Consider the following 994,425-nt stretch of genomic DNA (forward strand, 5'->3'; position numbering starts at 1 on the left):
TCAAATTTTCGTAAGTGCAACTTTGAAAGAATATCAAAAATAAAATATCAAAAAAGATTTAAGTGTGTTATCTTTAATTTGAACCAAATCAATGAGAGAAATTCGAAAACTGGTAAGGAGGGTACTTTATTTTGCCTATCAGTGTATCACTTTTAGCTATCCATATTATAATTTGCTATTGCTAAGCTATTTTCGCCTGCTCGGGATGTTGTTCCGTACAAGAAAAGTGGATATTTCTTTGAAAGAATTGATTAAATAAATTTCTATAGCGAGCTACATTTGAAATGACATTTCTTCACAACTGAACAGTGCGATCTAAGAAAAATGATTTACTTGGCCATTTCTAATAAAAATCTCACGCGTCAAGATATTCGAACATTTTTCTATTCAGGCGCATAAGCCTCGGAACACTTCAAATGATTTTAATATATTCATACAGAGGACTATCTCTTTAATGCATAATAGGTTTATCAAAAATACAAATCAATAATATAATTAATTAATACAAATATAATTTATAAAATAAATGAATTTCAATTAAAGTTAATGAATCATTCGAATTGAAGTTTTGAATAAACTTATACTTATTTTGAAATTAGATTAAGGTGAGGATGCATCGAAGCCAAACCTCAAATTTTCAAGAATTTAAATCTAGAGAACTAATTATCCGTTCAAGCTGAAAACTTAATCGAATGGACACCACCAGCGTGTGACCAATCGATTAGAACCGCTGCACTGTCTGTTCTCTAGATTTGTGCTCTTGAAAGTTTGTGGTTTGGCTTCGATGCATATTCACCTTAATCATTTCAGACTGATTTCACTTTGTGTAAATAAACATTATTTTTGACCATCATTGACATAAATTTACTCACTGTGCGCTAAAAATAGCCAACTGAACTAAGCTTGGATCAGCACTAAACAGCAGCTTAATAATATGCTTGTTCAGTTGTCGATTAGCGTACCATGTGTTGATTAGACGATGTCGAATAGAAGCTCAAATATGATTAATATTCAGCTACGAGAGGTTTATATTTTGCACTGGACATTTTATTCATCAATTCTAGGATGACGCAGGTGGCAAGGCATACCGCTGACGATTGGAAAGCCTCGAGTTCGAATCCAGTATCTAGGCGATTTTTAAATATGGTTTTTATATCATGATAAATTGTGTACACTACATTTTAAGCGCCTAGAAAAATATTTTGTTGTTTTTCATTATTTTTGGACTAGTCGTATAAAAGCTGAATGCTTGTAAAACGTTTTAAAAGCTGAAAAAGAAAGTTGGTATTCAATGACATGCTTTAAAGTTTCTCCAAATTTGTGTGAACAACGCCTGGACAAAGGTTGGCCATGAAAATTATTAAAATGTCATTAAACATGATGCTGAATAAAACTGCCATAATGGTGTTTGATAAATGAGTTAATGTTAGTAGGGCAGTCCTTAGCAGTGGCGTAGCTAGGGTTTTTGGGGCCCGGTGCGGTGTTCCATTTAGGGGCCCTCAATAAAGTAGTGTGAACGCCGTTCAAATGTGAACGCAAATGTGAAATCAACTGTTGATAATGTTGCTGTAGTCGTTAAATGACACATATGTCAGTTAATAAGCCTACAGTTCTTCATTTTTAGTTCTTGTTCAAAAATACATTAGTTTACATAAAATTATCGAGAGGACTTCCAGTGAATTTCCATGTAAGTTGATATATTAGCTGGTGGAGTAGCACTGGAAATCAATGGTCCATATACAGCTTAAATTGGGAATTCCAGCGTAATGTTCACATTACCCGAATTTTGTGTTTTGTTCGATTTTGAAATTCTTGATGGCAGAAAAGCCTTAAATTATGCTTACTAATTACAAAATGAACACCAAAGATTTTCTCAAGAGTTCATTTTGTGATTTTTACGAACTTCCTAAAAATTAATAAACGCTAAAAAATCCAATGTAGAATTCTCCTTAGGAAAACCATAAAAGTTACCTTAGAGATTCCAGCATAAATTTCTTCAAAAAACCTTCCTGAAATTTGTTCAAGAAAATAAGTACTCCAGGAATGTTTACAATGCTCTTACGTTTTTTCATAACTTCCACCAAGATTCCCGTTTACAATATCATTATGATTTCAAATAGTATTTTCTGAAAGGATTTTCTAGATTTTTTTTTCAAATTATCGTTCTGATTTTAACCAGAGAATTCCTTCAGGAATTACTCCAGAGATTGTCTCTAAGATTACTTCGGGAATTGAAGAACATAGAGTTCTTAGAGATTTTTTTTAATTGCGACAGTGATTTTGTAGGAATTCCACTAGTTAATCCTCATGATATTCATGCATAAAAACTTCTGGGATATTCCTCAAAAACAATTCCAGGGATTCCACCATCCGCTTTTTTCAATGCGATTTCAGAGATTGCTCCAAGAGTTTGTAGAAACATTTGATCAGTATTGACTTAACGGATTCCCGTTCCAAGGATTTCTTGAGAAATTTCATAAGAAAATTGTAATTAAATTCCTTTAGGATTTTATCCAGAATATGTCCAAGAACTGTTTCCAAAGAATTCCGGATTCTATGGATTTTAAATTCAAGGATTTTGAATTTCTCCAATAGTTTCTTTTTCAAATATATCTATGAATTCTTCTATACCTTTGATCAAGAATTTTACCAAGTGATTTCTCCAGGATATAAAGAAGATTCAACTATAAATTCTTCAAACCATTCTGCCTACGATACTTTAATTTTTCCGGAGTATAGAAATTCATAAATTATTCTAGCAGTTTATCATGAATTCTTCCAGCGACTCTTTCGAAGAACTATCCAGTTATGATTCTTGAAATGCCCTAGCAATTATTCTAAAAACTCGTACAGGTATTCGTCCAAAAACCTTAAAAACAATCTTCTCGAAGTATCATCAGTAAATTAATTACGAAATCCTTCCATTTGATTCCATCAGGAATTTCTTAAGAAAGTTCTTTAGGATTTTTTTCAGTAGGTGCTCCAAGTAATCTTTAAAGTTTTCGCCTATAGAATATCCTACTGATATTTTGTTTTACAAAATATATTCGGGAATTCTTCCAAAAACTTTTCAAGATCTTCAGATCCCCCAGAGAATTCTCCTAGAATAATGCCGATGCTCTCACAACGTATTCGTTCTGAAACTTTTCCATGGAAAATCTCTCAACGTTAGTTCTTCTTTGAATGGAGTTTTCTAGTGATTCCTTCATCAATTTACTGATACGTTTTTCAAAGAGTTCTTGGGGAATTTATTCTAAAATTCTGTCAAGAAATAACAAAAAAAAATATTTCAAGAGTTTCTCATAACAAAATTCTTCAAGTCCCATGATTGCCTTGGGTCGGTGTTCTCTTAGTGGACAGTCCCCTATAGTCGCACTTGTGGCTTTTTACGGCCATTTTGATATAAATCTTTTCAAAACATTTTTTTACATGAAGGTCAGGAGCTATTTATCTAAGTACCATTGATACATAGATTGAATTTGTTAAAAAAATGATCGAAATAATTAGTTTTGCTTAAAATTTAAGCTCCCTTGCGCCTAAAGTAAACCTTTTGTTCCTAAAGTAGCACTACTGAGAGAAACTATTTTTTTTATTTTACGAAATAATTGATGAATTAACCTTTCGGTCGTCGCGCGAATTTTTGTAACGCGAGTAGTCGCGCGTTGTACTTTGTACAACACCCTTGGTTTTGCGAATATCTCAGGAGTCTGACCACTTAGAAAGATGACGTCTTCGGCAAAATTGTTCAGTAGCTCAAGGGCTATCATCATTTAAACAAAGAAATTCGGGACTTTGCCACTAGGCGGCGCTAGTGAGCATAAAACGAAGCAACGAACTTTGTTTCGCAGATCTCAGGATCCTGACCACTTAGAAAGATGGCGTCTTCGGCAAAGTTGTTCGGTAACTCAAGGACTATCATTGATGGAGCTAGTCAATTAAAAATTTTGACACCAGGTGGCGCTAGTGAGCATAAAAAAATTATTTTGCAAATATCTCAGGAGCCTGATCACTTGGAAAGATGGCGTCTTCAGCAGAGTTGTTCAGTAGCTCAAATGCTTTCTTTGTTTAATCCTTGAAGTTCGAGATTTTGTTAAATAATGATAGTCCCTGAGCTTCTGAACAACTTTGCCGAAGGTGCCTGTCTAAAAAGTCAAGATTCAGCAGCATCCGCAGAACAACAATTTCATGTTTACTAGCGCCGCCTGGTGGCAAAATATCCTATTTCTTGGCTCGAATAATGATAGCCCTAGAGATACTGAACTACTTTGCCGAAGACACTTCCTTTCTAAGTGATCAGGCTCCTGAGATATTGGCAAACAAAAGTTTCATGCTCACTAGCGCCGCCTAGTTGCCAAAATTTGAATCAACTAGCTCGAGTAATGATAGTCCTTAACTTACTAAACAACTTTCCTGAAGACTACATCCTTCTAAATGATCAGGATTCTGAGATATTTGCAAAACAAAAGTAAAACTTCCATGCCCACTAGTGCCACCTATCGGTCAAATTCCGAATTAAATGAGGTACCATCAGATAGCGCTTCACCTCCACAACAACTATACTATAGACCCCAAGTTTCTATATTATCTGGATTTTGAGATATACAGATTTCAAACTGTGGTTTGCTCGAACCGTATATAGTGCGTTCAATGTTATGCGACTTCCATGTACATTTGTTGATTTTACCGTATTATAAAGGGCTATACTGTAAATAAAAACTGTCGAGTATTGTTCTTAAAAAGATTCTTGAGGAATACATTTTGGTTTGGTGTCGATAAATATCTTTGTTGCAAACCGATTGCACATAAATCACAACTGTTGTACAAAGTACAACAGCGCGACAGCCCGAAGGTTAAGAACTTTTTTCCATCAAACGATAGCTTTTGATCCACACTTTGTAGGAAAAATATAGAAGTTTTGTAAAAATACCGTTTTGATAAGTATTTTGCCAACGACGTCATCCTAGTGCTACTATAGGAACAGAAATTAGAAATAGTGCTACTATAGGCACATGTATTCCTATAGTGGTACACGCGATAATAAATACAAACATTTGAGTTTTCGTAGTTTTCATATTTTTCCCATAAAACCAAGATAAAAAGCTTTCAGGTGATGTAAAAATAATAAAGCTAGCGTTGTTTTTCGATTTTATACGAATTTTTGTTCTTAGCTATGCGGTTATTGGTATATCGACCCTACTAGAACTGTTAATGGACAGCTCAACATTAACTTTTTAAGGGTTTCTGAAAAATCTCGTTTATGAATTTCTTTCCGATTTTTTCTGAGTGTTCAAGGATTCCTCCAAAGATATTTCTGGAATACATTTCTTCAAAGATTGCAGCAATAGAGACGTAACAATAAAAAAAATAAAAATAAAAAAATAAACACGCAAAAATATGTCAGAAAGACTGAAAATGCTTGCTAGGTCAATAACATCAATTCATGATCCATTTTAAAATAATAATATACATGTTGAACGAAATTTAGATACAAAAAAAATTGGCTTCGATATAACGTAACCTCGATGTAACGTAAATAATATAAAAATCGAGTTATGTTATATCGAAGTATTGCTGTAAAAAGTCCTGTATGGCAAACTGGAGAAACTGGCATAGGAATTCTTTGAAAAATCATCAAATGCAAATGAACAGTATAGTATTTTTTTAAAGAGCTCCTTTATGAAGCTAGGAAAGATCTTCTATACCGTTCTTATTCATATTACGGACACTTAAGGCCTCAGTGAAGTATAACTCATCAGAAAGCATATAAAATAAATCATTATGTATAATTCTTCTGCGTTATCGAACCTTCAAAACACTTAACTTTCGAATGTTGTGTGAAGATTTTGATTCCGCAACAGGAATAATTTTAAATAAATGGAAATGTGTGGCCTTTTCATGATTCTTATTCCGGACGCCTCTTCGCTTTTGCCTCGTATTCCGGACACTTTGATTCAAATCCGGACAACTCATGGAAATCGTAGTTAGAAAGGTCAAATCATCAATTTAAATCGACAAACCATTGAACAGATGTCTGAGGCAATTGGGCAAAAAAAAAATCACTATCAGAATTTATGAAGTTTTTTCTCGAGGAATCTGAAAAGAAATTCCTAAAGAACCAGTGAAATTAAAAAAAAAGTCTCTATTTTGAAGATCTCTTAAAAATAGAGCCTTTATAAATAAAGCCTTGCATTAAAATAGAGGCTAAGCCTCTAAAAAGAGATCTTCTACCAGCCTTGAATATGTACAAACCATGTCCCGAAGATGGTTACTGATTTCTATTTACTTTTTTATTGTATTAATTCAACGGACTTAATGTTGTCTAATTGAATATAAACTTATTACTAAAACACAACGATTCGATTACATATAACATTATAAATGAAAGTACAAAATCAACAAACAACATAGAATAAAAAGACAAAAACCCACAAGACTCATATACAGATGACAATAATTCACGATATCAAAATTACAGCGTATTAGGTTTCCATGTGCATTGTCTTCTCCTACACTCTCGGAATTTGATATTCCTTGGCTATGTAGACGATTCCATAGCAACAGACTTATATTTGCGGTTCAAAACAATTTTGAAAGATATGTAGTCCAAAGTACTGGTATCAGCCCACTGTGGAACGAGCTTTTTAACATGTTGACATTCAGCATCACAGGCGCCCAAACATCGAGAAACCATCGTTTGTACTTCATGCTCTGAAACGCTGCTGTCGATATTCGATAACAACAAAGCGAAGTTCTCATCCCCGTTGGTTGTATCAGAAAACAGTTCCGATCGTTCCGATGCACCGGCTACGTATGAGGTTCCACTGCGAGGATTTGCTTCCCGTCTCACGTCATCAAGTTGCCGTGAAGAACTTGGTGTTGAATGGTGTATTACGGTGTCCAAGGAGCAGCTGGAATTCGTAGTCAATAGAGTCAATATTGAATCAACTTTTGTCTTCAACTCATCGACATCACGTTGTAGTGTGGACTTCGGCTCAACGTCTTTTGGAGCGATCGATTCCTTTCCGTTTCGTTCTGTTCTCCAACGCACAAATTCAGTTAGGCAATCGTCACACAACCATAGGCTGTTTCTCTTAGGAGGTGAAACAGCAGCAAGGTCAGTTTTGTTCAATCCAACGCAATCAGCATGGAACAGTGCAGCACACAATCCGTTGCAGTAGATGAAAGGCTCCTCTTTTGTTACGACTCGTTCAAGGCACTTTCTGCACTCCATTGCGGTTTCGTTGATTCAAGAAATATAACTCTTTCGCGACAAAACTGCTATTCTTTCGAACGTTGGTGGCGCAAAAACTGTAGCTTAGTCGGAACGGTGGTAATACATTAATTACATGAATTTATAGAAACGATTTCAACGAAAAACTTAAACAATTCCGAAAGCGATACAGGAATCAACAATCAACCGATGGAACAACAACACACAACTGTTCTAAATTATAATTGAAATGAAATACGGTGAGGTCTGTAACATACCTCCAAATCAGTTTCAGATACGGTTATGGGCCCCGCACATTTAGGTAGATCCGTATGAATTTCAAAATTAAACCGAGTTATCGAGAATGAATTTTGAGGTATTTAAGCTTTTCTAATCACTAATTCCATTGATTATGGGGCCCTACCTATTGCCGATCAAGGTGACCGTCAAACTGAGTTTTCATCTGCTTGTAATCTGTTAGTTTTCTAGAAATCAAATTCTTTATAGTAAATGAAACACGATTTGGGGGCCCCTATGAACTCGGGGCCCAGTGCGGGCCGCACCCACCGCACCCCCCTAGCTACGCTACTGGTCCTTAGTCGGATGTACGAATCAACCATCGTCCCAAAGCTCCATGCTACAATATATCGCTTTCGTGCATAATCTACCATCTGCTGATCTTGATCGATTGTATCATAGGCCGATTTAAAATCGATGATATGTGGGTACATTGTATTCGCAGAATTTTCTACCTGGGAGGCGGAAGTCTTTATCCTCCGCGCGTGCTCCCAAAGTTATTTCCGTGTCACCTTCGCTACTGGCCACATCATCATTAAAATGCTCGTCATTAAAACAGTGCTACGGCCACCTTTCGACCACCTCACATTCGTTAGTGACAAGATTTCTGTCACAGTCAGCTTGTAGCACAAAGCCTTCGCGCGAACGGTTCAGCTTCTCGTAAAACTTCCGTGATTCCTTAGTGCGGAACAGCTCTTCCATCGCTTTGCGATCTCGTTCAACTTGCAAGCGCTTCTTCGTAAAATCGAGTTTGGTATGTTTCGGACCTCGCTCGTTCTCGTGCGGTGTTGCAGCATTCTTGCCCATGCTGCATTCTTTCTGCAGTCGTTTTTCGGATTCGATGCTACGGTAGCACTGCCATCTATGGCGGATCGTATGTGCCTTCAACCATCTTCAAGAGTGGCGGCGCCAAGCTGCTCTTCCATTGGTAGGGCAACTTCCAACTGCTGCGCGTATTCTTGGGCCACTTCTGTGCCCGTAGTCGTTCGATGTTGAGCCGCGGCGTTCGGCTTCAACGGGAGTTGGTCACAGTCGAAAGTTTTGAGCGCATACATACAGCACCTAAGTAGTGGTACGAATCTACATTCGCATTGAACTATGGGAAGGAGTCTGCTGAAAACCTCCATGAACTTGTGGATAGGTTTCAGCGACATTTGAAGGTCCCTAGCTAAGCTAAATGAGCCCGTCCAGCATTGGGACACGTCTCTAGTGAATCTTTTGTCCTACAGGCTCGATTTCTCAACCCTCCGTGCCTGAGAGGAAAAGACTTGATTGCTTGTCGTCTATGGGATGACGTCCAAGACAATGATTTCGTCGAGTTTCTCGCTGGTGTACGAGTCATCAAGTTCATAGCATCCGATATGTCGCAGCATTCCTAACCGGTTCAAGCAAAGGTGGCCGGCAGTAGTTCATCCCAGAAAAGCCCGTATTCCTCCAAGTTTGTCGCACATCGCGATCGGCTCCAAACGTTGCTCCACGATCCATTCCTGTATCAGCTGTAACATCGAAATCCCATGAAGCGATGTATGTTCCATCACAGGTCAGCACCGTTCTACTACAGACAGTCTTCAGGTCATCGATATTCATGGAAAGTCTTTCGAAGACAGAGCTCTACTAGATTCTGGGTCGATGTCGAACCTCATGTCGACGGAGTTGGCCAAGGATGGAAGAAAATCGTCTCTAGCGACAAATAACACAGTATTGGAATGATCAAGAGGGCCGTCGTTCTTGCAAGAGCATGAATGCGATACATAATTCCGCGCGTGTTGAACCGATATATGGAGCATCAGATGAACTGTTTGTCGTGGGACAAACCGTTTGTCGGATGTTGTAACATGTTGCGATTAACGCGAATCAGAACGCATTTACGATGTTAATTTTCGCTCAAACCATTTCCGATTGACTTAAGGATCAAAAATGGTAGCCTAGAAGTCATATCGCAGAGTGAAAGCGTGAAAATCCTTCAATATTTATGAATTCGGTTTGCGAACAATTGATCGTTAGCACACATGCCGAGCGATTCATTTTTCACCGAGCGGAGTTTGTTGTGAGGACTTGCCGACCAATGGTATATCGTTGTTGATATGATCGCATGATAAAGAACAACCACGATGCATCATGGATTTTGTCATGATCACTAGATTTCCATCCTTGGAGTTGGCTAATCTGCTTGCTATTCCCCAATTTGTATCCGATGGGTCCGTTGCAGGGACCAGCCAGTTCGGTCTCGAATCGGATTTCGGAATTTTTCAGCATAGATAGTAGCAACCACAGGATTTCCTATGTTCGTTACAATATTTTAACGCATCGGGATTTCCTCTATTTAACATCTCGTGCTGCACACCTTGTCTAATCAAAGTTTCTGGAGAGATCCTTTACGAATGTTTCAGAGAATCGTGTAGAAAAAACTGTCAGATTCCAAAGAAAATCTTTGTCGGATTTCTCCCAAAAACTTTAATTGTTTTTGTTGTAGGACCATTCTTAAGAGATCTTTATGTAAACTTAGCGGAAGCTTTTTTATGAAATTCTTCAAAAGAGTCTTACCATATTCTCTGTATTACCACGATTCGAGGAATGCTACCGTTATTTCATGGCATTATTATATTAATAGTTCTCCCAAACGGTTCTAAGTGGATTTCATTTAAGTTTTTATTAGACTGTATGAAATATACTAGGCTGTTTTCGACATTTTTAGTTATTACCTAGCAAAATCTCGATCTGACACATTTTTTTTTTTTTTTTTGAAAATAATCGTTGAACTGCTGCAATAATCTGCAGGATTTTTTGGGATGTTTTAAATAATATTCCAAGACCCTCGGAATCCTGAAGGATTCTACCTAGTTATATTTAAGAATTTGTACGTATACTCATACCTGTTAATCAGAAGGGTCTCGTGATTTTACATTACAAGTCCTCGACATTTAAAATTGAGAAAAAAAAAATCTTTGAAAATGCTATTGGGAATTGGGACTATGTGTCACATTTGGAATTTGAGCTAAAACAGAATTTGCGCAGTTGTGACAGGATCCTATTATTTGCACTTTTGATTCACTTTGGCAGTGCGGTTTTTTGAAAGCTGCTGACCACATATTTGGCCGCAACGTGCATCGAGTTAAAATTCTTCTTATTGCAAAGTTTCAGACAAAGGCCGAGAAAACCCCCAATTCCAAAGCACCCTAAGGTTTGAAAATTTTAAAATGTCCTGATTTTAAGTCTTCAGGAGATGGTCACCCTACTCCACCCTTCAGAGGTTTTGGAATATTGAGACTATTACCAAACAGTGCATTCCAGTGTTTGAATTTTTTTCAGAATAAGTCGAACGAACCATATTCGGAGAGTGTAACTGTTCGCGAACCATAACAGTTCGTGGCACATCGCAATCGGAGAGCCTTATGAATGTAAATATTCACTCTCTCGTTTGGTACGTGGCACGAGAGCGTAAAAGAGCAGCAACTCTCACAGACTGCAACAGTATCTGTTCATTCGGGTGACTTATGCTTTGCATAAAATTGATAATAACTTGCATATTTTCTGGTAGTGCAGCCTTTAACAACCTAATTATAATCTATTGAATCATTGAACACCCCTTCGATTGCAAACAAAGCACAAACAATAAAAAACATTCGCCTCTATTTCTTGATCAGAATGAGATTTGTTCAGCGAATGTTACAAATGTTGACACACAGTGATCGGCGCCAAACAGTGGGCGGTATGTGTCTGTCTTGTTTTCGTTATCTTTCACGAACCATAAGTGTCATGCGTGTTGTATGAATGCAGGCGGATAAATGGGATGAAATTATGGCTCGTGTGTCAATGATCGTTAAATTTTCCAAAGCCTGGTGCATTCCACTTCCGAAAGGGCTTGCGAAGTGTTCTACGCTGCAACCACGACCAGATATTAAGTAGGGCGATGTATTGTTTGCCTCCTCAAAACCGACAACCGGGGACACCATAGGAGTATCAGAGTCTATTGTCAAACGCCGACTCCTTCGCTTAGAACACCGCCTTGATCGAGATACCAACGTAAGATCCACCAACTACCAGTTCATGGAGGACTACTAGCGTCTCGGGCACATGAAACGGCTCGACGAACCGGTGTCGACAATACAATTCCTCAATGCTATCTGCCGCACCACCCGTCTTCAAACTGTCAAGCACCACCAAGAAAACAAGGTAAGTATTTGATGCCTAGTGTAAAACGACATCGGGTCATTCCCTCAATGACATCCTTGTTGGGCCGGTCGTGTAAGACGACCTGCTATCACTCGTCATTTGTTTCTACTTCCGATTTTTTATGTCGACGATTTCCTGTCTGGCACCGACGACGTCTACAATTGATTATTGGTCATCTGGATCCGGAGACATTCCAAAATTCCCTGGGGGACCGACGCGTTAACCATAACCATAACCCTATAACGTTAATTTCTCAGGCTACAGAAGTTTTATTGCATTCGGATATTAACTCCTCGGAATGACACATTAACCTTCCAGTCGTCGCGCGGTTTGCCACCCTCAGAACCACCGCGCTGTCGTTGTGAACGAAAAGCGAGGTTTTTTCAACGGTGTTGTACAAAATACAACAGCGCGACGACTGAAGTGTTAATGCAAGTATGTTGTGAAAAATGAATCAATTTGGAGCAGCCATCTTTGAGTATTGAGCAATTATGTTTCTGCTACCACGCTGGACAAATAAAGATCTTGAAAATTCTAAAAAAAAACCTCATATCGTAATTTTCAGTTTTCTCAAAGAATACTGAACCGATTTGTATATTTTTTTAAGAGTAGCTCCTTATTACCTGCCATACACATTTTATTTTTTTATTGGTAAAGTACACATTTTATTTTGTTGAAAAATTGACCAAAAACAAAAAGGCCGTCAAAGACTTTTGATATGGAGTATGTCGGTTCCCAAGGAACATCGAAATATCTTCAAAACTAGAACACCAATGATTAATATCGACATGGATTCCTAAACTAGTAAAGTTTTTTGACACCATGTGAAAAAATGGTGCAAAAATGTTGAGAAACAAAAACGTTATCGCGGTAAAAAATGAAGCTGCCAGTAGAGGGGTTAATGACGCTACCGAAAGCATTGTCGGATATGTGGAACGGAGCTTAAGAAACGATTGGTTCGACGAAGAGTGCCAGGAGCTTTTAGAGGAGAAGAATGCAGCGCGGGCTACAATGCTGCAGCATGATACGCGACAAAACGTGGAACGATACAGGCTGAAGCGGAAACAGCAAACCCGCCTATTCCGAGACAAAAAGCGCCGCCTGGAAAAGGTGGAATGCCTAGAGATGGAGTTGCTGTACCGTTCTCACGAAACGCGGAAGTTCAATCAGAAGCTCAACACATCCCGCAAAGGCTTCGTGCCGCGAGCTGAAATGTGCCGGCGAGGTGATCGAAAGGTGGAAGCAGTACTACGATGAACACCTGAGTGGCTCAGAGAACACAGGCACAGAAGGTCAGGACAGAGAAGGCGATGGCTACGTCAGCATAGCGGGCAGTGGAAACCAACCAGATCCTACTATGGGAAAATTAAGGATGCCATTCAACAGCTCAAGAACAACAAAGCCGCTGGCAAGGATGGTATCGGAGCCGAACTCATCAAGATGGACCCGGACAGGTTGGCCGCTTGTCTGCATCGGCTGGTAGTCAGAATCTGGGAAACAGAACAGCTACCGGAGGAGCGGAAGCAAGGCGTTATATGCCCTATCTACAAAAAGGGCGACAAACTGGAGTGTGAAAATTATCGTGCAATCCCTATCCTAAACGCCACCAACAAAGTGCTATCCCAGATTCTCTTCCGTTGTCTATCACCTATAGCAAACGAGTTCGTGGGAAGTTATCAAGCAGGTTTAATCGACGGCCGCTCGACAACGGAACAGATCTTTTCCGTGCGGCAAATCCTCCAGAAATGTCGTGAGTACCAGGTCCCTACGCACCATTTGTTCAACGATTACAAGGCGGCATACGACAGTATTGACCGTGTAGAGCTATGGAAGATCATGGACGAGAACAGCTTTCCCGGGAAGCTCACAAAATTGATCAGAGCAACGATGGACGGTGTGCAAAACTGCGTGAAGATCTCGGGCGAACACTCCAGTTCGTTCGAGTCTCGGCGGAATCTACGAAAAGCGACGGACTTTCGTGCCCGTTGTTCAATATTGCGCTTGAAGGTGTCATGTGGAGAGCCGGACTTAACAGTCGAGGCACGATTTCCACGAGATCCGGACAATTTGTTTGCTTCGCGGACGACATGGATATTATTGGGAGAAAATTTGAAACGGTGGCAGATTTGTTCACCCGACTGAAACGCGAAGCAACAAGAGTCGGACTAATGGTGAATGCGTCGAAAACAAAGTACATGCTGGTAGGCGGAACTGAGCGCGACAGGGCCCGCCTAGGAAGCAGTGTTACGATAGACGGGGATACCTTCGAGGTGGTGGACGAGTTCGTCTACCTCGGATCCTTGTTGACGGCTGACAACAATGTTAGTCGGGAAATACGGAGGCGCATCATCAGCGGAAGTCGTGCCTACTATGGGCTCCAGAAGAAACTGCGGTCAAGAAAGATTCACCCCCGCACCAAATGCACGATGTACAAAACGCTCATAAGACCGGTAGTCCTCTATGGGCATGAGGCGTGGACTATGCTCGAGGAGGACTTGCAAGCTCTTGGGGTTTTCGAACGTCGAGTGCTAAGGACGATCTTCGGCGGCGTGCAGGACAATGGCGTGTGGCGGCGAAGGATGAACCACGAGCTCGCTCAACTCTACGGCGAACCCAGTATCGTGAAGGTAGCTAAAGCTGGAAGGATACGCTGGGCAGGGCATGTTGCAAGAATGCCGGACAACAACCCTGTAAAGATGGTGTTCGCCACGAATCCGGTCGGAACAAGAAGGCGTGGGGCGCAGCGAGCTAGGTGGATTGACCAGGTACACCAGGACCTGGAGAGCGTGGGTCACAGTCGAGGATGGAGAGAAGCGGCCATGAACCGAGGGAATTGGCGAAATATTGTTGGCGAGGCTTTATCAAGATAATTGATGTAAAGCCAAATAAGTAAGTAAGTATGATGGTTGGTTATCGCAGCAGCTGGTACAATACATGCTTGACCCGCCTGTAGAGAATAAGATGAGTGTATTATCAGGATATTCAGAAAGTTTGATGTTTTGTTTTTGTTAGAAAGAATGTTTTGTTAGAAAGAATTAAAATTTGGCAAGTAAAAATGGATTCAATAGATCACCTCTGTGTTGATGTCACTTTTAAAATTCAAAAAACGGATTAATGATAAAACCTCTGAGTGGGTTGAATAATCGCGTTTTGGACTCAATATTGGACTCATCTTAGAATCAACCTCTTAGTGGGTTGATTGGACTCATCAAGAATTCAAAGAGACGATATGTCAAAAAGAAAAAGAAGAAATGTGAAGTAGAAGAGAGAAAAAAAGAGATAAGAAGAGGAAGTAGATGAAGAAGACTATTAGGATGAATCAGTTTTATCTGGCAAGTAGTTCAGAGTTCATCATAAATGTGCAACTTTATGGCTAGAATTACATGAGAATACAAACGAAGAAAAATAAATGAAATGAAAAAATAGAATATCAATGGAACTTAAAAAGTTTGGCAAGTAGAAAATAACGAAAACATACAAACGGTTTATTTGATGTATTATTTGTTCCTCGTTAAGTATTAAAATCGTATTTGGTATGGATAGTTTAATATTGTTTTCAAATACTTTTACATTTTAATAATCGACTTTTTCTTCACAGAAATAGAAAACTATAAAAATTTTAACCAATTAAAAATTCTTTGAAGTATAAATGGTTCTGCTGATGAAGATTTTTTAGTCGATCAGGGGATGCTGCAATAAAAACTTGGAGAACCAATTGCTTGATTTTTAAAATAAGAAGTAAACCTATGTATACTCTAGAGAGTAGGTGAGAGAGGCAAGGCAAACTCGAAACAATTTTGATGCAAAATGAAACCTACTCCAATAAAGCTTATTATTTCAAATGTATGATATTTTTTTGGAAAATAATGTTTTAAGGATTGTGTGATGTAGCCTGAAGCTTTGAAACATACAAAGGACGCTTTTTCGCAGAAGCCGAAGCGAGTGTAAATTAATCAAAAAGACCGATACAAGCTGGATGCTGCACAAGATAATGAATGAATATGAAGATCTGCCAAGTAACTGAAAAAAACAGGAAGCTCAAAATAGATTATGGCAACTGGAACGGAAAGTTCAAGTATTCATGAAATATTCAAAAATGCAATCTATGGAGACATTAATTTATTAACATTCAACATGGAAAATAATTTCAATTCGGTTCTGAATCCATGAACATAATAACATAAGATTTTTTTATTATAACAGGAAGACTCAAAAATATGAAAACTTTTTCGAAACAAAATACTATTGTAGTATTCTTCTCACTGAGGCAGAAACGGATTCTCAAGGTTACGGATGCGATTCGTTGTTATGAGAAGAGACATTGAGATGCGACTTGGAAAACTGTAAAAAAATAAGAAGCAATTCAAGACCATAACTAACCATATAAGACACGCCGTAAATATGCAATACTTTCGTCATTGTGTAAAATTTATAATACAATATTAGTGTAGACGAGGAAGGCAATGTAGAGAATAAGATGAGTGTATGATCAAGATATTCAGAAAATTTGATACTGTTACATAAAACCATGTTTTGTTAGATTTTGAGGTGAAAAAAAAATGTTGTTAGTTTTGTGACAGAGTTTGTAGGAGAAAGATGAATAGAAATACATTGGAGAACAAGAACGCGAAAATTGTTTAAATTGGTCCGATGGTCCGAGTGAGAAACGCTCCGAAGTATCCATCAGTGTTCTGGGTCACGACCACGCCTTCTCCAAGTTCCGTGTTCCATCGGCATTTCGCCGTAGATGGTCCGCAACACCACTCGAAACACGCGTTGATCCTCTGAATGTAGGGTTTCGTGCCGTTAGAGGAGTACTTGTATAATCAGCGTCTTATAGATGGTTTACTTCGTGCGATGGCGAGCTTTGCTCGATCGAAGAGTTCTGCGGAGTCCAAAGTAGGCACCTTAGTCGGATGTACGTATCCGCCATTGCCTCAAAGTTCCGTGCTACATTATCGATGTCGTCGGTGAATCCAAGTAGCTGGACGGACTTTCTGAAGATCGTGTGTTGAACAACACGAAAGGTGAGATCACCTGAGATATTCGGAGAGGCTTAAGAGTGTCCTTGATACTCGGAATACGCACATCCAGGGTTGTTATTAGTCGCCGGATTCGACAGACTATCAGTGACGGTGATGACAAATAAAAAGTTTTCGTCACTACCTCAGCTCAGCGCAACGAACGACGCCCAACTACTAGCTACCAAGCACCTCGTCGCGACGAAAAATCTTTGCCGTTTCTCTCTGTCTGTGTTTTCGTTGAACATGTTCAGCTTGAATAGAAAGGCAGACAAATAATCGGTGCCAAATAAAAAGACGACCAGAAAGGAATTCGCAAAAAGAATTAGCGCGCTTTCGGAGTTGAACAAAAAACCTTTAGATTATCTGCTATAGAATAAATGAAATAGAATAGCTGCTTGGAAATGTGTTTGCCCAATTGCTAACACAAGACATCTTGTTGACTAGTAGTTCGTAGCTCAGATTCTCTTTGTCTGCAATTATGTGCTCGGTGACGATTAGAAGCTTATGTTGGTTCAGTGCGGAGGGGTGACGAAAAATATTACTCGTGGGCTTTTTGCGGCTTTGTCGTGGTGGTCTCCTTGTCAGTCATTGAAGACAGAGAAAATGACGATCTTTTACGCACTGAATATTTTTTTCAATTTTTCGTCATCGGTCAGTGACAAAACGACCGTAACAAACAAAACAAAATGGCCGTCAAAGACTTTTTATATGGAGAATGTCGGTTCCCAAGGAACATCGAAATATCTTCAAAACTAGAACACACCAATGATTAATATCGACATGGATTCCTAAACTAGTAGAGTTTTTTTGACACCTTGTGAAAAAAATGGTGCAAAAATGTTGAGAAACAAAAACGTTATCGCGGTAAAAAATGAAGCTGCCGGTAGTGGGGTTAATGACGCTGCCGAAAGCATTGTCGGATATGTGGAACGGAGCTCAAGAAACGATTGGTTCGACGAAAAGTGCCAGAAGGTGTTAGAGGAGAAGAATGCAGCGCGAGCTGCAATGCTGCAGCATGGTACGCGACAAAACGTGGAACGATACAGGCTGAAGCGGAAACAGCAAACCCGCTTATTCCGGGACATAAAGCGCCGCCTGGAACAGGTGGAATGCTTAGAGATGGAGTTGCTGTACTGTTCTCAAGAAACGCGGAAGTTCTATCAGAAGCTTAACACATCCCGCAAAGGCTTCGTGCCGCGAGCTGAGATGTGCTGGGATAAGGATGGGAGCATCTTGACGGACGGACGCGAGGTGATCGAAAGGTGGAAGCAATACTACTATGAACACCTGAGTGGCTCAGAGAACACAGGCACAGTGGGCAGTGGAAACCAACCAGCTCCCACGATGGGAAAATTAAAGATGCCATTCAGAAGCTCAAGAACAACAAGGCCGCTGGCAAGGATGGTATCGGAGCCGAACTCATCAAGATGGACCCGGACAGGTTGGCCGCTTGTCTGCATCGGCTGGTAGTCAGAATCTGGGAAACAGAACAGCTACCGGAGGAGCGGAAGCAAGGCGTTATATGCCCTATCTACAAAAAGGGCGACAAACTGGAGTGTGAAAATTATCGTGCAATCCATATCCTAAACGCCGCCAACAAAGTGCTATCCCAGATTCTCTTCCGTTGTCTATCACCTATAGCAAACGAGTTCGTGGGAAGTTATCAAGCAGGATTAATAGACGGCCGCTCGACAACGGAACAGATATTTCCGTGCGGCAAATCCTCCAGAAATGCCGTGAGTACCAGGTCCCTACGCACCATTTGTTCATCGATTTCAAGGCGGCATACGACAGTATTGACCGTGTAGAGTTATGGAAGATCATGGACGAGAACAGCTTTCCCGGGAACTCTACGGCGCTCAACTCTACGGCGAACCCAGTATCGTGAAGGTAGCTAAAGCTGGAAGGATACGCTGGGCAGGGCATGTTGCAAGAATGTCGGGCAACAACCCTGTAAAGATGGTGTTCGCTACGAATCCGGTCGGAACAACAAGGCGTGGGGCGCAGCGAGCTAGGTGGATTGACCAGGCGCACCAGCACCTGGAGAGCATGGGTCGCAGTCGAGGATGGAAAGAAGCGGCCATGAACCGAGTGAATGGGCGAAATATTGTTGGCGAGGTTTTATCAAGATAAATGATGTAAAGCCAAATAAATAATAACAATTTACGAGGATTTACTGAAGAAACAAAAAGCCAATGGAAAATTGAAAAAGTGTTTTCTAATATCAATTTGGAATTTCCCAATACTTACTTCAAAATCTTTTATTCAAATCGTTTTTAAGATACTCTCAAAGACAATCAAAATGGTCGAGTGTGTAACAAACATTTTTGCCAGTCATATCAATGAGATGAATCTATGACCAGCAAAACAGCTTCTTCAGCAGTATTGCCACCAACATCCCCGACCAAGTATGGCAAGCAGTTACAGCTTAATCCATCATACACATTTTTATCAGCTCGTTTAAATCACACATGCAACTCTCGTAAAACTGCACCACCGCTTCGTGGTTGTTGGCGAAACTGCTTCTGCTTGATCTGCAGTCGATTATACGGTTGCTCGTTTTTTCCCTCTTAACAAAATAGTTGCATACCGCCTAGCTCCAGCTCCAAACAACATCTACCTACCATCATGATAATGATGATGGTTGGTTGATTTCTTTAAGAAGTGCAGCAACCAACTGCCAAGTGATCGCGAGCCCAGAGCCACTTGAATCAACCCCGAAAAAATCAGATCGTGGGAAATGACTCGTCAATGGAGCAGAGCAACCAACCCTAGCGGAGGAAAAGAGACACCACGTATAAACCACATTTGCTCAATTTTTGCATTGTTTCGAACTTCGACCCTCGCACAGTAAACGAACATGGTTACAAGCAAGCAATTGCAACTTCTGCTGCGGCTGGTTGCAGTCAACCGAACCTGCGCGACCACACTTCATTTTGCACTTGCCGGGGCGAGTAATGGCTTCGTCATCATCATCCAGGGGGGTGGCAGGAAAAGGAGAGGTAGAAATGGATTTCTTCGAAAAAAAAGTGAACTGAAATAAACAGATCTTATAAGTGGTCTTTTTTGCGCATACGAAATTGTTCCGCAATCGCATCAGAAGCATGGCCAGCGGCATTAACGAGAGCTGCACACTGCACTGATAGGCCCCGCTGTACAGTGGCGCTGCGTACAGGACAAAAATCGAAAAATGATTTATTCTGTTTTTCATTTACTTACCTTTTCATGGATTAATTATAATCTGAAGAAGCTAAAAATATACATTTTATAACACGAATCCGTCGGATACCAAGAGCAAATTCGTGAATAAAAGAGACGAATTTCATCCACAACGAGTCGTAATTTTCTGAAATACTTCCCGACAAACTTCGACACGGAAATTCTGGATGGAATTCGTCTTTACAATTCACGGATTTGTTCTTGATATTCGACAAACTCGTGTAATAAATGTATATTTCAACCGTCTTGAGATCATATTTCATCCATAAAGAGGTAAATTTGTGAAAAACAGGATATAGGTTTTTCACAGAAAGAAGAAGGTTGAAATATACATTTATTACACGAGTTTGTCGAATACCAAGAACAAATCCGTGAATTGTAAAGACAAATTCCATCCAGAATGAGCCAAAATTTTCAAAAATCGTTCCCAATAATGACTTTATGGCACTACTCCAAACGCATTCCCAGTGAACAACGTATCGCAGAAGAATGTGCGCCAAAAATCTCATATTAATACGTCAAAAATCAGAATTGCACAATATGTCAAATCAAAACGAATAAATGTTAACACAAATTGTATATAATTCTCCACTACGATTCATTGTCGACAAACTTTGTTGACAACAAACCATGCCGTAAATAGTATAATCTAGAATCGCATCAAGTTGGGACCCACGCTGATGTGATAACGTTAAATATAAGTGTCTGTTGTTTCTAGTAAATTTCTTGATGATTTTGCCTAGAAAAAATATTTCTTTATGTTCCTGCTCTAAGTAATCGAAGTTTTTTTTTTTCAAGTGTGAAAGTTTAAAGTGAAACTATGATAGATAATAGAAGAAATTGTGGATGGAAAATTGTAAAACAGTGACGAGAAATATGGCTACCGGATCGCCATAATCAAGGGAGCAGTGAATCAATTGTCACCCAACACGCAGAAACAAAGACATTGTCACCTCCTATTCTTGTTGCAACAATTTTATTCCGCAACATCACTTGTACAGAATATGACAAAGATCGATCACAAAGTGTGCAGCGATTTTCTGGGCTTCGCATTGTAACTTTCGAGAACTATCTCCGTGTTGGTAAACATCGACACATTATCGAATAGCATCCATAAACAAATTTGGTTTTGTGTGTAAAATAACTGATGAATCGCGAGTTGAAAAGGTTGCAACAATGTTGCGCTTTGTGATTGTCATGACATTTTTGCTTTTGATTGTGTCCTTATCCGCAACAGTTGTGACAAACGGTTGTGAGCGAGCTTGCTTTGTTGCTTGTTTTTCGTCTAATTCGATGATAATTTGATTCACTGCAAGGGAGTATCTTTTCATGTATTGTGTCTGTGTGCGTGAGCGTCTAAAAAGCAGTTATTGTGAGCATGTGAGAAAGCATGCTTTCTCATTGCAGTGAGTGACAATCTTCGTACTCCTACCCACCCAGAATAGGTTGATAAATGGTGCCTTTGCATTCCGATGACCTTTTGATTTGTTCCGGAATTATCTTTGTGAAGATTGCAGCGAAAATGGTCATTTTGTACTACACAATGAACACTTACAAATTGAGTGAAAGTTAGTTAGTTTTATTGAATCCTTGTGGCATGAAACGGATGGATGCTTCGAATGCATGTGAGAATGAATATTTTGTGTGATACGGCATGGTAGTGTATGTGATAGAGGTCGGGGAGAGTGTCACCTTGTGGTGTGACTAGGCTTAACCAGATGGTATCCTTTGGGAGGACATGTCCTCTTTTTTGTTCATATGTCCTCCCGTCCTCCTTTTGACAAAAAATGTCCTCCTTTTTCATATTAATCGAATATTCAATTTCTTATCCATTAGTTGGCCAGATTATTTATTCGTTAGAATCTCTAGCAACTTATTCGTCATTATAATGAAGATGATGGTTTTTTTCAATCCTATGGTAAGTTTGGCGAAATTTAAACTACTTTTTTGTGAATGCTTGTGATTTTTTTCAAATTGGAAATAATTTTAGATACTGATGTATATTTTCTACGAGTTTAAAATCAAATATGAAATAGTGTTTTTGGTTTATTTTCTATTTAATATTTGATTAGTCCTTCATGAACTCTTTTTCGTCCCCTCGCTGTGCATGTTCAAACAATAGCAACCTTTCCCATGCTGTCTTTTTAGAGGGTTGAAATACTTTGGGATTTTTCAATACACATATTTTGCACTTAAACTTACGAGTATATGTACTACGATTACATTATATTGGTATTACATATAAGAAAATATCTTTGCATTTCTAAGACCAGAACAAACTGTTTTTTTTTTCCAAAGTTGTCCTTACGTCTAGTTTTATATCAAAGAAAATATAAAACTTAATTTGGTTGGTGACATTGTTGTATTAATTAAAGTGGATTTTCGCCATACTGAGTCCGTCACCAAGATTTTTTCGATGCAGAAACACTTTTTTTGGTAAAGTTTGGTTAAATTATCTTTTTTCTTTCAAAAACATTTATCATTTCTTTTTAAATTCAGCTTGTTTTTATTTTAGGATGGCAAAGTTTTGAAATGTCCTCCTTTTTCAAAACCTGTAGAGCAAAATGTCCTCCTTTCTAAAATATTCTTCTGGTAAGCCTAGGTGTGACACATTCCTGAAGGCGACAATAATAGAGTGTTGCATGATGAGTTTTTAATGTATGTGTGTGTTCAAATTGACTTACCCACCGACCGGTGCGCTGGGTTCCTCGATTCAGGAGTTTCGACACTTGAGCGGAGCACGCTTCTGAATGCTCCCACGTGATCTGACCCGCACAGGTGTCAAAGGTATTGGACCGAGTGAGTCCGGTTCGCCGGTGGGTGAGTTCATTGGACACGGATTGACCTGATTGATGCTTATTGCTGGTAACACCGAGAAAAAATAATCGACAAAGAAAATAACAAGAAGTGATGGATCGAGTCTTTGTCTCAAAGCAACATGTGTATGATCGCTGTATAGGTTTTAGTACCGATATTGTGTGTGTGGTTTTGCCTGCTAAGAGTATAGGAGTATTCTATCATAAAATAAGCCATCAGCTTATCAAAAACGTCTCGTAAAATGGACTATGTAACATTCTCTATTGAGGGTAAAGTTGCCAGTAGTGGAACCATTTGTAGCTGAAACTAAATGTTTGTATTTTGTGTGTCGTTGAATTATTTGATAAATTATATTTCGTTGGTGTACGATTTCGTTTTGTACGGTTACGAAAATAGCGAAATAGAAACCCTACGGGAGCGAGAAACAATGGCCAACGCGTCGTTCGCAGCAGTTTTTTTGTTTTTGACTTGCTTGCTTAGTTTATGCGTTTTTTTTTTGTCCACTCAGTTATGATCAATTTGGTGTTCAATTTGGTGTCAATTTGTTTCATGCTCTTATTTTAAATGTACAATCTACTACCAAACGTATTTTTATCATGACAACGGTGTTACATAAATTAACTGACTTAACAAATTATGAACAGTTCGTCACTGCAAGTGTCGACATAGATGCTTGTACATTAACATTGAAAACCCCATACCTTTAATTTTACCTGATTTTTATCATTTTTAAAAATAACCTTTGAATGGTTCGACGCTAAAAGTATCGACTTAAAGTATGTTTACGTTGTCTTTAGAGCATCACTTACCAAGGTGAATCCTGATCATGCAGCTATGATCCCTCCCCACTAAAAACTCCTTCCCATGACAACCATGGAGATGCAGAGGTGATCTCGGTCTCTAGTAACAATGGATGTCACACTAACATTCCTTCCCTTCCCCGATGACCGTAAGGACGTGGCCGGCGCCGTTATTGACTTTTTGATGTTTGGAGTTCTCGAAAGTGTACATTGAAGATGGAAAGCTACTCCCAAGCTACATCTCTTGGTTCCTTGTGCAACTTTGATTATTCTGGTCAATCACGGAGTAGCAACTACGAATTGTACGGTCATCAATGCTTATGCTTATGCTTAATCTAGAATCGCACCAAGTTGTATAAACTGACAGATCATATATCAATGCAGACTAGCATCAAATGAAATCGGAATAACTTAGCAAAATTTGCCACCCGAGGCTGGTATCTTCTGGCGGTGGGCTTCAAAGAACAACAAAGCGTGTGTGCTGTATAGAAAGCTTCCATTCATGTTGGCAAATAATCACACCTTAATCACAAAGCGGTCTGTAGTGTAGTGGTATGGTACCGGGTTAGGGATCCAACGGTTCGGTGTTCGAGACCCAATGGAAACTTTTTTTTTTAATTTTTATCGGAATTTTGTGACATCGTATTGCTGACCACAGAAAGTCTGAAAAAGTCGTGGGAAGTGCGTATATGGCCTCCACTTTGGTGTGTATATAGCGTTTTCATGCATTTTATACGAGTAATTTGATTCATATATAATGATGTATAGCAAAAAATATACCAACCAAAATGTTGCCTGGGTTGACTGTTTAGTAGAATACCTATACGACACGACACTGAAGACGGCCTTACAGTTGAGGTCGAAGTACGCGTATCTGTCAAAGGATACAAACACTAGTGAAATTAAATGGTATAGTACTAAATTCGGTTTCTTCATCTACTTACACTTCGGTTTTTTTTATCTACTACACTTCATACTAAGTTTCATTCGGCTTTGTCTTTCAATTTCTGTGAGATTCACTAAGATGCAATGCAATGCTCTGAAGATCAGCCGATTTCTAAAAGAAGAGTAAATTGAATATGAAAGTATAGCTATAATATGCGCAAAATTACGATGGAGTAGAAAGTCTTCTTTTCGACCTTGCTACACAATTCTTTCACTCGCAATTTTCAGGTGTCGGTCTATCGGCATTAGGATCTTCCAAAAGCCATTGTTTTATTTTATACATAAATTCTAAGAACTTTGATATATACCAATATACTGATGCAAATTTTGAAGTTTTTGCTCTCCTATGCTTAAACGATGTCAATTATAATGAAAATCATTCTCCCAAAATTTGGAGGGATATGGAAGAAATTTGGTTGTGCATACGCCATTTGAAGTTTATATGGAAATTACTATCGAAAAGGCAAATCTTTTGTGTTCAGCCCTCTATCTCTTCGTCGTAATATTTTATGAAAAAGTGAACAAACTCTTCTCATGCGAAATCTTCCAAGCTACAACTTTGCCGAAGACCATATTTTGATAAGATATAAGGATAATTTGTTATTATTGATAACAAAGTTTAATCATGCTGAGATGATCATTCAATTACTTTCAGAGCAACACTGCTTTTTTGCTATAGAACATAGTAGCCTGGATTACTTTGATCTATTCTACCCGCCAGGGGCACCAATGTTGCCTGCCGAACAGTTGGTGAAGCATGTAAAATGCAAATCCACTTTATGATGAATAACAATTTTTACTGACGTCAAATCAAAATATGGTCTTCGGCAAAGTTGTAGCTGAAAGGATTTTGCATGAGAAGAGTTTGTTCACTTTTACATAAAATATAATGACGAAGAGATAGGGGGCTGAACACAGAAGGTTAGCGTTTTCCATGGTAATCTCCATATAAACTTCAAATGGCGTGTGCACAGTCAAATTTCTTCCGAATCACTTAAAACTTTGAGAGGATGCTAATTACCATTATTGAGATCGTTTAAGTATAGGGGAGCAAATATTTAAAAATTTTCATCATCGTAGTTAAAACTTCTACAATGTTTTATACATTTCATTTGGTATAAACTAAGGGTGGCGGTCTTACCCAATCAACAGCGGTCGGTTTTACCCCGCTTGTGCAGTTCTCACAATTAGAGCCTTATTTCAAAGTTAAACATTTACTTTTCATATTCTTTTTCACTGAAGTATATTTCATTATTCCTGTAAATGCATGGACGGGTAATTTGCAGTGTTTTTACAAAAATTTCCCTTTCGAAATCCTTAAATGAACATCTGTTAAATTTAGATCAAATTCAATATCAACGAGCAAAAACTTTGTTTTTGATATTCATTATGAAAAATTTGATGTAGGGGGAGATCCCCCAGTACCGGACACTTAAGCCACTAAATTCATAATTCGAAAACTATTGATTTTATTGGTTCGTGTTACCCATTTATGATGTATATTATCATTTTTATAGTGTACAAAAATAAATTTGAAAATATAAATATGAATTTTGACAATGCATTTTGATGATGTATTTTAGTACCGAATTGATCGATCTTGAAAGGTGGCACCCAATACCGGACACGATCTGGAAATGCCTCGAATTCTGCAAATTTGAACATCATTCAATGTGTACACTATAGGAATAGTTTATAATTACCAATTCAATGCATTTGCAACATTTACAAGAATAATTTGAGTTTTTTTAGTTTGCAAGATGCCTATCAAAAACCTCTTCCAAATATGATGATAAATAGCACATTTTACGATGTTGTTCTGAATGTTCTTTCTTCTTAATTTTATTGCATGTTTGATACTATGATCGACGGAACCCATGAAAAATGAAAGTATTTTTAAACATTGACGCAATAATTACAAAGATATCATATAACAAATCAAGCTGTCCGAAACTGAGGGACAGGAGGTGCTTAACGAAAATTGTAATTTGTTCATATTTAGTTCAATTATGGTACAAATACATTCATACTATCAAATTAGGATTATGTTCGATCATGCTTGCGTGATCCAAAGTATTTTTTTCATATTCAAAATAATTACTAAATAGGCTCAAAATTAAGAGAATACGTCAATTTTTTAAAGATTTTCAAACTTTTCTACTTTTTTAAAAAGGCATGCATATTTCAAGGATGTGTTATTCTACGCAAACATTAGTCTACATAATAGCTTTCTTTTCTGCTAATACACCATCTTGATTGGACCATGATTTCTCAATGTTTCGACTTTGTCCGGTATTGGGTGCTGTCCGGCACTGGGGGATCTCCCCCTAAATAAGACCCTAAACGCTTCGGAAAGACTAATATATTGGGTTAATGCCAAATTCTTGATAAATTTTCAAGAAAACCGCCGTTTTCATACCAAACTAAAGGTGCTCCGTCTTACCTTGGCGGGGGCTCTTGTCCCGTCTGCCCCTAGTAACCAAACAGGATATTTCGAATGAAAAGCTGACATGGAAGAAGGGAAAACATACGATGAAAACTTTACCGACGAATTTTATGCACCATTATTGACTAGTTTGCATTTGTACAGAATTCACAACATTTTTTAGTCACAAAACAAGATACTGCACTATATTTCATACTATTCGGAGTAATGGCTCATTCGGGGTAATGGCGGACGAGGTAGTGGCATTCGGGGTTATGGCGTTTGGGGTAATGGAGGGGATTTTGACTAAATGGCAGAAAATGGACTATGTGTTTCTGCATGCAAATTATTTAAAAAAAAAGTCTGGATCTTAAACTGGTGATTTTAAAGAAAGTTTTACTTAACCGTTTGGGCTATAAGATTTTTCCAGTTTTAATATTTAATTGTATTTTTACGCAATAATCTTGATAGCAAACAGATGTTTGGAACAAAGTTTCATGGTAAAAACTTATTTTAATAAGAAAGTTTTTCAGTTTTTTTTTTTGTTGGTCGATGTTTAAAAATTTATTTTATGGTAATGTATAAAATAAATACGTACTGAATATAAATTTTGGAATCATTTGAACCATAATATTCATCACGATCACTTCTCTAGAAGATGCCAATACATCATTTTCATTAGTTAATCGCAATTCTCAATCTAGTCAGTAGAGGTATATATGACCTACGCTCTTAAAAACCTATTGTTCTTAATGGAGAATCACGATTAATCAACAAAAATGGCCTATGTAATTTTCTGAATATCAAATTTTTGCATTGAACTTGATGACTACTTCTCATGAAGTGATCATAATGATACAGAATAATTTCAAGATTCTTATGCTATTAGGTTTATCATGGACGTGGCCAGGATTTCCACCAGGGAGGTGGGTTGTGCAGGTAAGCTTCTTTCTTAAATATAATGGCTAAGTAGCGAACGGGTTTATTTATGCTTTGTCAAACTCCGTATTGAAAAAGGTTTGAAGATTAGATTTGTAAAGGACCCATTGACCGCCAGCCTTGCTTGTTAGTTGAAAAAGACATAAGGATTTCAAACAATTTACAGAACTCTCTTAAATAATTTTAGTCGTACCTCCTGAATTTCTCCAGGCATCTCGCAAGTGTCCATCCGAGGAACCATGTAGAAATTGCCTCAGGAATTAGTCTATGGAATCCTGTAGAGAGTTTTACAGTAATTGTTTTTTTTTTCGCTCTGGATAATTTTTATTCTTCATGGATTTCTTCCAGAAATTTCTCATGATGTTCTATTGAATTTATTGCTTCTAGGACACAAAGCATAGCTTTATACTAACATTTATTGCAGAGATTTCTCTGTAAACATTCTCAAAATAATTCTTTGAACATTACTCTTGATAAATTTTCTCGGACTCAGCCATAAAATTTTCATTGACTTCATCGAGAATTATTCCATCCATTGCTCAAGAATTCTTTTAATCACTTCCTTGAGTAAATCGAAAATTTTTCCACAACCTAAGAATTCTCCAAAGATTTTTACAAGAATGCTTCGGGTTTCTTATATTACACAAGATGAGATATTCTGATAATTGAATTCTGCAAATGATTTTTTTAAGTTCTGAAAGTTATTCATAAAAAAATGATAGTAAAGCCTTAAAGGAACATAAGATGAAATCTTGATATAGTTTTTATGTGTCTGTGGAATGTTTTTAGGAATTGAGGAAAAAAAAACACCAAACTTCTTCCCAGGAAGCCATAGGAAATATCAGTGCGATTGAGATATTGATTTTTGTTTTTTGAGAGAGCACTTGATAGTTTCAGAAATCTCTGTAAGAATTGTCGGGGAAATTTTAAGAGAACTCCAAGGAGATTCACTAAAATATTCTTTGGAAAAAAAAATCTCTGTTGGAATTCAGAACAAATTCCTGAAGCAATATCTGCAGGAATCGTCATAGAATCATGTATGTAATACTTGGGATAATTCCTTGAATAGTTCGTGAAAGAAATCTAAAAAAATTCTAAAAAGTCCTGGAGGCATTCTGCAATTTCTTTGAAAAAACTCAAAAGTTTTTTATGCTGTGAAAAATCCTACAAAAGTTTTCAAAAAAAAAATGTTAAGGCAATGTACTTTTAATAATCTTCTAGGAAATTTTGTGGGAATCCTTGCTACAGCACAGCAATGCTTGAGATGTTTTAAGTGAAATTGCTGTGGGAATCGTTCGATAGTATTAGGGGATTTCTCAGAAAGATATTGAAAAATTGGGATTGGTGAAAATTACTGAGTTATTTATGGATATCAAGAGAGTTATTAGGAACAATTTCTGAAGATATATAAACCAAAACTTACTGGACAAATTTTACATGCAATAAGAAAAAAATTTGAATGATTCCTAAAAATAAAAATAAATCCTAGGCGTAACTCTGGATTTATCTCCTTTGAGTTTGAATTTGAGAGGAAATTCATGAAAATATTTCTTGATAATATGCTGAAGAATTCCCAAAAGTGTATTCGACGAATAATTGAAAGAATCCTATAAATTTCCCAGTAAATTGTTAGTTAATTCTCATGAAACAAATCATGAAGTAAAGCCTTATATCCTGAAGCAAGATCTGGTTACTAAGACGCATTCTCAAAAAAAAATTGCTGTATTGCTGACGACTCATTGAAGATATTCTTGGTACTACCAGGAACGATTTCTGGAATCATAGAAGAATCGAAAGCTAAACATCCAGAGAAATCCCAGGATGAATTCCTGGGGAATATGCGGAACTTTATCTAGTCTGACGTATTCTTCGAGGAATTCCTGTATGGATTCTTTTAAGATAACTTGGCAGATCATTCATAATAGATTTATGACGGATTACTCTCAGGATGTATGGACTGTTGATAAAATCTTCGAATGATTCCTGCTAAGATTATGCACAGTTGCTTTCTAAGTTCAAAATTTAATGAAGAAATGAACCAGAACGCATTTTTTTTTCTATCTTTATTAACGAGATTTTAAGCCCTGGGCTAGTTCATCTCGGGACCAACGGCTTTACTTCCCTTCCGAAGGAAGTCGTCACTGAAATTTTTAGTGACTATCTCGGGGATGGGATGCGATCCCAGGTCCTCGGCGTGAGAGGCGTGTGTTCTAACCACTACACCAGGTCCGTCCCCTACAATTATTTTATAAATATATATAAACGCTGATGTTATTTTATGATAAGTTTAATATCCGTGGCAATTTTTTTTTTGTCATTGGCTAGGGAGGAGCGAGACAACGCCAAATTCTTTGAATGATTTGTAGAAAGCTCATTGACAGAAGTCTGATTTTAAGTAGGACTCTGATAATTATGATAATTATCTAAGGAGTGACGCATTTTCTAAAACAAGAATACTGGAAACTATTTTTGGACAATTCGAACAAAATATTACCTTTCGTGACAAACGAGCTGGTTTTAATTCAACTCGGTCGATCAGATGGGGCACAGCCCTCCCCTGTCCCCCTCTGGCTACGCTCATGATGTTTATGATGAGGTCTTTTTCATTAAAAAAAAGTGTTCCTATGAACAACTTTTTCTTCATATGTTGTGTATTGTGATTTTTGACCACTTCGTAGAACAAATGAAACCACTGTTCGCCGTAGAGAGTTATAAAAATGAAGATAATGGTCGTTGATTTTGAACATGTTTGTGTCATTGCAGTCATTGGGTAGCCTAGGCAAAAAGTGGCATTCAAACCCCTTCGTCTTGATCGTCATCGTCATCATCGTCGTAATGCAAACATGTAATTACTCACCGGTTACAACGGTTTGAACAATGACAATACTTGACAATCTCGAATGCCCTTCCCCTTCTCCCTTAGATTGTTCGTCGGTCTCGGTTACCAGCAGTGGATTGTATAGAGATAGCAGCCCCAAGGAGGTGCTTCGGAGATATAAGACAACGATTTTCGCAACAGTTGAGTCGGTGGTGGCTCCGATTCGGATGACAATACGTTTAGAGTAAGGTGGGGCAAATGTTCGACCTTAGTGGAATAATCAATGGTTCCAGAAAACTATAACACTTGAGAAGAAAAAAAAAATACCGCGCCGTGAACAGTCAACAAATTGGTTACAGTTTTGCCGAACATACTGAATAAACCTCAAATAGGTAGATACTTTTACCCAACTCGAACTATTGTTCCACTCTACTCTATGTAAACCTTCGCTGCTGAGGGGCAGACGTAGGTAATTGAATCCTACAACGTACGACTTGGTTTCGCTGATGGCTGCTGCACCAACCGACCGAGTCGATGTTCGGTGGATGTGCGCGCTACTGCTTGACGGCTAATGACAAGCTTGGTCCTCGCAAATAACACACGGCGACGCACATGTGTCATTGTGCCTCTGATGACTAGTCAAGATGTGCCGTAGATAAAGATAGATTTCTCGTGCAACTGGGCGCGGTGATAAGACGCTCCCGTATGCGCTACCGGGTTAGAAAATACAGCTGACAAATTGAACAAATAATTTGCAATTGTCCACGAAGTGCAGATCCTATTTGTAGCTGATCGTAGGGGAAACCCTGGTTAAGCAGTTCAAACACAATGAAGATTCAGAATTCTTTTTCCCATTCGATATTGACTACTTGAAAAATATCCGTAATAACCATATCAAAATTGAGAAATTGTGCTGAAAAGCTATTCGTTTCCTTCAAAGCACAAATGTTAATAAGAACATATTGTAAATTTTACAAAAATGTTCCAATCGTTTAATCGTAGAAATTTCTCAAGCGGTTTTGACTAGAAAAACTTCTAAAAAAATCAAATCATGAAATTTCTGATGTATTTTCCGGACATTTTCGTATCGATTTATATCGGACTCAAACAGTTTGCTACAAAACTGATTCCCACGCTTAAATAACTTCTAAATGTTACCAAGAATAATTAGAAAACCTCTGAATGATCCCGGACGGAAGCTCAAACATCCACCGTAACGACGACGTGCATACTCAAAACACTCAACTGATTCTAAATTCAACCAGAAAACCATCATTCACGATCGCTTTGCTCAATTAACGACAGCGCCATATTTCACCTTAATCCTCCGGGAATATTGAAGATCAAACGGTGCGTCCAACCGTGCGCCTCGTTCTCGAGTTCGGTAAATAAGCGATTCGGCTAAATTGTCAATTCAGAAGCAATTCTGGCCCGTCGTCATCCACGCGGTAGTCTGCCTGTCTCTGCCATGATAAACATGTGTACCCGGTCATAAAAATCGGTCGTCGAAAATTGTTTGCATCGGTGTGGTGATCGGAATTTTAAGCAGTTTTTGGCAGTATGAAACAGTTTTCGGGTTTTGCTGACGTTTTTTTCGGGCATATGATGGGGTCATGAATGCACGAAACGAGGAAGAACTGGACTTTTACATGATCATTCTCAAGGAAACACTAAAATATCCATTTACATTACTTCCATTTTCTTGATTTATGTCAGTCCAACGTCATAAATTCACGATATTATCATTTTTTTATGAAAATACTCTAGATTTTTCTAGATTTTGTAAAAAAAACTATCAGTACCAGTTTTTTACCGGAACTATCGGTACTCGATGCAGCAGTACCGTAATACCGGTACACAGCAAAAGTAATCGGTACTAAAAACCCTACTGATAAGCTGTATTCCAAGTAGCACTTTTTTCTCATTTTTTATGGCGCTACCTCCTTGAAGGCATGACCTGCGCCACAATGTTACGCCAACTAACTTAATCTATGGCTGCTAACCTCCAGTTTCTCGATCGGCCCACACTTCCAAGGTTCTGCTCCACTTGGTCAAGCCACCAAGCTCATTGCGCTCCTCTTCGTTTTATACCGGTCAGATTCGAGGAGAACACCATTTTTGCGGGATTATTGTCCGGCATTCTCACAACGTGTCCAGCCCATCGTACCCTTCCAGCTTTGGCGACTTTCTGGATACTGGGTTCACCGTAGAGTTGAGCAAGCTCGTGAATATTTTTTCTCCTCCATACGCCGATCTCACATACTCCGCCAAAGTTCGTCGTAAGCACACGTCATTGTGAGTTCTCTTCAAGCATTGCCCACGTCTTATGCCTGTTTAGGATTATCGGTCTACCGCGTCTTGTACACGGTACACTTAATACCGAGTTGAAGTTTACCAGAACGCAAAGTCTTGTGGAGTCCGGAGTAAGCTCGACTTCCGGCAATGATACGTCTTCGAATTTCTCTGCTGCAGTTGATATCAGACGTTACCAATGATCCGAGGTAGACAAATTCGTCCTTCCACTCCGTCGATCATCACGCGTCTGCCAATTCGAGCTCTATCGTGCTCGGTTCCTCCATCTAGCAGATATTTCGATCTTGCTCCGCATGTTGAAGCCCGTCCGTTTCATACCTCCTTCTAGCGCAGTATTGCACAGGAGGCAGCCTTGTCGAAGTTCTTTGCGTGTTTCAAACGAGTCTGATTACACACCCGATATCTTCACACAGCACTGTACACTATCCATCATTGCCTTGATCAGTCTAGTCAGTTTCGCCGGAAAACCATTCTCGTCCATAATCTTCCATAGCTCTTCGCGGTCGATGGTATCATAAGCAGCTTTGAAATCGATGAATAGGTGGTGTGTAAGGACTTGATATTCGTGACACTTTTGGAGGGTCTGCCGCAACCTTAAGATTTGGTCTGTTGTCGATCACCCGTCAACAAAAACGGCTTGGAAATTTCCCACAAATCTGCTTGCTAGCGGCAATAGATGGCGGAAGATGATCTGGGAAAGCACTTCATAGGCTGCGTTAAAAATGGCGATCGCTCGATAGTTCTCACATTCTTACTTGTCACCCTTTTGGTTAAGGGTATGCGAAATACCGAATAATTCCGTCAAATACGCTTCGAAACGAAATTTCGCGGAATTCCACGGAACTCGCACAGGCGAAATTTGTATTTTGCTATTTCGTTTCGTTTCGCCAAATTGTTAAAATATTTCCACGGAAAATTGAAAACAAACGGAATAAAACGGAATTTCGCGAAATTCGAGTTTAATTTCGAACAAAACAAAAAGGCAAAGCGTTCCCTCTTACTCCTAGCTATAAGTCAACAATGGGTCGGTATTATGGATCAAATCGGCTCATATCATGGATCAAAACACTATAACAGCAAATTATCTGCGAGGCAAACGAATGGTGTGCTAGTGAAAGCATACGTTTTGGCGTTTCTTTAGGAATCGTCTTATCTTAGATTCATAACTGTGGTATGGGTTTCAATGCCCCACAGATATGAATCAACGCTTCTAGGCATATGTATGACATTTTATTTCCTACGAATGGAACAAATGTGTTTAAGCATGTTTTTGTTGATTACGATGCTGTATAGATTTATGGTACGCGTAGGTAAAATGGGTTCTGCGTAATTGCTACTCTATTTGATGAGATATTCTCCGTTTCCGTGTGCTATCCATAACTGTGGGATGACTGTAGTATTGACTTGTCCGCAGGATAATATGATAAACTGAACTATCGTTGTAAAGTTTCCAAAAACGCCCATTTGCCCTAAATTCCTCGCGGCGAATAGCCCAGGAAAGGAACAACTGCGTTTGATGAACTACCGCAATGTTATCTTCATTCTTCCATAAGAATGAAGAGAGAAAAACCATGGTTTCCTCCGAGGATCATCGCGTGTCCTTTTGAGCAAACCCGTTAATATATCGCAAAAATTGTTTTTACACAAGTGTCAAAAAAAGCTGCGAAGCGTGAGTCCCGGATGTTCTGGATTTGCTCAGGTGGTGCAGATTATTGATGCGCGCATTAGTTCTCTCTCTTGCTTCCCCGCTATGACGTCACTTTTAACTCTGCATAAGAACAGCGGGAGAATAGAAGAGAAGACTAATAGCACGCATCAAATCAACGCGATTTTTTTCCGCGATGGCGACGAAAAATCGCCGCGATTTCGTTGTTGTGCCATAAAACTCTACATGTAGCAGCGAAATCGCAGCGATTGTTTGTCGCTGTCGCCGTAAAAAATCGCGTTGATTTGGGTGATCCAAAGCCACACCTCAAATCTTCAAGAGCACAAATCTAAACAACCAGACGTCCATTCAAGCTGAAAACTCTATCGATTGGTTACTCGATGGCCAATCGATCAAGTGTTCAGCTTGAACCGCTGTCGGGTTCGTTAGATTTGTGCTCTTGAAATTCTGAGGTATGCCTTCGATTTATATTCACCTTAAACAAGGAAGATGCATACATTATTTTCTATCAAAAAATGAATCCAGGTTTATTCACGCTGTACCACACCACCAACTTTTCTCTCCTCTCCTCTCCTAAAGTGACATAATTTCCTCACGACCCCCAATCAAAAAAAAAAAAATGCGAATATTGATTATATATCATTACAAGTATTGGAAGCCAAATGCCACAAGGCAAAGGTCTTAACATTTTCAATACCGACATCAAAAAATAAGCCAAACATTAAATTTAACTCATTGAGAGACGCATTGTCTGAACGAACATGGGTGAACTTGTCAATCTTATTTGCGGTTCCTCTATGCTATGTAGTCCAGGTTCAAAACTTTTTTTATTCGAAATTTTCAAATATTTTTTAAAATACTCTCGGGGCTCAAAATTTAGTGAAAATGTGTTTTTGTAGTCAGTTTTAAACAAAGAATCTGAATATGAGATAATATCAACAATCCTTAATTCTTCCAGAAATCGTCCAGAAATTCCTTCAGAGATTTTGGAATAGGATGATTTCTCTAGTATTTGCGCTACAAAATAATAGAAAAATCTTCAGTATTTTCTACAAGGTTTACTCTAAAAGTTTGCATTCATCCAGATTTGATCCCTCCAAGAATTTTAATCACAGTTTATGCAAGGCTTTTCCAGAAAATTTATTTGGAATTTCTAAATTAACCCCAACAGGCAATCCTGGTTAAGTTGCTGCCGCAATATCTCTTGGAGTTTATTACTTTTGCAGTTCTTTTAAATTTATCTTGAATGATTTCTTAGGTATGTGTTGATGGATTCTTTTAAATTTAATTTAATTCAATACTCAAGCAAATACTAAAGCAAATATTCCAGTGATTCATCTGTTCTACTTATTTTTCTTACAACTGGGACAGAGTCTGCTTCTCAGTTTAGTATTTTCATGATCACTTATCGACTTGTGTCCCCAATCACATACATTCAAGCCACAAAGCATAAAGTACAGCGTAAAAAATGAATATCATTATTCCATGTTTTATGGTATATATTAGCATGACATCACATCCACATGATTGAAAAAATTGTAAGGTATTTCTAAAAATCAAATTAATTTTGGGCTCCTCTCAATATTTTTGAGATTGTTTTAAATGTTTGTAACTGCTTTTCGACCCAATTCTTAGTTGTAACATTTGAATTAACCCTCTAATACCCAACCCCGCCTTTAGACGGGGTACACTTTGGAATTTTGTGTATTTTTTCGTAGCTCGGAAATTAAAATGATTTTATTTTTGGCTTAAATCTTGACTCATAACATGCATATAAGAAAAGTTTTTTATGATTTTTGAAACTTTTTTGTATTATTGAAAATTGTTTGAAAAATTGTATTCTTATATAATCTTCAAATGCCTGGGATTCATTTAACGTGTATTATAAAAAATCGTAACTTTTATATTTTTCTACGACCAACCTATCACAGAAGAAGAGCCTGATGGTATTGAAATGATTTCAAATCTGTTTTTCCGTTAATTACACGGAAAATAAAAAATGTTCCAGAAAAAAATTGAAAAAATCATATTTTGAAAGTATAGTGAAAATTCTAATTTTTATTATTGTCAAAAATCAGTAACCAGAAGAGGCTTCAAGAATAAATTGAAAAGGATAGGGATGTTCAAAAATAAAAATAATAAAAATCAAAAACCAAAATCCATAAATTTGCGAAGAAAAATAAATCATTGCCCAAACCGTGTTTAGAATGACTTTAGATAACGAAAAATTATATTTAGATCGAAAACAAAAATTTGGGTATTAGAGGGTTAAGCCCACTCATTGCCTTGTGTGAATGTCAGATATGTTGAAATGAAACCTTATAAAATTATTAAGAAGATTTCAAACAAACAGAAAAGAGTCTTACCAACACAAGTAAGGATTCCGCTGAGCAACACTAAGGTTTCCATTTGGTAGAGGATTTAAAAAGACATTTTTTATGCCCATTGTCAAATTTGACAATAAAAAAAACTTAACAATAAAAAAAACTCAAACGTGTATTCCGCGAAACAAATTCAAAAATTTCGTTTCGTTTCGAAAAATTCCGTGAGATATTTGATTTCGTATCGAGTTACACGAAACATTTTTAAATTTCGTTTCGTTTCGTCATTATCAGCGCAAGATATTCCGCGTATCGTTTCGTTTCGTATCGACATGGAAAAAATCCATATCGCATACCCTTACTTTTGGTGTATTGGGTATATTAATAGCTGTTCAGTATCCCAGATCCTGGCTATCAATCGGTGCAGACAAGTAGCCAACACGTCCGGGCCCATTTTAATAAGTTCCACTCCATTACCATCCTTTCCAGCTGCACTGTTGTTCTTGAGCTGTTTGATAGCATCGCTAACTTCACCTATTGTGGGAGTTGGCATGTTGCCTTGGGCTTCCTCATCTGCACCATTCAGGTGTTCATCGTAGTACTGCTTCCACCTTTCAATCGCTTCACGTTCGTCAGTCAAGACACCTCCATTCTTATCCCGGCACATTGCATTGAGTTTCTTGTAGAATTTACGCGTTTCTTGAGAACGATACAGTTGCTCCATCTCTACGCACTCAAACTCTTCCAGGCAGCGAATTTTATCCCGGAATAGATGGGTTTGCTGTATTCGCTTCTGTTTGTATCGTTCTATGTTTGGACGGATGCCTTGCTGCAGCACGCGGGTAGAAATCAGAATCCAAAATCATGATTCTAGTGTGTTTTCATCTTATGAAAATACACCATGATTTGGACTCATATTATCACGAGTCAGATTGTCGTAACGCGACACAAGTTGCAGCTGAGTGCTCGAAATCATGAATCGAATGCTCGAAAATCATGATTCGCGCATCCATCTCGGATCTATTTATATTTCTGTCAGTCAACCCAATAAAAAAAAAAAAACAAAAAAAAAAACAAATTTGTTAGAGTAAGATTCCAACCAGAAACCTTCTGATTGAGTTATGAAGAATCATGATTATGGCTCCAGGAACCATGATTTGTCGTCTTGATATCATGGCCAAACCAATTTATGAATATCATGACTTGTAAATCATGGTGTGGGAATCAGATTTTTATCCGTGCATAATTTCCCGTCTGACACTCCTCGTCGAACCAACCGTTCAGTCGATTTCCTTCCACGAACCCAATGGCACCTTCCGCTGCGTTGGTAATGGCTGCTTTGAGACTATTCCAGCAGTCCTCAAGAGGTGCTTCGGTGAGCTCTCTCTCTTCCGGTCAGTTGCGACTTCGGGTAGCTTGAGCCGTTCCACATTATACCGAGGCGGGCGTCGTTACCAAATATTGTTGACAACGGAAAGTCTTTGGCGCATTTTAACCGTCACAAGATAGTGGTCCGAATAAATGTTTGCGCCGCGATTAGTTCTGTTGTCGATAATGTCCGAGAACTGTCTTCCACCAATCAAAACGTGGTCAATCTGCGATTCAGTCTGTTGGAGTGATCTCCAGGAGTACCGATACGGGAGAATTCCTCCTCATGGCCAACCTGTGCGTTGATCTTGGGCACTTCACGTTCCAGTGAAGCGTAGAAAACGTCCTTATCGTCATCGTCACTTGCTAGGTGAGGGCTGTGCACGTTGATTATGCTCCTATTGAAAAAACGGCCTTTGATCCTCAACTTGCACATTCTGTTGTCGATTGGCCACCACCTATTCACGCGCCTCTTCATTTCGCCCATCACGATAAAAACTGTGCCCAGCTCGTGTCTTTTGCTGCAGCTCTGGTAGATGATATAACGTCCCCTATACGTATACGTCGACCCTTTCCAGCAAGCCTCCTGCAGCGCTACGATGTCGAACTTGCGGACCTTCAATAAATTGAGAGACTAACAGTTCCATGATCCGAGTTTCGTTGTATATGCCTGGGTCTATGCCGATTGTACATTGTATGCTTCCTGTACCGATGATTTTCATGACTGGCTTGTAAGGCCTGCACCAACCCTGCCTCGCCAGATGACCATCGTGCACAGCAAATCTATGACATTTCGTCGAATGAATTTTGGTCGAATGGACGTTTCGTCGAATGGACATTTGGTGGAAAAGGATTTAATTGCTTCAAGAAGCATATGATATATGGTCCAGAGGACATTTAGTCGAAAATTGGGTCGAATTTTTCAGATTATTATACAGAGTGATATTTTGACATTAAAACACAGTGATTGAGATTGAAAGAGTGGAAAGCATGTATGGTTGGAGCTATTTCTGGAGGTGGCAGATGCAAGAACAACATGATATAGTTCAAGAAATCTGCATTGGTAAACTGGTATTTATTGAATAATCTTCAAGCTTTCAATAACCGACGAGCGATATTTTGGGATTCCAGTTGATCATCCAGACTCCCCTCAAAATCGACATTGTTGACGTTACTTTAAAGTACTTGCTTAGAAAATAGTCCGATACAATGAAATTAAGTCCGTTTGGTTTCAAGTCTCAAAACTGTCTAACTGTATTTATCATTTCTTCTCTCCAGGTAACCAACACGTATAAACGACATTGCCCGAAGGCTGACGAACTTTGACAACTGTTCACAGAACCGATTTCTAATGCGCAGGGTGCGCGAAGGTATAGCAGGCTTATTCTGCGAGTCGGATGAATCGCGACGAGCTGATCTCAAATAGGAGCAAGTGAACTTTCATCATCCAAGTCAACTCGTTCCACCTCAAGCGATGCATGGGATAAACACAATTATCTTGTTTGATATCTTTCGATTTAATTATTAATCAACTAAATATCGATAGAAGTCATCAACTCCACTATCGAACCCACAAATGCCCAAGGAATGTGATTTAGCTGAAAGTAACAATCAAAACGATAATTCACCATGAGTAGGAAACGTGTCCTACAGGCGGAATTTTCGATGGACTCCGTCTTAACCGTTTCCTGAAAGCCATGGCCATCAAAACTCTTCCTCTTGTTCTACGTATAAAAGTGCATTATAAGCCAGACAATTTAACGTGGCCATGCTCAACCGAGTCAGGTCTAGTCCCCGCATTCTAAATTCCTACCACGGTCGTACGCTGTAAAACTTGATACGTAATGAAGTTTCCAAGCACTTACTCTCGAAGTTGTCATAGAAAAAAGATCAACAAATATAAATAAAGAACGAAGACATTTTTTAAAGAATAATAAATTCAACAATGTTTAATATTACAAAAACGGAAGAATAATACATTCAACAATGTTTAATATTACAAAAACGGTCTATGGAGACCGAAAAACAAAAGGTCGAAAGACAAAAGGTCGAAAGACAAAAGGTCGAAAGGACAAAAGGCCGAATATAATTTGCTTGGTGGAAAATTGTTCCTCCTTTGAAAATAGATTTTCGACCTTTTGTCTCTTCTTTTTTGTTCTTCGACGTTTTGCCCTTTCGACCTTTTGTCATAGATTCAGGATTAATTATTCTTGTACATGTACTCATTTGTCATCCAATTTTAAAGGTAATTGGTACTCATTGTTCAACTTCATGAACATAATTCTTTATTCTTCCAAAATGTCATCACTATTTGCAAAAATTTCTCCCTTATAATTTCTCGTTGCACAGTAAGTGTAGAATCTATGACAAAAGGTCGAAAGACAAAAGGTCTAAAGGACAGAAGGTCGAAAGACAAAAGGTCGAAATACAAAAGGTCGAAAGACAAAAGGTCGAAAGGATTGGATGAAGAATGAGTACATGTACAAGAATAATTAATCCTATATATGTAGACACTAATACATGTATGCTAACCACGCTATAAAGCGTAGGTTAAAAATATATATAGATTCGTCATTGGGTTCTGATGAAAAATGTGTTTGCCCAAAATTGACTTGAGATCATTCATTGCGCAAAATATATATGTTGAACCAAACTATATTTCATACAAAATAATGTTTTAAGTTCATCTGACCAAACGTCCATTCGACCAAATGTCCCTTTGACCGAATGTATTTTTGACTAAATATCATTCAACCAAACGTCATTCGACCAATTGGTTTTCGACCAAATGTCTTAAAGCCGCACAGCACTGTTTTTAGAGTTCCACGCTGGCACTAGGACGATGATCAGCCGCTCCTAACATGGAGCGACCCCTAACAAGGAGAACAGACGCTCTGATAAGCTACACCCTCAGAAGAGAGGAGACCCCTTTCCCTGTTAACATACGACCAAGGTTCCATAGAGGTTGGTTACCCGATCTTCCCTACGGTTACTCTTATGAGTTACTGGACAAGAGGGTAAGGATAACAAATGGGGTCTATTTTATATCTGCAGGTACGCGGAGTATCACTGGTACGCATTGTCCAGTCATTTACCATCCAAGTAGCACTTAGATAACCTTAAAAGTCGCTGTGCTAAAATCTTGGTAGAATATAATTAAATGAGAGCGTTTGGCTATTAACCTTATTCACAGTCCTTAGAGAAATCTGTAAAATTAACTTACACAAAATGGGGCTCTTCTGGATTTAGCTTAATTTTTTTTAAACTACACGACCCAGGCTTGCGAAGCTTCTTCATATGTCTTATGGTTTGCCAAAAAAAAGAAGTCAGCCCAGTAGCAGTTTTTCGGAATATGATAAAATTACATACATGACATGTTGGTCCAGAAGAGCTTGATTTTGTGAGAATCGTACTCAGCAGTGTGCAACTTCGTTCAAGCGTGTAAATATGAAGGCCTGTATTTAGAGCATGTATGTCTTCAAATGGTCGTTAGACTCATAACATAACACAATATATTTTTTAAAAGCTCAAACAAAAATTCTGTCTATAGGCCTGCAAGAAATCGCTCGTTACGCTTGTAGATCCAGAGACATGTACTAAAAGAAGTTATTTGATAACCCGTGGAACTTAGAACTTGGTAAAACTCAGCTATATCCCATATAAGGTATATCCTATATAAGGCTGGGTATTATCCTTGTACGCAATGTTCGGAAAAGTCACTCGTGATGCTTGTTAACCTAATGACCTGTATTCCAAGTAGTACTGAAACAACCTTAAGCAGTCATTAGTATAATTTTTTGTAGAGTATAATTGAATGAATTCGCATGAGTTCTTATTCTAGGCATTAACGTCCTCAATAGGACAGGGCCTGCTTCTCAGCTTAGTGTTCTTATGACTTACTATTTTCGCATTCGTATATCGTGTGACAGGTACGATGATACTCTAACCACTCGGCTAAGGAAGGCCCCGAGAGTTCGCATGGGTATCAACCATATTTATGATCCTTCGAAAGATAACAAGTTACGCGTATACATCTGAATGCCTATTTCCCATGGAGTTTTGACAAACAAATTTCATTTAGAGTCCTTTAAATATCAATCTACTCAATTTAATACATTTACGTCAAACCCCCGAGCCAACATGTTAATATAGCTGTCCAGGTACAGCCAAAATTCCCCGAAACTATTTGGAATAATCGAGAATTGTCATCGGACATCGATTCAAACCCGTCGAGGCGATCATCACAATCGGTGATCGATCAGGAATCGCTGATGAGGCTGGTTTTATGTAGATTGGTCACCGTTGTCGTCGGATCAAAGTCGGCCACGATCAAAGAGCAGCCGGTGGACGTGATCGCCTGGAAAGCATGCAAAAATACATGGGCTAGTTGGCGGCGCAAGACACGATTCGATCAGCGCTTTTCGTCATAGACGAATCGGACTTCGGCTGTGTCCAATGTGGAGCGATTCGATTTGAACATAGAGGGCGAGATGCAACCCTGGATCGGAGCTATTAACCTATCTCCGTAGTCTATCATCGTCACAAGCAGTGTGTAATTGGTTTTCCTTTGCGGCGAGTACTTCGCTAGATGGACGTGAGGTGACTGAGCAAATTGGGGGCTTCGATCGCTGCCAGCCGGTTGTTTATTTATGAAATTCCCGACATCAACGGGTTTGGGTCACGTAATATTCTACACAAAGTTGTAATCGATTATCGAGCGATTAGACGACACGCTTTGCTTTACTGCGCTCGGGAGGCCAGCGACCCTTCGCGAAATCTCTCAGTATTGTGCCCGGTTTAAGAAGTTCCCACAGCGAGTGGCGCAATCATTATTGAGCAACCGCAATATGGGCAAAGCGAGAAAGCTCGTGTACGAACTGCTACCGATTGTCACATGCAGTAATAATAATGAAACCGTTGCACTAATGCCATCAAATGACACATGTACTGGCTGCAATTCGCATTCCTCGCTTTAATCTCCACTGCCATTGTTGCTCGCTAATTGATATTTACCAGCAAATAAACGATACGAAAATTTGCAATAAACGATTGAGACATATAATTTCAGCAGCCATATTTTCCCAGGCGGTCCGAGCTTCTGTTGGCAGCGGAGACGCATATATAACAAAATAAGAACAATAGGCCTTCGGTTCGGGAAATCATGTGAGAGGGAGAGCGAATGTGATCAAGTTCGGATAGCGGCTTTGCTGAGCAACAGATATTTATCTCGACATGATGCATTTATGGAAGTCATATGCATCTAATGATTTGCAAACTTTTAGACTTTAAATTGTTGGTTTGATGCTGCTTGTTCGTATGATATCATTTAAAAGCTTTGTATGGAGGTTTAGGTTCCATTTAAAATTTCGTAAGTAATTTTTCACAATATTTTGACCCCCGCTCTCCTCTTCATAATACATACAAAGTTTCACCAACATCCTAAGACTGTTCATTAATAAACTTTTTATTTATTTTTTTATTTATAATTACCTCTAACTCACTTTTCTCATAATAAAATAAAAAAAAACTTCAATATACCGGCAAACACAAATTAACTAAAACGAATAACAACTACAGTGTGAAAAACAAAAACTACTCAGTGCACACATGAAACAAATTCCTGCTTGGCTTGATTGGTGCGGAAATTACATTAAAAAATTGTGCTGTCCTGCAAGGACTGGAACGTTGGCACGTTTCCTCTAAATTGAATTGAACTGAACTTAATTAACCAATGCGAACAATATTGAAACTCAACCTAACCTAACAGTTGAAAAAATAATCGATTAATTTTCCTCCTTTTGAAAGACAGAGTAGGATATGGTAATACACACATAACCCTCTGAATTCTTACGTAATTTTTGAATGGCTCCTTATCGGTCACTAAACTATGGCCCGCGAAGGAATTTTGAATGTTTATCTCACGTTATAAATTCTTGATAACAGGGTTTAAAGTTCTTCAATTTTGAAAACGATTATTTAAATCTAGATATTTTTGTCTACGTTTCTTTATGTTGGCCTATCAATATCAGTATTTTCCACTGTCATTTATCATAAGCTCAGGAATTTCTGGAAGTCGGTTTGAGAGTCTTAGGGTCTGCAAACCTAGTAGTTATCTTGAATCCATAAAAAAAAGCTTAGGTTAGCTAAGGTATTCCAAAATTTCCTCAAATGTCAAAAAAAAACTCAAATGTCAGTTTTTATTGAAACAGCCTTGTAGCACCATTGTTCATGTTTGGTAGCCTGTAAACGTCTAGCAAAAAACCAGATCTTAGAATAAGGTGTGTCATTTTTATTTTTTGACTAGCTCTGTTATATCCAATTTCAAGGAATCTAAGAGTAATGAAAATTTCTATGTTTAATTTCACAAATCACTCATGGATGATTTTGAATTCAGAATCCTGGTGAAATCCTCTAAAAGCGCGGAAATCTGTTCTCCATGTTCAAAAAAAGTATATCTCTCGATTACTATTTCAAGTCGCGATAAAACTATATTGTTTCTATTGCTTCCCACAACGTACGGTACCGACGGCCGCCCCGGTATGAACTAGAACGGCTTAAGGAACCGGATGTCGCAACTGCATACGCGCAGCACCTCGAACCTGCATTACCGGAAGAGGGTGACCTAGATAAAGCCCCACTTGAGCAGTGCTGTTAAATGTCAAAATTTTGGAAAAAAAAATAGAATGCGCATAGCACCCTCCTATGCGAAATATCACATCAACATTTTATGCCAACAGATAGCAGTTTGGAAAAAATCACCGGTAAAATGCTTTTCCGATGACTTTTTTCACGGGTATCGATGATATTAGCAATATTTGTCAAAGTCACGTGAACTCCATGACATTTAACAGCTCTGCTCTTGAGGACTGCTGGAGAACAGTGAAAGCAACCATCAACAATGTAGCTGAGAGCAACTTTGGGTACGTGGGACGGAGTAAATGGTTTGACGAGAAATGTAGTCAGATTATGGAGGAATCCGCAGCCGCAGCAAGGGACTCGACAGAACGTGGAACGTTAAAGACGAAATCGGCAACAGCAGACCCACCTCTTTCGGGAGTAAAAACGCCGCCTGGAGGAGATGGAACAGCTGTGCTGGTCTCGAGACAAGTTCTATCAGAAACTCAACGCATTCCGCAACGGCTTCACCGAGATGTGCAGGGATAAGGATGGGAGCATCTGGACGGACGTGCGTGAGGTGATCTACATAAATGTGGAAGCAGCACTTCGATGAACACCTGAATGGTGCTGAGAGCACAGGCAGTAAAGGTCAGGACAATGGAGGAAATGCCTTCGTCAGTACTGTGGGCGATGTAAACCAACCAGACCCCACGTTGAGGAAGGTTAAGGATACCATTCACCAGCTCAAGCACAATAAAGCTGCTGGTAAGGTTAGAATCGGAGCTGAACTCATAAAGATGGGTCCAGTGAGCCTGGCCATTTGTCCGTACAGATTGGATGATAGGAAAAATCTGGGAAACAGAACAGCTACCGAAGGAGTGGACGGAAGTAATAGTATGCCCCATCTAAAAATAGGGCAACAAGTGAGACTACGTAGAACTATGGAAAATCATGGACGAGAACAGCTTTCCCGGGAAGCTAACGATAATGATAAGAGCAACGATGGAAGGTGTGCAAAATTGTGTGAACGTTTCAGCCGAACATTCCAGTTCTTTTGGACTACGACAAGGTGATTAATTTTCGTGCCTGTTTTTCAATATTGTGATAGAAGGTGTTATGCGAAGAGCCAGGCTTAACAATTATACGAGATTTGTTTGCTTCGCGAAAAATATTTTAAGTTATTTCAAAATTAAATACACCAAGAATTGTGAAATACGCCTAAATGTTGGCAATTTCCTAAGGAATTTCTGCATTGTTTATAGTAATTTGTGAATTATGCTTGACTGATCATTGTTGAAAATCATTGTTTCGAATAGTTGAAAAATTTACGCATGAAAACAACTCATTTTTAGCAAAACCTTAATGTGTATAATAGACTGGCCCTTAAACAAAAAAGTTGTAAAACTTAACGGGGCACCCCTTAAATATGAGTCTTAGGATAAGAAAAACGCTCTCTCAAAATTTCAACTCAATTGGTTGCTCCACTAGCTGGCACAATCGATATGAAGTTTGTATGGGATATTCGTCTCAAATATATTGAACATCGATCTTATGTCACTGTTTTGTTCCGTATACTAATTGTTCGCGTTCAAATAAGCCCAGAATGACAAATACACTAGTTGATTTCCTAATGAACATAATTGCAGAAGGTTGTATCTGGATTTAATCTCATTTTCATTACTTTTTAAGTTGTTGAAAGTTAGGCTTAGATCAGCACTCCCGCACAGTCACCTATATTAGACCTGTTCACTTTTTGAAAAAAGTTATCCGACTCTCTGTGCCTCATTTAATTCTGAACTTATTTATCAAAACAAGTTATCTGTCCAAAAATGAGCCAATTTGGTAAAGTTTTAGAGGTGTATCAAATCAATTTTGTAGTTTTTTGAAGTTTTTCCCAGAAATGCGTTCCTGAACCCAGAAATATCATTGAATATGATTCGAAAATACTTCCAGCCTTTTGCTAACGCAATAGTCTATCACTTTGTCGAAGACACTAGGGTGTTTTGACCGCTTCTTCATTATGCTTTTAACGAAATTAGTCAAAAAATCTCGAAAAAAGCAATATATTTTTCCAGTTTGCCTTATAAATTCCGATAAAAATCTTATTATATTTTGTATCCAATTCAACTATCTATTTGATCTCAGTGGTACGAACATATCTTTCATACATCATTTTCATGTGAGAATTGATTTTCACTGTGAAATAATTGAAAGTGTATCACTCTATACCCTAAAATCTCATAGGGTTGCCAACACAAATACACTCTATGAAAACCACAGTTACCCATTAGACTGGCCCAGCTCAGTATGGGAGAAAAATAAAGTTTAATGATTCCACGGGGCACCCCCCAGGATTATTTCTTGGGGTTAGACGAAGCCTTTCTGAAAAATTCAGCTCATTTGGTCGTTCCATGGGCTGGCGCATTTGAATTGAAGTTAATATGGGATTTTCAGCTCAAACATATGAGCAACAGCACATCATCTACTGTTTGGTTGAGGAAAATTGATGATCGCATTCAATTGGACCCAGAATGTTAAAAACACTACTTTATGCATTAGCAAAGAATATTGTAGAAGGTTGTACCATGATCAGAATTAATAAAGTTGGTGTTTTAACTATCTGAAGTATATCATGCAACTCTGCTTGTATTTCTTCAACATAGCTTGGAGGTAGCCACTAAGCGCATCCTAGCCACCTATGACGCTGGGCGAGCTGAGGCACATGTCGCATACATATAAGTGACTGTACGGGAGTGCTGATCTAAGCCTAACTATCAACAACTGAAAGAGTAATGAAAATGAGATTGAATCCAGATACAACCTTCTGCAATTATGTTCATTAGGGTATCAACTAGTGTATTTGTCATTCTGGGCTTATTTGAACGCGAACAATCAGTATACGGAACGAAACAGTGACATAGGATCAATTTTCAATATACACCCGATTCTGTTTTTGCACGGATCCGACGAATATCCCATACAAACTTCAAATCGAATGCGCCAGCTGGTGAAGCAACCAATTGAGTTGAAATTTTGAGAGAGCGTTTTTCTTACCCTAAGGCTCATATCTAGGGGGTGCCCCGTTGAGTTTTACAACTTTTTTGTTTAAGGGCCAGTCTATTACCCATGATTTAGATGTCATGTCTTTGGACCCTACAGTCCATCGCCATCGGCTCAAAATAGAGTTGATGGTAAGGTTTGGGCCTGAAGATCAGAAGATTCAAGGTTCAAGTACAAGAGATAATCTTTTTTTCTTTATTTTTACACCAAGCTAAGATTTGTAACTATTTGACCTGATTTGAAATATTTTCATGTTCAAATTTCACTCACACAGGATGAAATCTTTTGTTCCTTAATACAGCACCATTCTTAAAAAGCACGTTACAGGAAGATCTACCTTTTAATATATAAAGGCAACTACAAGTGATGACTCAAGTTAAATCAGCGTAGCAACAGCCATGAGAACTAGAGCTCTAATGAGTCTTCCAGTCTTTGAAGACTAAACCAACATCGTACTGAAAACCTATTAAAGCTACAGTGAAACCTCCATTAGTCGATATTGAAGGGACCATCGACTCATGGAAATATCGAGTCATGGAACAGCAATCCTTTGGAAAGCTGTTTGAAGGGACCATCATAGTAACCATGAAATTTTGTTTCCAGTATGGTTCCATGAGTCGATATCGAGTCATGGAACATCGACTCATGGAGGGATCACTGTAATAGTTATATTCTATCAAGCATCGCATCAATGATCGAATTGCACGGGCTTATTCACAAATTCCATGACGCTGAAAAGGGGTCGTGGGTGACTTCATGATATTACGGCTCATACAAAACTTTTAGAATATTCATACAAAAATTTTCACGATGGGGGGTGTTGTTAACCGAAAATTGTGATGATAAGCTACGATTACTGTTGATTATGGAAAAAAGATTATTCCTTGCACTTGAACCGTGGATCTTCTGATCCTTAGACCCAAACCTTACCATCAACTCTATTTTGAGCCGATGATGATGGACAGTAGGGTTCAAACTCATGACGTCTAAATCATGGGTAACTGTGGTTTTCATAGAGTGTATATGTGTTGGCAACCCTATGAGATTTTAGGGTATAAAGTGATACACTTTCAATTATTTCGAAGTGAAATTCAATTCTCACATGAAAATGATGCATGAACGATATGTTCATAACGCGCAAATCAAATAGATACTTGAATTGGATACAAAATATAATAAGATTTTTATCGGAATGTATATGGCAAACTGGAAAATATATTGCTTTTTTTCGAGATTTTTTGACTAATTAAGTTAAATGCATAATGAAGAAGCGGTCAAAACACCCTAGTGTCTTCGGAAAAGTGATAGACTATTGTGTTAGCAAAAGGCGAGTGGTATTTTCGAGCCATTTTCATTGATATTTCTGGGTTTCAGAAACGCATTTCGGAGAAAAAGTCCAAAAAACCACAAAATTGATTTGATACACCTCTAAAACTTTACCAAATTGGCTCATTTTTGGACAGATAACTTGTTTTGATAAATAAGTTCAGAATTCGATGTGGAAAGGGTACCTTAGAAAAAGTGAACAGGTCTAACCTATATGCATGCGACATGTGCCTCAGCTCGCCCAGCGTCATAGGTGGCTATGATGCGCTTAGTGGTTAACTCCAAGCTGTGTTGAAGAAATACAAGCAGTATTGCATGATATACTTCAGATCGTCCATATCGGCCAAAATACCAATAATCTTAAGTATTCAAAGATTTTTTTTTTCGAATCTTAGGAAACAAAACGGCATATCCCTGAGCGATTCAAGAATTTCGCTTCATTCAGATATATCATATGATATTCCGATATATCGATATTTTGATTCAATATATCGGTAATATCGATACTTTGATTCGATAATCGTATCGCCTCAAATATCGATACTGTGCAAAATCGGAACGTCCCTACTCTGGCTTACTGGAATACATTTTCAGCTCTTCTCGGACTTTCTCGTGTCTTGCTTTATTATATCGTTTCCTGGCTTTAAGACAAGCAGGACGAAGAGTGCTGAGTGCCTTATTCCACCAATATACGGGACGCCAGGTGTTTGGTGGCTTCCGTTTTCTCGGTATAGTTATGTCACACGCCCTGACCATCGTCCTTGTCAGCTCCACTGAATTAGGATCCGAGGTATCGCTGTCCACACGAAGTTCTTCTACGAAATGGCCCTTGTGAAAGTAGTGTTTCTCCGCGTTGCCGCGCAGTCCCGCCGATCAATGGTATAGCTGATTGCCTTGTGGTCGCTATGGGTATACTCCTCACTTACCTTCCAGTTCAGATTGCCCGTCTGCGATGGGCTACACAATGTAAGATCGATGATCGATTCTCGTCTGTTTTTCCTAAATGTGGTAACGGTACCTTCATTACAAAGTTGAAGATCTAGCTTTGCCAGGGCCTCCAGCAGATTGTAAGCTCTGGTATTGGTTACTCTGCTACCCCACTCCTTGGCCCATGCATTGAAGTCTCCTCGGATCAATAAGCGTTACCGACCGAAAAGCTCATCGGTCAATTCGCCTAACATCCTCCTGAAATCGTTGAGCGTCCACCTCAGAGTGTTGCTAGGTCATTGAAGTATATGTACTATAGAAATAGATTGTGGATATAATAGAAGGTGCAGACTGCACAAATTTAAATATTTTCCTGATTTATTCGAATGAAATTTTCCCGACACAAACTCCATTACATAGATGATTAAATAAAATACAAAAATCATTTTGTGAAGCAATTAACAATGCTTTACTTTGGTATATACAGGTCGGACTCGATTATCCGGAGTATCGATTTTTTTTCACTCCGGATAATCGAATCACTAAGAAACAAATTGAAATCTTTGATAAAAGAACTTAAATATTATCTTTTTTGGTTATTATTACTAAGATGATGCGGTGGCGTCGCCAGAATTTTTTTCTATGAACAGTAGGGGTATTTACAAGAAAAAAAATTCGACCAGCATACACAAAAAAAACACTTTTTCTTGAATACGTTTCAAACTGCAAAACCATTCATATTGTATATTGCAATACTAAATTATCTAAGGTTTATGCATAAAAATTTAAAAACGAGAATCCCGGATAATCGAGTCCCCGGATAATCGAGGCCAACCTGTATAACAATTTATTTCTGCTGAAAATCTGCTCGTAACTCCAACGATCATAAATAAACCTTCAGTAGAAACGCTCATTCGACCAAACTCGCCAAAGTCGGTCGATACCAACAAAAGCCACGAGCAGCTCAAACACATATGCTTCGAATTGCTTGCCGCCTCGCATTCTGAACAGGGTTGATGAGTCGAGAATCTGCTGCCATCGTTGACATCGTTTGCTCCCCGCGTTCATTCCTAGTTCGGGTCCCATTTCTCCAATTCCAGTCATCTCCGGTCTGTCAACGGAAGGTAAGGAGACTCAACACAGAACGAAAGAAGTGCGCCCACCAACCAACTACGATGGGGACGGTTCGCCATTTTTTTTTTCCTTTCACCCGAAATGCATCGCTAAAAAAAAGCTCGTCGGATCTCGGATGACAGCTTTCGTTCATTCGCGCGCAGTTTTAATTTGAAATTCTGTTAAATGTTTTTCTCCGACGTAGCGTAGATATCCACCTATACGTTCCGTATGTATGTACCAGTTTCTAGTTCGGTTCGCTTCCATCATCGGTTCTAGAGTTCTGGGTGTCCTTTCGACGCCGAGGCTTGGAATGGGTGGCACCGAATGAAGAAAAAGGGAATTTTGCATTTTTATTGCAGAAATAAAATTGATGGGAATATTCCTGCGATGATGGGTAAGGACGCAAACGGAGACGAGGACACGACGACGAATACGACGTTGATGAGAGTCAGATCCTGTCAGCGAAGAATTCGACTGGGTGTGTTACGGCAGCAGTTAGAGGACATATGGAGCTTGTGTTCTGAGGTAGCAAAAAATGGGATTCGTCGTCCTTTCCACATTCACAGAATGTTGTCGATGCAATGCAAGAAAGTGCTTTCGTTTGCGCGCATCAACAGTTATCATCAACCGATGTGTGTGGAGCTGCAGTTTGCATTGGGTTTTGTGCGGGTTTCCAAGGAGGTCAGTTCGGGGGGAAGGTGGTAAAAAATTCGCCATTTGAATTTAGTTTTGCTTGTGCATCGTTCGCGCATCCCGTTGTTGTTTGTCTAGATCAAAAGTATTTGCATTTTTAAATTTGCTGGTTGGTGATTTTTGTAGACTGAAGTATAAAGCTTACGGTGGCGTCGCAGGAAGTTCCTGCTTGAATACTACTATAAATTGTCCAACCCTTGCTACGCTTTTGATAGCGCTGATAGTACGAGACGTATGGTTTTCAGTTCATTGCTGAAAGATGAAAATCAAGCCAGAATGCATCGTTTGCTGGGTGGACGATCTCTTGGATGTTTCACAAACATTCATTAAAAAAGCGAAATTGAAGGCACATTCGGAACATCGTTGACTCAATTTCCGCAGACTCGGGCGGGAGCTTGAAAAATTCTGTCATTGATTGACATAAAGACATGGGATATTAAAACATGGTATTAGTATCTAAAACCACGAAATTCAAAAACTTCAAACCTAATATGAAGGTAACCAAATGAAGGGTAGGTACTTTCAGGCGTAATCATAGTTAAATTTTTGGTGAAGTTTCGATACTAACTTCACCTGAACAACCTCAGAATTTTTTAGATCTTATTTTGAGAGATATGCTAGAGCTTGATTCTCAAACTTCTCCAGAAGCTTGCTTACTCAGAAGTTTTTTTCTTCAAAGAATCTTCATCAAATTTATAAGGTTTTCCGGGAACTTTTCCAATTCGAACAACACAGTAACTGATGTATGACCAGATCTGGTCATAACTCAATTTCTGACAATTGTAACTACACTGATAGGCAAAATAAAGTGCCCACCTCACCAGTTTTCGAATTTTTCTCATTTATTTGGTTCAAATTAAAGTTAACACACTTAAATCTTTTTCGGTATTTTATTTTTGATATTCTTTTAAAGTTGCACTTACGAAATTTTGATATAAAAAGAATTTTACTCAAAGAAAAAGAAAATCAATTTGTATTGAAAAAAAATAGTGACAAAATAAAGTGCCCACTTCCTTCTTGGCCCCAGAAAAGATGATTTCACGCTTTTTCACGCTTTTTCGGAAGCTTTCTTAGGCTGCTCCAAAAGCTTTCCCAAGCTTCTCTGGAAACTATACCATGAGCTTTTCAATAAGCCTTTCAGGAAACTATTCCAGAAGCTTTACAAAAAGCTTCTCTGGAAGCTTTCCCAATCCTCTCTGGAAGCTTTCCCAATCTTCTCTGGAAGCTTTCCCAATCCTCTCTGGAAGCTTTCCCAATCTTCTCTGGAAGCTTTCCCAATCTTCTGTGGAAGCTTTCCCAAGCTTTTGTGGAAGTTTTCCCAAGCTTCTGTGGAAGCTTTCCCAAGCTTCTGTGGAAGCTTTCCCAAGCTTCTGTGGAAGCTTTCCCAAGCTTCTGTGGAAGCTAAGCTTTCCCAAGCTTCTGTGGAAGCTTTCCCAAGCTTCTGTGGAAGCTTTCCCAAGCTTCTGTGGAAGCTTTCCCAAGCTTCTGTGGAAGCTTTCCCAAGCTTCTGTGGAAGCTTTCCCAAGCTTCTGTGGAAGCTTTCCCAAGCTTCTGTGGAAGCTTTCCCAAGCTTCTGTGGAAGCTTTCCCAAGCTTCTGTGGAAGCTTTCCCAAGCTTCTGTGGAAGCTTTCCCAAGCTTCTGTGGAAGCTTTCCCAAGCTTCTGTGGAAGTTTTCCCAATCTTCTGTAGAAGTTTTCCCAAGCTTCTGTGGAAGCTTTCCCAAGCTTCTGTGGAAGCTTTCCCAAGCTTCTGTGGAAGCTTTCCCAAGCTTCTGTGGAAGCTTTCCCAAGCTTCTGTGGAAGCTTTCCCAAGCTTCTGTGGAAGCTTTCCCAAGCTTCTGTGGAAGCTTTCCCAAGCTTCTGTGGAAGCTTTCCCAAGCTTCTGTGGAAGCTTTCCCAAGCTTCTGTGGAAGCTTTCCCAAGCTTCTGTGGAAGCTTTCCCAAGCTTCTGTGGAAGCTTTCCCAAGCTTCTGTGGAAGCTTTCCCAAGCTTCTGTGGAAGCTTTCCCAAGCTTCTGTGGAAGCTTTCCCAAGCTTCTGTGGAAGCTTTCCCAAGCTTCTGTGGAAGCTTTCCCAAGCTTCTGTGGAAGCTTTCCCAAGCTTCTGTGGAAGCTTTCCCAAGCTTCTGTGGAAGCTTTCCCAAGCTTCTGTGGAAGCTTTCCCAAGCTTCTGTGGAAGCTTTCCCAAGCTTCTGTGGAAGCTTTCCCAAGCTTCTGTGGAAGCTTTCCCAAGCTTCTGTGGAAGCTTTCCCAAGCTTCTGGGGAAGCTTTCCCAAGCTTCTGGGGAAGCTTTCCCAAGCTTCTGGGGAAGCTTTCCCAAGCTTCTGGGGAAGCTTTCCCAAGCTTCTGGGGAAGCTTTCCCAAGCTTCTGGGGAAGCTTTCCCAAGCTTCTGGGGAAGCTTTCCCAAGCTTCTGGGGAAGCTTTCCCAAGCTTCTGGGGAAGCTTTCCCAAGCTTCTGTGGAAGCTTTCCCAAGCTTCTGTGGAAGCTTTCCCAAGCTTCTGTGGAAGCTTTCCCAAGCTTCTGTGGAAGCTTTCCCAAGCTTCTGTGGAAGCTTTCCCAAGCTTCTGTGGAAGCTTTCCCAAGCTTCTGTGGAAGCTTTCCCAAGCTTCTGTGGAAGCTTTCCCAAGCTTCTGTGGAAGCTTTCCCAAGCTTCTGTGGAAGCTTTCCCAAGCTTCTGTAGGAAGCTTTCCCAAGCTTCTGTGGAAGCTTTCCCAAGCTTCTGTGGAAGCTTTCCCAAGCTTCTGTGGAAGCTTTCCCAAGCTTCTGTGGAAGCTTTCCCAAGCTTCTGTGGAAGCTTTCCCAAGCTTCTGTGGAAGCTTTCCCAAGCTTCTGTGGAAGCTTTCCCAAGCTTCTGTGGAAGCTTTCCCAAGCTTCTGTGGAAGCTTTCCCAAGCTTCTGTGGAAGCTTTCCCAAGCTTCTGTGGAAGCTTTCCCAAGCTTCTGTGGAAGCTTTCCCAAGCTTCTGTGGAAGCTTTCCCAAGCTTCTGTGGAAGCTTTCCCAAGCTTCTGTGGAAGCTTTCCCAAGCTTCTGTGGAAGCTTTCCCAAGCTTCTGTGGAAGCTTTCCCAAGCTTCTGTGGAAGCTTTCCCAAGCTTCTGTGGAAGCTTTCCCAAGCTTCTGTGGAAGCTTTCCCAAGCTTCTGTGGAAGCTTTCCCAAGCTTCTGTGGAAGCTTTCCCAAGCTTCTGTGGAAGCTTTCCCAAGCTTCTGTGGAAGCTTTCCCAAGCTTCTGTGGAAGCTTTCCCAAGCTTCTGTGGAAGCTTTCCCAAGCTTCTGTGGAAGCTTTCCCAAGCTTCTGTGGAAGCTTTCCCAAGCTTCTGTGGAAGCTTTCCCAAGCTTCTGTGGAAGCTTTCCCAAGCTTCTGTGGAAGCTTTCCCAAGCTTCTGTGGAAGCTTTCCCAAGCTTCTGTGGAAGCTTTCCCAAGCTTCTGTGGAAGCTTTCCCAAGCTTCTGTGGAAGCTTTCCCAAGCTTCTGTGGAAGCTTTCCCAAGCTTCTGTGGAAGCTTTCCCAAGCTTCTGTGGAAGCTTTCCCAAGCTTCTGTGGAAGCTTTCCCAAGCTTCTGTGGAAGCTTTCCCAAGCTTCTGTGGAAGCTTTCCCAAGCTTCTGTGGAAGCTTTCCCAAGCTTCTGTGGAAGCTTTCCCAAGCTTCTGTGGAAGCTTTCCCAAGCTTCTGTGGAAGCTTTCCCAAGCTTCTGTGGAAGCTTTCCCAAGCTTCTGTGGAAGCTTTCCCAAGCTTCTGTGGAAGCTTTCCCAAGCTTCTGTGGAAGCTTTCCCAAGCTTCTGTGGAAGCTTTCCCAAGCTTCTGTGGAAGCTTTCCCAAGCTTCTGTGGAAGCTTTACCAAGCTTCTGTGGAAGCTTTCCCAAGCTTCTGTGGAAGCTTTCCCAAGCTTCTGTGGAAGCTTTCCCAAGCTTCTGTGGAAGCTTTCCCAAGCTTCTGTGGAAGCTTTCCCAAGCTTCTGTGGAAGCTTTCCCAAGCTTCTGTGGAAGCTTTCCCAAGCTTCTGTGGAAGCTTTCCCAAGCTTCTGTGGAAGCTTTCCCAGCTTCTGTGGAAGCTTTCCCAAGCTTTCTGTGGAAGCTTTCCCAAGCTTCTGTGGAAGCTTTCCCAAGCTTTCTGTGGAAGCTTTCCCAAGCTTCTGTGGAAGCTTTCCCCAAGCTTCTGTGGAAGCTTTCCCAAGCTTCTGTGGAAGCTTTCCCAAGCTTCTGTGGAAGCTTTCCAAGCTTCTGTGGAAGCTTTCCCAAGCTCTGTGGAAGCTTTCCCAAGCTTCTGTGGAAGCTTTCCCCAAGCTTCTGTGGAAGTTTCCCAAGCTTCTGTGGAAGCTTTCCCAAGCTTCTGTGGAAGCTTTCCCAAGCTTCTGTGGAAGCTTTACCAAGCTTCTGTGGAAGCTTTCCAAGCTTCTGTGGAAGCTTTCCCAAGCTTCTGTGGAAGCTTTCCCAAGCTTCTGTGGAAGCTTTCCCAAGCTTCTGTGGAAGCTTTCCCAAGCTTCTGTGGAAGCTTTCCCAAGCTTCTGTGGAAGCTTTCCCAAGCTTCTGTGGAAGCTTTCCCAAGCTTCTGTGGAAGCTTTCCCAAGCTTCTGTGGAAGTTTTCCCAAGCTTCTGTGGAAGCTTTCCCAAGCTTCTGTGGAAGCTTTCCCAAGCTTCTGTGGAAGCTTTCCCAAGCTTCTGTGGAAGCTTTCCCAAGCTTCTGTGGAAGCTTTCCCAAGCTTCTGTGGAAGCTTTCCCAAGCTTCTGTGGAAGCTTTCCCAAGCTTCTGTGGAAGCTTTCCCAAGCTTCTGTGGAAGCTTTCCCAAGCTTCTGTGGAAGCTTTCCCAAGCTTCTGTGGAAGCTTTCCCAAGCTTCTGTGGAAGCTTTCCCAAGCTTCTGTGGAAGCTTTCCCAAGCTTCTGTGGAAGCTTTCCCAAGCTTCTGTGGAAGCTTTCCCAAGCTTCTGTGGAAGCTTTCCCAAGCTTCTGTGGAAGCTTTACCAAGCTTCTGTGGAAGCTTTCCCAAGCTTCTGTGGAAGCTTTCCCAAGCTTCTGTGGAAGCTTTCCCAAGCTTCTGTGGAAGCTTTCCCAAGCTTCTGTGGAAGCTTTCCCAAGCTTCTGTGGAAGCTTTCCCAAGCTTCTGTGGAAGCTTTCCCAAGCTTCTGTGGAAGCTTTCCCAAGCTTCTGTTGGAAGCTTTCCCAAGCTTCTGTGGAAGCTTTCCCAAGCTTCTGTGGAAGCTTTCCCAAGCTTCTGTGGAAGCTTTCCAAGCTACTGTGGAAGCTTTTCCAAGCTACTGGTGGAAGCTTTTCCAAGCTACTCTTGGAAGCTTTCCCAAGCTTCTCCGGAAGCTTCCTCTAGCTTCTCTAGAAGCTTTCCAAGCTTCTCCGGAAGCTTTTTTCAAGCTTCTCTGGAAGCTTCCTCAAGCTTCTCCGGAAGCTTACTCAAGCTTCTCCGGAAGCTTTCTCAAGCTTCTCCGGAAGCTTCCTCAAGCTACCTCAAGCTTCTCCAGAAACTTCTCAAGCTGCTCCGGAAGCTTCCTCATGCTTCTCCGGAAGCTTCCTCAAGCTTCTCCGGAAGCTTCCTCAAGCTTCTCCGGAAGCTTCCTCAAGCATCTCCGGAAGCTTCCTCAAGCTTCTTCGGAAGCTTCCTCAAGCTTCTTCGGAAGCTTCCTCAAGCTTCTCCACAAGCTTGCTCAAGCTTCTTTGGAAACTTTCTCAAGCTTCTCTGAAAGCTTTTTCAAACTTTTTCAAGCTACTCCGGAACCTGCCTCAAGCTTCTCCGGAAGCTTCCTCAAGTTTCTCCGGAAGCTTCCTCAAGCTTCTCTGGAAGCTTCCTCAAGCTTTTTCAATTTACTCGGGAAGCTTTTTCAAGCTTTCTCAAGCTTCTCCGGAAGCTTCCTCAAGCTTCTCCGGAAGCTTCCTCAAGCTTCTCCGGAAGCTTCCTCATGCTTCTTCGGAAGCTTCCTCAAGCTTCTCCACAAGCTTGCTCAAGCTTCTTTGGAAACTTTCTCAAGCTTCTCTGAAAGCTTTTTCAAACTTTTTCAAGCTACTCCGGAACCTTCCTCAAGCTTCTCCGGAAGCTTCCTCAAGCTTCTCCGGAAGCTTCCTCAAGCTTCTCCGGAAGCTTCCTCAAGCTTCTCCGGAAGCTTCCTCAAGCTTCTCCGGAAGCTTCCTCAAGCTTCTCCGGAAGCTTTCTCATGCTTCTCCGGAAGCTTCCTCAAGCTTCTCCGGAAGCTTCCTCAAGCTTCTTCGGAAGCTTCCTCAAGCTTCTTCGGAAGCTTCCTCAAGCTTCTTCGGAAGCTTCCTCAAGCTTCTCCGGAAGCTTTCTCAAGCTTCTCAAGAAACTTTCTCAAGCTGCTCCGGAAGCTTTCTCGAGCTTCTCCGGAAGTTTCTTTGGAAGGTTTCACAAGCTTCTCTGGAAGCTTCCTTAAGCTTCTCCGGAAGCTTCCTCAAGCTTTTTCGGAAGCTACCTCAAGCTTCTCCACAAATTTGATCAAGCTTCTTTGGAAACTTTCTCAAGCTTCTCTGAAAGCTTTTTCAAACTTTTTCAAGCTACTCCGGAAGCTTTCTCATGCTTCTCCGGAAGCTTCCTCAAGCTTCTCCGGAAACTTCCTCAAACTTCTCCGGAAGCTTCCTCAAGCTTCTCCGGAAGCTTCCTCAACTTTCTCCTGGAGCTTCCTCAAACTTCTCCGGAAGCTTCCTCAAGCTTCTCCGGAAGCTTCCTCAAGCTTCTCCGGAAGCTTCCTCAAGCTTCTCCGGAAGCTTCCTCAAGCTTCTCCGGAAGCTTCCTCAAGCTTCTCCGGAAGCTTCCTCAAGCTTCTCCGGAAACTTCCTCAAGCTACTTCGGAAGCTTCCTCAAGCTTCTCCGTAAGCTTCCTCAAGCTTTTTCGGAAGCTTCCTCAAGCTTCTCCACAAATTTGATCAAGCTTCTTTGGAAACTTTCTCAAGCTTCTCTGAAAGCTTTTTCAAACTTTTTCAAGCTACTCCAGAGGCTTTCTCATGCTTCTCCGGAAGCTTCCTCAAGCTTCTCCGGAAACTTCCTCAAACTTCTCCGGAAGCTTCCTCAAGCTTCTCCGAAAGCTTCCTCAACTTTCTCCTGAAGCTTCCTCAAGCTTCTCCGGAAGCTTCCTCAAGCTTCTCCGGAAGCTTCCTCAAGCTTCTCCGGAAGCTTCCAAGCTTCTCCGAAAGCTTCCTCAAGCTTCTCCGGAAGCTTCCTCAAGCTTCTCCGGAAGCTTCCTCAAGCTTCTCCGGAAGCTTCCTCAAGCTTCTCCGGAAGCTTCCTCAAGCTTCTCCGGAAGCTTCCTCAAGCTTCTCCGGAAGCTTCCTCAAGCTTCTCCGGAAGCTTCCTCAAGCTTCTCCGGAAGCTTCCAAGCTTCTCCGAAAGCTTCCTCAAGCTTCTCCGGAAGCTTCCTCAAGCTTCTCCGGAAGCTTCCAAGCGTCTCCGAAAGCTTCCTCAAGCTTCTCCGGAAGCTTCCTCAAGCTTCTCCGGAAGCTTCCGGAGAAGCTTATGGAGAAGCTTGAGGAAGCAGCTCCGGAAACTTCCTCAAGCTTCTCCGGAAGCTTCCTCAAGCTTTTTCGGAAGCTTCCTCAAGCTTCTCCACAAATTTGATCAAGCTTCTTTGGAAACTTTCTCAAGCTTCTCTGAAAGCTTTTTCAAACTTTTTCAAGCTACTCCGGAAGCTTTCTCATGCTTCTCCGGAAGCTTCCTCAACTTTCTCCTGAAGCTTCCTCAAGCTTCTCCGGAAGCTTCCTCAAGCTTCTCCGGAAGCTTCCTCAAGCTTCTCCGGAAGCTTCCTCAAGCTTCTCCGGAAGCTTCCTCAAGCTTTTTCGGAAGCTTCCTCAAGCTTCTCCACAAATTTGATCAAGCTTCTTTGGAAACTTTCTCAAGCTTCTCTGAAAGCTTTTTCAATTTTTTTCAAGCTACTCCGGAAGCTTTCTCATGCTTCTCCGGAAGCTTCCTCAAACTTCTCCGGAAGCTTCCTCAAGCTTCTCCGGAAGCTTCCTCAAACTTCTCCGGAAGCTTCCTCAAGCTTCTTCGGAAGCTTCCTCAAGCTTTTTCGGAAGCTTCCTCAAGCTTCTCCACAAGTTTGCTGAAGCATTTTTGGAAACATTCTCAAGCTTCTCTGAAATCTTTTTAAAACTTTTTAAGCTACTCCAGAAGCTTTCTCATGCTTCTCCGGAAGCTTCCTCAAGCTTCTCCGGAAGCTTCCTCAAGCTTCTCCGGAAGCTTCCTCAAGCTTCTCCGGAAGCTGCCTCAAGCTTCTCCGGAAGCTTCCTCAAGCTGCTCCGGAAGCTTCCTCAACTTTTACGGAAGCTTTCTCGAGCTAGTCCAAAAGCTTCTCCTGAAGCTTTCTTGAGGTTGCCTGGAAGCTTGCTCAATTTCCCTCTGTAAGATTCCCCAAGCTTCTTCAAGAGTTTTTTAAGCTTTCCAGGAGCTCTTCTTTAAACTTTCAGAATATTTTGAAAGCTTCTCTGGAAACTTTTCTAGACTGTTTTTCGAGAACTTTTCCAGAAGCTTTAGCAGAAATTTTTACGGAAGCTTTTCCAAAAGCTTGTCTGAAAGCTTTCTTGGGCTTCTTCAGAGGTTTTTTCGAGCTTCTCCGTGAGCATTCCAAGGTTCTCAGCAAGCTATACCAACCCTCCTTGGAAGTTGGACAAAGCTTCTCCAGGAGCATTTTTGAGCTGCTCCAGGAGGCTTTTCAAGGAGATTTTCAGAGGATCTGCCAGAAGCTCTACTGGAAGTTCTAGAAAACTTTGAAACTTCTCATGAAGCTTTCCTTGAAGATTTTTAGGAGGTTCTCCAGGAGCAACCTCGTAAGCTTTACCAGAATCGTTTCAAGTAGTTACTCCAGAATTTTTACCATAAGCTTTTTAGAAAACTATTCGGGAAGCTTTTCCAGAAGATTATTCGGAAGGTTTCCCAAACTTTAAAATAAAACTTTTCAAAAAGCAACTCCGGTACATTCCCACAACCCCCATGACTGAACTTCTCCTTTTTTATACATTTTCAGAATCCTTCCTGAGCTGCTCCGGGAGCTTCCTTGAACTTCTCAGGAAGCTTCTCTAAAAACTTTTTCTGAAGATCTGCTTTGCTGCTCCGGAGCTTCTCCAGAAGCTTTTTATATGCTACTCTGGAATCTTTCCCGAAAGCTTCTAGGAAGCTTTTTCAAAAGTTGCTCTAGAAACTCTTCCAGTAGCTTCGCAGGAATATTTTCCAGAGATTCAAAAAAAGTTTCTCAGAAAGTTTTCCTAAGCTACTCTGGAAACTTTCTCAAGCTTCTCCAGAAGCTTTCCCAAGCTTCTCCGAAAGGTCTCTAAAGTTTCTGCGGAAGTTTTCCAAAGCTTCTCAGAAGCATGTACGGAAGCATTGCTAGAGGTTTATTCGAAATAATCTCTAAGAACATTGCAGGAAGCTCTCACAAAGCCTTTCTGGAGGCTCAGAGGCCTCTCTGGATGTTGCTCTGAAAGCTTCTCCGAAAGGTTTCCAGTGTTTCAAAAACTTCTCTAGCATCTTTCCCTGTAGCTTTTTTGAAGTTTTTTTGTTTGTAAATGTTTTTTTTTTACTGGGAGCTTTGCCGAAAAAAATACCTGGATGATGTTTCGAAAGGCTTTAAAAATATCTGGAAAAATTATACCACATTACATTGGACCTGAAAATTTGAATTTTCCAATCCAATTTAGAAAAGCTCTCAATTTGTCTGATTCTGATGCAATCTATATCCTACCAACTGTTCCCCCTAGAAAAAAAAACTCTGCAAATCATTTAAGCAATATTCTTCCATCACCACGAAGCTACCGAGTTCCGCAGTCCATCTGGTCCATCGCGTATACCAGTGTAGCACCACTTACCACTTGGTGCTAAGTATAACTCTCCAAAGCAATAGCACGAAAAAATTAGCACTCCCATTCTCTAGTCGAGCTTGCCGAGACGAAAAAAAAAAGCTACCGGCATCCACCAAAGCAACAACCGAAGCCCGGGCGTAAGTGAGTAAGATAGAGCAAGTTCGATGGCACCTTCAAAAAAAAAAAAAAGGAACAGTTCGCAGTTCGCAGATAAAAGAAATAGCGCAAAATGAACTATTCTCGTGACTGCAGCTTCGAACGATTTTTTTTTTCTCGCAGCTGCTGTGCTGCTATCATTTTTCTCACTTTTCGAGTGCATCTGGAGACTTCGAATGCTATTTATCCTCCCACCCACCATCCTTAAAAAGAAGAGAGACTCCGGGAAGTGTTGCTAGATTTCTAATGATTTTGGTTACTAGGCGACTGTATTGATGCTCGACTAATTCCACTCTAACGATTGACAATGTGATGCATGTTTGATTCTGCTAAGGGCCTCTAGCATAGACCCTTTGATTCAAGTGAAGAAATAAAGAGTGTCGCCAATCGGGTCAGTTGTTCCGAATTTGAGGGATTTAGGCAGGAGATGTTGAACTCCACTAGGGGAATCAAGGTTTCCTTCCAAATCGCAAAGAAAAGAGACTGTCGCGTTTTGCCGGAAACTTCGTCTTGAAAGGTCCCTCAAGTTACAGAATCAACTGAAAAGATCAAAACTGGAATGAATGATTTACTAAGATTTTCCCCAGTCCTAGTAATCTTTTTGAAAAAGAGAAACCGATCTGGAATTCGTCGGAAGAATATTATTTAGTTCACTTTACAAAAGTGATCTAAATAATATTAAAGCCTTAGAAAAAGAAAGACTTATGTTCGATGTCCATGTGACATGTGAACAATTCCAGACACCTAGAGGAAATGCCCTGAGCACTACTCAGGTCCGTCAGTGCCAAAAGTGAGGTTGTGGTACTAAAAATTACCGTACGGATGCTAAATGCATGATTTGCGGAGGTTCTTCTTGCGCTAAAGACGTCTGAAAGAAGATACCAAAAAGTTTGTATGCGCAAATTGCGGGAGCAACCATAAGTCTGCTTTTGGGATTTTCTCTCCGCGCAAACGAATTGTTTAGCCTCGTATCAGGTAGATGAACAGCAATGTTTTCCGTTACGAATTCCGCAATCAGAATCTTCAACCATTCTCATTTTTCAGTAGACGGTCGCATGCTCAATAATCGTACCCATCAGGTGAACTATAACCATGCTTATTTACAAGCCTTTTTCCGTCGGTCAATGTTGTCGCAGGTAATTTCAACTACTGCCCTTCAAATTTTCTTCTTACCGGTAACCAATCGAATTGTTTCTATTGAAAAGGGAATACCCATACTTATATCATCTCACGCAATGTCTTCTCCATCTCTGTATCAAAAAAAAAATGCCAACAAAAAAAGTGCTTATAGTAACATGTGTCCCTCAGATTTTGATTTTTTAACTGAGCAATGGAATCATATGGTTAATACAATGTGCAGAAATACCACTTTGACTGATGCATTCCAGGTTGGTGTGAAAATAACTAATAAATTTGTGATCGGATTACGTATCTCTAATGAATCCAAATTTATTTTAGAATCTTTTGAATTGGAATGTACGTTCTTTTAATTTTGACAAAATGCATCAAAAGTATGTAAATAGCACACGTTTTCCTACTTATGGTGAATCATTGTTGTCATTGTGCTGGAAGTCACAAACACTGTTGTAAGCAATCACGGTAGTCGACACGTTTTCGCTGATATTCGACAGCGCTTCCCTTAAACATTCACAACACGAGCGAATGTCGAAAAGAAAAATGTCAATCGAATGCCACTGACCACGATAGCTTCGCTTGGAAGCGTTATGGTTTTGTTTGTTTTTGTTCTGCTTTCACTGTATGTGAGTCACTTTCGACATAACAGACAAGATCAAACTATCCATGTTGTTTATGATCCGATGTCTGAATTCTTTGCAAAACTTATGATTTATACAAATTTCATCGTATCAGACGACATTCAATCGACACTTTTTTATGTTTGTCGACGTTCATTCTACCGCTCGTGCTGTTACTGCTGACCATGGCAACGAAACGAACGTCGTGCAAAGTGTCGAATGTTTACAGCACTGGTCACAAATTGCATTCCTGTGGTAAACATGTGGCTTTGATATCGGAGTCAATGATTTCGATAAGTTAGGTTAAAATTGATAATTTATTCAATCGAAAATAATCCAACAATAGTATTGTGTTTAACCTGTGTATCACGTGAGGTTAGCCTAGTCGACTCAGGTGACAAAAGTTGACTTGCTTCCATTTGCTATCAACTCGTCGTGTTTCATCTGACTCGCAGAATAGAAGCCTGAATGATAAAAATGACTTCGAAAAACGTTAAAAATGCAAGAGGTCAATCGGTTATGTGAGGGAACCTAGACGATCAATTACAATCCCAAAGAATCGGTCATCGCATATTACACGCTTGAAGATTTATCAAGAAATACTAGTACACCAACGCAGATTTCATACATCCTATCATATCGTCCTAGCAAATGTAACCTCCAGTAATAGCACCTACCATACATGCTTTCCCCTTTTTCAATAACTCAATCACTGGGTATTAACATCAAAATGAGAATCTATGAAATTTTGTAGAATGACATTTGATCAGATGACGTTTGGTCGAATGACGGTTCGTCGATTGGACATTTGGTCGAAAAATATTTAATTGATTTGAAAAGTGTACGACATTTGGTTAAAAGGAATCTATGAAATTTGGTCAAATGACGTTTGGTCGAAAGTACATTTGGTCAAACGGACATTTCGTCGAATGAACATTTAGTCGAAATGGTTTAATTGCAACAGAAAGCATATGACATTTCGTAGAACAAGGACAAGGACTTGTGGTTGAATCAAAATAGTACGGAAACAAAGTTTAGTTAGATTACCATTGAGAGTAACATTTTGTCGCTTATATACAGAGTAATTGAATAATTGGAAATAGTATCAGCCATTTCACCAACAATCTATATGCGGTAAGCAAAATTTTGTTATTCAATTTGATGGACCCTACTCTACTCAGGCTTGTTCTGCGAGTAAAGATAAGCTGATCTTAAATGGAAGTAAGCCGGCGTTTGCCACCCCAGTCATATCTTCTTCCCTTACCCTTACCCTAGCACAATTTTATTGTTTAATTATTTAAAACATCCACCGGTGAATAACAGAGCACCCGAGGTCATCAACACCATCAGCAATGCCATATATTTGCTTGAAGAATGTTATTAAACTGGAAGTCCTAATAAGCCAATTGACCATAAATAGAGTAACCGGCACTTAACATCCACTTCGCCTTAAGGTAAAAAGATTTTTTTCTGCTTTCAAAAATCTTACCCACGTCCGTAAGCTGCAAGACCCGAAATTCAAAGAAAGATCCCGGAATTCTTCTATCAAATGAAGTTCTACAGTTCATTACGAAGAACGATGACATTTCGAATGAATAATAAATTCGAAAAATCATCATGTTTACAAAGTTGAGTACTGAAAAATAACTTGTTGAGAAATTTTTCAAAGAATGATGATATTTTAAGAGAATAATAAATTCACTAGAGCTAGATATTTCAGTCAATGTACAAAAAATAAATTTCTTCTTAAAAGTTTTTTAGAACAATTATCAAAATCCTAGATATTGGCATAACTTCAAAACACAAACAACTAGCTGTATGAAATTTGAAAATATTACTATTAATAATGTCCCGTTTTTTATTCAACAACTTTTGATAATTCAGATTATTCAAAAGAATGCGTTATCTTGGCAATTTTGCAAAGCTTAGAAAACAAAATTAATTTCAATCAATAATATTTTAATAAACTCTTAAAAAATAAGCTTTCGACCAAATTTTCGTGCAACTAAACGTCATTCTACCAAATATCATTCGACGAAATGTTCTCAAGCCATTCGACCAAATGTCCCTTCGACCAAAGGACATTCGACTAAACGTCATTCGACCAAATGTCCCTTCGACCAAATGTACTTTCGACCAAAGGTCATTCGACTGAACGTCATTCGACCAAATGTCATTCGACGAAATGTCCTAAAGCCGGTTAAAAGAATATTTAGTGGAGAATTTAGTCGAATATGGATTTTTAGGATTATTGGATAGCTTCACATTTTGTCGTTACTACAGTGATTTAAAACGGAGATGGCACTGCTAGTACAACATGATAGAGCGCAAGAAGTCAGCTGTGTTGTACGTCTGAAACATCTTGTTTGAACTATAAGCCTTTGCGACGAGCAGATCTTATAAGGAAGAAGTCAACTTCTATCACCTCAATTGGCTCACCTCTTCTAACCCGGTACACAGAACAAACTTAAGATAGTCAAGTTCGATGATTTTGATTGAATTATTTATCTACTATTAACAATCAATGTCATCAACATCGTCATCCAAGCCTCAAGGAATGTAATATAACTGGAGGTTACAATAAACTGATTGATCATGAGTAAGACAAATACAATTCGAGGTGACCAAATACTGCTATGCCCAACCGTTTCATGTCTGATTCCCGCATTTAAGAATCTCTGGTGAAATAAAACGTTCCACTTTTAAATCCAAAAACGGCTGAAGACAGTTATTAACACGTTGTAAAGCGTATGTAATATTGTATAGCTAGAATCATTATTGACTTCTTAAGATCCAATTCCAATCCATTTTGAAAAAAAATCCAGGTTAGTTCTATATCAGTTGGTCAAAATGCTCCCCCAATAAACCATTCAAAATCATTTTTTCATCCAAATGTCCAATTGACAAAATTTCATTTGACTAGTCGTTTCAAAGGCATTCGACCAAATGTCCGATCAACCAAATGTACTGTCGACCAAATTCGACCAAACGTCATTCAACCAAATAGCATTCGACCAAATGTCCTAAAGCCTCAAAATGACACTCTGTAAAATAATCTTAAAAATCCTTCTTCGACTAAATTCTTCAATGAAACTCCTTTCAACTAAATATAATATGCTTCTTAAAGAATTTATTATTATTATTATTATTATTATTATCTTTATAAGGGAGATTTTCAGCCCAGGGCTGGTTCATCTCCATTAAAGAATTTAATTATTTTCGACCAAATGTACTTTCGACTAAATGTTATTCGACCAAATGTCATAGATTCGAAGCAAGGACTTTGCAATGCAAAAATGTGCAGTAAAATTCGAATCCGTGATTATAGACGATGATTTTAAACTCTTCAAACGTCTTTAAAAGGCGAGGAGGAGGCAATTTGTACATACTCGTGATCCAAATATGAAATTATAGGGTGTCCCAGAAAGTATGGGCACGACTTCACCATACTACCATTTTAAGACTAGTGAAGATAAAAATGTGATTTTTACACATGTGATTGCTATACCCAACAAGAGTAGATTGCGATTTTTTTAATTAATAATTTAATTTTAATGTGTTGATTACGTAGCATTTCTTTGAAGCATCTCTTATCAGTCTTGCACAAATCGTGTTATTTTTTAGCAACTTTGTTTTACCAAATTTGCTCTACGTCAGAAAATGCGTATAATAAAAATCTGAAAAAATATATTTATCAGCGACGACATGATAATTGACCGGAGTACAGTAATTTCTCGATTATATCAAAAAATTTTGGCGTGATATATCGAAACGTGATATAATAAAAATGTTTTTTTCTGCCTCATAATTTTCATCAAAATTTGAGCTTTATGTTGTAAAATGTAAAATATGTAAAAATAGAGCAAATATAATGAAAAGCACGTGAGAGAACGGTCAAATAGGTATATGTTGGTTGTTCAAGGTTAATTTTAAAATTGAAATGTATGAAATTCATACAATAATTGTGACGTGATAATATCAAACAGAAAATCGTGCTAAAATCGAGAGTGATATAATGAAGCGATATTGAAATGAGCAATGATAAAATCAAGAAACTACTGTATCACTTATTCAAATTTTAAACTTAAGCATGTAAAATTTGTATTAGAACTAAAAATCGGATTCCAGCCGTGGTCGATTTGAAAATGGTCAAAAAATTAATCCTTATATTAACGTAAAAACATGAATAAATCGAGAATAAAAGTTGCCTATCCTAGAGAATAGATCTGAAATGTATTATTTGTATTACTATTTAGAATACCTGAAGAGTTATAACTTCGTGATGTTGTCTTTTGTGGAGAGTAAAATACGAGATTTTTAGCATATTACCGTTTTCTCAAGTGTACACTTGCTAAATAAAATTTCAAACAAAAATGTATGTAAAACATTCTTCATACAATTTGCTTGATTTCACCACGGCGAAAGATTTTGAGAAAAACATATTTTACTAGTTATTTTTTAACAAAAACAAAATGTAGGGTATGTGCTGACCAAATAAGAATTGATTTTCTAAAATCCAAATTTTCAATGTAAACGATTATTAAACACAATAATGGAGACGAACCAGCCACAGGCTGAAAGTCTCGATAATAATGATAATAATAATAACTATTAAATCAAACAAATTTATCACAGATGCTGGTGGAAATAGCCTATTAAAAAAATACAAAAATATAAAAAATATATGATTGTTTGGAAAAGTATTACGATTTTCATTATCAAAGTCGTGCCCACACGTGCGTCTGGGACACCCTATATATGGCAAAACCTGCAAACAGACATTTAACAAATGTTTTTCTGAATTGAAAAACAAATATTGTGAAAAAAAGATCTCGACCCTGATGGTAACAAAATGTAGATTGTCGCTTAAGTTAGTTATACCTCATTAGGATGATAGTGTTATCTAACACTATCCTGTTCTTGGCACTTTTGATTCACTGCGGCAGTGAGGTTTTTTGAAAGCTACAGAACTCATATTTGGCCACAATGTGCATCGTACTGCAGTTCTCCTTGCTGCAAAGTTTCAGACAATTCGGCAGAGAAAACCCCCCATGCCAAAGTGAATCATGGAAGTGCCCAAGTGGTTTTGCACTCTATAAGAAATAAATGTAATATCTGAAATACTTTTTATAAAATTTATCAGAAAAACAGTTATGTTTTACTACACTTCTGTGAAAGGGATCGAACGCAGAAAGCTCCTAGAAGGTTGAGGAATAATAGAAGTATGGAAGGAAAATAGAGGAAATGCACTCCACGTCATACTTCTTCGCCACTCACTTCCACTTCCATCCACGAAAAAAAAAGTTTCGCCATCGAAGATGCGGAGGGAGAATAGAAGCGCAGAGGCAGGTCCCAGGATCCCATCTATAATTTATATCAAGGCTTCATTTTTCTCTCCGGGTGATCTTCATGGAGCATCCTCGTGCGCTTGGATAAGTTCCGATAGTTGCACCGTGTCTTTCACTCCCAGCTTCCGCACAGCATACAGGGAGCTTTCACTTCTCACACAGACACACTCCACACAGTGGTGGTACGTACATAGGTAACTAGATACACCCAAAACCGTGAAACGGAGAAGAACACGTGAAAAGGACACTGCATGGCCCATCATTCGCCCGGTGTTCGGAGAGGGTGGCAATGAGTTCTTGAAGAATGAGGAATTTAATACAAATTTAAATGATGTGAACAAAATACTAATGTAATACTTTGCTTCGTCTTTTTTCTTGAGTTTTGCTGCTGCTGGTGCTGCTGGTCCTAGGTGATTCAAACTTGAACCGTTTCATCCGCCATCCGTCGCACAGTGGACGAAAACGGAGCCAAAATCGCAACTTGTCGCACATTTTTCATGCATGCAATATACACACATTTTTACTTCTTCTTCTTCTTGGAGTTAACATCCTCACTGGGATAGAGCATGCTTCTCAGCTTAGTGTTCTTATGAGCACTTCCACAGTTATTAACTGAGAGCTTTCTTTGCCAAAGTTGCCATTTTCGCATTCGTATATCGTGTGGCAGGCACGATTATACTTTATGCCCAGGGAGGTCAAGGAAATTTGCATTATGAAAAGATCATGGACCGACCGGGAATCGAACCCAGACACCTTCAGCATGGCTTTGCTTTGTGGCCGCTGTGAATTTCGAGTTAGGAAACCATAGTGAAATTTGGTTTTCATGGTCACCTCGACCACTGTGCATCGCCGGTTGGCATGGGTGAAATTTTTCCTCATCGCGCGGCACTGGCCGTCATCGTCATTTGCGCTCTTCTGCACCATTTTCATTCGAAAGCTGTCGAGAGGAGGATATTGTTTTTCCCTGCACTACCGGGCGTCCTTCACTATGTATGTCTCCTGGTGACGGCGGCGGTGGCGGCGGAAATGAAGGAGCAGGCTGGGGGTTGAATGAATGGGATCCATTTCCCGATCTTGGAGGAAAAGGTGCTTATATGCACCTCGGAATGGACAGATAGGGCATATGGGTTTGAGTTCTTTGGAGAAGATGAACTGATGGAAGGATGGTTATTCGACAACGGAAGTCGGGGAGGGGACCGAAGGATGACACCGAGGAATAATAAATGATGGAAAAAGCTTCATTTCTATCTTTTTTTTTTCACTGGAGAGCAGATTTATAGACGATGCGAGCAAGGCGATGGGTACAATTTGAAGACATAATTTCAATACTGGTGTGGCAGAATCATAAATTTTAGGGCAACTACACCAGTGGTCCAAATCATGTGTTGGTTTTTAAATTTTAGGACCATGTTTAAAATTGGAGCTTGCACCGGTGTTGCAAATAATGTTACAATTTTATTTTATACCAGTTTCCTGTTTTTTTTGGAACAGGCGCTGCGTGGTCCATTTTTGGTTGGATTTGGACCAAGATTTGAGCTGTTCTAAAACATGTTTGTTTACCAGTTCGGATTTTTCTCGCTGAAACTGAAATTTTTCTCTGTGGTAATCGACAAGAAATTTATCCGGGTTTTTTTTTTCAGGAATTCTTTTAAGGATTTTCTACAGAAATTTCTCTGGGGAATTGCACCAGGACATTTTCCGGAAGTTTCGTCCAGGAATTCTTATGGGGATTTCGATAGGAAATTCATTAGAAAGTTCCTCCGAGGATTTTCGCCAGAAATTCCTTCGGAGACTTTTTCAGAGAATTTACCCGAAGATTTCTTCCAGGAATATCTCTGAAGATTTGCACCAGGAAATTCTCCGGAAATTTCGTCCAGGAATTCGGAAATATTCTTCAAAACTCAGGAATTTCTCCAGAAATTCTTTCGATGATTTTTTCAGAGAATCCATTTGAAGATTTCCTCCAGCAACTCCTCTTTGGATTTGAACCAGGATTTCTACGGGGATTTTGACCAGGATTTCTTTCAGCGATATCTCACTATGGGCGATGAGGTGGCCAATAATCGAAAAAATGACTTGTTCTGATAGGTTTTTCTTGTACATCATTCCACAGTAAACACTTCTATTAAGATATTCTTGGAATATAATGGCAAGATCTTTTATAGTTTCATTGATGCAGGATGTCAGAGTTGGAGTTTTAAAAAAAAATCAAAAATTCAGTTGAAAACAATATACTGCATAATCGTAATATTTTATGCAGATCTTTATATACTGTCCGAAAGCTTATTCAAAAAGCTATCTTAGAAAAATTAAATGAAATAAAAATTCGTACCTTAGGTCGGAAAAATGCAGGGAGTGCAGTGAAAAAAATATATTTGATTTTATATCGAATCTTTACACATCCCATACTTTTTTGTCCCAAGTTGTCCCAGGCTAAAATTTATTTTCAAGGGTACTTTGAGATGTAAACTAAAGGATCGTGTGGTATTTAGCTGCATGAATTTGCACTTTTTTGATTCAGGGCTTTTTGATTTTTTCCTATGTTTTAATCATTTTCTATTAAAAACAGCTAAAAAATAATTCAGAGGATGATTGAATATCGCTAAATCATTCATATCATCATTTCTTTGTAAGTTATAATACTTTTAATGGTTTGCACAACGATAATCGCATATATGGCTTATATATCACTAGTAACAAAACTTATTATTTCGCTATAGGCCCTATTCAAAAGATAGTCTTCAAAACTTGTTTTGAAAATAAAACATCAAATTTGTATCACAAAAGTCATGAATACGACAAGAACTCCTCCGAGATTTTCTCAAGGAATTTTTAAGGGGATTTCAAATTGCAATTCCTTCGGGGATTTAATATAGGAATCCCTCTGTAGATTTCATGCAGAAATTCTTCGGGGATTTACTCTAGGATCACCTCCAAAGATGTTTCTAGAAATTTCATTAAGAAATTTTTCCGGAAAATTGATCTGGAGATTTCCTCTAGGAATTTTTCTGGGGATTTGCACCAGGAATTTCTCGGGAGATTTTTCCCAGGAATTCCTCCGAGGATTTCGTTCAGAATTTTCACTGGGTATTTCGTCAAGAAATTCATTAAGAAATTCCTCCAGGGATTTTCTCCAGAAATCGTTTCGGGGATTTTTCCATAGATTTTTTTTCCGGAGATTTTCTCAAGCAGTTCTTTGGGGATTTGCACCAGGAGTTGCGGTGGAGATTTACTCCAGAAATCCCTCCAGGGATTTCAAGGATTTCTCCGGGAATATCCTCCAACATTTACTCCAAGGATCTTTTCCAGGAATTCCTCCGGGGATTTCGTTCAGGAATCGTCAAGTACAGTCACACCACCATGAATCGATTACTGAAGTTATTACCGACTCATGGAACAGAAATGCTTTAGAAAGTTGTTTGAGAAAACCATCATAGTAATCATGAAATGTTGGTTGTTGTTGGTCCATGTGTCGATATCGAATAATGGCACATCGACTCATGGAGGCTCTACTTACTGTCTTCGTCGGGAATGCTCCGTAGTTCCTCTAGAAATTCGTCTGAAGATGCTTTGAATAATTCACAACATTCCTTCCGGGAGTTTGTCCAGAGTTCTTCCCGGATTTTCCGGGTTGGAGGTTAAGTCCTTCAAAAAATTCTTCTGGATTTCCATCAGCAATTCTTCTGGATTTCATCCAGTGATTCCTCGGAACGGTCTCCGGATTTACACCGGCAATTCTTCTAGATTTCTTTTATAAACTCCTCCAGCGATTCGTCTGGATTTCATCCAGTAATTCCTAGAAAGTTCCTCCGTAATTTCTTTCCAACGGTGGGAATTAGAATTTCCTCCTTAGTTTCTCTAGGAATTTCTTCGGAGTTCGTCAAGCAACTACTTTGATGTTTCTCTAGAAACGCATCCGGAGTTCCTCCAGAAACGCATCCGCAGTATCTCCAGGAACGCCTCATAAGTTCCTCCAGGAATTGCTTTCGTAGTTACTCCAGGATTTCCTTTGGAGATTTTCTAGGATTTTGTCCAAAATTCTTACATGAATTCCTTCAGAGTTCCTTTGGAGTTTCACCGGTGATTCCTCCTGAGTTGCTCGGTTGCTCCAGAAATTCCTCTGGAGTTCTTTCAGCATTTTTTTTAGGAATTTACCCAGCATACACTTCGAAGTTCCGCCAAAGCTTCAGGAGAAATTCCGGAGAAATTGCTGGAGGACTTACAGAGGAATTCATGGGGAAACCCGGAAAATTCCTGGAGGAATTTCTGAAAGAACTACGCAACGATTCCGAAGGAGCTAAAAAGGAAATCCAAAGTACTCCCCGTTGGAACTTTGGAGGAGCTTCGGAGGATATGTTGGATTAAATCCAGAAGAATTGCTGAACTCCTAAAGAATTTCTGGCGCAACTCAGGAGAAATAACCGGAGAAGCACCGAAGGAATACCCAGAGAACTTTAAAGTAGTTCCTGTAGGAACTCTGGACAAATTCTTTAAAAGGAAATTTTATAAAAACTACGGAGTAATTCATGGAGGAACTCCAGATGTGTTTCTAGAGGAACTCCGGGGTAATTGCTTGACGAATTCTAGAGATATTCCTGGAGAAACTACACTATTGGAAATGTAGTTCTGTGTGGAATGTTTCAAATGGCATGAAATTTTGGTGGCGAAGTAAATGTAATGTGAATTTACTATTTTTGTTGGATTTTAGCTCTTGTATACACAAGTCTTAAAGTTTTAGACGGTTTTAAAATGCAAATAAAAAAGTAAACATCATCAATGTGAAATAACTAAAAACAGAAATACCTACATTACAAAATCATCTCATAGTTTTTAATGTAGGGACTGTGCCGGATTACAAATAAGTTCTTGAGAGAAATCCCCGGTGTCATTCCTGAAGGAAATCCCTTCCCCTGAAAATTTTCTTTGAAAAATCCCCGGAGGAGTTCTTGGGGGTAATCTCCGGAAAGAATACCTGGAGCATATCACCAGAGGAGTTTTTGGAGGAATTCATGGACGAAATCCCTGGTGGAATTTCTGGACAAAATTCCCAGAAGAATTCGTGGAGGATTTCCCAGGAGAAGTTTAGGGAGGAAAAAAATCACAGAAATAATTTATGAAGAAAATCCTTAGAGGAATTTCTTAATGAATTTCTGGACAAAATCTCCAAAGAAAATCCTAGACGAAATCTCCGGAGGAATTGTTATTAGAAATTCCCTGAGAAATTTCTATTGGAAACTCCCTGAGAAATTTCTGGAGCCTGGGGGTATCGTTGGAGTAAACCTTGAAATCCCCGGAGGAATTCCTGGAAAAAATCCTGGAGAAAATCCCCAGAGAAATTCCTGGTTCAAATCTCAAGAGAACTTCCTGGTTTAAATCCCTAGAGAAAAACCACGAAGAATTCCTGGTGGAAATTCCAGGAAATTCGGGAGGAATTTTGGAGGTGCTTCTTGATGAAAACCCGGAGCAATTCTTGGTGGAAATCGCCGAAAGAATTGTAGACAAAATTTCCCGAGGAATTCTGGCCGAAATCCACAGAGTAAACTCCCGAAAAAAAATCCTGGTGCATATCCCCAGAGAAATTTCTGGAGAAAACTTGCGGAATTTCTGGACAAATTCCACGAAGAAATTCCTGGACCGAATCCCCGGAGAAATTCCTGCAGCAAATCCCCGGATGAATGCCTGAAAGAAATCCCCTAAGGAATTCTTGGAGAAAGTCTCCTGAGTAAATGTTGCGGGATATCCCTGGATAATTCCTTGAAATCCCTTGAGGGATTCCTGCATGAAATTTCCGGAGAAATTCCTGCTGCAAATCCCCAAAGAGCTGGTTTCAATTCTCTGAAAAAAAAATCCCCGAAAGAATTCCTTGACAAAATCCTCATAAGAATTTCTTTTTGAATTTCTGGATAAAATCCTCCGAGAAAATTCTGGACAAAATCCTGGGAGGAATTGGAAATGGTATTGGAAATCCCATGAGATTTCTGAAGAAAATACCCGAGGAGTTCTTTGGGAAAATATTCGGTGAAGTTTCTCTTAGTTATGAAAATTATCAAAAGAGTCCTTAATTTTAATTCCAATTTATGGAATTTTACCCGTTTAACTTGCGCTTAAGGTTTTAAACCACCTTACATTTAAAATTACTTCATTCGTTTAAACCGAACAAACATCCCATTTTCACCAAAATAGTAGAGATTAGATATTTAATTTTGTATGAAAAGATATAGATTGTTTTACAAAAAAAATAACACATTTGGCAACAACGTGAATAACCATACATCTGCCACGTCATATAAAATTGAATTTTCAACCCATGTACTTGTGCGGAGTCACTTATCACATATTCATGCAGATGTTTGATTTCAGCGAACATGTTCGACCTGTCAAAAGCGTGTACCGAGTACCAGTCGCTCATCAGTCATTTCCGAAATTTATGAATAAACCACTCCACTTACACCCAAATCTTACTTATGGATCGCTCACAAAAACGAATTAATTCGGCTCCTTTTCTGGCTATTGCTCACAGGGAAACCCACTTAACCTCTTTATCGCAACGAGAAAAGAATTGACCCGCAACTTTTGCGGATGAGTACTGCTGCTGACTACTCCAACCCAGCTGGCAGGTAACCTTCTACCTACACATCGCCATTGCGGACTGACCACTCGGTGGAGGTATGTTGAGGGCCGCCGAGGAAAACCCAAATTTATTGCCAACCTGGGGAGACGCGAAGCGCGAAAAAGAGTTTACATAAATAAATAAAAGCCGCGCAGAAATTAATAGCATTGCAAATTAGGCTCCCTTCGGGGCCAACTGTTCGCCCCCGTGCGTTGCTGCTGCCAGAATTGCGCGGGTGGACGTTTGGTTTCGGTTTCAAAGTGCGATTCGAGTAACATTTTTCCGGTGGCCGGCAATAAATAGGGAAAAAATCAGATCATCTCCGCGACCGTTCGAGTAAAACGCCCGCTCCAGTCCCTGCCAGGTGGTGGTCGCTGGCTGTGGTTGACTTCCCGCGCGGCTCATAAACAATGTTGGATTATCATTTTTCGATCACAAATGGCGAAAATGGCGTTGGAATTGTAGTTTGGATGGATTCGGGTGGGAGGTTTGGAGAGGAAATATAAATATGTGATGAACTGAAAATGATGACGGCGAAGCTATTCAATGGGATTGGCGGACGGCAGTACCGAAGGTATTTGACGGCCGGACGCCAGCCGACAGTTTGTTTGTTAATTTCAATGGTGCAAATCAGTTCCCAGCAACGCGATTGAGACAAATGGCGTATTATTGCCGGTATTTACAGGCGCATAAAAAGGGACTAATTTTTCGGGGGAATGGCTCGGCACAATAATCAGTGGCGAATAGTGGCGAATGTTTGAACAGAGCCGTGGCGTTAATTTTGGTTTGCACTGAACTTTCTGAAAGTTGTACTAATTTATGCCTCGTTTTCGGCGTGGTACCAGGCTTGAAAATGTTCCACACTTTTTTGGTAATTAATAATTGTAACATAACATGGAAAATATTAACGAGTTTGACTTATATATACACTACCCGTCAAAAATACGGACTCACTAAAATAAGTATTGCAACGCTCAGCTGAATATTGAATCACTTCCAAAAAGTTTAGCATAACCCCAAAACAGGTAAATTCACATTACTATATCTCGAGATCCTTACGACTTGCAAAGAAGCGATCTTCAGCAAAGTTGTTCAGGGGATCAAGGACATTCGGAAAGCAAATAGTTTGGTTCGCGATTTTGCCGCTTGGTGGCGCTAGTGAGCATGTAAAATTGAGCATTTTAAACTAGTTCTTGCTTGTGATTCACAAGAGATAGAAAGTTCGGGTCTTCGGCAAAGTTGCTCAAGGGTTCAAGGAAATGCGGAAAACAAACAGTTTAGTTCGCGATTTTGCCGCTAGGTGCGCTAGTGACCATGTAAAATTGGGCATTTCCAACTAGTTCTAGCTTGTGATCCATAAGAGATAGAAAGTTTGGGTCTTCGGCAAAGTTGTTCAGAAGGTCAAGGACATCCGGAAGACAAACAGGTTGGTTCGAGATTTCGCTGCTAGGTGACGCTAGTGATCATAAAAAGCTGAGCATTTCAAACTAGTTTTAGCTTTTGATCCACAAGAGAGTCTTCGGCAAGTAGAGAACAAAAAAAAAGAAAGTAAAAAACATCCGAATAGCACTAGTACGCAAATTTAATTAAATATATGAAACAAATTCTATCTTTTGAGCCGGATGAGATAGAAAGTTTGAGTCTTCGGCAAAGTTGTTCGAAAAAGTCATGGGCATCCAGGAAACAGTTTACTCTGGGTCTGTACCTAAACAATATGAATTTGATCAGAAAGAATCTCCAGAATGATTTTCAGAAAGCCTTTGACATTTGGAAGTTGAAGTGATTAGGGACGGAATCATATTAAATTAAAGTGATTCAGATCTGATCAATTGTATATTCAATTGTATCATATCTGATTCATATTCTAGTGGTTCTGGTATGACTTACTCCATGTGCGAGTGACTCAGTCAGGACTCATATCCATTATATTCAAATTATTCAAGTCAGAATCTTTTCATATACAAGTGGTTCAAGTTTGATTGACTTCATATCCAAGTAATTGATTCTCTTTATATTCGTTCGGGTTTGATTCACTCTATATTAAAGTAATTCAGGTTTGACTTGAAAAAGGAGAAAAAAAAAATCATGTAAAATTCGTCCCATGTTCAAGTGACTCAGAATTGATTCATTTTATATTCAAAAGATTCAAGTTTTGTTCTCTCCATACCCGAAAGTGTTTCACGTCAGATTCACTTTATTATTAAGTGATTCAGAATTGATTCATTACATATTCAAGTGATTCAGTTCGCTCCATACCCTAGTGATTCTTATCTGATTCACTCATATTCGACTGTTTCAGGTTTGATTCACTTAATGTTCAAATGATTTCAAGTGATTCATGCTTGATTCACTTCATTTTCAAATGTTTCAAGTTCGATTCACTTTATGTACAAGTGATTCAGGTCTGATTGATTTCATATTCAAGATATTTAGGATTAAATTCCAGTGATTTATGTATTCTCGCTTCATATCCAAGTGATTCATGTCGGATTTGCTCCATATTCAAATGATTCAGGTTTGATTCGCTTTATATCCAAGTGCTGCAGGTCTGAAGTACTTCATATTCTATTTCAAGTACGAATTACTTAATATTCAAGTGGTTCAGGTTTGATTCATCCAGAATTTTCCACTTTTTCAGGTATGACTTCATGTTCAAGCAGGTTTGGCCTGATTCACTTCATTTTTAAGTGATTCATGCTTGAATCATTTTATGTACGTGGTTCAGGTTTGATTAGTTCAATATAAAAGTGATTGATGTTTGATTTTCGAAGTAAATTTAAGGCATTCAGGTCTCATTCACTTTTTATACAATATATTCAAGTGTTTCAGATTTGATTAGCTCCATATCCAAGAGACTCATGTCCAATTCAGTTCGTTTCGAAGTGTTTCAGGTGAGATTCACTTCATGTGTGTCATGTCTGATTCACTTCATAGTCAAGTGTTTAAGGTAATATTCACTTCATATACAAGTAATTCAGAACCGATTAACTTCTCGTTCAATTTATTCAGATATGATTCGCTTTATATCCAAATGATTCATTTAATGTGAGACTTCATTTTTGAAGGATGCAGTACTGATTCATTTTATATTCAAATGATTCAGGTCCGATTGACTTCGTTTTCAAATGTTTCAGTTTTGATAAGCTCATACTCAAGTGATTCACATCTATCAGTTCATTCATATCAAGGGTTTTAGATCTAGTTTACTTCATATTCAAATGTTTCAGAGATAATTAGTTCCATATCGATTCATCTGATATCAAAATTCATCTTCATATTCAAGTGAATCGTGTCTGAGTTACACCATATTCAATTGATTCAGGTGTCATACACACAGACTACAGTTATTCCGGTTTGTTTCGTCTCGTTTTTCAATTATAAAGATTTATTTTAATTCACGTCTCAGTACGTCAGAGCTTATTTACTCATATTAAAGTGGTTCATGTCTGATTCATTTCATATTTAAGTTTTTCAGGTTTGATTCACTTAATATTCAAGTGATTCAGGTCTGATTCACTTAATGTTGAACTAGTTTGAAATGATCAATTTTACATGCTCACTAATGCCACCTAGCGGTAAAATTGCGAACCAAACTGTTTGTCTTCCGGATGTCTTTCTGAACAACTTTGCCGAAGATCAGAACTGTCTATCTCTTGTGAATCACAAGCTAGTACTAGTTTAAAACGCTTAATTTACATGCTCACTAACGCCACCTAGCGGCAAAATCGCGAACTAAACTGTTTGCTAACCGGATGTCCTTGAACCCCTGAACAACTTTTCCGAAGGCCCGAACTTTCTATCTCTTGTGAATCACAAGTAAGAACTAGTTTAGGGGCCCAGATAGCCGTAGCGGTAAACGCGCAGCTATTCAGCATGACCATGCTGAGGGTCGTGGGTTCGAATCCCGCTGGTCGAGGATCTTTTCGTAAAGGAAATTTTCTCGATTCCCAGGGCATAGAGTATCTTCGTACCTGCCATACGATATACACATGCAAAAATGGTAATTCGGCAAAGAAAGCTCTTAGTTAATAACTGTGGAAGTTCTCATAAGAACACTAATCTGAGAAGCAGGCTTTGTCCCAGTTGGGACGTAACGCCAAAAAGAAGAAAAGAAGAATCGTTACACTGCTTCCTAGGCAAGCCCTGTAGCGCTCTGCCAACAATCCAAATCACCCGGGAAGCTCCAATGGGCTGATCACTTTATGCGAATGTCGGAAGAAAGTTTGTTAACAATGATGGTAGGAAGGAAGGATGGAAGATAAAAAATGGGATAGAGAATAATGATATTCGTTTTCCTATTGTTCTATCATTCCAAGGTTAAAGCTGACGAATTCTATGTCAAATCGGTCAGTCAGAGAACTCGACCATCTTTGATTTGCAGTAAATTTTTCACATGAGATATGATACAATAAGTGTTTTCCATAGAAAAATCAATCATTTTGACTCGAGAAAAGCTTATGAAAATGGCCTATACATTTTGGCATGCAACTTATTTGAAAAATTCTAACTCTGAAACTGTTAATTATAGAGAAAAATGTTCTATGAAGAAGTTGTAGTGAACCGTTTGGTCTACAAGAAAAAAATAAACACTGAAAAAATATTACATGTTTGTTCTTGAAAAAATTAAAAATAAAACTTATATATTAAATAACTCAAAAACCCCTTTTTAATATTTTTCAAATTTTTACCATAGAATCTTGATAGTATACAGATGTTTTAGACAAAGTTTCATGACGGAGAAATTATTAATAAAAAAGTTTTTCTAATAACAAATTTGTTCGATTTTCAAATTTTTTTTTTTTTTTTTTGTCAAAATAAATACGTTCTGATGATACAATAAGAATCTTGAAGTGATTCTGAACCATGATAATTATATAAATAATTTCTCTAGAAGTACCCGTTTTCAAATTATATCGAGTTAAATGCAAAAAATATCATTTAATTATTAAAATAGGTCCTTTTCATTAATCATTCGCGATTCTCCATCAATAATAATGCATTTTCCTAAGTAAAGACCTTATTTATTTCCGATTACTTATGTTCCTCGATGGAGAGTCGCGAATAACTAATAAAAATGGCCTATTTTAATATTTAAATAATATTTTTTGCATTTAACTCGATATAATTTTAAAATAGCTACTTCTAGAGAAATTATACACATAATCATTATGGTTCAGAATCATTTAAGGATTCTTATTGTATTATCAGAACGAATTTATTTTGACAAAAATAAAATTTTAAAAAATCGGTCAAAAGTTGTTATAAGAAAAAATTTTTATTAAAAATTTCTCCATCATGAAATGTTGTCCCAAACATCTGTATACTATCAAGATTCTATGTTAAAAATTTAAAAAATATTAAAAATGGGATTTTTGTGTAATTTAGGTTTTCTTTTTGAATTTTTCATGAAAACACATATAATAATTTTTCCGTCTGTATTTTTTTCTCATAGTCCAAACGATTCACTACAACATTTTTCTCTAAAATCAACAGTTTTGGAGTTTTCAAAAGTTATGCTTGAGTCAAAATGATAATTTTTTCTATGGAAAACACTTATTCTATCATACCAAAAACATGTGCAAAATTTAATCCAAATCGAAGACTATCGAGCACGATTTTTATTTTTTCGATACATTCTGGATGGAATTCGTCAGCTTCTAGTTTATAACTTTTAAAATCACTCAATTTCAACTTCAAACTTGCAATCATATATCTTCAAACTATGAGGTTTCTATTCCTAGTTTCTAGTTTGTAACCTGCAAAATCATTTTAAAAGCTTCTAACTTCTTTTAACCATCCAGTCGTCGCGCGGTTTGGCACCATCAGAACCACCACGCTGCTGTTGTGAACGGAAAGCGAGGTTTTTTCAACAGTGTTGTACAAAATACAACAGCGCGACGACTAAAGTGTTAATTTCTAGTTTAGCTTCCAGCTTGGAATTGTTAGATTTCTTCTATATTTTTGCATCGTAAAACTTATAGCTAAAACATAACTTTCAGACTCAATTTTTTATTACACATTGTTCGCGTTCGAAAATCCAACCTTCAATCAAAATAATGGAAAATCCCGACTGTCGGCACGTCCTTTGAGCCTATCAATTGCGGCCAAATATGCATCAAATTCCAATCCACCGCGCCCCATCAGAGGTGCTAATTGCCATTGATTTTGAATCACTTCTCTCACTCTCTAGAAAAGAAGCGGCATCTTTCTCATCTAGCTAGGCCCGGGACACGGGAACCACATGCCGCCAATAGCCCTCCAAAACGGGCCTCTTCGAAATGCAAACTTCCCATCGTTTGTTTATCTGCACCGCCGAAAATCCATTCAGAATCAATCGACTTCTTTCTTCCTCCGGCCATCGGATATTCCCGAGCAAAAAAGCATGGCAAATAAATATAATATCATGATACTAAAACTGAATACCAGCATACCATAGGATATTAACATTTCAAATGAATAATACCTGCACAATAACAAAATGAGTTATTTAATACTGAGTGCATAACAAAACGGTGTAATACTTTTTCAAAGGCTCAATAAGTTATTGAGTAGATATTTGATAACAAATCAATAGCAAACCCTGGTATTGAATAACAAACCAATTGCAGAAAATCTTCGCTCTTGACCAAATTGTATCGTACACAATAAGAAAGAATCACTTCCTGCGCAACCTGAGACTGTTATGATAGTACAAAGTAATCTTCATCAGTTCTCCATACTTTTTATTATAATAAAAATTAAAAATTAAGTCTAGGTATTGTAGCTTATTCTGGTATGCGATTGTTACTGGCTTACTATTTTCCTCTGGTCGGTTTTTGCTGCTGCCTCATTTGACTTGACGAGCTATCGGAATTTACAGCCCACCGAATGAGATTTGTCAACATCAGTGACGAAAGTTAAACAGACGAAAAAAATAAAAAAAAATATGGTAGCTAAACACAGCTTTCGAACTAGGAAATGAAATGACACACAACCGACCGAGTGAACCGTAAACTGTTTGTACGGAAACGCATGTATCGAGAACAAAAACAGGTTGTTTTCACCTCGATGGGTCTCAGAGCTCAGCTCGGTGGCCTTTCGGGGGGGCTGTGCGACGTAACGTCTTTTGCCACTTCGGCACCTTGGTGTGAAACGAATCCAATTAAAATTAGCATAAGCTTTGGGAAAAAAGGTGCCTACAAACCTAGTGCCGACTTGCAGGTGGATGTTTGTGTGCTTTTTCGCCTAGTGTTTGCGTTTTTTTACACGAACATGCACCGTTTGTGAATTCAACAGCATTGTAGTACATTGAGCGGGCAATCATGAAAGACTCTTTTATGGTCATGACGAATTTATACTTTCGAAATTGATTTTCAATTTGGGTAATATGGGAATATCATGAACTCCCTGGGTACTACAGTAGTTCAAAGGTTTTCCTTAGTCTTGTGGTTATATCAACGACTATGAAAAGAATTCATTTTTCCAAATAGTCACTAAGGAATTCCGATGCGACCTTAAGAGGTTTGCAGAGGTTCGGAAAAGTATTCACTAGGGTGATTCAAATTTTAAAAATGTTTGATCCAGTCTCCCATATGCTCCTTACCATCCTTGCCATAAAAATAGTGCTCTGTCAAATTTTCAGCTTCCTAGGTGGTGATTTAATGGTGGCCCAAAGACAATGTAGGTTTATATGAAAATTACCATAAAGAAATTTTGAGAAATGTTCCAAACACGATAGTACTGTAATGCAAGTAGGAACGTATCATCGCATATTGGAAACTAATTCTTCAAACCTTAATGAAGGATTTTGCTGAAGAAACAAATCCCTTTTGAGCTAATTTTGTTTGGAATATTTGTACATGTTTGCAGGGCTATAATCCCATACGAAGCTAAATAATAGCAAATAAACTCATGAATATCTCTTATGCTATCCGTTGGATTGAATTTCTCTCTTCAGCAAATTTCTTATGGTTTGAACAATTAGTTTTTACTATGGTATAATATGTTTTTACTTACATTACAGTACTAGCGTTTTTGGAACATACCTTTAAATTTCTCCATAGTAATTTCCATATAAAACTACATTGTTTTTGGGACACCATCAAATCACCACCTAGAAAGCTGAAAATTTCACAGAATACTATTTTTATGGTAAGTATTTCAACTCTCATGGCCTAATTGCATTCTGATCCATGGCAGCCAGTGTTGTGAACATTCGTCATTTCTCGTAACGTTCGTTTCGCATCCATGATCAGCATTAGTTGATCGTTCTACCCTCATTGGTTACCATTAGCTCTCACACACCAACGTATTTTGGCAGCTACTAAAGGTACGCTGCATTTTTGTCTATCTTACACGAAAACACTCACACAGATAAAATAGTTATGAAAATTGTACTGAAATCGGAATAGAAACTCAATTGTTTCAATTGGTTTGTTTAGAAGTATCCATTTTTTACATATCATGATTCTACGTCAAAAATTGAGCCAGAATCCAAAATTTCATAATTTTCCGTGCCCTGGAACTATTTTTAAAATAAATTTGAAGTTAGTATGGAAATCGCTTTTGAATCATTGCTCGGCAAATGTTACTACGGGACGAGCTGTTATTATGTAAATTGAAATCTCATTGATTCTACAGATTTAAATCTTCATTTATCATTTATAACGTCAAAAGCACTTCAGAGAATCAGATAGCAGAACTACAGCGGAAGAAAATAGAGAAAATCCTGATGTAAGTTTTGAACAAGTATCGAAAGTTAAATTATACTGAACAACAAACAACAAGCAAATGCACCTTGTGTTATTTATTTTATTATACCTATCTCAAATATCGAAAGGGTCTATCGAAAATCTTCCAAAAACACTGTTGTAAAGCTTGAAACTTTTCAGTATACTTAACTCAAAACCGACCTAAATGTCACTCTCACTCCTTTGTATTTGGGCCCCTCATGTGACCAAGACGTTCGGTCAAATTTTCACATATACAGGTCGGACTCGATTATCCGGAGACTAGATTATCCGGGGTCTCGATTATCCGGGATCCGATTATCTGGAATTTTAGACTCGATTATCCGGAATTTGTTTTTTGATGTTCTTGTTTTTCAATTTGTATGCATAAATCTGAGATAATTTGGTATTACAATATACAATATGAATGGTTTTGCAGTTTTGAACGCATTTAAGAAAATGAGGGTTTGAAAAAGTGCTTTTATGTGTATGCTGATAAAAATTTGTTTTTTCTTGTAAAGACTCCTACTGCTCCTAGAAATAATTTCTGGCTACGCCACGCATCATATAGATAAAACAATGAAAAAAGATAATATTTATGTTCTTTTATCAAAGATCTCAATTTTTTTCTTAGTGATTCGACTATCCGGAGTGAAAAAAAAAATCTATGCTCCGAATAATCGAGTCCGACCTGTAGTAAATATATTACTGTATATAAAATTTAAAAAAAAAAACAACTTGTACTGCTAGTTATTTCTGAGGGAGGTAATGGGTTGTGATGAGAAACATGAAAATACTCCTCATAAATAGAACAAATGCATTAAATGACCTCCCAATCGGATACGTTACAAATTATTCTGCTAAGTTATCGTTATTTTGTTATCCTAAATACCTAAATTTGCTTAAATTGCATTAAAAAATAACAAATGCCATACAAATCCGGAAAAAGTTCATAACTATCTACTAATACAAATGCACACTCGTGAATAGCATACCTTCTATAGCTGTCAATATACTTAGCTCACGAGCGGTAGAATTGACATCGAGAAGAACAAAAAACTGTGATATGAATGTCGTCATGTATTATAAACTTTGCACAGATTTCAGAGGCGTTCAAATAATTGTTGATTTTACCTGTAATGACACCCCCAACAGCAGCTTTCACTACGAAAAAAAATGGAAATAAACACATACGTACCGTTTTCTGACGACGCTTTCATGGTCAGCTGCATTCAACTGACATATTTCTTTTGTACGTTCGTTTGATCGTTTGTGTTGTGAATACTGAAGGCAATGTTTGTCAAATGTGATTGCTTACAGCACTGATGGCAGCAGGCTTCTCTTAGGTGAGAGACCATACTATAATTTAAAAACATTTTTGTCAAGATCACTTTCTTGCTACAGAAATTACTCCGTTAACTTTTTTCTAAAATATTTCCTCAAAGTTTTGCAGATATTTTCATAAATTTTCTCCAAAAAATCCAATAAATCCCCAATAAATCCCCTTCAGGAATTATTCCATGTATTTTGTCAGGGCTTCATATTAGAATCATTTCTGAGCTTCAGGAATGCCTCCAGATTTCCCGTTTGAACTTCTTCAGTTACCATCAAGATTTAGAGATTACTTTAGGTCTACCAGCCATACTTGACTTAACCAAAAATACTTTCAAAAGCTCGTTTACAGATTCTTCTTTTCTGGCGTTACGTCCCCACTGGGACAGGGCCTGCTTCTCAGCTTATGAGCACTTCCACAGTTATTAACTGAGAGCCTACTATGCCAATGACCATTTTTGCATGCGTATATCGTGTGGCAGGTACGAAGATACTCTATGCCCTGGGAAGTCGAGAAAATTTCCAACCCGAAAAGATCCTCGACCGGTGGGATTCGAACCCACGACCCTCAGCTTGGTCTCGCTGAATAGCTGCGCGTTTACCGCTATGGCTATTTGGGCCGTTTACAGATGCCTTCGTTAATCGATCACGAATTTCTGCAAAAGGTTCTATAAACATATCTTCAAATAGGGAGAACGAGTAAGGAAGGATTGGAGAAGGGCTAATAATTTTAAAAATTTCATCGGCAATTTAATCAAAGAAACTGATGAGATTACTTTCATGAATACCCACCAACTTGTAACATAGTCGGGGGTGGAGGGTGACAAGTTTCATAAGGGCGATTTTTCTTTAACAAATTGATTGGCTGAGTGAATGTTTTCGGATGGTATTTTTAATTCACACAAAAGTACTCATTGTCCTTTATCAGACTGCATCGTAAAATATTACGAAAACAGATTGAATTTCATATACTAATGCAAAAAAAATCGATTAAGAGGAAACGTTCACTGCAAATATTCAATGTTCTTCAGATTTGAAGAGCTTCGCCTGCCTCCAACTACTACAGACATTGGCAAACTCTGCCTGGTTCTAGCAAGGATTTCTCCTAGTTCATGAATGATGTTCTCATGGTTCTTGTTTCCTACATGTAATATTTGTATAAAAATCGACCCATGGATTTTTAAGGCTTTTTTTTTCTAAGATTACCCCATTATTACATGTAATAGGTTTTCCAATTCATCCGAGATTTTACTTACCGAGAGACGGGAAATGAAATAGTTTTTTTTTCCAAAGGTATTCTCAAAAAACGTAAAAATATACCAAACGTTATGTTTATTTTTTTTTAGAAATTCGTGGCATCTCATGTATATCCCATTTTATACCCGTAAAATTGCTATTTTATTTCTCTTTTTAAGTAGAGAAAGTGTACTAGTTATAGTCATAGTGGTTTCTTTTTTGGTCGTGGATAAAATTTCGTAAACTTAACCTCTTTGAATGTTGTATCATAAAGCCATGTTCCATATCTTATTGTATACACATTAAATCTTTCGATATGTGAAAACATTTAAATTATCAAGGTGAAATCAGAAACCACTATGGCCATTACTGATACACCTACACTAATTCATTTATGTTTCTTCAAAAACATTCTCTTGGATTCGTTTTGAACAAGAGGCTCCAAAACAGAAAAGTAAATTTTAAAATCTTAAAAACCCAATGCAATTCAAATAAAGTTCAAGTCATATTTGTAAAAAAACGTAAAAATAAAACAATCTTGTAATAAATCAAAAAATTTCATGTAGGGAAAGTGTATGTTATGGCCGTAGTGGTTGCAATATTTCGATACTTTCCACATTTTTAATATTTTTGAATGTTTCATCGTCAAGATATATCCTATATCTTTTTTCTAAAACAAACAAAACTTTCCAAATTGTAGAGCCATTCAAATTATAACGTATGGCAGAATCGGGAACTACTATAGCCACCGCCCTAATTTATTTATGTATCTTCGATAGAATTCCCTTGGATTCGTTTTGAACTAGAAGCATCAAAACAAGAAAGTTTATAAAATTATTCAAAAGCCAATGCAATAAAATCAAAAATGAAGCCATAGTTCATATAGAGGTAAAATCATATTTTCCAAAATTGAATCAATTTTATCAAGCACTAACCAGCTAGAGTCTTGCCTTGGAATTGTGATTGTTACATTGAACAGAATCCTTGAAGAACTTTATAAACCTATTAAATTTATGATAAAGATCTCTCAAAAAAATTGTGTTTAGGGTTACCATACGTACTCTTTTTAGAAGACATGTATTCTTTTTCACCTTAAAAATTTGTACTATTGTACTATTCTTTTCGCTAAAGTATTCAAGTGTACCCTTTTTCGGATATATATAACTAAAGAACGCCAAATCAAATAAAAAGAAATCAAATCAACTTCTTTCTGACCAAATACTGACAGAATCTAATGTGTACGATTAGTTCAATAATAAGTAGAAAAATAACATATCTCGCTCAATACGGAAATAAATTTCCCAATGATAAAACTATTGATAAACAATCAACTAACTTTTGTGTTTTCAGATGAAAATAGTTTCTGTTATTTTGAATAATTTAGTCTCATTTGGAATAACTACTATTCAAGCACTTTTTAGTCGTTTTTACAAAGCTCTAGAAATGGAAGGACTTAACTTTTAAGTATAGCATCTAAAACACAAAAGTGAACTATTTAAAAATAACTTCCCAAGTAGCACACGAAACATCTTCCAAAGAGATGCTTTTCAAAAATGGTTTCAATCGCGTATCAATAAAAGCATCTGTAACTTACATGGTTCTAGTTCGGTTGCATATCAACATCAAGGCTCATAAAGTTTCATTTCCGTTCCAATGAACATGCATTTCACTTCTTGTTTGACGTTCAACATTTTTGAAACGACGAGATTTGTGCAAATGTCCTTTGCAAATAGCAATGAAGTCAAGTTTGTCAAGATGTTTCCAGCAACTTTTCAAACAAACTCTTGAAACTTCTCCCAAAATGCCGGTTTTAATGTTATGTTTCAAATTACTTTCATTTAAAGCATCCGCAACATGCATTCAATTTTCGTTTCCATACCCACAACTCAAGAAGATTCATCCCAGTTGCGACCAAGTTGCACTAAACTACCTGTATGACAGCTAGAAGTTTGTTTGTTTGAATCGAGTTACAATATGGTTAAGTTGCACCTTACGTATCATCTAACAACGAAAATATGGTCTAGCAACAGTTTGTTTGTTTGAATGGTGTTTCTCATATGTTGCGTGGAAGTTTTTGCAGAAAGTTTAGATTGGTCTAATTTCGACAGTAATGAACTTGTATTCCGAAGGGTGCAGTAAAGTTATAAGCAACAAACTTTGATTAATGGGCCATGTGGTCGCTTTTATAGTGCATTGGCGAAGCAATTGTTCGAAGAGCTGGTGGAGTAGTGAGTAGAGGAGAAGTTTGGTGATCTTGAGGTCGAAAGTTTGGTTCTCGTTAATATTTTTGTTTTCATTTTTTTTCTCTCAAGTATTTTGCCACAAATAAGCAATTTCGATATAACTTAAATATGTTGCAAACAGACTCCACCTCTTGCGCTTTTTGCGTTGCTATTCAGTGCAATTGAAAGTCATATTTTCAACCATTGACAACTTGGAATAGTTTAAAGAGATTATTTTGTTCTTGAGTTGAAACAAACTATGCTGCTTGGGTTCTGTTTCCATAATGTTTAACATATTGTCTTTTATCAAAGCAACGCTAGAGAATGTTATCTATTTATTCCAAGGTGTCAAAATGCAATTTTCTCAATCCATCTGGTTTTAAATGTATTTTTCAAATGCTAAACGCTTCAAAATGTTTAAGAAACAAACCATATTTGAGGGACAATAAAAAAATACTGTTGTTTAAGAAACGCTAGACATTGATTTCTGATCCAAGGTCTCAGTTCATCCGGCTTGTTAAAAAATATCTTGCTAAATGCTAAAAAAAAAGTTTGTTTTAGTTTATTTGAAAGATAATATTTTTGTTTACGAGCTTTTTCGATCGAAAACTATATTGCATTCTCATTTACGCCAGCAAAATCAAATAGGCCATTGATTCGAACGAATAGTATGCGATTGAAAATTGGATCTACCGTTAACTATCCTGAAAAACTCAAAAACAAAACGCTAGAAAGTATTTTCAGATCGAAGGTGTCAAAATTCAATCTTCTGAGTTCATCAAAAACATTCTAGCTAAATGCTTAAAAAAGTTTGTTTTAGAAACGAACCCTATTTGAAAGATAATATATATAATCTAATCTAATCTAATCTAAGTGCTTGCGCAGCCAATATTGAAAAGCATTCTAGAAATTCCTAAATTTATTCAGGTATTTTCTTATCAGTATTGATATTTGCAGAATATCAGCGATATGATACAAATATCAAAATGGCCAGGTCCACTGTGCAGACTTTGGGGTTAAAGATAATTGAAAAAATAATGACGATTAAGTTATTCACGGATGAATGAACTAATAGCCAAAAAAACAATTTAAGTAAAGAAGAAACGGGGACAACCGTACCAATCGTTTAGATTCAGGGTTATAGTTAAAATCGTTGGGAATGGCGTTTCTAAGCAAGTTAATGCACATTCCATTGATGTTCTCCTGGGTTGAGACATAGACATTTCCTCCTTATGTCCTGGCTCAAGAGCCTTGGATTAAGCGCCTTTGCTATTTGAAAGACAATATATACAAAAAAGTAAACTACTTTTTATATTATGCATTATCATAAAAATATTGATTGAACAATCGATTCGCTCAGAGTTAATGTTCAATATAGTGTCTCCCTGCAAACATTGTGATTGAATTGTTGGAAAAGTGGCTGTCATTATCAATCTGGCAATTGTTTGCAATATTTAAGCGGAGCAAAAATCGTAATTAGTATATATTTCCGGTTAGAGCAAATATGCTAATCCCATTTGTATTACGAATTCTTCAAAAGGGTTGGAAACCCTAACCTGCAAAGATAACTTCTGAAATTTTCTTCAAATATTCTGCAGAATTTCTTTATAAATATCTAATTAATAAGTTATCCCGGTGGGTCATTGAGTCAAGTATTTATTTTTTTGTAAGATACGTACACCAAAAAGGCTTGACGATTTGTATTATCGTTCTTCTGTTTAATTTTCTACACGTCAATGTAGGCAGCCGATGCCAAAAATAATTAACGGCATGCCACTAACATCCCCTCCGTCAATTAAAAATATTCTCCAAAATAACATAAAACTTTCAACAATAATCTGAAAAAAAATTCAAAGATATTTTCGTGCAGCAAACTGTGACTGTGATTGAATTTTTTTGGAGAAATTGTTCTTCAATTGGTGTAAATTTAAAAGAAAATATATATATATGTATATATATATATATATATATATATATATATATATATATATATATATATATATATATATATATATATATATATATATATATATATATATATATATATATATATATATATATATATATATATATATATATATATATATATATATATATATATATATATATATATATATATATATATAATAAAATAAAATTGTACATGTATATATGGTAGAATTATGGACTGATTTGTAGCAATATTGTTTACAACAAAATGTACAAGATAAAATTTACATACAAATTCGAAGGAAAAATTTAAGCAATATTTGTTGCACCATACCAGGAAAGATATAAAGCATAAACATAAATATGCGAATTTCGTATCCACTACGAGTAACTGACACTGAAGATGTTACAAGCGGTAGTTGAAATACGCGTATGCGGCAAAAGATAATCAATTAGGGCGGAGTTCAAAAGTACAATACTTAAATCTATTATCTGATTTTATTTTAACGAACAAAACTGTTCTACAAATTTTGTATGTCTATGAATAATTTTCCATAAGGAAGTTGTAGAAATTTATCTCCCAATTTGGAAAATTGAGACAAATGCTGCACTCAAAGCTGTTTTACTTATTTACATTTTTTTTAAATCTTGCGTATTGGCCGTAATGCGATGTCCATTGATCGATCTTTCTGTTAAAGATAAACTCAAATAAGAGCAACCAGTTTCGTCTACCATGTATTACTACCTACTTCTTCCCCATCTGATTGCCACCCAGAAGTAACATATGTGCCACCGACGATGAAGCAAGGCGATATAAAAGAAACCAAACCTCCTCGCTCCATACCTCGGTTGCTCCACAGCAAAAGGACACTCGACGCTATCATCCACCTTATCCTTGCTGTTATCGCCCCAACATGTGCAAGTGCAACCGAACCTGGGCAAGCATCCACGCTCCTCGAAGAAGGAACCACGAGCCAAACTCGACGGGGTGGCCATCAACAGTTCAACATCTCGCTAGGCGCTGCACAGCAGCAGCGAACCAGGCAGCAAGCAGATGGTGTGAGGTGACAAAAGCGAGCGCACGGCAGCCAAAAGAAAGAAAGAAGTCTCGCTCCCAAACGACACAACAAGAAAATCGGTGGCAATCATCGGTGCACCAGCAGCATCAGCATGTGAGCGCGCCTTACCGAATGACACAGAACGGGACTGTGATGATATGCGACCTATGCGGCGCGAGGAGAATCATCAGCATCGGCGGCGTTCGGAGAGGAGAGTATCGAAAAAGGCGTGGCTAATCGACTCTATTAGTATAAGTGTCAATTTCGAACCAATACATGTGATGAGTTGCGGCTCAGTTTTCTTTTATCGATGATTCTTGCCTGAATGGCACCACCGTGTGTGGATTCAGATTCTCACTCGCTGCCTCTGCCGGCGGTGATTGAGTTCGATGAGCGAGGAAGAAAGCGGTCGGTGGTCGGTGTATCGATTCTCCTGATTTTTTCTTCGGTTCACAAAAACCGATCGGTGAGCGCTCGCGACACTCTTGGACATCGCATGTTCAAAGGTGCTCGTGAGAGGTGAGACCTGATTGAAATGGGCACCCATTGATTGTGAACACTTTTTTTTATCAATTGTTACTCAATGAAACTCGATATTGTAAAATTTCACTACAAACGAGTCTAATCAGAAAGAACTGAGAAAGAATCGATAGCCTTCCATAAGCCGATGAAACGTGAGCTGGAGAGAAACCCAGCTGGCTGAATAGTCGCTAGCAGTGTGATATCATAATAACACAACATCGATGAGGTGAGCTCCTTTGTTTATGATTTTTGTGCAGTGAGTGCCACCCACTGGCACTCACCAACACACAAGACATGCGATGGAAAAGAGAAAGAGAGCATTTTGCATCCAATCCAGAGAGCGAAATCGAAGATGCGACGAATGCAGCAGCACACAGAGAGCGAATCAATTGAGGTGTAGTAGTGTGCGCTCCGCTACAATTAAACGACGTGATCAATCAAACTTTGGAGACGAATTGGCGAACACATCAGTGGCCGTTCGGTCGGTCGGTGGCGGCGATGAGCGTGAGCGGGATGGCGCACGCTATAAAATGATGTGGGACCCCGTTCGACGCGCGGGGGGGACAGTGCGAGCAGGACTAAGTTCCATGACGGCGAGGGTCAATCGCGAGCGCTCGAGCCAAAGCGAGACAGGTGATGCCGCCGATGATGGGGAGCAAGTGATATCAATAATAAAAATCACTTCGCGTCGTATGTGTGCGCCGCGGCGATTCAATGGATGGGATGGGTGGAAATCGCGTGATGGAGTATGGAGAAACGGTGTCTCCAACACGGGGATGAGGAAGTTCAATCCGGAATGGATGTGTGTGTTCCGAAGAATAAGGAGAGCACGGCTCAGCTCCGTGGCTTGTTCTTTCTGCTCCGGAATTGAACGGAGCGCACTTTGCGAAGAATGATTACGAGAAGTACGATGAAAAAACTCCATCGGTGGGTAGAATAGAGCTAATGATTCGGGACGGAACATTCGTATAATTCTGTTTCACTAATTAGCATAACGAAAACTACATGTGTCGTGTTCTTCGCATGGAAAATTCTCGAAGAGTACAAACGCAATAACTATTTCTTCAATGCCCTTTAATCTTTTTCTTCGATAACAGTTTTATAATCTTCTTCACCTGCTTATTAGTCAACTGTAACCACTGATTATGTCCATGTGGTTTCTTCTTTTTCTTCTTCAGCTTCACCGGTTCGTGTACCACAACCTTCTTTTTCAACTTAAGTTTCTTCTTCTTCATATGATTCCATAACATCAGTCCCAAGGTGGCCGTATTTGTCACTAGAATAGCCTTCATCCCCAGAACGAGCTTCGCAATTACCATGAAGAAAAGCGTTCCAACGGCTTGGGCAATCAACGCCAACAATACCGCTCCTGACGTTGACATAGATGTGTAGCCTACGGCCGGAGGTTTCGCTACGAAAACTTTTTGAACTGCTTGCAACGGAGACGACTTCGAATGGGCCGTCTTCTTGACCAGCCTCAATCTGGGTGGGCGGGGTGGTGGATAGCTACAAGATAAAAGCCAATTCAAATATTACAATTCTTCACCAAAATTACATACTATACTCACAAATAGTGATTCAAACTCCCAGCTTCCGGTAGAATTTCATACACCTCTCCAGCCACTCCATCCGTACCAGCGTACTCCGGGTCAGCCAGCTGACCGGATCCTGTCCTCATAAGTAAACATACCACCAGAAATCCCACCGGTGCTATCGCACCCAACATCTCGAACTGTTCAAATCTAGGAAGCGACTAAATCGTAGAGATCACCACAACCGGTATGGGTCTATGGGATGCTACCGGGATAGCAGTGGTCCATGTTCCAGCCGGCCTACTTCGTTTGCCAAGTTTACGACTCCGAAGGTCATAGATCGCAACAGCTTACCTTTACACGGGAAACAGTAGCCGCGTCTAATGGCGATCGGAGTAATTCGGCTGCCAGAAACCGTTGTTGGCAATGAATTGGAGAACGATCATTACATGTACGCTTGGAAAGGGTAACGACTTAGTTTTATGACCAGACATTGCCCATGCGAAAATCTGAAAAGGGGAACACGAAAGCCAACATGCGCCTGAGTTGCATCATGAGAACTCGATGGTTACCATTAATGATCAAAGTGATGATGAGCATTAGATTGGAGGTTAGGCATACAAGATCTTGGGTAAAACATAAAACAAATGAAGTTCAATAGAAGATCAACAATTGCCCAATCAACTTAACAGACATTCGAAACACACACTAAGAGCACATAGAAGGTATTTTCGGAATCAAAATAGAACATTTCTGACGTCTCTAGAAAATTACTGCACCTTTATAACCGGTACACCGCGTGGCAGATGTAAAGTATCCAAGAACGAGAATTTGTCCAAGAAAGGAAACAACCGTGTTTGATGAAACATCGCAATATTATCTCCCATAAGAACGAGGTAAACAGATAGCAAAATCGCGGTTATTCCTTTTCTCCGGGGAACGCCACGTATCCTTTTGAGCAAACGGGCTAATATTAAGTTGAATAGGTTTTCATTTCAAGACTTCTGATGTTGAGAATAATGGTCATTCGATGGATGACGTTGAGAAGCTAAGTAATCCTGAGACTGAGCGTTTGTTGCATGAGTAGCAGTAGCGTTTATAGAAAGTTTCTCCGTTTTCGAAATCTTCACTTTTATCGCTGTTTAGGATAAATCAAAACACTGCTCGTATATTTTATCTGGTTCTCTGTACTATATCAATGAAATTAATGTTTTCTCAAAGGATCGTTCAATCGTTAATCGTAAAGAAAACTGCAAAAAAGTGTTTTAAATGTTCTAAAATGGAACGAACGAGCGTTTCTATTTAATACTATTAATTAAATATTAAATTGTATGACTGAAAATATTATCAGAAGAATTCCATGATGAAGATTATTTCCTGATGAAGCTGATGCAACAAATTTTGGAAAAAAAACTATTATATAATGTATAGAGGAATGTTTGACGAGGATCCAAATATTAGAAACCAAAACTTCTGAAAGAGTGCTTCAATTTTCCGCGAAAAATTCCTATAAATTTATTTAGAATTATTTATATAGATTTGGATTGCATTCCCTGGAAAAGTTAAACCCAACATTTTTTGCAAAAAATCAAGAATATTGTTCAGGAATCTCTTCTTGGATGGGTCTTGAGTGAAAATCCTAATCTAATTCTTGATGAATTCTTGAGAGAAATCCTTGGATAATCTTCGAAATAATTTCCGATGAATTTTTTTAAAATGAATTTTGGAATCTATTATATTATCGGCATGTAGAATACTTTAACGAACTCTAGAGCTGTTCTTGAGGGGTGCTGGTTGTTTTGACCTAGGTGTACTCTCAACTTAAGAACGTTCTCAATAGTTTCTTTAAGATCCGGAAAAAATATGCGATGAATTAAAGAAGAATTTTGCGATGATTTAAGAAAATAAGGAACAAAGGCTTTGCTTTTTTGTAAGTGGAATTTCCATTTTCTTCTTTCTAAAAAAAACTATCTCCGCTTGAGATACATGCCCGGACTTGGGGGTGCCAAAAGGGCAAACACCCCGGGCCTCCCAATCAAAGGAGCCCCGGAAAAGTGAAAAATAGTGAAACACAATTCAATGTTTTTTTTTTTGTAGTAATGGTTTAAATTTGAAATCCGATACGATTTCTAATAGAGATATTATGATATGGGTTTATGTTATTTTATAGTGAGCATAGGCGCCAACTTTTGACGTAGTTGGGGGTCCAGACCGTCCAAAAACGCACAATTCCAAACAAAATCGATGTAGCTCATCCAAATATGATATATGAATTTGGAAAAAAAAAACGCATTTGCATGGAACATTTTGCATTTTGTTCAGTTTTGGACAGCTTCACCATATGGTGCATATGATAAGGCTGATACAAATATTAATTTTCTTTTATGTCACCCCCCCCTCCAAAAATCCGAAAATTTTGAAGGGGAGAAAAACAAAGATTCATAATTTTTTTGACATCAGTTAGGTTTTTTTAATTTTTAAATTGAAAAAACAAGTGAAATAATGATCCATAGGACGTTTGAAAAAAGTTTAACAATTATCGTTAAAAATAAAAATTCAAAATATAACTTTTTTTTCATTTTTAATTTTTTGTTCCTTATTTATTTTTATCACCCCCCCCTCGTACCTTCCAAATGATCTCGGACATAAAAGAAATTTAATATTTGTATCAGCCTATTTAGTGATGCATTTCGTTCGATTTTGATCTCAATTTTTAGGTTTCAATCAAAATTCAACTTATAAAAACCATGAAGGTTTATATCAAAAACTTTAAAACTCTTCTCGGGTTAATATACAGCAAACTGTAACAGCTTTCTGAAAAGATACTGTATCAAAATTACAGAGCTGTATGTCGTGTAATGATCTTGAAAAGACAAAAACTCGCTAATTTTTTTTACTATCGGGGTACTAAAACTAATATTTTAAAAAAACACATCTGGAAATGTATCGGAAATTTGATAATGCCATATCCCACAAAATTTCTATGAATGTTGTAAATTTAACTAAGAGCTTAGAATTGGCCATAATTTTGACCCATATCCACATAATTTCAACAAAATTTTATTTTCTCCTGTTATTCAAATTGCTTTAATAACGACAAGTTCATTAAATGGAAATATTTAATATTGTCTGGAATATTTTTAATTTTGGACTTGACCGAAAACGATTCAGCCAAAATTCAATCTTATCGTCTACTTTGTATGACTTCCCAAGTATTTATGGGTATAGTCAAATTCGAGTAATATTGCAATTTTTAGCGTTTTCTGGACATTTTCTTTTTATAATAGAGATCGTCCAAAAAATCACGTGGTCATTTTTTCGGGATTACTCCCGTCTCTCCTAGTGGTCTTCTGTCTATACAAAATGATTAAAATTTGTATGGACCGTGATTATTGGCTATAACCCCCTCCTCATGAATGACCACGTGGTTTATGGACGACCCCATACTAAACTTCCCTACCTATGCTTAGCGTTCCCCGCTAATTTTGTACCAGGGGCCCCCGAAAAGAAATCTAACCTGGGCCCCCGAAGTCCAAATCCGACTCTGTTGAGACAACCGTTTGAAATACCTGCATGAAGACTTTTAAATGAACTCTTCGTGATCGATCAATATCTTTAACATTATAATTTATTGGAGACAATATTCGTGTATAAATTTGGTGGAACTTCTAGTAAATAGGCTTTTATGCGATGTGTGGACGATTCTTCTGAAAGAATCCATGATTCATTTCTATTGACAAAAACCTATTTTTTCCATCTTAAAGTGGCTTGTAAAATCATCGTTAGATTGTTAGATAGATCATTTGTCCAAATTTCTCTGCGATCTTTTTTAGATCCTCGAAAAAAAAATTAATCAAATTATGAAAGAATTCTCATTAGAGGATTCTTGATAAGAGGGTTTTCGTAGTCCTTGTTGAGTATTTAAGTCACTGCGACCAGTTTTAGGATCTAAAGTTTTCGTTATTTAGGTTGGAATCTAAGAGTGTTTTTGACAAGATTTTTGAAGAAGTCCAAATGAAATTTTGGTTATTTTGAAAATTATTGGCATACAGCGAGAGATTTACCAGGAATTCATCAAAGAGTTATGGTACTTGAAGGATTTTTTTACATCAGAAAATGCATTTGAAGAAATCAATCAAACATTATGCGAGAATTCTGCTGAATATCTTAAGGGTTATCTTAAAAATCTACAGAAACCTAGACCATAGTTTCCCAAACCGTGGATTGCGAAAAATCTATTTTATTTAATACGTTTTCCAGATTTTTTATTTCCTCCATGATTTTTTAAAGTCGATTAATTTGAATTGGCTCATTTTTTAAATTCAACAAATTGTGTTAATAGTCAATCAAACATTGAATTGGTTACCACTAACAGCGAACAGCCAAGACTCTTCTGTTTAACGGAATCTAAAAGTGAAACAGAGAAAAATACTATTTTCAGGAAATTTAAAAATAGTGGATTGTCGTCGTTTGAATCACTACATAATTTTGCGAAATTTTGTTCATATGACTATTTCAGAGCTTAATTCGATGAACTTCGCTTCCTTCCCAAAGCTCTTTAACATGTAGCAAATTATTCCTGGCAACTAGCAAAGAAGTCTTGAATCATTAAGATAGTTTTGATGTTACTTTTCATTAACACATTTGCTTATTTTTCAGGTAAAAAATGCTGAACATGTATTTTTTTTTTGTAATAAATTCAGTGGTACTAGTTGCAATGATTCTTCTCTAAGTTTATTTCTCATTAAAAACGATTAATCAACAGATGATTTAAATATGAAAACTTGACCCATTCTGCAATCTTAGAATATAAAAAAAACAACAAGTTTAATGAGAACATCCAGTATTTTTCAGATTAACTTTTACATTTGTTTGTTTGTTGTTGTTTTTTTTTTATTTACTTCTGTTAAACCGTTTGAGCCGTTCTGACATACCGTTTTGATTCATATTACGGACACTTAAGGCCTCAGCGAAGTATAACTCAGCATAGAGCATACAAAATAAATCATTCTGTATGATTCCTTAGCGTTATCGAGCGTCGGAAGCCCTTTACTTTCGGATGGTGGGTAAAGAATACGCGTCCGCAACTTGAATAATTTTAAATAAATCAAAACGTGTGGCCTTTTCATGATTCTTATTCCGGACGCTTCCTCACTTTTGCCTCATATTCCGGACACTTCGATTCGAATTCCGAACAGCTCATGATAATCATTAATGGAAAAGTCAAATCATCAATTGAAATCGTCAAACAATTAAAGAGACGTCTAAGGTAGTTGGGCATTATAAATTTGCAAAGATATTGATGGAAAAAGCTTAATGAAACGATACTCGAAAGTGAGAACTTTTAAACGGCGATAATTGAAACATTTCGTGTGAAATGTTCCCATACAAAGGAGAGTGTCTGGAATTTGAAGCTGTCCATAATATGAATCAAAACGCTACATTGCTTTTGCCTATTTTTTTCACATCCCTCTCGTGGTTTGCAAGTTGGCTTAGTGGTAACATGTCTTTTTATGATCTAAATGACGAGAATTAATTCCCTGGTCTGATCATTTTTTTATTTTGTGATTTCTTACCGAACGTTCAACTACTGAGATTTTGAAGTAATTGTGTCGGAAATCTGGCATGTAATCCATTTAAGTAACCACTAGCACGCTAATTCATCGTTTGACCATATTGAGCTTTTATATTTTTATAATATAGGGATTGTCAGCTCTATACTAGCACTATAGCTTAGTCCGCAGCTGAAAAGTACTGTGTAAAATGATAGGACAAAAAACTGCCAAGAAATCGAAATTTCTTGAGCAGTCTGCAGCTGATGAGTAGAGCCGATTTCGTAACGGCGGTAATACCTGCCGTGCAAATCAAATGCAGATGTCACTTTTCCGTACGGAAAAAAGTTCCGCTCTATTATTCCACAAGTAAAATTGTAATTGCGCTCCTTGGAAATCAGCTGTCCAAATTACTTTGGTAAAAAGCAGAATTTTTCCTTGAGCGCTGCGGATTACGCTTATATTAGCACGCAGAGTTGGGTAAGTGTTTGACTATGTAATCAATAACCTACAAAACTAATTCCACTTTGATTTTCCCTTAGTGGGTCGCGAGCAAGACACTTAAAGCCAACTCGAAACTCGAAAATTTTGGAAACCTTCGACCCAGACAGAGCTAAGCAATACGCTTGGTTCCGGATCATTTGGCCGAACGCCATTTGGCCGATTGCCGTTTGGCCGAACGCCATTTGGCTGAAAGGGTCATTTGGCCGAATGCCGTTTGGCCGAATGGTAAAACAATAGGGAACTGTAACAGTTAGCATGTAATTGAAATGAATTTCAAAGTTGAATTTCGACGAACCGTTTATTTTTGAAGAAGAATAAATCATCATAATGAGTCCAAGCAACAGTCAGAGCTGAAAGAAGAACATCCTTAATATAAGCAAAGCAACTATTCACTCATCTACTAACCGTAACAGCTGCCAGTTGAGATTTTTCTCATTGCGTCTGTAATCAACTTTTGAAAGTGACTAAAACGGTTTACGACTTACTCGTCCTTCTGCAGGATCGGTTTGCTTAGATTCCCTAAGAATCGTACTTAGGAAATTATTCCATAGTTCTAGCAATCAAATTAACATTCATTTTTTGCAAACACGAAATTTTGGCTTATTCTTTTGACAACGGAGAAACTGAGAAACGTGACTGTACGCTGAGTCATGTGAATTACGGCTTCACGCAAACAATGGTGCAGAGTTCAGTTCAAACGTTGCAATATTATTTTTGGAAGAGAATAACAACTCTAATAATCCTTGTGCTGTTTTGAATAAGTCTCTATGAACGTTTACGTTCTTAATGCCTTAATTCCAATAATTAAGAAAGAACAGCCTTTGGTAAAAAGAAGGAAAAATCTCATATGAAAATAAAAGCAAGGGTAATGCAAATAACCATTAGGGATGGTACACAAATTATGTCACGCTAAATTTCAACTTTTTTGACCCCTTCCCCCCCCCCCTTTTCACATTTTCTTTATGAGTTCTCCAATTTTTTTGTAAGGCTTGTCACGCTTGGCTTGACCCCCCTTGGAGCGTGACGTAATTTGTGCATGACCCCTTATATTAGCACAACTTCGAAGAACTGCCGATGATTTAAGGAAGGTAAAATCCCTATATTATTGCCAATAATTATGAGTAATACGTTGCTCTTGAAAAACAGCCTTTTGCCAAAAGAATAAAAACACTTGTATGAAAACATTAGCAAATGTAATGCAAATAATTGGTAGAACAGTATAACCACAAAGAACTGCCGATGATTTAAAGAAGGTATAATTCTCAATCAAAATGTCAGAGAAATTATTGTCAATAGTAATGAAACAAGTAGAACTAGAAAGAATAGCCTATGTTTAAAAGAAGGAAAAATTTTGGATGAAATAATTGAAAATCATCTTAAACTTCAGCACACCGTAACCCAGAAACGAACCTATCATCAGCTTAGAGTCTTGAAACGGTGTGAAGTTCACAACTCGACAAGTCCATTTTTTTTTTCATTCGACAAACTTGACGTCCCATCCTATCACAGTTATTGGGCCACTCTTCAGAATCATCTGTTTTGATGCAATTGGATTATTTTTTGTTCGTAATTCGGCCAAACGGCATTCGGGCAAATGACCCGTTCGGCCAGATGGCATTCGGCCAAATGGCGTTCGGCCAAACGACATTCGGCCAAACGGCGTTCGGCCAAATGGCCTTACACCTTTTTCATCAGTTTCTAACGATAACAAACGGTTTATAGCAGAGCGTTAATGATTAATCATAAATTTAATCATGATTAATGATTAATGGTTATGATTAATCAAAAATGTCAATCATTAATCACAAAAAATTAAGAGTTAATCATTAATCACTAATCATAATCATTGCAATATTAAATTTTAATCAATAATCATTACTCATAATCATAAAGATCGCTAATTTTATTCAGTAATCATAATCTTAATCATAAGTTAAACATTTAATCAATCATCAATCAATCATTGAACAAAATTCAACTAATTTAACAACATTGCTTTCTAATGTATACATAAATTTTGCATTTTTAATATCATGTGACAAACACAACGATAATTTAGAAAGTTTAAAATCCAATAAAGTACAGCATGGCTTTTCTTCATATCCGCGGACGCAACCATAATACTAAGAAAGACCCTTAAGTATTTCTTACATGTAGGACGGTGCCTTTTCTCAGTTGTTTTTGATGCGAATCCAAATACCAACTACTATTCTACATGAAGGATTGCTTTTTATATGTGCAGAACATCAAATTTTGACCTAGCACTAATGTATAAGCCATTCATAAGATTTTTGCATACTTTGTATGAAAATCTGAAAATTGACGCAACATTTTTGTAGATCCTCTTCCCCTATTAGGTTGTAATTATGCCAACTGCTCTCTCGCTGATTTTGTTCATGTTGGATGTTTGCAACTTCGTTTTAGCAAATTAATCACAATTTGTAATCACAACCCGTTTTGACTGAAATATAGATTCAATCAAGAAATGGCGGATTTTTTTCAATACATTGTTTGAAAAAATATTTGTTTCAATTTTTTCATGGAGATCCCATTAGGAAATTTCTACCAATGTTTGAACTGATTCCACCCAAATTTCTCCAATGTTTTGTTTTCCAAATTCTAATATCTAATACGTTAATAATTTCTCGAGAATGAATTCAATGACTTGGTTTGCAACATTCATGAAGTTTAATATGTCGAAAGCTAGGTTTCAGAACTACCAATAAAGTGCTTCACTTTCACTGGAATTGTTAAAGTATGAATAAACAACTTATTGAATTTTAACGCTTCACTTTACAAAAAAAAAAACTAAAATCACTTCACAAGATAAGCAACATATTAGAATTTACCGGGATTTGCTCGCCTTACTAATGTTTTTGACTATACTCTCTTTTCTTTTGAAAATCTTTTTTTTTTACTAATATATTGAACAACTCGGCATGTGTTAAAGTTGTTCAATATCACTTGTAACATCCGTTTATAACTTGATAATTCATTAAGTTTTATGTGTCGCTAGCTACGTTCCACAACGCTAATATATTGGCCAGTACGTTCAGGATACAAAACCTTGCATCAGAGCAATCCATCACGATTTGTGATTGAAAACTTGAATTAAATTACTAAAATAATAAATTTTAACGAAGGTCAAAAGATTATTATATACGATTGTTTGTTAATCATGAGTGATATTCATCATTATCTTGTCTTAGTGTATTGGTTGTATACTGCAAGTCATTTGGTGCATACATTCGGACATTTAATCATTAGTTATTGAATGATTAATCATTAATCAATGATAAATCATAAACACAATAATTAAATCACTTGAGACGCCCTAAACACCTTGAAGTATGAAAGGAATGCATAACACTCATAAACATTTATTGATTCACTCATGATTAAAAAAAATCTAAATCGATTAACTCTCAGCATGATATTTCATTTAATCATCATTGTTTTAATCACGATTATTATAATGCTCTGCTCTTGAACCATCATTATTTAGACTCAGTCTGCAAAACAATGCAGCTTGATAAATCTTTAATAAATTTTGGGACTCGATATGTAAGTGACTACTCAATCTTAGGGGAGCTACTGCAGCACTCTCCGTAATCAAATCCAGAACCATCGTAATTTTCGAATTAATAACCGCAGTTCTAAAAACAAACAGCAATCGAAATCATATTTGACATCAGGCAAGCAAGGGTTAATCATAATCATTAATCATAATCACTAATCATACTGAGTTTAATCATTAATCATAATCATTAATCATCTAAAATTAAATATTAATCATTAATCATAATCATTAATCATATCTTGACTTAATCATCAATCACAATCATAAATCATGACTTCAAAAGTTTTAATCATTAATCGTAACCATTAATCATGATAAAATTGAATTTAATCATTAATCACATAATTAATCATTGCGACCCGTTAATCATTAACGCTCTGGTTTATAGTATTCCGTTCAAGATTCAAATCATTTAGTTCAAGACTAAATCATTTATTTCAAATTCTAGTCAGTCGAGCCTGGCTGAATTCTTGAAAAAAAAGCATCAATGTTTCTGAAAACTTTTTCAGTTCAAATGCAAATTATTTTTGGTAACACTATTTAAGATTTCCCACAAAAAAAAATCTGCGCTGCCTAAATAATGCCCTCAATTCCATTATGTTGACGTAAATCGAATGTCAGTCTTATCTATATTTTTATCAAAAGTAGGCTTACATTAGTTTCTAGCAAATCTTTTAATGATCTTTTCACAGAGATCAACTATTCAGATTAACGAGACAACTTGATATCTTCGGTAAATTTGGGGATAAACACCAAGTCGAATATCTCCTTACAGAGAAGTAACCACGTATCAGTCTCACTACAAATTTCTGCCCCTTATAACACAAAATAGAACCTGTTTTGACGATTTTTACATTTTTCTCAGAAATATATACTGCCGTGAATCGCAAGTCAGTCCCATCTGCATTTTGGTCAAAATTGAATTGAGTTCAGTTTTCAACATATCTTCCAATGCTTTTTCAGCTGCCCTAATGAGTAAAGCAGATTTGATCGGAAAAAGTTGCAAAAACAGCAAGTCAAATTGTCCCATAATGAAAAGTAATCGCATATCAGACCCACTACAGATTTCCGCACCGTGTTACACAAAAATGAACTGTGTTTTGATCATCTTAATATTTTTCTCATATAGATATCGTAGTGAAAAGCAAATTGTGAAAGTTTCATTGAGATTTGAACATGTTTCAATCTTCACAGCCCATTTTCTCAATGCCTACTTTTTACAGATGGGACTGACTTGCTATTCACAGCAGTATAGGCGTCAGAAGTAAATTTTGTAAATTTCGGTCAGATTGAAAAATGTTCCAATCTATTGGAGTCTATCAAACATTCGTGTGGAAATACAATTTATAAACTTCTCAGTTCATTGTCTAAATTCCTACTATTGATACAAATGGGGCTGACTTAAGATTTACGGTAGAATAAAACCCAAGTAGTATAAGAAGCTGAAAACAGCAAGTTTATAATCGTATTGTCTGAAGTAAAATAAAAATTCACTAAGTTATATCTCGCTTAATAAATAAAGGGCTCTGTATTATTTGGAATTTGTATGAAACTGACTTGCAAGAGCTCTATGAGAACTTTTAAAGTACACACTTAAATTCGGAAATCGACTTTGGTAAACGAATTCGACGAGAACCCAACAACTTGGTAATTGAGTAGTAATTCTCAGATGTTAAGATGTTAAAATTAAGTGTGTAATTTTTGAAGCAATAGGGCCCTGCAGAAAAACCCTCCTCTTTCGTTTACTCCTGCGTGAAATATGTAAACAACAAGACCAGTAAACTCAAAAATTCATACAAAACAGTAATAGTGCCAATAAAAGTCGGTAAAGAATAATTGAAATGTGTGATACTGTGATAATAACTGCGAAAAAAATCTCTTACTTAGATCGATTTACAAATAACGAATTGTTGCCCAAAATAAATTTCTTGACCTATCGCGATGCGTGAAAAAATCAGGCAACAAATTCCTCAAAGAAATGTTTTTTTTTCTGATCACAGCACGTAATTTTACAAAAATAAATGCAAGAAATATGAAAAAACTTGAGCGTTTCCATTTGATCTGCACATTGGTCCACAAATGGACCACTCGGTTCAGTGATACTGGGTCATTGGGCCGAAGTTCGTTACTGCGAAACAAGTTAGGCCGAATGGATTATTAGACCGAAAGGGTCAATAGGCCAAACGAGCTCGAAAATGATGGTAGGTACATGCTTTTATAATTGGTCATATGCCACATTTTTTAAAATTACTTCGAGGTATAGGAAAGGTGTTAGATTAAGTTTCGCCGAATGGAGAAAGTAATTCCAATTTTATAATATGAAAAGTGTCAATAATCAATGGAGTTATATATTTAAAGAAAGCCCATATTTTGAAGAATACTGCTGATGAAATTACAGTAACTTTGATGCCAAACACTAATCATTGAAGCAACATTACTCGGAAGAACAGCCTGTTTTTATCAGAACATAAAATCTCTCATGAAATCATCAGTAGCCATAACTCCAACAATAACTATAAGTGTAGAGCTATAAAAAATAGCTAATTTACAAAATAAAAAAAAATATTTACTAATGAATGTAAAATTAACTTTTTAATAATAAAGCACTATGACAGCAAAGCTTTAGAGAACAGACTTACAGTGGCTCAATTTCATTTTCGTACGGGGCACTGTTTTCATATCAAGTTGGTATAAAACTATCAAATGGTGCATGGACTTCGATATACTTTATCAATAATGAAGGTTATAGGTGTCATCTATTGTTTGGCAATGACAAACTGTATTCATTTGCTTAAATCTTTGGAATAATGGAAAAGTATTGAGATTGTGTCTATAATTGACCCAATTCCATATTCGTACAGCTAACAAAAATGAAATATACAGCATTCAAAACTAATTTTTAATGGACTAGATGACTACTCAAGCTCTTCGTTGTGTTGTTCAGATGGAGTAGAATACATTTGGAAAATGTATAAACGGATATATTTGAAACTTAAGTAAATTTAAGAAAAATACCAGTTTTCCCATGTTTTTTGCTAAAATATTCGGTAAGTCGAACAATAAATTGCATTTTTTTTCATCATCACTTCCTTAAGAATGATAATTGCGAATATTGCACAAGTTTCAAAAAATTATAATCAGTTTTAGGGTAGCTAAGAGTGGATATCGACAACTTATACTTTTGAATCTTAGGTAATATAATATTTATAACAAATCCAAAACCAAAAATTTTAGTCAATTTCTTTATGTTTGGCTCCTAAATGTATATACATAATCCATTGTTAATGTTCCTATCAAAACATTGCGTAATTATCATTTTTAATTTACATTTTACTACCAAACATGATTATAGAGATTTATAGAAAAAATATTATTGCCATAACCGCAACACAAACGTGTTTTTAAAATGATGAAAATAACAGGATATATTCTATTAAATAGTGTATCAATGCTTTCTGCTCATTCAAGTTATTCTGTATTTTTCTTATAAAATCAATAAATTGCAAAATAGGGTGCTATTTTGAATATAATTTAAATATTATTTCAAAGATAATTGAATATTACGATGACATCAATTATGTGGAGGTATGTACAGCGTAGTTTAGGGTACTTTATTGTAAAACGAAGTTCGTAGTTCAAATTATTTTTACAGACAAATTCGAAATTAACATTTTCCTGTTGTTTAGAATGAAAATTTGGTTTACATTGATTAAAAATATCATTTTAGAAGAGTTTTGAACTTATGGCACAACAATTTTCTGAACTCAAAAGGGATAAAAACTGTCTATGATTTCTGTAAACTATATATATTTCAACCAAATTTCTATCAGAGCTTACGAGTATAATCTATAGATTGGATCCAATGACAAAAATAAACGTTATTGTTCGAAATATAGGATTTTATAGCAACAATCATTGGAAAACTGGCATTTCTCATAATTTTACCTAAATTTTATATATGTCCACTAATAAATTGTCCAAATGTATTTCACTACATCTGAACATCATAACAAAGCACTTCAGTAATCAAATAGAGCTTCTAAATTTAGTTTTGAACGTTGTGCGTTTGAATTTTGGTAGGTGTACGAATATGGAATTGGGTGAATTTTAGACATCAATTCAATACTTTTCTATTAATCCAAAGATGGATGTAAATGGAAACATTTTGTGATTGGCAAACAATAGATGACACCTATTACCTTCAATGTGGATAAAGTATTTGTAGCTCAATACTTCATTTAATAGTTTTTTACTAACTTGATGTGGAATCAGTATCCTGTACGAATATGAAATTGGGCCACTGTATCAACAAAAGAAAAATCACGGAGTCATCCGACTCAAGCAGGTATAAAAACAATAATTGTAACAATAGTGAAAACCTTAAACCCTTCATATTTCAACAGAAATGCGAAAACATCAATGCTGAGCTACCATGATGAGCAACAACAGGCTCACGCTTGCTTTTCTGTGATTCACTCTTTGCATTTAGCTTCATTGAAAATAATTACGCTGATGGAATAATTATTATTGAGGATCACCTGTATTCGTATAATACTTTTCGTAAAAAAAGAAAATATTCTAGAATGTTCTAAAATAATCAAGATATTGACAAAACATTACAATTCGTTCAAGCTTTCATACGTCACTAAAGAAAGGACATTTTCTTCCAATTTTCCCAATTCCCACCAACGACGCGAACCTATAGGTCGCACCTGCCCAACCGCATTTCCCTCGCTTTCCCGACACATAGCATTGAACGACACATCTTCATCCAGTGACTGCACCGGCCGAACTGTCCCCATCGACTAGTGGAACAAGAATGAAAAGCATCGCACGGAAAAGGTAAATAAACCGCCACTCAGCGGCCACCACTGCCTCACACCCGATCAGCCGGAGCGCTCACTTTCACTCACACCAAACCGGACCGCGCGCTCACCCATTATAGCGTTTTTCATGGATCCCGCGGGTGCATCCTGCCTGAAAGCAGGAGAACGAGTCCCGGGTCCCATTTCCCAACTGAGAGACTGGGTGGGTGCGCGAGTATCCCGTCACTCAACTCCCGAGTGGGTGCCCTCTAGCTGGGTGTGAGGAGTTTGAGACCCCACAAAAAGCGTATAGGAAAAACGCAGCATGCCGCGCGCGAGAAAAACATGGCAAAAAATCGGGCCTCTCACACACTAGTGAACCGCGAGGCGCGGAATTGGGTGGTAGTGGTGAGTTGTTTTGGTTCGTAGCAGCAGCAACAGCAGAATCAGCACAAGAAGGCGAGCAAAAACACACAACGGTTGCCGCCGCGCTCACTCGACACTCGCTCGTGCCAACTCGCTCGCTCTTTCGTCTCGTGCGCTTCGCTCCGCCAGCACAGTGTAATATGATTGAATTGGATTAGTCAACTGCTGGTATTATACCAGAAAACATCGTTTTTTGATAGGGGTTCGATAGGCGATTATTGTGCGGTTTTTTGCGGTTCTCGCGACCTCCCGAAAAAGAGCCCACGAAATATTGCTCCGCAAAACGAGCGCCCTGCCGACGAGATACAGATGATGAGATATGTGAGTAGTGGTCGGTCGCGCGATGAGTAGTAGCCTTGTTCTAGTAGCGCAGAGTACACTGCAAAAACGGTAGTAGTGTCGATCGACCTCGAAATCCGTAGACCCGACCTTACACACGACCATCGACGACGTGGTTGCGTTCCGGTGCACGGCAGATTCGCGCGAGTGTCGTCCCGAACCTGGTGACGAAACTACTCTGACGGAATGTTCTGATGAGTTTCAGTTGTTTTTTTGGTTTTTGAAAATTGTTTCCGACGAATTTGTGTGAATTGTTCGATTTCAAAATAAGGTGACAAATTTCTTGGATCGAAGTAGGCCGATGAAAAATTCGTCCGCGACCACTGACTGGTGTCTCGGTAACTAGATCGCGCTGTTCGCGTGATCGATGGCCAAAAGTTTCCCGAGTGACAGCTGCGAGTGACAACAAATGAAGCGAAGCGGTGCGTGTGATTTTAATGGCCAAAATAAAATCGTCAATCGGTTCGCATCGTCTCTATTCTGGGGTTTTCCTTACGGTCTTCGATAAAAATTAATTAAGACAGCCCCGCCACTATCCGGGTCAGTCGAACCCGTGGCCGAACGAAGAAAAATTATTGTGTGACAAAACTCAAAAATAGAATTTTCCGCGAGGGGACACTCATTTTTTGGTTAGAAGAATCGTTGTGTTTTCGTGGGAAGTTATGTGTTGTTTACATCCAAATGTGAAATTAATTTTTGACCTTCGAGACGCGAAAGTCGATACCCGATTGTTCGAATCGAGAAAAAAAAAATCTATATGAAAAAAGCATCATGCATGAGGCAAATGTGATTTAATGACCTCCGAGAGCCACCACAAAAGAAAAACAAAACCCACCACCCAAAAGTGCAATTTTATGACAGAGCCGTCAAAAGGCAGTAAAAAGCCAATTTATCGACCGCAGAAGAAGCGAAGAAGCAACAGCAAAACAAAACGCGTCAAATGAACGGTTCAGGAGTGCAGTTGTTCCGAAGGCGAAGAAAGAAGAGATGTTGTTCGGTGTGATCGATATCAGTGAATGACCAGTTCGAGTTTGACTTATAATAGTTGGAAAAGAAGAGCCAATTTTGAACCACTCCCAATTCTAAGGAGGCTGTGAAGATACGTATCCCGCAAACAAACTGTTGAACATCGCAGTAGGCCACCCTTTAAAGGTCCGTTGGTGCGTGTAAACTCCCCTTTAAAAACGGCGACGACCACGACGACGACTACAACGGCCTCGTCGTCCAGTGCTGCTGCTGCCTCTGCTGGTGGCCGGCTGCTGCTCGAAGGGGTTGGTGGTGGACGACCACCCCCACCTTCACCACCCTCACCGGAACCAGGTCTCGGCCAGAAGCAGCACCGAATGCAGCCAACCGTACCCCAAAGCACGGGAGGTGGTGATATGGACCTCCCCACCGTACAATCGATGGATTGGATGTTCCAGAACAAGCAGCTCTACTTCCTAGCGCAGTATCTAGCACAGGTAGGTTGAAGGGGTGGCGGGACGACGTGCGGGCGATGACCCTGACCCCCAAAAATTCTTGTCCTAACTGAGGAGACAAACCCGTTGACGACGCCCCAGCCGGAAGAGATTTAATAATTAAGAAGAAGTGTGCCCATCACGCAGCACAGCTTCCACTGGGAAGAGAGGTTGAAGGGGTTTTTCGTAAAGACGAAGGCGAAGAAGCGCAGATGAAGTGTTGTCGTTGATGATGATGATGATGATGATGGTTTGCCAAAGGCACAAGTTGAAGTTAGGTTGAAGTCGGGCCGAACCCCCATAACACGCACTTTCATAGTGGGACAGAGGGAAAAGCTATCGCCTCCTGCTGGGAATCACAGTTGGCCGAATGCGAACCGGCAAGGCCTACTACCATGTTGCAGCAAATTGGCTCTCACGACTGCGGTCGATCAAAGGTGTCATTGATTTAGAAGTTTAAACATTTTTTGGTGAAAAATTAGTGAATTCATAGTTGCAAGTGAAATTCCTGCACACAGTAGCCGTGGTAGCAGTCGCTTTTCTAGACGGGGTTCGCCGCTTCGAAGAGGACACGCGCCAAGCAGCAAAGTAGCGACGGCATTTCGCAAAACGGTTTCTCCCGTGTTCGCGTGCTGTGTCACTGCTTGCGATTACGGTTTAAGAAAAGTCAACGTAGATCGAAATATATTTTCTCAAAAACTGAACACAGCTTCGTAGTTTGAAATATTGAATTATCTGGTCAATTGATTAAAGTCAGTTTTTACAATTATGAGAAATTTGCTCTTCAACAGTAAAGTAAACGCCTATCTCGATGCGTAGAAAATTTCTTGCAAGAAATGGTCAAGATAAGCATTTTTCTTTGATCGTAGTACGCAGTTGAAAAGAAATGACATTTCAAATGGAGCTCCCTGTAGAAAATTTCTTGACCATTTCTTCAGCAGATATTTTTACTTTTCTTGAGCGTAACAGCATACTTAGCTTTAAGAAAAAAAATTTGCAGAAAAACACTTCAATGTTTTGTAAATAAAATAAAAGAAATTCTCAATTAAAGTTTTATTAGCAACAATACTGAAACATCAAATTAATAGTGAAATTCTGTACCATATACGAAATATGTCATGAAGTTATTCAAAATTACTCAAATATCTGCGTACTCGTGTGTAGTATCAATTGATCAGACATACAATTATAAATTTCCTCTCAAAAATATGATCGAATGTATCGAATTATTTCACGAAGTAACTATATCGCTCAAGTTTTTTGAAACATGAAATTATGCAAACATGACATCAATAACAAAAAGTAATCGATTTGTCTACTTGAAATTTGAAGATCTGAGCCCCTGACTTCCTCTGAGCTCCCAATGAGTATAATAATTATTTTCTATGTTATTTATCGCTTAAGGTTTTTCAAACAAAGAATTGGTCGGTGTTCAGACAGACCGGACTTGTTGATATTTTAGGCTTATATATATACAAGTTTCAATATTACACCAAATAATGCAAATATTTTGTTTTTTTTTAGGATGGTTTGAATGAACCACTTAATAAGCACCTGGTCCATTGTGACTAAATACTGAAATCGATAACTCAGTTCTGGTAGCAAGTAACTTTTTAGTGACTTGGTCACTTTTTTACTTTAAAATCTGGGAAAAGTTTAGAAGATTCTGGCAAAATTTAGGAGGCGACCTTGGGATGAACTTTCTGGCCGAAATATTCTAATAAATTTTGACGAAAACCAGGACCAATATCTGACACCAATAAATAACTTGTGAACTTTATGCAGCGATATGCGGCTATAGGAGGAAACTTAAAGCTGCCCTTTGAATGAACCTTATCAAAACTCCTCCGGAAGATAAGCCAAAGACAGTTATAAGCAACAACCAAAAAAATCAAAGAGTTAGTCAGAGACTTGTTTGGAATTTCAAAGCCAGAAAAATTTCCTAGAAAGAAATTAGAAATTACATCACAAATTCAACAAATAAGCTATAGTTTTTTTATTTATTAACTCTTGGTGCTGTTTTTTCACGATATTGGTCAACTATTTACAAAAAACACGTTTCTATAATGAATGCTTGAGCTTTGCTGGAATTCTCAATAGTTTTATCTGTGGCGATTCCCTAACGTCAAATGTATTTCAGCAACAAATAAGTATCTGATAAATTCTTGAAACACAAAAGGTTACGAGTCGTCACTGTAGGGATCATAAGAAGCTAGAAGCAGAGCAAGTTTTTGAAAGGACAAGACACATTCACATTCACAACATTGATGTATTTTGAAAGTGTGTAAAATCGGTGATTTTTTTTGAAATTCTCCACAATGCTGTCTACAACCACAAATTTTTCCTCGATTTATTCCACAAAATGCTTTAAGAAATGCGTTTTGTACATCTGCTTCAAATTTTTTAATGAATTTTAACAGGTGTGTTTCTAATAAACAGGAATCTAGCAAAAAATCTATTACAAGTTTGTTTTTCGAAGTTCATGTATTTGGTAAACTACGAGTATTCTTCCGACTAAAATCAGAAATTTCAAATAGAATTCTATTTTATTTTATTTTTTCTATTTTAAATTTATTTCTATTAAATTTCTACAAATCTTAACCAAGCTAAAATTCGTCTCATACCAACATGAGAAGTGAAATCTTAAATGTGCCAACTTTTTGACTATTTGTGGCAATCATGTTTTATCTCGGACATATGACTGTTAACAAATATTTCAAATTACTGCAATTCTCTACTTGAAATGTACTCCATATAACGTATTTTCAATTTCTAGTACATTTATGACTAATACTCGTTGGTTTTATGCCATTTTTTATCAATATTTAATCCCTATTTGGTCAGTATTTTGATCATTTTGGTCACTAAAGTTACTATTATTTTGCTGTCTGGCTGCTACCAGCCCTGATAACTGCAAACAATCCAACATGATACCAAAAGCGAAAACTTATATAAGTTTTGCTTGAAAGTTTCAAATCAGGGCTTAATTGTTATGTGATAATTGCCATCAACGAGATTCTTACTACTAAAGCTTCATGTGATCAGTTAAATTTTACTGTTTTTTGTGCTGCAGTTCTGCATTCTGAAATTATCCATTCATGTAAAAGACTTTCAGCTGTTGCACAGATGAAGTGCTGATAATATAATATTCTCGATGAAAAACTAAATATCAGTGAACATTGAAATAATAGTATCTGCTGTTCAGCAAGCTTTGCTTCTCCGAGAAAGTATCATTTAACTATTTTACTGGACAACGTCTCATACATACAAATGCACATTGGTCTTGAGCTCAGTCTATTAGTAGGTATAGTTAAATTTCAAAAAATCCAGTATTCCTCCATTGGTTCAGAAATGAAATCTTGATAAACATCTGACTTTTTTTTCAGATAAATTGCATCATGGTGTATTGAAGAGATTAGACATTGGGTCTAAAAGTATTTATCATTTTTACTGGAATACAAAAACTCTCAAATTAAAGCCTTTTTGCAAACTTTTTATGGATAAATAATTTTAAATAATGAAAACGCTTAGAGTTTTTAGAATGTGTGCAAAACGCTTCTTATCTACATCGGCATCCAAGGTTTCTAAATCGTATTGTACTTTATTTTTTTGGTCAAATAATCGTCTGGAATTCCTCCACTATTCCCATAGTTTTTCCAGGAATATTTTCTCTTACTAAAAATGCAAAATTTCAGTGCAAGTGCTACAAACATATAAGAATTGTAAGGTTTCCACGCATAATTGTATTAAAAACTTGTAGTTACTGGTTGGGTGTAAATTTTATATGATTTTCCTCTACAAATTCCGCAAATAAATGTTCAAAAATGATACTACTGTTCAATAGTACTCCCAGAATTGCACTATGAATTATTCTCGATATTCATCTATATATTCCAATAAATTAAAAAAAACTAATAGCACAAATACTCTCTCTCTACGAAACAAACTCAATTTTCATAAAAATCCAAGTCCAGCAATACCCCCTTCGCAACCATTTGGAAACATAAATTTCAAAAGGTACTCAATTGCTCAAAAATACATTAGTTTGTCATTCTCCTGTGAACCATTCGATATATTTTTTAGTTATTCTCCAGACAGTTTATATATCAATATTTTTTTTTACAAATTCTGCCGTTTTATTCCTCAAGCTGAATTAAAATTTAATATGATGTTATCAAAAAGTGTTAGGTTAGGTTATGTTGCAAACATCTCCGGAGTTCTAAACAGAGCGTTATTGCAAAAACTCTCGTGAGAGAACCCACGGAAAGCACTTTTGCTTGAAATGGATTCAGTGATTTAATAAACTTATTCGGTATGTAAAACATGGGGGACCGACATTCTCTATATAAAATGTCTTTCGTGGCAATTTTGTTTTAAGTCAATTTATTAAAAATAAAACAAAATGTGGGCTACACAAAGCTAGGTGATAAGGAGCTACACTGAAAATATCATACTAATCGGTTAATTATTCTTGGAGATATCTTTTAAAGTTTTTAAGATCTTTATTTGGCCAGCGTGGTACCAGATACGTGAATGCTCATTATTCAAAGACGGCTACACCTAATCTCCTCATTTTTTCACAACATACTCTCATCAATGTATTGTTCCAAAGAATGAATATCCGAATACTATAAAAAAAATTGTAGCCTGATATATTTACGTGGGTTATAGCTACGTGTCGGTCCCCCAAGGAATTTCGGAATATCCCAGGATTCAGTTGACCAACGAACAATATTTTACACAGATTCTAAAACTAGAAGAGTTTTTTGATAACTTGTAAAATAATGAGGCAAAAATATCGAGAAACAAAAAAAGTTTTCGTGGTTTAAATATTTTTATTGCAGTAAAAATGAAGCTGCTACTTAAGGACTGTTCATTTTATAAAGTGGACACTTTGTTTATGCTATATCTTTTTTATTTATTGATAAAATCGTAATCGGTTTTCTGTGTATCGTTGACCTATTATTCTAAAATGCTATAAAAATATAAAATCTTTGAAAATGCTTTTGGTTGAAGAGCTAAATAGTTTTTCCGAAAACTCTTAAAAAAAGCTGTCCGTCAAAGCTTAACATTATTTTTCGCAAAACAAAAATCCTTATTTTTATGAACAAATTGTATGTTTGTATCCTTTACTATTCTACTAAAGGTAAAGCTTTAAAAATATCAATTATATTCCACCATTTTATGACATTAGGTAACTTTAGTGATTTACCCATTTATGGCCAAATTTGCTGATACACCATCCTTTCGCTCCCAGCAAAAGAGAAAAGTAAAAAGCGTGTTCAAAACTAGTTTGGATTACTAAAGAAACTATATTAGTATAAACGAAAGCTAAATCGTGAGATTAAACTACAGTCTTAAGTATAAATTTTACTGTTTATGGTAATTTTACTAAAAAGTCTCATACTTTTGAAATCATGTACGCATATTTATCGATCTACAGCAAATTGTAAACAGTTTTCTCCGAATTTTTCAATTGGTAATCTCAGAATAACATATTAAGAAAAAAATATGTGGAAAATAAAATCGATTTTATTACAGCAGTGTTGCCAATTTTGATGATTGTCAATGTACTTTGATAGATCTTCTAAGAATAAAACAATTGTGTTTCTGTTGTGCTTTGAATGTGACGTGGGGACTTACTAAGTAACTCTATGAAGGCGTAAGTTATTTTTCATATTAATACTATATTAGGACTTCCGTCAGGACGTACTTTTACACAAAAAATTCTACTCATATCAATTCCCATCAAATTCAAAAAGAAATTCTTTAAAAATATACGGGAAAATTGATTTTATTATATCTGTAAAATTGTTGCTCCAAAAATAACTTGATTTTTTCCATCAGGCTTCTGATTGATGATGCTTTCGAAGAACAAGCCTATTTTGAAAATAGAAAATATAAATTATCGAATTTTCCAGCCAATTTCTTACAATCATTGATTGTGATAACCTCAAAAAATCGACCGATCTAATCGTTGTTCCATATTCGTGTGAAATTTAATAATTTTGGAGAATTTTTATTATGTTGTGCAAAAAACCGATTGAAATTTCATTGATTAATAAGAAAGATACAGCATGCACAAGGTGTCCACTTTATAAAATGAACAGCCCTTAATAGAAATAAAATGTGTGATGAAATGATCAACTTACGATTTTATGGTACCAAAATTAGCACATAGCCTTGTTATCTCGCGATTGCCCTAAAAAACTTCAATAAGAAATGAAATGGTTCAAAATTTTGTTTTGGAAAACCTAGCTATTAATTAGTTGTTTTGTTTTACAGAGATTTTCAGAAAATTTCTTTTTTTATTTGGGAATTACTGCTAACTGCTTGACCATTTTAATGACTTGGAAGTTTTGCCAAAATGTACAAAGCACAGAGTACTCAAATCCACTTTTGAATCTTTGTATTAAAGATTCTGCTTTGAGATTCAAAAAACTGACTTAGAGAGCTCAGGAACTTTTCCAGTGTTTTTTTTTTTTTGCAAATCTGTGAGCATATTGTACGGATATCTACGTGCTTGTTCAAGTGGCAGTCAGACAGCTCTTTCGCCGCAAGTTGTGGAAATGTTTATTAGGAAACTGCAATTGTTGGAACAAAAAATGATATTAACAATAGTTGGGCTTATAGTGGGTATCATTTCTAGTACTAAACTCAGTATTGTGGTAGCCTTGTTTACTAGACCACAGTACAATTTTCTAACTACGAATGTTTTGCTTTATTACTTCATCATTCATTACTTCTTTCTATTACCACCATTTTGCTTCATTACTTCATTTTCTACTAGCATTGCGGAAAACCACTTATTTTTACCTATAAGATTTCCGTGTTAATTGGCAGTTTCATTGATGGTTTAAAATTGATGCTCCTCCCAAGGTTTTATGCTACTTATTGCTGTTTATGCTACCGAGGTTGAGAGTGTGTCTGAAACTGGCTCTGGTAGCCTATATTGACCAACGCGCTTTTCAATGCGAAAATAAGGTACATGATTAGTTCCGATATTTTTCATACATAATATGGGTTGAAAGCTTTCATTTGGCGTATTAGCAGTGCATGTAGGGCTTTCCATATATTTTAAAAACATAAAACCGGTGCTTCTAATTTCAAATCATAGATCGTTTTGATTGAGTATCGTTCATTTTAGTTCACCATTCTGTCTACTGCTTCTTCTTCTTCTTATTTCTCGTGTTATAATGTGTCATAATTGACACAGAGCCTCTCTCAGCTAAGTGTTATTATGAACTCTTCCACAGTTAAAAATGGAATAAATCTGTCTTTGCCAATTGACCCTTTTTCGTGTGGCAAGCACAAAGATAAACTCTAACCTAGGAATTCGAAAAAGTAGGATTCAAACCCACGATCACTATTGATAGACTCACACTAAAATCTCAATCAATACGCTCTCCCGAGAGAGCAAACTCATTAGAGAGCTGCTTCGCAAATCTCACGCTTGATCTTTTGATGCAAAACCCCGCTCAATCACCTCAAACCGTAAAAGATGATTCAGTCACAAAACCCGTCAAAAACTCGTGAAACCCGAATGTTGTTGTTTACGTTAGAAAGGATTACTATAATTCTACCAGACTAACAAGAAATTAATGCTGTGTGCGAGTAAACTGTGGAAATACGAGACAATGAGTGAACAATGGTGAGCAAACTCATCCATGATTTTTTGACTGCTGAGTTACGTGATTGACAACTCACGCATGAAATATCTCAAGCGTGAGTTATGAGAAATTGAGTTTTTCTTGTAGGTAAAGCTTCATTGTCGCCTGTGCGGCACTGTGCATCTGTAGACTACTTTTGCTCCTTTGAACTGCACCTTTTTTCGGAGAAACGAGCCGTTCGGCGTTCAGGAAAATGACATTCGTGTAAAAGTAGCAAAAACCTTCCCCAGACTTGATTGCCAAGATAGAAAGTAATCGCAACGTCTTAATTTGTCTTTTCTAGTCTAGAAAAGCATTCTGATTTTTTTTTTTTCAACTATATCATTTATTGCAAGGCTCAAGTGCCTTCAAGCATGACGGAGCCGAAAACATTCTGACTTCTATGATATGATATTTAACAAGCTTTTTTCATTCCTCAATTGATTTTGTCCCCATCACCTGTCAAAGAGAATCATGGCAATGCGGAACTAGTGCATAACATCACTCAGTTCAACTACATAAAAGAGTGTTCTTCTGTTTCTGATCGCCACAATTATTTCTACCGAAATAATTACTTTCTCCCAGATGACCTTTCAAGAATCCCTTGAAGCGTAGATCTTCGTCCAAGATCGGTACGATCACAATGTGCACAATACGGCAGCAGCTGCAACAAACCCAGCCATCATCGGTCCGATCCCGCACATTGCAGCACAGATCTATTTTCACACCGCGTTGGGCAGGGGACCTACAATAAAATAGTTACACTTGAATAACAACCACTTTCACCCATTGGTTGCGAATCGAAACTATACAATCCGGGTTTTGCAAGAGATGCCGCGCGGCCCTCCTTAGCTTTTCGGGACTGTATATTTAGATTCCCGGGAATTTGGTCTACGGCCTACGACTCAAAGCCGCAACACTCTTCCAATCGGACCGATTAGCCGTGACGCGATTAGTGGTAAGGGTATGCGATATTTCGAATGATTCCTTCAAATGAAGTTCGTAACTCGCGGCTACAAAGCAAAGCGATGCTGAAGGTGTCTGGGTTCAATTCCCGTCGGTCCAGGATCTTTTCGTAATGGAAATTTCCTTCACTTCCCTGAACATAGAGTATAACCGTACCTGCCACACGAATTACGAATGCAAGAATGGCAACTTTGGCGAAGAAAGTTCTCAGTTAATAACTGCGGAAGTGCTCATAAGAACACTAAGCTGAGAAGCAGGCTCTGTTCCAGTGAGGACGTTAATACAAAAAAAGGAGAAGAAAAGACTAAACGTAAATAAATGATAGCTGAAGTAAGTACTATACCGTTTAATTCCACTAAATTTTGTTTCCTTTGAAAGATACGCGTATTTCGACCTCAACTGTAAGGCCGTCTTCAGTGCCGTGTAGTCTAAGATGCAAACTCTAGTGGAATTAAATGGTATACAGTCTCCCTTACTCGATATTTCGAATCCCGATATAGACTTAGAGAATCATAGTAAAAGTTGGTTTTCATGGCTACCTCGATGGTCACTTGGATCGCATTTCCACTGAATTCGAGTTTCATTACTCGATACCCCTTCAATATCGAGTCATGGAGAGTTGACTGTATATTGAAAAGCTCATAGCTGAATGGTTAAATCAGTAAAAGTTGTCCACTTTACTCTCACCAAGTAATCCATATCGCATGCCCTTAATCAGTAATAGTACGACCTGCCCCGCGACATGTATCACTTTGTGTCACAGACGATGAGTCGGCGTGAAAAAACAATTAAATCGGAATCGGGCGGCTTCGCTGCGCGCCATTGTCACACTCCATTAGAAGGAAATTCAATTAATGCAAAATAAATACACCACGAGAAAGTGCAACGAGGCGGCAGCAGACATCAGACTCTAGCGAGCGACGCTACTGCTTGGACTGACTTGGGGGCTCAACAAAACATAAATTGTCACACTCACATCTCCGCCGCGACGTCGTCCCCTTAGCTCGGCGAGAAAGTCTGGGGCCATCATCGTTTTGGCAGCGATGCGCATCATAATTATCGCAAGATTGCATCCGAAGAGCGTTGTTGTTTTTGTGAAATTTACAATAAATTAAAAGATCAAAAAGCGCACTCTCCCAGTGGCGTTCAGAAACGGATGGTGGCGGTGGAGACTCCCTCGCCCTATACGCACTCTTAATACTTACTTGCTGCAGCGGCGGCGGCCGGCGACGCGACAATAATATCCGATGCACCGCTGCTCACCGACGCACGGAGGAGTAACTAGAACCAAATGGTGGCCAAAATGTCAAGTTTGAATTTAGATGTTCAATTAGATATTAACAACATATGGCAATTCATTCGCCGCAGAAATTCAGTATTTTTTAAGGTGAAATAATCACATTTCAATAGACTTCATCTTCTTCTCCTTGGCCATACACCCTCCAGGAAATGTCAATTACTAAAAGATCTTGCACCAACCGGGAATCGAACCCAAAAACCACTAGACTACGGAAGGCATCCGCTTTTTTAACCTAGCTAATAATATATCACAAGTTGCAAATATATTATGAAGACGTCAAAAACATTGAAAAAATGTGATCAGATAGCAAAAATTTGTTTTATTTTTCCAATATATTCTCATCTCCTTCTATCTACTTAGATGATTTGTTCTTCTCCTTCCTTCTACCGTGTGGATTCGTATTGACCGGAGGCTTCGAATGCCGACCACCGACCTTTATTCATCCACAAATTATTATTTCGTCATTTATTTTTGAATGCAGCACGTTCTTTTTATTCGCTCTGGCTTAATGTTCCAACTGGTTCCGAGGCGACGGAAAGCTTCAGCTGAAGGTTCGATCCGGTGAGTTCGTTTCAATCAGGTTTCACATGGTTGACTATTGGTGATCGGATGAGTGTTTGTTTCGATCAATTAAGAAGCAGCAAGCTACACAATCAGTTGCCTATTGATTATTAGCGTTTCAAAAACTAAGCGGGAGCAAGTTTTATCACCATACAAACTGTTTACTGGAAAGGGGGATCTTGTTAGTCTAACGTGGTGATCTGGCAGTGCTGGTCTAAGGCAGCTTCAATTTATTACGTTACGTTGAAATGGTCGATTTTCAACCTCTCCTCTACCTCCGTCACGCTAGAGCCTACTCCCCCTCTTCCTAGAGCGGCATGTAATTTGCGGATGGCGCCTTAGCAGTTTTCACAATTTCAAACTTAAGATAAAGGTTTATGGTAAAAACTTCCCAATATCAGTATGTTTAAACATTTGAAAGGCAACGCCATTTAAAACTATTTTGCCTGCCTCCCTTTGTGGAACGGTTGGTAGGGTTGTCGCCGTTTCTTCCTATGCAAAAGTTCAATACTTTTCGTCTATAATGTTACTCATTCGTGAACAATCTGATCACCGTAAATTTTTGAATTGTCTTCAAACCCCAGTAGGCCTGGCCTTTCAAATCATTGATATGCTGCAAATAGTAATACTGACAAAAAATATTGGAAGCAATTTTTGCTTTTCAATATTGGCTGTGCAAGCACTTAGATACGATATGGATACTGAGTTGAAGTCCAATTTTAATCATGAAATTTTATGGTTAGACGATAGTTCAATGAATTATGATTATCAGTGCTTTACTTTTTGAACATTGAGCGGTTATAAAATACTGATTCTGCAGCATCATCATCATTATTGATTCACGCGCGGTGACGATATTGCAATGAAACTTTAAAAATGACATGTATTGATTGTCTATATTAGTGATTAGCTATGACCGCATTTTTCCGTTCGTTCAGATTTTATGGAAGGTCTGTTTTCATTGAAAATTGATTACAAAATTCATATTGTTTTGTATCTTAAGATATTTTTTTTATATAGGCACTCCTTGCTCGTGGCCACTACTGTGCCGGACTCAGTTGATCTGTAGCTTCTTTATCGATACAGATCTATTTTCAACTTATCTATATTAACGATATTTACATCTAGTTTCACTCTCTCCTACTCTTTTACTCTCACACCGAGCAGGTAGGAGAGAGCTCTGCTATTATTGAGGCTAGCTGCCTGCGAAGAGGGTCAGTTTGTCTCAGTCACCATCTGATACTGACGGAGGATGGATGTGCTCCCCAAAGCACGGTCCTCCGTGAGGCGTCTTCTGGTGGCTGGACGGATTTTTCGTGGAGGGGCTGGGAATCGAACCCATGACCTTCCGCTTATGAAGCGAAAGCGTAACCTCAAGGCTACAGACCCCCCTACATCATATTGTTTTATGTATAAAATGCCCATTGATAGTGCAAAACTGAATACTTAGAAGTTCAAGAAAATCAAACCAATAGATACTACTTTATGTGAAGCTCTTTCAAAATCTAAACACTTATAAGATTTCCGTAGCAGCAACACAGTTTATATTTTAGTTATTATTTAAATTTAAAAACCAGATTTTCACATGATTTTCATGATGATGGCTAATTGAAGTATCCTCCAAATGGTCCTAGGGTTATAGTGGTCGAAATCGATCAACAAATCATAGGTGGTCCATACTGCACCTACCCTGCCTACCCTATTGTTTTTCTGTGATGAATATTTCATCGCACAAAATTTTCTCGAAATACTATTGTATTCGTTTATTTTAAAGGCAATATAAAATTTAAAAAAAAAATGTTCTTTTTAAGCATCATCAATCGATAATGACATAAATTGACGCTTATATTGAGCTGTTCGGTAATCCAATCCGCATGGTTATAAAATTAGTTAACTCATTACGCGTGGTAAAGATGGACAAATTATGGGTGAAATTATGAAGAAAAAATCCACGTGCTCGGCTGGGATTTGAACCCAGGACTCTTGTATGCTAGACGAGGGTTTTACCAACTAAGCTACCGAGCCACTTGGTGACCCAATAACTGAGTTGGTTACAAGTTTAGAATTCAAATCCCTACAGACCATGCGGACCCCTTTCATGGATCATATTTATGACACATAAATAGATCCACTTTTACCACTTTTTTAATCAAAATTTGGATTTTATCGTAAACATCATCATGATTATTGCTTTCGTTGTTGAATAGCAGCTCAGATTCACGTCGACCCCATCTTCATCAATATTTTCTCAAATCCTTCGACATATTAGAGTTCCTAAACGCACTGGTCATGTGTTCGCATATGGATTTATACGAAATCAGCTATTTATGTAAGCATTTTCACTGGATTTCCGAAATATTGTCTCGAAAATACATCACACTGAGAGACCAGCACACTTAACTCTACTGAATAAGATAAGCTGAATTTCATATAGCTTATCTGCACAAGAACTTCTATCCAAAACATGTTAATGCTTTCCACTCAGGATAATCAGATATGAAATGCCCGAAAATTACTTCAACAGGATGTTCCTAGTTGTTATTAGTTTACCTGGTATCAATCTTCTTATTATCGAATCCCTTATTAAATTCCTTTTCGGTCGTTCAAAGAATTTCTTTTTGGAAAACTCTAGGATTTTTTCCTTTGATTGTACTGAGCATTTCTTCAAAAATATTCTAGAAATTCTACAACATTTATTATTTTTTTTTCATGGATTTTTCCATTTATTACAGATAAAAAGTTGCTCTGACATTCTGAGGTTTGGGGCTGCCTCCTCCTTGTCATTAACATTTCAAGGATTAAGGGATGGCTCTTCGAAGTTGTAAATACTTTCTGCAGGAAGGAGAGCTTTTTCCCTGTTGCGGATTTTTTTGTACAAATGTTTCTGCTTGCAGGCCTACTCATTTTATTGGCTCTTTATGCAGGAGATTGATTGTTCACAAACAATATTACAATCATGATCAAATAGTTATTATTCCAGTGCTTTAACCAGATTTTTCACTATATTAATTCAACTCCGGCAGGCATTTCTTCGTTCAACCATACCTCGATGGATAAACTGGTGAAGCTGCTCACTTCCGTGATTAAAAACTGCATTTTATTATTACAGTCGATGCTCTTTTCTTCAGCTCTCACTACACTGTACTGCTCTGTTCTGCCAGGTGCTGGCTACTAGCATACGCCTGCTGGCAAAATTCTTCCCGTATTTCATTCGCTGACACTCTTCAACGCTGAACAATCGTTTCGCCTTTGTCGTTTACGATCACATCCAGTTCCATGTTGGTCACAACTTCGACATCTCCAGAACTGCACGTCTAGCTGCTAGTGGTACCAGGGTGTCCACTACCTGGAAAACCTTGGAAAATCTGGAATTCTCAAAGAATTTCGGCCACAATCTGGAAAATTATTTTGGATAAGTAAATATGGTAGAATATGTTCTTTAGCGACTCAAAATCTTTTCTTAGTCATATATTTTTTGGCTTTACCGCTATCAAAACACAATCCTTGTGGTCCTTTAATTTGTTTAGTCATTTTTATCTATTCAGCTTAAAGCATGTTTGGACAATGCGAAAAACAACTGAGATAGCCATATTGATATAGGCAGTAGGGTAAACTACACATTAGCATATGAAACATGGTTGAGAACATTCCAATTGGTTTTTCGTCTATTCTACAAAAATAATACACTTTGTAGGGAAAGAGCAAAAAGTCTTAGCCACTATTTTAATGCAAGTCTTAAAAAGTATTTGAATCTTGTAAGGTCTTTACGTCAAAATGGTCTAAAATCACTTTTTTTTCCTTAATCTGGTTGCATTGAATCCTGGTGCAAAATTCTAGTTTAGAGGCTTCAGAGAAGCCTTCACAAACTATTGTGCGACTATTCCAAATGATTTTAATGATAGTTTTCTCAGATCCCGTGGAATGCTTCAGGAATTCAAATGATTTCTCTAGAAATTCCTTCTGGAATACTTTCAGGTATTCCTTCAGAGATTTCTCTATGGATGATTCGAGTAATTTCTTCAGAATTTGGCCCAGAAAATCCTAGAGCACTCCATTGATACTACCTCCAGTAATTTTCACAGAGATTATTCTGAAGTAATCCTAGCGATCATGTCAGGATGTCTCCCAGATGTTAGTTACATTGATTCTTTCAGCGAATTTTTCACTTGTTACTTAAACAAGATTTCCCGCAGATCCTATAGATCTACAAAGATTTTTCCAGACTTTATGAAAAGAAAGACATTTCGACATTTTCCAAGAATCCCTACAGTATGCCGTTTTTTTTTTCATTTATTCCAGGCATTTTATTAAGGACAATTCTAACAATAATTGGTCGATGTTCAGACCGACTGGATTAGATGAAAATTTGGTGTTATGAAGATACGTTAAGGACTCCATAAATTTTTATTTTTCCGATGCTGTTTTGAAACAGTTGCATCATCAAATAGATAAGTTGCATTATTACAGCAAATGATGCCAATAAACATTTTAAATGCCTGTGGTACGTTTTTCTGAAACCATTGAAAAGAACTTGGTTCAGTCTATCTGAACACCGATCAATTCATCTACGATTACTCTCAGGAATATCGTCAGGCATTTTTCGATGAAATCCATTATAAACTTTTTCCAAGTATCCCTAAATAAACTCAACCAGATATTCTTCATAAAGTTTGTCCACAAATTTCTCTCGATGTTTCTCCAGCATTTCATTATTGACCAATTATGCTTTTCGGCTTCGCAATTTTAATTTTTACAACCGCTTTTTTTATTTGCCCGACGTTTCGGCACGGGAATTGTGTCTTCCTCAAGGGGGAAATATTGTTGTCGTTTATTGATGCGGTTCAATCATTTATCGAAAAAAATAAATGAGATTTTCAAATCTCCATGGATTTTTTACAACTTCATTCAAAGTTTCAATTAATACTACAGTTATTAATTCAGGTATTGTTCCGATCATGCAAACATAAATTTCTTCAGGGATTCAATCTATATTTCTTCAAGGAATCTCCTCAGAAAGCCTTGTAGGATATTATTCAGAGATTCGAATGTTTTCATAGTTAACTCTGCAATAAACTAAGAAAATCCAAGCAAGAATTTCATCAAGAGTCCAGGAGTCCTTTCAGAAACCATCAAAGGAATTTGTAAAGGCACACTTAGAACTAACTGATTACTCCCCGCGGATTGTTTCAAAAATTTTCTTCAAAAATCCCTTGACTTTTCCCTAGAAGCAACCCTATATTAATGATAGAAAAAAAATCTATTAGGACTTCCTAGGGATTTTTTCAAATTAGTAGAATTCCTGAAGAAATTTTGAATTCTTGAAGATGTTCTAACCGGAAATGTTGCAGAAATTCATAGGGAAATGAATGGAAGAATCAATTAATAAATTACCTGAGAACTTGAAACTTCTTTGAGAAACGGAACAATCGTTGAAAGGATTCTTTACCCTTAGAAACATCCAGATTGAATTCTTGGAAGAATATCTTAGAAAGTCCTTGATAAATCACAAATAAAACTACTGCAGAGATCTTCGAGTCACCAGGTGTGTTTGCAAAGTAGATCCATCCCTCTAGCAACAGCAAAAGCTACAAGACGCAGGCCATTATCGTTGGTATGGATGCTTTCCGTTTCAATGAAACGTCAGCGATGATATCTTGTTTTGGGCACTCTTCGTAGACCTTATCTAGGCTCTCATAGAGCTAATCTTTTTTGTCATCGGCTAGAAGACAATTGAGGACAGGAAATAATTTTGACCATGATTTTCCTAAATTACCCCTGTGTGCGACGACCGGCTCGACGCTGCAGACTCCGCGAATATATCAGAAACTTTCTTGCCTTCTCCACCATCCAGCTGCGCGCATACAATTCCTTTAATATTTATTTCGACACTAACGAGGTGAAAATATACATTCTAATAATAAAAGACTTGAATAATTATAATTTCTCTCTTCGAGCAGCAGAAGAGAGAGACAGCGAGGTGGCGGCTAAGAATTTTGCACCGCGTCCATCGGCGGCTTGCTCGGTCGAGTCGACGTTCTTCTGCGTGACAGTTTGAGACGCGAAGCGCCACGCTCGATTTGCGTCCACCACCAGAAGCAGGGCCTACTATGACGAGAACCGAGTTCTAATGGGTCTTGGGATGGAGATCTGCGGCAAACCACCGAATTCGAAGCGAACCCCTTTTTCGACTCGTCCGTCACCGCCGCCGCCGCTTGATTCGGCGGCGAAGTGAGGCGCAGTGCGAAACATAGCCGCATTTTTGTACACGTGTTTGTAAACATTTTTTTCGCTTGTTGTTATCCGCTACTTCTATGCTTTTTTTTCCTCCCCGTTTGATTGCGAGTGCGAGAAAGGGAGAGTGTGAAGTGGAAGTGCAACGAAGAACGAACGAAACCGGCACTGGCAGCGCCTCTATGTGCAAATGGTGATTATTGTAATTATTTTCAAAGTATTTGCCTCGTTTTGCCTTCGACGCGATCGACCGCCACTCGCCGAACCGAACCGGGGTAAAAACTGACCCATTCCAAAACGGGGCCATTTGGTGAAGTGTTTAGTGTTTGCAGTTGAATGTTTGATATTTTGGTTTGTATTTTTGCTTCTCTTCGGTGGCGCTGGCTTTTCCTGTTCCGGTTTGGATGCGATCGGCGTGAGTCATCGTTAATCAATCACGGCGAAGCGGCGGCTGAGTTTGAGTCATCATTTGGTTTTTGAACTGGAGGACCGATTCGTCCGGGAGCGTCCTTGAACGCAATGTTGATGAACTATTGCGAAGATTACTCAAGTAATAGATATCCTGTCAATTCGCCTTTATGGATTTAACGCCCTATATTATTACGCAGAATAATTTCAAGTGCCATTTTGGGTGACTCGATCCTTAGACAGCTACATATTCGTAGAACTTGACCCTCGTTCAGCACAAGCAATAGAAATTGCAACCGTTTTCGGGCGAATTGGCCGAGGAATCAACGGAGGCGGCCGGCGGCGGCTCTCTTAGCGTCCACGCTTGGATGGCGTTTGATGATCGTGTGCACATACGCCCCAAGCGGCCGAGCTGGTAATTTATTACAAATTGAATCTCGTGTACTAGCCATTAGCAGCACTATTTATGATCAGTCTCGTGCGACTCGCCCAGCCGTCAGTGCCTTACCGGATCGGTGGATTGGGCGGCGGCAGAGTACATTACAGGGGTGGGCGGCTGACAAAGTGGCGTATCTGAGCTTGTTCGTTGCGATTTCTGCTCGGAGGATAGCAGAATGAGTTCTAATGGCTAATTAACTTGTCAATCGGGTTGGGATGTTACGGATTATTCAGAGTTATCTCAAATGTTTTCGAACTTGCTTATTGAATATCAATTGTTTTTACCGACAACCAATGCGAATCTATGACAAAAGGTCGAAAGGACAAAAGGTCGAAAGACAAAAGGTCGAAAGGACAAAAAGTCGAAGAACAAAAAAAAAGGGACAAAAGGTCGAAAATCTTTTTTCAAAGAAGGAAAAATTTCCCACCATGCAAATAGTTTTCGACCTTTTGTCCTTTCGACCTTTTGTCTTTCGACCTTTTGTCCTTTCGACCTTTTGTCTTTCGACCTTTTGTCCATAAACCAACCAATGCTATGTCAACTCTTTTTGGTTCTAGATAAAGATCTGCTTGTTATTATGGGCTTCTAGTGTTTGATTTCAGTTGCGTAATGATTTTTACGATACTGCATAATTCAGTGCAGGAAAGCAGGCAGTTTCACGACAGATTGGCGTGGTGAAAAACAGCCTATTACGATGAGAAATTGTAAAAAAAATTTACCGAACTGACGTCAAAACACTAGTGGATGCGGTAATCTGCATTAAGTGTGTACCTCTTTCCAACATGATCTTACTCTTTGGAGGAACGAAGATAAGAGTAGAATTACAATGGACTAAGAAGACGGTGTACTCTACGACTTTAAATTTCAATCAATCCCTTCAACGCTTTTTCATTTTTAATAATCTGAGCTCATTCCTCCAACGTAAACAAAGTCCGAGCTCCAACGGTTCTCCCAACTTTCTTCAAAGAACCTTGTCCATCGCAATTAACGGCAGCGGAAAAATTCCAGTTCCGATACCAATTTGTAGCTTGTTATCCCACGGTCATCAGCAACGCAGTTTTGTACAGTTCCTCGGAACCACCCGTCAAAAGGTCCACGAGAGGAGAAAAGAATTTACTAGACGTAGGTACTTTCGTAACGGAGAGTCGGCCATTGGCCCAAAGAAGGTGTGCGTTGCGGTGTGGAAACATTTCAGCGAGAGATCATAAAAGCAGCATTGTAACATTGCAAGCACTTTTCCACTCATTACGCACCTTCTTCCCGACACACCAACGGTTGGGGCGCACAGGCACATGGATGAAGGGCAACAAAGAAATATGCAAATGTCCTCTCCGTCCCCCTTTTGGGTAGTTGTCGGGCTGGCTGCATGGATTCTCATCTCACAGCGTAGACGACTACGGAGACGAACATCTCTATTTCCTTCCATGGCTTACTTAGTTGGTCTGGTCTGTCCACTGCACAACGTCGAGGTGAGGTGAGAAAAGTGACGGCGCCTCCTCCTTCTACAAGGCCTACTAGGGTCGGGCTGGACAAATGAGTATCGTGTATGTGTAAATTGGCGGACAAGTTCGGATCGGGATTAGGACTAGGGACTCTCATTAGGAAATTCTCGATCTTCGGCAAAGGAGAGGCAAAAAAATGCGGACCCGGTAACTATACATATTCTAGCGGCGAAGTTTGGGTGGGTGAACCGACCAGAAGAACTTTGCGTGTAGTTAATTTATTTCGAATTTCAAAGTTCCGGTTGGTTGTGGAGGGGCGAGGAGGGGAGGGGAGCAGGCGACAGACAGTGGGAAGCCGCCGAGACTTCGGAACAGTGTGAGTGACCAACATGTGTAAGCGATGGCAACGTCAAGTTGTTGCCGGGTTATGTCACGCTTCATCTCACATGTTTTTTCGACTCTTGATGATGATGATGATGATGGTGGTGATGCCGGGTCGGTGGCAGCATAGTAGTTTGGATCGGCGTGTTTTTAAAAGTCAAATTTTTCAGACCATAATGAGCGGTTGTTGAGGGCGGAACCGATGGGACGGGGCAGGGGAAACCCCAAAACAACAGCTCGAAACTACTAGTTTTGAATTTGTTTCTTGTGGTTCAATTGTTTTGTGAACTTTTTGCTCTTCCCCAGTTCCTTCTGTCTGCGTGCGGTTCGGAACGGACCATGGGTGTAGCCAGGATTGCCAGCAAGGAGGGCGGCGTGAGACATAAGAAATGTTGGTTAAAGAATTTGGGATATTCTCTTCTTCCAGTTTCATTCACATTGGTCAAAGTAAGACCTAAACGAGGCTTGGTTCAGTGTAACGTGTGATTAAGGATTCTACCCGACCAGTGGATTACAACAGAGTTGTAACAGATTTTGCTACTCAGTTAACGCGCTTTTTCTAACAAAATATGTTATAATTTTGGCTGGTTAGTAGTTAAAATAACAAAAATTATAACACAATTTCCTCTACCCTAACCAAAATTATAACAGAACATGTTGTAATTTAAACATAAATTAAACTCATTATATTTCAAATCAAACAAAAAGGTAACTCATTTTGTTATTTTGCATAACTGAATTATAACAAAATTTGTTATGAGCAATTACCCTTAAATTTCTATAACAAGTTTTATAATAGTTATGTTTTGAAATTAAACAAATTTGAAACAGCCTTTCTTATTATAATTGATTGTGATTAAATTATGTTATAATTTCCTCCATCAACTCAGAGTGCTTTTAACAAAAATGTAATCCACTGGTCGGGTAGTAAACAGCTTGGATCATTCCAGAAATCTGTAGATTCCTGTTCGCCGGTTAAAAAGAGTTTGTTATAGTACACAACTGTTGGGTAATATAAGAATTACACAAGGCATTCCATCAACGAACAAAAAATATCTTATAGGAATAGCTTCAAAACCCTAAAAAAATCTTACAGCATAGACAAACAGACGATACAGCTAGAACAATAATCAGTTCAAAACATGGTCATAGTCCACGCCCAATGCTTAAAATTCTGTGTTTGGCCAACCGGTAACTTGGTGGCGGTAGCGCGCAAACGTCAAACTCGAACAATGCGATACGCGCGCCACAGGTTAGCCGTCGGGCAACTATTGATTATTTGAAATCAACTCTATCTCTCTCTAACTGAAACGTACAGCTACGATAAAACATAATTCGAGTGTTCCGTCTGTTTTTCTATGCTCACAGGAATAACTCTTCGAAAACTCCGCAGGCATCCTTCAAAGAGCTTTTCTAAGTATTCTTCCTAGAAATATGAAAAGAGTTCTACCAAACACCTTTTAAATATTACTCAAAAGATACTGCTTTAAAAACTAAAGGAACTATTCATGATTATTACCACAAATATTCTCAGAGACTTCATCATCAACTTCTCAAAGGATTTCTAAACATATTTCGCAAACAAGTAATTGTTTTGGTTACAAATTTGTATATTAGGATCTAGTAGTTCCACAAAACTTCGTCTATCCATCAAGGTAGCTATTGAAAAAAAAACACCATGGAATGTCCCATACTAAATGGCAGTTCCGTCCAATTTTGCTTTTTCAACTATTCCACTATCTTGAGAGTTTTATACACATAAACATGTCGGAGTTCTTTAGGGACATAACTATTCCGCTGACCCGTTTTCGAGCCAACTGTGACACTATTCCATTTGTATTTGTACAGATAGACTTCTTGAAGAGTGTAAGTAGCACTGAGATCTATGAAAATTTATGATCAGTTTCTTTAAAAAAATATTTATAAGGAGTTCAAAATCCTTAAAGAAAAGCAGTTGGAATTCTTTGAATTTTGTGATAACATATTTTTTTTTCTCAGGTATCAATCCTAGATATTTTTCAAGAATTCCTTCCAAAACGCATATCATCAAGACCAATATCTATCTCTCGTAGATATCCTCAGAACATCTCTCGACATATTACTTCTGGTAATTCTTGTTGGATTCTGGAAAAATCCAACGAATTTGATGCATATTTTGTTTATGGATCCTGCCCAGAGAACTTTCTCAGTAGGTTCTCATTTAAAGGCAAACCCAAGAGGGTCATCCATTTCGCATGAGAATGTTTACCATAACGATGTTCGGTATAATGTAGTAAAGTAGTAGTTTCATACCAAAACAGGTAGCATTAAAAAAAGGACAATTCTCTTCATATTAGACGTTCATGACACTGAAGGTTTGCACTTGAAATTATGCGTAACGTTTTGCACCCATCCCAGAGTTTCTCGGCATCGGTATGTTTCTTAAATAATTTGTTTCAAACTCCTACATGAGCTCCTTCATGAGGATGTGCTACTTTTCATAGAATGTCGGTTTTCCGAAAGTCGTTTTGCTGAACGCCAGCGCTCTGAGTATCTTGTTTTTCCGGAAAGTTTTTGACACTCATAGGTAATCGGGTTTATGGACAAAAGGTCGAAAGGACAAAAGGTCGAAAGATAAAAGGTCGAAAGGACAAAAGGTTGAAAGATAAAAGGTCGAAAGGACAGAAGGTAGAAAATGATTTACTTGATGAGAAATTTTCCCTTCTTTGAAAAAAGATTTTCGACCTTTTGTCCCTTCTTTTTTGTTCTTCGACCATTTGTTCTTTCAACCTTTTGTCTTTCAACCTTTTGTCCTTTCGACCTTTTGTCTTTCGACCTTTTGTCATAGATTCATTAGTGATTCACCGTTCTCATCAATTTTGGCAAAACGTTTTTAGTCGAGAATGACCGAATAACTTTTTTTTTTATTACTTATCGTTCATCCTGGTTCACCGCACTGCCACTGAAGACTATTTTTTTTTTTTTTTTTCAATTCTATTTATTTGAAAGGCCCAAACGCCATAAAGCTTCACGGGGCCGAATAAACTATTTTTTCAAACTGAAAATAACAGGTGAATTGGGATCACAATCGCTTTGGGATCCCTGAGTGGCACACATTTTCTTTTTTTCTTTGCCGCGCTTAGCTGACAGCCGTCGCTTGTTGGTCCCATCGTAGGTTTCGCACGGAGAGGATGAGCTGTCGTCGTTCAAGTCGTCGTCGTCATCGTCATCGTCATCGGCGTTGTTGTTTGCGATTTGTTGTTTCGGTTGCTGTGTAGGTTTACTTTTCTGTTTGCCCTCGTCTTCTGCAAGTGAACGCTTGGCGCTAGCCAAAATTTCACTAAAAGTATCACGGGAAGAAGATGGTTGGCTAGCTTGCATCGATGGGAAATCTGTCTCGTTGAATGTAGATTTTGCAGTTGTGACTGTCGTTGTTTTTGCCGCGTTTTCGGATGCGGTTACATCCACACATTTTTGGTTGGGATGTACTGCTCTAGAGCAATATCTGCAGGTCTTGTTCTGGTTTGGGTGTAGAACCGTAGCGGTGTGGCTTTCAATTGAGATGAATGATGGAATCGATGTTTTGAGTCTCATTTGCAAAACTCGCACTCCGTTGTAGACTCCGCCAAAGTAATTTTTCCAGCGCTCGTTTTGTATGGAGAGAACATCTCCATACCTCATCATATGGTCTCCGACGGTTGCATGAGGCAAGGAAGGAGGAAGGTCGCAAACTCGGACAGTGACTGCCCCGCTATCCACATAAACGGGAATCTTGAACGGCTGGTCCTTATACACAAAAATGCGTTTGAGATTGTTAAGTTTCTCATACCGCAACGCTATGTCATTGTTCTTCATCTCAATGTACACACAGTTGCGGGTGTTGTGCAATTGAACACTAATGACATCTGCGAGGTTCAAACTAATCTCGTTCTCCATAAAGTTTTGCACTTTACCGACATCGGGTCGAACTGGAAGAACGTTAAAATCTACCACAAGAGTATTCTTCCTTACACTACTCATCACGGAATCAGTATGGAGTACGAAGCACGGGAGCAAAGTGAAAATACGTCCGAAGGCTTTGAGCAAAGGCTGTCAACCGGGAAGACTATTTTTGTCCCTCTTTACACTGCATGAGGAATTTTCTTGGGATTCCTTAGTCCAGTTCTTGAAGTATTGAAAAACTCCCAGTAATCACCCTTGATGGAATTGTCAATATTATCTGAAAGTAATACCACTTGTACCATCCTGAAAAAAATATTAGTATATTCCTCCTTTGAGCGAAATTTGTTATAATACTTACCAGAAATAAAAAAAAACAGTACTTGGATATGTAGAGAAACTGTTAAATCAATTAGAGGATCATTTTTCTCTTTTTTTTATTGAATTCTTCAAATCCCAGCAAGTGTTTCTGTAGCATGAAATTTCTTAGGTATATTTCATGGAAAATTCACTAGTGAAATTTCTGAGCCCCCTCAAGAAAAATTCTTTGAAGTAATGCCTGGAGTAGATCTGGATATATTGTAGAAGAGATGCTTGGAAAAATGTGCAGTATAAATTCCTGAAGAAATAGGAATATATGTAATCATCTACTGTACTACAAATTTCAATGAAATGACTCAGAATACTCTGAAAAAAATCAAGCTAGTTCCAGATAAACCCAAGAACAAAAGTCAGTCTTATTTCTGAAAATCCTCTATGATATATTTCTAAGAAGATCTCAGGATGACTTTCACAAAATGATTCAGATTTCGTTTCGTCAGTAATTTTAAAAGATTTTTTTTAAGAAAAGACAGGAAGAAAATCATGAGGATTGGAATAACATACAATCTTCCTTCAAGCGATTATTGAAAACATTCTAAAAAAAATACGTGGCAAAAATTTGTGTGTGATTTTTGGACGAGTTGGAATGGAATGTTTGAAGAAATAATACAGAATATGACGAATAATTGTCTCATGGCGCCTTTGGCAAATCTCTATTTGAGCACCCCACGAAGAAAATGAAAGACCCATATTTGAATATTTTCAAACTTACTTTTCATTTCATTCACTTCTTCAATTGTTGTCAGAGAGCGAAGAGCAAAACAAACCAAAAACCGAACCTTAATGCGTTTACTTACATTGGAGTTAGAGGCATAGTACTGAAATTTGAGTGAATTGATCTGCCGGTTGTGTAAAAAGAATTGAACCAGTAGGTATTTTTTCGCATAGCTTCAAATGAAAAGAGCTTCAACCTTATTAACTCAAAATTAGGATAACGCATTAAACCCCCCAATTTAGTGGATTGAAATCATTTCTGAGTAGTTTGGTTTTCTCCGTGCATTCAAAGTCAAAACTTTTCTTTGTATTTTTTGTTTTCATGAAACAAGTTTTCAAAAGTTTATATTTTTCTTCAAAAAAACTATCTAAGATTTCTGTTATTAAAAAAGCTGCATATACTACTGTATGCATTGCATTGCTAATGCATTGAGCAAGATGAAGTGTCCTTTGGAGGCTTAGAAAATGTAAGATAGATTCTTATAGATATTGTATTTGTTTTTCGAAGATTTCTTAGACTATAGGTACATTTTTCAGTAAAATTCAACAGTTAATCTCGTCAATGAAATTTTAAGCAAAACATGTAAGTTAATTGCAACAAATTTACCAATAATTTATCAATCATTGTTAAAATTTATAAATTGATTACTTTGATCGACAGTGACTACAGATGAATCACATGAAACTGCTTGGTTTTTTAAACAGGACCCTAAAGAAACCCCTTTCAAACATTTAGAAAATTCTCATAGAAATTTTTGGTGGGATTCATGAATGAAATTTTAGAAAATTCTAAAAGTGTTTCCTAAAAGAATACCAGGAAATATCTCTGAGAGCTCATTGAAGTAATCCACAGTATTTCTGAAATAATTTCTCTAAGAACCTCCGGAGCTATTCTCTGGTGAATTTCTCGAGAGAAATCCTTTGAAGAATTGAAGAGTTACTTGGGAAATTTGTAGAGGTATCTCCAAAACTATTCCAAGAGGAACCCTTCGCTTCAGTTCAGAATCCTTCGAGAACGTCCTCTTTAGTGGTAGAATTCTGAGAAAATTGAGAGTATTTATCACTTATCGCCCTATGTAATAATCATGATTCACTGCACACCATGAGAAACTGTTCATTATCTGCTGCTACACCTGTGATTATATCGATGGGATAACAGTGCATGATCAAACCCATCTGGACAAGCTCTAAAGCTGGGGTATACAATGTTTATCATGTCAGTAAAAAAAAATCACTTGTCTCCAATAGTAAATGAGCGAGAAAAATGGGGTTCACCGTCACTCTATCTCTGTTGATGAAACTTTTGAATGATTTCTGGTTAGATGTTTGGTAGTAACCTGATATATTGGTGGATCCTACACGGAAAAATCTGTATTTATTTAGTTTTTTTTTTCCCACGGTCGGGTTGTTTTGCCTCTCCCACAACAGCAATGTTGTCAAAAACAGAGAGAGACGCACCGACCCAACATCTAAGTTCAATGGAAGAAGCCAAATTTGGGTTCTTTCGAGTTTACCTAACTTCAACTTGTTTTAACCCACTACCCTAGTAGCACACATGTTATAATTGAAGCAGAATAACTCTTATATAACCAGATCATGTCATATAAGAGTTATTCTGCCTCAATTATAACATGTGTGCTACTCGGGTAGCGAGACTTCAAAAGCTAACGCTGGGAAGATTTGTTTTAACTGAGTTATTTTATCGCTGTTGTCAAACGAAAACTATCTAATAATAGCTATATGTCAGTTAACCCAAATTTGGATTCCCACGGAAGAGCCTAATTGAGTCAGAAGAAGTCAAAGTTGGGTTGATTTGTGGCTCCGTGTAAGGATTGTTCTAGATTTTGACCACGATGCAATTATTTTAAGAATATTAATTGCGTTGGCAATGTATGAAAAAAAAATCAAACAAATTATTATTTTCTGTAAGAATCGACCACCTTGCTACACCCATAGAACAGATCCGGGTTCGTGTTTGACATTGTTGTACGAATAAGCGAGGGGACCGGATATCGTAATTATAGATGATCGAAAAGTCATTCAAAAAAAGGTTCTGTCTCTGATGTCAGAACACGACGAAAATCGAAATTGAAGATGATGACACAGAATACGAACGAGAATTGATGGTATCAATTTTTGTATTGCCTGCTATGACAAATGACAATCCGCCGCGTGGTCACGCGGTGTTGGAAGCTGTACATCGACACCGAAATCGACGTAATCGAAGAGCGAGTCAGTCATTAATAACTAATCAAATTCTCGTTAGAGCGGGAAGGCGAGAGCGCGACCAGAGCGCGCGATCAATGATCGACAGCCGCCGAATCGTAGATGGCGATGTGATTTGCACGCCGATTATCGACCATTTTGAGTCGCCCGCTCAAGGCGAGCCGAAGTTGCCTTCGGTCGCATGGCGGCCGGAAAGGGGGGATAGGAATCTCGTTCTTTTTCCAGACTACACCCCATCCAAGCCAAGATTTATCTTAAATGATTTATAAATATGAACCTTGTGCGGTTGTTCACCATATTCTGGAAATATTTTCCTCCGAGGAAGAGGAAGTCTCGTAGCCGCCGTCGCCGCCCTTGTCCAAGTTCGGGAAAACTCCGCCGTCTCGAGACTGATTAAATGACTTTCTTCTCCCTGCGTTCGGATCTTCAACCCCGACGACTCGGCAGGAATCATCGACGGAAGGAAAAAAAAACAGCCATAAATTGATTAATCTATCGACATTTGTTTCAAAGATATGCTTTTGATTTCTTTCCTCGGTCTTAATGCGGTTCCCGGTGCCGCAAAAAGCGGCTCACTCGAAATTGCCCGCGCCTGACTGAGTCTTCGGTCGATAGCGAGAGAGCGACGTGCGGCGGCGGAGGCAAAAACTAATCATCATTATCTGCATCCTCCTGGAGAACGGCAGAGAGAGATGGAAGCAGATCGATGCGCTTCGGGGTATTCGTCGTCTTGGTCGTTGCTGATGTCGAGGAAGTTCGATGAATGATACCGAAACACACCGCAAATAGGGCGACTTCGACTGAGGGGTGGGTTGCTGCGTATTGGTAATCATCATTATTTATTATTGAAATTGATACGATTTTAATAACACGTTGCCAAGGGAGCGTTCCGGCCGAGCCGAGGTTCTTGAAGTGATTGAAGTGCGGCCTTCTTCGATCGAAGGCGCGTCAAAGAGCAGCGAGCAGCTTAAAATAAATAGTCGGTCATTTGTTCGACGAAGTTGCGAGTTGCTCGAAGGGAGTACTGGACCTAGGTGTACCCTACCTCGTATTCGAAAAGACGGAATCACCTGTTTGTGTTGGTGTTCGGTGTTCCTGTTTGGCGGATTTTGGCCAAGGGCGATCGGGTTGGTAGACGTGCCAACCGAAGGATCTTGAGCAACAAGTTCAACAGTACTTCTACTTGAGAAGAATCAGCGATGGAGGGTTCCCATAAAGATAAAGAAGGACATAGTAGTCAGGCTCAGAATGGGGTACCCAGCATTTTCTAGCATTACACTTTTCACGGCATTTTAGATTTTGCTCTATTACCTAATGTGCCATAAAATCTTGAGCAATTGCAAGGAGCATGGAGGTCTTTATTTCGTCTTAGGTTCTCATCTTGATGATAAACTCTAGTCTTTCTTTCCTCAAAATGTTTGTTAGTTTTACGATTGTAAATGAAATCTTCAGCTGAGCTTGCATACCTGATCAGTGTTATCAGATGATACTTTCAAATACTTTTGTAATCGACACATATCTATATTTCCTCCTGGGAAAACATTTATTAAGGCTTCTGATATCCAATAATATATGTGGAAGGCTGAAAGATCGTTCAGCGAACATGATTGAATGGTTTTCGTGATTTTACATATGAAATATAGCTACTGCTTCAGGCGTAAGCCCTGGAACGCCCTTGGGAATTTGGTAATGTAACTTTTGCCCAGCTGGCACAGTGCGCTACATCAAACAAGGTCTTTATCACACAAACAGGACATGTACTACGCACAACAACACCTGGGTAGGGCTGTCAGAGGATCGACCTACCCACGATTAAAAAAAAAGATCAGCAGAAATTTTGAAATATAAATTAAACTATTTATCATCTATTCAATATACATACAAGCTCGACAGGGTGTCTACTACCTGGAAAAACCTGGAAAACCTGGAATTATCAGGGAATTTTATTCAACCTGGAAAAAACCTGGAATTCTCAGGGAATTTCGGCTACACTCAGGGAAATTATTTTGAAACAGTAATAGATGGAAAATATGTCGTTTTTGTGACACAAATGATTTTTAATTAATTAGCAAAAAACATGTTTAGACAAGGAATCTTATGATTGCCAAATTGGCAAAGGCAAATACAGCTCCAATTGAGTGTCGTTCATGAGCAGTTGATAAGCTGAAAACATTTAAAAAGTTGAACGAAAATGTTTTTAGCCTATTATACAAAAATAATAAACTTTGGAGGAAATGAGCAAAAAATTTGCTTACTTGAGAAATGTATTATTTTTCGTGCCTGTTGTGAGGCACGAAAAATTGTGCATTTCTCGAGTAAGCAAAATTTCTTTTAGAGTCTTGATCACTATTTGATTGCATGTATCAATTTTCGGGTAAAATATCTATTTCAATAAAAATTACCTCTAAAATCACTTTTTCAATCTGCTTGTAGTGAAATCTGATGCAAAATTTTAGAGGCTCCAAAGAATCCTACAAAAACTATTAGGCGACTATTACGCAAGTTCTTTATGATATTTTTCTTCGAAGAAATTTCGCGAGCAATGCTTCAGTAATTCTCGTAATTTCTCCAGTGATTTCTTCTTGAACACTTTTTGCAATTGCTCCAGAGATGCTAAGTACTAGCGATTTTTCAATGGATGCTTAGAGGAATTCATTCAGAATTAGTTTCAAAAATCCTAGAGCACTCCAACGCTTCCACAAAAATTTATTTCAGAGTTTTTGGAAAAAATCGCACAGACATTTTTCCATAAAATCCTACAATAATTTCTAAGCCGATTTTTTCATTTATTCTAGACAATTTCATAAGGATTTTTTCAAATATTCATCCACTACTACTCTCAGGAATTGCTCCAAAAATCCTTCAGGCATTACTCGATGATATCTGTTATAAACTTTTTTAAGAATTCCACTAAAAAATTGCCATAGGATTCCTTATTAGATTCCTACAGAAACTTCTCTTGGAATGTCACCGGCATATCATCAAAATATAGCTGCTGCGGATCATACATTTCTCTAATAATTTTTCAAATCCCAATCTTCATGGATTCTTTAAAAATTTAGTCAAGGCTCAGGGATTCAAACTGAATTTCTCCAAAACGTCTTTTAAGCCATTATTTGCAGATTCTAATTTATTTTTTAAATATTTAAGGAAGAATTTTATCAAAAATTTAGGAAGTCTTTCAGAGATCCTTTTAGGAATTAATCCAGGCGTACTTAGAACTCACACAAGTTTCATCTGAGGTTACTCTAGGATTTTCTTTCGAAATTCAACGCAGATTTTTTTTAACTTTCTTCAAAAGAATCTAAAAAATTTCCTTGATATTTCACTGGATGAAAAATATTTTAAGACTTCATTGAGGAATTTTTCAAAAAAAAAAAAAAAAAAAATTGGAGGCATTTCTGAAGGAATTTTGAATTTTTGAAGATGCTCTAAACGGGAATGCCGGAGGAAGCCCTAGGGAAGTCAATGGAATAATTTTTAATAATTTAAATTTAATAATGATTTAATTATACTTAGCAAAAATCCAGATTGAATTATTGAAGGTAAAACGAAATTCATGGAAGAACTACTTAGAAAATGTTCGTGACAAATCTCAAAACAAACTCCTGAAGAGATCTGAGGAGTAATATGTGAAAGAAATCAACAGTAAATCGAGCTGTTATACTTGTAGTAATGTCATGATGAATTCCAAAAAGAGTACGACAATAAAACTTAGAAAAAATGTCTGTTCAACTTAGGAAACAAACTCTCATCTCGTGCTTTTTCCTCTTTTTTTCCAAGGAAGATGTCTATAAAGTTCTTTTTTTTATACGGTCATACTACCAGCCATGTTTTCCCCAAAGAAAAAAAAATACAAAACACTTTCCAGAAATCCTGAATCCTCAAAATGGGAAAGGATATTGTTTCTCAAGACCGAATAACTAACTTTTCATATCTGACTGATGATTTAAGGCACTTTCAGATCATTTGATAAAATCATTAATTAAATAAAAATCATCATTTTTGTTTCCTCTGTTTTAATGTAACAAAACAGGTAATTGTTTTCATTGAAGTGAAAAATACTTTGAAGTTTATTGTTAGATAAATTAAGTTTCATTATCAACCTTGCATTTGAAATGTTTGACTATTTGTCTATTTTGAGCGATTTCTTCAACCTGGAATTATTTTTTTTAAACCTGGAAATCCCAGGGAATTTCATTTCTGTAAATGAGTAGACACCGTACTCGATTAACGTCGTACTTATTGTTATGAAGGATGGAAGACACGATAAGGCTTTTTATGGGACTCTCATGCCTAGTTAAGCGTAACATGATTTGTGCACAACCCCCAACAGTTCTGGCGCGTAAAGAGTATGATTTTAAATATCTATAATGAAAATCCTGGGGAACTAACTGTAACAATTGCTACAATAAACTTCTTTAACCGTTAGAAAAACAATTGGAGCAATCCTCTATGGCATTTCTGAATGAATCTTTGGATGATTTCTTGAAATCATAAAAGCATACAGCATCAGTCGTAAAAATATTTATAGCAGATTATGATGATTTGTCTAAAGATTTTTTTTGTTTGCATCATTGTTGAAGAAATTTCAGTGAAATATTGAGTTTCTCCTTTGCGATTAGGATATAATTATAAAGGAAATTCATAATTGTTTCTTATTAATCATAACAAAAAAAAAACTAGTGAAAGGTAGGACTGGTAATGTTTTTAAAGGCTTTGTCTCTATTTCAATGCAAGACTTTAATAAGTCTCTTCTTTAATGGAAGGCTTGTAAAGTATCTATTTTATCCAAAATGGTCACTAAAGTCTCCTTTTCGCTTATTCTGCTTTCATTCAATTCTGATGCAAAACTGTGAAGGCTCCGAAGAAACCTTCACAGACTATACGGATGAACTTGTTCAATTAAAATTTTTTTCTCAAATTCCCTGCAGATAAGCTTCAGGAATTTTTCTAGAGATTTTTCTACCGATTCTCACAGAAATTCTTCCAGCAAATTTTTAAAGGATGTTGAATTTTAGATGTAAATTTTATCAAGGAAATCCTTGAGAACTACAAACCAACTACCAATAGTCCTCAGTATTACTTTGATTATTTTTTTCAAAACTATCCTGGAATTTCCTCCAGATATTTTCCACCTACCTTCCGCTTCCATTAACTTACCCAAGTTTTATCAGAGGTTACTCTAGGATTTTATTTAGAAAAACCTTATGGATTAATATCTCACGAAAATTTTCTTGGCATTTCCCTGAAGATATTCTTGTAAGAATTCCATAAAAGAAATTGCTGAAGCTATCTTTAGAGAAATTCCTAGTAGAAAACTTATATAAAACTTTAAAGACAATTTTAAAGGCAATTCTCAGAAATTTCTGAAGAAGTTATTGATTAAATTTTAGAAGACGTTTCGAACGGGAATCTTTGAGGATGTCCCAGTGAAATCTAATGATTAACACCTCGATAAAATCTTAGCAAATTTATAACATTTTTGAAAACAAAATCTCAATTAATTATTGGGGGAATTAAGGTAATTTCTGAATTATTTTCAGGAGAAATATCATTTCTATGGTTCTCCTTGGGAAATCTAAGATGAATTTTTGACGTATCCTAAACAAAATTTTTGGAGAAATTTCACTAGCAAAATTCTTGAAGGAATTCCTTGGGAAATAATCTTTAAATGAACTCCTTCAGAAGTTTCTGGAGTGAAATCTGAACATTTGAGCATTTCCTGAATATTTTTTGATAAAATTCCTAGAGAATTACGTGGAAAAAGTTTTAGATCTTATAGAAATGTCTGCTCTAATGCTAGGAAGAACCAAACTCTCAAGGCTCCTATTAGGTTTCGTTTTGTCTTCTTGGTCCCTGTTTGGTTTCTTTTCGGCCTCAATTTGGTGTCATTTAGGTTTATTTTTGGTCCCTTTTTTCTGGCAATGGGTCTTCAATTTCCTATTTAAAGGCACTCAGTCGCGACCATCCTTGTAAAGCCGAAAAGCTTCCTTAGTCTTGAGGCATGAAAATGAGGGGGTTAGACGCAGAAGGGTGTCAGTGACAAAAATTTAATTTTGATAAAATCCACTTTGAAGTTTTTTTTTTCATTTTATACCAATTGTATGGGAGTCAAGCCAGTCTGCTAAGAATTTTGTTATTTTTTTCTGTTAAGCGGAAACATCACTTTAAATATCGAAAGAATGCTTGGAAACAGTAGACTTTCCTCAGCTCAACTCACAACTGACCAAAATGTCACTTACAATCCTTTGCGCTTCAGCCCTTCAAATATGGTAACTTTTAGTACAGTCCAGGGTTAAAAATTTCCTTTGCTTCACTGTGCACAAAATCTTTGTCAACGTTTGTCCTACCCATGAGTTCGAACGTGGACGCGCCTCTGTGTGAATCGATATCTTTTTATTTTTTTTTTACGAATACTTTCTAAGATACAACCTATTGGGTTTTTGCAATCGAAATTCAGTAGTACTAGACCGATCCTCTACTATTTGATTACATCAAAAATTACTTAGTTGTTTGTACAATGATGGCGTTTGCATTGCGCGTGGAACTCTTATATTTGTACAGGGTTTAAAATCAGCTGGAAGCTGAATTTTTGATGATTATCAAACAAAATATGAGTCATACCACAATATTCCTTCATAATGAACGTACTGGTTAGATGTTATACAGACGAAGAAAAAGCTCTAAAACAGTTTAGATGAACTTGAATATCGAAAATTTTGCCATGTAATGTTCTAATGAACAATAGAATAGCTTAAGCACCACCATGACTCTTTTAATCAAATTGTCTGAAACTCGGCAGTAAGATGAACATAGCTAGAAAATGCAAGAATTTTTGGAAACTATGTCTAAAGTCAGTCGAATCTGATCCAAAATATCGGGAAGAGATTCAAGTAGAGTCTTAGTATGTACTAGACTAAGACTCTACTTAAATATCAAGTATATTTCAAAGGATACTTTATTTGGAGTCTAAAGTTGAAATACTAAAGCTACGACATCAGTGCAATTTTAATTGAAGGGAGCATTGATAAATTCAATATTACTAGGCTTCAGTATTTTTGTATCGAGATATGAAATATCAATTTTTTTCACGATATACGAATGCGAAAATGGCAACGTAGGCAAAGAATGCTCTCAGTTAATAACTGTGGAAGTGCTCATTGAACACTAAGCTGAGAAGCCGGCTCTGTCCCAGTGGGGACGTTAATGCCAAGAAAAAGAAGAATATCAATTCCCAGACTGTTGTTGTCATAGAAAGATCTGTAAGGAGATATTGATCGTGTTACTTACGACTTTATTCTAGCATGAATTGAAATTCGATTCTTCAAGCGATACTAACACATCTCTCAGCATAAAAAAAGGTAAAATCACTTAGATTGGATTAAAAAAAAACGATTACCAAACGTCAACTTTGTTAGTTTCAGACATTTAGTTGCATTTTCGCTCAAACAGCTTCTGGAGTTGCATTTTCGCATCACCATTTCCAAAGACCTCTTGCAAAACTTTTCAAACTTGCAACTTTGTGCAGTTCACGCGGTCCATCTTCTGCTGTCGAACTCCTTTTTTCACCCAACGACGCAACAATCCCCCGAAATAATTTCTTTAAATTGTGTCTGATTGTGCCGGGAAATTCAACTGTCATGAATATGCAAAAACATACGCTACTCAGCCACAGTCGCCGCACCAGAGTCCGTGTATCTCGTTACTATTTCTTGTGATTCCAACACTATCTCCTTCCGTTTTCTACTCCGCTCTTGGTCGTCGTCCCCGTCGTCTTTTCCGAGCAGACAACATTCAAAATCTGTCTCGCTGATGAAATCGTTTCTTTGTTTCGATCGATACAGATATACCGAGAGCGTTCCATCGGATTCGACGTAGCCCAGGTTCCCAGGATTTACGAAACGAGTCATTGTTCTGGGGCGGCGATGGTGGCGCGATTGCGTTCACTTCGCTAAGAAAATTTGTAAATCCAAGTTTGTCAGAAAACTACTAAAGCTACATAGCCAAAAAAAAACTAAAATGGATTTTTTTAGTTGCATTACAGTTTGATTGACGAGGTCTTGGCAGGCAGAATTTTCCCACAAACATTTACCATATATTGGTGGTTCTTATTCAATAGAATAATGGTCTGATAGGTCGTTTTGCTTGAGTTTTGAATTCCAAATGTAGATCTTAAAGTTTTTTTTAATCTGGATACCTTTTTTTAGAAATTTCATTTATATCATGACAGTGCAAATAATTTTCATATCATTTCTCTATCAGTTTCTCTATTCTTTTAGCTGTAAGTTTTTAGAGTGTACTTAGCTGTTAGTTTTTAGATTGAATTTCAAACAAAAAAAATCAAAAAAGTTTGTTTTAAGAAGTGTATATCTTAAATAAACTTTTTTTTTTTTGTTTGAAAAACATTGATTTACCAATTTCGTCACATTTGAAATAGTTGTGCAAAAAATGGTTGTAAAGAAATTTTCAGTGTAGTCTCTGAATTTAAACACAAACGATGAAAAGCATCGACGAAAATTGGAAAATTCAAAACCCCAAAGGTGACTCTACATCGACTTCAACGACATTCCATCGAAAAGTGCGCGCGACTGACTTTAATCAGGGTCATTGTTCCAGATATTAACCGCGTGTACACCCGACCGTTTTCAAAGGGGCGGTCAACCGGACTTTGCGCCCTAGCGGCAGAAGCGCCCATAATTTGCCAAAATTTATTTAAAACCACTTGAGTCGAGGTTTTTCTTTCTTTTCCGATTCGGACACGGATGGAACTTTGACCGATGGCGGCGGCGGCGTTGGCGTTGGCGCGCGCAGTCATTCAGAGTGTGATTACGCTGAATTTAGATTAGTTCATTATCTATTGTTTGTACGTGGCGCGGAGGGTGGCACCAGTAAGGTCGGGTGGTTCCGCGACTGCGCCTGGTCAAGTACGGAGCTTTAAGTCAGAGACGGGGTTTTTCGAAAGTTTTGGACGTAGCAATCAATGGTCAGCGGAGCGGAGGTGTTGGAGACGAAGGGAAGTTTTAACATAAATCAAGGGGCTTACCGGTACCTTTGTTGTGCGGGAGAGTTATTGGTGGACAGTTGAGTGGATTGTAATGGAAGCGCCTCTTTGGAATGTTTATAGGTTGAAACCATTATTGGTGTTTTTGTGAAGCATTTGTGGTAGTTCGTTATGCTAATTTCTGCTAACACTGCAACACTCATCATGGTACAAAACTTGTATAAGTTTGAATACAAAATGTCTAATAACTTTGACATGCTCTAGTTTAATTCTCTTATAAAAAGTAAGTAGAAAGCTTGTGCATGTATATTAGTGTTACCTGTATCCCATGTCGAAGGACAGAGAAAATCAGGGATGTTAATCGGTCAATGATAGTTCATTCCAATCAACCTACAAAAAACACTTTACATTGGATCTCAATATGACAGCAAAGGTATCATTTGAATAGCTGCATTTATTTCTGCATTCATTCGCTATCTCCATCTAGCTGAACTCGTCTATAGCCAAGCTTTTCATTCGTTCAATGAACACTCAGCAAACATCCTTCTTAGCTAGGTTTCGCCTCCATCGCCTTGGGTGTGTTGTTGTCACATACCCACAAACGTACACACACTCATCCACCGTCTAACCACTTCTGCCAACAGCTTCGAATTGAACGAGTAAATTGTAAAACATTATCATCGTTTTGGAGCCGTGGAGCAGATTGGCGAAGCAGCGAGAAAACTATCTCGCTGAAATATGCTTTCAAATAAATTGAAAATATTTAAATGCATTTCACGTTATTACATTCCGACTTTCGCTCTGGACCACTCCCGAGACGGCGAGACCCGACCGGAATCACATAACAAGATTGTTAACCATTTCTATTAACCGCAAGTAAAAATAACAGAATTTGATATAATTTTATTATCAAGATGGCTTTGTCCTAACTTGTTTTGTAACAGATTTATAACAACATTTATAAGATTGATGACAAGGCATTTGATCGCTTTGTTGTTAGCAACATCCGAAGTTAGGAACATTAATGTAATTTGCAATAATTTTGTTATTTTTTTTAAACCCATTCTGCAATAATTTTGTTATTGTTATAAAAGGATGTGTTATATTATTTTTATTGGTCGCAAATTTTATTAGAATTTTAGTTATTTTAGCTATTAATGGTACACGGTTTGTAACAATTGACGCTATAGAAAAAAATATTAGGGAAACACATTCCGTTATAATCTTATTCCTTCCATCTTGTCGGGTATGAAGGGGTCCGAGGTCTGATGGGACAAGATAATAACAGAGGAGAACAACTGCAGCTTCTCTTCGCCATCGCTGCTGGGCTAGCATCTCTAGCCCTCTATGTAGGCACCCAACAAGATTCCCCGCGAATCGAACTACAGTCCATGGACTGCGGCGATGGATTTTTCTGCAATGACGCGTGGGCGTGGTGACCGCCATGTTGCGCGCGCGATTGTTGACCCTTGCAAAGAGATATCCCTTCGCAATAAAAGATAGCGATCCCCTCGGGCAGTGATGCCAAATTGGTGGTTTTCAAACCAGCGAACAGTGACCTTGATCGCTCGCATCAACAAACTCTCGCATACTGAAAAGACACGCACTCGCAGTGTGGCATGTCACTCTCGTCACGTCATGTCGCGTTCGGTTCTTTATCTGCTTCGATTTCGACCTTCCGAGAAAAAGCGAAGTGCCCGTGCTGTAGTGTGTGTCGCACAAAGAAAGAAGAACCGGATTCGCTTCCTCACGCAACCAAGCGATTGTTCCTTATGCCCATTTGCATATCTCACATAATCATACACTGAGGAAACGGAACGTATGAGGTACATAAGAATTTCTTATGGAATAACGACATAAGAAGTATTTTGTTCTTCATTCGAGAATCTTATAACATTCCACAACAGACTTATGAAATAACACTCATTACATAGACAGATATAATTCCATAAGAAACTCTTTTTGGATATCAAACACATTGATCATTGGCATTCATAAGACAATCTAATGGAGTACGATTTTCTTAACAATTTTATACGAAAATCTTATGAATTACGTGGAGAGATGCTAATAACAAAATATTCACGATTGAGATTCATAAGCGCGCGTATGACAATGATTAGCAACACTTGTGAAAAAATGTCGACTTCCTATCAAAAACCACGTAAGAATTTCATACGAAATTCTTTTGGAATAAAGACATAAGAAGCATCTAATGAGACTTATGAGAAAAACTTGTGAACTTCCATCGATCATTGCGTTCATAATACAAATAGGTATAATATCATAAGATACTCTTATGAAGGATCATAGATATCAATTATGGAATTCTTTAGGACCATTATGTGTTTAGAGAATCGCTCTTTGAATTTAGGAAAATAAAGATATTCATAAGATCTCTAATGATAACGACAAGAATTTCTTGTGAATATCGGACGTTTTGTGTTTCATAAGAATCTTATGAAAGAGAGAAAATCAGTCAAGAAATCAATTCACAAGCGTTCTCTTATGAAATTCGTACGCAATTTCTGGCTCAGTGTAGCGTTGTTGTTGGCGTCGTCGTCATCGGCTTCGAATCAGAGGGTTCTCAACCGGTGATTCGTGGACCCCTAGGAGGGTGTGACGACTTTCTAGGAAGTTCGTGAAACCATTGAGATTGTGTGTCGTTTTCCTTGATTGGTAAGTAAATTAAAACCAATCGCGGAATCCTCTTGAAGATGATAATAAATCTTCGAGCTGTTTTGTGGAATACCTATAAGTAAATTAAAAATCTAATTTACTACTATACCATTTAATTCCACTAGAGTTTGTATCCTTTGACAGATACGCGTACTTCGACCTCAACTGTAAGGCCGTCTTCAGCGTCCTGTACTAGACTCGACTTCTCTAGTGGAATTAAATGGTATAGTACTAAATTCGATTTTTCATTTACAGTGGGATTCTGTTTTTGGCAACAAAATCGAAATTTTCAGTTGCCAAAAACGGAACCGTGCCAAAATCGGAACCTATTTTTTTCAATTTCAAGAATATTATTTGGACATTATAACATCATCATTATGGATCCAAATGATGGTCAAACTTCCAAATGGTCCATTTCGAAGCGGATTTTCCTGGGAGAGGGCTATGCTATAAATTTAAAGACCTATCATGTTAATTGTGACAGACGCTCCACACACTTTCGTTTGCTGAAGCATCTTCAATGATGTTTTATGAGCTTTATGGAAACTTTTTGCATACATAGGCCGTGTAAAAACAATAATCTCATAAGTGACCTTTATTCTTGAATTGGACAATTCCATAAAATAGTGGAAGAATACAGAAATACAATACTTTTCATTAGAAACATATTTACAAAAAAGTTCTAGGTATTACAAAACATAATGATTTTCTAATTCAATGAACACAACTTAACATAACAGTTTGTCTTTTAAGTTCAAGCGTCAAATTTTACAATGACGGGGTTGGTGGTCTAATGGCTATCGCTTCTGCTGCCAAATTTGACAATATTTGATCAATTGAAAATGGTTCTTCAAAATTATGTGTTTTTGCATAGTATGGTATCTCATATAAAATGATTTATTACATTCAAAAGGGCACACAGAAACAGCTGAACTCAATCGGAATATACAAACACTATAATGTTTGTCGAAACAGAATATTGACTAAGCATTCATTTGGATTTTCCGCTGCAATACGGATGAAAAAATCCCCTAGAAATAATTGAGCACCCCACGATCCTTAACTGTGGCCCACAATTTCGTAGAATACACAAATAAGCTTCTCATCAATTCAATTAGTTTTAGAAGTTGAGCTTGCATATTATAAATTAACCATATGAATCCAACAGATATTCGCAGGATCCCGCTATGAAACCCTTAAATCCCGATACGAATCATCAGGTGTTATCCACAGAAATCCGCTAACACTCTGAAGTAGCTCGCTAGAAATCGACAGGATCTTGCCTAGAAGTCATATAGGAATTAACGTCTATATAGGAATTAACGTCTATACCCAAGAGCTTGCAAGGGATTTTAAGTACATTGCTCAGATATTGCTGAAAATTCTCAAAAGTTTATAAGGACTTCTAAGACTACCAATAGCAATCTCCATAATCAGCGGGAAACCTATTCAGAATTCTCAAGATTTTGCTAGAAATGTTCAGCATACAACTAGAATTTCCCAGCATTTCGCTAGAAACTTACCGGACGTCTGAGACCTTAGGAATTTACAAGGAACCGACAGATTTTACACAGCGTCTCAAACAACTAATTATATCTCTTAAGGATCCCGCCAGAAACCTTCAATACCCGATAGGAATACCCAGATTTTGCTCAGTATTTTCAAAGTTCTGCTGAAGATTCCCAGAAGAACATATGATTTGTAAGGATTCTCCAGAATACAGTTAGAAAACTCCTAGACCTAGCAAAGGATCGCCAGGATAGCTTTAGGAATATTTTGATCCATGTGGCCCGCATGCTTAATTAAAATCTTGATATGGCAGTCATTATACTCCATACTGAGCAACATTGGATCGTTTCTTCAAATATCTAGCATTATACAGAGTCTCTTCTGTAATTATCTCACGCTTTTATTACTTTATTGAAATAAAGTGTAGTTTCGACTTTGTGTGCATGTGTCATGGTGGCGAAACAGCGTATAGAAGCAGTTGGTGGGTCATTTATTTATCCTGGTATTGTCAAAGAAATTCTAAGGGAACTAACTTTTTGCCTGAGCTGAAGAGGCGAGACAAAATTCATGATATAAACCCATAGACTTTTTGTTGCTCTTGTCATAGTGCTTGTGCTTTGTTCAAAAGAGTTTTTCCAAATTCGAAGAAGAATGTGTACCCCTCACGGCATACTCAAGTGGGCTGGTGATACAGCGTTAATGCATGAGATAAGACAATGGAACTCTAGTTGAGATACTCAAAGAGATTAATTACTTTTTGAAACGTTGCAAACACACGACCTTTTAGAAATAAATGGGCGCGTACGGTTATACTAGCAGGTGGTGCAATTTGGGGAAATATCAACGAAAATTGAGCTCTGAAATGCGATAAGCGTGAAGCTGATTTGCTTTTCAAAGGACTAACACAAAAGACACACAGATTTTTGCAAAACTTTACAAATTTTAATGGTTTTCAAAAATGTTGCCAAAAACGGATCCATTTTGTTGCCAAAATCGGGGGGTGCCAAAAATGGAGCATGCCAAAAACGGAATCCCACTGTACTTACCTCTTGAAGATCTTTACACACATACGACATACATCTTGATGATCTTTAACAGGTTTGGAAAAAAATTCCTGGCCAATTTTTAAACGAATTCTTCCCACGGCCTACAATTGGCTCCTTCGAATCCTATTAGCAAGTCTCTTAACCCGTAGGCTACAGTGCTGACATAAAAATTTCAAATTGCTTGTGTGGTGGATGCCGGCCCTGTGCGAGTTTGGATATTTATCCATGAGTATTTTGTAAACATTGAGGATCAGCATAAATGCAACCCCAGCATCTACTAAAAAACATGATCCACAGAACTTATTAGATTTGTGGTATGCATAAAAACCATTCAAACATATAGAACGTGCTTATTTAACCTTTGCGTGCCAGACCTATATCTACAACAAAATTTCCATAATTTTCAGCCGATTTCAATAAAATTTTGACACAACACCACATCACTATTCAAGTTTCCTGATGTACTGGAAACCTTAGTCGGACGGTCGTTTCTGGATTTTTACGGATGTTCCGTGGGGTCCGTCCAAACCTCATTTGACACATTTCCATAATTATTTTGCAAAGATCAAATAAAATTACAGTGTTTGTAGCTGAATCATAAACCATTAGTATATTCCAACTCCAGTTTTTCCCTGGGAGTATAATATGATGCAATTTGAGTAATTGCTTCTAACATAGTGTTTTTACAACTACTTCCAGGATGCTCTGGAGTCGATTCCGGGTCCTTGGAGAAGGACAAAGCCAAAAGATCATGAAAATGTTGTTTTTAAAATAGGTCAGGGACGCGAAGGTTAAATGTGAGCTTTTACTACATACGTGTAGCAAATAACTGTCTACAGATGTTTGTTTTACGTCTTTCTCAGCGCCTAAGTTAAATGAATTTCTGGGGTCTAGCTTGACACCTGTTTGTGGAGATTTTGAGATTATAGCAACCGACGTGGCAATCGCATAATTTCTAGCATAGGATTCATGAGATTCCAGTAGAACTACTAAGATTTTTGTGAAAACACAATAGAAGAATTGGGAATTGAAAAAATCCTTGTTTTTTGTGATTTAATGTAATTCATGGGATTTAATAATTCTGATATTCCAATAAAATTACAATAATGCCATCGGATGAAAGTAATCCTAAGAAAATCACAAAATTGTTATCTAAACTACGTTTATTTGGCTTTCTCAGTCTTGGGAAAAATCAAAACGGTGTGTTTAGCTTTGCCCGACGTCTCGGCTCTCTTATTGGGCTTATAACAAGTTATACAAAAAAAAGGCCCAATAAAAATGCCGAAACGTCGGGCAAAGCAAAACACACCGTTTCCATAAGCCAAATTAACGTAGTTTAAATCAGAAACATCCCAGTCGAATTCATCTAGGGGAAGGGGTGGTAAAATGAACACCGTGCCTTTTACTTATAAAATACAAATTTTGATGAATTTTTATCACGCTCAGACGATTTAGAGCATAAACTTTACTTAAAAATTTGCTACAGGGAATCTTTGAACACTCCGATGCTTCAGTATTTTCCACAAGGATTGTGGTGAAAGTAATACCTTCATATTTTTGTTGACTAACTCTTTCATGGATTGCCAGGATGGGAGAATTTCCAAAGATATTCATAAGATTTTTTCCAAGAAAATCCAAGAAGGTTCATTCCAGACTTTTTGCAGGATTTTGTTCAGGAATTTTTTTTCTGGTAGATCTACATGTATTCTTACGCCGGTTCCTCTAGTTACCCTTTCAGGAGTTTTCGTTTCAATTCCTACAATAACTCATCCACATTTACTCTGGAATTGCTGTAGTTCATTCAAGGTCAAATCCTGCAGTTCTTCCAAAACAATTTCTCGAGTAATTGTTCAAGTAAAATCTTACTAAATATTTCAAAAATTTATTTAAGACTAGTGGTCCCGGCAAACTTTGTCTTGCCATCAAGTAGGCTTTTGTAAAACGTCATGCAATTCTCCATACAAAATGACACATTAGTCTTCTCTTGATTTCCCGATTATTCCGGAGACATTTCTGAACTTTTTCCTCGCACGAACACGTCGCATCTCTTGTCGAGTGCAACAGTGAAAACCTTACGTCAATCCGCTGATCCGTTCTCAAGCCATTTCGTGACATACAACCACTACTCCATTTTTATTTATATAGATAGATAATTCATCCATTCTCTCCTACCCAAATTTCTTCGGGAAGCCATCCAAAAGATTTCAAGGAAGCAATTTCATTAGGAAATCCTCCAAGATTTCCTCGATAGCCTAAAAGTTTTTACACACAACCTTGTGGAATAAGGATTACTCTAGAACTCAAAAAGGCCTCATCAGATGTTTGTTAAGGATTCATTTGTTAAATTCATCCCACATTCTATAAAAATCTTTTAATTTCTGAAAAAATTTGTAATTTTCCTGGAACCGGAAAAATATTTTGAAGATTTGGGAAATTTTTCAAAAGTTTCCTGGAAGAATTCCTTAAGGAATCTTAAAGAATCTATGAACGACAATTTTGTGGAAATGCCTGGAGAAAATACTGGTTGAACTCTTGCAAATGTTCTAAACGAGATTCTTAGAGTAGTTCTAGAAAAAAAAAACCTTGGTAGTATCATTGGATAAATTCTTGGATGACTTGAGACTTTAAAAAAAAACTCTGAAAGAATCTTTGGAGGAAGTCCTGATTAAGTCTCTGAGGTAATTTCTGTAATTATAGTTAGTAGATTTCCTGATTTCCTAAAACGAAACTTGGAAATATTCCTTAGAAAGTCCGTAAAAATCACGAAATGAACTCTTGTAGGAATCCTTGGAGGAAACTCTTTGGGCTAATACTCGAATCAATTCCTAGAGGAAATAATGTAAAAACTCATACAGAAACACAATCGGTAATACTTGTCGTAATGTCATGAAAAATTCCCAAAAAATATCTTTCAAATATTCTCAGAGAAATGTCTGGTAAGACTAACAATCTCATCTCCTAATTCCGATTAGGGTTCTTTTTGGTATCTTCCTTTTGATTCTCGCCTGTTTTTTTTTCAGGCAAGAGGTCTGTAAAGCTCCAATTTTCAAGACACTTAGTTGCTACTAGCCCTGCTACTTGCGATTCACAGCAATGGTGCTACAATATAACCTAAAGTTTCTTGGGAGATCGTTCAACGTGCAGCAACTCCATTAAATATTTCGCTGGAATTCCTTCAACAATTCAATAACTCAATTCAACTTCACGAACTCTTTCAGAAATTCTCCAAATCAAACTCTATTGTTTTACAGGCCCAGATAGCCGTAGCGTTAAACACGCAGCTATTTAGCAAGATCAAGCTGTCGTGAATTTGAATCCCTCCGGTTGAGGATCTTCTCGCAAGAAAATTATCTCGACTTCCTTGGGCAAAGAGTATCTTTTTACCTGTCACACGATAGCCACATGCAAAAATGGTCGATTGGCGACATCAGCGTTCAGTTAATAATTGTGGAATTGCGCATAAAAACAGCTGAAAAGTAGGATTTGTCCCCGTTCTGACGTTACGCCAGAAAGAAGAAAAGAGGCAAAAAAAAAACTCTATTTTTATTGAATTATGGGAAATAAGATCTAATCATTTTCTAAGAACTCGTCAAGAAATATCTTGCAGATATGTGTACGTTCATTTAGCCAAGATCTTCTACAGAGTGTGCTTCGGGAGTTCTTTGGGAATTGCTCAATCGATCGTCTATAGCTTCTTCCAGGAAAATGCCTTGAGAAATCAAGAGCATCGTCAGCCATCGCCAGCAGCACTACGTTAGAAATTCTATAGGAATGATGTCACTTCGAGTTGAATCATGGGTAGGACAATCATTTGACTGTCCTGCACAGGTATTTTTGTGCGTACACTGAAATGCATTTTATTGTAGGAACAACTGAATCCATGGGAAAATTAAAACTGCACCAACGATTTTCAACCGACTACATTGATCTGTTATCAGGTATCAGAAGGCCGGCTCCAAAGGCACGTTCCCCACCAGTTGGGAGATTTGTGCCATCGCCATATTTGAGCCTATTTCATCATCTACCCGATGGGAGAGGAAAGGGAAGGGAAAGATGGGAGGAAATAGGAGTGGGTCCCTTGAAGAGGGAAGATCGCATAAGCGAAATGAGAGCATGTAGCTCCATACCACAATGGGTTCGAACAGCGCCCTAAAAAGGGCACTGCAAAACGCGTGAGCGTAAAGAGAGCCTATAGCTCATTACCACAGCGGGTTAAGAATAACAGAATGTCCTGAAGATTCAGGCTTCTGTATTCAGTTCCACATAATAAGTGTTTACCAAGTAATTGGAATCGCATTTGCGCAAAAACTGGACAGTTACATATCAGGTGATACGAAGTTCCATAATCGGAGTCACAACTATCACACACAAATGAGTCAGCACGCTGAATATTTGCCATGTGATAGTTGAGTCGGCAGTGGCCTGTCAACGCTCTGACCAAGAGACTGCAATTCTGCTTTGACAGATTTGTTAAATACTTCGCCACCCTTGGAGATGGCTCAGTAATGTACAATTTTGTTTGACGACATGACTCCAAACTATTCCAATATTGCTTGTGCTGAGTTGCCGCCCAAGAGTTTATCTGAAGCTTCACCCAGCACTTCGAAATTGGAATAGCCGGCTCAGGGCCAATGAAGTCATGCGATGCTCCATCGCGAGCTAGCTCATCAGCCAATTCATTTCCAGCGATGGAAGAATGGCCAGGTACCCATACAAGGTTTACAGAGTTGACTGAATTCAGTTCCTCAATTTGAGTTCGACATGCGATAACAAGCTTCGACCTTGAGTTGGCCGAAGCGAGAGCTTTTATAGCAGCCTGACTATCTGAACAGAAGTATATGACTTTACCCATTACGCGCTGTTGAAGTGCTGATTGCACTCCACACATAAGAGCAAATATTTCCGCCTGAAAAACGGTGCAGTTTCTACCAAGTGAGTAAAACTGATTCAGCCTTAGCTCACGAGAATATACTCCTGCACCAGCTCTACCTTCAAGAAGGGAGCCATCAGTGTAACATACTATATTGTTTGATATACTTCTTTCCAAATAGCCAGACGTCCACTCTTCCCGTGAAGGGAATTGTGTGGTAAATGTCCTGTAAGGAAAGTTACAAGCAATTGTGAGATCACTTGGAGCAAGGACAATTTTGTCCCAATTCACCAAAAGTGGAAACAACGAAGTGTGTGTAGATTTACGATTCACTGGATTTTTCTCCAGTAGATCCAGTACCCATAAACGGTAAGAGCAAGAAAGTGCTTCTTGTTTAAGATATATGTGTAGTGGCGCAACGTCGAAAAGGGCCTCGAGCGCTGCTGTGGGAGTTGTAGAGAACGCACCAGACATCGCCATCAAGCACATCCTTTGGAGATGGCCCAATTTTGATTGGATTGTTCTCACTTCGCCCTTTTGCCACCACACAAGACATCCATATGCCAATATTGGTCGAACAACTGTTGTGTAAATCCATTTGATATATTTGGGTTTGAGGCCCCAAGTTTTACCAAAGGTTCGCCGGCATTGACCGAAGGCCATGCAAGCTTTTTTGACTCTGAAATCAATGTGAGGTGTCCATGAAAGTTTGGAATCTAGAATGACTCCGACATACTTTACTTGATCAGTCACATTAATCTCAGTGCCAAAAAGACGTAAAGGTCGAATTCCATCGCGGTTTCGTCTTTCCGTAAAAAGAACAATAGATGTTTTATTCGGGTTAACCGAAAGGCCATATTGGCGACACCAACTCTCGACTACCTGAAGAGCACTTTGCATCAGGTCGAATAGGGTGCTTATGCATATACCAACTATCAGAGCTAGATAGTCGTCGGCAAATCCATAAGTTGGAAAACCGCAATTATTGAGTTGCCTCAATAGCGTATCTGCTACGAGATTCCACAAAAGTGGTGACAAGACTCCCCCTTGGGGGCATCCGCAAACACTCAATTTTCGAATCGCTGATTGACGCAATGTCGAGAAGAGATGTCGGTTTTTGAGCATTTGATGAATCCAATTGGTAATCATTGTAGGTAGCCCATGGTTTCGTGCGGCTTCCAATATGGCATCGAAAGACACGTTATCAAAGGCACCCTCAATATCCAAGAAAACACCCAAGCACGATTGCTTCTGAGCGAATGCTTTCTCGATATCGTATACAACTTTGTGTAAAAGAGTCACAGTGGACTTTCCAGATTGGTAAGCATGTTGATTCACATGAAGAGGCATGTTTGCCAAATAAACATCACGGATGTGATGATCGATAATCCGTTCCAGACATTTCAGAAGAAAAGAGGTCAGACTGATTGGTCTAAAACTCTTCGCTTCCTCATACGACGCACGTCCTCCTTTTGGGATAAACTTTACAGTAATATCACGCCAGGATTTGGGAATGTACCCGGTAGCAAAACTGCTTACAAGTAGCTTTTTCAAAACATGTTTGATAAACTCAAATCCCTTTTGGAGCAGAACAGGATAAATCCCATCCGCTCCTGGAGATTTGAAAGGAGCAAAACTATTAAGTGCCCATTGAATCGATTCAGTAGTTACGATACTGCGAGCCGAGGCCAGAGACTCGTAACTACATGAAAAGACATTTGATTCATCCGTAGATGCTATGTCCACACATCCGGGGAAGTGTGTATTGAATAAACATTCTAAAACTTCTTCATCGGAAGAAGTAAAGTCACCATTAGGTAAGCGAATTTCGTTCACTTGGAAATCCTTAGATTTTGCAAGAATTTTGTTCAACCGACTGACTTCACTCAAACTGGAAACATTTGTACAAAGGTTTTTCCAGCCGGATCGTTCAGCAGAACGAAGAGCCTTCTTGTAAGCCTTGCGAGCTGACTTGAACGACTCTGATCCAGCTGAACGGCGTCTGTTCCAACTCCTTCTACATTGTTTCCTGAGTCTAGTCAGATCGGAATTCCACCATGGGGTCCCTCTTGTAGTCTTTACAGACCGCAGAGGACATGCTTCTTCAAAAGCTTCCATAATGTAGGATGTTGTAGTATCAACGGCATCATCCAGATCACTTGGATTTTCAATGGACGGAGAATATCCATGAAATTTGGTCGCAACCAATTCAATGTAGAGTTCCCAGTTTGTTGACCGGGGATTCCTAAAACGCAAAGTCTGCGCAGTTACATTTGAATGTTCAAAGAAGATGTAGCGATGATCAGATAATGATTCCTCATCTGATACATGCCAATTCGTCAACTCGTGACTGATTCTATTCGAGCAGAGCGTTATGTCTAACACTTCTTCTCTATTAGAAACCATGAAGGTTGGGCGATTGCCTATGTTAAGTAATCCAAGGTCTGTACTACTTAAGTATTCCATCAGACTGGAGCCTCTCAAATTGATATCCGAGCTGCCCCAGATGATGTGATGAGCATTGGCATCACTGCCCACAATCAGCGGAAGGCCTTTTGTTACGCAGTGTACGACAACTCGTTTGAAGTCATCCGTTGGGGATGGTTCATCATGTGGTAAATATACCGAACAATAGACGTATTTCCTGTTGAGGTCACCAACAGAAACATCGATTGTGATAGCACATACATCTCTGGTAGTTAACTCAGAAATGAGTGTAGCAACGATTGCTTTATTAACGAGCACGCATGCGCGGGGCATGGAGCGCGAGTTTGCCATTTCAAGCTTGCTAAAAGTAGCAAAAACTGGGTCCACAAGGTTACCTAGATAGAAGTTCCCTCTACGAAAGTAGGGTTCTTGAACTAGCGCCACTTGGGCTGCACCATTTTGCATGAGTCTGCAAAGATTGATCGTTGCTGTTCTTTTATGCTGAAGATTGATCTGAGCTAACCTAACCGTAGCCACTACCCAAACTAGGCAGGATTAAGCTTTTTGCAATCTCAGCACGAAAAAGACCAGCAACGAAAAAACCAGATCGGTATCTATTTAAAGTCGCCAAAGGCGAAAGAGCACAGAATACACTGTGTAAAACGCATAATGCGAATCCATATAGGTGATAATTTAAATTAAATGTCAACATATTCATAATCCCACCCTTATTAAGCCTCAAGATAGAGACTGAAGAAGGGCAGCCGATTATCTCGGAGAAACACAAGGTCACCTGCACCATTGCTCCGGGTAGCACAGGAAGGACTCAATACTGTGGAGGGCGCCCTGGTACCCCACAGGCTCCGTTTGCGGTTAGGTTTTATTTAGACCCCCCTAACCATTCATTCTTAGGCACGGTACGCATCACACCATAAATTAGGGGTCACCTGTGAGGTGGACTTTTACCACCGGAACAGGCAATCCGTAGTGTTAATTCTTAGCCAGTTGAAACAACCGCTACCGACACTACGCGGCTATCTAGGCTGCTCGGGAAAAGGAGGTTAATATTGATGATTAACTCCTGACGTGCCCAAGCAGCCAACTGAATCCATGGGAAAATTAAAACTGAACCAACGATTTTCAACCGACTACATTGATCTGTTAACTCTACCGAAACATAGTCAACATCACTGCACAAGAAATCATATTCGGTATATAACCAGCATTGCAGTATTTATGACTAGAAACATTCTTGATTTGACAAGTTTGGCATTATACTTTTGACCATACTTTCTTGTTCGGTGGGTGTCACGGATTGAAATACAATGCTTTGTAGTTGATGCTACAATGGACATGGTCACATTTACTTCACTGCTCAGTGATTTTTACCAGATTATTGTAAACTGAACAGATTTTTGTAGTCGGTTGAAAATCGTCGATGCAGTTCTTAGTTCTACCAAAGACCATGGATTCGGTGCAATGTACAACAAAATTTGTTTGCGTGTAGGACATGGCATACCTGTTCTACCCACTTGGATATGGATTAGAAAGAAAGTGTATTTAATACTAGTGGTCCCGGCAAACTTCGTCTTGCCAACAAGTAGGCTGTTGAAAAACGCTATGGATCGTCCCATACCAAATGACAGTTCCGTTCACTCTCGTTTTTCCAACTTTCCCGGTAAAAAGCCTGAGAGTTTTATTCACACAAACACGTCGGAACCCTTGAAGAACAACATGGAGAAATAATCATTCAATTCCGTTGACTCGTTCGTAAGCCATTTCGTGACATACAATCACCATTCCATTTTTATTTATATAGATAGGGTGCCGGTACCAATGGTTGTAATGTACCAGTAGATTGGACTATGGAATAAAACGTACATTTTTCGATAAAAACGACATGTGCTATTTTTAATGGATAGATCGCCTCTAGTTTAGTCGATTTGCCAAATTTCAGCTTTTTATTTTATCAAAAAGTCATAGAAATAATTAAGTTAACGCAAACAATTTGCTCCCTTGCACCAGTAGTTGCCGTCGTGTTCCAGTAGTGGATCAACGGATGGAAGCAGTTTTTAAAATGGATGTATGAAAATGAAGGAAAGTCCTAGAGATGATCTTGATGCTTCATTCGAAAGATATTTGTTGCTGTTCCGAGGGAAAAATGTTAAATCTATGTAAAAATTTATCATTTTGTTTAAAATTCCTTGTATCATTCCCGAACGTCTACTATTGGAGCACTAGCGCAACTAACTAGAACACGTGTACCAATAGTGGCTCAAGCGATTTTATGTTAAAAAAATAGCTTTATCACTCTTTTTATATTTTTCCCATATAGTAGAGGTTGAAATCTTTCTGTAAACACTAAAAGATTTCAGTTAAGGCTTGTCGTTATTTTGTTATGATTTTTTATAGCTTAGGTAGTTCACTAATGGCACCGGCACCCTACTATAGAAGGGGCTCCTGGGGTAATATGCACTGCCGGGGCAAAACGCACCTTGTCAATTTCTCTGAAATAAATGAGTTTTGAGAGAAAAACCCTTTGCGGACTGATAAAACCAAGGTATTTATATGAAGGTACAACAATCTAAGCAGTCAGTGGATGCAAGGGGGAAGTGGAAGTGAGGGAAAAAAAATGAGAGCTGGCCAGTTAGCGAACTGGCGAGTTTGTTGATGCAATGTCCCACGGTTGCTATTGTTTCCTTAGTAAGGTACCGCGGGGCAAGTGGGAACGAAAAAAACGATAGTTCAAACAAATTGTTCAATAAAATTTTCAAATGTCAAAATTTTTCAAATCCAACAACATAATCACATTTTGGCAACATATTTGCTGGTGTGTGCATAAAACTGATCGAATAATTTCAAAATTGTGAAAACCTTGGAAAAAAGTTCTAGAATGAGCCATTGGACACAGTTACCTCGCTAAACGGGGTAAGTGGGACACATACAGTTTCATGCGTCAATCCACATCAGTAAGACAACTATTACAATACTAGGATTGATAAATCATAGATTTTTAATTTTAGGCACATATTTGATGTACATAAGGGATCAACCATAAAATACGTAACGTTTTAGGAAGAAAACCTTGATTTAATAGTATGTCACCTCACATTTAATATTGACTGAAAATTCCTCAATAAAAGCGTAAAGAGGAATTAAATATGTTCAAAATATATCATTTATAAGTTGTTAATTAAAATGGAGCACATAAACAATCAATAATTGACGAAATTATAAATATGTTTTGTTATTATTTATATGCATGGCAGAAAACCACTTAATGGAGTGGAATTGTTTTCCATCACTTCTTTATTTGGTAGAAATAACAAATAACGCTCAATTAAAATAGAAAAGTAATCCTTCTCATGATGCATTTCAAATTTCAGCTTTGTGTTTGTTCAATTTTGAAGTCGTGTTTTAAAAATAAAAAATAAATGTAAAAATAAAGAAGAATTACACTTTTCTACTCCCTCTTATTCAATTACGTAATTTGAGATTGATCTTCTTTGATAGAAATCATTTGTTTGAATGTTTTAGTGCTGCTCTCTAAGTAAATGTATGAAACGTATTCTAAAAGTTTGGATTATGGTTTTTGTTTTGATAGGTCCCACTTACCCCGGATACAAAGATATTTTGGGTATTTCACCATGGACCATCAAAAATTTCATATAAATTGAAAATAAAATACTGCAGTATACTGGTTTATCGTTAGCAGCTTGTAATAATACTTAAAATTATAGCTTATTGATGGAAATTCGATTTATAAAACATTCATTTTTTGCGACTCAATGCAAGACGTGAAACGTGTCACAATTTATTATGCAAGTTGAAAATGGCGCTGATCTGACAACTGTTACATGAACCACATCGTAATAAAAATAACAATATATTTAGTACTAAATACAATCCTTGCCATTGTTTCTTCAGCTTTCTAGAAGAATACCCCCATGAAAAACTTTTCCTAGTTGAACTATGACGAAACGCCCCACTTACCCCGGATTCTCACTTGCCCCGGGGTACCTTAACATGATTGTTTATTATTGCGATTTATTAAATTTCTTTTCTTCGAGTGATAGCTCAACTACAGGTACGAAACAGTTGCTTTCTTTGTATTAGATTCAAACATAATTTCAGTTGTTTCAATTCAGGATTACGTTGTATTCTCTGAAAATTATAAATGCATATTGGGAAACACACTCTTGGTTGAATTTTATTTTCGGTAGTGAAAACAGGAGATTGTGTGATGTGACCGACTACCATCGTGCTTTTTTCATCTCGAAAAAACATTTTCAGCTGAGGTCGACATAAAACTAGGAAGTTTAAATTGATGGTTTGCAATTAAGGAATGTTCTGCACTACGTGTAAAACCACATAGGAAAAGAAAAACGAACCACATGAAGCAACTTTTCAAATCATAATATAAGTTGCACCAGTGATATTTTCAAGAATAAATGCTAAAAGATTCGATTAGTTGTTTTACTTAACAATGGCATGTTTCTTGAGTGATACGAAGAGCGGCGTTGTACAGTGCCAATCCATAAATTTCGAAAGTTGATTTCGTAATCCCTGATCGGTCGTTTGGCCGAATACTGCTAGGGCGTACTTTTTAAATCAGAACTTTACAACTACCACTCACTACTAATTTCGTGGAATTGTACCCCTGGATTTGATCATCTTCGAAAATGAGATTCTAATGATGCTATATTATCACGTTATAGGTTCTAAGTAATTATTTTCAACTATCAAAACTATAAATTTTCACTCTCGTTAATTGAATGATATAAGCGTGCGTTTGCGAAACAAAAGAATGAGGGGAAACAGTTGCTAGGATCTCAAGGCTTGCTAACCTGTTGAAGCAACACAAACTTGCCAGCTGTCAAATCCTTTTCCAATATGGCGGATTGTACTAATTGACACATTGAGCTACCTCCCTTATAAATACCTTGGATAAAACTTTGCAAATTGTTGAAACCCTGGGAATTTGATACATTTTAAAAAACTTAACAGGGAGATAGAACAATAAAATCGAAAAGAACGATTCTGATGTAACTTTCCCGATCATTTCACTTGTTGGTTTCAAAGCGATGGGTTGAGATTTTTACAACCTTTAACCATAATAGAGATGATTAGAGACTGTGATAGTTGTTGATGAGATGATTTGGCGAAAAAACACAACGATTTCTATTATTCATAACATTTTCTGTTAAGCACCCGGTTGGGGAGCCAACATGCACTCTATTGGACGGGGCAGAACGATCCATTCCAAAATTAACTACAATCATTAAAATTATGTCATTTGAAGTCATTAGTATCGTATTTATGCACAATTATATCACCTTGTAGACGAAAATCATCCAAAACTCGTGTTTTTACGATAAATAATATTACGTTAAAAACACGATGGTGCATCTTACCTCATTGTTGTGGTGCATCATGCCCCTTTGTTTAGGTGCGTCTTGCCTCAATGTTGTAGTGCGTTCTGCCACAAAAAGTGGTGCATCGTGCCCCGCATCAATCTGAATTCACGCAAAAGTAGTGTTTGAGAAAAGTTAAATTTTCCAACAATCTAGTGTAATTATGATGAAAATTCGCTCAACATCATGTAGGGTAAACGCAAACCAACTAAATTTTTTTTTCACAATAATTTCTTAAAAAATCTACAAAACACACTCGTTAGTTGATTACCTTAATAGTTCTACAAGCTCATTTCTGAATCTTTTTGTGACTGGTGTAGTATACATGTAGTGTATGTAGTTGCTAAACACTAATACAATATATTCTCTCTCTGATCTACTAAATTCTGTTAATTCGGGAAACTGAAATCTATCAAATCTTTGGCTAGTGAATTTTATTGGGTTGATTTGTCTGAGATGTTCGAAGCATATTTCCCACAGCTGATTGTGCTACATTCTGAAAACACATTCTGAAACTGCGGCCATGTCTAAAATATGAATCCATGTTTGGAACTTTTTCATTTACAATCAAATAGTAAATCGACTTTTCTTCTGAGTTCATTACTTTTGACAAGCTGATGTTTCTCCAGATATGAGTCTACCTTTTATTAGGATACTTTATTGTTATTTCAGCATGCCCTTTCTTTGAAACATAATGTTCATATAATAATTTACACGAAAATCTTTCCATTATATGCTGAGGTATTGACGACAACTCCGAGCGAAGAAAACTTACAAAATCGAGACTGGTTGGAATTATGGAATTTTGTTGGTTCAAAAATTGATTCACGGTAAATGAATTGTCATAATTACATGTAACAAAGGTGTTTATGATCAATGACCAGCTTTTGCATTCTGGATCATGTAATGCCAAACCACCAGATTTTCGTGGCAATATTAATTGGTTAAAAGCAACTCTCATTCCATGATTTCGCCAAAGAAATATTCCAATCAAGTTCTTTAATTTGGCACAGTACTTATTGTTTAGCTTTATCACTGAAGCTACATACCACGCTCTAGATAGAGCAAATGTATTCACAAAGATTTGTTTTTGTATTAGATTAAGTTTCCTCGGTTGATTTACTTGAAGAACAAAAGATACGTTTTCAACAACAGATTTCCAATTTTCATCTGACATTTTTTTGATTGAGTTCGAATACTGTATTCCTAGGATTTTAACTCTATCAGTCATATTTAACCAAACAGGAATCGAAGAAATTTGTGGTCCATGTCCTATTTGTATAGCTTTTGTTTTATTAACATTGAGCTGTGCACCTGAAACTTTCCCGAAGTTCTCGAACAGTTGTTTAATTATTTCTAAATCATTCAAATTGTTGATCACCAATGACACGTCGTCAGCATAAGCGTTGACTAAATCCAGCACATTTGAACAACTAGCAATAATCTTTTGTAATAATGGCTCCATATACAGCACAAATAAATGCATAGATATAGGGTCACCTTGCCTTATTGATCTTTCAATTTTGATTTCTCTGGACAAACATCCATTTACGAGAATTTTTGAATAAGAAACATCTCTAATCATTTTCATAAAATCGACAAATTTTCTGTTAACGTTCATCGCATTCAAAGTATCAAATAAAAAACGTGGTTCCACTCTATCAAAAGCTTTCGATAGAGCTCTACTATGCGATCTCTTATAGAACAAGTTACTTCAAATATGTTTCTTTTGGTATTGGCGCATTTTTGATTTGAACAGATCAAATCAGGCATTAGCTTATTCAACCTTTCTTTCAATATCCTTGCGATTATCTTATAATCAAAATTCAAAAGAGTCAGTGGACGATACCCTTCTATCCTATTGTTAGAATTCTTTTTTCTAACCAAAACAATCATTCCATCACATATTTTTTTCTCCATGTTTCCGTCAATTGCACAATTTATAACAGCTGTTATTTCTGTTTTCACGGTATTCCAACTATCCATAAAAAACTCTTTCGGCAACCCGTCTAACCCTGGTGCTTTTTTTGAAGCACTGGTTTTAATTGCATGATAAACTTCATCTTCCGTTACGTCAGACATCAAATTTTCATTCTGCAAATTTCCAGCCGGTAATACATTTTCTGGTCTGAAATCTCTCCCATCTTCAATGGGATTCGATTTGAAAAACGATTCAAAATGATCAACGATATGCTCTTGAATAATATCTGAACTATGCTCTTGCCTTCCCTCGATATCTAGAATTTTAATTTGTGTTTTACTCTTTTTCTTTACCTTCTCATCCAACTGAAAAATTGACATCGGTTCTCCACTGAAATAAATTTCATTATTTCTGGACAGAAACGTACTGAATTCTCGTTGTAGTTTTAACATTTTCCCCTTGATCCCGTTTATTTCAGCGATCTTCTGACTATCGATCAGATAATCGTCATATGCTCTGCGCAGAGCAAAGTACCAGAACTCCATATTACTATGAAAGTCCTTATAAATTGCACCTGATTTCCGTTTGAGAAACGATATTACTTTTGCCTTTGTATATTCTGCCCACCAAACTAACCAATTTCTATAATAACGTCGTTGTGAAACCCAATACTGCCATTTTTGATTGAATTCGACACGATTTTGTTCATCTGCAAAAATCAGGGATTTGTAATTCCACACACCTTTCCTAAAAAGTTTTCGTAGAAACGGTAATTTAATTTTTATGATGTGAGCTTTATGATTCGTGAAAGACGAAACCTGGTATTTTGCGTTAACGATATGTTTTGAAAGTGATTTAGATACATATATGCGATCAATTCTTGAACCAAAACCTCCTCTTACAAAGGAAAATTCTTGTCTGTTACCAGATACGACTTTCCAAGCATCCTCCAAATGGAGTGCCTGCCTCAATCTCTTCAACATGGGACTGAAATTATTTGTATTTGCATTACTACTATCCTTACCTTTTTCAATGCAATTAAAATCGCCTCCAAGAATAATCAAATCAGAAGAACCTCTCAAATAATATGGTACGGTCTCGTTAAAAAATTGTTCTCTACTAGATCGGTTTGCAGAACCAGACGGAGCATAAACATTGCAAATAATGACGTCATTGTTTAGTTTCAGCTACTACTCAGCTTGATTACTCTGGAATCTACGCTTCGTTCAATCTCTCTACACTGTAAATGTGCCTTAACCGCTATTGCGGTTCCTCTTTTCTCATGATCAATGTTATACACTATATAAAACCCATACAGATCTAAATTCTCATTTTCTACGTCTTGGAACAGAATCACATCTACATCCATCAATTTAACAAATGTCTTCAAAGAGTTTATCTTGTTAGTATTGGAAATATTGTTTAAATTTATACTGGCGATATTATATGATGTTAGTCTGTTAGTATCGGTGTTAGTAGCCATTGTTCTAAGCTTATCGTACTTTCCTGCCTTTCTTCTTCGTTTCTCCTCTTCTCGAAGACGTAGACTTCATTGAACAATCGGTCTCGTAATCAGAGATATCATTCGGGTCCATCAATGCCTCAAACACATTAGACTTCTGCATACTTGTTTGGTTATCGTTAACACCTCCATTTGGCTTACCGAAACCATCACTACCACCGATGATGCTGGAAACACGAACTACTTTGTTGGGTGTAACGAAATCAGATGAATGCTGCTCGACGAGATCTGCTGCCGTTGTTGTCACTGATTCAGTGGTAGTAATGGTAGCCTTCAGGTTGTCCTTGTCTTGAGTTAACTTCCTATTCAGAGCGTTCAAGTTAACCATTTTAGGTTCAATCCTGTCCATTGTCGCTGGTTTTTTAGGTGGTTTCAATGTACTTGACGATCCTTGAAGTATGTCCGCGTAACCTGATGATGCCCTCTGCATTCTCGTGTTGACGCTTTTCTGTGTGCCGACGATTTGTATCGCCTCCGCGCGCATTTTGCACCGTAGTGAACTTGTCTGCCGCAATGCCTACACGTGATCTGTTGGTTTTTGTATGTAACCAGTGTTGAATGACCAGCCATGAAAATGTATGATGGAATGGTGGTCGCTAGTCGAATCCGCATTTTCCTAACACCGCTGGGTATTCCCCTCAACTGCTCCGGTGCTTCCCAAACCTCGCTCTTGATCAATAGTATTTCGCCGTCTATCTCCATTTCGCGCTTGATGAAATCATTATCCAATTGTGGTGGTAAATCGTGTACCCTTACAACCGTGGCACCATCGTCCATCAGTAATGGTACCGTGAACTTTACGTTGTCATACTCTACCTCATGTTTCCGGTCATGGTTCTCAACTACTTCCAAAGCATATTCCAGACTATCGCATTCTTACTTTTTGTACGAAAACATTTCGTTTCCAAATGATAAAACAGTATTTGAAACAGTGTATATGATATAAACAGTACTAAAGATGTTCAAAATCTAAGATCATCACTCATAAAACTTCAACAAACAGTGAAGCAAACTTCAAAATTTCATGGAAAAATATCGACGTATGCTCTATTATGATGAATTTGAAATTTTTATATCCGCCTACGCGTCTGGATGTCCATATCAGCCTCCAGAGGTAACGGTATTGAGTTAAAGAACATCCATTTTAGGGGTCCGCTGTATGTTTGTAAAACTTCCAAGTAGTCGCAACTTTATGAAGGGTTGGGAACCACTGCGAAAGGGAAAGAGGAAAAGAGTCAAACCGAAATGTAAAATAAAAAAAAAAGTATGTAATGCGGGTCAAAGGCAGTCACAGACTGGGGAATCGACGACAGATAAAAAAGAACAAGGCTTCGCAAGTACGAATGTTTGTTTTTAATGTCTTTATCGCTCAGAATGCCCTCCCTCGCAGCCAGCGGGTAGCGGGAGTGTCGATTCTGATTCCGATGCGTATGAATAATTAAGTATATGGCGTGCGGTTTTTTTTCTCTCCTCGGCTTACCACCATAAGGGGTTGATGGACGATCCAGGGTTTGTTCGGTTCGTAACGCAGAAATATCGAAATCGGGATCAAAGCAAGCTCGTAAACAATCATGCCCTGTCACTGTACGGGTTATTTTGATATCGAATTCATTAGAATATTGTTTCAGTCCTTTGACGTGCTCACCAGATTCAGTTCTTCGAATATCTCTGATGAAACCATTACTCCTAGCAGTTTCTTAAAAAAAAAAACTCCAAATACGTCACCAGACACTGTGAACTCGCGGCACGTCAATCAAGTCTTGTCAAACGAATGGGTTGAATCTGCTCTGCTCACGACCTCATACAGCAAACCGACAAGGGTTCAACCCGACGCGAACCCGAACGCGGAGAGATCGGTTTAATAATCCACCGGTCGCAATGATCGAGAAATTATTAGTGGCCCTGCTGGGAGCTAACCTTCTTTCACATCAATTCGGTCGGAGAGTTGCCCCTCGTTCGCTCACTCAATCAAAGACGGCTGACGCGGTGAGTTGATTAGCATTTTCGCCGCCGACTCCGACCGGGAAGATGTTCATCTCTGGCTCGAGGAGGGAACCCCTTTTTCTCTCGTTTCTGAAGACTCGTTTGATCAATTTCAAGTAGGTAACCAGTAATAACAACAACAACAACAATAACAGGGAGCAGCTGTCAAATCGATCCCCGAATTGTATCTATACGAGCGGAACCGGTATTGTTTCTCACGATGGTGCCATATTCCGCCGTATCGATTCTAGAACGGTTGAGTAACGGTAGTGCTCGTTCAGTAGTTTGTCGAAAATAGAACAGTCAGTTAATTTGGTTGGCAACAATGTTACACCCAGTTGACGATTGTTGACAGATGTGAAATTGGTTTCTAGGGCCACCGAAGTGGTGATGCCGTTCCTATTCGCAGCGCCTGCTTAGATCCCACCGAATGTCAATCCAAGTTCGGTGTGCCCTAGATTTGACTGAACTTGACAACATTGACAGACGGACTTAGCTCAGCGGAAAATTCACGCTGCAACCCGAAGCACAAGCCATGCCCCGATGCATGCAAAACTCCACTTCGCTAATTAAGCCCTCGCCACGGCAATTAATCAATAATTGCCCGTGATAATGTTTATTATTTTGTAATTTAACACCATCGCCATCGGTCGGTGTGTGGTGACCATCCGCCTCTCGATGTGTCAGCAGGCGAGAATCGCGTTTGGAAAAATAAACAAATATGATGCTGCTCTTTTTTCTCCTCTGAGGCAGCCCACAGTGGTCCAGTTATTTGAAAAGCTGACAAAATCCCAACTTTTAATAATGCCGCCGGCCACGTCCTTACGGTCCATAGTTACTGGAGACCATGTATACCTCTGCATCTTCACAGTTTTCATGGAAAGGATATTGGGTTAGTGGGATACGGATTTGAAAATCTCATGTTCCACAACACTTTTCATGAACAAAATAGTAAAATATTCAGAATACAGAATTTTCTTCGCGTATTTTTAAAACTGGACTACTGTGTGCCACCACCGCCGTTGTTGTTTCACGAAACTGATGCCTCTGCGCTTCCTCCGAGTTTCAATCGGTCGCTCGTGCTGCGGCCGGCACTTGTAACCGGTAATTGTCATAGTCTCGGTGCTATTGCCCCATATGCCTTCTGCAAAGTGTACTCAGCTTTAAATCAATATCACCTTGCAGCTGATTTCAGCACACCGACCACATCCGACGCTCGCCGAGTCGAGACTGCCCGGCTCCTTCCTAGAATCATAATTTATGATTCAATTGACAAATAATTAATCTATTAGGCGAATCGGTATCGAATGTCTCCTCGGTGAGCTGCAGGCTCTGGAATCTTGTTGAGATTATTTATCGAGTTGGACGACGTCTTCGTGTGAGGTGTGCGATAACCGATGCTGCTGCAATCGAAGATTTTGCACACCGGCAATCCGGAGGGAAGGAAGAGAGAAATCAGGTTTCCGAACCAACCACCGTCCTTGTAATTCGTAGGTTCTTCTTCTTCTTGGCATTACGTCCTCACTGAGACAGAGCCTGCTTCGCAGCGTAGTATTCTAAGAGCAATTCCATAGTAATTAAATGAGAGCTTTATAACCAGCGTAATCAAAGAAATTTCCATTACGAAAAGATTCTGGATCGACCGGGAACCGAACCTAGACATGGTTTCTGCTTTGGAGCCGGCGAAGTTACCACTCGGCTAAGGAAGGCCATCGTCTCCGTCGGTTGCAGATGACAAATCTCCGGTCAATTGGCGAGAGATAAAGACACGTTGCGTTTGTCTTCCTGGTAGCGGTCTTCGACGTCGTTGCACAAAATGCCTCGATCATTTGTCACTTGGGTCCCACTTTCGATGCGGCCCTCTCGATGATTACGATCAACTGTGTAAAAATGCGATCAAAATTTGTTTAAAACTGAGTTAAATTGAATTTTATTGTCTGCTGGTTGTGACGGAGTGCGGCCTTCCCTTTCGGATCTGGTTCTTTGCGCGATGCTGAATATAAATAACACAAGAACCGATGCCATGGGAGTCACCTCCGACGACGACAACGAACAGCTCCCAATGGTGCAATAAAAACCGAAATAAATAAATAGCGATTACACCTGTTCGGCGAGATCTTGGTCCCGCCGGCAGACGGAACAATAGCCGCAACCGAAATCTGTCACTAATAGAGTGAATTTTAGTTCGCGCTCGCGCGTCGTCCCTCGCATCGACAACAGAACGGAATGTATTTATAGCGGCCGATCTAGAGAGAATACTTACTTACGTGTCACCGATTGTCTCGATTCTTGTGGCCCAGAGCAGAATGGGATTATTATAGCGCAGACAACACTAAATACCTATTTGGTAGAGATGGTTTCTGTCGAGTTCGGATCAATGCCAGTCGATTGGATTTTAGGATTTCGAAATGCGCTCACTAGATTAGCAACCATGGGGCCCAGATAGCCGTAGCGGTAAACGCGCAGCTATTCAGCACGACCAAGCTGAGGGTCGTGGGTTCGAATCCCACCGGTCGAGGATCTTTTCGGGTTGGAAATTTTCTCGACTTCCCAGGGCATATAGTATCTTCGTACCTGCCACACGATATACGCATGCAAAAATGGTCATTGGCATAGTAAGCTCTCAGTTAATAACTGTGGAAGTGCTCATAAGAACACTAAGCTGAGAAGCAGGCTTTGTCCCAGTGGGGACGTAACGCCAGAAAGAAGAAGAAGATTAGCAACTAGCCACTCGGGAATACGCGATTGCTTTGTTTTGGTACCAAAAAATGAACAGTCAGATGGCTAAGTGCAGCGGCGACTTGTCAATCTAAACAGCCGCCATTATCGAACAAGGTTGCGAGTGTTGAGATAATGGACCATTAAAATAACCAAAACCGCCACTATGGAAAGCATAGATAGCGCCACCGTAGCCTTGTGTGTTTGACAGAACAGCAATTCTGTCACAATGTTAAATCCCATATACAGTGACGCTTTTGTTTTGATGCGTTGAGCACTGACAAAAACTACCTTCAATAATCCATTGCATGAAAATGAACGATACATAGTTAAATTTCGTTCATAAAACCATTTTCAGGTAGGCATCGTTTCGATTGCGTCTCATGTCAGAAAATGACTTTTGTCTTCGTTTTATAAGACAAGCCTACTTATTGGCTATTGACTGTTTAACGAGAAACTTGCGACGATCGACGCGCCACCATAATCCATGTAACGGAGGGTATTAGAACTAACTTGGAGGCGATGATTACGCAATTTAAAGGTTAAAATCACCTTAAAATACTAGCGACTTTGCGGTGGGATGTTGACGTTTGATCACGAATAGCCTATCAAAAAAAAAAAAAAAAAAAGAAATATAAGTAGTAGAACGCTAGTGGCGCCGTTATCACAAAATATAATTATTTTATTAATACTTACTATTGATGATTTTGATTGTTTGTTCAGTGTCATGTTGTAGAGAATGTTTTATTATGGTTGAAAAATTTGATTTGACATTTATTGAGAAATGCTTAATGGTCCAAATTAGAACAGGGTCCGAATTGGAGCAGGTTCCCCTACGTAAATTGAATTTACGTAAAAAAATGACTTCGTTAAATGAGACTTTACTGTATCTTCATCGATTTTCTCTTTCGTTGTTTTTCCAGCAAAAAATTTAACAGTTATCTTCATTTCAGTAGGAATAGTAAAATCTGACTGAACGCAAGAAGTGGGTAGGACATGTCCTAAGCACAAATATAACTGAGTAGGACAGACAAAGGAATGTCATACCCAGGGCTCCAGGGTCCGAGACCCTATGGTACAAGAAATTATTCAGTTTGCATTGTATTACACTCCCGGTGAAAAAATTTGAAGATTGTATCACATAATCTGAATTGAAATCATTGGATTGACGAACGGTTTTGGAATCAGTTCCAGGATATCCCAGATGTACTTGTAAATGACCCTATGTTGCATACAGTTTCTGAATATGCATTGTATTATTTTTCCGTTGAAAATCTTGTAGACTGATGTGTTGTATAATATGGTTTGTGGTGATCAATGGTGAGTTGAAGGAGTCGAAATATACTGAAGGTTAATGATTCAGTTACAAACCCTGTAGTTTTGTTTGATCCGTGCAAAATAATTATGGAAATGTCTCAAATGGCTTTCGTGTAAATCTGAAACCAACCGTCCGGCTTGGGTTCCCAGAATAGTATGGTTGTGTTGTATCCAAATTTCATTACAATCGGCAGAATATTGTGAAAATTAGGGCCTAAAGATCAAGAAAATTTGGTTGTGAACAATAGGTCAGGGACGCAAGTTTTAACATCACTGGTTGTCATGTCTCGCAATTTGTACTATTTTTTCCAACCCTGTTTAATTGGAAGGATATAAATTTTGATTAAACAATAATCACTAATGAAGTTGATCGGTTGAATTATCGTAAAGCTTTCCCAGACTTGTGGTAATGACCGGCATGGAAAACAGTCATTATCGTTTCGTAGCCAGGTTTGTACAATTTTCTTAACATCCCTCGGCATACAATTCTGACCAACCTTTGTCCTACTCATGGTCTCAAATGTTATGATACTCAACGCGGGAATTTTAAGACCCTAAAGTATTTCCCATATCAAAATGTCTGAGGTTCCTTGCAACAAGGAGTGTAACTTTCTGCAAGAAATCATTACTATCATTAGTTTCAGGTTACGAGCCTTAAATTTATTTGAGGGTTATATTCTCGATGATGTCTTTCGGTCTATATCAAAGATTTCATATGGTTAACGCAGCAAAAGTATGTTTTATTTGCATACAGGCATTTCACTAAACAGCTCGTTGAAGATTTATTATTATCATTCTATGTAAAATTTAGAGTGCTGAGTTCGTTTAAACAATCATGTTTATAACGATCGAAAATGTTTTCTGTCTAAGACATTTTTTTTGGCAGAAGCTTTTGTAGGTATTTGAATATGAAGATTTTTTACCTATCAATGGGTTTTCGCAAATCGCAAACAACCGTATTTGAAATGTTGTACAGCCAACTTTGGTGCGTTGCACTAAATCTGTAACCCACTTAGTGAAAAACTGAGTTTTGAGCAGTCAAATAAACTAGAACAAACGAAATTCAGAACTAACAACATTGATAAATTGCGTCTCATGTCATAAAATGACCTTTGCCTTCGTTTTAGATAGTAAAAGCATTAGCCGTAGAAGGCCAATGTTGCGACTGTTCGTGTGACCAACATCTAGTTTGCCACGCTTTGACAGTCTGAGTACCGGGTCTATAAGTGCTGTAAAGATCGTGTATACCGTATTTCTACTCACTATCTGACTTGGATATAACACAATAAGGGGTCTATTTTATAAGTCGAGTCGACCAAAGTGACTCGACTGGAGTCACTGTCGACCAAAAATTTCACTCGACACGGCCTTGTCACTCGAGTTTTTCGACAGTTGTCACTTTAAGTGACTGGATTACTATGGGAGTCGACGGGTGACATCTGAAACATGCATGCTTACTTTGATCGACAGTGACCACAGATGAGTCACTTGGATCTGCTCGATTTACAAAATAGACCCCTAAATTTGACATTTGCATTATTTCCAAGCTTCTGTAAGCGATAATAAATCTCCAATGTCTCTGTGTTATTTTATAATCGAATCCATCAAGCCTAAACTTCCATATGATCAAATGGTTTTCATATGTATATGCACTGTTATGCTCAACTAGTTTGAAAATCACAAAATGTGTGACGATTCAATCCGGACCTTTTGTTATGGTCCAATTTCAATGTGATTTTCAACGAGCAAAGGCTCGGTAGAAAATCACAGAAGTTGAAATGTTGACCGATGATTTCTTTGATTCTTTCTTCGAAAATATCTACGGAGACTCCAGAAAAATAAAGGAATCAAACTAAACCAGCTACTTGAAAAGCATCTCCAGCCTATTTTGGATATAGCTTCCCAATTTGACAATACGATATTCTATTCTGTTCTATTCTTTTCTATTCTAAGCGCTTGCACAACCAATATTTAAAAGCATCCTGGAAATACCGGAGTTCTTTCGGGTATTTTCTTGTCAGTGTTAATATATATAGCACAACAAACAGAAATGTGATACAAATATTAAAATGGCCAGACCCACTGTGCAGACTTCAGTAGGAAGACAACTCGAAAATTAACAGCTATTAAGAATTAATAGATAATAAAGTTGGGAGTGGCATTGCTAAAAATGTTAACGCTCACTCCATTATTGTTTCCTCCCCCTTTCCTGGGATGGGACACAGGTATTTCTTCCTCATTTCCTGGCTCTTGAGCCTAGGCTTATGCGCCCTTACTCGCTCTCTGAAACGATACCAAAGCATTTTTGGCCCTAACCCAACATGTAGTTCTCAGCAAAATAATGTAATTAAATAAATTCTGTACACGAAACATACTCAAACTAAATATAACATGGAACGAGCCTACCAAGTAACTTGAATGTGATCCTTTCCTCATCTCGAGCGTTTTCGAAATTCGATATAACCATTATTCTCATTATCCTTGATGCAGTATAAATCGCGGATTTGACGAAAATCTATCGTTTACTTGTAATATCTTAATGCTTTTCGAACTACTTAAATCACAACATTTCAGCGGTCACGCTTTATTTGTTTGTAAATCACACGTGAGAAACCCTTTTTCATGCACATAATCAGCGCAGTTTTTTGCCAATAGCTTATCACCCGATATACGGAAGGTCAAAAACTACGCAACAGAATTCCACATTCATAATTTCTCTGAACACTTTAAAAAAATAACAATTTGGCTTTTTATTTCTTCACATACATCTGGCGGTTAATTTTGACCCTATTGCTTTCACAACCAAGCGCAAACCCCAAATTGCAATGCAGAAACTCTTCAAACGAAAGCAGCACTAATGATTTCTCCTCTGGAAACGAACTGCACCAATCGTAACTGCAACATCAGTACAATCAATGTCAATTTTCACAAACAAAAATCTTCGAATATAGCTTTATTAAAAACCGTTTCTATGTTTTCCGGGTGGCATAGTTCCTAATTGTTGAGAACAATACAAGCAACTTTCCCTTACTTGATATAATGTGTTCTGAGCTTGCAAATGTGAAGTTTGACCCTAGAATGTAAGTCGGTACTTCTCCAAATTGATGTCCCGAGACTCGATGCTGTCTCATTCAGTTTTTTGTACAATTTCACCTATTTCACTCGGTATTTGTATGTAAAGCATTAATGTGTTGAAATTTTACAATATTCAAAGCAAAAATGGCATTTTTGAATGTATTTTGTTAAAACAACAAAAAGCTCCTGAATAAAAAAAAAGTATTCCTAATCTCGATATCTCCCATATACGAGGGTCTTAATCGGTAAACTGTACTCAATTTTAAACCAGTTTCGGATTTCAGCCTTGTTTTTTTAAGAAATTCGCTTTTTACTCGAATTAGTTCTTACTCGAATCAAATTGAAATTCACAAATTGAGTTTTTTTTTCTGCTTGAGCTTCCAGAAGAAGTTCAATAAGCTTTGATACCAAACAAATGAAAGTTGTAATTTATAACTACCATAGCAAAAATGATTAAATTTAGGGTGATCCTAGTTAGAACATGGGGGGTCCGAATTGGAACAGGGTTGGTCCAATTCGACCTTCTGGAGAATTTTGTTCAAACATGTCTAGTCATGTCCTGGTAGGAGATATCACAAAACTCTACGAGAGAAAAGTGTGCGCGCTGAATCAGGCTTCTACGCAATCATAAAACTTTTCATGTCGTTCATCATTCCCTGAACTTCAGAATATTCTGTTATATAGTCTCCAGATCTGCAACGTGATCTATGAACATTTGAATTTTTTAACAAATGCAAAAATGTTCAGAAAATTATGGTGCTTCGATTTTGTTGTTGTATCATTGTATTGCATTTAAGAGAAGTACTGAGGCGTCCAAGAACCTCTTTAGCTCTATGTACATAAGAAGTGGTATAGTGGACGATTATTGATGCAGTACGTGTTTTTACTAGTAAGTTAAATTAGGTGAACTTCATTATTTGAATGAAAATCGTTGAAAAATGTGTTCGTGAACAATCTGAGTCATCTAAGAACTTCCTAAAATATAGGTCATCAAATTTATTTAGTTATTGAAGAATTTTGAATTCGGTACGTACCCAGAAATGTTTGAAGAATATAATTAAGGTTCTTGTTGAATACCATATACTTTCTAAATAATTCAAGAACGTCCGGAAAAATAGCATAGTAATCGATTGTTTGATTAGCAGAACACAACCAGTAGACTAATTATGTTTAGCTCAATGATTAGTTGAGTTCAATGGATACTTTTCTTCATCCAATATCTCTCTGGAATATAGGTAATGAAATCTACGTGCGTAATAAGTGGTATATTGGTGAACTATTACAAATCCTAAAACAAATATTCCATGGAGTCTTAGGAGTGCCGAGACCATTGGTACAAATCAACTTCGTTCACTCAAATTAATGGTTGAAGGATAGTACCAAAACTATAAACCATCAATAGACCTAACCTCTGGTGACGCTTGTAGCTCCTAAGACAAAAAAAGTCTAAAAGGTCAAATCTAGTTTTACGCTGTGAATGGAGATCTCCACATGGTCCATATAAACTGAATTCAAGCCGTGGAAAGTTGTTTTCATAGTAGTAGGGACCCTTAAGTATTGATGATAGACCAAAACGTCAGTTGGCTAACTTTAAAAACCTAAAGTCGTCCATAAAAGCAAACTTAAAATTTTCAAGAGCACCAATCTGGAGAACCGGCTTCGATTTATCATCACCTTAATTTCTGCAAGTAATCGTCCAAATCGTTCAAAACAATAAGAACTATCGCATAAATATGAAACTAACATTTTATTTTTTCTTCTCATTTGCAGGTAATTTCCCAATCATGATGCAGTAAGGTAAAAATAAGGATCTGATAAGGTTTGACAAACATATTTGAATGCCTTTCTGAAATAATAACTGAAAAACTATTTCATGAAATAGTTCCAGAATTGCGGAAAGAATTTTCGTAAATGTGCTGGCCAAACCTGTAAAGTTATTACAGGAAGCACTCGTCAATCCCGGCGATTTGGAATATAAAAATCAAGTTGAATTTGAGAATTCCTAAGGAATCAATTCAAGCCTTTCTGGATTCAAATGTTGTAGCTTATTTGTTAAAAGATAATGACGTTGAAGACTTCTGTTAAGGGTTGGTAGATATATTCCTAAAAGGACACATTTTCGGTGCAGTCAATGATGAAGTTCTGATATAAATTTTAAGCATGATATCAAAAAAAACTTCCGACGATATTGCTGTTCAAAGTTTCCGATGGAAATCCAGTAATGAGTTTGGAACAAATATTAAAAGTATTTTACTTATGAACTATAGTGAAATGTAAGGTATTTTTTTACGAAAAGGAACAATTTTTAGGGTATATGTTAGTTAAATAAAAGTGAAAAAATCTTGAAGTTCTTGAAGGGACTTTAAGGGAACTCTTGCAGAAGTTTAAGGATTGTAAATTTTCGGTTAGGAACCGCGTTAATTTCGTTCAGAATTTATTTTCTATACTTTTGAATTATTGATATTTAATAAGGCTGTGATTCAGGATCTTGTTTATTGAACAAACTCCCAGCAAAAGTTATGTAAATTCTGTAAATGTGGCATTCCTGGCGGAGCTTTAACCAGCCCCGATGATTCACATATATTTTCAGCCTCTTCATTTTCGAAGTAACGGAAAGGATCACAGCAAAAACATTGAATTTCTCAAGTGCTCGCATTCCGAGCGATCTCTAACTCTCTCTCCATGTGCGGGTGCTGATCGTGACCATCGCAGTCTTAATTGATTCTTCCGGAACAGTTTGTACAGATATCCACTGTGTTTCAGAAAAAGTTCGGATCGGCTCAAAGAGAAGAAAAAATCAAATCACCATTTCCGATCTCCCAGTGTGTGTGTGTCAGTCAGTGCAGTCAGCAGCCCATCATCGTCACGATCGTCATTCTGGGAAGCACCCGGGGATGCAATCGGAAACGCTCCGAGCGATTAAGAATGTGTCAGAATGCGATCATTTAGAAATGATTGCTGCCGTTTGGATGGAAGAGTTGGAATTTGACGTTAATTGGTAAAAAATGATGGGATGGAATGAAGGTTTCGGTGCTTTTTTTTGCCGTTCATCTGCCCTGACACAGTCCAGACTTGGTAGCGCTCGATTCCGGCTTAAGCGGTTTTTTGGTTCTGGAAGAATTTTCTCCTTACGATACGAACATCCAACATCCACGAAGCTGGCAGCCAAGCATAAACCCATAATGCCCCACCCGTTGTGTCATTTTCTCCGATTCCGACAGAGGGTCCCCTCGCCAGTCACACACTGGATGCCTGGATTCACTTGTTTTCGGGTTTCACTTCCCACGTGTCCTTGGCCGGGCACGCACTTAAATTCGAACCCAGGGGCCTGTGATTGTGTAGCGATATGGCTTTCCGCAATCGTCTCCGCGGGAAAAAGTTGGCACGGTCATCTTCAGATTGGTATTATCACAAAAAAATCTTCATCATTCGGGGCTGTTCTTACATGAAACTTCTACGTGCAGCTTCTTCTTCTTCTTTCTGGCATGACGTCCGAACTGGGACAAAGCCCGCTTCTCAGCATAGTGTTGTTATAAGTACTTCGACACTTATAATCTGAGAACTTTCTTTCCTGATTGACCATTTTTGCATGTGTGTATCGTGTGGCAGGTAGGAAGACACTCTGCTCTGGTAAGTTGAGTAAAATTCCAACCCGAAAAGTGCCTCGACCTGTGGGATTCGAACCCACGACCAGTGTTGGGAAACTCGTGCTCGCGAGTATAAAAATACTCACTCTCTTACTCGTTTGCGAGTAATTCTCACACTGTGAGTTACTCATTCCAAACTCTTACTCACGCGAGAGTATGACGTCATAACTCACTGCGAGTATTACTCACGTAAAGAGTAATGCTCGCAGTGAGTATGACGTCATTACTCTCAGGTGAGTGAGTAAGTTACTCTTTGCGAGTATGGTGAGTAACTAACACAATCCTGGACGAAACATCAGGCAGTTAAGCGCTTCATGTCATGGAATGTTGGTTCGATCGTTACAATCATCGAAACTTTTCTTTAGGAAGGAAGCCTGTTCATTTCCTATAGTGTTAAATTTTATATAATTTGTGTAGCTTAATTGCTGAAGATGGTGTCCGTGTATTTAAAAAAGTTTTTTTCGTCTTACGACTATAATACGAATATAATCGATTTATAGTATTTCAGAAGGTTTCATATCTTGCTGTTATTCATTAAGAAGAGAGAATTAATAGTTTATGTCCCAGAAAGAATGTAGGGAAAGTTGAAAAGCACTCTGAATAGAGAGTCAAAAAGTACGTGAAACTGCCTAGGGCTCAAGCCCGTTGAACTCGATTATCCGATGCGAAGACAGATGTCCAATAAAGATTTCTGTCGAGAAACATATTTGGAATTTATTGTAGTTTCTATACTATCAACAAATAATGGAAGACCGTTGAGAAGACGTAGACATTTAGGAGAAACTATAAGATTTTTAATGAATAAATTTATCCTCACTAAAACATATCCACGGATTAGGAACAAACATTACAAAATTTACCATTTCTAAATATCTACCTGCAGTTCGTTATACAACTGCTAAATGCGTTCATTATTCTCATAATGGTCACAAGTAATTGGAAAAGTTTGAAAAATGAATTTTATGAAATAATGATCGTTTCTATATAAAGCAAGATGTGACACATGGCTTATTGTTAGATTTCTTCGCCTCTTATATGATCTATGTATTGCCATAAAACTAGTGTACATCAATGGAAATGCTTGGCACAATAAGCCAAATTATGTTAAATGCAACGTATGGAAAGAACTCAATTTTACGTGAAATTAACCCAAATTTGAGAATTTTCTTTTTAAAATGGAACTAAAGGTAAGTAGTGGGGAACCTGGAACTTAATCCAAATCACCGCATTTAGGTATGCATTTCAAATTGATAAAATTCTTCTAAGCACATATGTTTTCGGCTGTCATTTTTGTTTATTTGCACTGGCTGTTTCGTTTCCCCATCGGTGTAGCAAAACTTGCACTCAAACCGCTTTTGTTCGCTCAGAAGAGGGTCATTTATCAGTCCGCTTTCAGACGGCCATGGTGTTTGACGGGTGGAGCTCGTATAGTTTTCAAGCGGACTGACGAAGGGTTTTTTTTTGTTGGGGGGCTGGGAATCAAACCCATAACGATCCGCTTATGAAGCGAACGTGTAGCCAACTACGCCACTTTGCCCCCCTAACTCGATAACTATCGGTGCGAAAAAATCTCTACCCTAATCTTGCTGGGTATTGCAGGTAATGCGCTTTTTTATTAACCCTTTAATACCCAACCCCGCCTTTAGACGGGGTACACTTTGTCATTTTGTGTATTTTTTCGTAGCTCGGAAATCAAAACGATTTTATTTTTGGCTCATAACACGCATATAAGGAATGTTTTTTTATGACTTTTTAAACTTTTCTGTATTTCTGAAAAATGTTTGAAAAATTGTATTTTTCATAACCTACAAATGTCTGGGGTTCATTTAACGTGTAATGTAAAAAGTCGTACCTTTTGTATTTTTCTACAATCAACCTATCGCAGAAGAAGAGCCTGGTGATATTAAAATAATTTGAAACCTCTTTTTCCGTTAATTACAGGAAAAATAAAATCTGTTCCAGGAAAATATAAAAAAAATATTTCAAAAGTACTGTAAAATCTCAAGTTTTTATTGTTGCTAAAAATCAGTAACCAGAAGCGGCTTCAAGAAAAAAATAAATAGGATAGGGATGTTCAAAACTAAAAATTATAAAAATCAAAAACTAAAATCCATAAATTTGCGAATAAAAATAAATCATTGCCCAAGTGTTTTGAACGATTTTAGATAACAAAAAATGATATTTAGACCGAAAAGAAAAATTTGGATATTAGAGGGTTAATACACCTAACGGCCTTCTCATGTGACAGGTCCATCTTTGCATTTGGAGGACCGGTGCAAACACGAGGCTGTCATTTCCATAGGAGAACTGTCAAGGTGCTTCCCGATCAGCTGATTTGGAACGTTTTGTTTTGGTGGTTAGCTAACAGCGGTGACAGTGACTCTCTTGCTTTGGTCTTATTCGTACGTTTTGTTTTTTTTTCGGCATTTTTCAGCAAGATATTTCTAAGTTCTTGATAAATTTTGTTGTTGTTATATTGAGATTGTAAATTTTCTAACATTTTTTTTCCTTCAATGCTTGACGATGAAAGATATACTTTGAAGAAAGGTTTGAAAAAGTCAACCATGTTCTGAGATATACCGTTTTGAATGTTGGGTAAATTTTCAACACGCTCCTTACACTCGCAGTGCCGAGAATAATCAAATGCGACAAGTCTTTGCAAACAAGCTTTGTGACTTTGTGTTTTCATGACGAGCTGACAAAATCTGTCAAAATATGTACACAGAATCATAAATCAACCTAAATTTGGTCAGTTTTCACTTAAATCGGGTCCTAGGTAAAAGTAATAAGCGGGTTGTCTTAGCAGTTTGATGTAAGTAGTTTTTGTTTGATATCAGTAGAAAATACTTGTGAAACTCATTGTATGTTTTACATAGCAATAACTTTCGAAGTAAAAATAAAAGTAATGCATCCAAATTTTAATTTATTAAATCTTTATGAGCGGTTCCATTTGAATTCGAATGTCGGTTTACTTTTGTATTTTTTGATTTGGCTGAAATTTGGCATATGCTTTCTTTATACCCAAAAATGCCTATTTGCATCATCGGTTCGCCATTTTTACCCTAACGTTACTTTTGAGAAGGGCCTAAGAAAAAAAGCCTTTACAATTTTCAAAAAATTAAAACTCAGATACTATTTGTCTGATCGGTTTGATGTCTTCCGCAAAGTTTTAGGTTATTGTTGGAACTATCTGGAAAAAATATACACAGTAAATAAAAATTGTATTTTTTTTTAATTTGGAAAATAAAGCTTAAAAATCCATTTTCACAAAAATCGTTTTCTTGATTTTTTTTTATTTTTTTATATTTTAAAGTGGACAAAAAATGGAGTCTTGCACAGTGGGTCAAGATGGAGAAATCATGGACAAAAAAGTAATGATTTTTTGAAAAAAGGTGAATTTTTGAAAATGGTCATAATAAACTTTTTAAATATTTTTCAACTCGATTTTATGAAAGTACGTAAAATTTACAACAAAAAAGGTATACGGAAAAATCAGGCTAACTTTTACCGTTTTATAGATACAGCGATTTTAATACAAAATTATGATATAATTTTCAATTTTCGTTCATTATAATATAACTTAGAAACGGTTTGTCCGATCAGTTTGGTGTCTTCCGCAAAGTTTTAGGTTATTGTTGGGACTATCTGGAAAAACATATACACTGTAAAAAAAATGTTGTAATTTTTTATATATCGAAAATGAAGCTTAAAAATCAATTTTCTCAAAAATCGTATTTTCGATTTTTATTAATTTTTTTATATGTTGAAGTAGACAAAATATAAAGTCTTTTGCACAGTGGGTCAAAATGGAGAAATCATGGACAAAAAAGTTATGATTTAAAAAAAGGTGAATTTGTTGAAAATGGTTATAATAAACTTTTCAAATGTTTCGGTAGCAATTAGCAAAATTTTCTCATAGACCTTTTTTGTTGCGTACTTTCATAAAATCGGGTCAAAAAGCATTCAAAAAGTTTATTTAGACCATATTGAAAAATCAACCTTATTTTTATAAAATCATAACTTTTTTGTCCATGATTTCTCCATCTTGCAAAATACTTCATTTTTTGTCTGCTTTAACCTATAAAAAAATAAAAAAAAAATCAATAATACAATTTTTGAGAAAATTGATTTTTAAGCTTTATTCTCGATATATAAAAAATTACAACATTTTTTTTACAGTGTATATTTTTTTCCAGATAGTCCCAACAATAACCTAAAACTTTGCGGAAGACTCCAAACTGATCGGACAAACCGTTTCTAAGTTATATTATAATGACCGAAAATTGAAAATTATATCATAATTTTGTATTAAAATCGCTGTATCTTTCAAACGGTAAAAGTTAGTCTGATTTTTCTATATACCTTTTTTGTTGTAAATTTTGCGTACTTTCATAATATCGAGTTTAAAAACATTTAAAAAGTTTATTATGACCATTTTCAAAAACTCATCTTTTTTCAAAAAATCATAACTTTTTTGTCCATGATTTCTCCATCTTGACCCACTGTGCAAAAGACTTCATATTTTGTCTACTTTAACATATAAAAATATAAAAAAAAAAATCAATAATACGATTTTAAAGAAAATAGATTTTTAAGCTTTATTTTCGATATATAAAAAATTACAACATTTTTTTTTACAGTGTATATTTTTTTCCAGATAGTCCCAACAATAACCTAAAACTTTGCGGAAGGCACTAAACTGATCGGACAAACCGTTTCTAAGTTATAATTTTTTTGAAAATTATTAAGGATTTTTTTTCTTAGGCCCTTCTTAAAAGTAAGGCTAGAGTCAAAATGGCGAGCCGATGATGCAAAAAGGCATTTTTGGGCATAAAGAAAGCATGTGCAAAATTTCATCCAAATCAAAAAATATAAAAATGAAATTTGGGAAAAAAAAGTCGTCATTTTCTGTGGAACCGCTCATATGTTAATTATATTTTTGTATATAACATAATAATATTTATAACATTTTTATATATCCTAAAAATTGAATAATAAAATACAGCCGAGGCGATAAACAAAAATTTAACCAAGGATATTTATTCAAATAATTGTTACTATTACAAGAGAATCGTGATTCCTCCTTAAAACCCATTCACTGAAAGAAATGCAATCTCTATTAGGGAAAATGTGACAACAGTATATTACTTCGTGGTGCCGATGATTAAATTTTACTTACTTCGGTGATTATTTTACCATGAACGTAACTAAGAGATGCTCGGATAACTTTGCTTGGCATGTTATGAATTCTTGAGAACTGACATAAACTACGGTCACAGGTCAATGTACCATAGAGACGATCATCTTATTTTCACCAAATTGAAAGCCTTTAAATGCTAGACGTTGTGCAACGAAATCAACTACAAGCATAAACGAAGTTACACTACATTGAGTAAAATACGAGCATCACTAGCTCTTCTGAACCTACACATCATGTGGGTATGTTTAATACATTCTGATGTACTGCTCCTGGGATGATTTCATCTTCTTTTCTCAAAGTATATGACACACAAGGAACTTCTTACTCCTAAGCATCTGTATGTGTAGAGAAATGTTAGAAAATGGAGCAGAAATCAGAAAAAAATAAGGATGTGTTTAAATTACACATATAGTGTGGATCAATTAAAAGAAGTAAACTACTTCTTAGTAGTATGTCCTTTAGAACACCGAATTATGGATACAAACAGACAATGATATATATTCAATTCGAGCAGTGTGTAATAGTTTGACTATCCAAATGTTTCAACTTTTATGTTTGTTTGAAGTTCAAACTTTGGCACATGAAATTGACCAATTAAGAAATTTATTTTAACGCGAATAATTGTAAGTTGAATATTGTTCGAAAAATTATTTCAAACATCAACAACTGCATATTTTTGCTGACAGAAGTGAGATTAAGTGAAGGTTATCATACTGTGTCAGTTATCTATTTAGATGCTTATAATTTCGATTCGGACTTTTGTCTCCCCATTTAACATTGTGGGGCAAAATGTTGCATCTTTGGGGAGGATTTGTAAAAATACTTATCAAAATCATAAGTTTTTCAGAAACATAATCAAATTGTGAATTTTCTCTACTTCTCGGGTCATAAATTACTTTTGGTACTTTACCTTACGATATAGGAATGAAAAATAGTCAATTGGCAAAGATACATCATAGTTGATAAATGTGTAAATGAACATTAAGCTACAAAGCAGGATCTGACCAAATAAATTACAGCTTGTGTTAAGTATTCACATTAAAATTCAAATAGTTTTCAGAATAAAATTATCATCTTACCATTTAAATGAGATCGCCGCAAGAAAAGCCTTATTTATAATTTATTATTTATTTGAGCCATTTGTAATTTGTAATAATTTGTAGCTTTGTAGCTTCAAGTGAGTAAAATAACTCACGAGTGAGTTTGTGTTAGTCAAAAACTCACTCACGAGTATGAGTTGTACAGCTGAAACTCACGCCTGAGTATACTCACGCGAGAGTTCAAGCTGTACAGCTCATACTCGCGAGTGAGTTTCCAGTTTTCAGTGAGTACTCACGAGTTCCCAACACTGCCCACGACCCTCAGCTTGGTCTTGCTGAATAGCTGTGCGTTTACTGCTAAGGCTATCTGGGCCCTAACATGCTAACATTCCTTTACTTCGTATTTGGTTCAGCTATAGAAATCTAGTGGTGAGCACAGATTCTAAGAAGATTTTATTACCGATAATCACGGTCTTGGGAACACCGTGGTAGCTGTATTTGCCTAGCGACAAGGGTTCCGGAGGAAAGTTTTTGTCCGTCCACGACGTCTCGATTTCTTTCCCGGGGATGGATCGCATGTAAGCAGGCAGTATGGGCTGCTGCGAAGTAGGCAACGGTGGATTATCGATGTGTTTTGTCTCCTTGTCGTTGTTGTCCTCGTCGTCGTCGTCTTGATTGTGTTGTGTACCACAAGCTGCGAGCAGATTGGAAGGCCGACGACGAAAACTCCGAACGCGAGGAGGGGGAAAACAGCACTTGAAATCGAAGATCGAAGAAAACGACACCAACCGGCTGAATGAGCCAGACAACATGTGGCGTTCGTTATTATTCGGTTCTTCTGGTTCTTGGGACCGCATCTCAGCAAGCCATGGAGTGTTTGCGAATCCCACGCCAACTCGGATCAGCGAAGAGAAAGAGCCAACGACGACGACTACGCAATTGACGAGTCAACCAGATTCAATCAATCCTCAGGAAGCCGTTCCAAATCTCCTGAATTGACTCTAATGATATCGCTGCTGTTTGTCGTTGCCATTTGCGGCGGCTTGATGGCGGTCGGTCGGTGGGTTGATGCTTATCAGGGCCCCGTGTTTATTCACTTGATTGACTTGATTTAACACGCCACTGTTGTGCGAAAGCGCGCTCACTGTGCGACGTGTCGCTATATATTCAAACTCGAAACCATGCACGGATAAATCTATAAAATCTCTCTTTGATGAACGATTCAACAAAAAGCGAAGCGAGCAAAGTGATCATCATCATCATCATCCACGGCTGAAGGCGAACGACGACGATTCGACGATTCGACGCTCCGACTCCCGTCGACAAACAAGTTCGTTCAATGAGAAAATAACTGTTTGTCATTGATTGAAAGCGGATGTGGCGTCACTCATTCAATCTATACCCGTGACTCTGGACCGCAAGTTGTTCGAATTCGAGGATAGAGAAAGAGAGCGAATCAAGTGGCAATTTTCTAATCAGCTCGGCCCATACAAATTGGAACGGCTATTGAATGTCCCGCCCCGATCAAACCCGTAAAGGCGAATCTGTATCTGATGTAATGATAACTGCGGCAAACTACATCCGAGTGCTATATTTTTATTAATAATAAAAAGATTTATTGAAGCACATAAATAAATCGGGGCAGGATTTTCTGCGTGCGGGCGAAGGAACCTCATTAGGCGGTTGAGGGACCGTGCGTGGAAAACTTTTATCAAGGCGGGGAAACTGCTTCTTGACTGAGGGCAAGTACAACTTTTGCCCGGTAAATTGGACGAGTAATGATAGGTTTATTAGGGAGCGAGGGGAAGGAGCTGGACCGGATGAACGAACGTTATCGGCATCTAATGAGATAAATAAAGCGCACTGATAAATCATAGATTAAGCCGTCTTGGATGACTTTTTTCCTTACAGAGATGGGCAATTGGAGCTGGGGAGGGGGAAACTGAGCAGGAATGCTAGATGCAAGGACACCTATGCGTTTTGAAAATATTGAAGCTGAGAATTCATGAAGATTTAGGAAATACACATTTTCATTCATTTCAAAATTTTGATTTTATAATGATAAAGTCCAAAACTTAATTAATCCCGTTGAAACTACTCCCAAGAAATCCCTTTTTTCACTCGCATCTAGTCCCTACGACCTTTAACATTGTTGTTGTTCTAAAAGATTTTTCCACGAAGAATTGCTAGTCTCCTGGACATTTTTGCAATATGCTTTTGGATGGTTTTAGCGAAATCTTTGCAGTAATTGTTGTTGGAGTTCAATGAAGATTTTTTTGGAAGAATCACTGTGGGTATTTCAGGATTTAATGATACTGAACTTCTGCTCAAAGATATTGACAGATTTTTCAAACAAATTTGAATTGAAACACATAGAAAAAATGCTGACAGAGAACCTTAGTTGATTTCCGCAAAAAAATCTTGGTGAAATTGATTTCCATCTTTTGACAGAATTCAACAGCAAAACCCGATCATCAAAAAACGGCATCCGAAAACACAGCGTAACAAAAATGACATTTTTGCGTGTCTCAAGGATCAAATTATGTGTCTCTAGTAGATTTGGGGTTGCTGAATCTGATGTGATTCTCAGAAATGTTGCAGCATGTCACAATTTTTAGCTACAGGTCGCCAAAGTTGTATAAAACACTGGTTTTATTAATGTTTACATGAAATTTAAGGTACAATTTATCATACTTTTTTGTAATCTAATCCACCAAACATGCAAAATAGAACTTGAACTTTCATTTCAGACATAATTTGATTGAAATTGCGCGATTAAATTTCGATTAAACCGAATTTTAAAACATGCTTGCAGTCTCCATACAAAATTCTTCGTTTCTTCTATATGGCAAAATACAACAATTCTCTAAACCATCAAAAAATAACTTTTCCGTATCGAAAGTAATACAAACTTTGATGATAAGTATTGTTATACACATAAAGTTTGAATTCTGTGGCAAATTAAGCCAATATATTACCTTACAAGCTGGCAAACTTGCATGCAAGTTGGCTGAAATAGTCATTTTTTGCATTTTCAACAAAAAAATTAGACGTGCTATGATATTTCTGAAAACGGCAATGGATTCAGCAACCCTTAATTAAGCGAATAGCGGTATTTTCGTGCTGGAGACAAAAACGTGTTCCGCTGTGAAATCATATATGTATCCATCTCTATATGAATGAATGACACAACAAAATTTGTCGGGATGAAATGAAACATTTTAACACTAAATACATAGCGAAATTTAAAAAACGCTTGTAAAATATCAAGATAGTATTGATATTGATGTAATATTTACCTTTCTACTGGCATCACTATCTATTTTTTGAATCTGTGTCGGTTTCGATTATGTGTCACCTGGTTGAGGAGATATTACAATGTCCCTTAAGAGACTAACGTTACCCACGTAAATATATCAGGCTACAGAATTTGTCTCATGTGTGTTCATAAATATAAATTTCCATATTGTTTGATGCTTCTTTCGCGAGTATTGTGCCGTATAAGTCTTGGAACATTATTATCGGAGAAACTTTTTGATCGGGATCACCGGAGATATTCCTTGTCGAATACCAGGCACTCTTTCAATAATTCTACTGGAAATACATCCATGAATCCATGATTACACAAGACATTCCACCAAGAACTCCTTCCGAAATTCGTTGAAGATTGCCACACAGAGGTCCAGTTTTTCAAAAAGCTAGCAAAATCCCAATTTCCAAACCTACAGTGGCCCAATTTTATATTCGTACAGGATACTGTTTCCACATTAAGTTAGTAAAAAACTATTAAATGAGGTATTGAGCTACAAATACTTTATCCACATTGAAGGTAACAGGTGTCATCTATTGTTTGCCAATCAAAAAATGTTTCCATTTACATTCATCTTTGGATTATTAGAAAAGTATTGAATTGATGTCTAAAATTCACCCAATTCCATATTCGTACACCTACCAAAATCCATACGCACAACGTTCAAAACTGAATTTAGAAGCTCTATTTGATTACTGAAATGCTTTATTATGATGTTCAGATGTAGTGAAATACATTTGGACAATTTATGAAACAATATATGAAATTTAGGTAAAGTTATGAGAAATTCCAGTTTTCCAATGATTTTTGCTATTAAATCCTATAATTCGAACAATAACGTTTATTTTTGTCATTGGATCCAATCTATAGATTATACTCGTAAGCTCCGATAGAAATTTAGTTGAAATATATATAGTTTACAGAAATCATAAACAGTTTTTATCTTTTTTGAGTTCAGAAAATTGTTGTGCCATAAGTTCAAATGATATGTTTAATCAATGTAAACCAAATTTTCATTCTAAACAACAGGTAAATGTTAATTTTGAGTTTGTCTGTAAAAATAATTTGAAATACGAACTTTGTTTTACAATAAAGTACCCTAAACTACGCTGTACATACATCCACATAATTGATGTCATCGTAATATTCAATTATCTTTGAAATAATATTCAAATTATATTCAAAATAGCACCCTATCTTGTAAAGTGTCCATTTCCCGGCCATCTTGCTCGTCCCGGGATTCGGGACAAAAATCTATGCTTGTACCGGGAAATCCCGGGATCCCGGGATTTATCAATTTTATAATAAAACTAGCATTTCGGTTGAAATGGAAATTCAAATTTAACAATACAATACAATACAGATAAAGTAACTTTTCAAAATAATATGTTAATTATAGCAAATCACATTTCAGATATTCTGATGAATAAATCTAACAAACATCAAAACTTAGCTTGACTAATTACGGGTTTGCTATGGATTTTTTCAAATTCTCTATAACACTTATAAATGGAAGTATGATAAAAACTTAAGTCATAATATTAAAGCAATTTGCTACAAACATTTGAAAAGCCATAAACACTTTAGAGCAAAAGAAACGATCAAAGATCATTGAAGGTATGCTAAAAGTTAATTACTGAAAATTATTTACTGAAGTTCACTGCCGTGAATCGCAAGTCAGTGGTATCTGCATTTTGGTCAAAATTGGGTTGATATCAGATTTCATTATATCTTCTAATGATCTTTCAGCTGCACTAACAAGAAATCACTTTTTGTTCAGTAAAATTAGGAAAGAACACCAAGTCGAATTGTCCCATAATGAAAAGTAAACGCATGTCAGTCCCACTGCAGATTTTTGCATCGTGTTACACAAAAATGAATCGTTATATGGTCATCTTTATATTTTCGTTGGAAAGGTAACGGAGTGAAAAGCAAATTATGAAAGTTTCATTGGAATCGAAACATGTTCCAACCTCCTGGAATTTTTTGAAAATTTGTATGGAAAACGAGATTGAAAACTTCTCAGTTAGTTTTCTCAATGCCTACTTTTTTGCAGATGCTACCGACTTGCGATTTGCGGCAGTTTACTGCCCTTCTATGCCTACTTGTCCCATGTTCTATATAAACCTTATGACCGCGGGACAAATATGCGTAGAACGGCAGTTTAGGTGTACTTTCAAATTTGTTATCTCAGCATAGGCTTATAAAAATGGCTAGTATTGAAAAGAAAAGCATTACAATTTTGCAACTAGAGAAATAAAAATATGTGTTTCTTACTCAAGTAAGACCAAGGTAAATGGATCTTTTCATGAAAATAATTACTCGTGTATTTTGAAAAATGTCATTGTTTTTCATTGAAATTTAGTGGTTTTCGTCAAATTCTACGTACATTTCGGGAATCCCGGGATATCAGAAATAAAATACCGGGAAACGGGAAATCCCGAAATTTGACAAATCCCGGGATTTTTTGTCCCGGGATGTCCCGGGATGGACACTCTACTATCTTGCAATTTATTGTTTTTATAAGAAAAATACAAAATAACTTGAATGAGCAGAGGGCATTGATATACTATTTAATAGAATATATCCTGTTGTTTTCATCATTTTAAAAAACGTTTGTGTTGCGGATATGGCAATTATATTTATTTTTTAAATCTCTATAATCATGTTTGGTAGTAAAATGTAAATTAAAAATGATAATTACGCAAAGTTGTCGATATCCACTCCTAGCTACTCTAAAACTGATTATAATTTTTTGAAACTTGTGCAATATTCGCAGTTATCATTCTTTAGGAAGTGATGTTGAAAAAAATGCAATTTATTGTTCAACTTACCGAATATTTTAGCAAAAAACATGGGAACACTGGTATTTTTCTTAAATTTACTTATGTTTCAAATATGTCCGCTTTTAAATTTTCCAAATGTATTCTACTGCATCTGAACAACACAACGAAGAGCTTAAGTAATCATCTAGTCCATTAAAAATTAGTTTTGAATGCTGTATATTTTTTTTTGTTAGGTGTACGAATATAGAATTGGGTCAATTATAGACAGAAGCTCAATACTTTTCCATTATTCCAAAGATTTAAGCAAATGACTACAGTTTGTCGTTGCCAAATAATAGATGACACCTATAACCTTCATTATTGATAAAGTATATCGAAGTCCATGCACCATTTAATAGATTTATACCAACTTGATATGAAAACAGTGCCCCGTACGAAAATGAGATTGAGTCACTGTAGTTTGATGTTGGAAACTTAGTCTAACATTCATCTACAATGTCAGATAGCTAGGAAAACATACAAGAATTTAAAAATAAGAATATTGTTTAACATGTTTGGATGCTAAATAGCTGTAGAGTAAAGTGGGGCAAAAGTTCGAGTGGGGCAAGAGTTTCTTTTTAAGATTTCTAGCTCAAATAAAATCAAAACTTAGAAATGTCATGGTGGTTCGAATGCTATTCAAGTAAGAGACTTTCACACCAAATATCATAAAAATCGATTGAGATTTGGAAAAGTTATGGCTATTTGTTGTTTTTCGACGTAAATATTGTAATATTTGGTCAAACTTTCGATGCATGGAACCAAATGAAGATAAAATAGTTTTTCAATATTTTATGTAAGGGCGTTTCTAGGCCTATCTTAAGGATGCTTTGACGTGTATTAGTTTTTCCATAAATAGTTGGAATCAATTTTTGGCCCATAGCGAGGCAAAAGTTCGAATCTGCGGGGCAAAAGTTCGACCCATGTATAAACCCACGGAAAATTTTTCAAATTTCCTGAAATCTACATATTATCTTTAAATTTAGCGAAATTTGCCTGATCGAGCGAAAAATGTCACAAAAATTTTACATTTTCACTTAGTTTTGCGAAAAACTGCTATTTTTTGGGTGTATTACAATTAACCCTGTTTTGGGCATTTTTTGATGAAAATTTAGTGTGTATTTTTCGGCAAACATAAGTTTACGGCTGGCATAAAGTATGCCTTTCATAAAAGTATTGATATTTTGTGTTTTAGCCAACGAACTTTTGCCCCACACTAGATTCGAACTTTTGCCCCACCGGTGGGGCAAAAGTTCGAATAAGACAATAAATTTTAAAACTGATATAACTAAAAATGGGTAAATATTTTGACACAAGTTTGTTCAGCAAAGTTTTAGCCAATATGTTGAAGGTTCGCTGTATGGTATTTGTTTTGTTTCATCTGCTATTATTTTCATTGAAACTTTGATTATACCACTGAGGTCGAACTTTTGCCCCACCTTACTCTACATGTCCAAAAAACCAATTTTTTTGTTTCAAAACACGAATTATTCTTTTTCACAAACTAGGATTTCAGCTTGTTTGTTTTTCTGGTCGATGATAGTCACCTAGATTCAGCATCCCCGAATGCAAATTTGTTTTCAAGTGTCGTTAACCTAAATAATAAACACTCTATGGTGTATGTACGCAACAGTACCCTCTCAGATTTCAATGATATTTTGTGGAAGAATAGATCATGGCTAAGTAAGCCATTGCATACTTTGTTTTTCAAAAGTTAGCTTGACTATTATTTGAAAAAGACCAGACTTTTTTATCCGATTTTTTTTTTCAAGATAGACAATTATCTATATTTTTAAAGAAAAATAATAAAAAAAAATCTATTTTTTAGCCTGAAGCTTAATTTTAAGCAGGAAAAAATTTTAATTTTGATGAATTTTTTGTCTCAAGATAAGCAGTAATGCCAACTACCAACCGCCCATGCAAGGCGAGAGTGCCGCTTAAGGAAAAAATGTTTTTCTAACAAAAACTTTTCCAGGCCTTGACAAAAATATTGTAGCGTATCATTTTGAGCATGAGCATGAGCATGATTGAGCGCCCGCAGTTGCTACTCCGTTATTGCAAGAACAGCTGTACTTACACAGGGAATGAACAGACATTACGTAGCATCTTCAATGTGTAAGTACTGGTGCTCTCATTATTATAACAAACAATACCAGCGCCGGCTGCGTCCGAATGCAGGTCAATTTGAGGATGGAAGGGAAATGTTGACGTGTAACTTGCTTTATAGAAGCCGAGGAGTCCTCTGCACTTCCACAAGAAAACACTGGGATTTTGGATATGGGAAAGATTCATTTTGGTAAACGATAAAGATATAATTTGAAATGGATACGAAAGCATTTACACGGATGATCGATACCGATAGTGCGATTACTACGCAAACCAACCACAACTGGTCCGGATTCCGTCGCTCCCCCACAAAGGAGCAAGCAACAGATTCAATGGACCAAACACTACTGACGCGTTTCGTTTTTCACCCGCTCACTTCGTTTTTTCACTAGCGCAACGCGAACCGGACACAATTGATCCAGATTCCGTCGCTCGCCCACAAAGGAGTAAGTGACAGATTCAACGGACCAAACACTACTGACGCGTTTCGTTCTTCACCCGCTGAATTCGTTCTTTCACCAGCGCAACGCGAACCGGACACAATTGATCCGGATTCCGTCGCTCGCCCACAAAGGAGCAAGCAACAGATTCAACGGACCAAACACTACTCCAATATTGTAGCGTATTATTTTCAAACAAAACAAAACAAATGAAAGTTATAATTATTGCAGAATCAGAAAAAAATCTGTCAAAAAAACTTCGAAGTGCTCATTTTGCGATGTATGATAGGTACGTAGTAAACATCTTAAAAAAAAAAATTTCGACAAAAAAAATGTTATTTTTTTATATCAACTTTGAATTTTGATTTTTTTTTTCAGTGTAGGCCACAAATGGGACAATTTTTGAATGCAATTCTTGATAAATTAAAGAAAACTTATTAGACCAAAATTACTCGCTTAGTGAGCTTGAATGATTTTTGAGATAATTGTGACTTTCACTTGCTAAGTTTAGTTTGAAAATTCCATGATATTGTTTAATTTAAAACATGGAAAAGTTTTCGATAGAATTTTTTTTCCTCAAAAGTGCCCATCTTGCAATGTATGGACGTATGATATTGTCTGTTTCATTGACAACAAAACGCGTCGCCAACTTTCAAACAAACCGACAAAATCGTCGCCAGCAAACGAATCAAAGGAGGTGATTTGCCGTTATGTTGGTAAGGCTGATAAAACGTCAAATTCGCTGCTGCTGGTTGGCTGGCGACGATTTTGGCAACGGTTTCACCGGCGACGATTACAAATCGTCGCGTCCGATAAGGTGCAAAATTTACAATAGTAAACATAATTACCTATCTTGAGTCAAAGTTTCATTGACATAGTAAATTGCCATTTTTTAAACGAAATTTGAATTTTGATTTTTTTTTCCAGTGTAGGCCACAAATGAGATTTTGTGCAAAAGTTTTTATTCGATATTTTATCAAATTATCTACCAGTGATCGAAACAACATTTTTTTGTACGAGTTGCAGTTTTTTCGAAAACATAATTTTGAAAACAAAATCGGGTAAACAAGTTTGTCCCTTTCCAAAACCGATCCAGATATATTTTGGAGAAACTAAATATGCAAAGTGGCTTACTTACTCAGGGTCTTCACATCTCACATCTCACCGCAACTCCCAGCAGAGATATCTTGCTCAATCGTGCTTTCCATACTAAGGAACATATTGAAGAAAACTCTTCTTACCTAAGTTTGCCTAAGTTGAGAGCCTCCAAATGTATGAAAAACAACAAGTTTGTTAAAAAATTTGAAGCAAAATATCAAAATTGAATAGACTAAAAAGAGTAAAATATTCAGAATGCGGAGTTTATGCCATGATTTTTTAAATCAAGACCAATTTCGATGAATTTCCCAACAGCTGTAATCTGAATTGGCTTAGTTTTGTAAGATCATATAAATTTTATTGGAATCTGTAAAAATATATCATACACTCTTAATTTCGATTACCGAACAATTCAGTTATATATTCATTCATCGTCATCGGTAGAATGGGCTTCTCCTTTTTCTTCTTCATAACGTAGCGTCCCTACTGGAACAGAGCCTGCTTCTCAGTTCTTTTGAGCACTTCCACAGTTATTAACTGAGAGCTTTATTTGGCAATTGATCATATTTGTATGCAGCCATTCCATGAAAAACCGATCTAGTGGGTCTCCGAATTCCGTGAAAATTTGCTATTTTGTTCCTTATCTGAAATTAGGATACACGTATTTTTGGATTTTTTGATTAGGGTGACCATTTCCGAAATAGGGTGACCAGAAAAATCGCGATTTTGCAAAATTTTTATTTTTAAAAAAATTATAACTTTTGAACTGTTCGACTGATTTTCAATCTTTTTGGACGAAATGAAGGCTATTTTTCTGGTCACCCTATTTCGGAAATGGTCACCCTAATCAAAAAATCCAAAAATACGTGTATCCTTATTTCGGATAAGGAACAAAATAGCAAATTTGCACGGAATTCGGAGACCCACTAGATCGATTTTTCATGGAATGGCTGTATGTGTACAGTATTGGACAAAACATTTGCAACTTTTTCGATTTTCCATACAAAATGACCAACTTTGGTAAGCTATATCTCAACTACTTATGGACCGATTTGAATGAAATTTTGGCAGAACATCAGACATAACTTGAATTTTAACATATATTTTTGAGTGATTTTTCCAATCACAAGGTCAAAAGCAGTAACGGTTTGACTAAAGTGAATTTTTTGACGATTTTTTATAAATGACATAACTAAACATTTTGAAGGAATAGCTTCATGGTATCTTCAGCAAAGTTGTAGCTGTTAACAAGATGAACAAGTTTGCTGAAGACAATTTGTGTGTGGAGCTATTAGATTTTGAGATAAATTGTTTTGAATTTTTCGTCGAAAATTACACTTTAGTTAAACCGTTATAACTTATAAACTCGTGATTGGAAAAATTATACAAAAATATATGTTAAAATTCAAGTTATATCTGATGTTCTGTGAAAATTTCATTCAAATCGGTCCATAAACAACTGAGATCTAGCTTACCAAAGTTGGTCATTTTGTATGGAAAATCGAAAAAGTTGCAAATGTTTTGTCCAATACTGTATATCGTCTGGCAGGCACTAAAAAAAAGACAGAACGTCGAATAACAAAAGAAGGAACAAATGGTCGAAAATCTTTATTTAAAGAAGGAAACATTTCCCAGTAAGCAAACCATATTCGATCTTTTGTCCTTTGGAAGCTTTGCCTTTCGATCTTTTGTCCATCAACCGGTACAAAGATACTCTAAGCCTAGGGAAATCGAAAAAATTTCCTTTACAAAAAGATCCTCTTCAACATCACCAGAGTTCCAGAGCAGCGTACTGTTTTTGCCTCTTTGTGAGGGAGCGCAAAATAATAAGCAAAGAGGTAGCGAAAATGAGAAAGGAAGATCACACGGCACACATCACAACGGAAGAAAATTCCACTAATATAGAGTGCCATCACAACTCCGCGAGGCCTGTTTCGTTCGGACGGGTCACTCAAGAGTTCTTTTCAAATATGGGTCAGGGTGAGCATAGAAGCAAGAGAGAAAAAACCCTTGCATTTCGATGCACTCTCACTCGAATAGTTGTTCTCAGCAGAACTTCGAAATCGCTTCATTTTTGCATCGCCGGGAAATTTCTGTCAAGCCTGCCTACGATTCTCAGCTTGGTCTCGCTGAATAGCTGCGTTTAGTGTTGTTCATTAAATAAATTGGCCAAGTATTCCTCAAACAACTCTGTCTGAAATTCCTCGACAAAATTCAAGAAATCCTTAACAATTGCATTAGAGTTTCGTCAATGAATTTCTGAACACTGAGTTTGGGATAGAATTTTCGGAGGAATTTTGAACGCAGTTTCAGAAAATGTGTCAAACTCAAATTCTTGTGAATGTTTGCAAATTTCAAGAATATATGCTAGAACCTTTCCATACTAAAGCAGCTATCCCGTCATACATAAAAGACAATATAGAAGACACTGTAACTTTCAAATACTCTATCATAGAATTCAAGATCGTAAACATATTATTCCGTGCACAGGTTTTGTACAACAACCAGACGGAAATGAGTGATTGTGGATTCCTTAATGCTTATACTTAATTTGAAAGGAATTTAATAACAAATCTGGTGAAATTTGGCAAAATTATCGGAGATGTTTTGGACAAATATATAAATTTTGATTTTTTTTTTACAAATTTGGCGAATTAGCAGGAGTTTAGGAGGAATTTCTGGTTACATATTTAGTGCATTTTTAGATAAATTTGGTAGAGAATTTCTTATTGAATCAATGCGCAAACATTGATGGTTTTTAAGAAATATTCAAGACAGATTTCTGTAGCAATCATTCTTTCTTCTATATAATTAAAAATGGAATGGTGTTTGTATGTCATGAAATGGCTTCAAAACGGCCTATCGGATTCAGAAAATTCTGTCACAGTTGTATTCGTATAGTGATGCGACGTGTTCGTGAGTACCTTGTGTATACCTTGTAAGCCTCTGTATGCTCCGTAAAATAAATGTTGAGGAAAAATCACTTGGCACCCAGGCGACTGACCCAGTGCGAACACTACGCAATCAACAGAGTAAACAAAGTCAGCTGGCGAGCCAAACTGCCGCCTTTCAAGAGTTTCAATTTTCGCCCGAAAAAAGGGAGAAAACCGGTGCAAAAAACACAAGCCTGAAGAATCAAAACAAACTCCGAACGAAGGCGGATGATGCGATGCACAGCCCTCACAACACCACCCCCTCGAATGGTGCCAGTCAGTAGTAATCGGAACAACACGCACATGTTACGCACCCCTTACCCCACTTGCGGCGAAACGGATGGACGAAAGACGACGGCAAACCACAGCAGCTGAGAACAAGTGCCCATTTCTGGGTTTCTCGGTTTTTCGAAGGAATGCGATGAGGTGCGATGGTGGTGGTGGCGGTTGAGGCTAAGGACTACAGCACCACCGCAGCCAGCAACTTTCTAAATGGATATAATAGCCTTTGACACAGTTTTCACCCTCCTCTGCGCTGAGCGCAATGCTAGGTACTACGTAAATGGGGTAGGGCTGTTCGGCAAAACGGCCCACAGGACTCAGGAGTAGCAACGAAAGTGGAGCGCAGGAGAATGTAGGCCTGAAGGTTCGCTAGCCAGCCGCCCATCGCCATGTGTATTTATGAAAAGGAGCAGGGCAATGTGGAATTTTTCCAGTTTTTCAAGGGAGTGAGATTGAGTCAGCTGGTCCTGCACTGCCTTTCGCTCTCCGTACCTAATGTGTGTGTTGTACGAATCCATGTTTACACATTCATTGACGGAGTTCCGCAGTAGGCTGTGGCCGGTGCTGTGAGGTGACGAAACGCCATTATTGCGATGATTATTCAAATGCGTGAAAATGCACTCATTCGCTGGTCCACGCATCGCCGCAACCTGTGTCCGTGTGATACATGTGAACGAGAAAGCGATGACGACGACACTTGGGCGTAGCAGGGGGAGGGCAGGACGAGATCTCATAGGCAAACAATTCGAAATCATACAAATTCATCAACAATTTCCAAGATATCTTCCAAACATATTTTATGAGATTCAAAAGGTTTTTGTTGAGGACTAGCAAGATCTAGTTTGAAAAATACTAGAAATTCTTCGAAGGAGGATAGAGAATGTTTATCTGAAGACTTATTAACACTTCCACAGTTATTGACTGAGCGTTTTCTTTGCCAAAAGTTTCCATTTTTCGCATTTGTATATCGTGTGGCAGGTACGATGATACTCTACGCCCAGGGAAGTCAAGAAAATTTCTATAATGAAAAGATCCTGGACCGACCGGGAATCGGAAGAAACACCTAGAATATCAGCAAAGAGTTCTCAAGGGTATTTTCCTTAAATTTCATCTGGAAATTGATTCCGAAGTTGTACGTGGATTTTACCAAGAATTTATAAACTCGATATTATCGAGTTAGAGAACCATAGTAAAATTTTGTTTTCATGGCTAACTCGATGGTCCCTTGGATCGCAGTTGCACTGGTTTTGTGTTCTGTAACTCGATACCTCCTTAAGGCTAAGCCCGTCATTCGTTTTGGCAACAATGATGACTTTTCAACTTGCATTTCAAAGTGATAAAACTCAATCTTGATAGATTATATTGACTTGAAAAAGTATCACTGTACGCCCTAACGTGCATAAAGTATGCTGATACTTTTTCAGCTGCGTCAGTGCAAAACCAACTGATTTTCTTTGATTCGAAATCGTGAGATGAATTAGCAACTATCATCAACGACGCGTACAAATTTCAATGACGGCCTACTTCGCCTTAACTCGATGGTCCCTTCAATATCGAGTAAGGGAGAGTTCACTGTACCTACAACAACATTTAACAAAAACTCTATGAATTCCTTTGAAATCCAATCTTGGTAAAAGGTATTTAGGATATCAATTTTCTTTCTTGGTCCCGATGATCGTTCTAGGACTTAGCCTTGAATATATGAATACAATCAACTCTCCATAGCTCAATATTGAAGGGACCAAAGAATCAGGGAGATATTGAGAACACAACACCAGTCCAAATGCAATCTAAGGGGCCATCGAAGTAGTCATGAAAACCAACTTTCACTGAGGTTCTCTAACTCATCATCGCGGTACCGAATATTGAATAAGAGATGTTTGACTGTAATTTGCTCAAAGTTTCACAAAAAAAAATCATTAAAAAATCAGCCTGGAAGTCAACAATTAATTAATCGTTAGAAACCTCTGAGAACTCTTTAAAGAATTCTGATAGAGATTACTGAACAAACTTCTCTTATATGTTCCAGAAATTACACATGCTTTTAAATATTTCTTGTGGAATTAATACACCAAGAGTTTTTCAAAAATAACTGAAATGGAGGTGTCAGGAGTTTCAATTGGTGAATTCATCTATAATAATAATCCATCCATCGGATATTCTAAGGATAACTCTTGAATTTATCAAAACACTGGACAAGAGAGATTCAAGAAAATCATTTGATAAATCCACCAGCGCAAAAATTTGAATCTCATTGAAGAACTCCTTTCAAATCATTCAAAAAGTATTAGACCAAGCATTTCATATAGATCTCTGAGCAGGGATTCCCTTTGAAGAATTTCCCAAAAACTTTTTGAACTCTTCCGATAATTACTACTCAGGTTCTCTCAGTACCTTAAGTTGTTTTCAAGTATGACTCTGAATTTCGAACCAACAGAAATTCTGATTCATCATTTATAGAATGCTTCCAGTAATTACTCCAGTGATTTTATCAGACATTTGCTCAAGAATGTTGTTCAAGGTAAGGAGTCCTTACGGAAATTTCAGGGATTTTCCATAGTACCTCAGGTACATAATCCAGTATTTCAACGAAAAATTCTTCTTCAATCATTCCCTCAAGTATCATCTTGATTTTCGTCTGCATTGGTTTCACTAGGAATCAATCTAGTGATTCTGCCATGGATTTCTTCAATATTTCAAAGGTTTTCTCCAGAAATGTAAGTAGAATGTTCTCTGGAATGCATCCAGGAATTTCCGTCAGGAATCCTAACAAACTTATCAAACAATCATTTCTCAGAGTGTGCACATATTTACATCAGGATCTATTGCAAGAAATATTCTTAACAGAATTTTTTGGACAAATCCATAGAAAGTTCCTGAATGAATAAGAATGTTCGACATAATTTTCTTTTTATTAAATAACACAATAGAGCGTGTTCTTCTTGCTACATTGGAAAATTCTCTCGCTCAAATGACGGCTTTATCATTTTCAAACCTTAATTTTAAAAATGAGTCTTGTGATCACGTTCTTTCACTTTCACTAAACCCACGAAAACGTCACAGGAACACTGTTGTTGCTCTTATCTGACATTTCAGAAAGGACACAAAATTAGTGTTTGTCAAAATTTTAAAAACAGAAAAAAATGTTTTTTGGGGATAAACCAACGAAATGCATACAAAAATTGAGTAAGCATGTGCTCCTGGCCTAAACTTAAGCGTCTGGTACTAAAATTGGGATGGGGCTTTTGGACCCTATAGCTGAACGAATATTTAAAGAAAATAAATCCTGAAGCAACAGTTGGATCCTTAGTAATTCGTCGATGCGTTATATTAAAAATACGTGGAATAATTTACTGTGGAATCTAAGAAGAATTACCAGAACCAATATCCTCATATATAATCTAAGGGTGCCCTTAGAATTAAATGTATAGGGTGAGTTTTGGAAGAAAAAAAAATGTGTTCGGTTTCCTTCAGCAGTATCTCTGATACAATCCCTAGTGCAATGCCAACAATGAAAAACAAATTCAATTCTGAATGAAATTTTTGAAGGTGTCATGATTGAAAACGAGACGCAAAGTTTTATTGGATTTCTGACAAAGTTTTGTAAAGAATTTCGGAAGTATTTTATTGAGGAATCTTTGCGAACTATGTTGAATAAATTCATAAATTCGTAAGTATACACTGAAGCTAAGCGCTGCTTTGACAGAAATTACGGAGAGCTATTAAGCTTTTTCAAAACCGTTTAAATAAATTCAATACAAACAAAGGATTCCTCATATCATGGTGCTCCCCAGACCGTTATTATCAGAGAAAAAATCTCCATCAAATCTATTAATTTCAAATGGTTTCATGAGGTATTGTAGTACCGTTAAGCATATTCAAAGGTTTCAATAACAAACTGGAATAATATGCCACAAAAGTTTTTAACAATAAACTAATTTTTCATAAGCTCAAGCGCTATAAGGCATTACGGAGCCAACTGCATCATGTAACCAAAAATTGTTGTATCGTTATTTTGGATAGTTTTGTGAATCAATGTTCACACAATTCAATGGACGGATAGATATCCGTAACAACACATGCTATGTGTTGTAACTAATCGACAACGTGGAAAACACTTATACAACATGGAAGAACACAATGAAAAGTGTAGTACATCCGTTATTTTTTTGATCAATGGAATTCACAATTGAAGTTCATACGGAGGTCAATTTTAAATGTATGTTTACGTCAGCTTTACTGTTTAAAGCAGCTGGTGAGCCCTAATTCCGTAATTTTTAGCACTGGAAAGCATGGAAATCCTGGGTTTCGGCGTACATCTAGGTCTCCAATTAGACGATGCCATCCACTTTACGCCCACCGCAATTTCTCAGTAGTTTTTCATGGATTTAAGCTGATTTTTTGTTTGTATATTATGAACTTATTGCCTATAGAATTTCACCGCAATCGATTGGGCGACAGTTGAGCAATTGCGGTGGGCGTAAACTGGGTGACAGCGTCTTATCGGAGTTTTACTGTATTTTCGCTGAAACTAAATGTATGATAAAATTTCACCAATAGAACATGTTTTATAAATCTCTTTTAGGAAAAAAGCCCAAATATTGATCTGTGGTGAGAAAATACGGAATCCATTTTTTACAATCTGCGTTCCAAAGTACACAATGACTTACAGTATCAGAGTTTAACTAAGGATGCGTTACTCAGCAATGGACGTTGAACTTCTGAGGCAGTACAAAGTTTGCCGGAACACCCAAGGGTTGCTAGCCGGTCTATAACACTATTTTTTTAATACAAATGAACAAAAGTGATCAATGCCTCATTGATCTATTTAAAATAATGGTTTTGATGATTACACCCCAAAGAGGGCTGTTGAATTTTTAGCTCAGACAAGACGCAGTATTGTATAAAGTTGCTTGGAATAAGAATGTTTCGTTTTATCATCAAAGAAACGCTGAAGGAATTGGTAGAGGAACTGTATCCTAATCAGTAGTAGTGTACCATAAGGAGCACATATTGATCCCGTTTCCGTGGAAGGCCGTGTAGTTGAAATCTTCAGACTTTTCCAAATCAGAAAAGCCACTGTCTGGAACTCAGACCAGAAATACAACTGTATTGCTTTTCAGAGTCTACGAAAGTGTGCAGAGGACATCCACCGAGGCTTGCCGAGTTGGATAATTAGGACGAGTGCTGTAAAAATCGAGTTATGTTAGTGCGTACAACATGTTTTGCAATTTCGCCCGAGGAGGAACAAATAACTCCCCAATAACTTATGCATACCATTTTTTGGTATCATACCAAAATTAGGTATTGTTCAGTTGTCAATACCTCAATTTGGTATTATAATGGTATTGAAAAAAATCTTTAAAACAATTAAGAATACCTCATTGAGATATTAAACAGCTATTGAGGTCTGCTGGAGGTATTGAACTATAATTGAAAAATTTCATTTTTATATGAAAATCCATCAAGTATTATTGAGGTATTACAATACCTGATCTAGTTATCAGTTTGGTGTTCGTAGAATATGCTTGAGATATTATTTGAGGTATTTTACCTCTTATGCAGGGCTAATTCATACCTCATTCAGGTATGCAGTATTGAAAATTGTCTGGTATGGAATACCTCAATTTGGTATTCAGTAGTTATTTTCTTCTGCTCGGGCGGCGAAGACCACTTGAGGGAAACGGAAATAATATCGGGATGTATTCACCATTATTTCACAATTTCCGTAATAGGTTGTGTTATGATCTATTACCCAACTCAAAACAGTTGCGTAATGAGAAAGTGTTGCACATGCTTTCATTGTTTCACTGTTGTTCCAACCTATCATGAAACGGTCTACTTTCCTGCAATGAATTATGCAGTGTGGTAATATTCATTACACAACTGGTTTCAGTTGTGTAATGAATATTACCCAACGCTTTTTAATTGCGCAACTATTTTGAGTTACGTAATAAATCGTTACACTTTTTTTTTTTCAGAAATTCTAAAATAATAATAATCCTAATATGATTTGTGATACTCTCAAGTGGTCGTCTACGAAATTGAAAAAAATGTTTTTTGCAACTTCTCATCGTAATTACCCATTGCACGGTGACATCATCAGAAAATCGCTCTCTTTCACTCCTTCGAGAAATTCGAAAACAACGGTGTTAGTACCTGTCAAAATTGACCATTGTTTTCAAGTTTTGTTAAAGAGCGAAAGAGAGAGAATTTCGCCGTGAAATACCTAATAGGCTGTATTTCATCACGCCAATATGTCATGAAACGGCCTACTTTCCTGCACTGAAGTATGTAGTGCGGGAATAGTCATTACGCAACTGAAACCAGTGCTGTAATGATTCATTACGCAACGCTTTTTCATTACGAAACTGTTTTGAGTTGCGTAATGAATCATAACACAACAATTTTTCAGAAATTTTAAAATAATGGTGAATGCATTCCGATATAATTTCTGATACCCTCAAGTGGTTTTCTACGAAATTGCAAAAAATGTTGTAGGTAACTCGCTGCAGAACTCGATTTTTACAGCACTCGTCGTAATTATCCTACGAGGCTTGCCGACTCGTGCTGTAGAAATTATCATTCTGCAACATTTTCGTGAATCTCCCCTCTCTCTCTAACGGATATCCTGGCTACGCCCATGAGCTCGTCCTCTCTTGTTTGGCCGACCAGCGGATGAATGGCACACGATGCGGTGGCGATCCGAGCTCTGGCGATGATAGGAATCCGCTCGCTGGTGGCACACACTTGCACGCACGGTTGTTTCCTGAACCCGGTGGTCGTCATCAGCCAGCGTCGTCGTTTCGCGCCCGTCGTCACCGGGATGAAAAAATCACCATCCTTGTGGATTCCGACGTTTAACGCCCATAACCGGGATCAGGAGGAAATGCAGCGTGCAAAAATCCACAGCTTCCCTTCCCGTTGTGGTTTTTGCGGACCAGGCCACAGGACCAGGACCAGGCAAAACGGCGCTCTAGGGCACTTGTAATGAACCGTGCGTGTGTGATAATCCAATAAAGAAGCCTCTTGATGGACCTATTTTGCACTTTTGGTTTGCACGTACCCTTGACGGAGCGAAACAAAGTAGATTAACACGCCGAACAATGCAACCTGTAATGTGGGATTCAAGCCACAGGGCTGGTAGCTGGTTTGTTTTCGGAGACATGGTCACTGTTGTAATGCAAGTCTCAAAAAGTATCTTTTTTTAAAAGGAAGGTCTTCAAAGTCTTTTTTCTAATCAAAATGATCTCTAAGGTATTTTTTCTCTTTGCTGCCTGCTGTGAATCCTGGTACAAAATTCCAGAGGCTCCAGAGAAATCCTCAGAGATCTGTACGAGACTACTTCAAAGGTTTTCCGGAATTTGTTCTCAGAATCCTTGAGGTACACGCAGCGAACTGGACTATCGAAATTCATACATTTGCCTTATGAAAGGTGGAACGATTATTGCAATGCGAGCGCTTTATGTACCGCATCACTCCACATCAAGCCGTCGATAGGTGCGTGGTATACGCACGGGCCTATCGATCGCAAGGTTCTTGGTTCGGTTCCAGGTTGCAACATAAACATTTTTTGTTGTCAAATTTTAGTATCATAAGGCAAATTTATGAATTTCAACCCGATTTCTTGTGGTGAATTTTCACAAGGGATTCTTATGTATTTCGATAGTCCATTTGCCTGAGTGTAAACTTTCCGAAATCTGTGTGATTACTCCAGAGAATTCTTCTGGAATGCTTTTAAGAAATCCTCAGGAAATCACCAGAAATACCTCCAAAGGCTCCAAACTTACTCAGGAATTCGTCCAGAAATTCCTCAAGTGATGGAATTACAGGAATTTCTCCATAGAGTTTTTGAGCACTTCAACGCAACTAACTTCAATTATTTTCCCAAATACTATTCTATTTTTTATAGGGATCATCCTAAGATTACTTCCTGAATTTTTTCCACTAACTCTTCCATTGATTTCTCCAGTTGCTACTCTACAAGATCTTTCAAAGATGAATAATGAAGTTTTTTTTAAGGCATAAGGGCTCTTTTAATACACTTGTTCGCTACCAGCCCTAACAGCCATATCTGTCAACTGCACCGCGTCACGAGGGGTAGGAAATCGATGTTTGCTTTGTGATTCGCTCGGTACAACGATTTCACTTCCGATGGCTGTTTTTTTTTTTTCATTGCCCGCTGTCTTTGTCAAACAGCAGCGCGACAGACAGTGTGTGTTGTGTGCTGCTCGCTCATCATCAGTCGTCAGCGAGTCGATCATAATCCATCGGAAATCCACACGCAGCCCCATGTTTACAGATAATTATTTATAAATAACTCATTGAACATGTGCTCACGGTGGAGTGATGTTTTAAAGCCGCGCGCTCCACCGACCAAATATAGCGTGATATATCTCCATTTAGCCATCCGTCATACTTTCATACGGCTCTCCTCGGGGGACAGGCACATATGTTTTGCACTTTGTTACCTCTTCCCTCCGTCACTCTCCTCCCATTTCGTGTTTCAAGCGTAGAAAATAGAAAACTATTGATTAGAATCTGTCACGAGTGCGTGAACTCGTCCAATAATTAATTTGCGATACTCGTCGTCTTCCTATCCCTCGTCGTCGGTCCACCGACTTCGAACGCTAGTGCCGCCCGTAATGGGCTTGCAAATGCGTTTACGCACCTTCCTACCCCCACGAGCAAACAAACAATAGCGTACCCGAAGAACCCTCTGCATTTTTTTTCGCTCATGATCCATTACGGAACCGACGTCCTTGTTTCGACTTCGATCCGGAAAGTACGGTTGGATTGAAAATTGATGTAATTATTGTTTCAAAGTGTCTGTCTGTCGCCGTCATAGAGATCTGATAATCGCGATAGTGCACCGCCATGGCGTCGTAATTTGCGTTCCACAACTACCTATACCTACCCACCGAAGAATGGCGCGCGCGAAAATGACACAATCGCATGCTCGATACCATAGCACTAACACGGTTGAAACGTCAACACGCGTGCAATGATTGTGCTGATGCTCGATTGAGGGATAGGAAGGTGCGATGGAAGTGAGAGGAAGTGCAACACATCAAATCAATGGGTAAATAAATAATGATTAATTATAAATGGGCTTTTGGCGGGAGGGGGATTCTAGACGAGGCTGGGTAACCAGTGCCGGGTAACATTGAATGATAAGCGTAGCGATCGCAGTTTTATCGTCACGCTAGGTTATGGGGCGCCGTCTGGCGGATTCAATCAGATTGGCAAATCTGCGCTTCTCAGAAGGATCGATAGTGCATAACATGAAGCTGAATCGGATTATTCGTTTGAAATTCTCAATATTCCGACATTCACTGTATTAGAATATTTACATATATTAGACGGCCCTTATTATCATAGGAATTGCTACAGTAGTTTTAATTGTTAATAATCGATAAACTTGATCTATTTAACCTTATGAAGTCCTTACAGAATTATCATTATACTTTTTATAAAAAGATGTGCAATGAATTTCTACACCGGAAGTCCCACTTGAAAATTCATTCAAGTTTTCCATATATTTTTTGGGAATTCTTAGAGATATCTGCTAGCAATTCATCAAATGAATTTCTAATAAGTTGTTACAGTAAAACATTGCTCCATTTTTTATCATGCAATCAGATGCAATAATCAAAACCCCTTGAATACACGGAAAAAATATATCTAGGAATCATATTTTTATTATCATGATTTACAAGTAATGAAGTTCATAAATTGGTTAGGTTGTGATATCAGGGCGACAAATCATGGTTCCTGGAGTCAAAATCATGATTATTCATAAGCGTAATGCAGCCCACAGACGCTCAGACGGTTGGACCAACATTGACTCCGCCCCCCAGGTTGATGCTCATGTTGGTGCTATGTTTGACCGTGTGTGATGCTGCTTGACGAACCAATTTGACAGTTTGTGAAACCGATTTGACGGTTGACGAATCAAACGAGTTTGATTTTGCTCAAACCACCGGTGGGCGGAGCCAAATGTTTGACGAACCGATCGTACCGTCTGTAGGGATGTTGCACGAACATCGACGTCATCATGTCAAATTGCAGCTTCGATGCCATAGTGATCTATCAAATGCGCGCTCTTGAGTTGTTTCTATATAGATAGTAAAATATCGTTTCCAACTATCTCTAACCGTTTTCTTTAGCAAATTCATCAAGGATTCTTTAATTATTCCTGAACCAATTTCTCCAGAAATATCTTCAGAGAATCCATCAGCAGTTTTACCTGTGATTCAAAAAAATCCATCCATGGATTGTATTTGGATTTGTACTACAGGGATTCCATCAAGAATTTTACCAGGAATTTCTCCAGGTAATTCTCTTGTAATATCTTTAGGAATTCTTCCAAAACTCCTTCATAATTCCACCAGCTGTTCCTCCAGAAATCCAATCAAGATTTTGTCTAGTGATTTAACAAGAAATTTCTGTAAGTATTTCTTTTTAAATTCCTACCGAACGTTTAACTGAAATTCCTCATGGGATTCTATCAGGAGTTCCTACAAGATTCCATCAGTGATTCCTCTGAGAATGATGAGTTCTTCTTCTTCTTGGCGTTACGTCTTCAAAGTTGTCATGTGCGCATGCATATATCGTGTGGCAGGTACGATGATACTCTATGTCCAGGAAAGTCAAGGAAATTTCCATCACAAAAAGATTCTGGACCGACCGGAAATTTAACCCAGAAACCTTCAGCATGGTTTTGCTTTGTAGCCGCGGACTCTGACCACTCGGCTAAGGAAGGCCTCTAGAATCAGGAGCTATTCTAGGGAATTAAACACAATTTCATCCAGGCATTCCATCAAGAGAACTTCTATAGATTCAATCATAAATTTCACGAAGGTTTCATTTAGCAGTTCCTTCAGGGTTTTTATCAGGACTAGCTCTAGGGATTCTAGTTCCTCTAGGAATACCATCAAGAATTCTTCTGGGGGTATCATCAGATGTTCGGCTAGGGATTCCATCAGGAATTCTTTCAGCGATTACATCTGGAATTCCTCCAGAGATTCGATCAGGAATTCTTTTTAGGGATTGCACCTAGAACTCAACTAGGGAGTTCATCAGAAGTTTCTCCTGGGATTCTATCAGAAGACATTTCAGAGGTTCCACCTGGAATTCCTCCATGGACTCTGTCCGTCGTTGCTCTAGTTCTAGGAGTTCTTCTCGGGATTTCAACAGGAATTCCTTCAAGAATATCTTTACAAATTCTTCCAAGAATTCCTTCAGGAGTTCCCCCACGGATTTCATCAGGGGCTCCTGTATCTATATTATCTGTATTTATGTATCTGCATCTGGATTCTATCAGGAGTACATTTAGGGCTTTCATCAGAGTTCTTCTGGAGATTTCATCAGGAGTTCCTCCAGGGATTCCATCAAGAGTTCCTTCTGAGATTTCACCCGGAATTTTTCAAGAGATTAAATCAAATGTTCCTCGAGGAATTCCATCAATGTTTCTTCTAGAAATATTATGAGGAGTTCCTCTAGGGATTCTATCAGGAGTTCTATCTGGAAACTTATCAGGATTTCTACCAGGGATTTTATCAGGAGTTCCTAAAGGGATTCCATCAGAAGTCCCTCCAATGTTTAGGAGTTTTTTCAAGAATATTTATAGATAGGAGTTCTTCCAAGGATTCCATCAGGAGTTCCTCCAAGGATTCCATCAGGAGTTCCTATAGGGGTACTATCAGGAATACCTTAAGGGCTTCCATCAGAGTTCTTCTGGGGATTGCATCAGGAGTTCCTCCAGAGTTCTTTTAGAGATTCCACCTGAATTGCCTCCAAATATTCAATCAGGATTTCCTCCAGAGATTATATCAGGAATTCCTTGAGGAATTCCATCAGGACTCCTTCTAGGGATATCATAAAGAATTCTTCTAGATTCTTACAGGAGTTTCATCAGAAATTTTTTCAGAGATTCCATTAGGAGTTCCTTCAGCGATTGCAACTGGAACTTCTCCAGGGATTCCATCAGGAATATATCTAGCAATTCCATTAGAAGTTTCTCCAGCAATTCCATCAGCAGTTCCTTCAGAGATTCCACCTGAAATTCTTCCAGAGATTCCATCAGGGGTTCCTCTAGGGATTCCATCACTAGTTAATCTACGAATTTCATCAGAAATTCCTTTCATGTGGAGTTCATCTAGAGATTTCATCGAAACTCCTGATTCTATCAGGAGTTCCTCTTACAATATCATTATATTCCTCCCAGTAACGATTCCCTTACCTCAAATCTACCTGTCCCACGAATATAAATTCTAGAATTTCAGCAACAAATGTGCATGCAATGAGCATAGAGTTCTTGGAAAGGACGAATTCAATAATTTACTCTTTGATTACTTTTTGATTTATATACTAAATTTGTCGAAATAGTCATTTTTAGAATCGTAGAACAGGTAGAAAATGACGTTACGATTCGCCACTGATTCCTCCAAGGATTCCATCAAGAGTTCTTCTAGGGATTCTATCGGGAATTCCAATAGGGATTCTGTTAGGAGTACCTTTAGGGCTACAATTAGAGTTCTTCTGAGGACTTCATCACGAGTTCATCCAGGAATTCCATCAAGAGTTCCTTCAGATTCCAGCTAGCATTGCTTCCGAGATTCTATTAGGAGTTCCTCCAGAGTTTATATCAGGAGGTCACCTACGACTAACATCAGGATCAGGGATATCATAAGGAATTTCTCTAGGCATTCTATCAGGAGTTCCAGCAGGAATTATATCAGGAATTCTTCCAAGGATTTCATCAGGAGTTCCTAAAGTGATTCCATAGGGAATTCTACAAGGGATTTCATCAGGAGTTCCTCCTATGATTTCATCTGGAGTTCCTGCTAGAATTCTTCTTCTTCTTGCCATTAACGTCCCCACTGGGACATAGCCGGCTTCTTAGCTTAGTGTTCTTATGAGCACTTCCACAGTTATTAACTAAGAGCTTTCTTTGCCAAAGTTGCCATTTTCGCATTCGTATATCGTGTGGCAGGTTATACTCTATGCCCAGAGAAGTCAAGGAAATTTCCTTTATGAAAAGATCCTGGACCGATCGGGAATCAAACCCAGACACCTTCAGCATGGCGTTGCTTTGTAGCCGCGGACTCTAATCACTCGGATGGGATGCCTCCAAAAATTCTTTAAGGAATAAATATCTCCAAGAATACTCAAAGGTTATCAGGAATTCCTCCTAAGATTTTTCCGGAAATGTCTCAAGATTTTATCACCGGAATAACTCTACAGATTCCATCGGAAATTTCTCAAGGAATTTCTCACAAAATATCTTCAGAGATTCTTGGGGGTTTTCAGAAATTAATTCAGCAATTTTACCAAAAATTTCTAATAAAGATTTCACAAGTAATTAGGGAATCCATCAGTATATCCTCAAGTGACTCTGTGAGGAGTTCCTCTTAGGATTCAAAAAAGGAATTCCTTCAGCGATTCCTCTGAGAATTCGTTCAATGAATCCAACAGGAATTGCTTCGAAAATTTTGCTAGGATTTCCTCTAGGCATTCCAACTAAAAGCCCTCCAGGAATTTCTCTAAGGATTCCACCAGAGGTTCATCCATGGATTGGATCTGAAATTCGCCCAGATAATTCTCCATGATTTCCATCAGGAAAATCTTCAAGGAATGAGCTGAAATTCTCATAGGAGTTCCACTAACAATTCTTTTAGAAGCTTCACCAATATTTTTCCGTAGATTTCACCTGAAATTCAAGAAAATCTTCTAAAAGTTCTTCCAACACATTCTGGATAAAATCTTTCGGTTCCTTCAGAGATTTCACCAGTATTTTCTCTAACTATTTCTTCCGGAATGGTGTTTTTTTAAAGAAATTTCGCCATGAGTTCTTCCAGGGTTAAGAATATCAATAGAGTTTCGCTAGGAATTCTTTACCAGAAAAATCTAATACAGCTTCGCCAGAAGTTCTACCAGAAAATACTTCAATGATTTGACTAGGATTTTCCTTCTTCGAATTTTTCAGGATTATCAGAAATTCCTCCAGGGTATCAATAAAAAGTTCAAACGACTTTTTTTTTCTGGAAAACCGCGAGAGAATCGACCAGCAATTCCACGAAGGTTTGAACTTCAAGTTGAATTCGTTGAAGGATTTTTTGGAAAATTTCTGTAAAAAATCATAGAATAATTCATACTGAAATCATTGGAGGAATCACCAAAGAAAACACTGGAGAAATTCACTGGGGAAATTCCTTAATATATCTCCGTAAGAACTTTTAAAGCAAACCCTGAAGGAGTTTCTACAGGATTCTCTAAGGCAATTCCTGTTGGATTCCTTGGAAAAAATCCTCCAAGATATACTGGAAGGAATTGATGGATAAATTCCTTTAGGAATCCTCGGAGAAATATCTGGTAGATTCTTGAAGTAATTCCTTCAAAAATCCGAGGTCAAATGCCTCGTAGGTTCCCTTAAGGGATACAAAGAAAAATCTTTTAAGGAAACACTGGAAGAATTCATAAAATAATTTATTGAAGATTCCCTAGAAGAATCCCCTGAAAGTAACCTGGGGGAACCTATCGAAAAATTGCAAGCGGAATTCTCCTGGTGAAATCCCGTTTGTGAAATTTGTTTTGAATTCTTTTGCAGTATTTCTTGCTGAATTCCCAAAAGCTTTTTGGTGGAATCTCAAAATGAATTCCTTAATGAATCCTTGGAGAAATTTTTGGTGGAATCACTGTAAGAGTTCCTGAAGTGAATCTCTACATGTATTTCTGTAAGAGTTTTTGAAGAATTTCTAGCAAAAATCGCGTAGGAATCTCTGGAAGAATGTTTGGGTTAATCACTGAAGGATTTTTCGGAAGTATTCCTTGGGAAAGGTTTTTGATGCATAGTAGAAATTCCTGGTGGAATTATTGATGGAATTCCTGTTATAATTTCTTGAGCAATCTCTATAAAAATTTCTAGAGGAATTCCTAGTAAAAGCACAGGAAAAAAATCCTTATATAATCTGTATACAATTTCTTGAAGTTTCGATGGAGCAATTCCTAAATACATCTGTGGAGGATATTTTGGAAGAATTCTTGAAGGAAGCATTGAATGAATAAATCCCTTGGAAGTTTTTGTGTAAATCTCTGGAGGACTCTGTAGATCGAAATTACAAGAAAGAATCGCTGAAGAAATTCCTTTTGGTAAATTTTAAGGAGGAGTCCTAGGAGAAGCCCTGAAAAAAGTTCTGGTGAAATCCTTATGGGAATTTCTGGTGATAAATTTATTGAGAAGTATCTGAAATAATTCGTTATGTGATTCCTGAATAATGATATAACTTCAAGAGGAAATAAAGGAATATTTGAAACTTTGATTCGTGCTGTATTTTTTCCTAATTTTTACGAACAAGTCATATCATCTCATTAGTGCAGCTGAAAGACCATTAGAAGATATGTTGAAAACCGACCTTAACTTAATTTTGACGAAAATGCAGATGGGACTGACTTGCGATTCACGGCACTATAAATAGAGCAGAAATGAATGCGTGAGTCATAATTGTCAAGCTTTCGATGCATGGTTTCAAGCAATTAGCTACAAAAACATAACACTTGCTTTGCGTTCGATTTGATTCGGTAACTCACTTGATTTTTTTCCTAAAAATTCTTTAGAAAATTTTGAAGATGAGTTAAAGAATCCTCATAAAGTTTATTAAATGGAAAACCAAAATTGGTTCAAAAGTTTATTCTTTGAAAAAATGAGGGACCAGAAGTGTCTTCTAAGAATTCTTCTAGAACTTTCGAAGCTATTTCGGGAGTTCCTGTAAAAGAAATTTTTCAAGGTGGTCATAACAACCAACCGTCCAACCGTAACAAATGACATGGAAATTGGTTGATTAAATGAAAAGCCTGGTCTTGCCATAGTTCTTTCCGAACCTATTTTAAAGAACTTGTGCAATCTCAGTTTTTATCAAGTGGAACACGATTCCGGGAAGACATGCTAAATGTGATCAGAAATCGAATGAGTGGTGTGCAGCAAAACAACTAATTTAGAACCACCCCAATGAGTATAGGTTATGAGTGATGGTGTTGATGAGTCTCAAAGTAAATATAATATCGAATGAAAAATCTACATGCAGAGTTTAATAAGGTCATCGATTTGATCATCACGAGAACAGAATTTTGATCTACTGAGAAAATGATTCCCTGATTGGATATGCGAACTTTAAACTCTGTAAATTTCTGTTGAATCCAATTACGAGTGTCACTATGTAGCACATTATGTGTCGGAATTTAAATTATTTACGAGATTTTTCCAGGGATCCAATCGACACCAAATTGATCCAGCTGCGCTTGGTCCCAAAACGGCCATTTTTGAAACAGAACTCCAAAACACAAACTCTATGTATCGACATCGAATCGAAACGACCAGCCAGCGAGTGGAAAAAATGGTTCAACATACATCAAACAAATTACAGTTTATTGTTCGGGTCTGTCAGAATCCGGCTCCTCTCCCTTTTAGAAGCAATACGACTCGCGCGCGCGAATCCAGTTCAACCATATTGATTTAATTCGAGTAGCGAAGGCAAAGCCCTCTTCCTGTTTTTTGGCCTGCGGAACCGGTTTTACCCGTGATGATCTGCACAGGCAAAAGGAGGATGGCCTCTCTCTGCGGACTGAATCTGTTGTTGCTGCAATTGAAAGGAGGAAAATAATACGAATTGGATGAAAAAAAAACCAGAGCAAAGAATAACATCAAGTCAAAGAAGTGTGCGGAAAAAGATGAATAGCTAACTAGGAGCAAGGCTATTAATGCGCGAGAGAGCGACCGGGATAGAACACAGAATGTTTGCGAAACCCGTAATGGCACTGGGAAGGGGGAGCGGAAAAACTAGTTTTCTATAACATCGCACACATCTTCGATGGGTGATAAATAACCGAAGAATGAGGATCCCTCCCCGGGAGTGAATGTCCTGAACTGTATTACGACGTTGCACAGTACGGTACGGCTGGGCAAAGTCTTGAAAAATTGAAGTTAAAAAAATAACTTGTTTCCATTTTTTATAGAATTTCATACTTTTGAACGACATTTACTCAAAATTTCAGATTAGGGTTTTTTTTAGATTTTGGTGCTCAAAATCTTAACTGAGAATTTTCAATTCAGCACAATTTATGTCCATGAAGATTGCATTAACCATCCAGTAAAGTTGCTTAACTATCGTTTGCATTCGATTTGGACCACTTTTGATGTTTTGTCCAAACTTTGCATAAAAGTGCGCCACTGTGCACGATGCGATATAGCTTGGATTAATAAAACATCATCATCTGTCTCGCAGAGCACAGAGTATTCATACCGTCAGGGAGAGGACGAGACAATCTCGATGGCGATGGTGCGGATTATGATTCACACTGTGTGGACGACTTGTGACGCAGGCTTCAGAACGCGAATTGCCCCCAGGAAATTGTCGAGCAGAAAGCAGCAAAAAATAAAAGTTCGATAATTTATCATCTTTCATATTAGATTCCGCCTGATGGTTTTTATCCCCATCGCGCGATGGTAGTCGCCATCGTTTGTCGTCGGAGCAGATGCTCTGATGTCCCTTGGTAACCGCACTACTTCCCAGTGCCTAGCCTGCTTAAAAAACCAATAAATACACATAAAAGTTCTAGATCTGCTTCCCCTTCCCCCGAAACGTCAAACGTCGATTTCCGACGTATTATTTTCGAATAACCGTTTATTGGAAAAATATTGTCACCGAACCCTCCGGGGCCTTGACAAGCTGAAGCGCACACGGTCGGTCGTTGGGTCGTTAAGGATTTAGAACCATTCGGCAACCCTCTTACGGAAAAATACGGCACGCGGTCCAGAAATCGCAATCAATAAAGGCGCCGTAATATATTGACGATCATGTTTTCGTCATATAAATGTGACACGAATTAATTGATTTGTTTTGACGGTGCCTGCCAGACGGGGGTTTGCTTCTGTCTGGTGCCGAATGCAACCAGGGAGATAAGCTGCTTTCATTCGTCTACCGCGTGGTGCCTTGGACTTGTTCTTTGAAGTTTGATCCGATTCGATTGCTGGAGGGAATATGGCAGGTGGAGAAATTTGATTGATTTTTAAAGTATTCAATGATTGATTCTTATCAGTGTGGTTATGTTTGACAGTTGTCTCAGTAATATATACCTTGCTCACAAACAAGTGGTTATCTATTTAAAATCGAGAATATGCAGAAGACTTCGTGCTATTTAGTAGCAATGATTGTCTACCTAGCATTCATCTCCCATCTCGATGATCGTAGGATTGATTTAATCCATGTTTTGAGCTTTCGGACTGCACATATTGAGAAATAATTGATAAAAAATCTTCGAGCTGTTTAGTAGAATACATATAAGTAGATGAAAAAACCGAATTTAGTACTATACCATTTGATTCCACTAGAGTTTGTATCCTTTGACAGATACGCGTATTTCGACCTCATCTGTAAGGCCGTCTTTAGTGTTGTGTCGGAAGTCGAGCCTAGCACACGACACTGAAGACGGCCTTACAGTTGAGGTCGAAATACGCGTATCTTTCAAAGGATACAAACTCTAGAGAAATAATTGCTTGTCTCTTCGAATGTCCTTCCATGCGCTTGATGGAAAAAAACAAAGTTCTGTAAAGCGCCAGCCAGAATTTAGGACATTTTTGGATCAGGGCCGTCTGGTATGTTGTAACTTATAAAATATCCTAGTACGATGGATGCCGAAAACTGTATTTTGAAACCTTAAAACAAATCTTACTTACTTACTTATTTGGCTTTACATCAATTATCTTGATAAAGCCTCGCCAACAATATTTCGCCAATTCCCTCGGTTCATGGCCGCTTCTCTCCATCCTCGACTGTGACCCACGCTCTCCAGGTCCTGGTGCACCTGGTCAATCCACCTAGCTCGCTGCGCCCCACGCCTTCTTGTTCCGACCGGATTCGTGGCGAACACCATCTTTACAGGGTTGTTGTCCGGCATTCTTGCAACATGCCCTGCCCAGCGTATCCTTCCAGCTTTAGCTACCTTCACGATACTGGGTTCGCCGTAGAATTGAGCGAGCTCGTGGTTCATCCTTCGCCGCCACACGTCGTTCTCCTGCACGCCGCCGAAGATCGTCCTTAGCACTCGGCGTTCGAAAACCCCAAGAGCTTGCAAGTCCTCCTCGAGCATAGTCCACGCCTCATGCCCATAGAGGACTACCGGTATTATGAGCGTTTTGTACATCGTGCATTTGGTGCGGGGGTGAATCTTTCTTGACCGCAGTTTCTTCTGGAGCCCATAGTAGGCACGACTTCCGCTGATGATGCGCCTTCGTATTTCCCGACTAACATTGTTGTCAGCCGTCAACAAGGATCCGAGGTAGACGAACTCGTCCACCACCTCGAAGGTATCCCGTCTATCGTAACACTGCTTCCTAGGCGGGCCCTGTCGCGCTCAGTTCCGCCAAACAGCATGTACTTTGTTTTCAACGTTAAAACAAATTTACCATTTTTAAATATAGGGAGATACGATTCAGCTTCATATTATGTATTATTCAATTTGCTCTGAGAAGTTCTTGACATACTTTCCGGCAAACATAATCTAGTGCAGATTCTCCAATCTGATTGAATCCACCACGGAACTGGTAATCAGCCTCGTCTGGAATTATCCTCCCTCCAAATGTCTCAATTTGAAAATTTAACAATAGTTTTGAGAATGACTGCTTCCAAAACATCAAAACAAATTCCCTCAATTTCAAGAAAAATTTCATATGTAATTTCTAGATAAAAATGGAAGAGTTTTACTTCTGGTTGGATTTCATATCTCATTTCCAGTGTAAATTCAGGAAGCCTCTTAGGTCAAAATTGAAATGGTAATTTATTGAATGATGTTCCTAGCCATTTTGGCAAACCTCTTGAAGTCTGATACTTTTTGAATTATCCTTACTGTGAAAAAAGAAAATTAACAAGAAAAATCATTCAGATTTTTGCGGAATTTTAGATGAATTTCAACAATTCTCCTAAAATTTCCATCAAAAACTTTACCTTGTTTAGTCAAAAAAGCCAACATGAATTCAAAATTAATTGGTATAAGGTATAATTGGTATAAAACATTCTTAGCTTAATCTCGCAGAAAATAGCCTAAGATTTTGCCTGGAACTTTGCCAGGTACCTTTCTCACCAGGAGTGTATTTACAAATTTTGACAGAATTTCCTCTAAAAACTCTGCCATTAATCGCTCAATCTCAAACATAAATCAAAGTTTTTTTTTCATTTTGAACTTTTTGAAAAAGAAATTCCATTAACTTTTTTGTGATTTATTATTTTATTTACAAACAAAGTTGTTATTAGTCGCCGGATGTGACAGACTATCAGTGACGATGACGAACAATAAAAAGTTTTCATCACTGTTTCAGCTCAGTGCGACCAACGACGCTCAACTACCATCACACAAGCTTCTAGTCACGACAAAAATCTTTGTTGTTTCTCTTTACCGGCGTTTTCGTTGACCACGGTTAGCTTGATAATGAAGAGCAGGCACCTATTCGGTGTCAATAGAATGGTCGAACAAAAAATATCAGCGCCGTTCCGGAGTTAAACAAAAAGCTTCAGATTATTAGGTACATGCGCCTGCCAACAAGGCTAACACAACACCTAGAGAGTGTGGTTGCCTAAATGCCAAGATAGAACTTAGTCAACAGTTTATGCGTTAACATGGTGGTAGTTCATGGTGTATTTTTGACAGTTCACGTTTTCCAGAACTCTTTTTTGAGCGTGTATACATGGTTTTAAAGGCTAAACCATCAGGAAACAATCGCCATCTTTAATTTCAGGTCTTCATCTGGGTTTTCAAATTATCATTTTTGGTCTCAAGACTTCTTCCCCATACCAAAAATATTGATACAAAAGTGTTTTGGAGCACTGATATTTTCATATTGTATTCAAGAATTTTACGGAAACTCTGCTTAAAGCTTCTGTACCTCAAATTTTTAAGAATTTCAAGAAGAATTGTTATTCTTTTCAATTTATATTGTGTTAGAAATGTATGGACATGTCACAAATTTCTTCGAACATATTTGATTATGTATTTTGTTTTCTTGCAGAATGATTTACTAATCTTTAAAAAATTCTGGATTATTATTGAAATATAGTCATTTTTATTTTTGCTAAAATCACTTTCCGAGATCATGTCAGATGATTTACGGAGAACGAAATTCTCCATGGACCTATTCCTGGATTTAATTCACCTCTCATGATGTGCTGCGCATCATGATTGTTACAGAGAGCGATAAGTGAGAGATAATCTCAATTTTCTGAGAAATCAATCCAAGCCGTTGATAAAAATAATTTGTTTTGAATCTTTTGAAGTCCCGCTAGAAACCCCAGAGGTTCCACAAGGAATTCCCATATATCGACAAGTAATTCTTGAATTCCTAAGCTTTGAAAACCCTGCTTGGAAGTTGTAAATAATGTTTAAGATTCCACTGATAATACACAAAAATCTCATGATTTTATAAAAAAATCCTCAAATTTTGCTTAGATCTGGCTGGCAATCCAAAAAAATAATCTTTCATCGTACATGCTTTGAATCACTTTTCAAATTACTGGGCTATTCGTTTTACACTGGCCTTACATAAGTAGACCTTTTCCGATGCTTATACATGATCTTATCCCGAGAAATGATACTCAGGGCTTGGTTCAGTTTTCCAGTGTAACACTGTTACTCGTATCTTGTGGCCAATTCCACTCCAGATCGAGACGAACATGCATCCTGGACTCATCATTTGCTGACACCTTCGTTAGGAGTCTAAATGATAATCACCTTCATTCTTGTTTACGTATGAATGCCCCTTTGATCAGAAACAAAATCGTATTCCCGTTTCAGTTTTACTGATTTTGTCAAAGGAACAGACGATTTCAATTACGAATCTTCAGTACATCGATGAAAGCTGAATTTTAGGAAATACCTATCACATAGATTGTGGTACACCAGTTTTATCCTATGAATACCCAAAACAAGAATGTTACCCTTCGAACACCTTAAACAGGGGTAGGATTCTAAGAAAATTTAGATCGTTTCTCACTAGTCACTCTCTGTAGCAATCATGAACCGCAGAATATCATGAGAGTCTGTTTTTTGTCTACTGCTATAACACTGGTTATGTCGGAGAAATAACAGCGCATGATGAAACAAATCTAAACAAGCACCGAACCTCGGAAGCACTATTGCCATAGCATGTTCAGGGACTGTTTATCATGCCAGTAATGAATATAAAACACCCCTACTGGTAAATAAGCGAGAAGAACAGGATTTTATCATCGCTCTCTCTTTTGGGCTCTCCTTCGCTGCTACCGTTTGTCAAGCAACTAGCAAACATTTCCGATCATGAGCCGATACAGATGCAATATTTTACAGCGTTTGTTTTGATCGTGCTTCGAAATCAATTGAGAACGAATTGTGCATTGCCTAACCCTAAATGTAAGATTTTGAAGGTAGCTCCTTGACATGACAAGAGAAAAAACTGTATCTTGGACGAAACAGAATTTTGGGAAGGGATGTTTGACAGTCGCATAAGAATCTCATATTCCGGCAAGTTCTCGAAGATATCAATGGAATTTGATGATTTTGTTACAAATCACAACACACAGACAGAAATTAGCGAAATTCGCAATCATAAGTTGGAAACACGTTCAATAAATTAGACTAACGAATGAAGACGTCAGACGCAAATTCGTTATTTATTAGAATTTGAGGATGGCTTGTTGGCAGAATAGAATTTCAATTTGAGTCATCTCTTTAACATTCTACATTGAAAATTTCTACAACTATCCTCTGACTTGAAAAGGTGAGCTTCTGAAAAAAAATTCCTCAAAATTAAGGTACAAGATTTGAGCTTTTGAGAGTTTCTTAAGGTGAATATGCTTCAAAGCCAAACTTCAAATTTTCAAGAGGGCAAATCTCGTACTTAAATTATGTAGAAGTTTTTTTTTAAGAAATTCACCCTTTGAAGTAAGAGGACTGTTATAGAAATTGTCTGTGTAGAATGTTAAAGAGATGACTACACCATGATTTCCAACATGAAATCCATCTTGTCCATCCAGCTTCGATTTGGTGCAGGCCTTTGGACATTTGTGAACTCCTTCTCGCGATCATCTTCGATGCAACTCGCAAACCACGCGATTCTCAAAGTTTAATGATACATATTTTGAATTACTTTTCAAGTTACTGAGCTATTCGCTTACTCTAGTCTTACACAAGTGGACCATATTCGATGCTTGTGCATGATCTTATCCCGGGAACTGATACTCAGTGCTTGGTTCAGTGTTCCACGCCTTTTGTGGCCAATTCTACTCCAGAGCGAGACGTGAATGCATTCACTAGTGGTATCGATTCTGGACTCATCATTTGCTGACACCTTCGTTGCGATTCTAAATGACAATCACCTTCATTCTTGTTCACGTTCGAGTGCCCCTTTGATCAGAAACCGAATCTTATTCCCGTTTCAGTTATATTGATTTTGTCAAAGGAACAGACGATTTCAATTACGAATCTTCAATACATCAATAAAAGTTAAATTTAAGGAAACATCACATAGATTGTGACTACACCAATTTTATCCTATGAAAACCCAAAAAATGTTACCCTTTGAACACCTTAAGCAGGGGTTTGATTCTGAGAAAATTGAGAGTATCTGTCACTAGTCACTCTCTGTAGCAATCATGATCCACAGCACATCATGAGAGTCTGTTTTTTGTCTACTACTATAGCTCTAATTATGTTGGGAAAATAACAGCGCATGATAAAACATATCTCAACAAGCTCCGAACCTCGGGAGCACTATTGTTATAGCATATTCAGGGACTGTTTATCATACCATTAAAGAAAAAAAAAACCCACTCCTATTTGTAAAAATCATCGCTCTCTCTTCTGGGCTCTACTGTTTATCAAGCTTATCACAACTAGCAAAATATTTCCGATCATGAACCGATACAGATGCAATATTTTTCTTCGCTTGCTTTGATCATGCTTCTTTATCAATTGAAAACGAATTCTGCATTGCCTAACCCTAAATGTAAGATTTTGAGGGTAACTCCTAGAAATTATAAGAGAAAAAAAAACTAATCTTGGACCAAACAGTATTTTGAGAAGGGTTGTTCGACAGTCGCATAAGAATCCCATATTCCTGCAAGTGCTCGAAGATATCAGTGGAATTTTATGGTTTTGTTACAAATCAGAAGACACAGATAGAAGTTAGCGAATTTGATCAAAATTTGCAATCCTGAAATTTTGCTGTATTAGAGAGATTACCGATAGTTGGAAACACCTACATTAAATTAGACTAACGACTGAAGCCGTCAGACCCACACCCACAACACAATCCGAAATTATATCCAATCAAAACCTATATTTAATGAGAAATTCGTTATTTGTTAGAATTTGAGAATGGCTTGTTGGTAGAATAGAATTTCAACTTTAGTGACTCTTCAAAGCTCAAATCTCGTACTTGAATTCTGTAGAAGTTTTTTTAAGATGCTCACCCTTTGAAATAATAGAAATTTTCAATGCAGAATGTTGAACAGATGACTACACCAAGATTTCTAACATAGAATCCATGATAACTTCTTTTCGTTAGAAGTTGTCCATCCAGCTTCGATCCGGTGCAGGCCTTTGGACATTTGTGAACTCCTGCTCGCGATTATCTTCGATGCAACTCGCAAATCACGCGATTCTCAAAGTTCCTCATCACCGCCTCAATTTTCCTATAAACCGCCGCCACATGTGTGTGCGGTTATGTTAACAAGTGTCTACACTATCTCTCTCTCGACGACAGCCAAGAAACGATCGACGACAAAACCCCCGCCGGAAGCTCCTCTCCGACGCCACACGTTATCGGGTGCTAATGCTATTATTGCATATTAGAATATAATAATATTTGAAATTGTTTTCCCACCTCTCCTCCTCCCTTCTCTCGCCAACATCTTCCGGACCCAGTTGGACGCCTTTAAAGTAGCGCCACTGGCATCCGCTCATTTGACGATGACGACGACGACGACCGGAAAACTTTTGTCCAACTATAGCTACAGCACGGAGGAACGCACTTTCGGGCTTTTGCTCAAAATTAAAGCCAAAAGCAGAAGGAAAACTTTGTCTCCCGTCTATAGGGGAAGGTGGGGCAATGTCGTCGATATTGAAGCGAGTTATCGAGTTATAAAACTATAAATCGATGCAAATGCGATCAAAGGGATCATCGAGGTAGCCGTGAAGACCAACTTTTTCTATGGTTATGGTTAAACACTTTATCGATATACCGAATATCGAGTAATGGAGGGTTGACTGTATCTTTAAATAGGCATGATTGTGCGAAAAAAGTGTGCATTTTTCTGCATACTTCAGTTCATGGCTTTTACAAGTTATGCCTATCATATAAGTATCGATATTTTGTGTGTCCGTCAGTGAACCTTTGTCCTCCACTAGTTTGTTCAGCAAAGTTCTTGCCAATGTGTTGAAGGTTCACTCTGTGGTATTTTTGTCCCAACTGTTATAGTGATTCTGGAACTATTAATTATTCTACTAAGGTAGAACTTTTGCCCCACACTCCCCAATGTGAGTATGCGACTCAATGAGGCAGAATCGCCTGCTGGGACGACTGGGAGAGCTCCATGTGCAGGATAAATCTCACTTTCATTTTAATGAAATAATAGTTGGCGACGTAGTAGTTGTCGTCGTCGTCGCAGTCGGGAGTTGAATAGAAAGAGCCACCGCAGTGCATTAAGGCACTAGGAGAGCTGTTGTACTTCTTAGTTTTATGACTAGATGATGAAAATTCGCCGTCGTCGTCCCGGAAAATGACGAAAACGATGATGAGTTGAGGGTGGTTTGCCGTGGAATGACAATGACACAGAAAAATCTGCACGATAAGAGTGGGGAGGTGGATGAGGTGGGAGGGGATTCTACGGAATGACACCGAAACACGCATCTTGCCGCTTCCCGATGTATGGTATGGCCGACGTATCCATGTGTGGAGCAATAAGGTGTTCCATTTTTGTATAGAAAAAACATTTTGTGAAAATCTTATCAAAAACTTTGGTTTCAAATTCGATAAAAGTTGATGTTTTATACGCCCATGAATGATGATTGCAACTCCACTACATGCTCCATCCAGTCGATTATTACGATGAACAAAAAAGTTTGGATCTCTTTTGAGTTTCATTCATAACTGCTATATGTACCGAAGGAAAACCAAATTTCAGTTTCCTTAGGTATAACCTTTCGTCAAAATGAACAAATTTTGAGTTTGTAACTGAAGATTTTTCTGGTCTAGGCCACCCTAGCATGGAGCAAGCATCAACCGACGCGCCTTCGCAGGAAAAGTTCCCATTACGACTCCTTTAACGAGGCAAGCGTGCAAGCTATACATCCGAGAGATACACTTTAAGACCGAAAGCGGAGAGATGCTCTCTGAAACAGAACAGATACATATAATTAACATTAAATTTTATGACGAAAGTATTTCAGGGCTCCGCAATATATGTATACTGTTGGCGCGGGTGCACGACGTTAGGCATAAATACGTTAGGCATAAGGACGTTAGGCATAAGTACGATAGGCATAAATACGATAGGCATAATGGACGTTTGGCATAATGGATGTTTGGCATAATGGACATTAGGCATAATGGACGATAGGCATAATTCTCAAAATAAAAAAATGAGATTATTTGTGTGAAAAGTGAGCTGACTTTTTTGGTAATTGTGGAGGGCTTCAAAGATCAAAATTGTGTCCTTTGAAATACGATTGCAGTCGTTCCATAGTTGTGAATCCTTTGAGGTCAATTTCTAGGACAAAAGTTGATAAAATGATTGGCATGGAAATGCTGTTAATTGCCTTCATTAGCTTTGTAGTAACTTTCCATAGAGTAAAGCCATGCTGGAGGTTTTTTAGTTCGGTTTCAAGTCCATCGAGGATCCTTTGCCATGAAGTGCAAACGTGTTCATGTGTCGTGAACAAATAAGAATGTAAAATGGCTACCTTGGCAAAGCAAACATTTGGTTAATAACTGTGGAAGTGCTCCTAGAACACAAAGCTAAAAGCTTGAGTTGGGGAGTAATGCCAAGAATATGAATGATGCTGTAACTGCTGCTAATCTTTTGAGTTAGGTCGTACACATTTTATTGACAAATTTTTCATCAGAGATTATCTCTTCTTTAAATTGGAGGCTGTTCTTTATAGTTAAACTGTCGACAAAATTATTGTAGTTAGTGCTGCTAATGTTCAAATCAGAATTTTTTTCTTCTTTCATAATTAAACTGTTTTTTCGAGACGTACTTATTCAAAAATTAATATCACTATTGCTCTTAATACTTCCATCATACATTTTCCCTTCTTTGGATCATAGGCTGTTCTTTATACCTATACGGTCAATTTAATGACTGTAAGAAAGGGACCTTCTTCCAACAATATGCTGTTTTGTTGGTTCTTGCTGTTCTAATAGTTATTGGAATTGTTGGTGTAAATATTCCCATTAAAAAATGCACGCCATTCTTAATGCTAAATGCTATGTTATGTTAAATTTGAGATTGAATGTTAAATTGACTTGAAATCAAATTTTACTTTTCAAACGCGAAGAATTTCAAATGTTTTCAAGGTGCTTTTGGTAATACTTTCAAATGTGGCTGATCAAAATTGTTTGAAAACCATCGAAAATTGTTGGCAGAAGAGGCAAAAGAACTGTTTTCACCACATTAAATTGACGAGCAGACTCGGAGTGGGAATGTTACGCTCTTATTGGCGTCACACTACCAGAATATTATTGTTGAAGATTATATCGCCTATCGTAACATGAATTTTTTGCTTGACTCTAGATTGCTGTCAACAAGTTAATTATTTGCATTATAAGTATTAATAATTATATGGAAGATTTCCCTTCTTTAGAATTAACGCAATTATGTAAGAGAAATGTAAGAAATGGTATAAACTCACCAAACTAAACATCTCTAGAAATGAATAACACTTGCACATTGCAATTAAAAATAGATACTTACAAAAATGGATTGAACTGGACTTTAGAATTATAACAATGACCATGATAATAATCTTCTTCCATATCTTGCGATAATCGATTCATTGTTAAATTTCATAACACCGGAAATTGCATTTATAACCAACCAATTAACCCACCCCCTCGTAACGCTTTTTGTGTGAATTTTCCACACTTTTTAAAAGCTGTTACATTTTAAAGCACCCACCCACCCCCATCAACGTAATGGCATTTTTAAATGGACCCGAATAATTTTCGATATGAGAAGAGTTTTTGAATTACATACACGCAAGTTATTTTATGCCAAACGTCCATTATGCCTAACGTATTTTATGCCTAACGTCCATTATGCCTAATGTCTTTATGCCTATCGTCAATTATGCCTAACATACTTATGCCTAACGTCCTTATGCCTAACGTCTTTATGCCTAATGGGGTATACTCTGTTGGCGCGGCGGCGGCGGTTTGGTACGCGCAGAAAGAATTCTGATCCGAAGGGTGCTAATCGAGAGGGAGACGAAAGCGGAGAGAGGCATTCCATACACATGTTACGAGAAGTAACGTCATACATTGCATCGACATGGTGCAGCGCTACAAGAAACGTAATCGACAGGTGTAGTTTTCCCCTCCTGCTGCTACTGCTACTTACTTACCATATTTCCTTCGCACGAATCAATGAGCCGTTCTGTTAGGGAGCAAGAGGTTCATTAATTAATGGAAATATATTTTCACTCAAGGCTTTATCATCGGGACTCGATCGAGTGCTTGCAGGTGACCGCAGATAGCCATCGTTCTCGATTTGCGTGCTCCCAGTTGGAAGAAACCGATCGGATCGAAGAAAACCGCGCTTTTCGATCATCCAACAGCGATGCCATATCAGAGTATTGAAGTATAAAAGTATTGAATCCGTATATTTGACTTACATGACAAAGGAATTACAGGTATGGAAAATCAGGACTGTTTAACTTTAAAATGCAATTTTACGAGATTGGGAGTGGTGTGCAGTGATGGAAAGTGGCGAACGCTTCATCTGAACTGGAACAAAAACAAAACCAAACGCTCCCGAGCGTCAGAGCGCTGGCTTACTCGCATCTGTCGACTCCCGAGTAACTGAAGCAAAAAGTGATTCGCGAACGTGTTCGGAGCTGCTCAGAGGCATATTGTGCTTTTCGGAAAAAAAGCTGCTTACCCTCCGAGATTTATGGTTTTCAAGGGCTTTTGACTACAAACTAGTAGTTTACTATCGATATGATGGTTATACAATTAATTTGTCTGTCAAAACCATAATAAATCACACCTTGCTCGGTTACTCGCGAGTAAACGCTCGCGAGCTTGTTGCTACTTCTTTTGAAATGTTCTCCCGAGCAGACGGGTGCGGGCTTACTCACACCTAGCCAGATCCCGAGTCTGTGATGTTTGTTATGCGTTGGTATACACTCGTGAGCTGCTTCGTGATGCGAACTTTTCCAGCACTGGTGGTGTGTGGTCTTTCGATTCCGTTGCATGTTCCTGTAGAGCGAGTGACAGGATCAAGATCAATTGTGTCCAGTTATTCGAGTTAAGCCCAGGATGGATCACCAACTGGTGAGCTCGTTTCATGTTTATAATTATTACTATAAATTTGTTCAGCTGCCAATACTAAGGAACAAAAATGTGAATATAGTTTAAGTGAGACTCGTATTTTGCTTCTTATCCATGGATCGCATCACCGACCAAAGGTGGCTTCCAGATCTTTTTCCTCACTCACTAATAAACTTCCTGTGGTGATTGTGGAGATGCAGAGATATTCTCGGTCTCTAAAATTAACCATAACTACACTAACATTCCCTTCCTATCCCCACTGGCTGTGTGGACTTGGTCGACGCCGTTATTGATCAATAATATAAGAGCTGCTAAATGTCCACTGCAAGAGTAAGCATTGACATGTACTTTCAGTCTATGCTCTGCTATAAAAATGCAATTTCTTAAGATAGGCTTAAAACACCACTGGGAGTTAAATGTTTCCGCCTAGAAGATTTGTAAGTATATTTGGAAACATCCCAGTAAACACACGATCGTATATGGTGAGATATAAGAGTACGAAGGTGGAGGCAATATACGTACATTTTGTATGCAGCCCTATGGCGCATGTACGTATATCGCCTCCACTAATGTACTCTTATGCATTATCGTATACGAGTTTGTGTTTACTGGGATTGTACATATTTTTTTAGACTCGTTCAATAATTTTCTTCAAAAATGTCAATGGACATTTTAGGCTGAAGGGTGGTGCGAAAGGCAAATAAAATTTGCTTATTACACATATCAAGCGGGAGCAGGTCGTTAGACCGAATGCCGCTAGGCCGAAAGGGTTCTTAGGCCGATATACCATATATTTCAAACGACCAACACATTCATCAGTGTTTTTTCCTTCTTTAAATCAAAACATGTTCTTTCTAGTTATATTTCACAGCAGATATCGAAAACTTGAAGGTAATGCAAATTATCCTGATCTAACAATGAACAATCCATACGACCTAAAGATTCATTCGGTGGCTTCTAGATAATGCATATTATCTTGACCTACCCTTATTAGTAACCCATTCGACCTTAAGATTCATTAGAATTATCGACCATTTTCGGCCTAAGACCCTACCGGCCTAATGACCCTTTTGGCCTAACGGCATTGGGCCTAATGGCCTTCGGCTTAACTAAGTATGGCCTAACGGCATTCGGCCCAACGGAATAGAACCGTTTGCTTGATCTGACCAAAAATTGGGTGAAATTGGTGATGGTTGATTACACGTTTTTACTTTTTTTGTGGACTAATGGTCTAGAATGACCCATTAATATTGTAAAGGATAGTAGACGCCGATATTCAGCATCAACATGTTCATACTAGCTCCTATACAAATATTTTGGTCAACCCTTGAATCAAACAGCGGAATCCAGTTAATTACTAATCAAATCTTCAACTGGAGTTGGTTATAACTGATAGATGGAATTTCAATTTTTGGAATATCAAGAAATTGCTTATGTTTAAGGTTTTTAAGCAACTTGATCTTATCTCTTGGAATCATTTGGTGACTTTTATTTGGTGACTTTTGAAAGAAGTTGTTGATTTTGAAGAATATGGATTAGGAAGTCCAAAAATTGGCTGTAAATTAGTTTAGAAAATTGAAAAATTGAAAAGAATCATAGTGTTTTCTGAATTCTGTTTCAGCCTTCAGAAACTCTTAGATGAATCTAAAAATACATGAGATTTCTAAGAAGAAAATTTGAATTTCGGTAGTACATGAGCGATGTTCAGCAATAGCTGTTAATTTCAGAGAAAAATGAGAATTTTGGTTGATTGTAAGACATTTCAGGAACAATTCAGAGCTATTTGTAAGACAAGCTAGTAATTTCTGGAATAACAATGTTGTAGATAGGTTGTAGGTTTGAGCAGTTGCTGCGATGTTAAATTAACAATATCTTCTTCTTCTTTATGGCATCACGTCCCACTGGGACAGAGCCTGCTTCACAGCTTAGTGTTCTTTTGAGCACTTCCACAGTTATTAACTGAGAGCTTACTATGCCAATGACAATTTTTGCTTGCGTATATCGTGTGGCAGGTACGATGATACTCTATGCCCTGGGAAGTCGAGAAAATTTCCAAACCGAAAAAATCCTCGACCGGTGGGATTCCACGACCCTCAGCTTTGGTTTGCTGAATAGCTGCGCGTTTACCACTACGGCTATCTGGGCCCCTAAATAAACAACATCTACAGCTGAAGATCACAAGAAAAATAAAAAAAAAACTACGATTACCTTTTTATGAATCGCTCGAGAGATTATTTGACGAATTGTTCCGGGATTCATAAAAGAATAGTTTGTGATTTTTTCTTAAACTTCTCAACAAATTTCGTTAACAAACAATCAATAAATTATCAAAAAAAAAAAACTGAAATTGTTAGAAAAGGAAAGCGTAAGTGATTATCCAGTATCGGCGCTACCTTAAGCTACTTTTATACTAATTATTCTATTTGTCAGACTTCTGCATGTTCAGGATGTTCTAGGTTGCCAAGTAGGACATTAAGGCATACACCAAAAATTTTTCCCTGACAGGGAAGTATATTTGCAAGGACTTTTCCGAAGACAGTAAATTTTATTCATTGGTTCTTTTTATACAGCCATTTTCCGACTGCGGTCATAAATGACCGTGCCGGCCCCAAAGGGAAAACTTTGATCATTTTAGCGAGAAAAGTTACTGGAACAAGGGTAGACCTGAAGTTCTGAACTCCAGGGTAAATTGGAGGGCCTGGAATATCACCAACGTTCCTTGAAATAGCCAATTGGTCTGTGAGAAGGTTCAGTGAACATGGTAGATTATATAACTTCACTCAGTTTAGAAGGAAATATTACTGGAAAAGCAGTAGACCTGAAGTTCTGAAGTCCTGGGGAAATTTTGAAGGATCTGCAATACCTCAATCGTTCCTTGAAACAGCATATTGATCCATGAGAAGGTTCAGTCAACATAGTAGATTATATAACTTCACTCAGTTTAGAAAGAAAAATTACTGGAACAAGGGAAGACTCCCTGAACTCCAGGGTAATTTGGAGGGCCTGGAATACTCCAAACGTTCCTTGATATATCTTTTTGATTCGTGAGAAAGCTCAGTGAACATTAAATAACTTCATCGTTTAGTAAGAAAAATTACTAGAACAATTGTAGATCTGAATTTCTGAACTCCGGGGTAATCTGGGTGGCTCGGAATACCCCAAACGTTCCTTGAAACAGCTAATTGATCAGTGAGAAAATTCAGTGAACATGTTAGATTTTATAACTTCACTCAGTTTAGCGAGATAAATTACTTGAACAAGTGCAGACCTGAAGTTCTGAACTCCAGGGTAATTTGGAGGGCCCAAACGTTCCTTGAAAGAGCTTATTGATCCATGAGATGGTTTAGTGAGCATGTTAGATTATATAACTTCACTCAGTTTAGTGAGATAAATTACTGAAACAAATGTAAACCTGAAGTTACGAACACTAGGGTAATTTGGAGGGCCTAGAATACCCCAAACGTTCCTCGAATTAGCCTATTGATCCGTGACAAGGTTCAGTAAACTTGGTAAGTTATATATCTTTACTCAGTTTAACAAGAAAAAATACTGGAATAAGTGTAGACCTGAAGTTCTGAACTCCAGGGTAATTTGGAGCACCTATAATATCCCAAACGTTCCCTGAAACAGCCTATTGATGCATGAGAAGGTTTAGTGAACAGGAAAGATTTTATAAATTCACTCAGTTTAGCGAGATAAATTTCTGGAATAAGTGTAGCCCTGAAGTTCTGAACTCCAGGGTAATTTGGAGGGCCTGGAATATCCCAAACGTTCCTTGAAATAGCTCTTGAGATTCTCAGAGGTTGGTAGATTCTATTTGAATTTGTAATGATATTGTTCTTAGCCCAAACAATTACTGTACGGTTGTAGATTTCAAAGAGTGTGCTTCAGGACAGTTTGGACGTCCTAGAACATCCCAGGACATAGCAAAGCAAGTGAAATAGTGTTTTCGTTAAAAGAGTAATTCAGTATTATCTAGTCTGAACATCATTTATGTTCACGCTTCGTATGTACTTATAGTTCAATTTTCCAAACTTCAGGATGTTCAGGATGTTCTAGGTTGTCAATTAGGTCATAAAGGCATATACTTCATATTTTTCTCTTATAAAATAGTATATTTGGGACAACTTTGCTGAAGACAGTATAAACATTTGTTCATTGGTTCTTTTTTTACAGCCTTTTTTGTACTGCGGTCATATATGACCGCGCCGGCCCCAAAGGGAAATATTGAGATTGTTTTCCTTAGGTTCTTTGAGAAAAACCACAAAAAATTTTGTAACTGCCATCCTTGTTTATATGAATGTTAAGGTTAGTGATTATTTCAATTAATTATCTTAGGTTATAAAATTATTATCTAAAGTCCAAGAAATTCTCAAGCAATTTATCCTGAATCCTGCTTAAATTCATCTTTCCAGGATTCCTCCAGGAATTTCAATAGGAATTTCTTCAGGACTTCTTGCAAGAGTTCGTTAAGGAATTTCCCCTTTAATTCGTATTGGTAATCCTCCAGGGGTTTCTAAAGGGATTCTCTTAGAGATTTCTCTTAGAATTCCTTCCTGAATTCCTCTGAGCGTTTCTACAGAATTTTTCTCAAAAGTTTATTAAGCAATCTATCCTGAATCTTACCTGACATCATACTACCAGGATTCCTTCAGGAGTTTCTACAGAAATTAATTCAGGATTTCTTGCAGGAGTTCGATAAGGAATTCCCACTTTAAATTATATTTGTAATCCTCCAAGGGTTTCTCGAGGGATTCTCTCAGAAATATCTTTTTGGATTCCTCCTGAGGAATCATCTGAGCGTTTTTTTTTCTATCTTTATTAACGAGATTTTTAGCCCTGGGCTAGTTCATCTCGGGACCAACGGCTTTACTTCCCTTCCGAAGGAAGTCGTCCCTTTAACCTTTTTGTCATGAGTGACTATCTCGGGGATGGGATTCGATCCCAGGTCCTCGGCGTGAGAGGCGTGAGTTCTAACCACTACACCAGGCCCGTCCCCCCTCTGAGCGTTTCTACATAATTTTGCTTGAAAGTTTTCCTCCTTTTCTCCTAAATGAATTTCTCGAGGAATTTCTATATTGATACATCAAAAGATTGCTGAAATAATCTCTTAAGTGTTCTCTAAAGATTTTCTTTAGGAGTTCCATTAGAGTTTCTTTTAGAATTCTTTGTGGTTTTTTTGCCAAGGATTTGATAGTTCCTGCATTTTGTCAAGCATTTTTTCCATAAGTACCTAATGTAACATGAGATATTCGAGGATTGTTTTCAGCTACGAAATTTTTAGAGTAGGCATTGGATATATCAATGTCAGCGTAATACTAAAACTTTTTTTATTGTTCTTAAACTGTGTTTTCAACAAAAACTACTCAAAACACGATTTTTCTAAGAAAAAAAAAACAAATTTCTTTGGATTATTTGAATTTTTTCTGCGGAAAAAACATTTTCACTATGAAAATAATGATTATAAAGCATCTTGTGATAAATATGAGTTGAATTATGCATTTTTTTCAATACATGCAAGAATATTTTTATTACAAAATAATTTAAAAATTGTTAAAAAGACCTTTCCAAAGGTTTCACAAATTAAAAAAAAGAACAGTTTCAGCGTCGTTTAACTGACAAAATATCGAAAATTTTGGTGTTCTACGTTGAAACATTATGTTTTGTGCAGTTTTTGTTACATAACTGGATCAAAATCATTCTGTATTTCAATATATTTTAAACACAGATTGAACAACTAAATAGGCTTCCGAAGTCTTGATTAAAACGAGATGATTTTTTTTTGGGAAAATTACGAAAAAATTGGAGTAAATTACTTTTAAATAAAACTAGTTTTAATATTAGATAAATTTGGTGTTCTATAAGTTTTCGTTAATTTATATTTGAAGAGAATCATGAAAAAAGTTTCAAAATTGATTAAAAAATAACAAACAAATGTTTATTTTTTTAAATTTGAAAATTCACGCTACCTCTAAATGTTAACATTTTTGAGGGTTGTGCTACTTTTCCCCGAATGTCGGTTCCCCGAATGTCGTTTCCCCGAACGCCATTTACCCGAATGCCAGTTCCCCGAATATCCCGTTTCCCCGAATAGCCCACTTTCCCGAAAATTTTTTGGCACTCATATTTTTCATAACTTTATACGTTTCAGCGGGGTGAATGTACTGGTCATCTGATATGCACCCTTCTTTATTTGATTGGCGGTTCTTACGAGTTTTACCGTCCTCAGCATTTTTGGCAACATGTGTATAGTCGAGAATGACAAAATACCTCCTTCTTTTGGTACGTATCGTTCTTTCTAATCCTGCCACTGGAAACTATCATAGCACCTTTTTGAGCTGCTACACTTTTCGGGGAAACGGGTCATTCGGGGAACTGGCATTCGGGGAAACGGGTCATTCGGGGAACTGGCGTTCGGGGAACTGACATTCGGGGATCGACATTCGGGGAAAAGTAGCACAATCATTTTTGAGGTATCTCTTTTTATGTGATTTGAATTTAGAAGATGACTCGAATTTTTAGTTTTGAGAACTTTTGGAAAAATAAGCCGCACCCTACTTCCCAGAGCATAGAGTATCTGTTTGAGAGTATTTCACTTTCTTAAAAAGTATTCTTGGTCTTCTAGCAGAATCCGTATATAATGTATTGCAGGAGTTTCTGGAACCTTCTGCAATCTCATGTGATATTTGTAGTAAACTCCCTGGATAAATGCATTATGGGAGTCCTGGAAAAAATATCTTAGCAAATTCATAATGGTATTTCTAGAAGAATCCATGAAGAATTTCTTGAAAGAAGTCTTTGGAGAAATTCCCAGAAAAATACAAAATAATATTTGAAAGAATTTCTAAAAAAGCTTCTATATGCATCTTTTAGCCATTTCAAGGAGAATTTCACAGAAGTGATGTAGGAATCCTCTTGAGAATTGTTGACGAAATTTGCTAATGTCTTTGTAATCATGCTCAGAAAGTTATTCCCAACCTTTTTGAAGGAATTCCTAGAGAAATTCTTGAAGGCATGTCTGAAAGATTCTCTGAATTAACTCTCGTTAAATCCAAGTGTTAAATTACAAGTGGAATCACAGATAGATTTTTTTCAGGAGTAAATGGAGAAGTTATGGATGAAATTCCTGGAAGATTTTTAAATTAATTCTTGGAGAAAAATTGATTTTGGTAAACATTGTTTATGAATAATTAGAATTATGAATTATAAGAAAATTCTGAAGAAATATGCTTCCAAATTGGTTAATTGGAGTGAAAAAAAAATCGATGATCGAGTCCGACCTGTATGTGGTGAAAATATTTACAGGTGTCTGGAGAAGTTCGCGAAGGAATATGTGTATGATTTCTGGACACACTTAATGATAAAACTCTATTTTAGTGACGAGAAATTTTTTATGGAATCCAAGTGTCATTGTTTTTTCCAGGAATCTCAGAGAAAAATTCTTTAGATTTTCCTGCATTAGTTTTCGATATCCTGATGATTTCCTTAATTTATCTGTAAAGTTGTTCATCGAGAAATATCTGAAGGATCTGTTGGAGAAATTTCTGGTTTAATTAGATATTAGTTGTGGGAATCACTCATTTTTGATTTGATGAATCCTTAAATATTTGTTTGAAGGATTGGCTGAAGCAATCATTTGTTATGTTCTTCTTGAAGGAGTCTGTAGATAAATTCTTGAAAGAATTTCAAGAGCATTCCCTGAATTGATTCAAAAGTAGGATACCTGTATGATTTTTGGAAAAAATTGCTGGCGCAAACCTAAAAAAATTTGCTGCAACATTTTTGGAACATTTTTGATGGAAGAGCTGAAACATATTTTAATTGAGTTATGAGGTAATATTTTATGGAAACGGAAAGCTTAAATCACCGGTGGAAATGTAGGACAAGTCCTGAGGGAAACGCTAGAAGATGTTGCGAATTATTGCGAGTAATAACTTCAAAAGTGATTCCTGGACTAATCAGTGGATTAGTGGATTTGTAGCTCTACAACTATTTTTTTTAAATTAGGGGAACTTACGTATTCTCGGCAGTCTAAGCCGATGTCGTACTTCTTTTGTAATTTTCTCGGACATCAGCAGCCAAATTACGTGTTTGTTTGTTTACATTCATGCGCTGCTCAATCATCTATCGATTCACACCGACAGACTTGTTGAAATCTCTCTGGAAACGCTTTTACAACGCTGCGAACATCTCTGGTCAGTGTGACTATTGTCGGCAGCTTCATTCTCTTCGGCAACTTTCCCATAAGCGCTGCAGGCGCTACCATCATTATTGCAATATTTCGCAAGTTGTAACAGGCATTTTTGAGGTAAAACATCTCGGAAACCGATCATAAAGCCATCATTATTGCCAATTTGTTATCCCATATCGCGTTTTCAAAGGCACCAAACTGGATATCCAGGTAACATTGGCAGCTGAATAATAGCTTGTTCAGCAGAAAATAGGCTGTATAAACAGTATTTTAGCTAAGCTATTATTCAGCTACTAATGTTACTTGGGTAAATAGTAGGCAAACGATCATGATCTTCTTATTTTAAGCTTTCTGCTAGTGTACAAGGCTTAAATTAAAAGTGCATTCTTGATGGATGCTTTCTTCGCGAGAACAGTGCTTTTGAAGTTTTAGAGCAATCTTAGAAGTAGATTCCAAACTGTTTCACCTTAAGTATTTTTTTTTGCGTACAAATATTTGTAGAAAATTAAATCCGTTGATTACCATAGCAAAACAAATCGATTTCCGTTGATTTTATCCAAGGGATCCCTAAATCCGAAGAAATTCTTCAATTCCGTAGATATTTTCGCAGATCTGGCATCGCTGTTAACTACACAGTGTATCATAATGAGGAAAACTGTCAAATATCTCTGTAATCGTAACGTTATTGGCGACGGGGGTTAGGAAACGGCAATTCCACACTTTTGCTGCTCAACCAAAGACGAAATATTTCGTCTTTGGCTTGATAACACCTCGCTGGTTCAGTTCGTCTTTCACGAAAGTGACGCACCGGTTTTTCTATAGAAGGCCACCACGTGTTCGAGACGCTAATCCACTTGCGCCGATCGACGGACGGCGGCCTCTCCCCCTTGTCAATATCATCTGCTTTCAATTTGGAAATTTATTGCTCAATTTCGGGGCCCCCAGAAATAGGCCACTCGGGACGAATAACCCCCGGCTGGTGCTGCGCGGTTGGTGACAACATTTATAAATTAAGTTGAAGGCGACCGTTCAGAAGCGAGAAAAAAAATTGAAGAAAACTCATTAGAAGCGATCGCGTTCGGAAAGAACTTTGTGGTGAAACTCATTCAGAAACTCATAAAAACAAGAACAGCAGCAAAAGTCTCTGTGTCTCTCCCTTCAAAGGAACGATAGGACGAACCTGTACGGCTGTAGAAGAAGACGGTCGAACATCGCCGCACTAAAACATATCGTCGTCGATCGATTTATTGCTTATTCGGTTTGACAGCCAAACGGTGGAAAAGTAGGCGACCGACGGCTGCAAATGACGATGGCAATCGAGGGGGAGGTGAATTGTCATAAAACCCGAAAATATAGTTGTCGGTCGGTTGATGTGCTGCTAGTCCCGTCGCACAGTGGTTCGATCTAGGATGGATGTCGATCGAAACCTTAAAATTCTGTTAGGCAGCACTTTAATGCCTTCGAACCACTGTGCACCTCGCTGAGCTCACTTTGATATGTGCGTATCGCATCGCAGGGGTGGAACTCCTGCCTGCCCAGTAGCAGCCGAGCGATCATAAAATCTAGAAATTTATATTTATTTCCAATAAATATTAGAAGCAATATTTACGACGGCCGATTGCGGCTACCAGCCATGCTTTCCATACCACTTTCGCACCCTTGGAGATTCTTTGGGTTTTTTTGTGGCGGTGAGAGAACCTGTCCGGGCTCGAATGAAAATTTATTGGGAAACAATTGACAAACGCCCGAATTAGTGCGGAGGCGGTGTGGTCGTTCATCCGTCAAAAATATACCCGAATCACGCGATCCGACCGTACCAGACGTTGGTGGAAGTAGTTCTTCTCTGTTCAACCCGCACAGCTGAGTGAACGCGAGGTAGCAATCACACATTTTGCTGTGCGGGGGGTATTGAACAACAACTGGGACTTGAGCAGCGCCACCAACAATTACAAAAACAATACACTCTTCGAATCGATCTTTTATTGGTTTTTAATGGGCACTTTGGAGCTGACCGCTGCTTGGCCGTTGCATCTTAAAACGTTGTTGAGTCAAAGTAGGCAAAAGCACACTGGCTGTCGAACGCCAGTCATCGCCGGATCGCAGCGAGTGGCGTATCTAGGGATGAGTATTCAATAAATATGATCAGGCATTGCAGAATTCGTTCTCATTTGATTTCGAGGCACGTTCAAAGAAAGCGAAGAAAAACATCACATCTGTGTCGGTGCATGTTCGGCAATGTTTCGCAAGTTGTAACTAGCTTGACGAATAATAGAAGCGAAAAAGAGACCTAAAGAGAGAGCGTTGATGAATCTCATATCACTCGTTTATTTACCATTGGGACTGGATGTTGTAATTCATTCGCATGATGAACAATCACCGAACATCCTATAGCAATAGTGTCCCCCAGGATTGATACTTGTTTAGATGAATTGTTACTCCCCCGATCTAATCAGGGCTGCAGCAGCAGATGATAAACAGGTTTTCATGATGTGTTGCGAATCATGATTTTTACAGTGAGAGATACTCTCAATTTTCAGAGATTGAGAAAATAATCGTTATCGAATTACCGTTCTGTCTCCAATTCCAAATGTTGTGCTCTTGAATTGTTACGCTTGACAGTGGATATTAGATTGTGACAGCATTGCTGTTCTGTCGAACCCACAAGACTGCGATGGCGCTATCTATGCGTTTCAAAGAGGCCATTTTTGTTATTATATTGATCCATTGAGCCTCGTTCTTCTATTTCGACAGTTCTATAATTCTTAGATATCATTATAAGGAATACCATAAGGGCGGAAGTCGCATAATCGATTTTTATCCATCGATCCTCTCTTCTGCTAATAATGGTGACAAGACGCAAGGTTGTTTTTTCAACTCAGGACGCAGGACTGCATCGGTGTCAAACGGTCTGAAGTAAAAAAAATGCTAACAAACCCGCATGTTGTCACTTTTATTCACAGAAGAGAGGATCTATGAAGAGAAATCGATCATGCAACTTACGCCTTCATTCTAGCAGCCGAATGTTTGGCTACAGCAATCAGGCTCCCACATGACAAGCATATTGAGTCAGTCTGCAGTGCCTGCCAAGGGAAATTTTCTCTAATATTCTTAGAGCTCAAGGCTGTAACATATGTGTAACTTCAGTAAATTCGTTGATATTGTTTTGGTCTTTTATAACTTTTCTCTGGAATCATTTCAACAGTTCTTTGATGATTTGTTTTTCCTCAAATCATACTAAATTTGAATTAGAATATTTAAAACCAACGTTGTAGGCAATCACGGTAGTCGACATATTTTCGTTGCCTTCAGCATTCATAACACGAGTGGTTAAACGAACGTACGAAAGAAAAATGTCAAATGAATGTAGCTGATCATGAAGGCATCGTCATTCAATGTCTATTTCTATATTTTCCTTAGGAATAGCCGTTTTCACTGTATGTGTGCAATATTCAACATATCAAGCATAGTTAAACTATTCTTTTTGTTTATGATTTATGAAAATGTCATCATGTCATACGACATTCACTTCACAGTTATAGTATGTCTCGATTGTTCATTTCACACAGCACGGTGATAAGGGGCGGTAGCGGATGATTTTAGAAAAATCAACTGACTGTTGACCATGGAAGCGAGACGAACGTCGCGAGAAATTTCGACTGTTTACAACACTGTTTAGGACTATCGCAGATTTTTGATAAAGCTGTGCCTGGTAGGAGTTGTACCGTAGAGGCTACCAAAAATTCGTCTGCGGAACTTATTATTTTAGGTATCTTGTAAAATTTTTGTAAAAGCAGCGAGATATTCATTAGATATCTGCAAAATTTTGCTATGGGTCTGAAGTCTATCTAGTGGGTTCAATATTATCTTTATATCTTTTATCCCTTATGTCAATCCATTCAACACCACGTTTTGATGATTAGCACTTCGCTTCTGCTAGAACATAATAGATAGAATAGAATATAATAGATAGAAGCGATTCTTCTACACACTTTAAAAAAATTACGGATTGCGTTGAAATTTCAGCGTAATCTTAACAGCTCAAAATCACCGAACAATTTGTAAAATAATTGAACAAAATCATAAAGAAAAACTAGAAAGTGGTTCGACCGGGAAGCGAACTCCTGACCTACCGATCAGGAAGCAGGCTTGCTACCACTAAACCAGCTTTCACTGCTTGTTAGTGGTGTGCAAAAACTGAAACAAAAGGAAGCTCATGCCTGCCAGAGCGGATGTCCCACGATTTCACAAGAAGCTCGGTGAAAATAACCGAACTGTTCGTTAGTATTTCACAGGCTTACAGTAAAATGGATTGATTCACGGATTTTTTCCGGTAAAATAGTAGATTTCACCGATTTTCTCCGGTAAAATAGCTGATTTCACGGATTTTGTCGTTAAAATAGTAGATTTCACAGGAAAATTACTGCGATTTTTTTTAACTGTGTAGTAGATATTCCAAGAATTCGAGGAGGATTTCATGGGAAATGTTCAAAAATTCAAAGTCGATAGCGTTGTTGAAAGAACCTGTCTTTTTCAAAGTTTGAGTTCTTGTTCGAAGTAAAATTGGTGAAAACCGAGTCATATCATAGTTGAAATTTATCAGTTTTTCCTGTACAAAAAACGATTGTCATTTTGCGGTGGTAGGTCATTTGGCATAAAGCCGTTTGGCATAAAGTCGTTTGGCATGATGGTTGTTTGGCATAATGGTCGTTTGGCATAATAGTCGTTTGGTATAATGAGTCTGAAACCAAGAATTTATTAGAATTTGTTTACGTTTCTATTGAATCTTTCTGATGACATCAGGCTTGTTTTGAAGTCAATTGATACAAAAAGACACTTTATTCAACAATCATATGCTCTTGAGTAGACTAAAGCATGTAAGGATTATGATATACAGTGATCCCTCCATGAGTCGATGTTCCATGACTCGATATCGACTCATGGAACCATACTGGAAACAAAATTTCATGGTTACTATGATGGTCCCGTCAAACAGCTTTCCAAAGGATTGCTGTTCCATGATTCGATATTTCCATGAGTCGATGGTCCCATCAATATCGACTCAAGGAGGTTTCACTGTATTTAGCACAAATTAACCCTTCTTCCAAACATTCTATTTTTTCCAAATATGATATAGCCATAATTATAAGTAAAAGGACTGTTGTTTCAAAATTAAAATAAATTTCACCTTCTTTTGTATGTTGTTCTTTGGGGCTATATTTTTTTTAGACATTTTTTTGTTTCCATCTGACAAAGAGGTGGCAATCGGTAACATTGATCTACTTAAGTTACTGGCGAAAAGAGAAATCGATTACTGCAGTTACTTCGATGGATTGTGCTACTTTTCCCCGAATGTCGTTTCCCTGAACGCCAGTTCTCCGATTGCCAGTTCCCTGAATAACCCGTTTCCCCGATTAGCCAACTTCCCCGAAAAGTGTTTTGGAATCCATAATTGTCGTAACTTTATACATTTCAGGATGGTGAACGAACTGGCCATCTTGTACCCTTCTTTATTTAATTGGCGGTTCTTCGAGTTATTTGATGGTTCATTGATCGTAATTGTAATTTAATACACCGAGCATGCAAAATAGGACTTAAGTTTAATAAATTGCTCGAGTTTAATTTAATCGAATTTTTTAACATGCTCGCAGTTCCCTTACAATATTTGAGGTTTAGGTTTAGGTTTTTTTTATTTTATTTGTCCATTCTGATGTAGAGAATTGCTTCCTTTTTTAGGTGTTCTGCACGACATTCTTACAATATTCCCCAGATCTCTAAACACTCCCACAAAATAAATAACACTTCTAAGAATCTTGAGTAAATTTTCCAACGCGTCTGATTGTGTTCCTTCTGAAGTTTTTGATAATTATTACAATTTTTTTTTACTTATTTTCATTTACCATTTTCGGAACTCTCATTCCTTTTGTGATGATTTCATAATTTTTTTCCATGATTTTTCCCAAGAAATAACAATTTCAATGTCAAAAATATTACAGAGTGTCTACTACCTGGGAAAATCCAGAAAACATGGAATTATCAGGGAATTTTATTCAACCTGGAAAATACTGAAGTTCTGAGGGAATTTTGGCTACACTCAGGGAAATTCTAACATTCGTCCTTTTCGTAACACAAAATCTCTTCAATCAACAAAATTTACGGCTGCGCCGCTATTACAACGCTACTTGAGATATTAAGTCATTTAATTCTTAGTTATTTCTATTTATTCCGAATAAAACTTAAATAAATAAGGAAACGGGATAATGGATCGCCAAAATAATAAAGGTAAGTATGATTACCAGTTCTAGTTGGTTGTCTTTAATGAGCATATGATGTAATTAATTGTGTAGGAAAGAATTAAAGAGTACAACAGGAACGGGAAATAGTATATTTTCAGGTTAGCAGATCCCTTCTAGAAGGCTTCGTTACTATTTTAATGCATGCCTCTAAAAAGTGTCTATTTTTGGTTAAGGTCTCTAACGAAATTTGAATCATTATGGTCTATAAAGTCTCTTTTTTGCCTTATCCCTCTCATTCTCATGGTAGCTCCAGAGCTCCATTAATTTTCGACAAACTTGAGACAAGTCGAACCAAATGAATACTAGATTATGATTCTGTACTCATCAGATTAACCCAAAAGTCAGCTAACTGTTTGAATAGTAAAACTATTGATAAACAATCAATTTACTATTATAAAACAATCGAAAAAAAAATTAAACTGATTTTGTAAAAAGAACTTATTATAAACAGCTTTTTTATGAAGACATAGTCGATCAAAGTCATGGGAAAGAGAGGGTCAATCTGCTTGCAGTCAATTCTGGTGCAACACTCTAGTCAGAGACTAGTACGTAACTATTTCTCCAAAGATTCCTTCTGAAATACTTTTAAGAACTCCACCAGGGATGCCACCAGCAATTTTTCAATGGATGCGTGGACGAATTTCTTCAGATTTGCTCCAGAAAATTCTAGAGCACGCCTACGCTACTACCTCTAGTAATTTTCACAGAAATTACTCCAAAGAAATAATCTCAATATTTACTACAGATGTTTATCCACTGTTTTTTTCATTCACCGCTGTTTTCAAGTGTTGCTTCTAGTATTCTTCCCACAGGTCCTACAAAAGTTCTTACCCAAAGGTTTATTCTAGAGTTTTCGAAAAAGAAATCGAAATTTTCACAAGAAACATTACAATAGTTCCTACGCCTCTTTCCATTTGTTCCAGGCATTTTTATACGGATTTGCAACTGGGTTTCTCTAAAAATTTCTTCAGCATTTAATCAGAATATTATTGTTGCGGTTCAAACATTGCAATAATATGTTTTTCAAATACAATTTTCAAATCTTCATGGATTCAAGGTTACACCAGTTCACACCAGTTTATACTACAGCAATTTTTACAGTTTTTTCTCCGATCATTTATTGATAATTTTTTTCATCGATTCTGTCCGAAGTTCTTCAAAAGCCTTGTAGGTCATTATTCAGAGCTTCGTTTTATTATAATCTTAGTAATTTATCAAAAAAATCTTATGAAGAAATTCTTCAAGAATCCAGGAGTTCTTTCAGAGATCCTCATAGGAATTCATCATTATCACTTTTCCATTAACCCTTTGGGGCCTGATTTTTTCCAAGAACTATTATACAGTTTTTTGAACGCCTTTCAATAGTTTTGGTGCTCAAAATGCTAAACATAACAAGAAATGATGACAAATATTTTTTTGGGAGGTGCTAGGTCTTCCAAACTGCTCTTGAGTTCATAACTTGAAGTCTATGCTTGTAATAACAACCTTGTTCATCATACAAGGTGATGAACTGTAATCTACCGTATATTCTGAACCTTCTGAGTGTTCAGCAAATATTATCAGATCATTTCGAATGTTCTAGATTATCTAACTTGTCGGGATGTTCAGTACATAAGATCTACAACGCGATGAGAGTCAGGATTTAGTGGTAATAAATTAATAACCACGAAACGAAGCACTTCCGAAACATGGTGTATTCGACAAAGTTTCCAGTCATAATTAGCGACATCTATTGGGAAGCATCCATAAATTATTTCACGTAAAAATATACTATTTTCAACCCCCCTGCTTTTCACCTATTGTTTGAGAACAATTTGTGAAAACGTCAGTAGAGTCTAAATGCGTAAACGAGTAGAAACACGTATGTGTTTGTCGACGAATCTTCTTCTTTTTTCTTGGTATATCGTTCCCACTGGGAGGAAGCTGGCTTCTCAGCTATGTGTTAGTTTAGCACTTCCACATTTATTACCTGAGATCTTTCTCAGCTAATGACCTTTTTGCATGGATATATCGTGTGGCAGGCATGCGCCCATACTCTGTGCCCAAGGAAGTCAAGACTCTTTCCTTTATGAAAAGATCCAGTAATCGTCATATAAATCTCGAGCTCTACTTCTTTTTTGCAATCGTGCAACACGACTATCCAGACAAACAGACGTAACACTATTGAGAAGCTCATGGTACATGCGTTTAACGATGAATTTGAATTTCATTTGACCGACGCAATCGTTCCACCAGAGGCGCTAGTGTTCGACCGCTTTGACTTTTGATAGTGTACACGTTGCTGAATGATGCGAACAAAACTTACAGGCAATTCGTGTAGTAGTGTGCGTGTTAGACAAACGTCAACTAAAAATCCATCATGGCAGACAGTGCTTCGCGCGGTTCTTGCAACAGATGGCAGTGTGGACTATAAGACTATCCATGAGGACACTTCGCGATTGGGTTGACAGCTCAAAGTGCAAGCACAGTGAACACTAAACTTACCGAAATTTCGTTAAGCGTCATCAGTGCTTACCAATCTCCTTTGTTCCCCAAGCGATGATTGTCAAAAATTCATGGTAAACAAAAAACAATTTAGATGATCACAGTTGTCTCATGCAGTGGCGCAACCAAGGGGGGGTTTTGGGGGTCAAAACCCCCCCCAGAGCAGATTTTTTTTACAAGAACTATCAAATATTTTTTTGAAGTTCAACACTAAAATTCAAAAACACCGGAGCAGTAAGTTGTATTAGCAATTATGTTGTTCGATGTTATAGCTTTCTAATTTAAAGATCTTTGAGGATTTAAAAAAACTAGTTTTCTCGCTTTTTCTGATAAATAAGCTACAGGTTTTTGAAGAGAAGTGTGCCAAACAAACATGCAGCTATGAATGCATATCGATACCGTTTAAAAAGCTGTCCGATGAAAAATTCGATGTTTCGAAAAAAAATATATATATGAGAAAGTGGCTTAGCATTTAGCCAATTTTAAGACCTCCAAAGATCACGTGAATTGTCGGAGATGGAAATCCTTAGGTTTTTAATGATTACAAATAAAAATCCATTGCAAGATTTAGGAAGATGGTGATTCCGTTGCTAAGCACACATTTTCGACTACAATCAGAAAATGCTGCAATATCTACAATGCTGATTTGCATTTGATAAACTGCTAATGATAATCACAATGCTTCTTACTGTGATTTGCGCTGAAAGCTTGAAAAACTTGAAAACGTATGTATGGGACAGAAAAATCGAAGACTTATTCAACGCTATCACGCTAACGTAAGTACCTGGATCCAAAAGTAGCTTAGATAAACTTCCGAACAAGATATGAAATGTTTGAATGGAGATTCAAACGATCAGAATATTGTAATCCATTCCAATCATTCATATTTAAAACGTTCAATCTACAACAAAATTTGAACAGAATGAGATGTTCTAACGTATTTCGGAAAATTTCACCAGGTGTAACAGATTTCCTTCGAGTAGAATTATAAATTTTTATAAAAAATGTACCCAGAGTGAACGAAAAAAGCTTAAGTTTGCATATGGTGTTATGTTTTTCCTTTAATGTTAATCCAGCAACATTTTTGAATTTTTCTTCTCGAAAACTATTACATCTATCCAAGGTTCAAGTTCACAAAACCCCCCCTAGAGTCAAATCCTGGTTGCGCTACTGGTCTCATGGATTGCCTTATTGTCAGTTAAGCACTTGGTAAACTCTTTGCCATGACATGAAAAGGCATGTGAAGCAGCGTTTTTCTTGACATAATAGGTATGTATTACCAAGTACGAACATCAATTGTATTTACAAAAGGCATTTTAAGCTACTTTTATACTAATTATTCTATTTGTCAGACTTCTGCATGTTCAGGATGTTCTAGGTAGCCAAGTAGGACATTAAGGCATACACCTAAAATTTTTCCCTGACAGGGAAGTATATTTGCAAGGACTTTTCCGAAGACAGTAAATTTTATTTATTGGTTCTTTTTATACAGCCATTTTCCGACTGCGGTCATAAATGACCGTGCCGGCCCCAAAGGGAAAACTTTGATCATTTTAGCGAGAAAAGTTACTGGAACAAGGGTAGACCTGAAGTTCTGAACTCCAGGGTAAATTGGAGGGCCTGGAATATCACCAACGTTCCTTGAAATAGCCAATTGGTCTGTGAGAAGGTTCAGTGAACATGGTAGATTATATAACTTCACTCAGTTTAGAAGGAAATATTACTGGAAAAATAGTAGACCTGAAGTTCTGAAGTCCTTGGGAAATTTTGAAGGATCTGCAATACCTTAATCGTTCCTTGAAACAGCATATTGATCCATGAGAAGCTCAGTGAACATTAAATAACTTCATCGTTTAGTAAGAAAAATTACTAGAACATTTGTAGATCTGAATTTCTGAACTCCGGGGTAATCTGGGTGGCTCGGAATACCCCAAACGTTCCTTGAAAGAGCTTATTGATCCATGAGATGGATTAGTGAGCATGTTAGATTATATAACTTCTCTCAGTTTAGTGAGATAAATTACTGAAACAAATGTATACCTGAAGTTACGAACACTAGGGTAATTTGGAGGGCCTAGAATACCCCAAACGTTTCTTGAATTAGCCTATCGGTCCGTGACAAGGTTCAGTAAACTTGGTGAGTTATATAACTTTACTCAGTTTAGCAAGAAAAAATACTGGAATAAGTGTAGACCTGAAGTTCTGAACTCCAGGGTAATTTGGAGCACCTATAATATCCCAAACGTTCCTTGAAACAGCCTATTGATGCATGAGAAGGTTTAGTGAACAGGAAAGATTTTATAAATTCACTCAGTTTAGCGAGATAAATTTCTGGAATAAGTGTAGCCCTAAAGTTCTGAACTCCAGGGTAATTTGTACTGCGGCCATATATAACCGCGCCGGCCCCAAAGGGTTAAGGTGACACATCTCGGAGTCCAAAGATGGCAGGCACAATGGCCGGCTTGTGCCCCTACTCACGATTTCAAAGGCACTAATCTGAACTAATAATGAACGTACAAAGTCGATCTACTTATTTTAAGCTTTCTGCTAGTGCACAAAGCTAAAATAGAAATTGCATAGTAGTTTGATGCTTCTTTCGCGAGATTTGTGCCTTCAAAGTTTTGGTACATTATTGAATTTTGATTCCAAGCTGTTTCACCTTAAAAAACTGAAATTATTTTCTTGGCATTTCCCTGAAGGCAACCAAGGATAAATAACTGAAACAAAAAAATCTTTGAAGACTTCTTTGGGATTTTTGCAAAATGTCTGAAACGATCATTGGATCAATTCCTGGTGGGATCGTTGAAATAATGTCTTCGCCAGGACAAAGAACCAACCTGTAGAAAACTGTTGAAAACCATCCGTTGTAAATATAGGAGTGTGGTTTTAATGAAATAGCGTGGTTGAATTTTTGTAGGTATCTAAACAATTGTTCGAAGAATTACATAAAAAGTTCGTAAAAATCACAAAACAAACTCATGTAGAGATTTGCAGAGAACTATGTGAAAGAAATTCACAGTAAAATTAGCAATAATACTTTTCATAATTTCACGAGGAAGTCTTAGAAATATTCTTAATTTAATGTTTAAATGAAAAACAAATGTTTAACAAGTGAGCTTTCTAACTTGCATTCAGAGATATCCAAGATTCACTCGGATATATGTGCAAAACACTTATTAAATAGTTTTCAGCAGTTCTTTCATGAATCATACTAGAATTTCCGTCAGTAATTCTACTAATTTATAATTCCATTATTACTCATCATTACGTCCGTCGGAATAATGAAATTTCCAAAAAAGTTTCATCTGACCGAACCCTTTCCTTTGTACGCCACCGTATCTCCCTACGTCCTATTGCCATCCGTCAATGTGACACCTAGGTGTCAAAAACATCCAATCTCCGCGTTTCTCTTGGACGGTTCTCGAACAACGTGGGATGCATTTACGAAGCGAACAAGAACGACGACGATGAATCGATTGGACGGCACCGATAAAAAGCTATTAATTTAACATTCTTCGTCGAATTTGAGCGATCGAGGTGCACATTAGCAGGCTCGCGACCACTCAATCCCACATAGTAGCGCTACAAAGCATTGCCGGGAGTTGCCGTCATCGACACCAGGGACTCCGGGATTGCACATTTTCAATAAATATCAAAAAATCATTAAATCGTTTAATTGAATTACGAACATCGAAGGAGGTGGGTTCACTAGATTGTACAAGAAGGCAGTTTTACGAGCTGCCGCTCGTTGCCTGGGAAGCCATAGCCTGTGCTTTGTTTGCACGTTGAGTACGTGTACGCCACAGCAGCAGAAGTCATGCGGGTGCGATCAATGAACTTCCCTTGAATGCCCTCACTGACAAACAGCAGTATTGCGCTGGATTGTTAATTAAAATTCATTTACTGCGTGGATCGACGTGGATAGTGATGATGGGAACGGGAAAACTTCTTGCCGAACGTCGATCGATAAGTACTTAACCAGGAGAAGGGACCGCAGGAAGCTCCCGGAGTTAATTACCGATAATTTCGAAAACATTGACGAGGCGCTAATCAGCCGCTGGCCGACCGCCGTCGCCCTTTTCCGTGTACTTGAACTGGTGCTGCTCTATAGCCTGATGGACGTCCACATCAGGGACCCGGTACGGCACCAAGCAGTTCGCAGCTCATCCATCATCGAGTTTTCCTCCAGTTCTGCAGACTGCATGCGGAGCGTAGAGCAGTTAACCGGTGGAGTACCTAATACCTAGTGGTAGTACTTCAAAGAGATTCTTATCGGTTGGCATTTTCTCCTGTGTGATATGTTTATTCTGTGCGGAACGCTAGAGAACGAGGGGTTCCGACCTCGACGTCAAAAGGGGTTCTCTCGTTGTTGGCAATCATCGATTGATTAACCTTTTCAAACTGTCGTCATCGTTGTCGGGTTCGGGTGTAAGACAAAGAACCGGTGGGAGATTAAAAGCAAACAACGGAGGCATAAATCAGCGAGAGAGAGGAACACAGTCTGCAAATAGACGATTCAGTTCGGGAGGGTTTAAGGCAGGGATTACAGATTTTTAATTGATTCCTTCTAATCTCTTCGGCAATCTAAATTAGCTTCGAACTTTTGAGAGCGGGGAATGGGGGGATAACTCATACGCGTGGGTGACTCAACAATGACCGAGGAAAGGCACGTGTGAGTGTGAGTGTTCAAGTGCAAGTGCCTGCTTCGATTGAACTACAAGGGGTCGGTCAACGCAGTCGGACGCAAGGTATCTAGAAGGGAGGTTTCCCAATGTGTCAGATTTCCCATTCCGCCATTTTGAAATGCCAAGTGACAGCTGTCGAGTTTGTTTTGGTTGTGTGGATATCAGATGCATGGCGTGACAAAGTTGGTATAGAATGTTTCTTTTACACCCACATCTGTGTGGTATACGCGGCAAAGTATCTGAATTCACTTCACTATGTAATGCACTGATAGTAGAATGACTTAACTTACGAGATAAAGTTACAAGAATACAACCGTCATCGTCAGACGGCGACACCGTGGCGCATCCGCTCTTTCATCGGTAGACCATCGGTGGTGGGTGGCTTTCACCCGCTGCACTATTCGAAATTTCCACATTTACATGCATTACATGCAATTGTAAACCAATTTTTCAAATAATCTGCTTTTCTTCGACACAAAACACCGGAATACTACATTAAAGACAAAAATTTGATTCGCGACAATATGCTGGAGAAAATTTTCACTTCACTGTGTTTATGTTTGTTGGAATAAACATTCCCTAACAACCCCATAGAAACGGTTGAGTACACAAACCCGCCAGCTAGCCAACTCGCCAACTGTCACTTCCGCCTTCCCCGCAGCTAACCACACCGCGCACCCACTGACTGCTGAGATCGGTAAACCTGTCATTATAATAACCTTGGTCGGACGGATGCGGGCTTCCACCAGTAGACCAAGGGTCTTCCCACATTAGCAGACTGCAAAAACGCGGCGGCGCACAGTGGTTCCGGCTAGAGGCCAAAACCGAATAAATAAATAGCTTTCTTGTTCACTGTCATACGTTTCCGTTGATCAATTGTGATTTAAAAATTTAATTGATTTGGCAGTATATGATGATTTTGGTTTTTTTTTTCATCAACATTTGTATAAGATCACTTATGACCGCTTCGTAGAACAGATGGAATCACTCTGCGGCGGCGATGACGACTGGTACCACTGCAGCCGGGTAATATCGCCCTAGCACGAAGATCATTACATTTGATGCATATTCAATCAAAAATTATTTATTTTTCCCGCCTTCGGAAGAGCCGCACGGCGGAAGGCGCGGGCCGACTGGAGCAGCTGAATGAATTATAATGCACATATACATACTTTTAATATGGGAAAATTAGTTCCATTTTTCCTCGCTCGGGGCTCCCGGGCTCTGTGCCACTTAATGGGAAAAACAATAATAGATGAACGAAAAAAAAAACTGCCGTTTCGATCCGTCACATTGCACCGCCGCCGCGGCCGCCCTTACATTTTTATAACCACCCATCATGCATTGCATATGTCTTTATGTGTCGGTGTGAGTGATGAAAATAAACTCCATAAAAGCAGAGAAATGAAAGAGCGGCCGCTGCGGTCCTCTAGAATGCATTTTAAAGCCTCCCCACCGCCACAAACCGCGCGAGAAAAATCGAAATAATAAGCACACAATGGTAATACACATAAATTATTGAAACATTATTATGTTTTATCTGGTTCATTTTGAAATCGACCGCCTGCCCCCTCTTCAACGTGCACATTAGCCTGGGACACGGTTATATGAAAAATTTAGATTCTCGCTCCAGTCCACTTTTTGGATTGCATTTAGGTCCCATAACAACTGTGCAAAATTTCAGCTCGATCGGAGAAACTATATTTTAGCGCCAGCCATTCAAAGTTTGTATGGGATTTACTATGGGAAAACTTACTTTTACAAAGAAAAATCGCCAGAGGTCGCCCATTGTCCTCTATAAAAATTCTGAATTCAGATCTCGATAGGTATTTCTACGCTGAACAACATTGCCGAAGACCGCAAAGCAATCCGATGCTTATGAAAAAAGTTATTAAGCATAGACTATTCGGAAATTTTGCCCGATTTTGTTATTATTGTTATTCCTTTACGTGTTAATCAACGTCTCTTTGCCAATAGGTTTTCATTGAATAACTTTTTTCACAAGTGCCGGATTGTTTCGCGGTCTTCGGCAATATTCTTCATCGTAAAAATACCTATCGAGGTCTATGTTCACAATTTTTATAGAGGACAATGGGCGACTTCTGGCGATTTTTCTTTGTAAAAGTAAGTTTTCCCATAGTAAATCCCATACAAACTTTAAATGGCTGGCGCTAAAATATAGTTTCTCCGATCGAGCTGAAATTTTGCACAGTTTTTATGGGACCTAAATGCAATCCAAAAAGTGGACTGGAGCGAGAATCTAAATTTTGTCCCACACTAGTGCACATATGACAGTGCAGTCAGTCTAACGACCACGCTACCAGTTAGTATCAGTAGTAGGCGCTGACGGCAGGCGGCGGGCGGCTCGAAAAAATTCTTTGACTTGAGAAAATTCCGTCACGCGAAAGATTTTCCCATCGGCTACTGGGGACTTGACACACGACGGCGTTTGCTCCACATACATGTGATGGTGTAATGCACAATAATAATGGTGGTGAGCTAATCCGCAGTTCGCCGAAGAGAGGCAAAGCGTGTATTCGTTCGGTTCGTCGCCGCCGCCGATGCTGCCGGTGCTGTTGATCGATAAAAAATTACGTTCGACAGTTCGTGGGAATTCGGTCTTTTGTTCTGCTTCGGAGCGGCCGGGGGTTTCGAATGGTGATCGGTACAGGTCGGCGATGGGAATGGATTGAATCTACATGTGGTTCTTAGTGGTTGATGGGTTCCATTCAAAGGTTGGCGGGTTACTTGAAGATTTGTTTCTGAAATAGAAGTAGAGTAAATCAGTCTGTAAACCACAAGTCATGAGCTATTCTAGCCTAAGAAACATTTCTGGTTTTATGATGGTTTCAGGTTAGGGTGATTGCAATTCTTACAGCTTTCGCATCGTACAGTAAGATTTTGATAAATCTTGATCGTCTTTTCGGAAATAATGCAGTGAAATTACATCTTGCCGTATTCGTATCGTTTTAATTTTCGTCGCAATCAGTTTTCGTATTCGTCTCACAACTTACAGGTCACTGTGATATAGTGAGTGGTCAAAATACAACACATCAACGCTATTATTAAATGTTTACTAGAATATGTAGATCTACGGGTATCTCCCTCCATTCCTTCAGCATGATGAAGTATATTAATTTCCTTTAAAATTCATTGTTCACCATCAAAATAGAGCTCAAACATATAAATACAATTCCTTTTGACCGAACAATCATGACATTTGCTCATAGTGCACCGAACATAACGCTCACATTGATGCGCAAAAGCTTTTTTTTCACAGTACGACGGATTGAACTTTGTTTAAATTCTCAATCATACGCGGTCGTTGAGGAAATTTCATAAAATTTCGTGAATTATAGATGTTTTACGGCATGTGATTAAAATGAAATCCTTCAGTGAAGAAATACGAAGGCTTTGCATAGTGAAAATAAGTAACAGGCGAAGTAACACAGGGGGGTGGAAAGAAACTTGTATCATAAAGTGGTGTGACTGGTGTCGATCGCTACACTGAGGCAAAAATACTTAGGTTTTCCATTGATGTATCTTATGAACCAGCCAAATTATGGTTTCATTGCACGCTTAAACATTTCGAAAATGAGATCATAACTTTCATAAGTGAGAGCTTTGAATTCTTTAATAACAATTACTTGAAATAATTATCATAGCAATCGCTAGAAGAACAACTTCGCTTTCGATGTTGGCTACAAGTTAATCGTTAGCTGATCACATGTTATCAAAACATGTCGATTTTTGAGTATGCCTGAAGTAAAAGGAGAATAATATTATCGATTGATAATTCGAATTAAGTTATTATCATTGCGTTTATTACCGAATTTCATTGATTGACTAATGAAATTTATTACTGAAATTCTTCACCAAAATCATATGTAAAACTTAAAAATTTCAACAGTAATCGTTGTGGCGCCAAATCATAATTATTCTTTAGGAAATTATTAAGTTTTTTTGCTTCAGTGTACGATTTTTGAGCAATAATCGTAGTAAAGAAGAGCAGAACTTTCAACATTTTAGTATGGGAAGAAATGGATATTGATGAGGAATTCCACGAAGTGAATTATGAGGGGTCTCAGTCGAGGATTATTCTGAACAGTCATCGATAAAAGAATGGCTATGAGAAATTCTCCTAGCATTCTATCCAGAATCTTTTAGTGATTTCCTCTAGTTATTCTATTTTAGGTTTTTTTTTCAGGGATTACTAGGGACTCCACCTGAACATTCTACCAGGAATTTCATCGATAATTCCTCGAGAAATTTATCTACAGATTCAATCAAAAATTCATCCAGGTATTCTTCCTGAGATTTCTTAATATGTTCCTCTTCAAACTATTCAGAATTTTCGCCACTTATACCTTCAAAAATTAACCTAAACAGTCGTCAAGTGATTTCTTGAGTAATTCTTCAGGTCTCCAAGGCTGCCTCCAAGAATTCATCCAGAGATTTCCGTAACAAATTCAACCACGCACTACTTTAGGAGTCACATCACGAATTCTTCCAGAAATTTCTCCAGGAATTCCTCAAGAAATTCATAACCAGAAAGTTACCCAGGGATTTCAGCAAGACTTTTTTCCAGGTCTTTCTCCTAGGATCCCTCTTTCAAGTCCACCCGGTGTTCCATCAGAAATTCCACCAGGAATTTCTTCAACGATTCTTTTCAGTATTTTTTCTATAGAATCCTCCGGGGATTTATCCAAAAACTCCTCAAGGGATTTCTTTAGTAATACTTACTATGCTTCCTTCAAGAGTTCCACCGAAAAATTCTCTAGAGATTTATCTAAAAATTTCTCCAGCGAAGCTTCAGGACCTAAACAAATTCTTTTGGTATTCTTTTCTTGCGATTCCACCAGGAATTCGTTCAGAAATTCCTAGAGATTGCTCAAAGGAGCCCTACCAAGAAATTACTACAGTGATTCCATCAAAATTTCCACCAGGAGTCAAAAATCTTCCAGTGATTCTTCTTCAATTAACACTCCCCAACTCGATATTGAAGGGACTATCGAGTTAGAGAGTTATCGAGTTACTGAACACATTGCAACTGCGATCCAAAGGTCAATCGATGTTGATTTGTAGAATATCGAGTAAGAAAGAGTTGACTGTAGTAATTTATCTGGAAATTGATTCACAGATTACTCCAAAAAATCTTTCAGCGTTTGATCCAACCGTTTTTTCATGGTTTGCTTCAGGAAATTCAACACGACTTTCTCATGAAATTCTTTCAGACGTATCTACAGAAATACCTGCAGAGATTTACTCCAGGTATTCTTACAGTGATTCTACTCAAAATTTCTCCAAGTAAAAAACTAAAAACTAAAACGTAAATTTAAGGATTTATTAAAACATCAAACACACTAAATAGCTCAATTATAGCGGGCAAGCATGGTTAAGCGCTCTCCGTCACCAGACAACAATCTGTTTAGTGAGTTTTACTATATTGTGTTTTATGTTTTCATGTTGCATAATGTATGTTCATATATGTTTTAGCGCTTCTCGAAAAAAAACCGAAACCCATGGGCTGAAACGTCGGGAACGTAAAAAAACATCGTATTTCGACTACCAGACTGAGAAAGCCATCTGAAAGCAGCTTTCTCCAAAAATTCATCAAGGAATTCCTCCAGGGAATGCACCAGGATGGAATCCCTGGAGGAACTTCTGATGAAAGTCTTGGAGGAATTCCATAAGATATTCTTGAAGGAACTCTTAATGGAATCACTGGAAGAATTTCTTATGTAATCCCTTGAGGCACTCCTGGTGGAATAATAGAAGGAATCCCTTATTTAATCATTAGAACATCTCCTGACGAAATCCTTAAAGGAACTCCTGATAGAATCCTCCGAAGCAATTACTGGTGAAATCTCTGTAGGAACTTCTGATCGAATTACTAGAGGAACTCCTGTTGGAACCCCCAGAGAAGTTCCAGGTGGAATCCATGAAGGAACTTCTGACGAAATTCCTGGAGAAATTCTAAATGAAATCCCTGAAGGAACTCCTGATGGAATACCTAGCAGAACTTCTGATGAAATCCCCAGAGGAACTCTTGATGGAATCCCTAGAGAAACTTCCGATAGAATCCTGTTGGAAACCCTGAAGGAACTCCTGATGGAATCCTTCATGGAATTTGTTATAGAATCTTCAGAAGTGTTCCTTATGGAATCCCTGGACGTACTGGTACTGAAATCCCTAGAATAAGTCATGATCCCTAGAGGAACTTCAAAAGTAATTCATTTAGGAACTCTTGATGGAATCCCTGGATCAAATTTTGATGGAGTTGCTGGTGGAAGCCGTACAATAATTTCTGATGGAAGTTCTACTGAAGGAATCCCTGAAAGAACTTTTAAAGGAATCCCTTGAAAAACTCCTGATGAAATCCTTGGAGGAATTGCATAAGATATTCTTGAAGGAACTCTTCATGGAATCATTGTAAGAACTGCTTATGTAATTTCTAGAAGATCTTTCAGGGGAATCCGTAGAGGAACTCCTGATAGAAACCTCTGAAGGAATTCCAGATGGAATCTCTTCTTCTGATGGAAGTTCTGATGGAATCCCTGTTGGAATTTCTGGAGGAACTCCTGATAGAATCCTCTAAAGGAATTCCAGGTGGAATCACTGTAGGAAGTTCTGATGGAATTCATGAAGAAACTTCTGACGAAGTCGCGATACTCTTTCATCGTGCGCTTAAAGTTGTATTCGAACTTATTGAACACCCTGTATTTTAATACAACGGTCTTTTGGGTGACGTTTTACCTGTTGACTAATAAATAAAAAAAAAATATTCAAGAAGAGGAAGTTTCCGCCTTTGTTTTATTCGTAAATGATTTCCTTGGAGTTCGTATGTTACTATTGTTCCTAGATATAATCACAAGTTTGTTTACACCTCTAGACCACAAATTTCACTTGTCGACTATTTTTTTTTCTTCTCGTAGAACTTTCATGTGTTCTTAACACAGTTTAACTTCCACTTTTACTCAATAAATTAAAAATCCTTTCCTTCTTTTACTTAACCGTAAATGCTGCACATACTAATGTTTAACTGTGGAATTTACGGCTAAGCAGTCTTGGAATGATTAAAACGAGTTTTGTTTCAACCCAACGTTTCGACACGGGGATTGTGTCTTGCCAAACAAGAAATGCGCCATTTGCCAAACAAGAAATACGTAAATTGAAAGTGGTTCCGAATAGTCATGTACCAACGACGATTTAAACATAGGACAGTTAAAGTTAGACCAAACACTAGACAAAAAACGACAAATTAATCTCCCCTGAGGAAGACACAATCCCCGTGTCGAAACGTTGGGTTGAAACAAAACTCGTTTTAATCATTCCAAGACTGCTTAGCCGTAAATTCCACAATTAAAATATACAGTCGATTGCTCCACAAAAATTCTAATGTTTAACTAAACATCTGTTCAGCCGCCCAACTCTTGTCATAACCAGAGAGGGATAGGAATCTTATTAGCCGCCGCATTGTCACTCCCTCACATCAACGACACATACGACCGACAAAAAACTCCCAAATCAATACCTTCCGGTCACGTTCCCTCCCGACCACACAATTTTCACACCATTCAATTAGGATCGAACCCACAATATTGGCATGAGCGAACAAAAAAAAAACTTCTCCCCCTCAATTCTTCGAATCGTTTTTTTTTTTCTGTTCGATTCGCTTCACCGCCGCCAATGCGCTGGCGTCACCAAACAACCACGTGGTGACAATCGACAATCGGCGGCAATCACTGATTAATGATGATACATCGGCTCTGCCTGTTGCACATCGGCTCTTTTGTCATTGACGACTGCGCACCCTCTCTCTCTCTCTCTTGTTCATTGTGCAATTTCGCCACTTATCGGGTGTCAAACCGAATTAAAATACAAACAATCGGGAACCGGTCGCAGTAGGCGATCTTCGGCGGCGGCGGCGGCGAAGCGTGAACGCTTTGGCGGCCAGACAGAAGATCAATAAAAGTCGGGCGGCCTGACGGCCACAATTAGTTCGATTCATTCGGTTGTTATTGTCATTTGCGTGTTTTTTAAAAATAGCTACTGCTGCCATCAGGGCATATGGAAATGAATCATCCTCGTCGTGCTTGACCGATTCTTCGTTGGCGCTGGCGGGCGGAGGACGAGCGGATGGTTCTTAATTGGCATCAGTTCCGTTCATTAATAGGCCCTCGCTTTTATTAGCGACAGCTTTCTTCTCCGGGAGCGTGTGTTAATTGATAAATGATGTGTGTTTTTTATGCCTCCGTCGTCGTTTCCTATCCCTCAGAATCGACAGTGTTTTCCAATTAGGCCATGCTGTGCGACGGACGGATGGGCAGATGTCAGTTCAGGGCTTGTCCCTAATCAAATTCCTATGCAAATATCGGTCAACCACGATGGATTCCACCGGATCAAGCTCCTGTCCCACACAATTGACCATTCCCGGAGGACTTGCTGTTTATCTTTCCTATCCCCCTCATCACCGCAGAATAGGCGAGTGGGCGCTCTATTTACATTCATCGCATTCTTCGGACCGGCTTTCTTAAAGAAGCGCTCTCGAAATTGTTTCCTGAAAGAATGTTTGCTCCCTTTTCCGTTCGATTCCCTTTGAAGACTGACCTTTTGCTCGGCTTCAAGTAAAGTTCAGCAACTCACACACATTCTTCATTAATTTCCCATTTGGCTGCAGACCGACGGGGAACGGGAAGTTCTTGGCCTGATGTTCTTAAAGCGATACTTTCCGATACCGAAATCCACCCTCTGCTAGATTTTCGTGCCGCACCGGCGACCGAAGACAAGAAAAGTGAAAGTATGTGACCCTTCAGGCTGAGAAATAGTTTCATACCCCTCCCCATTCGGTTCGGTTGCTCAACTCAACGCCATGGCCTACTTTGTCATAAATTTCACTTCGAAAATTTTCGGATGGCCTGCAGAAAGAGCTGCTGCCAAATGGCCCCGGAGCCTTCCGAATCCGGAGGGCAGTTACACATGTATACAAACATTAAAACACTGTTTGGTCCGGAGTTCTTGGGAACAAAAGCAAAGGTCAGGGCTACTTAAAAGATCATCATCAGAGTTCGCTCTCACTTTTGTCCGGCTTGGCGTCCGACGTCGTCGTCCCGAATTGTGCAGCAGTACAAATAAATCCGGCCAAGTTGCTCCTCCGGTTATAGTTGTCTGCCGGGCAGGAAGAGGACTACGACGATGATGAGGACATTCACAGAGAGCGTCCAGAAAGGGGTGGTGGTTGGAAAACAAAAGAACATAAGACGACAAAGATGATGGAGGAATGGTGGAGAACATCAACCGACTACGGACGACGACGGCGGTTTGAGAGACTAGAGAGAGAGAGAGAGAGTGTCTGTACAGTATTCTAGAACAGGGCACACTAGTCACAAAAGAAAGTCCGGTCTGGCGGGGATGGGGCCTTTTGTTCGAGTCGGGTCTGGATGGAGAGCGACGGGGGGCTTAACTAGTGTTTATTTGGAAGGCCTTAGACAAAAACATGGTTTGCCGTCGTTCTTCAGAACGCCGCCGCCAGCGGCCTTCGTCTTCCTCTGGCAGCAACAGCCGCCCACTTTTGGAAGGGTTGATTATGATTTAATTCCAAGTGATTTTGTTTGCCGTGTTTCCTAGCCCTCGAATGCCGGAAAAACACTTCACTGCTCGTGGAGCGAGAGAAACAATGCGGAGCCGCAGTTCGTGGAGGATGAGCGTTTTCTTGGAAATTTGCGGGGGGTGGGACACTGACTGCGTCTTAGCTGTCACAACAAATTGCTCCTAATTGTTCTGACACGGATTTACGCATAAATCAATAAGAGTTTAATTTAATTTATAAGATCCACCCGGGTGAGTGGGTGTGATTTTTTCTTTGTTTTGTCGCCTGCGAAAGGGGTTAGGAACTGTCAGAGTGATGTTTGCTCATTTGATTCGGGAAACGGAGCGGCAAACGACGGGTTGAACGCCAGGATAATTAACAGGGAATTAATGAAATTAATAGGAAAAGTTTTCAAGGAGTTGAAGTTTTTTCCGGGTGCATCGCTTAGGAAGTATTATAATCGATGTACAGTCTCACACTCAAGTGTCCTACCCCTCGTGAATTGACAGGTCATTAACAAACCAAAAAGAAAACATTGCGGCTTTTACACCCATTTAGACTCACTCCAAATTTCTTATTATCTCAGTCGAATCTCGCATACGATTTCGCTGTGCAAATATATACAAGCAAGGTCTGTCCCAAGATAGCTTTAGCTTTTTGACAGTTGGCCTGCCAGCCTACCTAGTTATACAAACCTTGCTATGCGCAATTGTGTGATTTTTTCCGTAGTAAATCGGACTGTGATAATCGTTGAGTCTAATCGGTGTAAAATGTTGCAGTGAAATCATGCTCGAATGGATGTCAAAATTTTCACAGAAATTCAAACATTCGTAAGAGACCCAATACAAATAAACAATTGAATGATAATTTTCGTTATCGCGTTGAAAGAACAGAAAGCAGAGAAAAAACAGCCAGGTATCAGGAATCAAAAGGCCGACTCCTGAGGAACTTTTCCCGCCAATTGGAAGATTCGTGCCATTGCCAAATTTCATCATCTACAATAGGAATGGAAAGCAAATGGAAAGACACGGTGCCCCGATAGACCGTTATTATGCAAAAAAAAATGTCCATCTAATCTGAGCACAGGGCTCGACTTCTGAGGTCATTCTGCACCTCTGGGCCAATTTAAAAAAAAAACCCTAGGAGGAATCTCGAGAAATCTTGATTTGAAGTTTTTGACGTAAAAATTCAATATTATTTAATAAAATTTTGCATTAGCACTGAAAAAACCTACAAAAACGCTCAAAAAGTTGGCCAAACTGTTCTCAACTAGCATATAAATGTTACCATTGTTATAATTAGAAATATTTAAAACTGACTTAACATACCAGAAAGGCTTAAGTATGTTTTTACATGGCTGCTAAATATATAAGTACTTCACAGCTTATTTTTCGACTTTCACACAAAGTGACCAGCCCACCAAAGTCTGCCGTATTTATTTTGCTCAAAAAAAATTGTTTCTACTACTCACTACTTACTACTCTCGATGTTTACGTCTAGTTTTCCGCCGAGTTCGGCCCTCACCATTCTGTGTAAAAATATCCTTTTCAATACTCAAGCCACAACAGGATTATAACTACACGGGAAACATGATTGTCATATGTCACAAGTGTTCGAAAATTAACAAAGTTTTTAACAACTTCAAACAAATCCTCAATGAGTATTTAATACTTTAGATCAGCATCACCAGGAATTCCACTCTATATACCTGCAACAATCTTCGTTTCATTTTTTTCGGAATTCATCGTCAACCTGTATATTGATTTCTAGATCACGATCGACTCAGTAACGAAATTCTAGCTGCTGCAGGTAATATCAAAGGCTTAAAAATAAAACATAAAGCTGATAGGCTGGCAAATACAATGAAGTGTAAGAATTGTAGACGAGGAGCCTATTTTTTTTTTTTTTTTTTTTGAAAAATTACATGGAATGGAAGGAGATGAGTTTCAGAATATAGTGTTCAATATTGCGTTTTGTCGCAAATACCCCTTGATTTTGCAGACGATGACTTTAATGAAATCGTCCGCAATGCAGTAAAGCAGAGTTTCACTATTTTAAAGGTGGACAACTAGGATAAGCTTGTCATATCATGTACTCTACCCAAACGTATATGGTTGCATGTAGACAAAGAAGGAAGTTCAGATTTGTTGGTGCTGAAGCAGTGCTTGATGGAGATGTACAGTTGTGTTCAGAATAATAGTAGTGTAAGCCGATTTCCATACAAAATGCTCAAATTTGGCATTCTGTTACTTTCTTTCCATAGGAGCAATCGGCATGAAATGTTGGCAGTAAACTACAAATATAGTCAATTTCATTATCACATAATTTGTTAATTTTCACACTACCGGTTAAAAAGTTAAGCACCAGGCGAAATCGTTCAAAATAATAGTAGTTTTTTATTATTAATATATCTGCTGTATTTTGAGTTTTTGAATTTTTCTAAATTTAAAGCCGATTGCTCATAGGGCAACAAAGTAACAGCATGCCAAAGTTGGGTATTTTGTATGAAAATTGGCTTTCACTACTATTATTCTGAACACACTTTTGACGTATGATAATAATGATAACATACGTGTACTAGCTGTGAATATCTCCTTTTATGGATTATGTAACCAGCTTAGGGACCAACTTGCAAGGGGAAATAACATTTCTACACTGTTGCTTGATAAAGGCTTATCTGATTTCATAGATCAATTATTTCGTTAACAACTTCGGCAAAACACCTCGCGACCCTTTATCGCAGAGCACTGAAAAGTGTTTCGAAAACTAAATCAGTTTTCAATAAAAATGCAAACAGAACAACGATGACTGCATTGTCAATTTGTCCTGTATAAAACGCTTATTATTGGCTCTAAAAGCACATTTATTTGAGAACAGGAGCGAAAACTATTGTGTGAATAAAATAGGCAAACTTCAGTGAGCTGGTCATTTAGTGAGAATGCCGGAAGAAAAAGTTACATCATTCAGGTGGAGGTCAGCGGCCCCGTGAAAGACATTCGTGTATGTTCATGTGTATTGTACCAAATCATTCCAGATTTGAAACAAATGATTGATACTAGCTCTAAATCGACTATACAAGTATAAAAACTATAGAAATCTATGAAAAAAAAAATTCTTAAGCCACTCTGGTAAGTTTACAGGGTGTCTACTACCTGGAAAAACCTGGATAACCTGGAATTATCAGGGAATTTTATTCAACCTGGAAAAAACCTGGAATTCTCAGAGAATTTCGATCACAATCAGGGAAATTATGTTGAGGCAGTAATTCATGATAGAATATGTTCACGCCAAAGTATTTTTGCGTCATAACTCAGAGCTATCATTAATTGCCAGAAAACTCTCTTCATTCGAAAAAAATTTGGCTGCGCCGCTCTCCAAATACTATATCAGCTGTTTAGTGAGGATCCATTCGAGTATGAAATTTCATCAGCTTATCAAAACATGATCTAAATTTCTTCGGTGAAGAATTAACATGTCTAGGGCTGGTAGCAGGTTTCTTTTTAGATACCATTTCCTCTAAAAAGTGTCTATTTTTGATGAAGGTGTCTGAAGTCTCTATTTTGACCAAAATAGTCTCTAAAGTCTCTCTTTTTCTAATTTATTCGGCTATCTCAGTCTTAATGTTTTACAACGATTTTATTTAATTCTGCCCGACGTTTCGGCCACGGATTTTGGCCTTTTTCAAGGGTAAACTATTGTGTACGAAATACAGTTAATATATATAGCTTAGTTAATATAGTCTAGTTTGTCTTACATTGTCTATCGTTTTGTCCTGGTTGAAATCGTCTCTCTTTTTCCTTAACTTGCTTGCAGATAACTGATATGCAAAATTTCTTCTCGTATTTCTCGAGAACAGCTTCAGGAAATATCCTTATGGTTCCTCCAGAGATTTTACCAGGAATTCTTCAAGAAATTCCAGGGGGACGGACCTGGTGTAGTGGTTAGAACACACCATTCTCACGCCGAGGACCTGGGATCGAATCCCATCCCCGAGATAGTCACTAAAAATTTCAGTGACGACGGGAAGTCAGTGTTGACCAGACTCATTTCCCCGAAATTCGAATTGTGAAGCCATGAACTGTTATAACTGTGCGTTGTATTCCTGAGATGGAGGTGGAGGTGGTTGGGCTTGAGTGTTGCACATGGGATCCGACAGTTTCGATCTCGGTGGGCCGCAATTCAAGTTTCGGTGAAATGATTCGCACTCACTCACTCACTCATTTCATTTCACCGAAACTTGAATTGTGGCTCTCTGGGATCAAAATTGATCGATTTTGTGTGCAGTACTCAAGCTTAACCATCTGCTTTTCTATCTTAGGAGGATAGAGCATGGTTGTAGTAGTTCGTGGCTTCGTAGTTTGGAAAATGTTATTTTCGGGGAAATGAGTCTGAACAACACTGCGGGAAGTAAAGCCGTTGGTCCTGAGATGAACTAGCCTAGGGCTAAAAATCTCGTTAATAAAGATAGAAAAAAAAATCAAGAAATTCCTTTAGCATTTTTTTCATAGGATGCTTATAGAAGTTCCTCCACAATTTGCTTTAAGAAATCCTGGAACATTTCAACGTTACTACCTCAACTAATTTTCTCAGGGAGTACTTTGAACAAAGACTATCCTGGGACTTCCTCCAGATATTTTTCGCTAACTATTCAACGAGTTCTAACGACTGAATATCTAAGAGATATTCAAAGTTTCCGACAGAATTTCTCCCAAAAAAACCCGACAAGAATTTCAACGCCATTTCATCTACGGTTATTCCAAAGAATAGATCCAAAAACTTCTCCAGGATTTATTCGAGTGAATATATTAAGAAAATTTCAAATAATTCCCTCAATTAGACCTGTGTTTCATTATAAAGTTTCTTTACATTTTTTTCTAGGAATTTCTCCAGCATTTCATCCAAGGATTACTGGAGTTCATCCAAACATTTTTCAATGTTTTCCTCAAAAAATTCCCATGGAATATTGAAAAGCTCATTTAAGGTTTTACACAATTTAATACCACAGCATTTTTTCCAAATCCTTCGATTGTAGAAATGATAATTCCTAAACAATTTTCTAGTAATTTCATCCTGTGTTCCAGGAGATCCTTTGCAATATCCTGCGAGATATTATGATTTTTCTTTTTTTTTAATTATCTTAGTAATAATCTTGGAAATCTTCTAAAAGTTCTTCAAGAGTAAGTCTTCCTGAAAATCCTCTTTCATGTAGGGTGACCTAAGAAATTAAGAAACTGTAACAAAAGATACCCGTAAATTTGCTTTAGGAATGCGTCATGAATTTTCTCAACAATTTCTTAACTTTCTGAGAAATTTCATTCAAATTTCCTTGGATAAAACTCCTGGAACAATGCTTGAGAAATAAAAGTTTTGAAAACTTCCTTCATAAATCTCTAGAATTAATAGAGGAATTTCCGAATAAATTCTAGGAGTAATCTCTGAAGTAATTCATGAAGGTATCCTCAGAGAAATGTGTAGTCAAAATTTTATGAAAATTCTGAAGAACAATTTTGAAGAAAATCCTGAGAAATCCGTGGAGACATCTGGAGAAGTTTCTGGTTGAATATTACAACATGTTTTAAACGGGAGTCTTGGAGGATGTTCTAGAAAATCTGATTGAAGAATTACCGGATAAAATTCTCGAGGAAAATATCTGAAATGATATGTGAATGAATTTCTGATGAAAGCCTTGAGGTATTTTTTGAGATATTTTTTGGAGGAATTTCTTACGAAAATTTTTGGAGAGTGAAAATCTTAAGTACAGATATCAATCCATCTCTCTCGTAATGTCGTCGCAATACATCAATGAATGTTTGTCCTTTACTGGCATACACCAGATGTGCTTGTATGTCGTCGTAATGTCACAAAAAAATTGAAAAAAAAGTTTAAAAGATAGGGGAACTTACGTATTCTCGGCAGTCTTAATCGATACCGCGCTTCTTTTGTAATTTTCTCCGACATCAGTAGATAAATTCCGTGTTTGTCTGTTTACATTTATGCGTTGCTCATTCCTCTATCGATTCACACCGACAGACTTGTCAAAATGCTTTTGGAAACGTTTTAACAACGCTGCGATCATCTCTTGTCAGTGTGACTATTGTCGGCAACTTTCCCATAAGAACTGCTAGTGAATCTCTTCGGCAGCTCCAAATCAGTCGTATGCATTTGAGGCGTGTTCATTTGAATTGATGACATCTCTGGCGGTATTGTTTTTTCAGTCTCGGAAATCTCGTCAGTGGGAAGCGGACAGAACAAAGAATCATCTGAATGTCTTCATTGACGTGTTTTGATAGAATAATACTGTGAATTTGACGTTTGAAATTTGGTTGCCGATAATAGTCGAATGGTGCCGAAGCCGTAAGTCTCCCTATTTTCAGGGAAATGTCTGGTCTGATCAAACTATTTTGTCCTGGTTCCAATAGGTTTCGTTTTTTGATTACTGTTTTGTCTCTTTTCGGTCGCATTTTGGTTACTTTTTAATCTCTTTTTTCTGGAAAAAGGTTTCTAAATTTCATATTTTCAAGAAATTCATTTACCATGCATTTTACCATTATTGGAAAATATTTAATTTCAGAAAAAAACGATTTTCGAAAAGTAAACTGGAATTTAAACAACTTTAAATTCAAAATTTCGAACAATCATGATTAATTTAAAACTTTTTCGAATGAAATGCAAAAATTTATAATTTATTTATATTACCACAGTTTTCGAATGACTTATGATCTCGCCCTAAAAGCCATTGGTAACCATGTGTATAGCTCGTTGTTTCTAAGCATTTGAATGGAGTTTCACGTTATTTAACAACGATATGGTGAAATAAGGATCATTCCATACCTGCCAGTAGTGTTGGTTTGGATGCTTAAACATTGTTTTGCGCTAAAACAACGAGCTACACACGAGGTTACCAATGCGGCTTCTAGGGCGTTATCCCATGTTATGCGAGAGTTAAATGTTATACGGTCGAACGTGATTAGGGGCTGTCCATTTATTATGTAAGGGTTTATGGGGGGAGGGGGGGTTTGAGATTTCTTACGCGCCATACAATTTATTTTTAATTTTCATACAAAAAATCTTACCATGGGGGGAGGGGGGGTTGAAAAATCCCGAAAATTGTCTTACGTAATTAATGGATCGACCCTTACCCAGGGGCTTGATAATCCGTATTTCCGACATCCAAAAGCCTTACGAATTGTTTTGTGTTAATTTAGATGGGTATATGTCAACTTAAATATGTAGCAGATGATCATTAACACGATCGATTCAATTTGAGATATTTTAATGAATTTGGCATTTTTCCTGTATGATAACTTGCTAATACATCGGTAAACTTAGTATTTATTGTAAAATATTGCCACGTATGCAAATAAGGTTTAATTTTGCGAACATGAAGCTGTCTTAGTTATCCAAACGACCGATGGAAATGCATGGTACATAATTTGTACTAAAAACTCTTTCAAGAAGACACATACTGATGCACTTGAATGTTCCGTTCAGTTCACAGAGCTCTTACAAACGGAATAAAAGACATCATCCTTGGCAAATACGATTCATTTGAATAAAACTTAGCTTTTGTATTGTTATCGTCTTCAAATTGTAATATTGGATATTTTGGATAGTTTCAGCATGCTTTACATAATGTTTTGAAGTGTATAAAAAGCTATTAAATCGAAAAAACTTTAAAATTTGTCATTAATTTGTTTTAGACAAAATAAGAGTATTTCTTGAACCTGGAATTATTTTTATAAAACCTGGAAAAACCTGGAAATATCAGGGAATTTCATTTCGGTGAACGAGTAGACACCCTGGTTTAGTTAGTTGTTAATGTCTAATTATAACAACGGTAACAATTTTATACTAGTTGAGAACAGTTTGGCCAACTTTTTGAGCGTTTTTGTAGGTTTTTTCAGTGCTATTGTAAAATTTTAATGAAGATTATATTGAAATTTTAGATCTAAAACTTCAAATCAAGATTTCTCGAAATTCCTCCTAGGGATTTTTTAAAAATTAGTCCAGAGGTGCAAAATAACCTCAGAAATCGAGCCCCGTGAAAGATGGAAGAAAATAGGAAGAAGTGGGAAAATCACATAAGCGAAAAGAGAGAATGTACTTCCATTCCACAATAGATTTGGGCAAACACATCGGTATCTATTGAAAGACGCTAAAGACAAAAGAGCACCGAATACACTGTGTGAAATCAACGACATACCTTTAATCCCACTCTTGTTTACCCTCAGGCTTGAGATTGAAGAAGACCTATCTCTTGAAGAATTATCAATTATCTTGAAGAATTCGGGTGCATTTCTCAAGAAGTCTCGCAGCAATCGCTTTCGTCCCACGCCCAAGTATCCTATCCCTCGTCAATTGACAGGTCATCAATCATTCAATAAGCAAACACAAATAAACAATTAAATGACACTTTCTCGTTAACGTGTCCAATGTACGGAAAGCCGAGACAAAAAAAAACAACATTCAACAGGAAAGGGGGAAATCGTTCGTTCGAGCCGCCGATAAACGGTCAGTAAAACACACATTTTCACACCGTGACCCGTGCAGACAAGTATAGCCGAGTAGGCGAACGAGCGTAAAAACGATCCGTCAAACGCACGGAGAGAGGGATAGGAAAGCGAACGAACGCGCTCTGATGGTGTCGCCCGCGCTTGCTGTGACTTGCCCGTTAATTGGCTTTGATTGAATTTATTGAATTGATGATGCTCACTCGAATTGAATTGAACTTCCTTCCTGAGTCAGCACTTTCTTTGCGGGTGCTTCTTCCTGTTTCGGTAACAGATTGAATTAAGTCCAATTATCCGGAACACACACACACTGACTGCTGCGAGGAACGGCAGGCAAACACTTGATCCCGAAGGTTGCAACGTAAACAGAAACGCTCATCAAAAAGGAATGCGATGATCCTTTCAAGGATAAACAACGGGATCGCACCGAAAGTGAGTGAGCCACAAAATGCAACACGATTGACCTGGTTTTCAAGTCCTTCGACAAAACCGGCATATGGCGTTCCTGGAAACGCAACAGTTTGTGTACGCGCGCTGCCCGATCTTCTTCGCACTAGATTCCGTAAACGTCAGAACAAAGCCAAGCCATCGATTATCCCAATTATCCCTCAGCTTCGGCTACAGAAGAAGCACGGCGGCTAACGTGATTGACAGCCGCGGCACGGCGCGCAACACTTCTAGGCCAACCCGGATCCGCTGTCAATGTTGCGGTCGATTGGAGTCCTACCCCTTTCCAAGAATCGCCCGTTTCGCTTGAACCCGGAAAGAACCCCCAAAAACCGAGCCCCGCAATGTCAGGGAGGCGATAAAATTTAATGGCACTGCTCCACCGCCACCTCTCGCCCAAAAACCTGCCGTGGAACGATATCCAAATATGTTTAACACGCCCGCAAAATGCCAGCCAGCAGGTTATGCCGCATTGTTTTTCCACGCGCTTTTCTCGCTCCAGCAGCAGCCAACTACAGTTGCCGGTGGAAAGCAGCAGCAGCAGCCGGAAAATTATCGCCCTTTTTCCCACACTGGCTCGGCTTACTGACTGTGGTGACGATGACGACGCCGACGATAACGATATTAAAGTTTTTCATCTCTGCTGGCGATTGTGATGATGACGTAACGACGTGGCGGCACGAGATTCCTACCCCTTTCCCAAAACCGAAAAACAAACATGGAGGCGACAGATGCAAGCGTGGAAACGGGGAGTTACTCATTAGAGGACTCGCTTTCGCCGAAGGGCGTCTAGTCGGTTATGATTTTTGTGTACAAACTTTTCTACCGCCAGAAATCGGTTTCAAGGACCAACCATCCTGTTATTGATGCACTCAAAGCCCTCGGAGAAATTTATGAGCCTCGGCTGCGACTCTTTTGAGTGCATTGATGGTTTTTCCATTTCTCTTTCCCAGTTTTTCCCATTTAAAGTGGAAAGATTGATTCTCTGTTTGAATCCGAAGAGTTTCAGAAATGTAACACAGTAAGGCTCAAGTTCAGCTTTAATGAGAAGGGAAATTCTCCGGACCGGAGCCATTAAAACCCCTTATAGCAGTGGCTGATGGTGGTGGCTGTATACATAAAAGAGACCCATTGGTCGGTTCCCGACCTACAACCAAAAGATGAGCACATTTAGGATTCCACCACTGACTGCGGCGGAGAAGCGGCGCGGTGTCATCGTCCTTTCGTGGTCGCTTTCGTCATCGCCATCGCCATGCCTTAATAATTAAGGACTGAGGCTGGAGAGTCGCAAATGTGAAATTTTACGCCAAACGCCAAAGTTTGCGGTGCTTTCGGCGAGAGTGTTGCTTTCCGGGTTAAAGTCAAAGATTGAAGAACTTCGGTTCGGTGACTTTAAGGTTGGCTACGGTTGAAAATGTCGGATCCGTTGCTACGTTCCTTCAGAATATCGTATCCTATGGCGATTCATTGAATTTTTCAACGAAGTTTTACAGAATTTGAAAGAATCCTCACCTGAATAAAATAAAATGTGTTTTTTTTAGAAAGCAAACCTTCCGGATTCAAGATCAATTATTTTTACAGTTTCCGATGCAGAAATCTATCTACATTGCAATACAAGAATTCACTAATTCCGTTAAAAGAATTTCAAAACACAAACATCAATCATTCCAAATTCCGACTCAAGAATGTTCTTATTATTTGATACAGGAATCTTTCAATATCCGACAAAAGACTTTTTATTCAGTTTATGATACATGAAGCTCTTTAGACTTTGATTCAAGTTTAGCATATTTTACAAGAATCGTTCCGTAATCCGACATAGAAACCTCTCAAGAGTGGAACAAAGAAATCATCATTGAAGTCCGAGACGTGAATCTTCTCATATTCAGAAACAATAAATTATCCAGTTTCCATCACAGCTATCTTCCCAGATTTTGGCAAAGTAGTTTTGCGACAAGTCCGACAAGTAGTTCCAAAGTTTTAGGCACAGAGGTATCTTTCCAGAGTTTGATATGGATCTCTCTAGATTCCAAAACATGAATCTTTCCAAATTCTTAAAAAAATAATGTTTCTAAAATCAGAAGCGGGAATCAATTCATATTTCAACAAAGGAATCTTTCCAGACTTCCATACAGTAATCCCTCCGAATTCCTTCACAGGATTTTTTCCAGATACATGTATCTTTCCAGATTCTAACACTGTAATCTTGGTAGATTTAAAAACAGGAATCTTTCCCAATTCCAACTCAGGAATCTTTCTAGCGTTCCGACACAAGAATCCTTCCTGGTTCATACACATGAATCTTTCCAGAATCCAACACAGAAAATTGTACAGATTTTTACACAAGAATCTTTACCGATTCCGATGCACTTATCATTCCAAATGCTAACACATACCTCTGAACAGGGCTTTGCTGATTCAAAACCAGGGATCTTTCCAGATTCCGACCGTAGCCAGATTCCGACTCCATGATGTTTCAAAACTCCGACACAGGGATGTTTCCAGATGATGACTTCTCATATACCGACTGAGGAATCTTTCCAAAATCCAACAAAGGAATCCTTCCATACTCTGACATAGGAATTCCTCCAGATTCGAACACAGGAATCTTCACAGATTCCAACTCATGAATCTTTGAAAAAAAAAAACATTGAGGAATCCGTCCAGATTCCGAAACAGGAACCTTTCCGGATTCTTACATAACAATCTTTACCGATTCTGACGCAGTAATCTTTCCAAATGTTGACACATACGTCTTTACAGATCTTTGTTGTTTAAAAACCAGGGATCTTTCTAGATTGCAAAACAGGAGTTTTTCACGACGACGTATTTCCATATTCCAGAGGAATCTCCGAATTTCAGCACAGGAATCGTTCCGTTCTCTGACCCATGAATTCCTCCAGATTACAATACAGGAACCTCTCCAGAATCCAACACAAGAATCTTTCCAGATTCCAACACAGAAACCTTTCCAGATTCTTACACGAGAATCTTTACCGATTCTGAAGCAGTAATATTTCCAAATATTGGCACATAAGTCTATACAAATCTTTGTTGATTCAAAAGCAGAAATGTTCCAGAATGTATCAAGACTCCGACACAGAGATGTTTCCAGATGACGACTTTCCAGATACCGACTGAGGAATCTTTCCAGATTTCATCACAGGAATCGTTCCATACTCCTTCCCATGAATTCCTCTAGAATCGAACACAGGAACCTTTCCAGATTGCAACACCGCATTCTCTCTAGATTTTAAATCGTGAATCTTTCCAGAAAACAATGAAGAATCCGTCTAGATTCCAATACAGAATCCTTCACAGATTCTTACACAAGAATCTTTACCGATTACGACGCAGTAATCTTTCCAAATGTCGACACATTCGTATGTAAAGATCACTGCTGATACCAAAGCAGGAATCTTTCCAGATTCCAACACAGAAAAGTGTTATGATTCCGATGCATGTATCTTTATCTAGTTTCCAAAACAGTTATCTTTCCAGATTTTGACCAAATATAAAGACCAAATGAGGTACACAAAAAAGATCACAAGATATTCATTTTAAATCGGATACTTTTCAATTTTTTAGAGAATGAATAAATATATATGAACTATGTTTTGGCATAATATATTTATTGAATTTCCTCCCCCAACATGAATGCTCGTACATTTCTCTTAACACTGCTCATGGGATCTTGGGCGTGGCTTTGCTAATCTTCCTTACACAATTCCATCCAGTTTTCTTCAAAACTTCATCGGTTTTGAATGTATCTCTGCTTTTCTTCAACTTCTTCTTAACTTCGTACCAATCCGTCACAGATTTGGCGTAATGGCACGAATCGATATTCGGCCAGAACAGCATGGAACCACGGTGAGAGTGGAGGGAGGCTTTTGCAAGCATTTCTCTCAATAAATCTGCCCGTGTATGGTGCCGGTTGTAACGAACGGCTTGCCGTACCGTCCGCACTCGCAGATCGCCTGCAACAACAGGTTCTTCTTCGCTAATTTGTCCATCTTTCTCCTCCGGAACTTTTCCGGAACCTTAATGCGGGACATACCGACAAAAAACTCAAGCCCGGGAATTCGTTTGGTGTCCGACTTGATGTATGTCTCGCCGTCCATGACGAGACAGCCTGCCTTGACCAGCCACTCATAGTACAGCATCCGCGCACGCAATTTGGCCACCGTGTGTTGCTCGTCAGTCCGGTTTGGCGCCTTTCTGACCTTAAAAACACCCGCTTAATGGTCTGCTGGACCAACCACTTCGACGAACTAACCTTTTTGGCCACGTCTCGGGTGGAAATGTAAAATACTGCCTTACCTTCCGCGCCTTCTCTGGGTATTCCGTTTTCGATTTTCGGCCACTTCCAGCGCACCGCTCGATGGTCTTCGTCTTCTGGAACATCTTCAAAACGGTAGAATGGTGAATTCCAAGCCTTTTTGACGATTCGTCTGTGCGACTGACCAGGATTATCGATCACCGCCCACAAGATTTGCTAGCGTAGCTCTTCTTGTTTCGAATGCATCTTGAAAACTACTTAACAGATCGCGATTGGCACACATAACACTCTAAACTAGTATTACCCGAAAATTCATTTATTTTTACTCAGGTGATAAAAAGTTACACCCAAAATAATGGGTCGCATTTTTTTCCGAGTCCAAGCTTTATTTCCAATATTCGATACAGGAAACTAAATTTTCATTGCTATACCTCGAGATCCTTATGATTTGCAAAGATGCGATGTTCAGGAAATTTTTTTGAGCAAATCAGAAACAACCGGGAAGCAAGCAGGTGTTGTTTCGCACTTTTGCCGCTAGGTGACATTAGTGAGCATGTAAAATGTAGCATTTTGAGCTTGTTCTATCTTGCGATCCTAATGAGGTAGAAAGCTCGAGTCTTCGGCAAAGTTGTCCAAATAGTCAAGCGCATTCGAAAGGCAAACAATTTGGTTTGAAAAAACCTTTTTATTCAAAAACTGTTCGCTTGCTGCCGCTAGTAAGCTAATCCAGATAGGACTGAAAATTGGAGTCTTGAATATCCAATGAGTCAGACCTGAATCACTAGGAAATGGAGAGAATAAGGAATGGAAACGCTGTCATAGTGAATCAGACCTGAAACTTAATTATGAGGTGAATCAGATATGAGTTGCTGAAAATTAAGCCGATCAGATGTTGTTATGTTCAATAATGAAAAACTCTCTTTTTATTTAAGATTAAATAAGTTCACAACAACTTGATGGAGAAGTATTCAAAAGACCCGGCTTAGCAGTTTGAATTTCGCAAGACCAAGTATTACAAATTTGCGAAAAAAAAGATCAGACATATCCTCACTAAATCATGGGATGGAGCCTCACAGAATCATGTAACAAGTTTTGTCAGATTTATATCCTAGAATCCTAGAAGGAATTTACGCAGCATGTCGTCGGGCCGTAAATCTCACTAAGTTCAGGGTATGGTTTTCTCATATTTCTGGGTGGGATTAAGATAAAATCCTGAACAACATCCTTACAGATTCCAAGGCACGATTGTAGTTTGGAATTTTGGACGAGGTTCTGATGAAATTCTCAGCACGTTTATTACAGATTCCAGCACATGATTCTCACTTAATTTTAGGAAGAATTGTTATATAATTCTGAAGAAGGTTCTCGCAAAATACTTTAGAGTATTCGTACTATATTCGGAACTCTATTTTAAAAACTTATTTGGAGAGATTCTCATAATACCAGGAGAGATTCTCATGCAATGTTTCGTAGATTTCTAACAGAATTTTGACAATAAGTAGGATCTCTCAGATATCATGGCAAGAGCGAGAGTCTAGCGTAATATTGTGCACGATTTTAAATCTGGGTAAAATTATTACAAAATTCTGTGAGGTATTTTCACAAAGTCTTGTGCAAATTGCGCAGTAGCAAAGATCTCAATTTACAAATTCCATTCAATTTTCCAGACAACAATTCCTTAACTAATTTTCATACGACTTACGGAAGTGTTTAACCGTTGAAACAACGTTGTTTCAATGATTTACCCAGCAGCTCAAAAAGGTATTGCGGGCTTGAACTAAATGAAACCTAAAAAAAGAAAGGGAATGATCATGAGGCGATTAAACCATTATATATTCAAATCGGAGTTAGATTTTAGTTTGAGTTGTCACTCAGCAATGAAAATTATCATTATTACTGATGGGTTACTAAGGATTTATTTTCGAGTTTCAATTCAGATGTGGTAGTGGTAGTCTGCTTGTGTCAAATATTTTATAGCATGACGAGCGTAAAAAGCTGGATTGGTTTCGAATCACGATCAAAGCAAGCGAAAAAAAACATCGCATCTGTATTGGTCCATGATCGGCAAAGTTTCGCAAATTGCTGCAAGCTAGACAGCAGCGAACGAGAGCCCAAAAGAGAGAACGATGATCAAACCCATTCTCTCACTTATTTACCATAGGGGTAAGTCTTTTACTTCACTGTCGAGATGAACAATCCCCGAACATCCTGCAGCAATAGGAAGAGGTTTGGAGATTGTTTAGATGGGTTTTATCATGCACTGTTTTCTTCCCGATGTAATCAGAGCTGTAGCAGTGGACGATAAACATACTCTCATGATGTGTTGCGGATCTAATTCTTACATAGACCGATAAGGGAGAGATACTCTCAATTTTCTCAGAATTCCACCCCTGCTTGTATGATCCCGGCAGAGGAATTTTACCAGATTCTGACGAAGGAATCTCGCTAGATTCTGACTGAGAAATCTCACCAGATTCCAAATCATGAATCTCATCAGATTTCGACAGAGAAATTCCGCTAGATCGCAACAGAGAAATCTTGCCAGATATCATCAAAGAAATCTCGTCAATTTTTAACAGAGCAATATCACTAGATTCCGATGCTGGAATATCGCTAAAGTCCGACAGAAGAAGCACTTTAAATTCTGACAGACGAATCTTACCAGATTTGAACAGCGAAAACTGTTCGGCAGAGGCATCTCGTCAGATTCAGGCAGAGGAATTTCTCCAGATGGCAACAGAGGAATCTCAACAGACATCAACAAAGCAATTTCTTCAGATTTCGAGGTTTTGACAGAGGAATCTCTTCAGATTCCGACAGAGGACTCTCGCTAGACGACAAATTAGTCTTGCCCGGTCTTGGTAGAGGAACATCACTAGACTTTCGCCCGATTTCGACAGATGTATCGCCAAATTTAAACTGATAAACTTTGTCTTATTTCGATTGAGTAATCTTGTCAGATGTTAACGAAGGAATGTTACCAGATTACGCTTGAAGAATCTAATCGGATTATGACAGAGAAATCTTTTCACATTCTAACAAAAGAATCTCTGTAGATTCTGACATAGAAATCTCAGCAGGTTTGACAAAGTCATCACCAGATTCCAACAGTGAAATCTCACTTGATTCCTAAAGATAAATTGCACTGATTTCTACAGAAAAATCTCGCCAGATTCTAAAATGCAGGGTTCTGAATTTTCGTATCAATGATGCGAAATCTACGGTTTTTCGCACATAAGGAGAACGCTTTTTTTGATTCCTCGCGTGAACTTCCTTTATCGCTCACACTAATTTTCCCTGGACCTACGATGGAGGATAACCGAAAATCACTCTACTCTGTGGATAATTTGTTTTTCACTCCATCATATTTTCGCTCACCAACTGCTCCCGAGAATTATCACTATGTGGATAAACAAAAACTAGTGCCGGCGACGGGATTCGAACCAAGAACATTGCTAACAACAACCGCGATGCGTGCACGCTAGCCATGCTATCACACCAACTTGACGAAAGGAGTGGTTAATTTGGTGCATAAAAGCAACTGCTGCCCGTGGCGATGGATGCAGGAAAAGTTCTCCATGGATCGGAGAAAGAGAAAACAAACTTCTCACAGCTGCGGAAATGTGCAATTATCTATTTTCGCTTTGTTTTGTGGACGGATAAAATCGCAAGGCAGCTGATCGCTGAAAATTGCTGTGAGGGATAAATCCATTATCGTGAGAGTGAGTGAGAATTCGGAAGCCTGCTAAAATGAATCTTACCATACTTTTGTAGGAACTTTGTTGTTAGATTTACGATGAAATTTGAAGAGACTTCATATTGAATCGGAATTCTCCAGATTTCTGGTGAACTATTATTGAATTGCGAATGTCATTTCACCACATTCGTAGAGAGTTTCGCTATTTTCCAATTCCTAACTGCTTTCTTACTAGGTGCTGTCACACCTGTTGACAATGTTTTGAAATTGAAACATGCGCTTCTAACCGTTATAGAAGGGGAATGACACTGATAGAATTTCTCAAATAATGAAAAAAGAGTCATAACTGTAATCAACAGTTATTTTCTCCAGCTTCCATTAAAATTCCTGCCGAAGAACAATGCCCGAGGCCATAAATACCCTAGGATTACGCCCGGCAATAGTCACCCATCCCTCTCACTTATCCAGTCGCACTAGATTTTTCCCATCGTCGTCATCGGTAAATCATACAATAATTGAAAAACCGCGCAGCGCAGAGTCCTCCTGCTCGAAATTGGTTCCATATGGGTGCGGCCGCTCCCGACTGTGTGATTAAAGGAAAATTTTCGGTTTCATGTTCCCGTATTTTTCTCAAAAGAAATTGGAAGCAAAAAAACCTAAGTGAAGGGATTCCACCACGAGTGCAAGGCGCTAAGGTGACAGACTGCTCTCGGGCCGCGCTCCCGTAATTTATGACACCCATCTATCCTTTTGTGCCTTTTGCCTAAGCTGCGCGACGAAAAGGGGTGTAAATTGAGTGCTTCATTTTGGGCGTCGTGTTCTTTTTTTTCTTCCTTCTTCATTCTGGCGGTGCGATGAAGTTCTTTCAATTCACCTCTCAAAATCACCAGTCTTTTTATCAAACGGGTCCCAGGCTAGAGAAAAAAATGGCGGATTGTCGCTGCGGCAGCAGCGAGAGGGATAGGACATTTGCAATTTTTCACGACAATCAGATGAAAAATTGCTTTTCCTTCCAATTTATTTTCCTTCCTAGTCGTCGTCGTCGTCGCTTTAACGAAAGCCCCAGAGTTAGCTTTTGGTAAGCGAAAAAAAAATTATAAAATGGTTTCCTACCCCTCTCGGACCGCTCCTTGGATTTTCGAGCGTCATCTTGTGCGATTTCCTTTTTTTGCGTTGCTGCAAGAGCTCTCGAACTGTTGCCATTTTCTTGTCGATGATAAAAATCTCTCATTTTTCTATAATTTTCCCGGCTCTCGAAGCTTCCCGTTCCCCGCGCGGCACGATCTGCAATATATACTTTGTGGGGGGTAAGCCACCCCAAAGCGAAAGAAATAAAAAAGAAGAAAAAAAAAAAATTGCCCGATGGATGGATGGTTCTTCTCTTTTGGAGCTCTTTGTGCCCGTGTATGTGCCAAGCTGTGCACACGGAGAACACTTTCCATCACCCGAGAAGTATTGGAGAGTGTTATATAAGACGCTCTCCTATCCCTCGTCCTTCGACCTCAGCAGTTCTGATGGGGAGCCCACGAGCATTCCTATCCCCCCAGTTCAGCGTTTCCTTCTTTGACCTTCCCCCTCCTCTTCCGTTCGATCGACCGGCAGACTGGCAGATAGGATAGGACACACAGCACGGTACGGTCTCAAGCGCAGGCAATGGTGAACGATGGAAAAAAATATGTATAGGAAATATAGGAAAAAAGCGAAATGGAATAAAAAGAAATCAATGAGGGTGGAGCCTCTGTCGTCTTATCAGAACGACGTATCGTGAACGGAGAGACGTATAAATTTTATTTTCTATACACATTTACGATCCCTTCGGCCCCATCATCGGGCCCAGATGGCTGCCTTGCTTCGCTCTAGCTATGTGTGAGGGACAGGACACGACAAACGAAGGAAATCAAATTCGATCCATTCCCCCGCTTTCCTGCTCACCCCCCGTGCTCCTCATGTCAAACTCTCGGTCCTCTCCATCGCTGTCGTCAAATTCGATTCCCTTATCACATCGGTTTCCTATACCCCTGATACCACTCGCTCTCTCGTCCACATTCCGATACATATTTTTCTTTATTGCGATTTTTTTCGCACACTCTCACACCTCAGAATGCTTCGCGCCTTGGCACACACGAGGAACCGTCTCGCTCGCTCCCATGTGCAGATTTCCGATAGGATGACAAACGACAACGAGGAAAGCACCAGTGAGACACTTCGATGTGTGAGTGTATTGACAAAAAAATCCCTTCCGAAGTACATGGGAAAAAGTGCCTCCAAACGGCTAAATCAATACCAACCAAAGTGTGAGAACCGGTACCACCAAAGTTCGATATTCCTGGCAGCTTCCGCCCGTTCGCGCTGCTGTTCCTATCTCGCTCTGGCATGCTTTTCCCATCGGGGATCCCATGTATGCCACGTATATGTACGGCGGAAAACTGGATCCAGCCGGAAGCTGCGAACGCGTCGTCAACTACATATGCGCTTTTCCGAAATCTCCACCTTCTTCTTGAAAGGGCCGCCGATGGAGTTTTTCTTCGCTGTACTCTGGTCTATATCCTTGTGTGTTCGATCGATATAGCCTAAAGGAACTCCGTGGCGGAAGGTGCGATTCTTTCTGATCCAAAGGTACATCCATAAACTTTCGGGATACGAACGGAATCGGTACCCAATTGGATGTAGAATGACGCTCGTCATTTCGATATAAGTTCTAACGAGCAACAACTCGTCAAAATCTAGGGGGAGATCCCCCAGTGCCGGACAGCACCCAATACCGGACAAAGTTGAAACATTGAGAAATCATGGTCCAATTAAGATGGTGTATTAGTAGAAAAGAAAGCTATTATGTAGACTAATGTTTGCGTAGAATAACACATCCTTGAAATATGCATCCCTTTTTAATAAAGTAGAAAAGTTTGAAAATCTTTAAAAAATTGACGTATCTTCTTAATTTTGAGCCTATTTAGTAATTATTTTGAATATGAAAAAATACTTTGGATCCCGCAAGCATGATCGAACCTAATCCTAATTTGATAGTATGAATGTATTTTGTACCGTAATTGAAGTAAATATGGACAAATTACAATTTTGGTCAAGCACCTCCTGTCCCTCAGTTTCGGACAGCTTGATTTGTTATATGATATCTTTGTAATTATTGCATCAGTGTCTCATAATACTTTCATTTTTCATGGATTCCGTCGATCATGGTATCAAACATGCAATAAAATTAAGAAGAATGAACATTCATAACAACATCGTAAAATGTGCTATTTTTCATCATATATGAAAGAGGATTTTGATGGACATCTTGTAAACTAAGAAAAACTCAAATTGTTCTTGTAAATGTTGCAAATGCATTGAATTGGCAATTGTATACTATTCCTATAGTAAACACATTCAATGATGTTCAAATTTACAGAATTCGACGCATATTCAGATCGTGTCCGGTATTGGGTGCCACGTTTCAAGATCGATCAATTTGGTACTAAAATACATCATCAGAACACAATGTCAAAATTCATATTTATATTTTCAAATTTATTTTTGTACACTACAAAAATGATAATATTTATCATAAATGGGTAACACGAGCCCATAAAATCAATATTTTTCGAATTATGAATTTAGTGGCTTAAGTGTCCGGTACTGGGGGATCTCCCCCTACTTTGTATCATTACTTTGACAGAAATTGACAGATTGACAGAGTTGACTGAATGACAGAAACATAAAAATGTACTTACCGTGTATCAAAACGATATTCGCTGGACATTTTCACTTCACATTTGCACATAAACTTAGACCAAAGCTCCTGCAAACGATACGTTCCGCTTCTCACAAGCCACCCCGTCCCCCCCAAAAACTGCATCACCTAGCCAGCTTCTGCTTGTGCATCAAAGCGAAAACTTTTCCTCTGACTTTCTTCCTGCAGCAGAATCAGAGAAAAGTGTCGTCCGGAACGGTTCTGACGATGAAAACTTTGCCCGTGTTCGAGAGTGCTCCCATACAATCACAACACCAGGAACCGATGGATCTCGAGTTGTTCGCTAAAGATGGAGAGCCCCCACTGCACCCCCCATACAAATCAAGGAACAACAATAACACCCCCGGACCTGGAGGAGAGAAATCACTCAAAAACACACACGGACGGTCATGGCACACTGCGACTGCACCCGATGAGCGTCCGCACGTTTTTCGCATCCACCTTCTAGAAAGATATTTGCCCATTTTCCCATCTCATCGAACGGTGTTCGATCTCTCGCTTGTTCCGCTCGTTCGGTTTTACGGCTCTCGCTTTCTTTCTCTTGCTCGGCGCGCATCGACGAGAGGAGCAGTGTTCGACGGCTTCGGAGCCAGACCAGGCGCATCGGGTGGCTGCCGGAGAGAGATTTGTGTATTGGTATTTCTCGCGTTCGCGTTCGTCGCCTGCTATGATGCGGGGGGCGGGTTGCATATGTATTTTGGCGCAAGCAGTTAGTGGCGACGAGGGTGGTCAAACGACAGTCGTGTGCAGTTCACGGCGTGGCATATGCAAGCTCTATTTACACGCGACAACGACGGGCGAACGACTTTTGCACACGTACACAGTCAGGCGAAAAAGAAAACGGCAAAATCGAACCTGCAGCAGCGCAGCAATCACCATTGGCACACGTTGTCGGCAGTGGTGCCAGCTGTACGAACATTTTTGTAGATCTATGGACGTGATGAGACTTTATGGATCTACGAATTTTGTAGATAAAATCGTCCGAAATTGTTTTTAACAGCATAAATGAAAAGAAACAATTGTATATAAGAACTTCAATCTGGACTCTTATCATTTTTTTCCTATTTCACACTTTTTCATGAGGTTTTCGAAAATATTGTATGAATCGTCACGGTTCACTAAATTCCACTTCCCCCTCTCCCCTAAGAGCGTGTCACAATTTATGTATGACCCCCGAAATAAATATTTATCTGAGACGAAACTCGCGAAGACGGTCTTCTTTTTCTGTGATTGCTGAGTTTATTCTTATTCCACTTTGTGTTTATACCAATTATGCGCAAGCCGTTCAAACTCTCACATGAACCTCTCAGCAAAAAATGATTGAGTTTGCATCACATCGAATCATAAATAACCGTTTGAGTGAAATTTCATGCCAGCAAACGTAGCAGACATTAGCAATAATTAATCTTCTGCTTAGATTTATCAGCAACTTTGGAAAAAACTGCTCCGCTGACTGAGGTTTTTAATAACAATTTACTTTGAACACAATACTTTTCACTTTTTCAGTCATAAAAACGGTGGGCTGCATTTGACGTTTCGTGAGAGGGGAATCTGGGCTGCATATGACGTTGATATTTTTCCTCTTCGCGAGTCTCTCTCAGCTATTTATCTGAAGATTATGTGATGGTTGGGGGGGGAGGGTAATCCTCACGATATAAAGGGTGTACAGAATCAAATTACGACACACACAAATATTCTGAAAAATTCGCACGTTCAACCAATCATCTTAAAACTTTCAGGGAGTAAAATAAAGTATTCGGCTAAATTCGCACATTCAACCAATCATCTTCAAACTTTCATGGTTTCCACGTTTGTTTTATTCAGTTTCAATTCCATATCCAAATGTACGATCTTTTCTCTTCATACTACTCATAAGTTCCTGTACAATACTTGGATCAACTTTTTTTTGCGTGGTAGTCCATTTTTTCATACCGTTTTGTCTCAAATTCCGAACAGTCTCATATTCCGAACACTCGGTTTTTGTATGGCGATTTGGTTGAAATTTTTCACTGAAATATGTCACCAAATAACAAGGAAATGGCAGTCAATCGCAATTCAATTTTAACGTTTTCAATATAATTTTTACTGCCGGAGTAGTGATGACTCTCGAGTGTGAGACCAGTAGAACAAGCTCAGATAAATTTATTTACGAAATTATTCATTTGAATGATTTTTCGGTGCTGTTCGGAATTTGAATCAAGGTGTTCGGAATATGAGACAGAATAAACACAGTGTTCGGCATTTGAATCAAAATGTTGTTCCATACTTTTACGTAAAAACAATACTAAAACTAATTAAATCAACATTATTATTGGTACACTCAACAGCTAACAGTTAGACTTTGCGAAGAAATTAAAATTCACACAAATATCAGCCAATTTATACCACTCAGATGCATTTGAAGTCACTGTTGGCCTTAAGTGTTCGGAATATGAATCAAAACGGTATCTTCCTCCGATTTGACTTCCTTGGGATGCTTCCGAAGTGCCTGCTTCATGATGGCCCAGTACTTTTCAATTGATCGCAGTTTTGGTACGTTCAGGACTTGGGATGCTTCAGCACGAATTTGACCTCCTTAGCCTTGTATCACTCCAAAACCTGCTTTAAGTAATGGCACGAGGCTAAATCCGGCCAGAAAATCGTATGGCCATCAGAAGAGGAAGTAGACAGGTATTTTTCAGGAACACCTGCCCTTGACGTGTACAAAAGGTCGTTGCCAGCATCTCTCTTTCATTCAAATCGTAAAAGCACCGGTTTTGGCCAGCCTAAGAGGAAATGTCAATAAAAATTAAATGGGAAGCCCTATTTATATTACAAATATGTCAAATGCAAGCTTTCAATCCATATTATATGTGTAAAATATCAAAACTGAGCCAAAACCATTTTTTCGCTTTGAAAATCCCGTTGGTCAATATAGACCAACGGAACCAGTTTCGCCTATAGATTTAACTTCGGTTCCTAAATTGGCCAATTGCATTGATTTTTCATGAGAGTGGCCAAATTAGGAGTGCCCTGGCCAAATTAGTTGTATGGCAGTTTAAATTATAAGGAAAATGTATTATTTTTCTTATGTTTTGGATCAATTTGGACGAGTGAATGAATGTAGCTCTATCATATGAATGTGATCTACTGAAAAAAAAAGTTTCATGCACTATGGCTACAACTGGCGTGTGGCTAAAACCGGTGCTTTTACCCTATATATTAAATTCCATTCCTTTATCTCTATCGTACAATGTGTTTATCAGAAGACATCTTCACTTCACTGTGTGATGTACCTGATCTCCAACAAATTTGACTGTATTTCGTATTTTTAAGTGATTTTCTTGTATTATCATATTGACAACCATAGACATGTGCATTCAGTCTAAAAGAAGTCAAGCTTAGCTTATATACCCTGAACAAGTATCCTTTGGAGATTCAAGAAGTACCCTTTAAACCTACCTACCAACGTAATGTAAGACCATCAAAAATCAATTTTAAGCTAAAATTTCAGTTCCTTTATATTTTTTATTCTATATGATTTGACTTACATTCAATAATAATAAATTAATAATTATTAATTTAATTTCATAATCATCATTAATTTAATTTGATAAGCAGAACTTTCATCAAGTTTGAGCAAAACTGGTCAATCAGGCTCTTCCTGAATCAATGCAATGTAGCTAGGGTTTTCGGGACCCGGTGCGGAGTCATATTCGGGAGCTCTTTAAAATAGGGATGTGCACCGCGAAGCACCAATTAATATTGATATTAATGATTGAAAATAATGGAACGTTCGTTCATCTATTGTCAAAGTTGTTTTCAACTTTTTATTTAGGAATCAAAATGTCAGGGCTGGAAGTGGCTAAGTGTCTTAAAATATGAACTCAAGAGATTTCGTGCCTGAAAACTATAGCCAAAGGTACATTTTTGAAAACAATGACAAATTCATAACTTATGAGAATGTATTCGTGTCAGACGACATTAATTCCACAGTTTTTGTGTTTCTCGATGTTCTTTCTACCGCTCATGCTTTGTATGAGAGGTTATAGTAGCGGATGAACGTAGAACAATTATTTGACTGCTGACCATGAAAGCGAAACGAACTTCGCGAATAATATCGAATGTTTACAGCATTGGTTTCTCGTGACGTTACGCCAGGTTTTGTTATAGATATTAACCGAATGTTTGCTTAAACTTTCCTACAACTATTAGTTCAAAGATTTTTCTTTCAATGAATTGAGCAATTTATTCACAAGCTTCCCAAAGAATTCTTCCCAGATTTTCGTTTGGGATACTTTAAAGAATTCATCCGTTTTTTCCAAAGATACCCTTAGAAATTACTCTAGGGATTTCTTCAGAGATTCATTCAAGAATTTCTCAAGGAAACGACCTTTCTCGGAACTCATCCAGCGATTCTTTCATAGATTTCAGATATTGCTCCAAAGATGCCCTCGACAATACATCATTTTCTTTAATATTCACACTGGAAATTTATCTAAAGATAAAGATAAGATCTAGAAATTTTTCAACAGGTGCTTCCTAAAACTTATGAAAGAATTCATCCACCATCTTCCTCTTCTTCTTGGCATTGACGTCATCACTGGGACAGAGCCGGGTACTCAGCTTTTTTTGCCTTAGTTGTCATTTTCACAATCGTATATCGTGTGGCAGGTACGATGATACTCTATGCCCAGGGAAATCAAGGAAATTTTCATTACGAAAAGATCCTGGACCGACCGAACCCAGACACCTTCAGCATGGCTTTGCTTTGTAGCCGCGGACTTTAACCACTCGGCTAAGGAAGGCCCCTCATCCACCATATCTCCAGGAATTTCTCCATGGAGATTCTAAGGAACTGTTTTAGGAATAATTGTAGGGAAATCCTGAAAAAAATCGGAGAAAGTTCTAAACTAAACCCTTAAGATATTACTGGTACTGGAGAAATATTGAGCCAAAAAAAATCCTACAAGAGAGAAGTCTTTTGAACTTCTCTGGATTCCTTCTGGACTCTTGAGAAAGTTTTAAATTAGTATTCAAAAAAACTGATAAAATAAAATGTACCAGAAAAACCATGCGAGATTTCTTGCAGGATTTCCTAGAGATATTTTCTAAATGATCTTGTGGTCTTGAGCTCTTAATGAACTTTTTAATTGAGTGAAGCAATTAGAGGAATCAGCAATTAGAGGAAATAGCAATCTTATAGAATAAGCTCTCAGCATTTTGTGATCTTGAACCCTTAAAGAAATGGAGAGGTTACTTCGAAGATTATTCATGTTTGAAAGAACTCAACATTTATAAGGAACTCCTGGTTAAATTTATTGTTGAATTCCTGGAAGAGCTCTTATTAGATTTCGTGGAATAGTCACTGAAAGAGTTTATGAAGCAATTCCTAGGATTATCTTGGGAGGTAGTTCTTTTATAGGTGATTCTAAAACGACTATTAGTATTACATAAAAAATGGGACTTTCTAGGAATTTTATCAGAAGGCCGGCTCCAAGTTTCTCATATAATGCTGGAAAGAATTCTTATAGAATCTCTGATAGGATTCCATAGGTTAGCAAGGATTACCAAATCAAATTTGAAGCATAATTTAAACAATTCATAGGCAGGGTTTTGCATAATATTGGGTGAATTTCTGATAGAATTCTGAGCAAAACTCTAATAAAATTCTGGACATTATTCTCAAGAGTACAGCATTTTGAACGTTCCAAGCTTTGTTGTATGGTGTTGAAGCTTCGTTTGTTGTAAACAGCATTAACAAGGTGGTTAAAGAATACTAGACTACATTCTGATGTTATCCAGAGCAAAGCTTTCACAGTCTCTCGGTCAAGTTTATCACATAATCCATATAGAATTTCTTGTAGAACCCTAAGTAGGATGCTCAGTAGCAATCATCATAAATTCTGGCTGATATTTGTTCTATGTAGCCAAAACGTAGGAACTGTTTGCGTTATAAAAAAGTTTGGACCACCTCACACGCGGCTCAAAAAGGTTATGCAATCCTGGCTTAGACCTAATCGATCAACTTTCGATTTCATGGAACACCTTTCAAGTCTTGGGTGTGCTAATGGATTGAATGTGTTGTGCTTAAATGCAGTTTGGACCGCCCAGAATATCTCAAATACCTCCATGAAGTAGCATAGGTAACATTCTGAGTGTACTGTTATTACATGAAATTGTATTTGAACAAAAAAAAACCTTTCAAGTTTTGGTTGATGTATTAGATTGAACAATTCAAACTCCAAAACAAGTTGGAGCACCTACAATATCTTGATTAGTGTTTATGATCTTGAAATGCCATGCATGATGTTCTCATGATTGAATGGAGCTTTTTGGACATGCTCTTGTAGAAGGGAAATTGCGTATCCATTCTTCATTGAACTGGCCCAGCTCAGTATGGGGGAAAAATAAAGTTGTATGAATCCACGAAGCACCCTTTAGAATTATTCCTTAGGGTTAAAGGAAGACTGTTTGTAGTAAAATTCAGCTCGTTTGATCGTTTTGGTCGAGCTGGCGCATTTGAATTGAAGTTTACATGGGATTTACGGCTCATGAATATGGGAAACAGCATATCATCTACTGTTTGGTTCAGGAAAATTATTGATCGCGTTCAATTGAACCCAGAATGTCAAAAACACTACTTGATATTTTAGCAAACAATATTGTAGAAGGTTGTATCGTGATTAAAATTGATAAAGTTAGTGTTTTGACTATCTGAAATAGTAATGCGATACTGCTTTGTATTTTTTCAAAATAGCTTGGTGGTAGCCACTGAGCGCATCATAGCCACCTATGACGCTGGGCGAGATGGTGAGTAACGCGTACGGGACTGCTTATGTAAGTCTAAATTTCAACAACCGAAACGGTAATGAAAACGAGCTTAAATCCAGATGCAAAAAGGTATCAACTAGTGTATTTGTCATTCTGGGCTCAACTGAGCGTGATCAACTAGTATATGGAATGAAACAGTGGCATATGATTAATTTTCAACATATTTGAGAGGAATATCCCATACTAACTTCAATTTGATTGCGCCAGCTGGTGGAGCAACCAATTGAGTTGAAATTTTAAGAGAGCTTTTTACTTACTCAAAGGTTTATTTCTAGGGGGTGCCCCGTTGAGTTTTACAACTTTTTTTGTTTAAGGGCCAGTATTTATACATATTTATACATATTCTATCCCAACTTGAAAACTCAAATTCGTACGTAAATTCATGTACAAAAAAAAAACCTTTCTGAAAAGATTAATCCTGTTCACTAAATTTACGGAATCAATGCTCCGAAAATCTGGCACCGCTGAAAAGTTTTCTGTGATCGGCGGCGGCGCTGTATTGGTACCGGGAGAGCTATCGATGTGCGCTCCCGCCGTCTCTGATGGGGTCAGGCTGGGGGAAAGTTTGGGGGGCTGCTATTATTGTTTGTTCGTCTCTCGATTTGTGCGATTCTGAAGAAGAAATCCGAACACACCGATCGAGAGTTTGCCCCTGCCTGCCGTGCTAAAGAAGGAAGTCGTTGTAGTCGTCCTCCTAAATCGTAACGAGTACGGTATTGAGTGCTTGCTCCTCTGAACGATTGCTTGGATTCCGGGGAGGGGGTGGAAAATGGGGAGCCTCTTGGTATATAAATCGGCTATCGGGAAACTCGGAATGAAATATGTACGGCTGTGTGTCTGTCTGCCCGGAGTTTGGTTCTGATCCTTGTGCTTCCCGCTGCGAGGACCACGTGCCGTACGAACGACTGCGCTCGGGATGTGTTGGTATGCGAGCGTAGCGATTCCGAGTCGCCTTCTCTGTATGCGGCGGGTTGCTTTTTTCTTTTCATTTTCCCATTTCCTCTTTTCGCTGCTCGATTCCGATGCCTTGCGCTTCATCGTAGTTGGCATCGTCGCCGTCGTCGTTGCCGTTCGATAGCTCTCTTTGGTAGTTGTCGCTGCCTGCTGCGATACCTACTTTTGCGATGCAGTCAAAAAGAAAAGGTGTGATTTTTTATTACGTTCTTTTCCAACCTGTTTTTTACGATTATCACCGGCATCGTTCGGTCTCTGTCACTCCGGTCTCCTCGGGATCGATGCTCGTTCCGATCACACATATATCGGTTCGCTTTCGCTTTGCTCCGCTCGCAATCGTATTCTCTCGATTCCCAATTTTCTATACACAGATATGTGTGTGCACACAATAAATATCGATACGTTTTGGCTCGCTCGTCACATCGGCGTTCGGTTTTGGGGGGACCGATAGCGATGACACGGCCGGAAGGGAGACGGGGGTCATGTGATTGTATCGCGAGGTGTGAGGTGGACCCCCCGCGGTTTTCCCCCCGTCGCCAATGTCGTGACCCCCACAAGCACCGAGAGTAAGGCGGAGCAGTATCGTTTATTGGTAACGCCTCTCTAACATCGATATTGGACCGTTCGCTTTTCGTACTTTTTTTCTTTCTTGTTGTCATCGCCGTCGCCGTAGTCTTATTCTTCATCGTTCCGTCTCGTTCTCGCGCTCGCTCATCATTTTTATGTGCGCTGGCGATTACGTTTATTTTTTTCGCAACGAAGAAAACGTGATCGTATTTTAGAATCTTGCTAATGGCTCATTGTGCTTGAGTGCGGTGGTGGTTTGCGCTTCAATTATTTCCCAACTCGATAAATCAAGCCACACGTCGTCTTTTGTGCTCCGTCTCTCGTAGGGAACGATTCGGATAGATACTTCTACAAAAGCCCAATTTGTTCGTTGGTGATTGCTTCAGTCTCCTACTCCCCCTGACGGAAGAGGGGAGGTCTAACCCCGTTGGGGGTAGGTATGAATAATTCCGGAAAGAAAAAGCTCAACCGCACACAGAAGTACAGAAGTGTGGTCGCGGAAAATTGAGTCCAAGCGGAACACGAGCGAGACTAGCAGCCCAAGTCAGTGGAGTAGCTGTGGAAGAATGGCGAGGAACCAATTAAACGGTCTCGGGCGACGCGCGAAGGGGTCTCCACTAATTTTATGCGCCAGAAAGATGTTATCGCAGCAGCAGTAGTGGAGGCGGGAGTGTTGCGTTTAGCCGTCATTGCCTTCGTGGCAGAGAAAGGGAGAGAGGATCAAGGGTGACTGAGCGTTATCGTCGACCAAGTGTCGCAATTGTTCTACTATGGCTAAAAGCGGAACTGGACGGACGGGAGTAATTTACCTAGCCTACTTAGAACTATGCGTAGCAAGCATGGAGCCGTGACGAATGTCGATGTCTCAATTATAATGATAGCTGATCCGGATACGGCTTCTTGGACGGATTTTGTTTGGAGTATTTTTAAGGGATTCGTAAATTTTGTTACAATGATTCGCAGTCCGATAAAATCCTAGACCGTATCGGTAATCTAATCCAGACATGTCTTCTAAATGAGAGTTCCAAACGCAAAGTTATTTAAGTGACATTTTGATCGGTTCTAAGTTAAGTATATTCAAAAATTCTACTGTTTCCAATGGTATTTTTAATTTATTTTCCATCCTACTCAAAAAGTATCATAATTCGTAGGAAATTAGCTTGTTTTTGGCTTGAACAAAATCTGAAAAAAAGACTTCAAAGTTGATTTTCTCAAAACTAGGTTTTTGTTACTTACACCTCTTTGCTCATAACCTCCTCAAATGTGTCTACTTCCATGCTTTGCTTATTCATGTTTGAAAAAGTTATCAAAGTTTAACATGAGTCATGTCTGACAAAATATTTCTTAACATGAACATCGTTTAAACTTAGGTAGATATGGGCTAGATTTAAAAATGTTTGAAAACGAATTTTATAATCAACTTGCTCCTTGACAAAGACATTTGAGGGGTCCTGATGTAGAGGGATGAAAGCGACATTTTGGTCGGTTTTGAGTTAAGTATTCTAAAAACTACTGTGTTCAAGGATATTTCTACACGATTTATCCGACAAGTAGATGAAATATCATGATTCGTAGACGTTTGGCTTGTTATTTTGGCTACCATATAATTTATACGGCATGAATAGTTGCTGGAGAAACTTCAAAATCGCTTTTCTCCAAACTATGTTTTTGGCTCCGAACCACGTCAAAGCGCATGCTTATTTATTTTAAATATTTTTAATTTAATTTTTTTTTATTTGATAACTTTATGAGTGATAGAACTAGGCTCTACAGGCCTAATCGATAATCTATGCATTTCCTAAATATAATACAGACGAAGATACAGACCCAAAATACTTCAAACAATTTATTACGATTTGAGATTGTTCTTCGGTCACCATCGACACTACATAGATTTCAAGTCCTAGATTCTACAAGCGTAACGTAGGTGGCCATAATGATTAGTTTGTTTCATATTGGGTCCACACATCCTCCTTTACATCCATATAAATTATGCTAATGCCGACAGAAATCTATGAAGGTTTTAAATTGAAGTGTATAGATGAATTAAAAATAATTCGACGAAGGTCGGAAACAGGATACGGTTTCTTATCCGCCTATTGATAGGATGAAGATCCGATGTGACCGAGAAAAAGTGCAAAAGTGACTTTCGACCTCTGAACTCCACTTACTCTTTGAACATTGACGTCAATGACATTCAACTATTTTGAATGATATCGAGCTTGAAAACCAGACCACATAAATCGTTTTATTTTTTCTTTAAGTGTTGCCAAAAATGGAATTTTTTATTTCTGAAAACACTTGACATTCACTATCTTACACATAAAAAGTAGTAAAATTACATTGTCGGTAGTTAATGGCTCTTATGGAACGCGAATAGGACATATTTTTAGCACTGAACATATTTCTAGCATACTACAAACAGTATGTTGGTATAAACAAAGATAGCATTCACTTCAAGTAACGGTTTACAAGGGTTGCCACTCATGTTTAGGAATTTTAGAATAGGATGGAATAATTTATGTTTGAGTGAATGTTTCTGAAATCTGAGAGGTATTCTGAGATTTATTCAAAACATTTTTGATTCTTTTAATGGCTGGAGAAAACATAACACGCTTTATCTAAACCAGCAGATTATAAAAATCGAATGTAGATCGGACTTTTTCTCGCTAAAGATCAGTATTCGGTCCATATTTTCATAATTAGAAGGTTTTGAAATATTCTATCGATGATTTTTTTTCCATACATTTTGAATGGGCGGATTTGGGTTACAAAACGGGATTTATACAGATATTAGTATGGAAAGTAGCTTAACAGTGAAAATATATCAAAATTTCACCGATAGAATATTTCATAACCTTCTGATTATGAAAACGTAGACCAAATACTAATCTCTAGCGAGAAAAAAAAACGATGTACATTCGATTTTTATAATCTCCTGGTTAAGACATAGCGTGCATAAGGATAAAGATGAAGATTTTGATATTCTGATGATATTTTAAGGATTTCCTAGCAGAACGATGTTCATTTTGTGATTTCCGTTGTAATTCTGGGATTTTTCTGGAGTTCTGCAAAATTCTGATTGTAACATGGAAGTTCTGGCATCTCGAAGCAAATTCTAAGACTCCGACAGGTTTTTTGATTTTTTTGTATGAATTCTGGGTTTTCGTCAAGCATTCTGGGATTCAGGAATTTCAGAAAATAGTTCTGTGATTCCAGTGCGAATTATTGGAATCCAGGTAATGAAATTTGTCTAGATCTTGGTGGGATTGTGGTGCAAATTTTTCAGAATTTCGGAGGAAATCTTTGATATCCTTCGAGGCTACGGAGATCATTTTTGAGATTCTGGTAGGCATTTAAATATAAAAAATCGTACCGCATGATTCGTTGAATCGCAACAGCCAGGACGTTCCGGATGGTTGCTATTCTTGCTACGGGTGTGTAGATTTTACCATAATCCAGTCTGATTTTCTGTCGAAATCCTTTGGAAACAAGGCGAGTCTTATATCTGATAGAGCTTTCGTCTCCATCTTCAAGATTCTTCATTGATGTGGAACACCCATTCAATGTTGATAGGATTAATTCCCTCGGGGCAATCTTTTAGATGCCAAACCTCACAGTTTGAAGCCAAAATTTCTTCCTCAGGGGGGCCAAAGATCCCTTGATGTGTTTCAGGAACATCCATAGAACATTGTTGCGAAGGGAACGCTACCGGTACTGTTTCCGGATTCGTCATCAGTCAAGAACGTTGCATCAGATCTGACAACGTGTTGGACTTCATACTTCTAAATTGACGTCTTGAGCAGCACACAAGTTGGCCATCCTGCTATTGGGATAGAACACATCCAGCATGTAGAAATCGCCCCTCAGCAGACATATCGCAATCACCGAGTTGTTGAGCTTCATCTCTTCAACTTTTAGTCCAAAGTTAACTGTCACTCCAGCTCAGGTCATACGCTCTACCGATAGCAAGTTTGCTTGCAAGTCCGGGATAAACAGTACTTCATACGCCTTGATGTTGATGGTTCACTCCACATGCCATGGACTGGTTATCTTTTGCCACACCAATTATGACAGTTTGTTCGAGCTTGAATACCTTTTGAATCATGGATGTTTTTTTTTAAGAAAAAAAAATACAGTTTTTGCAATTTGCGTATTTTTTTGAAGGGTTTTTTTACTGGCGAAATTGGATTTGCTGCCTCCAAATGTCAGTTATTGGATGAGATTCAGTGTTGAAAAAGTAATTGAAAAGTTGTATGAGCGCTCTATCATATTTGTGCATGTATTGTCTAAATAAACATTCCCAAGTAACTGATTGGCACTTTAATTCGCCCTGCGTGCTAATATAGTGCCATCATACAGCTGACGGGCCCTATATTAGCCGTATAATAGCCCTATAAGGCCAAAAAGGCGAAGAAGCGGGCTAATGGTTACTGGGGTTCACACAAAGAAGAAATCAAAGATGATGGATCCTACAGAGGGTCGGCGATGTTGGCTGTATATTGAAATATGCAGACACTGATGGCAATCCTTTGCCTTATGGCCCTTCATTTGGCACCTGTTGCACTTCCTTGTGAACTTACGTTGCTTCTACTTGGCAAAGGTCGCAGGTTGTCTCCTCACCCGTATCTGCTATTCTGTCTGACTTCTAAAGCTCTTCTGGCAGCAATCGCTCACGTACAACATCCAGTGTTAGCTATGTCGCATCAAGGTTCTCCAACGGCGTAACGAGTGGGTCGTAGAATTCGATCAGCGTCACAAACAGTTGGGAAACCATATAGGCCTCTTCTTGCTTCGCGCCGGCTGATTTCAGTTGTCGAACACCTTCAAATGATCCATTACCGACGCCCCTTCTGTCATCTTGAGTCTTGGAGAAATGTTTGCGAAGACACCGACTTCTTCGCGTATACATTCTCCAAAGCGGTCCAGATTTCCCCTGCCGTAGTTATCTCGCCGCTCAGATCCAGAAGGTCATTATGGATGAAGGAAATAATTACGTTCGATGCCTTATTGTCTGTTTTCTGGAACTTTTTCAGGCCTTTCGAAGCAGCTGGAGGGTTTTTGGTAACCGCATCCAGAAGCTTAACGGACTTTTCAGTATTCAGGAATTCAGTATTTCAGGTCTTCAATGTTGAATATAGTAAAATGATTCATGTAGACCTGATGGCTTCAACGTTAATTAATCCTTAACCGTACAAAGAGTTCAGCTAAGATTAGTCTTCTATGAATCATTTTGGTTATGCACAGTGTTGACAATTTTCATAACAGGCACCGGTTACTTGAAAGAGTTGAGAGGTGACCTAATAACTTTTTACCATAGGTTGTAATTGTTGCTCTAAAAATTCATTTGGTCACCTCTCAACTCTTTCAACTCTGTGTATGGTTTGAGATATATACTTCGTTGTTTATCTGTTTAACAGAAATAACTGGATTACCTGAAGCTCCTTTCTTCCTTTTTCTGATCCAACGTTCCTCATGGCAATGTTCCTCCAATACACTCGATTCAGGGCTGTTTGTCTCAATTTTTTTTTTTTTTTCAAAAATCGTACGTTCCCTAGGCTTTCCTTCGCTTGATTGATCCACCTAGCTCGTGGTGCTCCTTCGCGTTTTATACCCGTCGGATTCGAGGCAACCACCAGTTTAGCGGAATTGCTGTCCGGCATTCTTACAACATGCCCCGCCCATTGTACTCTTCCTGCCTTTATGACTTCCTGGATACTTGGGTCGCAAAAGAGTTACGCCAGCTTGAAGATATTGGATGTTTTACACGTATAAAGCTCAACTGAATCTGCTAGTTTTAGTTCGTACATATTGTTAGAAATAAAACAGTACTTGCAGTTTCTATAATTCTCCACGGAAAGCTTTTTTCAACTTGCTCATCTATTTCAGAAACAATTGCATGGATTCTTTACGAAGTTGATCCAAGAAACTTTCGATGAACTTGACTTGCATCCATTTGAGACTCATTAAAATCCACAAATCATCATTAAGAAATCATTAAGAAACTTCCAGAGAGTAGGTTATCATTCTTGGTTGATATATTCAACAAATATTTCCAGTTGGAATATTTTCCTGACAAATGGAAAAAAGGACATTTTTGTACCAATTATAAAATCGTCCATTTAGCTTGTTTTCCTCCATTCGTTTTTGAAAAGATCATTTTGAACAGAATGATGGTCCACATCAACGACATGGACATTCGCCCGCTAATCAACTTTTAAGTGTAACAAATTTGATTCTTTCCTACAAAGCTGAAGGCTATTCTATTAGTCTTACTCTTCTAGATCTTTTTCTAGATTATCAGAACTCGAAGTCTGGAAGACTTCTCATAAGAGCTGGTGTTCCTCAAAGCAGCATTATGGGACCAATATTATTATAATATTTTCACATCTGACTTTCCTAAGGTACCCAAGGGATGTCAGGGGATCTTTGTTTCCGGATGACACAGGCCTCTCCACCAAAGGTCAAAGCCTTCGTGTCATCTGTAGTAGGTGGCAAAAAAGTTTGGGTATTTTTTTTTTTTTTCATACTTGCAGAAATTGAAAATTTCTTCCAAAACTTAACTTATTATATTTCAACCTAAACCAAAAGCTTTTTATTTGAAACCTTCAGCATGTCTATGTCACGATGAGAGGAATTCCAATAAATAGGTCAGATGGAATTAATGTTCTAGGGCTCATGTTAGATAAAAATTTTACTATCAAAACTTGCATTGAGGGCATTCAAGCCAAATGTAACAAATGTATAAGTTGTCTTTATTCACTTATTAACACAATATCGATACTTTGTCTTAAGAACTGCTTTGGATCATCAAACGAATTTTCAGGCCAGTCATGTTATATGTTGTACCAATATATACTAGATGTTATAATACCAGGAAGAAAGCTCTGCAGAGGATTCAAAATAAAATTTTGAAAATGGTTCTGAAGCTCCCTCCCTGGTATGTATATAACTAATGAGCTACATAGAATATCCAATGTTGAAAGATTGAAACAGATGTCGAATTAAATTATTAAAGAGTTCTATTGAGTACAAGTCGGACGCAATTATCCGGTAATTTCAAAAATTTTGGCGCAAGCTTGGAAATATGACTGAATGGGGATTATTATTAACCTACAATTAGATTGAAAACGAAGTGTGTAATTTCTACAATTTTTCTTGCAGGTTACGTACCCGCTAAGTCAGAACATTTACGTCAAATTTTCCAAACTCAGTTCATCTATAAAACCATATCCCTCCAAGAATCTTCAGCTCCGCTGAAGCTCCGGCAGAAGCTTTTTTCGGTCACAGTCACAGAGGGAGATTCGATTTTCCTAAAGCCAAATCGAATCAAAGCGCATTCGCGCGACCCGTATCCGGTTCCCGTAGTAGCGTAGCCGTAGTATGTGTGCACTGCTGCTTCTGATGTCTCGGTATGTGGTGTGCGATTCTGCAGCTAGCTAGCTAGCTAGCAAGGCATTCGATCCGAATTGGGAGTCCGTGACTTGGCGGGTGCAGCACAGCTTCCCAACAGTACACTAAAGCACCAAGCATAAGCGGAGAAGAGCGAGATGCCGATTCGTTTGTGTGTAAATAACACTATAGATCGAGGACCAATCGATGCACAGCGGAGGATGAGAGTTTTCCGTTCTTCTTTTTTCCCGAACTCGATTCCTTGTTGGTTCCCCCGTCGCCTTCCGGCGCCCAGCAGTGCTTAGTATATGCGCGCGAGAAGCGGAATGAAATTGCACTTCTTGTGTTCTCGCAAGCTCTATGTACTAGCACTCGTCTTCTTCAGTAGCTGTGGCAGAAGCAGCATCAGCTATCGGAATTGGATTTCGCACAGCGGACTTCGTCGTCCACCGCCACCAACTTGCCAGGGCTTTCCTTCGGAAAGGGAGACGGAACGAACTGCTATGCACAGTGTGTTTGAAGCCGTCTGAAAAAAGTCTACCAATATGCCCCCTACAAAATTAAAAAAAAAAACTTTGATTTCCCAACATACATTGCTAGAATAATCCAAGGTTATCTGTCAAATCGTACACTTCAGGATAATTATCAGAACTCCGAATCTGAAAGACTTCCTGTAAGAGCTAGTATTCCTCTGTATTCTGGGACCAATATTATATAATATTTTCACATCTGACTCATCTGAGTTACCTCAGGGATGTCAAAAATCCTTGTTTGCGGATGACACAGGCCTCTCCGTCAAAGAAAAAAGCCTGTGTGTCATCTGTAGTCGATTGCAAACAAGTTTGGATATTTCCTCTTCATACTTGCAAAAATGGACGATTTCTCCTAATGCTTCCAAAACTCAACTAATAATATTCCCACATAAACCAAAAGCTCTTTATTTGAAACCTTCAAGTAGACATTTTGTCACGATGAGAGGGGTTCCAATAAATTGGTCAGATGAAGTTTAGTATCTAGGGCTCATTCTAGATACAAATTTAACTTTCAAAATAGCCCAAAACCTTCAAATCACGATTACTTCCATTTCCCTCGTTAAAACATTTTCAAATTCACGGAGAAAATGCTAACATGCTATATCTTACAAATTGCTTGTCATTTTTTCCGTTAATAACGCCCTCAGACACACCGTGCCATAAGACGAGCGACAATTCCACCGGGAAGGATGATTCTGCCTTTGCTGACTGCTAATGGCGATCAGGAAATTGGATTAAAGTTGATGGCTCGCACCAAGAGGAGGACTAGTTGCTCGGCGAGTTGACGGCTTTAAATTGAGTTTGGGGCGGCGTGGATGAGGGGGTGCGCGCTCAGGACTTGTCGAGATTAGTTGGGTTGCTATAGTTTTTCGGTGGAGAGGGGGTGGGGATGGATTTGAAATTCTTTTTTCTCAACCTCATAGCGTGTGGGAGAGAAAAAAGAGCACGATTGCTTAGAGAAGTAGTTCCGGGTAAATGCGATTGTACAATATGTCCGATTGGGTTAGGTTTTACGTCGAGGATTTTGGCGTTTGGTTCTGGGTGGGAAACTAGATGGAAGTTGGCAAGTTTGAGACTGAAGAAAGATTTATTTTGAAAATTGGGTGATATCTACAGAATTGGTAAATAATAAGTAAAAACGCCAATTTTTTCGAACAATTTCAGTCAATTTTTAAGTTAAGCTTTGGAAGCATTATCAATAATCTTCAATCTTTGCAAGTACACCTCAACCTCTTTTTACGACCGTTATCGGGGGTCGTAAAAAAAATTGGTCGTAAAAAAAATCAGGGTTATAATTATGCTTTTGAAAAATGCAACGTCTAGATGCGGAAATACTGATTCGAGATGTTCGGCAATGTTGAAGCATGGGTTGAGAACTTTCTAAAATGGCCGTTCAAGTTTTTATATTTTGGTAATAGATGGCAACACTGCTCGATTGTTATCAAAAGAGCCAATTTTATGGGGGTGTGATATGCAAATACCAAAAAAAAATTAGAGATAACGATACAGAATGTTCACCAAAGTCAAAGGAAGTGTTGCGTGCCATACAGTCGGCCGAATCACAAATGTTCATGTGGCTGGCAACACTGTTTAAAAAGAATAGAGTAAAGATCAAAACCATCAAACTTGAGCGGAAAAGAAAAATATAATGCTTAGCAACATAGCAATACTCTTCAACTGTAATCCAGTTTTTCATGAAGGGTTCAAAATTTTTTTCGTAGCTGTACCAGGCAGTACAAGTGTGCATGCAACTATTGTTTTGCGGATCCTGACCACTAAGAAAGATGGCGTCTTCGGCAAAGTTGTTCAGTAGCTCAAGGACTATCATTATAAAAGCTATGAGATTCGAAATTTTGCCACCAGGCGGCGCTAGTGAGCATAGAGTTTTTGTTTTCCGGATAGCTCAGGATACTGGCCACTTAGAAAGATGGCGCCTTCGGCAAAGTTGTTCAGTAGCTCAAGGACTATCATTATAAAAGCTATGAGATTCGAAGATTTGCCACCAGGCGGCGCTAGTGAGCATAAAACTTTTGTTTTGCGGTTATCTTAGGATCCTGACCACTTAGAAAAATGGCGCCTTCGGCAAAGTTGTTCAGTAGCTCAAGCGCTATCATTATATAAGTTATGAGATTCGAAATTTTGCCACCAGGCGGTGCTAGTGAGCATAGAATTTTTTTTTGCGGATAGCTCAGGATCCTGGCCACTTAGAAAACTGGCGTCTTCGCCAAAGTTGTTCAGTAGCTCAAGGACTATCATTATAAAAGCCAAAAGATTCCAGATTTTGCCACCAGGCGGCGCTAGTGAGCATAGAATTTTTGTTTTGCGGATAGCTCAGGATCGTGACCAATTAGAAAGATGGCGTCTTCGGCAAAGTTGTTCAGTAGCTCAAGGAATATCATTATTCTAGCCAAGAGATTCGAGATTTTGCCACCAGGTGGCGCTAGTGAGCATGAAACTTTTGTTTTGCGGTTATCTTAGGATCCTGACCACCTAGAAAAATGGTGTCTTCGGCAAAGTTGTTCAGTAGCAGTGAGCATAGAATTTTTATTTTGCGGATAGCTCAGGATCGTGACCACTTAGAGAGATGGCGTCTTCGGCAAAATTGTTTAGTAACTCAAGAACTATCATTATAAAAGCCAAGAAATTCAAAATTTTGCCATCTATGCTCACTAGCACCGCCTGGTGGCAAAATTTCGAATCTCATAACTTTTATAATGATAGCGCTTGAGATACTGAACAACTTTGCCGAAGACGCCATCTTTCTAAGTGGCCAGGATCCTGAGATATCCGCAAAACAAAAGTTTTATGCTCACTAGCGCCACCTGGTGGCAAAATTTTGAACCTCATAGCGTTTATAATGATGGTCATTGAGCTACTGAACAACTTTGTCGAAGACGCCATCTTTCTAAGTGGTCAGGATCCTGATATATCCGCAAAACAAAATTTCTATGCTCACTAACGCCACCTAGTGGCAGAATTCCGCAATTCAATGACCACCATATGTTAGCCCTTGAACTACTGAACAATTTTGCTGAACATCATGATTTTCTATTTTGAATACTTTTGAAGATAATGATCATTTATAAAAACGGTCGTTAATCTGAATTTCGGTCGTAAAAAAGTGGTCGGAAAAAGAACCGTCGGTAAAAAAACGGTCGTAAAAAGAGGTTGGAGTGTATCAAGAAAAAATATCCAAACTGTTTTATAATCTACTACAGATGACACGCAGGCTTCGTCCTTTGGCTGCCTTGAAGAATACCAGCTCTAGCAGAAAGTCTGCCCGACTTGCAGTTCTGATCATTGATCTGAAGTGTACGATTTGACAGATAACGTTGGGTTATTCTAACAATGCATGTTGGAAGATTTTTTTTAAATTTTACAATCAAGCATTCATGCCAAACAATGATGATCATAATGATCAGTGATGAATGCTTTTCCTATGTCTAGAAGAGCAGGACCAGTAAAATAGCCTTCAGATTTATTGAAACGAATCAAATTTGTTACAAGTAAAAGTTGATGAGCGGTCGAATGTCCCTGTCGAAATCCGATCTGTTCATTGGCAAAAATTAAATTTTCGATGATATGGGCAATGGGCCATCATTCTGTTCAAGATGATCTTTTCAAAAAGTTTACTGATGGAGGAAAGCAAACTGATTGGACGATAGCTAGCAGCTTCTGCAGAATTTTTGTCTGGTTTTAGCATTGGTACAACCTTAGCATTTTTCGATTTGTCAGGAAAATATGCTATTTGAAAACATTTGTTAAATATATAAACTAAGAATGATAAGCTAATTTCTCTGGAAGTTTCTTGATGAGGATGTAGAAAATTCCATCATCGCCAGGAGCTTCCATATTATCGATTTTTTTTCAGTAATAGTCACTGCTTCCAAATCAGTCTCCCAGGAATTATCGAAAACGTTCTCTTGATTGAGAATATTTTCGAACTCCTGAGTAACTTAATTTTCAATTGGACTAGTAAGTTCTAAATTAAAATTGTGCGCGCTTTCAAACTGCATAGCAAGTTTTTGAACTTTTCCGCAATTAGTTAGTAATAATTTGCTTTCCTCTTTCAATGCCGGTATTGGCTTCTGAGGTTTTTTCAAGATTTTAGATAATTTCCAAAAGGGCTTAGAGCCAGGGTCCAATTGAGAAATTTTATTTTCAAAATTTTTGTTTCTTAATTGAGCAAAACGTTTCTTGATTTCTTTCTGCAAATCCTGCCATATAATTTTCATAGCAGGATCGCGAGTGCGTTGAAATTACCTTCTCCTCACGATTTTAAGAAGGATCAAGTGCTTAAGATCATCGTCTATAATCACGGAATTGCAATGCACCTGGCTTCAACAATGGAATTTGTTAAAGTTTCAAGAGCATTGTCAATGTCAAATTTTGTTTGCAAAGAAATGTTAATATCAAGATAACTATCAATTTATGTTTCATATGTATTCCAGTCGGCTCAAAAATAATTAAAAATTGAGCTGATTGGACTGATAATCGCTTCGTGGGATATTTGAGACGTAACAGGGACATGATCAGAATCAAAATCAGCATGAGTAACTAATTGGCTACAAAGATGACTAGAGTCGGTTAAGACCAAGTCAATCGTAGATGGATTTCTAGAAGAGGAAAAACATGTAGGGCTATCAGGGTATCAAATTGAGAAATATCCTGAAGAGCACTCATCAAATAAAGTTCTGCCGTTGGATTTGCTTTGAGAATTATTCCATGACCGATGTTTGGCATTAAAGTCACCAATGACAAAAAAAAATTGACTTATTGCGAGTCAATTTTCGCAAGTCAGTTTGGAGCAAACTAACTTGCTGTCCAGAGCATTGAAAAGGCAAATAGGCAGTTTTGAAAGTATATTTACCAAGCTGTGTTTCAACAGAAACACCTAAAGTTTCAAAAACTTTAATTTCAAATGACGAAAACAGTTGATGTTTTATACGCCTATGAATGATGATTGCAACTCCTCCACATGCCCCATCAAGTCGATCATTACGATAAACAAAAAAGTTAGGATTTATTTTTAGTTTGGATTCATGTTTTAAGTATGTTTCAGTAATAACTGCTATATGCACGTATGTAAGAAAATTAAACTCGTCCTCTTTACCATTCAAAGAACGAGCATTCCAATTCAAAATATTTAAATTATTTATTTATAATCACCGTCTTCGAATTAAAATCGTACAGACTGAACCACTTAGCACTAATTTACGCATACTTAACATCTAAACAATTCTACTTATTCGAGTTTTAAACACATTTTTGCACATATCGAAGTCAAATTGATCGGAAACAACATTGAAGGAACGAAGACAAGAGTCGAACGGATTATTGAAACCATAATTAGTGCGATGGTAAGGAATCGCAATCATGGGAGTGTTTCGCAGTCGTCGAGAAGGGATTTGCAGAGATATTTGCTCGAGAAGCGCAGGACAGTCTATAGCACCGTTAAGAATGTCAAATACAAATAGACGTTGCATTTTTACACGCCTGACAGTCAGCGGTTCTAAACTTATCAGTTGGCAGCGATCCGGATACGGAGGAAGATTGTCCGGATCATTCCAAGGAAGGGAGCGAAGTACGAAACGAACAAACTTCTTTTGAACGCGTTCAATGGAGAGTATCGGTGCAACATAATACGGTGACCAGACAGGGGCCGCGTATTCAAGAATGCTCCGCACTAAACTGCAGTAGAGTGTTTTCAAAGCATAGATATCAGTGAATTCTGAAGCGTGGCGCCGGATTAGTCCCAGGACTGAAAAAGCTTTAGCAGTCGTGATTCCAACGTGTTCATGAAATTGTAACTTAGCTTCGATGGTAACTCCCAGGTCGCAGATCGAAGCTACACGTTCTAGATGTGCAAATTCCATGTGGTACTGGTGGGTAACGGGGTTGTTCGAGCGAGTGAAAGTTATAACTTTGCATTTATCATTATTGACACGCATACCGTTGTCGTTGCACCAGATCAGCAAAGTGTTGATGTCCTCTTGCAGCGCAAAACAGTCAAGTGATGAACGTATGATACGGTAGAATTTGAGATCATCGGCGAACGAGAGTTTGAAAGATGAAAGGCACAAACACAAGTCGTTCACAAAGATATTGAATAACAGTGGACCCAATACGCTACCCTGGGGCACTCCAGACGTTACGTTGATTTGACGGGACCTTGATGAGTTGACCACTACTTGCGCAGTACGAGCGGATAGGTACGAAAAAATCCACTCCGTGAGCCAATCCGGGTAGCCAATTCGCTTGAGTTTATCGATGATTAAAATATGCGGAACCGTATCGAACGCTTTTGCGAAGTCAACATACACTGCGTCAACTTGATTTCCCGACTCTATCTCCCGTGACAGCGAGGTAACGTAGCACATCAGGTTTGTTGTTGTTGAGCGATGTCTCATGAATCCGTGTTGATACTCGGATATTATCGGTGCAGCTACGGTGTAGAGGGCATTGTGCATCAGTTTTTCGAAAATTTTGCTCAAGCAACACAGTATTGAAATACCACGGTAGTTTCTGACTCGGTTGATGTTCCCTGACTTGTGGATTGGAACGATGAAAGCTGTCTTCCACACGGAAGGAAATGTTCTTTCGCTCAGAGATCGATTAAATAAAAGCGTGACAGGAGTGACAAGTTCTGCAGCACATTTTCTCAGGAGCAGTGGTGGAATGCCGTCCGTCCCGGGTCCTTTCTTACAGTCCAGAGTGTAAATGACATTCAGCACCTCATCGGCGGTGAACTGCATGATGGGGAAGTTAATGTTGTGCGGAGGAACATGCGCAAAGCAGTCCTGACGGGGTACAGGAGACGACTTACTGAACACGCTTTCGAAAAATTCAGCAAAGAGATTAGCGGCTTCTTCGTTAGAACTGGCAAGAGTTTCGTCATAGCTTACATTGCAAGGGATGCGGGTGGATGACTTCAGTTTCTTTACAAAGCCCCAGAAGCGCGTTGGATCTTGCTTGACGCTGGCCTGCACTCCGGATATGTAGTCGTCGTAGGTAGTCTGCAAAACAGACTTGTATGTTGCCTCGGCTTCACGTAGGGCGATTTTGTCGCCTTCAGACTTCGAGAGGAAGAAGTGTTGTCGTGCTTTCCTCAGTAAATTACGGAGACGACGCAGCTCGGAAGTCCACCACGGTTTGCTGGAAGGTGAGTTAATCGTACGTCGTTTGCGCGGGACCAAAGCGTCACAAATTTCGAGAAGCTTGTTGTAAAACGCTGCAGACAATTCGTCGACCGTACCGGTTTGCTCGAGAATACTCCAGTCAACATTTCCTAAAGCTATAGCCAGCTGATCGAAATCACACACGTTGAAGTCATACTCCACTCTGTCAGCATCGTCATCGAGTGTGGCTGGAATACTAACACTCACGTCGAGAAGTAAAATGAATGGCGCATGGTGGTTGTCAATGGGTAATAGTGGGGCGGGAGGTTGAACTAGATCCAGTAGCTCTGGCAGACTTACGAAAACAAGATCAAGGAGTCGATTGTTGATGTTCTCGAAATTGTTCACTTGTCGCAGGCCTGTAGCGAAAAGGGTTTCGATGAGAGATTTCTCTTGTTCCGATGAAGCATTCGAGGGAATGTAGCCGTTCAGCTCGTCGTCCATCTGCCATCGCAAATTTGGGAGGTTGAAGTCCCCCACGGAGAGAACAATATCATCTGCTGAAACACTGTTTACGAGGCCCTGTACTGCATTTGCGTGGGCAGAATATCGGTCGGCGGACGAGTTAGGAGGAATATAGATAGTAATAATGTAGAGTGAGCGATTGTCCAACTTCATACGAACCGCAACCTGCTCTAATTGATCGCAATCCGACAGTGGGAACATTTCACAACGAAGATAATGCTTAACGGCAATCAGGACGCCACCACCACGTGCATGCTGACTGTTTACTCTACTGCGGTCGCAACGGAAGAACGTGTAGTCGGGAGAAATTTCTGTACTATCTATGTCATCACGGAGCCAGGTTTCAGTGAAAACAAGCACGTCATAATCACAACTAGACAGTATCAAACGGAGTCGAGAAATCTTGGTGCACATACCTCGTACGTTTTGGTAGTATACTGCTATGCTGGATCTCGGTGAAATGTCGCTCGATGGTGGTGTGCTTGGAGCGTGACGATCAATGCGTGGAGCTTGGCTGCTGGAATCAGTATAAATTACTGGGAGGTAGTTGTTCTCGATGCTAGAATACTTGCCTGCGAGGACGGGTTGGGAGACCCCCTCTTCGATTTCGTACGCAGGACCGGGATGGCTGCAGGACGCTGGCAGGAGTGGCTCGACTGCGACGAAGGAATTGGGGTCTCCCATAAGGCTTGCAGGCATGCATCCCGGGGACGACGATGGAAGCGTTGATTGAGATGAAAGTTGGGCTAATGATGGTTGGCTTGATGTCAGAGATCTGATGCTGTCGATTGTTGAGGTTACGATACACTTTGATGAGTTACTGCCATAACCAATGTGAGGTAGACTGCCAAAGGTGGTGCGAATTACTGACGGAGAAGTGTTTTTAACGTGATTGTACTTGCCTGCGAGAACGGGTTGGAAGACTCCCTCTCCACATTCGTACGCAGGACCGGGATGGCTGCTGGACGCTGGCAGGAGTGGCTCTACTGCGACGAAGGGATTGGGAGCTTACATGAGGCTTGCAGGCGCGCATCCCGGGGATTGAAGTTGTGCTGAAGAAAATTTGCTCAATGATGATGAAACGTTGCAACCTTTCGAAGAAGTTCTGAGTTCGTTCGTTGATGAAGAAATATTTCGCCAATTCGAGGAAAATTCGATCCATTCAGAAGACGGATTGGAGGCAGTGTGCGTAGGGCTGTCAAAAGTGGTGCAAATTACTGGACGAGAAGTGTTTTTAGGATGGGAGTACTTGCCTGCTGGAGCGAGTTGGGAGACCTCTTCTCCACACTCATACGCAGGGCAGAGATGACTGCTGGACGCTGGCAGGAGTGGCTCGACTGCGACGAGGGGATTGAGGGCTCCCATAAGGCTTGCAGGCGTGCATCCCGGAGCTGAAGATGACGAGTGTTGACTTGATGAATCTAGCTCAGATCCATTACGGGGGTGGCAGGTGATGAAGCAGCTTGAGGAGTTAACAGTGAAGGCGTTGTCGTCAGCGGGAACCGAAATTTTGGGGCTCCGTAGTCTTCAAATTCTCGAAACAGTAGTCCCTCTGGCCATGTCTCAGGATCAAGCGCAATTTGTTGTAAGGAAGGATCCAAACCATTTTAAACGAGACGAAGGAAAGAGATTCGATTGTTCTTCCCTTCGGTACAAGCTTGACGATGGGTGGATCTGCGTCAATATTGAGGTTTGCTTCAACCATGGCACTCACAGCTTCCACAGTGACGTCAGGGCGAATCTTTGAGAGGTACAACCAAAACCGTTGAGTATCTTCTTTCTTGCAGATAGGGATCGATGGGTCATTTTCTTGAGGTTTTTTACTGCCTACTTGACAGGTTTCAGATGCACGTGCCACAGGCTCGGCCATGCGTGGGCGCTTTGAACCTCTTCGTTGGTTAATAATAGGCCATTGTACACTTGAAGCTGGAGTCGAACCGGGGTGGGGCTTTGAATTCAGTTGTTTTATTTCCGTGCGAAGCTCAGTTATTGCAGACGTCAGAGATGCAAGAGGTGAAGTCTCATCGGCTTGGCACGAAATGGCACGGAAGTGGGAATTCTCAAACAGGTCGGCACATTTGTCGCACATCCAGAAAAGATTCTTCTTGTGCGTCGTGAAATACGATAACATCGCTCTTGTAGCACCCGAGCATTCGTTAATGTGGAACGTAGCTCCACAATAACCACGGCAAACTACAAATTCAATGCCATTTATGGCCTTCGCGCATTTTCCACAATTTTTAACCATCTTGACAACTCGTTGTTTTTAGATCGTCAATCGATTTAGATCGCCAATAAGCCGGTTTACTTTTTCCAGATGTAGATGGCGCGTATGTGTGGAAACGCTGCTCAAATGTACGGTTGTCACGAAAGTGGAATAAGAGTACAGCGGGTTGTAGCTATTGTTGAAATAATGAAACACTATACGGTAGATTTTTCGCAATATTCACGCTGACCACTCGAAAACCTCGATAACACAGCGGTACACAAAACGATAATCACAAGAGAAACACAAAAAGTGACTAAAAAAGATCGATTTTACCCGATTAAAAACGCAAGTAATTGCCGGTATGAAACGTAAACAGATCAGTGCGAATTAAGGGTATACGATGATGTTCAGAAAAACGTTAGAAAAACGTAATCCAATAACAATTTGATTAGAAAATTTTACACCAACTTGGATTGCTTCAGTCATAATGGTGGGTTTGAACATTGCATCAATCAATAGATTCATTTGTTCAGTTAGAAAATTAAAATCAGAGGCAGACATATCACATGAAGTAGGTACATTTGATTTTTTTCCATTAGAATTTTTGGTAGGCGAAGAAGCGGAGTAGGAGTCAACTGTGACGACAGGGATTTTTTTCATTTGATTTGAAACAAGTAGAATGGGTTCTCATAGTACGAATAGGGGAGGAGTTCAAATAACCTGCTACGATATCGGCAAAGTATTTTCCATGGGTATATACATTCGTACGGCTACCCGGCGGATTAAAATTGGTTTGTGAATGAGCATGATTATGATCTCCCTGATGGGTATGATTCCTAATCAAGCGATCGTTAACTAAAAAATGAGCATTGTTCGAAACTCTACCAGGAAAATTCCGGAAACGACCGTTATCGTGACGGATATTATCATTCATCTGCCGAGCCTCGACGACTCGCCAACGCGAAGGGCAAACCCAAAAACTTGACTTATGATTGCCCCCGCAATTCGAGCATATGAACTTGGTGGTATCATCCATCACTGGACAGACGTCCTTAGCGTGAGAAGAACCTACGCAAATCATGCATTTAGCATCCATGCAGTAATTTTTTGTTCCATGTCCCCACTTTTGGCACCGACGGCACTGAGTGCGGTTCTGGTAATTTCCTCCAGGTTTCTGGAAATGTTCCCATGTCACACGGACATCGAACATAAGTTTTGCTTTTTTAAAGCTTTAATATTATTTAGATCGTTTTTGTTAAAGTGAACTAAATAATATTCTTGAGAGAGCCCTTTCCGAACAATGTCAGATTGGATTCTATTTTGGACTTGGGAAAATCTAAGTAAATTTATTCAATTTTTGATCTCTTCAGGTGACTTATAGTCACTTGAGAGACCTTTCAAGACGATTTTGAACAAACGTTCAGTGCTTCTTCTCATCAAGATGTTTGAGAAGAAGTTCACGATCTTAAAGAGTTTCCGGCAAATCGCGACAGACTCCTTTATTTGCAATTTGGAAGGAGACCTTGATTCCCCTAATGGAGCTCAAGATCTCCTGCCTAAATCCCCCAAATTCGAAACAACTGATTACTATAGGCGGCACTATTTGCTTTCTCACTTGAATCGAAGAGCCTGGGCTAGAAACTGCTTCGATTTGGTGTTCGGAAAATTTGTCTAGAGCATCGAACTGATTGCTCATTTCGATGCAATTATCAACATGATCCATTTCATCCTTGAAAGAAAGCGCGCATTCCGGAGAAACATCCTACCTTCCATTCTTGCCACGTTAAGTGACAGTTTAAAACCCTACTTTTTTGAAAAGAAGTCGTGAATTTAGAGATTCACCCTTCAAATTCCAAGAGCAGAGAAAATTCGTGTACGCACAGCACGAAGGTACGATGCGCACTGAGTCTTCAAGTTTAAGAACAACTTGCTAAAGGCTCTAGTTTACTAACATAACTCAATCTCAAGATATATGGTTTTCAATTGAGTTATTGGAACATCGTTTCGTCCTTCTTCACCTCTCAGCACGCCCCTGAACCTTATCTCATATCAGTTCGATTTTTCCGGGCTCGTCGACTTGGTCCATTCTGCCCCGGTTCGACCTCCTTTCCGAAAGCCAAAGCCAACTCCGAGTCCTAGTATACAGCAGTTTTCCCACCCAGCCAAAGCGCCCCCACGAAAAAAGACACAGATCGAAGCGAAATCGGAGAAATACAATTCCGAATATCGCTTATCTATATGTTTGTGAAAGCGATTTTACGAGCTTCGAAATCCTCCGTATCGGAGAAGAGAAACTCCGTCCGTCACCGAGTGAGAGTGGCCTCTCACGCTGCTCTCCCTCATCCCGAGAAGTTTATAAACATTTCCTCCCCACAAAAGCTCCCCATTTCGACCTCCCCCCCCTCTCTCAGTGTGGATTCCAATCTCCATTCATTCTGGCTCAGGTCTGGTTCTTTTCGCTTCCTTCTTCGATTGAGTGAGTGCTTTTTTGCGATCCCACACTCCCCCCCCCCCCTTCGTGGATGGAAAACTTGGAGCTTTCTCACACAAGCACAAGCGCGCAAGCTTTGTGTGCAAGTGGAGAGGTAGGTATCCTTTTCTGCGATTTTCCTCCGTCGTTTCGTATTTTCTTCCGTTGCGCTTCTTTGCGGTTGTGTTGTACATGCACTCTGACGATTTCTACTACGAGGACGAGGATGAGAAGGACGACGACGACAAGGAGAGTAGTGTGTGGTGGCTGCGCTTCTTTTTATGTGCTGGAGAGCAGCGTGGCAATAAAAATTGATTTTCCATCACCAGTGGCAGGGAAAGCTCTGCTGAGGGGGGAGCGAAAGTGGAGCGGTCGCACACAGCGGGAAATTTCTCCGTGGCACGGAGGTCCGGTTTTTTGAACAAGTTGGCAAAAACTGAATTCTTCTACATTGTTCATAATTTCTTGTATATATTTAGGCAAAAAATCGTTGGTTTAGGGAAGAAATCTTTGGCAGTTTTTTCACAATTGTGAACGATTTTTTTTTTGTAAAATGCTATGTAAATTTCTGGCCGAAGATTTTTTTTATATAAATAGCACACGTTCTTAGTAACCATTTTTGAAAAGTTTTTAAGTACAAAAGGATTCAATGATCCTTTCAGAAATCCCAAGTGGCAAATGGAATGAAGGCAATAAATGATCATTTTGAAAACCTACTGAAAAGAATGCACTAATTGCGAATAAAATCTTTACTATATTCTTTAAATGAGTGTTGATGGTTTTTTTTTTAAATTTCTGGAAAATTCTTAGTGGTTAGTAAAACGCGGAGGTAAAAGGTTTTTGGAAGATCCCAACAAAATTCCGGATACATCACTAAACTTTTTATATTTTTTAACATTGATTAATTCAAGAACGGTCGCGCACTCAGCCTTTGCCAGCACCAGCTCGCTCGAGCTGTGTATGTAAAGCGAGCTTTTTTTTCGTGGTGCGTGTACTCAGTACCGATCTTGGGTTAAGAATTGTTTTTTGGCGGATTCCTGAAAAAGCTTTGTTTGGATACCTAAGTTCTTCATTCGTGCCCTTTGTATGTCACAGTAATTTTGAGGTCTCCAACACGACTTTGTAAGGATTTCTGCGTATTTTCAGATAATTGTTCCTGCAATTCTCAGTGTATTGCATGTGAGATCCTTAATGAATTCATGGAGTGCTTTTTGATGAATTAATAAATGGCAAAGTTATTTGGATCGAACAGATTTTTGTTCATTTCTAGAGGATTTTCTTGCAAAATCTAGATGGATTCTTGTAAAGATGCTTGTTTGGAGTTATGTCGTTTTTTTTTGCAAGAAAGTAATCAAATATTTTTTTAGCAAGATATCTTAGACCCAAAAAAAGTTGCACCAGATCAATAATTTCTCCAGGAATTAGCTATGGGCCATGTCTAACGCATAATTTTGACAGCATTCTCAGTAGAGAATGGGTTGGCTATTGAAAAACATTGTTGATTTGTGGAACAATCATACGAGTTTTGATCTGATACAAAAAGTAGTTTTTTATTTATTTCCAAAATTCCTTCAAGTTTCGTATGAATTCTAGTGGGTAGACGACATCGCAGTTTTTTGGCCCTATCCATTGGAAATAAATTCTTATTGCTACCATGCCAAATGTATTCTTCAAGAATTTTTTGACAACAAATTTGTATTCACATGGTTGGGTGACAAAACGTCGAGGAGACAAAAGGTCGAAACGTTAAATGGAAGGAATTGAGAAGGAACGAATTTTTTGAAAGAATGATTATCTTCTAAAAGAATAGGTAATCCAACGCTTTGTCCTTCCGACGTTTTGACATTATCTTTCGAAGTTTGGTCTTTCGACGTTTTGTCTTTCGAAATTTTGTCCCTTAACCGTATAGTTAAACCTCCATGACTGGATATCAGAAGGGACCATCGACTCATGGAACATACATGATTGGGAAAGCAGTTTGAAGGGACCATGATATTTTGTTTTTAGTTGAGTGGATATCGAATCATGGAACATCGATTCATGGAGGTTTCACTGTACCCAGAATAAGTCCTACAAATTTGACCATTTTGTTTGGCAAAACTAAAAAGCAACTTTTTTTATTATCTGTAATATTTAATATTCACACAGAATAGCAAGAAGCTTGAGAATTTACAACATCCTTCTAAGAGCTTGTGATTGGATTCAAATAATCCTCTGCTCTAAGTCATATTGTCAGTCGTTTCAAAACTTTTAGGCATCCGGGAAAAACCTGGGATTTGGAAAACTGTATTTGAATGGACATCCTGATTGTACCATCCTTTTTTGTTAACAAGTTTGTCGTAAACCAGAAGTATGTCGACTACCAGAAAAACCATGGAAAACCTCAGGGAATTTCGATAACAATCAGGGAAATTTCTTTGAGGCAGTAATTCATGTTCATGTTCAATATGTTCATGACAAAGGATTTAAGCGTTAAGGTCAAAAGCCCCCAAAAATTTTGGCTGCTACGCTCCTGTAGCTGTTCTGTGAGGAAGATATGAAATTTGATCGACTTCCCATCGTTGAATTATATGAATAATATTTGATGAGTAATGGATTCACAGAAAAAATAAAATTCGAAAATTAAAAACCTGGAAAATTGATTTCGGAAGGTGATCTGGGAATCATACAACTTACAATTTAAAATTTTCGAAATGATCATTTTTTCGATACAAGTGCTGGTAGCGGGTCTCTTTTAATAGTCTTGGTCTCTATTTTCATAGAAGTTTCTAAAAAGTCTCTATTTTGATGAAAGGATCAGAGATCTTCATTTGTAATCCGAAATGACCTCAAAAGTCTCTTTTATCCATTCTACTAGCTTGCAGTAAATTCCTATACAAAATTCTGCAGGCTACAGAAAAACTTTCAGAGACTGTTATTGGACATTTCAGATAACTCTTTAAAAATTTCATCTCAGAATTCTCGAGGAAAAAACGAGTGCTTCGGAAAACCCATGAAAGACGGTTTATTTTTGAGACGCTGAAAAGTTTCGCGGTTCGCGTTGTGCGAGTGCGAAAAGATATTCGTGTTCAGTCGAGGATTGATTACCAACTGGTGAGCTCGTTTTATGCTTATAATAACATATTTTTCATGACAGCGTTTCTTTTATGTAATTTTCAAACAAACTATGTATGGTTCGTCGCCACAAGTGTGGGCATTATTCATTTTTCATATAATTTCAATAAACATATATAATTCTCTTTTCGTCATTACTATGAACAACTTTTGATTTGTTCGGCATCATGGATTTTTCAAATCTTCTACCAAAAACATCACAAGACAAAAATGCAAAACTAGTTTTAAGTAAAAGTCGTATTTTTTTCCTTATCCATGGATCCCATAACCGACCAAAGGTGCCTCCCAAATCTTTTCCTCCCTTCAATAATAAACACCCTTTCCGTGATGATTGTGAAGAAGCAGTGCACAGCTAAAAATATGTTGTAAATTTAAGTTTATTTTCATGCACATATTTGGAGCATCAAAATAAACTTAAATTTCAACGACCAATCCATTATTTTTCAATCGAATTCACTTTAAATTCACACGATCATGTAATATTCAACGATTTTTAGTTGAAAATTGAATGTATATTCATTTAAATTTACATGATGCTGTAATAACACACGAATTTGATTTATTTTTACAATAGACTTCAGTTTACATCACATTGAAAATTATTTTTTTTTTCTGTGTGGTATTCTCCGATTGTGGAGATGCAGTGGTATTCTCGGTCGCCAGCTGACTGTAAGGACTTGGTCGGCGCCGTTATTGATCTATAATATGCGCTCTGCTGAAATTGCACTTCGAGAAAAAGCAGAAATCCTATACCTTATTCATTTGGATCGAAATGCAATTCTCAACATTTCTGATCAATTACGGAGTAGCAACCATTGACATGCACAGTCACTCTATGCTATGCTGTGATTTCTTTGCCCTGCTCAGATTTTTCGAGGAAAAGCTTCGGGAATTATCCTAGTGATTTCTCCAGAAATTCCATCTAGAATACCTTCAGGGACTCCTACAGAGTCTGTTCAGAAATTCTTCAAGAGATTCCTCTGCAAATTCTCCCAAATGTTTTTCTAGCTATTTTCCATAAAATATCTTGAGAAATTTCTCCACAATTTTCTCAATGAAATTTTCGAGCATTTCAACGTTACTATGTCCAGTAATTTTCTCAGTGATAACTTTGAACATTTTTACAAACACAGGAAATCCTAAGACACTTCCTCGAGATATTTTCAACTAATCCATCAACCGAATTTGCCAATTACTCTAGTTACTCTAGAAGGTTTTCCAAAGATTTCTACAGAATTGTTTCCAAGAAAATCTGCTTAGGTTAATTGCAGAGTATTTGAAAAAACATGATTTTTTTTTCAAGAAACCCGACAATAATATATGTCGTTTCATGTCATTTCGATTACATCAAAAAAATGTTGATGGGTTATTCGAGAAAATCTTTTAAAAACTTTCTGAAGAATTCTTCAAACTTGACCCCGTGTTTCATCATTAAGTTCCTCTAGATTTTCTTACGATTTTTTCCAGAATGTCATCGAAGAACAACTTCAGTTCGTGCACGCAACTATCCCTTAAATTCTACAAAATAGATTTAAGGTTCTATGCTAATTAACACTACAGCATTATTGAAAAAAATCCTCATACAAATTTCTCAAGGCATTCTGTACGATATTTTTCAAGGAGTTCCTTCAGAAAATACTGCAGGATATTATGCACTGTTTTGATGGATTTGTTTTTTTAAATAATCCTAACAATTTAACTCTCCTAAAATTTCCTCAAGGGTCTATGAGATTTTCTAGTAATTCCCAATCATCGAAGATGACTTAATAACTTACACAAGTTTTATCAGAGATAGGCTTCGTTCGGGACGCCGGGAGTTTGGTTTTCGGTTTGTGGGTTTTGCTGGGCAGTGTTTTGGAAAGCCCAAACAAGACGCTTCCTTTTTTTCGGGACGCCGGGAGTTTGGTTTTCGTTACGCGGGTTTTGCTGGGCAGTGTTTTGGAAAGCCCAAAACAAGACGCTTCGTTTTCGGGACGTCGGGAGTTCGGTTTCCGGTTCGCGGGTTTTGCTGGGCAGTGTTTTGGAAAGCCCAAACAAGACGTTTCCTTTTTTTCGGGACGCCGGGAGTTTGGTTTTCGTTACGCGGGTTTTGCTGGGCAGTGTTTTGGAAAGCCCAAAACAAGACGCTTCGTTTTCGGGACGCCGGGAGTTTGGTTTTCGGTTTGTGGGTTTTGTTGGGCAGTGTTTTGGAAAGCCCAAGCAAGACGTTTCGTTTTCGGGACGTCGGGAGTTCGGTTTCCGGTTCGCGGGTTTTGCTGGGCAGTGTTTTGGAAAGCCCAAACAAGACGCTTCCTTTTTTTCGGGACGCCGGGAGTTTGGTTTTCGTTACGTGGGTTTTGCTGGGCAGTGTTTTGGAAAGCCCAAAACAAGACGCTTCGTTTTCGGGACGCCGGGAGTTTGGTTTTCGGTTCGCGTGTGAGTGCGGCACGCTGTGTGAGTGCGAGTGTTCAGTCGAGGTTGGATTACCAACTGGTGAGCTCGTTTCATGCTTATGATAACACATTTTTTCCTGTAAACGTTATTTTTTTTGTAATATTCAATCAAACTTTGTATGGTTCGTCACTACAAGTGTCGGCATTGTGCCTGTTTTATACAATTCTAATAAACATAGAAACTTTTTGACATTATTTAAAATATTTTTTGAATTGTTCGGCATTATGAATGTCGACGTTTATTTTGAAACTTCTACCAAAAACTTTTCTTCTTGAGGCATAAATGTTCAGTAAAAGTTTTATGTAATTTTCGAACAAACTATGTATGGTTCTTCACTACAAGTGTCGGCATTATTCCTGTTTCATATAATTTAAAACATACGCATATATTTATTTTCGCCATTAATAAAAACTTCTTTTGAATGGTTCGACATTACAGATGTTGACGTTTATTTCAAATCTTCTACCAAAAACTTTTTGAGACAAAACTAAAAACTAGCTTTAAGTATAAACCGTATTTTTTCTCCTTATCCATGGATCGCATCACCGACCAAAGGTGACTCCCAGATCTTTTCCTTCTCCACTAATAAACACCCTTCCCGTGGTGATTGTGGAGATGCAGAGGTATTCTCGGTCTCTAGAAGCAACAATCATTACACCCTAACATTCCTTCCCCATCCCAACTGACTGTAAGGACTTGTCCGGCGCCGTTATTGATCAACAATATTAGAGCTGCTAAAATTGCACTCCGAGAGTAAGCGGAAACTCCCATCCCTTATTCATTTGGATCGTAGTGCAATTATTACCAGTTCCGATCAATCACGGAGTAGCAACCATTGACATGTACAGTCAGTCTATGCTATGCTATGCTATGCTATGCTACACAAGTTTTATCAGAGATAACTTTAAAATTTGCTTTAGAAATACTTCACAAATCACAATCGCACATTTCTACAAAATTTCTGACATTTTTTTTTACATTTCCATGGAGAATGCCTGGAAAAAATCCTGAAAGAATACTTGGACAAATCTTTAAAAATTTCCTTGAGAAATCCTAAAGATTTACTGTATGAACTCTTTAAGAAATCTCTGAGTTATTCTTAAATATATCCTTGGAGAAATTCCTAGTTTAAATCTTGAAAAAAATCTGAAGGACAATTTTTAAGAAATCACTGTAGGCCTTTTTGAAGAAATTTCTAATTGAAGCTTTGAATTCGTTTTAAACAGAAGTCTTGGAGATGTCCAAGGAAAATCGATGCAAGAATCATCAGATAAAATCCTGAAAGACTTGGGGCTTTCTTGAAAAATATATGAAAGAATCTTTGAGGAATTTGCTGATGATATGTGTGTTAATTTCTGTGGTTATATTTGCCAAAATTAAGGTTGTGCTCTTGAGATATCCAAAACCGCAATTCTTTGATGAATTCCTCATGAAAAATCTCGAAGGGATTCCATGGGAAATAATCATTGAACGAACTGCTGATGAAATTTAAGAGATGAGCTAGCATTGGGCTGCAAGCCTCTCAAACAAAGAACCCTCTTCATCTACCCTAATCTGAGCAAATCTCTTCGAAGTAATATCTGAATCTTTGGGCAAATGCCTGAAATGATTTCTCTGATGAAATTTTTTGAGAAAATCGTTGAAAATGCATACAGTGACACGAGTAGTATTGGTATCCTAAATGGCCGCCAATTATTTTTGAATATCATATCAAAGCTACATCCTTCCTCTATATACGATGTCACTAAGTTTGGTATGTGTTCCAAAGGAAATATGACACATATCACGTGATAGAATACCCATGATTTATGATAAAATCGGTTATTTCGCAAACCGTTAACATGGCTGAAACCTTGATAAACAGAGAAATCTGATAAAAATATGATATACTTCTTATTCAATCAATCGACAATAGATCTGCTCTCTGGCAATATTTTTCATTTTTTAATCCATTTTTTTCAAGTAAATGTTTTCATAAAAAGTACTATTGGATAGATTTTAAAGATTTAAAAAAGTATATTTATTAGTAAAACTAACTAAAACTAGACTTTAAAAAACTTTACGGACAGAAAAATTAAGAAAAAAATCAAAAACAAATACTACACAAATAACTTATAATATTCATAGAAAATTAAAAATATATGAGAAAAATAATATTACATGGCTTAAAATGGTTAAGTAATAGGAATTCGTATGTTTTTTTCTGCCATCATTTTCTAAAACCGGACCACTGTGCATGGTCCAGGACCATGATCTGAGCCGAATGTAGCAAAATTTTCAGGCAATGGCTGGCGCTGCTCCTCAACAGATGTTTCGGTCGGTTGGTTTGCTTTTTAAGCGTGAGTTTTGAATTTTGCGAGTCTGTTTTTTTTTTTGTGTGTGTGTCGCTGTTGATGTGGAGTAGAATTTTTCGGTTTTCTCGGTTAAAGAGTTGGGCCGGTGAACAAGTGGCTCAGTCCGGGGGGCTCGTTTCAAAGTTTTGCCGTTGTCTGCTGCGAGCTGGTGGTTGACATGATTTTTTTTGTTGTTCTGATCATTAAGGGGTTGGAATCTGTGTCGCAAAGTGGGGAAACAGTTTTAAAAGTAGATTGGTGGTCATTTTTTGCTCATTATTAGGAAGATAGTATGATTCTTTTGATGATTAAAGGAGCTTTAAAATTACGTCTTCAATTAGATGTTTGGTATAGCTGCAGAACAATTTATAGAAAAGTATATCACTAACGACAGTATTTTCTTTTCTATTTACAGGTATGCAAGCAGTCATATTATCAAAATCGCAATTAAAAGACAACAAAAGTAAGATATACAGATCTTCCGCACATAATTTCATATTTTAATCATTAACTTCTTCTTCATCCTCTTGGTATTACGTCCTAACTAGCACAGAGCCTGCTTCTCAGATTAGTGTTCAATGAGCTCTTCCACAGTTATTAACTGAGAGCTTTCTTTGCCAAAGTTGCCATTTTGCATTCGTATATCGTGAGGCAGGTACGATTATACTCTATTCCCAGGGAATGCAAGGAAATTTCCTTTACGAAAAGATCCTGGACCGACCGGGAATCGAACACAGACACCCTCAGCATGGCTTTGCTTTGTAGCCGCGGACTCTAACCACTCGGCTAAGGAAGGCCCCATTCTCTCCACTGACATATTCACATCTAATTGAATTTAAGTTCAAAAACCTTACCAAATCTTCATCCCACACGTTCCATTCATAAAACCAACAAAACCAAAGAGACAATTTATTCCCAATACCTCATCAATAATCCATTCCAGGCCGAAATCACTTTCTTCCTGCGTTTACCCCCGACATGATCACGATCACAATCGCTCATAAATCTTCACGCCATTCACACCGAACCCGTAACCTCACAACAAGATCCCCAAGAACTGAAATTCAAATCAGGCTCGCGATTGTTCGATTCACAGCCCGCGCGGATTCATATAAGACGACGAGCGTGCGACAAAAATTGATCGCAACACCCACGCAACGCAACCCCGCTGTCCCCGAATCTGCCTTGCGGAATTCCGCTATTTTCCCGCAGACAACAATATCCCCCCTGCGGGAGAGAGGATGCACCGGAGAGCATGTGGAAGCAACCACATTGACATAATTATAATTTATGTTGGCTTGACTTTGACCTGGCTTGGCTGCCTTTCCACGTCATCACTTTCATCGCTGAATGAGTTCTGTGTCGCGTTCTTGATCCGAGTTTCTCGTTTCCCTTCTCGCGCCGCTCGCAGAGCCAGTTTCTTCAAACAGAGTGTTCTTGGCTTTTCGGGAGTATGGTTTTGATTATGAATTTGCAACGCAACCATCATCGTGTGACTCCCGGTGGCGGTATGGAGAAGAAAGAGTTGAAATGACGCGTGTCTTTAATTTTCGTCGTCGGGAAAGTGGCGACGGATGATGGGGAGCCGATGTCTTATACCACCCGAGCCAGTCGTCATAAGCATCGTCGTCATCATCCTCGGTGTAGGGTAAGTTGGTTCAAAATGCTTACTTAAACTCGATCAAAGTTGTACAAGCAACTAGCAACACAACACAGAGAATTACAATATTTCCTATTTCCAAATCAAACAGTTTATTTAACTCTTTTGAAGTATTCGAAACCTCTGAGCAGAATTTCAATAAAGAGAATCTAAAAGTAGATTAAGTATTGTACCTACATTAAGCATTGTGATTTAGAAAAGTATTGTATTTTGCCATATGAGTGAAACGAGGAGTTTTGTATGGAGACTGCAAGCATGTTGAAAAAAAAATCGATTTATTCTAAATTTCATCGTTCAATTCCAACCAAATTAAATTTGAAATGAAAGTTGAAGTCCTATTTTGCATGCTTGCTGGATTATATCACATAAAAGTTTGATAAATCATACTGTAAATTTCATGTAAACAGCAATTTAACCAGTGTTTCATACATCTTTGGCGACCTGTTGCTAAAAATTGTGACGTGCAGGGACATCTCTGAGATATGATCCTTGAGACAAACAAAAATGTAATTTTTGTTACACTGTGTTATTAAAGATTTAATGAAATTTTGACAATTTATTTTTTATTTTCATATTGTACATTCCACAATGGTCCAAATCGACATTTTAGCAGGAAAAAAGTGTGTTTTCTGTTCTCCTTGATGTAGCACGTTCGATGTCTTCAAAGAAGTTATTCGTATTTGAGTTTTCCATCTCCTAAGAAAAAAGTTGAATAAGGTAGCCCTAATTGAACTTCGAATTTTGACTCATTTTTTTTGTTTGATGAAATTTGTGGCTGCACTCTTCTGCAAACTTTTAGAAAAATGTATTTTGAACAACTTTGTCGAAGTCACTTTTGATCTAACTCTTCATTTTAGCTAAGTAAATTGATTTTAAAAGTTTTAACTTAAGGTTGATCCGAAAAATCAGTTATTTTGGTCTAACTTTTTCACTTTCAGTTTTACGTGAATGTGGTCTTCAAAAGAGTTGCAGAGGAAGTAATGGTACACATATTTGCTTAACATTGCAAGTTTGTTATTCTCGTGATTTTGAAGTTATAAGAAAATTTATGTGAAAAACTATACATTTTTTCTTTAAGCTGCATTTAAAAGGCCATACTATAGGCAGCTCTTGCTGCTAAAACTGTGGGAACGTAATTTTTGTAAATTGAAAAAATTCACTTCAAAAATACGGTTAGTCAACGGCGTGATGCCTTCAGCAAAATTGTAGAATTTAACTAGATCTACAACTTTCCCATACATCACTTTTTGGAGAAATGGGAAACAAATATGTGGAAATGATGTTTTTGTAAACTTTGTGTGATATTAATTATTATTTTTTTATCAGTTCTCAGTGATATAATTCACATATAATTCAAAATGTAAAATGGTGCCAATGCAACTTAAGGAACTTCAAATATTTCGTCATTGTGACGGCTATCATTGTGATCGAATACATACAATAGTGTCCTGGGGTACAGAATTGTGGAAATGGTGGAATAATCTAACATCATTGAAGAAGCCAAGGTTATCAAAAAGTGTGCAGGTTTGCAAAATTAGTGATGGAATCCAATTATATTGCTACTTCTTGTATAATTTTGTATTGTCTAATAGTAAAATGCATTATATGTTCTACATTTGTTTTGTTTCACTTTTCTTCATAAAGTTTAAAGTTAACTTTTAAATTTTGTGAGAGACTGGCGAATTTCGAGTTTTTAATTGTATTTTTGAAGTGAATTTTCTCAATTTATAAAAACTACGTTCTCACAATTTTTGCAGCTAAAGTTTCCTATTGTATGGCCCTTCGAATGCCGCTGAAAAATTGAGTCCATGAGTTATGCACATCTAAACATTTCATAGTTTTTCTCTTAAATTTGCTGAAAACTTCAAAATTACGATTCTACCCCATTACCCCGAATGTCATTACCCCAAATCCCATTAACCCGAATGCCATTACCCCGAAATCCAAAACCCCGAACGACCCATAACCCCGAATGACATTACCCCGAATTCCAATATCATTGAGAAATGTCATCATTGTCATCATGTCAACATACTTGTAAATTCGGGGAAATAGCATTCGGGGTGATGGAATTCGGGGTAATGGTACATTCGGGGTAATGGAATTCTGGGAAATGGCATTCGGGGAAATGGGATTCGGGGTAATGGGGTAGAATCCGGTGGGATAACTGTTCATGATCAAACCCATCTATCCGAGTTCCAAAGCCAGGAAACACTTTTGCTATCAGATATTCGAGGATATTTTATCCTGCCAGTGAAGTAAAACACTTGTCCCAATGGTAAATAATCGAGAAAATAGGGATTTATCATCGCTCGCTCTGGGGAACTCGTTCGCTGCTGCTTTGTATCAAACTTATTACAACTTGCGAATCATTGCCGATCATGGACCGCTACATATTGGATTTTTTTTTGCTTGCTTCGAATTCAAATGAGAAGGAATTTTACAATACCTGATTTGAAGTACATGTTGCCGGAAGTACTAATATAGCCTTGATAATCATAACAATTTTGAAGTAAAAACTCACGATGCTGAGCTCAGTAAACCACAAAACTTTGGGTTATTTGTAGATCGTCATCTGAATTCCAGCCAATTCAGACTACCAGAAGCTGAGATGGAGATTTGGTTACTAACTTTTGTCATTGACTGTCAGTGATGGAAAGTGGCGAAGAAAACAAAACGCTCGCGAGCATCGAAATGCTGATTTACTCGCAACTGTCGTGCTCGCGAATAAATTATGCTAAAGTGATTCATTCACGTGTTTGGAGCTATTTAGAATCAATTGCATTATTGGAAAAATAGCTCCGAGATTTCAGGTTTCCCATGATATTTGAATTCAACTGGTGTCGATTTGATGGATATTTGTCTCTCAAAACCATAACAAATCAGACCTTGTTCAATTACTCGTGAGTAAATGTTCGCGATCTTTTTGCTATTACTTTTGGTATGTTCTCCCAAGCGAGCGGGTGCGAAGTTACTCACACCAAGCCTGCTCGCGAGTCTATCATATTTGTTTTGCGTTGGTTTACACTCGTGAGGTGCTTCGTGATGAAGACATTTCCACCACTGCTGACTGTAAATCACTTTTTTAGTATTCGAGCTAAATTTTAACATGCTGTTTACGTTACATTTTAGTTGTACGTAAAAGAATGGTATTTCTGCATTATTCCCATATATATATTCACATTCAAATCGCTCCTTGAAAAATTCTTCCAGTTGACTTAAACTTCTTTTCATGATTTAAAAAACACCTGGTCCTCATTATGGATTATAAGAGAGGGTCATAATTAGAGTGGGGATCATAATAGATTTTCAAAGAATTCTTATATATATGAGTATGAATTTAAAGCATTTGAGAGGATATTGATGTATTATTATTATTATTTATCTTTATTAGGGAGATATTGATGTATATTATCAGCTCACTTCCCTCATACACTCAATTTTGAAACTCCCTTATGTGCCTCTGGAAGTTGGCATATCCCTGACAACCTCTTCAAACAGCCTTCTAACACTCAAGCCCCAAAAACCTATTGGACACTTATATATTTCCAGTGAACCTCATATTGAAATGTAAGAAGAGGGTCGTAATGGAAGGGGAATTATAATAACTTTGAAATTGATTTCAAAAGATTTGAAATTAAATTTGAATTATTGAGAATGAGCAAAATTAAAAAGTATAACAAAAATGAAAGGGGGACGGACCTGGTGTAGGGGTTAGAACACACGCCTCTAACGCCGAGGACCTGGGATCGAATCCCATCCCCGAGATAGTCACTAAAAATTTCAGTAGTGACGACTTCCTTCGGAAGGGAAGTAAAGCCGTTGGTCCCGAGATGAACTAGCCCAGGGCTAAAAATCTCGTTAATAAAGATAGAAAAACAAACAAAAATGAAAGGTCCCCCCTTTACGCCTCTTCTGGAATTTGGTATGCTCCCTTCTCTATAAAACCCTTCGAACAACCCTTGAATACAATTTATCTTCCCCCAAAATCTTCTCGGATACTAATAAACATCCCTTGAACCTCACAAGGGAGAATTAAAAGGAGATCATTGTGGAAGGGGGGATCACAGTGAAAGGAGTTTTACATGAATTAACACAAATATTGTTCAAAACTTCGATACATTGCAATTGGAGATAGATTATAACAACTTTTAAATACACGAAACATGCTGTGCATTGGTTCGTGGAGGCTGTTATCGGTTCTCGCGTAAGGAATGTTTAGAAATTAATGAAACTGGAGATTTCGCCAATATGTTGATGTTCAGTAAACTGAGTAACAGAGATGAGGCACGTCATTGTCACATTGCGTCTCGATTCATGAGGGTTCTGGTCAATAAGTTTGCATCGACTTTCATAGCTTTGAAAGTTCAGTGGATCACTTCCAGAAGGGCGAAACGCATGATTTTTTGTAGAACGGTCTCGATTCGTTAAACTTCGTTCCTGTAGAGCACTGACCGTCGATGAGTATTCCAAGATAAAGCAAATGACAGGGTCCTTAAATAATGATAATGATAAAATCTTGTTTTTACTGAACAATTCGTTAGAACGTGGTCTTGGTACTTTGTCAATTTTTCCTTCTCAAGTAACGGCTATATCAGGGCTTTAGGACCATATTGAACAGGGATTTAGGACCATATTGATCTGTATAAAGCTTTCAGAAAATAAACATCTGTGTACTATTCGCAAAAGTAGACAAGAATAACAGTTGCTCTGAAGCTTTTGAGAACTGAGGAGCTTCAAAGAGATTTGAAATAGTATTTTAAGAAATCAAATACGAATTCAGCACCTTGAGAAACATTAATAGCAAATTGAAAAAAAAATAAAACTAAGCTAGTTCTCTCTTTATTTGCCTAATGGAATCTAGTATGTCCCCTGAAAAAACATTCTAACGATCCTGCACAATTTTTGTCCCTTAAAACCCTCTCGGACACTAATGAACTCCTCCTGAACCTCTTGAAGGGATGTATAGAAGGGGTCATAATGGAAGGAATAGGGTCATTATGAAAGGGGGAAGGGTTAATTATGAAAGCACGCCATTTGGCCGAATGTCGTTTGGCCGAATCATGAACAAAAAAATCAAATTGCAACACCGCTGATGTGTAGGATTCATAAGTGTGGCCCAATAACTGATAAGCTCATTAATTTGTCGGTTTTTATGATGTGACGGGACGTAATGCTTGTCACTCTATAAGAGCTTTAAGAGAATGATAAAATCAACCGGTTAATTGAGGACGAAGTTGTGAACACCTCACATCGCGTCAAGACTCGGTGATGGTTTATTCGCTTCTGGATTACCAACGGTGTAATAAGGTTTCAAGTGTTTTAATGATATCATCAGAATTTTTTCCTTCTTCTGCACATAGGATATTCTTTCGAGTTATACTGGTTTCATTACTATTGACAATAGTCCAGCTCATATTTTTATTTGGAATTTTACCTTCCTTAAATCATCGGCAGTTCTTTGTAGTTGTAATAAAAAAATAATTATTGCTTAAATTTCCATAAGAGATTTTTCCTTCTTTTGATCATAGGCTGTTCTTTCAAGAGTGAAGTATTTTTCAGAGTTATGGATATTAAAGCTTATAATAAGGGTATCAGGAGTAATATGCACCCCAGGAGCAAAACGACTTTCGAAGTTGGATTTGTAAAATCGCATGTTGTAAGTCACTCCTATCAGCCCTTGATGAATCTTTTCCAAATTCTTCACAAATACTCTTAAAAGGCACCGTGGGACCGTCTTGCTCAAGGGTTCATATTACCCCAGATTCTCTTACGTCTTATACAAAACATATTTTTTACCTCAAGGCTTAACTTGGGTAAGATGTCATTCTCCTCCAAGATTAAGATTGCAACATGTAAACTGAACTCTGCACCGTTGCTTGCGTATAGCAATAAACGACTCGGGGAACACTTAAGTCATATAAGCCAAGACTTGTGGTTGTTAGAGCTAGGACATATATTACATAGTACGATTCGAGGGATCAAAGCAACCCGATCCAGCAGAAGGACGAATAAGTGTTAAACCGTTTTAGTTACTACAAACGCGATGCGAAAACATCTGCAGGTGGCTATCACTGCTAGCAGAGAAGTGAATAACTGCTTACATTTAGGATGTTCTTCTTTCAGCACGAACTGTTTCTTGAACTACTACTTAAAATCTAATTATGTGTATATCAATGATGGTGAAACCTTCTTCATGAATAAGTTCTTTTAAATTCATTATAAATCCATGTTATAGTTAAAGTTAACTTTTGTTTTCAATATCGGCCAAACGACATTCGGCCAAATGGCGTTCGGCCAATGACCCTTTCGGCCATATGGCGTTCAGCCAAACGGCATACGGCCAAATGGCATTCAGCCAAATGACCCGAAACCGGGATGCTAAGACATATAATTTAAAGATAAACAATGTGCCAAATCATCATTTACGCTTATACTGGTTTCTGATAAGCAACCTATGAAAAGTCACTCGAATGGTGCTGGAACGCGATCATATCCACTTCAAATGACTTAAAAAATATCAAATATCTAATGAAGCGTATCGATGTACGATTTATTTCGTATATCGGAACATCCTTATCTTGTTTATCGTTATAGTAGTTGCAAAATAATGATTCAACAGCACGAGTCGTTCATTTATCCAACGAGACTTGGGTAAAAACGACGAGTGCTGTAAAAAATTCTACAACGAGTTTCGTACATCATTTTTTTTCTATTTCGTAGAAAACCATTTGATAGTATCAGAAATCATATCGGGATGCATACACCATTATTTTGCAAATTCTGAAAATTGTTGCATAATACTCAATACCAATACAATCAATTTCAGTTGCGTAATGACTATTACGACTCTTCATTATTCAGTGCAGGAAAGTAGACCGTTTCATAACAGATAGGTGTGATAAAAAACAGCCTATTACGATGAGAAATTGCAGAAATCATTTTTTTTGCAATTTCTCATCGTAATAGGCTGTTTTTCATCACGCCAATCTGTCATGAAACGGCCTACTTTCGTGCACTGAGGTATGCAGTGCGGGTATAGTAATTACCGAACTGAAACCAGTGCTGTAATGATTCATTACGTAACGCTTTCTCATTACGCAACTGTTTTGAGTTGCGTAATGAATCATAACATAATTTTTTTTCGGAAATTGTACAATAATGGTGAATGCATTCCGATGAAATTTCTGATACCCTTCTCCTGCGAAATTACAAAAAATGTTGTACTTAACTCGTTGCAGAACTCGATTTTTACAGCACTCGTCGTAATTATCCTACTCGGCAAGCCTCGTAGGATAAATTTACGACTCGTGCTGTAAAAATCATCATTCTGCAACTTGTTCCGTAAATTACTATTACCCCACGAGTGAATTATGAGCCATTTAGCCCTATCTATCCAACGGTGGTTGTGGTCGCCGCGGTGACGGACGCTAACTTGACTGCGGTTCTGTCAGTGACACTTCTTCTGCAAGAGCGCCGCGATTACTGCGTTGAACTCCTCCGCTGAAGATTCCAATTTGAGGAACCGAGTATCAATTCTAGTGAAATCTAACCAATGGCGGCTCCGAGTCCGGGTCCGGGGGTGTTCATTAGTGTGCTTTTAATATTATTGCCGCAAAATTGGTGTTTATTTAAATTTCATTCGAAAAATGCGCGTATGGTTCCCGAAACAAGGTCTGGCAGATTGGTTAATTGGCTTCAAAACGCCGCCGCCGTTCGTTCGGAATTAGGCTGTCGATGCTCTTTAATTGTGTGTATTTTTGGGGCCGTAAGCTATGGCAACCAGCTGGTTCTGGGGTGTCTCGGTTTTTTGACGGCGAGGATACAACTTACCTACTCCTTTTTCCGAGAATCCGCCGAAGCAAACAAAACCGCACACTTCTGAATGAAATGTCTTCTGATGGAAAGGATGATGCTCGCGTCGCGGCTGACTCAGAATGGGGCAACGGCAGCAATATGGCTTTTAGTTTTTGGAGGATTTCAGCATCTTCTTACCTGGAGAGGGGTGAGGTGGGAAGGGGAAGGGGTGAGGACTGAGAGAGCTTCAAAAGAGAATATCATTAGCAGCTTTGCGGGCCGGCGGGGATCTTTAAAAGTGGGGTAAACGCGATGAATAGAAACAGCTTTTTAAAGTGTTTTTGGAGCTTAATGTTTGTTTATATAGCCGGGTTGAATTTCGTTGGTTGTAGAGCTATTTTACACTGGGATTGCAGAGAGATGATGATAACGATCCTGGAATGCACTTTTGGGCTTAGCATTTGATTGCTAAATCGATATTTCTGGTTTGACAGACTCAAGTTAAAAATAAACTCAAGAGCATTACATGTTTGGTTTCTGTGGTTCTCCTTGATTACGTCGTTTTCATATAAACCACACACAATGGTCTCAAGCACACGATGTTGAATTGCTTCAAATAGTAGCGGGTCCTTTTCTTGAAATGTCTACATCTCGTGTTCATAGACGACTCTAGTCTGAGTAACGTTTTGTTTATGATGCACTTACAACAGCATTTGGGGTAGTAATCGCACAATAGATTCCATATTCCAGTTTGTCTTCCTTTTTCAATATAGGCAATAAAACCCCTTGCTTCCACTCTGTAGCTGTTCCTTCTCTCAGATTCTGTCTACAGGTCCATCTGTATCAGCTCGACTTTCATAGCCGCCTCCTGAAATTGTTTTCCTTGAGCTGATGGATGAAATATCATCCTTAACTCTTCTCAATGTAAAAGTAGGTTGGTTTTCATCATCCCTGGTGCTGACGTAGAACTTTCTTGCGTGGTCTTGATCATCTACTCCAGTGAGTTCCGTGTCATTCATGTGTTCATCGTAGTACTGCTTCCATCGTTCCATTACTTTAATTCAAATTCAAGTTATAATATCGATTGCATACTGTTTTTACTTCGTTTATTTTCACTTTCACTGGTTTGATTTCAAATTAGTTCATAATAAGTGCAAGTCCTTAGGTAGTATTAGATTAAATATTTTCATGACATTGAGCTTTGCCAAAGAGTTGTAAGTATGGTTGGTTTGAAAGCAACTATTTCGCTCAGATGCATAGAATTTAAACTGAATTTACCGCCATTTGCAATCGCAATTTCCATTCCCATAGGGAAAATAATTAAGAAAATCAATCACTTCCTCATCAACGAATACAAAAGCAATCATAACAGTGCCTCGGAAGTCGAACAAAGGGCAGATGTTGTTCTTCGGAAGCACCCACATCAAGGCTCAAATTTCACCGTCGTCGTCCAAAGTCGGCTCTCCGAGCGTCCGCTTGGCGGCGCTGTCATTTCGTCATCAACCACTTGACAGGGCCCATTGTTTCGACTTGATCGTAATTAAAACGAGAGACCCCTGGAATGCATGCAAATTTCCCGTTCTTTTCATTTCACGTTCCATACAATTCTACGATTTCAATCCGAGTTCATTTGGCTAGCGGGGCGAGCGCGACCAAACACTAATTTGAATTTAAATAATAAATCGCACACTCATTAATATAGTTTTCGCGAGCGGTCGGACGGCAATCGGCAGACTCACGTCTCACTCGCTGCTCACGTGCGCCACACACGGTCGTATTCGTGTGTCGTTCGTTCGGTCTCAGGTGAGAGCGAGGGTGTGCGATCGAAATGCAGCAGGCCTTGTGCCTCGAAGTCAGCGTGGGGCATCGGTTCTTGGGGTGTTATTTGATTTTCAAATTCATTTCATTATTATTGTTGTGATTATGATTAATCAGTTGGCACATGGGTCGACGTTTTGTTCCGTCGTCGTGTGGAATCGCGACCGCAGCAGGCGGCGAAAACTGACCCCGATCGATGCGAGGCGCTCGTGAGCGAAACAAAGAACCGTTCGTTCGGCTTGCTGCGATTTGATAAAGGGTCAGTCGGTTCGGTTGTCACAACGCGCGCATCGGAAGAAGGGGGTAGGAATTCAACGCGCTCATTGTAGTCTTTATCGCTTCCTCCGTGGGCGTGAAATTGTAGTTGCTTGTCCAATGGTTGGACACATTTGACGAAAAAATAAAACCGATATCAGCCCCAAAATATGGCCGACAGTAACGACGAACGCTGACGACGACGATAAAGGTTCTTTGTTGGTGGCGAACCAGAGGGCAATCTCGAACACGCAATATTTCGATACGTTATCAATCATTGTGGACGACGATTTCCTTCCTGAAAATAATACGTTTCTCGTTTCGTTCGACCAAATCGACTCGGCTGCAGCTGGACGGGAGGCACACACCATGATGGGCACTGTAAAATATAATGACCGGTCCTTCTCGTCTCGATATGGTGGTAGCGTTCGTTGGTATCACGAAATACTGTCGTTTGTCCGAGCGAGCAGCAGGGCAAGACACTCTCGTGCAGCACTCACACCGATCCACAGTGGTTGAGAGCGCCATTTTCACGCTTTCAATTATTAAATCCCTGGATTGAAGAGATAGAGTTACGACGTCTTCAGCGAAAATCTTCATCTGCATCAAAGCTTCGATATGCGCGTTAATTACACATTGGCCTATTGATCGCGATGTTCTTGGTTCGATTCCACGAAAACATTTTTGTTGCTTTTTTTTTTCAAATGGTGATAAACCACTGTGTGATCAACGGAACAAGCAGAAGCACAAGCAAGCAAAAATATGATTATGATTGCTGCTGGAACTGTTCGACTGATGCCTCCGCGCCCTTTCCCCTTCTCCTCAGCTCCCGCAACAAAGTTGGTCTTTGGCCATAATCAAATCCATTATTCCGGGGGTCCTTCTGTGCAGGGTTTGACAGCTAAACGACCAAGAGAGGCGAGAAGAATTCGCTTCATTGATTTGTTGTATGCTGCGTAGGTACTTGTACTCTCTGTTCAGCGCGGATCTTCCCCCGGTTCTTCCGTGGTTTGTACCATTCATGTTTCGCTTCATTCACATCAATTTTAGTTTTATTGTTATTTGTTTACTTAATTTACACACACTCACACTCTGAAGCGCCCAAACGAAGCAAAACCAACTCAGAACAACTCGCCTGGACAGAAGCAATCACCGCAGCAGAGAGGAAGAAAACAATCTTCTATTCATGACAGTATTCGAAATTGCGTAGGTTTTGAGTTCAATTTTCTTGCCGTTTGTTCGTTCGCGACTTCGGGAGATATTCTGGGGAAGTCTCGCCGGAGTCGTAATTTGCATTTACCTGTCACATTACGCGACACACTACACGTGTGCCGCCACCGCGTGCTTCTTCACGATTCGATGAACCGTTGCCGGTTGCGTACCTTCCCGGTTTTTTATTTATTTTTCGTTGGAACAGTGCGTGTCCTACCCCTCGCATCTCACGCGCTCACAAAATGTCACCAAATCCGAGTGGCGGCGGCGGAGGGTCGCAGTAAGCGGTTTTGAATAACAAATAAATGCTGTAGCTTCAGCTTCTTGGGCCGAACAAAGTTGCAGTAGGCCAGTAAGTGGGGTGGAAATGCGAGATGCGAAGGTTAATTTGATTTTGCGCGAGCCGGAATCCCCCGCGCTATGGTTAGCGCGAAATGGACTACGAATTCCGATGCCAACTGAAATTTGACAGCTATTGGTGGCTGTCATTACGGGTGCGAGGCAATTCAGGACCGAAACGAGATGTCAATTCATGGACTGTTGAAAGCATATTGAAAATTACGCTATTTTATTGGCTCTGAGTGGAGTGCAGTGGATCATATTTCGGGTGAAGTTAAATAACGTCTATTTCGGTGAAATCCAATTCAGTTCTATTTGAGATAAAATTTATTCATTTTGATGGAAATATTTAAAAATCAAGCTTATTTCACCACTATGAGTTTTGGTGTAAAATTGGGTTCGTGAGACGGTTGGAGTCTATTTTATTTTCAGATTATTCGTTGAAATTGAGCCCCAATCCAAATCTTCAACAAGGTTTGAGACCCGGAACTATTTTAAAACAAATATATTGACGAATGGAAACTGTCGTTCAGGCAACCTAGTGTTTATTCTCGCATCTTGGTCTCCTTTGCAATTAATAAACAAACTGTGCACGATAAATTGAAACTAATGACACAGACAAACAGACGTCACACTCTCATCGATGTCCATCGACCACATTTTTAACGGTCGATTCAAATATATGGTAGGTGGCCAATCCACCACCGGCAGCGCTCGCATCGTTTTTGTTCGTGTTTGACGTTTACACACTACTGCCACCTGTTGGCCCATCGGCCAAACACTGCGATTTTAGCATTGGGCGTACATGTTCTCGCGACTATGATTTTTATCGCGATTTGTTCTAAGTGTTACGTCTGTTTGTCTGTGCTAATGAGATACAGTTAACTCTCCCTTACTCAATATTCCGTATCTCGATATCGAGTTAGAGAAACATAGTAAAAGTAGGTTTTCATGGCTAACTCGATGGTCCCTTGGATCGCAGTTGCACTGGTTTTGTATTCTATACCAGTACCTCGATACTTCCCTAACTCGATGGTTCCCTTTGTTGTTCGTATGCAGAGGCACTTACCCAATGGGGTTTGTAATAATTGCTTTTGTATTCGTTGATGAGGAAGTGATTGATTTTCTTAATTATTTTTCTTTTGAATTGTGGTTGTAAAATGGCGGCAGGTTTGTTTCGGACTGCTTTTTTATTTTTGATTCTAGATGAGAAATCATAAATCGTGAGAGCCTGCTTGTGATAAAGTCATAAATCGCTTGGATTGGAAAGTGAGTTAATTTGCGGAAAATAGTGAGAACCCCTAGTCAAACTATCAATATTCCAACGGGATTGCTAGAGAAAACTGATTTTACCCCTAAATGTAAAATAAAGAGGAATCTGATACCCCTAAGGAATTCCCTTTCAAATGATTCCCTGATTTTGATTCAACTCAGTTTTAATGCATAGTCTCAAACCAGTTTAGAACGATGATCGTGTATTTACGTTTATTTTTCACTTCTGCAAATTAAATAACAGTTCTAAGCGCCAAGTCGCAATAGTACTAAGCGATTTACTTGCTAGCTTCTCGTTTACTTGGTGAAGCTAGAAACGAAATGCACTTGAATGCAAATCTTCAACGGAGCCGTTCCTAGGAAGGTCACTTTAAAGTGAAGATGTCAAAACTTGAATTTTCAGGAGAAAAAATCTAGAGAACCAGACAACCGTTTGTGCGAAAATTTCACTCACTGCTCACTCGCTGGTGGTGACCAATCGATCGAATTTCCGGCGCAAACGGTTGTCAGATTCTCTAAAGTTTGGCTTCGATGCATCTTCACCTTAAAATTTAGTCTAAATATTTCGAAGTTGTGAGCTGTGAACAGTATGAAGCAAATGTACCTATCTTGTACCTTGATGGCCATAACGTGGCATCACGCCATTGCCGGGCGTATTGTAGAGCTCTATCTTCGTCGGTGTTGGGAGATACTTCTCCAGTTACCACAAACCTTTAGGGTCGCCGGGTCCACTTCCATTGCGTACAGCCAACGTATTCATGGTCTTTCACTTTTTAGTCAAAATAGGAGGTGTGCCATATTAACAAACCTCTCAATAGACGTGATTTGATGAAACAGTATTCGGAAATCCTTCAGGGATTTCCCGGGATTTTGTCAAGGAATTTCTCGCGAATAATCTTCAGGGATTCTTGATTTTTTTCAGGATTTCCTTCAGCAATTTTACCAAAAATTTCTTTGAAGGATTTAACCAGAAATTTCTCATAAGGATTTTACCAGTAATTTGGGAATCCACCAATATATAATTCAGTGGCTCTATCAGGAGTTCCTCCAGGGATTCAAAACGGGAATTCTTTTAGGTATTCATCTGAGAATTCCACCAGAGATTCCTCCCTTGATTTAATCTGTAATCTGTAATAATCTGTAACCCAGGAGGAACTTTTTTTCATCTGGAGAACCTCCAAACATTTTTAGCTGAAATAATCATAGAGATTCCACTAAACATTTTTTTTTTGATACTGCACCAATATTTTTCCGATTATTTTACTGGAAATTAAACGAATCCTCTAGAGGTTCTTCCAAAATATATTGGAAAAAAAACCTCCAAGGATTTCACCCAGATGAACTTCAAGGATCCGATAACAAATTTCTATTGGATTTGGTCACAATTTCCACCAGTTATTTCTTCAGAGACTTCCCCAGTATTTTCTCTAACTATTTCACCAGTAATTTTTCGAGAAAAAAAGTTTTTTAAGGAATTTCACCCGGAGTTCTTCTAGAGTTAACACCACCAGACTAATCTACCAGAGTTTCGACAGAAGCTCTACCATAAAACCATACCTACTATACCATACCGAAGGTTTTACTAGGACTTCCTTTCAGGGTTATGAGAAATAACTCCAGGGAATTAACTAATATTCACTAAGAGGATTAAAGGCATTTCTCAAGAATCAGGATTCAACCTGATCCTTAAAGAAACACTTGGAAGATTTTTTTTGTAAAATTTATGTAAAAAATCATAGACCAATTTCTTAAGAAATTGTTGGAGGAATCGCCAATGAAATCAATGGAGAAATTCTCAGGGAATTTCCTGGAAAATTTATTTAATATATAATAAAATATAATCTCTGGAAGAACTTTTAAAGTAATCTTTCAAAGATAATTCTTGGAGGATTCTTTTGAGAAAATCCTTCAAGAAATACTGGGAGGAATTGATGGATGAATTCCTTCGGGATTCCTCAGAGAAATGTTTGGTAGATTCTTGAAGTAATTCCAGCATAAATACCAGGAATAATGCCTCGTAGGGTCCTTTCAGAGATACAAGGAAGAATCTTTGAAAGACACACTGGTGGATTTTATTAAAGATTCCCTAGAAGAACACCGGGCTTGGGCAACCTTTCAATAAATTGCAAGCGGAATCCCTGAAGGTATTCCCGTGTAGAAAATGTTGATGAATTTGTTGGAAGTATTTCTCGTGGAATCTCACGGAATCCCTGAAGGAAGAAGAAATTCTAGCTAGAATCATTGTTAGAGTTCCTGGAGTAATCTGTGGAGGATTTTTTTTTTGGGAAATCACAAGAAGGATCACTGGAGGATTTTAAATAGGAGCAATTCCTGGTAGAAATTCTTGGTGGAATTTTTGATGAGATTCCTGTATTGATTTCATGGAAGGTATTTCTTGAGCAATCTCCTAAACAATTTCTAGAGGAATTCTCGGGGAAATCACAGGAAAAAATCCTGATATAATCTGTTTATTAATTCCTGAAGTTTCACTGGAGGAATTTCTAAATAAATCTTTGGAGCATTTTTTGGTGGAATTCTTGAAGGAAGCATGGGATGAATCACTGAAGAAATCCCTCGGGAAGTTTTCGTATAAATCCCTGGAGGAATCTGGAGAAAAATTACTAGATTCCGGTGGATGTTCTGAAACACTTCGTTGTGGAATATATGGAGGAATCCTTGGAGAAAGCACTATCAAAAGTCCTGGTGAAAAGCTTGTGGGAATTTCCGGTGAAGAATATCTGGAGGAATCCCTTGAGCATCCATAATGTGATTCCCCGGTAGTGCGTGATGGTATCCTTGTAACTAACTTCAAGAGGAACTCCTGAAGGAATCTTTGAAGAAATTGCTATAGCAATCTCTGAAGAAATTCTTGGAGGCAGCCTGAAGTAAGCCCTGAAGAAATACTGAAAAAATTTCTTAAGGATTATTTTTGGATTAATCCTTGAAGAAATCAGTGGAGGAAATCCTGAATAATTTGTAGAAGAACCTTCGAAGGAATCTTTGGAAGAATGCTACCTGAAGGTATGCCTGAAGGATATCCCCCGGAGGAATTTCTGGTTGAATCTATGGATAAATTTCTAGAGGAATTATTGATAAAATTCCTGGTAGAATCCCAGGAAGAATTTTTGGTGGAATTCCTAGAGTAATCCATAGATTCCTGAAAAAAAAATCAGGAAGAAAAACTAGAGAAAACCTTTAAAGGATTCTGGTTCATCACAGGAGTCTTGGTCCCAAGACTCTTGGATGCTTGGGCCGTTGAGTGGGACAGCAGGCTGACCAACGCTAGAGGTTTAAGCTTGCTGGATGCTCTGGATAAGCTCGATGTAAGGCTGTGCAACGAAAACCTCGCTAGCACATTTTGCAAAGATGGCCTGGAATCAATCATTTACGAAACCTTCCACAGTACGTGCGTGATTACCAACATGAACTGGAAAATCAGTGTCAGTAAGTTCGCGAACTATCTGTCAAACATGCTTGAAATAGATTTTTTTTCGCCAAACACCAGCTTGATAGAAAAATCAATGTTCTTGGAGAGCAAAGTTCACAACGTATCATTCGGGATGATTCTGTGATTATCTCAAAACAATCCGCGAACAAATTTCGATTTCGATCCAACACCTACTTCCAACTCCCCTCGGCACCTGATCCCCCCTTCTCCATCCATCCAATCCGACAATGATTAAATTTTATTACTTTTATTATCATTACACCGGCGTGCAACGACCACCACCTCCTCAGAACTCCCCCCTCCAGAACGTCTCCAACTTCCTTGCAACGCCACAACGCAACCGATCCGTTTCCTTTTTATCTTTCCGGTGTGGTGCGAAGTCTTAGGCCTCGAAGACGACAACGCCTGCCTCGCGGGGGCAGACCGGGAAAAACACGGAAGATTTAATCAAAAAATTCCTCCCTCTCCGTCCCTCTGCTCTGTAGGCCGATCATCTTCCTGCACCCTAACCGCCCTTGCCGGGCGATATTGTTTTATGATCTCATATAATACCAGAAAATGATTTGGAATAAGGCGCGCGGTTTGAAATCGAGAAAATTGAAACATTTTTTTCCTCTCCTGTTCCTTGCCTGGCGAGAGATTATTACATTTTCTCGATATCATAATTTTCCGAATGGAAATTAGAATTCGTGTCGACGAGGGTGGTGTGCAGCGAGGAAAAAACAACCTAGTCATCAATTTTCAATGTCTTATCCCCCCCTCCGCCAGAGTTGACGGACGATGAGCGTGGGCATTGATGGATGGATGGGGGCAACGCCTCCTTTGGTGATTATTTCTTTTTTTTTTTCATCAAACAACTCCCAGTGCCACGAGTTTACAATTTCCCGGCGCGTGAAGTGAATTACTGGAAAATTTTAATTATTGTTGCATTTGGAGGGGGTTGGGCGTAAATTGCACAAACACTCGGAGAGCTTCCTCGAATGGCTCCCGAAGATGGTCCCAGTCACGTCGAAGCGATATTCCAAAGGAGCCATTAATTGATTATCTTTTTTTTCCTTGCGTTGAGGGGCAGAAATTTTCTAATCATTGAGGTAGAGCTGTGCGCCGAAGTGTTTCGAATCGGTGGCAACGCCAGCCATTTTTTCATGATGAATCCTATGAACAATCACAAATATTATCAAAACTCGAAATGATACGTTTAAAAAATTTAAATCGTCGCTCCAACTTCAAATCTGACGGCTTTTCTATGATATTCTATAATGGTCTTGCTCTTCTAGACGTAGAAAAAGCATTCGACAATGTTTGGCATGAAGACTTCATTGTAAAATCATAAAACTTTTATTTTTCTACATACATTGTTAGAATAATCAAAAGTTATCCGTCAAATCGTACACTTCAGGTTAATTATCAGAACTCCAGGACTGAAAGACTTCCTGTAAGAGCTGGTGTTCCTCAAGGCAGAATTTTCGAGCCAATATTATACAATATTTTCACATCTGACTTACCTGAGGGATGTCAAAAATCTTTGTTTGCGCTTGGCACAGGCCTCTCCGTCAAAGGACGAAGCCTGCGAGTCATCAGTAGAAGATTGCAAAAAAGTGTGGAAATTATTTCTTCATACTTGCAAAGATTTCTCCTAATGCTTCCAAAACTCAACTAATAATATTCCCCCATAAACCAAAAGCTTCTTCATTTGAAACCTTTCAAGTAGACATATTATAACGATTATAAATTAATCAGATGAAGTTAAGGATCTAGGGCTCATGCTAGATTAAAATCTATCTTTCAAGAGAAATATATGCAAAGAAACCTTAAAAAATCCTGGAGTAATCTGGAGTAATATCTGTATGAATTTTAAAGCAGTGTGCATACAAGAAGCACAGGGATTTAGTATCAAAATTCTAAATTCTCAGGGAAATTTCAAAGGCATCGCGGCAGGACTTGGGGCTGTTTGGGCACGTCAGGAGTTAATAATCAATGTTAACTTCCTTTTCCCGATCAGCCTAGATAGCCGCGTAGTGTCGGTAGCGGTTGTTTTAACTGGCTAAGAATTAACACTACGGACTGCCTGTTCCGGTGGTAAAAGTCCACCTCACAGGTAACCCCTAATTCATACGGCTTTAAGCTTACCGTGCCTAAGAATGAATGGTTAGGGGGGTCTAAATAAAACCTAGCCGCAAACGGAGCCTGTGGAGTTCCAGGGCGCCCTCTACAGTATTATGCCCTTCCTGTGCTACCCGGAGCAATGGTGTAGGTGACCTTGTGTTTCTCCGAGATAATCGGCTGCCCTTCTTCAGTCTCAAGGCTGAGACTAAATAAGGGAGGGATTATTAATACATTTAATGTAATTTAGTTTAAATTTTCTCCTCAATGGTTTCGCATTATGCGTTTTACACAGTGTATTCTGTGCTTTTCGCCGCCTTTGGCGACTTTTAAGAGATACCGATTTGGTTTTTGTTCGCTGCTGATCTTTTTCGTTCTGAGATTGCGAAAAGCTTAATCTTGCCTAGTTTGGGTAGTGGCTACGGCTAGGATAGCTTAGTTAGATCAATCTCCAGCATAAAATGTCAGCAATGATCAATCTTTGTAGACTCATGCAAATGGTACAGCTCAAGTGGCGCTAGTTCAAAAACCTTACTTTTGTAAACTTTTATCTAGGAAACCTAGTGGACCCAGTTTTTGCTTCTTTCAGAAACATGAAATGGCAAATTTGCGTGCCATGCCTCGTGCATGCGTGCTCGTAAATAGCGCTGACGTCGCCATACTCATTTCTGAGTTAACAACCAGAGATGTATATGCTGTCACAATTGATATTTCTGTATGTGACCTCAATAGGAAATACGTCTTTCGTTTTGTGGTGTATTTACCACATGATGAACCATCCCCAATGGATGATTTCAAACGAGTTTTCGTTCACTGCCTATGAAAAGGCCTTCTGCTGTTTGTGGGCAATGATACCAATTTGAGAAGCTCCAGTTCAAATGCTCCAGAGAATGCTTAAGTAGTTCAAATCTTGGATTACTTATTGTAGGAAATCCTCCTACCTTCATGGTATCTGCCAGAGAAGAAGTGTTAGACATAATGCTCTGCTCGAATAGAATCAGTCACGAGTTGACGAATTGGCATGTATCAGATGATGAATCATTATCTGATCATCGCTACATCTCTATATGACCATTAGAATGTAAATTCGCAGACTTTGCATTTGTTATACTCCACAAACTGGGAATTGGTTGTGACCAAATTCCATGGATTTTCTCCGTCCATTGGAAATTCTAGTGATTTGGATGTTTCCACTTCCGGTGAATTGGGACACAATTGCCCTTGCTTCGAGTGATCTCTCAATTGCTTGTTACTTTGCTTGTAGGAAATGTTCCTCACAACTCCCTTCGCGGGACGAGTGGACGTCTGTATATTACTAAGCCATCCAAAAGGGTGGCTAAGTATTAAACAAATCTGTCAAAGCAGAATTGCAGTCGCTTGGTTACAACCTTGACTGGCCACTGCTGACTTAACTACCACATGGCAAATATTCAGTGTGTTGATACATTTGTGTGTGGTAGTTGTGATTCCGATAATGGAACTTTTTATCACCTGATATGTAAATGTCAATTTTTCGCGTGATTGCGATTCCAATTACTTGGTAAACACTTATTAAGTGAAACTGATTTCAGAAAACTGAATCTTCAGGACCTTCTGGTATTCTTAACCCGCAGTGGTAATGAGCTATAGGCTCTCTTTACGCTCATGCGTTTTGCAGTGCCCTTTTTAGGGCGCTGTTCGAACCCATTGTGGTATGGAGCTACATGCTCTTAATTCGCTTATGCGATTTTCCCTCTTCAAGGGACCCCACTCCTTTTTCCTCCCATCTTTCCCTTCTTTTTCCTTTCCCATCGGGTAGATGATGAAATAGGCTCAAATATGGCGATGGCACAAATCTCCCAAATGGCGGGGAACGTGCCTCTGGAGCCGCCCTTCTGATACCTGATACCTGATAATATCTGTATGAATTTTAAAGCAGTGTGCATACAAGAAGCACAGGGATTTAGTATCAAAATTCTAAATTCTCAGGGAAATTTCAAAGGCATACCCTGGAGGAAAATCTGGCAAAATGTGTTTGGAGAATCGCGGCAGGAAACTTTGGAACAGTTAATGGAGAAATGCAATGATAAATGAATTACAGAATTGTTGAAAAAATTCTTTAATAACCTCAGTGTAAGTTTATTTGCAGGAATTTTCGCATAAATTTTCTATTGAATCAGGAATATATGCAGAAACCCGCTCTGGACTTCTGGAAAACTCCACAGAGGCATTCCTAAGAAAATACCAGAAAAAAACTGCTAGGTAAACTCTTTGTGTGCATGATGGTCAATATTACCGAAAAAATAGAAGATCCTTAAACCATAAGTTTTAGGAATCCCAGGGAAAGTTTTCAGAACAAAACCTCTGCAGGAATGAATAGAGTTACCGAGCTACCGAAACCGAATAAGAGTACAAAAGCGGTGGCGTGGGTATTCTGATAGATCCTCCAAAGATTCAAAGAGATCCTTTCGAAGATCCTCGAAGGAATTAATCAAGGATTACTTAAGAAGTTACATAAGTTTAAGTACTCTTGACATTTCTATGCAGTAATTCATCAAAATAAAATTTGGATGAATTCTTGAAGGAGGCTTTGTAGTAATTCCGAAGGATATCCTTAAAGAAATCCTGGTTGAAATCTTGAGTGACAATACTTAAAAAAAACTTATGAAAATCCTGGTGGAATCTGTGGAGAAATTATTGGTTGAGTTGTTTAAAATGTTTAAACGTGAATCTCAAAGGAAGTCCTGTGGAAGTTTTTGGAAGAATCACTGAATAAATTGCTGGAAGACATAGGACTTCAACGAAATAAATTTGAGAGAATCTGTGGAAACCTCATGGGATCGCTGAGGTAACTTCTGAGGCTATCTGTTGCGAAAATGCTAGGTTGAATTCTTCATGATGTTTGAAACGAAATTATTGGATGCAATCTTCAGAATAATATCTGAACGAAACATTGGATGAATATGTATCTTTATATGTTTCTGATGACACTGCTAGAGAAAATAAGTAATTTGAGTAGGTACACTTATCGTAATTTCACGAGAAATTCTTAAAAACACATTTTAAAAAAGCAACAAAAAATGTCTAGTCATATACGATAAATCAAACTTTTAGCTCCTGGTTTCCGTTAGGTTTTTTTTGGTTCCAAGTCTTGATAATAGAATTAAAAGAACTTCCTCAGTAACTATTGGAGGAGTTGTTAGAAGCATCTGTAAACTAATCCACGAAGAATTTATCAGAGAGACCCATTGAAAATTTCTGTGAGAGTGTTGTCTAAATAACTGATAAAAGTCGAAACAGAAAGTACCCGACCCGATTAGTGGATTAGAACAGAGTTGTAACAGATTTTGTTACTCAGCTAGCGCCGTTTTTTTTCAACAAAATATCCCGCCCAGTGGATTACAACTAAATTGTAGCACAATTATATCATGATTTGTTACAAATAACAAATTCTGTTTAATTTTTGTTCGATGCACTTTGAGTTGATGGAGGAAATTATAACATAATTAAAACAAAATCAATTATAATAACAAAGGCTGTTTCAAATTTGCTTCAGTTCAACACATATTTATAACACAATTTAGATCAATTGTTTATAACAACTTTGTTATAATTCTGTTATGAAAAATAACAAAATGAGTTATACTTTTGTTTGATTTGAAACATTATGAGTTACATTTTTGTTTAAATTACAACCTGTTTATTTACAATATTGTAGAGGAAATTGTGTTATATTTTTTTGTTATTTTATTTACTAATCAGTCAAAATTATAACATATTTTGTTAGAAAAATGGTCCTGAGTAACAAAATCTGTTACAACTCTGTTGTAATCCAACTGGTGGGGTTAGCTCCTGGTTCCTGATAGTTTTTTTGTTTTTTTTTGAGTTCTAAGTCTTGATAATAGGATTGAAATTATTTCTGAAGTAACTACCGGAGGAGTTATTAGAAGAAACCCATTGAAAATTGTGGAACAATTCTAGGGATTGTGTTTTATAAGTAACTGATAAAAGTCGAAGCAGAAATTACTTGACCTGTGGATTACAACAAAATTGTACCACATTCTTTGCCAAATTTATTACAATCGAGTCGAGGAAGTTATAAAACCGTTGAAGCAAAACCAGTTATAATAACAAAGGCTTCTTTATTTTTTTTAATTATAATCATACTTATAACATAATTTATTATAAAGAATCTGAGAATATCCACCACTGGAAAACAACAGCATTGTTGCACAGTTTGTTGCTCGGATAGCATATATTTGCTATCAAAATGTGTTATATGTCATATGGCTGAAATAACAAAAATTATAACACAATTTCTTCTATATTAAACAAAATTGAAAACAAAATAATTTAAACATGAAAATAACTCAATATGATTTAAATAACCCAAAAACTGCTACTCATTGCGTTATTTTTATTTGCTTTATTATAACAAAATTTATTGTTTTTAACAATTTTTGTTACAAAAAAAATGCTTGAGGTGGGGAGACAACTGGTTGAAATTGTAAGCTCCCAAAAGTCAAAGGAACCTGTCATCGACTGTCACTGGAAAACCGCATATTCGAAGGGCAGAGTGTGAAAAACCGTCAAAATTCAAGTAAACGTGATTCAAATTTCTTGGCGTTTTTGATGATTTCACATTTTAAAAAGTTAAATACCAAAGTAAAAAGTTGTGTGTTGGCAGTCTGCAATTGATTTTTTCAAATCCTTTTGCACAGTAAAAACAAGAAGTGGACATGATTTTGACCAAAATAAGTCCATCTGACCGTTGTGCACAACCCAAGAATTAAAGAAAGAAGACAAAAAGGCAAAAAAACATGCTAACTGTCAGTGAGTCTCCTCTCAGAGCAAAGCTTACTTACTGAGTAACAGAATCTGTTACAACTTTGTTGTAATCCACTGGTCGAGTGAGCAATTGCTTTCTGTTTGTTCATGCCAAATTGTATAATCATTACGTTATGTATGACATCTTCAAATTAAAGTTATAACAAAATTTGTTATATGTAACAAATTTCGATACAATTATGATACAATTTTGTAGTAATCCACTGGTCGGGGTTGCTTAAACATGGTCAGTTTGATTTCATGTTCAGAAAATAACTAATTTTGTTATGTGTCAGTTATGATTTGGCACAGATAGCCGTAGCGGTAAACGCGCAGCTATTCAGCAAGACCAAGCTGAGGGTCGTGGGTTCGAATCCCACCGGTCGAGGATCTTTTCGAGTTGGAAATTTTCTCGACTTCCCAGGGCATAGAGTATCTTCGTACCTGCCACACGATATACGCATGCAAAAATGGTCATTGGCACAGTAAGCTCTCAGTTGATAACTGTGGAAGTGCTCATAAGAACAGTAAACTGAGAAGCAGGCTCTGTCCAAGTGGGGACGTAATGCCAGAAAGAAGAAGATGTGTCGGTTATAGAAGATAACACAATGTTTGATTTTTAACATAAGACATTATATTTCTGATTGAATTATAACATATTTTGTTTAATGTAAGTAAATGTATTAATATTTTTTGATATTTTAACTACTAACCAACAAAAATTATAACATATTGTGTTTCAAAAAACGTTCTATCTAAATATTAAACTCTGTAATTATTCAGTAGTAATGCACTGGTCAGGTACGGTTCAATTCCTGGATAAATAAGATTACTAGAATATTTTTTGGAGGAATCTACGAAAAAAAAACTTGTTAAAATCTCTGAAAAATGTTTTGGAAAATTTATTGAAAACTTTCTTAACTTATCCTTAAAATAATCGCTGGAGAATTTCTTGGATGAATATCTTGACACATTCCAAATGAAACCCTTGAGAAACTCTGCAGAACGACTTGAGTGATTCCTGAAGAAATCCGATGAAATCTTTCCTAGAGTTATTTTTGGATGAGAGAGAGACAGAAAAATATATTGACCCCTGGAAAAAAAGTGGAAGAATGATGGATGATTGAAGAAAAAAATCTGAAGGAATCACACGAGGAATTCGTCGAAAAAATCAAAGCGGAATCATTTGATACTCCTGTCCACATGTTTTGTTGAAAAAAAAAAAAAGAAATATGAATAAATGACTGTAGTTATTAAAATAAAATCTGAGAAATGCTTGTACTAAATTCCTAGGAAAAAGTTCCTCAGCATAATTCGGTGTTATTTGTTTTGAAAAGTTCCTCCATGCAATCTCGGAGGATTCCCTGATGGCATTTTAATGATATTCCTGGAGGAATGCCTAGAATATTAGCTTAAGGAACTCTTACTCATGGAGGAATATTTGGAGAAATTCCTGGACATATCTTTTGGAATTTCTGGTGAAAAATTTTGAGAGTTTCTTAAAACAATACCCCGCCAAATAATCGAAAATATTTTTGTGGAAGGATCTCTGAGGCAACGCATGCAAGTATCCATTCTGGAAGTATGTCAGGATGAATCATTTAATACATATCTGCGGAAGCATATTTAAAAATAAATAAATGATGGAAATAAATGATTTTTTTTAGAAATCATTTCAAAAATAAAAGTGAGAATCTCAGTAGGAATTTACAAAGCAATTTTTTAAATTTTCATAGGGATCCACGTAGAATATCTTGTGAAAATCTATGAAAAAAAACAGGAAAAATCCATTAAAACGTTTCTGAAGAAAATCTCAGAGAAATCCCTGGAGAATTCTTTGGAGAAATCTCTTTATTGATTTCAAAATAAATCTCTGAGAACTGTGCAGAATCACTTGAGGGATTAATGAAGCAATTCCAAGATGAATACTTGAAAGATTTCTTAGAATGTTTGGGAAAAAAAAGTTCTATTCTCTGAAGGAATGTTTGAAGCGGTCCTGAGAAAAATGTTTGAAGAAATTCCCGCAAAGGAAATCACTAGGAAAAAAAAAACCTAAAAAGAAATTCACATTCAGGGTTGTTCCTTAAAGGGGCCTCTGGAAAATATATAGAAGAATTCCTGCAGCAATTCATGGAGAGATCTGTGGAAAAATTCCTGCAGAAATCACGGAATCAAATCTGAAGGAATCTCAGGAAGAATTCATCGAAGAATTTAAAGATGAATCATTTTATGCTCCTGAAGAAAATCCTTGATAGAATTCCTGAATAAAACCATGGAAAAATGACTAAGTAATCCCTTAGAATATCATAGAAATCCTTAAAGTGGCATACATTTAGTGTAACTTTTGAAGGATTTCTTGTCAAACATATGAATATAAATATTTTCTTTTTTTGAAGAAATTACTAATGGTTATCCATGGCAATCTTTGCGGAACTTCCAATGAAATTTTAGTGATATTCCTCGATTAATCTCTTGGGAGAATCTCTTGTAGATTGTAGAACTTCTGAAGAAATATCTTGTTTTGTTCTATGGCCAAATACTTGAAAAGGAGATATTCCATAGAAAAATTTCAAACTCTCGGAAGTATCTTGGAAATGATCCAAAATGGAACAATAGACGAATGCGAACGTAGGTGGACCGACTAGAACATCCAAATATCTTCAAAAAATGAGTGCTTCATGATCAATTTTGAAACTGATTCCAAAAATTGAAGGTTGTTTTGAGAGCTTGTGAAAAAAAATGCACAAAACTGTATAGGGAAACTGTACCAGTTATGGCCATAGTGGTTCCCTATTTGGCCATATGCAAAATTTAGATAACTTTTACACTTTTAATCTTTTTGTATGTTTTAACATCAAGATTTATCCTTTATTTTACTGCTAAAACACAAAAGATTTTTCAAAATGTGAAGGCATTCAAAATATCACGTATGGCGAAATAGGGAACCACTATGGCCATAACTGGTACACCTACCCTAGGTTTAATCCCGAACAAAAGATTGAAATTGGTATCGGAAGAATCCCAGAAGGCAAACCATGGAGTAATCCATCCATGGTAAGTCCCTGGAGGAACTTCAAGAGATATCCTCGAAAGCATCTTTGTAAGAATACTCGATGTAGCCGTAGAAGAATTCCTATAGAGTTCCCTGGAGAAATCGATGAAGTAGTCATTTGACAAATTTCTATAAGAATCGCTGTAAAAATTCACAAAACAGTTTCTAAATACAGACAATTCTCTTTAACTCCATATTGGAGGGGCCTTCGAGTTAGGCAGGTAAAGAACACAAAACTAGTGTAAATGCGATCCAAGGAATTGTCGAGGTAGCCATGAAAAACAACTTTTAATACGGTTCTTTTACTCGATATCGAGAAACAGAATATCGACTAAAGGAGAGTTAACTGTAGTTTTTTTTTGTAAAAAATTGTATTTATTTTTAATGATTTGTTTATTGGTGTAAAAACACAAAATCGGCGCCGCCGATTCCTCATCCGGCGGCGGCGTCTTATAAAATGAATTGGCGGCGGCGATCCTTCGGGAAAGTCGAGTGCTCGCAGGGGTGGGGGCACAAAATGGTAACAAATGCCTCGTCATCCTTGGGGAAGGAGGGTCACGGGAAAATAAGGTCAACGGGCGTGTGTCTATTAATAACTTGCCATCAGTCAGGCTAGACACAGAGTACGAGAGAGACACAGAGAGCGAGGGAGAGTTGGTAGATACACCCCTGTGCACTCTCTAGTGGCGGTCATAGGCATAGAGTAGCACTCTGCTCCGGTGGCAGTAGTCATTACGCGTCACACAGGGCTGTGGAAAAACTGTGATAGACAGGATAATTATTGCGGGGCTCGTACTCTTCAGTTCCTTTTTTTTCCTACTGGTTCGCTGTCCTATCCCCCTCCGCAGCAAGGACAACGACTATCGGTGATGGACGTGCGGCCGTTTCACGCTTTTGAATGTTTAATGGCGCTGAGTTGTTATCAACACCGGTAATTAATTTATGATCGCTCCCTTATTTCGAGAGCCGTTCGACCCGAGTGACATACGATCTCTTGGGTTGTCGATTGGGGGATAGGAAAGTGATAAAGGTTAAACGACCAGCCAAGAAGCGAACGCGCGCTTCGCTAATGATGGTCAACACGTGGCTACTTAGGTTGAGGGATAGGAATCTCTCGCTCTCACCGTGGATGGAGGCCCGTCTCGTAATTGCATTTTCAAGTTTTTCGGCATGAATCTGCGTGAAGTGACGCTGCGGCCACGCTTCCGCACACACATAACCAAACCAGACGGCGGCAGGTGATAAATTTCGAGTTAGAATTTTTGATAACGACGACGCGGAGCGAACCGTGAAAGCGCATAGAAATTTTTCGCTGACACCACCGGCACCGACTCCGGAAAGGCAAACAAAAAATATCCCATCCCTGCACTTCCGCGGTTCCGTGCCCTGGTTCGGAGCAGAAGCAGCGCCATCTATCGTTATTATTACTGTTATTATCATCAAACAAGGTACCGCTCGCGAAAGGACAGCCCTGGTTGTCGTTTGCGTGAAAATGTTTGCTCGGCGAATGGGGGGTAGGAAACTCACATACTCCGTTCACATATTCTTCCGCTGTTTTTTTTCGAGTTCAGCTGACTTTTGACCGCAACGTGGCGGTTGGCTTGGCTGTTCGCAAGGTAAACAATACATGGAACTCCTGTTTGACGATATGCCTACAACGTAAAAGGAGTGGATAAATACCGGACCGACCCAGCGAGTGGATTAGCGGGGTTGTCCCGGGAGTGATAATTTATTAGTTGGAGATCAGAAACATGACACAGCAAAAGGCAAACGATATACCACCGAGGGAGCTGACCACGGCCAGCAGTTTGAGGAAGCTGAAGACCACGGTGGCGGGGATTTTCGGTAGCTTGATAGAGGGGTTGGACTCGTCCGTGGACTGCTCCGCGAGCCACTCTTGGTAGTGGGAAACGTCCGTTAGATGGATACGGCAGGACGTGTTGTGGCACTCGGGCGGGATTGACGATACCAGTCCTATGAGGACACTTTCGGTTCCATTTTTCTGACCGAGTAATGGGCTACCAAGATATGTGTCACACTGAGATGCGATGAAAAGTTGGCTTTGGAAGGTTTTCTCGGATGTCTTCGTGCAAGGATCGTCTTCTACGATAGGAACTTCCTGCAAGCCAGACGCCGTATCCAAAGATGCTACATTCGGAGACTTTCTTCCCAAGTTCGGAAAGCTAATGGATGACTCATTGATCGGAAACGGATAATCTACAAAGAGCTGAAAGGTAACTTCAGTAATAACTTGTTCAGCGACTTCGATTAACTCACAATCGCTACATCCGCTGCTGGATGCATCGTTACATTGACTACCTTCCGATCTGGTTCCGTACAGGAACCTGCTACAATCAGTTCCGTCTCTGAACACCCGACACGGGCACAAGAACCAACTGTCAACACCCTGATGCTATCAATGACCACACCTCGGCACTGTTTCTCCGTCAGAATTTGGTCACTGCTGTTCCTTCGCTGCTGTAACGTTACGATCCATGGATCTTCCAAAGCGTAGGAAACTGCAACAACCAACAAAAGTAACGCAGTGCCCGAAGACACTATCGAAGGCATCGTTACCTCATTCAAAACTCATCGATTACTAGATTGTCAGCGTTTTTATGTCTCACATACTGCCCATAACTGCATATTTGTAACATTCGACAAAAGTAGGCATTGAGTAAATGGAATACCAAGTGTGCATTTTATGGCAGTATGGGAGGAGACTAAAGTTTGTAAAATTTACCAGGAACTCAAAAGTGCTTATTTGAGCCTGATATTTTGTACAACTCATATCGCATACTAGGTGAATTGTCAGAAAATAATTCTGATAGAAATTTCATTGCTATCATATTACTAGGCCCATTTATAATCTCAATGTGACTGTTATGCGGTTATAATTACCAATGTGACAAAACAACTTGGTATTTTTTTCGAATTTTCTAGAACAATCTCACAGATTTCAGTAAGTTGATCGAAAGTATTTATCATTTGATGACTCTCCATGGTATTAACTCCATTTTGTCAAAAATGTCGAATGTGACTGTTTTGCAATTATGGGCAGCATATTGGTTGATAAATTTTTGATTCCACTCGAAACCGCACTTTGGTTCACGAAATGGAAATGCGACTAGACGCAGAAGAGCCATCGACTGCACCAAACTACCGGTCCGGTGGCGATACAGATTTGATGGGTTTAGGGTTTTTTTTCCTGCTAGCTAGGTATCATTCAATCGTTCGAACCGTGAGTTCGAATCATGCAAGCGAACGGAAGGAAGGATGCATGTTTGTTTTTGCTGTTTGTTAGGTTAGGTTCACTTCTGTCACGTTTTTGCCATAGGGCAAGTAAGCATGCTGCTGTGCAGTAAAATACATTGTAGAACTTGGTGTTCGGTTTTTTTTTTCTGTTTGAATCCAATGGAGACACCAAAAGAAATTGTTTTAATGGTTTCAACAATTTCTTAAAACACATTTTTCTAGAAAAATCAATTTTGCTAAACTTTTACAAAGATTTTTTCAGATATCTTTTTTTTAACGATATAACGTTTTCCTCTCTTATCTTCTCTTTCCAGGTAAGACCTCCCATGAAAACCGCTACAGTTCAACATACGACCCTATTTCAAGTAAGACAGTTGGTCAGTTGAGAGATTTTCCAAGATGTACTGTTGCCAAATGGTAGAATCCATTAATTTTTTTTGCAAGATTCTTGGCGGACTGCTCCCGAGAACTATGGCGCTTCATCGCTTTTGAGATGAGCGAGTGCCTCACTTACATATTTCTCAAATCACCCTTGATTCACTCAGGTCTCTAAAGTCACTACAGTCATCCCTCCATGAGTCGATGTTCCATTACTCGATATCGACTCATGGAACCATACTAAATACATAAAATCATGGTTACTATGATGGTCCCCTCAAACAGCTTTCCAAAGAATAGTTGTTCCATGACTCGATATTTCCATGAGTCGATGGTCCATTCAATATCGACTCATGGAGGTTTGACTGTATTTTACTCTGTCCCTTAGTAGTGTATAATTCTAGAGGCTCCAGAGGAACGTTCCGAAACTCTTCGTGATCTTTCTCTCGGAATTCATTTTTAGATTCTTTCTGGAAGCTTCAGGAACTCTTCTAGTGTTTTCTCCAGAAATTTCTTCTGAATGCTTTTAGGAGCTTTTCCAGGCATCCCTCTTGAGATTTACCACAAACTCTTCTAGAGATTCGTCCAAAAGTTTTTCTGAAGAATTTTAAGGAAAAACTAAAGGAATTTATGTAGAATTTTTCCACGAAGTATAACGAATCTACCTCCGGTAATTTCCTCATGGATTACTTCAATAGTTTTAAATACTATTTGAAGGTTTTCTCCAGACATTTTTCCATTAGCTCTTCCACCGATTTCTCAAGTAGTCACTCTAAAAGATCCTACAAAGTTTCTTTACAGGAAAATTCTCAAAGATTGTTTCTATAAATTTTCAAGAAATTTTAACGTTGCTAGTTCTTCTTCCAATAATTTTCATTTGAAATCTTTCACGAATTTATCAATCGTTTGTCTCAGGAATTACTCAAAAAAATGTTTACTGGGATTATTTCAGAAAATCTATTCAAAGCTTCTCCCGGAACTTCTCCATTCCCCCAGAATTTCTCCAATATTTCGTACACGTACTGTTGCAGTTCTTTCAAACATTTTTCGAATAATTTATCAAACGAAATATATCTACATGGATTCTACCAAATTTTTATTTAAGGTTTCAGACCGGCAAATACTATTATTCCATTCATTCGTATACAACTTCTTGTGGAATTGCGTTCGATATTTTTCTAGATATTTCTAAGAAAATCTTACAGGGTATTATCTAGGGATTCGACTGATTATTATTTGAATAGATTTCTCAGCAAATTAAATGGAAAATCTACCGTGACTCCTCAGAAATTATGAAATTCTTCAGAGATTACTATAGAATTTGTTTCCGAAATATATCCCGGATATTTTAAGGGAGTCCTCAATTGAGAGATTCCTGAAGAAATTTTCTTTCTTCAGGATTTCTTAGAATATTTGAAGAATCCCAAGGGAAAAGAATGTTCTAATCTCTGAAGGAATGTTTGAAGCGGTATAAAGAAAATGCTTTAAGAAATTCCTGCATAAATTTCTGGGAATATTTCTGAAAAAAAAATCCAGTGAGGATTTTGAAACAATCACTAACGAAAAAAAGAAAGAACTTCATGGATAATACCTGGATTGTCCCCTGAAGAGACCACTGGAAAATAGATGGAAGATTCCCTGCAGTAATTCATGAGGAGATCTTTGGAAAAAATCCGTTCAGGAATCTCGGAAAAATCTGAAGGAATCCCAGGGAGAATTCCTCGGAAAATTGATAGATGAATCATTTTATAGAAAATCCTTGAAAGAATTCCTGAATTAATCCATGGAGAAATGACTGTAGTAATCACAAAAAAAATCATAAAAATCTCCAAAGTGGAATTGGTATAGTTTTTGAGGGATTCCCAGGAAAAGTTTATGAATATTTTTATGAAGGAACCCCACAATTCAATCTTGAAGGAACACCTAATGAAATTTGAATGATATTCCTCGATGAATCTCTTGGGGATGCATGTAAAGGATTTTAAAAGGATTTAAGGAACCTTTGTAAAAGACTATGATGGAATCTGAGAATATTCCTGGTGGAATTCCTGCAACAATATCAGACGAAACTTTAACTCATAAAGGAATTCCTGGAGGGATCCCCGGAAAAAAATCTGGACCGTTCTCTTGTGGAACTTCTGAAAAAGTGTTTGGAAAATACCTGGCCTAATCGTTGAATAGGAGGTATTCCGTAAACAAAGGAGGGAATCGTAGACAAATTCCTTTGGTATTATTTTCTGGACAAATCCATGGAGAAATTCTTGAAGAATTCATTTGATAAATTTCTGTGAGAATCCTTGTTGGAGTTCACAAAGCCAAAAAAAAAAAATGAAAAACCAGTACCTGATGAGAAAAATGAATTTCTCGATAAATTTCTTGAACATCTTTTTTGACAATTCCCGGGAAACACTCCTGAACAAATTCATTGAGTTGTTGAGAAGAGTCTCTGAAGCTATCCTGAGAGCAATTCCTGATTGAAGTCTAATGAAACGTCAACAAAAACGCGTTCGGAAAATATATTAGTTAAATAGTGGATGCATCGCTAGAGAAATTATTGGTTGAGCTCATGAAGCTGTTCTAATTCTTGTACAAAATCCTAGCGCAACCGACGGAAAAATTACTTCATGAACTCCTGGAAGACTCAGGGCTTTTGTAGAAGCAATCTATGGAAGAATTCCTGAAAAAGTTTGTGGAGAAATCCCTGAAATAATCTCTAGAGTTTATCATAATAAAGTCCCACGTTGAATACTGAACGAAATTCATAGAAGATTTCCATAAAAAGTGTTCATAAAACTATGAACAAATTTACTGAGTACGATTCGAGGGATCGTAGCAAACCGGTCCTGCAGATGGGCGATTAAGTCGTAATCCATGATATCTTGCAGGGAGCTAGTTCAATCTGTCAGATCTGTCATTCAGCCATTTTGGAATAAGAAGTGACAGTTGGCGAGTTTGTTTTGAAACAACGTTCCTAAAAATATTCTTTTCGACCAGGTTCGCTTGTCAGGCAAATAGGATCACTAATTTTTGTTTCAATTTCCCTATTTTCTTTATAGGGAAAGTGTACCAGTTATGGCCATAGTGGTTCCCTATTTGGCCATATGCAAAATATGGATAACTTTTACATTTTTAATCTTTCTGAATGTTTTAAAATCAAGATTTATCCTTTATCTTACTGCTAAAACACAAAAGATTTTTCAAAATGTGAAGGCATTCAAGATATCACGTATGGCGAAATAGGGAACCACTATGGCCATAACTGGTACACCTACCCTAATCAATATTTTTGAAGTGTAGGCGTTGAAAAGCATAGAAAACACACAATTTCGGCACTAATTTGCCAACTTTTTTAGCTTATGGTTGTGGGCTTCGTGGCCGTGCGGTTAGCGGCGTCAGTCGTTTAGGCGTATTGTGTCATGAGGCGTGGGTTCGATTCCCGCTCCAGTCGGTGGAAACTTTTCGTCAAACGAAAAATTCATCACTGGGCTACTGGGTGTTATGTGTTGTCCGTTGCCTAATGTTCGTGATTGTTCAGTCTGTGCAGCCTTTGGCTGAAGACGGTGTAAATTGTCTTCTTTTTGTCTTTTTACCAAGCACTGAGCAGCCTAGGTTTCATCTGCTTGTGTTCTCAATAAAAACATCTTTTACTTAAATGTTTCTACAACGGACTAAATGTTTTTTTATATGAAAGACGTATATGGACGTAGGAGAAAATTTTTCCTTCACCGTGTTTGTTGCAGTCAAACTCCTTAGAAACAGTAGACAAAAATCCAGAGTAAACAAACCCGCCAGCTAGCAAGATTGCCAGCTGTCACTTCCACCTTTCCCGCAGCTGATCTAACCTCGCATCTACTGTCTGCTTAGATTGATGAACCTCCCTTTAATGAACCTTGTCGTATTCCGCGAAAACCTGTGCTATGGCCGCTAGCAGAGAAGTGAATTATTGATTACATTTGGGATGTTCTAGCACCGACTGTTTCTTGTACTAACACAAAAGAGCGAAGAATAAGCTGAATAAGTTCTTTAAGGCCTTTAAGAATTAGCTGAACAAGTTTTTTGAAATTCAGCTAAAAAATTAATTACACATTCATACTAACTGTTGTTCACTATTGTAAGTAGTATCACTGAGTTCTATTTCGGCCAAATGACCCTTTCGGCCAAACGGCATTCGATCAAATAACTCGGAACCCTTCTACAGTTAATAACTGAGATCTTCCTTTGTCTATTGACCATTTTTTACATGTGTACCTGCATGCGGCAGGTACGATGATACTCTGTGCCCTGGGAAGTCGAGAAAATTTTCATTACGAGAAGAACCTTGTCCGGTGGGATTTTAACCCACGACTTTCAGCTTCTTCTTCTTCCCACTGAGACTGAGCCTGCTTCTCAGCTTAGTGTTCTTATGAGCACTTCCACAGTTATTAACTGAGAGCTTACTATGCCAATGACCATTTTTGCATGTGTATATCATGTGGCAGGTACGAAGATACTCTATGCCCTGGGAAGTCGAGAAAATTTCCAACCAGAAAAGATCCTCCACCGGTGGGATTCGAACCCACGACCCTCAGCTTGGTCATACTGAATAGCTGCGCGTTTACCGCTGCGGCTACCTGGGCTCGTAAAATTGGATGAATGATCCCCCCAAAAAAATTGCACGGATTCTTCAGATGTTTAGTTATGATTTTTTGGTGAATTTATAGGACAATTTTGGCATACAGTCCAGGGACGAAAAAAATCATGCTCACTATACTCAATTCACTGACATTTATGCACCATCGAAGTAACCGCACCACCACCAATATGATTGTTCGAATGAAGACGGCACAAAAGTAGATGAAGAAAACAAACAACGATGCCCGTATGTCGTTGGTGTTTTTGATTATCAGAAGCAGAAGATTGTCAGTTTTAGAAAATTGATTATCAATGAGGTTCAGGTGTAATTAAAAATATGCTGTTTTACGGGTAAAGAACGATCCTACGCACGGAATCGATAAAATTGACGCATCTTTAGTGTGCTTTGTGCAAAAATTCCAACTTTCCGAAGCGGAATGAAAAAAAGTCAAGCTGGTTAGAATGAATATCATTTTTTGTTTCCGATTATCACAAAGCGGTAGAGTATTGCAATTTCAGAGAAAACTTTCCATTCTACGGTCCAACGAAAAGCTACCGCAACTGTCACATTACTGATTTGTACTGGAAAATCATCAGTAGGCTTCAATGATACCTTGGATACCGTCTGGATGATTGTTGTTTGTTGCTATTTTCCATACCGTTTTCTCTTTCAAGCATACTATGATCGCTTCAATGAAAGAATGATTCAAAGCCTGCGGTAGAGCTTTGATAGCTGCGGTAGAACTCGGCGGCTACCGCAAGCCGGAAAATTTTCTTCATAACCGTAATATCAGCAGGTTAAAAGGAAACGGACAATCTTGCAGCAAGCGCTTTGCCAATCTTTGTTGTGTTGTCAAGGCTAGTATAAAAACAAATATAAATCAACGATGATACTACCCAGCAAGTATCAATGTAGGCGAGGGTAGATTGAGTATTTTGTTCATTCAAAAATTTTCTGGAATATATACTTGCAATGTACCAGCGTATTTAATGAACCTTCGATGTTTTTTGATATTACACAGACTCTTATCAATTCATAGTAATAAAATGAGTATTGTCATAATTTGTAGCGATGCCCAAGTTCCTCCAAGGACTCCATTGAATACAGGCCTTAGGATCTACAAGTGTAACTAGTGCTCTAGCAATTGTTTTTTTTTTTATAATGGCATATATTCTTAATACTTCATATGTATAAGTTAAAGTAGTATTGTACTGATTCATATGCTTCTTCTGCATGGGTTTCCAACGTTTTTACTCAACCGGAGGTCGCCATCTTGGATTCCAAAATGGCGCCGGACATCAATTCTCGTCATCACCTCGTCATGCCCGTTCGAAAATACCCATATTGCATGATTTATTCCAACTGCAGGTCACCATCTTGGATTTCCAAATTGCTTCGAACATCGTATTTCGTCATCACCTTGTCGTGCCAGTTCCAATGATTTGCTATCTTGGATTTCAAAATGGCGTCAGATATCGATCCCCTTGTCGTGTCCGTTCTGTAAATACCCATGTAGCATGGGTTTCCGACGATTTTCCCCAACCGGAGGACATTTTTCACACCATCTCCCACGTAATTGTCCAAACTCATTATACGCACTTCGTAAAAAAGTGACGTTAATTGAATTTGCTTAGCTTAGCTTAGCTTAGCTTAGACTGACTACACATATCAATGGTTGCTATTCCGTGATTGACCGAAGTCAGTGAAAATGCACAAAGAATCAACTAGAAGTTCGGCTGGGATTGGCCATAATCTTCTTCAGTGTGCATAATTCAGTGCCTCTATTTATACATGGTCAATAACGGCGCCGGCCACGTCCTTGCAGTCAGGTGGGATTGGGGGAAGGAATGTTAGTGTGTAACCTTTGCTATTTGGAGACCGTGTTTGCCTCTGCATCTCCACAAAGGTTACTGGGAGGGATGTTTGTTAATGGGGAGGATCGTTGGGTCACAGGATTCACTTTGATAAGCGATTAGACCATGATAAACAATTATTTGTGAGCTATAAATATGCTTATATGTAAATATAATATTTTCGTTTGGTACGAACAATATCTATGTAGAGAAAATTTATGCCGACACTTGAGGTGACGAACCTTTCAAAGTTTGTTGAATGAAGTGAACCTTTCGCAAGTCTACACTCGTAGTGTCGAACCATTCAAAGTTTTTTTTTAAATACAAAAATAAAAGTAAAAGGAAAAAGGTGTTTTGAGAAAAAAAAAATTGGACGTAAATAATTTATGAATCAGAGTTTATGTCGACACTCACAGTGACGAACCATTCATATTTTTTTAAAACATCATATTTACATCTCACCGTTGTAACGATTAACGGTACAGTCATACATATTTTATAGATTAGGAACAGTAGCATGAAACGAGCTCACCAATTGATCCGTCATCATTGAGCAGCAACAATCCTCTTTCAGCTTCAGTCGTTTGCTCGGCTATATAAAAGCACTTAGAGAAAATAGGCGCGCGACCCGTGAGGGAAAACAACTGACGACTACTCGGACTTTCTTGAAGCACTGCCCAGGAGCAAGCGTCAATGTCGGAAGATCATAAAGAACTAATCGAAAGCGGCACTTTTTCACTTTACTCGATCGACGTGCGACATGTTTGATCCTGCCCTCATCGCCGGCCCCCGCAGGGGCAAGCGTCAAGGTCGGAAGATCAAACACAACTCTCTCCCACGTAATTGTCCAAACTCATTTTACGCACTTCGTAAAAAAGTGACGTTAATTGAATTTGCGTGGAAAAAGGCTTCGTAAATTGAATTTGTGTACTAAACTTTGCTTGGAACCATCTAAGATAGCAAACTTCTTCATTTTCCTTTAAAGGTATGGTTAGATTGTATACACAGAGCTTTGAACGATTAAGGTAATCATAGGTGAGCCAAGAGTCAAAATAGCGCTCAAAATAAGTCAAGACTCTGAAGAATGCGTTGGAAAATGGGCAATAGAAAAGCTAGTTAAAAGTTATTCGAGACAGAGCAGAGAGTTGTCATGTCTCTGGTAAGTCAGGAAATAGCCAGAATGAGTCGAAAATCATCTGATGTGTAAATAGTAAGTGAGTTAGAAAAAGCCAAGGGTTAGTCGAAAGTAAGTCTTGATTGCCTAACAGGGATTTTAATCGGGATTGAGTCCCGATGAAGTCATATATGAGTCAAGTGTAAGTCGATCAAGTTTGGAATTGACAGCATCCTATTTATTATGTAACGCCAAAATTAGAACTTTGTAACCAAACAGGTATTTAAAAGTTTTTGAAGAATTTTTCCAATACTGTCAGTTTATTTCAGTGTATTTCAGTCACTCTCGACATATTTCTCTAATCACTTTGATCACTTTGATCTTCTTCTCATGCACACACGACTCACTTTTGAATAACCTCTGACTTACTACGTGTAACTGCGACTTACACGTGACTCGCTATCTATTTATTTATTTATTTATATGATTTCATTCAACTGACTTTATCTAAGTCTTATTGAATATCTTAATCTAAAGGTTGAACAAATCACATTCAAATCAAATATACTCAACAATTTTCATTTCACAAAATAATTAACGAACTGATGGTAAAATATACATACAAAGACAAGAATTCTAAGTGTTTCATTGAAGCAATAAACAATATAATTGAGACAGAATTATTCGCTAGGTTTCCACGTGTTGTTTCTACGAAAAAATTCCCTAAAACGCACATTTCTAGGCCACGTCAAAGGATTTAAGGCGCACGATTTATAGGCTAAAGGCAAAACTACTTTGAAGGAAATAAAGTCCAAATTAGAATGAGATTTCCATTTCGACACCAATTTTGTTATATCGATATTTTCGGGATCTGGGAGACAAATCGCACGGGAAACCATACATTGAATATCGCGCTCTTTGGCACTACTATCGATATTCGTCAGCAACAGAGAGAAATTGCTTCCGTCGTCTGTGTGCTGACTTTCGACGTCATTCGCATTATCGTTGTCTTCGCATGCCGTTCCATCGAGTAGCGTTGAAGTAGATGTGGTAGGATGCGTCAACTCACTGTTCGATGATGTACTCGCAGGTATAGTTTTTGTGATCGTAGCAATTGCGTCCATGATACCAGCTACTGCGATCTTCAATTTATTCATGTCATCTTCAATCGACTTCGTCTGCGGTGTTGTAGTTTCGGATGAGTTAACGTTCTTCGTACGCATGAAGTCATCCATGCAGCACTCGCACATCCAGAGAACATTTCGTGAGAGATCATTTATGGTCTTCCACTGCATGCCTCGCAGACCAACACAGCGGCAATGGAATAAACCTGAACACTTCCCTTTACACATGATGAAGCACTCGTCGTTAGCGTCGATGCTCTGAGAGCATTCCTGACACATATTTGTACTCTCCATAGTCAAAAGCAAGAATGGCTACCACAATAAACTTATCAAAGATTATTGATATATCACGAAATTCAGTCCTTTCCGTTACAATATTATTTTTCGATCCGTTTCGAATGATCGCAAAGTACACCGATTAAATACAGACGTAACAAACAATTTTAAGCGATACAACAAACACTTCAAATTTGCATCCTAAGATAGAGCAAAAACAACGTTGGTATACAACGGACAGATAGGCACCTACACACGCTATCAGGTAGCTTTCATCTCAATCCAAGGCAAAATCAAGTCTTGTATTCTCTGGAGCACAAATCTGAAGTACCAACAGTCACTTATGCTAAAAATTTTATCCACTTGTTACATATCGATGTGTATGATGAAACAATCACCTCAGGGTGTTGATTCGCCGATTACCTTCGCTTAAATAATTTCTGCCTAACAGCAAAGTTACTCTCTACTTTCTCAATGTCATTACGCCGAATGGTATTACCCCTAAGTTACCTTAACTCCTAACGATGTTTCCTTGAATGTGCCATGAATGGCATTGCACCCTAGTAATTGATTTTGCGGTTATTAATTGAGAGTTTCTCTCACTTATCGCTCTCTATAACAACCATGAATCGCAACACATCATGAGAGTCTGTTTATTGTCTACTGTTACATCTCTGATTATATCAGGGGAAAACAGTGCATGATAAAACCCTAAACAAGCTCCAAACCTGGGAGATACTATTGCTATCAAATGTTTGAGGATTTCTTATCATGACAATAGAGTAAAACACTTAGGCACCGTCCACAAATCACGTAACACTCTAGAGGGAGGGGGAGTAGGCTAAAGCGTTACGGCTCATACAAAAATTTAAAAATTTTTATACAAAAAGCATTACGGAGAGGGGGGGGGGGGTCATTCAATTTTAGCGTAACGTAAGAAATGGATGCCGCCTTACTCCCAATGGTGAACAAGCGAGAAAAATGGGTTTTATCATCGTTTTCTCTTTGAGGCTCTCCTTCGCTGCTGCTGTTCATCAAGCTTTTTACAGCTTACGAAACATTGCCGATCATAGACCGATTCAGATGATCTATTTCTGTAATTCCTGAATAAAGAATCAAAAACGAGTTGCTAGTGAGTCTAGAGTTAGTGCAGTTAGTGAAACGTGCGACAGTATCAGAAGACCGGCTCCAAAGGCACGTTATAAATAACACTACATTCAAACTTTCATAGACTAATGGTTTTTGAAATTGTTTTACGAAGAATGTCCCGACTGTTGAAAACCAATTCAATTTCATCCAAATTTCCCACCGTGCACCCCATCAGCCAGATCATAATTGAAAGCCACCCGGAGAAGTACTTCAGCAGGTTTTAAGCTTCAATGTTTACATTTCCTAATCTCATCGATTCCGACAAGCAAAGCACTTTCGACTGGAATGGTCACTAGTGAACAAACAGTTACTCCACAGAAAAAAATAACACTGCAGACGTAAAAATGCGCTGACCTGTGATGAAAGGGCCGTCAGGATGGATATGAAAAATGAAATCTGCACCGAGCTCCGGTCCCAGCTCCAACCGAAGGATTTGAATTCAATCGTTTCGCAAAAACGCGGAAATCTGCCCCGAAATCCTATTGTCTATAAACGTTCCAGTGCATCGTTCAGTGCTCAGGAAAAAAAATCCTAGTTCCGTTCGTTTGCCGGTTGCAAAGGATCTAAGCGAAAACGATTCGATAGGTAGTCCATTGAAAAATCGGAATGGAAATAAATCATCGGATACAGATAAGCGCCTGAGTGGTGGAGGGCTCGGGCAAAAAATTGATCCCACTAAAAGCCCATCGTTGATCCGGATCCTCTGCAGAAGCATTGGTCCGCAGTTGCAACATACACTTGTTCGTGTTGCTGCGCCGACCGAGAGAGATACAGGAAAACACTGTTTGCAGACGTCCGGAACTCACAGCAAAAAACAAAATCCATATCGGCTCATAAGGTAAACGGATTCAATCCACAAAAATTACAAGAAACATTACATTTGGTACTTGAAATGAACATGATTGACCATCCGCAATTGCGACTCGATTGTTACAAGAACAGCTACACTTACACAGGAACTAACAGACGCTACTCGGGATTAGTAGCATCCTCTATGTATAAGTAGTGGTGCTCTCATCATTATAAAAAACAATAACGGCGCCGGCTGCGTCCAAATGCAGGTCAATTTGGGGATGTGAGGGAAATGTTGGCGTGTTACTTGATTTAAGAAAGCCGAAGAGTCCTCTGCACTTCTACAAGAAAACACTGGGAGTTTTGGTATGAGAGGGGTTGTTTAAGGGATTTGTTTTGGTAAACGATAAAGATATTTGAATTTAAAATGAATGCATCGAACTCACTTCTCATACCGTGGTAAAATTACTGAGAGATATTGAACGTGGCTCTCACGCGTAAGACCAGGGTTCGAATCCCTTTCAAAACCCACTACTTTTAATTAAATATGTTCTATCGATTGCTAAACCCCGATTTTCAACTATCCGGAGGTAGTTATTGTACATCACATTTGCTACGAGACTGATGTGCAGTCGAAATGACTTCATATTAAAATTTATTTTTTACTGTGGCCGTATTAGAAAACAAGCGCAGCGTCACCTCACGAGAACGTTGTTGCAGTCGCGCTGTTATCACCCCTGAACGGTTTGTTTGGTGGACGGAGAAAAATCACAGCCATCCAACTTGGTTTGGTTGAGCTGGTTCTGTTCTAGGTATCTCCCCTGAAAGTCCGTGGAATGAGGGGCGACTACCGGGGATATGTGTTTATGATTTTTTGCTGCAACGTTGCAAACCGCAGCAGCGCTGACCTGGCGGCGGCGGTCGCAGTAGGCGATATATGACGAGCGAGATGGTGTTTGACGATATGTGCGGCAAACGGTAACAGCTTCCCTTCGTTTCGGGATATCTCAGACAGGGCTGCCAGGTGATTTAAGCAAAGTCGAAGTTTTAAAAAGTATTTATTATATTTATAGGTATATAGTTTGAAACACGGATATTAAAGAAATGTGAATTCCAGACAATGTACAATATGATATTTAGAGAATGCTGTATATTCTTGAAGACTTTTCCATCATTTATTTTTGAGATTCATTTCAAGCAACTTATCGAAAAATACTCTCTGTATTCCTCCATTGGGTTTTTACGGCGATTTCTCATGGATATTATTTTTTCTGCAAGTATCTATGAAAATTTGCCTGTTTGACATTTATTGAGAAATTTCTCTAATAACTACGTATGGGTTTCTTCAGGAAAAAACTCCAGAAAAATACAGAAATTCTATAGAATATTGTGATAAAAGTTCATCCTAAAAAATGTCCTAGAAACTTCACCAGTAATGCATAGTTCTTCAGAAATTTTTCTCGTTATTTCTACAAAAAATCATTTAAGCAAGTATTGATTCGAAGTTTTCGTTAGCAATTTCTTAGGATTTTTTTTCATTTATTCCAAGAGATTCTGTCTGAAATTATATTAGAAAACCTCCTGGCGAGCGAACTCAAAAGTTTATTGATGAAACTCACTCAAAAACGATCATTATACACAACCTCATCAGTGTAAAAAACAGAGTCCGAAACATTTCTTTGTCTGAATAAAGACTTCATTTAACAGCTTATTAAATTCCAGGTTGGATACAGTCTGAAGGTTCCATTGACCAGCCTATAATCAATAGCTATGAGGATTCCATACAGTTTCCCCAATAGTTTCCTGAGGTAGAAATCTACAGCATTTATTTTAAGGAAACAGACAGCAAATCCCCATAAATTTGTTTCGGGATTCCTGTACTGATATTTTCATAATATGATTTACGTTTTTATTTCGGATACTTTGTAATCTTCAAGGTAGTTTTCCAAGACCTGTACAATAGGGCGCGGCTTATTTTTCAAAAGTTCTCAAAAAATCGTGTGCTCTTATGAATTCAAATCGCATAAAATGATAAACCTCAAAGTTTGGGCCAAAAATATTAAGATTTAGATGTGGCGCAAGCGTCTTAAAGGTGAATTTTCAAAGTATAAAAATGATCTTCAGTGAAGTCACCATAGCTTCATTATTTTCTAACCAATTTTGCACCGTTCGCTTCAAAATTGAATTCATGAAAATTTCGTGGCATACCCAATTTTTCTACAATCAAAACTAGTATGAGTAAAGAGCAGTTCACTCAAAACTTTTGCTTCCTTTAATTAAAAATCATTTTTGTTCGACCATAACTTCATGAATATTCAACCGATTCCGAATCTTTTTACACTGTGTATACAACATTTCTTGCCTAAAAAATGGTTTTGACGTTATTCAACAAAAACTAACCTATATCACGATTTTTAAATGAAAAAATCATATTTATTTTGATTATTTAGGTTATTTTGGCGATTATTGCAGCTTTACTATAAAACTAATTTTAAAAAACTGCTGTTCTACGCATATTTGTCCCGCAATACATAAGGTTTACATAGACATGGGACAAGTAGGCGTAGAAGGGCAAAATAGTTCATACATTTCTTGACATTTTTTTTAACAAATGCAGTAATATTTTTGTTACAAAATGATTTAAAAATTGTTACAAAGGTTAAATACATGAGAAAAAAAAAACAATTTTAGCTTCAGAGATAATGTTTAACTGATAAACATGAAAAAACTGTCATTTTTCGTTGAAACATCATGTTTTTGTAAAATTACTTGATCAAAACAATTTTTGAGTGAAACGTGTTTTATACACAGTTAGAAAACAACTAAAACTAAATAAGCTTCAAAAGCGTGTAAAACGATTTTGAATCGGTTGAGTATTCATAAAGTTATGGTCAAGCTAAAATATTATTTTTTTGTAGAATTAAGATACATTTTGAGAAGACTGCTTTAAACTAAGAGTAGTTTTGATTTGAAAAAAATTTAATATTCTATAAACATTTCATAAATTCAAGTTTGAAGAGAATAAAAATGTACTGAAAGTAAATTGATTGAAAAATTACAAAAGTAAAGTACACATCAGCAAAGGCCATTTTTTTAATCTTTAACCTTCAAGTCACTTGTGCCACCTCTAAATGTTAATATTTTTGGCTCAAATTTTGAAGTTCCTATTTTTATGTGGTGTGAGTCCAGTAAAGCACACCAATTTTTGGTTTTGTAAAATAATTGGCAGCCAGAATAAGCATTTCGTTAGTTCTCAAGGGGTTTTGCGAAGATGTGGGGTTAATCTGTGGTTCTTCTCAAGGGTATCAATAGAGATGACGGAAACCACCCAAGCAGCACAGTTTGTTTCAACTCAAGAATAAAATTAACTCTTGAAACTAATCAGAGTTGTCAATTGTTGAAAATATGACTTACAATTGCACTGAATAGCAACACAAAAAGTGCAAGAGGTGGAGTCTGTTTGCAACATATTTAAGTAATATCGAAAAGGCTTATTTGTTGCAAAATACCTAAAAGAAAAAAACGAAAACAAAAATGTGAACCAGAATTCAACTTCCGACCTCAAGATCACATATCTTCTCCTCTACTCACTACTCCATCAGCTCTTCGAACAATGGCTTCGCCAATGCACTATAAAAGCGACCACATGGCCCATTACTCAAAGCTTGTTGCTTATAACTTGACTGCACCCTTCGAAATACAAGTTCATTACTGGCGAAATTAGGCCACGCCTGAAATAATCTTAACTTTTCGCAAAACCTTCCGCGCAACACATGTGAAACACCTTTTAAACAAACAAACAGTTGCTAGGCCATGTTTTCGCTGTTAGATGATACGCTAGGTACAACTCATCCATATTGCAACTGAATTGAAACAAACAAACTTCTAGCTGTCATACACGTAGTTCAGTGCAACTTTCTCGCAACTGGGATGAATCTTCTAGAGTTGTGAGTATGGGAACGAAAATTGAATGCCAGTTGTGGATGCTTTTAATGAAAGTAATTTGAAACATATTATTAAAACCGGCATTTTGGGAGAAGTTTCAAGAATTTGTTTGAAAAGTTTCTGAATACATCATGATAAATTTGACTTCATTGCTATTTGCAAGGGACATTTGCAGCAAATCTTGTCGTTTCAAAAATGTTGAACGTCAAACAAGGAGGGAAATGCATGTTCATCGGAACAGCAATGAAACTTAATGAGCCTTGATATTGATATGCAACCGAACTAGAACCAGGTAAGTTACAGATGCTTTTATTGATACGCGATTGAAACCATTTTTGGAAAGTATCTCTTTGGAAGATGTTTCGCGTGCTACTTGGGCATAGTCTGACACCATTTTGAAATCCAAGATGGCGACTTCCGGTTTATGAAAACCGCATGAAACCCATGCAATGTGGGTATTTTTGTTACGAGAGTGATGAGTTGATTTCAGAAATTGAAATCTGACGCCATCTTGGAATCTCACTGATCGAAAGTCGCCATCTTTGATTTCAAGATGGCGTCGAACATCTATTACGGTCATCTACTCATCGGTCCCGTTTCAAAAACACCTATATTGCATGGATTTAAAACGATTTTCACAAAGCGGAAGTCGTCATCTTGGATTCCAAAATGGCGTCAGATATCGATTTCTGACATCATCTCATCGGTTCCGTACCAAACATTACAATATAAGTATGGGATTCAAGTGGCTTTCACTTACCGAAAGTCTTGGATTTCAAAATGGCGTCAGACAGTGATTTCCGTCATGTACTCATCGGTCCCGTTCCAGAAATATGATACATTAAATTTCACAGCAGCTGCTCTCAAATGTTATCTCTTGAATTTTTTTTCCAGGAATTTCGTTTGAAATTCATACAAAAACTGTTTCTGCCGTTTCATTATTTTTTCAGGAATCAATTCAAGGGTTTTTTGAGGATTTATACACATTTGTTCTATAATTTCTCACATGTCAAGGGATGGTAGCAGGTCTCTTTTATTTATTAAAAATGTCTTTATAATGAATTATTGCCCCAAAAAAACGTTTCCAATCAAGGCTTTATGCTAAAAATTTTGAAAAATATTAAAATGGAATTCTTGTGCAAGCAAGAAATTAAGTTAAGTTTTTCATTTTCAGGTTTTATTGTAGCCCAAACGGGACAATGAAACTTCTCCATAGGACGTTTTTCTTTTAAATCAACAGTGACGAACCTAGAATTTAAAAAAAAATGCATGTGAATGTTCATAGGCTATTTTTAGAAGTTATTCTTGAGTCAAAATGATCGATTTATCTATGGAACACACTTATTCTACCGTACCGAAAACATGTGTAGAACTTACTCAATAATGAAGATGTTCGATTTCTATGACCGATCGATTTGACATGAAGTTCATTTAAAGTTCCTTTTTTAATCGAAATGGTCTTTAAAGTAGTATAAGTCTTTCTTCTCTTTTCCTTGCAATGAATCCTAGTGCAAAATTCTAGAAGCTCCAGAAAAATATTCAAAGTCTTTAACTCTTTTTATTTAACTCTTGCGCGATTAATTCATGGTTCTTCAAGAATTTATTTTAATTCGGGCACCTCTCAGAAGTTGCTTCAGACATTTTTTTCCAGGAATTCATGCAGTGATCTTCCAAGGGATGCCTAAAGGATTTTCTCTATATTTTGTTATATAGTTTTTTTCTAGTAATTCTGCGATTTTATCCGATGTTTCTTATTGATTAATCTTTCAATAATTATTTTAGAAATTCGTCTAAAAAACTCATCGAGAATTTCTCAGCAGGCCAGTAGTTTATTCAGAGATCCTTGCAGGAGTTCATCGGAAATTTATAAAGAATTTTCATCAGAGTTTATTACAGAATTTCTGATAGAAATACCTTCCATTTTTTTTATAGGCACTCCGTGCTCGTGGCCACTACTGTGCCGGACTCAGTTGATCTGTTGCTTCTTTATCGATACAGATCTATTTTCAACTTATCTATAGTGGTTTTCACGCCCGATGGTATGGGTGCCCTAGTGTAGATGTAGTTGTGAACCTTAGAGGAAAACAATATGCACTCTGTCTCGAAAAACACCCAAAATCCGTGTATAAATTTTTCAAATTGGGTAATATTTCCATATGCATTTTGATGAGTCTGGAAAGCGTGTGCAAGTTTCTTTGAGGAAAACATAAACAAACTGTGTATGACGAGCGTATGCTAGTCTACGTGTGTTCAAATGTCACTAAGCTCTATATTTACATCTAGTTTCACTCTCTCCTACTCTTTTACTCTCACACCGAGCAGGTAGGAGAGAGCTCTGCTATTAGTGAGGCTAGCTACCTGCGAAGAGGGTCAGTTTGTCTCAGTCACCATCTGATACTGACGGAGGATGGATGTGCTCCCCAAAGCACGGTCCTCCATGAGGCGTCTTCTGGTGGCTGGACGGGTTTTTTTTGTGGAGGGGCTGGGAATCGAGCCCATGACCTTCCGCTTATGAAGTGAAAGCGTAACCTCAAGGCTACAGATACCCCTTTGTGAGATTTTTGGAGTAGTTCTTGTGGGTAGCCTCAGTAAACTTCATTAACGACAATTTTGAACGAAATCCCAAGAAATAAGTGGAAGTGTTTATGGATAAATTATTGGTTGAATTCTTGAATATGTCTGAAATCCATTATGGAGGAAATTGAATCCATTTTTTTAAGACGTTTGCGACAAAATCTTTGTTGAATTCCTAAATACTTACCTGGTGGATTCTTTCATTTTTTCAACTTATTCTTAGGTAAATCAAGATTGAATTCTTAAAGGTTCCGGGTCATTTGGTCGAATGCCATTTGGCCAAATGCCGTTTGGCCGAACGCCATTTGGCCGAATGGGTCATTTGGCTGTATGGGTCATTTGGCCGAGTGCCATTGGGCCAAAATTGAAAACAATAGTGAACTACAGTTAGCGAAGCTAAATTTCAAAGTACAGTTTATGCTTGAAGAAGGATAAATCATCATTGATAAACAGCTCTTTAGTATTAGTTCAAGAAACAGTCAATGCTGAAAAAAGAACATCATAAATCTAAGCAATTATTTACTTCTTTGCTATTGGTAATAGATGCCAGTAAAGGTTTTCGCAATGCGTTTGTATTTAGCTTTTGACAGTAACTAAAATGGATTACGACTTTTTCATCCTTGTGAAGCATCGCTTTGCTTCAATGCTTCGAATCATACTGAGAAAATTAATTCATAATTCTAGCAACTTTTCATAACGGAGAAACAGTGAGCCTGTTTAACGTAAGTGTTCACCAAGTTGTTTGATTCACTGATATACGCAAGCAACGGCGCATAGCTAATCTTTGAGGAGTATGACATCTCATAATAAGCCATAACTCCAATAAACTATGAAAAATATTCAAATATGAAAGAAGTGCCTATGATTAAAAGAAGGTGTAATTTTCAATAAAAATATAAGCTTAATTATTTCCAACAGTTATGGAACCAGTACAAATCGAAAGAATAGCCTATGTTTAAAAGAAGGGAAAATTTCTGATGAAAATCACTCTTAACCCTAGCACACCGATGGTAACCCAGAATCGAACTAACCATCAGCTTAGAGTCTTGACGCGAGTTAACAACATCGTCCTGAATTACGAGTCGTTTAAATTATTCTCTTGGAGCACAAATATATCGACAAACAATATATTCGGCCACATCATAAAAATCAACAAATTAATTAGCTGCTCAGTTATTGGGCCACACTTGTGAATCCTACTGCTCAGTAGAAGAGATTTGATTTTTTGTACGTAAATCGGCCAAACGACGCGTTCGGCCAAACGGCATTCGGCCAAATGGCCGGATACCCTCTTAAAGGTAATGTGGATTGAATTCATTAAGAATTTTCTTAAAAAGTCCCTAAAATTAAACTTCGGGCAAATACCTGAAACAGTTTCTAATGTATTTCCTTGAAAAATCATGATAATATATAGGGGGAGATCCCCCAGTACCGGACACTTAAGCCACTAAATTCATAAGTCGAAAAATATTGGTTTTATGTGCTCGTGCTACCTATTTATGATAAATATTATCATTTTTATAGTGTACAAAAATAAAATCGAAAACATAAATATGAATTTTGACATTCGATTTTGTTGATGTATATTAGTACCAAATTGATCGATCTTGAAAGGTGGCACCCAATACCGGACACGATCTGGAAATGCCTCGAATTCTGTAAATTTGAGCACCATTGAATGTTTTTACTATAGGAATATTAATAATTGCCAATTCAATGCATTTGCAACAATTACAAGAACAATTTGAGTTTTTCTTAATTTGCAAGATGTCCATCAAAAACTTCTTTCATATATGATGAAAAATAGCACATTTTACGATGTTGTTCTGATTGTTTATTCTTCTTAATTTTATTGCATGTTTGATGCCATGATCGACGAAATCCATGAAAAATGAATGTATTTAGAGACACTGGTGCAATAATTACAAAGATATCATATAACAAAGCAAGCTGTCCGAAACTGGGGGACAGGAGGCGCCTAACAAAAATTTCAATTTGTCCATATTTTGTTCAATTATGGTACAAAATACATTCATATTATCAAATTAGGATTATGATCGATCATGCTTGCGTGATCCAAAGTATTTTTTCATATTTAAAATAATTACTAAATAGGCTCAAAGTTAAGGCGATACGTAATTTTTTTTAAGATTTTCAAACTTTTCTACTTTTCAAAAAAGGCATACATATTTCAAGGATATGTTATTCTACGCAAACATTAGTCTCAATTATAGCATTCTTTTCTTCTAATACACCATCTTGATTGGACCATGATTTCTCAATTTTTCGACTTTGTCCGGTATTGGGTGCTGTCCGGTACTGGGGGATCTCCCCCTATAGAAAAAATCACAAATAAACTAACGTAACAATAATTATTAGAACAAATTTCTTTAACCTTCCTTAGTCCCTAACAAAAAGTTACAAATTGTAACTTAGGGTAGTTTTCGTAACCAAGCAAGCAAACTGAACCGTTTACATATGGTTGAATAGGTATTCACGTGGACTTAGATAGAGATTCTCAAATCGGCATGTAAATATTCTTCAATAAGGAACAAGAAAGTTTCTCCCATAAGCTGAGAAAGCGTCTCCCAGAGGCTGAGAAAGCTTCTCTGAGAAGCTGGAGAAGCTCCTCCCAGAAGCTGAAAAAGAATCCCCGGAAAGCTCTCACAGAAGATAGAAAAGCTTTTCCCAAAAGATGGAAATGCTTCTTTCAGAATCTGGAAAAGCTTCCCCCAGAAGCTGTAAAACCTTCTCCCGGAAGCTAGAGAAGCTTCTCCGAAAAGCTAGAAAAGCTTCTTCGAGAAGGTTAAAAAAGCTTCTCCCAGAAGCTGGAAAAGCTTCTCCTAGAAGCTGGAACACCTTCTTCAAGAATCCAGAAAAGCTTTTCACAGATGCTGGGAAAGCTTCTCCCAGAAGCTAAAAAAGCTTCTCCCAGACGCTGAAAAAGTTTCTCTCATATGCTGGAAAGCTTCTCCCAGAAGCTAGAAAAGTTTCTCCCAGAATCTGGAAAAGTTTCTCCCAGAAGCTGAGAAAGTTTGTCCCAGAAGCTGAGAAAGCTTTTCCCAGAGGCTGAAAATCGTATACGATGCTTCTCCGAGAAGCTGGAAAAGCTTCTCCGAGAAGGTTAAAAAAGCATCTCCCAGAAGCTGAAAAAGAATCCCCGAAAAGCTCTCACAGAAGATAGAAAAGCTTTTTCCAAAAAATGGAAATGCTTCTTCCAGAATCTGGAAAAGCTTCCCCCAGAAGCTGTAAAACCTTCTCCCGGAAGCTAGAGAAGCTTCTCCGAGAAGCTACCAGAGCACATCCCCTGAAAATGTTGGTCCAGTATGATTCATGGGTAGGTATGATTTATGCAGAACCGGTTCCTTGAGTAACGGAAAGTGGCCAATCTGACCAATTCAATAACATTTCTTGGATTCATGATCTAAAACCAAATGAATGACGTCCCATTCTTTACAATTTTAGATGTTTGGATGTCTTTAGTCAAAAAGATGAATGGATGATGATTCCGGTTCTTCTGGAGCACCAGAATGGCCACCGAGAATCCCGTATTGTGGGGCCACTAAGTTTCCGCACAAGGCATCCGACTATCTTCATGATTTTGAATACCTGTGATTCTTCTAGTTCAATTACAGAAGAATGACCACTTTTCTTCTTTTTTACCTCCGAAAAAAAAACAGGAATGACCACCGAAGATACCTATATATGGGAACATTTCATATTTTTTACTAAAACTAGGCATGTGACGGCTTAATCTTCAAGATTGTGCATATTTGTGACTCTTCTAGATTAATTAGATAGATGAATGACCACTATGCTTCTTCTTGGCAACCAAAATAACCCCGGAACTGCCACCGGAGATAACGACCTGAAGCACTTCTGGCAGCTTCCGAGGCCATTTACTGTTATTCACTGCCCAGTACAAATTCGATGTTCCGAAGGAACATGGGAAGCCGACAATTTCAGTCACTACGGAAGCATCCTAAGGAGGTCGAATCTGAGGAAGACAGATAAGAAATTAGGATCTGGTACTCTGGCATCCCTGCTCTCAGCAGCCCCAAAACAACAGCACGTCGACTTGTCGATACCTTTGCATACGTGCGATGCATGCACCATCCGCCGTAGCTCTTGCGGATCCGGAAGAGCCGAAATATGAATTGACTGATGATAGCCGTTGATGGTTGCACCCGTTGAACGCAGCAGCAGCAAAAAAATGCGGCGGCTTCGCGGGCCCACAGGCCTTTTTTCAAACGAGGCGCTACAGGTCGTTCCTGTGGTCCCGGTGAATCCTTGTCGTCGTCCTCCCGAATATCGTAGGGGAAATTGGATAGCTGTTGATTTTCGCAGTCAACTGCAGGCGCAATTTTACGGTAAACAGTCCCGGAATCGTTCCGTTTTGCAAGCCGCGCACACCACACAGTCAGAAGAGTGCGCCTCCGGGTGCCGCAGAATATCAGGTTATCACCCGGCGAAAATGACCGCAATTAGTATGCACCAATATGTGGGAATTTACCGTTTTTTGATTGCTTCGACCTCACAGCACTAGAGAGATCCTCTAGGGCTGCAATCTCCGGCAGCTTCAGCTGGATGCAGGGGTGGATGACTCAAAGTTGCACTTTTTTCGCCCTCTCTAGGCTAGTAGGTAGGTGATGACGGTGACGACGATATGATACCGACCGAAAACCGGAGAAATTGTGAAAGGGAGCATCTGCCCGGGTTGAGCGATTGCCTCCGGTAGGATATTTTTTGCTGCAATCCTTTCGGTGGGGGTTGAGAATAGAAGGCGAAATGCATCGGTTGTGTAATTGGATTTTCGGTGCAATCCTTTGCCGCTGGATGGTTCGCGATTTGCGAATATGTGGGAGATATTCGTTGGGGGAGGGAAGCTGTTTGCATCCGTTGCTCACTTTGGACTGCAGTTTACGTATACGATGCAACGACGCCTAGCTGAAGAGTCGTCATACGAGATGCACAAGCTGTGAACGAGAGGCGATCAATTTGGTGGGGTTAATTTGGACAATTGGGCTTTGTTTTGCTGTTTCGCTGCTGCTTTTTAGAGGGGGGTGGTAATTGGATTTTTATGCAATGGGATTTGAGGGCGATGCACTTTTTCTGCATGGGACCGGAGAAGTCAAGTGGTTTATTGGGGGCTTTTTGTACGATTAGTTCACGGTAATTGAGTGTGAAGTTGAGATAGGATTATTTACGAGCTTGGATGGATTGGGTGAAGATTTTGGGAAGGTTTTTGTGATGATACCTAGAATGAAGGAAGGTTTGATGAGGTTTGAAAGAAGACTGATAATTCATGAGTGAAGATCGCGGTGAAGAGTTGTCTTTGGAATAATGCATACGATTACTATTTATGGCACTGTATCAAAACGATTCTCTGTGAGATATAAGTTTCAGCGAGCTTTTGGCATGGTCGGAAGCCTGCAGATCCTCTGTTGAGAAACGTGGATTTATGTTATTCCCTAGGAAATATGTACCCCATCAGTTTTCAATGTGTAGTGCTGAAACGCGTCTGGGCCCATGATTTATTGAATTTGTCCATCAAGCTTGCTCAGGTCTACATGTCACTTCATAGCTTTCAAGATCACGGGGTCGAGTTGTCTTAGGAATCATGCTTTCCATTTAATCTATTCGATTGTCATTTATAACCTTTTCGAAGAATTATATTCTTTATCAGTTTTTAAGGCATAATTCTGAAGCATCCATATCCTTTTGAATTTGATTATTAAACTCGCTCTGGTGTTAATGAGATCGTATCAGAATCCATAAAAAATCCAACCTCTGTAAACAAATTATCCTTATCTTCACTAACAACTTTCTGCATATCTGGTCACTAGCATTACATCAGGTGTCATTCAATAATTACGCAAAGACTTAGGGAAAGGGAGTGTATCAATGGGGAAGAATAATTCAAAAATATATAATAATGTGAATCCGCATTTAATCTACCAAAAAATCTAACCATCTTTAGAGGAATGTGGCAAATATATTGCCGGGAATCTGTCCAGGTAATAAGTAATGTACTTAAAAAAGCACTTATTAAGCACTTACTTTACTTTTGCTATCTCTACGTCCTTCAAGACATGACCTGCGCCACAATGTTACGCCAACTCACTCGGTCCATGGCTGCTATCTTCCAATTTCTCGATCGCCAAACACTTCCAAGATCTTGCTCCACTTGGTCAAACCACCTAGCTCGTTGCGCTCCCTTTCGTCTTGTACCGGCTGGATTTGAGGTGAACACCATTTTTGCGGGATTGTTGTCCGGCATTCTCACAACGTGTCCCGCCCATCGTACCCTTTCACCTTTGGCGACTTTCAGGATACTGGGTTAACCGTAGAGTTGCGCAAGCTCGTGGTTCATTCTTCTCCTCCATACGCCGTTCAGCCTGGTATACTGTTCAAAAACCACCTGGAACGTTCTTCCGACAATGACCACGTCGTCAGCGAAGCAAATGAATTGGCTGGATTTATTGAAGATCGTGCCCCGCATGTTGAAGCCCTTTCGTTTCATAACACCTTCTAGCACAATATTGAACAGGAGGCAGGAAAGACCACCGCCTTGTCGAAGTCCTTTGCGTGTTTCAAACGGGTCCGATAATGCACCCGATATCTTCACACAGCACTGTACACTATCCATCGTTGCTTTGATTAGTCTAGTCAGTTTCCCGGAAAACCATTCTCGTCCATAATCTTCCATAGCTCTTCGCGGTCGATGGTATCATAGGCCGCTTTGAAATCGATGAATTGGTAGTGCGTCGGGACTTGATATTCGCGACACTTTTCGAGGATCTGCCGCAACATAAAGATTTGGTCTGTCGTCGATCGCCCGTCCACAAAACCGGCTTGATAACTTCCCACAAATCTGCTTGCCAGTGGCGATAGACGGCGGAAGATGATCTGGGAAAGCATTCTATAGGCTGTGTTAAGAATGGTGATCGCTCGATAGTTGTCACATTCTAACTTGTCAACATTTTTGTATATTGGGTATATTATTCCCTCCTTCCACTCTTCCGGTAGCTGTTCTGTATCCCAGATCCTGGCTATCAATCGGTGCAGACAAGTGACCAACCTGTCCGGGCCCATTTTAATAAGTTCCGCTCCAATACCATCCTTTCCAGCGGCTTTGTTGTTCTTGAGCTGTTTAATAGCATCCTTAACATCCTTATCGAGGGAGATGGCACGTCTCCCTCATCCGCCGTACTGATGAAGCCATTCCTCCTGCTGTCCTAATCTTCCTCCTCTGCGCCGTTTAGGTGTTCATCGTAGTGCTGCTTCCACCTTTCGATAACCTCACGTTCGTCCGTCAAGATACATCCATCCTTATCCCGGCACATTTCGGCTCGCGGCACAAAGCCTTTGCGGGATGCATTGAGTTTCTTGTGGAACTTACGCGTTTCTTGAGAACGATACAACTGCTCCATCTTTTCGCACTCCAACTCTTCCAGGCGGCGCTTTTTATCCCGGAATAGATGGGTTTGCTGTCGTCGCTTCTGTTTGTATCGTTCCACGTTTTGACAGGTGCCTTGTTGCAGCATAATCTCGCGCGCTGCATTCTTCTCGTCCAAAATCGTCGGACACTCTTCGTCGAACCAACCGTTTCGTCGATTTCCTTCCACGAACCCAATGGCACTTTCCGCTGCGTTGTTAATGGGTGCTTTGAGACTACTCCAGCAGTCCTCAAGAGGGGCTTCGGTGAGCTCTCCCTCTTCCGTTAACGCTGCCTCAAGGCTTTGCGCGTATTCAGTTGCGACTTCGGGTTGCTTGAGTCGTTCCAGATTGTACCGGGGCGGGTGTCGGTACCGAATGTTGTTCACGACGGAGGATCGTTGGCGCACTTTGACCGTCACAAGGTAGTGGTCCGAATCGATGTTTGCGCCGCGATAGGTTCTGACGTCGATAATGTCCGAGAAGTATGGCCATGTTTTTGGAGGCGGCGAAATCAATCAGTCTAAGGCCGTTTTCGTTCGTAAGCTGGTGAGCGCTGAACTTCCCTATAATCGGACTAAATTCCTCCTCCTGGCCAACCTGAGCGTTGGGATTTCCGATAACGATTTTGACATCATGGCTTGGGCAGCCGTCGTAAAAAAGTTTGTATCGCAGCGACACCTGTGTGGCGAAATTTCCAACTAACTTTTTTCATCAAATTAAAGAACAAACCAATCCATGATTAATCTCCACGAAGCCAAAAAAATGCACTCCTAAAGCGCTAGAGGTTTTGTCTGGATAAATTCTGCTTCTGGCCCAGTACGCATTTCTGAGTATGAAAGGGAATACCGTTAGATTTGGCGTTGAAAGAATAGTCGATCTACTTAATTTTGGGTGAACTATACTCTAAATTTTAGTAAAAATTTTACTCCGTAACGGCCACTCCTACCCTCACCTGTCATTCGAAAAATAATCGTACAAATTGTATGTAGAAAAAGCTACGAATTTTGTTTTTGCTATATAAGCTACAGAAACAAGAAACAAGAGAAAGTATTTTGAATATATAAAACTGATTTAGTGCTTTTAAAATAAGGTACCCCGGGGCAAGTGAGAATCCGGGGTAAGTGGGGCGTTTCGTCAGAGTTCAACTAGGAAAAGTTTTTCATGGGGGTATTCTTCTAGAAAGTTGAAGATACAATGACAAGGAGTGTATTTAGTACTAAACATATTGTTATTTTTATTACCATGTGGTTCATGATACAGTTGTCAGGCCAGTGCCATTTTCAACTTGCATGACAAATTGTGACACGTTTCACGTCTTGCATTGACTCGCAAAAAATAAATGTGTTTTAAATCGCATTTTCATCAGTAAGCTATAATTTTTAGTATTATTACAAGCTGCTAACGATAAACCAGTATTTTGTTTTCATTTCATATGAAATTTTCGATGGTCTATCTTACCCCAAAATATATTTGTACCTGGGGTAAGTGGGACCTATCAAAACAAAAACCAGATTAAAAAACTTTTCGTACACGTCTCATACATTTTGCTAGAGAGTAGCACTAAAACATTCAAACAAATGATTTTTATCAAAAAAGATCAACCTCAAATTACGTAATTGCATAAGAGGGAGAAGAAAAGTATTATTATTCTTTATTTTTTAATAAATTTTTTATTTTTGAAATACGACTTCAAAATTGAACAAACCCACAGCTGAAATTTGAAATGCATCATGAGAACGATTACTTTTCTATGTTATTTGAACTTTATTTGTTATTTCTACCAAATTAAGTAGTGATGAAAAACAATTCCATCCCATAAGGTGGTTTTCTGTCATGTATATAAATAGTAACAAAACATATTTATAATTTCGTCAATTATTGATTGTTTATGTGCTACATTTTAATTAAGAACTTATAAATGATATATTTTGAACATGTTTTATTCCTCTTTACGCTTTTATTGAGGAATTTTCAGTTAATATTAAATGTGAGGTGACATACTACTAAATAAAGGGTTTCTTCCTAAAACGTAACGTATTTTTTGGTTGATCCCTTATGTGCATCAAATATGTACTTAAAATTAAAAATCTATGACTTATCAATCCTATTATTGCAATGATTGACTTAATGATGTGGATTGACGCATGAAACTGGATGTGTCCCACTTGCCCCGCTTAGCGAGGTAACTGCGTCCATTGGCTCATTCTTAAACTTTCTTCCAAGGTTTTCACAATTTCGAAATTATTCGATTAGTTTTATGCACACACCAGCAAATATGTTGCCAAAACGTGATTGTGTTGCTGGATTTGAAAAATATTGACATTTGAAAATTTTATTGAACAATTTGTTTGAACTATCGTTTTTTTCGTTCCCACTTGCCCCGCGGTACCTTAAATCAACTGCAAACCAGTTTTTTACCTTCTTGAATTTCAAAGCAACTAAGACAGTTTTGACGATTCTCTCTGCGTGATTTTAAGTTTACACAAACACATGTAACGGATAAACATGTGATTCATTATTTTAGTATCCTAATATAATTTTGTCGAAATTGTCGTGGTCATAACATAAACTTGTCAGTCCAAATTCGTCAATATATGTCCTTCAAGATCACACTTAGAAACGTTTACCTCGTGAAGAATCAGTCAAGGATATATTCTGGAATCCAATACCAATCTATAAGCAAACCAAAAGTTTGGCAAAGAATAAGCTGTATCTTTAAGGACATATCTCCATGAGTACCAAAAAGGCCTCTAATATGGCACCTTACTCCCCCCTTCACATTCCGCTCCCTCCTCCCACGCTTCTCACAGTGTTTTCGAGAGCGATCACAAAAAATGATTATTTGAAGTTACTAACCTTATTGTAGAGGGCTGGTTTCTTAACTGAAAGCATTCCATAATGTATTTTTCACAAATTACCGGTTTTTGAATGCAAACACGTAGTTATTGCTGTGATTTGTGTTGAAAAATACCACGCACTACCGAATCACTTTTTCTTCACGCACCGAGATATTGTTTGCTGGCTTTTCTGTGCCGTTCTAAAACTCACTTTTAATTGTATTTCTACTCACCGTAGCACTTCAAAAATCTAATGCAATATTCGAAACACTTTGATTTTTCACGCACAATGCTTCTGGGAGCAATAAATCACTTAGTCTATTTGTCTATTTGTGCTCGAAAACAGCACCGGAACGCGAATTCACTGAGCCAACATTGTTTATAAATCGGATGCGCCGCTCTCACTGATTGGAAGTGATGTCAGTTTTTATGTATGGAATTAAAATTGTTTGGACATTCATACACTTGCTACAACCAAGTATTTTACAATTTCGTAACATTCAAAAGGTGTACACAATGTCACAAGTGTTGCAAAACATTTTTATGCGTGAGAAAAACAATGTACGATGCAATTTAACAGCAAAAATGAATATAAGATATTATACAGTACAATTGACCGTAGAATTCAAATGCATACTGATGGCAACTTTCTCCGTCCGTGAGAAGCGAGAGAAGAGAGGAGAAAAAGTAAACAACACACGCATGGTGTGAAAAATGCTTCTAATTTTGGTCAAAAAACATGTTTTCACTACCAAATGAAATAAATTGTGATTTTGAACTTTTATGAAGTTGTTGATGAATTTATATCGACAATAATACTTTTGTATGAAACGTGTGCTAGTAATACTGCCTACATAATTCTGTGGGTAGAGGTATACATGGAACATGATGATTTATTTTTGGTCGACGCACATAACATTGTGCTCCGCCGTGTTGGGTGGCTCGAGAGGGTGCTTTAGCGGGTGGCTCGAGTGGGTGGCAACATTATGTTTAGGTGCTCAATGAACTTCCACCTTAAGGATTGGTGAAGAAATCCATCTAAGAACATTTCACTATTCTATGACAGATCACAAAAAACCGCTGTGGTCCTGGACTCCTTATACTTGGTAAGAATCTTAATCTTCAGCCCGAAATTGAGAACATCATCAGCTACGTAGGCCAGGTGAAACTAGCTTGCAAGAATTTCGATTTTAATAATGTCATCCAAATCAAGATGTATGGGTATATGTTTTTAGCAGAGTACAAGGGAAGCTTCAAATTCTTGGTGTAGTGAGTTGGCTAGGTGTGGAACTACCGAGAAGCGCGCTTGACCACTAAAAAACACCTTCTAATGCTCACCTTCCTTGATCTCTCCTGAAACTACATCAAGCCACTATATCGGAAAGACAGCTCATGCTCTCAGTCTCTAGCTGCACTTTTAGTTCGCTATTGGAACAAACACTGTTCACTGCGTCATTTTACCCATAGACGACCGAGCCTTGCCAGATCTTTGTCCAGCTTTTCGTGCGACAACGCGTTCTACTTTTGAGGCTGGCATCACGCCGGGTCCTGTTAGACTTCTACTGGTTCAGCGATTGCTGATAAAGCTTCTTTGCTCAGCAACCATTTGCTGCTTTCTGAGCTTTCTTAGATGTGGCAAACTTGTGGCCCGCCTGATCGACCAAGCGAACCAATCCGAGGAAGTATACGTCATCGCAACATTCACCTTCGAAGAAACTCTCTGGTGAGCATCCTTTCTGACACAGCCGATAGGTGAGAAGTTGCCACCCGACAGCTTCTTTTGCTCTATCACGGAAGGCAACATCAGCGGGTCTGAGCGTCTACTTCCTAATAATGGTTGTTTTATTCCATTCAACTAGATACAACTCAAGTCAGAGTTGGCTTAAATCCTAAATTACATTTCTACGTGCAATTAACTTAAGATACAGAGTTTTCAGCATCTACCTCGTTGAGATTCTTCTAGTTGCAGTGTTTCCGTTCAGTTCTTAGGATTTCTGTAAAGTAGTCCAGCTGCTCCTACAATTCTACTCTACGCTGCAGTTCAACTCCACATTTCGGTGTCAATCGCTTTGCATAGTCGACAAATGCATGTGGACAAAGTCGTCGCTCTTAACGAGTTTCGGCTAGGAGTTCTACAACGGTTCCATCGTAGCTATGCGAGAATGATCCGGATGAAAGCCATTACACGAAGCTTCGAGGCGCATAGAGATCATGCAAAAAAATAATATTGGGAGCATAATGCTTGAGATCTTGCTAGAAACCAGACAAGGACCTCGTGCAAAATTGAACATAGATCTTGTCTAGATTTTGGATTGGAAACTAACAGACCCACCAGCTCAAGAATCTGACCTGGAGTTCGATGAGATTTTGCGTGGAATCTAATAAAGGTATAAAAAACGCCGAAGACATTGTAGGGAACTTTAAATAGAATCTTCAAAATGGATTGGCTGCCAACCTTCAAGTTCTAATGAGTTCAAATTTTGAAAAGGCAAAACTTAAAATCGAATGACCGATGCAAGGCAAAAATGATTAAAACATTTTAATAAGGCAGCCTACATTCTCTATGGTTTTATGCTCATAAAACTGCAATCAGTTGGGTATTTGATTTTTCTGTAATGATTTCTTTACAGACTGGATGTCCCCCATATAAAACTTCCCTGTCTGCCAATCTCTACCATAGCGTTGCTTACCCAATATTAACCATCGCCGAAATTGCATCGTTCGTGATGATTTATTCATTGCAATCGGCTATTCATCGCTTCGACAAACCTTTTGACAGATTCAAAACCTTGGTCCACCTTACCTTACCCAGATATTACCCCAAATCCATACAACGCATAAACTGCAATCCTTCTTTTTCGGCGACCAACCCATCATCATCGTACACGGTGCTCCCCGGACCGTTATAATCATACAGAAGAAAAACCATCAACCATATGGGCACACCATTCGATTTCAATGGCTAAGCGCTATCTGGGCAAAATTTAAAAACCATCATAGGGCCAGTTTTATAGTTACGCCCTTTTGAAAATATCAATGCTCATATTCAAAGGTAGTTAATGATATCTAAACGAATTTTCATTACCGTGGTTATCAGAAATAATGTACATTGGCAAAAAGAAAATGAAAATACTTAAAAATCACTAGGAAGACGAGCCAATTTCATTAAATTCTAATATTTCGCTTCTCTTGGGGCAGATCGGCCTGAAATAACATTGAATTAGGGAGTCGATGCCGGTTATGGACCCTTTGCGTATTATGGACCCCCTACAGAAAAACATAAAATTAACACTCAAAGCAACTTTATTCCTATGAAAATCCACCGGGGGAACTTTGATTATATTGTTAGTCAGCAGTTTCAGGCAAAATATTTGGTTTAAGACGCATAAATACAGATATTTGAACAGTTTTGTAAATGAAACCACACAAGAGGGTCCATAATACGCATTTCCAGTTGGGTCCATAATAGGCTCGTCGGCAGCGAGCCGGATTACATAGGAATCAAATGGAGGGTCCATAATACGCAACGTCAAATTTGTAAACAATCCTATTATGGACCCCGGGAGGGTCCATAATAGGCATTCGGACAACAGTTTTTCAAATGCATATTTCGCTGGAAAAATCGAATGATTTTGTATGTTTCATAGACGTACTATGAAGTAAAGACATTGAATTTCTTGTTAGACTCCACAAAACGTATATGCGTCTGAGATATTATTGCGGAAAAGCCAGGCCCATGGCATGGGACGAGTTTTAGCGTAGTCAACATCTCCATGTGTTTACTCATTTTCTGGTAATTTGAATCGAGAGTGCAATCAGAATGCGAAGTTTTGTTTAATGTTTATGATCCATAATCGAGCAAGTGCCGCAATCAAATCACTGATTGCTTGCTTGGAGGCTTGCAGGATGCCTTTTAATGTTTGCTCTCCATCCAAAACCATCGAAATGTTGAATATGCTTCAACTTTTTGGCACATTATTAGCTGATTTAACAATATCAAAAATTGATAATCAAACCATAACAAACAATTAAACAAAACAATGGTCTTTATTTTCACAGTTCTTACAACTGACAGTGGGCGATATTCACTTATCGCCCGGGACATCCTGGCTACGAAGAACACTGTGTATCGATATATGGTTGTCATGGGCCTGGGAAAAGCATCTAGAATGAATTTCAGCTACTATGGGGTCCATTACTAGCATTGAAACCCTAAATACTGTTCAACAGAATTAGACTGGATCAAAAAGATAGATAACTGAAAAGTAAGATTCAGCCAAGAAAGACGTGCATTATATAACGTTTCATAGTAATATGAAATTAGCTCCGTAATGTCTTGAGCCCATGCAATTTTTTTTTTTGAAAAACTTTTGCTACATGATAGTGTCTTCGAAAAAGTTGTTTAGTAGCTCAAAGGCTATATTTTTTGGAGCCATTAGATTCGAGATTTTGCCACTTAGTAAGCGCGAAATTTTTGTTCTTTTGATTTCTCAAGAGCCTGACCAGTTAGAAAAAACGGCGTCTTAGACAGAGATGTTCAGTAGCTCAAATGAAATCTTTATTAATGTCATTAGACTAGCGATATGGCCACCAGGTGGTATTAGTGAGCCTGAATCCTTTGTTTGTGAATATCTTAGAATCTTGACCACTTAAAAAGGTGGTGTCTTTTTCAAAGTTGTTCTGTAGGGTAAGAGCTATCATTAGTCGAGTCGACAGATTCGAGGGTTTGCCACCAGGCGGCGCTAGCGAAGATGAAACTTTTATGTATAACATATAAAGATGGTGTCTTTGGCATAGTTGTTTCATAAGCCAAAGGTAATAAATGTTCGAACTTGTTGATTCCAAATTTTGCCACTAGGTTGCGCCAGTGAGCATGGAACTTTCGTTTTGCGTATAGCTCAGGAGTCTGACCAGTTGGAAAGATGATGTCTTCGGCAAAGTTGTTCAGTATCTCAAGGACTACTTGTATTTGAGCCATGAGAATCAAAATGTTGCAACCAGGCGGCGCTAGCATGCAGAAAACTATTGGTTTGCAAATATCTCAGAATCTTGATTTATCACTTAGAAAGATGGCGCTAGTGAGTATTTTCAGTAGTTTAGCCATTGACTTACTGATCAATCTCTCTAGAAGGATAGACACTTGACGTATCTTCAAAAGAAATGTAAAAGTTTCATGCCCACTAGCACCATTTTGCGGTCGAATTTCGAATTAAATGAGAAACCATCCGATAGTGCTCCACCTCCAGAACAACTTTACTGAAGATCCCAAGTTTCGAAATTGGGTCCTAAAATGCGTAATGAATTTTTATTTTTATTTATTAATACGAAAGAGAATGTTCTTGCAACTACTTTAGCAAATTTGCAGCTCAAATGACGGCTATAACATTGTTAAACTTCAATTTCAAAAATGGTTTCAAATATGAACCTTGACTTCTTGTGATCATGTTTGACATTCACTTTTTCGACAAAAATGCCACAGGGCTTATAGTTTTAACACTGGGGTTGTTCCTATCTGACATTTCGGAAGGGACACGGAAAACAAAATGTACCCAAAAATTTGAGTTTAAACCAAGGGGTGTGACGAAATCATAAAAAAAATGTTTTTTGTACTTAAACCAACGAAATCATTTAAAAATTGAGTAAACATGTGTTTCTGCCCTAAACTTAACCGTTTTGTACTAAAACTGGGACAGGGCTTTGGGACCATATTGTCTGGATTATGAATTATACCGATTTCAAATTGAAGTCTACTCGAACCGTATATAGTGAGTTCATTGTTATGCGACTTATATATGCACATTCGTCGATTTTACCTCATTATTTAGGGCTACTGTCAACAAAAACTGACAAGTATTGTTCTCAAGAAGATTTTTAATTTTTGGTTTGGTTTGGATATTACTGTTTGCAAAATTATAGCATAGCCCAAAGGTTAAAATGAGTGCTTCTGATGGTCATGTCACATAAAATTTTGTGGATATTTTGATTGAAATCTCTGTCCAGAGGTTAAAAATCATTAGGCAAATCAACTTTTGATTGTATATTTCTTCTGATTATCTCGGTAAATTAAAAACAGTTTTTGTTTTCTTTTGAAGACTCGTACCTTCTAAAAGGGCGTAACTTAAAAACAGGCCCCAAGATTTTTTTAATATTTTGCCCAGACATTGAAAATGTCTTGTGAGCTCATATTAGATGAAGTTTTTTTTTCTGACTACACAACGTTCTGAGGAACACCTTGCATCGTCATCTCAGTTTAGGAAGTCAGTTTCGGGCCAAATCCGACTGCATCCCAATCGTGGTCCCCGTTCCCGTCTCCGGGGTTAATGGAAAGCAAATATTTGCACCTCCTTCGCTGGATTCTGCTGCTGTCCGCCGCCGCCAAGAGACGTTCCATGAATTTTCGATGAATGGGGCGAGGTGGATTTTTCGCAAATCCAAAATTGGACTCGAAAAAAAACGAGAAGTGAACTTGGCGGCGGCGATTCTTTTCGGGTTGTCGATTTCTTCGGCGGGTTTCTGGATGGGAGCAATCACTGACAGTCAGTCAGTCAGTCATTCGGAGAGTCATCTGGTGGTAGAGTTGGGGAATCAGAGAGAGAGGGCCGAAACTGGATTCCAGCTCGCAACAATAGGTTCTTTTCATTAATATTTAAAGTGGATTTTAATCATAATTCCTCGTCGTCGTTACATGAAGGTTATTTTTTTTTCGGCGGAGATTGGTCTCGGTGCACATGTTGTTCCGGACCGGATCGATGCCCGCATATGCACATATGGGTGAGGAGACCGAATGAGGACCGAGAGAGAAATCGGACGAAGCGGACTAACAAGCCTCTTGTGATTTTGAAGAGAACGATTTTTTCGTCGGTCGTCGTCGTCGTCGTCGGTAGATCTCTCAAGGGTTTGGGAGCTCTCCAGTCTAGCGATTGGGCTTCTGGTGTTTAGCTTGAAATTATCGTGAGCAATGTTTACAGATCGTTTGTACAGTTAGACAGAGAGCTGTCGATAGAAACATGGGTCGTTACTGCTGGATATATCATTTCGGAAACATTTTTTTTTTGTTTTTCATGGTAAGGAGCCCAGATGCCGATAGCGCTAAACGAGCAGCTATTCAGAAAGACCAAGTTAAGGGTCGTGGGTTCGAATCCTACCGGTTGAAGATGTTTTGGTTTATCGTTCATTGGCTTTGTATTAGCTTAGCTTTAAAATGGCTCTATAATAACATTGGGTTGAATTCGTAATGTCCCTTTATTAGTTGGTTACACCATGAATTGGTTTTGTATTGACTATGAAACTGCCTAGAATTCTAACCTCGAGTTGCCACGAGTACCACGGCTCCACCCGTACTAAACTTGGTGCTTAAGAAGTTGAACAATTGTAAACAATTACAAAAATGCAATTCGGCTCCGTAAAGCGTTAAACGCGATTGAGCCTTAAATAAATGAATTGGATAAAAAAAACTGCCTTAGATTGGATATGAATTGGCTTTCTATTGGCTCTAGATCAGCCTTCAATTGATTTTGAGCAATTCTTGATTGATTCAGACGCTGTATTTACTTTCGACAAGCTTTAGTTTAACTTTGCATCGGCTCTAGTTTGGCTCTGGATCTGCTTTGAGTTCGAATTGGCGCTTATCAGCCTTGAATTGGATACTTGTTCCCAATAGCATTGCGTTCAATTAAATTTCATGACCATCTCAGCTTCTCCACTCCTGAAGAGTTCTTCGCACTGCCAGATGGTGAATTTCTTATGCCGAGGGGTAAGACACCACAAGCAGGTGAATCCGAAGTGAGACCGTGCTTATTGCCATCACTTTTTCGATAATGAGAATGAGAAGTACTTACAACGTCTTGCAATCGAATCCTTTCCTATGCCGAAAAAGCGGCATCTGTTTATCTCCCGAATCAACTACTCGACTGGACGTGAAACATCCAAACGAGGGGGTAGGAAAGTGGCTTCATTAGTTAATTGAATTTTGACAATGGTGCGCGAAACAAGTTTACCTTTTTCGATTGTCGCTCCCCATTTCCGTTGGCGATACGGGAGAAGGGCTTCCGGAATTAATTTCCGATTTGCCTGTCGCTCTTCGACGTCTGTTTCGCATCGCTAAATTAATTTCCTTCGACAGCGCAGCGCCGCCGTCCGATGCAGCCCAACCCGGGGCTTCTTTTTATTAAACCGAGAAAAATCACTCCACATACTGACAGTGACGTGAAATTAGCCTTCCCCCGCACATATCAGGCATAAATATTCATGACGCGAATCTTTGCAAACTTAATTTCTACTCTGTCAAGTTTCCTACCCCCCTCGGGGTACGTCGTTCCTCGTCGTGCCGTCGAGTTTCGAATATTGATTGATTATATCCTGTCAAAAGCGCTCGGGATCTCCACCGTATGTGTACATAATTATTGTGTTCCTTGGAGATGGCACATTCTTATCACATACTTACCCCCCTGCCGTCTTTTTCGTATCATCCCGAGCAATTCCCCTGACGAGCGAAAATCATTTGTTTGTTTATAAATAGGTTTCGGAAGAATGTGACATTCCTACCCCCCGCGTCTTCTCTGTCACTTAGCGCTCGCTTTGAGCAACTTGAGCTCATCAATTTTGGCGGAGGCACCGAGCTCGTTGTTGGCTGCGGGACGAGATAATGATTTTGTCATTTTATAGGGAAAACTTTGCCCTACTTAGGAAGTTGACGTCTGAAGGAAGCCGGGGAGGTATTTTTCCATTGATTAGAGCCGAAGACGACGACGGGCCGCTCGCACACACATATGTCAAGCAAGTGAGTAAATTCATCAAATATGATAATGAATAGGAATTAGGTACTTGGGGATGAGGGGTAGGACAGGCGGAAGGTCCTTGAAGCAAGTTTCACTTCGATGGGAAGGGGTTAATTTATAATTTTCAGCCAGAACGAGTGGCTCGGAATTTGATCTGCTTTCTTTTCGGATTTCTTTGAAATCTTGGTTCGACGTTCAAGTGGGGGGGGGGGGGGGGGGGGGGGGGGTTAGGAAACTAAACATACGTGGGTAAAGTTTTTGAGCTGATAAGAAAGTTGAGTGGGGTGCCAATGACGTGTTCTTTTCTCGAGATATGATTAATTGAAGGACGCTTCCGGCCTACTTCGGTGAAATGTTTGCTTATTTTCGACAAAATATCGATCCTACCCCTCAACGCGCCGCCGAGGGGCTTGGCAATTTATAACCTTTTCTAATTTCGCATTTCACAATGGATGGATGTACCGAAGCGCGAGGATTTCTCCGGGGAACGCATCTTCTATTCTTTCGACATTCCTATCCCCGCATTTCTAGATAACCTTTGTTACGATTGATCAAAATTTATTATTATTGCGCTGATACCGATCCGGTGAGTTTGGGGGGGACTAATTCGCAAACATGTACGCATTTTTCATGCAACCGCAGCCAGCGGTAGATTAAAAATTCAAATCGATGTTTGTGCGCATTATTTTTATGTTTTCGCGACCCTCCCCTGCACGAGAACGCGAATATATTTTCAATTAATAATTGATGATGATACATCCGAAACGATGCAACTTTTTGGTGGGAAGGGGGTAGGTATGCAAATTTGTGCGATACCATCATGTGGGCTGCGGATGTTCAGTTTGGCGAATTGCAGAAAGGAAGGAATATTGAGCTGCCAAATCGGGCGCGAAAAGACGCCCGTCGAGGGCCGCGCGTGTTTTGACGAACGCTTGCGGGGGGTAGGAAACAGTATGTTAATAAATACGAGAATACGCTGCCGTTTGATGGATTTGAATGGAAAAAAACGCGCGAACAGAAGTGGAGCGCGAGAACAGTTTGATCTTTGATATCAATCAAAAGTAGGAACCATGGGAAGGGCAGTTCCCAGCGCAGAGGGATAGGAATATCAATCCACGTGTATGTATTCGGTACAGTCTTCAACTCCGGGTAAGTTTTCATTTTTCAAAGCTTGTAAAAAATGCCAGAAAACGAGAACCGGCTCGGAATCAAATTTATACACTGCAGCAGCAATGCGGGACTTCCGATCTGCCTGATTCGAACCTGAGGGGGGTAGGAAACGGGTAAACAGAAAAAGTTTTCCATATGTCGGCCATGTTTGTTTTCCACCGACTGAGAGACCGGGATGAGTTATGAGGCAAACGGGCAAATCGAAATTCATCAAGAAGCGAACGGAGGACGAGTGGAGCAACCCCCTTAACTCATTTTTACAGAAAGGATTTTATCAACCCGGTGGCGGTGGGGGGTAGGAAACAGAGAAAAATAATTTTAATGTCTAATAATATTTGCATATTATTTATGACACTCCGTGTGATGTGCCTGCTCGCTTTGGGTCTGTCGTGAGAGGAACCATGTAAAGGCACGTCATCTTGCTTCAGACGGTTTCCTCAATCGGGGGGTAGGAATCTCGCTGGGGATAACCGTAACGTATGTTATTCGATTAAATTTTTATGCTGCAATTTACATATTTTATGGATGCGGAAGGAAACGGATTTTTCTCTACCGAAGCTCCAACTCGCTGATTACGCTCGGCTCTAGAAACAAATCGAGGGATAGGAATCTGCTGCGACAGATTATCGTATGCTTCTCGAGAAACACGTACCAATGACGTTTATTAATCGTAAAAATGATTCATATAATTTCGGTCCTTTTTTATCTGCCACAATCGTCTCATAACCGTCGCAGTTCATCGTATCGATTTTTTCGCCGTGGCATCCTACCCCTTTTTGCTCGATTTTTAATCTTGCCACAACAAAAGAAGATTTTCCAGTCGAGCGAGCATCATCAGACAGAGTCATCGTCATTTCCATCACCGGCGAGACGCGTCTCGTCAGATGCTGCACAGGAAGAGTTCTCCATTGATCAAATATTAATAAGCTTACCCCGGTTTTCTAGTGTCCTACCCCTTCCGCTTCAAGCGGGGTTTCACCTGTTTTGAAGCGACGAAAGTACCGAACCAAAATTGGGGGTGGTTCCGCCGAATGGAAATATCGATTATCGAGTGGTGTGAGCCCGCTAATTTAACGCCCGGAATGGCCCGAGTTGAAAGGAAAGATGTATAAATTTAATTAAATTTCAATAAAATTCTACATCTAATTAGGGGTATTGATAGCGCGCGGGGCTCCGTGCCGAAGTGGAAGGGTGGCATCTGTTGTTATCAGTTGGAGTCGATCTAATTTACAGCTCAGCCGAGGAGCGTTCGGTTGGTTCTTTAGCTGGTTGGGAGGATGTTTAACATCGAAGATTAAGATTGTTCGTTATAGTCGGTTTTGTAATATTTCTTCAAATTTGAAACAAAATTTATTCAAAATATACAGAATAAATTTAGTAGATTTGTTTTGAAATTCGTGTAGAATATAATTATAGATTTGATAACAGTATGATTTGCACTTCACGTGTTAATCGTTTCAGAAACTCAAAAAAGTGGTCGAAATTTGGATGAAATTTTCTCTGATTTCCATTCGGATTTTGTCTTTCCCAATATGAGGTGTTTTCGCAAATGACTTTTATTGGCAATCTTTTTTAAATCTGTATACAAACTCATTGCATACTTTGGCTTTGATCACAAATTTAATAACGCTGAAAATATGAATTTTTGACACCCACCCACCCCCTTGTAACACATTTTGTATGAATATTCTACAAATTTTGTATGAGCTGTAACATGCTAACCCAAACAACCTGAAGTCGCATATAAATATGCGAACAAAGTCATTTATTCGTACAAACTGCATCACTCCCACACTACATGATGGATCAAATCGTTTGATTCATGAGTTTCCTCGCATAAAACGTTGTTTTATGAGTTCATACGTTCATTCCGTTTCGTCCCGTATAGTTTTACAAAGTAAGTCGGATCAATCCATAGCAGCTGTCAAATAAACGTTGTTATCATAAATTAAGTCGCATAAGAGTACAGACTAATTCGCAAGAAAATCAACACACTCGCACTGCATGTTATGTTTCATCATATAAAATATGTACATATATCGCCTCCACTTTTGTACGTATAAGGCCTTTTCGCGACATCTTATACGTTAAACATTGCACATATAACCGTCGCATAACGCAAAAGGTGATTTAATTATACGTACATTCTGGTTGTCTGGGAAGGACACCCACCCACCCCCTTCAGTGTTATGAAATTTGTGAATGGGCCCTTTGCATGTTTGATTCTAAAGTCTTTCGGATTAAATTATACAAAATTAGATTTTTACGGTAATTCAGTTTTAGATTTTCAAACTGGAAATAATTAGAATTTCTTTAAAATTTTCAACTGAAGTTTTGTTTGTAACTCGAATAGAATTAGTTTTGAAATAAAAACAGTTTTTATTTTTGAATACTCTAATTTTTCCATTTTATACGAATATTATTAAAAATTCGAGTGAAATTATGCTCAAGTTTCAGTTAAGTAATCCAGTTCAATATTCGTATTGGAATTTTGTCCGATTTTGAGCAGAACTTCGATTAGAGTTTGAGCAAAATTTCTATGGAAATGAAATCGTCAAATCGTGAACTAAATATCTTTTCAGACAGGGACAGGACAGGGACAGGACAGGGACAGGACAGGGACAGGACAGGGACAGGACAGGGACAGGACAGGGACAGGACAGGGACAGGACAGGGACAGGACAGGGACAGGACAGGGACAGGACAGGGACAGGACAGGACAGGGACAGGACAGGGACAGGACAGGGACAGGACAGGGACAGGACAGGGACAGGACAGGGACAGGACAGGGACAGGACAGGGACAGGACAGGACACTACTCGAATTCTTACGAATTTCAATAAAAATATTAAGCAAGGACGAGAACTGCAAAGTTTATGAGCTATGATTCTGTCCTAAATCTCTAGAATATTCAACTAGTCATGGAAAACTTGAACATCAATATTCAATAGGACAAAATCAGATACAAAATTGAAATTGATTTCGAGCAACAATTTATTTTGATTTCAATTTCGTTTGAAATTCAAATGTATTGTCCTTATGAACTGTAGAAGAATTCCGTTCGGTATTTGAATTGAATTCTTGTGACAGAAATTATTTGAGAAAATGTTGTAGAATTACGTTCAAAACTTTCGCACCGCCCTGCTTCTCATAGCCGATGGCAATTCGATATCTCTCTTCCGCACTTTTCCCTTCTGATCCCTACTCCTAGCAGTTGGAAGCAAAGGAACAAGAACACGTGCGAAATGGTGCGTAAAAATGGATTCAAACTTAACACTTTCCCGCTGTTTCTCGCCTCGGAGAAAGAGTTTTCGCCGAAAGAAAGCAGGAGATGAGGTGCGTAATCAATTTATAGAACTCCAAATGATAACACAGTAGCAATCGAACTGCTTGAGGAAAAGTTTCCCAGATGGCGCTTCTCTGCTGGCGATCGGTTTGCAGATGATACTTTTCCGAATTTCTGTGAATTTCAATTGCCAAGAGGTTGAGGCATTCGAAAATTGATTTTTAATTAAAATCTACAAGCTGATGGCACGTTGCGCCCAGGGTAGAAACTGACGCCGTTTTCTTTTCCGATTTCCGACGTTGGGAATTAGTAGAATAAATAAATTTCCCCCCGAAAGCCGTGGAAGCTCCGAGAAAGGGCTGAGACGGTAGACACCTGCCAAATGGGTGGGGAAGGATTTCGACCGTAGGAGTTATCCCCTATGGAATATCGAATCCGTGTGTCGCGCTGGAGACGGTCGTCGTAGCAACCGGCTGGAGGATTTTTCTTTCGGACCGTCGCGTCGGTCCGTCGGAGCCCCTTAATCTCCTGAACACTTTGAACTCGCACGTCTGCGTCCACCCTGAGACAAGGAGGAAGCCGGAATCGCTAATTAGGTCCACACTCGAGTTGTCCTCGTCCACATGGCATGGTGCTTCTCAGACCGTTATCATCTGAAAAAAAAATCTGTGTTCATTAGTCGATTTCTATAGCTAAATTATATATCTGAGCAACATTTAGAAAAAAATCATGGACCTCGTTTTGAAGAAGCACCCTTCTGATGCCATAAATTCACAAATACTAAGAAAACTGTTTGAAGTTTTTTTTTAAACTTTAGAATTTACTTTTATGCCATCTGAAAGCTTTTTACCTGCTACCAGACCTGACAGTGAAATAGACTAATGAGCAAAGATTTCATGGAGATGTTTTCCTGACAATATCGTTTTGGAACGCACCGTGCCATCCATTCATTACTTGGAGAAAAATCCTACACTTTATAAATACAAATTAGAATAAATTCGGGTTGCTGCTTTTCTCCCAGCTCCTGGTTTGGGATTGAGATTCCTAACCACACACCGTCTGTGCATCCTAGCAATCGCCTGGACAAAGTAGCCATAGATCTCCACCTTCAGATGAAGGTGGCGCGGCGGTAGCATTGCAACATTTATCCTTTCGACTCGAGGAAAAAAGAAGGAAATTTGCGAGAAGGGTGAATTTCGGGATCTTTTTGCTTCGGTCTCGAAACGACGCACGGTGTCCGATGCGATAATGATGATGGTGATTAGGGACTGGCGCTGGCTGGTCCTGGGTTCACATCACATATGCAATGTATGACCCCCTTCTGCAAGAAGGGGGAAGGCAGCGTCCGAAAAACATTATCGCTACTATTATTCCAAGGCGGTGTGCTATTTATTTAGGGAAAAATAATGTTCTCGAATCAATAGATATTTACATTTCGGCGAGTACTGGGTTCGGATTGGGGGTGGAGGAAAAGGACGACGAAAGGTTTTCTTCACCCAATTAAATATGTATTATTTAATCTCTGTGTGTTCTGCTCTCGTATGCTTCCTGGATTGCAACAACTGTGCTTTCCGAAATGTTGCGATACTGTGTTTTTTTTTTCTTGTTCCGCAGATCCATTGAATGCTGTTTGCATTTCGGGACGTGGCGGTAGGGTTTCCTCTCCTCGGGACAGGAAATCGGGTGGTCCAGTAGCATAAGCAGAAGCACTGTTTGGATTCAGTTAGCTGAAAATTAACGAAGATCAAACATTGGAACAGGCGCGGGTGGAGGTTATAGGGGAAAGGGTCGAAAAGGGCGGGGGAGGGGTATTTTGGGTAGTAATTAGTCTGTTGTTTTCCGTTTGAGGAAAGTTGAGAAGTGCACAAATGTGTCGTTTCCGTAACTGGGAACATCAAAGAGGAGGGAAATTAAAACTGTGACTGAAAAACCATTTGTATGGAAAAAAGTCGCGTAGTGTGGACAACTTTTTCCAGAAAATCGATAACGTCATGAAACGGCTGTTTAGCTTTAGATTTTAGTCAAAGCTTGAGCTTGAGCTTGATAAGCCGCCCTTGGTTGGTACTCCAGTATCACCAGATCAGCTTACACCAACCAATCAGATGACTGCTTGGGACGTCCTCAGAGTATAAGTGCTGGCGATCTTCTATTTTTAGGCAACAATGGCGCCTGCCACGTCAGAATGCAGACCAATGAGGGTAAGGGGGAGGAATCGATGTTATATTGAACTGGCCCATAGTTAATCAGATATACCTCTACATCTACGCCAGTATATGCGAGAAAGTGTAGGGGCGGTAATTTTATGGCAGAGATGCTTGCTGTTTGGTTAGCAGACTGCCTCAGGCGTAACATCAGGCATAAGGAAAGGCGTGCTATAAGGATGGAAAAATGGATTATGGATGTTACTCGATACCTCCCTAACTCAATAGTCCCTTCAATATCGAGTTATGGAGAGTTGACCGTAATTATTTTTACGAGTTTTTTTTATGAAATTCTCTTAGTATTCAGCTCGGTATTTTTTGAAGAGCGCCATAAGCGTTTTTGCATGCAATTCTTCTAGGAATTCCAATAGTTGTTAACGGACTCTCAAAAGGATTCATCCAGGAATTTAATCGATAATTTCTCCATGGGTTCCAGTGCAGCGACCCCTTTACAAAGCCATTTAAGTAATCCCTGGAATTTTGTCCAGAGATTGCATTAAAAAAATCTGCAAGGGTTCTTCCCAAAAACTTAAAATAAAAATCCTCAAGGGTTATTGTTAAATGTTTTTGTTAAAAGCTTGTACAGGAATTTATCCAAGGATTTCTAATGGAACAACTTTAATAATGCTTCCAGAAATTCCTCCATCACCCTTAAAAATGTTCATACTATTTATCTATCAAATCATTCTGGAATTGATCTTGGGATTCCTTCAAGAATCTCTGCAATGATTTCTTCACAAGTTTTACAAAGTTTTTCTTAATTCTTTAAAATGTGCTCTACGGGACGTAACGCCAGAAAGAAGAAGAAGGATATTTCCAAAAGTTCCTCCAATGACTCCTGTGTGGATTTCTTGAAATATTCATAATAGATTTTTTTTTTCAGATGAACTAAAACTTGTTGAAATTTCTTAGCAAGAAAATATTTTTTTCTAGTGATCTCTTCAGAATGTTCCAAACTGATTTTTCGAGGAATTTCTCTACAGATTTAAGTAAGACTGATTCAGTGATTACGAACTGAAAATCATTAGATTCATCCAATAATTCATGTTTTTTATCATAAAAATTAGTTCAGAGACTTTTTGACGAAAAATATTATGCCTTTCAGCGACTTTTTTCGGAGAATCCACGAGGGCATGCTTTTTTAGTTCCAATCGGTACACGTTGAGAATTCCTTCAAGGATGAACATCGGTGCAAACGCCGGTTCGAAAACCGGTCCATTTGTACCTCGATTGCAACCGCGGTTCAACTTTAGGTGCTAATCTTCGGTTGCATCCGAGGTTCAGAACGAAAAAATTGTTGATATCCACGCTTATTAATTTCTACTTATCGCGTTTTGTTGTTTGATATAGTAAAATCCTTGGTTTTTTCATAAAGTTGCCGCTAAATGTTATTTAAAGTATTGATCTTAGTTGATATGCTAAAATGAAACATTTATCCAAGCCTCAAGGCTCTTGCGATTTGAACCAAGAAGTTCCATATAGAACTTCATAGAAATTTATCCGCGTGGATTTCAACCGTTCCCTGTCTGCCTGCTTTGTGCTATTTTTTAAACCCAGGTTTGAACCAAAGTTTGAACCGAAGTACACGTGTACCGGTTTCGGTTTGATACACGGGTACAGAGACGAAGCGCGTTTGCGGTTCAACACAAGTTGCAAGGTTCAAACCGAAGTTGTACATCGGTTCGGTTCATGGGAAGACTGATCGTGAGTTTTTCAATGGATTTTTTGTAGTGAATTTTTATCTGAATATTATTTTATGAATCAATTTCGAGTAAGGCTCTTTTCGAATCGCGTTCTGCACCTTCCCAATTCATTAAAAAAATAACGCTTTTATACTCCATATAAAATTGACCATGCCAATGAAATGCAATAGTAATGCATATTGATTCATCCAAAGATACCTGAAAGAACTCTTCTGTATATTTCTTTAAAAAAATCTCTAATGAATCTTTCAAACATTCCTTTAAGAGATATTTTTCAAACATTTTTTCAGTAATTCTTTCTGCAATTTCTCCATAGATTCATTCATTCAATAATCCCTCCAACGATTCCTCCATAACTATATCCTGACGATCATAATCAGCTTTTGGTTTGTTGGAGATAAGAGATAAAAGATCAAAAATAACATCAAAAAATAATATAGAGAAGTATTGAACAATATCTTGTTTAGATATTATAAGATCAAAGCAATATCTGACAAGTTCATTTATTCAACAAATCAATATCAAAATATGATCTGACAGAAGGCGAAGAATAAAAATAATCAAAGAGTCGGCAACCAGTATCGAACATTCGACCTTCAGATCTATAGACAGAGATGCTAATGAATCTGCTATGCCTCAAATGGAAACGAGAGCATCATTTTCTTCGCTTTCTTAGACTATTTTTTACTTCTAGAGATTGTCCTAAACTGTTCAGTCCGGCCATTTTGCTGTTAAATGTTTTTTGTTTCATGTCAAAGAACTAATTTTGATCTTTTTTACATATTGCGCTGAGCGCTGAGATTTTCAAACATATTTTCAATATCAAACTGAGATATGCGATCATAATTTGTTCGTTTCGAGATGTGATTTTGTTTTTTTAAGGATTTACAGATGCACAATTAGTCACAAACAAGGATTAACACGAGCTATGAAAGGGTTGTATGCTAGACAAGCGCTTTACCAACTAAGATACCGAGCCACTAGGTGACCCATCTCATGTATATTACACATGCGCGCAGAGCGAGTGCGATTTATTTTTTTTATGTTGAAACTTGAATTCGAAACTTGTAACCAACTGAGTTATTGGGTCACCAAGTGGCTCGGTAGCTTAGTTGGTAAAGCGCTCGTCTAGCATACAAGAGCCCTGGGTTCAAATCCCAGCCGAGAACATGGATTTTTTCCATAATTTCACCCATAATTTATCCATCTTTACCACGCATAATGAGTTAATTAAATTAATGAACATGCGGATTGGATTACCGAAAAAGCTCAATATATGTGTTACCATCAGGCTTCCGAATTCTCACTCACTCTCACGATAATGGATTTATACCTCACAGCAATTTTCAGCGATTAGCTGCCTTGCGATTTTATCCGTCCACAAAACAAAGCGAAAATAGATAATTGCACATTTCCGCAGCTGTGAGAAGTTTGTTTTCACTTTCTCCGATCTATGGAGAATTTTTCCTGTATCCATCGCCACGAGCAGCAGTTGCTTTTATGCACCAAATTAACCACTACTTTCGTTAAGTTGGTGTGGTAGCATGGTTAGCGTGCACGCATCGCGGTTGTTTTTAGCAATGTTCTAGGTTCGAATCCCGTCGCCGGCACTTGTTTTTGTTTATCCACATAGTGATAATTCTCGGGAGCAGTTGGTGAGCGAAAATATGATGGAGTGAAAATCAAATTATCCACAGAGTGGAGTGATTTTCGGTTATCCTCCATCGTAGCTCCAGGGAAAATTAGTGTGAGAGATAAAAGATGTTCACGCGAGGAAGCGAAAAAAGCATTCTCCTTACGTGCGACAAATCGTAGATTTCGCATCATGGATACGAAAATTCAGAACCCTGGTTACCATATATTAGAGTGACTGCCTCTCTGTAGTAATCATGTCGTCACTTGAATGCGAACGACACGTTGATGGCCTTCATCCATCTATACACTTCCTCAATACAGTTGTTGTGGAAGGCAAACAGTTTCAACACAAAAATAAATCGCACTCGCTCTGCGCGCGTGTGTAGTTTACATGAGTTGGATGAAATCCAGCACGGGAACCTGGTACAGATTGGACTCGATTATCCGGAATTTGTTTTTTGATGTTCTTGTTTTTCAATTTTTATGCATAAATGTGAGATAATTTGGTATTGCAAAATACAATATGAATGGTTTTGCTGTTTAGAACGTATTTAAGAAAAGGGGGGTTTGAAAAAGTGGTTTTTTGTGTATGCTGGTCAATTTTTTTTTTATTGTAAAGACCCCTACTGTTCCTAGAAAAAATGTCTGGCTACGTCACCGCGTCATATAAATAAAACAACAAAGAAAGATAATATTTAAGTTATTCTATCAAAGATTTCATTTCTTTTTTCTTAGTGATTTGATTATCCGAAGGATTCGATTATCCCTAGTGAAAAAAAATCGATACTCCAGATAATCGAGTCCGACCTGTACTCTTAATTTCCAAACAAGGTCACGTAGTATTTGTTCCAAAAATCACAAGGCGGAACATAGTTTGTGAAAACTAGGGACATAATTAGAGTCAAACTAAATCAAACGGCTAATCGATCCTGTCGTCATTAGTTTTCTGTTTCGCAAGCTATAACGCAACAACATAACATTTACCCTAATTATAACTGACTAACGTTACATTTCTTCTCTTTTACAGGTATTACGATGAACCCTCTCTCGGGTGCGAAAGACGTCTCATTGAATGATAACTTTGCGAAAAACGTAATCTTGAAATACAGGTAAAACTGATCATGCAGTTGTGGTGTCAAAAAATGTGAAAGATTTTCCTAAATATTTCTTCTTCTTCTACTGGGTTTGCTGATGGGACCGGTAACTGTAGACCATATGCCCAGTGGGTTTCTAAATATTTACACGAGGTCTTCTGAAATCACTAAAAGTTTATAGCAATTCTCCCTTACTTGACATTTTGTATCTCGACATCGAGTTAGAGAACTATGGACCAATGCACGTGTTTATTATTTGACGTTTTAGCGGTGCTATGTTATTTATGTGGCCATGGAAACCAGTGAATTCGGCACCGCTCAAACTTCAAATTAGTGAACTCGTGCATCGGTCCATGGAAGGAGTAGGTTTTCATGGCTACATCGATGATCCCTTGGATCGCATTGTCACTGGTTTTGTGTTTTATAGCTCGTTACCTCTTTAGCTCGATGGACACTTCAATATCGAGTAATGGAGAGTTGACTGTAGTAGTTTCATTCCAAGGATTGAATAACTTCAAAAATACATTAACGAGTTTTAAATGAATTTTCCAAGAATTGTTCAGAGAATCATACAACGAGTCGATGTGCTATGACTACGATGATCGCTTGATATTCTATTCCGAAGAATGTTTTTAAGACATTATTTCTATGAGTTGATGATACCAACATTGAATTTATCACGAAATTCGATTCCAATAGGCAAAACCTTCGATTCGCCAAACCACTGTGAAACTCCCGCTGATCCTTCTCGGCCTTCTTTGATTAACCCGCTCACCCGATTGCGCGTCCGAAGCGAAAAACAAAGACCACCCCTTCGGGGCTGGAATCAATTACCACTTCGGCAAGTGCTCCAATAAAATGCCTCACCTTCTCCGATTCTGCTCGGTGCAGACGACGACGACGGAACGACCGCTTTGATTGCTTATTTCCGAAGGCATCATCACTCCGGCATCATCATCATTACAAATATCATCGTTCGTCGTCGGATGAGGATTCAATTGCTGTTCGCGATTTCGCCCCGGAAAGTTCTCCGTCCGTCATTTTCAGGTAATATAACCCTTTTCCTGTCGATTCGGATCGGATTCGGCGGAGGAACGGAACCCGACTTTATTGCATTTGATGAGATGGTTCGTGTTTTTATTGGAAGCTGCGGGTTTTATTCGCCAAAAAGGATAAATTGAAAAATTATTGCATCCCCGTCCAAGGCGGCGTGCAGTGAGTCAGCGCCCGATCCGGATGATAGTGGTGCAGCAAGCTGGTGCACGGTTTCAATTTGAACTTCCAGGAATACGATTCGAATTTGAGGAAATTAAGAAATAAAGCCGACTTACGCCCGATGGTGACGGAGCCGGCGACGCACGGTGGTTCGATCTAGAATGAATGTCGGCACGCCTGGTAATGACAGACTTGTGATACTTCTTTTTTAGCAAATAACATGATTTTTCAATTTTTTTTTTCCATTAATTCACTTTGTATGAATTTATGGAGAATTTGTATTCGACTCAGATGTACTTTGTGGGCTTCGTGGCCGAGCGGTTAGTGTCGTCAGGCAGTGAGCGCATCGTGTCGTGTGGTGTGTGTTCGATTCCCGCTTCAGCCATTGAAACTTTTCGTCAGAAATGTTTCGTGGCTGTGCCACTGGAGCGTGCTTGTCCGTTGTCTAGTGTTAAGTTACAGTCTGTGCAGCTAAATGGCTGAAGACGGGGTCCGTGTCTTTTTTTTTATGTATCTTCGAACAACTTTCCTGAGGATTACGGTTTGTGCTCCCTAGAAATTTAGTCTAGTAGTCTAAAATTTTAAAATCCAAAATCCAGGGAATTTGCTTTATACTTTGGATTTCAACCACAAAAGTGTTAAGAAAGTCAAGAAAAATATTATGATTTGGAGAGAGCTACCTTTAAACTTGATGTTTTGGCGGTATTCGAGCCACTGTGCGCCGGTCGCTTGCAGATCAAATGTCTCTCGTTTGAACCAACAGTCAAATTTGGATCCGCGCACCCCGAGGATGGAGGGCCTCTCGGAACCGAAAATGATGATATTAAGTATCACCCGTATATTACAATTTAATTGATCATAAAAATAATCATAAATATCCCCCGGCTTCCCGGAGCAGTCGGAAGAGTACCAGTCTGAGCAGCTCGCGTCCTCCGACCGGGGCAAAAGGATGCCAAAACTCGAAACTAAGTGCCTAAAGTAATAATGATGTTAGATATCGCACCGAAACTATTAAGCACTCCTCTCTGTGTCGAGTTCGGGAAACTCCATCGCCCCCTTCCGCAAAGGCCAACTGCGATGAGTGTGCGGATATGAGTGCCGAGAGTGTGTGTTTTATCCTCTCGACCGGCATCGCCTACTATAACCATGCGACGGGTAACGAGCTCTCGAGCAACACGCATCATTTCCCATCGAATCCGCTTCGATTCCATTAGAAGTTTCATTACATTCCATTTATTTCGAATATTAAGATGTTTTACTTGATAAAACTAGTCGACACGCACTTCGGAGGAATGGAGGGGGAGACGAGCGGATGGCCGGAAAGGGGAGACAAGAAGCGAGCGAGTGAGTGAATGAACGAACGAACGAACTCTGACGCCGAAGGGCTGCTGGGACCGAACGTTTATATGAATCTATAAATTTCATCAGTAATAACTTGTATGAAGAATTATACCGGGGGCTTTCGGGGCGTTGTTCGATGAAAAGACACTGTATTAATGAGCGAGCTCGAGGGGGAGAAGTTATCGACGACGTGCCGTGGTGGTGATAGCCTGCCTCGGCCGCACTGAATTAAGCGCATCATCTTCGGATGTTTTATGACTGTTTTGTAAGCTTGTAAACGCAGCATCTAGTGAAGCATCTCAGTTTCAATACAGCGGAGTGGGGTCGGAGAGAGGTGCTAAAATTATCGCGCCATCCAGAGGAACTGATCGATGCGCTTTTTATGGTCTGTTCACTGGAGGAGGTTCTAATTTGAGCACTGTTTTAACACATCCGAACTTGAGCGATGACAATTTGAATGAAGTTTGACGGAATTGATGGAATTTTAAGCTCCTCAAACATTTACACAAGCGTGATCTACCTGTAAATCATTCCACGCCGTTCAAAAGAAGCGTTTTGTTTTTTTTTTTTTAAACAAGCGCTGTACGAAAAACTACATTTCTAGCGGTAAGTATCATACAGGCGTATCTGCAGTTATAGATTTCTCTTTGAATCAGCACACAAAGTTCAAGCACGATTGAGAACGGTTAGAACTTAACCCTCTCTTTCCCATGGTAGCACAGGTGATCCTCCAATTCTGGACGAACGGTAGCTAAACCGAATTGGTACGATTAGCTCAATACTGATTGGAATAAATGTGTACGCTTACTTGTATCATCAAATATCGAAATAAGCGTCCTGAGGACCAAACTATTGACAAAATCTTCGAACTATTCAACAACAATCAATTTTTCACAGTGATTTTGAATAAAATTGCTTCTTTACAACAACTTTTGTGCAAGCACTTTAAACACGCCATTAAACTATTAAATGAACAAAGCTGAGAGAAAAAAGGTATAACACTAAATCAAAAACAGCAGTCGAAAACATTTTGAATACATGTGACCATTTAAAGTCCAGTTTAGGAACACCGTTTAGATTCCTAAAGATAATTTATTGCCAAACAAAGCAGCCACTATGCGAAACATCTAATAACACTGTTTCAGCAAATCGAAACTTTTAGAAGTAAAGTTGGGATATTTTTGACGTACAGTAGTAGTTTGTTCAGTAGCCCCGGTATTTGGTTTCGGAGTTTGAATTTATATTTGTAACAATACACTAATTGGTACGTAAATGAAGACTTGAAGAAAATTCTCAGCATGGGGAATGTAAAACTCAACTGTTTTGTAAAAATTAACTTATCGGATGCTAAATTTGAGTATTTTGGATTTATTCGATCATTGTACTAGAACTCAAGTTTTGTTCCGATGATCTATTTTTCAAATGTTGATTCCTTTGAGAATCCTGGAAGGATGGATGAGAATTCTAGAAAATTTGTGATGAATTCTCTCAGGGATCTCTCAGAATCATTATAGTATTCTCATCAGTATCCTCTAACGATTCTCATTGTTTTCCTCGCAAGATTCACATTAGATTGTTCGCCCAGATCTCATCAAAATTTAATCATGATTCTAATAAAAATTCATTAATACCATCGTAGAATTCATACCAGATTCCTCGCAGGTTCTCATAAAAATTAGGAATTCTGTACAGATTTCTTTCAGAATTCTATGCAGAATCATCTCGGGATTCTCATCAGAATCCAATAAAGATTCTCATCAGAGATCATCTTTCGAGATGCTTGTCAGAACCCTCGTAAAAATCAGAGATATTCCCAGGATTCTCATCAGAATCCTTCCATCAGAATCGTTCCAGGAATCTTATCAGAATTCTTCCAGGATGCTCAGTAGAATCTTTCTGACACGTTCATTAGAATCTCTACAGGATATGAATCCTTCATGATTCTCATCAAAATCTTTAAACAATTTTCTACATTACACTTTCTGGGATCTCATCAAAATCTTTCCAGGATCTCAATAAAATATTTCCAAGATTCTCATCAGAAATATTCCAGGGATTTCATTACAAGCCTTCAAAGATTCTTATCAGCTCTCTTTAGGATGCTTAGTAGAAACCTTTTAGGATTCTTATCGAAATCGTTTAAGGTTTTGCACAAGGACCCTCCTATTATAACAGGAATTTCAAAAATAAAGCTTTGATCTTCCGAAAGCAATGGAACTTTGTTACTAAACCTAAGGTCCAGCATGATGCTCGTCCGAATCCGAAATACTCTTATCCAGCTTCCGATAATTTAAGCTTTACGAAACAGTTTTAATTACCGTGCTACATCAATACCCGCACGCTTAAGTCAACAGAAATGGTCAAACTGAGATTTAGGTATGTTTGGTTGAAATATTCTTGAAGTGCTATTATTCAACATATTTTTCACTTCAGATCATCATGAAAGTGACCAAATTTTCGATATTATTCATGATTTTTACGTTTTTTGGCGTTACGTCTCCACTGGGACACAGCCTGCTTCTCAGATTAGTGTTCTTATGAGCACTTCCACAGTTATTAACTGAGAGCTTTCTTTGCCGATTGACCATTTTTGCATGTGTATATCGTGTGGCAGGCACGAAGATACTCTATGCCCTGGGAATCGAGAAAATTTCCTTTACGAAAAGATCCTCGACCAGCGTGATTCGAACCCATGACCCTCAGCATGGTCATGCTGAATAACTGCGCGTTTACCGCTACGGCTATCTGAGCCCCTAATTGGAGCGTGTCTTGTCTTTAAATCCGGACACCTGATCAAATGATGTTCTAAATCCGGACAATTTTGGATCAAAATCCGGACCTGTGTTTTTCTATGATGTTTTTTCAAGAAAATCATACAAACTCGTCGGAAACTCAATGTTTAAAGAATAGACTATGAAAAAATCCTAAACATAAAAACATTCAAATTATGCATACATTAATCAATATTATCAAAGTTCCAGTGAGCCACGAATCGTATGAGAATGTGCATACAAAATCACATATACGTACGTCCGAAATCAGAATCGCACAACATGCCAGATTAAGCGTTATCAATGTCAATACGAGTTGTATATAAATCCCCAATATCTACATACGACAATATGTGTTGACAGCATAATATGTCGTAAATATTGCAACATAGAATCGCGTTAAGTTGTATGAGCTGACAGATCATATATCAATTTAGAAAGCATCGTATGAAATCGCAATAACTTAGAAAAAATTGCCACTCAAACTAAGTATTTGCTGACGATGGGCTTCAAAGAACAACATAGCAAGTGTCGCTGAACATGGAACATAAATTAATATTGGCAAATAATCAGGTGTCTGTCATGCAACACTTGGTGGTACAGTGGTAAGGTGTCTGATTACTAATCCAAAGGTCTCGCGTTCGAGGCTTGCTGTAAACATTTTTTTGTTTTTTCAACAAAATTTTATGGCATTGTATATCTAGTCGCAGAAAGTCTGAAAAAGTCGTGCCAAGCATGCATATAGCCTCCACTTTGGTAGATATATAGCCTTTTCCTGCATTATATACGATTGAATTGATTCATATAGAATGATGTTTAACAAAAGTTATACCAACCAAAATGTTGACTGGGGTGTCCGGTACCGTCCGGATTTTGATTCACCACGGTATATTATTATACTAGTGGACTCGGCAAACTTCGTCTTGCAATCAAGTAGGCTGTTGAAAAATGACATGCGATCTCCCATACAGAATGAAACATTAGGTAATTCTCTTCGTTTTAACGACTATTCCGAAGACTTTCCTAAACTTTGTTTACTCGACAACAGTGAAAGATTTGTGAATATCTGTTGAACCATTCGTGACATGCAAACACCATTCCATTTTTATGTATGTAGACAGATTATTATATTTTATATTTCTCATGATAAATGTATCTTTCAAGTATTCATGTTTGTGCCACAAGATAATTCGTTCTTAAAAATCTTTGTATTCTGGAACTAAATACCTGTGTTACTTAACAAAACTCAAAATGGTTCTATGTTTATACGTTCAGAATATTCCAACTTTATGAGTTCCAATTTACAGAAACAGTGTTATTTGATTTTAAGGCTAATGCGGGGTTTCTAACAATAAAAATCGTTTTTTTTAAATCAAAAATCTGGTTTTAAAACTGGACTTAAATTCGCCACCTGTTCCTAAAACTACCGGAAAATCTTCCAAAGGTTTTGTTAAAAAATATTTATGATTTTTTTTGGCACAGTATGGAAACCAACATTTCACATCAAATGGTTGGTTCTCCGGGATCGCATACTCAGACTTCTGGTCTCCTGTATCTGAACATGTCAAGTGGTCAAGTGATTATCATGGTTCAAAAATCTTTCACATGTGCTCGCAAGACTTAATACATTCTATATTCATACACTTTCACATAAATACATTCGCAATATATTGAAATTTTATCAAGAATCACTCGTGGAATATGAAGTGTACACTACATTTCCAGCCGTGTATCGGATTAGCCACCGGTATTCAAATCATTGTGGATGCGTTTGGATGTGCAACTAATCCCCTACAAAATACTGTTAAAATGTTAAGAATTGGTCAATTGAGTCAAAATATATGAGAAATAGATTGCTAAAAAGTCGTCTACGACTGTTAAGGGTTAATCTACACTGAAAAGAATGCAAAAATGAAAACTTTGATAAGAAAGCTTCAACTGCGGAAGTACTCATAAAACACTTAAGCTTAAGTGATTTGTCATTTATTTGAGCGACCATGTTGACTTTGCAGTTCGCAGCTTCAAAGTAATAAAACTCTTTCGTCATAGTTAATATTGCTCCGGGAAAGCATCACTGTGTGTGCTTATACGCAAAAAGTATGCTGATACTTTTTCAGCAATGTCAGTGCAAAACCAAGTGACTTTCTCAAATTAGAAATCATGTTATGAATTATCCTCAATCATTGATGACGGGTACAAATTTCAATGTCGACCTACTGCCACAGACAAACAGACGTCACATTCTGACCATTCTCCATCGATCACCTTTTTAACGATTGATTCAAATATATGGTAAGTGATCGCAGCGATCGCATCGTTTTTGTTCGTGTATGACGTTTACACTTTACCGCCACATGTTCTAAGTGTTACGTCTATCTTTCTGTGATACTACGTACGTACGTACGTACGTACAATAACTTTCTAAGCTAAGTATGCTAGTTTGCTCAAGAAAAGTAAAGAAATTCCTTGACTGAACAGGTCAAAAAATTTCCTACAGAGAGCCCCCTTTGAAATTACATTTCTTCTCAACTGCGTACTGCGATCAAAAAAATGTGATTTCCTGGACCATTTCCGGGAAGAAATTTTCCACGCATCGAGATAGGTGATTCCTTTTCTTGTCAGCAGCAAACCAGCCTTTAAGGTTTTCGACTTGCAGTCATGGGTTGATTTTTTTTTTTGTATCATCGCCAGCGTTTTGATCCTTAGTTTGGATCTTCGTCCACGTAACAGTACATTTTGGACCATTCTCGATTGGAAGCTGTTGTGAATAGATTTCTGGTGATCTTATTAACTGAACACTTCGCCCTGGCCAATAAGAGATCCGAGATAAATTTGATAAGGATGTGCCCAGTGCTTTTTTTCAGTAAAAATTGATGGACATGCATTGATAAAGAAATTTACCAACGGATTCCTCAAAGAACACTAAAAGAAGTTGTTTTAGAAAGTTATCTCAGAATTCCGAAAAGCAGTAATTCTAGTAATTCTTCTAGCCAGTCCTCCAGTACTTTTCCGGTATTCTTTGAAGATTTGCTTAATACTGAGCAAAGCACTTATCTAGCACTCAATAATGAAGAGAATAAGGAAAGATTTCAGATCACTTCAAAAAATTTACGAAACAGTTCAAATCATTCATAGGATTTATTATTTACTAATTCGGAACAGCTCTGAACACAACCTCGTACAACATTTCTGTCTGACTACCCAAGTAACCAAACACCACTTGATTTGCCCTGTGTACTATTATAGTGCTATTATACAGCTGTCATGCCCTATATTAGCCGTATAGTACCCAAAAAAGGCGAATTTCCTTGCTAGTTGTTACTTGGGTAACTAACTGATCCGTTTCCTAGCCTACCACGATGCATCATTTTATATATCATTTTCTGTTGATACTCTACAAAGAGTTGTAGATGCAAATTTCATCTGACCACGAGGTTTTTTCATCATTTTCAACTATAACACAACGTAACAAAAATGACATTTTTGCGTGTCTCAAGAACCAAATTATATTGAACAATTAAATTTAGATAAAATCGATTTTTTTCAACATGCTTGCAGTCTTCATACAAAATTCTTCGTTTCTCTTATATGGCAATACACAATACTGTTCTAAAACATCATAAAATAACTTCTGAGCACCGACAATACTATGAATTCTTATGATAAATGTTACCGTTTTGATTCATATTACGGACATTTAAGGCCGCGGTGAAGTATAACCGAGCAAAAAGCACATAAATTAACACTTTCTGTATGATACCTCTGCATTATCAAGCTTTAAACACACTTAACATTCGAATGGTGAATGAAGATTTGGGTTTCGCAGCTCAAATAACTTAAAATAAAAAGAAATTAATGTTTTTTCCATGATTTTTATTCCGGACGCAAACTCACTTTTGCTTCAAATTACGGTCATTTTGATTCGAATTCCGGACAGCACACGAAAACCAAAATTAAACTAGTAAAATTACACATTGAACGGCTGAGGGCGTTAGAAGAACGTCAAAACTAAATGCGTATAATAATTTTTCATGGCTTGCTATGGAAAATGTTTATTAAAACAAGCCTGAAAGTTGGGAACTTTTGAACGGGAAATTTTGAAACATTTCAAGTGAAACCTTTCCCATACAAAGTTGAGTGTCCGGAATTAAAAGCTGTCCGGAATTTGAATCAGAACGGTATATAATGCATGAAAATTGAATTATGTGGCAAATTAAGCAATTAAATTGACATACAAGCTGGCAAACTTGCATGCAAGTTGGCAGATATAGTCAAATTTTGCATTTTTAACAGGCAATATCTCAAAAACTATACGTGCTATGGTATTTTTGAAAACGGCGATGGATTCAGTAACCCTTAATTAAGTAAATGAAATAAAAAAAAATAAAAAAAATAATTGGGTTCAGATTGGGTACCACTTCTAGTACTGTATTGGTATTGCAAAAGGTACCCAAGTTTGACAGATCGCAGTACACTTTTCACGGCATTCTAGATTTTGCACTATGGACCGGTGTACGAGTTTAATATTTGACTTTTGAGCGGTGCCGTGTTATTTATGTGACAATGGCAACAAGTGCATTCGACATCGCTCAAACGTCAAATTAGTGAACTCGTGCATTGGTCCATTACTTATATCTGCCATAAAAGTTTAGGCAACTACCACGGCATAAAAATTAACAAGGCAGGCTCTTTACTGATGTAAATATCAAGTTTGATTGTAAACATGTGACGTCGCTCCTATCGTACCATATACCTTCCGGACCACTAGATCATTTTTTTCGCAAATTTATTCGAGGTGGATAGGAATGACGTCGTCAAGTAGCTGTCAGTTTTCGGAATATATCACCTTCTTAATGTAGTACACCGTGGGCAACTACAAGGGACATGGAGGTCTACGCTCGGTACCCGAGTTTAACAGATAGCAGTACATTTTTCTCAGCATCTGAAACTGAAACCATGCAACTGAAATAGAAATTAAGGTCTTTATTTCGCCTTTGCAACAGATCTATGGGCCAATATATCAAAAAGTTTTCTTATAGGTTCGTTGTCATATTTTTTAAACATGTCCATAAATCGATGGTCCCTTCAGTATCGACTGAATGAAGTTTCGCTCAAAGTACTATCTCATTTCAAAACCGTCGGAAACATTAAAAATCAATCTTCTCCTTCTCACTGTTGTACCGTTCGATTGCTCCGTCGCACTTCACCTTCAATTAGCCTTCCCCCATTCTCTCGACAATGGACGGGCAGCTTCCGTGACAATACGATTCAAGTCCCAGCCAGACACACAATTCTGCACACACACACTCACTAACCTCGGAGCCCAGGTAATAATCACCATCCATCGCAACCTGCCAATTTTCCCACGCAGATCTTTCCATTCTTGGGCCGAGCCGAACCGAGTCGAGTGTGTATAGACGGAATTATAACAATGCCATTTTCGTTCAATTCTCCTCGCGCGCGCGTTGCTGCCGTCGAAAAAACATCACAAAAAGACACGAGAACAATTTCGATTAATTCCCGAAAATTGTTTTCCTTTATCTACTCACCGAGATCTGACTCCACCGTCGTTCGTCTCCCCGGAACGACTCCACTACAGCACACACCGATTTGTCATCCCGATGACTGATTCGTCTTTCATGAGTCGAAGTCTCGCAAGTGCTCCAGTTCTCTATTGTTGTCAACGCAACGCACCACCACAAGCCTCCAAGCTTCGATTCACAATTTGTTCGCAAACGACGTGATATCGAACGATCTTGATTCGTGTAAAATTCTCCCATCTAGTTAGCTTGGTAGGTACGTGCACGCGGTAGTAGTGGGAGAAGTTGATTCACGATTCAACAAGAAGAATCCGGCAATCAGCCCTTATCAGCTCATTTTTTATTTATTTGTATGACAATCGCTCGCTTTGGCTGCCAACTCACCCCCTCTCCACAAGGAGGAAATGTCAATGTCGTTTGGGGGATGGTACCTTAATTTAACTTTTTTTTTCTTATTTTTTGTGATAGGAAAAGGCTAAGAATTCACTTCAAAAATTGAAAAATTTGGTCTTAGAAGTCGTGTTTTGTTTGGTTCGCTTTTTGAGGCTCATCTGCGAGATGTCTCTTGGCGCAGTTGGTTACTCGTCTGTTTAGCGAATTGGGAGTCGTGAGTTCGATTCTCACCGTAAAGACGAGTAACTTTTCCTATCAGCTAGGTGAATCATTCAGATTTGTCTCTGTTCTTACAGCAGAATCGCACACCCATTTGCCCTTTTTGCTTTCCTGGCTGGAGATGAAGAGCCTCGTGGTAGTAGCTCCGTTCTAAGATTGAATTGACGGGTGAGCTCTGGAGTGATGGGGAACAACCAGCAACCCGGGCACAGACAACAATGATTGTAAAATTTGAATACCGCGTCTTTTCGTCTGTTGAATCGAAATTTCGTCTTCGTCACCCCCGTCACTTCGGTCTCGAGCTGCCTTTTTGGGGAAATTGGAAATTAAGGTATCGGAGGAATGAATGTGTTTTTTTTTTCTCCTCTCGATTGCGAGGGGTGACTTTTTTCCCGGCTTCCGCCGTCTCCGTCACCGTTCGCCAAAGGAGCAATAATGATAAGGCAGATTAGAAAGTGATATCAATTACAGCGCACAACAAGGCAAGCAAACACGGCAACCGTCGGACCTGGGATGGGAAGATGCAACGAACGAGGGTCGCGAGGGGTATTTCGCGGCTGGTTGAAGTTGAAACGAACATGACAGGTTAATCTGTTCCGGTATCCGGGTGTTATCGAGCAATTGTTGGTCGGGGAAGGTTACTTCATGCCTTATTTTTTCTTATTAAAATCAAGGACAGCAAGGAAGGTGGATGGAAAATTTCGATTTTGATACCATCTTTAACCGAATATCTGAGTTGGATTTTCTAATATAATATATATTTGGCCTGTCATACAATGTATACCATAAAATCCCTTTGACTTAACTCAAAATAATTAAAGTATTGCAGATAATTTTAATTGTTCGAATGGAAACTTGTTTCTAAGCCACTAATATTACTTCAAGTGCTAAATTTGGTTGGCCTAACTTCAAAAATACTCTTTAATCCTTCCTAGTTTACACTAACAAGTTCCAGATGAACGTTAAATGGTGCGTTTTATAAGATATTTTCAAAACTGGAAGTGTATCCAAAACGTCATGCGCAAATTGAGGAATGTTCATTTGTTCCAATAAAACTCTTGAACCAACCAGATTTTAAACGAACATTATCATTGTACGGATACTTTTCGGCAGTCTTGCAACATGTCGTGCCCACAGTATCCTACCAGCTTTCGTTTTCTTCTGAATACTGGATCTGACTCAGTTGAGTGAGCTCGTGATGTGTTCTGTAGCTCGATACCTCCCTAACTCGATGGTCCCTTCAATATCGAGTTAGAGAGAGTTGACTGTACTTACTAGGTGAATCCTGTCGCACTCGATTTCACCTATTAGCACCATTCACCACTAGTCCAACTTTTGTTACCATCCGTTTTAGTTTTGTGTTTCGCCTGTAACCTATTCACATGTTCTACCGAAAATGTCCATATCATCAGCGAAGAAAGCAAATTGACTGGAGCTATTGAAAAGCGTACCGGCCCTCCTCATAACACCTTCTAACGCAATGTTGAACGCTCCGTGCCTAGCGTTCGTCCGAAAATTTCACACCATTGAGCACACCTTCCATCGCCACCCTTAACAGGCTCGTGATCTTCATGGAAAAATTGTTCTCGACCATGATTTTCTATAGTTCTACACTTTCAAAACAATCATAAATCGATGAAAAGCATTAGGACCTGGTAATCAAGGAATATCTGAAGAATTGGTCGTAAAGTTCTAGTTCGTAGCAGATCGATCGTCTATGTTTGAAATTTTCTCCCTAGCTTTAACTGAAGATGATCTACGATAACATTTTGTAGTCTCCATTTAGAATGGTGATCGCTCGGAAGTTTACACTCTTTTATTTGTCGCATTGCTTGTTGATTGGGCATAGTACTCCTTCCTTCCACTACTATTGTACTATTTCCCAGTACTATTTCCCAGATTGTATTTAATAGCCATTAGCGTAGCTAGGTTTTTTTTCCTGGAAACAGCCTAGAGGCGGTAGCAGAGATGTAATTTCGTCGCAAAAAACACAACTTCTGTTATTCTCATAGTTTTTTTTTATGAATTTTAGGTCATTTCACATTTTGTGATATTCGCGGAAATATAATTTTGACTCAAATTGAATTCATATGCGGTATCCATGAATTCTAAATTTCAATACAGAATATTTCAAACGTAAAATTGTTGGATCTTTTTAGGAATAACCTTCCAAGAGACTTCACTTGAATGCCTTCAGAATCCACATAAATAATTTATATTCTGGGATTCTTCTAGAAAATCTTCCAAATATTTCTTCATGGAATAGCACAGGAAATTTCAAGAGGTTTATCAACAGATTAATTTACATATAATTATTTCAGAATTGTATTCAGAAAATTTTTTAATCTATCATTTATTGTTGCATTGATTTTTCCCAAAGTTTCTCCATTTTCCTCAAGGGATTTACTAGAAGTCTTCCTAAGGTTTTTCATATTTTGAACCATTGTTGTCTCATAACATTTCCAATATTATATTTTTCCAACGTTTTCGACAGGGGAATATCCAATAATGCTCCCAATTATTCTTTCAAGTTTTCTTTATTAGACTTTTTCAGGTAATACCTAGAATTTCTTCTGATATTTCTTTAGAATTTTGTGCAAGAAATCCTGCAGAAAAATATTTATGAGATTTTGCACGAGATTTTTCAGACTAGAATCTATGACAAAAGGTCGAAAGACAAAAGGTCAAAAGGACAAAAGGTCGAAAGACAAAAGGTCGAAAGGACAAAAGGTCGAAGAACAAAAAAGAAGGGACAAAAGGTCGAAAATCTTTTTTCAAAGAAGGAAAAATTTCCCTCCATGTAAATCGTTTTCGACCTTTTGTCCTTTCGACCTTTTGTCTTTCGACCTTTTGTCCTTTCGACCTTTTGTCTTTCGACCTTTTGTCCATAAACCCCTCCAGAGATGCTCCACAAATTTTGAAAAAGAAACTCAAGGAAGCTACTAGCTAAACTTCTAAACATTTCTCTGGAAATTCATCGTAAATTTTCTCTATGAGAGATATTTCCAATCATTTATCAATCGATTTTAATAAGGATTGATCCATACGGGGTTCTTCCTCAATTTTCATTAGAAATTCTGCAGGAGGTTTTCAATGTTTTTGAAATTTATTCTAAAAATCCTCAAAACATTCCATCCGGAATTCCAAAAAGAATTTTGCTTTTATTTAATTCTTTCATTTTTTTTTCAGATTCTCCTGAAATTACTCCAAAAATATGTTTCTAAGGCTTTTTCCATTAATTTTTAGAAGGTTTTATTTTACATAGTGAAAGCGTACCAGTTATGGCTATAGTGGTTCCCTATTTGGCCATATGTGTTTTCCCGAAAATTTTCACATTTTGAATATTTTTAAATGTTTTATCATCAAGATTCATTTGATATCAAACTACTTAAACACAGTGAATGATTAAAAATTTGAAAATAATCAAATTATTTCGTATGGCGAAATAGAGAACCATTATGTCCATAACTCACCCTATATGCACTTAGGAATACCACAAATGATTCCATTTTTGTGTATTTTAAAAACATTAAGGATGCTTCAGATTGTTGTGGTTAAAAGATTTTACGATTCGCAACATTTTCTGTAAAAGCATCTAAGAATGGATAACCACAATATAAATACCAAAATCATTATAAAAAAAATCAGAATTTTTGAATCAGAATTACTTTGAAAAACAAATCGGTGGCGGAATCTTACACCTGAACGAAATTCTTCCCAATGCGCTTGCAAAATTGTTCGCATTATTATTGATTGAAACTCAGGAAAAAAATCATTCATTCGTACTTATGGAAAAATATATCATGGAATTAATCGACATTTTTTTAAGCTAATTTTCATGCAACTTACTCTTGGAAAATTTTTTAACGGTATATATGTATGACTTTAAGCAATTTTTGTTGTGGCATTGCTAAGGAAATGCCTTGAGGAACTTCAGATGAAGTTTCTAAGACATTTATAGGGAAGACTCACTTTAAAAACTGGTGAACTCCCAACACATATCTAAAATATCTGAATAGTTTCCAGCGATTCTTTGAAGTATTTCTCCTAACCACAATTTCATGAGGACCTGTTTTTTTTTATAAATTACAAAAAAAGTTCCACCAAAATCTGCTTCAGAAATACTGACAAATATTTCTTTACTAATTTTAATTCAAACACCTACAAGAAATTTGTATATTTTACTTAATATATAGCTTTCAGAAAATACTATCGATTTGAAGAGTAAAAAGCTGTTTAAAGAAATTGCTTCAGACATATTTGCACTCGACAAAATTAAAAAAAACCACACCAAGAATGTCTGTCGCAATTAAATTATAAATTTTTATGTGATTATGAGGCGGACTTTCTTGGACAAAAAATCCTGGTAATACAAAGACTGCATTTCTCAATTGAACTTCTGGAAGAAACTCACTGCCAGAATCTCAGTATGGAAATGCAGTTTTAATGAAACAATTTTTTTTTGTCCGAGGAGTTCGAGCGAAACTTTGTAGTTGGAAAAATTCTGAAATGATGCCTTGCAGAAATCTTCGAACTTTCAATGAAATCAAAAATCTTCTAGCGTATCTTCTGAATTAGATCTTTTAGTGGTGAAGATAATCTGGTTGGATTTTTGATGGAATATATGATGTGTTTCCTTTAGGAATTTCTAAAAGAATTCTTGGTGATTTTTTCCATAGTTTTATGACGGAGTAAAATGATGGTTTATATTGCTCGGCAGGCAGCACAAAATAATAAAAATGCATTTCAAAATTATTATTAACCTTTAAAATTATTTTGCCACAAAATTTCTTATGTAACAAAAAAATTATGAACAAACAACAGCAAAACAGTGAGAACGATAGATGAGTTCTTCTTCTTCTACTTCTTCTGAGAATAACGTCCTCACTGGGATAGAGCCTGCTACTCAGCACACTTCCACAGTTATTTACTGAGAGCTTTTTTCGTCAAAGATGCCATTTTCGCATTCGTATATCGTGTGGCAGGTACGATGATACTCTATGCCCTGGGAAGTCAAGGAAATTTCCATTACGAAATGATCCTGGACCGACCGGGAATCGAACCCAGATACCTTCAGCATGGCTTTGCTTTGTAGCCGCAGACTCTAACCACTCGACTAAGGAAGGTCCAAAACATTTGGAATGTTTAGAGTTGCTTCGTTTGATTCCTGAAGATTTCTCCGTGAATTGACTTAATTTTCCTCATTCATTTCATTAGTCGTAGAACGTTCCTTACACTTTCATCCATCCCTACACCACGACAACGCGGATCAAACAAACTCCTATTCAGCTCCACGGTTTAAAAAGAATTGCCGAACATCGAATTGCACAAGATGCCCATCATCAATACAGTTGCTAGGCTTGGTGCACCGCCTGCGGTTATTCCGAGGTCGAACCACGCGTTCTTAGACCTGATCCCTGGCGGTGGGGGTTTATCACTACACAAGGGTGAAATTTGATTAAAATTTTCCATTCATCTTGAAAGCAGGCTCGCCACCGCAGAAAAGGGTTCGCCGCTCTCTTGCTAGCAATTATTTCATCTTTTTGATTTCGATTTTTTTTCTCCTTTTCGGGGAAATCGCAGTGCACCGGCTTTTTAGCTAATTAACCGTCGTTCTTCGTCGTGGACTTGAATACCTTCTGAGGAGGAGGCAAAAGGGAAGGTGACTGCTTGTAACTCGGTAGCGGAAAGGATTGCTATGCTTTGCAGGCCACCACAGAAACCGAATCGAGAGGAAAAAGGGATCCCGAACAGATAGCTATCAATCGGCGATGGGAAGCGAATCCTTTTCAACCCCTGCCAAACCAACGATTCATTGGCGCGATTCGAAGAAGAGGATAAAAATTTCGGTCCCTCGTGGATGAATTGATTTCGTTACCTGGTATGTTTTGAGAGGGTATGATATCTCTCGATAAAACGTAATCACTTTGAACGATATTCGAGCACCCAACTCTGCTTTTCCACGAGTGTTGAGGGAAGATTGTTTCATTTCTTGAGAATTCCTTCATTTAAGAGGAAAATAACCATCATCGTTTTACAAATTTTCAAAACCAGTTTTTTTTTTGCTCTGTATTGAAACAATGTTCAAGAAAATCTATCATTGCATTGCTCTTGCTATCTCTAATGCAATGATAGATTTTCATGCGAATTCATGGCAATTTGAATGAAAACACTAGTTTTTATTTTTTGATGATTGAATGATGGATTCTTGAGCGTAAAGCATTCAATTCATTACATGCAATGACAAAAAAAAAACTGATTTACAGCGAATAAATTTTTGAAAGTCATATTGAAGCAAATTTACTTGTTGCCAAGTGCATTGAACAGGCAAATAGGCAGCTGGGGATTTTTTTTTATTACCGTACGGGTTTGGGCCGAAGGGTCTCAGATTTTCATGAAACTTTTTCCACAGGCAGGGCTCATGGATATAGGAATAAAAAAAATTGAGAAAAATTCAGGGTCGCCTATTTTTCCGGAAAACTCAGGTGGAAATTTTTTGTTTTGCCTTGACACTACTTACTTTAAAAAATCATAACTCAAGAACGAAGCATTGTAGAAACAAAGTTTTTATATGAAAATTTAAGCAAATTTTCTCAAAAATCCAAAAAAAAAAAATGAACTGGAAAAAGTTTTCTACAAAATTTTCCACCGTTGGGAAAATTCGTAAAGAAAAGCCGGAAAAACTATGCCCGAACTCGTGGAAAATTTTCAAAAAAATATTTTCCACAAGGTAATTTTATAAGCTTTAATCACTGAAATTTTTGGAATGCACTTTTTTTCGTTTTTGAGTTATGGCCAATTTTGTGAAAAATGTCCAGATTTGCCATATAAGACTTTTCTTTGAAAAATCATAACTCAAGAACGAAACATTGTAGAAAGAAAGTTTTTATATGAAAATTTAAGCAAATTTTCTCAGAAATCCAAAAAATATGAACTGGATAAAGTTTTCCACAAAATTTTCCACCGTTGGGGAAATTCATAAAGAAAAGCTGGAAAATCTATGCCCGAGCTCGTGGAAATTTTTTCATAAAATATTTTTAAGAAAGAAACTATATAACCTTCAATTCTGGTAACTTTTAGGATGTACTTTTCTTTAAATCCTGATCTATGGTCAATTTTGTAAAAAATGCAAAGATTTGCCATACATGCCTTTTCGTTAAAAAATCATGACTCAAGACTCATCATGACTTGTCGAACCGGATTCAAATTATCTCAAAAATATGAAATTTTTGAAATGGAATCAGTTTCCCAGGACACTTTTCACTGTTTAAGAAAAAAAAAATGAAAACCCGATTAGCTATTCCAGCTTTCAAACAAAGTATATTTGAAAAAAGCGATCAATAAGATCCAATCCTACAATATTTTTCAATACTTGGAATGGAAAAGAAACAATTTTTTCAGCTTTGCTTAACGGTGTAATGTTTCATGAAAAATATAATCCAATCCGACTTATACTTCATTAAAACCAATCCCATATCGTTTCTCTCAGATCTTTTAAAAAATTTGCAATTGCTTTGATAAAAAAAACCTTGTTTTTCTGATGCTTCGATTGAAATATGGGTTTTCAAAGAAAAGGCTAATATGGTCATTTTTCACAAAATTGACCATAACTCAGGAACAAACAGAAAGTACATCCTAAAAGTTACTAGAATTGAAGTTTATAAAGTTTCTTTCTCAAATATATTTTAATAGAAATTTTCCGCGAGTTCGGGCATAGATTTTCTAGCCTTTCTTTATGAATTTCCATAACGGTGGAAAATTTTGTAGAAAATTTTTTCCAGTTCATATTTTTTTTTGGATTTCTGAGAAAATTTGCTTAAATTTTCATACAAAAACTTTCTTTCTACAATGTTTCGTTCTTGAGTTATGATTTTTCAAAGAAAAGTCTTATATGGCACATCTGGACATTTTTCACAAAATTGGCCATAACTCAAAAACGAAAAAAAAGTGCATTCCAAAAATTTCAGTGATTAAAGCTTATAAAATTACCTTCTCGAAAATATTTTTTTGAAAATTTTCCACGAGTTCGGGCATAGTTTTTCCGGCTTTTCTTTACAAATTTTCCCAACGGTGGAAAATTTTGTGGAAAACTTTTTCCAGTTCATATTTTTTTTTGGATTTTTGAGAAAATTTGCTTAAATTTTCATATAAAAACTTTGTTTCTACGATGCTTCGTTCATGAGTTATGATTTTCCAAAGTAAGTAGTGTCAAGGGAAAACAAAAAATTTCCACCTGAGTTTTCCGGAAAAATAGGCGACCCTGAATTTTTCTCAATTTTTTTTTATTCATATATCCATGAGCCCTGCCTATGGAAAAAGTTTCATGAAAATCTGAGACCCTTCGGCCCAATTTGTACGATAATAAAAAAAAATCCCCAGCTATGAAAGTATATTTACCAAGCTGTGTTTCAACAGAAACACCCAATGTTTCAGAAACTATGGTTTCAAATGGCGAAAAAGTTGATGTTTATATGTTTTTATACGTCTTTGAATAATGATAGCAACTCCTCTACATGCTCCATCCAGTAGATCATAACGATAAACAAAAAAGTTTGGATCTCTTTTGAGTTTTGTATCCAGGTTTCAAATATGTTTCAGTAATTACTGCTTTATGCATGTTATTAGCTGTTAGAGAAATAAACAGCTCGTCCTTTTTACAATTCGAATAACGAGCATTCCAATTCAAAATTTAAAGAACATATTTTGATCCATTAGAGAAATGTAATCCAATTAAAATTGTATAAGTAAATTTTACACCAACTTGAACTGCTTCAGCCATAGTGGTGGTTTTCAACATTGCACCAATCATTTGATTCAATTGTTCAGTTAAAAACTCAAAATCATAGGGCATGTCACTAGAAGGAGGTACATTTTCTGTCGAGTTTTCCCATTGATGAAGAGACGGAAAAAAAAGTTACCTGTCGTGGCATAATCAGGGGTATTTCCATTTGATTTGAAGCAATTTGGACAATTACCCACAGAAAAAAAGGAGAGAAACTGAAATTACTTGAGACAACTTTGGTATAGCAGTTATTTCGAGAATTTCCCTCAAAATTAAAAAGATTCGAACTGTTACCCGTTGGAAGAGAGTTAGCTTATGAATGAGCATGAATTTAATTTACCTGACGGGTATGATTATTAAGTTAGCGATTGTCAAATGAAAAATGATTATTGTTAGAGATTCTGCCTGGGGAATTCCAGCTACAAAAAACGATGCCATTCGTCTGCCTGGTTTTGGTATCGTCCTTTACAGGACAGACGTCCTTAGCGTGAGTAGAACCTCCGCAAATCATGCAGTTAGCATCTATACGACATTGTTTGGTACCATGACTCCACTTTTGGCACCGACGGAGCTCTAGCAATTTCTTCAAGGTTCCTGGAAATGTTCCCATGTCACACGGACATCAAACATCACGACCTTTCCAACGAATGCCATATTAGCTATTCAGGTGACTTGAGTTACTTGAGAGACCTTTCAAGACGACCTTGACTGAACGTTCTCAGTTTTGTTATCATAATTAAAAAAAATGTGCTTTTCTCTTCAAGAACTCACAATGATTTGTTCTCCTTAATTAACAATGTTTCTCCGTCTCCGAATTTTTCCAAGGAAATTCTCCTGTATTCACAACAACTAGATGGATTAATCCCTCTTTATCCACAAATGAAAAAAACATCCATAAAAAAAATCGGCAAGTTCGTGGGGATGAATTCCTTTGGCGCGTAACCTGCCTGCTGAGATCTCGTCGCTGCTAATCGCCTGACGATCTTTGGATGCCTGTGTTCACTTGCCCTCTCCATCCGTTTTAGGATCCCTTTGCAAAACTCTTCCAAACCCAAACGATGAACAACGGGCTTCGAGGTTAATTCCACACGGTTTCTGAAATTGAATATCAACCTCCCCCCAACTTCCTCAAAATCCTTGCCTTCATCTGACGGTACGCGTGTAGGAGTTTGAATGGAATTGGGTTTGAATATGTCATCAATATTTTTTATTCTGTTCATTCATGAGTTGAAATGGCGCACTCGGTGTTCGTTTGGTTGGATTGCCCGAAGTGTGGCCGGGTAGGGGGGTAGGAATGCTGATTTCCTTCTTTTCAGAGTATTGTTCACATTCGTTAAGCTGTTGATGACTGTCGTTGCCGTGGCCTACTCTTCGATGTTTCGTCGGAGGGAAAATTTGGAGCGGAAGCTGTCTCCGGCCGAGCCGAGCTGGGAACCGAACCCCGGGAAGGGGCCTGATACCTACATATGTGAATGCGGTGGATACACGCGCAATTGAAAAATTTATTCCAGAAATTGAATTCAATAATGTTCATCTTAAATTACATAATCATAAATCACACACAAAAGTGTATAAGAAACCGATTGTGTGCTCGAGCGAGTGAGCCCTTTTATGGGCTCGTTCGTCGCTCGGTCTCCGGGTTCAGGTTCGGGAGGGAGAAGTTTGAGAAAAGCAGATCATCTTATTATTCAAATGAGCACATTTTTTTCATTGTGTTTGATTCAATGCATTGTGCTGCCGAGCTGGCTGTTGTTGTTGCGCTGCGGAAGAGGAGTAAGTACACACGTTTGAGAGGAGTTCGTCGTCGGTCGTCACAATCGTGGGCCTTCGGGTTGTCATATCTTCACCGAGGAGACGTCTTTTCGCCACTCCGAAGCTGTCCGGACTGACTGACTGTGAGAAATATCGATGGATGACGATGGCTCTCTGCGCCGTTCGTTCGTCTTTATTTGCCATGTCTATTTGAAGTTTTGTGAGCATGAAGGAAGGAAAGTAAGAAAAAAATATGGTAATGATGGGAAAATAATGCTGAAGCGACCGTATTGAGGAGATCGTTTGGATGAATTAATTTTCGGAAATGGATCTATAGACGTGTGGAAGACGTGGCGTTCCCTTTTCGGTATCGATGAAAGAATTGGTCGGACGGAACGATTTTGCATATGAATGCGGTCGCGATGAAAGAATTAGGTTGGTCCGTGAAATCGGATCAACTTTGGCCTGCTGGCATGGCTGAGCTGAATAGATGCGACCCAGGTGGGAATCAAGGTTTGTTGGAATCACGATTCATTAGTTATCCGTCGATTGGCGAAACAAGGATACCACTGGCATCATGAGAATTCCTGTGAACTTTGAAATTCATGTGCCTGTGTGCGATTACGGCCCTGCAAGGTCATCGTCTACAGAGAAGGACACAGATTGTAGTCCGACAAATACAGTTTATCGCTAATAATTTTGGGCGTACAACTTGAAGGCTATCTATTTAAAGGTTCAATGTAATTCTCATATACATAAGTACTACCATTTCCTGAACACTCGGTAAAGAGTGATTAGAAGGTGCATAAAGCGATAGTGAGTAAAATGAGTGTGAATCGATAAAGATTCCAGAGTGAGCCGGTTGTATTAATGATGGGCTTTGCGACATTCAGACTCGGATCAATATTTTTCACTGCTTTCTAAGTTAGCTTAATACCATCAACATTTAAGAGAATTATCAGAAATAATTATTTGAAAGAATTATCAGTTGTTCATCACTTTAACAGATGGATGGGTAAAATATATTATGGAACGAGCTCACCAATACGTCACTAATTTATTTATATTATTTAAAGATATCTTATAGTAAATATATGTTTTTTTGAACATTGCCAAGCTGAGGCATGGATTTCCATATTTTTTGAATGCACATCTGCAGAATCTAAAGCCGCTCAAGTGTTTGTCACACCAGACAAAAAAGCAGCTCTCATCAAAATACTTCCCTTCACCCATTGACAAACGACTTTTTAACACGAACCGGGCAGCTTTTTGGTCAGCGGAAGACCCCAAAGTGGTCTAGTCTCCCCCCGGTCGGTCCGTTAATGCAGTGCAAACAATTATTCGGATAATTAATGGTGCAATTATTTGCTTAATACACACACCCCGAATCACTCTCTCTCATACGAAACGACGTTTTCCATTCAGTGGCGACCACACCGACCGGAATTGGTGCAATTTTTTAATTGTTCACCACTTTTCGCCAAATAGTACACGTAATAGGTATATCGGGCCTATAAAAATGTCCGCAAAAGCATTACTCAAAAAATCGGCTTACTCGAAGGCCCACTTCTCGCGTGCGAAATAACGTGTCGTGGTGTGGGTTATCATTTTCCATAACATTTTTCCGAAATGCCACAAAAGTTGTTATTTATTTTAAACGCCGCGGCTGCATCGTCGTTATTACCAGTCAGTGGGATTGTGCTTCGATTCAGTCGAAACCGAGGGAAATCCAAATTTTTCGGTTTCGACCATATATTGGCAGATGATGGTTTCCGCTGTGGATGAGGGTGGTGACGAGGTGAAACGCACTTCGTTTTGTTATTGAAATTGTTATAAACAAAAATAGCGCCAGACCAGATTTGCATTGGGAAAAGTTTTCCGACTGCGAATACAGATTGCTCAAATCGGACTACGGAATGTGTAGGTACACAGAAGCTTCCATTTACGTAATGGAACGGGGATGCGTCAAAGGCGTTTTTGACGGCTTACATTCCTGCACTGAAGTATGCAGTGCGGGAATAGTCATTACGCAACTGAAATGATTCATTACGCAACGCTTTCTAACTACGCAACTGTTTTGAGTTGCGTAATGAATCGTTACACAACATTTTTTTTTCAGAAATTGCAAAATAATGGTGAATGCATTCCGATATAATTTCTGATACCCTCACGTGGTCTTCTACGAAATTGCAAAAAAATGTTGTACGTAACTCGTTGCAGAACTCGATTTTTACAGCACTCGTTATAATTATCCTAATCGGCAAGCCTCGTAGAATAAATTTACAACTCGTGCTGTAAAAATCATCATTCTGTAGAGAAAGTGGCTGACTAAATCTAATTATTTAATCTTATAGTAAATTGAGATTTTAGTGTAATCGGGGTGGTATGCATTATGAAACTGCAATGATCACACCGAAACCGGGGGCAACTTGTTGATGGGGTCACAGGGTGGGAGTGGCACGGGCGAATGAGCGATGGTAATAATTTTCAATTTCAATTCCATTTTTATGTAGCGCAAGTGGGATTGACCATTGGGACGGACGGTGTGTGAGTGATGCTGGTGTTCGGTCAATTTCGGGCGTTGATCTGTATGTTAAATGCATATAAAATAGCAATAAAACATTGATAATTTGCCGTTTTTGGATCCGCGGTTGTGGAAAAGAGTGGGCGTTCAAGAGGGGTGGTCAGCAGCAGTGAGAGCGGATATCCTCTTTAAATTGCTGGTTTGGTTAATAAACAGCCCGCGCGATATGAAAAGAGTCGGTCTGGTTGGGACGGACGGTCTCTGATGGAGATATGTCGTGTGTCGTCGCCTCAAATGCCCGTGGGAGGGAAAGAGACAGAGGCAATTTGACACCAATTGGATTGGATGCAAGTGACAACGAACGGCAGCGAAGTGTACAAGCGAATGGAACGGAGTGAGTTTATTGAGGCAATAATTGCTGATAAATATTATTGTGTCGCACTCATTAAACCGGTCATGCGATTGGTATTGGCAGCTCGACAGTCCGTGTGCCAGACATATGAATTGTATGGGTGGGTGGGTGTCACAATGCACCCGCCCTGAACCGTGGTCTGTTCGATGGGACGATATTGGTATAAGCGCATGCGTTGCGCCGTAATTGTATAGTAGTCGTTACGATTAGTGCGCTGTTTGATGATGATTATGATGATATGGTCAATGGGCATCGGTAGTATAATGTCAACTGTGATGAACGAAAAGTAGCGTTCGTTTTGACGCATTTGATAGTTTGTTGAATGTTTATTTAATTCATAAGCATGTACATAAGCGTAGATGACCGTAACATTCAAAGAACTGTTCGATGATTGAAAAGAAACAGTGAATTTGTACAGAGAACAATATAAATGCCACTAGCTCATCATCGGAAATAGTGGAAATGTTAGACTGTTAATCTACTTCTTTTCTAACATTTTGCTCCAACTGAGACAGAACTTGCTTCTTAGCTTAGAGTTTTTTGTGCACTTCCTCAGTTATGAACAGAAAGCTTTCTTCGCCAATTGATCGTTTTTGCATATGCGTGTGGCATTCACGAAAACACTCCAAGCTAACGGAAGTCGAGAAAATCTCCTAGACGAAAAGAACCTCGAAGCAGAAGTAGAATTGAAGGATCATAGCGATTGTTATATGAAATCATTCGTGTAGGAACATATCGTGTAACTACATGAATTTTGAAAAAGCTATGAAAAACAGAGATATTTGTACATTCGAGCATCCTTGAATGTATTTTGTAAGCTTTTACCCTCTAGCAGTAATGCATCACTGTGTCAATTCTCTGTCCAATCATCGGACGCAAAAACAAACGAAATAATTACATTCCCGTGTCATCGTCGTCGCTGCCAATACGAGTATCCTCTTCTCTCGAGACGTGATTGCAATCTGTCTAAACTGTCAAAGTCGACCCGACATCTTTCCACAGCCGGTCGGTCGGTCGGTGATCATTGTCTACTCAACGACACCTCCACCCAACAAAAAAAACGGAACAAGCTCGTTTCAGTTACAGATACTTACCTCTCTGGCAAAGAGAGAGAGAGAGTTACAAAACATCATCATCTTCTCAACCAGCTGTCGAATGTCCATCATCTCGATCTTTTAGCTCCTCGGTCCGCGCATTTCGTCGCTCTCCGAGCAAACCCAAATTGATTCACTCACGTTACCCGAGGAGAAAGGAATAACTCTCAGCTATCTACGCATTGACCATCGAGTTAAGGCAGCATCGAGCTATGATACCTAAAAGCTTTCTTTGTCAAAGATGCCATTTTCGCAATAGTTTTTCGTTTGGCAAGTACGACGGTAATGTCAAGGAAATTTACATTACGAAAAGATCCTGGACCGATTGGGAATCGAACTCAGACACCTTCAGCATGGCTTTGCTTTGTAGCCGAGGACTCTAAAACATAATCGGACATATGTATTTTAGTGATCCTTTATAAGCGGCAGTAAAATGGAATGACTTGGCAACAGATCAGCAGTGCTGATTTTGCTCGGCGTCGAGAATAATATTGTAACACGGACATGACTTCCTCATTGCTAAAAAGTGTATTTTGCTTCGTTATAGATCTTTGATCTACATATCCAATCTAATAAACAGCCAAAAAAAATCAACAACTAGAAATTGCATTGACAAAAATTCAAAAAAGAAAAATATTTAACTTTTGCCGAAATAATTTCAAGCGGATTACATTACTCCTCAAGAAAGTTCAAAACAAACATAACGCATGTTCGTTTGGCTCACACTTTGACAGCTCTCGCTGTTCGATTGGCTCACACTTTGACAGAAATGTCAGCTCCCGCGAATCTCTCTCATAAAGGATTTCTCATCTATATCAAAATTAACCATGTATTATTAGGGTATTGTAATGCTTGATAACATTATCGATTAGGTGTTTGTAGAATGTGCATGAGATATTATTGGAAACATTTAACCTCTAACGTTGTGTTTTTTTTATTCCTTATTTAGGTGGTTGGTTTAAGAAATGTATTGCTATTCTGCAGCAATTTTCTTCTGCTCGGGTATAGTTACTTTGTGCGCCTCGATGGAAACAAAACCCTGTTGTTTCACCAGAGGCGCTGTGAAAAGCGCCGCCCGTGTCGATCAAAGCAACACGTATCTCACGCAACCATGACAACCGACCAGAGCGCAATCCGACGCAACGCTGCACAGTGGCGGGTTTCCACAGAGAAGTCGTGAAAAACTTAAAAATGTATCCCAATTTCTTGAAAGTTTTACTGTTTGCTTATTTTGGTATAAGAAATAACAAATTTCCGAACTACAGAATTCTGTTCCATTAACCCTTAGAAGCCTGAGACAATCCTTGAATTTTTAAATGGTCACCATTTGGAAACTAGTAGATCAATTAATTTGAAATAAATTTTGAAGTAAATGCGGTTAGTTGGTCTTATAATCTTTGGGTGAGACATCCCTCCTGACCCCTCCCCCTTCGCTAGGTAACGGAAAAAGCGTGGACATGAGGGGTTCAAAATTGGCCTCAAACGGATATCTCAACATCTAAATGAGCTAGAAGGATGTTGTCTTCGGAAAAGTTGTTTAGCAGATCAAAAGCCATCTGGCGGTAGATTTTCTGATTGAGAATTTTTCCGCTAAGTGGCTCTAGTGACAATTGTCTTTATCTTAAAATCCTTAAAAGCTAGATAGTTGGTATCTTCGGCAAAGTTATTCAGCAGATCAAGAACTATCTGGCGGTAAAGAGTCTGATTGGGAATTTGTCCACTATGTGGCGCTAATTGAAATATATCTCCAATCTTCTCTACATCAAGATGCTTACCAGCTAGAAGGTTAGTGTCTTCGGCAAAGCGATTCATCAGATTGAGGGCTTATTATCCGCTATGCTGTGCTAGAATAGTTTTTTAGGGTTAAGGGTATATTATTCAAAATATATGGATAATTGAAAACAATCCACCAGCTTGCTTTATTCTTACGTTGTTGAGAATTTCTCGAGATCCCAGGAATTCCGGGGAAGTGACAATTTTAATTCCCTTTTCCCGGGAAGTCAAAACACGCGTGTTTTCGTCAACGGAGAACTTCTTTTTTTCTTGTTTACACGCGTCTTGCTGGGTAGGTATTTGGGAAAACCCAAGCAAGACGGGACGCCAAGAAGTTTTTCTGTTCGCACTGTGTGAGTGCGAAGAGATATTTGTGTTCAGTCGAGGATGGATTACCAACTGGTGAGTTCGTTTCATGCTTGTGATAAAACATTTTTTTCTTGAAAGCGTAACTTTTGTGTAATATCGAAACAAACTTTGTATGGTTCGTCACTATAAGTGTCGGCATTATGCTTGTTTTATACAATTTCAATATACATATATTTTTATCTTTTTGACATTATAAAAATATCTTTTGAATTGTTCGACATTGTGAATGTTGACGTATTTTTCGAAACTTCAACCATCTCGAGACAAAAATGCACAGTAATACTCATATGTAATTTTCAAACAAACTATGTATGGTTCGTCACTACAAGTGTCGGCATTATTCCTGTTTCATATGATTTAAAATATATTAATAAAAACTTCTTTTGAATTGTTCGACATTATAGATGTTGACGTATTTTTTTAAGTTTTCTACCAAAAACATCTCGAGACAAGAATACAAAACTAGCTTTAAATATAAGTCGTATATTCCCCCCCTTGTCCATGGATCGCATCACCGATCAAAGGTGACTTCCAGATCTTTTCCTCCCTCACTAATAAACACCCTTCCCGTGGTGATTGTGGAGATGCAGAGGTATTCTCGGACTCTAGAAGCAACAAGCATTACATCCTAACATTCCTTCCCCATCCCAACTGACTGTGAGGACTGGGCCGGCGCCGTTATTGATCAATAATATTAGATCTGCTAAAATTGCACTTCGAGAGTAAGCGGAAACTCCCATCCCTTATTCATTTGGATCGTAGTGCAATTCTTACCAGTTCCGATCAATCACGGAGTAGCAACCATTGACATGTACAGTCAGCCTATGCTATGCTATGCTATGCTATGCTATCAAAAGAGGCACTGAATTATGCATACCAAAGAAGATTATGGCCGATCCCAGTCGAACTTTTAGTTGATTCTTTGTGCATCTTCATAAATAGCAACTACGGTATAGCAAGCGCGTCCACGTTCGAAACCATGGGTAGGACAAACGTTGGCAAATATTTTGTGCACAATGAAGCTAAGAACAATTTAACCCTGAACTGAAAATTGAAAGTAACTATATTTAAGGGGCTCAAGTGCAAAGGGGTGTAAGTACCATTTAGTCGGTTTAGAAATGAGTTGAGGAAATTCTACTGTTTCCAAGCGTTATATCGATATTTAAAGAGATTTTTCTGCTCAACACAAAAAAAAGACATCATTCTTAGAAGATTGGCTTGTTTTTTGACTCTCATACAATTTATACAAAAATTGCTGAAAATTAATCAAAGTAGATTTTCTCAAAACTAGGTTCTTATCATTGACAACCCCTTTGATTTTAACCCCTTCATTTTCATGCCAGTTGTTACTACAAGATTGAAGAAGCTTTTCGTCTTCAAATGCCTAATAGCGACAAAATGCCTTAAAAATAGGAAATTGAAGACCAAAAAAATTGAAGAAAAAAAGTAATTGCCAGAAAAAAAAACCCTCAAAGGAACTGAAAAGAGGCCGAAAAAAGACCAAACAAGAACCAAGGGAACATAAATTATGTTATGTTTCATAATAAGAGCCAGGAGAAAAGAATTTGATTCTTTGTAGCATCAAAGCAGACATTTCTCAACGATTTAACACTTTTTTTAAAGAATACCTCGTGACATTACGACAAGAAGTACTGTTCGTTTTTTTCTTGATTTTCTCTAGGAATTCCATCAGGAAACTATTCAGGTATTTGCCCAAAGGTTCTGAAACTGCTCCAGAAATTTTTAAAGAAGTTCATTTAGTGATTATTTCCCAAAAAATTTCTCCAAGAATTTTGTTAAGGATACCTCATGATTTTAACCTGGATTTTCCCAAGGAAAACCCCAAAAATGGAATTTTTTTTTCAAAGATTATTTCAGAAATCGAAATCAAAATCTTCAAGAAGGCTCTAATTCCTCCAAGATTATATCCAGTGATTCATACATCTATTTCCCTGTGACATCCTCTAAGATTCCCTGCCAAAACGTGCTCTATAATTGAATCAATAATTTCTTCAGAACTTCTACGGACTTCCTTCAAAATTGGGTTTATTGGGGATACCTTTTTTGAGATTTTTTTCAATAAGTCTTCAAAGTTTTTTTCGGAATTCTTCCAGGAATGTATCCACGGTAACGACCAGAAAAAAAATCTGAAAAATAAATTCGTGAGGTATTCGTAAGAAAATTCTAGAGTAACCTTTGATAAAACATGGGTAAGTTTTTAAGTCACCTTTTAAGAATAAGGATCTCTGCGATAACTCCTGGACTCCTGAGGAAGTTTAGAAACTTTCCTAGATAATTTTCTAAGACAATCAAAAATATCATTCGAATCTCAGGATAGTATTCCGCAGGATTTCTCGAAAAACATTGGAAAGAATCTCTATAGAAATATGTGTAGGAATGATGGAAAGAATGATTGGAAACATTATTTATTCGTTAAAACTGCTGGAGAAATACGTGCATAAAATGTTGGAAAATTCCTTTAAAAAAATGTTCTAAAAATCCCTCGATGAATTTTGGATTTTTGGGAGGAAACGTGGATGAATTCTTAGTGTAATCCGCATGAACAGCTAGAGGAATTCTTGTAGGGTTTTTGCAAAAAAAAAACTCTTGAGTTATTCAATTTTTCAAACACTTTGGAATGCACCGTTATGGATTTCCTCGAAAGAAATTCTGTAGAAATCTTTTGAAGATCTCCTAGAGAATTTTAATAAAGAAAAAGTGAAAAATATTTGGATAAAATCCTGATAGTTTTGGAAAAAAAAATCAAAGTAATACCCAAGGAAGCTATTGGAGGTAGTAGCTATGGAGATTTTGAAAAATATCACTATGATAATTCCTGAAATTTTTCCTCGGGGAATCAGAGACGAGTTTCTTGAAGAGGCTCGCGAACCTGTAACAGTCTTTGAAGGTTTATTTGTACAATTTTGCATCAGGATTCAATGCTAGCGAAATGGGGAAACTAAGAGGCTTTAGAAACAATGATGGTGAAAATAGATGCTTTAGAGACCATTAAATGGGTCCCTTATAAAATAGAGGCTTTTTAGAGACTCGCGTAAAGATTGAGACCAAGTCTCTAAAAAGAAAAACAGTACCAGTCCTGTCGTTTGGATCATTCTTTGGAACAAATTTTGTTATCATTCATATTAAAAAATATTAATATCTTTTTTATTTATATTTCTACAAATTTGATAAAAATAGACCTGCTAAATAGACTTCTTGCATTTATAATCAGTGAGATTGTTCTAATTTCCTCATCTATTTCTATGTAACAAATGGATATAGAGTAAAACTTCTGTGAATTTATGAATTTTTGTTTTCTTTGCACCGAAGTGACCCAGCTAATCGCAAAGGTTTTCAGATAAACTGAAGATGCTTGAAAATTTTTCATCGCGCAGATACTCTACCAACTATTTTGCTGGAATTTCCTCAGCAAACAATCGTTCCTTGTTTCCTAGGTTTCCTAGTTTCCTAGTTTTGCTCATAGATATTCTCAAAAATTCTTCTCACGAGCCAGAATTTTTCGGGGGTCATGCACAAATCATGTCACACTTTACTAAGCTGGAAAATACCATGAAAAACTTTATCGTGTCTATTGACAAATATATTTATCGTGTCTCTCATCCTCCACAAGAATATGTAAGACGTTGATCGAGTTTGTGTATATTGAACAAATGATAAATAGTTTGATTTATTTGATTAATGCTATTATTTTCTTACATACCTTTGAGACATTACGATTAGAAAGGTTATAAATAAATGCACTATGCGTTTTGGAGAATATCACTACTGAAAATATTCTGGCAAGAAAGGGTACAATTTACATAGTTTTCGGGTTGTCGCGTCAGTCATGGTTCTATTAAGCTAAAGCTTTCGTTATAATGAAGGTACAGCATCATATGAATTTTCTAAGGAAGTATAAGGTAAGATAAAAGTTGATATTTAAAATGATTATAAATCATTCACCCAAGAGTTACACACAAAGTGAAAAATGCAATTCGTACTTATGTATTCTGAAATGTTCCAAGGGCAATCCTTCATTGAAATATCATGAATAACACCATTAAATCACCAATAGTTTCCTCTTTTTCTCATAACAATATGTAGTTAACAAATAAGCCTTCACATGAGATATATGTTTGGATAAAATAGAAAAATTTAAATTTGTGTCAACCTATGACAAAGTAATGTAAAATAAGCATTAGAGTGATGCAAATTTTGAAATTTTAGCTCCCCTTTGCTTAAACGATTTTAATTAAATTTTAAATTTTGTAAATAGCATCCTCCCAAAGTTTGAAGTGGTTCGGAAAAAAATTGACTGTGCACACGTCATTTGAAGTTTATGTGGAGATTTCTATAGAAAACGCCAATTTTTTTGTGTTCAGACCTCTATCTGTTCGTCATAAAATTTTATGAAAAAGTGAGAAAAACCTTCTAATGTGAAATCCTCCCAGCTACAACTTTGCCGAAGACCACTTTTTGAGTGGACCTCAGGATAAAATGTTATTCATCATCATTAAGTGGGTTTGCATATAGCATGCTTCACCAACTATTTGGCAGGCAACAGTGGTTCTCCTGGCGAGAAGAATACATCAAAGTAATCCAGGCTACTATGTTCTACAGCAAAAAAGCAGTGTAGCTCTGAAAGTAGTTGAATGATTTAGACTTTGTTATGAATAATAACAAATTATCCTTACGTCCCATCAAAATAAGGTCTACGGCAAAGTTGTAGCTGGTAAGTTTTCACATGAGATGAGTGTGTTTACTTTTCCATAGATCATTATGACGAGCAGTTAGAGGACTGAACACAAAATGTTTGCCTTTTCCATAGTAATTTCCATATAAACTTCAAATAGCGTATGTACAACCAAGTTTCTTGCAAATCACTTCAAATTTGGGAAAGATCAAAAAGTTCAAATTTTGCATCAGTTTAATAAGCATACCTACCCCTACTCCCATGCCCCTTAGGTCTGGAACTTTGATATAGTCTAAAACGAATTTTTAAATTTGATAAAGGAGCATTCGATACTGAGCATTGTTTGAAAAAAAGAACGAAGTCAGTTAGATATTTTGAACACCTGCGAATTTGTGCATAACGTTTGTGCATTTGTTTTTACGGACGTACTTTATACTGTTGATAGCAGTTTTTTCGTAGAGAAGCTTCAATTACAGCAATTCACTATAGCTTTTTTTATTACAATAATTCAAGTATTTGTAACATTAAAATATTTTGAATATGAATTTTTGCTATGATTTTTTGAGATTTTGTCCGGTTTTCTTCCACTGTGCTGATCTAGTACGGGTGACAGGTAGATCCCGAAAGTGGCGATGCGCGCCAAGATATGTTCTGCCAGATAGAACCACTAGAACAGTGCGGCTCAGTGTTGTGTTTAGTTAGTATGCACCTCTCAAACTCGGGATTAAAATATTAATTACGGCATTAATCACCGCGCGCGGTCGGCCACGGATCTAATTTTGTGTCACCACACAGTGGCACCAGGGCCGGTAGTCAGTCAGTTAGTCAGCTCTGTAGGGTCGACAAAGTGACCAAAAAGATGCTCCCTCCTAGTAGCTACTAGTTGATTGGAATGAGTGAGTCGAGTAAGTGTGTGGTATTTATCTAGCTAATTAGATTATATTTCGCACACGGTCGGATATACACTGGCGACGCTTCAAAAATTGGCAGATCCTCTCTTGGGTTGAGTGAAGTGAAAGAGGGTTACAGGAAGGACTCATTAAAGTGCGACTTGGTCATGGGTGTAGTGAAAATGGAAAATGGGTGGGTGACAACTTAAAAAAAATCTGTTGAGGTTATTATTGCTAAAAGGTTCATTAGTGATTAAGAAGAATACAAATGGAATGATGTTTGTATGTCATGATATGGCTTGATGACGGGTTACCAGCCTTTGAAAATCTTCCATAACTACTACAGGGATTATTCTATAGTTCGACCCAGTAGATTCTCGAGTTTTTCCAGCAATTCTTCCCATGAAATGCCTTTGAGAATTATTCCAGAAATTCAGCCTTGAATTTCTCTCAATTTATCTATAGAATCCGAATCAGCTTTTTTTTAAATACACATTTGAGTTGCTTTATGAATTATTCTAGGAATTGCAGAAAAAACGTATTGTGAATTTTATAAGGATTTCATTCTTGAAAATTTATATACATATGTATTACGGATTTTTCTGCATTGTTCACTGTCTTTTTATTTCCTAATTAATTCATCCAGAGTGTTGCTATTAATAACTCTCTTGGCTCTTAGAAGGATTCCTGAAATAATATATTTTCTTAAAATTTTGCTACGAAATCTATACAAATAGAAATGAAATGGTGGTTGTTTACGGTTCATGCAAAAGGAATGCAGGAGCTATGAGTAAGAATCCTTTTTCCTTGAAATTTGTGAAAGTACTTTTGAATTTATTCGGAAATCCTGGCTACACCCATGAACTTGGCCCCGTAGAATTCCGTCACTTTAACGCGCCGATGTTCGATCTTCAAAGATACGCATTCCGGCTGCCGGTTCGGATCTCTGGATGTCTTCGAGGGGCGATTTGTTTATTTATTTAGATTTAAAAGCTGTTGTATGGTAGGTGATAGGTTGGAAAAAGAACTACTCGAGAGATTTCATATTTATAGTTATTAGTTTCGATTTCCCAGCGAAGAAAAATCCAGGGCAGAGTCGACCAGCGGCAACTGTTTCACATCCGATTGCGATCGGAATTCGAAATCGTTTAAGTTATGAATATCGACCGGGCAGCCGGCGACATCTTGTCAAAATTTTAATGATGTTTTTCTAAGTGGGATCCACGGTGCGATCGGAAAATATTCCGTGAGTCATCAGCGCACCGTGGCGGTCGAGATATTTATTTCAGTCGCAACAGGACGCCGTAAACATGCATTAATGAAGATCAAGATTGCTGCTGTTGATTCGCGATCGATCTAGTGCGCCTTGGATCACTGCAGACAGGTGTGAAGCTGAGTGTGAAGCAACGCTTGCGCCTCAGTGCCGCCATTTTTTTCGTTGACCCCATTACTGTGAGCTGTGACGGTTAAAAACAATTACACTTTTATTGGCCTTTTATTGGTATTTCGGGTGCTGCTCGATAATGGATACTGTGCGAGGTTGAGTACATTAGATCACCCCAGATCATGGCGAACAGCCGCTGGTTAATTAGCTTTGCATGTCTCGTTTTTTTCTCACAGAATGACTCGATGCTAGTTACTTTTGTTTTTTGGGTTATGTTTACTCAAATGGTCGCCGCCGCGCTCACACATATTTCCAATCGTAAAAATTCAATTTAACACGCCAAAATTGAAGGTCACTTGGTCATCAAATCTCGGCCGGGCATTGGATTTACAGGGCTGGTAGCAGCTTTGTTTTTTAGAGATTTCGTCATTATTTTAATGCAAATCTCTAAAACGTCTCTATTTTTGATTGAATGTCTTGGGAGTCTGATCTGAATGTCTGGTCGATTTATTTGAGAATCTTTCTCTAAAAAGTCTCATCTCCTCATACCCTTTTGGTTTCTTTTGTTTTCGTGGTTCCAGTTTTTGGTATCATTTTGGTTTCTATTTGGTCTTTTTTTTTGTCTATATCTGTTTCCTGTCTGGTCTCGTGTTGGCCTCTTTTTCAGGAATAAGATATCCAAAGTTTTTGTTTTTAAGACACTTACTCGCTACCCGCCATGGCTTCATGACTTACTGACGCCATCTTTATCCCATTCTCTATTTGCAGCAAGCCGAAAAGAAGGAGAAACTATCGCCCAACAGTACCACAGCGGCCAGCATGGATGGGTTGCTAAATGCAGCGATTGCCACCACGGCGGCTACGGCCGCAACCACCACAACCAACGTTTCGTCGCCGCTGGCGTCCTCTACGATCATCGAACAGAATGGCGTTACGCCACCGTCCCCATCGACGACGCCCCTTTCCGAAGCCGGCAGCATCAGCGGGAAGCTCAAAATGGCAGATCTGGGCAGCAGTCCTGACAAAGCGCCGCTCGATGGCATCGATGCGCGGCTGGATCTGCTGAAGGACGCCAAATCGTTCATCATGAACAATAACAATATCATCAACAGTAGCAACAACAATAACACTAAAAGTGACAGTTGTAGCAGTAGTATCGGTAACAGGGTCAGCCCCAGCCCGGGCAAGGATGGGGATAATGGTGGTGTGAACAGTAGCAACAATGATCAGGCCAGCAGTAAAGATGGCGTAGTTTCCGATAAGAGCTGTGGTGGTAGCAATGCGCAGATCGGTAACAATAGTCACAATGACAGTAGTGGAAGCAGCGAGGCGAACGAAAGCGGTGAATCGAAGGAGGCTGCAGCGACGGAGAGTCGAACGGAGCCGAAAACGCTAGCGGAGGAACTGTCGGCAAAAGATAAAGAGGTGAGTGGGATGATATTTTATCATCAGGCATTGCAGGATTCGTTTTCAATTCACGATTAAAGCAAGCGAAGAAAAACGTCGCCTCTGTATAGGTCTATGATAGGCAATGTTTCGCAAGTTGTAACGAGTTTGATTAGCGCAAGAGAGCCCTACAAGTAGTACGATAATGAAACCCATTTTTCTCGCTTATTTAGCATTGGGGGTAAGTGTTTTACTTCACTGACATAATAAACAAGCCCCGAACATCCTATCCTCCAGGTTTGGAGATTGTTAATATGGGTTTTATCACGCACTGTTATCCCCTCGATACAATCAGAGCTGTAGCAGTGGACGAAAAACAGGCTTTCATGGTCTGCTGCGGATCATGATTGTTGCAGATACTGTTAATTTTCTCAGAATTTAATGTCTGAGTATAATTATAACTAAAATGCGTAAAATTTGTCATAATGCTACAAACACTTTAAGAATAACATCGGAATTTCTGCCATTACCCTGGTATTTGTGTCTAATTGTGATCCTTCGTCTTCGACAGGAATACAGTCAACTCTTCCTAACTCGTTTCCTAACTAATTTTATATCTAGGAAAAAGAGAACCACATTTCTTTTCGTGACTACTTCGATGATCCATTTAAAAGCAGTTGCACTGATTTTGTGTTCCATAATTCGATACATCCCTATCCCAAACTTGATGGTTCCTTCAATATCGCGTTATGAAGAATTGACCGCATAGAAAATTGGTATCAAAGATTTAAAGAATTGTGAATCTACATCATAAACTTCACTCAATTTCTTCAAGATTTCCAAAAGTAATTCTTCTGGTTTTCTTCGGATTTTGAAAACAGTTTTGTCTTTTTTCGAAAAGTTAGCTATTTAAGGGATTTCGTAGAAATATATTTCCAACTTAAAAAGCTGGGAAAGTTTTTTTTTCTGGATTTATAAGAAAGATTTACCGTTCTCCGATGATGAATTTTCCATATTCTTCATAGAGGTTGCTCCTGTTTTGGAGATGAAATTCGCTGGCTTCCGTTTAGCAACTTTTTGAATTCCAAATAAAGATCCTCATGATTTCGAAAAGGAGATCTTTGGATTCCAGAAAAAAACTTATCTTTTGATTTTGAAATAAATCTTTGAATATCAAAAACGGATCCCTTGGATTCAAAAGCTGGAACCTCCAAAAATAATTATTTTTTTATGGAATTTCTTGAATATTTGTGAACAGTTGAAGATATTAAGGGGATTTTACAGGTTCCGAATTTCAAAGAGTCCTTTTGAAGAAAGACTTGACAGACTGACTCAGATTCAATTTCCGCATTCCGGCGAAAGATTATTTGAATTGAGAAGAGGGCTTCTTCGATTTGGGAAGAGGTTTCACCTTATAGCGGATGGAATCGCTAATTTCAGAAAAGTTATTCTTCAAATTACGAAAAAAGCATCTAAATTCAGTAAAAAACGTTCAGATTTCGAGAAAGGAAATTTGATTTCAAAAGCGGAATCCTCCAGATTTTGAAAGTGATTCATTTTCGTACGGAACTCCATATTCTGGAAGATTCTCTGAAAAAACGTCTTATTTAAGCAATACTTAAAGTTTCAGTATGATTTTAAACATTCCGAAAGAATTTATTTTGGTTTCCACAATTTCCAGATATCGTGATATTTTTCCGAGATTTTGAAGTAATACTCCAGATTGAGCAGATTACAAATGTGTTCCAACTGATAAACAAGTAAAAAATAATTACTTAACATATTCTGGTGAGAGTTTTTCCGAATCAAGCGATGGTTGCTCTAGATTACAACGAAAATTGTTTCATGCTTTGAAATAAATTTCGCCTGATTTCGAATCACTGATTCGCCGGACTACAAAGAATGTTCTCTTGACAGAGATTTCGGGAAAAGTATAGTCAAAATTCCTAAGAAGAAATCTCCGGCTAAGGATAATAGATTCTACAGATTCAGAAGGCCGTCAGATTGTTAAAAAAAGATCCGGATTAGTAGACATTTCACCATTGGCGTAACTAGCATTTTCATCAAGGGGGGGAGAAATATTACAAATATTCCTTCAATGAATCAGACAAAAATTACTCGTGACTTAGCCTAGGGATTTCTGTAGAATTTTTTTTCCAGGATTTGTTTTTGTTTTCCCTTTGGATAATTTTTATTCTTCAAGGAGTTCGTCAAGAATTTCTTCAGGCTATTTTAATCAGTTGATTGGTATAAAGACACAAGGAATGAGTTTATGAGCTTGCCTCTGTAAACTGCTCCAATTATTTTAATATTTCTCTGATTCCACTAAGTATTTTTGTAAGAGTTTAACTAATGATACACTCAATTCCTCAACAGATGCATTCAAATAAGAAGAAGAAGTAAGAAGTTTCACTCAAAATTCATCTGATGATTGATTAAGGGGAATTATAAATGTATTTACAGAATTCTATTTAAGAATTTTCCAAGGCGTTCTCTTGAATATCATCTATCTTTCTTCTTGAGAAATTTTTCAAAATATTTTTTGTTCATTTGTATTAGTTACTTTTTTTGGACTATGCCATAAATTTTCTATAAATTCCATCAAGAATTGTCCTATCGATCTATTTCCTGAGTAATTTCTTTTTAGATCTTTAATTAGATTTACACAATTTTTTTTTTTTTAAAGTTTACTCAGAGACATTCCTGAAAAAACTCCAAAAAAGTTATTTAAGTACATCCTACAGAATTTTTTTATAACTTGACTTCCAGAATACCACAAATGATCGGAGGCCTTCTACAAACTTATTTGAAGAAACTCAAAAGGTTTTTTTCTGAGGAAAATCCTATGATAGTATTCAAACACTATTCTACGCAAATTACAGCCAAATCCTTTATAAATCCCTGAAATTGTGGGTTTCGTGGCCGTGCGGTTAGTGTTACCAAGCATTTGGCCGCATCGTGTCAAAGGGTGTGGGTTCGATTCCCGTTTCAGCCCGGAAAAAATTTCGTTGAGAAAGTTTTTCGACTGTGCCGCTGGGCGTTGCATGCTAGTCCGTTGTCTAGTGTGGTGCTTCCTTCAAAGGGCTAATCGTCCACTGGAAGCATTATTAACGTGTCGGGTCTTTTTTAAATAATTCCTGTAGAAATCCTTCGATGATCTTAGCAGTTTCTTGGGGAATGATCAGAATGATCATAAAAATGAGTTTACTAAAATAAATCAGTGGAATTTCTGGATGAATCTCTAAAGGATTGGTGGAGTGCTAAGGGATATCATCTTTGATTTCTCCAGATATTCTCTCCAGGAATTCTTTCGAGAATTTCCTCCGGAGACTTCCTCAGGAGATCTTCTCCAGGGATTCCTTCGGGGATATCCCCCTAAAACTTCGAGTGGATTTTCAATGGCATTTACTCCGAGGATTTCGTCCTCTGAGATTTTTTTTCCATGAAATTCTCCGGGGGTTTTCCCCAAGAACTCCTCCGGGGATTTTGTTCAGGAATTCTTTCGAGGATTTGTATCCAGGAATTCCTCCGGAGATCTTTTCCAAGAATTCCTTCAGAAATTTCCCCCAGAAAACTTCTCTCCAAGAATTCCTCTGAGGATTTCGTACAGAAATTCTTTCAGGGATTTCCTCCAGTTATTTGCTACGGGGGTTTGGTTGAGCAATTCTTAAAAGGATTTTCTCCACGAATTCCTTCGGGGATGTTTTCTGAGAATTCATCCGGAGTTTTCCTCCAGGAATTTCGCTAGGGATTTACACCAGGAATTTCCCCGGAGATTTTCTCAAAGAGTTCCTCCGGAGATTTCCTGCAAGAGTTCCTGCGGAGATTTTAAAGATTCCTCCGAGGAAATCCTCAAGCATTGCTCCGAGGATTTTCGCCAGGGATTCCTCAGGGGAATTCCAATAGCAATTCCTCCGGGGAATGCGTCCAGGAACTCTCCCAAGAATTTTCTCCAGGAATTCCTCAAGCGATTTCCAACAGTAGTTCTTTCGAGGATTTCGTCTAGGAATTCCTCCGGAAATTTCAGTAGGAAATTCCTTCGGCATTTCGTCCAGCAATTGCTCCGGTAATTTCATGGACTCCTCCAAAAATATCCCCCAAAAACTTCTCCGGGCATTATCTCCAAGAATTCCTCTGGGGAATTCCATTAGTAATACCTCCTGGGATTTCATTCAGGACTCCGCCTGAAATTCATTCGGAGCCACGCCGCGAATGCCTCGAAATTCCTTCGGGATTTTTTTGGAGCTCTTTTTGGAGGTAATCCTTTGAAGCTCCATCGAAAATTACTCAAAAGCCCCAAAATTCATCCAATGTTTCTCCCAAAAGTTTTCCAGAGTTCCTCCAGGAATTCCATCGTACTTCCTTCAGGAATTCCTCTGCGAGTTGCTCCGAAAATTCCACTGGCAGCTCCACCAGGAATTCTACCGGAGCTCGTCCAGGAATCCTGCCAGGTATTCCTCCGGGAATGCTCCTAGGAAATTTTCAGGATCCCCCCGGGAGTTATCCAGGAAATCCACCAGGAGTTCCTCCATAAATCTCTGAATTTCTGAGGATCCCGTTCCCAGGAGTTCGTCGAAAATTCTTATCGGGAATTCCATCAAGAATTCCTAAGTCAGGTGAAGTTGCTCTAACTTGTAAAAAAAAATGGCGCATGAATATCGAGAAACGAAAAAGTTTGAATATTTTTGTGGTAAAAAATAAGCTGTCGATAGAAGGGTTAAGAGAAAGATTTTCATCAATCCTGCTTGTAACTCTACGGATTCCAAATTGGGATACATCGGATTCCAAAGAGTTGTTTTCTCGAGAGTGAGAATCTCTGAGCGAGAGATTCCTAAGAAACACTGTAACCACTCTTAAGATGGGTTTTCCATGCTAGCAAATAATATGTGGAATATTTTATTCAAGAAAAGTAATCTTCAGATTCTAAATAGAGACTCTTTCCATATGGAAAAAAGATAATGCAATGAATAATTGGCTTAATAAATCGTCCAGAATCGGAAAATTCTGAATTTTGATTTTCCACATTTTGAATAAATCGATAAATAAAAATGGATTGGTGTTTGTATGTCACGAGTTGACTTAATGAAGTAACTTTTGAATATTATAGATTTTGCTATCTTATTTCGAAAATGGACCACTCAATCTAAGTAACTGTACCATCTTCACACATAAATCGCACTTTCACCCTCTCACTAGCGGCCCACCAGTTGTCCACTTTCCCACTCACACTTTGTTCGTCATTTTTCCGGGAAGAATATAAAGAAAATCCTTTTGATTAATTTCACCACATTTTTTAATTAAATCCCCTGTTGCAGCGCCAGGGACAAAGTGATTGAGGGTGAGATCAATGCCCAACAATTGCGTAAAAAAACCTGCGACCAAAAACAAGCTTTTGATTTATATTTACTGAAAATAATGGAAAACTTTTCTTCCCCATTGTTATCCCACTCAGATCAGAAGAAAAAGAGTTCCTTTCCGAGGCACCTTTCCTTCCTCGAACGATGAGAAAGGAAGAAAAAAAACACGGCTCAAGCGAGGAAAATGTTTCAAGTAACAATACAATCGCTTTTATATTTTTTATTACGTCATTTATACACAATTCAATGAATTTCGGTTTCCTTCCCCCCGTCGCATAACGTACGCGCGTCAAAAATGCGCTCGCTCCCTCAACTTGTGGCATTTTCCGATTTTTTTTCCTCTCTGTTCACCGCGAGTTTTCTTTCAGCATCGAGGGTAACGAAACAACTTACTTTTCCATTCTGCAAAGTTTTTCCTCGTTTTTTTCCTTCGATGGCATTGTTTGGCGCCAAACCAAACCTTTGATGGGCAATCTTTCGGTTTCCTATCCCCCTTTCAGAGCCGAAACGTCAAATCATCGTCAATGACGAAGTCTCTCCCGCCTTCTATGATTGTCGTGCTCGTAGAGGGCGGACAAGTCGATCGCTTGTTGATTCCCGCTTTCTAGGACGGAATATTCGCACCTTCCTCCGGTTTCCATCGAGGAAGTAGGAAAAAAAACTTCAAAGGACCTCTTCGCCTCGTTGAAAACTTGAAGAATTAGCAAGATACACTCCCAAATCCACTTAGTGACCTTCGCCCTTCCCCATTCCGGTGTCGAAGGCCAACTGACGACGTTCGAAGATGCCCTTTTCAACGACTTTCCCTTGACCCGAGCGAGACAGGACGAGAAACCGGCAACAACAGCTGCTGGTTGTTTACTTAGGGCTGGTCCACTTTGATTTATCATCACTTCCTTCAACTTACTCGGCATCTTTGTTTCGGGACCTGGGAGGGATCAAAGGCATTGGGAAAATTGAAAATCGGCTTGGACCGAAGACTGAGCAGGTCCCTCTCATTTGCATCCGTCGTCTTGCAAGACGACCTCTGGACGCTGCTATCTGTGCAAGGCGTCAGAATAAATATTCCGGACAGGTTCAGGATCACTTTTCAGCTCAATTTTCCAATCACCTCCTGGTGCGGAAATTTAGAAGGAGGGGGAAGGAAAGCGATAAATTGTTCGACCCCTGAAGGTAGGCAAGGTTTGATACGGTGGGGGGTACGAAAGGTTGTCTTTATTGAGCTGAGATTTTTTTTTTGGTTCGGTAAATAAAAGTTTCGACCTGTTGGAAGAAATTGGGGTGTCCTATCCCCCTTCTTCGGCCAGACGTGCAACCACGGGACAATCGTTTTCGCCGAAATCGGTGGCGAAGGAGGATGTTTACACTGATTCCGGTCGCTGTTTGCTCGAAGCTCAGGAAGTCGACCCGAACGAAATCGAAGAAGGAACAAAAAGGATTTTATTGTTATTGGTTTATGCCACACTCTTTCTTTCCCCACGCGCACGTCGGGGATAGGAAAGTGGAAAAGTTTCCACTTGATTTGTTGACGGAGGAATTTTCACACCAACACCACCGTCAAGACGAGAAAAAAAGAAGAGGAAAAGTAAATAAACAGTATCAAATTTCCTGAACGAAAGGGCGAAAGCTGAGCCAAACCATCGGAAGAGTGCGAAAAGGGCGCCAAGAGGGGGATAGGTACTTCGAATTTGAGCCACTGATAGGTGATTATCTTGTTTACAACGGTTGGAACGTGATCGAATCGACCTGTTTCTTCGGTTTGACGTTTGGAGTGAGGGGCGGCTTGCTACGATGACGAGGGGCGCTTCAGCATATAAAAAATTAATAACTCTATAAGCTGTTTGTTTTTTCGCTTGCTTGGATTTATTGACGTGAGAAAGTTGCTTCTGTTGCCCGTTGTTGGCAGGATCAGAAACGATTACTATTGATTTTCGAGGGGAGCTGGTCTTCGACTACGACGATAAAAGGAACAGACAAATAATAGCAACGTCTTCCTTCGTAGCAGTTTTCCGACCGACCGGGCGTTAAATCCGAAATTGATCTATAAAAAGTTATGTCCGGGAATTTTACAGCTTAAAGTCGATTTTCGGGGCAATGATTCGATGTTCGAAATTTGATGCCTGGTATTTTGCGGGAACGTTAGGCAGCAATTTACGGTTATGATATTGATTTCCTTTGCCATCAAAGGGTGTAATAACGATCCGAGAAGGAAATTTTCACACCTTACCAAGAATACTGCCTTTGCCTCCGGGGACCAGAACCGGGAGAAAACGACATAAAGCCGGCATAAATAATAAAAGCCTCCAGCAGACACTGGCCGTCTGTTGTTGCTCCATTTGTTGCCGCCGTCGACTACTGCAATCCATAACTTCCTATACTTCCCGAGAGGCGAAGGACTCCCGAAAAATTAGCGCAAAGTCCCTCTGCACACAAAAAGTAGATGGAGAAAACTTGCTACCCCGGTCTTCTTTGGCTACACTGGGCTAAAAAAGCTAACGTTTTTCATAAATAACGGCCTATGAACATGCGAAATTAGTGTTTCAATTAACGCATAACCATTTCGAAAAAAAAATTCAAAGTCAAACTTACAAGTTTCAACAATAATCTTTGTGGCGCCAAATCACAATTATTTCTTTTGAAATTGCTAAGAAACTTTGCTTCAGTGTACGGTTCTGCTGCTGCAGCAGTAGTATTTTGTTTTATTTCATTAATTTTCTCGTCGAGTTCACACATTGGAAACGTGGTGGTTGGTCACGGACGGTTCTCCGTTGCTTCCCTTCTGCTCCAAGCCAAGCGATTATATGGCCTTACTCGTGGGGATGGAGTACGGAAATTATTCTGGGGGTAGGCAAAACGATGGCACAGCAGGGCCATACATTGGTTATTTACTTTTTTGGTGCATTGTGGCGATGGAAATGTCTTTGCTTGCTTGTTACAGAAGAAAGTTGGCGCGTATGTTTTCATTCAGTTTTTAAATGGAACGATTTGTTCACGTTTGAGTATGATTCATCGATTAACTCCGTGGGATTCAACTAATAGCTCCGAGATATTCATCAAATTCCCTCGTGAAGTTTATAAAAACCTTCTTTAAGACGGGAGATTTAGTGGAATTCATTGGTATCCCCTTGCGGGTTACCATCGAACCCCTCTGTATGTTTCCATCGTATCCCCCTAAGGGATTCCATCAAATTCCTCTAATTCCCCCATCTCCCTAAAGGACTCCATCGGAGGCCCCTAAGAAATTCCAAGGAATCTCCCCAAGGGATTCTATCGCATCTCCTTAAAGGATGTCATCGAATCTCCCTAATGGATTCCATCGAATTCTCCTACAGGATTATATTGAAACCCTCTTAGGGATTCCATTAAATAACCCTAAGGATTCCATCGAATCTCGCTAAGGGATTCCATCGAATCTCCCTAAAGAATTCCATCGAATTCTCTTAAGTAAAACTATCGAATCCTAAGGGATTTCATTGAAAGTCCCTAAGGGTTTCCATCGAATCCCCCTAAGGGATTCCATTGTATCCCTTTAAGGGATTCCATTAAATTCCTCTAATTTCCCCATCTCTCTAAGTAATTCCATCGGAGGCCCCTAAGAAATTCCATGGAATCTTCCCAAGGGATTCCATCGCATCTCCCTAAAGGATTCCATAGAATCTCCCTAAGGGATTCCATCGAATTCTGCTGAGGGATTATATCGAAAGCCCCTAAGGGATTCCATCGAATACCCCTAAGGGATTCCATTAAATCCCTCTTAGGGATTCCATCGATTCTCCCTTAGGTATTAAATTGAAACTCCCTTAGGGATTCCATTGAATAACCCTAAGGGATTCCATCGAATCTCGCTAAGTGATTCCATCGAATACCCCCAAGGAATTCCATCGAATTCCTCTAATTTCCCCATCTCCCTAAGGGACTCCATGGGAGGCCCCTAAGAAATTCCATGAAATCTCCCCAAGGGATTCTATCGCATCTCCCTAAAGGATTCCATATAATCTCCCTAAGGAGGAAACCCCAGTTCTATCAGGTAAGAGCTGGTATATGTCTGGCCGAAGTCAGTGATGCTGCGCGCCTAGTAAAGTTGATAAACCGTTCCAGTTCTTGCTTCTCTGCTGCTTCTCTACAACATCTTCAATGCCACACCGTGAGCAACCGTTCGTGGCATCTCATCCGCTATCGGCCGAGAGGAAGCCCCAGTTCTATCAGGTAAGGGCTGGTATATGTCGGGCCGAAGTCAGTGATGCTGCGCGCCTAGTAAAGTTGATAAACCGTTCCAGTTCTTGCTTCTCTATAATCGCTTCAATGCCGCACCGTGAGCAACCGTTCGTGGAATCTCATCCGCTATGGGCCGAGAGGAAGCCTCAGTTCTGCCAGTCACTGCCACCAACCACTACTGCCCTCCATCAGCCCACCATCGTAACACATCGCCATACGTTAAATTCCTAATTAAGATAAGAAGCTTGTAACATAAGTTGAAATACTACACTTCCTTAAAAGAGCAACTATGCTCACTGGAATGTGTATTGCAATGTATAAAACATAATAAAAAGGGATTCCATCGAATGTTCATAAGGGATTATATCGAAAGCTCCTAAGGGATTCCATCGAATACCCCTTAAGGGATTCCATTTAATCCCTCTTAGGGATTCAATCGATTCCCCCTTAGGGATTAAATTGAAACCGCCTTAGGGATTCCATCGAATCTCCCTAAGGAATTCCATCGAATTCCCTTAAGTTCTTCTTCTTTTTTTTGGCGTTACGTGCCAACTGGGACAAAGCCTGCTTCTCAGATTAATGTTCTTCCACAGTTATTAACTGAGAGCTTTGTATGCCGATTGACCATTTTTGCATCGAAAGCCCCTAAGGGATTCCATCGAATACCCCCTAAGGGATTTCATTAAAGCCCTCTTAGAGATTCCATCGAATTCCCCTTAGGTATTGAATTGAAACCCCCTTTGGGATTCCATTGAATGACCCTAAGGGTTTCCATCGAAAACCCCTAAGAAATTCCATGGAATCTTCCTAAGGGATTCTATCGCATCCCCCTAAAGGATTCCATCGAATTCCCCTTAAGGATTCCATCAAATACCCCTAAGGGATCCCATCGAATTTCCCATTCAAATAATGAGCTTTTGGTTTATGTGGGGATTCTAAAAGTTGAGTTTTGAAAGTATTAGGAGAAATCTTCCATATTAGCAAGTATGAAGAAAAAATATCCTTTGAGTTCTGATAATTAACCTGAAGTGTACGATTTGACAAATAACTTTTGATTATTCTAACATGGTATGTTGGAAGCTTCTGCAGGATTTTTGTCCGGTACTATTGATAGTTTATCAAGCCAATCTTGTAAAGGTTACCAACCTCCGACATAAAATGTTTGTAAAATTCCTGTCCTGAAATAGCTTGCGATGGCACCGCACAAACCAAATGACTGCAAACAAATCGAGTAACAATTCTTTCCAGTCTGAACAGCGCCCCGAAGAAAACGTGAATCCGAGTGTGGGTGGTTGTTTGATTATGGTTAGTCCGGGTGCCGTGTGTAAGCGATACAGCCAGCAGAACAACCACCACCGATAAATATAGCGAAAGTATGCTTTGTTTTGACACTTTCGAAATTTAGACTATTCCTGCTGCTAGCTGCTGCTGCAGTGGCAGTTGTGTAGCTCCTGTACACCTATAGAGGCTTGTGCATGTGCTTGTTTGGTTGCGGGGGGACCCTTTCGTCGACCGAATGTGCGAGTTGATAAGTATCTTGAGCGCATTCCTTATGCTAAAAAATAGGGTTACCATTCGAATAACCATTAGGTTCTCTTAGAAAATGAACTCAAAATTTAGATTTTCAGTGTTAAAATCTGTTTGAGTAAATTTTTGATAGTAAAAAACAAAAGAGAGCTATTATTTTTGCATACTGATGTTTTTCAAAACCGTACAAAACAGTCAAACTATTTGATTTTGATTAAATTAAATTAAAGTTTCTAGCTACTCAAATAAGAGTGAACCCAGGAAAGCTTGATTATTTATGAATCAAGCTCAATTTCATGTACAATTTTTTAAAATTATAGCAGACGTGATCTCGGAAACACATCAATTGATAAATTGCTTCCACCTCATCTGGTAACCCTATCACTAAGAAAAGTGCTCAAACGGTTTGGGAAATTTCGCCCACCCCGGGAAGACACTTGGCGCAATTGCTGTTCGGCATTGTCGTCGTCGTCGTCCTCCTCCGTAAGAAACTCCGAATATGTGGGGGGTTACAGCAAGAATTTATGATCTCGATCTTCTGTGCAACTGTACGGCACACGCCTTGCTTTGCTCCATATGTGAATGTTGTATGCAAATGGGTTTTCAATGTTTTATTGTTCCATTTGCAAATAAACGCGTGTTTTCCGTTCCCCTGCATTACTTCGGCGGAATGCGGCGCCGAGTGATTCCTTATTGGTTTTTCGTTTTTTCGAAGGGATGACGCCGCGGCGAAAGGAATTTAGGTTGCGGTTATCACTTCATCAGAGATAAAGTTGTATGGAATGGCGGGAATCGAAGGATTAATATTCAAAGAGTAGAAATCCCCCAGGAATTGAACTGAATCCCACAGGGGGGATTCGCAATAATCCCACAGAAGGGATTCACATGAATCCCGCAGGATTCCATCGATTGGATGGAATCCCTTAGAGAATTGCTCCCTTAGGGCGATTCGATGGTATCCCTTAAAGGGATTCGATGGAATACTTTAGAAGGATTCGATGGAATCCCTTAGAGGGATTGGATGGAATCCCATTTTGATTTCTGAGCTAAGAAATAATACACAAAATTCCAAAAGGTACCCCGTCTAAAGGCGGGGTTGAGTATTACGAGACTCAACACTCAAGGTTCAAGGTTGAGTATTACGAGACTCAACACTCAAGACTCAACACTCAAGGGCTCACGCTAGTTAAAAAATTAACTTTCAGTAAACACATTGAAGACATTCAAGCCAAATGATTGTACCCCGTTTGGCATAAGGTCGTTTGGCATAAAGCCGTTTTGCATAAAGTCATTTGGCATAATGGTCGTTTGGCATAATGGCCGTTTGGCATAATGGTTGACTTTGAATGAATATCGGCATTCTCGAAGCATTTACCGACATCAGCACCACCGAGCCCATAGCAAAAAAATTTTCGTAGGTTCTTAACAAACGTGGTGGTTAATCAGAGATATTCCAAACTACGAATGTCAAAAATGGTAGTGAAATTAGGTAGCATAACTAAATAAAACTCGTGACGGGTCTGGTGGAAGATTTTTTCGGAATAATATTTTTGTTTCACATCCCAGAACATAAAGTATCTTTGAGCTTGTTGTGATGTACATATTTGAAAATAGTAAATTGGCAAAGAAAGTTCGCAGTTATTATTGAAGGGAATGCTCATACGATATTTCGCTGCAGATTAAGCTCTGCCCCAGTTTGGACGTAACACTTGATAAAATTTATGGGGCCCAGATAGCCGTAGCGGTAAACGCGCAGCTATTCAGCAAGACCAAGCTGAGGGTCGTGGGTTCGAATCCCACCGGTCGAGGATCTTTTCGGTTAGAAATTTTCTCGATTTCCCAGGGCATAGAGTATCTTCGTACCTGCCACACGATATACGCATGCAAAAATGGTCATTGGCACAGTAAGCTCTCAGTTAATAACTGTGGAAGTGCTCATAAGATAGCAGCTGAGATAAGCTGAGAAGCAGGCTCTGTCCCAGTGGGGACGTTATGCCAGAAAGAAGAAGAAGAACTTGATGAAATTTACTTGGTAAAAAAGGGAAAATTTATTTGCAAAATATTAAAAGCTTTTATCCAAAGATCCATTATTGGAGTATAATGCAAAAATAGCCTAAATATGAGATCAGATTATTTTTCGTTTAAAATGTTGAAGGCTAACGCTTCAAAATCTTCTCGCTGTATAACTCAAATGAACAACACATTTTTGAAAGAAAATATTTGTGGCAAAGCTTTTGAACAATTCAATATAAATTTTAACTTTGATTAATTTAATTCGGAAAAACTGTATATTATCGAAAAAAGGGAAAATTTGTGATCGAAATAATATTTTTTCCAGCATACCGTTTTGATTCATATTACGGACACTTAAGGCCCCAGGGAAGTGTAACCCGGCATAGAGCATACAAAATAAATATTCTGTATGATTCCTTAGCGTTATGGAGCATCGGAAGCCCTTCACTTTCGAATGGTGGGTAAAGAAAACGCTTCCGAAATTTGAATAATTTTAAATAAATCAAATTGTGTGGCCTTTTCATGATTCTTATTCCGGACGCTTCCTTACTTTTGCGTCATATTCCGGACACTTTGATTCCAATTCCGGACAGCTCATGATAACCATTAATGAAACAGTCAAATCATCAATTGAAATCGTCAAACAACTGAAGAGACATCTAAAGTAGTTGGGCATTATAAATTTTCAAAGATATTTATGGAAAAAGCTTACTAAAACGAGCTTCGAAATTGAGAACTTTTGAACGGCAAAAATTGAAACATTTCGAGTGAAATGTTTCCCATACAAAGTAGAGTGTCCGGAATTTGAAGCTGTCCGTAATATGAATCAAAACGGTATCTTGCAAGTAGATCATGTGTTTGCAAATAAAAAAATATGTTGAATATTGGCTGATTCTGAAGTAGAAATCAGACGTGCTGTTACGTTGCAAGAATTGATAAAACAGCAAAATAAAAAAAACTAAATAATAAAATTTAAAACGGTATAAATATAAGGCGGCATCCACAAATTAAGTAACGCTCTAGGGGGAGGGGGGGAGTAGGCTCAAGCGTTACGGCTCATACAAAAATTTGAAAATTTTCATACAAAAAGCGTTACGGAGGGGGGGAGAGGTCAAAAATTTCAAATTCTAGCGTTACGTAATAAATGGACGCTGCCTAAAGAACAGCCTATTTTTAAAAGAACGCAAAATTTATGATTGAACCAATAGAAGATTGGACGTCAAAAATTATAAAACGAAAAGACATGAAAAATTGTGTTCATCGAAGTGATTGTGCTACTTTTTCCCGAATATCGTTTCTCCGAATGTCAGTTATCCGAATGTCGGTTATCCGAATGCCAATTCCTCGAATGACCCGTTTCCCCGAAAAGTGGTGCAGTTTACATCGGTGCTACAATAGTCTTCGGTGGCTGGATGGTGAACGAGAAAGAACGATAAGTACTCAAAAGAAGGAGGTATTCTGTCATTCTCGGCTATACACATGTTGGCAAAAATGCTGAAGACGGTAAAACTCGAAAAAAAAAACATAAATTAAATAAAGAAAGGTGCATATCAGATGGCCAGTTCGTTCATCACCCTGAAATGTATGAAGTACTACAATTATGAGTGCCAAAAACTTTTCGGGGAAGCGGTATATTCGGGGAACTGGCGATCGGAGTATCGACATTCGGGGAAAAGTAGCACAACCCATCGAAGTAACTGCAGTAATCGATTATTTTTGGCTGATAACTTGAGCAGATAAATGTTATCGATTGCCGCCCTTTTGTCAGTTGGAAACAAAAAAAAATTCTAAAAAATATAGCTCCAAAGAATAGCCTATGCATGGAACGAACTGAAATTTATTTAATTTTTAAATTTAGAAAAAAAACATAGAATGATTGAAAGAAGGTTAAATTTGTGCTAAATATATCAAAATCTTCAGCGCAAAAATTTATTCCAATAGCAGAACTCAAAAGACGAATTAGTATTTGAAAGAAGGGTAATTTCTGGATAAATAATAAAAACGATTGGCAATAACTTTCATTTGATTGTTGAATAAAGTGACATTTTGTGTCAGTTGACTCCACAACAAGTCTGATGTCATCAGAAAGAGTCAACGAATGTCATCTTAAGAAATTCTTGGTTTCAGACTTATTATGCCAAACGACTTCATGCCAAATGACCTATTACCAAGCCAAAATTACCAAATATATAAAATGTTTTTATCCATTTATTAACAGCAAATCAAAATTTTGTCTTAAGAGCAAGCTTTTGATCTTCAAACAAATTTACAGGGCAGTCGTGTTGTATGCTGTACCAATATGGACTAGCTGTTGTAATACCAGGATGAAATCTCTGAGAATACAATTTTGAAAATGATTCTGATGATTCCTCCCAATACTAATAAGTTACATATGATACATAATAAGTTACAGATGGAACAAATGTCCAATAAAAATAATAATGATTTTAAACAGAAATCTTTTTTTGCGTTATATATTCAGAATAAAGTGATTGGAAAAATTTGTTTTCTCTTATAAGCAGGTGAAATCACCTCACGTGTAAAATTTCCGAACCGCTACATCGATTGATATGTAATATGTTGTTAACAAAATGGGCATGAATGCTCAATTTAGTTTTACCAAATTAAGGTGATAGTGCATTGTAACACATAATACATAGATGAAAAAACATTTTTTCATATGTTTTTTTTTTCACTATTTGTATTAAAAAATTCAGTCATATATTTACAAGTCAATCATACAACACGTTTTTTACCGAGTACAACATAGTGTGTGCAAAATTATCCGCCAATTCCCGAACTAAGTATCTAAGAAATAAATAAAACTCTTGGGTATCCTTTAAGAGCCCTCTAGGGGCCCAGATAGCCGTAGCGGTAAACGCGCAGCTATTCAGCATGACCATGCTGAGGGTCGTGGGTTTGAATCCCGCTGGTGGAGGATCTTTTCGTAAAGGAAATTTTCTCGATTCCCAGGGCATAAGAGTATCTTCGTACCTGCCACACGATATACACATGCAAAAATGGTCAATCGGCAAAGAAAGCTCTCAGTTAATAACTGTGGAAGTGCTCATAAGAACACTAATCTGAGAAGCAGGCTTTGTCCCAGTTGGGACGCCAGAAAGAAGAAGAAGAATGTGCCTCATTGAATCCCAATAGTTTATCTAAGAATTTAAAGAAAATTATTTAAAACCACTTATAATTAATTAAATATAGGGTGTCCCAGAAAGAGCAGATTTTCAATTTCAAGCGTTTTTTATCGTTACCTGTTTGTCACTGGTGTTACATTTCTAAAAGCTCTTATCAGTTTTGCACAAATCACATTATATCTGAGCGGCTTTGCTGTACGTCATAAAGTAGGTACAATAAAAATTTAAAAAAATATATATTTATTCTTGCCGATACGATAAATGATCAGACTATCGCTTACTTCAATATAAATTATAAACTTATGTACCGTAAAACGGGGTAACTTTGATAATGCGGGTAACTTTGATAATGCGAGACTCTCAACATACTAAACGAAATAACAAAGTTCCTGTTAATCTGTTAAGCAAAACGAATGAAAAAGTAAAGAGTTTTAGTATGACACTTCATGTTAAAGCTATTTCCGTTGGAATCAAGTACATTTGAGGATTTATATGCATATTTGGAAAATTTATAAGACTTTAGCAATTCTGAAATGCTCTCAAACAATCTGTTCTACGATCACTATTTGATGAAGTCATAATGAATTCGTCACTTATACTTGATAGCCTAGTTATAGTAGAACTCGAATTCGGTCTCAAAACTCTTAGCGAATACTATTTTTACAAACTGGGACCATTTTTGTAATCTAAGTCAGAAATTTCCATATGGCGTTAAACGCCCAAAGGTTTGCAACGCCCTACAAATGTTCTGTAATTCATTCAATTTTGTTCGCGTGATGCTCCATTATCAAAGTTACCCCAAAACAGAAAACCGACTTTCGATTAGATGAAAAATTATATATCCATTAAGAATAAATCTTTTGGAAATCTATCAACTGGAATCGATAGTTAGGATACCAGTACTGGTTTTAAAAATATGAATTAAAATTCTTTGAAACATGCATGCATAAATATTCAAGTTTTCTTCGAAAAAACTATCAAAGTTACCCCGTTTTACGGTACATGAAATTTGAATTGAAATTTAAAATCCGACTTCAGATGTGATTATTTACGAAAAATTAAAACCAAGTCCTTATATAAAGTTAGAACATGTAAAATCAAATTTTTTTGTTGCCTATTCAAAAGTATAGATATTTGACATAAGTATATTTGAAATGATATTTTTTTATTTATATTGAAAATACCTGAAAAGTTCGTGAAGGTGTCTAACGTGGAAAAAACACAATTGATTTTTTTAGAACTTTACCATTTTTTCAATTGGGCACGACTCATACTTTCTGGGACATCCTGTAAGTTTAATTGCTTAAGATCCAGTTCCTGGAAAATCCTTGGACTCATGAGAACTCTATGAACTTGAATTTCTTTTAAGAACCTCCAATATAAATTTGAAAACCCTTAGAAATCCTCTGAAAGTGCATGAGAACCACTTTCAAACCCTCAGAAATCTATGAGCCGCCAGATTGAAACAAAAACTGGGAAATGGTCGTGATCCCCAAGAGAATATCTGGACAGCCTTTAGGAACCTTGAGGAACCTTTGACAACTTTTAAGGATTATTTCCTTATCCTTGTAGTAACGCTCGCGGCTACCAAGCAAATACCAAGCTGAAGCATGGTTCGGTTTTTGGTCGGTCCGGGACCTTTGGTCTCTAACAGTAGCGTAGGTAGGGAGGTGCGGTGGATGCGGTCCGCACTGGGCCCCCAGCTCTTAGGGGCCCCAAACTCACGGTAAGTATTTAGCTCAACAAGTTCAACATAGCTCACTGACAGTTTGTAAGACCCTTAAATGAAAATGAACCCTGTAAGTCTACTTAAGGTGAAGATGAATCGAAGCCATACTTAAAATTTTTAAGAGCATGGATCTAGAGAACCAAACAATTAAGCTTTGACCAATCGATTAAGTTTCCAGCTCAAACGGGTGTTCGGTTCTCCAGATTTGTGCTCTTGAAAATTTGAGGTTTGGCTTCGATTCGTCTTCACCTTAAGTAGAGTCAGGTTCACATTTTAAAGAACACAGAACACGTGGCCGTGCGGTTAGTGTCGTCAGGCTGTTAGAGCATCGGGTCATGAGGTGTGGGTTCGATTCCCGCTGCATCCATTGAAACTTTTCGTCATGAATGTTTTTTTTTTTACTGCACCATTGGAGCATGCTTGTCCATTGTCTAATGTTAAGTTACCGTCTATGCTGCTAAATGGCTAAATATGGTTTTCGTGTCTTTTTATAAATGATTTTAAACGCTTTACTTAAATTTGTATGACATTAAAAAGCAGCAATCAATACTGTAACCTTTGAGTAGTTCAAGCATAGATATGGGTCTGTTCAAATTATTTTTGATTTTAGCTAAGATATTTTCAAAACCGTGAATTTTAACGAAAGAATAAGTCAAAGATATTGATTTTTTGTTTGATATTCATCTCAATATTAATTGTTTAATAATACTAATTAATATTTCTGCTAGGTATTATGATAATGATTCCTTCTGGCACATCTTCGGATAAATTATGATATAGTGTACTTTGATGTTTATCGACGGATTTCACTTAAATATCACTAGTGATCCCTACTTGAAATGTCTCAGAAATCAAAAGTCCTTCAGGTGTTTTGTTTAAATAATCCAAAAATTCCAACGAAAAACAATATAAATTTATACACGAGTTACTTCCAGTAACACATCAAGATGTTTGTTTTGAAAATTCTCCTGGTTATTAATTCGAGGTTATGTCATGGATTTCACTAACAGTTTCAAGTTAAACATATCCAGAGATCTCCCAAAAAAACTTCGTTAAAATCATTCGAAATCATTTCCAAGAATTGGAGTAGTATTTATTTCAGGAATTGTTGCAGACATTTTAACTTAATTTCTTCTTAAATCTGCACTAGCAACTACTTAAAGAAACTTTTTCCAGTATAGGCGCTGCAGAATATTCTGAGCAATGTCTTCGAGATTTTTCCTATTTATTCTTGAATGTCATGCTGTTGAGGAAAAAAAAGTTAGTAATTTTCTGGCGTTCCTATATAAACAACTCTTTAATCAAAAGAGATTCTTTTTCCAGAATTTACAGATTTCGATAATTTCTTCAAAACTCCACCCAGATGTTTTTAGCGGATTCTTCAACAATTCCTGTAGAAATAATTCTAGGATGATTCATTTTTTCCGGAGGAGAGCTGCAAGACTGTTACTAAGGAGACCTCCAAAGAGTTCCGCCGATTCAACTAGATTTTTCTAAGTTCTTAGAAGAAGCATCACAAGGAGTTTCTCAAGAAATTCTTCCAAGTAATATAGGGATTTCGTCAGAGTTCTAAGAAAAATCACTTTTCAGCAAATTATTTTTCAAAATTTATTTTGAAACCTAAGAAGAATTTCACCAAAAAATCTTTAATAATACCTCTAAAGTTTTTTCAGTGATTCGCGGAACTAGAATTTCAGGACTTTTTACAGCGATTCCAACTGATATTTTTGTAGTAGTTGATCCAAGAATTTTGTTGACGGGTCTTCCAAGATTTGCTGAATGTTTTCGACACAATATAGAAGGTCATTGTTCGTTAATAAGAGAATTTTCTATAGTTATAAATTCAGCTTTCTTGCGCAGGGCCACTTCATTAGTTGCGTGACAAAAATCTACTTTATCCTATTATTAAGCTATTTTTTACGATACCGTAGCGGTACATACTTCTGTTTTGGGGGCCCCCGAATTTGCCTCCGCACCGGGCCCGAAAACTCTAGCTACACCACTGGTTTCTAAAACTTTATTAGATACTATTCGGGAATTCGACCCACACAAACCGTTCTAAAAGATGAATTCCCTGAGTTTTACAAACTTTCAATTGATTAGCAATTTTAGTCCTGTGCATGTAGTTTAAGATCAATGGTAAAAGGCTAAACATCTTAACTATGCTCTTCCATCCAACTACTCAAATGCAAACAGTGTTGTATCAGGGTACATAAACCAACCACCAGAGGGATGAACTATCACTTCTACGGTGGTCATAAAGGAAATAACGTACAGGAGGAAATTGTTTTGTTTCATGGAGTTGTGAAGGTAAAAAGGTAGAAAAATTGTCCGTAAATGTACAATGGTTCCCCTATTATAGAGTGCGAACATATCCTATTCAACGAATTTGCGTAAGGTAAGCTTGACGATCTAGAAAGTCTTAGTACTGCTTCTTGCTGGTACTGCCGATAAGTACGAATCCATTACAATAGTATCCTATAAGAACACGCCTCTGAGAAAACTATGGGATTCCCCGAAAACCACTTCGATACCTCCGAATATTTAAAAAAAAAACTTGAGAAACACCTTAGGTAAAAATTCATTAAGAGTCCATGGACAAGGGAAGGGCCTGGCAAGTCGGAGATACTACTGCCTCTAGCACTAGACTCTGAAGTAATACTCGGTCCGTGGCCGCATCTCTCCGTCCTCAGTTCTGCCCCACGCTCGATGCGCGCTTGATCCGCCCATCTAGCTCGCTGCGCTCCACATCTTCTTGTACCAACCGGATCCGAAGCGAACACCATCATTGCAGGGTTGCTGTCCGGCATTCTTGCAACATGCCATCGTATCCTTCCAGCTCTGACCACCTTCTGGATATTGGGTTCGCCGTAGAGTTGGGCGAGCTCCTAATTCATCCTTCGCCGCCACACACCATTTTCCTGCACCCCGCCAAAGATCGTCCTAAGCACTCGACGTTTGAAGACTCCAAGTCCTACTCGAGCATCGTCCACGTTTCATGCCCGGCCTTATGAGCGTCTTGTGCATGGTACATTTGGTGCGGGTGTGAATCTCTTTTGACCGCAGCTTCTTGTGGAGGCCATAGTAGGCCCAACTTTCACTGCACTGATGATGCGCCTTCGTATTTCAGGCTAACGTTATTGTCAGCCGTCAGCATGGATCCAAGGTAGACGAACTCGTCGACCACCTCGATCGTATCCCCGTCTATCGTAACAAAGGCAAGCCTTGTCGCGCTCGGCTCCACCTACTAACATGTACTTTGTCTTGGTCGCATTAACCACCAGTCCAACTTTCGCTGCCACGTTTCAGATGTTCGACCGACTATGTCCGTATCATCCGCGAAGCAAACAAATAGACTGGATCTCGTTAAAATCGTACCTCGGCTCTCCTCATAACACCTTCTATCGCAAAACAACAGGCACGAAAGGAATGCTCACCTGAAACCTTCCCTCGTTGCTCTTATCAGTCTCGTAATTATCTCGGGAAAGCTCTTCTACTCCATGATTTTCCATAGCTCTACGCCGTTGATGCTATCGTATGCCGCCTTGAAATCAATTAGAAGGTGATGCGTTGGGATTCACGAAATTTTTGGAGGATTTGCCGTACAGGAAAGATCTGGCCGGTTGTCGATCGGTCATCAACGATGACTTCCCACGAACTCGTTTACTACAGGTGACAGACGACGGAAGATGATCTGGGATAGCACTTTGTAGGCGGCCATCGCTCGAAAGTTCTCACAATCGAACTTGTCGCCCTTCTTGTAGATTTGGCATATTACACCTTGCTTCCACTTCTCCGGTAGCTGTTCTGTTCCCCAGATTGTGCCTATCAGCCGGTGCAGACAAATAGCCAGCCTCTCCGGGCCCATTTTTATGAGTTCAGCTCCGATACCATCCTTACCAGCAGCTTTATTGTTCTTGAGCTGGTAAATAGCTCCCTCAACCTCCCTCAAAGTGGAGGCTAGTTGGTTTCCATCGTCCGCAGTACTGATGCCTGAGCCTGTGCTCTCAGCGCCATTCGGATGTTCGTCGAAGTGCTGTTTCCACCTTTCGATCACCTCACACTCGTTCGCCAAAATGCTTCCATCCTTATCCCTGCACACCTCGGCTCGCGGCACAAAGCCGTTGCGGGATGCGTTAAGCTTATGATAGAACTTACGTGTTTCTTAAGACCGCTGTTCCACCTCCTCGCATTCCGTCTCCTCCAGGCGGCGGTTTTTCTCCCGATAGAGGCGAGTCTGCTGTTGCCGTTACCGTCTATGACGTTCCACTTACTGCTGTCGGGTCTCTTGCAACAGAATGACCACCCGCGCTGTATTCTTCTCCTCCAGAATCTGCCTACATTCCTCTTCGAACCAACCGTTCCGACGTTGCTCTCAGCTGCAATGTTGATGGCTACTTTCATTGTTCTCCAGCAGTCCTCAAAAGGGGCTTCATCCAGCTCACACTCTTCCGGTAATGCAGCCTCGAGGTGATGCGCGTATGCAGTTGCGACATCTGGTTGCTTAAGCCGCTCTAGGTCATATGAGACGGCCGTCGGTACCGTACGTTTTTAACGACGCAGTTTAACCTCAAGACGCAGTTCAAATTAATCATGTTGAATTCAAGGAATGTTTCCTTGGTATTGCCACGATTAAACAGTAGTACAAATCCAAGTGCAGAACTATTGATATCATGGTGCTTATTTTTAATCGTGTAACGATCTTTAGATAATAATGATGTATTTCGGTAGGGAAGTAAAGCCATAGACCTAAGTTGAGTTAGGTAAGGTCAAAAAATTATTCTAGGTCAAAAAAATAATTCATTGAGCACCTATCTAATGGTCGACTACACGATAATCGATTAGTGATCCCCTTGACACGATTTCCAGTCATTCCCATCCTTCTGGCCGTATCCAACCAATTACACGACAACTCCACCAAAGAACTCATCATCAAAGTTAAACCAAGTCCCATTTTTCGAAAGCATTTGATTTAATTAGTTCGCTTCGTGATCGAATTAAAACCACACACTCTCACGTTCTGCGCGGAGTTCTAATAAACTTCCGACGCTGAGTCCGCGATGCCTTCATATGCTCGCGGGTGGAAATGGGTTTATTGATAAAATACAGCCGACGAAGACCGTGGGAGGCCTGCTTTGATGTCGTGTGTTCCGCAGGAAAAAAAAAACCGAATCCAAAAGTCAAAGGATCGAACCACCACCTGAACGGATTTAGAGGGGGGTTGGGTGGCTGCTGGTGGTGGAAGAAAAATGAACGAGGCTCGAAGTTTCGAGGTCCAATCGGTGGAGGGGGAGTCAGTCAACCCCCTCACTGTGCCCAGGTTGCCGCGGAGCGGATTTGACTCAGCGGGAGAAATGAAAGGCAATAAAAATAAAAAGTTCTTATCAGAAAAGTTGAAAATTTATATGCAAATGTTTTCTTTCGAGAAATGCGGAAACTCCGGAGCATGGTCACGACTGGCGATGGGCTGACGAGGGGGTGGAATGCGATGGTTTTGTATTTTTTCTTTAATTTCATGGCTCGCGTTCAAGTCGTTTTGTGTGAGGGGGGGGGGGGGCGGTGAGAAGTCGGATCAAAGAGGGCTCTGATGTGACTTGGAGGAAAAGCCTACCGCGATTGCCACCACCCGACGACTGTTAGTGTTGTGGTGTGTTCTAATACAGCTACCATGGGAAGGTGATTAACAAATAATAGCACACTCATTTGCTTCGTGGTCGCGTTTCCTCTGGAGGTGGGGAGGGCGAAAAACCGTTTGGTCCTAATAATAATAAGGAATAAATTATCGAATGGGAATACGTGTGTGCAAGTTGGATCGAATGGGTGTTGAGGAAGGAGGGGGGATAGGTATTTAAATCGCCTATCGAGTAGTGGTTTGTGGTGTTTTAAAACCGAGCTGATGGGGAACCCAGTGGCAATGGAAGGAAGTATAATTTTCTATTCAATTGCATGCAATTTGATTTATTTCCAGCCATTTCACCTTGGCCCGGTGTTGTTTTATGGCGCTTTCTGGATTAAATGACACATTCGGAATTGAGTTTTGCTGCTACGAGCGATGTTGAGGGGAACTAATCAATGAGAGGTCGAAGGACTGAAAGGGTTTACGGTCGTGGAGGATGACTAATTGGCCGGGAAATGTAACTGGGATTCAAAACTTCATGAAATTCCAAGCCAAAGTTGCCAGGACTTGGACATGTAATGAGTTAACATTAATTTTTAACTTCTTTCTCCGATCAACCGAGATGATTCTTTTTCTACATCAACTACATGGTTTCACATTAAGCAACTTTCACAGTATATTCTGTGCTTTTTTGCTTTTGGCGTCTTTCCATGGATCTCGATTAGCTTCTTTCACGGCAAGTTTTTTTTTGTGCTGTGAGTGCAAATTCTTAATTCTGTTTTGTTTGTTAATGTGTCAATCTCCGGCATAAAAACTACCAACGATCAATAAATACTACAGTCCAATTAACGCTAGTTTGGAAACAACACTTACGTAGCGATAAATTATTTCAAGTCAAGGTTTTGGTAATTCCAGCCTTGTGCTAGAACAGATATCATTGAAGGAGTTCGTGAGTTCAAGAAGAGATCTGGAATTCCACTAGAAGGGGCCAATTTAAGGTAGGAACAAATAGTAAATGTTTGTGGAAAATTATTTGAGTACAAGATAACCATGATTAATGCCCCATCAAATCCCACACTTGGTCAGATCTGGCATTCCGTAGAAAAAATCACAATCTCCAAAAAACATCGTCCATCAGCAAAGTTATTCCGTTTCGTCCCATTTCCTCCCATATTCATCCACAACCCGAACCGGATATCCAGCGGGCGAAACTATTCGCTCTGGTTCTAATTTTCCGCGGAAAAACCTCGTTCCAGCTGTGCATCTTTGGTTGCTTGGATTCGGACGAGGTGCATCCCCACCGGCAAGTGGGGTCGTATGCGTGCGAAAACCATCCGAGAGTGCAGAGGGTCGCCGTAGTCGCCGGAGAGGTCAGGCACCCTGCTTTAGCCAATGATTTATAAGCAAAATTTATGATTTATGCCACCTCTCGGGAACCGCGCGACTCCCCCTTTCTGTGAGTGTGTCTCCAGTCGTCATGGTCGTTGTCGTCAACGAGTACGAGTCAGTAGCTGGCTGCAGGCCGGTGGAAAAGTGCATAAATTACCACACACGTATGGTGCATTAGGGTGGATCACAATGCAAAAAAGGTTGGAAATCCAATCTCTCCTAGCTGGTTCTTAAGACAAAGATTCGAATTTTGTTAAAAGTGGATGAAGACATTTTACATATTTATTAAATTTGGCTTGAATGCTCTCAATGTGATTTTGGAGAGTTAAATTGGTATCTTCCACGAACCCCAGACACTTAACTTCATCTTACCAATTTTTTGGAACTCCTCTTATCGTGACAACATGTCCACTTGAAGGTTTTAAATACAGAGCTCCTGGTTTACGTGAGTTTTGGAAGCATTAGGAAAAGTCTTCCATTTTTGCACTAATGAAGAATCAATATCCTAACTTTTGTGCAATCTAGTACGTATGACACGCAGGCTTCGTCCTTTGGTGGAGAGACCTGTGCCATCCACGAACAAAAATTTTTGACTTCCCTGCGGTAACTAAGGTAAGCCAGTTGTGAAAATATTGTAGAATATTGGTCCCAAAATGCTGCTTTGAGGAGCACCAGCTCTCACAGGAAGTCTTTCAGACCTGGAGTGACGAAAATTAACCTGAAGTGTACGATTTGACAGATAACTTTGAATTATTCGAACATCATTTGTTGGAAACCAATTTTATTCTAATTTTACAATCAAGCCTGCATTCCAAACACTGCAGAATGCTTTTTCTATGTCTAGAAGAGCGAGGCCAGTAGAATAGCCTTCAGCTTTGTTGGAACAAATCCAATTTGTTATACGTAAAAGTTGATCAGTGGTCGAATGTCTATGGCGGAATCCGAACTGTTCATCAATCTGTTCAAAATGACCTTTTCAAAAAATTTACTGATGGAGGAAAGCAAACTGATTGGACGATAGCTAGAAGCTTCTGCAGGATTTTTGTCTGGTTTCAAAATTGGTACCAGCTTGGCATTTTTCCATTTGTCAGGATCTATTAGAAAAACGTAATCCAATAACAATTTGATTAGTAAATTTTACACCGACTTGGACTGCTTCAGTCATAGTGGTGGCTTTGAACATTCCATCAATCATTAGATTCAATTGTTCAGTTAGAAAACTAATATCAGAGGCAGACATATCACTTGAAGTGAGTACATTTGATGATTTTCCGTTAGAATTTTTGGTAGACGAAGAGGCGGAGTAGATGTTACCTGTGGCGGTAGGGTTTTTTCCATTTGATTTTAAACAAGTAGAATGGGTACTCATAGTGCAAATAGGGGAGGAGTTCAAATTACCTGCTACGATATTGGCAAAGGACTTTCCTTGGGTGCGCTACCTGACGGATTAAAATCAGTTTGCGAATGAGCATGATCAGGGTGTCGACTACCTGGAAAAACCTGGAAAGTCAGGGGATGTCAGGGAATTCGATTTTTGGCCTGGAAAGTCAGGGAATTTCACTAAAGATCAGGGAAAAATATACAATACTACAACATCAAACAAGTTGATTGAGAAGATGCTTTTATGCATATGAGAGTGATCTGTACTTTACTATCTATACTTATTCTTAGATTCCAAAATTTTCTGAACTGAAAAGCATCAACAGTGCTCTCTGAACAATTTCTTCAAAGTTGCGTAGCTTGCTTTATTAATATTCTGTTTGCTAGATCAAATCATTGTCTTCTTTTCAAAATTTTGAGGAAACAATGGAATCCACTTCATCCAATCATGTCAATCTTTACAAGTTTGCCCAAAATATCCAAGTTTAACTGATAAAACGGAATATAGAGAACACTCAATGAAGATTCTCGTATTTAAGTGAAGATGAAAACCGTATCTTAAAATTTCAAGAGCACAAATCTGCAAGACATAATACCTGATTTTTTTTTATCATGTCGTTTCTGGAAACAATAAAGATAATACCCCAAAGTGCTCTAACATTGGTATTTTTCCATTTTGCTATCTATTTCAATTTTGATTTTTCAACAGGGTGTCTACTCATTTACAGAAATGAAATTCCCTGAGATTTCCAGGTTTTTCCAGATTTAAAAAAATCCAAATTCTGGAAATTCTCCAAAAACATAAATGATTGATGAATAGTTCATTTTACATGACTAAAATATATAAGTTTTTGGTGTGTTTCAAAGTGTTTCAAAGCACTTAAACAAAAAATACTCAAATTTACATAGAACATATAAGTATTTTTCATTTTAATAAACAAAAAACAACATTAAAAAAAAAGAATTAAATATTTTGTGATTTTTATTTGATTTCCACAAAACATAATTATTCTTTTCAAATGAACTGATAGTGCCTTCAATCATCAAAATCAGATGAAGAAAATAGTCTATTCGAACATAAGGGAAAAAACCTTTCCCCTAAAATGGGATTCTAAATCATGGACGTTAGCGATACACCCAATTTCTTTAGAGGGCATTTTGTATTTTTTTCCAAGATAATATCGGGTTTGGTAGCGTATGATAGTCTTGGAAATAAGAATTTTAGCTACCTCTCGCATGAAAAAAAAAAAACAAATAGATGAGACGATTATAAATATAAAAAAACACCATGAACCACGTCATGAAATTTTTGTTCCTCATTTGAACAGACATTTCTCTAAGGATAATTCTAAAACTTGTCGGAGTCCCTTGACATTACGACAAGTATTAATGCTCGATTTACCGTGGATTTCTTTCACATATTACTCCAACGATCTCTTCAGTTTATTTTGTGATTTTTCAAGAACTTTATAAGACATTCTTCCAAGGATTTAGTTTTTGATACCTTCAAGAAATTTCTGTATTTTTTTAATTTTCCAAAGAAATGAAAACTTAAAATCCGTTTTTGAGCACAATGTGGGCCCAGATAGCCGTAGCGGTAAACGCGCAGCTATTCAGCATGACCATGCTGAGGGTCGTGGGTTCGAATCCCGCTGGTCGAGGATCTTTTTGTAATGGAAATTTTCTCGATTCCCAGGGCATAGAGTATCTTCGTACCTGCTACACGATATACACATGCAAAAATGGTCAATCGGCAAAGAAAGCTCTCAGTTAATAACTGTGGAAGTGCTCATAAGAATACTAATCTGAGAAGCAGTCTTTGTCCCAGTTGACGTCTTTGACGTAACGCCAGAAAGAAGAAGAAGAAGAAGAAGACTGAAGACCATAACCTACAAGGAAAGAAATTTAGAGAAATCCGCGTGGAATTTCTAAAGAAAATTTCTGTGTGAGTTCTAATATGCCTTGATGAATTCCTCTGAAATAACTTCTGCATTCTTGATGAAATTCTTCATAGCTAAAAAGCTTAGCTGAAAAAACCCCTATCTCTGAATATTGTCCTACAAGAAATTCGAAGAGACTCCCTAATACATAATAGAAATATAAGTATGAAAGAAAAACCTGTTAGAATAGCTATCTTATGTGGAACCTTGAATGAAGTTTTGAAGAATCCAAGGAGTTTGGAAATATTATTTGAAAAATTGTTAGATAACAGTTTGAACCACCGCAATAACATTTTGACGAAATGCTGGAGATATTCTGAGAGAAATTTCTGGAGAAACCTAATGAGGAATTCCAGGTCGAATTTTTTGAGGAATTCTTGGAAAGGTCATAAAAGATTTCATCGGAGTAAGGCCTGAGGAAATTTTCGGAGCAATTTTTGAAAGTAATCGTGGATGATTTTTTATAGAATCCATGTGAAAAATGAAAAAAGTAAGAATTATTGTAGGATTTCTTGCAAAAATATCGAAACTATGGAATGAATGTTTGTGCAAAGAAGGAATGTGTGGTGAATCTCCTATAACTAACAAATGGAAAAATCGGTGAATGAATCAGTGGAAAAACATTTGGAGGAAATCCTAGGCTAACCGCTGTCATTTTTTTCAGAGTAATCTATGTGAAAATTACTGGAGGTAATGATGTTGCTCTACAATTTTCTTTACAAAATTTGTGCAAGAATTCTTTCAAGCATCCCTTGAAATAATGCTGGCAGCATCCTTAGAGAAATAATGGTATTCCAGAAAGAATCACTAGAATATCTGAAGCGTTCCTTGAATTTTTTTTCCAGAAGTTGTAGAATAGTCGAAAAACATTCTTGTAAATAAATTTGGAATATTTTCCACCAAGTTTCATATGTTCATGAACGACGACCAACTTTCCAATCATAAATTTATGTTTTATGTTGGATAAATAAAAATTGTTAATAAAAAATAAGGACTCAATATTTCTAGCAGCGTCTTGATAGCGGCTAGAAATGATTGAAAAGATTTTCTGTCACGAAAAGGACATATTCTACCTTGTATTACAGATGCAAAATAATTTCCCTGATTATAGCAAAAATTCCCTGAGAATTCCAGGTTTTTTCCAGGTTGAATAAAATTCCCTGATAATTCCAGGTTTTCCAGGTTTTTCCAGGTAGTAGACACCCTGTTCAATTAAAATTTTCCAGGATTTTATGAAAATATCGTGAATTCAAAGCGTTACTTCAGGATTTTATTCAGGAGCTTTCTTACAGATATGTCTAGTTTGTTTTTTGTTCTGAGAATATACAGGAAATTCACCAAAAATTATGAAGATCATTGTCAACGATATCTTTGTTTATCCATAAAATCCATGAAAGCAGAACTTTCAGGAATTTTATTTGAAGGAATCTGCTCGACAATCCTTTGATAGTTTGTGAGATTACTTGGAAGGTTAGTCGTACATCTTCCCGAAGATGGGCTAGATCGAGCTCGAAACCGGTCGAATAAAAACGTAAATTTAAATCCTTTTTTATTTTTTGTACGAACAATATGTGTTATGTCCGTTCTCGTGTCACGTTCTGTGAGTGTACATGATGTTCTTACATTAGCACCAAGATTAGCACAAACCCCCGAAAAAAGTAGGTACTTGGAAGATACTCATTGAATACTAATTCTTTGTGTAGTGAAATCGAGAATTGTTGGAACCACGACACATTAAAATGAACTTCTGAAAACTTATTATTAGCGCGTTATTCAATTTCAGAATTCATTCCGTTAAAAATATTTACATAAATTTCTGGCGAGAATGGTTGATTGAGTTAAAAAATCACATCGGAATTCTAAAAATTAATGAACATAAATTACCTGTAAAGAATCATGGTGAAGGATTTTAAGAAAAAAATTTGGAAAAAGTGTCTATGTGATCTCTAAACATTTTTTGAATTATTTCTGTAATATTTCTATGGATTCTAAATTAATTTCTAGGAAAAAAAATCATGAATGAAATAAATTCTTCAATATTTTTTAGAGATTCCTGTAGGTGAATTTAGGTGAAAAATTTCTTCAAAGAGAAGAAACTTTCTTCCATTATTCACCAACAAGAAAACTTTCTTTTCTTCAAAGAAAATATGTGCTGGAATTCGCCTACTGGAGGTGTAATTATAAAATTCTTAAACTAGTTAAAAATATTTGGACTAGTTTATGGAGGAACAACGTAAGAGTTCTTAAAACATAATTCTTTGTGATATTAAAGTCATTGGATAAAACATCTGAGGACTTCCTGGAGAAAGAAGTATTGCAGGAATACTTGGAAAATACATTTGAGAATTTAAATTGGAATTTCTGAGAATTTTTTGTTGAATTCCTTGATGAATTTTTCAAAGAAAATGCTTTGACAATGGCTGTAATTTTACCTGAAAAAGAAGTAGTCATATTTCAGGAAGAAAGTCCTTCCAAAAAAAAAAGCATAGTAATGATCTTAATAGAGTGACGTGTTATGTATGAAAAATGGTACAATTAGCTTGCGGAAGGTGTCCAACATTGTCCTTTATGCCTGAAACTTGTGAAATTATATCTGAGGTAGTTCAATATCCAAATACATCGGTTTCTAAAATTTTAAAAGTAACTTTTGCGCTTGAAGATTTCAATATGCTCAGTAGAAGATTCAGAATTTACTTAGCTTCTACTCAGCTTTTACCGCTTTATTAATACGAATTATCAAGTTTGAAAAGTACATACCCAAGTCCTCAGTTTTATCATATCAACTTCAAGAAAATTATCGTTAATAATATTTCTCAGTTTATTCATACGACCGAAAACATAAACTCTACCAAACAAACAAATCAACATGGTCTGGATTTTTTCTGGAAAACGACTGGAAGGTCAGGGAAAGTCAGGGAATTTTTTTTTCAAAATTGGGTCGACACCCTGATGATCTTCCTGATGGGTATCATTCCTAATCAAGCGATCGTTAACTGAAAAATGAGCATTGTTCGATATTCTACCAGGGAAATTCCGGAAACGACCGTTACCGTAACGGATATTATCTTTCATCTGCTTGGCACGAGCCTCGACGACTCGCCTACGTGAAGGGCAAGCCCAAAAATTTGACTTATGATTGCCACCGCAATTGGCTCATATGAACTTATCGGTATCTCTCTTCACTGGACAGACGTCCTTAGCGTGAGAAGAACCTCCGCAAATCATGCATTTAGCATCCATGCGACAATTTTTTGTACCATGACCCCACTTTTGGCACCATTGGCACTGAGTGGGGTTCTGGTAATTTCCTCCAGGTTTCTGGAAATATTCCCATGTCACACGGACATCGAACAAAAATTTTGCTTTTTCTAAAGCTTTAATATTATAAAGTTCTTTTTTGTTAAAGTGAACTAAATAATATTCTTGAGAAATCCCTTTCTGAACAATGCTAAATTGGGTGCTCTTTTTCATAATGATTACTTGAACTGTGGAAAATCCAGGTAAATCATTTATTCCATTTTAAAGTCACTTGAGAGACCTTTCAAGACAACTTTGAAAAAACGTTCAGTTTGGCATCATAAGTAAAAAAATGGGCTCTTTCTCTTCAAGATGCTTGAGAAGAAGTTTGCGATCTTTAGAGTTTCCAGCAAAACGCGACAGTCTCCTGTCTTTGCGATTTGGAAGGAGACCTTGATTCCCCCAATGCAGTTCAAGATCTCCTGCCCAAATCCCCCAAATTGTTTAACAACTGACCACGATAGGCGGCACTCTTTGCTTCCCCACTTGAATCAAAGAGCCTGGGCTAGAGGCTGCTTCGATTTGGTGTTCGGAAAATTTGTCTAGAGAGCATCGAAATGATTGCTCATTTCAATGCAATTACTAACATTATTCATTTCACCCTTGGAAGAAAGTTCGCATTCCGGAGAAATGTCCTTTCTCCCATTCTTTCCACGTTTAGTGACATTTTTTAATCCCGCTTTTTGTAAGGAAGTTGTGAATTCAGAGGTTCATCCTTCCTTTTCTTTGTAGTTGCAACCATGTCAAGTGACTAAACGGAAGAAGAAGAGACCTTCTAAGTGGTTTTTTCCAAGACAGCGTTAAATAAGGTTTACCATCGCTGGCTTTCACTCACGTGTCCAACGAAAAATCGAAGGCACGGGTCCAAACAAGGATCGTAAAGGGATCAATAGTAGAAAAAATAGTACTGAAAAGTACTGTTCTATTACTTCTGGTAGTTTTAAAAAACTTCCAAGAGCAGAGAAAATTTGAGTTAGAAAGTACGATGCACACTGATTTGAATCACCCTAATGGTGCATGCGTTCCCGCGACACGATCTCACGGCTTCACCCGGAGGAAGGAAGAAAAATTCGCTGCGGTTTTCGCGTTTTCCAGCGTTGGATTTTTTCCTCGCGGAGATTTTAGAACACGGCGAACGAACGAAAGTGCATCAGCTGGAAGGTAATTTGGACGTGTCGAGGGAGAAGATTTTTTCCCGGTGAACAGCAGCCAGCACCGTCGTCATCATTAATGAATGGAGAGTGTGGTATGAAGATTTTTTTCGTGGTGCCCACCAAGCGAAGCAAAAAGCACATGTTTTGCATCCTTCTGGGAGGCCGGCGAGGGATGGGGAGAAAACTGCCCAACGAAGCGAGTTTCCAAATGCGATATTTATATCCTTTATCCAAGCCATTAAATAAAACGTCCATAAAGATTTTTCCGCTGCAGCAAGAATCGTTGTTTCTTTGCAAGCACATTTTTGACCGGTTCTTTTGCCTGGATGCTGGGTTTCAAATCGAAATTAGCTGGGACTTTTCACGCTCCAACCAACCAAGCAAGCGGTCGCTCGCGGGCTGAGGGCTCTGATTTTTAATTCTATCTTTCGCTGCTTGCACTTTTTTTCTTCCTGTGTCGCCATCCGTCCGTTTCGGGGAGAGATAAATTGGAAAATAAGAATCGCACAAATTTTGAGACACTTTCAAGAGTAACTAGAAAATATTCGTGGTCATAATTTGAAATTAGAAATATGAGAAGATATATGATATTCTTGAAGATTCTTCTTTTATTATTCTGGTTTTGCAATACCTGATCTTTCTGGAGCCTTTATTAGCCGAGTGGTTAGAGTCCGCGGCTACAAAGCAAAGCCATACTGAAGGTGTCTGGGTTCGAATCCCGATCGATCCAGGATAGTTTCGTAATGGAAATTTCCTGACCTCCCTGGGCATAAAGTATCAACGTACCTGCCATACGATATACGAATGCGAAAATGGCAATTTTGGCATAGAAAGTTCTAAGGCAATAACTGTGGAAGAACTCATTGAACACTAAGCTGAAAAGCAGGCTCCAATCCTAATTAAGCAATTACCGTTATTTAGTCAATATTATGGCACATTAAGGGCAGACAATACTTTTGGCCATGATCGATCCAAATCACTCCGGTGTGCGACGACAGCGCGGGTTCGAATCTCGGCGTGTGACGGGAAAAAGTGCCATCAAGCGTGACAGACGACGAGAGTAGAACTCTAATGAGTCGTTTCGTGCGTCTTCGTTCCATGTGCGATAATTTCCCCTCTGCATCTGGCCTTCCAGCCGAGCTGTTGTGTCTTACTGAATCCTTTGGCCACCACACATGTTGTTGCATATGTTCTCTTAAATCTGCAAAATCAGTAACTTGAGAACGAGTTCTTCAAATTCTAACAGCATTTTATTAGAATAGGCCTTGCTAAACTCTATCTTGCTAGTTCTTTGAAATTGTTGTAACCATGTTGTCTACCAATGACTGATCCCATTGCATGAATTAATACCATTCCGTTCTCGCATTGCATCCAATCGACGAACATTAATTTAATGTTTGTGGGGAAAGTAATTAACAGTTTTCCTTCTTTTGTTAAATCAACTCCTCTCCCCTCTAACCCCATCGTCGTCGTCCTCGTCAATTGCAGCGGAAAACAGCAATTGTACGTGGTGCACCAACCCTGTGCCTGTCGAACTCTACCACTGTGCTGTTGCTGCTGACTGCAGTTGGGTTGAGGCACACAAGATTTGCATGATGATACTGGAAGTAGAACCCCCTCGCAACTTTGGTTCTTCTTTTTTCCGGCCAATGCCGCCGCAATCATCGGTTCTGGAGCGGGTTAATATAAAAATATATTTGCAAATTCTTAATTAAAACGAACCCATATCTCATAAAGATCTTCGCCCTGGTACGAAGCGAACGGGAGTCCCGAAAAAAAGCGAACATGAACCCGGGGACGGCGAGCTGGAAAAAAATCCACCAATAGCAACAGCAAGCAAACATTAAAATAAAACTGCAATAAAGCTCATGCAACGGCTCATTTTTATGTCTTGCTCGTTTGGGTGCCCCCGCCTCTCGTTGGTTCTTCCACCACTGCCACCCATATGGCGGCCATGAGGTTCTTTTTCGTCGGCGGCGTGTCCGTTATGCCATCTCTCCGTGCTTAAGACTATCGCGACTAATTGCTTTCGGGAAGTACCACGCGTCTCCATCAATAGGATCGAATTTAGTTTTTTTTTCAGCATTGCTGCGTTCCTCCTGGTCATAGTAGAGCAGATGTTGTGGTCACCCACTTAACGACTACATGATGTCAGAACAGGTAGTGTAAGATCACTAATTTTGGACCATTTACACCAGGCCTGTCCAACCTTTTTAAACGACGGGCCAACCTCCATAAGCAATACAGTTTGGCCAACATTTTTTTTGGTGAAATCGTAATAAAGTTCCTCAGTAAAGATATCTATTAAGGCAACTACGAACAGTTGATTTCTGATTCCAACGTAGGATTCTCTGAAAATACCTTCCGGGAATCTGTTATGACCTCACCTAGAATTCTAGAAGAATTGTGCTCACTATTACGTTAGAATCTAGTTCAGGATTAAAAATATCCTTTCGTGAAATCAGCGAGAAAGATAGTAAGGATTTTATAAAAAAAATCGTTTCAAAAATCTATAAACAAAATCCACATGTTAGAAAATGTACAGGGTTATTTAACAACTCTGTTAGAAAATGCCAAAATTCGATAGAAATCCTTTTCAATATTCTATCACAAAAAAAAAACTCACTGAGCTCATATGAGGTTTATGTCTCTCATTCGGTGGTATTCTTGGCTAGAATTCTAGGCTAAACGTTTTGTAAGAATCCTTCCCACAATTTTGATGAAAATCTTGACCAGGATTCTGTTATAATATTTTTTCGATTCCTCACCAGGAAAAACCCTTACAAAAATACTTAAAATTTATATCCAGAATTCCAGTCTATAATTTAATAAGATTTTTTTGCTTATTTCTTCTTTTGTACAATTCTTCAGGTACAATATTTTTGAAGCTTATTCTATTCTATTCTAAGTTGCACAGCCAATATTGAAAAGCATCCTGGAAATGCTGTATCCCAGTATTTTCTTGTCAGTACTGATATTTGCAGTATATCCTTGATATGGTACAGATATTGAAATGGCCAGGCCCACTGTGCTGAATTGGGTTTGAAGATAATTCAAATAGAATACGGCTAGCAAATTATCCATGTATGAATAACGTGATAAACGCAAGTATTTGAATTTTCAATTGAAGAAACAGGGACAACCGTTTCATTTCAGGGAGTTAGATAAAATCGTTGAGAGTAACGTTGGTAAGAATGCTAATGCACACCCCTAATTTGTGCAAATGTGTAGGTTCTCCTTTGCTTGGGATGAGACACAGGTAGGGGAGGGTAGAAACTTGTGCCCTGCCTCAAAAGCCTCGGCTTAAGCGCCTTTTCTCGCTCTCTGGAAAGACATGAAGACCCACCCATAACGCAATAGTTTTGAATAAACATCGAATAATTAATTGACTCGGAAGAGTATCTCGGAACAAACTCACCAAATTATCCAAGTCGATTTTGCTATCCATAGGGGTGACTTCCTGTTTTCTTCTCCAGTGGCACCATTTGAATAGCAATTAGGAATGAAAATATAACATAACCTTTCTTTGATTCTTCGAGAATTATTATTTGACTAATCGCGAGCCGCACAAAACGAAGCTGAGGGCCGGATTGAGCCCGTTGGACGAACGTTGGGCAGCCCTATTTTACACTATTTTGGCCTATTTTTATGAAAATAATAGAATTCTTGTAAGTTAAAAATTAGTGCCAATAACATTTGTATTAAAATCTGATATGGAACGAGCTCACCAGTTGTTTTTTATTCAAATTTTTTTTCTAGCATTTAAATCACACCCATTAAAATTTGTCTTCTAAGGTGTGAGAGATAATTTATAAATTTTTAATCTATGTCTGGCGGACGGGAAGGAGGAATCTATTGTGCCTACGAGTTTATGTGATTTTAATTTTAGTTCATGTTCAATCAATTTATTTTTGGTAAGCTCTTTGGGAAATCTTTACACAAAATGTGGATGCGGCTCTTTCGTCAAAGGTTGCAATTGTTTAACAAATGATTTACAATATATTTGATAAATTTCACCACACAACGTCATTTGTGAAATCCATATTTTTCAATAGATTTTTGAAGGGGTTTCCTCGAAGGCATCTTGGTTATCTTACATGAATTGATGATCTTACAATTTATAAAATTAGGTTAATGGCGATGGCTCATTGATCAAATTTTCAGTCAGAATACATCTTCATTAAAACAAAAGGTCGAGTTTAATAACTTATGAAATTCGAAGGTAAAGTAATAATAAAAATTATATCTTTTTATTTCGCTAAACAGTGTCATCTAGTGGAAGCTTTCCAAAATTATGCCATTTTGTTCTGCAATGATATTTAAAGTTCAAAATCTTTTTCAAAAAAGCTTGAGCTCGCTTAAAGTGGTTCCATCACGAATTGAAACTTATTAGTTTTCCGTTCATTCATCACAGAAAATGGAAAAAAATCTTGCTGGAGCTGGGGAGATCTTCTTCTAAAATCTGGGTAAAACTTTTTCACATAAGCTTCGTAACGGTAGCTGCCCAGAAAACACACCATCGTATATGATGGTACATAAGAGTACAAAGGTGGAGGCGATATACGTACAACTTTGATGCAGCCTTATGGCGCATGTACGTATATCGCCTCCACTTTTGTTCTCTTTTGCGTTAACGTATACGAGTTTGTGTTCACTGGGTGGGAAAGATTCTTCCTGAAGATGGGAAAGCTTCTTCCAGAAACTCAGAAAATGTCTTACAGGAACTGGAAGAGCTTTTTTCAGTAGCTTCGAAAGTTTATATTTATTAGAATACGACTGTTGTGTACCTTCTAAACTTAACGGATTTTCAGTCTTACGGATGAATCAAAACGCTACGTTTTTTTTTAATCCACCGTTTCGGCCATTGGACTTGGCCTTCTTCAGGGATATAAAGGTGTACCGTTTCTCGTATCACGCTCAAAGCTTTGCGATCGGTTGTCGCTTTTATGGGGTTCTCTTCCTGGTTGCCGTATCATTTATACGGTCACTGTTTTTATCTATAACTATCTGTTTTACCACCTACTTTACACCAATATGGAAACCGTCTAAATGATACGGCAACCAGGAAGAGAACCCCATAAAAGCGATAACCGATCGCAAAGCTTTGAGCGTGATACAAGAAACGGTACACCTTTATATTCCTGAAGAAGGTCAAGTCCAATGGCCGAAACGTTAGATTTAAAAAAAAACGTAGCGTTTTGATTCATCCGTTCGAAAGTTTCTTTCAGAAGCTTAGAAAGTTTCTTTTGGAAGCTGGAAAAGCTTCTTGAAGAGGCTATGAAAACTTCTTCTGGAAGCTGGGAAACCTTCTTCTGGAAGCTGGAAAAGCTTCTTCTGGAAGCTGGGGAAGCTTCTTAACAGTAGTTGAGAAAGCTTCTTACATGAGCTGGGAAAGCTTCTTCTAAAGCTGTTGAAAACTTCTTCCAGAAGCCGTTAAAAACTTCATCCAGCAGCTGTGGAAAACTTCTTTCATATGCTAGGAAAGCTTCTCCACAGAAGCTGGGAAAGCTTCTTCTAGAAGCTGGAAATGCTTCTCCACAGAAGCTAGGAAAGCTTCTTTCAGAATCTGGAAAAGCTTATACTGAAAGCTGTTGAAAACTCCTTACAGAAGCCGTTCAAAACTTCTTCCAGATGCTGCGGAAAGCTTCTTCCAAATGTTGCGAAAAGCTTCTTCACAGAAGCTAGGAATGCTTCTCCACAAAAGTTGAGAAAGCTTCTCCACAGAAGCTGGGAAAGCTTCTCCACAGAAGCTGGGAAAGCTTCTCCACAGATGCTGGGAAAGCTTTTTTGCAGAAACTGGGAAAGCTTTTCTACAGAAGCTGGGAAAGCTTCTCCACAGAAGCTGGGAAAGCTTCTCCACAGAAGCTGGGAAAACTTCTCCACAGAAGCTGGGAAAGCTTCTTCACAGAAGCTGGGAAATCTTCTTCACAGAAGCTAGGAAAACTTCTCCGCAGAAGCTGGGAAAGTTTCTCAACAGAAACTGCGAAAGCTTCTCCACAGAAGTTGGAAAAGCTTCTCCACAGAAGCTGGGAAAGCTTCTCTACAGAAGCTGAGAAAGTTTCTCTACAGAAGCTGAGAAAGCTTCTCCACAGAAGCTGGGAAATCTTCTTCACAGAAGCTAGGAAAACTTCTCCGCAGAAGCTGGGAAAGTTTCTCAACAGAAACTGCGAAAGCTTCTCCACAGAAGTTGGAAAAGCTTCTCCACAGAAGCTGGGAAAGCTTCTCTACAGAAGCTGGGAAAGTTTCTCTACAGAAGCTGAGAAAGTTTCTCTACAGAAGCTGAGAAAGCTTCTCCACAGAAGCTAGGAAAACTTCTCCACAGAAGCTAGGAAAACTTCTCCGCAGAAGCTGGGAAAGTTTCTCAACAGAAACTGCGAAAGCTTCTCCACAGAAGTTGGAAAAGCTTCTCCACAGAAGTTGGAAAAGCTTCTCCACAGAAGTTGGAGAGCTTCTCCACAGAAGCTGGGAAAGCTTCTCTACAGAAGCTGGGAAAGTTTCTCCGCAGAAGCTGAGAAAGCTTCTCCACAGAAGCTGGGAAAGCTTCTTCACAGATGCTGGGAAATCTTCTTCACAGAAGCTAGGAAAACTTCTCCGCAGAAGCTGGGAAAGTTTCTCAACAGAAACTGCGAAAGCTTCTCCACAGAAGTTGGAAAAGCTTCTCTACAGAAGCTGGGAAAGTTTCTCTACAGAAGCTGGGAAAGTTTCTCTACAGAAGCTGAGAAAGCTTCTCCACAGAAGCTAGGAAAACTTCTCCACAGAAGCTAGGAAAACTTCTCCACAGAAGTTGGAAAAGCTTCTCCACAGAAGTTGGAAAAGCTTCTCCACAGAAGTTGGAGAGCTTCTCCACAGAAGCTGGGAAAGCTTCTCTACAGAAGCTGGGAAAGTTTCTTCGCAGAAGCTGAGAAAGCTTCTCCACAGAAGCTGGGAAAGCTTCTTCACAGAAGCTGGGAAATCTTCTTCACAGAAGCTAGGAAAACTTCTCCACAGAAGCTGGGAAATTTTCGCAACAGAAACTGCGAAAGCTTCTCCACAGAAGTTGGAAAAGCTTCTCCACAGAAGCTGGGAAAGCTTCTCTACAGAAGCTGAGAAAGTTTCTCTACAGAAGCTGAGAAAGCTTCTCCACAGAAGCTGGGAAATCTTCTTCACAGAAGCTGGGAAAACTTCTCCGCAGAAGCTGGGAAAGTTTCTCACCAGAAACTGCGAAAGCTTCTCCACAGAAGTTGGAAAAGCTTCTCCACAGAAGCTGGGAAAGCTTCTCTACAGAAGCTGGGAAAGTTTCTCTACAGAAGCTGAGAAAGTTTCTCTACAGAAGCTGAGAAAGTTTCTCTACAGAAGCTGAGAAAGCTTCTCCACAGAAGCTAGGAAAACTTCTCCACAGAAGCTAGGAAAACTTCTCCGCAGAAGCTGGGAAAGTTTCTCAACAGAAACTGCGAAAGCTTCTCCACAGAAGTTTGAAAAGCTTCTCCACAGAAGTTGGAAAAGCTTCTCCACAGAAGTTGGAGAGCTTCTCCACAGAAGCTGGGAAAGCTTCTCTACAGAAGCTGGGAAAGTTTCTCCACAGAAGCTGGGAAAGTTTCTCTACAGAAGCTGAGAAAGTTTCTCTACAGAAGCTGAGAAAGCTTCTCCACAGAAGCTAGGAAAACTTCTCCACAGAAGCTAGGAAAACTTCTCCACAGAAGTTGGAAAAGCTTCTCCACAGAAGTTGGAAAAGCTTCTCCACAGAAGTTGGAAAGCTTATCCACAGAAGCTGGGAAAGCTTCTCTACAGAAGCTGGGAAAGTTTCTCCGCAGAAGCTGAGAAAGCTTTTCCACAGAAGCTGGGAAAGCTTCTTCACAGAAGCTGGGAAATCTTCTTCACAGAAGCTAGGAAAACTTCTCCGCAGAAGCTGGGAAAGTTTCTCAACAGAAACTGGGAAAGCTTCTCCACAGAAGTTGAAAAAGCTTCTCCACAGAAGTTGGAAAAGCTTCTCCACAGAAGTTGGAGAGCTTATCCACAGAAGCTGGGAAAGCTTCTCTACAGAAGCTGGGAAAGTTTCTCCGCAGAAGCTGAGAAAGCTTTTCCACAGAAGCTGGGAAAGCTTCTTCACAGAAGCTGGGAAATCTTCTTCACAGAAGCTAGGAAAACTTCTCCGCAGAAGCTTGGAAAGTTTCTCAACAGAAACTGGGAAAGCTTCTCCACAGAAGTTGGAAAAGCTTCTCCACAGAAGTTGGAAAAGCTTCTCCACAGAAGTTGGAGAGCTTCTCCACAGAAGCTGGGAAAGCTTCTCTACAGAAGCTGGGAAAGTTTCTCTACAGAAGCTGAGAAAACTTCTCCACAGAAGCTAGGAAAACTTCTCCACAGAAGTTGGAAAAGCTTCTCCACAGAAGTTGGAAAAGCTTCTCCACAGAAGTTGGAAAACTTCTCCACAGAAGCTGGGAAAGCTTCTCCGCAGAAACTGGGAAAGCTTCTCTACAGAAGCTGGGAAAGTTTCTCCACAGAAGCTGGGAAAGTTTCTCTACAGAAGCTGAGAAAGTTTCTCTACAGAAGCTGAGAAAGCTTCTCCACAGAAGCTAGGAAAACTTCTCCACAGAAGCTAGGAAAACTTCTCCACAGAAGTTGGAAAAGCTTCTCCACAGAAGTTGGAAAAGCTTCTCCACAGAAGTTGGAGAGCTTCTCCACAGAAGCTGGGAAAGCTTCTCTACAGAAGCTGGGAAAGTTTCTCCGCAGAAGCTGAGAAAGCTTCTCCACAGAAGCTGGGAAAGCTTCTTCACAGAAGCTGGGAAATCTTCTTCACAGAAGCTAGGAAAACTTCTCCGCAGAAGCTGGGAAAGTTTCTCAACAGAAACTGGGAAAGCTTCTCCACAGAAGTTGGAAAAGCTTCTCCACAGAAGTTGGAAAAGCTTCTCCACAGAAGTTGGAGAGCTTCTCCACAGAAGCTGGGAAAGCTTCTCTACAGAAGCTGGGAAAGTTTCTCTACAGAAGCTGAGAAAGTTTCTCTACAGAAGCTGAGAAAACTTCTCCACAGAAGCTAGGAAAACTTCTCCACAGAAGTTGGAAAAGCTTCTCCACAGAAGTTGGAAAAGCTTCTCCACAGAAGTTGGAAAACTTCTCCACAGAAGCTGGGAAAGCTTCTCCACAGAAGTTGGAAAAGCTTCTCCACAGAAGTTGGAAAAGCTTCTCCACAGAAGTTGGAAAACTTCTCCACAGAAGCTGGGAAAGCTTCTCCGCAGAAACTGGGAAAGCTTCTCTACAGAAGCTGGGAAAGTTTCTCCACAGAAGCTGGGAAAGTTTCTCTACAGAAGCTGAGAAAGTTTCTCTACAGAAGCTGAGAAAGCTTCTCCACAGAAGCTAGGAAAACTTCTCCACAGAAGCTAGGAAAACTTCTCCACAGAAGTTGGAAAAGCTTCTCCACAGAAGTTGGAGAGCTTCTCCACAGAAGCTGGGAAAGCTTCTCTACAGAAGCTGGGAAAGTTTCTCCACAGAAGCTGGGAAAGTTTCTCTACAGAAGCTGAGAAAGTTTCTCTACAGAAGCTGAGAAAGCTTCTCCACAGAAGCTAGGAAAACTTCTCCACAGAAGCTAGGAAAACTTCTCCACAGAAGTTGGAAAAGCTTCTCCACAGAAGTTGGAGAGCTTCTCCACAGAAGCTGGGAAAGCTTCTCTACAGAAGCTGGGAAAGTTTCTCCACAGAAGCTGGGAAAGTTTCTCTACAGAAGCTGAGAAAGTTTCTCTACAGAAGCTGAGAAAGCTTCTCCACAGAAGCTAGGAAAACTTCTCCACAGAAGCTAGGAAAACTTCTCCACAGAAGTTGGAAAAGCTTCTCCACAGAAGTTGGAGAGCTTCTCCACAGAAGCTGGGAAAGCTTCTCTACAGAAGCTGGGAAAGTTTCTCCACAGAAGCTGGGAAAGTTTCTCTACAGAAGCTGAGAAAGTTTCTCTACAGAAGCTGAGAAAGCTTCTCCACAGAAGCTAGGAAAACTTCTCCACAGAAGCTAGGAAAACTTCTCCACAGAAGTTGGAAAAGCTTCTCCACAGAAGTTGGAAAAGCTTCTCCACAGAAGTTGGAGAGCTTCTCCACAGAAGCTGGGAAAGCTTCTCTACAGAAGCTGGGAAAGTTTCTCCGCAGAAGCTGAGAAAGCTTCTCCACAGAAGCTGGGAAAGCTTCTTCACAGAAGCTGGGAAATCTTCTTCACAGAAGCTAGGAAAACTTCTCCGCAGAAGCTGGGAAAGTTTCTCAACAGAAACTGGGAAAGCTTCTCCACAGAAGTTGGAAAAGCTTCTCCACAGAAGTTGGAAAAGCTTCTCCACAGAAGTTGGAGAGCTTCTCCACAGAAGCTGGGAAAGCTTCTCTACAGAAGCTGGGAAAGTTTCTCTACAGAAGCTGAGAAAGTTTCTCTACAGAAGCTGAGAAAACTTCTCCACAGAAGCTAGGAAAACTTCTCCACAGAAGTTGGAAAAGCTTCTCCACAGAAGTTGGAAAAGCTTCTCCACAGAAGTTGGAAAACTTCTCCACAGAAGCTGGGAAAGCTTCTCCGCAGAAACTGGGAAAGCTTCTCTACAGAAGCTGGGAAAGCTTCTCCGCAGAAGTTGGAAAAACTTCTCTACAGAAGCTGGGAAAGTTTCTCCACAAAAGCTGGGAAAGCTGTTCCACATAAGCTGAGTAAGTTCTTCATAGAAGCTGGGAAATATTCTGCACAGAAGCAGGGAAAGCTTCTCTACAGAAGCTGGGTAAGTTTCTCCAAAGAAGCTAGGTAAGCTTCTCCAGAGAAGTCGGGAAAGCTTCTCCACAGAAGCTAGGAAAGCTTCTCCACAAAAATTGGAAAGCTTCTCCACAGAAGCTGGAATAGCTTTTTCGCAGAAGCTGGAATAGCTTTTTCGCAGAAGCTGGGAAAGCTTTTCCATAGAAGCTGGGAAAGCTGCTTTCAGGAGCTGGGTAAGTTTCTCCACAGAAGCTAGTGAAGCTTCTCAACAGAAGCTGGGAAAGCTTCTTCCAGCTGAAGTAAGCTTCTTCGAGAAACTGAGGAAAGCTTTTTCCAGTAGCTGATGAAATCTTCTTACAAAAGCTAAAGAAAGTTTCTTAGACAAACTAAGGAAAGCATCTTTCAGAAGCTGATTAAAGCTTCTTTAAGAAGCTGAACAAAACTTCTTCGAGAAGCTGAGGAAAGCTTCTTTGAGCACTAAGGAAAACTTCTTCCAGAAGCTAAGGAAAGCACTTTCAAGAAGCTGAGAAAAGCTTCTTTGAGAAGCTAAGGGAGCTTCTCTCAGAAGCTGTGGAATGCTTCTTTCAGAAGAACATCCTTAGCTTAGCTTCTTGGTGAAGCTGAGGAAATTTTCTTCGAGAAGCTGAGGAAAGTTTTTTTTTCAGAAGCTCAGAAAGCTTCTTCCAGATGCCGAGGAAAGTTTCTTCCATAAGCTCAGAAAGTTTCTTCCATACGCTGAGGATATTTCCTTCCAGAAGCTGATGAAAACTTCTTCCATAAGCTAAGAAAAGCTTCTTTCAGAAGCTGTGGAAAACTTCTTCCGGAAAATTCTTCCTAAAGCTGGAAAATCTTTTCCAGAAACTGAGGAAAGCTTCTTCCAGAAACTGAGGAAAGCTTCTTCCAGTTTATTAGGACTTTTTAAAGTAGATTTACGTACCGTCGTGCGGGGTGACATTGGGCCATAAGGCTGACTTTGGGCCAAGATTTATACAGCAAACGAATACTATAATGATGAAAACAATGCGGCAAGCTTAAAGAATACGTTGTAAATTGCCACTAGATGGTCATAGATTAGTGTTTTGACGTTCCTTCTAGCCATGAGATGCATCGAAAAAGGTGGTCAAAGTCACCCCCTAGGCCCAATGCCACCCAGCACGACGGTAATCTACAATTACCCATGTATTATTTACTGTGATATTTTTTTCTCGTCAAGATTCTTGATTGTCAATATTTGGAAATATAAAACTATGTCGATGTTGCGCAAATTCAGCTCCTAAAAAATTGACCTCCGTCGAGTAACCACCCCATTTAAAAAAAAAAGCCGTCCAGCCGGTGCAACATCAAAGCGCACTTCGCGGAACTGAACCCAAACGGCACAGAAAATCGCCAATTTCTCACATTTATCACCAAATCGTCGCTATTAATCAATAGGAGTCCCGGTCGTCGTGTCGTGTCTTCGTCTTCGTCAGTTGTCGGCCGTCGGCCGGTTCGTCATCCGCGCCAGAGTTGGGCTAATGTCCGTATCATCGTGCGCGTTCGTACACCGATTGCATTCGCAATTATCACGCAAGACGCCGCCGCCACCGACAAAAGTCGCCGCGCCACGCCAATCCACTTCGGGTTCGGATCAACGTCGAAATCTGAGATGGGACGCGCGTTTTGCTCCCCATTCGGTCCGGTCCGGTTCAGAATGAGCCGAAAGAACTCGAGGTTCAAAATTAACATTAATTCGCCGCTTTCCGCATTTTTTTTTCGGGAAAGTGGAAGGAGGGGGAGAAAAACGAGCCGGTTAGCTCAAATTTGTGGGCTGCATCGCCACCCCCTCTCCGGTTTTCGGGCGGGTATGATTCGATGCCATTAAGTGAAGTTTTGGGTGCACTTTCCATCGCATCGCATCGCATCGTCGTATCCACTCGGCAGCAGTAGTGACGAAGTGCAACGACGAAAATCAGGCCGAAGAAAAATCGGCACATTGTTTGATTTGATGGACGAAAGTTAGGATAGGGGTGGGTGTAGGAGGGGGGTGTATGCTATTTGAATATTGTTAATTTCGTCCAGTTCGCGGCGCACTGAGCCACAGAGGGATAGGTTACCACCAGCAGCAGCGCGGTGCATGTAATGGGATAGGACGGAAGCAACGGCAGCAAAGAAAAAAAAAACACAAAAGCAGAAGATCATTTAATTTGATAAGAGATATTTTTCGGGAAAAATAAAAGAGTTTATGGGTGTAGTTTTCAGTTCGGCAAATGGAACGGGGGGTTTAACTCTTTCACATTTTTTTTCGGGGTTAGGTTTTTGGGTGGCAAAGACTGATGGGTCGAGTAAGTCTGCTATTCCTCGGGCGGCGGTCTCTTCACCCGGACGTGGGCAGTAAATTTTTCGGTAATGGCTTTTATTTGGCGGCTTTTTCGCTCGAGGGGTTTTCGCTACGAATGCACTTATCGAACGGTTGGTTAATGGTGGTTTGGATTTTGCAGAAATTTATTTTAATGGTGGAAAGGGTCTTGTCATCACTTAGCAATTTTTGTAGTGGTTCTGGTTCGGGAATAAATGGTGCATTGTTTCCATCGATTTTCCCATTCAGTACAAGCGACCAAGTCCAGACATTTCGAGATATGTTCAATATGTCAATTTAGAAGATAAATTTAGTATTTAGGTAGATTTGAAGACGGATGGAAATGTTTAAAAGAAAGTTTTTTTTTAACTGGATTTGAAAATAGATGTGTAAGTAGTTTAGAAGTTTGGAAAAGTGCTTATAGATGAATTGGAATGATGATTTGAAGCTTAACTTAGATGGTATTAGAAGATCATATGGAGGTTGATAAGAAGGTAGATATGAAAATGTATATTTGGAGGACTGTAACTATCAATAGGTCGATATTGAAGATGGCTTTAGAGATGGATTTTTGGTAATATATTATATTTTGTATCTTCACAAGTTATATTTTATTAACAATCTTCTAAAGAAACTCCTTTTAATTACCGTTCTGCCAAAAATCCAAGCATTACAAACTGTCCCACCCATATCCTCAACCACTACACCACTCGGATTACACTAACCCCACATCCGATCCAGTTGTTGAACATCGATATAATGGTCTCTTCTATTGGAGCAACCTCAGCTCCGGATCACAGGCCACTAACAAACCTTGAAAGTAGATGAAACCCCCCTCCGTATGACAGCCAACTAGTGTCATGACAATCAAAAAACGACACAGGATACAAAAGCAAAGCCGGAGTCGAAGTCGAGACTCCGGTCTCAATCAAATTGTTGCTCCTGCAGTTGCCACAGCACAGAAAAAGAAAGCCCCGGAAAAAGGGAGCAAACGGAAAAATCTTCTTTCTTCGTATTGGACCGGAATAGTGCAGGGAACCGATCCAGTCGTCCGAGACTCACAGTTTTCGATAGAGGACGAGTGGAGGAGTCTCTTTGATTAAGGGATTTCTGATAGTGTCCCCCTGCTGCCCGGATGTTCTCGTTTGCAAATATTTACTACAATAACATTATAGATTGTGTCGATCCAGAAGTGAGCAGCTCGGTTCCTCTGAACCGGAATCCGTATCGGGAAGGAGATTTTTCGGGGCTCGGGTGTCTTCTTTTACGTCTTCGTCCAACGTCCAGGAAGAAGACGACGACCAACGGTGATTGAAACCGATTGTGCCTGGGAATGGCATTATGATGACTCCATATGCAAATGAAACCATTGGATCCCCACCCTGCTCACTGGCCACCCACCTGATCCTGGTCAATTGCAAGGATGCTGGTCCAGCTCCATGGGTCTCGATTTTACCCTTCCACATGCACACACACACTTGATTGGGTGTTTGAAATGTGTGTTTTTGTTGTGTAATATGGGCAAATATGCCAGCAGGTCTTGGGAACTGGTTTGGGCTGAAGGGGGGACGAGGTGGACAGTATTGGATCCCTCGGATTGGAAACAAAGTCCGATGGAGAGTGTCACAGTTGTTTTGTCATTCTGGAACGAATATCGGACAAGGGGGTCGTTGGTTCGGTCAGGAAACAAGATATGGTTAAGATTGGAATGGACAGTTTCGTTCGGATTGGTTCCGTTCCGAATTGGAAACAGGATGATGGTTTTCGCAGCAGGTGAAAAGGGGAGTGGGGAAAAGTGGGCTGAGAGAAAAGCAAACTTCTAATAAATATTGCTTCACTTTTTGGTTTCTCCTGTTTGCGATTGTTCAAATATTGAATAAAGGTTTTTCCAGTGGTCCCTGTCGAGGAGGCTTCGGTTGAGCTTGATTATGATGGGTGATTAATTTTGTGGGTTTTCGGAATGTTTTCTTGAGTTCAAGAAATTTAGTTTCAACAATAGTTCGAAAAAATTTTCATTTTTATAATGATTTTGTTTGGATTGGATTTGAATTGGACTTGGACTTAGATTTTTATTGGATTTTGATTGAATTTGGATTGAATTTGGATTGGATTTGAATTGGACTTGGACTTGGACTTGGACTTAGATTTGGATTGGATTTGGATTGGATTTGGATTGGATTTGGATTGGATTTGGATTGGATTTGGATTGGATTTGGATTGGATTTGGATTGGATTTGGATTGGATTTGGATTGGATTTGGATTGGATTTGGATTGGATTTGGATTGGATTTGGATTGGATTTGGATTGGATTTGGATTGGATTTGGATTGGATTTGGATTGGATTTGGATTGGATTTGGATTGGATTTGGATTGGATTTGGATTGGATTTGGATTGGATTTGGATTGGATTTGGATTGGATTTGGATTGGATTTGGATTGGATTTGGATTGGATTTGGATTGGATTTGGATTGGATTTGGATTGGATTTGGATTGGATTTGGATTGGATTTGGATTGGATTTGGATTGGATTTGGATTGGATTTGGATTGGATTTGGATTGGATTTGGATTGGATTTGGATTGGATTTGGATTGGATTTGGATTGGATTTGGATTGGATTTGGATTGGATTTGGATTGGATTTGGATTGGATTTGGATTGGATTTGGATTGGATTTGGATTGGATTTGGATTGGATTTGGATTGGATTTGGATTGGATTTGGATTGGATTTGGATTGGATTTGGATTGGATTTGGATTGGATTTGGATTTAAATAAACTCTGATGCGTACTTTGACTGGTTTTTGACTCATACATTAACTCTGTCTATGACTGTGGTTCGGATACTGGCTCTAAATCTGACTTCGACATAAACTTCGACACTGTACCGTGTCTCCTTTGACTCTATTTTAAATCACTCTTACTCTGTCTTTAAATTACTCACACTCGGAATCTGTCTGTCAGATTCGACTCTGTCCCTGTCAATGACGCTCAGCAATAAACGGAAGCGCCATCAGCCTTTGTCCTTGACTCTGACTCTGACTCTGACTCTAATTCTGACTCTTTCTCCGACTCTAACTCTGACTCTGACGACTCTGACTCTGTCTCTGACTTTGACTTGGACTCTGTCTCTGACTCTTATTCTGACTCTGTCTCTGACTCTGAATCAGGCTTTGAATCTGAATCTGTCTCTGACTCTGACTCTGACTCTGTCTCTGTCTCTGATTCTGATTCTGACTCTGACTCTAACTCTGACTCTCACTCTGACTTTGTCTCTGACTCTAACTCTGACTCTGACTTTTAATTGGACTCTGTATCTGACTCTTACTCTGACTTTAATTCTGACTCTGTATCCGACTCTAACTCTGACGACTTTGACGCGGACTCTGACTCTGACTCTGAATCTGACACTGAATCTGACACTGAATCTGAATCTGAATCTGAATCTGCCTCTGACTCTGACTCTGTCTCTGTCTCTGATTTCGATTCTGACTCTGACTCTACCTGTGACTTTGACTCTGACTCTGACTCTGACTCTGATTCCGATTCTGACTCTGACTCTGACTCTGACTCTGACTCTGCCTTTGACTCTGTTTCTAACTCTGTCTCTGCCTCTGTCTCTGACTCTTACTCTGACTTTAATTCTGACTCTGTATCCGACTCTAACTCTGACTTTGACGCGGACTCTGACTCTGACTCTGAATCTGAGTCTGAATATGACTCGGACTTGGACTCTGAATTTGTCTCCGACTCTGACTCTGACTCTGACTCTGACTCTGACTCTGACTCTGCCTTTGACTCTGACTCTGCCTTTGACTCTGTTTCTGACTCTGTCTCTGCCTCTGTCTCTGACTCTTACTCTGACTTTAATTCTGACTCTGTATCCGACTCTAACTCTGACTTTGACGCGGACTCTGACTCTGACTCTGAATCTGAGTCTGAATATGACTCGGACTTGGACTCTGAATTTGTCTCCGACTCTGACTCTGACTCTGGATCTGACTCTGACTCTGTCTCTGGCTTAGACTTGGACTCTGTATCTGAATCTGACTCTGAATCTGAATCTGAATTTGACTCTGTCTCTGACTCTGTTTCTGACTCTGTCTCTGCCTCTGTCTCTGACTCTTACTCTGACTTTAATTCTGACTCTGTATTTGACTCTAACTCTGGCTTTGACGACTTTGACGCGAACTCTGACTCTGACTCTGAATCTGAATCTGAATCTGAATCTGTCTCGGACTAGGACTCTGAATTTGTCTCCGACTCACACTCTGGCTCTGTCTCTGACTCTGACTCTGACTTTAATTCTGACTCTGTATCCGACCCTAACTCTGACTCTGACGACTTTGACTCGGACTCTGACTCTGAATCTGAATCTGAGTCTGAATCTGACTCGGACTCGGACTCTGAATTTGTCTCCGACTCTGACTCTGGCTTTGACTTGGACTCTGTCTCTGACTCTGAATCTGAATCTGACTTTGTCTCTGACTCTGACTCTGTGTCTGACTCTGCCTCTGACTCTCACTCTGACTCTGTCTCTGTCTCTGATTCCAATTCTGACTCTGACTCTCACTCTGACTCTCACTCTGACTCTGTCTCTGTCTCTGTCTCTGTCTCTGATTCCGATTCTGACTCTGACTCTAACTGTGACTCTGCCTCTGACTCTCACTCTGACTCTGACTCTGCCTGTGATTCTGCCTCTGACTCTGTCTCTGTCTCTGATTACAATTCTGACTCTCACTCTGACTTTGGCTTGGACTCTGTCTCTGACTCTGTCTCTGACTTGGGCTTGAACTCTGAATCTGAATCTGACTCTGTCGCTGATTCGGACTTGAACTCGGACTCTTCCTCTGACTCTCACTCTGACTCTGTATCGGTCTCTGATTCCAATTCTGACTCTGACTCTGAATCTGACTCTGTTTTTGACTCTGACTCTGACTCTCACTCTGACCCTGTCTCTGTCTCTGATTCCGATTCTGACTCTGACTCTGTCTCTGTCTCTGTCTCTGATTCCGATTCTGACTCTGACTCTAACTCTGACTCTGACTCTGCCTCTGCCTGTGACTCTGCCTCTGACTCTGTCTCTGTCTCTGATTACAATTCTGACTCTCACTCTGACTTTGGCTTGGACTCTGTCTCTGACTTGGGCTTGAACTCTGAATCTGAATCTGACTCTGTCGCTGATTCTGACTTGAACTCGGACTCTTCCTCTGGCTCTCACTCTGACTCTGTCTCTGTCTCTGATTACAATTCTGACTCTCACTCTGACTTTGGCTTGGACTCTGTCTCTGACTCTGTCTCTGACTTGGGCTTGAACTCTGAATCTGAATCTGACTCTGTCGCTGATTCGGACTTGAACTCGGACTCTTCCTCTGACTCTCACTCTGACTCTGTATCTGTCTCTGATTCCAATTCTGACTCTGACTCTGAATCTGACTCTGTTTTTGACTCTGACTCTGACTCTCACTCTGACTCTGTCTCTGTCTCTGATTCCGATTCTGACTCTGACTCTGTCTCTGTCTCTGTCTCTGATTCCGATTCTGACTCTGACTCTAACTCTGACTCTGCCTCTAACTCTGTCTCTGTCTCTGATTACAATTCTGACTCTCACTCTGACTTTGGCTTGGACTCTGTCTCTGACTCTGACTCTGAATCTGAATCTGACTCTGTCGCTGACTCTGACTTGAACTCGGACTCTTCCTCTGACTCTCACTCTGACTCTGTCTCTGTCTCTGATTCCAATTCTGACTCTGACTCTGAATCTGACTCTGTTTCTGACTCTGACTCTGACTCTCACTCTGACTCTGACTCTGACTCTGACTCTTATTCTGACTCTGTCTCTGACTCTGAATCTGACTCAAACTCTTATTCTGACTCTGTCTCTGACTCTTAATCTGTCTCTGAATCCGACTCTGAATCTCAATCTGAATCTCAATTTGACTCTGTCTCTGTCTCTGTCTCTGACTCTGACTCTGACTCTGCCTCTGTCTGTGACTCTGCCTCTGACTCTCACTTTGACTCTGTCTCTGTCTCTGATTCCAATTTTGACTCTCACTCTGACTTTGGCTTGGACTCTGTCTCTGACTTTGGCTTGAACTATGAATCTGATTCTGACATGAACTTAGACTCTGAATCTTTCTCCGACTCTGATTCTGACTCTGACTTCGACTCCGACTCTGACTATACGACTTAGCGAATCAGTTGAAATTTTTGTCACCAATTTACTCATTTGATTGTCAAGAAAAAAGAGCCTCACATCCGCTGAATTGAAACCGAATGAATTCATTTCCTACGCCACCCAATAAATCAGCTAAATCTGGATCCACCTACGAATTTGTACTTCCCCACCTCTTTGCGTTGGTACATACCATTACGAATTTCACGCCTAGCACTCGCACGTGAGCCCTTCACCCGCGTCGCAACTCTTGAGAGCACCGTTTCGTCATGGATCCCAAATACTTTGCAGTCATGTCCCAACCCCCCTTTACCCAGCCGTGGATTCCTGAGAGGTGCAAGAACACGACATAAATCAATCTTTAATCCCATTTCTCCAACGGAGGCATCGAGCATCCGTTGCGTTCACCTCCCTGCGACACCCACTCGCTCATTTCAGTGGCAGCTACCTATTAGCTACTTACGCGTCGTTGTCGAATTGTATCGCCTAATCGAGCCGACCTGGTTGAGCAATTCGGTGCCACATTCGTAGGAAGAAGCAATCCGGAGACAACCATAAAACACTATCGATATGTTTGCTTTCACGCCTCGGACCCCTCCTCGAATTCCTCCATCTGAAGTTACGCGTGCAGAACAGAGAGAACTTCTGGTCTGGCGGTGACACATCGGTATAAATCACAATTCAACAGCCATGAATCACACAACACACCGTTCGGCAGAATCTCAGAAATCGCAGAGCTTCGAACGGACGGATGATGCTCGACTCCGGATGAACAGAGAGGTGTATCAATATTTGAGGGCACATTCCGAACATGATTCCCATGCGTACGTGCGCGTCTTTGAGAAAGACAAATGCACAACCGTGGTCGATAGAAGATTCTATATTTTTATATCGAATTAGCTCCGGTGTGAGATGGTTTTGTTTCGGGTGCACTGTTTGAGAAGTGAGTTGTCTACCCCCTTTGACAGACGACGGTGGAACGGTTATTTATGGACTTTTGGAGCCATGGAGCGGAAGAAAAATAGAGTGTCGGCATTGATGAGCGATAATTGTGACAACAAATGTACTCCGACGTGGGTGGAATGGGATTTTTGAGAGTCATTTACGTTTGAAGTGATGTATTTTATCAAAAATGTGCGATTTTAGGGTGAAAATGCCTTATTAAAACCACTTTATGACCATGATAAAACTGTTTTATGCAAAAATCGAGATTTTCGATGTTTTGAGTACCACGTTTTGGATTTTCTTCATTCTTGAAACTCATTCAACCTTCACAAACAAGATAAATGGCGTGTAGATCACCACCCCCTCAAACTTGGAGTGTATTTCGATTTTTGCTGCCAAACACAATGTGTCATTTTGCACGATCGTCCGTTAATCACACAGTTGTAAACAACCGTGCAGGCCACGACAGCTGGTAGATTAAGTTGAAATCATTAATTTGGCAATTAAAACCTCTGGTCTACTGGGGTGATCTAAGAAAACCGTCGCAACATCGCCGATCGCTGTCCACCTTCCCCTTCGGAATCGAATTGCTCCTCCCTCGCACTCACAGGCCCTGTCATCATTATTCAGCGCAGTCCATTAAAAACAACGCACAAAAGATCGTGGCATTCACCAGACAACCCAGACGGCAGTTCCAATTTGCGCATATTTCAGTCCGGGTGCCATAAACACACTTTAATTGACTTAGTCATAGATACTTTCCTGCACTTGGGACCCCTTTCCGCCCAACTCCGCCCCCCCATAAGTCCTAACTACCCGAACCGTTCAATGGTTCGGTTTGGAGCGTCTTCGACAAGGCCTCGCACTCCCTTCAATACTCCCCAACGCTATTCCCGAGGAGGAGACAACCCGTTGATGACATCGTTTGTCGTCGTCGTCGTCTGAGTCTTGGTCTCGGTCGAGTGGGGACTCTTGGGGCAATAAAAACAATAATAATATGTAAAACAGCAATAAATTATAGATGAGCGGACAGATTTTCTGTCTCTAAAAATACGCAACCGAACCGGGGGGTGATCCTTACTGGCTGTGACTGTGTCCCGTGCCAGTGTCTCGTCGATTTCTATATTGAAACGTTATTGAATAGTTGGGAAGATGCTGCGAATAGAGCAGCACACTCTTTTCCAATGAAGACGTATTCCGACAGGAGACAGACGTGAGATTTTCAAATCATTTTCAATTCAACAGGATGAATATACTAAAAAGATTAGCTTTTCGCACTTCTTAGTAAATTCGTAAGAACCTGTTTTATCTATATCTCAATAACAGTCCTATATAAGTTCATTAATGGAGCCTTGATATTTTTTAAATATTTCCGGTAGCAAATATCACGTATACCATCTAAAGTATAGACAAACATGAAACGAACTCACCAATTATTTTGGGATTCACATTCTGACAACCATGGACATAATTTTTATTGTGAAATTTCAATTCATTGTTCAATTTTCTCAAAACCAAAACCCGTTTCGTGAAGTCCATAGAGAATAAGGCTTTCATCGTTTAAAAGTAAGAGATCATAGAAACCAGCGGATATCCTGAGAGGTCGGCAGCGAAAACACATGTAGAAGAACTTGTGTATTTTCGTCAATTTAGTTTTCTTTCCGCCATTGCGGGTTTTGTTAGCCAAATCGTCTGTTTTTCGACAGACCTTTTTGTGCATAGAATAGTTTTTTTCCCAGAGCTATTCAGATTTCGATTCTAGTAGGTATAAATACACTCTCGATGACAAAAAGAACAAAGCTACCCAATATATAGTTAATTAGTCTTTTTTAGGAATATCACTGAATAGTTGCAGTTGTTCTTGTGAACATGAAAAGAGTTACAAAAACAGAAAGCATAAGAATCCTTGTTCAAGTTTTTTTTTAATGAATGATTACGAGTAGCTGTGGCGTAAATGGTGTTTTTTAATCCTGTTTTCTGACGAAACACCTGTTCTTTAAATGTTCATGAGGTGAGCTGTTGTTAAACAAGATAAACTTTCGATATCGTTTCAATTAATTTTACTTAATTGTTCTTTTCTCTCTTCTTTTTTTCTTGCAGGTAATTACTGGATGGTGAATGGTTTGTAAGTCAATTGTTTAATCGAGTCTTACTCGTTTGAAAATATGATATAATACGAGCGCGTTTGACAGCATCCTGAGTTTAAGTACTATGGGCCATTTATATTTCGGAACAAGAAATATGACAGTTTTGTCGAAAAGTGTTTACTTCTTTTTGCAACGCTCGTTCTAGTCTTTGAATAATCATAACACTAAAATAAAGTTCGGATCTGGAAATAGCAAAAGAGCTAACAGGTAGTGTTCTTAAAGCATTAGCTTAAAATCGCTTTTAAGGTAGAACAGGATTTAGCCCATATGTCTGTGAAAGGAGCAAAACTATTTAGCACTAATTTAACCTAATACCCAACTTTTTATTTTCGATCTAAATATAATTTTTAGTTATCTACAATCGTTCTAAACACTTTTATTATTCACAAATCAATGATTTTTGGTTTTTGCTTTTTATAATTTTTATATCTGAACATTCCTTTAATTTTTCTTGAAGCCTCTTCTAGTTACTAATTTTTGGCAATAATAAAAATTCAAGTTCAAAATATTAAATTTTTAATTCAAGTCAAAATATTAAATTTTTATTTTTTTTCTGGAGTTTTTTTTTTCATTTTCCGTGTGGTCAACAGAAAAACAGGATTGAAATTATATTAACCATCAAGCAGGCTTCTTCCTTGCTCTTGACTTATCCTCTTTTTCCCTCTTTTTATGATCAACTACAAAAGAGAAGCGATTTTACCCACACACAAATTGAGCATACAAGCTACAATCATACAATCAAAGAGGAAATCGAAATCATGCTCTTGCGTTGACGGAGAAACCAACCTCAGTGCATCCCAAAAGCAATGATGATGTGTTTGCAGAGCTTCGCTGTAAGCTAGAGCTGTCAAATGGAAGATGTGCGTTTGGATAGAGCCAACGTTTCTCTCTACTCTCTCAGCCACCAACCAACATCGAATGCTGACTCATAATTGTTGTGAGCGTACGAGGTCGCTCCATCAGATCAAGATGAGCAAAATAAAACCTGCCACCAAGCTCTTTGTCTGTGATAGGTTGATCGTAGAAAAATATAACAGGTACGATTTTTTTATGTTACACGTTAAATGAACCCAAGGCATTTGTAGGTCGTATAAGAATACAATTCTTCAAAAATATTTCATAAATACAAAATAAGTTTCAAGAGCTGAAAAAACTTTTCTTAAGCCAAAATTAAAACTATTTTAGGTTCCAAGCTACGAAAAGCTACACAAAATTCCAAAGTGTATCCCGTCTAAAGGCTGGGTTGGGTATTAGAGGGTTAATCAATCCAGTAGATACAAATCTTGTAGTTATTCTGGAAATGTGTGTGTGTTTTGAATATACTTGAGAATACTTTCCCATCAGGCAAACGAACTTTGTAATCCTTAGATTTCGTTAAAATATTGATGAAACACCTGACAGGGCTGGGGTGGCCCGTTGTCTCCTTCTCCTGATCGACGAAGGAAAAGTTAGCTAATTTGCTACAAAAGGTAAAATATTGTTCGAATTTTCCAGAAATATTTTTTAGCATACATATATATGTAAAATTGCGATTGGATAATTATCAGAGCCCAAATTAAAATCAGATTTCTACCGATCATTCAGAGAATTGGGTCCTAAAATGTTTAAGGGATTCTTGTTTTTGTTTAATAATACGAAATATCATGTTTTTGCAATTACTTTAACAATGTTTAAAAGCTCAAATAACGGGTATAACATATTTAGACTTTAATGTTAAAAATGGTTCCAAATATGAACCTTGACACTTTTGATCATGTTTGACATTCACTTATTCGACAGAGCTACAGGGCTTTTGGTTTTAACACTGGGGTTGTGCCAATCTGACATTTCGGAAGGGACGCGGAAAACAAAATATAACCAAAATTTGAGTTAGTTTTAACAAGGGTTTTTGGCCTTAACCAACGAAAATTATTTGAAAATTTAGTAAGCATGTGTTTCTGTCCTGAACTGAAGCGTTTGGTACTAAAATTGGGACAGAGCTTTAGGACCCTATTTGGCGATGTCTCGCCCCTCTATACTTTTCAATTTCTCGAATATTGTAAAATAATTATAAAAATGAATGCCTTCTGATGAATTTCTACATGAAATCTTGGACTTCAGCAAACAATTAGACTAGTGTACAAAATCTTACCAGAAATCATTCGAAGGTTTTATCAACAGCCCGTACATTCTGAGAGTAATCTGTCAAAAATCTATTGTGGAACTCAAATGGTTAATAACTAGCATCTGTTAAATTGTCTTGAAGAGAATTCATACAAGATTTTTTCGAAGAATACGTCAAAGAATTGTTAAGAGACAGTTCCACATGTTTCACCCTGGGATTCCTCTCTAGATGTTTTGCTTTCAATTCTTCTAGGATTCCACCAATAGTAACTCCAAGGTTTATCCCAGAAATCGTTCCTCGTAGTACCTTGAATTTCTCCAAAGAGTCGTCAGCAATATTTCAAAGTATTTTTTTGGAAATGCATCTTAGTAATCCAACCTCAGAACTTTATTTAAAACACAAGGAGTGACTTTCATGAATTGTTTCAAGAGGATGGATAAAAAATCAGCTCTAACGACAAACAACACGGTATTTGAATGGTCCAAGAGGGCCGTCGTTTTTGCAGCAACATGATTTCAACAACTCAGCACCTCACCAATCATAGATATATCGAGCATCTTATGAACTGTTTGTCGTAGGACAAAGGGTTTGTCGGATATTGTAACATGTAGCGATTAATGCGAATCAATTTTAAATTCGTGGATAAACCTTCTCATATACCATGCACGATTGACTTTCAGATTAAAATCGACAAGCTAGGAGCCAAATCATGGAGTGCAATCAAAAAAATCCTCGAAAATAATGACTTTGATTGGCGAACAATTGATCGTCATCTCACAGGCCGAGCGATTCATTTTTCGCGGAGCGGAGTTTGTTGTGATGACTTGACGACTAAGGGTTTATCGTTGTTGCTGTGATCGCATGATAAAGAACAACCACGATGCATCATTTGTTTTAACATGATCACTAGATTTCCATCCTTGGTTCTAACAAAGATCTTAACTGGGACATCTATAGAGATTTTTTTGGATTATTCGGCTAAGAAGGCACCCTCGGGAATTTTTTAATGCATTTTTTCATCCCTTTCCTTTCGAACTTGGCCAGTAGATAAATCCATCCAGACCTCCGCATTTTCAATTATGAATGTCTAGAAATTATTTTAGGAAATATTTCCTTTTATTCCTTGTAAAATTTGTCCATTTTTTTCTTATATATCTTAAGATAGAACACCTGATAACTGCCTTGATGTTCATGAATAATACCGTAATTTACAACAAACTGAATTCTTGAAAAATCCTGCAGAAACAGCTAATATTATCGAAGGATAGATACAGTAATAATTCCAGGAATTTTTCAAGGATTTTATCATTAATTTCACTTGGAATATCTCAAATATTGCATTGCTATAGGTAGAATTCCCCAACAAATTGCTTGAAAGATTATTTGAAGTAATTTGGCTTCAATAGTTTCTGACTAATTGAATTTGCCGCCTCCAAGAATATGGCCATTCGTAGCACCTACTTCCAGCACAGCCTTCCATACCGATACACCTGGAGATCACCACAGCAGACAGAATCGCAAATCGACCACGTTCTGATTGATGGTCGGCACTTTTCCGACATTATCGACGTCAGGACCTATCGTGGCGCTAACATCGACTCTGACCACTATCTGGTGATGGTCAAACTGCGCCCAAAACTCTCCGTCGCTAACAACGTACGGTACCGACGGCCGCCCCGGTATGACCTAGAGCGGCTCAAGCAACCGGATGTCGCAGCGGCATACGCGCAGCAACTCGAGGCTGCATTACCGGAAGAGGGTGAGCTGGACGAAGCCTCTCTTGAGGACTGCTGGAGAACAGTAAAAGCAGCCATCAACGATGCAGCTGAGAGCAACGTCGGGTACGTGGGACGGAGTCGACAGAACGATTGGGTCGACGAGGAGTGCCAGGAGGTTTTGAAGGAGAAGAATGCAGCGCGGGCGGTCATGCTGCAGCAAGGGACCCGGCAGAACGTGGAACGCTATAAACGGAAACGGCAACAGCAGACCCGCCTCTTTCGGGAGAAAAAAACGCCGCCTGTAGGAGACGGAGTGCGAGGAGATAGAACAGCTGTGCCGGTCTCAGGAAACGCGTAGGTTCTATCAGAAGCTCAACGCATCCCGCAACGGCTTCGTGCCGCGAGCCGAGATGTGCAGGGATAAGGATGGGAGCATTCTGACGGACGAGCGTGAGGTGATCGAAAGGTGAAAGCAGTACTTTGACGAGCACCTGAATGGTCCTGAGAGCACAGGCAATGAAGGACGGGACAACGGAGGAAATGTCTTCGTCAGTACTGCGGAAGATGGAAACTAACCAGCCCCCACTTTGAGGGAGGTTAAGCATGCCATTCACCAGCTCAAGAACAATAAAGCTGCTGGTAAGGATGGTATCGGAGCTGAACTCATAAAGATGGGTCCGGAAAGGCTAGCCATTTGTCTGCACCGGCTGATAGGGACAATCTGAGAAACAGAACAGCTACCGGAGGAGTGGAAGGAAGGGGTAATCTGCCCCATCTACAAGAAAGGTGATAAGTTAGATTGTGAGAACTTTCGAGCGATTACCATTCTAAATGCGGCCTACAAAGTATTATCCCAGATCATCTTCCGTCATCTGTCACCTGTAGTAAACGAGTTCGTGGAAAGTTATCAAGCCGGCTTCGTTGACGGCCGATCGACAACCCACCAGATCTTTACTGTACGGCAAATCCTCCAAAAATGTCGTGAATACCAGCTCCCAACGCATCACCTTTTCATCGTTTTCAAGGCGGCATACGACAGTATCGACCGCGTAGAGCTATGGAAAATCATGGACGAGAACAGCTTTCCCGGGAAGCTCACGAGACTGATAAGAGCGACGATGGAAGGTGTGCAAAAATGTGTGAAGGTTTCAGGCGAACACTCCAGTTCGTTTGGATCCCACCGGGGACTACGACAAGGTGATGGACTTTCGTGCCTGTTGTTCAATATTGCGCTAGAAGGTGTTATGCGGAGAGCCGGGCTTAACAGCCGGGGTACGATTTTTACGAGATCCAGTCAATTTGTTTGCTTCGCGGATGATATGGACATCGTCGGCCGAACATTTGAAAAGGTGGCAGACCTGTACACCCGCCTGAAACGCGAGGCAGCAAAAGTTGGACTGGTGGTGAATGCGGCCAAGACAAAGTACATGCTAGCTGGTGGGGCCGAGCGCGACAGGGCTCGCCTAGGTAGCAGTGTTACGATAGACGGGGATACGTTCGAGGTGGTCGACGAGTTCGTCTACCTTGGATCCTTGCTGACGGCTGACAATAACGTTAGCCGTGAAATACGGAGGCGCATCATCAGTGGAAGTCGGGCCTACTATGGCCTCCAGAAGAAGCTGCGGTCAAAAAAGATTCACGCCCGCATCAAATGTACCATGTACCAAACGCTCATAAGGCCGGTAGTCCTCTACGGGCATGAAACGTGGACGATGCTCGAGGAGGACCTGCAAGCACTTGGAGTCTTCGAACGTCGGGTGCTTAGGACGATCTTCGGCGGTGTGCAGGAGAACGGTTTGTGGCGGCGAAGGATGAACCACGAGCTCGCCCAACTCTACGGCGAACCCAGTATCCAGAAGGTGGCCAAAGCTGGAAAAATACGATGGGCAGGGCATGTTGCAAGAATACCGGACAGCAACCCTGCAAAGATGGTATTCGCTTCGGATCCGGTTGGTACAAGAAGGCGTGGAGCGCAGCGAGCTAGGTGGGCGGATCAAGTGCGTATCGATTTGGCGAGCGTGGGGCAGAACCAAGGACGGAGAGATGCGGCCACGAACCGAGTATTGTGGCGTGAAATTGTTGATTCAGTGTTATCTGTGTAGATGTTAAAAATGAAATGAGTTTCTGGATACTTTTTGTAGGATTTTCCCCAGAAAAAAAAAAACTTTGGGCAGGAGTTTTCGAGCTTTCTTTTCCGGATTATTCTAGGATTTACTCCAAGTATTGCATAAAAATATGCTATAACGATTCTAGCATAAATTTTTCGGAACTTCAACAAATTCTCCCTGGAATTTTCTTAAAAGTTCCCCAAAAATGATTATAGAGATTTCAAAAATTCATCCAGAAGTACCTCAATATCCTTAATTTGTTCAATCCTGTGGCTTGCTTAGAAAACAATCTAGTGTTTTTTTTAGGATTCCTCAAAATATTCAAACAGGAATTCTTCTAAACATACACAAAACATCAAAAATTCATAAGCAGAACTCTTCTGAAATTTATCAGAATATTGCTTTTTGTATTCCATAAGAAACTCTTGTGTTTATTTTCGAAGCATCGTTGCGGAAATTTATGTGGAAATCTCCAGATGAAATTCTGGAGGAGTTTTTGAATTATACTCAAATAAATTATGCATAAGTCATAGACTCATTCCTCGACGAATTTCGGCATGATTCATTGAAGAAATAATTGTAAGATGCCTGCAGAAATTCTGGAGGTATCCTGGAAGGTGGAAACTATTTTAGGGAGTTCATGGAATTGTATGAACCCTTATATCCACTTCAAATAACCAGCCAAACCATCAACTGTACCAAAATAAATGCATGATTGCAGGTAGAGACAGAGTCATGCCAAGCTATACTGGTGTTTAATTTAAAATATAACAATGATGATATCGGGCAGTGCATTTTGCGACTACAAATAGGGCCTTTTACGGATTACGTAATCAGCTAAGCCTCCACAACTTGCTATTGGAAGCAAAACTCGTACTGTATAAGGGCGTTAAAGGAGTCACCCTGGGAAGTATTGTTCGAAATCACAAAAGTTAGAGTTTGGCATTACGGCTGGCAATATTGGATGGTTAGACTGTATCCTCTTAGGTACTGCTGGATTTTTATTTCTCTTGAAGAATTTTGTGTTTTTAAGATCCATAAAGTTTTTAAAAATTACGGTTCTTATAAAAATGCAACACTAGTTTATCAATATCTTGGAATTACTTTGAATTTTTTCAGCCTAGGTCAGAGACGTATTTTAATTCATTTGGAATGTAGAACCAACCTCATCAAACCATGCTCTTCCATCAGGATCTAACTTTTCCAATCCACTCAACTTACAAACGTGAAATTCACCTATGTTCGCCTCCGTACAAATCGCATCATGCGCAGGAATCCATATTTAAATTATTTGCGGTTGGGTCCCTTCGAGGACCGGACCGCAGCATTCCCGAAACCCCCCAAGCCAGCCCACGGTGGACGGCGGCCGGCGGTCCATCCGTAAAATTTTTCGCTCGTCCACCAGTTATGGATTAGAAACCGTAGGGGTACACACCTATCGTCATGACTTCTAGCTAGCTCTGCAGTAGGTAACTGAGTATTACGAATTAATATAGCCCCGTCTGCTCGGTGCGGAATTAATATTTTACCTCCGGACGAACCGATCTGATGGACGGCACCCGTGGCTGTGGTGGTTTTTCCTGCGAAGAGACGGGAAAAGGGGTTTTTTGGCCGAAAAAGTATGGAAGACACCGGACACCGGAAACCAGGAAGCAGATAAAAAAGACGGCTGCGGAGAATATTTTTATGAAGGCGTTCGCTCTCTTTCTGTGGGGCCCGTAGAACGATGTGCACGATACACATAAGGTCTTCGAAACGAGAAGTCGAGTTATGATATCGAAAAATCATATAAGCGTGAGGGACGTCTCCCTTTCCCCTCGGAGCATCGCTTGGATTACTTTATGCAGATAATTAGCCTTTTTATTACGACCGACTTTGGACCGGTAAAAACCCGATTACCTGATGCTTCTCTTGGCACTTGTCCGTCCGCAATGTTTGAGTCGATCGATTTTTGTGATATGGCACATTCTGACTGGGTGAGTTGGTTTCGTGTGTCCGTTCCTACCAAGTAGTAGGAATGATTGCTAGATGCCAATTAGCCCCCGGGCGAGGATCTCCTGCTGTTGCTGCTGCTGCTGTTTCACTGAGTTTGGGGTTCCTTCGGTTTTTGATGGATTGACTTTCCTCCCGAGGGGGATGGGTGCGCTAACAAGTAGGTAACTACAGTATTGGACAACACGTTTGCTAATTTTTCGATTTTCCATAGACAGTGATCAACTTTGAAGGGTTAGATCTAAGATATTTATGGATAAATTAAATGAGAACTTTGTGGCATGTCGCAGAACTTAACTTGAATTTAAACAAACAGGGTGGTCCGCGAACCTCTAGAGGGTCATGACAAGTTCTCAGGGGATCCGCAAGTCGTTTAGCAAACTAAATTTTGAGAGAGCATTATTCCCGAGTTACAAATTTTACAATTTGCAGAACTCTTTCGAAACTACCATAGAGATTTTTAGTGACATTTTCTACCGATATCTGGCACGGTGATCTTTCGAAGATTTCTGCGACTTTCACTTTTTCAATTTTTCACTTTTCACTATTCCATTTCTGAATGTAAAAACTGTCCTGCTTGGGCTTCACGAAGCACTACCCAGCAAGACGGTCCAAAACCGTGTGGGGTTTTCGAAATAAGTGTCTGCAGAAAGTATCAGTTACGAAAAGCAATTTTTGCATCAAGCGTTTCTTTGACATGTTAAAAAGGGATGTACATATCCAATGAAAAAGGTAACTCGTGTTATTAGCAAAATGCGTGATGGTTGCACAGCAACCGTTTTCAATGCACAATTTATCTAAGGTAGGTGACGTCTAGGCAAGATGGACCGTGAACGGTCTTAGCCACCACAAGCACCAGACACAAATAAAAAAGATAAATGATGTTATTGAACAAATAAATAAGAAAGATGTCGTTATTATTCACTTGTGCGAGTAAAAATCAATACTATGGTAATGATTTTCCGTATTTTTTTCATTTTGTAGATAATACAGCAAAAGTCATGGCTTACTAAGGTAGTTCGCAAATCAAATTTTTGAATTTTTTTAACGTATCACTGCCACTTGATATAATTAATAAGCAATGCTTTGTAAAAAAAAAACTATGCAAGCGCCAAGTGTGTTAGCCAACTACCAAACATTAGAAATGAGTGCTTTGCCGCAGTACCACGAAAATAGTTCGAGTGTTGCGTATTCTGTGATAAAACCATAATTAGTATATTGATATAGTTAAAGGCATAGAGCCTGTTGATTGTGCAATGCATGTATACGAGGCGAGCGATTACTAAAAACAACATTTTTTTTGTTTAAAGAAAAGAGTCTTACTGAATAATGTAATTACGCAATACGCAAATGTAAAATAAAGCGTTGATATGTTTTTTGACGTCTGAGTACCGTCGCATTGATGCCTCCATATATAGAATAAATGCGTATGTATATGTGCGTTTCGTGACGATTTGCTCTTCAGATGCGTTAGCGTGGAACATTTTCACCAGCTATCAGTCGTTCCAACTAATGGGGCGGATTCGCTAGACTGAAGGCAGTCGTGTTCCAACCAGCGAATCCCCGCTGTACAGTATTCAAAACAGAGAGTATGGAGCTAATTCGTGCGAAAAAAACATTTTAGGTTTTATGCAAACACAGGTTTATGTGACTAAAAAGTAATGATCATGATTAGGGTATGATTAAATTTTGTTGTTAAATGGTTCGATATTTTTCAATTGATATCATACAAAGCTGATATAAAATCAATGTAAAAAAAGAGAAAAGGAAAAAGTCCCCTGAGAGGGTAAACTAGAGTAAAAGAGTTCCCTGAGAGAATAAAAACAGACCCCTAGAAGACACAACAAAAAAATCCCCTGAGAGGGTAAGTAAAAATTTAAAATAATTTGAGCGGATTACTTGAGAGGTTAGATTATGCAATTACCCAGAGTGAAGTCCCTGAGAGGGTAAGCTAGAGTAAAACTAGTTCCCCGAAAGGATAAAATTAAATAAAAAGAAACGTCCCCTACGAGCAAGCAAGTCCCCTATGAGGGGTAGCAAAAACAAAAATAAAATAAAAGAGTGTCCCCTGAAGGGGTAAGCGGAAGAAATGAGTCCCCTTAAAAATTCCCTGAGGAGACATAACATAAAATAAAATTGAGTCCCTTGAGATGGTAAGCAAAAAAGAAATAAATAAAAAGAGTCCCCTGAGAGGGTAAGCAAAAAGAGAATGTCCTTTGAGGGTGAGCAAGAAAAAAAAAGTTCCCTGAGAGGGTAAGCAAGGAAAAAGTCCCCTGAGAGAATAGTCACAAAAAAATAGAGTCGCCTGAGAGGGTAAGCCAAGAAAAATAGTCCCCTGAGAGGGCAAGAGAGACAGAAAATAAAAAAAAATAACTTCCCTGAGAGAGTAATCAAAACATCAAAGTGCCCCGAGAGAAAAGTAAAAAAAAAGAGTCCCCTGAGAGGGTAAGCCTAGAAAAAGAGTCCCCTGAGAGGGTAAGCAAAAAGAAAAAGTCCCCTAAGAGGGTAAGCAAAAATTAAAAACAAAGTCCCCTTAGGGGGTAAGCAAGAAAAAAGTCACCTGAGAGGGTAATCAAAACATAAAAGTCCCCTGAGAGGGTAGTCAAAAATAAAAGAGTCCCCTGAGAGGGTAAGCAAGGAAAAAAAGTCCCCTGAGAGGGTAGTCAAAAAAGAGACTCCTGAGAGGGTAAGCCAAGAGCAAAACAATAAAAGTCCCCTGAGAGGGTAAGAAAAAAAATAAAAAAATGAGTCCCCTGAGAGGGTAACTAAACCAAATAAAAGTGCCTTGAGAGGGTAATCAAAACATCAAAGTCCCCTGAGAGGGTAGTCAAAAAAAGAGTCCCCTGAGAGGGTAAGCAAAGAATAAAAAGTCCCCTGAGAGGGTAAGCAAATAAAAAGTCCCCTGAGAGGGTAAGCAAGGAAAAAGTCCCCTGAGAGGGTAAGAAAGGAAAAAGTCCCCTGAGAGGGTTGTCAAAAAAGAGTCCCCTGAGAGGGTAAGCCAAGAGCAAAACAAGAAAAGTTCCCTGAGAGGGTAAGCAAAAAAAATAGAGTCTCCTGAGAGGGTAGTCAAAAAAAAAAGAGTCCCCTGAGAGGGTAAGCAAAAAGAAAAAGTCCCCTGAGAGGGTAAGCCAAGAGCAAAACAAGAAAAGTTCCCTGAGAGGGTAAGCAAAAAAAAAAGTCCCCTGACAGGGTAAGCACAAAAGAAAGTTCCCTGAGAGGGCAAGCAAATAAAAAGTCCCCTGGGAGGGTAAGCAACGAAAAAGTCTCCTGAGAGGGTAGTCAAAAAAAGAGTCCGCTGAGAGGGTAAGCAAAACAAGAAAAGTCCCCTGAGAGGGTAAGCAAAAAAAAATAGAGTCCCCGGAGAGGGTAACTAAAATAAATAAAAGTGCCATGAGAGGGTAATCAAAACATCAAAGTCCCCTGAGAGGGTAGTCAAAAAAAAAAGAGTTCCCTGAGAGGGTAAGCCAAGGAAAAGAGTCCCCTGAGAGGGTAAGCAAAAAGGAAAAGTCCCCTGAGAGGGTGCGCAAGGAAAAAGTCCCCTGAAAGCGTAGTCAAAAAAGAGAGTCCCCTGAGAAAGTAAGCCAAGAAAAAGAGTCCCCTGAGAGCTTAGCAAAAAAAAACTCTTGAAAAGGTAAGCAAGGAAAAAGTCTCCCAAGAGGGTAAGCAAAACAAGAAAAATCCCCTGAGATGGTAAATAAAAAAATAGAGTCCCCTGAGAGGGTAACTATAAAAATAAAAGTTCCCTGAGAGGGTAATCAAAACATAAATGTTCCCTGCAAAAAAAAGAAGTCCCCTGAGAGGGTATGCAATATATGAAAAATCCCCTGATAGAGTAAGCAACAAAAAAAAGAGTCTCCTGTACGCAAAAGAAAAAGTCTCCTAAGAGGATAAAAAAGGAAAAAGAGTTCCTTGAGAGCAAAAACCAAACAAAAAAAAGTCCCCTGTGAGGGGAAGTACATGGAGATAACCCCCTAAGAGAGTATGCAAAAAAAAGAAGAGTCCCCTGAGAGGGTAAGTAAAAAGAAAAAAAGTAAAAAATAAATAAATTGTCTCCTGAGAGGGTAAGCAAGGAAAAAACCCCTGAGAAGGTAAGCTTAAATGAAAAATAATAGTGCACTCTCTGAGAGTATTATACAATGGAATGTTTTATTTTTTCACAACGGGATATTGAGTAAATTCCCAGGAGTGATATATTATGAAATCAGACAGACTAAAAGTAAACTAAAACAGACCATTTCCTCGAGATGATAAGATAAAATAAAAAATAAGTCACCTGAGAGGGTAAACCAGAATGAAGCCCCTAACAGGGTAGGATCAAAAATAATTTGAGTGTGTTTTCTGAGAGGGTGGTCTATTAAAAATTAGTCACTCGAAAATTAGTGCTTATTGGATAAGCTAGAGTAAAGGATGTTGCCCGAGAGAATAAATTAAATAAATAAGTCCCCTGAAAGGGTGTAGTAATAATAACATTTTTTTAAAGAGTATCAATTTTATAATGCTACCATACAAATTAATTTTTCTACTGTTGTTTTTTTTTATTTTGAATGTAGGGGGAGATCCCTCAGTGCCGGACAGCACCCAATACCGGACAAAGTCGAAACATTGAGAAATCATGGTCCAATCAAGAAGGTGTATTAGTAGAAAAGAAAGCTATTATGGAGACTAATGTTTGCGTAGAATAACACATCCTTGAAATATGCATGCCTTTTTAAAAAAGTAAAAAAGTTTGAAAATCTTTAAAAAATTGACGTATCTCCTTAATTTCGAGCCTATTTAGTAATTATTTTGAATAAGAAAAAATACTTTGGATCACGCAAGCATGATCGAACATAATCCTAATTTGATAGTATGAATGTATTTTGTACCATAATCGAACTAAATATGGACAAATTACAATTTTCGTTAAGCACCTCCTGTCCCTCAGTTTCGGACAGCTTGATTTGTTATATGATATCTTTGTAATTATTGCGTCAGTGTCTCAAAATACTTTCATTTTTCATGGGTTCCGTCTATCATGGTATCGAACATGCAATAAAATTAGTAAGAATTAACATTCAGAACAACATCGTAAAATGTGCTATTTTTCATCATATATGGAAGATGTTTTTGATAGGCATCTTGCAAACTAAGAAAAACTCAAATTATTCTTGTAAATGATGCAAATGCATTGAATTGGTAATTATAAACTATTCCTATAGTGTACACATTCAATGATGTTCAAATTTTCAGATTTTGAGGCATTTCTAGATCGTGTCCGGTATTGGGTGCCACCTTTCAAGATCGATCAATTTGGTACTAATATACATCATCAAAATGTAATGTCAAAATTCATGTTTATATTTTCAAATTTATTTTTGTACACTATAAAAATGATAATATTTATCATAAATGGGTAACACGAGCCCATAAAATCAATATTTTTCGAACTATGAATTTAGTGGCTTAAGTGTCCGGTACTGGGGGATCTCCCCCTATGGAATAAATTTATTTTTTCTTAATTTACCGTAGATTTTTTGGCAAGACTTTGAACTTTTATCAGTCTGTCGATGAATTTACTTACTGATACTGTTAATTTCTTTGAAATTCAATCATCTCTTCGTAGCTCGCTATTGAGAAAACCATCCTTAAAAGGTGTTATTGAAATTGATCGCATTAGTAAGAAAACATCGAATTCGAGAAGTATCGATCTACACAAGGATCACAGTATCTAATTTGGAAGGAAGATCGGCTCTATAAGAAGGCTGGTCATTACAGCCGGATTGAACATTGCACTCGAGGGTGCTGTAAGGAGATTTTCCTCTGAAGAGGGAGAGAGCGAGGATAGGCCTGACCATTAATTCTACCAAAACGAAGTGCATGGTTGCAGGTAGAGAATGAGGTACGCTTGGTGGTGTAGGTGTTGAAGTAGTGTTCGATTGGGATGTGTTTGAAGTTGTTGATGAATTTGTTTGCTTTGGAATCAGCCTAACTGAGATTAAGTCTATTAAAGTACGAAAAATCGAAAAAGTAGTATATATATTGTCCAATACTGTAGGTGGCGGCAGTCAGTGGCGGTGCCGATGACTTGGGTTGGCCATTTTTCGACCCTCTCAACCATCATAAAAAGGCTTCAAAGCACAGCAAAAATATTCTCCCACCACCACGGGCACATGTCGTTCTCCGATTTGCATACGTTTCCATGGGAAGGGAGAGACGCGCGGCGAGCCCGAGGAAGTCGAAGCGGAGAATTTACATAATATATGTTATGAATCCGTTGTCCCAACCCGATGGAAAACCCGGAGGGCGACGGAAGGAGGAAAACCTCTGAATTAGGAGTTTAGATTTCGGAGGAAAAATGATTTTTCATTTGTTTCTCGCTTCGATATTCGTTTGTGCGAATGGACTGGACGAGGGGGATTAGGACGAGAATGCACAAGGAAAGGATTATTTTCCGTCCAGCTACGCCGGCAACGATAACGGACAGAAACCTTTCTGCGAAGACCATCGCAGTTCGAAACTGGCTTTGCTGTTTGATGGGAAGAGAGTTTGGTTCGGTTTTAGAATTTTCCGACGTTTGTGAAATGGGGCGGCGAGGGGGTGAGGATAAAAATGGTCAAATATAATAATAAATGTATGAATCAAGCGAAAATAGAAAAATTCTCGGTCGCTCGCAGCTCGGACTCGAGAGTGTACATATTTTATCCATATTATATGTGATGACCATTCGAAAAATACTAAATTACCGGTCGCCTTTCAAATTCGGCTCCAAGCCGGAGGGATAGGACACTGACAGGTGAGGGTCGACGAAGCACGCTTTTCCTCGTCCGCAGCTTCAATAACACAACACACACATCGAAGAAGGTTGCCGGGAGAAAAGCTTTGGTTTTGTGAAACAATTTTTTGAATAAAAATAAATTTGCTTCCTCTCGTGCCCTCGCCACTCCCCCTTATTTCATGGAACAGGTCGAAGTCCGTTGTTTTTCCTATCCCTCCACAGCCCGAGTGACCAAGGAAATTTATTACAATAAAATATTTATCGGATGTATTGTTGGGTGGTGGGTCGTTGGGTTTTTATTTCTGCGAGATGAAAATTCTGCGTATCTCTTCGGACTTCAATTAAAAATTTTCCACCCGGAGAAATCTCGGATCCCGAGGAGGAAATTTTATGCGGTCGTCCTCGTTCTGGTCCTCGTCGGCGGATATAAATTACACGCACATTCTTCATCTTCGTGCGTATACGTTTGCTTTTTTTTGCGGTGGGTGGATGGAAATCCGGCGGTGGACCCAACCGATCGTTAATTGTAATTTGTTTTAAATAATTTTAATAATTTACGGCGAGCGGAGGTAAGCGAAACCCCTTTTTTGTCGGATGAAACTCAAGCGAAACGGATATTGTTGTTTTAGTTGTTCTGTTTACGGGGAGAAACCATAAAAAGGATCGGACGGTATAACTCATATCTCACCCAGCCGAGGTATCGAGTTTGGAGTTTTTTCTTTCCCTGCTTGGTGGAATACACGGAGGGGGGAGTTTCTCCTGGGGAGACAATGTTTTTTTTTTTTTTGCTTTTATGTCATTTCGGAAATTTGGTATCTGTGGGCATTGGGGAATGGAGATACAACAAACGAGTTCACAGTCATTGATCAGCACCGTTTTGTGCTTTGCGGTTGTGGTTTTTCTGTTTTGGACCGAAGAAGTAGAGTTCCCTGGGGTATGATTTTAGCGGTACGGATATTTATTCCATTCCGAAGATGGCCGCTAGAGGCTTCAAATGTATGAGATAACATGAGGGAGCTTTTCACTGATTGCTTTAGAAACGTATGTATTATAACACGGGTATTTTCAGATCTGTGGTCCATAATGAAAACTCAACTTTATTTTAAGTCCAGAACATCTCGTTAACTTCACTAATTTACCTCTTTAATGAATGTTCGAATCCTCTGAGCAGAATCTCAAATAGAGAAACTTTAAAGTAGTATCTGTCAAAGATAAGCATTTAGGAGCGGAATCAAAAGGTACACGGTACTCCATCTACTTTAAAGTCTCTCTATTCACTAATTTACTTAGAAATTTTGGTGAAAGCTGAAGAATGTAAGTGACATTTTGGTCAGTTTGAGTCAGGCTTTGTAAAATTTAACGATCATTGACACACGAGCCATAATTTCATCCCATTTATCCGCCTGCATTCATACAACACGCATAACATTTATCGTTCGTGGAAGATAACGAGCCATGAACGAAAACAAGACAGACACCGACGTCATCGGCTGTTTGGCGCCGACCACTGTTTGTCAACATTTGTAACATTCGCTGAACCACTCTCATTCTGATCAAGAAACAGAGCCGAATATTTTACATTTTCTGTGCTATGTTCACAACCAAACTGGTGTTCAATTGTCCAATAGATTATAATTAGGTTGTTGAAGACTGCATTACCAAAATATATGAAAATTATTACCAATTTTATGCAATACATAAATCACCCGAATGGCTCGATACTGTTGCAGTCTGTGAGAGTTGCTGCTCTTGAACGCTCGAACCAAACGAGAGAGTGAATGTTTACATTCATAGGGCTCTCCGAATGCGATGTGCCACGAATTGTTATGGCTCGCGAACTGTTACACTCTCCGAATATGGTTTGATCAAAATCCGAAATCTGAATATGATTCGGATCAAGATCCAAACACTGACTATAACAATAACATAATTGCTGGAAGATTGACTTGTTTTTCAAGCTCCCATATAATTTGTATGGAATGAAAATTGAAATGAGCTTAGTGTGTGCAAAAAGTCAAATTTGGCAGAGAAAGCTCTCAGTTAATAACTATGGAAGTTTCAATAGTAAAACACCAAGGTCAGAACCAGGCTCTGTTAAAGTGTAGACGTAATGCCATGATGATAAAGAAGAATCGTTATTCACTTTGGAAGCGAATATAAGAAATGAAACATCATTTGAAAAGTTGTCTACAATTCAATTACAATTTCACTAACGAACGTCTCGTTTCGAATCCTTCCGGCAACATCGCATTCAAATAGACTTGAAAAAAAAATCGACTTCCCTTAGCCATCCCACGCACACACGAGCACTTGTGTATTTTTTAATTAATTAATTTGTACAAGTGACATTTTGCCACGTATTCGCGCCAAGAAGCGAAGAGAGAAAAAACACGCCCTTCACGATTTGAATGTGAAAATTTCAATAACTTTATAATAAAAAGTGATATACCTTTTGTCGTTTCCCGGCGCGTTCGTCTCGCAGGATAACCCTTTTCCGCGAGGAGCGCGATAAGGACTCTCGACGAAAGGAAAATCCCATCCAAAAGCGAGGAGGCGGTAATTAGAGGAGAGAGCGAAAAAAAAAACTGCGACACGGGCACAAAGCGAAGAAGCGAATGGGGAATAAAAAGTTGATCTTTGGTTTCGAATTCAATTCGAGAATGTGTGACATTTGCACGGGGCTAACGGGGCTTGGTTCCGTCGTCACATCATGATTTTGTACCAATTTGTTACAAGCTGAGGACAAGGGGATGAGGGAAATCTGTAGGATCTGCCTATGGAGAGATGTTGCCTTGCTTTGGCTTCAATCATTTCGAATTATTAGATTATTTCCTAGGCATTAATATACTTTAAACATAATCCTTAAATTTTCAATCTGCAATCTCCAATCTTTAATCTTCTATATTCAATCTTCTATCTTCTATCTTCTATCTTGTATGTTCTATCTTCTATCTTCTATCTTCAATCTTCTATCTTCTATCTTCTATCTTCTATCTTCTATCTTCTATCTTCTATCTTCTATCTTCTATCTTCTATCTTCTATCTTCTATCTTCTATCTTCTATCTTCTATCTTCTTCTATCTTCTATCTTCTATCTTCTATCTTCTATCTTCTATTTTCTATCTTCTATCTTCTATCTTCTATTTTCTATCTTCTATCTTCTATCTTCTATCTTCTATCTTCTATCTTCTATCTTCTATCTTCTATCTTCTATCTTTTATCTTCTATCTTCTATCTTCTATCTTCTATCTTCTATCTTCTAGATCGAAGATCGAAGATCGAATATAGAAGATAGAAGATAGAAGTTCTATCTTCTATATTCGATCTTCTATCTTCTACCTTCTATCTTCTACCTCCTATCTTCTAGTTGATTCCAATGAATGATCAATTGTTAATCAAAAATCTGATTATTTTAATTCATCACCTTAAAATGCAGTGAAACTGTACGTTAAAATCCGATCAGATTCATATTTGTTACATTTCAACAACACTTTTACAGTTAGTTTGGTGAAATCGGCCTTGATTCGTTTAGCTTTCCACCAGAAGTGTAAACTGCCCTATAGGGATTTACCAACCCTTCAAAACCCCTTCAGAAGCGTAAAAAACAAATCGCCACGGTTGAACGCCGGGTTGTGTCTTGATTAAGAAATCCCATTCGCGTCGTCAGGGCACTTACACACGTGATGCGCAGCGCCATCTTCATAACTCCGCCCGATTTCGGTGAATAGGAAAAGAAGGCTCGTTACAGCAGGAAGAGAACCCGTTGCGTTGCGAGAGTCATCTAATTAACGATTACAGCCCGGGCGAAAGGCCTATAGCTACTATGTCTATGTGCGTTCACCTAGCCTATCGTCGTCAGTCGTTGATTATTATTGAAAAGAAGCGCACTCGCGTCAAATTGGATGATGAGTGCTGAACGAACGAGTTGACAGTTTTGTGTTTTTATTTTCACGCTCCGGTGTTCGCGGCGTTCGGGGCCCCTTCTCGCCCGGAAAAGTGCCTGGCAAAGAAAGGAAAAACCCTTTCATCTTCGCCACGGCACACACGAACACACGAATGAACACGTACAATACCGGGTGCAACTCGGCTGAGGCACTATTATTCCGAACTCATCGTTGTCGACATCATGAGCCATAAATGAAAAGTCAATGACGTTTGCGTCTTACCCCTCGCTTGGCCTCCGCCACCATAACGGCACCTGTCACTTGAGACCTCTTGATTTTCGCCATAGTTTGCGCCCGCCTTCGACTAACAGCTATTCACTTGAATCTCTGACTTTTATTGTTATGATTTTCCATAGATTTTTAAGGGCCCCTTTGAGATTCGCCATCAACAGTGAATGTCGTCGTCGCGCAAACAAACAAGGCTCCGATCCGACGATGGCGGCGGCGGGATGCAGTTCCTGAGCACGTTCCGGCACTCGGTCGCTTTGACAGATGACGCACACTGTCCTATCCCCCGCACCAGCACCACTTTCCAACAAAAATGGGATTCGCCAAGCTCTTGTTGTTGTTGTCGTCATCGTTGATTCGAAAGTGCACTTTTCTCAAATCCTGTCAGCGATGGAGATTGGTAATGAATGAAGGGGTACCCATAGCTCCTTGTACTTCGCCGCGTCGTCGGGCTTTGTTTTGTATCGTTCGGGATGGGCGTAGCCAGGTTCTGCATCACGGGGGTGATGTCAGCGATTCCAAAAGTTAAAAAACCAATTTATCTCAAAAAATTACACATGCTTTGCACTGCGGCGACCATTAATGATAAAACCACAAAAAGTTTAAAAATTCACCTTTCAAATTTATTTATTTGGACCCCCCGTTTTGAGTGGTCAACTACAGGATCTCCAAGTTTGTAAGAAGAAAATTGATCAGTTTGACCATATGTGGCACTGTAGTCGATAGATTTCCTTCATTATTAGTTTGAAGATCTATCAATCAATAGAAGAAAACTAAAATACGGATTCCTCTCTTAGGCCATCTTCAGCAGTGTTACAAATCGTATTGCGAGTTACAAATTTCTTGTACTCGTCATACGATTTGTGACCTGTTGAAGATACCCTTACGAATGTCTGATTCCGTTGAAACTTTCGCAGCAGCACATGTGAGTAAAAATGAACAAATTTAGGTGTTACTTTTAATTTTCACAAGTTGATTTTTTTCACTTTGAAGGGCCCTTCACTCTTTGTTGACCTGGAAAATTACAGATTGGAAAACAGTCTGAAGAGCATATTGGTGACGAAAACTGGATCCCGTTGACCATACTTACACCATGATGAGTTATTGAAATGAGATATAAGGGTTTTATACAGTTCCTGCAACAAATCCTTTAGATAGATTCCACCTGCATTGCAACTCCCGAATTTAGCCTGGCATTCCTCAAATAGTTTTTCAAAGTATTTCCTCAGGAAAACCAACAATAATTCACCCAGGAAATGATTTTGGGATTCATGTATTGTTTTTTTTTTCAGAATTTGTTCTAAGTTATTTATGTGAACAATTTGCATTATTTAAGGAATTCTTCAAAAAATTCTCAAAATTTAAAAATCATATAAATCGTGTACTCTTCGGATATTACATAAGAAAGGAAAACAAAATGTTTAACTCTAAAATATTAAGATGTAGAGGCACCGCAAGCGATTTCGAAATAAATTTTCAAGTTAGAAAATATGACTAAAGTCTCCATGTCATTTTCCAACCAACTTTTTAACTTTTGCATCTTTCTCTTCAAAATGAAATTTATGAAAATTTTCAAGAACATCAATTTTTTTCTATACCAAAACAAGTCATAGTTAAAAGTAGAATTTCTCCTAATTTTTCCTTATTTTACTAAAAAAAATCATCTCTGTTTGACCATGACATAATGAATACTCAACCGAATCCTCGAAAATCTTTTACACGCTTTTGGATACAATTTAGTTGTTCTTTTTACTATCTCTACAACACATTTGAATTATTTTTTTTAATTGTTAAACAAAAACAACTCAAAAACATATATTTTTTAACAAAATATATTTGGATTATTTAAGTTTTTTCATCGGAATCAACATTTTTACTCTCTAACTGAAGTTTTAAAGTATCTTGTTCACACTTATTAAAGGTATTTCAAATGAGAAAAAACAGTTTTGGCTCTACTGTTAATGTTACACCAGCAAAAATTTGGAATATTTATTGCTTCTTTAAAAAAATGCATGTTTTCTGGCAGCTTTTGTCAAATAACTAAGTAAGTCAGAACGATATGTTGCCTACACCAGTTATACACATCTTCGAAGGACATCCAAGTTATCCTTGAAAGCATGTCCAAAGGTTCAGATACTTGTTGAGTATCCATTAAGCTGTGATCAAACAAATTTGAATTTCTTAGTAACATGAGGAAAAAAATTAAGGAAACTACCTTAAACTGAGACTGAGATTTTTGACAAATTTTATGTACTACAAACTTTTCATCGGTTTTATTTTTAAGAGAATTCCGCTCAAAGTTTCAAAATTGGTTAGAAAATAACAAAGTTATGTAGAGCTCTTGCAAACTTTTTTAAAAGGCGGAAATTCACCTTCATGCCACTTTTAAATCCTAATATTTTGGCTCAAACTTTGTGGTTTCTTTTTATTTTTTGATAGCAGTTAAGAGAAGCACACGAATTTTTGGTTTTGTAAACTGGTGTACAGTCAGGTCTGCTATTGGTCGCAGCCACCCATTTACCCATTTTACCAACCGATGTTCACAATGTTCACCAGAAACTCGGAGTTCGACAAAGAAGCTTATAGTATGCGTCAGTTACATACAAAAAAAAAGGTTCATCCTACTAAAATCTGCTGAGAAATTGCCGTGACAGTGAAGTGGTTTACATGCGCATAATACATTACCGCGTTTTATTGACAGTATTACTTAAAAACACAAGACATGATTTCACGAGTTTAAGACCAAATTTGATTCCTTCGTAAATTGGTTTAAAGATTTCCATCGATCTCTTTTCTAGCATAGTATAGACTTACTGTACATGTTTATGGTTGCTACTCCGTATTCTTCCATTGGTTGTTTTGGCTGAGGATTCCCGATGGAGATTCCGAATTTAATATATCCAAAAATTATATGGGAGATATGTCTGTTAAAAACTGTTTTAAGTGATAAACAAATGTTTTTAGTATCTCCTCCAGAAATTCTTCCTGGCAAACCTTTTTAGAAAGTTTCACAATTAACACCAAAAATATAAAAAAAAACTTCTTTTTAATAAAAACTGAATAGAGTTATTCTAGAATTCCCTCAAAAATACTCCAAGAATTCACCATTTCTTTTAGATTACCAAAATTATTATCGAGATTCATATAAGCATTTTTCTTTTTATTTTTCTAATGTTTTGTTTAGAAACTTCTTCTAAATAGTAAAAATTTATTTCTCATGAGCTCTTCTTAGAATTCATTTTTGTACTTTAAATATAATATAAAGAATTCTTAAAGAATTTAATCTAGCAATTTCTACATAAATTACGCCAACAATGCTACAAAAATTAGGATTTCAGAAATTCTTGCAGGATTTCTACAAATGGCTTAATAAGCAGTATTTATAACAATATCCTTTGAAGAAATTTGAGGAATCCAGTCAGAAACATTGGAAAAAAAAAACTTTGTAATCTTTGGAATTTCTAATGGTGTTCAGAAGTTCATGATAGAGAATCTGAAGAAAGCATTGGATTCTATGCGAGACGTTTCGCGGACAAACTTTGTTTTAACTCCTGGAAAAAAATCGAATCTAACGCTTGAGGAATTTCTGGTTAAATTCCCAAAATCTCTAAGAGAATTTTTGAGGCAATTTCCTCCAGGAATCCACAATTCTTTTCAGAACACCGAAATTTTTGCTGAGATTCATATAAGATTTTTTAGTATTTAGAAACTTCTTCAAAATAGTAACAATATATTTCTCATGGTTTTCCAAGTTTGCGAAAGTGCCTCAAAAATTTAGTTAGGAGAGTTTTGAAATGTTTTTTCTTGAAATGCTCCAGATTTTTCTTTCAGGAATTCCTTAAAGGCAGTATTTCTAACAAAATTCTTTGAAAATAAAGTGAAATCCAACAAAAAAAAAAAGAATTAAAAAATACCTTTGGATTTCGTAAAAGAATTTTTGTTGATGTTTCTAAAGGTATTCAGAAAATCTTGCTAGTAGAACCTAAGGGAAGCATTAAATGAAGTCTATTGCAGATATTTCGTACAAACTTTGCTTTGACTCCTGGAAAAAAATCAAACATTTGAGGAACTTGTGGTTATATTCTTGGATTACTTCTCTGAAAAATAGCAGAAAATTCCAAAAATTATTATCAGACTTGTTGAGTACTTTTACTGAGAAGTCCTTAAGAGAACTCCTGCGAGAGTTTCTAGAATAAATCAAAAGCTGTTTTTCCATACAAAATGCCCAAGTAGGCCAATTTTCTGAATTTGGATGACGAACTACAAATAACCTGAAGTTTTGTGTTTACTGAGCTCACTAAATTACTATCATTTTCCGAGGAGTTTCAGAGATTGGTCAATTTAATTAAAAAACTGTGAGATGTAAGTGGTTGGTGTGTTCTGCAAGTTTGTATAACTTCCAAAAGTGAACAACTTTGACGAAGAAACCAACCAAACAAAACTAACCGTTTTTTAATTAAGTCGAAAAATCTCTCGGTTGCTTACTTTTCTCTTTGACCAACTCTTTGGAACTTCTCGGAAAATTACTGGAAGTTAGTCTGAGCTCACATATACAAATCTTCAGGTTGTTTGTAGTTCGTCATGCAAATTTCAGTCAATTCGGCCTACCAGAAGCTGAGATACAGATCCCCAAACTTGGGCATTTTGTATGGAATACACCATTTGATTACTAACTTTTATAACTGACTGTAATACCTGGACTTATTCATTTCGAAATGCCTGAAAAAAAACTCAAAAATTGCCTAGACAAATTAATATTATCAGATGCTTTGCAAATTTCTTTTAAGAAGTCCAAAAAGTATTACTGGAGAAAGGCAAATTACTGGAAGAATTGATCGAGTAGACTCTTCAAGAATCTTCCAGAGAAATCCAAGTTCGAATTCTTGCAAAATTCCCACAAGTTCTTAAACAGTTTATAAAAGAGTTGCTCAGAATGTTTTGAATGTTTCAGTTTGGCGAATAATATTTACTTTCAAGTTCGAAAAAAGTTCAATTCAAACCTGCTCTGAAATTTCCAGTCGTTGATAGGTTCATGAATTACTCTTCCGAGAATCAAGTGCCGTTAATACCAGTAGTTTTCTCTTAATCAGCAAATATGTTTTACTGCAACTAGATGTATACCGAAAGAGATCTTTGTAGTTGATTACTTAGGGCTCTGTTTAGATTCGGCCATTTGCCAAAATTGTAACAGCAATTTTCTCCCGAACGGACAAAAGTTCTACAAAAAAAAAATTCGTTTCTCCATTTCATCAATTATAGTAAACGGTTGTTCTGGTTTATTTTAATTTGTTGATCAATCGGAAGAAAATTGCTCTTGAAGTTTTGACATATGATCGATCCTAACTTGATCCTTGAGTACAATCCGAACTATTGGTTGCTTGGATATAGATTTCATAGAAATTCTCGGAGGAATCCATGAATGCTTTGTAAAAAATCCTACAAAGTACATTGAAATAATGCTGAAGATTAATCTGAAAGTATCTATCTGCTACCAGAAATGATTTCCGAAATAATTTATTCTAATGCCTTGAAGAATTTCAAGAAAAATATCTAAAATGTGAAGTGGAATCCTTCCTGGAGAATATTTCAAGTTATCTCTTATCAAACTGCTTGGCAAATTTTTCTACAATTTTCTATAATAATGGGTTTCTAAAGTTAATGATGAAAGCGTGTTCTTGTCGCAAGAACTTTCCTGCTCAAATAATCACTTATTTAAAAACAAAGATCTTCTAAAAAAATGGCTCGAAATTTTAAATTTTACCCTTCACACTCTTGATAACCTCTGACGTTTACTTGGACGACAAAAAATCCACTGCTGTTTACAAAGTTACAAAATATACTGAAAACATAATTCAACCAAAATTGGAGTTGAAATCTAAAGGCGCGCTAAAAGCTCGAATACAAACTGTTTCTGACAACACTTCCTCGCCATATAGTCTTTGTTTTAGATTCACTGTTCCAACGAAGCTGAGCGATCTCTTAGTTGGACAGTTAAGACTCTGAATCTAAAGCGAGATTGTGCTATAAGAAGCTTAGTTTAATTGTTTAATTTCCCGTAATTATCTAAAATCTTTGCGACTATTATCTAAACTTTATCGACTATTGTATCAAAGTAAGTTATCACAGTTAGTTTCGTTAAACCACAGTGGTTAAACCCTGGGAGGGAGAAACCGATACGAAATTTATGTACTTCAAGGGGAGCCGAGATTCTGATGTCACGAACTGTCACTGTGAGCCCAGATCTAAAACAATGAACAAACATGATAAAAGCGCGTAATTGATTAAAACATATTTTTGCATATTATCAAATGTGACAAAAAATCGATTGAAAACCTTTTCATGCTTATTAAAATGTAATGTCACAATGGGGACGGACCTGGTGTAGTGATTAGAACAGACGCCTCTCACGCCGAGGACCTGGGATCGAATCCCATCCCCGAGATAGTCATTAAAAAATTTCAGTGACGACTTCCTTCGGAAGGGAAGTAAAGCCGTTGGTCCCGAGATGAACTAGCCCAGGGCTAAAAATCTCGTTAAGAAAGATAGAAAAAAAATAATGTCACAATATTCTGATTGAATATAAAGTATTCAAATACGCATCATTTAACTTTATCCAATAAAAATAAAAATAAAATGCATAGAAAACTTTGGCCCTTTTTCCATGTTTGTCCAGAACGATCGAAGGAACACAACAAAAGAAAACTAGCGATTTTCATCAAGCCTGCCTTGATTGTCGTTAAGAAGCTGGAGTTTTCTTGCAATTCGAAATAACTTTGTGTCATATTTCGCGTGTAGTATCGGTGCCTCCCTCCCAGGTTAAACCTAGTATTCTTAAATCATGCCTAAATTTTCATCACATATACGTAAACTGTACGATCATCGAGGCAATGGTATATCTTATAAGATGTTTTAACCTCAACACCGAAATTTATAAGTTGTATTTCACTATAGTGGACTGAATTCTGAACTATTCCAGCTTACAGCTGATTCGAACCCACATCAAAGAGTTTGCGAGCTGTTCAATGGAATTCGGTCGATAGCCTTCCCTCTTTGTTCCCGCAACCCAAAATTCTTGAGGGACAGCTCGGAACTTGGAAGTGAGCGAACACGGATTTACAACTAAGCTAATTAAGTTTATTAGGGAATGATCTTGACTGCACGGTGTGCGGAATACAACTGATGCATCCTTTTTAATTTTCACAAACAGCTTGTGTACGTTGCTAGGGGTTCCTAACAACTTGGAGTGACATGGAAACTGATTGCCTACTATTCCAACAAAAATAATACAGAACATTTGAAAATTGAGTGAACATTTGTTTCTGCCACAAAATTAATCGTTTGGTTTCAAAAATGAGATACAGCCCAAGGACACAATCCATTTTAACATAACTTGACGTTGACTTGTTAATTTCCTTATCCAATTTTTGACAAGATCCTTGCATGAATCATTTAAATAATATTTAGTAAGATCTTTGGCAGAAGTTCAATTATTTGATGAACTCCAAAAATGGTTTAAAAAATCCATATTAATGTAATTTTTAGAAATTGCTGGCGACAAGCTTTAAAAAATTCATACAAAATGTCATCCTTTATTTCCAAACGGTTTATGGACAAAAAGTCGAAGGACAAAACGTCGAAAGGATGGTTTATTTTTATTTTTCCATTACCCAGGGGGTGGAGGTAGTGATAACATCCACCTGCCCCCCGTTGGCTACACCCCTGACCATTCGCAGAATATTTCTTTTCAATCAGTCATCAGCTCGGCTCGCTCGTGCTCTCGGCGGCGCTCGACCATACATCTAAGCAGGCTTCTTATTGGGGTGCACTCTCATGATATTCAGGTTTTCATATTTTTTGAAAAGCAATCGGGAAAATTGCTTCCCGTTGTGCAGCGCGCACTGTTTTACCCCTTGCGGAGCGATAATAATATTCTTTTTTTTTTTCTGTGCTCTCTCTATTTGCAGGTAAGTTGCTACAGCAGCAGGCGCCAACCGGAAACAAAGGGCCCCAGCGGGAAAAATACTGGTACGCGCCGAAATAATGGCAACGACGACTGTCCTACCCCTCGCCACCACGTGCCTGCCCAAGTGGCAATATCAGGTGATTTCCGAATAATACCTTTAATTTCGAGGCGGCTGTGATGGTATTTTTATGCGGATATACCCACTCCCACACTCCGGTGGACGTCTTCTTCCCGGATCCGGCCGGGACTTGAAGCCGCAAAGTGAAAAACGTGTAAACAATGAGAGCCCAGCACACACACCCCTGACACTGACAGGACACCGAAGCAGAAGCCCTGAATTCCCGCGACAGCCAGTGCACCACCAGCTTTGCCATTAGAGTTGATATATTATCGCAATTTTGAATATTATTTTTTAATGAAAGATGTCATTAGCGGTAATGGATTCAATATGGCGGCGGCGGTTGGCCATCGGGAAGAAACACTCGAAGGCAAAGCCTTGGCGTTCCGAAGGCCCGGCAGTCGATGAACAACTTCTGCAGCTGCTGCCTTTGTCTCCTCTTCGGCGTTGCATCGCTCTGCTGGTACTTGTTGTCTTCCTGCAGTCAATTCAAATTTTTTGATGCGGGTCTGGCGCCCAACCCAAATGAATTGAGACGCAATAATCCACCGCACTTAATTATTGCATCATTTCCAATATATGTGTTTTCGATGGCGCGCTCGCTTTGTTCATTAGCCATTAGCTGGTGATAACCCCTCCGCGTATTTTTTGTTCCTGTTTTTCGAATGCTTTGGAATAAGAATTCCATCCAGAATGAGTCGAAATTGTTGGGAATCGTAATTCGATTAGAATTAAATTTTACTCCTTTTTCCGTATGATAAAAAAAGTGCTTTCCATTTGCAAGCCGATCATTTTAATCCAAGGGTAACTTCTTAAAAGGGCCAATGAGATTTTGCAAGAGGTTGATTTGAAAAATTCTGGCTTCAAAACTATTGGAGAGAGAAACGTTCTATGAAGGAGTTATAGGCTACGTGAAAAAATGCGCGCTGAAATAACATACTGTTTGTTATCATGAAACATTAATTTATAAATTATTGCTTTCGGGGATTTTCTTCTTCTTTTTTTGACATAAACGTCCCCAATGGGGCAGAGCCGGCTACTCAGCGTAGTGTTTTTAAAGCATTTCCACAGTTATTAACTGAGAGCTTTCTTTGCCAAAGTTGCCATTTTCGCATTCGTATATCATGTGGCAGGTACGATGATACTCTATGCCCAGGGAAGTCAAGGGAATATCCATTACAAAAAACCCTGGACCGACCGAAAATCGAACCCACATATCTATTGCATGGCTTTGCTTTGTAGCCGTGAATTTTTCCACTAGACTCAGGAAAGCCCCAGATTCGGAACTTCTTCTTCTTTCTGGTGTTACGTCCCCACTGGGACAGAGCCTGCTTCTCAGCTTAGTGTTCTTATGAGCACTTCCACAGTTATTAACTGAGAGCTTACTATGCCAATGACCATTTTTGCATGTGTATATCGTGTGGCAGGTACGAAGATACTCTATGCCCTGGGATGTCGAGAAAATTTCCAACCCGAAAAGATCCTCGACCGGTGGGATTCGAATCCACGACCCTCAGCTTGGTCTAGCTGAATAGCTGCACGTTTACCGCTACGGCTATCTGGGCCCCTAGATTCGGAACTAGAATTATTAAATAAATTTCATACAAAAACTCTATACATTTTTTGAGGGTATTTTTATGTCAAAATGATTGATTTATCTATGAAAAGCTCTCCTTCCAACAAACCGAAATCATGTATGAAATTTAATTCAAATCGAAGTTGGTCAAGTCCTGTGATTGACCGATTTGACATGGAATGTTCGTCTTTATTTCGATCACAACCGAACAGAGCAATAAACGTCATCGCCGCTTCGCCAGTTTCGGAATCGAGATTCGATCAGCGTAATCAAATTTCGGTACCAATAAAACACGCCGTTATTGCCACAGACATGCGGATCTAAACGTTTTTTCTTGAGGAAAATAAAAAAAAAATTAACGGAAATACTAAAGTTTATTCACTTTTGACTATTTTCTATCTGTCACTCTTTTATTGTGCTGTGGATTTTTACACACTAACTGTCATTTGACTGAATTTATAGGTGATTTAACAAAGAGTATAAAAACTCTCAGCAGAGGCAGATGGAAATCAGTTAAAATTTACTAAAATTAAGTTATTGTGTGACTATTGTTGTTTTTTAAGTGTAGATCATCCGATTGTCTATGGCTTTCCCGCTGTTGGTTGGTTGACACTTGACCCGCGGAAACCGAACTGATCGATGATCGAGCACGCCAATTTGGGGCTTTTGTTTGATTAGGCATTCTAAACTTCTATTAGGTTATCAATTGGGTTCGGGTGCCCTCGAAGAGCGATCGAACCATTGAAAACGGCGGTTCGGTCTTTAATTTGGGTAGCCTAAACTGATCGAGCTGGTGCGTGACTTGTTTGGTGTTTTGAGTGTTGGTGACGCGGATTGACGCCGGAGGCGCATGATAAGAAACGTTGGAAACGTAGAAAGAACCTATCAATGAAATTTCTGTCGTACGCATATTGCCAGCTTTGGCACTTAGCTTATGCTCGCTGCCGGTTGAGTGTGAATAACAAATGTTTGAACGAGGTTTCTATTCTTGGTAGCGATGACTGGACGGATTGGATAGTGGTAAAAAATGAAGAAAAAATGGCAAATCAAACCATACACTTTAGACATACAAGAAACTGGGCACAAGTTTTTCAAATCCTCTTTAACCTTCTGTTGAACTTCTTGGCAGTACGTCCCCACCGGGACAGAGCCTGCTTGTTCAACATAGTGTTCAATGAGCACAGTTATTAACTGAGAATTTTCTATCCCAAAGTTGCCATTTTGGCATTTGTATATCGTGTGGCAGGTACGATGATACTCTATGCTCACGGAAGTCAAGGAAATTTCCATTACGAAAAGATCCTGGTCCGACCGGGAATCGAACCCAGACACCTTAAGGATGGCTTTGCTTTGTAGTCGCGGACTCTAACTACTCGGTTAAGGAAGGCCCCATTTATGTTCATCTTTTCATCTTTTCATCTTTTAATCTTTTCTCGGTAAATTCCTAGTATAACTCTATAATATAATAGCAATTTTTTTGGATGAGTATGCTACGTGAGTTTTGTAGACGTTTTACTGGATTTTTCCGAGAATGATATATCGTAAATTTTAATGAAATTCCTCAGCACACTTCTCCGATGTATTTTTTATGAATTGAGGATCCGAACATTCATGGAAGAAGTCTTAGAAGTATCTCTAGACGAATTTTCGATAGAATTCCTTGATTAACTTCTTTCGGTTTTCGGTAGATAAAAATCTGCATTCCGGAGCAATGCATACAAGAGTCCTTGAATAAACTTCTAGGTACGATTTAAAAAGATGTGTTGTATGTGTTTCAGGAAATCTTATAAAAAATACTAAAAAAAGGCATGAATTATACCATTAGAATAGACGTAAAAATATATTACCTTTTTTTTCGTTTGATTCTTAAGAAGCTGAAGCAACAGTTAAGTTCTTCAAAGAACATATTTTTTAGTGAAAAGTTTAAAAATTACACTGAGAAACTGTAAGAACAGGGGAAATTTTAACGAAAATTTCGACAAACGCAATCAGAAGCTAATAATTTCCTCCACAGAAAAGTTTACCATTCTATGAAAAACCATTCGGATATTATTTTTCAGGAATTTTGAGTATTATTTTCCAAGGATCTTCACCAACAATTCCTCTAAGAGATAAAAATACCCAAACGGTCATTAAGGATCCAAAAAACGTCGAAAATAATTGAATTGTGCAGTACTGTTTTTCATTATTTTGGACACACCAGTACATTTTGGACCCTCAAAGTATATACTTTGAACCCCCCGGCTTTTTTATCGCTTGGCGACAAAGTCCATGACACTGGTTGTATAATATGCTTGCCTATAGTCTAATCAATCAATTGACAATGGAAAACCGAAGAAATTCTACGCACGGATCAAAAAAAAGTGACCCGGTAAAAGAACGAGCCGATTCTTTTCCCCTATTCTCCTCCGTTTTTCGGCTTTATTATAACGCTTGACACGTGTCTTGCTTTGCGCGCCACAACACACATACAGACAGCTCCGCACTCTTAGCCAAACTACTAATTTGCCCCATCCACTTGCATACTGGCAGATGAAAGATAGAGAGAAAAAGTGCTCATTTGAATGGTAAAGCACATTTTGTTTTTGGTTCGGGTAGGGGAAATCTGAGTTTCTGAGGAAGCATGTCGTGCAACAGGGAGAGAACCGATCTTTTTTTCCTTTTCAAAAGATCCGGTTACGTAAAATGAGTGATTCGGATCGGATCCGTGCACTACAATGAGCCGTTTTGCCTACCTCTAGTGCCTACAATTCAACTTTACTTAATTATTTTTGAGAAACGCATAAGTTCACTGAAAATAATCGAGAGGACTGCCAGTGAATTGACATGGAAGTGGAAATATAAGCTGGCAAAATAGCGCTGGGAAGCAATGATTCGTTACAGCTTTAATTAGGTATTCAAAGAAAGCTTGGACATTTTCTCAATTTTGTGTTTTTGTGTTTTTTTTGTGTTTTTGGGATTGATTTCTTCAGTAGTTCATTTTGTGATTTTCATGGACTTCCCAAAGAAGTTGCTTCAGAGATTCCATCATTCTTTTAGATTGTTTCAAGAAAATCATAAGTGCTCAAAGAATATATCCAATGATTTTGCCATCATTTTCTTAAAACTTCCATAAAAATTCTCGTTTACAACATCTTCGAGATTTCAACTATTATGTTCTCCAGGGGTTTTCTAGAATTTCCTTCAAAATTATCGTGCAGATTTCAACCAGAGAATTCCTTCAGGAATTACTTCAGTGGTTGTTGCTAAGATTTCTACAGGAATTATTCCAAAAATTAAAGAGAAATTTTCCAAAGATGTCTTCAAATAATTTCCCCAGTAATTTTCTCAGGAATATCTCCAGAAATAGAAAAAAATGATTTTTACAGAAATTATGGGGAAAAAAATTTAAAAAATCCGAGAGATACCTCAGAAGGGAATTCTTGATAAACTCTCACAATGTTCTCCGGAAGAACTCTTAAGCTCTTGAGGAAGTCTAGATTTCGTAAGTGGATTGCTCAGATTATTGGAATTACTAGAATATTAACTGTAGTATTAGCTGTAGAGTGGAACCTCAGACAAACTTTTGAAGAAGCCGTGATGATTTTACTTGAAAAAAATACACGACAAATTGTTTGGGAGAGCTGCGGGAGTAATTTCGCATGAAATGCTGGAGAAATCTTTAGAGAAACTTCTGAAGAAGCTTCATGAGGAATTACAGGTAAATTTTGAAGAGGAATTCCTGGAAGAATATTAATCATACATCCTCGGATAATCCTAGGAGGAGCTTTAGGTGCAACTCCTAGGGAAAATGTGGATAAATGCTTGAAGGAATCCATACAATTCTTGATAGGATAACTGAAGAAATAGGCATAGGAATTCTTGTAGACCTTTCTGCTAAAATCCTTTAATGAATTTCTTTAAGAACAGTAGAATGGTTTTTTATTAAGATAACTTCTGTAGGAAACTTTGGAAAATCTTTTATAGTTACAACTGAGGAAATCAAAATAGTCAAAAAAAAGAGTTGTAGTGTTCATGGATTTCCTGGTACGAAAAATATCCTCTAACCATTCCTCGAAAAAACGCTGGAAGTTTTTTAGGAGACTTGGAATCAATAGAGACATTTCTAAAGGAGATCTCAGAAGTATACCTGAAGAGATCTATGCATGAATCACTAGAAGAATTCTTTAGGTTTTTCCTCGAGGATTCTGAAAGGAAATTCCTGAAGAACCTGTGAAAAAATCGCGGAATAGTCTCTGAAAGTATCTCTGGAATCTTTTGCAGCAAGATCCACTGCAAGCAGAATAAAGAAAAAAGTGACTTCAAAGATAACTTTGCATGAAATAGAGACTTTTAAGAGCTACCTCGTACTCGTGTATGATTTAATTTCAGCTGGTTGAATCGCAAATCGGCTGGTGCAAATATAAAATGATAATGAAAACAACTCATGTGTTTTCATAACTAAAACTAGCACAACAATGAGAATCTTTTAAGTTTGATTGTGTAATTGTACCAGTGAAAAGCGAGTGTTCCGGGATGGACCAAGTCAGAAATAAAAGTAATCATATGGGATATACGTGAAAGTTGTATGAATCACGGATTCTGATGCTGGCGAAAAAGTGAACCAGCATCGAAGACATTTCAGCTGTTTGAAGAGTTGTTTTGGATACTTATAACAATAACTTAATATGGTGAGTTCGTTCCTGATTATTTGTTGTTTTCCCTTTTGTTTCCACGAGCTCATATATGTCCTTTTTTTCGTTAGACGAAATTGATACGTCTATAAAAATATGACCGATATGAACTGAAAACCTGTTGGCTATCAATCCCAATCTGAGGTCAAACTGAGATTTCTTCTTGTCTCAGAGAGCGAACGATGGCGCTTAAGCCTAGGTCTTACAGCCAGAACATGAGGAAGAAATACCCGTGTGCCCATCTCCAAAATAGGAGACAAAACACAAACGGAGTGTGCATTAGCCTTCTTAGCAAAGCCACTCCCAACGATTTTATCAATATCCCTGAAATAAAACGGTTGGTACGGTTGTCACCGTTTCTTCTTTCATAAATTTGAAAATTCTCGTCTATCATTCGTGAACAATCTGATCGCCGCGAATTTTCGAATAAACTTTAAACCCAAGTCTGCACAGTGGGGCTGGCCATTTTAATATCTGTATCATATCATCGATATAAGACAAGAATATAACGGAAAATGTTCCGGGTTTTCCAGGATGCTTTTTATTATTGGCTGTGCAAGCACTTAGAATAGAATAAAATAGAAATAGAGAATTTCAAGAGCTATCGTTCAAAATGGAGGCTTTCATTAAAATAGAGCCTAAGCTTCTAAAATGAGATCTACGATCAGTCTTGAATGTGTACAATCCAAGTCCCGAAGATGGTAAATGATTTATTTTTTCAACTATAATTGAAATGAATGTCGGCTGGTTTAAGAGTATGGTCTGTAAAATACCTCCAAATCTGTTCCAGGTACAATTATGGGTCCCGCAGATTAAGGTAGATCCAGAGATTACAACGAGAATTATTCCTAGGATACCTTCACAAATTTTCACATATATTTTTCCAGGTGTTTGTACAGTAAATTCTTCGGATGTTTCTACAATTATTCATCCAGGAAATCCTCTGGGGATTCTTCCGGAAAATCGTTCATGGATACCTTCTGATAAAGCTACATGTATTTTAGGTATTTCTCAGGTGATCCGCTCAAAAAACCCTCCACAAAAATATACCGAAAATCCTCCGGGAATTTTTGCAGGTGTTACTTCAGAAATATTCATGAAGTGTTTTTCAAATCATACCTACTATATATTTTTAATGATTTTATCAAAGTTAGGAAATCGTGCAGTACCGGACACCTTAGCATTTGAATTCTACACAAAAAAAATGATTTGGTTTCTGCAATCTTGTAACCCAGTTCTGGTCACTTTTGTTTCGTACAAAAGTAGATCTGGACATATCAATATGGATTTCCGTCTTGTATATCGGTGATGTGTTTTCGTAACAAATTCTTCAACACCGGATGTAATCTTGAAACGTCTCGAAGTTACTAAACATGTGCCTCATTGAATGTTTCACCTTCAGGACTAGTGATTAGTAGCCAATTAAAAGCATTTTGAATTTTTAGATTGGTTATTTGAGACAAAACCTTAAAGGTTAATAAGGCGCGTATAAAAAAATGGCTTCATATATCCCCTATTCACCTGTCTAAAACTGGAGACAGTTTCTTTCGAAGTGATTCAAAACGATTTCATAATTTTTAAATATGTTTTGTTTTGAATCATTTTTGTGTGTTTTGTATAGATGTCTTACATTCAGAAGCATTGAAATTTAAGTTCAAATATATGGTGATTTTTTCAACAAACTTGTGGAACTTATGAAAAATGCATGCTGTTTTCAAAGATGTGTTATTCCTGACAAACATTACATTCTAATATAATATCTTGAATCATGATTTTTTTCCATGTCTTAACGAAGCACGTTGCTATCCGGTACTGGGAGGATTCCTATTAAAATACTCAAGCGATTTCTTCAGAATTGCTTCTTGGAATTCGTTTTCGTGAAAATCTTCGATAAATTTCGTATAAATTCTAGAGATTCTTGTTCCCGGTGCAACATCCAAATGTTCTAAGGAACTTTTTGTTTTCTAAAAATAAATCTGACAATGTTAATCGAATGATTGTTACATAGATGACCCGATTTTGTCAACCCCTTTTTCAAATCTTTTTCCAGCTCTCCTTCAAGAAGCAAACAAGTTATTAGAATTTTTTCTCTATGTTATCCATATTCATAATAACTTCAACTGGGTTTAATAAGCTTTGGATAAAATTGGATGATAAAACCGTGAATGCAAAAAAAAAATCGCAAAAAGGGCTGACAAAATCGGGTCATTACTGTATAATATGCTAACGAATCAACAGAAAAGTGCTTGAAGTAATTCTTTGAGCAAATACATAAATAACTTCAGAATAAATAATTGGAGGTATCCCTAGTAGAATTGTAGTTAAATCGAGAAATAAATCTAGAAAATTCTGCAAAACATCTAAAACAACATCGTGACTTAATTTCTGAAGCAATTTTCGATTTTATTGTTGTAACCCATTGAGCAATTTCTGTGGGTACTCATTAGAGTGATGCAAATTTTGAAATTTTAGCTCCCCTATGCTTAAACGATTTAAATTATGGTAAATAGTATCCTCCCAAAAAAAATTGACTGTGCACACGCCATTTGAAGTTTATATGGAGATTACTATGGAAAACGCCTACCTTTTGTGTTCAGTCCTCTATCTATTCGTCATAAAATTTTATGGAAAAGTGAACACACTCATCTCATGTGAAATTTTCCCAGCTACAACTTTGCCGAAGCCCGCTTTTTGATTGGACCTCTGGATAAATTGTTATTCATCATCATAAAGTTGGTTTGCATGTAGCATGCTTCACCAACTGTTCGGCAGGCAACAGTGGTGCTTCTGGCGGGAAGAATAGATCAAAGTAATCCAGGCTACTATGTTCTACAGCAAGAAAGCAGTGTTGCTCTGAAAGTAATCGGATGATCAGCTCAGCATGATATAGACTTTATTATCAATAATAACAAATTATCCTTACGTCCAATCAAAATGTGGTCTTCAGCAAAGTTGTAGCTGGGAAGTTTTGGCATGAGATGAGTGTGTTCACTTTTCTATAAAATATTATGACGAAGAGATAAAGGGCTGAACACAATAGATTGGCGTTTTCCACAGTAATCTCCATATAAACTTCAAACAGCGTGTGCACAACCAAATTTCTTTCGAATCACTTCAAATTTTGGGAGGATCATTTTCATCATAATTCACATCGTTTAAGCATAGGGGAGCAAAAACTTGACTATTTGCATCAGTCTAGTACTCATGGTGGTATATTGTTTATCAATACGTATTTCCGAAACAGATCTTACTTCATCGCAAAACTTAACTATGTTCCAGTTTATATGTCAATAAGATCGCTAAATGATATCCATGAGAAAATTATATTGCAAATAATGGGAAAATAAAATTCAGATTAAACCCCATGAGCCATTAAAGATGGAATACTAGGTAACATACTTAACATTTTTAAGTTTATTGTTAAATTCTATTCATACTCTTGTAAATGCTTAATAATTTTAGTGCCAAACGCTTAAGTTTAGGCCAAAACACAAGTTTACTCATTTTTTTTTATGTTGTTCGTTTCTTGGAGTCCAAAATAAAATTGTTTTTGTTTTTTTTTTATTTTGTGGCTTAAACTCAAATTTTTGGATGTATGTTGTTTTCCGTGTCCATTCCGAAATGTCAGATAGGAACCCCAGTGCTAAAACTAAAACTCCTGTGGTGCTGTGGTGTTTTTGCCGACTAAGCGAACGTCAAACAAGATCTTAAGTGCCAAGGTTCATTTGTGGACCTGATTTTTAAATTAAAGTTTAAATATGATATAGCCGTTATTTGAGCGGGAAAAATTACTAAAGTAGTTGCAGTAACATTTCGTGTTATTGAATAGAAACAAGATTTCATTCAACATTTTAGGACCCTATTTTTAGAATAATTCTAGAAATTCTTTGGAATAAATAAATTTTATGAATAAATATGGGAAAAACATCTTTAAAAATAAAAAATAAAGCTATTGATGAACAACATTTTTTACATAAATCTCAGAACGAATTTCGGGTTCAAATCTTGGAATAATTCAAGAGAAAATACTTAAAGAAATGACTGAAAACGTGTTTACAGAAATTTCATCAATCGTCATAATAGAAATTAATTGTTGAACGAATATTTGAATCGAATATGAGATGATAGATAGATATTAGATGATCCAAAATAATCATAATTTTGACCAATAAGCTCGCTCTCCTCTCCCACCGTTCCGATCCCCATTCGGGAGTAACAAATCGAATTTCTTGAACAGCGCCACTTACACTTCATTCATACACCCTGCAACCACACTTCCACTACCACCATCCTATAGGAATGGGTCAGCCAATCGATCGGTCAACTAGCCGAAAAAAAAAGATGAATTTGTTAGAATCGGTTATTAGTTAGTTACTGATAGCGCGCGCGCGTGGAGCGGGTTCGCATTTCTAGTTTGGTCGGTCGGTCTCAGCGATCGAAGACGGTTCGACGATAGGATCTCCAGATCCTCCAGTCCAAGTTTTGCGCGGAAGTGGCTTGCCAATTTGTAATTAACCCTCAGATAAATGTCGGATCGGTCGGTCGGTTGAAACAAAGCAATGCGAAATTGGAGACGTCCTTCCACCCACCACTCGGTTTCGTGCAAGTGAAAGAAGAGAATCGGAGTCAAGTGGCACAACAGTGAAACAAAAACAGGGAGCAAAAAAACGTCAATCCTCATTTCGGTTCGGTTGGTGCTGTGTGGTGAAATGACATCGATATCGTCCCTCCCGATCAGACGGAAGAAACCAGATTGTAACAGAATGTGTTTCCCTGAATTTCCCTCGCTGAACTTCACTAAAGGGCCTAAATAACAATGAGAGATTCTCTTGTCTCGCACTCTTTTTAGATATTTTTTTTTAAATCGCCAGTTGTTATTAAAAAAAACAAAGTCATCTTATGGAAAAACTATATCGACTTCAGCTGCTGTTGATATAAATGTGTTATAATCTTGTTATGTGATTCTGGTCGAGCTATCATCGTCGTCGTCATCCTTTTCCAAGTGTTATTTGTACGTTTTATGATTCGGAAGGGCATTCCAGCTGGGGATGATGATGTGCGGAAACTATAGACAATAGAGGAAGCTACAGGTATTCAATTTCGCGCGCGTCCCTCGGCTCCAAAGGAGAAGTGCACCTGTCGTCGCTCGTTCAGTTTGTGCGGTCACCCACGGAAATCAGAACACGATCGACCCCGAACCGGCAACCGGGCAGCAGCAGCAACAGCAACAGTTTGAATAAAATACAAGAAGAGGAAGCGCAACATTGACATACACACGTAATTTCCAACAATTGAACCCCAATACCCCGAGCGCCGCAACACAAGCAGGCAAGTAGTGCCTGAATAATAGGGTGTCCAGACGAATGAAAAACTTTGTTTTTGCAATTTCTCATCGTAATAGGCTGTTTTTCATCACGTCAATCTGTCATGAAACGGCCTACTTTCCTGCACTGAAGTATGCAGTGCGGGAATAGTCATTACCTAACTGATACCAGTGCTGTAATGATTCATTACGCAACGCTTTTTCATTACGCAACTGTTTTGAGTTGCGTAATGAGTCATAACACAACACTTTTTCAGAAATTGTGAAACAATGGTGAATGCATTCCGATAAAATTTCTGATACCCTCAAGTGGTCTTCTACGAAATTGCAAAAAATGTTGTACGTAACTCGTTGCAGAACTCGATTTTTACAGCACTTGTCGTTATTATCCTTAAATTTGCGACTCGTGCTGTAAAAATCATCATTCTGCAACTTGTTCCGTAAACTACTATTACGTTCTCAATTATATGCGGTCGTTGAGAAAATTTATTAAAATTTCGTAAATTATAGAAGTTTTACGGCATGTGATTGGAATGAAATCCTTCAGTGAAGATGTTCGAAGGTTTTCCATAGTGTAAATAAGTCACACAAATTTGAATCGTAATGTGGTGCGGCTCACTCGATCGCTAATCAGATTTCGCTCGGTACGTCTTCGTCCATGCGATTTCGGTGAAAAAGTGCGGAGAGGATAATTGAGCTGAAGTTATTTATCGAAATACAGTAGTTGCATTTTTTATGTACAATAACAGCTTTCACAAAGTTACACTTGAAAGATGAATCTATACCACCATTTGAACCATTTATCAAAACTAATGCACGAACGCCCAGTAATAATTACTCCAAAATATTAAAATATTAGAAAAATAGTAGGTAGACTTTGAAAACATATACAGAAAATATCAAAATATGAACTTCTTCCCTAAATCGATCTGGCGGCAACAGACACGATTCTTCAGAATGTTGCTTAGTTCTACAAAAAAGCTATAAATTAGTATATCGCTCATTCTAGGATTAAGAACCATGAATTTTCGAACATTGATTTTTCTGAGACACCCTACTATTGCCGACCGAAGCCACTGTTCATCATCGTTCGGAAAGCAGGGGGACTCATCGATACGGTAGAGTTGTCCCCTTTGACGATTTGCCACATTTTTTTTTCGCTTTTATTCTACAGCTCATTCCGTATTCATTGGAAACACACACACAACAGGTAACCTATAGATAAAAAAAACCGCACCATCCACACTCCGATGTCAATTTGAGCTTTTGTTTTTGGGTTCTTACACACTATGGCTCTATTATTATTGTCACACACAGAACTAACAACGGCTACCGGGTGGGTTGTGGATTTTTTTTCTCTCGCTTTGTTATTCAATAACGATTTTTTTTTTGTTTTTCATCGAAACAATATAATTGGAACCGTTGGGGGGGAGATAATTGACAGAGGGCACTGAATGTGGGAAGCCAATGAGAAACGGGAAATTGCTTTGCATGAGCAATCGAATGAGATTCGATTCTATTGATGGTAGGTTGCATTTTAAATATGGGAATTTGCGTTTTCGTCACTGAATGCTTCCATTCTCGTCATAAACAGGGCTTCAGAAATTTTAATTTTACTTTTAAGGAGTTTAATTGAGATGGATACATCAACATACATAATGTCGACATCAAGGTAAATGTTTAGTCGAATTCACAATGTTTCCTCTTACTCATATTCTTGCCAAACTCTGATTGTATACCCTACGTCTTGCACTCTCTGATGATGAAAAACAATTGAGTATCTTAAAAAGATTAATAAGTAGAATAAAACGAGCTCACCATTACAAATATTAAACAGTCTTTAGAACGGATTTCAATACGGTGTGTTCGTTTCTTAATTGTTCCACCTACCTAGGATTGGTCCTTTTTGGAAGAGTGGGACTCTTATGAAGAAACATGGTAGATGTAAGTATCTCAAGAAGATAAAACAATCAAATGAAATGAGCTCACCATTACAAATATTGTTTAGACTTTAGAACGGATTTCAAAACCGTGTACTCTTTTCTTGATTATTTTTTTTTGTTTCACCTACATATGCATTAAATCACACAACTTAATAAATCAAAAGTGGCTTTGAGACTCCCAGATCCCTGATTCTGTTACAAAACGGTATAATATTATTAAAAAAAATAAACTCACGCCACAATCGTCGAACGAATTTCATCTATATTTTCCAAATTGACTAGACAGAATCAAATTCCAAATGTCGATTTGAAATTCAGTCACTTCCTCCCTCGAAGCCGGTCGCTCCCGCCGTCAAATCAATTAATCCATCCAACCGAAAGAATACTCTCTTAATTTGCTAATTGAATTTGACTTCCAGATTAAATTAATTTACTTTTACACTGTGTCGGCCGGTCGAAGAAATTCACAACTTGCTCATCAATCCCCCTTCCCGTTTTTTTTTCTTTTTGGTTGAATGAACAGTAGTGGAGCAGCGCGCAAGAAAATCGAAGTCCACCACCGACCGAAACGTTTCAGCACTCAATTTCACGCCTCCCTCTGTCGCACGTCCCTTCTTCTCCCTCATCCTGTCGTTCATTGATTGGCAATTCTACCCTGAAATGGGACCGGAAAAATAATTACATTGTTTGGCCTGGGATTCGATTCTCGCATTTCGCTCAAATCAAGGCTTCTGATTCACAAGCGCACACACATCTACGCGCCCAATGTATGTCCGTCAGTCAGTCAGTCAGTCAGAGTCAAGTCGGAGTCAGTCAACAAGCCATGCGAGCGCCAGAAAAGGCTTCGATCGCATTTCAAACCGAACGAGCCCCCCGGAACTTCGAAAATGCCAAAAAACGCCCCGAAGAAAAGTTTGATTTCTTTTAACTGGGCCCATAACTTCTGCGTGGCGTGCTTGATAGTGGGCTCGTTGCTCGATACGTAGAAATGACACAGACCGCCAAAAAATTTACATGTGAGCTCAAAGTTGGGCGAATGGAAGGGAAAAACTTTTGACAAAAAGCGCCTTGAACAGAATTGGGGCTATTGATTGAGGCAGGAAGACGGATTTCTTATTGTTTGTAAAATGTTCCTTATATGCGAATGTGATCGGTGGATGATTGGTGTGTGCGATATGTGTGGGTATGACATTGACAGCTGTCTGACGGCTTTTTGGGGTTGTCAAAGTTGGTAAAGTTTTTCTTGCTGATGGAATTTTTCGACGACGGCTCTACGAAAGACAGTGATTTGAAATTTTCGTTCGAACCTAAGGTGGATAAGTTGGAGGCGTTAAATCAATTAGAAACGGTTTCGCCAGCGAAGCCGATGGTCGTCGAAAATTCAATAACACAGATTGATTGAAAGACGATGCTCCTTAGGTACATGGTGTTCCGTTCAATTTAAAAGAGGGTGAACTAAATCTTATTCCATACCACCATATTCGACCAGTGGTTCTCAATTGTGCTAAGTAATTCGTTGCGGCTCCATAGAGCTCAGCTTGAGTTTGAGCTTGAATAATGCTTAGTTTTTCAATCCCTGGTTGCTGATCATGATTGTTACAGAGAACGATAAGTAGGCTTGATAAAAAGTCCTCTGCGATGTAAAGATGGAGCAATTTTTCCGTTTTTCTGAGGAGTAAAAGCTGAACTCAAAATTTTCAACACAGATCCTCAAGCGATTCGAGTGAGAGGGCAAAAAATGAGAGGATTTTCTGGCACTCTCTCACTCTTGTTGCGATGTTCACCTCTACTCACGCTTCAATAAAACTCTTGAGGGTCCCGCCCGAACAAGACAGTCCTCGGGGAGTCTGTTTTGATGGAATTTTACTCTGTTGTGTTTTGTACTGCATCTTCCTCGCTCATTTTTCGTTGCCTCTCTGCTTAGCATTTTTTCGCTCCCTCGCAAAGAGGCAAAGGCAGCACGCTGCTCTAGAGTATGCCACCGAATTATGATGATTTTGAGGAGTATTATCAAGACTGGCGATAAGTGAGAATTATTCTCGGTTTTCTCAGAATTCAATCCCTGTAGATCACACAACAGGATCAGTAGCAGGTCACTATTTTAATTTAAATCTCTTGAAGGTCAATTTTTTCAATGGATGGTCTTCAAAGCCTTTTTTCGCTTCTTTTAATTTGGAGTATACCCTCCAGCAACATCCTAGATGCTCTAGAGAAAAGTTCACAGTCCTCAAGGTCTTCCGTAATTTCTTCCCAGAACCCTCGAGGAAAAGCTGTTGTAATTCTTCGAATGGTTTCTCAAGAAATATCTTCTGAAACACTTTCAAAGACTTCTTCCAGAGATCACCCTAGAAATTTCTTCGAAGATTCCTTCACCGATTTTGCAACGGATTTTTAGAGTCAATATCTTCAGAATTTGATCCAGGAATCCATTAAGCACTCCAATGCTACTACATCCAGTAATTTCGTAAACCGATTCTTCTGAAAATGTTTTCAGGAAGTATCCCAGAATTTTCTCTGGACATTTTTCCACTAAATCTGACACCGATTTTTCAGTTGTAACTCTAGGAAATATTTTAAAGATTCCTTGTTACTCGAATTGACACATAGAACCTATTAAAGCTTATAATATATTTCTATATTTATTTATTTCTATAAGATGATGATCCTTTCATTGACTCATTAATGTTTGACTGTAAATGGATTCTTTTAAGAATTCATCCACAGTCTCACCCAGAAATTGCTCAAAAATTTAACTCAGGGACTACTTCAGGAAACCTATTAGGAATTCTTCCAGGTCATATGTTTTTGAGGATGTTTGAAGATCTTTTTTGAAGATTTCCCTGGGGGACCGACATTTCCCATACAAAACTTCTCTGGTCGTCATTTTGTTTGTAGTCAATTTATCAAAAAAAAAAACTAATGTGGTCTATACAACGTTAGGTAATGAGGAGGTTCTCTGAAAAATATTACGCATCGGTTGAGTTGTCTCCGACAAATCTCAAAATTACAATACGATATTTATCGAATTTTTCAAGACCTTATTTTGTCGGAGTGGTACCAGAAATATAAATGCCAATTACTTCAAAACGTATGACCCATTCTTTTCCTTTTACACAATAGACTCATCAAATTACTGTTCCGAAAAACCGCCTAATAGCCAAATATGGGATAAATACCGTAGCCTGAAAAATTTACGTAGGTTATGGCTACGTGTCGGTCCCCCCAAGAATTTCGGAATATCTCCGTATCCAAATGACCAATGATCAAAATCAACACATATTCTAAGAGTAAAAGACCTTTGTGAGAAAAAAAATCGTGCAAAATTATCTAGAAACAAAATGTTATTGCGGTTTGAATATTTTTCATTATGAAAAATGATGCTTATACCGAAAATCCTTCTAGATATTATCTAGGGCAGGGTTTCCCAACCGGTGGTCCGCGGACCCCTAGGAGGCCATGACGACTTCTCAGGGGGTACGCGAAGTCATGATAGAAAAATGTTGTTTTTCCTATCGTGTCGTTACTATTTCATCACACCGGCGTTTCTTAAAAAAAATGTGTGCGAGCTTGAAAGTCAAACTTTAATTATACCTGGAGGTATCCATAGAGAAAATCTGTCATATTTTTGGCGCAAGCCATGATAGATTTCATCAGGAGTGCGTTTGGTTAATTCCAAGCAAGCGAGGTCGTTTTTGAACGTTTTTAGTCGCGAATTTTTGTTTTTTGAAAAGCCGAGGAAGGAATATCTGGAACTGGTGAGCTCGTTCTATGCTTCCTGTTTCTAATAAATTAAATGTGATGATTCATATTACTATAGTGACATCAAAGGGGGCACTGCGTTTGCGTATGTGTTAAAGCGAATAGTCGATTACCGCTGAATAAAGTTTTGTATAATGGATAAATTGTTATTTGTTGTTTTATCAATATTGCAAAATCTTAAAATGGTTCGTTACTGGAAGAGTCGACTTATTCCATAGAGACTGATAACTGTTTGGTTTGATGTTGCATGATTAGTATCATGCAAAATTTTTGAGCGGTTCGTTATAGAAGGTGTCGACATATCGTGCGCTCAGTCAAGTTTCGTACATATGGATAGATTACTTTTTAAATTGAGGATTTGTCTCTGCTTCGTGCCTGTGTAACCCATGGAAATTATACGTTATATTTAGTTCACTTCTTCCAAGATGTTCCAAGATGAGTCGTATTTTTCAACCCTCTCTTATTCTCCAAGCACCTAGTGATCATGGAAGTGCAGAGGACTCAACGGCTTCCTTAAAGCAAGTAACAAGTAAACATTTCCTACCCATTCCAAATTGACCTACATTCGGACGTAGCCTCCACTATTGCGCAATACAAAGAACGAGAATTCCAATACTTGCACGTTGAGGGTGTAACTAATTTCAAGTAACATCCGTTGGTTCCTTGTGCAAGCATAGTTGGTCTTGCAATAACGAAGTAGCATCTACGGGCGGTCAATCATGCTCATCTTCAATCCATGATGGATTTCACCAGATTGCTGGCAAGACCGTCAAATGGCTTGACAGCATAAATTCGAAATCCTTCACTATTTTCACTCAAGCCATTGGTGGAATCCTCTCAAATATACCAACCAAATAATGATGAGATTTGCAACTGTTTTTTGTAGTAGTGATCCTTGGTAGATTTTTGGAATACTCTTCAGAGATATTTGAATAGATTTTCTGAGAGTTTCTGGCGAAATATTTACCAAATACAGTCCATAGCCCTCAGTTGACCCCAAGTTTTCCATTTTCATGGTTCCAAAATTATCTATAGCTTAAACAATCTTTAAAAAAAAACAGATTATTTTAGGAATCTATGGGAAAATCATTTAAAAATTATGCACATTTTTTGCCTTGATTCGCGAGCAATTCTTCAACGAAGTCTAGAAAATATGGATAGAGTCCTAAGACTTTTGATAAAATCATGATTTTATTATATAACACTATAGAGCGTGTTCTTGCTACTACTTTGGCAAATTTTCCCGCTCAACTCACAGCGATATCATATTTAACTTTTGATATAAAATATTGGTCCAAATTTCAACATTGACACTTTTGATCATGTTTGACGTTCACTTAGTCGACAAAAATGCCACATGTGTTCAACTTTTTAACCTTCCAGTCGTCACGCGGTTTGCCACCGTCAGAACCACCACGCTGCTGTAGTGAACGAAAAGCGAGGTTTTTTCAACAGTGTCGTACAAAACACAACAGCGCGACGTCTGAAGTGTTAACACTGTTTTTTCCGATGTGACATTTTAAAAGAGACACGAAAAAAAAACCCAAAATAAGAGTTTAAACCAAGGGGTGTGACAAAATTTCTAGAACCGGAAAAAATAATTATAGGCTCAAACGAACGAAAACATTCAAAAATTGAGTAAACATGTGTTTTTTGCCTAAACTTGAGCGTTTGGTACTAAAATTGGGACAAGGCTTTAGGACCTTTTTACTGGCGATATGTTTGTTGAAATCTTCCCAAGTACCTTATCTGTCAGATTTTGACGAGATTCTTTTCGGAAGCATGGAACTCATGTAAGCGTAAAGATACCTGGAACATGCCTAGCTAAATTCTTGATAGACTTCTCAAGAGTATCATAGTAGAATGTTACATTGCCTATGATCTAATACACACATGCTTTTCAAGTGTATCCGTTGGAACATTGTGAGTTCTTTGGCATTTTTTTCATAAACTTCAATTCCATTTTTGATATGGGATCGTACCGTATGGGTAAACAAAATGCGAAAATTGTTTGAACGTGAATTTAGTATACACGAGCGTTATTTTCATTGTTTTCGTGAGTGAAAGTATTTTCTGATCACTCTGGTATATTCTGACATATTTTCGCTGTATAAAACAATTTTTGTCATATTTCTTGTACCAATCTGAATGAACTACCTACTAAAGCAAAAAGGTTTGAAGGGCTTGTTCTCTAAAAGCTTAGCTTAGCTTAGCTTAGACTGACTACACATATCAATGGTTGCTATTCCGTGATTGACCAAAGTCAGTGAAAATGCACAAAGAATCAACTAGAAGTTCGGCTGGGATTGGCCATAATCTTCTCCAGTGTGCATAATTCAGTACCTCTATTTATACATGGTCAATAACGGCGCCGGCGACGTCCTTGCAGTCAGGTGCGATTGGGGGAAGGAATGTTAGTGTGTAACCTTTGCTATTTGGAGACCGTGTTTGCCTCTGCATCTCCACAAAGGTTACTGGGAGGGATGTTTGTTAATAGGAAGGATCGTTGGGTCACAGGATTCACTTTGATAAGCGATTAGATCATGATAAATTATTATTTGTGAGATATAAACATGCTTATATGTAAATATAATATTTTCATTTGATATGAACCATATCTATGTAGAGAAAAATTATGCCGACACTTGAGGTGACGAACCTTTCAAAGTTTGCTGAATAAAGTGAACCTTTCGGAAGTCTACACTTGAAGTGTCGAACGATTCAAAGGTTTTTTTTTAATTACAAAAATAAAGGTAAAAAAAGAAGGTGTTTTGAATCAGAGTTTATGTCAACACTCACAGTGACGAACCATTCATATTTTTTTGAAAAATCATATTTACGTCTCACCGTTGTAACGATTGAAGGTGCAGTCATACATAATTTATAGATTAGAAACAGTAGCATGAAACGAGCTCACCAATTGATCCGTCATCCTTGAGCAGCAACAATCCTCTTTCAGCTTCACTCGTTTGTTCGGCTATATAAAAGCACTCAGAGAAAATAGGCGTGCGACCCGTGAGGGAAAACAACTGACGACTGCTCTGACTGACTGATGGCTTTCTTGACGCACTGCCCAGGAGCAAGCGTCAAGGTCGGAAGATCAAAGAACTAATCGAAAGCGGCACTTTTTCACTTTACTCGATCGACGCGCGACATGTTTGATCCTGCCCTCATCGCCGGCCCCCGCAGGAGCAAGCGTCAAGGTCGGAAGACAACTCTTTGAAGGGCTTGTTCCCTAAAAGCCAGAAAAAGTGTTTGTCTATCGTATGCTCTGGTGATAAACTTTGAACCTCTAAAAATTGCACTTAATTGTTCAAATATTAGTTTATTTGGTACCAGAGGATAGAAGAGCTCTTAGGTCATGGTTTTCGAAGCATTTGTATCTTATGGGTTTGATGTATCTTTATTTTTCAGTAAGTTTCAATAAAAAACAAATACAAAGGTCTATAAGAGTTTTTTGAGAAAGTAGTTTTTTCTATTGATTAAAGACAAGTTAGATGAATACAGGCTCATACGTTTTTATTGCAGGAGTGCATCAGGAATTTCTACCAAAGTTCCATTGAATATATTTTAAAGATTACCTATAAAAAATACCTCTCTCATTTTTATAAAAACATCTTCAAGAATTTCGGAACCAATTTTTTTTTTGTAAAATTTTCTGATAAATCTTTATGAATAAAAAAATCGCCTAGTTCCGTTTGGCTGCCTTTAGTTTTCTAGATTCCTGTTTTATCACTTTTTGCTTTCTGATCTAGGCATGAATTCCCAAATGTTCCTATTCCTGAAAGTCGCTACCAGCCCTGGTGGATGTAAAAGATTGTTAATAGTGTAGAAATTTTTTCGAGTATTTTCATTCAGGTTCAGATGTTGCCGGAAAGCATTGCGAAGCCGATTTGCTAGTATTTCAAAAACAGTAATTTTATCATTTTACCAAACGTTACTCCCATGTAAGGTTGAGAAACACTGTACGAGAAGTGCAAGATTTGTGTAATCATCCGTACTTCGATTCGACCGCTCCATCCGACACCCTTCGTAAGATAACACCCAATAAATGGAAATTGTACCCACTTCAAGTTGGCCGACGAGCGGCTCGGTTCCCATTTCTTGAAAATTGCTCAAGTAAAGCTCCCGACGCGAACCCCGAGGCTACTTGTAAAGCATCCATCGGTCCAGAGCTCCCACTTTTAATGATGTTTCACTGGGAATCATCATCATCAACGAACCGGGAAAGAACGAAGGAACAGCATTCGACTCAATCGATTGCGGATTAGCATTTCCCTCCCCGTCCTCAGTTTCGATTCTCGTTCTCAAGAAGAGAAACCCGGCAGGAAAGGCAAATTTTTAATTACCACCTTTTACCACCCCAGGCCAGCCCTTTCCCCCCAAATACAGCCACATCTGTCAAGTAGGCGACCTTTTCCACAAAACCGACGCCACTGCACTGCACTGGTGGATCGCCCCCGTAATCGAAAGTAATCAAAATTCGAAATAGCTACGTACCTACTCTCGCTGTAGGCCACAAGTTTTATCTAGTTTTCCAAACAACCTCCGCTCCCGAACCTAACCTCATCATCACTGCCTGGCTTCATCCGTCTTGTAATGAGCGCACTCTCCGCCCGGTTACAACCTGATTCCGGCCCCGCATCCGAAGATGTCAGATCCACAGTGGCGCATGGGTGGACAAAGCCTCTGAAATTTAAGTTCTTAAAATTGTCTGGTAACTATTTTCATTGATTTCTCTAAAATTTTGGATTGATAGGGTTGGTTTTGATTTTTGGAACCGTTGTTAGTGATAACAAGTCATCAAACCTTTAACTTCAATTTGTTAATTACTTTAAGTTACTTCAAACAAAAAAATCGTTTGAATCTCCACAGGACCTTTTGAAAAATAAGGTTCCAATCATTCGAATTGATGATATCCGTACAGTTTTTAACTTGTTAGGTCTTTAATTGTAACAAAAATCTCTTGAATTTTTTTTTTCAAAAATTCTAAAATATCTTGTTTGAAAATAATCCGTACTTGATTAAAAATGTCTAAATCAAAATCAAAAAAAGTTAGTGATTTATCGTTTTTAATCGATATGAGACACCGTTGAGGATTTGTCCGATCTTTGTATGAACCCGCACCACTGTGCGATGTCTCAAACATTTAACGATTTTAATTCTATTTATTCATCAATTGCGAGGCCGGAGTTATTTGGCACAAACCAGTAGTAGCTCCGAAAATGTTCAAAGAAAATCAATAACTTTAATGAGATTCAATTTTGCTAGTTGTTGTTTTTGAGTCGGCCTACTAGATTCGCGTCCGGCCGCGCGAAATGTTTGCCGCGGCGCAGGTCATAAACCGTACAAAGGTACAATACCGGTCTTCGGCGGCGGCGGCGGCGGCTAACAGTTTGCGCTCCGGTCGATTGAAGTTGTACGTAGACCCTCGTTAATCATCGAAATGGCTTCGACGAGTGGCTGTTTTCTCCGGTTTATTCCGGTACGCTGTGCGCCGAAGGAGTTAATTGAATTTCAATGAAAATTTCTCACTAAAAGCCACCAATTTATGGAGGGGGCTCTGGACGAGAGGAGGAAATGATGCGTTGGATGCGCGTTGTTGTGTTGCCAAAATCGGCTAGCGGATTTCGATGTCGATCAACGAAAACATCTGTAATTGGCTGTTACGAGTGAGATACGATCTAGAATAATGTATCATTAAGGTTGAGCCGCAGTGGTAATTGATTTGTTGTTTTCGATATTGATACGATACGTGGATAAGGGATTGGGTTTTGGGGGATTTAATTGAAACATGGAGGATATTGAACTTTTAATTGGATGATTTTTGTACTATTGTCATTGAAGCAGAACATTTTTCATTGAAAACTTTAACACTTCAGTCGTCGCGCTGTTGTATTTAGTACAACACTGCTGAAAAAACCTCGCTTTTCGTTCACAACAGCAGCGTGGTGGTTCTGACGGTGGCAAACCGCACGACAACTGGAAGGTTAACGACATAGAAACCCGTTCTTTCAGCTTGCATGAACCATGTGGATTAAATTGATAACTTAAAACAAGAAATTTGCGTCTGTAATTCTCAAGATACCTACCTGAAGTTCCTAAAAAATACGGTAAAGGCTAAGCTAAGATCTCGAGGGATGTTTATTTCTTTTAAAATTCATTACGGAATTATTCAAAAGGGATTCGCAAAGTATAGCCGTAGCAATAAAAGTATCCAAAGAATCGTAGCTATAAACGCACCACTCAGGTGACAAATAAGCCGTATATCGAACAAAGTTTGGATTTACAGCTAATATAATGATAAAAAACAGTTTAATAGCCCTGCAATAGCCCTGAAAACGGGTATCCCTGTGTTTGGCTTACGGTTACCTAGGAGTTATTTAACAAGTACACAGCTAAAAATATGTTGTAAATTTAAGTTTATTTTCATGCACATATTTGGAGCATCAAAATAAACCTAAATTTCAACGACCAATCGAATTCACTTTAAATTTACACGATCATGTAATATTCAACCATTTTTAGTTGAAAATTGAATGTATATTCATTTAAATTTACATGATGCTGTAACAACACACAAATTTGATTCATTTTTACAGTAGACTTCAGTTTACATCACATTGAAAATTAAATATTTTTTTCTGTGTAGGCTTCAGGGAGGGGTTTTGGGAGATTTCACCCCCACAACTAGCTCTAGATGCCCTCGTTGGAAATGGTCTTTTATCCTTCCTAATTTTTGTTTCCCGTGCTCAGGTTTGATGCAAAACTATGCTAAGGATGGCGGTTTCGAATCCTGGTCTAGTCTCCGAATAACCAAAAGCTGGAAATCACAGAACCCTGTCGAAAAGCTTATGTGCTTCTATTTCGACAAGATCTGGAACATGTGGGTAGACGGATAAATTCATTTATCGGTACAAAGGTACAATTTAGTTACGATGGGCCTGCAATTGGTTAAGTATCGTTGGATCAATTGTTTCTCAAAATTTGCGTTTTGTTCTATAAATGTTAAAAGTTGTCTATTCTACTTTTTCAACAGGTTCTTCCAAATACTGCTGTGTATGAGAAGATTTACTCAGTCTTATAATTCTTTGAGCTTTATTAAGTTTACCAGAAATAGGGTACAGAGCTACTTGGGCACTTCCAAGATTCATATTGGCATTGAGGGTTTTCACAGTCGAATTGTCTGAAAGATTGCAACAAGACATACTTCAATATGACGCCAAATATGAGCTCATCAGCTTTCAAAAACCCCCACTGCTGAAGTGGATTAATAGTGCCAAGAATAGGATCCCTATTGCTTATATTATCGACGTTTCCTTGATTTAAGAAACAGTCATTTTCATGGGTCCATTAGATATTTGTTGAACTTTAAATGGGTTTGCAGCAGAAAATAGGTTAAAACCAGAAATTGTATAAAAAAATCTGTGATTTTTTGAAAAAGTTCAGGGTACTATCTTGAACTATTTGGGATGAGCTTTGTAGTAGGGAATGCTGAATAAATGAGTGGACGAAAAATTTAAAAATTTTCAGATTTTGAAAAAAAGTTATAAAAAAAACCCAAAATGAGTGTTTGAATGGTGTTTCTGTTACTTTTAAAAGCTAGGGTTGAGTTTCTGGATTTTAAGAAATGTTACGTTTTGAATTGATCTAATAATTGATGATTCTCATCAATGTAGGTTTAAAAATGATAGATGTGTTTCTAGATTATCTTCTAGAATTCCGTAAAGAGTTCGCCTAAAGGCCTTCCGTAGTCAGAATCAGAGATCCTGTATCGCCTGACTTCGGAGCGACGCGGCCGTTCCATCGATGACAATGTCAAAACCGCACACCACCACCATCCGATGCTATTTATCCGGAAAGAGAACCACTGGGTCAGAACTTTCACAAAAGCATCATCGGAACCCCCTGCCGAACAATAACGACGACGATGATCAACTGTTGTTCGCTGCTGCAACGATCAAAGTCTCTCTAGCATATTATTCTCATTTAGATGAGTTGACGAACCATGTCGGATGTGTTTTTATTACGACGAAGCACACAAAATTGGTCCTCCCGCGGCTTCCTTCCCCTCTTACCCACCTCGGCCCAGTCGATGCAGACCCAGTCCATTGTGTGTGACAGGTAGAGTACTCGTCGCCCATCCGAGTTCTGCATCTATACAAGTGCAAGTGTATGATGCTCGCAGAGAGATGCGGTCGGGAACCGCACGATCAGAATTAAATTTCATTCGATAGTGCGCGCATAAATTATCTTTTTACACAGCGAAACCGAACAAAACAAAAAAAAAGTAACCAAACTCGGGTGCACCGAGCGGGAGCGAAGCTCCATTACCCGAAGCCAGGCGCATTATGTTCGAATGATCACGTTGATGATGATCAACCTGCCTGCCGCCACTTCGCTGCCTGATCGTTTTATTTCGATTCAGACGACTGACTCAGCAGATAGATAGATCATCGGGTCGGCTGCATTTTCCCCACACACACAGACACACATTTCCCTTAACTGAAGTAGACTTTTTCGAGGGCACCCTATCAATCGATGCTGAATCCCTCGGATCTCCCGAGTGCGCAACGGCGCGTTTTGCGATCATCATACACTGATACGGACGATCGAAGTCACGCTTCGACGGGTATAGGCTTCCGAGTGGGATTCCTTGCACACCGGCTTGGCAGACCATTAGTCGAACGAAAGCTCTTCGATTTCAGACCGGCGGCGGCGGCTTCACAATTCATTTAATCCGATGAATTTCGGTATAATTACGCGTCCGAGAACTCCGGGAATGCTGTTGTTCCGAGAACTGCCGGCGCCCATTTCGCGATGGGTACCTTCTTCGGCTGTTATTGTTGGGGCTACTAACTGCCACTGGCCGCAGGCAACACAGTGGCATAGCTAGGGGGTGCATCGGGCTTCAGGTTTCTAGGGACTTCGACTTCGTGGTAAGAGTTTCTCATAGCAGTGAATTCGGCTTCTACCAAACTAGCATGTGGGCCCGCAAAATAAAAATCAGGTTTATCTATTTAGAAGGGGTCCTTGATTAAATGGTATATGTGCTCAGAACTCGGATACCCGGATCGAGTCGATAACAACGTTGCAGAATAGTACTATTAAACAACTCTTTAATGAATGTTCGAATCCTCTGAGCAGAATCTCAAATAGAGAAACTTTAAAGTAGATGGAGTACCGTGTACCTTTTAATTCCGCTCCTAAATGCTTATCTTTGACAGATACGCGTATTTCGACTACCACTTGCAGTCTTCTTCAGTGTCAGTTAAACACCTCGTTTGCAAAAACCTAAGTCTGAGTTCACGTTATCCTGTTATCCAAATGAATGTACCTAAATATCATAAAGCCCAAAAATATCATGGGCTTGGAGAAGTCCAATGTTATGTGCACCAATCATATCCGAGTGTAAATACCGATCCTGACTTGTGGTTGTCTAAACAAATTTTGATTAGTTGATGTGAGTCAAGTCATCGAATATTTTGATGACTTCTCTAAAAATGTATAATTAAAATACTCGAAAAATAACATTAGGCTCTTGCGAAACATTTATATGAACAGAATGAATGTGTTGGAATCGGTTGTGCTACTTTTTCCCGAATGTCGGTTTATAGAATGTCGGTTCTCCAAATGCCAATTCCTAGCATATTCCTTTTGCCTGAATAGTTCATTTCTTAATTAACATTTTACAAGATATTTTTACATAATTTTTGTTCCATTAAGTCATAAGAATATGAATTGGAATATTTCAAGAAATTCAATTCTCAGGAATATTAAAGATATATGCCTATAGCAAATTTTCAGCCTTCACCTCTAGCAATCTCTTTCTAGAATCTTTGATTGACTTTGATACTGCAATCAGTGCTGTTGAATGTCATGAATATCACGTGTCATTGCCATTTGAATATTGCTCATATCTCACTTCCCTATGGAAAATATTATCATAAAATATTTTTCCATGTGACCATTTATGGAATAGTATCGATTGTTTGTACTTGCTGGTGCTATATTCTGCATGAAAAACTGCAATGACCATTTCAATATTTCCCAAACTCCAAAATCAGTTATTAAGGGGACCTACATATGTTAGGACTCATATAGCACTCAGGGTATTGATAAAAGTAGCATTTATTGCATGGTAGAACAGAACTTTTTAACAGAAAATTATATGTGTAGAGTCAAAAATAAATTGTTCTTTTAATCATTTAATATCCGAGGTCCCCACTTACCTACCTTGATACCTTGATGGCAACAGCGTAGCGTCACGCCATTGCCGGGCGTATTGTAGAGCTCCATCTTCGTCGGTATTGGGCGAAACTTCTCCAGTTGCCCCGAACTTTTAGGGTCACCAGGTCCTCTTCCACTGCGTACAGCCAGCGTATTCGTGGTCTTCCTCAAAGCTACCGACCTCTACCTGGTTCCCTGCTGAATATTATTTTCACAATTCTTTCTTGCGACATTCGCACTAAGTGACCAGCCCGCTGAAGTCTGCCGTATTTTACACGCTTGATAATAATTGCAACACCGCTAGCGCATGACGGCTCACCATAGTAGCATGTCCGAAAGAAATTGAAACTATTAAGAACCAGAGATACAGGTCCAAAGCCTTGATAAAGGTGGATGGTTGTGATGGCTATGACCGTGGTCATCATGCAAAGAACAAACGGACAATGCTGTATCGTGTCAGCACCGAGGAGGCAGCCCCTCTAGCACGATGTAGGTAGCGCAACCCTGCTTAGGTGGCCTATCGAAAACTCTTCACCAACCAAGAAAGGCAAAAGAAGAGGGCCCACTTAAACCTGCGAAATTCATAAAAAAAAGTTTCATAACATTTCATTATGAGTCATACCCTGAACCAAGCCGAAATGAATGCTTGTACACAATATTTTATACATTCTTGAAGAGTACCGTAATTTCGGGTGAAATTGATCATTTTTCACGGTTCTTTAAATCTCTTTTCTATAATGTTCACAATGCCAAACAACTAAATGCAGGAAAACAAGTACGAAGGTGAGCCTCATCGACTCATGTACCGAAATTTTCTAACAAACGTCATTTTAGTGTTAAAAATATATCTAAAATAAAAATCAGGGGATCTCATTTCGGGGTGAAATTGATCACTTGTCAATGCCATTATTGTTAGTTTTCAAAACAACTCTATATGATAAATTTGAGCTCCCTGAATCCGAATATGCTTGTTAAATTCTTAACAATGCAATATTTATATAAATAGCGAATAGTTAAATTTCAAGAATTACACGGAAAACGCCTAAATGTATGCAATTTCCTAAGGAATTCAATATGTTTTAGTAATTGAATTATTTCAACCATATGAGCAAATTGGTACGAGTTTTGGTGATGAAATCTGGTTTGGAGATATATCTCATGCATCCTCACAAACTTTCAGGTTTATACTATGTTCAAATCCTTGCTTATAAATATAAGTTCATAGGTGTTTGTCAATACTGCACCGTGCATGATTTTGAAATTTTACGTTATTTTCAAAGTAATAAACATTCTTTAACGCAAAAAACTTCACAACACACAATTCGACAATAGTTACGACAAGCAATGTTCATTTACTGCAGCTTACATTGATATTTATGCTCCATTACGAATAAATAAAATCGTGTGATACGATGATCAATTTCACCCTTCTGATCAATTACACCCGATTTTACGGTATCAAAGCACGAACAAAGGCCACTAAAGTTTCTGATTTACGCAAACAGTATCTAAAGTTCTTTTTTTTTCTTTTTTCGCATTGCAATGCATATTGACGAAAATTCTTGAGGTTCCAGAGATTACTACGCAACTAATTTTTTGAAAATTTCTTAAAATAAAACGCACTAGGACTCTTCCAGTAGAGATGGTCGGGTTTCACATATTTCAAACCCGAACCCGACCCGTACCCGAATTATTTAATTTTTTCAAAAACGGACCCAACCCGTACCCGAAAAAAAGGTTATTCAAACCCGAACTCGATCCGAAACCCGAGTTTTAAAAAGTGGTGAATTCGTCGTTTCTGATGAATAAGGTAGCTCTGTTCGCTATACTTACCAAACCTGACTTTTTCCAAGTCCGAACACTACTAGTCCCCGATAGTTTTGTAGCCTTTCGAACCCGACCCGAACCCGAACTCGAAAAATATCATATTTTCAAACCCGAACTCAACACGAACCCGTCGGGTATAGGGTTTGAAATTCCGAGACCCGACCATCTCTACCCTCTTGGTAGACCTTCAGAAATTGTTATAAAAATTCCTAAAGCAATTATCCCAGGAATTTGGCTTAAAATTCTCCAAATGATTTCTCAAGATATGCTAAGAGGAATGCCTTCAAAATTTGCTCCAGAAAATCCTTTGGCGGTCTAATAATGGAATTACAACGGTAATTATCACAGAAACAGTATTTCCTAGAATGATTCTTTAAAAAATGATTTTATTAATTTCTTTAGTTGTTACTTTGTAGTAAGAAAACATTTCTTCAGAAATTCTTCCAGGAAAATTAACAATTATCGTTTTCAGAACCGATCCTTCAACAGTTACATCACAGGTTATCCCAGGGTGTTCCGTAATTTTTCGCATGCATTATTCCACAAAATCTGTTAGAAACTCTTCCACGAATTTCAAACCGGGTTTTCCTCGTATTTTTTTTTTCAAAATACTTAAAAAATTTTTTGAATAATTTTTGAAGCAAATTTTTCATAGATTCTTCAATTAAAAATTCGTTATGGGTTTTAAACCACAAAATTCACTGACATTATTCCAAGAATGCCACCAACAGTTCCACTCGAGATTTTCCAGGAATTTACTCTTGAAAATCTCACGGGAATTTCGGGCTCTGTTTGATAAATTTTCGATTAATTACTTCGGGAGATCTTCGAAAAACTTCTTGTCTTGTAGGCATTTGGCGTGTGAATCATCAGTAAATCAGCATACCTACCGGATTTGTTTTTAGGAATTTCCACCTATTATTTCTGAATAATTTCCCGATCATCTCCTTGGACAAATTCCTAGAGAAATCCTGCCAAATTTCTTTGAACACTTCTTTGTGAAATTTTCATAGGGTATCATTGGGGAAAAAAGTCTGAGGAAATTAGAACGGAACAAATGTAAAATTTTGCTCTTGTCGTTCCTCAAATTTAGCAAAAATCTGGAAAAGGAAAACAAATAAAATGTCTTACTTTCAGAGCAATGTTAATGACTGTCAGTATTTTGGCTAGTTTATATAACAGATCAGAAAAACCTAGAAACAATAATTGTAAGGTTCAATTCTCTTAAGTACGTTTTTGGTACGAGTACAACTACAGCAAGTTTTTGTTTTGGTTGTTTTAGTTTTATTTCTCAGAGTAGATATTGATTATTCTAGAGTTGTTATATGAATCAAACAATTCTCACTGAAAATTCTATTGTAAACGAACTGTATATCAAAATGTCTGTACAAGCGTATATTGTAATACAGTCAACTCTCCATAACTCGATATTGAAGGGACCATCGAGTTAGGGAGGTATCGAGTTACAGAACACAAAACCAGTGCAACTGCGATCCTAGAGACCATCGAGTTAGCCATGAAAATCAACTTTTACTATGGTTCTCTAACTCGATATCGAGATACGAGATATAGAGTAAGGGAGAGTAGAGATATAGAGTAAGGGAAATAATAAAAACAAATATAGTTTAACTCTTCTAACTATTCCAAAAGAAAATCTTGGGGAAATTGCCTTGGAATGTTTGTGAACAAATCGCTCAATGAAATCTTCGAATAAATAGCTGAAGGAAACTTTAAGCAAATACCGTTTTGACTCATATTCCGAACACTTTAGGCCAACAATGACTTCAAATGCATCTTTTGGGAATAAATTAGTTGATAATTGTGAAATTTGTTATTTTATATCTTCGCAAAAACCAACTGTTAGCTGTCGGGTGTACCGATAAAATTGTTTATTTGAACTTGTTTAGTATTGTTTTTACGTAAAAGTATAGAACAACATTTTGATTCATTCTGTCTCATATTCTGAACACTTTGATTCAAATTCCGAACAGCCCGAATAAATCGTATTTAAATGAATAATTTTGCAAATAAATTTATCTGAGCTAGTTCTACTGGTCTCAAACTAGAGAATCATCATTACTCCCAAGGAATAAAATAGATTGGAAGACGTTAAAATTGAATTGCAATTGACTGCCATTTCCTTGTAATTTGATGACATATATCAGCGAAACATTTCAACCAAATTGCCATACAAAAGACGAGTGTTCGGAATATGAGTCTGTTCGGAATTGGAGACAAAACGGTACCAGAATAACATTTTTATGTAATTTCTGAAGAATGTGTAGCAATTTTTGAAGTAACGCCACGCGGCCCCGATAGACCGTTATTATGCAAAAAAATTGTCCATCCAAACTGAGCACAGGGCTCGATTCCTGAAGTCATTCTGCACCTCTGGGCCAATTTTAAAAAAAATCCCTAGGAGGAATCTTGAGAAATCTTGATTTGAAGTTTTTGAATAAAAATTTCAATAAGATTCATATTAAAATGAAACAATAGCATCGAAAAAATTTACGAAAACGCTTAAAAAAGTTGGCCGAACTGTTCTAAACTAGTATATAATTGTTACCATCGTAATCTACCTTGATACCTTGATGACTACAGCGTAGCGTCACGCCATTGCCGGGCGTATGGAAGAGCACCATCTTCGTCGGTCTTGGGCGATATGTCCAGTTGCCGAACGTTCAGGGCCGCGAGGGTCCACTGCTTACAGCCAGCGTATTCGTAGTCTTCCACGAAGTCACCGACCTCTACCTGGTTCCCTGCTGAATATTATTTTCGCAATTCTTTCTTCCGACATTCGCACTAAGTGACCAGCCCACTGAAGTCTGCCGTATATCACACGCTTGATACTATTCGCATCTCTATATGTACACTTGATACAACTCATGACTCATATGTCTGTATCACACATCATTTTAGAGTTTCCCACCAAGTATTGTCCGCAGCACTTTACGCTCGAAAACAACAAAGGCTTTCCAGTCTGCCTTTTCCAACGTTGCCCGCAGAGCCACAGTAAGAATCAATGTGGCGAGTTTTGTTTACGTTTGCAAGTTGTAGGACCTAAGCTGATTACGGAGTTCGTAAAAGGCCCTATTCGGAGCCACAACACGTTTTTTAAAGTTAGTTAAATAGAAAAAAATAACAACTGACTTAACTTACCGGAGTGGCTTGAATGTGATTTTTTGTGTTCACTGGGGTTAGTTTTATTTAACGTTGTTTGCTAAGTTTAACCGATTGTCTTGCCACTGACCTCCATCTAATTGTTGCAACTTATTCTTACGGCATTTGCGCTAAATATAACCAGCTCATTGATGTATTTCATTCGCATAATAGGCTTCGCTCGTTTCCTTAAATCAATGTGTTTAGAGAGCCAAGGATCAGCATCTTATACAGGGCATATCGACTATGATGTTTCATGTGGGCATATTAGCAATCAACGTTTTCTCGTTATTCTCTTCGCATTATTATTGAAAATTGATCTTCTTCCTAGTGTTGTACGATAAAAGATCGGGATGTCGTAAGATAGAAGCATTGCAGAGGTGTTTATTTTGGCAAAATTTTCAGCGAAAGAGCGGGTCGATGAAGTCAGATAAGCCTTTATTAAAATAGATCTTGGTCACTGAGTCAAACGCGAACTTGATATCAAAAAAACATATGACAATTATTTTTATAAAAACATATAACATGGCAGCAGGTAAAGAAACTTGGAGTCCTACTCATCAAATTCTTGTATACTGATATCAGAAAAAAATGTTTAATTTTGACATTTTCAGTAAGCCGAATTACAGATCTTCAATGCAGAACGCTGAAAAATCAGCAGGTTACTACTGAAACCCAGCAATTTAATTTGCTGAAGATATCAGATCGGCAAATTTCAGCATAATATTGCTAATTCCAGCTTATAAATGGTGTGTGGTGATGTTGAAACTTTGGTAGTACTTATTGAGGGTTTGTTGGAAGTTCTTGAAGACTTTTTTAATCTTGGAACACTTTTGACATGTGGCAATGATGTTTCCCGTGTAATTGAAATCCTTTGTGACGGTGAATACAGAATACGGTTATTGTAACGTTGAGTATAAAGTGCAATACTCGGTGGAAAACTAGACGTATACATCAAGAGTCAAACTAGATGTACAAAGAATCTAATATTTTTAAGCAAAATAAATACGACCGACTTCAGTGGGCTGGTCAATTAGCTTGAAAGTCGAGAATAAGCTTTAAATAAATAATATTCAGTATTGAATCCAACATAAAATCAACATTATATTGAAATTTGTTTTTTAGATTTCATTCCATTAAACTAAGCTTACTAGTTTAAGCTACATAAAAAAGATACAGAAGTCACTTTGGTAAAATAAGTGGGTTGTAAACATTTATAATCATAACAGCAAAAACATATATATTCAAGTTCAGAACAGTTTTGACAACTTTTTGAGCGGTATTGTAGGTTTTCTCGGTGCTATTGTTTCATTTTAATATGAATTATATTGAAATTTTTAGTCAAAAACTTCAAATCAAGATTTCTGGCCCAGAGGTGCAGAATGACCTCAGGAATCGAGCCCTGTGCTCAGTTTGGATGTACAATTTTTTGCATAATAACGGTCTGTCGGGGCACCGTGCCACGAGGAATCATAGAAGCTTTCAAAGAGATGGTTTAAGAAATGTCTTGATAAAACCTTATTGAAACGACGAATATTTTTTCAGGCTCTTTTTGGTTCCATTTTTCTGGCATGAACTTTGTATTTTTGGACACTTAGTCTTTAAGTATCAGACCTGAAGTCGTATCGGCATATCATTCTTCATTAATTGATATTTAATTACTAAATAAAAAGCTAAAAACTGCAAAAGGTACCCAAGTTTGATAGTCATTCTAGATTTTGCTCTATTATCTTATGTACCATAAGGTTTAACGCACTGTGTAGTAACATGGTGGTCTTTATTTCATCATTGGTTATACTTGTTCATCAAATGATATCAAATGATGTGATGTGAAACTCATATAAGGATAATTTCCGTACAAAATACCCATGCTTGCAGCTCTGTTTCTCAGCTTCTTGTAATCCAAAATTGCTGTTATTTTAATAGCGAACTACACCTCCCATGTTCGCTAGATCGACGTAACAGCCACTGAAGTTTTCATCATAGTTTCGTTACTTGAACGATATATAACGAATACAGAAATTATTTCTATGCTGGCATCTGAATAAGGGTTTGATCCTGAGAGAGAGGAGACAGCTGGCTTAGATAGCGAGCTCCCAAAAGTCAAGGGAAACTGTCATCAACCGTCACTGGAAAACCGCATATTCGAAGGGCAGAGCATGTAAAACCGTCAAAATTTTGCCGAACTAAAACTGCATGTGATTGAAAACGCAGGTTGTTTTCCTGCGCTATCGCATATAAAATCGTTGAATATTTAAATATTGTCGATTATACTCAAATTGCTATTGATTTGTTTTTTTAACATTTTGATCTTTTTGATAACAAATTGGATGTGAAAATGGTTTTGACCCAGTTTGTGCTCTCCCAACCATTGTGCACAACCCAAACATGAGAAGAAGAAATCAAAGAAGCCAAGAAAACAAGCCAGTTGTCAGTGAGCTGTCTCCTCTCTCTCAAGTTTGAACGAACAATTGAGATCAAAACATGATATTCGCAACCAATGCTGGAAAATGTAGTTGGAGTGTTGAATTTGTCAATGGCCTCATAAGTCAGTTATGCGAACATGGTCAGTACAAATAAGTTGCAAATTCATCACAGTGCAGTCATATTACAAAGAGTTTCAGAGCGTTATCCTAAGATACAAGTCAATAACCAAGAGGTAAGTTGTTTTCAGCAAAGTTGTTCATTTTCAGAAGTAACTCAAATTTGCAAAACGTATCAAACATCAAATAACCAAAAAAAACTTTGGTTACTTACTTTTGTCTTAGCAAATTGATAGGCTGCATCTGACTTTTTATGACAGCAAAAAAAGCGAGCGACGAGGGCAGCATCAAACATGTCGCGCGTCGATCTCGTAAGTGAAAAAGTGGCGTGATCGGGGAGTTCGGTTGGAGTAAGTTAAAAAGTGCCGCGATCGGTTCGTTCTTTTTGATCTTTCGATGACCTTGACGCTTGCTCCTGGGCAGTGCGTCAAGAAAGCCCGAGCTGTCGTCCGTGTTTTTTTTCGGGTCGCGCGCCTATTTTTTTTTTTTTTTTTTTTTCTGAGTGCTAGCCGAGCAAACGAGTGAAGCTGAAAGTGGATTGTGGCTGCTCAGTCAAGGATAACGGATCAATTGGTAAGCTCGTTTCATGCTACTATTTCTAATCTATAAAATATGTATGACTGCACATTTAATCGTTACAATGGTGGGATGTAAATATGATGTTTCAACAAACTATGGATGGTTCGTCACTGTGAGTGTCGACACAATCTCTGATTCATGATTTATTTATGTTTAACATTTTTTTTTTTCAGAACACCCCTTATATACCTTTATTTTTGTAATTAAAAAAACTTTGAATGGTTCGACACTACAAGTGTAGACTTGCGAAAGGTTCACTTTATTCAACAAACTTTGGATGGTTCGCCACTGTAAGTGTCGGCATAAGAATAAGAGTGTTCTATGATGTCCCAACCAATTGAGTCTTTTGTTTCTTTTCAAATGAGTAAAATATGCTTTCGTACTGACAGCTGTAGGAATGTTACATTTAGGTATTTGTTCAACAAACTTTGAATGGCTCGTCACCTCAAGAGTCGGCATAATTTTCCTCTACATAGAAATTATATGAACAATTATATTTATGTATAAGCATGTATATATCTCACAAATCATTGTTTATCATGGTCTAATCGCTTATCAAAGTGAATCCTTTGACCCAACGATCCTCCCCATTAACAAACATCCCTCCCAGTAACCTTTGTGGAGATGCAGAGGCAAACACGGTCTCCAAATAGCAAAGGTTACACACTAACATTCCTTCCCTCAATCCCACCTGACTGCAAGGACGTGGCCGGCGCCGTTATTGACCTTGTATAAATAGAGGCACTGAATTATGCACACTGAAGAAGATTATGGCCAATCCCAGCTGAACTTCTAGTTGATTCTTTGTGCATTTTCACTGACTTCGGTCAATCACGGAATAGCAACCATTGATATGTGTAGTCAGTCTAAGCTAAGCTAAGCTACTTATCATTGAATACAAATCAAAGCCATGCTGAAGGTGTTTGGGTTCGACTCTCGGTCGGTCCAGGATCTTTTCGTAATGAAAATTTCCTTGACTTCCCTGAGCATAGAGTATCATCGTACATGCCACACGTTATACAAATGCGAAAATGGCTTTTTTGGCAAAGAAAGCTCTCAGTTAATAACTGTGAAAGTGCTCATAAGAACACTAAGCTAATAAGCAGGCTCTGTCCCATTGAGGACGTAATGTCAATAAGAAGAAGAAGAAGAAGATAATTAAACGACTACACCAGTAAATGGAACACGGAATGTCGTAAATGCAAACAAAATGCGATTTTCTCTAAATATGACTGTTTTTTTTTTCATCGGATATCTGCTGAACTCATCGTTGAGATTAATTAGTGGATAAATAACATAAAACTAACTTTAACATCGATTTTCCCCGTTGTGTTTTCAAACGTTGGCGTAAAATTATACTTTGTAATTGATTGCAAATTTTACTTTGATGTATCAACCGTATACCTCTATACTGAGTATTTTGGTGACCACAAATTAGACTCCGCCCCGGGCCCCGAAAGCCCTAGCTACACCACTGAGGCCACAACTATGGTATGAATTTATTACACGCATAAATTAATTTCTTCGATTCGTACTCACCAAGCGAGAGTCACCCGGGCGGGCCCCCGGTGGAGAGAAACATTCCGTCAGTTGTAATTAATCGAACCGAACGACCAAACGGACCATCGGGGCCTATCTTTGCACATGAGTACTCTCACTATAAATAAATAAAACTTTAAGTAGCGAAACTCCCTTCTAATGGGTCTGTTCCTTCGTGTTTTTCTCTTTTATTTTTTGCGCACCCGAGCTCCCCGCTTCGATGGTTATAGATTAATAGGAGTTTTATTGATCGAAGAGGGAGCTCCAGGGGAACAACTAATGATCGAGTTCTTTTCCGACCAATTCCGATTGTTTCGGTTGACTAAGAAAAAAGTCAGTGTTATAATGGTGCCCGTCGGCGGATTTGAAGACGGTAGGGCTGTAAAGTTGTTCTCCGGTATATGGTCTGGTTGGTGATCGATGCTGTATCAGGTGTTGTTTTTTTCACCGGGAAGGTCATTGTACAAACCATTCCGGATGATCGCCGGAAGCGATTCAGTACGATCGAGGTAGCATAGGTTGAGCGCAAAAATAGAGGAGACGATGATGATTATGTGAAGAATGTTGGAGATGGCTGACACTGCTTCAATAACCATTAAATAGGAATTTGCAGATTAGAGCTCTTTGAAGAAGTGCTACTCATAAGGTTTCGCTATAGGGAACAAGTAAGATATACATACATAAACATAAGAAGAATTCTAGTATTCATTGGCTACCACATTGATCTTCTCTTCGTTCGTTTTCCAGGTTCCTCTTGAATTTGTTCGTAAACATTCATGTTTGAGGAAATCTTCTAGAAATTCTAGAAATACTGTTTTTACAAGAAATTCTTCAGAATTCCCTCAAAAAACTGTTCCATTGTTCGTCCAGTTATTTCTTTAAGTTTTTCGTCAAGGGCTCTTCCTTGAATTTCGTTTGGTACTTAATTGCTTATTTATCATATGGCAAGTACGAACATTCTCTGAGCTCTGTAAAGTCGAGAAAAAATCAGCAATCAAAACGAGCTCAATTTGAAATACTATCATCCTGTCTGAAACACTGAATTGCCTCAAACCGCAACCTGTGGAATGTCCGTGTCAATACAGTCATTATCATCCATCCAATATTTGTGCAACTGTCATAAATTGATACCTGTCCAGCAGTCATCATCGCCTGTCATCCGGTTGCGCCCGATCATGTGGTATTAATTTATTGTTTCATAATTGTCACACGTTCCATCGCCTGTCAGCTACGTGAGGCCTTTTTTCTTGCCCACCATTAATTGCGCATTTGTCACCAACAACGTCTTATCATCCCCTCCCCGAAGTTCTCGAGCGGTGGTCACAAGGCTTCAATGATGGCCACAAGACTCTCCATCCGTAGAGGCTGAAGTCGGGGGAGGATGTCCTCGCACCTCACACTCACGCTGCCCATGACAGAGATGAGTTACAAATTAACAAACAATAAATCAGAAACACTCGTCCCCTTCCCTTCCTTCACCTACCTCATCCATGTCAACCACCTGAAATCACGCCGTCGATTAGACAGGATTGCTCCGGTCCTCCAAGGAGGTGATAAGAAAATTGGTGTCGCGTCTTGCCTGATGACATACCCAGCCCACCTACCGCTGCACGCTACCCGAACAGTAATGAATAACTCGTATCTATCTTTGCATACCATATTTTGGTAGCTAGTTATCTTTTTTTAAGTAACGCTTTGAAATGTTTCACTAAAAATGTTTCAGAAGCTCTACAACAGCTGGTTAAATTCGAGAACGCTACAACAGCATAGTTATTAACATAAGGCCTATTAATAGAACTCTATTTTCTGATTCAGCATACCTCGATTTGGTATCCTGCAGCAATTTTCCTCGTCTCGGGTAGATCCAGCTGTGCGATGGGCGATAAAAATCTTACGGCTGCGACGCGTCACTCCTCAAGTGCTCCGTTTGTTGGCTTGTAACGAGGCAATAATCGGCTAATTGTCGACTGTTTACCCCCTTTCGTGAGATGGCGCCAGCAAAGTCAGCACTCAGTGCGACTCGATCGGTGTTTGGAAAGCGCCAATAACTCGTCAAAACGGTGCAATTCATCGATGTTTGCTCGATAAACGAAATCAAAGCCCCTTCCTCGTCGGCGACGACGATGAAATCGTGCTGCAAACAAATTATCAATCATAAATTCATAAAACCGTAAAAGCATCTGTTCGATTGACTAATAGAGCGACTGTCACTCTGTTCTCCACGATTAGGGCGGGAAAGGGTGGACTGTGCGTTGTTGTGTCAAACCAGCTGGAAAATGAGGGGAAAACCTGGGGCTGAAATGTGTACACTGTGCCAACCGATATAAAGGAAAAGTTTTGGGACCCTACGTTTATTGTGTATCGATAGAAAAGGGTTGAGATCGATGACAATTGAAGTTTTGGACACTGAAACCTCCATTTAGATAACTTTACTTTCATTCACATGTTTCCTATCAAGTTTTGAGTTCAACAATTGAGGCCTTCGAAGTTCCAGGCGTAACTAGAATTCTCTCGGGGGTTTATAAATAAGGTTCATACCCACACAGACTCAGACAAACTATCTATCAAGTTTGGAGCCCAATGAATGGCTAGGGTTATCAAAGAACTTCGTTTAATACTGAACTTCGTATCAACGAACGCACTCGGTAATATTTTGAAGAATAATAAATAAGGTTTACACTATTGTGAGCTCATACAATTATTTTGGCTTAACTTTTGACTGACTACGCTTTCAGGTTATCATTGAACTCCTTGGAGTAAAAGCCTTCTGATGTCAGACAGCTTTGTGGATGAAAATCAAATGTTGCATCCACAAGAAAGCCCAAACCGGACCAACATTGAATCGATCCTGTCATTTTTTTATGCCTCTCGTCGTTCTTCGCCTTCAAAGGATGAAACGAGTGACATGCAGAGAATGGTAATTAGCACAAGGCAAAACTTTTCCATCCATATTTTTGAGACAGTTAAATTTCGGACGAGCGAGCGTTCGTTTCGTGCCCGGTTCTTTTTGTCCTGTCGTGTTCGGAGTCATAATTCCGGCGAACTGATCGAAGCTTTCCACGGGGGTTTGGACGGAAGAGAAGGCTGGTTCCGGTCCGAAGGGTACGACATTGATATATTTAAATCCGACTATGGCTTTGTCGTTGACGTCGTGGACTTCGTCGTCGGTGCGACATTGGCGACGAGTGCGATGACAGAAAATTTATTTCTTTATTGAGGAATGAGTTTATCTTGTTTCGAATTGGTTGGATAGACACACTGCGGAGGTTGTTGGATGAGACGCGGACAGTAATTGTAGCTAGTGTGCGCGCTCTCCTTCAGCCAACCAACCGTCAACGGCAGCTCTTCCTCCAAGGTCCAGTTTTGAATCAGGCAGCAACCGAGCCAGCAAACCAAGAAGCGAGTGCCATAAATTGTGATAAATCATCTGACTGATATTGCAGATATTGTTCGTCTCGGAGACGCGGAGACGAACTGGCAATAATAATAGTAGTAATAACGGTCGCAGAAACCTAGGCACACAATGTGCTCGCTCTGTTTGCCTACTCTGGAATGGTGATGATTGTCAGCCAGTCACATCTCCTCGAGTGGGCTTGATAAAGAATTAACAATCACGGGGTGTTTTTTGGTTGAGGGATTTATTTGAGAAGAGTTCACCTGGATGGGGGAATCCAAATCGTAAATTGTAAGCTGAAAAGGCCTTCCTTAAAATATTTGGTATGTAATGAGGACCTCGTTTGTGAACAAATCACAAAAGGACTCATATTGTGCTCATGGCAAATATATCTTAGGGTCAATAAAAGTAACAAACTTGGATTCATCATCGAGCTGGAATGTTTAAACAGTCATCGACTCTTATAATAATCATATCATACATTATTTAATTTAGTTAGGTGGCAATGGTCTACTTATTCTATGAACAAGACATAGGTACCAGGTATCAGAAGGCCGGCTTCAAAGGCACGTTCCTCACCAGTTGGGAGATTTGTGCTATCGCCATATTTGAGCCTATTTCATCATCTACCCGATGGGAAAGGAGAAGGAAGGGAACGGTGGGAGAAAATGGGGGTGGGGTCCATTGAAGAGGGAAGATCGCATAAGCGAAAAGAGGGCATGTAGCTCCATACCACAATAAGTTCGAACAGCGCCCTAAAAAAGCACTGCAAAACATATGAGCGTAAAGAGAGCCTATAGTTTATCACCACAGCGGGTCAAGAATAACAAAAAGTCCTGAAGATTCAGGCTTCTGAGATCAGTTTCACTTAATAAGTGTTTACCAAGTAATTGGAATCACATTTGCGCAAAAACTGGACAGTTACATATCAGGTGATACGAAGTTCCATAATCGGAATCACAACTATCACACACAAATGAGTCAGGCAGCCCGATATTTGCCATATGATAGTTAACTCGGCAGTGGCCTGTCAACGCTCTGACCAAGAGACTGCAATTCTGCTTTGACAGATTTGTTGAATACTTAGCCACCTTTGGGGATGGCTCAGTAATGTACAATTTTGTTTGACGACACGACTCAAAACTATTCCAAAGTTGCTTGTGCTGAGTTGCCGCCCAAGAATTTATCTGAAGCTTCACCCAGCACTTCGAAATTGGAATAGCTGACTTAGGCCCAATGAAGTCAAGCGATGCTTCATTGCGAGCTAGCTCAACGGCCAATTTATTTCCAGCGATGGAAGAAGGGCCAGAAACACATATAAGGTTTACAGAGTTGATTGAATTCAGTTCCTCAATTTGAGTTCGACATGAGATAACGACCTTGAGTTGGCAGAAGCAAGCGCTTTTATAGCAGTGTACGACCATACCCATTCCGCGCTGTTGAAGTGCTGATTGCACTCCACACATAAGAGCAACTATTTCTGCCTAAAAAAAATGGAGCAGCCTTAGCTTACGAGAATATACACCAGCACCAGCTCTACCTTCAAGAAGGGTGTCATCAGTGTAACATACTATATTGTTTGATATACTTCTTTCCAAATAGCCCGACGTCCACTCTTCCCGTGAAGGGAATTGTGTGGTAAATGTCCTGTAAGAAAAGTGACAAGCAATTGTGAGATCACTTGGAGCAAGGACAATTTTTTCTCAATTCACCAAAAGTGGAAACAACGAAGTTTGTCTATTGATTTTTCTTCAATAGATCCAGTACCCATAAACGGTAAGAGCAAGGAAGTGCTTCTTGTTTAAGATATGTGTGTAGTGGCGCAACGTCGAAAAGGGCCTCGAGCGCTGCTGTGGGAGTTGTAGAGCCATCCTAATACACCCGATTCTGTTTTTGCACGGATTTTTTTTACACGGCCGTGCAAAAAAAGTTTCCATACATTTTTTTCCACCAAAACCTTATTTTTGCATGAAACGTCGAGAAATGGTGTTACTTTTTTTACACGGTTTTTGAAATTTTGAACTGAAAACTTTTTTTGCACGGTACGCATCCCCCGTGCAAAAACAGAATCGGGTGTACACATTTTGTAGAATCGATAAAAACTGTAGAATGTTGAGTTTCCTCGCTTTCATTTTTTATTATGAATATTTAATATCTACTCTTATAGGTGTTCTACGAATGAAATTGACCGATTGGGGCAGTCATACTAGTGCTGATATCATAAATCAAATATTTTGGAAAAAATTTCTGGCTTTTCAGTCTTTTTTATTTCCAAAAATTTTTCCAAACATTTTTCCAAAATCAACCTTACAGTCGATCTATCAGTAAAACATAAATCAAATAGGAAACTCATCGATCGTGAAAAGCCACTGTAATAAAAAATAATGATAATTATAAATGAAGTCGCACTAGCCACAAAATAAATTCAGAACGAAGTCGATACTTTTAGATAACTCGTCAGTTATGATCATAGAGAACAGTGGGTCGCAAACTTTTCAGCGATGCGGCCCCTTGAATCTATATGAAACTTTTGTTAAATAAAAAAAAATATATATAGATTTCGAAAGGTTTTCACTTAAATCTTCAAAAAGCATGTCTTAGTTAAAATCTCATGGAGAATTCTACTGGAATCGTTCAGAAATCTATCAAGAACTTTTCGAGAAACATTGTCAGGAGTCCAACATGAATCTTACCTTTATGGTTCACAGAAGTAAAAGTTTGGAAAACAAGATTCTGGAAAGAAATCATGATTAGGACTACCCTGAAGAAAAATAATTTTATGAATAAATCAAAAGACCTTTGATTACTGTCAATACCTTAAACGACTGCTTTCAATGCATATTAAGCAGGAAAAATGTAAGAAGAGGTCAGAAATTTTGATTTCTTAGTTAACCTTCCATTCGTCGCGCCGCTGTCCATCGTCAAAACTACAACGCTGCTGTTATGATCAAAAAGCGAGGTTTTTTCACCAATGTTGTACAAAATACAACAGCGCGACGACTGAAGTGTTAAAACTGGTGATCCCGGAAAACTTCGCTTTGCCATCAAGTAGGCTGTTGTGATACGCCATCCCCATACAGACTGATACATTAGTCTTCGCTCGGTTTCCCGATTATTTCGGAGACGATCCAGAACTTTTTCTTCTCACAAACTCGTCACATCGCTTGTCGAATGCAACTGTGAAAACTCCGTTGATCCGTTCTCAAGCCATTTCGTGACATACAAAACATCACTCCATTTTTATTGATATAGATAGATAGAGGATAGATTGTGGGGGCGGAAACTGGGCCACTTGCACCAGTATTCGCCATGTTTCCAATTCAGGTTCCTAAATTCGCTACCAACGATGTTTTTTTTTTCTTTAGGCAAAATCTTTTTTTTTTTCTGGGAGCATTTCGGTTTTACATGATCTTTGAAGGATTGCTGCGATATTAATGACTTTTTATTAGAAAGATATAACGGTTTTTTGACCAGTTTTGCCTGCTTCATTTCACGATCCAATATGTCTTATAGCTCTCAGCAAACCCATTTTTATTGTCGTTGATGGACTCCAAAAGTCCCAGAATCTAAAGATGTCTGTCACAATGCCCGAATTGTGACCCTACTCACGTTTTTATGGTACTAAGCCAAAAATTATTCTATGACATTTCCTGGAAAACCATTTCCCGGAATGTCACTTCCCGGAATGCATAAAAAATAAACTTACGCGAATTTAGTTTTTTTTTTTGCGGTGTGAATGTATGAAGTGAAAGGCTTTCAAGAGCCTTAATATTCGTTAAGGATATTTTTGGTTTGGATATTTCATCTTCTTTCGAGGGCATAGAGTTTCTTTGTCAGAATATATTCTCGTTTAAACAGGGTCTGTCCTAGTTGGAACGTAATGCCAGAAAAAAGGAAGAAGATGATAGTAATTAAAACATTTTTACAGCATAAAGTTCATGCCAGTGTCTCATTTTAAAGGTGGGAAAGGAGTTGACGGAAGCGTCACGAGTCTTACGAAATTGATAGGGAGATAGTTGGTTAAATATGTCAATGTTTTGGGTGAAATAATCCAATGACTCAACAGAATGTTTTAGAAATTGTTGTTGTTTGTTTAAAATAGGATTGCTGCGATATTAATGACTTTTTATTAGAAAGATATAACGGTTTTTTGACCAGTTTTGCCTGCTTCATTTCACGATCCAATATGTCTTATAGCTCTCAGCAAACCCATTTTTATTGTCGTTGATGGACTCCAAAAGTCCCAGAATCTAAAGATGTCTGTCACAATGCCCGAATTGTGACCCTACTCACGTTTTTATGGTACTAAGCCAAAAATTATTCTATGACATTTCCTGGAAAACCATTTCCCGGAATGTCACTTCCCGGAATGCATAAAAAATAAACTTACGCGAATTTAGTTTTTTTTTGCGGTGTGAATGTATGAAGTGAAAGGCTTTCAAGAGCCTTAATATTCGTTGAGGATATTTTTGGTTTGGATATTTCATCTTCTTTCGAGGGCATAGAGTTTCTTTGTCAGAATATATTCTCGTTTAAACAGGGTCTGTCCTAGTTGGAACGTAATGCCAGAAAAAAGGAAGAAGATGATAGTAATTAAAACATTTTTACAGCATAAAGTTCATGCCAGTGTCTCATTTTAAAGGTGGGAAAGGAGTTGACGGAAGCGTCACGAGTCTTACGAAATTGATAGGGAGATAGTTGGTTAAATATGTCAATGTTTTGGGTGAAATAATCCAATGACTCAACAGAATGTTTTAGAAATTGTTGTTGTTTGTTTAAAATATTAAAATAAGGGAAAATTTCTTATGTTCAATATTAGCAGTCATTCAAATTTGTTATTCGAAAGAACGGCCAAATTTTTCAAAAAAAGGGTGATTCTCTATGAAAATGGCAGTAGTCATAATTGGAATTCATGTTGATGGATTTGTTTATCAGTTTGAACATTATTATTTGTTCTGATAGCATAACTCGAAAGCAAGTATACAGCATGGTCTACAGTTAGAACCTTTCGAAGGAATGTGAGATCTAGAAAATTGATCTACATGATTTATAAATAGACTTAACTTTAGTCGGATTGTTCGAAAAAAAATCCTATCCCTAAAAATTCTCGATCTAATAAAACATCTTGACCAACCCTTAAATTTGCTCACTATCTGAAAATATGATGGCTAGAATCATTATAATAGAACGTCAAAAAACAACGTAGCGTTTTTTGGTAGATTTTTGACACCCCTCTCCCTATTTTCCTATCCTATGATTCAACACAACATCGTAGACTCCCTCTCCCCCTAAAACGCTATGTCATTTATGGACGGTCTCTAACTGTCAATATTTTTTTGCAGGGGATTTGCTGAAATATGTCTTATTTATGTGCTGCTAAATTAGCCGGTAAAACTGCACAGAGTATCAAATACGTATCAGGACAAACGTTAAAATCACGTTTCCTGTTGCTAAATTGATATTTTTTTTAAATATTTTTATTCAACACTGGCCTGGAAAACGTTGTATTGTAAACCAGTTGGCTGTTTTATGATGGTATGAAAACTGCCATGCAAAATGACAGTTTTCTTTTCACTTGGTTTTTCATGCTCCCTGAATGAATTTCTCAAACTATTTATGCACAAACCCTTGACAAACAAAACGGAGAAAAAAATAAAATCCGTTGACCCAATCTTAAACAATTTCGTGACATACAAAAACCATTCCATTTTTATTTATATAGATAGATGGAAAAGTGAGGATGCAATTGAACATGTTTTTTTTTCTCAAACGACACATCAATGAAGTATTATTGCCGTGTGGTGTGACATTGGGCCTAGAGTGTGCCTTTTCGATGCATTTCATAGCCAGCATCAACGTCAACCCGTAACGCGGATCGACCTTTTGAAGTGACCAAATTTATTTTGCTCCAATCCGGGACAAGAAAATCTCTGCATCATAAATCCGAACTAAATATAAACTGTGCTGTTTTTGAGCTATCTGACGGCATTTTTTTTTGCTTGAATTGTCATTTGAAATTAGCCTTTAAGTTATTTCAGCTTCAAATTGGCTTAGCAAGGCGATGGAAGTATCTAACTTTTGAGCATAGTAACGAGCTCTGAGAACAGTATGATTTTACATATCAGAACGATTGACAGTCATTATTAATATTGTAATTACTAAATTTCATGAAAGTGTTCATGTTCATTTCCTGTTAATGGTCCTAAAAAAGCATTCGCTCAATGTGTCCTTAATGCCCCCAAATCTACGAAATATATTCAAAATTGACTTAGAAATTTGAAGATTTGAGTTTGTGTACCCTGTTGACAATTTTATGTACCATACCATGAGAAAAACTAACATTCAAATTTATAATTATAACTGAAATCCCAAAAAAAGACATACTCGATAAAATACAGCCCTATTCTCATTTACGTTCGAATGCACTTTCGATCGACAATCATTTCGCATTCTAGTTTACGCCAGCAAAATCAAATAGGCCATACATTCGAACGAATAGGATCCGATCGAAAGTTGGATCTGCCGTAAACAAGAATGAGGGTGATAGTTTGTAGGTTGAACAAATTCGGGACGTTTTCCGGGACGCTTAGTAATGCGGGACAAGTGGCTTGAATCCGGGACTGTCCCGCACAATCCGGGACGTCTGGTCACTTTACCTTTCCATGGTGCGTTACGGGGTATCTACCAATTTGAACCCTAGTCTCATCTTGTTTGCCGGGCTAGGGTAATATGTTCTGGCAATTCAAGGATTCGCGGTGCAAAGTCCTTGTTACTGGCAACAGTTTCTGAAAACTAATCTATTTTACCTAGCAGATGGTTAAAGACTCGGAGTTAGGCAGTCCCGAGACTACACTTGAAGCCAGGATAACAATCATGAGTATTAACTCAACAAGGACTGTAAGTACTGGTAATTCAAGGACTCACGTGAATTCTGTTTGCTAAACAAATTTTCTAGCTTGATTCGGTTTTGCTGCTAGCATAAAGCCCCATTTTTTCTAGTATTTTTCTGGAACTAAACTAAAAGCTAAACAAAGATGTGACTAGAGTTCCGTTGCATGGTCAAATATCAGTAGTACCGATTTGGTTCCTCAGAAATTTAATCAATTATGTTTGCTAAGGGGCGCGCCTTCGCTGAGATGTAAATTTCTATGAAGGGTGTAAATAGCGGGACCTTTTCATCATAGTCGATTTGTATCAATATCTGAGGAATCAAAACAAGAACTGTACAGAAATCGATGCTTCATTACCTATCAATGGAAATGGAGTAATGCGACATGCACTATACACTAAGGATACGGGTAATGCCACCATATATCTAAATACTGGTCGCAGTGGCGCATCCAAACAGAGAGAAAAAAAATGAAAAAAGTGAACGTCAAAAAACTCATATATGACAATCTATTACATTACTTTTGCTCTAAAAATAGTGATCCAAAATCACCCTTATGGCTCAATATCTCCCCAAACGACTGTACATTATTTGTTTAAATTTTGTTGACTTAGTTGTAATTATTCTTGAATATCTTTCCAAAAAATGGGGTATTTCGGGAAATGGGGTATCCGGGAATTGATTTCCTGGAAACGTCTTTCCGGGAAATGGTATAGAACCAAAAAAATACCTAACAAACTTGATCTTCCTTTTTCAAGCTTTTCAAAATTCAAGAACAATAGAAACAAATAGCGTATCGTAAAAGATTCATATGTGCCATATTTTGTTGATCATTTGTTTAAAGTGGTACCTATTGAATGGTTGGAGACGAACCAGCCTCCGGCTGAAAGTCTCGATAATAAAGATAATAATAATAACCTATTGAATGGGAGTGGGCCATTTAGCATAAAGACGTTTGGCATAATGGACATTTGGCATAATGAGAATTATGTGCCTTCTTTCGAATGCTACATGTCCTTTTATGGAACAGCTTCATGCGAAAAGTCTTTATGTGAAATGGGCCACCCCCTATTGAGTCTTGTCACAATGGATAATTTTTAATAGAAAATGTAGGTATATCTCCTTTTGTTCATCTAAGAAACATTTACAATCCTCCATCGATTCTGTTGCTAATTCAAACTCTTCTTTTCTATCTGGCATTACTTCCCTACAGATCCAGCTTCATAGTTTAGTGTTGTACGAGCACTTCAACAGTTATTAACTAAGATTTTTTTTATGCTAATTGAAGCATTTTTGCATTTGTATCTCATGCAATATGCCCAAGATGCTCTATGCCCAGGGAAGTTAAAAAATGTCCTATCTGAAAGTACTTCACTGGTACTGGTAGTACTAGTGGTATTTGAAGCCACTCCACCCTTATCATGGTCTTACTGAAAAGCTTGCGTTTACTGATACGGCTTTTTGAGCCCTAAACTCGATGCCCCCAAATTTCGTATACAATCATATTTTTCATTTTAATACGTTCTAATAAGTCTACTAATTCTTTTCAATCTCTATTTCTTTGCAGGTATGCCCACAATACAGTTATCAACGAGGATCAAAAATGTAAGCTCGGTTGGTCACATTATCCATAATATCCAAAGTACTGTCGCGTTGTTTAAAGGTATTCGACATAGGTATTCAGTTACCAGTGCTTGACACCAAATTAATACAGTATTCCATAGAGTAAAGTGGGGCAAAAGTTCGAGTGGGGTAAGAGTTTCTTTTTCTTTTTCTTATAAATGTCAAGGTGGTTCGAATGCTATTCAAGTAAGAGACTTTCAATCCAAGTATCATTAAAATCGATTGAGATTTGGAAATGTTATGGCTATTTGTTGTTTTTCGACGTGAATATTGTAATTTTTGGTCAAACTTTCGTTGCATTGAACCAATTGAAAATAAAATCTTTCTCAACATTTTATGTAAGGGCTTTCTTTCTTTCTAGGCCTATCATAAGGTTGCTTTGAGGTGTATTAGTTTTTGCATAAATGCTTGAAAACAATTTTTGGCCCATAGTGGGGCAAAAGTTCGAATCAGCGGGGCAAAAGTTCGACTCATGTATAAACTCACGTAAACATTTGCAAATTGCCTAAAATCCACATATAATCTTCAAATTTAGTTAAATTTGTCTGATCGTGTGAAAATTGTCACCAAAATTTTATATTTCCACTAAGTTTTTCAAAAAACTGCTATTTTTGAATACATTACAATTAACCCGGTTTTGGGCAATTTTTCGATGAAAATTTAGTGTGTATTTTTCGTCAAACTTAAGTTTAGGGCTGGTGTAAAGTATGCCTGTCATAAAAGGATCGATATTTTGTATTTTAGCCAGCGAACTTTTGCCCCACACTAGATTCGAACTCTTGCCCCACCGGTGGGGCAAAAGTTCGAATAAGACAATCAATTTTGAAACTGTTATAACTAAAAATGGGTAAATATTTTGACACAAGTTTGTTCAGCAAAATTATAGCCAATATGTTGAAGGTTCACTGTATGGTATTTGTTTTGTTTTTACTGCTATTGTTTTCCTGGAAACTTTGATTATACCACTAAGGTCGAACTTTTGCCCCACCTTACTCTACACCGATCCTTCCATAGATGGTTCTCATTCCATCCGTCACTTGATGGAATCAATGTAATCCCGTGCAACACTATGCCCCAAGTTCACCGAATCGTAGATCACGTTGTGTCACCCCACAAGCCCCCCAAAGGTGATGACTGTAATTTATGACAACTCTCACTTCCGTTTTCCTCCCCCCCAACAAACACCCACTGGCATCTTAACGCTCCACACCGTGAGGAAAAACTCCGTTGTCGGGCTGAGACTTATCAACGCATCGGCATCTCTGAGCCGCTTTGCGTGAAGAAGACTCCACCACCGAGAACGACACGACGGCGATGGCGATGCCTTAAGACCTACTTTTTATCCCCATAGTGCGTCGTAATCCCATCGATTGTGTGCCCTGTTGCAATATAAGTCTTGCTGGAGTCGCGTCGGAACCGGAAACAATAGCTCCGAGTAAAGCGCCCGGGAGGAAAAACTCCCGAAAAACACGAGAATTAAATGTACCGAATGATTGGATAATTTGATTGGAATTATTTATGTACGGTTCGAGACGGGCCCGGGGTCGAACCTTATGCGGTCCTTCCAGCGACGGGTTTGAGGGACTTCTTCATTTGGAGTCTCTGTGTGTGCGTGATGGAGACACTATACTGCACAAGAAGAACAATACCGCTTCCCAGCTCGAAGCTGATACAATGAATAATTACGAAAAGGATATTAATTTGATTTATATCTTACGTCATGTTTCATTAAACACTTCAACGGGAAAGATGCTAGCGCAGGACCATCGACCGGATGGAAGTGTTTAGTTTTTTCACTTGAATTTCCACTGCTGCAATTGAATTAATTTTTGCGTGTCGCTGCTCAACAATGTTGCCCGGAAAAGCAAAGGAGCAAACGCTCCCCGAACAGCAAGCAAGCAGCAGTATAGTGTGATCCAATAGTTTACAGCGATACGCTCAAGCTCAAGGCGTTAGATGGGGAAAATCCAATTCCTGCTCCAGCTTGACTTCAAAATGCCAACTGAATGTGGGTGAATGAAGAAAATAGGAGATTTGGTTGGGATTAGATTTTTGAAGCTGATGCAAGTGGCTTCTGACTGATGGGTTTCGTGGGAGGATGAGAAGTTAAAGAGCTTTGGCCAACTTATAGCCCTCATTGAGTGCTTTAAAGTTAAGAAATTGGGTTAAGGTTTCCGTACCTACTACCTAAATATTCCAGAACTCTAAAGTCTAATCAAAATGCAGAGTACACCCGAATAAGTGGCTGTTAAGCTCGGTGCACAAATTATCTAACGCTAAAAATCGAGATTTTTATCCCTTATCCGCTATATAATCATAAGTAACGCTTTACCGAATCCCAGCTCCTTAAATTACGTAACGCTCCTCAAGCTGACTTTATTCAAATATAATAAAAAGAAACAACGTTTGAAAAAGCTTACACATATGCGCGAATATATATTGAAATAAGTACTAAAGTGTCCAGCAGATCACTAATTTGTACTACAGTATATCAATTTTGAAGTCTATGTTAGGGAAGCATTACAAGGCAAACACGTACGACGCAGCCACCCATGCACCCGAAAGTATCTCCCATCAAACATCCTTCACCAAAAGTCGGTAATTGTCACTCGAACCCTCCTTCCCCTCGAATCCATCATTTCTTCCCCCATCCCTATCCTCCAATCCATCAGCCAGATATTGTAGATGGATCTATATGAATCGATCCGCATCCAAGACCAGACCCATATCCGGATCTCCGGAGGGCCCCGTTGCTGGAAGGGGGCAAGGGTTGACATCTTCTGCTGCTGCTGGTTGGTGGCGCTGTTGTTTCGTGTGGTGTCTGTGTGTTTTGTACACTGACTCCGATGACGAAGATGACGGCACAAAGGCACAACACAACACACAAGTGAAGCGATCCTTGTCGCACACGTCGTCCTTCATAGCTCTAAGCCTTCCTTCCCAGCACCTCGCCTCCCCTAGGGCTGATGCTTTCCAGCTCGATGAGCACCAACCGGCTCCACTCTAGCATTAATTTAGGATTTAGATTTATAATTCCTCGTCGCTCAACACGGGACTGTCATCCAAATGGTGAGCTAGCGGAGGGATCCTCTCGCCTTGGGACACCCTTCTTCATCGCCCAAAGACGAAGCGCCAAAGGATGATGATGGAATATATTGGTAAATTTGGAAATTTTTCATTTTTCCAAAGGCAAAAGATGATGCGGGTTCCTGGGTTCTGTCTGTCTGTGTATTTGTGTATTTATCGACGACGAGTCAGTCCCTCATCAGGCACCCGAAAAGATGTATCTCTTTCCATTGTTGTGTATTTATTTGCGCCAACCATTTCGCTCCCTCTCCGTAGCCACTCGCTTCCCCTCAGAAGTACCAATCCTTGTATTGTAGCTGATTTTTCGACAAAAGAGTTGAACCACTTGAAGAAGCATGTAGCTCCCTCGCTTCCGACGACTTCGGAATGAAAAGGACTTAATTATGTCTCTGCTCCGAAGCTGCAGTCGACGAACTATGGGGTAGTTGGACAATCTAGCTGGTCAAAAGTATTTCGAGACATTTTTTGCATTCGTTTTGTTCAGTTGGGAGCGGAATACGTTTTAAACGGTATTTTGGTATATCACACTTGAAACAAATCAACGAATAAAAGAAAATTTCAACAAACTTCTTACATTTACAATGGCCTAAGCAACGTCCGTTTTTGGATTGGAAAATATTCAAAATCACTGTTGCAAATATTACTTACCCAAAAATCATGCATTTTCTTGATCGTTCGTAAATAAAAATTGAAGTCTTCATTTCGATATCATTGGTATGTTTAAAACAATTTGAAGTGTCATTTGAAAACGACAATAGTGGTTTCTGCGCTCGTGTACATACACGGTACATGTCACCAACACTACTTAAAAATTGCTGGTGGAAAATATAAACAAAGATCAGCTGTTCCCAGCAAAATCAAATGGCAGTATTTTCAACCAGCAAATTTGCGCATATGTTCGTGGCACCGCTCGGCGAGAGCTCAATGGTGGCGCTCTTGTTAGGAATCATGCACAAACTACGTCACGCTCCGAGAGGAGAGAAGGGGGTCAAGCCAAGCGTGACAAGCCTTACATAAATTTCGGAGGGCTCGTACAAAAAACATGACAAAGGGGAGGGAGGGGTTTAAAAAAGTTGAAATTTTGTATGACATACAGTGAAACCTCCATGAGTCGATATTGAAGGGACCATCGACTCATGGAAATATCGAGTCATGGAACAGCAATCCTTTGGAAAGCTGCTTCTAGGAACCATCATAGTAACCATGAAATTATGTTTTTAGTATGGTTCCATGAGTCGATATTGAGTCATGGAACATCGACTCATGGAGGTATCACTGTAGTTTGTGTACCATCCCTTAGTATAAATTCATTTATTGAAAGCATTGTCTTGTTACATTATACAGCAGAACAAGTTTTAGCCCCAAGCATAAAAAATCTTAATTTGATTAGTATGAGATTACATAATACGGGGCCCATATAGCCGTAGTGTTAAACGTGCAACTACTCAGCAAGACCATGCTGAGGGTCTTGAGTTCGAATCCACCCGGTCGAGGATCTTTTTGTTACTTTTTGTTTTGTTTACAGTTTCTTCGTATTCTGCTTGCAGAATTTCAGTAAACATATCGGAGCAAAACAATAGAGTAAGGTGGGGCAAAAGTTCGACCTTAGTGGTATAATCAAAGTTTCCAGGAAAACAAGAGCAGTTGGAAAAAAAAAAACAAATACCATACAGTGAACCTTTAACATATTGGCTAAAATGTTGCTGAACAAACCTGTGTCAAAATATTCACCCATTTTTAGTTACAACAGTTTCAAAATTGATTGTCTTAAACGAACTTTTGCCCCACCGGTGGGGCAAGAGTTCGAATCTAGTGTGGGGCGAAAGTTCGCTGGCTAAAACACAAAATATCGATACTTTTATGACAGGCATACTTTACACCAGTCGTAAACTTAAGTTTGACGAAAGATACACACTAAATTTTCATCAAAAAATTGCCCAAAACAGGGTTAATAGTAATATACTCAAAAAATAGCAGTTATTCGCAAAACTAAGTGGAAATGTAAAATTTTGGTGACATTTTTCGCACGATAAGACAAATTTTGCTAAATTTGAAGATAATATGTGGATTGTAGGCAATTTGCAAATTTTTCCGTGAGTTTATACATGGGTCGAACTTTTGCCCTGCAGATTCGAACTTTTGCCCCACTATGGGCTAAAACTTGTTTCCAAGCATTTATGCAAAAACTAATACACCTCAGAGCATCCTTATGATAGGCCTAGAAACGCCCTTACATAAAATATTGGAAAAGATTTTATTTTTAATTGGTTCCATGCAACGAAATTTTGACCAAAAATTACAATATTCACGTCGAAAAACAACAAATAGCTATAACTTTTCCAAATCTCAATCGATTTTTATGATATTTGAAGTGAAAGTCTCTTACTTGAATAGCATTCGAGCCACCATTACATTTATAAGTTTTGTTTTGAATAGAACTAGAAATCTTAAAAGAAACACTTGCCCTAATCGAAATTTTGCCCCATTTTACTCTTCATTTTTGATTTGACGCAAAATTTATATTACTGAAAATAATCAAAAAATCTTATTTTCAATCTTAACTGTTACTTATGAACCGGAATTCAAAGCACTGACGTATAGTTTTTTCGACGTTCATTTGATTACAGAAGTCTTGAGACATTTTTGAGTAGAAAAAAGAAATCAAGATTACACTCAAAATGTATTTGAATAATATTGCTTCAAGAAATCCTATTTTTAACCTGTTTGCTTATTAATCAAATTTCAACATAAGTTGGATTGTACGTGTCCAGTAAAGGTGTTAAAGCAGAAATAGAAATTTTGGATTACACTCAAAATTTCATTTACTAAAAATGTTGGATTACTTTCAAAACTTCATTTACTCGAAAGAAACAAAAACAAAAATTTTGAACCGTATTGCCAGTAAATAATAATTCAAAGCAACTACACCCAATCTGTTTTTGCACTGGAGATGCGTACCGTGCAAAAAAAAGTTTTCAGTTCAAAATTTCAAAAACCGTGCAACGACGTTTCATGCAAAAATAAGGTTTTGGCGGAAAAAAATGTATGTAAACTTTTTTTGCACGGCCGTGTAAAAAAAAAATCCATGCAAAAACAGAATCGGGTGTACATATACGCAACTAGACAGAATAGAAATTTTTGATTACACTCAAAAAATAAAAATTAAGCGAAATCCCAATTGCTACAACTACAGGGGATAGGCAAAATGATTGAGATAGGCAAAATTTTGCCCAAATTCAAATGCTTATAACTTTATGAAAAATGGATGAAATTGGATGCATCTGGAAGCAGTCGACGGCAAATTTGGTTCAGTTTTAGGAACTTCCTTGGCCATGCATATTGGCCACTGGACACCGGAGATGTTCCGGATTTTCTGAGGTCATGTCCAAATGTCATTTTTTCTGTAGCTTGTATTTTTGTGCGGTGTAAAGTTAGATAGATGTTTGCAATTTTCCTAGAAACTAGAACTAATAGGAAGTTGAATGCCACCGGACGCATTAAGATTGGTTGGAAATCTTCAGAAATATGACCATTTCCGTAAAACTGGTTCCGGAAAGCATGGTCAGTCATGTTTGTATTTCCAATCATGTAAATATTATCCGGAGCTATATCCAAGCGGACACCAACCTTAAAAATGATGTTTCCTGCAGCGTATTCAGAACCATTAGATGCACAGACCACTCTATAGAACGTTCCAGGTGCCCTGGGGGAAGTGGTCAATTAGGAACATATCCGGAACCATATCAATATGGGCATCAAACTTCATTATTTTCAAAGGTTATGCTTTCCGAAGCATTTCCAGCATCACCGGCTGCCATAACCACTTTATAGTAGGTTCCAGGTGCCCCGGGGGATGTGGCCAATTCGGAACATGTCCGTTCATCTGTTTAGAATCACATTCTACCATAAACAGTAAGATCCATGTGACTTGGAAAAAGGCGAGCATTTTCAGAACCACAAGATATAATAATCACTCTATAGTATATTCCAGGGGCTCCTAGAGATGTGGCCAACTCGAAACATGACCTCATCCCCCAGGGCCCATGGAACCTACTATACAGTGGTCATATAAATAAGTTGCGCTGTAAATACTTCTAAATACAGGAAACATCATTTTTAAGGTTGATGTCCACTTGGATATAGCTCCGGATAATATTTACATGATTGGAAATACAAACATGACTGACAATGCTTTCCGGAACCAGTTTTACGGAAATGGTCATATTTCTGAAGATTTCCAACCAATCTTAATGCGTCCGGTGTCATTCAACTTCCTATTAGTTCTAGTTTCTATGAAAATTGCAAACATCTATCTAACTTTACACCGCACAAAAATACAAGCGACAGAAAAAATGACATTTGGACATGACCTCAGAAAATCCGGAACATCTCCGGTGTCCAGTGGCCAATATGCATGGCCAAGGAAGTTCCTAAAACTGAACCAAATTTGCCGTCGACTGCTTCCAGATGCATCCAATTTCATTCATTTTTCATAAAGTTATAAGCATTTGAATTTGGGCAAAATTTTGCCTATCTCAATCATTTTGCCTATCCCCTGTATATGATATAAATTCAAATTTAAAAAGACGACATGTAGTTTTTTAACGTGTATGTTATTGTAAAAAACCATTAAGCATGTTCGAGTAGAAATATTATTTATTGAAATGAAAACCATTGCTCTTGAACTTGTTTGCCCGTTGATCAAAATTCATTGCAATGACATGTATTTTTTTCGACATAAAATTGATTGTTGAGGTAAAGTAAAGATGCAAGAGCAGGAAAGAAATTTTTATTACGCTTCAAATTTTATTTTACTTAATAAATTTACAAGAAATCCTAGTTTTTGAACCGATTGCTTGAAAATCAACATTCAAAGCAATCTACAAGAAGTCCATGAGCACTTAAAATCTAAGAAACATTATTTTCTCAAGCGTGTAAATCAAAACTCAAAGCTATGACATGTTATTTTTTTCAAAAAAAAAAAATTTAATAGGCATCGCATTCAATTTAGATTTACAGTACAGACAGTTGTTAAAAGTAAGGTTTTCGTAATTTTTAGTGAAAAATCAAAATCAAAATCAAAAATCATTACATCAATGTAATCAAAAAGTTTGATTGGTTCAACATGCTATCGCTTTATATTTGAATATTTGGCCAAAATATTTAATATTTAATCAAACATTTCTATTTCTACTTCAACACGTTCACATGGCTTACGTTATTGAATTCATGTCGAAAAAAATATATGTTATTTGATAAGCATCTGATTATGAAGCATACAGGTTTGAAAAAAAAAATGGTTTTAAGTAAAACGAACTTTAATTCAATAAAAAAAATGTTTTTATCGCAAACATGTGCCAAAAAGCATACAAGATAAAACTAGAAAGTGCCTTCAACTCAGTAACTTAAGATAGACTGCTTATTTCGAGAACTTTGAAGTGTTGGATCCATTGCTGTAAGAATTTTGAAATTCGCTTCACTAAGTGGATTTATGCATTGTAATAGTTAGAATTTGGATTTTTAAGATTTTTTTTATCGAATAAATGCTTTAAATATAGAAATAAAATATTAAAAAAATGTGGTATTTCTTCATCATTTGATTTAGCTGTTGCAATTTTGAGTGTAATATAGAATGTCTATTTTATCTCAAACATGTTCACTGGACTTAAACTATAAATTAAGTGATGGAAAGCAATATTTCATCGATTTAAAATCTGATTTACAGGAAAGTATGTTCTATAACCAGAGATTTTAATGATAGTTTTGAGCAAAAAGAAGTTTTCAGCCTGATCCTGAGTTCTTCTTTCTGTCAAAACATAGATACTGTTCTTGTTCAGTAAAATTTTTGTCGAAAAACTACATGTCGTCGCTATGATATCTGTTTTAAAGGTGTACAATTAAGAAAAATAAGTTTTTTTTCGTTTTTTTTGTAAAAGAATTGTTGAGTATATCCGAAAATTACTATTTCTGCTCAAACATATTCACCAGATTTCTACAAATGAATTCTTGCCGCAGAAACTACATGTCATTGCCTTGAACATTGTTTTACAGACAAACAGGATGAAAATTAAGGGTTTCTCGTAGGTTTTTAAATAAAATAAATTGTGAGTGTAATCCAAAGTTTATATTTCTGCTCAAACATGTTCACTGAACTCATTCAATATCCGAAAAGCAAAATTTTATAACTTTGAAATTTGATTGTTATGAGCCTATATCACTTCTAACGTCAATATCAATACGTCGAATCCCAAACGTTAGCCGCCGTTTTTCAACACTGATGAGGAATTCTTTCCTAGATTTTGGTTAGGTTACAAAACGTCGATAGGACATAACGTCAAAAGCACAAAACGTCGAAAAGACAAAATGTCGAATTCCAAAACTTCGAAAAGGAGCAATTGGTTGTGAACAAAAATTTCATGAAAGAATGCAAAAAACGACGTTTTGTCCTCTCGAAGTTTTGTCCTTTCGACGTTTTTGGATTCAACGCTTTGGCATTTGACGTGTTATCTTTCGTTGTATTGTCTTCCGACATTTTGTTCCTGAGCCCCAGATATTATTTCCACATTTTGGTCGATTAAATATAGATTCAATAAAGCTTGGCACATAGTGAATTATGTATTTATTCAAAAGAGAATAATTCTTTCAAATAATTCTCGTTTCATCTTATTTTACCCTCTCGACGTTTTGACATTCGACGTTTTGGAATTCGACATTTTGTCTTTCGACATTTTGTCACCCAACCTTATCCCACAACTGTTTGTGTGTCATACACAAAACATTAAATCAATAAGGATTTCAAGGTGAAATATGTGAAATCCAAACATGCCTATCATTACGGCCGGCTTGTTCTCCTACTCACAATCTCACATACACTAATCTGCATAAATTTTGAAAATTTGAAGTTTGGCTTCGATTTATCTTCACCTTAAATGATAATTGATAATATGGTGACATTTTATAAGTGTTATAATAGACTATCCGGGAATGAATACGTGTGGCTCGAAATCCGGACGAGATAAAATACTCCTGAATTTGGCATATGTGAACGAAAAACTTAGAGGAAAATGAAAAGAAAACTTTGAATTAATCTAATAAAATTGTTATGTGATTACTTATTTCGTTTTTCGTTGAAATAAAATGTGCGGTTTATGTATTGCAGCAGTTATAGACACAAGCGTGCAACCAGATATCTATAACTTCAAGTGAGGTAATGAAAACACTAATTAACTTGCATTTCACATTTTTTTGAGCAACGTAGTCTAAATGAGTGCATAAAAAGCATAACAATATGGAGTTTTATTGGATGAAGGTAATCTTTTGACCTATTTTACACAAATATTTCATGATGTAATTCAGCTGTCTGTACTTTGATTCACAAGTGTCTGGATTTCAAGACAAGGCTTGTGTCTGGAGTGTCTGGATCTAAGGACAAGACAAGAATTATTGATTTGACTATTTAAATGATAAAATCTTCATTTTTGATCAAAAACTTGTTATCATTACCTAGATAAGATATGTGTTTATGTGTACACAGAAAAAAAAATCCGTTCTCGTATCCGTAAACAGCAGACGTGAACTCGTCAAGAAGCGAAAATACACTGTGAACTAGATCATGTTTATGTGAACGCGTTGCCGAGTTCCGAGAACTATGATGGTAGTTCATGGTGTATTTTTGACAGTTCTCGTTTTCCAGAACTCTTTTTTCAGCGTGTAGCAGCACAGAACATCATATAATTCTAGAGATAATCTCTTTAAAAAAGAATTTGAACATTGTGCCCATCTTAAGTGTCCGGGTATTTATGCAGCACGGTACCTCCTAAGTTTTGGAATCAGTTTTGACCATTAAGATTCACCAACTATCCCTTAGTGCGACGATTGCCGCCTTGTATTTGTGAGTGGGCCACATTGCTCTTTGCTTCAACTGGATGTATGCGGAATGGGATTAAGGAACGCAAATTAAATATTATATACATCAAACCGAAGCAGCCATTCCAGAGAGAGGGCATCCATCGCCCGCTAGTTGGAACGGAAAATTTTAAAAACCTCGATTGCCGAAAAAGGGGTGAACCACATCTCAGCACCCTCCCCCCCCCACCAACACAGAAAACCGACCCCTCTCACATTGATGTCTGCCCGAAAATTTGCATCTCGTGTCGTCCCGGTGGAATTTCCCGAAATTTTCCCAATACGAGGCAATGGAAAGGGAACCTCCGGCATCAGAAATCAATGACATTGGGATTAATGTTGTGCTTTTATCTTTTGGAGAAGCAGCAGCAGCAGCAGCATGGTTTGGTTGGTTACCCCTTTCTCTGCTCAATCGAAAAAGGCAGCTGGTTGGAATTAGAGACAAGCGAACGAAGAGAAGTAGCTCCTGCACTTATCCTTTCGGCAAACAGGCACCCAGCGACATAAATTTCCCTCCCCCCTCTCAGGCAACCCCCTTCCGATTCGAGGAAAAATATAATTTCTCTAGCAAATATAGAATTTATAATTAGCTTTTCGCCTGAACACGCGGAGCCTCATTTGGGTGAAGTTTTCCGAATTCGACATGGCCTTTAAAGATGACGATGACGACGACGAAGAACGACGACACGGCACACTGTCAGTCCCGGAGTAATTATATTGATTAAATATTGGGAAATGCGGGGCTCTCGTTCCAATGTCAGCCGAATCGGGCGGTTGTCAGTCGAATACACGATGGAACAAGTTTTAAACATTCACAAACCGCCCACCACCGCAGCGCGGAAGGATCAAACGATAAAAGTTTTTGCTTGATTGATGGATTATTGGCAAAAGTTGGACGATTTGATGTTCGATAAGGACTGTGCTGGTGGTTGACGTGGGTGGGTGGTCTTTGATCGGCAGGTTGAAAGATAAATGAGGACTTTAAAACGGGTTTGATGGTTCGTGCGATTGCTGATATTAGGTCACCACTGATACTTTTGGATTTCACTTTCTTTACTTCCAGGAGTATAAGATCGAAAAAGTGAAACCTTTTCGTCTAGTCAATATCTAATGGCCTAGGTATGGATCCAAAACGCTTGATTTTTGTTTATTTAACGATAGGAAAAATACTAAAATTTAGCTGAATAAAATAATGAATAGAAGTGATGAGCTCGTTCCATGCAGATTTTAAACATAAAAATAAAAAAATGTCCGCTGGATTATGTGAAATTAAATTTTGCATGTATTGCTAAGCTGAGAAGCAGGCTCTACCCCATTGGGGATTGCCATTGCGAAGGAGAAGCAATAAATGCCATCCGATAAAATGGAAAAATTAATTACATTTCTAAAACTACGCAACAGTATGAAGAAAAGCTCACATCCAGATTCAGATCCACTGCAAAATAACAAATCTGGAAGTTCAATAAAGTTTCAAATGTTACCCAATGTAATAGATAAGATACATCTTCAGCGAAGCTGAAAATGCTACAATGAATGATAATCAATCTTAATTGAATCGATATATCCAATGTTTTAACTTGTAATTTATTTTTATTTTTATAAGTGCCTCAAAGTTTATAAAAAAAATCCCTTCTGGGATTCTCTAGAAATTACTGCTAGGATAATTTCAGTAATATCTCTCAGGAAATTCAACGAGAATTTTTCAGAATTTATTTTTTCCAAGAATTCTGTTAGAAATCTCCCAGGAATACCAACTGATATTTTTCTAAATTTTTCCAGAAGTTCCTTTCATTCTTTTCGAAGTTTTCTGCGACTTGCTCTCAATGATTATCCTGAATTTCTTCAAGCATTATATCCTGAATTTTCACCATAAATTTCCTTAAAAAAATGTGATAACTTCTGCTAGAATCTTACATAATAATGATACAATTTCCTTTCCAGAAGTTCTCGTAAAATTTATTTCTGAAATTTCAGAGGACTGTTTCACTTAGACCACTGGTGCATTCTGTCATTCGTCTTGTGGTAAAATGTCTTTCGTTTGTTTTCATCAAACTATCCAGCGTTGTGAAGAACTTGAACATCCATATTTGGAAATTTACAACTGGAAAACGTCTTCCAGATAGATGAATCCCATTTGTAAGAATGCGTTCTCGACGTTAATTAATTTTCGATCCGATTCATTCCGTTCCGACAGTCTTTCAAGAGAACAATTCCAGCTTCGGAATATCGAGCGAAGGCAAAACTTTTCATCGCGCTTCCCCGTGTATAGATTTCTATAATTTATTTTATAATTGATATGCAAATGCCAACCGCTGCTGGCTGGCTGTCGACATGTTCCGGAAGTTGCCCAACGGAAAACAATCGACCGTCGACGCCGCATTGCCTCCACTCGAGAAAAGTAATTTTCAATTCAATTCCTCTCCATCTCATCGGGTTGGTGGGACGGGAATGTTCGGTTTCGGTCCTCCTCCTTGAAACCATCATCCCAACAGCGAGCAGAATCGGAGAATCACATTTAATTTTCTAATGAAAAATATAAACAAAAATCCGTATGGATTTCGCACTGTTCCGAAGCAACCTCAGAAAGGATCGTGGTTTCCCCTTTCGAAAAACCCTTCCGCATCCTCATTCTCATCGCAATCCGGGGAGATATCGAATGCGAAATCTACATATCTATGGATCTCGAAATGTTGCTCGCTGGCTGACACGGGATGAGATGGAGCAACTCGTTTCCGTCGCGTCGTTTCACAATCCCAGAAAAGAGCTTCCCCTGATGGAAGCCCGGTTCCTCCGGTTTTGTTTTTTCTCGAAATGCTGCGGTGTATAGAAACTCATTCATATATTTATTATATAAAATAATCAAACGACACACAGAACGATCCTGGAGCATTCAGTCAGTCAGTCGGTTGATTTTGTTCTCGGAGGGATGAAATTGGAAAAAGGCAGCTTCCAGCGCTAAAACAATGGGTAATATACAAATGAGAACGAGTGAATCCGAATGATTGGTGGCGGGGGTGGTGGAAAATATGACAAACAATCAAATACACTCGAAATGTTCGAGAGCCGGGCGAGTCTTTGTGTCACTTCATCCCTCGAAGGTTTTTCCGGGCTCTGGGACCGAGGCTCAGGCGAAACGCGTGGTTCGATTTTTAATCATTTTCCTTTTCGTCTTTTCCTGGATCCTACTTTAGCATGTGCGAGGACGAGGACGACGCCAGAGGCCCATCCATCGCATGTGTCAGCATTAAAAGCGGAGGGTTATTATTCCCGAATTCAAATGAAAAATCAAACCCTTTCCTACGGCGCACTATGGACCAGAAATCAAAATTTTGCAACAAAAAAAAACAAAACTCGCGTAACTTTTCCACAGGACCTATGTTTCATAGGTTCTTTTGGAAAATCACTCAAGAGGAAACTTCGATGCCGAAGCAAAGCCATGCTGAAGGTGTCTGGGTTCGGTTCCCGGTCGGTCCAAGATCCTTTCGTAATGGAAATTTTCTTGACTTCCCTGGGCATCAGTGTTGGGAAACTCGTGAGTACTCACTGAAAACTGCAAACTCACTCGCGAGTATGAGCTGTACAGCTTGAACTCTCGCGTGAGTATACTCAGTCGTGAGTTTCAGTTGTACAGCTCATACTCGTGAGTGAGTTTTCGACTAACATTTACTCACTCGTGAGTAATTTTACTCACTTAAAATATTGTAAATATTTCAAAAGCTTGCGAATGGCTCAAATAAATAATAAGTAATGAGTAAGGCTATTCTTGGGGTGACCTTATTCAAATAATAACATGAACATTTTATTCTGAAAACTATTTGATGCACGCAAAACGTTATTCTTAACACAAGCTGTGATTTATGTTTGGTGTTTCGCTGCGCATGTTGCATCGTAAATGCTCTTTTCTTCTGACGTTACACCTCTACTGGGCCAGATTCTGCTTTTTAGCTTAATGTACTTATGATATGAGCATTTCCACATTTATCAACTATGAGCTTTATTTATTTGCCAATTGACTTTTTTTAATTCTCTATTTTACGATATGCAGCACTACTGCAATAATAAAAACCTGAGACAGAGACTCGACAAAACGTATCTGAGTTTCGTGCCAAAACTAATAAGCCGCTGATTGGTCTGAAAAACAGCGTTGCCAGCAATATTTTGTGCGACAACTTCAGCACCAGTTTTTCAATTTTCATTTTTTCCGGTTTTCTGACAACACATAGATCATAAAAGAGGAGCAGAAATCTAACAATAAGTCAGGTGCCACATGTCTTAGATAGAATCGAACAAAAGAAGTTAAAAAAATATTTCAGAAAATTATTTTTAATTTATTTTTTATTCATTATGGGACTAGATTAAACGTTGAAAAAGATACATTTTTAAATGTCTGTTCCTTAAACAGCGCTATTAAAAATTCTATATTGAAAAATTATGCAAACTTGCTATTACCACATAACAGTAATGACCAAACAATAATCAGAGGCCCGTATAATGGTTTAATGAGGATAAACTTATCATTCAGTATCTATATAGAAACCAAGTAAAATATAATAAATTCCGAACATTTTTCTGATCAGAAATCTTTTTTCGGCAACGTTGCATACAAGTTTTCTAGAACAAACTTGCAAATTACATAAGGTTTGCTGAAAATATTCAAAAGCGAAATTACATATGAAATGGGCAAGATGCCAATCGCAAATCAAATTTATGTGAGGTACCGTGGGGCAAGTGGGTAAATGGGGTAAGTGAAAATAATTTGTATATTTTACTAAATATATGTATTTACGTTTCAAACTGCGTAAACCTTTGAGGTGTGTTTGTGTTTTCTTTTTAGGTAGATATTAGTAAACAAGGTTCGCAATTACCATAGAAAATCGGAATGTGCTTCAAATTCAAGAAACACAATACTCAAAGCGATAAAAGCTATTACTAATCATGGAACTTCTCTAAAAGAGATTGCCAGACGATATTGATGTGTCTACTTCGGACAGCCGATTGAAAGGAAAACGTTGATTGAAAAGTTGCAATATAAGAGAACGCACGGGAATCTCATGGAATGTAAATGTAAAGCTAGCCCAAAACATAAAAATGGGCTATGGGTCTATCCACACAAAAAAGAATCCGAATTCTATTGAAGGATTCCGTTCCATAAAATAATTTCTCCCGAAGAGAAACAAATAACGACCGGTGAAAATTCTACAGAGCCGCAACTGAACAGAAGAAAATTGAATTGACAAGAGTAAAATTTTCTTTGTTTACATGTTACTTACCTAAGGAACAGGACGCCTTAAGGGGGCAGGATCAGTCATTGATTTCGAAATTTTCAAAAGCAGTTTTTTCATTCAAAATCCAGAAAATTTACAGGTATTTTGTTCCCCTACCGAAACACAGTGAACACATTTTCATCGAATAATTTTTAGTTTTGAACAGAAAAACTGCTTTTCAAATTTCGATGATGACGATGATTCCGTCATTCGTTAACTAATGTTGAAGTTAATAGAAATCGTGAATATAACTAAATTTCAATTTATTGTTCAAAAACTTGTGAAGCAAGTGAAAAGTGACATTTTGCAAAAACTTTTTCGGTATTTTTTTTCATTTTTACGTAAAAATCAATTTTAGCATACTGTTTATATTTGGTGGGAGTCAAGTTAAAAAATAAAGACGACCTCATTTATTTCAATTTAAAGTCTTTAGAACTATACGATTTCCATAACCCACTTGCCCCACGGTACCTTATTCCCTTTTTTACTAATACTTCAATTCAACTTTGAATATCAATAACATAAACGCGTTCAGAAAAAGTTACAGTATTCATATTATGCCACTAAACGAAATAAATTGGTCTGGAAAGTATTTGAACGCAACCGGATTTTCGCCATTATAACTTGTTTATCCATTCTGATAAACTGGCTCTGAATTCGGTAAAGTTTAAACAACCATACTATAAAACTGCATATCACAATACACACTAAAGTCGACAGCAGCTGTAAACCCTTTGAATTATTTACATTTACAGTCTTTTACCTAGATTAGAACACACTAATGTACAATTTTATTTTGCTATGGAAATTGGTTACTCACCATACTCACAAAGAGTAACTTGCTCACTCACCGTGAGTAATGACGTCATACTCACTGCGAGTATTACTCTTTACGTGAGCAATACTCGCAGTGAGTTATGACGTCATACTCTCGCGTGAGTTAGAGTAAGGAATGAGTGACTCACAGCGTGAGTATTACTCGCAAACGAGTACGAGAGTGAGTATTTTTTTACTCGCGAGCACGAGTTTCCCAACACTGCTGGGCATAGAGTATCATCGAACCTGCCACACGATATGCGAATGCTAAAATGGCAACTGTGGCAAAGAAAGCTCTTAATTAAAAACTGTGTAAGTGCTCATTGAACACTAAGCTGAGAAGCAGGCTCTGTTCCAGTGACAACGTTATGCCAAGAAGACTTCTTTGTCATGTTTTCCATGCATTTTAAACTACTCTGAGAATTTCCAAAATGTATTTTTAAAATGCATAAGGGATATATTTGATAATTGACTATGTATTTCATAATATGAAATATTAGCAAATTTCTATGGAAAAATCCTAGCAATTGTTCTCAATTTAATTCACGTCTTCATGAATATAAAAGTTTGTAACATGGTTTGTAATATTTTTAGCATCAGCATTGTTTATTATGTAAGTGCTTGGAATTTTGTGGCGAAATTCAGATTTCTGGCCCATAGTGCGACGACTAGGCTGCCGAAAAGGGTTAATTTGTGGGGTTGTTCGAGAAAAAATCGACAGCAAAGACGACGTCCACACGTATGTGTATGTGTGCCACGCATCAAAAGTCGTAATTCGTAATAATAAACATAAAAAGTCACTCACTCATTTCAATAATATCATCCCTTTTTTCCGGCCTAGGTATGGTGAACCCTTTCGGGGCTCCTGCAAACCGGGATCCGGAACCGACTGGAACGGCGACGGTCTTTATCTTCCGAGTCAGTAACAGCAGCACCACCTTCCCTTCCACCCGCACCCCCACTTGGCCCAATTAATATCAGAAATTTGAATATATAATTCATGTCAGCCAAAAATTGATGGAAAATTTTCGGCTGATGGGAGCAAATTTTTAACCGGAGGATTCGGGGCAGGGGCCTAACCCTTTTTGTTGCGCTCGGCGGCGGAAAACTCCGAAAGGCACATGTGTGGAGGAAACGGTTCCCGGGCGGCGCAATTCGCTCCAGTGACTTTTCGGCGCTGGAAGTGCTGGGACTGGGATGTGTGATGGGATTCTTTCCAGCGCTCCCGGATGAGTATGACTGATGGATGATATGGTGTTTCATCGGAGTGTAACATCGATCGAGTTCGAGCGATGAACGAATGACCTAGTTTGGATTGTTAGGTGATATGGAGTCAAGTGGGAAAATGGGTTTGGATATTCCATATACAGTGACTCAACCTCATTTTCGTACGGGGCACTGTTTCCATATCAAGTAGGTTAAAAACTATTAAACAATTTACGGACTTCGACATACTTTATCAATTACGAAGGTCGTAGGTGTCATCTATTGGTCGGCAATCATTAACTCTATTTATTCGCTAAAATCTTTGGAATAATGGAAAAGTATTGAATTTGTATTTAAATTTAAGCCAATCCCATATTCGTACACCTAACAAAAATCAAATATACAACATTCAAAACCTGAGAGAGACTCGCGAAGAGAAAAAAATATCAACGTCATATGCAGCCCAGATCCCGCTGTCACGAAACGTCAAATGCAGCCCATCGATTTTATGACTGAAAAAGTGAAAAGTATTGTATTCAAAATAAACTACTATTTAAAACCTCAGTCAGCGGAGCAGATTTTCCATAGATGCTGATGAATCTAGACACAAGACTAGTTATTTATAATATCTGCTACGTTTGCTGACATGAAATTTCATTCAAAATTCCGTTTATGCTTCGGTGTGATGCAAACGCAATAATTTTTTGCTGAGATGGTCATGTGAAGTTTGAACGGATTGCGCAAGATTGATATAAACACTGAGTGGAATAAGAAAAAACTCAGCAATCGCAGAAAAAGAAGACCGTCTCCGCGAGTCTCGTCTCAGTTCAAAACTATTTTTTAAAGTGCTAGATGATTGCTCAATATCTTCATTACGTTGTTCAGATGTAGTAGAGTACATTTGAAAAAAGTATAAGCGGACATATTTGAAGCTTAAGAAAATTTAAGAATAATATGACTTCTTCAATGTTATGTGTTCAACAATAACGTAATTTTTTTCAAGTTCACTTCATTAACAATGATTACTACGAAAACTGAACGAGTTTCAAAAACTTATAATCAGTTTTAGAGTACTAACAAGTGTACATCGGTATATAATACTTCACAATCTTGGTTAATATAACACTTATAAAAAATTTAAATCAGAAATTTTACTCCATTTTTTCAGTTTGGCTCTTAAATGGATGTACATTATCCATATTCAATATTTTTATCTTAAAATTTCGCAATTATTACTTTTATTTCATATTTTACTACCAAACATCATCATAGAGATTGATAGAATAAATATTATTGCCGTAACCACAACACATGCGATATTTGATATGATGAAAACAACAGGTTATATTCTAGTAAAAAGTACATTTATGCTCTCCGCTCACTCGGAATATCTTGTATTTTTATTATAAAATAAATACACTGCAGAATTAGGACCCTATTGACCCCATTTTGAGTATAATTTGAATATACATTCGAAAATAATTGAATATTGAGATTACATCCATTATGTGAAGGTATGTGCGTCATAGTGTAGGGTACTTTGTTGTAAAAAGAAGATCTTAGTTAAAATTCTTTCTACAGACTAGTTTGAAACTAACCTTTTACTGTTGTTTGGAACGATAATTTGGTTTACATTGTTTGAAAATAACATTCAGAAGAGTTTTGAAGTTATGACACAACAATTTTCTAAACTCAAGGGGGATAAAAACCTTTTTTAGGATTTCTGTAAACTAAATATATTTTCAGGTAGTGCTTCGTGAAGCCCAAGCAGAACAGTTCGGATTTGCGTCGTCCGATAGATTTTGCTCACGGTTTCGCGCGTGTTCTCGTCGCCGGAGATTTTTTTTCCTGTTTCGGAGCGTCTTGCTGGGTAGGTATTTGGGAAGGCACAAGCAAGACGGTTTGTTTTCGGAACGCCAAGAAGTTTTGCTGTCAGTGTCAGTTTTGTGTTCAGTCGAGGATGGATTACCAACTGGTGAGTTCGTTTCATGCTTGTGATAACACATTTTTTCTTGAAAGCGTAACTTTTAAGTAATATTAAAACAAACTTTGTATGGTTCGTCACTATAAGTGTCGGCATTATGCTATTTCTTATACAATTTCAATATACATATATTTTTCTCTTTTTGACATTACTAAAATTTATCTTTTGAATTGTTCGACATTGTGAATGTTGACGTAATTTTTAAAACTTCTACCATATCGAGACAAAATGCACAGTAATACTCATATGTAATTTTCAAACAAACTATGTATAGTTCGTCACTAAAAGTGTCGGCATTATTCCTGTTTCATATAATTTAAAATATATACATGTAATTTCAAGTTTTCGTCATTAATAAAAAACATCTTTTGAATTGTTCGACATTATAGATGTTGACGTATTTTTTAAAGCTTCTACCAAAAACTTCTCGAGACAAAAATACAAAACTAGCTTTAAATATAAGTCGTTTTTTCCCCCTTGTCCATGGATCGCATCATCGACCAGAGGTGACTCCCAGATCTTTTCCTCACTCACTAATAAACACCCTTTCCGTGGTGATTGTGGAGATGCAGAGGTGTTCTCGGTCTCTAGAAGCAACAATCATTACACCCAAACATTCCTTCCCCATCCCAACTGACTGTAAGGACTTGGCCGGCGCCGTTATTGATCAATAATATTAGATCTGCTAAAATTGCACTTCAAGAGTAAGCGGAAACTCCCATCCCTTATTCATTTGGATCGTAGTGCAATTCTTACCAGTTCCGATCAATCACGGAGTAGCAACCATTGACATGTACAGTCAGTCAATGCTATGCTATGCTATGCTTTCTGTAAACTAAATATATTTTCACTAGAACTCTTTCAGTGCTCGCGAATTTATGTTTTAGACTGAATCCTACAACAAAAATGAACGCTATTGTTAGAATTATTGAATTTTATAGCAAAAATCATTGAAAAACTGGTATTTCTAATAATTCTATTATATAAAACTATATGTCCGCTTATAAATTGTCTAAATGTACTCTACTACGACTGAACAATGTAATATAGCAATCAAATAGAGCACTAAAATTCAGTTTTGAATGTTGTATGTTTGAATTTTGATAGGTGTACGAATATGGGATTGGGTGAATTTTGAACACAAATTCAATACTTTTTCATTAATCCAAAGATGAATGCAAATGGAAACATTTTATGACAGTTAAATAATAGATGACACCAATGGCCATCAATATAGATAAAGCATTTAAAAATCATTAAATAGTTTTTTACCTACTTGATGTGACGCCGGTGTCCTGTACGCATATGCAATTGGGCCACTGTATAGGGGTTATCATTCCAAAAATGCTTGGATTTTGAAGATACGTGAAAATATTTAGGTAAGGTTTATGATACCATTTACTAAAGGTAATTTTTTTCTGCGGAATTGTCTTCAGTTAATTTGTAGACAAAATAACCTTCAAGGCATTGGCCGCGAATTTTATTAAGAAATTTTTCAAAATATGCTGCAAGAAATCTCAAAAATCTTATACAGAATTCAATGTCGATGCTTGGAAAAATCTTCTGAGTAATCAAGTCAACGAGAATTTGTTGAAAAAGCAGCTGTTGAGAATTAAAGAGGCTTCAGATATTCTCACGTGACTAATCTACAAGTTTTTCAGAAATATCTCAACAGTAAACAGATCATTCGAGGTAAACGTCAGGAATTCTCAAAGAGATTACTTCAAGACTACACAAAAGGGCTCTATCAGGAATCCTTCCAGAAATTACTTCAGGGTCTCTGTTAGCAATTCGTCCAGAAACTCATCGAACGGTTTCTCAAGGCATGTTCAAAGGAATTGCTCCAGTGATTCCTTCAAGAATTCAATCGAACATTTAATTAGTAATTCTTCCAGAAATTACTTAAGGTGAAGATAAATCGCAGCCATAGTTAAAATTTTCGAGAGCACGGATCTGAAGAACCAAACTTCCGTTTAAGCTGAAAACTTTATCGATTGGTCACTAGCTGGTGGTGACAAATCGATAAGGTTTTCAGCTCAAACGGATGCTTGGTTCTCCAGATCCATGCTCTTGAAAATTTTAACTTTGGCTTCAATTCATCTTCACCTTAAGGGCTTCCTTTAGTCATTCTTTCAACGATTCGCCTAGAAATTGCTCCTGACACTTCTCAAGTAAACATCCCTTAAAGAATTCATACAGAGATTGCTCCTAGAACTCTCCCAGGTATCCTCACACGTTTTACTAATAAAATTACTCTAATGGTGCTGTTGCCCGCGGCAGATCTCACACCCCTAAGGGCACTCCCCAGCATCCAAAATCGAAAGATCGCAACCCGATCGGTGTATCACACTCAATGAGCAAAGTAGTTATTATCGCACTTCTGACCCGTCCGGTTGAATACACGCCGTTGTTAAGCAAGTGACGAAGTGCAGTTCAGTTTTTCTCCCGACCGAAAACCCACAGTGCAGTGATTGTTTCCCCCCAAGAACCAGTGACCTATCCCGGATTGTTCCGCTCCGCCGTTGTAGGCAATGGACCTGTCGAAGAGGGTTCCCTTGCGTGGACAGGTGCTTTCAAAGACGGTTTCTTTTTGAAACCCTAGAAAAATATAAATTTTCCTTGGAAAATTACAAAAATAATCTCTGGAGGAATTTTTGATTGTATCTATAAAGATCAATGTGAACTCTTCATTGGATGATTCCTAGAGGTAAATTAAAAGAAATATTTAAGAAATCCTGTTCCAATGTTTTAGTACAAACCATAAGAAGAATTTCTGGCAGAATGCTCAAATAGTTTTCTAGAGAAATTTCTGAAAGATTCTCTGTATTAATTTTAAGAAATATCCTAAGTTGAATTTCGAAGCAGACCTGAAAATCATGAAGGAAGAAACACTGGAAGAATTGCTAGAGAAATTCATTCATTCATTCATTGAGAAATTTCTGGAAGAATCTTCGGGAGTAATTCCATTTCCTAGATTTCCCTAGGATTCTTGAGATTCCAGTAGGATTCACATGATTCTGTTTAAAGCACAGTAAAATCTTTAGCTCGCCCAAGGTAATATTTGAAAACTCCTGAGATTATGTTACGAACCTTTGGGATTTCAATGGATTTCGCTGTAATTCTGATGCAATCTGCATTTCAATACTCTTGCCAAAATCTGTACTCTCTTGCCACTGTACTCTCAAGATTCTCATGATTTCCTCAGAAATCTTAAAATACCTACCAGAATGATATATTTTCGGAATTCCCAAAATGCCTATTACAATTTCAAAGTTCTCATTTAATTCACAATATTCTTGATAAAATTACTCATATTGAACCACAACTCCAAAATTCCCAACAAATCCCAAAATTTGTAAGTAAATTTTCAATTTATCAAGGGAAAACAAAAATTTCTGTTCGTTTCTCATAGGAATCCAAGGATTCGCACCAGAATCCAAGAACTCTTATCCTAATGTCAAAATATTTTCTACATGGTCCCATTATGGCATCGATATCTCAGATTTCTCTGTCGATTTTTACGTGTGTCCCAGAATATCTGCTTAGAATCTCAGAATTTGCGATGGACCGCCCTTTTGTTCTTTCATCGGTATCTGACAATATCTATGGGCAGTGTGGGAACTGAAAATATGTCAGTGCCAACTTGGATCACTAGTTAAAAAACTACGGACAAAATCGTTATGGTCTCTAGTAGATTCGGAGTAGCTGATTCTGATACGGTTCTCAGAAATATTCAAGTAAGTCACAGTTTTTAGCTATAGGTTGGCAAAGTTGTATAAAACATGACATTCAAAGTATAATTTATCAAACTTTAATGTGATCTAGTCCACCAAGCATAAAATAGGTTTTTAACTTCCATCTCAGATATCATTTGGTTGGAATTTTTTGTTAAAAATTAAATTACATCGTTTTTTTCAACATGCTACACTTTCCATACAAAATCAAAAAATACTGAAAACCTCTGAGAACACCTTAGGGGAATCCATGGAAGCATCACTGTAAAAATTCCTGAAGGACTGAGGGCATTCCTTGAGTGAGTTTCTGGAAATTCTCTTGGGGGAATCTCTGCAGCTTCTTCTTCTTCTTCTTTCTGGCGTTACGTTCCCACTGGGACAGAGCCTGCTTCTCAGCTTAGTGTTCTTATGAGCACTTCCACATTTATTCACTGAGAGCTTACTATGCCAATGACCATTTTTGCATGTGTATATCGTGTGGCAGGTACGAAGATACTCTATGCCCTGGGAAGTCGAGAAAATTTCCAACCCGAAAAGATCCTCAACCGGTGGGATTCGAACCCACGACCCTCAGCTTGATCATGCTGAATAGCTGCGCGTTTACTGCTACGGCTATCTGGGCCCCTCTGCAGCTATCAACAGAAATAATGGAAAATTCGTGAAATAATCCTACAGAAAATAATGGCAAATACTCAGAGTGTGTAGTGCAACGAGAACGTCCTAAAGAAGTTCATCAGAGTGCCCTCTGAAAAATGCCTGGTTAAATATTCTGAAGAATCGTTACAAACAAAAACTGTTGATTGTTGTAGATGAATTCGACTGGGCTGTTTGAAATTTGAACTACGTTTATTTGGCTTTCTCATTCCTGGGAAAATTAAAAACGGTATGCATTGCTTTGCCCGACGTTTCAGCTCTTTTATTGGGCCTTTGTCAAAGGTGTACTGAACAAATTTGAACATACGTATTTAATTACACAACATCTTCTTCTTCTTCTTCTTCTTCTTGGCATTAATATCCTCTCTGGGACAAAGCCTAGTGTTCTTATGAGTATTTCCACAGTTATTAACTGAGAGCTTTCTTTGCCAACGTTGCCATTTTTGCATTTGTGTATTCGTGTGGCCTAAGGAAGTCAAGGAAATTTCCATTACGAAAAGATCCTGTACCGACTGGGAATCGAACCCAGACACCTTCAGCATGGCTTTGCTTTGTAGCCGCAAACTGTAACCACTCGGCTAAGGAAAGCCCCTACACAATACCTTTGAAAAATGCTCAATAAAAAAGCCGGATTGTCGGGAAAAGCAAAACATACCATTTTGATTTCTCCCGGGATTGAGAAAGCCAAATTAACGTAGTTTATAAATAAAAAATGTTGGGAGATTCCCTCATTTCTGTCTAATCTATTGGTTCCTGATTAGTCTTTTTTCTCAAGGTAACGCGTTGTATTTTCGGTCGGTTTGTTCTCTTTTTCGTGGGTGCTTTCGTCAAAACTATTTGGCAAAAAATTTGCATAAATATTTTTAGTATTTTAAGCGCATATTGGTGATAAATTTCAGAAGATTTGGACGAAGAAAACAAAACAGCCGAAAATACGTCAGTTTTCCTATGTGGTTTTAAAAGTCTATTTTCAGATCACAATTCCAAATTACTCACTAGAATCACAAAATTTTATGAGGAAGTTCTAGAAAAAAATCTGGTACTAATTGCAAATAGGAGATACCGGTTGAATTTTTGAGGCCATTCTTTGGAAAATTTAACGATCATAATGTTGTCCTATTTATCCGCCTGCATTCACAAAACACGCATGACATGTATCGTTCGTGGAAGATAAAGAGCCACAAAAGAAAAAAAGCCAGACACACACCACCCACTGTTTGGCGCCGATCCCTTTGTGTCACCACGTGTTACATTCGCTGACACACTCTCATTGTGATCAATAAACAAGGGCGAATGTTTTCCATTTCCTTCGATGGTCCATTAGCTTACAATTAAGTTGTTTAAGGTTGCATTACCAGAAGATATGAAAATTGTTAACAAGTTTATGCAAAGCATAAATCACCCGATTTGCTCGATGCCGTTGTAGACTGTGAGAGTTGCTGCTTTTGAATGCTCTCCCGCTACGTACCAAAAGAGAGAGTGAATATCAACAGTCATAGGGCTCTCCGATTGAGATATGTCACTAACTGTTATGGTTCACGAACTGCTACACTCTCCGAATATGGTTCGATCTGCTTATACGGATCAAAATCCGAACACCTCAAATTGAGGCACTAATTTAAGGATTTATTTGAGAAATTTCTGAAAAAATCATGCCAGAAGAAATCGGTTACAAAATTATAGGAAAATCGATGAATTCATGAAGAAAATTATGAGAAAAAATACTTGAAGTTAAACGAAATTTTATGAGAAATAATCAAATATCTCTTAAAATTGCTTCAATAGAAATACCAGGTCTTTGGAATAAAAATATAAACAAACTTTGTGATTATTCCCGTGTTCCTGTTTGGTCGCAAATTAATTTCTGCTTGACCTTATTTTGGAGTTTCCAGCCATTTATTTCAAAAATAAGCAGTTAACTTTACTTCTTCTAGTATCACACAAAACTCACACATTTCCCTACAAATTTTGTTTTAATAAAAAATCTTTTTCGAATATTTTGAACTTGATCTTTTGTAACATTCGCAGAGTAGAACTCCGTTAACTGATGTTGGTTTCCAGTATTAGCCTTCGTTGAACTAGAAACTCTTTGGAGATCTCTCGATTATGAAAACCACACCAGAACTTCTTAGGAGCCTTAAGTTTCTAGTAGGATTCATACGATTCTGTAGATATAAAAGTAAGATATTTTGACTCTCGATAATCTTTGAGCCTTAGATAATCTTTGGATGCGAATCTTTGGATTTCCTACAGAAATCATTGGGGTTCTGGTACATTTCCTTTGTATTTGAATGATGATTTTCTCATCGAAAACTAAGATCATTGAAATCTCAAGAATCTCATACTTCCCATCTAGGAATATCTATAAAAATCCCGGAAAAAACAATTCGGAACCCATGATTCCCACCGCAATACTGGAATTATTACGAAAATTCCAGAATACTGTAAGAAAATTGCAGACCATCCTTCCCCGAAAAGAAAATTAAGATATTCCTCATGCTGTGAAAAAAATGTAATCCCTGTCTAAATTAAATTCAAACCTCAACAGCATACGAAATATGCCCTCGTCGAAATCGCATCTGATTCGTATCCAATGCAGGTTAAAGACAGTTCAAGCCGGCGGTTTTCGATATCGAAAGTGAACGGATTTAAAGCACGATTACTAAAACAATAGCATTGCGATACGATTATATGATGAAAGGTCCAGAAAATAAGATTAAACGCTCTGACCACCTTACCGGAGTGACAGAATTTCTTTGGAATTGTCAAAAGCCCTATGGCAAATCAAAAGTTCTCATTTTGTTCCCAGTATTCTTAACCACAACTTTACAATTCCTAAATTTATAAACAAGATACGATTTTTTTTTGCGAAAATATTAAAATTTCTTAAGAGATTCATAGAAATCTAAGACTTTCCATTAGAATTCCAGAGTGCCTATCGGGATCTCAAAAGTTCTATATTAATCTAAGCGTTTCCATTTCAGTTTTCTCTGCAGAATCTTACGTATATCCCAGAATACCTGTTAGAATCACAGAAAAAAAAAGATTCCAGATGTTCTACGGGAATCTTACCATCAATTCCCACTCAATCCCCAATTTTTATTGAAATTTCTATACTCTCATCGAAGTTTGAAAATATCCACAGAAATAGGATAAAGAACTACTTAAGCACCTTATTTTTGTATCAGAGGTCGTTCGACGGACAAATTATGTGAACCCGGCAGTAGGATGAACTCATAGACGGAGCACATTGTGGCAAAATAAGGACTCCGTAACTTTAAAAAAACGCAGGGTAGTAACTTTCAAATTCCAATTGAAGAATCCGTCTCTCTACTTTAATTAAACTTTGCTTTATAACATAAATGAATTTTCTTCTCGAAAATTCGTGCATTAATAGGAATTGTATGTGTTAGAATTCACAAAAAGTTCCATAATTTTACTCAATCTCATTTTGAAATTTTCAATCAATTCAAAATCAGTAGGGTGCAGAACCACTTGGGCACTTCCATGGTTCACTTCATGGGAGGTTTTTCTCGGCCGAATTGTCTGGAATTTTATAATAAGAAGCACTTTAGTACGACGCATATTGTAGCTTTCAAAACACCCCACTGCCCAAGTTAATCAAAAGTGCCAAGAATAGTAGCCGGCTCTTTATGTTTTATTCTTCTTCTTGGCATTAACGTCCCCACTGGGACAGAACCTGCTTCTCAGTTATTAACTTCAAGCTTTCTTTGCCAAAGTTGCCATTTTCGCATTTGTATATCGTGTGGCAGGATTCGTACCCAAACACCTTCAACATGGCTTTGCTTTGTAGCCGTGGACTCCAACCACTCGGCTAAGGAAGGCCCCATCAGTATACCCACAAAAGTAAATTAATAGAGGAAAAGCACTAATTTTCTAGGTCCCTTACGTATATTGAACGATAATTTCCGACTTGATTCAAACATGAAACAGTTCAAACCTGGAACATTCCAGTACCTGTTAGTTTCGAATCAGCTCAACTGCCTTGCCCAGAGAAGTAATATTGACGATGACAACCCGTACAAAGTAAACACCTTTTATCGCCATGACAACTGCAAAACGGCCATTTACAGCGGTCATTTCGAGCAGATTTAATTGACTTTTAACGATTCACTTATTAAATTACCGGCGCAACGAACGGATGGACCTTGAAGGATGATGACGGCGATTGGCAAAACGTTCGTTCCAGCTTCAGTCGTCATATCAAGGCGCGATCATTGCGCACAAAACATGCGATAATGTTTTTTCTTTGGTAATAATTTTAATTACCCACGAGGTATCTTGGTGCGGCGGACGCACATACAGGCACACACACACGCACGGACGCAAATGCGCTGGTATGCTGTTGGTTGCCATGTTAACACGATTCCAAGAAGTCGTCGTCTACTGCGATGATCCGCTCCAAAACGTTGCCGCGGCCGTGTGAAACCAAGTCTAATCAACTGTCTGTCAGTTATGTAACCGTTTGAGGTTTCTTTTTTTTTTGGGGGAACCAGAGCGCAATGACATTGACGGAACACCGAATATTTTTTTTTTTCGGTTCCCCTCGCTGGAATAATTGTCACGATTTTTGTCCATTAAGGTGTGCGATTTCCAATGGCAGCGGCGTCGCACAGTTGAAGAATTTGCGTCAATCATGGCCAACATTGTTTTCTGCCCTTAATGATCCTTTTGTTCCTTAATTTTGACCAAAGGACAGTCGCGAAATGGTTGAAAAAGCTACTTGTCATATAACAGTCGAGACAAAGCATACATATGCATAATATATTCACCAGATTTGTTGATAAAAAAATCACATAGAAGCTTTTGTTTGCATGTACAGCACATTTACTCAGCATAAAGCCGTATAACGAAAGCTCTGAGAATGTTTATATTGCACGAAATGTTGGTTGAGATGATGGCCCCCTCAAACAGCTTTGCAATGAATATATATTCCATGACTCGATATTTGCATAAGTTGGTCCCTATCGAATATCGACTCATGAAGATGCGACTGTGCAAATTGTAACGCAAAATGGTTATTGAAAAACCCAATTTTTGCGATATTATTATATATTTTCAATATTTTTGCCTAACTACACGCTTTGTTTGAAAAAACTATGTTTGAATCAAAAACTCTCATTTTTTTCAAATTTTACATTATGGCCACGAATCCGTTCTAACAACTCCTTCGTGGCATCGCTAGGGTTAATCAACTGACGCCGTAAGAGATCTTTATTAATTTATGCCCTATCTCGTTAGCCTGCACGCCGGTGACAAGTTCTACTCTCGGTTTAAATAAATTTTAATGGCGGTCGTGTCGCTTACCACCGCCGCTGCGGTGGAAAAAAGTTTAATTATTTCTCGAATTGACTTTGATTTACGGCTTTCATTACTGGGAAAATATGGTTTCTGTATCAATCCTCTCGACCATTTTATGGATACTCACCTCTTCACCTCTTTCGATGTCGAAAAAAAAGAAATCGGTAGATAGACAGATGTCGTCGGACCAACCACCAGCCTTCTTTCTCTAGAACGCTCCAATTTCCGAGAAGTTGCCGTTGCTCTTGCTTCGACATTTGCCGTCTTAACGATCGCGATTTCCCGGAACGCCAACCGAGCAAACCTCCAAACTCCATTTTGATTCTAGCCGCTGCCGCCGTCGTCGTCGTCGTTGCTTATTTTATTACTTTCTCTCAATCTTTGATTCGTCTCGATCCTGTTCAGGTCCGGTTCTTTTTTTATGATCTACTACATCGACAGCGACAAACGACTTCCCAAGAAGAAAAGGGACGAGCGCTGCTCGGGCTTTTGTTTGATCGTGATCGAGAGCAACTTGATCACTCAACGGCATCTCACACGATCAAAGTAACACTGCAAATGAGAGCACAGAGCTCAGGGAGAATGAGTGCCCATCACTCAAACGGCAACTCAATATCTCACCGTCCTCACCGCCAGCACTCAACCACCAATACCAGCGTAATCAATCTCCTCACAGTCATTTGACTAATCATCCCGTATTCGATTCGATCTCTCTCACACTTCAAATCAAACTTTACGACCCTCTCGGGCTCGGTGCTCTGCAATAACAATGCACAGTGTGCGTGCGTCCGCGCACCAGCACTCCTCCCTCTCCACACCATGGTACGTTGTGCTCTTCCTATCTTTCTCTCGCTCGCTGCCGCCTGCTTTGACTGTCGTTCATCACACTGTGGCTCACAATACATCGACAGTCGGCCCGAGCCGGAAAGACATAACAAACAAGCAAGAGCAGCCACAGAAGCAACAAACGGCCGAAAGGAGGGTTCTGACGCATCGAAGATAAACACCGCTCCTCAGTAACGATAGTGGTTGCGCCTACTGCGATCACGCTTCTCCCGGTCCCGAACGAAGTGAGAAGATTCGACACCGTTGAGCAACAGCAACATTAAGAAAAGAAAAAAAAAAAGCGTTTGCCGGTTGGACGACTGTTTCGGGCGAATAGTGTGTAATAGTGAATGCAGGCGGCGATGTCTTCCGAGGCTCACGCGACCACTAAGTTTGGTGAAGCCGCGTGACGAAAGGTTGGGAACAAGTGCAATCGCGGCGAATACACGCGGGTCGTGTCGGTCGGTTTAGTGGTGATAAGTGAATCGATGCCAACCAGAAGACGAAGGTGATCGTTTTGGAAGAGAACCGCAAGTGCAAAGCAAGCGACGATCAAAAGCAAGCAAGTGTAGTGAGAAGTGGGAAGGTGCAGTGTGCAACAACTGAAACCAGTGATAGCAGTGCAAGCGGGCGAATGATTTTTGCACGGCCTACCGAAGAAGTGGCGGCGACTCCAGTGGAAGGGGACGACAAACCCGACATGGAGGTACGGATTCCTGGAAAGCAGCAAAAATGTGACACAGACATACGCTCACGTTTGGCCTTGTTTAGAAAAATAATTTATGTTACTTTAAAACTGCACACATAAATCAATTACCCTTCCAACGCACCGAACCGGGGTCGCTTGCAGTTACGCTGAATTATGCTGCACTTGATGCGCTCCCCACCATCAACCATCGCAGAACAACAGAAAAAGTCAACAACAACAACAGCAACCAACATAAATCGAAAAACCGAGGAAAAAACTCTATCAAGAAATTTGCTTGCTACCGCTCTGGAGTGTATTTATAATCGTATCAAATTGTGTGCACAGGAACCCGAAGAAATGGTGCATACTCTCTTGCAACAATAATTCATTTTTCCTCGACTGTCATTACGCATTTTCCCAGTGCAGAAGGCAGGCGGCGTTCGGATCGGTTCGTTCGTTCATGTCACTTCCAAACGCTGATTTTTCCTTCCAGTATAGCTGCAGCCCATCGCAGTAACCCCTTTTTCTGGGAGGATTGAATTCTTAAATGAGGCAGTTTTTTTTTTTCTTTGGTCGTCATTTTGAGCCTCCTGTCGCATTCGTTTGTTTCGCTTGCTGCGATGAGAGAGTAGATCGGTTTTTGTCATTATGATTGGATTTATATGCATATATGCATTACTTTGGCTCGATGCTCTTGATGTTGTTGGTTGGTTGCTGCTTGCTGCTGTCGCTTCTGCTCCTCTGCCGAGAATGAATTCGGTTCGGTGCAATAATTTATGACATCCGGTTGGAGTTAGTCTTTGAATTCAATTTTTCATTTGAATGCCACTTTTTCTCCGGTTCGGCAGTGGAGGAAAAGGGTTTTCGAATCATTAGTGGAAATTTTTAAATGGCTTCGGGATGAGCATTTGGGAAGGGGGAGTTTTTTTTTTTGTCAATTCCTTTTGATGGTGATGTCTGGTTCGAGAGCGATGGTAGCTTATGGAAGATTTGATCGATGGAGGTGAATCTCTGGTTTCCGAAGAAGAGTGATGTGAGATGGACTGAAGTGAAATTTGTGGAACGTTCTAGCTACTGGGAAAAAGGGACTGGAATTTTGAACTCAGTGACCTGATACTGGTTTGTGCAAAAATGAGCATTGAAGAAATTTCGAGAAATGCCATTGGCAGATGAGTTGAGAAATTTTGATGATATATTTTGTGGAAGTGATAACAGTGCTCTGTGTTTATTTTTATTATCATTTTCATACATGTGCTGACAAGTGCAGGTTCAAATCGAAAAAAAAATTTAAAAAAAATTCGAAACCTATATCAATAACGGACAAAAGTGTACACTTCCAAAAAGTTTTGAACTTGTTAAATTACTTTGGAAAACTTTGGTGAATCATAGTAACCTGGTGCTCCAACGAACTGTGCAAGTTTATTTGTGGCTTCATATGCGCAAAACAGTTTAGTACACTTACCTAGTTGAATTGAGAACCTGATTTTTAGTGGAAAAAATTGTGTAGAAATTACTAAATTTTGTTAAGATTAAAATGCTTCTTGTAACTCACTCGAATAACTTGGGTTATGCCTTTGATTGTCAAATATTGAAATAGTGTTCAAAGATCCCAAAATTTCACAATGTAGTAAAATTGAGAATTTTTGAAAACTTGTGTAAGTTTAATGTGTTTCATGGTACCCGAGAGAAACAGACTTATTTCGGTGTTCAGTTTCCATCAACCGAGTGGTTCAATTACATTCTCCCGAATGTAGGCCATCCGCATCGCTCACAGTGTATACACACTGTTGCCATCTGGTGGCCGATAGGTTAAACAATGTGTTAAAGTGTAGTGTGAACGTGATTTCACACGATGATTTCGTTCGTAAGTTGTTCTAAGTGTTACTTCTGTTTGTCTGTGATTTGGTGAACTAGAAAACAGGATTTGAAATTTTTGTTTTTACCTAATCGAGTTCAATGCGAAGAATTAAACATCTTGTTGAACAAAATCCAAGATTTGTGAAATCTACCTCGCTGACTACAGTGCACTACAGCAGCGTGCTGGTTTCTCCTCTCCGCTTAGCATCTCAGTTTAATTTGCTAAATTGCAATCGAACAAAATTTTCTAGTATTTCAAATTTAAACTACACTGAGATTTCAAGTTATATCAACTTGGAATAAATGTAAAATATATGAGTGTCATCGATTGATTTCGACCGAACTGATTTCAAATAAACTTTGTTGGTATTTGAAGTCAATGCATTGCTATTTGCATTGTATCCTCGCCAATTGAGGAATAAAAATACAGTGAAACCTCCATGAATCGATGTACCGTGACTCGTTATCGACTCACGGAAACATACTGAACACGAAATTTCATGGAATAGTAATAATGATAGATGGTCCCCTCAAACAGCGTTCCAAAGCATTTTTGTTCCATGGCTTGATATTCCCATGATTCGATGATCCCCTCAGATATCGACTAATGGAGGTTTGACCGTAGTTTTCATTCTTATTTGACTCATTAGTCCAAAATCAGCCGAAAACTTCAAAAGAGTCAAAACAAAAAATGCCGTCGGGAATCTTCTTTTGAGATGTCTACGATAACTGTTTGTTTCTTGCATCTTAGAATAATATCAATGCACTCATTTTTGACCTAGAAGAATTTCAAGCTTTAAAAAAAGTAGGCCGAAGTGATCAAAAATTTATTATCTTAAACTAGTCGATAACTCCAAAACTCAAGTTAGAAAAAAATATTTTCTGGGCTTTGTAATCTCGAAATAATTATTAAATTTACTCTTATCAAGTACTGTGTAAAAATGTCATTTTTTTTAAATACAGTGTTTGTCAAACGGTGAATCACGACCCACCAACCAATATCTAAAATAATGTCAAATACTTCGGCTTGTTCTCCTAACTTCAGATCTTAAGTTCTAGGATGGTATACAAGCTGACCGGGTACGAAAAATTGTAAATGATCTTACGAAATTGAATTGAATTAAAATTTAAATTTCGTAAGTTCTCTTCAAGACGTTTCTAGAGGAATTATTGTTTAAATTGTAACGTAACGTTATTCTGTTGGTTTATACCTGGTATCGACCCGGAAGGAAAGATTCCATTTGTATGACATTCGCTCTTTAAGCTTCTTAAGTCGCTTTTATATACACTGAGGAAACGGAACGTATGAGGTACATAAGAATTTCTTATGGAATAACGACATAAGAAGTATTTTGTTCTTCATTCGAGAATCTTATAACATTCCACAACAGACTTATGAAATAACACTCATTACATAGACAGATATAATTCCATAAGAAACTCTTTTTGGATATCAAACACATTGATCATTGGCATTCATAAGACAATCTAATGGAGTACGATTTTCTTAACAATTTTATACGAAAATCTTATGAATTACGTGGAGAGATGCTAATAACAAAATATTCACGATTGAGATTCATAAGCGCGCGTATGACAATGATTAGCAACACTTGTGAAAAAATGTCGACTTCCTATCAAAAACCACGTAAGAATTTCATACGAAATTCTTTTGGAATAAAGACATAAGAAGCATCTAATGAGACTTATGAGAAAAACTTGTGAACTTCCATCGATCATTGCGTTCATAATACAAATAGGTATAATATCATAAGATACTCTTATGAAGGATCATAGATATCAATTATGGAATTCTTTAGGACCATTATGTATTTAGAGAATCGCTCTTTGAATTTAGGAAAATAAAGATATTCATAAGATCTCTAATGATAACGACAAGAATTTCTTGTGAATATCGGACGTTTTGTGTTTCATAAGAATCTTATGAAAGAGAGAAAATCAGTCAAGAAATCAATTCACAAGCGTTCTCTTATGAAATTCGTACGCAATTTCTGGCTCAGTGTACATGCCTGGTATCGAGTAATTCAACAAATTTGTCAAAAACTTGTTTACGAATCAGATTTAGTTTTTCCCCCGTTATAGATAAAGCTTCAAAGCTACCTTTGGAAATTGAGGGTTAAGATTTAAAAAATTTCTCGTTGGAACTTTTTTCACCTTCTAGTTTAAATTCTCGATTCTGCCGTGTTTTCCACAAGATTGTCCAGGAATTTATGTACGATTCTTCTACGGATTTACCCAAACAATCTTCCTTTATCATCGTAAATTTACTCTCGAACTTTTTCTGATTTTAATTAATCTTGGCGATTTAGAGTTTAGAGTTCTCCATGAATAACAAAAAAAAAATTGCCATAATTTTTTTCTTCAAAGTACAGGAGAAGTCTCAATTTCCAGGAGATTTTCTGTACTGACTGGAATTCGAAATATACTTGTAGCGTATGCCTAGCTCTGCGTCCTAGCTCTTTTGTACCTCGTTCAAGATTTACCCGAATTTTTAAAAGGCACATTCTGTTCCTTGATGGTGTTTCATATCTATTGCAATGCGGTGAAGTTATTTCTAAACGTTTCAAGCATTTAACTGATAAGCCTAAGATACTTCGAATTACTAAAGGTTATTTTATTTTTCATTTTGCATAATGTGTAAACTCGTTAATATCCTTGATTATAGAGATCATGTTTTCGCTTTTGAGCTCCAATTTTACACTTATTTTTGTAGTTATGAAGTCACTATTTGGTCACTTGTCAGAGGTTTCTCTTCAAAGTTCTTCGAACTATAGTCTCTATGTAGAAAGTTTGCACTGGGCCATCAAAAAATAATCGTTCGAAAGATATGTTTATGCAGTGAAAACCAAACAATCGCTTCCACTAGAACTTTTTCAAGACTTTCACTTGATAATGAGGAATTGCTTCAGAGTTTGTAAAGAACTCTGTTCAAGACCTTTTAATCTGAAGTTCTAAACGAAGTGGTTCAAAACGGCGTGTAAGTATAATCCTCTTGGATAAAATATTACCCAAAGAATTAGATAGTTGGTCAAAAGTAAAATTCCGGGGATCATTCATATATTACTTCAAAGAAATGGTTCCAAAATTTCAAAGTAAGTTATTCAAATTTTCAAATATTATCTACTTTTCCGCTAGTCGCAAGAAGTGACATTGACTTTGTATTCACAGTGGATTTCTGTAACGTTTCTTACTTGTTTGCCTTCCTATTGAAAATTTTGCTTCCCTAAAAATGTATAAAACAGTGATCAAACTCACTTCATAATTGTTATAACATTTAACCTACTAACAGCACTAAGCACTTCAATAAAAATGCAAAGCTTTCAATTATTTACGGATTCCACGATTTGCTACCGTTTTGTTGATAATCCGCTAAGCAGAGCGAACCTCTGTCAATGGCACTCATGCTTGGTGGGTTGCACTCTAGCATCGTCAAATTTTAATCAATTTTCCTTTATTCACAAGCATTTTGTATGATGGACGCCTCACTTGCATTTTAACACTAAAGATATCTAATTAATATTTTTACAGGACCCTGAGAAAGATTCTTTTTGAATGCTGAAAATGAATCTTACAGAATCCTAGATGGGATTCTCGCAGAATTTTAGATTGGTTCCTAATAAGGGATCTGACAGAATTTGAATGAAGGTTTTTCAGCATTCAAAGAGGTTTTTTTGGAATCCTATGAGAATTTTTAGAACCCTAAGAGGGATTTCTACAAAATCGTAAGAAGGAGTCTAACGGAATTCTAAGAAGGATTTTTGAGGAATTCTGTGAAGGATTCTTGCGGAATCCTGTGGAGCATTCTCATAGAACCTGAAAAAGATTCGTACGGAGCCCTGAGAAGTTTTCACAGGTTTCAAAAGTATATACTTTATTGATCAATAACCATCGATTTCATAAAAATGTAGGAATAAGCAGGATTACTTGTACTCAAAAATTGTCAGAGCAATGGCACAAGATGGTTGAGCAGATTCGATTGAAATCAAAACCATGCCGAAGATTTATTTTTGTCAGGAATTTGAACTGCATTCAACGAAGTATTTCATGACTTTTCTTTTTGTTTACATGATGATCATTTCTTCAATAGACTTATTTGAAATTCCCTAAGATATTAATTAATTCAGACAGTTTTTATAGAAGGAAAGCTTTAGATTATTTGCTGGCTAGATATTTTTTTGTATACTCATTTATATATTCAATTTGTTATCAATAAAAACACAGTTGCGCATGGTGCATTTAAATTATTGATATCAGTTTGTCCTGTAAAATAAAATGATTAAAACAAATAAAAATCATTAAAAAAAAAATTGGCAAAAAAATCACAAAAAATATGATTAAAAATGTCTTCAACCATACTATGAGGCAAACATATAAAAATAAAAAAAGACTCTTGAAAAAAAATATGACTTTTAGATAACTTTATTTAGGATATTTGAAGAATTTATCCAAGATTTATGAGAAAATTATGTGAATTTCTATAATGAACAAAGTAAAAAAAAAATGTTCAAGCATTTTACGTTGTTTTTTAGATTGAGTAACAGAAATATAGTATTTTCAAGAATATCATTAATACTAGATTTCCTTGCCGTCGTCAAATTTATTAATCGCGGTTGGTAATATTTGGTATCAGAGTAGGATGAACGATATTGTTGTTGAAGAAAACGAACGAAAATTTGTCATATTCAATGCAATGTATATTTTTCCAGTATGTACAATAGGGGCGGCTAATTTTTTAAAAGTTGTCAAAACCAAAAAATCGTATGCTCTTCTAAATTTAAATCACATAAAAAGGGAAACCTCATATTTTGAGCCAAAAATATTAATACATCAAAGTGGCACAAGCGACTTAAAGGTGAATTTTCAAGTTATGAAATATGACCTCCTGTAAAGTCTACATAACTTTGTTATTTTCTAACCAATTTGGAAGCTCTAAGCATCATTCTCTTCAAAATTATATTTACGAATAGTTCGTAGAATATCATTTTTTTCTAAAATCAAAACAAGTCTGAGTTTGAAGCAGTTGTCTCCTAATTTTTCCTCTTTTTACTAAATAAATCATCTTCGTTTGACCATAACGTCATGAAGACTTAATCGATTCCAAATCTTTTACACTTTTTTGAAGCAAATTTAGTTGAAAATAGTTTTGACTTACATATTTAACAAAAACTATTTCAGAATTTTCATCGGAAAATATTATAATTTTAAATTTTTGACAGTTAAACGTTACACTCATTTTTTAAACCTTCAGAATGGTTTTAAAAGCAATTTTTCATTAATTTTGTAACAAAAATATTTTTGAATTTTTTGAAATAACACAATGTTTTATAAACTTCAGTTAAACAGTAAATTTGAAATAGCCAGCGAAAAAAATCAACAATTCTCGCGTTAAGTATCATAAGGATCACTGCAATAATCGATTTCTCTTCATCGATTTTCTCTTTAGCTAATAACTTGGTCGAGTGACTGTTTTTGTCTGCTATTAAGGATGTAATATAAACTACTCATTGTTCTTAATCATAAAATGCATATGCATCATAAAATGTTATGAAAATCGATTGAACTTCGTGTATTAATCCAAAGAGAATATCAACGAAGAGAATTCGATCACTGCAGATACGTCTGTACGATACTAAACGAGAGAAATCGAAGAAATTTTATTTTGTTATCATGTTTTCTGGTAGTTTTTGTTAACTAACTAAGTCAACACAATTTTTAAATTAAATTTGTTGCGAATACAGTTTGAAAACAACTAAATTTGCCTCAAAACCGTGTAACAAGATCAGGAATCGAATGAGTATTTATGAAGTTATGGTCAAACAAAAATGTTTTTTTTTTTGGTAAAAGAGGAATAATTTAGAGAAAACTACTTTGAACTAAAATTAGTTTTAATTTCAGAAAAAAATATATCCAACAATCTTTTCACACATGAAATTTTTTAGAGAATAATGCTAAAAGCTTCAACATTGGTTGGAAAATAACAAAGTTATCACGACTTCACTGAAGGTCATATTTCATAACTTAAAAATTCACCTTCAAGTCGCTTGCGCCACATCTAAATCTAAATATTGGGGACTCAAAATCATTTTTATGTGATTTAAATTCGGAAATGTACACGAATTTTTGATTTTGAGAACTTTCTGAAAAGATACAACGAAAATTTGCTTAAAATCATGTGTTTATTTTAAACAGTATCCCAATGTGTTGAATACACATATCAGGCATTAACTAATCCAAACATGTTTTCTTACACGTTTCCCTACCAAAGCAACGAAAGTTGCTCAAGTTTTATAGTGAAATATGATGATTTTCTGCCAACACTGCTTTGCTCCTGCTAGAAAGATAATATCAATTAATTTTAACAGGGCAAAGTCAAGACTGATGGTAACTCCACCCTGAGCATTGGAAAATACGAAAAGGTTAGAGCTGTTTGATTTAACTCACAATTTGTATGTAACTGGTCATATCATTTTGAAAAGCCCCATTTGTCACACATATCCATCACATACATAATACTATTTTTGATAAAATATGGTTTCACTCATTAATTTTCATTCGTGGTTTTTATTCCATGGGCATTAGGTATTTCCTAAATCATTTATTATTTTCCTGTATACGAAAAAATAAGGTAGAAACGCAAATCAAGGGTTTTTTTTTAATATTTTCTCTAGTTATTTGGAAATGATTTGGTTTCGAGATGGCTTTAAAGACAAATTTTTTTTTGAGCCAGCCATAAAGTTTGGATAAAACCCCCAAAAAAATGTTTTAAAAACAAAATAACTTGTTGACGTGTCTCAAAGAACACATTTAATGTCTCCCAAAATTTTGGGGTTGATAAATCCGTTTCTTCTCTCAGAAATGTTCTTGCACGTCGCAATTTTGTGATACATGTCATCAAGGTTGAATAAAATACTGTTTTTAATGACGTTTCAATGAATGTTTATACTATTTTACCTTTTGGTTAATCAATCCACTTAGCATGCAGAATAGGACTAATATTTTGTATGGGTCAAAACTTAACTAAAATGGCACGATTCTATATCGATTTATTGGAATTTTTTTTTAACATGATTGCATTCAAAATTTTGAATATGGTCAGATTCAATACTTTTTCAAATCATCAATAAGTATCTTTTTATTGACGGCAGTATGACAAACAGTTGCTAAAAACTGAAAACTGATTTCTGTTGCAAATTAAACACATAAATCAGCAAACAAGCAGATAAACTTGCATGCAAGTTGACTGAAATCGATATACAATACATTTTCAGCATTCAATATCTTAAAAACTAAACGTGCTGTGACATTTTTGAAAACGGCAGTGAATTCCGACCTAAAATTTTTACAACAGTTAGGATTTATATTACTATCATGTTGCAACAAAGATATCCATGGACACCATTCCAAAATGTATTCCACAAGAATCCTCGCAATAACAACATTTTTTGTTTACAGTATGGTTCTTCATAATGCGATAAAATCAACAAATGTACTAGAAATCGCATAATAATGAACGCGCACTATACGGTTCGAATAGCCTACAATTTGAAATCGGTATATCTCAAATTCTATATAATTTCGAAACTTGAGGTCTTCAGTAAAGTTGTTCTGGAGATTGAGTGCTATCTTATGGGTCCCCATTTAATTCGGAATTTGACCGCTAGGTGACACTAGTGGGCATGAAACATTTAATTTGGTTGTGCTGATATCTCAGGAGCCTGTCCATAGGAAAAGATGGCGTCTTCGGCAAATTTGTACAGTAACTTAAGGTGAAACATCTCGAAATCCAAAGATGGCCGTCACAATGGCCAAATTGTGCCCCCACTCACGTTTTCAAAGGCACTAAACTGGATAAATAGTCAGCAAACGTTTCTGATCTTCTTATTTTAAGCTTTCTGCTAGTGCACAAAGCCAAAATAAAAAGTTCACTATTGTTGGATGCTTTTTTCGCGAGATTTGTGCCTTTAAAGTTTCAGTGCAATCTTATAAGTTGATTCCAAACTGTTTCACCTTAGGGTCTATCATTGTTCGAGCTAGTTGATTTAAAATTTTGCCACCAGGTGGCGCTAGTGAGAATGAAACTTTTGTTTTGCGGATATCACAGAAGCATGAGAGGCGTCCTCGGCAGGCGTCTTCAGTAGCTCAAGGACTATCAATATTTGAGCCAAAAAATACGAAATTTTACCACAATGCGGCGCTAGTGAGCATGATTTTTTATTGTTTTGCGAATATTTCTTGATCAATTAGAAAGTTTGCATCTCTGGCAAAGTTATTCAGTAGCTCAGAGGCTAGCGCCGTCTGTTGGCGAAATTCCGTATCCAAATGGCCACCGCATGTCCGCCCTTGTCCTCCTTAACAACTTTGTCGAAGATGTTTTTTTTCTAGATATAATCTATATCACGTTACTGAATATGAAAAACCAGAGGTGTTGTACAAAGTACGACCCGCGACTACTCGCGTTAGAAAGCACGTTACAAAAAGCACGACAACCGAAGGGTCGATGTTTGAGCGTCATAGGCCAAAATCTATCCTGAAAACTACGTTTGTTTGAAAAACCTAAGTATTCGTCATTGATTCAGGCCCAATTTTATAAAAAATCTTTTGTATTTTTTTGTGCTTTTGCTATTCATATCTATGAGGAAGCCCTGGTCTACTAGCCAAAATTTACAAATAATACATTGAACGCTCTCACAAATGATCCTATCACAATTAATGACCTCCATTAAGTTTTCAAAAAATACGACGAGATTCACTTGCTACATTTCGAATGAAAAATTTAAAACCAAAACCATTACTTAAATTCAAAAATGAAAAATCCTCTCACCTCCTTCATTGACCCCACAAGCTCCAACCTTCCGTCCAGAGTTCGTTCAATTTATCATTTGCAATAATATTATTCCACCCATGACTGGTCCACCACTCGACCAGAAATAGTTTTCCACCCACCGTCGTCGTCGTCGTTTGCAAAAAGCAAATGGACCACCCACCACAACCACTCGTCCGGCGTCGTTGTCTCATTTTCCTCCCCCTTTCCGAATTAAGAGCTAAATGTGGTTTGATTTTGTCCCCGGTTCACCAACCCCCTTCAAAACGTCAATGAGCGGAATCTTCACTGGACGAATCATCTCATCCCACCGCTACCCAGAAATTCCCTCCGCCGACATCCTGATTTATCATATTTAATAACAAAATAAATATCAAAAATGCACAAAGCGACACTGACTGACTGACTCTGAGTCTCTGACTGAGTTGAAGTCGTGTCCCTGGTCACCACCACCACTTCTGACTGAGGGTCCCTTTTTTCCTGGGGATTGCTCTTTTGGTTTTCGGCTTTCGGACTGTCGTCGATTTGGTCGACGTCGATGTCATCTTCTTCTCCGGAAAAAGTGACTAGTTTTGTCCGGGCGCGCCCAACCCACCGCCCGTTCCCGTTCGTTTCGTGTTCATAATCAAAGTTGATTTTTAAGGGAATACAAATTTTTCGGAATTTTGATTAAAAATATTTGGACCCGGAACGCGGGGAACGGGATGGGGGGATAGTTGTGTCTGGTAAATCCCAAAAATCGACTACGGTCACGGTCAACGGCGGAATGGGCGCCAAATTTTATGAATACAAAATGAAATATCCTTTCGAGGTATGCAACGAGATGAATCGAAGAGAGAGAGCGAGGGATTTCCCGGGGCGTAAAAATATCTTGGGGCCAAGTTTTGAAAAACGAATAAAATTATCCTGCTTGAGACGAGCGGAGCTGTGCGTTTCGTAGTTGCTATCATTCGGGACAACAATGTGAGGTAATTAATGCAATTATGGGTTGAAAAGTTCTTCCACCTTTTTCTGGTGGTGACGGCTTCCGGGTTCGAAATCTGGAGGTCTGCAAGTGTGAGACTGAATTTGATTTTAATAAATTTTTGCAGCCACTTTTTCTGGCGGGTTTTTCCGACGTCGCTTTTCCAGGTGACGTCTTTTCCGGCGTCGTGTCGAGAGACGCCACTCAAGCATAAATATGAATTTTGATGCGAGCAGAATGGTCTCCGGTCGGTGATGGGTGCAGCGGAGCTTGGAAATCGTCTTGGAACCAGTTGGGGGGCTATCGAATTGAATTCGTATGTGAGTAACCCCCCCATTCATTAAACATTCATAAAATTTTATCGTTCCCATTTGCCACCTTCTCAACGTCGACGACGTCTTCGAATTGCAGACACTTGAGATTAGGCAACCGAACGAACAGCCCTTTTCATCAGCCATTCAATCGAATTCAATAAATTAATTCAAGAGTATGTGATGTATCTGTTATAATTTATTAATAGAATTATTAAGTGACTCAAACTCGAACTCGAACTCTCTCTCCATCTGAAAGGCGGCGGCAGCCTCTTGTGCTGCCATCATCCGTTGCATGGAAGTAGTTCGTTACGGTTTGGCCCCAGCCCCCTGCTCCATCCCGCCAAAAACTAGATAAGATTGGGAATGTGTGTAATTTCTCACTCGGATCTCCCCGCGCCGCCGTTTGCGTTCCATACCACGCTTCTGTCTATAGTGTGCTGCCACTCGATGAGTTTATTGAAAGCCAGGAAATACTTCCGCTCCGTCGATTCTGAGTTGAATTTTCGGCTTCCCGCCCAGGGCACTCAAAACGGAGTGGCGAATGCATTTCTATGTAAGTTTGTAATCAGTTGATTTTCTGTCTTCGGTCATGTTAAATGTCAAAATGTGTTGGCCACACTGTGTACACAAAACAACTTGTTTATTTATCTATATTAAAAAAAAACTGGAAAAACTGTTAATAAGAAGTATAAATTGTATTCAATTCTTATATGCATCAAGCATTGATGCCCAATCAAAAATCATTACCCCATTTCGCTCACATTTGTGTGAAATTATGTACTCATTTGACTTGTGAGCTGTGTTGTGGGAAACTCAAATTCTCATAACTCAGGATTGAAATTGTTTATGCGGGAGTTGTCAATCGCGCAACTCAGCAGTCAAAACATCATAGATGAGTTGGCTCATTTGTTTGACTCATTGTCTTATATTTCCACAATTTACTGACACAAAACAATGATTATTTGTTAGTCTGGTAGAATTATAGTAATCCTTTCTAATGTAAACACAAACATTTGTATAGTAATACATTTATTGAACTTTTCGGTAATCGAATCCGCATGTTTATTAAATTAATTAACTTATTACGCGTGGTAAAGATGGATAAATTATGGGTGAAATTATGAAAAAAAAATCCACGTGTTCGGCTGGGATTTGAACCCAGGACTCTTGTATGCTAGACTACCTCTTTACCATGGTTGCTTAGTTGGTAAAGCGCTCGTCTAGCATACAAAAGTCCTGGGTACAAATCCCAGCCGAGCACGAGGATTTTTTTCATACTTTCAGCCATAACAAACATATGGTTTACACGAGCTTTTGACAGGCTTAATGGCTGAATCATTGTTTGCACGAATTTTTCAGATAACTAATGAGTTTGCTCTCGCGAGAGAGCTCATTGATTGTGATTTGAGTTTGAATCTGAGAAAAACTGCTCGTGAGGTACTCGTATTGAAATACCGTAACACGGTGTATTTTATAAAGCGAGTAGCTTTGATACTGCCGGTCCCACAACTTACTCAATGAAGTAACAGAATGTTTGGTAATCATTAGTATGACACTTCATGTCAGAGCAATAGCTCGTTGGAATCGATAGCATTGGAAGCTTTGCATTCAAATTTTAAACTTTGTTTTTTTTTCGTTTTTGAAACGTATACAAACAACCTGTTTTAGGATCACTGTATGATGAAATTTCAAATCATCATCAGATATTTTCTTACAACGTTAAACGTCTAAAGGTATGAAGTGTTTCTCAAGCTAACGGGTCATGAGCTGCCGTTCTACGCCAACATGTCCCATGTTCTATGTAAAACTTGTGGATCGGGGGATAAATACGCGTAGAACGACAGTGAATAAATTATTTTCCACTTCAAGGGGGGAAGGTAAGCTTGACAACCCAAGAAACCAACAAGCACTTTAATTCGCCCTTTTGGCCTTATAGTGCTATTATACAGCTGACAAGCTTTTTATTGGCCGTAGTATAATAGCTCTATAAGACCAAAAAGGTGAATTTGCGGGCTAGTGGTTAGTTGAGAATCAATTCCAAAATTTTTGGAGGCTTCATACAAGAAACGTATCAATAGGGAGTCAAACAAGTTGAAATTTAGGGTGAGATAATTGGTGTACCATCCCTAATTGATTATTCAGAATGTGACGCAAGCTGTAAGGTATTCATTGGGACAAGGCGTCCCAAAATTACTCTTTTACGTAATATCGGAGAGTATATGCCTCTCTGGTAGGGACGTTCCGATACTTCCGATATATCGGAGTATCGATATTTTGCTTTCGATATTCGATATTTTGGTATCGATATTTCATATTCAATATATCGGTGGTATCGATATTTTCTTCCGATATATCGTACATTAATATAAGGAAAACAATTGTAGGGTTTTCTTCATGCATAATTCAATTTATGTACCGTAAATTCGGGTAAAATTGATCATCATGTTACACAACTTTATTCTTACTAATAGAGCACCAAAATCAATAAATCTTGTAGTGAATAAACGTTGTTTGTCTTAATTATTGTCGAATTGTATGTTGTGACGTTGTTTCTGTTAAAAAATGTTTATTTCTATGGAAATAATGTAAAAATGTAAAATCGTGTTCGGGCGGGTATTCGAAGACTTCCATAAACTTCTAGTTCTAAAAAAGGATTTGAACACGGTACCATTCTCAAAGCTTGTGAGTTTGAAAATATATATCCCCAAAACAGATTTAATAATCAATTTCTACCAAATCGTCGAATTGTATGTTTGTTGAAATAATTGAATTTCTGTTAGATGTTTGAAAATTCCTTTGTAAATTGCCTACATTTAGGCGTTTTCTGCTGTATTTTGCAGCTTAATTATTTAAAATTTTCATAAATATTCATTTGTTAAGAATTGAGAAAGTATATTCGGATTCAGTGAGCTCAAATTAAGAAAGTTGAGTAGTTTTTCAATAATATATAATATATAATAATAATTATTGTATTGATAAGTGATCAATTTCAGCCCAAAATGGGATTACCCCGATTTTTAATTTTAGAGATAATTTTTAACATTAAAATCACATTTGTTAGAAAATTTCGGTACATGATCCAATAAGACTCACCATCGTACTCGTTTTCCTGCATAATGTTTTTTGGCATAGACAGCAGTATAGAAAACAGATCAGAAAAACCATCAAAAATTATCAATCTCACCCGAAATTATGGTATTTAAAAAAGTAGTTACCATTCGAATTGTACTCTAATGTATCTTATCAGAAGATGTTTATGTCAAAACACCAATAATCTTGAGTATTCAAAGATTTTTTTTTTCGAATCTTAGAAAACTAAACGGCAGGTCTCTAAGCGATTTAGGAATTTTGCTTTATATAGATATATCATACGATATTCCGATATATCGATATTTTGATTCAATGTATCGGCGGTATCGATACTTTGATTCGATAATCGCATCGAATCAAATATCGATACTTTGCAATAAAGGAACGTCCCTACTCTCTGGTTTCCCTCTTATGAAGATAATGTTAACAAATGTAGAGTTTCTCATTAGACTTTTAGATTGACTTCAGGAATTGTCTGCATTATATACTTATTATTTTTCTCAATGAAGGTAATACTTCAATACAGTATCTGTCCGATTTTGGCAATCCAGCTTTTTACGCTAGCTTGCTATAATTTGTGAATCACCCCCTGCTGACATTTCTTGCATACACTATAATGTTTTATAGCTTAATCAAAGCAAGCTTTGTGGTTAAGTTTCAATGTTGTCAATGTATTTGTTGTGAAAATTATGCACTCGTGTTTTCCGTCAATCGTTATCAATTCTTCTACGCTTTTTCCTTAGTTTTAGGTCAATAATCGAGAAATTTAAAAGTTCGATGTACGTATAAGCTCCCAGTATGCCGATTGCCCTAGTATGCCACTCAAAAGCAAAAAGTAATAATTTTAAAAACAAACCCAATATTAAACTAAACTTATGTGTATAATATTGATGCACGCCTTTCTTAATCGATAAATTAAAGCGAAATATGGCATAAATGTTTTCTTCACCTTCGCTTAAGTCGTAAACCACGTTTACCCATACGATTAAACCAGGTTTAAGGTCTAAGCGGTGGTGAAGAAACCGCTTATAAGAGATTTCTATTCCTATTCCACCATAAATTTTTGCTTTGCCCACAGTTTTTGTGCCTACCGAGCTCAATCCTCCAATTTTTTCAATAATGATAACAAACTTTATAAAAGTTTCGCTTCAATGATTACGTATTAACAAACGATATCTGTTTTGGAGAAAACTACAAGGGCCACAGAAAGGGCTGTATCTATATTCCAGGGATTACTAACGTAGTGCCAGTGATATGTCATATGTTAGAAGGCGAACGAATAAAAACAAGGCATTCTTTCAATTGGCCACTTAAAATCATATAAATGAAGCGTTATTAAATTAAGTATAGTCAAGTTATTGAGACAAATTCAAATAAATTCTGAAATAAGGTGGCATCCACAAATTACGTAACAAAATAAAGTGGCATCCACAAATTACGTAACGCTCTAGGGAGAGGGGAGAGTAGGCTCAAGCGTTACGGCTCATACAAACAAATTGAAATTTTTCATACAAAAAGCGTTACAGAGGGAAGGTCAAGAATTTCTAATGTTAGTGCTACGTAATAAATGGACGCTGCCTAAGTGAAAACTCTCGACACTTGAATCAATAATCGCAAATAATAGCCTACTAAGACTGAACTATAAAAATTTTAGGCAAGAAATGTCAAAATTGAATCACCCCCTTTTGTTTTATAGCTAGCGTAAAACGCAGAAAAACATGTATGTTAGTTTAGTTCGTTAATTTTAACCTTTCCCTAGCACAGGACGTGGCAGCTCAACTGCGAATGCCAAAATCCCGTACGACATAAAGACCAGCGCTACCAAATAGTTTTCGCTATTGTACAAATCAAGATTATATTTGAAACTAGTGGTCCCGGCAAACTTCGTCTTGCCATTAAGTAGGCTGTTGAAAAACGCTTTTGGTCGTCCCATATAAAATGACAGTTTCGTTCGCGGTCGTTTTTTCAACTTTCCCGGTGAATATCCTGGGATTTTTATACACACGAACACGTCGGAACCCTTGACAAACAAAACTGAGAAAGAATCATTCAAATCCGTTGACCCGTTCGTAAGCCATTTCGTGACATACAAACACCATTCCATTTTTATTTATATAGATTATCAATATTTTCAAAATTAACATCATTTCAGGTATTCTGCTCACTGTTAAGTATCCTTAATATTTGAACATTGCAGGGACACGTGACATAACTTGAAATATGAGAAGGTTGAACACAAAAACTTTTCGTGACAATATTGTTCAAACTTTCTGTAAAACTCTAGTTGGTTAACAAGCAACACGGCCGAGCTAGCAACAAAGTGTCCGGTTGCAATCCTACTCAATTTTGACCTGGCACGTCTCATCTTAGACCGTATGAAATGAGAATGATCTTTTTGAAGTGCATTTTTCCAACACACTTCATCAGCAAAAAAAATAGAAAGTCAATCTTCAAAATATATTCTAATCGAACCGTATAACCTTTTGGTAATTAATGTCAAAATCTATCAATTTATGAAAATCGTTTTCTGCAGTGTGTCATAAATGTTGTCAAAATCGAACCGTTTTCTATTGCCAAAATCGAACCTATGAAACCATTGGTTTTCGAAAAATTAGAAGCCAAAAAATGCAGTCCCCGAATTCAACTTTTAAGGTTTTAGGATTAAAAGTTGTTCAAACAAAAAGCGACTTTATCTATACTTTCTTTCTCTATCTATAAATTTAAATGTTTTTTTTTCGAGTTCATCAGTTAGTTAGTTAGTTAGTTAGGGGCTGTCCATTAATTACGTAAGGGTTTATGGGGGGAGGGGGGTTCTGAGATTTCTTACGCGCCGTACAATTTATTTTTGATTTTCATACAAAAAATCTTACCATGGGGGGAGGGGGTTTGAAAAACCCCGAAATTTGTCTTACGTAATTAATGGACCGCCCCTTAGTTAGTTAGATAGCTTGCACGCGTTCTGAGTGCTTTTCAATGGCCCAAACTGACGAGTTCGTGTTTTCGCGTCACCGGAGTGGTTTTTTGAGCTATGAATATACTAATAAACAAGTGCTGGATGATCGATTTATTTTAAAAGTACCGTTCTTTTATCATGACAAGTAAAATATTATTTGAATTGATTTAATGATAAATGAACAGTTCGTCGTTATAAGTGTCGACATAATCTCTTGTACATGTTTCACATAACATTAAAGGTATAAGGCTTTACTTTCACCTGATTTTTTTTTTATTTAAAAAAAAATATATCGATATTAATGGCTAAACAAAACAAAAACTAATATCCATTCAGTTATATAATTTTATACAAATACTTATAATTTTATACAAATACTTATAATTTTATTTTTTTTTTTTTTTTTTTCTATCTTTATTAACGAGATTTTTAGCCCTAGGCTAGTTCATCTCGGGACCAACGGCTTTACTTCCCTTCCGAAGGAAGTCGTCACTGAAATTTTTTGTGACTATTTCGGGGATGGGATTCGATCCCAGGTCCTCGGCGTGAGAGGCGTGTGTTCTAATCACTACACCAGGTCCGTCCCCAATACTAATAATGTTACTCATAACGATTTACGTCATGTTCATTTCAACTGAGAACATTTTTCTAATAAATAAATTCTAATCCACGTTCTGCATTAATTCAATCCAGTTTCAACAGCAGTAATGTCAAATAATAGATTGATTGTGTATTTTTATGTGTTTACACAGCCATCATCAAAGTTGCTGCACAAATGAAAATCGAATTGAATGAAAATCTAGTTTATCTGGCAAATGTTGCATTGCCCACCACTGTTGGTCATGTCAACATCTCCAAACATTGCGTCAAGTTTTGTATTTTCCCCTTTATTTAACTTTTACGGAGGATTTTGACAAATTTTATTCTCTGCGGACACGTCGGGATCCTGGAAGAATGCAATACTGATAGAATTACAAAAATACGTTTCAGAACGAACTAACTCGTGAGATACAAACACCATTTCAATTTTATTTATTCAGAAAGATAGATGATATAGCCGTTTAAAATTAATTGTTACGCTGCAATCGATAACTAAGATACCAGTACTTTTTTTAAACATAAAAAAGTAAGACGGGATGCAGAAGTAATCAGATTTCCTTCCAAAATCTTTCAAAGTTACGACGTTGTATGGTACCATTAAAATTGAAATTCACACTGAATAAATTGAAGATTTAGCAGACAGTGCTTAATTGAGGTAGCTTCTGGCAACACTGTCTGGAAATCCTTAACTTTGCCGATAGTCAGCAGAAATTGCTAAACAATACTCGATGAACTTTTTCAAATGACCTATCTAACGTCGTGACAATGTTTCCTCTCTGGTTCTCCGATTGTGACAGTGCAATACTACATGCAATAATCGTTCAGCCAATTTTTGAGTAATTCAGCACTCTCTATTTCAATTATGCAAAAATTAGGGAATAAATGGAAATTTTAAATTATTTCTTTTTGAAACAAAACACCAAAGTATGCCATCATTCTTCATTATATTTCTAGAAAATTTGGTACTTGAGATACTGAAGCAAAACAGCAACTTAATCGTTTGGAGTTATATGAATCGATTTAGATAGTGTCTGGCAACACTGTTTGCTCAAATACGACAAAGGCTTAATTTTGCTGATAGACAGCATAAATTGCTCAACTATTTAGCCATCTTTACTGCAATTCAGCAGTATTTATTAACAAACTTGAAAGAAGGCGTAGGCATATTTAAAAAAAACGTAGGCAAATTTTACACTCTTCTTCAGGGTGTATGTCAACCCATGTAAGTAGTGCAGCCTTCCGAAAATCGAACACTCCATAAGACGACGATGACGACGACGTCTCCCAGCTTTCTTCTGCGAGCGTGAGGGAGCCCCTTCGACTTCGACTTCGGAACATTCAAAGATAACACACAATAAAATTGAATATTAATTGAATGATAAATAATATTCCAATTGCTAGCTGCTGCTGGTGCTACGTTTGTCCAGAATTTGAATTTCAATACCCCAGCTTGAGAACCGAACTGTAAGAGCCGTTTGAGACGGTGGTCGGTTCGAATCGGAATGAATTACTAAACCAATTTTGAGAAATATATGCAGCCCTGTCTGCCGTCCTGTATGTGTGTTTCGCAAAAGACCCCACCGACCGACTTTCAGACAGAGTCTGTGAATTTGTCTTTCCGTAACACTACTGTCTGCGCATTTGACTGCAGATGAGCGATCCCCATTCATACAGAGCGTTTCTGCCATCTCGCTGCAGCAGCAGCAGCACCGTATGGAATTGAATACTAAATTGATCGTTTCCTTATTTCGATAACTTGTTATATATTATTACACATATAAATTATGAGTAACAGCAGCAACCAGCACAGTGGTGTCAGACGGAGAGAGAGCTGCATCACAGCCTTTTGGATTGGGGGTGGTTTGGGGGGGTCCCACAACCATCATCGTCGTCGTCGTTATGATCTCAGTGAGATACAGTGTAACGGAGTTGGATATGCGTTGCACACACTCACTCATGCTCCCCCGCTCCTCACCCAGCATATGAGGAGATTATCATTCAGCTTGAATTGGTTCAGCACACAAACACTTGGTGGTGGGAAAATGCATTTATGTAAATTCAATGCTCCCCGCCACCACCCATTCCACCCACCGACTGACTCTGACTCGATTGCTGGTTTGTTGTGTTGGATTGGATGGTTTCGAAGCGGAGAGATGGGGTCGTGATGGCATTGTTAGGGTTGTTTGATTTCATCTGATGGATGGCTGGCCGGTAACTAGAGTATGCGAGGAATTGTTCAATCGGTTTCAATTGAAATATGGGGGATTATTGGGTTGGAGGGGGTTTTTACCCGCGGGCGTAGTCATCGCCGCGTAAGTCGTTGGAATCAATTTTCCCGATTTTTTGTGAAATTTATGTGAGAACTTCTGTGGAGTTTCATTGATTGGATTTGCGGTGAGAAACGGGCTTCGATGGAGCTGCCAAACGGATCTTCGTGAGATGATCGAATGACAAAAAGGTTGAATAGTAAGGAAAAGGAGGAATAAAATGTTAAATATCTTTAAATAGGTAGGGAAATTTTCATACTAATCAAATGATTTTCGAACTCTTGTCTTTCGAACTTTTGTCTTTTGACTTTTTGTTTTACGATTTTCTACCTTTCGACGCCTCTTGTCTTCCGATCTATTGCCATTCAACCTTTTGTCCCTGAGCCCCGTCGAACAAGTAATAAAGAATCTATCACTATAGATAGACAAAACGCCAATAGGACAAAACGTTAAAATGTCAATGGATCGAAGAATAAAAACAACCTGTTTTTCAAGAAAGGAGAATATACCACGAAACAAATAATTTTCGACCTAATGTCCTTTTGACGTTTTGTCTTCCGAAATGTTGTCCTTTCATTTTTCTGAAGTTACGTTACGATTGAGATACTTCCACAGTTATTAGCCTTTGCGTCCCTGATCTATTTTTCAAATTTTCGTGGTCTTTCGGCTTTAATTTCCACAATTTTCTAGCCGATTTCAATACAATTTTGAAACAACAGTATTCAAGTTCCTGGGTCCGTACTAAGAATCCAAATTGGTCAGACGGTTCCGGATTTATACGGATGTCTCGTTGGACCTGTTCGAAGGTCATTTGAGACAGCAATCATCAGATTGATGTCCTTCTCCAGGATCCAGAATCGACTTCAGAACATCTCAGTAGTACTTGTAATTGACCATATGTTGCATGAAATTATTCTGTTTGCATCGTATTACACTCCCGGCGAAAACACTTGAAGATCGTTTTGTCGCTTAATCTGGATTGCAATCATCGGATTGACGTCCTTTTCTAGAGTTCCAGAATCGCTACTAGGATATTTCAGAAGTACTTTTAGATGACCCTATGTTGCATACAGTTGCTCACTATGCACTGTATTATACTTCCGTTGTAAAATCATGAAGATTGATGTGTTTATGGTGATGAAATTGTGATCCCCAATTGATGCCCCAGGACCCTGTTCCAGGGTATCCAGAACCGGCCACAATGGTTTCAAGTGAGTTTAAAGAGTCGGAATATACTAATGGTTTATTATTCAGCGTTAGTAATATTTTTGTTTGATCCGTGCCAAATAATTGTATAGATGTCTCGAATAACCTTCGGGCAGACCCCATGGGACATTCGTATGAATCTGGAACCACAACCGTTCGACTTAGGTTCCCAGAACAGGTCATGAAATTGGAATAGTGTTGTTGTTGTATGAAAAATTTAATTGAAATCGGATGAAAATATTAGAAAACTGAGCCTGAAGATCACAAAAATTTAAAAGCGATAAATTGGTCAGAGACGCAAGGGTTAACTGAGAGCTTTGACAGAAGTTGGAGCTCAAATAGCCAGCTGTAGCAGTAAACGTGCAGTTATATAGCAAGACCATGCTGTAGGTCGTGGGTTCGAATCCCATCGGTCATAGATCTTTTCGGTTTCAAAATTTTCTCGTTTTCCAAGGCTTTGTGCTTGCCAAAAAAATGGTGTATTGGCAAATACAAAACGTCATAAGAACATAAGATCAAAGCAGAAGGAACAGAGGTTCGAAATTTTTTTTCTGAAGAAGGGAGGATTTCCCACGAAGAAAACCACTTTCGACCTTTTGTCTTTTCGAAGCTTTGTCATTCACTGTTCACTTTTCAGTTCCTGAATTCGCCACCCACATTGTTTTTATATGAATGGTGGCGAATCAGGAATACCATGGCGAAACAAATAGCAAAGTAGCAAAACTTTCAAGGAAAATTATTTTTTTCTTATATTTTCTGAGCAAATTTTGAGATTTCTAAAAATCTTTCCGTATCATCTTGAAGCAATTCAACGAATACTCAACGATTGGCAACCATATGATTCGTAACACGGTTCATAATCCGGAGTAGTAAATACTAATACATGACGAATACCGGTACACCTACCCTATTCGTGTAGAAATGCAGGACCCGGCTTGGATGAGCTTTGTATCCATGGTTTTAAATGAAGTATTCTGAGATTTTTCTTGCTAGATTACATAAGAAAATGTTTGAAGATTTGCTAGGAGAAATTCAAAGTTTTTCGTTCAAACTACACAGAAAGTAGAGATTTTCGCCTGAAATAGTTGAAATATCCCAAAAAAATCTTCCCAGTAATTATCACCAGAAAATGCTCTGAGAGTTCAGCTGAAATGTTTTATCATTAATTAAGTTGAAAATTCCTACACATAGCTTTGGCCATTTTGATCGCAATTCAGGATGTTCTCTACTAAAGAGTCTTTAGCAATTCCTGAAGGAATTCTATTAGAAAAATATTGTTGGCCAGAGTTTCGTGTAGTAAAACTGATATAATATCCTTATTTAGGAATTGATTTACGATTTTCACCGACAAACTCTTAATTTCCTTAGGAATTCCCTTAAGAATTGCCTTAGGAGTATCTCTTCAGATTTCGCTCCAGGATACTTTCCTCAATCTTTGCTTAAATTTTTTCTGGTGATTCTTCCACAGATTCTACTAAATTATGTAATTTCCCAAAAGTTCCTTCAGCGATTCCGAGAATGTTGCAAAGATTACAATCCCTTAGAAATGCCTCCCAGAAATTGAAGAGTTCTTTTAAAATTTCCTATATAAATTGTTTGAATATACCTACAGACGATCATCCAGTTCTCCTTCCAGAATATGCTTCAAGAAATGTTCCAATTTCTGTGAAATTTTCATGCATGTGGAAAATCCTGCAGATACTTCCGAAATTTCCTGCAACACTCGGGATTCCCCTAAAAAGTTCTGCGGTGATTTCTCTGTGAAATTGTTCAGAAATTTTACCAGTACATGTGTGTTTTCCGAAATTCATCCATCAGATACTGAAGGAGTTTTTCAAAATATTACACCAGGTAGATAACCAAGATGTTGTCAAAGGTTATCTTTAGAGATTATTGCAATATTTTTTCTAAAACAAGAATCAATTTTTACATAAATGCCTCCAAGGGTTATTTTGCGAATTCTCAACAATGTCCTGTGCGAATTTGCAAAACAACCCTAAAGATCTCACTCCAGTAAATTTTGCTTTAAATTTTACGGAGGATACTTCCAGGAGTTTCGTATAGTTGCTTTTCCAGGGAACTAATTCGTTTTCGCGCCACCGGAGTGAAATGTATGTTTTTGAGTTCCACATTTTGCTGGACAGTGCTTTGCGAAGGCCTTAGCCTAATAATTCGTTTTCGCGCAACTGGTGAGCCCGTTCCATGCTTGTAATAATACAAATTTGAAAGTTAAGATAACGTACCTATTTTATTCATGTTTCGAAATTGCCGAAATTTTCGACTATCAAAATGTCAACGCACTGTTAGATAACTTATCAAATTGAAGCTATATGGATCACATTACTTACCAAGGTTAATCCTGATCATGTAGCTTTTGAACCCTCCCACTAGCAAAACTCCTCCCTGTGAAAACAGTAGAGCTTGAGCTTGAGCTTGATTGGCCACCCGTGGTTGCTACTCCAGTATCGCCAGATCAGCTGCACTTACACAAGGAACCAACCGAATGACTGCTTGGGACTCACAGACACCATCTCAGTGTATAAGCGCTGGTGATCTTCTATTTTTAGGCAACAATGCCACGTCAGAATGCACACTAATGTAGGAAAGGGGAGGAATTGATGATGCATTGAACTGGCTCCCACGTAGACCGTATATTCCACTGCGTCTACGCCAGTTCATGCGGGAGGGGTTGGGGGAAAGGCATGGTAGAGAGGTTTGCTATTTGGTTAGCAGACTGCCTAAGTATCAGGCGTAAGGAAAGGCATGCTATAATGATGATAGAGTGAAGCGTAGGGAAACGGTTTGTTTGTCCGTTTGCTATGAACGAGTAGGGTGTGAGTGTGATAGATTGAGAGTGGAAGATAGAAGCAAGTGAAAGATACAACTACAAAGTACGAGGAAAGGGACGGGCCTGGGATTGAACCCATGACCTTTTGCATATAAAGCAGAAGCGGTAGCCATTAGATCACCAACCCCGTCGTCCTCCCTGTGAAAAACAATAGGAGTACGATCATTGTACTCATGCATTGATGAATTGTACGAGCATGAGTTTATGCTAAAGCTTTAAACGTTCTCAAAGAAACTCTTTGGAGTTCCTTCAGACATTCCTTCTAGAATTGTTCTACCGATTCCTTCAGTTATTCAGCCAATAATCCAGAAATGGCTCTTTAGATTATTCGAGATTTCTTGGATGTGATGGATGTGATGGATCCCTAGAAGGATCTCAAGAAGAGAATTAGAGCTTGAAGAATACCTTTCAAGATTCATTGCATTATTAAAATTCTTGATTAGAAATTAAAGAGTTCTATGAGAGTTCAAACTTTAATGTTTTGTATAAATTCTGTTAGATTCCACCAAAATCTTGGTAGGGTGCAGAGCTATTTGGGCACTTCTATGATTCACTTTGGCCATGGGGGTTTTTCTCGGCCGAATTGTCAGAAACTTTGCAATAAGAAGCACTTTAATACGACGCATATTTTGGCAATATATGAGCTCAGTAGCTTTCAAACTACCCCACTGCCGAAGTGAATCAATTACCGACATTCATTGAAAACATTTCCCAAGATTCGGCTTATCATTTCTCAAAATGTCGTCGTGATTGTGGTGAGGAATGAAAATAGAAACGGTTTGTTTGGGAATTTGCTTAACGTGTGCTCCTCACTATACATTTTACGTTTTGTCATAGTTTTATAATTGACTTGAAACTGAACATTGGTCTTTAAAACTGTAATAAAACCTGCTAAGCATTTGATCATAATATAGAACTTGAAGTCCTTGTTTGGGAAGCATTGTGTATGGAAATTGAACACAGCATGCCTTTGCGATGATAGTTACCGTCTTCATTTCAATCGTTATGAAAAGCTTTTGGCATAAATTGCCTAAATCAAAATTAAACTTCAAGCTGCATTCTGTTTTCGATATTTGGATAAAAGAAATCTATAAATCGAATAATTTGTATCACTCAATTGCAACCGTCTCAAGCTTAGAACTATTACCCCTCGGCAGAGGAGAATGTCGTAAAAATCAAATGAAGCAAATGAGCGAAAAAATCGCTGCCATAAATTTAGCCGACAACTGAATTTAATTAGCCGCCTCCTTCTTAGCTTTATACTCCTACTCACAAGAAAAAAATCTCAATCTCCTCTCATTCACTCAATTTCCCATTAAAATACTCTCTCGCGTGTCCCCATAGCCGCCCCCGTCAATCCGTGTCGATCGAAACCTGCAATGAAGTGTCCCCAGAAGGCAGCCCCCCGTCCCCCTCTTGCAATCACTTTCGATAATCATCTCTAATCCAATAATCATTATCTTGCGAAATTGGACTTGCTCCCCCGTACATCTTCCGCACCGTACCAAACCCGGGGACATAAACTTCCGAAGCGGTCACGCTTGGTCCCCGTACGTTTCCGTCCGGATCCGGACTGTCTTTGGACCGATTTAAAAAATCGCTCAAGCTTGACATTGAGATTTGCTTGGAACGATACTTTTTTTTTTGCTGTCGCTCCTTCCGGTCATCCCCTCCTTCCTGGCCGCATATCGCCTTCGGATTGGCTACTTAATTCACCATCAAAGCTATTCAATTAATTCCCTCTCCACGAGAACCAGCGCAAGGATCCGAACGTGTGTAGGGTGTAATCCCAATTACCGCCCACCCCCGCTCATAGAAAAGGACGGGTGACGCGAAACGGTCAATGGAGTGGTGCATGATTCAATCGAATTAACTTTTTATCGTCCTGCTTCGGTGGCCTTCCCACTTCAGGTCGGTCCTTGGAGGGTGTGGACTGGGCAAGAGGATCCTCATTATTTACACTCCTTGACGCGACCCGACTTTCTTCTCAAATTTCCTTTCCGTCTTGGTTGGCGAGCGCCTGCAAGGTAGGCACCACGGAAGTCACACCGCAGTAGGCGTCGACGGCGTCGTTGAAAACCAAAGCGGAATGTAAACACGGCTCCTTCCCGCGCGTGGCGTACTTTGATGGACGTCAGTTCGGAAGCAAAAAGAAAAATCGACCTATCAGTTTCCCTATCCGCAAAAGGGGGACTCCGGAAGGCGAAACGATAATAATGATATTAAGAGTGTCTTTAATTGTTTAATTTGGGCAACGGAGCGGTAAAACGATGTTGACGGCGATGGCGCAAAAAAAAATCCTAGGCCGACGCCGAGGCATTATCGCTTTTCAATTAATATTCAAATTTTATGTCTTGGGGGTGGGCGATGAACATTTTTAACGGGGTGGAACACGATCACATTCGGACGATTGATAATCGGCAGAGCAAATTTGGAAGACGGGAAAACGATAATAAATTTCAAACTATTTGACATGAAGATGGCGCTGCTAACGGTGATCACTATCACAAACTTCAAATATCAGATCAAATATCTGACCGGATCGGTTGATGTTTCAAATAAACTCTGTTTCATTCAGATAAGAATGTTGAGCTTTCTCAACCTATCAGCTTTTTTTGCATGGATAAAATAATGTCCCCTAGTCCCCGGTTCATCCCCAGTCGAACCGACTATGAGATAGCCCTAGCCCACCCACTCTTCTGGTCCTTATTGAAGGGTTTGTCGAAGTATCCCCAAAACTCTCCACTAATTTGATTACGATTTATGGGGAAACGACCAGTGAACCCTACAAATGTTTTCACTTATCTCCGCACCTAGAACTTGACAAAACCTATTATGACAGCGATGCACAGAAGCGGTGTCGGGAAAAAGAGACACCCTTTTAATCACCCTTATCTTCGTCGGGATTCTCGGTAATCGCCGTCGAATAATTTTCATATCACTTAACGGATCCCTTTTGCTGCCTTCAACAGGGGAAGACAACAAGAAAAATCGCTATTATCTATTTTCATTCACCGATGTCGTCTATAAATCCATTACGGAAATGCATTTCAATAATGAGTCCTCTCCAGCAGCCGCGGCAGCATCAGCCATTATCAGGCGGAACCGAAAGCGAAAGCCACAAAGCATTTTCGCTAATGGAACCGGTTCGAGAAGGGGGCGAAGGAGCCGAGCGGTGGGAGGCAATTTTTCACCGATCTTGATATGACACAATGACGAATCTAAGATATTATCTCCAGGCGAGCGCGCGGATGCCACGATAACCGGGAGCATGGATGATGGGTGTGCGCGTGTGAAGCGCGTTGCATACCTTGCAGGCGAAACGGCCGTCTAGATGGCGTCCCGGAGAACCCTTCATACGGGCATACATTTATGCTCGATAATGTAACTTGTGCGATGTAAAAACATCGGTCCTCGTAAAACAACCGCGCGGAGAAAAGGGTTGTTCCATTCTGCCTTTTTTCCGCGCTGGAGTGTTTGGACACACAAAAGAAATACTCGTTCGTCGCCGCGTTCGCTCGGTTGTCATTGGCTCCCTCTTTCTAATGATTATTACTTATATATTTTCCACTCGTTTTTTTTTTTTTGATCCCAAACCGAATCCCACTAAAAAGGTCCTGTTTGCATGTGTTCTTTTTTGTTTCCCACTTGGACCGAACACGAAAAAAGATGATATATATTCGCCGTATCATATTCCGTCCTCACTCCGCAAAAAAATCCGTTGGGCGCGTAGGGCGCCATCGTCCGTTCCGAAAAGGATTACACTTTCAGGCAATCCACGGCCAATGCTCGACCCCACACCGATTGACAGATTGACGCTCGGAGAATTACTTAAATCGAGATTTCTGGCGAAAGCGTGGATGTCGGCGGAGATGACGACGCCGAAGGAAGTCCGCTTCGCTCGCCCACTTCCGGATCCTTCCGAGAGGGGGACAGGAGGGGTTCGGTCGTAAAAAAGCGATTTCCAGCGGTGTGAACATTCCCTTCCTACGCTGGTCTTTCTTGCTTTATCTTTCATTCAAATCATGTCGATTCCGGCGGTGTCCATAAGAACGCGCCCGGACAGACTCCCGAACAGTTGTGGGGACCGGATTTTACGCGATGTTCGGATTATGATACTCACACTAGATTTGTTTTGAACTCAGTAGAACGATATGAATATCGCTTGTCGAAATTTGATGGGAATGGGAAAAATCGAAACCAAAACGGAACGAGAACAAATATGAAATTGTAACATACATTTTGAGTCATAATGTTTCAATGAACACGGCGTCGATTTATTATGATGGAGTGACTTTAAAGTGTTGGACGGAAAAGCGCACCTTGGTGGAAGGAAGACTTGGAATATCTGGCAAACTTCCGTAAAAATTGAGAAAATTATCTGAAATTTCGTTCCTGTAATTTTCCGCAATATTTGAAAGGACAATCCTGAAGTAGTTCGCCGAACAATTCTAGAGGGGATCTGCACTTCATGAGCGATTTATATTTCTGAAAACAAAGTTGGCAGCACTTCCACGAAAAATCAAGCGAACAATATGAAGTTACTAGAGGGCTTCCCTAAAGAAATCATCGTGATAAATTGTAATGGAAATTTTGAAGGAATTGATAGGGTATTGATGAAGTCATTTTTGCAGAAGTTCACCAAACATCTCCTAGTGAATACAAACAATGATTCTTCGGTGGAACCTTACAGGTATTCGTGGCAGAAATTCGTTAGAATGATTGGAAGAGTAAATAATCGTTTTTCTTTAGGATTCTTGATAATCTTTACATTATTCCGGAATTCTAATCTAGATTTGTCTCCAAATATCCTTTTTCAGCCCGATTGAAATTTCGTACATTTCTAATGTTATCTTGAATTTGAAACTGTTTAACAGGCAGTTGATGTTTGACATTAGGAATGTGGCAACATCTGGCAACTCTGGAAGTTTGCTCGAATCAAAGTTTGACAGTTTGCAAATAATGAATGAGGGATAGGACACTTTCTCCTCCATATTTACTTCGATTTTCGCAATAATATTCGCCACTCACCAGGCCATTGTCGCAACCCGATCAGGCTAACGATGGGCAAACAAAAATCACCGAAAATCGATATTAATTACCGAATCCGATTTTGGCGAATCCCGCCGAAGACGAGCCACCTTGAACATGACAAATGATGACAGAACCAAACGTGGCTGGTCTTTTTGTAAAGGAGGGGGCCCGGTCCCCATTTATTTCGATTATGCTGCCGCGGGAACAGAGCCCCCATGCGAAATGTCAATTTTTCATTATTTGTCAAATGAATGCTGCTTACTAAGCGACGCGGCGTCTCCCAGTGCCTGTAACTTTTGATGAATCATTGAGAGTTGCTGAAACGGCGCTCGTCGTCGTCGTCGAGGGGCGAGAGCGAACCAAATATTGACTAATTTATGATCCGGGTCGAATGTAAACACGTGAACGGATGGTCAGTCAGAGCCGAAAGGACAACGAACGTTGGCGTCGATTTATTTTCATTACTACTCGCTCCCAAAGCTCGGGACAAAGCTGAAGAACTGATGGACACAGGATTCCTTTTAGTTCCGACTTTGACGGTTACGTAACGAAAGGCGCGCGCGTTTGCTGAGGTTTCTAATCCAGATCAACTCGGAAAAAGTGTTTGCACCCACGAGTGTGGAGTTTGGGGGATAGGACACTGCCAGTGTCTTTCCTTCCAGCAGCAACACAGTATTGGCCATAATTCATAAGCCGAGAGCAAGCGGCAAGGGCCATGTGTTGCGAGTCGTCTCCGGCGAAAAAATAATCCTTTTTCTGAAGGGATTTTGCCCTGGGCTGCCGGCTTGGTCGTTCCAATTCCGGTGTCATGTTCTCGGTCGGTCACCGCGCCACACTACCGTCATCTGACGGCGGACGGATGGCAACAACGACCAGCAACGCCTAGATGTATGTAAATAGATATAAATTTTATAAATATACACCGCTGAAGCCAGGGTTGAGAGGCTTCGAGAGATATTACTTGATGAGTCTTGATGTTTTTTTGTTCGTTGGCACACATAGGGCAGATGCTGGTTCTGGCCTGGCAAGGACATCTCCTGCCCGAAAAAGCGAGGAGCCAAAAATGATATATACCTCTTAGTATTACCATTTCAAATCAGTCGACCGTTACTTTCTGTTTCATGTGCTCGGTCGCTCTTTTTCCCGGCGCGTACAATGATGTCTGCAGCAGCCAGCATCATCAAGATTATCTATCACATTATTCTCGAATTCGTGGTTACCTCTTCCTCTCAAGCTGTCGGCTCGAGTTTGACTCGAAACGACAACCACTCATCCTTCCAAACCAAGGACAAACGATGACTATGACTATGACGACGATGGAAAACTCGAGCACCGCCATCAGCGTCAAACGAGCGCGACGACCATCAGCGGGAAAAATATTGAAAAATATTATTTATTTGTATATTTACAACTTGGTAATGTAATTGCGTTCGAATGCCGGAAGAGTAGGTCCCCGCACTCGTATCCTTCTTTATTGATCTGCACCGGTGGATAAAAAAAGCCATGCCCGTAATTAAAAGCAGAGACAGCACTTGAAACTTTGCCACCACTTGAATTTTAACGATTTGTCCCATTCATCGAAGCAAGCCAGGGAAATGACGAACGCGAGCAGTCATAATTTCCTATCCCTCGTGTTACCACTCAACCATCAATCTATTGAAATTGATACACTCATTAACGGTGCCAGCCGGATGCTCCCGGGCTCTTGGCTCGGTGTCATTAGCCTGATTAATTCCGCTGCACGACGCCGTTCCTTGCCAACAGAGAAAAAAAATTGAAATTTATTCACATTTTACGCCCCACGGGTTTCGTTATCGATGCACAAGATTCCTCGCGATCAAACGCCTGAATGTTTGCACTCACACTACACACATCCTTTGGATAACGAAAAATGTCCCGAAACCACAATAAAAGTCTGTGTCTTTTCCCTTTTTTTTTACTCCTGTGTCCTGTACACATTTCGAACAATAAAAATATGGCACAAGAGCGCGACTACTGTCAATGCCGCCGTTGTCCATTGAGAGCATTTTTGTGGCTTAGATCCCTTCCCACGATCCACGCAAATATTTTAGCGAGAACAAACACACAAAAAACCCCGGACCGAAAAAAATAATCTATACCCTATTTATGAATATATGTAGATTCCACGCAGCTACCGGGCAGCTATCCCGAGAGCTATTATTGTAAGTATCCTACCCCCCTTCCTGATCCACGGTCGTCCACTTTTCGTCATAACAAAAGAAGGGGTAGGAATCCGAAACGATCGCCGAAATTGAAAAATTATGTCCTTTTTCTTTATGCCTGCTCTGATGGTCTCTGCCTCAGCAGGAACCATTATTGCGGTCGTCATTAGCTCCACGCGGTCAGTGTCCGACCCCTCACCACTCTCGCACCGAAAACCCTGCCACTGTGCTTTTTTTCGCGATGATTACTATTATTTCGCTTGTTGTATTCGGAGGGCCCCCGAAAAAAAAAGCCACAGCAGAACACCGTTCCGCACGCTTTTACCATTATTGTCATTTGTCAAACGCAAAAATGTGAAGTTTTGGGTGCTGGGCGCCCAGTAGGAATCGATTTTCCTACCCCTCACACCACCTCCGAGCAAGTAGCATAAAAATCACTCTGCGGGTTGCGACGACCGAAAGTTATTAATAAAATTTGATGAGTTTTCTATGCTTGCCGTGAACAACGAGTTGGAGAATTGTCGAAATTAGTTTCCTTCCCCTCAGCTCACCGTCATCACTCCCAATGATCAATTGTTGCCGCAGAACGAAATACTTTCCTTCTCGGAGCAACTTTCTTCCTCTCTGATTGAGGGCTGTGCTTTGTTTTTGCTTCAATTCGGAGGAATTCAACTGAAAAGTTGACTAAACGGGAAGCAGATTCCTACCCCCCGTCTGCCGAACTCAAGATCAAAATTGGAGATATTAATTTCCCATCGTACATCTTGTGAGAGGTGGTTTCCCCCCTTTAGAGAGGGGAAGGGGGAAATAGTTTGGAAAATTCACTGTCTGAAAATGAGCAAAGATTTAAAAGGAAATTTTCGCCTTGCTCTTGCTCGGTGCCGCATTGCTTCCATCAAGCGAAAGGATTTGCGGTATCGTATTTAGAATTTTGATTTATCGCCTCCGCCTCCCTCCCCGGAGCCGGAAAACATGCGTCGGGAGGAAGGAACGTGAAAATTAATGAAACAGATCAGAATCGAATCGGAGGTGAATTTGTTACTGATGCTTTGCTTTCATTTGCGATGAGTCGTCGGGTTGACGTTCTTCTGTTGAAGGATAGGAAACTAGCAGTTTAGCAGTAGTCAAGTCATTGGACGAAGCGCAGAGTCAGAGGTTGCTGTGTGAGATTTATTTAGCATTCCAGGCATTCGATTGCACGGTCGACGAACGGCAGAAGTATACACGCACACAAGTCAGAACCGTCTGTGATTTGAATTCCAATTTGACAGTTTGTCTAGGGTCGGGGGTGGGGGCTAAGAAATCGACCCGGGCCCGGCGTCTTCGTCAACCGCAAGAAAGTCGCAAATAAACAGACGATTTATATTTATAACTATTTAATAGATTTACAATAAGACGACATGACGGGAAATTAATTAATTTCGAAAACGCTTCTGGGCGTAAATTCAGTGAGAGGGCGGCCTCGTATGTGTAGAGCTGTCAATTCGCTTTCGGTGTGGCGCCAGCTTAGAGAATATGACAGTATGTCAGCGATAATTAATCAAGCTTATAACTGCAACGTTTTGTCCTTTCTCCCGACAGATATCGGCACTGTTTGAGGAAGTGGCTCGTTTGCGGACGGCCATCGCAAACATCCAGGAATCACACAACCTGCAGATCCAGCGGTTAGAGGACCGCCTCGAGGAGAAGCGACAGCACATTGTGCGGTTAGAGTCCCGCATTGAGAAGCAGTCGGATTTCGACGATCTGAAGAAGGAAAACAAGTAAGTATCGATTCTAACCGGAACCTCTTCCTCCTCGTCCTGCCAAGTCTCGCTGCGGAATCCCACTTTTATAGCTGACACGTTTTTGCATCTCATTACAACCCTCGCGTAAATCGCGGCCCAGTCGTGATTCGTGATCCCGAAATTGAGCTACCTTTCCCCAAAATGGGTTTTGTTTTGCCGAAAAACACGTTTTCTGTAAGCAAACATAAGCTCACCCCTGCGAGAGATTTTTTTCGCGTTGTAACCCCTCTCTCTAGCCGAAGCATCCGTACAGATGAACAACGAATATATGCGCGTAAAAATCGCCCCCTCGTCTATCAAAATTCTGTTTTTTTTTTCTCTGCGATTTTCCCTCGCGGCCCTTTATATGTCAGTGGATTCCGTGAAATTGGCAGTAGGTCAGCAATTTCCAACATAAAGCCTAATGTCCTACCCCTTCTTTCCATCCGCAGCATACTTCGATCGGTGGATTTGAGCTCACCGCATGACTCAAAGCAATTCCAGGAACTGCTGCTCGAACGAACCAAAGCCCTGGCGGCTCAAACCGAGGCGATCAAATCGTCCAACTCTGAAGGTAAGCTCCCCGCCAACGCCAACCAATAAATCAATCTGAAAAATGCATCACAATCAGACCATTTTACACTGCTGATAACAAGAACCGGGCGGCAATAAACACGCAACAGTTTGAATGCACTCCGTGAAGGCGACGTCGGTGGCGCCGTCAGTTTTTACAGCCCTCGAAGCGCCACCTCTTCGTACGACGCGCCTAGCAATCGGCAAGTTATTGATCTACTCGCAATATAACAAGTTACTTACCATCCGTGAAATTCCAAACAAACCGTTTAAGTGACTGCTTTTTACGCTGCGCGCTGTTTGTAAACAGACGACGTCGGAGGTCCCCCGTCGCAGTTGGCAGCACTGCTTCGCAGCGGCCAATAAATTTCTTCCAAGCACCTCGTCGGCTCGCCTCGCACTGGAAAGAGGAAACTCGCGCCGTTAGACTTAATTATGTTTACATGTTAATGACGTGTATCTTTCCACACTTTGAGATCGATCCCAAACAGCTGGCGCACACCGCATCTACCGTCGTCTTGGCGTGCATTTTCAGTGTTGCATTTTGTTGCCGCTCGTTCACTCACTAACTCACTCACTCAGAAACTGATTCCAAACTGTTCCCCTCCTCCTCAAACCGTAAACTAGCCGCCGTGATCGCGTTGTGACGGCTCATCAAAGTTTGACAATCGCACACGATTGACCTGATTTTCGGTGTCTTACCCCTCCCACCAGTTGAGCTATTGTTGTTTGCCCTCACTGCTCTTTCGACACACTCTCATCCACATCATCATCAGCCTACCTCTCAAAGCATCGAAAACTGGAGTATCATTTTTATTAGTTTTCAGATTTCCCTTACACAGCCACCCACTGATTTAGACAAAAAAAAACACTCACACTTTGACTAGCGCGCGAGTTTCATTCTCACATTAATAAAAAAAAAACTTTTTTTTAAATTAAACACAGAAAAACTCCCACGCAGTCATCGTCATGATGCAGGCAGCGGCGGCTCCAATAATAATAAAATCAAATTTTACGGGGAGCCGACGATTGTTTGGACGCTTTTGATTCCCCCCAGCCATTACCATTCATCTGAATCGAATTTTCAAAAGCGAACACTCACACAAAAAACTGCATCGGGGATATCAGATTTTCCGCGGAGGCAATCCACGGTGGCAATTTTTAATTAAAATCCAAATTAAAAATCTCTTATCGCCCGGTTTGGATTTTGACGAACCGGCGAACAGCCGGAGTCCTGTCTTCCGAGAGTTTATCGAATTCAAATTACACATTACTTTGAGACCGTTGCAAGTGCATCCAAGCATGCCGAGCGCGTGGGTGCACGATCTCCCCTCAACCAACTCGCATCGACATCTCGTCTTCGATGATGGAATTATTGAAATTTATGGCTTCTGGTATTGTTATTCTACGAGTCGCGCGCTCGCCCGCACAGTCAATTCAGTTCGATATCATGGGAAAATAAACATGTTTTACACAAACACAAACGGTCCCTCCCTACTCGCCCCAGCTTCTCGCTCACTTGCTTTGAGAGTGTAGTTTTTCTTTAGTTTTTCTATGTCGTTGGAACCAGAGAATTTGTTTGCATTAGAGAAGCATGAAGACTCCAAAAGAATCGTTCAACAAGTGAATAGGCCTTTTCGTTCAACGTTTATGTGCACATACACATGGCATGCAATTATTGGGTCTTTTCATGTAACAAATCTGTGTCAAAGCAGCTGATATGAAACGCTTTTGAAAAATCCTATCTATTACATAGGCTTTTTCGCTTTCAAAACAGCATATTATAGGCCTTATCATGTGACAGGTTCTTCTATGCCTTTTTTTTACATCGGTGGATGACCCACACATACACTTAGGGTTCATTCATTTATTTCATAACGCTGAATTTGGCCATTTTGGGCACCCACCCCTTCTAACGCTTTTTGTATGAATGTTATTCAATTTTTGTATGGGCCGTAACATCGCTAGGACACACCCCCTCTAGCGTTGTGAATGGGCCCTTAGCTGCCTTTGCCGTAGAAATGTTTAAGAGCGAAAATATTTTTCTAATGCATTCGAAAGGTGAAGAGGTTTTGGTTTCTCATGAACGACTCTTGGAATGACACTCTCACATAATCCATGAATTGATCGTTATTGTGATTATTCTTATCGATCACACGCTTCTCTAGTGAACACCTTCTCTGCCTGGAACATTGCGGAGCGCTTTTTAATGTGTTCCCCTTTTGTTCTTGCTCTCTTTTGTATCGCCCTCGTTACAGGATCACCATCGAGCGGTCAGCCGAAGCCCGCTTCGTCGCCAGCGACGAGCAGCTGCAGCACCGCTACGAACGTCCCCCATGCTATTAACGCTTGTCACGCTAGTAACGACCCGCCAAACAATAGCACTGCTACCAGCGCCTCTAGCACTTGCAACAATGACAGTCAAAATCTCACCACCACCTGTAGTAGCACTAGTAGTAATGAAATCAACTCGGCTCCGAGCCGACCGGTATCGAGTCCAACTATCGTGCCGCCATCTCCGCAATCGATCCCAGCCGCCCCAACTCCGACTCCAACTCCCACCGGCGGCAACAGTCTTGCTCAGCTCAACTCCTTCCTTTCGCCTGCCTTGGCAAATGTTGAACAGTTTGGTTCGTTTTTGGGTGAAGAAATCGTCAGCACCTGGCGACGTGGTCTGGAGTTACCGCCACCTCCACCGGGCCTGGCCGCTGCAGCCGCAGCCGCTGCCGCCGCCGCAGCTGCCCGCGGTCATCCACAGCTACTAATGAACCATCATCCTCCCACAGATCTGACCCATCACGAGCAGGACAAAGCTAGCTCCCATCATGATAACTCCTCCAGCGCTAGTACACCAATTCTGCAAGACACCTCCCGCCACGAAGAACACATGAACGGCGGAGGCTACACGCCGATGCGAATGTCCAAGAGTCCACTAGAGGACAATAACAACACCTTGGGTCCACTCTCGCACCCAGGTCCTGGCCTAATACAAGGCTTACCCTTCCAATTCCAAGAGCGAGGGCATTTTCGCTTTGCCGAAGATCTACAACTGCCACCGGGGTCGATGGCTGGACGCCTTGGCGATTCGCTCATCCCCAAGGGAGACCCGATGGAGGCCAAGCTACAGGAAATGCTTCGCTACAATATGGACAAGTACGCCAATCAGAATTTAGACACGTTGCACATCTCGCGGCGGGTTCGTGAACTACTCTCCGTACACAACATCGGTCAACGGCTGTTCGCCAAGTACGTGCTCGGCCTGTCACAAGGAACCGTATCCGAACTGCTCTCCAAACCGAAGCCATGGGATAAGCTCACCGAAAAAGGCCGTGACAGTTACCGAAAGATGCACGCCTGGGCGTGCGACGAAAACGCTGTCCTCCTGCTCAAGTCGCTGATCCCGAAAAAAGGTAAGTCATCGTCTTGCCAATCATTTTTCATATTAGGGACCTTCCCCCTTCTTTACATTGTATCCAAACGAAGTCCAGACTTTTGCTCGCGTCATCGTGCCTCGCGGAGAAATTCACTCGACCCGAGCACTGTTATTATATAATTTTTATTATTATCTTCATTAGGAATCGGCCCCCGGGGAACGACCGTCGAAACAATTGCCATTTCCTATCCCTCCCAAAAAAAAACCCGCAACAACAAAGCAAACCGGGTGCAATTAAAAATTCGCCATTTTTTGTTTGGTACTCTTCGCACCTGCACTCGCGTATCGTGGCCAACTATTCTGAAAGACGATTTTAATATTCGAAGCTCAATGATACACCCCTCGTTTCCACCGCCTGACGTCAATTCCACACGAGGGGTACGAGAGTGATTGCATCTCGTTCGAAATGCGCCCTCGGAAGCATAAATAATATTTTATTAAAAAAGTTTCGCCCGGCGCAAGAAGACGATCCGCGAGCGAAGCGCATTCCCGACGATGGTTTGAGGGGCATCTCAATACAAAGTAGCTTTTCTGCCGCGGTACACTTTCCTATCCCCCACGCCGTCCATGGCGACCGCCTACTTCCTGTCTTACCAGGAAAGCGATCTCTGATATGGCAGTGTCTATGCGCGTTTTTCGGGCACGATGCTATTCAAACAGATCCTCTTGACTCGGCGAACGTTGCAGTTTTTTGCCACGGCTTGAGAAACTCTTGCTCCTCCCGTGTGTATGGAAAAGGGTTTCTGGTATTTATCTTTCGTCGAAGAACCTTCAATTGCAACGGATGCGCTCCGACTTTGCCGACGAGCAAGATTAATATCAAAAATTCACCAAATTGGCAGATTTTCCTCCGAAGTAGAAACAGAGACTAATGAGTGAATGAAGGTCTGATTGCTGACTGCAACATAACCTCGAAAGCAGTCGAAGCAATCCACTCGGAAGTGCTTCGGACGACTTTGATCCCGTTGCTCAAAAGAATCAAAAAATGCTCTCCACTTGACTTTTGTACGGTGCACAACTGCGAAAGGGCAATCATATCCGGACCCCTTCCAGCTATGATTTGTGCGGGATTTTCTGAACAGCAAATCTCGACTGGTAACCGAACCGGAACAGCTATTGATTCATAATTAAAATTTCATTGTTTTCCTACGCCCGGATGGTAGGTAACTCTTCCCACGCCAACGCAGCCGTCACAAACGTCAATCTACGCGGGAATCCGTACTCTGCAGACGACCGATGGATGGAAAGAAGTCTTTGATTAATCATAAAAATCGGTTCCGCGTCGTTGGGTCCATCATCGTCATCCTCGTCGTCGGTCGTCGACGTTTTCAAAGTGAGGGCGAAACAACAATAATAACTGTTTGAAAACAAGTGGCAATGTTCCTCTCGTCCGCAGCCACCTTCCTCCACCTTAGCTGCCGCAGCCCATTGTGAATGTCACTTTTTTCACCACGAACGCAACCATTGTTATTTGCGTGGGTAATTATTGAACGGTTGCTTTGATCGGATTTCCGATTTGAACGATTACTCGCTCCCACTTTTCAGTCCTTCGCTGGATGATTAATAGTCGGTCCGATTAAGTGAGTTTTTCGGGAATGACAGCCGCCAGTATAGAGCTGTCAAATTACCCGGCCAAATTGGAAAAGAACTTTGCAACATTTTCACACCTTCTTGCGATTAAATATTCACTACAGTACGGAGAACGAGGCCAAGACTGCAAGGGGGCAAGGGGTGAATCCTTTTGTGTTGAACATAGACTACAATCAAACTCATCTATTATTCACCGAAAACAAAGGAAGGAACCACAAATTCACATGTGCTGCTGCTCATCACTGTCTAGTCTTGCGTTTTCGTGGAGCGATAATTATTGTCTTGAATAAATTATAGATAAAGGCAATTTATAGCGCAATCAAGACGGTCCCGGAATCCTTCGGCAAGTTTTTCTCCGCTCGACGCGGCAAGCGCAAAAAATCGATTACCCCCTAATCCGCTCATTAAACTTGTTTCCTATGCCCCCCGTCAACTCGTTCGAGAATAAAAACTCAAACATTTTCCTTTCGAGACGCCTGTTTTGTCCCACCCCTGCCCAATCCCAAGTGCTTACATATGAAAATGAGCTCAACTCGAGGAACGCGATACCGAAATTTCGGAAAAAGCTGATTTCACGCCGCCTTTGGATCGTTGCGAGATTAAAAACTTTGCCTTCGTTCGTCTCAGGATCCATCGTTTCCTCTGTCAGTGCAGGGGCCATCAATTAATTGACGTGAGCGAGTGCGAGTGTTTGTGCAAGCTCACACCCCTGCAAATGAAAACAAAAAACCCAAAACAGTTCGAAACACGGGAGAATCTAATTACTTTCCTCCCAAATAAAAGGGCTAAAATTTTCCGGAAAAAGTACGAATCATTCCCGTTTGCCGCCACCGTCGCTGCATACCAAATGAATCGTTTAAGACATGTGTGTGGTGCCTTACCCCTCGACGACAAGAAAAGGGCTGAATCGTCTGCAGCGTCTAACGAGTCGTTTAATGATTAGTAAATATTTTTATTCTCTCCGTGTGGTGCTGCCCTCTCTCCCTTAGTTCGAACAGTTTCGCATCGAGTTTGAGGGATCTAAAGCTTTCAAAAGCAGAAAATTAATGCGAATGTATCAGAATTTTAATGACGACACGGGAACGAAGTAAGAAAGAATCACAAAAACTCGCATCCCACCCCTGATACTACCGCGGAATGACATTTACCGTTTCCTATCCCCCGAAAGCATTCACATTGTCAGCTCATCAGCAATCGTTTGACACACAGTCACAATCGAAGATATTTAAAAGTTTTTGATAACTTTTACGCTACTGGGTAGATCGAGAAATCTTCATTGCCAGAATAACTTGATGCATTGGAAAACCAAACAATCAGCTCAGGAAAATCTAAGAGCAAATTTGCTCTAAATTGATGTAAAAACAGAGCTGAGAAACCAGTTCATCATGATAGCCACCGCACCGTTGCTGATCCCCCATTGCTGGGACATAACTTTAAATCGAAAGAAAAACGAGAAAAATTTTCATAATCAGATTACTATCATTACTGTTCGCTTCTCTCGTCATCTCTCCATTGCAGCTCATTGTTGGCAGCCCTGACCTGACAGCTCGCTGCTTCGTGGATGCAATATGCCGTTGCTACTCTGTTGCCGTGGCAACCGCCAATGTTCAATCGAATGACAGCAGAACAATAGCTGCCAACTGGTTTTGAACGAGCGCAGCGCAGCAACCAATTCCCAAGCTCGGTATTACCTTTCCACCTAGCGCAGTGCTGCCAGCAAGCGAAATGTCATTTATTTAAATTTCTCCACCTCCATCCGAGCCTTCGTCGGTCGGTCCACCGTCATTATGTGGCGAGCTTTTGATTGAGGTACAACGATCTATGAATGGAGCGAAAGCAAGATAAAGCCCGACAGTAGGAGAGATGAGGGAAAGAAAAACATGACAAGATCACATAATAATTGCACGAATCCGTCATTTATCTCTCGTCGGGACGGCCATCATGGCCGCAGATCGCCATTTTGCATTCAACCTTCCAGAGGCAGCCATCTGTCAAACTAGTTTAATCCGATTAGGTACGGTCGCCATTGAACGGAATAAAACTCTCGAAAAGAAATAGATTTATCGATCAATCGGACAGTTCCGGACCGTCACTATTTAATGGCACTCGGTACGGTCGTTAATTGCAGTAATAGTTCAACCTCTTAAGCCGGGATCGGCCCTTGAAAAGTTGAGGATTTATCTTCCGATAATTCAAAATTAATTGCGTTCGATAATTTTTCCGGACACTTGGGCAGCTCCGGAACGGGGTGCAATTACAAGTGGAAATTCCTATCCCCCAACACTGGACCCCATACGATTTACGATAGTGGGTTAAACCTTTCGACCTCTCGGCATTACACTCTCTTCTCGTTACAAACTATCATCCTGCTTCCCATCCCCCTAATCTCCGAGCACAGATAAAGATGTACACACCGAAAGTTGTACGACACAGGAAGGTCAGTGTCCCACCCCTTCGCCGACTGCTTCTGGCTGTTCACTTCTCGGTGGCAGCAGTTTAAAAAGTTGCTCCTTTTTGGGGACTGGCCATGTACCCTGTCTTCCCGCTTCTCCAAATACAAATACCGGAGGGAGCCAAGGTTACCACCGACCGCTGGAGAGCACTTTCCAGTGTCATTTTCATAATGACGATGATGTTTCCTATCCCCCTCTTTTCTGTCAGCGCGGGCGGATGGTCACTTTGGCATTTAACCTCTTCTCTTTAGAATGAAGACATCACTCGTCGCTTCCGAACAGACGAGGGGAGACGGATAGACGGCAGAGGTTGAAGCGTTTAGTCTGGCTCCAGTCCAGGAGTTAATTGCACGATAATAAATCATCCAGTAGCCTATCCCTCTTCGATGTTCGACAGGAGTGCGAGTGCTCATATCGATTGCTCTTTGATTTTCGCCTTCCTTTACCTTTCCATGACCCCGCAAAAAATTCAGCTAAAAATTATTATTACGGGAACTCCCGAAACGATCAAACAATTTTCAAGTTCAATGAAAATTTGCCTACCCCCCAAAATTGGATTTATTTGATTTTTATTAAACTTCGTACGGTTCCACACATCGGACGAATGGAGTTTTTTTTTCCTCCTCTTGCTCTGATTAATCACATTCGCATTTGTTTCCCCTTCAATGCTTCGGAACCGGTTCCGATGGAAAACCAGCAAAAATAAAAGCATATTTCTTCCCCCGGAGGGCTCTCGAATTATGACCAATTACTCATAACCTCTTTCTTTGTTGCGGCGGCCGAACCCGTCATCATCATTCTTCACGTTTCATCGTAGAGTAGGTGCGCGCGATCACCCATCAGCGTTAGCGTTAGTAGCGTCAGGTGCCGCTGACGGCTAGAGTTCAAAGATGGCCGCTCGATCAACAGCTGATTTGCTGTTGTTTCGGCCTTTTCAGCACAAAAGCAATCCATGAATCAAATGGAACGATTATGGCCGCGCCGTTTTAATAATAGTTAAACGATGAAAATGAAAGTGATTTCGTCTCGAAAGTGAGCTGCCTGAGTTAAGTCGCTGGAAGACGGGCGTAGGTGGTGGTGACCTCCGCGCGAACAAGTCCGATGCTCCCGATTCGACGTGGACAGGTCCACGCGCAAAATGTACGATCCGCTCCAACTCCGGCACAACAACGGCGAGAGTGGACACGACAGTGATGATGATGATTTTTATATTGTCACGATGTGGCGGACATTAGCCTTAATCAAACGGAAACGTAAAGCGTTTAAAGCCGCCCAAGGATACCGATGGACGGGGCGATCGTTTGCCGTTTGATGTTTGACCACACTCGGCGGCGACGCAGAAAATGGCGATCAAACGACGGCGCCCACTTTAATTCGGAACGTGTGTTATTGCCAGGTTTCTCGAGTGTCTTACCCCTCGGTCACAAAAATGTCACAAATCGGCTGTTAGTTTGCGGAACGAATTCAACATGCGGAGATAGGCCTTTTCATGTGACAGGTTTGTGTGTGCATTTGTTTACATCGATAGAAGAACTGTCAAAGTGCTCCAGGATCAGCTGATTTGAAAGGTCTCAAGAAAAGGCCTTTTCAACGAATAGGCCTTTGCATGAGACGTTTCAAATCAGCTAATCTCGAAGCACTTTGACAGTTATTCTATGGGAAAGACAGGCCCGAGTTGGCACTGGCCCTCCACTTTACATCATGCATACACGGACTTCTTCTTCTTCTTTCTGGCGTTACGTCCCCACTGGGACAGACCCTGCTTCTCACCTTAGTGTTCTTATGAGCACTTTCACAGTTATTAACTGAGAGCTTACTATGCCAATGACCATTTTTACATGCGTATATCGTGTGGCAGGTACGAAGATACTCTATGCCCTGGGAAGTCGAGAAAATTTTCAACCCGAAAAGATCCTCGACCGGTGGGATTCGAACCCACGATCCTCAGCTTGGTCATACTGAATAGCTGCGCGTTTACCGCTACGGCTATCTGGGCCCCTAATGCATACACGGACCCGTCACATGAAAAGGTTTATGGCCTTTGGTACAAAACCCTCCTGAAATAACATAAAGAAGATAGAGCATTGTTATCAGAGGATCATATGTTCAACGCCAGGTCCTTCTTCATCATCCTACTTCATAGTTGTATTTTTTTTTTATCTTTTTTTCCTTTCAGTTTTCTGCGAAGTAGTACGCGCTTCCGCTTATTAATACACGATGACTAATGCGAACTTGTGTCGTGGAACAATCTTTTGTACGACTCATGTGCGATTTGCCCACTTAAATGGCTAATGCGTAGCTTTGACTTTAGCAAACTTATTGTAATATTCTATCCTCGATAGCCTAGAGTTCCAAAAAAAGCCACAAGAAGTTCTCCGCTGAATACCTACTAATTTTGCAACTTTTGCTTTCGACATTCGCTCTAAGTGACCAGCCCACTAAAGTTTGTCATATTTTATTCGCTTAATATTTGTTCGCTTCTCTATTCATATGACACATCTTCTTCTCCTTTCTTCTTCCTGGCGTTACGTTCAAACTGGAACAGGGCCTGCTTCTCAGCTTAGTCTTCTTATGAGCACTTGCATAGTTACTAACTGAAAGCCTGCTTTGTCATTTTAGGTTGGTTTAATTTATCAAATTTGTTGGCAAATCAGCTTGAAAAAGCTGATTTTCCAAAACGATTTTCAGAAAATGTCCTTAGCAAAAATTTAGGATTGAGAAATTTGTTGTTTTGAATCTGGCAAAACCTAACATTTTACTTTAGGTATTGTCTAATTTGTGTAGGATTATTAAATAAAATGCAAAATATTTGCCATAAAACAAGGATTGCTGAAAAATTTCTTAGAAATCATAAGAAATTCAAAACAGTCTAGAGGTTTAAGCCATTGTAGAACAGGAGAGTAGCCTTCCATAAGCACTTTATACCACTAAATTTTCCTTACTAGTTGCTCATAACCCCAAACAATTAAAATATTCTGCAAGAGTTCTAGTATTCTGATGAAATAATTCGTAACAATTTTCATTATTCCTGAAGAATATACAGAATTGCATCTTGTTTTCATAATATGGATCCAAGTAGGTGAAATGTTATTACGCGTATTCGTTCTAAATTAATTCGAAAGAAAATAAATTCTCTGTTGATTCACAACAATGTTTCAATGTTGGAAATCACTAAACTTAATCCGAGTTATTCCCAAACATCTTATAAGCCCCTACCTTGAACCAAAGATAAACGCCGTGGCCTACTGCTCGCAAATTAGGCAATCGATTACGCCTTCATCGGAACACGAAACCGGAAAAGAATTGATTTTTCTTTCCGAACTCGAATGACTTTGAAACTTTCCTCGCCACCCCTCCTACCTATTCCTTTTCCAATCAAAACTATAAGTATTTATTTTAAATACTGTCGAACTTGTTTCCGGTTTCCCAAAACCCCCCATACCTTCCATCCCCAACCGAAACTAGAACAAAACATTCGGGCCCATATTTGGGTTAAGATTGCCACATCGAATGAAAACCGGCAAAGTTTGCCATTCCACCAAACGCCGAGCGCGAGCAACCGAAACAGCAAATGTCAAACTGACATTTACTTGGGCGAACCGCTTGCTAGATTGTTGCAAAACCGCTCTCGATTAAATTATCGGTGACCAATCGGGGTGGGATTTGGTTTTGGCTGCGATCCCACTATCCCCAACCAAGCCACCGAAATCAACATGACATGAACATTGTGTGGGGGTGGGAAAAGGGGGACGCATCACAAATCGCAAAATTTCGATTCCCGCCTCTATCGGTGGGGAGTTTGTTTGTTCGCGGATGACATTATTTACGACACGCGCTCGGACGGTTCAGTGCCTCGTCCCTCCCCTCTTTGAATTCGTTGGTGGGTGCGAGAGAACAAATGGCAGGGAACCTTCTTGAGGGAAGCTAAGGTTCCCATATTTGCTCTAATATGAAAGAGTACCAAAGTTCGTCGAAAAAAAGCTCTTTATTTTTATCCATTTGCTAATTATGACGAAGAAAACTACTTTGTTAGTTTTTATACTACACTGAAATTTGACGGCAACAAGAAATTATCGCCCACATTATGCAAAAGTTAATCAAATAAATCCTTGCGTAACTTTTCAAAAGGACTTATCTAACATCGAGAGACTCTCTTTGTTTACTTTCTCTTTAATCAATAACAAAGCCATATTACCCAAAATCATTAGTGTTGCACAGTTATAGTCAAAAAAAAGCGAGAGAGGAGAGAATCTCAAATTGGTGCATAGATCCTTTTGAAAAGTAACGTGAGAATTGATTTCAGACGAGCTGATTAGTATAATCAATACTCTCGTTGATACCGTTCGTTCTCCGCACAGAAAAATTTGAAAGAGTGAGACAAGCCTATTCCTGAAAAAAATGTCAACCATTTTCTTTGACTAAAGATTCACATCAGTTGGTGTTCTGAAAATATATTTCATATTTTTCTACTTTATTCTATAAATTTCGACAATCCAGAGCGATATTTAGAAATGTGCACACTTCATCCAATTTAGCAAAAAAGAATAGAACCTAATTTTGTATTGTTTTTAGGCAACAAATGAGTACATGTACTTTAAAAAGAGTAAGTCTGGTAACCCTAAAGCGAGCCTAATTTTAGAACCGAATATCGCGCGCGCGTTGTGTTGTAAGTGAATTGTAGTCACATAGTCGGCGGTGCGGCGAAGAATGTATTAATTAGAGTAAAGATCAGCGCTAATGTGTAATTATTTTCGGTTTCGGCGGGGCGGTCTGAGGTGGTGGCACAGGGCGAAACGGTTGATCTTTTGCAAAATGACAGCTGCAATGGGCGAGGGACCTTAATATAATCTAGAAGCCGTTGCGAAACGGATTGCTAAGACTTCCTTGCCTTGAGGGGACACTAATTAAAAGTTGTCCCCCCCCCTTCTCTTTAAGAAACCGGGAACGTAAGACGGTGCATGGATGCACCTGGAATTTTTCATTATGCGCCTCGGGAACCGGAAAAGTGCAACCGGATCGGAAAACGATGGAAAATGTGACAAAAGCTCGGATTGTACCGGGAAACTTCCGGTGGGGCTTCGTTCTTCGTCTTAAATGACGGAAGAAACCTGTGCACTGTTCCATCTTCTGCCGACCGGAAGAAATGCGTGACAGGGTTCGATTCGCCTTCGCCCGGCTGTGGATCAGCGAAGAAACCGTTCTGCACTTGTTAATAAATTAATTTTCCAGCGACAAGAACTCGAGAGAAACTTGATCCGTTCCCGGTTCCCCCCGACAGTTAGTGCAATAAATAATTTCCATAAATGTGCAATAATACTTACTGTACTGGTTGGCCGGCCATCCAACCCGGATAACAGAAAGAACTGGGCGATATAGTTTTTAGCGAACAATTTGCATGCATTAATAAGTGCTTCTGCCGGAGGTTAGGAAAACAAATACGCCCCCAACGACGACGGCGCGAGGTTTTCTTCGTCTCGCATGTGGAAATCGAACGGCACATACTTCGGCGCGGTGCTCCCCAGATTGGTATTATCAGAAAAAATAAAATCAAATCAAATCTGTGCTTATTATTCGATTTCTAGAGCTTAGCATATCTGAGCAAAACTTAAATAAAAAAAATGTAAGGTCCATTTTGAAGATAAGCCCTTTTGCTGGCATTAGTCCTCAAAATCTAAGCAAAACAAAGTTATATTGTTACTATCAGATGAAATACATCATCAAAGCTTGATTTGTATTGGTATTCTTTAGTTCTGGACGGATTTGTGAAATAGGATATCAACAAAATGTTGAACTACGCCCTTTTTGGAACTATATTAATATTGACTCTTAGTACACGGAAAAATATTTTTACCTAATTTTTTAGTTTACTTTACTTAAAATTAGGTATATCGATTATAGTTTCAACCCAAAATCTCTCGGTTTTCTCTTTCTCCCACACGAATGTTGTCAAAAATAGAGAGAGCTGCATCTACCCAATGGGGGTACTTTGGCCCAATAAGCCAAATTTGGGTAAATGCAACTTTTCTTATGTTTGGGTCGAAAGAACTCAAATTTGCGTTAAATCAACCCAAAATTGAGTATATTTTTCTAATGGAATTAAAGCCAAACTACGTAGTGGGGACCTTGGAAATTTAGTAAAAATTGAGTTATTGGGCTCAACTACGCAATTGCGTTGAAACAACCCAAAATTGAGTTGAATTCCGTCTCCGTGTAGGTTTACGTAGCATTTGAATACCGTCAATCGTTATTGAACGTGTTCAATGATCAACTGCGATTACAAGCGATAGAGATTCATACTAATTAACCGTTGCTTTGAAGGCTCATGCGCTATGAGGCATTATTGAGCCAATTGCATCATGTGCTTATTTGCACTCACTCCCGGTCTGTATTCTGAAAAGAATACGTTCAAATTTTCAACTTACAATGTTTTTCTCCGATGAATTTTTCAGTCCGGCTTCATGTTTTTGATCGAGTTTTGCTCTGGTCTGTTTAATGACAAAATCAAATTGTTATTTGACACCACTTACGATGTGTGAATGAACGAAAATTGAAGGGGAATTGAGTATCAAAGATTGTTATTTTATTTTTATTTATTTCGTCAATCAATTGTAGACTACATGTTTGCTTATTACTATGTTGTGTTATATCTCAGGGAATTGAAATATTGTCTTAGTTTCGTTCGCGACATGGTCAAATCAATTTCTGGTCAATGCTGATTATAAAAAGACATCATTTGATTTATTGGGCCGAATTTGGCATAATTATGAAAAGTATAAATCAACTACTATTTTTTGTTACATTTTACACAAACCCGTAACGTATGCAGATTGATTTTAAATGTCTAATTTAGTAATGAAAAGCTTATCAGTTTAATTAACAATCCGTTGAATTTTCAATTTTTCCATAGTACTTATTAGCAAAAAGTTATATGTTTCTTGACTTAGGAACAGGGGATCAGAGGAATTTTGGATGATAATAAGTACAGTCAACTCTCCCTAACTCGATGTTGAACAGATCAGTCGGTGAGTCGCTTTAAGTAGGTTTCATATCGTCATTATCCTTACCTTTCATCGTAACGGAGAATATGAGCGTGGCCTGCAACGGAAATTGTCATGTATTTTCATCTCTGACTTCCGATTAAACAGCTATTTCATCCAAAGTAGTTTTTCATGAGTAAATTGGATTAGGTACGCAATCTAAGAAATACTCCGTTACCACGCAACGCATTAAGTACGTAGACGACCTTCTTGAAAAAATTGTAAAGGAATTTTTAAAGCATTCTCTGTCGGAATTTTCCATAGATTTTTCAAAGAAATGTGATAGAGATTCTTCAAGAAATTTTCTGGTAAGATCAGAAAGTCTAAAGAAGTTTAAGGAAAAATCTGTTGAATAAGAACTACAAATCCCATGATTTTTCATGGATATTCCAGGAGAAACTCAGTGCAAACTGGTAAAGAAGTTATTGAAGAAGGCATTGAAATAGTAGGTAAATAATTCGTGAAGGAATCCCCGTGGGAATTCTCTCTTCCAAATATTGTCACTTTTCTTTCTAATTAATACTCCGAAAAATGTTTCAATTGCACGACGATATTCGCTCTGTACGGAAAAAAATAATCATACAGGGTATCTCCTGGAATTTTTGGGCTTATACCTTAAAAAGGCGTAACTTCATAACGGAAACTCCATTTTTTTTTTGTTTTTAATTTTTGCTGTATAAATCTGATCAGCACACATTCGAACTATTTTTTTTCTGGTAATGACGGTCTAGAGAGCACCTTGTTCTGGGTTTGCCAAAGGGAGAGACACGGCGAAATGGTTATTAATTTGTTTATTGTCCTCATTATTCCCAATTTATTTACGGCTGCCACCGACAGTCAGAACCAAGTTTTCCTTCCTCCAGAGGCAGAGGCGGGGGCGGGGGCGGGGGCGACTAAGGGCGGCTATGATTTATGACCAATCGGCTATCGTTTCTTTTGCTGGTTGTAATTATGCTTTATGGCACTGCAGCCCGTCGTGTTGTACGATGGCATAAAATTAAATCGCGCTGCGATTATTATTTGCTTTGCTCTAAGTCAGTTGTAAGGCGAAAGAGGGGGGCGACACTGTGGAATACCAATAATCAAACACAGACCCTGGCGGTTTGACAAGCGCCGATCCATAATGGCGCCCCGGAACATTTAATCATTCCATCAAATTACCGCACGCCGCATGTCAACCTCTATACAGAGGAGCCCAATTATCAGATGGAATGACGTTTGGTGGACGCCATCTTGGACGCCGCGGAGGTGCGATTTCCGATAATCAGAGCAACCGTTGAAACAAATTCACAATTGCGGGAATCTCCTCCCAAACCAAGGCCATCTGCGCTTCCACCAAGAGGACCGATGGTTGGTTTGGTCAGCTCATCGCGACTTTGCACGCGATTGTTGTTTTATTTGTTATTATTGTTTATTTATTCACTACGGCGGCGGCGACGACTTTCGGACCCCGCGCGGTTGACACTTCTATAGCGTGCTTGCCCCCGGTACTCATAAACAGAAGGCAGACAAAGCCAGACAAACAGTTGCCGCCTGTTTATCACTCCGTCACCTTCGTCACCGTCATCATCGGTGGTTGTTTTCATATTTAAATACTTACAGAAGTGGTGATGTAAAGGGGGGTCCGAGAAACGGACGCGTTAACTCGGTGAGGTCCAGCAGCTAATGGGTCTCGGTAACGGAATCGGATCGTTTTCCCGAGCCACTAATTGATCGGTCTCGGTGGTTACAAGCTGATTAGGAGCTTTCGGCACCGCACCAGTTAGTAAAGAGAAGAATGGATTGTTAATGTGAGCTGGACGGATGTTCTTGCGGAAGGCCAACAGATAGCGCCAGCTTCGTATCTCGTATAAACCTTCTGCAATGACGTCATTGTTGTAATGCAGTGCATTTTACGCAAGGAGTGGTTCAGAAATTTTGTTCATTTTTTAGATTTTCAGACTTTTATACTCTCTATATCTATTGTTTGCACGTCAGGAGTTAATTATCAATATTAACTTCCTTTTCCCGATCAGCGAAGCCTGTAGAGTACCAGAGTGCCCTCCATAGTGTTGTGCGTCGCCAAAGTCGTAAAAGCATAGAATACACTGCACTTTGTATAATGCGAAAATATGTGTCAACCTAAGTTACCCAACAGCACTTCTATTTAGGCAACTTTGTGGACCCAGTTTTTACTACTTCCAACAAACATAAACTCGCTTTCCATGCTTCGAGCATTCATTTATTTCTGAGTTAACTACCAGAGATGTATGTGCTGTCACAGTTGATATTTCTTTTGTTGACCTAAATAGGAAAATATCTATTTTTTGGTTTATTTACCACATGATGAATCACAAAGGCATGATAAATTACAAAAGGCTTTATGCTGATTGTGGGCAGTGATTCTACATCATCTGCAGCAGCTAAGATATCAATTTGAGAGGCATTTTAAACATTAGATGTTACTTCGCAGACTTTGCGCTTCAGGAATCCCTGGTCAATAAACTGGGAACTCTGTATTGAATTGATTGTAACCAAATTTCATAGATAATCTCCGTCAATTTAAAATCAAAGTGATTTACAAACTGCTATACAAGCCTCGAATCCATGGAAGATCGTACATGCTGAGCTGAGAAGTGTTACGTCTGTTGGTCTATGTTTCAAAAAACTCACCAAGAATCTTCCGAAGTTATTTTCAACTTTTAAACTGAGGATATTGTCAAGAATTAACCGAAGATCTACAAAGATTTCTGGATAAATTCATCCGTCATTTCGGGTCAATATGTCTAAAACTCTCAAACTTCTTAGTTTAGCAAAGTTTCGAGAAGAACAAGATAAATAACCTGTCAACCTTGCCTTACGTTCTGTCATAGTAGGCGTTGCGGCGTTCACAGGAAAAAGTTGCATCGCACCACCACCGAAATGCAAAATACTCCGAAACAACGCCGAATGCTGCACCGTCGTCATCCTATTCGAAAAGAAAATGTAACTCATTTTAATTAACGACAATAATGTGAAAGGACAGATTTTTAATCTTTGATCTTATTTGCTACTGTCGCTACTGTTACTGCTCCTACCACGGTGGCGGCGGCGATGGCTGAGGCTGAATATTTGCAAACCTCAGCAATGTGATCCCCGGCCTGCCTCGATCGACCTGACGGTATTCCACAGTCAGCCCCAGCAAACCCAAGTGTCAACGCACAGAAGAAAACATTCCATTGTGAATACTTTTATCGCACGTCGCGCGCCATCGTCGTGACATTTGCGTCCCGCGCCTCGAAAGTCGATGTTTTTTTTTTTTTTTGCGAAGCGACGCGTCGAGAGGGATATAGTTTATTTATAACATTGATACAAAATTTATAACAGAGTAACGGCGTGTTCTTCGTTTGCGAATGCCAATAAGTACCAGAAGAGTAGTTGCCGGTGTGTTTAGGCCGCTGCAGAAGAGAGAGAGTGACATTTGATGTGTCACACGGGTTGACGATGGGTGGGACATAAAATATCGAAAATAATTTGGCCAAGTAGCAAGAATCCGATGGTTGGCGCGATTGTTTAGAACGACGAGCGGTTCTTAAAGTGGTGCGCTGTAAATCTCGACTCAAACAAGCAAGTGCTCTTCGTACGGCACATGGTTCTTGTTCGGCATGCATAAAATGGGTCTATTAAGCGCTCTGCTCGTTTGATACGCACATTTCAATAAAAATAGTATTATAAATATATTGTCACATTTGCGTTTCGATGTCAATTTCGTGTCTCGTGTTCGGTGGCACCGTTCCAGGCTCTTTGTGCGAGCGCTTCTCATCAGAAGAGATGAACCCGATGCGTCGTCTTGCACATTCCTATCCCCCTTGCCGGATCCGTCAAATGACAGCTTCGTCGAAGAGTCACCGCCGCCGCCGCAGTTCGCAGTCGAATTAATTATTCCCGACATGCATTTATAAATTCGATTTTGTCTGTTTGTGCTCGGTCGCTATGAAGCGATCCGTTTGTTCACTCGTCGTTTCGCCACATCAGGAAAATTCGATATTAATTTTCCGATTTTCGCATGCTTCGTGGCTATAACCGAGCGTCTTCGTCTTGTGTGTGCGTCGCAGTCGCAGGTTAATAACATTTCGATGAAATCAGTCCTTGGATATTTGCGCACTAATTAAAATCGAAATCGCGATCGTGTCAACGAACACGACTGACGGACGAGTGTCTTTCCCCTCACCTGTCAAAACACGACCGCCTGGCGGTGAAATATGACGTACTCTAGCGTCATTGGCACACTCCATAAATCAGAATCCACGCTTTTTCGTCAAATTCGGCGCAGATCACACGGGAGCGCCAAATTTCAAAGACCGATGTAATGATAATTGATTACATGGCATTAATCATTGATTAGGGCAAAGTGCGGCCTTTGATAACGGACCAGAGCGGGAAGACCGCTGTTTACATTTCAATAAACATCGCCGAAGAACATGAAAAATCAAATAAATTCACCCCCTGCTCTCTCGGTCACGGGTATTAGTATAAATATTGAGAATATTTCATCTTTCCTTTCGGCGTACGTCGATTCCGTCAATTTTTGCGTGCACCCCCTGAGTAGGGTGACATTCCTACCCCTCGCAGCGAGCTGTCACATCCCGCAATGGCAAAGTACAAAATAAATAACGTGTATCCCGCGCAATATTTATAACTTCCTGCCGCATGGTCCCGCGTCGCCCTTTTGCCAGCGCTTTATTAGATTGAGACTGAGACACTTTCGGAAATTTCCGAGGATTTTATTGCCGATGAAAGGCGAATATTAGCATACATGTGAGCGCGAACGCACGCACAATGAACCGCGGAGTTCGAGGGAATTTTCCGGGTGAAAGGTGCATTCCTGCCTTTACGCCCTAGCGTAGTTCTGGGGAAGGGGCCAAAAAACTTTGAGGTAATAAACAGCCCGCTCGGTACAAGATTAATAATAATATTCGCGTTCCTATCCCTCTGACATGGAGGCGCAGGCAATATCAAAGAAAGTGGATAAATATGATAAATAGAAATGAGGAGAAATTTAATTCGGTTTTCGCCCACATAAGGGGGGGCGGCCGAAGAGCTTCGTTGTCAATAAGAAATTTATGAGATTTTTTCCCATCGGCGTGTAATAAATTCTTCCGGGATGACAGGTGGAGGATTTCCGGGCGCCTGAAGGCGCTTATTGTCTTATTGTCGCGCGCTTTACTCTCCTCGAGGGGCGAATAAATCCATCCAGATCCGCCCAATTACCATAGCTCAAGACCGATTCGAAGAATTCGGTGCGTGCGATTCGGGAAAAATACCAAACTGTCTCGCCCCTTGCTTGCCGATTTCAGGTTGCTAATTAAAGCGAAGCGCCACCTAGCGTCACTAATCTCAGCAGACTGCGGGAGTCCGGGGTCCGACATTGCACTTAAGCGGGCCGTTTAATTGCAACCGACATTCGATACGAGCCATTGCCAGCTGCGCCGGTGCAACTGCAGCCGAAATCAGTTTTAATTATTACAAAATTCTAAATTATTTCATCATCGCCATAATTAAAAGCTGCTGATTGCCTACGCCTAAAACCCTCCGCTCATTATTAATGGCGAGAGCACGTTCTCGCACCTCGTTGTCACTAAATTTGCAAATTATGAACAAACTTTGGCAGCGTCCGGGGCCGTGGCAGGTGATGACCGCTGTCCCGGCAATAAAAATAATTTAGTAATAATCACCATTTGTGCGATGCCTCCCAAACTGGCGGTGCACTACTTTCACCTCATGAGAGGAGAGGAAAAAACGGAAACCTACGATAAAACTTAATGAGGTGTCAATTCGAAATGATCATTGCATTTCAAAAATTTACAATTTATATTAATATCATCCGGCGATTGGCGCCCAATCGAATCGAGCGTCCCGAGTGACTGATGGACAGCTCGCCGTAAAGTTTGACAGCTGATGCGGACCACCTTCTTCGATTGCATGCGGGACGCGTCTCATTAAACTCACCAAACGAAGCGCCTACTTGGATTTGGATGTGTGACGATGGCTTGTCAATTGGTGAGTAATTACACCATTTCACCTCCAGCGTCAAGGCATACTTGATGCGATCGGTTAATAGGAAATTTTTTTCGACGATTTGCTAATTAAATGAGAGCTCCGTATCGGTCCAAGGAGGCGCGGGCACGTGTGCAAACATCAATCAATAATGGCGAAGCGCAAAGATTTAAAATCGGTCGCCTTGGGGCGCTGCTGTCGCCGATTCAATCTCGTCGCAGGTCGGTCGCTTGGTCGGTCGTCGTACCGCACAACAACAAATGGCGTGTAATTTTTCTTCCATCCAGTTTGGTTCCTTTCGGCTGCCTGCGTGGTCGCGCGCAAGAGATGAGGAGCCTGCGGGTGTATTAATAGCAAATAAATCTGCGTTGCCCGCGTGGTGGTGGTGGTTGATGGTGCCGCCAATAGCAGGCGTTCTGACAGTTCGGTTCGCGGCGCGGTGATTATCGATGACGACGAGGGCAAATGGACGGCAACGCGGTTGCCCGAAGGCCTACTTGGATGAACTGTTTTTTACTTGGACGCCACCACCGCCGTCGATAATTGCGTTTGACGAGTTAATCAAATTGCGGGGATTCGTTTCTAATTTGGTATTGACGATGCCGATGGAAAATAACATTTGAGGTTGAGTGTTTCAATCTCTCAGTTCCAATCGAAGCAGCAGAATTGGGAGAGTACTTTGATTTTGTGAATAAGTTATTCGTGATCATGGTAGATCTATTAGCAGCACAAAAGAGATTCGGCTCCGTAATTTTTCGTAACTCAATGACCTTGTGAGTTTTACAGGACAACAAAACTTCCTCTTCCTCCTTTTGAATTCTAAAATACTGTGATTCTACAAAAAAAAATAGTGGATAGCCAGGAACGCATTTATGGAGAGCCTTGTCCCCAGAGTCTTCATATTTTAGGGCCCCCACAAACCATGAGTAAAAACTACTAATTGTACTTTAACACTTCACTATTTGCAAAAAATAAAATACTAAAATCACTAGTAAGGCGAGCAAATATCTGTAAACTCTACTATGTGTTGCTTATCTTGACAGATAGGCCTATTTCGTCTGCGACTTACAGACCTCTTCAGTTCTCGAGCACATATATTAGGCTTTCAAAGCAGTTTGAAACTGACTTCAAGTTCATTTTAAAACCACTTTCTAAAAAGTATTCTGCGAAAAGAACCCCCGCAAGACTGTGGCCCTGGGTACCCACATTTGTAAATGCGGCCCTGTGGATAGCTAATGAAGGATTTTCAGCTACATCTTTGGTAGATTGCCGACCTTGCCAGAAATCAATGAAAATTCAAAGTAAAATTACATCTAGAGATTATCCTTAAGTACCAACAAGTATCTTTTTAAGAGAACCTATCAAGCATTGAGAGCTACATAAATTTCTCGTCCATTCCTAGCATGAATTTTCTACAGGGACTCCCGTTCAAACTGACTTTTTTTTATTTTCTTTATTAGTATCATTCCAAACAATTACATTCATTTCTTATATCTAGGTGTTCTGTGTTATTAGACAACACTATCATCCTAATTTGGTAAAACAAATTTAAGATTTTATAAATGTTAATAACAACATATTACATTTCATTTGCCGTAGCAGTTCATATTTTTTACAGGTGAGTTGATTTCACCTGCTTATAAGAGAAAAAAACACGTTTTCAATTTACTTAACCTAACTTAACCTAAACATATAACGCATTAATCGTGGCAATAAAAGATTGTAACGATTTTTGCCTGAAATTATTAATTATTTTATTTGACATTTGTTCCAATGTTTCAACATTGGATATTCTATGTAACTCATACCACAGAGAACAGACGTTCATCTTTTTTCTGGTGAATGTGTAAAGATTTGAAACGGTCATTTCAAATGTAGGTAGTTATGTTTCAGGTAGGCGGCGCTAGTGTTCCATAACACTGACGTTTGACGTTTATCAACTTCACAAACAAAACAGCGACATAACCTGTAAACAGAAAGTATTTTAATTTTTGCAAAGCAGATGTTGTATATCTGCTGCATGCAGATTATCGTTGAAAACTAAGGATTTTCCCATTTTCATCCTTGATCATTGATTTTTTCATAAAGAAAATGGGTAGAAAATGTGAGTTTTACTGGTGCGGCAACCAACAAGGAACCGGAGTATCATTTCATCAGTTTCCAGTTGATAGAGCAATGTAAGTTTATCATTTCTGTTTCAAATGTAAATAATGATCTATCTCTACCTATATGCTATATTGTTTGCATTTAGGTGCTTTGCCTGGGTGGAACGCTGTAATTCATTTGAAGCTACCGAAAAGTTTGCATCCGAAGGACCGCAAGCATTCAGAAATAAACGACTATGCTCGGATCACTTTCCCTTGAATGCATTCAAGGAACCTACTAGGAAAGAGAAAGGGTAAATGAAACGGTATCATTGTTGATTATTTTATTATTTTATTGAAATTTTCAAACAGGCTTATTCCCAATGCACTGCCTTTCATGTGTCCCAATACATCAAGTAAATACAACGAGGAATATCTTGAAGAATCTCTTGCATGTACCGCAACAGGGTAAGTTCAGGCGTGTGTGTTTACTCTATTCTTTTCTTGTAACTCCATATTTTGCCTTAGTTCATCTTTTCAGTACACGGAAGAAGAACCTGTAGAGTTCATAGAAGACGACTTGGACTATGCGGAGTGGGAGCGGCATGCTAAAATATCCACTACTCTGAACAGTTGTTCTCAATCAGAAGACAGTTATCAGATTGAATGGCTCGACGATTCAATGAGTACAAGGGAACATCATCTTTCTATAGCGAAATCAGTTGATGATCCGACAACAGATCATAGCCCCCGGTGCAATCGGTCACTCACGATTGAGCCGTGGCTGAGCGATTCGTCAATAGTAAACGTTTTCAGTACCGATAATCCGGAAATAATACCATCGACCAGCGCTCATCAAAGGCAGCCCACACGTAATGGTACTGCAGAACTTCAGATAGATAACTTGTCGGATGACTTCAAAACTTCGATGCACCAAACCCTCAGCACAGGTAACCTACAGGTTGACCATGACTTCAGTACTCGCATACCCCCATTGAGTGACACACAATATCATGCGAATGATCTGCATTTCAAAGGAGCGCCAAATTCGACATACACATTACGAACACATTCGAACAAAAACGATTCACCAATTTTGTCGTCAAACCCACTCCATAGCGGTAGCCGGCCGGAAGAAGAAAATCATGTCCAGTTGAACAATTCAGCCGATCCGGCAACTTCTGATACTCGACTAATAAGTTTATTAGATTTTTCTTCTGTAACTCACTCTGAAAGTTATAAAACGCAGGTTAAGGTGCAAGGCGCTTTAATAAAATCCATGAAAGAAAAGCTGAAACACGTTAAACGAAAACTATTCGTTTCACAACAAGCAGGGCAACGACGTCTCAAAAGTGCTTTAAAAGCCAAAAAAGAAAATAAAATTCTTAAGAAGGAGCTAAAATCTGCACGTAAGCAGAGAAGTGAGAATGAAGTTTTAGGCGCACAAGCAAGAAAAAACCCAGTTATTTTTGATTTTCTAAAAAATTCGACTCGTAAGCCAAAAGGAAGGAGATATAATGCTAGCACGATGAAGTTCGCAGCTGGTACATATTTAAGCGGGCCCCGGGCATACAGGTATGTCCGAAATTCTAAACACATCACACTTCCACATAAAAGTTCAGTATACAAGCACAACAAGCACGTGCGTATACAGCCTGGAATTAACTCATCACTTCTCAGTGCCGTTAAAAGAAAAGTTCGAGAAATAAAGCATAAAAAGAATAAAATCGTAACAATAACGTGCGATGGCATGTCCATTAAAAAGGATCTTGCATACAGCGCAAAGGCCGATATTTTTCATGGATTCCCTGATGATGGAATCAGAAGGCGTATCGAGAAGAATGATCCTAGCGTTCTGGCTACAGAGGCAGTTGTTGTTATGGCGTCAGGAATGTATATGAACTTCAAGCAGGTAAGCTAAATTGTTATTTTTGTTTTTAAATTTCAAAAACTATTGCTTATTGTAGCCAATCGGATATTATTTAGCCCACAACAGCCTTGGAAGCTTTGGCCTATACAAGTTATTAGAGGAGTCTGTCCGAGCTGTCGCTAAGTGTGGATTGAATCCACTAATTATAACCATGGATCAATGTAGCACAAATGTAAAAATGGTTCACGAGCATCAATCATCGGCAGATCCCCCCAGAATAACTATAGATGACCGGGAAATACTAATCATGTATGACACCCCACATTTGCTGAAAAACACACGGAACTGCATTTTCAAACACAATGCTGTATTTGAGAAGAAAATCGCTTCCTATAAACATATTCGAAATCTGTATGACGCGGACATATCCTCGACGTTGCGACTTGTTCCAAAACTCCAGAAAAAGTGTATCGACCTCCCGCCATTTGCAGCAATGAATGTTGCTTTATCAGCCCGCACTCTCAGCGAATCTTGTGCAGTCGGCATGCGTCATTATGCTTCAACAGGTGAACTTTCAGATAAAGCACTGGACACAGCAGACTTCATCGAGATGTTTGATAAATTGTTCGACGTATTCAATTCAAAAGAAAAATTCTCGGCTTCAGTTGGGAAGGTAAATATATTTCAGTTAACCCTTGTGTCAACCATATTTAGATTTTTAATTGAATTCATACAGCAGACTTTCACATAACTATCTCAAGTAACATTAAGCAATGTTCTCCACCATATGGAAGCGTCCATTTATTACGTAACGACAAAAATGACAACTTCGACCAACCCCCCGACCCCACTGTGACTCACTTTGTATTAATTATGAGCCGTAACGCTTGAGCCTCCCCCTCCCCATAGACCGTAACGTAATTTGTGGACGGCTTCTATACTTTTTGCATATGGTGTGCATTCAGTACACGATATCTCCGCTCTTGAGGTAATTCTTTCATTCAGACTATAAGCATTCCACGATTTCCATTACTCACTTGACTCACGGTACCTTAAACAAAATTCGAAAAAATAATATTTTGTAATAACAAAACATATAAAATAAGATTATTTTTTCAAATGAGCCATTGAGAGAAGATTGCAAAACATGTGTCAAAAAAACTAATTTAAAAAAGAGATTCAACAAAAAGTTCAATCCAAAATTCTGTGTTGTATTGTATTGTGTGATAAAAACTAATATCTGAGTATACCATAATAACTGATAGAACAAAACATATTTACAGATTAACAGAACGCCGATAACAACAGGTTCTGGTCATTTCCAGTATCTAGATAAAGTGGAGTCTATTTTGGAAGACATGTATTTTACCAAGAGTTCTTGCTTAGACTATGAGAAGGTAAATTTTATTTTTTATATTTTTTCCTAACATCACATAATCACATAATCTTATATGGTCTATGAAATTTTTATCTTCTTAGGCGCGTAAAGAATCTACGTACTTAAAAGCATGCCAAAAACGACCGCCGTTCCTCAAAGGTTGGATTAGCAATATAAAAGCTCTGCGATGGCTATGGGAAGTATTACGAAATGAATACTTGTGTTCATATCTATGCACGAACGTGCTTTGCCAAGACTGCCTGGAGAACTTTTTTTCTGAAATAAGAAGGCGGTGTGGTTTCAACGATGCTCCAAACGCATTCCAGTTTGGCAGTGCTTTCAAATACGCCATGATCGCCGCTTTAGAAAAAGGTTTTGGTGAAGGAACGAACTGTCAGCACGATTCAGCAAGGCCGTTACTCGAGGAAAACGACGTGGATGATTTGCAACCCAATACGTATGAACCATGTAATTACGATTATGAAGCTCTTGACTTGGAGTCACCATTCGAAGCGTTGAAAAAAGAGCTAAATGCATTGGTGTATGTAATTGGTGCAGCGGCAAGCAAGCTGCCGCACAAGAAATGCAAGCAGAAGCTAACGGCGGAACAAGATGATGAATGTCTCCAAAATGAGGATTATTCATTTATCAAATTGAAGGCTTCATGTGCTTCGAAAAATGTGACTATTCCTAACAGCTGCTTGTACAATATTGGAATACTTGCTTTTCTCTGTTTCAAGCAGAAATTTAAAAGATTTTTATACCAAAACAGACGGAACGTGAAGACTCGTTTGAAAGCATATCTGAAGTATGAATCGTTTGATTATGGAGCCTGTGAATCCTGCTTTCATAAACTTGTAGATATCATCTTTAATACATTAATCCAAGGCTTTCTTCGCGATGTACGGGTTCAGCAAAAAATAGCTGAAAATAACAAACGTTATCGAAAACGTAATAGGAAAGCCGTACGTATGAATCTCCCAGAACAGTGATGAAATACATTTGTTATACTTTATGCAACTCATAAATATGGTTATTATTTAAATTGTATTGGAAGCTTAGCTGGCGGCGTTTTCTAGATCATGACATACAATTATCAGTATTGGACTTAAGAACATATAGGCCAACTGCGACGAACAATACATTTGAAGTATCTGAGTTGAAATATCTTGTGTCAGGTAAAACAAGAAAACTTAACTTGTTCATCTTTGTTCTAGCCAAGTGAATCGTCTCACTTGCTTCAACTTAACTACCCTGTCGAAACCAAGCGTAAGGCTGAGGAAAGTTGGCCGCTGTCCACAAATTACGTAACGCTTTAAGGGGAAGGGGGTAGGCTCAAACATTACGACTCATACATAATTTCGAAAATTTTAATGCGAAAAGCTTTACGGAGAGTAAATGAATGCTGCCTTCCGGAATGTGAAACAATTTAAATTATTGAATGGCTTCACCATAGTTTTCTTGTTCAAACGAATCGTAACGAACTAGATGATCGACAGTGACTCTACAAGTTCAATTCATCATAAACTCAAATGCCAAAATGTTTCACCTTAATACCGTCAACGTACCAGAATCCGCTCATGTTCCAGTAGCCCGCTCACGAGTTAAAAAAGTAAGTTAATTTGAGTAAATACACAAAAATATGTCCATAGTGTGATTCAACTTGTCGATTTGAACCGTATAGCGGTTATAGTTTTCAAATTACCTTTGTGTAAACTTACCTTTTTTCAGTGTGAGCGGGCTACTGGAACATGAGCGGATACTGGTGCACTGATGGTACTCCACCCACAACATTTGGTTCTCGTTCCCCAACGCGAAACAGTAGGGTAACGAACTACTTGGCCACTTCCAAAATTATCTTTAGCTTGGGGGGTTTTCTTGGCATTATTCTACCTACACAAATCCAGCTGGATGAATCAATGGGCCATTATTTCCTGAAGGTGTTCTTCAACTCTGGGTACACTAGCAATATGGATGATAAATCTGCCTAACTACTCATTTCCCTGTACCGGAAACTTTCCCTTTCCTGCTTTGGGTGTGAAATGCTTGAGCAAGCTTAGTAGCTGGAGCGAATTCCGATGCCAGAGACTGCCGGCGAGCAAAAAAAGGATGGATTTATCGATCGACACTTCGCCTTGGTCCAATGAAATGTTTTGGCTAGCACTTCCTGGAACGTGCTGTTATTTGTCTTTTCATCAGTGGGAACTTTCTGTAAAATTGTTACAGCATCTAGAAGATTGCTTCTAATGATAATACTAAATGGAAAAAAGGACTTACCTGGATAAATAGTTTTTTGTAAGACCGTGAATCCGTCGATACTTAAATGACCCAGGTAATCACCCCTACGATATTGCGTACGGCGATCGGTTCGCAACAGAGAAACGTAGAGCAGCAAGGCAGCAAAATTTAGCACTATTAGCTGGCTGAAAAAGAAAAGAATCTTATAGCTATATTGTTATATCCTTAGTATTTATACATACCTTCATTTCTTGGCGAAAATAATGATAATTTTACGTTGTTTATTACGGTAATCTGAAACATTTTCAATCTCATCGAAAATTTTGCAGCTATCAACCGAAACCGACACAGATGTTTTGTTTTGATTTATTTGACAGCAGTGCAGCCAGTGGTCACATATCTTATGGGAAAAAATATGGTTTGGGAACAATGATAAGCTCAACTTGGGTAGTCTGCAATAGATGGCGGTAGTGTACCAACGTTTTTTGGTTCAAATTCTTACACATGGTTTCTGATGAGAAAAGTACTTGCATGAATGTCTGTTCTCTGTGCTCATACTATACCAGGGAGGAAGCTTCAGTACCATTTTCAAAATTTTACTAGATACTTAACTTCATCTGACCAATGGACCATTAAAATAACCAAAACGGCCGCTATGGAAAGCATAGATAGCGCCACCGTAGCCTTGTGTGTTTGACAGAACCGCAATGCTGTCACAATGTTAAATCCCATATACAGTGGCGCCTTTGTTTTGATGCGGTGAGCACTGACAAAAACTACCTTCAATGATCCATTTCCAACTGACATTTCTTCTCAACTGCGTACTGCGATCAAAAAGAAGCGCTTCCTGATCGATTCCTTGCAGGAATTTCCCATGCTCCGGTATAACCCAAGAAATTACTTTTCAGCAGCAAATCAGCCTTTATAATGGAAAAAAGAGCGAGAGAGGAGAGAATCTTTCATTGTTTCATAGGTCCTTTTGGAAATAATAATAGTGATACAAGAGGGAATCTACGCGAATTCACTTTGGTTTTAGACAATATCTTGTCAGGATTTCCCCAATTATCTGCTGAAAATCCGTGTGGTATTTTGGGAGAACTCATTCAGTCATATCAAATGGCATGTTTTCCTGCAAATGATTGATGTGTGTCACTGTCAAGGTATCCACTCAAGATGTTGAAGACTATCTCTTCTTTTTTCGATGTAGAAGAGGAACCTCACGAGAATGAAGTCAATAATTCACTGCGTATTACCCATTTACCATTTTACCAAATATCTTGCCAAAAATCTATCCCAATTGAAACCTTGGCATCCTTTAAGAAATTCGGCTAGAATTTTGAAAGACTATCTCTTAAGAATCTCTCCAAAAACAAGGATCTTTCTAAGAACTGGCCAGAGATGTTGCAAAGCATTTAAGGGCCTTACCATGAATAAATTAGAGATCCTGAAAAAGTTTGCCATAACAAGGCAGTGAGTTCAAGAAATACCTTTTTTTTTGTTAAGATTCAGACTCTTGATTTCTTCAAGGCATTTCTTGGAACACTGTAGTGTTGTACCGACAAGATTTGTTGTGGATTCTCAGGGAACCTCTTGCGTCTATGATGCATATGATTCAGTTGAAATTTTTAAGAAAGTGTCTGTCAAAATTAAAAGAAATTTTCGTAGAACTATCCGGTTAATACCATAAAGTAATATTTGAAATAACGGTCGGATAGAATTTTCAAAATTTTTAAATAAAATTCGCTCCAGATCCTGACGTAAACATTTCGCAGAGCCTCCAAAAGTATTTAAGTTTTTAAGCGATTAACAAGTTACAGTTTTTCGCAGCTTAGTCGAAAAAGCACATTTTTCTAAATAAACACAATTTATTGCGCTTCGGTATCTTCATTATTACATTTGAAATTAATGAAGATTTCGATTTAAAGACAGGTCAATTTACATAGTGACAGCTCGTCATGTAATAACATTTGATGATTCAAAAGTGATTTCTATAATATATTCAAACGCGTTGCAAGAATAATTCCAGGGCGCGGAAAATTATAAAACTTTGTATTCGAACTCAATTTAAAACGAAGAACTGAAAAAAAATTGGATGTCTCTTAACAAGCAAATTTTTTAATAATTCAAACTGGCATAGACCTCACCAAATGCCCATTTCATTTTTCTCCGAGGACCCGAAAATTATAACGTTGCTGCAAATTCCTTCAATTAAGCTACATGAACGTTATAGTATTTTACATAGACGTTATAAAATATACACAGAATAATATTTTATGTTTTTCTTTCATGAAAAATTCAAAAATAAAACATAAATTTTATAATACACAAAAAACAATTTCTCGCATAATCTGATATAACGCCCTAAAAGCCATTGGTAACCACGTGTGTAGCTCATTGTTTCTGAGCAAATGAATGAATAAGCATCCAAACAACCGGCAAGTAGATAATGATCCTTTCTTCATAATAGAGTTGTTAAATAACATGAAAATCTATTCAAATGCTCAGAAACAACGAGCTACACACATGGTTACCAATGGCTTTAGATGGTCTGATCATAAATAATGCGAGATTTTGAATATTTTTCAATTTTCATCATAGAATCTTGATAGGAAACAGATGTTTGGGACAACATTTTATGATGGAGAAACTCTCAATTTTTTTCTAATTACACTCAGGCAAATCGACTATCGATAAACATAGGAACCCCTCATGAAAATTCGCCACAAGAAATCGGGTTGAAATTCATAAATTTGCCTTATGAAACCAGAATTTGAAAACAAAAAACGTTTTCGCGGCAACCTGGAATCGAACCAAGAACCTTGCGATCGATAGGCCCGAGTGTACACCACGCGCCTATCGACGCCTTGATGAGGAGTGATGTTAAAACGATGTATAAAGCGTTCGTATTGCAATAATCGTTCCACCTTTCATAAGGCAAAATGTATGAAATTCGATAGTCCAGTTCGCTGTGTGTACAACTTTTGGTTGATATATCAATTTTTTTTTCTAAATAAATGCGTTTTGATAATGTTGAAATTATTCTAAACCAATATGATTAATATGATCACTTCTCTAGAAGTATCCATTTTCGAAATATGTGAAGTTCCATGCAAAATAATAATGTTTTTATGATAAAATAGGCCATTTTCATTAGCTGTTCGTGATTCTCCATCAAGAACAATACGATTTTGAGAGTATATGCTATACTTATCTCCACTCACTTATTTTTCTTGATGGAGAATCGTGAAAATGTAATAATAATGGCCTATTTAATTATTAAATAATTATTTTTTTGCTTTACACTCAATATAATCTGAAAATGACTACTTCTAGAGAAATTATTATGATAATTATAATGGTTTAAAATCATTTCAAGATTATTATTGTAACATCATAACGCATTTATGTTGACAAAAAGAAAACAAATATCGAAAATTGACCAAAAGATGTTCTTTGGAAAACTTTACTTTTTGTTTCCTAAAAAAATTTTGGTGAAAATTAAAAAAACTACAACTTTTTCTAGGTTTGCGCGTATTTATCCAGAAATTCTCTCATATTTTCTATTTACATTTCCCCTTAGAATTTCAGCTCAGTTACATGTTTTCCGTAATAAATTCCCTGACAAGTTTTCCAGTATTTTGTTCATGAGTTTTTCCAAAAAATGCTTCATGGATTCCTTCTGAAAATAAAGAGATTTGGACAGAAAATATACTCGGAATTTCTTTGGATAATTGATTATTGTATTAATGATTCTCTCATCAATTCCACTTCAAGTTTTTTCCAAATCTTCTACAAGAAAACCATTATCATGCTTTTCAAGAGATTCATTCAGGAACTCTCATTTGATTCGTATCAAATATATTTTATACGAAATTATTCTACCAATTCCCCCCAAATTTTCTTAAACATTTCAACCAGAAACTTCGAGAGCAGCTTCTCCAAGAACTCCCCCAATGATTCCGCGATAACCGCATAGACACCTCTAAAATATGGCCTTTTAGCATCAATGAATAATATCGCCTGAATCATTGAGACATTGGTAAAAAACATTCTGGAAGGTTTGCCCATATTCATCCATAGGTAAATTCTCTCAAATGATTTCCCAAGATTTCCCCTTAAAATTTCACCTCCAATAGATTCATGGTTTCCACGAAAATTCAAGTTTTTCCAGTCATTTTTCCATGAGTTCACCCAAAAAATGCTTGGTCTGAAAATGACTCCTTCAGAAAATTGAAAGATAAGAACAGATAATATGCTTGGGTTTGTTTTGCATTTATAATTCTGTATTGTTTTTTTCATCGATTTCTCTTTATCGTTGCTCTTTTTGCGTTATTGCAGAAAACAGATTATCTTTTCGTAACATAATTTTGTGCTGTAGAATGAAGAATCACTATATCTTGCTTCATAAACAAGAAATATTACAGATTTATCTAATTAAGCGAAGTTCTTAGCGAAAGAGAGGATCGATTAAGGGAAATTAAGAAAAAAGTTAGGCCCTATTGAAGTAACAGCACAGAATATATTTGTAATAATAATCGAAAATACTTCAGATATAGTTCATCAATAGATAGATTAGAGAAAAAAAAACCTACAATATTCCGTCAAAAATTTCTCAAGAAATGTAAACTGCTCATGTCTCGTCTGAATCAGTTTCAACATTGACATCATCGTTTTGGGTCTTAAATTTCATCGTAAACTCGAAAGGATATTCCACTTGACATTCTTCGGAAACTTTTGCCAGGAACAGAGTTATAAATTTTTCAAGAGATTTATTCTGGATTTCCTCTTACGATTTGTGTAGAACATATGGTTTGGAATATCCTCAACAAATCCAGCGTTGATTTTTCCAGAATGTTCCCAGAATTGCTCAATATTTAACTGGGATCCTCTTGGAGTACGCTCTATATTCTTTTGAAATTTTCTCATTAATTCAATTACAAATTCACCTAGAAATATTCTCAAAGTTTCCTCTGAGAGTTAGCTGTAGATTGTCCGCATTTGACAGTTGCTTTTTATTTCTGGTGAAGTGAGATTTTTGTGAGAGGATTTTTATTACCCAATCTACTTTTTCTCAACGATAAGTTCATCTTCTTTCATTTCAAATGAACCTTTTTCCCTAAACTGGAAAAAAATCTGTGGTAAAAATAACTGTATCAGCTGACTACTCCCATTCTTGCAACTACCATGAAATTTCAGACCAATTTACTATGTTTATAGTGCGTCCCACCACATTACTGGTACATTTGACAGAAATAATTTACAACAACCTGATTACGACTACGGACATGGTAAAATCAAACGCATTTCTGGTCTGCTGAAAATTGCCGGTGCGAGTGCTCAAGTTAACCCCCTAAAATGGTAGTGTTTACCGCACAATTTTTTTTTTTTGCGTGTAGCATATTCAGTGAAAGTTAGTACACGGAGACGGAATTTAACTCAATTTTGGGTTGTTTCAACGCAATTCCGTAGTTGAGCCCAATAACTCAATTTTGGCTAAATTTCCAAGGTCCCCACTAGGTAGTTTGGCTTTAATTCCATTAGAAAAATATACTCAATTTTGGGTTGATTTAACGCAAAATTGAGTTCTTTCGACCCAACATAAGAAAAGTTGCATTTACCCAAATTTGGCTTATTGGGCCAAAGTACCCCCATTGGGTAGATGCAGCTCTCTCTATTTTTGACAACATCCGTGTGGGAGAAAGAGAAAACCGAGAGATTTTGGGTTGAAACTATAATCGATATACTTAATTTTGGGTAAAGTAAACTCAAAAATTAGGTAAAAATATTTCTCCGTGTAGGATCTAGAACATTTATTTTTGGCACCACTGCTTTCCTTATTTTTGGCATCATTGCTGTCAGAATGATTTAAATGCTCTCAGTAAGGCACTATATGTAGACTCATTTGAAACATATGTAGTCCACAATGCTTAACTATCATGCTGAAAATTAGATACTTCTTTGGTAATCGGTTCAATCCAAATGAATAGATAGGTACCAAAATTTACATCCTTGAACAACAGTACTCTGAGTTTGCCCTAAAACCCATCACTCGAAGAAAACAACAATACAAATCACTGCTCCAGCATTCATAATCAATCAAAAGAATCGCACTATTAGCCTCTGCGCGTGCCATAAATTCTTTTGTTCTCTTGACTTTTACTGTGCGCCGTGTGTTGGTGCTGTCTCGCTCTCTCTCACGGGAAACTTGAAAACAGGGCGCACAGTAAAAGTCAAACGTTTTATAGCATGCATAGGCTCATAGGCCTTTTAATGTGACAGGTCCGTCTATGCATTTGTTTACATTGGTGGAGTACCGGTGCATACACGAGGCTGTCATTTTCATAGAAGAACTGTCAAAGAGCTTCCCGATCAGCTGTTTTGAAACGTCATGTGAATAGGCCTATATGTAGACTCATTTGAAACATATGTAGTCTACAATGCTTAACTATCATGCTGAAAATTAGATACTTCTTTGGTAATCGGTTCAATCCAAATGAATAGATAGGTACCAACATTTACATCCTTAAACAACAGTACTCTGAGTTTGCCCTAAAACCCATCACTCGAAGAAAACAACAATACAAATCACTGCTCCAGCATTCATAATCAATCAAAAGAATCGAAAAGGGCATCATCGCAAAACCAACCGTCAAAAAGCGGAATCCCACAGCCAACTTGAACCCAATCTTGACAAACAAAACAAGCCCTACAACATTTCAACCCGCCTCAGGAGACGGAAAAAAAGAACTCTCCGTTACGGATCAATAGCGCGGAGATCCAAACCGCAGGAAAAAGAGCATCCACAAATGACAGACATTTGTAGTAATTACTTCCTCCCACTTGTTCTCTTGTACTCTTCCTCCCATCCAAAATCCGCCACACCATCCATCTCCATCGGGGTAAATCTATAAGAGATTGTCCTTCAATCATTTCTCTAACCACCATCGAAGCAGGCACTGGCGAAAAACACGAGATTTTTTTGAATGGAAACCGTCGCACTTCGTCCACCTCTTCCCCACAACTCGGTGAAATACCGGAATCTCTTCGCCTGACCTCTCATCCTCTGCTTCATCCCCGCAATCCAAAATCACGAACCGATTGTGCTAGGAAGCACTTGTGCGATTTTTGAGAACCGTGTAGGCTGCGAGAAAAAAACGCAAACTTCCAATCAAACTGTCGTTCCCCGTTCCCCGCCGTTCGGCGAGATTAGGATGCCCGGATTCTTCGGAAACCGAATCCGGTCAGCTAGTCGTCGGCTACCGTTTAATGACAACTCCGGCCCGGGATGTTTGGATTGCGTGATTCGATCGTCATCATAATAATCTTCTATCGCCCAATCGCGTGCACTAATGACTAAATTTTCCCTTCGATTCGAATCGCAGCATGCTCTCCGTTTCCCCCACCGAACTTGATCGATTCTAAGAAGGCGAAGCTTCTTGCGTCGACGACGACTCAAGGCCTACTTGGGGTATTGTGGAGGTACGTTCCGTAGAGCGATGACATTTCACGACGACTGACTCCGCTACGGGATCATAGCGTGCTGTGTGTGTGTCATTTGCCATTGTGGGTCCTAATTCATCGGAAAATCGGATTTTGACTTGGGGTAAATTGGTCGGAACGGGAGCGTTGACAGCAACCTCTTCCATCACTTCGGCGACTTTGGACGAGGGAAGAATTAACAACAACCGAAACGTTTTACCAAACGTGGTTTGTTTACATTAGTTCCGAAAAAAAAACAGCTAACCAGCTTAGAGCGCCTGCAGGGGAATCCGGGTCGGGTGGGGGTGAGGAAAATTGCATTGCAATTTTCCACAAAAGGTGTCTTTTTCACCTTGTGACAGCGTCGTGGTTGCCCCTTTAAATGCCAATTAGTTCCGCACGCTCGTGCTTTTTTTTATTTCTGCTGGCTGACTGTCGCTTCTTGCGGGTTCCATCCAGAGAGCTTTGTTGGCCGGCTCTTTGATGGCTTGCTGCGATGATGACGATGACGGTGGAAAAAAAAAGAAGTACCTCAGCAACCGAGCGAAGCATCCCATTTGTTGTTTGGCCCTTTTTGCGCGTCGTCATCCGCCATTGCCATCATTCACCATGCTTCAGTTCGAAGTGCTTGCGAGGCGGCAGCGGCCAAAGAGAAAAGAGATGTAAAGTCGTTTTATATAAATTTTATAAAAGCTGAAACATATAAATATAGATCGAGACTTGAGATTGCACATCGTCGGGCTCTTCGCTTTTTTTTTTCATTTGCAACATTCTCCATTGCTCCTTCTGCTAGCGCTGGTGCCTCTTCCTGACCAGCCTCCGGATTGGGTTTGATGGTCGTCTCCTCCTTTCTGACAATTTGAGTAACAACCACGACGACGATGATGATGGTGATATGCTCGTTGGTATAGAATGTAGATCTCAAGTAGTGGTTTTCATCCATTTCTGGGCCGACCGAAGAGGCGAAAGACAGAGACAGGCGAGATACGAGATAAAAGCGACGCCCATTCCCTTGGAGATGCCCTCTAACTGTCGTGAAGTGGGCTTCTACACACATGCACACGGATCCACCAGAGGGATACAGTGGGTTGGGATCGATTTGGATGCGCGTTTTTTTTTTCTTCGTGACGTAGCCTCGGGACTTTCTTTTGACGGATATGCAGCGAGCAAAGTCTGGCTTTGTATTCCTCTCCATCCATAAAAATCCCTCCCGAAATGCCGATCTGAGATGCTCCGTTTTTTGCCAAATGACAGATTTGTATTAATTGTAGGTTCAGAGCCCGGAATGCCTTCGTTTGGACGACCCGAGGGCTCGGACATGAATGACGACCGCATCCATCACATCCTGTCCGAGGCTCAATCGATGATCAAGCGAGACTCGCAGGATCTCGTGACGCCTCAACATCCGTCGCAGCAGATGCACCACCAACAGCTCCAGCTCCAGCAATCGCTACTGGACGACTCGCAGCACAGTGATAATGACTCGAAGTCTCCGCATCATCGGGACGTCCAGTCGCCATTCGCCAAAGATTACCTTAACCGACGTGCTGGTTCGAGGAATAACGATTACATCCCCCAGGACAAGATCGCTAAGATCTACCAGGAGGAGTTCTCCAAACTGATGCGAAGTCCGCGGGAGTTTCCAAAGTAAGTTATGGTCTCTCAATTATCCGTGTAACACATTAATTAATGCTCTTCTCTGTGCAGTTTCCTTTTCCCTCATTTCCTTGGCGGCGGTATGCCACCGATCGAACGCCTCCAGGACGACAACATCCGCATGGCCTTGGAAGCCTATCACCGAGAGCTGGCCAAGTTGCAGCAAAATGCTTCCTCCGGAGCCGGACTTCCCAACATGCCGAACATCTCCAATTTGCCGAACTTCCTTGCCCTCCATCAACAGCAGCAAGCTCAACAGCACGCTGCCCAACAGCAACAGCAGCAGCAACAAAATCAACAGATTGGACTTAACGGATCGGTCCAGGACCTTTCACTCCCGAAAGAGAAACAACCCTCCAAACTCAACGGATCGATGACGGACTTGGAAAGCGAGATCGATGCTGCCAACAAGGAAGTAGACGAAACCATGAAGCACAGCGCTTTCAGTTTAGTCAAGCCAAAACCGGAACCAGGCACTTGCACTCCAACCACCACCGCCTCGTCTGCCCCAAGTCCGATCAGCAACAGCATCCTGCCACCGGTCATCCCGCCATCGGAAGACATGTCTGTCACAGTCAGTCCCCTACAAAGGATGGCCTCCATCACAAACTCCCTCATCACTCAGCCTCCAGTCACACCACATCACTCGTCCCAGCAGCGACCACTCAAAGCCATCCTTCCACCCATCACTCAGCAACAGTTCGACCTGTACAACAATCTCAACACCGAAGACATCGTCCGACGTGTCAAGGAATCCCTCTCGCAATACTCCATTAGTCAACGACTCTTTGGCGAATCCGTACTCGGTCTATCGCAGGGCTCCGTCAGTGACCTGCTTGCGCGACCCAAACCTTGGCACATGCTCACCCAAAAAGGCCGAGAACCCTTCATCCGCATGAAGATGTTCTTGGAAGACGACAATGCCGTACACAAGCTAGTCGCCAGTCAGTACAAGATTGCCCCGGAGAAACTCATGCGAACCGGCAACTACAGCGGTTCTCCTCAAATCCCCGGTATGATGGTCAAACAGATGCCTCCTCTGCCGAAGATGCTAAGCGACTCCATCAACAAGCTCCAGCAAGACCAAAAGACGCTCCTCCAGCTGCAAATGTCCCAAATGCAACAGATGCCCCCAACGTCACAAGCACAGCAACTCCAGCAGCATCAACAGCAACTCCACCAACAACAAATGGCAGCCGCGGCAGCAGCTGCCCAGCACCACGCTCAACAAGAAGCTGCCGCCCGCCAACAACAGCAGCAACCTCCCTCATCACAGCCATCCCCCATCCCTCCCCCGCCGCAATCTCTCCAACAACAAGCCAACCACCAGCGACAGCAACCATCCCCCCAAACGATGCTGCTGACACCGCCCGGCATTCCACCGCAACACGCCATTCCTCTGCAAACGTCCGGTCCACTGGACAAGAAGCCACCCCTCATGCTCGGCATCCATTCCCCGCAGCAAACGTCCACTCCCGCAAGCCACCAACCAGGTCCACCCCCTGGCGTCAACTCCATGCGTGGAGCCCTCCATCAGCACATCTCACCCACCGTGTACGAGATGGCAGCCCTAACGCAGGACTTGGACACCCAAACGATCACCACCAAGATCAAGGAAGCGTTGCTCGCCAACAACATCGGTCAGAAGGTATGTTTTGGCACTCTTCAACCTCGATTACCATTTCTAATTCAATGTCAAACTTTCCTTCTCCATCCACAGATCTTCGGCGAAGCCGTTCTCGGTCTCTCGCAGGGTTCGGTCTCTGAGCTCCTGTCTAAGCCGAAACCGTGGCACATGCTCAGCATCAAGGGCCGAGAACCGTTCATCCGGATGCAACTCTGGCTCAGCGACGCCAACAACGTCGAACGGTTGCAGATGCTCAAGAACGAGCGCCGTGAAGCGAGCAAACGGCGACGTTCTACCGGGCCCGGAGCTCAGGACAACAGCTCCGACACCAGCAGTAACGACACCTCCGAATTTTATCACTCCAATTCGCCCGGACCGGGATCGGTCGGTTCCGGTGCCGCTCCGCCCAACAAGAAACAACGTGTGCTCTTCTCCGAAGAGCAAAAAGAAGCACTTCGCCTAGCGTTCGCCTTGGACCCGTACCCGAACGTACAAACTATCGAATTCTTGGCGACTGAACTCGGCCTCTCCACTCGTACCATCACCAACTGGTTCCACAATCACCGAATGCGACTAAAACAGCAAGTCCCTCATGGTCAACCCAGCGAACCAATTCCCTCGCGGGAGAACCAATCTGGAGCGCCCTTCGACCCTGTTCAATTCCGAGTACTGCTGAGCCAACGGTTAATGGAAATCCAGAAGGAACGCATGGGCCTCAGTGGAGTTCCCTTGCCCTACCCGCCGTACTTTGCTGCCAACCCGAACCTGGCGGCCCTCATCGGACGAGGATTCATTCCCGGGGACGTGGACCTAGCAGCTTTGAACAAAGCAGTCAGTGAACAGATGAGCGGATTGGATCTGTCGATGCCTTCATCGGTCAAACGGGAAGGCGAAGAGGACTTCGATGAGGACGGTGAAAGTGGTCATATGAGCGATTCTGAATCGGTGGATGGTGGAGCGCGAAGAGGAGATGGCGACGAGCACTCTGCAGCAAGTTTGTCGCTAGCTCAAGCTATGAGTGCAATGTCGAGGATAAACCGGCGAAAACCGGCTGCTCCACAGTGGGTCAACCCAGACTGGCAGGACGACAAGAATCCGGGCATTCCAGGCGGTGAGAAGAAAGACGGCGATCTCCTCAACGGAGTTTGCATGATGCAATCTGAAGGAGTCCAATCGGTTCAGCAAAGGTTTGTGGCTGCAATGGCTGCGGCAGCGGCAGCAGTCGCGGCGGCTGCGTCCGGTGCAAGTGATAATGAACAGGATGATGCCAAGTCGACGCATTCCAAACAGTCGATTGACGACCAGCAGCAACAGGAAGAAGAGGAAGAGGCTCGTGAAGATAAGGACGAATCTGCGGTGAGTGTGGCGTCGACGGCAGGCGGTGAAAATGGCGGGGAGGGGTCCGACAAGGACAAGGATCTGGTTCAGGTCAAAACGGAACTGATGGAGGAAACCGAACGGTGGGAGTATTGAACGGAAAGACCGGTTATGAACCGATCCGAGTAGGCGGCGGCGAAGGTAAGCTGTCAAAAAGTCAGTGCAATCGATAATAGCTAAACAAAAGAACGCAAACAAAAAAATGCGACAAATAAGCATGGAAAAAGTCCGATCCGAATGGACAAAAATGTGATTTTAAAACAAATATGAGAAGAACATTTCGATGAACTCTTCTGTTTTATCTTTGTTATACAATTTGTTTTACGTGAATGGATGCTCGTACTATTTTCTTCTTTTCCTAAGGTAAGCTCTAAACTCTTTAAAAAATCTCTGACTGCGATCCAACTTCCTCAGTTGTAAACAAATGTTTATATATTTTAAACCTTGGTTTTCTGTTCCATTGTACATATTTTACCTTGAGCCGATAGGGATAAGTTTTTTCCTTCTTTTGAACTATCAATATAAGAAGACTGTTGAAACAAGTTTTAAATATAATATCGATGATTATAAAGTGAATGAAATAGCGTAGATTTTAAGCCACTAGTGTAACTTTTAAGAGAGGGATAACACATTTTTACATTAGGATTATCGAACGGAATCGAACAAACCCTTCTACTTTTCTGTTTTAGTTGTATGAGGGATGAGTTTTTCTCCAAATTGCATTTACTTCTACCTATCTCGAGTCTAAGCGCGATCATAGGGCATATTCGGTAAACTTTAACGTACTTATAGATAAATAATGCTAGCGATAAATATGTGTCTCCCCCCTCTGGTGAACAAAAATCCCCGAGTGTTTTCCCCGCATCAGGAGAGAAAAGATAATCAAAAAAAAAAAACTCAAACCATGTGGGAACTTTTCGTGAACGGAGAATCAAAATGTTAGAAATCGAACACCGACCGAAAGTATCTTGAATGTAAATAATTTAAACAAAATATGGAGAAATTCCCATCTAATGAATACATATACACATTAAAGCAGAAACACTCACAAACACAAGTAAAGGAAAAAAGGCCAAATATTTAGCAGATAGTGATAAAATCATTAAAAGTAGCGAAAATTTTAAGTTTTCTGTAAATTTTCTTCTCCAATGTTCTTTTATTAAGCTATAGCGACTATTTATTAGCATGTCTTCTTTTTGTTTTAGCTGCAAATCAAGTTAAGATTCGCGAAAAGTACAGGATTTTAGAAACTCAAAACAATGTACACACACTTATAATTACTGCATTAAAGCCAACCGATAATGATGGAACAGTTAAAGTTCATAAATTTGCATAAGGAACGATCTCAAAACCAACCAAATATATTTAAAGCAAACAGAAAGTAAAGAACAAACACGCAAATCTCTCACACAAGTGTTGGAAAAGCAACACAGAAAACGAGTGCATTTTCACGCAAATGGGAAGATGGGGCAGTCAAATTTCCCTCGCCAATCGACTTGTGCGTCGGTCGGCCGTGTAAATCTTTTGTACATATAATTTTCTCTCAGTTCAGAAGGCTCGGAAAGAATCGAACGCAAACTTTGCTTGTTTTGGAAAACCTATGAAAGCGAAGGCAAACCGCGCAAAACGCATATCCGAATTTAAAGGAACAACAGAATTAAATGAAAAGTAAACAAATATTTATTCAGAAATTTTAGAACATACACACAAATCGTAAAGAAAACATTAATTTTTACAATGTGTAAAAAGATAGCAACCCTACTGGAAAAGAAACAAAAGGAACCACAGTCCTTGCAAATTATCATCAATCAGCAACAGCTACAAAAAGATAAAACAGTGTAAATTTAAAACCAAGATCGAAATTTGTGCTGCTAACATTGGGTTTCTTTGAAGTTCTTTTCTGGATCGCATTCGTTCGTTCGAAATCGCGACGTTTATTTTCTCAATGTGGAACAACAATTGTCACATGCATTTAGCTGACAGACTTCTCACTTTCAGAAATGAAAGCGAAAACAGTGGGAAAATAAGACGAGTAAAAACAATCAAATTGTTTGAATAAAAATAAATTTAACTGAAATAGCTAGGAATGTGAATTTTATATAACAAAAGAAAATGCAAATGAAGGAAGGCATAATCTATAGAAACGAATCGGAGCTATTGAAACAACACGGAACTTTTAGAAACAGGAAAATTGCAATACGTAAACAAGCATCATTCAAGTGGACATGAATATTTCAAAAAAATATAAATTCAAAATATATTGAAACTTACAAAAAATGCGCTCATAGTTCAAATGTTTATTTCCTAAAATTACATCGCCAGCTCATTGAAAGGACAAAGCTACAAACATTTTGTTGCAATCCTTTTTGTGAATGGAAAGAATGCGGTATACTTTTCCAAGCTCACCGCAAACCACGATGAACACAAATTATGTTTAAAGCAAGAGACAAACATATTGAATTTGTTAACTTATTGCTGTCAATTAGTTTTCCGTTTCTCATGTTTCCTTTTATTGCTAGTGATACCATAATTTAACGAATCACTGCAAGCTTCTTTGTTTTATCAAAAAAAAAGATAGTCGTGATTAGGAGACACATCTTTGTAGATAATCCGGGAAACAGTTTGTCCATCTCTCCTCCTCTAAGTAAATTAGAAACAGAAATCAGAATTTGACCGCTAAGCAAGGAGACATTGTAAATTAAATATGTCTATAAATCAGCTGAGTAATGGAAAAAATAGTTCACAGGAGGAGAATATCTGTAAACATGAAAATGAATGAAAGTACATAGCTCTGTAGCCATCAGAAGACCCAATTTTGAAATCCATGCACTCGAATAACGTATGGAGGGCAAGGGAATCGTTTTAAAATCGAACTGCATATGGAGAGAAGGAAGAAAAACAGAACAAAACAGTAATCATAATTGAATAAATTAAAGCACAACAACGTGGAAAAAAAAATAATCAAGTGAAAATAGTGGACGAATAATAAAGAAATCTGTAAATACTTATTATCATATCATTATATTATATTAATTAATTATAATTATTATATATTAAAATTATTATTACAATTATAATGGTAACATTATTACATTGAATGAATAAAGTAAAACGGTAATAAAACAAACATATTCATATTTTACTGAATCGAGTTGAGAAAACGTTCCGTCAAATCCGAAAGTTTTCATTACCCCAAATCTAATTTACCGTCAAAAAAAAAAAACAAACAAACTTTTTGTCAAAACGTTTAGTCTGGCAATGGAATATGCAATAGAGTCTCTTTCGTTTTGCGTATCTCCAAATTCTCAGATCATTCTATGTGCAACATCTTTAGTAAGTATGCTTGTATATGTGTATGTATTGCGCTAAGTTTGCGTACGCGTATAACTTTAAGCTCGTACGTAGTAGAACAGTTAAGTTACATTTTATAGCGCTCGAGCTTTGCGTTCCTGCTGATTGCCATAAAGCTCACTGCGACAGTGAAGCTTTTGAAGGGTAGCTTTTTCCCATGGAAGATGAGCTTACAGTTCCAAATCTACTTTATCGGCCATGTTTAAACCCTAAAAATTCGACTCAGAGTTTAGAATGTCTTTTATTGTAACTGATATTAATTGACTTATTTTGTCATGTCTTCACACTAAGCTCTTACGGTGAATTTCACCGTAATCTCAACAGCTGAACAGTTCGGTGAAATAAAACACCGTAACTTCGTCGGAATTTAACGGATTCCGGTGATTTTTACCGAATACTGTAAAAAATTACCGTACTCCGTTAATTTATTTTTCCGAACTATTCAGCTGTTGAAATTTCACAGGAATCCGTAAAATAATTTATGTGATGATTATTTTACATTATAGATAATAATATTGCCCGAGCAACACATGCGTTACAAACCCAGTCAGCTGTGGCATGATAGCTCGTATTAGTAAGAGTAATTTTTAAGATGTGCTAAGCCAGGCCTGTCCAACCTTTTTGAACCGCGGGCCAAATCGCAGAACATTTTTTTTGGCGTGGGCCACATTTTTAAACGCACAATTTTTCGTCAAATTCGGCAAAAGTCAGTAAACAAGGTTCTTATAATTTGACAAAAATCAGTGAATGAAGTATTTTTTTTAACAAATCAAAACCAGATAATTGTTGCTATGTATCCTGTTGGATATTGCGATAATCCCTTAAAAAATATGTTATAATCTTGTCCATGATATTTTGAAGCAACTAGCCCAAAAATGTTGGATCTTGTGAGAATAATATCCAGGATTTTATACAAAATCATACTCCGAATTCTGTCAAGATGGCCCAAAATTTACTAACAAAAAATTTGGTCAGAATGTCCAGAATTTTACAAGAATCCTTCCAAATCTCATTCAATAATCATTTCGAAATGTAACCTTGAAATCTTTCAGAATGCTGAAAATTTTTCAAAAGAAGCCTGCTCAAAATTTTATTTTAAATTTGCTTAAGGTTCTGCAAAACCGTACATAGCATTACATTGTAATTGACCAGGATTTCCAAAAATCACGTATTGAATTTGAGCTGAAAATGTTCCAAAAATCACGTATTGAATTTGTTGAAAATTCTGGCCAGAAGTCTATAGGATCAAAGTGAAAGTTCTGTAACAATCTCGTATCCAGAATTCTTGGAAAACCTATTTTATTGTCAAGTATTCTGACTCTCAGATTTATTTCTATGATTCTGAGAGAATGTTAGTCTTTAATTCAGTGAAATTATGTACGAAAATTTAGCCTTTCGTCCATAAGTTTTTTGAGACAGCATTTTTTTAATTTCGATGGAAGTCATGGTAGAACATTGTTGAAATATCTAGAATTTGAGATTTAGAATTTGATCATTCATAAAATTGAGTACTAAGATGATTGAAAAACAATTTAAATAATAACCAAGCTAAAATATTAGGTTGAAACTAAATTGAAAATAAATAGTCTTGGTATGTTCTAACTTCGGGTTGGTAGAATAATCAACAAGCCAAATATGAGAAAAATCTTCAAACCCTCCGCGGGCCGCACAAAATGAGGTCGGGCCGTACGTTGGGCAGCCCTGTGCTAAGCTTTATTGCTCGATGAGGAACAGTGAATGGTCGAATTTTGTCGCGTCCTACTACAATACAAAAGATTCTTCTTGGTTGGAAATGTAATTTTTCATTAGACAAGTGGGACCTGAAGCATTAGAGATACCCCATGGCAATAATTTGCCAATTTTCATTTGAAAGACAAAAGTATCATGTACGATTTTTGTGTTTTACACATTTTAAACAAATTTGGCCTTTGTTGAATATCAAAATAATATATAAAAAATGTTTTGATTCGGAGGGTTACTTTCGTGCAAAAATTAGGATCAGTAATATTCATCGAATTGTTCGCAAAGTGCGGTGACGCAAAGGACAACAATAGAAACTGATGCGATCGTTTATTACTTTCGTGGAAATTATCATTCTATATAGGATGAATCATGTATTTTGGACAGGCTGAGGATAATTCTGGAAACGGCGATCGATTTGCTGCATATGATACTAATATGGACCCGTGCATGCGTTCACTCGTTGACGTTTGAGTGGTGCCGTGTTATTTATGTGACCACCCAAGTAACCATAAGCACTAATAATAAGCCCTTAATCAGTATCATAGATGCGTACATGCATTAAAATAGCACCACAAATGCTTACACACCTTATAACAGCACTTCCGCTGCATAGAAACCCTATTACGGCATCATTAATGCTTCTAAGTCTGATGCATACAGGCATTAAATAAGCACTATATTGGCTTTATATTCGAATACAGAGCATGTTTAAATGCCATCCAGTGTTTTGACAGATATACCACGTGCTTTGTGTTTCCGTATAGTGGTAAGAGGGAGTCAAACATAAATCTTCTCACCACTACAATTGCAGGTTTCATGACGGGGAAAAGTGATTGTTTAAATTGGCCACTTTTCTTTCCAATACTATTCGTCTTATGTGGCCGAAGGAGCAAAGGAGCAGGACAACAACTCAACAATACGGGTGTCGCAGGTTCGAGACGCAAAATGAGGAATTTCATCATGATTAAACGAGGATCAAAATGTGGCAATTGCAAGTCCTCAAAAGGATGTAAACTACCAAAACGAATATGTCTGATACGGAGAAGTACTATCTGTATCATTTTATTACATTTTTTGCATACTATTAGAGGTTTCCGTTTTCATTCATTCATTTATTTACCTCGTGTACCAGTTGCTTGGCCGCATACGCGAAAGCTCTCTGGCTGCGTACGCGAAAGCACAAAATATTCGCCCTAAATACCTGGCGAAAACAACTGACGTTTGTCACGTGGTCTTATATCGGCATTAGTGGTGCAAAGAAGCACGGTTATATCTTTGCACTATAATGGCACGCTATTTCGCCTTTTCTGGCATTATAATAGCATTATATGCGTATATAAAACTGACATGCATCAAATGATTACCCTATATGTGCATATAATGCTGTTACCGTGCCGCATTATCGTGCTTACTGGTTCTTGGGTAGTGAACACGTGCATTGGTCCATAAGGTAATCCAGGGAAGTGAAAATCCGTGTTAGATGGGACCTTCCGTTATAACTCATTTAGGAAAAATTTTCAAGGAAGTATTCTTAGAGAAAGTTGAAAATACAATTGTATGGAATGTATTTAGTACAACAATATTGTAATATTGTATAAAATTATTCTGGCCTGGATCATGGAAATGAACGGTGCCAAAGGGAAGTTGCACCATTAAATAATATTCGTCTGTATAGCATATCACCTTCCTAGTACTTTGGTACACCTCTAACGGTTCATGATTTCAAGCTAGGGCTAGGGCTCAAGAGTTTCTTATACATCAGTGCTGGTTGATGATGGTGTAGTTTGTTCAGACGAAGTGTAGCATCCTCTTTACTAATCAGTAATGGCGGATAAGTTTCGAAGCTAACGCGTGTTCCAACTTTTTATGATGTAACTCAAAAGTGACTGTTCGGGGGGTTTCTAAAAAGTCTAATTTTTCTATGTATATATATATTTTTTTTTGTTTTTACTTATGAAATACAAATTCAAAATTCAACAAAGACCTAGATGAAATTTGGAATGCATCATCAGAACGATTATTGTACTATTTTTACTAAACTGTATTTGTTATTTATATCGAATTTAGTAGTTTCGAAAAACAATGCCATCGTATTGAGTAGTTTAATTTCGTCAATGATTGAAAGTTTTCGTGCTACTTTTTAATTAAAACTTATAAATGATAGATTTTGAACATGTTTTATTCCTCTTTACGCTCTTAGTAAGGAATTTTCAGTTAATATTATTTTTATTATTGAAATGGTTAACCTACTGATGGAGATTGACACATGAAACTGAATGGGTTTCACTTGCCTCGTTTAGCTAGTCTAACGGTTTTATAATCTTTTAGATTATTCGATTAAATTCATGCGCACTCCAGCACATATATTGCCAAAATATTGTGTTGTTGGATTTGCAAAATATTGGCATTTGAGTATGTTATTGAACAATTTCTTTGAACTATCATATTTGCCCCGGAGTACCATACACGACATGGGAGACGGTCTTACAGTACGAAATACGCATATCTGTCAAAAGATCAGACATTGAAGAATTTCCTCTCTTTTGTTTTCGAAGCACGATCAAAGCAAGTGTAGAAAAACATTGTATCTGTATCGGTGTATGATCGGAAATGATCCGTAAGTTATAACAAACTTGATAAATAACAGCAACAAACGAGACCTCCAAACAGAGAGCGATGATAAAATCCATTTTACTTCCTTATTTACCATTGGAGCTAGGTGTTTTATTTTACAGACATGATAAACATCCCGGGACATCCGATAGAAATACTGTCCACCAGTGGTGTAGTTTGAGTTTTGGAGGCCCTGCGCGGAGATAGATTTGGGGGCTCCTCACTTAGAGGTTTTCAAAATATGCCTTATGTTGCCGGACTCACATCACACGTCCCTTGAACATCTTTTCGAAAATGTTCAACATTTCGATGAAAATTTGAATAAAAAATCAAAAAATATTCTGCCGTTTAAAGTTTACCCATACGAGGGAGTAGATAGGATTTCCACATGGAAGTCTTGTGGACTCGAAAACTTCAGAAACTTCAATATGTTTCTGTTGGATATTTTCTGTGTTTTGTACGGTATTTAGTACTATGCTAACGGTTATTCCTAATTAAACTTTTTGAAAAAAAACGTGCTCCCTGAAAAAAAAAATGAAAAACGAATCCAAAAGGATTTTAATGAATTGAAATCCTTAGAAGAAGGCCAGATACATCACTTGTTATGTTAGACGACTGGCTTAAGTCTAAATCAATTCTTTGAGAAATCACTAGATGAAATCCTGATGGAATGGCTCAGAATTATCTGTAAGGTATTAATATTATTATTATTTATATATTTCATCCGACTTTTTTGTCCTAATGGATAAAGTCTTGGAACTAGTAATAAATATATCGTAAAATATATCTTGTCTTGAATCGAACAGATGAACAACTTCGTTAAAACACTCCATCATTGATCGCACTGGTTCTTGGGGAGCCTAGTCCCGTCGTCTGAATCGGAGAAACTCGGGACGGTGAATGGCGTTGATTGGAGTATTTAACCTTATCATTCGAAGCAAGTTTGGCGCATCGATCTCCGCTGATATTAGTTTAGCCACAAACTGAGCTTTAGAGTATCTACATGAGAGCGCAGGAAAAAGTTTCCTAGATGTGTTGCTTATGATGATTCTGAAGAAATCCAGTTGGAATTTTTGCAAAAAATATAAAAGAGTTTTTAAACGAATTCTTCGAAGAATTTTCTCTCGTTTTCAACGAAATCTTGGAGGAAAATCTGGAAATGTTTAATAAAAAAAAAAGATTTGCAAAATCCATAATTCAATAAATTATTGGTATACTTTATAGCAGAAGCACTGCAGAAATACCTGTGGTTATCTCTAAAAGAAAGTTTTCTGGACAAGGCTGATACAAATATTATTTTTATTTCATGTCATCACATTCCTAGAATATTTGAAAATTTCGAAGGAAAACAAAAAGATTTATTGTTCATTTTAACTCTGTCTGGGTATTGACGTTTCCAGAGTCAAAGAAAGCCATTGAACAAAGACCCCAAGGGCAACCTGAAACATGAAGAACGTCACTGTTCAAAAAACAAAAATTAAAATTTGTAATATTTTTCTACTATTTTCTTTATTATTACCCAAGATTGTAACCTAGATATTTTTCTCCGCCTTGAGAGTGCGCTTGGTAAAACCAGGATGAAAATTGAGAGTGCACAAGCCCTTCAAAGGTTATATGGGAATTACTATGGGAAAAGCAAGCAAATGATTGTATGACATTTGCCAGAAAACCATTTGCCAGAATCAATTTGCCAGAATGATTTTTGCCAGAAAACCATTCCCCAGAATGTACCATTCGCCAGAAAGCCATTCCCCAGAATCATTTTTTGTAATTCGTTTTCATCCTTGATATCAATTGATCGACATATTTGTGAAGATGCATCGAAGCCAAACCTCAAATTTTCAAGAGCGCAAATCTAGAGACCCAAACAGCCATTCCAGCTGAAAATTAAATCGATTGGTCACCACCAGCGTGTGACCAATCGATTAAGTTTTCAGCTCAAACCGCTGGCTGGTTCTCGAGGTTTATGCTCTTGAAAATTTGAGGTTTGGTATCGATGCATCTTCACCTCAAGCCTACCGAAATTTTCGATATTTGTCATTTTTGTATCTTGAATATACTCATATTATTTGCACTTATAGCATGAAACATTGTGTAGTCAACTTTCACATTATTTACATCAAGAGAATTGGACTACTAGCACTGCACAGCTGCAGCGCAAAATTAATTAAAATTTAGCGTCACTTCTACAGTACTTCACTCGCATCGTAAAAATTGCTCCAAATAATGTTTATATCTTAGTAATATTATAACAAGTATAAAACAACGCAACTGATCGATCCGTGTTATTTAGTCTATGTTGTTTCAATCCTTCGCATACAATTTTATGCAATTTTCACTACTTACATAGTTGGTTTGAGAACAAAAAAGATGAAACGTTTGACACGAATTAGTTTAGTTGAATAAATTCTGAAATATGAATAATGTATCTTTGCGGAAAAAAAATTGCAAAACAACTAAAAAGAACAGCCTTTGAGTGAAAGAAGGGAAAATTATGTTTGAAATATGATCAGTTTAGCGCCAATAATCATTGGAACAATATAACTCAAATGACTACCCAACGTTCTTTCGGTCATATATTTAAATACATTATTCAGCCCTTGAAAAGAACGTTAAACTGTTTTACTCTTAATAATAATTTAAACCGCATTATTTATTGTTTTAAAGTAGTTTTACAACATTTGCGACAGGCTGCCGGAAAACTCTTCAATATTCATTGTTTACCCTGATTGGTAGTTTTAGCTATCTGGAACCGGATATATTTTAAAATTCTTAGCAGGACTACTACGTGGCCATGATTAATGGTGGAAACCAAAAAAACACACATATATTGGTTTCTCATATTCTGTCGCTTGCTCTACGAAACAAGTCGGTTATGAAGATTAATGTTTTCGGAATCACTCGAGTAATCTTCAATGAGAAATAAGATGAAGGTCATGGTAAATATTCCATTATTGAATCACTTTTAATTAAGTTTTTTTTTATTTGAGGACATATATTGATTGTTCATTTCCCGATATTTGCATTTTTTACATAAATCCTTTTTACAGACATTTTTTTTGACAGCAGTCCTATATTGATTTTTTTTAGCTGTAATTATTTAAAATTGAGATGACATAACCTTGTTTACATTACTTCCATTCCTTCTGTTAACTGCAGGCAGAAACACACAGTACAATTATAAAGACTAGCCAATAATATAAAGAAGGGTAAATCTCCTATGAAGCATATAAGTCCTTGAATTAGTTAGCCCTAAAGAACAGCCTAATCTTCAAAGAAGGGAAAATCATTAATAGAATGTTGAAAATACAGTTGCCTATAAGGGGTTGTCCATTAACTTTCAACTTTCATTGCCAATTGATCATTTTTGCATGTGTATAACGTATTGCCGATATGAATATGCTCTATGCCCTGGGAAATCGAGACAATTTTCAATCCAATAAAATCTTCGCCCGGTGGAATTCGAACTCACGTCCGTCAGATTGCTGAATAGCTGAATGTTTACCCCTACAGCTATCTATATAATAATAATGATATCATTATTAGTTTAAAACATTTTATCAAACAAAAAGCTTAAAAACTTACGTCACAATTATTTTGCATATAATTATGTATCGTACGCTGAAAATCATAATGATTCGAAAGATTTTACACACCTAAATATTACTACACAAAGCAAAGTAATGTAGTAATATTTTTTCTGGGAAATGGTCTTTCTGGGGAATGACTTTCTGGGGAATGGTCCATTCTGGCAAATGGTTTTCTGGCAAATGATCCATTCTGGCAAATTGATTCTGGCAAACGGCTTTCTGGCAAATGGTTTTCTGGCATATGTCATACAACCAAGCAAATCATTCAATCGGTCATAATATTTGCCCATGTGCACTTGGGGATTAGAGATACGTTGACACTGTGAGATACATTCATCAACTACAACTTTGCTGAATACCGTTTTCAAATCGGATGCCTCAGTAATTAGTTATTGATTTAAATCCAATCGAAAATTTGTTTACAGTGTTCATTCATCTTCTGAACAGGCAACATTGCTGCATCTGGCGCGAAAGATAGCACACATAAATCATGGCTACTATGTTTTACTGCATATGAGCGATGTGGAGCAAAAACGATTTTTGAACCACTCTAATATATACACATGCAAAAATGGTCAACCGGCAAAGAAAGCCCTCAGTTAATAACTGTGGAAGTGCTCATAAGAACACTAATCTGAGAAACAGGCTTTGTCCCAGTTGGGACGTAACGCCAGAAAGAAGAAGAGTGACTTCAGTCGAGAAAGGACTACCAACTGGTGAGCTCGTTTCATGCTTGTGATATCACATTTTTAATCGTAGATATGTTGCACTTATTTAATCGTACTTAATGACGTCACTATTAGTGCCGGCCTAAGTTTTATTAAAAAAAAAATGAGAAGCACGTACATTCGTTTATTTATTTGTCGTAGTTACTATAAATAACCTTTGAATAGTTTGATATTAAACATGTTGATGCACTGATAGGTAACTTTTGAGGCTACATGAATCGCATCACTTACCAAGGTGAATCATGATCAACTAGCTTTTGAACCCTCATACCAACAAAACTGTTTCTTGTGAAAACCATGGTAAACCATAGGTACCGCACTCACCGCTCCCTCTAGCTACGCTACTGCTCTCCACCAGGTTTTGAGCTTGTTTAGATGGGTTTTATCATTTACTGTTATCCCCCTGATCTAATCAGCGCTGTATCAGATGAAAATAAACAAGCTCTCATGATACGCTGCGGATCATGCTTGTTACAGAAAGTGATAAGTGAGAGATTTCCCTTGAATCTATCTTCATCAGAGCCAGATTTGTTTTGCTCGCATCTTTTGGTGAAATCCAGACAAGCAGTGAATCACGCTATGATTTTTTGCCGGTGAGAAAATTGAGTGAGCATCGATATTTTCCTTAGAGTTAAAAATTTGTGTCTGGCTAGACACTTAGAATGTTTTTACGAGATGTCAATATGCAGTGGGCTAGAAGTCTTGTGGCAATTTTTGTTAGCATTTTAGCCTGCATGTAATGACTTCTCAAGGATGACGAGACTGCTTGCTCTTAATCCGTATCGAACCGGTTTACGATTTTTTTTTTCAAATTGTTATTGTGAACGTTCAATTCAACTGATTTAGATGCGGTTTTCACTACATGCAATCCAAAGGTTTTATATGCTGGCACGAGTGGATCAATTTATTCCCGATGGCCGGGAATATTCCGGTGTCCTCCTGGGTCAGGTCGGGTGATATTTCGATCAACTTCCTCTTTTGAATAGTTTTAGTTTTGTCAATTGCGATTGCGATTGGCGATTGCGGTCAAGGTCACTTTTTTGTCCTCTGGAAGATCCGGAACATTCGTAAAAGTGGACATATCCTGCAAGTAACCTAGAGAACTTTTTTTTAAGCGACTTGCTGTGATGGGCTTTCAATAAGTACACCATCATTGCCTCGGTATAATCTTGAATGCCCATTTTTTGTTTCTCTGGAAAATCCGAAACATTCGTAAAAAATAGACAAATGCGGACAATTGATCCACATTTCTCAAACATTTGTCTCAATTCACTTCAAGACGAGTGATAATGACTGATGGTAAGCAACTTGCAGGGCACTGCAGTGGTATCATACAATTACCAGGATATTCATATCATGGGTAATGTCCCATTCTTTAGGTTTCATTTGTCCAAAATTTCTGCATAACGTCAAATGTTCGCATTCGAGATGAAGAGCATTTTATATTGATTCGGTTGACTAACCGGACAAATCACGCACGCTAAGATTGGAAAAAACAAGGATTCAGAACGATCCTACTCATTAAGATGTTTATTGAAATCAGAAGGATGATCTTAGAAGACTGCTCAGAGCTCAATCCCTGCAAAGGATACAAACCCTAGTTGAATTAGGGTTTCAGTGCTAGTAATGGACTAACTAAGTAGCTGTTATTCATTCTCAACCAGTTTCAAAGCACGCCTGTACAACATACAAAATCATTCGATACTCATTTGGAAAACTGTTGTCCCCGTCTGTGTCGATAATAGGAATGTTTATAAATTTGATGTTTCCTATTAAGTTTTGATCTCCATGTTATCCTGCTTGCTGCCGACGTGCCTATTATGGATCCATCTGGAATTGCTCCCTCTTGTGTGGCTCAATTTATAAAACTTTTCAAATATCTGCGCTAATGCACTTACTTACTTACTTATTTGGCTTTACATCAATTATCTTGATAAAGCCTCGCCAACAATATTTCGCCAATTCCCTCGGTTCATGGCCGCTTCTCTCCATCCTCGACTGTGACCCACGCTCTCCAGGTCCTGGTGTACCTGATCAATCCACCTAGCTCGCTGCGCCCCACGCCTTCTTGTTCCGACCCGATTCGTGGCGAACATCATCTTTACAGGGTTGTTGTCCGGCATTCTTGCAACATGCCCTGCCCAGCGTATCCTTCCAGTTTTAGCTACCTTCACGATATTGGATTCGCCGTAGAGTTGAGCGAGCTCGTAGTTCATCCTTCGCCGCCACACGCCGTTCTCCTGCACGCCGCCGAAGATCGTCCTTAGCACTTGGCGTTCGAAAACCCCAAAAGCTTGCAAGTCCTCCTCGAGCATAGTCCACGCCTCATGCCCATAGAGGACTACCGGTCTTATGAGCGTTTTGTACATCGTGCATTTGGTGCGGGGGTGAATCTTTCTTGACCGCAGTTTCTTCTGGAGCCCATAGTAGGCACGACTTCCGCTGATGATGCGCCTTCGTATTTCCCGACTAACATTGTTGTCAGCCGTCAACAAGGATCCGAGGTAGACGAACTCGTCCACCACCTCGAAGGTATCCCCGTCTATCGTAACACTGCTTCCTAGGCGGGCCCTGTCGCGCTCAGTTCCGCCAACTAGCATGTACTTTGTTTTCGACGCATTCACCATTAGCCCGACTCTTGTTGCTTCGCGTTTCAGGCGGGTGAACAAATCTGCCACCGTTTCAAATTTTCTCCCAATAATATCCATGTCATCTGCGAAGCAAACAAATCCGGATCTCGTGAAAATCGTGCCTCGACTGTTAAGTCCGGCTCTCCGCATGACACCTTCAAGCGCAATATTGAACAACAGGCACGAAAGTCCGTCGCCCTGTCGTAGTCCCCGCCGAGACTCGAACGAACTGGAGTGTTCACCCGAGATCTTCACGCAGTTTTGCACACCGTCCATCGTTGCTCTGATCAATCTTGTGAGCTTCCCGGGAAAGCTGTTCTCGTCCATGATTTTCCATAGCTCTATGCGGTCGATATTATCGTATGCCGCCTTGAAATCGATGAACAAATGGTGCGTAGGGACCTGGTACTCACGGCATTTCTGGAGGATTTGCCGCACGGAAAAGATCTGGTCCGTGGTCGAGCGGCCGTCGATGAAACCTGCTTGATAACTTCCCACGAACTCGTTTGCTATAGGTGATAGACGACGGAAGAGAATCTGGGATAGCACTTTATAGGCGGCGTTTAGGATGGTGATTGCACGATAGTTTTCACACTCCAGTTTGTCGCCCTTTTTGTAGATAGGGCATATAACGCCTTGCTTCCACTCCTCCGGTAGCTGTTCCGTTTCCCAGATTCTGACTATCAGCCGATGCAGAAAAGCGGCCAACCTGTCCGGGCCCATCTTGATGAGTTCGGCTCCGATACCATCCTTGCCAGCGGCTTTGTTGCTCTTGAGCTGTTGAATGGCATCCTCAACTTCCCCCATCGTGGGAGCTGGTTGATTTCCGCTGTCCGCTGTGCTGACGTAGCCATCGCCTTCGCTGTCCTGACCTTCTGTGCCTGTGTTCTCTGCGCCATTCAGGTGTTCATCGTAGTGCTGCTTCCACCTTTCGATCACCTCGCGTCCGTCCGTCAAGATGCTCCCATCCTTATCCCGGCACATTTCAGCTCGCGGCACGAAGCCTTTGCGGGATGTGTTGAGCTTCTGATAGAACTTCCGCGTTTCTTGAGACCGGTACAGCAACTCCATCTCTTGGCATTCCACCTCTTCCAGGCGGCACTTTTTGTCCCGGAATAGGCGGGTTTGCTGTTTCCGCTTCAGTCTGTATCGTTCCACGTTTTGCCGCGTACCATGCTGCAGCATTGCAGCCCGCGCTGCATTCTTCTCCTCTAAAACCTCCTGGCACTCCTCGTCGAACCAATCGTTTCTTGAGCTCCGTTCCACATATCCGACAACGCATTCGGCAGCGTCGTTAATGGCTGCTTTGACTGTCCTCCAGCAGTCCTAAAGAGGGGCCCTATCGAGCTCGCCCTCATCCGGCAACGCTGCCTCAAGATGCTGCGCGTACGCATTGGCGACATCCAGTTGTTTCAGCCGCTCGAGATTGTACCGGGGCGGGCGTCGGTACCGTACATTGTTGATGACGGATAGTTTTGGGCACAGTTTCACCATCACCAGGTAGTGGTCGGAGTCAATGTTGGCGCCACGATAGGTTCTGACGTCGGTTTTGTCGGAGAAGTGCCGTCCATCGATCAAAACGTGGTCGATTTGCGATTCTGTCTGCTGAGGTGATCTCCAGGTGTACCGATACGGGAGGCTGTGCTTGGAGGCGGCAAAATCTATCAGTCGTAGGCCGTTCTCGTTCGTCAGCCGGTGGGCGCTGAACTTTCCAATCGTCGGTCTGAACTCCTCCTCCTGGCCAACCTGAGCGTTCAAATCTCCTATGATGATCTTGACGTCGTGGCTTGGGCAGCGGTCGTACTCGCGTTTGAGCTGCGCGTAAAATGCGTCCTTGTCATCATCAGCGCTTCCGGAGTGTGGGCTATGCACGTTGATTATGCTGAAGTTAAAGAATCGGCCTTTGATTCTTAACTTGCACATTCGTTCATTGATCGGCCACCACCCGATCACGCGCCTTTGCATATCACCCATCACTATAAAAGCTGTTCCCAGCTCGCGTGTGTTGCCGCAGCTCTGGTAGATGGTATGATTACCTCTAAACGTTCGCACCAATGCTCCTGTCCAGCACACCTCCTGCAGCGCTACGATGTCGAAACCGCGGGTCTTCAGTACATCGGAGAGTATGCGAGTACTTCCAATGAAGTTGAGAGATTTGCAGTTCCACGTACCGAGTTTCCAATCGCTAGTCCATTTTCGTCGCTGTGGTCTTTGCCGATTGTTCCGGTCCGTATTCTCTCGTTGACGTTCCTGTGCTGATGTGTTTTTACGGTTGGCTTGCAGGGCCTGACACCAACCCCCTAGATTTCCGGAGGACCATTCCCCCTAAATGTTCGGAGGGCCATAGTGCGCAGTTTAGCTTAGAGTCCTTCTCTGGCACTCGGACGATGATCAGCCGCCCCTGACATGGGGAACAGACGCTGTTGTGAGCCGCTCCTAACGTGGAGTACAGACGCTCCAGGTTTGCAAAAGCAAACCCCCCCCTTCCCTGTCAGCATACGACCAAAGTTCCCACCGGGGGTTGGTTACCCGATCTTCCCCAAGGTTACTCGTACCCCGGCCAGTACCACGAGAAGGTAGGGATAGGAGTTGCTGGGCAAGAGGCTAAGGACCGCACAAAGGGGTCTATTTTATTCCTGCAGGTACGCGAGGTACCAATGGTACGCCATGCCCAACCATTTACCGCGCCACTAATGCACCTTAGACCAAATATTTTGCCTGAATATGCTGCCCAACAATTCAAACGAAGTTCCCCCGATTGATTTTTAACATAATAATATTAATAAATGATGTTTCTATGTTTTTCTATAGGGGATCCAAAATACGCAAAGAGGTCATAACCGGCATCGACTCCATGAATGGTATAGTACTAAATTCGGTATAAATTAGTTTAATAGTTCTTGAATAGACTACGAAATGGCAGCATTTTGAACTTTTTTCTTTTTGTTGGACGGATACGGGTTAAATAGTATAGTTAATAGTATAAAATTTGACCCTAGGACAACTGTGACAACTGGTTTATTGTTCATCTTCTACTCTTTTATGATTTTTTTGCTGCCAGAAATCTGGTACGCATGGATGAATATTGCAGAGCACAGAAGCTGCCAATGTTACCTTACATTAATCATTCATGGTTACGCTGTTTTGCAAACCAATCAGAGGTTGGTCCGTTTTGAGATGCGTATTGACGTTTTTGTCTCAGATTCGACCCTCTTCCATTATATCTAGTACTCATCGGAAGGAGATGAGTACAATAGAAGGTTTTGATTTCGCGGAAGCCAAAAAATCCACGTAATTTGGCCTCAGACGTGGAATTTAGAAAAAAATCGCTAAATTAAAAAAAAAAAAGTTTGGAGATTTCTTACGATAATCTCAGGAAATGCTAGATTTTTGTTCACGAAAATGTTTTTTAAGGTCGAGGTTCAACCAAACATGTTTTCATCATTGAGTTGAAACTTTCATGTTCTTTTGGCTTTCTTGTTTTGATTTTAATTTTAAATTAACACTCTGGTATGAAATCCCATTTTAATTTATAAAATCAAAACTCTAATCAATTGGTTAGGTACCGGTAAATTTGAACGCTCAACGCATATTTGCATTACAAATATGCATTTTGGTGTAAAATTTTGCCAAAAGTATGAAAACGCGATAAAGTCGCAAGAGTTTGGTAATAATCCGTTTATTACCATTTCAAGAATTCCAAGAATTTTTCCACGAATTTTCATTGTCCCTAAAGATGAGAAAATATTTTCTATCTTTGTGACTTGAAAAAATCTTTATTCTAAAACTTTTTGCATGGTCAGGCATAAAATCCGCTTAGAAATGTTCAAAGCGAGCAGAGTTTTCGTTGGCCGGTGCATCACAGATCGGTCAAAATTTTCAAAGAAAGGGAAAGTACCAAAATCCGTTGTGTAAGACCCTTTTTTTTTTTAAGAAACTGGTTTCCCAACTGATCTCTTCTCGATGCAGCAGCGTAACTGCGAAAACGACAAGCACATCGCCAAGCCAAGTCAAAACTGTGCTCTCGAAGGGTATGCTAAACTCGCTGCACCGTCGTAATGTGATGCAATTGATGATGCGTTTATCCGCACCAGGTGAGGATCCGCTCCAAGCCTTTCAGTGAAGTGCAACTACTCCGAGTGAGGTTAATGCATTTTATACCTTTTCTGTTTGCTATCTGTCTGGTTTCAGACTGTCGCCGTTTCCCCCACCATTATAGATTGCAACTTTTCCCGGCATCCCCACCCACTTACCTGTGGCGGACGGTAGTTGTAGTTGCACTATGTAAAAACTTATCTTTTGAGATGTGTGCTATAAGGTATTACCTCTTGTCAGTGAGCTCGGCAATGGGTTTAGCTCGGTACCAGGCAAAGGCCTTGCCTTCCCTACCTCACCTATTCGTGTAGGTGCTTGCTTGGGTTGTACAGTCACCACCAAAATAAAGTGTCTACTTGCTTGTAATCACGCAAGTTGATGAAAATCGTATGTTATACATAGAAATTATTCAATTAAAATGTTTGTACTTCATTGTTAACATAGCAAAACATTCTTATTTTTGGGTTAAATTTGAATGTTCACAAAGACAAAACAAAAAACCAAAAGTTTATTCATAGATAAGAACTGTTTTGTTGTGCATCATAAAGAATAAATATTAACTATGAAGTACAAACACTATAGCGAAACATTTTCTCGTTGCGACGTACGATTTCCGCCAACTTGCGTGCCTACAAACAAGTGGGAACTTTATTTTGGAGCTGACTGTAGGCAATTGCAGTTCGTCCAAGGCCAGCAGCCTTCCACTGTATGTAACTTGGAAAACTTTTGTAGCTGTTGTCGTCGTTGTCGTTGACGGTTGGTTGTAGTTTGTAGTTGACTGGTTGGTGTAGTTTTGCCCCCATCTCCAAAGCCACCCCCAAACCACCCCCCGGTCGGATGCAGCTCGGAAACTTTTCCTCCTTCTCTCGAAAGCGTTCAGAAATCTCGAAATGCATCCGCAGAATCATGAGACTCTGTTGCGAATTTTTATCTATTGAACTAGCCGGCCGGCTAGATAAACCTGGTTGGGGATGAGAAAATTGGCGGAGACCGTGGAAAAAAAGGCACCGCGAGAAGGGGTAGATAGTTTTCTATGTGCAGTACTCTAGATACAACAGGGTAGGGAAAAATGCGGAAAAATCGATCGCTGGTTGGGTGAGGAAGTAGTTGGGGAGACGTGCGAGAAAGGTGGCAAGTTTTCTATGATAGTGCGACAAAAGAGTCTACGAGAAAAGAGAAAAAAGCTTCGCCAGTCAGAAAACGGCAAGAGCTAGGAGAATCTGCACGAGTATTCGTTGTCGTCATGGCTCATCTGGCTGAGATTGTTTTCGTGGTTCAATGGATATATGACTTACTCAAAGTTTGAAAATGACGGACTAAAAATTGAGAAACGGCATTTGCTCAATGCAGAAGAATGATTCGAGCGTTAGTGGAACAAAAGTACTGATTCAAACAAGACATTTTGATTATTCTTGAAAAATGTCCAGGATACTCTGATTCAAGTTTCTATTATCTTTGTAGTTGCATCATGCATCATGCTGTGAATGCATATAGTCTTTTTACTGACGGAAGTTTTAGAGCAAGCAATAAAACAATATTTCTCAGTGCTACAATAACAGTTGTTTTCAAAGTCTATTCTATTGATTCCTTCAAGCTATGTGAGTATCTTTCTTTGGAATGCGTAAATTCTTCCAAGGGAGAAATGGTTAGTGTTCACAATTGCATCGAAATGAGCAATCAGTTCGATGCCTTAGACAAATTTTCAAAACATCAAATTGAAGCAGCCTCTAGCTCAGGCTCCTTGATTCAAGTGAGAAAACAAAGAGTGCCGCCAATCATGGTCAGTTGTTCCGAATTTGGAGGATTTATCCAAGAGATCTTGGGTCTAGAGATCAAAGCGCAAAGAAAGGAAACTGTCGCGATTTACCGGAAACTCTTGAAGATCGCAAACTTCTTCTCAGACATCTTGAAGAGAAAGAGCACACATTTTTTACTTATGACTACAAAACTGAGTGTTTGTTTAAAGTTGTCTTGATAAGACTCTGAAGTGACTATAAGTCACCTGAAGAGAGCAAAAATTGATTGAATGATTTACTTTGATTTTTCCCAGTCCAATTAATCATTATGTAAAAGAGAACCCAATTTGGCATTCATCGGAAAGGACTTTCTCAAGAACATTACTTAGCTCACTATAACAAAATTGATCTATATAATAATAAAAAGCAAGGCTTATGTTCGATGTCCGTGTGACATGGGAACATTTCCAGAAACCTGGAGGAAATTTCCAGAACCCCACTCAGTGTTGTCGGTGTCAATAGAGGGGTTATGGTACCGCACGTTGCCACATGGACGCTTAATGCACGATTTCCGGAGGTTCTCCTCATGTTGAAGACGTCTGTCTTGCCACCCGGAGAATATTTCGATGAAAAGTATCATTTTGCGAAAAGAAAGTATTGATCCAATAGAAGAAAAGTGTCGCAAAAGTGAATGGTTCATCCAAAGTTGAACGCCAGAATGCAATCAAAAGCTGACAATAAATACTGTTGTGAATATCACGTAATACCGCGGGTTTCTAGGTGACATGCTGTAGTAGGCTTTGGTGCATAGTTTTAGAGCTAAGTAGGGCATTGACTTGGACAGTGACAAAAAAGACCATTCTGAAAAAAAAAAACGTTGAAAAGATAACATCGCCTTTTATTCTTACAACGTCAGAAATGGGATCTACCAACGGCTGCAGCTGAAAATCTATACAGGAGAACATCGAAACCAGAGATGATTGTGGAGAATGAAAATTTCGCCCGTTTTGAAGGAGCTGGAAGTTCACCTGCGGAATCTATTCTAGGGAATGGAAAATCTGCCATGTTTTCAGAAACAAGTCAATTTTGGAATCATCTTCAAGAACAAATTTTTCAACTATTTTTTTACAAGCAAATGAAATTTCAACGATGCTACCGACGTTTTCTGGGCACGTTCAAGAAGATGTGAATCATTTTTTGAAAATAATATCAAATACGAAAGAAGCACTCAAACTTGACGATCAAACCATGAAAATTTTACTAATCAAGCAACTGACAGCGAAGGCCAAATATTGGTTACACTCGAATACAGATTTCATGTTGAAAAGATACAATGAAATATTTGAAGGTTTACAAGCTAGATTTGACATCAACATCAACGTGTTTCAAATGAGAAAACAGCTTGCAAGACGTACTTAGACACGACATGAACCATTTGCCGAATATTATCAGCCGAAACAAATAATAGCTCAACAACTCAACTTACCGGAAAAAGAATTCGTTCAACATCTTGTGGAAGGGATTGAAAATCAAGTACTTCGTAATCAAGCAAGGGTGCAGAACTTTAGTACAGTGAAATTTTACAAGCGTTCCGGTCTGTAAGGATAAGTGAAGAGCCGAGTCGGAGGAAACAGAAGTTATGTTTTACATGCAATCACCCGGGATATTTAGCAGCAAATTGCAGATCAAACCAAAAGCCGTATGATGCTCGTATTACAAATGGAAATTCAAAACAAAAACATAATGACATGACAATTAACGTGTTAAAGGACACAGACAAAAAACAACATAACGAATAAGTTAAATGCGACGGATTGGTAAAATTTAGACTATTGAATAGTATTACAAATTTAACTGCTTTATTTGACACGGATAGCCCAATCTCACTGATACGTTGAGGTTTAATTAATGAGAAAGATATCCAGCTTTTTACGCTAGCTGTAAAACGAAAAGGGGTGATTTGACTTAGACGTTTCTTGCCTTCAGATTTTATAATTCGTTCTTAGTAGGCTAATATATTATATTGTTGATTTGACTGTCAAAATTTTAACTACGCTTGTTTTGCAGCAAGGTTTGATTTCAAAAATTATTCCTCAACATTATGACCCGGATTTATTCATCGACTTTATTTCTTTCAGGAACCAGAGAATAAATACGACAATATAGACATAATACGAAATGAAATATTCCATCGTTTTATGAACATCGTTGAGTAGATCAATGTCACATAACTATGTACACGCTCTGGACAAAAGTGTGAGCCCTTCGAGATATTCCTGATATATTAAATATTTTAATTTTATATATGAGAATGGCTGCTTGCTGTAAACTGACCGGAAAACAGGGGCAGTGAAAATTTACATTATGAAGTGAATAGAGGCATATTTACAAGGTTTTAGATGTACTAAAAATCAAACGTAATTTGTAAGCTGTTTATTGCCGGTAAGGTGGAGAATTACGAACTATGATTTGTTGGATTTTACTCGGAATCTATAACTTCGGAAGGGGTGCATTTGATTCGGTTCCTATTAGTTTGGTTTAAATTTCGGTTCGATTAGTTTGAATCATGCATGCAACTTTTCAATAACACCAATTACTATTCATCAAAAATGCTTCAGCCAATAACTATCTCATTAAAAATGATTTCACATTCACTGTATCAAAAGGTGACCAAAGATCTTTCGTACAGTAGCCTTACATCCTTGAAAAAGTCAGATTCTAGCTCAATTCTAGGCCACGTAACTTTTTCGAAATAGAAATAGCATCATAGCCATAGTTTCCTGATGGTTATCCGTTGTGTAACAACCTAAAATAGAAAAACACCTAAAATAAAATGGAAAGTTTAAAAGAATATCGATTTCCATTTCTAAAAACACAAGAACGAATCAGACTTGACTTTTCTTTGTCAACAACTAGTTTCAACACAGTAATGCTTACTTTGATCAAGCTATAAAAAATATAGTGTATGCAAGAAATGTCAGACGAGGGAGATTCAAAAATTATAGCATGCTAGCGTAAAAAGCTGGATTCAAAAAATTCCTTAACAAAAAAGTTTTCGAGGTATCGGTGGGAAGCGGGTGAAAGTTCTAGGATTATTCACCAACAAAATTTTAATTCAAAATATCCTTTTCAGCATTGATTTCCACGTAGTTCCCGATAATGTGCTAAACCTCCTCGATGCAATAATTGGACGAGACATCATCATGCAACCCGGTATTTTAACGATAATTAAAAATGACATTAAAATGTATTCAGTTGACCATGAAAATTTGAAATCTGAAGACCCTGTAAACGAGGTATTTGATAATAGTTTGTTCAATATCAATTCAAACTCACTACAAAATTTAAAAATTGGGGATGTTTCAAAAGATCATTTGGCAATTTTTTCAGAAATTTTTCAATCTAAGTATCTGAATTATGAAAAACCGTCTATACTACACACTGATTATGAAATGGTAATTAGTTTAAAAAAAGGAGAAGCCTTTCATTTCAAACCTTGAAGGTTGTCTTTTGATCAAAAGTGTAAAGTTAATGAAAAAGTCAAAGAACTTTTGGATGCAGGTATCATAAAAGAGAGTAGTTCGCCTTTTGCTAGCCCTATAGTTTTGATTCCCAAGAAAAATGATGATATTAGGCTATGTGTTGATTACAGGAAATTAAACAAAGATTCAGTACGAGATAATTTTCCACTTCCGGTCATTGAAGATTTGTTTGACAATCCTAAAGATAAATCATATTTTTCTATTCTTGATCTGAAATCTGGTTTTCATCAAATAAAAATTCCCAAAGAGTGTACTAAATATACATATTTTGTGACACCCAGTGGTCAATACGAGTATTTACGTGTTCCTTTTGGCTTATGTAATGCTCCTGCAGTATTTCAACGCTTTATGAACAAAATTTTTGCTAATCTAATCAATGAAGGTAAACTATGTGTGTATTTAGATGACATATTAATAGCTACAAAATCAATTGAAGAACATTTCGAAATTTTGAAACAAGTTTTTGAGATATTAAGCCAAAATTTATTGGAAATCAATTTAGAAAAATGTAAATTTTTGTTCAATGAAATTGATTATCTTGGGTGTACTGTCAAAAGTAAAGGTCGTAAACCAAACAGTAGTCATATAGAAACAGTTAAAAATTTTCCTCCTCCTAAAAATAGCAAGGATATCCATAGATTTCTAGGTTTGATGAGTTACTTCAGGAAGTTTGATCGAAATTTTAATAATAGCAATAGCTAGACCTTTATACAGTTTGTTACAAAAAGATGCTGTATTTCGTTTCGAAGAAGAACACACGAAAGCTTTTACACTTTTGAAACAAAGATTGCCCCAGCAACACACATGTTATAATTGTGTATTATCAACTGATATATGACCAAAATTAGTCATATATTAGTTGATAATACACAATTATAACATGTGTGTTGCTCGGGTGATTTCAGCTCCTATTCTAGCAACTTTTGACCCTCTTGCTGAAACTGAGCTTCATTGTGATGCCAGTTCATTCGGATTCGGTGCGATATTATTACAAAAACAGTCGGATAATAAATTTCATCCAGTCATTTTCTTTAGTAAAAAAACAGATGAATTCAAATCAAAACTTCACAGCTTTGAATTAGAAACTTTAACTGTAATACATGCAATAAAAAGATTTCATATTTATTTAGCTGGCAAAACATTTAAAATATCCACTGATTGTAATGCATTGGTGCAAACGTTGAAAAAAAAGGGTAATTAATCCATAACCGTTGGGCTTTGTATTTGGAAAGCTATAATTTTGGTTATGAAAGGGGTCTGCGTGGTCTGTAGGGATTTGAATTCTAAACTTGTAACCAACTCAGTTATTAGGTCACCAAGTGGCTCGGTAGCTTAGTTGGTAAAGCGCTCGTCTAGCATACAAGAGTCCTGGGTTCAAATCCCAGCCGAGCACGTGGATTTTTTTTCATAATTTCACCCATAATTTGTCCATCTTTACCACGCGTAATGAGTTAATAATTTTAATATAATTTTGAATTAGAATATAGAAATGAAGACGAAATGAAACATGTAGACGCTTTAAGTAGGGTGTATATGAGTAAAAGAGTCAAAAATAGCGACGACAAGAATAATGATTCAAAAGATGTTATTTGCTTACTAGATGAATCAGAAATAGAAAGGAATATTATAATAGCACAAGAACAAGATATTAAATTGAAAAACATAAAACAGATTCTTGAAACAACTACATTTCCAATTTTTTTGTTATTAGATGGCATTTTGTTTCGAAAGGAAAGTGAGCGAAATTTATTAGTTGTGCCAAGAAATATGATAGACAATGTTTTGAGACTGTGTCATGATTATTGTGGACATTTAGGCATAGAAAAAACTATCAACGAAATTCCCTCCCCTTGGTTATGCGACCTTGCCGCGATGGGAGGGCATAATCCATTAGCCCATATGATGGAAACCAAAGGCGTAACCTGTAGTGGTGGTATCACATTTTGGCATTTTTTGCTTAAAGCCGCGTCATAATTCATATGGCACAGACGCAATAATATCTCGGGTGTGATCCAACGGACATTTTGCGTTATTGATAGAATTGATGCCCATTTCAAATAATTAATCTATTCGAAGTGGACATTAATACTATTGGTGACGTTCAGTTTGCCTTTTGCTAACCAGAATGATCCGTAGCCACTCTTACTATTAGCTAGCTAGATACATAGTTATCATATACGACGTAGGGAATACTTAGGAACTCTTAGGAAAATGACTAGAAGATTCACTGAGTAGAAATAAGTGGCAACAATCTTATTTTAATATGGTTTTTACATTGCCATAATAAGAAATACCTCTTTTGTAACAGCGGTATAAATAATCTAATTCCAGCTTCATTTTCGCAAAATTTACAAGTAGAAAGTAGGCGTTGTGAAGCATTGCATTTGCCACCGAAAAGTGAATCTTGTAGGAGACTGTAATAGAAGCCCAAGGTAACTTTACTCTTCAATATTCACTATAAAAATGACTATGGAACGTAAGACGCTGAGACCGATCATTAGGGTACACTTGCTAGTTTCGAAAAATTGTTGAACAGACAAAGAAAGCGACTTTTTTCTTTAAGGATATATGAACGTAATGACCAATAAATACTATTAACAACAAAACATGAAATTAACTAGAACTCTTACTAAACAGCATAATTTTGTTGAGACTTGACGACAATTGACATTTAAGACTCTAATCTTACGTAAAAGACAGGAGTAATCAGAATAGCAATTGAATGACAAATTATTCAAAACCATTTCGACTAGACAGTATTAGTAATGACACTACTACACTACTATTTCAAACAAATTCTGATGGAGCTGCTGATTTTCACAATGCTTCCTTTTCTCAGAAGCAAGGGAATATGGGTACTTTTCAAAAACTACCACGTCACAATACTAATTAAAAAAACAGTGTTCATGTGGGCGCCATTGCCTAGTCCGTCTGAGTATTGGTCTTGGTAGAGGGGAAACTTGGCAAAAGCCAGACCGAGGGTTCAGCCTTGACAAGTTAAGCTGTCAGGCAGCTCCAACTGAATACCATACAAAAAAAAAAAAAAAAAAAAAAAAAAAAAAAAAAAAAAAAAAAAAAAAAAAAAACTATCAACGAAATTAAAAAGCTACATTGGTTCTCGTGTATGAGGAAATATGTTAAAAAACATATAAAGAATTGTTTGTCGTGCATTTTCTATAATCCATCCGGAAAGAAAGAAGGATTTTTGAAAATAATAGATAAAGGGAATCGCCCTTTCAACACATTACATTTAGATCATTATGGTCCCATTTCATTACCGTCTAGTGCTAGATTCAAATACATTTTAGTTGCAACAGATGCTTTCACAAAATTTACAAAATTTTTCCCAACCAAAACAACAAATTCTAATGAAATAATGCAACATTTGAAAATTATATCAGTTTTTATAGCAAACCAATAAGAATTGTGACTGATTGTGGGACTGGGTTTACTTCTAACAAGTTTAAAAGTTTTCTTAATGGGAATTATTGGATGAATTTGCGCGTTTTGGTGAGCTGTACTGAAAGAGGATCGGCGAAATACAATGCCATGCGAAAAATGAATTCGATGAAATTAATTAACTCATTACGCGTGGTAAAGATGGACAAATTATGGGTGAAATTATGAAAAAAATCCACGTGCTCGGCTGGGATTTAAACCCATGACTCTTGTATGCTAGACGAGCGCTTTACCAACTAAGCTACCGAGCCACTTGGTGACCCAATAACTGAGTTGGTTACAAGTTTAGAATTCAAATCCCTACAGACCACGTGGACCCCTTTCATAACCCATATCCATCCATCTCACGATAGGTAAACAGTTTCAACACTAAATAAATGGCACTCGCTCTTCTCGCGTGTGTATTTAACATGAGAAACTGTTTGCCTATCGTACCTACATCGCTTCCACAACAACTGTATTGTGGAAGAGTAAAGATGTGGGAAGGCTATCAACGTGTCGTTCTTACTCAAGTGACGACATGACTACCACAGAGAGGCAGCAACACTCTAATATAAATTGACGCTTATATTGAGCTGTTCGGTAATCATGTTAAATACACACGCGAGAAGAGCGAGTGCCATTTATTTAGTGTTGAAACTGTTTGCCTATCGTGAGATGGATGGATATGGGTTATGAAAGGGGTCCGCGAGGTCTGTAGGGATTTGAATTCTAAATTTGTAACCAACTCAGTTATTGGGTCACCAAGTGGCTTGGTAGCTTAGTTGGTAAAGCGCTCGTCTAGCATACAAGAGTCCTGTGTTCAAATCCCAGCCGAGCACGTGGATTTTTTTCATAATTTCACCCATAATTTGTCCATCTTTACCACGCGTAATGAGTTAATTAATATAATAACCATGCGGATTGGATTACCGAATTCGATGAGTTTGTTCCAATCTGCAGCCAATACGTAAATATCAACCGTTTACTGGCCAGAACGTTTACCAAACGTATCCTATAGCATTACTTTACTTTTCCCATCAACATTTCACAACGTCCCGTATCACCTATGATCGTAGAGCTATCAGCATCTTACTTAAGCTCAATTAATCATTCCTCAGCATTTGCAAGGACGTGGCCAGGACAGATCTCGACTGATGGAGGATGCGTCAATCTTGTCTAAGAGTCAGAAGTTAGTCCCAAATCTCTGACTATGGTAACGGACGGGAAGGAGGCAACCCTCATACAACGGTCTAGCACTGTACCAGCTACGAATTTGTGTGAATTGCTTTATGGTAATGAACAATTTAATCAAATGATTGACGTAAACTTCAAAACACCACTATTGCTGAAGCAGTCCTCAAGTTGGTTTGGAATTTACAAATTTTTTATTCGATTACGTTTTTCCAATGAATCTAAACATTTTTTAAATATATTGAATTGGAATGCTCGTTTTTGAATGGTTCAGAGGATGAGCTGCAGTGGCGTAGCTAGTGTCTTGAAGGCCAGTTGCGGAGTGAATTTTGGGGCACCCAAATAGAATATTATTGATGAAATTTTCGTATAAACGTCAAAAATGATCTTCACCTATACAAGGCCGCAGCCAGGATTTCTTCAGAAACTAATTTCTCAAATCAAAGAAAATCCTCAGAAACTTCTATATTGTTTTAGGATCTTCAAAAATATTCATGGATGACTTTCTGTACTATGTCTGGAAGAAGTATACCTGGATTAATTAATAGAAGTATCTTCTTTTTCTTGGCATTACGTCCCCACAGGCACAGAGCCTGCTTCTCAGCTTAGTGTTCTTATGTGCACTTCCATAGTTATTAACTGTTGTCGCGTTAACCGTGGTCCACTCCAGTCGGGTCGGGGTGGACTGTGCTTTTCGGATGAAAGGGAATCTCCACTACGCGAAATCTAACTCCACTACGCGAAGATATCGCGTATATATAGCACTAGCACCGCACCGCGTGCTCTAGAAGCACGCGTAATAGTCGCAATGCGCATAGCTCGGACACTCACTCATGGCTATGGATATCACGAGTGGTCATACGGTCACTCACGGAGTTCATTCACTCACTGTGGGAACTCTCGAACACAGAACAATTTATAGGAAAATATCTGTCTAAATCGCTAGACAAATTCTTAAAATCTAGTAGCAAAATTGTCACAAATCCCTAAATCTTGTTGTAGTTTTGAACCAATACTATGAGGAAATGAAGCTGATTGATGGAGTTTGGTCAAATTATTTAAGAATAAAGAATGTAGAAAATACATATTCATATTATGTTGAGAAGTAAAATAGTTATTTTGATGCTCCTCATCTAGAATTTGATTGTTTAACGTTTTGTAGAGTATTAGGACAAACCTTGGGACTAACGGGTTTACCGAAGGGGAGGTGAAGTAGTAAGGAAGGCAATAATATTATGCACATCGTGATAAATATCTATAAATTATATCACGCTACCGCAAGTTAGTCCTAATGTCGGTCATTACCACTCGCGGTGAAGTGAATAGAGTAAAAGATTTGACTATCACAGCACAATTTTTGTTGAATCAGGACATGCTTACACTAAATTGGAAAAGCAACGCTGAACTCCAAAGTTTCACTCGGATTTTTGACACCTAAAAGAAAGCTATCAAAAATTGTCGCAAACTTCTAATTCAAGAACCTACTGTGCATGCTGAAATCATTCAGACTCATTCCAAGTGTCCTGTCAGACAGAAATTTTCAATAAATGCTCAAGAAATATCAATGCTAACTCAATTCATGTCAAAAATATTTGTTTGCGGATGACACAGGCCTCTCCGCCAAAGGACGAAGACTGCGTGTCATATGTAGTAGATTGCAAGAAAAAAGTTTGGTTATTTATTTCTTGATACTTGAAAAAATCGGAGATTTCTCCTAATGCTTCCAAAACTCAACTTATAATATTCCCACATAAACCAAAAGCTCTTTATTTAAAACCTTCAAGTAGACATGTTGTCACGATGAGAGAGGTTCCAATAAATTGGTCGAATGAAGTTAAGTAACTAGGGTTCATGCTAGATAAAAATTCAAATGTTTGAATTAATGCTAATAAAGTTATTTAAAATCTAGAAACTAGTTCTCTAGTCATAATACTTTTTTAAAGATATTTCTTAGCGATCATGTAGCCTTTCAGTATACGCGGTGGTACTGAAGAAAAGTAAAGTAATAATATAATATCAATAATACAAGACAAGATGTTTAATAGTCTATCCAATCAAAATATCCAGTAAAAAAATTGTTTGATTGATCTCTTTCTGTAATAAATCAGATGCTAAATTTTGCTAAAACATTACCCCTTCTATGTTTCGTCGACAAGTATTGTGGCAAAACAATTGTCTCAAATAAAACCATTTAACCGCAATCATCCCAGTACTGACCGCCTTCCTTTACATCGCTTTACACCCCAAGCGCCACAACACAAGACGAAAACTATTATCCCCTCTCGTCCTGGACTGCCTCTCTCCCATCAAGCAGAGAGCAACAATCACTATTTCAACAATAGTTAAACTTATTTTCTTTAGTGCATAAGTCGAGTGGATCAGGGTGGCATGCGATCGAGGAACCGAACTGCTCGCGATTAAACGCGCGCCATTCTCTGAGCGCAATGCAACTGCACTCGATGCACTCGTTTGTAAGTAGGTACCTACGCGAAAAAAAATGCATTCGATCGAGGCGAGCCGCGCAATTGCATAGTGGCTTCGCTACGTGTTCTTTTATTCTTACACGCATCGATTGATGCACTCGTTCTGCGCTCGCTCGCTGCTCAGTCGGTGATGTTCAGCTGCAGTGACGGTAGTGTAACTTTTCTTAGCGAATCGAATGTTTTGTAGCAACGTTTGTTTTGTTTGTAGCTAACTTAAAAAATCATAAAATAATGAATCACAGTCTAAATATGCAGCATTGTTGACCGACTTTCACATCTCTACTCTTCAATTGTCGACCTACTTCTCTTTAACCCGTGTAGGCCTGAGTGAAAGCAAAAATTCTAAAACCCTCACCGCTTGACGAATTTTTAATATATTCCAATGATTTTTTGTACTGGTACTGGCATACATATCTAGTTTCTAGAAGTGGACAGAGGAACGCGGAACTATTCATATGGCCGGAGTTATTCCGGAGGATCACTGGGTCAGGTCGAGTGAGAAGGGTACTGTACATTTGTGCCCCTGGAGGTAGGAAAGTTTCAAGTCAAAGATAATTTCAAGAATCGGCTATAATGTGGCCACTACATGACGGAATTTTAAGTAAATTGCATCAGTGTAAACCTTTTGAGAAACGATTGAATTGGATAACTATGAGTTTTTCATTTGACTAATCCAACAAATGACCATTTTCGAGACCCGGGACGCCTCAAACTTACGATAAAGTGGCCAGTTTGTATCTCAACATCTGTGCCAAGCTTATGGGAATGCATTTTAATGCACAATTGTTTGATTTCTACTTTTCGAGAATTGAAACGGTTTAGTATCCAACAAATCTATAGCCGGTTCTTCTGGGCATTACGTCCAAATGGCCACATCCGTTATATTTTAAACGGTGCAAAACTCTTAATTTATTATGTTGAATATCAGATCTTAATGATTTATGCAAATGAAAATGATTGTCATTGTAAATAAATAAAGGTAATTTGGCATGTCCCAAAAAATAGCGCTTTTTTACCCGACTTGACCCGGTGACCCACCGGAATAACTCCGGCCACAGGAATATTTCCGAGTTCCTCTGGCTAGTTCTAGAAACAAGATATGTGGGCCAGTGAACTGACAAAATATCATTTGAATCCGGTACGAGTTCGCTGAACGGTGAGGGTTTCAGTATTTTTGCTTAAACTCAGGCCTATACGGGTTAAACATTATTTTTTCTGTCGTTACGTCACAATTAAGACACAGCCTATACCTCAGCTCACGAGGAATTTCAAACTTAACTTACTTTTCTTACAGTCACTTTGAAGTAAAGGTTTAAGAAGCTAGACAAAGAGTTTTCTAGAACAGAAATCCAAAGAACTAAACAGTGCTCAACGCTGAAAATGTTAACGATCTTCACCTTAAGAAACAAATTGTCAGTAGGAAGATCAATTCGTATTTTCCTATCATTTTTTTTTAAGTAATCTTGATTAATTGTTTTATTATTCGTGATGATTTGAATGCATCATTTAGGATTACCATTCAAAAGTTGCAAAAAATATCGATTTTGAACTAAGTTTTTAAAACAACATGTTTCAAGAGCCTTCCTTAGCCGAGTGGTTAGAGTCCACGGCTACAAAGCAAAGCCATGCTGAAGGTGTCTGGGTTCGATTTCCGGTTAGTCCAGAAACTTTTTGTAGTGGAAATTTCATCGACTTTTCATCGACTGGGAATAGAGTATCATCGTACCTGCCACACGATGAACGAATGCGAAAATAGCAACTTCGACAAAGAATGTTCCTCTACCAGTAGCTTCAATTTGTACCGCAATAAAAATATTCAAACCTTGATAATTATTTAAACTCCTCTAGTTTAAGAATCCATTTAGATATCTGTCATTGGTGATCTGGGTTTAGAGGTATTTCGATGTTCCTTGGGGGGTGTGGTACTCGCAATTACGGTTCACGCTCAATTAGCTGAACACCGAGATCCCGGAATTTCCGGACACTCGGATGTCGTCGTCCACACATCACTTGGATCCGTCACACACTCTCCACGCTATCAAAAACAATACTCTTATCTGTAACTAATAATTTTGGAGTTAATTCCAACCTCAGTGTCAAGGTGTGTAATATTTCAATGACAAGGTTTATACATGTTTTCTAGCGTAACATATCAATTGAGTTACGTTAATAATGCAGGGCACCACAGGGGGCATTCTCTATATCAGCCATTCCATGAAAAACCGATCTAGTGGGTCACCGAATTCCGTGAAAATTTGCTATTTTGTTCCTTATTCGAAATATGGGCACACGTGTTATTGAATTTTTTGATAGTCACAGTCTTCCGGAAATAGGTGACCAGAAAAGGTGGTAGGTCATTTGGCATAAAGTAGTTTGGCATAACGGTCGTTTGGCATAATGGTCGTTTGGCATAATAGTCGTTTGGCATAATGAGTCTGAAACCAAGAATTTCTTAAGATGAGATTCGTTTTTACGTTTCTATTGAATCTTTCTGATGACATCAGGCTTGTTGTGGAGTCAATTATTGACAATAATTGATACAAAATGTCACTTCATTCTACAATCATATGCTCTTGAATAAACGAAAGCATATTCGGAAAGTTATTGTCAATAATATTTTATAATTTATGCAGAAATTACCCTTCTTTCAAATATAAATTCTTCTTTTGAGTTCCGCTATTGCAATATTTTTTTTTGCACTGAAGATTTTGATAAATTTAGCACTAATTTACCATTCTTTCAAACATTGGATTTTTTTAAATATGATGTAACCAAATTATAGGCATAAAAACTGTTGATTTGAAATTGAAACAAATTTCACCTTCTTTTATACATAGGCTGTTCTTTTAAGATTTCTTTATTTTTTAGATATTTTGTTGTTCCAACTGATAAAATGGCGGCAATTGATAACATTGATCTGCTCAAGTTATCAGCGAAAAGAGAAATCGATCACTGCAGTTACTTTAATGGGTTGTACTACTTTTCCCGTAATGTCGGTTCCCCGAATGTCGTTACCCCGAACGCCCGTATCCTGAATACCAGTTCCCCGAACATCCCGCTTCATCAAAAAGTCCACTTCCCCGAAAAGTTTGTGGCACTCATACTTGTCGTAACTTTAAACATTGTAGGGTGGTGAACGAACTGGCCATCTGATATGCACCCTTCTTTATTTAATTGGCTGTGCTTTCGAGTTTTACCGTCCTCAAAATTTTTGCCAACATGTGTATTTACATGATTGCTTATCGTTCTTACTCGTTCACCTTCCAGCCACTAAAGACTATTATACTGTCCATATTCGCATAACAGTCCCATGTTCTATGGGATTTCCTATAAACATGGGACTGTTGTGCGATTATGGGCAGTATAGCACCTATTTAAACTGCATCACTTTTTGGGGAATCGAGTCATTTTAGGAACTGGCATTCGGGGAACCGACATTCAGAGAAACGACATTCAGGGAAAAGTAGGACAAGAGCTATGATCCTGAACGCAATTTTTGATGTCTTTTCGTTTTATTATGCCGCAATAGTTTTTGGCGTCCAATCTTCTATTGATTTAATCATAAATTTTGCCTTCTTCTAAAAATATGCTGTTCTTTATATTTATACTGTTTTAAATTTTATTATTTAGTCATGCTAAATGTTCACCATTTATATATTTCGCAATTCTTGCAAGATGTGCTGTTAGAATAATAATTACTTTAGAACCTGTAAATATTCAACATACTTTTTTGCAAACACAAGATCTCCTTTCAAGATATGCTGGAAAAATATTATTTCAATCACAAATTTTCCCTCCTTTCGATAATAGACAGTGTTTTTGATGTACACTTTTAAAATTTAAATTTATATTGAATCGTTCAAAAGTTTTGCCACATATATTTTTTTTTTTTTCAAAAATGTGTTGTTCATTTGAGTTATGTTCTGAGAAGATATTTAGTGTTAGAGCCTTAAAGATTATAAACGAAAAATAATCTGCTCTCGTAAGTAGGCTATTTTTGCATAATGCTGCAATAATAGATCTTTGGATAAGAGCTTTTAATATTTTGCCAATAATTTTTTTCCTTCTTCTACCATGTAATTTTCATCAAGTGTTATGTACAAACTGGGACAGAGCTTGATCTGCAGCAAAATATGTGCGTTCCCTTTATTAATAACTGCGAACTTTCTTTGCCCATTTCCTATTTTCAAATATGTATATCGCAACAACCCAACGATATTCTGGGATGTGGAGAAAATTATTATTCCAAAAAGATCTTCCACCAGACCCGTCACGAGTCTTATTTAGTTATGCTCTCTAATGTCACTACATTTTTTGACATTCATAGCTTGGATTATCTCTGAACGACCACCACGCTTATTGAGAAACTACGAAAAATTTTTGCTCTGGGCTCAGTGGTGTTGATCTCGGTAAAAGCTTCGAAAATGCCGTTATTCATTCTAACTCAATCATTATGCCAAACGACCATTATGCCAAACGGCCATTATGCCAAACGACTTTATGCCAAATGGCTTTATGCCAAACGGCTTTATGCCAATCGACCTTATGCCAAACGGGATACAATCACCAGAAAAATCGCAATTTTGCTAAATTTTTATTAAAAAAATATATAACTTTTGAACCGTTTGACCGATTTTTAATTTTCTTGGACGAAATGAAAGCTAAAAAATTTGACTTTCCAAGAAAAATATAAAATTTCACAAAAATAGTTTTTATATGAAATACATCTTAAATTTCCCTTTTCTCGTATTTTGGAGGCCTCGAGACAAAACCCGACCAACCAGTCTTCATAATTCTTTATAGATCTTTGACCAACGATGGCGATCGCTAACGGTTCAAAACGAATCTATATCGATCGCTATCGAAAATCACTGACTGGTTGACCGGGAAGGGGCTTTTGCTGTTCTTATTTTTTCTTGAAAGTTTACTGTCAAAATTTCAGCGATATATGTGTTATAGTTTTTGAGATATATTTTTCTGAAAATAAAAAATTCTTCTTCTTGGCATTAACGTCCTCACTGGGACACTGGAACAGAGTCTGCTTCTCAGGGCTTAAGAACATTTCGTCGAATGACATTTGGTCGAATGACGTTTGGTCGAATGACATTTGGTCGAAAGTACATTTAGTCGAAATGACATTTGGTCAAATGGACATTTGGTCGAATTGCTTTGGAATGACGTTCGGTTGAACGAAAATTTAGTTGGAGGCTTATTTTCAAATGACTATTCATATGGTTAAATTATTATTGTTCTAAGTTTTACAAAGTTGGTAAGATAACGCATTCTTTTAAATAATCTGAATCATTAAGTGTTGTTGAATTAAAAATGGGACATTTTATGTACCCTGGGTTTTTAATTTCATACATCTTTTTATTTGTAGATTGAAGTTATGCCAAAACCTAGGATTATTCAAATAAACTTTTTAAAAGTAGTTTTTTTTTGTACATTGACAGAAATATTTAGTTCAAATAAAATTATTATTCTTTGAAAATATCATCATTCTTTGAAGAACTGTTCAACAAGTTATTTTATTACTAAACGGTGTGAACATAATGTTTTTATTTATATTCCCAAGTAACCAAATAGCACCTAAACTCGCCCTGCGTGCCAATATAGTGCGATAACGCAGCATGCCCTATACTAGCCGTTTAATAGTCCTATAAGGCCAAAAGTAACATATAAGCCCTATAAGGCGAATTAATGAACTAGTGGTTACTTGGGTTATTAATTATAATATTATTCTTTTGAAATGTCATCGAAGAAGTATTGAACTGATGATCTTCAACTAATGGAGTGCTCGAGATCTTTCTTTGAATTGCGGGTCTTGCAGCTTACGGGCATGGTAAGATTTTTTAATGCGGAAATCAGAAATAAGACGGCAGCGAACATTTGCTCTAAGGAAAACCTTTCTGGCGAAGTGGATGTAAGGTGTCGCTATCTCTACTTATGGCCAATTGGCATATTGTGACTTCCAGCTTAATAACATTCCTTCCTGACCACCTCAGGTGAATAACAGAGTTTGCAGTAGAAGCTTTGAATTATTAAAAATGAAAATTGTGCTACTCCTATGTTCGGGTAAGGGAAAACGAGTTGACAGAGTTGACATAAGTTGGCTTGCTTCTATTTAAGATCAGCTTATTTCGGATTGCAGAACATGCCTGAACGAAAAAGCAGCATGAAACGTCTAAAACGCAGGAGGTTGATCAATATGTTGGGAAAGCGTCCATCAAATTGAATAACAAAATTTTGCTAATCGCATCTTATTCGCTGATACTTATTCAATTGTTAAATTACTCTAGTATTGGCGATCAAATGCTACTCTCGCCGATATTCAGACTAAACGTTAAATTTTGTTTCCATCCTATTTAGATTCGACCACTATTCTTTCCACGAAATGTCGGCTAGACCAAATATTATATGCTTTCTATTGCAACCAAACCTTTTCGACCAAATGTCCATTCGACGAAATATCCGTTCGACCAAATGTACTTTCGACCAAACGTCATTCGACTAAATGTCATTCGACCAAATGTCTTTCGACCAAATGTCATAGATTCGCTTCTCAGCTTAGTGTTATTAACTGAGAGCTTTCTTTGCCAAAATTGCCATTTTCGCATTTGTATATCGTGTGGCAGGTACGACGATACTCTATGCCCAGGGAAGTCAAGGAAATTTCCTTTACGAAAAGATCCTGGACCGACCGGGATTCGAACCCAGATACCTTCAGCATGGCTTTGCTTTGTAGCCGCGGACTCTAACCATTCGGCTAAGGAAGGCCCCAAAAAAAATAAAAAGAAAATAAAAAATCAATCTTTTTTATTCGGCACACACTGCAGGTCTCAGCGCATTAGATTTTTTATTTAAAAAATCATGACCTTTGAACAGCTCAACCGATTTCCAATCTTTTTTTTTATGGAATGAAAGCTTATTTTGGAGGCTTAAATTTAAAATAATATAAAATTCCAAAAAAAAAAAAATAATATGTAAAAATTTCTAGTTCTTTTTAGGAAAATTTTATCTTTTCAGATATTTTTTTTTATTTTATATTTTTTTTTGAAAAGTTGAAAACTTTCATTTCATAAAAAAAGATTGGAAATCGGTTGAGCTGTTCGAAAGTTATGTTTTTTTATGAACTAGTGGTACCGGCAAACTTCGTCTTGCCATCAAGTAGGCTGTTGCACAACGCTATGGATCGTCCCATATAAAATGACAGTTCCATTCACTCTCGTTTTCTCTACTTTTCCGGTGAATATCCGGGGATTTCTGTAATGCAAACACGGTTTAACCCTTGAGAAACAAAACGGAGAAATTATCATTCGAATACGTTCGTAAGCCATTTCGTGACATACGAACACCATTCCATTTTTATTTATATAAGAGAGATAAAAGATCTAATGCGCTGAGACCTACAATGTGTGCCGATGAAAAATGACTGATTTTTTATTTTCAAAAATGTATATCTCAAAAACTAAAAACAAACATCGCTGAAAATTTGACAGTATACGTAAAATTTTCTGAACTTTCAAGAAAAAAATGAGAACAGCAATAGCCTCTTTTGTCCCGAGGCCTTCAAAACACGAGAAAACCGAAATTTTAGATTTTTTTTTTTTCATGTAAAAAACCAATGTGATCCTATTTTGGAAATGGTCACCCTTATCAAAAAATCCAAAAGCACGTGTAACCTTATTTCGGATAATGAACAAAATAGCAAATTTTCACGGAATTTGGTGACCCACTAGATCGGTTTTTCATGGAATGGCTGTGAGCTTGTGATAATGGTGCAAAAATATCGAGAAACAAAAAAATTATTGAGGTTTAACCCTCTAATACCCAAATTTTTGTTTTCGATCTAAATATTATTTTTCGTTACCTAAAATCATTCTAAACACGGTTTGGGCAATGATTTATTTTTCTTCGCAAATTTATGAATTTTGGTTTTTGATTTTTATTATTTTTATTTTTGAACATCCCTATCCTTTTCAATTTTTTTTTGAAGCCTCTTCTGGTTACTGATTTTTGACAATAATAAAAATTTGAGTTTTTACTATACTTTTGAAAATATGAATTTTTAAATTTTTTCTTAAAACATTTTTTATTTTCTGTGTAATTAACGGAAAAACAGATTTGAAATCATTTCAATACCATCAGGCTCTTCTTCTGTGATAGGTTGATCGTAAAAAAAATATAGAAGGTACGATTTTTTATAATATACGTTAAATGAATCCCAGGCATTTGTAGGTTATATAAGAATACAATTTTTCAAACAATTTTCAATAATTCAAAAAAGTCTCAAAAATCATTAAAAACTTTTCTTATATGCATGTTATGAGTCAAGGTTTAGGCGAAAAATAAAATCATTTTAATTTCCGAGCTACGAAAAAATACACAAAATTCCAAAGTGTACCCCGTCTAAAGGCGGGGTTGGGTATTATTATTATTATTATTATTATTTGTATATTTCATCCGACTTTTGTATTAGAGGGTTAAATAAATGTATTGTGGTTAAAATGAAGCTGCCGGTAGAGAGGTAATAACTGTGGAAATGCTCATAAGAACACTAAGCTGAAAAGAAGGCTCTGTCCCAGTGAGGACGTAATGCAAAGAAGAAGAAAAAGATACAAGGAAGTCCAGATAACTTTGGGACAAAATCGTGGTGTGAATCAATGACAGTATGATAAATAGTTCCTGACCTTCAAAAAAAATAAATAAGATATTGTGAATATCAAAAGTGGCTTCTGATGGACCACTAGTGTGACTATAGGGGAGCTAAGCAATACAAATAATTGTTTCAAAATGAAAAAGTGGAGGTGGAGTGGAAAAGTCATTATGTTCGTTTCCAAAAAGTATAAAAGTAAAAAGTATTAAGGTACAGTGGGGGAAGTGTATCAGTGGGGTAACCCAACTAACATTTAGTGCAAATGTAAACATTCTCTAGGCCCTCTTTATACGGCTTTATGCTGAGTAAAGGCGCTGTACATACGAACGAAACTTCTATGCGATCCTTTTACCAACAAATCTGGCGAATCTACTCAGCTACTTTCAAGCTGTGTTGGCAGCTCTTATTCATACCGATCATTGCTCTATTTCGACAGTTATACGGTAAGTAGCTGTGTAACACATCTTCGGAAGGCGCTTTCTCAACCATTTCGCAAATGTTGAATAATTATTATACAGCTTCGCTGTATTATCGATTAAATATTATTTTCAAGCTGTTTCACAGCTTCCGGAATTCATATCATAAGTATCTGAATTTAATGTTCCCAACGTTACCTGCCACCGCTTGGAATCGAACTCACGATCTCTGCATCCACAAGTCTCGACGCTGTCCTTGTTGCCACCACAGTCTATATCGAAAGGCAAAGAAAACACACCGTTTTGCTCTACATCGAAAACGGTTCACACAATATTTTATAATGATCGTAAAAGATGCCATAGCCACGCTTACACCACTTCATCAGGCTGTAAAAGGGTGCGAGACGTCAAACGCAATGTTTACATCCAACAAGCTGAGTAGATGCGCCACAAGTTGTTGTTTTACAGCATACTGCTGTATGCTCGCTGTATAACTAACGACAAAGTGCTTCTTAAATATATATTGAGCAGCATAACAAATCATATTGTATAGAAGCAGCCGGATTGATGATGGCGAGTTTTTTTTCCACATCATTAGGTTGCTATCTTTTACGGTGTTGAGTTACAGCTTAGTGAAAGCAGCAAAAGCGATAACTGACGAAATTTATTCAGCTAAGATTTGTAGCTGCAAAACGTTTGCGTTACATCTGTATTAACGCTAATCGTTCTATTTTTGACAACTTTCATTTTTTGCTGCGTTCGCTGCTTCAATTCAACTGTTATACAGCACAAAGCAAATAATCTTGGCTTATAGCGCTAAAATTGTTAGTTGGGAAGTGGATCAATTCTTCATATCAAGCATAAAGACTTGATATTGTTGGATATTTTCGCACCATTGCTTCGTTTTAGTTTTTTTTTTCTTTTTTTTTATTTTTTTTAGTATTATTCCAAACATTACATTCATTTCTTTTATCTAGGTGTTCTGTGTTATTAGACAACACTATCACCCTAATTTGGTAAAACAAATCTAAGATTTTATTAACACTTTGTTACAACATATTATTATTATTGCCGTAGCAGTTCAGATTTTTTACAGGTGAGTTGATTTCTTACAAGAGAAAAAAACGCTTTGAATATACTTAACCTAAACATATAACGCATTAATCGTAGCAATAGAAGATTGTAACGATTTTTGCCTGAAATTATTAATTATTTTATTTGACATTTGTTCCAATGTTTCAACATTGGTTATTCTATGTAACTCATTGGTACTATACCAGGGAGGAAGCCTCAGAATCTTTTTCAAAATTTTATTTTGAATTCTCTGCAGAGCTTTCTTTCTGGTATTACAACAGCTAGTCCATATTGGTACAGCATACAACATGGCTGGCCTGAAAATTTGTTTGAATATCAAAAGCTTGTTCTTAAGACAAAGTTTTGATTTTCTATTAATAAGAGAATAGAGACATTCAACATATTTATTACATTCGGCTAGAATGAAAAATTGCGGAAAAAACTTTTAAATAGATTTTCTTAAAACAAGTTATTTGTCCCTGATCCCTCTTATTGCTTCTAAGCCCCTTATTTCATGCGAGTTGTTACCACAAGACTTAGAATGCTTTTCGTCTTAACAAAGCTGGTAGTGATTTAGTGCCTTAAAAATAGGAAATTGAAAGAACCAGGAAAACAAAACCTAGAAAGAGCTAAGATTTAAGACGTTGATTCTTCATAGAATCAAAGCAGGCATTTTCCTAAGTAAGATTTTTTTTAAATTCCTCTTGACATTACGACAAGTATTACTGAATTTGTTTTATAATGTTTTTCTCTAGGAATTTCATCGATTTTTTATTGTTTTTATTGTTTTCCATCGAGTTTCTCTACGAATTTTCATAGGAAATTTCTCTAAGAATTTTATTCAGGATACGTCAAGAATTCAACATGAATTTTCCCAAGGAGAACTACAGAAATAGAAATCTCTCTATTTGAGGAATTTTTCAAGAAGTTCATACACCCACGATTTTATCCAGTGATTCATCCATTGACTTTTCTGGCACATCCTCCAATATTCCCGGCCAAACGTTTTCTTTATTTCAATCAATAACTTCACCAGAGATTCCAAAGGATTTCCTGCAAAATTTAATTTTCAGGATTTATGCAAGATTTCAACTTGAGATTTCTTCAAATTTTCTTTCGGCAATTGCTCCAGAGATAACATCTAAGATTTCTACAAAAAATGAATTCTTTGATATTTTTTCAAGTACCTATATGCTGGTTTGCTGTTGGAAAGGAAAGTAACCGATTATCCAGATGCATGAAAAAATTGCTTCCAGAAATTTTTAAGAAGATCAATTTTTTTATCGCAGCACGCAGTTTAGAAGAAATGTCATATCAAATGGACTTCCCTGTAGGAAATTACTTGACCCATTCAGTAAAGATATTTCTTTGCTTTTCTTGAAAGAAACAGGAAACTAAGCATAAATCTTGAAAGTTTTTTTTTCTTCCAGGAATGTCTCCTGGGAAATAACTAGAAAATTTTCTGAAAAATAAGTACGTGAGGAATTTTTAAAGAAATCCTAGATAAATCTCTTACAAAACTTGTTTAAGTCACCCTTAATGAATAAGGTTCTCTGAAATAACTCTCTGATTAAAAATCGCTCAAATCTCGGAGTAGTATTTCTTAGGATTTTCTTAAGAAATTCTTAATTTCTTAATTTGAAAAACAGCTCTATAGAAATTTCTTGATTGAATTGAAGGAAATTTAGAAAAAAAAACTTAAATTAAATTTGAAGATTGCATGCAATAAATGCTTAGTTAAACTGGTTGTTTGAAGAACCCCTCAAGGAATTTTCGATTTCTAAGAGAAAACGTGAATGAATTCTCGAAGAAACCCACATGAACAGGCCAAGAAACTCTTGCAGGGTTTCTTAAAAATAAAAAAAAACTCCTTTGAGCTATTGTTTTCAAACACTCTGCACTAAACCATTATGAATTTCCTAAAAAGAAATTCTGTACGAATCTTTGGAAGATCTCCTAGAGTAACAACTGGAGGATTCGGTAAAGGATTAGTGAAAAAAAAATTCTAGGATAGTTCCTGGATCAACATCTTAAGTATTTTTTCTAAGCATCCTTTGGAAAACCATTGGAAAAAATTTGAGAGAATCGGTTGAGAAATTGCTAGAAGTATTTCTGGAGAGATCCATGTAGGAGACCCTGAAAGTATACTGAACCAATATGATAATTCCTAAAGCTTTTCTTTGGGGAATCTGAGACGAAATTCTTGAAGATCCTGTTGAACACGTTATAGTCTCCAAAGGTTACTTGGAGCTTGTACAATTTCGCATCAGGATTCATTGCAAGCAGAATAAGGAAAAAGAGACATTAGACACCATTTTGGTTAAAATAGATAGTTTAGAGACCTTCTATTGAAAATAGAGATTTCTTAGAGACTTGCATTAAAATAGAGACCAATTCTCTTAAAAGAAACTTAATATCAGTCCTGCCTTTGGGATTATTCATTGGATCAACTTTTGTAAATGAATGAAAAAAATGAATATCCTTTATTTTTATATCTTTATTAAACAAATTTGACAAAAATAGGCCAAATTACTTGCCTTTATAACTAAAGAGGTTGTTCTTATTTCCTCGTCTATTTGTAGATAACAAATGAATAAATACCAAAAATTGTGCCAATTTGTGTAGTTTGTTTTTCTTTGCAAAGAATTGACCCTAATCGTAAAAGTTTTTAGGAGAAACTGAAGATGCTAGACAAATGTTTCATCACGCAGAAACTCCATCAAATACCTTATCGTGTCTTACGACGTTGATCGAGTTTGGATGTATATTGAACAAATGATAAATTGTTTAATTTATTTTTCAACCTTTCTGCTGTAGAATCGTGGGTAGGACAATCCTTTGACTGTCCTACCCAGGTGTTTTCGTGCGTAGTACATGTCCTACCTGTCCTACCCACTTCCCGCGCCACTGGAGATATTTGTTCATCCTCTAAAGAGGTAGCAATTTCAAAAAGTTTGGGTATCGCTGAATTAAGTAAATGATAATACAAAAGGTGCCAAGTCTCAAAACAATTAAATATTTTTGTTGAAACCGTACAAAGCAACATCAACCAAAAAAAAATATTAATATTCTCTGCCTTTTATCTGACTTTCTTTCTAAATAATTATGTCAGAACGAATTCATTGGATCATAACACAAGCATACCCGTTCTCGAGTTGACACGCGTTAGTGTTCATTCAATCTTTTATGATTTTTTTACACTGAATCTCTGAAACAATTTTTTCTCACGGAGAAGCTATCTACATTTATGTACCTATGTATGTGTTTCATCTTCATTGTCAATCCATCTCTATATATCCCCCTATTCCGATTCTGCATTGCACTGTTCCCGCCCATCAAGCATATAATTATCGGCTCGTTCTTTTTTCAAAATTTTTATTTTTCTCCAACTCTCTTTCAGCTAGCAGAAGCCCATGCTTGGAAGAAAGTGTACCATAATTTTTCCGAAGCATTGATTCTTCGGCCGTAGCACGTCATGTTGCACCGTATAACGCCTCATATACCTACAACATATTCAGACTCACTTTCTCCCTCTCAGCCAACAGACCACAGTCCATCCACGTGGTCAGGGAAAAGATAAGAAAACGAATCGAAACACTTCTTCGCAACCCGGGCTGCATCCAATCTCTGGTGTACCTGGTTATCACTGAAAATGCAATCGATGTATCTAAAAGAAGTTTGTAGTGGAAAGTATTGCATATTATTGCAAAATATAATTACTTATAAAGGTGTCGAATAACATTGATGGATCTTATCGATATACGGTCTCTAGACAAGAGAAACGGAATAAATAAGATGACTCGTTTTTATCTTTTTTGTTTTTCTCATCAATCAACCCAGGGTAACATATCTTATCAGGGATTGTGGGCATACAGATAGATATCACAAACAGGGCGGCTCAAAAATCACTAAGCAACTGTTAAAATTGCTCAATGATCGTTCTTGAAATTTCTCATCGTAATAAGCTGTTTTTCATCATGGACTTAAATTCAGTTTCATAATAGTTCCAACTGTGCTGAGTTGCGTAATAAATAGTGTTGCGTAGTAGACATTACGCAACCGAATTTGAAAAAAAAAATCCAAAGAGATTCATTAAATTTTGTGCTCGATTTTTAATAACGTATGTTTTTACGGATGAAAATTCGTCACCTCGCCACAACCTTGCCGCTCTCCACCTGAACTGTTCTTGTGACTGTGTGTAGCGTATCGTCCAACAAAACTCACACAACCAGCCTGCTCCACCTGCCCATAAATAGAAAGCATATCATCAGCGCCGTTTCAAATCGCACTATACAAACTGTGTCCTCACCTGTATCTATTTGGCCAATATATACTGTCCGCTCTTGCTGCTCTTCTCATTCGGAAATTAGAAAAACCCTAAGGAAAACTGCATCCAGAACCAACGACATCAAACTGCATAGCCCACCTCGCTCTCGTTGTCCGCCGCCTGAAACATCTGCGAAGACAAACCATCCATGATTGTGTAATGATTCCCCAATAATATAAGCCATCGATCGATAGAACCTGCTTGATCGCCAAACAGTATTAGGGCGCTTGAGACCTCCTTCCTTTTGGCTGTCTTGGTAGTGTCATTCTCAAAACACACCCAAGCCGTTCCCATAGGGGACGTTAGCCACAAGGAAGTGACGTTTCAAGTAATACTGTTTCATATGGTATGCCCTCTTCAACATCTAATCCAATTTCTCTCGCCGTTCTCTTACGGTACCTATCCATCTAGTATTCATTGCTTTCTTCTCCATGCTCCCTCTTACTTCGAGCAAAATAGACCGATATGCCGATAAACAATTTCAAAATGAAGGTAAACATCTCGATCTGAATTATAGGAATTATAGAGCTTAGTGACATTTGAACACACGTAGAATAGCATACGCTCGTCATACACAGTTTGTTTTTGTTTTCCTCAAAGAAACTTGCACACGCTTTCCAGACTCATCAAAATGCATATGGAAATATTACCCAATTTGCAAAAAATATACCCGGATTCTGGGTGTTTTTCGTGTTTGGGTGTTTTCCTCTAAGGGAGTAGTGTTTGATCCTTCGACCTTGACGCTTGCTCCTGCGGGGGCGGGCGATGAGGGCAGGATAAAACATGTCGCGCGTCGGTCGGGTGAAGTGAAAAGTGGCGTGATCCGTTAGTTGTGTTTGATCTATTGATCGCATCGCTTGCTCTTGCGAGGGCGAGCGATGAACACTTATCCGGCGTACAATGCGATTATCGAATTATTTCGCGAATTCGGTTAGGCATGGATCGCATCACCTACCATTGGTGACTCCCAGATCTATACCTTACCCACTAACCCAATATCCTGTCCATGACAACCGTGGAGATGCAGAGGTGATCTCGGTCTCTAGTAACAACGGTAGTCACACTAACATTCCTTCCCTTCCCCGATGACCGTAAGGACGTGGCCGGCGCCGTTATTGACTTTTAAAATTTGAGCTCTCGATTTGTGCACATTGAAGAATGGTAAGCTAATCCCAAGCCCCATTAATTAATTCCCTGTGCAACTTCGATTGTTCTGGTCAATCACGGAGTAGCAACTACGAATTGTATGGTCATCTATGCTTATGCTTATGCTTATGCTTATGCTTTGGGTGTTTTCCTCTAAGGTTCACAACTACATCTACAGTGGCTCAATTTCATATTCGTACAGGATACTGTTTCCACATCAAGTTAGTAGAAAACTATTAAATGAAGTATTGAGCTACAAATACTTTATCCACATTGAAGGTAACAGGGGTCATCTATTGTTTGCCAATCACAAAATGTTTCCATTTACATTCATCTTTGGATTAATAGAAAAGTATTGAATTGATGTCTAAAATTCACCCAATTCCATATTCGTACACCTACCAAAATTCATGCGCACAACGTTCAAAACTAAATTTAGAAGCTCTATTTGATTACTGAAATGCTTCATTATGATGTTCAGATGTAGTGAAATACATTTGGACAATTTATTTTATTAGTGGACATATATGAAATTTAGGTAAAGTTATGAGAAATGCCAGTTTTCCAATTATTTTTGCTATCAAATCCTATAATTCGAACAATAACGTTTTTTTTTGTCATTGGATCCAATCTATAGATTATACTCGTAAGCTCTGATAGAAATTTAGTTGAAATATATATAGTTTACAGAAACCATAAACAGTTTTTATCCCTTTTGAGTTCAGAAAATGATTGTGCCATAAGCTCAAAACTCTTCTAAAATGATATTTTTAATCAATGTAAACCAAATTTTCATTGTAAACAACAGGTAAATGTTAATTTTGAATTTGTCTGTAAAAATAATTTGAATTACGAACTTCGTTTAACAATAAAGTACGCTAAACTACGCTGTACATACCTCCACATAATTGATGTCATCGTAATATTCAATTATCTTTGAAATAATATTCAAATTATAGTCAAAATAGCACCCTATTTTGCAATTTATTGATTTTATAAGAAAAATACAAAATAACTTGAATGAGCAGAGGGCACTGATATACTATTTAATAGAATATATCCTGTTGTTTTCATCATTTTAAAAAACGTTTGTATTGCGGTTATGGCAATAATATTTATTCTTTAAATCTCTATAATCATGTTTGGTAGTAAAATGTAAATTAAAAATGATAATTACGCAATGTTTTGATAGGAACATTAACTATGGATTATGTATATACATTTAGGTGCCAAACATAAAAAAATGACTAAAATTTTTGGTTTTGGATTTGTTATAAATGTTGTACTACCTAAGATTCAAAAATATAAGTTGTCGATATTCACTCCTAGCTACACTAAAACTGATTATAATTTTTTGAAACTTGTGCAATATTCGCAGTTATCATTCTTAAGGAAGTGATGTTGAAAAAATGCAATTTATTGTTCGACTTACCGAATATTTTAGCAAAAATCATGGGAAAACTTGTATTTTTCTTAAATTTACTTAAGTTTCAAATATGTCCGCTTTTAAATTTTCCAAATGTATTCTACTGCATCTGAACAACACAACGAAGAGCTTAAGTAATCATCTAGTCCATTTAAAATTAGTTTTGAATGCTGTATATTTTTTTTTTTTGTTAGGTGTACGAATATGGAATTGGGTTAATTTTAGACACAATCTCAATACTTTTCCATTATTCCAAAGATTTAAGCAAATGAATACAGTTTGTCATTGCCAAACAATAGATGACACCTATAACCTTCATTATTGATAAAGTATATCAAAGTCCATGCATCATTTAATAGATTTATACTAACTTGATATGAAAACAGTGCCCCGTACGAAAATGAGATTGAGTCACTGTACACTAGGGCACCCATACCATTGAGCGTGATAGCCACTATTGACATCATCGCCCGTGTTTGAGTAAATCAACGGCTCTATTAGGCATTTCACGGCAAAATTCTCTCTCTTTCGCTCTTCAACGAAACTTGAAAACAACGGTGCTAGTGCCTGTCAACTTTGACAGGAACTGGCACCGTTGTTTTCAGATTTCCCGTAGGATAGAAAAAGAGCGATTTTCTGATGACGTCATCGTGCAATGGGCAATTTCGCTCGGGATCTTCACTACATTTGTGTGTGGCACGGTATACACAACAAGGTAGGCTATTCCCACGTGTAAACAATGATTTTCCATCAAAACATGTGTTGTCATTCCTATCGTCAAGCATGAGGCCTTGAGGATAGTAATGGAGAGCAGGCCTTGCTTTCTTTTGCACTTCAAGCATAATTCTTCAATCCGACGTATCTGCAAAAATAAATAAATCGAGATTTGCTTTGCGTGGGCTTGACAAACGCATAATCTACGTACTGAGTCTATAAAAGTATTCCTACAACCATTTTTTTTTATTTTTAGAAATAAATTTAAATTATGCCCTATGTGCACTTCACTCAGTGTTTTTAATTTGGCTACATACACCCTTCGTTCCCAAAGCGACTCAACTGTCAACATTTTTCATGCTAGCACATACACCGTACATATGCTCATAGTAAAGCGACCTATATGCAGAATCAAAACCTGAAATTATAAACATCAAATACGTCATACTGTTTCCGAATCACTAAACATGTTGGAAATCGAGAGATTCGGATTCCCACAGCTGCAGCTAGCTGACGGATCGGCAAACTGATGTGGAACATCATCAGTATTCGGTTTTGGACAATATTTCTCACCAAATTTCTCACAAGAACTGTTCTCCTTCTACTTTTGTTACTCACGGTTCCGTTCGGTGCTCCTGTTGGTCTAGTTGAAATTGGAAACATTCGGAAACCAACATTCGTTGTCGTTAAAAGTTGAAACTGACGAATTGACTAACTTTATTAAGTTTTATGGGAATTTTCAAACCGGTGTATGTGCAACTTCAAAACAATACTGGTGTATATGACGTGACGCATGTTAAAAACGAACTGTCAAACCGATGCATCAAGCAAGGTGTATGTATCAATCAAGGTATGGTATCGACGAACCATCCATGGTGTATGTGAGCAGCACAAAGCAAAAGGGTTTATTCGATAATTTTACCAGTTTTTCAATGTAATTCAAAACAAATCGGAATTGTTTAATAGTGGTTAGAAACAGTGTGCTTTTTTTCAACTTCTAGTAGACACAGCAATAGAAAAACTGCAAAACATTTTAAACAGGATTTAAAATTATTTACAATATGTTGCATCGCATTTTTCTCGAAACCATCCAAATGTTAGATACGCCGATTTGAAAAATTAGGCTTGACTTGTTCGAGTTTGACGTCACTGCCATATGTCATTTTTCGGAATATTGTACCGTTTTGACCCATATTCCGAACACTTAAGGCCATCGGTAACTGCGAATGCGTCGGACAGGCAAGAATTAGTGGATATCTGCGAAAATTTCAATTTCTTCGCAAAACTTAACTGTCAGCTGTTGGGTGTGCCGATAATAATAGTGATTTAATTAGTTTTAGTATTATTTTTACGTAAAAGTATGGATCAACATTTTGATTCAAATACCGAACACCGTGTGTATTCTGTCTCATATTCCGAACACCTTGATTCAAATTCGGAACAGCACGAATAAAGCGCATTCAAATGTATAATTTCGCAAATGAAGGTAGTGCTTCGTAAAGCCCAAGCAGGACAGTTCGGTTTTGCGTCGTCCGATAGATTTTGCTCACGGTTTCGAGCGTGTTTTCGTCGCTGGATTTTTTTTCCTGTTTTGGAGCGTCTTGCTGTGTAGTAGGGAGACTTACGGCTTCGGCACCATTCGACTATTATCGGCAACTAAATTTCATACGCCAAATACACAGTATTTTTCTAACAAAACACATCAGTGGAAACATTCAGATTATTGTTTGTTCTGCCCGCTTCCTGCTGGCGAGATTTCCGAGACTAAACAAACGATATCGCCGAAGATGTCATCAATTCAAATGAGCACGCCTCAAAATGCGACTGATTTGGAGCTGCCGAAGCGATTCACCAGCAGTTGTAATGGGAAAGTTGCCGAAGAGAATGGAGGCTGCCGACAATAGTCACACTGACAAGGGATGTTCGCAGCGTTATAAAAACGTTTCCAAAAGCATTTTGACAAGTCTGTCGGTGTTAATCGATAGAGGATTGAGCAACGCATAAATGTAAATAGACAAACACGGAATTTGTCTGCTGATGTCCGAGACAATTACAAAAGAAGCACGGCATCGGCTTAGACTGACGAGAATACGTAAGTTCCCCTACTTCGTGAAGCCCAAGCAGGACGTTTCGATTTTGCGTCGTCAGATAGGTTTTGCTCACGGTTTCGCGCGTGGTTTCGTCGCCGAAGAATTTTTTTTTCTGTTTTGGAGCGTCTTGCTGGGTAGGTATTTGGGAAGGCACAAGCAAGACGGTTTGTTTTCGAGACGCCAAGAAGTTTTGCTGTCAGTGTCAGTTTTGTGTTCAGTCGAGGATGGATTACCAACTGGTGAGTTCGTTTCGTGCTTGTGATAACACATTTTTTCTTGAAAGCGTAACTTTTAAGTAATATTAAAACAAACTTTGTAAGATTCGTCACTATAAGTGTCGGCATTATGCTTTTTCCTTATACAATTTCAATATACATATATTTTTCTCTTTTTCGACATTATGAATGTTGACGTATTTCTTAAAACTTCTACCATATCGAGACAAAATGCACAGTAATTCTCATATGTAATTTTCAAACAAACTATGTTTAATTCGTCACTACAAGTGTCGGCATTGTTCCTGTTTCATATAAATTAAAATGTATATAATGTTATTTTCAGTTTTCGTCATTATTAAAAACATCTTTTGAATTGTTCGACATTATAGATGTTGACGTATTTTTTAAAGCTTCTACCAAAAACTTCTTGAGACAAAAATACAAAACTAGCTTTAAATATAAGTCGTATATTTCCCCCATGTCCATGGATTGCATCATCGACCAGAGGTGACTCCCAGATCTTTTCCTCCCTCACTAATAAACACCCTTCCCGTGGTGATTGTGGAGATGCAGAGGTATTCTCGGTCTCTAGAAGCAACAATCATTAAACCCTAACATTCCTTCCCCATCCCAACTGACTGTAAGGACTTGGCCGGCGCCGTTACTGATCAATAATATTAGATCTGCTAAAATTGCACTTCGAGAGTAAGCGGAAACTCCCATCCCTTATTCATTTGGATCGTAGTGCAATTCTTACCAGTTCCGATCAATCACAAAGTAGCAACCATTGACATGTACAGTCAGTCTATGCTATGCTATGCTTCAAGTGTATAATTTCGCAAATAAATTAATCTGTGCTGGTTTTACTAACCTCAAACTAGAGAATCATTTCAAATCTCAACGTTTTAGCTGGAAAGACGTTTAAATTGAATTCCAAATGACTGCCATTTTCTGGAAAAAAGCTAACATATTTCAGTGAAACATTTCAGCCAAATCGTCATACAAAAACAGAGTGTTCGGAATATGAGTCTGTTCTGAATTTGAGACAAAACGGTACCTTACTTTTTTTTTACCGTGGTGTGTGGCATCCGTTTGACAGCTACCTCTCTGCCAGTTTGCTTGTTTTTTTTTTCGACGTTAGGAGCAACTCCACCGGAGTTACTATTTCGAGTGACATGGATATCTGCAACAGTTGTGCTATTAACATGCCTACCCCGGAGGTCGTTTGAGGCGGCTTCTGCAACGCAACTTTTGATTTTAAATGTGCTCAGATATCGGAAGTGCTATACAAAGAAGTCCAAGGGCATTCTTCAACTTACTGGATGTGCAAAAGATGTCGAGAAATCATGGGTAACGCACGTTTCAAGAACACACTAAAATCGATGAATGCTGCGACTAAAGAACGCTTACCAAAAACTGGTTGATGATCTGAAGTCCGAGGTCAAGGATATTCTGATCATCTAATTGAGACAAAAGATGCAAGGAGGTTTCAACATACTATCTCCGGCTGTACTATTTCCTGTACCCAATCGATTTCAATTCAATCGTCTATCTCTGAAGAGAACACGCGAGCGAGATAGGGTAACTGTTTTGCCGTCCGATCGTCCTTCAAAAGTATTTCGAGGTACTAATCAGTGCACGAATGCTCCTGTGCGACCTGCTGACACCCCGATGGATAAATTCTGGGTTTATTTGACTAAAATCTCTCCCGAAGCCACTGAAGACGACATCCTCAACCTTGCTACGAGTTGCTTGCAAACGTAAGATATAGTAGCCAAAGCACTGGTTCCAGAATTCAGTTCCATGAGTTCATCGATACTAGTTTAAGTGCCCAGCATTTTTGGATGCCGAGGCTGAAAATCGTTCCCGGTACATTGAACATCCATGAGCAGCAGCTAACCATTGCACCAACACCGATTATAAAGTTATTTGCTGAAGATAGCATTCAATCCGACTGATAAGAGAAGAGATAATTATGAGTTTGTTTTCTATTATTTAGCTCTACATGGGATTATAGCCCTGGAAACATCTACAAAAATCCCAAACAAATTTAGCTCAAAATGAATTTGTTTCTTGGCACGGTAAATGACTGGGCATGGCGTACCATTGGTACCTCGCGTACATGCAGGAATAAAATAGCCTCTTGCCCAGCAACTCCTATCCCTACCTCCTCGTGGTACTGGCCGGGGTAGGAGTAACCCTAGTGAAGATCGGGTAACCAACCTTGGTGGAAGCTTTGGTCGTATGCTGACAGAGAAGGGGGGATTCGCCTTTGCTTTTGCTTCTGTAAACCCGGAGCGTCTGTACTCCATGTTAGGAGCGGCTCGCAACAGCGTCTGTTTCACATGTCAGGGGCGGCTGATCATCGTCCGAGTGCCAGAGACGGACTCTGTGCTAAACTGCGCACTATGGTCCTCGGAACATTTACGGGGAATGGCCCTCCGGAGATCTAGGGGATTGGTGCCAAGCCCTGCAAGCCAACCGTAAAAAACCAAACAACGAATAATCAACGAGAGAACCGGAACAATCGGCGGAGACCACAGCGACGTAAAGGGACTAGCGATTGGAAACTCGGTACGTTGAACTGTAAATCTCTCAACTTCATCGGGAGCACACGCATACTCGCCGACGTGCTGAAGAACCGCGGATTCGGCATCGTAGCTTTGCAGGAAGTGTTTCGGAAGGAATCAATGGTGCGCACGCTTAGAGGTAACCATACCATCTACCAGAGCTGATGCAACACACACGAGCTGGGAACAGCTTTTATAGTGATGGGTGATATGCAGAGGCGCGTTATGCCTCACTCCGGAAGCACTTATGATGATAAAGACGCTTTTTACGCTAAGCTCGAACGCGAGTACGACAGCTCCTCAAGCCACCAAGTGGAGGAATTCAGACCGGCTTTTTGAAAGTTCAGCGCCCACAGGCTGACGAACGATAACGGCTTGCGACAAATTGATTTCGCCGCCTTAAAGAATATCACCTCAGCAGACAGAATCACAAATCGACCACGTCCTGATTGATGGACGGCACTTTTCCGACATTATCGACGTCAGGACCGATCGTGGCGCTAACATCGACTCTGATCACTATCTGGTGATGGTTAAACTGTTCCCAAAACTCTCCGTCGTCAACAACGTACGGTACCGACGGTCGCCCCGGTACCCAAGCAACACACATGTTATAATAGAGCATTGTCAACTCATATACAGTATTGGACAAAACATTTGCAACTTTTTCGATTTTCCATACAAAATGACCAACTTTGGTAAGCTAGATCTCAGTTATTTATCGTCCGATTTGAATGAAATTTTCACAGAACATCAGATATAACTTGAATTTTAACATATATTTTTGAGTGATTTTTCCAATCACGGGTTTATAAATTATAACGGTTTATCCAAAGTGTAATTTTCGACGAAAAATTCAAAACTTTTTATCTCAAAATCTGATAGCCCTACACAAAAACTGTCTTCAGCAAACTTGTTCACCTCGTTAAAATCTACAACTTTTCTGAAGATACCATGAAGCTATTCCTTCAATATGTTTAGTTATGTCATTTATTAAAAATCGTCTAAAAATTGACTTTAATCAAACCGATACTGCTTTTGAACTTGTGATTGGAAAAAATACTCTAAAATATATGTTAAAATTCAAGTTATGTCTGATGTTCTGTCAAAATTTCATTCAAATCGGTCTATAAATAACTGAGATATAGCATACCAAAGTTGGTCATTTTGTATGGAAAATCGAAAAAGTTGCAAATGTTTTGTCCAATACTGTATGACCAGCTCTGGTTATATATCTGTTGATAATGTTCTATAATAACACGTGAGCTACTGACCTAGAGCGGATCAAGTAACCGGATGTCGCAACTGCGTACGTGCAGCACCTCGAGGCTGCCTTACCGGAAGTGGATGAGCTGGATAAAGCCCCTCTTAAGGACAGCTGAAGAATAGTGAAAGCAGCCATCAACAATGCAGCTGAAAGCAACGTCGGGTACGTGGAACGGAGTTGACGGAACGATTGATTCGACGAGGAATGTAGGCATATTATGGAGGAGAAGGCGGTCATACTACAGCATGGGACCCAACTGAACGTGGAACGATATAGACGGAAACGGCAACAGCAGACTCGCCTCTTTCGGGAGAAAAAACGACGCCTGGAGGAGACGGAGTATGAGGAGATGAAACAGCTGTGCCGGTCTCAAGAAACACGTGAGTTCTATCAGAAGCTCAACGCATCCCGCAACGGCCTGGTGCTGCGAGCCGAGATGTGCAGGGATTTGGATGGGAGCATTTTGAAGGACGAGCGTGAAGTGATCGAAAGGTGGAAGCAGCTCTTCGACAAACACTTGAATGGCACCGAAAGCAAAGGCAATGAAGGTCGGGACAACTGAGAAAATGCCTTCGTCAGTACTGCGGGCGATGGAAACCAACCAGCCCCCACATTGAGGAAAATTAATGATGCATTTACCAGCTTAAGAACAATAAAACTGCTGGTAAGGATGCTATTGGAGCTGAAATCATAAAGATGTGCCCGGAGTGTTTGGCCATTTGACTGCACCGGCTGATAGGCACAATCTGGGAAACAGAACAGCTACCGGAAGAGTGGAAGAAGGGGTAATATGCCCTATCTACAAGAAAGGCGACAAGTTAGATTGTGAGAATTTTCGAGCGATCACCATTCTAAATGCGGCCTACAAAGTATTATCGCAGATCATCTTCCGTCGTCTGTAGTAAGCGAGTTCGTGGGAAGTTATCAAGCCGGCTTCGTTGACGGCCGATCGACATCGGACCAGATCTTTGCTGTACGGTAAATCCTCCAAAAGTATCGTGAATACCAATGTAGCCGTGAAATGCAGAGGCGCATCATCAGTAGAAGTCGGGCCTACTATGGCCTCCACAAGAAGCTGCGGTCAAAAAAGATTCACACCCGCACCAAATGTACCATGTACAAAACGCTCATAAGACCAGTAGTCCTCTACGGGCATGAAACGTGGACGATGCTCGAGGAGGACTTGCATGCACTTGGAGTCTTCGAACGTCGGGTGCTTAGGAACATTTTTGGCGGTTTGCAGGAAAACGGTGTGTGAATGAAGGATGATCCACAGTCTCGCGAACCCAGTATCCAGAAGGTGGCCAAAGCTGGAACGGTACGATGGACAGGGCAAGTTGCAAGAATGCTGGACAGCAACCCTGCAAAGATGGTGTTCGCTTCGGATCCGGTTGGTACCGTAATCCGGGGGCAAATTGATCACTTTTTTAAAACTTTTTGCCATAATTTCCTTTGGACTTCAAAAATTGTCAAAAAAAATTCGGTAAAATCAGTACTTCATTGATCTTTATCAGTTTATGCAATCGATTTTTTATGAAATAAAATTTAACATTTCATAAAATTAGTTTCAATATCAAATATTGAAAATGACTTATTGGGGCGAAATTGATCACTATATAATAGAGAATATTTTAGTATGTAAAATTTTTCTATCTACTAAATTTGGGTCTCCCGAATCTGAAAATGATGTCAAAATTCTTACAACTCGTGTATATTATAGTTTTATCGCAAAATTAAACTTTGTAAATCTGCCTAATACGCCTAAATGTATGCAATTTCCCTTGAATTAAGCACTTTATTCAACAATTAACGGTTTTATGAGCAAACAACTATTCTTGTAATGCTGTACGATTGCAAATATGAGTTCAGCAGTTAACACTTTTTTTTTTTTTTTTTTTTAAATCTTTATTTGAGTGTATTTTAACGCACGAGGGCTAGTTCTACACTTAGCAGTTAACACTGAAGCTAACAAAACATTTTTAACACTCAAAGTGTACATGCAGGCTTAGCACCAGCGGATTGTTTAGTATCGACATTTCCAACAGTATTGCTAACACCTTCAAAAACTGTGAATATTTCTATGCAAAACCGACTTTAATAAAAATGAAATAGTTTAAAATCATAATAAGACATCTATAAATTAGAAAACATGGAATATCTGTGATGGCAACGAAGTATTAAGCATCCTTGAAAGAAAATGCTATTTGGTACCGACCCGATCAAATTCACCCCAGTGATCAATTTGCCCCCGGATTACGGTACAAGAAGGCGTGAAGCGCAGCGAGCTAGGTGGGCGGATCAAAAGCATATCGATTTGGCCAGCGTGGAGCAGAACCGAGGATGGAGAGATGTGGCCATGAACCGAGTATTGTGGCGTAATATTGTTGATTCAGTGTTATCTGTTAAGATGTTAACTAAATAAATGAAAAAATATAACTCTGGTTCAATACAGAAATCATTTTGGAAATATTTCAACTATAAACTTATTTCCTTTACTCAAGACTTTACGAAAATTGTTTCCAGTGGCGCCTACCAAATTCAATCTGCAGTTATCGCAAATCTTTTTAACAATATTTGTCTATTCAAAACGCAATATAATTATATTGAAGTTTCTGATTGTTTTTTGATAGCACTCTGATTTTTACTAAATAAACCAGATCAATAATTGATTTTAAGTACAAAACACAACTTCAATGGTTTCAGTTAAATCATACCATATGAAAGAAAAAGTGTATGAGAATATATTGACCACAATGTAATAAATTTGACCTACCCTATTAGACATTGCAAAACTCAACTTTTCGATCCACCCTAATTTACACATATAGTCCCATCCGGATGTGTGCATACTGAGGATGAGTATGCTGCAACATACGACAGCATCGTGTGGGAAATTGATCCTTCTTCTTTGAACCGGATGCAAAACGTGATCTCATCGATTTTTTTAGTTTCTTATCAGACCGAACTCGAAAGCAATGGCGCAATCCGAAGAGAAATTCCATTTCGTGGGAATTTTTTATCGATCCACATGTGTGCTGCCAGGAGAGAAGCCCACTGGGTAGGTGCTCTGGCGGGAAAGGACTAATTGCCCTGCCTTGCCTGGAGAAGGGGAAAAAACAACAAACATAAAGGAAGAATCGAGAAAAGGGATAAGAGGAGTGTGAGCAATATCTCCGTTTGTGCTACCCCCTCGAAAAATTTTAAAATTTAAAAGTTTTCTAGCAGTGCGCCATGATTGGATGGCAGGCATTGGCAGAGAAGCGGCAACGTATATCACAAATGAATAGGAGGAGGTATTAGTTAAAAAGGATTTTCCGGTTTTTTGTGTTTCCTCAAAACGTACTAATGAAACATAACTGAGAATGGGTGCTTTTGAGAAAGATGAGGGAACTAGGTACGAAATGCGCCTTCGGGGTAAAACGCGTCATCGCAATTTCTCCAGGCTAAAGGGTGTTTTAGTCAAATACGATTATTTCATACGATCAATCAATCAATCGACGAAAGACACGAAAAAAAACACAGTTTAGAACTTCCTAATTAAAAGTTATAATAAAAAACGATTTTGGCAACCTGTCGTGTAAGTTATAGAGAATTGAAATTTTTCCGCTCTACACATAGCTTCTTAACCATTTAGCTTGTTTAAAAGTGATATTTTAACTCTTGAACCTGTAATGTTTTATTCTTAGTGCTACTGCCTGAAAATATCAAGTTTAATGCAGAAATTGGCAGAACTCAACTTTGTTTGGAAGTATAATTGTAGCAATCAATCAATTCGTGGTCTATATCACCACTAGTTGGAAGTGCTAATATTCTGTGTTTTGAATCAAGCGAAATGTTGTCCAAAGACAAATTCATACTGAATCGAAGCGAACAAGCATTTTTTATGCCATTATACTTGAATTTCATCATCTGTGGGAGCTAATATATGCTGATGACACTTCTTACCGTGTGTGATCCGTAACTGTGTGGCCATGGTACCCCGTTGTCCTGAAAAGCATTGACTATGATTTTTTTCTCTTTTTAATTTATTTTCCCAGATATGATTGCCTCTGTCCAATAGCTGTTATTAGTAATTGCGAGCCTATTTATGCGACCTCCCTGTAAATCCGATTAGAATAACGATAACGACGAAATTCACAGGTAAAATTGAGTTTTTTCCTGAGCAGGCACATATTACCCCGTTCTCCCTTAGAAGTCTGTCTGTGCAAAGGGGGATGAGCTTCTCCTTCCACTGCTTCGTGTTCGGAGTTTGCAAACATTTTTATGGCACTGACAAGTGGTAGAAGAGAGCATACACGAAAGCAAGACCATCCCAAATGATGCTTTCTCGAGAGCCGTAAGGGTTCTTCTGGTTTGGAGTTTTTAATTTTATGTTGTTCCTTTTAGAGAGCGACGAGTGCAGCGAGCAAGCGGGTAAGCAAATCGGGTGAAAATTTCGATAATTTATTCGAAACTCTGTTTTTAACAGAGCAGCATGAAGAGAGGCAGGCACTTGCATGCTTCCTTTCTACGTTCTGGATGCGTGCTCTTTAGTTTTTATTTTTTTGGCTCATGGACACGTGTTTTGGGAACTCGAAAGGGCTCAGAAGAATGCCGAAAATTAATGGACAGGAGGACGTCGGAGACATGGTTGAGAAGATTAGAGTCAGATCAGGTTCATAAAAGAGATATTTATTCGTATTTGAAGTTGCTTTATAATTGAAACGAATCGAATTATTTATGCATTATTTCAACGTTTCGATCAATGCAAAAAACACTTCAAGAGGGATTCACCAAAACAATACATACCTAGCTTGATCTTAATCGCGTCATTTTCGTTTTAAATATGCAAATGTGTTAATGTAAATATATTATCTGTAAATCTCGGTTCAAATTAATTAACATTTGGCATCTAAATTAAGGTGCAGAACTACATCGAAGCCACACCTCAATTTTTCAAAAGCGCAAATCTAGAGAACCTGGCAACTATTAAGATTGAAATTTGATCGATGTGTCACCACCAACGAGAGTCCAATCGAACAAATATTCAGCTTGGATGATTTTCTGGTTCTCTGGTTTTATGCTCTTGACGATTTGAGATGGTTTTGATTCATCTTCACTTGAAGTATGTAATATATAACAGGCCGAAGATCTTAATCCGAATGGATTATACGGCCAAAGTTCGTGAGGCCGAATAGGTCATTAGGGTGAAACTAAGTAGGAACCACATTTTTTCTTTATACTTTTTTTCATTTAAACTATTTTTGGCCTAAAGATACGTTCGCCCTGATGACCCATTCGGCATAATGTACTTCTCTTTAAAAGCTTCTTGAAACTTCCAGGAGTTCTCATACTGCCGTTCTACGCATATTTGTCCCGCTGTCCATAAGGCTTACATAGAACATGGGACAAGTAGGCGTAGAAGGGCAGCATAGATCTCGAAGATTCCAAGTAATTTCCAAAATCTTTCAAGGATGTTCTCATGAGCTCTTAAGCGATTTTCAGACTTCCCTAAGGAGTTTTTATAGGATTCCAAGTGATTTTCAAAGATTTCCCTGTGCGTCAAAGCAATCTGAGTTATCCAAAGTTCCTGTTTCAAAGACTTTCTGAAGATTTACGATATGTTGACAACTCTTGTTAGGAATCTGAGAATACCCTGAAACACAATCCCCTGAAAAACTTTTGGAAGTTGATTGATCAGGTAATAAATCATGCTATGTATTTCACCTTACTCAACTATCAACTATCTTTCCAAAAAGCGGTGAGAGATCACCCATTTCGATATAAGAATTCCTAGATGAAAACTTCTGAAATCTAATTGATACCCTTTGAAGATTCTCTGGTAATCTCTGAAATTCAATGTAAACCCGTTTAGAACCCATATATTCCTTGGTTTTCCTTTGAAAGTGTTTGTAATCCCGTGGTACAATTGTGCTACTTTTCCTCGAATGTCGTTTCTTCGAATGCACATGAAGCAATAGCGATATTTATTTTTTTTACCAAACACTTCATATCTAAAATTCCGAGAATTATAACTCGAATGAATCGCTGATCAGATAAAGAAAGGTGCTTATTGATTGTTAGTTGAGCGCAGCTCAGCACCCTCTTAGTCAACATATTGGTTGGTATATAAGTTTCGTTATACATCATGCTATATGCACCAATTCACTCGTATAAAATGCATAACACTTGTCGAAGTCCTTTGCGTGTTTCAAACGGGTCCTATAACGCACCCAATATTTTTACACAGTCCGTTTTCGATGCCTGGGTCTATGCTGATTGTTCCGGTGCGAATTAACATTAACTGCTGGCTTGTAAGGCCTGCACCAACTCCCTGTCTCGCCGGAGGACCGTCGTGCACAGCACTGTTTAGAGTCCCATGCTGGCACTAGGACAATGATCAGCCGCTCCTAACATGGAGAACAGACGCTGTTTTGAGCCGCCCCTAACATGGAGAACACGCTCTGATAAGCTACACCCTCAGAAGAGAGGAGAGTGGATTAGCTACTTAAACTGAAACAGCAAGATAATTATGCTTCATAGATTTTGTATTTAAGAGATTAACGCTATGTTAAATTTCAAAAGTGTCTTGTTTACTCATTGGAACGGTATACGAGAATACTTCTCAAATATTTCATAAAATCCAAAAATTTCATGACGGGATATTTTTTTCTGTTCGGAACCGAAACCACTGCGACCAATATTTGAACTAACCCTTCCATTACCAACCTCCCTAAACGAGTGTTGGAAAAAACACGTTTTGGGCTGTAACTTTTTTGTTTTTTTTGGTATTTTTAAACCAAATTTTGACACAAGAAGCGCATATCCGCATAGTTTGAGGGCTTGGACAAAATTTTAGGATTGGTCACTTGGTTCCGGAGTTATTCCGGAATCAAAATGGGTGTTTCGAATTAGCCACTTTCGAAAAAGTGAATTTGCAATATGAAATCAGCTGATTTTTTACAATGATTAGCTCTATAACGATGAGGACGGATGTCTATAAGGCCATCATGGTCACTGCATGCAACGGATCACAATTTCCGGATGTTCCGGGGAACCGCTTCCGGGGCCATTTTTGAAAGCGAGTCAATACTATCATGCGACATATCAAACTTCATGATTTTTTAAATAATTGCATTCTATGACTGAGCTGCATTGTTCAGAATCCATTTGGCCACTTTGGAACCGGTATCCGGGTTTCCAAGGAACCGGTTCCGGGGTCAATTATTAAAAATCAGCAAACATTGTCATGCGACACATCAAACTTCATGATTTTTCAAGTGATAACATTATATGACTGAGCTGCATAGTTCAGAACCCATTTGGCCACTTTGGAACCGGTACCCGGGTTTCCGAGGAACCGGTTCCGGGGTCAATCATTAAAAATCAGTGAAAACTGTCAGGCGACACATCAAACTTCATGATTTTTCAAGTGATTACATTCTATGACTGAGCTGCACAGTTCAGAACCCATTCGGTCACTTTGGAACCGGTATCCAGGTGTCCGAGGAACCGGTTCCGGGGTCAATTATTAAAAATCAATAAACATTGTTCATACCGTGGCTGGATTGAATAGTGTAGAACTCTTATGGTTACTTTGGAACCGTTATCTGGGTTTCTGGGGAATCGTTTGCGGGATCAAAAGATGAGTTTATACTGTCATACGTTACACCAAACATTACATTTTTTAAGATAGTATATTTATAGAATAGGTATTTCTACGATGAACAACATTGCCGAAGACAGCAAAGCAATCCGATGCTTGTTAAAAAAGTTATTAAGCATAATCTTTTCGGAAATTTTGCCAGATTTTGTTATTCCTTTACGTGTTAATCAACGTCGCCTTGCCAATAGGTTTCCATTGAATAACTTTATTCACAAGTGTTGGATTGTTTCGCCGTCTTCGGCAATATTCTTCATCGTAAAAATACCTATCGAGGTCTGTGTTCAGAATGTTTATAGAGGTCAATGGGCGACCTCTGGCGATTTTTCTTTGCAAAAGTAAGTTTTCCCATAGTAAATCCCATACAAACTTTGAACGGCTGGCGCTAAAATATAGTTTCTCCGATCGAGCTGAAAATTTGCACAGTTGTTATAGGACCTAAATGCAAATCAAAAAGTAGACTGGAGCGAGAATCTAAATTTTTCATATAACCCTGTCCCAGGCTAATGGGCATATCGGCATATGGACAGAAAATCTGGAATGAAATTCATATCAAGATAGGTAGATATCGAGATAAGGAGGATATCGAGATATGCAGAGTGAAAATGTTTGCAAAATGAAGGGACCGAAGAAATCATCTACATAGGGAGAGATATCGAGATGTGGGGTGTCGTCTATAGTAAATCCGAACAATGTCATGATCAGCTGAACTCTCTTAATTAATTACCTAAAATTAATTCAATTGAAGGTTTTCCATGTTTTCGACTAAAAATTGTTGAATAGTATATTTTACGAGTTTTAAATTTTGCGGTATTGCTACAGTATGCAGTATCTTTCGTAATACTAAAGCGACACAATTTGTAGGCTTCGTGGCCAAGCGGTTAGTGTTACCAAGCATTTAGCCGCATCGAGTTAAGGGGTCCACACCTCTTCGATGACTCCTTTGATTCCTGCTTTAGTCCGGAAAACTTTTCGTCAGAAATGTATTTTAACTGTGCTACTGGGCGTTGCATGCTAGTCTGTTGTCTAGTGTGGTGCTTCCTTCAAAAAGCAAATCGTGCACTGGAAGCATTACCGTGTTAGTGTTAAAAAAAACAGCTATATGGTACTTGAACCAGAAACTTTCCTATGTAACCTGCGTTTTAAATTCTCAAGAGTGAGTTATAGAAGATTAAAAAAATATATAAGACATCCATAAAGTCGCCAGACAATATTTACTCACCATTGAGACGGTTCCTCGGAAACCCGGATATCGGTTCCAAAGGTCCCAAACATTGCAACATATTCATGAAATATACTATCCTAAAAAAAATGAAATGTTTGGTGTATCGTATGACAGTATAAACTCATCTTTTGATCCCGCAAACGATTCCCCAGAAACCCAGATAACGATTCCAAAGTGACCATAAGAGATCTACACTAATCAATCCAGCCACGGTATGAACAATGTTTACTGAGTTTTGATAATTGTCCCCGGGACCAGTTCCTCGGAAACCCGGATACCGGTTCCAAAGTGACCGAATGGGTTCTGAACTGTGCAGCTCAGTCATAGAATGTAATCACTTGAAAAACCATGAAGTTTTATGTGTCGCATGACAGTGTTCACTGATTTTTAATAATTGACCCCGGAACCGGTTCCTCGGAAACCCGGATACCAGTTCCAAAGTGACCAAATGGGTTCTGAACTATGCAGCTCAGTCATATAATGTTATCACTTGAAAAATCATGAAGTTTGATGTGTCGCATGACAATGTTTGCTGATTTTTAATAATTGACCTCGGAACCGGTTCCTCGTAAACCCGATCCAGGTCCCAAAGTGGCCAAATGGGTTCTGAGCTGTGCAACTCAGTCATAGAATGTAATTATTTGAAAAATCATGAAGTTTGATGTGTCGCATGACAGTGTTCACTGATTTTTAATAATTGACCCCGGAACAGGTTCCTCGGAAACCCGGATACCAGTTCCAAAGTGGCCAAATGGGTTCTGAACTATGGAGCTCAGTCATAGAATGTAATCATTTGAAAAACCATGAAGTTTGATGTGTCGCATGACAATGATTGCTGATTTTTAATAATTGACCCCGGAACCGGTTCCTCGGAAACCCGTATACCGGTTCCAAAGTGGCCAAATGGATTCTGACGCAGCTCAGTCATAGAATGCAATTATTTGAAAAATCATGAAGTTTGATGTGTCGCATGACAATGTTTGCTGATTATTAATAATTGACCTCGGAACCGGTTCCTCGGAAACCCGGTCCAGGTCCCAAAGTGGCCAAATAGGTTCTGAGCTGTGCAACTCAGTCATAGAATGTAATTATTTGAAAAATCATGAAGTTTGATGTGTCGCATGACAGTGTTCACTGTTTTTTAATAATTGACCCCGGAACCGGTTTCTCGGAAATCCGGTTACCGGTTCCAAAGTGACCAAATGGGTTCTGAACTGTGCAGCTCAGTCATAGAATGTAATCACTTGAAAAATCATGAAGTTTGATGTGTCGCCTGACAGTTTTCACTGATTTTTAATGATTGACCCCGGAACCGGTTCCTCGGAAACCCGGGTACCGGTTCCAAAGTGGCCAAATGGGTTCTGAACTATGCAGCTCAGTCATAGAATGTAATCATTTGAAAAATCATGAAGTTTGAAGTGTCGCATGACAATGTTTACTGAGTTTTAATAATTGACCCCGGAACAGGTTCCTCTGAAACCCGGATACCAGTTCCAAAGTGGCCAAATGGGTTCTGAACTATGGAGCTCAGTCATAGAATGTAATCATTTGAAAAACCATGAAGTTTGATGTGTCGCATGACAATGTTTGCTGATTTTTAATAATTGACCCCGGAACCTGTTCCTCGGAAACCCGGATACCGGTTCCAAAGTGGCCAAATGGATTTTGAACTATGCAGCTCAGTCATAGAATGTAAACATTTGAAAAATCATGAAGTTTGATATGTCGCATGATAGTATTGACTCGCTTCCAAAAATGGCCCTGGAACCGGTTCCCCGGAACATCAGGAAATTGTGATCTGCGGCATGCAGTGACCATGATGGCCTTGTAGACATCCGTCCTCATCGTTATAGAGCTAATCATTGTAAAAAATCAGCTGATTTCATATTGCAAATTCACTTTTTCGAAAGTGGCCATTTCGAAACACCTATTTTAATTCCGGAATAACTCCGGAACCAGGTGACCAATCCTAAAATTTTGTCCAAGCCCTCAAACTATGCGGATATGCGCTTCTTGTGTCAAAAATACCAAAAAACAAAAAAGTTACAGCCCAAAACGTGTTTTTTCCAACACTCGTTTAGGGGGGTTGGTAATGGAAGGGCTAATGTAGTATATCCCTTGTATTTTGAGTGCATGTCATGTTACTTTGTCAATATCGAGAATGGATAAAGTGAGGTCCATGGAGGGATGTATATTGTTCCTGACATGGTGGCTTGTTCTTATTTTTATATTTGACAATCCTATTCGGGATTGGATTGGATTCTATGAGAATTTGACCTAGGTTCCATGAGAATACCGTCCATTATTACCAAAAAATCCTGTTCAAATTTCTGTCTGATTGTGGGTTCAAGACGGGAATTGCGTGCCAGGTTGTGTGAAATTCAAACCAGTAAACACCTGTTATGACTTCGATTTTTCAGAGTCTACCCACTTTCTAGATAATATTTTTTTTGCCACAGACCAAATCAGTGTAATTAGAAATCATAGTCATAAAGAGCTATTTAATTAAATTATTGATAGGTCTGAGAATATCTCTCAACAATTTCTACTTCTTATGGATGTCCTTATCCATTCAGTTAGAATCGATTCAAAAATTGTTCCAACTTGTCATGTTTATGTCTAAAGATATTTCTACTCGTCGATAGGGGTGACAATGGGATCGGGTCAGAGGGATGAGCATGGGTTAGAACATAATTGGGAGTATCTCAGCAAATATTTGAAATATTGATGTACAATTTGAATGGTATATTCCTTTTAGATGTCGAAAGCTATCGTCTAAAAATTCTATGACCCAATGTCAATCTCTCGATGCGAGTGACGAACTCGCTAAGGGAGAAAAGCCACTCAAAAAAAGATTGATAATACTAATACTTTCTTGATGAGATGAAAATGGGTAAATATTACGCGTTGCATGAAAAATTTTGATACCTGGAAAATCCAGAACGATTTATCTGTAAATTTTCCACCAAAATCATCGTAGTAACCCCTGCTGCTCCTTTAGACTTTGAGCAGTTCCTGTCACATGCACTGAAATGAATGCTACACATACCTTTGATAAGAGATATGAAAAACAAACCGTTCAATACAATTCAAATTTGCTATATGGCCAGAAACCAGATCAGTAAACCAATGTGTGGATCGACAGTGACTAATTAATCAATTAAAGCAACATAAAATATTTATTTATGCTGCTTGCCTTCCATAGCCATACTCAGAACATATTTTTGACAAATTCACAAATTGATTAACGTTGCAAAGGTAGTAGTCAGTATCCTTATAATGGAGGGGAGTTAGGGATCAGGTTTTAATGGTCTTGAAATCAAAATTGAAATGAAATCAGAAGTCTACAAGAAAAATCTTCCGTGACTCACCCATCATTATGTTTACTTACTGAAAAAAAAACTGCACTGCTTACTGAGATTCATTTGCTCTATGCGGGGATTGCTCGCTGCGCGTTATTTCCGCGAAGGGATCCAAATTTTTAAATTTCCCCGCAATATTCGTACTTTCATATTCATACTTGGATCAATTTTCAAAATATCACAAATTTTGAATAATTTTTCAACATTTGAAAATGTATTACCCATCAACGTATTTCCATACTGGAAAGAATAACCCGAGTCAAATAACGAGAGTTATCCAACAGCTAACATGGACACATACGTTTTTGACCCATTCTCATCCCACAACGATGGTACTAAATATGTATTAGAGTGGTTCAAAAAATCGTTTTTGCTCCACATCGCTCATTCGATTCTAGAGCAAATTCTGTGTGTCCTCCCAAAATTTGAGCCAAACATCGATTCCAAATTTTTTCACAATTTTCATCAAAAATTTATTCCAGCGTCACGCGGGTCGATCACCTTTCAGTGGTGCGTTATGGGGTATGAACCCTAGTCCTGACTGAATTAACTGTTTTAAACGAAGATAGCAGGATATTCTTGTTATCAAAGGAACACTAATTTGTTTATTTTGTATTTATTTAAAAATAAATCACATTTTTCATTGTGATTCATTCTATTAGGGTTGAGAAGTTCACCACGTGTTGTAAAACTAACAGTATTTAATTTTAGGGAGAGATACAATATTTTATTAAAAACAATTTTGAGATTAATTGATTTTTGCAGTGAACAAGTTTGCTTGTGTTAGTGCACGTGTAGTCAGTGCCGTAGCGTGCGATTGGCCACATTAAATATACATATTAGAGTGGTTCAAAAAATCGTTTTTGCTCCACACCGCTCATTCGATTCTAGAGCAAATTCTGTGTGTCCTCCCCAAATTTGAGCTCATTTGGATGAAAACTGAGACTGCACAAGCCTTTTAAAGTTTGTATGGGAATTACAATGGAAAAAGCAAGCAATTCATTCAATCGGTCATAGTGTTTGTCCATGTGCTCTTGGGGATTAGAATTATGTTGATTCTGTGAGATACAATAATCAGCTACAACTTTGCCGAAGACCGTTTTTAAATCGGACGCCCCAGTAATTAGTTAGTGATTTTTGAATGAGTTGTAAAACTTTGGCTATAATTATTGGGCTGTTCTGCAGGCATCACTGGATATATGCAGTAAAACATAGTAGCCATGATTTGTGCATGCTATCTTTCGCGCCAGGTGCAGCAATGTTGCCTGTTCAGAAGTTGAATGAGCACTGCTGAAGAATTTCTGACTGGATATAATTCAATAACTAATTACTGAGGCGTCCGATTTGAAAACGGTCTTCGGCAAAGTTGTAGCTGATTATTGTATCGCACAGAATCAACATAATTCTAATCCCCAAGAGCACATGGACAAACACTATGACCGATTGAATGAATTGCTTGCTTTTCCCATAGTAATTCCCATACAAACTTTAAAAGGCTTGTGCAGTCTCAGTTTTCATCCAAATGAGCTCAAATTTTGGGAGGACACACAGAATTTGCTCTAGAATCGAATGAGCGGTGTGGAGCAAAAACGATTTTTTGAACCACTCTAATATGTATATTTAATGTGGCCAATCGCACGCTACGGCACTGACTACACGTGCACTAACACAAGCAAACTTGTTCACTGCAAAAATCAATTAATCTCAAAATTGTTTTTAATAAAATATTGTATCTCTGCCTAAAATTAAATACTGTTAGTTTTACAACACGTGGTGAACTTCTCAACCCTAATTGAATGAATCACAATGAAAAATGTGATTTATTTTTTAAATAAATACAAAATAAACAAATTAGTGTTCCTTTGATAACAAGAATATCCTGCTATCTTCGTTTAAAGCAGTTAATTCAGTCAGGACTAGGGTTCATACCCCATAACGCACCACTGAAAGGTGATCGACCCGCGTGACGCTGGACTAATTTTTTGATGAAAATTGTGAAAAAATTTGGAATTGATGTTTGGCTGAAGATTTTTTTGGTTGAGATATTTGATAAATTTGGCAGAAACAAGGACCAACATCTGAGGGACATTCTCAATAAATTGCTGATAGAGTTTCTTAAGTGCTCTTCGGTTTCAATAAGAATCTCCGACCTCCAACTTTCCGAAGGAATTTGAACAAAAATCTTGCAAAAAGTAACACAGCGTCACATTTTTTGCGTGTCTCAAGGATCAAACTATGTGTCTCTGGTTAATTTGGGGTTGCTTAATCTGATGTCGTTCTCAGAAATGACCCAGCTCGTCACAATTTTGGGATACCTGTCACCAAAGTTGTATAAAACACTAGTTTCATTGATGTTTACATGAAATTAAAATATGATTTATCAAACTTTTTCGCGATGTAATTCATGAAGAATGCAGAATAGGAAATTTCATTTAAAATATAATTTGATCTAAATTGCACGATCACACTTAGATTTGACTTATTTAACATGCTTACAGACTCCATATATTTTGTTTTGTTTCTCTTATATGACAAAAAACGTTTATTTTTAACCATTAAAAATAACTTTTGAGCATCAAAAATATAATGAAATTTGCTGATAAGTATTGTTTAACACATAAAGTTTAAATTCTGTGTCAAATTAAGCAAATAAATTGTCATATAAGCTGGCATGAAATGGTCAAGTTCTGCATTTTCAACAGCCATTATCTCAAAAACTAGACGTGGTATGATGTTTTTGAAAACGGCTATGATTTAAGCAACCCTATGATATGTTTCTCTTTCAGTGTTCGGCATGGAGTTCGGTTTTGTTTATTCTGTCCATTCTCAGTAGTCAGTGACATAAGTTAGTAACCAAATGCAGTTTTTCCATAAAAAATGCCTAAGTTTGGGATGCTGTATCTCAGCTTCTGGTAGTCCGAATTGGCTGAAATTTGGATGAAGAACTACAAATAACTTGAATTTTTGGGTGATTCAAAGACAAAAGTAAGTAACCGAGAGATTTTTTAATTTAATTTGAAAGCGGTAAGTTGTGGGTGGTTGGTCTGTTCCACAAAGTTGTTCAATTTCAGAAGTCACACAAATTTGCAGAACACCCCAACACTATACACATAAAGGTATGTCTTATTGTCAAATGCTTCTCGTCTTTATACTCACATTCTGTTTTTCGCCAATTAGCATCTAGCTACACGGTTAAACGCTTAAGACATTTTCAATGTTATTAAAATTCTCACAACTCAGTAGCGAATTGACGTAGATAACTGCCATACCTGAGGCGAAAAATACTAATAGTTGCATTCATTTAAAATTCAGCTTCCTCCACTAACAAGCAATCTACGTGCGAGCAGCGCAAAACGTAGATCCGAGAACAACTTGTGCCTTAGGGTGGTTCTTATTATGACGATGTGATTATCGTTGTAAATATTAAAAGATAATTGTTAACACTTCCACATCACTGTGAGCAGCTGTGTTTAACGTTGAATTTCTATTAATCCACTCTATTTCCAGCTCATTTTAAAAGTTGCAATAATTGGTGACGATGACGACAGATAATCCAGTATCGTCTAGGATCAACAACAGCACTCTCACCGGTTTAACTCGATCGACAGTCATCAGTGAGACGTTGCCACTGCTCTAGACCGTCCGAACATTCAACGCCGGCTCCATAAAATAAGGTGATAATGACATCATTCCGGCTGGCAAATTTGACCGTCTTTTTGGTGTTGCTGTTTTGTTTTATGGTAAGAATATCGGCGCCGAAGTGTTTGGCATCTATTGAGTATGTTCTATTCTAGAGAGGGGTCCATTCCGCGGATGATTTGTCTAAAATTCCCGAAATCAAAGGCTACGAGCTGCACTGCATCGAAGCTAGTGGAATCACTGAGTCATCGGCGAAGAAGCTTCGCAACGGAGACGATATAGCCAGCCCCGATCAGTCGATCAAGGTGAGCAACGTGAACCATTCACGAGATTTAATTAGCAAGTTAAATGTCGTTTAATAAATGGTTTCCTTCTTGTAGTGCTACGTTCAGTGCTTCTTCTCCAAACTGCGACTGATGAACGAGAAAGGTGTGGTGCAGAAGGATAAGGTGTTGTCGTTACTGGGCAAGCTGATGGAGGAGGACAAGGCCAAGAAGCTTGCGGAGAAGTGCGATTTGAGGAGGACCAATCCATGTGATACGGCGTACGCTATGTATGATTGCTACCGCCAGAACAAGGCTAAGCTGTTGTGATGGGGTGGTGCCTAATTTAGCTAATAGGTTCAGTTGAAGCTACAGTTAGTTCTGCATATTTCGATGCCGAAGGGATCACCGTGGTAGAGAGATGTTGAGATTGTTGCCGACTTGGGAGTCACTGAGGAATATCCCTTGCTTGAACTACAACGCACGGAGCATCACGCTACCTAACGTTGATGGTTTACACATTGTGTTTTCTATAGCACTGGAGAACGATAATAGGTCATTGTTAAATCTTCAGATAAACAGAAATCACGTCGATCAAATTGATAAATTGAATTCCTGGATTAAAATTATATCAGTTGCATTAAAACTTATAAACTACTGTGAATTTAAAAACTTATACTACATTGTTTCTTATAATAGTGAGTAAAAACTAATGAAATTATAACTAGAAATCCTAACTAATTATCATCCATTGAAGATTGAAGATCTATATACAGTAGGAAGATTAGTTGGGACGAAATCCAGAGCGAGGTTAGACTCAATGTGAGTATCGAAAATCAGCAATTGAATTTATATAAAACTAATTAAATAAACAGCTTTTAGCAACTGTCGCTACTGATGAACCAACGAAGTTCGCTTAAAAGTGGTCCGAACCGTCCAAACGCTCAGTCCCCAACAATCTAAAAGATTGATTCTATATCGATCACTTTAGCACACGCAATGGACACGTGTCAGGCATGCGGTATCCAGACGGATGATTCCTTGGTCCAGTGTGACCGATGTGATTCTTGGTGGCATTTCGGGTGCGTAGGAGTGAGTGATAGCATCAGTGAGAAGAGTTTCGTCTGCACGAACTGTTTTAACACTACTCCTCCGCAACCACCGTTGAACCAAGCTGGAGATTTGAGATTGCCACCCACCGATGCCCTTTCCGTATCGTCCAGAAGATCTTCGATCTCGAATGCGAGTGCTCGAGCTCGACTTAATCTGGAACGGCTCGAGGTCGAGAAAGCTCTAGCCGAGAGGATGTTAAATTTGGAACTTCGGGAGCAAGAACGGAAAGTCGAACTCGCACGCATACAGAAGGAGGGAGAATTGGAACGCAGAAAGCTGGAAATACAGAGGGCCTACGAAGAGGAGAAGTTTCGCTTGATGGAGGAAGAGCTGGTAGAAGCTGCAGATAGAAGTCTACGTTCCCAGCAGAGCAGTAATAGTAAGGTACGACAGTGGAGGAGTCGAATGCAACTCGGCGGGGCCTGTTCGACGATGCAATCCCCTGCAGCGAATGAGGTTCTGGGCGATCGTGAGACAACGACCACCACAACGACGACTACTACGGCACCTGAGATACAGACTTCCGCGCTACCCGCAGCTGGTAGTGGAGCTATGAACCAGCATCCGATCGGTGTGACGAGTATTGCAACTGGGGCAGTACACAAGCATCAACTGAACAGCGCAACCATATGTGGAACGGTAAAGTCTATCCCACCCCCACCTGTGGCTCCGGTAAGTGCAACGCAATTAAAAATCTCTGAAGCTGATAAGCCGCTTAGTACTATAGTTGTACCAGCTACAGGTAGTAACAGTATAGGGACTAGTTTGCCAGATCAACATAGCATTGTAACTAGTAGGCCAGAGTCAGGTGTTCCTCCAAGCAATTTCAAATCTGTCCCTCTGATTCCCGGTTCACAATCACATTCATTACTTACCCACGGCTTGAGAACCACGTTTTCTTCCCAACCTCTTTGTAAGGAAGGCTCATTCCGGCCTTTGATGGATATTAGATATTCTGCTCCGAGCTGTTTTCCGCGTCCGGTCGTTTCGTGGCGAGAGTCAATGCCCGGTAGTGCGATCGAACGACAAAAGCCTACGCGAGTGATGTTTGAAAAAGGTGTTCGTGATTCAGCAATTGGTGCGTCGCAGCCAACTCAAGTCAGTCCAGCGGGATCATATATGGTGGACATTCGTTCGCAGCCGACTAATCCGGCAGAACGAATAGTGAGCGAAGCGTCTCTAGGAGTTCCGAGTTCGGTGTCCTACACACCGATGAGCAAAACGTCAACCGGAAACAGTTTCGTCTTCCAGCAGCCATGCCAGAATGCAACTACTGGACCGGAATCGAGTGCAACTACCGGATTATCCTTCATCTCTAATAGTCACCCTGGTTTTCAGGGTCAAACTGGCCAAGTGAACGGCCCCTCTTCATCTCAGTTGGCTGCCAGGCAAGTTATGCCCAGGGATTTGCCAATGTTTTCCGGAAACCCGGAGGATTGGCCAGTATTCATAAGTTCGTTTGCCAACTCTACACAAGCTTGTGGGTACACGGACGCCGAAAACCTAATACGACTGCAGCGATGTCTCAAAGGACCAGCGTTGGAGGCCGTGAAGAGTCGCCTGCTGTTTCCTGCTGCAGTTCCACATGTCATCGCCACTTTGGAGACTTTGTATGGAAAGCCGGAACATCTAATTTTCATGTTGCTGAAGAAGGTTCGGGAGGTCCCTGCACCAAAATCTGATAGGCTGGAGACTCTCATCGGATTTGGAATGGCAGTGCAAAACCTGTGTGATCACGTGGAGATGGGACAACAAGTAGCACACCTGAACAATCCCACTCTTCTGTACGAGCTAGTGGATAAGCTGCCAGCCAATCTAAAATTGGACTGGGCGATGTTCAAGCAGCAAGCTCCAATTACAAACTTGCGAATTTTCGCGCAGTTTATGTCGAGACTAGTGACAGCAGCGGCTGATGTTACACTTCATATGGATCCAAGAACGACCCAGCGTTCAAAATCTGAGAAACCCAAAGAAAAGAACTTCTTGGGTGCTCATAGCGGAATGAGGAATGCGGAAGACACTCCGAAGTCAGACTTTTCGAAAGGACGGCTTCAGGCCCAGTCGCTAGGTTCAATTACGTGCCTGGTATGTAAGAAACCTGGCCACAAGGTTAAGGAATGTAAGGAATTTGCAGACATGACCGTGGAGAACCGTTGGAAAACTATCCAAGCTCACTCTCTTTGTCGAACGTGCATTGGGGCCCATGGGAAACGACCTTGCAAGTCCAAAAAATCGTGTGACGTGGACGGGTGTCAAGCAAGACATCATTCGCTTCTTCATTCGAACCGGGACCAAACAGCCCCGGAAATGACGCACGGAATCATGAACCATCACTTCGTGGATCGTTCCAGTCTTTTCAGAATTCTGCCGGTTACGCTGTATGCCAACAATCGATCTGTTACGGTGTTTGCCTTCCTCGACGATGGGTCGTCGAGAACACTGATTGAAGAGGACCTTGTCAAGCGACTGGGAGTGGAAGGAGAAGTGAATCCACTGTGCCTGCAGTGGACTTCGAATGTTAAAAGAGTGGAGAAACATTCAAAGAAGGTTAGCCTAGAGATTTCTGGAGAGCAGCGAAAGCATCTCTATCAGCTGGTCGATGTCCGAACCGTAGGTCACCTAGATCTACCACGACAGTCAATTCGCTATGCGGAAATGGTGAGGAAGTACCCTTACTTGGAAGGATTGCCCATAAGGGATTATGTCGACGCTATTCCCAAAATACTCATCGGCAACGACAACTCACATCTTGGTGCCGTTTTGAAGATTCGCGAAGGAAACCCTCAGGAACCAATTGCCGCGAAAACCCGTTTGGGGTGGACCATTTACGGATCGGTACCCGGTAGCACTGATCGTGCTTTGAGTTTTCACATCTGCAGCTGTGAGTCGGATTCATCGCTTCATGAGCTGGTGAAACAATATTTTTCCGTAGAAAGTCTGGGGGTGAAAGTCGTCGACGGACCAGAGTCGCAAGAGATCCAGAGAGCCAACCGCTTACTGAAGAGTTCAACGAGGCGGATTGGGCAGCGTTTTGAAACCGGCCTACTATGGAAGTTCGACCAGATGGAATTCCCTGACAGTTATCAAATGGCCATCAAGCGAATGCTGTGTCTTGAGCGGCGCATGGCGAAAGATCCAGCCATAGGTGAAAGCGTTAAGAAACAGATGGTAGAATACCAGGAGAAGGGGTATATCCATCGGGCGACAGAAGCAGAATTGAATGAAGCGGATCCTAGAAGAATTTGGTATCTCCCTCTAGGGGTAGCTCTAAACCCCAAGAAACCGAATAAGATTCGAATATTTTGCGATGCGGCTGCTTCTGTGGGCGGAGTATCATTGAATTCCATGCTTTTAAAGGGGCCAGATTTCCTCAGCTCTCTACCTGCTGTTTTATTCGGATTCAGAGAGAAACGCTATGCCATCTGTGCTGACATTCAGGAGATGTTTCATCAGATCAGAATCAAGAAAGAGGACAGACATGCTCAACGACTGTTGTGGCGTGATTCTCCGGATGATGATCCAGCAGTTTACCTCATGGACGTCGCTACTTTCGGCTCTACCTGCTCTCCGTGTTCAGCGCAGTACGTCAAGAACCTCAATGCGGCTGAACATGCTGAAGAATTTCCGGCGGCCGCTAATGCTATAATTAAAAAGCACTACGTCGACGATTATCTTGACAGTGCTGAAACCATCGACGAAGCGGTGCAACTAGCGAAGGAAGTTCGAACCGTTCATTCCCGAGCTGGTTTCCATATTAGGAACTGGATGTCCAACGCAGAGGAAGTTCTCCGACGGGTCGGGGAACCCAGCAAAGCCACGTCGAAACAGCTAAACCTGGATAAAAGCAACACAACTGAACGTATTCTAGGGATGCTGTGGTGTCCCGAGAGGGATGAGTTCACCTACTCCACGAGCATGGAGGTGAATTCTCAACTACCAACCAAGCGCACAGTTCTGCGGGCGGTCATGAGTCTGTTCGACCCGCTAGGATTAATGTCCTTTTTTATTATTCACGGCAAGGTGCTCATTCAAGACATCTGGAGAGCGAAAACGGATTGGGATGAACCTATTCCGGAGAAGTTATGTCACAGATGGTGGCAGTGGACAAAACTATGCGGTCAGCTAGATCGTATTCGGATTGGACGTTGCTATTTTCTGAACTGCGGCGTTGAACAATGTGAGTCACTACAACTTCACATCTTCGTGGATGCAAGTGAAGGAGCCTATGCTTGCGTAGCGTACTTCAGAGCCATTTATGGCGGCAAGGTACAATGTGCCTTGGTGGCTGCAAAATCCAAAGTAGCGCCGTTGAAATCCCTGTCAATTCCACGTATGGAACTGCAAGCCGCTGTTCTAGGAGTACGCTTGCAGAAGCTGATTCGTCAAACGCACAGCCTACCTATCAGCCAATGCTTCTACCACACGGACTCCAAAAACGTATTAGCGTGGATCAACTCTGATCACCGCAACTACCGTCAGTATGTTGCCGTGAGAATTGGGGAGATTTTGACCGAATCTGATGAAAGAGAATGGCGCTGGGTTCCATCGAAAGAAAACGTTGCGGACGATGCTACGAAGTGGGGCAGTGGACCAAGCTTTTCCTCTACAAGCCGGTGGTTTCGAGGACCCGATTTTTTGTATCGTTCGGAAAGTGAATGGCCGGTAGACAAACAGGTCAGATACGAAACTTTAGAAGAGATCCGGGTATGTCTGATACACCAGGAAAGCAGTTGTTCGAGAACGATCGATTGGAGTCGCTTTTCGGCATGGAATCGACTGTTGCGTAGTGTGGCCTACGTGCGGAGGTATCTGAGGAACCTGCGGAAGAAACTGCAAAACGAATCTCTACAACACGGCATGCTGACACAAGAAGAGCTATCAGCAGCAGAGACTTGTATTTGGCGGCAAGTACAAAAGGAAGCCTATGCAGATGAAATTCGTGCAATAGAGTGTGCAAACCTGGCTTGTGAGAAAGGATCAGTTAAACTGGATCGGACTAGTAATATACGCAAACTATCTCCGTTCGTAGACATCACTGGAGTGCTGCGCTCAGAAAGTCGACTTCAAAAGGCACATTTTGCGTCCTACGATACAAAATGCCCTATAATACTTCCCAAGGATAACCCAGTCACGATGTTACTCGTGGAGTTGTACCATCGAAAATATCTTCATGCCAATGGTGAAACGGTTCTCAATGAGATGCGGCAGCGATTCCAAATTGCCGGTCTTAGAGCGTTGATACGTACAGTAACAAAACGCTGCAATCTGTGTCGGATTCGAAATGCTAATCCTTTGGTTCCACGAATGGCGCCACTTCCCACGGCTAGACTTCAGGCTTACGTCCGGCCTTTTTCGTACGTAGGACTGGACTATTTCGGTCCACTAGCGGTTCGTGTTGGCCGAGCTACGGTAAAAAGGTGGATTGCTTTGTTTACGTGCCTGACCATCCGCGCCGTACACCTGGAAGTGGTCCACTCACTCAGTACCGAATCCTGCAAGATGGCTATTCGTCGCTTTGTGGGCCGGCGTGGGGCTCCTGTAGAAATATACAGCGACAATGGCACCAACTTTGTCGGTGCAAACAATGACCTTCGTCGGGAGTTGGCCAACATTACTGCAGATCTCGCCGAAACTTTCACCAACACTTCTACGAAATGGCGCTTTATTCCACCGGCGGCGCCCCACATGGGCGGCTCGTGGGAAAGGCTTGTGAGATCGATTAAGACAGCACTGGATGCAATGTATACTTCGAGGACTCCGAATGAGGAAACGTTTGCAACCCTGATAATTGAAGCGGAAGCTGTAGTAAACTCTCGCCCATTGACTTTTGTTCCTGTTGATCCTGTTCTGCAAGAGGCTCTGACTCCGAACCACTTTTTATTGATGAGTTCGAGCGGAGTAACACAACCAGCGAAAACATTAGAGGAAGCTAAGCAAGCATGCAGAAGCAGCTGGAACCTGGGTCGGGTCATGGTTGACGCATTTTGGCGTCGTTGGATACGCGAGTATCTACCAACGATTGCTCGACGGACTAGGTGGTTCGAGGACGTGAAATCAATAGAGGTGGGTGACTTGGTGATCGTCGTATCCGAAAGTACTAGAAATGGATGGACAAGAGGACGAATACTTGAAGTGGTTCGAGGAAGTGATGGAAGAGTACGGCAGGCAGTCGTGCAGACCTCTACGGGAGTAATTCGTCGGCCAATCTCGAAGCTAGCTCGGCTAGATATTGATGGTAACCTTGGCCAGTTGAGTTCCGGACAAAGTTACGGGTCGGGGAGTGTTGCCGACTTGGGAGTCACTGAGGAATATCCCTTGCTTGAACTACAACGCACGGAGCATCACGCTACCTAACGTTGATGGTTTACACATTGTGTTTTCTATAGCACTGGAGAACGATAATAGGTCATTGTTAAATCTTCAGATAAACAGAAATCACGTCGATCAAATTGATAAATTGAATTCCTGGATTAAAATTATATCAGTTGCATTAAAACTTATAAACTACTGTGAATTTAAAAACTTATACTACATTGTTTCTTATAATAGTGAGTAAAAACTAATGAAATTATAACTAGAAATCCTAACTAATTATCATCCATTGAAGATTGAAGATCTATATACAGTAGGAAGATTAGTTGGGACGAAATCCAGAGCGAGGTTAGACTCAATGTGAGTATCGAAAATCAGCAATTGAATTTATATAAAACTAATTAAATAAACAGCTTTTAGCAACTGTCGCTACTGATGAACCAACGAAGTTCGCTTAAAAGTGGTCCGAACCGTCCAAACGCTCAGTCCCCAACAGAGATATAGGACAATAACAATAAATCAATCAATAAACAATTAACAATCAATCATACGACTAATCATAGACACAAGCTTTTATTATGATTTAATATCTAAGTATGAAGATATGTAGTAAACTGTATATTTGAAATGAACCTAAATATATTAAATTTCGTTACATGATTATCGTAGCACATCTTGTTGAGTTATTACAAAGAGGTAAAATAAGGCTGCATTTATGGTTACATTTGCATTTTTTTGTTTGTAATAATTCATCCTATATGTAAATTTTAAATCACTAGTTTTTTCATAACATTTTCAAAAACAATAGTCACAGAAAAGTTTAATGCATCGATTTAGAGCTAACTTTACTGTTAGGGTCAGGCGGGGCAAGATGAGCACCCTAAGGGTAAGCGCGATTTAAGCCTCCTTAAACGTTCTTATTTTAGTAAAATTGGTAACCATCCTTATCTTTTACATTATTACTTTGAGCTCCAACCATTGAAAGTTTTAAAAAGTGATAAATAGTTTTCCAAATAATACGTTAAAAAATAGCTTTTTTATCATCGGTCAAAAAAACTGCGGGATAAGATGGGCACCCCCATAAAAAGATGCAATTTACTAAAGAAAACTATTATTTTTCAATGCTTGCAATATCCCAAGATATTATCTTTAATATCTGATAGTATTTATCTTCAACTAGCTTAGTTTTTAGAACTTTTATCAAGAAATTAATAACTTTGCAAAGATTGCTAAATTTTTACTTAAAAACGATTAAATTTATTGTTTGTTTATATAAGTCAAGCCCACAGCTAAATATGGTTCTATAATTTCACTCTTATACTTAATTTTGAACATGGTGCTCATCTTGGCCCAAGGGTGTAAATTTATTAATATAATCAAAACAATTGAAATATTTTTAAATTTGATAAAACATTTTCTCTTGATCATCTACAGAAGATTATTCTATAACTATACGGCCAAAAAACGTATGAATTAAATTGTTTAAGCAACAAAAATATCACTTTTAAATGAAGAAATCTTTTATAAAAAAGAAAATTTTTGGACTTCTATGTATTTTTGACAATATTTACGTTGTGCTGTTGATTTTTTAGCTGAAATTTATGGCGCTTATATCAATTTAATGATATTCATCAGAACCCTAAATAATGTATTGAAAAAAAATCGGTAGGAACGACACAAACTAGGAGTGCCCATCTTGCCCCGGGTGCTCATCTTGCCCCACATTCCCCTAAATAAGCTATGTCCTTCAAGACATGACTTGCGCTACCAACTCCGTTCATGGCTGCTTGCCTCCAATTTCTAGAGCACCCCTACTTAAAAAATCCTGCTCTATTTCGTCGTATAGCTTATTGTGCCTCTCTTTTTGTCTTTGGGTGGAACTCAATTTTTGCGGGGTTGTTGTCCGGCATTCTCACAATGTGCACCACCCATTGTACCCTTCCTGCTTCGGAGACATATGGTACACATCTACACAACTATGAAAAGTTGTATTCGAGCTTATTAAAATTGTACATAGTACTTTTGGAGACGGGGTGAATGTTTTTTTAAAAACACTGCTTATGACATCGGATGGTATTTGCAACAAACTTATAAATGCGATGTCAAAAATATAACAAATGTTGTTATAAATGTGTTACTAAAAATATAACAAGTTGAGAACAAAGCCATCTTGATAACAAAATTATATCATCTTCTGTTATTTTGAACTGCTGCTGATAGGAATGTGTTATAATCCTGTTATGTGGTTCTGGACGGGCAGGTTTATTTATTTATTTATTTATTTATTTATTTAATATCTAAACAGATAACAGTGAATCAACAATTTTACGCCACAATAATTGGTCCGTGGCCTCTTCTCTCCAACCTCGGTTCAACCCTACGCTCGCTAAATCGCTGCGAACTTGATCCGCCCACCTAAAGCGCTGCGATCCACGCCTTCTTGTACCAACTGGATCCGAAGCGAACACCATCTTTGCAGGGTTGCTGTGCGGCATTCCTGCAACACGCCCTGCTCATCGTATCCTTCCAACTTTTGCCACATTCTGGATACTGGGTTCACCGTAGAGCCTGGCGAGATTATGGTTCATCCTTCGCCGCCATGTACTGTTCTATTGCACGCCGCCGAAGATCGTCCTAAGCACCCGATGTTCGAAGACTCCAAGTGCTTGCAGGTCCTCCTCGAGCATCGTCCACGTTTCATGCCCGTAGAGGACTACCGGCCTTATGAGCGTTTTGTACATGGTACATTTGGTGCGGGCGTGAATCTTTTTTGACCTCAGCTTCTTGTGAAGGCCAAAGTAGGCCCGACTTCCACTGATGATGCGCCTCCGTATTTCACGGCTAACGTTAGCAACCGTCAGCAAGCATCCGAGGTAGACGACCACCTCGCGCTCGGTTCCACCTACTAGCATGTCTTTTGCTGCCTCGCGTTTCAGGTGGGTGTACAGGTCTGCCACCATTTCAAATGTTCGACCGACGATGTCTATATCATCCACGTTGCAGACACACTGACTGGATCTTCCAGCGCGATATTGAACAACAGGCACGAAAGTCCAACACCTTGTCGTAGTTCCCGGTGGGATTCAGACGAACTGGAATGTTTGCCTGAAATCTTCACACAATTTTGCACACCTTCCATCGTTGCTCTTATTGATCTTGTGAGCTTCCCGGGAAAGTTGTCATCGTCCATGATTTTCCATAGCTCTACGTGGTCGGTACTATCGTATGCCGCCTTGAAGTCGATGAAAAGGTGATGCGTTAGGACCTGGTATTCTTGACATTTTTGAAGGACTTGCCGTACAGTTAAGATTTGGTCCGTTGTCGATCGGCCGTCAATGAATCCAGCTTGATAACTTCCCATGAATTCGTTTACTACAGGTGACAGGCGACGGAAGATGATCTGGAATAACACTTTGTAGGTTGAATTTAGAATGGTGATCGAAAGTTTTCACAATCGAACTTGTCGCCCTTATAGTAGATGGGGCATATTACCACTTCCATTCACTCCTTCGGTAGCTGTTCAGTTCCCCAGATTGTGCCTATCAGCCGGTGCATACAAATGACCAGCCTCTTCGGGCCCATCTTTATGAGTTCAGCTCCGATACCATCGTTGCAAGCAGCTTTTTGTTCTTGAGCTGCTGAATGGCATCCTTAACCCGCTTCAATATGGGGGCTAGGTTGGTTTCTATCGTTCGCAGTACTGACGAAGGAATTTCCTCCGTTGTCTCTACCTTCATTTCCTGTGGTCTCAGCGCCATTCAGGTGCTCGTCGAAGTACTGCTTCCACCGTTCGATCACCTCACGTTCGTCCGTCAAGATGCTCCCATCTTTATTCCTGCACATCTCGGCACGAAGCCGTTGCGGGATGCGTTGAGTTTCTGATAGAACTCTTTTGTTTCTTGAGATCGGCAGTCGGTATCTCCTCGCACTCCGTCTCCTCCAGGCGGCTCTTCTCCCCGAAAGAGGTGGGTCTGCTGTTGCCGTTTCCGTTCATGACGTTCCACGTTCTGTCAGGGCTCTTGCTGCAGCATGACCGCCCGCGCTGCATTCTTCTCCTCCAGAATCTGCCTACATTCCTAGTCGAACCAATCGTTCCTTCGCCTTCGTTCCACGCACCCGACGTTGCACTCAGCTGCACCGTTGATGGCTGCTTTCATTGTACTGCAGCATTCCTAAAGAGGAGCTTCAATCAGCTCGAGCTGCACTTATACAGTTGCGACTTACAGGTTGCTAGGTCATACCGGTTTGGTCGTCGGTACCGTACGCTGTTAATGACGGACAGTTTAGGGCGCAGTTTAACCATCACTCAGAGTCGATGTTAGCGCCACGATATGTTCGCACCTCAATAATATCGGCGAAGTGCCTTCCATCAATAGATTTGTGATTCTGTCTGCTGAGGTGAGCTCCAGGTGCATCGGTATGGAAGGCTGTGTTGGAAGTAGGTGCTGCGAATGACCATATTCGTGGAGGCGGTAAAACCAATCAATTGTTAGTCGTTTTCGTTCTTCAGCCGGTAGGCATTGAACTTTCCAATAGTCGGTCTGAACTCCTCCTTCTGGCCAACCTGAGCGTTTAGATCTCCCATGATGATTTTGATGTCGAGGCTTGAGCAGCTTAATCATCAGTGCTTTCAGAGCGTGGGCTGTGCACGTTTATTGTGCTGAAGTTGAAGAACCGGCCTTTGATCCTCAACTTGCACATTCTCTCATTGATTGGCCATCACCCGATCACGCGTCTCTGCCTTTCACCCATCATTATAAAAGGTGTTCCCAGCTCGTCTGTGTTTCCGTGGCTCTGGTAAATGGTACAAGCTTAAAGTATTTTAGCGGGATCCGCGAATTTCACCGTAATCTCAACAGCTGAAAAGTTCGTAAAATAAAACACCGTAATTGAGGTTTTTTGAGTTTCTGATGCATTCATTGAGAGAATCTTTCAGTTTTGCTGACGTTTTCGGGTCGGCGGAAAAGTTTTATTTTCTTCTCCGAGCGTTTTTTCCTGGGTGTTCTGCGAGAGCCCAAGTAATGGAGTTCCTTTTGCGCGCATTTTCGAAGTGAATTAATATGTACATCAGCTTGCGCGTTTTGTGCTGACGGAGTTAGAATTGTTTTGTGGCTGCTCAGTCAAGGATGGACTAGAAATTGATGAACTCGTTTCATGCTTTTCTTTCTGTTTGTCATTCAAATGATTAAAATATGATAATACATGCTTTCGACCCGACAACGTTAAGAATATCGAGTCATTGAACAAAACAACGAACCATTCAACGTCACTCCAAATCAACTTTCCAGAATATCTTCTGAAACTCGAGACAATCTTTAATGAACTTCTGAGAATGTCTTATTAGTTATTCTTCGCACTTCTGATTTACTTTTGCAGGAGATTTTTGGAGATTTCTTGTAAGCTACAGGGCTCATATTTAGCAATAATATGCATCGTTAATAAATTAATCATTCTGCTAAATTTCAAAATATTTTACCCAGAAAACCTCTAATGTCAAAATTAAGCGGGGCGTTTCGTCATAGCTCACTTAGGGAAAGTTTTTCATGGGGGTATTCTTCTAGAAAATTGAAGATACAATGACAATGAATGTATTTAGTACTAAACATATTGTTATTTATATTACCATGTGGTTCATGTAACAGTTGTCGGTTCAGCGCCATTTTCAACTTGCATGATAAATTGTGACACGTTTCACGTTTACATTGACTCTCAAAAAATAAATGTGTTATAAAGCGAATTATCATCAGTAAGCTATAATTTTAAGTATTATTACAAGCTGCAAACGATAAACCAGTATTTTATTTTCATTTCATATGAAATTTTCGATAGTCTATCTTACCCCAAAATATCTTTGTACCCGGGGTAAGTGAGACCTATCAAAACAAAAACCAGAATCAAAACTTTTCGTATACGTTTCATACATTTTCCTAGAGAGTAGCACTAAAACATTCAAACAAATGATTTTTATCAAAAAAGATCAATCTCAAATTACGTAATTGCATAAGAGGGAGAGGAAGTGGTTTTCTGCCATGCATATAAATAATAACAAAACATATTTATAATTTCGTCAATTATTGATTGTTTATGTGCTACATTTTAATAAACAACTTATGAATGGTATATTTTGAACATGTTTAATCCCTCTTTACGCTTTTATTGAGGAATTTTCAGTTAATATTAAATGTGAGGTGACATACTATTAAATAAAGGTTTTCTTCCTAAAACGTAACGTATTTTATGGTTCATCCCTTATGTACATCAAATATGTACTTAAAATTAAAAATCTAAATTTATCAATCCTTTTATTACAACCATTACATGATTTGCTGATGTTTATTGACGCATGAAACTGGATGTGTCCCACTTGCCCCGTTTAGCGAGGTAACTGCGGCTAATGGCTCATTCTAAAACTTTCTTCCAAGGTTTTCACAATTTCGAAATTATTCGATCAGTTTCATGCACACACACTCAAATATGTTGCCAAAATGTGATTGTGTTGTTGGATTTGAAAAATATTGACATTTGAAAATTTTATTGAACTATCGTTTTTTTCGTTCCCACTTGCCCCGCGGTACCTTATTAACATTCAAAATCATCTCCTATTTTGTTACATGTCCCAGTCTCCGTACTCACAAAGTTCACCCCAATATAGTGAACAAAGTCTTAGTCTTACGTTGAAATATGTTTTGACAAATCATTCTTACACTCCCGTGCAAAAGTTTAAGTTCATCCCCTAAAAACATACAAAAGTGTTCTGTCCATATCTCTGTGATTACATGTCCAATTGAAACTCTTTAAGCCGCATTCGAATGGCAAAGAGTTATTCTTACTTCGTATGTATTTTTCCAAAAACATTTAATGAATTTTGTATACTAAATTTTTACTTAAAGTTGTTACATTTTTCAAAAAACACACTGAAAAATCATATCTAATTTCCTCAGCATTGGATCGACCAAAATTTTAAATCAAAGTGTCATTAGAATCGTAATCTTATATTCTTTGAAGAGACCCCACGAAATTTTAGCGGAAAAATCTGGAAAGTATTCAAAATCAATGAAACAGTCAGTCAAGTCACGTGCAAAAGTTTGGGTTCACCCCTCAGTATGATGCAAATCGTGCAAAAGTTTGGGTTCACCTGAGCCGCACGCACATCATTTTTGTCAATATCTCTGCCATTTTTCAACCGATTTTAATAGTTTGGAGCTTTTTTGTGCGCAAATAATGGCGCGTACAAGATTGGTTTGAGATTTCACAGATTTAAATAAGTTCAGGTGAACCCAAACTTTTGCACGATACACCATACTGAGGGGTGAACCCAAACTTTTGCACGATGACTTGACTGACTGTTTCATTGATTTTGAATACTTTCCAGATTTTTCCGCCAAAATTTCGTGGGGTCTCTTCAAAGAATATAAGATTACAATTCTAATGACACTTTGATTTAAAATTTTGGTCGATCCAATGCTGAGGAAATTAGATATGATATTTCAGTGTGTTTTTTGAAAAATGTCACAACTTTAAGTAAAATTTTAGTATACAAAGTTCAAAGAATGTTTTTGGAAAAACACATACGAAGTAAGAATAACTCTTTGCCTTTCGAATGCGGCTTAGAGAGTTTCAATTGGACGTGTAGTCACAGAGATATGGACTGAACACTTTTGCATGTTTTTAAGGGGGTGAACCCAAACTTATGCACGGGAGTTTAGATCTTCAGGAGGTTTGCATGCGTTGCGTTGCGTTGCGTGGTAACGGAGTATTTCGTAGATTGCATACTGAAAACTGTCATGTTTGTTACTTTACCACTCTCATTCCAATTGCTCATGGAGAACTATTTTGGATGGAATAGCTATCCAATCGGAAGTCAGAAATGAAAAGACATGACAATGTCCATTGCCGGCCACGCCCATCTTCTCCGTTACGAGGAAAGGAAAGGAAAATGATGATATAACACCTACTTGAAGAGAGACCAGCGACTCACCGACGCCCTCATAGATGTCAAGTTGGATGAAGGGAAAGGTGATGGTCTAGGATTCACTATAAGCGAGTGATGCGACCGGATTGACATTTAGTGTAGGTGTAGTTTAGTATATATTTTGTAATTGGGTGTAAGTGTGAATGAAATGGTTTCATCATCGTTGGGAGTGACGCAGCTAAGAAAGTTAATGTCACTCCATGCGCGTTCGTCTTCCAGGGATGGGACACAGGTATTTCCACCTAGTGCCCTAGCTAAAAAGCTTTGGTTTGAGCGCCATTACTCGCTCTCTGAAACGAGAAAATAAATTGGCCCGTCCTCATGATACAGAAAGAGCCCAGATTGCATAATTATATGTGGTCTAATCGGAACAAACTCACCAAATACATTCATATGTCTAAATGCCGAAATGAAAACCGTTTCCTCATAAAACTTGAATGATTCTATTGGGAATTTGAATCGACATCCTCTGAAAGGTTTCGTATATCAATAGAACTTAACGGCATGGCAATGTACCCATCATCTTATCGTCCTTGTTAAAATCACACAATAAATGGAGAAAACTTGGTTTGAATATTTCTGCGTAGCACAATAATCATCATCGAATGCGGTTTTCACACTTAACACAGGTTTTTCAATATATATTCAATTTTTAAAAGTATTTAATTTAAAAAAAAGCATTAAAAATTATGCAAATCTCACAACCGTTTGATTTTCTTAATTTCTTAATTTGTCAGAATCACTCTTATCCCAAACGAAACAAAACCAATCCGGGTGGAGTAGCACCGACGGGATCATGTCTACACGCCAGAAGCCATCTTCAAAATCTTCGCTAAAAAAATACACTTCGATTACAGCACAATCAGCCAGTTCTATTGCAGCTATTTAGCGTTGCACAAAGCACTACAATCCAGATAACATTGTATCTGCTAATATCGGCGGAATTGTGAACAACGAGAGCACGAAAAAAATTTCAGCACCATCAGCCGAATCTATTTTTCACTATCCGAAAACGCGGAACCGAGATCTGTAGATCTTCAGGAGGTTTGCATGAACATTTATTCCAAAAACATCCATTCTTGGTTGTCCCCGGGTTGTTTGTAGAACTTCAAAGGGGGCCGAAACTTCAAAAAGGTAGAGATCCACTGCTCTGAAATTACCTTCAGGTCTACATGAATTTGACCAGATTTTTTTTTCCAAAAAATTTCACAATTCAATAAAATTCATGAAAAAATTCCGGAAGTAATTTTTGGAAGTATTCTCTGTTGTATTCATGAACATAATTTGTATGAATTTTTGGGTGTATTTTATCGTCTCACATGAAGTATTTCAGTAACTTACAATATTTCAAAGAATTACTGGCGGTATTAAAAAAAAAAACGGCTGAGTTATGGTAAGAATACTCGAAACTTTCATCAAAGTATTATTTAGACATTTCTCAGATTTCATGGATGTCAGGAGCTTCCGAGGCTCTAATATCTACTCGGATTATTATACCATTGTTGCTAAAATTCGGTCACAGGTTAGCCATCGTCACGAGCTCCAGAACTAGAAAAACACAATGCGCAATACTCAACGCTTGTCAACTGATGGGGTAGCTGCACCGCCAGCAGCTAGAGGAGCAGTTGGGAAGAATCAACGTTTCTGGAGATGTCGACAGCGTGTGGGACCCTATCCACGAAGCTGTGACAACAACGGCGCGGGAAGTGATTGGCACTGGTCAACGACGAAGACGAAACGACTGGTTCGATGAAAAGTACTAGAAAGTGGCAAACATGAAGAATGTCGTCAGAAGCCGTATGTTTGTGGCCGGTACCCGACAAAACATAGTGCGGTACAGGGCAGCGAGAGTCGAAGAAAAGTGAGTCCACCGCAGAAAGAATAGCTAGCTGAAGCGCAAGCAGTTGTTGAACGGTGAAATATAAATGTAGCGAGAAACAGGATGAACATTGGTGATGACGATCAAGATGTGGACCCATAGGAGAGGTTAAGAAATTTACCAGCGAGCTGAAAACCTGTTAGGCTGCTGGGATGGATGAGATCCCGATCCAGCTTCTCAAGCACGCAAGTGAGCAGCTTTGCCAGTCGATCCACCGAGTACTTCTGAAGGTATGGGAGGACGAAGAAATGCCCACCGGCTGGTTGTATGGCCTCATACGCCCAATCTACAAAAAGGGCACAGATTGTAGCGTACCGATTACAGATGGATTACCCTGCTGAATTCCGCGTACACAATTCTGTCGCGCATCCTGGTTAACAGACTGAAACCGCTCGAGGAGAACTTAGTCGGCGAATACCAAGCTGGTTTTTGCGAGGGCTGCTCAACAACGGACCAGATGTTTACTTTGCGAATGACCCTAGATAAATTCCGGGAGTATAACTTGCACTCACCATCTGTTTATTGATTTTAAGGCGGCGTACGACTCAGTGAAAAGAAATTAGCTGTGGCAGATGAGGTCTGAACATGGTTTTCCGGCGAAACCAATTAGACTGATACGTGCTAAGCTGGATGGTTCGAAATTAAGTGTTCGAATCGCTTGCTGTACGCAGTGGAAGAAGACCTGGCGACCCTAAACGTTCGTTAAACTGCAACTAGAGAAGTATCGCCCAAGACCGACGAAGATGGAGTTCTAAAATACGTCTGGCAATGATGTGACGCTACGCTGTAGCCATCAAGGTAGGTATTATCTATATTTTTTGACAAAATTACAGAAATAAGCTCTAAATAGAGGAATTGCGAATATCAATAATTCGCCTATGATTTTGACAATGAAACATTTTCTCCATGGTTTTAACTGAAAAAACATTATAAGTCGCCACAAAGGTTTTCATAAACAAAATCTACACAAAAGACAACACACGACCAAGCCTCGATAGAAGTCTTTACAAAAGACTGTACGGAAATCTTAAAGAAAATCTCCTCAGAGTTCGATACGTAGCGAGGGAGAAAACATCATCGTTGTTCGCACTGCCTGGCTTATGAATACAATATACAATTTTCTAAAAACAGTTCACTCCAACATCATTTATGAGTTTTTCTCTCTAGCTCTTCTCCAATGATAAACCGGAGTACTGTTGACAAAATACCTAATCTAATTTAGTGTTGGAAATAAATCGGAAGAATTTCATTGCAAAAATGATCGAACGTTTTGTCTTATGTGATGGTTTATTTTGGTAATAAAAATAATCGATAAAACTGACATTTTGAGTGCACATTTTGTTTAAATATGTCAAAGCAAAACAAAAGCTTATCTATTCAATTTGTTGCAGTTTTGTTTTCAAAGTTTATCACGGTGTCTTTCTCAATTTTTATTCCCTTGATAGCACACCAGCACTGCATAGGCTGTGTCCAATGGATTTTCCTTCTGGATGTCACAATTTTCAACCATGGCTTTGGCTCGGCTCTCGTCCTGAATTCGACTGAAGAACTCCACAACAGCATCTTTCAACATTACACCATTCTCGTCCATAAATTGCATCTTCTGGAAGAAACACTGCACATATCGCTAAAAAATGTAAAAAAAACAAATACTGATTTCCGATCCTAGTTGGCTTTGTGGGTGACTTTCTTCTGTACCTTAGTAGACCAATCGGGATTCTCAATCACTTGTCCAGAGTGCACTTTGATGGCCGAATCTACACTGACATCACTCAGCTCCACGCACTGCTTCCGATAGTCATCAATTTGCTTCGCAACGTTCGAGTTTTGTGAGGCACATTGGCCTATTACAGAGGCAAAAGCTATCAATTTTAGCAACGTAATTGACTGCATTTTGTAGAGACTTAAACACAATGCAGTTGGAAAATAAACTGAGGAAAATCTAGCAACGGCTGAGGCCCAAAGTTAAATCGCCAAACGGCTTGCGAAACATCAGTTCTATTATGTTATCTCGAAGAATGTGGGTAGGGTTGTTCTACGTCGCAGCATTGTGAGAACTTTCCGCCCCCTATTCTCTGGGAGAGGGAATGCACCTAACAATAACATCGATCGCGTCACAACAAACCATGAAATTTAATGGTTGTGAGTTTTATGATACACCCAAATAATGTAAAACTTTTACGAACCTATTAAACCTTTTATTATCATCGTAAACTGTCTCCGTCGCGCGTCCTTAGCTGTTAGATATGGTTCCATGGTTGACGTACCCGGAGCTGTCAAAAGTGCCTTCCAAACGTCAAACTACCTCCAGCAAGGCATCGGCTTCTAGTGCTTTTATTATGGCTAAATGGCTTTTTCGTTCCAGTTTATTGTCCGCCGCTGACTGCTTGGGTGCGTTTCATTACAGCATTATCGTTGTTTTGATGTGTAACTTCTGTTTTTTTTTATGTGCTGATGTGCCTATTTACAACACACAGTTGCCGGTTAATGCAGCCGCAGACTGCTTGTCGGCCGACAGATGGACCCCCCACTGACTTCATACGGCCTTGGCTTTACGGTGAGAGGGTCTGTTTGTTTGTCTATGGGGTAATAAATACGGATATGGCCATTAACGGAAACCGAAACCACCAGGAGTCGATGAAAATGGTTGAGGTAAATTATGAGGAACGTTCTAAACATCTACGTTACTCATAGAGAGCATAAATTCATACGCACTTTTCTACAAGATGTTTTAAGATCACAGTGCTTAACCCGTAAAAAACGGATGAAAATTTAAACAATAAAGTGGCTATAGTTTTACTAATTTCCAATAAATGAAATGTACAAAAAGTGCTGTTCGCTCTGTCTCTCTAAACGAAACGTTTTAGAGTTACAAAACAATCTTTCTTGTACAAACATTAAGATGGAAATTTAGATTCGAGCATAAGTATTGTATGAGAGGCCATACTGCCCATGTTCGCAAGGTCAACGCAAGCAGCATTGACAATTTCAGCATTATAACTACATTATTCGACGTATGAGTGCAAACGCTATGAAATAGTTATCCGTTACTTGTCGTTTAAAGAATGAACATATACTTACTTACTTACTTATGGGTCCCGGGCACCCATTCTGGTGCATAGGGCCGACGTGAAAGATTTCCATCCTGGGCGATTACCAGCTATCGCCTTGACCTGCGGCCAGGTCAAATTGCCGTCGACTTCTTTTATTTCTTTGTTGAGGCTGCACAAAGCTCTTTTATTTGTCAAATAAGAAGGCTGTGTGTTTTTATTTTCTTCAATTTGTTGTTTTAAAAGGAGAAAACTGTTTTTTCAGTTCTGATTTTTTTGCCATTTTTATTTGCGCCATAAACGCCTAAATGTAAATTTTCCTTTAAATATCAACCCACTCACAAAAAGAACATGTTTTTCCTCTGGAAATGAATTTTTATCCACAATGCATACTCAAAACTGGGTTCACAGAACTAATCTGGATTGTATGAAACAGTTTATTTGAATGGTGTCTTTATAAAGCCTTGGCAAAATTCGAATATTTGGGGAAGAACCCTTCAACAGTTCATAAAACATTTCCCAAAAAATCCGTTTTCCCGTGGTATAATTATCTTGACTGTCTAAACGAATTTCAAAAACATCAAGAGCAGCTCTCAGGTAATGTGACATCACAGAAATTGTGATAATTGATATCAAATCATAGCTCACTTGGCAGTTTATACATGTGAGTACGGGAATGATCAACTTCTCCCCACTGGTCAACTACACCCGAAGAGGGTGCTAAAGCCCTGTCCCAATTTTAGTGCCAAACGCCTAAATTTAGGCCAAAAACAAATGCTTAGAGTAAAGTGGGGCAAAAGTTCGAGTGGGGTAAGAGTTTCTTTTTAAGATTTCTAGCTCAATTCAAAACAAATCTTATAAATGTCCATGTATTGATTTATCTTTACTTGAAGAATTAAAACAAATTCCTTGTCATGCTCATTTCCGTTTTGCTGATATGTTATTTAATCGAAAATTTATTGGAGTGGAACAAAACCAAATTTTTTTTACAGACGGATCTTTAGTGGGAAATATGGCAGGATTTGGAGTTTTTAACATCAATTTGGCTCATTTTTATAAACTGGAATCTCCGTGTTCTGTTTTCACAGCTGAATTAACTGCTTTTTATTTCACTTGTAATTCAATTAAAAAATCCGCTCCTAACATACACATGGTGTGTTCTGATAGCCTGAGTTGTCTTAATGCTTTGAATTGCAGTAATTTTCATTTTAAAACTCATCGTACTGTTTTATCTATTAAAAACTTATTACACAATTTGTATTCTCGAGGATATGTTATTAAATTCATTTGGGTACCAGCTCATTGTAATATTTATGGTAATGAGCAGGCTGATTTTTTGGCAAAATTGGGTGTTTTTCGTGGAATAACTTACAATCGTGATATTTGTGAATTTGAATATTTTACAAAATTAAAAAAATATTCTTTGAATAATTGGCAACTTTCATGGAATACAAGTATCCAAGGGCGTTATTGTTATTCTATTTACCCGAAGGTAAAGGCAGATCCTTGGTTTAAAAACTTGTATGTTGGACGTAATTTTATCTGTTCCCTTTCTAGATTGATGTCCAACCATTATATTTGTAATAATTATTTGTACCGCATGAATATTATTGATTCAGATATTTGTGAATGCAATGAATCTTATGAAAACATTGATCATATTGTTTTTAAATGTTCTCGCTTTAAAGGACCACGAGAAAAATTTTTGGACAATATAATCAGGTTAGGTTTTGATATTCCTGTATCTGTTCGTGATATTTTGGGAAATAAATATCTTCCTATATTAAAAATTCTATACAAATATCTAAATGAAATTTCTTATCATGTTTGATATTTGCTGTTTTGTGTTCTTTTTTCTTTTTACTTTCAGCTGCTACAAGTCCAGGATTGGCACATGGGACATGTCAATGATTGGCTTTGTAAATCGTGTGGATGCCCCTTAACTATGATGACCTCACTTGACAGATATTGACTCCGCAATGGATCTGCTCCGCAAGAGCCTTTAATTATATTTATTTTATTTTTTTGTAACGTATTTTTGAAAAGATAAAGAGGTTTTATGCCTTTTTGAGAAAGATTTCGAAAAGAAATCACTCAAAGGGGCTTTTCCCTCTTTCAAAATTTTTAAGTTAATAAACAATAACAATAACGTCAAGTAAGAGACTTTCACTCCAAATATCATAAAAATCGATTGAGATTTGGAAAAGTTATGGCTATTTGTTGTTTTTTGACGTGAATATTGTAATTTTTGGTCAAACTTTCGTTGCATGGAACCAATTGAAGATAAAATCTCTTTCAATATTTTATGTAAGGGCGTTTCTAGGCCTATCATAAGGTTGCTTTGAGGTGTATTAGTTTTTGCATAAATGCTTGAAAACAGTTTTTGGCCCATAGTGGGGCAAAAGTTCGAATCAGCGGGGCAAAAGTTCGACCCATGTATAAACTCACGGAAAAATTTGCAAATTGCCTAAAATCCACATATTATCTTCAAATTTATTTAAATTTGTCTGATCGTACGAAAAATGTCATCAAAATTTTACATTTCCACTTAGTTTTGCGAAAAACTGCTATTTTTGAGGTTATTACTATCAACCCGGTTTTGGGCAATTTTTTGATGAAAATTTAGTGTGTATTTTTCGTCAAACTTAAGTTTACGGTTGGTGTAAACTATGCTTGTCATAAAAGAATCGATATTTTGTGTTTTAGCCAGTGAACTTTTGCCCCACACTAGATTCGAACTCTTGCCCCACCGGTGGGGCAAAAGTTCGAAAAAGACAATCAATTTTGAAACTGTTATAACTAAAAATGGGTAAATATTTTGACACAAGTTTGTTCAGCAAAACTATAGCCAATATATTGAATGTTCACTGTATGGTATTTGTTTTGTTTTAACTGCTATTGTTTTCGTGGAAACTTTGATTATACCACTAAGGTCGAACTTTTGCCCCACCTTACTCTATCTGTATCGATTGGGCCAAGCGTTTTCACCATTTTGTCCTGAGTGTAGGCAGATTAAAGAAACGCCAGAACAGTACGAGCGTATCACTTACTTGTGTCTTCGGAGCACCAGTGAGCCATCCTCCAACCGGAATTGCTGGGCCGACTTCAGCACTCTACCAGCCAATAATGGAGCATGAACAACGCGTAACGTTACAGGTTTCGGGAAATGTTTCTCCGTCGGGGAACTCTCCATCGGAGTGCGCTAGCTTCACCGTCTGGAACTACGCCGAGTAGTATTGATCACGACGAACCACCGGCTTTGGGTCGTCGGGGCGCTTGCGAACCGGAAGTCACCCCTCAACCGGAATCGCAAGTTCGACCTCGGCATTCAACCGGTCCGCCCGTAGAGCATGACGAGCAGAGTAATGGAGTCATCTTCGCACCACAAATACAGTAGTATCTATCGAAAAAAGTCTCACATAGCCCAGGCGTGTAGGCGGCCCCAAAATGTGAGTGACGTTGAAGAGGTGACGAAAAGGCGTAGAGGCATCAACAAGCTCTCAGCCCCCTGAAGCAATATCATGAGCTAGTTCTAGATGTCCCCTAGGGGACATCGGACTTGAAGCCCAAGCCAAATAAAGGTGGCGTAATCATACTCGAGACGTGCATCTGCAATAGATCGTTGTGTAATAGGGTGAATTGAGTGACCTACCGTTAAGTGGGAACCACAGAGCTTAAACCCCATGAGCTCTCCAGATAGCCGAGTTAGCGTTAGGTGAAAGTTTCTAGCTTTGTTAGAAGTGCGAAAATTCTATTAAAAAAGGACATATTTTCTGAGTGTACTTACCAAGGATATTTTCTGATTCGTTGTATGGTGTTTCGAGGTTATCCGCAAACCTTGATTTCAAGAACATCCTTTTTAAGGGTACCGTAAGGCGGGGTGACATTGGTCCATAAGGGTGACTTTGGGCCAATATTTTTACAGCAAGCTAATGCCAGAACAATGAAAACACTGTGTCCAGCTTAAAGAATACGTAATAAATAGCCAATAGATGGTCATACATTAGTTTTTTGACGTTCCTACTTGCCATGAGATACATCGAAAGAGGCGGTCAATGTTACCCCCTAGGCCCAATGTCACCCCGCACGGCGGTAGCGACATTTGGGACAAGTGCCTCACCTTCAAATCCACTAATTTAATGTGATCATGTAAGTTTCACATCTTATCATAAGTACTGTACCGTCAAACGGGGCTTCTTTTGACATTATTTTCACATTCTTCAACTTTGAGGATTTGTAACTCTTACAATTATGGATAGATATTGATAATTCTTACATATATTTAAGTTGTATATGAACGTAACAAATGTGCTAAATATGAGGCAAATCCATCAAGAAATTACAAAAATGCTTGAATAGCGAAAAAAAAGTGTGTCCTTCAAGTCAAAAAAGGGGCTACTTTGAACATTTTCAGAAATTTTCACAATTTGGTAATAAAATGATTTTTCCTCATAAATTTCAAACTGATTATATAGATTATCGTCAATTTTGATGTAATAGAACTTTTTTTCATTGATAAACATAATTAAGAAAATTGCAAAGCTCGAAACAATTACATATACACTACCCACCATAAGTATGGAATCGCGTATTGCAACACTCACACTGAATATAGCAGCACCTTGAAAAGTTTAGCATCACCTAAAATGAATATTATCTCGTGATCCTGAAGTGCTAGATTAATGTATTTTTGAGGTCATCTAAAAAAAAATAAAGTCTTTGAGCCCCTGCGATTTTTTATCTTTGTTTATAATTTTTTTATCACTGGATTTTGAGTGATGCTAAACTTAAAAGTGCTGCAATATTCAGTATTGCAACAATTCCATACTTATAGTGCGTAGTCTATATAACAATTCGTTTCAGCGAAACATGCTATTTACAATTTTCAGTTTCTAGTATGGAACTTAAATTTTCAACTCTTCAGAGACGAACCAGCTCAGGGCTGAAAGTCTCTATTATAAAGCAAAAAAAAAAACCTCCTCTTGGATGTCTCTTCTATTCTTTTTCATATAACATGACCGATCTGTAGAGGGGTCACATTATTACCTGTAACTTAAAAATATTTTTTAATTCAAACGCAATCTATGAAGTAAAGTTTTGCAAGTTGGTAAAGAAGAAAAAGTTTGCTTTTGTGATATGCTTTTGGATTCTTAGTAGTTAAGAGAGAGCTGGCTTAAGAGTAGTTTATTTAGAAATAGGAAGGATGCAATTGATTTATATTGCAAAATCATGGAAAATATGACGGCAAACATTGTTTTAGGGATTCTGTTGTGAACTTGCCATTAATACATATTGAAATATGTGTGTTTTATGTCCATTTACTTTTCCAAATATTTATTTCATTTTATGTTGTGAAATATATAAATCAGAACATTATAGCTAAATAAGAGTCGTAAAAATAAGACCTTTGATCAATTATTTCAATAAAACAACAATTTTTAGCAAAACACTATTACATTTTTCATGAAACATTACAATTCGATAGTTTTGTGATGCTCCCAATACCTTTCCATGATTTCACTCATTTTTAAGATTTTGTGCTAACGTAAGAACTATAGTACACTCACAAAACGCGATGCGAGACTGGACACAACACTTATTGTTCTTACCAAGCATGGGAAACATTCACTCGAATATTGAATTTCTCTCGCTCACATTCACAAGCGGTCAAGAGCGAGATTGCCGTTTCTCCGACCTAGCTGCGTGTTTCAATTTCCAATGCGCTTTCTTCTTGTTCACCGAGTGACAAGTTAGACAAAAACGGCAACAGAATGATTCACTACCGACTCCTTGTGCCGAAGGCATCCGATTTCTGTAGCGAATGATTCTTTACATTCCGATTCCGCACGAGTGGCATTCGTATTTGAGAGCTGAAGAGCGTTCACTGACTGGTAATACACAAGGCGAAATGTTTCAGTGAACGCAAAATCTGTACATTTCGCAGGAAGCTTTCAGTGATCGAATGGCGAACGCGTTCTTTCGTGTCTCCAATTTAAGAGAGGATAGGTGCTCTCTCTGCTCTGTATATCTTTTCATTTTCGGTTTATCTCAATCGTTTACGATTCGTCGGGATTGCGCTCACCCTAGTAGCGTTCGGCAGTCATTGAACATTCGGTGGCAGCAGATACTTTGCAGATATTTTATCGGTAGCGTTCGGCTGAGTGAGTGAATTTTCCCATGCTTGGTTCTTACAAACATAAAAAGGATTTAAACATTTACCTTTTTCGTCGACCGGTTTCGGGCTCGATGTTGCCCATCTACAGGACAATGTCCAACCGAGAAGATTGAACAGCTGTGCCGGTCTCAAGAAACACGTAGGTCCTATCAGAGGCTCAACGCATCCCGCAACGGCTTCGTGCCACGATCCGAAATGTGCAGGGATAAGGATAGGAGCATCTTGACGGACGAGCGTGAGGTGATCGAAAGGTGGAAGCAGCACTTCGACGAACTCCTGAATGGCACTGAGAGCACAGACAATGAAGGACGGGACAACGGAGAAAATGCCTTCGCCAGTACTACGAGTGATTGAATTCAACCCGCCTCCACTTTAAGGGAGGTTAAGAATGCCATTCACCAGCTCAAGAACAATAAAACTGCTGGCAAGGATGGTATCGGAACTGAACACACAAAGATGGGCCCGCAGAGGCTGGCCATTTGTCTGCACCGGCTGATAGGCACAATCTGGGAAACAGAACAGCTACTGGAGGATTGGAAGGAAGGGGTAATACGCCTATTGTTGAACAGTCGGTGTATTTTTCTGGTGATCTTCGATAAGCTCGTTAGCGAGCATTTAACCCGTTCAATAATTGACAAATTACTTTACACCAGATCGTGATATTTTATAAATTGCACTCAAATATAGGCGAAAGCAAGTGAAATTGTGTAACATTTTCTTATTTTTCTACTTGTACATTCAGTAACAGCTCAATATCTTTTTTATGGCAAAGAATGCTATCATAAGCGACAAAAGTCTAAATATGCAATATAATCAATATTAATTATGCACGGACAAAAGACGAAATAGATTAGAATGAGACATCATCTGGCACAAATCGATTCCTCGTGAGTTTAAGTGAAAGTTGAAGGTAAATAAAAACATTTCAAACCAGCAGCTTCTTAAAATTGCGGTTTTGGGTTCGTTTTGGTCAAGTGTGTAATGGCAGGCCAATACAAACTTTCGAATGGGCCCAGCAAGATCTTTAGGATTTGGTCAAGGAACTGGAATGAGATGGAGATTTTAACCTAGTCAATTGGTTGGTGAATCATTGAGATACATAAATTGCGTTGAAAAGTTTTGGGTCTGCAAATGCAAAATAGAGCCCTATATTGTTGTCAACGAAAAACTCAATGATATATTAATCAAAAAATTAGACCATTGTACAAAAACTAGAACTGAACTTTGATAGGATCAAAAATATGATTCCGATAGTATGTTCAAACCGAACGCGTGATCCTTCAAATAATCCACTCATTCAATGCAAACATTTTTTACTATTTCTTCTCTCACGGTTCCAGTTCATTTCTATTTGCACACATTTTGCATTGCATATTTCCATCTGCATTTCTCCGTTGCACCCATCCATCGCACCTCGACTGGACCAGCTCTGCAACTGCACCGTGGACTGACCAGGCCAAAACTAGTTGGATGCCATTGGGAAAATTCGCCCGTTATCTCTAGCCAGCCCCTGGTCTATGATCCGAGCCACCATTCCATTCGTCGGTTGGAGTCTGTGCGAAAAAAGCAAACCAGAAGAAAATTGCATCCATTTGAAGCGTCTCTCGGCGGCTTTCTTCCCTCCCCCTGGCGGTTGCAACCCATCGAATCGATCAAACTAGTTGAAATTGCATCTCGAGCTCGGCTTTGGTATATCTTCTCTTCCTCCTTCTAGCCTTATCAAATGTTTTCCCCAGCCGGGTACTGGCCAAGCACGCCAACCGTAGAAGCAGTTGTCTGGCGGATCAATGCGCGAACTTGAAACTTGAAACGGCGGCGGCAGATGAGCACGTGTATGAGAAAATGAAAAATCCATAGAGCGGTTCCAGCTCAAGATTCGAATAAAAATGGCTTTTTCAGACTGACTATTTTCAATGAAACTTTGCACATGTGTTGGATAGCTATCCAGTATAACATTTTCCATCAAAAGTTTGCTAAATTTCATGAAATACGTGTTGAAAAGGTCAATTTCATGTTTTGAAAACTTATAAATTAAAACCGATACATTTGATTGAAAGTATCTACTAGATTATATATAAAGCCGATGAACTCTACCCCTAAATTTGGCCATATATAGCCTATTGTGGTCATTCCTGATAAAAAATAGTTTAACCCTTTTGGAAATTATCTAAGATTTTGAAGAAAATAAAAACTAAGAAGCCGAAATTTCAGTTTTTGCCAATGCACAGTTCGGATTCCGCCATGGACATTCGACCACTCATCAACTTTTACGTGTAACAAATTTGATTCGTTCCAAAAAATCTGAAGGCTATTCTTATTACTCTTCTCTTATTCTCTTCTAGACATAAAAAAGTATTCGACAGTATTTGGCTTAATTTTAAAATTAAAAAAAAAACGTTTATTTTCCGACATATACTGTTAGAATGATCCATAGCTATCTGTGAAATCGTACACTGAACTGCTACGGCAAATGAAACGTAATGTGTTGTTTACAAAACCTTTATTAAAGCCTAATTTAGATTACTCAATTTGGACGATAGTGTTGACTCACACATAACATCATATAATGTTTGAAATGATACTTATAATGAAATTAAAAAAAGTATTTAAAAAAATCAAAAGTTATGGTTTTTTGAAGATAATAATAGACCTTGGAATTTACTAAAACTGTTTTGCCTGCTTTTGAGTTTTTAATTTTAAAATCATTAAAATCACTTTTTTTTTTTTGACCAACCGTTTTCAAAATCTATGGTATTTAATAAAATTATGTTAAGAAATATAATTTTACATAGTATCTAATACAAACGAAAAATTAAATTCAACTCGGATTTGCGTTTCGAGCTGGCAATTCCCCATAGGAAGTCAGAGTAGATGAGTTTGCTCGGTTTGGTTCCGCATCGGAAGAGTTGGCAATGAAAAAGCAAATTCAAAAAGTCCATTTTCAGCCCCAAAGCATGGTCTCTTGGTAGAATTTCAGAAAATGTGCAGCTGAAATAAACAACAGATGTTGTTGTTTCACACTTTATGGACTAGTTCCTTCCACTGGCCTGGCTAGGCGGATACCTCTAAGCAAGTAGCGAAACGAAAAGAGAGCATCATCATCTCACTCGCCTTGGATTGGCACACCGTAGCAGTTGCGGCCTTTGAGAGCGCTGAAAGGAAATAAAAAAGTGAACCAGAACTATGGTGCATGGTGGTTCTCCTGCATCGAAGATGCATAAATGACGCAAATCAATATGCGCAACATAATGCCGTAACTATGACAACTATACCACCACTTTGGCAAGAGACATTTATTTCATTTTTGGATAATCAGAATAGACAAAAATAAATTTCACGCCCTTATCCCCGGTTCATAAACCACGTGGTCATATTTAGCCCATTTCTTGCTGTGGTCTGGCCAAAGACCACAGTCCATACAAATTTCAATTCGATACTGCACCGCCGTCACTATAGATGCGTACCAGGACCATTTAAGTTTGGACAGAGTGATGGTCCTCATTGAAGGAAATTCTTTTTTTTTTTGCCGATTAACAGTGCAGATCCCGACAATCGTCCACTTATCAACTTTTACCTGTAATGAAATCGATTCATTATGTTCTATTTCAGTGAAGCTGTAATGTTCTTTTTCTTTTTTGTTCCACATTTCTGTTATTTCTCAAAAAATTTCTTAATTTGAAAATCAAACGAGACTAACACTGACGTCTTGAAGATTATTCTTTTTTTTTCATAAATTATGTAAAATTTCAACTCATTCTGCTAATTATTTACTAATCAGTTACTCGTAAAAAAACAAAAGCTGAGAATCTTTGTTCCTTTTTTCATATTAAGCAGACAAACAAAATTCAAAATCGAGTAATAATGACTTATCTGACTGTCTTACTAATATGAAGCTCGCATCATGTTGGCCGTTATTGGAAAGCACTGCAATAAGTCACCGGATAGCTTATGTTGAAATTGTTATCACTACATATAATATATAATCGTTCATGGACAAGAATACCGTCGATGGGGGTGACAATGGGTCTAGGGGCGAGATTGGGTCAAAACGGGAAAATATGATTTATGAAATATTTCAGCTAATAACGCTGATACATATTACTAAAATTAATGATTCATATGTTCGGGAACATATTATTACACATAATTCATCACGATATACATTTTTAGAAATAGTAGTTTTTGTTTACTATATCAATAAACGTGTATGTTGAAATTAGATAACATTTACGATATTAAATTTCTCCTGTGCAGTATCACGCATGTACTTTAACCTCTATCGTTATATTAGTAGAAGGTTGAAAGTCTTTACATTACATTTCACACGTATTTTCCAGAATCTATTTGATTTTTCCAGAAAAAAAAAATTTTTCGGTACTGTGTCTAAAACATTAAAAATGGGGGTGAGATTGGGTCAAGCAAGAACGACAGTAAATGAAATTGCAAGTCCACTTTTTTGACATTTTACGGTGCCGGTAGTTCTCTTTTTTCATTAAGATGTGTTCATTCCTTCTAAATACAGCATCTCTGAAACATCAAACAAGTCTACTTGAGGATTCCGTGCATTGAATAACAATGCAACGCATTTTCACAACTTCTCAAACCAGTCACTGTATTTCGTGCGCAGCAACATCGTAAAATTTTGTCAAATGGATATTTTTTTTTTAAATTAAATTATTTATCAGTATTTTCATATTATAGAAACATCTCACGGAAGTACAAATGAGTTGGATCGCTGAAGTACCGGGATTATGACGTCAACATCTGCTTGACATGTATTGATCGTGAAATGTCGCACCGAAATTTAACTATTTGCGAAGGTTTAAAATAATCACTGTTTTAGTACACCTTTGGGGAAACTGAATAGGCTTTATGGCAATGGGAATGAGACTTTGAAGACAATTTGGGGAAAAAAAAGGAAATATATGTAAACTTGACGTTGAATGTTGGTTTTACATATTTTTTCTCATACCTCTTCAAGTTTTTGGTATACTCTCTCTTTGGAGTGGGTTTATCATAATTATGAAACATCTTAGATATCTTTTTGTATTGTTTGAATCGTATTCCATCAATATTTTTCAGCTGTTAATGGTTTTGCAATCTTTGAAGCACAAACAAACAAATTCTCAATGTTACAAACCTCACAACCAGAGGCACGCGAATCGTTTTTCTTCGTGTTTACGTTTCACACTAGCGCCATCTGCATGTCTTGTTGCACAAAACAGTATTGCGTGCAACCTTCTCACCAGATGATGATAGTGTGAATTGGGCGTTGGATTTTAATTGAATGTGTTATTCGTGTTACGTCTGTTTATCTGTGATTTTAGTAAGATTTATGTTAAAAAAGACACGGACACCGTCTTCAGCCATTTAGCTGCACAGACTGTAACTTAACACTAGACAACGAACAAGCATGCTCCAGTGGCACAGCCGAGAAATATTCCTGACGAAAAGTTTCAATGGCTGCAGCGGGAATCGAACCCACACCCCATGACACGATGCGCCTAAATGGCTGACGACACTAACCGCACGGCCACGAGGCCCATCAATCATGTTGATCAATCTTCCAATAATTTTTATTTTATTTCAGACTCTAGTCTAATAAAACTGGTTTCATTTGATTGAGCAAGCTATTTTATTACAAACTTAAACTGTGGCATCTAAAAGAAACTATATCTGAGTTTTCGTCGAAAGACCTGTAAGTGAATTTCGGCTCGTATTTTCGCCGGAATTCACGTAATGGAAACAACAATATTGTTTTGGTTAGGAAATTTTCCAACTTTTGTTTTTAGTTCGAACAACTGAGCGATTTTCAGTAGCAAAACATTTCTTTTAAGAGCCTTTATTAATGTATTTGAAAGCAATTACCACAAGTTTAATATTCACGGAAATATTCATGTTCTTGATAGTACTGAAATATTCTTGCTGTATCACGGTGTCGAAATTTCGTTTAAACGCCTAAAGATAGGAAATTTTCTTGGAATATGCAGCGTTTTTAGTAATTGATTTAATTTTAATAAATTACACATGTTTATGAACATTACGACAACTGAATCGTCTTCAGCGTTGCTGGTTTGAGTAAAACAGCATTTTGGCAGTTGATTTTTGGCAGTATTATCCATAATCAAGGACAGGCATTGAAGAATTTGCTCCCATATGATTTTGAAGCACGATCAAAGCAAGCGAAGAAAAACATCCCATCTGCAGCGGACTGTTATCGGCATTGTTTCGCAAGTTGTAACAAGTCTGATAAATAGAAGCAGCGAACGAGAGCCCCAAACAGAGAGCGATGATAAAATCTATTTTTCTCGTTTGTTTACCGATGGGGAGGTATTTATTTTACATTACTAGCACGATAAACAATCCCCGAATAAAGATACTCACATGTTCCTTGAATACCTGCAATATCCAGTCTTTGAAGAGGTAGCTCATTCAGAGATCCCTAACCCATTTTTATTACTTGTATAAAGTTTAGCCTCGGCCGGAGTCCAACTATATACATGACAATGCTAGCATACTTAGTAGTTGATGTTTAATCCAAATACTGTCAGCGACAAAAAGGACTAGAGCGGTTCCACGCGAAATCGTCCATAAAATGCTGAAATCTGACATTGTACTGCGCAGATGTATTAAGTATATGAGACGAAAATTATCTCATATAATTGGGGATCGTTTAGAATCGAGAGTAACTTCTGATAAGGGCGTATGTATTTTTGGCACCACCATTTAAAAAAAATTGTACCTCGGAAACCGTTTGTTATAGAGAAATAGTGTCTGAGGAGGGATGGTGGACAATAGAGTGATGCAAATTTTGAAATATTAGCTCCCCTATGCTTAAACGATTTTAATTATAGTAAATAGCATCCTCCTAAAGTTTGAAGTGATTCGGAAGAAATTTGACTGTGCACACGCTATTTGAAGTTTATATGGAGATTACTATGGAAAACGCCAATCTTTTGTGTTCTGCCCTCTATCTCTTCGTCATAATATTTTATGGAAAAGTGAACACACTCATCTCATGTGAAAACTTCCCAGCTACAACTTTGCCGAAGACCACTTTTTGATTGGACGTCAGAATAAATTGTTTTTCATCATCATAAAGTTGGTTTGCATGTAGCGTGCTTCACCAACTGTTCGGCAGGCAACAGTGGTGCTCCTGGCGGGAAGAATAGATCAAAGTAATCCAGGCTACTATGTTCTACAGCAAAAAAGCAGTTTTGCTCTGAAAGTAATTGAATGATCATCTCAGCATGATTCAGACTTTGTTATCAATAATAACAAATTATCCTTACGTCCCATCAAAATGTGGTCTTCCGCAAAGTTATAGCTGGGAAGAATTCACATGAGATAAGTGTGTTCACTTTTCCATAAAATATTATGACGAAGAGATAGAGGGCAGAACACAAAAGATTGGCGTTTTCCATAGTAATCTCCATATAAACTTCAAATAGCGTGTGCACAATCAAATTTCTTCCGAATCACTTCAAATTTTGGGAGGATCATTTTCATCATAATTGACACCGTTTAAGCATAGGGGAGCAAAAACTTCAAAATTTGCATCAGTCTAGTGGACAATCAAATAGGCTTTGTAAAAAAATATACACTGAAGAAAAAATACTTTTATTTTCATGAAAAAATCGAAATTAAACCTTAAAACACAAATTGCAAAAATTAGGTAATCTTCAATTTTTTCCAAATTTTTTCTGTAAAATTTCAATGTAAAACCAGATGTTTTAAGCATAGTTTCAACATGGTGCAATCTAAAATAAAAAAGTTTTTCTAAGAGCAACTTTTGGTGCATTTCTGAAAATTCAATTTCTGGCCGTAGAAAAGACGTTTTGATGCTGTAATATCTTTCTTCATCCAAAAAAAATTCAAAATGCTAATAACAATGATCTTCCTAAAACTAGCCGTTTTCAAGATATTTAGGATTCAATTATATTAATATCATAAAACTTAAGAAAATACGCCCGTTTCATAAGTTACTCCAGATGCTCCACCAACAATGTTACGTTTATCTCTTTCCACATTAATATCCCATGTTTTAAGGGCAGTTTCAACATGGTGCAATTTAAAATAAAAAAGTTTTTCTAAGGGCAACTTTTGGTGTATTTCTGAAAATTAAATTTCTGGTTATAGAAAAGGCGTTTTGATGCTGCAATATGATTCTTTATCCAAAAATAATTCAAAATTCTAATATCAATGATCTTCCTATAAGTAACCGCTTCAAGATATTCGGGATTGAATTATATTAATATCATAAAACTTAAGAAAATACGCCCGTTTCTTACATTATTCCAGATGCTCCATCAACAATGTTACGTTAATCTCTTCCCACATTAATATCCCATCTACTTTTTTTTGACATTTAGACGGTTGGATGAACTGTTCGAAAGATACAGGATGATTGTTGGAATATTGTTGAGAATTAATATAAGTATTACCACAGACAAACAGACGTAACACTGGATAAATTTCCATCGCCCACGAATTTAACGATCAGTTTAAAATACAACAGTTGTCAAGTTCACAACCAGAGGCGCGCGCGTCGCTTTCCTTCGTGTTTGACATTTCACACTACCGCCACCTGTTGGACATATGTCACAAAAAGTTATTTTGTTCAATAAGCTCACTAGATGGTGGCAGTATTGCTCAGACTCATTTCCCCGAAAATAACATTTTCCGAACTACGAAGCCACGAACTACTACAACCATGCTCTATCCTCCTAAGATAGAAAAGCAGATGGTTAAGCTTGAGTACTGCACACAAAATCGATCAATTTTGATCCCAGAGAGCCACAATTCAAGTTTCGGTAAAATGAAATGAGTGAGTGAGTGAGTGCGAATCATTTCACCGAAACTTGAATTGCGGCCCACCGAGATCGAAACTGTCGGATCCCATGTGCAACACTCAAGCCCAACCACCTCCCCCTCCATCTCAGGAATACAACGCACAGTTATAACAGTTCATGGCTTCACAATTCGAATTTCGGGGAAATGAGTCTGATCAACACTGGATGGTGGTAGTATTTGTGGTCGAGAGAATTTTGTGAAAAATGTTCTAGGTGTTACTTCTGTTTGTCTGTGGTATTACGATGCAAGATGATAATATGAATGATGTTAAGGAGGGGAAGAAGGAAAAACGCCTTTAAACTTCTTAACCTTATTTATTTATTCTCACGATAATTGTACATAATTTTAATATTTTTATTTGTTTTAATATATATTGGTATAGAACAGATTTTTAATGTCAACTTATTTGATTATGTTTTTACTTTTCTATAAACATTATAATAGCTTACTGCCTCATCACTTGAATACAGTTTTGCTGCGATTTTGTTTTCGGAAATGGATACAAAGCAATGGAATTTCTGTGTTCCTGGAATTAGCTTTGCTTGTTGATGTATGTTACTTAGTTCTTCTGATCCTTGTTCGTAATCTTCCTGTGACACAAAACAAAATGACAATTTTGTCAGGTATTCTTCTCTCCGCTTACTAGCCCACTCATACAAAGCTTTTGCATTAGTGATTGGATGCTCATGCTGTCTTGCCAGACGAGCTCTAGTGACCATCCTTTTCAATGTGCCACCAATGGCATCACATGACCCTTTACCATGTGCAGTAGGGTGCGGCTTATTTTTCAAAAGTTCTCAAAACCAAAAATTCGTATGCTCTACTGAATTCTAATCACATTAAAAGAGAAACCTCAAAATATGAGCCAAAAATATTAACATTTAGAGGTAGCGCAAGCGTCTTGAAGGTGAATTTTCAAGTTATGAAAAATGACCTTCAGTGAAATAAACATAACTTTGTAATTTTTCAACCGATTTTCAAAGATTTAGTATTAATACGTTTAAAATTAAATTTGTAAAAACTTTGTAGAACATCGAATTTGTATAGAATTAAAAGTAGTCTTAGTTTAAAATACTTTTATTCAAATTTTTCCTCATTTTACTAAAAAAATCATTTTTGTTTGATCATAACTTCATAATTACTCAATCGATTCCGAATCTTTTATCATGTTTTTGAAGCAAATTTATTTGTTTTTAAATTGTTCATACAACACATTTTTCTAAAAAATGGTTTTGACTTAGTTATTCAACAAAAACTACCCAAAAACATGATTTTTCAATGAAAAAATCAAATTTTTATTGATTATTTATGTTTTTTTGCCGGAAATTGCATTTTTTCTATTAAACTTAAATTTATAAAGCATTTTGCCTTAATTACGAGTTGAATAGTGCATATATATTTTTACATACGCAAAAATATTTTTGTTGCAGAATTGTTTTAAAATTGTTGCAAAGTCATTCACAAAGGTTAAATAAATGATAAAAAACAGTTTCAGCTTTGAAGATAATATTTAACTGGCAAAAAATTGAAAAAACTGGCATTTTTCGTAAAAAAAAATCATGTGTTTGTTCAGTTTTTGCTGAATAGCTTGGTCAAGACATTTTTTTAGTGAAATGTGATGTATGAAAGGTTTGAAACCAATTAAATTAGCTTCAAAATCTTGTAAAAAGATTTGGAATCGATTGAGTAATCATGAAGTTATGGTCAAACAAAGTTGAAATTTTTAGAAAAATGAGTAAAAATTTTGAATAAATTACTTGTAACTAAAACTATTTTGGATTTTAGACAAATTTGATGTTCTATAGAGTTTTCATAAATTTAATTTTGAAGGTATTTATGCTAAAAGTTTCAAAATCGGTTGAAAAATAACAAAGTTATGTTTATTTCACTGAAGGTCATTTTTCATAACCTGAAAATTTACCTTCAAAACGCTTGCGCCACCTCTAAATTTTAATATTTTTGGCTCAGATTTTGAGGTTTCTCTTTTAATGTGATTAGAATTCAGTAGAGCATACGAATTTTTGGTTTTGAGAGCGTTTGAAAAATAAGCCGCACCCTAATGTGCAGTGGCAAAAAAAATGCCATTCTACGTCAATATCGTACTTTCTGCATCCAATCTTGTTGATGTCTTCAGCGCACTCATTCATTATAAATCGTAGAATAAGTGCGCTGAAGACACCAACAAGAATTGATGCAGGATCGCACTTTTATTTACATTCTCGCACTTATGAAAACTGACTGCGCAGTCCAGTGGTGAACGAAATACCCAATAATGTGGGAAGAGATTAACGTAACATTGTTGATGGAGCATCTGGAATAATGCAAGAAACGGGCGTATTTTCTTAAGTTTTATGATATTAATATAATTCAATCCCGAATATCTTGAAGCGGTTACTTATAGGAAGATCATTGATATTAGAATTTTGAAGTATTTTTGGATAAAGAAGCATATTGCAGCATCAAAACGCCTTTTCTATAACCAGAAATTTAATTTTCAGAAATACACCAAAAGTTGCCCTTAGAAAAACTTTTTTATTTTAAATTGCACCATGTTGAAACTGCCCTTAAAACATGGGATATTAATGTGGAAAGAGATAAACGTAACATTGTTGGTGGAGCATCAGGAGTAACTTATGAAACGGGCGTATTTTCTTAAGTTTTATGATATTAATATAATTGAATCCTAAATATCTTGAAAACGGCTAGTTTTAGGAAGATCATTGTTATTAGCATTTTGAATTGTTTTTGGATGAAGAAAGATATTACAGCATCAAAACGTCTTTTCTACGGCCAGAAATTGAATTTTCAGAAATGCACCAAAAGTTGTTCTTAGAAAAACTTTTTATTTTAGATTGCACCATGTTAAAACTGTGCTTAAAACATCTGTTTTTACATTGAAATTTTACAGAAAAAATTTGAAAAAAAAAAACGAAGATACCCGCTCACTAGATACTACAAACCTCTAAATAACCAGGACGAAACCCCTAGCGTGAAAATCAATGACGCTAGGTTTCGGGTCGGAAGATCTTACCTTACCTCGTAATTCACAACGTATCGTAGGTATTACGAGAAACAATGGTTATTTACGTAACAAGTTGCAACATTACGGTTTTTTCACCACGAGCCATACCATTATTATGAATACGACGAGTGCTGCAAAAATTGAGTTTTGTAACGAGATGTATACACAATACTTTATGTAATTACGAAAACTTCCGTTATAGTTGAATTTAGATCGTCTAAAAGATTTAAAATCAGAAGCTAGTTTTCTAAGTTTTTGAGAAAACAAGAGCAATTAAAAGGGTAGATTTGTGTTTTGTACACGGTTCGAATAAATTGTGTAAACTTCTGTGATAGATAGTGGAACGTGGCATGTCAAGGATATTTACATAGTATGCCATGTAAACTTCAATTATATGTCATGTAATCAATCAGGATCCTGTGAAATTACGTGACATGTAACATAATTTTACATGGTTTCAGACTTAAATTAACATAACTTCATGTTTACATTGCATATGTGAAGCTTACATGACGTATAATTTTAATTGTTTTTAACAGTGTATCTTTTTATTTCGCCCTAATTGCTTATCTTATGGTAGATACGTTTACTACCAGTTGCAGTCTTTTTCAGTATTCGAGTGTCAGTTGACACTGAAGACGACTGCAAGTGATAGTCTTCCACTTCTTCTTCTTCTTCTTTGTATCATAACGGCCCCTCAGGGACAAAGTTTGCTTCACAGCTTAATGTTTTTTGAGCACTTGTTAAGTGAGAGTTTTCTTTGCAAATTGACCATTTCGCATATCGTGTAACATGTACAAAAAGGCTCTAAGGCCATTATTGGGATTCGAATCCACGATCCTTCCCAGATAACCACAATTTGACGGGAAATAAACATCAGTAATACAGAAATGCTTTTTATCAACATATATTTTTATCAATGATACATTAAATGTACATTAAAAATGTTACAAATCGTTGCATGTTTTAGAGTTGCGTTAAGGTGATTATGTAACGAAGCCACACCTCAAATTTTCAAGAGCACAAGATATGAGAACCAAACAGGGCTCCGCGTTGAAAATTTATCCCCTTGGTCTAGTGGTGACTAAGCAAGTAATTTGATTGATTTTCAACGCGAACTGTTGTTAAATTCTCCAGTCTTGTGCACTTGAACATTAAAAGTTTGGCTTTCGCCAGAATGTACCATTCCCCAGATTGAACCATAACCTAGATTTCTCGCATACTCTGAGATAACGCCCTAAAAGCCATTGGTAGCCACGAGTGTAGCTCGTTGTTTCTGAGCACAAGAAACAATAAGCATCCAAACCAACATCACAGGCAGGTAGATAATGATCCTTTCTTTCCCATAGCGTTGTTAAATAACATGAAAATCCATTCAATTGCTCAGAAACAACGAGCTACACACATGGTTACCAATGGCTTTTAGGTCGAGATCAGAAGTTATGCGAGATTTTGTTTTTCAGGGTCTCTGGATTCTAATTCTTGGACTAGGCACAAATGGCTTCGGTACGGTTTATATGAATTGAACAGACTGCGCTTAATCCGCAGAGAGTTATAAGCGGTTTCTTCACCACCGCTTAGGCCTTAAACCTGGTTTAATCGTATGGGTAAACGTGGTTTACGGCTTAAGCGAAGGTGAAGAAATCGGCCCTTAGAACTCTGAACTCTAGAACACACAATAGATAAATAATTTCATTTATTAAAAGTTGCTCCATTAAGTATTACTGATATAAATATGTGATATTCGGCAATATGGAAAGTATTTTTGCTTCATAAGGACTACTAACTACTCAATGCATGAGTAATTGTATCCAACATAGGGCAATCTACAAATATTTCCTGAATATGTTTGATGTTATTTTTCAGGGTCCTGGAATCGGCTACAGAACATTCCACATGTACTTGAAAATTACCCTTTCTGCACGCAATTACTCATTGTGCATCATATTATACTCCTGGCGCGAAATCATGAAGACTGATGTGTTCCATGATATGGATTGCAATCATCGGATTGATGTCCAGCTCAAGGTCCCTGAATGTTGCAAGAAATTATTCAGTATGCATTGTATTGTACTCCTGGTGTAAAATCTTGGAGATTGATGTGTTGCATGATAGGGTGTGTAATCACCAGATTGATGTATTTTTCAAAGGTCCCGGAATCGGCTTTAGAGCATCCCGGAAGTACTTGTAATAGACCCTAGGTTGCAATGAATTATTAAATATACATCGTTTCATACTCCAAGTAAAAAAAGCTTGAAGATTGATGCGTCGCGAATCTCGGAACCGGTCAGAATGGTTCCAAAAGAGTTGTAAGAGTAGAGATATACTCAAAAACACTGTAATTTTGTTTGATCCGTACCAAATAATTATGGAAATGTCTCAAATGACCTTCGGACAGATCCCACGAAACAACCGTATAAATCCGGAACCGATTGTCCGACTGGGGTTCCCAACATATGTCACAAAACTTGAATATTATTGTGGTGTTGAGTAAAAATTTTTTGAAATTGGCTGAACATATGGAAATTGGAGCCAAAAGATCACGAAAATTTGGTTGTCAAAATAGGTCATTGACGCAAAGGTTAAAATTGTTTATACGCCACATAAGAATCAATCGAACCAGCGATACTGGCTAGCAGCCTCCTCTCGAGAGCAGACGATACCTCGGACTAGTGTTCAGATGTGATTATAGTGTTGTTCCTTTTCAATAGCATCCGACTGCCGATAAATACGAGACAATGTGGATAGTTGTTGCACTGTAGAAGATACTTTGTGCAATTTGACTGGGATGGCATAACAATCATTCTAGATCTCGCTCGGTTTACGAGTCTAAATTGATGAACTGTAAACTGACGATAAAATGACCATTTTTTGTTCGACTTCGTTTCGATCGCGAATTATTTTAACTTCGTAGGTTTACGGTACGTACGTTATCGTTTAGCGTGAATCTAAGTGATAATAACTCTTGTTAAACTAAGAGAGGAATTTAGTACATTGTTACGGAAACTTCGTTTGGTAATTACAGCCTTCACAGTTGTTATTAGAGCTCAATACTTTTCTTGTAGATTATGCCCATAATGATTGAAGATGAATAAATGTTGCATTCTGATTGTGTCGTATGTACCCATTTATTCGTATACAAGCGAATAAGTAATTATAAATTATGCAGGGTTTCTTATGCTTGAGGTTTGAAGTAATGCCATGATGCAGAATATCCATTATGGTCCAATATTTTTTCATTCTGGACATCTCCCTTACTATCCGTTTCTGTACCAGACGCACAATAAATGAATAGTCAACTTTCAAACAAAGCTCTTAATTAACAACAAATGCTTATAGAACACTGAGCTGTGAAGCTAATTATATTTCGATTGGAACGTAATGCCTACAATCTAATAACAATAAGAAAAAAGAATGATGTCTTACCCTATTTATTATGTGACACGTATTTAAGTAGATTAGAAAGTATAAATATTTTCAAGAAAAATATCAAATATTAGTAGTTTGATAATTCAAATTGATATATACTTTTCTGTAGATTCGCTACGCTTTTGTACATTGTATTGCAATTCAAGTCTCATGTCTCGTTCCTTATTTTTTTTTAATAAATCCACAAACCGTAACAAGAATTCTTTCTTCTTTCGCCTGGTTATCATCTTGGCCCTTCGTGAACTCGGCTGCAACTGTCGGTCGCTTCATCGTTGCAAAAAGGAAAAGGAGAACCTTCGTAACGACAACGGCGATGAAGACGACGACGACGACGACAATACCGCTAAGACGTTCAACCGGTCCCGCAGCCAAGACGACCGACGACCGAACACGAACATTTCCATTTACTGCTCTTTTCAATAGTTTTGCTGCCAAGAAAGCATGCGAGCTCTCGAGGAATCCCGGTGCAACCGCTTGCTGCAATAGTGCAGTTGCTGCACTGCGATAAGACAGAGAGGAACGAGAGCACTGGAAAACTATCAACGACTAGGTATACGGCGTGGGAAAGAGGACAAGATAGTTTTAATGGGGATGATTCGAGAGGTTCGAAATATTGCACATGATGGGATGATGGCTAGTTCTTGCAGGGCATCGACGATGAGCAGTTCGTCGATACAATGCAGTGTATACGAGGACCAATTGCTTTAGAATCAATTTTAGTTGATCGATTAAAACCAAAGCTTAAGGTGAAGATGCATCGAAGCAAAAAACCTCGAAATATCAAGAGCTCAAATCTGGAGAACCATACAACCATTCGCACTGAAAATTTGATCGATTTGTCAGTGATCAGAGTTAAATTTTCAGCACAAACAGTTATCTGGTTTTCTAAATTTGTGCTTTTGAAAATTCGAGGATAGGCTTTGATGCATGTTCCCTTTAAGATTGAAATTTTTCGGATTTCTGAAGTAATTCTTCTGAAACATTCTTATTTGGACTTAAAACTTCAATGAGATCCACAATTTTACAATGTTTGAATACTTCAATACTTGAATACTTGAATACTTGTTCCTGACACCTTGAAAATAACCTTCAAGACTGTATCGAAGAGCAGTCGCAAACATTCAAAACGGTGTTCGAGTTGTTTCAATTCATCCACGTTTCCTCTCTGAAATCCAAAATTCCTTGATGGGTTCTTCTAACAAATCTATTTTTTTCTAGGAATTTTCCAACACTTCATCCAAGTATTACTCCTGCAGTTTTATCAAACATTTTTTAAAAAGTTTATCAAAAAATCCCATGCAATTTTCAGAAGCTTGTCCTACAGCAATATACTGGGTGTCAATTGGGGGCGGTCCATTAATTACGTAAGGGTTTATGGGGGGAGGGGGGGGGTTCTGAGATTTCTTACGCGCCATACAATTTATTTTTAATTTTCATACAAAAAATCTTACTATGGGGGGAGGGGGGTTGAAAACCCCCGAAAAATGTTTTACGTAATAAATGGACAGCCCCTTGAAAATCTAAAATTATGCGACCGCCACGAAATTATGAAAGATTTTGAACGCTAATAACTAATAATAATAATCAATCAATAATAATAATCAATTTATCGATAGATTTTCAATATTTTCCCACCAATCGGTCGGAAATGTATACAACAATTTTCTCAAATTGATTATCGACAATAAAATATTGAAAATTGGGAAAATATCGTCCCCTTTCATACGCAACCAATCACGTTCAAGCAGTTTTCCACGCTTCTTTTGCGTTTCGCTTCGCACTATAAAAGCAGATCGATTCCTGCTTCTTCGCTCATTCTTCTTTCTCGAGTCTCGAGTGCCTTTCGCATTCTCAGCTCAGTTTTCAATGGGACGCAAATGGAACAACAACACGCATCTCGGAGCCGCCGCGACTAAAGTCGCTTGCTGAAGCGCCCATCGTCATCGCCACCGCAAACCTCTTTGGGCGAGGAGGATTTCAACCAGTGCACCGTCAAAATATATCCGTGTTACGCAAATTCAACATTTCAATCGGCCCTTTTCAGGGCCAACAAATGTTTTTTAAAGAGTTTTTTGTGTTATATTCCCTAATGAGCTTACCATATACTTACTATAATCTCTTAATTCATCTCATAGCATCATACAATAACTGATTTATTTCGAATAATTGACAATACGGCAATTTGAGGATGTTTGCGAGGATGCTGCTGCAGTGCCGTTGCTATACAATTTATTTTCTATTGTTAAGAAATGATTCAAATATTACGTAACGCAAAATTTCTTGCTTTTGGATTAACTCCAGGTAGTAATACATTCCCAAACACAGACATCAAACCAATATACCAAGCAGCCGGAAGATTGCGAATTTATCTCTCATACCGGCAAATAGTGTGTATATTGCGAAGTAGTGGTTACCACGATGGAAGACAGACCGAGTACGCAGGAGGTCATCGACTTGTTTGAGGTAGTTAGAGCCATCGAGCACAGTAAATCCGCTTGCTGCTTGATGAGCCTCTTGGTGCATGCATCCGACATAGCAGCCGATCCCATCATGAAGATGGCTGATATCTTGGCCTTGTCCGAAGCTGGCAGCCCCTCAGAGGTAAAAGGATTTACCTGTGCCGCCAAGGCAAAGCGTTATTACGCTAGAGCTGCTGGTGTAGCAATACATCAAAACAACTCTGCGCCTACCTTGGCCTTACCACACACGATCCGGCAAGTTTGTATCAGTCATGATGTGGAGCTGGGCCGGTCAGACCATTATGGTGATATCTGCGCTGTAGAGATAACTATAATGGGCCAGCAAACGATTTTGTTTTGCGTGTTTATTGACCAGAATAACACAGCGAAGCAAAAGAAGTTCTTCGAGTTTGTGGATTTCATGGAGGAGTACCTGAAACTCAAACTAGCTTCGGATCCCTCTAAGCCAAACAATCTCAGCGACATGACGTTCACCCGCAACAATCGGGTGGAAAACAAGAGTTATTATTCTTTTTTCTTCTTTCATCGACCGATTCTTTCGGTGCTACAGTGTTAATCAAACAACCCAAGCAGCACAGTTTGTTTCAACTCAAGGATAAAATTATCTCATGAGAAACACCTTTTAAACTAACGCATTGTTACTAGACCATGTTTTCGTTGTTAGATGAAACATAAGGTGCAACCCAACCATATTGCAACTAGAATTCTAGCTGTCATATACGTAGTTAAGTGCAACTTTCTCGCAACTGGGATGAATCTTCTTGAGTGGTGGGTATGGGAACGAAAATTGAATGCAAGTTGCGGATGATTTGAATGAAAGTTATTTGAAACATAACATTAAAACCGGCATTTTGGGAGAAGTTTCAAGAGTTTGTTTGAAAAGTTGCTGAAAACATCTTGATAAATTTGACTTCATTACTATTTGCAAAGGACATTTGCAGCAAATCTAATCGTTTCAAAAATGTTAAATGTCAAACAAGGAGTGAAATTCATGTTCATTGGAACGGCAATGAAACTTTATGAGCCTTGATATTGATATGCAACCGAACTAGAACCGGGCAAGTTACAGACGCTTTTAATTGATACGCGATTGTATCCATTTTTGAAAAGCATCGTCCCTTTTCAGTGCCACCGAATTCTGTAAAGAGAGTTATTAAGCAAGATAAATTGCATTGAACAAAGAAACAAAACTACAAACATATACCTTTCTTAAATTCACAAACCTGAATTATAACTAAATTGCAGTTATGACAATTGACTATAATACAAATGCAGCAAATTGCATGGCGTAGTTAACGTCATGCGGTCTTGTTTTGTACACAACTCCCTCTGTTTTTTTTTTTTTTTGGGCGAGCATTACCGTCAGAGCGTTTTGGGCCACCATTACCGTCAGAGAACATTTTGTTTCAAGTCCATGCAACCGCCAAGGCCCGCTCTTCGGGGTAGTCAAACGGAGCATGGTGTTTCGCCTTTCAAAAGGAGCGAAAATTCCTCGACGATCGCCAATTAATCGTCGTAGACGGTCAGTTTTAGCGGGTTGAACGAGTCTAAGCAGGGATTAAGCGTGTTGTAGGAGTCATTACATCTTTCGGAGATTGCGTAAAAGGTCGGAATAGTCGGGCAAATCAAACCAACCGGCGGTCTCTCCAAATGGCGAGAGTGGAGCTTTAATCGCCGGTTAGCTGAAAACCTCGAATTTACCGAACGGTTACAAGTGTCATTGACATTAACAATCTATACAAATTGTATGGGACTCAAAAAAAGCTAGTATTCTGATATTGTTTTCTGTTGCGCGGTAAAATCAACTGAAAGTATCCACCATTATGATTAATAAACTTGATAAAAAACCAAAGACATATGCATCGCCCAAAAACGAGAAGCTAGTAAAACTATTCCCCTACACTAAAAGCATTGCTGATAACGAGTATTTTGAAACTGTAAGTTCATCCTGGTACTTAGTAGGTTAATCATTAAAACAAATTCAAATAATTAAAACAAATCAAATCAATTCAAAACGTGGACGTTAATTTGGATTGGTTTTTACTAGTTTACAAAGTAAACTCCAGTAGAGAAACCACTTCAAACGTTTCCCACTTGAAGCCTGAAGTCGCTGAAGCTCTTAGAAGTGTTTGTTCACTGTGTACTGCACAGCAGCCTGTGTGGCTGAATTTGGCTGAAGACTCCTACGCAATGGCTGAACCAGAAAATTATAAAATCGAATGTACAGTCGGATAGCACACCCGAGAGGAGAAACACATTCCTATAACGCGCATTCCTATTACGCGCACTTCTATAAGGCACACTAGAGCGTTATAGGAGACCCAGAGCTTATGGGATTTCATCTTGGGGGTGTTATTGATTACACTGCGGAACACGTTTTTGTCTCAAGCACAAAAATACCGCTATTTACTTTATTTTGTGTTGCTTAATCCATTGCCGTTTTCAAAAAAAATGTCATAGCACATCTAGATCTGAGATATTTGCTGTTAAAAATGCAAAATTTTACTGTTTGAGCCAACTTGCATACAAGTTTTCCAATTTGTATAGCAATTTATTTGCTTAATTTGCCACAGAATTCAAACTTCATGTGTTTAACAATACTTATCAACATCAGATATCAGTTCGTGATATTTTTGATGCTCCAAAGTTATTTTTTATGGTTTATACAAGTAATTTATTTTGCCATACAAGAGAAACAAAGAGCTTTGTATGGACACTGCATGCATGTTGAAAAATTCGATTTAAACTATATTTAATCTTGCAATTTCAACCAAATTATATCTGAAATGAAAGTTTAAGTTAAGTCCTATTTTGCATGCTCGTTGGATTATATCACAAAAAAGATAAATGGTACTTTAAGTTTCATGTGAACATCAATTTAAACTGTGTTTTATACAACTTTGGCAATCTACATCAAAAAATTGTGACGTACTGGAACATTTCTGTGAACGGCATCAGATTCAGAAACTCCAAAGCTACTAGAGACACATAATTTGATCCTTGAGACACGCAAGAATGTCATTTTTGATACGCTGTGTTATCTCGTATGCCTTAAAAAAAGCACAATACTGTCTTCGGCGATGTTCCAATAGTCAGTACGATCTATCTTCAGGAGTTTAGGATTATCCTTTTAAATGAGAACATGGCCGAAAGGGACGCTTTTTCGTACCTACACTATATGAACCTTGAGGGATTTTGTAGCATATGATTTCTGTAGATCCTGATGATTTGGAAGGTTTATGTCTTCAGAGGAGTTGCTTAGTAGCTCAAGAACTTACATGAGGTGGCCATTCTGATACGGAATTACGCAACTAGGTGGCGCTAGTGAGCATGGAATTTTTGTTTTGCGGATAGCTCCGTAGCCTGACCACTTAGAAAGATGGCATCTTCGGCAAAGTTGTTCAGTAGCACAAGAGTTAACATTATTTGAGCCAAGAGATTCGAGATTTTGTCACCAGTTTCATGCTCACTAGTGCCACTTGGTGACAGTATATCGAGTTTCTTGGCTACAAAAATAATAACCCAGTAACGTTTGAAATACTTTGCCGAATAAGCCATCTTTCTAAGTGGTTAGGCTACTAAGATATCGCATAACAGAATTTTATTGTTCACTAGCGCCTCCTGGTGACAAAATCTCGAAGAGATAGGGCTCAAATAATGTTAATAATGTGCTACTGAACAAGTTTGCCGAAGACGCCATCTTTCCAAGAGGTCAGGCTCCTGAGAGATTTGCAGATCACTAGTTTCGTGCACACTAGCGTAGCCTGATGGTGTAATTCCATAACAGAATGACCACCGCATGTCAGTCGTTGAGCTACTGTACAACTCCTCTGAAGACACCAACCTTCCAAATCATCAGGATCTGTTTGCATTCTTGGCATGTTGGGGCGCTTTTTCTGACTTGCCCTATATGAACCTTGAGGGATAAGAATGTAAACTTTGTAACATATGATATCTCTATATCCTGATGATTTAGCGGAGGTCAGTCTGATACAGAATTACGCCACCGGTGTGCACAAAACTAGTGATTTGCAAATATCTCAGAAGCCTGACCTCTTGGAGAGATGGCGTCTTCGGCAAAGTGTTAGTCAGTGTTCATATGGGGCAAATCAGAAAAAGCGCCCAAATAGTTCTCGATAAAAAGCATGATTCTCAACTTGTAACGGTAGCCCTTTTTGTTATTTGTTTATTTGTTAATTGTTTATTTATTTATTGCTGTTCTATTAAAAGTTATGTAATTATATTGAAATTCATTTAATTTAATTATTCATTTAACTTAATTATCATCTAAAGTTACATGGACATTATAAAAACCGAAATGAAACGAACAATATTCAGAATTGCATGCAACTTTTCTATGCGTAGAGAGGTTAACCGCTGCTCACGAGGTTCACAGGCACTTCTCGGGCTCGTGATCCAACTTCCGAAGCTTGATTGGCGGAAATGCGCTTGGAGTGCGTTGGTGACGGTCGCTACTCCCTTCCGGCTTCGAGGCGCCGGGCGGACTTTGGCGCCAGAACGCAGATGGATGCGCGACGCAAGGTGGTGCGGAGCAAGCTTCTCGTTCTCCTTTTTGTGCGATGTACGTGCGGTTTTCTATTTTTAGGGCGAGAAAGCCGTAGCTCACGCTTGGCTTTGGCGACACGATTAGCACATATAGGACACACATAAGAAGTCATTTACCTTTGAACTCGCTGACCGAAGTTCACTCGCACAATCTCTCACCGCACAACTAGCTATCTTACAAAAGCCTACACGGGGATACGGTTAGACAATTAATACGGGACAAAGTACACTTCACGTTTTAATAACTTACAATTACAACACCACGGAAACTACACTGCTTCGCGATCCTTCTTCTGCCACGATCTGGGACAAAGTGAACGAGACAATCTCTGTGACTCCTCAGATAGGACCCTTTGGTATGGCTCCAGGAAACGGAAGCTCAACGGTCTCCGTTAATCATGTTCGTGCAACTGTAGTTATAGAAATCTCCTTCGTTTTTGGATTGTCTACCCATTTCATGCCGTTGTAAAGCCGAGCATTCAAAAGCCAACTACTTCGGGGTTCCCTAGCCAAATAACGAGAACACGAAAAGTGATTCTCGTTACAGCGCTCGCATCTACGCTGCGTGTAGCGGTTAGGGAACCCCGAAGTAGTTGGCTTTTGAATGCTCGGCTTTACGGCTTTAACCTCTCTACGCATAGAAAAGTTGCATGCAATTCTGAATATTGTTCGTTTCATTTCGGTTTTTATAATGTCCATGTAACTTTAGATGATAATTAAGTTAAATGAATAATTATATTAAATGAATTTCAATATAATTACATAACTTTTAATAGAACAGCAATAAATAAATAAACAATTAACAAATAAACAAATAACAAAAAGGGCTACCGTTACAAACTCCTAAAAGTGGGTCATACTGAGTACTGAAACTTCGCCGAAGACAGTACTGTGCTATTTTTTAAGGCATACGAGAAATTCAATAACACCCAGAAAATTATGAAATCTCATAACCCCTGGGACCCTATAACACTCTTGTATGAGTGGGTGTAATAGGAATGCGCGTTACAGGAATGCGTTTAATAGGAGACCCGACTGTATATTCGATTTTTATAATTTTTTGGCGTAGGAGACTTCAGCCACACAGGCTGCTGTGCAGTCCACAGTGAACAAATGCTTCTAAGAGTGCATTTCTTTTGTGAATATGTATTTGAAAACATGGCAGTCAAAATATTTTGAAATGTTTTAATGTTATAATTTGTTTTCATTTTATTATTATAAAGAACTACCTATTATAAACCAACGTCTACACCCCACTGGTTTCTTTGATCCATTCGCGAACGGCTGCCACCCTAGAGTATACTCCTGGATAGCCTTCCAGGGCACATCCCTTACCCCAGGAAACCACACCGACCAGCTTGGATCCCTCAACCAGCGGGCCGCCGGAATCTCCCTGGCAAGCGTCCTTGCCTCCCTTGTCAAAACCAGCGCACAACATCCGTGGGGTCACCAATCCAAACGAACTGTAAGCTTGAATACACTTTTCTTGGTTCACCGACGGAACATATGCGGCTCTCAATTCCACCCCAGTCTCTGCAGCGCTCTGGGTATTGCCCCAGCCGGAAACCTGTAGACACGATCCATCCTCGACCGGTTCATCCTGTTCCGGAAGCTCAACGGCGTAGAATTCGTCATCCAGTTGCAATTCCTCATCCAGCTCCAATAACGCAAAATCGTAATCAATGGTCGAGAAATCGAACTCCGGATGTTGAACGACACGTTTAACTGCTACCAGCTGACCACCCTGGGTATGCTTAGTGGATCCGACGCGTATGTTCATCTGTGGATCTTCGCTACTGGAGGCACAATGCGCAGCTGTCAGCACCCATTTGGAGCTGATGATGGATCCTCCGCAGAAATGTCCAAAATCTTGCTGCAGCGATATCTGGAACGGGACGTCAGCAATGTCTACTTCGTAGCCTCCGACGATACGGCCCGCAGATCGCAGGAAGGGGTTAGACCATGAACGCAAATGATGTGGACGACTCGGGAGTGCCTGACTGGTGGTCGCAAGAACGCTAGCAACTGCTAGAACTGTGAATAGCGAAGCCATGATTGACTGTGTTAGGGAGGTGAAGAATAGGGTTGAACTGTGCATTGGACACCCGCGAACAATGGCTTTATATGATTTGAACTACTCAAGAAAGGTACTTAAGGCTTCAAGTGGGAAACGTTTGAAGTGGTTTCTTTACTGGATTTTACTGTGTAAACTAGTAAAAACCAATCCAAATTAACGTCCACGTTCTGAATTGATTTCACCTTGTTGAAATAATTGGATTGTTTGTTATTATGATTAACCTACTAAGTACCAGGACGAACTTGTAGATTCAAAATGCTCGTACTTAGCAATACTCCAACAGTTTTTCATTGAACACTAAGCTGAGAAGTAGGCTCTGTTCCATTGAAGACGTAATGTCCAGAAATGGAAGATCGATGAAATTTTGGTTGTCTGCATTTCTTCCAGGAATTCTTTCATCAAAGTCTACATTAATTTTCCCATAAGTTATTCCAGAGATCCCCTCAGCAACACCTCTATGAAATCGATTTATTCTAGTTGTTCTCGAGTAGTTCCACCAGAAGGATTCTCAAGAAGTGCATTCAGAGCTTTTGCTTATTTCTCTACAAATTATAAAACAAGTTGTTCAAAATGTTCATCTACGAATATTGCCATAGGTTTTCCAGGAATACTATTAGAAAACTAAAAAATCTCTTGCAATTCTGAATTGATCGATTCCCACATTTTGTCCAGGGATTATTTACTTCAAGAATTTATATAGAAGATCCTCCACCCACATATTACTCGAGGAAGAAGAAATTCCCACTGAAGTAACTACTGATATTATTCAATATGTTTCCAGCAAAAAATCCGGATCGGTTTTTTTTCCTGGAATTTATACAAATATTTCTTCAGAGATTTTAAAAAAATGCCCAGTTACTCCTACAGGATTTTCTTTGAACATTCTTCAAGAAGCTATTCAAGAAGTCCTTCAGAAGAACCTCTTTTAACCCAAGATTGCTTTCACAGACATTTCTTCAGAAACTTCTGAAGAATTTCCACATAAACCATCCAGAAGTTCTTTGAAAATATTTTTCACATACCGTCAAAATTTTGTTTTCTTTTTAATTCTTCTTACCCATGCATGCATAAAATAAACTGATCACGTATACATCCTATGATTAAACTATCAAATTCTGCTGCAAGGAAAGTTTCGTTTTACTTAATTATTCCATATTGATAGAACATACAGCACGGCCGGCCTGAAAAATTGTTTGAAGATCATAAATTTGTTCCTAACACAAAGCTTCAATTTTCTGTTAATAAGTGGGTACAGACATTGTATATATTTGTTACATGCGGCTTCAATCTCAATGGGACCCGACCAGTGGATTACAACAGAGCTGCAACGAATTTTGTTACTTAGTTAGCTCGTTTTTTCTAACAAAATATGTTATAATTGTGGCTGGTTAGTAGTTAAAATAACAAAAATTATAACACAATTTGCTCTACACTAAACAAAATTGAAATAATTTCAACAAAAATGTTATTCATTATGTTTTAAATCAAACAATAAAGTAATCCATTTTGTAATTTTTCTTAACTAAATTATAAAAAAATTTGTAATAAGTAATTGCTTTCATTTTTTTATAACAAATTGTGTTATAATTATGTTTAACACAGCTTCTTATTTTAAGCTCGTTATTATAACTGATTTTGTTTTAATTATGTTACAATTTCCTCGATCAATTCAAAGTGCTTCTAACAAAACTGAAACAAAATTTGAAATTTGTAACAATTCTTGATATAATTGTGCTACAATTTAGTTGTAATCTACAGGCCGGGGATTTCTGAAAAGTATTTTTTATTCATCTACTATGTCTTTATTTGTCCTGATTATGGGACCCTCTTTCGTCGTGACAGCTTGTCTACTTGCAGCTTACGAATAGGAAGCTTTTGCACGGTGCTCCAACAGACCGTTATTATGAAAGAAAATTGTCCATCAAATCTGAGTACAGGGCTCGACTCCTGAGGTTATTCTGCACCTCTGAGCCAATTTTTGAAAAATCCCTAGGAGGAACTTCGAGAAATCTTGATTTGAAGGTTTTGACTTAAAAATTTATTATAAACCTCATTAAAATTGTATAAAAGTGCTCAGTGACCAGGCTGAAATTTTCTCGATTCCCAGGGCATAGAGTATCATCGTACCTGCCACACGATATACACATGCAAAATGGTCAATCGGCAAAGAAAACTCTCAGTTAATAACTGTGGAAGTGCTCATTGTAGTAGATATGAGTAAGTGTAGATAAAAATGAATGATTTTCAGTGTATATCTTTCTGGAGTGTTTGTTCTTAGAGTGCTTCGCTTTCGAACCAAATTTTAATGAGCGATGATGATGGCAATGATCATCAGTGGGAAAAGCTATGAATGTGTGCGTATCGGTGAATGCACTATTCACTTCTACTCTGATGGAGTGGATCATGCAAAATGGTACACAATGCGTGTGAGTGATGCGTGATGCGATTCGCATGATGGTCCTGTATGTGTTGGTGCATTTGAAGAGTGACACGAGGCTTAACTTAGCGAAGTATTGAAATGCAGAATCATTCTGTTAGCTATTCTAGGATCGGATGGATGCGTGTTGCGCGTCGTCTGACTGAGTTTTGGCTGGTGGCTCCCGTGGTTACGACACTCATAAGAACACTAATCTGAGAAGCAGGCTTTGTCCCAGTTGGGACGTAACGCCAGAAAGAAGAAGAAGAAGAAGAAAACTGCTCAAAACATCTACAAAAATGCTCAAAAAGGTGGCCAAACTGTTCTCAACTAATATAAAATTGTTACCATTGTTATACAGTCGAAGCTTGTTATAACGACATCGCAAGGGACCGTTATAATAGAGAAAAGTCGTTATAGAGAATGTTTATAACATTAATATACCTTTTTACCAAGGGACCGAAAAATGTCGCTATAGAGAGCTGTCGCTATAAAAGTTGTCGTTATAACGAGCTTCTACTGTAATTAGAAATATTTACAGCTGACTTAACTTCCCGGAGTGGCTTAAGTATGTTTTTTTTTATAATTTACAAGTTCAAGTTTAACTGATTGTTGTTTTCTATGTTGAATCGATTGAATGATCAAACAAATAAATTAACAATTCACAATGTTGTTATTTCGAAAAAAAAAATAAAAGGACCTTAGAATAAATGTACCACAATAATAGTTAGAAGATATGCCATGTGATTACGGTTATAGTAGATTAGAGCAATGATCAAACGCTTGTTTCAAATCTGGAATGATTTGGTTGCTCTGGTACGCTCACGTCACTATCATAATGAACATACGCGGATGTCTTCCACAGGCCCGCTGACCTTAATCTGATTGATACAACTTTTTATTCCGGCATTCGCACTAAATGACCAGCTCACTGAAGTTTGTTGTATTTTATTTGCCAAGCATCAGCGTTTTTTACAAGGCAAATTGACAATGATGTTTGATTTGGGCATGCTTGCATTCATCTTTGCTATCTTTGCATCATTATCGAAAACTGATTTACTTTTCAAAAACTTTTCAATGTTGTACGATAAAGGATCGCGAGGTGTTTTGGCGAAGTCATTAACGAAAGAATAGATCTATGATGTCAGATTACCCGTAACGCGGGTAGATCACCTTTTCGAGGTGCGTTACGGGGTAAGATCTACCAAATTGTACTCTTGCTGTATCTGTTCTTGTGAATACTTATAAGTTACGGTCAGAAGAGTATAAGAGAGTAACAAGTCACTAAGACCCACCTATTTGTCCTAAATGATGAGGAGGTCGAAGTGGAAAAATGGCTCAATCAGCATCTGAGGTTGGTTTCAACGCATGAGACAATTTCTTTCCAAGTTCATGAGTTTATCTTTCGATATCTAGGAGGGAAACGATTCCGAATAAGTGGAGTAGCAGACCTCTTAACTTCTAAAATAAGCTTTTTGTTTCAAGGAATCTAAATGTCTCATGCGATGAAACCTGTTCACAGTTTCAAAAAACGACTTTGAACCTTATAAGTAGAAGCAATAATTTGATACGCTAGAGTACCGATGCATGGTCAAAATCAGTATCATTCAACCAGCTTAGTGGCCGAACCTGATGAGGGGCGCGCTTTTGAGAGTTTAATGGTGACAAACTCTTGGTAAAGAATGATATTTGTATAAAAAACGACTACTTCATTATTTCTCAATAGTAATGGAGTAGAACGACATGCACTAAACAAAGGACACGGGTATACCACAAAAGATCAAAGAAAACTGGTCGCAGTGGTTCATCCCGAACAGAAACAGATGATGTCAGATGAGCCTTTATCAAGCAACAGTGTAGAAATTGTGTTTACCTTTGTAAGTTTCGGGACCTTAAGCTGGTTACGGGATCCGTAAATGGAGATATTCACTGCCAGAACACGTGTTTTACTATACTGGAAACATCTTTTTCACACGTCACAAGTGTTCTATGGCTTTTCAACTACATTCCCATCAACACAACTGAACCTGCTTCTTCCTCCACATGTAACCATATACGTTTGGGCAGAGTAAATGGCATTACAAGCCTATCCCAGTTGTCCCTCTTTAAAATAGTGAAACCCTGCTCTATTGCACTGCGATCAATTCAAATAAAGTCATCGTCTACAATTGGTCGGTGTTCAGACAAACTGAAACAAGTTCTTTTTCATGGTTTCAGAAAAACGTTCGCCAGTCATTCCAAATGTCTAATTGTTTGCTTTATTTGCTGTGATAATGGAACTTACCAAATTGATAAGTCGTCTGTATCAAAATGACATCGGAAAAATCAGAATTGAGAGAGTCTTTAAAGTATCTTTAGAACGCCAAAATATCATCTAGTCCGGTCTGTCTGAATACCGACCAATTAAGGAGTATATGCGAAAAAACGCAATATTGAACAGTAAATTCGGAAACTTTTCTCCTTTTCATTCCATGTTATTTTCCAAAAAAAAGTAGACACATCGTCTACAATCCTCACACTGGATTGTTTGTATCTGCTAAATTACCTTTCCCAGCTCATGTTAAGATATTACCATCTTCTATTTAAGTCTATGGTATTACCTGCCACAGCTAGATTTTCGTTTCTGACCCGAACGCGATCTATGACAGATTGACGATGAATTCTAAAACGAAGTAAATGGTATCGATAATGGTCCTAGTGATGTTGATAGTTAAGTAGTACTTATTGGAATTTTTTTTGAAGTTTTTAAAGAATTTGTTAATCTTCGAACATTTGTGACATATGACAATCATATTTTCCGTGTAGTTAAATTGGTTGTGGCTGAGAATGTAGAACATGATAACTTTTACGTAAAATGCTAAGGGCAATACCCGATAGAAAATTATACGTAAACATCAAGAGTAGTGCCAGATGTATGTACATAAAAGCAAATTTTATTAGGAAAACTAAATACGGCAGACTTTAGTGGGCTGACCACTCAGTGTGAAAGTAGAAGAATAAGCTTTAAATAAAAAATATTCAGCATTGCAAGTTTTACGTCCATCAAACATGACATCACCCAGACAACTAAAATGTACGTATAACGAAATCACCTGGAGGCTTTGTATATTTCACTTATAAGATGTCGCGAAAAGGCCTTCTACGTACAAAAGTGGAGGCGATATGCGTGCATATATTATGTGATGAATGATAACATACAATGCGAGTGTATAAATATTCTACCGAACTAACCTGTTATCTCATGCGACTTAACGTATGATAACAAATGTTGATTTGACAGCTGCTACGAAATGATTCGACTTACTTTGTACGTGTGTACGGGACGAAACAAAATGTACAAATGAACTCAGAAAAGAAGTGTTTTATGCGAGGAAACTCATCAATCTGACGAGTTTATCCACGGTGTTTTGCGGGTTTAATGTAATTAGTATGAATAAACGAGAGAACTTTAATGCGATTTCTGGTTGTCTGGGCAATATTATATATTTTTTTTAGATTTCGTTCTATTAAACTTAGCTTATTGGTTTAAGTCATGTAAAAACATTCTTAAGCCACTCCGATAATTTAAGTCAGTTGTAAATATTTCTAATTATAACATTGGTAACAATTTTATACTAGTTGAGAACAGTTTGACCAGCTTTTGAGCGTTTAAGTAGTTTTTTTTTCAAAACTTTCACGAAATTGTCATATGAAATATATTGAATTTTTAAGTCAAAAACTTCAAATCAAGATTTCTCGTAATTCATCCTAGGGATTTTTTAAAAATTGGCATAGAGGTGCAGAATAACCTCAGGAATCGAGCCCTGTACTCAGATTTGATGGACAATTTTCTTTCATAATAACGGTCTGTCGGGGTACCGTGTTTTGGTTTCTGCGAAAATATTTGAAAAAACACTAAAAGCGTCGGGAGAAATCAGATGTCAAAGTATTGTACGATATTGATCTCAAAAAGCTGTCCATTGCTCAAAATTTAATTTTCGTTGTGTTGGATCATCATTCTGTTCAAAAGTGCCCTTTAAAAAGGTTTCTTGTATGCCTAAGTAAGCAATTGGAAAGGGCCAAACTTTTTCACCTGATTTTTTTTTAATAATGTAATCGAAACATGGCAACATGTACAAAAAAGTCTTGTATGGATGACTTGTGGATAGTTACCTAAATTGTTAAATTAAAATACTGAAAAAAAACTTATTTATAGCCTACACTGAAAAAAAAATCAAAACATAGAGTCGATATTAAAAATAATCATATTTTATTTTAATCAATATTTGTCTCAAGATAGGTAATTATGTTAATAATCAGCCATGACATTTAAGGAAACAAAATTTTTCTTGCAAAAACTTTTTCTTGTCTTGAATAAAAATTTTAGCGTGTCATTTTCAAACAAAACTAAAATAGTGAAAGTCACATTTATCAGATTTCAATGAAGCTAATTTCGGTAATTTAAAGCAAACTGACAAAATTGACACGCTTAGTGAGCGTGAGCTTCATTGAAATCTGATAGATTTGACCTTCACTTGTTTAGTTTTGTTTGCAAATGACACGCTTAAAAAATATATTTAAGGCAAAAATAGTTTTTTTAAATACGTTTTTTCTTAGAGATGCCCATATTGCGATTTATTAAGGTGAAGATGAATCGAAGCCAAAGTTTAAATTTTCAAGAGCACGGATCTGGAGAACCAAACATCCGTTTGAGCTGAAAACCTAATCGATTGGTCACCACCAGCTCAATCGGATGTTTGGTTCTCCAGATCCGTGCTCTTGAAAATTTGAACTTTGGCTTCGATTCATCTTCACCTTAACATACTATTTTATTCTTGCCTTGCAATAAGCAATAAATAGGTAGGGTAGGTGTACCAGTTATGGCCATAGTGGTTCCCTATTTCGCCATACGTGATAATTTGACTGTCTCAACATTTCGGAAAGTTTTTAAGTGTTTTAGCAGTAAGATATAGGATATATCTTGATGTTAAAATATTCAAAAAGATTAAAAATGTGAAAGCTATCCGAATTTTGCATATGGCCAAATAGGGAACCACTATGTCCATAACTGGTACACTTTCCCTAGATGAAAAAAAACAAATTTAGTACTAGGGAAAGTGTACCAGTTATGGACATAGTGGTTCCCTATTTGGCCATATGCGAAATTCGGATAACTTTCACATTTTTAATTTTTTTGAATGTTTTAACATCAAGATATATCTTTAATCTTGCTGCTAAAACACAAAAAAACTTTTAAAAATGTTGAGACATTCAAATTATCACGCATGGCGAAATAGGGAATCACTATGGCCATAACTGGTACACCTACCCTATACCATTTATTTCCACTAGAGTTTGTATCCTTTGACAGATACGCGTATTTCGACCTCAACTGTAAGGCCGTCTTCAGTGTCGTGTACTAGACTCGACTTAAAGTTTAATTTTCAATGAATCAGATTATTTGCTCAATGCAAAATCCCTGTCATGCTGTCCTCACGTAAAGATTCTGGTGCATACACCCACCTACAACATCGCAGCAGGGGCAGCACACCTACCAGACGGTAATCGTCTTCGTCGCAGACAGCAAGCAACCACCTTTCACCAGACGAGACGGCCATCGATGCCAGAGGCCTTCTGATGCGTTTGCGCTTCTCTGCGCTCATCCATTCCTGTGAAGCACGGTGAAATTTTTGAAGAAAATGTAGAAAACTGAAACCGTTTCGTTCGGATTGTATTTTGGGTCCGCCTCCTCAACATCCACCAACCCTTTTGCACTGAGAACCGAAATTCGTAACCACTGAATCCGATTCCCGTCGTGAAGAGACCGAATAGACGGACGAATGCCGTTTTTTTCGCCCATCACGAACGAACACATCCGCTACGAACAACGGATTTAGGGGGGATAATCCCCATCACGACGACGCGACCGGGTCCGAAAGTCGGTAGTTCCCTCTTTCTCCGTGGGGGGTTCGTTCCGTCTTTTTCTCGAGATTTCGTAAATCGTCCCCAAGTAGCCGAGCAGCATGGTCCGAAAGAGGATTTGCTCGCTCGGCGTCCCCAACTCTAGCGAGGGACCGGCTTAATCCGTTGGCCATTCACGAGAGAGCAGCAACCCTTTGGGGGCCATTGACTGGAGTGACGACCACTAGCTGCTACTTGTTCGTGTCGTCGTCGTGTCCGCGCGTATAAGACCGGTGCGGTTTTACGGCTCACGCCGCTACCGAAGGCACATGTCGGGTTGGAGGTGTTTCACGGTGGAGCCGAATGGGAGATTGCGATCGGTGGTGGTTGGGGATCCGCGAATCAAAGTCAGTGCACGGCGGTCGCTTCCACCGCGGTTGGGGATGGGTAACACTAGGCAACACTGGTTCATGGATTTTTATAGTTTGCAATCAACTCAATAGATTTTGACACGCTGACATCGAGTCTGGTCTTGGAATTTTCGTAATACGAACAGTTAAAAAAAAGGAATTTACTCTTACTCAAAAATTTTCATATTTTCATGGTAATTTCACATTTTTGTTCTACAACAAATAATTACATCTGTTTATCGAAATCCGTGCTTAGAATGTAGTAAATATACATCGATTAGCTCATTCAAATCTTGAACATTTTTGTATCACGTAATTTTTGTCCGGACAAGTGTTATTTTACACAAACTTCTATATTTTCTAAGCAACATAATTTTTTGATGTACAAGTCTTGTCAAGTTTAGTCTGCTAATGTACAGCCACTACTTGAAAACAATAGAATTGCCAACTTCTACCATTTTTCTTTTCAACATACCTATAAATTATAAAACTAATTCCATTGTTGAAGCAAGAGGCATTGCAATACCAAAATGTGAAGTAAAATTCGAATCCGTGATTTTAGCCGATGATCTTAAACTCTCGATCCGTCTTAAAAATGTAAGAAGGAGGCAATTTCAACGCACTCGCGATCCTGCTATGAAAATGATATGTAAGGATCTGCTGAAAGAAATTAATAAAAAATGTCTCGATGATCAACAAAAAAATTTTCAAATATATCTTCTCAACTGGACCCTGGCTCTTAGCCCTTTCGGAAATCATCGAAATATTTGAAAACAAATCCAGAAGCAAACTCCAGCTTTGAAAGAGGAAAACAAATTATTACTAACTGATTACGAAAAACCTCAAAAACTTGCTATGCAGTTTGAAAATGGTTTTTGAAAATGCCTGGGAGACTAGAAATTTATGAATATGAAAGCCCTTAGCGATAATAACATTTTTATATTCTTATCAAGAAACTTCCAAAAAGTAGCTTATAATTTATAGCTATATTAAACAAATGTTTCCAGTTGGCACATTTTCCTGACAAATGGAAAAATGATAAGGTTGTACCAATTTTAAAACCAGACAAAAATCGTGCAGAAGCTTCTTGCTATCGTCCAATCAATTTGCTTTCCTCCATCAGTAGACTTTTTGAAAAGGTAATTTTGAACAGAATGATGGTCCACATCAACGAAAATTCAATTTTTCGGATCCTGTCAAACTGCTTGAACCAGTGTTGCCCAGTGTAATCGATCGGACACCTTCTTCGAGTGTTATTCTTTTTTGTCTGTCTACCCCTAACCTACCTCAACGTTACGGTTGCCTTCTGGTCGTTATTTTGTCTGCTTGTTGGAGCAGCCTAGAGAAGACGAGAAATCATTGGAGCCTAGTAGTCCGAGGAGAGCGAAATAGTGAGAGTTGTATTGGGACTCCTTCGAATTGGACGGATGGTGATGTAACACCATTACCGTCTGAATGCTTTTAACTCCGTTAGACTAGGACTGGGGAAGACATGTTTAGGAATGCGTTTTGTCGCGATGAAACAGGTTGGGATTAGAGATAACCTATAAATTACCTATGGAGATATGCAATTGGCAAATGTGTACATTACTAGTTAATGAACCTTAGGAACCTGGGATAGCTTATAAATAGGACTCCAACGGGATCTAACTGGTCAGTTCTTCGGCAAAGGTTTAGGTTTGAATGGAAGAAGATAGAATTTGTACATTGAGTTCTTTTGGCTTCATAGAATGGAAAGGATTCAAAAGATTATTGTGTTGTGTTTAATTTTAAGTGTTTCCATAGGTGGTAATGTGATTTTGCATTAATGTTAGCCATTAGCCAGCAGATATTGATTGGAATTTGTTTATTTTAGTGATCCAGTTAAAAAAAAATTAAGTTACACACCTACATTTTGAAACTCCAGAAGCTACTGTGAAAGTCTGAATAGAATCAATCAAGTCTAAAGGGGAGCTTGGAGTTTGTATGAAAAAAATCGATGAAATGTATGGGAAAGATTGTCCCATTAATATGTTTGGTGGCGCGAGTTATTTTTTAGTTAGTGACTTGAAGATTATTCAAACGATGAACGAGGTACTGCAATATGCGCAATGGCGAAGACAGAGGCTCTGTCAAACTCTGGGAAATTTGAAATTAAGCATTTGTCAAAACGAAAAAAGCTGTTTTCTCAAAAAACGACAACAAAACTGGAAAATAAAAAACGTTCGTTGCTTCTCTTCGTACACTACTATTAACAGACGTTCTTTTTTCGTGGTTTGTAACCTACCGAAAGAAAACTATCTTTACCAACTGTTGCAACAGGAATTCTTCTAAATATGTTTCACAAATTTGTCTATGCTTTCCCTCATATTCCCTTCCGGGAATCACGCTCAAAATACCTTTAGGGATTATTTTAGGACTTCCCAGGAATCAACCTTCGATGTAGTTGAGGTTTTTTTGTTCAATTTTACACAAATCGCCTTTTTCTTTTTCTACACATTTCAATTTTTTGAAATTTACAAGATATTTTTCCAAATGTTGCTTTTTCCAGGATTTTGCAATGAATATTACAATAATTCCCCTAAACATGCCCCCAAAGAGCACTTCTCTGGAAATTCTTGATGAAATGCAACCTTAGCCTCGACGAAACTTTATCATCAAACACCCCTGAGAATTCTTCAAAGAATTCTTTTAGTGGTTCGTCCACTATTTTTTCATCCAAAAATTACGTGAGATATCAGAGTTTGCTCAACAATACCACCATGATTGTCTGCCTGAAAATTCTCAGGAGCTTGAAGTGATTAATTTATCTAGGGCGAATTGAAATAATATGCATATTATCCATGGATAAACATAATCTTGCAATAGTAACCGTTCTTCTAAAGACTTCTCATAAATTTTTCCAAGCCATTTGTAAAAAAAAAAACTTTACAGATTTCAGAAATTGAATAATAAGATTAATCAGTGATTTAGGGGGCCCAGATAGCCGTAGCGGTAAACGCGCAGCTATTCAGCATGACCATGCTGAGGGTCGTGGGTTCGAATCCCACTGGTCGAGGATCTTTTCGTAAAGGAAATTTTCTCGATTCCCTGGGCATAGAGTATCTTCGTACCTGCCACACGATATACACATGCAAAAATGGTCAATCGGCAAAGAAAGCTCTCAGTTAATAACTGTGGAAGTGCTCATAAGAACACTAATCTGAGAAGCAGGCTTTGTCCCAGTTGGGACGTAACGCCAGAAAGAAGAAGAATTAATCAGTGATTCCTTCGAATATTATCGGAGGAATCGCGCAGTAATCATACATTTATTTTTCAGGATTTAGCCAGGAATTGCAATAAGGAAACCACTTAGCACTGCTCTAGATATGAACTGCCTAGAAGGATTAGTAATAGTACTGTGGTGGTTAAAATAGGAAAGTTAAATTAAATTGGTAGATTTTCTTTTGTGCCTGTAAGTAGAGATTAAACGTTCTAACTGAGCATCACTTAACGAATCAGTGTGGAAACAGACAATGAACGTAAAAACTGAACGAAGGTTTGCATTCACCAGAGGCGCTTCCACGTTCGAAACCATGGGTAGGACAAACGTTGGCAAATATTTTGTGCACAGCTGAGCTAAGAAGCTAATAAAACATTTTAACCGTGGACTGGAAATTGAAATTTACTGTGTTTGAGGAGCTCAAACGCAAAGAGGTTTCAGTGACATTTTGGTCGGTTTTAACTTGAGTTGAGTTGAGGAAATAGGTATTCTAACGATAACAACTGCAAATGTTTTGTCCGCTCAATTCATAGGAAATTTATCCAAGAATAGGATACCCCAAGAATTCAACCTGATTCCTCCAAGATTTAATCCAGTGATATATAAATCGATTTCCCTGAAACATCCTCCAAGATTCTCGATCAAAACGTCTTCTTATATTCAATCAATAACTTTTCCTCTAATTTCTAGGGATTTCCTTAATAATTGTCATTTGGGATTTTTATAAAAATTGAACTAGGGTGTTCTTCAATAATACCTTTAGCAATTACTCCAGAGATTCTTTTTAAGATTCCTACAGAAATTTATCCAGTAATTCTTTGAGATTTTCTCAAGTAAGTCTTTAAAGTTTTTTCAGGTTTTTTTCTAGGAATGTCTCCAGGGAAATGCCAGGGAAATTTTCTCGAAAAAAATACTGTTTAGTTATTCATAAAAACTGTGTATGTCTTCAATCAACTGGATCTCGTTAGTATTGCGCAAGATTTTCCAAAGGAATTTCTCGAAAATCATTGGCTAGAATCTCTATAGAAATTTGTGTAGGAATTGGCGGAAGAATTATTGGAAAAATTTCTGTAATACTTGTGTGAAAACTTAAATAAACTTTTGAAGATGGCATGTCACTTTTTTGAGAAACTTATTATGAAATATTTGATGAAATTGCAATTCATCAGAAATCTTTGGAAGATCTCCTAAAGTAACAACTGGAGAATTCGGTTGAAGGATTAGTGAAAAAATGTCTGGAGGATAGTTTTGAAAAAAAAAAACAAAATAATACCTGAGGAAATTTCTGGAGGTAGTAGCTTTGGAGTTCGCATGGATTTTCAGGAGCTAATTCTGGAAATATCATTCTTAGCATCCTTTGAAAATCGCTGGAAGAATTTCTGGGAGAATTGGTAGAGAAATATCTAGAAACACTCCTGAAGAGATCGCTGTAGGAGACCCTGAAAGTATTCTAAATAAAATTACTATGATAATTTCTGAAGCTTTTCCTCGGAGAGTCTGTGACTAAATAATTGAAGAGCCTGTTGAACCCGTTATAATCTCTCGAGGTTTCTTTGGAGCCTGTACAATTTTGCATCAGGACTCGTTACAAGCAGAGTAAGGAAAAAGAGACTTTAGAGACAATTTTGGTTAAAATATTTACCATAGAGACTTTCTATTAAAAATAGAGAATTGCAATTAAATAGAGACCATATTCTGTAGAAATTGCTCTGATAATTTTCAAGAGACTCAGCAATGCTTTGATAGATTCTATCAAGAGTGATCACACGTTCAGAAATCGCTAGCACCATCACACTTGTTCTGTGTATAATACGATGCGACTGGTATTAGATTAATCCATTACTTCATCCAAAGATTCTTTAATAATCTTCTGATAATTATCTATGGATGTTTCAGAAACTTCTCAAGAATTGCTTCCAAATTTGTTCCAGAATATAGACGGGTTTGGCCATAGATATTTTTAAGAAACCATGCATTGATTAATTCAGAAACGCTATAGAGGACTCCATTTGGTTTTTCAAACAGTTAAAGAAGTTTCTTGTAGAAATTATTACAGTTTCAATTAGCAGGATTTTCACTATAGATATTCTTTATCGATCTTCTCACGAGTTAGAACTTTTGGAGGTCATGCGCAAACCATGTCACGCTTTACTAAGCATGAGAATAGCATGAAAAACCTTATCATGTCTTCCATCCTCCATAAGAATAAGTACGACGTTGCAACGTATTGATCGAGTTTTTATGTATATTGAACAGATGATAAATAATTTAGTTTGTTTTCAAACTTTTTTGCTGATCTAGCTTTTTTTTTGTTGGATCGTGGGTAGCACAATCCCTTGACTGGTATTTTTGTGCCTAGTACATGTCCTACCTGTCCTACCCATTTCCCGCGCCACTGATTCACATCAAACGCATGCAATCGTGCTGTAGTCGTAAGATGCGATTATGTAGATATAGATGCGGTTTTGCGATTATGTGTGTGCAGTCTTGGTCAGCAAGAGTCGGTGGCTTGATTTGAAGCGTATAGATTCATTATAATAATCATTGCAGTAACGGAGAGATGTAAATTCTAACCTATGATCGTTTTTTCACTACAAGTTCTTCTTTTAGGCATCCAATATTTATTTCTCGAATCATTTGAATAATATGCTCAAAGTAGTTTTTAGCATTGCTATAAGTGCTTCGGGTTTATATTGGTTTTCTTTTGGAAATTTTGCAGAAAAACTTGTTGATGTGATATTTTTTTATTTCTTCTTAACCTTTCACCAAGTAATAATAAAAACAACTTCCACTCATTACCTCAAAAATAGGTTAACGCACGAACCCCCCGAATCAAGAGGAATGAACTCACTTTTGAGTACTTCATTTTTTCTGTTTAGTAGAATTCAATGGCTTCTTCTTCATCTTCTTCTTCTTGGCATTGCGTTCTCACTGGGACAGAACCTGCTTCTCAGCTTAGTGTTCTTATGAGCACTTCCACAGTTATTAACTGAGAGCTTCTTTGCCAAAGTTTCCATTTTCGCATTCGTATATCGTGTGGCCCATATACTATATGCCCAGGGCAGTCAAGGAAATTTCCATTACAAAAAGATTCTGAACCGACCGGGAATCGAACCCAGACACCTCCAGCATGACTTTGTTTTATAGCCGCGGACTTTAACCACTCGGCTAAGGAAGGCCCCAGAATTCAATGGTATTATACTGAATTTGGTTTTCATTTATTTACAGATATTGCACTGATTTTTCAAAGATTTATTAACTTCTTGAAGCCTTCTTGAAGCCTTCAAGTCACTAACGTTAGAAATACATTGAGTACGGCGCAACGTATGATCGAAAAAGTAGTTGGAACAATTATTCCAATACATGTGGTCGAAGAACTTTATACAAATTTCAAGCTCAAAAAAAAAGCTCATTGGACCCCCTTTTATACTTGATAAATTTCATTCATATTTTCACGTTAACTTCTGATGTTTGGGGTGAAAAAATCTAAAGGGTGTAACCTAAGACTTTTGCGCTTTGATGATCATGAGCCTCCCTATTAATCATGTTCGGAATGGCAATCATAGTGGTATCCCTCAACAGTATTATTCTCTTTACAGCCTGTTCTGACCAAGCAAAAAACTCAACAGCAGACAAAATCGTCGGAGGAGTGGAAGCCAATCGATATGAGTTCCCGTACCAAATCTCTCTCCAGTGGAACCTGGGACCGAACTACTCCCGCGCCCCAATCCACTTCTGCGGAGGTTCGCTCCTGAACAAGAACTGGGTCCTTACGGCGGCGCACTGTCGGGTTCGGTACACCAGACGAGGCTGGATCGAGGTAGTAGCCGCAGAACACGACACCACGGTAACGGATGGCGACGAGCAGCGGCGAAAGGTCATCAAGTATACCAACCATCGAAGCTACTGCGGAGGCGTCTGTCCGTTCGACATCGGACTGATCCTGGTTGACAAACCCTTCGAGTTGAACCGGTTTGTCAAGCCGATCAAGCTGCCGAAGCAGTTCCAAAAGTTCTCTGGAGATTGTGTTGCGTCCGGATGGGGCTCGACATCGACCACCGAGCGGCCCATGTATCCGAAGCGATTGATGGTAAGTTGAATGCAGTTTCCAGGTGTTCAGTTTTCAAAACTGTCGTTTATACTTCAGAAGGCAGTGTTGCCGATAGTGGAGTTCAAAACGTGCTACAAAAACTGGGTCCAGGAAGGGGATCCGGATGCGCTGTCGAATGTGTGTGCTGGACCGCAAGATGGATCCCGAAGTGTATGCTCGGGAGACTCCGGTGGGCCTCTGGCCAAGTTCGACGAGAATGGAGAGAACCCGGTGCTCGTTGGAGTGGCTTCGTGGGGAACGATTCCATGTGGCATGGAGGAAAAGCCGGCTGTGTTTACGAACGTAGCAAGCTATGTGGATTGGATTAAAGAGAATATGAGATAATAAAGAATCGTATCACAACTCCTTTTTAGCCAGGTGTGTCAAGTAGAACAATATTATCACAAAAAATAGGCATCGCTAGATCTTTCACCACTTAAAAATAAAGATTTTTAGCTTTCATTTGATGTGTTCCCCAAAAAAAATCCACCGAGGAATTCCGAACATTTTTTTTAGCTTAAATTTGAATGAAGTATATTATTTTCAAACATAGTCATGATAAAAAGCAGTTTTTTTTTTCAAGCTTAATGGTAGCCCAAATTTCAAATGAAAGTTGATATAACAAAGATATATAAGATTACATGATGTAATGGACATAACTGTTCTGTATGATCTATGGCCCAATGTCAGCAAAAAATCAAGTTTACTTAAACAGCACCTTTGGGTGCCGTCATCAAGCGTCGCTTTTACTAAGATGTCAGCAAGCGACCTTTAACCGAGATTTGTAACAGCTGAGATCGGTATTCTGATTTAAGTCTGTATGTATTTGATTCTAGTGTATAACTGTTTCTTTTAATGTTCAGAATAGATGATTTTTTTTCGTCTGCCTGGAATTACATCTCTATTGAGACAAAGCCAGCTTCTTAGATTAGAGTTCTTCGGTTACTCATTAACTGAGAATTTGATTCGCCAATCGTTAATTAATGTTTTTTTTTTATATTGTCGGTATGTATGAAAAATATTCTCTACCAATGAGACCGATTCAACCATCCTGAAAAAACAACGTAATTCATAACAATTTCACGTAGCTTTTCCTACAATTACATAATTCAGTGTAAAATTCCGTACAAATTCAAGCTGAAAAAGATTGATACGAAATAGAGCTCTTTAACCGTTTTTACAAATCAATAGGGGTATTCACTTAAAATTGGGTAAAGTAGCGTAAAACTGAAACCGCGTATTGATTGTAATGACTTATTTCAAACGAAATATTCCCATTTTGACACTTGAGAACGAAATTCAGCTGTTTATGCGTCGGGTACAATGAAAATTCGTTACCTTTACTGTTCAATTTTTACCATGTTATAGTGAATGCATTGGAATATATTGGATACGATGGATCAATTTAAAGTCTTAAATAAGATTTCACGGATCAATAGTGATAAAATATACCATTTTGTACTGGACGGGTGATGTTGGAAGGTTGGAGATTGAAAGTAAATAGCAGTGATGTGCGAAGATTTTTGTTTTCGACCAAACGTGCATATAAAACTTAGATGAACTATTGTTGTTTTTTTTTTTTTGTCTAATTAAATTTTCTTTATTCTCCTAACTAATAAACTTCAATTTCTTACAAACTTATAAGTTCGTAAACGCTTGAAGCTTGTATTTGATACCGATTTCGTGTTTAGGGCCCGCTTAGCTCCAAACGATAAACGGGCGGCGAAATTTCCGCAAAAACGTATAGGCTTTCAGACTGAAAGTTTCAGCAAGGTTTTCAATTTTGTTTATTGGTGCTCTATATATATATAGAGGTATGTGCAGAAGAAAGAATTATCTTAGTTTTACAAATTAGTAATTCAGTGGATAACCGCCTGCGATTAAATTTTTCGATTTCATCCAGCAACCACACCGGTACTTTCCCAGATCCTATACAAATCAACCCAATAAAATATCTGATAAAACTCTTGCGAACAGCACCCAATATCAGAGGGTAACAGTTGTTGCATCTGGTTCTACGAAGCCTTTCCGAATCGATCAGTAGTATGCAAATGGCTACTCATAGAGCCTGAATCTCCGGAAGTCATTATTTAGCCACAAGCATTTCTCCGCTAGAATTAGAAAAATAATGCATATCTTGAATTACAGAATGTTGATAATTCTCTTTCAATTTCCTCTAATTTACTAAAATGGTGAAAATCCATGAAAACCGATGAAATCAACGAATTCTTATGTAATTGTTTTGTTGACATTTGTTTTGTTATCATCACCAAGGCGCTCTTGGATACCGAATTTCAACAATCTGAAATGTTTCATTTGCGGTTGAGGCTATGCCGTGAAATGTTTAAAATTACCAATTATACACACTTTACGCGGGGATTTACGCCATTAAGTGAATACTCTTAATAACACTTGCTGCTGTGTTAATATTTTCATATTTTTCACAATTAATATGATATACAAACATACTTGATTTACTATCAACATGGGCGTAAATAGCCATCAGTCTTCGGGGGGGGCAAGGGCCCTTAGCATTGGAAGTTCCCAATACTTGTTTCGAAAATGTGTTAAACGATTACAGCAGCACAAGTTCATACAAAGGTAGAACATAACCTCAAAAAAATGTCCAAAATCGTTTGATCATTATGTGTAGTGCACATTAGTAGCATTTAATAATTTTGGTATATTTTAGCAAGATAACGTTTTGTTGTACACAATCAGATGATGTGACATAGAACTCAAATGAAATTTAATGATTTAAAATAAAGGAATCCACGTTCACCCACATTAATTCTGTTTGAGTTGTAAAAAGTGTTCTTTTTTATGAAAAGTAGTTGAACAAACAATGTTGCAAATGGAATTAATTCGAAATCAGTTTAAAAAATAATAATTGTTTTTCAAAAGTGTATTGATTATTTATCAATAATTTCTCAATAGTTTACGCAAATCGTGAATTTGAATTCAAAAATAGTAACATTCTGAATTATTGGGTCACCAAGTGGCTCGGTACAGCTAAGCTACCGAAGTAGTAAAGTACTCGTCTAGGATTCGAGTCCCATCTGAGCACGTACATGTAGGGTCGTATCCGGAGCGGAACAGCAGAAATACGGAGAAACAGAATCGGCCGACGAATTGGTCAAATAAATTGAATCACCACCTTCACTGCACTCAAACACGTCTTTATTACACAACGGTTTTTTCTCGAATCTCTATTACACATTTAACAGCCTACTATGCTATTTTCTTCACGTTGCCCCTAGCAACGGTCGGGAGCGTAATTACACTGGAACAAAACATCTACCTATTCTTATGATTATATAATCAAGTTCCTACAATCCCACTTTTGCTTTTTTATCGGATTAGTGTGCAATATAATCTTTGAAATGATGCGGTTCTATGCGAATCCTCTTCCTTGTCCTTTGATTTTCATCTTCGTTTAATTCTAACTGTATTTCGTCTGTTTTATTATTCCCATCCTGTACTTGCAAGTCCATTTTCCAGCTTCTGTAACATTATTGCTTTCCGTTTTCTTTCCCACTCGTTTGAGATGACTAAAGTTCCTTCTATATTGTTTTCCTGATTCCATAGATTCTACCGTACAATCACTACCTTCTCTACGTTTTACAATATATTCCTCCTTACAGAAATCTGAATCCAACTTATTCGTTCTTTTCATTCTTTTCATTAGCACAATATCTCCTACCACAATTTCGCTTTGCTTTGCCTTTCTCTTGCCTTCAGCATACTCCTTTCCTTTTTCTTTTTGAACCAAATCATTGTCTCGAACTTCTTCATAATCCAAACGGTACATCGGAACATGAGGCAGTTTGTTTCGGATGCGTCTACCAAACATCAGTTCGGCCGGAGACTTTCCTGTTGTCGAATGATTTGTTGAATGATACACCAGTAGATATTGACTTAGCTCTTTCTTCCAACCTTTGCCTAGTTCCTGAGATATTTTCAACCTTTTTAATATAGAACGGTTCTGTCTCTCTACCTCACCGTTTTGCTGCGGCCAATACGGAATTGTGTTTACTAGCTTTATTCCATTTTCACGACAAAATAGTTTCAGCTCTTCACAGTGTACTAAGTTGAGGTCCGTTGTCAGCTCTAAGTGTATTCGGAAATCCATATCTGCTGAAAACTACACTTAGCTCTTGGATGGTATCATTTGCAGAAATAGTATTCATCTCTTTCACTTCTATGAATCGTGAGTAATAATCCACTACTACCAACAAATATTGACCTTCCGGTAGAGGACCCATGAAATCTACCGCAATATCCTCCCAGGGTCTAGATGGTAGGGGTTTTCTTATCATTGGCTCAGGTGCGTCTGGTGCAGATACTAAGCAACATCCGCGACAATTTCGTACAAACTCTTCAACTTGCTGATCTAACTTAGGCCACCATACTGAACTACGCAAATGGCTTTTCATGCTGCCCGGATGACCATCATGGGCTAGATTCAGTACCACAGTTCGAAGTTTCGAGGGAACAACTAATCTATCTACTCGCATAAGAACGTCTCCAATGTGGCACAATTCGTTCGCTATAACCCGATATGGAACAGATAGTTCTCGTTGCCGGTTGGAATCAAGAAGCGCTATTATATTACGAATTTCTTCATCTTCTTTAGAGGCATCATCTATTTGCTGCCAATCTAAAGCCATTGCATTTGCTGCAGATACTGCTACTTCTCGAATCATAAGTTCTTCGTTTTGATCGAAAGGAAGTGGGTTTAAAGTGGCCAAACGCGACAGTGCATCTGCAACGTTACATTCACCAGCAACATGAATAACTTTATAGTCAAACGCTTGTAGGCGCAAAACCCATCGCTCGATGCGTGCACAAGGGCGGGATCTGGTAGTAAATAGATATTGCAATGCTTTACAGTCGGTTACCAATTCAAAAGATCTCCCTATAAGGTATCTTTGAAATTTCTCTACAGCCCATACTAGCGCAAGCGCTTCTTTCTCAGTTTGGCAATATCTTGCCTCTGTGTCAGTCAGAGATTTGGACGCGTAGCTTATGACACGTATTTGATCGTTGTCATCATATTGCGCAAGAATAGCCCCAAGTCCAACCGGGCTTGCATCAGTTGTCACCACCGTGCGGTCGTTTAGGTTGAAATACCCTAATTTCCCAGCTATTCTCATTTCTTGCTTAATTTTTTCAAAAGCATTAGTATGTTCTTCAGTCCACTCAAAAGGCACCTTCTTCAAAGTCAACCTACGCAACGGTTCATCAATGGTAGCCAAATTATAAATAAACTTGTTCATATAATTAGCTAGTCCAAGAAAACTCTTAATTTCAGTTTCGTTCTTTGGAATTCGGAAGGTCTGAATGGCATCTGTTTTAGATTTTACTGGAAAAATTCCTTCAGGTGAGACTACATGTCCCAGGAATTCAAGTTCTTGTTCCCTAAAAACGCATTTTTCCCAATTTAATTGAACACCGCGATTCTTGAAACGATTTAAAACCTATTATTAAAAAAAATAATGTATTATTGTTTTCTATTTCAGCAAACTTATATTCAAATGCAATGCAAATAAAATCGCATTTAATAAAATTCCATCAAGTTATACCTCATTGAGTCGTGCATCATGCTCTTCGACGGTTGCACCTTCGACCATGACATCATCAAGATACCAGTATACTCCTTCACAGCCAGTCAATATCTCGTCCATCACTCTTTGGAATGTTTCAGGAGCGGAAACCAAACCAAAAGGCATCCTCTTAAACCGGAACAATCCTTTACTGGTGATGAATGTGGTGATGTATCGTGAGTTTGGCTCTAGCTCAACTTGAAGGAATGCTTCGCGAATGTCAAGCTTGCTACGAAACATATTCTTGCCCATTCTAGCCAAGTAATCATCCACGACAGGCATGGGATACCGTTCGCGTAATACGGCTTCATTTACTCTACGTAAATCCAAACAAAGTCTCGGTTCGCCATTTGCTTTGCCAACTACTACCATGGGTGACACCCACTGCGTTGTTCCAGTCTTTACCTCAATTATGTCCCTTTGAAGTAGTTGCTCCAGCTTTTTGTTCACAGCAGCTTCAAGAGGAACAGGTACTTTGCGCAGTGGTTGAAATACCGGTTTGATCGATGTATCCATATGAATTTGTACTTGTAATCCGATAATCTTGTTGAACGGCTTCAACTCTTCAACATTGTTGATGTCCAGACCTACCTTTAGAACACCGAGCTCTTTTGAAGTTGTATCACCTAGCAAGCACTGCTGGCCACCATCCACAACAATGAATTCAGCAACCACATGTCGTTCGTTAATTCGCACTTCAGCCGTGAATGAACCAACCACCTATATAAAACATAAATGTATTGATTATAGAAATAGTACAATCATATCTAATCCTAATTTTGAAGTTTACCTTTAATGGTACATTACTACCATATGCTTTCAATACCCGATCGCAACCCTTCGTAGATGACTGTACCGCGATGTTGCAAGTCTTCATTTTTTCCCACGCATTCTTAGTGATCAAATTGCATTCTGACCCAGAATCAATGATCACTTTCCATTTAATTCCTCCAATGTGGCACTCAATCATGTTCGTTTCGTTACCCGTGTAAAAAGCATAGTATGTTTTCGATGGAGTCTGTTCATCCTTCTTGGAATCTTTACCTGGTAACATCAACTCAGTCTCGCTGTCTACGGTCTCAATGGCTCGAACCTTTTTCGCTGTTATATTGTCATTCAGTTTCTGTGCTGGTCGTTTCGAGAATCCACGGCATACTGATTCGAAATGGCCAATACGTTTACATCGTCTGCATGTTTTATTCCGGGCAGGGCAATTAGGAGATTTCGAAAAATGCCCTGTGTTTCCACACCGATAACACGACAGTTGGCCATTTGTATCGGGTTTATCCTCAACCTTTTTGCTTTCGGTCACTTTAAAAATCTTTTCTTGCGTATTTGCGGTAACGTTACTCAGACTCTTCACCTGCTCATCTACGCATTCAAACATCGCCCCAAGGGCTTCGATCTCAGCCAAAGAATGGTCTTCTTTCAATATACGACGACGTAACTCATTCGACGTACATCCTTGGACTATTACATCTATCAAAGTAATCTCGGTCAGAATCTTGGAGATTTCTGTTGAGTACTTGTCAAAGCCACAATCCGCAGACTGCTGCTTCAAGCGCATTACAAATTGAGCGAAACGTTCATCTTTCATTTGTTTCATCTCACGAAGACGATGTCTTTCTAAAGTATGTTGACGAGCTGGTTAAAAATACTCGTTCAATTTTTCAATCGCAACGTCGTACCACGTTTCCTTTACGGCTACCAACGGAATTCTATCCGTGTCAGCAAGATGCTCAAACACCCTCTGGAGTTGTGGTCCACCAAGAAATAAAAGTTTTGCTCGTTTTATTCTTTGGTCAAAAATGGAATGCGCTTCGAAATAACATTCAAGCGCGTTTCTCCACGACCTCCACTCTCGGCTTAGCTTCGATCTCTCTATTTGTTCACAACGGAACGGGGGAAATGGTCTCATTTCAAATTCCATCGCTGCAATATATGTTTATTATTATTATTTATTATTATTTTTTTATTATATTATTCACTTAACGTTGACATGAGCTTACATAGAGTTCAATTAATTTGTAATTTTTAAAAACGTCATCCATTCTTAAAAAAAATCAAAGTAGTCATCGACTCGTGTGCACTTGTGCTTGTCTCCATAGCAACTCTTTTTTTTCGAACATTCTGGATGACACTTACAATGTTGAGTAAGATTTTTTTTTCACTATTTCAAAAACGATCGTCCTGTATATTCGTCAAATTCAGAAAATTTCAAGATATTCATAATCATTTAGTGGACTCTCTCCCAGTCCAGGAATTGCCAACTAGCAGCAAATTTGTCAACTTCAGTGGACCCTCCCGGCCCGTTTTTTTTTTTTTTTTTTTACTTACAGTAACCTGATAGTGGACTCTCCCAGCCCGGGCACTGCCAGAAGACAGTTTTATTTATAAACTTCAGTGGACCCTCCCGATCCGAGTTTTACTGGTTCTTTCACATAAAACTCCGCATTTAAGCATCTTCTCAAAGTGAACTCTCCCAGTTCTGGCATTATTTTCAGTTTTTTTTTTTTATTATGTAAGCTCACGTTTTTTTGTTATTGTGGTAATGAAATCTTACCGGAGTTCATCCTCGTCGCCAGGTTGTAGGGTCGTATCCGGAGCGGAACAGCAGAAATACGGAGAAACAGAATCGGCCGACGAATTGGTCAAATAAATTGAATCACCACCTTCACTGCACTCAAACACGTCTTTATTACACAACGGTTTTTTCTCGAATCTCTATTACACATTTAACAGCCTACTATGCTATTTTCTTCACGTTGCCCCTAGCAACGGTCGGGAGCGTAATTACACTGGAACAAAACATCTACCTATTCTTATGATTATATAATCAAGTTCCTACAGTACATTTTTTCATAATTTAATTAATAAATTATCCATGCATAATGAGTTAGTTAATTCAAAAACCATGCGAATTAGATTCCAAACAACTCAATATATGAAAACTAGAATAGATGTAGCAGGACCCTCACTTTACGCAAGTTTTATCGGACTTGGTACAATAAAAAAAATCTGAATCAAACTAGGAATTAAGAGAAAGTGTAGACAATTTTATGATTTTACATGCAATTTTTTTTCAAAAACTTTTAAGACTTTGAAAAACCCCTTTGTATTTAGTCTTTGAAAATTATCTCAAACTTGCTTTAAAATACAGAGAAAACTATGAGAGTTTTAACACTTGTTTAAACTTTGTTTGAAAAATTATTCCAAACCTTCACAAACCATCAATATCTCGTTAGCATAGAAGCAAGTTTTATCTATTTTTCTTAAATATCGTCACTTTTATTAAATAACAGATATTTCACATAAATGCAGAAATATCTATAATGATAAGACACCGGACATTTGGAACAAATCTTTGGACAGAATATAAAATTCTTATACACTGTATTTTCCGGTAAGAACGATTCTTATTATCATTAAAGATCATTGATTAAATAACAAAATTCCAGATATTCTAGAAATTCAACCGGCTCATTTTATCATTGAAGCAAGCAATCCAATCATACCATGTTTGAGAGAGAACGCGCTTTGAATTATAGCAACAAACAACAATTCTAAAGGTGATGTCCAAGGTATCGCTGAAGCCAACTGATGGGTCGCAAGTGCAAATCAATGATAATCAGCTTACAGTTGAACCGTATAGCTACGTTAGCTGCTTTTAACAAGAAAAGTAGAGAAATTCCAAGATCGAAAGGGTCAATAAATTTTCTACAGTGAGCTCCATTTAAAAAGCCATTTCTTCTCAACTGCCTACTCCGATCAAAGAAAAATGATTTTCTTGACCATTTCAGACACGCATCAAATCGGCGATAACTTTTCTTTTCAACAACAAATCAGCGGAAAATTTTGTCTACTGGGGACTATGCACCTGAAAAGAAAAGTATTCGCCTATATCTCAATGCGTGGGAAATTTTGTTTCCAGAAATGAAAAGCTTTTTCCATTGATCGCAGTACGCAGTTGAGATGTAATAGCTTTTCAAATAAAGCTTGCTATACAAAATTTCTTGACCATTTCTTTCACATAAATGTTTATTTTTCTTGAGTATAACAGTATACTTAGCTTAAATAACTATAATTGATCTTAAAATCTCGAAGCTTGTAATAAGATTGGAATCATACTTAAAAGCCTAATCATTTGGTTTTATGATCAACTATACGACTACAAATAGATCAAACGAATTCTGCCTATTGTGAAACGTGTTTCGGTCACCATCGAGAAAATAAATGACAAAAAAAGGGTTTTGTAGTAGACATAAGACGTTTTTAAACTACGTATTGCTGTTGCATGTCAAACAATGATCATTCGGAAATTTCGAAAATATATATTCAACATGCAGTTTAACTATTTTCTCATCATCTACTTTTCAAAATTTTTAGGAGGGCCAAATCCACGTTTCGGGGGGCCAGGCCCCCCCTGGCCCCTCCCTATTTACGCCAATGACTATCAAACTAGTGAGAAAATAAGGAAGAGAAGATAAATTCTTGAGTCTGTTGAAAACTGTATTTTTGTTTAGTATAATGGTTGACTGCAGTTCTACGCATATTTGTCCCACGGTCTATAATATTTGGTACAAGTAAGCGTAGAAGGGCAGTTGATGTGCTAGTAGATGGACGGGGCAAGTGAAACAAAAGGTACACCGGGGTGGTAGCAAATATTGTTTCCCTATAAGTTTGTATTGGTATTGAATTTCTCATCATTATGAAATTTCACTACGATACCTTGCCATTTCATCTTACCCAAGCCGTTTCAACTTGCCCCGGTGTACCTTATAAGTAATTCAGTAAATTTTCCAATAAAATTTTCAATTCCAAATATTTTGAACATCTAAGTGGATCAGCCACCTTGCGATAGCATACAGGATGCGCCATCTTTTATGTTGGTGCGTGAATATTAAATAACTTTGACTATTATTAACCGATTGATTCCGTTTGACATGTATTGGAAACGTCAATTCAGTACACTTTTAACTATCAGTAACTTTTCCTCGAAACAACATGCCAAAATAGTGACTCTTTGAATTGAAAATAGCCTTGCAGTTGTGTTAACTCAACTGTTATATCCTTGAAAATATCGTGGTCAACAGGAACCATCTGGCTTCATAAATAAGTAAAAATGCCAAATTTCAGGAACAGAAAATCTATTCGAGATTCAAGAAACGCCATTCTATTACCAAGTACTAACAGTTCGTACCAGCGTTCGCGCCAAAAGAATCATTGAGTCACTTTTTTTTCAAGCAGTAGATGGAATTCGATATCTTTGGAAGTTGCTCATTATGTGTCTGCAATGAAAATTCATCTGATGGATCTGATATAAAAAAAGGGAACGTATGATTTAATTTTGGAGATCCTAATTTGACTCTTCCTGGAAAAAACTTTAAAGGCGATTTTTTTCAAAACTATATTTTTGTCACCTACACCTCTTCGCTTCTAACCCCCTCATATGTATTAGGGGCATAATAAGCCACAAGTAGGGAAACTTCTGGAGGAACTTCAGAACTGGAGAAATTTCTGGAGGAACTCCTAGCAGAACTCCCGGAATAAGCTTTTTGGGGAACTTATGGAGGAACTTCTAGTGGAGCTCGCTGGATCAATTCCTGGCGAAACGTTCAGGGTAACTCCTAACGAAGAAACTTCCAGAAGAACTCCTTGGTGAACTTCCGGAGGATCGTAGCAGAAAACAGAGGAATTTCCGTAGGAACTTATCCAAGAGTTTCAGGAGGTATTCTTAAAGGTACTTCCACAGCAGAAGAACTTCTAGAAGAGCTTCCAGAGGAATTCCTAGAGAAACTTCCGGAGGAATTCTGAAAGGAACTTCCAAAAGAAATCCTTGAGAAACTTCTAGAAAAACTCTTACAGGAAAAGTATGCGAAAGAATTTCTACATTTTGCACCATTTTTACTTGGGCCTTAAAGTGTGGTAGATAGAAATTTCGTCAGTAGTCTATTTGTATGTGGCAGAAAATTAGGATTCGTTTATCAGGTGTCTACTATCAGTGGCCCAGACAGCCGAAGCGGTAAACGCGCAGCTATTCAGCAAGACCAAGCTGAGGGTCGTGGGTTCGAATCCCATTGGTTGAGGACCTTTTCGGGTTGGAAATTTTCTCGACTTCCCAGGGCATAGTGTATCTTCGTACCTGCCACACGATATACGCATGCAAAAATGGTCATTGGCATGGTAAGCTCTCAGTTAATAACTGTGAAAGTGCTCATAAGAACACTAAGCTGAAAAGCAGGCTCTGTCCCAGTGGGGACGTAACGCCAGAAAAAGAAAAAAGAAGTATCTACTGTCTGAAAAATCCTGAACTACTTTTGAGGCAGTAATCGAAGGTAAAATATCTTCATTACAAAGGATATTTGCGTCTCAACATCCCAATAAATTTCGGCTGCACTGCTATCAAAACATCCTGGAGCTGTTCAGTGAGGATCTTTTCGGATATGGAATTTTATCGATTTCATAAGACATGATTCAATTTTATAAATATCTATAAATTTGATCAGTAATGGATTTACATAATTTCATACACGATTTTTTAAATTATTTGAAATTTGAAAAACTGTGAAACTGATTCGCAATCTGGAATTTAAAGAACATTTAATTTAAATTGCTAAAACAATCAATTTATCAATGTCAGGGCTGGTATCAGCTCTCTTTCTAAAGACTTGGTCTCTATTTTGATGTCTCTGAAAACTCTCGGTTTTGATGAAATGTTTCTAAAGTCTTATATTGTTTGCAGTGAATTCTGATGCAGAATTCTGCAGGCCCCAGAAAAACTTTCAGATACTGTTACGAGACTTTTCAACTAATTCTTCAAGAATTTCATCTCAGATTTCTCGAGGAAAAGCTTACCCAACAGGTTTCTCCAGAGATTCCGGAATGCATTCAGGAACTCTTTCAGGAATCTCTCTAGAATGTATCTAAAGATTCCTCTATCTATTGTCCCTGTTATTCTTCCAATGATTTCCAATATCTTCACAACTCCACTAATTTGCTCAGGGATTACTTATTTTTCAAAAGCTATCTCTACATATTTTCCACTAATCCTTCAACAGAATTTCCCAGTTGCTGCTCTAGAAGATCTTTCAATGGTTTTTACAATTTTTTTTTTTCCAAGGAAATCCGCAAAGATTACTTCCAGAGTTTAAAAAAAAAAATGTTCTGGGATTTTTCTACAAGAAACCCGACAACAATTTCTAAGTCATTTCATTCGCGGGAACTCCAAAGAATTTTTCCAAAAAATCCTCGAGGGGTTATTCGTGGAAAAAGTACTGCGAACTTTTCAAAGAATTCCTTAAATTCGATGCTGTGTTTCATGATTGAGTTCCTCTAGATTTTTCCTAAGAATTTCACCCGAAAGTTACAATTTCAGTTCTTCCGAACATGTCTCAATGAATTTCTCAAAAAAAAATCCTATGGACTCCGCGTCGAAAATTCATCCCATTGGTCACCACCAGCAAGCAAGCAATTTGATTGATTTTCAACGCGAACTGTTGTCAGATTCTCCAGTCTTGTGCACTTGAAAATTCAAAGTTTGGCTTCGTGATTATTAAACCTCAAGAACGTGGACACCTGATTGTTAACATTTTAATGTGAAAATTCCAAGAAAAAAAATTAAAATTTTGTTGCAGAGTGTACTCAAGTGTTTATTTTGACAGCAGAAAAAAGTTGACATCAAAAAAGTCTAAATTTAGCGTGACATAATTTGTGTACCATCCCTGATCTGTTTTTACACGAGTACGCAGTAATCAATAAACTTTAAGGATGAAGCATACTGATGCCCTTGAAAGTTTCGTTCAGTTCACAAAAACGATATAAAAATAGTGAAGTCTCCTCATTCAGTTGAATAAAACTTAAGCTCTGATATTGTTTCACATTGCAATAACACACAGCATTTAAATAAAAATCTGGGTTCTAAGCTTCCACAGTTGAATCAAAATTAGTTTGTCGTTATTTTTTTAGGGGTCATGCACAAATTACGTCACGCTCCAAGGGGGGAGGGGGTCGAGCCAAGCGTGACAAGCCTTACAAAATTTTCTGAGGGCACATACAAAAAACGTGACATAGGGGGTCAAAAAAGTTGAAATTTAGCGTGACATAATTTGTGTACCATCCATTATTTAAAATTAGAGTATTCCTTGAACTTTTATTATTTGGTAAAACCTGGATCAGGGAATTTAAGTTATGTAAACGAGTAGACACTCTAACTATGTTTCCGCAAAGCATTTCATAAAGCAGTTCTTATTTGAACTTTTATAACAGTCATTTTTATATGGAATTACCCCCCTAATCTTTACGGATTGACAACTCTGCATTCATTATCTGAACCAAAGCAATTTTTCGATTGAAATCTACAATCACCTGTACCTGTAATAAGGTTTAGATTTCAGTTTTTGTTCATACAGTCAACTTTCCCTTACTCGATATTGTGTTTTCCGATATTGAGTTAGAGAACCATAGCAAAAGTTGATTTTCATGACTACCTCGATGCAGCCCTGTCGTCCTGCTTAGTCGCGCTTAGTCGACGACTAAGAAGCTTTTCTCAGATTTGTTTTTAGAATTTGTCACCCGAAGTCATAAAAAAATATGTGCAAAATCAACAACAATCTAACGCCCCATCAGAAATCAATCGAAATTACCAACCTTTACCTACCAACGCTCTAGAGTAATTTTACCCCATTTCATATAGAACAGAAGCATATTAACGCCCTGCAGAAAATCAATCGAAATTTACGAGCTGTATCAACGCCCTAGAGTAATTTCACCATTTCTATACGGCTTTACCAACGCTTTAATTTGACCTTATTCCACGTAGATCTAAATTGAGAACTCCGAGCTGTATCACCGCCCTGGAGTAATTGTATGACATTAATTAATAATTCAAGCTTTATCTATGCTTAGGTGTAACTTGACCTTTCTTATGTAGACCAAGTGCATCTTTACGCCCCATCACATCACATCACTTGAATATTCCAAGCATTATCAACGCCCTGGAGTAATTTGGACTCGTGCTATGTAAATCAGCTGCATCTTAACGCCCTGTGGGACAAATGTCAAGACGTATAAACGCCCTTGATTGATTTGACCTTGTCATACGTAGATCAGGTGCACTTCAATGCCCTGCATCGATTGAAAACTCATATAGATCAGCTGCATCTTAACGCCCTGTAGGACATTATTTAACAATTTCAAGCTGTATAAATGCCCTGGAATAATTTCACCGCATCCCATGTAAATCAAGAACATCTTGACGCGCTGTATGACATCAATAGAAATTCCAAATTTAAATAACGCCCTGGAGTGGTTTGACCTTTCTCCTTGTAAATAAGTTGCATTTGAACAACCTGTGGGACAAATGTCCCACCACTAATTTGACCTTGTCTTACGTAGATCAGATGCACCTCAATGCCCTATATCCGCCCTGGAGTAATTTGACCTTTTCTCAAGTACATATTAACGTCCTGTAGGACATCAATTAAAAAATCTATGCTGTATCAACGTCCTGGAGTAATTTAGTCGCGTGTCATGTAAATCAACTTCATATTATTCGATATCTATTTTTCTTGTCTTACATAGATCAGATGCAACTTAATGCCCTATATCCATTGAAAATTCCAAGCTGTATCAACGCCCTGGAGTAATTTGACCTCATTCCATGTAGATCAGGTGCATCTGAACGCCCTGTAGGACATTAATTAAATATTCCAAGCTTTGGAGCAATGCCCTGGAGTAATTTGGCCTTATTCCACGTAGTTGAGAAACATCTTAACGCTTTGTATAACATTAATAGATCAAGCTATATCAACGCCAATCAAGGCCTGTTCAACGCCTTGGAAAAATTCAAGCTTATCTTATTGAGGTCAGATATGATACAAACTGTATTACCGCCCTGGAGTAATTTGACCTTATTCTATGTAGATCAGGTGCAACTTAACAATGTGTAGGGCATGATTCGAAAATTCCAAGCTGTATCAATGCGCTGGAGTAATTTGACCTTATTCCACATTGATCAGCTGCATCAATCATCAAGCTGGCATTAATCGAAATTGTCAAGCTGTATAGTAATTGATCTTGTCTCATGTAGATCATATTAACACTCTGTAGAACATCAATTTCATGTTAAAATGTGCATTAGAGTGATGCAAATTTTGAAATGTTTGCTCCCCTATGCTTAAACGATTTTAATTATGGTAAATAGCATCCTCCCAAAGTTTAAAGTAATTCGGAAGAAATTTGACTGTGCACACGCCATTTGAAGTTTATATGGAGATTACTATGGAAAACGCCAATCTTTTGTGTTCAGCCCTCTATCACGTCATCATAATATTTTAGGTAAAAGTGAACACACTCATCTTATGTGAAAACTTCCCAGCTACAACTTTGTCAAAGACCACTTTTTGATTGGACCTCACGATAAATTGTTATTCTTCATCATAAAGTTGTTTTGCATGTAGCATGCTTCACCAACTGTTCGGCAGGCAACAGCGGTGCTCCTGGCGGGAAGCATAGATCAAAGTAATCCAGGCTACTATGTTCTACAGCAAACAAGCCCTGAAGTGATTATACTTTGTTTCACGTAGATCAGCTGCATCTTAACGCCCTGTCGAAAACCAATTAAATTTTGCTTGCTTTATGACCTTAACTAACGTATATCAAGTGAAGAGTAGTATTTGGTCCTTTAGTTGCGCTATCTGCTCTTGCGGGAACGAGCGATACAATCAGGATCAATGTTGATTACCGTATTGGGTATGCCGAGCAATTTATTTATTATATTGGTAAGTTCTTTACATTTTATATGTTGTTTATAATATCTATATTTTGTCTCATTTTTTTTCCATACTATTTATCAAACGTGTTACTTTTCCTCGAATGTCTTTTCCGCGAATGACAGTTTTCCGAATAACCCTTTTCCTCGAATCCCATTTTTTTTTTCAAATGACCTGTCTCTTCGAGAAGTGATGCAGTTCATGAAGGTGCAAGAATAATTTTCAGTGACAGGGTGCATACCAGATGACTGGTTCGTTCTGAAATGTAGGAAATTGTGAAACCGCATATTCGGAGTACAGACATTCAAGGGGCTGACGTTCGATGAAACGACATTTGGGAAATCAATATTTAGGGCAAAGTAGTACAGTTCCTAAATTAAATTGATATTACGATATAAAAGCATTTGTCTACAGGGCTGTATGCGCTTAATCCCTAATATTCGGTATTATGAAAGAAATTGTTGGTTAAATTATCTCGAGAGATCCTTCGATAAGAGCACGTGATCATTAAGGGGGCCAAGACCACTCTCGAAGTTTGATGAAATATGTTAAAGCTTAATGCTGAAAAAATCTTCAACTTATATGTTCTTAGGACAGTCAGTTCATTTTCGTGTTTATAAATTTGACATGACTGAGAATACGCATCATATTTCTTTAAAAACATGTTTCGAGTTATGGTTCAGTAATTATCGCTGAATCGTGGTTACCATAGGCAATTTGAACTACAGTTTGCGTCTTAGTTTGCTTGAATTTTATAAAAAATGGAGGAGAGTGTGTGGGTGCGAAAGGGTTAGTTAAATGGAATGTACACCAACCTTAACTTCCAGTGGATGGCACTCAATATGAGTGCCATCGCAGTAGGCTTATGAAGGTAGCAAATATCTTTGTCCTCACTTTCTATCACCGACCGGCGTTGAGGTAAGACATGCTGCGCGAAGTCACTGGTTAATTCCTTTTATCGGCTGGTATTGGGTTACGCACAATGGCGATCCATAGCCAGGCGTTGCTGCTTCCCAACAGTAACGTAAACTCAGAACCAAATCACTTTGATAACCTATATCAGCGTTGAAAAGGAATTAGCTAGTTGGCGAAAGCTCCTTCATTAGAAAGTAAAACGAAGGTTTACAATTTGTCATTAAAAATGGCGGATTGAAAAAACGTGCTTGGTGAAGGCGACTATTAGTCAGCGGATTTCTTTGATCGCGCATTTTAGAGCGGACTACAAGCGTCGCGCACTTGCAATTAAAAAATGTAAATCAGCGGACGAATTGTCGCGCACTGTATAATGCATAGGACGACCGCGCTCCAGAGAAGCGGACAACACATTTGTCGCGCATGAGAGAAGCGGGTCAGTTTAATCAATAAGCGGACGAAACGTCGCGCAAAAAAAAAAAAAAGAAGCGGACTAGGTCGCGCATTGAAGAGCGGACTAGATCGCGCACTGAAAAGCGGGCTAAGTCGCGCATTATAGAGCGGACCAAGAAGGTCGCGCATCCAAAATAATAGTTATAATAATAATAATGAGTATAAAGCGAAAATCTAACAGAATTACTGTTAATCCTCATTACAGGATAAATAGTGGCGTGACATAATGGCGAATAATGGCAAATATATCCGACCAGTCGACCCGACCAGCGTCGAAGATGATGACACCTCGTCCAGTGATGAAACGGCGGACCAACCCGACGATGAGCACTCTTCAAGCCCCAACTCTTCAAGTAGCAGTAGTGACAGCAGTAGCAGCTCGGATAGTGACACCGACAATGAGGAGAATCAGGAGGAATTAACATCATGTGCCTCGGTAACGAATACTCCAATAGCCCTGCAAACTCCTTCGCCAGTCGCCCATTCGACGTCAGAAACAGGTTCCGTCGAAAATCCCCCCCCCCGTGATGCAGTGGTACAAGCAATACACGAGGAGCGCATCGAGCGAATGGAAAAAATGCTCACAAGCATCAACGAAACATTGAGTCATTTTCAACCCAGCTCTCGACCGGCAGTGAACGAAAACCCTGATGACAGCTGGAATGTATCGAATCAAGTAAGCCCATGTGCCAATACCGGCGGAAGCTCTTCCTCCAACATCCGTTGGGACCATATAAAACCATTTCCGAGCGGAGTTGCCGCCAACAAAATGTGGGAGGAGTGGAACCGCTACATCGAAAACTTTGAGTTAGCGGTTTCACTCAGCAACCTGTACGACCCTGTCAAAAGGACTCAACTGTTATTTCTGTCCATGGGCAGTGAGCTTCAGGAAGTTATCAAAGCGGCCAAGCTACGCCCGAGTTTGAAAACCCCGGATTGCTACATCACCTTTGTCTCGAACATAAAAAGCTACTTCCGTTCGATGACAGATACGGCCGCCGAGCACGAGGCTTTTGCACGGATGAAGCAGGAGAATGGAGAACCAGCCGTCGCCTTTCATGCACGATTGATGGGGAAAGTGCGCTCATGCAACTATAATGTTGACGACGAAGACCGGTTTGTGCGAGCACAACTGCTAAGTGGACTGAGGCAGAGTCTATGAATGGAGAGTTGCGCGAAGAGGCTTCTTTGAATGGTTGTTCTTCTTCGTCTTCGAAAATAGCCCCTATCTGTTTTGCTGGTCTGCTCGATAGGTAGACGGTTTGACAGTTCGATAGGTAGATTTGGTTTCACTCTTCGCGCAACTCTCCATTCATAGACTCTGGACTGAGGAATCGAGATCTGGTTAAGCAAGCCCGAACTTACGGACATGATACAAACTTCATTGTGCAGTCGGCAGCACGGAGCGAAGCGTTTGAAGCTGAGACACACCAACGCGAAGGAACTGGCGTCTTCGAAGTTAAAAGACTACACCGAGCTTCACCACACGAACGAGATAATCATAAGCGATCAAATGCTGGAAACCGAGCAGAAGGACCACCAACCAAGCAGCATCGCAACGGTGTGTTTAACCAACGACCGCATGAACGACGCCAGCGATGCACGCGTTGTTTCCTGTTCAGCCACCGGAACGGCCAATGCCCTGCGTTGAATCGTAATTGCAACAGATGCGGCAAACGTGGGCATTTCGTGGCAGCATGCCGTCAGAAGCAAGTAAATAATCTGCAGTACGAACGAAGCGATGCGTCAATGGACAACATGATGCCCCCTGTTGAGGAGAAGTACGCTGACGACAAACAGGTACTCAACCATTGATGTATACCTTAAAGGATTGAATTTCATTTGTTGTTTCAAATAAAGCTAATACCTGCGTAATATGTTAGTTTTCTCATATCAATCGAAATATCCATTCTTTACCACAATAGGAAGTCAACGCACTCTCTTTACAAGACGTATTGATTGATTGTTCTGTTGGATCCTCCAGTGCCATACGTTTCATGATAGACTCTGGTGCTGATGCTAACGTCATTGGCGGGAAGGATTGGGAGCGGTTAGAACGAGAGGCCAGACTTGGCGAAGCAAATTTTGAAATGCTGAGTAGATCTAGCAATAGACTGCACGCCTATGGAGCGAAAGATCCCATGACCATAGAGTGTGTTTTCAAGGCAGAAATCACGAAAGCAGGTCCAGGTCCCTCGCAAATAGCAACAACTGCTGTGTTCCACGTTGTACTTAAGGGAACAAGGTCCCTACTTGGAAGGTCTACGGCAAGCGACATGGGATTGCTACAGATTAACAACAACATCAACCAATGCGAGAAGAACGAGATTTTCCCTAAGATGCCCGGAGTTAAAGTACGTTTTAGCGTCAATAAGGACATTCCGTCATCAAAAAACGCTTACTATAACGTACCAGCTGCATACAGGTGAGCATAAAACTTCAAAATAAAAGTTGATTTTATTGAAAACTATTTCCTCCGATACGAACAAAATTGGGAGCCACTGTGCTCTCACAAAACGCACCAGTAGGGTGCAGAGCCACTTGGGCACTTCCATGGTTCACTTTGGCATTTTTTCTTCTCTCGGCCAAAATGTCTGGAACTTGGCAATGTGACGCATATTGTGGCCAATATATGAGATCAGTAGCTTTCAAAAACATCCACTACAAAAGTACCAAGAATAGGATCCGGCTCCCTACTACGTTTTAACTTTTTTTTTTTTCTCTCGATTGAAATGATTACAGAGAGGCAGCTCGAAACAGATTGAAAGACATGGAGGCACAAGGCATAATAGAGAAGGTCACATGGGCCCCGAATTGGATCAGTGGAATGTCCGCGGTGGCCAAAGGCAGCAATGATTTCAGACTTGTAGTTAATATGCGCGCCCCTAACCGCGCTATCAACAGGGAATATTATAGACTTCCTTTGCTCGACGAAATGAGAGTAAAACTCCACGGTGCAAGGTATTTTTCAAAGCTCGATCTGAGCAATGCCTTCTACCATCTCGAACTGTCTGAGGAATCCCGAGACTTAACAACATTTTTAGCCGAAGATGGCATGTATAGATTTACCCGTCTCATGTTTGGCGTAAATTGTGCGCCCGAAATTTTTCAGCGCGAAATGGTTCGCATCCTGAAAGATGTCGATAATATTATAATATTCATCGACGATATTCTTATTTTTGCTGAGACGGTGGAATCTCTTCGAGCGACAGTCTCAAGGGTGCTTCAGATTCTGAGAGAAAATAACTTGACTTTGAATCAAGCAAAGTGTGAGTTTGACCAGACTAAAATCAAGTTTGTTGGTCACATACTCGACGCGGAAGGTTTCCACATAGACGATGAGAAGATTAAAAGCGTTCATCGCTTTAGAGAACCGACAACTCTGTCGGAACTTCGAAGCTTCTTGGGCTTGGCATCGTTCCTAAGTCCCTATCTCGAAAATTTTGCGAAAATTACAAGCTCACTATGGGCCTCTACCGCGTCCAAAACATGGTCTTGGGGACCGGAACAAAGCGAATCATTCGCTGCACTCAAACAGCAAATCATCCATTGCACAATCTCATTGGGATTTTTCTCTGAGCTAGACGAAACTATCCTCTACACCGACGCCTCACCTGTTGCTCTGGGCGCTGTATTGGTACAACAGGGTTCAAATCAACCACCGAGGATTATAAGCTTCGCCTCCAAAGCACTTACTCTCACCGAAAAGAAGTACGCACAAAATCAACGTGAAGCATTGGGTGCAGTATGGGCCGTGGAACACTTTTCCTACTTCCTGCTCGGTAGGCACTTCACGCTCCGTACTGACGCACAGGGAATGACGTTTATCCTTAACCGGTCTCGAGAGGATTCCAGAAGGGCGTTGACACGTGCTGATGGATGGGCCCTGAGGTTAAGCCCGTACAACTATAGTATTGAATACGTTCGTGGCATAGATAATATCGCGGACTCATCATCTCGGTTGTATGATGGGGAAGACGCACCTTTCGACGAAGAAACCAGTCCGTGGGAAATAGCGTCACTTGAAACGAATTCTGTGGAATTCCTAACAGAAGCAGAAATCAGAGACGCAACTGATCAAGACGACACTCTGCTACAAGTAATTTCGGCGCTTGAGACAGGAATGTGGCATAAGGATCTACGCAAATATCAAGCGGTAGAAAATGATCTGGCGATTCAAAACGGAATTCTCCTCAAGATTGGCTGCGCTGTCGTACCCAAGGTACTACGAACACGGGCATTAGAAGTTGCTCACGAGGGACACCCAACCACCGCAAAAATGAAGAGCATAATGCGGCAACGGGTGTGGTGGCCTGGTATGTGCAGCGAAATAGCCAAATGGGTGAGCTCTTGCCAAACATGTTGTGTCAACGGTAAACCGGAAAGACCAACTCCGATGGCGCGCGTATTCGCACCAAAAGTAGCTTGGGAATCTATTGCAATGGACTTTAACGGACCCTACTTCAAATTCGGTGGCATCTTAATTCTAGTAATCGTTGATTACAGATCAAGGTACATCATTGCACGGCCTGTGAAATCGACGAAATTTGAATGTACACAGAAAGTTCTGGACGAAATATTTGAAAAAGAAGGGTACCCCAAAACAATTACGACCGATAATGGGCCTCCATTTAATGGCACAGATTTTGCCGAGTACTGTAGAAAGCGAGATATCTCAATAACGTTTTCTACACCTCTTTTCCCGCAGCAAAACGGGCTTGCCGAAAGCTCAATGAAACTAATAAACAGAGCTATGGCTGCTGCAACCGCTAGTAATGCTAATTATGTTGAGGAACTGAAGAAAGCAATCAATGCGCATAACGCGGCTGCACATAGTATTACTAATGTGCCTCCCGAAGAAGTTATGTATGGTCGCAAAATTAAACGGGGATTGCCTTTAGTACAGCATGGGAAATCAGACTACGATGAGAATCTTTTGGAACGCAAAGATCGCGAGGAAAAATTGGCCAGCAAATTCCGTGAAGATTCTAAACGAGGTGCTCGTCAATGCAGAGTAAAACCCGGTGACGAAGTTGTGGTCGAACGCCATAATCGTTCCAAAGGAGACTCCCGGTTTTCTCCAACTAAATACACCGTAATCAAAGAACGAAATGGAAGCCTTATTCTTAACGACAGGGACGGAAAAGTTACCAAACGACACGTGACACAAACAAAAAAAGTTGGCCAGTGGCGAGAATCTCATCATTCGACCGCTACTCCTACGCCTGAGAAGCAATCAAACATTGAAAAACCAAGTCTGGAACCGCTACAGAGACCATCTCGAGAACGAAGAGCTCCAGCATTTCTGCACGACTACGTACAAGTAGTACAGAGCGATTTAAACCTGAACCCCGAAAGGGAGTAAGTTGAATCAATTGGTAATGTACTCATTCATACTGTGGCTTAGAATCTAAAATAAAACTAAGAATTTGAAAACGTATTACTGACCTTGACCATCTTTTCAATCCCTCCACAAACTGAAAATACGATAATTTCTTTTATGAGCCTTTTCCATCTCCATTTTTATTCATAGTCACGATTCGGGATCACTGAAATCTAGTAATCATTCCTCAATCTCACGTGAATGACGATCGAAACTTCTCTCAGTTAAGGTGTTCATTTGGCAAGCTCCTGTGATTGGAAGTCTCGCTAGGCGTCCATGATTGCTATGCTGAACTTATTGTCGACGTAAACCAACATTACAGGAAGGTTATCCGCTCCACATATCTCTGCAAAACAAAAATAGCACTTGGATACTGATTGCCAATGCAAAAAGTATGCATCTAGGTTGATTAAATACTTACGATATAATATTACATCTTGCAATCAGCCTCTAAGCCCCCTTTTATTCTTCTATTTTAAAAATATAAACTCGATCCTGAAAACAGCGAACGAACAACAAACAAAACAAAACTATTTGACAGCACCAAATGTCATAAACCGCGCAGGCTCACCCTAGAGTGACTGTAAACAAGAGTGACGTCATGTTCCAGTTTTGACAGGTCTCCTGCTCAATTGGAACGCGGATTTGTATGGAAATGACAGTTTGCCGCTGTTCCAATTTTGACATTGACGCCACTCTTATCTAGATCCACTCTGGCTCACCCCTGTGGGTGCAACTCAGTGGGCGCATTCTGCTTTTGAGCATACACTGAAATATTTTTGAAACTGAAATAAAAAAAAATCACATTTATTCAAACGATATATTCATGGTGTACAAAATAGTATACCGCGTTAATTTTATTACTTTGAGAGATCCAATCAATAAAAAAATACGGCTTTAGTGTGAATAACAGTTAAACAAGCCACTTTAAAATTAATTTCAGCTGAATAAACTGTTGTTATTGGGGAATTAAAACAACGTAACTCTTTTTTTTAGAGAAGGGGGTGGATGTGTGGGTGCGAAAGGGTTAGTTAAATGGAATGTACACCAACCTTAACTTCCAGTGGATTGCACTCAATATGAGTGCCATCGCAGTAGGCTTATGAAGGTAGCAAATATCTTTGTCCTCACTTTCTATCACCGACCGGCGTTGAGGTAAGACATGCTGCGCGAAGTCACTGGTTAATTCCTTTTATCGGCTGGTATTGGGTTACGCACAGAGAGTGTTTTGTTTTATTCAAATTGGCGGATCTTAGCTTGACAGTTTGCTAAAGGCTCAGTTTTTTTTATAAATTCTATGTATTTCTTCACGTATCTTTCTTCTCATATATTCCTTGATACATAAAGCAACCTTAGAGGCATCGCATGGAGAAAAGATGTAGTCTAATTTAAAATAATTTTGGCGATCATTTTGAATTTGATTCCATTTTTAATTTTATCAAAAAACATGTTTCACTGTTAGCGCTTCGTTTAGAATTCTGAGATTAACATTTTGTTCTTAGTCAATTTATCAAACAAAAATTCATACAATATCAAGTAATAAAAAATCATACAATTCAGTTGAATTGTCAAAATTATGCTTTTTCACATTTTCACATTTCTTAAACGAATTGCAATAACATTATATTGTTTTAAAATCAAAATGCCAAACACAAGAATAATTTTGAAATTTGAGGCAAACACAAAAACGTTTTCAAATAAACGGTTGGTGAGGTTTTTGGATTGGCAAGAGATGATCCGTTTTACACTGAGTGGTAGGTTCTAAAAGACTGAGTTTATTTCATGGATTGAAATTTCTTTTAAAAGGGCACATCGTAATAGTCTTAGTTGTTAGACTCTAGGAAATAGTCACATAGCATACACAGTAGTATTGCTGTTTGCGTTTGACGTGCAAACCTTGGCTAACTGGGCTTCAAATGCGGCAACACAATGCAATCAAAGGATACTTAGCAACCATTATCCATATCACCGCCAACCTAGCAAAAAAAAAATCAAACTTTGACTTCGCCTTCCTTGTGAAAAATCTTACCGCATTTGGTTCTCCCGCATTTGATATTTGCATTCCAAACGCACACAGCAATATATAAAGCATTGTTATGGTAGATTCAAGATACAAGGACAACATAATTTTCACTTATTACGTTAGCAAATTTTTCCACTAAATAATGTTTAAATCCATGTACTTGATCTCTTCGCATATTTTAATAGAAATGGAACACAAACTAAATACGAGCAAAAGCATATTGGTTTTCGTTTGTTGGGAATGTGTATTAAAGTATTTTTGATATCTGTAATATTTATATATTAAAATGATGGTTTTTGGATTTCCGTTTATGATCTGTAAAGACTGAAAGTCGAAAACCCATTGCAACATAACCTCCATCACAGTTGATCCCTGTATAGGGGTCATGCACAAATTACGTCACGCTCCTAGGGGGGGAGGGGGTCGAGCCAAGCGTGACAAGCCTTACAAAATTTTTGGAAGACTCATACAAAAAGTGTGACAAAGGGGGGGGGAGGGGGTCCAAAAAGTTGAAATTTAGCGTGACATAATTTGTGTACCATCCCAATATTAAAATATTTGTTCGATTTTTTTATGAGAAGACATCATTAACGTCTGGGAATAGAAACGCCCTCTGGGACGACTAAGAAGCTCAAATTTTACGACGACAGGACTGCCTCGATGGCCCCTTGGATCGCATTTGGAATGGTTTTGTGTTTTATAACTCAATACCTCGCCAACTCAATGGTCCGTTCAATATCGAGTTATGCAGAGTTAACTGTATTATGCAGCCTTCACTACCAACTATTCTGATGATACGGTATACAACGAACTCATAAACGTATACGTAATGTATACAAATATGATGTGTAACTAAATTCTACCACAATTCAACGGTGAGAAACCCGTTCTACAGCAGCAGCTAGTTATTATTCAGCCGAACCGAACAATAACAGAAGGTCACTACTCGAATCGGCACAACAAAAGCCGTAGCGCTACTCTTTAAGCAATTCGTTCAACCTCACGTCAACCCTCTTAGCCCGTCGATATCTCTCATTCTCAGTTCGAGATCTTAAATTTTAGAACGCACACCAGCCGTGTTCCCATTATCTACCTACGCGCCATTCTTGTATCTTGGTGTGTCGATTTCGAAATTGCTGGAAAATGAATCATCCCACCTCGTCGGGTTCAGAGAGCGAAGACATCCCGCTATCGGGTTGGGAATCTTTCGGGATCGGTTACTCCGTTCTTGGGGGACCACTCTTTTCGGTGCGAGACTTTGCGCAAAGGACCGTTCATAAAAGCACCCTAGCCGAAGTCGCTCGCTTGCCGGTACCGTACAACGTTCCGTAATTTGCGGTAGCTCAGGTTGAGGTTGAGTTCGCCGAAAACCTTCTCGAGTTCATGAGTAGCTGCGACCGATAACGCTCAACTTCGAGAGACTACCATGCCGCTCGGCGTGATCGGGTCGTTTAGTGGTCAAGCGATGTCCATCCCCGAAATCCGAGATGACCACCAACCTACACGCACTTCTGCCGTTCTGTTACAATCTGGAGGGGATGAATTTCACTTCTCTCTTTCTCGAAAGACGACCGACCGACGAGTGTGGTGTCTCGTTGTCGTCGTCGATAGGTCAATAAACCGACTTAAGGCCAAACCAGACCGAGCTTTGTACGATACCGGCTCGACTTCCGGTAATTTCTTGGCCGCAGCCGACGAAACTCTTCTACTTGAACTTCGCGAACCGGGGACGATTAGCAAAGGAGCAGACATCGTAGGAAGCGTTTCGCTACTCGAGTTCAAAGACCTGCTGCGGCTGCAGCAACGCTAAAGTGGCGTAAACGCCAATAGACCTTTTCACAAGACGTTTCAAATCAGTTCTCGCATACTCTGGGATAACGCCCTAAAAGCCATTGGTAACCACGAGTATAGCTCATTGTTTCTGAGCAAATGAATGAAAAAGCATACAAACTAACATCACTGGCAGGTAGAAAATGATCCTTTTATCATTATAGCGTTGTTAAATAACGTGTATATTCACTCAAATCCTCAGAAGCAACGAGTTACACACATGGTTACCAATGGCTTTTAGGGCGAGATCATATGTTATGCGAGAGTTGATTTGGAAGCACTTTGACAATTCTTCTATGAAATTGATAACCGTTCCTCCACCAAACATAAACAAATGCATACACGGATCTGTCACATGAAATAAACGGCATTCAAATATGTTGAATAGGAATCCGGATAAAAATAAACCATTTGATGTTTGGTTGAAACCATTTTGTAATCATGGAATATATTAGTTCTGATAGAATTTACCGTAATTGTACGGTCAGATTATAGTTTTACAAGCTGTATCTGCTGTACTTTTTCAATGAAACAATTCAATGTATGTTACGTTCAAACCTCACCAACTGCTGATCGCTTTTTATTATTTCAAAAGTTTTTAACATGTCACATGGTGTTGCCTTGGTATAGTTTGTAGTGTCTGAAATGTCATCGAACGAAAAGATGAAAAAACCAAACGGTGTGGTGGATAAAAAAAATTCCATGATCTCTATGCTATGTGTAAGGTTAAAAATGGTGCTGTCATAGGGTTTATCAACAGGTTTTTTATTTCAAATTTAGAACCATCTTTTTAGAACATGAAACAAGTAAATTGCCGCTTACGTCAATTCTACCACTTCCGACGACTACGTTGCTGCGCAAAAACAGCCAACGAAGGAACTGCGTCGTCTCTCTTCCACTACTATGCGGCCCTGTCAGTTTGCAGTTCATTTCGTTTGAAAGAGAGAAAACAGGTTGCGCGCGAAACTGGCCACAGTTGGAAATAGCTTCGTGCGATTCTGCCGCCCTAGGATTGCTACCCCAGCGAGTGATGTCGAAATTGGCCCCTGCGCTCGCGATTCTATGTTGCCAGTGGTCATGGACGACAGGCGAGTGGCGGATTCACCACTCGGATTTGCGATTCAATTCATTTATTCACTTTTCTTGGCGTGCCATTCTGCCGTAATCGGACGGAGTGACGTAAGCGCCATTTCTTTTTTCAGCTTCATTTTGCCGGTAATAATAATATTATGAGATTACTTCAACATGAGGTCTAAAAACTTGTGCTTATTAAATATTGATTTTGTACAATTAATGCCTACAACTATGAACAACCCGCGATAATAATATTTAACGATATAGCTTTCCATAAGGGCTTATCTGCATTCATCGATATATGATCATCGTTGCTTTCTTTACAAAAATCTGATTCACTTTTCGTAACATGTTTTCCGAATCACAATTATCATGCTGCATGAACAAAAAATATTACAGATTAGCGAAAGACAGGATCGATGAAGAGGAATCACTCATGTCAGTTAAGCCCTTATGAAGGAACAGTGTCGAATTGTGTTATCTTATTTACACACCTTCCTTTTAACTAGTAGATAAACGATTGTTGCAGTGAAATGATCCATAACATGAATCCGTTTGATTGATAATAGAGGTAGATAGACAAATAGCGCTCAATTCTAATATTTGATAGTAGTTGACCAACTGCTCATTTGTGATGCTCATATCACTTGTGTTCGAGTTTGACGTTTGTGCATTACCGCCACCTAGTTTCTAGCTATTTGTCTGTTATTGTTTGCTTGTCTGTGATTAGTGTGCAACGTTAGTTTTTCAGTTAGTGCTCTATATCCTCTAAGGGCAACTTCACCAGTGGTCCCTTTTTTTTGGACAAATTTATATTAAAAATAGACCTGTCCAAAATAGACCAAACCGCTCCGCATGCATCGGTTGCTGTATTTTTTTCGATCGATTTCGAATGTGATCAACAAAAACAAACAAATAGTGAATTGAACAGCATAATTGATTAAACCTGAAGAATCCCTAAGGAACTCGAAGGTGGTACACGGATGAACACCAAAGGATTTCCCGGAGGAATTCCGATAAAATTCGTAGCGGAGCTTCGAAACAACTCTCGGCAGAGCTCCGAAAGCATTCCCGGCACAGCTCCGAAGGTATTCTCGGTGGTGCTTCAGAGATTATTCCGGAAGAACAGTTAAGAAATTACCGAGCTCCACATGAACTTCGGAGGAATTGCTGGAGGAACTATAGGAACTATAGAGGAATTCTCGAAGGACAGTGGAGGAATTCCTGGAGAAACTCTGAAGGAATTCCCAGATGAACTGTGGAGAATATCTCTAAGAAATTGTGGAGGAATTCCGGAAGAACCCTGGAGTATTTCTCGGAGGAAGTCTGAAGGAATATTCAAAGAAACGCCAGAGGAATTCCTGGAGGAACACCGGAAGAATTTCTGGAGAAACTACGAAGAAATTACTGGAGGAACTCTCGAGGTATTGCTGGAGGAACCATTAAGAAAATCTGAGGGAATTACCGGTGCAGCTCCGAAGGATCTCTCGGAGGAATTTCTGGAGGATATCTAAAAAAAATCCTGGTGAGTAGCGAATCAGGCCATGCATGTAACCCTTTGTGAATCCGGAATTCAGAGAGATTCCAGGTGGTACACTGAAGGAATTCTAGGAGAAATTCCTGAGGAGAAGTTACTGTCTGATTCCTAGAGAAACGCCGATTATTTTTTTGGAGGAACTTAGGCAAAAATCCGAAGGAATTCCCGGTGCAGCTCCAAAGGAATTTCCGGAGGAGCTTCCAGTGGTACTCGAAAAGAATTCCCGGTGGAGTCGTCCAGAAATTCCTCGGGAGATTTTTTCCAAGAATTCCTCCGGAGATTTCCCTCAAGAACTCCTCCGGGATTTTCTCCAGGAGTTTCTCATAGGATTTCCAATATTAATTCCTCCGAGAATTTCGTCCAGGATTTTCTCTGGGGATTTCGTCCAAAAGAAATTACTCTGAAGATTTTCTTTGGAAATTCTTTCGGTGTTTTTTTTTCAGAGAATTTCAACCAGGATTTTTTCCGGCAAGCTCTTTGAGGATTTGTACCAGGAAATTCTCCAGAGATTTCCTACGGGGATTTCAAGGATTCCTCCAGGTATACCCCCCAATATTTACTCCGGGGGTTTTCTCCAGGAATTTCTCAGGGGATTTCTTTCAGGCGTTCATCCGGGGATTTGAGGCAGTAATTTCTCCAGGAATCCCTTTGGGTATGTATTTCCTTCAGAAATTTCTACGTGGATTTCGTCCAGAAATTCCTCTGGGGATTTCCTGCAAAATCTCCTCTTAGGATTTTCTCCAGAAGATTCTCTGGAGATTTGCACCAGGATTTTTCTCTAGGGTTTTCATCCAGGAATTCCTCCAGAGATTTTCTCTAGAAATTCCTCCGGAGGTTTTTCCAAGAACTCCTCTTGGGATTTCGTTAATAAATTCCTCTGGGGATTTCGTTTAGAAATTCATCCAGAAGTTCTTACAAAGACTTTATCCAGAAACTCCTTCGAAGACTTCGGCTGAATCGAAGATTTCTTCCAGGAATATCTCTGGAAATTTTCACCAGGAATTTAACCAGAGTTTTTTTCGTATATTCCTCAGAGGATTCCTGATAGCAATTCTTCCGGGTTTTTTTTTTCAGAAAAATTCCTCCAGGAATTTCTCTTGGGATTTAAACCAATAATTTCTCCGGTGGTTTTCACCAGGTATCCCTCCAGGGATTTCCTCTGGGGGTTTTAAGGATTCCTCTGGCGATATCCCCAGGAACTCCTCCAGGTATTCTCCAGGAATTTCCAGGATTGAGTCCAGAAATTCCTCGGGGAATTACGTCCAGAAATTCTTCCGGAGATTTCCTCCAAGCATTGCTCCGGGGATTCCTTCAAGAAGTACCTCTGAAGATTTCCTCCCGAAACTCCCCGGGGTGTTCCTCTCAAACAATTGCTCCTTGGATTTTCCCCAAGTACTCCTCCGAGAATTTGCTCCAGAAATTCCTCAGGGGATCTCCAATAGCAATTCCTCCGTGGATTTCCCCCCGAGAATTCCTGCGGGGCTTGACTCCAGAAATTTATCCGAGAATTGTAAATAGCAATTCCTCCGGGATTTCCACCAGAAATTTCAAGGATTCTTCCGGGGATATGCCTCAAGAGCTCCTCCGAGAATTTTCTCCAGGAATTCCCCAGGGGATTTCTAGTAGCAATTCCTCCGATGATTTCGTCCTGAAATTCTTCCGGGCCTTCCTCCAGAAATTGCTCCGGGAATTTCCTCCAGAAACTCCTCTGGCGGTTTGCTCCAGGAATTCTTCCGGGAATTTTCTCTAGGAATTCCTCAGGGGATTTACAACAGCCATTCCTCCTGGGATTTCTTCCAGAAATTCATTATGAAATTCTTCTGAAGATTTTCTCCAAAAATTCTTTCGTGGATTTTTTTCAGAGATTTACTTTAGGAAGTTCTTTGAAAATTTCTGCGGGGATTTCCTTTTGGAATGCCCCGGGGATTTCTTCCAAAAACTTCCGAGAATTTCCTCCAGGAAATAATCTGGGGATTTCTTTCGGGGATTCCCCGGGGGATTTCTCCAGGAATAAATCCGGGGTTTTCTCCCAAGAACTACTCTTAATGTTCTCACAAGGGGTCGAGGATTACCCTCAGAGATTTCCTCCAAAAATTCATCCGGAGATATTCTCCAAGAATTCTCTGGGATTTTATTTGGAGCTCCAGCAGGAATTCGTTCGAATTTCCTTCTTCTTTTTTCTCGTAATTTCTCCGAAGTTCGTCCAGAAACACATTCGGAGATTCCTTTTGAAGATTCTCTAGGTTTTGTCCAGAGTTCCTACAGGAATTCTTTTAAGATTCTCTACGTATTCCTTCGGAGCTTCACCGGTAATCCCTCCTGAGTTGGTCCAGACATTTTTTCTTTGAATTTTGGCGAATGTTGGATCGCGAAGATGCAAAGATTATCGTTCGCGAAGAAGATCCATCGCAACATTGGTAATAGGGTCCTAAAATATTTAATGAAATCTTGTTTTTATTGAATAACACGAAAGAGCATGCTACTGCAACTACTTTAGCAATTTTTCCCGCTCAAATAACGGCTATATCAGGTTTAAACTTTATTTTAAAAATTGGGTCCATAAATGAACCTTGACACTTTTGATCATGTTTGACGTTTGCTTAGACGACAAAAATACCACAGGGGTTTTAGTTTTAACACTGGGGATGTTCCTATCTGACATTTCGGAAGGGACACGGAAAATAAAATACACCCAAAATTTGAGTTTAACCAAGGGGTGCGACAAAATCTAAAAAAAAACATAAAAAAATGTTTTTTGGACTTAAACAAACGAAACATTAAAAAACATTGTTTTTGGACTAAACTTAAGCATTTGGCACTAAAATTGGGACAGGGCTTTAGGACAGTATGAAAAATTTCTGTCGTGAGTTATGAGATTATGAGTTTCTCACAAGCACCTTTTGAAACCTGATCTTCTTAAACTGCAGTCTAAGAATAAATGTTCTATTAATTCATGCAACTTCCTTCAGTTCCCTGTCATGATAACGCGCTTATCAAATTAATTCAAATTAACATCGCTTTTGCTAGTGCCCTCACCAGCACGCTTCGTTACTTATCATGACTTATGACCGCCTTTGATTTATTATGCTGCCAACTGATTATCAAATTGATCGTTATTGATATCGTTATGCATTGCACCGTAGGCGCCAAATATATCAACTGATAAAAAAAAAAGTTACGGAACCTCCATCAACTTTCCCAAGCCAACCGAACCACCAGTATTAGTCAAACTTTTTAAACGAACACATCTCCCTGCAACCTTCACCATGTTGCTTCAAATTCTAACGGTTTTATCCTACTTTGGTGCAATATCCTGTTCCCAGAGTGCCCGAATCTTCGGTGGCCAGCAGAGGGTCGAACCGGGCGAGCTTCCGTACAACGCCTTGATCCGCATTCGGAAGCCACTTAGTGTAGAAATCAAATCCTCTTGTGGATCGATCGTGGCATCTAAGTGGATCCTGGTGGCAGCCCACTCCGTGTTCAATGACCTTTCCAATCCGCGTTTGTTCGAAGTAATCGCTGGAAAGTACAGCTTGGTAGAATCGGATCGTACGGAACAGGTGCGCCAAGTTAGAACAGTTATTAGGCATCCCAGTTACGATCACAGTGTGAAGGGCCTCCACGATATTGCGTTGCTCCTATTGACTACGGCGTTGAACTTCGACGAGTTCGTTCAACCGGTTGTCTTGGAAGCTAATCCGGAATACCCTCTGGGGGCAGTTGGTGTGGTTACGGGATACGGAGTGATAGGCTCGAGTGGAACCGCAGCGAGTTATCTCACGGTATGATTCAAAGTTGATGCGATAAAATACACAATTTTTAAACTTTTGAGCACTTGTAGAAACTATCGGTGAACATTTTGACGCCAACTCAGTGCACCAGCGGAGACTCGGCATACAACCCAACGTTGATCTGCACCGATCCGGGAACCTGCGAGGGAGACTCCGGAGCGCCTCTTTTTCAACAGCATGGTGATCAGTGGTCTCAAATTGGGTTGGCTTCCTTCGGATTCCATTGTGCTTTCTACGGAACGCCAACCTATTACACGTTCTTGCCACAATATCTGACCTGGATCAACGAAACCATTGTGACGACCAAGGATGATGGCAACGGTTCGAAACGAAATACAGCGCCATTGATGGGGATTTTAGTGGTGACCTGTTCGAAACTTATCATTGGATTGCTGCAATTTTAATGAAATATAATGACGTTTTGTTTGACCACAAGGATGACTTACCTCGACCTTACAGGCATCGATCACTGTCCCGACTAATAATTCATAACCACAAATAAACATGCATGTTTAATTATTATTCTGTCGTAATAGTGTGACCCTCTGTAAAGAAATGATCTGTTATCTTAGATTTGAAAGCGTGTCTTCCCATCGTCTTCGGAGCTTTTCCTATTTCCGCTAAGTGTTCCTGGAATCTAACAACAAGAGACCGCTTTGGGCCCAGATAGCCGTAGCGGTAAACGCGCAGCTATTCAGCAAGACCAAGCTGAGGGTCGTGGGTTCGAATCCCACCGGTCGAGTATCTTTTCGGGTTGGAAATTTTCTCGACTTCCCTGGGCATAGAGTATCTTCGTACATGCCACACGATATACGCATGCAAAAATGGTCATTGGCACAGTAAGCTCTCAGTTAATAACTGTGGAAGTGCTCATAAGAACACTAAGCTGAGAAGCAGGCTCTGTCCCAGTGGGGACGTAATGCCAGGAAGAAGAAGAAGACCGCTTTGTTTGACCAACGTTGACCTTGATTCAGTGAGGATAACTGGTTTTGTAAATGCCAGCCTTATGCAGTGTGTCAACCGGGTCCTTGGTAGAACCTAACGAAGTCTTGAGTTGGTTGTCTCTGCTGTTAAACACCAAATCGATTCTGAAATTCCTTAGCTTTGGGCGAAGCTGATTGCTGATGTGTCTGCCGGATTTTTCTCTTTCCATCTTCGCTGAGGGGTAGAATGTGTATCCTGTGGACCATGTGGTGAAACGCTGCCATCTTATGCTGGAACGAATGATTCGATGTGTAGGGGATGACTCGCTGGGTGTTTGAAGGCTTCCTGTAGATTTCGAAATCAAATGATGAACTTTCTTCCTTGATGACAAGTGAATCCAGTAGTATTCTTTCATTTTCCTTCACGTGGGTGAACTTGAAGTCCTTGTTGACGCTGTTGATTATATCCTAAATCTTGGGTAGATCCGCTTGATAATGCTAGATATATTGCGCATTTCTTTCACCACTGGACTATCGCAGAAGTTTTTACAAGTGCGGAAACGCCAATAAAAGTGCGCAATGGGATCAAATCGGGTAGGTGTCTTCGGGGGACTTATTCTTCGCAAATCAGAGAATAAGTGCTCTGAAGACACCAACATTGTTCGATGCAATCCCGCACTTTTATTCACACTTTCGCACTTATGAGGCCGCACTTCGCAGTCCAGTAGTGAAAGAAATACACAATATCTTCGACCAAATTCCACCATTTATCCGGAGAAATTCCAAGTTTCTTTAATTTATTCTCAAAATTGGACATGAATGGACTAATGCACGAGTTCACTTTTTGACGTTTGAGCGGTGCCGTGTTATTTATGTGGCCATGGTAACGAGTGAACTTGGCACCGCTCAAACGTCAAATTAGTGAACTCGTGCATTGGTCCATAGCTCGCATAAAATCGAAGAGTGAGGGTTTCCGTAGGGAACTCATTTCGTGAACTTGTAGAAGTTTTCTCTAAATTGGAAGTAGTTCTCTTCTACACACTTAAATTATTTCACCGACCTCAGTAAAATTTTTCGCCTAGAACCCAACAGCTGAGAATTCGGTAATTTTTAACGCCGAATCTCGGTACTTATTTTACCGAGATTTCGGCAATCCGAATTTTTTGCCGAGATCTCGGCGAACGTTACCGAGATTCAGTAAACGTTTACCGAGATCTCGGTAAAAATTTACCGAGAATCGTCAAATTATTACCGAGATATCAGCTGTTGGGTTCTCGGCGAAACCGTTTAAGGGTGTATGCACAACCTCGCTATCCTTTGGAGTAATAGCCAATCCTCGAGAAGAATTGGGGAATTCTTCACTGGAACGCTGTGAAAAAGAGCAGTTATATTGAAAGATACCATCATCATCGATGTTTCCTAGCTACAATAATTCCTGGGTATTTTTAACCGACCTAGTTGGGAAAGGATTCGGCATACTCTGGAATTCCTGGATCCGTCTGCCGAAATAATTTCTCACATCCTCTCTTCTGGTTTGTGGAATTTCAGAGGTCCTATACGCAGAGTTGCACAGTATCAGTCATATCAGCTGATGGCTGATGGACTAAAACTATCAATATCAGTTTCGAACTATAAATATCACTTTGATCTGACAACCAACTGCGGTGATGCGACATCGCACTCTAGATCACAATGCAGAATGAGTGATCACGTGGTAATTAACCACACTATCAATGTTTTTCAGTGATCAACACCAGTGTTGATAGACTCACACTCAAAATCTCAATCAATACGCTCTCTCGTGAGAGCAAACTCATTAGAGATCAGCTTCGCAAATCTCACGCTTGAGATTTTGATGTAAAATCAACTCAATCAACTCAAACCGTAAAAAATGATTCAGTCGCAAAACCCGTCAGAAACTCGTGAAACCCGAATGTTGTTGTTTACGTTAGAAAGAATTACTTTAATTTTACCAGACTAACAAGAAATTATTGCTGTGTGTGAGTAAACTGTGGAAATACAAGACAATGAGTTAAAAAGGTGAGCCAACTCATCCATGATTTTTTGACTGCTGAGTTGCATGATTGATAATTCGCGCCTGAAAAATCTCAAGCGTGAGTTGTGAGAAATTGAGTTTTTCACAACACTGATCAACACACAGTTTCAATCCGTCTGCAGCACTATCAAGATTATCGTACTGATAAAGTTCCATTTTATTTGCTTAATTTAAGACTAAACTTGACCCATCAGTGATATCCATAGTCTATCGCCATCAATGCATTGGTAATGGAGTAGACAGCATGATGTTGATGTGATATGGAATGATCCGAATTGTATCGTAGTCGGCCTGTACAAATCAGCAAATTTCAAGCGTTGATGGTGACAGCAAGCAACTCTGCCTATGGACCAATGCACGGATTCACTAATTTGACGTTTGAGCGGTGCCGAATTCACTTGTTGCCATGGTCACGTAAATAACACGGCACCGCTCAAAAGTCAAATAGTGAACTCGTGCATCTGTCCATACGTTGAATAATGGTGTTTGCCTTTGATCGATCCCCATGGGGATGCATGCAGTCCTTCAGAGTTTTGAAGGACTCATACAAAAAACGTGACAAAGGGGGGGGGGGTCCAAAAAGTTGAAATTTAGCGTGACATAATTTGTGTACCATCCCTAAGTCGTTGTAGTGGATCCACTTTTAAATGTCGGTAGGGGCCTTCGATTATCTTCGATTATTTTTTGTTCGTCTACTAAATACTGGAATACTGAATTTTCCTTAAGTTCTTTTTCGATCCTCGTCTCGTCATGGTATATCCTACTGCATTGGTGTTTTACTTACACAGGTATTATAAAAGTGCCATATTTATGTTTATTGAACGACTGAATGTTTATAGAGGTCGTTCTTTTCGCTGCACCACTCCAGTCTTTCAATCACAATTCAAATTTGCATCTTTCCCACTGACCCCACTTCGGAAGCACCTGGCACCTATCCGGGTTCCTGAATTCCTATTCAATTTTTATAATAATTTGCATACAAGCGCGCCTGTGTGTGCTTCAACAAAACGGTTAGTTTTTTTTCGGTAACCGAAAAATCCCACGCAACGCAACCAAGCCGTCGCCGAAAGGGATGTCTGCCGTCTGTCTGGTCGTAACACTCACTCTATCTCGACCACGCTCTAAAGTCGCACTCTTTCACACACTCACCCGAATCGAGATGCAACAGTGCGGCGAGAACACTCATCACTACTACCTCACTCCTCACTTAGCAAGCGCATACGAGGAAACACACGTACCTAATAAATCGTGCCCTTTCGGTTGCACTCAGCACTTCCTGCCAGCCGTTAGAGCGAGCAACGAGGTACGCCTACTAATTTCGGCTTCTCGCTTCCATGCGATCCTGGTCGACTGAATTCGAGTTCGAACATGTGCTCGGTTGTGTAGTCTCTCCCCGTCACAATGGGATCCGAGTCGTTCCCGTTCGTGTTCGGTCAGTCGGCTCACAACTCATTCGCGACGACGACGCGCACTCAGCGCCCGGCCGGCGGCGGAAACATTGGCAACAGGGTTTAAGCTTTCAGGGCAGGTATTGGAATCATCACAAATTGAAATATTCCAAGTTTTCGGATAATTACCAAAATTATTTTTCAATTCGAATTTGGATTCTGGAAGATAGCAATACAAACGTACAATTAAAAATCGAGTAAAGCAATGAAACAAAATATGTAGCGTAATCATGAATTCTCGCATACTCTGAGATAACGCCCTAAAAGCCATTGGTAGCCACGTGTGTAGCTCGTTATTTCTGAGCAAATAAAAGAATAAGCATCCATGAGCTACACACATGGTTACCAATGGCTTTTAGGGCGAGATCAGAAGATATGCGAGAATTATTCAATATGAGCAACTTAGAGGGCGAACGATGTGAGTTTTGACATTTCTAAAGGTATTTTGAGATGATCATAGGAATAATGAGGCTTCAAAATGAAATCTGAATTCTTTATTTATAAAGTAATTCTTAATTTTACGTGTGAATTCCGACACGCCGGGCTTGCAGATTTTCTTTGGAATTCCATAGGAATCCCTGTATGAATTTTCGGATACTGATATGCATTCTGGATTTCATGACGATTCTTGAATTTTGGAAGGAATATTGTGGAAATATTAGAAATCTGGTAAAAATTCAAGAATCTAGTGGGAATAGAAATCCGGTTATAAATCTCTTGGAATTCTGAAGGTATATTTAGAACAGTATTTCTGTAAGAATATAAAATTCAAGTGGAATTCCGGCGAACTTTGGTGTAAATCTTTGGAATTCTGAAGTCAATCTTTGGAATTATTGTAAAAACCTTCGAGCCTTTGAGATTCCGTTGAACATGATTTTTGTGGTATTGTTAAGAATCTTAAATATTTCGAAGAGAACGGTGTTTTCTAACGTATCTTACGATTACCATCGAAGCCACTAGAATTCCCATCAAAAGCAGATCAAATTGATTATAAGATTTCAATAAATCGTATGAAATACAAGATTTAAACAAAAACTCAACAATTTTACTGCATTCACAAGATTTTTTAACGGAGATTTCTACTAGAATTCGAAAAAATCCTTCCTTAATTCAATTTTAGAAATTCCAAGTCAATTAAAGAAACGAGAATATCACAGAATTACTTACAACTACCGGAATTCAACATGCTGTTAAGGAAACGCACAGCACTACTGTAATTTCACCAGAATTTCAGTACTGGTCTCAAAAATGCTAGAAATTATGTGGTTCCTAGTTTGATTACTGTAATCTCAAGACTCGACAGATGCACTTTGCCGAAAATCAGTAAAAATATTTTTAGCTGATTGTTTTGGTTAAATAGATTACCGAGTCTGAATTATTTATGTAAACTATCAATTTGCATCTGTCAATATCGCTCATCTGCCAAAAATGTACGAAAATACGGTAAAAACATGTTCACCGGCTGAATTCGTCATTTAAGTTCTCCGAAATGAAAATCTACGATTAAGTGTGTAGGGTCAAAATATCATAACTCACCGTAAACCAATATTAACACAAACATGCTCCATTTAACTTCAGCTTTATAGGTGAACTGTTTTAAAGGGATCATTCAAATATTACGTAACGCAGCAGGGGGAGGGAGGGGGTCTTACACAGTGTTACGGTCCATACAAAAATTCAAAATTTTCCATACAAAAGTTGTTACGTGGGGGAGGGAGGGGGTCTAAAATTGGCAAAATTTGCGTTACGTAATATTTGAATGAACCCTAAAATTGTTTGGTTTACAGCAGATCTGACAAAACATGGATAGTATATCGACCGTTCGACAAACTATCAACGATAAATTTTGTGCGGGAAAAAATTTATATGGTTTTAGGCACCATCTCATCGATTGCTGAGAGGTATTTCCATAAAATCCTAAACATGAATCTACCACAATCCTAGAAGGTATTCTTTCCTTAGAAGGATCTTTTACAGAATTCAAGTAAAATCTTGAGCAGAAGTTCACGAAAACTCGTTAGAATTTACCCTAATTTGGGAAGCAACAATATCAACACAATTGTTGGCGGAATATCAAAGAATTCAGAACACAAGTTGCTTTCGAATCTCGGACTGGTGTAATCAAATAAACTAAACTTTTGCAGGAGAGAGTATTGTTATAAATTTGCTGTTACAGTGGAATGCATGCTTTTGCCACAGATTTGTTTTTATTCAGAGAGAGACAGACGGGGTTGGTTGTCTAATGGTTACCGCTTCTGCTTCATATGCAGAAGGACATAAGTTCAATCCCGGGCCTGTCCCTTTCCTCGTACTTTGTAGTTGTATCTTTCACTTGCTTTTTATCTTCCACTCTCAATCTATCACACTCACACCCTATCTGTTCATAGCAAACACTCGAACCAGAAACGGACAAGAAGCCGTTTCCCTACGCTTCCACTCTATCTCATCATTATAGCATGCCATTCCTTACGGCTAATACATAGGCAGTCTGCTAACCAAAAAGCAAACCTCTCTGCCATGCCTTTCCCCCGACCCATACACTCCCGCATGAACTGGCGTAGATGCAGTGGTATATACGGTCTACCGCCAGTTCAATGCATCATCAATTCCTCCCCCTTCCCCTCATTGGTCTGCATTCTGACGTGGCAGGCGCCATTGTTGTCTAAAAATAGAAGGTCACCAGCACTTATAAACTGAGGGTGTCTGTTAGTCTCAAGCAGTCATCTGGTTGTTTCCTTGTGTAAGTGCAGCTGATCTGGCAATACTGGGCGGCCAATCAAGCTCAAGCTCAAGATTTGTTTTTATTCAGAGAGAGGTACTTAATCAAGCGAAATGAACTTCTCGACATTTCCAAGCAATAAATTCATATAATATTTTTGTATATATTAATAAACTCATTGATTATTTTTCCGTATAAAATCGAACTTCTTCCTAATCATGAATTTAAAACGTCAAACTTTAAAACAATACATAAAGAAAATATATTATAATCTAGACGATCTTCTTCACTACACATAGAAAATCACGCGACAACTATTTCTCTTCGTTGATCCTCTTCTCCTTATTAACGCCAAATTAAACAAATCTGTAATATTTCTGTAATCTGTAATTTCTGATCAAAATAGTGACCAAAAAGTGACTTCAAAACTACTGAACTTCGAGTTATAAAAGTTACAAGAATTGAAAATACTTTCTATGTGAATACTAACCAATCCACATATTGGGTGAATTTGGGATGTAGTGAACTACAATAATTTGAAATATTGCTTATCAGTAATCTGTCCAGGATAAGACTTGATTGTCATAAATGGCCAACAAGATGACGCATTGGAGATTATACTCCTCATTTTGTACGCGAAGAATATTAGTTTGGTATAGGCTACTTTTTTAATTTCTTATTTCAGTCGGAGGAAGAATCGTAGTTTATCAAATCCATAAACTCCGGGAAAAAACTCGTGACAGATTTTTTATAGAAATTCATGGTAACTAGGAACTAATGGCCAAAATTCATTGATGATTTTGAAGCAGAGATACAAATCGAATTGCTTAAAGCATTTTTAACAACTTTGCTATTGGGAGATGTATCAATAGCGGTTGAAACAGTACTTTCTGGCTGCGGACGTAGATGAGGAGTATTAATCCACTGTACTTCTGACGCCAATTTCACTAGACGTCTATCGAACTGTGAAGAACATCTGCCATCCTATAAAACCATATGAGAAGAGCTATGTGCACTTTTAAAGGGAAGATTTTGTCCGGCGGTGGCCACTTACCGGGAGCGAGCTTTCTTCTACAGGGCTGAAAGTGGAGAAAGATTTTCTACAGGAGAAATTGTTCAAGAATGGTACATTCGTTCGAAGAAGATTTCCCTGAAAAGCAAGTTTGGTGAACATTTGGACCATGCGCTGAAGGCTGTTTTCGTGACGGGTCTTCAACCAGGTCCAATTTTCGAATGTTTGTGTAAAGAAAAGGACTTGCTCAAGCTTGTGACGGAACGAGAAGCAACTGTGAAAAATATAAGGAAGGAAGGCAAGTTATGGGGTGAAGTTTGTGAAAACCCCGGGTTCAGCAGTTTGCTATACGTGCGGTAAGAACAATCACGATTTTCGAAGCTGCCAGTACCGGAGCTATTACTGCAAGATTTGCAAAGAGAAAGGTCACACTTGTCCGACGGAGCAGAGGGAAAAGTCTGGAAGAAACGCCAGCAAAGTCAATTATCTAGAAGTGAACAGCTTCGGCTGCTCTGATCCTTATTTCGTGAACGTTGTGGTTCATTGGCGTATGAAAACATTTGAGATGGATACTGGATCATAGATTACGATAGCTTCAGAATTGTTTTATCAAAGCCCGTGTTAGAGAGTTTCCGAAGGCATCATTCCGATAGCAGAAACCTCGGTAGGAAGGTAAGTTAAATTATCTATGCGCTGTCAACCCGTTCCTTGAAGACAATCGGTACCCAAGCGGTGCCAGTTGTGGAAGATTTGTTTGACACACTGCAAGGAGGTAAGCTGTTTTCGAAGTTAGATTTGAAGTCAGCATATAATCAACTTGAGCTAGAAGATGAATCCAGGAATGGTAGCATGGGGCACCCACTAAAGTATTTAATATGCAAACCGATTGCCATTTGGAACAAAACCAGCCTGTAATATTTTTCAAGAGATCCCAGAGAAGCAAGATTGTCCTCGATCTATCAATTTCCTCGATGATATCTAAAAAACGGTGCAACAGTTGATCAACATCTCTATAAATTCTAAACTAATGAAGAAGCTTTTCTAAGCATGGTTCCTACAGAAACGATAAAAGTACGAGTATTGAAGACAAAAATTCAGTTTTTGGGACGCATCGTAAATGTTGATGGACTACATAAAGAACCAGAGAAGGTTCGTGATGTTATAGATGTTTCAAGACCTTAGAATGTGAAGGCTATACTGGAGTTCCTCGGGATGGTAACGTATTACGCCAAGATCATTCCGAATATTTCAACAACATTAAATCCATTATACGTATACCGATTGCTGAAGAAGGACGAACGACACAATTAGTCAGCAGAATGCGATTCGGCTTTCGAAACAACCAAGTATATGTTTTGTTCCGACCACGTTTTAACTCCGTACAATCCAGTTTTTCCTATTGTATTAATTACTGATGCTTCGGGCAAATGCGTCGAAGCTGTACTCTTGCAAGTATTCCCAGATGGAAGTCAGCGGCCATTGAGAGTGAAGATGGTTCGCAAGAATATACACATTTGGACATGGCAGTACTGGCTGTTTGTTGTGCTATACGAAGATTGAGTGGCTACCCAAGTAACCACAAGCATTAAGGCATTACCGTATTTCAACTTTTATTCAACGAGTGCAATGCATCATTGCTTTTATTCTGCAATATGCGTGCAGTAATGCTTTAATTCCATTTTATGAATGCAATGTAGCATTGTTCTATTGTAGCAATGAAATGTGCATTAATGGTTGATATACGGTCACCATTCAATGCTTCATTGCATCATCTTACTCAATGCTTCATCGCAACAAAAATGGCAAGATTTCATTGCTCTATTTATTGTCAACCTTCCCCTCACTCAGGCAAATAGACTATAGAAATAGTTGAATATCGCTTATGAAAATTCGCCACAAGAAATCTTGTTGAAATTCGTAGATTTGTCTTACGAGAAACCAGAATTTGAAAACAAAAAATAAGCAACAGCCTGGAATTGAACCAAAAACCTTACGATTGATAGGCCCGTGCACACACCACACGGCTATCGACGATTCAATGTGCCGAGATGCTAAAACGATATATAAAACGTGAAGATTTAGCCCCACACAATGAAAACAAAACAAAATCTCAACAGCAAAAAAGCGACAGCCGTGGTAAACTTGGAAGTGCAACAGTCGTGTCCACTTACTTATTGCGCACTTCACCCCAAATTGGACTATCACAATGTTTGTAGAGTGCAAAAAAGTGTGATAAGGGTGCTCGCTTGCATCGGATCATTAAAACGTATTCGGTACACTTGTTCCTTGAACCACAAGGAATAAGTGAACTAAAAACACCATCCTGATTCGACGTAATCCTGAGCTGCCTACATACTTTGAAGGAGCTTACACACTTGGGACGGTCCAACTTGGAGCGAAATCGACAATATTTATCACTGGCAATGAAAGGGAGCAGCTTGAAGTTGCACAATTTTCCCGGCCAATACATCCAGCATTCATGGTTCGGAGGATAGGCGCGGCGAGTCATCGAAAACATCACACAATTAATTTAGGTTCAAATCCCAGCAACAGGGAGTAAACAAAATACACATATGAATCATAGCAAAAAAAAAAAGCAACGCTGACCTGACATCCAACGAACAAAAACATTTTTGTGTTTCTTTTTTTAATTCTTTCCTTCATGCATTAAATACACTTTGGCTAAAGCTTTTATACGGTACAGACAGTAACTATACTTTAGCAATTGCCAACATAGAGCTAGGAAATGTAGCCGTATTTACACTTTAATAGCGCCCTTTTCCACTTTAATACTGCATTAATGAGACATGTAATGCAGTATGACTTTATATGCCATATTTTATAGAAGCATATAAAGTGATATTGATGCAACTATATACAGCTGTACGGTTACTTGGGTACTTACTTGGAAGATCATTCTCAATTTTGACGGATCATCAACCTCTGGTGTCGATATTTGGACGAAAAGGATATGATCATCAAGAACATCAAAGGATTAAGCAACAAAGTAGAAGATTGTTTGTCATGATCACCAGTTCAATGTAGTGAAGTTGGATAAGACGAAGGAGTAATATTTCTGCAATATTTGGAATCCGAGATAAGATCGTTAGTGGAGCGAAAGCAGTTCTATTGTTGGCCAAATAGTGAACTTCATGAAGACCGAATGGCCAAGCAAAATGGATGATCAGGATCTTAAGAAGTTTTATGTTCAGAAAGATGAGCTGACGGTTGAAGAAAGAGTGGTTTTGAAGAGCTTTCGCATTGTGGAGCCTGTCCAAACTTCGTCCATTTCTGCTTCAACAATTACATTCAACGCATCATGGAATATTCAAAATGAAATCTCTCACCCAAATATTGACAAATACATTGGAGACATTGGCAAGCGTTGTAAAATTTGTATCCAGCGTAGACCGGAAGCAGATCATACTCCGATTTTTCCATGAAAATCAAGTTTAAGGCCTTTGAAGGAATACACATAGATTACTTGTTCCTGATAGAGAAGAACTTCTCATTATAACGGACAGCTATTCAGAATGGGTGGAGTGTTACTTGGTTCGATCGCTCACTACCAAAGAAACAATCGAAATGCAGATAAGTCCTTATGATCCTTATGTCGACTTGTTTGTGACTTTGGTAGCTTAAGTCACCCATTGCTTGTACTAACTCAAACTCAAAAGATCGAGTATAAAGTGAAAATTATTATTTATTTTTAATTTACAAAAGCAATGCAAATAATTTTGCAAAACATTTTCATTCAATAATTATTGGCATCACTGCACAAAATCACCACCGACAATCGACCGAGTCGACCGCACTGGCACGATCCCTATCCGAATCGCGCAGCAACAGCGACCGAGCGTTTCGTTCTGCCCTGCCTCTATCAATCGCGAACCACGACGAAGGAGGTGTTCGTCCGGCTAGACCTACCCGTGCATCTTCGCTCCTGTTATAAACGTAAATTTCAAGGCGTATTTGATGGGCGCGACGAACTTGGGCGTGTTTTGTGTGTTGTGCGCTGCTTCGCTTGTTGCCTACCTACCACACTCTCAAACTTTCGTACTCCTCTCGGCTTCCTTCTCTGGTTGAGGATGACTTTTCTGAATTTCGTTAGAACAATAAGAAGAACCGTCGTCGTCGTGAATCCGATTACCCGAGACAAGCCGAAAGCAGTGGTGGGTTGTGTCTGTGTCAGCTGTTTGCAGGCGGCAACTTCTCCTCCCACTCGGTCGACTCGACCACGCTAAACGCAATGGAAGGCGAGCGAGCGCGGCGAATTTCACCTTATCCTTGAAGCATCCTGTCGCTGTGCACCGAAAGGAAAGAACATCATCTCAAAGCATCCTTGACCACCACTACCTTACACGACATGGCGTGAAAGGAATCGCTACACTTCTTCGCTGCACCGTGACACTACCAAGGTTCCATAATTTGGTGCAGCTGCAATCGCGACCTCCACCAAGTGCAGGCCGAAAAGCGCACAAAACAAATAAAACATTAATTAATAATTTTATTTTAATTCATCCGCGAATTGACAACTGCAACTGTTTGCCCGACGATCCCGAACTAAAAGGGTGGGTGATTGAATGGGAATGAAAAAAAGTACATCAGCGAGCAGCATCGAACCGCGACCCAAAGGGACGAGAAAGAGAAGCAACGATTGCGACAAGGGATACCCCTCGAACGCATGCTCGTTAATAAAAATTAACTGCGTTTCCCTTCTCTGTTGGTGTTCTGTGTCATAAGTAGGGTAAATGATGGCTTCGGCACCCTGAGGGTATTTTCGGCAACACTAACTTATCGTCCTTGTTAGAATTTATCTACGGAACAAGGGTTACCTTCAATGTACTCAACATGTTCCTTGAACTATAATCTTCCATATAAATCACATTCTTGACGAAAATATTATATAACATAGGTTTTATTATTAAATGAAATAAATGCTTACGAAATCATCGTCATTCGTGAGCTGCCGAACAGAACAACACAAGAACAGCTTAGGAAAAACTCATCACTTCGAAAGGTCCAATTCTCCGCTCCAATGCCAATTTTTTCACAAAATCTACGCACCGATCACTTATGCACAATTAAACTTTTGATTGGTCTATAAAGCACTCGAAAATACTTAATTTTTATGCTTCAAATCACAAGTAAAAATTAATGAACTTTGTTTTCCTCGGCAATCACTTTTTATTACTGTACCAGGTTGCCAGAAAACCATATTCAATTGCGGTGTAATTATTATTCACGATTTAAATTCACAGAAAAGATCGAACACAACTAATTAATTTATTGGAATTATGCAACAAAGCATGCATGGGTAATAATTGAGTCTTTCAATGCCTTCCTTATTTCAAGATTGTAGCGCATAAACTTCAAAATACTGAGAAACATATAAAATATACGTCTTTTAATAGGTTAACTATTTTGGCAACACTTCTGTTGTTCTACAGGCAATCAGTGGATGATGTAATTGTGTCAAATCAAAAGTGAGTAGATTTGAAAAGGGTCTATTCTGATTTTCTCATACACTGAGAAGAATATGAACCTTAAAAATTACTGGCAAGGTTTGAATTTTGATCCGAATTAGCTGATCGTACCATATTCGGCGAGTGATATTCAAAAGCAAAAAAAAAATTAAATCCTGGGACATCGCAATCGGATTTTTTTTAATACACCCCAACCTCTTTTTACGACCGTTATCGGGGGGTCGTAAAAAAAATCTGGGTAATAATTATGTTTTTGAAAAAAGCAACGTCTATATGCGGAAATACTGATTCGGGATATTCGGCAAAGTTGAAGCATGGGTTGAGAACTTTCCAAAATGGCCGTTCAAGTTTTCATATTTTGGTAATAGATGGTAACACTGCTCGATTGTTATCAAAAGAGCCAATTTCATGGGGGTGTGATATGCAAATACCAAAAAATTTCAAAGATGACGGTACCGAATGTTGACCAAAGTTGAAGGAAGTGTTGCGTGCTATACAGTCGGCCGAATCACAAATGTTCATGTGGCTGGCAGCACTGTTCAAGAAGAATAAAGAAAAGATCAAAACCATAAAACTTGAGCGGAACAGAAAAATAGAATGCTTAGCAACATAGCAATACTCTTCAACTGTAATCCAGTTTTTCATGAAGGGTTCAAAATTTTGTCGTAGCTGGCAACACTGCTTAAGTGAAATTGCATCACCGGCAGTACAAGTGTGCATGCAACAATTGTTTTGCGGATATCTCAGGATCCTGACCACTTAGAAAGATGGCGTATTTGGCAAAGTTATTCATTAGCTCAAGCGCTATCATTATTAAATCTATGAGATTTAAAATTTTGCCACCAGGCGGCGCTAGTGAGCGTAGAATTTTTGTTTTGCGGATATCTCAGGATCCTGACCACTTAGAAAGATGGCGTCTTCGGCAAAATTATTCAGTAGCTCAAGGATTCTGGCCAAGAGATTCGAGATTTGGCCACCAGGCAGCGCTAGTGAGCGTAGAATTTTTGTTTTGCGGATATTTCAGGATCCTGACCACTTAGAAAGATGGCGTCTTCGGCAAAGTTATTCAGTAGCTCAAGGGCTATCATTATTCTGTCTAAGAGATTCGAGATTTGGCCACCAGGCGGCGCTAGTGAGCGTAGAATTTTTGTTTTGCGGATATCTCAGGATCCTGACTACTTAGAAAAATAACGCCTTCGGCAAAGTTATTCAGAAGCTCAAGCGCTATCATTATAAAAGCTATGTGATTCAAAATTTTGCCTCCTGGCGGCGCTAGTGAGCATGAAACTTTTGTTTTGCGGGATCCTGACTACATAGACATGGCGTCTTGGGCAAAGTTGAGCTTCTCAGCAAGTTAATCGAAGACGCCATCTTTCTAGGTAGTCGGGATCCTGATATATCCGCAAAACAAAAGTTTCATGCTAACTTGTGCCACCTGGTGGCAAAATTTTGAATCTCATAGCTTTTATAATGATAGTCCTTGAGCTAATGAACAACTTTGCCGAAGGCGCCATCTTTCTGAGTGGCCAGGATCCTGATATATCCGCAAAACAAAAGTTTGATGCTCACTAGCGCCGCCTGGTGGCAAAATTTTGAATTTCATAGCTTTTATAATGATAGTCCTTGAGCTACTGAACAACTTTGCAGAAGGCGCCATATTTCTAAGTGGCCAGGATCCTAAGATAACCGCAAAACAATTGTTTCATGCTCACTAGCATCACCTAGTGGTAGAATTTCGCAATTCAGTGATGGTGGTGCTAGCCCTTGAACTACTGAACAATTTTGCTGAACATCATGATCCTCTATTTTGAATACTTTGTAAGATATTGGTCATTTATAAAAACGGTCGTTAATCTGAATTTCGGTCGTTAAAAAGTGGTCGTAAAACGAACCGTCGGTAAAAAAACGGTCGTAAAAAGAGGTTGGACTGTAAAACCATTCATTCTTTCGGTAATAACTTGGTGATAGAGCGTTCAAGAACAGCAACCTTTACAGACCAAAACCATATCGAGCCATTCAGCTTGTCAGTGAATAGTTCAATTCACGGTGAAATTCTTGACATTAAAAAAAATGAAAACAACTATGCAAGTACCATCGTTGGGGGTGAGATTTGGCCAAAAATGCGTAAGTTCTCATTTATTTTTAAATAACTTTCGCAATTTGACTTGATATGTTCGGTTAAATATGAGAATACGTTGCAAATGCTGAACAAATAATTGAAATCTGATTATTTTCCTTTAAATAGGAATCATTTGAAAATTGGCCCCTTCGAGAAGGAGAGAGGCGAATGACCGCTTTTGCGGTTAAAGCCTCGTTAAACCAATCAACTGACTAACTTCGAGAAGGTGACATTGGGCCAAACAAACTACACTCAGGAAAACGAACTATCGATAAACATAGGAATTCCATATGAAAATTCGCCACAAGAAATTGGATTGAAATTCATAAATTTACGTCAGGGAACCGAAATTTGAAAACAAAAATAGTTTCCGCGGCAACCTGGAATCGAACCAAGGACCTTGCTTAGTTTTGTAACAAAAACTACCCAAAAACATGATTTTTTTAAAGAAAAAATCGAATTTCTTTGGATTATTCAAGTTTTTTTTGCCGAATATTACATGTTTCATATAAAACTTATGTTTATAAAGCATTTTGTTTGTATTACAAGTTGAGGGCATATAGTCAATGACACTAGCCCTTCACAGCGCGACAGACAGTTGTTTGTCAGTCGCGACCAGAGTTAAGAAGAAGTATTACAAGTTGAATAGTGTATTTTTTTAACATGTGCAAATATATCATTGTTTCAAATTTATTTAAAAAATGTTGCCAAGTCCTTTTCAAAGGTTTAACAAATAAGGAAAACCAGTTTCAGTTTTAAGAATATTGTTTAACTGATAAAAATTAAAATGTTGAATAACTTGGTCAAAACAGTAAAATGCGGTGTATGCAAAGTTTGAACACAATTAAATAAGCATCAAAACCATGCAATAAGATTTGGAATCGGTTGAGTATGCATGAAGTTATGGTCAAACAAAGATATTTTTTCAGTAAAATAAAAAAAAAATGGAGTAAACTGCTTTTTATTTAAACTGGTTTTGATTTTACACATATTTGATGTTCTACAAAGTTTTCAAAAAAAAAATAATTTTTAAGGTAATGGTGCTGAAATTACCGAAGTTATGGTGACTTCACTGAAGGCCATTTTTTATAACTTGAAAATTCACCTCCAAGACGCTTGCACCTCTAAATTTTAATATTTTTGGCTCAAACTTCGAGGTTTCTCTACTACTATTATTCGAATTCAGAAGAGTACACGAATTTTTGGTTTTGAGAACTTTTGAAAAATAAGCCGCACCCTCAATAGACTGTAGCGCATGTGCGAGTAGCAAATAGGAGCATGCATGTAACTAATTCAAACGCAACTCTGAAATTCAAGTAATCCGATAATCGCGTTCCGTGGATTTTTCTTGCAGAGCACAATATTATGAATCAATTAACCATGACGTCACGTTGCAACTTTTAGGTTGGATTCGCACCTGCTGCAAGTTTATTACCATGACATGGCAATTTTTAAAGCCGAAATGCTGCCATAGTGAGATTGAATACAAAATTTATTCGATAAAATAAATGAAAATGAAATTAGGCAGTGTCCATTTATGACATAACGTTAAAATGTAAAATTTTCGACCATTCCCCCTCCGCAACGGTCTTTGCATGAAAAAAAAATGTGTTTGAGCCGCAACGTTTGAGCCTACTCCCCCTCCCCCTATAGCGTTACGTAATATGTGGCCGGCGCCTTAGTCTGCATAAATTTAGTGGCGTTGTGTATTGAATTTGAATCTCCGCTATTTTATTTCTAACTGCAATTCTTTTCTCAGTGTAGTCTGTATTTTTCTGCATTGGCCCTTTCAACGAGTAGAACATAATGAGTGACGTTTAATTTCAGGAATTGTCAACAAATACGAAATGTTACCAATACATAAACTAGTTTTTGCGCAGTTTTGGATTGCCGAAGTGAACATTTTTGTTGCCGACAATAGTAATTGCATTGCCGATAAAAGAACAAGTGCCTCGTGACTTTGGTGAGGAAAAATAGAAGATTAAGAGCACAAAATAGTGTTTTACGTATAACAATCAATAAACGAAGAGTGCTCAAGTATAGTTCAGGTGTCTCCTGCTAATTGTTGTGCTCCATTGTTGCGTAAAATTGCCTTCTTAAAAGTTCAGCTGCTTAGGCTGCCGACAATACGTAAGTTCCCCTATTTGCGTTTCATATCAAAAACGCTTCCCATTAAACAACAAGCGAAATAATTAGGGTAAATGTACCAATAATGGAGGTACTAAGCACGACTGAACCTCATTTAACCGCCTAAATTCAAGAAGCGCAATTATTGTACATGTTAATGTTGTGACGGGAAGTAACGACCATTGGCTTAATGAGAAAAATGATTTCATCGCAGTAATCCACGGCATGTCAGTGAAAAATAATACCTCCACTATTGGTACACTGTTCCTTTAGTTGCGGTATATTTTTAATTTGCGTTCTTATAGTTGCGGTATCCGTTGTTGTCTTATGGGACCCTTCACTATAGGAACACTTTACCGCAACTATTGGTACAAGTAAGAAACGTTTTAGCAATTTTAGTGATATTTCATCAGTTTTAAAGCAATTTGGACGCCCTTTTCAATATTCCGTGTATCAACAAGCCAATACGTCGATTAGCAGTGTCGGTTATGTGGTTAATGTGATAAAATCAGTGAAAACGGCACTACCGCAACTATAGGAACACCCACAACTAAGGGAACACTTACCCTATAGCTGTTGCTTGCATGCAGCGCTCAAAAGGGGAAGGCGAATCCTGTTCCAAACGAGAGGGCTGCAAGCAAGCTCAACACACGCGTACAGTCTCCAATATCTCGCTTCCCGACTGTTATGCTACCTCGGGAATTTTTATAATGCGAGTATACAATTATCGCGAATAAATTTAGTTATAATTTTATAATTTACCCTCTAATCTGCTTGTTTTTATGGTAATGTGATATGTTATTTATTATCCCAACTCAACACGGCAATCATAATCATTCGTTCTTGGTTGCTTTCTTGAACTCCCACCACTGGAGTTTGGGCCCCGGCTAGCATGGAACTGGTGAAATGGATTATTTCAATCCTGAGTGTTTGTTTCCCGCCCACCGATTAACAGCGAACAGAAGAAAATGAGTTCGACTTTCTGCCACACCCTTTTCAGCCAGGAGAACATTAATGATCTGGTCTGACCAGTAACATCTGATCAGACAAGGAGCGTTGGAACCCATGATGTGAATAGAAAAAAATCAACACATTTTAACGGAATTCTGTTAATTATTAACAAAATTCGAATAAAAAACTTATGAGTAATAAAAATGTAGCTTGGTTTGATTACCAACTTATTAGAGCCTTGATCTTTTGATGTAGGACTACGTTTGCGAGTGATCATAACGGACGTCTTCATCGGTATTGCCACATTTCTATCTGCACCGAAGGCTCAAAAATCTTTTTATCTATACCAGAGATTTTACCCAACATAAATTGTTGAAAAAAATCTTAAAATCCTAATAAATTTGGAAATTTATCGTGGATTCTTTTGATATGTTTTTATCTGATATTTATTGAATTCTAGAAAATGGTATCTCTCAATAATAGTTCTACGAAAATTAGCTCCAAATTTTGTGCATCTTGTTACAAATATCGTCAATTCCAAAAATCTGTACCAATCTGTCCTTTTTCGTAATCGGTAGTCTGTTTCGTACAGAATCTGTACCAAAAATTATCAGATAACCTGTACCTTTCCAGATAATATTTGTACCTCATCCGTGCAAACGCCACGATATTGTGAACTACGACAAAAGGATGAAACGACCCTCAACGACATCGCTGGACCACAATGTTATATCCACGTTCTCCAATAAAAAAAATTAAGTACCATAAAACGGGGCATCTTTGATAATGCGGGTTACTTTGATAGTGCGTTACCCACCACATACAAAACGAAATTTCTTAAATTCTGTTAATCGATTAAGTAAAACGAATGCAAAACTAAAGAATATTAGTATGACACTTCATGTAAGAGCAATTTTCATTAGAATCGAGAACATTTGAGGCTTAATATACGAATATTAAAATTAACGGTTAAAGCATTTTCGAAACTGTACTAAGATCACTATTTGTAGTTTTGAATAGTTGGTCACTTATCTATGACAGCCTAGTTATCATAGAACTTGAATATGGTCTCAAATCTCTTAGTTAGTGAAAAGCATTTTCACAAACTGGGACCTTTTTTGTAATCTAAGTCAGAAATTTCCATATAACGTTAAACGCGTTAAGGTATGCGATGCCCTACAAATGTTACGTATTTCATTCAATTTTGTTCGATCCGCTATCAAAGATACCCCATAACACAGAAAACTGATAATAAATCTTCGAGCTGTTTAGTAGAATACCTATAAGTAGACGAAAAAACCGAATTTAGTACTATACCATTTAATTCCACTAGAGTTTGTATCCTTTGACAGATACGCGTACAAACTCTAGTGGAATTAAATGGTATAGTACTAAATTCGGGTTTTTCATCTACTTACAGAAAACTGACTTTCGATTATATGGTAAATTATATACCCATTCAAAACAAATAGTTTGGCAATCTATCAACTGTATTCGAAAGCTAGGTTACCAGCACTTGTATTAAAAATATAAATTATGATTCTTTGAAACAGCATGTAAAAATATTCTAGTTTTCTTCGAAAAAACTATCAAAGTTACCCCGTTTTACGGTACCATAACTTGACGAAGGAGTTGAAGTAACACATTTACCTAGAGGATGTCCGTATAGCTCCGGTAGGCTTCCGTTGTCAGTTTTAGCGTGCCATTGTAATGTAAAGATATAACCGTGACCTGCACCACTATTGCTGATATAAGACCTTGGGAGAAACTTCAGTTGTTTTCGCCAGGTTTTTAGGGCGAATATCTTGTGCTTTCGCGTGCGCAGCCAATAATAGAAAATATGACATGTTCTGATAGGTTCTTCTTGTACATTATTCCATAATAAACACATGTATTAGGATACTCCTGGAATTTTAGAGCAAAATCTTCTGTAAGTTCATTGATACAGTACGCTAAAGTTGAAGATTTGATAAAAACAAAGAATTAATTGCAAATACAAGGTATACGTTGTATGAAATATACTGCAAAATCGTAATATTATTTTACATATCTTTATACAGCGTTTGGAAGCTCATTCAAAAAGCTTTCTGGGAAAAACAAAATTGAAATAAAAAATTGTACTTTTGTTCAGGTAAATGAGAGGACTACACTGAAAAAAAAACATATTCGATTTTTATCGAAACATTACACATCCCATACTTTTTTGTCCCAGGTTAAACTTTGTTTTTAATGGTATTTTAGGATGTAAACTAAGGGATCGTGATAAATTTAGCTGCACATATTTTTACTTTTTTTATTTAGGGCTTATTGACTTTTGTCAACATTTTTGTCAATTTGCCTTAAATATCAGCTATATCCCAGCTATATCCATTGCTCACCTAATTTGTATAGCCTATCTTACGCAATTTTTCCTCAGCTTTCTGATGGTGATCTCAGGATTCAAAACGAGCGGTGAATATGGTGAAAAATCGATTTTTCTAACAAAATTCAAGATGGCGGTCATTTTTTTAACTTTAAATGAAAGCTATATTCATTCTCTATAAGATGCCACTAAGGGGGGTATGTAGCCGTGAGGTTACGCTTTCGCTTCATAAGCGGAAGGTCATGGGTTCGATTCCCAGCCCCTCCACAAAAAAAAACCGTCCAGCCACCAGAAGACGCCTCACGGAGGACCGTGCTTTAGGGAGCACATCCATCCTCCGTCAGTATCAGATGGTGACTGAGACAAATTGACCCTCTTCACAGGCAGCTAGCCTCACTAATAGCAGAGCTCTCTCCTACCTGTTCGGTGTGAGAGTAAAAGAGTAGGAGAGAGTGAAACTAGATGTAAATATAGATAAGTTGAAAATATATCTGTATCGGTAAAGAAGCTACAAGATCAACTGAGTCCGGCACAGTAGTGGCCACGAGCACGGAGTGCCTTAAAAAAAAAAAAAGATGCCACTAATTTTGCTATGTGTTCCAAGGGAAATATGAGACATATCACGTAAAGAAATACCCAAGATTTATCAAAATATGGGCTTTTTCGCAAACTGTTTAGCCAGGATCCACCAATTTGAGAAAACCGAAAGGACCACCCTTAAGTTGCATCGAAAACTAGCGATCAGTGACATAAAATTGGAATTTTAACGATGGGTGTCTGCTATTATTGTTTTTCAGTGACCAACACATAGTTTCAATCTATCTGCAACACTGTCAAAAATATCGTATTGATAAATTTCCATTTTATCTGCTTAATTTAAAGCTAAATTCAACCCATCAGTGATATCCATAGTCTATCACCATCAATGCACTGGTGATGAAGTAGACAGCATGATGTTGATGTGATATGGAATGATCTGATTTGTATCGCAGTCGGCCTGTACAAATCAGCCAATATTAAGCATTGATAGTGACAGCGAGCAACTCTGATTTTGTCGCTTTCATCGATATTAAACAGATCTAAGAATGTTCAATTTTGAAGACAGACGATCCGATCCCAATCAGCATTGCCAGCCTGTGTTGGATCCGGATCGTACAACGGGTATAGAATCAGATGCAACAACATGAAGAGACTTAGATTTTTGGTTGAAGTCTCTCAAAACATTTTTGAAAAGTACAACTTGTCAGCATTGTTTCTTTCGGTAAGAAAAGCAGGCCGTTATGTTGTTCAACTTGGTGATAAAAAATTAGTCGATATGCAACGGAATTGCAAAAAATATACATTATTGAGGACGATATTTTGGAAGCCTCAAAATTAGATTTGCATTCGGATTAAAAAATATCAGGACAGGATCAAACTTATTCATCAAATTATCAGTAGTCAAAGCGACTTCAATATGAATATCAAAACATATATTTAAAGATTGCGATATATTTAGGCCCGAAAATTTATCTAACTGTTCAGCTATTGACAGTTCGGTAGAAAATTGCAGTGTCGAACTGTCACTTTCAACAAGGTTCAAAATGTAACAAGGATCAATAAGTGTTCATTTGATTACTGAAACATCCTCTTCTCTTCGTTTAAGCTATAGTCTGGTCTAGAGTTCATTGGAAAATTTCTACTTATATTCAATACTATCCTCTCAGTTCGATGTCGGTAGTCGATAAAAGCGGAAGTAGAAAGATTATATCACCAAAATTTTGGATGAATCGGCATCATAAAAATTTAATAATTTCAGTTTAGATATGAATAAATGGACAATGAATTTTACGTTTACAATATCGGGACCGCTTGTACGATCCAATACAAACGCTATTTAATGAAAAAAATAGAGTCACTGGTTTTTTTCAAAGCTCTAATATACATATACTAAAATTTCATATGTACATAAATCTACATTGAAAACTATAATTTGGATTCAAATGTTTTTATCTAAACTTGATGCGGAATTTATAACGACCCAAGTAATCCTACGTCAAATCACCAATTTCAGAAAATAGAAATTATCGTTGAATGAGTGGACGATAGGAATTTCTTCTGTGTTACGCCTGTTTGTATGTTGTTGTGTTCAGTGAATATAACATCTGTTCTCATATAAATAATACATAAGAAATTTATTGAAATGCAAATTTATTTTAATCAAAATATAATTATGTATACTTTTGCATACAGTAACGTCACAAGTCCCGGTGCACAATATTATTATTGTTAATGTTGCATGTGACCACAAATAATGTGTGTAATGTCGAATGCAACGAAAGTACACATTTACTTTCTCATTCACTCCTAAGCGCAGTCTTCACCGTTATGAATGGGCAAACACCCGTCCGTCCGTCCACAAGCGTAAGCACGCTTCGATGGCGTGCCGTCGCGGCGACGGGGGAGGAGACTAAAGTTGACTGCCCTCTCGACGGGGTTCGCCTCTTCTGCGCATCGAACCCTGGTGCAGACGACCGTTTTCCATCCAAGGACATTGCCATGTCATTGTTTAAGTGCAAACGGACCATAAAGTCGCCTCTCCGGACGGTATGTTTGCCTGGCAAGTGTCTACCCGACGGTAGGAACAAGAAAACGAAAGTGAAACAAAAAATCCCTGCTAAAGTGGCTCACGGTCATACTACGGGTTTGCGAGGGTCTCCCGTTCAAAGACGGAGACTGTTGTTTCCTTGACCGCGTCCTCGCACCACTTTTCCAGTGATATTGAACTTGAAATCACCGTCAAGGCAGTGGCGCGTGTGTTGGCCACGTATTGGGATCCCACGTTGAAAATCGCCACCAGAAGCTCTTCATTGGCAGCTTACCGTAATCACAATGTGCCAGTCGCACAAAATTCGATAGGAAATCTAATATTTGCTGGTTTTTGAGCGAAATTCAGTTTAAGTTCAAGGGATACTGACATATTTGACAGCCAAATTACTGACGTTGCTCACTTAACCGTGCATTAATTTGTGATTAACCCTATATATATATATTGAAATCTGATGGATTTTTAAAAATGACTTTTGACCAGCTGGATTCATAAAATATTCCTTAGTGCACCGTTTGTCTGTAACCACCCGTCTGGTTGCTCTTCCGGGTCTGCGATCCTATCAGAAAAGAGAATCTTATGACGTGACGAAAACGTGACGACGACTGCTCTCTTGCCTGATTGCACAGTGCCACAGTCGTGTGGTCGGCGTGGGATTTGCCGCCGCCGGAACTTTTTATAGGTGCGAGTTGCCTTCCCCACGTTCCTGTGACCCTGGTAGGGAATTATGAAATTTACGCGCGAAACCCGTTTACCGACTTGGTGCCGTGATGCGCGCGCTCCACTCACAAGACTGCAAGCGTGTTGTTTTACGGGTAGCTCGAGCTCGAGGTGTGTGAGCCTGGTACCAGGCGCATTCGAAAAGATGCTCACAAGTCACAAACTAGAGCGCGCGCGAATCGAATCAGTCCCGCCCCGAAGCGCTAGTGAAGCGTTTTTCGTTTGCGTAGAGGGTGATGAAATTGGTTTGCGCTTCAGAGTTCAGACATACCAAGGGCGTCATTCGCGGTTTTGTTGTGCCAGGGTAGAATATCAGTGAGATGCGAGTTACATTTTTCAGTTTACCACGTTGTACACGCTTCGTGTCGATAGAGGAGCATTCGTGTCTTATTGACAGTGCATTTTTGGCCTGTCGTTGGCCGCAAAATCGGTGTGCTTTACGTTTCACTTATTACGGTACTATGACCGTAACGGTTACTGTAACTATAACGAAACGATTATTAGCTCCATCCATTACTCTATTGGTGTTATATTGTAATTACAATGAAGTGACCAGATATATCCCTCCAATGCGGGATATACATTAATTAATTTAAAACGTTTTCAGCAACTTCACAGTATACTATGCATCAACTATTTCACGAACATTGCATTACATTACATATGTTAAGACGAAATAGGCCGTCATTTAAATTTGTAGTGCTTAGCTTTGTTTATCTGTAACAAAAGATCATAAAAGCAGTTATAAAATATTTCGCCACATTGACAGAAAATTCGAGCATCCTCATAGTTTAAGGAAGAAAAATAAATAGAAAAAGAAAATGAAAACTTAGCGTTGATAATTTTCATTAAAATCGATAATTTGAAATAAATTAAAATAACAGGTACTGTAACCCTTCCTGATCTTTAAACATTTCATAGAGAAAAGATTTCCTTTGGCAATTGTTAGTTATTTAAAGTTCTATATGAAATATGTGACAAAACCATACATAACCACAAGATCGATAATTTAAAAAAACCCGAAACATGCAAAGGAAAGAAATACTTAAGGTGATTGTAAAACGAAGCCAAACTTTGAATTTTCAAGTGCACAAGGCTGGAGAATCCGACAACCGTTCCCGTTGAAAATCGATCAAATTGCTTGCTTGCTGGTAGTGACCAATCGGATAAATTTACAATTCGGAGCGCTGTTTGGTTCTCAAAACTTGTGCTCTTGAAAATTCAAGATGTGGCTTCGTCCTATAATCATAACAGAAAACATAATTTATTCAAACGTATAACAAAAGTTTGTTATTTTTGGACAGACAGATATTGAGACTGGATTGAAAAAAAAACTTTGCTACAGTTCATGCTCAAAACATGAATGTTTCTATTATAATATACCTTCTAGCTCGATTTTCTCGAAATGTGTGAATTGTTAGATAGGTCTTTTTTAAATTTACGCGAGATATCACATTTTTGTCACACTGTTATAGATAACGCAAATAGAAACCATCAAGAGGCTTGTAAAAATTTGGGAAATTTGTTGCAAATTGAATATTACCAGTAACGTGGTATCACAAATTCATATCTCATATCAGAGTTTCGTACTATGATTAGTCTAAAACGGAATAGTAAGTGCAAATAACTTTCACTCATTGTACAATAATTTTGAAGCAATTTCAACTTCAAATATTTGAATAGTGGAAGGTAATAAAAATACAGGACTTTGATTTTTTCAAGTTTTGTTTGCCACAGTCCTTTGCTGTAGATGTTGAGAAATAATTCTGGAAGAAATCCAGGACCTTTTGTCTTGCGCAGCACTTTTTAAAATTAAGTTGTTCCGTGGAGCACCTGTTCATCAGCCTATAATGAAGCAATTAATTACTTTAGATAATTGGGATTTTTCCCACGTCTCCCAATTATAAGATTTTGTGTATGGAAAATAAAAAAACATATGGCGTGTACGAACTGTCAAACCTCCCTCACCCCATGATCTCTTTCGTATATGGAGTCCAATGGAAGCATTAAAACTCTTAAAAAAGGTTTCTCAATTTTTGTTAAATTGTGACAATTCAGCATCCACATAGAATTGTTTTTGATTTTCCACCAACTATTTCGAAATGAGATTGTTGAAAATGGTAGAATTTTTGTCGTGTAGACATTTCTTAACTTTTGTTTTTAATTGCGACAACTGAGCGAGTTTACTATAACACGATGCTCCTAATTTTGTCTAAAACTCTCGCGAAAAAAATGTGCTTGAACAAGTGCAAGTAAAGTTTTTCAATAAATGTCTTTTACTATAAGTTGGTTCCTTGTGTAAGTGCAGCTGATCTGGCGATACTGGAATAGCATCCACGGGCGGCCAATCAAGCTCAAGCAAATTGCAAGGGCAATCATAAGTCCAATTTTTAGGATTGCCCTTCGCGCAAGAGAGTCGTCGAGGCTCGTGCCAGGCAGATGGAAGATAATATCCGCTACGATAACGGTCGTTTCCGGAATTTGCCTGGTAGAGTAGCGAACAATACCCATTTTTCAGCTAACGATCGCTTGATTAGGAATCATACCCATCAGGTAGATCATAATCAAGCTCATTCACAAACTAATTTCAATCCGTCAGGTAGCCATTCGAATCTTTTAATTTCGAAATTATCTACCCTCGGAAAATCCTTTGCCGATATCGTAGCAGGAAATTCGAACTCCTCCCCTATTCGTACTATGAGTACCCATCCTACTTGTTTCAAATCAAATGGAAAAAAACCCTACTGCCACAGGTAACATCTACTCCACCTCTTCGTCTACCGAAAATTCTAACGGAAAATCATCAAATGTACCCACCTCAAGTGATATGTCTACCTCTGATTTTAATTTTCTAACTGAACAATTGAATCTAATGATTGATGCATTGTTCAAAGCCACCACTATGACTGAAGCAGTCCAAGTAGGTGTAAAATTTACAAATCAAATTGTTATTGGATTACGTTTTTCTAATAGATTCAAACAATAATTGAAATATTTTAAATTGAAATGATCGTTTTCTGAATGGTAAAGAGGACGAGCTGTTTAATTTTCTTACAGCTAATAACGTGCATATAGCAGTTATTACTGAAACATATTTAAAACCTGAATCCAAACATAAAAAGATCCTAACTTCTTTGTTTATCGTAATGATCGACTTGATGGGGCAATGCCATTGGGGCATGTGGGGGAGTTGCAATCATCAATCATATGCGTATAAAACATCAACTGTTCTCGTCATCTGAAAGTAAAGTTTTTGAAACTTTAGGTGTTTCTGTTGAAACACAACTTGGTAAATATACTTTCATAGCTGCCTATTTGCCTTTTCAATGTTCTGGACAGCCAGTTAATTTGCTCCAAAGTGACTTGCGAAAATTGACACGCAATAAGTCAAAAATTTTTGTCATTGGTGACTTTAATGCCAAACATCAGTCATGGAATAATTCTCAAAGTAATTCCAACGGCAGTATTTTATTTGATGAGTGCTCTTCAGGATATTTTTCAATTTAATATCCTGATAGTTCTACGTGTTTTTCCTCTTCTTGAAATCCATCTACGATTGATTTGGTCTTAACCGACTCCAGTCATCTTTCTAGCCAATTAGTTACTCATGCTGATTTTGATTCTGATCATGTCCCTGTTACAATTCAAATATCCCATGAAGCGATCCTCAATCCTATCAACTCCACTTTCAATTATTTTCGAGCCGACTGGAATATATATGAAACGTATGTTGACTCTAATCTTGATGTTAATAGTTCTTTATAAACAAAACTTGATATTGACAATGCTCTTGACACTTTAACAAATTCCATTGTTGAAGCCAGGAGCATTGCAATTCCGAAATGTAAAATTTGAATCCGTGATTATAGACAATGATCTTAAACTCTTGATCCGCCTTAAAAACGCGAGGAGAAGGCAATTTCAACGCACTCGCGATCCTGCTATGAAAATTATATGGCAGGATTTGCAGAAAGAAATCAAAAAACGTTTTGCACAATTAAGAAACAAAAATTTTGAAAGTAAGGTTTCTCAATTGAACCCTGGCTCTAAGCCTTTTTGGAAATTATCCCAAATTTTCAAAACACCTCAGAAGCCAATACCGGCATTGAAAGAGGAAAACAAATTATTACTAACTAATTGCGAAAAAGCTCAAAAACTTAAGTAGATGAAAAAACTTGTCATGCAGTTTGAAAGCGCGCACAATTTCAATTTAGGACTTACTAGTCAAATTGAAAATCAAGTTACTCAGGACTTCGAAAATACAGTCGACTCTCCACAACTCGATATTCTATAACTCGATATACTCTATAACTCGATGGATTTTTCGGTCCATAAGTTTCTCTCCATAAGTCGATATTTCTATAACTCGATATCTCTACTAGTCGATGTCACGTGAGAGGTAATTTTCCCTCCATAACTCGACATCAATTTTAAAATCCTTCTTATTCGGGGAACCTAAGACCACTTCTTGTTTGGATGTGAGTTATGGAGAGCCGACTGTATTATCAATCAAGAGAACGTTTTCGAAAATGCCTGGGAGAATTCCGAGTCGGACATTGTCCCGAAAATGGGCTATATCGCGCCCGAAACCGGTCGACGAAAAGGTAATTTTTAAAACTTTTTGAAGATTTGCAAGAACGATAAGTGTTATGTCTTGTCTCCGTCGCGTCTCGTGAATGTCGTGTAGTTCTTACCCCAACTAACATTTAGTGCAAATGTAAACATTCTCTAGGCTCTCTTTATACGGCTTTATGCTGAGTAAAGGCGCTGTACATGCGAACGAAAGCTTCTATGCGATCCTTTTACCAACAAATCTGGCGAATCTACTCAGCTACTTCTAAGCTGTGTTGGCAACTCTTATTCATAACGATCATTGCTCTATCTCAACAGTTATACGACAAGTAGCTGTGTAACAACTTCGGAAGGCGCTTTCTCAACCATTTCGCAACTGTTGAATAATTTTTATACAGCTTCGCTGTATTATCGATTAAATATTTATTTCAAGCTGTTTCACAGCTTCCGGAATTCATATTATATCATATCTGAATTTAATGTTCCCAACGTTACCTGCCACCGCTTGGAATCGAACTCACGATCTCTGCATCCACAAGTCTCGACGCTGTCCTTGTTGCCATCACAGTCTATATCGAAAGGCAAAGAAAATACACCGTTTTGTTCTACATCGAAAATGGTACACACAAAATTTTATAATGATCGTAAAAGATGTCATAGCCACGCTTACACCACTTCATCAGGCTGTAAAAGGGTGCGAAACGTCAAACGCAATGTTTACATCCAACAAGCTGAGTAGATGCGCCACAAGTTGTCGTTTTACAGCTTACTGCTGTATAACTGACGACAAAGCGCTTCTTTATTGTATATTGAGCAGCATAACAAATCATATTGTATAGAAGCAGCCGGATGAATGATGGCGAGTTTTATTCCACATCATTAGGTTGCTATCTTTTACGGTGTTGAGTTACAGCTTAGTGAAAGCAGCAAACGCGATAACTGACGAAATTTATTCAGCCAAGATTTGTAGCTGCAAAACTTTTGCGTTACAGCTGTATTAACGCTAATCGTTCTATTTTTGACAGCTTTCATTTTTACTGCGTTCGCTGCTTCAATTCAACTGTTATACAGCATAAAGCAAATAATCTTGGCTAATAGTGCTAAAATTGTAAGTTGGGACGTTAGTGCAAACTATTAAAATTAATAGAGAATCACGGGAGGCATGCCAGCAGAATTTTCAGGTGAAATCGCAAGAAGCATTACTGTAGAAATATCTTTGCAAAAATCCCTGGAATAATCCTAGGAGAAATCCCTAAAGGAACTTCCTCTTCTTCTTTTTTTTTGCATTACGTCCTCACTGGGACAAATTCTGCTTTTCAGCTTAGTGTTTTTATGAGCACTTTCACAGTTGTTAACTGAGAGCTTTCTTTGGCAAAGTTTGCTTTTTCGCATTCGCATATCGTGTGGCAGGTATGATTATTATACTCTATGTCCAGGGAAGTCAGGGAAATTTCCATTATGAAAAGATTCTGGACCGACCGGAAAAGAATCGAACCTTGACACATTCAGCATGGCTTTACTTTGTAGCCGCGGACTCTGACCACTAAGCTAAAAAAGGTCCCTAAAGGAACTCATGGAAAAACTCCTGAACGAATTCCTGGGGCCCCAAAATCGCAGTGCGGATTTCTCATAACTTTAAAAGATCGACAATGTTTATAGCAAACTGCCAATTTACAAGATTTAAAAAAAAAATAATAATAATAAGCATGGCAAGCATAAATCTTGGAGGAGACATGGTTCAGTGATGTACAGGGGCCCCTTGATTATACTTTATTTTCAATACTTTAGCTAGGTTTAGAGTCGGCCGTGGGCCTCGGGGAACCGTGGCTTTGGGCCCTCATATTATACGGGCCTTCACACATATTGGTTTTGTAAGCTATTTTCCTGCATGAGACAACTGAGCCACATTATAGCAAAAACGCGACCCTGATGTAGATATTTAAATAGACTCAGATACCTATTTGAAGAAGTTAAGTCTGATAACGGCTTTGAATTTATAAATATTTACTTCATGAATTTTGATTCCTAATCGTAGATTTGATTCGTTAACCTCTAAAAATCTGGTGCATTGGTAAGCATTGACCTTGTACATTTTTTCTTGCGATACAATACAAGTGAATTTATTTGTTTTTCTTGTACAGTGACAAAAAAGTATTTTTACGTTCTTTTTTTAAGGCACTTTGTGCTTGTGGCCACTACTGTGCCGGAATCAGTTGATCTGTAGCTTCTTTACCGATACAGATCTATTTTTAACTTATCTATATTTACATCTGCTTTCACTCTCTCCTACTCTTTTACTCTCACACCGAGCAGGTAGGAGAGAGCTCTGCTGTTAGTGAGGCTAGCTGCCTGTGAAGAGGGTCCGTTTGTCTCAGTCACCATCTGATACTGACGGAGGATGGATGTGCTCCCCACAGCACGGTCCTCCATGAGGCGTCTTCTGGTGGCTGTACGGTTTTTTTTGTGGAGGGGCTGGGAATCGAACCCATGACCTTCCGCTTATGAAGCGAAAGCATAACCTCAAGGCTACAGACCCCCCTTTTTTACGTTCTTCATGCTTTTAGGTTGTCTTTGGAGTCGTTGTTCCATTGGTTCCTTAACTTTGAAAACGTCAATACCCTGATAGAGTTGAACAGAAAGTTGAGTAAACCATTTTTTCTACCCTTCAAAATTTTCCGAATTTTTGAGAGACGTGGTGACATGAAAGAAAAATAATACATGTATCAGCCTTATTTCTAAATTATTTTTTTAGAGATAACTACAAGTATATCTCCAGCATCTCTGTTGTAAAGTATACCAATGATTTGATGAAATTGTTTCAGGAAATATTTTGATGATGCCTCGACAAGTTTTACTAAATAATCTCCAATGACTCCTCCTAAAATTCATTGTAAATAGAAGTTCCTACAGGTATTATATTTCAAATCACCGAAAATACCTACCGTAAATTCGAGTGAAATTGATCAGTAGGATATTTGATAACTGTGGCATTCGATTTTATTTTTTCCTAATGGAGAACAAATATTAATGTTACCTGCAATGAATGAACGTTGTTTCTCATAACAATTGTTTAGTTGTGTCTTGTGAAGTTTTTTGCGTTAAAGAATGTTTATTTCAATGAAAACAATGAAAAAGAATCAAAATCATATACGGTTCGGTATTGACAAATACATATGACCAAGAATTTGAACATGGTATAAACCTGAAAGTTTGTGAGGATGCCCAAGATACTTCCCCATAGGTTTCATTACCAAAACTCGTAGCAAATTGCTCATTCCGTTGAAACAATCAATTTTCTGTAAGATATCAATTTGCATATATTTAGGCATTTTGCGCGTAATTCTTGAAATTTTGCTATTAATTGTAAAAAATGTATTGTTAAAAATTTGGCAAGCGTATTCGGATTCAGGGAGGTCAAATTTATTATGTAGAGTTATTTTAAAAGCTAGCAATAATTGCATTGTCAGGTAATCAATTTCACCCCGAAATGAGATCCATCGAATTTTTATTTTAGAGATATTTCTTAGTACTACAATGACATTTTTTAGGAAATTTCGATCCACGAGCCAATGAGGCACACCTTCGTACTTGTTTTCCTGCATTCAGTTGTTTAGCATTGTCAACATAATGAAAAACAAGCAAAGGAAACCGTGAAAAATTATCAATTTCACCCGAAATTACGGTACTTAAAATCATCCATTTTTTTCTCCTGTTACCTTCAATAGCTCATCAGGATATTTCTTTCAAAAATTTTCCTGGTAATTCATTGAGAAAAAAACGAGAACACTTCTTTCAAGAAATCGGTTAGGAATTCTTTCAGGATTTTTTGCAAAAATTCTAACTGGATTTCTTCAAAATCAATATTAGCAACAAATCCAGGGAACTTTTTTAACGCTGTAAAAACTGTACAAAATATTCTGAGCAATTTCATCAGTAATTTTTCTAGTGATTTATGGAAACATTATTTCGGGCGTAAAACTGCTTTCATATAGCTAGTAATAATCTAATCGTTTCTATATTGACGTCAATTCATTAAGAGATATCATAGAAATTGTCACAGACATTCCGGAAACTTTCCACCCGGATTTTCACGGATGGTGGTTAGTGTTAGTTAGCGAGAATTCCTCAGATAATTAGTAATCCATTTAATTCCATCCATTCAAGTGACGAAAGCAGTATTTTATCCAAAAACTCCTAAGCGATTCTACTAGTTATTTTTTCAAGATTTCTTCTTAATATTCTTGGCAGATTTCTTCAAAGATTTCCTTTACAAGGAATCCAAAAATTTCCAACGAAATTTCGGGAAAATATTATTACCTCAAGAGAGTCTTGAATCTTGAGCACGTTCGTTTTCAATGTATATCAGTTTTGCAGGAAATTCCTCATAAAATATTTAACTAGTTCGTTTATTTGAGGCTCAATCGTCCTCATAAAATAATATCAACAATCAAATCAAATATTTTTGCTTGATTGCCTCGAAGATCTGCATCAAAAAGAACAATAAAGATTTTTTCAGTGGTTTGCGCAATACTAGAATCCAGAATTTTTTTCCAGTGATTACACCAAATATTTTACTATGAATTGTTCCAAGATTTGTTTTCACCAGTCTTCAAAGAGTTCAACTAACAATAATCTTAATGATACTACTAAATATCGCGCAACATACAGAGAGCATATCATCAAATATCTTTTAGCATCAAAAACTACTTTCTGGCGGAAATCCTGGCTAAGCCCTTGTATGAGTGAACTTTAACAGACAGAATATATTTTGACTTTTTATTCACAAACGTTGAACTTTGTCAAACAATGTTGAAGTTGTATGTGATTTCAGTAATAAAAGGAATATTTTTTCTAACCTCTATTTGAGGGGCCCCCAAATCTACCTTCGCACCGGGCCCCAAAAACTCTAGCTACGCCACTGATCCCACCGGTCGATGGTATTTTTTGGATAGGAAATGTTCTCGACTCACCAGATCATAGAACGTCTGAAATAAGAAGAAGAATTTTATGTTTGATTTTTAGCATGGTGACAATTTAGATCTAGATGAAAAATCTTTGGATGAAAATGACTTTTGAGCTGTCGCATGATGGAACTATATGGTGTTCTGAAATGTCCATTTGTCAACCGATTCCGGAATACTCAGACCAAATCCGGCCTAATCTAATTGTTGGTCCTCGTGATGCTCTTGTAAATCGATATGTGCCAGTTCATTCTGAAACAGGCTCCAGGTGCCCTTGCGCCCTTGTGTCCAGAATGGCCATTCACAAAAACTGTTCTTTCTAAGGTTCCCCATCTTTCATATAAAGCTAAAAGAACGAAAATCGGTTCAAAAATGTATTTTTGGAAACTTTTTTGACGTGTCACTTTTTCTGTTACCGTAATCCGGGGTAACATTGATCATTTTTTTTTTAATTTTTCCTCAATTTTTCATTTCACAATTGTTGAAACTTATTTGTTGTATGTGAATTGTATTGTTAAAACTCAAACCAAACAATGGCAAATTTTGAATTAGTATGTAAGCGTAGAGAAGAGTAGATGAATATGATTCTCAGAGTAATATCTTATCTCTCACTAGTCGGTCACAATAGGTGGCACTCACGCTAATTTTACGTTAAGGAGATCCTGGGATCATTATAACTAGATAGAGATTGAGATTTTTGTAGTTAGTTAGAGTTTGACCATCGCGAGAAATACACGCTTAAAACCAAGTGTCCTCGTCTTCGTTCCTTTCACGTCCGAGAAGTCTGCCAGTGTGATCGCGAGTGCAGTGAAAGTGAAATAGAATTTCGAAGGAAATCTATACCCTACGCAACCACGTCTTTCGTTTCGGCCGCAGTGAGTTTCCCAACATAATTTTTGGTGCCGAAACCCGGGATTTTCGGCTGCGGATCATCGCCATTGCTACTTTGGAGGTTAGCGTGGGTTTTAGTTTTCTCGTCGTCCCACATTTCGAGGTGGATCATCGCTATTTCGGGGCTTTGGATGCCCATTAGCAGCTTCAGCGCACTTAAAGGCAATTCCAGACCACATTTGGACCATTTTCGGACGAGATCAGCGGAAATCGACGAGTCTTTTGTTCAGCTACGAACACGTGGTGGTAGGTCAGCCAAGTGAGCACAGGGTAGTATCACTACAAAGAGCAGGTGAGTGAATAGCCTTTATACTCCTACCTCATTGTATTGCCACCGGACAAAATGGCGACATCGGGCCACGAGGATGTATCCGACCCAGTTAGTCCAGCCACCAAACAATGTAAGCGTTTGATTATTCGTCGAAATGGCATTCTAGGCTCTGCAAAGCTCATTGGGGCTTTTAACGAGAGCTACAATCCAGATACGGATTACGCTCAGTTGAAATTTCGGCTTCAAAAGCTGGACACGCTCTGGACCGAATTTAATGAAGTCCAAGCTGAAATTGAGTTAGAATATGGGCTAAACGAAGAACTTGCAGAGGGAAAGGCGACCTTTGAAGATATGTATTATCGGTTGAAAGGGTCATTGGACTCCAAGCTCGGTTTGAGTAACTCACCATCTACATCGTCGCCAAGTACCTCACTCTCTGTTGCTCCACCTACCCACGCATTAGGCGTTCGGCTCCCAGAACTCAAAATTCCAGAGTTCAAGGGAGATTTCGATGAGTGGATGAATTTCCATGATTTGTTTAGTACACTCATCCACTCAAATCAACAACTCTCCGCCATTCATAAATTCCAATACCTGAAGGCAGTATTAAAGGGAGATGCGCTTCGTCTAGTGCAGTCCCTGGCAGTAACAGCAACGAACTATAGCATTGCTTGGGATCTCTTGAAGCAACGCTTCGACAACAAGAATTTCTTAATTAAGCAACATTTCTCCGCTCTCCTGTGCATATCGCCACTGAAGAAGGAGTCTTCGTCGGCACTCTCGGATCTCGCCGATATTTTCGAAAAGCACATTGGTGTGCTAGACAAATTGGAAGAAACGGATGATCATTGGAATTCGTTTTTGGTGGAATTTCTCAGCAGCAGACTAGATCCCACGTCACAAAAGGAATGGGAAAATCAGTTGCCTGACGATCAGCGGCCAACATACAAAGAGTTGGTTGCATTTATACACAAGCGATCCCGAGTGCTTCAATCTTTGACTCTCTCCCAATCCTCGAACGCCAGCAGCAAAATAGAACCATGGACTACTCGATTTCGTGTTTCATCTCACTCAGCTACCACCGGTGAGAGTTCGAAATCTTGTGTTGCCTGTCGAAAGGGTACTCACTTCCTGTCTTCGTGTGAGGATTTTCTGAAGCTAACTCCAAAGCAGCGTTTCAATGTTGCCAAGAAGTACGGCTTATGTTTGAACTGCCTGCGGTCCTCGCATTTGGTGAAGGACTGTCCTTCTGGTTCATGTAGAACGTGCAACAAACGACATCACACTTTGTTGCATATCGACGCTTCCACTACACTGGCTGTTCATGTGGAAAATCCGACACCCCCACAATCCCGACATGCTTCACAATCGGCCTCGGTCGTCGAATCGTCGTCGTCGGTTAGGGCGTGCACTGCCGATCAGTCGCACGTGGTCTCTCGGGAAATGAGACCCAATCCGTCGTCGGCGGGAGGCCATTCTCAATCGTTCGTTTCTTCGTCGTCGGTTACACCGTCACGGTCGGCTCAGGGGTCTTCGTCGGTGACTAGCTGCTCAGCTGTCACCCCTTCGTCCGCATTCGCTACACGGACGAATTCGACCATTTTTATGCTCACAGCCTACGTCCGGGTTCGTGACATTGATGGAAACTACATGCTAGCTCGCGCTCTATTAGATTCAGCATCAGAGCGAAACTTTATGACCGAGAATCTTGCTCAACGACTGCGTCTCAAGCGAGAGAGAGCAGACGTCGACGTGTACGGGATTGGCAACAGCGTACAACATGTTACTCATTCGGTTTCGGTCAACCTATCGTCACGAGTAGGTGCATTTAGTGCTAGCATTGACTTTCTTGTGCTCCCCAGCTTAACCAGAATTTTGCCTTCAACAAATGTGGACATTTCGAAATGGGTTGTGCCTAGAAACCTCCCATTAGCTGATCCAAAGTTTAATGTCGCCCACGGCATCGACATGATAATTGGGATACAATGGTTCTTCACACTACTAGAAGACCATCAGATCATTTTGGGTCCCCAGCTCCCAATACTACGTAAAACGGTATTCGGGTATGCAGTGGCAGGTGATCATGCGACCACGGAGAAAATCGAAACGGTTGTATGTAATGCTGCTCTCACTATTGACAAGTTGACCACTGCGGTGCAAAAATTCTGGGAGGTTGAAAGCTTTGAGGAAGGGAAGGCTTTATCGCTGGAGGAACAATATTGCGAAGACCATTTTCAAAGCACTCACGCTAGAGCCCCTGATGGTCGGTATGTCGTGCGATTGCCGATTCGTGAAGAAATGTTGTCGGAACTCGCAGAGTCGTTACCGGTCGCTCATCGAAGGTTCCAAGCAATGGAGAGAAAGTTTCTCACCAACACAAGGCTGCATTCTGATTACAGCCAGTTTATGGATGAGTATAAGTCGCTCGGACACATGGAAGCTGTTTACCCTGTTCTTTCCACTCCTCATTTCTTCCTCCTACACCATGCTATCCTTCGACCGGACAGTACGACGACTAAAACCCGAGTCGTCTTTGATGGATCGTGTAGGTCAGCAAATAATCTGTCACTGAACGATATTTGCTATGTAAGTCCAACTAGTTTGAATTTTCGCATGACCAAGTATGCTATTACCGCTGATGCCGAAAAAATGTACAGGCTGATTTGGGTGCATTGCTCTGATCGTGCACTACAGCAAATTATTTGTAGAAAACACCGTGCAACCGTGATGGCAGCACAACTAGCTGATAGCGTAAAGAAAGCAACTGAATTGTTTTGTTCAACAACGTTTTGGTCAGATTCGAGCATTGTATTGCATTGGATCGCATCTTCATCGTCGGCATGGAAAGTGTACGTCTCTAACCGCATCGCTGAAATCCATCGGCTCACTCGTGGGAGCGAATGGCGCCACGTGCCATCAGAAGAGAACCCAGCCGATCGTGTATCTCGCGGGGTGCCCTCCTCGCAAGTCGTCAACGATCAGATTTGGTGGCATGGGCCACCGTTTTTGAGATCTGAGAGAAACCATTGGCCTCAAAATATCATCAAGCTTTCCCCGCTACACCTTCGTGCCAGAGAAGAAGAAGTTCGGCAAACTTTATCGCTAGTCACGACCTCGCTACCAATGGCACTCTTTCTCATCAACAAGTATTCGACATTAGCTGCACTCACCCACACTCTCGCATGGGTTAGACGATTTGTATTCAACTGTCGCCTGGCTAATGCAAATCGGTTGGTTGGTCCACTTACGCCAAAAGAAGTGGATACTTCGCTAAAGTGGCTTATTAAGCAAGTTCAGAACGTGAAGTCCGGAGTGGACTACTGCGGTCCATTCTTCTTTCGGCCGCCGAATCGTCGGGGAAATTCGGTAAAAATATTCGTCGCGATTTTCGTCTGTATGGCCTCCAAGGCAGTCCATATCGATATGGTCTATAGCCTTTCGTCGGATTCGTTCGTGAGTGCGCTAAAACGTTTTACATCTCGTCGCGGTCACGTGACCGACGTGTATTGCGACAATGCTCGCACCTTCGTTGGGGCAAATCGCCAGCTCCAAGAGCACAAGCAGCAGTTCGATGATGTTCACCGTTCGGATGCCCTAGCACAAAGCTGCACCGAAGCTGGAATCAACTCCCACTTCAACCCAGCGCGGTCTCCTCACTTCGGAGGGCTGTGGGAGGCCGCCGTCAAGACATTCAAACATCATCTCTATCGCATCATGAAGACCACACTCCTGACCATCGAAGAGTTCCAGACTCTCATAACTCAAATCGAGGGTATCATGAACTCACGGCCTCTCACACCCTTAACATCCGATCCTGCTGATGTGGTAGCTCTAACACCAGGGCACTTTTTGATAGGAGAGCCGTTACACTCTCTTCCAGAACCAGATTTGTGTGACATTCCCGTTAATCGTCTCGCTTCCTTTCAGCTCATGCAACAGAAGGTACAGCATTTCTGGAAGGTGTGGTCTCGAGACTACATTGGTCAGCTCCAAAGTCGACAACGGTGGCCGTTAGTCCAACCAGACGTACAAGTTGGAACGATGGTACTGCTAAAGAGGGAAGCTGTTCCACCAATGAAATGGCCTCTTGGTCGGATTGACACCGTGTTTCCTGGTAAAGACGGCCACGTGCGGGTTGTACAGGTCCGTACGGCAACCGGAAGTTATCGACGAGCCATCACTGAAATATGCCCTCTGCCAATCGAAATTGATGATGCAGCGAATGAAGAATCAGCCGCCCCCTCTCCACCGGCTGCTACGCCGCACCATGCGGCTCCATTAGAATAAGACAATTTTTGTTTTGAAAGTGCCTTTCAACGGGGCCCGACATGTTGAAACTTATTTGTTGTATGTGAATTGTATTGTTAAAACTCAAACCAAACAATGGCAAATTTTGAATTAGTATGTAAGCGTAGAGAAGAGTAGATGAATATGATTCTCAGAGTAATATCTTATCTCTCACTAGTCGGTCACAATAGGTGGCACTCACGCTAATTTTACGTTAAGGAGATCCTGGGATCATTATAACTAGATAGAGATTGAGATTTTTGTAGTTAGTTAGAGTTTGACCATCGCGAGAAATACACGCTTAAAACCAAGTGTCCTCGTCTTCGTTCCTTTCACGTCCGAGAAGTCTGCCAGTGTGATCGCGAGTGCAGTGAAAGTGAAATAGAATTTCGAAGGAAATCTATACCCTACGCAACCACGTCTTTCGTTTCGGCCGCAGTGAGTTTCCCAACAACAATACAAATGTTATAAGTTTCATATTTTTAAAACAAGTACTGGCACCCACCGCTCCTAGCTATGTACTTTATTTTGTTTTTCAAAAGATTTAAACATGTTTAAATAAATGTTTTAAGTGATTTTTTGATTCAGCTGATATGGGGTAACATTGATCACCAAGTAAACAACGTTCGCTAATATTGGAAATGTCGTTACTTACTAAAATCAGGGCCCCTGAAGCCGAATATGAAGACCAAACTCTTACAAGTCATTTACTTTTTGAGTTATTTCAAAATTAAAAACACCTTGAACCGCGTAATACGCCTAAAAGTAGGCAATTCCCTCAGGAAATTCTACATTCGTAATAGTATTTAGTTAATGTTGCCTAAATGAATAAACTTATGAAAGATTTGACAACGGAATCGTTTTCAGCGATGCCATTTTTAATAACACCCGCATTTTCCTTGATCACATCGTCTGCAGAACTCATGTGAGACATAAAAAGAAAGATAGAAATCATTGTTTCAAAAAGTTGACAAATTTGCGCATGAACTAAACGCAATTTTGGCAAAAACCTTAATTATCATTAGCTTATGAATATACGAAAGAGAGGCACCATTCATGGTTCGAAAATGCTTCATCAATAAATCTTTATTTGAACGTTTAACAAGATGAGTCATCCCGATCAATGTTACCCCGCTGATCAATGTTACCCCGGATTACGGTACTCCTGAAAAAGTCAGAAAACTTCAGATCTCTATCTCTTTTCTCTACAAATTTACAGCTTCTTTATCGTACCGATTGGTTAAAAATAACCCCAATGCACAAGGAAGGTTAAGCTCCTACTCTATACCTAGAAAACTGTAGTTTGGTGAGGTGGTTAGTTTTATAGTTTGTGCACTAACCGACTCCGATGCAACTGCGCTCCAATAACCGACCAGGAGGTAGCTCACTTGTAGTAAATATAAAACTATCGTGCATGGGGATCCTATAGCGGAGGAGGAGGAGAACCTAACTAAGGCTATGTTTTGTGTTGCGAACCCTTTTGCGACCGACACTGTATTTATTATGAATAATCGGACGACAGTATCCACTGGAAGACTGTAAATGGAACGAACAAATTTGAAACCTTAAAAAAAAATCTAAAACACTCTACTCTGTACTGGGTTTTTGAGGGGTGTTGAGATTATTCATCAAATTTTGTAAGCCGGAACTATTTTTAAAAAAATATTGAAGATGGAATTCAGACAACAAATCATTGATGTAGTGCAAATTAGAATACAAAGTGCAGACATGTTTGTCGTCGTACCCTTGCAATTTGTAAACAATTTGTGCACGATAAATCGTAACCACTCAAATTTGTGGTAAAACGTGAGCTGTCATTATCTTTTAATGCGGAATTTAAAATGTTGATGATGCTTATTAATTTCTCGTCATTTACTTTCAAATTGAACCTTTTTTCTAAATTATCTTAAAGCTCGATTTCTCAAACTTGTTCGATTGAGAGGTATTGACTGTTTAACGAGAAACTTGCGACGATCGACGCTCCTCCATAATTCATATAACGGTGGGTATTAGAACTAAGTTGGAGGTGATGGATGATTTCGCATTTTGGAGGTTAAAATCACCTCCACACACTAGCGATTTTGCGGTGGGATGTTGACGTTTGATCACGAATTGAAAAATGTCGCGATTCCTAAAAGGGTCAAAACTAAATAAATAAATATCCGTTCGAGGAGGACTGCTTTCGACTTGCTTGATTTTGGTGAGAGAATATTATATTTCCGCAAAATTCGAACCAGGCAGCCATGATGCCTGTCCGAATCTAAATTATGGGACGATCACCGTCAGCTTGAAAGTAACCCGAGTGTCCTTTACCGGAATTCAGGAACTCTTTCCCCGGAGGGGAACTCGGTTTCGGTTGGGTAAAGTTCGATTCGGAGCCAAATGGTTCACAAGAGTACAGATCTTATGACACCGGGTAAACACGGCACGTGCTCCACACGGTTGACGACGTTTTCTTTTTGGAACGGTTTCAAGAAGGTGCAGGTTCTGTGACCAGCCAGGATATGCGGAACCGATAGGAATAACTCGGAATGAGAGCCAACTTTTTCACAAGGTATCATCATTGCAACAGGTTGGTCCTTCTCTTTCCTGTTCCGTAATATCAGGACACACGCGGGGTGTGGCATTGTCAGGCGCCCGTTTCTCGCCGCAATGATTGTGATGCAAATTGGGAAAACGTGACTCCTTTCGGAGATGGGATGCTCAGAGATGGGGAAAGTGGGCAGGGTCGGAATCTCTCATTACAAAGTGTTTTTGAGATAGAGATGGGTGGATTAGCGAAATGGGAATGTTCGAAACTCTAAATGCAACAGTAGAATCTATGCCTATGAATCCCAATTTTATGTATTCCGAGTAACGCATAGTTTGGAAAATCATAATAAAAATGAATCATGACACCTTCGACGCAGGACATTCAAAACATCGAATGAAATCCTAGAAACTTGTCAATTACAAAAGGGCATTAGACCCGGACTCGGAATCCCACTAAGAATAACTCCAAGTAGTTTGCCAACAATTCAGAAAAAAAACAGTATTCTAAGGATTCCTTGAAGGTTTTTATTTTAGAAATCATAAATTCTCTCAATTTGCGTGGGAAATTTTTCAGAATTGCTCAGATAATTTAACTTGGAAGAATTTAAATGAGGGGTTCCCAAGCGATCATTGGCCCGCTAAATTACCTTTTTGACTTTTAGGACTATCATACGACTAATACGAGGTATGTCAGCTTTGTAATGGTAAAGTTCTTAAAGAAAGTTCTTCTGTGATATAAGAATTTTATCCCAACAATTTATATATCAATTATTCTCATGTTATTTTCAGGTATTATTGCAACAGATAATTTCATTATTTTTCGTAAAGAATCAAATAATCCTACAAAAAAGGATTTTTCATGTTCTTAACTCCAGGAATTTCTCAAAGTGTTATCTAAAAAAAATCCAAATATTACATCAGATAGGGTGCAGAGCTACTTGGGCACTTCCATTATTCACTTTGGCATGGGGTTTTTTTCTTAGCTGAATTTTCTGAAACTTTGCAATAAGAAGCATATTGCGACGCATATTGTGGGCAAATTTGAACTCAGTAGCATCCAAAAAAACCCACAGCCGAAGTGAATCAAAAGTGCCAAGAATAGGATCCGGCTTCCTACTGGCCAAATCATTTGTTCATAGCATAGTTTCAGTATTACTCCTGGAATTATGTGGCTTTTCTCAAAATACCTCTTTTATTTCTTAGAAGAAATCTGGTAGGATTAATTGGCGGAATAACTGGAGAAATTATTGGAGGAATCAATGCAAGAATTGCTAGTGAAGTTTATGAAGAATTATCTGATGGGAGTTACAAATAATCTCATGAAAAACCTTAAGGACTGTTCATTTAAGAAAGTGGATACCTAAATATTAGCATTTTGGTGTAAAAATTGGTGTAAACAATTAAAATTTTGTTTCAGTGTGATCTCAAGTGTTTATTTTGACAGCAGACAAAAGTTGACATAAAAAAATTATAAATTCTAAACGATGGGTCGAATTGACATGGCGACTCTCAATTTTTTTCTGCACAAATGGTGTACAGAAAAACTACCGTTCCGAGATTTGGCTTAAATCGCGAAGTGTCCAAAACAGATATTCCTGACGACGTACGATACATCCCAACAGAAAAATTTGGGAAAAATGATTTGGTATGGCAAGCAATTTGCTTCTGCGGTATGAAAGTACTACATATTTCACGACGGGTTCAATCAACGGCGAAAATTACAGAACTGAATGCATTCAAAAATGGCTTCTGCCCATCTACTGAAAGCATACCATGCCTCCATTGTTTTTGCCAGACCTAGCATCGGCTCACTATGCTTCAGCTACTTTGGAGATGCTCAAGAAGGAATAAGTCGAATTTGTAGAAAAATGATCGAATCCATCAAATTGCTCAGAACTACGCCTCATTGAAACATATTGGGCAATAATCAAACGGCATCTTAAGAAGGATGGAAGAGAAGCAAGCTCCATCGATTTTTTCAAGAAAATGTGGTCAGCAGTTCAAAAAGCAGTTCGAAAAGTTCCGAAAAAAGTTGTGCAGAATTTTATGGGAGGTATCAAAAGAAAAGTAAGAGCATTCTCCAGCAATGCTCAATAAATGTTCAAATTTATGTGAATTTGATCGAAATTACGTTAAATTTCCATGTATTTTAGGTAAACTCATGAATTTGTTCGAAAATAAACAGTTTACTGTGAAAAACACGTGTCCACTTTCTTAAATGAACAGTCCTTATTGTAAAGTCGCGTCAATCTCGGATCTACAGTAAATAATACGCTCGTGTACTCTCAATGATAGTCAGAATTCAACTGCCTTTATTTCCGTTCTCTCTCAACGTTACTCTACAACATCAGGTATGATACTCTACAACATCAGGTATGGTATAACAAGGTTGCATTTATAAAGGTATGTCTGATTTCAAGATTGTTAATAATCAAGGTTTATAAAACATTTGTGAACCGATACTACATTCCTCCCTTACTTTTATTTATTCCACATTGCTTATTTCGAAATCTTTCAAATATAACGGTTTCTTCGATTCTCTTCGTGGCCGCAGTTTGTCAGCATCTGATCCAGGCTTAGAATTCAAAACTAGCTCGTTGTCCCTAGTATCACTAATGTTGGGTTCTTCCTGTTGCTCCATACTATTATTCGTTGCTGAGAATAGCTTCTTTACATGTGACACGTTTCGGTGGATGATTCTTGTAGATTCTTTAGACTGTAGTGTACAGTCTGAGCCCCTGCGATCAATGACCATATATTCCTCTGGATCAAACGTTGTTGAGAGTTTGTTGTCTTTCTGGACTCGTTTCAAAACAAATGTATCTCCCACGGTTAGTTCATCAGGCTTTGCCATACGCCGCTTATCTGCATACTCCGCCTCCTTCGTTTTCTTAATGTGATCGCGGTCCCTAATCTCCTCGAGTACCGAATTCCCTTTGAGCATGAGACCGGGTAACTTGTCCTTTAGTCGTCTTCCAAACATTAACGACGATGGTGCAACGCCAGTTGTTGAATGGGGTGTCGAATTATGCATCAAGACAAAATTTCTCAGGTCCCACTGCCAATCAGAATCAGCCGTCTCTTGGCTGATCTTTAAACGCTTGCCAATTGATCGATTTATTCTCTCGACTTCTCCGTTTGCTTGTGGCCAGTACGGGGTTGTTCTTCTATGATCAATACCATATTGGTTGCAAAAATCTCGAAGTTCGTTGCTTATGAACTGAGGGCCGTTGTCAGTTTTGATGGACGCCGGCATTCCGAAACGGCAGAAAGTTTCATGCAACGCCTTTACCGTCAAACTTGCGGTGATCTGTTTCATAATGATAATCTCTGTAAACCGACTGAAATAGTCAATGATCACTAGAAGATTATGTCCGGATGGGAGAGGTCCAACAAAATCAATTGCCAGATCAGTCCAAGCATCCTCAGGCATCTTGGTTCGAATTAGCGGCTCAGGATGATTAGGAGTTGATACTAATGTACATGCTTTGCATTTTTTAACGAAGTCTTCAACCTGTTTATCTAGCTGAGGCCACCAGACTTTTTGTCTCAGTCTCCTTTTCATTGCAACCATTCCTGGATGCGACTCATGGGCAATTTCAAGAGTCTGGTTCCTCAAAGATCTTGGAATTACAAGTCTATCGCCCCGGAGTAATAAATCCTGTACGACACATAGCTCGGATGCAAATACTTTGAACTCCTTAACTGATTCGCTCCATATTCCTGTTGCTAGACTCTCGATAACCTTCTGTAACACCTCATCTTTTAATGTTTCCTTGGATACTTCTTGAACCGTAATGGCATTGGGGATATCAGCTAGGGCCAGTTGATAGATACAACTATCGTCAGTAACGCTAAACTCTGTTGGTTCCGACACGGACAATCGTGACAAAACATCTGCCAAGTTACTTGATACTGGTTCGTATACTACTTCATAATCGTATGTCTGGAGCCTCAACACCCATCTCTCAATTCGTGCACACGGTTTGGTTCTTTCCTTAAACAGGAAATGTAGTGGTTTGCAATCGGTTACCAACTTGAACGCTTTACCGAGTAAATACAGCTGGAATTTTTCGACCGCCCAAACTAGAGCCAAGGCTTCTCTTTCCGTTTGGAAGTATTTTCGTTCAGTGTCTGACAAAGCTTTGCTCGCAAACGAAATGATACGTTTTTGACCTGCTTTATTTTGCTGTAGAAGTACGGCTCCCAATCCGACCGGACTTGCATCTGCTATAACAATGCATTGATCTTTTGGGTCATAGTAACCAAGACATTTTGAGTTGCAGATGGCTGTTTTGATCTCTTCAAAGGCTTTTGAATGCTCATCTCGCCAATTGAACTTTTCCCCGATACGCAACAAATTTCTTAAGACTTCAGTTTTATCCGCCAGAAATGGAATAAACCGTCCGACATATGTAATCAAGCCTAAAAAACTTCGCAGCTCTGATACATTTGCCGGAGTTCTAAAAGAAGCAATAGCGGCTACTTTACTTTCCATGGGACGAATACCTTCACTAGACAATTCGTGTCCTACGAACTCTATTCGAGACGCATTGAAAACACATTTTTCCTCATTTAAAAGAATACCATACTCCTGAATACGCTCCATTAGAAGAGCCAGCCTGCTATCGTGCTCTTTTTGCGTTCGACCTGAAACCATCAAATCATCTAGGTAGACGACAACTCCATCCAATCCAGCAATTATAGACTCCATCACTTTCTGGAATAACTCTGGAGCACAGCTTATTCCGAACATTAGTCGTTTAAATCTGTATCAAAAAGCATTTTATTGAATTTTATTTTTATAAAAAAAATCGGAAACAAAACAACTTCAAATATCAATTCATTTATCGTATACAGGAATGGGCCATTTACCTGAACAGACCCTGTTTCGAAATGAAAGTAGTGACTTCCCGCGAACGTTCGGCGATTTCTACTTGGTGATACGCTTCCTTGACATCAAGCTTTGAAAAACGAATAGCTCCATTTATTCCACCAAACAGTTCCTCGATAATCGGCAATGGATGCGTTTCTCGTAGCACAGCTCTGTTCACTCGGCGCATGTCTACGCACAGCCGAATCTCTCCATTGTCCTTGAGAACTGGAACAATGGGAGACACCCATGCGGAAGGTTGATCAACTTTCTCGATGATATCTCGATCCAACAAGCTTTGTAGTTTCTCAGCAATTTTTGATTCCAGAGCAAACGGTGCACGTCTGTATGGTTGTTGAACTGGCCTCACATTGGGATCAACCGGAATTTCCACCAATACCCCTTTGATTTTCGGAAACATTTCCGAATGTTGCACGGAACCCACATTGTATCCTATTTTCAGAACTTTTAGCTTTTTGGCTGTTTCATCTCCTAGAAGACTCTGGCCACCGTTTTTCGTTTTTGAGTCAATAGTCATTTCAATTCCAACTCCACCCACCTTGAATCTGAACACGTTGGCACCCATAACATAGCAGATATCTTCATCGACTTTATTTGCAGTTTTACTGTCAATGGATCTGTCTTGAGTACTTTCCTCGTACACTGCTTTGATCCGCTTAGTAGGTGGAACTGTTTCATTCGAGGCATCGTTCAATCTCTTTGTACACCATTTAGCAAAATGTCCAAAACTTCGACATTTTAGGCACTGTGCGCCTTTTGCAATGCAAGCAGGGCTTCCTCGCAGGTGTCCTCGACGTCCGCATCCAAAACATATTCTATTATCAATAGCGAATCGTCGATCACTCGGAAGTTGATCGGAAGGACGTGAATTTGATTGCACATTCCAATTAGCTTTGTCATCTGAACGGAATCGAGATTGTGGATATGCGTACTGCCGACGTAAATCTCCACTGAACCCAGGAGTACGATAACCAGGTGGTTGATGTGAAATCTTCCGAGCAAAATAATTTTGAGCGTTGACTTTATGTACGGTTTCCATAACAGTTGCCGGTTTTTCCTTTTGACTCATCTCTTTGCATTGTAGCTCCACGTCCTCCATTGTCTTCCCAATAACCACAACCTCTTCCAAAGACCGGTCCCTTTCCAAAATTTTCTTCCGGAGTGCAGATGAAACGCATTTCTCTGCAATTTGGTCGATGATCATGCTTTCCGCGACTGAAGTCCCCTCAAGGTCAAAATCACAACGATTTGCTTGAACCCGTAATTTCATTACGAAATCCCCAAATCGTTCCCCGGGCTGCTGTGCGATCTGCCTGAAGACATGTCTTTCGTATGTACGCCTACGACATGGTTGAAAATGCGCTTCGAGTTTCGTAATTGCAACGTCGTAGAATGGTGGATCCGGGGCAACATGTGGAATGTCATGAACTCCAGGTAGATTATCGAAAATATCTTGAAGGTCGGGACCTCCAAGATGAAGAAGTTGATTCCGTTTTTCACGTTGACCAGTGATGCCACTTGCAGCCAAGTAATACTCCAAACTGCGTTTCCACTTTCTCCATTCAGTCGCGAGTTGCGACTGGTCAGTTTTTGTATCGAACGGTCTGATTTTGATTATTTGAGTATATATATATTTTTTTAAAATTATTTAAATATTTTTAAAATATCTTCTGGGTGCATTTTATAACCAATAAAATAAATGTTAAAGCGAAAAGGCAATTGCAAAAGAATAACATGAATACATAAAAAAACAACAAAAGAGGGCACCCTACTCAGCAGATATTTCAGAAGAGACTAAAAAAACAATCTCTGTTCTGTTTTATTGTATTTCACTGTTAAAACACATTTATTCCAAATCATCCATCTCTTTTCAATGAACACATTTCTTGATTCAACCTCTTCTAATGCATTTGCTATATATGAAGTGAATCCAGTTCTCGACTCATTTCACTTCTTGTTCGATGTACTCCATTCCACTTATTTCAACATTCTGTATAATACTTACAACAATATTTCATTTTGAAGGATGTGGATCCAGTTCTCGACTCATTCCACATCACATTAAAACCTGAAAATATCCTAAGTGAATCCAGTTCTCGACTCATTTCACTTTAGATCATATCAAACCAAAACTCAATTAAACTGAGAAGTGAATCCAGTTCGCGACTCATTTCACCTCAAATCTCACAAATCAATAAGTTAACCTCAAAATTGCAGTAACCGTCGTCTATTGTTTTTATTATTTTACTCACTTTATGTCAATAATCGTAGACAATCATGTCAATACTTCTGCATCCTTAGACATGGAAAGAGAAAAAAAAATAAAGACTTACCAGGGAAACTCTGTAGTTCATTACAATGTATGCACGTAAACATACACGTAAACATGTTCTATGCCACAGTTCATAAATTTGTTCCTCTCAGCCAGCAATCACATTAATGCCACATAAAATCTGCCCCGAGATCTACCGATCATGTATCATGGCCATTTAACACTTTTCGGAAAAACATAACCACAGTTTCTTTTAATTGTCACCGTTCTTTAACCACGTTCTCAATAAAATAAATTTCATCGGTAAAACATAAATTCCTTTCGAACGTTTTCTTATTGACCATCTGCGATTTCCCATTTGAATATGATGTTAACCTTTCTCATTCTTTCATAATTGCTTTTCTTTTTCATCCGTTCATCTCCTTCACTAAAACTCACCAAACGAAATGACTACTCAGCACAAAACGATCTACGCACTAATTATAACCGTTGGGCCAAATGCATTTCTTTAAACACAGCTCCATTTATCCGCCACCATTTTCTTTTTTCTATGTGACCACGTTCTTCGATAGAATTAATATCTGCGTTCAAAATAACACCAAGTTCTTCTCAACAACGCCATTTTGTTTGACATCTGCACATCGACGAAAAGCTTCACTTTTTCTTTCTACTTCCATCACTAAATTTTTTCTTTTTACTTCCATCACTAAAATTGATCCAAATACAATCACTCCCCAGCATTCGTACAAATTATTCAATGCACCTTTTCATTTTCTCCGTTCTTGTTCACCAGGTTTGCGTTCACCTCAATTCAAATTCATCCACAACATAACCAAAAACATTGTGACACCGTTACCGGTGCTATGCCCTCGCCACTCTTATTGCCTCTCTTTCGCCATTTTGAAACCTTTTCCACACAAAAATGCACCTCAGAAGATTTTTCAATTTCCAACACTTACACTTACACTTACTTCAGTAATCGACCACAGATTCACTTACAAATCTCCGAAAAATTATATCGGATAAAAAAAACCTTGCGCGGGCAGTATTTCACTGAAATTGAACGAGAAAAATCTCGTTTCCACCTCGTCAGCCAATGTAAAGTCGCGTCAATCTCGGATCTACAGTAAATAATACGCTCGTGTACTCTCAATGATAGTCAGAATTCAACTGCCTTTATTTCCGTTCTCTCTCAACGTTACTCTACAACATCAGGTATGATACTCTACAACATCAGGTATGGTATAACAAGGTTGCATTTATAAAGGTATGTCTGATTTCAAGATTGTTAATAATCAAGGTTTATAAAACATTTGTGAACCGATACTACACTTATGTAGAACTTACTAAATGCAAACTACGCTGGATGAATTCACGGAAGCATGATTCTCAACGGAATCCGTGGAGGACATTCTAGAAGAGTTTCAGGAAAAAGTCTATTGATTACTTTTTACAATCGAGATTTCGAAAAAATATAATCAATTATCCAGACAAAGTAAACCGATGACGAAAGACGATTCTTCCAGAAATTCCTCTGGGATTTTTTTTCTCGTTACTCGTTAAAAACTTAACTAAAAATACCTCTAGGGCACGTCTTGGAAATTATATAGAGAATGCTCTACAATTTTAACCAGTGATTCCTCCAAGAATAACTAAAGAAATATATCGAAGAACACCTTTTACACCTTCAAAAAATCTTCTTGAATAGATTTGTCTGGGGACTTTTTAAGAGATATCTCTTCCGGAGCTTTTCGAAGCCCTTTTTTAAAATAACTCATAAACATATTATAAGAGGAATTTATTGGAGCATTTCTGAAATAAATTCTGAAAGAAATATGAGGAGTACTCAAGAGTATCTCTGTAGGGATTTAGTTTAGTTCAGAATAGCCAGAGAGATTTCTCGGGAAAGGAAACCTTGACGAACACGTTGAAGTTGTATTACCGGAGTTGCTTGCTGGATTTTTGAACAGTTTACTCGGTAAATTTTATTGCTGACTTAAATTCGGTAAACCTGAATGCTTATAATCGGTCAATTAAAACCGTTTAAGTCAGTAACTCTTGCATGGTGATGATTCATCGCTATTGGCGATATCACATTAATTCAATATCGGCATCAACGATATATTTTGAAAAGAGATATTTCACAGCTAAACAAACAATCTAGCCTTTATTTTACATCAGCAATTGCATGATGAAATCCATTAAAAAAAGTCTCAATCTCGGACTGACAACAATGTTTTCGATATCGGAAAATATCGCACCGAGTGATAGTGGATATCGTAAATTATCCCGATAATATCAATTTTTGCACAGCCCTACTCTTGCGTAGAGAAAAATACTGAGTTTCTCGATAAATTCATATTATTTTGAAATTTAAGAAATGTGTTCACCGCATTGCCAGAACATATATTTTTTTTTTCATTTTTATTCATTTTTAGATTTATGTGAAAGAGTTCCAAACAAAACTCTTAGAATCAAACAGAAACAGAAACTACAAGCACACTACTTACAAGGCTAAAAATCATTCGAGTTTCAAGCCAAAGTAAAATATTCTAATATATGATTAGAAACCTTAAATTTTCAAATCTTTTGATGTGATTCAAAACGTTGGCACATTTAGTTGGGTTTTAATAAATTTTTAATTGTTCGAAAATAATCACTTCAGTCGTATTTTGTGGGGACCCCTACACTGTGGAGACCCGGGGGCCATGGCCTCTTTGGACCTCCCGTAAATACGGCCCTGAGTGTATTCGTGCATTTGTCCATAGTTATTTTTTTTCAACAACATTTAACAAAATTTGTGTTCTCGGTTTGTTCTTATGAAGTGTTTATGTTATAGGGTGTCCCAGAAAGTATGGGCACGACTTAACCATACTGCCATTTTGAGACTAGTGCAGGGCTAAAAATCTCGTTAATAAAGTCAAACCAACCAACCAACTAGTGCAGATAGAAACCCTATTTTTACACATATGATTCATGCACTTATCAAGAGCAAATTTTGAATTTTGAGCGATTTTTTCGTTACCTGTTCGTTGATTGTGTTACTTTTTTAGAAGCTATTCTTATCAGTTTTGCACAAATTGCGTTTTATCTGAGCGACTTTGTTTTACGAAACTTGTGCTAGGTCATAAGGTACGAATAATAAAAAACTGAAAAAATATTAATCATTGTCGAAACGATAAATGATCAAACTAAAACTTATTTTATTGGAAATATTAAACTTAAGTATATGAAATTTGTATAGGAACTAATAATCCGATATCAACTGTTTTCGATTTTTAGAAGGGTCATACCAAATCGTTGTAATTTCGTTAAAACATGTATTATTCTTAAATTTGTATTGTCTATCCAAAAGTATAGATACTTGACATAAGTAAATTGGAAATGAATTATTTTTCATTATATTGAAAATACCTGAAAAGCTATAATTTTGTGAATTTATCTTATGCGAGGTGAAAAACTATCGATTTTTTTTAGAATTTTACGATTTTGTTAAATGTTTTCTAGCAAAGCCAAATTATATTTTCAACAAAAATTTTTGCGGAATCTTAGATATAATGTACTAAAATTCACCACATCGATGGATTGGGATAACACATTAATTACTAGTTAAGTTCAAACAAAACATAAAAGTAGCATCTGTGCTGGCTTCATAAGAATTGATTTTCTTAACTCAAAAATTTCAATGTAAAAGGTTATTTTATCAAACAAATTTTCAAACGACATCATTTACACTTCCAAATGAAAGAAAAATACAAAAATATAAAAAATAATATTTGTTTGAAAAAATATTGTGATTTTCGTTACCAAAGTCGTGCCCATACTTTCTGGGACATCCTAAAATTAGTCATTTTATCGAGCAATATCTGTTAGGTATTATTATTGCCATTTTGGTACTGACATTTGGCCACGCATCGGAAACCTTCAGTCTAATCCTCGCCGTGCTGTTAAATTATTCCCTGGAGATTACGATTAGGGGCGATCCATTAATTACGTAAGACAATTTTGCCGGTTTTTAGAATACCCCTCCCCCAATAGTAAGATTCCCCCCATAAACCCTTACCTAATTAATGGACGACCCCTTATATTATTACGAGATTATTAAATCCCTGATGTCCCTTTAAACAACAAAAGTATTTCAAACATAAAGGTTTGTTTCGTCCAATAACAAGGCAATGGCCAATAGGGTGGTTCAGAATATCGTGTTTGTTCCACACAGCTCATTCAATTCTAGATCAAATTCTTAGTGTCTTCTGAAGGCTCATTTGGATGAAATTTGAGAGTGCACAACCTATTCAAAGTTTGTATTATGAGAGTCATAGTGATGGCCACGAGCTACACAATACTGAGGCGCCCAAAACGGTCTTCGACAAAGTTTTGTAGATGACGAATGTATCGAACAGTATCTGTGTAGCTCTAATCCTCAAGAGCACATAGGCAAACACTGACCGATTGAATGATTTTCACATAGTAATTTCCATGCAAATTTGGCTTATGTAGTCTCAGTTTTCATCCATATGAGCTCAAATTTTGTGAGGACATACATAATTTGATCTAGATTCAAATTGGCGGTGTGGAGCAAAGACGATCTTATGTGCCACTCTAATGGCCAATCTTTGAAGATTCACCCATTTTTTATCGCTTGTGCTAATCAAGTTTAGCCTCGATTGGTCTTTTAATTACCTACACGACTATGATAAGTATTAAGACGGTAAAAAGACATTAAATAATGACGGTAAAACGACACTGGTAAAAAGGATTAAATAATGCGATCGCTTTAATTACCATGAGGTTATGGCTTAACTGTCGATGGAAGAGAAAATAACCGTAACTTAGTAAATTGGTATATAACTCCATGGTAATGGGCGTAGTCTGCTATAACAGTGCTTTTTACCGCAGAATTTTTCGCAAATAGTCTTAATAAATGTTCAACACTAAGTGAATGCCTATTGCGCAAGTCACCCGAGCTCTTGAGTCGAGTGTCGACCGTGCGCAGACATCTCAAGCAGAAGCAGCTTTGGTCCAAATGAACATATTAAAATTAAGTTTAAACACTTGTTAAAGAAGAAGCAGTCGTGGCCGAGCGGTTAAGGCGTCTGACTAGAAATCAGATTCCCTCTGGGAGCGTAGGTTCGAATCCTACCGACTGCGACAGTCCTTTTTACTTTTTTTTTGCAATGCCTTTCTCACCAACTCCCACCAATTTTTTCGCTAAAAACAAAATGTCTCACAAAACGAGTCCACGAAACTAATAGGAAAGAAGGAAATCTGGCGCAAATGAGATCCGAGCCGTGCAGAGGAGCATCAAACGCAAACATCGTCGTCTCGTGGTTTCTGCCCGGCGACTAGAAAAGCGCAACAAGAAGTGTTTGTAGCTGTAGATAATCTACCTATAGGTAGGTGTAATAATGGCGGAAAGTGAGTGTGAGAGATCTCGCCGAAAAGATGCACTTCGCTTCTCCAAATTCATGGCATCCTCTGTCCAGTACGACGACACGTTGAGTCACGTCATATCCCTTTCGTAATGGGGGAAGAAACGAGTCGCGTGAGTTCAACAGTAACTTCAGGAGCTGCTGCATCGAAGAACACCCACCTGGATTCAAGCGAAAAAATCAATCCCACTCAGCAGAAAACAGGGAGTGGAGTGCCGCTGCAAACGATGCAACCAGATAAGCCGAGTGGACGACTTCCTCCTCCCTCCGGACGGTATGCAATTTCGTGTAGGGAACGGCTCGCGAACGAAGCGCGACTTTAGTTCACGCCTCTTAGCTAGGCCACGCGGTTTGAGCGAATCCGAGCACCAGGCGGACATGTTCAACAGCAGCAGTGCATCGATGCGACGGCGACCGTTCCCGACAACGCACTGTGGGCAGTTCCGATACAGGCTGGCGGCCAAACATATATTTGACGTCTCATAATCATAAGTTTTGTGATACAAAATTATTATTAACACCATGAAAATACCGTCACTTTTTTGTGTTATATTTGTAAACGTATGGCATTATTTCAAGCAAGTACAAACTAGACATGTTTTGATAACATGTGATTAGTCTTGACCGAACTTGTACCCATTATACGTTTTTGTCTCCAGTATAAAAATACCGCTATTTACTTAATTAAGAGTTGCTGTATCCATTGCCGTTTTCAAAAATTTCACAGCACGTCTTGTTTTTGAGATATTGGCTGTTGAAAATGCAAAATTTGGCTATATCAGCCAACTTGCATTCAAGTCTGTCAGCTTGTATGGCGATCTATTTGCTTAATTTCACACATAATTCAAACTTTAAGTTAATAACTACCTATAAGCAATGTTCATTATACTATCGATGCTCAAAAGTTATTTTTTTGTGTTTTAGAAATGTATTGTATTTTGCCATTGAAGAGAAACGAGTTTTGTATGATGACTGCAAGTATGTTGAAAAAAAATCGATTTAATCTAAATTTTATCGAGCAATTTCAACAAAATTATATCCGAAATGAAAGTTGAAGTCCTATTTTGCATGCTTGCTGCTTCACATTACAAAAAAGTTTGGTAAATTATACTTTAAATATTACGTAAACATCAATTAAAATAGTTTTTATACAACTTTGGCGACCTGTAGCTAAAAATTGTGACGTGCTAGAACATTTCTGAAAACGGGATCAGATTCAGCAATCCCAAATCTACTAGAGACATATAATTTAATCCTTGAAACACGCAAAAATGTCATTTTTGTTACGCTGTGTTATCAATACCGAAACAGTTGTTCTAGCGATTGATGTGAAAGTAAGTATTTTTGCTTCAGTGTAACGATATAAGGACTGTTCATTTCGTAAAGTGAACACCTTGTGCATGATGTATCTCTTTAATTAACTACTAAAATTGTAATCGATTTTCTGGACATCGTTTGATTAGTATTGTATGATGTTGTGGAAATTATTGAGCCATTGAAACAATTAAATTTGAAAGGAACACGCAAAATGTGAACAAAGATAAAATTTTGAGGGTTATCAAAATAAGTTATCATTAAAGATTGGCTGAACAACTTGGCAATAAGTTTAAGTTTGATTTGTCCTTCATTTGACGATGAAATGTGAGGTAAAGTTGCGAAAGTTTTGCAAGTTCAAATTCAATATTTACGATACCCTGTGCTTTGCATTGTCAAAATATTATTAGAAAACTGATTGTGGTAATTTTTCTTTCGAAGTTATCACTAGTACTTTCTACTGGGATGCACTAATCGTCATTCTAGAACAGCGCCCCCTACGCATTTTAGATTTGCGTTAGATCACGAATAGCATTGTCAATCAAAAGCCCCCTAAAATATTGAGGTTTTTTTGCAGCAACAATTTTTAAAATGTCATACGATCATATGAACTCATTTTTACAAAGTGAGGATATTTTAAATTTAAAAGTATATGGAATGATAACATTGAAGTTTGATTACACATCCACGCAACAGTGAAATGATCTGTAATCAAGGGGTGGTTCACTTTTTCAGTGCATATCTAATATGCATCAATTAGCATCAAATACATTTTTTCTTCATTCACAACGACTTGCCCCACGGCAAACAATATTAACAAGGCAGGCTCTTTACTGATGTAAACATCAAATTTTATTGTAAACATGTGATGTCATTCCTATCGTACCATATACCATGTGGATCACTAGCTTTTTTTTCATAAATTTGATCGAGGTGGATAGCAATGATGTCGTCAAGTAGTAGTTAGTTTTTTTTTAATATATCTCCTTATTAATATAAGGTAAATTCTTAGGTAATCGTGCTTGGCCCTGATACCACTGTATCATCAAAGCAAGACCTCATTGTTTGTTGTAAAAAAACGAATTTATTTTATTTTTCTTGGTTTGAAATGTTGGTCAGCTAAAAACTTTAATAATCGATTGATTAATGATAACTACCAGATAATTACAAACGTTATTATACCTACTTATTATTCCATGCAGGTCATCAATTAAATTAGAGGCATATCTGATTTAACGGAGCATTTTGAGGCATGTGAATCCTAAATGTTTTTGACACGGCTAGTGGTTTATTTTTCTCATGATTTCTGTATACATTCATGTTTGATATACACTTCTAAAGATTATGAAATAAATCGATTGGAAGATAAAATCATAGAAGAGAGAACGAAACTATAATAACTTATCAATAAAGTTGCTATAGCATGAGGGTACTAATTATGCCTAGTTCTTTGAGGAATTCAAATGTCTCCAACTCCTATCATGCTGTTTCAAAGAATTATAATTTATATTTCTAAAACAAGTACTGGCATCCTAGCTATCGATTGCCAAAAGATTTGTTAGTGCTAGTTGATAGATTGCCAAAAGATTTATTTTGAATGGATATATAATTTTTCTAAAAATCGAAAGTTAGTTTTCTGTTTTGGGGTAACTTTGATAATGGAGTATAAATCGAACAAAATTGAATGCATTACGGAACATTTATAGGGCGTTGCACACCTCTAGGCGTTTAACGCGGTATGGAAATTTCTGACTTAGATTATCAAAACTGGTCCCAGTTTGTGAAAATGCTTTTCGCTAAAAGATTTGAGACCATATTCATTTTCTATGATAACTAGACTGTCAATGATAAGTGACCAACTGTTCAAAACTACATCAAAAAGTGATCGTAGAAAAAAATGTTTGTGAGCGTTTCAAAAATGCTAAAATCTTATAAATATTTCCATATAAATCTTCAAATGCACTTGATTCCAACGAAAATAGCTTTGACATGAAGTATCTTACTAATACTCTTTACTTTTGCATTCGTTTTGCTTAACTGATTAACATAAACTTTGTTATTTCGTTTAGTGTGTTGTGGGTCTCGCACTATCAAAGTTACCCGCATCATCAAAGTTACCCCGTTTTACGGTATTCCAAAATCTATGGTCGTCATATGCCTTTCATATAAGGAATGTTTGAATCAAATCTTGTATTTTAAATTTACATTGGTCAAACATAACAAAGAGCAGAACAAATCCGTTAGTGATAAGAGTGTCCCTTTGTAACGATTCTTTTTTTTTTTTGCTCATTGATTGCTTAAGTTGAACTTGTAATCGAGGCCCAGAACAGATTATAACTTTACTTGCAATCTGCTATAGAAATATCAGCTACTCAAGAAAATAGTGCAATGATTTGTTTCCTCGCACATCAATCATTCCAATAATACGGCTGTTTTCTTGCATCCGATGAACTCATCATGTTAGACTTCGAAGCTGCAACATAAAATATATAATTATCAATTATACAAAGATACCATCGCAATTTGACTTGAATATCCGATTGTCGGTTTTTTTAGAGACTGTTTTAGCAGTTGTAATTTTTGGTTGGTAATTTCGACAACAATAAAAATCAAGCTACGGATCTACGGATTAGCAAAAATGCATGCATTTAAATGTAATTAATTGCATCAATATCTTCTGGCACATCAAGACGGATTCACCTCTTGTCTGTAATACAGTAGAAACATCATAGAATGTATTGATACAATAAAAACAATAGTGAATTTACAGTAAGAACAATAATTGTTTCAAACTTGCTGAAGCATTCAACAGTAAACAAATAGTAGACTCTATTATACATTGTATGGGTTTTGTGGTGTTTGTCTAGGTCCTAACGTTTAAATAATTGTTATTTTTTATTCAGCGTACTTAATCAAATTTTTAGGCTGTGAACTGTTTCAACGATTAGTAAAAATGTTACATTTCGAAAGTCATTTCCCCCTCTGATGGTTAAAATTGATATAGTGGTCGATCCATTTCAATTTTGACAGACGAATAGTATTTTTTTTTATTTTCAACCAAAAGGGAATAAAGTATCGAACTGCTAAATTTTAACTGAAAATTAACCTTCCGTCAGTCGCTCAAAAAAAAGTTACACCAGCGGTACCAATCGGACAGTGGACAAATGAAACTTTGAAAACATCCTCACCCTTCAGTGGCCATCGGAATGTGTCCCGGGGGAACCGATGAAGTGGACATTTCGCAATGCAACATCTCGAACACAAATATCTTAGGATCTAGATTTTTTAGCAAGATGGTGTCAGTAGATCAAGGACTAACATGTGATATGGCTGCTTGTATCGGAAATCTGTCACCAGTTGGCGCTAGTGAGCATGTAATTTTTCAAACACGGATATCTCAGGATCCTGATTACCTAGAAAGATGCGATCTTCGACAAAGTTGTTTAGTAGGCCAAGGACTATCATATTATAGGCCATCTAACTTGAAAATCTGCCATCAGATGGCGCTAGTGAGCATGCAATATTCTCTTCTAGACATAGAAAAAGCATTCGACAGTGTTTGGCATGAAGGTTTGATTGTAAAATTAAAAAACTTTAATTTTCCAACATACATTGTTAGAATAATTCAAAGTTATCTGTCAAATCGTACACTTCAGGTTAATCATCAGAACTCCAGATCTGAAAGACTTCCTGTAAGAGCTGGTGTTCCTCAAGGCAGCATTTTGGGACCAATATTATACAATATTTTCACATCTGACTTACCTGAGCTACCTCAGGGATGTCAAAAATCTTTGTTTGCGGATGACACAGGCCTCTCCGCCAAAGGTCGAAGCCTGCGTGTCATCTGTAGTCGATTGCAAAAAAGTTTGGATATTTTTTCTTCATACTTGCAAAATTGGAAGATTTCTCCTAATGCTTCCAAAACTCAACTAATAATATTCCCACATAAACCAAAAGCTCTTTATTTGAAACCTTCAAGTAGACATGTTGTCACGATGAGAGGGATTCCAATAAATTGGTCAGATGAAGTTAAGTATCTAGGGCTCATGCTAGATAAGAATTTAACTTTCAAAAATCACATTGAGGGCATTCAAGCCAAATGTAATAAATATGTAAAATGTCTCTATCCCCTTATTAATAGAAAATCAAAACTTTGTCTTAAGAACAAGCTGTTGATATTCAAACAAATTTTCAGGCCAGCCATGTTGTATGCTGTACCAATATGGACTAGCTGTTGTAATACCAGGAAGAAAGCTCTGCAGAGAATTCAAAATAAAATTTTGAAAATGATTCTGAGGCTTCCTCCCTGGTATAGTACCAATGAGTTACATAGAATATCCAATGTTGAAACATTGGAACAAATGTCAAATACAATCATTAATAATTTCAGGCAAAAATCGTTACAATCTTCTATTGCCACGATTAATGCGTTATATGTTTAGGTTAAGTTAGGTTAAGTATATTAAAAACGTTTTTTTTTCTCTTATAAGCAGGTGAAATCAACTCACCTGTTAAAAAAACTGAACTGCTACGGCAAATGAAATGTAATATGTTGTTAACAAAATGTTAATTAAATCTTAAATTTGTTTTACCAAATTAGGATGATAGTGTTGTCAAATAACACAGAACACCTAGATATAAGAAATGAATGTAATGTTTAATGTTTGGAATGATACTAATGAAGAAATTAAAAAAAAAAAAAAAAAAAAGCATGCAATATTTCAATCACAAATATCTCAGGATCCCGATTTTTTAGAAACATAGTGTTTTTGGCAAAGTTGTTGGATAGTTCAAGGACTAATATGTGATGATCTATTTAATTCGGAATTCTTTCGCCAGATGACACTAGTGAGTATGACATATTTTGAAAACAGGTATCTCAGGATCCCAATTACCTAGAAAGTTGACGTCTTCAACAAAAGTGTTGATTAGGTGATATGCCATGTGATAGGCCACCCAACTTGAAATATGACTACCAGATGGTGCTTGTGAGCATGCTGTATTTTGATCGGGGCAAGCTGTAAAGTAGATCAAGGACTTAATATGTGATGTGCCGTTTGATTCGCAATTCTTCCACAACACGGTGTTAGTGATTATTAGAGCGGTTCATAATTTAAAAAAGTTTGAAAATCCAATCTCGCATATGTTCGTTACGAAAATTACCATAAAAATAATGTTCTGTGAAATTTTCAGTTTTCTAGGTTTTTAAAAGGTGGCCCAAAGGCGATGTAGTTTTGTATGCAAATTACTATGGAGAAATTTTAAAAAATGTTCCAAGCACGTTAGTACTAGATTGTAAGTACAAACTTATCATCACATAGTAAAAACTCAATTTTCAAACTACACAGAAAGAAAAATCCGTGTGAAGTTCAGCGTAAAATCATTCACATGAAGGGAATGCCAGATTTGTCACAATTTTACATTTGTATAATAAAGTAATTTGTTGAAGAGATAAATTCATTCCAACGGATAAGAGAAGAGATATTCATGAGTTTGTTTGCTTTAATTGAGCTTCATACGGGATTATAGCCCTGCAAACACAAAAAAGAATATCCCAAACAATTTAGCTCAAAAAAGAGTTGTTTCTTCAGTAACATCCTTCATTAGGGTTTGAGGAATGAGTTTTCACTATGGGATGATAAATTTGTACTTATATTACAAAACTAACATGTCTGGAACATTCTTTAAATTTTTTCCATAGTAATTTTCATATAAACCTACATTGTCTTTGGGCCACCTTTAAATCACCAACGTAAAAGCTAAAAAATTCGCAGAACACTATTTTTATGGTAAGGATGATAAGGAAGATGCGGGAGATTGGATTTTCAAACATATTTATATTTTGAATTTTGAAAATAAAATTAGATTAGAAAGATCGCGTCTTTGATCAAGTTATTCTGTATATCACGAGCCAACGTGTAAGGGGTAAAATGTACACAAAATTCTTCCACATTCAATTTAAAATGCAGTGGGATGCTAGATGTATGTACTTCCATCAGACTACACTAGAGGTCTTAATTCAATTTTTTCTAATGCAGAATCTCGAGTTCCCGATTATTTTGAAACTCGACGTCTTCTTTAAAGTGTTTCAGTAAGCAAAGTACTGGCATGTTAAGGGTAGTTATAATTGGAATTATATAAACTGGCGAAAGTGAGCATTTTATTTTCTGAACGTCCCAAGTAACCGTACAGCTGTATATAGTTGCATCAATATCACTTAATATGCTTCTATAAAATATGGCATATAAAGTCATACTGCATTACATGTCTCATTAATGCAGTATTAAAGTGGAAAAGGGCGCTATTAAAGTGTAAATACGGCTACATTTCCTAGCTCTATGTTGGCAATTGCTAAAGTATAGTTACTGTCTGTACCGTATAAAAGCTTTAGCCAAAGTGTATTTAATGCATGAAGGAAAGAATTAAAAAAAGAAACACAAAAATGTTTTTGTTCGTTGGATGTCAGGTCAGCGTTGCTTTTTTTTTTTGCTATGATTCATATGTGTATTTTGTTTACTCCCTGTTGCTGGGATTTGAACCTAAATTAATTGTGTGATGTTTTCGATGACTCGCCGCGCCTATCCTCCGGACCATGAATGCTGGATGTATTGGCCGGGAAAATTGTGCAACTTCAAGCTGCTCCCTTTCATTGCCAGTGATAAATATTGTCGATTTCGCTCCAAGTTGGACCGTCCCAAGTGTGTAAGCTCCTTCAAAGTATGTAGGCAGCTCAGGATTACGTCGAATCAGGATGGTGTTTTTAGTTCACTTATTCCTTGTGGTTCAAGGAACAAGTGTACCGAATACGTTTTAATGATCCGATGCAAGCGAGCACCCTTATCACACTTTTTTGCACTCTACAAACATTGTGATAGTCCAATTTGGGGTGAAGTGCGCAATAAGTAAGTGGACACGACTGTTGCACTTCCAAGTTTACCACGGCTGTCGCTTTTTTGCTGTTGAGATTTTGTTTTGTTTTCATTGTGTGGGGCTAAATCTTCACGTTTTATATATCGTTTTAGCATCTCGGCACATTGAATCGTCGATAGCCGTGTGGTGTGTGCACGGGCCTATCAATCGTAAGGTTTTTGGTTCAATTCCAGGCTGTTGCTTATTTTTTGTTTTCAAATTCTGGTTTCTCGTAAGACAAATCTACGAATTTCAACAAGATTTCTTGTGGCGAATTTTCATAAGCGATATTCAACTATTTCTATAGTCTATTTGCCTGAGTGAGGGGAAGGTTGACAATAAATAGAGCAATGAAATCTTGCCATTTTTGTTGCGATGAAGCATTGAGTAAGATGATGCAATGAAGCATTGAATGGTGACCGTATATCAACCATTAATGCACATTTCATTGCTACAATAGAACAATGCTACATTGCATTCATAAAATGGAATTAAAGCATTACTGCACGCATATTGCAGAATAAAAGCAATGATGCATTGCACTCGTTGAATAAAAGTTGAAATACGGTAATGCCTTAATGCTTGTGGTTACTTGGGATCTTATGATTCTGATCATTTGGGCTATCAGTGCACGTTTTGTCAAATGTTAAAATATTTCGCTACCAGTGAATTGATAGGCAAGCACAAAAAAAAGAGTGATATAAGGTTCATTATCGTTCAAACTCTAGATTCAAATTGATCAATCTTATTTTTATATTAATCCTAATCGTCAAACTTCTGATGAATACATTGATTATGTTTGCGTGAAAAGACTTCGTAAACGCGCAGCAGTTCTCCTCACATAAGAAGCACTATATCTACGCGATATACAGGTGGTTTATAGCAACATTAATAACATTGAACTTTCTCTGCACTGATATATTGTGAAACCTCCATGAGTCAAATTTTCGCTAGTCAATATCGACTCATGGATCCATACTTAAATTCAAATTTCATGTTTACTGTAGTTATCCCCAACAACAGCTTTCCAAGGTATTACTGTACATAACGGGATATTACCATGAGTCGATCATCGCGTCAATTATCAGAGCAATCATGGAGCGTTGACTATAATGATAAACAATGACATTAAATATCGACTGGAAATTTGACTGTAATTAAGATTCTGGATTACAGTGCGGCCTTCTGATACCTGATACCTCCATGAGTCGATGTTCCATGACTGGATATCGACTCATGAAACCATACTAAAAACAAAATTTCATGGTTACTATGATGGTCCCTAGAATCAGCTTTCCAAAGGATTGCTATTCCATGACTCGATATTTCCATGAGTCGATGGTCCCTTCAATATCGACTCATGGAGGTTTCACTGTATTTACTTATGGAATTTTCATGCTGAATAGCGCCGTTTGGTAACATAGTTTCGAATCAAACGGATTATAACATGTTAGGAGGCCTTCCTTAGCCGAGTGGTTAGAGTCCGCGGCTACAAAGCAAAGCCATGCTGAAGGTATCTGGGTTCGAATCCTGGTCGGTCCAGGATCTTTTCGTAATGGAAATTTCTTTGACTTCCTTGGGCATAGAGTATAATCGTACCTGCCACACGTTATACGAATGCGAAAATGGAAACTTTGGCAAAGAAAGCTCTCAGTTAATAACTGCAGAAGTGCTCATAAGAACACTAAGCTGGGTGCCGATGGTGGCCTGGTTTCAGCGAGAATGGCTCATTAAGAGTGGTAGATAGAAGCAAGTGCAAGATACAACTTCGAAGTACGAGGAAATGGACGGGCCTGGGATTGAACCCATGACATTCTTATGGAGCAGAAGCGGTAGCCATTAGACCACCAACCCCGTCTCGCTATCCTGAGATTTTTTTTTACAAGGGGAAAATCTGCAAACAGACGCCCTAGAAGGTATTTCAGGCAGTGTGGGGATGCCGCACCAACGACGACCCACTAAAACCAGCCAATGCACTGTACTTGAGCAATCCTTGTTGACTTGCTCAAGTGGTGTACAGTGCATCGACATTACCCTTGGCCTCAGACCCTTATCTCCCCGGACCCACCTTACGGTATTTCGGTATGGTACTGCTATCCTGAGACAGCCGCGATCAAAATACAACATGCTCACTAGCGCCATCTGGTGGTAGCATTTCTAGTTGGGTGGTCTATCACATGCTAGACCTTGACGTACTCAATACTTCTGCCGAAGACGTCAACTTTCTAGGCAATCGGGATCCTGAGATATCTGTTTTCAAAAAATGTAATACTCACTAGCGTCATCTGGTGAAAGAATTCCGAATTAAATAGATCATCACATATTAGTCCTTGAACTATCGAACAACTTTGCCAATAACACCATGTTTCTTAAAAATCGGGATCCTGAGATATTCCGTGATTGAAATATTGCATGCTCACTAGCGCCATCTGATGGCAGAATTTCAAGTTAGATGGCCTATAATATGATAGTCCTTGGCCTACTAAACAACTTTGTCGAAGACCGCATTTTTCTAGGTAATCAGGATCCTGAGATATCCGTGTTTGAAAAATTACATGATCACTAGCGCCAACTGGTGACAGATTTCCGAAACAAGCAGCCTATCACATGTTAGTCCTTGATCTACTGAACAACTTTGCCGAAGACACCATCTTGCTAAAAAATCTAGATCCTGAGATATTTGTGTTCGAGATGTTGCATTGCGATATGTCCACTTCATCGGTTCCCCCGGGACACATTCTGATGGCCACTGAAGGGTGAGGATGTTTTCAAAGTTTCATTTGTCCACTGTCCGATTGGTACCGCTGAACTGAAGAAATATGCCGAAGACATCAATGCTCTATCTTGCCTAGCTTTAGATTTATAATCAAAATGCCCCGCGTGTACTCAGTACACGATGCGACCACTCGTGTGACGGGCCCGGTAAAAAATAAGTTACACGAGCGGTCGCACTGGTGTACGGAGTACACGCATAAAAACTTTAAAACTTTAAATTAAAAAGTTTTCGAATACTTTTCGTTGATTTTTTCGAAAAATTTCTTCCCTACAAGCAAGAAGAAGAGTAGATCTTAGAATAGGACCAACACCCGTATCAATTTGAAGGGGTTTTCAACGTGTTTTTCGAGTTTTCGCAAAGTGCGTGTACTCAGTACACTAGGGCGACCGACGGTGGGTTAAACGAATCGGTGAAACGGACAGCCATACACGCTCCTTATTTCACTTTTTTGGCAGACGTTATTAAATGGTTTTTTATCAAATTAATCGTAAATGTATAAATCACTAGAGTTACCTAGTATCGAAGATTGGTGGATTATTTTTTGTAGTTTCAATGCCCTATCTTCAATAAGATAGAAAAAAAATAAGATAGCACTGTTGCTTTTTTATATGCAGCATGCCGGGCAGAAGTAAACTTTGTTCAAAGAGCAAGAAATATTGGGCGAAAAATATTTTAGTAAAAATATTGAGGATTTTGCCCTCCAATAGACTCACACGTAAAAAATTTTGTCCCACCAAAATATTCTCCCACTAAGTTTGTCATATATTGAAAGGCGTCGTAGCTAACAACATCAACATTTAACGCAAACTGTTGGATTGTGCATTGAATGCAAGGTGAGTGCTTCTACTAAACTGCCATATAAATTAACGTGTGAGTATGTATTTCCCCACGTAGAAAATGTGCACGACAATCTATTCGTTAGGGGGGTCTGTAGCCTTGAGGTTACGCTTTCGCTTCATTAGCGGAAGGTTATGGGTTCGATTCCCAGCTCCTCCACAAAAAAAACGCGTCCAGCCACCAGAAGACGCCTCACGGAGGACCGTGCTTTGGGGAGCACATCCATCCTCCGTCAGTATCAGATGGTGACTGAGACAAACTGACCCTCTTCGCAGGCAGCTAGCCTCACTAATAGCAGAGCTCTCTCCTCTGAAACTAGATGTAAATATAGCTAAGTTAAAAATAGAACTGTATCGATAAAGAAGCTACAGATCAACTGAGTCCGGCACAGTAGTGGCCACGAGCACGGAGTGCCTAAAAAAAAATCTATTCGTCAACAAAACGAACAATAATTGGTTGGTGTTCAGACAGACCGGACCGGATGATAATTTGGCATACTAAAGATACTTCGGAAACTCCATCAATTCTGATTCTTACAATGCTATTTTGATACAGATGTATCATCAATTAGATAAGTATCGCTAAAGTAAAACAATGCAAACATTTTGATGTTTCAAACGCCTAGCGTACATTTTTCTGAAACCATGAAATCATTCTTTTTTTTCTACTTCTCAACAATTTGTTAAGTTGGAGAACAATTCATACCAAATTCAAAATCTTTTCTTATTAAGCTAAGTTTGAGCAAATACCAATATTTGCCATTATACTTAACAATCCGTATTTCAAATTCTAAAAAAACTCATATACCATACAGTGAAATTTTCGAAACAATATAATGTCATATATTGTTTTGATAATTTTACTATATATTGTGTTGTGTTTTTACGTTTTATATTGTGCTGTTACAATAATTAACTAAATAAAGTCTTGGGAATATATGTAAGCCTAGGACAACATGAGACAAAAAAGTCTATAAAAAACATTTTTTTTATGAGTAGTTCTCACATGTTCAAGTACAGTTCTATCTATTATTTTGTCTTTCTGAGAGCTTTTTCAATAAGCTTTCAGCCCATGATGCGAATATATGGAGTCTTATCTTTTTGTCTATGATGAAGTGTCCTGAAAATTATATTATTCAAGTTAAATAAACAAAGTTCTTGTTGCAGGCAAGTGTTTCCCAAATTATATCTATTTTACTCAAATGTTCGATAAGAGACATGAATTCGCTAAGATGTAAGTCTCTATGAAGGGTGTTAATAGCTGGCCCTTTTATCGCACTATATATTTCCATTAATGTATTAAGAATCAAAACAAGAATTGTACAGAAATCGATACTTCACTACCTATCAATGGAAATGAAGTTGGGCGACATGCACTTTACACTAAGGATACGAGGAATGCTCACAGTTGTTCATCAGTGATCAAACAGTGTATAAAGATCATTGTATATATTCTGATTATCCAGTAAATTTTATTCAGCGTATACTTTTCAGAATTATCTCAATAGAAGTGTTTAGGAATGATGTACAGAAAAACCTCAGAATTATTGGCCACCTGGATCGCCCATAGTGCTACGGCCGAACTGACTCTTTTGCCCTCTACGCCTCCGGTGATGTGCTGCACGCATGTGTCACACACCCGTCACACCACATTTGTTGCAGCCGCTGAAGTTTCTCCGCTTCATGGAGATTGGAGGCGTGGTAAGAACCGAACGAACATCGGCGGCGCAACGACTGTGACCATCAGCGTAAGCGTGAGAGTATGAAATGAACAATGCCTACCAGGGTTGGAGACCGAGAGAAAGTGAAACGCTACGCGATAGGTTGCTTCTCCTCAAAGTAGGGGTGAAATGTTTTTGCCATGGCCACGAGTGCCGCCAGGTCGAAGATTGTGCATGACTTTCTTATTAGTGATCGATGCATTAGTTAATAATCTAATCGAACCGAGTACTTCAATGTTTGCTTCAACCTTATCACGCTTTTTAAAAAGGGTGAAATTGTTATCGATGCTAAATTGAGAAATTGTGATAAAAATTTCCTTACAAATTTTATCATATGCAAGCTGCAATGTTTTTTTTGTTGCTACACTATATATTTTACAATAAATGACAAGTTTTGCTGTTGGTTGAATTGAATAACATCATTGTTTGTCTGGCAAATCATGATTGTTGAATCGACAAAATATGATCATAAGATTAACAAGCTTCAAGAGATGAACTCAGCAAAAAGGTTTGTTGGATGAACTCTTCATAATTTAAGTGTGTGTATATGTAGCTAAATATCCAATTTAAAATCATTGAAATTTTGCATATATTTACAACTGCAATCGCAATACTTCCCAACACTAGTACATTCTTAGTAACATTTCACCATTCTGCTTACCTCCTCGAGAAACTGTTCTCCCATGCCCAACATATCGAGTTTAGTGGTGGTCAAAGAAAAATGGATCCCTGCCAGCACCACACGGAGGCGAAATTGATTGCGCACAGTTGCCGTTTTCGATGACTTCCATCACCAAATCAAAATTTCATTCGGTTTTTGAGCACTCTATCCACCTCTCTTTACACTGTATGCACCCTTTTGTTGAGTACCCCTAACTTTGTTGGCTTTCTCCTCCCCCTACCCACTCCCTTAAACAACGTAAGCACTTTTGAGTAGCGGAGGAGCATTTTCTCCTACTAAAACGGAACGGAACGAACGATTTCTTCCGAAGGGGCAATCGCTAGCGAGTCAGTGCGCCTGGTAGCATCGCAGCGGGAGACCAACGTCGTCGTCAGGTGATTATGAAAGTGGTGCGATTATTTTCGCTAAATTTGAACTCCTTCGAATCCTTCGTTCATCGTCGGTGTCGAAGCGGAGCGAATGCGCACTGCAGCGGCACCTTTCCGAGAAGGCAAGCATCTCACAGTCAATGTGATGGATTTTACTAAGGTGGCGCAGATCATTGAAGCGTGCCAATAGTTCTCTCTTTCATTCTCCCGCGGTTCTTATGCAGCGCAAATAGTGACGTCACTATTTGCGCTGCATAAGAACAGCGGGAGAATGAAAGAGAGAACTATTGGCACGCTTCAATGATCTGCGCCACCTTAGTAAAATCCATCACATTGTCTCACAGTGGCTTCAAAATTAGAACCATCAATTCGAACAATTTTCAAGATTTGGAGAACTGAACTGAACTGAAAGAATGATGAAAATGATCGATTGTCGACAAAATTATTTTTCTTAATTTTTTTAAGATTTTAACTAGGAATGTCTCTAAAGATGGATATATCTTTGGGAGCATTCCTAGTTAAAATCTCAATTACTCGAATTACTCGAAGATTTCTTCAGAAATTCCTATAGTAATTCTTTAAGATTTCTCAAGGAAGTCTTTAAAGATTTGTCCAAGTATTCTTCCAGGAATTTTTCAAAAATTTGAGAAAACATGCGAGAGGTATTACTAAAGCATATTATCAAGTAATCTCTAATGAAACTTGTGTAAATTTTAAAATCACCCTTGATGAATAAGAGTTACTAGAAGAACTCATAGATCCTTGAGAAAATTTTAGAAGTGTTTCTAGTTAAATTGTCAGAATGATTGAAAAAGAAAAAGAATCAATCAAATCTTGAGATAATAGCCTGCACCATTTTCTGAACTAACTCCTTGAAAAACATCGGACAGAACCCCTTAAAAAATGTGTAGGAGGAATTTTTGGAAATCTGCTGCAGATTAAATTAGTATGGAACCTTAAATAAACTTTTGTAGACTCCATGGGATTTTTAGAGAAATGTTTGGAAGAACTACAGTTGTAATTCTTCGTTGAAGTTCTGGTGAAATTCCTAGAAATAAATCTAGAGGAACTTCATGATCAAACACAGGGTCAAATTTGATGAATTTTTTGAAAAGTTCTTAATGGATTTTCTCGAATAACAACACGAGGATTTTTTTGATTTTTTTTTTTTAAAGTAACCGTGGATGAAATGACGCTGACATTATTGTTGGGTTGCTTGAAAAACTATAAGGGTACATCCCTATGAGGTTGTACGAACTGGTGACGTAGGACCACGATGGTTAATTTAACTGAATTTGATGTAGTTCTTGTTGCTCGTTTTGACTCCATACTGTTTTAAGTGCTCAAAAATTTCGTAAATATTTATGCATATAACGATTTGCAGCCAAGTGTACGTTTAATCATGTCCCAAATATACATTATCTTTATCCGATGAATTCGTCATATTTATCTATGAAAATGTGAAATTTCACTTCAGGTTGTATGATCATTTTGGAATTATATTAATAACCTCCTACGAAATATATGGTAGCATTGGACAGAACAGTAGTGATTGAGGCTTGTTCAGCATGCTGAAGTGAATTCTAAGTAATTCTAATTAAACAATATTTAACAGCAATTTGTCTATAGTAAGTTATTCGAAGATTATAATGAAAGCTTCAGTCATCGCTTTGTTGATCTTATGGTTTGAGAGAAATATTATTCATTGCTTTGCAATGTGATAAATAAAGTTGGAAATATTACTCTGTTAACTCTTTTACGCACATTTGGTGGCCCTGAAAAGAGCCAAAGGTTTTGTTAGCTCGGATGCTGTCATAGATGAATCGCACTACAGAATGTTATCAGTTGATTGCCATGGTTAAACGAAGAATCCTTAACGCAAGTGTATAAATTTGAATAAGTTCTCTGCTTATAAGACGAACCAGCTGATTGTTTTGTGGTGTGGATGGCACACATCAGCAACAGGTATTAGATCACACGGCTGAAGTCGAAATCTTAAAACGTAGCTTAAATTTGAAATCTTGAGCGATACCACAGGCTGGACGCTCGATTTGCACAATAAGAGTGGTTATGATGCCTAACGGGCTTGACTCTTGACTGCACCACAGATGGTGAGTTTATCACGAGCCGGAATCTGTAAGCGCAGGTCAATCCAGAAATCTTGAGCGATTTCACAAACTAGACGCTGAGCAACAGCTCAGCAGGCTTCTGTCTGCCTGGTGCTCCTCGCTAAGCAGGTTCGAAAGAGCTCTTACCAGCTCGAAAGTGAAAATGGAATGAAACCGAATCCAGCTTTAAACTCTTAGATAAGCAAATGATGCTCCTCCCATTCGTGCTCTTCTCTTCTAGTCGATCAATCTGGGAAATGGATATGTGCCAATAATGTGTTGGGCTAAGAATTACTTGAAAATTGCGGAAAATGATAATGCGTGAGAAATTGATCAAACATGAATAGTTGGAATGCTTGACATTTACCAAATATTCTATAGTTCACTATTGATAATCAATAGTTTTCTTTAGTATGAAGGTGAATTTCTGATGGATGGGTGTCAAAATGATGAAAATTGTTCAATCAGAATTTCTCTTCAAAAGCATTTTAAACATGTCGCAATTTTTTTTAAGCACTTTGTGCTCGTGGCCGATACTGTGCCGGAATCAGTTGATCTGTAGCTTCTTTGCTTCTTTACCGATACGATCTATTTTAAACTTATCTATATTTACATCTTCTTTCACTCTCGCTCTTGAAAACTTGGACTGTGACGCGGGTGCAAAAGCAAAGCGAAAATGACTCGCCTGATCGTGTTCACAGTCCGACCGCAAAAAGAAGACTGAGGGAAGAAGCAGGGACCCGTTTTTTTATAGTGGGAAGCGATACCGTCGAAAAATGCTCGAACGTGATTGGTTGGATAAGAAAGGGGTCAACATTTATCAAATTTTTATTAACGTTCAAAATCTCCCCTAATTTCGTTACATGTCTCATTTTCCGTACTTTTAAAGTGCACCCCAATATAGAAAACAAAGACGTAGTCCTACGTCAAATCTGCTGTTGAAGTTTCGATAATGACGGAGCCTTGATCGTTAAATATATTGTCGCACCGCCACCAAACCGGATCGCGCCAGTGAGACTCGCGGCGCGCCTCAACTCGCCGCATTTTGAAATCAGTTTTTTAGTGTGGCGCTGCATTCTTACGATTTTTATGAACACAGCGCACTATACACATATTAGCTGCGACGAACGGGGCCCGAGAAAACAATAATTATAAATAAATGTTGGTCTTGATTTCTACCGTATACATAATACTTCTTCTTGGCATTACGTGACGTAATTTACGTCCTCATTGAGACAGAGCCTGCTTCTCAGCTTAGTGTTCAATGAGCACTTTCACTTATTAACTGAGAGCTTTCTTTGCCAAAGTTGCCATTTTCGCATTCGTGTATCACGTAGCAGGTACGATGATACGCTTTGCCCAGGGAAGTCAAGGAAATTTCCATCACGAAAAGGTCCTGGATCGACTGGGATTCGAACCCAGACATCTTCAGCATGGCTTTGCTTTGTAGTCGTGAACTCTAACCACTCGACTAAGGAAGACCAGTTAAACATATGGGGTTCAAAATTTGTATCGATACTTCTTAGTATATAAGCTGAAATTCAGAATATTTGGTTGGCAAAAACTCATCATGACGAACAACACAAAATTGGTGAATTAAGGCGCAAGTAAAAATGAAGCAAATTTCAAAAATGAAAAAGTAGTTTTCGCCCTTGAAATCAACAAATCGAAAAAAACACACAGCCTTTTCATTTTGAAAATGAAACAGCTGTGTTTTTATTTTTTTAAATTTGTCGATTTTACGGCGAAAACTGCTTTTTCACTTTTGACAGTTGCTCCATTTTTACTTTGGGCCTTAAGCTATCCCAATTCAAAACGCCAATACAGTTTATTACGATGAGAAATTTCCATAGGAAAAAATACCGTTTGAACCACTGCGCGATGCCCGGAGTGCTTGACCAGCGCGACGTACGGCGCTTGGATGGTCACTTTCTGAACCGTCCCGTGATCAATTCGGAAACCAGGCGAGCAACTTTTTTTCGGTCTTTCACGGCTAGCTGACCAGCTGTTTGATGCAGCCAGTAAAGGCGGCGAGGAATGTCGTCCTATCTCTTCTTTTATCAGCCGCAAAATATCGATTCTCCCAGATGATCATCATCGAGTGAAGATGATACCCGATTGCGATTTGTGTTTCTTTTTTTTTGGTTCGCTACAGAAGGGAAGTCACGTTTCCGAGTCGTGTCGTCGTCGCCGCCGGGTAATTTGGAGAAAATCCGACACAACAATGCTCTACTTTTGCCAGGCGAGCAAAGCGCCGAGGAGGTTTCGAAACCATTCGTTTGCATTTTTTTCGTTGTGTCTGGCACGCGTCTTTCTTTACATTTTCGTTTTCTTTCACTCTCTATCTCATTTTTCCTTTCATCGTGGTGCATTGTGCTGTCTCTTGATGATGGAATCGGGGGCGTCAAACAATGCGGTAACCAAATTTGTTTCTAGGGGAACTGTTTCTTCTTTCGACTCATCCTCTTAATATATGTCGAGAGGGATTCGCGATAAGGGCCTATCTGACAATTCAATAACAATGAGAAAATAACCAATGAAATTCTCATGTGCAATTTTTAATCCCAATTGGAGAAAATATACTCAAACTTTAACCTTTCCACTTTAATACACATTTCATAAACCTAGTTTTAAAATCCTCATCAATACCACACACATCTCCTACAATTTCCCTAGCTATTTCGTACTAAAAAATATATTATAAGGTTTCGCCTTAAACGCACTCAAGGATGCCAGTATCGCCGATTGTTATGAGCCTGTAATCGATATTATTTTCAGTGTCGCCTATTACTTTTGCGCCGTGTTTACATTCTGGTTTCAATAAAGCCCGCCATGTACGCCTTGTTTATTTTTTGTTTGCAGTGTCGCCGTTTACTCTCGCCGTGTTTTGATTTCGATTTCAGATGCGCCCATCACTTTGATAAACAAAAACACAGGTGTAATCAATAAAGTGTGTGGTTTGGCATGAGGTGAAGTTTAGTCTTCTACAAATTTGCGTTTTTTGAATAGTTTAATTATCGATAGGGGAAAAGTTCAAGTGCAGTGAATAGACAATCGAGCTACAATTTCAACGCTATATTTTCTTAAATTGTGTACATTTTGTCAGTTTCGCCTAATTCGCGAATCTTTCTATTGTCCATGATGTGGATTGGTGATTGACCCATGATTAATTTTGTTTCGTACATGCATTTCCGAGTTGCCAAAATCGAATAGTGCAAAAATCAAACGAGCACTTACAGTGACTCAATTTCATTTTCGTACGGGGCACTGTTTTCATATCAAGTTGGTATAAAACTATTAAATAATGCATGGACTTCGATATGCTTTATCAATAACAAATGTCATAGGTGTCATCTATTGTTTGGCAATGACAAACTGTATTCATTTGCTTAAATCTTTGGAATAATGGAAAAGTATTGAGATTGTGTCTATAATTGACCCAATTCCATATTCGTACACCTAACAAAAAAGAAATATACAGCATTCAAAACTAATTTTTAATGGACTAGATGATTACTTAAGCTCTTCGTTGTGTTGTTCAGATGCAGTAGAATACATTTGGAAAAATTATAAGCGGATTTATTTGAAACTTAAGTAAATTTAAGAAAAATACCAGTTTTTCCATGTTTTTTTGCTAAAATATTCGGTAAATCGAACAATAAATTGCATTTTTATCAACATCACTTCCTTAAGAATGATAACTGCGAATATTGCACAAGTTTCAAAAAATTATAATCAGTTTTAGAGTAGCTAGGAGTGGATATCGACAACTTATACTTTTGAATCTTAGGTAGTATAACATTTATAACAAATCCAAAACCAAAAATTTTAGTCAATTTCTTTATGTTTGGCTCCTAAATGTATATACATAAACCATAGTTAATGTTTCTATCAAAACATTGCGTAATTATCATTTTTTATTTACATTTTACTACCAAACATGATTATAGAGATTTATAGAATAAATATTATTGCCATAACCGCAACACAAACGTTTTTTAAAATAATGAAAACAACAGGATATATTCTATTAAATAGTATATCAATGCTCTCTGCTCATTCAAGTTATTTTGTATTTTTCTTATAAAATCAATAAATTGCAAAATATGGTGCTATTATGAATATAATTTGAACATTATTTCAAAGATAATTGAATATTACGATGACATCAATTATGTGAAGGTATGTACAGCGTAGTTTAGGGTACTTTATTGTAAAACGAAGTTCGTAGTTCAAATTATGTTTACAGGCAAATTCAAAATTAACATTTAACTGTTGTTTAGAATGAAAATTTGGTTTACATTGATTAAAAATATCATTTTAGAAGAGTTTTGAGCTTATGGCACAACAATTTCCTGAACTCAAAAGGGATAAAAACTGTTTATGATTTCTGTAAACTGTATATATTTAACTAAATTTCTATCAGAGCTTACGAGTATAATCTATGGATTGGATCCAATGACAAAAATAAACGTTATTGTTCGAATTATTGGATTTTATAGCAAAAATCATTGGGAAACTGGCATTTCTCATAATTTCACCTAAATTTCATATATGTCCACTTATAAATTGTCCAAATGTATTTCACTACATCTGAACATCATAATAAAGCACTTAAGTAATCAAATAGAGCTTCTAAATTTAGTTTTGAACGTTGTGCGTTTGAATTTTGGTAGGTGTACGAATATGGAATTGGGTGAATTTTAGACATCAATTCAATACTTTTCTATTAATCCAAAGATGAATGTAAATGGAAACATTTTGTGATTGGCAAACAATAGATGACACCTATTACTTTCAATGTGGATAAAGTATTTGAAGCTCAATACTTCATTTAATAGTTTTTACTAACTTGATGTGGAAACAGTATCCTGTACGAATATGAAATTGGGCCACTGTAAATTATCAATTTATTTTATCGGACTTGGTTCATGTGTGATCACTTCGCACAAGTAACAGTTTTAGTTTTGCAAATTACTTCCAGGGTGCTATAAATAAACGCCCATAAAACCACGATCAAGGTGCTTTGGCCTTCATCGCATCCCTTTTTTTTTAATGTATTTATTGTCCAGTATTTACAAATTATAGTTCATATAAAACTTAAAATCATCTAAATTACGTTGATTTTCATTGAATTCAACCATGTACTTTATCATTATGCTAAGTGATTTTACAAAGTGTTGTCTTGTTTGTCTGTTGATTCGATGCAATACCGGATACAGCCATTCTTGCGCGTCCAAACTTGCTACACGACGATCTATTGTGATGAAGTAGTTCCACATGTAGGACCAAATTTGCCTATTAACTCCACATTTGAAGAGATGATGTATCACTGTGTCGATTTCGCCTGGACATCTGTCACACCCTGGGTTATCTTTTCTGCCCCTATTGAAAAGCATTTCGTTGGTCTCAATTTTACGATGCATGACAGCCAGCCATGTGGCTCGTTGATCCGATGTTAATATTTTGCTGTGCAGATTGTTGAATACTTTTTTCCAATCTCTATGGGGATTTTCTCTAATGAACTTTGGATCCTTCAAACGTGAAAGATAGAACTGGTAGATGGCATTGGAGGATGCTGAAGCTGTTACCGTGTCCGGAAGGAAAGCAGTTTCCTTCACAACAGTCCGAACATGCTCGAACTTCCTTGGTATTCCTCCGATGTTCGGCGGGCTCATATTGTGCTCTAAAAAGCTCCACATAAAGGGAAGCTCTGTTGCCATTGACGTAGTTCTATTCACAAGCAATGCTCTTGCCTTAATTTCTGGTGAATGTAGATTCAAACCACCTCGATTCTTAGGAAGCACAGGCGATTCAAAAGCAATACGAGTCCATGGCTTTCCGTACCACAGAAAAGATCCGATTCTTGAGATAAACTTTCCAGAATATTTTTTAGGTAGAGGTAGTATAATTTTGAGGTTATGTAAGTATTTATCAAAATTACTTTCTGTACGAGATTCAAGTTTCTTGTATTGTTCAACCACAATCGAGCTTGAAAACCACGCAGTACTTTACTCCAGTTTTGTTCTACAATGTCCGTCATATTTTCTGCAAACGTTACTCCTAGTATACTAACTTTTTCTTCAACTCGAAGCCATTCAGTTTGCGGTGTAAGTTGTACAATACCGGACATCATCGCTGCGGACTTGCTTTTGTTCAAAACTGCGCCTGATGTTCTTCCAAAATCTAATATAACTGCTATTACTGCACAGAGCTGCTGTTCACTTTCAATGAACATTGAAAGATCATCGGCATAAGCGTTTAAGATAGCATTGGGAAACATCACAGTAAGTTTGTCCAGGAGAGGTTGAAGATGAATAACAAACAGACCACCGCACAGACCTTTGTATTTTAATTTCCTGGGACAGAGTTCCATTGACCAATACTCTAGAGTAGCTGCTTCCATAACAGCCTATCAGAAGATTTACCAATCTGTCATTGAAGTTCATTTTACGCATTGTGTTCATCAAAAATGTATGGTCAACTCTGTCGAACGCATGATCGAAATCAAATGCTACCAATAGAGAATTTAGCCGGTGCTCGTTCAGTTCGCAAAGTCGATCCAGGATCCTTGCAGTTCCTTCAAATATGTTCCTCCGTCCATTAGAACATTTTTGCTTATCAGATAGAACAAGAGGAAGAAGAGGTGTCATTCGTTGCTTGATGATTCTTGAAAAAAGTTTGTAGTCAAAATTTAATAACGAGATCGGGCGATAACTTTTAATGCAGTCATCACCGCCTTTTTTCGCACCAAAACTATCACGCCATCAAAAAATTCTTTCGGTGCTCTGCCTGCTAGCACATCGTTGACAACAAGCGTCACTTCCCTCTGAATGATGTTCCAAGCTCTTTGGAAAAACTCCTTGGGAATCCCATCGACACCAGGTGACTTTCGCGAGGAACTACATTTAATCGCCTGCAGTACTTCATCCGATGATATTTGGTCCATAATGTTGAGATTTATCTGGTTGTCTTCAGGTATTCTCCGCACCGGGTTGAAACTCTCATCGATAACCGAGTTCGATGCCGTGTAGAGGTTTTCAAAAAAGCTGTGAACAGTGTGCTGAATATCAGTAGGATCCTCTATCACGCCATTCTCCGTTGCAAGTTTCCTTATCGTTCTTTCACATTTGCGCTTTTTTGCATTGGCGATGTGAAAAATGGATGTGTTCTCACCCCCTATGTAGACTTCATTTCGTTGTCGACGTGCCTTGAAGTGATTCCTCTGATGAGAAAGCATAAGTGCTTTCAAATGATTGATGGTACGCAACTGATCACGGTTTCCGTGGTATGTACTGTAAGCGTTATTCAGCATTGCATAGTACATTTCCGTTGTGTCGTAGAAAATGCGATTTTTCTGTGCCGTTTTCCATTTTAGGAACGAAATCAACTTGGGTTTCAAAAAGTTTATCCACCAGGAGATCCAACTCGGAAAATTTCGGCGGAATCTTACCCAGTATCTCCATTTGATGCCGAGCTCTTCCACGACAAGTGTATCTTCAAGAAGATCGCCATGCAATCGCCATATTCCGCGACCTGGTGCAGTCCCTAATGTTGGTAGGACCATGCGTACAACATATGCTTTATGGTCGGAAAACGGAGTAGATGTGAAGTACGCAGTTCGCAGATGGCTAGATATATTGCTGGATACAAGTATTCTGTCTATGCGAGAGGCAGAATCTGGTCGAATCAGTGAAAACTCTACACGTCCACGGTGTAGGATTTCCCAACTATCTTTCAAGTCGCTTGCTTGCATAAGTCTTCTGAACATAGGGCTATGGGAGTTATTTCCAGTGGCATCGACTAAATTGACTACGGAGTTAAAATCGCCACCCATGACTACTAAACCCGTGGCATTTTCTAAGTAGTATGGAAGTATGCTGTTGAAGAAGTTTTCTCGAGTCCCTCTATTCTGAGAACCCGGGGGGGCGTACACATTTATGAATGTAGTACCGTTGATTCGTAGGCTAATGATTCTCGCATCTCTGCTTCTTTGGACATTGGTGTATGCAAAAAATGTTCTAATCGCTATCGCTGTACCTCTTCGACGTTCATCAATGTTTACGACGATGTTAAAGCCAGGCAGTTGTAGATTAGTTACGGCTATCTCTTGTAGAAACACTATATCGGCATCACAGGATCTTGTGAATGACGCCAGAGCTGCCAGCTTCGCCTCACTGCTGATTCCATTCATGTTGATGGTGGCTATTTTATAGCTTTGTAACTCAGTCATCGTATCGAAGAGGGATGTACGATCCTGCGAACAGTGAAATTCCATGCTCAATGTGTGCAGTATCCGAAAAAGCTTCGGCAAGACATACACTAGTGTAATTTCTGCCTACCTTAGAAAAAAATAGTAGTCGCCGATCTGTTTCAAAACATATCGTAGATGTGGTAGATAGTCGGTCCATGATGCTATTGGAATGTGTGTTTGTAGAGATGATAATGGTATACATTGTTGCTTCGAAGGTTGCACTGTACAGATGCTAGTGTTTCCTACTTTTTGAGTACGCTCGTGTGTCGATTCTATCTAAGCGTACCTCCGATCGGGATTGCCTTTTTTCGGTATTTTTGTTATCATCTACAAGCGGAGATCCAGGACGTTTGACATTGGGGATTGTTTTTTGTTGTTTGCTTCGTGTGTTCAGACGATCAGATGGACCATGAGACTTGGCCTGCCGATCATTCTCATTCTCGTCTGCAAAGGCATTCGAAGCCTCTACAGCCGCATCCTTCTCTACACCAGGCAGTTGAGGAAAATCCTGCTCCATTTGTTCCGTCGAAGAAAGGGAAATCTCACTCGCCAACGACGTGTTGGACGTATGCGTTGGTGCATCCTTGGTCAAATCAGCGATGTTGGAAGTGCTAGCCATGGGAGAAATGTCTCCATCCATTTGGTTGCTGGAAATATTCCGGATACCTTTCAATGCCTCGGCCATAGTTAGTCGCTCGTTCACCGATACACTCAGAGATTTGGCGTATTCTGAGCAGCTTTGTGTGTAGTGAACATTTCTTTGGCAGTGTTTACAAGTGGCGGCCTGCCCCTTGTAAGTCACCAGGCTCATCTCACTGTCCACTGTTACATACGATGGAATGGGTTTCCTTAGCTTCATCCGAAGAACTCTTATCCCGTTAGGAACTCCCGGGAAGAAATCCTTTCATGTCTCATCTCGAATCGAAAGAACTTCTCCATACTCCAGCATTCGTTGTGCAACTTGTCTGTTGGTGACTCGAGGACGGAGGTCATGAATCCTAACCTCAACTGATCCATCTTCCATCGACAGTGGTATTTCGTACTGTTTGCCACCATACTCAACCTGATGCTTAAGATTGTGGTCGTGAACCATTTCTTGTGCCAATTGAACAGAATCTGTACCAACAAAGACTCGACCATTGCTGATTTGTAGGTGCTTGATGTGCGAGATATCGAAGCCTAGCTTCGATGTGATGAAGTCGGATATGTCCGAGTACTTTACTTTTGTCGGCACAACCCTGAAGTTGATGACGAAGGTACGGTCTACTGATGAGGACATTTCTGTACGGGCTGGTTCCAGTAACGGAATATTGGAAGGGGTTGGTTTCAACGGACCAAGTCCGTAGAATTATAACACAAATCAAAAATAAACCGACGACTGCTGCTACACGGCGTGTGTGATCAAAACAACAGCCCGATGTATACTGGCTTGAAACCTCTTGTAGACTATTATTTAGCTTCAAATGGGATTATAGCAAACATCTAAAAAAACCCAAAACAAATTATTGGGATTATTGCAAACATCTACAAAAACCCAAAACAAAATAAGCTCAAAATGGATTTGTTTCTTCAGCAATAGCCTTTATTAAGGGTTGAAGAATGAGTTTTCACTATGTTATGGTAAGTTTGTACTTACAATACAGTACTAGCGTGTTTGGAACATTTCTCAACATTTCTCCATAGTAAATTCCATACAAACCTACATTGTCTTTGGGCCACCTTTAAATCGCCACTGAACAATCTGAAAATTTCACAGAACACTATTTCTATGGTAAGGATGGTACACAACACATTGGAGGTTGGAATTCCAAACTTTTTAAAATTTTGAATCTCCCTAGTGTATATTTATGTCACACAAATAAAGCAAAACAGCATTAAGGCCGCACGGGACGTCATCATAATCACCCTATCCATTTCAAGAAGCAAATCCCAAGAACCACTCCATATATCGATGCGAAAATGTATCACTATGATTCTGTATATGTAGTGCACAACTCGATAAATTTTCAGCTTCATCGGTTCACTAAAACTCGAGATTTGCTTCCACAAAGTTTGGATGATTATTGTTAGAGTGAGACGAAAGATAGGGAAAATAACACGGTCTCCCGTGTCCCCTTTGGAAGCTATTTTGAGGCCACCTGTTCTAGATGGAAGTCGCTTCATCTTGAAAATGATTTTATCAAAACGTCGATCTTGCAGTATTTAGTCCAACGTAAACAAAACAAAATAAGATTGCAAACACGTCTGTGATAATTTCTTTCGTAGTGCTTTTTAAATATTTGAATTGATGTACTGTGATATAGTGCTCAAATATTTAGTGACGAGTGAGATTTACTGTGAAATGTAATGAAAAAAAAAGTAAAATTGCGTGTGCCCCCTCTGAAAGTGGTACATTTCTAGTTATTTAGCATTTGCTACAAGAAAACCGCCAGGTGAAAAATAAAACATATTCAACATTTCTTGGTTTGATTGGGCAATAATTGTGCTTCAAAGTATATTTAGTCAGTTTAATTCTATGGTATAATCTCATGAGCGAATTGATGGAGATATTTTGAATTGAAAAATAAGTGAAATTGTGGCAACTGGAGTGAAATTGATATGGCGGGATCATAATTGATAGATTGTCGCCGACAAATTCTGTTTTGTCATCATAAATAAAAAAGGACACACTATTATGATTCGACATTTAGGGATGTAAAGTTGCCCTAATAAATGTTGATCAAAGATGCTTCAGCTTTGTTCCGCATTTTACGGCATTTTAAGCAACATTCAACAACGTTTGACAATTTGAGGGTGCTGTTTTGGAGAATATACGCAAAAACAATGGATATTATTTTGACGTTTTTTTCTATCAGCAATAAGTGTTTTTGAGTAATAACGCAATGTTAATGATGTTATGTTGGTGTGGTGAGTAATAAATTCGCAATGCTAATGGTGTTATCGCATTTCAAGAGCCTAACAACTGATTTAAGAGGAATAAATAAGGTAAGTTATCAAGATTCAAGTGCAAGTTAATCAGTTTAAAAGCAGCTTTTATGCCAACAAGTTGTATTATATCAATATTTTTTCATAGTCCTACCAAATAAGCATTATTCAGTTACTACAAGCATGTATAAATGAGTTATTATATACTGTAATAAAGCTGCTAGCCACAACATTTTGACTTTATATTTTGTATCTAAAAGGTTTCGAAACAACTAAGAGCAGACTTATAAAATATCATCTTCTAGCAACGTTAAATGTCGCCTCTAGCTATTATAGCATTCACGTAACTGTCATAAAACATTAATAAATCATGAATATTGATTATCAGCACTATATATTCTTTATTGAAAATTTAAAAAAATACTGAACTGTTCGTTAAAACATACTGACAAATCTGCTAATGAAATGATTTGGTTTTCCGTAACCGTTTTCCTGGCTATCAGCAGAGCGTGAAAAATTAACCCATTAACGCCCGAATTATTCCACATTTGTAGTAATCACCTGACTCTTTCTGGAGTATCGCAATATGATAAGAGAATGCTAAAACCGTCATTTAAATGAAAATCTACGGTCACATTTTGTTACAGTACACAGTGGGTCATATGTACGCAAAATATTGAAAAAATAAAAATCTGATTATTTTCACAAATGTTTGAAGGTGGTATGGTGCATTCAAAAGTGAAAAGATATTATGACAAACATAATGTAAACGGTTATAACATGTTACCATTAATGTAAATAACAAAAAAAAAAGGTTTATTTGAAAACTACATCACAAAATGATGCTGAATGTGACATTTGTACGTAGCACACACAAGAACATACACGTACATGCACAACAAATACTAGTTTGCACATTCAAACATACATACATTCATACACATCACGGAGAAAAAACAAGCTAGTTTGAAACAACAACAAAAAAAAAAGGTTGAAATTCAAACTAAAATTTTTGTTGTTTCGAAACAACACTTGTTGTTTGTAAACCAAAATTTTGTTTGAAACAAACTATCTACATTATTTGTATCCAACTTATATTTTGCTGATTGAACAACAATGATCAACGTTGTATAAAACTAATAGATTAGTTGTAAGCAAATAAAATTTTGTTTATTTTTACCAAATTTCAGTTTGCACGATACCTTAACGAATTTCTTAAATCAAACCAAAAAATAAGATTAATTCAAACAACACCACACATCAAAACAAACTGATTTTTTGTTTGTAGAAATAACAACCTAAGAAGTAGTTTGAAAAAAGCTAGATTTTTAGATTGTTTGCAAGCTCGAACTCTGGTTCGAGAGTTAGCCATGTTTTCATTTTGTGTTGTGCCTGAAACAAGCTGTCATGTAAAAATATGAAACTTACTTATAAAATAATGCAACCAGAGTCTAAATATTATAAGATGCTGAATGTTCTGTCAATAATTCAGGTAATTAATACTTTGTGTATAATGGTACATATCTTAATTTATAGAGCTCAAACAAATTTTGTTTGCAGAACTATTCGAATAACATGTACGTGAGCCGACAAATGCTGAGATTTCAAGTTTTTAGAGGTATTTCTTTCATTTGTTTTCGTTTACGTTTTGTAAAATATATCAATTTTCCTATTACAGTATTACTGTTGATAAAATGTCTACTAGTAGCGGAAGATTTGGCGTGGAGCTTAGTGGCAAGCATTAGCGGCATTATTGATAAGATGGACGAAGTCGCCGGATGCAATCCCGGAGTACTAGTGAACTTCGATTTTGTCAATGATATTAAATTTGTTTGACATATTATTGTACTTTTTATAAACAAAAGCAGGTATATAATATGTAGTTGCGGCTTTAAAATGATTAAAACAAAAATAGATAGAATATAACCAGAAAGTTATTTCAATAAGTTTGTTGTTTGTTTCAAACTGCACCTCTTGTTTGTTCCAATCTAATTTTTGGTGGATTCAAACTAGAAATAATGCTTGATTCAACTATTTTATTCGTTTGTTTTGAGAACTGTCAAAATCAAACAACCTACAAATTAGTTATTTCTAACAAACATTTGTTGATTTCAACTAAGACGGCGTTAAATATTTAACGCAGAATGTTAGTTTATTTCAAACAACGCGATTAAATTGATTTTATGTTTGTGCAAAATTCAACCTAAAGTTTTGATTGAAACAAACCAAAATTTGTGTGTGATTACTATATTTTTTTCTCCGTGATATAGCCGCAGTAATCGCATTCTCCTCTTATATTTTACGCCAGCCTCGTTAGTATCAAATGGTTACGGGGTACACACTTATAAAACTTTCCACGAATATGATAATTTTTGTCGTAATAAAAACCACTAAAAATTTAGCAGGATTCCAAAGATATTGACATATTGTTTCTACAGGATTCTTGAAGGCATCCCACAGGATTCCCTCAGGATTCTCGAAGAATATCACAGAATCCCAATTGGAATTTTTCCAGGATGCTCATGAAAAAAAAAACACACGGAATTCCCATAAGGTTCACAATTCCCGCAGTATTTCTACACAATTCCCAAAGAATTCTTACAGGTTTTACAAAAAGTTCCCTGAGAATTCTCACATGACTCTTTCTAATAAGACCAATCCAAATTCCCAAAGTATTTCAACGAGATTCTCTCAGGAATACTAACTATTTGCTATATAACTATAAGATAAGATTTCAACAGGACCTTCACAAGAATCCCTGCATTCGCGTAAGATTCCCAACTTTTTGCTCACGATTTCCGTAGAATATTTACAACATTTGCACTGTCTTTCAACATAACTCCATCCACAGTATATCCTTGGGTTACCATCTAACAATTCCCACTGAAATGCCAGAATCCTTACCGGAATACAAGCATCTACACTAGAATCTCAAAATCGGCACTGAAAATCCATGATCTATGCTGGAATCCAGGATCCACACTGGAATTGAAGGATCCACACTGGAAACTCAAACTCTCCACTGGTATCCCCATATCACACTGAAATCCTAGGATCCGCATCTGAAATCCATACTGGAATACAGGATCTATAGTGAATTCCAAGGATCTACACTGGAAATGAAAAATACTCACTGGGGCTCAAATATCTACACTGAAATCCAAAAATTGGCACTCAGCATTTACATTAGAAAACAAGGACCCATGTTCTAATCCTGCGGTTCACACTAAAATACGCAAGGAAATCCCAAGGTCCCCACAGAAATTTCAGGTTTTACATTAGAATTACACGAACCATGTAGCAATCCTAGGATTCAAACTGGAATTTCAATATACACAATAGAAAATTCAGGTTTCACATTAGAATTACACGAACCATGTAGCAATCCTAGGATTCAAACTGGAATTTCAATATACACAATGGAATACCAAGATCCACACTGACACACTATGATCTGAACAACAGTCCCAGGATATTCATAAAAATACAACAAACCTAGTGGAATCCCAATATCCAGGTTATAAGCCAGAGATCTACAATGCAGCAACACAATCTACACTATAATCCTAAGATTCACACTGGAACACTTGGAACCAGACTGGAACATCAGGATTCACATTGTTATTCAAGGATCCACACTGAATTCCCAGGATTCACACTGAAACCCTATGATCCACATTGCAATCCCAGATTCCACACTGGATTCCCAGTATCTACATTATATTCTCAGAATCTACACGGGATTCCCAGAATCCTCACGGGATTCCCAGAATCCTCACGGATTCCCAGAATCCTCACGGGACCCTTGCGGGATTCCCAGTATCCTTGCGGGATTCGCAGAATCCTTGCGGGATTCCCAGAATCCTTGCGGGATTCCCAGAATCCTTGCGGGATTCCCAGGATTCACCACTGGAAATCCTCGATCCACATTGGCATCCCAAAACATATTCTGAAATCTGCACTCTGGAATCCCGGAATCCACACTGACTTCCGGCACAGGATCCATTCTATAATTGTTCAGGAATCTCTGATTTGCAAACCACGCTTATTACAGCATACGACGAGCGTGGTGGTGCCGATAAGAGCTGGTGACAAAACAGATATGTTTTATGCTGACAGCGCAACCTAGTGGAAGAAATCTGAATTAAAAAACTTGTCATTGGACTGCCCTTAAGGTCTATCACAACTTTGCCAAAGATACCAACCATCCATTTTGTCTAAAAAATTAACTGTATTCAAAAATGTTACTGATCTCAAAATAGATCACTGGGCCTTAATGGGTTAAAAATAAGATAATAAAACAAATAATTGAATAATATAATATTCAGCTTAATCTACTATAGGGAAGATGTACCATTATTCGCCACTCCAGAGTATATGTCGTTCTACAATGCAAGTATGTATACATAGTTTAGCGTTCATTAAATTACTTTAAAATGATACAGAAAAAAAACTAAAATTTGCTGGGAAAATAATAGAAAAAATAATCAATTCGTAAAATTTCAACTCCTTTGCACCTTACTTCATGGTTTTCCTAAATTCGCCTCGTCCAACAAGAAATCCAGCGAGCCGAAATTAAAAGCATGGCGTATGATGCAGGTGATCCAATATTCATCACCTCAGTTTGCAATACAATAATATTCCTACTAAACATTTGTTGAAAGCTTTTGTTAACATATTAATCATACTATTGATTTAAAATAAATAGTTTTCCTTAGGGTTGCGGACACTGGTATACCTATACTCTATTCAATAAATATTGATTCTAACATTCTGGCAGTGCGTTAATGATTCTGGGTACCAATTGATTGAGTGATTAATGATTAAATTTAATTTTACCATGATTAATGATTATAATTAATGATCAAAATTAATGAAACCATGATTAATGGTGATTCATGATTAAACTTTAATTCTAGGTTATTTATGATTATAATTAGGTATGCAATATGTTTTTACCAAATTGTAATAAAACTTTTCATTTTAACAAATTAAGATAATAGTGTTGCCCAATCCAGAAAATCTAGAAATTAATGTAATATTTGAAACTATACTAATAAAGGAAAAAGATGTCAATAATAATTAATTTGTGTTGGAATAAGTTATTGTATTGTCCTACCCACCGGTAAAAATAGAACATTCCACAGTAATTCGAAAATAAAATTGCCATGGAATTTCGGTGATTGCAGGCTATCGTTAGTCGTCATTTATAAAGTGCTGTTAAGTCATCTAGAACGGAACAACATTGCCCATCGCTTCATTCTCCGATCGCTGTGTGGGCTGAACAATAATAAAATAATGGAAAATCCATATCAAATTACGTAAAGGGTGCGTCCTTTCCGTGAATAGAATATGCTTGTCGTCCCACATATGGTGGTTCTTTGCCGAGCAAATGTTTGCCAACCTTTGCGGAATCTTTTCCGCATGTGAGGGAGAGATGTGGTTCGTTCCCCACATTAAGTCGTTACCTTTTTAGGGTCGCCCCGTCTGGCACGAAAAGCTGTCGCCGTTATTACGGCGAAAACGATCAGATTCCAAGGAGGCGCACCACAACGAAACGGATGCGGAATTGCGGAGATGATGTTGGAAGATTTTGCTTTTCCAGTTGCGAATGAGTGGGGGTCGAATCGATCTATACAATGTAGGTATAGAGGTATTTCTGCTGAAAAATTGCAATTTGCATAGCATTCATATGAGGTAGGAGATTTGCGTGGTCGAATCCAACACTGATTATAATTTGACTAGAATAAATGTTCCGTAGTTCACGCTCCATAAGCGAAGTCAGGAGGAGGAAAGGGTGCATGTCTTTCTTTTGGTAATGATTCGTAATCAGCTAATTGAATGAATAGTAAGTTATATTTAGGCAATAAAAGCCAATTGTGTCAATTTTCTCTAAATTATCACTGGTAATAATTACTGACCTTCCTTAGCCGAGCGGTTAGAGTCCGCGGCTACAAAACAAAGCCATGTTGAAGGTGTTTGGGTTCGATTCCCGGTCGGTCCAGAATCTTTTCATAATGGAAATTTCCTTGATTTCCCTGGGCGTAGAGTATCATCGTACATCTATGTCTAGAAGAGCAATTTTCCATTTGTCAGGAAAATATCAGTCGATCATTACTATAAAAAATCAGAGAGGGTTGTGTACAAGACACGACCGCATGACGTTAACTACGCCAAGTGATTTTCTGCATTTGAATTTAAGTCGATTGTCATAGTTGCAACCTTCCCTTAGTGTTCAAACTCTAACATGATATCGTAACGGTCGCAACATTATAGATTTTCAATTGAAACCCAGTTCATTACGTGGGGAAAGAAGGGGAACCATAGTTGGCAAATTTTGCGTTACGTAATATTTGAATCATTCCTTAACAATAGAAAATATATTGCATCCCAAAGGCACAGCAGCAGCGTCCTCGGAAACATCCTCAAGTTGCCGTATTGTCAATTATTCGTAATAAATCAATTATTGTATGCTGCTATGAGATGAATTGAGAAATTGTAGCAAGTATGTGGTAAACACATTAGGGAATATTACACAATTAACTCTTTAAAACACATTTGTTGGCTCTGAAAAGGGCCGATTGAATTGTTGAATTTGCGTAACACGGACACATTTTGACGGCGCACCGGTTGCGTCCTCCTCGCCAGATGAGATTTGGGGTGCGGATGACGATGTGCGCTTCAACAAGCGGCTTTTGTCGATTTTCTTCAGCCATCACGTACAAATTTGCCGCCGCTTGGTGATCAACAGCTTACCTCTTGTAGCGAGGAGCTGAGCAGGTTTGACGGAGCTCTTACCAGCTCGAAAGCGAAAACAGAATAAAACCGAGTTCAACGAAGGAGGGATGCTTTATACCCTTAGAATAGCAGATGATGCTCCTCCTTTCAAATTCTTCGTTTTCTTATCTGGGAAATAGGCTATATGAAACTGATGTCTTGGTAAGGGATGTACAAGATGAGCATTATGCTGTTATTGCATCCCGACGGCACTGCAGCAGCGTCCTCGGAAACATCCTCAAATTGCCGTATTGTCAATTATTCGTAATAAATCAATTATTGTATGATGCTATGAGATGAATTGAGAAATTATAGCAAGTATGTGGTAAACACATTAGGGAATATTACACAATTAACTCTTTAAAACACATTTGTTGGCTCTGAACAGGGCCGATTGAATTGTTGAATTTGCGTAACACGGACACATTTTGACGGCGCACTGGTTGCAATCCTCCTCGCCCGGTGAGATTTGCGGTGCTGATGACGATGTGCGCTCCAACAAGCGGCTTTGGTCGATTTTTTTCAGCCATCTCGTACCGTTTTGACTCATATTCCGAACACTTAAGGCCAACAGTGACTTTAAACGTATCTGATGAACATAAATTAGGTGATATCAGTGAAAATTTTAATTTCTCCGCAAAGTCTAACTGTTAGCAGTTGGATGTACTGATAAAATCGTCAATTTACACTTATTTAGTATTGTTTTTACGCAAAGTATGAAACAACATTTTGATTCAAATGCCGAACACTGTTCTCATTCTGTCTCATATTCCGAACACCTTGATTCAAATTCCGAACAGCACGATTAAAGCGTATTCAAATGCCTAATTTTGCAAATAAATTTGTCTAAGCTAGTTTTACAGGTCTCGAATTAGAGAATCATCACTACTCACGAGGTATAAAATAGATTGGAAGACGTTAAAAATGAATTACTATTGCCTTCCATTTCCTTGTAATTTGATGACATATTTCAGTGAAACATTTCAACTGAATCGCCATACAAAAAGGGAGTGTTCGGAATATGAGTCTGTTCGGAATATGAGACAAAACGGTACAAACTTACCTTTGCGCCCCGATTCCTGCAGCGCCAATTCTTGAAGCGCGAGTCCATTAGGAAATCTTGAGCGATTTCACAATCTAGACGCTGGTGTTTTGCCGCCGCTTGATGATCAACAGCTTGCCTCTGGTAGCGAGGAGCTGACGGCGCACTGGTAGAAATCCTCCTCGCCCGATGAGGTTTGCGGTGGCGATGACGATGGGCGCTTCAACAAGCGGCTTCAGTCGCGGCGGCGTGTTGTTGTTCCATTCCATTGAAAACTGAGCTGAGAATGCGAAAGGCACTCGAGACTTGCTCGCCGACCATGTTCACAGTCTGACGGCAAAAAGAAGAATGAGCGAAGAAGCAGGAATCGGTCTGCTTTTATAGTGCGAAGCGGAACGCAAAAGAAGCGTGGAAAACTGCTTGCACGTGATTGGTTGCGTAAGAAAGGGGTCGACATTTTCCCAATTTTCAATAGTTTATTGTCAATAATCAATAGTTTTCTCCATTCGAGGAAATTGTTGTATACATTTCCGACCGATTGGTGGGAAAATATTGAAAATCTATCGATAAATGACTGAGTTATTAGCGTTCAAAATCTTACATAATTTCGTGACGGTCGCAAAATTTTAGATTTTCAATTGACACCCAGTATATTGCCGTAAGACGTAGTTAACGTCAAAATATGATCTCTTTTGAGGTTGGATCAAGGTTTCAAATAAGTTTTAGTAATAACTGCCATGTATATACTATTAGCTGTTAGAAAATCAAACAACTCATCCTCTTTACCATTAAAAAAAATGTTGGGATCCATTAGAGACACGTAATCTAATAACTATTTTTTTTTTTGTAAATTTAACTCCAACTTGGACTGCTTCAGCCGTAGTGGTGGTTTTGAACATTGCACAATCATTTGATTGTCCATTTCGAAAATCAAAATCAGAGGAAGACATGTTACTTGGGGCCCAGATAGCCGTAGCGGTAAACGCGCAGCCATTCAGCAAGACCAAGCTGAGGGTCGTGGGTTCGAATCCCACCGGTCGAGGATCTTTTCGGGTTGGAAATTTTCTCGACTTCCCAGGGCATAGAGTACAGTTGGGTTTCCTATTAAACAAATTCCTATAACGTGCACTTCTTTTACGCTCACTCCTATAAGACACACCAGAACCTTATAGGAAACCCAGGGCTTATGGGATTTCATCACTTTGAGGGTGTCGTTGAATATCTCGTATGCCAAAAGAGATAGCACTGTCTTCGGCGAAGTTTCAGTGCTAAGTACGATCTACCTTTAGGAGTTGAGGATCACCCTTCTAGGTGAGAACTTGGCCGGTAGGGGCGCTTTTTCTGATTTGCACTATATGAACCATGAGGGATAAGAATGCAAAATTGTGTAACATATGATATCTCTGAATCCTGATGTTTTGGAAGGTTGGTGTCTTCGGAAGAGTTGTTCAGTAGCTCAAGGGCTGACATGTGGTGGTCATTCTGATACGGAATTACGCCACCAGGCGGCGCTAGTGAGCAAATAATTTTTGTTTTGCGCATAGCACAGTAGCTTGACCACTTAGAAAAATGGCGTCTTCGGCAAAGTTGCTCAGTATCACAAGAGCTAACATTATTTGAGCCGTAAGTTTCGAAATTTCACCACTAGGCGGCGCTAGTGAGCCAAGAATTTTTGTTTTGCGCATAGATCAGTAGCCTGACCACTTAGAACGATGGCGTCTTCGGCAAAGTTGCTTTGTATCACAAGGGCTAACATTATTTGAGCCGAAAATTTCGATATTTTGCCACTAGGCGGCGCTAGTGAGCAAGGAATTTTTGTTTTGCGCATAGCTCAGTAGCCTGACCACTTAGAAAGATGGTGTCTTCGGCAAAGTTGCTCAGTATCACAAGGGCTCACATTATTTGAGACGCCATTTTTCTAAGTGGTCAGGCTACTGAGCTATCCGCAAAACAAAAATTCTTTGCTCACTAGCGCCGCCTAGTGGCAAAATTTCGAAACTTTCGGCTCAAATAATGCTAGCCCTTGTGATACTGAGCAACTTTGCCGAAGACGCCATTTTTCTAAGTGGTCAAACTACTGTGCTATGCGCAAAACAAAAAATATTTGCTCACTAGCGCCATCTAGTGGCAAAATTTTGAAATTTTCGACTCAAATAATGTTAGCCCTTGTGATACTGAGCAACTTTGCCGAAGACGCCATCTTTCTAAGTGGTCAGGCTACTGAGCTAGCCGCGAAACAAAAATTCCATGCCCACTAGCGCCACCCGGTGGCGTAATTCCTTAGGGGAAGGGGTGGTAAAATGAACACCTTAAGGATATCATCTTGTTTTTGGTAGAAAAACGAGGAATTTGTATAGTTTTATCGCACAAGATCAAAAACAGGGATGTTAGCTAAAGCAGGAACACGAATTCTGACCAAAATAGCTAAATTTTCACATATTTTTATCACTAGCAAAAAACAATTGAAATGTTCATTTTACCTGCACTATGTGGGTAAAATGAACAGCTGTTGGTGGTAAAATGAACATCAAACAAAAAACGCAAAACTAATATTTTTAACAATTTTCGCTGCATTCCCTAGAATATATCTATAAATGGGTTGTGCTACTTTTCCCCGAATGTCGGTTCCCCGAATGTCGTTTCCCCGAACGCCAGTTCCCCGAATACCATTTCCCCAAATATCCCGTTTCCCCGAATAGCCCACTACCCCGAAAAGTTGTTGGCTCTCCTATTTGTCATAACTTTATTCATTTCAGGGGGATGAACGTACTGGTCATCTGATATGCCCTTTTCTTTATTAATTGGCGGTTCTTACAAATTTTACCGTCCTCAACATTTGTGGCAACATGTGTATAGTCGAGAATGGCCAAATACCTCCTTCTTTTGATTTTTTATCGTTCTTTTTAATAAATTATCCTTCTACTGAAAACTATTTAGCACCTATTTGAACTGCTACACTTTTCGGGGAAACGGGTCATTCGGGGAAATGGCATACGGGGAAACAGGTCATTCGGGGAACTGGCGTTCGGGGAACCGACATTCGGGGAAAAGTAGCACAATCCTATAAATGATTGTAACCCATTCAAAAAGAAATGTAAAAGTTTCAGATTTGACATCACATCACAACGATATTCCCATCACTGAAAATCCTCAAGACCTCCGAGCCAAAAGTTACGTCAGCTGCAATTTTCAAACATGGTTTTCTAAAATCTGAATTTTCGTTGATATTTTCACTTCAATTGACCTCCGTATCAATCCGAACACTCAGATATATGCTCTAAATTTTCCTTGCGTGATAAAAATTCATTGAAATTTGTTTTTTCTCGGTAAAAGGCAAGGTGTTCATTTTACCACCGCTGTTCATTTTACCACCACTTCCCCTATCAGACCACCATGACCACCGCACACAACAACTCTTCCGAAGACACCAACCTTCCAAAACATCAGGATCTAGAGATATCATATGTTACAAAATTTTGCATTCTTATCCCTCATGGTTCTATATTGCAAATCAGAAAAAGCGCCCCTATCGGCCAAGTTCTCAACTAAAAGGATGATCCTCAACTCCTAAAGGTAGATCGTACTTGGTACTGAAACTTCGCCGAAGACAGTACGGTGCTATCTCTTTTCGCATACGAGATATTCAACGACACCCCCAAAGTGATGAAATCCCATAAGCCCTGGGTATCCTATAACGCAGATTCCTATTACGCCCCCAACCATGTGCCTGATAGGAGACCTGACTGTATCTTCGTATCTGCCCAGTGCCGTAGCGTGCGGTTGGCCAGGTTGGCACCCGCCAAGGGCGCCAGCCATCGGGGGGCGCCAAAATGCATGACGTATCTGGGAAATTTTTTGGAGATACATATTGAATAAGTTTTTTTTCTGAAGTTACAGTATCAAGAAAAAACAGTCAGACATAAACAGCGATAGAGGGCTTATGAAGCTTCACAAGCAAAGTTATGTCGTTCTTCCTATGTAATTTATTAGCACTAAGTTGAATGCTTCGTCCATAGATAATTCCTGAGATACTGACTTATCAATAAAAGAACATTCGATAGCAATGATAAATCAGCTTATCCTCAGTGCTTACTTTAAAAATAACTATAAAATTCTAAACTGGTAGGGGAAGCTGGTCCGATTCGGACCCTGTTCTAATTCGGACCATCAAGCATTTCTCAATACTGGCGCTACTGTAAAGATCGTTTGTACCGTTTTTCTATCCACCGTCTGGCTAGGATCTAACACAATCCATATGACGCCATTGAGTTAATTCGTTTGATTTTTATATTGGTTTGCTGTTTTGAAGTATTCCAGTGTGCTATCGGTTACTAATACTGCCAAGCTTCTGTAATTCACAATAATTTCCAATCTATCTGTGTTATTTTATAATCTAATACCACAAGTCTAAGCTTTCTTCTGATCATATGGTTTTGATATGTCTATGCACAGTTTCTGCTCAACAAGCTTGAAAATCTCAAAATGTGTGTTGGTCCAATCCGGACCTTTTGATATGGTTCAATACGGACCTCTTGATTTTCAACGAACAGTCAGTTTATTTCAATAGCTCCACCCCTTGAAAGTCTTCTCGACTTGCTAGAAAATCACAGGAGTTATAATATTGATGGATGGTGTCTTTGTTTCTGTTGCGGTCAAGAAAAAGTCTTCAAAATAATCTAGGAAATGTGATAGACCACCGAAAACAAAAAGGAGTCCACAGCCTATTTCGGATACAGCTTTGTTTGTTTGGCAATAAGTTTACGAGTGCTGAGAACAATACAATCAACTTTCCCTTACCCTTTACTTACTTATAATGTGTTTTGAAATATTAAGCTTGGCTTCGTTTCATAATCACTTTGATATAGCGTACTTTGACCCTAAAATGTGTGTCGTTACTTCTCAAACTTGATGTCCCGAGACTCGATGCTGTCTCTTTCAGTTTCCCGAACAAGTTCACCTTTTCAACCCGATATTTTCATGCCATGATTCTTTGTTGAAATTTTACTATATTCCTAGCAAAAATTGCTTTTTCAAATGTATTTTGTCAAAATAACAAAAAGCTCCAAAATTAAAAAGAGGGTGTTCTTTATCTGGATATTTCCCATACACGATGTCAAGTTTAAAATCGAGTTAGGAAAAGTTCACTGTACTCAATTTTTAAACAGTTTCGGATTTCACCCATGTTTTTTTTTACTGAAATTCACATTTTACTTGAGCTAGTTCTAACTCGAATTAAATTATTAAATAAATTGGAATTTCTCACGCACTGAGTTATTTTGTCATGCTTGCATTTGTAGGAGAAGTTCAACAAGCTCTGGTGCCAAACAAATCGGGCTTATATTTTATAACTACCATAGTAAAAAACAATAAAATATAGGGTGGTTCGAATTAGAACATTTGGAGAATTTTGTTCAAACATATCTAGTCATGTCCTGGTAGGAGATATCACAAAACTTTCTGAGAGAAAAGTGCGCGCGCTAAGTCAGACTTTCAAGAAAACATCAAACTTTTCATGTCGTCCATCGTGTTGAAAAGATATGGCCAAAAAACCGTTATTAGGTCCGAATTGGACCATGTTCCTCTATTAAATTTCATTAACTGATAGTTAAAACTGTACGATTACATCAAACTACCGGAAGGATTTTCAAATAACTCGGCACATTATTTCTTCAAAAAATAAGTCAGAAATATCACCTATAACCAATATCATAAAAGAATACTACAGTGATACCTCCATGAGTCGATGTTCCATGACTCGATATCGACTCATGGAACCATACTAGAAACATAATTTCATGGTTACTATGATGGTCCCTAGAAGCAGGTTTCCAAAGAATTGCTGTTCCATGACTCGATATTTCCATGAGTCGATGGTCCCTTCAATATCGACTCATGGAGGTTTCACTGTAGGTAGGTTCCAGAAAGAAAATTAAAAAAAAATCTTCGGTGTGATTAATGGTGTTCTCACAAAACCTCAAGCCAGATTTACACAAAGTCTCATCGAAAAATTTGATTCAATCCTGCGCGCAATTATCACAGTATCCCTAAAAGGATTATCAGATAATTATATAACATTGAAAAAAAAGGGTAAAAGTGAAAAAAAAGTGGAATAGAGTATTTTTGTAACAACAGATTTGTTTATTTCTCCAAAAAAATGCTCCGAACTGACTGATAAATGTTTGAATCTGTATCATCGATTTCATTGATTGACTCTTTTACTATATTTTAATGAAGCTTCGTTTGGTCTCTTTGAGTATTTCCTGTAAATAAAATCTTTAACTATTTTACATAAATTTATTGTGAAAACTTTAAACTCTTTCATACAAATTTATAATGCAACTTTGAAATAAATTCTTGAAAATTATTCTGGTATAATTCAAGGCAAAAGTATTCGACAACTTCTGGATTATAAACAGAATTTATCGAGTACTTTTTTGAATATATGCTGCAACTGATCCTCGTTTTTTAAGTCAACAAGATATTGTAATGAAAATTTTTAGAGAATTAATGAAGTAGTGTCTTCAAATTCGTCTCTAACCATATAAACAGTAATTTCATTGAATTTTTTTTTTAAAATCTGAGGATGTTCAGACAATTCACATGTATAAAAGATTTGAAAGATCTTGCACAAGCCTTATCAGTAGCCTTATAGCCTTACAGTATTGTTTGAGTTTTATCATGCTATTTGTGAGAATTTTGATGAGCAATAATTACAGGAAACACTCTATAATTTTGAAAATAATCCTTAATAATTTTCTGAAATTTTACGTGAACCTGCAAAAAAAAATAAAGTACTTTGAACAAGGGGCGCTCAAATCGCGGTTCGCCAAGGGCGCCATGAGGCCACGCTACGGCTCTGTATCTGCCACACGATATACGCATGCAAAAATGGTCATTGGCATAGTAAGCTCTCAGTTAATAACTGTGGAAGTGCTCATAAGAACACTAAGCTGAGAAGCAGGCTCTGTCCAAGTGGGGACGTAACACCAGAAAAAAGAAGAAGATGTTACTTGAAGTAAGTAAATTTTCTGATGATTTTCGGTTGGCTTTTTCCGTTGATGAAGAGACGGAATAGAAGTTACTTCCGGCGGCTTAAGCAGGAGTAGAATGAAAAGGGGAGGAACTGAAATTATCTGCGACTACATTGGCAAAGGAGTTATCTCAGGTATTCGAACGGTTAGCCGAAGTAAGAAAATTAACTTGTGAATGATAATAATGCTCATTTCAATTTTCCTCATGGGTATGATTATTGAGCAATCGATCGCTAACTGAAAAATGAAAATCGTTGGAAATTCTGCTTGGGGAATTCCGGCTACGAAAAACGTTGCTCTTCATCTGCCTGGTACGAGCTTCAACAATTCGTTTGCGCGAAGTCAATCCCAAAATTACAAACTTTTTGGTATCTTCCTTCACAGGAACGTCCTTAGCGTGATAAAAATCTCCGCAAATCATGTATTTATCATCCAGGCGAGTGGGATTCTGGAAATTTCCTCCAGGTTTTTGGAAATGTTCCCATGTCATACGGACATCGAACACAAATTTTGCTTTTTCTAAAGCTTTATATTATTCAGATCATTTTATTTTTCAAATGAACTATATAATATTCTTGAGAAAGCCCTTTCCGATGAATGCCAGATTGAGTTTTCTTTTTCATAACTTTACCTACTTGGGCTGAGGAAAATCATTTATTGCATTTTCGATCTCTTCAGGTGACTAATTGAGAGACCTTTTCAGACGACCTTGAACAAACGTTCAGTTTTGTCTTCATAAGTAAATCATGTGTGCTTCTTCTCTTCAAGATATTTGAGAAGTAGTTCGTGATCTTTAAAAGTTTCCGACAAAACGCAGAAGTCTGTTTTCCTTGTGACCTTGATCCCCCAAATGGAGTTCAAGATCTATTTACTCTTTATCTCTTTACTTGAACTGAAGAGTTGGAAAACATGTCTAAAGCATCGAATTGATCGCTCATTTTGAAGCAAATTTCAACATTAGCCATTTAACTTTTGGAAGGTAGTGCGCAATCCGGAGAAGCACCATTTTTGATCGTTGTCACTTATAGCGACAGTTTTAAATCTCTCTTTTTTTAAAAGGAAGTAAATGATGACAAAAAAAATAAAATAATTTCGTAACAGTTAATCAAGTTAAACAAGTTAATTTCCCTGCTCAGAACTACTTTAAGCCATATTTTGCCGTAAGAAATACTGACATATCCCATTTAAACACCAAATGTCTTGCTGCCTAGCTGCTTGAAGATAAATCCAATAGCATGGTGTTGCTTGTGCTACTTACATCTACAACTATGCAGCTCTGCTCCAATTCAATAGCAAGCTCACACTTCGGAAGCATTGCTAGCATTCTGTGACCAATGAATACCATATCAGACTGTGGAAGGAAACGGAAAGAACCAGTATAAGTCATGGGATAGGAAGACCAATGAAGAAAATAAAAATAAACTTCCTACATGGCAGATGAATCCCACACTCAGGCCCTCTAGATCTTCTTCTTATTCCTCTTCGCATTACGTCCCAGCTGGGACAGAGTCTGCTTTTCAGCTTAAGATTTAATGAGCAATTCCACAAAGTTGTCATTTTTGTAGTCGTATATCGTGTGGTAGGTACGATGATATTATATGTCCAGGAAAGTCCATTACGAAAAGATCTTGGATCGAGTCTGAATCTAATCTAGACACTTTCAGCATGTATTTGCTTTGTAGAATCGCGAATTTTGCCACTAGACTAAGGAAGCCCCTCTGGGACTCTAGATATATATTCGTTATTCATATGTATGGAACCTCTCCTGTTCCTCAGAATCCAGGAGCATCATCAACACATTATTATCCGCTTCCAGTTGGACTGATTCTGATCCCGTATTGGTCGACCAGTGAAGGAAAAGTTCTTTCATCAGCTTGAACTGGCGTGAACTTACGAGCCACGGAATTGCCCTGGTCGCAAGCTTCACCAGCTATATACCTAGTCCACTTCCATCATTTTCAATTCCACGTTTTTTTCTGCCCAATTGCTAGTGCTCCGTCCGACCGACGAAGACGACGACGACGATGATGAATGTTATATATGGAAAAGTTTTACTGCCGTTTTATTGATTTATCGAACTCGCGGTGGGAACTGCCTTTGGCCTTCCCGCGGTCCGAATCCGGGAGAGATGCGGTGCCTATATAAATGGGTGACCTTTGCGCAGAGCACTAAAGCTGTGAAACAAAAACAAGCCAATCGGAGATTTTTCGTCGGCGGAACAATTCAACTTTTTTTTGTTGATTGATTCATATACCTACGGCAGGAAAGGGAGAGGCAGGTGAACCGAGATTGCGGAGTTAAATCGCAAAAAGAAAAGCTCGGAACGGAAGATTGATTGGGCCATGCGGAGAAATGGTACGAAAATGGTAATGAAGTTAGGCATCAAAGCTAGGGAAAAAATAAGTTCGATCAAGACAAAAGTAAATTTCCTGTTGAGTTTTGGGGTATTATGTTTTCGGGGCATTTTGGTTTTAATTGATAAACGATGAACGTATTAAAAGAGCCTCAATTTAAGAACTAGATCAAGGGTTTGTTAATTGATCAGTTCGTAAAACGTAGGACTTCATTCAGTAACATATAAACCTCTTAAGATTTAAAATAGTCTGATATGTGATCCATGAAAAACTGTATTTGAAATATATAGTAATCATTTGTTTTATAAACTTATGAGTAATTCCGTTATTATGCGTATAGAACATTGGGTCACGCATATTATTCAAACAATCTTATAAGTTCAGGAGATATAATACATAAGACCCACAAGCTTCATTTAATTGAAATAGTTTATAAGCATAAGCATAAGCATTGATGACCGTACAATTCGTAGTTGCTACTCCGTGATTGACTGGAATAATCAAAATTGTACAGGGAACCAACAGATGTAGCTTGGGAGTAGCATACCATCTTCAATGTACAATTTCAAGGACTCCAAGCTCATTAATGTCAATAACGGCGCCGGCCACGTCCTTACGGTCATCGGGGATGGGAAGGAATGTTGGTGTGACATCCATTGCTACTAGAGACCGAGATCACCTCTGCATCTCCATGGTTTTCACAGGAAGGAGTTTTGTTAGTGGGAGGGATCAAAAGCTACATGATCAGGATTCACCTTGGTAAGTGATGCGATTCATGTAGCCTCGAACTAAAATAAAATATCTATCAGTGCGTCGACAATTTTAATATCGAACTATCCAAAGGTTATTTTTTAGTAATTGCGCCAAATAAATAAAAGAATATGTACGTGTAGATCAATTTTGTTTTATAAAACAGTAACAAAGCCTTATGCCGACACTTGAAGTGACGAACCATCCATAGTTTTTAAACAAATAAATGAAACATTTCCACGATATAAATGTGTGTTTTCACAAGCATGAAACGAACTCACCGCTTTAATCCAGTTTGAAGATTGGTTTGACATAATCGACGTTAACTGCAAATCCGCCAATTAGAATTCCGCAGAAAATCGTCTCAGTATCGTAGGTTTCAGAAATCTTGAATAAATCTCCTGAAAATCACACAACGGACGTCACGGAAGCCTCCAGCGCCTCAAACTTGCACAGCCACTTTCCATCAAAAATTGTACGATCCAAATTCGACTTTTCTTGAAATCCTTAAAAAAATTTCTCTCCTGAAACGAGGAAAAACTGTCAGACGCAGAAAAAACAGCTTCTTGCCTTGTCAAGGCCTACTACAGCTACTCTCCTTCATTTAATTGAAATAGTTTATTCCTAGAAACAGAATATACCTGAATTGATTCTATGGTGAATCTTCCGTTAAGTCACGTTTAAACATTTTAAAGATCTACATGCGTAACCGCTGCTAACTCGAGCTTTCAACGCGATAGACATTCAATTCTTCATAACTCGTTGTTCATGGAACAGCAGACTTACAGAATTATAGAGTTTTATCATCAAAAAAATATATTGAAATCAAATGAACAAATATATAGTTCTATACTCAATACAGTACGCGTTGTCTAATTTTCCATACACAATTGTTAAGCTTGGTCACGGTGCCCCGACTGACCGTTATTATGTAAAAAAATTGTCCATCAAATCTGAGTATAGGGCTCGATTCCTGAGGTCATTCTGCGTCGCTGGGCCAGCTTTGAAAAAAAATCCCTAAGAGGAATCTCAAGAAAGCTTGATTTGAAGTTTTGGACTAATAATTTCAACATATACCATATATGGATCGATAAATATGCGTACATGATTTTAAAAGTATGAGATTTTTTAGTAAAACGACCATAAAGAGTAAAATGTATACTTAAGACTGCGGTTCAAACTCACGGTTCAGCTCTAGTTTATACAAATATAGTTTCTTTAGTAATCTAAACTACTTTTGAACATTCTTTTTACTTTTCTCTTTTGCTGGGAGTAAAAGGATGGTGTATCGGCAAATATGGCCATAAATGAATAAATCACTTAAGTTACTTAATGTCAGGGAATGGTGAAACATAATAATTGATTATTTTTAGCTATACCTTTAGTAGAATAGTGAAGGATAGAAAGATACAAAGCTGTTCGTTGTAGTTTTTGGAGTATTTGGAAAAACTTTTTAGCTCTTTAACCAAAAGCATTTTCTAAGATCTTATATTTTCATAGCATTGTAGAATAATAGTTAACCGATGCACAGAAAACCGATTAAGATTTTATCAATAATTAAAAAAGATATAGCATAAACAAAGTGTCCACTTTATAAAATGAACAGTCCTTAGTGGTCAGATTGATCTCTGATTGATTGACGCTTGATTTCACCTCAGCTAGGAAGTAACTTCAAATTTGCTAAGCTGGAAATTCCGACCTTTTCTTAAACAAACTCTTGAGTTAATTCAAATCTTAAATTTAGACAAAAATGAAAACAATCGAACGGAACCGCTGTACATTGTGGAACATTTTTTGGTTCGCTTAATATTTCTTGAGATGTGTTCCAATGTGGTCTCATATGTGGGGATTTTTTTTTTATTTCCGTACGGGTTTGGGCCGAAAGGTCTCAGATTTTTATGAAACTTTTTCCACAGGCAGGGCTCATCAATATATGAATAAAAAAAAATTGAGAAAAATTCAAGGTCGCCTATTTTCCCGGAAAACTCAGTTGGAAATTTTTTGTTTTCCCCTGACACTACTTGCTTTGAAAAATCATAACTCAAGAACGAAGCATCATAGAAACAAAGTTTATTATGAAAATGAAAGCAAATTTTCTCAGGAATAAAAATAAATATTAACTGGAAAAAGTTTTCCACGCAATTTTCCTCCGTTGAGAAAATTCGTAAAGAAAATCCGGAAAAACTATGCTCCAACTCGTGAAAAATTTTCAAAAAAATATTTTTGAGAAGATAATTTCATAAACTTTAATCGCTGAAATTTTTGAAATGTACTCTTTTTTCGTTTTTGAGTTATGGCCAATTTTGTGGAAAATGACCATATAAGCCTTTTCTTTGAAAACCCATATTTCAATCGAAGCATCGGAAAAACAAAGATTTTTTATCAAAGCAATTGCAAATTTTCTAAAACATCTGAAAAAAAGATATGGGATTTGTTTTAATGAAGTATAAATCGGAATGGATGATATTTTTCATGAAAAAATTACACCGCTTAGAAAAACTGAAAAAAAAAACTGTTTCTGCCTCAATTTTTCATTACACTGAAAAGGGATTTTTTCTTTTCTATGGAACAAATAAGATTATTATTTTTTTTTAATTTGATTTATTCAATTATTCAGTATATAACTTACATTTTCATTTTAATACTATCTATTTTTTCAACCGGGAAGATTTTTCCGGGTCTTTGGTTGCTAACACCAGAAGATTTTCGTTTCTTTGTATTGTTAAGAACAAAGCATGTTGTATTTTCTTGGTTTTCATGTGTATCTGAGAATTCACTACCAAAAATGCTTCGTTCGTCTTTTGGTTTTAATGAATGATATTTTTTGTTCCAGGAATTGGAACAAGGTTAGAAAATCTTTCCTGAAGAAATTTTTCAGCCTCTGAATAGTCATTTTCAGTTGCATAGATAAGTTCCCATTTTTTTTTAAATTGGTCTTTCCCCTTTTGCGACACAGCCCAGTTGAAAAATTGTTTGGCGTTATTAATTTCTGTTGACTTTCTAATACTAGCATCTCTAGCCATTCGCTTAATGTCAAATTTCAAAAATGTAAGCAACCATAAAAATGATTTTAAAATTAAAGCAGAATGGCACTTTTTCCCAACCTCACATGGAAAAGGTCCTTGTGATGGTATCGGCATGTACTATTTCAAAAATTTCAGCGATTAAAGCTTATGAAAAATATATTTTTGAAAGTTTTCCACTAATTGGAACATAGTTTTTCCGGTTTTTCTTAACGATTTTTTCAACGGTGAAAAATTTTGTAGAAAACTTTTTCCAGTTAATATTTATTTTTATTTCTGAGAAAATTTGCTTTCATTTTCTTAAAAAAACTTTGTTTCTACGATGCTTCTTTCTTGAGTTATGATTTTTCAAAGAAAAAGCTCAAAATGGCACATTTGCACATTTTTACAAAATTGGCCATAACTCAAAAACGAAAAAAGTACATTTCAAAAATTTTAGCGATTAAAGCTGATCCCAACTAACATTTAGTGCAAATGTAACATTCTCTAGGCCCTCTTTATACGGCTTTATGCTGAGTAAAGGCGCTGTACATACGAACGAAAGCTTCTATGCGATTCTTTTACCAACAAATCTAGCGAATCTACTCAGCTACTTTTAAGCTGTGTTGGCAGCTCTTATTCATACTGATCATTGCTCCATCTCGACAGTTATACGACAAGTAGCTGTGTAACATCTTCGGAAGGCGCTTTCTCAACCATTCCACATCTTTTGAATAATTTTTATACAGCTTCGCTGTATTATTGATTAAATATTATTTTCAAGCTGTTTCACAGCTTCCGGAATTCATATCATAAAGTATCTGAATTTAATGTTCCCAACGTCACCTGCCACCGCTAGGAATCGAACTCACGATCTCTGCACCCACAAGTCTCGACGCTGTCCTTGTTGCCACCACAGTCTATATCGAAAGGCAAAGAAAACACACCGTTTTGTTCTACAGCGAAAACGGTTCACACAATATTTTATAATGATCGTAAAAGATGTCATAACCACGCTTACACCACTTCATCAGGCTGTAAAAGGGTGCGAAACGTCAAACGCAATGTTTACATCCAACAAATTGAGTAGATGCGCCAGAAATTGCTGTTTACAGCTTACTGCTGTATGCTCGCTGTGTAACTGACGACAAAGCGCTTCTTAATTATATATTGAGCAGCATAACAAATCATATTGTATAGAAGCAGCCGGATTAATGATGGCAAGTTTTATTCCACATCATTAGGTTGCCATCTTTTACGGTGTTGAGTTACAGCTTAGTGAAAGCAGCAGAAGCGATAACTGAAGAAATTTATTCAGCTAAGATTTGTAGCTGCAAAACGTTTGCGTACAGCTGTATTAACGCTAATCGTTCTATTTTGACAGCTTTCATTTTTTGCTGCGTTCGCTGCTTCAATTCAACTGTTATACAGCACAAAACAAATAATCTTGGCTTATAGCGCTAAAATTGTTAGTTGGGATGAAATTATCTTCTCACAAATATTTTTTTGAAAATTTTCAACGAGTTGGAGCATAGTTTTTCCGGCTTTTCTTTACAAATTTTCTCAAGGGTGGAAACTTTTGTGGAAAACTTTTTCCAATTAATATTTTTTTTTATTCCTGAGAAAATTTGCTTTCATTTTCATTAAAAAAACTTTGTTTCTACGATGCTTCGTTCTTGAGTTATGATTTTTCAAAGTAAGTAGTGTCAGAGGAAAACAAAAAAAATCCAACTGAGTTTTCTGGGAAAATAAGCGACCCTGAATTTTTCTCAATTTTTTTTTATTTATATATTGATGAGCCCTGCTTGTGGAAAAAGTTTCATGAAAATCTGAGACCCTTTGTACGGAAATAAAAAAAATCCCCATGTGCTGTCCAAAAGAAAATGTAATACATTTTTCAACTAGCCTATTCCAACGGAGAGTTCCCTGACGGAGGAATATGTCCCGAAACCGGTAACGTTACGCGTTGTTCTTACTTCGAGGCTGTGGTTCCGACGGATCTAGCCCACTCCGATCGCAGCCCGACACCTCTGGTCTTCTCGCCATTTCTGTTGCAGCGACGACAGGATTTGCGTTATCGCTCTGTTCACTGCTCGCCACGTACTTACGAGTTGACTAGGGTTCCTAGTACCGACCCCTTTTGATGAGTACCGGTACTACGGTACTGAAACACTCAGTACCGGTAGTACCGGTAAAATACCGGTACTGGAAAATATTTTGTAATAAATATAAAGCAGACAGTATTGGGAATTATTAAGAACTAGTGGTACAAAATGACAGTTTCGGGCACTCTCGTTTTTTTTAACTTTCCCGGTGAATATTCTGGGATTTTTATACACGTAAACACGTCGGAACCCTTGACGAAGAAAACGAAGAAAGAATCCTTCATATTCGTTGGCCCGTTCGTGAGCCATTTCGTGACATACAAACACCACTCCATTTTTATTTATGTAGATACACAAGTTTGTTGATGATAAATATTTATCAACTAATTTTTCATTTTTATATAAAACACATCGCATAAACCATTTCAACTTTTGAACTCATGAAAGAAGAAAATATACCTATAACCCTCAATAGTTGACCGTTTTCCACGAAATATCGAAAAACTTGCAGATGTATTGTGTAATATTGTATGTGATGCAAAAAATCGTTCGAATTGAATAATTTACGATCTATTTTCATGATTTTAATCCTGCTTCTAATCCATAATGTAGGATTTTATAATGCAAAGCATATTCAAAGTTCAATGCTCAACTGTCATGCGTGTGCGTATTTTTATAACAAAACTTTTAGACACAGAGAAACCTCTTTCTCCATTCATGGACTACGTGGATATGAGTAATTGACACTACCACTCCTTGTAGTCGAAATACACGTATCTGTCAAAGATAAGGAATTAAGGCAGAATTAAAAGGTACAAGGTATTCCAATATACTTTTTGTTTCTCAACAAAATAAAAACAATGAAAGTGCGAAACGCGGGACGCCCTGTCAGAACTCGTTCCCGATCAAACGTTTTATGTAATGGATATATATTCTACAATCATTTTAGGCCCAAATCATGATCTAAATGCTTATTTCAGTAAAAAAATAGATTTGACGCTGTAATATCATGTTGAAAATTGCGATTTCCCGTGAAACTCGGGACGTCTGGTCACTTTATTCTAAAGTCTATACAAAGACGAAATAAAGACATACTAGTACAACTTCTAGTACAACAGTTAGTACTCAATTATGTCATTTTTTACAGCATTCTAGAGGATGATCTATTGCTTCAGATGCCATAAAATTTCGGACTGCAAGGGACATGATGATCTTCATTTTGTCTTTGGAATTTAAACCATCCATGGTACTCATAATTCATAATTATAATAAGTCTTTATGCATTACGTTGCTTAATCGATCATAAAAGTTCGCTGACACCAACTTAACCAAATTTAACAACCGTTATTTTTTTAAGAAATTTATTGAATAATTTATTATTTTGAAGTAATTTGATTTTTCTTCAGTACCGAAAATACCGGTACTCAATGCCTTCCAGTACCGGTATTTCGGTACCTAAAATTGGTCGGTATTACCGGTACTTTCGGTACCGGTACTACCGGTACCAAAACCCTAGAGTTGACACATTTTCTGCAAGATGTTGTCGGGGTTTAAATCTACGTCTCTGCTTCCGAGCATTTCGTTTCGCACTTCCACGATTCTTGAACAGTCAAAAACTACAGTTTGCGCAGTCTTCTTAATGTTTGGGCAATGTGGCGACTCTGCTCGCCCGAATCCATGGAGATAATTTCTGAAACATTCATGACCTGATGGGAACTGTGTCAGGAAGAAGTTCACCTCTCCATGTTTCCTATTCATCTACATCGACAGATTTGGGATGAATCGGTGGGTCCATCTCCCTTGCTCCGCGCAGTCCCACTCATGGTGCCACCTCGCTATAGATCCGACTCTGACCATCTTCCGTACGTTTCTGACGTCTCTTCGTTGGTATCACTCGATATCCTCCGCCAAAGTGATGCAAAAGAGATCACACTGCCTATAACGCATACAGCAACTGACGATATGGTTATATACGCACTCGCGAAATACTCTGTTCAGTTTTTCGCGGTTCCGCTTTGTTTCTAGTGCCTTGCTCTAAGCAGGAACTCCATACCTCAGTATCGACGACGAGACGTTAGCTAGCAGACGTCTCGTATTGCTGCTTGGACCGCCTAAGTTTAGCATGATTCTTCGTATTGCGTTCATTGCCTTCTCGAAAGAGTTGGACCTAGAATAGAACCTTGAGGGACGCCCGCTGTTACTTGCATTGACTTCTGCCTTTCATTCATTCTTCGTACACTAAGATTCTGCTCTGGAAGTAGCTCTTCATGATCTTGCACAGATAGTTGAGAACCTATATTCTGTGCAGTGCTGCGGCAATGGCCTCCCAGCTGGCGCTGTTGAATGCGTTTTCCATATCTATCGTAACCATGGCGCAGTATTGCGACTTTTGCACCCATTTAGACTCACCCCAAATTTCTTATTATCACAGTTGAATCTCGCATACAATTTCGCAGTGCAAATGTATACACGCAAGGTCTGTCATAAGATAGGTTGTTTTTGACAGTTGCCCTGTTGGCTTACCTAGTTCAACAGATCTTGCTGTGCGCGATTGTGTGATTACTTCGCAATAAATCGTACTGTGATAATCGTTGAGTCTAATTGGGGGAAAATGTTGCAGCGAAATCATGCTTGGAGGGATGTCAAAATTATCACAGAAATCCAAACACTCGTGCAAAACCCAATATCAATCTCACCTTCGTTTCTGCTTCGACACCTTTTCGGCACCCTCGAGTACTGTTCGAATTGCGTCTACCGTTGATTCGCCTCGATACTCTCCGTACTCTTCATCATCCTGTTAACGATGGTTATATATTTGAGTTTTTCGTACGCATCCATCAAGCAAATGGGCCTAAACGAGGCTGGATCTCCCAGTGGCTTCCCTGGCTTTGACAGCAGGATGATCCATATTCCATATTCCTGGAAAGTTACCTTCGTCAAGACACCTTTCTTAACATGTTGGTTTCTCAACTTCAGCTTGTCTGGACACATTTCAGGTGGTACTGCGTCTTTTGTCGTTGCTTCTACAGCTGTTACTGTAATTATTCATTTTGCTACTGTTGCGAATGGTTGTTGTGTTGCTGTCATCGTTGTAAGTGATCTCAGCAAAGCTCTTCTTGCGAACGGATTCGCCACATTCACTGCATTGTTCTTGTTATCTCCTGTCATGCTGGAATAGCACGGCTCTCAGCTCTGTTGCGCCAAGTTACAATATAGTATTCCGACATTCAGTCCAGGTACGAATGCAGCCAGTATACCATAATTAAGACCTCACTGGCCTGAGTCCTAATGTGCCGGATGGCACTCTAGATGATGAAGAGATTCAACTTTAACGTCTGCTAAACAGATTCCGCTTGTGCTGACTGGAGGCCAGAAACCTGGTTCCAGGGCCCGGTCGCTCCCCGAGAGAAACGCCTAGCATCTACCAAACGTCAAGAAACTAGGAATGGCTACAAAAGCTTAAGCTTTCAATTGTCTTTAGATGTGTGGAAAAAAGTTGAAGTTCTCAATGGCTCATAAATCACTCCGTGAGATCATGGCAATTTCGGTGTGATACCAATTGTAACGATAAACCTAACCCACATCCACCGAGGCAATCAACTAACGAACAAGTTACCGCCCAAATTCAATCAAGAGTTTAGATTGAATCGCTCAAAATGACCACAATTGGCGAAAGTATCCACACCCGGGCAAGTTTAGTGCAGAAATCGAACGAGACGCGAGTTGATAGAGCTATAATCAACGCCTGCCATCAGCCCAATCCAAACGAAACCAAAATTAATGCGCAGTGCTCTAATTATAAACCGCATCGTGTGGCTTGGCTGCCATCCCGACCAGATGGGAGAAACAGGATTGTAGCAGAATTTGTTATTTTGATATGATTTTTTTTATTTAACCAGTTGTTAAAAATCAGTATTTGAAATAACAAAAATTCTCCCCTAAATCACACCACAACGTAACAAATGCTATTCTAATTGTACCAAAGATATAACAAATTTATAACATATTATGTTACGCTTCATTACTTCCCTACGAACTAGAAAACAGAAAATTGTAACAGAAGGTGATATTATAACAAATTCCATCATTATTGTAACTAAAACATAACAAAATTTGTTTCAAGAATTTTTGAAAATGAACATGTATTTGTTATATATCTGATACAAAAAATATAACAAGCTGTAAACAAAACAGTTTAGGCAACAAAATTATAACAAGTTATGGTATTTGTTGATAGAAATGAGTTAAATTCTTGTTATGTGATCCTAGTCGGGGTTGGAATAACAAATTTTGTTATAATTCTATTACCAAAAACATAATTCTGTTACCAAATACATATTAGGCTTAGCCATCCTTATAGTGAATGTATTATAATCTTGTTAGGTGATTCCGGTCGGGATCCGGAAAGGCCTTCCAATCGGTCGCCGGTTGGTTGGCTTATCACATGGAAGATTTGATCGGCAGCGATTGTGTTTGATAGGAGGAAAAACTCGACCGTTAACGCTTTTTAATTTTTTCGGGCATCGACAGCCCGCGCGCGGCAAGTGCATTTCGTTCGAGTGGGTTAGGAATCGGTAATTAGTGAAATCGTAACTGCACTTCTTTTTTTTTGTTTATGGCCCAAAGGCCTACAATTTACGGCAAGTTAAACGATTGTCTGCCTTTGGATATAGGGTTTCAATGCAGCGAACGTTTATCTCTAGCAAATTAGCTTCATTTCTCATTCTTCGTAGAAGCGGATGTAGCAGTAGCAAAAAACTGCAGCAGCCGTTCGTATATTCTTCCCCGCCTTCTTGTCCCACTTCGACAAAACATGCAACGAAGCAAATAGTGCAAATTGGAGCTGATGTGCGAGTGATTTGTCGTCTTCGCTCAATTTTTCTTCTGTCTCTGCACTATGGGCCAGATGCCAAATTTCGCGACACAAATCTCTACAAGTTTCAAAATATAACATGAAGTGTTCATAATTGAGATAACGAGTGATTATATAATATAGATTTTATTCAATTTACAATTTTCTTGTAGTTTTTTGAAGAAAACTTTGTTTTTACGGAAAATTTCATTTTCAGCATATTTGAAGTAAATATGCTGCCCATAAAAGCATAACTGTCTCATATGGAAAGGAACCTTTCTTATCCGAGTGGATAGAGACCACGGCTGTTCCATATGACAAAAGTAGACATTGAGAAAATAGCGCTCAAAGGTTGATTTTTTTTAGTATATTCACACAGATAAATAAATGAAAAAAACCGAATTTAGTACTATACCATTTAATTCCACTAGAGTTTGTATCCTTTGACAGATACGCGTATTTCGACCTCAACTGTAAGGCCGTCTTCAGTGTCGTGTACTAGACTCGACTTCGATACAGCGGCGGCGGTAACGCGCAGAAGATATGCGCGCAATTCAAACGCAACGTCAAACTTCAAGTAGGCTTGGATTTTTTCGTCCTTCAAGGACACAAATGTTTCAAATTTGCTAAATCTGAAACATTTGATGATTTTCATTATCACTGCGACGGTATATCAACATTTTCAGATAATCGCATTACGTGGATTTATCTTGCAGAGCACAATAATGCTTCAAAATGCATTAAAAAAATAAGGAAGTCGGCGTTGTGACCCCTTAACGCTCGAATATTTTCACATTCATAGTAGGGGGAGTTCCCCCAGTACCGGACAGCACCCAATACCGGACACCGTAGAAAATGGAGAAATCATGGTCCAATCAGGATGGTGTATTAGAAGCTATTATAGAGAGAAATGGTTGCATAGAAAAACACATCCTTGAAATATGCACGCTTTTTGGGAAAAACAGAGATGTTTGATAATTGATAAAAGTTGACGTATCGCCTTAAATTTGAACTCACTCAATAATGATTTTGAATATGAAAAAATAATTTAACCCTCGCAGGAATAATGGAAAACCATCATAATTTGAAAGTGAAAATGTATTTTGTACCATATTCGAAATAAATATGGTCAAACTACAATTTCAATCTAGCACCTCCTGTCCCCAGTTTCGGACAGCTACATTTGTTACATGATATGCACCATCAAAATGCAATGTCTAAATTCATATTTATATTTTCAAATTTATTACGTACGCTACAAAAGCGATAATATTTATCATGAAAAGGCATCAAGACCGTATGAAATAAATAGTTTTTGAATTATGAATTTACCGGCTTATGTGTCCGGTACTGGGGGATCTCCCCAAAATCACCTGATTCCTTCTGGAGTATCACATTATGATAAGAGAATGCAAAAACCATCATTTAAATGAAAATCAATGGTCATTTTTTCTACACCACACAGTGGGTCACATGCTTGCAAATATAGTAATATTTTGCCGTAAAAATTCCACTGAGGTTCAGTAGGATCCCAAGTTATTTCCATATTATTTTAACAGGACTCTTGAAGATTTCCCAAAGATTTCCAATGGAAATCCAACAGGATTCCCACCGTATTTCCACAGGATTCTCAAAGTATATCCACCGCAAACCAACAGATTTTTCATTGGAATTTTCCGAGGAGGCTGATAGAACCAACATGGAATTCCAATAGAATTTTCACAACTTTGCAGTATTTTGCGTTAAGTTTACAGACAGACTATTCCAATTGTTTGCCACAAAACTCTCACAGAACCCCCTCTAAACTCACACCGAATCTTCTCAGAATTCCCAGATGATTCCCATAGGATATTCTCAAGAATCCCAATGTTCCAATGTGTTTTAAACAATTCACTTACTATTTACGCAGTACTTCCATAACTTCAAGAATCAAGAATCTACAACGCAGACTAAAAATCTCCACTGGTGACCCAATATCTACACTGAAACCCTAGGATTCACACTGTAAATCTAGTACCCATACTGGAGTCCCAATATCAAAACTGAAATCCAAGAATTCACACTGACAAATAGCGACAATAACGGACTGTACTGTGGAGACCCAGGATCCACACTGAAATAGAACACACCACACTGGAATCCTAATATCCAAATAAGAAACCTAGGATCCACGCTAAAATCCTAGGATCTTGATTGAAACACCAGAATCCACACGGGATACCCATCATCCAGTCTGGAATACCAGAATCCTCATTGAAATCCTAGAATCCAAACTGGATTCTCAGGATCTATACAGAAATCCGAGGTCGAGTGTGGATCCATACTGGAATCCCAGAATACACACTAGAATCCAAGAAGCACACTGGCACCCCAGGTTCTACATCGGAATCTCAGGATTCACACTGATTTACCAGAATTTACACTAAGAATCAAGGATCCACACTAAAATCCCAAGATCCACACTGGAGTCACAAAATTTCATGATGCACAATGAATTCCCTTTATTCACACTGCAATTCAAGTATCCACACTACAATCCCAGGACCCACACTTTATACCCAGGATCCATATTGGAATCATAGGATCCACATCGCAACCTCAGGATCCACACTGGAATCCCATGATCTACGCTACACTCTTAAAATCTACACTGGAATATCAGGATCCACATTGTAACACCAAGATACACACTGAGACCCCAGAATCCGCACTGGAATCTCAAGATCAACATAAAAATCCCAGAATTCACATTAGAATACCAGACCAGGATTCACACTGAAACCCGAGATATCACACTGTAATTCCAGAATTTACACTGAATTATTAGGATTCATGTTAGAATCCTAGGGCCCACACTGTGATCCGAGAATCCATACTGGAATTCCACGATCAATGCTACAATCTCAGGATCTATATTGGAATACAAGCATCCACACTGGAATTCCAGAATCCTCACTGGAGTCCCAGCGTCCAAACTGGAATACAAACATCCTCACTGGAATCCTCACTCGAATACCAGTATCCACACTGGAATCCAAGGATCTACACTGAAATTCCAGGATCCACACTGTAATACCGCTTTGAATCATATTACGGTCAGCTTCAAATTCCGGAAACTCTGCCTTTTATGGGAAATATTTCACACGAAATGTTTCAATTTTTGGTGTTCAAAAGTTCTCATTTTCGAGACTTGTTTTAATAATAAGCTTTTTCCATAAAAAAAATCTATGCAAACTTATAATGCCCAACAGCCAAAGACGGCTATTTAATGATTTGATGACTTCAACTAATGATTTGACTTTTCTTTTAATGATTTCCTTGAGCTGTCCAGAATTCGAATCAAATTTTCCGGAATATGAGGCAAAAGTGAGGAAGCGTCCGGAATAAGAATCATGAAAAGGCCACACATTTCGATTTATTTAAAACTATTCAAGATGCGGAAGCGTATTCTTTACCCACCATCCGAAAGTTAAAAGTTTCGCCGAGAAATCATACAGAATGATTTATTTTGTATGCTCTTTGCTGAGTTATACTTCCCTAAGGCCTTAAGTGTCCGTAATATGAATCAAAACGGATTTTCACTGGAATTCGAGAACTCACACTAGAATACCAGGATCCACACGGGAATCGAAGGATCCACACTGTAAGTCTAGAATCCGTGAGAAATCCAGTGAAAAACTGCGTTTCGCATTACAATCGCAAGATCCATCTCGAAATCACAAGATCAACAATTGAATCCCAAAATTTACACTGTCATCAAAGAATCCATACTTAAAATACCAGAATGCTCATTCTCAGGATCCACACTGTAATCCAAAGATCTACATTGAATTTTCAAGATCAACACTTTAAGGCTAAGATTACACTGTTATCAAAGGATCCACACTGGAATACCATAATCCAGGTTGCAATAAAGGATTTACACTGTAATCCCAAGATCCACACTGGAATTCCAGGATCAACAGACCACGCTTCTTGTAAGAGACGAGCGAGGTGATGCTGACAAGAGCTATAAAAATTGAAATATTTTATACTTACAGCGCAATCTAGTGGAAAAACTTAGAAACTACCATTTAGGCCGAATGGCATTTGGTTCCTGGACTCGAAGTCGAGTCTAGTACACGACACTGAAGACGGCCTTACAGTTGAGGTCGAAATACGAGTATCTTTCAAAGAATACAAACTCTAGTGGAATTAAATGGTATAGTACTAAATTCAGTTTTTTCATCTACTTATAGGTATTCTACTAAACAGCTCGAAGATTTATTAACACAGATAAAACTTATTTTGCTTATATTGATTCGTGATCAAACGTCAACATCCCACCGCAAAATCGCTAGTGTTTGGAGGTGATGTTAACCTCCAAATTGCGAAATCATCACCTCCAAGTTAGTTATAATACCCACCGTAACATGAATTATGGTGGTGCGTCGATCGTCGCAAGTTTCTCGTTAAACAGTCAATTGACAAAACATGAAAACTTGAACACAATTCACGTTTCATAGTTACTAGCAATATGGGGTGTCCTTTGGTTTGGCCGAATCCCATTTGTCCGAACGGGTCGTTTGGCCGACTTCCTTCTGGCAGAATTACGAACAAAAAAAAAATCAAATTACTACAGCGCTGATGAACCCTACTTTCATAAGTGCGTACCAGTAACTGAGTAACTGATCTGAAAAATAATCAATTGATTTTTATCATGTGACGGAACGTCATGCTTGTCGCTATATAAGTTCTCCAAGAGAATGATAAAATCGACTAGGTAATTTAGGAGTTTACACCACACATCGCGTCATGGTTCATCTCTGTATTACCAACGGTATGCTAAGGTTTAAAATGTTTTCAATGATTCCATCAGATTTTTTTTCCTTTTATTAAACACAGGTTATTCATTCGAGTTATGCAAGTTTTATTACTATTGTGCAAAAATATCGCTTATCGGCTGTATTTTTTGTAGTTAAAATGATATAATGATTATTTGCATTACACTTACTGACACTTTCACGAGAGATTTTTCCTTTGTGTGCTGTTCTTTCAAGAGAAAATTATTTCTCGTAATTATTTGATTGCTAGAACCATGAAATAATGTGATTAGTATGATTCTTGAGGGATCGAAGCAATACGATCTAGCAGAAAGACGAATAAGTAGTAAACTGTGTTAGTTACTGCCAACGGATGGCAACAAACGCAAAGCAAAAAACCGCTACTGGCAGCTTTTTCCGCTAGCAAAGATAGTTGCTTACATTTAAGATGTTCTTAGTTCAGTGACAGTTTCTTCAACTAACACTGAAGAGCTAATTATTTGTGTACCAAGGATGATTTATCCTTGTACTGGATCAAGTTGTTCTTTGATAATCAGCTTCCAAATTCTATACAAATTCATGCTAACTGTAGTTTTTTATTTTCGGCCATATGGCATTCGGCCAAATGACCCTTTCGGTCAGATGGTGATCGGCCAAACGGCATTTCAGAGTTCAAGGGCAGTGTAATTGTCATAACTCTTTCACAACTTTACTTAAGATACCATCAATCGATGCGGGGTTCCGGGTCATTTAACCGAATGCCATTCGGCCTAAATGGCAGTTTCTAAGTTTTTCCACTAGATTGCGCTGTAAGTATAAAATATTTCAATTTTTATAGCTCTTGTCAGCATCACCTCGCTCGTCTGTTACAAGAAGCGTGGTTTCCAAATAAGAGATTCCTGATATGTTGTAGAATGAATCCTGGAGGCCAATGTGGATGCTGGTATTTGAATGTGCATCCTTTGATTCCAGCGTGGATCCTGGGGTTATAATGTGGATTGTAGGATTTTAGTGTGCACCGTGGGATTGTAGTATGGATCGCAGATTTCCAGTGCTGAGATTCCAGTGTGGATCCTGGGATTCCAGTTTAGATCCTAGAATTCACATTTTGATCCTGTGGGATTCCATTATGGATCCTGGAGTACCTGGGTCTCCAATGTGGATTCTTCGATTCCTGTGTCGATCTTGGGATTTCAGTGCGGATCCTGGGAATTCAGTAAGGATTCTGGAAATCCAATGTAGATCCTAAAATTTCGTTGTGGATCCTGGGTCCCCGATGTAGATCCAGGTATTTCAGTGTGAATTCTTTGATTCTAGTGTGAATCCTAAGATTTAGATGTGGATTGTAGAATATTAGTGTGGAACCAGGTATTTCTGAGTGGATGTTTTGATCCTAGTGTGGATCTTGGGAGAGTAGTGTAGATCGTAGGACTCCAGTGGTGATTCTGGGATTGTTTTGTAGATCGCAGAATATCAGTGTAGAACTTGGGATTTCAATGTGAATTCTAGGAATCTAGTGTAAATCCTGGAATATCAGTGTGAATCCTGGTATTTCAGTGTTGATTCTTTCATTACAGTGTTGATCACGGGATTGTAGAATTTCGATGTAAATCTTCGGATACCAGTGTGAATCCCAGACCTCTCGCGTGGATTCCGGTATTTCAGTGTGGATCAATTTATTCCAGTCAAAATACCGGGATTCTAGTGTAGATCGTAGGATTTCACAGTGGATACTGGGACTGTGATGTGGATCGTAAGGTGAAAGTGTAAATCTTGGTATTCCATTGCAGATCCTTGGATTCCAGTGTGGATCCTAGGACTCCAGTGTGCATCCTAGTATTCCACTGTGAATTTTGGGATCCCCGTGTTGATCCTGGAATTCCAGTGTGGATCTTGGGATTACAGTGTAAATCCTTTATTGCAACCTGGATTATGGTATTTCAGTGTGGATCCCTTGATAACAGTGTTAATCTTAGCCTTAAAGTGTTGATCTTGAAAATTCAATGTAGATCTTCGGATTACAGTGTGGATCCTGAGAATGAGCATTCTGTTATTTTAAGTATGGATTCTTTAATAACCGTGTAAATTTTGGGATTCAAATATTGATCTTGTGATTTCGAGATGGATCTTGCGATTGTAATGCGAAAAGCAGTTTTTCACTGGATTTCATACGGATTCTAGATTTACAGTGTGGATCCTTCGATTCCCATGTGGATCCTGGTATTCTAGTGTGAGTTCTCAAATTCCAGTGAAAATCCTCGTGTTTCAGTGTACCGTTTTGATTTATATTACGGACACTTAAGGCCTTAGGGAAGTATAACTCAGCAAAGAGCATACAAAATAAATCATTCTGTATGATTTCTCGGCGTTATCGAGCGTCGGAAACTTTTAACTTTCGGATGGTGGGTAAAGAATACGCTTCCGCCTCTTGAATAGTTTTAAATAAATCGAAATGTGTGGCCTTTTCATGATTCTTATTCCGGACGCTTTCTCACTTTTGCCTCATATTCCGGACAATTTGATTCGAATTCCGGACAGCTCAAGGAAATCATTAAAAGAAAAGTCAAATCATCAGTTGAAGTCATCAAGTCATTAAATAGCCGTCTTAGGCTGTTGGACATTTTAAGTTTGCATAGATTTTTTTTTATGGAAAAAAGCTTATTATTAAAACGAGTCTCGAAAATGAGAACTTTTGAACACCAAAAATTGAAATATTTCCCATACAAGGTAGAGTGTCCGGAATTTGAAGCTGACCGAAATACGATTCAAAACGGTATTACAGTGTGGATCCCGGAATTTCAGTGTAGATCCTTGGATTCCAGTGTGGATACTGATATGCGAGTGAGGATTCCAGTGAGGATGTTTGTATTCCAGTTTGGACGCTGGGACACCAGTGAGGATTTTGGAATTCCAGTGTGGATGCTTGTATTCCAATATAGATTCCAGTATGGATTCTCGGATCACAGTGTGGGCCCTAGGATTTTAACATGAATCCTAATAATTCAGTGTAAATTCTGGAATTACAGTGTGGTACCTCGGGTTTCAGTGTGAATCCTGGTATTCGAATGTGAATTCTGGGATTTTGATGTTGATCTTGAGATTCCAGTGTGGATAATGGGATTCCAGTACACGGAAAAAAATTCGTTGCCGGATTCATGAACAAAAAGTCATGATTTCATAAAATTTTATGTTTCATGATATCATGACTAAAAGTCATGAAATCGTGACTATTATGCAAGAATTCGTATGCTCAGGGCGTTACACAAATCTAACTGTCACTTTCATCATCTTAGTCAACGTGTCTCGTGGCGATCGGTGATCTTTTCTAGTGAAATTATAAAAAAAATGTTTTGAAAAAGTTTAAATTCTTCGGAACCTTGTCATCATATCGATGACATTCTTGGTGAAATTCTCGTGAGTTCCAACATTGTTTCACGACACAATCAATGTACTTACTTAATCGTGACTTTACAGAACCGGGCAATGTTTCACTTTGAGCGAAGATTTTGCTTGACAAGCTCATCGGCGATTTTAACAGTTCGGAAGTAATGCATACCCCACGTCCTATAACAGAGCAGGTCACAAAAGGCCTTCGGCAGCCGGATGATCCAGTTCCACTTTCCACATCCGCAGAGTTGTTAAGGAGTGTTCCATGACTCATGCAATCCACCAGCCCAGGGACTATTTACCAATTCAGTTGATGCTCGAAACAATATTTTGCGTACAAACCTAACCACCGAATGTTCGCGTTCCTGCTAAAGATGTCACACTCGTTAGGTTGACTTTTGTGGAATTTTTTCACGGTTTATTACGAAACTATCGGCACAAAAGTAGTAAAACTTTGTTTTATTTGTTTACCAGTGGCAAATATAAACTGGGATCTAAATTGACGTATAATGTTTCGTTTTCATGAACTGAGTTCAAGATTCAGGGATCCTGCTTCATGATTTCATGACTCAAGTTGCCACTTTTCAGCACCAAAATTGGAATCATAAATGACAGGCATCTGAATGCATGAAAAGTGCTTATGTTTTCATGACCTGTGTTCATGATAGCAGATCCTGCTTTATGATTTCATGACCGAAATTGCCACTTTTCGTATCAAAAATAGGAATCATAAATGACAGATGACTAAATCCATGAATTTTATTCATGGTTCCAGCATACATGCTTCATGATTTGAGAATTTTAATTGCCATTTTTCTTCGCTAAAAATTGAAAACGTAACGTACAGCCGGCGTTACGGTAAAATGCTTCATGATTTCATGACTTTTGGTCATGGTGTATTTTCATAACATGAAAACACACTTTCCTCCCGAAATCATGACTCTTTCTCCTGTTTTAGAGTGCCGCATTTTTACCCGTGTATGGATCCTGGGTATGAAGAGTGGGTCATGGGATTCTAGTGTGGATACTGGGATTCCAGTGTGGATTCTGAGTATCAATTGTGTATCATGGGACTCAAGCAAGGGGTGGATCACTCCTGATGCATCGAAATATTTGTATGCATTCAAATACATTTAAATGCACACTCGATAGATTTACAACTCATGGCTTGCTCAAACGTTTGATTGTTGTTTTTGTCGAAGTGTCAAACTCAGTTTTTGCATAAACTTTCGAAGAGTTGCGCTACCTCACCTAAAAACGGTCAACCCGGTACCAAAAGGGACTGGAAACATTCTTCATTGAAGTGCCGGGTTCGATATTTAAGAAACGGCTTAACAAAAAAGCGTTAAATCTATACGTGGTCGTTAAACTGATGGCAAGATGGATATGGAGATGGAGATGCTACGGAAAAACGTGAAATTAGTGACATTGTAAAGATGGAATGTTGACATATTCAAAGAATAAAATCTATCCGATATGATTAATGATTGTTTTGTCTGTCATAGCTGCTATTTCACTGACATCAGGTCTAGGAATGAGTATATCTGGAAGTAGATATGCGTTTCATGACCTAAAGATTCTATAAAGTTGCCTCTCACGGATCTGATGATAGGCTGTCCAATTGAACAGTTTCAGCAACATATTAAATAACTACGTGAACATTTTCGTATGAATAAGCCAAAGGAATATTTGTGGTATGTCCCAGACAAAACATCCGGAAGCAATTTGGAAATAAGAAAGACCAAACGTCGATATATTTATCAAGTCTAGAGTCAATTGTATTGTACCTGTCCGTAAGGGACATTGAACGAAATAAATAAGTTATTTAGACCAATAATTTTCAAGGGTTTTGTTGTTCCTTCTGCCTAGATTTGTATTTAAGAATGGGAAGCGCCTGTAAGTTACAGAATGTGGGTTTCCCGGGGAGAAGGTTCCTACTACTCCTGATTACAAACATCACTGAATCTGCAGGGACATGGGACGATGGATTTTTGTTAAGAAATCAAACCTAGATGATTTTTGCCTCATGGATCCATAAGCGGCATTTCAAATGAAATTTAATATATTTCCGCTCTAAAGCAACAGCTTGGTAATCTGAAACGTATAAAATATGTTGTTAATTTTAGAATATCAGTCAATATAAACTACGAAAAGTTTAGTTGAAATCTCAGCGTTGCGCCTTTCACAATAAACAATGACACGTTGCTATAGCACGGCACGATAGTACGGGCCAGTGCTAAGCTGATGTAAATGTAGAAAAAAATGCATTTGATGCAAATCGATGTACATTCGATGCACATTGAAGAAGTGATCCACCCCTTGGACTCAAGTGTGAATCCTGGGAGTCCAGTTTGGATCATGAGATATCGGCGTGGATCCTGGGACTACAGTGTGGATTCTGGGATTTCAGTGTGGGTTTTTTTTATTCCAGCATGGATACTGGTATTGCAGTGTGAATTCTGAGATTCCAGTGTGGATCATCGTGTTTCAGTGTCAATCCATTTGTAGTGTGGATCCTGGGATTTCAATGTTTATCCTAGAATTTTAGTGTAGATTATGAGATTCCAATATCTAGATTCTCTGAATCCTAAGTTTCAGTATGGATGCAGGTATTCCAGTGTGAATAAATAAATGCCATTGTGGATAATGGGATTCCAGTATTGATCATACAAAATTTCAATATGGATCCTAAGAAGCCAATGCACAATGAGCCAGGGACGCAATCTGCGGGACAAAATTAATAACTCGGTAACGAAGCGTTTCCGGTATTTGGAGTCTTCGGCAAAGTTTTTTGTAACAACGAGGACTATCTACTGACATAAACGGACTCAAAGACGTCAAAATTCCACAGTCTACTGTTTTCAAATTAATGGCAAAATTAAAGAAAATTAGTGGAAAAACGATTTTTTTCACCGAATTCGACATTTTTCCTAAGAACCATGTCATATAATATTTTTTGCTGATAAATATATAACAAACGCAAGCTCTGGTGGAAAAATTTTAATAATACGACGCATAAAAATTAAGAAATTACGAAAAAACTTGAAAAATAGAGCAATTTTTGAACCTTAATATCTCCAAAAGCGCAAAAAATCGCAAGCTCAAATTTTCAGGCATCATAGAGCAATACTTGATGAAACGGATGTCAGAATTCTAGAGAGGTATATTTTGGTGTTTTTGAGATATTGTATTTTTTACAATTATTATATTACTCCAATACAGTTAATTTCCATGAGGAATCTGAAGGGACGATGGACTTTAAGAAATAACGAATCGTGGAACAAAAACTTTCAGAAAACTGTTTAAAAAGCCATCATAGTAGCCATGAAATTCAGTTTAAAAGCAGTTCCTTGAGTAGATATCGAGTTATGTAGATGAAAGTGTAGATTAAAACTAGGTACATAATTGTTTTTCTTCAATTATTCAAATGATATAGTATGCCATGAAAAACTTGATCATGTGTCAAATAATTGTTGTCATCATGGTTCGAGGTGAGCAATTTATTTTGTGAATTTGTTACTTTTAACATGGAAAAATCAAATTTTATGGCATATTCATGTGGATATCTCTAAATACTAAAATTTCAGAGCGCACGATCTCTTGTCCGGAGCTTGTAGATTTGTTTTACAGCGGAAAGAGCGTTGATCCTTGGATGTTTCGAAACAAAAGATACAGGTTAAAGGTATCAATTTGGGATTCCTTCGATTTTGAGAACTGTTAGGTTGTTTAACCTTAAATATGTGTTTAATCACCGGATTTGCTTAAAATTTGAGCTTCCGGAAAACTTTAACAACAAATTCGAGATGAAATCCAAAGCCAGCTTTTACTGGGAGCAGATATAATAATTTCATGAAATAATAAAATATATTTTTCCGCTTATTTTAGAATACACTTAAAGATTTGTCACAAAAAACTCAAAAACACCAAAATATACCTCTCTGGAATTTTGACATCCGCTTCATCAAGTGTTGCTCTATGTTGCCTGAAAATTTGAGCTTGCGATTTTTTGCGCTTTTGAAGATATTAAGGTTCAAAAATTGCTCTATTTTTCAAGTTTTTTTCGTAATTTCTTAAGTTTTATGCGTCGTATTATTAAAATTTTTCCACCAGAGCTTGCGTTTGTTATATATTTATCAGCAAAATATATTATATGACATGGTTCTTAGGAAAAATGTCAAATTCGGTGAAAAAATCGTTTTTCCACTATTTTTCTCTAGTTTTGCCAATAACTCGAAAACAAAAAACAGGCTATGGAATTTTGACGTCTTTGAGAGAGTTGTTTATTTTATCAAAATGAACTACTTTGCCCAACATGTCAAGTCTCTAGAACGTCACAGTAAAAATTTAGATTGTGGCGCCTCCTATGCGAACGATTTACGAACTATCCGTTTATGTCAGTAGATAGTCCTCGTTGTTACAAAAAACCGAAGACACCAAATACCGGAAACGCTTCGTTACCGAGTTATTAATTTTGTCCCGCCAGATTGCGTCCCTGGCCCATAGTGCAATGTTTCCAGTGCGGATGCTGGGGTTTCAGTGTGTATCACGGTGTTACAATATGGATCCTGATATTCCAGTGTGGATTTTAAGAGTGTAGCGTAGATCATGGGATTCCAGTGTGGATCCTGAGGTTGCGATGTGGATCCTATGATTCCAATATGGATCCTGGGTATAAAGTGTGGGTCCTGGGATTGTAGTGTGGATACTTGAATTGCAGTGTGAATAAAGGGAACTCATTGTGCAGCATGAAATTTTGTGACTCCAGTGTGGATCTTGGGATTTTAGTGTGGATCCTGGGAATCCAATGTGGATCCTGGAATTCCAGTACGTATCGTAAGATTTTAGTGTCGATTTCAATATTCTAGTGTAGATCCTGGCTTTCCATTATGGATATTGGGATTCCAATGTGGATCTTGGAGTTTTAGTGTTCCTCCTGGGATTTCACTGTGAATCCTAGATTCCTAGTGTAGATTCTGGTAAATCAGTGTGAATCCTGAGATTCCGATGTAGAACCTGGGGTGCCAGTGTGCTTCTTGGGATTCCAGTGTGTTTTTTGGGATTCCAGTATGGATCCACACTCGACCTCAGATTTCTGTATAGATCCTGAGAATCCAGTTTGGATTCTAGGATTTCAGTGAGGATTCTGGAATTCCAGACTGGATGATGGGTATACCGTGTGGATTCTGGTGTTTCAATCAAGATCCTAGGATTTTAGCGTGGATCCTAGGTTTCTTATTTGGACATTAGGATTCCAGTGTGGTGTGTTCTATTTCAGTGTAAATCCTGGGTCTCCACAGTACAGTCCGTTATTGTCGCAATTTGTCAGTGTGAATTCTTGGATTTCAGTTTTGATATTGGGACTCCAGTATGGGTACTAGATTTACAGTGTGAATCCTAGGGTTTCAGTGTAGATATTGGGTTACCAGAGGAGATTTTTAGTCTGCGTTGTGGATTCTTGATTTTTGATGTTGTGGAAGTACTGCGTAAATAGTATGCGAATTGTTTAAAACATATTGGAACATTGGGATCCTTGGGAATGTCCTATGGGAATCATCTGGGAATTCTGAGAAGATTCGGTGTGAGTTTAGAGGGGGTTCTGTGAGAGTTTTGTGGCAAACAATTGGAATAGAGTCTGTAAACTTTACGCGTTGTGAAAATTCTATTGGAATTCCATGTTGGTTCTATGGGCCTCCTCGGAAAATTCCAATGGAAATTCTGTTGGTTTACGGTGGATATACTTTGAGAATGTGGAAATACGGTGGGAATCCTGTTGGATTTCCATTGGAAATCTTTGGGAAATCTTCAAGAGTCCTGTGAAAATAATATGGAAATAACTTGGGATCCTACTGAACCCTCAGTGGAATTTTTACGGCAAAATATTACTATATTTGCAAGTATGTGACCCACTGCGTGGTGTAGAAAAAATGACCATAGATTTTCATTTAAATGATGGTTTTTGCATTCTCTTATCATAATGCGATACTCCAGAAAGAATCAGGTGATTATGGGGAGATCCCCCAGTACCGGACACCTAAGCCGATAAATTCATAATTCAAAAACTATTTATTTCATACGGTCTTGATGCCTTTTCATGATAAATATTATCGTTTTTGTAGCGTACAATAATAAATTTAAAAATATAAATATACATTTTGACATTGCATTTTGATGATGCATATCATGTAACAAATGAAGCTGTCCGAAACTGGGGACAGGAGGTGCTAGATCGAAATTGTAGTTTGACCATATTTATTTCGAATATGGTACAAAATACATTCTCACTTTCAAATTATGATGGTTTTCCATTATTCCTGCGAGGGTTAAATTATTTTTTCATATTCAAAATCATTATTGACTGAGTTCAAATTTAAGGCGATAAGTCAACTTTTATCAATTATCAAACATCTCTGTTGTTCCCATAAAGCGTGCATATTTTAAGGATATGTTTTTCTATGCAACCATTCCTCTCTATAGTAGCTTCCTTTTCTTCTAATTGGATTGGAGCTGATTGGACCATGATTTCTCCATTTTCGACGGTGTCCGGTATTGGGTGCTGTCCGGTACTGGGGGAACTCCCCTTACTATGAATGTGAAATTATTCGAGCGTTAAGGGGTCACAACGACGACTTCCTTATTTTTTTTTTAATGCATTTTAAAGCATTATTGTCAGATACTTCAAACTGTATATTCACAATACTTTAAATACGAGAAAGATATTCTCAAGAGTTGACCTTACGTATTTCGTTATACAAGCCGTAAGCTATAAAGATACAAGCAATTTTTTTTTCTAAAAAATATAACTGTTAGGCGATTCTGTTCAATATAATCTGAAAGAATGCATGAATTTTCATCCTAATTTCTTAAAAATCGGTTCAAATTCGCAACTGGATTCAGAAAACAAATTCATGAGATAGTTTACTGGAATGTCTTATCTTTATCGTCTTGGCAACATTCGATTGAAAGTGTTTGGAATTTTGTCGTGAAATTTCGATTTCCGCCCCATAGTGACTCTGGAAGGGAAAACTCCGGGAAAAGGCCGGGTTGGGTCTGCGGGAGAAACCTCGAGAGGACAAAGAGCAACTTGGTCGAACAGCTGGTGGTAACCTGAGAGAGACTCGCGAAGAGGAAAAATATTAACGTCATATGCAGCCCAGATTCCCCTCTCACGAAACGTCAAATGCAGCCCACCGTTTTTATGGCTGAAAAAGTGAAAAGTATTGTGTTCAAAGTAAACTGTTATTAAAAACCTCAGTCGGCGGAGCAGTTTTTTCCAAAGTTGCTGATAAATCTAAGCAGAAGATTAATTACTTCTAATGTCTGCTACGTTTGCTGGCATGAAATTTCACTCAAACGGCTATTTATGATTCGAAGTGATGCAAACTCAATCATTTTTTGCTGAGAGGCTCATGTGAGGATTTGAACAGCATGCGCATAATTGGTATAAACACAAAGTGGAATAAGAAAAAACTCAGCAATCACAGAAAAAGAAGACCGTCTTCGCGAGTCTCGTCTCAGGTGGTAACGATACGCTCGAGGTGAGCATGAGAGATTGGATAACACGAAAAAGGAAAACAACAACAATGTCGTCGTCGTTGTCATCCGCTATTTATATCTGCATGTATACATTCTATGCTGGGCAGCATAGCAAAAAAAACTCCCCTTCTGGAAGCAACGACGGGGTTTTGACGTTTCGACTCGCTCTTTTTCGAATTCGGCCCAAATGATGATGGTGCACTAAATTGAGAGAGAATCAGCCGCGAATCCTGCCGGGAGAGCGCCGGAGACACAAAGAGGGCTGGAGTATTTTCCGGTTCGAGGGAAACCGATTTTCCCAACGACGACGACGACGACCACGGATCATATGGTTGTAATACTGGTTGCATATGCGCAGGTGTACTTCGCGAATAGATTCTCTCTTTGTAGAGTGATTGTGTTTGTGAGGAATATAGAAAACGGGTGAAATTGAACACAGTTCACTGGCCAACTATTTCAGTTTTGAACTAGGTCTATAGAATGTATCGAAGAACCGTTGAGACTGTCCCTAAGGGGTCAAATAGTTGTGTTTCGAACTGATAAAATGGAAAAGCCTTCGCCAGTTGAACACGACAGGTTGGGAATTAGGGAGAACGCATTATGAGAACTTGTACAAACTGTTAGGAAAAATCAAAATGGCTTTAGAGTATTGACTGATCAATATAAAATAAACATTTGAAAATTAAGTTGATTGAGATTTTTATTAATGACAGAGTAAGAAAGACTGGAAGGACAAAAATCCCCCCGGTTATCTGTGTTCAAAATTCCGAATGCAACTTAAAAAAAAAATCAACAGCATCCAAAGTATATCATTTAGTCGTTGCACTCGTTGAGATTAAGGCTAACTTTATTGATCGCTATAAATTATCGAGCAGTCTTCCTCTTATTCTTACACGGTAACTTAAATTCAACCACGTTTTATTTTTATTCAATTATATTTTTAACTTTTTACGAAGCATTTATCCAGCAAACATCTCCAGCTGGTTACACTCTCCAAAAAAACTTAATTCTTCCAGCAATATCCACTCCACGTTGGCCCCCTTGTTCCGCAAAAATACAACCGTCGTCTGCCGATGACGATATCCCTCTCCCTCTCATTATCGCTCATTCGGTGCTAGCCGGGAACGTTTTCGGAACCATATGATTTGATTACTCATAGCAACTACACACACAAATGGATGAAATTTCATGCGATACGCGCGCGCCGGAAGAGACCCGAAACCGAAGTGCGATCAATGCGAACAAGGGAAGAAGAATTGGCGAACTTTTTTGCGACTCTCACTCGATCCATTTTTTTTTTTCATTTTCGTTTCGATTTTTGCAAAACGCAAAAGTGCACCCGTGCACCAGCCTCCTTTTCTTCGAAGGCAAAATGCAATCATATTTGCCGTGATGCTTTCATGGATGACAACATTCGTTCGCAGGCTTGTAAAGAGTGGATTCGCTTGAATGATCCAACCGCAGCGCAGTCAGTGCCGCCTTCTCGGATTTGGTCGTTGGTAACTGCTTTCGGAAGGAGCGTCTTTAGTCTACCACAATACATTGTTGCAAAATGAAAGGCATTTTGGCTAATCTACTGTATTAACCCTTTGTCTGTATTCTGGGGTCAATAGGATTCCAACGTACTTCGAAGAGCTGTTACTTTGTTTGTGCACTGAACCATTTTATTATTTTTTCACGCGTTTTTGCTTTGAAGAGTTATTTTTAACTCGCACAAAAACATCTTTAAAAATTGCGTATGTTCGATGCTTCATAGATTACATAATGAATCTGCAATGGGTTTTGAAAAAATCCTCGCAGGATTCTCATCAAAATTCTATAATGACTCTTTCCAGAGTTCTCTCAGAATTCTCATCAAGATCCTTTCAAGATTCACATAAGAATCCTCTTGAGATTCTCATTGGAATCTTCTCAGGATTCTCACTAGAATCTTAAAAATTATCTTGAAAATCCTCTCAGGTATTTCATCAGCATCCTCTCAGAATTCACATCAGACTAGTCTCAAGTTTTTTATTAGAATTCTATAACAATTATTTTTAAAATTCTAGGGTTCTCAGGGATCATCATTCATCTTTTCATGATTTTTATAACAATACTCTCAAGTTTCTCATCAGAATCCTCTCGGGATGCTTATCAGAATCCTCGTAGAATTAGCATCAGGAATTCTCATCGGAATCCTCTCATGGTTCTCGTCAGCATCGAAGCCAAATTCTCATCAGAACCGTTTCAGGAAACTTATCAGAATAGTTCCAGGATTCTCATCAGCATCTCTACAGAATTCTCATATGATTTTTTTCATAATAAATATTCGAGCTGTTTAGTGGAATACCTATAAGTAGATAAAAAATCGAATTTAGTACTATACCTTTTAATTCCAATTAATTGTATCCTTTGACGGATACGCGTATTTCGACCTCAACTGTAAGGCTGTCTTCAGTGTCGAGTCTAAAATTTGGGTTTCCATCTACTTAATCTTTTCATGGTTCTCATAAAAACTTGTCCAAAATTATCCTCGGAAAACTACTTTGATTTCTATCAGAATCCTTCCAGTTCTTCTAAGACTTCATCCAACATTTCCAACATAATCATTTCAAGACACTTATCAGATTTCATCCAGGATTCTCATCGGAATCCCTTAAAATTAACATTAAATCTTTCCACGATTTTTCCCCAAACATTTTAGGATTCTCATTGGAGAGATCTCATCTAAAATCAGGATTTACATTACAATTTCTTCAGGATTCTCAAAAAGATTCTTCCTTGATTGGAATATTTACAGATTTCTCATCAGAAACCTTCCAATATTGACACCAGATTTTTTTTTTCTTCAGAAACCTTCCAGGGTTTTTATCAGATACTTTCCAGGTACTTTATTGGAAGCCTTCTAGTATTTTTATCAGAATTTCTTCAGGATTTTCATCAGCTTTTTCAGGATTCTTTTTTCTTTTCTTTCATTGTTTAAGTATTTCCACAAAGACCCTCCCAGTATAATAGGAATTTCAAAAATAAAGCATTGATCTTCTGAAATGAAAAAGTGTGTTACTAAACCTGAGTTCCGGCATAATGATCGACCATGTCCTAAATACTCAAATTTTGCTTTCAATAGATTCACCTTTACGAAACAGTTGTATTTTATATTTCTCATGTTGAAAATATCACCCCTATTGTTGTTTATGTTCGAAAGCATATTTAATCGGAAGTCGCTTCTCATTCCCGTTTACGGCAGCAAAATCAAATTAGCCATGGATTCAAAGGAATTGGAATCGATCGAAAGTTGGAACTGCCAAAAACAAGAATGAGGGTGTATATTTCAAAATCGCATTTTTGAGCCACAAATCCTCAATTTTTCTTCCGGAACCTAACACCGGAGCTCATGAACAAAACTCAAAATGGTCCCTGTACGTTCAAAGTGTTCCAACTTTACAAGTTCCAAAATGATGAAGCAGTATTATTTCAAACTATACTCAAAACGGTCCCTTGCAAATGATCAGAGAGGGATCTGTTGCCCAATGAATATGATTTCATATGACGTAGTATGGTAATCAACATTTGATTTGAGTTGGTTTTCCAGGATCGCATACTAACACTTCCGGCCCCCTGTATCCGAACATGTCAAATAGCCAAGAGGTTATTGTTGGTAAACAATGTTTCACATGAGTTCGCAAGATTTGATACATACTATACTTATATATTTTCTCATAAATACATTCGAAATACATCGGAATTTTACCATGAGTTACTGGTGAAATAGTAGGTGTATACACTAAAACCTCAATTCACGAAGTCTTTTTTTACGCTACCTCAATTTAAGTCACTTTTTTTACGCAGTGCGTAAATTGAGTTTTGACAATTCTGTGGGAAATCATTGACCTCCGGTTTGGGAAAACCGTTGAAAACCCATACAATATGGGTATTTTTGGAACGGGCAAGACGAGGGGATGACGGAAATCGATGTCCGATGCCTTTTCTGAATCCAAGATGGCGACCTGTGGTTTGGGAAAACCATTGGAAACCCATACAATATGGGTTTCTTGGAACGGGCACGACGAGGGGATGACGAAAATCGATGTCCGACGCCATTTTGAAATCCAAGATGGCGACCTCTGGTTTGGGAAAATCGTTGGAAATTCATACAATATGGGTATTTTCGGAACGGGCACGACTAGGGGATGACGGAAATCGATGTCCGATGCCATTTTGGGATCCAAGATGGCGACCTGTAGATTGGGAAAACCGTTGAAAACCCATACAATATGGGTATTTTTGGAACGGGCGCGACGAGGGGATGACGAAAATCGATGTCCGACGCCATTTTGAAATCCAAGATGGCGACCTCTGGTTTGGGAAAATCGTTGGAAACTCATACTATATGGGTATTTTTGGAACGGGCACGACTAGGGGATCACGAAAATCGATGTCCGACGCCATTTTGGAATCCAAGATGGCGACCTGTGGTTTGGGAAAATCGTTGGAAACCCATACAATATGGGTATTTTTGGAACGGGCACGACGAAAATCGATGTCCGACGCCATTTTGGAATCCATGATGGCGACCTGTGGTTTGTGAAAACCGTTGGAGACCCATACAATATGGATATTTTCGGAACGGGCACGACGAGGAGATGACAAAAATCTATGTCCGACGCCATTTTGGAATCCAATATGGCGACCTCCGGTTTCAGAAAATCGTTTGAAATTCATGCAATATGGGTATTTTCAGAACGGGCACGACGAGGGGATGACGAAAATCGATGTTTGATGCAATTTTGGAATCCAAGATGGCGACCTACGTTTGGAGAATATTGTTGACGAAAATCGATGTCTGGCGCCATTTTAAATTAAATTCACCTAAACCTCAATCAACGACCCATACAATATGGATATTTTCGGAACGGGCACGACGAGGAGATGACAAAAATCTATGTCCGACGCCATTTTGGAATCCAATATGGCGACCTCCGGTTTCAGAAAATCGTTTGAAATTCATGCAATATGGGTATTTTCAGAACGGGCACGACGAGGGGATGACGAAAATCGATGTTTGATGCAATTTTGGAATCCAAGATGGCGACCTACGTTTGGAGAATATTGTTGACGAAAATCGATGTCTGGCGCCATTTTAAATTAAATTCACCTAAACCTCAATCAACGAAGTCTGTTTTTAGGCAAATTCATTAGACGTCACTTGTTTAACGAAGTAAATTCATGAACATCAGTGCAGATCAGTACATTGATCCATTTGCTTATATTAAGGCGAAGTAGGCCGTCATTGAAATTTGTAGTGGGCATCGATGATTGTAGCCAAACCGTCTCACGATTGCGAATTAAAGAAAATCACTAGGTTTTGCACTGACATTGCTAATTCTATACGATTATCGAATCAAAGTATCGATATCACCCTTATATTGATTCAAAATATCGATATATCGGAAAATCATATGATATACTTTGATGGAGCAAAATTTCTATATCACTTAAAAACCTGACATTTAGCTTCCTAAAACTCGACAAAAAAATCTTTGAATACTCAAGATTATTGCTGGTTTGACCGACACTTACATAAATATCTTCTGTTAACATACATTCCAGTACAATTCGAACGGGAACTGTTTTGGGTTTTCTCAAAATCTAATTTATTTCTTCTATTTAAACAAGAAATAAATCATAATTGGAAAACACTACAAATATTTCTCAATTATAGCGTGTAGAGGTTTTTGCAACTCTCGTGCATCCTTTCAGAGAATGTCAGTTTGTTAAACAATTTTTATGCACGCAGATTTTGCGGCGAGTTTTCTGCTGAATGTAAATAGGTATCCGGTCAATTATCCTTTACTAACTTTCGGATTTTGCAAGGACATGGCCAAGACAATTCCCGACTGCTGAAGGATTTGTTGATTTCGTCAGAGGCAGTTTTGTCTCAAATCTTTGTCTATGGTAACTGACGAAAAGAACGCAATCCTCATTCAGCGGTTCATAGCTGTACCACCTACGAATGCTTTATGCTTATGCTAGTGCTAATGCTAAAAACCTACAATTGTTTAACATACATTAGTTTACGATATATCGGAAGGAAATATCGATATCACCGATATATTGAATAAAAAATATCGGTAGTATCGGAACGTCCCTAATTCAATGGAGTCCTTGGAAGACCTAGGACATCCACGCAAATTATTACAATACACCGTTTACTCACATGAATGGTTAGGGGTCTGTGGAGTATTTGAAAATTAACCTCTAATCTCTTATTACGGTCGTAGATCCCAAGGCCTATATTTAATAGAGTCCTTGGAGGACCTAGGACATCCGCACAAATTATTACAATACACCGTTTTCTCACATGGATGGTTAGGGGCCCGTGGAGAAAATGCAAAGTAACCTCTAATCTCATATTACGGTCGTAGATCCCAAGGCCTATATTCAATGGAGTCCTTGGAGGACCTAGGACATCCACACAAATTATTACAATACACCGTTTTCACATGAATGGTTAGGGGCCTGTGGAGTAATTGAAAAGTAACCGCTAATCTCTTATCACGGTCGTAGATCCCAAGGCCTATATTCAATGGAGTCCTTGGAGGACCTACAATACACCGTTTAATCACATGAATGGTTAGGGGCCCGTGGAGAAAATGCAAAATAACCTCTAATCTCTAATTACGGTCGTAGATCCCAAGGCCTATATTGAATGGAGTGCTTGGAGGACCTAGGACATCCGCCCAAATTATAAAAATACTCATTTTACTATGTACTATGAATAGATAAGGGAATCAAAAAACATAAAGGATCGCTAAATATGCCAGTACATTGCAGGTATATATACCAGGAAGTTTTTGGATGAACTAGAACACATGTTGTACTCACTTAATTACAAAAACTTGGATCTGACAATACAAACGCTTCTTAAAAATATAACAATCTTCTAGGGTCCAGTATTGTGAGACATTCTTCTACATAGAAATGATAAATTGGCAAAACCTCGTTTTACGAACTGAGCTCCCTCGTTTTACGCACTGATTCAATTTACGCACCAACTCAATTTGCGCACCCCCGATCTAGTTCGTAAATTGAGGTTACAGTGTACTACACTTCCGACCGTGTATCTGGATTGGCCATCGGTATCAAAATCTTTCCATTTGGAGGAGAAATTAAACCCCTACACAATACTATTAAAAACTTAAGAATTGCTCAATTGAGTAAAAAGATATTAGCGCAAAAGAGTCGTTTCCGCCTTTTAAGGGTTGATATGTAAGGGGCCCAGATAGCCGTAGCGGTAAATGCGAAGCTATTCAGCAAGACCAAGCTGAGGGTCGTGGGTTCGAATCCCACCGGTCGAGGATCTTTTCGGGTTGGAAATTTTCTCGACTTCCCAGGGTATAGAGTATCTTCGTACCTGCCACACGATATACGCATGCAAAAATGGTCATTGGCATAGTAAGCTCTCAGTTAATAACTGTGGAAGTGCTCATAAGAACACTAAGCTGAGAAGCAGGCTCTTTCCCAGTGAGGACGTAACGCCAGAAAGAAGAAGAAGATGTATTAAGTAATAAATTTTATTTGTTATTTTTCCCATATAAATATTTACTTTTTTTTATTAAAAAAAAACAATGATTGGTTCGGCACTCAAATTATAGACTTATAAGTACTATAAGCCGGCAATTGGAGTGTCGAACCAACCATTGTTTTTTAATAAATAAATGTAATATTCATATTCATGTTTTTTAATACACACTCCACCACAGGCAAGTATTCAAATTACTTTTTTTTTTTTTTTTTTTTTTTTTTTTTTTTTTTTTTTTTTTTTTTTTTTTTAGTACCATTCCAAACATTACATTCATTTCTTATATCTAGGTGTTCTGTGTTATTTGACAACACTATCATCCTAATTTGGTAAAACAAATTTAAGATTTAATTAACATTTTGTTAACAACATATTACATTTCATTTGCCGTAGCAGTTCAGTTTTTTTTTACAGGTGAGTTGATTTCACCTGCTTATAAGAGAAAAAAAAACGTTTTTAATATACTAAACGTAACTTAACCTAAACATATAACGCATTAATCGTGGCTATAGAAGATTGTAACGATTTTTGCTTGAAATTATTAATGATTGTATTTGACATTTGTTCCAATGTTTCAAAATTGGATATTCTATGTAACTCATTGGTACTATACCAGGGAGGAAGCCTCAGAATCATTTTCAAAATTTTATTTTGAATTCTCTGCAGAGCTTTCTTCCTGGTATTACAACAGCTAGTCCATATTGGTACAGCATACAACATGGCTGGCCTGAAAATTTGTTTGAATATCAAAAGCTTGTTCTTAAGACAAAGTTTTGATTTTCTATTAATAAGGGGATAGAGACATTTTACATATTTATTACATTTGGCTTGAATGCCCTCAATGTGATTTTTGAAAGTTAAATTCCTATCTAGCATGAGCCCTAGATACTTAACTTCATCTGACCAATTTATTGGAACCCCTCTCATCGTGACAACATGTCTACTTGAAGGTTTCAAATAAAGAGCTTTTGGTTTATGTGGGAATATTATTAGTTGAGTTTTGGAAGCATTAGGAGAAATCTTCCATTTTTGCAAGTATGAAGAAAAAATATCCAAACTTTTTTGCAATCGACTACAGATGACACGCAGGCTTCGTCCTTTGGCGGAGAGGCCTGTGTCATCCGCAAACAAAGATTTTTGACATCCCTGAGGTAGCTCAGGTAAGTCAGATGTGAAAATATTGTATAATATTGGTCCCAAAATGCTGCCTTGAGGAACACCAGCTCTTACAGGAAGTCTTTCAGATCTGGAGTTCTGATAATTAACCTGAAGTGTACGATTTGACAGATAACTTTGAATTATTCTAACAATGTATGTTGGAAAATTAAAGTTTTTTAATTTTACAATCAAACCTTCATGCCAAACACTGTCGAATGCTTTTTCTATGTCTAGAAGAGCAAGACCAGTAGAATAGCCTTCAGATTTGTTGGAACGGATCAAATTCGTTACACGTAAAAGTTGATGAGTGGTCGAATGTCCATGGCGGAATCCGAACTGTTCATTGGCAAAAATTGAATTTTCGTTGATGTGGGCCATCATTCTGTTCAAAATAACCTTTTCAAAAAGTTTACTGATGGAGGAAAGCAAACTGATTGGACGATAGCTAGAAGCTTCTGCAGGATTTTTGTCTGGTTTTAAAATTGGAACAACCTTAGCATTTTTCCATTTGTCAGGAAAATATGCTAAATGAAAACATTTGTTAAATATATCAACTAAAAATGATAAGCTACTTTCTGGAAGTTTCTTGATGAGGATGTAGAAAATTCCATCATCGCCAGGAGCTTTCATATTTTTGAATTTTTTAATAATAGTTCTCACTTCTTCCAAATCAGTCTCCCAGGCATTTTCGAAAACGTTCTCTTGATTGAGAATATTTTCGAACTCCTGAGTAACTTCATTTTCAATTGGACTAGTAAGTCCTAAATTAAAATTGTGCGCACTTTCAAACTGCATAGCAAGTTTTTGAGCTTTTTCGCAATTAGTTAGTAATAATTTGTTTTCCTCTTTCAATGCCGGTATTGGCTTCTGAGGTTTTTTTCAAGATTTTCGATAATTTCCAAAAGGGCTTAGAGCCAGGGTCCAATTGAGAAATTTTATTTTCAAAATTTTTGTTTCTTAATTGAGCAAAACGTTTCTTGATTTTTTTCTGCAAATCCTGCCATATAATTTTCATAGCAGGATCGCGAGTGCGTTGAAATTGCCTTCTCCTCACGTTTTTAAGACGGATCAAGAGTTTAAGATCATCGTCTATAATCACGGATTCAAATTTTACTTCACATTTTGGAATTGCAATGCTCCGGGCTTCAACAATGGAATTTGTTAAAGTTTCAAGAGCATTGTCAATATCAAGTTTAGTTTCTAAAGAAATGTTAACATCAAGATTGGAGTCAACATACGTTTTATATATATTCCAGTCGGCTCGTAAATAATTGAAAGTGGAGCTGATAGGATTGAGAATCGCTTCTTGGGATATTTGAAATGTAACAGGGACATGATCAGAATCAAAATCAGCATGAGTAATCAGTTGGCTACAAAGATGACTAGAGTCGGTTAAGACCAAATCAATCGTAGATGGATTTCTAGAAGAGGAAAAACATGTGGGGCTATCAGGGCATTGAATTGAAAAATATCCTGAAGAGCACTCATCAAATAAAATTCTGCCGTTGGAATTACTTTGAGAATTATTCCATGACCGATGTTTGGCATTAAAGTCACCAATGACAAAAAATTTTGACTTGTTGCGAGTCAATTTACGCAAGTCAGTTTGGAGCAAATTAACTTGCTGCCCAGAGCATTGAAAAGGCAAATAGGCAGCTATGAAAGTATATTTACCAAACTGTGTTTCAACAGAAACACCTAAAGTTTCAAAAACTTTAGTTTCAAATGATGAATACAGTTGATGTTTTATACGCCTATGAATGATGATTGCAACTCCCCCACATGCCCCATCAAGTCGATCATTACGATAAACAAAAAAGTTAGGATCTCTTTTGAGTTTAGATCCAGGTTTTAAATACGTTTCGGTAATAACTGCTATATGCACGTTATTAACCGTAAGAAAATTAAACAGCTCGTCCTCTTTACCATTCAGAGAACGAGCATTCCAATTTAAAATATTTAAATTATTATTTGGATCCATTAGAAAAACGTAATCCAATAACAATTTGATTTGTAAATTTTACACCTACTTGGACTGCTTCAGTCATAGTGGTGGCTTTGAACATTGCATCAATCATTAGATTCAATTGTTCAGTTAGAAAATTAAAATCAGAGGCACACATGTCATGTGATTTCCCATTGGAATTTCCGGTAGACGAAGAAGCGGAGTTACCTGTGGCGGTAGGGTTTTTTTTTCATTTGATTTGAAACAAGTAGAATGGGTACCCATGGATCGAACAGGGGAGGAGTTCGAATTTCCTGCTACGATATCGGCAAAGGATTTACCGTGGGTAGATACATTCGAAATTGAAAGATTCGAACGGCTACCCGACGGATTAAAATTTGTTTGTGAATGAGCATGATTATGATCTTCCTGATGGGTATGATTCATGATCAAGCGATCGTTAACTGAAAAATGAGCATTGTTCGATACTCTACCAGGCAAATTCCGGAAACGACCGTTATCGTAACGGATATTATCTTTCATCTGCCTGGCACGAGCCTCAATGACCTTTTTGCGTGAAGGACAATTCCAAAAATTGGACTTATGGTTAGCCCCGCAATTACAACATATGAATTTGGTGGTATCTTCCTTCACTGGACAGACGTCTTTGGCGTGAGAAGAACCTCCGCAAATCATGCATTTAGCATCCATGCGACAATTTTTTGTACCATGACCCCACTTTTGGCACCGACGGCACTGAGTGGGGTTCTGGTAATTTCCTCCAGGTTTCTGGAAATGTTCCCATATCACACGGACATCAAACAAAAGTTTTGCTTTTTCTAAAGCTTTAATATTATTTAGTTCTTTTTTGTTAAAGTGAACTAAATAAAATTCTTGAGAAAGCCCTTTCCGAACAATGCCAGATTGGGTTCTCTTTTTCATGATGATTACTTGGACTGGGGAAAATCCAAGTAAATCATTTATTCCATTTTTGATCTCTTCAGGTGATTTATAGTCACTTGAGAGACCTTTTAAGACAACTTTAAACAAACGTTCAGTTTTGTCGTCATAAGTAAAAAATTTGTGCTTCTTCTCTTCAAGATGTCTGAGAAGAAGCTCACGATCTTTAAGAGTTTCCGGCAAAACGCGACAGTCTCCTTTCTTTGCGATTTGGAAGGAAACCTTGATTCCCCTAATGGAGTTCAAGATCTCCTGCCTAAATCCCCCAAATTCGGAACAACTGACCACGATAGGCGGCACTCTTTGCTTCCTCACTTGAATCAAAGAGCCTGGGCTAGAGGCTGCTTCGATTTGGTGTTCGGAAAATTTGTCTAGAGCATCGAACTGATTGCTCATTTCGATACAATTATTCGTTTCACCCTTGGAAGAAAGTTCGCATTCCGGGGAAGCGTCCTTTCTTCCATTCTTGCCACGTGTAGTGACAGTTTTAAAACCCACTTTTTTCGAAGGAAGTAGTGAATTCAGAGATTCACCCTTCCTTTTGTTTGTTGTTGATACCATGTTTAATTAATAAACGAAAGAAGACGTGACCTTCGAAAGGTTTTTTCCCAAGACGGTGTCCAAGAAGGATTACCACCGCTAGCTTTCGCCAACGGGTCCAACGAAAAATCGAAGGCACGGGTCCAAACAAGGATCGTAAAGGGATCAATAGTAGAAAAAATAGTACTGAAAAGTACTGTTTTAGTAGCACTGAAAAGTACCGTTTTAAATTTTAGCACTGAAAAGTACTGTTTTTGTAGCACTGAAAAGTACTGTTTTACTGCTTTAGGTAGTTTTTAAGAAAACTTCCAAGAGCAGAGAGAATTCGTGTACGCACAGCACGAAGGTACGATGCGCACTGTATTCAAATTACTCATCCCTCCATCTGCCTGAAGTACTTTTGGATACCCACAGAACACATTTCGATGCTGCTGATGCGAATGACGGAACACCTGACTGGATTTGATATAAAATAAGGAATTTTAAGTCGCAGCAAGTCACTTTTTAATCACTTGCAATTAGTCAATAATTAAATTAAGATCATAACATTTTGTTACCGCTTGGCAGGTTTTACAAACCTAAGAGATTTTTCTTTCATTTTTCTCAAATAATAAATATATATTTTGCTAATAAGATGTGCATATCATACCTCTAGTCGGGAATATATGAAGAATTCTTTGCAGAATAATTGCTGAAATTCTGGAGTAAAAAAAAACGTTGGGGAACTTCTCTTATACATTTATTTAGGTCGTACGAGCCTGTTTTGACAAATTTTCAAACCTTTTTGAATCCGTTTGACTGAAGAGTCGTAAAATGATTTATTTTTTTTCCAAATTTTGGATCAATATTGTGTATTTCTTTCACTACTGGACTGCGAAGTGCAACCTCATAAGTGCGAATGTGTGAATAAAAGTGCGGGATTGCATTGAATCCTATTGGTGTATTCAGAGCACTTATTCTTTGATTTACGAAGAATAAGTCCCCCGAAGACACCTACCCGATTTGATGCAATTGCGCACTTTTATTAGCGTTTCCGCACTTGTAAAAACTTTTGCGACAGAAATGCGCAATATGATTCCTAGCTAGGCACTAATAACGTATTATTTTGACACAGACAGAAGGTTAAGCGGAATCAGTGTTTCGTAAATTCGGGCCCCTAACATCACAAAATCATTTATTTGGACTATATCTTTTGAGAATTTCAGTCAAATTGGGAAATTCTAATATCAACATGGTAAAGAACATGTTCTTCTTTGATAATATTGAAACAAAATTGACAACTAGACAATATCTCATAGATACGTACGAGAGTCGCATATGCTGCCGTAGCGCGCACGCTGGCTGGCGACTTATTGGGGGAAGAGATTGCTACGAGTTCGCTGCTTGTCTTCATTAGCGGCGGATCTCGAGCGTGGTGGCACGCGACTTGTGTTCACTTGCTTGTTCGCGGTGCGGCTTTTCGAGATGCTTGTTTCAATTAACTGCCTTTTTTGGGGAGGAGGTACCCCAACAGTGCTGCTCTAACTTAGTAGGGTAAAATGGTCCAAAATGCCACTTCCAGGATTTATGTCGTTTTATTGTAATAAGACCCAACACTTTAATGAATGTTCGAATCCTCTGAGCAGAATCTCAAATAGAGAAACTTTAAAGTAGATGGAGTACCGTGTACCTTTTAATTCCGCTCCTAAAATGCTTATCTTTGACAGATACGCGTATTTCGACTACCACTTGCAGTCTTCTTCAGTGTCAGTTACTCGTATCCACTGTGTATCCACAGTGGATACGAGTAACTGACACTGAAGAAGACTGCAAGTGGTAGTCGAAATACGCGTATCTGTCAAAGATAAGCATTTTAGGAGCGGAATTAAAAGGTACACGGTACTCCATCTACTTTAAAGTTTCTCTATAAGACCCAACAGTTTAAACAGATTCAAAATGTTAACAGAAACTATACAATATTTGCTAATTGCTGGCATTGAAATATTTCCCAAATTTGAGCCTTTGCTTGTTGGTTGAAAAATTAACCTAGGCTACTTATTTTTCATTTAGTATGAAGAACAAAGCGTCAGCAACCAAGTTTGTTTATGAGTTTGCTATGTTGCATGGAAACGTTTATTGTTTAATAAAATTATCAAAAAGTTTGAGATTTAGACAAAATAGTGAAAAATTGTTGAATTTCATCGGGAAGTTGAAGAAAACCCTATGAGTTTATCTCTCTATTGGATAAAAATATGTTGTATCATTTGGCAAATAATACAAATTGAAACAATCAAGGAATGATTCAATGAGTACAGCAATTTTACCCGGCCAGTGTGTATTGGGCCACATCCCCCTACCTATACCTAGTACGAAAGTATTTTTGAGGTTTTTGGCCGTAGCCGTTCGCTAGATTGAATAATTACAATATGGAGCGTTCGGTGCACGGTTGGTTCGCCATTAGTAACTACTAACTAACTACATTTGAATTGATAACGGAGCGTGCCACTTTTACCACCGACGTACAAAACGGCGCCGATCGCGATCCGCGGATGATAAATGGCGATGACGGCGAACGTCAATTGAGATAGTTAGGCTTTTAATGGGGACTTTTAGGCGGATGATGTGCGACCGGGAATGTCCGAATTTGAAAGTTTGAGCGTTGTTTTTCTCACGCTTTTAGTAGAGATTGTAAAACACAAAACACACGATTTATTTATAGATTTAGGCAGATTGGTAAAAACATATACAGTAGAGTGGTTCAAAAAATCGTTTTTGCTCCACACCGCTCATTCGATTCTAGACCCAATTCTGAGTGTCCTACAAAAAATTTGAGCTCATTTGGATGACAACTGAGAAGGCACAAGCCCTTTAATGTTTATATGGGAATAACAATGGGAAAAGCAAGCAATTCATTCAATCGGTCATAGTGTTTGCCCATGTGCTCTTGAGGATAGGAAATATGTTGATACTGTGAGATACATTCATCTGCTACAACTTTGCCAAAGACCGTTTTCAGATCGGACGCCTCAGTAATTAGTTATTGAGTTATATCCAGTCACAAATTCTTCAACTGTGCTCATTTTACTTCTGAACAGGGAACATTGCTGCACCTGGCGCGAAATATAGCACGCACAAATCATGGCTACTATGTTTTACTGCATATATCCAGTGATGCCTGCGGAACAGCCCAATAATTATAGCCAAAGTTTTTCAAAACTCATTCAAAAATCAATAACTAATTACCGAAGCGTCCGATTTAAAAACGGTCTTCGGCAAAGTTTTAGCTGATTATTGTATCTCACAGTAACAACATAGTTCTAATCCCGAAGATCACATGGGCAAACAGTATACTGACATATGTATATGACCGATTGAATGAATTGCTTGCTTTTCCCATTGTTATTCCCATATAAGCTTTAAAGGGCTTGTGCCTTCTCAGTTTTCATCCAAATGAGCTCAAATTTTGGGAGGACACTCAGAATTTGATCTAGAATCGAATTAGCGGTGTGGAGCGAAAACGAATTTTTGAACCACTCTAATATACAGTCAAACCTCCATGAGTCGATATCTGAAGGCACCCACAACTCATGGAAATCTCTAGTAATGGAACAGAAATGCTTCCGAAAACTGTTTAGAGGTGTTTCACTGTTAGTCCATGTATTGAAATTAACGCTTCTTGTTGGCATAACGTCCTCACTGGGACAGAGCCTGCTTCTCAGCTTAGTGTTCAATGAGCACTTTAACAGTTATTAACTGGGTGCTTTCTTTGCCAAAGTTGCCATTTTCGCATTCGAACACTGTGTGGCAGGCACGATGATACTTTATGGCCAGGGAAGTCAAAGAAATTTCCCTTACGAAAAGATCCTGGACCGATTGGGAACAGACATCTTCAGCATGGCTTTGCTTTGCAGTCGTAGACTCTAACCACGACGGCTCATTATGCATGTCTTACCATGAGAAGGGTAACTAAAGACTCAAAGTGGATATTCAGCAACAGTGGCCATTTTATGACCATCAGATGTTCCCGAGGGAACCTGTGATGGGGACAATATAGGTTAAACCCCAAAACATATCGAGCATTGGTGTTTTTTTATTCATTGTCATGAACAGAGTAACTGTAGACTCGAAGTGGATATTTGGCTTTAGTTGTCATTTTTGGGATATGCCTAGGGAACTTATCTTTGGGGACAATTAGGTTCTAACACCAAAACGTAGAGACACAAATGACCTTCGGGTTAAAGTCCCTCTCAAACAACAACAACCAAAACGTATCGAGCGATGGTTTATCCAGATGTCTGGAACGCAGTATCGATCACGCAGTATGAATCAACATGCATACCAATCTGGAAAGTCCACAGTGACTCTTTTACACAAAGTTGTATACGATATCGTACCGAATGCTTTCGGTCAGAAACAATCCTGCTTGGGTGTTTTCTTGGATATTGGGGGTGCCTTGGATAACGTGTCTTTCGATGCCATATTGGAAGCTGCACAAAACCATGGGCGGGCTACGCTGATTACCAATTGGATTCAAAAATACTCAAAAACCGACATCTCTGCTCGACATTGTGTCAAGCTTCGATTCGAAAATTGAGTGCCCCCAAGGGGAAGTCTTATCACCTCTTTTGTAGAATCTCGTAGCAGGTACGGTATACATGCAACTCAAGAATAGCGGTTTTCTATCTTATGAATTTGCCGACGACTATCTAGCTTTGATAATTGGTATATGCACAATACTGGCAGGTGGATGTGTTGTGTGGTGACAAAGAGCGAAGAGAAAACGAATCTATGACAAAATGTCGAAAGACAAAAGGTCGAAAGGACCGAAGGTCGAAAGACAAAAGGTCGAAAGGACTAAGGGTCGAAGAACAAAAAGAAGGGACAAAAGGTCAAAAATCTTTTTTCAAAGAAATCACCAAGCAAATCGATTTCGACCTTCTGTCCTTTCGACCTTTTTTCTTTCGACCTTTTGTCCTTTCGACGTTTTGTGTTTTGACCTTTTGTCCATAAACCAAAAGGAAATAATCCAATCAAAATTGGGCCATCTCCAAAAGATGTGCTTGATGGCGTTGATGCGTTCTACGACTCCCACGGCAGCGCTTGAGGCTCTTTTCGACGTTGTGCCACTACACATACATCTTAAATAAGAAGCACTTTCTTGCTCTTACCGTTTATGGGTACTGGATCTACTGGAAAAAAATCCAGTGAATCATAGATCCACGAACACTTCGTTGTTTCCACGTTTGATGAATTGGGACAAAATTGTCCTTGCTCCAAATCTCACAATTGTTTGTCACTTTCCTTACAGGACATTTACCACACAATTATCTTCACGAGAAGAGTGGACGTTGGCTATTTGGAAAGAAGTCTATCAAACAATATAGTATGTTACACTGAAGGCTTCCTTCTTCTTGAAGGTAGAGCTGGTGCTGGTTCATGTTCTCGTGAGCTAAGGCTGAATCAGTTTTACTCACTTGGTAGACACCAGGCATAAGAAACACTCGCTCACTTCTACACTCAGTCAAGAGCGAGATTGCCGTTTCTTCTACCAAGCTGAGTGTTCCAATTTCCAATGCGCTTTCTACTTCTTCGCCGAGCGACAAGTTGGACAAAAACGGTAACAGAATGATTCACTACCGTCTCCATGTGCCGAAGGCATCCGATTGCAGTAGCGAATAATTTTTTTTATATTCCAATTCCGCAGGAGTGGCATTCGTATTTGAGTGCTGATTAGCACCTTCTGACTAGAAATTCACACGGTGGAATGATTCAGTGAACGCGACATCCGTACCGTTTTGACTCATATTCCGAACACTTAAGGCTAACAGTGACTTCAAAAGCATCTGATAGGCATAAATTAGCTGATATAGGTGAAAATTTTCATTTCTTCGCGAAGTCTAACCGTTAGGTGTTGGGTGTACTGATAAAAATGTTTATTTAAACTTGTTTAGTATTGTTTTTACGTAAAAGTTTGGAACAACATTTTGACTCAAATGCCGAACACTGCGTTCATTCTGTCTCATATTCCGAACACCTTGATTCAAATTCCGAACAGCATGAATAAATCGTATTCAAAAGAATAATTTCGAGAATAAATTTATCTGAGCTTGTTTATATGGTCTTGAGCTAGAGAACCATCACTACTCCCGAGGTATAAAATTGATTTGAAGACGTTAAAATTGAATTGCAATTGACTGTCGTTTCCTGGTAATTTGTTGACATATTTCAGCGAAACATTTCAACCTAATCGCCATACAAAAACCGAGTGTTCGGAATATGAGTCTGTTCGGAATTTGAGACAAAACGGTACATTCAGTTGAATGTATTCAGCGATTGAACGGTGAACGCGTTGTTACGTGTCTCTTAGTTAAGAGCGAATTGGTTCTCTCCCAGCTCCGTCAGTCTTTTGATTTTCGGGTTATCTCAATCGGTTGTGATTCGTCGGGATTGCGCTCCCCTAGTAGCGTTCAGCTGTCACTGAACTTTCGGTGGCAGCAGATACTTTGCTATTTTGTATCGGTAGCTTTCGGGTGAGTGAGTGCACTTCAACAGCGCGTAATGGGTAAAGTCATGTACTTCTGTCGAGATAGTCATGCAATCTTGGCGTTCCCAAGCATATTTAGGACAGCGTTGTAGAAGTTTCTAGTGGAAGGCTGCTTCCCAGACAGATGGAAGAAACAAAAGCTGGTTTTGCCGCCAAAACCGAGAAAACCGCCAGGAGATCCTGCTTGGTCTATGACCAATATGTGTTCTGGATACTCTCGCTAAACTTCTGGAGAAGGTCATCCTCGGCAGGCTGACGATCTACTCGGAAGGCGAAAACGGATTGTCGAAAATGCAGTTCGAATTCAGTAAAAAGACTTCGACGGTGGATGCTATTCGAACAGTCATCGCGTACGCGGAGAAAGCGTCCAAACAGAAGTGGAGAGCCAATCGATACTGCGCAGAGGTGACAATAGATGTTAAGAACGCGTTCAACAGTGACAGTTGGGAGGCTATCGCCGCAGCCGTACACAGAATGCGGGTCCCCGAAGCTACTTTCAGAAGCGGGTACTGGTTTACGACACAAACTTGGCCGATCCATACTTGGTTTAACACTGTGGAATAAGATGTACAATGGAGTGCTAATTCTGACACTGCCGAATGGAGTCCAGATCGTCGGTTTCGCAGATGACGTCGTTCTTGCGATAACTGGAGAGTCTGGTGGATGACTGGAGTCAAGCAGCAGTTGGCTCCGTGACAAAGCAAAGGTGGTGCTGGTCAGCAACTGAAAAGTGATTCAGCAGTTCGAGATCTACGTCTCGAAGGACAAGCAATCTCATAGAAGCGCTCTCTGAAGCACCTTGGAGTAATGGTCGACGACAGTCTAAACTTCAATAGCCACGTAGACTATGCATGCGAAAAGGCAGCGAAAGATGCTAACACAGTAGCGAGGATCATACCCAACATTGAAGGATCAAGAAGCAGTACAAGTCATCTTCTAGCAACCGTATCATCGTTCATACTGAGATATGGAGCCCCGGCTTGTAGCGTTGACAGCCAAACGCAATCGAAAGAAGCTGGCAGATATGTCCCGGCTCGTAACTATACGGATGGCGAGTGCCTACCGATCCGACTTCGGCACTCCACCGGCCAGTATCGAAGCATGAAGAACCGCGTAGCCGGAATAGGCTAGCTCCACCGTCGGGGACTATTGATCGTCACAAACCAGTTTTGGGTCGTCGAGGCACCAGTGAACCGGAAGTCATCCTCCAACCGGAATCGCTGGACTGAGCTCAGCATCCAACTGGTCAACCAGGAGAGCTTGAAAAGCAGCAGCGAAGAACGGAGTCGTCGTAGAGCAACGAATTGCACATGAGCGTCTAGTAGAAGTTCGACAGGGCTCTGACGCGAGGTCAGGCCAAGGAAATTATGTGTCGTCGTACAAATAGCTGTCCAAGGCCCCGGTGAGATCTTCAACCGCCAATGGGCAAAACGAGTAGTCGCAGAAATACCGTAGAAATGTCGTAGTAAGTAGCGTTTTTTACGACATTAAGCTCCAACAGGGAACTAGCAGAACAGCTAGAGGCTAAGACTAACGAAGTGCATGAGCTCTCCCCCGATGAAGTTGCGTGAGGTAGTTCCGGAGGAGATCGAGGCACATGACTGGAAGCGACTGGCTATTAATATCATTTGCAATAGCAAGGAATAGGGTGATATTCAAAACTGAAAAGGCAATAGATGGCTCTTTTTCAATGGTAGTAAAAACGAAATCCTGAAGCAAAGAAAGCACCACGGAAGATGAATTAAACACAAAAAGTTATGTATTCACTTTACACTTGATTTCTAATCACTACGTTTTTGATTCAGTTTCCTAATTGCAAGCAATTTACGATTTTCATTATTTTCCATACGTTTTGACAGTTCTCCGACTACCATTCTTCCATGCACTTGTGTTGAAAGTTTGTGAAATTTGAGAATCCAGCGTAGCGCGATCAGTGAGGGGAATACAAACATTAGTGTCGCCGCTCGGCGGCCGGTAAGAGAAACTGAATGTTCGAAAGGTTGTTGTCTGTAATTTATGTGATTCAATCACAGACTTGTTTACCTAGATTCAACCGCGAGTACTTAAGCTCCGCAAACTAATACAGTTTTAAGGAAAAGGAAAATTGTAAAATGTAGAAAAGTAAAATGATTTCAGAATGTCGCCAATGTCTGTCAAATAAACGAGACAACAAAAACACTTAATCAAGGATCGTTTGATAACTTATTAATGGTAGCAGGCTATGATGAAATATAAGTGTATGGGGCTCTGCACTGTTTTGATTTTATATGAGATTTTGACTTTTACTGGCTTTGTTGTTCAAAAATTCTGTGGAAGTATGAAAGAGAGAGAAAGATTTTTGTTTGCATTGTTTTGTTTTTTTTATGGGATTTTGACGTTTACTGGCTTTGTTGTTTACACATTTCAAGGTAAAGTGAAAAACAGAGATAGATTTTTGTGCAGAGCGCTATTGTGTCATAATAAAGTATTACTTGCTCAAAACTACACGTATTTCCTGTAATTCAGAAGTGCGATCAAGATCGTGCACAACATTCCAAGATGAAGAGATAATAATGATTTTCCTCAAATGAGAAACGGAGAAGTAGAAGACGAAACTTTACCCGACACCAATTCAATGGTTGTTGGCGAATACGGAGATATAGAGCGCTTCATATGACGAGCCTAACCTCACTTATTTGACAGCTGCTGGTCCTGTTGTTTACGTTTCGGACTTAGACGTTTTTTCCATCATTTTTTTATCTTCGCATTTCTATCACCAGCATGCTCATGGTGACGATTTTCCACGGTAGGAAGCTAGAATAATACAATCCGTGGGTATCTGCAGTGGATTTGACCTCTCCTCGCAGCAAACTTTCACGAAATTAAGAATGAGTCGAAAAAAGTAGTCCAAACTGTAAACAACAGGACCAGTACCTGTCAAAATTGATGCGTGACGTCACAGTGCAGTGGAGTATTACCATTGGCGTTTAAGGTTATGCGAACCGGAATGTGCATACAAAAATTCAGGATTGATGATCGACGAGACAATGCAACGAAGGAGTGGAAGACGTTGTCGGTTGATGGAACCATTGAAAAATATAATCAAAATTTCAAGTCATCTGAGCTATCGATACAGTAACAGTGTGAAGCCATTAATTGGAGCGAAATCAATATGACGCATAACTCTCGTACTAAATGGTCCATGAGAGAAGCTTGAGATGAGAAAAAATAGCTACACGGAGTCGCAAATCAACCCAACTTTGACTTCTTTTGACGCAATTCGGCTCTTCCGTGGGATAACCCAAATTTGGGTTAACTGATATATACCTATCATTAGGTTGTTTCCATTTGACTGCGGCAAAAATAAACAGCTCAGTGCGAAAAAAATCTACCCAGCGATAGCTTTCGAAGTGTCCGTGATGGGTTAAAACAACTTAACGTTAGGTAAACTCGGAAGAACCCAAATTTGGCTCATTTCATTGAACTTCGACGCTGGATCGGTGCGTCTCTCTCTGTTTTTGACAACTTTGCTGTTGCGAGAGAGGTAAAAACACCCTACCGTGGATAAACACTATATGCAGTTTACCTAAATTTGAGTAAAAAGAACTTATTTTTTTGGGTAGTCTGATTTCTCCGTGTACGATCACCCTGAAGCAACCTGCATTACAACAGCAAAGACTGAGTCCTGTTGGAGCCTTATGAAAGATGCCCTTAGAGTAGCCGTTGACATCGAGGGCGATGTGTTCTGTCAAGATGGCCGAACTTTAGTAGGCTATGATGAAATATAAGTGTATTGTTTCATAATAAAGTATAAATTGCTCCGAACTACACGTATTTCCTATACAATGTATATCTATGCATGCAGAAGATAATTGCAAATGATTTGAATGAAGTATCAATAATCGATGCACGATTTACACTTCTGCCGTATTTCTCCATCTACTGGAAAGAAAGGCGAAAAAAGACAATCGGAAAACCAGCAATAAAAAACACTCACGAAAAATTGCATTTTTGCGCATTTTCCCGTCTTTTGAGGTTGGAAACTGGATTTAAATCCCTAACTCCAAACTGAAAACTGTTTCACCGGGAGAGGCTCTTTTATCGGCCTGTGAGCAGCCGAGTGCGGTGCGTGGTTTGTGATCGATGGTTGATGATTGGGTATATAGAGTCGAGAGATGGTCACCGCGCCGCCGTTCGAGATGGCCCGAGTAGGGAATGAGAACTAGTTGAAAACTACTCAATATGATAAAATTCTAAAAGAGTTAGCAACATCAAAATATGGAATCAAAATGTTGTATGAAAATTTTGATAACACTGTATCAAATCGAAAGCATACTTATTAAGTCGGTATTTTCATCAAAAACATCAAAATATTGGCTTCGTCAAGCTATACGGCACTTGTGCTCAGTTAGTGAATGGTTTGAAAATAAAATCCTTTAGTATCCTTAAATTGATATCTTATCACCCAAACAGAAGTATTCATTATATTTGATAATATAAGACCGTACTCAGTAATGTCGCATTCAATCCATTTATAGTCAACAACAGAAAACCTATGTTGCGCAAGTTTGCGCAGGATGAGTTTATGACTTACCGAAACTTACTTACTGAAAAATCTTCGAATGAAGACTAGTGTTTTATATGTGCAAGTGCTAAGTATGCTGTTCCGCTCAAGAAAAGTGAATACTTCTGCTTAGGAAATAATTTAAAAAAATAATTCTATAGTGAGCTTCATTTGAAATGACATTTTTTTTTCAACTGCGTACTGCGATCTAGGAAAAATGTTTTTCTTGATCATTCCTAGCAAGAAATTTCCCACGCATCGAGAAAGTCGATTACTTATCAGTTATTATCACTTTATTCTCCTGGCATCACTGTTATAAAGAAATTCATTGCCTCTTTGAAGTTCGTACAATGCGTACCTACCGGGAACTTTTTTTTTCCTAAATTTTGAGTTTACTTTACCCAAAATTAAGTCTATAGATTATACTATAAACCAAAATTTCTCGGAATTTTCTTTCTTCCACACGAATGTTGTCAAAAACAGAGAGAGAGCATCTACCCAATAAGCCAAACTTGGGTAAATGCAACTTTCCTCATGCTAGGGTTGAAAGAAGAAATTTTCTTTTTAGATTGGTTTCATGAGCCGATAACGACATGTCGCGGAATAAAATTGTTGCAACAGGAATAGGAGATGACAATGTCTTTGTTGCCGCGTGTTGGGTGACAATTGATTCACTGGTCTTAGGACATCGACTCATAGTACTTTTAATTTCTTGTAGGGTAAATGATGGCTTCAGCACCCTGAGGGTATTTTCGGCAGCACTCACTTATCGTCCTTGATAAAATGTATCTACGGAACAAGAGTTACCTTCAATGTACTCATTATATTCCTTGAACTATAATCTTCCATGTAAACCTTATCTTTCACAAAAATATTATATAACATGGGTTATCATTGAATGAAATGAATGCTTACGACATTATCGTTATTTGTGAGCTGCCGAATAAAACAACACAAGAACAGCTTAAGAAAAACTCACCACTTCGAAATGTCCAATTCTTCGCTCCAATACCAATTTGTCACAAAAGCTACGCACCGATCACTTATGCACCATTAAACTTTTGATTCGTCTATAAAGCACTCGAAAATACTGAATTTTAATGCTTCAAATCACATATTAAAATTAATACACTTTGCTTTCCTCGGCAATCACTATTTATTACGGGAATAGGTTGCCAGAAAACCATATTCAATTGCGGTGTATTTTTTATTCACATTTTCAATTCATTGAAAAAATCGAACACAACTAATTAATTCATTGAAATTAGGCAACAAAACATGCATTGGTAATAATTGAGTCTTTCAATACTTTCCTTGTCTGAAGATTGTAGCGCATAAACTTCAATATACTGAGAAACATATAAAATATACGTCTTTCAATAGGTTAACTATTTTGGCAACACTCCTGTTGTTCTACAGGCAATCAGAGGATGATGTATTTGTGTCAAATCAATAGTGAATTGATTTTCAAAGGGCCAATTTTGATTTTCTCATACACTGAGAATAATATGAACGTAAAAATTTTTTAAAAATACCTGTAGAATTTCCAATTTTGCGTTACCTTTTAGCGATTTTTTGCTCATAGACACTAGGGTGTGGCTTATTTTTCAAAAGTTCTCAAAACCAAAAATTCATGTGCTCTTATGAAGTTAAATAATATTAGAAGAGAAATCTCAAAGTTTGAGCCAAAAATATTAAGATTTAGGGGTGGCACAAGCGTCTTGAAGGTGAATTTACAAGTTAAAAAAATGGCCTTCAGTGAAGTCACCATAACTTCGGTTATTTCTAGCCAATTCTGAAACTTTTAGCATCATTATTTTCAAAATTAAATTTATGAAAACTTTGTAGAACACCAAATATGCCTTAAATAAAAACAATTTTTGTTAAAAGTTGATTTCTCGAATTTTTTCTTCATTTAACTGAAAAATTCATATATGTTTGACCATAACTTCATAAATACTCAACCGAGTTTTTGAAGCAAAAAATAGTTGTTTACATACTGTTCATACAACACATTTTTAAAACATGGTTTTGGCTTAGTTTTGTAACAAAAACTACCAAAAAACATGATTTTTTAAAGAAAAAATCGAACTTCTTTGGATTATTTAAGTTTTTTCGTCAAAAATTACATTTTTCCTATAAAACTTGTGTTTATAAAGCATTTTGTTTCAATTACGAGTTGAATAGTGCATATATTTTTTAACACGAACAAAAATATTATTGTTTCGAAATTATTCAAAAATTGTTAACAAGTCCTTTTTAAAAGTTTAACAAATGAGGACAAACAGTTCCAGCTTTAAAAATATTGTTTTACTAAAAAAAATAACTGGAGTTTTTCGATAAAAAATCATGTTTTTGTGCAGTTTTTGTTGAATAACTTGGACAAAACATTTTTCTAATGAAATGTGCCGTATAAAAAGTTTGAAAACTATTAAGTAAGCTTCTAAACCATACAGATAGAAAATTTCATGTAATTTCACACTATTTATCATGCACATGAAGGGAATGCTGGAAATCGCTTAAATTTATGCATGATTTAAATTTTACGAGCTCCTTTTCGGAAGTCATGTAATTTTTATTCATCGAGTAATTTCACATAGACCGCTTTCCAATTGGAATTCGTTTATCACAATGACATACGAGGTGGAAAATAAAGGTGAAATTTGAGAATAAAACTCAGTTGAGTTGGTTTATATGATAAAAACAAATACAAACATAACACATTCTGGAAATAAAATTTATTTCACCAAATCACAAATTAATTGTTTTTCGAGCTGTCGCTGTTTCTTCAGGTGCAGCGGCTTCCGTCGTTACAAACCTCGAAGATTTACCCCTCCGGGCAATTTTAAAGCACGGTAAATGATCCCCAATGACACGAA

At 38.5% G+C, this 994,425-nt stretch overlaps 7 protein-coding genes, 3 long non-coding RNA genes and 1 other non-coding gene across 16 annotated transcripts; 6 read left to right on the forward strand and 5 right to left on the reverse strand.

Annotated features, from left to right (window-relative positions):
• Positions 1–109,293: 109,293 nt before the first annotated feature.
• Positions 109,294–673,446, forward strand: LOC5569395 (homeobox protein cut). Of its 6 annotated transcripts, none has more exons than XM_021852179.1 (8): positions 109,294–110,947; positions 432,783–433,439; positions 629,651–629,832; positions 630,288–630,409; positions 632,667–633,818; positions 667,257–667,632; positions 667,693–669,289; positions 669,362–673,446. In XM_021852179.1, exons 1-8 carry the CDS (start codon positions 110,828–110,830, stop codon positions 670,739–670,741), a joined length of 5,586 nt encoding a protein of 1,861 aa, XP_021707871.1. In that variant the 5' UTR covers positions 109,294–110,827; the 3' UTR covers positions 670,742–673,446. The 6 variants fall into 6 exon arrangements, with proteins under 6 accessions (XP_021707871.1, XP_021707872.1, XP_021707873.1 ...); XM_021852180.1 differs by having other exon boundaries at positions 667,263–667,632; XM_021852181.1 differs by having other exon boundaries at positions 633,195–633,818.
• Positions 227,075–227,779, reverse strand: LOC110678799. Its single transcript, XR_002501948.1, has 2 exons — positions 227,635–227,779; positions 227,075–227,327 (listed from the first exon to the last, which is right to left on the reverse strand). It is a non-coding gene; the product is annotated as an uncharacterized LOC110678799 (long non-coding RNA).
• Positions 652,729–655,737, forward strand: LOC110678797. Its single transcript, XM_021852185.1, has 4 exons — positions 652,729–653,113; positions 653,188–653,334; positions 653,393–653,488; positions 653,549–655,737. Exons 1-4 carry the CDS (start codon positions 653,028–653,030, stop codon positions 654,939–654,941), a joined length of 1,722 nt encoding a protein of 573 aa, XP_021707877.1. The 5' UTR covers positions 652,729–653,027; the 3' UTR covers positions 654,942–655,737.
• LOC110678798 lies at positions 655,859–659,013 on the reverse strand. The gene is made up of 3 exons (XR_002501947.1): positions 658,749–659,013; positions 658,546–658,691; positions 655,859–658,477 (listed from the first exon to the last, which is right to left on the reverse strand). It is a non-coding gene; the product is annotated as an uncharacterized LOC110678798 (long non-coding RNA).
• A 42,837-nt stretch (positions 673,447–716,283) lies between the features above and the next one.
• LOC110678561 lies at positions 716,284–741,377 on the reverse strand. The gene is made up of 2 exons (XR_002501738.1): positions 741,078–741,377; positions 716,284–716,390 (listed from the first exon to the last, which is right to left on the reverse strand). It is a non-coding gene; the product is annotated as an uncharacterized LOC110678561 (long non-coding RNA).
• An 81-nt stretch (positions 741,378–741,458) lies between these two features.
• LOC5569397 (general odorant-binding protein 56d) lies at positions 741,459–742,725 on the forward strand. The gene is made up of 3 exons (XM_001658439.2): positions 741,459–741,661; positions 741,716–741,865; positions 741,941–742,725. The coding sequence occupies exons 1-3, from the start codon at positions 741,602–741,604 to the stop codon at positions 742,151–742,153; spliced, it is 423 nt and encodes a 140-aa protein (XP_001658489.1). The 5' UTR covers positions 741,459–741,601; the 3' UTR covers positions 742,154–742,725.
• Positions 742,726–760,500: 17,775 nt separating this feature from the next.
• On the reverse strand, positions 760,501–761,473 carry LOC5569400. The gene is made up of 2 exons (XM_021853664.1): positions 760,798–761,473; positions 760,501–760,726 (listed from the first exon to the last, which is right to left on the reverse strand). The coding sequence occupies exons 1-2, from the start codon at positions 760,990–760,992 to the stop codon at positions 760,523–760,525; spliced, it is 399 nt and encodes a 132-aa protein (XP_021709356.1). The 5' UTR covers positions 760,993–761,473; the 3' UTR covers positions 760,501–760,522.
• A 30,397-nt stretch (positions 761,474–791,870) lies between these two features.
• LOC5569396 (trypsin 5G1-like) lies at positions 791,871–792,781 on the reverse strand. Its single transcript, XM_001658441.2, has one exon. It carries the CDS (start codon positions 792,770–792,772, stop codon positions 791,921–791,923), a length of 852 nt encoding a protein of 283 aa, XP_001658491.2. The 5' UTR covers positions 792,773–792,781; the 3' UTR covers positions 791,871–791,920.
• A 10,326-nt stretch (positions 792,782–803,107) lies between these two features.
• On the forward strand, positions 803,108–809,247 carry LOC5569401 (trypsin-1). Its single transcript, XM_001658442.2, has 3 exons — positions 803,108–803,245; positions 808,298–808,788; positions 808,846–809,247. Exons 1-3 carry the CDS (start codon positions 803,188–803,190, stop codon positions 809,131–809,133), a joined length of 837 nt encoding a protein of 278 aa, XP_001658492.2. The 5' UTR covers positions 803,108–803,187; the 3' UTR covers positions 809,134–809,247.
• Positions 809,248–841,573: 32,326 nt separating this feature from the next.
• Positions 841,574–842,601, forward strand: LOC5569398 (plasma kallikrein). The gene is made up of 2 exons (XM_001658443.2): positions 841,574–842,157; positions 842,217–842,601. Exons 1-2 carry the CDS (start codon positions 841,642–841,644, stop codon positions 842,568–842,570), a joined length of 870 nt encoding a protein of 289 aa, XP_001658493.1. The 5' UTR covers positions 841,574–841,641; the 3' UTR covers positions 842,571–842,601.
• A 53,824-nt stretch (positions 842,602–896,425) lies between these two features.
• Positions 896,426–896,507, forward strand: Trnas-aga. The gene has a single exon. It is a non-coding gene; the product is annotated as a tRNA-Ser (tRNA).
• Positions 896,508–994,425: the final 97,918 nt, after the last annotated feature.

This window comes from Aedes aegypti, chromosome 3 (genome assembly GCF_002204515.2).
Source record: "Aedes aegypti strain LVP_AGWG chromosome 3, AaegL5.0 Primary Assembly, whole genome shotgun sequence".
Taxonomy (NCBI): Eukaryota; Metazoa; Arthropoda; class Insecta; order Diptera; family Culicidae; genus Aedes; species Aedes aegypti.

Excerpts from the sequence above, each read along its gene's own strand:
- LOC5569395 (XM_021852179.1), top strand. The coding sequence starts at position 110,828 with ATGCAGCCAACCGTACCCCAAAGCACGGGAGGTGGTGATATGGACCTC. Across the intron at positions 629,833-630,287 it reads GATCTGAAGAAGGAAAACAA|CATACTTCGATCGGTGGATT; the intron begins GTAAGTATCGAT and ends TTCCATCCGCAG. Across the intron at positions 667,633-667,692 it reads AGTCCGCGGGAGTTTCCAAA|TTTCCTTTTCCCTCATTTCC; the intron begins GTAAGTTATGGT and ends TTCTCTGTGCAG.
- LOC110678797 (XM_021852185.1), top strand. The coding sequence starts at position 653,028 with ATGGGTAGAAAATGTGAGTTTTACTGGTGCGGCAACCAACAAGGAACC. Across the intron at positions 653,114-653,187 it reads TTTCCAGTTGATAGAGCAAT|GTGCTTTGCCTGGGTGGAAC; the intron begins GTAAGTTTATCA and ends GTTTGCATTTAG. Across the intron at positions 653,335-653,392 it reads CCTACTAGGAAAGAGAAAGG|GCTTATTCCCAATGCACTGC; the intron begins GTAAATGAAACG and ends ATTTTCAAACAG.
- LOC5569397 (XM_001658439.2), top strand. The coding sequence starts at position 741,602 with ATGACATCATTCCGGCTGGCAAATTTGACCGTCTTTTTGGTGTTGCTG. Across the intron at positions 741,662-741,715 it reads TGTTGCTGTTTTGTTTTATG|AGAGGGGTCCATTCCGCGGA; the intron begins GTAAGAATATCG and ends GTTCTATTCTAG. Across the intron at positions 741,866-741,940 it reads GCCCCGATCAGTCGATCAAG|TGCTACGTTCAGTGCTTCTT; the intron begins GTGAGCAACGTG and ends TCCTTCTTGTAG.
- LOC5569400 (XM_021853664.1), bottom strand. The coding sequence starts at position 760,992 with ATGCAGTCAATTACGTTGCTAAAATTGATAGCTTTTGCCTCTGTAATA. Across the intron at positions 760,727-760,797 it reads ATCCCGATTGGTCTACTAAG|CGATATGTGCAGTGTTTCTT; the intron begins GTACAGAAGAAA and ends TACATTTTTTAG.
- LOC5569396 (XM_001658441.2), bottom strand. The coding sequence starts at position 792,772 with ATGCACAGTTCAACCCTATTCTTCACCTCCCTAACACAGTCAATCATG.
- LOC5569401 (XM_001658442.2), top strand. The coding sequence starts at position 803,188 with ATGGAAAGGATTCAAAAGATTATTGTGTTGTGTTTAATTTTAAGTGTT. Across the intron at positions 803,246-808,297 it reads TTTAAGTGTTTCCATAGGTG|CCTGTTCTGACCAAGCAAAA; the intron begins GTAATGTGATTT and ends TTCTCTTTACAG. Across the intron at positions 808,789-808,845 it reads TGTATCCGAAGCGATTGATG|AAGGCAGTGTTGCCGATAGT; the intron begins GTAAGTTGAATG and ends TTTATACTTCAG.
- LOC5569398 (XM_001658443.2), top strand. The coding sequence starts at position 841,642 with ATGTTGCTTCAAATTCTAACGGTTTTATCCTACTTTGGTGCAATATCC. Across the intron at positions 842,158-842,216 it reads CCGCAGCGAGTTATCTCACG|AAACTATCGGTGAACATTTT; the intron begins GTATGATTCAAA and ends GAGCACTTGTAG.